This window comes from Schistocerca piceifrons, chromosome 7, assembly GCF_021461385.2.
Source record: "Schistocerca piceifrons isolate TAMUIC-IGC-003096 chromosome 7, iqSchPice1.1, whole genome shotgun sequence".
NCBI lineage: Eukaryota > Metazoa > Arthropoda > Insecta > Orthoptera > Acrididae > Schistocerca > Schistocerca piceifrons.
Window position 1 is genome coordinate 512,820,289 of NC_060144.1, and position 879,483 is coordinate 513,699,771.

Genomic DNA, 879,483 nt, shown 5'->3' on the forward strand with positions numbered 1-879,483 from the left:
TATAGGAATGAATATTGATTCTCAGTTGAAGTGGTGTGAACACACGAAAGTACTTGCAAACAGAATGTCATCAGATGTTATATCCTTAGAATCCTATCATCAGTGTGTAACATACAGTTTCTTTTAGTTACATGTTATTCATATGTACACTCAATTCTTAGCTATGGCATTCTTTTTTGGGGAACAAACGCACAAAATATGAAGACAATTTTCAAACTCCACAAAAGAGCCATAAGAATAATAACCAAAAATACTAGTCGAGCTCACTGTAAAGATCTGCTCAAAACACTGAGGATTTTAACTGCTCAATGTGAATACATTTACTAGTCAGTTGTACACATCAAAAATAACATTGGTAATTATTGCACCATGCAAAAAGAGATAGACTCAAGTTACATTTACCAAGAAAAAATAAACATAAAACTCAAAACAGCATTTTCTACCAAGAAATAAAACTGTACACTAAATTATCAAAAGAGATTAAAGAATTTGCAAAAATACACTTATTTAAAAGGGCAGCTAAAAATACCTGTAGTGCAATACATTTTATCCAGTGAAGGATTACTGAGATAAAATAAAGTAGGGGTTTGATGAAAAAAATTTTATACAAATAAATAACAATAATAAGGACTATAAAACATCCAACATTCCATATAACACCTTCACTTTATGTTTTTTTCCTTCTTTTTTCCTTTCTAGAAATACTTTCCCCCAATCTATGCATAGCACAATACTAACACCTCTTCCTATTTCTGAGCTCAACATCTCATTCATTATGGGGGGATGCCGACTCAGTTTTTCAGGATAGCAAATGGGAGGTTGTGGTACAGAAAATGGGCCAGAGATCACCAATGTGTGTGTGTGTGTGTGTGTGTGTGTGTGTGTGTGTGTGTGTGTGTAGTGAGTGAAGTGTTATGAAACGATGTGTGTATAGTGTGTACAGTGACTGATAGTAAGATATGAGTGAATAGTGTGACATTTTATTATTTAATAAGTTATTTGTAAAAAAAAGTATTTTATAACAGGAATAAATGTAATGATTGTCTCTAACTAGAAGTCTGTAACTATACGTGTATACGAATTAGCTTATTTTAAATTGGTCTAAACTTTTAAATACTTTGACATGTCCTATATCCTTGTAAAACGAGATCTACGGATGAATAAACTACTACTAGTACTACTACTACTACTACTACACTGACACTTGTCGATGGCCCAGCATTGCAATCTGCTGCAATTTCCGGAAGAGTTGCACTTCTGTCACGTTTAACGAGTCTCTTCAGTTGTCGTTGGTCCCATTTTTGCAGGATCTGGTTCCAGTCGCAGCGATATCGGAGCATTGATGTTTTACCGGATTCCTGATATTCACACAGGTTCGAATCCTGCCTCGGGCATGGATGTGTGTGATGTCCTTAGTTTAGTTAGGTTTAAGTAGTTCTCAGTTCTAGGGGACTGAGGACCTCAGCTGTTAAGTCCTATGGTGCTCAGAGCCATTTGAACCATTTTGAACCTGATCTTCACGGTACACTCGTGAAATGGTCGTACAGGAAAATTCCCACTTCATCACAACCTCGGAGGTGCCGTATCCCATCGCTCGTGCGCCGGCTATAGCACCTCGTTCTTACTCACTTAAATCTTGCTGATCTGCCAGTGTAGCAGCAGTAACCGATCTAACAACTGCGCCAGACACTTGTTGTCTTATATAGGCGTTGCCGACCACAGTGCCGTTTTCTGCCTGTTTACGTACCTCTGTATTTGAATACACATGTCTGTACCAGTTTCTTACTACGCTGGTGTGCAAAACTGTAAGTACACGGTGGAAATGAATGAAAGTGCAGGAGTCTCAAGACTCACGGAAAGCTGTACGTCACTTGGCGTGAACTCAGCCTGACCATGGCGCCAAATGAGGCTGGCGCCGCCAATGGATGCAGGTGAAGAAACGGAGAAAGAGAGCGCGTAGCAATCAGCGAGCTGTTGCGGTCCACAGTGGTGGTGTTCTTCTTTACAACGTGGCTCTGGGACAACATTTGGACGGTTTAACACTGGGAAGAACCATTGGGAAGATGGTAGAAGGGTGAAGTGTGAGGAGTGTAGCCCTGGAGTTTGGCGTTGCTCACAGCATTGTTTCACGTGCATGGGGAGCGTTCAAGACGACAGACGCTGCTGCCAGAAGAAGAGGTGATCGACCACGGTCGACTACAGCAGCAGATGACCGCCACAGGTGCAACAGGCATTAAGTGACCCACAGGCAAGGCACGCAATCTCACGCTCCACAGTGGCAGGGATACTGTGTGGGGGTGGTCTCTTTGCCCGACGACCAGTATGTTGTGTTCCCTTGACACAGCAGCACAGTTTGCAGTGGTATTAACAAATGAAGAGAATAATAAGATTTCACCATTTGCAACATAGTCGCGTATATGAACAGTGATCCAATACTGTCAAATGTTTTTTAGTCCAGTCTTTGATCACAATATTAATTCTTTTGACAATGACCGGTTTCAGTCAGTAATGACCATCCTCAGATCTACAATATAAAAATATATGCACCTACTGAGCAGTGTGTCTGTCAGCACAATACCGAATTACGTACCACAATATATTATCATACAACCAGGGAAATGTATAGATAAAATACGGTAAAACGTACCTTTTCTACACCATGTCCTAAAGTGATAAGGCCGTAATAGCATCGACAAAACACGTAAATATACTCAGCACAGCATCGTCACATAGATATAAAATAAGGTGTAGAATAGGCCACCATGTTAGAGCTCAGTTCCTACAACTGTTCAACATATTAACCATTTACTTTGAAACTAACCCTCATCTGTGAATAGCACATTTGCACTAAAATGAGGGATGACCACGTTCTTGAAGGAACCACTCACAGAAGTGTACCTGTATGTGATATGGATACAGCAGGTTCTCATATAGCAGCCTCGAGACAGACATGTCGTCAACATTACTAGTTACAGCTAATTGGCTTAGGTTGACAGTAGTGTTGCCTTCAACTCAACGAAGGAGTTCCTCCTGCGGCTATGTCCCATGCTCCATTACACGACGATCAGTTACTTGAAACGTCCACCTGTCGGCCACTTTCGTTCTGGAAATATCTCCCAATTCCAGTGTTGAACGTCACGGTCCTTACTATCTACTAATCTGCACCGAAAATGCCAACTCAGCGTCTGAGTACACTTCCACTGCACAATACTGGAAACACAGCTCACAATGAACACTAAACAGTTGATACTACGTGCTTGATGCTACTAGTGCAATGAAGTGAGTCATATGCCAACATACCTTCAACTGAAACGACGATTACTGGCGTTGTAGCCAAGCATAGGTGAGAGGGTATTTTGAACATTGCATCGAAAGAAACGTTTCATGTAATGTTAATAGGCCGCAATGTTCTGTTTATGTGTATATCCCATGATTCACGTGATTATGAAGACAAGTAGAAAGTGGACTCCAGCATGGAAATAAAACGTTTCCAGATCCATGACCATGCAACACATCTTGTTCCTACATGTGTGAGGAATATTTATGTACCTTTTTGTTACATCCAGTACATAAACGAATTATCATACAGCTTTCGCAGCACTGTCATGTGGTTGATGATGCTGTTGTCCATCATCATTTGATGGGCCAAATGAAATGACAACACTATGTGATTGGGCTACAGTGAGAAGCTATGAGATTTTCTACTCTGGAATGTAAATCACATACTGTTCGTCTTGCACTTGCAAGATACAACCTAAGCTCTTGGCCATCTTATGCACATTCTTCAAGAGACTGCCAATGCTTGCCACTAAAACCACCCGTGTAAAAGATGCCTTTTACCCGAAAATGGTGGGTTAAGCATCGAAACGTATTGTGAATGAAGTAAAAAACTTTTCGCGAGCACAGAAATTTATATATGCAGGGTGTCCCAGAAGGAGTGGTCAATATTCAGAGATATAAAAGGAACGATCATTCGAGGGAAAAAGCCTGTTAAACATGGGCTCTAAAGTGCATGCCTTAAGAGCTATGAGCAATTGTTGAAGAGATGTGTTCGCGGTATGGAAGATGGAGGCGTGCTCTTAGCTCATAAGGCCTGCGTTTTGGAGCCCATGTTTACTGCACATTTTAGCTCCGATTTATCGTTTCTGTCACATCGCTGAATACTGGCCATTCCACCTGGGACGCCATGTACATACTGATGAACCAAACTATTCTGAGCACTGCTCACCACTACACTGAACGCCGCATAGAAGCTTTTTGGACGTGTGACGCGGTAAGCAAAGTATACAGGCTGAGGAGAGGCGAATGGGGAATCACTCTTGCGACTATGTGGGGCACAAATGAGTAAATGCACTGACAAAAGTGACTTCGACATAGGGCAGATTGTTTCGGCCTGGCTCCTGGGGACGAACATCTCAGAAATGGCATAGCTTGTCACGTGCTACCGTAATACCTGTAGAAAGTGGCTGAAGAGTTTTGAAACCAGAAGTAGACGACAAGGTACTGGATGTCCGCGCTTCATACCAGAACATCGAGAAATCAGAGGCTTACCCACTCTGTACAGCAGAATAGGCGGTGATCTGGGTAATTTCCAAGAATGATTGCCTATCGAAGTCGCTGAGTCCAGACGATACATATCGATCGTGCGATAGGAAATCGATCATGCTCCACCGGAGGCGGGCGTTGTGATCAATTATTTGTGATGATCATTTTTATCTGTTTTCGGTTGTACCCTTACTTGCTCTAAATTACATAACTCCGCGAATTATTTGTGAGTTTCTAGGGAAACCCAGGCGATTTATGTCATTAGTGATTGGGATGTCTGGTGTTGACGTTTCTTCGGCGTTTCTCACATGGAAGAATCTAATTCCACCTTTATCCAGCGTAGAAAATTGTTTACTTTTTGTCGCAAATATGGAGTACTACCTGACGAGGAAAAAAGGGACTGTGTAGACTGTAGACTGTGGTAGTGCGAAGTGTGTAAAACTTCGTAACAACAGATTCTACGCTGAAATACCGTTACAATTTCATTGCGGACAGTGCGGAAAACGAACGAGTATCATTAAGAATACGTGGTTCGAATCTTCCAAATTATCGATCCAGACGACCGTAACGGACTTTCACATGACGACAACACCGACGACGAGTAAGGTAAGTTGTCTCCTTTGCAATTACAAGTATTTTTGTAACGCTCTTCTTTTGTCGTTGCTGTAGTGACTAACGCAAACATACTCATAACGCCCGCTGAGTCGCATGATCGATTTACGATCGCACGTTCGATATGTATCGTTTGGACCCAGTGACTTCGATAGACAATCATTTTTGGAAATTACCGCGATCTGTAACGTATCTGACGACAGAGTACAAAGCTGGTGCCGGCAAAAGTGTTTGCAAGCACACCATTCAGCTCCACAGCAGAGGACTCGTACATGTTGCCATATTGACCCAACGGCATCATCATTTATGAGTGCAATGGGCATGTGATCATTGAGAATGGATCTTGGATCAATGGAGACATATCACGTAATGGATGAATCACATCTCTTGTTACACCAAGTTTACGGTCGTGCCCAGTTACGCTGCTGGCGAACAGCCAGTCAAAATATGCAACACGTCACAGACACAGGCCGATGGGGGCAGTATTATGCTATGGAGGACAGTCACCTGGGTTTCCATGGGACCCCCGGGGATAACCAAAAGTATCTCGAAAGCTGTGGACTACGTGGACAATATTACAGATCAACTGTGACGGCATCTTCCAGCAGAATAACTGCCCATGTCAAAAGGGCGGAATCATGCTACATTGATTTGAAAAGTATGGTAGTGGACGCAAATTTATGTTTCCCAAATGGTTCAAATGGCTCTGAGCACTATGGGACTTAACATCTATGGTCATCAGTCCCCTAGAACTTAGAACTACTTAAACCTAACTAACCTAAGGACGGCACACAGCACCCAGTCATCACGAGGCAGAGAACATCCCTGACCCCACCGGGAATCGAACCCGGGAACCCGGGCGTGGGAAGCGAGAACACTACCGCACGACCAGGAGCTGCGGACTATGTTTCCCACAAAATTCATTTGATCTGGACCTGATGTGACACTTCAGACATGCTATCTGGCGCAAGCTCAAGGCCTACAAATCACCAGTCTGCGATTTACAGGAATTGCGTGACCTGCGTGGACACATCTGGTGCCACACACTTCTGGAAACGCACCAAGGATTTGTCGAATCGACGCCATGTAGAATCTCTGGTGTATTTCATTCCAAAGGTGGACCAACTCGCCATTAAGCAGATGATCATCATGGTTTGGCTCATTAGTGTATGCACTGAGGTGATACCGATATGCAAGTATACATGTCGCGTTAGTATCGTATACTCAATGTATGAAAGGGTGGCGCATTTGCAGAGTTGTCATGTGCACTAAGGTGATTCATGCCAAAAGATTTCCGATGTGATCATTGCCGCACGACAGGAATTAAGAGCGTTTGAACGCGGAATGGTAGTTGAGCTAGATGTATGGAACATTCCACTCCGGGAGTCGTTAGGGAATTCAATATTCCAAGATCCACAGCGTCAACAGTGTGCCGAGAATACCAAATTTCAGACATTACCTCTCAGCACGGACGATGCAGTGGCCGACGTCCTTCACTTAACGACCGAGAGCAGCAATGTTTCCATAGATTTGTCAATGCTAATAGACAAGAAAACTGCGTAACACAATTGCCGAAATCAATGTAGGATGTACGACAAACAAGTCCGTTAGGAAAGTGCGGCAACATTTGACGTTAATGGTCTATGGCAGCAGACTATCCACGCAAGTTGAAATTACAATGAAATGAATACCCTTAGCAGCATACGGGCGTTGATATAAGTCAATGGGGACAGCTGAAAATGTGTGCCCCGACCGGGACTCAAACCTTGGATCTCCTGCTTACATGGCAGACGCTCTATCCATCTGAGCCACAGAGGACACAGTGGACAGTGCGACTGTAGGGACTTATCTGTGGTACGCCTCCCGTGATACACAAACTCGCAGCTTATTGTCCTGCACTATATTCATAGTGGCCCTGCCCATCATACTCATTACTCGTGACTTTACTGCCGATTACCGTAAGAGTTCTTTCAGACATGTCCGAAAGAACAGATACCATCTTCATATATATATATCCACGCAAGTGTGTTTGCTAACAGCACAATATCGCCTGCAGCATCTCTCCTGCGTTCATGACCATATCGGTCGGACCACAGACGTTTGGAAAACCGTGGCCTGATCCGATGCGTCCCGATTTCAGCTGGTAAGAGCTGATGCTAAGGTTTGAATGTGGCGCAGAGCCCACAAAGCCATGGAGCCAAGTTGTCAACAAGGAGCCGTGCAAGATGATGATGGCTCTAAAATGGTGGGAGTTGCGTTTACATGGAATGTACTCTCTCTTCTAGTCCAGCTGAACCGATCATTGACTGGATATGGTTATGTTCCGCTACTTGGAGACCATTTGCAGCCATTCACTAACTCCATGTCCCCGAAGAAAGATAGAATTTTTATGGTTGACAATGCACGATGTTTCCAGGCCAAACTCGTTTGCGATTGGCTTGAAGAACATTCTCGATAACTGAAGCGAATGATTTAGCCTCTCAGATCACCTGACATGAATCCCGTCGAACAGTTACGGATCTTAGTCGAGAGATCAGTTCGTGCACAAAATCCTGTACTAGTAATACTTTCGCAGTTATCGTCGGCTCTACAGGCAGCATGGCTTAGTATTTCTGCAGGGCACTTCCAACAACTTGCTGACTCCGTGCCACGTCAAGTTGCTGCACTACGCCGGGCAAAAGGGGGTCTGACCAGATATTAGAAGGTATCCCACAACTTCTGTCACCCCATTGTACATCACGGTAATTAATTATTTTCTATCGTCTGGGTATATTTCTTAATGAATTAAAGTGTTACAATGTCTGTGTATAACTGTACATAAGATATCATTCATAGTTGAGTCTCGTTCTATTCTCTACAGATTCTTCTACACATATTTGTTGTTGCTCCAGAGGGGGAAAAAATAAATAAAATTAAAAAACCCACATAGATTGATTCTGTGATGATTACACTACTGGCCAATAGAATTGCTACACCAAGAAGAAATGCAGATGATAAACGGGTATTCATTGGACAAATATATCATACTAGTACTGACATGTGATTACATTTTCACGCAATTTGGTTGCATAGATCCTTAGAAATCAGTACCCAGAACAACCACCTCTGGCCGTAATGACGGCCTTGGTACGCCTGGGCATTGAGTCAAACAGAGCTTGGATGGCGTGTACAGGTACAGCTGCCCATGCAGCTTCAACACGATACCACAGTTCATCAAGAGTAGTGACTGGCGTATTCTGATGAACATTGCACAGGTCACACCAGTATCCAAGAAAGGTAGGAGGAGTAATCTACTAAATTAGAGACCCATATTGTTAACGTCAATATGCAGCAGATTTTGGAACATATATTGTGTTCAAACATTATGAATTACCTCGAAGAAAACGGTCTATTGAGACGCAGTCAACATGGGTTTAGAAAACATCGTTCCTGTGAAACACGACTGGCTCTTTATTCACATGAAGGGTTGAATGCTATTGACAAGAGAATTCAGATCGATGCTGTATTTCTGGATTACCTGTAGGTTTTTGACACTGTACCACACAAGTGGCTCGCAGTGAAATGGCGTGCTTGTGAAATATAGTCTCAGTTATGTGACTGGATTTGTCATTTCCTGTCAGAGAGGTCACAGTTCGGAAAGTCATCAAGATTTCTGGCGCTCCCCAAATTTTTATCAATTAAACGGCATATTAATTAAATGCCCGCACTTCAGTTATGCATAAACAAGCATGAATTTCGAAATAAACTAAAACTAATTATGAATGAAACGGCATATTAAATAAGTGCCTGCATTTCAGTTGTGCATAAACAATTTTTTGGACAAGAAATAAAATTTTTAAATGCACTTTCACTTATGTACGATTTTGTAAGCACTTCTTGTGCCACCCACTGAGCGCTATGTCGCTTTCTTGCTCCAGTTTTTTCTGTTCAAAATGGTTCAAATGGCTCTGAGCACTATGGGACTTGACATCTTAGGTCATCAGTCCCTAGAACTTAGAACTACTTAAACCTAACTAACCTAAGGACATCACACACATCCATGCCCGAGGCAGGATTCGAACCTGCGACCGTAGCAGTCCTGCGGTTCCGGACTGTAGCGCCCAGAACCGCACGAGTTTTTTCTCTAACACAACACATACTCACATGGATTTTCGCATAAAGTACTGATCAACTCATATCAGTCTCTTGACCAAGTGCCCTGGGCACTGCCTCTGAATTCTGAGTTCCACCGTTTATCGTGACAAATCAGTCTACAACGAAAACCAAAAGTAGAAACCCGACAACAAACCATTTCCCAAACCCAACCATGATCCTCGCTAAAGATTCACTCCAGCAGAAAATGATACGTTAGGAACAAAGTCACAAGGCAAATGACTGAATAACAGTAAGCTCAAATTCCCACAAGTTCTATTTGATTGACTTTAATAAATCCTTCCGACCTCCATGCACCAAATACTGCATGCACATACAATTACAATTTTAATACCCTTCAAATTAACCACTAAATTCTTCCCCACACTCTCATACAAAGCATAAATCAATACTTTTTTTCCTTAAATCCATGAGGTCACTGACCTCCATGCACCCTCAGTGCCTAAACTTCCCCTTTTGCACACACACAGAGCGACAATAAAATACCAAATTACTAATGTATCCCCAAATAAGCATATAAATTTATCCCTCCAAAATTACTACCACTAATTACAAATTAGAACAGCTTTTCATTTCTTCCCTTTCTCTATATACAGCCTCAACTCCGTCACATTTCTTAGACCCAAAGGTTTTCCTGAGACAGGGTATTTTAAACAGTATGCATTTGGGTGAAGGCACTCTGCCACAACAAATGGTCCATAGCATAACTCGAATAATTTCTTAATCTCCCCGTCCACTTCGCTAGAATGCTGTTTGGTGCGTACAAGCACTTTGTCCTCCACTTTGTACTTCATCAGGTGTATCGCCCATCGTGTCGTCTTTCTTTTCAGCGGCTAACTTTTTCATGCGGGCCGTTACTGCCTGCTCTCTTTCAGCAGCCAATTGAGCTTTTCGTGGCAGGAATTCTAACCGTTTCTGTGAGTAGGAACTTTGGTTTCACCCCGGTCATGATTTCCAAAGGTGAGTACCCCGTAGCATTACTTTTTACTCTGTTGAGTACGTCCTCAAATGCACTCACATACTCCACCCACTTAGAATGATGATTGATCCTACATAAACGTCCTACTTCCAGCATATACCGTTCACACGGCTTGCTTGCTGGGTGGTAGACGGATATGTTGCACACACTGGTCGTTCATGAACATATTCCAATCACTCAAAGTAAACTGTGATCTGTTTTCAGACAAAAGCCTTACTGGTTTTACAATATGCTTGAAGAAATCCTTCTCCAGTTTGGCGATCAGAGTTTTAGTATTCACTTTCCGTATTGGATACAGTTTAATGAACTTAGAGAATACGTCCACCACAACAAAGATGTACTTTATGCCACCGTGTCCTGTGGTTAATGGGCCAAAATTGCCCACAACCAGTAACTCGCCCACTTTAGTAGGTATAATGTTTTGCACTTCCCCCCGTTGTGCAGTCCTGCAGTATTAGACCTGTTGGCAATGGTCACACACTGCCAGCTACACGCGGACCCGTCTGGCCAGGTTATTTACATGGGCGATGATTTCGGTGCACTTTTTGGCCCCGTAATGTCCGTGACTTAAATGGATGTAGTCTATTAACTGCTTCACATACATATTGGGAAAACACAGTCTCCATTTGTCTGTCTTTTCATCCTTCCACCGGAATAACACTTCCTTGTGTATCTTAAAATATTTTGGTACTTTCTTGTATCCCTTGCCATCGAAATTCATCTTAATGTGTTTCAGCTCAGGATCATCGTTTTGTGCTCACCGCATATTTTTGCACACTGCACGAATTTCTTTCTCCCCCGCTACCCCCTTGACATACAATAGCTTAAATTTGTTCAGCTCTTCCTTTCCATCGTCTTCCGTCTCCACTGGTAATCTGGACAGAGAATCAGCAACACAATTTTCTGTACCCTTGATGTAGCGGATTTTGTATTCGAATTGCTGCATGAACATTGCCCAATGCATTACGCGGTCGTTCAATATCCTGCAGTCCAGCAGATAACTCAGCGCCTTATGGTCTGACAACACTGTCACTTTTCTGCCCTCTAAATACATGCAGAATTTCTTAAATCCATGTACAATCACGAGCATCTCCTTCTGCGATATGTTGTATCCCCGTTCGTGCTTATTTAGCATGCGGCTGGAGAATGCCACACTAAGGAGTTCAATTTTTCCATCAACTAGCTTTTCCTGAAACAGCTCACAACCTGTTCCATAGTCTGAACTGTCCTACGCTAAACAGAAAGGGAGATCCATATCTGGGTAGTACAAAATCTTACTATTGCACAATTTATCTTTTAAAACCTGGAATTCCATTTCACATTCCTTGGTCCACCTCCAAGCTGCATTTTTCTTCAACAATCTGCATAAATTTGGACCATTCATTCCTCCCTCCCCCAAGAATTTTCTGTAGGAACCACACAAGCCCAAGTGTGACTTCAGTTGTTTCCTACTTTTGGGTCTATAACATTTGGCAATGACCTTTACTTTTTCAGAACTAGCTAAAATTCCTTCCAGAGTAAGGATATGCCCCAGGAATTGAATTTCTGCTCGAACAAGTTCACATTTTGTGAGCTTTAAAGCCATTCCACCTCATCTCAGAGCTATGAGTACCTCCTCCAAAACTCGACAGTGCTCATTCCATGTTTCTGTAGTGATCAATATATCATCTATGTATATCACGAGTTCACTCATTAGACTCTTCCCACGACATGACTCAACGCTCTTACGAAAACTGCCACAGAAATAGTAAGTCCGAATGGTACTACCCTAAACCGGTAGCTTCACCCTTCAAAAAGGAAAGAAGTGTACCGTCTGCTTTCCTCTGCCAATGGGATCTGCCAAAATCCTGAGGTCAGATCAACACTGGACATTAAATTGATATTATTAAAATTCTGAAGCAGTTCCTCCATATTGCCAGGCTGGTCAAATCCCTTACAATTACTTTATTTATTTTTCTCATATCTAATACAATTCTGACCAAGTTATCATGTTTTTTAAAAATAACGATAGGATTGCAGTAATCGCTCCTACAGTGCTAGACTATACCCCAAACCAACATTTGTTTTAATTGAACTCTGACAGCATCCCAATCACCTATAGGTATTACATATGGTTTGCACTTTATTGGTTCATGTGGTTTCACTTTTATACAGTATTTGAAATAAGTAACTTTACCAGGTCCCTCCAAGAATACATCCTTGTAGCAGTACAACAACCCATACAACTCTTTCTTTTCCCCTTTTGATATACCATTGACTGCATGAATCACTTCCTTAATTCTATTACGCATATCGACTTCCTCACTCCAACCCTCAGTAACTATGGCATGAGCAATCTGATTTTCACCTGTTAAAAGTCTTTTAAATTTTACTTGCCTTTTTCATTCTTAAATTAAAATTCTAGATATTTCCCTACACAATTAAGTGAAGTATTGCATTTGCACAGGAAGTCAGCTCCTAAAATTACCTCCTTTACTAGACCACTCCCTACAAAACATTCTATCTTGAATCTATTCTCTCCACATTGAAATTCTAAAAGTATTTGTTGTCTTACTGGCTTACTCATACCACCAACTGCTGTTTTAATCTGAACACTAGTGACTGGGAAGATTACTAGTTTCCTACTTTTGATCATGTTCATGAAACTTTTCGACACTGCTGACACATTACTACCTGAATCTAGAAGTGCCTCTACAATTTCTTTGCCAACTTTAATTTCAATAACTGGCTGTACATTTACCATTTCCTTTCGTTCTAAATATTTCTCCCTTAATAAATCATCTTCTATGTCTCGTCCCTTCCATTCCAATTCTAGTGCACACACCTCCTCTTCTATCCATCCCCCAATCTCATGTTCATCCCAAAATAATTCATTAAATATTTCCTTTACCCCACATTCATTCCTTCCTTTTTCTAGGCCCCTAGCAATTCTAAACTTTTCTCGTTTCCACATATGTGGCAGTAATGATCGTAAAGTTCTACCGTACCAACGCCAATCAGTCACATTAAAATCACACTCCTCCTTCATATACCAATTCGTACAAGCTTCATTACACAGACTATCCCCATCCACATCCCTCTCTAAATTTTCTGTTAGTTCTTCCACACATTTCGCTGATACACTACCCACAGCATGCACAACTTTACTATTTTTCCCCTTCAAAATATCGACATCTGCAGCTTCAACAAAATTACACATCAATTCACTGTTAAACACTTTATCTTCTTGAAATAATACATCGATGTCTAAGCCATCATCACTATAAGTACTAATCTCAGCAACCTTATCTGATGATAAATCATTTAAATCACTACATAAATTCACATCAGAAACCGTACTTTCCTCCGTCGACGAATTAACTTTACGTGAATTGTACACAACTTTATCCTCCGCTCCTACATTACACACATTGCTGCTACTTTGTCGTACAATTTTGGGACTTCCAGCCTTGCTACATTCCACTGTGATCAGACAAAAATCAGCACACACTGCCATTTCTACACATCTTTCATCCAGATTAACCCCCAATCCTATTTTACATACATTCTCACATTCATACACTGACGAACGTTTTAGATACACACATTCATCAATAAGTTTTGTTTCGCCTTCATTCGTGACTAGAAACGTGTAAATTCCTTCCTCTGAAGTGTCAATACCAGTAGCTTTTGCATCATTACATAAATTACCATTATTCTGTTCCTTTAAACAGAAATCATCTACCTCCGCAGATACATTTTTAACTTCAACTGCTGGTGATACCAATGCCAAGCCCCCCTTAGTAACATTGACTCTTTCCGCTGAAACACGATCACCCTCACTTGCAGCTGGCGAGACCAAAGCTACGCCGCCTTCACTATCATCAACGCTTTTCGCCAACTCACAAACACTTGCTACTACAACACCTTACTTACTGCAATTGTTACTGTTTGCTAATACTTCTTCAGAACTCTCCACAAAATTTGCTTTCACAAAATTCATCTCTTTAACTTCTTTTTGAACTGCTCAATCTTTCCATTCATTAGCATTTGCACACTCACTCATTACACATTCATAACTTACATCATTCCCCGTAAATTAATTCCCATTAGTTTTACTTAAATCTCTCACAAATCTATGTTTCCGCAGTTCGTGCCTGCTTTTATTGAAAGAGCCACCTATATAGCCTTTGTCTTTAACATACTCCATATTACATATTTGTTGCCTGTCTCCAAACCTACCAACATTCCTACTATTACCATTATCTCCAGTCTTTTTCATCACCTATTCAGATCACCATCCCCGGACCTGAGATGTGGCAAACATGTTTCCTGAGTGGTTGTTGTGCGATTGCACTTCGTGTGAATTTCCCCCCATCAAATCTGCATTCTTTACTTGGGTCCTGTGCACAGAAGTTATCCTCCCGTTCGTTCTCTGACCATTCTGCTCATTTCAGCTACTACCTCCCTGAGAATTCCTTTGATTTCATACACAATTACTATTTTGGTGATGATTATCTGGATTCCTCTTTCGATAACTACCACCCAGTTTGCTCTGAGGTTTGAACTTCAAAGCCCTCTCTAATTTTTCTACAAATTCTACCAGAGGATCACATGGACTATGGACAAGATCCCACTGCAAATTTTTGGGTAATCACCTTTTTAAGGTGATTTCCATTAGAACACCCAACAAATGTTTCACAAGCATAAGTTTGCAAAGTTCGCGCTTGCAAAAATCTCTCATCATCCCATTACCGTACCTGTAACTCAGCCTGTTTAAAAATTCATTTTGGATCCGTGTCTGCTTTCCCTCACTCCTATATTTATTCAAAAAACACTATTCAAACTCTTTGTACAATTAACATGAACTACATTTAACATTTGCTCAAGACTATGGGTCTCCCTCCAAATGCCATTTAACGTATTTTATTTTCACTTCGTCCGACATGACACGAACAAAAGCGTCCCTACACGCAGTCAAGAGATTTACTGGGTAGTGATACTGGACTCTATTTTATATTTAATTTTGCCCACTTCTTTCTCCCCCTCATCTACACGAATGGAAATGTCACTAATTGCTAAATTTATATCACTTTTATGAGCATCTTGCACTTTTATACAATCGCTTACCTTACCCCCAAGTTCCGTCGGTTTCTTATCCATTTTTTTCCCCAAGATCTTTTTCCACTGATTCGATTTTAGATTTTACTATTACAACTTTGTCTGTAATTTTCTCCGTATTCACCTGGACACATTTTAATTTATCATCAATTGCTTTTTCAAGGTTACCCATAATTTTTTCAACTTTCTCTTTCACAGCAGAACTTATTTCAGTTCACATTGTACTCATATCAGTCCGAATTGTATCCATAACTGTTTGCAATGTGCCCATACCCGTTCGCAATGTACCCATATCTGTTTGAACTGCACTGATATTATTTGACATTCCCTGGATCATTTGCATTAGCTGAGACATCATATCTCCCCCACATTCATTCCCCTTGCCTGAATTCCTACTAGTTACACTTTCGCACTCTGATTTCGGACTAACCAGCTCACTTTCGTTTTCAGAATTGCACATACTAGGTGACTGTTTTATATTTGTGAGATCTATAAGTGGAGCTTGAACTTCAGAGTTAAACACTATCTCACTATTTGCACACACACTTATCTGATCTGAGATGGTTCCCTCTGCCATGATGATGCCGTTGGTTGTAGTGGAAGATGACAGTGAAGACTGCCCTGGAGTACTTGAAGACTACATGGTACTGCTGTTGAACTGCGTCTGCCTCTGGAGAAGTCACCTGATGTAGTTGTAGCTGCTGCTGGTTACCGTGTGTTCCATCCATCTCCGATACCTCTGTCCATTAAATGCGCTAACCGCTACTGTTCCCTACACTCAACTTACTTAGACTCTGAGCCCCATGCAAATTGCCTTTAACATGATAGATTAGGACCTCTATGGATGGTATGTGTTAGTTGGGAAAATTACTGCAAAATTTCACTATTTCCAGAAACCTACTAGCGAAAAAAAACGATCTCACACTGTATTTTGTGAGGGTTCACCCTACAGAAATCTCTACTAGTTTTGCAAAGGTTTTTACACTTCACATAGTATGCTGACTAACAGAGAGCAAAGGAATTACCACTTTGCAGGACACAAATCCTGAATGAGCCCCCAATTCAATTGCAGGCTTTCTAATTTTTTTTTTAAAAAAAAAAAAAGGTAATGAAATGTGGTATGGCCCTCAAGTACATACCCTCTGACTCAGAGTTGAAATATTAAAAGGTATTGGCTGGTATCATTGTCTAGGGGGCTGGGATATGTAGTTGCTGCATTACAAGCCAAATACTTCTGAGTCTACAGTATACAATGTGAATATGAATCGAATGGTTGAAGGTTCCCATCACTCGGCAGTTGCGAATTTTGAAAGTTATGTAGAAATTTATAAATGAAAGACTGCAATTAAATAAAATCTGCAGGTACTATTTTAATGACTTTAAATGAGGAGTACAATAGCAGAAGTACCTTTAAGAATGCTTTATTACTGCATAACACTTACTGGTGTCGATGGTCCAGCAATTAAATAAAATATAAGTTGAATAACAGGGAAACAATAGATTCCTACTTCACGTAATTAGTTATGAACAACAACATAGCTCACGAGATATTCACTTCTAAACGCATACTACGTCTCCACTGCAGAAGCCACGGAAATCTCACAAATGCACAAGTCGGCACTATGAAATATTTATCTCCCGCAAACTGCTACACTCTTCGAGTCTTTCCCGTGACCATGTGTCCGACATGCTGTACTGTCCAGGATTCTCTCCTGTCCTCTCCCGAACTGTCCCTCGCGCCGCACTGTTCGAACTGCCTCATGTCCTCCCCGGAAACGATGCTCCTCCCCAACCTCTGTACGTCTCTTCATGTGTCCTTTTTAAAAATGATCACTGTGACTTGCAGAGTGCTCCCGTCCTGTCTTCAAGCCAACATACACTCACAAACATAATGAAACACATTCGAAATACTGGATTTACATTTAAATAACTTGAAATTAAATAAATATTCCTACAGCTGGACCATAAACATGCTCTAACACACAATATTACTAGGCAAAAAAATTAAATAAACATATATCAAAGGAACAGAACAGAAGTAAGCCAGTAGCCTATTGTCTCTGTGCTTTCTAAAATAGAGTAAATAATTGACCAATTTCTTCACGAATTGTATATATCAGATATAAACAAAGACATAGATGAATATATATATTTATAAGCATGCTGCTACTGTTTTTTCGTGTAACTGTGGAGTACTTATGGTCTGATGCGATTGTTAGTAATCGGTCACTTTGACCTCCCATAACTCATGTACTATTCAAGTGACATGCCTGTAATTTATACCAATTTAGGTTTACACTAAAAGCATCGATCAACAAAATCAGATGAACTGTTTAGATTTTGGAAATTCATTGCTGGGTGTTACTTGTATAATTTATCATCAGATACTAAACTTTAAACTAATAAAGATATTGAAAATCTGATTACACCAAGAGAATCGTCATGCAAATAATGGTGACGTTCATGTTTCTTTTTGAGGTATCATGAATCATCTGGCTAATATTAATTTCTATACAAACTGTGAAATGTCTGCCATTAAGGTTTCACAAAGTCCACCATCTTTGGCACTCCCGGCATGTCTTCTTCATCGATAGTGTCACCATGGAATTCCAAGCCACACGTCGGCTGGACCCTGTGCTGGGGCTACCCCTCTTGCTCAGCTAATGTTCGGCACCACGTGGTTGCTGCCGGGCCCCGGCTTGCCAAGCAGCCACGCCAACTCCAAACTTAGAATATTTTCAGGGCGCCACAATTCGCCCGTTACCTCACACGTCACTCACATGGCAGAACAGTCACACACAAAACAGACTGGCTTGCATGCGGCTGTTTCATAGTTTGCCATATTAGGAAATTTGAAGAACTTAAAGCTGTGTCTTTATTTTTAACCGGCAGAAAACTGTAGCAGCGCATCATTTAATGCAAACTACAAAATAAAGCTGAAATTTGCCAGATCTAATAAGCCTTTCAGCAATGGCAAGCTAATTAAAGAGTGAATTGTTGGGGGCAGTGAAATTCATGACACCATTGGAGGTGCAGAAGGTTACCGAAATCAGTCTTTTGCAACAAACAATAACTCATGTTACAGCTGTTGAGGCAGCAGGTGTCTACAGGCATTTAATTGAGAAGCCCAGCAAGTTCATTGCATTCTCGATTGCTTTGGATGTGTTGATCAACATTTTGGACATGGTACAACTTGTGATTTACATTCTTGGAGTCGACAGCAATTTGCATGTGACAAAACTGTTAAATCTGGTGCCAATGAAAGACGCAACTACAGGGATTGATATGGTAAAAATAGTTGAAGAGTCAGTTGAAGTCATTGGCTGGAATTAGAACATGTTGATCTCACTTACTACCGGCAAAGGAATTTTACACAAATAGGGCTCATAGCATTGTTGCGCAAAAAACTAAAACGATCAACCAATGATCAAGTCACATAGATTATTACATCATCAGTTTAAATAGTTTTTGATGGAACTGCAGGAACAGTATGTACGTGCAAATTTCTACTGTGACGTATATTTTTTATGCCAAGGGCATGCCTGGAATGATTTTTCGAGTCAAGTCCTGCTGCTGTTCAATTTATGAAGGAAAAAGAAAAGCAGAAACAAATGTTAGAAGTTACGGAATCGATTGCAGACCTCGCATTTTTCATTGACATGACAGCACACTTTAACACAATAATATGGAACAAGGTGAGAAGCAATCAATATGTGATTTAATAGGAAAGGTGGGTGCATTTAAAATGAAAATCACATTGTGGAAGAGACAAGTTATGAAAAAGTACACCACCTATTTCTCTAAGTTTTCCAATGTTCAAGAAAATGTGAATTTTTGGACAGTTCATAATAAACACAGGAACAGTTTTCAAATCATTTTCAGGACAGTGCCAACCTCACACATCTGTTTTTGAGGCTTTTTGAATCAATTTGCCGTAACAGTTGATAGTGCCCACCTGTTAATTTGCAGATTGAGCTGATGGATCTACAGTGTAATTCCTGATTAAAAGATAAAATTCTTTTACATTAAAACTGTCCAAGAGTTCTAAGATGGTTTTCCTTTGGAAGAGTTTCTACATCTTCATGATAAGGCTACAGAAGTGATATCCATGTTTGCATCAACATGTGTGAGTGGAGGATTTTTTCAATAATGAAACTAAGTCAGTCTTGATTACATGGCAGCTTGAGTGACAATCTGATAAACTTGTCTGCACCTGCCAGTGTGCTGACAGTTTCTACCAGATATAAATTTTGTTATGTCTTCAACAAATCAAAAGTAATTAAATAATGATGAAAAATTTTTTTGGTATATTTTGGTGAGAATTTTGCCATGGCACTGTCTCTAGAGAAGTACTCGGTAATAACTTTTCCCCCCTTCACATATAGCTGTGATAATTTTTTCCATCCCCGACGGCATTCTATAGAGATTGCTTTTGTGTCTTCTTCTGTATCAAAACTGAAATGTAAGAACTTAAGTCACTAAGACAGTAAAACACATAGGATTTCTACAAGCAAATGGGCAAAAAACACAAACATAATGATCACACTGAGAAAGGCTTGCTGCGCTGCACTGCACCTTTTTAGATCTGTCAACTAGTTTTCTCTTTCATTACCAATTAAATCTTTGAATTCTTTGGTTGGTTTGTTAGTTGGATGATTGACGGGACCAAACTACTAGGTCATCAGTCCCTTTTTCCTCGAACAGAGAGGTCTATACGACTGTAGATAGAGAGAGCATACCGTGTAAAACCCAGGGGAAGAAAACCCCAAGGTCTACCAAAGGTCAGCAATGCTGATCCAAGGGACAAAAAGAAAGGGAGTCAGAGGAAGAAAGGCAGGCAAAGTGCCTCACACAGCGAGCACCCGGAAGCCTGAAAACAGAGTGCAATGAGGACATACATCCCCCAGTCCTTGCCATTTACCAGAGACACTCCACTCAGAGACTGGCTTGGAAAGACTAGCAACACAGACACGACAAGAGAAGCACAGAGACAAAAAATGAACGAGTTCAACAAACTATGTGGGAGGGGGAGGGGGGGGGGGGGGGGGGGAAGAAGACTAAAATAGCAGGTAGAGTGAGGACAGAGGTGGACCACCAAGCCCCGTCTGGGCAGAGGAGGCAACAGAGTGTTCTGTGAAAACCTCAATGGGCTGATAAGATTAAGTGCACCTCTCTTAAAGGGAGTGGTCAAATTCCGTTTCATGAATGGAACATAAAACTAAATCAGCTGCAGAGCCATCATCTCCTAACACCAGGGGCAGCAAGTCAGGGAAATTAAAGAGTCCGCTGCAGGGCAGGCTGGTTGGGACAGTCCAGCACAATGAGGACCAATGCCAAATGGGAACGACAACAACAGTGGTGTGGGTCCTCACTATGGAGATGAACTAGAGACGGCCAAGTATGGCTGATGTGGAGCTGGCAAAGGATGGTAGACTCCTTGCGAGACGCCTGCACGGAGGACTTCCATAGATTCCCAGTGTCCTTTAACACCCGTAGTTAGTATGGTGAAGTAAGAGTGAACCATTTCGTATTCCAGGCACCTACAACTACAATCAGGTTTGTTTCCGGAATACCAATCTCAAGAGTCAGCTTACAGGAAGCCAGTTTGACCAGGCTATCAGTCAGTTCATTCTCGGGAATCCTGTCATGGCCTGGACCCCAGACGAAGGTCACTGAGCATCCACACTGTTAGAGGGCACACAGGGAATCCTGGATAGCAATGACCAAGGGATGGTGAGCGTACACTGGTCGAGAGCTTGCAAGCTGCTCGAGGAGTCACTGGAAACGAGAAGGGACCCAGCAGTGCACGAAGGAATATGCTCAAGAGTACGAGAGATAGCTAGCAACTCGACAGTGAAAACACTGCAGCCCTCCGGCAAGGAGCACAGTTCTATGTCCCCTGTGAGTATAAGCAAAGCTTACATGACCAGCAACCATGGAGCCATCAGTGTAGACTACTTTTGATCCCTAGGATTCACCAAGGATGGAGAAAAATTGGTGGTGGAGGGCCTTGGGATGAACCAAGTCTTTCGGACCTTGTGATAGGTCAAGACGAAGCTGTGGCCGCAAAACGCACCATGGAGTTGTACGGGAATACATCTTGAGGAGAGGTGGAAGACAAAACAACAGAAGTTCAGAGAGGATAGACCAGATGTGGGTTGCAATCATAATCCCTGATCTTGGCCATTGCTACAGGAGCTGGAGTACTGTGTTTGGAAAGAGAAGGTAGTTTGGATGCTTAAGGGAGATGTGAACATGGGTAGCACATCTGAAAAGCTTTTGTTGGCACCTGATTCACAATGGAAGGACCCCAGCCTCGACATGTGCTGTTCACATGGCTAGTTCGATAACCTCCTGTCACAAGTCGAAGGCAGTAGTGGTGTATGAGATCCAGTATCTGCAATGCTGAGAGTGATGTCAAACCATGTGCCACATTCCTACAATCAGGTCATTGTAAAGGGGTAGTGCTATCTGCACCTTGGCTGGCATTATTCCGGCAGCAAAGTGTATTAAGGTGCAGCCAGCAATTTTGCTGAAGCTGGTGAAGATTGGTCCACGTCAATTGAAAATCTAAGAGCAGTCCTAAGAAGCGATAGGTCTCCACCACACTGAGCAGTTGCTTGTTGACGGCAAGTTCTGGTTGTGGGTGAATGGTACTATGTCAACAGAAGTGCACGAAGCAAATTTTGGCGCCTGGAAAAGGGACCATGCCTGCACCTTTCATGTGGTGCCTGGCACTTGACATTCAGCAATGCCCACACTGGAGGAGCAATAGTAGAGGCGAAAGTCATCAGCATACAAGGAGAGTGCTACTGAGGATCCCCACAGCTGCTGCTAGACCACTGATGGCTACTAGAAAGAGAGGGACACTCAGTTTAGATCCCTGCAGGACCCCATTCTCTTGGACATTGGGGGGGGGGGGGGGGGGTTACTGTGGGAATCACTAACTTGAACATCGATCACTGGAACACACGGTGTGACAGGCAGTTCCACATGAAAATCTGAAATGGGCCCTCGAGACCTCACTCAGGTAAGGTAGCAAGGATGTGGTGTTACCATGTGGTGTCGTAAGCCATTTGCAGGTCGAAGAACATGGCTACAAGGTGTTTACGTTGTGCAAAGGTTATTTGGGTGACACACTAGAGATAAACTAGATTATTAGTAGTAGAACGGCCTTGACATAAACCAACCTGGGATGGAGCCAGAAGACTCCGAGACTCGAGGGGCCAACACAGCTGCCAGCTCACCATGTGTTGAAGCTACTTACAGAAATCATTGATGAGACTTATTGGGTGATAATTGTCCACCTCTATAGGGTGCTTACGTGGTTTCAGTACTGGAACAATGATGCTTTCTCGCCATGCTATGGGAACTCGTCCTCCCTCCATATGCAGTTAAAGATGGCAAGGATATGACACTGACAGTCTACTGGTAGGTGCTTGATTATTTGGTAGTGGATACAGTCCGGCCCTGGGGTTGTATCAGCGCAATGGTCTAGGACACTGACGAATTCCCACTCACTGAATGGAGCATTATATGGCTCCAGGTGGTGTGTAGTAAATGATAATTGCTTCCATTCCACCTGCTGTTTTCAAACACGAAAGAAATGTTGATAATTCTCAGATGCTGGGGCTTGAGCACAGTGCAGAGCAAAATGTTCAGTGACAGTAGCTGGGTCAGTGTAGACAGTGCCATTCAAGCTAATACCATGTACACCTGCAGGTGTCTTGAATCTGTAGAGATGTCCGATCTTAGCCCAAACCTGCGAAGGAGAAGTACACAGTCTGATAGTTGAAGTGTACCATTTCCAGTATTCTTGCTTCAGTCTGTTTATTGGGTGGTGAATCTGGGCACAGAGCCACATAAAGGCAATGAGGTGCTCCAACGATGGGTACCACCTATGGTGTTCGGGAGCCTGCCTACAATCTCTGATGGCCTCTGCGATTTCTGAAGACCAGCCAGGTACTGTCTTCTGTTGGAACAAGTCCAATGAACAGGACATCACTAAATCAGCTGCTGAAAGAATGGAAATAATTGTATTCCAGACTGCCTCACTGATATCTCCATGAGGCGGGGAACCAAGATCAACAGCAGAGGCTAAAGCACTCCAGTCAGCACTGTTGGGAGCCCATGTGGACAGGTGCCCAGAGGAGTGACACTGAGGGAGGGCAGGAAGATCGCAGAGGAGTGACACTGAGGGAGGGCAGGAAGATCACGAAGTGGTCACTAGCACACAGGTCATTGTGGATCCAGAGGAGTGACGCTGAGGAGTGACGCTGAGGGAGGGACAGGAAGATCGGGAAGTGGTCATAAACACACAGGCCATTGCGGACCCTCCAGTGGGCGGTTGGGTGGGTGTATGGATGGGCAGATGGATAGGAGAAGAAAAGAGCTGCAAATGGAATAATCAATGGCCAAGTAAGTTCTGTGTGCCACACTGAAGAGTGTGGTAGTACCAGTATTCAAATGCAAAGGTCACATTGAGCCAGTAAATTTTCAAGGTCTTTATCATGGCCAGTGATCATGGTTATACCACACAGAGGGTTATAATGGACACTGAACTCATCCACGATCAGGAAAGATTTGGGGGGGGGGGGGGGGGGGCGGCGGAGCTGAGAAACGAATACAAACAATATGTTTTGACACACTTCACCGTCGGACGGAGGTAAACATTGCAGATGGTAATATCCTGAAATACCTTTACCTGAACAGCCCGAGCTTCTGAAGGAGTATTAAGAGGCACAAGTTCACTATATATTGTGTCTACAACATAAGTGCAAACTCCACCCAATATCCCATCATAGGTAGCATGATTCTTATAGTATTCCCAGTATCAAAGGGAGCCTGGAAAGTGTGTTGCTTGAAACCAGGTCACCTAAAGGGCAAGGCAGAAGACAAGGAAAAAGATTAAAAGTTGATGTAGCTCAGCCAGGTGGTGGAAAAAAACCTGTACAATTCCACCGGAGAATAATGTTGTCGATTTACAGTGTGGTCTCCTCTCTCAGGAAACAGTGCAATCTCGTGAGCTGGGTGTTTTCCACAGTTGACATAGATGGGGAAAGGGCACAAGGAGCGTTCACATGTAGCAGTTGTGCACAATCTCTACAGATGGGGCTACCCTTGCAACACACTGACATGTGCTTCAATTTCAGACACAAGGAACACCACACAGGGGTGAACATGCAGTTTCACATCGCTTCAGTATTCCACCACCTTTACCTTTTCAGGGAATTAATTGTCCTCAAAGTCCAAGATGAAGGCATTGGTAGTGACCCTATTGTCCTTTGGCCCCCTATGTACATGATGGACAAAGCATATACCCTGTCACTTCAAGTTAGCGTGTAGCTCATCAGATTGTTAGAGCGGTTCTGTGTGGAAAATGATGGTCTGAACCAAATTTAGACTATTATTGGGAGTAAGAGTCACCAGCAGGAGATAACTTCATCTACTTCATTTGCAGCTCATGCGTCATGGTGCCACCCACTCCAAACAGGGGATCTGCCCATGGGTACCACATAGCCTCAGCAACAGCTACTCAGTTGCTTGGAGTACCCGTGCCCAAGTCATGAGGGGTACATACTCCTAAGCATACATGTGGAGCTTCCAGCTCACACACCAACAGTGCAATCCCAGCATGGTCACGGGGCTACCACCTTGCAGGTAGTAGGTACTTGATCCCCACCTCAAGAGATGGTTCCTGTGCTGGATTTTGGTTATATTACTGTATTAAAGCAAAGGGTGCAAAAATTGAAAGGCACGAAGGTGGGGCATAAACTGCATTGGGTGACCTTCCCTACACAATCCGTATTTCTGGAGAATTTTGAAAATTGGTGGCATGTCAAACCCAACAATGGGGACCACATGTTTATTTCATGAAAATTTGTAGAATATACTGGAAATGAAATCTCAAGATCCAATCATAAACCAGATCTAAGCAGAGTCGGCACCAAGAAAACCATCCAATGGAGGGGCAGAAGGGGAAAGGGATAGTGGAACTACAAGCTTGCAGCACAGAAAGGAAGTAATGCTGCAAAGCCTGGAGCTCTGTGATAGCCAAGCACATACTCACAAAAGAGTTGTGAGCCGCATTGGGGAGGAGGTGGGGGAGCGAGGGTTACATTTTTGTACATTGTGGTGTAATGCCATTCTATACCACATCCGCAGTATCTGGCAGTTATGCGGCTGTGTAACAGACACTGAGAATTTTCATCCTTTCCTTCAAGAAAGTACTGTAGCTCCCATTTATATTTAAATGGATGTGACAATATGTCACTAGACTGCCTCTTTTTGAGTGTATGGGCCATTGCAACAACAACTGTTATTTTACATTTCCCTTAAACCACAATGAAAACCAAGGAATACACAGCAATGGCACTTTGAAAAATAAAGCAGCAATGCCAGAAAAAACAGGGCTGCATTTCTCTACTACATGAAATGTCACATTGTACTGAGTACTTCCACAAAGGACCAAGCAAGGCCGAGACACTCCGAGCCTTGGCTTACACATTATGCGCGTGTGCAGTTCAGTACACGTTGGCTGGCCCTGGTCTACCCAGAGATATAAAAATTTAATGGATAATAAAATTAACTTCAGATACATATTGTAATCATATCTGTGTGTCAACTTCTCATTCTCCACAGCAGAACTTCTGAATGTGTAGGTGCTGTAGCAAGAGCATCATTCCATGTCAAATCGCCTAATTTTAGAACATTTTCCTGGTCGACCATCAAAGATTTCAAGGAAATTGTGTGAGATTATTTGCACATACCCATGATGAACACTCGTGAAATTTAATGTTTGTCAAAGCAATACTGGACAAGATATAGTAAATTGACTCCATGCACAACTTCATCCAAAGCGAGTGTAGATTTCTGGCAACTTTTGGTTGTTGTAACTCGGGCAGAATTTTGTTGGAACAGATAAAATTTGGAATTCTTGTACTATTGTAAGTGGTCTCTTAAGACTAAAAATGAATAACTTTACAAGCCACATTAAGACAGAAAATTTTAGACAAAATCAACCTAAAAATTTCAAAGCTACAGGGGCTACAGGTCCTACGAATGTCAAAATTGGCATTTAGTAACCTAACACAAGACTAGAACTTGGGACCTTTGCCTTTCGCAGGCAAGTGCTCTACCAACTGAGCTACCCAAGCACGACTCATGACCCATCCTCACAGCTTCAACTCTGCCAGTACCTCATCTCCTACATTCCAAACTTCACAGAAGCTCTTCTGCAAACCTGTGAAGTTTGGGAGGTAGGAGACGAGGTCCTGGCAGAGTTGAAGTTGTGAGGACGGGTCGTGAGTTGTGCTTGGGTAGTTCAGTTGATAGAGCACTTGCCTGCGAAAGGCAGAGGTCCCAAGTTCAAGTTTCGGTCCAGCATACAGTTTTAATCTGCCAGAAAGTTTCATATCAGCACACACTCTGCTGCAGAGAGAAAATCTCATTCTGGAACCTAACACGAGGTTCTCAGACATAAAGGTTCATTTATGTACCACATTCCAATACTGAGTAAATTAAATGCAAAGTTGAAGATTTTGTAAAGGTCAAAAATGCACTATTTTTGACCCGACTTTGCAAAAAACTGTTCAGTAAAACTCTCCAAACTGAGCTCATTAGAATGGCAATGGTTTTAACTACCTATGAAACTAATTATCCAGCATGACAAATACGAGATAATTTGAATCAAAGTTGGGCATGAAAATTGCAGCACAAAAAATGTAAACTTCAGATTCTTATATCTCAAAGAGTAAACGTATGCTAAACATGAAACTTAATATGCGATAGCACAGAGGCAGGATGTCGACTACAAAACTTCATTCATGTACTGTTTTCCAATAATTAGCAAATTCATTGAAAAGACTGAAGATTTTTGTAGCAAGGTGAAAATAATGTATATTCAATACTTCTGTTACAAATACTGTTTCATTTTAAAACCTCAAAACCAAACTCATTTGAAACCACTTACAAGGGGATGCCATCATGTTTGGAACGGAAAATTACTGTAAACTTCGAACACTCTTCATACTCCATTAGGACAACAAAATGCGTAAGCAGTAGCGCGTACTTCTCAAGCGTTATTGAGGAAATCTCAAGATAATTTGGGTCATCAAATATCTCCAAATATATACCTGAAACTTCCTGGCAGATTAAAACTGTGTGCCGGACCGAGATTCTAACTCGGAACCTTTGCCTTTCACGGGCAAGTGCAGGAGAGTTTCTGTGAAGTTTGGAAGGTAGGAGACGAGGTACTGGCAGAATTAAAGCTGCGAGGATGGGGCATGAGTTGTGCTTGGGTAGCTCAGTCAGTAGAGCACTTGCCCGCGAAAGGCAAAGGTCTTGAGTTCGAGTCTCGGTCTGGCACACAGTGTTTCATATCAGCGCACACTCCGCTGTATAGTGAAATTTTCATTCTACAAATATATACCTGTGTGTGGCCGTTTTTACCATGAAGCGTCGGTAGTCGAGTGGTTAGTGTTCAAGCCCCATAATTGCTGGATCGAGTCCCCGCTCGTCAGTTTAATTTCTAACACTCATTTTCTTTAGTATTTATATTACAATTGATGTAATGGGACAAATACGTGTAATCGGATGAACTTTTATCAAATTTACAATGTTATTTGGCAGTCTACAAATTTTTATTATAACAAATAATATAATATTCATAACTACCGACTATTAAATGGCCAAATGCATAAACTGATACTGGAAATATACACTTGTCCGTGATTTGAGAAATCACTTATATCTGGAAGGAACCCAAAACGACTTGTTACCTCCAAGTTTTGACCGACACAGACGGCTTCCGAAAGATGTACCATTAATTGTCGCTCTCGACATTACGAGTACAAGTTGCGGGATGATATTTTTTGTAAAAACACGAAAAACAAAGTTAAACGGCACCAGCTGCATTAAATAAATGCTATGTTTCCGCACACGCAAGGTCTTTTGAAGTTTTCCGTGGAAACCTCTCTTTCAGCCGATAATTTGGAAGTAAACCATGCATAACGCAGCATTTCCTTAAATATTGATGCTGATCATTGGTCATGCAGTATCGAGTGTGTTTTAATAGTGTCTTCACAAGAATCAACTTCTCGTTCTCTTTCGATTAAATATGAACAATTTTGAAGGCATGGACACGCATACATTATCAGTATCAATTCATGTGTTTGGTCGTTTACTAGTCAGTAGTTATGAATATTATATTATATTATTTGTAACAGCAAAAATTTGTAGACTGCCAAATAACATTGTAAATTTAATAAAAGTTCATCCGATTACACATATTTTTCCCATTACATCAATTGTAATATAAATAGTAAAGAAAATGACTGAGTTAAAAAAACCAACCCACCTGACAAGTAGGACTCGATCCAGCGATTACAGGGCTTGAACGCTAAACACTCAGCTGCTGACGCTTCATGGTAAAAATGGCCACGCACAGGCATATATTTGACGATCCAAATTATCTTGCGATTTCCTCAATAACACTTGAGAAGTACGCACTACTGCTTACAAATTTTGCTGTCCCAATGGAGTACTGCCAATGTACGAAGTTTACAGTACATCTGCATTCAAAACATCGTGGCCTCCCCTTGTTAGTATAAGCCTCCAGAACACTGGGTGTAATTTCCAAGATGGGTTACAGTGCGACATAAATTGAGGCAAACTAGATGGAAAAATGATGCAGTGAATAAAGATTTAAGTTTAGCTTCTTGTATCTCATTGACTGAAGACAGGGTGAAGATGAAACTTTGGACAGCAACTTAGTAACAAAGTTTTCCAATATAAACTATCATTCATCTAATGCTTTCCATATTTATACAAAATCAATTCAACTTTAGTTTTGTAAAAATTACAAAGAACAGGTAATATTTAGTTTGTTTTTAGAAAATCTGTTTTTCATAAGTGATTTCAGACTAAGCACAGTTAGAAACAGCACGTTTTCAAGCATTCAGAAAATCCTGTACAATTTTCAAGTGTCTTCTAACAATACATGAAAATAAATTTGAGGGAACATAATACAGCAACAGGCTGTGTTTCAGCAGCCTGTTGTTCGTGTTTTGTTACATTTGTTTTATTTTTAAACTGATAAGTCATATTTTACTATACTGCACTGATCAGTGGTGACATTGTCATCACCAGTTCAAGAACAGGAACAGGCGACCCATTTCCATGGGGTTAAACCTGATATCTTCATCCCAATTCCCAAGCCTCTATTTAGTTTCTTAATTTAGGTTCTGAAGCCTTGTGGTGGTAATTTTGATTTTAAACTTCTCAACACTACATCATCACTGACATAGCAATGGAACAAAAGGATGCATCTCAACACCTGGCCAATTTGTTTTACTGTTTCTAGAGACAGGATGCTTGCCGAGTATCAGAACAACCCCTATTTCCACATTTTCTGTTCTTTGTTTTCATCTGGTTGACAGTATCATTTTCCAGAAGATAAAAATTAGAAAAATGTAAATTGCAATATTAAATAGTTTAAAATCAAAATTGATATTTTTGGCTAGCCACCAAAATGTGCGATACTCGTACAGATTGGATAATCAGAGATAAGGTATTTAGTAAATGGCTTAGTAAGCAGGCAGGTACCACCACAGGGTTTTTAACTTAAATTAAGAAATCAAATTATAGGCTTGGAGACCTCAATGAAGAAACCCACCCATGGCCAATACTGCACAGCTATTAGGCATGACCCCTATAGGGTGGTTTGTTTTGTTTTGTTTTATGGCACAAAAACAACTATGGCCATACACAGCCATGTCAGAACAGAAACTTGTTAAGCCCAACTGACTGGAGGAAAGACAGTTAAAAACAGGGATTTGGAGAACGGACCATAAAACACACCATAGACAAACAGACATTATGAACTAAAGATTCAATGTTCTTCACCATATTGCTATAACAGATAAAACATAAAATGCGGTCAACAGTCCACGTGTCGTTTTCTAAAATGGCCAGTAAGTCAGATGACAAACATAAATGAGAATGTAAATTTGTTTTTAAGGCATTCTGTCAGGAAATCGTGAACTGTCAGAGGTTGACAACTGAACAGAAAGTGCCCAATACGCAACGTACCTTAAATTTATCTCCCCATGGTGAAAGGGCCAAGAGGTGGTCATCCAAGCCAAAGGAAGAGGCTTAATTGCCCGGAGCTTGTTTCCACGAAGGAAGGACAAGTGGTGATGCCTAAGTGACACCACCTGCTGACAGTCGGCAACACGTAGTTGATTGGAGGAAGTGGAACAACTAGTGGGCCACGGTACAAGGACTGCAGCCTTGGCAACAGTGTCAGTAGTCTCATTTCCCATCAGACTGGCATGACCAGCGACCTGCATAAATGTTATAGTCGCTTCATCAAGAGTGAGCAAGTGACAGCTTTCCTGGACCCCCTGCACTAAGGGCCAGACTGTGTACAGCACACACAGGCCCTGAAGGGGCACAGAGAGTTGGAGCAGGTGACGCAATTGAAAAGCCTGTGCTGTTGGGTGTACTGCGTGGCCTGATACAGGGCCAAGAGCTCTGCTGTAAATACTGGGCAGTGTTCTGGAAGCCAATATGGAAAAACATCAGTGCCAATTAAGAAGCACAACTGATACCACAGTCAGTATGAGAGCCATCAGTGTACACAAACGTACTATGGTGAAGTTCCCTGTAAAGGTCATGAAACTTGTGGCGATAGAGCGAGTCTGGAGTAGTTGGTTGGTTTAAAAGGCCGACACGTACCTCTCCCAACACCCTTGTTTCTGTCATTTTATAAGCAGGTGAATGCAGGCACGGAGCTGCTTAAAGGTTATTAGGTGCTCTACGGAAAGGTGCCTCTTATGCTGCTGCAGAGCTCGCCGACGCTCTTTAATTGCCACAGCGACTTCCGGTAACCACCAAGAGACTGTCTTTCACCAGGGGCACCCTAGACCAGTATTTAAGAGGCAGAGGTCAAGTTGGAACAGTAAATTTTCGACGTCTCTGCCATGGCCAGTAAGCATGGTGCTACCCCACAAGGGGTTATGGGTGTTAAAATCTCCCAGGGGTACTGCACCATCTGGAGGGAGATGTACGTTGCAGTCCGTTTATTTCCTGCGTCATCCATATCCTGACAGTCACAGCTTCAAGAGGATTTTGAAGGGGCACAGGTTCATTTCATACCGAGTTCAGGAATAGGCGCAAACTCCACCTGACACCATTATATTCGCCGTAAAGGGCAGGTGTCTGCATTGCCGGGAACCAGGTTTCCTGGAGGACAATGCAGAAAGAGGGTGTACAGTTTAACAATTGCCTTAGCTCAATCAGGTGGTGGAAAAAAACCGTCGCAATTCCACTGGAGGATGACGTGATCATGAGATTGGGAAGGCATGAAACACTCAATAAGGTAGCTCCAGGATCACCTGCTGCCACCAACTTATTTCCTGAGAAGGCTATATCCATTGTGTCTGAGGGTCTGGCAAGCTCTAGGTCTTCAGCAGATCCCAGAATCTTCACCTATCCTCAGATGCAGAGCTTGTAGGCAGCAGTGGTGTGGGTGCCCCAGCAATTCCCTTGGTCTTGGGGGTCTTCTTTCTGGATTTCTCTCACTGCTCCTTGGGTTTCACTGGCTGGGAGGTCTCCACTTGTTCCGTTTCTGGGACTGAGAATGAGCATTAAGCCCTATAACCAGCTGCTTTTGGGCTCTTCAGCCAATGGCGGGTGTGAACTTTCCCACTTTCAGAAAGCTGCGAAGGGAGTGACCCAAGGGACCACTTCCTAGTGAGAGGAGGTGAAGAAGACTTGTGCTTCTCTGGTGCAGAAGTGGGGACAGATATCCCTGATGGTTGGGGGGAGTGTTACTCCTGAAGCAGGTGGTGCAGGAGCAACAGGGAGGGAAGTGCCTCCCACCATCAAGGGGGCAGGTGTAGTCTTCTGGTTCTGTGAGGTGACTGGGGTTGGCGAAGCTGATGGGGTTAGAACTGTTGTAATGGCGGCAAAAGATGATGTCATACATAAGAGGATGTAGGTGTTCAAATTTCCTCTTAGCCTCAACATAGGTCAGTCTGTCCAGGGTCTTGTGCTCCACAATTTTCCTTTCTGGAGAATGCTGCAGTCAGGCGAGCAAGGCAAATGGTGCTCTCCGCAGTTGACACAGATGGGAGGCGGGGCACATGGAGTATTGGGACGTGTTGGGTATCCACAATCTTGAAATGTGATGCTGGAAGTACAGTGGGAAGACATATGGCCAAACTTACAGCACTTAAGAGCACCACATTTGGGGCGGGATACAGGGCTTTACATCACAGCGGTAGACCATGAAGGCACTGGTGGCAACCTGATTATCCCTCAGACCTCGGTGGATACACCGAATGAAATGTACACCTCGGCACTCTAAACTGGCGCGCATCTCATTGTCAGACTGCAAAAGAAGGTCCCTGTGAAATATGATATCCTGGACCGTATTTAAGCTCTTATGGGGCGTGATTGTAACAGAAACATCCACAGCTTGTCACAATGTGAGTAATGCCCTTGACTGGGCAGAGGATGCTGTTTTGATCGAGTGACTCAGATCTCATTTTGGACAAGCCCTCTATCTCCTCAAACTTGTCCTCTTAAGTGCTCAACAAAACACTGAGGCTTCATCATCATGAAAGATTCTCCATCAGCTCTCGAACATACAAGGTACTGGGTTGAATAAGAGCCGCTGCCATTCTTAGCCTGACGTTCCTCCCATGGTGTGGCCAGGAAGGGGAACAATTTGGGGTCGTACTTCTGTGCATCGAATTGAGCCCATGAATGCTTAGGGACTGCTGGTGTTTGACCACCAGCAAGAGATGATGTACTATGCTTTATCACGTGTCATCTGCTCTGATGCCATCCACTCAGAGCAGGGGCCCTTCCAGGGTGCCACCCAGCTGCAGCAAAGGCCACCTGGCAGGATGGCCGTTGCCGGGAGTCCTGATGCCACAGGGTGACGGGCATCTACTCCTCGGCATACGTGGAGAGTTAATGGCGCAGGCATCAGCTGAGTGATCCCCATGTGTTCAGGGGGCTACAACCAACAGGGTACATGGCAACCCCACCACAACGGACTGGCTTCCATGCTGGATATCAGGTGCAACCAAGCAAACAAGTCCATTATCATTGTCAGTGTAGAAAACTAAACTACACAGTTGATTGAAAAATACACGCCAAGGAGGGTAACCTCACCCAACAGTTTGAGTATGAGCAGAAGTGCAGATCCACATTGACGAAGGATGCAATAGGTCTCAGTGCGTGATGGACACGATGCACCATGTAAGGCACCCTTCCCCAATTGGCTTGCTCTTCGGGAAAATTTTGAAAAATGGTAGAACCCTACAGAGGACCAACACATAAGGGCCGAAACGTGAGAGACTTCTTTTGGTCACCTCTTATGACAGGCAAGAATACCTCGGACCTATTCTAACCCCCGGGCCCGCAGGGGGTGGCTGGAGTAGTCTCTTTATGAAGTGAATTGAGGCCAAGGTGAACATAGGCCAACATACGAAGCCAAAGTGCAGAAGGGCTCACAACCATCAGGAAAATGGCAGGTAGTGTAAAGTTAAGCTGCTGGAGCGAGAGCCAAAAACGAACTCCAGGAGGTAACAGAGACGAGGGATGCATCCCATACTAGCGATGAAAGGAGTCATTGAAGGAGGTAGCATTGGATGGGTGGCCAGGTATGGTAGACAAATGACATGCCTACCTGTTGAGGAGAAAGTCAAAGTGGTATGACAATGGTAGTTTGGTAATTTCAGCATACAGACTCAACCGAGCTAGCGTAAAAGGCACCAATGGAATGGCCAAATGGATACCATGATGGTGGACAGTACTGAGACAGTGTAAGAGGGATGGATGGGCAGATGCGTAAACAGAACACCTGCAGTCTAGTTTTGAATGGACAAGGGACTGCTACAAATGGATGAGGGTAGTCTGATCCCTCCCCATGAAATACCTTTGAGGACACGCTGGACATCGAGGGACCGCATTCAGCAGGTGGCTAGTAAGGGTTTCCTATCGTGAGCCCTAGGAATTTTGTAGTGTCAAGGAATGGAAGAAAAACATGCACAAGATGTACAGACAGTAGGAAAAACCAACTGAGCCACCTGAAATTCCCACAAACGGTTTTGTCAGTGGAAAAGTGAAAGCCACTGGCGATGCTCCATGAGTAAAGATTATAGAGACATCACTGAAGATACCGCTTAAGGAGACAAGTTGGTGGAGAACTGCAACAGATTCCAAAATTGTTAATGAAGAGGGAGCTTGAGACACCCGGCGGGAGACAGGCCATAATAGGGTTATTGGTGATAGCAAACTGGATGACACTCGCGCTGGAAATGTGAGCATGCTGTCTTCCTGGATAGAGGTGTCCAAAAAGCAGAACCCACACAAAGCTTGAAAGCTCAGTCTTAAGAATTTCTAAAGGAAATGGGGCATTCCCCCATGGAAGCCAAATGTATAGAAAATATGGAGGCTACTAGTCCTCCAGCAGGTGTCTCACTTTTTCCAAATCTAAAAACACAGCCACAGTCTTATTTCTGCAGGAAACCATTCATGACATAGGTTGACAAAGTGATGAGATGGTCAACTGCAGGCTGGCATGCAGTAAATCCACACTGTGTAGTGGTTAGTAAATGGCAAGACTCGAGCCACCAAACCAGCTGGGAATGAACCCTACGTTCCATCACCTTGCAAACACAGTTGGTGCGAGAAGTGGGGCAATAGCTAGAAGGACGGCATTTGTCCTTACCGGGCATAGGTATGGGCATGGCAGTGGCTTCACGCCAGCTTCTGGGAAACATGCCCTCTGCACAGATGTGACTGTATGTATGAAGGAGAAAGTGCTTGCCCGAAAGAGATTCTGCATCATTTGGCCCTGGAATGGAGGATCGGGAAGCAATGAGAGCATCCTTTAGTTCCCTCATAATAAAGGTGGCATTGTAAAACTCATGATTCTGGGAAGAGAATGGTATCACGACTCTCCTCCACTTATTTCCGATGGAGGAAGGCAGGGTAATAGTGGGTGGAGCTCAAAATCTCTGCAAAATAGCCGTCCAAAGAGTAGGAGACAGCAGTGGTCCACAATGACATCATCTGCTACTGTCAACGTGGAAATTGGAAAATGTACCTTGGTCCCAGACAACCATCAGAGGTTGGTCCATGTGACTGAAGACAGTGTGTAACTATTAAAAGAACTAGTAAACGAAGTCCAGCTTGCTTTTCTGCTATCCTGAAGAACGTGACGACACTAAGCATGCAACTGTTTGGTACAAATGCAGTTGGCCATCACAGGATGACTGTTAAAAATGTGAAGACCACATCTCTGTGCACAAGGTGCGTTGCAGCACACCTCAGTCCACCGAGGGACCAGGACACAGTGGAAGTGCAAGGAATGGAACATTTTGTGGCAGTAAGGATAATGTTTGTAAGATATACTATCTGGTCATCACAGTTGGGGAAATGTTGCTTGTTGTAGGCCACCAGGAGGAGTAAACCCTTCAGTTGGCCTTAGAAAGCTGCCATTTGGGTATGCACACTTAGGTGGCGTACGAGTTGGCAATTGGACAGCACATGGGAAATCTTTGCTCGAGCACATGTCAGGAAGAACGGACCACTCGAGATGATGGGCAAGTTGGGCAGTGCAGAAGGAGAGGTCTAAGTGGGAATAGGTGTGAGTGGAGTCTGAAAGGAATGTGGGTGCTCCTGTATTAAGGCAGAAGAGGTTAAGTTGGTTGAGGTCAGCCAAGAGTTCACCTCTCTGACAGGTTCTGGGTGAGCCCAAAAGGGTTTGGTGCACATTAAAAATACCGAGCAGCAGAAAGGGGTAATGGAGTTGTCCAATACACTGGAGGAAGTCTGCCCTGGTGACACCGCATCATGGAGGGATGTAAACAGTACAAAGAGAAAAGGTCAAGTGGGGAAGGAAAATGCGGACTGCAACAGCTTGAAGGTGTGTAGTCAGGGAGATGGGTCGACTATGAACGTCATCCCAGATGTGCAGCCTGATTCCCTCATGAGATGGGATGCTGTTCTCGAGGTGAAGGTAAAAATGGACTGGGAAGAAATACAAGAGCTTATAGCAGTTGTGAGGACACAGTTTCATTTCCTGGAGGCAGAGAACAAATGGACACAGCAATTTTAAGAGCAGCCCTAAGTCCTCTTTGTTGGACTGAAGGCCACGTATGTTCCAGTGGAGGAAAGTTATAACAAGGAAAGAGAGCAGGGAAAAAACTGAAGGGGTCTCACCTCTGCGGCTGCCGAGAGCCAGATTTTGAAGACTCACTCCTACAGGGTGCAGAGGCTGGAGGATTCTGATTCATGAGATCTACAGAGGCATCGGCAATCTACCTCTGTCGAGGGCAAAAAAACACTTAGTGGTGTGCACCGACGTAATGGAGGTCGGCCGGGCAAGGGTATCATGTGATGACACCGTCAAAGAGGATCTCCGAGTCAATGAAGGAGAAAATTGTTTGACTTCTTGGAGCCTTTCCAGCTGGCAGAGAAAGACTCAGATGTTTTTTGGCTGGATGGACATAGGAAGTCTTTGATGTAATACTACTTCTGTCCCCTTTGGCCCACTGGTTGTGTAGCAGGCGAGTTTGCCCCATGAGGTGCATGTTTGGTGGCTTGTTGCACAGCTGGAGGAGGAGACATGGATGCTACCATGACACTGGGTGATTTCACAACCGCAATGCTGAATCTGAGGTCGCATGGCCATGTCCTTCGGGGAGAGAGATTTAGCGAGAACAGTACTGCAAGTGCTGGATGCTAAAATATAGGGTTTCCAACTAGCCAACAACTTGTGAGCACCGGTAAGGTAGTTTTTCCTTCACCTGGATGGCCTGCTCATCAAAATACATGGGACAATCTTAGGAGAGCTGGCATTGTTGCCATTGCAGTTGATACAGCAGGGAGGAGGAGGTGGGCATTCTCCCTCGTCAGCATCCCTACCAGGGGTTACACACTTGGCGAGGTGTCAACAGGGCATTCGAGTGTGGTTATAACGATGACAATGGTAGCAGCACATCGGGTTCGAAACATACGGTCAGACTGTGGCAACTTCATAGCCTGATTTGATCTTTGATGGAAGTGCCACACTACCAAAAGTGAGAAAAAGCGTGCATGTGAGCACTAAGAATGCATCTCCTTTTTCATCACAGGATGGACTGCAATGACACCCTGATCAGAGAGGTACATTTGGTATTCCATGTTGGTCAGACCATCGAGCAGACACCACGGGAAGAATTCAGCGTTCAATGGGCCTCAACATGAACAGGATAGCTGTGGATGGGCAAAGCTGCAAACAGTGGTTGTGCTTGAGATTCACAAGTAGTCTCCAAGGGAAAAGTATCGTTTTGTAAACGAGAGCAGGATTTAACAGGTCCAGTAATTTTATCAACAACTTTCTGGACAATTAACTGATTTACCATAGCAAAGGACTGACCGTCTCCAGTACAATAAACAATGAGGAACCATGGTGCAGCTGGGACGGTCTTTGAATCATTAGCCTCATTCTGTTTACGTTTGGTAGACACTGACTGGGAAGATCACGATTGGCTCATTTTGAGAAAATCCTCCATGACTGCCAGCATCTCCGATTGTGCACTCCTTCCAACTGGGGACACCCTCAGAAAGTGCGCACCCACCTTAAGTGATTGTTCACACCTCAGGTCACACCAACTGAACACCTGACAGAGGAACCAATCGGCAATCTGGGAAGGGGCAGCTCAGGCAATCACCCCTCCCTGGGTTTGGCCCGTACCAGGAGGTATGTGCGAACTGTACCTGTCAACCCGGGGCTGGGAATTACGTGTTCCAAAGTCACATGTTATGTGTCAGATGCGTGGGCTGGCCTTCAGGAACACACAGGGAGGAAAAGAAAAACAGGAACCTCACATGCCGAAGCAGAGGAAGGATAGGAGAAGGGGAACGAAGAAAGAAAGAAAAAGGAACGAAGAAAAAGTGGAGAGACTGTTCTGATATCGGCTACTGAATATGCAGAATACATTTCTGGAACATTCTGACATGTTCCACAAGAGAGGAGGAAAGGAATAGCAGCAGCATAGACATGCAGCATGGAAGAGAAATGATCCTGCAGAAGATGGGGCTTCGTGGTAGCCAAGCACAAACCCGCCAAAGAGTGGCTAGCCCCACCCCCCTCCCCCCCGGGGTGCCTATGGTGTGGTGTTCCTCATTCATGTTGTTCAAGTGGTAGTGATAGCCACCATGGACCAACACAATATATTGAGATATTTTTCAATTTAAAAATAAAAACCACATTCAATGAAACATGAACAACAGGTTGCTGCAATGTAGCCTGTTGGCATGGTGCACTCCCTCAAATTTGTCCACGATTTTCAGGTATTGTTGGTGCACACTGGACAAACAAATGTGGTTTTCTGAATGTTTGGTAATGTGCTCTTTCCAACTGTGATTAGCTTGAAAGCAATTATAGGAAATTATAGATTTCCTAAAAGCAAATTTAAGGTGATCTATTTTTGTTATTTCTATGAAAATCAAGTTTGAACTGATTTTGTAGAAATTTAGAAAGTAGTATGTGAATGATATTTTATATTGAAAAACTTTGTTACTAAGCTGTTCTGTAAAAAGTATCATGTTTATCATACCTTTGATCAACGAGATACGAGAAACCAAAGTTAAAACTTTATTTGCAGCACCTTTTTCTGTCTAGTTTTCCTCCTTTCATGTTCAGCAAGTGTTTACTCCAAATTTTACATTTTTTTATGCCAAGATTTTCACACACAACTAATGCAAATTATCTAGTAGTGTTAGCCCACATTAGATAAATACTTTTTAAGGCTGTTGAAACCATGGTCTTTCTAATGAGCACAGCTTGGAGAGTTTTAAAGATTTTTTTTTTTGCAAAATCAGATAAAAAATAGTGGATTTTTAACCCTTTACAGAATGTTCAACTCTGCACTCAATTTACTCAACAGTGGTGAGTGGCACATAAACGAAACTTTATATTTGAGAACTTTGTGTTGTTAGGGTTGCTACAAGCTAAGTTTCACATTTGTCACACCTTTAGTCAATGTGATATATGAAGTCAAACTTTGAAATTTTTTTTGGGTGCCAGTTTTCTTGGCCAATTTTATCTACAATTTTGTGGCTGAATATGGCTTGTAGAATTGTTTTCATTCTTATTCATAAGAGAATGCTTACAGTTGAACAATATAGCCAAATCACATTTTTTTCAACAAATTATAGCTCAAGATATGACAGCTCAAAGTTGCCAGAAATTCGTGCTTGTTATGTGCAGTCACTCATGGAATCAAACAAGTGACTATATGTCAGCCAACAAATGTTAATCTTTATCAGTGTCCATCAGGGGACGTGTGTGAATGTTCACCTAAAATTTTGTTCAAATCTGTGATGGTCGAGCAGGGAGGCCTAGATGAGTCAATCTAAGGGTGTGACAATTTATTCACTCCCACAACTGGCGGTGCCACAAATGCACAGCAAGCCGCAAGCATACCACAGTGGACCTGAGACATATAGGCTGTCCACATCATGACAACATACTTGTCATATCGACTCTTCATGCCTCTACCATGTGTATCAGCTGCCCACTTCTTGACAACCTGCACTGTGAGCACAGTCTAAGGTGTTTTGTTTCTGGCTGATTTCTCTGTGCAATGTGATGGACATGGCTTTTATTCATGGATCTGCAGTGTTTCACATGTTTCATTATTTGCATAACCACAGCCAACCAGAAGCCTGTGTTGTGCCCCAGTGTGACCAGAGAAAGCACTTATGTTCACAGTGACAATTCTTGCTTGTGTGAATGTGTGCGCGTGCAAATTCATTCTGAAGAATGCTGTGCCCAAAGGCTCAGTGTGTAACAAACAGTCTTTTCATTGCAACTCAGTGTGTCATTACTGAAGTAGCAACCTATCCTTTTCATAACACTGTTGATATTCCAACCTGGACTTTTCATTGTTAAATAAGAACAATACTTACCTTTTGAGCTGCTCCAAATGCCCAGCCATCCAAATCTTACATATTTCAAATATTAACATATTGGCAAAATTCTCAGACTTACTGCATGCTGAACACCACCACACTAGATGAATATTTTCTTGCAAATGCCTTTCACAAGCACTACAGTGACAAGATTCAAAATGAATTCATTTTAAAATGTATTCTGTATGTAGTAGACAGGTATTGCTGTGAATATTGCTCACATAGGACAACTGTAACTACACCTGCAGTTCAATCTTGCCACATACTGATGTATGCTGCCTCAAGTAGGAAGCAGCCTAGGTAGATTGTAGGTACAGCTAAATAGGTGTGTATAATAAATATTTGTGATTTTATACAATGCTAATATTTAAAGTACCTGTAATAGCAGGTTACAATCAAAAGTTGATACATCATCATTTATAGCAAGCTAAGTCTAATTGTCACACTTTCCCATACAGAAACAAGATGTAGGTGTGCACTGAGCCACTATTAAATGAATGAAATATTTTCTAACATATTTCCAAAGGCTTGAAGACTTTCAGCAATTGACCTTCCAAAAATTACGTTTCTGATTGTAGCTTCCAGAAGTAAAGAACTAGTTAAAATGATAAAAAAAAAAAAAAAAATAAATAAATAAAAATGAAGAAAGCAATCATAAGTTTGCTAATTTTTATGAATGTGTGGTGAAAATTTGAAATTTGTGCCACCCCAGGACACACACACACATCCTGCTCACAAGGATCAGTTCACTATTCCATTTCAGTGGATTTAATTAATTTCACATGCTACTTTTACTTTACATGTTCATGAACTTCAGGGATGATAAACTAACAGATTCCCTTCCATGTACACGGTTTTTATTTACAAAAGAAAAGAAAATATCTCTTAAATGTTTCCATATCCAATGTATTCTTGGGGAAAGTATACAGCTTATAACATTATTAATGTTACACAAAAGCCAATATACTTACGGTATGGTATGTGTCACAACAAATTTCTAAAGAATATTTGATATTTGTGCATCATTAGGATCCTTCAATTGTACACACACACACACACACACACACACACACACACACACACACACACACACAGCTTTACATAATATTCAAAAGCAGGTCTACATCATTAAAATTCATGATGAAACCTGAGTATCGACAGTCCATTTTGTCATTACAATATTTTACAGATAGCACTGCTATAATGTCAAGTTTAATTACAGATTCTCACAAACAGAAGAGCATCACCATACTTCTCAGCACATACTGAGAGTCAAAATTTAAATATTTATCTTATACAGCTATATTGTTGAAAAGCTACAGTCGTAAAATTGCCACACTGCTCAACACCAGTCCCCCTACATTCTACAGGAGAGTGTATTTTTATCTGACGCATATGAGTGTCCCGTCCATTCTGGTGATTGCTAATCACTGCTATCTGTATCATAAAAGTCCGTATAGGTTTGTCATTTATGTCTTTGATTGGAATCAGAACCCACCCAGTAGGCTCATTCAAGTCAACTACTTCCACTTCTTGGAGATCATTGAAGTTGGTTCCAGCTCGTATTGAAATCCTGAAACAAAAAAAGAAGTAAATGACAGATCTGCTCTCTGTTAAGTAAAAAACTTAGCAACAGATGCAAGACATAAAATAACAAACACTGATATTTGCTGTTATAACACTGGTTAAGTATCACTATTTGAGATGTAGACCTATTCAATTTTGCAGCTTCACACTTCACACACAGTAGTATTTTCACTTAAATCTATTTCTAATTTCAGCCTTCACACACCTATCTCTAATCACCTTTCTGCACTTTCAAGAAGAATAACTACTTTCAGTAAAAAGAATTGTATTATGTAGGAAGGAAAAGGGGGGGGAGGGGGGGGGGGGGGGGAGGGGGAGAAAAAGTTCACAACAAGCAACATACTAAGCTCATGTGTTGCAGCATATGTACTATCCATGCTTCCATTATCATATCAGTTTAACTGATCTTTTTACTTCGTTGCCATATAGTTTACCATTTTTAATAGACTGGTAATGTTCTGCAAAAAATACCATTGATAAAGTGTTAATTCTATCAAACTAACACACAAAAACCCCATCTCAAGATGGAGATTTGAGTTGCATTTAGAACTGACCAACTCATTTCCATGAGAGTTTAATTTACTGGGTAAATGAAATAGAACCCCCTGAATATTGCATATTGTTTCACAAATTTAGTTGGATGATAACTGAACACCTCCCATCTGTGGAGTCACTTCATCTAAGTTGCAGCTCTTAAAGAATCATTATGTTAATGTTATCTCACAGCCACTACAAAAACCTGTATTGTTCTTGGCTCAGTTCTGGGTTTGCTGAGGGCTGCAGACTATAGAGTACCATAATAATGTGGCAAAGCCTATACTGGTCATACTCCATGCATACTTCATGAAAGAAGTGTGGAACATGATGGCCACACTCATTTTGAAGACCAGTAAGTCAATCATAGCTGATTATTGTATCACCACAGAATGTGCTGTGGATTATTCTGCCACAAAAATACTGGTCATGATGTGATCTTTCTGGGATTAATTTTTTAAGGAATTTGTCAAAATAAATTTGATAAAATTATGTGAGATGGTGATTCCCAAGTGGACAAGGTTTGCAACCCACGACTTTCTTTAACATCTTCAGGAAAGCAAAATTTTATGCTTAATGATGTGTAACAATTTTATTATTTTGGTAACTAAATTTTAATCCAGCAGGCCTACAAAATCAACAGAGGGTGTGCAGTGTCATTTGGGATGCACAAGTGCACTTCAGATGGAGCAATATTCAAGAAGGGTTGCTGAACTCTAAAGAGTGTAGCCTTGCAACAAAAGTCTATGTTTATGTTCCACCACACCAACTTTTGACCAGCACCAGCAACATTCATTGTAAAACTGGCAGCATGCAAGAATAATTGAATATCCATTGTGCAGGGAAAATTCAAGAATAAGAAACTAATGAATGTTAAAAGAAAAACACCAAGTGGTAGCGCACCAACATTCAAAACGTCTATTTATCACAGCACATCTAATTTCAATTGAGCTGATGTTTTTTCCTAGCACATTTCAAGATAAAAAGAATTTAACCTCTCACAATTAGTAAATTGCAAGTACAATGTATTAATAACTTACAGAATTATCCTTTCAAAAATTAGATTTTTTGTATGAATATCCCAAAATCTAAATACCATTTAAAAATGAACAGTTTCTAACAGTCACCACTGTACTGTTCTTTTATACCCATTCACATATTGAAGCAGTATTAAACTTTAACCAATTCCCTATTCAACACAGTTTTTTTATTTTTAGATGGAAAGAACATCAAATTGCTTTTGACTCATTCTATATACTTGTATTCTTGGAATAAGTTAATTTGTTTACGTTATTAATGCCTTACAAAACCCAACAAACCAATATTAATAGAATGATTCCATGGATTGGACTGACGGGGTTAAAGGAACCAAAGTATGAGGTCATCAGTCCCTCCATCTAATATGCACTGAGCTGGCTAGAGTCTTTACAGAGTAAGAATAAGAGAAGGCAAAACCTGTGAAATCTGATTGCAACCAAATATCAATAAAACAAAGAGATAGAAGCAAGTAGAAATACGAGAGGGGCAAGAGGGTGAAAGCGGGCGAGTTGTTCTGTCCCAAAAGCAGCTGGAGGCCCTGGAACACTGTATGCTTGGGACAGACACCCTCTGCATCCAGCCAGTGTTTTCTCTACTTCCATCACCACAGAAAACTAGCAATACCAACAAGTTGATAATCTCATGAAAGAGAATCATTATGGGACAGTAAAAAGACATCTGATGCAAAAGGGTAAGAACACTCGAAAAGGTGGGAAGGGCAGGAACCAGGCTGCAATGGGCTCTTGGGTCAGAGCAGGCAACAGGCCACCTCTCTAATCCCTCAAGCAGCCAACGAGGCCAATATGCTCTACCTGACAGATGAGTAGAAACCACCTTCCCAAATAAAATGCAAAACAAGATCAGGCACTACGGCGCCATCCGCTAGCACCAGAGGTAGTATGTCAAGTTTATGGTTTTGCTGCAAAGTGGCCAAATTATGGCAGTCCAGGAGAATGTGGGCCACCAGCAGACAAGCACCACACTGACAGACATGCCCATGAGTAAGACAAATGCCAATGCAAAGATGAGAAACAGTAGATTCCCTGACACAAACGTGAAGGGAAGACTGCCCTGCAGCTGTGGTTTGCTCCACTGCTTGCAGTTTATTTGTAAAAGCCAGAGTGCACCAATCCATGTTCCAAGCATCCAACAACAACATCTTAGAGCCAACCGAAGGTTCAGTTCCAGTACTTCAATCTCCAAAGTCACCATCCTGGTGACCAACTTGGCCAACAGGTCAGCATGTTCCTTCCCTGGGATCCCAACATGACCTGGGATTCAGACAAAGCAAACCAACCATCCAGCTTGACTGAGCTCAGGAAGAGGTTCTAGACAGTCATGACCAATGTGTGTCTAGGGCAGTACTGGTCAGTAACCTGCAGACTACTCAGGGAGTGATGTCAATTATGAACATCTCACTGGTTCACGAATGAATGGACTGAAGGCTCCAGTGATGGCCCCCAATTCTGCAGTAAATACACTGCATCCACTAGGCATGGAGTGTTTTTCACTGCACCTTGCATGGGTGTAGGCAAAACAGGTTCTCCCATAGACCGTAGAGCAGTCTATGCATACAATTTTTGAAACTGGAAATGCATCTAGGACAAACAGGAACAGATAGTAAAACACCATGGGAACAAGAGACTTTTGGTTTTTAAGGATGGGGTACACATCACAGGAACACATGTTATTGCTCTCCGACAAGAGGCGACAGAGAGAAACTGGAGTTCAGAGTAGATGCCTTATGCAAACTGTGACTGAATTCATTCCTGGGCTTCTTTTGTGGGAAGTGGATCTCCTTACCAGGAAAAACGACATACTACTTCGGATGCTTCAGGGAGCAGTGAATGTGTGTCATATAGTTGAGCAGCAGTTGTTGGTGGTCGATTTGTAGAGAAGGGACCCCTCCCTCTGCAAGTAGGCTGTTCACAGGGCTCGTCTGAAAGGCACCTGTCTAAGTCGGATCTCAGCATCTGAGGCTGACTGCAGTACAATTTTATTGCCGCCAACTTATATTTCACGGAAAGACCACAAAGATAAGAGAGATTAGGGCTCGTACAGAGGCATATAGACAGTCATTTTTCCCTCGTTCTGTTTGGGAGTATAACAGGGAGAGAAGATGCTAGTTGTGGTACGAGGTACCCTCTGCCATGCACCGTATGGTGGATTGTGGAGTATGTATGTAGATGGTGTATCAGCTCCACCATACACAATGCTGAAGGTGATTCTCAGATGCATACCAGACTCCCATAATCAAGGTGGGATAGGATCAGAGCTTTGTAAAGTTGCACAACTGTACAGTGGTCTGCACCCCAGCTGGTGTTATTTGAGGTAGCAAAGAGTATGAAGTTGTGACTAGCACATTCACTTAAGTTGGCAAATATGGGGGAGCCTTTTGAACCAAGCATCACAGAATAGCCGCAAAAAGCAATGAGACTACACCACATTGAGCAATTTGTTGGCATGGTAGAGTTTTGGTGGTGGATGAACAGTGTGGTGGTGACAGAAGTGTGTAATGTATGGCTTGGCAGCTGAAAACCAGAAGCCACGGGTGAGAGTCCAGGACTGCACCTCCCGTATGGCACCCTGTAGTCAGTGTTCAGCAACAGCCACAGTGGAGGAGCAATAGTAAATACAGAAACAGTCAACATACAAGAGCAGTAACAGCAGGTCCCCACACACAATACAGAGCCTTGTGGGACCCTATTCTCTTGCATATGGATGGTACTGCAGGAACTACCAACTTGAACCAAGAATGTATTGTGTGACAAGAAGTCGCAGAAAAAAAAATCTGTAGTGGGCCCCAGAAACCCAACTAGTGTAGGTGGGCAAAAGCTGACCATATGGCAGACTATATTCTAACCCACAGAACAGCCTTGGCAAAAGCCACCCTGGGACAAAGCCAAAAGACCACGAGACTCAAGGTACCAACACAGCCACCTGCTCACCATACATTCGTGCGACTTGCAGAGAATATTAGTACGACTAACTGGGCAATAGCTCTATATCAAGGGGGCGTTTACCCAGTTTCAGTACCAGAATGACTATGCTTTCTCACCATTAAGATGGGTACGCACCCTCACTCCAGATACAGTTGAAATTGCAATGACATGATATTGGCACTCCACTGATAGGTGTCTGAGCATTTGGTTGTGGATGAGGTCTAGTCCTGGAGAGCAAAGGGAACAAGCAGCACTTGCGTGCAACTGATGTCCTCAATCTCTACGGATGGGGTTCATGTTACTGCACAAAGACATGCACCTGAATCTCACACATTTGCAGCACCATATGGGAATGGGTCGATATGCCATCACCTTGTCTTTCTCTGGCATCAAGTTGCCTTCAGGGGCCAAGATGAAGGCCCCAGTATCAAGCCTACTGTCCTTTGGTACCTGCTCTACATGCCAGACACAATGCACACCTCACTGTTCCAAACTGGCAGGTAACTCATCTGTTTGTAAAGGTTATGGTGGAAGAAGATACCTTGTACCAACTAAGACTGGTATGGTGGTAACCATTACCAGAATGTCACCCAACTTGTCAAAGGCAAGCAGTATTTGTGACAGCACGGAGTGCTGTTGTAACCAGAAATGAACCACTTTTCATTTCTGAAATTGCTGCTACTTCCCAAACATGTCCTCAAGGTGCCAAACAAAAAACAATGACTTCCTGGTCCAAAAGTGGCCTCTGTAGTCATAGAGCAAAGTAAGTATTGTATTTTCCCTTGCCTCTAGCCCTGTGTTCCTCCCACAGCATAGCCAGGGAAGGAAATGTGGTTGTGGTGGTGGTGGTGGTGGTATGTTCTCCACGTTCTAACTGTCCTTTCCTTCAGGAGATACTGTTGGAGCCTCCAGTAGAAGAAAGTTTGATATGCTTCATTTGCATAGTAGTCCCTTGAGTCACTAGGGAAACAAATGTCAACTCAGGGACAGCCACATGTGTCTGAGCAAGCCATACAACATTGAGGGCAGCAGGTGCCCCAAAAGTTTCCCACTGATGACTGTTTTTCCTCAACAGCTATTCATATCTTTTTTAAAAGAGGCATGCATCTTTCTTGCAGTCCAGGCAGTGAAGCCAAGGCCCCCATTCTCTGCAAACACCCAATGTTCCATCACTAATGATGTTATCTGAAGTATGCCCAAATTTTATAATAGAAGAGGTATGGTGGCACTAGCCAACCCTCAGCCTAAGAAACAGCCTGGGTCACCGTACATGTTCGGAACCACTGCTGGTTAACCTCCCTGGGAAAAACAAAGCCCTCTGTTGCCTAAAATAAACTAAACTAGTCTCCAAAATTATAAACCAAATCCACATATAGTCAACACCAAGAAGACCATTCAACGGAAAGGCAGAGGGGGAAAATGAATTGTAGAAGGATAGACTTGCAGCACACAAATGTGCATGGGCTGGGGCCCTGTTTTCATCAAGCACGTACTCACAAAGGCCATGTGAGCTCCCTGAGGGAGGGTCAGTGGGGGGGGGGGGGGGGCGGGGGGGGGGGGGGGGGTTTACAGGGTGATTCCATATTAAGCGGTCTTGGGTAGCCCAATAACAATTCAGATTTTAGCCAAATTTGGTGTACGTGTTTGTTAAACAAAGAAAGTTTTACAAATTTCTGGCTCCCAAATTTCAATACTTCATGAGTACGGACCTCTGAAGTGAAAGGTATGCAAAAGCTGCACTGGCATTTCAATAATTTCAGCTGTGGTAAAACTGCACCATGGTGGTACAGTGTATTTGAAATGGACCGATTTTGCAGAAGGTGCTTGAGTACACGATGGTACTCTAGTGTGGGATGTTTATGTTTCCAAACTGTATGTGAGTGCTGTTAGTGATGCACTTGCCTTCAGTGCTGTTTGATTTTGGCAGTTATAGGCAACAAATTCATTTTCAGGTTTGGGATTATTAGTGTGCAGTGTTGTTTCTGGTTGAAGATTAGATTTAAATTTGTGTGTTGTGTTTTTATTTGTTATGGATATGACAATAAAGCTCGACAGTAGCTCCCAGTATGCTGCCATGGGTGACATGTTGACCACTGAGACTTAAGTTGGCAACTTAATAACTTCTTTCTTTCACCACCACCACCACCACCACCACCACCACCACAAAAAGTTGTTTTTAAGCTTTGTTGTATGAAAAATTAAAAAAGAGTGTATTAATTAATCTCAATACTTATGTGTACACATCTTGTAAGCTGACTTTTCACACTTCGATAAAACAATCGTTCAAATGATGTATGGAACACAACTAAAAACCTACTTTTGATACATATGCACAGGAAATATGTAATATGTACATTAATATTTTTAAGTATTGCTTAGCTAAAGTTCCATTTAAATTTATTATCCAGTTGTGTATACTCAACATGCTGATTACAATTACGTAATTACTTTTACCAGAAACTGTATTGCCTATCTGAAAGTTTTGCTGCAATACACACGGGAAAACATTGTGAGCTAACCAGCCTATGAATATAAAATGACACTATTATAAAGACTAGCATGCCACATTAACAATAACATTTTATTTTGTACAAAACTAACTTCTGAGGAAACTAACACTAAAGTTTGTAATTAGCTACATCTTCCATGACAGGTTCTGCCTATACGGTTCTTATATTCTGAACTTTGACAATGCAGGTTTGTTACTGTATTTTTTTGAATCAGACGAAACCCTTCAACATTTAACTAAGCCACTAATTAATATTTTGGATAATTTAACATTCCGGTAATATAAAGTTATTTTCAGGTTTGATGCCATATTTTTAAGCACACTATTCCCAAGGGGGAAGCACACTGGTTCAGCATACTTTTATAATTTACTAATCTTCAATAATTTTCATATACCTAAACAGTTATGTCTCACAGACCATTCGAATTAGCATCATTCCATACCAAGTGGTCTAGTGGTCACCAAGGTGAATAGATTTTTTATCTAGAATGAAATTTTCACTCTACAGCGGAGTGTGCGCTGATATGAAACTTCCTGGCAGACTAAAACTGTGTGCTGGACCGAGACTCGAACTCGGGACCTTTGCCTTTTGTGGGCAAGTGCTCTACCAACTGAGCTACCCAAACACGACTCACGCCCCGTCCTCACAGCTTTACTTCCGCCAGTACCTTGTCTCCTACCTTCCAAACTTTACAGAAGTAAAGCTGTGAGGACGGGGCGTGAGTCGTGCTTGGGTAGCTCAGTTGGTAGAGCACTTGCCCGCGAAAGGCAAAGGTCCAGAGTTCGAGTCTCGGTCCGGCACACAGTTTTGGTCTGCCAGGAAGTTTCAGACTTTTTATCTATCCAATTAAATAAGTTTGTCACAAAATTGTTGTTTTTGTTTTGACAAAAGTTTCACGATCACTAAATCAATACTTCCAGAATAATAGTCATTTGTTTGACCTCATAGGGCAGCTATCAACAGTGCACCCACGAGTTTTCACAACTTTCGCACATAATATAACTGGAAATACAAGGTGTGATTCAGAAGTTTCAAGACTGATTCATTTCTGAGTAGGGAACCAGTTGCGCCGGATGGGGGAGGTAGTGGGGGGTCACAGGGAATGAATTGATGCTACGGCAGTTGCCTCCGCAACCCTGGATCGTGTGCATCGCTTGTAGCATGAGTGCGTGTCATTGACCTCGGTCAAAAAGTGGGAGACGCAAAAATGGAGCAGCGTTATGCGATTAATTTTTACGTGTGACTGAACAAAACAGCCACAGAGACTCTCGTTATGATTCAAGAGGCCTTTAAGGAAGAAGTTTTGTCCTATGCAATGTTTTTCATGTGGCACAAACATTTCAAAGATGGCTGCGGGAATGTTGAAGATGAAGACCGTTCTGGGAGGCCACCATAAAGCCGATGAACTGGGACTCAGTCAGAGTACGATGTGGAGGATTGTGATGGAGAATTTGATGATGCGAAAAGCGTGTGCCAAACTGGTGCCAAAGGTTTTGTCGGTGGATCACGGTGGATCAGAAAGAACGGCGCATGAATGTTTGCCAGGAGGTTGAATGTTGATCCGAACCGTCTGGAGAAAGTGGTTATGGGTGATGAGACCTGGGTTTACAAGTATGATCCTGACTCGAAGCGTCAAAGCTCAGAATGGCACACTGCTTCCTTGCTGAAGCACAAGAAAGCCTGCATGAGCATGTTGTGTGTGAAGTGCTTGCTGATATTTTTTATGGTAAAGGAGTGATCCACAAGTAGTTTGATGCTCGTGGACAGATTGTCACAGCTGACTCTTACACTGGAGTGCTCTGCCGCTTGAGAGTTCGAGTTCACCGCGTCCGCCCAGCCATCAAGTGCGATTGGATTCTCTACCACGACAATGCGCTCGCTCACACTTTGCGCACCGTCACCAAAGTTTTGGTCAAGTTCAACGTGACAACACTGCCGCAGCCACCCTACAGCCCTGAATTGGCTCCAAGTGACTTTTTTCTCTTCCCCCGACTCAAGACAGACCTAAAATGGAAGTGATTTGACTCCATCGACGCCACCCAGCAGGCTTCGAAGAGAGCCCTTGACAGCATGATGCCCGAGGCCCTCCAGAAGTGCTACGAACAGTGGAAGACATGCTGGCAATGCTGTGTTGATGCTGAAGGATCATATTTTGAAGAATGAATCATGGACCTTGCCGTTGGTGGGGAGGCTTGCGTGCCTCAACGATACAGATAGCTGTACCGTAGGTGCAACCACAATGGAGGGGTATCTGTTGAGAGGCCAGACAAACGTGTGGATCCTGAAGAGGGGCAGCAGCCTTTTCAGTAGTTGCAGGGGCAACAGTCTGGATGATTGATCTGGCCTTGCAACACTAACCAAAACTGCCTTGCTGTGCTGGTACTGCGAACGGCTGAAAGCAAGGGGAAACTATGGCCGTAATTTTTCCAGAGGGCATGCAGCTTTACTGTATGATTAAATGATGATGGCATCCTCTTGGGTAAATAATTCTGGGGGTAATATCAAGAGCTTTGATGGAAACCCAGTTCTAAGAAAAGAAGGGAAAGCAGAAAGGTGGAAGGAGTATATAGAGGGTCTATACAGGGGTGATGTACTTGAGGACAATATTATGGAAATGAAAGAGGATGTATATGAAGATGAAATGGGAGATATGATATTGCGTGAAGAGTTTGACAGAGCACTGAAAGATGTAAGTCGAAACAAGGCCCGGGAGTAGACAATATTCCATTAGAACTACTGACAGCCTTGGGAGAGCTAGTCCTGACAAAACTCTACCATCTGGTGAGCAAGATGTATGAGATGGGCGAAATACCACCAGACTTCAAGAAGAATATAATAATTCCAATCCCACAGAAAGCAGGTGTTGACAGATGTGAGAATTACCGAACTATCAATTTTATAAGTCACAGCTGCAAAATACTAACGCGAATTCTTTACAGATGAATGGAAAAACTGATAGAAGCCGACCTCGGGGAAGATCAGTTTGGATTCCGTAGAAATGTTGGGACACATGAGGCAATACTGACCCTACGACTTATCTTAGTAGAAAGATTAAGGAAAGGCAAACCTACATTTCTAGCATTTGTAGACTTAGAGAAAGCTTTTGACAATGTTGACTGGAATACTCTCTTTCAAATTCTGAAGGTGGCAGGGGTAAAATACAGGGAGCGAAAGGCTATTTACAAGTTGTACAGAAACCAGATGGCAGTTGTAAGAGTCGAGGCGCAGGAAAGGGAAGCAATGGTTGGGAAGGGAATGAGACAGGGTTGTAGCCTGTCCCCGATGTTATTCAATCTGTATATTGAGCAAGCAGTAAAGGAAACAAAAGAAAAGTTCGGAGCAGGAATTAAAATCCATGGAGAAGAAATAAAAACATTGAGGTTCGCCGATGACATTGTAATTCTGTCAGAGACAGCAAAGGACTTTGAAGAGCAGTTGAACGGAATGGACAGTGTCTTGAAACGAGGGTATAAGATGAACATCAACAAAAGCAAAACAAGGATAATGGAATGTAGTCGAATTAAGTCGGGTGATGCTGAGGGAATTAGATTAGGAAATGAGACACTTAAAGTAGTAAAGGAGTTTTGCTATTTGGGGAGCAAAATAACTGATGACGGTCGAAGTAGAGAGGATATGAAATGTAGACTGGCAATGGCCAGCAAAGCGTTTCTGAAGAGAAATTTGTTAACATCGAGTATAGATATAAATGCCAGGAAGTCCTTTCTGAAAGTATTTTTATGGAGTGTAGCCATGTATGGAAGTGAAACATGGAAGCTAAATAGTTTAGACAAAAAGAATAGAAGTTTTTGAAATGTGGTGCTACAGAAAAATGCTGAATATTAGATGGGAAGATCACATAACTAATGAGGATATATTTAATAGAATTCGGGAGAAGAGGAGCTTGTGGCATAACTAGACTAGAAGAAGGGATCGGTTGGTAGGAAATGTTCTGATCAAGGGATCACCAATTTAGTACTGGAGGGCAGCGTGGAGGGTAAAAATCGTAGAGGGAGACCAAGAGATGAATACACTAAGCAGATTCAGAAGGATGTAGGTTGTAGTAGGTACTGGGAGATGAAGAAGCTTGCACAGGATAGAGTAGCATGGAGAGCTGCATCAAACCAGTCTCAGGACTGAAGACCACAACAACCACAACAACAACAACAACAACAACTTAAATGTCCAATAAATTTCTAGTTCTGAGACACTTTTGAATCACACCCTGTATTCTCTTAACAGAAACAAAACTATGGCATCCTTTAGAACTTTGCACTCACTTAAGCAAAGTAATAATAAAAAATTTCCTGAGCCACTTTCATATGGATAACGAGAAGCACAGTTGGTTGAAAAAAGATGTTTGAAAAAAATGTGAAGTTTAATGTTTTACAGGTACAGAAGTAAATATGGAATACACCTGAAGCTGCATGTCATAACTTACCAATACAAGATCTTAGAACATAAAATTTCATCCTCCTACTGCTTTCCAACAGTTTACATACTGGGGACAAAGTTTTTTCCAAAAATGTCTATTTTCGGTCCACTTTTACACAAAAGAAGTTTGTGCGAACTCTCTTCAACCATTTTCATTAGAAAGACCGTGTTCTACATCACATAAAAACTACATTTGGTCTTGAGATGTGAGGATAAAAGACGCTAAAAAATTAAAAGGTGGAGGTGCATTGAAAATGGGGCCCATATTCCAATGTTACTCATATCTAACATCTTTTATCATATTTACAATAAATTAGTGATCTCTAGGAAATGCAGCATCAAAAGGCTTTATGATTAGGAAGTGAGACAAAGTCCAAATAACTTAAAAAAATTCAAGAAAGAGATGTCCTGTCACAACTCATCATGACATTTTAGTCTAGAATAAAATTGGATATAAACTTTTCACTTTACATTTCATTACCAAGGCAGTGGGAATCATGGTAGTGAAACTACTGCATAACAGCTGAAGCACATCATCTAAATAGCCTTTAGGGTTTACATCATTGTCACACTGTGTAAATTTTGGTGATGTTCATAGCAGTCTTCCTTACATACTTTGGAATAGAATCATGTTACACTCCTGGAAATTGAAATAAGAACACCGTGAATTCATTGTCCCAGGAAGGGGAAACTTTATTGACACATTCCTGGGGTCAGATACATCACATGATCACACTGACAGATCCACAGGCACATAGACACAGGCAACAGAGCATGCACAATGTCGGCACTAGTACAGTGTATATCCACCTTTCGCAGCAATGCAGGCTGCTATTCTCCCATGGAGACGATCGTAGAGATGCTGGATGTAGTCCTGTGGAACGGCTTGCCATGCCATTTCCACCTGGCGCCTCAGTTGGACCAGCGTTCATGCTGGACGTGCAGACCGCGTGAGACGACGCTTCATCCAGTCCCAAACATGCTCAATGGGGGACAGATCCGGAGATCTTGCTGGCCAGGGTAGTTGACTTACACCTTCTAGAGCACGTTGGGTGGCACGGGATACATGCGGACGTGCATTGTCCTGTTGGAACAGCAAGTTCCCTTGCCGGTCTAGGAATGGTAAAACGATGGGTTCGATGACGGTTTGGATGTACCGTGCACTATTCAGTGTCCCCTCGACGATCACCGGTGGTGTACGGCCAGTGTAGGGGATCGCTCCCCACACCATGATGCCGGGTGTTGGCCCTGTGTGCCTCGGTCGTATGCAGTCCTGATTGTGGCGCTCACCTGCACGGCGCCAAACACGCATACGACCATCATTGGCACCAAGGCAGAAGTGACTCTCATCGCTGAAGACGACACGTCTCCATTCGTCCCTCCATTCACGCCTGTCGCGACACCACTGGAGGCGGGCTGCACGATGTTGGGGCGTGAGCGGAAGACGGCCTAACGGTGTGCGGGACCGTATCCCAGCTTCATGGAGACGGTTGCGAATGGTCCTCGCCGATACCCCAGGAGCAACAGTGTCCCTAATTTGCTGGGAAGTGGCGGTGCGGTCCCCTACGGCACTGCGTAGGATCCTACGGTCTTGGCGTGCATCCGTGCGTCGCTGCGGTCCGGTCCCAGGTCGACGGGCACGTGCACCTTCCGCCGACCACTGGCGACAACATCGATGTACTGTGGAGACCTCACGCCCCACGTGTTGAGCAATTCGGCGGTACATCCACCCGGCCTCCCGCATGCCCACTATACGCCCTCGCTCAAAGTCCGTCAACTGCACATACGGTTCACATCCACGCTGTCGCGGCATGCTACCAGTGTTAAAGACTGCGATGGAGATCCGTATGCCACGGCAAACTGGCCGACACTGACGGCGGCGGTGCACAAATGCTGCGCAGCTAGCGCCATTCGACGGCCAACACCGCGGTTCCTGGTGTGTCCGCTGTGCCGTGCGTGTGATCATTGCTTGTACAGCCCTCTCGCAGTGTCCGGAGCAAGTATGGTGGGTCTGACACACCGGTGTCAATGTGTTCTTTTTTCCATTTCCAGAAGTGTATATTTATTAGTATGTCTATTGTGTAATGCTATTGAAATGCTAGATTAATTCTGGTTCAAGGTACAATGTACTTCATGTTAGTGCAGTTTGTTGTTTATGTGGGACATTAGGTACTGATGAATTGTATAAATGTGTTTTTATGGTCCATGGTGGCATAAGCACTCACTTTCTTTTAAAATGAGAAAACTAGTATCCCCATTACCACAGGGGACACACCTGATACCTGTGCAACAGCAGCTGTGGGTGGGTTTCTTTACCAGAAGTTCCCCTATCTGATGAGGGTTTCTTTACACAGGATCCTACACCTGATGATACCTTTATTTAAGAGTCAGAGGCCAAAGCCAGAAGAGGTCTCTCCTGGAGTCCTGAGCTTATGTTTGCTTCAAGCAATTCAATCTTTTACAGATTTCATTAATTTGTTGTAGAATGTCATGAGGAAATCTGTACAGCCGGCCAGGTGTCACTGATGGGAAGAAATTTTGATAAGACAGACCCCAAAAAATTACTTTTTACCCATGAGCGTTTAAATTTATTAGAGCCACAAAAAGTATTAGTTTTTTACTGGATTCCTTATTCCATTTCATTTTTTATAAAAAGAATTTTGTACAGCAAAAGCTTTATTTGTGACAGTCTTTTTGTTGTGCCTATCTGAGACTCTGAACCTCCACTATATGGTGAGTAGCAACTTTCTTTTTCATAACATTGTTATCCATACTGAATTTTCCTATATGGTCATTCCATTTCATATATCTACAAAGCGTCACACCCAGGTATTTGTATGAGTTGGTCAATTCCAACAGAGACCCATTGACCTTACAGCCAAAGGATACTGCATTTTTGTTGTGTGTGAAGTGCACAATTTTACATTTCTGAATATTGAGATCAAACTGTCAATTTCTGCACCACATTCAAATCTTATCAAGATCTGCAAAAATCCTGATTTTACTATTAATATTGTCTGCAGGGTCATTAATATACAATATCAATAGCTAGGGTCCCAAAACAGTTTCCTGAGGCACACCTGAAGTTAATTCTACATCTAACGATGACTATCCATCCAAGATAACGTGCTGTGCACTCCCTACCAAGTTCTCAGCCCAGTCACAAATTTCACTTGATACCCCATATGATCGTACCTTTGAGAATAAAGATAGGTGCAGCAGTGAGTGAAATACTTTTCGGAAATCAAGAAACACAGGTTTGAGCTCAGAATATGTTCCAAGATTCTACAACAAATCAATGTCAAGGATATTGGACAGTAGTTTTGTGTATCACTTCTTTTGTAAAGCCTCGTCACCAGTATTGTAAAGGCCTCTTTGCTACTGCTGCGGAGGTTGAATTTCCAGTGTTACGGTAGGCAGAGTTTGTGAAATGGCTTCTGGTGCAGTACACCACTAAGACAATTTATCTCTGCCACTATTACACAGCTATGCCCCAGCGTCAGGCAACATGACAAGAGAACGAAGGTTCTACAACACTTCAACAAACCAATGATAAAGTCACACAAATAAGTTAAAAGGTTTACTTATCTTTGTGACTAGTTGAACCGTGAAGTCTGCAACACTGCTTGTAATATAGCACAGAAAAGGTCCTCACTGGCTAAGTGTAGGCCTAAATAATTGTTGGTACACTTCACATTACATAGCAAATGCAGTTTACAACAACTGTCTGTTCACTTCTAAGAGTTCAGTAAACAATGTTCCCTGTCTATGTGACCCCTGGACGACGACCTATAGCCTAGTGCATGAGAGTTGCCCTTCTGTCTTCCAAGCCGGCTTCTGTCTGTTGTTCAGTCAATGGCGGCTTGTACTTGGCCTGCAATTGGCCGAGGCAAAGTCGATATATTCATCCTCAGTGTGACTGGCACTGGCGAAACTCACCCAGGTAGTGAATCTCTATGGCACTGGCACCAGCTCATATATTTGCACCTGTAGTGTTTTTATCCTGCCTGTGTCTTGTTCGGACGACACAGCAACTTCTACTACACTTCTTGTAGACAGCTGTGACCCGTGCCCTTTTCAAAGAACTGGGAAGATACAAGAGGGACTAAATCAGCCACAAATTCAGTATTGAATCTGACGGATTCCATCAGAGCCTTGAGCTTTGTTCAATTTTAATGATTTCAGCTGTTTCCCAACACCACTGACACTAATACTTATTTCATTCATCTTGTCAGTGGTACAACAATTAAATTGGGGCAATTCTCCTAGGTTGTCCTTTGTAAAGGAACAATTCATTTCAGCTTTTGCTTTGCTACCCTCAATTTCAGTTCCTGTCTCATTTGCCAGGGACTGGACACCACTTTAGTGTCACTAACAGCTTTTACATATGACCTGAATTTCTTTGGGTTCTGTGAAAGATCACTTGACAGTATTCTGCTATGGTAGCTGTTGAAGGTATCTGGATGGTCATGCAGGAAATTTATTCGAAATTGGGCCACTTTGTATGGAATGATCCAATAGTGAAACAACCTAGCCAATCTTAAAAACATTACGTAGTTACCAAGATCAACCTGCATGCTTGTCTAAATAGACCTACTCACCCCAAAATTACCAATCTGTGGCCCAACATTAAAATCTTAACTACGTATCTAGAAGTCTGCCGCAACAAACCAACTATGTTGGTGGGTGTGAGAAAGTCTGCATGGTCCAGTCATCATGTTAACATATGCACTAAACTCAAGGTTCAGTTAGCAACCATGTAACAATGCATCTCCCAAACTCTGGCACAATACTAAACAAGCAATATCCGAATGGAACTGTTCAATAAACCTACTTACTGGATATGTCAATTATAATTACTGCTTTCTATACAGCAATAATGTGTGCACTGTGTTTGTGATGCAGTACTGCCACTACGCCAAGTTTTTGCGATGTCCAAAGAGTAGTGTGTTATGGAATTAAAACCAAGTTATTGTTGAGAAGTTTATGATAGGATATGCATAATTTTCTTTTCCTGTAACAATCACTTATTGAATAGTTGGAAATGGCCATCAACATTTTTTGAGAGCAAATAAAGTGGGAAAGAACCATTTAATTTCAGTTACAGTACTTTATAGATCATTTGGCGCTACGCTTTCTAAAGCCAGTTTTCAGGATATCACATCAAGACAAGAGACTTCAAGATGAGTAGAACTGAGTGCAAAGCAGGTAAGGGGAGCGTCGCACCTTGATTAAATTTCTGTAGTTAATTGGTTTAATTGCCGAGTATGAAGTGTTGCACCAGCGACCTGTATATAGGGTGTTGTCAGCTGGACAACATCTGGAACTGTACCCCAGAGGTTCCTGGTTTGATAATTCTAGGCTGGTAATTCGGGAGTCTGTGTTTATGATTATTTTTGTATCACTCGATTTGTGTGTTGGCTGACTTGTTGATAAATATTTTTTATGGTTTCATTTTTTATTGTGTGTATGGTATGTGAGTGTAAGTGCATAATTGTGTATTTTTGTATAAAGAAATTGGTGTTAATGCAATTCACAAGTTTCTAGGTTGTGTCATTAGTTCTTGGTAAACATAATTGGTAGGTATTGTGGAGTTTGTGTTACCTACACTGGTGAGGGTAGGTGCTCGTTATTAGTTATCTAGGGCAATTTTGAGATTGTTGTAGTACAGACTTTGTTTAAGCTACAAACATCAAGTTACCTGTTCGATACCATATTGTCAAACTGTGTGCAATTTTGTGTTATCGTGGATTTCGTTTGTTCTATACAGGTGAAATGAAGTTTGCAATACAAGTTTTTCAATTTTGTTTTTAACGATTGTCTTGAGGATTCTAATTGCATCATTTTTGTGTTAGTATTAGTTTGGCATGTCTTCATTATTAGGGTATCATTTAATTGGTTTGTCTCCTCCAAAATTCCATACTTCACACACTAGTCCCATTAATTTGAGATTATTTCTGCAATTAAAATTTTTTTGAAATTATATGTGTCTGTTTACGTGAGTAATGAGTAATGTCACGGTTACCATATCGTATAACCTTCAAATAGGAGTATGCGCCATCTTGACGACTTAGGTCAAACCCAGCAGGGTGATAACACAATGTTTGATTTTGCTAGATAACCACTGAATGTTTGGAAAACTATCCTAAATTCTCCAGAGGCTTTGGAACCTATTTAAGAAACCCACAAAAGGCTTGACAACCTTTATAAATCAACCCATGAGCAAGCTTGGAAATATGGATAAAGTCTCCCACCCACAGCTGGACTTGCCTGGTTATCAGGCATGCCTTAGTTATCTGAAGTGGTAAGAAGCCAAAATGGACCAACTAACATTTAATTGAGGCACTGAGAACCATAAGGGCCCCAAGACAGACACAAAGTCTTGAGAAAAGTAAATTTTTGTGACAATCAAAAATGGATGCAAACCACCAGTCTAAGAATTTGAACTTTTTTAAAAAATCAAGTCAATTTCCTATATTTCTGATAAAAGAATTATGTCAGAACACGCATACACACTACAATTTCAAAATTTATGAGGTATGCCCTTTCAGTTCTCAGCACCTTAATTACATTGTGACTGACAGCTAATTTGAAAAATCTTATGGTTTCTGATACTCCAAAACAGTGACTTGCATAAGAAACTTTACTGACTTTTTGCAAAAAGCATTCGTCAAAATTTGCTATTTGGAAGAAGAAAGGATGCTCTTTTAAATGGCCATTAATGCAAGTATGGCTTAGCTATCCTACAATACAAATCATCAAAAATGATTAACTTTGGCAGTAAATTTGCTTGTGGGGCAACTAAACTCATGTCTCTCAAAAACTATAAGCCCAAAAGTGGTAAAACTTGTTGGTCTTATAAACACACTGCAAGGTATTGAGATCACAAAAGATGTTTACAAACCAACTACATGGAGAAGTACAGCTACTTCACCTAAGGAGAAACTTCGTTGTGGCAAATTTCATCGACAACTTTGAGGAAAAATAGTGAGCCAAATGACATAAAACTTACAGAAAATGTAAACCGTTCAGTTATCTTGGCTTGTTTTGCAGCTTTACCATAACTATCCACTGACACAGAGCACTATGAAAATAGCTTAAAATTTTTGCCAATGCCACCACGACATCTGCATATTCTTCCCTTAAGAGGCCCCTACATCAAAAGCAGCAAAACTGTAAATCTTCCTGTGGTCATATAGTAAATCTGCACATCAAATTTGAACAAGATCTGAGAAAGGTGAATGGGGACCATCTTTGAAACAATTTTACTATGCAGAAACACTGAACGTCAACTGTCATTTGCTACACAGTATTACTGTAATCCTCAATTTCCAGTAAGAGAGAGGAAACAATCTGCCAGTGCATATTTGATAGTGTTGATTAGAACAAGCTGCAATTATTTAATTATCCTAATTCTTAGAGACATCATAATTGTTATGTCATATGGGTAGAAACAAAGATCAGGAGTAGGGGCTATATTATTGCCTCCATATCTCAGTGAGACATTTCCGTAAACTAGCTATTTCGATCACATCTGTGTGAAAATGGAACCCTCACTATACAACACTGGATTCTACTAAAGATACTAGGTTCACCTTCCTCCTCTAGTACGCAACCTTCCTCTATTTCTAGCTATAATAGTGATGTGCTTAGATATGATGCAGGAATTTAAATAGTTAACATGGATATATCCTGAAATTACTTTGCAGTTTTAATTTAAAAAAAAGTTCGTTACATATGGAGGGAACATACACCATTTGGCAATTTTACAGGATCAACCCTTTACCACAATCTTTATTTAGCCAACATGTGTAGACTTCACCAAATCAAACCCAAGGTGTTAAAATTAGATAGGGAAGGATCTTCTCATTATTCATAGTTTATATACATATGCAGGTAGGTAGGTATATTACATGCACAAAAATACTCTGCCAACCAATATCTAATACAGGTTTTTCTGAATCCATCTCAGTTTGTTTTTATAGCTAAAAGCGCATTGAATATGGTGCGAATGTACGCATTCCGGCTACCTTAAAGATCAATTACAACATTTCACACATGCATCTAACAGCTACATCACTTCACTACAAAATAATCACTTTTCAACCAATCTTAGATTCTGGGCTACATTATTGATCAACTTTTCACCACAACCAAGATTTCAAGGAGAGTTCACAACTAGACTCTAGACCAAATTCCATCGTACAACCGAAATTAGACCTACGGTTATATAACATTTCTGTCACCACAACCAAGATTCCAGATGGAGGTAATTATCAAAACCTAATGATACTACATACTGCATATACAAAAACTTGTTTGCAACTATCACTTTAATTCTGTTAACAGGTATCTTCAGTTGTTGAACTGAGACAATCAGGTACTCACACGCAATAGTTTCACTAAAAATAACTTTTTGTACCTTTCTTAACACACGCTTGCATTAAAAAGATTGGTCTGCAGCGTGGCTCTCCCCTCCCCAAGTTTACTCATTCAATGTGAAAATGCAGTAACAGTTGTAACATACTGATACGAATTGTAACCAATGGTTTATTATCGCTCCATATTCATCACACTTTTTAGTTATAAACAAGTGTAAAAGTAAACATGCAGTATTGTGGTGCATATTATGCACATATATCTTAGACAAACGATGAAAAATAAAAATAACAAAAAGGGTATTACGGGGGGGGGGGGGGGGGGGGTTGCTTTGCGGTACTACGCAACTCTTACCATTTACTTTATCTTCAAATTACCTGCTTGGAGTGTAGCTCTCATCAAGTTTGTAATCCGTAAAAATGCAGATATCACGGACAGTTGTTTTGCGACGAAACTGTATGTTTACAAGATGTGGTAACTGTCCATCAGACTGCCAGTAAGTGTCCATGCAGTCATCACGAAGCTGGTCGACACCGAAACCTTGAATGTTGCGAGGAATAGAAAAATATATGTATGGATTATTACGGAAGTCTTATTTACTGGCAGACAATTGAGGGTCAACATGCAAACTGCCGAAACTTCTCTTCAAAAATGATATATTACGGAACTAAAGTACAACAAAATGACAACGGCATTTGTCCGCGTAACTATAGCAACGAAACAAATGGAGCAAAAACTAAATGACAAAAAATCATTGTTGCATGCGTTTTAAACTGAACATTCTATACCTGGTTTGCAAGACGACAGACTCCAAATTGCCTGTGACCCAACTTCCCTCACTTTTCCCGCACGTTCTTCTTTTATGGGGTCAACAGTTTCTGCTCCAGTTCTGGTTGACATGGCGCAGAAAACTATATAAACCCAATCTGCTAACACTACTCAACAACATCACAAACACACCCCGACAAATCACCTTCGCGCGGATAGCAGCTGTACTACATTGTAAACAGACTCTATGGCCAACGATGATTCTTTGTCAAAGATATGATCTCCAACTCATGGAGAGTAATCATCATGGAGGTAAAATGGTAATCATGGCCGCATGGAATAGGGAGTGTCTTGCGCCAATAAAACGCCTGGCTGCACTGATGTTTCGGCCCGGAAATTGACATCAAGTGACCTTACATACGGTAGTTATCTAGATTTCGCTTTTAGACTGAATAAATCTTAATAGTTTTAACTTCGCTCGGCTGATGATGTCAAAGAAACATCTTCAACAGTGACACAGACGCCTAGAAAAATGAATTTCGTGACACACACCAAGTATTAACAGAAAACTGATTGTGAAATATGAACGTCACTTATTTGGTTTAGACAATTATACAACGTTAAAGTAATTTATGGGCTAAGACATCTCTATAAATGTATTGACTATTGTGTAATGTAGAGTCGCACTTACAAAGGGGTCACACACATGTTTCAAAAATTGCAGTCACATACTTTTTGTCAGATGAAACTTCTTAAGTACAACTAAAATGTAAGTAGCAACGTATTTTCCCTTTTTTAATAGCAGTCAGCTATTTTAGTATACTCACTAATCTTTTTAGTGGATATGCATAACTGAGGGACCAAAATGAGCAGAAGTGCGTGAATTTTATAGCTATAAATATACAACAATATTCAACTCGAACATAAAGGTCTGCGTCAGTTGTTCACCTGTCGTTGCAGCCACGCGTGTACAGCAGCTAGTGTCGTGATGCCTGTTTACGGTCCGAGACGTCAGCGCAGCCAGTCATTTTATGGCGCTAGAGACTCCTCCATGGAGTATGTGTCTGGAGTAATTCATTTCTGTACCCTCTGAAGATCTGACAAACGATACTGGACATATGCAGGTCCCTTAAATTAGATTCAGAACACACTACTAAGTTTTCTCAACAAAAAAGCCGATCCACATACTACAATTTATCTTGACATGTCTCATGAGAGCAAACAAATTGCAGTGTGAGGATGGTAAATTCGCACAGCGTTTAAGCGTGCACAAATCCGAAAGTTGGATTTGCAAATCTGAACAAAAATAACTCAAAGTTGTTAGCACAGAAACTCTTTAAACATGTGTAGTTCACGTATTTGTTCCGTCTAATGTTTCTCGTCGTTACGTGGACTGATATGCGTGAGTGCCATAGAGAGAGCTCAGTGTTTAATTTATTGAAATATTAATATCAGCTGGCCGGGATGGTCGAGCGGTTTTAGACTCTACAGTCCGGAACCGCGCGACCGCTACTGTCGCAGGTTCGAATCCTGCCTCGGGCATGGATGTGTGTGATGTCCTTAGGTTAGTTAGGTTTAAGTAGTTCTAAGTTCTAGGGGACTGATGACCTCAGAAGTTAAGTCCCATAGTGCTCAGACCCATGTGAACCATTTTATTAACATCGTTTCTCTCTTGCTGGAACGGGATCTGAGAACATTCCACAACTGATTTCAAGTGGCAGCATTCACATAGGCCCTCACTGGAATGGAACAAGAGGAAACAGAATGGTATGTCAAGGTTTCTCGAGAAGAAAGTTTTGACGTTGGTGGCGGGAATGGTATCGTCGCCGACTACCATCAGAAGTTAACCTATTTTCGCTGCTCCTCTTATATTAGTGGATTTTGTGCTTTTGCATTGTCTTAGCCGTTATTATTTTGTTTCCATGACACAGTGCAAATGTTCCATGATATCGGGAAGTAAAACTTTATTTAGAGCTTACACAGCAAAACAGAAAAGGCCTACACTATGTACGAATAAGAACATTAATTGATAAATTAATTTTCATTAAATAATTTTAAATAGAGAAAAGGTCAGGTATCTTGAAGCAGAAAATATAGTTATTTGGTATTTAGGAAAAAGGATACACAATATGTAAGGTAAACAGGCTTTTTGTATTAGTTCATAAACTTCATTTGATGTGTTTGTAAGTATAAAGGCCTATTTTGGGGAAGAAAATAAATGTCGATGTTTGAAATGTCTGGATGATACTTTTGCTGTTGATTCCTTCTCAACAGTTTATCACACGAACTTTATCACGAAAATCCTTTGTATTGGCTTATATATCTGTTCTTATACCCTTTACAATCTGAGCTCTTCATTATTGGTCTTCCAGTCTTATTGTTCACTCTTGGTTCTAATATATATTGTGTGTATTACCCGTCTTTCCCTGTAGCTTACCTTTATTTTTCTAAGAATTTCGAATATCTTGCACTATTTGACATTGTTGAACACTGGTTGTGCAGTAATTTTCGCATTTATAGGCTGTTGCTATCTTCGGAATTGTGTAGATGACTTTTTTTCCAAAAACCTGATGGTTTATCGCCAGTCTCACATATTCTGCACACCAGTGTGAATAGTCTTTTGTTGTCATTTCCCCCAATGATTTCAGGCATCCTGGTGGAATGTTATCTATCCATTCTGCCTTATTTCATCTCAAGTCGTCCAAAGCTCTTTTAAATTCTGATTTTAATACTGGACTGTCTATTTCTTCCCTGTTGACTCCAGTTTCTTCTTCAATCACATCATCAGACAGGTCATACCTGTCATGGAGGCTTTGAATGTATTTTTTCCACCGATCCCTCTCTCCTCTGCATTTAATAGTGGAATTCCCATTACACTCTTAATGTTACTGGCCTTGCTTTTGATTTCACTGAAGGTAGTTGTGACTTTTCTGTATGCTGAATCAGTCCTTCTGACAATCATTTCTTTTTCCATTTCTTCACATTTTTCATGCAGCCTTTTCACCTTAGATTTCCTGTACTTTCTATTTTTTTCTTTCCTAAGTGACTTGTATTGCTGTATTCATGAATTTCCCTGAACATTTTTTTCTTCCTTCTTTCATTGGTCAACTGAAGTACTTAATCTGTTACCTCTGGTTTCTTCACAGTTACCTTCATTGTAACTATGTTTCTCTTTCCAACTTCTATAATTATCCTTTTTACAGAAGTCCATTCCTCTTCAGCTGAAATGCCTACTGAGCCACTCGGTATTGCGGTATCTATAACCTCAGAGAACTTCAAGCAATTATCTGCATTCCTTAGTACTTCCATATCCCACTCTTCACAGACTGATTCTTCTTAACTAGTGTCTTAAATTTCAGCCTACTCTTCTTTGTCACTAAATTTTGATCTTAGCCTATATCTGCTCTTGGGTACACCTTACAATCCAGTTTCAGATTTAGGCATGTCAACCTGACCATGATGTATTCTACCTGGAATCGTCCAGAATTTCACAGCCTTTTCCAAATATATTTTCTTCTCTTGTGATTCTTGATTGGAGTATTCACTATTACTAGCTGTAATTTATTGCAAGACTCAGTTAGTCTACTATGGAACCAATTTTCTCCAGTAACCCTCTCTTCTTTTCCTTTCCTTATAAACACATTCCAATCCCCCGTGACTATTAGATTTCCGACTCTCTTTTTTCATCAACCTTATGTGTTGCCACTTTCTGTCATTTTCATAGACAGTCCTATGTCAGTCATAAAAAACATTGGAATTGACGAAAAGTCGAAAAGCATAAGGTCCATTAAAAATAAAAGTGTGCTCAAGACATAAATAAAATTATTAAAAGTGCATCCAGATGGCCGCATAGTCTCACAGCATTTTCATGCAAAATGCAGCAGATACATCACAGCAGTGTGCGCTACATTAAGACCATTGTGGGCCCATCAGTGTCATGTAGGCCAAGACGCCTTGCCCCTGACCGTTCTACTATTGCCAGGGCACAATTCAATACTGAGCTGAAGAAAGGCCTAATGCGCCCCTCTAGTATCCTATGGTTGTCGCCTCTAAACTTGAGCTCCAAAAAGTGTGGCGCGTGGCGCCCATCCAGAGATTACTGCGCCCTTAACGCTAGAACGATACCAGGTCGTTATTCTGTACCCCTGTTGCGAGACTATGTTGCACAACTACATTTAGCGTGCTAGACCGTGCCAACACCTACACACAAATTCCTGTGGCTGATTAGGGCGTAATGAATACGGCTATAGCTGCACCATTTAGCCTCTTCCAGAGTCTTTACATGATGTTCAGTTTACACAGTGCGGCACAGACTTTGCAGACATATACAGAGTCACGGGGAATGCCTTGAGTGCGAGGCCACAAAGCACCAATGATGGCATTCAACGCTGGCTGCTAATGACAAGAGGGGAAGGGACTAGATGTTATCACCTGAGAGGTGGCATGAGCCCCCTCTCATATTTCTATCTTACGATTCTCCTCTCTAATTGCATGCGGTGGAAAGTTGCTATTCCTTCACACGCGGACTTCCCACGCAGCGTCTCTCGTCACCTGGGTGGTCCAGTGACAGGCGGGCTCGGTCTGACTTTGAAAGGATAAGCCGACAGGTGTGAGGGGGTCGAGTGAATGCTTTCCAGACGCCGACATTGTCAAGAGGCACACCCACAGGGCCAGAAGTAGCGGCTGGGCTAGAGGTTCCGTTACTTCGCAGAAACTTAGCGAAAACACTTTCTGGCGGGCTACCAGCGAGGCGTGGGAATGACTTGTGTACCCAGGCAGCTGTGGCGAGAAAATTCCCGCGCTTTCTGCAAAATAGTAACTGTGATTGGCTTGCACAGGGCATAGCTCTGTGACGTAGCAAGATCGGCGCAGAAATTGGCGCCAAGAATCTCCATTGGTGGAATGGTAGCGTTCCGGCAATGGAGTGGAATTTTCCGCCGGTTTTCGAGTTGCTGATTGGAACGTTTAACCACGGCCACTGTCGTGGGGGCGGGAATGTTCTGTGTTCGGTTTTGTACGGGTGCTCTGGTAGATAGTTGGCTCTGGCCTTTCGGTCGAGGACGTCGAAGCAACCAGCCAACGGCTCCAGTACGGCAGATCGTGTCCTGGGAGTCAACAAGTCGGTTTGGTAATGTATGTCCGCAGCACCGGCAGATAGGGATTTTCCTAGGTGACAATCAGAGCTCAGCAGAGCGCGCCTGTTCGTCTTTTTCTAACTTTGTTCTGTCTTGGGTAGCAGCAATTAATGTTGGGTTGGCTATGTGTTTTCTCTAAGAATTGAGCTGCTAGGAATTGGCTGCACATATCACTTCGTCATAATCCTCACAATCTAGTTTAGGGACAACTTCACATTCACAGCGTTTGTTTAAGTATCCAATTAGAGCCAATTTGATGTATTGTTAATGTTTCATGTGTTGTTGTTTATTATTTTGTGTTTAGTCTTAATAAATCATATTGTTATTTTGGACAGAACTTTCATTCTGTTAATAGGTAGAGCAACCACATCATTCCTCACTATGTTAATGAAACCTTCGCTTAATTAACTTATTTATCAAATTAAATTATTGCAGGTGCCAAACTCTCTTCTACTCCACTGGCAGGGTTGATTAGAGTCAGTTCGCGTATTTTTTTTTTTTATCCTTGTGCAACAGCAAAAGTTGGAGTTAGAATAGGGGGGGGCTTAGAGCATCATGTACATATGTAGATTCTAGAAGAATTGAGTGTTAAATACACTGCTAGCCCCGGCACCTCGCATATTATGGCGACCCTGCCAGGATCTTTCCTGAGAATCACTGATTAACAAACAGTATTCTTAGTACGAACATTCAAATTGTTTTCTCTAATTTTTTTTATTGATTAATACCCAAGTTTTTTCTGGTAGTTCCGCGTTTAGTTTTAAGTAGCGGCGCATGATTACAGTTTTTGTTTTCAGTATATATATATATATTTTTTTGTTCATTGTTTTTGTGTTCCTTTGATGGTGTGTCCGTATCACATCACACTTTGTTGGGTTTGTGTGCGGTTTCTGTACCACAACAAATCGTGCGTATAATTACAGCGTTGGAGCGGCGTTGTTGAAACTTTAGGTCTATGTGTAAAAAATGTATGGAGTAGATTCATTTTATTGTGCATTTTTGATAAATTTGTTTTGCATGAATGATAACGAGAAGTAAGGCACGACTATTATCGAGCGACGCTAAAACAAAAGAGGATAGCATAATGGATAAGGGGCAGTTTACCGACGGGAATAGGTTCGGAGATGAGATGGGCACATTTTTAGCAGGACAGGACGCCAGGGTCATTGATGAGGAAGGTGATTTGGACGCCATCTTAGAGCAGCGTTGCGGCCGTGATTATGATAGTGAGGTAGAGGATGAAACAGAGACAGTCACACAGGTCGAGACGGTAGCAGAAGTTTATAATCAAACGAACGAGAGCAGACAGGGGCCAGCTCGGCCACGTCAGAGCTCTAGCGCCCAGGTGTCCAGAGTTACATCACCCATGTGTGACGAGGATCAAAATGATGACATTAACCCAATACTGAGCTTCCTACGATCAATGAAAGAAGAAGCTGACGAACAACGTAAGAAGGAGAAGGAAGAAGCTGACGAACAGCGTAAGATGGAGAAGGAAGAAGATGAGAAACAACGTAAGAAAGAGAAGGAAGAAGCTGACGAACAGCGTAAGAGGGAGAAGGAAGAAGAGGAGAAACAACGTAAGAGGGAGAAGGAAGAAGCTGACGAACAGCGTAAGAAGGACACTGAGGCAATAATTTCGCATATAGGGAAAATTCGTGGGGAATTACTAACAATAAAGAAAGAATGTGGAGAAGCAAAACAAATGTCATTGGTAGCACAAAAAGTAGCAGGCCTAGCCAAAACGGCAGCAACAGGGGCAATGAAAGTCGCGGAAGCAACTTCTAAACTCGCAGGGCGCTTGCGACGTACAACACAATCCCACTCAAAATCCCTAGCATTCTTAAAAACTCAAGGTAATATCGCGGTTGCGAACTCCACGAAACGAATGGAAGAAGTAGAGAGTCGAATAGCAAAACTAGAGCAAAACGGGCACACGAGCACTGCGCGTTCGGATACCCATGATAGAGTACACAGAATTGTGTCTCCGAGGAAAAGCCCGCCGTGCTCTAGCCCAATGACCGAGTGCGGAACTAACAATGCACACGCAGAAACAGCGAGTAATAGCTCCAATAATTATAGCCCACTTAGGAGAGTGAATTCTGAGTGCCACTTCCACTGTGATACAGAGGTAGCAAAGCGACCGTAATTGGAGAGAGCGAAACCAAGGACAACAGTGGAACCAGGAGATTGAAACCAGACCCGCAAATCCTAATGCACGTCAGAGGAGGGGGAGCTTAACAAGGGATTGACGCCAGACTAGTGCGAACACAGGCCGCCGGAATTTCGCATGTAATCTCGGACCTGGCCAGCTACGGATGATACATTACGAAGATTTATCAGAAATCCTGCTCGAGGAACATAAAGCAACTCCTCGACAAGATCGGCAGCCTCTTATCACAGTAGCAATAGCTGAAAAGAGTATGAATGCGATAATAGATAGTGGAAGCTACATAACAGCAAGATAGAGCAGGACACTCAGCAGACGTGCAAGTATCGGAAACGAGTGACAACACCAGTGCGAGGTTCAGAACGGATTTTGATCACAATCACTTCCTGTCGATACTAAAATTCCAGAAGTTCAAAGAAAATGGAGGGTCGATGCATCCGAAGAGCTGGGTGATGCAGTTCGCAAATTCATTACCGGCATCATGGCCAACTCAGGCAAAACTAGAATTCATGTGTGGACACATCGAAGGCCAAGCCGCGGAAAAGATGCGGGGTGTGGCAGTGACGTGTCGGACTTATCAGGAATTTGTTGGTGCATTCCTGCGGACCTACTGGTCAAAGGAAACGCAAGACAGGATTAAAGAGGAAATAATATTTTGTCCTGAACTGGAAGTGTCCGGGCATAGGAGCGCAACCAAATTTCTTGATGAGTTACTCAAGAAGAATCAATTTTTAGATAGTCCATATAGCAACGGAGAAATCATTAAATTTTGCTTTTCCAAATTGCCAGTTAGGTACCAACAGACACTTGTCGGCAAGTGTGGATCTGACATAGAAGCATTCAAGAGTCTATTGCGCGAACTCGAAGTAGTCTTTGATAAACAAGACGCAAAGGACAGGAAGAAGGGGCCAAGTAACAAATACCACGGGCCAGGAAGGGAAGACGACAACAGATCGCATAATCGCACTGGTCAGTTAGGAAACCATGGTTACGGAAGTCAAGGTTACGCTATTCAAGGTTATGGAAACCAAAGACACGGAAACCAGAGCGTCAGGGAGCAGGGTCAATCTAGACAAGAAATCTGGGATAGGAGGAATAACGAACGGCAAAGCGACCGTAATTGGAGAGAGCGAAACCAAGGACAACAGTGGAACCAGGAGATTGAAACCAGACCCGCAAATCCTAATGCACGTCAGAGGAGGGGGAGCTTAACAAGGGATTGACGCCAGACTAGTGCGAACACAGGCCGCCGGAATTTCGCACGTAATCTCGGACCTGGCCAGCTACGGATGATACATTACGAAGATTTATCAGAAATCCTGCTCGAGGAACATAAAGCAACTCCTCGACAAGATCGGCAGCCTCTTATCACAGTAGCAATAGCTGAAAAGAGTATGAATGCGATAATAGATAGTGGAAGCTACATAACAGCAATATCTGAGGCAGCATACAAGAGGTGCTCTCAGGAGATGGACTGGCCTGTCCTATCGGTTAAGAAAACCAAAATAAAAGGGGCATTAGCGGGAAAATGTACGGAGGTCACCCAACAAACAAGACTGGAATTCTCCTGCCAAGGACACAAAATAGAGTCTAACTTCTGGATTGTGCCAAATCTGGCGATCGACATGATAATAGGAACGGACTTCCTAAATGAACATGAAGCGATAGTTGATCTAGGACGAGGTGAAGTGGTTTTGAGGAAAGGGAATCCCGTCCACATTAAATTCGACGATCAGCTGATCCCAGCTCAACTACCGTCTAACTGTGTACGGATAAACTATGCGTGTCTGAAAGACAGAAAGGAAGAACAGGTCGACGGAGCGGACACAGATGAGAATGAAGTCAGAATAATGGGAGAAATAAAGGAGAAAATAGGAGAAAAAGTGGAAGGAATAAAGAATATAAGGTGCGACCACCGCAAAGAACTTCATAAATTACTAGTAGAACATGCGGAGGTCTTCATTCCCAAGACAGGATCAATAAAGAACTTCCAATATGAATTTCGTGTACGTCCGCACAATCAGTTTCGTGTGTCACCCTATCCAATCCCCTTGGTATATCGACAGAAAGTAACAGCTGAAATTACGCGAATGTTGAGTGAAGGAATAATAGAACCTACGGCTTCAGCCTATAATAACCCGTTAAGAGTAGTCGAGAAGGCAGATGGTAGTATTCGTTTAGTCTTGGACTCGCGACAAATTAATACCATAATAGAACCCGAAACAGACAGACCGGAACGATTAGAGGAACTCTTACAAAACTTCCATGGAATATCAATCTTCTCATCAGTTGATCTAAAATCGAGTTTCTGGCAGATCGAGCTCCATCCAAATTGCAGACAGTACACAGCCTTTTTAGCATTTGGAAGATGTTACCGGTTTCGTCGTCTACCATTTGGTTTGAACGTTTCATCTGCCGCATTCATTCGGGGGCTGGACGGCATACTAAGCGATAATTTGAAACGTCATGTCACCAGCTATGTGGACGATTTGCTGATCGCGGAGAAATCGTGGGGAGAGCACAATGCGGTCCTCGGTGAACTCCTTGCGACATTCAAGGAATACGGAGTGACTATCAATATCGAAAAATCGAATTTTGGGACGTCCTCTGTCAAATTTCTGGGACATATCATCACGGTTGAGGGCATTGCGCCAAATCCCGAAAAGGTCGAAGCGATTGAAAAGTTTCCCATTCCTACGACAAAGAAGCAGTTAAGGGGGTTCTTGGGGATCATAAATTTTTACAACCGCTTTATACATGTCAAAACTCAGAGCAGTCCTAGGTTGCATCAACTTACAGGAAAGAAGATACCTTGGGAATGGGATGAGGCGGCCGAATCCGAATGGAAAGCATTAAAATTCGCATTATTACAAGCACCCATCCTATCACACCCTAATTTAGCAGAAGAGCTTTGCATAGTAACGGACAGTTCATACTCAGGTCTGGGTGTCATGGTGTTCCAAGACTATGTACATGAAGAAAACAGGGTGTGGAAGACAACTGCGTTTGGTAGCAGAGTACTAGCCAAGAGTGAGCGGAATTACTCAGTAACCGAGTTAGAGGCGCTGGCTATTGTATGGGCGTTTGAAAAATTCAGATACCTTCTGTTTGGTCGCAAGACGAGGGTCTACACAGACCACAAGGCACTCGAGTTCTTGATGACTGCAAAGCTTAATCACAGGCGGCTCATTAGGTGGGCATCATATCTGCAGCAGTACAACTTTTCGATAGAATATATCCCCGGCAGTCAGAACATTATTGCAGACGCCTTGTCACGGTCACCGATCGGATTTGAGCACAACATGGAAGAAGATCTGGAGGAAAATCACTACTGCCTTTTTTATATGCAGAAAGTAGCCTTTGAAAATTTTATTACCTGTAGTATGCAGGACATCAAGAAGGAGCAAGACAAGGACCCTGCCCTAGTGTTATTGAAACAGAAATGGATAGACAGAAGACACGCCACCATCAGGCAGTTCTACCTCTTGCGGAAAGGCATAATTTTCCACCGAAATTATGCCAATGACACTGAATGGGGGGTATGCATCCCTGAACACCTAATAAACAAGGTTATATGGCATACTCACCTCAGCTATGGACACTTCGGACCACGCAAGTGCAATCTCAAGCTAAGGACCATGTATTACTTTCGAAACATGGAGCGTCGAATACGGAGGGTACTGTCGGTGTGTAAAGACTGCCAAAAGGCTAAGCACACCACTGTGAGCATGCAGACACCATTATACCCAATCGTACCGACCAAATTAAGACAATTAGCAGCAACAGATTTGATGGGACCTTTGCCAAGAACAAGAAGAGGATATACTTACGTATTAGTGTTTGTTGAACTAACGTCCAAATACGTTACCTTTACGCCACTGAAGAGGGCGACAGGACGAACTGTATCACGAGCCCTAATCCGGGATTTCCTACAACAGGTTGGTCATGTGAATAAAATTATTTCTGATAACGGGCCACAGTTTAAGTCAAAAACTTGGAAGGAGACGTTGCGTCGATGTAAAATTGATCCCATTTTTATATCTTCGCACCATCCGAGCTCGAATGCTGCAGAACGGGTTATTAAAGAACTCGGAAACTTGTGCCGGTTGTACTGTAACAAACAGCACACGACATGGGACGTTTTCCTTAAAGACTTCCAGGAGGTGATCAATGAGGCACCCCATGGGATAACAAAATTGGCACCCATTACAGTACTGAAAAACCGGATTCCTAAGGACTTGATAACCGAGGTCGTAAACTTCCCACCAAGGGCGCGAACGCAGCACCAAGCCATAGTGGATTTGGCTCTCGAGAGGATACGGGCTGCAGCAGAGGTCAGGAAGAGACGTGCCGACAGGGGAGCTCGTCTACGACACTTCCAAATTGGACAAAAGGTGCTCGTTAAGTCTTTCCGACTTTCGAACAAACAAAAAGTGAAATGCCAAAAATTCTATTCTATTTACAACGGCCCGTACCGTATAAGGAGAGCAGCTCACCACAATGCTTATGAATTGGAGACGCTGAAAGGAAAGAAGTCCATAGGACTCCACCACATCTCTCACATAAAGGAGTTCGTGGAATAGTAGTAGTGTAAGTGGTGTACATAGTAGAATGGGCAAATACGTGAACCTTGCTATAGTAGTAGTGTAAGTGGTGTACAGAGTAGAATAGGCAAAGATATGAACCTTTCTTCGGGGAACGATAATCGTTGCATTAATAGATGAAGATTGTTAAAGTATTAACACGCTGCGTTTTCTCGCATAAGAATTTACTGCTGCTAATTTTTTTTCTGTTTATGTTCGCAAGCTCCACTGTCAATGCGATAAGAGGCACTACCTTTCCATGAGCAATGTTTTTGTCCTTTCCAATCTGGTGTCCATGTGAAGGGATAGTGATGAGTGACGAGTTGTCGCACAAACGGGCGCATACAAGAACGTGCTCTTAGAAGCGTTCTGAGAAGTCGTGTTACGCTCCATAGCGGCCACAACCAGTTCGTGAAACGTTCATACCAATGCTTGCAGGTACGCATCATTGCACTGCAAGACTGTGGTATATTGCTTGATTTCGAGGATGAATATGGGCAGCATAGTTTTTTTTGCAGAGCTGCGCCAGCATCGTTGTCTTACAAGTCGGGGTTAACCTGCGAGCGTTTGACTCCAATGGTGCCCTAGGGCCCAGACGGTAGAAATACGGGCATAAAGCCTACCATGCCAATGTGCTGGTTGGGGATTTAGCGTGCTGCTTGTGACTGTCACAGATGATTAACCAAGGAATTATACTTGGATATTCGTGACATACTGTGTAGCTGATGTGTGGTGGGCGACGGAATCCTCAACAGGAACCAGTCCTGGCTTGGTCATATTACATTGCCTCTGGAAAGGTGTGCTTTGATCGCGAAAACCGCATAACATAGAAAAAGAAGTTGCAACTATAAATTTATTGTCTTGTATAGCCATGGCTAAACCAGTCTCTGGAGTTTCAGTGAGGCGTAGTGAGAACTCGGAGGCCATGTCGTACGGCGCGCACATCACTGTCGTCAATAGCGGCGAGCAGCGAGATATCTCAGCGTAACAGTAATTATGTAAGAGTGTTGTATAAGGTAAAAAACAAAACAAAAATAATAATAGTAATAATAAGAGAGTACCATATACTAGGATAAATTAAACTTTAGGATTTTACAATAACTAGATCCTTAATATTGTGGCGGTTTTCTACCACAAGTGTTTGGCGCGCTTGTTAAGATGCTATTTTTCAGGTCACCAAACCACAGACCCGAGATGGAGGGACGACGGGCGAGCGAAAGTAGCATAGTTGCATGTTCTTTATAGCACAGTAAAACTTAGACCTGCATAACAACATAATTTAATTAAAAGACATAGAATGTAGATCGTTGGCAAATGGTAGTTAATTCTTGAGCATGTCTACTGTCGGTCTATACAATTAATAGTAATATTAGTGCGGGCCCGCACATTTAGTTGTTCATCCATTACATAGCATCAGTTATCACACACCATGTACAATACTGAGATCGGTCTCTACACAAATATCAAGATAAATTATTTCCATGTCTAGATTAGATACACCAAGATAGCTACAGATAAATAACTATAAAATTAAAATTAGAGTGTCTGAAATGACAGACCATCAATGTATCGTTATGTAAATGTATTATAACATAGAAGGTCATGGGGAAAAGTGAGGCATAAGATTTTTGTAAGAATTGTGCAGATGACGGGGATCGTGGCAATGCAGAGGCCAGCCGGAGCAAAAACAAGAGGTCATCGGCTACCTGCAGAAGAGAGCGTCAGCGCGCCACCTGACGTGAAGGGCGCGAGAGCATCCGGTCCTACAAGCTGACAGTCACCGGGCTCTATACCTGAGGGATTTGGCGGCAGACAGCCCTCGCCGGGCCACAAGTGAAAGTGAGGCTGGTCGTTGACACTGACACGCGACCCACACGCGACAGCCAACTAGCTCTCCGGACGCGGCAGCCGTTTGGAGGGATTCCCTGCGGCAGACCACGTTGTCGTGAGTACACGAAGAAGATCACATATGGTGTCATAACCGGCGTCTCATGTGCCTCAGGACAGAAAGGGACGCTATATACTCACCTGTTTGGGTTTATACAACTCACTAGCATTGGCCGATCTGCATACACAAAGCAGTATCGTGCCACACTAACAAATGTATGGTCTCATTTCTAACTTCTCCTCTCTATTAGAGAGCAGTTTTGGCAATCGTCGCTTCTAGTTCGATCCTGTATGGATGACCTCACACACTTGTGGAGTCACTCCACGTGCCATCATCCCTCATCGAACTGCAATATTGGGAAACGTAAAGTACTGTCCAGCGAGAGAAGAGACCTAGACTAGTGATGTATCCCAACAAGTAGACCTCAGAGACAATTAATCGACGTGAGAAGGGCCTATCACTGTGTCTTCCTACCGTACTGCCGTGATCATATGCGTGGGTCTGACTTCAATCTCAACAGCGTACTGCAGACGCTCCAGCACTCCCTATTGCTGTTGCAACAACGTAGCAACAACACCCGACGTTTAGCCCTATGTGATGTCAGTACTGTGGCCCCATCCCAAAAGTCCCCCTCCAATGCTCAAGACATGGAACCACGTGCATCAATGCATATGACTCAACATACCTCAGAGAAACTAATGAATTTGTGAAGTGCTTCGAACATTTCTAACAATGTGATTTAATGCCTCATTCTCAGCACAGTCGTGAACAGTGTGCAATGTGCACGCACAACTTAATGTCCCATGAACCTTGTTTTTTTTCTTAAATTTCTTTCTCAAGTGTTGTTTTTTGCAATGTATGTGATACCTTGTATGTGTTTGTTTCACACTGTGATTCTTATTACAAATTACTGTATTGTTCTCCACACCATGTTTTTTTTGTATCTTGTATTTATGGTTGTGTGTATGCAAACAGTGTGCCTGAAGTCCCCATAAACTGAAGCAGATACCACCACTGTCATTGTGAATGGACCATCAGTTCAGGGAACATTTTGTAAAGGTTATTCTTGCTGCAGGGAGACAGAACGAATCGGAGGTCGTAATTAGATTCTGAAAGCTCACAAAGAGATTGTTAACTTAAATAATATCATGTGTGAGTGAGTTCAGGTTAGTTTAATGATTAAAATTGTTGTAACATCTTGGGCATTTAATTGCGGAGCACTCCAACTCTGATTGTAAAGAATAAATTGCTCCATATTTGGCTCACATGTCCGGGCCATATTTAGAGAGTGAATGTCTGTGTGAATCGGTGTTTGGATGGGGCTCCCTGGGTATGGATGTGTGATGTGAGTGTTAGTGTTCCATATTAAGAAGGTGATGTTGTCTCCATCATAAACAATCCTCCCTCTATGAGCTGCATTTTTCAGTTGCAGTGATTTTCTTTATAGAGTGCGGTATGTGCAGCCAGTTTGCGAGATTGTTCTTGGGCGATTGACTAACTACCTTGCTCCTAAGTGAGCCAACCGCTCACCAATTACAATCTAAAATGGCGTAGGGGCTATGAGAGGTGGCATGAGCCCCCTCTCATATTTCTATCTTACGATTCTCCTCTCTAATTGCATGCGGTGGAAAGTTGCTATTCCTTCACACGCGGACTTCCCACGCAGCGTCTCTCGTCACCCGGGTGGTCCAGTGACAGGCGGGCTCGGTCTGACTTTGAAAGGATAAGCCGACAGGTGTGAGGGGGTCGAGTGAATGCTTTCCAGACGCCGACATTGTCAAGAGGCACACCCACAGGGCCAGAAGTAGCGGCTGGGCTAGAGGTTCCGTTACTTCGCAGAAACTTAGCGAAAACACTTTCTGGCGGGCTACCAGCGAGGCGTGGGAATGACTTGTGTACCCAGGCAGCTGTGGCGAGAAAATTCCCGCGCTTTCTGCAAAATAGTAACTGTGATTGGCTTGCACAGGGCATAGCTCTGTGACGTAGCAAGATCGGCGCAGAAATTGGCGCCAAGAATCTCCATTGGTGGAATGGTAGCGTTCCGGCAATGGAGTGGAATTTTCCGCCGGTTTTCGAGTTGCTGATTGGAACGTTTAACCACGGCCACTGTCGTGGGGGCGGGAATGTTCTGTGTTCGGTTTTGTACGGGTGCTCTGGTAGGTAGTTGGCTCTGGCCTTTCGGTCGAGGACGTCGAAGCAACCAGCCAACGGCTCCGGTACGGCAGATCGTGTCCTGGGAGTCAACAAGTCGGTTTGGTAATGTATGTCCGCAGCACCGGCAGATAGGGATTTTCCTAGGTGACAATCAGAGCTCAGCAGAGCGCGCCTGTTCGTCTTTTTCTAACTTTGTTCTGTCTTGGGTAGCAGCAATTAATGTTGGGTTGGCTATGTGTTTTCTCTAAGAATTGAGCTGCTAGGAATTGGCTGCACATATCACTTCGTCATAATCCTCACAATCTAGTTTAGGGACAACTTCACATTCACAGCGTTTGTTTAAGTATCCAATTAGAGCCAATTTGATGTATTGTTAATGTTTCATGTGTTGTTGTTTATTATTTTGTGTTTAGTCTTAATAAATCATATTGTTATTTTGGACAGAACTTTCATTCTGTTAATAGGTAGAGCAACCACATCATTCCTCACTATGTTAATGAAACCTTCGCTTAATTAACTTATTTATCAAATTAAATTATTGCAGGTGCCAAACTCTCTTCTACTCCACTGACAGGGTTGATTAGAGTCAGTTCGCGTATTTTTTTTTTTTATCCTTGTGCAACAGCAAAAGTTGGAGTTAGAATAGGGGGGGGCTTAGAGCATCATGTACATATGTAGATTCTAGAAGAATTGAGTGTTAAATACACTGCTAGCCCCGGCAGCTCGCACACCCAATAAATAATGGCATGATAGTGTCACGATTCATATTGGACAACGGCTTTACCACTGGTCTTGCTCAGTTTGCCAAGAACTTATACATCCGGCCTGGGCTCTCCGTCGGCCTAGCTCATTTATGGCGAAGGGCAGAAATTCTCTGTCGAGGTTATTGATCTTCAATACAGATGGATGAGGCACCGAGGCGTGGAACTCCAGACGCTCCTTTTTGCACCGAGAGCTACAGTCGTGAACAAATGTTATGCTGCGCACAGATGGAATGAAACTGGCACTGACACCTCCATACATGGGCCCTCATCGTGTCTACGGAGAAGCCTACATGTATGGGCACACCCAATCCAACTTCCCTCCCAGTGCAGAAGAACTCAATCATCTGTTCTCTGGCTATCTGCACTCAGTGCCTATGTGATGCTCACAACATAACACCTGAGCTCAAAATGTTGTGAACAGAGTTCTTGGCCAATGGTATAAGCATAACTCGATTCACACAGCTATGACAATGAACAAAAGAAAGCAAGATAGGTAGGAAAATGACAAATTGCAGCGAGCAGCACACTTATCCTACATTAATAATGTCTCTGACCAAATTGGTAAACGCCTTTGCTGGGTTGCTGTCCAGCCTGTGTCAGCTGCAAGATCGAGGATCTGCTAGGCTATACCAAGGACAATGTAGATGCTACACTCGCTGGAGCAGTGTAGAATGTGGATAGTGTGGAGAAGTATATATTGCTGGGACCGGACCAACAGACTAGTACCTACAGGGTGACAATTATTGAACTATATGAAAAAAACCTAAATTACTTACAAAATACGGTGTGCACACAATCTATTCAACATGTAAATGTCACCACAGATAATCGTATTTAAGTTATGGCATAGTCGATGTGCTTGCGATGATGTGGCGCAGACGAATAGCGAAATTCTGCATGACCCGCTGAAGGGTCAGAACATCGATGCTGTCGATGACCTCCTGGATAATTGTTTTCAACTCAGCAGTGGTTTTGGGGACATTGCTGTACAACGTGTCTTTAATATAGCGCCACAAGAAGGAGTCGCATGTGTTCAGATCTGGAGAATATGGCGGCCAATCGAGGCCAAAGCCAGTGGCCTCTGGGAAAGCCAGAGTCAGAATGCAGTCCCCAGAGTCCAGGACATCAAAAACCCTCCTGCTTCGATGGGGTCGAGCTCCGTTTTGCATGAACACATCTTGTCGAAATCAGAGTCACTTTGTATAATCGGGAAGAAATCATCTTCCAGAACCTTCACAAACCGTTCGGTAATCACCATGCCATCAAGGAATGTCGCATCGATTATGCTGTGACTGGACATTGCACACCACACAGTCACCCACTGAGAGTGAAGAGACTTCTCGATCGCGAAATGCGGATTCTAAGTGCCCCAAATGCACCAATTTTGGTTATTGAAGAACGCATCTAAATAAAAGTGGTCTTCGTTGCTAAACCAAACCATACAATTCCCATCATTCCCTGTGGCCAACCATGCAGTTTGAACGCCCTAACGCAAACCATTCACAAGTTATGACGATTATATTTCATATAGTTGAATAACTAGCACCCTGTACATGCATATGTGAGCATAAACAATGCACTCATCTTGGGCAGCTCAACAAAACTGCAGTGGCTGAATACAGGAAGACTGTGGCAAGGAAATAAATTTAACGAAATAAATTTAACCTGCATGTTTGCCAAGCTGCTGGGTATGATGAAACTCAAGATCACAGAAATCACTGAAATATTAAAATACCAAAATAACATAAATAGTGAGGATGGACTCAGGCTTTCCATCAGAGCAAGCGATATCAGCGAATAGCTGCCGCCATGGGGCCTGTGTCCTGCAGGAGGAAAACAGTAGTCGATATCTCATTCGTCAATGATTGGCAATCATGCCACACTCCAAGAACCAACAGACAACAGTAGACCCACACGCCTTCCACCACAGCAATCTATTACAACACAGTTACCAATCTTACCGCCTCAAGAGACCAGTGACATCAATCTTTTTTTCGAAATTATGACGTAATGTCTCAGTGAGCAATCCTGACAAAATACAAGTGAGTATGGACAGCAAAAATACACCAGCAGACACAAGAAGGCACTTAACTGTTGTCGAAACATTGGTTTCATCTGTAATACTTTTTCAACAGAATGGAGTGGCGCATACCCAGATAACTTTTATATCAGTATGTACCGCATGTATAATTGGTCATAACCACCTGTATGTGTTCTGTAGCACTGGATAACAAATATTGCTAGTTTTAGTTCTGCTAACCTCACACCGATGTCTGCAGTCACCTCACTTCAGGACTTGGTGCTGGTGGATGGAGTTAGCAGCTAGCCACTGTTCCCAGAACTCCATTGTTCGCTTGTACAACCCGTTAGGAGAACATTGCTCCTTACCTGAATCGAAATGCATAGTGAGCGTCAACTTAAGGAGCACAAAAATCGGCCGCGCTATTCCATAAATATTGTATAACATCACATTTGTGACATCAAGGTAAAAAAGACGTCGTGTTGACCTTTATTTGCAAACATTGCGGATATTCCAGGCGGGACAACTTTTCCGCCTCTGAGTGGGTCGTGAACGCGTTGCTTTTGGCTGTGAAAATGTGTGTGTGATGGGCGATGCATAGAGTGCAGTACCTGTACACACTTCAGAGTCTGGTTTGCCCTGGATCACTTTGTCACCAAAAGGGGGCATTCTTGTGTTTGAAAAACTACCTATTAGCTTCTGTCTCGGGTTCTTCGGCCACTCGTGCTGGCGAAATGTCAGTAAAATCATTAGATGAACGTCGGCCGAAGAACCCGAGACAGAAGCCAATAGGCAGTTTGTCAACAAGTGGCCACGAAAGACTTAACAATTTTGTATTCTTGTGTTTGTTACTGTGTGGAGCGGACGGGAAATGGAGCGCCGTTCTTGGGAGGAAAGAGCAGACATGAACTGTGCTTATGGGGAAGAGGATGGAAATGCTCACACTGCCCAACGTTTGTACGATCGGCGGTTTACGAAACGTCGAGTGCCAGATCCACGCACATTTGCTGTCATCCGCGAGAGACAGGTTCACTCTTGAGGTACATTTTCCACTGGCACGTTCTCGTAATGGCACATGTGCATTTAAAGCCTACGTCGAAAACCGGTGTATTCATTTTGTCTTACAAGTGCGAATGCCTGGCGGATGCGTTCGTCAACGCACATGCGTACACCAGGGCTTGAAGAGGAGGTGTTAGCACTGCTGAAAAACTCACCCTCAACAAGCTGTCGGCGTGTTGCATGGGAAATGGATGTAAATCATTCCACAATTTGGCGTCTGTGACATGAAGATGATTCGCACCCATACCGTCTTCGGAAGGGTCAAGCCCTTAACTCAAACGATTTTCCATGTCGAATTGAAGTCTTTCAGTGGTTTTTGCGAAAGCGTCCCATTCTACCGGACTTTCCTAATCGTGTACTTTCTATGGATGAGACATTCTTTACACGAGGGAGTATCTTCAACAGCTATAATCAAGATATGCGGGCACAGGAAAATCCTCATACCACCTTTGTTCGTGGTCACCAAAATCGCTTCGCTGTCAACATCTGCGCCAGCTTGGTAAGCGATAATCTGATACGTCCACACTTAATCCCCCAGCGGCTGAACGCAAGCAGATAATTAATCTTTATACGAGAAACTTTTGCCAGAATTGTTGGAACACGTCTCACTCAATGTACGACAGCGTATGTAGTGCCAACAACGATGGTAAACTTCTCACATGCAGTGCGAATGCACTTGTATGAAACCTTTGGTGAGAACTGGATAGGGTGCAGTGGCCCAGTGGCGTGGCCTGCATGTTGCCCTGACTTGATGCTCATTAATTTTTTCTTCTGGGCCACCTGGAATCTGTTGTCTATGAAACACCCAGTGAGACTGGTGAAGAGGTGATGGCGAGGATTATGGCATCCACCAATGAAATTTCGAATTTGCCAGGAGTGTTTGAAAGAGAGTGTCACCACTCCAGCATTGTTGCACGGCATGCATTTCAGCAGGAGGGCGTAATTTCGAGTACTTGTGTAACTGTTTTCAAATAAGTGCTTAAGATGAGGCAGGCAATGTTTATAGCACATGAGAACTATCTATTTTTGATGAGGATGGTCTTCTTCCAGTGGAGAAGCAGACAGTAGCAGAATGCTGAGACTTTTTGAGTGAAGAGCTCAAGGGAGCGATTCTGGGCACTTTTACGTGAGTTCTGAAAGGAGGCAGACCTGCCTGTAGCTACAAGTGGTATACGGTCATAGACAGGTTTAATTCTGGGCAGTGAACGGCTGCTATCATACTTTAACTTCTTCAGGGACTTCGTATTTTGTGAGGCCTGAAAGTACTCCAGAGTAGGACACTAAGTTTTCCTCCTTGCATTTCGGAACTGAGGACAGACAAAGTCTGAGATGCTATTCTTTGTATTGCATGTGTGAATTTGTGAATCATCATGTTGAATTCTGGATTATTTTGAGCCGGTGAATATTTCGTATATTGTGATCATGAAATGGACCCTTGACGAGTATTTAGTTTGAGGATTTTGCTACCATTCTCATGATGGTCTCAACATAACTTTACTGCATTTGATAAGGATATTTTCTTTCTATTTTAAATGAATATCGTAAGACCACTACTTGTTTATTTGAGATGTCCTTGCTTGAATAAACATTATGCAACTTAATTCTCAGCCATATACATCACTTACAGACATCAAAAAAGAATCGTTATTATTGAATGATTCATTTGACTTTCATTTTGTATATATGTGTATTTTATTAACTCGCAATCATAGCCAATTCATAGACTATTTGACTGCAGTATCACAGCTACGGGTTATTATTTGCAGCGAATTAGCGGTGGACCACGAAAGCAGACGTGCTCAGCTAGAACGTATGAATACAACGGGCTATTATTTTTAAACACAGAGTTGTGCATAGCCAAAGCATCTAACGCACGAGTAACCACAGGTAAAGGCGCAACTGGTTTGCTCTATGGTATGCTGTTAGGAAGAGCAACTCAGCAGCATTAACCATTAGGTACTATCGCACTGTCTTAGAAGTAAAAGGTGGCTGACAACCCCCTTCAGTCTTATTTTTGGGGGTCCTAGGTTCAAGACGTTTTAGTTACCTCCATTTATGTTAAGGAATCCATCATTTGCCTTTTTTTAAAGACGTTTCCTCCACTAAACCCCAGACAAGCATTTGTTATTGATCTGGTCCAACCTTTCAACAACAGTTTCCACTTCTTGTACTGGACGATCGCCCAATCCAATTGTTGAAACAGCTGCCACCAGTTCCAACCTGAAGCTTAGGTGCTTGAGATCTCATCAAGTCCCTCAGGTTTTGTTTTGTCTGTATTCCCCATTTTTGTCTCATGAAAATTGGGAATTTATTTCATCAACACCACAGAACCCCAAGCAGTGCAAGGCCAATTACTGAGAGAGGTCGCCTTGTACCCTGAGGCTCCATTAGTGACGAATCTTCCTATATGCCATGCGCCCCTCAGCATGGATAACACCACATCTTGAGTTGGGTGTCAGTGGAATAGGGTAAGGGCTATTGGTGTGGATATGGAGGAGATGGGGCGGTTTTGCACACTCTTCATCTGATTCTACCACTAGGACTATCTGGCATGGGAGACCCTGCCAACAGCAGAGTTACAGCTGACATGGCTCGCAGCTTGATGTGAACACGTAAGTCTCTTCGCCCTCAGAGTCAGTATTTTGACAGGGTGGTGTCCCCCAGAGACGAATTTGTGGTACAACTTGACTAAAAGAAGGGATCAGTTGAGATACACATTCTGAGGCATAAAGGAATCATCATTTTGGCAATGGAGAGAAGTCTTGGGGTAAAAATTGTAGTGGGAGACCTAAGGATGAATATAGTAAGCATGTCCAAATGTAACTAGGCTGCACTCGTTATTGGGAGGCAAAATGGCTTGTTCATGGCAGGGTAGCCTGGAGAGCTGCGTTAAACCAGTCTTTGTACTGAAGACTGCAACAACAATAACATTATGTGGAAAGATACTGTATTTAAAAAACAACATACCTTCTGTCATGTATTCTGGAGGTTGAAAATCTTCAAAATAAGATGTTAACATTAACAAAGATATGGTGATATACGTTTACTTTGCCAGTGATAACACCTAAAGCTGTGGACGTTGTCCATTGATATAACACAAGGTGCCAAGCCAATGAAGTGTTACAGTACATGTCAGAGACAGCTCCCTATCCAATGCTATACTTCTGGCCATTCAAAATGCATCGCCAAGGAGGGCAACAAATACACATATTTTATTTTATTGAATGTATACATCTGTCAGTAATAGTGCCTTTAGTTTGGCTGGGCATCGAGATGAACTGATCTTGGATGAGAGACGTGGATATGTCATTTGATGCTGCTTCTTTGCCAGATTTCATCAATCACAGTGGCTATGAGTTGTGGCCTGCCAGTCTCCTGGGAACCCATACCCACGTTTTTGGTGTATGAGAGATTTGGAGAACTTTGTTGGCAAGGGCAAGGGTCGAACACCCTTTGTATGAAAACAGACCTGGACAGTATAGGCAACATGCAGTCTTTGTGTTGTCTTGTTGAAAGATAATGTCGTAGAGACTTCAAAGATAGGGTACAGCTGGGGGCCTTAACACATATGGAATGTAATGGCTGCTGTCCAAATTACCAGCATAAAGTGAGAAATTTAAATATTAAAGACACTGAATGTTGGGAAAAATTGTAAGATAGCGATGGTGGTAAATTAAAAAAAACGCAAGTGGTTCTGGCAGGAAATATTTTTCAACTAATAAAAGTTTAAGATGGTGGTGGCAGGAAAAATTTTACAGCCACTTGCAATGCAGTATATATCTATCATATATATAAAGCAGAGTGTATATGTGTATACCTGTGATCTCCTACTAAACCCCTGGATCGATTCCAAAATCGCACAGAAATGGCAGGCTTCATGAATAACAGCACTGTGGTGTTATAAGCTCCTAGTTCGAATAGGGGTGGAGGTATAATCAAAAACGTATTTTTCCCCAGTTAATGGTTTATAGACTGTCCCAAACGACAGGTATGTTGTGTAAAAACAGTACTGGGCTGCCAAATCAACCTATTTTGCAGGGCAGCCTACATGTCAGGGGCAAGAAATTATTTCCAGGTTCTATATGTAGGCTGCCCTGCATGGCAGGCATATTATGTTGGGGTGGTATAGGTCTGCTTTATCGACCTGCTTTGCATGGTGGCCTGTACATCGGGGGCAAATAAATGTTTTACAAGTGCCTAATATGTAGCCTGCCCTGCATGACAGGCATCCTGTGAGCGTATTATTGGCCTGCTTTATTGAACTCTATTGCAGGAGCTACACATGGCGGTGAGTGTCACTGGGGACATGTTGAGATAGATAGAGGAGAGGATGGACAGAGAGCAGAGGAGGAGGAAATAGAAAGAAAGAGAGAGAGAGAGAGAGAGAGAGGGAGGGAGGGGGGAGGAGTAGGAGAATTATGAGGAAGGTAGAGTGTGGAGAGAAGTGGTGGGCCGATGGGAAAGGAAAAAGGGGAGCCAGAGATGGATAGATAGGGGGTAGCACTATATGTTCAAGTGGAGGATGGAGAAAGATATGGTCAGAGGGAGAGGTGGAGGAAATTTACGGAGAGAGGAGTAGGGGAGATGAACAGAGATTGTTCACTACTGTGAAACACATCTCCTCTATTGAGCAAGTGCTCACAGTTCTTAAGGTATGCCTTTAGAGCCCACTTTTCCTAGATATATTTTTCTTACGTTGGAACAAACAATAGCGAAACTCTGTTCAGGAAAAGTTGATTCCGTGATGATACAAATTTTCAGGGCAATAAGAGAAGTTGATACCCACATTGGTATCTTTCCGGTCTTGAAGAAATCAGCCGTTGCCGTGACCAGTAGTTTCGCCTCCTCCCACGGAGACATCTTCAGCACTATCCCCTTAAGCCAATACACTGTTCCCAGTCCCTCAAAGACAAAGATAAGAGCACCTGTGTCGGGATAGACATTCCTGAACTTGATGCCCAGTCGTTGAACAGCATTGCACACTGCCAAGACGGTAGGGACACAACAGGTCATCCGAGCTGTCATGGTAGCAGGTCTGCAGGGCAACGTTTACAGTGTATCTGTGGCATCAAAGTAAATGAGAAGTCGGGGTGAAGTTTTATAACCTTTATTTAAAAACAGCAAAATCTCCAAACTAAATACTCGTCAAGGATATGCGAAATGTAAGTCAATTTCATGATCACAATATGGGAAATATTCAGCAGCTCAAAACAGTTCAGAGTTCAACATGATAATTCACAAATTAACGCGCATGATACAAAGAATACTCTGCCTATGCTCAGTTCCGAAATACAACCGGAAAAAGTTAGAGTCTTACGCTGGAGTTCTTTTAGGCCTCTCAAAATAGAAAGTCTCTTCAGAAGCTAAAGTATAGTTGCAGTCGTCCACTGCCCAGAATCTGACATGTCCACAATCAAATACTGCTCGTTACTACAGGCAGGTCTGCCTCCTTAAAGAACTCACGTAAAACGTGTCCAGAATCACTCCCTTGTGCTGTTCGCTCGAAAAGCCCCTGTCTCCACTTGACTCCTGTAGTGTTTTGCTACTATCTTCTTTTCCATTGGCTGAAGGCCATCCCTACCAAAAACTGGTAGTTCTTATGTGCTACAGATATGATTTGACTCACCTTGACAACTTTCCTGAACAAAACTGATATATTACAATAATATTTAAATAAAATAAATGTCATAACATTCCGTCACACTCAGACCATGTACAATAAATATAAATAAAGGTTTGTCCATAAATAAATAAGCCAGTATTCTTGCTCAAGTGCACTCATGATAAATAACAACGAATTGACGTTAAATGTTATTCAAATAATTATTTACGCCTTCTTGGCAGAAGTGTCTTTTGGTTCTTTTTTGAATTATGGTATCCACTAACTGACGTGATTAACCACTTTTAAATTAGCACAGTTTTTTAATTGCACTTACAGTAAATATTTACATAAAGTTACTGGCAAAATAGTACACTTTTCGTTAAGTAGTTCCTTAAGAAATGGTTTCACAGTGGAAGACCGTAACACTGTCCCTCCTTTCAATAGTCGTACGAACATCGAAAGGGCAGATATTGAGATAACCGATCGCAGAATTGAAAAGCAGCTACTATCGCTTAGTAGTGTAAAGACTTCAGGACCAGATGAGATACCTATAGGATTCTATAAAGATTATGTGAAAGAACTTGCTCCCCTTTTAGCAGTAATTTATCGTAGATCACTTCGAAAGGTACCTAACGACTGGAAAAAAGCGCAGGCCATTCCCGTTTTTAAGAAAGGCCGTAAGATAGATCCACACGATTATAGACCTTTGTAGAATTATGGAACAAGTTTTATGCTCAAGAGTTATGACGTTTTTGGAAAATGAACATCTCCTCTATAAAAATGAACATGGATTCCGCAAACAGAGATCCTGCGAAACTCAGCTCGCTGTGTTCCTCCATGAGATCCACAGCGCAGTGGACAACGGCGCTCAGGTTGATGCCGTGTTCCCTGATTTAAGTAAGGCATTTTGCACCGTCCCACATTGCCGTTTAATGAAAAAAATACGAACTTACGGAGTATCGGAGCAGATCAACACGTCGCTCTTGACGGAACTAAATCGACAGATGTGAAGATAATATCGGAGTACCACAGGGAAGTGTGATAGGACCGCTGGTGTTTACAATATATGTAAATGACCTTGTAGAAAGAGTCGGATGCTCCTTAAGGCTATTCGCAGATGATACAGTTGTCTATATCAAAGTAGCAACGCCAGAAGATAGTAAGAATTGGCAGAACGATCTGCAGAGAATTGATGAATGGTGCAGACTGGCAGTTGACCCTGAACGTAAATAAATGTAACCTATTGCACATACATAGGAAAAGAAATCCTTGCTGTACAGCTACACTATTGATGACAAACAGCTGGAGACAGCGTCTACCATAAAATATCTAGGCGTAACTCTCCAGAGCTACCTTAAGTGGAATGACCATAGATATTGGGAAAAGCAGACACCAGACTCAGATACATCGGAAGAATCTTAAGGAAATGTAAATAATCCACGAAAGAAGTGGCTTATAAGGCGCTCGTTTGCCCAGTTCTTGAGTATTGTTCAGCTATCTGGGACCACTATTAGGTACGATTGATAGAGATAGAGAAGATCCAACGAAGAGTGGCGCGTTTCGTCACAGGATCATTTAGCTGGCGAGAGAGCGTTATTGAGGTGTTACAAGAGAGGCGTTGTGCATCACGGAGGGATCTACTATTGAAATTTCGGGATAGCACTTTTCAGGAGGAGTCGGACAACATATTACTTCCCTCCCACATACATGTCGCGTATTGACCACGAGGAGAAAATTCGAGACATTAGAGTCAATACAGAGGCTTACCGACAATCATTCTTCCCACGAACTGTTCACGAGTGGAACAGGGTTGGAGGGATCAGATAATGGTACCGAAAATACCCTCCGTCTCACTCAATTAGGTGGCTTGCGGAGTATGATGTAGATGAAGTAACTAAACAAGAATGACAATATGTAAGGTATACATGCTGTATTCATGAGCTGTGGAAATTTGGAGAATATGATGTTCTGACAAGCATTTGCATAATGAAATAGATGTAAAAGATGCCGTAAAGCAATAAATAAAATACATACAGATACGTATCTTTCAGAGATGATAGCTACAGTGCAATGCTATCATCTGAGATACTGTTTTCTGAAAACACCGAAGCTATTAAAAGATGTCAATTCAGAAGTTTCTTGCGCATTTGTTTATTCACTGTGAAATACCGTATTAACTTCTGTAGTTTTAAAGATATTGAAATAGTATAGTGTCATTGCATGCATGTCATTTATCTGATTCAAATTTGCATAAACATGTAACTGTGATTTATTGCTGAAGTTTAGAGATCGGTAAGTTAGTCATCTTTAAGATTATCTGACACTCTGCCATTTCTTGATGCGTTGACTGTTATCCTAAGCGATTGTCCGCTGACAAAATTCCCCACACTCGGATTAAGCCACATCTGGTGCTTTGCTGACGCACCTGGCTCCCTGGAGCGGCCGTGGCGGTCCACCATGAGCCCTGGGCCCACTAGCATTCAGCCGTACATCAAACACACCTTACCTTGTCGCAATTCTGGGAGGCCGGCTACATACGTTACTACAGGTACTAACAGAACAAGAGAAGAGTCTCAGGATAAACGGACCAAGAAAAAGCTGAGGAAAGAAATGCGGAAACAGACCTATAGTACTGCAGTCTCGGTTTTTAGGATGGCAGTTATCCAACAGGGATATCCACAACAGGTGGAGCTTGTTCAGACTGTTCTCTTTGAGAATACTGGGGAGGCCGCAAATCCGGACATCAAATTTAGGAATGTCTATTTGGACAGATGCGCTCATATCTTTGTCTGTGAGGGACTAGGACAGTGTATTGGCTTAAGCAGATGGTGCTCAAGATATCTCCGTCGGAGGAGGAGAAATTACTGGTCACGGAAACGGCTGATTCCTACAAGACCGGAAAGATATAAATTTGGGTATCAAAACTTCTTAAGGATGTTCCTCTTAATACTCTGTTCGGGAAAGAACGGGTGTAGAACCAAAAGGTCGCGACAGAGCACTGGAAGGCAATCAACTGAAAGGCCGTATTTGACGGCCAATCTCTTATGGTGGAAGTCAGTGAAAATTCCCTGACGGCAGTGCGGGAACAGCACATGAAATTGTACTTAGGTTCTCGCAGGTTGCGACAATGGCAGCAAGCTGGAGCTGCAAGTGTTGCAGATAAATGGTTCAAATGGCTCTAAGCACTATGGGACTTGACATCTGAGGTCGTCAGTCCCCTAGACTTAGAACTACTTAAACCTAACTAACCTAAGGACATCACACACATCGCCGGCCGAGGTGGCCGAGCGGTTCTAGGCGCTACAGTATGGAACCGCGCGACCGCTACGGTCGCAGGTTCGAATCCTGCCTCGGGCATGGATGTGTGTGCTGTCCTTAGGTTAGTTAGGTTTAACTAGTTCTAAGTTCTAGTGGAGTGATGACCTCAGAAGTTAAGTTTCATAGTGCTCAGAGCCATTTGAACCATTTTTTTTAACATCACACACATCCATGCCCAAGGCAGGATTTGAACCTGCGACCGTAGCAGCAGCGCGGTTCTGGACTGAAGCGCCTAGAACCGCTCGATCACAGTGGCCGGCGTTGCAGATAAACCTGCAACACAGTAAACGGGCAACTGCCGCCCTGAGTCGTTTTCTGGGAAGACGGGTGGCGGACTTCTGCTCCAAGGACTTAGTGACTATCAGAACGAAGCGACGTGAGTAAGGACAATATCAACCCCGTGTTCCTAATAAACTGTGGAAAACACGCAAAGCTCCGCCTGGCCTCATTCTTCACCGACACCATCCAAACTGGTAAACTACCCAGACAATTCAAACGAACAAACATAATAGCCATCCTAAAATCAGGGAAAGCAGCAAACTTATCTGAAAGCTGCAGGCCTATTACATTATTATCAGCAACATAAAAGTTACTTGAAAAGCTCATCTACAACAGAATTTCTTACCAAATATTTGCTGTAATACCAATCGAACAGGCAGGTTCCAGACCAAAACGAAGCTGTGCTGACCAGTTCTCTCGCTTACACCTTATACTGAAGCAGGATTGCAAAGAAAGCTCAGTGATTTATCAGCCGCCTACGAGAAGGCATGAGGTATAAATCACTTCATGTGATCCAATGCAAACCAACAGCTCGTTTGCTAAATGACATGCTGAATAACAGAACATTTCAGGTTATCATGAGACCCAACGCGAGCTCACCACGAAAACTAAAGAACGGCCTGTCACAAGGATCGGTGTTTGCACCACGCCTTTTCAGCCTATATATCGCAGACGTGCCAGAGACGAGATCTAAAAAGCACGGCTACGCTGATGACTGGGTTCTTGCAACCAGATGTAGCTTATTTTAAGAATCAGAGGAGGTCCTTACAGCTGACATAGAGAAGTTGGAAAGGTACTTCTGAAAATGGCGCCTCCAACCAAACGCCAGCAAAACGGAGGTTACACGGTTTCATCTGAAGAACAAATTTGCCAAAAGGGCGCTTAGAATATAGTTTGAGAACACATGGTTTACTCACAAAACACCAAAATATCTGGGTGTGACACTCGGTAGAACTTCACATTTAAAGAGCATATAACGCAACTAGCAGAGAAATTAAAATCGAGGAACAATATTATACAAAAACTCTGTGGAAGAACATGGGGAGCGTCAGCTTCTGTCCTACGCTCATCTTCTCTGAGCCTTAACTTCTCAACTGCTGGAAATTGTGCGCCCGTGTGGCTTAACAGTCCTCATAGTCATAAAACTGAAGCTCAATTCAATAACACTATGAGAATGATCGCAGGAGTCATCAAAGGTACTCTTAGTGAGTTGCTCCCGGTAGTGAGCCATACACCACCGCCAAATCCACTCATGAGAAAGTTCAAGAAGATCTCGAGCAATTACAACCCACCAGTACACGAGGACACTGAATACGCCACCCATATCGCCTTTGATATACACAATGTGATCAAACGTATCCGGACACTTGGCTGAAAATGACTTATAAGTTCGTGGCGCTCTCCATCGGTAACGCTGAATTCAATATGGTGTTAGCCCACCCTTAGCCTTGATGACAGCTTCCACTCTCGCAGGCAATCACGTGCTGGAAGCTTTCTTGGGGAATGGCAGCCCAGTCTTCCGGAGTGCTGCACTGAGGTGAGGTATCGATGTCGGTCCATGAGGCCTGGCACGAAGTCGGCGTTCCAAAACATCCCAAAGGATTCAGGTCAGGGCTCGGTGCAGGTCAGTCCATTAAGGGATAATACTACCGTGCAACCACTCCGCCACAGGCCGTGCATTATGAACACGTACTCGATCGTGTTGAAAGATGCAATCGCCATGGCCGAATTGCTCTTCACCAGTGGGAAGCAAGAAGGTGCTTAAAACATCAATGTAGGGCTGTAATGTGAAAGTGCCACACAAAACAACAAGGGGAGCAAGTTCCCTCAATTAAAAACACGACCGCACCATAACACTGTCGCCTCCGAATTTTACTGTTGGCACTACACGCACTGGCAGTTGATCACCAGGCATTCGCCATGCCCGCACCCTGCCGTCGGATCGCCCCATTGTGTACCGTGATTAGTCACTCCACACAACGTTTTTCCACTGTTCAGTCGCCCAAGCGAAGAGTCGTTTGGCATTTACCGGCGTGATGTGTGGCTTATGAGCAGCTGCTCGACCATAAAATCCAAGTTTTCTCCTCTCCCGCCTAAGTGTCATAGAACTTGTAGTAGATCCTGATGGAGTATGGAATTCCTGTGCGATGGTCTGGACAGACGTCTGCTATTACACATTACGATCCTCTTCAACTGTCGGCGGGCTCTGTCAGTCAACAGACGAGTTTGGCCTGTACGCTTTTGTGCTGTACGTGTCCCTTCACGTTTCCACTTCACTATCACATCGGAAACTGTGGACCTAGGGATGTTTAGGGGTGTTGAAATCTCGCGTACAGTCGTATGACACAAGTGACACCCAATCACCTGACCACGTTCGAAGTCCGTGAGTTTCGCGGAGCGCCCTATTCTGCTCTCTCACGATGTGTAATGACTACTGAGGTCGCTGATAAGGAGTTCTTGGTAGTAGGCGGCAGCACAATGCACCTAATATGAAAAATGTATGTTTTTGGGGATGATCGGATCTTTTGAACACATTGTAGGGAAGCAGCCTACTCACGCCATATAGAATTCATATGCTTTCCACTGTGTGCCAGCCTAGTCCTCTGTAACTAGCTATGACGTCACAAATCTTGCGCAATACCTTAAAAGTAAAGTAAATAATGTGAAAAGTTAGTAGCTTGTCAGGAATGATGCTAAAATGGCAATGTGTTAAGTTTCAATTTAGTAACTTCAACAGTTTTCGAAATTTGGACATTTTACATAAAAATCATCGGCGCAACAGGAAGGAGCTAGAAACTTGAAAATTTATATTCGGATTCCTTTTTCATTGTAAATTAATGGAAACAGCATGCTGGATCTCATGACGTTTTTGTGTCCTAAGAGAAAGGAAGCAAGATAGATTAAGTAAGTGATTAGATAAAGCTATGATGTTTAAATTTAGGTAGAATGGAGGTACGCTATAATAACAAAGATGTGAGAAGTTTCCAAAAGGTAGCTATAAAACTATAGCTGTAGCGTCTCTCCAAAGCGCAAGTTCAGAGCTCATCTATTGCGTGCAGTGCAACTAAAATAATTCTCTCGCCAAAAGTATTTAACCTAGCCACTTCAGGATTTTATTATGGATACTTACCTGTGTACTGATAGCAAAATTAAATTGAGAGCTTCGTTGGCCTTCATCGAATGAAGTAATTAGTTATTTAGTAAATTGAAGTGGTGTTTTGCTAGCCCAGCAGCGAGTCAGTAAGGCAAATGTTGTCGGCTGCGCCTTCGGCTGTCCGCACCACGGCTATATAAATAAGAGCGCTGTGAGCTAGTCAGGCCCCAGTTCTCTTCTAGATTCGTATCAGCGCGCACTCCGTGTCGGAAGCCGCTTCGCGTTTGTGCGGTTGCAAGGAACAGCCTTGGATGCCGTATTACATAACTCGGTATGCACTTAACAATGAGTTCGCAGTGTGGTAAAGTGTTAATTGTCGAACAACTTTATTCTCAGTTTGCGTATGTCGTATTTTCACGTGTCGCCACAGGACAGACCTTCTATCATTACTAGCATGACGTTTGATGAGTATTAACATCAAATTTTGGCGAACATTCACTTTGAACGTTTACATCGATAACGATTATTGAACAGTTTCGTTATCTAGGGAAAATAGGATCCGTGCAATAGACTCTGAACAGCTCTGATAGTACAACAGCTGATAGTAGCATTGGTTAAACATTTATTTGAAATTTTACGCTTTGTCGTTTTCAGAATATAGTGAAAATTGTTATAGTAAACTGCATTTTCTATTAATCCCAGACATCATCCTAAATCCTCAGAGTAATGAACTTCAATCATCAATAACTTTATTTCTCCATCAGAGTGGACACAGTGAACTTTAATTGTAGGCATCATGTTTCTGTTAATCACTTTCTGGTTGCCAACATTGTGGTTAGAGAGCTTGTGTTGAGAACGGCAACAATACAATGTAATATAAATTTTCCACCAACCACCCCACAACATAGTGTAGAAAGATCCGATCAAAATGGTAATTGCAGCCACAGAGGAAAAATTCAGCTTGAATAAAGCCTGGCATCAAAATGGACCACAAAGCAGAGTAACTAAATTCCATGTATTACCCAAAAGCCTCCGGGTTTTGAGTCGCCGCTTAAAACCTAGTCAACTCTGAACAGAATACGAACGCAGCTTGGTAGATGTGCTTATTTCCTGCAGAAATGGGGTAAGAAATCGACGTCCTTCTGCGAATGTGGTGAAATCGAAACCATGAAACACATCATAGAAGAACGCCCTCAGACAAATTATGAAGAGAAAGCTGAAGATTTCCTGATGGCAACTACAGAAGCAATATCTTATATAAATATGTTACATTTTTGTTTATAATTATTTCAGTTTTAAGTAACTGCATTGTTATTTGTCTCTTACTGCCATACGGTAAATGAATAACGTGAAGAAGGAAGGACGAGTGACATTGTATTGACCTCTGTTTAACTTCCTTGAGAGGACAGTATTCCTCGTTCATAGGAAGTGAGGTGACTGATAGAGAGCTGCTTACAGCAGAATGAATAACTTGGTTGTTTGTCATACCAGTGTCCGCAACCTTGTGCAGGAAGCAGTGACAACGACAGCAGAGATGAGCACTTAATCGAATATCTACTAGAGGCCGGCCGCGGTCGCCGAGTCGTTCTAGGCACTTCAGACCGCGTGACTGCTACGGTCGCAGGTTCGAATCTTGCCTCGGGCATGGATGTGTGTGATGTCTTAGGTTAGTTAGATTTAAGTGGTTCTAAGTTCTAGGGGACTGATGACCTCAGAAGTCCCATAGCGCTCAGAGCCATTTGAACCATTTGAATCTACTAGAGGATAATTTCGGAATATTCAATAGGAGTAGCGAATCTTTCTTCAGGAACAGAGGGGAAGAAGCAATTGACCTAATTTTGGGTCCACTATAAAGAATAGTTATGTCAAACAGTGACATTTGGCGTAGATGACATCTTTATCTAACCATATCTAAACTAAGTTTGGGGTAGAAGTGGGTGTCAAACAGACCAGGGCCTATAGGGATCCAGGAAAACAGACTGAGACTCATGTAAGGTAGATCCAAATTCACGCTTATGTGAAGTCAGAACTTTGATTAGGAGCCCAGTAGTTTTGAGGAAATGGCAGACACAGTGACATCTGCCATTACGACCTCATACTTATGAAACTGAACAGACATCAATAAATGTACAAGCAGAAATGTACCTTGTTGGAACAACAGTCTGGAACTGCAAAGATAGGGCGACTGTTCAATCTTGCAAGAAAGAAAGACCAGTGGGCAAAGCTGAACCTAGCGATCAAGCAAGCGAAGCTACCATCCTGGAAGGTATTATGGGAGGAAGTGGAAAGTACAGTTACCTGCGCTAGAATTCATAAAACCGTCAATAGAATACCAACGATATCCATTAAATATGCAGGTGGTTACAGTAACACAATTTCATTTCTCTAAAACAACGTTAACAAAATCCTCAATATATTATGGATGTAAAACTCCTTGAAGTCCGAAATTAAACAAAATTCTTCCACAAACGAACAAACAACTGTAGTTCTTCAATGACAAACAAAGTTCCTGAATCCCAATACAAATAATTAAGTTGCTCAACACATGGAATTAATCACAACACTTTAAAGGTGAGCCAAATATTGAAATGTGTATACAGTTAAGATCGGCAGCAAGCAAGGTCCTAAGTTTTTGTGTTTGAAAACAAAGTTCGCACTCTACTGTAAGTCGCGGAAACAAAATACTTTCGAAAAATCGTACGGTAGTACTTCACAGGAGGTGCAACGACAGTTATAACAGTTTAGGAAAGTTTGTAAGTTCAGCAAGTGTATACACACACAGTAATGTCTTAGCACTATCATGTCTGTGAAGAAAACAAAGAGTAGAAATTATACCAAGTCCCAGGTAGCACGTCACCAGTCACACTGCAGGTGGAGGAGGTGGTATGGTGGTGAAGTCCAGAGCGAGGCGCAGGCGACATCTTCTGGTCGGTTGCTCGCTGCGATGGAAATGCACTACTAGGCAGCCACCTTTCTTCTTGAGGATATTTTCTTCTTTCTTCGTCGGTGGTTGCAGGTCAAATGTGGAGTTACTTCTGCAGACATGCTTTGGAAAAGTACATGAATATCCACTTTTTCGTTGACTACTTTTATTTTGTTGCATGATTTTTATTTATTCTGTGCTTTTTCAGTGGATTTTTTTCACACAGACGTTCAGTCATCATTTGGAAAGTGAACTTCTGGAGTAAGGAATATTTGCAGCAGGATGTATAAAAACTATTGAGTTGTCTCATTAGTTCGTTCGTTTTGCTATTGCGTTCCATCTATAGCGCCTCCAACCCCTGCACCTGCCGTGCACTCTAGGGTAACACAGTTGCTTTCCTAGATGCTACTCCAGGCGGGTGTAAAATGAATGTGCGCAACAGAAAATACTGAGCGCGAAAATGAAGATTTGGCCCTGTCTGGCATTCCCCCCGAAGCAGATCTTAGGATCCTCCTCCTTCTTGCTCTTAAAAATATAAATTACAGGATAAACATAAATGAATAATTAAGGGAACTAGTAACTACAAATGATAAATGCTGTTTCTGCTTATACATTTATTGTGGATTAAAACCACTTTATATATTACGAATGTTTATATATCAATGTTCAATGGACATAAAGAGATACAAATGGATTTCCTAACTAATAATATTGATCAATTGCCCAAATCTGCCCCTTTTTATGGCTACGCGATGTAATACAAATAATGCGAGATTACTGACATCACCTACGTACCAAACACTAGAAGACACTACTTTCAAAGATGATCTACAGTGGTGTGTAACCTCAGTGGAAATAAAATTTACGTGATCACAACTGTTTAGCTTTATAGTCCTAATAAGCAGAAGCAATTAGCAATATCACCGTATGTACTGCGTCCGATGCATCAGAGTGATGGTTCTCGTACACATCTGCGACGACGGGAGAACTCCAGCCACAAAATATAAAAAAAAACCCTCATTCAAACATTAGGACGGCAGAAGACGGTCCTATGACTAGTACAATATAATACTGTCTTCTCCTCTCTGTGTTCTACAGACGAGAAACGCGAACTCCCAGCCACAAGGACGGAGTTCAGATAACGTCTCAATGTGAGTATAGGCAGAAGAAGTGCTCTCAATTACTGAACACTGCGTGCTCAATGACGACTCCCTACCCGGAGGCGAAGTCCAGAATCGTATAAATTCGCAACAGTACAGTGCCTAACCGTTCAAACTATAAAACCTCCTGAGAGCAAAGACAGCAAGTCCGTCTGTACCAACAAAAGATGATACTGTGCGACATCAAACACGGGCGCTCAAAACGGAAGACCTCTTTCGCCCCGATGGCTTCCCAGCAAAGCTCGGCTCCCCTCCCCTATAACTGCAGAAGCCGAATCATCTTCTCGAAACCACGGAATAATCTACCTCTACAGATTCTTCCGAACGTCGACCAACCATATTTTAGTCTTTTGTCGTCCAGTGTGGAAAGTTTGCAAGGAAATACCTATCCTCGTTAATTAGGAATACATGCAATTCTACGCTTCTCAGAGTAAAAATCCTCGGAAATAACCCAGTCTGTGTGATTTCCGACGCAATGCTTCCTCGTTCCTCTCTGCTGGGTCCAAGATTCTCAGAGTTTCGGATGAATTATCTAGGTATGCTTCGGGCCCCACTACAAAACCAGCCGACCGCTGCTGTATTGTGCTTCAGCGCTCAGGTGCCCCGACCGTCCGTCTTGGCTTCTTCCTATGTTAAGCAGGACCAATACACCTGTGCGGGCTTTTCCACCCAGGGCTTGAGTTACGCCTGCTGTTTCATTTCCACCGGCGTTCCAACCTCTACTAGTATAGGCAATCTTTCATTACGCCGTGTTGATAATAAAGACACTCCGCCACCTTTCATGCAATAAGCGTTAACAACTATTTACAAGGTGTACGTGACAATATCAGTCTTCTTTAAGTATTCATATATACGATGTGCACCTATAAAATGATACCTAATTCCAGTTGTAAATCACGGCCAAGTATGTAGATGAGTGCTTGTAAGGTACGAAATTATATAGCCACCTTACAGCCCCTACGATGTAGAAGTACCCTCACCTAATGAACTATTTTGTAGTAGGGTGGGGTAATTCTTATAGTATTATCTCATCCAGTACAAAATAATATAACCATCAATTGTCTGTACTAGTGAAATACTAAGAATACGAGGTAGAGACAATTGAGTCATGATATATTCCCTGCAGTCATTCTGCATTCATTCATGGGCTTACTGTCATAAATTTATTTACTACACATTTATTATTTAATCTGTCTGCTCCTTATGTTCAGCACAATTTTTCAGGATATGATGGTTTGAATATAAAATAATACGCAAAAAAAACCCGTGTTATCAAAAAAATTTAACTAACATTAAAAAGTTTTATGCTTTTTCTAAAATGGCAGTTCCCATCTTTCTTTAGACTTAAGGCTCATGCTCTCTGTCGTTCACCCATCCCTAAGATATAAGTTGAGGCAAGAAATATTAAAGTAGCCTAATCTTTTCAAAGTGGTCGTCCAATAAATAGCCATTAATATGCAAAACAAGCATTTATGTCATTTATTCTAGAGATTATCTATTGGCCATTATATAATCTATAATATAAAAATGAATCGCAAAATGTGTTGGTAAGCGCATAACTCAACAACGCCTCGACCAATTTGGCCAAATCTTTTTTTAAAATGTTCGTTGAAGTTCAAGGATGGTTTTTACGGCGAGAAAAATTAGAATTATTGCTGGAAAAACCCTAAAAATAGCCCTTTTCTTTTTCCTATACAAATGATTTGTAACTAAAACGTAGTCAATTTGAGCTTTATTGCTATGGTATAAAGTTCATATTAAAATGAATCGCAAAATGTGTTGGTAAGCGCATAACTCAACAACGCCTCGACCAATTTGGCCAAATCTTTTTTTAAAATGTTCGTTGAAGTTCAAGGATGGTTTTTACGGCGAGAAAAATTAGAATTATTGCTGGAAAAACCCTAAAAATAGCCCTTTTCTTTTTCCTATACAAATGATTTGTAACTAAAACGTAGTCAATTTGAGCTTTATTGCTATGGTATAAAGTTCATATTAAATTACAAGCACTCACTGTTGTCTAAGCAATGTAGGTGTGTTCCTAACGTCAAAGATCATATCTATCAAAACAATGTGCGTGTGTGCGTTGGAGCACAGAATACATAGTTGGAGAAGTTTAATGTCGCGTTCCGAAACTCGCGTTTCTTTTGTATTAGTTTCGGCACGCGAGATAAAATGCATCAGTTTCCACGTCATTACATCAGTCAAACAAAAATCGCGTTACAATTCGTACGGCTTAAAAGGATTTGACTTCAAGTCATATAAAATTTAAAAAAAAAAAAAAAGTTGTCTGTGACCTAATCTACTGAGTTTGCTTTTGTCAACTGATACACGAAACAAATTCGTGTTTTGTGCAGAGTGTTTACTTAGTTAGTGTTTGTTTAGTTCGTGATTAGTGAAAAACTAATTTATATTTGATATGCCTCCTATAAGACAAAGCAATTTAGGTAGAAGATCCAGAAATGCTACAAACCAAGCTAATTACCGATCTAATCGTACGCCACAAGAACGTGACGACGGAAATGAACGTGAAAGAATTCGGATATCACAAACGCGTGAAGCGCGAGCGCGACATTCAACTAATAATCGCGCAAGTTTGAATCGAGCTGCTTTCAGTTACGATGTGTCAATTGACTACAGTAACTACCAATGTGTTGTTATTGGTTCTATGAACTCGGTTTGCTCACACTGTAAGGTATTAAAATACAAAAACGAAGCCAATGGATTGTGTTGCGCAAATGGTAAAGTGAAATTGATACCATTGGACCCACCACCAGAACCATTGTACTCATTGGTTTCAGGAATAGGAACAGATTCTATACACTTTTTGACACATATCCAACAATATAACAATTGCTTTCAAATGACTTCATTTGGGGCAACAAATGTAGTTCGGGAAAATTTTATGCCAACTTTCAAGGTATGTATTATAGCAGTTACTCACAATTATTTTAGCGAACAAAATTTTCTGTCACAAAAGTTAAGATGTGTCACTAATCTTCAATTTCTTAATCACTTATATATCACTTAGTCATCATATTATATGGTGATTCAGTTTCAGTGACACTTTTATTATATTTTATATTTGATAGATATTAGTTCAAACTAAATATATACTTTTTAAGATCAAATATTATTTAAGTTTGATCACTGACAATCCATTAATTTATACCACACCATAATATTTTATTTTATTTACAGATACAAGGGCAAATATATCACAGAGCAGGTTCACTGTTACCAGTGTCAGATAGCGACAACAAATTCCTGCAAATTTATTTTATGGGCAATTCACCACAAGAAATTGATCTGCGTTGTGCACATAACAATTTAGTAAAGAGGTCTATTGTAGAACAATTACAAACTTTATTTCATCAACACAATCAATTGATTATATTGTTTAAAACTGCCCTGGATCTGATGCCATCCGATAATCACAAAATTGTAATCAGAGCTGATAAAACACCTGCAGGTCAACATACAAGACGTTTTAATGCACCAACTATTGATGAAGTTGCTATCATTGTAGTTGGAGAAAACTTGGAATCCCGTGATATTGTTTTACATCGTCGGAATGATCAATTACAACGTATAAAGGAAACACACCGCTCATATGATGCACTGCAATATCCCATTATATTTCGGCAAGGTGAAGATGGCTACGATTTCTCAATAAAAATGATAAATCCCATTACAGGTAACTAAAATATTAATTTAGCTATGGCGATAATATCTCAGTCATTATATTATGTATTGTAATTTTATATTTGAATGTTATTAAAAGAAAATCTATTTACAGGTTCTGAAACCAACAAAAAAGTCAGTTCAATGAACTATTATTCATACCGCCTAATGATTCGGGAAAATGAAGAAAATCACATATTGAAATGTCGGCGATTATATCACAAATATGTTGTTGACATGTATGTAAAAATTGAAACGGAGAGATTAACATTCATCAGGTTGAATCAAACCAAACTCCGATCTGAAGAGTATATTCACCTTCGAGATGCGATTAATACTGATGGAAATGCACAGAATGTCGGTCGGATGACTATTCTTCCAGCAACATACATCGGAAGCCCTCGGCATATGCACGAATATGCTCAAGATGCCATGTCGTATGTTCGTCATTATGGTACAGCAGATTTGTTCATCACATTTACATGCAATCCGCAATGGATAGAAATCAAGCAGGAGTTATTCCCTGGGCAATCACCCATTGATCATCATGATATTACAGCCAGAGTCTTTAGACAAAAGTTGAAATCTTTAATGGATTTCATCGTAAAACATAATGTGTTTGGTGAGACACGCTGCTGGATGTATTCTGTGGAGTGGCAGAAACGAGGATTGCCACATGCACACATTTTGATTTGGTTGGTTGAAAAGATAAGGCCAAATGAAGTTGATGCAGTGATATCAGCTGAAATCCCTAATGTACAAGTAGATCCTGGATTGCATGAGGTAGTTATCAAAAACATGATACATGGTCCCTGTGGAACTCTTAATCAAAATTCACCGTGTATGATGGATGGTAAATGTTCAAAACGATATCCACGGACATTAATATCGGAAACAATTACTGGTAATGACGGTTATCCATTGTATCGTCGCAGATCGACAGCAGACAATGGAAAATCAACAATTGTCAAATTAAATCAACAAGATATTGAAATAGATAATCGTTGGATTGTTCCATATTCACCCATTTTATCAAAGACATTCAAAGCACACATCAACGTTGAATCTTGCCATTCAGTGAAATCTATTAAATACATTTGCAAATATGTAACCAAAGGGAGTGATATGGCTGTGATTGGAATTGGTGCAGAGAATTCCAATGATGAAGTTACCCAATACCAAATGGGCCGCTATGTCAGTAGTAATGAAGCAGTTTGGCGAATATTTTCTTTTCCTATTCATGAGAGACGCCCTTCTGTTGTTCACTTAGCTGTGCATTTAGAAAATGGACAAAGAGTGTATTTTACAGCACAGAACGCAGTACAAAGAGCTGCTCAGCCACCATCTACTACATTAACCAGTTTTTTTGAGACATGCCAAAACGATCATTTCGCACAAACATTGCTATATTCTGAAATGCCAAAATATTATACCTGGAATCAATCCTCAAGGAGATTTATACGACGGAAACAAGGAAAACCAGTTCCAGGATATACAGATGTATATTCCACCGATGCGATTGGCCGGATTTATTCAGTACATCCAAGCAATGATGAATGTTTTTATTTACGACTGCTATTAGTCAATGTACGTGGCCCAACATCATTCCAACAGTTACGAACTGCTCATGGTGAATTGTGTGGATCCTACAGAGAAGCCTGTCAACGTTTGCAATTGCTTGAAAATGACGCTCATTGGGAGCAAACTCTCAATGATGCTGTAATATCATCACACGCTCATCAAATACGAACATTGTTTTCTATAATCATATCTACATGCTTCCCATCAAACCCAATTGATTTGTGGATCAAGTACAAAGATTATATGTGTGATGATATTTTGTATCAAATACGGAATAGAACGGGAAATCCAAATATACAAATCAGTGAAGAAATTTACAATGAAGCATTGATTTCAATTGAGGACATGTGCTTGATAATGTCAAACAAACTATTAATTCAATTAGGCCTGACCGCGCCCAATCGTCCAATGCATGACGCTTTTAACCAAGAGTTGCATCGAGAAAAACTGTATGATCTCAACGCTTTGAAAGAATTAATTCAAACAAATCTTCCACTGTTAACTGAACAACAGAAGTATGTATTTGAAACTCTTATGAAAGTAACAAATGATGAAACTGGAGGGATTTACTTCTTAGATGCACCTGGTGGTACAGGAAAAACTTTTTTGATTTCATTAATATTAGCAACAATTCGCTCACAAAATAAAATTGCACTTGCACTCGCTTCGTCGGGAATCGCAGCAACTTTGCTTGAAGGTGGTCGAACAGCCCATTCAGCACTAAAATTGCCATTAAATATGCAAAGCAATGAAACTCCAACCTGCAACGTTTCGAAGAACTCTGCAATGGCAAAGGTTTTGCAGCAATGTAAATTGATTGTTTGGGATGAATGCACGATGGCACATAAAAAATCTTTGGAGGCTTTAGACAGAACCTTAAAAGATCTACGGAGCAATAATAACCGATTTGGTGGTGCAATGATTTTATTAGCAGGAGATTTTCGTCAAACATTGCCAGTGATTCCACGATCAACGCCAGCTGATGAACTCAATGCATGTCTAAAGTCCTCCAATTTGTGGAAACATGTCAAAGTACTTCATTTAAGCAAGAATATGCGTGTCGAGTTGCGAAATGACCAATCTGGAAACATATTCTCTAAACAACTCATTGACATTGGTAATGGCAAATTTCCTATAGACATGTTGACTGGCTGCATTAACTTTCCTCAAAGTTTTTGTCAGTTAACTCGATCAAAAGATGAACTTATTCAGAAGGTGTTTCCAGATGTTTCTCAAAATTACAGAAACCATGATTGGTTGAGCGAACGAGCTATACTGGCTGCAAAAAACATAGATGTAAATGAATTAAATTTCAAAATTCAAGAGCAAATTACAGGCGAATTGAGGATATATAAATCAGTTGATTCGGCTACTAATCAAGATGATGTAGTCAACTATCCACCGGAATTTTTAAACTCGCTGGATTTGCCAGGATTGCCACCTCACAATCTTCAATTAAAGGTTGGATCGGTGGTTATAATGTTGCGAAATATCAACCAACCGTGTCTTTGCAACGGTACACGGTTAGCGATAAAAAAATTACTAAACAATGTGATAGAAGCAACTATACTCAAAGGAAAGTATAAAGGAGAAGATGTTCTCATACCGCGCATCCCACTGATTCCGACTGATGTGCCATTTGAGTTTAAACGACTACAGTTTCCAGTGCGGCTTGCTTTTGCTATGACTGTAAACAAGTCCCAGGGGCAATCATTAAGTGTTTGTGGTATTAATCTAGAAAACCCATGTTTCTCACATGGTCAATTGTATGTTGCCTGTTCCCGTGTTGGAAAACCATCAGATTTGTTTATCTATGCGCCAGGTAATCAAACAAAAAACATCGTATACCACAAAGCACTACAATGATAATAATAATAATTATGATTCACATGATTAACAATAAAGCGATTACTTACTTTTAAATCCTTATATATGTTTTATTTAATTATTTTTTATTCACAACGCCCTATCACCAGGGTGACGGTTCTGTTCAGGAGAATTTTTTTAAATACGTAGGCAAAAAAACTGCCATATTACAAATCTTTTTGACAGGACAAAGTCTGTCGGGTCAGCTAGTTATATAAAATTCTGTGAAACATCCTGCATAATTTTACTTGGTCATATTTATGATCTTGGCTTGCATTAAAAACAAATCACTTCACAAACTGATTGTCCAAGAGTAGTGTTTCCATAACATGTATACTCTTTAAACATTTCAAATATCTTATGTTCTGAAGCGTTCTTTGACAAACTGCACTTACATTTACTTTGACAACTAATATTTGTAATAAGAGTTTGGATCAACCACCAATTTTAAATAATGTTCTTGTTCACAGTGTATAAAAATGTAATACATTAAAACGTTAAAACCCATAGCATCATTATCAAAGGAAATCACAAAGAATAATTTTACATAAATAAATACACAAATATTTAAAAACAGTGAAGCACATACCAATAATTATCAAAGAGAATGACAAACAATGATTTTACATGAATATATACACAAATATTTTTTTAAGGTTACCCTGAAAAATAAGTACAAGATGTTTTCAAAATGATAAATATATCGGAAGCTGTTAGTTTGTGGGTGTAACTGTTCAGTATTCATCAAATTATACACCCTTTTTATCAAGATGCGGATTTCACAACACTCTTTCATCTTCATTTGTGTACAGGTATGGAAGCTACAGTTTTTGTGAAATTTAGGAAGCGATGATTTGTTCAACAACTTGTTTGAGATCGGTCATGGTGACTTTGCAAGTCAGTCTTTGGACACTCAGCCCATTGTTGATCCTGTCAGGTTACAAGTCTCTCACATAGTTGATGATGTGGAAGGATCCTCAGAATATACAGCAAGGGAAGTGGTTGTATATTTTGAAACAGCCAAGTTTTAGTCGAATTTGCACACAGTATGAGAGAGGTACAGTCAGGTAGGATCTTTATAGGTCACCTAAAATTCTTCAGCGTCAGTATCTAGTCTTCAGTTCTTCATGTTTCTTCTGTTTATTAGGTTTGTGTTCTTCATGTCGATTCTTACACTTGATATAAATATTGTATTTTTGGTAAGGATATTGTGGACAGGTAGGTTATCTGTTTGATGACATTATGTATGGAACTTGAGTCGTTGTGTGTGCCTCAGATTATTCAGAAGTCAGTGCCAGATGACTGACTGCTACAGATTATGATGTTTATCAGTCTCTGTCTGGTAGAGAACATCAGTAGGAAAAGCAAATAAGAGTTCACAATACCGTACAGCGATTAGCAGTTGCACTGTAGGATTAACTGACTGGATCATGTGTGTAATTTGCTTATCTCGTTCCCATCGTGTAGTACAACAGTGGAGACAAGTCATTAGTGGTCGTTTAAACACCCATCTTGACCCAAACCATCAGGTCTGCCGCAGATTGCCGCACTACCTGCTCAGTCGATGTGCTTGTTTTCAGAAACGAAAGTGGTAGTTTGGGCCACTCAGTGTACCGCAAACCCACGCACACGGTCCATTATTTGCACTGGGATTCGAACCACCACCCACAACAGAAGCGGGGTGTTATAAAGACGTTAGCGGACAGAGCTAGAAATATTTGTGAACCTGAGTTGCTCGACGCTGAGATGGAACATCTCCACAATGCACTAATGAAGAACGGATATTCGTCCGCTGAAATAAAACGAGCGTTGAGGCAGCCATGCAGATATCATACTGACGTACAGGCTACTGCAAAATCTAAGGTTTTCCTGCCGATTTTTACAAATGTAACGGAAAGAATAGGGAGGATCTTGACGAAGCGGAATATTACCGTAATTTACAAGCCCACCAGGAAGATACAGGAATACCTTAAGCCTGCCAAGGACGCTCGCAAACCATTGGAAAAAGCTGGAGTGTATAGGATCCCATGCAGCTGTGGAGATGTTTATGTGGGTACCACCAAAAGAACTGTTTCTAAACGTTTAGAAGAGCACAAGGGAAATTGTAGAAGAGGAGAAACGGAACGATCAGCTGTTGCGGAGCGTGCTTTCCAGCGAGGGAACCACAATATTCGTTTCGAGGAGACGCAAGTACTAGCGGCCACAAGCGGATATTACTAAAGGCTCTACAGGGAGGCAATCGAAATCGCTAAACACCCAAATAATTTCAACCGAAAGGAGGAGGGCGTGAAATTAAACGGTATATGGATGCCAGTGTTAAAGAAGATGTGTACCACCCGTCCACTACTGGGTGATGGCAACGGCGATCGACGGCGACGGACAGCGGCCAATTGCACTGACGTTTTCAAAACACGTGACGTCACGCCGCGGCGCGGGGGCGCGCGGACACGGAATTTAGCGGCAGTCAGTAGCGAGCCAGTGGATGTGTTGGACCTTCCATCGAGCTACGGACCCCCTTGAAGATGTCTCCCGCAGTCGGAGACGAAACGTTGGGAATCATCACAGAATTCATCAACCGACCACGGCATAACAGCCCGGATAATTATAATGGACATGATATTTCCGGCCGTGAAAGTCTACATTTTAGTAACAGGATAGAGTAGCATGGAGAGCTGCATCAAACCAGTCTCATGACTGAAGACCACAACAACAACAATATATCGTCTACTTAACACGTGATCTTCTTTTTCAATTCCTCATTCAACATTTTGCAAAAACCCCTGATAAATGCAGCCGAAGGTATATTCAATCCAAAAGGGAGCCTTTTGAATCAAAAACACCTTCAGAAGGCAGTAAAGGCCGTATATGTTCGGCAGTCAGGTTCGAGCTCTATCTGCCAAAAGCTCTATCGCAAATCAAGTGTGGAAAACACCGAAACTCCGCGAACTCTTCGAGGGAGCTCCTCAAGCCTTTCAGGGCGATCAGCCTCTGGCACAATATCGTATTTATTTGGCGTGAGTCTAATATCTTTCGAATTCCACCATCCTTTTTGTCTACTATGGGTAGTGGACTATTATACTCAGATCTCGCGGCCTAAATTACGCTTTCGTCCTCCAGTCTTCGTAGTTCACCGAGGACTCTTTCCCGGTATGACCATGGAACGGCATAAGGAGGTAGCCGAAATGTTTCTTTACTTCAAATTTATGTTGATACCCCTTAATGCATCCGGTTTTAGGTAAGAAGATCTCTGTATTATTTTTGAGTGGAAGCTCCATATTATATATATGTTTTCCAGATTATCGAGTTTCGAATCAATCTTACCGTTAATTTCATTAATCTGCTTACGTTCTGACTTGAACTCTGCTCTATTCTCATTATTTTTTTTACGCTCTACCCCATGAACTGTACGTTGTTCCGTGATTTGTAGCTTTAAACAGCTCACCGGAATTTGAGCTTTTATTGCCTTCTCATCAAATCTGATTTTTTTGTGTTCTCTCTCCCTAACATTAACTTCCCTCTATCTAGATCAATGGTAGCTTTCTGCGCTGAAAGAAAATCTACATCGATTATTATATCAGCTGTTAGTTTTGGTATTATGAACAGATTTGCGCCGGACGGTGTGGCCTAGCGGTTCTAGGCGCTTCAATCTGGAACCGCGCGACCTGCCTCGGGCTTGGATGTGTGTGATGTCCTTAGGTTAGTTAGGTTTAAGTAGTTCTAAGTTGTAGGGGACTGATGACCTCTGATGTTGAGTCTCACAATGCTCATACCCATTTGAACCATTTTAAACAGATTTGCAGTCATATGGCGTCCTTCGCATTTAAAATCTAGACGTGTGTGTTGCCATATTTTCATATCCTTCCCAACCGACGCACCTTGTACCTTTGTTTTTTGTACTATGAATATCGGAGGATTAACTGAATCCTTGCATTTAGCGAATAGCCTATCTGAAATAGCTGAGAGTTCGCTTCCAATATCTATTACAGCAGTACCCATAATACCTCCAATTTGTACTTTTAACAACGGATCGATTTTCTGTTTGGTTAACATTTTCTTTTCTTCAAGTAATATCTCTCTCATGTCCTCATATTCTATTATATTTATGTTGTTACTACCGTGACGGTTTACGGGCGCATTTTCACTAGTGCCCGTCGTCTGGCCTAGTCATTGTTCACTTTCTGTGTCATTTTGGCGTACTCTTCCAGGGTTAGGAGGTTTAATTTCAATTGATTCTTCCCGATTCCTGTTGTTATTCATTGCACCCCATCCTTGGTCAGACCGTTGACGAGTTTCTCCAATGTCGCTCCATGATGCGCCATTATTTTGTGGCTCCCATCTGCGTTCATTTTGTTGCCTATTTACTCTGCCTTAGTCCTTCCACTGTACATTGTTCCCACTACAATATTTATGGTCCATCATTTGGTGAGGCGGCCGATTTACATTGTTTTGCCAATTATGGCCTCTATTATTCCCTCCGTTGTTCTCCCTTCTTTCACTTTGCACGTCTCTCTGCCTACGTTTTTCTCGCGTCTGCTGCGCGTTGAAAGCGAACTCCAACTCTCTTAGGATACCCTTGAATCCTTCTACATCACTTCCACATCGGCCGACGAGCGTTTGCCGGTAGGACATTGGCAACTTCATGTAACACAATCTTATAATATCAGCCGGTGTGCATGGGTCGTCCAAATACTGATTTTTCTTGGTCAAGTTTTCGAAACACTTCACCGGTCTACGGAACCCAGAACTCTCCAAGTCTCTGCTCATCATTATTTCCTGCTTGATCCTGTCCTGTGTCCCGTGGGGCCAGTATTTGTTTAAAAATGCGTCACGAAACTCTTCGTATGACGTACAAGTTTTTGCAATGTTCCGCATGCATTCGGCCGATGTTCCCTCGACACGTGGACATACGAATTCCAGTTTGTACATCAGAGGTCAGTCAAGAGTTAATGATAAATCAAATTGACGAATAAAAGTTTTTGAGTGTAAAACATTACCCTCGTCTTTGTCATGCTGGTATTTTCGTACGGAGATAAAATGCTTAACATCGAAAATTTCATTAGAATTTCTTCCCGCTCGGCCGTCCACATTCTCACTTGGTGCTAACGTTTCCTGTCTACCGTTACCTTGGGCGTCCTCTCTTCTGCTCCCTATCGTGTTTTCATCACTGGAAAAATGTCCCCTGGTGCGCATTATCGGGTAACAATTATGCATACGAAATATCTCATTGCTGTTCTCCGTTTTCGCAATTTGCGACCCAGTCGTGCCCTGTGTAGATGCGGGGGCCATATCTCTAGCGATATTACGTTGCTGGAGTTGACAAGCAACTCTTACATTCGAGCACATTCTAGTATCGTCAGGGCTTGGACATGATCGTGCTTAGTTTGAACTGGCTCTTTCGGTTTCTGTTATTTCCAAATTGCCTACTATTTCTTTTCTGAGATATGATTTTTGACTAGGTTGCGACCTGAATTCCTGAGATAATTTTTTAATTTCACTTTCTATGTTTTGTTTAAATTGTGAGAGCTCCTTATTTGGCGCAGTTTCCTTCTTTTGCAGCTGCGTTGTTTCTGCTTGTTTCAAGCACCTCTGCAACTTCGTTAATGCACCTCTACCTATCTTTGTGGTATTTTCTGTCTTCTCTAATGTTGCGACCCTCGCTAGTAATCGCGCCTCGTTCGTGGTTCTTCTGACTTCCGCAGTCTCTCGTTCTAGTTTTGTTCGCAGCGTCACTACCTCATTTTTCACTTTCCTCGTTTCATGTTTTATCGACTGAATCTCGACACTAACCTTTTGAATTTTAATTTCCATTTCAGCACTAATGTTTTGAATTTTACTTCCCATTTCACTTCCCAAGTCAGAGCTGACCTTTTGAATTTCATTTCCCATTTCAATTGCCATTGCTTTTAGGAATGCAAGCATGTCCAACACACCTGCGTTATCTAAATCTTCTCTCCTATTGTGACTTTCTCTTCCTTACTCTTAGGTGATCTTCTGCCCTTTTCCCTTTCTATTTCTTGGTATTCAAAAAAGTCATCACCGTGCGCCCCTGATATGCCGCCTCGTGGCGATGTCACTGACGGCGATCTACCACAATTCTTAGTTGTTCTGCGTTCACTTGGACTCCGTACATTATAGTCCCGTATCTTTACGACTGACTCAGTGTGTCTCTGTTCATCACCTTCGATATCAGATTGCCCACCACGGGCTTGACTGTATACATCGTCCTCAAGAAGTTCCCTTGGATCAGTATTCCCCTCACTCGTGCCTTGTGCTGCTAACAAAGCTAACTCTTTCTCATCCCATAGGCTTTCTTGACTGCCCCGTGTATCAGCCATTTCTATATTGTTACAACTAGTGATCTGTTGTGCTACTAAGCGCGCTTTCGCCCTAGTTATCATGGAGTGATCCCTGATAACAGTTCTCTCTTAAAAGTACACACAATTTACACTACCCACATTTATTACGTAACAGGCATGTAAACATAAAATATCTACAACAAACGAGCTAAACTAATGGCAACCTCGTGAACGAGCAGTGTTGTTACAATACAAACAAAATACAACGACAAATGACATAACTTAAATATAAAATAAATTGCAGCCAGCGGGCTGAAGCGCAACTAATCTGAAAAGAAATACAATAAAATACACAAATATTATTTTTAATGTTATCGCGTGACTTCACCACTGCAAACTACACACGCGAGCTGGTAATCACTATCAATAACACCTAAACATTATAAACAGGAAACAAATTTTTATGAAAATTTCTGATGTTTCAATTCACTTTATGACTACTATCAGAAAACTCTAAGTAGGATCCTGGCAGGGTAAGCCATATCCAAGATCTACTCCAGGCGGGTGTAAAATGAATGTGCGCAACAGAAAATACAGAACGCGAAAATGAAGATTTGGCCCTGTCTGACTACCCCCTGAAGCAGATCTTAGGATCTCTTAATGGAGATTATCTCCTCCTTCTTGCACTTAAACATATAAATTACAAGATAAAATAAATGAATGATTAAGGGAGCTAGTAACTACCAAATGATAAATGCTGTTTCCGCGTATACATTCACTGTGGAGTAAAATCGCTTTATGTATTACATACGTTTATATATCAATGTCCAATGGACACAAAGAGATAAAAATGGATATTCTAACTAAAATGATTGATCAATTGCCAAAATCTGCTCCTTTTTATGCCCACGCAGTCTAATATAAATAACGCGAGACGACTGACATCATCTACGTAACAAACACTAGAAGACACTACTTTCAAAGACGATCTATGGTGGTGTGCAACCTCAGTGGAAATAAAATTTACGTGATCACAGCTGTTTAGCTTTATAGCCTAATAAGCCGAAGCAATAAGCAATATCACCGTATGCACTGCACCTGGTGCATCTGCGACGACGAAAGAACTCCAGCCACAAAATATATCAAAAAACTCATTCAAACACTAGGACGGCACAAGACGGTCCTCTGACTAGTCTAATCTAATATTGTCTTCTCCTCTCTGTGTTTTACAGACAAGAAACGCGAACTCCAAGCCACAACGGAATTCAGATAACATCTCAACGTGGGTCTAGGCAGAAGAAGTGCTCTCAATCACTGATCGCTGCATACTCAACGACGACTCCCAACGAAATCCAGAATCGTATAAGTTCGCAACAGTACATTGCCAAACCGTTCTAACTATAAAACCTCCTGGGAGCAAAGACAGCAAGTCCGTCTGTACCAACAAAAGCTGATACTGTCCGACATTAAACACGGGCGCTCAAAACGGAAGATCTCTTTCGCCCCGATGGCTTCCCATCAAAGCGTGGATCCCCTCCCTCGTAACTGCTGAAGATCAATCAATTTCTCGAAACCACGGAATATTCTCCCTCTCTACAGATTCTTCTGAACCCGACCAACCATATTTTAGTCTTTTGTCGTTCAGCGTGGGAAGTTTACAAGGAAATACCTATCCTCATTAATTAGAAATACATACAATGATACGCTTCTCAAAGGAAAAATCCTCGGAAATAACCCAGTCTGCGTGATTTCTTAGGAACCGCTTCCTTGTTTCTCTATGCTCCGTCCAAGATTCTCAGAGGTTTCGAAGTATTATTCGGTTATCCTTCCGGCCCCGCTACAAAACCTGCTGGACACCGCTGTATTGTGCTTCAGCGCTCAGGTGCCCCGACCGTCCGTCTTGGCTACTTCCTGTGTTAAGCAGAACCAACACACCTGTGCGGGCTTTTCCACCCAGGGCTTGAGTTACGCCTGCTGTTTCATTTCCACCGGCGTTCCAACCTCTACTAGTATAGGCAATCTTTCATTACGCCGTGTTGATAATAAAGACACTCGATCACCTTTCATGCAATAAGCGTTAACAACTATTTACAAGGTGTACATGACAATGTCAGTCTTCTTTAAATATTCATATATACGATGTACAACCTATCAAATGATACCTAATTACGGTTGTAAATCATGGCAAAGTAAGTAGATGAGTGCTTGTAAGGTGCGAAATTATATAGCCACCTTACAGCCTGACAGCCCCTACGATGTAGAAGTCGGTAACGTGGTGTGCCATTGAATGTTTCAGCGTGTGTTTGTGCCATGTGTTGGATTGAACGGTGTTAACGTGTGTTTACAAGCTGTGAAAAGCAAGAAGAAACGTTTTCGACATCTTATGCTGTTTTACCATCGCAAGGGGGAAACCGCTTCACAATGCCGGCAGAAGATTTGTGCTGTATACTGGGATGATGCAGTAACGGCTCGAGCATGTCAAAAGTGGTTCAGTCGATTTAGAGCTGGGAATATCTCCCTAACAGACAGACTCGTTTTGGAGGGCCAACGGTTACGGACGTGGAACGGTTTAATGAGATGATAGTCAATAACCGACGAATGACAACGCGGGTATTGGCATTGGAGCTCGGTGTCGCTCTTGCTACTGTAGCCAGGAACTTGAAGAAGGTGGGTACGCAAATATTCGCGACGAATGAGTTCCTCACGAACTGAGTGAAGCGAATTTGATTCGGTGCGTGTTCATATGTGACTCCTTATTGTGACGTAACCGAAAGCTCCTTTTCTGGAACGATTGGTAACTGGAGATGACTGAACGTTAACGAGTTCAACCTGAAAACCCCCAATTTTGGAAAAATGGGGTTTATAAACTTCCAGAGAAATTGCAATATATTGTCGACAATAATGGTTTATACCGCATGAAATAAATAGTTTTTGTACAGAACCGACTCGCCTTATTTAGCCACATTGTGCACAGCTTTTTGTGTAAGTAGACGGGCAGCAACCATTGTGTCGTAGCAGCGTAGCAGTGCTGCGGGGAGACGTGTTAACAGGCGCTCTTCGTGATTGCACTGTAACGAAAAGCGAACTACACTCCTGGAAATTGAAATAAGAACACCGTGAATTCATTGTCCCAGGAAGGGGAAACTTTATTGACACATTCCTGGGGTCAGATACATCACATGATCACACTGACAGAACCACAGGCACATAGACACAGGCAACAGAGCATGCACAATGTCGGCACTAGTACAGTGTATATCCACCTTTCGCAGCAATGCAGGCTGCTATTCTCCCATGAAGACGATCGTAGAGATGCTGGATGTAGTCCTGTGGAACGGCTTGCCATGCCATTTCCATCTGGCGCCTCAGTTGGACCAGCGTTCGTGCTGGACGTGCAGACAGCGCGAGACGACGCTTCATTCAGTCCCAAACATGCTCAATGGGGGACAGATCCGGAGATCTTGCTGGCCAGGGTAGTTGACTTACACCTTCTAGAGCACGTTGGGTGGCACGGGATACATGCGGACGTGCATTGTCCTGTTGGAACAGCAAGTTCCCTTGCCGGTCTAGGAATGGTAGAACGATGGGTTCGATGACGGTTTGGATGTACCATGCACTATTCAGTGTCCCCTCGACGATCACCAGTGGTGTACGGCCAGTGTAGGAGATCGCTCCCCACACCATGATGCCGGGTGTTGGCCCTGTGTGCCTCGGTCGTATGCAGTCCTGATTGTGGCGCTCACCTGCACGGCGCCAAACACGCATACGACCATCATTGGCACCAAGGCAGAAGCGACTCTTATCGCTGAAGACGACACGTCTCCATTCGTCCCTCCATTCACGCCTGTCGCGACACCACTGGAGGCGGGCTGCACGATGTTGGGGCGTGAGCGGAAGACGGCCTAACGGTGTGCGGGACCGTAGCCCAGCTTCATGGAGACGGTTGCGAATGGTCCTCGCCGATACCCCAGGAGCAACAGTGTCCCTAATTTGCTGGGAAGTGGCGGTGCGGTCCCCTACGGCACTGCGTAGGATCCTACGGTCTTGGCGTGCATCCGTGCGTCGCTGCGGTCCGGTCCCAGGTCGACGGGCACGTGCACCTTCCGCCGACCACTGGCGACAACATCGATGTACTGTGGAGACCTCACGCCCCACGTGTTGAGCAATTCGGCGGTACGTCCACCCGGCCTCCCGCATGCCCACTATACGCCCTCGCTCAAAGTCCGTCAACTGCACATACGGTTCACGTCCACGCTGTCGCGGCATGCTACCAGTGTTAAAGACTGCGATGGAGCTCCGTATGCCACGGCAAACTGGCTGACACTGACGGCGGCGGTGCACAAATGCTGCGCAGCTAGCGCCATTCGACGGCCAACACCGCGGTTCCTGGTGTGTCCGCTGTGCCGTGCGTGTGATCATTGCTTGTACAGCCCTCTCGCAGTGTCCGGAGCAAGTATGGTGGGTCTGACACACCGGTGTCAATGTGTTCTTTTTTCCATTTCCAGGAGTGTAACTTATGAGGCAACTGAATATTTGCATTCAGGATGTGGGCTTGGAATATTTAGTTTTCTTGGGAGAGGTGGGTATTGTCTGCACCGTCTTCTGAGCTTCTCAGAAAGTCTGGCCTCCGTATGTAGCGCTGACGGTTGTCAAGGTCGGCTTTGAGTGTGTTGGCTGTTCCTTGGATCTTCTTGTAGAAGGCTTGTGATGTCTGTCAGCTCATGGAGCCCAGTGGTTGGTAAGTTCCAAGGCAGGTTGAGGGCACATTTCGGCGCGGTTCTGGACTTCTTGTAGCTGCTCTATGTTTCCTTGTCTCTGTAGCGTATTCAAGGACAGGCTGCACCAGTGTGAGGTAAAATGTGATTCCTTTCTCTAATGGGAGTACGAAGCTGTAACTGAGGAGTGTTTAGAGTTTCCACTGTCTGCCCGTGGCCTTCTTGTGGATGTTATCGACGTGTTTTCCGTGAAGTATCGATCTAGCGTTATCTCTAGGTAGAGTGCGATTTTTCGCTAGGGCACTGTGGTGGCACGAACTTCTATGCATGGAAGGTGCTCGGGGAACTTCCTCCTTCAGAATGTAATGATTTGCGCCATGGTTTCATTGAGAGCCAGGCGTCATTTCGTTGCCCAGTTGCAGAGGTTGTTGGTGGCTCTCTGCAGTCTGTGTTGGACGTATCTTCCATTTCTATTCCTGGTGTTCAGAGCCGTATCGTCTGCATAGAGTGCAGAGTGAACGTTTGGTGATGTGGGGAGCTTGACAGTGTAGAGAGTGTACAAGATAGGGCCAAGTACACACCCTTGTGGGACTCCAGCTAAGATGCAGCATCGCGACGTTTCTCCTTTCTGTATTCGCACGTGGAAGATGCGTCCATTCAGTTCTGATTTCAGTAATTTTGCTTGTGATACACACATGAGGCCGTCCTGCCAAACTGAGTCGAACGCTCTTGGTATGTCTAGGAAGACCGCTGCCAGGAACTGCCGACAGAACTGCTCTGCTGAGCTCGTGCGCCAGCCTAAATAGCTGATAAGGGGAATAACGCATGCGGGTCTGTTTTCGGCACATGACCCCTCTGCCGTCGCCTTGCACGTCACCTGGTGGCCTGGCTGGAACGCCGTTGTCGCCGCCTGCTGGTCCGGTCGCGGTGTTCCGACGTTGAGTCCCTGCGGGGTCTGTTTCTTTGGGGCGAAGCTCGCGGCAACCCAAACGACTTAGAAGTTGTGCGGGCTGCCGTCGGCGCCTAATATCTTGGGGGCCACGGCATACTCTAAGGAAGGGGGATAGTGGGTATACAAGGAGGGCGTGTGAGATGCTGTATGTGCTCCTCAGGACTCATTTCCCCCGTGCCCTCTGGCAGTTTACATCCGCATCTACATATATTCTTCCCAAACCACCGTACGATGCATGGTGGAGGGTATCTTGTACCACTACCACTCATTTCCTCTTCTGTTACACTCGCAAATAGAGCGAAGGAAAAGCGACTGTCTAAAAGCCTCCATAAGAAATTTCTCACATCTTCATGGTCCTTACGCGAAATGTACGTTGGCGGCAGCAGAATCGTTCTGCAGTCAGCCTCAAATATTTGTTCTCTACATTTGCGTGATAGTGCCTTCCGGAAATGATCAGCCCCTGTAACGAGAAGAAAGATTGTTGCAGAATGCCATGAAACCCTTGTGACGCTAGGGGAAAGCAACAGGGTAATCATTCTGTGGGTCACTCAGGAATTAGTGCAAATGAACAACCTGATTGTCTGGCCAGGATAGGCGATCCATTTATTGAACCGGAACCTGTTGTAACCATCAATAAGGCGACGGTAAAATCAAAACTATGTAGCTAGTTCAGGAGGCAGCACGTAGAATATTTGACTTTGACCCTTAAACAAAATCGTGGCAAGCTAATGATGGCAAAGACATGTTTTATGAGAAGTTCTGTAGTCCTGGACTTGAATAGGAGAGAGATTAAACTCATGGTAGGACTTAGACTGGCCATGGGAACTTCAAAAAACTCCTACAAACGATAAATGTGGAAGAAGAAGAAGGGCCTAAGTGTAGACTACCTGGCGAGGAGTATGAAACCGCACCACACCTAATCGTAAAATGCGAAGCATTGGATATCAAAAGACGCACAATAGTCGGGGCATTAAGTCCTGAAGAAATCGTGTATAATAAGGAACCAGTAAAGAGTCTCCTACTACTCGTAAGGGCACCGACTGCTTTTACTAGAACCACAGGGAGTGAAACGGCACAATAAACTCAGTTTCGGTGCGGGCAACAGTGGGCTAAGACCACTCTTGTTTTTATATATATGGAGATGCTATCTGTTCTTTCGGACATGTCCTAAAGAACAGATAACATCTTCACACAGATAAGGCTTACCGGCCAATGATCTTCAGTGCGGATGCACTCACATTGCTCGAACTCTTACGGGAATCGGTAAATTGACTGTCGCTAGTAATGAGTATAGTGGGCAGGGGCACTACAAATGTAGTCTGTGGACAGTAATTTGGAAATGTGAGTCTCACGGGGAACGTGCCAGAGACTAGCCCCTGCAGTCACATTATCCACTGTGTCCTCGATGGGTCAGTTGGATATAGTGCCTGCCATGTAAGCAGGAGATCCCGGTCGGGGCACAAGTCCTTTACTGTTTCTGTCAGGATTACAATGTCGTCGGCAAATCTAAAAGTTTTTGTTGGTTTTTCCCTGAACTTTAATTCCCTCGCCAAATTATTCCTTGATTTTTTTTTCTCTGAACTTTGATTTCCTCTTCATATTAGTCTTTGATTTCCTTTACTGCTTCCACAAGAAAAGAAAATAAGTTAGGGGAAAGGCTATAGTCCTGTCTCCCTCACTGCTTCTCTTTCATGTCCTTCGATTCTTATAACTACAGTATGGTTTCTATAAGAGTTGTAGAGAGCGCTTCGCTCTCTCTGTTTCAAAGAGTACGTTCCAGTCAGCACTGTTATAACCTTTCTCTAAATATACAAATGTTATAAATGTTGTTTCTATAACTTATCTTTTAAGATAATTCGTAGTATTAGTATGGCTCCGCGCGTTCCTACATTTCTGTGGAACCCAACTGTTCATCCCCAAGGTTGGATTGAATGGATTTTGCAACTCTTCTGTAAATAATTCGTGTCCATATTTGGTAAACATGACTTATTATTGTGATAGTGCGGTAATAGTCACACCTTTCAGCACCTGTCTTGACGTTCGTTTCCCTTGTACACTCTTTCTACAGATTCCTTCTATCTTTCGACTTCACCTTCTTTGCTCAGTACTGGCTATCTATCTGAGCTCTTGATATTCACACAGCTGCTTCTATCTCCTTCAAAGGTCTCTTTAATTTTCCTAAAGATCGAATTTTCCTGTAGATTGTATTTATCTTTGCCCTAATTATGCTTTTCTCTAGAGTCTTGCATTTGCATTTATCTTCTTCATTTGTTAAACAGCTCTCCCATTCAAGTGGTTTGCGAGAAACTCCATGTCGTGTGCTGGACCTTGAAAACATCCACAACAAATTCTGAAAGAATGAAATTTTCGTTCTGCAGCGGAGTGTGCGTTGATGTTTGATGTTTATACTTGGTTTACTTCGACAGTTGGATGTTAGGAGCCCTTTAGATGGAGACAGTAGATACGAATGCACTAGGTGTACTAACTCGCGTGACAAATGTACTGTGTGTGTTGCTTATGGCAACCCGACTAAATATACCTTCAGAAGTTGGTTCATATGGCTATCTTAACTGCTCCTCTATACACTGACGAGCCGAAATATTATGACCACTGTTAACCACGCAGCTGAATGCGTTTGGAGGCAGCGTGGTCACATGACACAATCAAGCATGTGTATAAGCGGAACACGAATGGAAAATCATACTAGAGACGATACGGTAGCGAACGATATAATCATCTGACATAACTGACTTTAACAAAGAGAGGGTTGAAAAGGCCCACCATCCGGGAACAAGCATCTTGGGAGCGGCGAAACTAGTTTGCTGTCCGCGAGCTACTGTCGTGAGCATCTACGGAAAATGGGGATGAAGGACAGCGAAACCTCGAGTGCGCGGCAAGGTCCACACCTCACCACAGGACGCAGAGGTCGGAGGCTTGGCTACTCCGTAAAACATGATAGGTGGCGATCTGTGGCAGAATACAACGCTGGTGCAGGTAAAAGTGTTTCAGAGCACACCGTTCAGTGCTCAGTGTTGAACTCGGGGACGACCCCTACATGTTCCCATGTTGACCCAACGACATCGTCAGTTTACGACTGCAGTGGGCACGATGTGATGTGAATTAGCATTTCCATGGTCCGCTCGAACTCCCGTCTTCCCGTAGCAGTTGCAAAGGCACTGCTCATGTTTCCTGAAGCGCCAGAAGGCGCGCATTTCTGATAGTCGCCGACTGCATCACCATGGGGAGGTGAGAAGTGGTGTGCCGTCGGCACGAACCTCAGCCTCACGCACGAAACTGGAAATGCAGCTTCACCTTCGACCAGCGTTGGGCCACTGTGTGTAGCGGCTGACAAGACTTCGGTGTGTCGCTGATATGAAACTTCCTGGCAGATTAAAACTGTGTGCCCGACCGAGACTCGAACTCGGGACCTTTGCCTTTCGCGGGCAAGTGCTCTACCAACTGAGCTACCGAAGCACGACTCACGCCCGGTACTCACAGCTTTACTTCTGCCAGTACCTCGTCTCCTACCTTCCAAACTTTACAGAAGCTCTCCTGTGAACCTTGCAGAACTAGTACTGCTGAACGAAAGGATATTGCGGAGGCATGGCTTAGCCACAGCCTGGGGGATGTTTCCAGAATGAGATTTTACTCTGCAGCGGAGTGTGCGCAGATATGAAACTTCCTGGCAGATTAAAACTGTGTGCCCGACCGAGACTCGAACTCGGAACTTTGCCTTTCGCGGGCAAGTGCTCTACCAACTGAGCTATCGAAGCACGACTCACACCCCGTACTCACAGCTTTACTTCTGCCAGTACCTCGTCTCCTACCTTCCAAACTTTACAGAAGCTCTCCTGCGAACCTTGCAGAACTAGTACTCCTGAACGAAAGGATATTGCGGAGGCATGGCTTAGCCACAGCCTGGGGGATGTTTCCGGAATGAGATTTTCACTCTTCAGCGGAGTGTGCGCAGATATGAAAGTTCCTGGCAGATTAAAACTGTGTGCACGTCCGAGACTCGAACTCGGGACCTTTGCCTTTCGCGGGCAAGTGCTCTACCAACTGAGCTACCGAAGCACGACTCACACCCGGTACTCATAGCTTTACTTCTGCCAGTACCTCGTCTCCTACCTTCCAAACTTTACAGAAGCTCTCCTGCGAACCTTGTAGAACTAGCACTCCTGAAAGAAAGGATGTTGCGGAGACATGGCTTAGCCACAGCCTGGGGGATGTTTCCAGAATGAGATTTTCACTCTGCAGCGGAGTACCGGGCGTGAGTCGTGCTTCGGTAGCTCAGTTGGTAGAGCACTTGCCCGCGAAAGGCAAAGGTCCCGAGTTCGAGTCTCGGTCGGGCACACAGTTTTAATCTGCCAGGAAGCTTCTTGAAACTTTATGTTAGTGCAAGTCGTTTGAAGCATATTGCTACTATTTCGCAAGATGAATAAACCTGTATCTTCCTCATGAATGATGACCGAATCTCTAGTCTAATTTTATCTTATGCATAGATTTACAACGTTTTCATTTCCCAGTTCTTTTTTCAGGCGACAGTTAACAGAATACATATACTTGAAAATGCAGTACACATAATGCTTTCTTCTCACACTCATTTATTACCACCGGTTTCGGTCTTACCACGGTATCACTTGCCATAGAGCCACTTTGCTTTAGTACCGGGCACTTACAATGATGAGCCAAAACATTGTGACCACTGCACACTACAACGTTAGATGCTGCCCCTGGTGGCGTTATGAGCACGTGACGCCGTAACAAAAGTGTGAAAGCGAAGCAGACAAGGGGGGGTGATCACCCTAGCGAAGACGTGCTGCAAATGGGGAAATCCATTAAGATAAGCTACTTCGACAAAGGGGACTGTGAAACTACCAACACACGCTGAATGACTGGACGTCCACGGTTCTACTCTTCATAGAACGTGGAGTTCAGAGACTTGTCTGCTCTGTAAAGTAGGATAGATGGTGATATGTGGCTTCCCTGCGGCAAGAGCACAATGCTGGTGCATGCACAAGAGTTTCAGAGCACACCTTTCATCGTACATTGTTGAACACGGAGTTCCACAGCAGACCACCCCTGCGTGTCCACATGTTGACCCAACGACAGTTACGATTGCAGTGAGCAGACGGCCACGGGGATTCGACCGTTGATCAATGGAAACGTGTCGGCTCTTCGGGCGAATCACATTTTCGCTACACTAGGTCGATGGTCGTCTTCACAAAAGCCGTCATCGAGGTGAGCGGTAGCTCGAAACGTGCAGCGCGCCACAGACGCGGGCTGGTGGGGTCAGTATTATGCTATAGGAGACATTCTCCTGCGCTTGCATAGGACCTGTCGTAGTAATCGAAGACGCATGCTGGCAGCTGCGAACCACCTACATCCCTTCATGTTTGATGTCTTCCCCGACGGCGATGTGATCTTCCAGAATTATAATTGTCCGCGTCTCGGAGCCAGAACTGCGCTCCTGGGTTTGAGTAGCATTGATGTCTGGGAGACAAACTTCGCCTGATGTAAATCCTATGGAGCTCATCTGGGTCGCTATCGGTCGCCATCACCAAGTACGCAAATGAGCGGCCTGTTATTCACGCGAATTACATGACCTATGTGAGCCGTGCGTCGCTCGTGTTCCCGCCATCATGTGTTTTACACCCTGTTCTTAACTTACTTCCACCTCATGACGTTAATTTAAATTATACTGTCACTGAGTTGCTGCTTTGCCTGACCGTGACCGGCGCTAGCAGCGCGTATCGATATATCCCCTCTCGTATTATCTTTGCTCGACTGCTATTACTTCCCGGTCGTTGTCTGTCGTAGGCCAGTTCGGTTTTGCGAGTTCGGATTGAGAGTTCGGATCTGACAGTCAGTTGGAACGCGTTTGGAGCGCAGTCCGGACCTGACAGTCGTGGAGTTGCAATGCGGCACTAGTGCAGTCGGGTTGGAGCAGCAGTGAGGTCTGCGCCGACATCGCGTGCCCGACCATTGCCGCCATGCATCACTTGATCCGAGCCACGGTCTTGGTGGATCGGCGGTCGGTCGTCCTACTGGACGACGCGTTTTGGCTCGCCGATCGTTCGAGTCGGCTGTGTGTGTGTGTGTGTGTGTGTTTGTGTGCGCATCGACTCCCGATTTGTCTTCGCGTGTGCTTAGTTACTGTTGGGTATCGTTCTGGTCTTCGTGCAAGTGTTTGTCAGGTTGTTTGTGTAGTTGGCGTAATTTCCCTTGACAAGTTATTTTAAATGTTGTCGGCGTACTGCCTCTGAGAGGTCGGTCGTCTCATCGGGCGACGTGTAACTGGTTCTCTGAGCGCTTCTGGCCCGCTTCAATTACCATCTTGTGGAGCTTGGGTCGGTCCTGGTGCAGGGATGTCGTTTAGCCAGTGGGCGTGTTTCCTCTGCATGGTTGGGTCCTAGCCAGTATTTCCGCCGTCGTGTGCCTGGAAGTGAGTGGGAGACGCACCAGCGGTGCATTCGCGACGGAGCAGCAGTTGCGGACGGATCAGCAGGCAGTCGGTCGGTTGGTGAGGCACAAGGACATCTCCGTGCGGTACAGTCGCCTGGGTCGCAGCGTGTGTGGAGCTGTCCGGCTTCGTGGTTCACCGACCCAGGACGTCGAAGTTGAGTGTAGTTTTGACGGCTAATACATACTCCATTGTGGATTATCACGTTTGTAACCTTTTGTGTTTGAGTTCTCATGTACTGATTGATGGGAAGCAAGTCGTTGTGTCGGTCTGTCCGTGACTGTCTCCTGGTTGGCTCCCGACGGATTGAGTGTAGTTGGGCTGATGAGCCTAAGTGAACGAGGGCAGACCGACCTCCCTGGAGGCTTCTGAGTGGCACCAGTGTTTAATTATCTATTTTCAGCTACTTTAAATTTAAGGCTTATGGTTATTTTTATTTTAATGTCTATGGTAATATATTCTGAAGTCTTGAAATTTAATTGTGGCCCTCAGCCATTTGTGTTGCACCTTGCATATGTTGCTTTTTGGGTTATTAATTATTTTATTGCTACCTTAATTGAATGTTCAATTTTATTAGATTTCTTGTTGGCTTTCTGCCTTTAAAGGTCTATGGTAATATATTCTAAAATTTTGGAATTTAATTGTGGCCCTCAGCCATTGGTTTTGCACTTTGCGTATGTTGTTTTTTGAATTATTTTATTGCTATCTTAATTGGATTTTATCTTGTTAAGATTTCTTGTTGGAGGCCTTCAGCCGTGAAAGAATTGCATTCGGTAAAGATTCGGCTATGTGCCGCTTTTGTTGTAAAGGTTATAAAATTACAATAAATGACAATTAGAAACAGAAACTGACCTCAACTCTTGGCCCTTTCCACAAGTCTATTACCTGTTCTGCCCAGCGGGTTTAGCGAGCGTATCACCATGGGTAGGCAGTTAATGCTGGACTTATCCAGCAGAATGAGTGATGTATTTCGTTCCAAAGACAGGCAAACATGCTATTAAGCAGGTGGTCATAATATTTTGGTCGTCATTAAATGATGATTGCTTTACATATTTTGACTATGTTCAATTTATTTTTCATGTGTTAAGATATGTTTGAATTCTGATGTTGTGACTGTAATTTTTCTTACCGTGAAGATGTCAGTGACCGTGTTGTGGCGTGGCTATCTGACAGGTAACACATCACCTCAATTCGACTGCGCCAGTATGGTCTCAGGAAAAACTACATAACAAAGAGTCCAAGTGTAAGAACCATATATTTGAACATCAAATCTTGTAAGAAAACAGTGAACGAACTTTGAACAGGTTCCTTCTAGCAACTAAGTACAACAATGACAGGCGGAAACACTCCGAGCAAGTCCAACGTTAAGTCCATAGCTACCATGCAAACTTTTGAGCAGACGTCCGGAAGAACCTCGGCAGTGACGCTCGACGTGGGCCACTGCATACTGCCCCGTAGGCCCAGCGAGGCCGGTTATAATATCACGCGGAAGGATACACTCGCCGCGCGGGATTAGTCGAGCGGTCTCAGGCGCTGCAGTCATGGACTGTGCGGCTGGTCCCGGCGGAGGTTCGAGTCCTCCCTCGGGCGTGGGTGTGTGTGTTTGTCTTTAGGATAATTTAGGTTAAGTAGTGTGTAAGCTTAGGGACTGACGACCTTAGCAGTTAAGACCCATAAGATTTCACGCACATTTGAACATTTGAACATTTTTTTTTTTTTTTTGATACACTCGCTCTGTGTGACTGGCTACTGCTGCTCTCTAATTGGCTCAGAAGTGAGATGATGTCATCTCCCATTTGATTAGTATGTTAGAAGGACATGGAAAAGTAGTTCCCCTGTCTAGAGAGCCCTCTGTAGGAGGCTATGGATCCCTGCTTCGATGAGTAGCCGCACCTGCGGGGTAGGCCACTGGTGGTAACCTGACGTGCACAGGAATGACGTCCGACAGGGACTGGACAACGTAACAGACCGAAACCAAACATACAAATATTTTCAAGCTCGTCCCACACTTTTGCGAGTATGTCTGTAGTTACTGCATTCACTGATGTAGCTATGCAGCATCGGAGTTAACCTTAGGTTGCTGGGAGGAGAGTAGTGTTCTACAGCCCCCCGCCCAAAAAAAAAAAAAAAAAAAAAAAAACAAAAGGCGGGCTGTGATATCAGGTAACCTTGATTCATACATCCCTTACGCTGCAAGACAGGCTGTTTCACTCGGGGCCAGCATGGTGCCCACGGGCACAGGTGGGCAGGGTGAGGAAAACAGTTGAGGCGTGTGCACTCTTGCAGTTGGCCACGGCGTACGTGGTCACTCCGCATTCGAGTGCATGCGGGCTGGAATGGCCAAGTGGCTCAAATGGTTCAAATGGCTCTGAGCGCTATGGGACTTAACAGCTGAGGTCATCAGTCCCCTAGAACTTAGAACTACTCAAACCTAACTAACCTAAGGACATCACACACATCGATGCCCGAGGCAGGATTCGAACCTGCGACCATAACGGTCTCGCGGTTCCAGACTGAAGCGCCTAGAACCGCTCGGCCACTCAGGCCTGCCCAACCGGCTGGCTCATGCGCCGAACGTATACAATAGAGCCCCCTTGTGGGGTGGCGTACAGTATCTGCGCCAGCCCATGAGCATGTTAGTGCACCGAGAGTAACACTTGCCCAAGGGGGCAGCAATGGAGAAGCCTGGCTGTGTTCTCATCGAAAATTATGGCAGTGCAGTCTTAACTGAAATGCGCCTGTTGAAACTGAGAACGCCAGATGCCTTTTGTTTCCGTGACACTGGCGTCTTGACTCAACATATGCTCGGTGATGAACTAGCCAGTGAGCGAACCTGCTAGACTGGAAAGCTGCCTACAGTATACCTTATGAGATGGCAACTAACAACTGGTGCACAGGTAAACGTTATGATAAGATGTGTAAGATAAAATCCGTCACAAGTTCCTATCCCAACATGTGCTGTTCTGCTAGTGGATGGACAACACTATGAAAACACCAAGAACACAACACGTTATCCTCTATGATTTTCAGACAAATGTTATACCATTCTTCCTGCCACATAGTGGCAAGTTCTGGTAACGATGATGGAGATGGATAGCTATCACGTACCCTTCTCTCTGCAGTAGACCATGAAGGATCAACAATATTGAGACCTGGTGACTGTGGTCGCCAGGGCAGATGCGGCAATTCATCCTGGTGCTCGGAAAACCACTCCTGGACGAACTCATGTGTGAACAGAGGATCTGTCGGCTTGGAACACAGCAACCCCATTGGGGAAGAAATAGCGAAGCACGGGATGGACCTGGTGAGCCAAGACGGACACATAATCCTTGACAGTAACAGTAGCTTGCAGAGTAACCAAGGGGCCCATGGAATACCGCGATATGGCTTCCCAAAACATCGCCGGATCTCCGACACGTTTTACTCTTGGCAACGAGAAGCAGTCTGCATCGTGGTCTTGGGACGGCGTACACTAGATGTAAACTCGGCCAGAAGTTGGAAATAGTGTGAAACGAGACTCATCCGACCAAATGGTTCTCTTCCATTGCTCCAGAAAGCTGGTTTTACGGCTTCGGCACCACGTTTTCTAGTTAAGGACATTTGCGTCACTAAAGTGTGATTTTCGGATGCGAGCTTGCCCAGCAAGTCTCAGAGTACGGAGCACTTTTCGCATTTCAGTTAACAACTGAATTTCCGTGAGTCCATGCGTTGTTTTGTATATCTTGTGCAGAAGGCACTGTTTCTTAAGATACTTGTTGATATTGCCTTTAAACTAACATTGACATCTAATCTGCCGGGTATACATTACCCTAGAGCTTGGCCGACCATTTATTTGAACATGAATTAGAATTTCCCTACGTATTCTCTGACTGAGACAGTTTCTACTACAGTTTTCTGCTCCTTCCAGCATTTTATGTTTTCTTTTCTATTCCTTTGTTCTTTGGTGCCGATTGTTCCTACAAATACATCCCAGTATCTGTACAAATATCCCTTAAGAGATCGGATCTATCTGTTGCCAATAAGTGTGGTATTTAAAATTATCCCGTCGCATAGATTATTCTGTGAAATATTGGAAGACTGACATCTAACACTTCTCCCGAAATTTCATGGAACAGGTCCATTGACTTTTCTTTGTGGGTAGAGAGGCATACCGTTTGTTGTAGGTCATTTCCAGGGACACACTTTATTACTGTTTCGCAGAGGATTTCTCTCGTCCACCATTTATGAAGATGTAACGTCAAAAATCTCCTCCAGCTATTACATAACTGCTCGGGAACATAAGAAATAGAGAACGGAGATGTTCTCTGAAGATATCACTGATTTCGGTGGCCCATAGGATGACGCAACTACAGCTTTCATCCCAACAGGGACTGTTATACGTACACAAAACATTTTGGATAGAGACTGAGGTTCTATGTGAGCTGATCTAAGATTCAATCATTATTTTGTTAGTAAACACTGCTGTGGCACTGAGACAAATGGTTTTTGGAAGAGTACTGCATCTACCTGTTTTCTTTCGGCCATGGTTTTCGTGATGTAATGTGAGAGGCGTTCTGACCCTACGACCTATTTAAAAGATAGGGTAAAGAAAAACAAACTTACGTTTTGGAAACTGTGGATTTAGAGAAAGCTTTTGACACTATGAATTGGAGTACACTCCTTTAAAATTCTGAAGGAGGTGAGGATAAAATACAAGGAGCTAGATGCTATTTACAACTTTTACAGAAACCAGACTGCAGTTATAAAAGTCGAATGACGTGAAAGAGAATCAGAGATAGAGAAAGGAGTGGGACAGTGTTGTAGTCATTCTCGAAGCTTTTCCATCTGTACATTGAGCAAACAGTAAAGGAAACTAAGGAAAAATTTGGAATAGGAATTAAAGTTCGGTGAGAAGAAATAAAAACTTAGATTTATGATGCAAAATTCCCGAATTTACTGCCCACCACGAAGCTTCTTGCGCTCAAATTATACTCGAGTCCGAGAGCTGGTTGAAACCCTAAGTACAAAGCTCCAAGATATTTAGCGATTCATTGATCGTACACCGTATAGACAAATGAGACGCCATAGGAGTGGGTGTGTTTATTGCAGTTGACAAAAATATTGTCTCTGCTTAGGTCGAATATGAATCTGACAGTGAAGTTATCTGGTGGAGTATAACAGGTATAGATGAAATCAAATTAACTGTCAGATGTTTTTACCGGTCACCCGAGTCGGTTGTGAAGGTTTAAAGTCATTGACAGAAAGTCTATGGTAAGTAGTGCAGAAATACCCAGGTCATTCATTATTAGTTGGAGGCGACTTTAACCTACCGAATACCGGAATATGGACGTCTATTGATTCATTGCAGGGGGTACAGACAGACAGTCTTGCGAAGTTCTTTTGAATACGTTTTCCGAAAACTGTCTTGAGCAGACAGTTCGACAGCCCACACGCTATGGAAATATTTAAGATCGCGTACCTGCAAACAGGCCTGACATAACCGACGGCGTCAGTATAGATGCAGCGATTAGTGACCATGACGTCATTATAACACTTTGGTTAATAAAGTTAATAAATCAATCAAGAAGGCTGGGACAGTATTTCCGCTAGTAAGAGCAGATAGATAGTCAGAATCCTATTTAGACAATGACCTGACATCATTTAGTTCCAGTACGATGGACGTAAAGGAACTGTTGTCATGGTTTAACGCATTGTAAATCATACTCTGAAGAAGTATGTACCGAATAAGTGGATTAAGGAAGGAAAAGACTCATCGTGGCTTAACAAAGAAATTCGAAAAAAGCTCAGGAAGCAAAGGCTGTTGCACTCCCAGTTAAAAAGTTATTACTGTGATGGACATAGTAACAAGCATCGCTGGTGTAGAGAAACAACTGAAATAGTTGAAAGCAAATAAGTCACCACGTCCTGATGGAATCGCAGTTCGGTTTTACAAAGATTACTCAGCAGCACTGGCCCCTTACTTAACTTGCTTTTGTTGCGAATTTCTCGTGCAACTCAAAGTCCCAAGCGACTGTAATAAATAAATAAATAAATAAAACCGCAGGTGACTCATATATACAGGGTGTCACACTTATGTTGACCACCCTAAATAACTGTTTGTCCATATGCAAGTTACAAAATGTTTCAAGAAAATGTTCTTTAGCCGTCAGGGGGACATCAATCATGCTGATTGCCTTCGTTGTAGCTTTGTTTTTTTTTCCAAAGATATGAACAGCGGTATGACTTTTTTAAATGGCACCCTGTATTTTTTATTCGGTAATTGATTTCCTCTCCTAAAGACCTATTCAAAAATGCATCAAAGTGTACCATTCACTGAAACACAACGTTATTAATTACATAACACAACATTGACGTTGACGCTCCCAGCGCTTAGTGCAGGTACTCGGGGTAATGGAACACATCCACGTGCTGACATTGACAGAGGACAAATGTAAAGATAAGTAGAATGCACACCCGTCATTCCGTCAACCATCGCCAGTTGAAGAGTTGTGTGAGAAGAATGTACAACAACGAAGAGAAGGTGGAAGTGCTACTCATCAATGGGGAATGTAAGTTAGCAGAACAGTAATTCCAATACTATTTTCTTACGTATGGGTACATTTAATACAGTAGTTTAGCCCTTTTAAATGCTGTTGTGTACAGTAGGCATACAGTAAAGACTGTCCTCCCTACAAACTGCATCGACATAACGTTTATTTTATTGTTGTTGTTCTTGAAGGTAGGCGAAATGCTGCGCAGGAAGCGGAACTGTACACAGAGCGATATCCTTACAAGAACCCATCTTCCCGACGGATGTTTTCTCGTCTTGTTGTGACGCTTCACGAAACGGGAAGCTTCAACCCACGGCAACACAATCGTCGTAGCACTCGCACAGACGAAACTGCCGAAGTTACTGTCCTCACTGCCATTGCTATGACTCCACATGCGAGCACACGGCAGCTTGAACACGAGATTGGCATTCCTGAAACCAGTGTACATCGTATTTTTACACGTCACCGGTTCCATTCTTAACATGTTCACCTACATAAAGATTTGCATGCGAATGATTTCCAGAATCGTGTACAGTTCTGTCAGTGGGCACAGCAGCAAATCATCGCCAACCCGAACTTCTCCAATGTTCTGTTTACCGATGAGTGTTCCTTCTCAAACAAAGGACGGGTACATACAAGGAACTTGCGTTATTGGTCCAGCGACAACCCACGATGGATCAGACAGGTGGAACATCAGCGTCAACGGAGAGTTAACGTTGGTATGGGATGTTTGGTACTACAATTATTGGCCCTTATTTCATCAATGGTAGTCTAAGCGACACAGCGTATGCCAACTTCCTCAGACGAATTCTTCTTCCTCTTCTGGATGAAGTGCCGCTAAGAACCAGAATGCTTATGTCGTATCAACACGATGGATGTCCAGCACATAAAGCCTTGCGTGCACGTCGTGTTCTGAACCGAAAGTAGCCTGCCAGATGGATTGGAAGAGGAGGAACAGTTACTTGCCCTGCTAGGTCTCCTGATTTAAATCTTCTGGACTTTTTTCTTTGGGGATGCATTAAAGACGTATTCTAACAACTAAAGAGGACATGCAGGACCGTATCGTGCTCGCTTGTAATTCTCTTCAGCAGGCAACACTGTAAGCAGTATATAATTCTTTCATTCAACAAGTCCACCAGTGCATCGGTGTCCAGGGTCACCACTTTGAGCACCTCTGAATGTTCTACTCCGGGGCAGTGGTACAGGACAGTCAAAGTCAGTTTCGTGTTATGTTTTTACTTGGCCTTCATTTGTTTTCTGACAACTCCAGCAAGTGGATGAGTTTTTGATCTTGGGCTCAAAGTCATTGTTGTGTTATGTAATTAACAACGTTGTGTTTCAGTGAATGGTACACTGTGATACGTTTTTGAATAGGTCTTTAGGAGAGGAAATGAATTACTGAATAAAAAATACAGGGTGCCATTTAAAAAAGTCATACCGCTGTTCATATCTTTGTAAAAAACAAAGCTACAACAAAGGCAGTCATGCTGACGGATGTCCCCCTGACGGCTAAAGAACATTTGCTTGAAACTTTTGTAATCTGCATCTGGACAAACAGTTATTTAGGGTGGTCAGGCTAGACGGGACACCCTGTATAAGAGAAGTAAAAGAGTGGACCAGCAAAATTGCAGACCACTGTGCTTAACAACAATTTGCTGCAGAACCCTTGAACATTTTCTCAGATATAAAAAAAAAGTTCCTGGAGAGGGAAAAGCTTGAGTTCACATATCAGCGAGGTTTTAGAAAACATCTCTCGTGCGAAACTCAGCTTGCCCTTTTCTCGTGCGAACCAGGAAATTATCTTTAAGCATTTGACACGATGGCACATTTTCGACTGTTAACGGAGGTACAAGCATACGGAGGAGGTTCCCACGTATGTGAGTGGCTCGAAGACTTCTTAAGTAACAGAACCCAGTATGTTGTCCTCGACGGCCAGTGTTCACCCGAGGCAAGGGTATCGTCAGGAGTGCCGCAGGGAAGTGCGATAGAACCACTGTTATTCTCTATGTACATAAACGATCTGACGGACCAGGTAAGTAACAATCTGCTGTTGTGTACGGGAAGTTCTAGTTGTTGAATGACTGTAGGAGGATAACATAGATAAAATTTATGGTTGGTGTGATTAATCGCAGCTAGCTCTAAATGTAGTGGAATGTAAGTTACGCAGACGAGTAGGAAAAACTCGTAATGTCCTAATACGGCGTTAGTAGAGTGCTAGTTGACACAGTCAGATAGATTAAATACGTAGGCTTAACGCTGCATAGCAGCATGAAATGAAACGAGCGTACAAAGGTTGTAGTGGGGAAGGCGATTCGTTGACTTAAGCTCATGGAAGAGTTTTAGGAAAGTGTTTTTCATCTGTACAAGAGACCGCATATAGGCTGGAAGCCAAGTGCGACCCGTTCTTGGGTGCTGTTCTAGTGGCTGGGATCCCCACCAGATCAGATTGAAGGAAAACATCGAAGAAGTTAAAAACGCGGCCTGCAAGATTTGTTACCGGTAGGTTCGATCAACACACAAGTGTTACGGAGATGCTTCAGGAACTCAAATGGAAATCCCTGAAGGAGAGGCGACGTTCTTTCCGACGGGCAGTATTCAGAGAATTTAGAGAACCGGCATTTAAGTTGACTACAGAACGATTCTAATGACGCCAACATACATTTCGTGTAAGGACAATAAAAATTTGATTAGAGAGGTTGGGGCTCGTAAGGAGGAGTATAGACAGAAAAGGAAATGAATAGTAGTGGTACAGGGTACCCTCCGCCACGTACCTTACGGTGGCTGGCGGTAGATGTATGGTAATTCTGCCAGAGACAGCAAAGGACTTGGAGTAGTGGTTGAAAGGAATACAAAGTACGTTGAGAAGGGGTTACAAGGCGAAATAAACAAACTAGAAGAAGGCTAATAGAATGACGTCGATAACCATACTGAAGGAACAAGTGTATAAAATGAGACTCTAGAAGTAGTATATGAGTCTTGCTATTTCCGCAGCAAGGTAAAAGATGACAGCAGAAATAGAAACGGCATAAATCGCAGACTGACAATGGCGGGGACAGAATTTATGAGAAAAAGGTAGTTATCATTTAATATAAAGTGTTAAGAAATCTTTTCTGAAGGTATTTGTGAGGTGTGTAGCCTTGTATATAAGTGAATCGTGAACGATAACTACCAGACAAGAAGTGAATATTTTCAAATGGATGAAAAACAGTCTTGATCTCAATAAAATTGCTTGATCAGTTATCAGTTGGCGTTCGTTGAGAGACAACACCTGCTCCGTTGACACCCATTGGCTACCATCGTGTGATAATTGTTCTGAAGATGGCACATTCTGAATGAAACCGGTTACCATAGCAAATAAATATTTTATTGCGGTCAAGATTGTTTTCAATCCATTTTAAAGTATTTTAGCTAGACCGATGGTTTTCTCTACAGAAAAATTTCTCAAAAATTACTTGAGAAGATAATACGAAATTGGAGTGCCTGTGATATTCCGAATTACGAAGCAATGTTCCTTCGGACATGCATGCGCGACAGGGGATCGAGCCGGGATTTCCCGCTTATTGCGAGCGGCCGCCTTTTCGTTAGGCTATCCGAAGAGGACTCACGGCCAGACCCAAACCTCCCTACGTGTGCGTGTCCCAATGAAGAGTGAATCGTAATTTGAAACAACACAGGCACTGCAATATCGTATATTTCCACCGACACGGGTAAGAGACTTTCAAGTAAAATGTCTTCTTTGTACAGGAATAACGGATGTACGAGTACACGTTACAGACACCTGGTTTACGACATGTGGAAGTTTGCTTGACTAAAAGAAGTGATTGGTACATAGAGCACATCCTGAGACATCAAGGAATAGTCAGTTTAGAAATGGATGTGTGGGACAGTAAAAACTGTAGAGGAGGAAGATCAAACCTTAATTGCAGTGCGCAGTTTCAAACGTGTGTAAGTATCAGTATTATAAAATCGCTCTCAGCACTATGGGCCTTAACTTCTGAGGTCATCAGTCCCCTAGAACTTAGAACTACTTAAACCTAACTAACCTAAGGACATCACACACATGCATGCCCGAGGCAGGATTCGAACCTGCGACCGTAGCGGTCACGCAGTTCCAGACTGCAGCGCCTAGAACCGCACGGCCCCATCGGCCGGCTATCAGTATTATAACCCTGGCTTCGGTGAGGGTCAGCGGTGGGATGAGTGGACTACTGTAGCCTGTTGCGATTTTGTGTACCACTGCGGGCTACGGCGAGGACGAAGCCTCTCCATCGTTTCTAGGTCCCCAGTTTGTAATGGTTCTTTATTTAAATGACCATTGCGGCACTCCAACCCCAGTTCTCGATACCAGTAATATCGCACTACTTTTTCTGCGAAGTAACAGCCATATTTTTGTGACAATATTCACATTTGGTATTATTAATGTATAGGTACTCCGACGCATCGATATATTACAGTGATATGGTTCTAGTTTGTATTCATTTCTGTGAGACTGTCATAATCTTTGACTTACTTGTAACCGTTTTGGCGCGAATGCCCACAGAGCAGTCTTTGTTTCACTTTGCAGAAGTTAAGTTGTTATTTCCCTTTGTAAAAGAACAGCCAAGTCTTCTGTTTGGTTAAAGTGGACATTAAATATATGAAGATTGATACAAAACTGTTTTCTTGATGATGTGACAATTAAGAAGAAGTATATGTGAATTTACAAGAAGTTTAATAAAAATGTGGATCGTGAACACCAAGTCAAAAATTATTTCTACAATAACATTATTCTGATCTGGGATTGTTTGATAATTAAGAATTTACTGAAAAACGCATCTGTTAGGTTTTCAAATATTGCTAAAGTACAGATCTGGACCTTCTAGCAGTCAAAGTGGAATCACCCTAGAATCAACAAGATGAGCCATAACAACTTCGACGAAATCTATGTGGGAATACACTCAAGATAAGTGCCAAAATTAATGACTTTTTTACAGTGAGTTCATTATTTCCATTCTGACGATAGCATCCACAGTCAATATCTTTGTTGTTGCCCGATAAAGCGAACATATGCTGCGTGAGCAACATTATTAATCTAATTTCTAACCTACTTTGCAAGTGGTGGTATTGTTAGAAGTTTCATACAATACGATACAATGTATCAGTATTTATAAAGGGATGAAGAAACTTGCACAGGAAAGATAAACTAAAGTGGAGGGCTGCAGCAAACCAGTCTCCAGACGGAAATCAACAACATGTGATCGATCTTTAGTCATGCGCGTTGAGTGGGACGAACGAGCCTTCCCACCGCGCTGACGAAGCAGTAATCGAGCGAGAATAACTGCGGCAAATATGTTGAGGCTGATAACGCAAGGGGACCAGTTCCCGTAGACGCGGAGCAACAGCGTGGGAGAGGTGCGCACAGGAGCGCGCGCTACGTAAACAGGCGACTGCGCACGCGCGAGGCGGTCGTTTCGAGCTCTGTGGCGTCGGCATCGGGCCGGCGCGTTAGTCGGCTGCCGGCGATGGAGGCGCCCGCAGCTACGCCGGCGCTGCCGGACGCGGGGGCGGCGGCGCCGCCCGCCTGCCGGCTGTACGCGCGCCGCTGGCTCATGCTGGCCATCTTCGTGCTCTGCTCGCTGTCCAACTCCATCCAGTGGATCCAGTACTCCGTCATCACCAACATCGTCACCGAGTACTACCGCGTCGACAGCAACGCCGTCAACTGGACCGCGATGCTGTACGAGGTGCTCTACATACCGCTCATCTTCCCCGCCTCGTGGATCCTCGAGAAAACAGTAAGTCCATTAGCAACCCTACAAAACAATTGGGCTAATCCTATCTCCTTAAAAACGTCGTTCTCAGAATGTTGCTTCAGTACGATATATGTCGAAAACGTTGCATATGGTAAATGTTGTTTTGGTTATCAACCATAAGGTTTCCTTGATGCATTTCACCAGTGTTGTGACTTGCTGGGCAGCTGTCAATTTCAATGTTAAATGCAATGTAACGTGTGTTTTATTGTATCGCATAGTTTTTGTCCATGTATTTCAGTTTTTGCCTGCATAAAACTATAGTCGGTTCCTTTTTTTACGTCCCAAAGTATAAAACTCTGGAATTATTTCACCGGAATGCGAGATTGTATCTGAGTCTGATCATTCTGCAACTCTCTCCTATAATATTCAATTTTATTCTTATGATATCTCTCTCAAACAAAAGTACGAGACCCTAATTTAATAAATATAAATGATCGGCGTTTCCTGTTGAACGTACAGCAAAGTGTTTTTTTCGATCTAGTCTGACTGCCTTGCATGTTGAAGCAACCCATATCGAACAGTGACTCCGTCTGTTAGCTGTAAACAGCGAAACAGAAACAGCTCCCTTCCCATTTCTTCACTTCAATTAATACGGGAGGAATTGTGAGCATTATGGTTGCATCCTCGTGACAAGTTGATAATAGGTGTATCGAGTACCGTTTTCTGTTAGCTACTTCCAATAAAGTCGAGAAAGGAAATGTGAAATAAATTCATTCACACATTCCATACGAATCATGTGGCGACCGCTCAAACAGGTGGTTCCTTGCGACGCTGCCTCATGTCACGGAACGCGCAAGCTAGTACTTATAGAAAATTGCGTGGAACCTACAAAAGGTCGAGTCCCACAGATTCAATTAAGATGCCAGTTCCAGGCACAAAGATTAAGTAATATCAAACTGTTTTTTCCATTTTAGGGATTGCCTATTGATAAGATGGCCTGAAAAAGTGGTAAAGTGCTCGATCTAAAACCGTTGTATACTCGGTAAGGAACTGCTGAAAACTGTGTTTATGAATACTTCAATTTCAGAAATATTTCTGGATAGTATTCAAGGAAATGTGTTGTAATGCGATTACATTAGGTACTGTTATTCGTTTCTAAATTATTTGACGCGATATTCTTATATGTTGAATGTTTCTCTTGTGTTTCTTTAACAGTAATTACTAAACCCTCATAAAATTTACGATTGCAGCAAGATATAAAACAGGACATTACGTACTTAATTTGGTATGTAGCATACCACTGGTGGTCAAATAATTGCAATTAATAATGCATAGCCTATAAATTATACTTACATTGAATAAAATGTGGAGTAGTGAACTTTACGATTGTTTAGTAGCATCTAACATTCTTCTCCCTGCAGTGTTTCAGAGTTAATACATCGCTGTTGAAGCTTCTTCCGCATTTTGATATTTATAAATTATCCGTTTGATATGTCTTCTTCACTCATTTCTCTAGATGAAGATTATTGCAGGTACCCTACAGCGATCGCTAAGCAGAATTTAAACTACGTAGAGTTAGAAGTGCTTGTTAATCAAACATAGCAATTTCGTAAGCGTAGCATCAGGTGGAAAGTTTTTTTTTTTTTTTTAAATCTTGTCTCCTCTTTGGCATACTGCTTCTTGTTACCGTCACGTTTCTGAGGCTACGTTGAATCTTCAGGCAGTGTAAATATAACGATAACTCAAGCACGAGTTTATCTGCTTCTGATCGGCAGCTACAGCATCTCTAGTTGTGAGATAGCAGCCTTCCACTCAAAAGAATTGTATCGCTTTCTTTCTTACTCGGGAAAGATGAAATTTTCTTCCTCGTACTGCAAGATATATTGTTGGCTGATGGCGTACTAGTTCACGTCTAACTTCAAACGAAAGAGAAGAGACGAATTTCGAACTGCCATACTGTACGATTTTAGGTTCACGATACACAACTACACGGCAGTTGCGGTGAATTTAATACACTGACAAGCGGCTATATGTTTAAATCTGCATACGGGCCGTGGACTACGAAATTATTGTGAAAAGTTGAGTGGCAGTCACTGGTTGCTGTTCTATTCTGCGCAAAGGTTGTGGTTCAGACGCGGACTCTGATTACAGAGAACTGCAGCATATTTTAAAGGTTCCTGGAAAATTAAAACTGTGTGCTGAACCGAAACTCGAACCTCATCTAAAAACAATCTCCCCCCCCCCCCCAGGCTGCGGTAAACCGTGTCTCCGCAGTATCCTATCTTCTAGGAGTGCTAGTCCTTCAAGGCATGCAGGAGGGCTTCCATGAAGCTTGGAAGGTAGGAGATGTACTGGCGAATGTGAAACTGTGAGAGCGAGTCGTGGGTCGTATTTGGACAGCTGAGGCGATAAAGGACTTCCCCGTGAAAGGCAAAGCTCCCAGGTTCGAGTTCAGGTCCGGCACAGTATTAATCTCTCTTATTATTATAACTGTTTATTGACAAATTTAAAGTTCATAAAGAAGTTGTAACAGTTTCTGGGCGCTGTCCCAAATTCTTCCTATCAGTTTTTCTCTAGCAACTCTGGATAACCTACTGACAAGCGCTCCAAAATACCTTCATTTTAATGTTTTGACCGATAGAGACGCTATTCCATGAAATTCCTGTAGCCCTCCACGTCTTTCTGTATATGCCTTGCCGCAGTAACTGCAACCTTAGTCTCTTCTGTCCACCCTCCGACCAAAATGTTGACTTACTCTGTTTGAAATCTCTCGTAATACTCATATCTGTGTATATTCAACAGCCCCCACTGTAATGCACTATCACAAAACGTATCTTTCTTCTGTAGCCCAAATAAGTGCCTATAAAATGCTTTCATTAAAGGCCCCCCTAACCAAAGAGGAAGTCTGCTTCTCTTCTGAACGTCTCCCCCTTTCCGCCAGAAGTTGTGCGAAGATCGAAACTAAGTGGTGCGGTTCCCACGACGATTCATGGACTTCCAGAAATCCATAAGAAAGATGTTCCTATGACCTAACAGTGGGTAACATTGGCTCTCCAAACTGGCTGTGCGAAACACTAACGCCTCTTGCGTGAAAATGTGCTCATCACAAGCGCCACTGCGCGGACTTCATTGACAAGCTACAATCGCTGAAACTGAACAGTTCTGATCTGTTAGCCAGCTTCTGTGTCGTGTTTTTACTCACAAACGTTCGACTTTCATAATTCTTATCACTTACTGGTACAGTTTTCATAAAGATATTTCAGCTTTTTTCAAACATGCAATGACCTCGACATACTTTTTATTTAACAACGAATTTTTTTAAACACACTGACGGTGTCACCGTGGTTATCCCCCGTCACCTCTGATGGCCAATTTATTTACGAAGGATTTCGAGGAAGAGATTCTGAAATCTGCTGTCTTAAAACCCACTGTATTTTGGAGGTATATTGACGATACGTTTGTTGTGTACCCCCGTGGCGAAGATAAATTAAATGAATTTTTAAACCTTTTGAGTTAGATCCATGCACAAATCCCGTTTTAAGACCTTTTAGTTCGGCACAAAGATGCCACCTTGTGGCGTACAGTATATCTGAAACTGACGCATACAGTCTTATATTTACGTGCAAGTACCTGCTACCAGTTTGTGTTCTCAGACATTTGGTTCATCCCATCACTGCTGCTGACACCTGTCTGCATGATGAGCTCCTACAATTAGTTTTTGAAGCTAACGAGTAATCCCCAGTGCAGATATGTAAGCTCATACGAATGAAACCAAAGGTGGACATAAGTTAAGTAGAAGACAGAGATTTCAGTGGCTTTCTCGCCATATGTGGAAAGACTATCGTCAGAAACAGGACGGATCCTCAGCAAGCACAAAGTAAAAGCGATCTTTCGCCCCAACAGAAGACAACAGCCCTCTTGGGTTCCGTTAAAGATGGTTTGATGCTCCAGGAGGCTGGAGTTTACTAGATGACACGTGAATAATACCTTTCATGCATCGGACAGACGACTTGTACAATCCATGAAAGATGTACGGAACGTAGCAGGTACATCTACGTCTACCTCATCTTTCTGGGACTCGGTGGTGAAAGAGGAAACTGAAATACGTTTGGCGATGGATTTAATTAATAGATAGCTGCTTCAGCTTTCATAAGACACGGAAACCGGCGCTTTTTGTTATAAACTTACAAATACGTCGCGACAGTGCAGCTCAGAGTGATACATAGACATACCAGCGTGGACTGACTGCGCAGCCACAGATATATTTAATGCACAATGTACGTCTTTGCTGGCGACCAACGTCTCTGGCGCCTTGTCCATCAATGGTGGCATGCGCAGTGGCACGGTCCGCTAGTTTCAAAAGGACGGAGCGAGTGATGAAGCGTCAGTGTTTCGGCTCACTCCGAAGATGGCTGAACTATATACAGACGAAATATTAGAAGTTAAATGTATGTAACTGCACAGCCGAAAGATGATGAAGCAGTTATTGCGCCGCGAAAACATGGAGATGGTTCCCTACTTGTCTAATTGTCTCTTGTAACAGGTTATCATCTTCCCCAACATCTTAAAGGAATGGGTGTCTCACCACTACCCTGAGCTTTCTTCCTTTTTCCACTCTGCCCACGAACATCCACATTTGTAACACTCACACTATCCATAGATAAATCAGTCTCTCAACTTCTTTACTGAGCAGTTTCTGCAACTCTGAAAACTCATTATTCAGTTAGTTCTCTAACAATTATAACCCTCCTTGGACACGTTGTCTCTTCTTCTTTCACGATTCGTCGCGATACCACCTCATTCAAATGCGCTACTTGATTATTGATTTTACCCATTTGCTTCATAAAATGATGTTGCACAGCTTTCTTAAACTCTTCTTTACGTTTCTACAATTCTATAGCTAGTTCTCTTTTTAAGTTATCCACCAATATTCCTTTCTACTCTTCGTGTTTTGTCAAATATCTTTTTACTTTATCTAATAACTTTTTATATTTTGCTAGCAAACGATTAAAAAATCTTTATCATCGCCACTGACCATTTTGTTGAAATTGAAAAATCACACACAAATACAGAAAATAGCATTATTAAATAAAATCAATATTTCTAGTTCTTCCAGAACCATAGTATCACGGGCATACTATTTGAAAATACATAGCTTACGATGATATTTTGAGTCTCAAAGTTAGAAAAAAAGTTAATGTATCTGAACTTGAAAACTACTACAGTGACTAGTGGAGGCCAACAAATGTACCATTGAAGTTTATTCTTCACAACAACGCTCTGACTACGGTCAGCACATCCATATGCAAAAAGAATATTATTTTTCTACGAACACTTTATCTTAGGCCGTAGCTGCTTATTCTAGCCTCTCTCTGGAAAACGTTTATTAGTTAATCTCCACCAGGCAGTCCCTTTCCTTTTCCATCAACGACGACGTTATTTGAGTCCCTCGTCAGTCCTCCGTACAAACGCATCCAAAATATCTTTGTCAGCTATAGGTATCACATTCAGCGGCAAACAGGGCACTTACGACAGTATGGATAGTAAAATAGTAGATTCGCTTTTTATTACCAGATCGGAAACTGCCCAGTTATTTTTACAGATTTGAAAGGACAAAATTTATTTTGTCCTAACGGTAGCCAAAAATACTAGTGCACAAAATGACAACGTGCATCGGACTGCGTCCGTGAGGCGAACGATGTGTTTTAAGTACTGTGTACTTGAATTAGGTCGTAAGCATACGGATAAAAAACCTGTATCCAAAGTAAATGAAGGTGGTTTGCTGTTGTAACGTAATATGAGAGAAAGTTAAGACGTGGATTTCACGGGAGAGGTGGTGTTTAGTTTTCATAGCTGCAGCGTGGCTTAGTTGTGTGATAGGCTGCAAGCCATAGACAGCAGATAAGAATACATACCCCGATTCTTTGAAAATATGTTGCAGTTCCCGCGTTATCGCGGGTATGTCTAATCAAAATTACCCAGCTAGAACACCCTCTCGCTGTTGTACTCGTAATCGTACAGGGGAAATAGAACGCAAACATGTACAATGTGAATTACTCTCGTGCAATGAGTTTTTAGTTTTCTGTGAACAGATGTCGTACCGCGCTTCTGTCTGAAAATAAAGATGTAACCGTCTCTTGTCTGATTCACAGCAGCTTAAGATAAGTCATCGGCAAATCTCTCTTGTAATGACTGTTACAAACTAAAAGCTTTCTATTCATTTTTTTTGCAAGAAAAGAGTCAGCATTCTCATTAATGAAAGGAAAGAAATATTTACTTACATTACATTTTAACATTCCAATTAATCAGCATAAATTCGTTATTTGCATTGTCTCGAAAGTTTTTCGATGCTCAGTTTCCTTCTTAAAACTCACAACAAAACTTCCTTTTCTGTGTCCATACTCTCACAGATAATTTTAATTATTACTCCATTCAAGAAGCAAGAACATTCTTGAGAATACTCAGTTAATACATCGCTATAACAAAGAATAATTATAGTTCTTTCTTCCCCCCCCCCCCCCCCTCCCTCTTCATCGTTTGCGGCGTGAATACCGAAATAAAAGGCATTTTAACTACTAGTTCGTCTTTACCTACTTAATTGAAAAGATTTTATTTTAATTGTATTTCATTTGGGTTCTGCGAGAAATTATTTGCAAGTCTTGAGGTTACAAAAAAACACACTGCTTGTGAACGAAACTCGCATGAAAATACATGTGTGAAAAAATGTTACCTTATAACTTCGGCTACCTCAATTACGAAAGACCCCACCGTACGATCACCAACAATCTGCCCACAAAGGAGTTCACTTACTTCAGACATAATGCGCTCGCAGCTACACATAACACTATCACCACATCGGCTGATACTTGCAACGTATCGAGGACATTGTACAGGTGCTATTCGTGGCACACCTTGCAGTATTGGCTACCATCTGCATTAATGTTCAAGCTTCATTTCTCATGGCGTTTCACGAAATGAGTCAAAGATAACGACGGAGTTTTGCTGTTTGGGTAGAAAAATAGCTGACAATGGCCGAAGTAGATAAGATGTAATGTGCAGACTGGCTATAACATGTTTCTAAAAAATATAATTTTTTAAAACATGTAATATAAATTAAAGTATTAGGTTGTCTTTTCTGAATGTACTTGGCTAGCCTTTTACGGAAGTAAAACGTAGACAACAAGGATTTCAGACAAAAAGAGAATAGAAGCTTTCGATATGTGATGCTACAGAAGAATGCTGAAGATAGGTGGGTTGGTTCAAATGGCTCTGAGCACTATGGGACTTAACAGCTATGGTCATCAGTCCCCTAGAACTTAGAACTACTTAAACCTAACTAACCTAAGGACATCACACAACACCCAGTCATCACGAGGCAGAGAAAATCCCTGACCCCGCCGGGAATCGAACCCGGGAACCCGTTAGGTGGGTTGGCCGAATAACTAATGAAGCAGTACCGAGACTAACTGGAAAAAAAATCCTGGCACACATTGACTGAAAGAAAGGATTTTGAGCCATCAAGAGTCGCCAGTTTGGTAATGGAAGAAAGTACGGGGTGTCTAAAAACTGCAGAGGGAGACGAAGGCTTGCCAGCAGTGAACAGTGATGAAGAGCCGTGTGCAGAATAGACTAGCTTGGAACACCACAACAAGAATAAGAACAACATGGAATTCAATAGAAATGGTAACACATCGACTGCTAATACTAAGCAGGATGGCGCAGTGGCAAATCTCACTGGACTTGAATTCGTAAGGAAGGAATCCAAACCTCAGTCGTGGTGTGCTGATTTAGAATTTCCGTGGTTCCTCTGGGTCACGCCAGACTAACCGCGGCCGGTTCCCTTCCCCAATGTCAACTGCTGTCGATGGCTTGTTGAACTCTGAACCTTTTATCAACGGATAGCTGCGAGTAAAAAAAAGCAACTTAGTTGACAATGCCAGCAGCTGACTCAAATCCTACGGGAGCCACGCAGCTTCTGCAGATTGGCCATCTGTCGTTACATCTACATATACTGAGAGTCTTTCTTTTTTTTTTTTTTTTTTTTAAAGTCCTATACTTTTACAAATGACAGATAGTACTGGTCGAAGTCGGAAAAATGTACAACAAAAATGTGTGCAGAGAGACATACGCTCACCAGACAAAAAGTTACCTCTAGAGCAATCATTACGAATACATTTTGCTACCTTATAGTTCCGGCCCTCGACTTAATTACTACCTGGATTTGGTCAGGAAGTGAACCCACAAAGTTGTACAGGTACGGTCGCATGCAGATTAAGACACTCGCTGAGGATCTGATCTTGCAGTTCCACCAGATTGCGGGAATGCTGATGTCGGCGTTTTACCCACTGTTCTAACTTTCTGTGGGGTTTAAATCATATGATTCTGCAGGCCAGTCGAGATGTTACAGGCTGGGGGAGAGTTCACAAAACTAGTCACATATTCTTACAGCCCTATGAGCTCTGCTGTTGTCTTGAAAAGTAGGGATACCAATAGCATACTCATCATGCAGATGTTGACTGAAAGGCAACACCCGATCGTTCAGAATGTTTAAATAAGCATGTTGGTTCATGTTAGTGGCCACCTCAGCGAGCGGACCAAATTCACGATAAGAGAAAGACTCACAGATCCATTTCCGGCTCGAGCCTGACGTCGCACACATTTAGGATGAAATGCCTTCGGTGCAGTAGCAGACGTGCGTCATTTGTGAAGACAGGCGACGACGTGATTCGTCAGACCACGTTACGTTCCGCCAGTCAGCTACTGTCCACGTTCGATTATTTCTAGCCGACTGAAGCACAGCTTCGTGTGTCTGTATGAGCAAAGGACACTTGAGAGGTGACAGACTTCAAATATTCATTGCATGCAGTTCCCATCGCAATAATTTCTCGCTGACAGGTGGGGACGGACCTTCATTCACTGCCTACATCAATTCCTGTCGGGTTTGTAAGCGATTTTGATTTAAAAGACGAGAAACGCGTCAACGGTCCGTCACAGTCATCATCTTTTTTTAGGCCACAGTTGTGACATATTTAGTGGCTACTTGTGTTACACCACTGGCTGTAGACACGTTGGAACAGTTCTCCGCATAACACCAAGAAATCCAGCAACTTCACACACCATTGGCGACTCTGTCACGTCCTTAAATTTTCCCACGTCTATCTACAATGTCGGCTTGAAGCAAAAATATCTCACAGATCGCTAACGCCGTGTGCTCTCGTAGAGGAGTGCTGGCACTGGTAAGCACGTGACTCGATCGCTGCCCCATCTGTAAAGGCCTAACGACTTACCTGTGCGTGCGTATGGGGGTGACTAATTTTTCATACGGTAACCTTCCTTTTGAGGAACGGGACATTGTCTTATGATAGTCTTTTAGCACTACTGGAAGTTCTCGGAGTGCTTTCCAATTGTCTTTACATATCCCAACCTACCATCTCAAAGAATCATGAACTTGTGCAAACACACCTAGATGTCTTCCGATTTCTTCAGAAGCATACTACACGCGCTACTAAAACGTGTATACGTTGTCGATGGGTATGGAAACATCAATACAATTAAATGACACCAAGAGAAAGTAAGCTACAAATGACGTTTCTCGCTAAGAGCATTGTACAACAAGGGCCCCACTGTCAGACTGAGTTCGTGAAAGAAGATGCCCATTGTCAGACTGTTCTGCTGCGGTACGAATAACAGTTGCCTGACAGTGTGAGAGTAAAATAGCTCGGGAACTGGAAAAATACTTAGGTTTAAGTACACGGGACAGTACGATTCTTGTGGAAAAACTTCTGAATCGCACACAGATTCATCGTGAAATTCGGGCGGCACGTGGACCAAATGCAATGACGCATCCAGCTGTAGTGAAATGGTGCCAGCAATTTTACGAAGCCCGCTCGGACAGAATGATGCTGATCGGAAATGAAGGCCATAGACAAAAGACAATACCCAGGCAACCGAGGAACTGATTCGCAGTAATCGCAGGGTGATTATAGCAGTCATTGTCCAGTAGATGCGTATCACAACATGCAGTGCTCGTTCCATCGTCCTGGATCGTCTGGAGTATATTGAACTGCGCTCACTCTAGGTTCCGCGATCACTGTCTCATGCGAAGGCGCAAGGTTTACGGCGTCTCTGAATTTCGTAGAGCGTTACTCCACGGAAGGCAATGATTCCCTAAATAGCATCAAAAGGGCGATGAGACACGAATCCTTTATTTCACGGCTGTAACAAAGATAGCGTATGTTTAATGGAGATACGCCACCTCGCCTTTGCCAAGTGGCACCATCAGCAATTGAGGTCGTGATCACCATTTTCGTCAACTGTGAAGGAACCGTGCACACACAGTTTACGGCAGAGGGCACAACCATTAACGCAGTGCGACACTGACTCAGCTGCAAAGACTCTATGCACAGCAAGGAGCGTTGAAAATTAAGCAAAGACATTGTTCTTCGCACGACAATGCAACACCCGACAAGGTGCCCACAGCGCAAACTTTGCTTCAGCGTTATCGATGGGAGGTTTGGAAGTATCCACCATACAGACCAGATCTTGCACCATACGGTTCCCATCTTTTCGGCAACGCGGAAGAACATCTGGGGAGGGAGGGGGGTTGATGGGAGGGGGGAAGGGTCTAACAATGACGTCGTTCAGACAGCGGTCGTCGAATAGCTCTGTTAGCGGGACACATCCTGAGGCATCGAGCCACCATAAATTTGGTAATGGAGGGAAGTGTTTTGATAAAAATTGGAGAATGACGATCGAATACAGTAATCAGGTTAAAGAGGTATACAGGTGGTGGACAAAATAATTTGAACACTTGACAACCACACAACTTTTAATTTATTACTAAGGAGTTGGGCCACCACTGGCTTTGAGAACGGCTGCAGTTGTTCACGGAATAAGTTCGTAGAGCATCTGAATTGTTCCCAGCGGAATGTTATCGGTTTCTTGTACCAAACCATCCACCAAATGCTTCAGAGATGTTGGAGCTTTAAATATCTCTCTCTCTCTCTCTCTCTCTCTCTCTCTCTCTCTCTCTAACTCTGCAAGAACGTTAAGTGATTTTGAGAGCTGGCGATTGTGCTGGCGGCCGGCCGCGGTGGCCGAGCGGCTCTAGGCACTTCAGTCCGGAGCCGCGCGACGGCTACGGTCGCAGGTTCGAGTCCTGCCTCGGGCATGGATGTGTGTGATGTCCTTAGGTTAGTTAGGTTCAAGTAGTTCTAAGTTCTAGGGGACTGATGACCTCAGGTGTTAAGTCTCATAGTGCTTGTAACCTCTCCCCTCACTTATCGACCTTAATGACAGTGAGAAATTAAACCGCGTGTACCTAATGGAAATTTGGGAAAAGCAATCGTCACCGAAGTTAATCTATCGGTAAAGAGGGAGGAAAGGGTTACATCTAAATGAAAGGAAAAATGCAAATGAAACTGGTGGAAATCAATTTTGAAAAGGGGTAAAGTTAATAAAGAAAGTAAATGTGCGGCCGTTACGTTAACAATTAACTAGCGGTAATTAGATATTTGAGATTTGGGGGAAATCACGGTCGCCAGTCCTAAGGACAATTACTATAGTAACTGAAAAAGAAAGGTTATTACACATATAATTAGCACTAGAAGCGTGGCAACTGAAGGTTGACACGTGTAGTGTGAAAACTGAAAGTTTGTCAGAAGTAATAAATTTCGCTACACTCTGACTTAATTTAGCAAAAGAATTAATAAAACCGGAAAATCGAAAATTAATTTAGTGACTGAAGTTAATAGTGAGCTTTCTTTCTGAAGCACATCGAAATCCAGTAAAATACGGTTAGTCTTGGACTACCTCAACAATCATTTCAAAAGCAACTTGACTCTACGCAATTTAGAAACAAGATATTTAACTTTGAACTTGAATTAAATGATTCTGAACTATTAACAATAGTAAAATTTAGTACGTACCAAGCTGAGCTGCAGTCACAGGTAAGCTAAAATATGCTAACAAAACTCGCACTCTAAATTTGTGCTCGTGTAACCTAAATATTGTAGCCAGCTACTGAACTTTGAAATTAAAGCAGTGAAATCTAAGCATATTATTTTAATGCTGGCGTTTGAATTTCAACGACACTCGGGTTCATTTCGGAAAAGGAAGGGACCCTGCTTGGCAATGCAATTGGGACAATGAGCAACAAAGGTTCATGCTAAGTTGCTGTAATTTTGCGAGGCAAATGGAACAATTTGAAAAGCTGAGGTCTGCCATACAGTTCTGAAACTTTACGTGCTTTTAGTCTTCCTTGTTGGTTGATTGAAGGTTTGAAGCCGTCGATCGAGGAGGTGGCGACAGTCACTCATTGTCGGCCGTCGCTGTTGCAGAAGCTGGATGTTGGCGCGCCTTCTTCTCGACACGGTCACCAGGCGAAACGGGCTCTTGATGTGCGCCAGCTAATGCTTCCCGTCCGCGACACCATGTCAGAAACTATCATCGCGAGTCGAGCGCAATTACTTGCTGCCAAACCCCGAAAGCGCGGCAACTCGCGGGAGCGTCACACGACACCTGCTCCACTCGCTACTCCCGCCAGACTCCCACTGTTCTGCCCGCGCTTCACGCGGCAGAGTTAACACTACCAAAGATCCTACACACTTTGATTCTTCACACGACCTATCGATGTAATCGTTCGATAGCAGTTTTCCCTAGGCAAGACCCAGCGTAAAAATACAAATACTCTTTACACAACAAACCAATTATACAACGACATAAGTGCATAAATATATATATACAAATAGTAAAACAATTACAATATGTAAAGACACAGAAATGTCATATATTCAGGTAACAAAAATAAGGAAAACAAATTATAGTACAATAGGTGGAAATAGGAGGATATGCATTTCCGGCATTACACGTGCCCCACATTGTCTGAGGATGTTCGTGTAACGTAAACGGACTCAGAAAATGTCCAAAAAAAGGAAACAGCGGAAATGCATATGCTCAAAACATCAACAAAATTTAGCATTCGCCTAATTAACCATAAACCAATTTTTAGACGATAATAATTGAGTGGAGACACTCCTAATCTTATTCCACTGTGTCATCTTGATCAAAATAAAACAGGTTGACAATATATTAAAATTCATAGAAAACACAGAAAATGGTTTAGCTATTCTAAAAATCTAAATTCCTAGCAGTATCAAGAAATGGAATACTATTTACAAAATTAATCAGAGTACATGGTCATAAAAACAGGTAGATCAAAATACGCAAATTAATAATTAATTACATAGAATACACATTTTTACATAACCTTTTCATAATTAATATCTCGTCATGAGATTCCACTTAACGCTAAACAAGAAAATAATATTCAGTAGATCGAAAAAAACATAAATATTGACAGCAGAATTCTTTCACATCAGCTGTCCGGGAAGAAAAACTATTCCGCCTTTCGTACTCGCAAGTACAAAGAATGCCGACAGCGGCACAAGAGCCAACAGCGGCACAAGAGCCGACAGCGGCTCGCCTCGCCAGTATTGTTGCGCCCGCGTGTGCGGCACGCTTGATCTCACTCGCCCTTGTGACGGCGTTTCCAGAACGTCCGTTTCACTGAATTCTTTAGGAAAAACTCACTCCCGAGTAATCTCAAGGAGTCCATAAACACTATCACAGTGGATAACACAACACTGTCCATCATCACACGCATGTACTAGCCTGAAACTTAAAACAGCGTCTAAGTACATCGGCAATGACTAGTAAATTACATATTTATGAAATCTTACAGCTATTTACAAAATCATATTTACATTCCTTAATCTACTGTGACTCAGCTGAAAACTTAAACTAGCAGCTTGGATTTTTCAGTTGATTAGATCATGATTAAATTGATTAAAATTAAATTGATTAATCAAAACGCGCTTTAGTGTCATGACGACGTATGCGAGCATCGGCTTTTAGCTTCATTACTTCTCGCAAACGATCCTTTTTCACACCAATATTAATGTCAATCCGTGGAGGGAATTTGATTATCTCTTCCACTAAACTTGTACTTCTGTCACCCAACAGGATTTCCTCTGGAGAAAATCCCGCAGATTCATGTCTCAAGGTGTTCATAATTCTCTCAAATACTGCTACATATTTGCCCCATGCCCTATGGTTGTGATGGCAATAGGTACGGGAAAGTCGGCCTCGTCTTTGTTCGTGTGTTACGTTTGACACACCGTCTACAATACTTTCCAATTCACTTTCTACATTATTGTCAATGCCGAGATTCTTCACATTACAGTAGTTCAGATTCATATCTACGTCAATACCATCCGGCCAGTTAACAATGTGTATAGGCGGGTATTGCCTATGCACACTGTCTCCTGCCTCGTCAAAACTAACTACTATTGTTTTATCTTGGGACGTACATGTCAACGTTTTGCTTTCGCAGTTAATCACTGCACGGTACTTTACTAGCCAATCTAACCCGATAATTACTTCCGTAGTTAAGTCTGGCACGACGACAAACTCTTGTTCAAATCGTGCCCCACATATCTCGAAGTTGACAAAAATCTGTTTTGTGACCGGTTTACTGGCCTTCCCAGTAGCACCGATAATTTTCACTCCTGTTACTGGCATAACTACGATGCCAGGTCTGTCTTTCAGTAACTCAAATATTTTCCCAGATACAGCACTCAATTCTGCACCGGTGTCAATCAACACGTTTAGTTGTAGGTCGTGCATATTAACAGACACTACTATCTGTCTACACTTGTCCTCGACTGTTTCTTTATTTTCCCACAGTAAATCCTCGTCTATATCCAGGTCATTCCAGAAAAAACCATCCGGCTTTGATCCTAAATCCAGTTTATCTGGCGGCTTTTTCAGCCTCTGTTCACATACAGTTTTAATTTCAACACGTTTGTCCTGAGGCTTAGTCTCTAGCTTCGCCTCCAATACCGAAACCTTTTCCTGTAACTCGTCAACTAGTGAGTGTTGCTTTGCTGTCAATTCACTAGTTGTCACCTTCGTTGATTCCACTTTGGTCAGATTGATCTCATCTGCCAATCTACCTGGAGGAATGTGCCCAGTAGCATCTGAAATTACTTCCTCTGGATCTGCGCAACCCACACTGCTATCGTCGGACTGTATAATGTCAGCTCTAACCTCATACACGCTGAAATCTACGTGGTTTTCTACCAATCGTGTCCGGCTATCACTAAAATTTTCGTAATCTTTCTCCTTAATACTCTCGCAACGTTTAAACTGGAGGTTTGCGTCGGATGGGTCGGCTACTTCTATCACTATAACTTTCGGTAAAGTCTGCCGGTTAGGGCCAGAACTTTCCGTTACTACTTCAACATCTAACTCCTGCGGGACGAAACACGACGAATCTTGCTCGTGCTCCCCATTAACATCAACTATTTCTGGTAAAGTCTGCCGGTTAGGGCCAGAACTTTCCATCACTTCACAAATACTATCTTCCTGTGGGACGAGACGTGGCAAATACTGCACGCGCTCCCCATAAACACTTCTCCCATACAGACCCCTATAATCTCTTAGTTCGTCGTATAAGCGACCGAACTGCCTTAACCAGACCTCATCCCTCTCTGCATCCCCTCGCTCGATGACGGACGTGTTATCCGACATCTGATCTTCTCTCAACAATTGCGAATCATTCTTAAACTCAATCTCCAGTTCCGCTGTGGGTATTACAGCTGCCCCTTTATAATCGATTTCCGGAACACTACTTAAATTGTTCTCACTGACAGTGAATGTATTTTCTACTGCCGTGTATACAGTTGATCTACTAGTTGTGGGCGCACTCCTTTCTCCTAACACTGGCACACTCTCCCGCCGTTGATTATTCCACACGGATTTTTCATAACGACGACACCTGGGTTTTCTCCTGTTATTGGGCCGCCAAAATTTCTCCACGCCTGGTCGGCCCCTCACCGGCGCGGCTAATGGTTTCCCTGTCTCGTCCCAGCAGATACGCTCCCCAGATGCTGCTGAGGCGGCTGATCACACCCTCTGGCGTTATTACTATTCTGTGAAGCCCGTATCACGTTAGTATGATACTGGTTTCCGTCATTCCTGTTATTATTTGCATTGTACCGATTGTTATTACGGTCCGAACCATTATTGTTATTGCTGCCATGGTTGCGGTATGCATTATTCCCGTGGTTATCGTTGTTGTGGTCGCTGTGGTACCCGTTGTTGTTACCACGGCCTCTACCACTGTCGCGATTATTGCGCCAATAGTCCTCGTCCTCAACTCTTCCCAGGAAATCATTGATTGTCCTGTAATTGCTTCCTACGTATCGTTTTGTATCATCTGGAAGCTTCTTGTAGAGTTCCCAGACTATTTCGGATTCCGAGCGGCGGTCACGCAAATATTCCAACTTGCGGATCCAGCCCTCACAAAACTCCTTTATCGAACCGCGCGAATTCGCATCGAAAGGCCTCGATACGACAAATTCGCGCCAGACACTTTGCTGTTTTTGCTCTGACCAGTATTCAGCCAGAAACAAATTTTTAAATTCGTCAAAAGTCAGGTTCGTAATGTTGAGGTTTAAGCCCCAACGCTTGGCATCACCAGCCAACACATCAATAATCGCATTAATTTTTCTCTCATCAGTCCATGATCTGGGTAAAACTCTTTCACAATTTTTAATGAAATCCGTCGGGTGTATACCGCCTTTTTTCAAGGGGTCGAACCGCTCCTCTTTCGTCAACAACTCCGAACTATGTGCACAGATTGGCACATAGCTCTGTTTTTCGTCAAGTTTCCTTTCTAATTCCGACACCCTCGTAATTACTTGGCAAGTGGTTGTCGCAAGCGTTTCCACTTCCCTCTTTTTCTCTTCGCAGGTATTAGCCTGCTTCGTCACTTTGGTATCTACTTCGGATACTAAAGCCTTTAAAGTTTCCACCTTCTTTTGATCCTCTTTTTTCACTAATTGAATTTGTTCCGTCACCTTATTCTCGATGATCGGAGCAACTGATTCTCCTACACTTTTCTCGATTCTGCTAATTTCAGAATTAAAACGAGTATTTATGCTCGCAATTTCCGCCTGAACGCCTATCATTTCCTGTTTAAGATTACCGATTTCGGTATTAATTACAACAATATCTTCTTTGATTTTATCAACTTTTGTGTTAACAACTCCAACATTGTTGTTAACAACGTTAATAGCTTTGTTCTGATTTCTAGCATCCGTTCAAATTTTTCAGACTGAGCTTCTTGCTTGACCGATTGACTCTTGATTTCGTTAATCAAAACGTTCAATAAATCAGTTAAATTCCCGGAAACTACCGGTTTTACTTCCGTAGCGGCTTCCTCTTTAATTGTCCCCCCGTATTCGTCATCAAGGGATTCGCATTTGATTTTCACTTCCGACTCCGAAACATTTTCTAAAGTGTGGAATTCCATTTCTGCTCTTTGTTGCGTTTCGGCGGTCGCATCTTTCATGCTAGCCGCCTGTCCCTGAACAATGGGTACCGCGGTGCGCGTTCCCCACTGTTCGACCGATTGTTCCTTATCCAAGCCTACCAAATTTTGGTAATTGTTGCCTTCACTCATTTTAATAATTTTCAATATAAATGCCAAATCTCAAATCTAATTGGGATTCCTCACACTAATATTCTCGCTGACGTATCGACCATTTCGTAACCAGTACTTTGTTACGAGATTTGTACAATGCAAAATTCGTGTCCAGAACAACCTCAAATTTGAAGATTGTCCTGTCACGAGGTCGCCACGTGTAACCTCCCCCCCTCACTTATCGACCTTAATGACAGTGAGAAATTAAACCGCGTGTACCTAATGGAAATTTGGGAAAAGCAATCGTCACCGAAGTTAATCTATCGGTAAAGAGGGAGGAAAGGGTTACATCTAAATGAAAGGAAAAATGCAAATGAAACTGGTGGAAATCAATTTTGAAAAGGGGTAAAGTTAATAAAGAAAGTAAATGTGCGGCCGTTACGTTAACAATTAACTAGCGGTAATTAGATATTTGAGATTTGGGGGAAATCACGGTCGCCAGTCCTAAGGACAATTACTATAGTAACTGAAAAAGAAAGGTTATTACACATATAATTAGCACTAGAAGCGTGGCAACTAAAGGTTGACACGTGTAGTGTGAAAACTGAAAGTTTGTCAGAAGTAATAAATTTCGCTACACTCTGACTTAATTTAGCAAAAGAATTAATAAAACCGGAAAATCGAAAATTAATTTAGTGACTGAAGTTAATAGTGAGCTTTCTTTCTGAAGCACATCGAAATCCAGTAAAATACGGTTAGTCTTGGACTACCTCAACAATCATTTCAAAAGCAACTTGACTCTACGCAATTTAGAAACAAGATATTTAACTTTGAACTTGAATTAAATGATTCTGAACTATTAACAATAGTAAAATTTAGTACGTACCAAGCTGAGCTGCAGTCACAGGTAAGCTAAAATATGCTAACAAAACTCGCACTCTAAATTTGTGCTCGTGTAACCTAAATATTGTAGCCAGCTACTGAACTTTGAAATTAAAGCAGTGAAATCTAATCATATTATTTTAATGCTGGCGTTTGAATTTCAACGACACTCGGGTTCATTTCGGAAAAGGAAGGGACCCTGCTTGGCAATGCAATTGGGACAATGAGCAACAAAGGTTCATGCTAAGTTGCTGTAATTTTGCGAGGCAAATGGAACAATTTGAAAAGCTGAGGTCTGCCATACAGTTCTGAAACTTTACGTGCTTTTAGTCTTCCTTGTTGGTTGATTGAAGGTTTGAAGCCGTCGATCGAGGAGGTGGCGACAGTCACTCATTGTCGGCCGTCGCTGTTGCAGAAGCTGGATGTTGGCGCGCCTTCTTCTCGACACGGTCACCAGGCGAAACGGGCTCTTGATGTGCGCCAGCTAATGCTTCCCGTCCGCGACACCATGTCAGAAACTATCATCGCGAGTCGAGCGCAATTACTTGCTGCCAAACCCCGAAAGCGCGGCAACTCGCGGGAGCGTCACACGACACCTGCTCCACTCGCTACTCCCGCCAGACTCTCACTGTTCTGCCCGCGCTTCACGCGGCAGAGTTAACACTACCAAAGATCCTACACACTTTGATTCTTCACACGACCTATCGATGTAATCGTTCGATAGCAGTTTTCCCTAGGCAAGACCCAGCGTAAAAATACAAATACTCTTTACACAACAAACCAATTATACAACGACATAAGTGCATAAATATATATATACAAATAGTAAAACAATTACAATATGTAAAGACACAGAAATGTCATATATTCAGGTAACAAAAATAAGGAAAACAAATTATAGTACAATAGGTGGAAATAGGAGGATATGCATTTCCGGCGTTACATGCTCAGAGCCATTTGAACCATTTTTGATTGTGCTGGCCAGGGGACGTATCTGAGAATATTCTGATACTCCAAAAACTACGCCTGAACCTTTTTGCCTGTGTGTATAGACCCTTTCTCATCTTGGAATATGGGAGCAAAATGTTAGTCATAGACGCACCTAATTTTCAAGGATGTCGAGATATTCATTCACAGTAACCCGGCTAGAGAGGTCAACGAAAGAACCAGCTGAATACCACAATATACCCACCAAAATCATAACGGAACCTCCCCCATGATTGACCGCAGGAAGCAGGAAGGGCTGAGCGTAGGCTTCATTTGGGGTTCTCCATACATAAACCCGGCCGTTTGTAGGAAATAAAGAAAACGAAGATTCATCGGACCCTATCGCATTCTTTTAGTCATCAAGTCTTCAGGTTTTATGATCGTAGCACCATGCCTTCGGCAGCTTTGCATTGGCTTCCGTTATCGAGTACTGCGCAACTGCAGCCCTCCCATGGATGTTGGCCTTGTGAAGCTGCCGCCGTTTTTCTCGACACAGAATTGCTCAAGCGAGTGTACATTTCTGTGGTCACTTCTGCCGCGGAAATTTTATGTTGTCTATCCACAATCCTTTTTTAAAGCTTGTCGGCGAAGCGTCCGCCCTACTGTTTTTCTCGATAGACCATTATTCACGTGAGTGTAGAGTTCCGGAGTCATTTTTTCCGCGGAAATTTTTTCTGGTCGTCGGTCTCTGTCAGTTAACTTCACCTTTCGCCCACTAACCGTCATCGTTGATGAATTACCATGTTTTCTGTATGCTGTCATTACCGTGGATACTGTTGCTCGTGAAACGATAAACAATTCAAATATTTTCGTCACAAATGCACCGATAACCGCGCACCAACGAGTTACCCTATTTGCAATTTTAAGAGACCACACATTTCACCGATCACTTGTGTTGACGCTCGCAGTACAAAGCGTATGAAAAACTGAAAGATAACCTCCAAGACCTGGCACGTCAGCTGCGCACTGCAGCCGCGTCGCTGCATTTACACGCACGCAGTGGTGCCACCTTCCAGCAAGATGCACTGTACTTCATGGTGTTCATATTATTTTGTCCATCCCCTGTAGTCTGCAATAATTACGCAAGGATGGAGGGAGTTGCACAGGCTAGACTAGCGTGGACGGCTGCATCAAACCAGTCTTCGGACTGAAGGCTGAAACATTCGTCAGGGCTCGAACTGGCGACTTCAGAGATGAGTGCGTGCAGTAGTGACCTCCGCTGTGAAGCGCGGTTGGTTAATTGCCAACTGTTTAACGAAGAATGTGAATCGTCATAAAACCACGAATTATTTATTGCCTCGTGTACTATTCTTTTATGACTTTCCGATTTTTACTCGTTCTTCCTTTTATTTCTAGAGTTCGGTATCTCAGTCGGTAAAAACAGAAACTTTACAAGATTGCTTTGTTGTCAGTCAGTCTATGTATCTGTGTGTTTGTCTGTCCTTGGACCGACTGTTAGGAACCCTTACCCTCTGGGACGGGTAGGAGTATCAACTTCAAATTTGTCACTAGGTCTATGGTCCCTTACCGGTGTACAAAATTATAGCTTATAAGCCACTGAAATAAAAAGATACGGCCATTTATTTCACACATTTTGGTACTTGAAAACTCACTCATCAAATCCCATAGCGTACTTCCAGTGACCTAGAATAATGAATTCTGCCAAGAAGCAGGATTTCACAGTACACGTAAAGGAAAAACTCAGAAATGTTAGTTTGTAATTAGATACAAGAAAATGTCTGTCATTTGTTGACCGTTGGCGTGACCGTCACTCTTTTAAGACCCCTTTCTCTTAGGAACAGGTAGGAGTATCAAGTTCAGATGTATGTAACGTACTAAGGTCTACAGTCCCTTGGTGTGTAAAACATCTAAGCTAATACAATAAAAAGAAGGTTCAATTGGCTCTGAGCACTATGGGACTTAACATCAGAGGTCATTAGTCCCCTAGAACTTCTTAAACCCAACAGACCTAAGGACATCACACACAGCCATGTCCGAGGCAGGATTCGAATCTGCGACCGTAGCGGTCGCGCGGTTCCAGACTGAAGCGTCTAGAACCGTTCGGCCACACCGGCCGGCTACAATCAAAAGATACGGCCAATTATGTCTCATGTGCAGACACTGACTCGTTCATTAAAACCTATAGCATACTTTCCGTGACTTAGATTCATGAAAGTCGGCAAGAAGCAAGGTTTCATAGTAAAAGTAAAGGAAACCGTCCGAAAATTGTGATTATGTTACACACAAATATCTTTTTGTCATTAGAAATTACATTGAGTTAGTCATCCGTCAAAAGTACAATAGGAAACATTACTGCATGTAAACAAGTCAGTTCCATACAGACTTAAAATATATATACACGGAACCCTCAGACTGCGAGGCCTACTCGCTCTTAGCCAGTTTTCATTATTACTATCTTTTTGTTTTCTGAGGTGTTGGTGTTTTTAGGGGTTTGTTTGGAGATGGTTGTTAAAGCGTCTTAGCTGAGCTTTATTTTCCAAGATTCTGGTCGTATGTGGGATGCTATAGACGACAATGCTGCTAGAGCAGAGTTACTAAAAACAGCCTCCCGTAATTCGTTCACCAAACAATACGAAGTAAATATTCCAGAATTCGAATCAAGAACAGCTGCCAATAAGAATGACGTAGAAGTAGACATCCTCGGGGTATTGAAGCAACTTAAATCAGTTAATGAAAGCGAGCCTTCCAGTCCAAACTGCATATCGGTTATGTTCCTTTCAGTGTAAGCTGATTCAGTAGCTCGATACTTAACAATCATATACAATCGCTCGCTCGTCAAAAGGACCTTACCCAAAGACTGAAAAGTCGCACAGGTCACTCACATATTTGAGAGAGGCTGCAGGGGTAATCCACTAAATGGCTGACCCGATATGCAGCAGAGTTTTGGAACATAAACTGTGTGCGAACACTATAAATTACCTCGAAGAGAACGGTCTGTTGACACACAGTCAACATGGATTTAGAAAACATTATTCTTGTCAGACTTTACGCACACGGTGTCGAGTGCTATCGACAAGGGATTTCAAATTTATTCCTCATTTCTATATTTACAGAACGATTTGGCGGCCTACCTCACAAACGGCATATGATCAAATTGTGTGCTTATGGAATGTCGTGTCAGTTTTACTACTGGATTCGTCATTTCCTGTCGTATAGGTGACAGTAGTAACTGGCAGAAAGCCATCAAGTAAAACAGAAGTGATTTCTGGCGTTCCCCAAGGTAGTGTAACAGGCCCTCTGCTGTTCCTTATCTTTATAAACGATTTAGGAGACAATCTCAGCAGCCGTCTTAGGCTGCTTGCAGATGATGCGATCGTTTATCGTCTAGTAAAGCCATCAGAAGATAAAAAAATTGCAAAACGATTTGGGTGAGATATCTATATGGTGCTATAATCGGTAATTGACCCTAAATAATGAACGGTGTGAGTTCATCACGTGAGTGCTAAAAGGAATCCGTTAAACTCCGCTTACACGGTAAATCAACTAAATACCTAGGAATTACGAACAACTTAACTTGGAAAGAACACATACAAAATTTTGTGGGGAAGGCAAACCAAAGACTGCGTTCCATTGGCAGAACACTTAGAAGAGGCAACAGATCTAGTAAAAAGACTGCCTACGCTACGCTTGTCCGTCCTCTTTTGGAGTAGTGCTGCGTGGTGTGGATTCCTTCCCAGATAGGACTGACAGACTACTTCAAGAAAGTTGAAAGAAGGGGAGCACATTTTGTACTATCGAGAAATAGGGTAAAGAATGTCATGGACATGATGCAGGATTTGGGTCGGAAATCATTAAAATGAAGGTGTTTCTCGTTGCGGATGGATCTTCTCGCGATATTTCAATCACCAGTTTTCTGCTCCGAATGCGAATGTATTTTGTTGACGCCGACATTCATAGTCAGAAACTATCACCATAACAAAAAAAAGTAAATTAGAGCTCGCACGGAAGGTATAGGTATTCCTTTTCCAGCTCTCTGTTCCAGAGTGGAGTAACAGAGAATTACTGTTGAATGTGGTTCGATGAACCCTTTGTCAGCCGCTTCAGTGTGATTTGCAGAGTAACCATGCAGATGTAAATGAACGAGTGCAGACTAGCCTGTACCACCGGATCTTTTCTAGAAGTCGCGGGACATTTGTAGAGCGAGTTCTAATGAAAGAACAAGCAGGTTTCAGACCAGGAAAACGCTGTAGATCTCAGTTCCTTAATCTCTCGCAATTTATTGACGATGGCTTTGAAATGCGGAAAATTACTGGAGTAGCTTTTATCGATCTGACGGCTGCTTACGACATTGTAAATCGCCGTGCACTGTCACAGATGAACTGCGGCATAACAAAAGACGGTTTTACCAAACAAATTTCAATGTTTACTCCAAAAGAGGAGATACTGTTTAAACTTCGGCGTAGTCGATGGAGAGATCAAAGAAATGGCTTGGCACAAGTAAGTGTTCTTTCGCCACATATATTAAGCATTTGTACCAATGAGCAAACACTTCCAGCCAACAAATTTAGTTTTCTTCCTGTCAATGGTCTTTCATTAGCTAGCCAAAGGGAATGTTTTGATGTTGAAACTCACCTGACAGATCCATTGAGAGAGTTGTGTCTATTACTCTGAAAATCAACTTCGTCCAAACCAAGCTACAAACCCAGGTGTGTGCATCTCGTCTAGGAAGAATCAGGCATGTCACAAGCTTAACGTCACATATTAGTAAATATGAACCATTCGAAAAATTTGAAAGTCAGGCTGGATAGCACTCTGAAACATTCAGAGCCTTAAAAAACCCAAGGTCGTCGTTGCATTAGTCCGGTCAAAAATGTACTGTAGAGAGACTCTTATTCTTTTGCACTTACACTGGGAGCGCCAAAGAAACCGGTATAGGAATGCGTATTCAAATGTAGAGATATGTAAAGCGGCAGAATACGGCAATGCGGTCGGCAATGCCTACGTAAGACAACAAGTGTCAGGCGCAGTTGTTCGATCGGTTACCGATGCTACAATTGGGGGTTATCAAGATGGGAGTGACTGTGAACGAAGAGTTACAGTCGGCGCACGAGCGATGGGACACAGCATTTTAGAGGCAGCGATGAAGTGGGAATTTGCCCGTACGACCATTTCACGAGTGTACCGTGAATATCAGGAATCTGGTAAAACATCAAATATCAGACATCTCTGCTGCCGGAAAAAGATCCTTCACGAACGGGACCAACGACGACTGAAGAGAATTGTTCAAAGTGACAGAAGTGCAACATCTTCCGCAAATTTCAATGCTGGGCTATCAACAAGTGTCAGTGTGCAAACTATTCAACGTAACATCATCAACATGGGTTTTTGGAACCGAAGGCCCACTCGTGTACCCTTGTTGACAGCATCACACAAAGTTTTATGCGTCGCCTGGGCCCGTCAGTAGAGTCATTCGACTACTGAAGACTGGAAACAAGTTGCCCGGTCGGACGAGTCTCGTTTCAAATTGTATCGAGCGGTTGGATGTGTACGGGTATGGAGATAACCCGATGAATCCATGGATCCTGCATGTCAGCAAGGGACTGTTCAAGCTGGCTGAGGCTCTGTAATGGTGTGGGGCGTGTGCAGTTGGAGTGACATGGGACTCCTGATGCGCATAGATACAACTCTGACAGGTGACAAGTACGTAAGCATCCTGTCTGATGACCTGCAGCCATTCATGTGCATTGTGCATTTCGACGGACTGGGGCTATTCCAGCAGGTCAGTGCGACACCTCACACATCCAAAATTGCTACAGAGTATCTGCAGGAACACTCTTCTGAGTTTAAACAGTTCCACTGGCCACCAAAATCCCCATATATGAACATTACTGAGCATATCTGCGATGTTTGAACGCGCTGTTCAGAACAGACCTCCACCCTCTTGTACTCTTACGGATTTATGGACAGCCCTCTGCGATGTTTGAACGCGCTGTTCAGAACAGACCTCCACCCTCTTGTACTCTTACGGATTTATGGACAGCCCTGCAGGATTCATGGTGTCAGTTCCCTCCAGCACTACTTCAGACATTAGTAGAGTCATGCCACGTCGTGTTGCGTCACTTCTGCATACTCGAAGGGGCGCTACACGATGTTAGGCAGGTGTAGCAGTTTCTTTGGCTTTTCAGTGTATCAATGCAGGAAATAGTCCTTAAATGAGAACCTTCTTTAACGGAGTTCCTTGAAGGGGTACCAGTAATCTAGGGATCAGTTCGGCCTCGTCAGTCATAGCAGTCGCTCACGCTGTTATTTACCTGCGTGCTCTACTCTGTGTCTACAGGATACAGCCGTATTTTTCATAGAAGCAGGAATTTTGTATCGCATAGTAAGTAAAATGCCCGGCTTTTGTCCCCTCATCAAAGACAAAATAGTGATCGTGTTTTCCGACAGAGCGCACTGCATAGCGCTTCGTCAGCCGTGATAGGCTGGACGACTCCAATACGTTCTACGCTGCATTCTGATGAAACAATTGCTGCAAGGCAGCTAACGTTCATGTGCGGTGTGACTACAGAAAAAGTACTAAAATATGCAAATTTGTTTCAGTACTGAGGAGCTGTTTGTGGATGCGGTTTCAAAAACATATTGCTGACTTTCTCTGCGCTTCGTAGTGCGAAGGACCGAGTGTAAGAAGTAATTGTGGTCAAGCGGTCAGCGTTCGTGCGTTGCAAGAAGATCGTGAGTGAAGCGACGGTTGGAATCCCGTTAACATTTTTAATCTACATTTTTTCATCACTTGTACATTATTTAATTTGTGACATTTGAAAGCTAATGAAAAAGGACCACGTGCATTTTCATGAAGTTGTAGTGATTTTCATATTTTATTTGACTGTTTACTAATCGTAATTAAAGGGACAGGCTTGAAAAGCTCAAGTGAAACCTCGATATCCGAATGCAGTTATTCACAATCAGTAATACAGTAAGCCACGAGGTGCCACACCACAAAAGTAATGTGCAGTCACTCGTCGGATGTGCTCTCGATATCACACGTTGCAATATGGTATTTGTCATACAGACATGGCAAACTTGATGCAAATACTTCATGCAAATACACGTGGTTTTTTTTCATTATATTACCTGGGAAATGTCATATAAGTTAAATACGTCCAGTGATGAAAAAATAGATTAATAGTTAAGTTTGAGTGGGAGTCGAACCGTCGCCTCATACACATTTGTTTTACGAAGCTCGAACGCCATTCACTTGAGCAGCATGAATTCTAACGATCGGCACCTGCGCACAGATACATCCGTTACATAACAGAGGCGTAAAACTTCTCTTGAGATTTTCTCGGATTTGCTTGAGTAGTGCACCTTACTACCAGCATACTATGTAGTTTTAATGGCCTACTAAAGGCCTTCAAAGTTTGAAGTAAATCCGTGATCCCAACGTCGTGGCCTCCCCTCGTAAGTTTTGTGTACCTGCTGACACAGAATGCCCCATCTGCACGTGCGGCGCAAAATTGCTGCTCCTAGGAAGACCCGGATTTCGTTGTTACTCGCTCCGTCTCGCGTAGCTTCTGTCACAGAGCAGCATTACACCGAAAGTGTTATAGTCTTTACAGTTTCTCAAATGTGCGAAAAAGTACCAGACACAACTATGTAAACGTTCCCGCGGAAGAAAACTGTGGATCAGCACAACGAGCGGCCAACGTCTCTCGATATTCACAACTGGGTAACTATCCACATGAAACTAACAAGAGGTCGAGCTGATAGTGGTTCAAATGGCTCTGAGCACTATGGGACTTAGGCTTAGAACTACTTAAACCTAACCAACCTAAGGACATCACACACATACATGCCCGAGGCAGGATTCGAACCTGCGACCGTAGCAGTCGCGCAGTTCCGTACTGAAGCGCCTAGAACCGCTCGAGCACATACTGTGCAACTTACAACTAACGAGTAGGTCTACTACATCAAACTTTGCTCTCAGCGTTTGAGCGAGTAATCCATGTGTATTCCAGTAGCTTTGTGTTAACGTCATCGACAAGATCTGTCTTGAAGTTCACCCTCAATCCAGTGGAAAGCAATTTGACAAATGTAAGTTTTTCACGTTTCAAATTTCTCGCTCCATTGATACGCACACAGCAGAGAATAATTAGTTCTCATCTGTGTGCTTCACAGGAGCCCATGACATGAACAGTGTTCCGAGTACTCGTTCTCTTATTCTCGGGTATTTGCCGAGGAACGTCCTCTTCAAAGTCAAGAGCACGAAGCGTCCGTGGAGCATCAGAGTCAAACTTCCTGGTTGCGAACTCACCAGCTTCTCGCAGGTATTATTGTAATCGGACGAAAACTATGTCGTGTCATAATTACTGAAGACGGCGCCCGCCCTCTTCTCAGCCAGCGTGCGTACCATGAAGCGGGAGATGTAAAAGTGATCTGATCTCCAAAATTATTTCATTCTAAGCATGAGTTCCTTACCATTACTATCCATCAAGCATCTGCAGCCTGTAACAGAAATTATGAAACACTCTGTCTATAATATATATTATACTGTACATGTGTGAACGTAGTTTCGCGCGTCCTATTGTGTAAAATATTCATAAATGGTGGTTATAATTAACCTAACTCTATTTCAATCAGTGTGGAAGGAAACCTATTTTCCCTGTGGACACCCACCTTTCCAGGAATGATGTTCAGCCTGTGTGCTGCAGCATTTGCGTTGTTAGTGGTGTTAGTGTCATGGTTTGACGTTAGGCGCGGGTACTGGTACAGCCAAGTGTGGTTGAAACATAAAGTCAGTGCACGTTACAGTTGTAGACAGTCAACATGGGTCTGGACAAGGTGAGCAGGGCTTGACTTTTCAAGCTGTTGTATGTGTATATATAAAAAGAAAAGGCAATGGTGCTGCTGATCTTGGTGAGTTTTGTGAGTTAACGAGCATTGCGCTCTCATTTAAATATATGGCCGAAAGAGTCAGCCTTCAGGAATTGTGAAACGAGCCCTGTCGTCAAGAACCAGATGCCACAAAGGGCGCAGATTCCCCAAGAGATGGGGAAGCTCACAGGCGTCTATTGTCTATTCAGGCCTAAGCGCTGTTGTGTGCGAATGAGACAGACGAGAACCTACGTCATAGGGAAAGCCAGTAGAAGGCTTTTGTGGCCAAGGAGGCGTAGCAGTGTTAAATATGGAGGACCTAAGATCGGCCATAAAGGGAAACATTTAATTCTGTAGTAATCCAGGGAATCAAGCCACAGTAATTTAAATCTGCCATCTTCCATAAATTTTCATGGTGATCCTAATAAAACTTGGATGTTGGCCACTTCTATAATAGTTTAGGATTTACTGTTAGAGTAAAATTCACAAGTTTTGTAACAAAGATCAGACTGCTAAAATATGAACTCTTTAGTCGATCTTAACGATCGACATTTCATATAAGCGCATCATTAAAATAACAAACGCTGTAAATATCAACTCTTTAACTTTGTTTAAAAGATATAGTAAATTTAAATTATCACTATTTTCAGTTAGGCATCAGGTCATCATTTCTTCGACACAAAACACATTGAACGTTGACAGCATGACACCTTATTGAATCGTTGTTGTTGTTGTTGTTGTTGTTGTTGTTGTTGTTCTGGTCTTCAGTCTTGAGACTGGTTTGATGCAGCTCTCTACGCCACTCTATCCTGCGCAAGCTTCTTCACCTCCCAGTACCTACTGCAACCTACATCCTTATTAATCTGCTTGGTGTATTCATCTCTTCGTCTAGCTCCACGATTTTTACCCTCCACGCTGCCCTCCAATACTAAATTGGTGATCCCTTGATTCCTCAGAACATGTCCTACCAACCGATCCCTTCTTCTAGTCAAGTTGTGCCACCAACTTCTCTTCTCCCCAATCCTATTCAATACCTCCTCATTAGTTATCTGATCTACCCATCTAATCTTCAGCATTCTCCTGTAGCACCACATTTCGAAAGCTTCTATTCTCTTCTTGTCTAAACTATTCATCGTCCACGTTTCACTTCCATACATGGCTACACTCCATACAAATACTTTCAGAAACGACTTCCTGACATTTAAATCTATACTCCATGTTAACAAATTTTTCTTCTTCAGAAACGCTTTCCTTGCAATTGCCAGTCTACATTTTATATCCTCTCCACTTCGACCATCGTAAGTTATTTTGCTCCCCAAATAGCAAAACTCCTTTACTACTTTGTGTCTCATTGCCTAATCTAATTCCCTCAGCATCACCCGACTTAATTCGACTACATTCCATTATCCTCGTTTTGCTTTTGTTGATGTTCATCTTATACCCTCCTTACAAGACACTGTCCATTCCGTTCAACTGCTCTTCCAAGTCCCTTGCTGTCTCTGACAGAATTACAATGTTATCAGCGAACCTCAAAGTTTTTATTTCTTCTCCATGGATTTTAATACCTACTCCAAATTTTTCTTTTGTTTCCTTCACTGCTTGCTCAATATACAGATTGAATAACATCGAGGAGAGGCTACAACCATGTCTCACTCCCTTCCCAACCACTGCTTCCCTTTCATGCCCCTCGACTCATAACTGCCATTTGGTTTCTGTACAAATTGTAGCCTTCCGCTCCCTGTATTTTACCGCTGCCACCTTTAGAATTTGAAAGAGAGTATTCCAGTCAAAATTGTCAAAAGCTTTCTCTAAGTTACAAATGCTAGAAACGTAGGTTTGCCTTTCCTTAATCTTTCTTCTAAGATAAGTCGTAAGGTCAGTATTGCCTCACGTGTTCCATTTCTACGGAATCCAAACTGATCTTCGCCGAGGTCGGCTTCTACCAGTTTTTCCATTTGTCTGTAAAGAATTCGTGTTAGTATTTTGCAGCTGTGACTTATTAAACTGATAGTTCGGTAATTTTCACATCTGTCAACACCTGCTTTCTTTGGGATTGGAATTATTATATTCTTCTTGAAGTCTGAGCGAATTTCGCCTGTCTCATACATCTTGCTCACCAGACGGTAGAGTTTTGTCAGCACTGGCTCTCTCAAGGCCGTCAGTAGTTCTAATGGAATGTTGTCTACTCCGGGGGCCTTGTTTCGACTTACGTCTTTCAGTGCTCTGTCAAAATCTTCACGCAGTATCATATCTCCCATTTCATCTACATCCTCTTCCATTTCCATAATATTGTCCTCAAGTACATCGCCCTTGTATAGACCCTCTGTATACTCCTTCCACCTTTCTGCTTTCCCTTCTTTCCTTAGAACTGGGTATCCATCTGAGCTCTTGATATTCATGCAAGTGGTTCTCTTTTCTCCAAAGGTCTCTCTAGTTTTCCTGTAGGCAGTATCTATCTTACCCCTAGTGAGACAAGCCTCTACATCCTTACATTTGTCCTCTAGCAATCCCTGTTTAGCCATTTTGCACTTCCTGTCGATCTCATTTTTGAGACGTTTGTGTTCCTTTTTGCCTGCATCATTTATTGCATTTTTATATCTTCTCCTTTCATCAATTAAATATTTCTTCCGTTACCCAAGGGTTTCTACTAGCCCTCGTTTTTTTACCTATTTGATCCTCTGCTGCCTTCACTATTTCATCCCTCAAGGCTACCCATTCTTCTTCTACTGTATTTCTTTCCCCCATTCCTGTGAATTGTTCCATTATGGTCTCCCTGAAACTCTGTACAATCTCTGGTTCTTTCAGTTTATCCAGGTCAGATCTCCTTAAATTCCCACCTTTTTGTAGTTTCTTCAGTTTTAATCTACAGTTCATAACCAATAGATTGTGGTCAGAGTCCACATCTGCATCTGGAAATGTCTTACAATTTAAAACCTGGTTTCTAAATCTGTTTTACCATTATATAATCTATCTGATACCTTTTAGTATCTCCAGGATTCTTTCATGTATACAAGCTTCTTTCATGATTCTTGAACCAAGTGTTAGCTATGATTATGTTACGCTCTGTACAAAATTCTACCAGACGGCTTCCTCTTTCATTTCTTGGCCCATACTATGTTTCCTTCTCTCCCTTTTCCTACTCTCGAATTCCAGTCACCCATGACTATTAAATTTTCGTCTCCCTTCACTACTTGAATAATTTCTTTTATCGCATCATACATTTCATCAATTTCTTCATCTGCAGAGCTAGTTGGCATATAAACTTATACTACTGTAGTTGGCGTGGGCTTCGTGTCTATCTTGGCCACAATAATGCGTTCACTATGCTGTTTGTAGTAGATTACCCGCACTTCCATTTTTTTTATTCATTATTAAGCCTACTCCTGCATTATCCCTATTTGATTGTGTATTTATAACCCTGAATTCACCTGACCAAAAGTCTTGTTCCTCCTGCCATCGAACTTCACTAATTCCCATTATATCTACCTTTAACCTATCCATTTCCCTTCTTAAATTTTCTAACCTACTTGCCCGATTAAGGGATCTGATATTCCACGCTCCGATCCGTAGTACGCCAGTTTTCTTTCTCCTGATAACGACGTCCTCTTGAGTAATCCGCGCCCGGAGATCCGAATGGGGGACTATTTTACCTCCGGAATATTATACCCAAGAAGACGCAGTCATCATTTAATCATACAGTAAAGCTGCATGCCCTCGGGAAATATTACGGCTGTAGTTTCCCCCTTGCTTTTAGCCGTTCGCAGTACCAGAACAGGAAGGCCATTTTGGTTTGTGTTACAAGGCCAGATCAGTCAATCATCCAGACTGTTGCCCCTGCAGCTACTGAAAAGGCTGCTGCCCCTCTTCAGGAACCACACGTTTGTCTGGCTTCTCAACAAATACCCCTCCGTTGTGGTTGCACCTACGGTACGGCTATCTGTATCGTTGAGGCACGCAAGCCTGCCCACCAACGGCAAGGTCCATGGTTTATGGGGGGGGGGGGGATTGAGTCGTTACGTAAAGTTTAGTGCATAATAGTTACTTTTGAACCATGGACCTTGCCGTTGGTGGGGAGGCTTGCGTGCCTTAGCGATACAGATGGCCGTACCGTAGGTGTAACCACAACGGAGGGGTATCTGTTGAGAGGCCAGACAAACATGTGGTTCCTGAAGAGGGGCAGCAGCCTTTTCAGTAGTTGCAGGGGCAACAGTCTGGATGATTGACTGATCTGGCCTTGTAACATTAACCAAAACGGCCTTGCTGTGCTGGTACTGCGAACGGCTGAAAGCAAGGGGAAACTACAGCCGTAATTTTTCCCGAGGACATGCAGCTTTACTGTATGGTTAAATGATAATGGCGTCCTCTTGGGTAAAATATTCCGGAGGTAAAATAGCCCCCCATTCGGATCTCCGGGCGGGGACTACTCAAGAGGATGTCGTTATCAGGAGAAAGAAAACTGGCGTTCTACGGATCGGAGCGTGGAATGTCACATCACTTAATCGGGCAGGTAGGTTAGAAAATTTAAAAAGGGAAATGGATAGGTTAAAGTTAGATATAGTGGGAATTAGTGAAGTTCGGTGGCAGGAGGAACAAGACTTTTGGTCAGGTGATTACAGGGTTATAAATACAAAATCAAATAGGGGTAATGCAGGAGTAGGTTTAATAATGAATAAAAAAATAGGAGTGCGGGTTAGCTACTACAAACAGCATAGTGAACGCATTATTGTGGCCAAGATAGACACAAAGCCCATGCCTACTACAGTAGTACAAGTTTATATGCCAACTAGCTCTGCAGATGATGAAGAAATAGATGAAATGTATGACGAGATAAAAGAAATTATTTAGGCAGTGAAGGGAGATGAAAATTTATAGTCATGGGTGACTGGAATTCGTCAGTAGGAAAAGGGAGAGAAGGAAACATAGTAGGTGAATATGGATTGGGGAGATGAAATGAAAGAGGAAGCCGTCTGGTAGAATTTTGCACAGAGCATAACTTAATCATAGCTAACACTTGGTTCAAGAATCATAAAAGAAAGTTGTATACATGGAAGAATCCTGGAGATACTAAAAGGTATCAGATAGATTATATAATGGTAAGACAGAGATTTAGGAACCAGGTTTTAAATTGTAGGACATTTCCAGGGGCAGATGTGGATTCTGACCGCAATCTATTGGTTATGAACTGCAGATTGAAACTGAAGAAGCTGCAAAAAGGTGGGAATTTAAGGAGATGGGACCTGGATAAACTGAAAGAACCAGAGGTTGTAGAGAGTTTCAGGGAGAGCATAAGGGAACAATTGACAGGAATGGGGGAAATAAATACAGTAGAAGAAGAATGGGTAGCTCTGAGGGATGAAGTAGTGAAGGCAGCAGACGATCAAGTAGGTAAAAAGACGAGGGCTAGTAGGAATCCTTGGGTAACAGAAGAAATATTGAATTTAATTGATGAAAGAAGAAAATATAAAAATGCAGTAAATGAAGCAGGCAAAAAGGAATACAAACGTCTCAAAAATGAGATCGACAGGAAGTGCAAAATGGCTAAGCAGGGATGGCTAGAGGACAAATGTAAGGATGTAGAGGCTTGTCTCTCTAGGGGTAAGATAGATACTGCCTACAGGAAAATTAAAGAGACCTTTGGAGAGAAGAGAAACACTTGTATGAATATCAAGAGCTCAGATGGCAACCCAGTTCTAAGGAAAGAAGGGAAGGCAGAAAGGTGGAAGGAGTATATAGAGGGTTTATACAAGGGCGATGTACTTGAGGACAATATTATGGAAATGGAAGAGGATGTAGATGAATACGAAATGGGAGATAAGATACTGCGTGAAGAGTTTGACAGAGCACTGAAAGACCTGAGTCGAAACAAGGCCCCGGGAGTAGACAACATTCCATTAGAACTACTGATGGCCTTGGGAGAGCCAGTAATGGCAAAACTCTACCGTCTGGTGAGCAAGATGTATGAGACAGGCGAAATACCCTCAGACTTCAAGAAGAATATAATAATTCCAATCCCAAAGAAAGCAGGTGTTGACAGATGTGAAAATTACCGAACTATCAGTTTAATAAGTCACAGCTGCAAAATACTAACGCAAATTCTTTACAGACGAATGGAAAAACTGGTAGAAGCGGACCTCGGGGAAGATCAGTTTGGATTCCGTAGAAATGTTGGAACACGTGAGGCAATACTAACCTTAAGACTTATCTTAGAAGAAAGATTAAGAAAAGGCAAACCTACGTTTCTAGCATTTGTACACTTAGAGAAAGCTTTTGACAATGTTAACTGGAATACTCTCTTTCAAATTCTGAAGGTGGCAAGGGTAAAATACAGGGAGCGAAAGGCTATTTACAATTTGTACAGAAACCAGATGGCAGTTATAAGAGTCGAGGGGCATGAAAGGGAAGCAGTGGTTGGGAAAGGAGTGAGACAGGGTTGTAGCCTCTCCCCGATGTTATTCAATCTGTATATTGAGCAAGCAGTAAAGGAAACAAAAGAAAAATTCGGAGTAGGTATTAAAATTCATGGAGAAGTAAAAACTTTGAGGTTCGCCGATGACATTGTAATTCTGTCAGAGACAGCAAAGGACTTGGAAGAGCAGTTGAACGGAATGGACAGTGTCTTGAAAGGAGGGTATAAGATGAACATCAACAAAAGCAAAACGAGGATAATGGAATGTAGTCAAATTAAATCGGGTGATCCTGAGGGAATTAGATTAGGAAATGAGACACTTAAAGTAGTAAAGGAATTTTGCTATTTAGGGGGTAAAATAACTGATGATGGTCGAAGTAGAGAGGATATAAAATGTAGACTGGCAATGGCAAGGAAATCGTTTCTGAAGAAGAGGAATTTAACATCGAGTATAGATTTAAGTTCAGGAAGTCGTTTCTGAAAGTATTTGTATGGAGTGTAGCCATGTATGGAAGTGAAACATGGACGATAACTAGTTTGGACAAGAAGAGAATAGAAGCTTTCGAAATGTGGTGCTACAGAAGAATGCTGAAGATAAGGTGGGTGGATCACGTAACTAATGAGAAGGTATTGAATAGGATTGGGGAGAAGAGAAGTTAGTGGCACAACTTGACTAGAAGAAGGGATCGGTTGGTAGGACACGTTTTGAGGCATCAAGGGATCACAAATTTAGCATTGGAGGGCAGCGTGGAGGGTAAAAATCGTAGAGGGAGACCGAGAGATGAATACACTAAGCAAATTCAGAAGGATCTAGGTTGCAGTAGGTACTGGGAGATGAAGAAGCTTGCACAGGATAGAGTAGCATGGAGAGCTGCATCAAACCAGTCTCAGGACTGAAGACAACAACAACAACAACAACAACAGTTACTTTGTTCTTCATTTATTTATCATAAAGCTCATTGGTGTATGGCTACTGGCCGTGACATTCAGATTTAAGAAGGAAATTGTATTGGTTTTATGTAAAAGAATTAAACATTTATTACGAAATGGATATTATTGTTATTTTATTTAGAACGTTAAAGAGGTCAAGCTTTGATTCAAAAATGGCTCTGAGCACTATGGGACTTAACTTCTAAGGTCATCAGTCCCCTAGAACTTAGAACTACTTAAACCTAACTAACCTAAGGATAACACACACAACCATGCCCGAGGCAGGATTCGAACCTGCGGCCGTAGCGGTCACGCGGTTCCAGACTGTAGCACCTAGAACCGCACGGCCACCCTGTCCGGCAAGCTTTGATTATTTAAATATGTTAAAATGTAAAGTAATATATAATAAGCTGTAGCCAGTCTCAAGGACGGCTTCAGGAAATGAACTGCGCTAGTCAGTTGAGCGAAGATGTGCGGCGCGAGGAAAACGCGGTCGGAGACGGGCAGAGGGCAGTTCTGGTCGAGACACCAAAGGGGACAGTTCGGATGGAGACGCGAAAATTGACAGTTCGGCTGGAGACACCAAAGGGTGCAGTTCGGATTGAGAGGTGAAAGCGGACAGGCGGTATTTAGGCAGCTAGGAAGTGAAACGACTTAGAGAATTTCGTGTTGTGTGGTATCGAGGGACTTAGTCTCTGAGCGGTGAGCAGCCGCGTGCCTCGAATGGCCTCTAAATTTTCGTGTAAATATCGAGATGGAGTATTGTTTCGCGATGAGATTATGAATGATCGAACTGTGTCAAATGAATATGCTCTCGATTGTAACAGTAATTCTAAATACGACCACATTCGCTTTCAGTTTTCTGAATAAACAATGTTCTAACAAAATCGCAATTGTGTGGCTTACATCATTTATGGGTTGTTAATTTAGTTCCCGATATTCTTATTACTGTTATTATAAATAATATTAACTATGTATTTCGCAAACTTGCCATCAGCCAGACAATTTAACCAAAGGGTCACAAGTGTGTAATTTAGGGCGTGTAATGCGACACGTGCGGTTCAACCCCTAGACGAGTTTGAGCCAAGACATTTCGACGAAGAGGAACCGCATATGAGTCCGAAGATCTTTGGGATGTTAGCTCGCAGTATCGACGCATTAAAGGAACACGGAAAGGCCCCCTTTCTGCACCGTGGTTGAAGAACATGAATTGGAAGCTCGAATTAACTGGCGCTTCGGGAATTGTTTTTGGTAAGGGCCGAACGGTCAATTGCGCCACATATTGTTGAAGTTGTAAGGAGTGTGTCAGAACTCTCCATCACATTGAAAACAATATAGTCGACGCTATTCTTTGCATTGTGTAAGCACTGAGATATCGATAGTAACAATCTGAGGGCGAAACATGGGAGTGCGATTCTAAGCACTGTTGTGGTAAGAGATCTGGCTGCGAGAGTGGAAGTAGCAGTGTCGGGCGAGAGATCGGAGGCAGATGATGTCACTCTGCTCTCACGTCGGTGATGGCAGATCTTACCACACTCAAGGCCTAATTTCATTTTTATAGCCAAGAGGGATTTAGATGGCTTAACTACGCTTGAAGATGGAACTCAAGGTGAAATTCGAAAGCATAGCGCATAAGCAGTTGCAGGGTAAGGATCGTGATTTTTAGAGTTTACAATAATCCCATGTTTCCCTTGTCAGTTATAGAAGCTTCCTTATTCTCCAAATAATAATTATTTTCCACGTCTAAATAATATGCTGTGGTTACTAAATATTAATGTAACTGTGACACTGAAATAATTTGTTAATCTGGCACTCAGCCATTTCTGACACATATGTCATTGTCATTATTAATACTTGTTCATGATGAGTCTGCTGTTTTAAGTAGACTTAATTAATGATATCCCTTCTAAAGTCATTTAGTAATTAACAGGACGCAAGCAAACTCCTTTTTATTATACTCATTCTTAGTAACAATAAGCTTTAGCCGCTGCTGCAGCATGCTGCTGCGAATTGCTGTAAACCACATGGAAAAGGCAAAACTTAGGGCCAAAACAGAGACACTGAGACCTAACAACATGTCATGTTCTCTAGTTCAGTAAATTCCGTTGCACAAGTCGGATTCTGTATCACTTGTAAATTTTTGTTCAAATGCGCAGTCAGATAGCTTATGCAAATGTTAGTTTTAAGTGTTTCAAGTAACGATCTGTTGGGAACTTAAACGATAGTGAAACTGACACTCATACAACAGGCACACAGTATTATACAGGTTAGATTTCGTGTACGGATAGTTCAGGTTGCTTATAGAGTCCAGTTTCGCAGACTAACATAGGTATATTTGTTGTAGCTAAGCTGCTGAATTGGTCGTAGCTACGTTACATACCAGTTGCATGTACTGTGGTGTCACCGCCAGACACCACACTTGCTAGGTGGTAGCCTTTAAATCGGCCGCGGTCCGTTAGTATACGTCGGACCCGCGTGTCGCCACTATCAGTGATTGCAGACCGAGCGCCGCCACACGGCAGGTCTAGACACACTTCCTAGCACTAGCCCCAGATGTACAGCCGACTTTGCTAGCGATGGTTCACTGACAAAAGACGCTCATTTGCCGAGACGATAGTTAGCATAGCCTTCAGCTACGTCATTTGCTACGACCTAGCAAGGCGCCATTACCCGTTACTATTGATGCTGTAAAACATGTACCGTCAACAGCGATGTTCACCATTTATGGATTAAAGTTAAGTATTCCAGCAGCTACGTACGTTTTTTTCTGAAGTCTAAATTCCTTGTCCTGTTCCAGACCTCACGCCAGCCTGCGTGAGCTTAAACGCGTGCCTTTCGGCTTCCTCTATTTATACGGGTTGGCTCTCCTGCCAGCCCACAACATATACGTTACAAAGTTACCGTTGCTATGGCTGAGAATGGTGGACGCGATGTGCGGTCTTCAAGCAGGGTACGAGCCCTGTCACGAAAGCTGAACATTCCACCGTCCACCGTTCGGAAAGTGCTGCGAACAGTTGTGAAAGGGCATCTCTGGTGCGGTTCCACGCTATCGTGGATGCAGACGGTCGTCACATTGAACAACGTTTGTAGCCTGGTCGTAAAAATGGTGCACAACTAACAAATGCTACTCTCACGTGGAAATTAGAATATTCCTTTCGTTACCTCTCCTCCACAAGCCCTCACAAATGTTTCTAGGTCCTACGATCACTCGTTTTTCTTAGGGGCCCTCTAAGCTAGCGAAAGTCCAATTATAACCACCCTGCATATCCATTACATCATGCATTGAGAATGACGGCTTCAAATCCATTTGAAAATGACCTGGACGTGATGGAGGAAACTGGCCATGGACTTACGTAAAAATTATGTTAGCAACCCCGCTATAAATTAATTGAATTTACAGGTACGAAGCAATAGCAGTCTCTAAACATGTAGAAACTAATACTTCCTATGTTGTTAATTCCTAAACTGGTAAATAAATGTTGAATGGCTTGCACCCTGCTTCGTATTGCTTGTCAAATGGTTCAAAAGGCTCTGAGCACTATGGGACTTAACATCTGAGGTCATAAGTCCCCTAGAACTTAGAACTACTTAAACCTAACTAACCTAAGGACATCACACACATCCATGCCCGAGGCAGGATTCGAACCTGCGACCGTAGCGGTCGCGCGGCACCAGACTGTAGCGCCTAGAACCGCTCGGCCACTTCGGCCGGCTTGCTTGTCAATTTCGCTGCTTTTAGGTATATGTAAATAAGAGCGACCAACATGGAACATTGTACGAGGGAGCGCTGAAAAGCCATGCCTCAGAATTTTTTATGTCAAAAATCTTAAAGCTTTTTAAATAGAAAGTAATTAACATTCTACATCTTCATTCTTCACGTCTAGACATTTATTTGTCAAGATAGTCACCCTGGAAACAAAGTAGTTTCTCGTAGCGAGAAACCAGTTTGTTGACATCATCCCTACAGAATTTTTGAATATGTTGACGGAGCCAAAACCTCGCCCTTGATTGCATAGCTGCATCACTATCAAAGTGACGCCCTCGAAGATGCTGTTTAAGTTTTGGAAACGGATGAAACTCGGATGGGGCCAAGTCGGGACTGAATGGAAGAGGACCAGTGACAGCGAAACCCAAGGTGACGTTTTGTTTCGAATGTCGTAGCGCTCGTGTCTGTCATTGTCCTGTTGAAGGAGTGAGTGCTCCATGTGTGGACTAATTCTTCGCCTTCGAAACTCTGTTACAGAGAGCTGTTCCTCAGGCACCGACATAGCTTCATTACGAGCTACAGTTCGGAGCCCTCTAGCGGCAGAATATGTAGACATTAAGAATAAAGAGGTAAAAAGTATAAATGTAAGGACAGGTCTGGCGCAAAGTGTGTCATCAATGACGCATTGTGTGCCAGAACTGCCTAATCCTCCAAATGTGGTGTTAAATAAAGGCACAATTGTTCGTCCTACACAGTTTACACTTTAACTTACGATTCTGTATGACATTACATCCTGACCAAACATAAACAACTGTTTAACCAAGGGGAGCTCTTTAACTTTGAATGGAAATGCACAGTGACCTGACTGTTGTAAATAGCCCTACAGGTCTCTAGAGACAAGTTACTTCCCTTTGTCCTAGCATCTCGGATTCTGGCGTCATGGTACAGCTGCGCCAGTATCCCACATCTCGGTTTCTGACGTCATAAGGCTGCACTCGTATGCCCTGGTCGTCACGTTCGATCGCTATCTTGTATTCCAGGTCAGCCATCTTCGATTCTGATGTCATACTAAGTCTGCGCCAGTATTCCAGGTCTCGGATTCTGACGCCGTAGAACTGCGCCAGTATTCCAGGTCAGCCAGCATGATAATGTTCCACCTTTGATTTCCGATCAATTTTTACTTAGGACAACAACCCTGCTTCCACAGGAGTGCGAGAACACACTAGATAAATTGGGGTATTTTTTGAATTTCCGAACACTTTTTAATTTCCTGCCAAAATTAGGATTTCCCACCATTTTATACACAAGCAAAGTAGCCTTTGTTACATGGGGGAGGGGAGAGGGGTGGAAAAATCCTATGACTCATTGATGACGTCGTCGATGACACACTTTCAGCCAGAGCTCTCATTATGTATCTACTGTAGTACGTTAATAATATTTTCTTTATTTAAAAAGCTTTAGGAGTTTTCTCATGAAAAGCTCGTAGGCATTACTTTTCAGCGCACCATCCTATTGACAAATTAAGGGTTCCATTGGCATGATACTGATATCGCCAGCTACCTGACGGAGTGGATTTCACATCAGTGTATCGCCAAACAGATAGCTAGTTGGCAATGAGTGTAATTGCAGGACAGAGGCAAGCGGCATATAGGTTATAACACTTATCTTGCAGCTGCTAGAGCAAGAATCAGATCGACGTTCGGCCACCCAGATCTGGATTTCCTCTGCGTCACTTACGGGGAGTAGGAGGTCAAACGAGCTGACTTGGAGCAGGAGAGGCATTACAGGACACTTTAATTTCCACTGTCTATACATTTACAAATACATTCATAAAAAGTTGTCAGCATGGCCAGGAAGGATTCAGGATTCACACTCATAGCAGCGCAAGTTTCAAAACATAACAAATTTTTTTACGTGTGAAATTTCATCATTTTTTCATTTACTATTGGCTGCATTTGTTGCTATAGGTACACTTTAACTTCATAAGTAAGAGATTCTGCGATGAATTTTGCACAGCACACAAAAGATACATAAAAGTGTATGAAACTGATTAAATAAATTTCTATAAGAATATACAGCCTACAGTTGCAGGTTAACTTTATCGTTTACCTAGGTTTCAACGTTAGTAATGACGTCTTCTTCAGAACCTGCAAAAAGTTAATACCATAATGTGCTAGTAAATTATATTAGATATGGTCATCCTACAGGATGCAACGTGTAGTAATTACATAAAATATTATTTAAATGTTTGCCTAAAACAAGCCATGTCCTAAGTCAACTTTATAAAACTTGGTGCATAACCATAAGGTTTTGTCACTTCTATTAAACAAGCTGTAGCACATTCACTTTAAGCCCGTTGTATGGGCCTCGTCGTGTGACTAGAGACTGCGGACCGCGAGGGCTTCGCGGTCTGCCTCACAGAGGCGGCGCTCATGCGCGAGTCGTATAGAATCAAACTCTTTATTACGCACGCGTCAGATAACATTTTTGCTATGAATTAATTTTATACTTTACTATTGTAAGTTAAAGTATCCAGCATGACTACGTTTTACATTCTACTACAGAGCCTTATAAACTGACCAACAAATCTCGTATGAACATCTGCAGGAAAGGTTCTATAATTACAGAAACTGTAGTGGTCACATGCGTTATGAATTATCGTAAACCTAATATAGGCTGGAAGCCTTCGAAGTATGCCCTATTTTTTAGATACAGTTGATCGTTCAGTAGATTGCCTCTATCTGTAATTAGGTATGCATAAATTTGTAGTCCCTCAAGCGTGTCGAGTCTATATCCCTTAACTTCATGATGTAGTAGCTCTATGTCACGTAGAGGTTTAGGTGTATCAGCCATTTGCACCAGATGTTCCGCAAAGGCTGACCACCGTGTTCCTACGCCCTTTATTGGAACATGTTCTTTAAACCTTACTGCTATAGCTCTGGCTGTTTGACCTATGTAATAACGTGGGCAATCATCACACATAATCTTATATACGCCTGATTTCGCTGACTTATCACAGTCTTTCTCAAGGGAATGAACCAAATTTTGCTTTAAACTATTACTCGTCGAGAAGGAAATTTTAAAACCTGAATGTTTCAACAGGCGCCCTATCTTGTAGGAGACATTACCTGTATAAGGAACCGACAACCATTTATTGGTCTGATCTTGGGTTTGAGTATTTTTGTTTACTAAAGTTGTTGTCCTTTTTCGCGTTTTCTTGTGATATAACTGCCTCACTATCTTTGGATCATAGCCATTGTTCTGTGCAATAATCTCGATAATTTTTACGAGGTTGACATCTGACAACGGAATAGAAATCGCCCGATGGATACTAAGAAAAACAACATTTTATGCGCTAGGGGGTGGGTTGAATCGGCCGGGATGATGATGTCTGAATAAGTTGCCTTCCGGAATATGTTGAACTCTATTTTAGCATCTTTAATAGTCAACGTTAAATCAAGATAATTTAGTGACCTATGAGCTGATTCCAACTCTTGTGTGAATTTTATTTTTTCATGTAGACTGTTAAACGTTGCGAAAATTTGCTTTATTCCTTCTGGAGAATTATTAACCAGTAGAAGAATGTCATCCACGTATCTCACATAAACGATGATGTTGTTCACTAATTCCAGGTAATTTCGGAAAAAAACCAATTCCAGAGAATTTATAAAAATTTCAGACATGATACATGCAAGTGGACTCCCCATAGCTAGGCCACATGGCTGTGAGTATAATTTTTTTATTGAATGAAAAATAATTGTATTTAAGAGTCGTTCTAAGAAGTAACATTAGCTCATCAATTTCTATGGTGGATAATTTTTTGTGGTACTTTAAGTTTTGTTCCAGTGGATCAGACTTTGAAAATTATAGAACAAACAGTAACACCGGGACCTGCCTTTATGTAATTCTTAACACTTGATAATTTTTAGTGTCAACTCAAAACATGATCTATCAACAACCAGCTGGTTGGCTTGAAAACCATAGAAGTTTTCAAGATACTGCTCTAGTGGAAATCATACCGCATACATCTCCCCAGAAATGAGAATTGTAACGAGGGAAGGGTGTGATACGTCGTCTTCTGACGTGTGAGCAGCACTTTCAGTTGTACGTAAGCTCTACATCCCTCCCTCCCCCCCCCCCCCCCCCTCTCTCTCTCTCTCTCTCTCTCTCTCTCTCTCTCTCTCTCTCTCTCTCTCTCTCTCTCTCTCTCACACACACACACACACACACACACACACACACACACACACACACACACACACACACACGCGCGCAAGCACACATGAAAAGAACCAAAGCTTCTTGAAACAGATTTTTCGTAATAATGCAGATGTTCACGAATCTATCATTTTTCAGTGAGTATTGCAGCGTATGGCTACTTTCCATCAGCGTTTACAGTAAATCGTAACAGTTTTTGTATTTCCCACGTGTTTCCAGATTTTTATTGTAATTTGTAAGCCTAGTGCACAAATTATTTCGTGAATTACTATTTCTTTTCTTGACTTCCATTTCCAGTTCTTTTTTTGTACGCTTCATACATTAATTGCACTTAAAGGAGTCATTTCTTTAATAGGAAATGGTTAATGTCAGTTCTATACATTGTTTCTTCGTCCTTTAGATGTGGGGAATAACATTCTTTGTGGGAAACCAATCCTAATTTGGCATCTTCGCCTAGCTTTAATATAACAATTCTGTATAATACTTACGTCAGATTTTGTCTTAAGGATTTCTGCATAGCTTACAGGCAAATAATTAAAATTATGGGCAGAGAGAACATAGTTTGTATTCTTTTCTTAGTCTCAGTAGTCTGGGAGGTATACTTGTCAACTTACATATATTTTCACGATGTCAGTGGACACACTGATTGTTAAATATACTTATTCTATTGGTTTTCAATTCTACAGATGACGTTTCTATTGTTAGGTGCACAATGTCCAATCCGAAACATTTAGATACAATGTAAAATTCCTTTTTAAAGCAGTCCCTAACGGGAATGGGGATTTATAAACAGATTTCTTTGTGAAACAGTAAATGCTCTTTAATTTATCATTTTTTAATATTCCAGCGTATAGCTGGTTTCCATTGGAATTTACAGTGAATGTGAAACGTCCCCTTTGAACAATTATACATGACTGTCCTTAAACTGACACACAATATTTTTTTGCGCAACGCAATCTGACTTTCAAAAATCCCTACAAAAGAATGGCCCTGACTAACATTAACCTATACTTTTCACAAATCACTTACCTCACAAAAATCTTCGTTACCTGAACTACTGCAATACAGCGAGCGCCACTACTGCCAGCTTAATAGTCATAATATATATAGCAGTTCATGACATCCAGTCTTACAAATTTCAAAACTCCGCCATTTCTCTCCCCACATCCACCACTGCTGGCGGCTCACCTCCAACTGCACAGCGCTACGCGCTGTTAACATCCAACTGCCCAACACTACAATGGCAGACAACAATGCAAACTAGCCACAGACTGCACACAGCACAGCCAGTGATTTACATACAGAGCGCTACGTGGCGTTACCTATATAAAAACCTAAACAGCCTACTTACAACACACACACAAACACAAACCCTCGCAAGCACACATGAAAGAACATGTGACCAAACGAGGCGACGCATTGGTTAACGCACTGAACACTCGCATGTGAGAGGATGTCAGCTAGATCGCTTGAGGCAAATTCCGGGATGGTTTCCCCGACAAAGGCGCGACCCATTTCCTTCCCCATCGTTTTATAATTAGCTCCTGTGCTGGGCCCCTAATAACCTCGCTTATTGAAGTCTACTCTTCCTTCCCTTTTAACAAAGCATATCATATAGAATCTTAAATCTAGGGGGTACAAAAAACTGCTGGAAACAATACCTACTGTAAAACATGTAGGAGTAACCATCCGGAGCAACCGTAACAATTATTCGTCCCAAGCGCTATTCGCAGGTGGAACAGGGTTGGAGGGCTCAGTTAGTGGTAGAGAACTACCCTCTGCCACACACCATTAGGTGGATTGTGTAGTATGATGTAGACGTAAGTGAAATGACTACATGAAACAAATAATGGGAAAAGCAGATGCTAGAGGAAGAATCTTAAGGAAGTGTAACTCATCCACGAAGGAAGTTACAAAACATGTGTGCGACCGAGCCTTGAGTGTTGCTTGTTACTCTGGGACGCTTACGAAGTAGAACCATTAGGAGGGATCCTCATCCCCATTCTCTCCATTATCTTCAATTATTGCCTCATCTACGAAACGTTACCGACCAACTGGAAGACGAGTAAGACGATAATGATCCTCAAGCCTGACAAACCAAAGACTGACCCCCGCTCATACAGACCAATCTCTCTGCTGGACGTTATAGGGAAGATCTACGAACGCATATTAGCGAACAGACTTAGAAAATTCACAGAAGACAAAGGACTACCCCCGACAATACAGGCAGGCTTCAGACCCAATCACTCGACAAATGACCCTCTCTTTGAACTCACCAACAGCATCACTAAGGGATTCAACGACGGGCGATGCACGCTCGCAGTATTCCTAGACATCGAGCGTGCATTCGACAAGTTGTGGCATCAAGGGCTCCTCCTCAAACTAAGCCGACTAGGAATCCCCACCAAATTCATTAAAATCATACAAGCCTACCTTAGTAATAGAATATGCAGGATCCATGTAGGGGATCAACAATCCGATCCGTTCACGCCACAGGCAGGCGTCCCGCAAGGAGGCATCCTGTCACCGACCCTGTACGCTCTGTACACAGCAGACATCCCCACCACGGCGACACCAGACGGGACAGTCGCACTATATGCAGACGACACTGCATATTGGTGCACTGCACCAAACACCAGGACCATACAACGGTAAACGACAGACTACCTACAAAAACTTCAGACCTGGACGACGCAATGGCGAATTCGACCCAACCCGACCAAAACACAGACCGTACTCTTCCAACACAGACACCGAACCAAGAACAGAAACCAAAACACTGGCGACTTACAACTGACCCTATGGAACACGCCACTGACGCTCACTAACTCCGCGAAATACTTAGGCGTGTTCCTAGACAAGCATCTAAACTGGCAGACGCACATCAACTACCTCCTCAACAGAACAAGAAAAAGACAAGGACTCATACGACAGGTGCAGGGTCGCCTCCATGGCTGCCGCCTGGAGACGGCCCTGCACACATACAAGACCTTCGTCAGGCCGGTCATGGAGTATGCAGGCGCACCCCTGGCTGGTCTGGCGAAGAGCCAGGCGGACAGACTCTACAGAACTGAAAGAAGACTACTTCGCAGCTTCACCAAACTCCCCCCTCCCCAGACGCCGAGCAACGACGTGTATGGCATCACAAACATAGAACCGTTACAAACTCGACTAACGAAACTACGCCCCAACTACGGCAGACACATACTGACGAAACGACCAGACATGGAAGACTTACTGACCTCTGAAATCCGGGAAAGGAGGCGCCCTAAGTTCAAATACATCCAACCAGCGCGTACAGTGGCACAAAATACGACCTCCTATTTCCCCGACCTTGCTCCCACCATGACCCCACTCGTAAGCGGCACCCACTGTCCCCCCCCCCCCCCCATCTCGACGCCAGGATGTAGGCAACGGCCCTACACACACACACACACACACACACACACACACACACACACACACCGCAACGCAACGATCACATACACAAACAAGCAATAGAAATAAAACGAAAATCTGAATAGATACACTTCCCTCTTAAATATGTCTTCTTCTTAATTATATGACTCTCATAGTTATATGACCTTCTTAAATTTATATGTTTTTCTTAAATTTATATGTTCCTCTCTAATTTATATGGTTTTCTTCAATGTATATGTTTTTGTTAAACTTATATTTTTTTTCTTATACTCTATTTTATTTAATTATTTTTTTCTAAACACCTAACTATATGTTTCCTAAAACAACTTCATAAGTGTCTCCTGAATATCAAAATAGTATAAACCGTGTATTGTTCAAAAATAATAATGTAAACTCCATATTATACCAGAATAATAATGCTTGGCACAATAGCAAGCCAATGTAACTACAAAAAGCAAAAATTGTATTGAACACCATCGGCCGAAAAAGAGCAAATAGCAAGCTCTAAAAAGGCCCGCCCTCCCCATAAGGGAGGGAATGAAATGTGCCAAAAAAAAAAAGATCCAACGAAGAGCAGTGCGTTTCGTCACAGGGTCGTTTAGTCGGTGAGAGCGGTACAGAGATGCTCAAACTCTGCGCTTCGAGGGAGGCGTTGTGCATCACGTATTGGTTTCCTTTTGAAATGCAGAGATCGTTCTTTCCGGAGGGTATTACTTCCTCCCAGATGTGTCGCGAAATGACGACGACGACCACGACGACCACGAGACAATTCGAGGTATTGGAGATAATACAGAGGTTCACCAGCAATCCTTGTCACCACATGCCACTTGCGAATCGAAGGGGGAATCGAATAGTGATACCAGAACTATCCTCCGCTACACACCGTCTGGTGGCTTGCGGAGTATTGATGTAGATGTTGGTGTAAAAAAAGCAAATATACGTCCAGGTGATACTCTGCAATTCACACTTAAGCGCATGGCAGTGTGTTCAGCGAATCACTTTCACTCTATTTTTCTGCCGTTCCACTCTCGAACCGCGCTCGGGGAAAACTAATACTTCAGTCTTTCCGTGCGAGATCTGATTTACCTTGTTTTATGAAAATCATCATTTCTCCCTATGTAGGTTCAAATGGCTCTGAGCACAATGGGACTTAACATCTATGGTCATCACTCCCCTAGAACTTAGAACTACTTAAACCTAACTAACCTAAGGACATCACATGCATCCATGCCAGAGGCAGGATTCGAACCTACGACCGTAGCGGTCGCGCAGTTCCAGACTGTAGCGCCTAGAACCGCTCGTCCACCCCGGCCGGCTCCCTATGTAGGTGGATGTCAATAAAATATTTTCGTATTCAGAGGAGAACGTCGGACAATGAAATTCCGTGAAAAGATCTTGCCGCTCCTGAAACACCTTTGTTTCAATGACTGCAATCACAACTGGTGTGTGGTATCCGTGACACTTTCTCCACCATTACACAATAACAGAAAACGAGCTGCCCTTCTTTGAACTTTTTCGATGTGCTCCGTCAGACCTACGTGGTAAGGATCCCACACTGCACAGAAATACCCTAGCGGAAGACGGGCAAGAGTAGTGTGGGCAGTCTCTTTAGCAGACCTGTTGCATCTTCTGCCTGCCAATAAAACGCACTTCTTGGTTTGGCTTCCTCACAACAAAATTATATCGTCCTGTGCTCGGAGGTAAAACGTTGAAAGTGATTAGTTGCTAATGACGTCTTTACATTAGTGACTAATTGCTGCCTATACTTCACCAGAACCTGTGGCAAACGAGTTGTTATGGCAGAGGACGGCCGATGATGTAGTTAAGTGTCTTCGGCGCCGCGCTCGTACAGAAGTGATTCAGACCATTGCTGTTACGCTGTTACGCCATCCACGCTTGAAGCGCAGTGGGGGGGACATTGTGACGTAGTACTTCATATGATAAGTGCCTAAGTCATACCACGGCCGTGATGGAATTGTTCTGGACTTGTATCCGCATAATGCCGTTCCTTTCGGTATGAAAGAAGCAGTAAGCAGTTCCAACTGGCTCTTTCTTCGCTCCACTGCGCACTGCCCCCTTCGCAACTGTGTCGGGGAACTCCGTGCTCTCTTATGGCGCAGTGCTCCGTCTACCATTTCACAAATCGTCTTTTTACAACGAAGTAATTCTGCCACTTGTTCTACAGAGTGGCTCACGAAAAACCGATCCGGGAACGACACTGGTCGTTGTCGCCCGCCAGTTGTCGTCCACTGTTTTGAAGCTCTTGCGACTACGTTTCGTATCGTCAGTACGAAAGATGTTGCGACTTAGTTAAGACGTCTGAAGCAAATATCTCAGCGAAATGTATCCTCTTCAATGAAGAATCGCAATAGTGGAGGCGTACGTGTCTACAGGTTCATTTAAGGAAACGTGGAGACAGTTTTGCAAATAAATCCCCTGGCGTTTCCATACCGGCAAAGAGCAGTATGCAGGATTTGGTAACAAAGCCCCGTCAGTTGGTACACGTGGTGTGATCCCGAATATTCGAGCACGGATGATCCATAGTCCAAGAAGCTGACAAGTAAATTGTCGCAACAAGCCAATGTTTCGTATAAGTCTTGCAAACCTGTTCTACAGCACACAGGGATGAAGCCCTACAAAATGTCATGTGTCAAAGACCTGAAGAAAGCAAAACGTGTGAATTACTGTACCTGGCTGCGTCAAACAGTTAAGAGTGGAATGTTGGATCCACTGCTGTATTTCTTGAGTGCAGCATCTCACAGGACACGTGAACTCGCAGAACATCAGACAGTGGTCAACAAACAGTCTCTGCACGATTAATGACGAATCTCTTCACGGTGGAAAAAGTCGGATTAAGGTGTGTCGTATCAGCAAGAGCGATTGTGGGTCCCATATTTTTTGAAACAACAATAAACATCGCCGTGTCTATAGGAATCTTTGAGGAATTTTACGCTCTGTTGACCCCACAATGAAAGTACGTATGCTGTCTTTTAATAGGATCGGGGCGACCTGTCACACTTCACGCGATTCAGTCTCACGAATTTGAGGAAGATTCGCAGAAGAAAGGACTGTCAGCAAAAGACAGCGGCTGCTGCGTTCGCCATACCTAACAACTTGCGACTTTTATCTGTGGGGCCGCAGAGGGACTGTCATCCGCGTGTTTACTCATCCGATCTGTTTCTGAAAGCGTCTGCGCCCTAATCTAATCTTATCATCCGTTCCCGCTGCCCGGTCCTAGTGCAGGTGGCAGGCATAGTTGCTACGATTTTTACGAAATGTCTGAATAATATGAGTATACAGGGCATTTCTATGTTTATATAACACGAAGGAAGTAAAACTAGGGTTTAAAGTCCCGTCGACGAGGAGGTCATTAGAGTCAAAGCACTTGCTACGACAGCATGAACGAAACTCGCCTATCCTGTTCTTCGGAACAGCCGTGCATTTGGCTTAAGCGATTTATGGAGAGCACGGAACACCTAATCTGGTTGGTTGTAAGGAGATTTTAAAGCCAGTTCTACTTAATGAGAGTCCACGGACTTACAACAGCGTCACCTCGCTCGTTTTGTGTAACACACTTTGAGGGCTTCTAGTTTAAGTCCAGAAAAGTGCTGTTTCCATACGATGAGAACAAACAATCAAGGTACTTCACTTTCCCGCGTTCTATGGGTAAAATAGCAATAGCAGTTAAGTGTAAATCAGTTGGTCACAGGTGTAACAATTAACAAAAAGCAGTACAGCAACATCCATCTGCTCTCCTCTGATACGTCAGACTTGCCCACATATTCACGACAACCGCACAAATACAGTTTGCAGTTGCGAATAAAATATGCACTAACGCTGGCAAAGCAAGAGATGAATCGTATGTGTGTAGAGTCTTCCTTCGTGCCGACCTCCAGGAGGAACACCCGTACCCCCTCGCTCGAAACACACAAGTGTTTATCGCAGTGGCAGTGACCTCGTGCACGGTCCCGGTCAAGCCGTAAGCACTGAACGAGATTCTGATCGTATGTCGCTCGCTAATCAACACTTCAGAAATGCGGAAGGACATGAAAGTTCATCTTATCGGTATGCATACGACAGCATGAGTACTTAATTTGTTCCAAAACGCTATGTACAAAAACGGTTCTTTTCCGTGCCCATACCGCGGGTTCCGTTAGTGACAAAAATATAGGGTCAGTGTTTTGGAAGCCCATGGGCTAGGGATCTATTTTATACCCAACAGAGGGCTCGTCTTAGTGTCACCATCCTATAGTACATGATCAAAGTATGAATATTACATAGTTCTCATGCTTAGGACCGAGCGAGGTGGCGCAGTGGTAAAAATGGCACTGTGGGCCGGGAGTCCCTCATTCGGGGAAGTTCGGCCGCCGAGGGCAAGTACACACTTGACTCGCATTCGGGAGGACGACGGTTCAAACCAGTCCGGCCATCCTGACTTAGCTTTTCCGCGATTCCCCTAAATAGCTTCAGGCAAATGCCGGGATGGTTCCTTCGAAAAAGGTAACGGCCGATTTCGTTCCACATCCTTCCCTGATCAGAGCTCATGCTCAGTCTCTAATGACCTCGTTATCGACGGGACGTTAAACACCAATCTCCTCCTCCTCCAGGAAAATGGAGCAAATCGGTCGGTTCTTTTTGCATTTGAGATAGTCTAGGGTGGACTTGATGGAACTTGTGGAGGTCCCTTTAGTTTATGGACGGTTCCTCGGAAAACCCCACAAAAGGCGATTTCTTTACTATATTTTCGCCGTCAGTAGCGGACCAGAATCCAGTGGCGAATACATGTGTTCCTATGATCCCGATGTCGAACAACCTTGTCAATTTATTTCATATCGTTATCCGTTTCCGAGGTACAGAGGTTCAAGTTACCCTACCTACACGTAAAATACGGTGCGAGGCGAAAACGTAGTTTACTAAGTGACGTAGCGTGGAGAAATATGCCGTAAGGTTTCTCAGTTACCATTTGAGAACGCTATGTTGTAGTACTGAAGCACATACAAAATTTTTTTAACACGTAAGAGTCATTCTGAGGTGTAAAATTAGCTTTGCGTTATTTCAATTTTACATAAGTAAACTATCTAAATTTTACGGTATGTTGATGATTTTCACTTATGGACCGTCTGACAGCAACTGAATAAAACACAATTTTAGTGCCATACGCGTTTCGCCTTTATTTTCTGCAAGGCATCATCAGTGGCAGGTTGCGTAGACAGTTTCTTACATATTACGCTCCTGTTGCATTTTTGGTCTTGTTCTTCTTCCTATGAGCGCCAATTTGCTGTTTTTTTCTGCATTCCACAGCACTATGCACTGAACGCTTTTTTTTAATGCAATGTTTTGGTTTCTGTTGCATTAAAAAAAAGCGTTCAGTGCATAGTGCTGTGGAATGCAGAAAAAAACAGCAAATTGGCGCTCATAGGAAGAAGAACAAGACCAAAAATGCAACAGGAGCGTAATATGTAAGAAACTGTCTACGCAACCTGCCACTGATGATGCCTTGCAGAAAATAAAGGCGAAACGCGTATGGCACTAAAATTGTGTTTTATTCAGTTGCTGTCAGACGGTCCATAAGTGAAAATCATCAACATACCGTAGTATTACGCGCAACTGAGGACAGGACCAAAAAATTGAAGATATCTAAATTTTACTGACGAATACATTCTTTTCATGATTGTTACATGGTCTGCTGCAGCTGGGAAAAGTAGGGAACCAGCGGAACAATGCTCCTATCAGAGCACAAAAAATGCGAATATGTTGTTCTTTATTTAAAAGAGTGACTCAGAAGTGGGGTACCACCTGCCCCACTCTACCTTCCTTAGGACCTGTAAAAATTTTACCAAAAGCTTGCGGGCATTCCAAATAATATGAATGAAATGATGGTAGTGGACCTCAACTACGTACCCTCCGACTCAGAGTTGAAGTATTAAAACTTTTGGCTCGTTTCGTTGTCTAGAGGCTGGGATACCTAGTTTCCGCATTACAAGCCAAATACTGCTGAGTCTACAGAATGCAATATTAATACACATACAGATCGAATGGTCAAAGGTTCCTATCACTCGGCAATTGCGAATTACACGTAGAAATTTATAAACGAAAGACTGCAGTTAAATAAAATCTGCAAGTACTCTCTTAACGACTTTGAATGATAAGTACGATAATAGAAGTACTTTTGAGAATGTGGTATATTTCTCCAAAACACTTATTGGTGTCGATGGTCCAGTAATTAAATAAAATATAAGTTGAATAACAGGGAAACGATAGATTCCTACTTAACGTAATTAGTTACGAACAACAATATAATCACGAGATATTCATTTCCAAACGCGTACTACGTCTTCACTGTAGAAACCACGGAAATCTGACAAGTTCACAAGTCGGCACTCGGTAGTATTTCTATCTCTCGCGATCACGCGCGAACCACTCCAGTCTCCAAGTCCTTCCGCCGACTCCGCGTCGTGTCCTGTGCGGTACTCCCTGAACGGCCTGGTGTCCTCCCCACTTCCATACAGTCTCTCCACGTGTCCTTTTTGCAACGATCGCTGTGATTGGCTAGAGCGCTCCCGCCCTGTCTTCAAGCCAACGCACACTCACAAACATAATGAAACATATTCGAAATACTAGATTTACATTTAAAAACTTGAAATTAAATAAATATTCCTACGGCTGGACCATAAACACGCACTAACACACATTGTTAAATACATAAACAATTAAATAAACATGTATTAACAGAAAAGAAGCAAAAGGTAGGCCAGGAGCCTAATGTCTTTGTGCTTTCTAACACACAGTAAATATTTAACCAATTTCTTCATGAATAGTATATATAGGATATAAACAACGACATGGACGAATAAATATATTTACAAGCATGCTGATACCGTTTTTTCGTGTAACTGTGGAGTACTTATGGCCTGACGCGATAGACAGTAATCGGCCACTTTGACCTCATATACTATTTAAGTTACATGCCTGTAATTCATACCAATTTAGGTTTACACTAATAGCTTTCTAAAGACGTGTACATCGACGAAATCGGGTGAACTGTTTAGATTTTGGAAATTCGTTGCTGGGTGCTACTTGTATAATTTACCGTCAGATACTAAACTTTAAACTAATAAATATATTGAAAATCTGATTACACTATCATAATCGTCGTGCAAATAATGGTAATGTACATGTTTCTTTTTGAGGTATCATGATTAATCTGGCTCTTATTAATTTCTATACAATCTGTGAAATGTTTGCCATTAAGGTTTCACCAAGTCCGACATCTTTGGCACTCCCAGCGTGTCTCCTTCATCGTCACAGTGTCACAGTGGAATTCCTAGCCACGCGGCTGGACCATGCGCTGCGGCTACCCCTCTCGTCCGGTTAACGTTCGGCCCCACGTGTTTGCTGCCGGGCCCCGGCTGGCCGAGAGTCCGTGCGGCCTCGCCAAATCCGGATTTAGAATACTTTCAGGGCGTCACAATTCGCCCGTTACCTCACAAACTTTGGCATGCGAACACACTCGCACTTTTATGTGCTGAGGTGGAAGCAGACAGTTACCGTATCGAAGAGGTGAAAAAGTAATCAATACTGGAAAATAGTGGACAGTGGTTGCGTTGTAGAAAGAGCGAAGGAGACAATGGCAGTGTGTGAGAGAGGGAACAGTGGCAGTGGAACATAGTTGACAATGGTAGGACAACACTGAAGAAGACAGTGCAGGAATAAAGAGGAGGAATAAAGAGAAAGTGGAGGTGCATGAGAGCCAATGATAGTGAGAGACAGAGTATGTCAATGGCAACGAGGAATAGAGAGACAGGGCAGTGAGAAGAGACAGCAGTGGTAGTAGGGAGGAAGGAAGGAACTACACAGCTGCAATGAGAGAGAGCAAGAGGGAGACAATGACAGTGACAGGAGACTTCTTCAGAAACGCTTTCCTTGCCACTGCCATTTTACTTTTCATATCCTCTCTGCTTCGACCATCATCAGACCATCATTGCTCCTCAAATAGGAAAACTCATCTACTACTACTGCCTTATGTCCTAATTCCCCCAGCATCATCTCATTTAATTCTACTATATTCGATTATCCTCGATTTGCTTTTGTTGACGTTCATCTTATATCTTCCTTTCAAGATAACTGTCCATTCCGTTCAACAGCTCTTCCAGGTCCTTCGCGGTCTCTGACAGAATTTCAATGTCTTCAGCAAACGTCAGTTTTATTTTTCTCCTTGTATTTCAGTTTCTACTCCAATTTTTTCTTTTGTTTCCTTTTCTGCTTGCTCAATATACAGATCGAAGAACATCGGCGATAGGCTACAACCCTGTCTCACTCCCTTCCTAATCACTGCTCTCCTTTCGTGCCCCTTGACTCTTATAACTGCCATCTGGTTTCCGTACAAATTGTAAATAGCCTTTCGCTCCCCGTATTTTACCCCTGCCACCTTCAGAATTTGAAAGAGAGTATTCCAGTTAACATTGACAAACGCTTTCTCTAAGTCTAAAAATGCCAGAAACGTAGGTTTGCCTTTCCTTAATTATCTTCTAAGATCCGTCGTTGGGTCACTATTGCCTCACGTTTTCTAACATCAAACTGATCTTCCCCGAGGTCCGCTTCTACCACTTTGTCCATTCGTCTGTAAAGAATTCGCATTAGTATCTTGTAGCCATGATTTATTAACCTGATAGTTCTGTAATTTTCACATCTGTCGACACCTGCTTTCTTTGGGATTGGAATTATCATATTCTTCTTGAAATCTAAGGGTACTCCTGTCTCACACATCTTGCTCACCAGATGGTACAGTTTTGTAGTGGCTTGCTCTCCCAAGGCTATCAGTAGTTCTATTGCAATGGTGTCTACTCCTGGGGCCTTTTTTTGCCTTAGGTCTTTCAGTGCTTTGTCAAACTCTTCAGGCAGTATCATATTTCCCATTTCATCTTTATCTACGTCCTATTTCATTACCATAATTTTGTCCTCAAGCACATCGTCCTTGTATAGACTCTCTATATTCTCCTTCCCTCTTCCTGCTTTCCCTACTTTGCTTAGGACTGGGTTTCCATCTGCGCTCTTGATATTCATACAGGTGGTTCTCTTTTCTCCAAAGGTCTTCTTAATTTTCCTGTAGGCAGCACCTACCTTACCCCTAGCGATATATGCCTCTACAGCCTTACATTTGTCCTCTAGCAATCCTTGCTTAGGCATTTTGCACTTCCTGTCGATCTCATTTTTGAGACGTTTGTATTCCTTTTTGTCTGCTTCATTTACTGAGTTTTTAGATTCTCTCCTTGCATCAGTTAAATTCAATATCTCTCCTGTTGCCCAAGAATTTTTACTGGCTCTCTTATTTATTCCTACTTTATCCTCTGCTGGCTTTACTATTTCATCTCTCAAAGATACCCATTCTTCTTCTGCTGTTTTTCCTGCCGCTATATTTGCCAATCGTTCCCTAATGCTTTCTCTGAAACTCTCTGCAACCTCTGGTTCTTTAAGTTTATTCATGTTCCATCTCCTTAAATTCCTACCTTTTTTCAGTTTCTTCAGTTTTAATCTACAGCTCATAACCAATAAATTGTGGTCAGAGTCCAAATCTGCCACCGAAAATGTCTTAAAATTTAAAACCTGGTTCCTAAATCTGTCTACCATTATATAATGTATCTGAAATCTTCCAGTGTGTCTAGGCCTCTTCCACGTATACAGCCTTCTTTCATGATTAATAAACCAAGTGTTAGCTATGATTAAATCATGCTCTGTGCAAAATTCTACCAGGCGGCTTCCTCTTTCAATGCTCACCCCATTACATATTCACCTACTACTTTTCCTTCTCTTCCTTTTCCTACTATCGACAAGCTCTATCAAGAAAATAATAATAATTTTCTTGGTTTGATCGAAATGATAGCAGAATTTGATCGTTTTGCAGGAACATTGAAGGCAGCTAAAATTTCAAGTTCATGATCGTTGTCTTCGGAAGGGCCGGCCGATGTGGCCGAGCGGTTCTAGGAGCTTCAGTCTGGAACCGCGCAACCGCTACTGTCGCAGGTTCTAATCCTGCCTCGGGCATGGATGTGTGTGATGTTAGGTTTAAGTAGTTCTAAGTTCTAGGGGACTGATGACCTCAGATGTTAAGTCCCATAGTGCTCAGAGCCATTTGAACCATTTTGTTGTCTTCGGAAAAACACTTAAAATGAACTCATAAATTTGTTTGCCAACAAAAAAAGTATTGTCAGTTTATAAACGAAAGTAAATATTTTTGTCAAACTTGATTGTACTCCCGATACAAGCCACAATGAACAAACTAAATTGATTTTTAGGTTTGTAAATTTATCAGAAGACGCAGTGACTGTAGAACAACACTTCACTGATTTTCTGAACGTCACTTCAACAATAAGAGAAAGTTTGACTGAAACCCTTTTGTCGAAACTAGATCAACTAGGACTCGTATTCATGACTGCAGAGGCCAAAGTTTCGATAATGGCTCAAATATGAAAAGTTATCGAAGTGGTGTTCAAGCCAGAATTCTAAAATGCAGTCCAAGAGCATTTTATATACATGTGCTGGCCACAGTCTTAATATTGTGTTATCAGATGCGGCAAAATCTACAGCAAATGCGCTCATATTTTTTGGTGTAATTCAAAGAATATACTTTGTGTTCAGTGCATCCATTCAGAGGTGAGAAATCGTATTGATCAAGGTTACAAACTTTAACAATGAAGAAGCTTTCAGATATTCGATGAGTAAGTAGAGTGTAGAGTGACAAAGCTATAAGGTACCAGACAAGTCACAGACGCCCTTTTTGAGGTGACCAACAGCGGCGTTGAATCGAAATCAAAAAGCGAAGCACACTCGCTAACTGTGAACGAATTAGAAAGCTTAAAGTTTATTGCTGGCATTGTCATATGATATGGCCTTCTCTTTGCCATTAACGCAGCAAGTAATGCACTTCAAGTAGAAAACATGGAAGTGAAAGTAGCAACTAAATCCCTCGAAAGTATAGTGAAGTTTACTGAGAAGTTCTGTGAAGGAGGTTTCGTTACTTTGCAGATAACAGCGAAAGGAAAGAGGTAGCTGAAAGTTTACAGAGTGAACCAAAATTTGGAGAAAATAGAACTGGCTTGAAAGCGAACCTATTTGATTATGAAGGTGACGACATTGTTTGCAAAGCTCAGCCTGCAGAGGAGAAACACAAAATCGATCTTTTCTACCCTGTCGTTGACACAGCATCAAAAAGTTTGAAAGAAAGATTTGGCCAACTGGCTAAGTATTCCAAAACATTCAGCTTTTTCTTTTCTCCACGAAGAACTGGAAATGCTATGTAAAAAAAACCATCAGAAAGTGCTAAGTGGAAACAGAAATGATGAATATTCGAAAGAAATTGTTGCATTCGACGTTTTGACAGAAATTAAAGTGTTCAGAGAAATCGTGCCCGAGCATGTGATAACCCCTACGGTAATATTGCAGTACCTGAATGACTTTGGAACCCTATTTCCCAACATTTATATTGCCTACAGAATTTTGTTAATCGTGCCAATTTCTGTCACCTGCGCTGAAAAAAGCTTTTCACGTTTGAAGCTTACCAAGAAGTATTTCAGAAGCAGCATCGCGCAAGAACGCCTGTTTTCTCTTCGCATACTGTCAGTGGAACATGACGTGGTTTCAGAATTGAATTTTGAAGATATTATTGATGAATTTGGTCATCAAAAGCAAGAATGTTTCCCGTAAATTATGTAGAGCAGAAAACCCTTAGTATTTATAACCTACAATTTATTTAATTTCCTGTAAATATAGAGAACGGTCAAGTGACGAAAACACGTAAGTGTATATTCTGAACACCACGTGTGAACCTTATTTGATTTTGAATTTCATTAAATTAGGCGGATTCCTATAGCTAAGTAAGTTTTTATTATTAACATTTTGTTAATTACGATACCTACTAAGATTCCTTTTCTGATTAATTGTTTTCCTATCACACCAGTAGTCCTGCTGTAGTAACGGTTTTTTGGTATATTGGTAGTACGTCAATGACGAAAGTTACAATCCCTTTGAACGTGGCGAAGGTGAGTAATCTGTGTTAGAGATGCGGTGGAGAGGGGGGTGGGGGGGGGGGGAGGAGAGATAGCCCTGCGTGGAAGCTTTGTACATGGCCCCCCGCGCCAGCTAAGGCCGAGCCTGGTAAAACAGTGTGCGCAGACTCTGGTATGATGTAATACGGTGTCTGTCTATTCTCTGTCGTACTTTGGTTAGTCATAGCGTGAACTGATATATAGTGACCACGTGTCGGGCATCACATTCCCTGTAAGTCATAACGTAACTAGAAAGGAAACCAAGAAAGAATAGGCGGTCTTATGATACTGTTTTAAGATTTTGTAACATATCCGTATTTACCTGTACACATGTCATCGGCAGCTGCGCCTCCATCGAATCTGGCTGAGAAGCTGGTGTTGTGAAAAATCTTCTACTACTACTACTAATAATATGGTCCACACAGGGTCTGTAGTGCACATACTTTAATTGGTCTTGGATGTTGACTGCTATTATTTATGGCCAGATAGTCTCTTCTATTATAACTTACTCACAGATAAACAGTTAACAACTTACTACACTCAATTGATGTCCTATGTTGTGATTGTTAGAGTGCAGTGACGTAATTAAACACAAATATTAAGATGTGGCAAATAAATCGTTAATATAGCTACCGAATAAAGTTCTCAAATAAACAGTCATACAAATAGGAAAACGATGTGCACAGCATGTAACTTTTAAAAACAACACTGTTCATATTTTCGCTTCTGTTCCAGCAGAAGACCTTACTGAAGATGAACACAGTTCATGAAATTAATTAGGGAAATGTGGGGTAAAAATGGCTCTGAACACTATAGGACTTAACATCTGAGGTCATCAGTCCCCTACAACTTAGACCCACTTAAACCTAACTAACCTAATGACATCACATCGCATCCTGCCCGAGGCAGGATTCGAACTTGCGACCGTAGCAATCGGGCGGTTCCGGACTAAAGCGCCTAGAACCGCTCGGCCACAGCGGCCGGGGAAATGTGGGGTAAAGTGACCAGGACGGTAAAAGTGGCCATAGGATATTTTTTTTTTTGCCCTCAGCAGTGGCGGCTTCTACCGAGAAGTGGTCAAACTAGTTCGAATATGCATCGTTACTGCTGTCAGTGAGTTCGACAAATGAAGTTACTCCGTTTTATTTTAGTAAAAATTTTTCTGATTTTCAATAGTCTAATGTAATTTAAGAGAGTTATAAAAGTCTTGTTACTTCGTTTATATTTCAGTAATACTTCTAAAAAAGATCAATGTTTCAACAAAGTCTTTTGGACTACAAATGTAGTTCCTTGTGGTTTGTTTGCGTTTTATAGTTTCATCTGTGATCCATTAATGCCGGCATGGTGTCCGGTAGGGAAAAGTGGCCAACTTGATTACCTTGGTAAGCGCCAGTTACTTCCATATAACATGCATAATATGTCATGTCACACTTACTTCGCACTCATTTTATACAAAAAGCTATCGCCTGTCATTCTGTCTCCTGAATTAATTCATATTTTAATCTCTCCGTTCTGTTATATGTAGCGTAATACAAGAATCCGATTGAAAACGATCTGGCCAATGTGCGTCGTATTGTCTCAGATATTCAGGCATCAAGATGTGTAAAGATTATGGCCGAAAGTCAGACCAACAAACATGAGATCCTATTGCGATGGAACTGACAACATTAATCGCCTAATTAGGGAAAAGTAGCCACTTCGAAAGCCTTCAGGAAAAGTCATACAGTTTCTATATATTGTTTTCATTTTCACTTACAAATATTTGGTGTGACATCTTGTAATATATACATACACACTCAAAAAGTGTAGGCGTTAAGCTTCTATTGGTAACCACCGCTTGGTGAAAATTCAATTTCCGTTAGAACGGCCACTTTACTCCCCCCCATTCTCCTACCAGTTAAGTAATTAAAAGCAGTCAATGAATAAACTCTCGGAGACGAAATTTAAATGACAAACAATTCATTCTCCGACTTATAGCGTTTGCTGTACATTTCCCCGTTTTGGTGGACGCAGATCTTGCACCTTTCACAACCTTCCGCAGATTGACTAAAATGGCTTCTGATGAGCCTCTTTTGCATGGTCTTAACTGTTGTTGTTCTCTGGATTTTCACAAATTACTATTACAGTTAGAGATTTGTATTAGCGATTGATCGAATAGTGTAGAGGTACACGTTTTGGCTATCCGACGGTACTTAACGATTACTGCTAGTGTAGTTATTTTTCTATACAGCATACTATACGAGCAAACCCGTTGTGTGTTTACTTACAGTTACTCGTACTTTAGGTACATTGGCTATGCACAGCTCTGTTTAAAAGACTTAGCTCCTTGTAGTCACAAGGTCGAGGCACGCAGGTCTGCTTTCATGCCCTGCAACTAACTCGCTGCGTATAATAACGTGTAGCTGTGACTCTGCAGTCAAATGCTCTATGCATTGGCTAGAATTAATAAAAATATATAGGAGCACATAAATGTTTGAAGAATAATTTAATAACAAGGGTTCCTGTCTAACGTCTGTAATTGATGTAGAAAACGGAGAATTATGTTGAATAATGTTTATTCGAGAAAGGATATCTCAAACAGGAAGTGCACCTACGATATTCAGTTAAAATATAGGTAGAAAATACCCTTATCAAATGCAGTAAGGTAACATCGAGAGCGCTATGAGAATATTAGCAAAATCCCCAAAGTAAATACTCCTTAAAGGTATACGAAAACTAATTCAATTTCATAACCATAATACACGAAATACTCATCAGCTCAAGACAGTTCAGAGTACAGCAAGATGATTCACAAGCTGATACACGTAATACAAAGAATAGCAACTCATACTCTCCATATCCTCAGTTCTGTAACATAAGCAGAAAAAATTACAGTCCTACAGTGGGGACCTCTCAAAGTACAAAAGCCCTTCGGAAGTTAAAAGTATGGCCACAGCCATTCACCGCCCAGCACCAATTACCCACTCTTCCAAAAAACACATTATACCACACGCAGGTCTGTCTTCTTCCAGCACAAACGTAAAGGTTTTCAGACTGATTCTCTTTAGCTCCCCATTCTAAAAGTCCCAGTCTCCAGTTGATCAAGTAGTGTACCGTTACTGTCTGCTTTTCCATTGGTTTAAGGCTGTCCCCCACCAAAAATACACCGTTCTCAAGCTCTGCAGACATTATTTGACTCAACATGACCACTTCCCAGACCAAACAGTATTTAAGTACAGAAATTTTATAAATATTCGATTACACTTTACAAATAAATAAGCCAGTATTCCTATGCAAGTGAATTCACGTTAAAGGACGACAAATTGTCGTTAAATTTTGTTTAAAACATTATTTATGCCTTATTGACAGAAGTCTTTTGGTTCCCTTTTCAACTATGGTGTCTGCTGACATACGCGATCGACCATTTTTAAATTACAGCAATTTTTTAATAGCACTTGCAATTAACATTTGAATAAAGTTACTGCCAAAACAGTAAACTGTTCATTAAATAAATACACAAATATGAGAAAATATGAGGTATTCATGCTGTATTGATTTGCTGTGTAACTGTGGAGAATACGATGTTTCGAGAAACATTTGTATAATAAAAAAGTTATAACAGACGTCATAAGTCAGTTTATAAAATATACAGATGAGTGGCTTTTTGGGATTACAGTAATCGTGCAATGCTATCTCCGGAGATATCACTTGTTGAAATCACATCAAGCGTTTAGAAGTTTTTGATTCAGTGATTCATTGTGAAGCTATTTACTCACTATAAATTAATTCTGTTCTTTTAAAGATATTGAAATTAATGTTGTCACTATATGCGTCTCACTTTTTTTTTGAGATTGCATATGTATTCAGATTTTTTTTGACTGAATTATTGTCGAATTGTAGGCAACAAGATTACACAGGAGAGACACATGATCTCATTACTATTTCGCCATACCATGGGATGAAATTCAGGCAAGAAGAAATGAAGGTAGAAATTTCGTCTGGTTCTTGGTGCGTTCCAGAACCACTGGAGAATATTCTACAACAACGAAGCCACAATTTCTGGTTGAAAGTGTTGAGGATAACTTTCGAGAAGTTGCCGAAATAGAAGAAATGAGAAAAGGAACTCTGTTCACCAAAAAAATCGGATGCTAACCAACTTAACGCACTTCAAGCCTGTCATAAGCTTGGGGATATAGCAGTTACCATCCCTCCTCATGGAAAGCTCAACAGGATTAAAGTTCTCGTCCTGCATTGCGACCTAAAGCTACCACAGACGGAGAACTGTGCGGTAACGTAGAGCGGGCTCGAGTATATTTTGTTCTTTGCAGTAGGAGGGCACCCAAAGACAATAGGGTCGATACTGGCGCTTTCTTGCTAGCCTTGGATGGAAATGTTTTACCTGAAAAAATGAAGGTGGTGGTTTACAGGTGCGATGTCAGATTCTGTTTTGCTCCACCTACGAGACGCATTAGATGCCTGAGGGTTGGACTCAAGTCCTCTGACTGTACTGATGAACCTACTTGGGTGGTGTGCGGAAGATCGATACGTGAGGGCATCACAACATCCTACAAGGATAGACCGCCCAGATCACCATCCACCTCGCTCACGGCCAAGTTCACTTTTCAAGAGGGAGACAAAAATGCCAAGAATGAAATAGACCAGCAGTCTACCACCAACCACTGGCCACAGGCTTCTGTTTGTAGAAAAGGATGATCCTCTTCCGTCCCAGAAGCCAGGACAGGATAATCCCCCCAGAAACCTGAGACAAAATGGAAAAACTGAAAGTGAGACCAGACTCTGCACTGCTGGTGGAAAAAAATCTCCATCTCAGCGTTGAACTTGATATTACTGTGCACATGTTCACATGATAAATTAACAGATGAAACTTCGAATCCATGTGGCCAGATCATAAATGTGCCAGAACATAATGAAAGTAGCAAAACGGATGACGGGAAGATGAAGCGTGTTCTCTAAAATGCTCGTAAAGAAATCAATCACTGCCTCAAGCAAGTGACAACCCATGGCTATTCCGTCAGTTGTATCATAAAATGTACCACTATACAAAAAAATGGTGGTTATAAAGTAAGGTGAAACAGTCCGATAATTTTGGGAGGAAAATGGTCGACTAATATGTATCCTAATCAGGGACTTCCGTGTCCGCCCCCAGTAGCTGAGTGGTCAGCGCGACAGAATGTCAATCTTAAGAGCCCGGGTTCGATTCCCGGCTGGGTCGGAGGCTCAGGGACTGGGTGTTGTCCTAATCATCATCGTTTCATTCCCATCGACGAGCAAGTCGCTGAAGTGGCGTCAACTCGAAAGACTTGCACCCTGCGAACAGTCTACCCGACGGGAGGCCCTAGTCACACGACATTTATTTATGGTCTTCCGTGAACAGAGAAATCAGATCCACATTGACCATAATTCGTATGCAGTAGTTCTGATTTATTAAATTGTATCAATGACAATTCGTATGCTTTGATATGATGTTCGCAGTAACCAACAATTGGTGGCAGTAAGTTGGTTAGAAACTTACCTAGTCAGTAGGTTGGATACAATTAATGATACATCGCAAAGGGACGTCTTCATTGGGGGTAGTTAGGACATCGCTTTCGCAGATTCTTTATAACATTCAATGGAGTGCCAGAATTCTTCGGTAGCTTCGCAGGCTTCTATTTAGAGACGACGTAAGATCAGGTGACAAAGCTTTATAGGTATTATCTTCCAGAAGTAAGGACACATTATATTGTTGAATTAAGGGTGTGTGTGGCACTTCCCCTCTCAGCTGGCAGCACTGTTAGATCTTCGTCTCTCCACAGAACACGCAGTCATTCACCGTACTTTGGAGGCTTGGCTGTTGTTAATGTGTGACTTGTAGCGAGTCTCACGTCATTGGCAATGCCCCACGAGAGATTCCGTACGGCCTGTTCCATTCCACTGATGATATCCAGAAGGGGTAGTGCGCGTGGCGCCTCTGGGACCTCTGGTCAGGGCTAGGATGGTCCCTTAGTCAAGATTTTTGTTTGTTAAGCTGACGACCCTGCATGCTGATTCGCTAGGCAACACTCAGCATGGCGCTCAGATTTATTTGTTTTGCCGTAGTTTTCTGAGATTAGCTCCTTGATGGGCTGACGTGCTTATATCAACCCGTTACCACTCGAAACCAGAGAGGGTTGTAAATAGAAAGAGATGACAAATGTGTAAATTGCAGGCATTAAAATCCAGTAAGTTTTTCTGGCATGATCTACACCTTGGTGGATCGACTCACTGTGGATCTATTGGAACTAAAAATACATCCAACATAATGTAATCTCTCGTAGTCCTCCTTTATCAGTTGCTAGACTAGTTTTCCGCGGAACATTGTTTAATCTAGCAGACCGTAAATGTTTTGCAAACACAGTCTTCTCACATATTTTGCGTTTTTCCACTGAGTCATATCTTATGGAATAATTTGCTGCAGTAACTCATCACTTAGAAAGTATGTATTGCACAAATGCGAGCAGTAAGAATAATATGTGTGGTACGTGGCGTTCACTCGTAATCATCTTGAAGATACCTCTTAAAGGGTTAGGTATTTTAACTGCATATTCACTATAGACATTTCTCCCCAAATTGTAAAATTTGTTATAAATAATCCATAGCAGTCTGGGAAGAAGAGTGAATGTCTATACCTTCAACAATACAATACCCATTATTAAAGCTGTCAGTGGTTCAGAAAAGATTTCATTGTCCACCAACAAACGTTTCTGATCATTTGCACGATAACATAAAATGTCAGACATGTGGCAGAGCAAGTTTTGAATCTGACCTAAAATCTTTACTTCTGGGCAGCTGGACAGCTCACTGTATTACGTATACGAATTTTTATTTTGAGACTGGTAGTCTGGAGAAGAAGAAAAGGATATTTCTTTAATTTTTAAGCGTAGCTGTCTGGTTATGGCTGAAAAGAAAGTGTTAAAACTAATCACGTATATGTATCCCGTAAACAGAGTTCTTTCACATTTCAATAAAAGATTCGTGCGAATGATCTATGGAACATGTAACTAACTAATTAACTAATGACAGAAAACTTGGACACCACGCCGTCGGGGACTGATGACCTCAGATATTAAGTCCCACGGTGCTCAGAACCATCTGAACCATGCCGACCTCTACAGCGTCGCAGGAATACCAAATTGCTCCACGGGTATGACTGGTTTGCGAGCAGCTTCTTTTAGAAGACGTACGTTGCGTTGAACGCCCTCCTTACAGAGGAAAATAATGTGAGAACGTAGTTTTTTGTGCTGACATTATGGAATAAATTTTATTCGGTTTTCTTGCCGCTTCAGACTGGTTTGTATGTTCAGGATTTAAACATCTTCCTCTGTCGTCGTCGTCGTCGTCAGCAGCAGCTAACCCTCGTACTAATAGCAAAATCATCTCCTACTTGCAGCATTTCATTTCCTAATCTAATTCCCTGATCGTCGCCTGAATTACTTCGACTGCACTCCACTACCTTGTTTTACTTTCGTTAATGTTCATCTAACAACCTCTTTTGGAGACAGTGTCGATTCTGTTCAAGTAACCTTGCAGATCTTTTACAGTGCCATGCAGAATTACAGTGTCAAACCACGGACTTTTTATTTCTTACCTGTGAACTTTATTTCCTTGTCCAAATTTTCTTTTAACTGCTTTCAATGCTTTGTCTGTGTACAGTATAGGCTTCACAGTTAGTGCCATTCTTTGGTGCTCTTCTGCTCTTATTACTGCAGTCGTGTTTCTGTGCAAGTTGCAGGCAGCCTTTCGCTTCCTGTACAATACGCGAACGCAAAAACTTGTCCCGTAACAGTAAAACAGGTCTCTATTTACATGCTTAGCATTGCTAGAAAAGCTTGCGAAAGCGTCAATCTCAACTAGACCGGGGTTATCTACTAGAAATCTGGTTCAAAACCTTATGTCGCGATCAGAGTGGCGGACAGAAACCCAAGCTAGTGGTCAGTAAACCTCTAGTGCCAGCAGGGAACCGCTTGATTCGGGGCCCGCTGACTTGGCCGCGCCAGCTCAATAAATCAGTATCTGCTCGTCGGCGACCTTGGTAGTGGCGGGGAACTGTGTGAAGTCCCGCACTGACCGTTCCACATGACTGCTGGCACCTGCCTGTGTTCAGCGAAACGTCGCGTTCGTTTTTTGCAGCATCGCCGTGAGACTGATGTCATGTGGTGGTTGCGAGGTACATCGCAAGATAACTACGAGAAAAAGCGAGGTCACTCGTAGCGGACGGTTCAGGAACTAACGGTAGGCGGAAAACGTTCGCTTCTGTTCCGCTAATCACTGTAATCCAAAGGTGTCCGACCGGTTCTGAAGTCAAGCTATCATGATGTCATCTGCTTACGAGCGTTTGGACGCGTCAGTTGATCCGCTGGTATTAAAACCGGGACTGGCGCACTGAACCTTTGTGGTAACTCGCGATGCGCTTTCGCATTGCTCAGTTGGAAAAGCGTTGATAGCGAAGCAAAGGTGGGTTAGAGTACTGGTGCGGTGCGGCAGCCAGTGGAGAACCTTCGGGAAAGTGCGAAGTGTTCCGCAGCGTGTGTAGAAACACTACCTAGTCGAGGACGTCGGGTATTTATGCGGTCAGCTCACGAGGTGTACACAAGGAATGAACTCCTTACGGCCTCTCGCGACAAGGCAATAGTGCTGTTACTCACAACGTTAACATGTGGTAGGAATACTTGCCACGTCGCAGCGATGTAGGCAGCGCAGTGGTTAAGGCACCTGTAAAAAAACCAGGTGGATTCCACACAGCTGTTGAGTTTTTCTTAGCACCGAAATTACTTTTCTTTGTGAACATGATCATTTATATGGGATGTGTACAGTATCAAAACTCTTGAAGGCTTAGCAAAGTTAACTTCACTATCTGTTACCTTCTTCTGGTAAATTTCGATCCATAAGTGTTGTTAATTTACCTAAAAACCGTGCTAGTTGCAAACACCAGTAATTCTAAATGTCGATGCCGTTGTTCATCGTAAACATTGAGGCGTAGCGACGTATACCGATCCTGCCTTGGAGGCGGTTAAGTGGGAGATGTCTCAGAGCTGGATAGTGACGGATGGTGACGCGAGACTGGACGCGCACGTAGTTTATGTATCAGCCGATAGAGGACAATATTGGATAGGGGACTGATATAGTTACGATTGTGCCCACTAGAGTGCACTAAAGTAGTAGAATGTTTTTCATAAACTGTTCTAGTATTTTCATAAAGTGTTACTATGTCTTTTTGTGTAGGTAAAATGTTATAAATGTGCTTTAGCAGTATGAATGATGCGTGAGTGTGGTTTAAAGTTAATATGAAGATAATTGTTTGAGTTATGTAGTGGGATTTAGTGTGAGAACATTTCTAAGAAGTATGGATGTGGACAAAGGGGATTTTTGTAGAATAGATTTGTAAAGTAAGTTTATGGTAAAGGGAAAGTTAATTCAGGTATAAATAACAATAGTAAACGAGCTTATGCATAAACAAAACTTCAGCATATTAGATAATTACGTCGGTAAAAAGTGCAGTCGTTAGGTTTAGTATTTTGCGATTGGTTATTGATGAAAAGCGCGGACTGACGCGGGAGAATGTTGTTTTACTATTGGCTGTTGAGTAAACCGACCAATGGTAAAGCAATATTCTTCGCGCGCCTTTCTCTGCTGGTAGTATTCTAGAGTAGAGTGGGAGCCTAGTCATGAAACAGTTCGGACGTATGTAGTAGTAGTTGCGATGGAAACGATGAAGTGACGGCATAATTATTCCGATGGGTGTGTAGAAATTTCGGTGTTTTTAAGTGAATTTTGTGACGAGAACAGACATATTCCGCGTGGCGTATTGAGCAGGTCGGTGGCTAAAAACTGTGATGCGTTAGGTACCGACAGACTTAATAATTGGCGAGCATTATCAATCAAAAACAATACGTATTTTTGAAACTATTGCGTTTTCGGGAAATGCAACATCATAAATTTGCTAACGTGAGTGACAGGGATTGTGAGTGACTGTGTTAAGACTAGCACGGGCTTGGCAGTGATACTTGTTCACCTAAGTTTCAGAATATATTAATTAAGGGCAAAATTTCCAGCCTTTCATTTCGTGTGAAAGCTTTCTCCCGAAACGTAGATTTATTGACTTTAATTGCAACCTGATTCACGTTGCAGTACAGTAGGTTTCGCTCGGCTTCCCTACTGATGATATGCTGAGACAATGTTCACAGGTAGGTGCAGGTCCGTCGTAAAGGGACGGAAAGAACCACGCCGCCGCAACATGTATGCAACTACTAACTTCCTGTCAAAGTAGATGAGAAAGATAGGTAAATAACTATTCAATTTATACGGCTAATACTGAAAAGATGTTAGCAATAAATTACCTCTCACCACGGACAACGCAGTAGCCCACGGCCTTCGCCTTACAACTGATAGAAGCGGCGTTTGCGTGGAGTAGTCAGAGCTCACAGAAAAGCAACACTGCGCGAAATAACCACAGAAATTTCAAATACGAAGAAATACTGTATCTGCCTGAACGCCTTGAACCATAACGTTCAGAAAATAAGATGAAAAAACTGCAAGTTGGGTTTCACGTGGTCGATGTTTTCGGAATCCATGCTGCTTGATACGGAGGAGCTACAACATTACATCTGAGATCAGAGCATGTTCTAAAATTATACAACAAATAGATCTCAAGGATAGTGGACGTTTTATGGTTCACTTTTAGTACGCTTCTTGTGTATGGCTGTAACTTGTGCTTTCTTCCAACCACTGGACACCGGTTTTGTTCGAGGGATCTATGACAGATTTTGGTTACAAGGAGGGCTAACTCAGACGGAAATATGGTATAGAATTTAATGCATATTGCATAGGGTGCTGAAGCTTTGTCAAATTTTAATGGTGTCAGCTGTTCAACAGCCCTGACACTAATTTTTCTATCGATTATCTTTGCGGTAGTGCGACAATTCTGCAGGAGCAATAACCTTGCACAATTCTGCAGATCATTGTCGTTATTACTAAGTGGAAGATGCATTTCCGTTACAAAATTCTGTATTAAGTAAGATGCACTAAAAGAGTACTCATCACAACTTATGTAAGACCATAACTTACGTAACAAAAGAACAGTTATTTTTCAAGGTGACAAAGCATAACGATTTTTCATATTAGGAAAGAGTATGCACTGTATGTTACTGATGACAGTGCCATTAAAGGGGAGTCACTAATTTTGGTTTTCCGGAATATCTTCACCAAAGAAGGCGAAGTAACTATTCCAGAATTCCAATCAAGAAAAACTGCAAACGTGACTAACTTCGAAGGAAATATCCTTGGTGTAGCGAAGCAGCTCAAATCACTTAATAAAGGCGATTCTTCAAATCAAGATTCTATACGAATTAGGTTGTTTTCAGAGTATCCTGATGTAATAGCTCCACTTTTAGCAATCATAAATAACCGCTCGCTCGACGAGAAATGCGTATCGAAATCGGGAAGTTGTTGCACAGGTCACACCAATACCCAGGAAAGGAGACAGGAGTAATCCACTGAATTACAAACACATGCCACGGACGTCGATTTACTCGTACAGTAAGATTTTGGAACGTAATTATAATTTATTTTATGTATATAGACAGAGGTGGTGAGTGGAAATTTGTACCAAGGCCATGAATCGAACCCAGTTGTCCTGCTTACTAGGCAGGTGCGTCGGCCACTAAAAATCATATCTGTATGATACACCAGGAGGAGGCGTGCCAGGGTGATTCTTGCAGTTGTATGAACCGCTGCGCCAAGGTAGGTTAGTGGCTAACGCACCTTCATAGTAAGTAGGAGACCTGGGTTCGACTCCCAGCCTTGGAACAAATTTTCACTCGTCGCTTTAATATATATATATATAATGAGAGAGACCAGTAAATTCTCTGAAACTGTGTTATTCCATAGTTATAACGTGCTCGAAAATTACGAATTACCTCGAAGAAAACGATCCATTGATACATAGTCAGCACAGATTGAGTGTAATCGTTCTTGTGTAGCACAACTAGCTCTTTGTTTCATGAAGTAATAAGTGATATCGACAGGATATATGTAATTCCCTATTCCTATAGTTCGAAAAGCTTTTCATACCGTTCCTCACAAGCGATTTATACAAATTGGTAACTATGGAGAATCGTCTCAGTTGTGCGAATAAATTTGCGATTACCTGTCAGAAAGGTCAAATTTCGTAGTAATTGACGGACAGTCATCGAGCAAAACACAAGTGCTAGCTGGCGTTTCTCAAGGAAGTATTATAGCCCCTCTGCTGCTCCAAACCTATATACACGATTTAGGAGACTATCTTAACAGCTCTCTTAAATTGTTTGCAGATAATGCTGTCGTTTACCGTCTAGTAAAGTCATCAGAATATCGAAACCAATTGCGAGATGATGCAGTCGAAATATCGAGATGGTGCAAAGAGTGGCAATTGACTGTAAATAAAGAAAACTGTGATGTCATCTACATGAGTCCTAAAAAGATTGAATTAAATTTCAGTTACGCAGTAAATCTCACAACTGCAAAGGCGGTCGATTCAACTAAGTACGTAGGGATAAGAGTTAGGAAATAATTTAATAGGAATGATATATAATCTCGTGTGGAAGGAAAACCAAAGGGTGAGTTTTATTGCCAGAACAGAAGATGCACAGATCTATTTAGTAGACTCCCTACACACAGCGCTTATCCATCGTCTGCTAAAGTATTAGTGAGCGGCATGGGATCCTTGCCAGATAGCATTAACGAAGGACGTCGGAAAAGTCCAAAGAAGTATAGTTCGTTTCGTATTACGGCGAAACATGGGGGAGAGTCACGGACATGACACTCCAGTTGCGGCGGCAATCATTAAAAGAAAGGAGTTCTTTGTTGCGTCAACCTTTGTTCACGTAATGCCATTCTCCAACTTTCTCCCTCTCTTGCGAAAATGTTTCATTGAGAAATGACCATCCTAATGAAATAAGGCAAATCAGAACTCGTACGGAAAGGCTTAGGTGTTCGTCTTTCCCGCCCACTGTTGGAGAGTGGAACGGTAGAGAAAAAGTGCGAAAGTGCTTATGCTAGGCACTTAACTGTGAATTGCAGAGTAGTCATGTGGTTGTAGATATTCATCATATAAGTAGTACAGTAGGATATAACGCTAAAACAAATAGAACCAGTGTCGTATGCGCATGTAACGCGGGACATTGTAGAACGTTGTGTCAACGATTAGTTGCGCTCTTGCTCTCCTTTCGGCAATATGGTGTTCTGTTCACGTTGGTCATTTGCATGGGAGGGGCGAGGCGTGACGTGGTCGAGGGGGTGGGCGAATACTCGAGGAGCAGTTAGGCCGTGACACAGTGAGGAAGCAGTTCCCAGGTAAAATGGGTGCAGATTTCATTGGATGACCATTTAGCAGCAAACAATCCTGAGCTAATAACGAGCATCAAAACGGATTCAGGGATTAGTGAACATCGGGTTGTCGTAGAGAGTATTGTAACCCACCAGAAATAAACGAAAAATATGCCTATTCAAACCAGCAGATAAAAATTCACTTGTCGCCTTCGTGAGAGACAACCTCCGCTCCTTCCAAATTAACACTGTACGTACACCAGACGTGGCTTGAATTATAAGAAAGAGAATCGGCAGCAATTGAGAGATTTATACCAAATAAATTAATAAGCGACGGAACTGATCCGTCTTGGTACACTATACGGTTCAGAATACTGTTGCAGAAACAACGAGAAAAGCATGTCAAATTCAAACGAACATAAAATCGCCAAGACTGGCGATCTTTTACAGAAGTTAGAAATTTAGTACGGACTTTAATGAGAGATTCTTACAATAGTTTCCACAACGAAATCTTTATATCGAAACCTGACAGCAAATCCAAAGGGGTCCTAGTCGTATGTAACGTATGCTAGCGGCAAGACACAATCAACGCATTCTCTGCGCGATAGCAATGGAAATACCATCGACAGTGCTACAGAAGCAGAGTCATTAAACAGAGCCATCCGAAAGTCTTTTACTAAAGAAGGCGATTTACACATTCCATAATCCGAAAAACGAACAGCTGCCAACATGTGTAACTTAGAAGTAGATACCTTTGGAGTAAGGAAACAACTTAAATCACACAAATCTGTTTACAAAACATGACACTATACATGTAATGTGTTGCGACAATGAAAGGAGCTTGTGACAACTGGACACAGTGCCATTCAAAAAATGGTAACACAATACATGCGCACATCATACTAACAAATGTAAATCCACCTGATGGAGGTTTAAACCGTTGAAACGCGCCGTGGAGATAAATAAACAGTGACTGGTAACACTAAACTTGTTGTTTCATTTGATTTAATACAAGCAATTCTTCCGGTCCCGACTGTGTACGAAATAGGTTCCTTTTGCAGTATGCTAATACAATAGCTCCGTACTTACCGATCATATACAACTGCTCGCTCAACGAATGATTGGTATCCAAAGACTGGAAAATTGCACAGGTCACACCAATATTCAAGAAAGGTAGTAGGAGCAATCCACTAAATTCCAGGCCCATGTAATGAACGTCGATATGCTGCAGGATTTTGGAACACATACTGTGTTCTAACATTATGAATTACCTCGAAGAGAACAGCCTATTGACACATTGCCAACACGGATGTGGGAAACATTGTTTTTATGAGTAGATGAATGATAGGGGTACTGGTGCAGAGTGCATTGTTTCCAGATGTATCCAAGATGGCGGCGATGATGTCATCCAAGATGGCGGCGATGACTTCAGATGTCGTGAGTACCATTTTCCAATATGGCGGATTTTGGCAGGAAAGTGCCATACCCCCTGGCAGGAAGTTTGAATTTAGGTGGGAAATTTAATTATATGCTTCTACAGGTCACCTGGAAGTCCCTCGCCCTCCATTTCTACTTTTTGCATGACGGCGTGTTATCCTCTTGGAAGACTGGTGATAAAATCTGAATTTTGGTATGAATTTCACTCTAAGTGCTTACTCCTGCAGCTGAGGAGAGTTAGTATGGTGTTGCCCCCACTGGAGACTGCTCATGATGTCATTCAATTCGAATATAATTTGGTTCGATTTCTTGAAATTTCTTTACATTTACTATCTACCTACAGCAGTAGTGGCTTAGTGTGGTGCACCACCACAAGAGACTGAGATATCAGTGCTTGTTGAGTTGTCGGTGTGGAAGGAGCATGTGTTCACCTAGCGAGATGTTGGTGCCAGATAGGGCATAGTTTCAATAGCTGTATTATATGCACTCATTCAGCAGGGGAGTGCATCCACAGCTCAATGCGTGAAGAATGGAAGTGAGCATTAATACTTGAACACAGGAAGAGGAAGAATAGATACTTCAGATAAATGATTTGCATTCAGATGCATTAAACAATGAATGGAAACATCTGTCTCTGCTGGAACTGTCTGTCATTTCTAAAACATATAAGCTACAACCCCACAAGAGACAACTGCCTCCGATACAGCAGTCCAAAGAACTAAGCTAATTCATGGGTTCACTGCTAGAGGGCGCCATTATAGGTCATGTGATTGTGCAGTTCAGCCAATAGGAGCACTGCCACTAGAGGGCGCTGCCATCCCTCCCATGAAGTAATCCAAGATGACAGTCTGGAAGGTAAATATGGTGGTAAAAGGAATCAGCCTGTTCAGGGCTGCTGGAAGGAGGAAGATGTGTACTTTATTTATTTTTGAAACAATTTATTTATGACGGATTTAACGTAATTCATTTATTATGCTGATACAAAACACTCACCCTGACGTGCTTGAGGTCACAGTTAAGTCTACAGACCTACACACTACTTGTAAATAATGCAGTACACTGATGTGCAGACACACAAACAACTCGTAAATACCGAAACAACGCATTACACTGCATATAGATATGCAAACTACTCATATATCACCAAAATAATGCATGTATAACGCCATGCAAACATGCTTACAACACTTACACTCCTGAAAATAATACAGTGCACAAATACTCAGTGCACATACAAAACGCAATGTATCTGTGACTTGAACCCTGGTCCTCCTGGTCAGAAAGCCCAAGTGCACCCCCTTAACACAATTAAACCAACAGAGGTAATTGGATTTGATGGGTAATTAAAAATGGCAGTGCTATTTCCGGGACTTGAACCCTGGTGCTTCTGGATGGAAAGCCTAAGTGCACCCCCTAACACACTGAAACTGTCCTGATGCGGGAGAGAAAGGTTAGGCTAGTGCACTCTGTTTATTTTGGTCAGGAAACTAAACCATATTCGATTCTAATTACATAATTTATCACAAAATTTGGTGCTATTTACACAACTATTAGCATAGCGCTGCACAAGGATGGTATAAAATCACAATACAGCGCAAAAACTAACGATACTGTACAACTTGTGTTATCCTGCTGGGAAAAAATTTCGCAATACCACTCGAAACCAGCGACAGAAACTCAGTCTATCATACACCTACAAGCTGGCGGGAAAAAGGCTGGGGTTTAAGGTAATATCTTTATCCTTTTTGGTAGGAAAAACGTTCAACTGACAATATGCTGCTGTTGAACAGAGAGGAGTTTAAAAAGTACATTACCTGTAAGCATACAGTATCTATCGCTGTTTGACATCGGAGTTCATACAGATGCCTACTAAATTCACCCTACAGCCCAGGTAATCGAAGCCAATATATGCTATCACAGTTGATGGAAGAAATGCTTCACATTTCTAATTACACATCGAAATTGTTGTGAAAAAACCAGCACTTGTAACAAACAGGTCATAATGCACCACATGTACAGCGGAAAATTATCATCCTAAAAGACTGCAGAGGAGGCGATAGTTGAACGGGCGTTCTCCTCGATGTACAATCACAAACTGCCGAAAATAGAGGCCCTCTGTCTGCCCTCCCTCTCGCCCACCCGCGATTTAAGAAATTTACCCAAATTATATTTGAATTGAATGACAGCATGAGCAGTCTCTAGTGGGGACAACACCATACTAACTCTCCTCAGCTGCAGGAGTAGGAACTTAGAGCAAAATTCCCTCCAAAATTCAGATTTTATCACCCATCTTCCAAGAGGATAACGCGCCCTCATGCAAAAAGTCGGAAGGGGGGGGGGGGGGAGAGGGAATGCCAGGCGACCTGTAGAAGAACATAATTAAATTTCCCACCTAAATTCAAACTTCCTGCCAGGGGGCATGGCACTTTCTTGCCAAAAGCCGCCATCTTGGATAATGGTACTCGCATCATCTGTTGACGTCACAGCCGCCATCTTTTATGACGTCATGTGCTGTTGCCAAGTCTACAGGCCGCCATCTTGGATGACATCATTGCCACCATTTTGGATACAGTTGGCAACAATGCACTCTGCACCAGTACCCCTATAATTCCTGTACTCTTATGAAATGCAACTAGCTCTTTGAACACACGAAGTGTTGAGTGGTGTAGACAAGGGATTTCAAATTGGTTCACTATTTCTAGATTTCCAGAAGGCTTTTGACGCTGTACTTCACAAGTGGCTTCTAGTGAAATTGCATGTTTATGGAACATCGTCTAAGTAACGTGACTTGATTTATGATTTCCTGTCAGAGAGGTCACAGTTCGAAGTAATCGACGGAAAGTCATCGAGTACAACAGAAGTGATTTCTGGCGTTCCCCAAAGTAGTGTTACAGTCTCTCTGCTATTCCTTATCTATGTAAATGATTTAGGAGACAAACTCAGCAGCTATCATAGGTTGTTTGCAAATGATGCTCTCATTTATCATCCAGTAGACTCATCAGAAAGTCATAACAAATTGCAAAATGATTTAGAAAAGATATTTGTATTATACGAAAATTGGCAATTGATCCTAAGTAACGAAAAGTGTGAGGTCATCCACAGGAGCTCTAAAAGTTAAACTTTGGTTTCACGATAATGGAATCCAATCTAAAGGCCATACATTCAACTAAATAACTACGAATTACAGTTATGAACAACTTACACTGGAAGGAGCACACAGAAAATGTTGCGAGGAAGGTGAACCAAAGACTGAGTTTTATTGAAAGAACGCTTAGAAAATGCAATAGACCTACTAAGAGAGACTGCCTACACTACACTTGTTCCTTCTCTTTTGGAGTACTGTTGCGCGGTGTGGGGTCCTTACCAGATAAGGTTGACGGATTAAATAGAGAAAGTACAAAGAAGGGCAGCACGTTTTGTATTATCGCGAAATACGGGTGGGAGTGTCACGGTGATGATACAGGATTTTGGATGGACACTGTTAAAAGAAAAGCGTTTCTCGTTGCTGCGGAATCTTCTCACCTTAACGTCGACGTACATAGGAAGAAACGATCATCATAATAAAATAAGGGAAATAAAAGCTCTCACGGAAAGATATAGGATTTAGTTTTTTCCGCACGCTGTTGGAGATTGGATTAATATGGAAATATTGTGAAGGTGATTCTATGAACCCTCTGTCAATCATTTAAATGTGATTTGCAGAGTATCCATGTAGACGTAGATGCAATTTTCATGTATTCTTTTCTTCCCCGATCCGAACTCGTGTTCCGCATCTAATGATCTAGCCGTTAACAAAACGCTAAGCCCCAATCTTCCATCCTTTCAGCCACTTTGCACTGTGCTGCAGAACTCATTTCGCAACAGCGTCTTCATCTTAGAAATACAGTGGCGACACCGCCGTGCTGCAATGCTCGCATTCTGTTTCCGTAACAGCTCTCAGAGTGAACGCTCAATTCCACTACTCCGTTCTCATGTGATAAAAGCTTGGTGATCTGGGAATTTTAGTGCTTCCGTCCGTCCATGATAACTTTGTTGTCGATGGAACGTTGTACCCTGATCTGCATGCCTTAAGTGCTTCGAACGCCAGCTGACTCTAAACGTTTCCATGCTCATCAGAAACATCAGCTCTCTGGAAGACTATTACTTCTGCCGTGGCTGTCCTCAAATGTAAAATTAGACTCACTGTCTGAAGTAGTGGGCTTCATATCCCCGTTCAGCCATCGAGAATTAGGTTTATTAAACTGTAGGAAATACAGCAACCAGCCACAAGTTTTTTGAAATGATTTTATTGTACCGTTACTAATATCAGGCCTGAGCCCGTTGTCAGGACCTCCTTGTAAGTTTTACATTTGTTTCCTAAAATGCAACATAGTTTTGTGATTGCATGATTTGCAAACGGTTTTACATTCCCGTCCTAAAACATAACAAAGTTTTTGTGATTACCTAGATTTACTCTTATATATGCTCTATGCATTTTACTTCTTGAAAAGTCCTCCTTTATACATTATAAGATAGTTTTACGATCCATACTGATCAATGAATTGAACTAAATACTCATAAATTTGTTTACATCGACTGCTGATTTGATGTGCCAAACAACGTGGTATGTGTACAGATAGGCACACTTCTGTGGTTAATGCAAAGGTACTTCTTCGTAGTACCGATTGTTTTATACGGTTGTACGTTTAAATATTTATATTTGAAAGATGCTGGTCAATTAATTCTATCATTTCAAGCTATTAGAGTTGTATTAAATTTTGGAGGCACATTTGGTTTTTTTAATTTTAGTTGATCATTTAGGATATAGTCAGGTATACTGAAAATGTGGCTGTACATTTCTAATTCCCCTAACAAATTCATCTGCAATCTTTTTTTTGGCAAAATGTAATATCCCTAAGTTTTCTTCGATTCTTATCTCTGTTTTTCCGTCTTGTACTTAGTTCACTTCTTTGATCAGCATGGATCGTAAAATAAAACCAAACATCTTTCTTATTAGATGTAAGGAGAGCTTCTCAGGAAGTAAGTACAATGTATAGAGAATACGTAAGTGCAAAACTATCTAATCACAGAAACTTTGTTATATTTCATTACGCGCATGTGAAACGTGCAGAGAATTCAACTCTACCGACGGGCGGTGTGCTCAGTCCCGAAACTAGTAACGGTACAATAAAATCATTTAAAAAATTTTGTGGCTGGTTGCAGTATTGCCTACAGTGTAATTTACGAAAACAGCTGTGTTGTTCTCTAATCAAAATGTGTAACATGATAAAGAATTAGGTTTTCTGTGGATTCCGTAACTGCTTAAGGTAACTGCCAATATCACTCGCTCGAATTGGCTGATTCTTCCTCAGCCTTCTCTAGTCAGAGTTACAACTCAGCCTCCGAAGTTCTCATCGTCAACGAGAAGTTAAACGCTAACTCTCTTGAAATTTACAGCACATCTAGGAAGCGCTTAATGAGCAACTATGACAAGCTAAGGCTGAAATCTGAGAAGCGCTCTGCAAGCATTGTTAAGGAAATATACACAAGAACAATGTCAGTCCTGAAGCCGGTCACTATATTGGGAGCTTGAATTATTTCTCGCTGTCCACAAAGAGAGTTGGACTAGTGCAGCATAGTGGACTGCGACACGAGACGTATTGAACAGTTTAAACATCAGACTTCCATATCCTTGAGTGACTTTAGAGTGTAGGGGAAAAAACATATCCATTTAGTGCCTTGAACATGTTGGACTGTGTACATACAGAACACCATTCGCGCTAAGAGCTACTCTTCTGATTTCATCTCAGGAAATCTGATGTGGAAAGTCATCGTTCGGTAGTGGAATTTTATGGAGAACATGCTCTTTGGGACTAACTTGCACATATTGGTTACTGCGATTCAAAGACAACGATTATGAGGTGAGTGATAACGTACGTCCTGATCGGTATGGTGTATCATCAGTTACTGCAGCAGGCTGGGACATTGAATGCTCAGAGCTAAGAAGTACAGTTAGTGATGTACGTGAGTCCAGGCTTTTTCGGCGTATTACAATGATAAAATCTTCTCGAGTGATCAGCCCAGTGATGGAGTTGTCCTGTCGCAATGTTTCAATGAGTTTCGTATCCAACATCTTCAGCCGAAGTCTGACTTCACCTGAAGATGATGGCTACGAAACTTATTGAAACTTTGCGACAAGACGGCGCGACCACTTGGCTGATCACTCGAGAAAATTTTATCGTTGGCATACACGGGAAAGCCTGCAAGCACACTTAACGTGATAGCTATGTTAATTTTCCCATGACGGCGTGCAACTACTTGTGTTACAGGGCGCTGGCACATCTTAAATCACAGACAAGTACAGATGAGTAGAGTGAATACCCTGAGCAATTATGAAACGTCCTAAACATTAAAGTTACTCGTAGAAGGAGCACTTTTTCTTGTTACACTTTAAGTCAGCCTCGTCGAGCGTTTTAGATGAAAACACGAAATCCGCCTAATGTTCAGCAGGCATACGACCCATGACAACTATATCATCCAGACAGTTTTAACACGGAGGGATTTTGGCTGCTAATTGTTCTATAAAACGTTGAAAACTAGCTGAAGCTAAATCACTTTAGGCTGGTAATCTTTAAACCGCAACAGTCCGAGGTGAGTAGGACTATTGATCACAAAATATTGCTTGGACTGCATGTCCAGCGACAACTTTAAATTTAACTCACGTAAATGAATCTTCGAAAAGAATCTGCCCTGTCCTACACATTTCACTAATGTCTTTCATCATGGGAGAGGAAATGAATCCACAACAGGTTGTGGGTTTACTGTGGCTTTGAAATCAGCACACAGTTGTAAACCTCATGATAGATTTTAAGTACTACTAAGGGGGATGACCACTGGCTTGCAAGAACGGGTTGTATCACTTATTGTCTTTCCATCGCTGCAGTTCCCGAACAGCCTAATCATCTATAGCATGGAGAACAGGACTAGCTCTATAAACCTCTCTACTTTGCTGACACAAGAAGAGTTCGAGGAGTTCGTGAACAAAGGCTACTTCACTATGAGAAGGAATGGCCTGTTTTGGTCCAGCATGCTGTCAGACTTGACCAAGACGACTTCGATGCGGCCATTCTCAAGCCAAGGTGGCATGACTCATGTTAGAGGTATGACAGATAGTGCTCTCAGTAAAGGGGTCATTGGGATGACTGCAACTTCACCCGCAGAATATTGAGGTGTTAAGTTTTAATCATACGAGGAACACACAGGTGTCGGAGAAGCTTGCCAGAGTCGAGACACAAGAGACAATCTTAAACAATAGTTTGATAACAGCCCTCTTTACTGAGGACCAAGAAAATCATTTCAATAGCGACTAGAGTCACGGGAGGTGATGCAGTCTTGTCATGATGCAGTTACAATTGACAAATGAGCAGTGGCAAAAAAGGAAAACTTGCCACTCACGAATATCAAACTCACTGAAAGATCGCACACTCCCTCTTCCCTCAAGGAATTTGACAATCAAGATTGACAGTGAAAAAGTTATCGTGAATACATTTCTGATTTTTCAGCGAATCTCCATTACAAAGAAATCAGACGAGGATTTGAATAATTATATGCAATATAAATTGGCTCCCTATCCCCAGGAATTCTTCAACGTAAGTGGTATGGGGAGGTGCAGAAAGTCACCACTATACACACTATTTAAGAAAATTGATGAGGGCATTGATTTAATTGCATTCAAATTTGTTGTTTACGGATGGATCCTAGCCTACAAAGTTGTTTAGTAAAAAGAGACAACTGTATCAACTGCTCATAATGGTTGTTAGATTATGAAGACCCATTATCGTTGGACAGGTTGATGGTTACACTGACACATCAGAGAGCACAGCTGAACAGAGTCGATGATATCGACTCAGGAGATATGTGGATATCAGCGCCAGTTTGGAAAGTGGAAGTAAAAAAGAGTATTTCCTTTCCCACTTCCATAATAAGAGTCAGCTGATAAACATTCTGATGATGCAGCTGCAGAGAAATGGGATAAATACGCTCAAAGGTTCAGGTGATGCTGATGTTGAATTGTGAAGACAGCCATCAACAAATCGCAAAACCCCTCGGGTGCTGTTATTTCAGAGGACGTCGAGTAGGCTGTTCTCTTGGTAGCCAAAATCCTAACTGATCGTGACATTCTGCTGGTAAAATCTGGGAGGGAAAAGGTGAAGATGAGTGTATATTCCTCACAACAGCTGCAGCAGAAGTTGAAACAAGGAAAATGCCTGAAGTCGAAAATCGTACAAAGTGCAGCTAAGGTATTTCTCAGTGTTTCTTCTACCCTGACTCCATTGAGACAGCTGGTATCATGAGTACACTCTCTTGGCAAGGCTCTAAAGCCACAAAAAATTACTCAACGACTTTCGCCATAAATAATTTATCAAAGCAGCTGGAAACTTGATGCCTGATCTCTCTCTCTCTCTCTCTCTCTCTCTCTCTCTCTCTCACTCACTCACTCACTGTGAACCGGCATGCATTCCGAACTTACCACCAAGAACAAATGTGATGAGGGGGCGACATACTGACAGGGTGCCGAATTCGGGTTGGGGGTTGGCGGAGCAATGACCAACTCTGAGTTGGATGCTTCTCCTGACGAAATCTTGACGATTTTTCGTCGATACACGAAAGAATGTGGCAGTGGCAGATGTGGTTACAGAAAATTATCGTTAAACTACTGTCACATGCCCGAAATGCAAGGACAGTTGCAACAACGGAGTCAAAATATTACTTCAGGAAGAAGGTGACATAGATACACAATCAATCTCGTTGGGTGACGTCTCCACTGCACACGAAGATGAATGAACCCCGATCCTTCCGTCTGACAAAAAAAAACCGGGATGTTGTCTTGAATGCAAATTTTTCATTTTTAGTTATTATCAGTCAACGTTAATATTTTCATTGTATGATTTGTAATAATATTATAAAAGCTATAATTATACAAAAGCGTCATGTTTCATTTGCAATTACTTTATTTCCAGTGTTACAGCTTCTCAACATCCTCACTTTTAGAGGAATATCAAAGCTGAGCGTACTTCTTAGAAAGTGTATAATTTTTGATTCGTTGGAGATAAAGTGGTAACAGCTTATATAAAACTGAAGGAAATAAAATGATCCACAACCACGTCTCGGCCGATTTTCCTCAAAAACGATCGTGGACGGCACCAGAAGCAGATCTGTAACAAAAAGAGTGAGGTAAAATTGATGTTCTGGAAAATCATCGATTTTCAATAACGTATATCTCGAAAACGTTTGGGAATCAGACAAATATTTATTGGAACAATTTTACAGGAAATTTTAATTAGCTTTAATTTGTATTTGGAACATTTCTTTTATACAGTGTACGGTTTGAGAGATATAAGCAGGAAACCAAATAATGGGATCTATGCACCCCTTTCGCCCTTAGCTCACATACCAGGGATGGGACTATCTTCCAACTATTCCTAACAAAGTCCTGAAGTCAAAAGTTCTCGCATATTTCATGCACTCTACAATGCACTCATTGACAGGACTATACGCACAATTCATAAAATCATATTTTGCGTCATTCGCGGTGTCGCATATTTGATGCCCATTCGCGTACCCACATCAGAAACTAATATACCTGTTTAATGACGATGCTCTTTAGAGTCCAACAACGGTAACTTATTTCTTCCACACAAGATGCTGCTCATCAGTGCCTGAGCTGTCCACAAAATCAGCATAATCTTCCAGCACATCGTTCTTTAGTCATGTCTGTCTATATCTACAGGTTTACTCTGCAAGTCAGAATCAAGTGGCTGGCAAAAGGTTAATAGAACCATCTTCAAGCCGTTACACCGTTCCACTCTCGAATAGAACTAATGGGAAACGAACACTTAAATCTTTCCGTGCGAGCTCTGATTTCTCTTATTTTATTATGACGATTATTTCTTCGTATGTTGGTGGACCCAAACAAAATATTTTCGCATTCGGATGGGAGAGTTATTGACCGAGATTCCATGAGAAGATCCTGCAGAAACGAAAACCGTTTGTGTTTTAATGATTGCCTCCTTAATTCTCGCATCATATGCGTGGCACTCCCTACCTTACTTCGAGACAGTACAAAACGAGCTGCCTTTCTTTTTGAGTTTTTCGATTTCTTGATGCGTATCCCATACGGGCAGCGATATTCCAGAAGAGGACCGACAAGTGTAGTGCAGGCAGTCTCTCCAGTAGACCATAGTTCTGTCAATAAATCGCAGTCTTTGGTTCACTTTCCCCACAACATTGTCTACGCGATCATTCCAATTTAAGTTATTTGTAACTGTAATCTCTAAGTATTTAGTTGAATTCACAGCATTCAGATTTGTTATTTGCTTGTAATACTCATGTGGATGACTTCCACGTTTCATCTTCAAACTGTCTAAGAACGCTGATCAGATTGTCTCCTAAAACGTTTATGTAGATTAGCAACAGCAGGGGATCTATAACACTTCCTTGAGGAACATCAGATACTACTTCTGTTTTACTCAATGAGTTTCCCTCAATTACTGCGAAATGTGACCTTTCTGACTGGAAGTCACGAATCCTGTCGCACAACGAGACGATACTCCGCAGGTACGCAATTTAATTAGAAGTCGCTTGTTAGGAACAGTGTCAAAACCTTCTGGGTATCTAAAAGTATAGAATCAATTTTACATCCCCTGTCGTTAGCATTCATTACTTCACGAGAACAAAGAAATAGCTGTGTTTCATAGGAACGATATTTTCTGAATCCGAATTGGCCATCTGTCAGTTTTTATTTTTTTTATTTTGAGGGAATTCCTAAAAACACTATACGCTTGAAAATCCTGCCATGTCCATCGCTAGCGCGACAATGACTGACCAACAGAAAATAAGTTTATGCAGTGCTAATATTAGTCGCGAAAAAAAGAACACTTCATGCTGTTTGCATTTAATTACTGCTGAAGACGTATCGCTACTTACATCGGACCGCAGCCCATCGTCAGGCAGCCAATTACAGTGTGTGCCACACGAAGCTTGACCAAAAATCTGTGACGTCAGCGATGTGGAATTTCATGGGATGTTAATGAACTTTTTCTTCTAGTATTAATGGAATGGAATGTTTATTGCCCACCGTTACCGTTGCGCATTATGATGTTCATATCTTTAACTCCGTCTTGGTTGGGAATATTTCCATCTAAACTAGTCGTATGTAACGTTGTAGTTTCAATTACAACACTTCAAATTTACTTCACAATACAGCTCGTCATTCCATTAAAATTAAAAAAAGAACAGTATATTTGAGTTTGGAAATTTATTTCATCATCGCTAACTTTTTCCTTGCTCACTGCATTTCTCTGTGTGCTTTGTCATGCGTTGTGAAAATTTCGTTCTGTTTTCAGGGTCTCTCCTCTCAGTTTTAATAAACACGAGACAATTTCCTCCTCAACGGAACAGAGGACTATAATTCATATGTCCAGCCACGACGAGCATGAAATTTCAGTTAAAATCGTTACCTTCAAGGAACTATTTTTGAAGACTATGGACAACAATAAGAGAACTTACGCCTATGCCTCGCGGTTTGGCATTAACGTTAAGAGGCCTTCGGGCCATTCACCACTTGCTGTGTGGTAGTTCACTCAGTTCGTAGGAATACGGCCAGTACTGCATCTGGGAAGTAGTTTGTGCTCAGCCTGTAAAATTTCCACAGATGCATTAGTCACAACGATTATGGTGTAAAAGCTGACCGTAACAGCCGGACCTGACATGGCAGCTAACGGCGCAGCACACCGTCTTTCCAGTAGTAAGTTTAAAATATCGTACTGTCGCCCCAGTGTAATCAACATAAGCAGCTACATAATTTGATAGCAACGGCCAATGATAACGGGCAGACGACAAACACAGTATTGACTTTTCACAGTCAAACGATGTTGTTATGCGTTTAGAGCCTCAACTCATCTTCAGGCGACCATTCGATACAACAAATGTACAGTAATAATTACCAGAATTATCGTGAATTATCGCTTCTTTCTCTCCCTCCCTCCCCTATGAGAATTAGTAACATCATCAAGTAATCCCCCTGTATATGCACCGGAAAAATCATGAGAAAGTGTTATTCACCCACGAAACCGATACGCTTCGTTGGACAATTTCTTGAGTATTGCTCGTCATTACGGAACTATTTACTAGGTAGGATCAGTAGAAAAAGTAGAGAAGATCCACGTCATAAGAGCGCGTTGTGTGTGTCGCGAGTTCTTTTAGCAAGCGCGAGCACGCCTCCGACATGCTCTTCTATCTCCAGTGGGGCTGAGAGAGAGGTATTGTGATTCGTGGAGAAGTTTGCTTTTAAGATTTCGAAAGCGTACGTTCCAACAAGAGGCAGGCAACTAATTACTTCCTCCCACATATCTATCGCGAAATGGCCACGACGAGAAAAAAAATGAAAGAAATCAGAGATCTTAAAGGCCATCATCAACAGTCTTGGTTACTTGAACCAGCTACGAATGGAATAGGGGAGGCGGTCAATCATAGTGCTAGCGGATATACTCTCCCCAGCACGCCAGTTGGTGACTGACTTGCGGAGTGTATGAGTATATGAGGAACCCTGTAAGGCACGCAAAGAAGATAGATTCTCTTTATTTTATTCATTAGAAATGATGATGAAAGCCTGTGACTATAACAACAACGGGTTTGTTTACGAAACAAGTTTCTGCTACAAATAATGATTTTATTTTTATTATATTTTGAACGACGCATTTTTCGTGTGCTATGCCGTTTGCGTAAGTGTATCGTTCTGTTTTTGATATGTGATGTACTTACTGCCTTGTTCTGCTGAATTATTGCACAGTACGCAATGAAAACAGCAAATGTACAATAACAAATCAGCGAAAATGCTCTTTACATGTCGTCAGGAATCTATGCATGACAAACTGGCAGAGATTTCCATACCAGGTACACACAACAGCAGCAGTAGCTACATACAGGAACAATACAGGACACCCATTGGGAAAAAGTAGGGCAAAGCGTCAGAGTGCTCCAACGACTAAATAGAGGTCATAACACTAATCTGTTGAAACAACTGGAGATGCATTCACATCACAAAAAATGTGAGAATGTAAAACTAAAAACTGTGAAGTGAATCAGTGAATATATAAGCACTTTATTAAGCTAAATATCCTCCGTTCGAAAGACTAGTATATACTGTGACCAAAAGTATCCGGACACCTGCCCAAAAGCCGGACGGTGTGGCCGAGCGGTTCTAGGCGCATCAGTCTGGAACCGCGCTACCGCTACGGTCGCAGATTCGAATCCTGCCTCGGGCATGGATGTGTGTGATGTGCTTAGGTTAGTTAGGTTTAAGTAGTTCTAAGTTCTAGGGGACTGATGACCTCAGCTGTTAAGTCCCATAGTGCTCGGAGTCATTTTTCAGTCACCTGCCCAAAAATGACTTAAAAGTTCGTGGCGCCCTCTATCGGTGATGCTGGAATTCAGTATGGTGTTGGCCCACTCTTAACCTTGATGATAGCTTCCACTCTCGCAGGCATACGTTCAGTCAGGTTCTGGAAGGTTTCTACGGGAGTGGCAGCCCAGTCTCCACGGTGTACTGCACTGAGGAGAGGTATCGATGTCGGTCGGAGGGGCCTGGTGCGAAATCGGCGTTCCAAAATGTCCCAAAGGTGTTCTATAGGATGCAGGTCAGGACTCTGTGTAGGCCAGTCCATTACAAGGATGTTATTGTCTTGTAACCACTCCGCCAAAGGCCGTGCATTATGAAAAGGTGCTCGATCGTGTTGAAAGATACAATCGCCATCCCCGAATTGCTCTTCAACAGTGTGAAGTAAGAAGGTGCTTAAAACATCAATGTAGGCCTGTGTTGTGATAGTGCCACGCAAAACAAAAAGGGGTACAAGCCCCCTCCACGAAAAACACGACCACACAGTAACACCACCGCCTCCGAATTTTACTGTTGGCACTACAGACGCTGGCAGATGACGTTCACCGAACATTCGCCATACCCACACCCTGCCATCGGATCGCCGTATTGTGTACTGTGATTCGTGACTCCACATACAGTTTTTCCACTGTTCAGTCGTCCAATGTTTACTCTCCTTACACCAAATGAGGCGTCGTTTGGCATTTACTGGCGTGATCTGAGGCCTATGAGCAGCCGCTCGATCATGAAATAAAAGTTTTCTCACCTCCCGCCTAACTGTCGTAGTACTTGCAGTGGATCCTGATGCAGTTTGGAATTCCTGTGTGATGTCTGCCTATTACACATTACAACCCTCTTAAACTGTTGGCGGTCTCTGTCAGTCAACAGACGAGGTCGGCCCGTACGCTTTTGTGCTGTACGTGTCCCTTCACGTTTCCACTTAACTATCACATCGGAAACAGTGGACCTAGGAATGTTTAGTGGTGTGGAAATCTCGCGTACAGACGTATGACACAAGAGACACACAATCACCTGTCCACGTTCGAAGTCCGTGAGTTCCGCGGAGCGCCCCATTCTACTCTCTTACGATGTCTAATGACTACTGACGTCGCTGATGTGGAGTGCCTGGCAGTAGGTGGCAGCACAATGCACTTAATACGAAAAACGCATGTTTCTGGGGGTGTCCGGATTCTTCTGGTCACAGTGTATGTACTCTCTCGACCACCTCTAGCGCTATCCCTATTAAACTGCGCATGTTTTTACAAGATACCATCTCACATATCAAAATAAATGGTATAATAAACGATAGACGCACTTGAAAATGGGACTAGTTTACTGAAATATGTCGTGCAAAATATGGGGTGTCCCAGAAGGAATGGTCAGTATTGATGGGTAAGACAGGAACGATCATTCAAAGCAAAAAAGTCTAGATAATTTAGGTTCTAAAACGCATGTCTCAAGAACTACGAGCACTTGTTGAAAAGAAGAGAAGTTTCACAGTGGCGAAGATCAACAAGTACTGATAGTTCTTAAGGTATGCACGCAATAACCCGTGTTTCCTTGACATTTTTTCTTGGGTTAATCCATGCCACCACTTCTCAAACTGTGTAAAGCAAAGAGTATGCAGTAGAAGACATTTGTTTCACGTTATCGAAGAGGAGGAACTGATTACAGCTCTGAAGTATACATTTCAGAACCCATGTTCGCTACAAGTTTTTACTTCGAATGACTGATAATATTATAGGTCTGAGTATTGACCTCTTCTCCTGGGACACTCTGTATGACACCAAGGAAATCGTGACAGGCAGCAGAAAAAAATTATTTTATAAACAAAGAAGTCAGTTTTAGAAATAGAAATAATCAGTCGTCAGCTGCAAATTTTTTTAGTTAAAAATTAACTTCTTGAGTAGTTTCGGCAAATTAATTCGCCATCCTCAGATCATCATACACTTAAGCTTACATTGCAAAGCAATCGTCAAGCAAACTCTTGACAATAGGCCTTCGTTCAAATGTTTTGCATAGTACTGTCAAACACTTAAAAAGTAACGTAAAAAATGCGAATATGGAGACTGTATCTCATTTGTGCAGCTGACGACTGACTATTTCTATTCTCAAAACGTGCTTCACAGCTGCTGATTGACAGGCAAGAATAAAATTTTGAGGAAGTCAGTTTATTTTTTTCGTAACGATGTACCTAAGAAAATGGCCTGACACTTCCTAACGCCGAATTCTCGAATACGCCACAACGGCGTGCGACTGGGAAAGCGCTTCCAGCGCAGCTCATCAGCTGAGGAGGGATCCACGTGTGAGGTTATCTGCAGTCCGGACCACCGCACTCAGCCACGCGATAACCACCAGTCGGATGGCGAGGTGGTGGGGGGAGGCTCGGCTAGGCTGAGCAGAGAAGCAGGGGGGCGCATGCGCTACAGTGTGTGGGCAAGCAAACGGCAGGGGCCCGGGTCCTCTGGCCACTAGCTGCCTTGTGTCACAGGAACAGCCGAGCCGTGGCGGCGCTGCACGTTCTGCAGGCGGCGTGAGCACGAGTTGCGGTCCGTATGCACCATTGAGTGTTTCAGAATGCCACTCACGACGGAAGTCGTCGTCCAAGGTCGAATCGTTAAAACTTAAAAAAAGCCATATTAAAATACGAACACTCTCTCTTCTACACCCATCAAGGTCTTTTATCTGTATCATTCTGCATTTGGGTACAAACGATTTTGAAGTTTAAAGAATCTCCGAACTACACGTCGTTGAGGAAACAGTACCATATAATAAGCAGTTGTGTGCAACAGATTCACAAGAAGTTTTATTTGCCAAAAGCTATACATTTGCTTGAAATAATATATGTTGACATATGCAGTGTTTAGAGTCCGAGTCCCTTTGGTACGGTATTTCCTTATTTTTCATCAAAATGCAAATGTAGACTTTCTGCGAAGGTGAGCATAACAATGATTATTTGTTCAAATATTATTAATGCTCAAGAAGAGTAATAATCAATAGAAAAAAAAACCGGACAAGTGCGAGGACAGCTCGGCTAGTTTATACGGTTATATGTATTGATCAGGGAGTTCGCAAATATCAAAACATGTGACATATCGCACACCGGCAAGGACGCCATATTTGTTTACGAAATAGTATACATGTGATGTGTTACGATAGTGAAAGGACCATGTGACCATTGGAGACAGTGCCTCAAGTTCCTCCAAAACATCGTAAAACAAACAAACACACACACACACACACACACACACACACACACACGTCATAATAACAAATGTAAATCCACCTGTTGATGGAGGTTTAAACCTTTGAAACGCGTCATGGAGATAAACAGTGACTGGTATCAGTAAACTTGATGTTTCATTTAATGTGACACAAGTCGAAAAACGGCATTTTCAGTATTTGTCACTGAAAAATGTCTGAAGTGCCCAAATGCACGAAAAATGTAATGGAATTTACTGTCAACAATACTTAATTGAAATTTAAAAATAAGCTTATATTATTTCAATATAAGTTTTATAGAATTAATTCTTTAAGTCGAGTTTTCTCAAGTATTTCATTGTTCGACTTGTCACTGTTCTTGCCGGTGCGGTTGTATCGATTTAGGAATTTAAACATTTAACATCCCAGAGGAATCGTAGACCTGAGTATCTGACGTACGTTTCAACTTAATGTATCTTCCTGTTCCTGAGGAAAAGGTATCATAACAGACAGGTAACAAAATGATCGTGTAAGGCTTCCGTTTTTACTGATGAGGAACGGAAGCCTGTAAATTACCTGACGTTGGACAATAATAGCAATAAAACCTTTTACTGTAAATATTCTGCAGAAGGTTTAATATTCTAACAACCCAACATCTACTGGTCATACATACTACATCTAAATTTTATTCATTAAAATCTATCTATACTATCACATACACGCTTTCAGCGACAACGTTTTTCACAAATCATAAATTTAAGAGAAGACACTCGTGAACGCTCTGCGTCGCCAAACATCCAGCAACATATCTATGTGCACAGTTAAGGAGCAAAAATAATACAAGCTGCCAGTTCTTCCACAGTAATAGATCCAATGGAATGAACCTGTTCCTTCGAGTATCCCCACGCAAGGGAACTCAGGTGATTCGTGCCATGTGAACACTGAGACCACAAAAATCTCACACTAAACCACTACTCCAGAAAGACACTTTATAAAGACCATATTCAGCAGACCCGGTAAAAGCATTGTCTAAATTGGATTGCAAAACAAAGGCAATCCAAATTCCGGGAAATAGATTAAACAACCTGAGATATGCTGATGATATTGTTCTACGTGCAAATAGTACAGAAGAACTTCAAATGTTGGTAAGCAAACATGCATTAATCCGCTCTGAAGCTGGCCTAAAATGAACTATGATAAAACCAAGATCATGATGTATGAATGGACATCGGAGGAAAATACAGTACATCTGTTGCAAGTAAACATATCGAAAGGGTCACAGATTATGTTTATGTTGGTCAACATGTAAATGTGAAAAGAGACTTTCTAAGGTGTTCGCTGAGCTGAAGAAAACAATTTTTGACCAGTGTGTACCGTCAGTAATAACTTCAGTGTCCTGTAGCTGTGAGACATGGATATCAATAAATTAATTATTAGAAAACTAACAGTAACGCAAAAAGGAACGGAAAGATTTGTTGGGCTACGCAAAGATAGGAGAAAGAAAGCAATTCATATCAGGCGAATAACAAAGATCACGGACATAATGAAAATATCAGATTACCTTCCATTAGGAACGTGGGTGTACTCAGCGAATGTGACATGATTTACAAATTACAGAGCGCAGCAATCAGTCGTCTTTTTGCAGGTTTCATTTGGCAAATCCAGATTTCGGATAGTGCCTAACCATTGTCAATGCACTATTTTCTAGTCTCAATGCATGTCAGTTCCCTGTTGTTCGAGAGTCAGCCACAGTTCTTTGAATATTTCAAACAACCGAGACTGACGCCCGAGCAACAGGGAACTGAAATGCACTGAGACTAGAAAATAGGAGCGTTGATAATGGTTAGCGACTAGCCGAAATCTGGATTTGCCAAATGTTGTTGTTGTTGTGGTCTTCAGTCCTGAGACTGGTTTGATGCAGCTCTCCATGCTACTCTATCCTGTGCAAGCTTCTTCATCTCCCAGTACCTACTGCAACCTACATCCTTCTGAATCTGCTTAGTGTATTCATCTCTTGGTGTCCCCCTATGATTTTTACCCTCCACGCTGCCCTCCAATACTAAATTGGTTATCCCTTGATGCCTCAGAACATGCCCTACCATCCGATCCCTTCTTCTGGTCAAGTTGTGCCACAAACTTCTCTTCTCCCCAATCCTATTCAATACTTCCTCATTAGTTATGTGATCTACCCATCTAATCTTCAGCATTCTTCTGTAGCACCACATTTCAAAAGCTTCTATTCTCTTCTTGTCCAAACTATTTACCGTCCATGTTTCACTTCCATACATGGCTACACTCCATACAAATACTTTCAGAAACGACTTCCTGACACTTAAATCTATACTCGATGTTAACAAATTTCTCTTCTTCAGAAACGCCTTCCTTGCCATTGTCAGTCTACATTTTATATCCTCTCTACTTCGTCCATCATCAGTTATTTTGCTCCCCAAATAGCAAAACTCCTTTACTACTTTAAGTGTCTCATTTCCTAATCTAATACCCTCAGCATCACCCGACTTAACTCTACTACATTCCATTATCCTCGTTTTGCTTTTGTTGATGTTCATCTTATATCCTCCCTTCAAGACACCATCCATTCCGTTCAACTGCTCTTCCAAGTCCTTGCCAAATAAAACCTGCTAAATAGGACGACTGACTGCTGCTCTCTATAATCTATAAGTAATGAATACAGTTAGTACCTTTAAATGACAGTGGGCTGATAATGTCCCTCGAAGAAAAGATGATAGGGGTTCAAAACAAGTACAAGACTGAGGGACAATTTAGCAAAAAGGTTCAAGGAGAAAACCACCGGACAGATGGGACAGAGACTTAAGAGAGCCACCTAAATTGAATTGGTAACAGGAAGCTCAAGGTAGGCAGAAATGGAAGAACTTGCAGGGATCCTATGTTGCACACCGACTCAGAGGCTACGTTACCAATTGATCGAATTGGCTGATGATGATGGTTTTCACAATTACGATGAGGATTCCTTCCAAAGAGCGAGCGGCGTCGCGCACTGGTATGACACTTCAGTAAGACGGCAGTTCCAACTCAAGTCTGGCTTTCCAGAGTTAGGTTTCCATGATTTCCTTAATTCATTTAAGGTGAGTGGTTCTCTGCCTACGTCGTGGCAGATTTCTTTCCACATCCTTCGTCATTATGAACTTGCACTCTGTCTCCAACCTACATCTACACACAGGATGACAATTGTTGAACCATATGAAATAAAATCGTTGTAGCTTCTGAACGGTTTGCGTTACGACGCTGAAACTGCACGGTTGGCCGCGGGAATTAGTATGCCCATGCATGATTTGGTATAGCAATGAAGCTGTTTCATTAGGATGAGTTCGTCAGTAAGGAAACTTGGCGCATTTGGGGGACTGAGAAACCGCATTTCGCGATCGAGAAGTTTCACCCTCAACGGTTGACTGGTGTGGTGCGCAGAGTCCAGTCACGGAATCGTCGGTGCGATATTTCTTGATGGTACGGTGACTACCGTACGGTACGTGAAGGTTTTGGAAGATTATTTCGTCCCCACTATCCACAGTGACCCTGATTTCGACAAGATGTGAATCATGCAAGACGGAGCTCTCTACCCCATCGAAACAGGATTGTGTACGATGTTCCAGAGGAGCGCTTTGGGGACCGCTTTCTGGCTCTAGATACCCAGAGGCCACTGACATGGGCCTCGATTGGCCGCCCTATTCTCCGGTTCTGAAAACATGTGCAGCAATAACCTCAAAACCATTGCTGAGCTGAAAACAGCCATTTAGGACGTCTTTGACAACATCGATGTTCAGACACTTCAGCGGGTCATGGTACAATTCCTTTATTCGTATGCGCCACATCATCGTCAATGGTGGCAGGCACATTGAACGTGTCATAACCTAAACCCGAATATCTGTAGTTACCGAATATCTGAGCTGAAAACAGCCATTTAGGAGGTCATCGACAACATCCATGTTCCGATACGGGTCATGCACAATTTCTTTATTAGTATGCGCCACATCATTGCCAATGATGGCAGGCACATCGAACATGTCATAACCTAAACCCGAATATCTGTAGTTACGTTTACGTGTTGAATAAAGAGTGTGCACGCCGTAGTTTGTAACTTATTTACGTCTTTTTTCATGTAGTTCAGAAATTATCGCCCTGTACATACTCCGCCAGGAACCATATGCGTGGTGGAGGGTACCCTGTACCACAACTAGTCATTTCCTTTTCTGTTCCACTCGAAAATAGAACGAGGAGAAAAACGACTGTATGTGTCTCCGTACGTACCCCAATCTCTCTAATTTATTTTCATGATTCCTACGTGAAATGTGCGTTGGCGGCATTAGAATCGTTCTGCAGTCAGCATCAAATGCCGGTTCTCTAAATTTTCTCAGCGGTGCTCATATTCTCATTAAGTCCTCCGCAATACTTCTATGTTTTCGAATCTACCAGCAACAAAACTAGAAGCTCGCCTTTGAAATGCTTCGATGTCTTTCTTCGATCCGACCTGGTGCGGATCGTAAACACTCGAACCGTAGTCAGCAGTGCCTCGCACCAGCGTCCTATACGCGGTCTCCTGTACAGATGAACTATAGTTTCCTACAATCCTCCAAATAAACCGAAGTCAACCATTATCGTTCCCTTCCACAATCCACAAGTGCTCGTTAAATTTCATGTCGCTTTGCATCGTTACGCCCAGATATTTAAGCGGCGTGACTGTTTTAGAACATCACGGGTTTGATTTTTCCTTCTCATCTGCCTTTACTTACATTTTTCTTCATTTAGAGATAGCCGCTATTCATCAGGCGGTCCTATCACACTTCCGTGGGCACTCCTGACGATACCCTTGTCTCCGATGCTCAGACCTAGTCGTGGACGGGTCGTTAAATCCGAATCCCCTTCCGAGGTATGTTGCAGTTCCTCTACATTGGTTCTATAATCTCTGCCGAACTTAGAGTGCAGCTCCCATATTGTTTATAGTAACTGCAGGAAACCTTCGTACTGTTAATTTGTCCAGCGGCGAGTAGGAACCCAAAATCTTATCTTCACAATATTCCGGTCCAAGCAGTGATCGTAAGGTGGACCTGAGAGTCAAGGTAGCTGCTGACGCGTGGATTAACTTCACGCCAATGGTGAACGTTGTGCATATTGAAGACGCTCAAACATGAACTCATCTCCAGCAGACCGCATTACAGTGTTTATCAAGTCGTCAATGACATCCTATTGTCGTTGGAACCGTTGTTCCGTAGGGAGGTGGTTACGAGGAAGATGGTGTTGAGGTAACGAATAGCAAGACTTCAGCCTTCCACCGTGCAACACGTAAATGAGCATGCGTTGGGAGATATGCAGCTGCTTTAATGTGTCACATGTAACCCATTGGGCTGCGTGGTGTGGAGGCTCAAGAATAGCTTCTTCATTTGTAACATGGCTAGGACGTGGATCATGACTGTCCAACTTTGGAGGACGGTAGAACCTATCTCTCAAATTTGGAGTAATCTTCTATATTTTTCATCTTTATTGACGTGTTTTCTTTGTGAGCAAGACTAAATCCGTTGTTCAGATCGAGAGATTTCGTTCCACGTTCGAGGATCAATATCTATCTTTCGTTTATTTATCCACGAATGTAGTCCCCCATTCGGATCTCCGGGAGGGGTCTGCCAAGGGGGAGGTTATCATGAGATAAAGATTGAATAATCAACGAAAGGATAACGTTCTACGAGTCGGGGCGTGGAATGTCAGAAGCTTGAACGTGGTAGGGAAACTAGGAAATCTGAAAAGGGAAATGCAAAGGCTCAATCTAGATATAGTAGGGGTCAGTGAAGTGGAAGGAAGACAAGGATTTCTGGTCAGATGAGTATCGGGTAATATCAACAGCAGCAGAAAATGGTATAACAGGTGTAGGGTTCGTTATGAATAGGAAGGTAGGGCAGAGGATGTGTTACTGTGAACAGTTCAGTGACCGGGTTGTTCTAATCAGAATCGACAGCAGACCAACACCGACAACGATAGTTCAGGTATACATGCCGACGTCGCAAGCTGAAGATGAACAGATAGAGAAAGTGTATGAGGATATTGAAAGGGTAATGCAGTATGTAAAGGGGGACGAAAATCTAATAGTCATGGGCAACTGGAATGCAGTTGTAGGGGAAGGAGTAGAAGAAAAGGTTACAGGAGAAGATGGGTATGGGACAAGGAATGAAAGAGGAGAAAGACTAATTGAGTTCTGTAACAAGTTTCAGCTAGTAATAGCAAATACCCTGTTCAAGAATCACAAGAGGAGGAGGTACACTTGGAAAAGGCCGGGGGATACGGGGAGATTTCAATTACATTACATCATGGTCAGACAGAGATTCCGAAATCGGATACTGGATTGTAAGGCGTACCCAGGAGCAGATATAGACTCAGATCACAATATAGTAGTGATGAAGCGTAGGCTGAAGTTCAAGACATTAGTCAGGAAGAATCAATACGCACAGAAGTGGGATACGGAAGTACTAAGGAATGCCGAGATATGTTTGAAGTTCTCTAACGCTATAGATACAGCAATAAGGAATAGCGCAGTAGGCAGTACAGTTGAAGAAGAATGGACATCTCTAAAAAGGGCCATCACAGAAGTTGGGAAGGAAAACATAGGTACAAAGAAGGTAGCTGCGAAGAAACCATGGGTAACAGAAGAAATACTTCAGTTGATTGATGAAAGGAGGAAGTACAAACATGTTCCGGGAAAATCAGGAATACAGAAATACAAGCCGCTGCGGAATGAAATAAATAGGAAGTGCAGGGAAGGTAAGACGAAATGGCTGCAGGAAAAATGTGAAGACATCGAAAAAGATATGATTGTTGGAAGGACACACTCAGCACGCAGGAAAGTCAAAACAACCTTTGGTGACATTAAAAGCAACGGTGGTAACATTAAGAGTGCAACGGGAATTCCACTGTTAAAAGCAGAGGAGAGAGCAGATAGGTGGAAAGAATACATTGAAAGCCTCTATGAGGGTGAAGATTTGTCTGATGTGATAGAAGAAGAAACAGGAGTCGATTTAGAAGAGATATGGGATCCAGAATTAGAGTCGGAATTTAAAAGAGCTTTGGAGGACTTACGGTCAAATAAGGCAGAAGGGATAGATAACATTCCATCAGAATTTCTAAAATCATTGGGGGAAGTGGCAACAAAACGACTATTCACGTTGGTGTGTATAATATGAGTCTGGCGATATACCATCTGACTTTCGGAAAATCATCATCCACACAATTCCGAAGACGGCAAGAGCTGACAAGTGCGAGAATTATCGCACAATCAGCTTAACAGCTCATGCATCGAAGCTCCTTACAAGAATAATATACAGAAGAATGGAAAAGAAAATTGAGAATGCGCTAAGTGACGATCAGTCCTGGAAAAAGCGTTCGACAATATAAAATGGTGCAAGCTGTTCGAGATTCTGAAAAAAGTAGGGGTAAGCTATAGGGAGAGACGGGTCATATACAATATGTACAACAACCAAGAGGGAATAATAAGAGTGGACGATCAAGAACGAAGTGCTTGTATTAAGAAGGGTGTAAGACAAGGCTGTAGCCTTTCGTCCCTACTCTTCAATCTGTACATGGAGGAAGCAATGATGGAAATAAAAGAAAGGTTCAGGAGTGGAATTAAAATACAAGGTGAAAGGATATCAATGATACGATTCGCTGATGACATTGCTATCCTGAGTGAAAGTGAAGAAGAATTAAATGATCTGATGAATGGAATGAACAGTCTGATGAGTACACAGTATGGTTTGAGAGTAAATCGGAGAAAGACGAAGGTAATGAGAAGTAGTAGAAATGAGAACAGCGAGAAACTTAACATCAGGATTGATGGTCACGAAGTCAATGAAGTTAAGGAATTCTGCTACCTAGGCAGTAAAATAACCAATGACGGACGGAGCAAGGAGGACATCAAAAGCAGACTCGCTATGGCAAAAAAGGCATTTCTGGCCAAGAGAAGTCTACTAATATCAAATACCGGCCTTAATTTGAGGAAGAAATTTCTGAGGCTGTACGTCTGGAGTACAGCATTGTATGGTAGTGAAACATGGACTGCGGGAAAACCGGAACAGAAGAGAATCGAAGCATTTGAGATGTGGTGCTATAGACGAATATTGAAAATTAGGTGGACTGATAAGGTAAGGAATGAGGAGGTTCTACGTAGAATCGGAGAGGAAAGGAATATGTGGAAAACACTCATAAGGAGAAGGGACAGGATGATAGGACATCTGCGAAGACATGAAGGAATGACTTCCATGGTGCTAGAGGGAGCTGTAGAGGGCAAAAACTGTAGAGGAAGACAGAGATTGGAATAAGTCAAGCATATAATTGAGGACGTAGGTTGCAAGTGCTACTCTGAGATGAAGAGGTTAGCACAGGAAAGGAATTCGTGGTGGGCCGCATCAAACCAGTCAGTAGACTGATGACAAAAAAAAAAGTCATGGCTCACGTTACTTTCCTATATATACAGTATTACTATAGGTATTAGGTATTATGTGAGAGTCCTTCTTGTGGTCATTGTATTCCACGCTGTCCCGTGGAGGACTACGGTAATTTCGTTGCTGAGCTATTGCGTTGTTTTTATTGAATAATAAGGGACCATTATATCAATTTTTCTTTGTTTCTCATCCTGAAACCATCTTGGTCAGTTCCCATTAGCTCATTTACTCTTTGACAGAAGCCTAGCATAACTGAATGAGTTGTGTCTTTAGTGAAATCGTTGGGTGGGTATGAGCTACAGGGAACTTCTAGGCACCTACTGATCCTGAATGTGTTGAGAATGACTTACGTGTATAACGTTCCTTGTGAACAGATATTAGTTTATACAATGTTGAGTCTATATCACTACTGCAGTCATTCTTCCTGTGGGAGGATGATATAAGACTTCATATCGTGTTACGTGTGAAGACATTGGGCACAATTTTTCATCGCTTAAACATATGATCAAAGTCCCCTATATTTACCGTTGCGCTGTGAAAGTCCTACATTATTCCGATTATCTCACAAAAAGAATATTCATTTATGGGTCAAAATCTTCTGTACGAGGGAAGTACAATCAGGGCATGGATGCGGAAGTCGCAACAATTATGCGTTACAATTAAATTTAGTGCTGTCAAAGCAGAGTTACTAAGCACAGCCTTCCGAAATCCCTTCACCAAAGCAGACGAAGTAAATATTCCAGAATTATGATCAAGAGCAGCTGCTAACATGAATAACTTCCAAGAAGATGTTCTCGGAGTTGTGAGGCAACTTAAATCACTTGATAAAAGTGTTCCGGTCCAGACTGTATACCAATTGGGTTCCTTTTAGAGTATGCTGATGCAATAGCTCCATACTTAACAATCATATACAACCGCTCACTCGGCGAATAATCCGTAACCAAAGACTGGAAAGCTGTATAGGTGACACAAATATTCAAGAAAGATATTAGGAGTAATCCAGTAAACTACAGGCCCATATCATTAACATCGAATTGAGTAGGATATTGGAACATACATTTCCTTCGAACATTATGAATTACGCAAGCTGCGACATAGTCGCAAATAAAACGATGACCCGAATATAGAATAAATTTCCTTTACTTTACGTCTATGGTCAAAAATTGTCACCAGACTAGCGGTTTCGGTCCATAATGACCATCTTCAGATCTGTTTCATAAAAACATGTCCTAATGTACTGCAGCCATAGTGGCATCGTCAAATGTTGGCTGCAGTACATTAGGACATGTTTTTATGAAACAGATCTGAAGATGGTCATTATGGACCGAAACCGGTAGTCTGATAATTTTTGACCATAGACGTAAAGTAAAGGAATTTTACTACGAATTACCTTGAAGAGGAAGCTCCATTGACACACAGTCAACGTGGATTGAGGAAAATCGTTCTTGTGAAACACAACTAGCTCTTTACTCTCCCGAAATTTTGAATGCTATTGACAAGGGATTTCAGATTTATTCCGTATTTCTAGATTTGCAAAAGGCTTTTAACTCAGTACCACACAAGCGGCTCGTAGTGAAGTTGAGTGCTTATAGAATATCGTCTCAGTTATGTGACTGGATTCATTATTTCCTGTCAGAGTGGTCACAGTTCGTAGTAATTGACGGAAAGTCATCGAGTAAAACAGAAGTGATTTCTGGCGTTCCCCAAGGTAGTGTTATATGAGCTCTGCTGTTCCTTATCTATATAAATGATTTGGGAGACAAACTGAGCAACCGTCTTAGGTTGTTTGCATAAGATTCAGTCGTTTATCGTCTAGTCAAGTCATCAGAAGATCAAAACAATTTGCAAACCGATTCAGAAAAGATTTGTATGGTGCGAAAATTTGCAATTTACCATAAATAACGAAAAGTGTGAGATAATCCCCATGATTGCTGCAAGGAATCCGTTAAACTTCGGTTACGCAATAAATCAGTCAAATCGAAAGGCTGTAAAATCAACTAAATACCGAAGAATTACTATTATGAACAGCTTAAATTGGAAAGCACACACAGAAAATGTTGCGGGGAAGGCAAAACAGACTGTGTTTTGTTTTTTATTCCAGTCTTGGATCACAATACTAATTATTTAGACGATGACCGGTTTCAGTTCGTAATGACCATCCTCAGATAGGACATGGTGTAAAAAAAGATCTGAGGATGGTCATTATGGACTGAAACCGGATATCGTCTAAAGAATTCATATTGTGATCAAAGACTGGAATAATAAACACGCTACGGTCGCAGGTTCGAATCCTGCCTCGGGCATGGATGTGTGTGATGTCCTTAGGTTAGTTAGGTTTAAGTAGTTCTAAGTTCTAGGGGACTGATGACCACAGATGTTAAGTCCCATAGTGCTCAGAGCCATTTGAACCAATAATAAACATTTGACAGTATTGGATCACTGTTTGTATACTCGACCATGTCGCTGTTGGTGAGATTGCGTTTTATTGCCAGAACACTTAGATGTAACAGATCTACTACAGACTGCCTACTCTACACTTGACTGTCCTACTTTATAGTACTGCTGCGAGGTGTGGGATCCTTACCAGATAGGATTTACGGAGTACCTCGAGAAAGTTCAAAGAAGGGAAACACGTGTCGTATTATCGAGAAACAGGAGCGAGAGTGTCAGAGACACGATGCTGGATTTGCGGAGGACATCATTAAAACAAAGGCGTTTTTCGTTGTGGTGGAATCTTCTCAAGAAATTTCAACATCAACTTTCTCCTTCGAATGCGAAAATATTTTGTTGACGCCGATCTGTTTAGGACGAAACGACCATCATAATGAAATAAGGGAATAAGAGCTAGTTTTTTCCGCGCGCTGTTAGATGTGGGAATGATCGTATTACTGTGAGGAGGGTTCGATGGACCCTCTGCCTGGCACTTAATGTGATTTGCAGATTAGCCATGTAGATGTAGATGAAATTTAAGGAGGAATAGGAAGCTTCCAATTTGGCGGCTTACTGTTGGTGCAGCTTAATCTCAGGCATTCCAGACATTTGATCATAGAACCACCCCTGGGTCCGCACTGTTCTTCCGTGAGTTCGTGCGCGGCGCACACGGGGCCCCGAGCTATTGCAGTTCATTCTTCATTCCCTAGCTGAATTTCCTTCACCCTGCCCCCCTCCCTCCCTATCACCGCTCCTTCTCCATTGCCACCTCCTTACCCGCTCTCCTGATTTATGTCGACCTGGCTATTCCACTGGTTTCCTATATTGGTTGCAATTTTGTTCCTTTTGCCCATTCTTTCGCCTTTTTGGCGTTTCGGTCCCCACTTGAGATTTGACCACTTCAAAATTTCCTGTTTTTAGTGTGAGCCATATGGGGAAAACTCCCTCCCTAGAATCTCTACCCCTCCCTTTCCCTCTCCCTTTCCCTTCCCTTCCCCACTGTAGCCTCCTTGCACCCTGCTATGTCACGAGCGTATGTAGCCAGTCCGTGTGGTCGGGCTGTTACGCACCCATATGGCTAGCCTTCTGACAACACAGGGATCACACTAATGGTACCTGAGCTGTTCCCTCCCTGTGTATACCAAGGAGTGGTTGCTTGTCTTCTTAGAGCATTGGAACTCTCGGCAACGACTGCCGTGCCAGATGGCGCCAATGGGGAGAACCGCTGGTCAGAATGGGTGGTATCAGGGCGGATGCTTGGAGCATGAAGCATATCAAGCTGTCCAAATCTGGCCGTTCTCACACTGCCGTCTCTTCGAATGATGAAGGCTCCTTAAATGCTGCCTCATATGATGTCGCAGCCTCCCCTTTCCTTCCCTGGATACACCATGGGGAAGAGGGCAATGCTCGCCGTCTTAGGTTGAAACCCTACTAGGAGGGATGGGGACACTTTCACCGCCACAAAGCCATTGTTTTTCGTGGAAAATATCTAGCGCAAATTTTGTGAAGTGGAGTCTACTAGTAAGATGCATTTGGCTCCCTGTTGATCAAAGCTTCTTCTGCCACCCAATCCGCAGCTCTTCGTGCCTGTGATCGTCTTGGCAACGTCCAAGCGTCTGTCACTCCTCACCAATCTTTGAATATGGTCCAGGAAGTCATTTTTCATAGGAACCTCATCCTGCAAACTGATTGGGAACTCCGGGGTAATCTGGAGTGGCGTGGCGTTCATTTTGTTCGACGTGTGCAGAAGGGTCGCAAACGCAACTACCCCGATACTAGTGCCTCCATTCTGGCATTCGAGGGAGATACCGTCCCACAGAAGGTCAAGTTTATGTGGTACAGATGTGACATGAAGCCTTACATCCCTCCATGGTCCTTTCGGTGCTTGTGTTTTTGGCATATGTCTTCCCACTGTACAGCAGACACTGTGTGTGGTGACTGTGGCCACCCAGTCCATGAGTGATGCCCTTGTGTTTTGCCACCTGTGTGTCAGTTGTGCTGACTGCCACTCCCCTTGCTTACCGGATTGCCCGGCTTACAAGAGAGAAAAGAAGATACAAGAATACAAGTCTCTGGATTGCCTGTCTTATGCTGAGGCTCACCAAAAGTATGAGAGACTCCATCCGGTGTCAGTATCTTCAACTTTTGTCTCTCCTCCTCCTCCTCCTCCTCCTCCTCCTCCTCCTCCTCTCCCTCCTCCTCCTCCTCACCACTTCCCCACCCCACTCTCCTCTTCACCTCCTCTGCAGTTCCCACGACCTCCCATCAGGGAGTCACTCCCCCTCCCCCCCAGATCCCCTTCTTCAGCATCTGCCAGCGATCATGCTCCCTCCAAGGAACCACTCTCTCCAGTGTCTCTCTGGCCAGAAGACTCTCACCACCACTTGGCCATGAGGTGCACCATCTGTGTGCCCAAGGTCGCCCACTCCTTCACTTCCCAATATTGCAGACACCTGTACTCCCCCTGTGTCCTGCCCTCCTCAACCTCAGAAAGAGAAGAACCTGACATCTTATGGATGTCACCCCACCCTTGTCAGTGACTACTAGTGACAAGGTGACCTGACCTCCTCCTCGGCTCCTTCATGCCTACCTTGGACTCAGGCCACACAATCATCCAGTGGAACTGTAATGGATACCATCGTCACCTACCGGAAATGCAACGTCTTGCCTCTTCTTATTCTGTGTTCTGTCTTGTTCTCCAAGAATCGCATTTCCGTGACGATCACTCTCCCACTTTACGTGGTTATCGGGCATTCTATCAGAACCGTGCTGGCCCTGGGATGGCATCTGGTGGGGACCTCACTTTGGTTTGCTCCGCTGGCTGGATCCCCCTACGTACCAACTTGGAAGTGATAGCAGTTAGAGTGCAAACGACTCTGGCAATCACCATTTGCAATGCCTACCTCCCCTCAGATAGGCCACTTGCTTATGTTGCACTATCTACCTTAATCCAGCAACTCCCGCCCCCATTACTTCTCCTTGGAGATTTCAATGCCCACCATCAACTGTGGGGAGTGTCACTTCAATGGGTAGGGGTATCCTAATGACCAACTTATCATGGACTTCAGTTTGTGTCTCCTCAACGATGGTTCCCCTACCCACTTCAGTGCCACTCATGGCACCTTCTCTGCTATCGATCTCTCGATCTCCTCCCCTGCCCTCGTGGCTTCCCTACAGTGGTCATCCCATCATGACCTTTGTGACAGTGGAAACTTTTCAGTGACAGTATCGTTCCCCTAGTGCCGCCACGCAAACAGGCCCCCACGTTGGGGATTCCACAGGGCCAATTGGCCTTTATACATGTCTGCTGTCCGCTTTGACACCTCCCTCTCGAATTCCATTCATGTAGTCGTGCAAGGCATCTCTGCCGCTCTTCTTCATGCTGCTGGAACTGCTGCTGCCCCCCCCCCCCCCCCCCCGTTGTCTGGACCAAGCACGTCGCAGTCGCTGTCCAGGACCGCCCCCCAACAGGCGCTGCAGCGATTGAAGTGACATCCCTCCCAGACCAACCTCCTCACTTTTAAGCGTCTCCGTGCTAAGGCTCGTTACCTTATTAAGAGTAGTGAAAAGAAATGTTGGGAGCACTGTGTTTCCTCCCTGGCGACATATGCCTCTTCGTCGCAGGTTTGGTCAAAGCTCCGTAGTGTTCTGGGACGCCGGCCGGTGTGGCCGAGCGGTTCTAAGCTCTTCAGTCTGGAACCGCGCGACCGCTACAGTCGCAGGTTCGAATCCTGCCTCGGGCATGGATGTGTGTGATGTCCTTAGTTTAGTTAGGTTTAAGTAGTTCTAAGTTCTAGGGGACTGATGACCTCCGATGTTAAGTCCCATAGTGCTGAGAGCCATTTTGAACCTTACCATGCTCTGGTCTTGTCCAGACTAGATTATGGTATTCAGGTTAATGAGTCAACAGCTCCTTCCACTTTGAAACTCCCTGGCCCTGCCCATCATTGTGGGTTATGTCTGGCTATTGGTGCCTTTCGCACTAGTCCTGTTGTAGTCTCCTCACAGAAGTAGGGATTCCCCCTCTACACATTCGACAGAGCCAACTCCTTGTTTCTTACACAGTTGCCATTCGCCAATTCCCTGACCATCCTATGTTCCCTGTGCTCTTCGCCAAAGAGGGGTGTCTCCCTCCTACCACCTGCCCATGGGTGGGACTACTGGTTACATGTGTCTCACTACCCTCTGCTGGGATCTCCATCTGCGCTCACTGGACTGTAAGCCGTGTCTTTGCTTCCATAACCCCCCCCCCCCCCCGCCCCCCTTGGATGGTGCCTAGACCACAGATCAGGATTGCTCTCTTCCAGGGTTCCAGGGTCCTAAGGCGTCTGTTGCTCCTATGGTTCACCAGCGTCTTCTATGTGCTAACCTTGAAGAGACCAGGGTGCCACCATCTTTTACACTGATGGTTCTAAGACAACTGAGAGGGATACGCTTTCACTTGTCCTACCGGCTTCGAGCACCATTTGTTGCCAGAATCATGTAGTGTATTTACAGCAGAGCTTCTAGCCATTCACAGGGCCCCCCTTTTTGTTCTCAGGCCTCCCCCCATAGTGTTTTAATTTGTTCAGACTCATGTGCAGCCTGCAGGCTATCGATCAATGCTACTCCCGTCACCCCTTGGTGTCCGCCATCCATGACCTTCTCTCTGCCCTTGAGCGTGCCGCCTGTTCAGTCGTCTTTCTTTGGGTCCCAAGTCTTGTGGGAATCCCAAGGAATGAATTGGGTGACCGTTTGGTTAGAGAATCAGGTACTTACCCTCATTTCCTTTCACGATTCCAGCTGCGGATATGCGGATCTACGTCAAATCTCTCTTTGCCCAACAGTGGAATGCCATCTGGAGCGCTACTGCTCATAGTAATAAACTCCGTACAATCAAGGAGTGTACCGCAGTTTGGTGCACTTCTTTTCGCCCCTCTCGTAATGAATGCACTGTTTTATGCCGTTTACGTATTGGCCATACCCGGCTCAGCCATTGTTTCCTCCTAAGTAACGACCCATCCTCACAATGTGGTTGTGGCGCCAGACTGACGATATCTCACATATTGGTGGCCTCTCCCCTTCTTTCGCCCTTCGTGTTAAGAATAGTCTTCCTGCTGACTTAAATTTAATATTAGCGGACGATCCACGGATGGTTGACCATTTCTTCGGTTTCCTCAGTGAAAGTGGTTTTTATTTCCAGATACAAGGTTCTCCTTTAGTCTTGGAGCAGGGGCAGGTTGGTTGTGGTTGGGACTCCTTATGCAGTCTTCACGGTCTATGACCCCACGACCGCCCCCATTTTTTTCCAGTTTTTGGATTTGGTCGCACCTTTTATGCTTTTACTGTGTGTGTTTAATGTTCATTCTTTTATAATTTGACTCCCCTGACTGAATCCGTCCACTTTTAGCAGACCCTCTTTCTCCCGTAACCCACTTTGGAATCGCGGGACTGATGACCTCGCTGTTCGGTCCCATACTCTCTCAATTAATCAATCAATATATCTATTTGATGATAGAAGAACTGCCGCTGTGCACAGACAAATATCAGCTGTTTGGAGCGCAGCATGCGTTTACGTGTCGCGCGGTAACACCTAAGCCCACAGATCTGCTCCAGCAAGGGGGAGTGTTTGGGCTGGCGTTTAGCTGCGGGCCTCGGCGGAGCGCGTGAATTGCGGCGGCCTTGGGTCGGCTCCTCCCGCTGCTAGCCTGCCGTGTTCCCTGGCTTCGCGCTCATACAGAATTCAGCTCGCGTGCGGTGACCACTCGACCGTCTCTGTGGTGTCAGCTCGGCGCCGCGCGGCGGAGCGTCTCACGTATTCCTGTACGTTCCGTCGGTCGGCAGGTGACTAGTTTCTTAATTAAAGCAACACATAACCATCTTCAGCAAATAGGAACTGTATTAAACGTTGTTCATAATCAGTGAATGAGACCATATTTCTCGACAGTAAGTCTCAAAAAATAGTAGAACGCGGTACGGTTTAACCATAAGCTATTAGGTACGTAGTGGTGCTCAATACTTCTAATGTAAACAGATATAAAACTGAAAGAAACTACGTTTAAATAAAATATTTTCGTCTACATCAATACCAGTCGTCGCCGAACTAGGGCCCGCAGGACGCATGCCGTCCGAATAAAGTATTTCTGTGACCAGAGGTTCTCGGCCGTGGGGTTGGTGGGATCACTCGTGGGAAAATTCCTGCAGTAGTGGGTGTTAGAGCTGCACCTTTTTTAGATTGAAGTCAGCTGATAGGTATTCATGCTTAAGGGAAGTCTCTCTAACAAAGGAACCACTTTTGACAAAGCTTAGGTATCCGAGTAATGAGGGAATTAGTATATTTCATCAAAATATACAAGGTATTAGAGATAAAGTTAGTGAACTGTTTATAGATGTTGACTCTGAAATTATTGGTATATCTGAACACTTCTTAAATAAGGAGATAATTCAGAGGCTTCCTTTACCAGGATACAGGTTGGCTGGCAGCTTTTCTAGGAGCTCTTTGCGGTGTGGGGGAGTAGCCATGTATGTGAAAAGCGACATCTCATTTGAGTCAATTGTTGTTTCAAAGTACTGCACTGAAAAGGTGTTTGAATGTTGTGCAGGTGTGATTAAATTTAATGGAGCTTAACTTCTAACTGTTGTTATTTATAGATCCCCGGACTCCGGCTTCACATTTTTGCTAAAGCTAGAGGAGGTTCTTGGTTCACTTTATAGGAAATACAAAAAGTTAGTTATATGTGGTGACTTCAATATTAATTGTATAAGTGATTGTGCAAGGAAGAGGATGCTGGTAGACCTCCTTAATTCATATAATCTTATGCAAACCGTATTCTTCCCAACGAGAGTGCAAGGGAACAGTAGAACAACCATAGACAACATTTTTGTTCATTCCTCAACGTTCAAAACAGGGTACTAGCACAAACAGGCAGCCTGGGTGGCTGACTAGAGGGATAAGAATATCTTGTACAACAAAGTGGCAATTATATCAAAACGTTAGAAACAGTCAAAATCTAAATGCAGCAGCCCATTACAAACAGTATTGTAAGATGCTTAAAAATGTTATTAGGAAGGCAAAAAGTATATGGTATGCAGATAGAATAGCTAGGTCTCAGGATAAAATTAAAACCATATGGTCAGTCGTAAAGGAAGTGCCTGGTCTGCAGAGACAGGTCGAGGATATAGATCAGAGCGTAATGGGAATGTCCGTGTTACTGATTAGTCGCATGATGTACAGTATTTAATAATCACTTTCTGAATATAGCAGGTGAACTAAATAGAAACCTAGTCCCAACAAGGAATCATATAGCGCTCTTAGAAAAAAATGTTCTGAGACTGTTACCTGAAATGCTCCTCCATGATACTGACAAGAGGGAGATTGAGTTAATAATTAAATCACTAAAGACCAAGAACTCTCATGGATATGACGGGGTATATACCAGAATACTGAAGTATTGTTCTATGTATGTTAGCCCAGTACTTAGCCATATCTGTAACTTTTCCTTTAGGAGTGGTCGGTTTCCTGACCGATTAAAGTACTCGGTAGTGAAGCCACTTTATAAAAAGGGAGGCAGGGATAATGTTGACAATTATAGACCTATTTCTGTGCCATCGGTGTTTGCTAAAGTTATCGAGAAGGTTGTATATACAAGGTTACTGGAGCATTTAAATTCACGTAATTTGCTGCCAAATGTTCATTTTGGTTTTAGAAAAGGTTTAACAATTGAAACCGCTATATTCTCTTTTCTCTGTGAGGTTTTGGACGGATTAAATAAAAGGTTGCGAACGCTAGGCGTTTTCTTTGATTTAACGAAGGCTTTTGACTGTGTTGACCACAAAATATTACTGCAGAAGTTGGACCATTATGGAGTAAGGGGAGTAGCTTACAATTGGTTCGCCTCTTACTTTAAGAACAGAAAGCAGAAGGTAATTCTCCGCAATATTGAGAGTGGTAGTGATGTTCAGTCCCAATGGGGCACTGTTAAGTGGGGCGTTCCCCAAGGGTCGGTGCAGGGGCCACTGATGTTTCTTATTTATATAAATGATATGCCTTCCAGTACTACAGGTGATTCAAAAATATTTCTGTTTGCTGATGACACTTGGTAGTGAAGGATCTTGTGTGTAATATTGAAACAGTATCAAATAATGTAGTTCATGAAATAAGTTCGTTGCTTTTGGAAAATAATTTGATGCTAAGACTCAGTTTTTGCAGTTTCTAACTCACAATTCAACAAGAACCGATATTTTGATCAGACAGAATGGGCATATTATAAGCGAGACGTAACAGTTCAAGTTTCTAGGCGTTCGGATAGATAGTAAGCTGTTGTGGAAAGCCCATGTCCAGGATCTTGTTCAGAAACTAAATGCTGCTTTATTTACCATTAGAACAATATCTGAAATAAGTCACACTTCAACACGAAAAGTAGTCTACTTCGCATATTTTCATACGCTTATGTCGTATGGTATTATTTTTTGGGGTAATTCTTCTGATTTAAAAAGGGTATTTTTGGCTCAAAAACGGGCTGTTCGAGCTATATGTGGTGTAAGTTCGAGAACCTCTTGTCGACCCCTATTCAATAGTCTGGGAATTCTGACATTGCCCTCACAGTATATATTTCCTTTAATGTCGTTTGTTGTTAGCAATATTAGCCTATTCCCAAGAGTTAGCAGCTTTCACTCAGTTAATACTAGGCAGAAATCCAATCTGCATGTGGAATGCACTTCCTTGACTCTTGTGCAGAAAGGAATGCAGTATTCTGCTGCATCCATGTTCAATAAGCTACCACAAGAACTCAAAAATCTTAGCAGTCTTTTAAGTTTAAACTGAAGAGTTTTCTCATGGCTCACTCCTTCTATTCTGTCGAGGGGCTCCTGGAAGAGCTAAAAAATTAAGCAAATTCCAGTGTTACATTGTTGATTTTCTTTATTTAAATTTACGACTTGTCACCTGAATGTTTTTTTATATTTCATTTTATCTGTTTCTAATATCGTGTTATAATTTCATGTATTGACTCGTTCCATGACCATGGAGACTTCTCCTTAATTTGGTCCCACGGAACAATAAATAAATAAATAAAATTTTATAATTACCTCAGCCCCGCGGTCATACTCGCGTTTAACAGTTACCTATAAAAAAACGGCAGAGTATGTATTTATTCCAATCTTTTATTAGTCCACCTTCTCCACACCCACTCTGTCCTTATCCTTCTCCTACTCGTCCGCCCCACCCCGCCCTTCCTGTCTGTCTATACCCTCATCTCCCCTCACTCTGTCCATCTTCTTCTCTTTTCTTTCTCTGTCCATCTTCTTCTCTTTTCTTTCTCTGTCCATCTATTACTCTTTCCTTTCTCTGTATATCTTCTCCTGTTTTCTTTCTCTGTCCATCTCCTTGATCCCTTCTCTTTCCAAGTCATCACCTCCACCGTTATAGGAAGCTGGTGATTCTTACGCTCCAATATTACTTTTCAGATCGTAATTAACGAGTACCAGATTTGGCTGATATGATTCCAGTTGTTTAGAATGAGTTTTTTACCTGCAGTTTTGATCGCATACGAATGTCATATACACTGTGACCAAAAGTATCCAGACAGCCGCAAAAACGTAAGTTTTTCATATTAGGTGCATTGTGCTGCCACCTACTGCTAGGTACTCCATATCAGCGACCTAAGCACTATGGGACTTAACATCTGAGGTCACCAGTCCCCTAGACTTAGAACTACTTAAACCTAAGGACATCACACACATCCATGCCCGAGGCAGGACTAGGACCTACGACCGTAGCAGCAACGCGGTTGTGGACTGAAGCGCCAAGAACCGCTTGGGCACAGGAGCTGGCACCTCAGTAGTCACTACGTATCGTGAGTGATCAGAATGGGGCGCTCCGCGGAACTCACGGACTTCGAACGTGGTCAGGTGATCGGCTGTCATTTGTGTCATACGTCAGTACGCGAGATTTCCACACTCCTAAATATCCCTAGGTCCACTGTTAGTGAAGTCAAACGTGAAGGGACACGTACAGCACAAAATCGTACAGGCCGACCTTGTCTAATGACTAACAGAGACCGCCGACAGTTGAAGTGGGTCGTAATGTGTAGTAGGCATACATCGATCCATACTATCACACAGGAATTCCAAACTGCATCAGGATCCACTGCAAGTACTATGACAGGCGGGAGGTACGAAAACAAGGATTTCATGGTCGAGCTGCTGCTCATAAGCCACACATCACGCCCGTAAATGCCAAACTACGCCCCGCTTGGTGTAAGGAGCGTAAACATTGGACGATTTAACAGTGGAAAAACGGAGAAATGTTGTGTGGAGTGACGAATCACGGCACACAATGTAGCGATCCGATGGCAGGTTGTGGGTATGGCGAATGTTCGGTGTACTTCATCTGGCAGTGTGAGTAGCGCCAACAGTAAAATTCGGAGGTGGTGGTGTTATGATGTGGTCGTGTTTTTCATGAAGGGGGCTTCCACGCCTTGTTTTGTGTGGCACTGTCAGAGCACAGGCCTACATTGAGGTTTTATGCACTTTCTTGCTCCCTACTGTTCAAGAGCAATTCGGGGATGGCGATTGTATCTTTCAACACGATCGAGCACCTGTTCATAATGCACTGCCTGTGGCGGAGTGGTTACACGACAATAACATCCCTGTAATGGATTGGCCTGCACAGAATCGTGACCTGAACCCTATAGAACACTTTGGGATATTTTGGAAAGCCGATTTCGTGCCAGGCCTCACCGACCGACATCAATACCTCTCCTCAGTGCAGCACTCCGTGAGGAATGGGCTGCCGTTCCCCAAGAAACCTTGCAGCACCTGATTGCACGTATGCCTGCGAGAGTGGAAGCTGCCATCAAGGCTAAGGGTGGGCCAACAGCATATTGAATTCCAGCATTACCGATGGAGGGCGTCACGAACATGTAAGTTATTTTCAGTTAGGTGTCGGGATACTTTGGATCACATATTGTCTATTTCATATGTATGTAATATGTTTCGCACTTATTTGTACGTATACTTCACCTACATTTTTACCGAATTCCGCCATGCAGTTCCGTTTTCATGAAGCTTGACGTTTATGACGTCCATACCATCCCACTGGCGTCATTAAGCTGGTAACGGTATCGAAAGTTTCTTTTAGACGCCAACAGCAACGGGATCTGCTGGATCCAATGGTGCGCGCCCGCTGAGCCACACCTGCAGCAGCTATGGACTGCGAGCCCCAACTGCCGCCGCGATGTAGGACGGCCGGTGGAGGCCACTGAAATGGTTCAAATGGCTCTGAGCACTATGGGACTTAACATCTGAGGTCATCACTCCCCGAAAACCTAGAACTACTTAAACCTAACTAACCTAAGGACATCACACACAACCATGCTCCAGGCAGGATTCGATCCTGCGACCGTAGCAGTCGCGCGGTTCCAGACCGTAGCGCCTAGAACCGCTTGGCAGGCAGTGGAGGCCACTGAGCCCAGTCACAGTTTGAGCCTCGTCTCTGACACCACAGCTCTTTGTTGGTACAGCGAGCCTCATCCTAGTCGCTATTGTATGAGCTGAACCCTAATTCTTGCTGCAGTATTTCTAATGAGTCTTCACACACTTGGTGAAACACAAATTAAGTAAATATTCTTTTTAATGTGTTAACTTACTCACTAATAGTTTCTGCTATTGTAAAACTTCCCGACGACGACAGTTACTGTACCACTCCGTGGCCCACCTCCCCCCTTTGTGTACAAAAGACATAGACAACACGTACCTCCTGAACTGTGTGTCGTACAATGATATAATTTTTCTGGTCGTTCTGTGTTATATATGAATATTAGCCACAAAATGTGTTAAGAATGCAGTTACTAGTAAAGAAGTAACAAATTGAAACGTCATACTTCATGCGACAGTTTTACTGCATGAAGAGGAAAATGTGTAGCAAGCGATAAACTTTCCTATTTTTAACATTTTGTGGGATTGTTACAAAGAAAAAGTTTCGTAAAGGCTTGAAGTTACGCATAAAGTTCGTTGCAAGTCACGAAGTGCTTTAATTCTACGAGGTGCATTCAAGTTCGAAGGCCTCCGATTTTTTTTCTAATTAACTACTCACCCGAAATCGATGAAACTGGCGTTACTTCTCGACGTAATCGCCCTGCAGACGTACACATTTTTCACAACGCTGACGCCATGGTTCCATGGCAGCGGCAAAGGCTTCTTTAGGAGTTTTTGACCACTGGAAAATCGCTGAGGCAATAGCAGCACGGCTGGTGAATGTGCGGCCACGGAGAGTGTCTTTCGTTGTTGGAAAAAGCCAAAAGTCACTAGGAGCCAGGTCAGGTGAGTAAGGAGCATGACGAATCACTTCAAAGTTGTTATCACGAAGAAACTGTTGCGTAACGTTAGCTCGATGCGCGGGTGCGTTGTCTTGGTGAAACAGCACACGCGCAGCCCTTCCCGGACGTTTTTGTTGCAGTGCAGGAAGGAATTTGTTCTTCAAAACATTTTTGTAGGATGCACCTGTTACCGTAGTGCCTTTTGGAATGCAATGGGTAAGGATTACGCCCTCGCTGTCCCAGAACATGGACACCATCATTTTTTCAGCACTGGCGGTTACCTGAAATTTTTTTTGTGGCGGTGAATCTGTGTGCTTCCATTGAGTTGACTGGCGCTTTGTTTCTGGATTGAAAAATGGCATCCACGTCCCATCCATTGTCACAACCGACGAAAAGAGGGTCCCATTCATGTTGTCGTTGTGCGTCAACATTGCTTGGCAACATGCCACACGGGCAGCCATGTGGTCATCTGTCACCATTCGTGGCACCCACCTGGATGACACTTTTCGCATTTTCAGGTCGTCATGCAGGATTGTGTGCACAGAACCCACAGAAATGCCAACTCTGGAGGTGATCTGTTCAACAGTCATTCGGCGATCCCCCAAAACAATTCTCTCCACTTTCTCGATCATGTTGTCAGACCGGCTTGTGCGACCCCGAGGTTGTTTCGGTTTGTTGTCACACAATGTTCTGCCTTCATTAAACTGTCGCACCCACGAACGCACTTTCAACACATCCATAACTCCATCACCACATGTCTCCTTCAACTGTCGATGAATTTCTATTGGTTTCACACCACGCAAATTCAGAAAACGAAGGATTGCACGCTTTTCAAGTAAGGAAAACGTCGCCATTTTAAGTATTTAAAACAGTTCTCATTCTCGCCGCTGGCGGTAAAATTCCATGTGCCGTATGGTGCTGCCATCTCTGGGGCGTACTGACAATGAACGCGGCCTCATTTTAAAACAATGCACATGTTTCTATCTCTTTCCAGTCCGTTGAAAAAAAATCGGAGGCCTTAGAACTTGAATGCACCTTGTAAGAGAAACTGGATGAATACAGAATTGGCATTGTCTTGTCGTGGCTACGCATCCTTTTCACATCCCCACCTTTCATAGGTAGGTATAAATAAAATAGCTTATACCATGAATTAACGCATAAGCTATCTCCAATCCAAATTTCATCCAAGTCTGTGCAGCCATTTCAGCATGAAGGACACACACTTTTGCATTTATTACGTATAATATGCTTCTAGCAACTAACAGCCGCGTGCAAAAACGTCAACTAACGTTGGCGCATCCGGTTATCTTGATTTAGTTTTTCCGTGATTTACCTGAATCGGTTCAAGGAAATGCCGAGATGGTTCCTTTGAAAGGGCACGGTAGACTTCCTTCACTAATCCGATGGAGCTGATGACCTCGCTGTTTGGTCCCCTCCCCCAAATAAACCAACCATGAAATCGCTCGTGAGCCGAGTGAAGTTCGCCACAATGGGGCAGAGGGTTCAGTAGCATGACCGTTGTGTGGTTAGAGCATGTGAGAGGGCGAATGTTTCGTGGTTTGCCTTCCATTACTGACAACTCACGGGCGAGTGTGCATCACATCAGTCAGCTGCTATGGTACAAATTTTAACACAGAAGCAACAAGGATTCATAGATACACATTACACAGACTGTCGTCTTTAAATGTGGTACTTATCTTGTTGTGTACATAGTTCCGTGTAGTCAGCGCGTACACAACTTTCCCACTAGAGCGCGCCCCGCTAAGCACAACAGCGCAGGCGCAGCGCTCGTCCGTCTCCGCACTACGAGATGGCGCTGCCGTAAAGACGGACCAAATTCTGCTTCCGCCGATCCGCGTATTAATACGTAACGCAGCCAATGAGATTGCTGATAACGTAGAACCTTTTCTCCTCGCGGATCACACTCGCGCAATGATACCTGAACGCTCGAGGTATTATAACGAGTGTACAGACCTCCGATTAGTCAGTCTGCATCAGTCGGCATTAGTCTGTACCAGTCTATAGTCAAGTTTCAGTCTGCGCCTAAGAAGATTATCATATTCCTGTACATAGCCATGAAGAGAAATGTATAGACACTTTGTCAAGTATCAGAGATACGTGAGAATAAGATTAACGTACCATGACCAAAGGAACTTTAGATTGTCAATTGTAAACAGCATCCAGAATCAAGTTACGTAATGTCTATGATTTTTATTATTTTAATAAATGTGTGTGAAACTTAATCAATTCTGTTTAAAGTTGGTCACCGTCAATCTGCTACTCTAAACGTGCAAGTGGCATTTCTATCGTCTGACCTAACGGCAGAAGATAAACACGCCACGATAAGACCACGAGACATATTGCTGACACTCGCCTACTTCGTTAGAGCGACAAGTCAAATAATCTGATGGTGTGTACCGAAGGTCTTACAGTACGCACCCCACATATCTGCAGCAGGGAACAGTAAATTAACGCTGTTGTAATACAATGCCTTGAGTAGGAAAAAACTGGTACTCAAATAATTTAACAAACTTTTGTTGTGGTGCCTCAAACTCAACAGCGAAGTTATACTATTATTAATCAAAGTCTTCTGCACACATGGTAAAACCAACAACTCTTTATCAGGCAACTATAGTGTCACAACAATTATATCGCTGAAGTTCGCAGCAATCCAAAAGACATTAAGTAAAACAGTGATTTCTGGTGTTCCCCAGGTTAGTGTTATAGGGCCTGTGCTGTTCCTAATCAAGTCGTCAGAAGGTAAAAAGAGTAAAAAATCTGTATGGTGCGAAAATTGAAAGTTGAACCTAAGTAGTGAAAAGTGTGAGTTCATCCACATCAGTGCTAAAAGGAATTCGTTAAACTTCGGTTACACGGTAAATCAATCAAATCTGAAGACCTACGAATTACAATTACCAACAACTTCAATTGCAAAGATTACACAGAAAATGTTGTTGGGAAGGCGAACCAAAGATTGCGTGTTATTGGCAGGACGCTAAGAAGATGCATCAGATCTACTAAAGAGATTTCCAGGACTATGCTTGTTCGTCCTATTCGATGGTGCTGCTGCGCTGTGTGGGATCCTTGCCAGATAGAATTAAGAGGGGACATCGAGAAAGTTCAGAGGAGGACAGCACGTTTTGTACTATTGAGAAACGGGAGAGCGCGTCACGGACATAATACAGAACTTCGGTGTAAGTCATTAAAACAAAGGTGTTTCACGTTGCAGCGGGATTTTCTCACGAAATTTCAGTCGTGAACTTTTTTCGCCAAATGCGGAAATATTTTGTTGACGGCGAACACAGGAAGAAACTATCACCGTAGTACAATAAGGGAAAACGGAGCTCGCACGGAAAGACACAGGTGTTCATTTTTTTCCGCGCACCATCCTGTTGCTGCTGTTGCATCGTGAGGGCGCTCAATACCGAGGTAACGGCATCCGTACGTTGACTGTAAGAGACGTATGGGGCTGGAGCATTCAAAATAAGAACGGCCTGAAATACAACATAAGGCCACATATGCTCCCTTGTCCTCTTTTTGTACATGAACGCTCACGACACCTCTGAACAGTATGACAGAGTAAGCGAGTCAAAGCAAACCATTAAGAAACAATATCAAATCTGAACGGCCGCTAAGAGACGGATAATGAAAATTGTAACTTGATAAGCCCCAGTCGTTCTCTAATACACTAAAAGCTTCGACCTAAGAGCTTAGGTAGAAGGGAAGACAAAACACACAATCGCGAAATACATCTACATGGTTATTCTGCAATTAACACTTAAGTGCCTGGCAGAGGGTTCATCGAATCATTTTTATACTACTTCTCTACCATTCCACTCTCGAATGGCGCATGGGAAAAAGGAACACCTAAATCTTTCCGTTCGAGCTCTGATTTCTCGTATTTTATTATGATTATCATTTCTCCCTAAGTGGGTGGGTGTCAACAAAATATTTTCGCATTCAGAAGAAAGTTGGTGATCGAAATTTGGTAAATAGATCTCGCCGCAAAGAAAACCGTATTTGTTTCAGTGTCTGCCACCCCAATTCGCGTATCATATCAGTGACACTCTCACCCCTACTGCGCGTTAAAACGAAACGAGCCACGCTTCTTTGCACTTTTTCGATGTCCTCCGTCAATCCTACGTGATAAGGATCCCACACCGCGCAGCAATACTCCAGCAGAGGACGGGAAAGTAATGTAGGCTGTCTCTGTAGTGGGTCTGTCGCATCTTCTAAGTGTTCTGCCGAAAGTTAAATAAAAGAAAATTGTGTAGGTTATTCGATGAGCCCTCTGCTAGGTACTTAAGTGTGATGTGTGATTTTTAGGGTATCCACGTAGACGTAGAATCTGAAACAGATTACAGTGATGCGCGGGATAGCCGCGCGGTCTTAGGCGCCTTGCCACGGTTCGCGCGGAGATTCGAGTTCTCGCTCGTGCATGGGTGTGTGTGTGTTGTACTTAGTGTAAGATAGTTTGTTACATTAAGTAGTGTGTAAGCCTACGGACAGACGACCTCAGCTGTTTGGTCCCGTAGGAACTTACCGCAAATTCCAGTCAACAAGGACACACAGCTATGTGGCGCAGTGGTTAGCACACTGGACTCGCATTCGGGAGGATGATGATTCAAACCCGTCCTGATTTAGGTTTTCCATGATTTCCCTCAATCGTTTCAAGCAAATACTGGGATGGTTCCTTTGAAAGGGCACGGCCGATTTCCTTCCCCATCCTTCCCTAATCGGAGCTTGTGCTCCGTCTCTAATGACCTCGTTGTCGACGGGGCGTTAAACACTCATCTCCTCCTCCTCCTCCTCCTCCTCCTCCTCCTCCGCCAACAAGAAGTGTTCCGAGTGGTGGCGACTATTAACGATCAACACTTAGTCGCCAATAGCAAAGTTGCTGCGCCCTTAGCATAGCTAGTCTATTGCTCACAACATGTTACTTAGTGTAGGCTGCCAATTAATAATAAGATCGATACATATGCAGCCCGAAATGCCACCCACAGTGTTAATATTGGCTCTCGATCAAAAGTGTTTGACAACCGCTAATCTACACTCGGCAAGCCACCTGCAGTGTTCGCAGCCACACCGGTACACAGTGACCGCACTAGAGGGTGCACCGAGCAGGCGGTCTTCAAGCCCAGTGTCACCCGGTTCCGCTCTGTCGCCACCCAGAGGGCGCTCGTAAATTGGAACCAATTTACCCTTATACCACGAGACCTTGCAATAACCAACTCCGTAGGCCTATAATCTCACTCGCCACAGAGGGCGTCGACAAACGAGATCACAAGATTATTCCACCCCTCCCGTATAAATGCGGACGCACCACACACACTGGGTTTATCGCTTGCTTTTGTTTGTTTCTCGTATCTACTGATTCTGTTTTTTAACTTTTCTGTAGGCTGCAGAGCGGCGTATTGTGCTGCTGCCAGCCCGCCTCCCCTCAGGGGGGAATCGAAATCCAATAAAGAAAAACACACACACACACACACACACACACACACACACACACGTGGCCAGTTCCTGTCGCAGTTCCAGTGGCTGGTAGTTACAGTCTACTTCCATCAGCCAACGCAGATCAGTTGTCGCCATTATAGCCAACCTATATAAACGCGTGTTCGTCGGATAGTAAATGCAGAGCTTACTGTGTGTAAGCGACTTTCAGATCAATGACAGATTCCTGGACTGTTAGATACAGCAGTCAGGGCTGTAGTTCTATACATCAGGTAGTTCTGTTCCTCTGTTAGGTTAGTTTAGCGTATAGGATATCAACTACACTCTTGTGCATTCTCCAACACTCAAAGCTGAGTATTTCATTCTGTGTAAATTCTTTTGATAAATATTAATATTGTGTGTTTCATTCTCTGGTGCCCATATTATGTATGTTTTAGATGTCACGCTAGCGTGCATGCCAGCTACCGTAAAATGGGGTGAATACATACGGTTTCACATTTAAAAATAAAAATTGATACTTTTAAAGAGAAATACGAAAAACAAAATTACATGAAATTTTAGATGTTGTGCCTAATTTTAAGCTTGCAATTAAACCTGGTACCTAGCTCATGTTTTCATAACATTAAAAAAATTAAAATAATTACGTGGTGTTTCCATTCATTCCACAGTGAAGCGTGAACAGAACCAACAATGTTACTCGTATTATCTATTATTGGTACTCTGGGTGAAATAGGGACATGTCAAAGTTTGTTTTGGATTAGAAGAATGAAGAAACAATTTTCACCTGCTTCAAAAAAGTTTTATTGAATACGGAAACTAAAATTCTTCATAAGAATATTGCAATAACTGTGGCCACTTATTCTCTTTTCCAAATAAAAATCGTTATATCTGTAATTACTTTATTGTAACATTAAATTGATGAACTCGATAAGTTTAGTAATACATTAAGTCTCTGACATCACGCTTAAAAAGGACGTCTTTGAATCGACAAGTCATCTCATCAGAACTAACTAAAAGCTCCTTGACTAAAAAATGGCTCCTCATTTTGATTTTTACAGTATAAATTTTGTTATATTTCTTAAGGTTTCTATCCAGTATTTTGTTATATTTCTTAAGGATTCTATACATTATTTTACTAATGAGATATGTAGGACTGTCTGTACTTGCCACAATTATAAAGCAGTGCATTACACTTATAACAGAAAACGAAAAAAAGCATGTGTTGTAACGAACCCAAAAATACTCAGACTACGTGGAAACCCAAAAATAGGTACACCTTCATTTACAACCTTGCCGGTCATGGATAATATAGACAGTCCTACATATTAAAAAAAAAAAAAGCGCAACGTAACCTTTCCCTTCCAAATAACAAATTTTACATGCATATAATCTAAATGACTGCTTACTTTTTGCATAGTCTTTAATCACAGCATAATATGAGTTCAGAACAGTGGCGGATGGTTCTTCTTTTCCGTGAAACTACTGGTGCTCTTCTCAAGAAACACTGAAAATTGTTTCTTGTCACCACACAAAATCCGAAAACACAATCCTAAACTGTTGGTTGATGAAACGGCACTGCATATTTACTTACTATGTACTTAAACAACGCCGTTTAAATTGGCTCTTATAAAGTTCGAAGGTCTGTCACGGAGTGCACAAAAGTCATCTGACGGTGTCGCCAACTTTGAAATTCCTAATTTAACTGAGAGATTGGTTCATTACCAACCTAAATAAACTAATCTTAGCATGATATTCCCATTTGTCTACCGACACGATAGCACAGATATTTTTTAGAAGTTTCGTTTCTGTTCGCCCCATTCTTTCTGTTGACCGCATTTTGTGGTACCATGATGTACAGCATCATGTTGTCCGTTGTAGGAGACTGGCTCCCCGCTATCTTGGATGATGGACATCAGAGCTGTTTTCGAGAATACGCCACCACGTTACGTGGCGTGTAGTGGAAGCTACCTAATTTTCCACTCATCTGCATTCCCTCCCCCCTCTCCACCCCCCTCCCCCTGCCCCTCCCCCATCCCCTTACCTATTCTGCTCGCGAAAGGAGCGTGGGAAGAACGACTGTTCGCCAGCCTCCATATATTCTCGCGATGTGCAGAGTGAGACAGTTAACGCATGCCACCCAAATTATATCCAGATGGAGTTCATGTATGGAGGCCTGGTCTTTGCAGAGCTACAGCGAATAGCGCGTGGAATTTTCCGATGTACGCAATACTGAATTACGAAACGGACGTAGTTTTTTTTTTTCAATGAAGCTGTATGTCCGTTTTCTGTGGAAAGCGAATTCGAAGATTTCAACAACATAAGTGAAACCTGATCAAATAATCCATACAAATTATAAAAATGCATGCACTTACCTATGTATGTTCCACATCTCCTAAATCACTGGAACACTTTCTACTAACTTGGTACACATAACATTTGCTGTCTGGTAAAAATCGCTGTGGGCGTAATAACCACTCACCTATCAAAGGGGTGAAACAGCAGTGTAGCCCACGACACGTGAATACCAACAGTTCAGTGATCCAGTATTTGTGAATGAGAGCACTTAGAGACTTCCAACAAACTTCACGCATAATTTTAACCCTCTACGAAATTTTTCTCGCTGACGACACCCACATATTAATGAAAGGAAAAAGTTTATTGCTTGCTACATTTTCGCTGTGCATGCAGTAAAACTGCCACAGGAAGCATGACGTTTTAATTTATTACGTCTTTACTACTAAGTGTAATCATGACACATTTAGCAGACAGTATTCTCATATGCTACTGAATGTACCAGAAAAATTACATCATCGTACGGCACTTAGTATGCCACTGAATGTACCAGAAAAATTACATCATCGTACGTCACTTAGACCAGAAGATAAGACGTCATAAACACTGAATGCGTGAAAAACTACTGAATCGTGCAAGACGTTTAAATTTATTGCTACGTAGTTGCTAACTTTATTCGCAACACTTCTCAGACTATTCACACCTGCAGCTGAAAATACATCATTGTACGACAAACGATTTGGGATACATGTCGTCTTAAACACTGAGATGAGTGAAAAACTGCCGTATCACGCATGTCTTCTTAATTCATTACTTTCCTACTAACGCTATTCACAACACAGTTTGCGCACAGTAGACACGTATACCACTTGATGTATCTCCAAAACTATATAATTGTACAGCACATACTTTCGGAGATACTGCGTCATGAATATTGAGATGCATGAAAATGGAACTGCAGGACGCAATTCGGTACACATACAGGTGAAATATGTGAACAGATACACATGAAATTTATAAAATATGTGTGAAATTATTTGACACGTGAGTGTGCGAGCAAATCCACATACAAGAAGCTCATCCTAAACCCTTGGAACGATTTCAGTCAAATTTCGTCACATGTTGGTTGCAATCTGGAAAAAAAACTATGAGAGTAAGAACCTCCGGCCTCTTACTGGGATGAGTGTGATAATGTGTAGAGAGAAGGGAGGATGAGGAGATAGATACACAGCGATGGAGAAGGAGGAGATAGTAGGAGTTGGGCGAGAGGGAAATGAACAGAGAGAGGGGAGAGGAGGAGGTGGACAGATAAATGAGAAGATACATAGAAAGGAAAGGGGAGGAGGTGAGGGGACAGCGGGGGAATAGGAGCAGATGGGCAGATAGGAGGAGATAGGTAGAGAGAGCAGATGGTGGGTAGAGGCAGGAGAAGCAGGCTGACAGGGGGAGGGAGGGGGGAGGAGATGGACACAGAGTGGGAATCGGAGGAGGTGGACAGAATGTGGGGTAGTGGGGAAGGCAGAGAGAAGAGGGAGGAGATGGACTAAGAGAAGACTGGAATAGAGAGAGACCTAGGCAAGGCCAGGTGGTCACCGAGTAACAAGATAAAAGCTCTGCTAACCATAGTCGCGCCGTTAGGAAGAGAGGTCCCTCAAACGTGTAACTGAGGCGAAGTTCGTATCTTTATTATAATTACCGTCATATCAAGTGTTCGAAATCATTAGTGATATGAACGATTCTGCATAGACAGTACTGCACGTTTAGTTTCGTCTCAACATCTCGCAACACACACCCGTGTTATACGGCGTTTGCCATCTAGGGTGTTGCTGGTGATTCCTTGTAGACTTCTTTTTTTTTAATCTTCCCCTCATATAACAGCTCGGAGATGTTAAGTCTGGCAAAGTGAAGGTCAATTTGTGTTTCACGGATGACCATTCGAACGAGCTGGAAATGTTCGTTAAAGTCTGTAATTATCTGTGCGTCTTGGAAGGGGCATCCGTCATATCAGCACCAGCGAACTGCCTTAAGTCCAGGGGAATGCCTCTCAATAACTGCAGCAGCATACATGTTTATGACCTGTACATACCTGAGGCTATGTAACAGTACCATCAATTACCTAGGGATCAACATGCAGTTCCTAAAAAGACCGCCCAAATATTGACTAAGGTCTTGTTTATCCATTTCTCTCATCCAACGCTATCAACTGACAAAGTGCATATTGCCGATGGTTTGGAAAAGACCATTCATTCGTAAACAAATGCTGCCTAGAAACGTCGCATCACTTCAAATTCGTATAGTATTAGGAAGATCGGACAAGGAATTAATAAAAGGTTCTAGCCAATTCTGTGTCACTAAACTTTGAAATGTTGGTGTTTGTTTTTTCTTTGGCGTATTCTGTTCCTTCCGTATTCAAATCGTTATGATTGGCAGTAACAGGATACGTGTCAACATATAACCGCACTGCTTCTCTAAAGGTTTGACGATATTTGCCAAAAAGAATAACATTTCGAATGTGGAAGTCTGAATAACTTCAAGAGCAAGTTGTCCGACCGCCGCAAAAGCCGGATCTATGTCACGGCTTGTTTAGGCGTGAGTCAGTAGGGCGGGATAATGCTCTCCTGAGTTACCTTCTTACTATTCGACAAAGTTCCACACATATTATATCGTTCGGGTTATTTTCGATGGCTCTTGGAGATGCCACAGAAAATAAGAGTTCCTTAAAAAACTGATGTCTTAATTCGGCAGCTGTAAATGATAAAATTGCTTGTGTACCTCATAAAATTTGCTATAATATACCGAAAACGACATCCAGATACGTTTACTGGTTTTGGACATACTGATTTGCCAGTCTTAGCTGCCTCTCTCAGAAAATAAAACAGGAAAAACAGGGTGATCCATTTAAGCTGTTGCTTAATTACATGTTCCATAGTTAGCTGAATGATTAGCATTAACATTAATTAGCCGGTCGAAGTGGCCGTGCGGTTAAAGGCGCTGCAGTCTGGAACCGCAAGACTGCTACGGTCGCAGGTTCGAATCCTGCCTAGGGCATGGATGTTTGTGATGTCCTTAGGTTAGTTAGGTTTAACTAGTTCTAAGTTCTAGGGGACTGATGACCATAGCAGTTGAGTCCCATAGTGCTCAGAGCCATTTGAACCATTAACATTAATCAGCACACTACAGTATTTTTTAGTCCTGCTCATGCAACTACCCCTAAAAATAAGGCGGCTTTTTTTTCAGATTACCAGTTTTTAAATGGGAATTCGTCCATAGAAGGAATTGTCCAGGAGAAGCGATTTTAAGCTTAGATTTAAAACTTTCTTTGCTACCTATCAGACATTTTATGTTATTGCATAACAGGTCAAAAATTGTTCTTGCTGCATGTTGAAGCCTCTTTTGAGCCGCTGATAGCTTTAATAACGGGTGATAAATGTCATTTTTCTTCCCTAGTGCTGTAAGTGTGGGTATCACTACTAGCACCAAATCGTGATGAATTAATTACGACGAATTTCACTAGCGAATCATATGTGTATTGTGAAGATGCAATTGAAGAGGTACAAACATGAAGAGAGCGGACGAACACCGTGTATTATTCTCACTTCTCGAGTCTGCGCAATCAATACGTGCTTTCTAAATGGCGAGCTGCCCCAGAAAATTATTCCATAACATTATTGAGCGGAAATACGTAAAATACCTCAGGAGGTTGATTCGTTTATTTCTAAGACTAGTAATTGTACAAAAAGCAAAAGTAGCCGACCTTAATTGTTTGAGAAGCTTAGTAATGTGCTTCTTCAATTTCAACTTTTCATCAATATATTCACCCAAAAATTTGAAGCTTTCTACCTACCTTCCTTACTGACTCCTATTCATGGGCTGCATTAATTTTTAGTGAAATTATTTGTTGTACAGAACTGAATCTAGCATGTTTGCCAAAATTTAGGGACAGTCCGTTTTCTGGGAACAACTTAATAATTCTTCAAAAAAATTTACAATTCTTCTTTCGGTTTTTCCTTAGTGGGACTTACTATAAAACAAGTATTATCTCCAAAAAGTGCCATTTCTGATTGTTTACTCTCAAGTGGAAGATCATTTGCATATACACTCCTGGAAATTGAAATAGGAACACCGTGAATTCATTGTCCCAGGAAGGGGAAACTTCATTGACACATTCCTGGGGTCAGATACATCACATGATCACACTGACACAACCACAGGCACATAGACACAGGCAACAGAGCATGCACAATGTCGGCACTAGTACAGTGTATATCCACCTTTCGCAGCAATGCAGGCTGCTATTCTCCCACGGAGACGATCGTAGAGATGCTGGATGTAGTCCTGTGGAACGGCTTGCCATGCCATTTCCACCTGGCGCCTCAGTTGGACCAGCGTTCGTGCTGGACGTGCAGACCGCGTGAGACGACGCTTCATCCAGTCCCAAACATGCTCAATGGGGGACAGATCCGGAGATCTTGCTGGCCAGGGTAGTTGACTTACACCTTCTAGAGCACGTTGGGTGGCACGGGATACATGCGGACGTGCATTGTCCTGTTGGAACAGCAAGTTCCCTTGCCGGTCTAGGAATGGTAGAACGATGGGTTCGATGACGGTTTGGATGTACCGTGCACTATTCAGTGTCCCCTCGACGATCACCAGTGGTGTACGGCCAGTGTAGGAGATCGCTCCCCACACCATGATGCCGGGTGTTGGCCCTGTGTGCCTCGGTCGTATGCAGTCCTGATTGTGGCGCTCACCTGCACGGCGCCAAACACGCATACGACCATCATTGGCACCAAGGCAGAAGCGACTCTCATCGCTGAAGACGACACGTCTCCATTCGGCCCTCCATTCACGCCTGTCGCGACACCACTGGAGGCGGGCTTCACGATGTTGGGGCGTGAGCGGAAGACGGCCTAACGGTGTGCGGGACCGTAGCCCAGCTTCATGGAGACGGTTGCGAATGGTCCTCGCCGATACCCCAGGAGCAACAGTGTCCCTAATTTGCTGGGAAGTGGCGGTGCGGTCCCCTACGGCACTGCGTAGGATCCTACGGTCTTGGCGTGCATGCGTGCGTCGCTGCGGTCCGGTCCCAGGTCGACGGGCACGTGCACCTTCCGCCGACCACTGGCGACAACATCGATGTACTGTGGAGACCTCACGCCCCACGTGTTGAGCAATTCGGCGGTACGTCCACCCGGCCTCCCGCATGCCCACTATACGCCCTCGCTCAAAGTCCGTCAACTGCACATACGGTTCACGTCCACGCTGTCGCGGCATGCTACCAGTGTTAAAGACTGCGATGGAGCTCCGTATGCCACGGCAAACTGGCTGACACTGACGGCGGCGGTGCACAAATGCTGCGCAGCTAGCGCCATTCGACGGCCAACACCGCGGTTCCTGGTGTGTCCGCTGTGCCGTGCGTGTGATCATTGCTTGTATAGCCCTCTCGCAGTGTCCGGAGCAAGTATGGTGGGTCTGACACACCGGTGTCAATGTGTTATTTTTTCCATTTCCAGGAGTGTATAAGGAATAAGAATAGACCCCAAATTGAACCCCGTGGGACTCCCTTCGTGATTTGTCCGCGATCACTAAAATTTTCTACCCCTCCTGCAGTGTTTGAATTATCCAGCACAACTTTCTCCTTACTGTTTAAGTAAGATTCAAACCAGCTGTGTGTAAAGCCATCAATTCTATAAAACCATTAGTTTTTCTAAGAGTGTAAAAGGATCTGCAGAATCAGCGCCTTGGAAAAATCACAAAAAATACCAACTGGCGACATTTTATTAATTGAGGCTTGTGATATTTAGTGAAGAATCTATAAATAGCATTCTCAGTCGAGCTACTCCTTTGGAATCCAAACTGTAGTATGCTAAGTAAATTGTTTCTACTTCAGCTTGAGACAACTCTTGAGTACACTAGTTATTCGAATAGTCTAGAGAAGGATGTCACGTTTGTCGTGAAATGGTTTAACAGCTGCATATTTTAATCTGTCCAAAAATTCCCTGTCCCAATGATGCATTACATATATCACGAAGGACAGTACTTAACAAGTTAAAGCAACTTTTCAGAATTCTGTTTGAAATTCCACCAACTTTGAGCTTTTGTTGGTTTCGGATACTTCACGAACTGTTTAACATTCCGTACTTCTGTTTTCACCCACATGAATTATGAAATAGTCCTCGTTAAAAAGGCGTACACTCTCATTTCATAGTTACCTTAGTTACAGATATATCGGTATCAACTTTGCTTTTTACAGCGGAACAACATTTATGTATTGAATTTTTGTCTACAATGGATGCAGCTGAACTCATCACTGTTCTTCCGTACAGTGTAGAACAGTAACCACTGCCAGTGACAACTGAAGGAGATTTTATTTCATGCATGTCCGGCTGCGGGCTTGTGCCCATCTTCAGGTGATTTAAATTCGATTATACTGTATGTTTCAAAGCTCAATGTTGGAGATAAGTTTAAATAAAAAACAAGTAATGTGATGGCTAAATAGATCCAACTGTAACATTTGGAAGTTGGTAAGCTACATGAATAGTTAAGTGTTGTAATATACTTACGGACTGCTGGAGTATCCATGTCGCTTCGACATTACATACATCTCATACTCGTATTTCAGAAAAATATCTGGAGAAAACTTTGATTTAAACTGATACTAATCACACTTGATTGCGTGTGTTGGACTGACACACCGTCTGCAAGGCAAAGAACGTCATATAGGGATGATTCAGCAGGTCACTATGGTAACAATGCTTCAGTTCTTGTTTCTGCCAGAGCTTTGAAAGACAGGTGCCACACGTCCAAACTGAATGGATTTCTAAAACTGGGGACTAATGTACCTGGTGCTTATAATTAAACTTTCCCTATTTAATACGTTATAATACGGAAACCAATTACCGTACGCGACCAAATTGGGTAGCATTAATGTCAAGGACATGGAGAAGAAAAATAATGCAGAATCAATTCAGTTGAAACGCTTGTAATGTGCTACTACGGTAAATTATATTATTACAGACTGCTACAAAAGGGGGTCAATATGGCCCCCATCAGTGTCCAGAGGAGTCTGAAAGCACAGGATTGCGTTCTGCACTGCAGAACGAAGCATGTCCGTAGGTACGCTGGTTACGTCTCTTGATATGCTGCGCTTCAGATCAGTACATCTGTGAATGAATGTTCCCCTGTAAACCCTGTCCTTCAGGTAGTCTCACAACCAGAAATCACAGGGAGTGAGTTTAGGTGATCGTGCTGACCAAGCATTTGGAAACGATCGGCTGATAATTCGATCGTTTCCAAATGTATTTCGGAGAAGCAGGTGAACTTCATGAGCGATGTGTGGTAGGGCCGCATTTTGAATGAAAACTGTTGTGTTCAATGCTTCTCTCCTCTGTAGAGCGGGTATGATATACTGGCGAAGCTTACCACAGTAACTCTGGCTGTCACGCTGTACGTCTTGGGTCCTTGAGCACCAATCTGTTCAAAAAATAATGGGCCAAAGATGAACGTAACCGTGAAGCCACACCATGCGCTGACACGTTCGTCACACAGAGGAACTCCATTCACATTGACTGGAGGTGAAGACCCCCATGCTCTGCAATTCTGTGTTCATCTCACCCGTCAGAGGAAAGTGAGCTTCGTCTGTCCATAGGATGGTTTAACCCTTGCGAGAAAGTGGAGAACGAAGTCAACACGCCGTTGTGCGTCCTGTGGTGTAAGCTGCTCTACAATATGAATCTTGAACGGATACAATTTGTGAATGGATCGAATCACTTTCCGTACAGTCAGCCACGGGATGTTCAACTGTCGTGACACAGCACGCGCACTGCTTGACGATCGGGAACTGCGTGCAGCGTTGTCTGCCACAGCAACAGCGATTTCATGAACCACCTGTGGTGCAACCTGTCGTCGGCCTCTTCCCGGAGCGACACCCAGTTCTCCAGTTGATTCGAACTACTTCAGAATGATCCGCACAGCAGGTAGAGAAAGAGGATCATTCTGTAATCCACCCAGCCGGCGAGATCCTCTAAGTGCGCTGATAATAGAACTTCACCAGTAATGCCGTGTTCTTTTCGTTCTAGCTCATGTTGACACGTAAAGTGCACTGCGACTGATCAGGTGTGTGAGACTGTGAATCACGATGACTGATCACGGCACTTGGTGACCGTAGTTGGAACTGGACAGTAGCACTGTGATGCCTGGAAAATTATGCACCCCAATCTCTGGACATTAATGATACAAAGTTTGGTGCTCGTACGGTAGTTAGTTTCTGTGTTATAACGTGTCAAACAGGAAAAGTCTAATTATAACCACCCGGTACAAACACTGTTAAAACAAGCTTCGCGTCATAAGTTTAATGACCAGATACACACTCACATTGAAAAATTACATCAGCAACTTCAAAATGAAACACAAAAGACTGTGGTCAAAAAGTCTTCCTTAAAATTCCATTTATGTTATCAAGTGTCCGAAATGGCCAGTGCCTACTGCAGTAATAGTTCGCAACCGCAGGTTCTAGTACTTGCGGACAGATTCAAGAGACTTTCCTATCAATGCATATGCTGCGACAATGCGAAGTTTTAAATCATCTCGGGTCGTATAAAATTGTACATATACTTTATCTTTGAGTTTACACTAGAGAAAGAAGTCCAGCGACGTGAAATAGTGCGAACGTGAAGACCAACAGCTGATAAAGTTGCATACAGCTACTAGGAAAGACCTGGGTGAGCGCTTTCCTAGCGAGTAGTAGTAAACCGAGTGCCCGCGACGCAGTGCCACGTAAATTTACGTATTTCAATCGTTATTTTCTCTAGAATAGCAGGTAGCACTCGGTACAAAATTGTATCTTTTACCCATTAAGATTTCTTCAGTGATAAAAGACCAATCACGCAATCTCCACAGATGCTACATCAATCGTTCACACCCTACTAGCGCTGATATCAACTTGCCTCAACCACTGCACGTTCTCAGCGATCCAATAGTGAATATTTTTTACGTGCAGCTTTCCATAATTTTGAAGATAGCTTCATCGATAACGACAGCTCTTTGAAGAAAGATCCTATTGTCTTGATGTCATGTCAGAACCGATCGACAGATTTTCAAGCATCTTCTGCAATGCCATTGGCTAATCACCTGGTGAAGTGACACGTGGTAGTAGTGGAAGCTGTTAGTACGTGAAATGTGAACAACATTGGGGAGACTTACTCCACACACACTTGAAGTAACTGGGGAATTAACGTGTGCATTATCACCAACAGCTGTCTTAATGTCTGTTTCATTCACTCTGCTTATTCTAAGCTTGCTCGTTACACTCTGGATAGTACAGTCGCGAAATTAAAACTACAGTGAAAATCTGGTGAACCTTTGCACAGATGTGTTGCACCGAGTCTCTAGACGCTTGTCTATCGTGTCATGCCACACTTTCTATTTCTAAGCCCACTGTGAGCACGAAAAAGCCTGCAAAATAGTGCCTCTCGCCAAGTTTAAAGTCCTGCTGATGGGTTTCGCCTGATATCATGCAGCCCACATAACAAAGCTGTCACGCGTTTCCTCCTCCCTGACAATTCTCGGCCTTGTACTGCAGGTGCAACTGAGATGCTCCTCTAGGGTTTTCGATGTGAAGTGATTGAGCACCCAACGTACAGCCTGGACTTTGTTCCGTCCGATTTTCAGATCTTCATTCCTGTAAACGGCTGGTCACGAGGACAGCGTTTTGGGAAAGACAACGAGCTTTGACCAACGAAAGGAATTTGCGAAAGTCACGGGCAACTGCCTTCTGTTACGAGGGTACAGGAAAGTTGGTAACACAGCAACTGTGTAGAGAAGTGGTTGGAAGGTGTAGCTTAATGTTGCAGATAAAACGTTTTTGATTACCACTGTGGTTTCTATTACGTGAGTGATCCGAGCTTGGAAAAAAAGTCCATCATACTTCAGTTCTCTTCCAGTTATTGTTTTTTTAGAACATTCACTGAGTAGTTATTGTTCTTGCTAGACTCTGTCTGTTGGGTTACGTCTATGTGTACAACTAAACTGTTGCCTTCGTGTTCCTTCTCCATTATCTGTAAAGCAGTAGCATATACAGATTAAATTGGTTTATGAAAAACATTTTTTTTTCAACTAACTAGCACTTCACACACGTCAACGACATAGAGAGAATCAAAGCTGCCCTTCCTCTGTGCCCCTTTTGTACTCGTTTTGCGACTGTGGAACATTGTAATCGTTCTTATATGACGTGAAGTATTTCTGTTTGTAGGTATGGAATTCATGTTTGTAGGTGTGGAACATCCACATAAGACAGTGGTTGTTTTCAAACTTACAACAGATAAATGCTAATTTACAAATATTGTAATTATTCTGGAAGTTTATGAATCAAAATTTGAGGAGTGGGAGGAAGGGAGATTAGTGTTTAATATCCTGTGGACAACGAGATCAAAATATACTATATGGAACACAATCTCGGGTTAGGGAAGGGTGGAGAACGAAAGCGGCCGTGCCTTTCGAAGGAACCATGCGGGCATTTGCGTTAACGATTTAGGAAAATGACGGAAAAACATAAAACAGGATGGCCGGACGCGGGTTTGAACAGTCGCCCGCTAGAATGCGAGTGCAGTGTGCTAACCACTATGCCACTTCGCTCGGTATTTGAGGAGTGAAAAACCGTTTAATTCGCCTCTCTTAGAATTTAGATGTTAGCAGCGAAAATACCCGGCGTTACCTTGAGATGAGAATACTGATTGCTAAATTTTGCCATCAGCGTTCTCACCTCAGGATGGTTGAAAGTTCTGTTCTGTTCTTTAGTATACGCAAGAGGACAGAGAGAACAGCCAATTGAATTAATGTACACAGTGCATTTAGTACTGACAGACTTCCATCTTTTACTGCTCTCCATTGCTGTGACTGAAGGTAACACGCGTGGGACTAATTGTACAGATATGACTCTTGTGTGCCAAGTAGACAAAGACGGACCCGAAGACAATGAGCCGAGTGAAACGACACCTATATTTTTCAGTGCAAGCTCTGATTTCGTTTATATTATGATGATGATCGTTCCTCTCTATGTAGGTCGATGTCAACAAAATATTTTCGCATTTGGAGGAAAAAGCTGGTGATCGAAATTTCGTGAGAAGGTTCCGCCAGAACGAGAAACGCCTTTGTTTTAATTATTTGCACCCCAAATCCGCTTTCTTGTCTGTGACACTCGCCGCTGTTTCTCGATAATACAAAACGTGCTGTCCTCCTTTGAACTGTTGATCCTATCTGGTAAGGATCCCACACTGCGCAGCACTACAAAAGTGGACGGACAAGGGTAGTGTAGGCTGTCTCTTTAGCAGATCTGTTGCATTTACTAAGTGTTCTCCCAATAAAACGCTATCTTTGATTCGCTTTCCCCACTACATTTTTTACTTGTTCTTTCCAGTTCAAGTCGTACAGAAGTGTAGTTGCTAGGTATTTAGTTGAATTTACAGCCTTTAAATTTGACTGATTTATCGTGTAACCAAAGTTTCACAGATTCATTTTAGTACTCATGTTGATGACCTCGCACTTTTCATTGTATAGGGTTATTTGTCTATTTGGGCACCATTTCGTAGGATGTTCTGAGGCATCAAGGAACCACCAATTTAGTATTGGAGGGCAGCGTGGAGGCTAAAAATCGTAGAGGGAGACCAAGAGATGAATACACTAAGCAGATTCAGAAGAATGTAGGTTGCAGTAGGTACTGGGAGATGAAGCACCTTGCACAGGATAGAGTAACATGGAGAGCTGCATCAAACCAGTCTCAGGACCGAAGACCACAACAACAAGAGATATCTTATCCAAATGCGCTTGCAATTTCTTTCGATCTTCTAATGATTTTATAGACGATAAACTACAGCATCATGTACTCCAGGAGGACCTGCAGAGGATTAATGCATGGTGCGACAGCTGGCAGCTTTCCCTAAACGTAGATAAATGTAATATAATGCGCATACATAGGGGCAGAAATCCATTCCAGTACGATTATGCCATAGGTGGTAAATCATTGGAAGCGGTAACGACCGTAAAATACTTAGGAGTTACTATCCGGAGCGATCTGAAGTGGAATGATCACATAAAACAAATAGTGGGAAAAGCAGGCGCCAGGTTGAGATTCATAGGAAGAATTCTAAGAAAATGTGACTCATCGACGAAAGAAGTAGCTTACAAAACGCTTGTTCGTCCGATTCTTGAGTATTGCTCATCAGTATGGGACCCTTACCAGGTTGGATTAATAGAAGAGATAGACATGATCCAGCGAAAAGCAGCGCGATTCGTCATGGGGACATTTAGTCAGCGCGAGAGCGTTACGGAGATGCTGAACAAGCTCCAGTGGCGGACACTTCAAGAAAGGCGTTACGCAATACGGAGAGGTTTATTATCGAAATTACGAGAGAGCACATTCCGGGAAGAGATGGGCAACATATTACTACCGCCCACATATATCTCGCGTAATGATCACAACGAAAAGATCCGAGAAATTAGAGCAAATACGGAGACTTACAAGCAGTCGTTCTTTCCACGCACAATTCGTGAATGGAACAGGGAAGGGGGGATCAGATAGTGGTACAATAAGTACCCTCCGCCACACACCGTAAGGTGGCTCGCGGAGTATAGATGTAGATGTAGATGTAGATGTACAAGAACCTAAGACGACTATCAGATTGTCTCCTAAATCCGAGGGGCCTACAACACTACGTTGGGGAACGCCAAAAATCACTTCTGTCGTTCTGTCGCTTTTTGTCAGTTACGACGAACTGTGACCTCTGACAGGAAATCACGGATCCAGTCACATAAGTGAAACGATATTCCATAAGTACGCAATTTTACGACAAGCCGCTTCTGTGATACAGTGTCAAAAGCATTATGGAAATCTAGACATACGGAATTTATTTGAAATTCCTTGTCGACAGTACTCAGCACTTCGTGTGAGTAAAGAGATTCACAGGAAAGATGTTTTTTAAATCCTTGTTGAACATGTGCCTCTTATTTTGCTCTGCACTAAAACATACACAAAGCCAATAAATATAGAAGTTTGCCCCCTCGGCTAGTTTACTTGTCAGGACATAATGGGTCACATAGGGGCCGCAACGCCACCGTCGGCCAGTGCTGACCGCTACTTCGAGCGACATCGCCGGTTTGCCGTTGGCTGCGAGACTGCGGCTATGTTCCAGCCTGAAGGTAACGGGATGGGTTTCCGCTAATCCGGCTAATGGGTGCTGGGCTGGTGCGGCTGGGTGGTCTTAAGAGGCGATTGTGTTTCCCACAGAGTGGCTGGCGCTTCCTAGCACCCTTTGTGAAACAAACTTCTCAAAGTGTCGGCAAGCAGGAGCGCTTTACATATGTGCCCCGTGCGTCGGCTGTAAATGGCCACTCGCAGTGACTACATTCTGCTCTAGAGGCTAATTGTCCGAAATGTCAGCATGCGAAAATAATGTCGCGGAGCTGTGGAGTCGGTGGGTGGCAGCAGTATGGTGCAGGAGGCGAGTTGAGAGCTCTGGGGCAGACGTGGTTTGGAGGCGTATTTCGGAAGCCAGGGTCCAGTAAGGCTATCCTCCAGATGTGGGAAGATCAGATGTGTTCGTAAGTGTGTTCCCTTTCGCGCTCCTGAGGAACGTCTTAATCTTTTGCTGGTTTTGGAGGAGGGTGTTGGTGTCTCCGAGCGTACACTGACTGTTAAGTAACAGGTCGCCTAACAGCTTGTGGAGCAACTGGATAGCTGGAGGCGTAGTGTACCGCACGAAGCGGACTTAGCGAGGGTTACTGGGAGAAGACTAAACTGGGTTTTACTCCAAGTGTGGAGTTCTTGTGTATGTCCTTACCCTCTTTGTGTTTAGACCAGTTGTCGCTAAATACTGACATTGTGGGACGGAACATCGGGCCACATATGTACCGATCTCGTTAGTTGGTGAGATCCCCTGCTATACTCGCAGGACAGGACAGATAGTTTAATTTGCGGAAAGGGGCTAAAATGGGTGGCTGCCAGTTGCGCTCGAACATACTACTTTATTCATTTGACAAACATTACAAGAATAAAGAAAAAATTAAAAACAGAGCAAGCCAAACGTTAATTTTAGAACTTCATTCCCGGCTAAATGAGCCATTGAATCTCACGCCTCAAGGGCAAAACAATCTTAAATTGAAACCGGCTGAAGGCCAGTCACTTGAAGACTCAAAACAAGAATTTGAATTTTAAAAGGCAAAAGGCCTCATCTTAAAACATTTCTCTAAATTAGGCTGAAGGCCCAAACTAATTTAAAATCGTCTAGAAGCGATACATAAACCAACAACAAGGACAAATAAGGAAACGCATCACATCAAACGGCGCTCAGAAGTTTCTAAGGGTCACTCTGGAATTCAAACACTAACAGGCAGTTGGCCCAAGAATTCTCAATCCGACGGCAACCCAACCGACAGTCAACGGACCAAGCGACAGGATAACTTCCGCTCCACCCGGCCAGCACACAACAGGGAGTTCAAGGGAACAACGCAGAAGGTATCTGCGCCCACAACGAATTACACATTCAGCTGGCAAACTACACGCCGTGCTGGACAGCCACAACACGAAGAGGAAAATACAAAGCCTGATTTTACTTCAACTCTCAGTGCAGGTAACCGGAACGCTAACGGCCACGAGGCAGAAGATTTCGCTGGTGCACTTCAATTAAAAAATAATCAAGTAAAACTCCACAGGAGGGCGGCTAGAATTTCGGCAAGTTGAAAACACACGTTGTTGCTCGCGGGAATGTCCCAACAGCCCACAACGAAATTCAAAGGACACAGTGTGAACAGTTGGGGCTGGCTGATAGATTAAGAAAAGACTCAACTTTCGTGTCCGGGATCGGTGAGCCACGGACCTCGTAGCAATGGGAACAGCACCACACACTCCGACCGCGCGTGGACGCCGCCAGCGCCCCCCGGCCAGACACGCGCCCCGGAGACTTCCTCGGTGCCCCGTGCCAACCGACCAACTGCCCGCACACGGCACAGCGCGAGGCCAAAGATAGTGCAAGGGTGCGAATATCGATACACACTGCTGCTGCCACTCGCGGAGAGAGAGAGGATAACAGCATAATCGCGATAACAGTGGGAGACTAATCACAGAATAGCAACCAAGGTTGCGGTGCGGCACGTTCCTTTTGTACCGCCCTGCCAGTGTCCAGCAATGTTCATTTGTCTAGCTAAAAGCTGTAGTAGAAAATACTAGACCACTACTCCTACTGCAGGTCGCAATATATGTAGAATTATCCGGTAAACGGGATGTGGCCAGCTATTCAAATAAAAGTTTTAACTTGGCAATGTAAATTTTCAGGTGTATTTTTACGATAAAGATCACAGTTAATACTGCCAAGACCGTACTAAGTGAAACACAATGCAAAGTTCACACGCAATCCACAATCACACACGTAGCCAGTTTATGGTATTTACACCCGTTACCGAAGTTAATAAAGTTCACTAGATCGTTTAGTTATGAAAATGCTCGCTCAAATGTTCTGCACTCTGCTCTACACGTAATACTTGTTCCAGTCTTAGATCGCACAACACGCCACGTGGTTTAAACTAACAGTCAAAAGCAATAATTTCGATAATCCGTCCGAAATTCCACACGACTTCCACTATACCGTTCACTTAAATAGACTTTGTACTACTTCCCGAGCTCGTAATTAGCATTTTTCCACGATTTTACAGTATTTTCGTCGGAGCTGCTTTCAATGAGCTGAGCTGTTACTAGTTCGAACCCCCAGCCCTGACTTACTTAGATCACACGAGAGGCTTTGTTCCCAGCGTAGATTGGCGCGAGCCTGCATTTTTCTGATTGGCTGGTATCACAAACAGCAAATCAGGTTGCAGTATTATCCCGCTAACCCGCGCTTTACTTCAATGACCAATCATAGTAAACCATTTCTTTCTATGGCAATTGCTAAATAAATAAATTTAGAAAAGTATCAAATATAAAATTACTCCTTCTGAAATTACCGATTAATTTGTGTTCTACTCACGATTTATTAGCACCATAAACTGACTGCACATGTAATTATAGTAAATCCCCTGTATAGTTTAACTGGTACTTCATGAATAAAGAAAACAATTTTCATTTACTTCTGTTCTTCTTCACTCATACAACACTCACACTGCTAATTACCACACATATAAAACAATTATGCAAATACCTTAAATATTAATCAAACATAACTTTACAACATTGTTTTGACTACGACTGCTAGCACTGTCCGTCAACTGCTGACCTCTGCCGCCTACTAGTACAACTACGTGCAGCTCTGTAACTCAGGTCCATGTCAGCTGGTGACATCTGTCGATGACTCATGCCTATAACGACATTGTCCTAACAAGTGACAGGAGCGATGCGAAGGCGCTGCGCCTCAAGGTATAATGCAAAGCATTACACGAGCCAGCCACGGCTCAGTTGGTAACCTACATGAATTAGTGAGTTAGGAGGTTCCAGTACACAAGCTGTTGCAAGAGCGTGATAAGTCGGTAGCCAGCCCCGAAATACTGCTTGTTGAAGGTCAGCACCATTAGGAACACTTCGTGTGGACTGTTCTGTCTGATTGCTGCAACCTTCAGTGACAGCAAGCTGTGGCACAGTAATTGCCTGACAAAGTGGTGGTACGCGAGAGCAGATGATTAACTGATTACCAACAGTAACTGTACTTACATTTAAATACACCATGAAATATGACACTCAATCACAAATACTTGATTCTGGAAGCCTATAGCCTATGGACTGCAGTTTGATGACCATTGATGTAGGCTGTTATCTTGTGTTCTTTACAGAAGAGAGGGCGAAACTGGTTGGTGACGGTGCAGAAATTGACTGCAGTGTTTATTGTCCAATGCAGTGGTTGGGCTTGAGAGGTTTTGATGGAAGTCAGAGGACTCCAGAGCACTGAACAGTGGTATAGAAAAACGGACTCTTTAAACCCTGACTCGCGGGTCTAAGTGAGGCTGGCGACCGTCCTTCAGCTTGATGTCAAATGTGTAGCAGGACACAGAAATTATCCAGGTCTGTCAACAAAAGCTTTCGAGTGAGTCCACAGAGCAATACACTGCATGATTCGTCTCCCTGACTGCAAGGCGCTAATGCTTTCGAACGTCAACGTTGAACATGCCGAGTTCAAATGCTGCAGAAAGTTCAGAAACGATGCGACTTGTGAACATGGTACGTGTGCCTCAATGTGGTATACGTGGTTGTAGCGCGCTTCAGCGGCAATTGTGAGCTGTATGTGGTTCACATTTCGCAGAGTTTACCAAATGGACAAAAGTACAATTCCAGCGTTAGCTCTTTCAGAACGGACCTTTCCTTCCTAGTTGTGTTGCTCCGTCTGTGGCGTACGCAAACAAAAAAAAAAAAATGGTTCAAATGGCTCTGAGCACTATGGGACTTAACATCTGAGGTCATCAGTCCCCTAGAACTTAGAGCTACTTAAACCTAACTAACCTACGGACGTCACACACATCCATGCCCGAGGCAGGATTCGAACCTGCGACCGTAGCGGTCGCGCGGTTCCAGACTGAAGCGCCTAGAACCGCTCGGTCACACCAGCCGGCCGTACGCAAACAAAAACTTCAACGTCTATGAACATGTTATAAGGCAGAAACGAAAGTACCAGCGAGCCAGGTGGGCAGTGGTTAGCACAGAGGGCACGGATTCGGGAGGACGACAGTTCAGACCCGCGTCCGGCCATCCAGATTTAGGTTTTCCGTGATTTACCTAGATCTGGTCAAGCAAATGCCAGAACGGTTCTTTTCAAAGGGCACGGCCGACTTCCTTCTCGATCCTTCCCTAATTCGATCAGACTAGTGACCTCGCTGCTTGGTCCCCGCCCCCAAATCAACCAACCAATAAACCAGGCAATCGAAAGAACCAAGTATCAATAAGGAGATCAGCTTAAAAAAGTTCCATTACAAATTTACTGTATACGTATAAGTGGTGTCTCTTCTTTCGGACATATTCTTAACTAAGACTAGAAGGCGAATGATCTCTTCTGTGCACTTGCACACCAGGCTCTAACTCTTACGGGAATCGGCGAAATGCCTCGAGTAATGCGGATAATGGGCAAGGGCACCACATCAGTAGTGTGTGTGGATAAGTAAAATTTTGGGTCTGGCGAGAGGCGTGCTAGGGTAACATGTGCAGTTGCAAAGACCATCTGCCTGAATGGTTCACTGGTAGATCAGCGTGTTCGGTCAGAGGGTTAGCTGCCCTTCTGTAACGAAAAAACAACTGAGTAAATGGATGAGCGATGAAACTGAATGGGTGTCATGGTGCGTCCACCCCGAATAAAGGCAACGAACAATAACGAAGAAAATGAAATTAAAAATAGCGGTCGCAGCATCTGCCTAGTAAGGAGCAGACCCGGGTTCGAATCCCAGTCCGGTACAAATTTTCGTCTTTCCCCATTGATTTCAATCACTGCCCGTTCGCAGCCAAGATCTGTAATTCCTTTGTGTCCTAAATTAACAACAGTTCTCCGCATAAGGTAAATTTATTTCATCATTTTCACTTTCTAGTAAAGTCGTAAGGTCATTCTTACTCGATAACTGGTGCTATTCATTAGCAGAAAACTTATGAAATACAGAACTCGAAACAAGAAATTGCAAAATATCTTGCTGGAAGTAGTGAAAGCTGTCTCGTAGATAAAGCCAATCGAACAAACTCACTCCGCAGAAAGATCGCAGTTACATTTACATAACATCGAATATTGTAGAATATACATGTATTAAACTCACAAGAAAGTATTAGAACCTATTGTAAGACGTGAAGAACAGTAAAAAAGGGATCTAATAGGACGTGAACCAGTAATACATCGCCTTTTTTACCTAACAATTCTGTGTCCCTATTCGTTATGCTAGACAGGCCATGGGTGAGTTACACTTTGCGTCTTACCGTCTCCTGAAACTTTTAATTGTAGATATGTTATAACTGACATTTAATTACAACAAACTACACCAAGAACAATGAGTTTTTGATGGCTCTCCAATGAACCGTTGCCTTGAACTCGCTTACTTTCATAATAAACACGTTACAATAATTCTTTTAACACAAATATGACGTTTCTGGTAATTTTAGTACAAAAAATCGTACTGTTAACGACGGGTTTTCGTGTCATCTTGAACTTCATGGTGTTACGAAAGACATACAAAGAGTTTCACACTTCATGTTACATACCTCTAGAGGTTGTAGAGGGGACTTAGCACATCAAGTTTTACATAGGAACCTCTGTCCGGGACGACATTCAACGACTCTACAAAGCGCCAAAGTTATAGGCACCAGTGCACGTTTGTACAGGGTGATTCCACGACGATGTTACAAACTTTCAGGGATGATAGAGAAGGATAAATTTATTAATTTGTGGTAAGGGCCCAGTAGCGGAAACGAACGAGTCGAAGGTTCTGACACTTCTGACAATGGAATACATGAACCGGTACGTTGTAGCTAAGATTGCAGGGTAGGCAATTTTCAGAGGTGGTAGTATGGACCAAAACACGAACAAATGTTCAGTAGATATGGCCACTAAACTACATACCTTTACAGCTATGAGCACTTGTTCAATAGATATGTGTTTAAAAAAAAAGTTCAAATGTGTGTAAATTCCTAAGGGACCAAACTGCTTAGGTCGTCGGTCCGTAGCCTTACTTACTACTTAAACTAACTTACGCTAAGAAAACACACACACACACACACACACACACACACACACACACACGAGGGAAGACTCGAACCTCCGGCGGGAGGTTAGAACATGTTTTTTGCTCGCGTATCATGTCATTTCTGGAAACCCAGAATCTACTATGTAGGAATCAACATGGATTCCGGAAACAGCGATCGTGTGAGACCCAACTCGCCTTATTTGTTCATGAGACCCAGAAAATATTAGATACAGGCTCCCAGGTAGATGCTATTTTTCTTGACTTCCGGAAGGCGTTCGATACAGTTCCGCACTGTCGCCTGATAAACAAAGTAAGAGCCTACGGAATATCAGACCAGCTGTGTGGCTGGATTGAAGAGTTTTTAGCAAACAGAACACAGCATGTTGTTATCAATGGAGAGACATCTACAGACGTTAAAGTAACCTCTGGCGTGCCACAGGGGAGTGTTATGGGACCATTGCTTTTCACAATATATATAAATGACTTAGTAGATAGTGTCGGAAGTTCCATGCGGCTTTTCGCGGATGATGCTGTAGTATACAGAGAAGTTGCTGCATTAGAAAATTGTAGCGAAATACAGGAAGATCTGCAGCGGATAGGCACTTGGTGCAGGGAGTGGCAACTGACCCTTAACATAGACAAATGTAATGTATTGCGAATACATAGAAAGAAGGATCCTTTATTGTGTGATTATATGATAGCGGAACAAACACTGGTAGCAGTTACTTCTGTAAAATATCTGGGAGTATGCGTACGGAACGATTTGAAGTGGAATGATCATATAAAACTAATTGTTGGTAAGGCGGGTACCAGGTTGAGATTCATTGGGAGAGTGCTTAGAAAATGTAGTCCATCAACAAAGGAGGTGGCTTACAAAACACTCGTTCGACCTATACTTGAGTATTGCTCATCAGTGTGGGATCCGTACCAGGTCGGGTTGACGGAGGAGATAGAGAAGATCCAAAGAAGAGCGGCGCGTTTCGTCACTGGGTTATTTGGTAACCGTGATAGCGTTACGGAGATGTTTAATAAACTCAAGTGGCAGACTCTGCAAGAGAGGCGCTCTGCATCGCGGTGTAGCTTGCTCGCCAGGTTTCGAGAGGGTGCGTTTCTGGATGAGGTATCGAATATATTGCTTCCCCCTACTTATACTTCCCGAGGAGATCACGAATGTAAAATTAGAGAGATTAGAGCGCGCACGGAGGCTTTCAGACAGTCGTTCTTCCCGCGAACCATACGCGACTGGAACAGGAAAGGGAGGTAATGACAGTGGCACGTAAAGTGCCCTCCGCCACACACCGTTGGGTGGCTTGCGGAGTATCAATGTAGATGTAGATGAGGCGCAGCGCAGTCCGTGACATGGCGCCTCAAACCACACGGCCACACCGCGCGGCTAGATGTGTTTCATAATAGCGAAGATGAATAAGTGCTCTTACTTCCTGAGGTATGCATTTTAGGTCCCTGTTTTCTGGACTTCTTTCTTGTCTTGGTCCATTCTACCACCCTCGCAAACATCAGTACAGGTGCATACATTCCACTGTCAGAGATATTAGAATGATTTTCGGTTGTAACTTTTTCGATATAGTGACCCCTACCTCAGATGGATACATTTACCCGTCTCCATTATCCTTGAAAGTTTGCAACATCATCACGGAGTCACCCTGTATGTACATACATTTACAGACGCTGGCGCCTCTAACTTCGACGCTCTGTAGCGCCGTTGGATGACGTTTCCGGACATGGGTTGCAACATTATGGTATATTGACAATTTTTAATTTATGGACCGTCTGACTGCAACTGAATGAAAGACAATTTTCGTTCCATACGCGTTTCGCCTTTATTATCTGCAAAGCATCTTCAGTGGCATGGAATATGTACATACTTTGCTATTTAGTTTATACTTTGGTGAACGTATCTTTACACACTTAAAAAACCGCACGCGCGCGCGCGCACACGCAAGATGCATACACAGACTGATCACAGATACTTCAAAAATTACGCTCGTAAGTTGGCAATAACATTCGATCTTTGGCAATAACATCTGACTGTCGGCAACACAAACCAAAACATTGCACCAAAACAAGTGTTAATTTCCTAGTGCTGTGAAATGTGGAAAAAAACCGCAAGTGGCATCTACAAGAAGAGGGACGACACCGAAAATGGAACAGGAGCGAAATATGCAGAAAATTGTCCACGCAACCTGAAAGTACAGTTCAAAATATTACTACATAATAGCAAAAACCAACCACCAGAATTGTTTATAACCTATAGGTACATTGGCCAAAATGTAAACTAAATTGTAAAAATATGTACATATCCCAGGCCACTTAAAATGCCTTGCAGAGAATAAAGACGAAACGCGTTTGGCACGAAAATTGTTTCCTTCAGTTCTACATCTACATTTATACTCCGCAAGCCACCCAACGGTGTGTGGCGGAGGGCACTTTACGTGCCACTGTCATTACCTCCCTTTCCTGTTCCAGTTGCGTATGGTTCGCGGGAAGAACGACTGCTGGAAAGCCTCCGTGCGCGCTCGAATCCCTCTAATTTTACATTCGTGATCTCCTCGGGAGGTATAAGTAGGGGGAAGCAATATATTCGATACCTCATCCAGAAACGCACCCTCTCGAAACCTGGACAGCAAGCTACACCGCGATGCAGAGTGCCTCTCTTGCAGAGTCTGCCACTCAAGTTTGCTAAACATCTCCGTGACGCTATCACGGTTACCAAATAACCCTGTGACGAAACGCGCCGTTCTTCTTTGGAACTTCTGTCTCTCCTCCGTCAACCCGATCTGGTACGGATCCCACACTGATGAGCAATACTCAAGTATAGGTCGAACGAGTGTTTTGTAAGCCACCGCCTTACCAACAATTAATTTTATATGATCATTCCACTTCAAATCATTCGGTACACATACTCCCAGATATTTTACAGAAGTAACTGCTACCAGTGTTTGTTCCGCTGTCATATAATCATACAATAATGGGTCCTTCTTTCTATGTATTCGCAATACATTACATTTGTCTATGTGAAGGGTCAGTTGCCACTCCCTGCACCAAGTGCCTATCTGCTGCAGATCTTCCTGCATTTCGCTACAATTTTCTAATGCTGCAACTTCTCTGTATATTACAGCATCATCCGCGAAAAGCAGCATGGAACTTCCGACACTCAGACGGTCCATAAAGTAAAAATTATCAATATACCGTAATATTACATGCAACTGAGGAAGACAGGACTACAAAAGTTGAAGATGGGTTGCAACGTAAAACTTGATCTGCGAAGTCTGCTCTAGAACCTATCTAGAAGTGTGTAACATGAGTTGTGTAACATCCTGAAGATTTACGGGTCTCCAATGAATGCCATTATGGCGTCTCCATACTCTGTATGGAAGAGAGCTAGCGTCGCGTGATGTAGGTTGCATTCCTCCATCTCACTGGTCTACGTTCAAACGCACGTTCAGAATATCTGAGTCGATAAATATTGCTCTACGCGTTCGGAAGTAATCCTCAACGTGCTTTTTCGACGCTATACCGTCAGAAAGTCGGCACGCTTGACTTTCCAATGCACGGGCCGTGTGTCGACGCCTTAATAGCTCGTAGAGCCGGCCGGAGTGGCCGTGCGGTTCTAGGCGCTATAGTCTGAATCCGAGCGACCGTTACGGTCGCGGGTTCGAATCCTGTCTCGGGCAAGGATTTGTGTGATGTCCTTAGGTTAGTTAGGTTTAATTAGTTCTAAGTTCTAGGCGACTGATGACCTCAGAAGTTAAGTCGCATAGTGCTCAGAGGCATTGAACCATTTGAACCAGCTCGTGGAGTCTGACCGCGGCAGCAAGGGGACTTCACCAGACACTGCAGAAGCTCCGAGACGACGGACGAGGATAAAAGTTTCACCTACATACAAGACTCGCACAAGCTCGGCAGAGCGGTGACGTGACGGCTGTGTCCACTGCAAACAGAAGTAGACTAGATGTGAACTTCAAACGGAAATGCCGCGCGTGTCCCCTGCGGCCGTATTTCACAACCGATACGCGGCGGTGACGCGTTGGAACTCCCTGGAGGCGTGGCCCGAGCCTCGACCGGATCGGCGTCGCTGGTGATGCTGCTGCGCTGACACGCGGCGTCATTGCGATGGTAGACTGCCTCTGTGATGTTACCGAAGACCGACGAAACCGCAAGACCGACAACCGAAACACTGTGAGAAAGTATTTGAACGATACGGATGCAGACACGACAAGCATATTGTCAGTTAATGCGACGGGAAAGTTCTACGTAGCTACAGAGACTGCTATAGTTCCTTATACCAATGACCATCCACTAGTTGTTAACCATGCTGGTGGTCGAGTGGAACACCCTTCCACCAGAGCTCCTTACCAACTTCGCAGTCAGCATGACAACACGTTGCAGAGCATGTATTACTGTCCGTGTTGATCACACGCTCTATTATGTTAGACTTCTTTGATCATATTTCACCATCATGTGCACAGATATCCTGGTTGCGTTCAGACTAGCGCAGGCTTTTGCATACTCTTTCTGTTCTCTACTGCCTCATCAATGAGCACTGTCCCTCATGCAGGGTGACAATTACTGAACTACATTAAATAAAATCACCAAAACTTGTCAACGGTTTGCGTTGGGACGTTCAAACTGCACGGTAGGCCGAGGGGCATGTTGGGAATTAGTATGCGCATACGCACGCGCCGTGTTGTTGCCAGCCATTTTCACTTGAAAATGTCGAAGTAGAGCAACATTGGCGCATTTGGAAGACTGAGACTCCACATTTTGCGATCAAGTCTCTTCAGCGTCAACGGGTGACTGTGTGCTGTGCAGTGTTCATTCACAGAATAACCAGTGCGACGTTCCTTGATGGCACGGTGACTGCCGAACTGTACGTGAAGGTTTTGGAAGATGATTTCATCCCCATTAGTCACAGTGACCCTGGTTTTGACAAGATGTGGTTCATGCAAGACGGAGATCGATCCCAATGAAGCAGGAGAGTGTTTGATGTCTTGGAGGAGCATTTTGGGGACCGCATTCTGGCTCTGGGTTACTCAGAGGCATGGACCTCAACTGGCCGCCATATTCCCCGGATCTGAAAACATGCGACTCCTATTTGTGAGGCTATATTAAAGACAATTTGAAAACATCCATTCAGGAGATCATAGCGTGGATGTCTCGACACTACAGAGGGTCATGCAGAATTTCGCTCTTCGTCTGCGCCACACCATCGCCAATGATGACAGGCATATCGAACATGTCATAACCTAAATCCGAATGTCTGTAGTGGCGATTACATGTTGCATAAAGCGTGCGCACGCTGTAGTTTGCAACTAATTTACGATTTCTTTCATATAGTTCAATAATTGTCTCCGTGTATCTCTCCTCGACATCAAAGCCTTTATCTGAACAACGTGGCAGCACTATATGTTCCCATCAGAGCAAAATACTTGCTTTCCAACTCCATCGTTCAGCCATTTTCTCGAAGTCCTAAACAGTTGCAGGAACCCGACTCTGGAATAACCTGCCGAATTATATTAGAGAAGTGAATAACATGATCAGCTTCAGAACTCAATGACATATCTACTAAGGCAACAAACAATAAGTGTTACTGTGTCCCTGTACGCACTCGTCGCCTTTGTACATCCTTCTTTCCAACCAGATCTTCTCATTTCCTAACGTACTTAGCTGATGCAGTCCCCTTAAATTTCCTTTTCTCAACTCGTCATATAATTGTTTTTATATCCGCCACTATAATTTTTGTTATTACTGTTATTATTATTATGATATTATTATTATTATTATTATCATCATCATCATCATCATCATCATCAATTAATAGTCGTAATAGCTGCAGTAAAAGTGCTGCCAGCATTAACTTTACTAGTTCATAGTCAGTATTATTATTTCTTTCCTTTCTCAGACGTTATGTCTGGTTAAAAATGGAAAGTGACGCGGACCTTGATCAAGCGTGACTTCCTTTTAACTGTACGGTATGTGTTACATTGCATTTAGGAACTTTCGGGTAATTGAACATGTATCAAAAATTACAGATTTCTGTACTTGTATATATACGTTTGGATGTAGCTGTATTGCGTTGATGTACTGGTGGATACTGTGTGGTATGACGCCTGTAGTTGATAGTATAATTGGTATAATGTCAGCTTTATCCTGATGCCACATGTCCTTGACTTCCTCAGCCAGTTGGATGTATTTTTCAATTTTTTCTCCTGTTTTCGTCTGTATATTTGTCGTATTCGGTATGGATATTTTGATTAGTTGTGTTAATTTCTTCTTTTTATTGGTGAGTATGATGTCAGATTTGTTATGTGGTGTTGTTTTATCTGTTATTATGGTTCTGTTCCAGTATAATTTGTATTCATCATTCTCCAGTGCATTTTGGGTGCATACTTGTATGTGGGAAAGTGTTGTTTTATTAGTTTATGTTGTATGGCAAGTTGTTGATGTATTATTTTTGCTACATTGTCATGTCTTCTGGGGTATTCTGTATTTTCTAGTATTTTACATCCGCTTGTGATGTGGTCTACTGTTTCTATTTGTTGTTTGCATAGTCTGCATTTATCTGTTGTGGTATTGGGATCTTTAATAATATGCTTGCTGCAATATCTGGTGTTTATTGTTTGATCCTGTATTGCAATCATGAATCCTTCCGTCTCACTGTATATATTGCCTTTTCTTAGCCATGTGTTGGATGCGCCTTGATCGATGTGTGGCTGTGTTAGATGATACGGGTGCTTGCCATGTAGTGTTTTCTTTTTCCAATTTACTTTCTTCGTGTCTGTTGATGTTATGTGATCTAATGGGTTGTAGAAGTGGTTATGAAATTGCAATGGTGTAGCCGATGTATTTATATGAGTGATTGCTTTGTGTATTTTGCTAGTTTCTGCTCATTCTATAAAGAATTTTCTTAAATTGTCCACCTGTCCATAATGTAGGTTATTTATGTTGATAAATCCCCTTCCTCCTTCCTTTCTGCTTAATGTGAATCTTTCTGTTGCTGAATGTATGTGATGTATTCTGTATTTGTGGCATTGTGATTGTTTAAGTGTATTGAGTGCTTCTAGGTCTGTGTTACTCCATTTCACTACTCCAAATGAGTAGGTCAATATTGGTATAGCATAGGTATTTATAGCTTTTGTTTTGTTTCTTACTGTCAATTGTTTTCAGTATTTTTGTTAGTCTTTGTCTATATTTTTCTTTTAGTTCTTCTTTAATATTTGTATCATCTATTCCTATTTTTTGTCTGTATCCTAGATATTTATAGGCATCTGTATTTTCCATCGCTTCTATACAGTCGCTGTGGTTATCCAATATGTAATCTTCTTGTTTAGTGTGTTTTCCCTTGACTATGCTATTTTTCTTACATTTGTCTGTTCCAAAAGCCATATTTATATCATTGCTGAATACTTCTGTTATCTTTAGTCATTGGTTGAGTTGTTGATTTGTTGCTGCCAGTAGTTTCAGATCATCCATGTATAGCAAATGGGTGATTTTGTGTGGGTATGTTCCAGTAATATTATATCCATAATTTGTATTATTTAGCATGTTGGATAGTGAGTTCAGAGCAAGGCAGAACCAGAAAGGACTTAGTGAGTCTCCTTGGTATATTCCACGTTTAATCTGTAATGGCTGTGATGTGATATTATTTGAATTTGTCTGGATATTAAGTGTGGTTTTCCAATTTTTCATTACTATGTTTAGGAACTGTATTAATTTAGGATCTACTTTGTATATTTCCAATATCTGTAGTAACCATGAGTGGGGTACACTATCAAAAGCTTTTTGGTAATCAATGTATGCATAGTGCAGCGACCTTTGTTTGGTTTTAGCTTGATATGTCACCTCTGTATCTATTATCAGTTGCTCTTCACATCCTCATGCTCCTTTGCAGCAGCCTTTTTGTTCTTCATTTATAATTTTGTTCTGTGTTGTATGTGTCATTAATTTCTGTGTAATGTCTGACGTTAATATTTTGTATATTGTTGGTAGGCATGTTATGGGGCGATATTTTGCTGGGTTTGCTGTGTCTGCTCGATCTTTAGGTTTCAAATAAGTTATTCCATGTGTAAGTGTATCAGGGACTGTGTATGGGTCTGCAATGTAATTGTTAAATAATTTAGTTAGATGTGAATGTGTTGAGGTGAACTTCTTTAGCCAGAAATTTACTATTTTATCTTTTCCAGGGGCTTTCTAATCGTGTGTAGAATTAATTGCTTGGGTGACTTCATGTTGGAAAATTATCACTTCAGGCACCCGCGGTATCATCTTCTATGTGTCTGTTGCTGCTTGTATCCACCATGCATGCCTGTTATGTTGTACCGGGTTTGACCATATGTTGCTCCAGAAGTGTTCCATGTCTGTTATGCTTGGTGGATTGTCTATTTTAATGTGTGTATTATCTATTGTCTGGTAAAATTTCTTTTGGTTTGTGTTGAATGTTTGGTTTTGTTTCCTTCTATTTTCACTTTTTTTTGTATCTTCTAAGTCGTTTGGCCAATGCTTGTAATTTCTGCTTCTTTTCATCTAATTGCTCTATCGCTTCTTGTTGTGAGATTTTACCTAACGTTTTTCCTTTTTTTTCTGACATTTCATTTCTTATAAATTTTGTTAGCTGTCCGATGTCTTTTCTCAGTTTTTCTATTCTGATCTGTAGCTTGTGTTGCCATGCTGGTTTTGTGGGTTTCTTCTGTGTGTTGGTTGGTTCTGATCTCTGCCTAGTGTGTATATTTAGTGTATTGAGTGCTCCAATATAAACCAGTAGTTGTAACTCTTCCATAGTTGTGTTTTCATTTCTTTTGTTGTGTATGATTGTGTTGATAGTTTTTATTGTTGTTTCGACTTGTGACTTATTTGGCGGTCTATGCAAGAATGGCCTAATGTCTGTATTCGTGTCTTTGTATTCTATATGTCAGCTGAAATTTCTCTTCTATATCTATCATGTGTGTCACTTCGTGTTCTATTTGTGCTTGTTCTGGTGGCTGTCTTAAGATTTCGTTTTCCTCTGATTGTTTAATTGATGCATGTTGGTCTTTGTTTGTTTGCTCTGGGATGTTTTAGTCCATTACTGTATTTTCTTCTTCTGATTGCACATTATTTTGTTCCAGTATTTGTTGTACTTGTTGTTTGATGTTTTCTAATTCTGACTGGGGTATCCTGTTATTTTTTATTATTAAACGGATCTGATCAGCTAGTCGTTGTTCTGTTAAAAATTTTAATTCTGGGTATCTGGTAATAAATGTTGTGTATACTTGTGATCTGTATCCAGTTGTGTTGGTTCCTAAGTTTGTTGCTTAGTAAAAACAGAACATGTGGTGTCGATTAACTTCATCTGACCATCTCATCCTCTGTCTTTGTTTTCCTTCTAGGGTGGTTGCAGGAAGCATATCCTGCAAAACACCTCTATTTGGATTTAAATCATTTTCCAGTTGGCTAGCAGTGTCGTTACAATTGTGGGCGGGCATAGGGTTCAAGCGTCGTCCCCGACCATGACGGCGCTTGTCCGGGGCTTCTTTAGTTCTGTCCTGAACCAAGTAATCACACTAAGAGGGGGGTTAGCCGTATTAGTAGTTTGTTCTTTTCGTCGCCTTTTACGACTGGCAGAACATACCGGAGGCCTATTCTTTTCCCGGGCCTCCACGGGTTTTATTATTATAATAATAATAATTATTAATATTATCACTTCAGACATTCAAATCATTTTAATACTATTTTCATATTAAAATCGTTATTTCTTGGGTAACTATGACGTAGAAAAGATACGGTTTGCGTGAAACCCTGATCAAATGTAAATGGGGTCCTGATGATACTAACCAGATCAGGAGAAATAAATAAGTAAATAAATATATGTATAAATAAATGAATATTAAGAACCATATCCCGACTTTTGTAATTGTCTAGGAATCCATCATCATCCGCGGTGTCCTAAGCGTAATTATTGTCTTTGAATAAAAGTGTTATTTCTGTTCGTCTCACTGCGTATCTCTTTCATTTACCTTCTGTACTACACTGTAGCAATTCTATGTCAAAGTTTCATCGAGCTATCTTACATCGCAGTTCCAGTGAAGCCAAACAGGGAAATGGAACTATTTCTGTCATTCACGCTAAAAATACATTAAAATAAAAACAGTTTTGCTTCAATATATACAAAATGAGAAGGCAGTTCCAGTAGCCTCTGCGACAGCGGTCCAGACAACTTACAGCTGGAAAAACGATTTTTAGCGCACTCATTCGAGCACTGCAGGTTTGACAACCACCTCCAGACGTATAATGATGTTTGTTTCGAAGAAATCGTCACCAGCGCTCTTTGTATCGCGGCAAAACACAGCTACACTAAGCATCTAGAGGTAATGGAGTAGGTACCAGCATCACATGAGAAGATACGCATTATTCTTATGCAATATCCTGAACGTAGTTCTTCTCTTGAATAAGATTAACGAATGGTGGGCGCCACGTTCATTCACTACATACCATATCCACTCGAAGACAGCATTCGTAAATCGTGTTTGTAAGAGCTGAGAAATGATCCGAAAGGTTTGTGTCTTTATTGCGTGACTGTATTACACTATAGCCACTATAGCCTCACGGAGACAAAACTGCAGGTTGGAAAATGTGATAGTCCTCCTGAAACAAGAAAAAGAAGAGTTTCGTCGGTGAGAAATGTGGCTGTGAAGTATCTTTCGTCGTCCCGTACCCCTTCCCCCCGCTTCCGCCCCCCCCCACCTCTTTCTTCACTTCACGTGTCTCTCTCTCTCTCCCTCTCCCTCTCCCTCTCTCTCTCTCTCTCTCTCTCTCTCTCTCTCTCTCTCTCTCTCTCTCTTAAAGAAGTGGCCAGATATATCATGCAAAGAAAGTGCCTCCGCATCACCCGAATTTTAATAGCCAAACGAGCAGCGGAATATGGACAAATGATAAAGCAAATTGATTAAGATGGTGTGTGATTGCATGTTTCACGAACAGCTGCTGCTACGTGTGCAAAAGAAATGTCAAACTGAATCCCAGCATAAATTGAAACTTCTCTGCTTCCTCTTGATCTGTATACTCTTAATAATAATAGAATACCGATCGATATTTAAAGATATTATATTCCATGCTTTGTGATCAAACTAGAAAATAAAAAAAGATAATATTTCAGTTGGTCCTCTCCTTACGTTACTGACGTTTGAGCATCTCAGTTGCTGCACATAATTCCGAGCATCGTGCAGAGGGGTGCCAAATGTTTTTCAAATGTGTTTTATTTTTTACTTTGAAACAAATCGCTTTTCAAAACATTGGAACATCTTTACTTTCCTATCTGCCGTCCTCATGATTAGGTTTAAAGAAATTTCTCTTAGATTCTGTTACAATTTTTTTATTAGTGCTCACTGGCGCTGGTTTGTTTCTAGAAAACCTTATGTTTTTCAACAGAACATAACGTGAAACATAGGAGCCTGCAAAAAGTACTTTGATCAGCTCTTCAGTAACAACCCTGTTGACGCGAGGGGCACTCGATGCTATGTAGTAGTTTTCTATTGACATTCGTAGAAACAGTACTTGCGCCATATACGGTATAGCACAGCGCAAAGTATCGTGCAAAGCACTACAGCTAATACCGGTTAAAGGTTATCGGTCTCATGTCGAGGCCTGACACAAGCTAGGCAGGTCACTGTCACGAACCACGTAGTGCGCAGAAACCACATGCGTGTGACGAGACGCTGAATGCCGAAAACACAGTTCGGAGCGAATACAACGTTATGACTGCAAGTAACGTCGCATCAAATCACGTTCGATGAACAAAGCCAAAATCTTTGTAGACAGCAACTCTTACAATCAGATTTTCAGTCCAACACACACAATCAGAGTTACAGTTGAGGAGCTGAGAGAAAAAGCGATACAAGTGCCGTTTCACAAGAAGATGATATACAGGGTGTTACAAAAAGGTACGGCCAAACTTTCAGGAAACATTCCTCTCACACAAAGAAAGAAAATATGTTATGTGGACATGCGTCCGGAAACGCCTACTTTCCATGTTAGAGCTCATTTTATTACTTCTCTTCAAATCACATTAATCATGGAATGGAAACACACAGCAACAGAACGTACCAGCGTGACTTCAAACACTTTGTTACAGGAAATGTTCAAAATGTCCTCCGTTAGCGAGGAGACATGCATCCACCCTCCGTCGCATGGAATCCCTGATGCGCTGATGCAGCCCTGGAGAATGGCGTATTGTATCACAGCCGTCCACAATATGAGCACGAAGAGTCTCTACATTTGGTACCGGGGTTGCGTAGACAAGAGCTTTCAAATGCCCCCATAAATGAAAGTCAAGAGGGTTGAGGTCAGGAGAGCGTGGAGGCCATGGAATTGGTCCGCCTCTGCCAATCCATCGGTCACCGAATCTGTTGTTGAGAAGCGTACGAACACTTCGACTGAAATGTGCTGGAGCTCCATCGTGCATGAACCACACGTTGTGTCGTACTTGTAAAGGCACAAGTTCTAGCAGCACAGGTAGAGTATCCCGTATGAAATCATGATAACGTGCTCCGTTGAGCGTAGGTGGAAGAACATGGGGCCTAATCAAGACATCACCAGAAATGCTGCCCAAAAGTTCACAGAAAATCTGTGTTGATGACGTGTATGCACAATTGCGTGCGGATTCTTGTCATCCCACACATGTTGATTGTGAAAATTTACAATTTGATCACATTGGAATGAAGCCTCATCCGTAAAGAGAACATTTGCACTGAAATGAGGATTGACACATTGTTGGATGAACCATTCGCAGAAGTATACCCGTGGAGGCCAATCAGCTGGTGATAGTGCCTGCACACGCTGTACATGGTACGGAAGCAACTGGTTCTCCCGTAGCACTCTCCATACACTGAAGTGGTCAACGTTACCTTGTACAGCAGCAACTTCTGTGACGCTGACATTAGGGTTATCGTCAACTGCACGAAGAATTGCCTCGTCCATTGCAGGTGTCCTCGTCGTTCTAGGTCTTCCCCAGTCGCGAGTCATAGGCTGGAATGTTCCGTGCTCCTTAAGACGCCGATCAATTGCTTCGAACGTCTACCTGTCGGGACACCTTCGTTCTGGAAATCTGTCTCGATACAAACGTACCACGCCATGGCTATTGCCCCGTGCTAATCCATACATCAAATGGGCATCTGCCAACTCCGCATTTGTAAACATTGCACTGACTGCAGAACCACGTTCGTGATGAACACTAACCTGTTGATGTTACGTACTGATGTGCTTGATGCTAGTACTGTAGAGGAATGAGTCGCATGTCAACACAAGTACCGAAGTCAACATTACCTTCCTTCAATTGGGCCAACTGGCAGTGAATCGAGGAAGTACAGTACATACTGACGAAACTAAAATGAGCTCTAACATGGAAGTTAAGCGTTTCCGGACACATGTCCACATAACATCTTTTCTTTATTTGTGTGAGAGGAATGTTTCCTGAAAGTTTGGCCGTACCTTTTTGTAACACCCTGTAAACGCACATTTGGAAAGGTAAAGTGTGTCTCACTTCAGAGTAAAAGATAATTGAAACCTGATAGTCAAGGGAAGGCAGGATTCGGTTACGATTGTGGACGGGGCCGTAAACAGTTGCAATTGGTTGCCTTTTACAGTTACACAATTTATTTTAAACCAGTAGTTCTAGACTCAAAAATAAATAAAAATACCACACGCTATTAATGAAGGAATAAACTACTGTGTAAATAATAGTATTTCAGTGAGTTAAAATTTAGCAAATCGCCATTAAATACAGATATAGCAGATAATGTTTTAAAAGCAAGCCACCTTGATCTGGGCGGAAGGCCTTACACGCCGGAAATTGCAGTAAATTAAGAATTGTTTAAAACTCGCCGCAACAGGTACTGAAATATTAAAGGCAAGTTGACACAAACACAGCAGAAGGCATCAGACGCCAGGAATGGCAGTAAATAAGGTTTTAAAGGCTTACTGCGTAAATACATATACCAAATTAGAATTTGAAGGCAAATGACCACAATCACGGCTGAAGGCCTTACACGCCAGGAACGGCAATAATACAAAAAATTTAGTAGCCTGCTGTCAAACAGCAAATACAATAGCAAAGGTCAATTAAAAAACAAGCAACTGATCACCAAACGGGTGAAATAATATGATGGTAAACTTTGTAGCACAATACTTTACGTCCACTGAACACTACACTGCTGTATTTATTCCAGAAGGCGACCAGAACTATTAACTAGACATATATAACCTTTAATGTACGCATTACAAGGTATTGTAATAAATAATACAGAAACAAAACACAAGAACCAGTAAATAAGTTCCTTAAAGGGTATTGAGGCAGATTATACCCGCAGAAGTCGTGGGCTGAAGGAACGTTACACTGAACTACTGGCCATCAGACCTCCTTTAACACCACATGTCTTAGAAGAACCAAGGGGCCACAGACGGTGCTTCAGAAATCGACTTCTGAGAAGGTCTGGCAACAAACACTTTCGCGAGCGATGAGATGGGCAGCCAAGAGTTGCATTCAATTCACAAGATGGTAACTCAGACTAGTGGCAGTCTAACGAATGACTAATGATAACCTTTCTGAAGCTTCCTGACGTCCGATAAACCAAATGCAACGATGGAACAATACGCCCAAGCCGGAACCGGCGGACTCCACTACGTCCCCAGAATACTGTGTTTAGAGCGCCTGGAACGAGAAAGGAACTACTACCGCCAGAATAGAACAATCACCAACCGGCCTACAATCAAGAAAGCTGTCAAAGCTACACGCCCTACCGGACGGCAGCGGCAAGGCGAGGAAACGTACACTGCCGTTTCAAACTCTAACCTTCAGGACAGGTAACTGGGGCGTTAGTGGCCACAGGTAAGAAAAATTACCGCTGGTTGAACTTAACAAATTGTAACAAGTTGAACGCAGTAAATAGCAATAAGAAGTCGAGGAAAGCTAATCAGATCCGCATTCCCCAAGCACTTAACTCGCTGCTCTTTGCCTCGGCGACACTACGAGCAGCAACACGAACCCAAGTCACCTGAGAATCGCGAGATACCACAATGGTGGAGGTTTCTCTACTTTGATTGAAATGCACTCACCTTAAAGCTTGCTGGATCCGGTTTACGACGAGGTCGTGCACCCTAGTGACCACAATTCTTCTATCCGGCAGTCCATGCGTGCTGCCAACGGTCCCGGCGTGTTGTGGCACTGCGCGGACCTCGCACCTCCTGAGTCCCCAACCGAACTGGCCCACTCACACGACCCGGAAAAACGACAACGTTGCCCCAAAGATAGGGCAGCAGTTACTATATATCGATACCCGCTGCTGCTGCCACTAGCGGACAGGCAATGCGTGAGAAACCGAGTGGCGCCAGTCAACACGAGAAGAAGACAAACAACCGCAACCATGCCAACTAAATGATACTGTGTGGCCTCCAACGGAGGGCGGAAACCTACAAACGGCACCAACGCGACCAGCAGCAAGGCTCAATTATTAGCACAGTGTGTGGCACTACGCAGGAGGCCTAAGTCGAAGGCTGGACTGTATTTAGAGTACAACTAGCGCAAGTGAAACTGCAGAGAGGAGGAGAATTGTTGCTATCTCTCATGAAGGTTCAGGTATTGCGAATACATAGAAAGAAGGATCCTTTATTGTATGATTATATGATAGCGGAACAAACACTGGTAGCAGTTACTTCTGTAAAATATCTGGGAGTATGCGTGCGGAACGATTTGAAGTGGATTGATCATATAAAATTAATTGTTGGTAAGGCGGGTACCAGGTTGAGATTCATTGGGAGAGTGCTTAGAAAATGTAGTCCATCAACAAAGGAGGTGGCTTACAAAACACTCGTTCGACCTATACTTGAGTATTGCTCATCAGTGTGGGACCCGTACCAGATCGGTTTGACGGAGGAGATAGAGAAGATCCAAAGAAGAGCGGCGCGTTTCGTCACAGGGTTATTTGGTAACCGTGATAGCGTTACGGAGATGTTTAATAAACTCAAGTGGCAGACTCTGCAAGCGAGGCGCTCTGCATCGCGGTGTAGCTTGCTCGCCAGGTTTCGAGAGGGTGCGTTTCTGGATGAGGTATCGAATATATTGCTTCCCCCTACTTATACCTCCCGAGGAGATCACGAATGTAAAATTAGAGATTAGAGCGCGCACGGAGGCTTTCAGACAGTCTTTCTTCCCGCGAACCATACGCGACTGGAACAAGAAAGGGAGGTAATGACAGTGGCACGTAAAGTGCCCTCCGCCACACACCGTTGGGTGGCTTGCGGAGTATAAATGTAGCTGTAGGTGTATTTTTATAAAGTACAACATTAGGCTAATGTCTACGCTTTTAAGAGCGCTTATATTAATATTTAATGGATGCTTAAAGAGTTCGTATTTTGAAAAACCGCTTGTACACCTAGAGGCAAAAACAGCGTTTTGACACAATAGCCTATAAGGTCATTTCATCTGGCAATACGTATTTCGAACCTGATAAAGATTTTGATATTTCTGAAAAGGAAAGAGATACTCCAAACATGTACTTGTTCCCCAAGATAGGACGGAAGCAGTGAAGCAGATCAGCAAAATGTTTTCCGTAGTGGAAATGCAGTCTTTGCGTCAAGATGAGTTTGAAATAAAATTTTAGAAACGGAAAAATGTTCAGGAGATAATGAACTAGATCCCTTTACTTTATCATGAATTCTATAGCAAATATATCTCATTCCCTGGCGGCAGGTTTCCACAGATGTAAGAGGAAGGAATGGCCAAACAAGAGGAAGTGATCAAACAAGAGGACGAGAAAGATGGAAAAATGCACCGTGTAGTGGTACAGCATCACTAATGTTGTTCAAGAAGGACGTGATTGAGATTCTACCGGCTCTGACTGAGTGGATTATACGATGTGACTATATCATCTCCCTTGTGTTGGAACCACATCAATATATTTTCGTTTGGGTATTTTAGTATTATTTGCTATTCACTTATTGTTTTTCACCTTGTCATACATTGAAGAGCCAAAGAAACTGGTGTATCTGCCTAGTATCGCGTAGGGCCCCCGCGAACACGCAGAAGTGCCGAAACACGACGTGGCATGGACTCGACTAATGTCTCGAGCAGTGCGGAAGGGAATTGACTCCATGAATGCTGCACGGCTGTCCACAAATCCGCAAGAGTACGAGAAGGTGGAGATCTCTTCTGAACAGCACGTTGTAAGGCATCCCAGATGTGCTCAATAATATTCATATCTGGAGAGTTTGGTGGCCAGTGGAAGCGTTTAAACTTAGAAGAGTGTTCCTGTAGCCGCTGTGTAGCATATCTGGATGTGTGGGATGTCGCATTGTCCTGCTGGAATTGCCTAAGACCGCCAGAATGCAGAATGAACATGAATGGATGCAGGTGATCAGACAGGATGCTTCCGTACGTGTCATCTGTCACAGTCGTATCTAGACGTATCAGGGGTCCCATATGACTCCAACTGCACACGCCCCCACACCGTTACAGAGCCTCCAGCAGCTTTAGCAGTCCCCTGCATGGTCAGTGGATTCATGGGGCTGTCTCCATACACGTTCATCCGCTCGATAAAAGTTGAAACGAGACTCGTCCGGCCAGGCAACACGATTCCAGTCATCAACAGTCCAATGCCGGTGATGAAGGGCCCAGGCTTTACGCCTCGTAAAGCATTGTGTCGTGCAGCCCTCAAGGGTACATAAATGGGACTCCGAAAGCCCATATCGATGAAGTTTCGTTGAATGGTTCGCACACTGACATTTGTTGATGGCCCAGCATTGAAATCTGCGCTCAAGTCCGGAACCGCGCGACTGCTACGGTCGCAGGTTCGAATCCTGCCTCGGGCATGGATGTGTGTGATGTCCTTAGGTTGGTTAGGTTTAAGTAGTTCTAAGTTCTAGGGGACTGATGACCACAGATGTTAAGTCCCACAGTGCTCAGAGCCATTTTTGTTCGCTGGTGTTGGTTAAATACGTGCTTTCAGAGCTAAGTGTTGTGCTCCGTCGACGGCTCGGCTTCCTGATTTGGACTTGACTGTGGAAACTGTTAGATGTAATTGCCAGATACTTCACAGCGTCTACGTCACGTGGCTCCAATTAGTCAAAATGAGTAATTGTCTACAGGGACAGAAACTTGAATACCAGCAGCCCGTCACCCCCAATATCCGTGTGTTCAGTAGGCCAGTGAATTTCGAAGCAGCAAGTCAGCTGCACGTTAGGCATCCATCGATATTTTCTGGAGACGATGGTCAGGAAACAATGAAATGGCTGCAACGAATCGACTGGATCGCCAGTTACAGGACGAGGGATGGCATGACGTGTTTGGCAAATGTATTTTCTTGCACGATACTGCCCAGCGGTGATTCGACAGTAAAGAAGAGAAGTTCGGTAGCTGGGGCAAATACTACGCCGAACTGAAGAAAACGTTTGGAGCCAATCAGCAGCAGGTCCACTTAGCGGAAGAGCAATTGAAGAACACACTTACGCACAGAATGTTTTGGCGCTATGTCATAGTGTGATTCCGAATATGACAGAAGCCAAAGAAATCTCACACTTGATTAAAGGTGTTACAAAAGACATATACCGAGCTCTTTTGGAAAAGGCTGTCACAACAACAGAGTAATTCATCAAGTGGTTTCAGCGCGTCAAGGAAATGCGACGGAAAGGAGTCGGACTAATAAATGGACGACCAGCTCCCAAATGCAATCACTATGGCAGTTGTGGAAGACCACGTCGTCTTCTCTCTCATACACCAGGTCATATGGAAACAGGTACAGCATTTAGTGACTGCCAAAAGTGTTGGACAGACTAAGCAAGAGATAGCAGCCATGAGTGTTGAATTCGCACACGGAGAGGCACAAGGACTAGAGAATGTTGAAGAAGAGATGTATCATACGTTAGCAAAAATCTCCCCACCAATGGAATGCACCAGGAAGAATGAAATCGCCCAGAACGGACTCGTGCTGAAGCCATCAAATGACAATCCAGCACTTCACAAAGGCAAGTGCAACCAATTCCTCCACCAACCATAACGTGCCTGGAGGACACAAGACAACATGCCAACATGTCTCAACAGTGACACCCTGAAAAAATGCGCATACTGCAGAGAAAGAAGACAAGTTCCTAATGGCTACCGTGCCATCAAGCTTCAACTATCACAACAGTTGTACTCAAGCCAGTGAACTGCAGACCATTATAGTCCAGCCGGGGATGGAGCCCATCGCCGGGTCCTGGACGAGATAACTCCCCAACACGCCGAAACCTTCCCCCATCGCTGTACAGAGGTAGCTGCTGCCTACCTTGCCACCGACTTCAGAAACAACTGAGGCGACCGTCTGTGGAGGTGAGACACCACACAAATAAAATTCTCTATGGATGGCACTCAACAGGATGTTAGGAAATCTCACTGACGTCATCATAGAGCGCCAGCTTGTCACTGCGCTAGTTAGCTTGAGGGCTTCTTTTTCTGTAATGCCGAATACTAATCGTCGTTAGCTAAAGACGACCACGTTCTGCTATACCAAAGCAATTGTACTGACAGTCGCAAACAGGAAATACTTCCAGTTGACAGGAACATGTATTGGAAGAATAATTGTCAATGGTACGATACAGTCCTTTGACGTTTTAACAGAATGTAGTCACACAGTTACTGTTGGATGAGATCTCTTCCAGGCATCACAAGCAGTTACAGACTGTGGAAGATCCGAACTCAGAACTGACGAAGCTATTCCAACAAGCACACTTAACGAAGATTTCTCTGGGCGGTTGTTTGCCATTGTAGGCGTTGTTATCCCGCCATATTCAATGAGATAAGTTACAGACATCAGTCTAGATGTTCAGATAACTGTGAAGATTCAGTCGATTGTAAACAGCAACTCAGGCTCACAAAAGAGATCCTCATGATAGCGAAGATGAGAAGTGTTGTAGGTGATCAAGAAGAACTTTGGATCACTGTCATGGGCAGGCACAAGTCCATCCTAGGGATATGTGCTCAGGGGAGCCGAACCAGTCCAGGAAGGACATCTTAGTGCCACTGAAGAGATACTGTACTTAGCTACCACTACAGCCAATGCAGGGAACGAAGACACTATAAATAGGCCAGTCGGATCTCGCCTGACATAGGAGGAACGTATCCAAATGACAGGTGTTCTGTATCCATTTTCCGATGCTTTCAAATCTGGAGTGTAGAAGAAATGGATGAAGTGGCCAATGGTGAAACACCATATCAACACTGAGTATAATCCACCAGTTAGTCTGTGCTTATACTGGTGTTGCCTGCTACATGACAAATAATTGGGAGGAAATGATGATGCAAGAGACATTAATGAGCCTTCAGAGAGTCCTTTCTTTCCTTGTAGTGCTTGTGTTGATGAAGGGTGGAAATACCGTTTCTCCATGACTAAAAAATATCACGAAGAAAGAGTACTAATTACCATGAACTAATGACACCCCAGGCTGCTTGAAAAGAGAAAAGTATTTCTCAGCTATGGAAACGATTAAATTTCCTTTACTTCACGTCTATGGCCAAAAAAATTTATCAGAGTACCGGTTTCGGTCTGTAATGCTTATCTTCAGGTCTGGAGCAAAATGTGGGCAAAACACAAATACACCAGCAGGTGCTCTACAGCTTAAAACAATAAAATAGATCCTAATGAAAAATATTACGGACATTTGTATTTGTACGCTTTAAATATGTAGAGGCATACCTGTATTATAAAAACAAGTCCTAATACACTGGAGCCATAGTGGCATCGTCAAATGCTAAACACAAAACCAGTGCCAGCATCGTAAAATATCTATAAATAATAGCATATATATAAGAATCATCTTGTCAGCAGCACTACCGTTAAAAACAAACTGCCGTACAGCAGCCACAAAATGTTTGTGTTGTAAGTTCGCCAGATGTCGCTGCTGTAGGCGTACACATAATCTTCAATGGTTAAGTGTACGATGTAAAATAACGGGACATACAATCAGTACAGTCTGTTATGGGCTTATAAGGTGTAAGAGGGACTCTAGTAATAAAAAGCAACGAGAGAAAACATGACAAAAGTTAGATTGTTAAGAGGGAAAAAGTTAAGGGACAGCAACTGACATACGCTCAAGTGGCGATATTATAGATAGTGACATACATAATAAACAGCTTTCCGAGTGCGCAGAACAATATAAAAATTACAAAAATAGTAGCTAAAGAAGCCCAATGAATGAAAACAGACTGCCGCACATAATCAGCGCCCGCTGTTAGCGCTAACGCCAGAACGCCGCATGGGCGTGAAGTGGTCAGAGGGACGTGACCACCAGAGGGCACCCCGTACCCTGCGGCACGCCGTTCTAAGAAAAGATTGATGAAACACCGTGCCTGCGCATGAGCAAAGTTATCAAGTTAATGAAATATATCATATAAACAGAGAAGGAACAGCAAAACACTAGAATTATGCGCACATAGTAAAAAAAAACGAAGTAAATGTGTAAGGCACCATACTAGGTGAACCTGCTAGCAAGACACACAAAACAGAGGCGTTCAGTGATTAAGGTAAAACATTATCAAACAAAGCAATGTAGGCATTGGGTCTGCAATCGCTCTGGCAATTAAGCACTTTCGTTGGGTCTTGTTTAAATTAAGAGCATGACCCTTTTCCGCCCTGTGGAGAATATGCATACTCTTCTCAATGTTCGCTATAGAATGACAAGTTTCAGATAAATGCTGTCACAAAGCCGTTTTGTGCCGGGGCTGTGAATGTTCCTTAAAACTTATGTTAAAAAAAAGCGGCCCGTTTGAAGGATATAATATTTGTTACAGTTACTGCAATCAGTCGTATATACTCTAGAGCCATCAAATTTGTCATGCGTCCTTTTCAGTTTGTTTTATTCACAGTTTTAGGGTGGTGTTAGCCTAAAGCCACATCTAACATCAAATTATCCATAGGAATGGTTTTCGTTCTTTCTTCACTGGTTGTATTGTGCGTGTGCGCCATCTGTTTGTTTCACGTTTTTTTGGTCTACTGTAAGGGTGATGACAACAAAAGAATTTGTGACCATATATGTGAAGTAAAGGAAATTTATTCTATATTCCGGTCACTGTTCATTTCGCGACCTATTGCAGCTTCTGAAAATATGGACATGCAGACAGACTGATGTTTACAAGATTGCCTTCATCTCTCTCGATGACCGTGCGGTTAAAGGCGCTGCAGTCTGGAACCGCAAGACCGCTACGGTCGCAGGTTCGGATCCTGCCTCGGGCATGGATGTTTGTGATGTCCTTAGGTTAGTTAGGTTTAACTAGTTCTAAGTTCTAGGGGACTAACGACCTCAGCAGTTGAGTCCCATAGTGCTCAGAGCCATTTGAACCATTTGCCATCTCTCGATGGCCTCTGAGTTCAAAGCTATGCCGTTTAGACAGTGTGACAAGTTAGCCGCCGTCAAATATATGACAGAAGAACTGCTCGGATATCTTAAATGGTCAACATGTCTTTGCTATCCGGATGATTATTTTAAGACTGCTTGAAGTGCGTTCAGACTGCAGTGCTCCTACTGAGTTTGAAAAAGTGCCTCTTCGCCACTGAAGAAATAAAAATCTTAGAGCCCCTTGTAAATGGCGTTAGTCTGTCCCGATCTAGAGAAAATAAGAACAGCCAGATATTTATGACTCCTCAGCACATTTATGACGTGATTTATTTTCTTGTAATGTGCTCATATTACCAGCGATTCATAAAGAGCTTCTGTCCTAAGCCATGCCCCTTGTACGAAATACTACAAGGAGATGCCAAGTTTTGCTGGACCATGGTGCAAGAAATATCTTTCCTTGTCCTTTAGGAGGTGCTAACAACGTCTCCAGTCCCAGCAATGTATGATAAGAAAGCTGAACACAACACCTATGATAGTGGTTATGGGGTAGGTGCAGTTCTGGTACTCATTTAGGACGGTGCTGAAAAGGTGATGGCTTTTGTTGCCAGAATATTCTCCAAGTCCAAGAGGCCTAATCATTATCGTGATGCACCACCATACTGTATGGTGGCTGACTAGCCTGAAAGATCCTTTGGATCGACTGGCACTGAAGGCACTAAGATCTCACGTGTATGAGGTCACAGTGGTACACAGGAATGGAGGCAAACACAAAGACGCCAACTATATTTCAAGAAATCCTTTGGCAGAACACAGCAGCTTGGACGAAAACTCTGGCATCACTGCTTTGAATGCCTTTGCTGCTTAACAGAGAGAAGATCCAGCTATAGATAGAAGCCTTGAAGAATGAGGAAAATTTCAATTAATAAGTGGAACCTTGTATAATGGGAACTATGATCTGATGACGTCTCAGCTCATCTACGGCCAGTCATCATGAAGCTTTCTCATGACGCCCAAAATCTGGCCATTTAGGATTCATGAAAACTATAGACAGAATGAGATGCAGGTATCACTGGACAGGTCCTTACTGATGTATTAGACAGTATGTGAGCCACTGTAAAGAATGCTAGTTATGGAAGCACATGCCACAATTACCTCCAGGCATCTGGTAGCAATTCCACCAACAGCTGTGTCATTCCACCAAATTGGAATCGACCTCTTGGGGAGGTTTCCAGAGTCAGCAGATGGGAATCGATAGGTAAGACTCAACTGAATTCCTCACCTGTTACACCAAAGCTGCACAGGAACCTTGTAGAAGACATTATTTCGAAGCACAGAGCACCCTAAATGATGATCGCTGATCATAAAAAAATGGTTTTCAAGTCGAGACTAGTTCACAGGTGATTTTACATTTTAACATTATATACAAGTTAACAACTGCCTACCATCCACAGATGAATGACCTCACAGATCACTTTAGTCAGAAGTTCACAGATGCGCTCTCGATGAGCACTGATGTCGAGCAGAGAGATTGGGATAGAATACTGCCTTTCATGACATTCATGTACAACACAACGAAGCAAGACACTATAGGCGTCACACCACTGCTTCCGGTTTTCGGTTGTGAGGACAAGACGACAATGAACAGATTGTTGCTGTCTCAATTGGATAATAGAATGATTTTATGAAGAATCCCATAAAACGGCCGAAGAAGCAAGACAACTGGCTGGCGTATGGACCCTAGATGCCCAGGAAAAAGACCAAGAGTGTTATAACATCAAGAACCAGCCAGTGAGACTTTGTATGGATTTTTATGCGTGTGCGGAAAATGGGACTATGGGAAATGTTAGTAGGTCTCTAGTTTGGACCATGTCATATCCTTCATCACTTGTCAAATGTCACATACGCAGTCGAGAATTGACACTTCATCAAGAAAACAAAATCGTAGAGACATTGTCCATGTCCTCTGTATGAAGCCCAACTACAGTGCCAATCGATGATGGGGGCTTCTCGTTCAAGGAAACTGAAGATGCACTCAACGATCGCATTGCTTCGATATGAGAGGCTACCTTCGCTGCGCGTCACAGTGAAGAGGATGTGACAGTACGACCAGAATGAGACTATCCTCCAGTGCTGCCATGCACAGGACCACTGACAAGATCTATATCTAGGTTGCTGTAGTCAGTTCCAGTGAAAACTTGTGAAACGGCGGATCGCTGTTCCTTCAGGAGAGGAAGCAGTTCCTCGAGCTGTGCTGCATGCAGTGACGTTTCGGTTAACAGTGCTTGCTGCAGTTCCTCAATTCAAACCAGTCCACTGCCAATCATTTGTCATTTAGTTTATTTAGGATTTTTCTTTTGTGGAAGTTTTTCGAAATGTCTTATATTTACCATGTTTATGTATTTTGAAGTATCCGTCTATCCTAGCTGTCCGTTGGTGTTTGTAATAAATGTGCTTCCAGTGCCAAGTGTTCTATGAGTACTTTGTTGACGACGTTGCTTTCGGATTTGGACTTGATTGCGCATACAACGTGAGGGTTTTTTGGTGGAGACGCAGGTTACTTCAAAACTTGTAGATCGCATACGAACTGTCCTGCAAATATCAGTTCCATGAACAAGTGTGTGTACGTTTGATCTGTAGCTATTCACTACAAGATTATGAACGTTGACGACCGTGCTACGTACAAATGGGCGTGGCGTGCAATATTTTTACGAGATGAGTACTTCGTATCCGACATGTTGCTACAGAAGCACGTGACAGTGGGGCACGCCCGAAACCATCAGTGCGAAATAAAGTATTTTAAAATAGAGCCCGATAGAATAATTTCTTTCACCAAATTTATCGAGGCTGTGGTACCCACCCAGAGAAAATGAACTTAGATTTGTGTTCAATGTTAACTGTTTTCTCTCTTTCAGAAACGCTTTTGGGGGTGGCTCCAGTCGGTATTTAATACCCTCTTTACTGCTGTCATTATAAGTGATTTTGCTTTCGAAATAGCAAATCATCTAGTGCATTTAATGGGTCAATACTAGGACTGTTGATACTTTTAAAAATATCGGGTGTCTGATATATCGATGTTTAAGATTATACTCGGCGCTCGACACATCGGAAAAAGTAGCCATTATCGACAAAAAAATCGACGTGCTGACCTACGAAAATATCAGCTGCATAATGTAAATATGAGATCGATAGGAAGTGTAAAAAGGCTAACAGGGATGGCTAGAGGACAAATGTATGGATGTAGAGGCGTATATCACTAGGGGTAAGATATACTGCCTACAGGAAACTTACAGAGACCTTCGGAGAAAAGAGAACCACTTGCATGAATATCAAGTGCTCACATGGAAACCCAGTTGAAAGCAAAGAAGGGAAAGCAAAAAGGTGGAAGGAGTATGTAGAGGGTCCACACAAGGGCGATGATCTTGAGGACAATATTATGGAAATGCAAGAGAATGTAGATGAAGATGAAATGGTAGATATGATACTGCGTGAAGAATTTGACAGAGCACTGAAAGACTTGAGTCGAAACAAGGCCCCGGGAGTAGACAACATTCCATTAGAGCTACTGACGGCCTTGGGAGAGCCAGCCCTGACAAAACTCTACCATCTGGTGAGCAAGATGTATGAGACAAGCGAAATACCCTCAGACTTCAAGAAGAATATAATAATTCCAATCAAAAAGTAAGCAGGGGTTGACAGATGTGAAACTTATCGACCTATCAGTTTAATAAGCCACGGCTGCAAAATGCTAACGCCAATTCTTTACAAACGAATGGAAAAACTGGTAGAAGCCGGCCTCGGGGAAGATCAGTTTGGATTCCGTAGAAATGTTGGAACATGTGAGGCAATACTGACTTAGAAAATAGATTAAGGAAAGGCAAACCTACGTTTCTAGCATTTGTAGACTTAGAGAAAGCTTTTGAAAATGTTGACCGGAATGCTCTCTTTCAAATTCTGAATGTGGTAGGGGTAAAATACAGGGAGCGAAAGACCATCTGCAATTTGTACAGAAACCAGATGGCATAAGATTCGAGGGGCATGAAAGGGAAGCAGAGGTTGAGAAGGGAGTGAGACAGGGTTGTGGCCTATCCCTGATGTTATTCACTCTGTATATTGAACAAGCAGTAAAGGAAACAAAAAAAAAAATTCGGAGTAAGAATTAAAATCCATGGAGTAGAAATTAAAACTTTGAAGTTCGCCGACGACATTGTAATTCTGTCAGAGACAGCAAAGGAGCTGGAAGAGCAGCTGAAAGGAATGGATGGTGTCTTGAATGGAGGATACAAGATGAACATCAACAAAAGCAAAACGAGGATAATGGAATGTAGTCGAATTAAATCAGGTGATGCTGAGAGAATTAGATTAGGAAATGAGGCACTTAAGGTAGTAAATGAGTTTTGCTATTTGGGGAGCAAAATAACTGATGATCGCCGAAGTAGAGAGGATATAAAATGTAGACTGGCAATGCCAAGGAAAGCGTTTCTGAGGAAGAGAAATTTGTTAACATCGAGTATAGATTTAAGTGTCAGAAAGTCTTTTCTGAAAGTATTTGTATGGAGTGGAGCCATGTACGGAAGTGAAACGTGGACGATAAATAGTTTGGACAAGAAGACAACAGAAGCTTTCGAAATGTATTGCTACAGAATGCTGATGATTAGGTGGGTAGATCACGTAACTAATGAGGAGGTGCTGAATAGAATTGGGAAGAAGAGGAATTTGTGGCAAAACGTGTCTAGAAGAACGGTTCGGTTGATAGGGAACATTCTGAGGCATTAGGGGATCACCAATATAGTATTGGAGGGAAGGGGGAAGGGTAAAAATCGTAGAGGGAGGCCAAGAGATGAATACACTAAGCGGCCGGCCGGGGTGGCCAAGCGGTTAAAGGCGCTACAGTCTGGAACCGTGCGACCGCTACGGACGCGGGTTCGAATCCTGCCTCGGGCATGGATGTGTGTGATGTCCTTAGGTTAGTGAGGTTTAAGTAGTTCTAAGTTCTAGGGGACTGATGACCTTAGAAGTTAAGTCCCATAGCGCTCAGAGCCATTTGAACCATTTGAATACACTAAGCAGATTCAGAAGAAATGCAGGTTGCGGTAGGTACTGGGAGATGATGAAGTTTGCACAGGATAGAGCAGCATGGAGAGCTGCATCAAACCAGTTTCTGGACTGAAGACCACAACAACAACATTGTAAATATTCTGCAGGTTTTAGATCTGTATATTTAAGTACAGATTTATTATTAGATATATTGTACATCAGCGAGCTAGCTGCCTGCTTAGCCCCCCTTACAGCAAGAATTGAAAGGAAAATGATGCACGTTCACGCTTGGCGACAACCACTTTGCTAACAATGGTAACTGCATCTTAGTGGCACAATAAAAGGTGTCCCATGGGTCCGTCTCTCGGTTTCGTCACGTATTGGATTTGTCTGACGACTTGATGCGAACTTCTCTGTTTTTTCATTTCTGCAAACGCCAGCGACCTAACAGCTGTAGTGTCAAAATTGCGTGGTGAAGCTAAACGTTGCAGTTTCTGTTGGCAGACCCGAGCGCCGATAAGCATTTCCCCTCACACGTCTCCACCTACCGCAAACAGCAATCTCGCCATTCAGATTAGGGTCATCCTTTTTCAGCAACTGTTTTTGAAGAATGCTGATGTGAAGAAATAGCACACTAGCTGCGTTAAAAAATGTGTTTTTTTTAACGCGACTGGTTGGCTATTTCTCCATGTCTGGAATCATGTTATTCCACTCCCCCCTCCCCTCCCCCACTCCTCCTCCAGTGCTCGGACGTCTTCTTAGTGCCACCTATACTTGCTTCGCACAGTCAAAGAGAAAGTTTGGATGTAGTGGGAGCTCAAAATGCAGTAAGCTGCATTCACACAGTGGAAGTAAAAGTGTGTTCTTCTAGAATTTCACCAACAATAATTTCATATATTTTCCGAAAATTGCGAAAAAATATAGTATATTATATAAAATACAAATATCGGCACTCGATATTGCCATTTCGAATCGATATATCGGGGACAGAGAATTTCTTACGTATATCGAAACGTTTTGAATAATATCGTCATTTTATCAACAGCCCTAGTGAATACCTAATCTAGGTCCCTCAATATCACCTGGTTTAATGCATCATTCCGTTACTCTCGTTTTATTTTGATTGGTATACGTTTTATAGCCTGTTTTGAAGATACAATCCATTCCGTTTCACTAAACTTCCAAATCCTTTTATGATTCTGCGAGAATTATACATCTTTGGCAAACGTTAAAGTTTTTGTTTCTTCTCCATGTGCTTCAGTTTCGTTTCCAGACTTTTGGTTGTTTTCCTTTACTGCTTGATCAATGTACAGGTTACGGCGCCATCTCACTCCTCAATTACTACATCCCTTCCATATCCTTCCTACTTTTAAAACAGCAGTCTGTTTTCCATACAAGTTGTAGATAACTTGTCACTCCCAACGTTTTATTCTTAATACCTTCAGAACTTCAAAGGGCGTATTCCATTCAGCATTATCCAAAGCTTTATCTACATCTAGGGATGCTATACAAATAAATTTGTCTTCTACTTTATTTCCAACCCATACGGTTATTATTGCCTCGCGTGACGTTTATTTCTAATAAACCCCTACTTATGTTCACTCAGATATATCTGTACCAGTCGGTCTAATCTTTTATAGATAAAGTGTTCGTATTTTGCAACAGTGACTTAATATTGCTGTTAAACACGCCATTCGATCTGAAACGTGTACCAAAATAAATTGTACACTTCGATTACGGTTCTTGTAAAGTGAAAAGTAGGTTTTCTCGCTTTGGAAACAATTACAGAAGGAATGAATTAGGCATAACGGCTGATAGTACGCGTATTTCTAATTTTTTTCGGAGGCTATAGAGAGTATTGTCCCACAAATTAACTAAAATAGCTGCAATCTCCCGGTTCCGATCATTGTTTTGGGAGGTTTTTCTTGGTTGTCAGTTACATGGCGAAACTGATAAACGCCTCCCATTTACTGCCAATTGGGAACTCTCTCTGCCTCCTTCCCAGCAACTGGCTGAAAAGAGCCTCAACGCTACAATGGACCGGATCTAAAGCAGACCGCTCTGTTTCTTAGAGTGGAGAACGAAAAGTGACAGCAAAAGTACGGCGTGGCAGCACAGGTAAGGCTAACTTACGTAGGCCAATATATCTCAGTATTTCACTATGTTTTTCCCGTGTATGACTTGGCGATGAGGAGAAATTTATCAAATATGAGAGAACACGCTCGTTAAGAAATGTGGGGGGCATTAAGGATGAGGGGATGACTTTAAGAATAACGAAGGCCGTATTCCACCAGAAGCAAAGCCGAAGACGTGCGATATGCGTGGACGGTCTCTCTTCTGATCTTACCGAAATGGATATCCGTGGATGAATGAGGAAAACACGAGAACAGACATCGTGAAGGCTGGTAGTTGAGGAGACCAAGATCCGTTAAGGAATGTTGTGTAAAAGAGAGAAAATTTTCAGGTGTTTTTGTATTCCGTGCTAGCTCAGTGTAGTAAGGTTAGTCTTCAGAAATGCTAACATGCGGCACGTGTCCTACCAATTCCCAAGCTGAAATGCTGGATTCGCTCTCAATACACAGCTACTGGATACATTTGTGTCGGCTTTCGCACTGATAGATTGTATTAAATACGTACAGTATGTGGCCAGTCACTTTGGCGTCCCATTTCTAAAGCTATAAATTTTCAAGAGCGCTCTCTCGGCCCATGAGGATGACGATGTTATCGAGCCTCGATCACTAGAACTGACAATGAAGGAATAATTTTATGAACTTACTTTCCCCACAATCTGCAGGGTGAATTCGATGTCCATCGACAAAATTTCGGCGGTTTTCTGAGTACTTTGATACTACAGAATCTTGCTACCGGTGGATCGTTACAGAGCACTCACCAAATTATATTTATTTGGTTTGTTACTTGAATTACTTCTGTTGCATTGAAGATTCGTACACAGTAGCGAAAAGCCTGTCGTATGCTATCAACAAAACATAGAACACACAACACACAGTAATCCAGACCAATCCATTGTTCTCAAAACCATGCATCAAAGCGGCCCCTAACATCGAGTGCAAAGTGAGCTGATGCTCCGTCATGCTGGAGCAACATAAGCTATTTGAATTCTCAGTGACGCTTGTTATTCTAGGAAGGGTGTGAGTACATGTTGGAGGAGCGTTTTGTATAAGACCTCTTTCAGCTCATCGGGAAGTACGTGAGTTCGAATAACATGATTGCCGAAACACCATCCGGCAAATGCAGAGCGAACGCATATTGATAGGAGCGACAAACCAGTGCGTCTGGGTTGTCGTGATCGTATAAGTAGCTATTCCTACTGTTCGACACCCCCCCTTTTGTAAACATGGTCTCGTTTAGAGGAAAAAGAATCAGGAAAATTGCAGTTTCCTGCTCATTGCTATGTATCAGCATACTCTGAAAGAAACTTAATTGATTCACACGGCCGTTACAACTGAACTTTCGCTACTTGACGCAGTGCAGAAGGAAAACTACACTCTTGCTCATAAATTAAGGATAATGCTGATACATGGTGAAGCAACGCTCTGGTGGGCGGTTTGCGGGCTTAAATCACCTCGGGGGTCTGACCATGCGGCGCATTTGACCTGCGGTCGTCGCACGGTGGCGCTGGCAGCAGTCCACATACGCAGCGGTGTGTGTTGGTGCATGTCAGAGTACGGTGCAGCGAGTAAGTGTGCAGACGTTTTCAGACGTGCTGATGATGACTGTGTGTTGAAAATGGCTCAAAGAACACACATTAATGACGTTGTGAGGGGAAGAATACTAGGGCGACTGGAGGCTGGTCTCTCACAGCAGGTTGTAGCACGGGCCCTCCGTGTGCCACAAAGTGTGATCTCAAGATTATGGGAACGATTCCAGCAGACAGGAAACGTGTCCAGGCGCTACAGTACAGAACGTCAACAGTGTACAACGCCACAAGAGGACCGATATCACGCCATCAGTGCCCGTAGATGGCCACGGAGTACTGCAGGTAGCCTTGCTTGGGACCTTACCGCAGCAACTGGAACAGTTGCCTCCAGACACACAGTCTACAGACGACTGAACAGACATGGTTTATTCGCCCAGAGACCTGCAAGGTGCATTCCACTGACCCCTGGTCACAGGAGATCCCGTAAAGCCCGGTGTCGAGAACACAGTACATGGTCATTGGAACAGAGGTCCCAGTCTATGTTCACGGACGAGTCTAGGTATAGTCTGAACAGTGATTCTCGTCGGTTTTTCATCTGTCGTGAACCAGATACCAACCCCTTAATGTCCTTGAAAGCGACCTGCATGGAGGTCGTAGTTTTATGGTGTGGGGTGGGATTATGATTGTTGCACGTACACCACTGTATGTATTTGACAGAGGAACTGTAACAGGTCAGGTGTATCGGGACATCATTTTGCACCAGTATGGACGCCTTTTCAGGGGTGCACCGGGGTCCCACCTTCCTCCTGTTGGATGATAACGCACGTCCCCACGGAGCTGCCATCGTGGAGGAGTACCTTGAAACAGAAGATATCAGGCGAATAGAGTAGCCTGCCTGTTCTCCAGACCTAAACCCCATCGAGCACGTCTGGAATGCTCTCGGTCGACGTATCGATGCACGTCTCCAAACCCCTACGACACTTCAGGAGCTCCGACAGGCACTTGTGCAAGAATAGGAGACTATACCCCAGCAGCTGCTCGGCCACCTGATCCAGAGTATGCCAACCCGTTGTGCGGCCTGTGTACGTTGCATGGTGATCATATCCAATATTGGCGTCGGGGCACATGCGCAGGAAACAGTGGCGTTTTGTAGCACATGTGTTTCGGGACGGTTTTATCAACTTATCACAAATACCGTGGACTTACACGTCTGTGTCGTGTGTGTTCCTTATGTGCCTATGCTGTTAGCGCCAGTTTTGTGTAGTGCCACGTTGTGTGGCACCACATTATGCAATCATCCTTAATTGAGCATGAGTGGTTGTGGGGACGCAACTTCATAGGCATTATGTTCAGACTGAGTGCTGCAGGATTTTCCTTGTTAGTAGTTTTGGTGTCATGAGTTGCCGTAATGGCCGTTGCTGGTACGGCGACGTAGGAGGAACTCGTAAGCCCCAGGACCAAGGACATGCACCGTGAGGGCCATACGTCACTGCGAACTGCTTGTCGAACGTGTGAGCCCTGCTCTAAGGAAGAGAGGTGCTTTTGACTCACCTGTTTTGTGCACAATGGAGTTTCACCTCGTGACGTCACTTAGTTATTTCGTAACGCTTTTGGAGAAAACCGAACCATTAGCGTGGCCATCTAGATCACCAGGTTTGAAGCAGAGTGATTTCTGGCTGTGGAGTTATCTGAAGGACAGATTTTATCAACAGGACACTAACACACGTTGGAGGATGAAGAGGCCGGCCGGAGTGGCCGAGTGGTTAAAGGCGCTACAGTCTGGAGCCGCACGACGCTACGGTAGCAGGTTCGAATCCTGCCTCGGGCATGGATGTGTGTGATGTCCTTAGGTTAGTTAGGTTTAAGTAGTTCTAGGTTCTGGGGGTCTTATGACCACAGCAGTTGAGTCCCATAGTGCTCAGAGCCATTTGAACCATTTGAGGATGAAGATGAGCCTAGCGGAGTAGGTAGCAAACATGCCACCTGAGATGTTTCGGCCAGCAGTAGAGCAGTCTCTGCGATTTCAGGATGTATTGTATGCAGGTGGTCGTCACACTGAGTAACCTTCGAATCCTTGAACGTATATGGTACGCAATTAACAAATGTTACTCTCTCGCATGGAAATCAAATTGTATGTATTTCAGTGGTTTAGTCGTTATTTCTCTTCCGCGTGTCCTTACAAATATTTTCACAAAGGTTCATCGTCCTACTATCTCTTGGTTTTCTTGGTGGCCCTCTCAGGCAGCGGAAGTTTAATTACAACCACCCTGTACACTCTATACCGGAACACTTGCCTTCATAAGACTTAAGTAGCTTCCCTACACATGGGGCAACTATTTCTAAGCTACTCATTATTGCAATTCTTCTTGATACAAATTCTGTGATATTTTCTTTTTCTTTGGTGAAGGAACTTCGGAAAACCGTGTTTAATAACTCCCTCTTAGTGACACTCTCATAAGCATATTACCACAGCTATTGCGCAGCGAAGGTATTGTCTCCTCCGTCTTGTTGCTGGTGTAATTTACATAATACCAAAATTTCTTTCGATTTTCTGTCAGAGATGGAGCAGAATTTCGTTGTGGAAACCAGTGAAAGCATCTTGCACTGAAGTCCGCGCTAAATTTCGAACTTCGGTACAACTTTGACTATCTACTCGACGGTCGAACAAGGGGAGGTTCTGACATACGGATCACCGATTTTGATCAAATTTTGCAAGGACTTTCTATACAGAAAATAGAGAGACACGTATTTCGTCTTTTTGCTAGACACTCCCGGTTTTGGAAAAAAAAGAAAAAGGTCAAAGTTGATTACGGAAAATCGTGGTTTCAATACTATACATCGACAGATCGTCTAAAAACGAACATTTTTTGTTAACACAAGATGGAGTCGAAACTTGATAACGTTAGAGTTATCACAGTTTTTGTGTTTTTACGCTACGCTGTACCTTGGGTGTGTGTCATTCAGTGTGTCCAAAAGAGAGAGGCCAATGGTCGTGCAGTCAGGGAATCAATCCACCAGACCGTTGGTCCGTGTTAGATTCTTGTTCGTGGCATTTCTTTCGTTGGACTTTTTTTTCGGTGCATCTGATAATATTCTGATAATCGAAATACTTTTCCTTCCATTTTTCTGAAGTAAAATAACGAGAAGTGGCCCACTTAAACAATTCAGCGGAAATATCTCTGGTCCAACAACAGATACTGGAAAAAGACTTTCACAGGTATGAGAGTAAGGCAGGAGCTCATAAAAGTAAATACTATGAGACATTCTAAAACGTAAGCAAATACAAGTTTCAACACAAAGTTACTCTTTTTTTTTTGAAGTAGATATTTTTTAAAATAGATATTTCTTATGCAATCAGTAACAAGAAAAATCACAAAAAGAACTGCGTTGGTTGCATCGCAGTACGAAAATTACTTCCGGAGAAATGGCGCGTTTCGTTTATTTCAAGCGTCAACTCGGCTTTGCTATTTCTCGGAATGTAACTGGCGTATTGCGATGCAGCCAACGCCACTCTTTTTGTGATTTTTCCTGTTATTGATTGCACAAGGAAAAAAGTTCGTATTGAAACTAATATTTGCTTGCGTTTTAGCTTGTCTGATAGTGTTTATTTTCATGAGCTCCTGTTTTACATTCATTCCAGTGAAAGTCGTTTTTCGATATCTGTTTTTGTTGCAGAGATATTTGCGCTGAAGCTTGTAACTGGGCTTCCCTGTGTTTTATAATGTATTTGCTAGTTATTTTTAATCGTGATACATAGTACAAAAATACACATAAAGTATATTACTGCGTAATCCTAACTGATCGTCCATTCGCGAGGGTTTTCGCCATCAGCGTTGTGAAACTTATCGCAGAAACATGCCAAACGCAAAGTAGTTGTCACACCGTGCGCAGCATACGAACGAAATTTCGCCGCATTGACACTTGTTTTCCGGGACATTATTCGTAGAAAACATTTGTGATTCACTTTGCTAAAAACAGATCTAACAGATATCACTTTTGATACATACAAAGTGTAGAAAAGCATGTCTTTAAAGACAGCTGTGGACAACTGGTTATACAGCAACGCATGAAGCTTAACGATATCCCTCTCTCTCTCTCTTAATTCTCCACCTTGCTGTGATGTCACAAGATTTTGAAGTCGTGCAATGAAATCCTTTACCTGTCAGAAAAAGTAAACGTCACACGATTGGCAAAGAGGGGTACATTCCAGTGGCATCCTTTTCACGGTGCAAGCCGAAAGTCCCATCTAGCGCATCAGTGTATCACGATGAAAATAACTGTCAGCACATTATTTATATTTGTTTGATTATTAATCTCATCCTCCGATATTTTACTTCAAGTAAAGAAATGAAATGTATTCCCAGCGTCAGAATATTATCAGATACACCGAGAAAAATATCGAAAGTAAGTCACGACTAAGAATCGAACACAAAGCAGCAGTTCGGTAGTTTAATGCTTTGACCGTCCGACTGGTGAGTTCGCTCTGCTAGACACGTAGAATGAGGGTAGCCAAGCTACAGCAGGAAAACACAAAAACGTTAATAACTCGAATGTTGTTAACGTTGGACCCCATATTATATTGAGAACTGTTAACATTGCAGCGCGTCAGCAATCGTGAATAATTTAATGATTGTAAAGAATACGCCTCGAGTTTACCTCAGAGCCCGCGGCCCACCGAACGTCGGCTGGGGTGGGGAAATACGCTTCTGACGTTTGAGCTAAGTACAGCTATTGACATGGTACCCACGTACCGTTTATTTTACGTTTTATACGAGTCTTTTGATCTTTTTGGCGTTCTGTATTACTGTTGGACCATGCCTCTTTAGGAAGTTTGTAGTTTTAGTGTGTTCGGAAGAAGGCGTGATTATCCGCTCCGAAACCTAGATCAACATACGATTTCAATTTGCAATCGCGGCGGGTTCTTTGTAATCACCACGTTATATTAATTAAAAATCTTTGTTTTTAGGCGATCTTTCGAAGTTTAACACTGAAAATACGATTTTTCTTCATCATCTTTGACGATTTTTTTCGAAAGCTAGGAAGTGTGTAGCAAAATGCTCAAACACGGGTCTCTTATTTTCCGTACGGAACGTCCTGCAAAACTTGACCAAAATCGGTGTCTCGCGTGTCAGAGCCTCCTCTTGTGAGCTCTGCTGAGCACCCTCGGGATAAGACGGTTCCTCCAGCTGAGTTCGCCGGTCGCAGCTTCGGCAGCGCCGTATCAGCGGATGCGGAAGTGGCTGACAGCGCAGATAGCCGCCTCACGGCCCAGGAATGCGAGCGCGATCGGCCAGGCTGCAGGAGCGGCTGCCAGAGGGGGCCGTGCTCTCCCTCCAAACCAGCCACCGACCCTCGAGTCTGGTGTACAGCTCCAGTGACAGAACTTCGGGTGGTGTTCAGTGAAATTTTTCTGAAGATTCTAGAACAAGGGACCCGAGTTCTACAGTGACCCATTACAAAGTGACAGCATTTCGTTTGAGTTTTCACCTCCCATGTAATGCGGGATTGAGCACTGCATGTCACGAGAGGCAGCACCGCAAGTATAAAAGGAGGCGCGGAAGATGTTGCCTGTAGAACGAAAAATCAATCAAAGTTTTAAACTTTTACTTTTTGTTCATTCGATGACTGGTTTTGGCCCGAGACCTATTTTCAAACCATTATAAAAAAGTCGAAAATGTCAAAAATGAGCAATGAACATTTGCACTGCATACAGATAACGCAATATCTGTATACACTGTAAATGTTCATTGCACATTTTTGACCTGTTTGGAAATGCCATTTTCGACTTTGTTATGATGGTTTTAAGATGGGCCTCTGGCCGAAACCAGTCATCGAATGAATAAAAAGTAAAAATTTGCAACTTGGACTGATTTTTCGTTTTACTGATTAACAGAAGTTGCTTACGCAAGGTACTCCAGCATGGTGAAAGTTTGTAAATCGTGTTGAATTTCTATTACGAGAGGACGTCATAAATTATCCAGCCAGGAATGAAGAGGAACAGCGTCCAGAAATGCGTAGACTCCTGTACCTCAGACCAAGGATATGGTCATCTGTTAGCGACAGTGTTGTTGTCTAGCTGTGGACCAAGCTGTTGTTTCGGAGCATGTGTTATTACGGTTATGTTTATTTTTATACCAGTTAGTTTTAACAGTTATTTATAACCTTCACTTACTTTTACTGCCGAATTGTCGCACGAGGGTATAGCTAGAAATTAACTAGGTAGGATCCATCAATTTATCAGCATAATTAAAACAGCGGGTATTGCGAACGGGCAGGAACGTCGGCTGAATAGTGTCTTAACCAGGCTTATCAATTACCCATTACATTTCACTTGATGTTTGAAGGATTATCGATGTTTCATGTATATTGACTGAATTTCCTCATGCTGAAAAATTAGGAGCGATCTGTGTTACTTGGTAAAGCCAAGATCGCATAAATATTTCTTTATTTGGAAACAACCGGTCAACAAAAATTGTCTACAAGACGACTTGCCGTGGGGTCCAACTCAAAATGAGCACATTTTATAATATAAATTTTCGAAGATCTGAAATTACAGCGAAGTCTGTCGAAAACGGTTGTTTGCAAATAAAGAAATATTTACGCGATCCTAGCTTTAGAAAGTTTTTAATGTATACATTGGTTATTGGTCGCTGTTAAATATAATTCTCGCAGCTGTTACAGAAACTATGACATTTGGCCTCAGCACTATTAACAGTTAAATGTGCTTTTGCAAGATCAACTAATACGTAAGCCGTATATTGTAGTCAAATTTCGATGTTTGATTTCTGGTGCTGTTCACTTAGTGCAATAAGAGTAGGGCCATGAAATTCAAAATAAAAGTAAGCGTGACGTGATACATTCGTTTACTCTAGTACAAAATATTCCATTTGAGAAGACTGAGAGAACGGTAACAAAGTTTCATGGGAGATTTGAAAAAACTGCTCGATATCTGCAAAGTTTCTCAGATACCGACGTGGTCTCCAGCAGTTCTTTAGTGTGAGAATGACTAATTACATTTCTCCAAGCCTTGAGTGTGTCGCGTAAATCTTACGTTTAATATTGTGTATAACATCGTTTTAAAGCGTACTACAACGTATAAAATGGATCTGAGCACTATGGGACTCAACATCTGATTCATCAGTCCCCTAGAACTTAGAACTACTTAAACCTAAACAATCTAAGGACATCACACACATCCATGCCCGAGGCAGGATTCAAACCTGCGACCGTAGCGGTCGCGCGGTCGCAGACTGTAGCGCCTAGAACCGCTCGGCCACTCCGGCCGGCCTAAAAAGTATAAAACAATTTGTTCTAGCTTCATGTAGATTCCTAACCCCATACATACAGTCCTGAAATTTTGTTCTTGTCCTTTTTATTAACGCTGACAATACTTGTGAAACTAAAACAAAAAACTAGGGACGTATGTAATACTGCATACGCCTCAAAACTTTCGTTTGAAATTTTAAAAGTCCTGTCATAGCTATTAAAAATTCACAAGCGCATGTTGTGAGGATTATCAGTATGGAGTTAGGAATCTGTAGCGTCTAGAGAATTTATTTTATACTTTGCAGTCCGTTTTAAAAATGGGTTATATTAAAAAGTTTTTGGTTTAAAAATTATTTTCTGCTTTTTAGTCTTGTGTGTGTGAAATTCTTCAATCAATTTCAAACATTTTGATAATACTGTGACAGGGACATCTGGCAAATTTCAGGTTTGCTTAAGTCTCTCTTCCTCTGAGTTAACTAATATATTGCTTCCTACTACAAACATATCACGAAAAGACCGTGAAGGAAATTAGTGATTCCACGTCACATGGATGCTTGCCAGATATCGTTCTTGCCGCCAGTGTTCGTGACTGGAGCTGAAAATGGGGGGAATAGCAGTGGTCCACAAACTACCCGCAATTACACACCACACAAGAAAGAAAGCTCATATTGCACTGTCGTCCGGTTCTGAGCTATGAGGAAAGTTTCAAGTCTCTTGATCATTCGGAAGTCAGTTTATAATCGATTTCTACCAAACATCAGAAAGAAAAACAAAGTACCCTCCGCCGCACGCAACACAAAGGAAGTTACTACGGACTATGTTATCATCCGTTTCCGAGATATGTAGAAAGTTTCAGGTCTCTACCTCATCGGGAAGTTAATTTGAAATCAACTCTGTGGAAACCCCTGACGACTGGCGGTAATTTCGCAGAAGTACAAAAATACTTGTTTCACGCCAGCATCTGTCGTCTCTCGAAATATCACCGTCTGCTACGACCTGCTGGAGTCCGGGACACAGTTATCGACTCAGAGGTTACCTATAGTGATAGCCCCTAAGTCACAGAGGAAAGAAACTGCGAGCCAAAGTAACTGCCATAGAAAAATAATTTATAGGTATTTTCATCTACTGAAGTTTATTCCCATTGAAGGCAAACAGTCTAACAACTATAGCTGCCACAGAAAGATAACGTATACTCATCTGCTGACGGTTATTTCCATAGTGCCACGAATTCCTTATGGGCATTCTACGTAGTAAGATAACACGAAACTGAGATACACACTTTGTGAGGTGCCGGGGCTATCAGTGTATTTAATACTAAATTCTTCTCGAATCTTCATATGGAAATGATGCTCTAAGCCCCCCCCCCCCTTTTCTAACTCCTACTTTTGCTGTTGCACATGGATTAAGAAGAAACGCGAACTGACTAATCGACCCTGCAAGTGGAGTAGAAAAGAGTTTGGCACCTGCAATAATTTAATTGGATAGAAATAAAGGAAAGTTTCAATAACGTAGTGAGAAATGAAAGGGTTGCTCTACCGATTAACAGAATGAAAGTTCTGTCCAAAACAACAATTTGATTTATTATAACTAAACTCGAAATAATAAACAAAACATACGAAACATTTACATCAAATTGGATACTCAAATAAATGCTATGAAGGTGAAGTTGTCCATAAACTAGATTGTGACATTTATGACCAAGTGGTATGTGGAGCCAATTCCTTGTAACTCAAATCTTAAGAGAAGCACCCAGCCAACCCAACATTAATTGCTGCTACAGTAGTGATAACTCAGACAATGAACACGCCAGACAGAACAAAGTTAGAAAAGACGAACAGGCGCGCTCTGCTGAGCTCTGATTATCACCTGATTTGCCGGTGCTGCGGACGTACATTACCAAGCTGTCTTCTTAACTGCAAGGACACGATCTGGTATACCGGAGGCGATGGCTGGTTGCTTCGACGTCCCATCGTGGTGATGATAATGTCGTAAGTATAGCCCGAAACAAATTATCCTGGTCTGGTTGTTCCAGACTAAAGACTTCCTATCAATACAAATGCGCCTCTGAGGGAGACGAAGAAGGCGCGCCACACAATCACTGACGGTACAGTGACTGATTTTAACAAGCGAAGTCACACAGTAACTCCGATACAGTCAACTTTAGCCAAAACTGCTCAAGACAGACAACATAGGCCGCTTATACGCAAAACGCTCAATTGCCAACTGTACTCGGAAAGTTACGTTGAAGTCGAAAGTTCAGCAACTTCGTCAAACAGTTACAATTAAATAAAAGTATATTAGACAGCCATCGGAAGGCAGGCTGTCCAGACCAGCGAGAACTCAGTCTTGTAACCTACTCCGACCGAAAGGCGAGAGCCGATTCTCTCAAGACCACCCATACAAGCCGAACACAGAATATTCCCGCCTCGACGACAGTGATCGTGGTTAAACGTTCCAATCAACAACTCAAAAACTGGCGGAAAATTCCCCTCTATTGCCGATGCAGTACTATTCCACCAATGGAGATACTTGGCGCCAATTTCTGCGCCGAATTTGCTACGTCACGGAGCTATTCCCTGAGCAAGCCAATCACAGTTACGATTTTGCAGAAAACGCGGTAATTTGCCCGCCAAGACTGCCTGGGAACACAAGTCTTTCCCACGCCTCGCTGATAGCCCGCCAGAAACGGTTTTCACTAAGTTTCTGCGAAGTAACGGAATCTCTAGCGCAGCCGCTCTGTCAGGCCTCTGTGGACGTGTCGCTCCCACTCTTATGACAATGTCGGCGTCTGGAAAGCATCCACTCGACTCCCTCACACCCGTCGGCTTAACCCTTTCAAGATCAATAGAGCCCGCCTGTCACCGGACCACCAGGGTGACGAGAGACGCTGCTTGGGAAGTCCACGTGTGAAGGAATAGCGACTTTTCACCGCATGCAATTAGAGAGGAAAATCGAATTACTCAGAGTAAGATAGAAATATGAGAGGGGGCTCATGTTACCTCTCAACTTCGATAAACAGATGGCGTCCGTGGTCTGACATTATTTCCATAAACTATAGAACACCTCGCCAATGGCCCTGCCGCAGCGGTAGCACTGGTTCCCGTCAGATCACCGAAGTTAAGCGGTGTCTGTCTAGGCTAGCACATGGATGGGTGACCATCTGGTCTGCCGAGCGCTGTTGGCAAGCGGGATGCACTCAGCCGTTGAGAGACAAACTGAGGAGCCACTTGATTGAGAAGTAGCAGCTCCGGTCTCGTAGACTGACATACGTCAGGCAGAGGGGTGTGCTGTGTGCTGACCACATACTCCGCCATATCAGCATCCTGTGAGGCCTGTGGGCTGAGGATGACACGGCGGCCCGTCGGTGCAATTGGGCCTTCATGGCCTGTTCGGGCGGAGTTTAGTTCTATAGAACATCTTGCAGAGGGTCCGTCCCTCTGCTCTCGTCAGTTATCTGTAGTCAGATCTCAGATGATGCGAAAGCGTAGTACTCACGTCGGTAAACAGATTGCGCCACTCACTACTGACAGTTATTTTAATAACTCCCGGTAACATATGAGAGGTTATTACAATAACTGCTACATACCAATATCCGGTCATTTCTGACAACTACGTTACTTTTTGCCTCATCTAGGGTTATCAGCAGAGAAGCAGTACCAGCATAATGAGTGGACAAGGAGAGCTGAGTGACTTCCGACGTGGAGGAATTATTGGATGTCCCTTGAGTAACGAATCCATCACAGGACATGTCGGCTACGTGGGGTTTCCTACAAGGGTGCAGCTGGTAGCGAAGCTGTCCAGAGCAACCGGTTCCCTAACGAGGTGTTTGCGAACTGAGCCTCCCCCACTGCTTGTCTACCCCAGTTGCTCACCCTCAGTGCAGGTGTTGTCACCGTTTCTCAGACAGTGTCGTCGTCGATCAGCATCAATAATTTCGCAAAATTAACTTGCTGATTCTGGAGTTTCGTTATATATGTCATACGAAACTAATTATTTGTATTTGGCGGATCTCATTCACAAAAGTACGCCCTTAACGGTATTTCTAAAGTTCTAATACACAATCTGCTATTTATTGAATTTTTATCTCAACAAAAAAGAAATTTTACTTGGTAAATTTCTTACGTAACATGGTCACTCGTCCTGTGAAGCTTCCAGAATTTTTGGTGAGGAAGGCGGAATGAGGAATCAAACAGCTGGTTGCCCACTTTTATGTCAGAGACTTTTAAACACGATCATATTTGCCTTTATTGTGCTCCAACAGGAGCATTTTTCAGCTGATTATTATGTAGTTCATTTTATGAAGGTGAAATTCCAAGTAGATAAACTTTGGTGGAGTCATCTATATTAAGCAACGAATTTTATCATCTGTACACATCAAGAACAACACTCTAGTTATCGAGACTTTATACGACGCATCTAACAATAGGGAAACATTCTGTAATTTCTTTCAGATGAACACGCCCATTGTCGCGTAAATCTTTATCTAATTACTAACTGTAAACCCGGCATTGCCCGGATATTTATTCATCCCAGTTTTATGTCAGTTCATCCCCTGTTCCTTCATCTCTCTTGTCCATTTAGTCCTATCTCGTCTCTCTATCCACCTCCTCCTTCCGCCCATCCGTCTCTTTCCATCTCCGCCATCTGCCCCCCCCTCTCGCAACACTTCCTCCTTCTCTCCAGCCTCCTCTCCTTCTCTATCCATCTTCCCGTCTCTGTTCACCTCCTCCGCTTTTTCTAACAGTACATCAAATTCACAATAACACCCTACTTCATGTATTTATTACAGTGTTCCATTAGTCATTCATCATCTTCCCACTTTCTCTGTTTACCTGCTGCTGCCTCTCTCTTTTAGCCTGCTTCTTTCACATCTCTGGATGCACCTCCTTCCCCCTCCCCGCCGCCATCATGTTCTCCTCTCTCTGTATATCTCCTCCTCCGCCTCCGTCATGCCATCTCCTCTTTCTCCGTCTATGAGAAAATACGTATATCTGACAACTTTCATGCTCATTGACGAGACGATGTTGAATTTATTTAAAGGTAGGCTAACCATCCGCCATCCAGCATACGTTGGCTTGTGTAAATGCCTTCACCACGAAAACATACATACATGAGCCAACTCACAAGCTGAAAGTCAAATGGTGTGTAATTCTGTTGTAAGGCACCCTCCGCCATACACCGTATGAAATTTCACGTAGACGGTGAGGTTCCCCTTGTTTTGAAGATCAAATGTACAAAATGTCATCAATATCGGAGCAACACTGGCTTTTGTTGAAATCTGTAAGTAAAGTACCCTCCACCATGCACTGAACGAAGTTTTATGTTGACAGTGACCTTCCTCTTGGTTTGGGAAATAGGAATCCATTTTTATACACCCCGCTCGCTCTATGCCAGACAGTGACCTTCCTCTTGGTTTGGGAAATAGGAATCCATTTTTATACACCCCGCTCGCTCTATGCCGACTTAGTTGCGAAACATAAATAATAGATTCGAACAACAGAAATCATGTAATGATTTCTGTCGTATAATGGGCAACATAGCTATTAAATAATAGTAACGAGATTACGAGAGCAGTCACTTTCAGCGTTGCGTGAAATAACGTTATTCCTTTTAAATTATCACGACATAAAATGAAGATAAGCAATGTAGGACTTCATTCCGTTTGCATTTGAAACTCTCGGAGAAATCCTGTGTGATGAGGAGGGTGGGAGGGGGCAGCAAGGGGAGCCTCGATTTGTTTTGCCGGCCCGGGCCTCTGACAGGTTTAGTGTGCCACTGCTCGTAGGAAACCCCACGACACCAACATGTCGACTCTCCTAAACCTGTGCGACCTTTGGTGATGTAATTGTGAAGTGGAAACACGGAGCCCCGAAAACTGCTTAACCGAGACCAGACAGACCGCATGAACTGACAGACAGGGATCGTCGAGCACTGGGAAGGTCTGTGGCAAAGCACTGCATGAAGTCAGCGGAAGGAACCATTCTTGAGGTTCCAGAGTGCTCCAGCAGTCCAATTAGCACAGTGACTGGGAGCAGGGAGCTTAAGAAAATGGGTTACAATGGTCAGTCAGCTCCTCATAAGCAACACATTGTTCGTGGGCAACAGCATTCCTGAAATACACTGAGCTGCCCTGGGGTGGCGACCTCCACTGCGCCACCGAACGCCTCTGGGGTGATTAGGATGCCGACGTCGCTCCATAACCCAGCGTCCAACATCAAAACCTTCTTTGGTTTCGGCACATAAGGGGAAAATGGACTGCCGTTCCATGACAGTCACTGACACTGAAAGAGCCCCAAACAAATTTAAGGCCATCATAAAGGCGAAGGCTGGACACGCGACGTTTAAATATCCACTAGAATGTGTCCCGATACTTTGATCATATACGAGATCTGTTCTTCCGAGCCGGCCGGAGTGACCGTGCGGTTCTAGGCGCTACAGTCTGGAACCGCGCGACCGCTACTGTCGCAGGTTCGAATCCTGCCTAGGGCATGGATGTTAGGTTTAAGTAGTTCTAAGTTCTAGGGGACTGATGACCTCAGAAGTTAAGTTCCATAGTGCTCAGAGCCATTTGAACAATTTTTTTTTTTTGTTCTTCCGAAACTCTGGCTACAACATTTTTCTACGCTTACCTTTCGCTTACTATGCATTCTATCCTTCGAAATACTCTCAAAAATGGTTCAAATGGCTCTGAGCACTATGGGACTTAACATCTGTGGTCATCAGTCCCCTAGAACTCAGAACTACTTAAACCTAACTAACCTAAGGACATCACACACATCCATGCCCGAGGCAGAATTCGAACCTGCGACCGTAGTAGTCGCGCGGTTCCGGACTGAGCGCATGAATCGCTAGACCACCGCGGCCGGCTCGAAATACTCTCCCCCACAATCAGTACACAGCTCCCAACGACGTTTTCACTTTCGGAAGCAGTATTGGTACGCCTTTTGCAGGATCGCGATTCTTCTATCCCATCTGTCGCTGCGAATCTTGTCCGTTCAACGGGGCTTCCAACTTTGGAAATAAGAAAAAGTCCGCAGGAGTCAGGTCTGTGCAGTACGGTGGACGGGGCAGCACAGTGATTCGGTTTATTGTGCAGGAGTCACGCACCAACAGCGATAAATGCGCGGGTGCGTTATCGTAATGCAAGAGCCATGAATTGTCTCGCCACGTTTCAGGCCGTCTTGCATTTTCTCACAGGCGTCGCAACACGTCCCGATATTACCGTCGACTAACAGTTTGTCCCTGTGGCAAGAATTAATGATGAAATAATCGTTCAAAGTGAAAGAAAGCTATCAGAATGGCTTTGACATTTGAACTGACCTGACGATTTTTTTGTCGAACCTTCACGACCTATTGCAAAGATTGAACATTGGTCCCAATATCACAACCGTAGACCCACGTATCATCACCTATTATGATTCTCTTGAGGAACATCTCGTTCTCACTTGCATGATCCAAAAGCTGTTCAGAGACGGTCTTTCTGATCCCCGACTCATGAGCAATGGGACGAACTTGGTGGCACACGATGCATTCCAAGTTGCTGTGTCAGAATTTCGTGGTGGGGCCCCACAGAAATGTTACATTCTTCTGGAGCCTTTCGGGTAGTCTGTCTTCGATTGGCACGCTCAATTACATTGACGTTTCTCACATTAGCGTCACCGGCAGATGTCGAAAGGTGTCCTGAACGAGGGTCATCTTTAATTTCCGTCCCACCATTTGTAAAACGTATTAGCAGTTCGTAACACCGAGTATGGCGCCTTAAGCCCTCACCACGGTAGGCTTTCTGCATCATTTGGTGTGTCTCGGAAAAGATTTTCTTAATTGTCACGTAAAATTTAGTACAGACGCGTTGCTCCTCTAACTCCGGCATCTCGAAATTTGCAAACTGTGCGACACAACGTTCTTCTCAATACAGCAATGAACAATAACTAATGGACATACAAAATGAAATTTCCGTTTCTTAGACATTAAACACAGGCGTGTACAAGAATGCCAACCGCATTTCGCCCCAACACACCACTGGCACGAAATTACAGATGTTGTGGAACTTTTTGAACAGATCTCGTATCGTATGATTGACATTTAACAGTATGCAAGATATGATAACATGTAAAACGGCTTCATTTGACTTCCCAATGCTAAGGAAACATTCTACAGGACTTTTCACAAAATCCCTGTAATTGATTACGGCAGAATTTCGTAACTTACTGAACTTATCAAGAACATAACAGACTGAGTTGTATTAAAATGTAGTCATGATCGTCTTGTACGTTCTTAGTCAGTGGGTTATAATTACGAGTCAGACTTCAAAAGTGAAAATGTAGAACAGGGCTCAGTCATTTCGTCACTTCTACCGAACAGATTGAATTGAAGTACAAAATTAGAATATCTAGTCGTGCAGAGATGTTCATTTCCACCGTATTCTGACGCAGCCATACGCTATGAAACATTATGGGCTGCTGAAAATGAATAAAGTGTGGGAATCACTGTACCAATAAATAATCTTTGTGTGAATGCTTGCTGATGGCATTCGTAGTCAAACTAGTGATCCTCGGATTCTTTGTAGAAGGAAGATGAAGTTAATGATGCACTGAATCGAAGAGTAATAAGGCTTTTGCAAGAAACTGGAACTGCTTACATTTCAAAACATGTAATCTGTACCGAGTGTGATAAGGTAAGTTTTTCAGCATTCACGTGCTCGATGGCTATAATAATAATAATAATAATAATAATAATAATAATAACAGACATTAGGAGCAAAGCCTGTGTCACGTATCCCATGACGAAGTGAACCCGAAGTTACTTCGTTTCCCGTGGATGGCTGGCAGAGTTCTACCGGCCTACACGTTCACGACCCAACATAAATTTTTTTTTTTTTCCGTATTATGTGCGAATTTCTTTTGTTAGTAGCTAATGGAGCTGTAGTGAATCGAAACCTTTTGTGAAAGTCTGTGAACATGGAATTGCAGACAAATTCAGTCGATTACTCTTCGGGATATCTTGTGCCCTGTCGATGCGTCCCCTTGCTCAGTCACACGAGCGCAGCTCCGGCTGCGATACACATCTTAGGTCCTGTGGCTCCGCTGTTTCCGACTACCTGCTACACAAAGGGGCTTTCTGCGGTACAGCGAAGCTTGAGCAGCCCCGGACCACCCAGACAAAGCCACGTGTAGTCGCCTGGCTTCTTCCAGCAAAACCTGCTGCACTGCTCTGCGCGTGCGCGCCAGTGGACAGTTGATGATGTTCGCACTGTTGCAACGCTCGTCTTGTTTGCTTCATAGCTGATCGACCGCGTGGAGTTGTCATCGCAGAACTTACTTTTCTTTCACAGGAGAAATGACATTTAACGTCTCCTCTACTTGTACAAACAAGGTAGTTATAATGGAACTATCGCTACCTGACAGGGCCCCCAAGAAAAAAGAGTGATAGTAGGGCAATGAAACATTGAGGAAACATTTGTAAGGCTATGTGGAAGAGATGCAACGAATAAACCATTGAAAGAAACACATTTTCCTTTCAGCATCAGAGGGTAACATCGGTCAGTTGTGTACCTTGCTTACGTTCCATGTTACAAACGTTGCTCAATGTGACGACCATCTGCATCAACGACAACTAGCAACCGCGCTTGATACAACACAACTGTTCGTAGCACTTTTCGAACGGTGGACCATGGAATATTCCGTTGTCGTGACACAGGTCGTGACACAGGTCGTGACACAGTTCGTGACACAGGTCGTGACACAGGTCGTGCACTGCTTGAATATCGCACATTTTTCAACAATTTGTGGCGCTATAGGACGCCGGTTTCTCCCAGGAGCAGTTCACAAATAGGCAGTTAATTCTAACTTCACATCATATTCTTTATTCCCGGAATGAAAAGAGGACGTCCCCGCATTCCGTAATAAATCTCGCCTCATTACAAATTTTCGATTCCCTATAAATTTCCGCCTGACTCGAGTTAATTTTTAAGTTATATATTCCACTTTTTAAGTTATATATTCCACACTTCCCCCCCCCCCCCCCCCCCATGAACCATGGACCTTGCCGTAGGTGGGGAGGCTTGCGTGCCTCAGCGGTACAGATAGCCGTACCGTAGGTGCAACCACAACGGAGGGGTATCTGTTGAGAGGCCAGACAAACGTGTGGTTCCTGAAGAGGGGCAGCAGCCTTTTCAGTAGTTGCAAGGGCAACAGTCTGGATGATTGACTGATCTGGCCTTGTAACAATAACCAAAACGGCCTTGCTGTGCTGGTACTGCGAACGGCTGAAAGCAAGGGGAAACTACAGCCGTAATTTTTCCCGAGGGCATGCAGCTTTACTGTATGATTACATGATGATGGCGTCCTCTTGGGTAAAATATTCCGGAGGTAAAATAGTCCCCCATTCGGATCTCCGGGCGGGGACTACTCAAGAGGATGTCGTTACAAGGAGAAAGAAAACTGGCGTTCTACGGATCGGAGCGTGGAATGTCAGATCCCTTAATCGGGCAGGTAGGTTAGAAAATTTAAAAAGGGAAATGAATGGGTTGAAGTTAGATATAGTGGGAATTAGTGAAGTTCGGTGGCAGGAGGAACAAGACTTCTGGTCAGGTGACTACAGGGTTATAAACACAAAATCAAATAGGGGTAATGCAGGAGTAGGTTTAATAATGAATAGGAAAATAGGAATGCGGGTAAGCTACTACAAACAGCATAGTGAACGCATTATTGTGGCCAAGATAGATACGAAGCCCACACCTACTACAGTAGTACAAGTTTATATGCCAACTAGCTCTGCAGATGACGAAGAAATTGAAGAAATGTATGATGAAATAAAAGAAATTATTCAGATTGTGAAGGGAGACGAAAATTTAATAGTCATGGGTGACTGGAATTCGAATGTAGGAAAAGGGAGAGAAGGAAACATAGTAGGTGAATATGGATTGGGGGACAGAAATGAAAGAGGAAGCCGCCTTGTAGAATTTTGCACAGAGCACAACATAATCATAACTAACACTTGGTTTAAGAATCATGAAAGAAGGTTGTATACATGGAAGAACCCTGGAGATACTAAAAGGTATCAGATAGATTATATAATGGTAAGACAGAGATTTAGGAACCAGGTTTTAAATTGTAAGACATTTCCAGGGGCAGATGTGGACTCTGACCACAATCTATTGGTTATGAACTGCAGATTAAAACTGAAGAAACTGCAAAAAGGTGGGAATTTAAGGAGATGGGACCTGGATAAACTAAAAGAACCAGAGGTTGTACAGAGATTCAGGGAGAGCATAAGGGAGCAATTGACAGGAATGGGGGAAATAAATACAGTAGAAGAAGAATGGGTAGCTTTGAGGGATGAAGTAGTGAAGGCAGCAGAGGATCAAGTAGGTAAAAAGACGAGGGCTAGTAGAAATCCTTGGGTAACAGAAGAAATATTGAATTTAATTGATGAAAGGAGAAAATATAAAAATGCAGTAAGTGAAACAGGCAAAAAGGAATACAAACGTCTCAAAAATGAGATCGACAGGAAGTGCAAAATGGCTAAGCAGGGATGGCTAGAGGACAAATGTAAGGATGTAGAGGCCTATCTCACTAGGGGTAAGATAGATACCGCCTACAGGAAAATTAGAGAGACCTTTGGAGATAAGAGATCGACTTGTATGAATATCAAGAGCTCAGAAGGAAACCCAGTTCTAAGCAAAGAAGGGAAAGCAGAAAGGTGGAAGGAGTATATAGAGGGTCTATACAGGGGCGATGTACTTGAGGACAATATTATGGAAATGGAAGAGGATGTAGATGGAGATGAAATGGGAGATATGATACTGCGTGAAGAGTTTGACAGAGCACTGAAAGACCTGAGTCGAAACAAGGCCCCCGGAGTAGACAATATTCCATTGGAACTACTGACGGCCGTGGGAGAGCCAGTCCTGACAAAACTCTACCATCTGGTGAGCAAGATGTATGAAACAGGCGAAATACCCTCAGACTTCAAGAAGAATATAATAATTCCAATCCCAAAGAAAGCAGGTGTTGACAGATGTGAAAATTACCGAACTATCAGCTTAATAAGTCACAGCTGCAAAATACTAACACGAATTCTTTACAGACGAATGGAAAAACTAGTAGAAGCCAACCTTGGAGAAGATCAGTTTGGATTCCGTAGAAACACTGGAACATGTGAGGCAATACTGACCTTACGACTTATCTTAGAAAAAAGATTAAAGAAAGGCAAACCTACGTTTCTAGCATTTGTAGACTTAGAGAAAGCTTTTGACAATGTTGACTGGAATACTCTCTTTCAAATTCTGAAGGTGGCAGGGGTAAAATACAGGGAGCGAAAGGCTATTTACAATTTGTACAGAAACCAGATGGCAGTTATAAGAGTCGAGGGACATGAAAGGGAAGCAGTGGTTGGGAAAGGAGTGAGACAGGGTTGTTCAATCTGTATATTGAGCAAGCAGTAAAGGAAACAAAAGAAAAATTAGGAGTAGGTATTAAAATTCATGGAGAAGAAATAAAAACTTTGAGGTTCGCCGATGACATTATAATTCTGTCGGGGACAGCAAAGGACTTGGAAGAGCAGTTGAATGGAATGGACAGTGTCTTGAAAGGAGGATATAAGATGAACATCAACAAAAGCAAAACAAGGATAATGGAATGTAGTCTAATTAAGTCGGGTGATGCTGAGGGAATTAGATTAGGAAATGAGGCACTTAAAGTAGTAAAAGAGTTTTGCTATTTGGGGAGCAAAATAACTGGTGATGGTCGAAGTAGAGAGGATATAAAATGTAGACTGGCAATGGCAAGGAAAGCGTTTCTGAAGAAGAGAAATTTGTTAACATCCAGTATTGATTTAAGTGTCAGGAAGTCATTTCTGAAAGTATTCGTATGGAGTGTAGCCATGTATGGAAGTGAAACATGGACGATAAGTAGTTTGGACAAGAAGAGAATAGAAGCTTTCGAAATGTGGTGCTACAGAAGAATGCTGAAGATTAGATGGGTAGATCACATAACTAATGAGGAAGTATTGAATAGGATTGGGGAGAAGAGAAGTTTGTGGCACAATTTGACCAGAAGAAGGGATCGGTTGGTAGGACATGTTCTGAGGCATCAAGGGATCACCAATTTAGTATTGGAGGGCAGCGTGGAGGGTAAAAATCGTAGAGGGAGACCAAGAGATGAATACACTAAGCAGATTCAGAAGGATGTAGGTTGCAGTAGGTACTGGGAGATGAAAAAGCTTGCACAGGATAGAGTAGCATGGAGAGCTGCATCAAACCAGTCTCAGGACTGAAGACCACAACAACAACAACATTCCACACTTAAAAATAATTTTGCGTATATTTGATCACCAAAAAAACTCTTTTCTGAGAATATAATTTTACTTTTCATATCGACCCATTTAGGAACATCGATCTTAAGAACACGAGAATTTACCGAGCGAGGAGGCGCAGTGGTTAGCACAGTGGACTCGCATTCGGGAGGACGACGGTTCAATCCCGCGTCCGGCCATCCTGATTTAGGTTTTGCGTGATTTCCCTCAATCGTTTCAGGCAATTGCCGGGATGGTTTCTTTGAAACGGCACGGCCGACTTCCTTACCCGTCCTTCCCTAATCCGATGAGACCGATGACCTCGCAGTTTGGTCTCTTCCCCCAAACAACCCAACCCCAACCCATGAGAATTAGTAATAGCAATCGTTAACTAAATGAGTCAAAAATCACTTTACAGTGAAACTAATATTATTATATTTTAGTTTCCTTGTAAACAAAATTTGTTTTTATTTTACATTTTTCGAATTTTACCGTCAAAATTTCAGTCGACTATTATTCAAAGACAGGAAGGTGATAGTTTTCATACTCTCTAAATTTGCAACCTTCATTACTAATTATTAGAAGCACAAACCCTGATATAAATAATTATTTCCAAAAGACGTTCTGTAAATTGTGCCTGAAAAGTAATTTCAATTAAGACATTCATCAAATTAGTTTGAACTACATCTTGTTCTAGAAGTATCTGAGAGTTATGAACTTAATACTAAAAATATTTTAGACGCCAAGCCTGCTATGATAGTTTCAGTTGTTGTTGATATTGGTCAACTTAACTATCACGTTCCTTGTGTAAAATTGAAATGTTGCCCAATGCATTTGCTTAACAAGTGGTGTTGCAGGAAGAGTCAAATAGTTATGAATAAATCTTGATGTCAAAAAGCAGCTACTTTTACTCAAATAAAAAGCTTTGGACATAATAATTGGAAAGCATAATTAGGAAGCGACACCCTATACATCTAGACAGCCATAGCAAGATAAGAAACGTTTATCTGGTTATATAATGTTTCTACCCTTAACAAATTGTATAAACGTTGACAACACTAGTATAGTTGGGGTAGTAGGATATTCACTTCCCGTTTATCTACGAACATTTTGATAGTAAGGGATATGTAACATTACAAAGAGGAGCAGCACTGTTACTGTTTGTTTGAAAAAACAGCTTTACGAGTAAAGCGCTGTTCGCCTTGTCCAGAACCATGTTGATTGTCTGCAGGTGTAATGTACACAGGTGCTTGCGTTTCAGCACTACGTCATCTTACCAGTACTGAAATCTGACGAAAGATCATGGCACTAACACTACCAGCAACATAAATCCTGCAGCTTCCGGGTACCCACACCACAAATAGTTTTCCATCTACACTGGTTCAAGTGTCGGAAGTTCAGTTATAACCACACAGTATAGCACTCCACAAGCCACCTGACAGTTTATAGTGACGGGTGCTTCTGGCACCACTAACTGATCCCCCCCTTCCCTGCTTCGTTCATGAATGGCACATAGGAAGAATGACTGGTAACCCCTGTGTTAGCCCCATGTTATCGAATTTTCTCGACTTTTCCCGGAACGAAATCTCCATCGGAATTTCAACGTCCCTTTCACAGCGTCTGCCACTGGAGCTTGAGTATTTCTGTAACTCTCTCGCGCCGACTAAACGATCCCGTGGCTAAAAGCGTCCATCTTCTTTGGATCTTGTCTCTCTCTTCTATTAATCCAACTTGGACAAAGAAATATAACTCATCTACGAAATTAGTGTATACCACTAATTTCGTAGACGAGTTACATTTCTTTAAGATTCTTCCCAAGAATTTCTCTCGCATCTCTTTTCGTTCTGTTTGTTTTATGTGGTCATTCTACTTCAGATCTCTTAATCCTAGACTTTTTTTGCTCCAAGTGAATAAATATTTAACGCAATGCTAAAGTTAATGTGATATCAATACATATTATAAAAACATGAAGCAGCCCGCTAACTTTTTCTGTCTGTATGTGAATGATAGTCTCAGGAGCTACAGTAGGGAATATAATTGGGGGTTTTCACTAAAATATAAACAGGAGAGGAAGATTAGCGTACGTTATTTACAAATTATTCGTGCATGCTGGTTGAACTGTGGTGAATTTTAGTCTCCCGCCACGTTTTTCTGTCCGTATGTCAAGGGTAACACGAATAACTACTGCAGGGATTTTGTTACAGTTTTCTCTAATACACGTACTGATTTACGTGGAAGGTTTGTGTACGTAATTTATCACCGCTATTCCAGAAGAGTTATCCGACCATAAATAATTACTGCTGTCCGTGCGAACGAGACCGGCCAGCTAGTACTCTCTTCTTAAGGTGTGTAAGCAGTATGAAACACGTGGCTGCGAATCTGAAAATCCTAATCCAATCTACGTCTGTTTACTGTCCCAGATAAATTCCATCTACCACTGTTTACCGTCGCAGATAAATCCAACCTATGTCTGTTCACACTGCCAGGTAAAAGCTTTTTAATGTTGCTGTTGCAGAGAAAAAAAATGTTCAGCAACTAATCCGTTTCTGCACAGCCACAAGTTGAATGTTCGTCTTCTGGGTCCTTAATTTCCCATTTTTTATTTTTTATTTTTTTTATCGGACGTTACCAAAGCGATAAGACACAAATAGCAGTACACAGCGTGAGGCAACGAAGTCCAACCACCTCACATTTATCCACAACGGATTTCGATATTCCATAGAATAGGTGTGGCGAGTCTTATGACGTAAGCGAGTAATTCTCAACGTATGTAGGTGCCGAAATATGACATACTTTTTTTCTGTAACCGTATACGTTTTCCTGTGGCAATGGGAGACTACTAAAACGAGAGCATTCTTCCGACCATAACCTATAGAATATAACAAGTACAATCATAAAAGTATAACTAAGAAACGAACAATATCTACATCGGTTAATACATACATTTAGAAATAAAACGCTGTTTGGCTCATATTTTGGTTAGTTTGCGAACTAATCCATGTTATTTAAAATCATGCCCCAGCTTATGTCAAACAAGTATTCGTCGAGTAAACAAGATCTCAGGAACGCTTCCGCACTGACACACACTCCTCTCCCTCTCCTTGTGCAGTTGTGCGAAATCTACTTCAGCGAATAGTTTCCTCTCTGTTTTCGAAGGCAGTGAATGGTATTTAAATAATATGGGTCGAAAACGTCGCGAAACTACAAAAGAAGGAAGAGAATTCTGATTCAGGTTGTTTCGAAAAGCAAAATCTTTTGAAGAAATCGGAGAATCCAAAGGCAGACATACCAGTACAGGGAAGACAATTTTATAACTTGCCACCGCACTTCAAATGCATACAGGACAGTACGTTTCACCACAGACTGTAAGAAATGTGCTTCACGAAACTGAGTATAGAGGTCGAACAGCCCATAGAAAACGATACACATCATTAAAATCAGCAGAAGAAAATGAGTTGCATTTGCAAGAGAACGCAAATCCGATGGATTTAATTTCTGGAGGAAGGTTGTATTTACTGACGAGAGTCGGTACAAACTATTTAATTACAGGTTACTAAACCCTCATAAAATTTAAGACTGCAGTTGGTACCAGTTCACGGTTCCCGCCAATCTGGTATTGTTAGTACAGGGTGTAAGACAGGACAGTTTGTACTTACTTTGTATGTGTCATACCGTTGCAGATCGCATACTCGTGATTAACTAGTGCGTGAACTGTGAGTTATGACTTCCTTTGAATAAAATGTGGTGGTTGTTGTTGTTGCTGTTGATATTGTAGTAGTATTCTTCAGTCCAGAGACTGGTTTGATGCTGTTCTCCAGGCTACTCCATCCTGTGCAAGTCTCTTCATCTCCGAATAACTACTGCAACCATTCTTCTGAATCTGTTCTGAATCTGCTTAATGCATTCATCTCTTAGTCTCCCTCTACGATTTTTACCCTAAACGCTTCCCTCAAATACTAAATTGGTGATCCCTTGATCCCTCAGAACATGTCCTACCAACCTATCCCTTCTTCTGGTCAAGTTGTGCCACAAGCTCCTCTTCTCCCCAATTCTATTCAATACCTCCTTATTAGTTATGTGATCTACCCATCTTATCTTCAGCATCCTTCTCTAGCACCACATTTCGAAAGCTTCAATTTTCTTCTTGTCCAAACTATTTATCGTCCATGTTTCACTTCCATACATGGCTACACTCCATACAAATACTTTCAGAAACGACTTCCTGACAAATCTATACTCGATTTTAACAAATTTCTCTTGTTCAGAAACGCTTTCCTTGCCATTGCCAGTCTACATTTTATATCCTCTCTGCTTCGACCATCATCAGTTATTTTGCTCCCCAAATAGCGAAACTCCTTTACTACTTTAAGTGTCACATTTCCTAATCTAATTCCCTCAGCATCACCCGACTTAATTCGACTACATTCCATTATCCTCGTTCTGCTTTTGTTGATGTTCATATTATATCCCCCTTTCAAGACACTATCCATTCCGTTCAACTGCTCCTCCAGGTCCTTTGCTCTGTCTGACAGAATAACAATGTCATCGTCAAACTTCAAAGTTTTTATTTCTTCTCCATGGATTTTAATTCCTACTCCTAATTTTTCTTTTGTTTCCTTTACTGTTTGCTCAATATACAGATCGGAAAAAATCGGAGACAGGCTAAATCCATGGCTCACTCCCTTCTTAACCACTGCTTCCCTTGCGTGCCCCTCGACTTTTATAACTGCCACCTGTTGTCTGTACAAATTGTAAATAGCCTTTCACTCCCTATATTTGACCCCTGCCACCTTCAGAATTTGAAAGAGAGTATTCCAGTCAATATTGTCAAAAGTTTTCTATCAGTCTACAAATGCTAGAAATGTAGGTTTGCCTTACCTTAACCTATTTTCTAAGATAAGTCGCTGGGTCAGTATATCCTCACCTGTTCTAACATTTCTACGGGTTCCAAAGTGAACCTCCCCGAGGTCGGCTTCCACCAGTTTTTTCCATTCGTCTGTAAAGAATTCGTGTTAGTATTGTGCAGCCGCAACTTATTAAACTGATAGTTCGTCAATTTTCACACCTGTTAGGACCTGCTCTTTGGGATTGGAATTATTATATTCTTCTTGAATCTGAGGGCATTTCGCCTGTCTCATGTAGCTTGCTCACCATATGATAGAATTTTGTCAGGGCTTGCTCTCGCAAGGCTGTTAGTAGTTCTAATGGAATCTTCTCTTCTTCAGGGGCCTTGTTTCGAATTAGATCTTTCAGCGCTGTGTCAGATTGTTCACGAATTATCATATCTCCCATTTCCTCTTCATCCACGTCCTCTTCCATTCCCATAATATTTCCCTCAAGTACGTCGCCCTTGTATAGACCCTCTGTATGCTCCTTCCACCTTTCTGCCTTCCCTTCTTTGCTTAGAACTGGTTTTCCATCTGAGCTCTTGATATTAATACAAGTGGTTCTCTTTTATCCAAAAGTCTCTTTAAATTTCCTGTAAGCAGTATCTATCTGACCCTATGACCCCTAGTGATATATGCCTCTAAATCTTTACATTTGTCCTGTAGCCATCCCTGCTTAGCCATTTTGCACTTTCTGTTGATCTCATTTTTGGGACGTTAGTACTCCTTCTTGCCTGCTTCATTTACTGCACTTGTATCTTTTATCTTTTCGTCAATTAAATTCAATATCACTTCTGTCACCCAAGGATTTCTGCTAGCCGTCGTCTTTTTACCTACTTGATCGTCTGCTGCCTTCACTTTTCATCTCTCAAACCTACTCATTCTTCTTTTACTGTATTTCTTTCCCCCGTTCTTGTCAACTGTTCCCTAATGCTCTTTCTGAAACACACTAAAACCTCTGGTTCTTTCATTTTATCCGGCTCCCATGCACTTAAATTCCCACCTTTTTGCTGTTTCTTCAGTTTTAATCTACAGTTCACAGGCATAGACTGTGGTCAGGGTCCACATCTGCCCCCGGAATTGTGTTACAATTTATAACCTGGTTTCTAAATCTGTCTTACCATTATATAATCTAAGTGAAACCTTCTAGTGTCTCTGGGGCTCTTCCACGTATACAGCCTTCTTTCATGATTCTTAAACCAAGTGCTAACTATGATTAAGTTACGCTCTGTGCAAAATTCTACCAGGCGGCTTCCTCTTTCATTCCTTATCCCCACTTGATATTCATTTACTACTTTTCCTTCTCTTCCTTTTCCTACTATGGAATTCCAGTCTCCTATTAAATTTTAGTCTTCCTTCACTATCGGAATAATTTTTTTTATCTCAGAATACAGTTCTTCAGTCTCTTCCTCATCTGCGGAGCTAGTTGGCATATAAACTTGCACTACTGTGCTGGGCGTGGGCTTCGTGTCTATCTTGGCTACAATAATGCGTTCACTATGCTGTTCGTAGTAGCTTACCCGCACTCTATTTTTTTTAAGTTCAGTATAATAGCTACACCTGCATTACCCCTATTTGATTTTGTATTTATAACTCTGTATTCACCTGACCAGAAGTCTTGGTCCTCCTGCGACCGAACTGCACTAATTCCTATTATATCTAACTGTAACCTATCCATTTCCCTTTTTAAATTTTCTAACCTACCTGTCCTATTAAGGGGTCTGACAGTCGATGCTCCGATCCGTAGAACGCCAGTTTTCTTTCTCCTGATTACGACGTCCTCCTGTGTAGTCCCCGCCCGGAGATCCGAATGGGGGACCGTTTTACCTCCGGGATATTTTACCCAAGATGACGCCATCATTATTTAACCATACAGTAAAGTTGCATGCCCTCGGGAAAAATTACGGCTGTAGTTTCCTCTTGCTTCCAACTGTTCGCAGTACCAGCACAGACAGGCTGTTTTTATGAGTTTCCGTATCTCACTACTAAGACAATCTTTTTACGTTCAAAATAAAAAGAAATTAAAATAAATATTAATCAGCCCCGAATAATGTGAAATAATACTCAATACTTTATTATTCTCGGCTATAATGGCTATGTTTGTGAACCATGACTGTGTGGGATAATCATTTATTTGTAATTTCTGATAACAGTCACTTTTTGAAGTGTCTGGTAGCAGAAATTAGAAATACTCAGTACTTTAGCGCAAGACGAAACAAGAACGAATACATAACTTCAGCGAAGAAGATATGTTTGAGTATTTGTTTGAAAACGTAAATTGCTGTTGAAATCTGTGTGGTTAGTGATCTAAGTTCTCGTCTTACTTCAGTGATCACATAATGCAGACTCTAAAGGGCTGTCATTTACGTCATCCGTGATTTTTGTTTTGCGGTCATTACACTAGGGTCCAAAGCCTGTTCTGTGCCCAACGTGTAGTTTCCTGATGCTGGAGACACCATCGGAAGCTGTAAATGCCCAGATAACGGTTTCAAGCTTAACCGACCTCAGAGAGCGCCTGCTTCGATAGCTGTTGGGTCAGCGCGGGAGATTGCAAACGGAATGAGCCAGAGTTCGATTCCCGGCCAGTTCGAGGAGTGGGTGTTGCGTTGTCCTTATCTACGTACCGCCATAAGTGACACGAACATTGCCTACACGGCTTCACATGACAACTCTAAGCATATTTAGCTTCGTACAAGGGTACGCCTTAACCCTCATGAATATTCTGAATTGTTGAGAGACACTGCCGTATCTTCCACTGTCAAGATAGTTGACAGTCAGGGAACCGAACTGTTTTATTGTATCCGCGTTAAGTGATGGTCCGTTCCAGACCTCATTAGACGGCTGCCTGAAATCGTGTTGTCGCGCCGGCCTGTGTGGTGGGTATTGGAGTGCCGAAGAGTTCCCACTTTTTTCTTTATTTGGCACTAGGGCCGACAAAACATTTTCACTCCAGTCTTTCCACTTCCCTTTTCAGTTGCTTTTTTGTTTTTCAAGGATTCTCTAGGTCAACATCTACGTTGCTATTCTGCAAATCACACTTACGTGCCTGGCAGAGGGTTCATCGAACCACCGTCACAGTAATTACGTTACTCCACTCTAGAACAGCGCGCAGAAGGAAACAAACACATGCACCTTTCCGTGCGAGCTCTGATTTACCTTATTTTGATGATCACTTCTCACTATGTAGGTCGGCGTCAAGATGATACAGCATTCGGAACAGAAAGCTGGAGATCGAAATTTCGTGAGAAGATCCCACCGCAACGAGATTGTTTAATGACGTCCACCCCAGGTCCTGAACCCCCAGGGGGCTCGCCACTCTTTGGCGGGTTAATGCTTGGCTACCATGGGGCACCAGCCTTTGCAGCGTTTTTTCCCTTCCGTGCTGCATGTCTACCCTCTTGCTATTCTTTTTCTCCTCCACTGGGCAACATGTCTTGGGTGTTACTGGTAATCATCCGCATTCTGCCGCTGACGTAAGAACAGTCCCACCTTTGTTTTTCGCTCTCTTTGCCGGCCGCGGTGGCCGTGTGGTTCTAGGCGCTGCAGTCCGGAACCGCGGGGCTGCTACGGTCGCAGGTTCGAATCCTGCCTCGGGCATGGATGTGTATGATGTCCTTAGGTTAGTTAGGTTTAAGTAGTTCTAACTTCTAGGGGACTGATGACTTAAGATGTTAAGTCCCATAGTGCTCAGAGCCATTTGAACCATTTTTTTCGCTCTGTTTTCCTTTGTTTCCCTTCTCCTCTCGTCCACTTCAGCGTTTGAGGTTCCTCTTTCACTTCTTCCTCCCTGTGCACTCCTGAAGGCTGGCCCACGCGTCTGACGCGTAACAGGTGACTGGGTAACATACAATTCCCAGCCCTGGGTCGACAGGTAGGGTTGGCACATACCCCCTGGCACAGGCTAGGCCCAGGCAGGGGTGGTTGCCTGAGCTGTAGCCTTTCCAAATTGCCGATTGGTCCCTCTCTGATGTTCGGGAGGTGTGACCTGAGGTGTGAACTATCACCTGAGGTGGGTACGCCCACTTGGGAAAGGGGCCCCCAATTGGAAGGAGCGCGCCACGGAACGCTGGCAATCATAAGGATTTCCTCGCGCTGAGTGAATCATCTTCCCACTCAACGTCTACAAAACGTAAACGTAATGAGGCTAATGATTCAAAGACCCTTGCCGTTGCAAAACGGTTCCTCGTGGTCTCACATACTGAAGGCGCTTAGTGAATCCATTTGTTATTCTGAAAGGTGTTGATGCACTTGCTGGCCCTGTGAAATCCTGCTCTCGTTTACAGAATGGCACTTTGCTTTTGGAGACCACTTCTGATTCTCAACCACAACAATTGCTTGCTGCCTCGCTTCTCCAAAGTTACCCTATTCATGTCGAAACCCACAGAACTTTGAATTCTCCCCATGGTGTAATTTGCACCAGGCTGCTCAACGGTATGAGGCGGAAATCCAATCTTACCCCTATGATCAGGGTTTCATTGCCGTCTATCGTGTAATGAAAAAGGGTGATTCCTTCTTAGTGCCCGCCCGCACTCTTTTTCTTTGATAGAGTGGTGCTTTCGTCCAAGATCAAAGCAGGCTATGAACTTATCACAGCCTGGCCGTACATTCCGAGCCTGATGCGCTGCTACCAGTGTCATCGCTTCAACCACAATAGAGCGTCTTATTGACACCCAGCCGAATGTGTCACCTGTGGTAGGGATACGCACGAGGGCGATTGTCCACCTCCTCCTCCCCCTCCCTGCTGTGTCAACTGCCATACCGCCTCCTCTCGAAATTGTCCCATGTATCTTGATGATCAGGATGTTCAAGAGATCTGGGTAAAGGAAAACATGCCTTACCCAGTCGCTCGCAACTTACTGGCTAGTCGCAAACTCTCCATTCTCCCGTCTGGTTTCTATTGTTCTGTTCTTGTTAACCCTCGCTCCATGAAGGACATTGCCATTCAGACATGCGACCTCCTATTCAGTTCTGAGGCTGTGAAATCGCCTAGTGTCAAGGTAGCATCGCCATCCCGCCATCCAACTGTGCACCAAGCTGTCAAACTCTCGCCTCAAGGGGTGAAGCCACCAGCTACACAACCGGTAGGCAAGGAAGGATAGGTGGAGTACTCCCGTGAAGACTTCCTCCATCCGTCAGGGCAAACAACACCCGAGTCTTCCTGTAACTGGAGAGGCTCGGAGAAGTCCACCAAAGGCAAGTGGTCTTCTCCTTCGCCAACTCTAAGATCCTCTTCGATGGTGTCGCCATGTGATACCTTAGCCTGGCCGGCCTCTGTGTCGCTGGTGCGAACCAACAACCGTTTTTCAGCGTTGGACTCCATGGACCGACCGCAAAAGCAAGCTGATGGTTCTGTGGACCCCATTGAGCAGGATCCTCCTGCTTCTGTGCCCTGTAGCAGCGATTCTTTCCGAGCTGTCACTCGGTAGTTGCCGCAGTGATACCCCTACGTCTCTTCCTCATTGTGACTCTCCTACAATGGAATGTTCGCAGCCTTTGGTGCCACAAAGAGGATTTACGGGTGCTTTTAGCATCGCAGCGTCCCCTTGTACTCTCCGTTCAGGAAACGAAATTGCGCTCTCATGACTGCTTTGAGCTTTCACATTTACTACCGCTTCGTTTTGACCTTCCCCCTGAGCTCGGCGTTCCGTCTCATGGGGGCTTCACGCTACTCATACGGGATGACATTCGTAGTAAACCCATATCTCTGACTACCCATCTTCAAGCTGTTGTAGTTCGCCTTCTCCTTCCCCAGCGGACTTTTTTCCTGTGTACCATTTATCTCCCTCTGTCATTCGATGTCACCAGGGCAGACATCCTTCAGCTTATTGGGCAGCTACCTTCCCCATTTTTACTACTCGGTTACTTTAATGCACATCATCCCCTTTGGAGTTCTCCCAGCACCAGTCAGAGAGGTGCCCTTATGGCTGGCCGCCTTAACCAACTTACTCTTCTGCCTTAAGACTGGAGCACCTACTTTCCTTTCAGACTCCTCCCACACCTATTCCCATTTAGACCTTTCCTTGTGCACTGCCCAGCTTGCCCCTCGTCTTGAATTGTCTGTTCTTTCTGACACCTAGTCCAGCATCCATTTCCCGTGTGCTATCCGTTTGCTGACTCCTACCCTATCTGCGTGCATGCCCAAATGGCAGCTTCCTAAGGCTGACTAGCAGCTTTACTCCTCCCTGGAGACTTTAGTAGAAAAAGGTTTCCCCAGTTGTGATGACCAAGTGGAATATCTAAAAAACGTTATCTTTACTTCTGCAGAACGTTCCATTCCCCGCACTTCTTCTTTACCACGTCGTGTCCCAGTCCCATGGTGGACTGAGGCATGCTGCGAGGCAATTCGCGCACGGAGACGTGCTCTCCTCGTTTTTAACCGCCATCCTACGATGGAAAACCGAATTCATTGTAAACAGATCCGTGCAAAGTGTCGTCGCGTCGTTCGGGATAGCAAAAGAGCTAGCTGCATTTCACTCACTAGTTCTTTTAACAGTTCCACAACTCTTCCACTGTCGTGTGGGCCAACCTCCAACGGATCTCTGGTACATAGATCCATTCCCTTATTTCCGGCCAAACAGTAGCTGACGATATCATTGTGGACCCTATTGCTATCTCCAACACCTTGTGCCACCATTTTGCGGAAGTTTTGAGCTCTTCCCACTATCACCCCGCCTTCCTCTATCGGAAACGAGCGGAGGCGGCTCTGGTGATATCCTTCTCTTCTCCTAATCGTGAGAGCTGCAATGCCGCCTTTGCTATGAGGGAGCCAGATCATACTCTGTTTATCCCGATCCTCAGCTCCAGGGACAGACGCCGTCCACATTCGGATGTTGCAGCACCGTTCTCTTCCGGACAAGCACTTTCTCTTTAACATGTTGAGCCGTGTTGGAGTCATGTTATGGGTTGGTTTAAACCTTGGTTCCTATTCTGTGTTTGGTTTCCCGTGGTTATTGCAATTATGCTGTTGTTTGCTCTCTCCGTGAGAGGCAGCAGCGGTGTGTATCGATATTCGCACCTTGCACTGTCTTTAATCTGGTGCTTATAGTTTCCAGCAGTACTGTGTGCGAGGAGTCGGTCGGTTGGCGTGGAGCAGCGAGGAAATCTCCGAGGGGCGTAGTTTGGCCCGGCCCACTGGCGATCTGTACGCAGTGTCGGAGTGTGTGGGGCTGTTCCCATTGCTATGTGGTCCGTGGCTCACCGACCCGGGACACGAAAATTGAGTTTGGATTTAATTTACCAGCAAGTCAAGACTGTTCACATCGTGCCGTTTGGTTCTCGTTGGCTGTTTGGACGTTCCCGCGAGCAACAACGTGTGTGTTCGAGTTGGCGAAGGTTTAGCCACCGTCCGGTGGAGTCCAACTGTATTTGGTTATTTGCAATTGAAGTGAAGTGCACCAGCGGAAAGTTCTGCCTTGTGGCCGTTAACGTTCCGGTTACCTGCCCTGGCCGTTGACGTAAATTTAGGCAGTGTCCTTTCCTCGCCATGTTGTCGCTGTCCAGCACAGTGTGTAGTTCGACAGCTTAATGTATGCTTGGTTGCGGGCGTCCATGCCTTTTTAGGTTTTGCATTGAGCCCCCAGTTGTAAGCTGGACGAGTGGAGCGCGAGTTACCTTGTCGGTGGGTCCGTTGACTGTCTGTTGTTGGGTTATCGTCGGATCGAGAATGGTTCGGCCGAGTGCCTGTGTCACATAAGTGAACGTTAGTATTTCAAGTGCTGGCCGACCCCCGAAACTTCCGAGCGCCTTTAGCTGCACTGCCTTTTCTTATTTTCTGTTGTATTTGTATGACTCATAGCCGATGGTTTTGAATCAAAGTTGAATTGTTTTTAGTGGTGTTTAAAGTCATGGAGCCTTCAGCCGTTTTTAAATTAAGGATCTTTGTCTTTCGAGCATCAGGCTGCTTGGGGCCTTAAGCCTAATCGAAGATATGGCCTTCTGCCTTGTGTTTTTAATTAAATTTTACCTTGAGTCTTAAATCATCGGCCTTCAGCCGTCTTTAAATTGAGGTTGTTGCTTTTCAAGTGTTAGGTTTTTGGGCCTTCAGTCAAATTATAGAAATTACTTAAAGTGAGGACTTCCGACTTCTAAATATTCTTTTTGGTGTCTGAATTTTTAGTTAATGGCTTTTAGCAGGTTTTTTTAAATTAAAGTGGTTGTGCCCTTGAGGCATAAGATAGCGTGGCGTATGCAGCTGATAACTAAGTTCAAGAATCTGTACCGTAATGTTTGGTCAAATAAATAAAGTTATGTGTGTTCGAGTTACATGTGCTCATTTTGACCCCTTTCCACAATTCCAACTACCTGTCCTGTCCTGCGGGTTTAGCAGGGCGTTTCAGATATGCAGCCTCATCTGGGCAGAGGGCACATTTACCGTGCGCTGGCGTGAAGCTACAGTCATACCTATACCTATGCCCAGTAAGGACAAAAACCTAACTACCACCCCATCTCTCTTACTAGCTGGGTTTGCAAGGTGATGCAAGGTATGATTCATGCCTGGCAGGTATGGAGGCTCGAGTCTCGCAGTTTACTGAGGATTGCACAGCGTGGATTTCGAGCGCGGCGTTCTGCAGTTTACCATCTCGTTACTTTGTCCACCTATGCCATGAATGGATTTCTGCGGAAATCCCAGACTGTGGCCATGTATTTAGAATTGGAGAAGGCCTACGACACCTGCTGGAGAACATTTCAAGGGGTATGTGGGTTCTGCCTTGTCAGAGATTTTTATCCAGGAAAATGGTGTGCCTCAGGGTTCCGTCCTGAGCGTCGTCCTATTTGCTATCGCCATGAACCCTATAATGGTCTGTCTGTCGCCGGGCATCTCTGAGTCTCTTTTTGTTGACGATTTTGCTATCTATTGCAGTTCTCCACGGACCTGTCTCACTGAGCGGTGTCTTCAGCACTGTCTTGATCGTCTTTACTCCAGGAGCATCGACAATGGCTTTCAATTTTCCCCTGACAAAACCGTATGTATGAATTTCTGGCGGCGCAAGTGGTTTCTCCCACTGTCTCCAAATCTTGGGCCTGTTGCCCTTCCGTTCATTGAAACTACGAAATTTCTGGGGCTGATGCTCGATAGGAAACACTCTTGGTCTTCCCGTGTTCCGCACCTGGCAGCCCACTGTACGTGGTCCCTCAATCTCCTATGTGTCCCCAGAGGTACTTTCTGGGGTACCGATCGAACCACTCTCCTTTGTTTGTACGGGTCCCTTGTCTTTCGCAACTCGACTATGGGTGGTTTGTATATGCGTCTGCACGACCATCCCTTTTACGCCGTCTCAACACTACCCACCATCGTGGCATCCGTTCGGCCACAGGAGCCTTTTACAACAGTCCGGTTGACTGTCTGTATGCTGAAGCTGCTGAACTACCACTGTCCTACCGCCGTGAGTTTCTCCCCAGCAGGTATGTATGCCGTTTGTCTGCATGCATGGCCACTCCTCCTATGCCTCCTTCTTTGATGATTCCTTTGCTCGTCAGTTTGGGGCTCGTCCCTCTTCTCTGTTACTTCCTGGAGTCCGCTTTCGCCACTTTCTACGGCGGCTTAACTTCACACTACCTGCAATACTCCCAGTGGGTGTCAACCCTTCACCATCTTGGCTTCGTGAAGCGGCCTATGTTAACCTTGGCCTTTATTCGCTTCATAAGGACACTACTCCAGCCTAGGTCTATCCCCTTCAGTTTCAAGACCTTCACATGGAACTTCGCAATAGTGCCTTTGTCTACACGGATGACTCTTGGACTGACCATGGGTTCAGGTGTGCCTTCATCATTGGCACCCGTGTCTTTCGATATCAGCTTCCGGCACACTCCTCAGTATTTACAGCCGAACTCTTCGCCTTGTACCAGACCACAGAGTACATCTAGCGACACAGCCTTTCCAATTGTTGGCCTCTGCTCAGACTCACTCATTGCCCTCCAAAGTCTATGTGCGCTGTATACTGCTCATCCTTAGTGCAGCGGGTCCAGGAAAATTGTCACTTGCTCACTCTTGGTGGAGCCAGTCTGATGTTTCTGTGGGTCCCTGGTCATGTCGGTCTGCCAGGAAACGAGGCTGCTGACGCTGCTGCCAAGGCTGCAGTCCTCTTACCTCAGCCCACGAGTACCTATATTCCCTCCGATGATCTCTGCGTTGCCGTGGTGTCCCTTTGGCGTCACCAAAGGGACACCACGAGAATAGGCTTCGGCTGATTAAGCCTCTTCAAGAGTCTTGGACGACCTCCTCTCGGGCCGGCCAGGGTGGCCGAGAGGTTCTAGGCGCTACAGTCTGGAACCGCGCGACCGCTCCGATCGCAGGTTCGAATCCTGCCTAGGGCATGGCTGTGTGTGATGTCCTTAGGTTAGTTAGGTGTAATTAGTTCTAAGTTCTAGGGGACAGATGACCTCAGAAGTCAAGTCCCATAGTGCTCAGAGCCATTTGAAACTCCTCTCGGCCCTCCCGCTGGGAGGAGATTATTTTAACTTGGCTGCGTAGAGGGTACTGCCGTTTTAGCCATCGTCATTTGAAAAGCGGCGCTACCTCAACACTTTGTTCACATTGCACCCAAGTTTTAACTGTCCGCCACTTCCTGCTGGAATTCCCGTTTATTAACAATTTACGATCCAGCTTGGGTTTGCCTTCTGAGTTATCGGCTGTTTTAGCAAATGACGTGCGGGCTGCGTTTGCTTTTTATACGCCAAAGCAATATGGCGAAGCCCATTCAATTATTAGTTTTGGACCTCTGTTTCAGTATGGTGCCTTTTTTAGCTCTTTTTGCTCGTGCCTGTTTCTAGCTGTCTTCTCTTATGTCAATAGGGACTTACGTATAGTCTTTTCTTAACTCCTCTCTGTGTTCGTGTTCTATAGTTTTTACTTGGGCGCGTATGACCCCAGTTGTTTTTTGAGCCCTAAAGAAAACCAAAACCAAAATCAAAATCCAGGTCCTGTATTATCTCCATGACACTCTTTTCCCTATTTCTCGATAATACAGAAGTGCTGTCTTTCTCTGAACTTAGTTGATGTACTCCGTAAATCCTACCTTGTAATGATCCCACACCGCGCAGAAGTACTCCAAAATAGGACGGTCAAGTGTAGACTAAGCAGTCACTGTAGAAGATCTGTTGCCTTTTCTAAGTGCTCTGGCAATAAAACGCATTCTTTGTTTTGCCTTCCCCGCAACATTTTCTGTGTGTTCTTTCCAACTTCAGTTGTTCGTCATTGTAATTCCTAGGTATTTATTTGAATCTGCGGCCTTTAGATTTAGATTTTACAACCAGATTCCATTTGGCACTCACTGGGATGACCTTACGCTTTTCATTATTTAGGCTCAATTGACAATTTTCCCACCATGCAGATATAATATCTAAGTCGTTTTGCAATTTATTTTGATCTTATGATGATTTTACTAGACGTTAAAAGACAGTCAACTGCGAGAACTTAAGACGGCTGCTCAGATTGTCTCCTAAATTATTTATATAGATAAGGAACAACAGAGGACCTACGACACTACATTGGAGAACGCCAGAAATCACTTTTGTTTAACACCCCCACTGAGACGATATTCCATAATCATTTAGTTTCACTACAAGCTGCTTGTGTGGTACTGTGTCAAAACCTTCCGGAAATCTACAAATACGGAAACCTTGTCAATAGCACTCAACACTTCGCGTGTGTAACACACGTAGTGTGTGTTCTCTTCGATGTGATTCATAATGTTCGAACACAATATATGTCTCACAAGTTTGCTGCATATCGACGTTAATGATACGGGCTTGTAATTTACTTTACTCCTATTGCTTTTCGCGTGTATTGATGTGACCTGTGCAACTTTCCAATCTTTGGGAACGGATATTTCTCGAGCGAGCAGTTGTATATGATAAGTATGGAGCTATTGCATCAGCAAACTCTGAAATGAATGTATTTGGTATGCAATTTGGACCAGATGACATGCTTTTATTAAGTGATTTAAATAGCTTCACTACTCCGATATGTACTAAGTTTACCGTTAAATCTGTTTTTGTGCTCTCTGAAGGTTTCAAAGTATACAACTTGTGTGTGGGTTAGTGCAAATTAAAGCAAACAGCGCCAGTTAGTCCGCATTACAAGCTCCTTAACACAAGTCGACGTGACTACGTGAGCATAAGCAGTTCGGCTCTGTGAGCTTGTTTAAGTTTGAAACTGTTGTGTGAGTGTTTACAGCCTGTGACGGTGTCTCCAGCAAATGAAGACAAAAAAATCCACAGAAATATACTTAAGACCATGTCCTGACTACCATGAAACTATAATCATGCAAATGAATTTTTTCCCGTTCTTGAATGTACAAAATTGTCGATCTATGTACATACAAATGTAAATGTTCGGTCGTTCAAATTCGTGTATCTCTGAAAATTCTTAACCGATTGCTTAGAAATTTTGACACAACGTTCATTCTCATACGGGCTTTGTTTTAGGTACCTGATTCCTTAATGTATGCATATTTTTAATATTTTATATTTTTATAAATGGAAAACTTTGTTACAAAAAATTTCAAAATGTACCAATCTGGTTTACTTTAAATTTTTACACGTGACTGTAATAAACGTTTAACCACACATATACACGTTTAATACATAAATAAATATGCGAAATATATAACACTGAAACGTTGTTGGCAAACAGGAAAGTAGTATTTATGGCTTACTGGTTTATGACTAGAATACTTCTATTGAATATGAATTTGCAGTAACATTTAAAAAAAAGTCGGGGGGGGGGGGGGGGGGCGGGGGGGAGCTGATGGACAGAAGTGGGAGGAAATGGACATAGAAAACAGAAAGCAGGAGACGGCAGAGTGGAGACAAGAGGAGGAGGAGGAGGAGGAGGAGGGGGAGATACACTAAGAAAGGAGGGGGAGGAGATGGACATAGACATTGGAGAGGAGGAGGTTAGGACGTATATAAAATACCCATACATGTTAGCAACGTGCATTTGGTCTGTCTTTTCCATTTAAGCTTGCTGAACCGCAGCTAAGCGGGGCCGGTTACAGCTAGTGTTTTATGAAAATCAGTATTTCGTGCTCTTTCAGTTTCTACATAAATTTACCCGCCAGCATCATCACACTTACTCTGCCTGGCAATGGACGCTTATTACTGAACCATACAGTAAAGTCCGTTGCTCTTCCATTCGCGAATAATGCGTGTAAATAATGACTGCTTCTACGCCTGGTATCATCTGCGCGATAGCTACGGCACGCTTACGTAGGGGGCTGAACATTTGTGGTTTGTGTGCTGAGACATGGGTCTTGGAGTTTTCCAAGAATCTTCTTGAAGGATTTCCGGCGCCTCGCTTAGAGTTCCACGAGTGAGTTAGGATCTTTCAACATTTCCTCAAACTCTGTGACTAATCAAACAACCACGTGAGTATTCGCGCCGTCCTCCTCCTACTGAAACTACTGACAAACCCGGCAAGCATTCCTCACTCATTATAAAATGTAAATATAAAAAAAAGAGCTTGTAAAAAAATGGTCAGCCTTTACAACAGCCGTGGTTTCTGTAAGACATGGGATGTCCATAGTTAAAGTTTCAGGTTCGAACCGTGTAGAAAGAGAACCACTGCTCAGAAAGACGTCAAATTTCAACAGCATATTATTGACTCGCGGGGAAACGTCATGGAGCAACAAAAGATAATTTTACCAATAGATGCACTGTAAGCGTCTTAACACGAATGAGGTCGGCTAGAAATAACAGATGAATCGCAATGCGACAGCTACAGTTTGTTGTAGATTTCGCCCCCGCACTGTTCAATGTGCATAACTGCACGAGTTCCACAGTCAACAGCTGTGGCACTGTTAGTTAGTTAAGCTCATCCACCACGGCAAGACCGAACCATATCGGATGGAAAAATCTGTTTTCAACTGTCCTGAGGCCAAAAATTGCATACAAAGCAAAATTACTCCGGTTTTTAATTGTTAATGGATCAAAAACCGAATAGAAAACAAATGTCATAGGTTTTCATTTGTCCTGGAGCCACAATCCGCATAAAAATCAAAATGAAATCGGTTTATAACTGTCGTGAGACAGGTGCAAGACATATTTAACATTCTGTCCACCGTTTTCTGCCACAAACTAAAATCGAGAAACAGCTTGTTCCACAATAAACCGGAGTGTCTCGGGAGTCACGTTCAAATGCGTTGCGCATTGGGGGTGCCTTAAATTCGGATACGTTCGTAATTGGAGCTATGAACACGACGTCTTTCAGATAACTCCATTGCCGGAAATCACACGGATTAAGATGAGGTGATCAGGATGTAACATTCCCGCAATGCCTCTGCAGCCGCTTCACTGACTTTGCGATGTACGGAGGAGCGCCATCTTGTCTAAAAATGATCCTACCTACACATACACAATACTGATGGGTTGGAATGAGGATGGTACGCAAAAAAGACTATCATAGCGTTTACCAGTGAGGGTACAGGTAACAGGATCAACAGGAATCATCTCCTTGAAAACGTAGGGCCCTACGGTAAACAATGCCGTAAACCCGCACAGTCACCTTTGCAGAATGAAGCGCTACTGACATCGGTCCAGGCCCTTTTTTCGTGCCCTTCAGTGTGCGAAACTTCTGCAAGGCCACTGGCGAACGGCGATCGTTCTCGTGAAAGAGTTTTATCAGCAGCGAGCGGTCCTTCATGGCGACAGTCACATTTGCGTCTCGGGCGCAAACTGAGAAACAGCCGTGTGCCGCGCTAGTCTATTAGTGTGCATATTCTGACATTTACAGCGCTATCCTTTGGTCAGATCTTCTTTTTTTCCCCCATGATGTTTTCCCCTGCTTCAGTAATACTCCGGTCAAATTTGACGTCCTTCTGAGCAGAGAATTTCTTTCTACAGCGTATTGAAACTGGAACTTTTAATTGTAGGTACTCTGTAGATCAGGACAGCTTTAACCCCCACATTAGCAGGGCGGAGGGGTGGGGAAGGTGTACTTTATGCCCAACTTTTGAAGATATTGTAATCTTTTCAATTACTTTATATTGTAAAACTTTGAAAAATGTTGTTGTGGTCTTCAGTCCTGAGACTGGTTTGATGCAGCTCTCCATGCTACTCTATCCTGTGCAAGCTTCATCATCTCCCAGTACGTACTGCAGCCTACATCCTTCTGAATCTGCTTAGTGTATTCATCTCTTGGTCTCCCTCTACGATTTTTACCCTCCACGCTGCCCTCCAGTACTAAATTGGTGATCCCTTGATGATGCCTCAGAACATGTCCAACCAACCGATCTCTTCTTCTAGTCAAGTTGTGCCACAATCTCCTCCTCTCCCCAATTCTATTCAATACCTCCTCATTAGTTATGTGATCTACCCATCTAATCTTCAGCATTCTTCTTTAGCACCACATTTCGAAAGCTTCTATTCTCTTCTTGTCCAAACTATTTACCGTCCATGTTTCACTTCCATACATGGCTACACTCTATACAAATACTCTCAGAAACGACTTCCTGACACTTAAATCTATACCAGATTTTAACAAATTTCTCTTCTTCAGGAACGCTTTCCTTGCCATTGCCAGTCTACATTTTATATCCTCTCTACTTCGACCATCATCAGTTATTTTACTCCCTAAATAGCAAAACTCCTTTACTCCCTTAAGTGTCTCATTTCCTAATCTAATCCCCTCAGCATCACCCGATTTAATTTGACTACATTCCATTATCCTCGTTTTGCTTTTGTTGATGTTCATCTTATACCCTCCTTTCAAGACACTGTCCATTCCGTTCAACTGCTCTTCCAAGTCCTTTGCTGTCTCTGACAGAATTACAATGTCATCGGCGAACCTCAAAGTTTTTATTTCTTCTCCATGGATTTTAATACCTACTCCGAATTTTTCTTTTGTTTCTTTTATTGCTTGCTCAACATACAGATTGAATAACATCGGGGAGAGGCTACAACCCTGTCTCACTCCTTTCTCAACCACTGCTTCCCTTTCATGTCCGTCGACTCTTATAAATTTGAAAAATATATTTATTTTTTAAATGAATTCTTCTACCAGATTCTATAAATGTAATAAATTTTTAATTTAAACTTAACACAAAAGTTTACGTCTCAGTGGTAGATGTCACTTCCTCCAGTGAATCTCATGTTAAATATTTTTGGGTTCAGTACCTTACAAATAAACATATTTTGATGGTATGTTGAGTAAAAGTCAACAACAATTAACAATTTTCGTTTTTTATTTTTTTTAGGGTTTGCATAAAGTATCCAACCCTTCACAATACGTGTTATGGAAATAGTATTTATTTTAAAGTCTTTATCTCCACTTGCTTGGTGCGAACAGAGGAGAAATGTTCTGAGGAAATGTCACTGAAAAATTTTTGTGCTTTATTTTTGAGAGCTTTGTCACAGGCAGTATTCCAACGTAAATGTCTATACGATACATCATTCCTTAGCCAGATACTTAATTGCGAATAAGTGTTGCCAATCACAAGTTATTACTACAGGCCCCTTTAACGGGATCTGTCGGCCCCTCGCCCTCTTAACAACGCTTCACGAAGTGCTTCGCGGCTGCTGTTATGCGTTTGTTAGACAATTTGCATTCGATGGCCCACCTTTCACAGACGTATAAACATTCGTCGAGAGGATGATACTTTGATAATAGCTATTTCTGTCCGACGTAATTTTTGCGTGGTTTACACCAACTCGCCTGAGGCAAATGCCGGGATGGTTCCTTTGAAAAGGATACTTCAAACTTCCTCAATGCCTATCCTTTACCTACTCGAGTTTAAGCTCTGTCTCTAATGACCTCGTCGACGGGGCCTTAATACCCTGATGTCCCATCACGCTACAGTTCGTTCTTCACATTCCTTATTCGTAGGAATTACGTTTGTCGGAGCCGTAATAACGTCAATAAATCTCCCTTTCCTTGTATATATTAAATTAACTGTAGTTCTTACTCTGATGCTGATCTTTGACCTCAGTAAAAGAGAGAAATTATAATTATCATATCTTTATATCAGAATGGTTTAAATGACGATCTTCCATTATTTTAACACAACGACAGACTTCTCTTGACCGATCGATTAGACTAATATCTGCACTTTTCCTTCCTATCTTAATTTTTCTCTCTTTTTTTAATTTCAGAGGCGCCTTATCCTAGGGGCTATTGCCCAGATCGTCCAAGACTGTTTACGCCCCATCTCTTACCGTTAGATAGTCTCCATAATTGTGTGGTGATTATTTTTCGCATATCCTCTTCCAAAAAACCACAAGGAAACCGGATATTTGTGATTTTTTTTATTTAAGTTCATCGGGTTCAAAACTAAAAATACTTCTCGCAAAGCAGCTAAATGCAATTCTTAAAAAACTCGAGAAAATAAAATTTAAAATATTCCTACAATTTTTAATATGTTGAACGAAGGGGGTTTTCCTTCAGCAAGCAGTGTGGCTATGTGGTATAGTGCTTACCTGTCGCCTGGGGGGGCCTGGGTTTGAAACCCGGCTGAAAAAATTTCTTAAGCAAACTTAGATGTTGCATGAGCATTTACCTGAAGCGTAAAATTAAAAAAAAAAAATAGAAAAAGATCTAATCTGTGATTTTTAAATTAGTTTAAATTTCAATTTTTTTAAATTGTAATTTTGATTATGAGTCTTTTATAAAAGATAAATAATTAAGAATTTTTATTTGCAGTGAAAATTGGATTTTGTGTGCAGTATATAATTAAATATAAAACTACGAGTACTGCCCTTAAAAAGTCAATAGAATGTATTAATTGGCGTATATTTGAAGAATTTTGTATTTGAATGACGTAGGTATTCGAACTGAACGAAAAAAAGACAAAATTATGATCGAACTGAGACTCGACCTAGAGATCACCAGTCTCGTGTGCTTTATGTATCCTACGCTTCACAGAAATGCTCGTAGAAAATTCACTTTAGTTTAAAAAAATTGATTCAAACTGAAATCGAAAATTTTTTCCAAGAATTAATTTTGTATCTTTTGTTTATTATAGTAAAGCAAATTGCTTACGGAAGTATCGTTGACACGTCAGCACGGTAGCAAGGAAAGAGGGCTGACGGGTGTAGGGAAATACGTAGAAAGGAAAAAAAAATGGAGGGAGTTAACAGCATCTTCTTTATATAACAGCATAAAAGTTATTTGTTAAGTAAACGCAACAAAAAGCAAGTAGAAAAATTTGCAATACATTTAGTTACCATTTTTTGTTGAAAACTTTCTTTCGCATTTATTTATGTTTCTTCTTTTTATGATAAGAATCTTTTTTGATTGTCTTCTGGCTGCTGTTTTCTAAAAGTCTATTTCATTCACTTCCGTCTTTCCGCTTAAGTCGTCGAGACTTACAAGAACGGTCCAGTGTTTAAGTGCTTGTTTTGCTACGAACGCCATCAACTAGAAAATTATTATACCACTAGATATTCACAAAAAGAAAATTTTAATCAACACAATAAGGATAAAAAAAATAAGTATTTGGCAGACTATACACAATATTGAGAGTTCGTGGTAGTAGATTAAATGATTTGTAGTTTACACATACATAAATTATGAAGATGGCATCCACAATTTTTCGTGGAGCAGATAGAAAGAAGACAGTTAATACACAAACAATTTTAAAACAAACAGTTGAAGCAAGTGGAGCGGTTGTATTGCAGGGTACAATAAATCATTAAAAATTAGCAGGACAGTCAATAAGTATAATACTAATATAAGGAAAGACAGAGCACATAAAACTGGGACAAATTAAATCGTCATATCAAACATGAAAGTAAGACAGTCAACTAATGTGCAAAGTTGGATGGATAACAACAGGTAAAATAATATTTAACAAGATCTAATTTAATAGTTAAATGAAGCACAGTTTTCGATGGGAAAATGTCGGCGAGACGAACACTTAACGAAACAGAGAGAGAGGAAAATTTTCAGGCCCCTCAAACAGCGAGCGGGGACCATACCACAGAGCTATACTGCTCCTTATGTTAGTGTACTAAACGTGGCTGCAAAACTTCGAAGTCGATTTTCTCGAGAATTTTGTAGCGTTATATCGAACTGCTTTGGAAAAGACTTCATGAACTATAAACAAGGAAAACTACAAAAATCCGATTGGCGTGCCGTCGGTCCGTTTTCTTGGAGTAAACAAACATATCACGGTACGCAGTTGTCAACAATACGGGGTCCCTGCAGTCGACCGCGCCGTTGCTCGGCGACAGTTTCAGACGGTGCGACTGGTGCGTAACATGAACGTATCAACTCCCAGGCAGCACAATCTTAAGAAACCCGTGAAAAGCAGCAAGAACATGGGGCACCGATCGCTGGCAGGAGGTAAGCCATCTACAAACATCTGTGTTCCGCCAATGCGTACCAACCAAAACACGTGTGTGAAATCGACTACAGCTTGACGTATGACATACATTCTGATCTCCCAATGTTTCCCGGCGCAACTAACTGTGTGCTTCTGTGTGTTTTGCCCGGTTGTTGTTTTCATTCTATACACTTCTCAATTTTATGGAAACAAGAAGTCGGCAGAACAGCCGGAAGCCCATTATCAGACAAGAATTCTCACAGCATGTACGTTTATTAGATACGGATAAAATCCCACGCTGGTTTTCAAAATCACATTACCATGAAATTAACTCCAGTCATACAGCCTGTTTATCAGGGTCTGACAGAGGCACTTTCTCTTTCAGAAGCGCGAATTTTACAAATTTTGTAATTACAGGAAAATCACAATACTATAACTTTAACTTTGTGTTCTGCCTTAGGGCAGGTCTTGTCATGAGGGAAGCCTCGTCAGAGAGGTCCACCGCATGAGCGCCTAGGGAAGTGATTCCAGTGGTGGTTTCCCGTTGCCTTCCACTGATGATCATGAAGTGATAATGAGGACAACACAACACCCAGTCCTGGATCGGAGAAAATCTCCGACCCAGCCGGGAACCGAACCCGAGCCCCTTGGAGTGACAGACCGCCGCGCTGACCACTCAGCTATCGGGGCGGACGGAATACTATACAGAGTGTTACAAAAAGGTACGGCCAAACTTTCAGGAAACATTCCTCTCACACAAATAAAGAAAAGATGTTATGTGGACATGTGTCCGGAAACGCTTAATTTCCGTGTTAGAGCTCATTTTAGTTTCGTCAGTATGTGCTATACTTCCTCGATTCACCACCAGTTGGCCCAATTGAAGGAAGGTAATGTTGACTTCGGTGCTTGTGTTGACATGCAACTCATTGCTCTACAGTACTAGCATCAAGCACATCAGTACGTAGCATCAACAGATTAGTGTTCATCACGAACGTAGTTTTGCAGTCAGTGCAATGATTACAAATGCGGGGTTGGCAGATGCCTATTTGATGTATGGATTAGCACGGGGCAATAGCCGTGGCGCGGTACGTTTGTATCGAGACAGATTACCGGAACGAAGGTGTCCCGACAGGAAGACGTTTGAAGCAATTGATCGGTGTCTTACGGAGCACGGAACATTCCAGTCTATGACTCGCGACTGGGGAAGACCTAGAACGACGAGGACACCTGCAATGGACGAGGCAATTCTTCGTGCAGTTGACGATAACCCTAATGTCAGCGTCAGAGAAGTTGCTGCTGTACAAGGTAACGTTGACCACTTCAGTGTATAGAGAGTGCTACGGGAGGACCAGTTGTTACCGTACCATGTACAGCGTGTGCAGGCACTATCAGCAGCTGATTGGCCTCCATGGGTACACTTCTGCGAATGGTTCATCCAACAATGTGTAAATCCTCATTTCAGTGCAAATGTTCTCTTTACGGATGAGGTTTCGTTCCAACGTGATGAAATTGTAAATTTTCACAATCAACATGGGTGGGCTGACGAGAATCCGCACGCAATTGTGCAATCACGTCATCAAAAAATGGTTCAAATGGCTCTGAGCACTATGGGACTTAACATCGATGGTCATCAGTCCCCTAGAACTTAAAACTACTTAAACCTAACTAACCTAAGGACAGCACACAACACGCAGTCATCACGAGGCAGAGAAAATTCCTGACCCCGCCAGGAATCGAACCCGGGAACCCGGGCGTGGGAAGCGAGAACGCTACTGCACGACCACGAGCTGCGGACAATCACGTCATCAACACAGATTTTCTGTGATCGGTTGGGCAGGCATTGTTGGTGAGGTCTTGAGTGGGCCCCATGTTCTTCCACCTACGCTCAATGGAGCACGTTATCATGATTTCATACGGGATACTCTACCTGTGCTGCTAGAACATGTGCCTTTACAAGTAAGACACAACATGTGGTTCATGCACGATGGAGCTCATGCACATTTCAGTCGAAGTGTTCATACGCTTCTCAACAACAGATTCGGTGACCGATGGATTGGGAGAGGCGGACCAATTCCATGGCCTCCACGCTCTCCTCACCTCAACCCCCTTGACTTTCGTTTATGGGGGCATTTGAAAGCTCTTGTCTACGCAACCCCGGTACCAAATGTAGAGACTCTTCGTGCTCGTATTGTGGACGGCTGTGGTACAATACGCCATCCTCCAGGGCTGCATCAGCGCATCAGGGATTCCATGCGACGGAGGGTGGATGCATGTATCCTCGCTAACGGAGGACATTTTGAACATTTCCTGTAACAAAGTGTTTGAAGTCACGCTGGTACGTTCTGTTGCTGTGTGTTTCCATTCCATGATTAATGAGATTTGAAGAGAAGTAATAAAATGAGCTCTAACATGGAAAGTAAGCGTTTCCGGACACATGTCCACATAACATTTTCTTTCTTTGTGTGTGAGGAATGTTTCCTGAAAGTTTGGCCGTACCTTTTTGTAACACCCTGTATATATATATATATATATATATATATATATATATATATTTTTTTTTTCAGCATCCACACAAATGCTCCGCAAGCCGCCATATGATGAGTATCGGAGGGTGCCGTGTACCTTTAAGTCATTTTCTTTCCTATTCTACTCGCAAATCGTGATGGAGAAAGGCGACTGTCTATATGCCCATGTACGAGCCGTTATTTCTCGTATCTTATCTTCGTAATCATTACGCGAAATGTATGTAGGCGGCATTGGAATCGTTATGCCGTAGCCTTCAAATGCCGGTTATCAAAATTTTCTCAACAGTGTTTCGCGGAAAGAACGTCTTCTTCCCTACTGCGAATCCCACTTGAGTTCGCCAAGCATCTACGCAATACTCGCTTGCTGACCGAACCTAAAGGTAACAGATCTAGCAGCATGTATCTGGTTCGCTTCGATGTCTTCCTTTAATTCGACCTGGTGTGGTTACACCCAATCTTGGGTGCTGGTTCCATTGTATATCGCTCTGAAACGTACGTCTAGATATTTTAGCGACGCGACAGTGTCGATCAGTACTCCAATAATGCTGCGTTCGAACATTACGGATTTGCTTCTCCTACCCGTCTGCATAAACTTACATTTGTCTACATTTAGAGTAAGCTGCAAATCATCGCACCTACTAGAAACTTTAAGTCATCTTGTATCCTCCTACAATGAAATCCACCTTCTCGTCCGCCACAGCATCATTAGCAAACAGCTGCAAATGACTGCGCACCCTGTCCCTCAGCTTATTTATGTACATATAGAATAAGAACAGTTCTTCGAACATCCATGGGACAATCCTGACTATACCCTTGCCTCTGCTGAACACCTGCCGTCGAGGATAACGTACTAGTTGGTAATTTCCAAGAATGATTGCCTATCGAAGTCGCGAAAAGAAGAGCGTTAAAAGAATACTTGCAATTACAAAGGAGACGACTTACCTTATTCGTCGTCGGTGTTGCCGTCATGTGAAAGTCCATTACGGTGGTCTGGATGGATTATTTGGAAGAGTCGAACCATGTATTCTTCCTGATATTCGTTTGTTTTCCGCACTGTGCGCAGTGAAAGTGTAACGATATTTCAGCATCGAAACTGCTCTTACGAAGTTGTACACACTTCACACCACCACGATCTACACAGTCCTTTCTTTCCTCGTCCGGTAGTACTACATATTTGCGACGAAAAGTCGAACAATTTTATACACTGGATAAACAAGGAATTAGATTCTTCCATGTGAGACAATCCGCCGAAGAAACGTCGAGAACACTAGACATCCCACTCACTAACGACATAATTCGTCTGCGTTTCCCTAGCAACTCACCAATAATTCACGGAGGTATGTAATTTAGAGCAACTAAGAGAACGAGGAAAACAGATAAAAATGACGATCACAAATAACTGATCACAACGCCCGCCATCGGAGTCACCTGCTCGATTTACGATCGCACGTTCGATATGCATCGTTTGCACCCAGCGACTTCGATAGGCAATCATTCTTGGAAATTACCTACTAGTTTCTACTACTTAAGAAGTCTTCCAGCCACTCGCATATTTAGGAACCTATTCCGTATGCTCGTACCTTCATTAAAAGTGTGCAGTGGGGCACCGTGTTAAAAGCTTTAAGGAAATCCAGCACCACGGAATCTGCTTGTTGCTCTTCATCCGTAGTTCGTAGTATATCATGTGAGAAAAGGGCAACCTGAGTTTCGCACAAGCGATGCTTTCTAAAACCGTGCTGATTCTTCGACATAAGCTTCTCGCTCTCGAGAAAAATAATTGTATTTTAACTGAGAATATGTTCAACGATTTTGCAGCGAACTGATGTTAAGGATATTGGTCTGTAATTCTGCGGATCCGTTCTTTTACACTTCTTACATACAGGAGTTAGCTGCGCGTTTTTTTTCCATTCGCTTGGGACTTTGAGCTGGCAAGGGATTCCCGATAAGTGCAAGTTAAGTAAGGAGCCAATGCCATGGAGTGCCCTTTGTAAAACTAAAATGACATTTCATCCACACCTGGCGATATATTTGTATTCAATCCTTTCAACTGCTTCTCTACGCCGGGGATGTGTATTACTACGTCCTCCACACCGGAGTCAGTGTAATGTCAAATGACGGTAGGTCTGTCCGATCCTCCTGCGCGAATGATTTCTTAAAAGTGGGGTTTAAAACTTCGGCTTTCCTCCTGCTCTCTTGTATAGCCACACCGGACTGGTCAAAGAGTGACTGGATAGAAGCCTTGAACCGCTTAGTGATTTTATGTAGGAACAGAATTTTCTCGGGTTCTCGGCAAGATCTTTTCCTAAGGTGGCAGTCGTTATGTTTCGCGCATTATTCTTTTTAAAAATGCACGAATTTCTACTAACGTTTGACTGTCATCATTTGAGAATTCTGTTCAGCCGACAGTGCTACAGTGTCTGCTTCATCAGCAATTTCCAAATTTTGTAACGGAAACAGAGTGGATCTTTTCCGTCCGTAATCCACTTATTCGGCACGCATGTCTACTAGACATTTTATTTCGATGGACAGACCGTCAAATGGTCTTATAGGTGCATATTTCTCGCCTTTCTCTACAAAACCATGTTCATTACAGGGTATTGCAAATCATTTTTTCTGCTAGTGTCGTACTAGTGAATTTCTCTGTTACTTTTTAGCTAAGATGAATTGTTGACAATAAATTTCACAAGCGAAGAAGATCGTGTAAACAGATGTCCGCAAGGTGTTAGTGTGTACATCACTCTGATAACTCTAATTGCTTTCTTTTGTGCAGTGAAAATTTTTGCCTAAGTAAGGAGTTAGACTAGAATATTATCACGCAAGGCATCAGTGAATGAAAATATGATATTTAAAGATAATTTTGCATACATTTGGCCACAAAACGTTTTTCTTATAATATAATTTTATTCTTCATATCGATCCATTTAACTTCATCGATCTTGAACCATGAAAATCGTTCATCACAAATGAGGCAAAAACCACTTTACAGTGAAACTAATATTATTATGCTTTAGTATTCATGTAACCAAAATTCTTGTCATTTTTAACTTTTATGACGTTTACTATCGATAATTCAATCGACAATTATTCAAAGACAGGAAGTTGATAGTTTTCATATTGTCAAAGTTTGCTGCCTTCATTATTATTAGGAGCATAAAACTTTATACAAAATAATTATTTCCAGAAAACATAATGTAAAGTATATTTGAAAAGTAATTTCATTTAAGACAGTCATAATAAAATTCATTTCAACTACATGCTGTTCTAGAATTATCTGGACGCTATGCACCAACAGAAATTTTAGAGGCAAACGCGCCATAATAGTTTGTTGTTTCCGAGATTTATAGATATAAGTGTCAAGATCTTTGTGTTGAAATGTTGCACAATGCATTTACTTAACAAGTGGTGTTGAAGAAAGTGTCAAGTATTTATGAATAAATGTTGATGGTATCAGAAAGCAGCAATATTCCATTGACTTTTACCGTAACAAAAAGCCTTGGACCTATTAATTGGAAAGCATAAACAGGAGCCGACACCCTAGACCATGGGACAGCCATAGCAAGATAAGTAACATTTATCTGCTAATGTAAGGTTTCTGCCCTTAAGAAATTATGTGCCCGCATCTCGTGGTCGTGCGGTAGCGTTCTCGCTTCCCACGCTCGGGTTCCCGGGTTCGATTCCCGGCGGGGTCAGGGATTTTCTCTGCCTCGTGATGGCTGGGTGTTGTGTGCTGTCCGTAGGTTAGTTAGGTTTAAGTAGTTCTAAGTTCTAGGGGACTGATGACCATAGATGTTAAGTCCCATAGTGCTCAGAGCCATTTGAACCATTTAAGAAATTATGTAAACTTTGACAACACTAGAAAGGTACGAGTACTACAAGAAATTCCTACTCGACGATCGGTTATCAACATGACGAGGAAATCTACAGATGACGTGACTACGTATTGGCAAGTGGTCTTAATTTTGCTTCTACATCGGTCACTAGAGGATTTTGTCAGTTCCATCGAAGATGAAGTGCGACGTCTTCCAACAGAGGCTGCAGAAATAAATGGTCCGAAATCTTACCGTGTCCTGACGACAGCCGCACCATCGAAGAGCAACATAACTTATCAATAGCCGTGGATGCGGTAGTACTCAAGTCAGATGAGGGTAATGCTACAGTCCTTATGCCACCGAAGGACTATATTAATAAGATCAAACCTTTGATGTGTGACTCAACGAATCACAAAATCGATAAGGATCCTACTAACCGTGTGGTGCGAAAAACAGTAGAACTTTAGACGAAAGTTTTCTTGCAAAAGACTCCATTAAGCGACTGAGACCGAATAGTTCAGTTCCATCTAGGTTGTACGGACTGTCCAAGATCCATAAAGGTGTATCTTTACGTCATATAGTAAGCAATATTGGAGTAGCCACCCTGTGATTTCGCCAAATACTTGGCGTCTTTACTACGAGAACCCATTGTAGGCAAGTGGCCAGGTCATATAAGAAATTCGAGTGATTTAATCAGCAGACTCCAGTCATTCAAACTCAAGAGCAGCGATTTGTTGGTCAGTTTTGACGTCGTTTTGCTTATTACAATGTGCCTTTGGTGGACTCATTATATCTCATAGCAAGAGGTCTGAGGCTGACATTACCGCGCTGTTTAAGCATACTCTCTCCTCGACGTTCTTTTTATTCAACAACAGATTTTTTGAACAATCGGCTGACAGTGTCACCATGGGAGTCCTTTGTCTCCCCTAGTGGCCAACTTTCTCATGGAAGTATTTGCCGAGCGAGCACTCGACTCAGCTATTATGAAACCAACAGTTTTTGGCGGTAGCTGATGACACTTCTATTATTTGGTCTCATGGTGTGAACAGTCTCAGAGTTCCTTCAACATCTGAGTTCCATACATGAAAAAATAAAATGTACTGTGAAGGCGGAGAGAGATGGTTGCTTGCCGTTTTTAGACGTCTTTGTGCGACGTAAGAGCGATGAAACAATGAGGCATCCAGTGTTTCGAAACCCCATTCATACTGACCTTTATTTGCAGTCTGCTAGTTTCCACAATCCTGCACAAACGATAGGTGTTTTAAAGAGCTTGACCCACAATGCCGATTCGATCTCAGATGCCGATAGCCTGCAAAAGGAACTTGGACGCCTGCAAAGTGTGTTCCTGAACAACGGACACCCGTATCAACAAGTTCAGAGTGCTCTAAAGACGTACAAATGACAGACAAAGAAAGAGGTTGAGGCCTTCAAAATTGTAAATGTTTCAGCTAAAATAGGCAGACTATTAAGAAGACATAAAGTAACCTTTCGACCTCCTTCCAAAATATCAGCACTTTTGAGATCTGTTAAAGACGATTTAGAGTTACGCAAAGCTGGTGTATACAGGATTCCGTGTGAAAGCGGAAAATCTTATCTAGAGCAAACGACACGCACTGTGCACGATCGCATTATAGAAAATCAGCGACATAGTCGCCTTCTCCAAGCAAATAAGTCCGCTACCGCTGAACTCTGTACTTCTATTGATCATTCGACGAAATAAAATGAAACAAAAATTGTGGCCCACGTTTCAAAATTTTGGAGCTCAATCATCAATGAATCAGAGGAAATACGACTGTCTGAGTCCCTTATGGATCAAGATGGCGGTTTCCAATTAACTTCTGCATGGGACCCAAGTATAGGAAAAACTTCGTGCTCTGCGTAATCAGCGTCATCCTACGATTTTACTGCACGAAGACAATCGTTCTGACATCGAAGAGGCGAGCGTTTACGGCGGAGGGCGCGCATAACAGCACAAAGACTTACAGCAGAAGCGCATACGCTCAGGCAACGCATATGCAGTGCCAACTGAGACACCGCGAATGTGCCAGTGGGGTCTGAAATAGGGGAGCTCAGTGCGTTGCTAATCTGTGTTCACCTGAAGATGGCCAGAAGACTCTGCGCCGAAATATCGTACCAGCATGTTACAGAAATCCGGCAGTTCTCCCGAAAATTTTTCAGGACAAGCTAGAACAGTTAGTTCAACGCAGAATGTTTACCTTTTGTACATCTACGAACATTTGGATAGTAAGGGATATGTAATGTGATACATGGAAGAGCTTCATTGAGTATTTCATTCACTTCCTCATTGCATCGTTCCAGTGAAAGCACAAGCTACGTTTTTCGCAGAACACTCCTTTTTTTTATCCTATGGCAACATCCATGCTTTTCGTTCGTGGATGATCAATTTTATGAAACTCCGATATTAGGTAAAATGAAAGAAAACCAGTAGATGTAGTGAAACAGAAATTTAATATTACTCTTTTCGTGTGATTCTTGCGCATAAAATCATGTCTAAAACTGTTACAATAGGCACTGAAAGAATAATACAATTTTCAAGCCATTTTATATCATTTAACATGACAGTAACACGATCGCTAATGTCGCTACACTTACACAGTATGTGACGGTACGTCACATAAATGGACATTTGGAGAGAGGGAAAAGAAGTTTTTGCTATGAGACGTGTGAAACATAAATTATCTAAAGACTAAGTACGTCTGCACGATGTATAACAAATAGTAAAGAACGTAAGTTGTTGTTATCAAAACCCAAATATCGATGTAGTTAACAAAACACAGTTTTTTGGTAGAATCTCTGTGTAACATAGCCATGAAGATCAGACACAATGCTTTGATTGAGCAAGCTCTCCTGTTTTTGTTTCGTCTAGAAGTAGGCCGCCATTGTAACGCTAGATAATATTTAATGTAAGTTTGGTTGTAATTTAGTAAAATATACTTACAATTGTTATTAGAAAGTGTGTATTATTGACTTAGTTGTCACCTCATGATTGCAACCATTAATTATAATTAACAAAGTTTTTACAGAACTTCGTAGTGCAGAGAGCTCATCTCCCCTAGCAAGATTTAGTCGGCCCTTAAGCTGACTGTATTATTTAATTAAAATTTCATGTCGTAATATTAAATGTAAATGCGAGAGACTTCTCAATCTTGATCTTTAATTAATTTCAAAGTTAAAAAGATTAGTAATAAATTTCATTTACTAAAATCCACAGCACTGAAGGAGTTCAGTATGTTTCATTTTGGCAGCCTAACGGCAGACGAGATTCTCTCCAGTTTTGCCTTGCAAATAATGAACAAGAAATATTGAAAATCATTACACCCAATAAGCTCTGCAATATCTCCGTTAATCTTTGTGACATTTGGTACATAAATAGCCAGTAGCCCCTGAGACCCATATTAATAATTACAGTTTGCGCAAGAATACGCATATTTTCTTTTCTAAATAGCAGCGCTCACGCAAACTATTTATTAGAAGGCGGTGATTCGAGCGTTGTGTTTAAAAAATATTATATCGTACGTACTTCGGAGCAGCCCATGTCCGTACGTGTGTTATCGCGGTATAAGTTAATTAAAAATCTCATGCTAGCCCACAATATTTAACCCCCCCCCCTCCCCCCCCCCCCCCCACACACACATATAAAGTTATAACGTGATAAGTATTGTAACAAGAAACGCTTAAAAGCGGCATCTGATCGCCTGTTGTAGTTTGACTATATTCCATTAACCTTGTTTGGGTTTCGTTCATGTGTAGGTGTGTCCAAATGAAAAGGAGACTATAGTTATATGTACAGAAATTCAAATAAAAATATTGTAATTACAGTTCATGTGGGAATGTGGGACAGTACAACTATACCTAGGTGCCATAGACAATGGTACGCCGACCCCAGGGCCCAGGAGGGAAATACATCGTTTCAGTGGAGAAACGCTTAGGTTGCTGACGGTTCCAGTTTTCCATGTTGGCCTACACTTCCTTGTCACAGGAGAACCTCTGACATTTCAGAGACTGTTTTTAGGGGCCGAAGGTATGAGAGTCACGTGGGAGATACGTGGCTGTGAGGAGGATGTTCTAGGACCTGGCATCGAGATTTTTGAAGCAGTTAGAGGGTCGTCTTGGACGCATGTGGGCTAGCATCGTCCTCTGAAACCATTATCCCATTCGAGAGCTTGCTTGCCTCTGCACTTGTTCTTGATGTCCTCTTTGAAGCTCGTCAATGTGTCGCGTTATTGATCAGCGTTAACTGTTGCACTCCCAGGCCTTCAGTCTAAGAGGAGAGGTCACTCTTCATGGAAAAAGAAACCGAGAATCACCTTTAGGACTCAGAGGCTGAGTTGGCTTGTTTTGGACAAGGGGGGGGGGGGTCATGATGAGACCCCTTCATGCTCATCTGTCTGGAGCTGAAGGTAGAGTGTATGTAGTGACACCACGTTTCATCACATGCCACAATTTGAGCCATGATGGGTCAGTCAAACACCCGTTCTCGCAGACTTCCGATTCTCTGTAAGATGCTTGGGCGCAAAGAAATTGGAAGACTGGTCTTTGTGCTGATCGGGGGGAGTCCATCACGCAAGGAAATGCAAGAAAAACTCTTCAGAAATGAGGAAGTTGCCCAGAAACCTTTAAAGCTGCTTGTGCAACTGGAAAATACCACCATACCAACTCTCGGCAGACATATTCGTGGCATCGCATACGACGCCATTTTCTTTTCAGTTGGACATACCTTGCATACAAGATGATTGTCATTAACTTACCGAGCGAGGTGGCGCACTGGTTACCACACTGGACTCTCATTCGGGAGGACGACGGTTCAAACCAGCCTTTGGCCATCCTGATTTTGGTTTTCCGTGATTTCCCTAAATAGCGCCAGGCAAATGTCGGGATGATTCCTTTGAAAGAGCACGGCCGACTTCCTTCACCATAATTCCCTAATCCGAGGACCCATGACCTCGCTGTTTCGTCCCCTCATCCTAAATCAATCAGCCAACCCTATTAACCCCCGAAGCGACATAGATGAAACTGAGATAATTAAATTAATGTAAGACACATTGGGCAGCAAATGTCGGGAAATCAGTGACAAATGTTTAATATGTGACGCCACCAGATAACATACCTCGCTCCACACGCAGCGGTAGAGCCTTTCGGTCCGTTGCACCTGCTCATCCCAACCCAAGTCAAGTCAAGTCAAGTCTTGACGTCGGTGTGGGTCTGGGCCCACCAGCGCGGCTTTAGCATTTGGGGCTCAGGGTTCGGCTCTTGCGTCTGCCAAGCAGTACTTTTTTCCATTGCGTTAGCCGATTAAGTCTTTACACAGAAGTAAGATACATGATTTTATTTACCGCCTCCCCTGGTTTATTGCAAAGTGTAGTACAGTACAACAAAAACCTACCGTATTGCGCCACAAGTAATGAGCTTCAGACCTCAGTCGTTATCAGTAAATGACCTACGTTTTCTTTAAAAATTATTCCATTCCACTGTGGCACGATGCTACAGCAACGAGTTTCGAATTATTCTAGAATGAAAACAATCCTGACAGCGAAATTACTTAATATCAATGACGCGTTTCATCCATTTGAGACATTGCCAGATATAAAATGGAAAATGGACTCCACAGTAACTGCATATGTAATCTAGCATCATAGAAACGATTAAAATACAATGTCGACTTTAAGCACATCAGGTGACTCCTCCACTGCAGTGCAAAAACGATCCATCTTGCAGTTTGTGTTTCTATGACGGATGGATAACATATACAATTACTGTTGCGTCTGTTTTCCATTTTATATGGCCTCGTGACGGATGGGTTCTATATCCAGCTACTTTTTACACACACTGATGATGTCCCAAAAGGGTGAAACGAGTCATTGATATTAAATAATTTCGCAGCCAAGACTGTTCTTACTCTGGGATACCTTATCTTTACAAAATAAAATTTACGAACAAGAAAAGTTCGGGCAAAAAGAAAGAAACAGGAACCAAGAAAGGCGTTGCTTCGTTACAGCTAAGAGGATAATAGTAATTTCTACGTCAATAATAGATCACATTTACAAAAAGTGTTAGTAATTTGCACCGTTTGCTCAAATGCCAATATAAAAATATGTTGTCATCCCTTCATGCCCGGCAGGTGTGGCCGAGCGGTTCTAGGCGCTTCAGTTTGGAACCACGCGACCGCTACGGTCGCAGGTTCGAATCCTGCCTCGGGCATGGATGTGTGTGTTTTCCTTAGGTTAGTTAGGTTTAAGTAGTTCTAAGTTCTAGGGGACTGACGACCTTAGATGTTAAGTCCCATAGTGCTCAGAGCCATTTGAACCATGCACGAGCTCGAAGGTACCCCCCGTAGTTTGGATCACCGCAACGGTAACAGCTAAGCGGGCGATGAGGCTCATTTGGGACTGTACTGGAGCCCTGTAAACTAGCTCCTTCATACGCCCCCCCCCCCAAAAAAAAGAAAACAAGGTAGTGGGTTTAAATCTGGCTAGCGAATTAGTCCGCGTCGACCAATGCACCTATCTCGATACACCTGATTTAAGCAATATCTTGTTGCGATGGCACGCTATGGCGGATATCCATCCTGCTGAAGCCACATGTTTGCTCTTATTTCCTGCATAAAATCTTCAAGTAGCTCTGGCAACCCCCGCCCACTCAAAAAGACTGATAATGGCCATTTAGATCATCAGGTAAAATGTAAAGTCCCATTATTTGATTGCCTAAAATTCCTGCGCATTCAATAACCTAAGATATGTCTAGACGGCCATGCTCGTGCATTTGATTTGAATTAGCATGGAGTCATCACTCTATACATTTTTTGCCTTCAGTGTTTACTTGCGCGCAGGATCCCTGTTTCACGCATTCGACTAGCCACAGTGGCAGACGATACGTAAGAAGGTAAAACACGCTGTGGGAAAATCTGTGTGTAAATACGTATTGCTGGAAGCGCATTGGAATTAGGTGAACCCTAAGAGATGCGTGTCTGCAGGCTCATTAAATATAAACGGAATCGTCGTCGTCTTGTACTGCCACTGCTGCAAGCACAGACGTATGACATCGCAAAGTGGAAGAAGGAAAACATAGTAACCTACAGGGTGAAAAGTATTTAAACCGATAAACTCTGTGAGGTTGTAGGGGACATCAAAAACCAATATTTTTCCCTAATGTCATTTTTTCCTATGAGGATTATTTAAACCAGTGGAGGTCGTATTACGCTCTTCAGTTGATAGAGGCCATATTACCATCTTCAGTTGTAGGCAACTGCTGTCCACCAGTGTAGTAGTGCATTGTCTCTGTTTACTAATGGAGCGATACACCTGGAGTGAGTACACTGATACGGTTGATGCGTACTACGTAGCGCACCACAATGGACGAGCTACACAGCGGGTTTATCAACAACAATATCCTAATCGCCGTATCCCGCATCATACGACCTTTGCTGCTGTGTACCAACGTCTGCATGAGACCGGGTCATTAAGCATATTACCTGGACAGGGACGCAGTCGCACTTTAAGAACGCTGCAATTTGAGGAAGCTGTCTTGCAGCATGTGGAGCGGGATCCTTCAATCAGCACTCGTGCAATTGCAAGTAACATGGGGACGAATCAGACGAATGTAAGAACAGTCCTTCGAGAGCAGTTGTTACGTCTTTTTCACTTACAGAGTGTCCACAACCTGGAATCAGTTGATTATCCACCCAGAGCACAGTTTTCACAGTGGTACCTGGAACAGTGTGAAATGCATCCTACATTTCCATCCTCTGCGTTGTTTACCGATGAATCGACGTTCGGGCGTGTTGTAGTCTTCAACATGTTTGGAGTAAGGATAACCCACATGCCACAGTTACTAGCGCTCATCAAGTGCGGTTCTTCGTTAATGTGTGGGTCGGTGTTGTTGGGGCTGTTTAATTGGGCCGTATCTGCTACCTAGGCCATTAAATGGCAGGCACTACTACAATTTTCTCGCCAGAGCATTGCCAGAATTTCTGGAAGACGTCCCGCTCCCTACAAGACAAGGCATGTGGTTCCAACATGACGGGGCGCCGGCACATTTCAGTCGTCGTGTGCATCGATTCCTGGACCGACGGTTCCCAGAAACGTGGATTGGCAGAGGTGGTCCTGTACCATGGCCTGCTCGATCCCCAGATATGTCCCCTCTGGACTTCTTTGTGTGAGGAGAGATGCACAACCTTGTTTACGCAACTCCCGTTGTATCAGAAGAGGATCTGGTTGCCCGGATAGTAGCAGCGGCATGAACAATTCAGGATACTCCCGGGGTTTTTGCCCGTGTCAGACAGAACATGATCCGACGGTGTAACATTTGTTTACGTGTCAATTGAGGCATTTTTGAAAATCTACTATAACTGAAATTGGGTTGTGTTAATGTGTTGTCTCTTGGTCATAAAAAATGGAAAAGTATTTGTTGGTTTAATTAATTTGCCGCCAGAGAAATCTTCCTCTACCGGTTTAAATGCTCCTCATTGGAAAAAAATGACATTAGGGAAAAGTATTTGTTTTGATGTCCGCTACAACCTCCCAGAGTTTGTCGGTTTAAATACTTTTCACCCTTTATAGGGGCGATGTGTAGCACTGACCCTTACCGGTGAGGGTAGGGCCGGCAAGCTCCTTATATGTAAACCGAAGGTGGAGAGAGCGAGAAAAGAAAAGAAAGGAAAGGAAAGGGAGGGGATCACTTGTCTCAGCTGCATCGGGACATTGCACCGAATCAGCGGCGACGAGTGACACGGTGTACCGGACCGGGATTCGAACCCGGGATCTCCGGCTTACTAATCAGGGGCGTTAACCACTGCGCCATCCGGGACACGGCGCGAACTCTCTCGACTCAGTTAAGGCCGACCTACATTCCCATCTATCACCACTTGTCCGCAGTCTCTGTGCATTTCCTCAAAGTTGGCTACTCAGAGATTGGCACACAATGTCGGACGTATCTGTGCATTCGCACTGAAGACTGTCGATACATTGCCCAGCTAGACGTATCAGTTGTATGAATGCATGTTGTTCTCCGAAACGACAGACAGCATGCATTCGTATAAAGACAACACACATACTTGAGGCGAGTTACGGATGTGATGACGTCAGATGTTCTACATTGCTCATCGAGGTTTGGGACATTTCCCGACGTTTGCGGCCCCATGTGTCCTATATTAAATTACTTATCTCAGTACCATCGACGCCGTTTCGGTTTTTTTAAGCGTCAGTAATGTGATAATGTTAGCATACATGTGAGATTTTTCGGTGTTAGTTCATGCTGTTATATACACTACTGGCCATTAAAATTGCTACACCAAGAAGAAATGCAGATGATAAACGGGTACTCATTGGACAAATATATTATACTAGAACTGACATGTGATTACATTTTCACGGAATTTGGGTGCATAGATCCTGAGAAAACAGTACCCAGAACAACCACCTCTGGCCGTAATAGCGGCCTTGATACGCCTGGGCATTGAGTCAAGCAAAGCTTCGATGGTGTGTACAGGTACAGCTGCCCATGCAGCTTCAACACGATACCACAGTTCATCAAGAGTAGTCACTGGCGTATTGTGACGAGCCAGTTGCTCGGCCACCATTGACCAGACGTTTTCAATTGGTGAGAGATCTGGAGAATGTGCTGGCCAGGGCAGCAGTCGAACTTTTTCTGTATCCAGAAAGGCCCGTGTAGGACCTGCAACATGCGGTCGTGCATGTCCTGCTGAAATGTAGGGTTTCACAGGGATGGAATGAAGGGTAGAGCCACGGGTCGTAACACGTCTGAAATGTAACGTCCACTGCTCAAAGTACCGTCAGTGCGAACAAGAGGTGACCGAGACCTGTAACCAATGGCACCCCATATGATAACGCCGGGTGATACGCCACTATGGCGATGACGAATACACGCTTCCAATGTGCCAAACACGGATGCGACTATCATGATGCTGTAAACTGAACCTGAATTCATCCGAAAAAATGACATTCCGCCATTCGTGCACCCAGGTTCGTCGTTGAGTACACCATCGCAGGCGCTCCTGTCTGTGATGCAGCGTCAAGGGTAACCGCAGCCACGGTCTCCGAGCTGATAACCCATGCTGCTGCTGACGTCGTCGAACTGTTCGTGCAGATGGTTGTTGTCTTGCAAACGTCCCCATCTGTTGACTCAGGGATCGAGACGTTGCTGCACGATCCGTTACAGCCATGCGGATAAGACGACTGTCATCTCGGCTGCTAGTGATACGAGGCCGTCGGGATCCAGCACGGCGTTCCGTATTACTCTCCTGAACCCACGGATTCCATGTTCTGCTAACAGTCATTGGATCTCGACCAACGGGAGCAGAAATGTCGCGATACGATAAACCGCAATCGCGATAGGGTGCAATCCGACCTTTATCAAAGACAGAAACGTGATGGTACGCATTTCTCCTCCTTAAACGAGGCATCACAACAACGTTTCACCAGGCTATGCCGGTCAACTGCTGTTTGTGTATGAGAAATCGGTTGGAAACTTTCCTCATGTCAGCACGTTGTAGGTGTCGCCACCGGCGGCAACCTTGTGTGAATGCTCTGAAAAGCTAATCATTTGTATTTGACAGCATCTTCTTCCTGTCGGTTAAATTTCGCGTCTGTAGCACGTCATCTTCGTGGTGTAGCAATTTTAATGGCCAGTAGTGTAGTTACGATACCATCCCATAGTGTTTAATTTACAGATGTCGGATCATAATTCACGTTATTCTCGTGCAGCAGGCCTGCACGACATTGGCACAGGTAGTAGACAGACAGACAGACAGAGAGACAGACAGACAGACACCCACTTGCGAGGTGTGTTCAGCACGAGTGGTGTTCCGCAGGGCCTGCGCGTGTGCCTGCTGGCGGGCATCCTGGGCACGGCGCTGGGCTCCTGGGTGAAGGTGTTCTCGGTGGGCCGCCACCTCTTCTGGGTGGGCTTCGCCGGCCAGAGCATCGTCGGCGGCTCGCAGATCTTCATCCTAAGCCTGCCCGCGCGCATCGGCGCCGTCTGGTTCGGCCCCGACGAGGTCTCCACCGCCGTCTCCATCGGCGTCTTCGGCAACCAGGTCAGTACGCGCGCAGACCAGCTGCTACCTGCCTACAGCGATGGTGGTGTTCTGTCTTGTTCGTCGAAGCTGCTCTGCTGTTCCGAAAGCGCGAGGACACAGTTCGTTTATTTACAACCTGATATGAGTGCAGATCAAAAACTGGCTCCTTCTGTAAAATTGAAAATTAGTGGTAAGTTCCTATGGGACCAAACTGCTGAGGTCATCGGCGCCTAGGCTTACACACTATCTAATCTAGTTTAAACTAACTTATTCCATGGACAAGGCGCACACCCATGCCCGAGGGAGGACTCGAACCTCCGACAGGGGTGAGCCACAGACCGCGCGGCTGCTCCGCGCGGCTCTCCTTCTGTCCAGGGAATTCGGACGGTAAATAGTTCGACAAGGAAACGTCCACAGAAAGGTTCACAGCTTTGGGGGTCGATTTTTTTAAAACCATCTATACGGCGATCTAGGTTAACACTGTGGTGCCGGCCGGTGTGGCCGAACAGTTCTAGGCGCTTCAGTCTGGAACCGCGCCACCGCTACGGTCGCAGGTTCGAATCCTGCCTTGACCATGGATGTGTGTGATGTCCTTAGGTTAGTTACGTTTAAGTAGTTCTAACAAGGGAACCTCCCCATCGCACCCCCCTCAGATGTAGTTATAAGTTGGCACAGTGGATGGACCTTGAAAAACTGAACACAGATCAATCGAGAAAACAGGAAGAAGTTGTGTGGAACTATGAAAAAAATAAGCAAAATATACAAACTGAGTAGTCCATTCGCAAGAGAAGCTACATCGTGTGCAGGCTGAGCTCAGGAGCGCCGTGGTCCCGTGGTTAGCGTGAGCATCTGCGCAACGAGAGGTCCTTGGTTCAAGTCTTCCCTCGAGTGAAAAGTTTATTTTCTTTATTTTCGCAAAGTTATGATCTGTCTGTTCGTTCATTGACGTCTCTGTTCACTGTAATATGTTTAGTGTCTGTGTTTTGCGACCGCACCGCAAAACCGTGCGATTAGTAGACGAAAGGAGGTGCCTCTCCAATGGGAACCGAAAACATTTGATCGCAAGGTCATAGGTCAACCAATTCCTCCACGGGAAAACACGTCTGATATATTCCATACAACACTTGTGACGGCATGTGCGTCACATGACAGGAATATGTTGTCGACCCACCTAACTTGTATACTTGGCGAATGGATAAAAAGATTCTTCTACCTTGCTCGATTTAGGTTTTCTTGTGGATGTGATAAAGTAGTGAACAGTCAACTGCCAGCCAGGGAGCCTCGTTAGCAGGAATAGAGCTCTTCCGTGCGCTGTAGTCGACTGACGTCGTGTTTTTCGATGTTTGTTTAGGTGTAGCGTCCACATACTACGGCGCAGTTACCTCGCATCGGACGGACGGACGGTCAGATAACAATTGTCTGAAAATAAAAAATTAAACTTTTCACTCAAGGGAAGACTTGAACCCAGGACTTCTCATTCCGCAGCTGCTCACGCTAACCACGGGACCATGGCGCTCATGAGCTCTCCTTGTTCATTATGTTGTCTATCTTGTGCATGGACTACTCAGCTTGTATATTTCGCTTATTATTTTCATAGTTCGACACAACTTCTTCCTGTTGTCTCGATTGATCTTTGTTCAGTTTTTCAAGGCCTATCCTCTGTGCCAATTTATAACTAAATCTGAGGAGGGTGCGATGGGGAGGTTCCCTTGTAAGTTCTAGGGGACTGATGACCTCGGGTGTTTAGTTCCATAGTGCTCAGAGCCATTTGAACACTGTGGTGTACATGTCCAATGCAGTGGACAGCTGTTAATGGTCGTTCTTTAGCGTTTTCAACTAGTCCTGAGGATGCAATTGCACGTAGAGCACAGCAACCGCAGGGAGTGTCCGCTGGGGGAGGGGAGGGGGGCGGGACTGCGTACATTTGCAGCTTCAGTGCTGTTTGACAAGGCGAGAGAAGCCACCATTAACAGCTGTCCACTGCAGTGGACATGTGCACCACAGCTTTAGGTCCTGGGTATCACACCCTACAGGCATTCATCCTGGTAGGGCCTAGTTTGCGAGTTATCGAGGAAGAAAGATTTCGGTGTTTAGCATGACGCTCCTCAGCTTTAAGAAAGAAATGTTTTACAGGCTGGTTGCGTTGTGTAACGGTTAACGGACAGTCTTCATGCAAAAAGTTCGAATCTCAGCAGGTACGTTAAAATTTTTTATTTTTCAATATTTGTCAAAATGACTTTGATCATTATTTTTATTCAGTTAGTTGGTTTAAATGTATTTCTTTATTTTTATCATTGTATTAACTTTCTCTGTGCTCTCATTTTTCTTCCTACCCTTACTGTATTCATTATTTCTGTTGCTCATTTTGTTTGAATTTAGTTTTACATATAATTCATCTTCCATTTATATCAGTGGAGTGTTACCTACCGACGCAAACGCAATTTCCTAGCACTTTGCTGAGCACTATGTTTGGGCCTTGGCGTTCGAGAATTAACCTCCCTCACTTCCCCCCCCTCCCCCCCCCCCCCCCCTGCCTTTCGTACCCTCAATCGGCTTACAGAAGGGAAACGCCTCTCGTTCACTGTACGCCACAGTGAACCATATAACGCTATATTTACTCCTCAGCATCCTTGCACATTGCTCCGACACAGCTGCTGGGCCAGATCGATTAAACATTTCTTGTCGGACTACCAGCGACGTATCCTCGTCATCTTCAACTGCATCTGGAGCGAAGGCGTATTCCCTTCGGCATGGTGGGAGAGCACAATCGTTCCAGTGCTCAAACCTAGTAAAAACTCGCTTGATGTGGATAGCTATCGGCCCACCAACGTTCTTTTCCTTGTACGCTGCTAGAACGTATGGTGAGTCGCCGGTTGTGTTGGCTCCTGGAGTCACAGGGCCTACAGGCTCCATGCCAGGGCGGTTTCAGCCAGGGCTGATGACCTAGTGTCCCTCGAGTCTACCATGAGAACAGCATTCTCCAGACGCCAACACCTGGTTTCCGTCTTTTTTGATTTAAGAAAAGCTTACGACACGACCTGGCGACATCATAGCCTTGCTACTTTATATGAGGGATTCTCCGGGGCATGCTCCGAATTTTTATCCAAAACTTCCTACCGCACCGTGTTTTCTTTGCCCAAGTTGGTGCCACCCGTAGTTCGCACATATCAAGAAAAATGGGGTCCCACAGGGCTCAGTATTGTCTCAATTTTTAGTGGCCATCAACGGTATAGCAGCAGCAGTGGGGCCATCCGTCGCACCTTCTCTGTATGCAGAAGACTTTCCATTCTTACTGCTCCTCCGGTACTGGTGTCGCTGTGCGGCGGCTACAGAGAGACATCCAAAAGGTGCAGTCGTGGGCTCTAGCCCCCGGCTTCCAGTTTTCATTCGTGAAGTCGTGTGTCGTGCAATTCTGTCGGTGTCATACCGTTCATCTGGGACCAGAACTGTACCTTGATGACAATCTACTGACTGTAGTGGAGATACATCGATTTTTAGGATTGGTTTTTGATGCCTGATTGACTTGGCTTCCTCATCTTTGTCAGCTTAACCGGAAGTGCTGGCAGCACCTCAATGCCCTCCGCTGCCAACTGGGATGCACATCACTCAACACTGCTGCGGCTCTACAAAGCCCTTGTATAATCCCGCCTTGACTGTGGGAGTCTCGTTAATGGCTCGACGGCGCCTCCAGCGTTGCTGTTACTAAACCCAGTGCACCACTGTGGGTTTCGACTGGTGACCGAATCTTTTAGGACGAGTCCGGTGATCAGCCTACTGATGGAGGCCGGCGTCCCTCCATTGCAGATCAGGCACTGCCAACTGCTCGCCAGTTATGTCGCACACATCCGCAGCTTTCCTGAGTATCCAGATTACCGTCTACTCTTCCCAACCACGGTGGTTCAACTCACGCATCGGCGGCCCGGGTCAGGAATTACGATCGTGATTCGCGTCCAATCCCTTCTGTACCGAGCGAGGTGGCGCAGTGGTTAGCACACTGGACTCGCATTCGGGAGGACGACGGTTCAATCCCGTCTCCAGCCATCCTGATTTAGGTTTTCCGTGATTTCCCTAAATCGTTTCAGGCAAATGCCGGGATGGTTCCTTTGAAAGGGCACGGCCGATTTCCTTCCCAATCCTTCCATAACCCGAGCTTGTGCTCCGTCTCTAATGACCTCGTTGTCGACGGGACGTTAAACACTAACCACCACCCCCCACCCAATCCCTTCTGTCTGAACTGGAGTGCTTCCGTTTACCACCTCTACTCCAGGTCCATTCTCATACAATCCATGGTGTATACCTAGGCGGCAGCGACGCCTAGCTTTCGCATGGCCTTAAGGACTCATTTCCACCTGAGGCTCTCCGTTGTCACTTCCTCTTGATTCTTGACGGGTCCCGGGGCTTTGAAGTAGTTTACACCGACGGCTCTATGGCTGATGGTCACGTTGGTTTTGCGTATGCTTACACATGATATACTGAACTGCGCTCCTTGCCTTTCACTGCACAGTTGGTGCTCGTGCTCTTCAGCATATTTGTTCATACTCCGAGGAGCCCTTCCTTGTCTGTCGTGACTCCTTGAGCAGCTTATAAGCTGTTGACCAGTGCTACCCTCGCCATCCTTTGGTAGCGATCATCCAGTAGTCCATCCATCCCCTGGAACGGTCCGTCGTTCAGTGGTGATTGTCTGGAACCCGGGACTCATCGGAATCCAAGGCAATGAAGTTAGTGACAGGCTGGCCAAATAGGCTACTCGGAAACCTCTTCTGGACAAGGGCATCTCTGAAACTGACCTGTACGCGGTACTACGCCGCATCGTTTTCCGGATTTGGGATACCGAATGGCCTAATCTCGGTGTGCACAATAAACTGCGTGCCATAAAGGAGGCTACGAATGAGTGGAAGTCCTTCAAGCGGGCCTCTCGCAGGGCTCTGTGGTCCTCTGCCAGCTCCACATTGGTCGCTCTTGGGTGACACACGGGTACCTCCTGCGCCGTGAAACCCCACTCTAGTGTCGGTGCGGTGGCTGGTCGACAGTGGCCCACATTCAGTTGCACTGTCCCTTTCTGCTGCCCCGCGATGGCACTTTCAGTTACCGGACTCGTTACCCTTAGGTTTATCTGACAACGCCTCATTGGCTGATTTAGTTTTATGTTTGATGCGTAAGAGGGGTGGTATCATTCCATCTAAGTTTCAGCACATGTCCTACGTCAGTCTGTGTTCTCTACCCTAGTGCTTTTAGGCTGCAGGTTTCAATGTGTTGAAGAGGGTCCGGCTTATCTCCTCGTCATCAGCCAGCCACGGCCATCTGCTGTCTTGTATCAATCCTTTCTACTTGTTTCTGTTGTTTTCTTGTCCTATTTTGCCCGTTGTAGTATTTGTTGCACTTCTGTAGTTCTTGCGTCTTATTCCTTCCCTCGTGGACGTGTTTTATAGGAACAAGGGACCGATGACCCAGCAGTTTGCCGCCCCCCCCCCCCCCCCCCAACCATTCTTCCGTTTAAACCTTCATCTGCGTTATTTTGTGCATAATGCTATAAGAATTTATATTAAACGCCTGTATGAAGATTACCGTCCAAAAAGTGTACACCTTGTAACGAAAAATACTTTATCATTAGACTATCAATACAAATAGATTATTTCGTCTTTTGTTTTCTAATCGGTAGATCAGCATTTTCAAATAATAAATATTTTGACAGGTACATAAAAATAATTAAATTCAAATGCACAAAGATTCAAAGTGGAAACAGAATGATATAAGGGAAAATGAGAGCAGTCCAAAAAGTTAGTATGGTTTTTTAAAATGATGTGACAAAAAATAGAAACAAAAATAACTTCATTTAAACCTATTAATTGAATAAAATAACGATCAAAGTCATTTAAAAGTAAAAAGAAAAAATATCAGTGCAACTGAAATGTTCGAACCCGCGTTCTTTTACATGTGAGGACTTTACCTTAACCATTACGCTGCACAACCAGTATGTATAAGGCTCCTTTTTTAAAGCTATAGAGCATCATGTGAAATTCCTATATCTTTTTCTCGTCGATTAGTCACAAATGAGAGCCCACCAGGGTGAATGCTCGCTAGGTGTGAACCTAGGATCTTAACTTATTTTGCTACATAAACTGTCTTAAAAAGTAGCTTCCACCGCTGGATACATCTCCGTGTTCGGCAAGTTCCGGCGCCTACCGAGATCTATCCCAGTCGGTAGTAAAATGTCAGTTTGCGTTTGTAGTTTATCAGGGAAGGCTATTTCGTATGCGTCCAGCCGGTTGTCGGCGATCACTACGGATGGAGTCAACGTCCATGGAGGGACAGCGGGGCGAAGCGGGGTGTTTCGGCAGATGTGTGGAGTGTGATCTGAGTGCAGATGGAATGTGTTGACATTTGTGCTCAGCCGGTGAAATTTCAGGTAGCGGACTGCGGAACAGGCTGTTTCAGAAGTACGAGTACGATATACCGGCCCGTCCGCCGCTGCCTGCGACGTGTTACTGGAAAAGGAAACTTCAAGTAACCAGTTTAGACAGTACTCTACACTTCACGCAAGCGATTCTCAACCTGTCGGTCCCCCTTCCATCTAGGGGGGTATGACCACATTGAAAAGAAAAAAATATGAATTTAAAATTAAATCACTGAAAGGAAAGCAAAACAAAATATATTCTAGTATAATAAAACATTTAAATTCACATTCACCCCGACACAGCGCACTAAGACTTTACCGGTTCTGCACAATGCAATTAATAATTAATGTTTCAGTACTACATTGAAAATAACTTCATTATTTATTAAAAATGGTTCAAATGGCTCTGAGCACTATGGGACTTAACATCTATGGTCATCAGTCCCTTAGAACTTAGAACTACTTAAACCTAACTAACCTAAGGACATCACACAACACCCAGCCATCACGAGGCAGAGAAAATCCCTGACCCCGCCGGGAATCGAACCCGGGAACCCGGGCGTGGGAAGCGAGAACGCTACCGCACGACCACGAGATGCGGGCATTATTTATTAATGACTTCCTTGGATCAGAGTTACAGAGAAAAATTTGTCGAATTACGTAATTCGTCAACGTTTCGCGTACTTCCTGCAAGACTGAAGCAATAGATCGTCAGTAGATTCTGGTTTTGTCAACGTAGCAGACCGATATTGCGCAGTAGCAATAAATTTAGTCAGTCTTGGTAATTTTTAAGGTTTGTAGCTTTAGCGTCAAAATACGCAGAATGCATTATATACACTGAGGTGACAAAATTATGAGATAGCGCAATGCTCATTTACAGAAGGCGATAGTATGGCGTACACAAGGTCTAAAAGGGTAATGCGTTGATGGAGCTGTCATATGCTCTCAGGTGAGTCACCTGAAAGGGTTTCTGACTTGATCATGGCCGCCTGACGGAAATTAAGACTCTGAGAGCGGAATAGTAGTTGGAGCTAAATGCATGGGACTTTCCATTTAGGAAATCGTTAGGGAATTCAATACTCAGAGATCCCCAGTCTCAAGGATATGCTGAGAACACCAAATTTCTAGTATTACCTCTCACCATAGACAACCTAGTGACCGACGGTCATAATTTACCGACCGAAAGCGGCAGTGTATGTCTAGAGTTGTCAGCGCTAACAGACAAGCATCACTGAAGGAACAGCAGTACGCAATGTACGACGTACGACGAACGTATTCGTTCGGGCAGTGCGGCGAAATTAGACGTTAAGGGTCCACGGCAGCACGTGACAGACGCGAGTGCCTTTGCTAACAGCATGACATCGCCTGCAGCGCCTCTCCTGGACTCATGACCATACAGCTTGGACCCTAGATGACTGGGAAGCCGTGGACTGGTCAGATGAGTCCCGATTTCACTTTGGAAGAGCTAATGGTGGGGTTCAAGTATGGTGCAGACCCCAATGAGCCATGGGCCCAAGCTGTGAACAAGACACTGCGCACGCTGGTGCTGGCTCCATAATGGTTCAAAATGGCTCTGAGCACTATGGGAGTTAACTTCTAAGGTCATCAGTCCCCTAAACTACTTAAACCTAACTAACCTAAGGACATCACACACATCCATGCCCGAGGCAGGAATCGAACCTGCGACCGTAGCAGTCGCGCTGTTCGCTCCATAATGGTGTGGGCTGTGTAGACATGGAATGGTGTGCATCCTCTGATCCAACTGAACCAACCATTAACCGAAAATTATTATATTCGGCTACCTGCAGCCATTCATGGACTTGGTGTTCCCAAACCACGATGGAACTATTATGTATGACAATGCGCCCTGTCACCAGGTCACAATTGTTCGCCATTGGTTTGAAGAACTTTGTGGACAATTCGATCAAATAATCTGGCTACTCAGATGGCCCGACAGGAATCCCGTCGAGTATATGTGGGACATGATCGATAGGTCAGTTCGAGCACAAACACTTTTACAATTATGAACGGCTATAGAGGCATCATGGGTCAATGTTTCTGCAGGGCACTTTGTGAACGCCTTGTTGAGTCCATGCCGCGTCGATTTGCTGTACTACGCCGGGAAAAATATGGCCAGACACGATAGCAGAAGTATCCCATAACTTTTGTTGCCTCAGTGTGTGTGTTTCCATATGAGGACTGGATGGCGATGAAAATTAAGATTGAAAATTGGTTCGCAAGTACTGAAAGGTTGAGAAACTCTGCTTAAAGCTAATGTTCCTAGTTCTTGGGAGGAAACCAACGCTATTTATGCTGTCTAAGGTTTGTTAATGGACAAAAGACGAGAAATATGTGAACGTCTTTTTAAACGTACTGAAAGCAACGTTCGTGGATGGTACACAGTGCGTCTCTCGCGATGGACTTCGAAGTTGCTATTGTCCAATCAACTAGAAGCTTGTTTCCTGAAACAGACATTATGTATTGCAATTATTAATTTATCCAATGTTCGTGGAAACAAGTTCAGTGTTGCGGCCGTGTTCCTCCCTGTAAGGAAAACGAAGCAATACGGTGCCATGTAAGGATGTGTCCAGCTCCAGCACATCCACCCCTGAAAGTGCACGCATGAAAACCAAAAGGTTTAGGACTTCTATGACTATTTTTTGCATCAGTGGCACGAGAACGAGCCTTTTGCAATAGGCATGTGGAGCTGCAGTGGAAGCCGCTATGGCAGTAAGAAAGGCTCTGAACGATAGAACAGAAAGAGTAATAAACATTTGGATAAACTTCTTGTATTAATGTAAACATCAGTAAAGAATCTTCCACAAGACGCAGAGTTCCACGCCCAGCAGTTTGACTGATTAATTTTATATGTCGATGGGAAAAATGAGAAAGAAGACAGTAATTAAGACTGACGAGACTATTGCAAAGACTACAAACAGACTCCAAATTGGTCCGCAGCTCGTGGTCGTACGGTAGCGTTCTCGCTTCCCACGCGCGGCTTCCCGGGTTCGATTCCCGGCGGGGTCAGGGATTTTTTCCGCCTCGTGATTACTGGGTGTTGTGTGACGTCCTTAGGTTAGTTAGGTTTAAGTAGTTCTAGGGGACTGATGACCATAGATGTTAAGTCCCATAGTGCTCAGATCCATTTGAAGCCATTTTGAAGACTTCAAATTGAGGGCAGCTTAAAATCATTTGTAACCTGTGTGGCTAACCCGCAGAAATTACAGTGGCTGTGTGATAAATGTGAGCTTCTAAATCGATGCAATCGGAAGATACGGTCATTTATGTGGCATCTTTCGATCCTCGTAAAGTCACTCATCAGAATCTGCAGGCTACTTCCCGTTGACCTAGAATCATAAAATTTGAAAGAACCAAGGTTTCACAGTACAAGTAAAAAAGAAAAGTTTTAATATGTAATTATATCATAGGAAAAATATTTCTTTCGTCACTTGTTATTTGAATTCAGACTTTAAATCAAAACATTCTCGAAAATCGGGATCGATATCTTGCCACTATCAATGTCGATGACAGGCAAAAATCGTAGAGTTTCTCGATTCCCGAAATGGGTGAAATGTCTGTAGAGATCAGGGGTGGCCAAAAAGTTGGCTCACCAACCTTGCGCTGGAACGAGCGCCTTATCGCTCTGCAGCCGGCCGGAGTGGCCGTGCGATTCTAGACGCTACAGTCTGGAGCCGAGCGACCGCTGCGGTCGCAGGTTCGAATCATGCCTCGGGCATGGATGTTTGATGTCCTTAGGTTAGTTAGGTTTAAGTAGTTCTAAGTTCTAGGCGGCTGATGACCTCAGAAGTCGCATAGTGCTCATAGTCATTGAACCATTTTATCGCTCTTCCTCCCTGCACATTTGCTCACACAGGCACGCCACGCTGTCTGTGCCTGAGGAGGCGGGAGAGGGGAAAACTGCGAATGCGCCACATCCAAATGGCATTGCACTCGCAATGCATACGACTTGGTTTTGTATTACGCTTTTCTCTGTAACATAGATGACAAGACATTTTCAATATTTTTAGTTATTTTTGGCACACTGAAGACATAAAATAATTTTTATGTGGTACAAAATAATGTAGGCATGTGGACAGGCGCAGATAATTTAAGAGATTTTCGCTCTCAAGTTGCCACGTAATCTCGACTTAGTTAGATCATAATCAAGAAAAGTTGTCGTACACAAATACATCGATAGCGATATTGTAGCACTATTGCCTCCTCATTGTGGAATTGTGGAGACTCCACCCGAGGAAAGCAATGTAGACGTCATGGGCAGTTTTAACGTGAAAAGATTTGTCATTTAATCGTGAATTACATTGCAGGATAATAAGTAGATCTGCACATGCACACGCGCGCTTTCAATTGGACAGGCTAACGGTCTCGAAGACAGAAGTAAGATTGGAAGTGTCCTCGAAACGTTTAGGAAAGTATCCTTGTAATTGTTTTAAGGTCACAATGAATTCGTCAGTCCTCGCGTTCTCTTTAACGCCCGTGAGCTTAGGGAACTGGACTGTGCTTTTCAGAATCCATTCCTTCTATGACGCGATTTTCTTTTTCAATACACCCCATGAAATCAGAAGTTGTTTCGCACCTTGCAGTATCTTATTATGGGCAGTGTGCAGTAGAGTCTGCTTAAAATGCGGCGTCTGCAACCCATTCAAGATGCCATAATTTTCGTTCCTTCATTCCTTTTTCCTTCATAATTTCAACAACAGAGAGGGCTCTAAATCAAAAAATCGTTGGAGGCATGTCGCTTGACTAAAACAACGTATGTTGCAATAATATACAAAGTCTCCACACTCTTTGTTCAGTTTCATCGAATACTGTTGCAACTGACACTGGAATAAAGCGTGCGACTTCAAAAATGTTACTATTCGTACCACTAGTTTCTTCACGTGTTGTGTGCCAGTAAACTTAGCACAACGTGCTTCTTGATGGACAGAACAATGAATCCCGTGTGTCGAGCGTTGTAATCTTATTCTTTTTCACTGTCCACTCAATCTTTAAATTCCTTCATCACGATATAGTAATATTGTTTCATAACAGACTATCAATGCCCGTCACGTAAGTAACTGCATAATATGTATTGAAAATTCTCATCCCTCTCTTCTGTCATTCCCAGTCATTTTAAAGGCTTCAGACGATAGATCGCTAGACTACACCTTTTTGTGCAAACAGCCACGTGACATGTAAGCGTCCTTCATACCTCAAACAAATACCAAAGGGTAAACAACGCTGACACCACAATTCTGCCATACTGAAGAGAGTTGTGCCGACCAGAAAATGTCACACCGCAGTACTAGATGAAATGTTGTACTGTATTGGGTACTTCCGAGAATCGAATCCGTCCGGTGGATTAACGAAGAGGGCCGGTATGCCGGCCAGCATGGATGTTGTTTTTTGGCTGTTTTCCACATCCCGCTAGGTGAATACAGGGCTGGGGGGGGGGGGGGGCGGGGTGGTGGATGGAAGGGCATCCGGCCACGCTCTGAAACTAACACTGCCAAATCCGTACCAACAAGGCCGACCCCGAGTGACGTGAGACAAAGCCCAAAGAAAGAAAACTGGTTTGTTCCGAGAAGGCCGAAATTTATCCCGCACGCCACCCGCACACACGGCAAGTTTATCACGCCGAGGCCGACGCCGGTATAGATAATTAAGTTAGTGAGGAATAGTCAGAGCTCGAGTCCTCCTCGCACATGGCCAGTTTCTTTCGTTTCGCATCATACTTCCAGAGGCGCACAGCCGTGTCTGTTTCCGTAACCTCCATCTCGCGACCGATCTGCGAGCAAACGACTGCGAGCCGTACCGGCCAGCCGCAGCCCAGACCAGGTCGCAGCAGCTGCTGCCACGGCATTCGTTGGTCGTGGCCGTACTACTGCACCACCGCTGCGCGGCTGGTCGTAATGTTCTGCAGTTTGCTTCTCGCCGGTGGCTGTGGGTAATGGCACGCCTTGACCGCCACTCATGACGGAGTCTAGAAGTTCATACTTTGCGATAAAAGTAGCCGCTAGAGCTATAAGGGAATAGAACTTTATCTGCAGCCTACAGCTTTACAGTCCAGCGACAGTCCGTTCTTGTACATAGGGGCAGTCGGAGAGCGGATTGCTTTCTTCCTGTTACCTCTGTGTTCGCGTCAGGTGGTGTCTAGTTAAGCTAAGCGGCAGAAACAAATGGGAAACGTTCTAAGTGTCAAATCTGGCATTTGACAGGACAATGAAAAAAAAAGTGTGTGTGTGTCTTTCTACAAAATTGATTTGTATCCAAACAATTGAAAAGTTATTCCGATATCCCACAGTTATGCTGCTCTCCGTATCATGCAAAAAAAAAAGAAAAATAGGAAAGCAATGTTTTTTAAGAATGTTCTAAATTCCACTCCAGGAAACGGACTGGTCAAAGCTGTTAATGAGAAAGATTTTACAAATCCATTCTCCCAAAGAAGAACGAGGTGGCGCAGTGGCTAGCACACTGGACTCGCATTCGGGAGGGCGATGGTTCAATCCCGCGTCCGGCCATCCTGATTTAGGTTTTCCGTGATTTCCCTAAATCGCTCCAGGTAAATTCCGGGATGGTTCCTTTGAAAGGGCACGGCCGACTTCCTTCCCTAATCCGATGAGACCGATGACCTCGCTGTCTGGTCTCCTCCCCGAAACAATCCAATCCAAAGAAGAAGACCAACCACTACCAACAACGCTATTTAGTTACACAAATTTCTCCGTCACCGGTTTCTAACTGACAGGTTCATCTTCAGTCGGCTCCACACGTTTATATTGTTTGTTGCTGTTTACTTTAGTTGCTGACTACTTTTATCCTACAACTAACAACAGCGATGATAATATAAATGTGAACAACAGTCTGAAGATAAAACTGTCGGTTCGAAACCTGTGACGGCACTATTTGTGTAAACAACTAGGATTGGTAATAGTGGCTGGTTGCTGTTTTCTTCTTTGCAAGAATCAACATGTACTTCGTAGACAACAACGGTCTCAAAAATATCAATTTTCGACAAAAAGCAGGAAGGATGTTTTTGTTCCAAGTGCCAGTAATGCTGACGCACTATGTTTTATTTGTGATTATACAAGTACAGAAATGTTTTTAATCAGTAGCATTCTAGTGAACAAAAACCAGTTCTGACGTATTTTAAATTTTGGAATTGCAGGTGGAAAAAGGTTGGCGCAAAGACTACTCGTATGAGCCGTGTGCTAACGCATCTCTGAAGGACTTTATCCGCCGTCTGTCACTTGCATCAAGTCTAGAAACATGAAACAGAACACCGAGAACACAGTAGCACGGGAAACACATTTTGTAATAAAAAAAATTGGCACTCAAAACGTTTCCAATTTCCACTCGCCAATTAATTCCTGACCTAATCGGTAACGTAACACACATCGTGTTCTACTAGCAGGCAAGGGTGTTTTATGGACTTGTTTGCCATCTCACTATATCCGAGGAATCTATACGCAACTATAAGAAGTGAAAACAAACAGGAAGATTGGTTATTGCAGCTGATCAGTATGTTCTATTTACGGTTCCGCATCTCAGTCGCTAAAAACGGAACCCATGTAGGATCGCTTTGCCGTCTGTCTCTGTCAGACTTTTAGAAACCCTGCTTCTCAGATGCAGACAGACGAATCAAGTTGAAAGTGATGTCACATACTAAGGTTTATGGTCCGTTGGAGGTGTAAAAAATTTAAGCCTGTACATCAATGCAATCAAAAGATACCGCCATTTACATCATATATTTTGATACTCGGAAGTCTCTCATCAAAACCTATAGGGTACTTCCCGTTGATCTGGAACTCTGAAATTCGAAAATAAGCAACTTTTCATAGTAAAAGTAAGGGAAACAACAATCCGAAAATTGTTACCACACGAAAAAAATTGTTTGGTCATTTGTTAACCCAATGCCTGTTTGTCCGTCTGTTAAGACCTTTTTTCCGTCAGAAAAGGGTGGACATTTATGATACTAAGGTCTATGGTCCCTTGGCAATGCAAACAATTTAAGCTTCTTTGTCAGTGCAATCAAATGTTATAGCCATTTTTGTCAATTAATTTAATATGTTTCTAGTATCGATATCAATAGTCTAACAGTCAAAAATGACTGAAATTCCGGATTCCCGGGATGGGTAAACTATCTACGTACATATATAATTGAGTTTGTACGAAGCCTTGGATGCGCGAGTAGTGCTCGCACTTATCGGGATTTTTTGTACAGCCTCGTTCTGTAGTACTGAAATGCAGGCTAAGGTTCTACCAATCTGATATTAGAAACGAAGATTTTTCTCGCATACAAATGGTGATATTGAAGCTCGAGATTTGTCTGCCACTTGTGGTCGGAGAAACAGACTTGGACAATGAACGTAGATAATTCCACATTTCTACGGATCCAGAGAGAGAGAGAGAGAGAGAGAGAGAGAGAGAGAGAGAGAGAGAGAGAGAGAGGTCGACATAAGAGGAGAGAAAGCCAAAACCGTCAGTGATCAGCTGGTGTACGGGCGACAGCCTGCTGTCCGATGAAGCGTCCGGACGCTCATACCTGCAAGCAGTGGTGGTATACAAGAAGGCACCGTAGCGACTGTTACCTACCTCTGCGTAGTCTGCAACCTTGTTGGTCAGAAGATGGTCTCAGACAGAGCGACATTCAGTTAATATATCGTGAAACTCAGCTACAATGGCTGTACTAAAAGGAATACTCCTACGATGTATTTACTCGATGAAAATACGGCACCGTGGTCCGGCGTTTGAGAAGACAAGAACTGCTGTATCTTGGAGAGAAGAGACTACTTTGTGCTGGCCGTCTCCTCAGAAGGGACTGAAAACTCCGCTCCGTAGTAAGTCAATCGACCACCAGGATTTTCTTCTATAGTGTCTGCAGCCTGCTGAAGGCATGCCTGCCATAACGTTCCCGTTCAAAGCATCCTTCTGCGAAAATCAGAGAAGTACACATATCGAACAGGACGACGACTTAACGGTTGGCATACATCTTAACTAGAGGATGAATTTACAGCGATTACTGTGTCTGGAAGTCGACACACAGTCACTACAGTATGTATGGATTACAATAGTTACTCATTGATCTCTCCTAGGTCGAGAAGATACATTTCTGCGCCAAAAAAATTTAGTGTGTTAAGAAAACTGAATTATGCAAAATCCAAATACTACTAGAAATGTTGATTAATGCCCATTACATTTGACACAATCTGCGTAAAGGTTATTGTTCTTGGCTGGAAACAATAAAATGTATTGAACCCTTTCTTTTGGTATGCATATAGCCTCAACTTTTCATCTGCAGGTTCCAGTCACATTAAGGCGAACTCCTGTCAAGAACCTGAATAACCACCTTTTGCAGCGTGGGCGTAGAGCAAGTGTGTCAGTGATGTTCTGGAAGGTAGTGGGATGTGGAGCCATGCCGACTCCAGTGTCGTAGGCAACTGTGCTAGGTTTCACGTTTGACCATCTATGGCGTGAACAGCCCGATGGAGGTAGTCCCACATTCTAGATTCTGTTTAAGTTGGGTGAGTTTGGTGGGCGGCGAGTGCGGTCAACTCACTCACGCACGAACACTGCAAGCTGTATTACACGTTACATTGTCCTGCTAGTAGATGTCGTCATGCGAAGAAAGAAAGAAAGAAAAAAAAGGCTGCAAGTAGGGGCGTACACGGTCGCCAAGGATAGATGAAAACTTTTGTTGAACTATTGCACCTTCCAGAATGACGAGATCACCCAGGGAATGCCACGAAAACATTCCTCAGACCATAAGGCCCCTCCTCCGACCTGGATCCTTGTGACGATTATTGCAGGGCCGTACACCTCAACGACAATTTGTCGCATAAAACGTGATTCACCAGAAAAGGCCATTCAGCGGACTCCTAGCTGCGGTACTGGCGTGCAATTTCCAGCCTTCGTCACCAGTGAACAGCAGTCAGCATGGGTGCACGACCCAGGCTCCTGCTGCGGAGACCTTCATGCAGCAAAGGTCGTTGAGGAGAAACTCGTGGTAGCCCCTATGGTTGTCTGGGCTGTCAGCTGCTCAACAGTTACACGTCTGTTCCCCCGTACACATCTTCGCAGCCTTCGTTCACCCCTGTCATCTGTGGCCCGAGGTGCACAACAGGACCTTAGGCGCCGGTTTTCGACAGCGCCTTCTTGCCACGCACAGTATGTTTTGTGGACTGGCAAGACAGCCAATCCACTAGGACGGGAGGCCGAAGGGCACGCGCTTAAGCTCACGCAGCTGGCGTGAGGTCTGGAACAGGACAAGGTCTTTATAGCAGCAAAAATAGTACGTAGCTTCTGGAATACTCAACTTCAATCTACAACGGGTGAACATCGGTCCGACGGCACACGCATCACAAGATAAATAGCAATTGATAATGGCGCCCCGCTAGGTCGCAGCAAATGACGCAGCCGAAAGCCATGCCAACTATCGTCTCGGCAAATGAGAGCGTAATTTGTCAGTGAACCATCGCTAGCAAAGTCGGCTGTACAACTGGGTTGAGTGGTAGGAAGTCTCTCTACCTGCCGTGTTGCGGCGCTCGGTCTGCAATCACTGACAGTGACGACACGCGGGTCCGATGTATACTAACGGACCGCGGCCGATTTAAAGGCTACCACCTAGCAAGTGTGGTGTCTGGCGGTGACACCACAATATGCTCTAACCACGGTGGCACGTGACAGTTTACAAACGTAGCCGTGTCGGAGATGCTTCCACACTTTTCCCGAAAGCCAGTGATCTTGCCCTTTTGGACGACAGACAAATCGCTCCGTTTCCGCGTTAGAACGGTTCCACTGTTTCACGGTTACCCCGACATGCTTCATATACCCTACACTACTACTGCTGCCACGTGCCGTCTGTGTGTGGTTACTGCACGTTGACATCGAACACAGGCGGTGATAGCATTAATGTGGTTCAAATGGCTCTGAGCACTATGGGACTTAACTTCTCAGGTCATCAGTCCCCTAGAACTTAGAACTAGTTAAACCTAACTAACCTAAGGACATCACACACATCCATGCCCGAGACAGGATTCGAACCTGCGACCGTAGCAGTCGCGCGGTTCTAGACTGTAGCGCCTAGCATTAATGTGGCTGCACCGTGTATAAGATAATTGCTGTTTGTCTCGATGGTTTCCTCTGTGGTTGCATATCTAGATGGTCTTTCTCGTGGTTCATACGCGGGAGAGGTTCGGCCATGTTTCCATTCATCTCTCTAATCCTTCATTCTCTAAACTTAAAGAACAAACACCTTATAAAACGTCTGCAACAATGATCAATTTTCCTTTGGTGATAACTACTGAAAACTGTAAGACACACACACACACACACACACACACACACACACACACACACACACAACCTCAAAAACAGTATGAACAGAACTTTCCCACAGTTAAACTGATCCATGATTTACGCTATCGTGCAACTTTTTACTACAAGCAAAATATCTATACGGCAAAAGATTCCACAACAGCACTTCAGGGCGAATTCTTTAGAACAGTCTTCTTACCACAGCAAGTGTCTTTAAGTTCAGTTTGTAAATGAATCAAAATGGTCGGTAGATGCTTCAAAAATTATTTCTCGCTGTAATATTTTTATCCTGGTTTTTAATTTCGTTCTATCTATTCACTGTGTTTGTTTTGTTTGATTTTTATGACCGAGTGAGTCTCAGACCCAAATTGTTTGCAAGTTAGTCAGACACCGAGAAATATGAAACAGACACGTTTGAAAGCGTGCATTTTTTTTTCGGACAGCCAGCTAAAGTGGGATTTTAATGCTACAGATCGTTTCCGCTTCGCTCTGAGCTTATTTTTGCTAAAAGGCAGTTTCAGACTGATAGTGTAATGGAATGGCAATAAACATCGCGGAATACGATTCCCCAGATGACATAACTCTATCTACAGGATGCAAGACTCGGTCTTTAGAAAAACAGTTCCACAGCGATTAGTACGAACGGAAACTATGTTGACGTGACTCACATCAGGGGGCAGAGCTAATACAAGGTAACCACTAACATCAGGATCTGTAGTGTACGTAACTAGCCCCGAGATGGATGTATTCAGACATTACTCTTACTAATATTGTTTGTAACGGCTTCACAGCCTTGATATATTTTTCAAGGGCGCTGATGACCTCGACGTTGAGCGCTCATAAGCTCCAACACACACACACACACACACACACACACACACACACACACACACACACACTATATTTTTCAAAAAGAAAACAGAAAAAAATTGTATATTGCGGGCTGCACAGCTCTCATGTGAATTGTTATTGGTCAATTTTGACTGTATGGTCGTTATCAATCAATCTACAGATCCTTTCTATCTAACATGCCGCAGCAGATGCGACATATAAATTAGACCATCAGCTCACATGTGGAACGACACACAGACATTAACATGATCTGTATCGAATATCAACTGAAAGTTTATAATGTGTGTGGAAAAATTGTATACAATAGTACTTCTGTACGTATTTGAAATCCAGCGTCCAAAAATCCAGCTTTTTCCGTAAATGAACCTCATCTTATTCTTTCGATAGATCTTTGTGTGTATTAGCAGTTCTGGTTTATGGTGGCGAGACAAAGAGTTTTAAAACGAAAGCAGTTAAACGATTTGAGTGTTGCTTAGTCAGCAATGGAGAGATATATCTTAAAAGACTAGGAAAGACATAAAGACAAACTAGTGGATCAGGGGAACAAATGGAGGAAAAGACTGCAATGGATAGGATATGTAGCCACGTCCACAGGTGGCAAATGGACCGAGAAAGCTGTTTGCAGCATTTTAAGACATAAGAAAAGGCGAGACATCTATCTGAAAGTTATTAGGAAACCTGCAACAGCAAAGTAGGTACCTACAATTGAAGTCTTCAATGCATGGAAACATCTAGCGGAGGCATTTATCCAGCAGTGCATGTCAAATGGCCAGTGATGATAACGGTGACGAATCTTCTTGTGTACTCGCAGCAGTTAAAAAAATAAGATAACAAGATGAGAAGTGTATCATTGTATAAAAAAAAAGGAGGTGCCTGTAACTGTTCTAGTCTATTAGCTCCGAGCATAAAAACGGGACTTTTTGCAGCTCATACTTCAGAGTTCTATGGGTCATAGAAAGGTAGGGTCAAGTGTTTTTGATAGCCCTTGGAATATGGACCATTTGTATTCCCAGCAGAAGGATCATCTTACTCTAACTACCCTACAGTACAGGGTCAAATTATGACTATCGCACACTTACTACCGCTTACTATCCATCTGAACACATAGAAATTCAGTTTAATCAATCATGTGACCATTCTGTGAAATTAAAATGTAAGGTTTTGTTGAATTCTTTGGTAGAATCTGTATAAACTGAGTCTTACTTGTGGTTTAGCGTTACTTTATTTTCTACAAGCCATGAACTTGTCATCAACTGCACTATTTGAAACAGAGTCAATACTAGAGAGCATATCATTTGTATAAATAAGGAACGGGAGTGGCCCCAGCACTAATCCCTGGGGCACCATCCCCCCTCCCCGTCCCCCAGTTGACCGTGCTCCGCTCAGGCCCCACATCACAGCCACTTTCAGCACTAAAGTTGGTTCTAATCTAACGTAATACTACTTATTAACTGAGCTGCCTCCAGCTCCTGCGTCTTGTTCTATCGTGGTTTAACCACCTCAGCCAGTTATTTCCTCAGCTCCACTGCTCTACGCAAGCTACCAGACGCAAATATTTCTATTGTGACTGGCAGGAAATTATTTACATTTGTGTTTAGTTGTGGCCATGGGTGGCGTAGCGGGTGAAGTACTAGACTCCGGCCCCGGAGGAACCGGGTTCGATCCTGGATAGAGGCGGGGACTTTTGCTCGTCAGTTCGCTCCAGGACGGCCCTAGGTCTTTCAACGTGTTGTCAAAATGTGTGCTGAGGATCTAGAACGAGATTTCCACTCTGCAGCGGAGTGTGCGCTGATAAGAAACTTCGTGGCAGATCAAAACCGTGTGCCGGACCGAGACTCGAATTCGGAAACTTTTACTTTCGCGGGCAAGTGCTCTACCATCTGAGCTACCCAAGCACGACTCACGCCCCGCCCTCACAGTTTTACTTCAGCAAGTCTGGAAAGTAGGGGACGATGTACTGGCAGAAGTAAAGCTGTGAGAACGGGGCGTGAGTCGTGCTTGGGTAGCTCAGATGGAAGAGCACTTGCCCGCGAAAGGCAAAGGTCTCGAGTTCGAGTCTCGGTCTGGCACACATTTTTGATCTGCCAGGAAGTTTCAGTGTTGAGGATGTTTCCTGAGTGTAAAAGGAGGCTGGTACGACCGGCACGCCACCGTCTCCCTACTCCTGTCACGGCGGGAAAGACTGTGTTCTACCTGCAGTCCGGCCGATAGCTAGGCCACGGGCTTGCGCTACGTTTACCTTTTGTTTATAGTTAATGTCTATCACCTTGCTTCGTAAGGTTCCAGTCCGTAGCTTAATTGATGTATTGCTTCAACCTTAAGTCAACTAGTTTCTGCATTTGTGTGAAATAATCATGATGATGATCTTCTTCTTCCTTCCTCCCTCCCTCCCTCCCTCCCTCCCTCCCTCCCTCCCTCCCTCCCTCCCTCATATTAGGCCTCTTGTCCTGTTAAGATCCAGTTGAAGTTTTCCTGCCATCTATTCATTGGTCGACCTAGCGATCTTACACCGTTGAGATCGTAGTAAAGCATGCATTTTGAGATCCTCTTTGAGCTCACTCGTTGTAAGCTTCTATCCAGTCGCTCGTTGACCACTTGGTCTGGCACTAGAAGACAGCAAAGGAATAGCCCAAGTTTTAAATTACGCGTTTAAGAAGTAGCTCACGCATGAGATTCGTACAAACATACCGTCGTTTGACCATCTTACAGATTGCCGTGTGAACGACGTAGTAATACGCTTCCCTGGCGTAGAGAAACAACTGGAAGAGTTGAAAACAAATAAGTTGCCAGGTCCGGACGGAATCCGACTTGGGTTTTACGAAGGGTGCTCTTCGGCATTTGCTCCCAAGCGACTGGAAAATATGCAGGTGACTCCTGTATATAAGTAGGGGAAAAGAACGGGCCCCCACAGTTACAGACCAATATTCTTAATATCGGCTTACTACAGAATTCTTGAACTTATTCTGAGTTAGAATTCAATAAAATTCACGGAGACGAAAAACTTCTGTCCACTAGTCAGTGTGGTTTTAGAAAGCATCGCTCGTGCGAAACTCAGCTTGTCCTCTTTTTCACATGATATACTACAAAGTATGAACGAAGGGCAACAGGCAGATCCCAAATTTCTGTGCTTTCGGAAAGCACTTCACACGGTGCTCCGCTGCAGACTGTTAATTAAAGATACGAGCATACGGTATTGTTTCCCACATACGTGAATGGCTCGAAGACTTCGTAAGTGACAGCACCCAGTACTTTATCCTTGATGGCGGGTGTTCATCAGATGCAAGGGTATTGTCAGGAGTGCCCCATGGAAGTGTGACAGGACAACTCTTACTCTCCTTATATACGAATGACCTGACGGACAGGGTCAGCAGCCATCTGTGGTTATTTGCTGATGATGCGGTGGTGTACGGGAAGTTGGTGTCGTTGAGTGATTGTAGGATGATAAGACTTACAGAACATTATTAGTCGCTGTGATGATTGGCAGCTAGCTCTAAATGTAGAAAAATGTAAGTTAATGCAGATGAGGAAGAAAATCAAACCCGTAATTTCGAGTACAGCATTAGTTGTGTTCTGCTTGACACAGGCACGTCGATTAAATATCCAGCGTAACGTTACAGAGCGATGTGAAATGGAAAGAGCGTGTAAGAATTGCAGTAGCGAATGTGAATAGTCGACTTCGATTTATCGGGAGAACTTAATGGAAGTGTGGTTCATCTGTAAAAGAGAGCGCATATAGAACACTAGTACGACCTGTTCGTGAGTACTGCTCAAGTTTTTGTTCTCCCCACGCTGTCGGATTAAAGGAAGATATCGAAGCAAATCAGAGGCGGACTGCTAGATTTGTTACCGGTAGGTTTGGACATGACGCAAGTATTACGGAAATGCTTTGGGAACTCATATGGGAATCCCTGGAGCGAAGGCGACGTTCTGTTCGAGAACGATTCTACTGCTACCAACGTACATTTAACATAAGGACCACGAATATAAAACAAATTAGGGCATACAGACAGTTCTTTTTCCGTCGCTCTATTTGCGAGTGCAACAGGAAATAACTAGTAGTGGTACAGGGTATTGTCCGCTACGCACCGTACTGTGACGGAGTATGTATATAGACACAGACGTAGATGTTTTTCCAGTTGTTCTGAATATAATATGTGATTGGTTCGTTTTTAAATTCCTTCAACACGTCTTCATTCCTTTTGTATCCCATTCTATGTAACCTGGTGTTCATCTCTAGAATTTCATTTTACAGGCTGTTAGTATTTTGCATATTTTGTCTTTATTGTCCAACGAAGCACAGGTCTTGCAAAATAGTTACAAAGGTGTTTTGTGCTGTGCTTCTTGACTAGGGGAAGTTTCTTTACATTATTTATGACTCAATTGTTTATATGTACTTTGGGCTTTTCCAGCTATGTCTATTTCTTTCAGAAAGACTACTTTACAGTCCAAATGTGTGAATATGTTGACTATTTCTTAACCTTTGTTTTTCAAACAGATCTTACTTTGTACTGGGTATTTTCCGCAGAAGGCTGTGGGTTTTTTAATTATTCTTTTATTATTACTGGTGCCCATAGTGTATTTCTCAGATGTTACCTGTAAACTGTGTACACAACATCGCAGGCCATCCTCTGAAGATGCTCAAAGAGCAAACTCATGTGCAAAAAGTAGAGCATCTAGTTCTGTGTTTCTGTTGCTCTGAATGAGACCAGACGGCATTTATCTGCATTCTTGGATGATTTCATTCCCGTCGCCCAGCTTCCTACTGCAGGGATAAACCTTCCATGTTTTAGAGTCTCGACCAGTGAGATGTACCCGTAACAACTGAGAAGCTTAGGGAGATTATTAACGTTTGAAGGCTATTGACTGCAACACTACATTATACAGCCTGGGGTTGTCTTCAGCATCACATTATCCGGATACTTAGTAGTGCAAAAGTAAAAGGTCGTCAAATATTTCCTAAAAATTCAGCCTACAGTCGTTGAAGATCTTATCGTCGGCGTCAAATTAAACGCTACTCCTGCTTATTTCCTTGTTTTGGTTTGGTCCACCACTCACCAGGATTCCCAGTGCTGGTCATGTCTTTAGTTCGGAGTCGGCCCCACTGCTCACCTCACAGCTTGTCCTTGGTGTTTGTCGCACCACTCCAGACCGTGTTTACCTACTCCTAGAGCTGGCGTTTAGCCCAACATTTCCAGCTGTGGCGTTTAGACGACAGACGTGCAATTTCACACAGTTTAACATCTCCACCAGTTGTGCTCCTGGCAGAGACGTTCTAACGGAGCTGCTACAGCAGCGGTAGAGTCATCTGGCTGTTTCGGGTACAGGCGCTTGGTAAGTGATACAGCAAAGAGAGGTACTAGCAGACAGAACGCGACACGAATGTTTGGGGAGACCGCCAACAGTGTGTTTCACGCACACTACCGTCTGCAGTACGTACACATCTATAAATGATCTAGTGCAGTAGACGGAAACTTATCACTCAAAAGAGAGAAATTTCAACAGTACAAAGACAGAAATTTCTCTTAAGTGTCTTAAGAGCCAGTTTTTTTTAACTGAACCTATATACGTAGGCTGGTACGCTGTTACTAACAGAATTAGGGTACTCCTAAGCTAGCCTGTGCTGAAAACCTCCTCTATCTGATTGTGGTACTTTCACTGAAGTTGACTCATTCTGACTCCCTTCATCCACATTCATGTTGTTTACCTCTGCCGTTGTCTCCTTTAGCTCGCAATCTCTGTACAGTATTTCCAAACCATCTCAACACACCTTTCTCAATACCACACCTTCTTTTACTCCACAACGTACCCTAGAATTAACATAATAAACGTAACTTAAAACTTTAAGACTTAGCCAGGTACATTGAATAAAACTTTGTATGATACTTAATTAACGATAAAAACTGTTTTTCTGCCGATTGTATGTGTCAGCAATACTATTTCAGGTGCTGAAAATCAACATATTTTCCTTCTCAAAGTATTTCAAAGCCGATCACTTGCGCTTTGAATGAAGTTCACATTTGTTTTTCTCCAATATTTCTATTTCGAGCTCGACAATGCTCCGATTTTTTTAAGTTCATCTAGCGCAGTTTTTCAAAATTCTAACGTTACTTTCCTGTTTCTGAATTTCTGAAACCTGTTGAGAAAAGCTTCACTTATATTCGAAAGTGCTCTTTCGAAATATAGAATGTCAATATCAAAATTATGTTCATGGTGATGTTTCGACAAGCTTGGAAAGTGAATCAATGTTATTCATTCAAAAAGTTTAGCAGAAAGAGCAAATTCGTTTTAAAATAAAAAAAAATTCTTTGCTCCTGTAGCTTACGATTAAGATGATAGGGATAAAACGTAAAGTTTAGCCTGAAATAAAATTTTTTCATTCACTGATCGTTCCTTAGTCCTGGATATTGAAGATGCTTTTGAAGGAGAAATATTTTAATTTATATTAATGAGAAAGCGAAATGTTTCAAAACGTTTTCTACTCATAACCAACTTACCGCGTTACGTAGCAGAACACCTGCGTCTCACTCGCCATTTCAACTACTTTTGTCGATGATTAAGAGCGCCGGCCGCGGTGGCCGAGCGGTTCTAGGCTCTTCAGTCCGGAACAGCGTGACTGCTAGGGTCGCAGGTTCGAATCCTGCCTCGGTCATTGATGTGTGTGACGTCCTTAGGTTAGTTAGGCTTAAGTAGTTCTAAGTTCTATGGGACTGATGACCTCAGTTGTTAAGTCCCATGGTGCTCATAGCCATTTGAGCCATTTTTGATTAAGAAAAAAAAAGTTCAAATGTGTGTGAAATCTTATGGGACTTAACTGCTAAGGTCATCAGTCCCTAAGCTTACACACTACTTAACCTAAATTACCCTAAGGACAAACACACATACCCATGCCCGGGGGGGGGGGGGGGGGCGAACCTCCGCTGGGACCAGCCTTTGATTAAGAGCTTTGTTTATAGTGGAATTGGTAATCTTAATCAACAGTTCTATAACTTCGCAAAATTCTTCTGGAAATATCTGACTAAAAAGCTCTCTTGATTAATGCTGTTACGGTAAGTAAGTATCTCACGATTAATTTGTTTATTTCAAAAATTGTAACAAACCCATATGTCGCGCCGATCATACTTTACTCCCTGTCTGTTAAAACTGACAATGAGGCAGTATCATATGGTGGATTATGATGCTTTTCAATGCACTGAGTTTCAGTATTTTGACCTTTGAGTGACTATAATCCTAAAAATTCTTCTTTAACACCTGCATATGAAATCGACCAAAAAGTGAAACTTGGGCTGTATCATTTAGGTCACAAAACTCGTCAGCTCCCATTGATGAAGCTGAAACGAATTTAAAATCTTCAACTTGCTCTTTGGTTACAGTCGAAGACATCTTGTCCGTTCTATCTTTCACCGCTTTAGCAGACAATGGAAATTCCTTAACTTTTTTTTAGAATATCTGCTTTGTTTTTAAAATCCCGAAATAGCTCTTCAGATGCATCAGTAAAACAAATTTCATGTATCAGACATCTGTATATTTTCCTCTCTTCGTGGTCTCTTTACTAACCTCAAAACTTGAGTTATTGACATTGTTGGAAGATTATATCAAGCAATTAAATACAGAACTTGATTTTTCTTGATTGTTCTGAAGTTCCTTTCCTGCTTTTTTCCTTGTATTACCGACAGTACATATAGCACTACATATTATGTATTTGATTGAAAAGTGACACTACAAATTTGATTTTTTGTTATGAGCCAATTTTTGCTGATAAATAAGACTGGTTGGGAGGGCATTTAAGTTCTGAATAATAGCGGAAGTCCCGGTTCATTCAACTTTAAATTCGCGGTTAACGTCTTCTGTTGTTCTTCCTTTGCTTTGCAGCCACGTCTAACAAGGCACTTAAAACGTTTCATTTCATAATAATAGTCATCAACACACAATAATTACAATCTGATGACAAAAATACCTGTAGGATTTTCAGCTATTTGGAAAAATGTAGGGAACTTCATGCTCCGAGTAGCACTAACAGCTCGCCACTGGCTCACCCTGCTCGGACTTTAATCCCGAGCGTCTCCTCCGCGTGTACAGGCCGACTGAAAGTTCGTGGCCCTTAAATGTGCAGAACGGCAGCAAATGGGGGGGAAAGTGCCACTGGTGGGGGAACGTTGGAAGGAAAGCAAATCGTTTCGGACAGAGGCAGGTGAAATTCCAACCGCGTGGGATGCTGATTTTAGCTACAATAGTAGTCTTTCGGGCATGGACGAAGGCATTTTGATCATACTGTTGAGAGGCACCCACATGCCTTGCTCATACTGTGGCATCAAGCAGTCAGGACTGCAAGATGAGTGGTCTGCCAAGCGAGTGGATTCATTCTTATTTATCGAGAAACATGAGCTCTAGTACTCACAATTAAGTTACAAATTATTCTCCTGTTTGAATATTACGCAACGGAAACGGATAACGCACATCTGACTATTAGTAATTTACTCAACTCTGACTGTTCACTACACACTGGCAATACCACATTTTCTTTCTTGCCCAACGGCTTTGATCAACACGTGGCCATCGCACTGAATATGAATGGCGCACATATTATAAATTCTGGATATCATGACAACATACTATTCGAAGGACAAGGCCACCAATCTTTTTCTTTTCACTATCTTTTTTATTCCGATAAAATCTATAACCTAAACACACCATTACGTTTTCTACAACAATAACACATGATAAACTCCGCCCAGTGGGCATGGCTTTACATTAGTGATTTTCTATCTTATGGTCTCGTAGTTATCGAACACTATAGTGCACTTTCTGGATAGGATGGTTGATCTTTTGCTACATCTCACACTTCGACTCTCACACCCATCATAACGAAAATTCCCTCCAGCCCGAGCGGTACAAAAAGGAACATGCATAACCCACCGCCTCTGAACCTATCTTGCTACTCTCCCATGCAAACCACACATACTTAAATTACATGAAATACACCACACCGGCAACAAGGAATACAACAAAAGGAATAGTCACAACGTTATAATTACATCACTTTCAGCTTTCCCACTTCAATTAGTATTCATCCCAGTTTCAAACGACACTGCCCCACTTCGTAACTTTTCTTTCCTACTATGAACTCTGGAGGATATATGCGCTTCTTCCTGTGCAATGCAAGCCAAGTGGCGTTGCTGGATAGACGGCTGACTCACCTTGCTTCACTCTCAGAGTATTATAGTTTGAATCAAGCGTCACACGGAAACATAACACGCAAAGTAATATTAAGAACATATTCATCACACACGCGAATCCTCAACTGATACCATGGACGAGTACTTCTCTTTATCCTTTGTCTCATACACAGATTGAGACCCACACAGTACTCACCACGTGGAAGTACTCGTCTCAAATTTCAAGTCCTGCACACGCCATTTCTTAAATATTTCCAACTTATAGTACACACGCCAGTAATTCAGCTTAACTTAAGCACTCGGAAGTATTTCAACTTATTGCTACACGTGGTTTCATTGTGACCGTTGGTCACTTCCGAAGATTACTACGATCCCCTTAATATTACCTGCCTGACATTTAATTCTCCCCACAAAAGTTCCTGAAATAGAGAAATTATTATTATAAACTACTCTTAAGTATTTCACATGCATACCATGTCTCCACTCTTCTGTCTTCACGGAGCACACCTAAGACAGGTCTTACCAACACAAGATCCAGCGGCAGAGTGCTGAAACATGGCCGATCTCGCACCTCCGCCAAGGTGGGGGAGCACCATTCTACCGTATTGGTCAGCCACATTTCAGGCGCTCAAAGCTCAGGTAAATTTCATCTCCTTGGTTCCACCAAATGTGACCAAAGGACCGTCTCAAAGATGATCATATATGGAACATTCACTATCTGCGGTTAGCAGACGACCATGCATTCATTCATTTCACAGATCTCACCAAACTGGATGTAGGGATTTATTTTGTGGGAGTGCACATGTAATCAATTAAATAAATAAATTGTCATTCTTTCCTACACTGGTATCCGGCTTCGCTGTATTAATTGAAATTAAGTTATTATTAGAAAAATATGTTGTTCTGACAAGAATAACGAAGAATGTTGTACCTATTTTCAATGTCCTGCGGTACTGTACCCTTTCACTGTATATCCGCCCTCGCACTTCGTTATTGTGTGGCAGAGCCGGTATTAAGAGGCCAAAGAGCCGCATGTGGTTCGCTAACCGCGGTTTGTCGACCGCTGATCTAGGGGATGACGTGGGAACTCCATGAGGTTGTTCGGAGGACGACGCTGTTGTTTGTAAGGCTGCAGCAACCGTAGACAGCAGTAATGAAATGCAGGAAGACCTGCAGAGAACCGGTGATTGGTTCGTGGATTGGTAATCGACCCTTAGTGTAAACAGACATAATAAATTGCACATAAACTTTTAGATTTCGCTGCTGATGAAAAATCATTGCACCCAGTGACATCCGTAAAATACCCTGTAATGACTGAATGAGGTGATGCAGTGGTTAGCATACTGGACTCGCATTCAAACCCGCCTCCAGACAGCCTGAAATAGTTTCTAAGTCATTTCCCTAAATAGCTTCAGGCAAATGCAAGGATGATTCCTTTATAGGGCAAGGTAGACTTCCTTCCTCATCCTTCCCTAATCCGAAGGGACCGTTGAGATAACTGTTTGGTCCCCTCCCCCAAATCTATCAACTCAGTAATGACCGTTGAACGACCACATGCAACAAATTTTAGGAAAAGCAAATGCCAACTAGATTTTCATTTCAGGGATCTTAAGGAAATGCAATTAGTCCACGATAAATGTGGCTGACAAAAAACTTGAGACCGAACTTGAATATTGCTCATTAATCTGAACTTTATCAGGTTGGCTTAACAGAAATGATAGAGGAGATCCAACGAAGAACGGCACGTTTCGTCACAGGATGGTCTAGGAAGCATGAGAGCGTTAAGGCGATGCCCAAGAAAATCCATTGGTTAAAAAAGGACGTTCTCTATAATCAAGATGATTACTGTTGATATTCCGAGAGCGTACTTTTGAAGAAAATTAGGCCACTAGAGATCAGAAGTGAGCTCCGCGAACCCTCTTTGCTCGCCAGCGGATACAGTGACGTCATATCCGAACTCTTCTGGCGAGTCCCCGCCGCTGGTTGTTTAACTGTAGGCCGGCCGGAGTAACCGAGCGGTTCTAGGCCCTTCAGTCCGGAACCGCGCGACTGCTACGGTCGTAGGTTCGACTCCTGCCTCGGTCATGGATGTGTGAAATGTCCTTAGGTTAGTTAGGTTTAAGTAGTTCTAAGTCTAGGGGACTGATGACCTTAGATGTTAAGTGCCATAGTGCTTAGACCCATTCGAACCATCCTCTGCGCCCTTCGATCCACAATCTGGTTGTAATATCTCTTTATATTCTACTAATTATCCCTGCAGAATTCTATGAGTGAATTACGCTTCCTACTTGACCATCTATATACTCGCAGAATCGATGCGCAAAGTAGTACAGTACTATTACTATTCCATGAGCGCATAATTACTCTTTGTAATATTCTCTCTGATGTGTTGAGGGGACTTCTAGGATCTTCTCCGTGCCGAATAGCCGCAATGAATAATTGTAATTTTGCTATCGAGATTACTGGAAGAAAGAGATTGAAAATATATTTATACTACTCAAGAAAATATATACTGAGCATTTACATCAAAGGTGTGTAAGGAATTTCATTATATATGTATTCTTTAATTGGACATTTGCACGGAGGTGTTGTTTCGTTGGTAATCAGAAGGGAACTTCAGATGAATTGGAAACGAACCTGCAGTTATTAGATCCAAGAGCACTATTATTTCATCGGATAATTAAACTCTACCAAAGCAAACTTTCCGCTTGATCTGAGGTTTCCCGACTGACTACGCAACGCAAGAAAACCAAGACATTTTATTTGCACAGGATTGCAGATCGCTTCGAATCATCGAGACTGCGGACAAGGAAAGTCATCGTCCGATTCTGATTAAACAAGTAAAGCTTAATTATAACTTTCTTGAGCGACTATGATGGCTGTGTTATGGCTGCTTATGAATGAGATCATTAATAAAATACTAAAACTAATTTTCCTCCTCACCAGAAACCAGTATAAACACAATATGAATTAAAATTATATGGTTTTGATTGTATATTTATAGTGTGTATGTGTATATGTATTACCTGTGCACATCTCTCTCTCTCTCTCTCTCTCTCTCTCTCTCTCTCTCTCAACATAACCCAGTCTGTGTATAAGAAAACACGACAGAAGCATGAAATGTATTCTGTAAATGGTGTTTAATTACTAAAATAAATATAAAACCACCTTCAAAGCATTTACAGAAATTAATAGTAACTTACCATTAGCCCATAAACACAAGCTGCCATGACGAAACAAATACTATCCGAAGAGGACTTGAAGGTCCAATGGTACCGTCCAGCCGTCATACCATCCTCAGCCCTTGGGTGGCACCAGTGCGGATATGGAGGGACATGAGGTCAGCACACCACTCTCCAGGCTGTTGACAGTTTCCGTGACTGGAGATGCTGCTGCTCAGTCAAGTAGCTCCTGAACTGGCCTCACAAGGGCTCAATGCACCCCACTCACCAACGGCACTCGGCAGACCTGGATGGTGACCCACCCAAGTGCTAGCCAAGCTCGACAGCGCTTAACTTCGGTGATGTAACAGGAATTCATGTTACCATTGCGGCAAGGCCGATGGCTGCCGTGACCGAGAGAACACACACATACTCTCTTTTTGGTCGTAGGGACATAACAGTGACAGTGCTCTGTACCCTGTCTTTGACGAAGGTTATATGTTTTATCTTGGTCGAGGTGGAATAAACAAGAATACAACCACATGGTTTCTTTTGAACGAACTTAGTACGTTTTTCATACAATGTAAGCTTTCACGGCCGGTATTGTCTTCACTTAAAACTTCCGGGCTGATAGGCCGCTTTACCTCCGAGGATGTCTCCCGCAGTCGGAGACGAAACGTCAGGAGAGAGTTTATACTTCGACCACGGCCTATCAACCCGGAAGTTTTAAGTTAGTACGTTTTCAGTCTGAAGCGTAGTCTGGATCATCGAACTTTCTCCAGACATTACTCTTTCTGTAATTGGGCACACCTGCAATCGTACACACTGCATCATTTAATTTTTCTATTGCACTCTCTACAGCCTCACAAAACACAGCTTTGTTAGAGGCCAACTGACACCAACAATCGGTGCTACGTTACTACAGTAAGATTGTGCACTCAACTTCCGTACTAGGTCACAACTTGTCTTACACATCACCAGGGTTCAGTAAGAGAGAAAAGTAGACGAGAAGAAAGCGATCGCAGTGCCAGCGTCTTCAGACTCGCCATATTCACAGAGATACGGTGGGGAGGAAGGAAGCCAACAGAGTCCTGACTTAAAGAGTGGCGCCTTGATTTGTAAAGTATGCAAACCTCAACAGAATACTCGTACGTGCTTCATTTGTGATCTCTGTTGGTCACTTTATTCCTCTTCTCACATCTATCTCGTGAAATGACCGTGACAAGAAAATCAAGGAAATCAGAGCTCATATCGATGTTTATCAAACCAGTCTTCCCTTGCTCCATTTTTAAATGGAAAAACAGGTGGGGGGGGGTGGTTATGTCACTCTCTGCCACATACCATAAACTATCTTGTGGAATATAGATGCCAAAGTAGATGGCGTAGACCTATTGAATGGAAGGAATAGTTCATTGAGTACAAAATATGGATTAGCAGCCAACAAAAAGAGAGAAAAATATCGAGAAGTAGCAGAAATGTGCTTAGGACTAAACTGGATGTAATTAGAGGGACAGTTTGGTAGACAAAGTGAAGTCTTAATTTTGTGGATATGCATGCAGCTCAACTGTTCAGACACCGCATGAATTTTATTCACTGTTTGACTTCAGGATGCACAAAACCATACAGCAGAATGGCAATACTGATACAGATTCAATACATTGTATTTAATGCAGAAAAAAATCTACTAAGACATTTACTAGAGAAAAAATTAAGCCCTTCAAAAATGTAAGATTTGGAATTTGTTATTCTCTACCATGGTCTGATCTCTGATAATATATATGCCTCCCCAGAATCCAGAGACGTTTGGAGGGTCCTGCCCATAAAGCTCAAAACGTTCTCAATTGACCAGAGATCCGGCGACCTTGCTGGCCAAAGTAGGGTTTGGCGGGCACGAAGACAAGCAATAGGATCTCTCGATGTGTGCGGGCGGACATTATTTCACTGAAATGTAAGCCCAGGATGCCTTGGCATGGAGGGCAACAAAACGCGTCGTCGAATATCGTCGACGAACCGCCATGCGTGACATAGAAATAAGCCCTGTTATGAAACGAAATGTACCCCAGATCATCAGTCCTGATTCTCGGGCCTTACGGCGGACTACAGTCACGCTGATATCTAACCACTGTTTAGGGCCTCAACAGACACGCCTTCGCTGGTTATCGGAACTCATCACCGAAGACAATTCTACTCCAGTCAATGAGATTCCAGGCCGCAGACGAGTCTCAAGACCCTGGACGGCGGTGAGACACCAACCTGATTGTCACTCGCCATCCGTACAACCCGACAACCAGGAGTGATTATCTGCTGTGCCATTGCTTCTTAGAGCAGGACCGCTTTGGTTGTCAATTGTGTCCCTTAAAGCACAGCGACATGACGACGATATTCTATGCGCCATTTTGTTGCCCATCATGGCAAGCAATCCTGAGCTTACATTTTAGCAAGGTAATTCCCACCCGCACACATCGAGAGTTCCTATTGCTTGTCTTCGTGCTTGAAAAATCATTCCTTCACCATCAAGGTCGCCGGATCTCTCCTCAATTGATAGGGTCTGGGCCATTTGGGCAGGACCCTCCAACCAGCTCGGGATTTTTATGGTCCAACACAACAGTTCGACAGAATCTGCCACGATAACCCTCAGGAGGCCATTCGACAACTCTATCAATCAATACCAAGCCGAATAACTGCTTGCATAAGAGCCAGACGTGGAACAACACGTTATTGACTTGCTCAGTTTGTGTATCTTTCTCTTGAAGAACTAAACCAATTTTTCTGAAATTTTAATTATTTCTTTGTCTGTACATGTACATTACATCTGCTGATTTCCGTTTCGTTCGGGTAATTTCTTCGTGGTGTGTCGTTCTTTTTTTGTCTTAGAGTGCATATATCCAATGAGACAAACGCCCTTACCAATGCAGCTAACGTTAGGAATGTATATGGCTGAAAGATGCTAAAGTGTGCCGTGATAGTTAAAGTAGTTAATAGTAGTTCACACAGAAAACTGAATTTCACTTACTGAAACAAAAACACATTGTTCGTTAACTGTACTGGTGCACAGGGTCACTATTAAGGCACGCTTATGCAACCCCAAGCAGTAGTTCCAAAAACTGACATACTTCACAGCTCTAATGTAAAAGCAGTTGATTTATTTAACCTCTCACTTTGGACATGGTGAGAACAACAAATGTATTGGATGATAACTTACAAACTTCGAGCTCTCGAAGGACCGCCGTTCTCACACTCAACACTTAACGGACTTTGTCGCTATGAGGGTCAAATATCCTGAAACTCGTCCTTCTACAATAATATTTCCTGTGTTGGTAGTAACATCATTTCACCTCATACGTTACTGGCTAGTAACTTTCCTTTCAGATGAGTACCCCACAAGAGAAAAATAAGAAATGATTTTGTTAGTAAGAGTTTAACTAGACTATCTGTTTTGATCAGGATGTGTAGGAGAGAGCAAAATATGAACCATAACAATATTTGACCACCACCTCTGTGAATTAATGATGCTGGTAGATAATAGAAGTCTTAAAAATAAAAGGAAATCGTTTCTGTTTGATAGCTGCTTCTATATGAATTTCTGAGTGGACAGTATCATATTTAAAACATGCAGTTATTTATGTGGGAAGCATGTATCCACGTTTCCACAGAGGTATGTACCTTATTTGTAACATTATTTACAAGTACCGAGCGAGTTGCCGCGAATATGTTCCACATATGATGCACAGAACTAAAGTAAGATAGTACATGGTTTCACAGGAGCAAATGTCCACGTCAAAGTTACAAAAACAAAAAGTAAAAATATATACAAAATGATAGGCAAATAACTTCCAAAATAAAGATATGGTGGACGTTTTTCAGACGCGAAATTTATTTATTTTTACTTAACTTAATTTTCAGTGAGAAAGGTCTTCCTTTTTGGACCTCTTGTTGTACTCCGTACGCAATTATTCTGATCTGGAATTCACTTTTCTCGAACCTCTGCGTCCTGAAGTTACAACAAATGCTGATCCGTTTCCTTGACTTTATCGAGCTACAGGTAAGTAGTCATGTTTATAATGAGACTTCTGTCTGTGGATTTGGAAAGTGAAATGATATTCTATGCGGGCTTGAATGAGGCGTCTGAAAGATTCGTTGTAAGTATAGCGCAGAGTGGAAACGATGCGCATTGTCGGGCGTTCTTTTGCTATACTTCTTACCTGAATATACCTAAATCATCTGGAGTAATAATCACAAAAATAGGTCAAGACTTCTCGCATCGATAGCAACTGATTGGAATTCGTAACCAGAGCACATATCCACGCACGACTACCGCCTGCAGCAACGTCAGAGAGCTACCTCCGCCACTTTCCTCGTCCTAAAGTTGCCCTCTAGCCTTTAATCTTTGTTCGTACTCCTACTGGCGGAGAACTGGGCAACAACGTGTATCCTTTAAGCCAGCGTTTCTGGAACAAGGACGTTGCCTCATCTTCCATGCCTTTGATTTTGGGCCTCTTTAATAAATACTGTATTGCGTGTTGCGTTTACGTGGTCGTTCCGTTAGCCACTTTTGTGTTATACAAGACGAACAGCTACCTCTCAGCGGGAGTAAAGCCGTAACACGTATTCTGATAGAACATACGAATGAGTGTGCATTACACTCGTGTCGTAGCGCCTGATACAATTGCGATTCGTACAATAACTGCAGACTTGAACACTGGTAAGCGCACAGATGGAGTTTTTAAACGATCAGGTAGTAATATGTAATAAAATTCTGTATTACTATCGCTTGTAAAGCTGTTGACCCAACACTCCTAGTCATGAGTACATGACGTTACTGTTCACATTGATGCCGGCCGGCGTGGCCGAGCGGTTCTAGGCCCTTCAATCTGGAACCTCGCGTTCGCTACGGTCGCAGGTTCGAATCCTGCCTCGGGCATGGATGTGTGTGATGTCCTTAGGTTAGTTAGGTTTAAGTAGTTCTAAGTTCTAGGGGACTGATGACCTCAGAGAAGTTAAGTCCCATAGTGCTCAGAGCCATTTTGTTCACATTGACAGCTTTCGTTCCGCCAGCCAGCTAATCTCTCTTTGTCGTTCGTTTACTTTGCCCAACACTGGGTTGTCCTACCGTCACACCAGTAAGACACTGCCACCTGACACTTTCCAAACACTATAACATGCATGGTGCCACGACTAATTATGTTAGCAGTGACAATTTTTAACAGCCAATCCGGCCTCTTTTAAAAACTTTCAGCGTCCTCTCACTATAAAATATTTTTCGTTTTAGATGCAGGCTAATTTTAAAGCTTGGCTCTGTAACTGCAAGTAGCACCTGTGAGTAACTTGTCCTAAATGAACGGAGAACATCTTAGTTACCTTTCGCCCGCCATACTATTGACAGTATTCGCTGAATAGTAAATTTTGACTAAGAGCGATGGGTGTGCCTATGATCGTTTAACGTTGTTAATATATTTTAGACATTCCTTTATTAATTTTAATGTCCACAAAATGTGGTGACACTGTACTTCGCTGTTTACGATGTAGTCTGCTCCTGATGATGTGGCTTAAGACCGCGAAATCGCTTGTATTTTAACAAACAACAACTTTATCAGCTGTTAGCGGATTTCTTTCGAACCTCCTTTTGCCTGTCGTCGCGCAGCAACTCCACACAGCTCGGACTCAACAAGTCGTTGGAAGTCCCCTGCGGAAATATTCAGTCATGCTGCCTCTACAGCCGTCCATAGCTGCGAAAGTGTTGCCGGTGCTGGATTTTGTGCATGAACTGACCTCTCGATTATGTCCCATAAATGTTCGATTAGATTCAGCTGGGCCATTTCGGAGGACAAATGATATGCTCGAACTGTCAAGAACGTTCTTCAAACCAATAGCGAATAATTGTGATCCAGTGACATGCTGCATTGTCATCCATAAAAATTCCATCGTTGTTTGGGAGCATAACATCAATGAATGGCTGCAAATGGTGTCCAAGCAGACGAACATAACCACTTCCAACCAATGATCAGTTCATTTGGACCACATCATTCCATATAAAGACAGCCCACACCATTGTGGAGCGACCACCAACCGGAGCAGTGCCTTGTTGACAATTTTTGTCAGTAGTTCCCTGGGGTCTCTGTCACACTCGAATCCTATCATCAGCTCTTACCAAATGAAATCAGGACTCACCTGACCACACCACGATCTTCGAGTCGTCTAGGGTCCAACCAATACGTCACGCAGCTAGGCCAGGCGCTGCAGACGATGTCGTGCTGTCAGCAAACGCATTAGTGTCGGTCATCTACTCCATATCCCATTAACTCCAAATTTCAGTGCACTGTCCTAATGGATACACTGATTTCTGCGGTTGTTTCACGCAGTGTTGCTTGTCCCCGGCCGCTGCGTTTTCCATGGTGAGAGGTAGTAGCTGAAATTTGGTATTCTCGGCATACTCTTGACAGTGTCGATCTCGTACTATTGAATTCCCTAACGATTTCCGAAATGGAAAGTCCTATGCTTCTAGCTCCAACTACGATTCCTCGCTCAGAGTCTAATGATTCTCGTTTGCGGCCATAGTCGCGTCGTAAACCTTTTCACATGAATTGCCTGAGTTCAAATGACAGCTCCGCTAATGCACTGCCTGTTTATACCTAGTGTAAACGATATTACCGCCATCTGTATACCTGCATATCCCCATCCCATGACTTTTGTGATCTCAGTCTATGTATTTAATAGTAAAGCTCGTATCAGACTCCCGTTGGGCGAGACTTCTGGTGGTGTCATAACGTCTAGCACGAAGTGCCGAATTCTGTTCGATAAGAAACTTCACTCTGCATCTACATCTGTATTCTCAGAACCTCTGAGAAGCGCATGGCAAATGGTACGTCCCACTGTACCAGTTCTTAGAGCTTTTTCCCGTTCCATTCTCCTAAGGAGCGCGGGGAGAATGATTGATTAAATGCCTCTTTGCACGCTGTATTTAATCTAGTCAGTCATCATTGAAAGCTTGTTCTTGAGACTTTGTTAGTAGACTTCCTCGGGATAGCTTCTGTCTATCTTCAAGAGCCACTAATTCAGTTCTTCAAACATCTGTGTGACTCTCGTGTGGATGAAATAAACCTATGATCATTGGTTTTGCCCTTCTCTATATACGTTCAATATCCTTTGTTTGTCCTACTTAGTAGCAGCCTGCCGCACGGAGTGGCTGCGCGGTTTGGTGCGTCATGTCACGGACTACGCGGTCCCTCTCACCGGAGGTTCGAGTCCTCCCTCGGGAATGGGTGTGTGTGTTTTGTTTTTAGCATAGGTTAGTTTAAGTTAGTTTAAGTTAGATTAAGTAGTGTGTAAGTCTAGGACCCATGACTTAAACAGTTTGGGCCCTTAGGAATTCACACATATAAATCTTTTTTTTAAGTAGCGGCCTGAAAAATTTGGGCAGTATTCTAGGATGGATCCCACAAGTGATTTTAGGCTATCCTCTATGCCTACTGATTGGATTTCCCCGTTATTCTACCAATAAACAGACGTCTGCTACCTCCTTTAGCCAAGACTTGGCCTATATCATCACTGCACTTCATGTCCCTACAAAGTGTTACACGCAGGTATTTGTAAGAGCTGATCGATTCCATTTGTGACTAGTTATTGTAAAATACTAAGTTTCTTATTTTCTGAAGTGCATAGTTTTTTGTCCGCAGCCCGTGGTCGTACGGTAGCATTCTCGCTTCCCGCGCCCGGATTCCCGAGTTCGATTCCCGGCGGGGTCAGGGATTTTCTCTGCCTCGTGATGACTGGGTGTTGTGTGATGTCCTTGGGTTAGTTAGGTTTAAGTAGTTCTGAGTTTTAGGGGACTGATGACCATAGATGTTAAGTCCCATAGTGCTCAGCGCCATTTGAACCATTTTTTTGCACAGTTTTACACTTCCAAATATTTACAGCAAGATGCCAAACTTTGTACCATATTGAGATCTCATCAAGGTCTGAGTGAAAATTTGGGTGTTGGATGTCCTTCATCATCATTTTCATCATTACTGACTCGCAAGTCGCCGATGTGGCGTTACCTAAAAAGTACTTGAGCTACGGCGGCCGAACTCCCCCGAATGGGGCCTACCGGCCAACAATGCCATACGATCATTTCATTTCATTTTTTTCCACATCTGTCCACCACTCTTCATTCAAGATGACGCGCTGCATTATCTCTGCCAATAAATCCTCAGTCCAGCCCCAAATATCGCCTGAAGCCCCGTACGATCGTACTTTCGATAATAAGCTTAGAAGTGCTACTGAGTCAAATACTCTTCTGAAATGAAGAAGTACTGTACCTACTCGAATCCCTTGATTCATGGCTTTCAGAATGCTATGTGAGAAAAGTCCAAGTTGGATTTCACAACATCTGTATTTTCGAAATCTATGTTGGATGGCTTGGAGGAGGTCATTACGTTAGAATTTAGAATTTGATTTAAGATTCTATAACAACTTTCTTTATTTCTTTCCTCTAGGGACGCACGATATATCATAGTTCATAGTTCACAGAGGGGCTAACTCCAGTCACATACCAGATATTCCTTAAGCCCTGGTTTGTTTTTCGCTTACCACGTGATGGTGCAAAAATGTAAAATGTTCATTGTGAACGGCCTTCTGCAATGGAGCACAAACAGAGAGAGTTGAGTTTCACGAACCGGCGCTCCAACTTTGTGTTTGGTCAACGTAGTTGAAGTCTGATCTTCCGATTAGTCCTAAAACGCTATCGCAAAACATCGCCCATAATTGTACAACATATTGGCATCAGTTGCGAAGGTCTGTAGCTCTCCTCATCTGGCCTTCCCATTAACCCGGTAAAGCTGTGCCTTTTCCCACTCACAGAGAACTCGGCGTTGTTCCAGGGATCAATGTACGCGGAACAGCTGCTAGATAAAGGACCAGGTCTTTCCAAAATTTGGTGCGGAATCCAACTACTAATCGTTAGGTTCAGCGGCCTTCCTTCTATTTAGCAACGTCAGTTAATTTTCGATTTCTGAACAATTTACGTCTATTTCTGACATCATTTCTACATCTACATGTACTTACATACTCTGCAAATCAAAATTAAGTGCCTTGCAGAGGGCTCATCGAACCATCTTCAGAATAATTCTCTATTATTTAAATGTCGAACAGCACGCAGGAAAAACGAACACTTGTATCTTTCTGCACGAGCTCTGATTTCCCTTAATATGATGATGATCGTTTATCCGTATGTAAGTCGGTATCAACAAAATATTTTTGCACTGAAGAGAAAGTTGTTGTTTAGATTTCGTGAGAAGATCCCGCCCTAACGAGAAACGCCTTTGTTTTCATGACTTCCACCCCCAATCCTGTCTATGTCAGTGACACTCCCTCCCTTATTTATCGATAATACAAAACGTGCTGCTCTTCTTCGAACTTTCTCAATGTACTCCGTTACTTCTATCTGGTAAGGATTCCAGACCGCGCAGCAGTACTCCAAAAGAGGACAGACAAGCGTAGTGCACACAGTCTCTTTACTAGGTCTTACATTTTCTAAGTGTCCTACCATTAAAAAGTAGTCTTTGGTTTCCCTTCCCCACAATATTCTGTGTTCCTTCCAATTCAAGTTGTTCTAACTATAGCTCCAAGGTATTTAGTTGAATTTACGGCCTTCAGATTTGATTGATTTATGGTGTAACCCAAGTTTAACGGATTACTTTCAGCACTCATGTGGATGACATCACACTTTTAATTATTTAGCTTCAATTGCCGATTTTCGCACCGCATAGATAATTTTTCTAAATCGTGTTGCAATTTGTTTTCAAAAATGGATCTGAGCACTATGGGATTTAACATCTGAGGTCATCAGTCCCCTAGAACTTAGAACTACTTAAACCTAACTAACCTAAGGACATCACACACATCCATGCCCGAGGCAGGATTCGAAACTGTGACCGTAGCAGTCGCGCGGTTCCAGACTGTAGCGCCTAGAACCGCTCGGCTACTACGGCCGGCAATTTGTTCTCATCTTCTGATGATTTTACTGGGCGATAAACGACATAATAAACTGCAAACAACCTAACACTGCTGCTCAGATCGTCTCCTAAATCGCTTATATGCAGGTTGGGTCACTAACTATTGCCACCTAGAATAACTCCGAAAGTATGTTAGGAGCTGAAAAGTTCGTGGGGCAAATGTTGCATGGGACAACGGGGAGAACGAAATATAGGTTAGGTTTCGACACACATGGTCAAGCACAGTGGCCCCATATAAAGACACTACTGTATATTATCGCACATATTGTGCTAACTGCATATTTTATTTCACATGTTAACATACTACACATTATACCTACAACATTTTCAACGGAATAGACCTTGGTCCTATTTACAAAAATCCTCGCAGATGGCAGCACTATGTAGGGTTGAGAGCAGATGGGTTCAGTTGAAGCCACTACGTCACTCAGCTGAGGAAAAACTAAAAGGCTAGATGGACTCAAAAGAAGTCATTATGCCTCAAAGGGATACAAGCAGAAAACCGTGCCAGCTGCGGCAGGCAGTGGTTTTTACTGCTCACGACGATGGCGGGAGATAGCCTTCGTAAGCTCGAGTGTTTCATTCGAAATGACATGGCCTGAAAACCTAGTAGATATTATTCAGCCACGTCGCCGCGAAAGACTTCGAGGACACACATCTTCGTCATGTTGAAAGAACGTTGTGGGAGATCCACAGCTGTTTTTTCACATTCTTCGCTATCGCCACGACTATAATAACCCGTTCTTCCATAAACAAAACCGAGCGAGGTGGCGCAGTGGTTAGCACTCTGGACCCGCATTCGGGAGGACGACAGTTCAATCCCGCGTCCAGCCATCCTGATTTATGTTTTCCGTGATTTCCCTAAATTGCTCCAGGCAAATTCCTTTGAAAGGGCACGGCTGACTTCCTTCCCCGTCCTTCCCTAATCCGATGAAACCGATGACCTCGCTGTCTCGCCTCCTCCCTCACACAACCCAACCCCTCCCACAATCAAATCTTTCACTTCTCTATCGTGTCACAACCCGATACTTCACAGAGCGAGACAATCAATCACTTTGTTCTTCGTCAGTTGGACTTCTCTGACCACTATGGAAGCGTCTGCGCAACACTTACCACTGTGTCGTATGATGATTTGGGCACCAGCCCAGGACAGACAACTGCAGCGTCACTCCCGTTCACATGCAGAAAACGAATTACTGCACGAGACTGCACTTCATCAGTGGACTTCGTCATTTCGTCTTCCCCCTCTAGCTGCAATACCTTGCAGTGCGTTGTACTTCAACTTTTACCTGGACTGTAGACATCCATTTTTAAAGAAATCGTAAATTAATTGACTTTATTTTTCAAGATGGTAATTAAAATGTTTTGTCTTCTACGTCGTACTGTTCCATTCTTTTGTGTTTTGGTCACCTCACTGTAGATCTATATTTTGACATTCAAACGCATAAGGGAAGAACTTACGTTAACACAGGAACTTCTTTTTTGAGAATTATGACTCTACGTATATCGTGTGTCAACTTATGTTGTTTTGAAAGTAATCTGCAGAAGTAGCTGGTTTGAACTGTGAAATAAAAAGGTGCAAGCGCTGCCCTCTCTAACAGCTTAGTACGCAATATTCCACTCACAATTTGGCCACTGCACACGGTAGTAACACCATAACATTGAAACAACACCACAGTGTATCCCTAATTACATTTGTTAAATAAGAGTTGCATGATTATGCGAGAAGTTGTAGGAAGTAGAGTTCACAAATGGAAGTCGACTTCAGGTATCAAACTTTTTTCAAATAAAAAAAAAAAATTAAAAAATATGACCGCTTATTGCCAAGAAAACAAAACGCGGAAAACTATCATGAAAACCTCAGGCTAATTATGTGGGACTATGAATGTCACTCTCAGGAAGCCTGAAAGTAGAATAAAACCAGAGTTTCTCATTTGCACAATTTAACACGAGAAATAACCCAATTACTTCCGAGGCCAAGACGCACAAAGCTCCAGTTAAATTTGAGCTGCTCAGAGTGCGGGCTCTAAAATGTGAGCTTAACGCCTCACGCCACGAGCAAAAGCGACACTGGAGAGTCAGAACGGGACGACAACCGGGAAGCGAATGATAAGACTTCAAAGTTTCCTGTTCTCAGCTCAGAGTCCACTGGACCCGGACAGCAGCCACAGCACGCGCACCGACGACACACAGGACGTTACAAGTCTGTGTTGTCAGCTGTTATGTTGGTGACAAACACACGAGCGTGACGACTTTTGACCTCAGTACTTGCCTGGATAATATCTGTGAGGGGCATTGTCTGTTGCTTGACATGGGCCTACAACCACAGTTCATCAAGAGTAGTGACTGGCGTATTGTGACGAGCCAGTTGCTCGGACACCATTGACCAGACGTTTTCAATTGGTTAGAGATATGGAGAATGTGCTGGCCAGGGCAGCAGTCGAACATTTTCTGTATCCAGAAAGGCCCGTACAGGACCTGCAACATGTGGTCGTGCATTATCCTGCTCAAATGTAGGGTTTCGCAGGGATCTAATGAAGGGTAGAGCCACGGGTCATAACACATCTGAAATGTAACGTCCACTATTCAAAGTGCCGTCAATGCGAAAAAGAGGTGACCGAGACGTGTAACCAATGGCACCCCATACCATCACGCCGGGTGATATGCCAGTATGGCGATGACGAATACACGCTTCCAATGTGCGTTCACCGCGATGTCGCCAAACACGGATGCGACCATCATGATGCTGTAAACAGAACCTGGATTGATCCGAAAAAATGACGTTTTGCCATTCGTGCAGCCAGCTTCGTCGTTGAGTACACCACCGCAGGCGCTCCTGTCTGTGATGCAGCGTCAAGGATAACCGCAGCCATAGTCTCAGAGCTGATAGTCCATGCTGCTGCAAACGTCCAACTGTTCGTGCAGATGGTTGTTGTCTTTCAAACGTCCCCATCTGTTGACTCAGGGATCGAGACGTAGCTGCACGATCCGTTACAGCCATGCGGATAAGATGCCTGTCATCTCGACTGCTAGTGATACGAAGCCGTTGGGATCGAGCACGACGTTCCGTATTACCCTCCTGAAACCATCTATTCCATATTCTGCTAACAGTCATTGGATCTAGACCAACGCGAGCAGCAATGTCGCGATACGATAAACCGCAATCGCGATAGGCTGCAATCCGATCTTTATCAAACTCGGAAACGTGATGGTACTCATTTCTCCTCCTTACACGATGCATCACAACAACATTTCACCAGACAACGCTGGTCAACTGATGTTTGTGTATGAGAAATCGGTTGGAAACCTTCCTCATGTCAGCACGACGTAGGTGTCGCCACCGGCGCCAACCTTGTGTGAATGCTCTGAAAAGCTAATCGTTTGTATGTCACAGCATCTTCTTCTTGTCGGTTGAATTTCTCGTCTGTTGCACGTCATCTTCGTGGTATAGCTATTTTAATGGCCAGTAGTGTATATACACCGGAAGATGTAACTGAAAAGTTGCGAATTCGTTTGTGTAGGTCTGTTATTGACTTGAATAAATATTGCTACAGCGGAATATTAGACTTTTCATTCAGTTTTATATTCAAAAATTTTAACACCTGTATTAAAAACCATGTTGACTGTATGAAATGTTAATCAATCATGTCTACTGGATGGGGGCCAGCATGCTTGTAGTCAGTGTGGCGACTGTCAAAGTTCCCCAAAACGCGTGGTTGAAACGCTGTAAAAGTGTCCTTGATATAGCAAACGAATAGGCTTATGAAATTTATAAGGTTTGTATCAAGTCCGAATGGTCTTCTACCATTGATTATCGTAGCAGACAAAGTGTCGAGTAGGGGAGGCAATACTGCGGATTGGACGGACAGAAACTGTGTTGAGGTAGTTCGAAGTTTGTCACGTTCCATGGCAAACGAGAACGTCGCGATTCACGTTGACATAAATGCTGAATCTATGCTTGTTGCATATCAAGCAGGCATTTGGGAACTAGGAACCCCTGCGGCCGCATGTAAGGAAGGGATTAACGCCCAGCTACTTCAGAACTTGGCGAGCAGGCTCTGGGAACGTTCCAGATGGCCACCCAAGACTTGAACAAATCTCTTCTGCTGCAACTCGACCGTAAACACGGTTCTTCCTGGAATCCTCTTCCTTACATGAGAGCCTTAGAATTACCTGCTAACAGTTGTACTGCCCCTTTTTATACCGATGAGCCAAAACATTACGACCACTGCCCATCGTGAGGTTGTATGCTCTGCCTGGTGACGCTGAGGGCACGTGACGGGGTAAGAGAAGTTTATGAATGGAGCAGAGACGAATGGAGATAATTCTACATCTACATACATACTCCGCAATCCACCATACGGTGCGTGGCGGAGGGTACCTCGTACCCCAACTAGCATCTTCTCTCCCTGCTCCACTCCCAAACACAACGAGGGAAAAATGACTGCATTTATCCCTCTGTACGAGCCCTGATCTCTCTTATCTTGTCTTATCTTTGTGGTCTTTCCGCGAAATGTAAGTTGGCGGCAGTAAAATTGTACTGCAGACAGCCTCAAATGCTGGTTCTCTAAATTTCCCCAGTAGCGATTCACGAAAAGAAGGCCTCCTTTCCTGTAGAGACTCCCACCCAAGTTCGTGAAGCATTTCCGTAACACTCGCGTGATGATCAAACCTACCAGTAACAAATCTAGCAGCCCGCCTCTGAATTGCTTCTATGTCCTCCCTCAATCCAACCTGATAGGGATCCCAAACGCTCGAGCAGTATTCAAGAATAGGTCGTATTAGTGTTTTATAAGCGGTCTCCTTTACAGATGAACCACATCTTTCCAAAATTCTGCCAGTGAACCGAAGACAACTACCCGCCTTCCCCACAACTGCCATTGCATGCTTGTCCCACTTCATATCGCTCTGCAATGTTACACCCAAATATTTAATTGACGTGACTGTGTCAAGCGCTACACTACTAATGGAGTATTCAAACATTACGGGATTCTTTTTCCTGTTCGTCTGCATTAATTTACATCTATCTATATTTAGAGATAGCTGCCATTCTTTACACCAATCACAAATCCTGTCCAAGTCATCTTGTATCCTCCTACAGTCACTCAACGACGACACCTTCCCGTACACCACAGCGTCATCAGCAAAACGCCGCACATTGCTATCCACCCTATCCAAAAGATCATTTATGTAGATAGAAAACAACAGCGGACCTACCACACTTCCCTGGGGCACTCCAGATGATACCCTTACCTCCGATGAACACTCACCATCGAGGACAACGTATTGGGTTCTATTACTTACTAAGTCTTCGAGCCACTCATATATTTGGGAACCAATCCCATATGCTCGTGCCTTAGTTAGGAGTCTGCAGTGGAGCACTGTTTTAGGGAGGATAAGTGACACAAATGGAGAAAACTGCTGACTTAAGTGGCTTTGACGAAAGCCAGGTTGTTGTGTCCTGGTGCCTGGGAGCGAGCATTTCGGAAACGGTGACATTGGTCGGCTGGTCGCATGCTACTGTTCTAAGCACCGATGGAAAGTGGTTGAAGAATGCTGAAAACACGAGTATGAGACAAGAAGTTGGACGTCCAGACCTCGCCGCTCTCTAAATACGATAGGTGGCGATCTGTGGCGGATCCGATGACAGAGCACAGTGCCGGGGCAGGCACAGGTATTTTGGAGCTCACCGTTCAGTGCTCAGCGTTGGACGTGGTGGTCCGCAGGTAGAGGTCCCCTACGTATTCGCAAGTTGGCCTAAGAACATCGTCAATTACGATTACAGTGGGCACGCGGTCGTAGAGATTGGACCGCGAATCAATGGAATTGTTTTGCTTGGTCGGATGAATTCCGTTTATTGTCCAACCAGGTCGATGGCCGTGTTCAGATGCGCCGTCATCCAGGCGAACGGCTGCCTGGAACACGCAGCTCACCATGAACGCAGGCTAGCGAGAGCAGTGTTATGGGGAGCATTGGACAGGGCTTCCATGGGACCCACAGCAGTAATCGATGGCACCATGACATCTATGCACTACGTGAACATTACTAGGGACCACCTGTAATCCCTCATGCTTGATGTTTTCCTCAACAGTGATGGCATCTTCCAGCAGGTGACTGTCGGTACCACAAGGCCAGAATCGTGCTGCAATTGTCTGAGGAGCGTGATAATGAGCTCACGCTGATGTCTTGGCCATGAAATTCGTCTCATCTGAATCCGATGAAACCCAACTGGGACGCTATCGGGCGCTATATCTGCGCCCACAGACTAACCGACCCTAAATTACGGGAAGTGTGTGATCTGTGCGTAGGCAACTGGTGCCACAAACTTCTGGACACCTATCAAGTACTTGACAATCCATGGTACGCAGAATCACTGCTGAATTGCGTTCCAGAAGTGGACCAACACGCTTTTAAGTAGGTGGTCATAGAAATAACTCTGACCTGGTCAGAACCGTGAAGCGATCTCTACAGTCATCTTACATCTTTTCAACTAAATATATACTTGTGTACTATTCTGCAAGTTAACTGATTCTTTGGTTCTGCTTATCGTAACTGTCTGTCACACGCTACTGCTTCTTCAACCACTCATATTGCTGCAGTCTTTTAAGTTCGTGAGCCTTCAAAAAAAAGTATGTATATATTTTTACACAGAAATGACCTTGATGACCGCAAATCATAAATTTCCGTATTTAAATTTTTTCGATTTTTTTCGTTTTCAGGCGTTCGTTCTCCAGAGTGCATTCCTTGTAAGAAGCAATAAAAATGCAAAAAAACTAAAATTCAGTAGTAAAGAAAGCGAATGTAAGGCTCAGAATTGTTGACAGCTATCTAAGAAACTGCTGTGCTTCTGTCAGCCAAACTGAATCCACATGCCACTAACTCCGAGCTACTACTCCACCATAAGGAGTCCTCAGCAAGCAGACGCGGCAACAGAAATTTGTATCAGAAACAAAAACTCCGTCCGAAAGGCTTTGAATGCCTAATGGTACCTACCGACCATCATGTCATCCTCAGCCAACAGCCGTCATTGGATGCGGGTGCATGTGTGGTCAGCACACCGCTCTCCCGGCCGTTGTCAGTTTTTGTGACCTGCAGCCGCTACTTATCAGTCAAGTGGCTCCTCAGTTGGCCTCACAAGGGCTGAGTGCATCCTGCTTGCCAACAGTGCTCGGCAGACCCGGACGGTCACCCATACAAGTGTTAGCCAAGCCCAACAGCGCTAAACTTTGGTGATCTGACTCTGATGCGACCACTGCGGCAGGCTCTTTGGATGTATCAAACACAGGGCGCTGGAATGGTAAGCAGTCTGCACACGAAAATGTGACAGAGTTAGTGTTCCATGAAACCATATTGAGGGATTTTAGAGAAATGGTATTCGATGAAGACTGAGCAGCAGTTCTGCTTGCCTCTACTGAATGTCAAGCGTAGAGATGGTAGGACAGGACAGAGTAGGGCGCGTACCAAGGGACATACACGGCCTGAGAAAAAGTGAAGTCCTAGGAGACATGGGTGGATGTCGATGTAACTTTGTACACGTTCGCAACGGCCACGAACTGTAATTGGTTAGAGTCACAATTCTCTGCGACAGATGAAATGGCTATCAACGTGCATTAGTGTTTTTCGTGTTGTCACGAGGCTTGGTAGGATGTACAAGGGGCATGAACTGCATCAGATGTTGAATGATCACTGTGATGTGGATGGGGATAGTTATCAGCATGTGTCAGAGTTTGAAAGCGCCCTCATTTTGGGCCTCCATTGGCCGGCAGGTCAAATCGCGAAATATTCAGATGTGTGGGGCATTCGGATGTGACAGTGGCTCGATGTTGGACTGCATTGAAACGTCTGCACAGCTCCAGTCGAACACGGCTGACTGCAACAAGGAAGGCTCGTGACATTGTCCACTCGAGCACGCTGTAACCCCTTCACATTTGGACCTGGCGTCCATGAGCAAGTAATAGATTCCCTGCAACGTACCGCGTCATCCCGCACTACTGGTCGGAGAATAGTAGCAGCCAGACTAGGAAACTGTCGTCCCATGCCTAGGTTGCCGTTACCACAACACAAAAGGTTGCGTTTGGAGGGCACCATAGCCTATAACGCATGGACTCCCGATACAGAGGCTTACCGACAACCATTCTTCCAACACACCATTCGCGAATGGAACAGGGAAGGGGCGATCAGGTAGTGGTACCAGAAGTACCCTCCGCCACACGCCCAGAGGTGGTTTGCGGAATATTGATGTAGTTGTAGGTGAATGGCGTCATATGTTCCGCGATGAATAGTGATCTACACAACTCCGGTTGATCATAGTCAGCGAGTATAACGGCTACCTGGGAAGAGATCGCATTCGTCCAGTGTTTTGGAGAGGCGCTGTTGTGACTCCTCCCGTCAAGGTCTGGGGAGCCTTTGGAAGTGACTTTAGGGTTCGGCTGTTCGTGGCTCAGGGTGCTCTGGCAGCTCAACGGTGCGTCACGTACATCTTGCGTCCTCATCTTCGTCTCTCATCCTACAGTGTCTTGATGCTATTTTTCAGCAGAACAATGTACTGCGTGTGTGATGTTGAGCTACCGCCGCGGCCAGCAACAAGATACCCAGACCTGTCCACGACAGAACGCCTGTGAGACTAGTCCGGATGTGAACTCGGCCACAGTGGCAGTATCCTGTATCTCGAGGACCAGTTAAAACAGTTGCGCACCAGTTTCCCTGGGGAGAGGATACAGGGGTTGTACGGTAACCTTTCCAACCGCGTTAGTGCGTGCATACATGTCAGAGGGGGGGGGGGGGTGCAACGTCATACTGATAAGTGGGTCCATACTGCCAAGGTCTTTGTAAATCTCAGTCTTGGCGGGTAATGTAGTTGAGTCACCTTTTGTTAGCACAATATGCGAAATATACTGTAGATAGATATAGATCTAAAATTGCTTTTGTGTGTGTCATGTGTGTCCAGCTGTGTAGTTGTGGTCTTGATGTTGTAGACAAAAGTGACATTTCGACCGCACTGTTATTAAATTTCGTGCAGGGCGGAACACATTTGGACACGGATAGGTGAGAAAATCGGTCATGAGCTAACCCAAGTTTCATGCAGTGCTGTTACGTGGATAGCACCAGTTATTTTCCTTTCTTCTCAGCGACTAATCTTGGATTTTCCTCACTTCATTAAGCTTTTTGACAAAACCACATTTTCCTGTTGTACGGGAATATGTGCACACAAGCTAATTTCGCTTAAATTGTCGTAACCATCCAGTATCGGTGTTATCGATTTTTGTTTCTCGAAATCAACGTTTGTCTCATACTTCGCTGATGTGTGCGTTGTCTTCAGCGCTCTTTAAGATCCTTGGTGAGGGGGCTGATGGGGGTTGCACAATCGAAACATATCAAATGATATCAATTAGTATTTAGTGCTTCCTGATCGCTGTGATCCACAGCTAGTAGACGTCATGGTGAGTAGTGCGCCTACATCTGAGAAAGCAGAAGCGACGCGCTGAGTTACATATAGCTGCAAATACTGTGCAGAATTCAGTTTGAAATCACCTCGTTTATGTGTAAGTTAGAGGGATTAAACAGTGCTGTGTGACAGCTAAAGTTGAGAGCGACGCAAAACAGTCAATTTCGGTCAGGGTAATTAGATTTCTATCGAATTATCTGTTCCGAACAGAAGCACCACAGAGCGTCTCATTAAACGAGCTCGGTTAGTTTCCACCGTACTTTCATAAGCAGTTACTGCCCGTTATTCCCGTGCTGACAAGCTTCATTTCAGTGGAATTGTTGCTGATAATAGTTATATACACAACGTTAGCTTCGATAACAGTAACAATTAATTTACACTGCTGAATGTTTGCGATCAATAGTGTGTATGTATTGTGTACAGTTGAACAGTACTGGGTAATTACGAGGTGTAATGACAGTTTACGCTGCGCTGAAATTCAATAGTCTACATTGCATGGGGATGAAGTTGATGTTAATGAAGAAACAAGAAGAAGAAATATTTTACCGGTCAGTCTTTTTCAGATGATGCGACACCAAATTAATGTAAAAGTGTGAAGGGAGAACGTTGTGTCCAAACTACACTTTTGCGATAGACTGAGGCCAAAGACCGTAAAAGCAGATTGTAGATGCTCAACACATTGACAAGTCGAGAAAGTCGTGACAAGTGGCTCATTGAAATGTCTTTTATTTCAGTTTACTCACTAAGATAGCCGGTTTCACTCGATCGGTCCTGGTAAACATTTTTCACAGGTCTGCTGAGGTTGGTTGTGCATAGCTACTTGTGCACGGAATTAGTTACGTATGACCACACTTGGCACGCCTGGTATTTATTTCTATAGATCCACAGCTGTTTTGTAATCGAACGAAACCGATTATCATTGAGAAAAAGTGCAACGGTAGTCTGAAATAAATGATATGTAAGCGGCAATTTATTTCTACAGGCGAGTAAATCTATGACGGCAAAGTGGCAGTATTCTATGTTATATAAGAATGATGCAAGTCAACGTTGAAATGCCGTGTATTCTCCTGTACATTAGGTATCCAACACTTAGTCACTTAGAGAAGTATTCTATTCCTTGTCGATCGAGTCTGTAACACTTCGAACTCTGTAAATAATTTTTCGTGCTCACATTGCGGCTAGGGGTTTCTTTCAGGGTTTGAAAAGTCACGTCTTCCGCTTCTGTCGATAAATTAGTTGAAAAGTAGTTGATAACGACCTAAACTGTGAGGTGAAGTCTAGAGGGCAAATACTGTACCTTCAGAGACGATTTAATTTAAAAAATAGGAATGTCAGATCCTATAGAAGGGACCGAAGTGAAAAGTTGTCACGCTTCGTAGAGAAATGGCTAGAGTACGGTTCCAGTGACAAGGACGACAGTAGACATCAGATCGGACTACTACTGCTATCGTGAGCAATAGCGACAGAAACGTTATTGGTATGTCTATTCTCTCATGTCGAAATGTAACGACCGTTTACTCAAGTGGCAGTATTACCCCTGTACTTGTATACCTGGTATCTACCGTTGTTCCATCCCTCCCCCTGCGCTCTCTCTTTCTAGTTGTCTTTACTACGTAAAAACAATGATGTTATCACTTTGTCTTCTTCTTACTCCTCAATCGGAAAACTGGTTGACAGCATTTCTCCTACTCCACCCCTCTGTTCCCTGTTAGTCTCTTCACTTCCTCGTGAGTAGAATGATTGTATTTCATTAAGAGAAGCTAAATTTAGCATTTAAGGATACCGTAGAGTGTGATGAGACCTACTTCGTCCACTGTGGCTTTGGTGTAAACAATTCCGATTTGTGGCGGACAAGACACATTCCGCTGGGAGCAGTTCTGGAGGTCAGTCATGAAAATAATACAGCGGAGTATTTGTTTTAACTGTGGATTTCATTTTGCCCAACTGGATGCATACAATAGACTATAAAAGGCACAAAATGACGAGATTACTGACACTGTAGAGAGGCAACGTACGGAACGTTAGATCGTGACCCAGACGACATAAATCTGAGCTAGTGAGCTGTGACATTTTTTATTTACAGGAGTTTTGCGTTGCCAACAAGTGCCTGGCGGCGCTGTATACTGTACTCCGTTTCGGATGGTCGGTAGTTCAAGTAGCCGGTCTAGCGTTACAGATATAGTTTTCTTGAGTCGTCAGTTCCGACTCGTTTTATGCGGCCCGCCAAGAATTTCTCTCCTGTTCCGGTCTTCTCATTTCAGAGTAGCACTTGCGACCTACGTCCTCAATTATTTGCTGAATGTATTCCATTCTCTGGTCTTCCACTGCAATTTTCACCCTCTACATCTCCCTCTAGTGTCAGGGAAGTCACTCCCTACCTCGCCGATTCTGTGTAGGCCCTCATTCCTTACCTTATCAGTCAACCTAGTTTTCAACATTCGTGTGTAGCTCCGCATCTGAAATGCTTCGATTCTCTTCTGTTCCGGTTTTCCCAAAGTCCAGGTTTTCACTACCATATCCAGTTGGATATCCTCAGAAATTTTTTCCTCAAGTAAAGACATACGTCTGAGACTTCTAGACTTCTCTTGGCCACGAACGCCGCCTTTGCAAACGCTATTCTGTTTTTTATGTGCTCATTGCTCCGTCTGTCTTGGATTATTTTGCGGCCCAAGTGGCAGAATTCCTTAACTTCATTGAGGCACTTAAAGTAGTAAAGGAGTTTTGTTATTTGGGGAGCAAAATAACTGATGATGGTCGAAGTAGAGAGGATATAAAATGTAGGCTGACAATGGCAAGGAAAGCGTTTCTGAAGAAGAGAAATTTGTTAACATCCAGTATAGATTTAAGTGTCAGGAAGTCATTTCTGAAAGTATTCGTATGGAGTGTAGCCATGTATGGAAGTGAAACATGGACGATAAATAGTTTGGACAAGAAGAGAATAGAAGCTTTCGAAATGTGGTGCTACAGAAGAATGCTGAAGATTAGATGGGTAGATCACATAACTAATGAGGAAGTATTGAATAGGATTGGGGAGAAGAGAAGTTTGTGGCACAACTTGACCAGAAGAAGGGATCGGTTGGTAGGACATGTTCTGAGGCATCAAGGGATCACCAATTTAGTATTGGAGGGCAGCGTGGAGGGTAAAAATCGTAGAGGGAGACCAAGAGATGAATACACTAAGCAGATTCAGAAGGATGTAGGTTGCAGTAGGTACTGGGAGATGAAAAAGCTTGCACAGGATAGAGTAGCATGGAGAGCTGCATCAAACCAGTCTCAGGACTGAAGACCACAACAACAACAACATTTACATCGTGATCACCATTTTGGACGTTAAGTTTCAAGGTATTCTTATTTCTACTACTTCTCCTTGCTTCCGCCTTTCTTCGATTTACTCTCAATACATATTCTGTACTCATGAGACTGTTCATTTCATTCAACGGATCCTGTAATTATTCCTCACTTTCACCGAGTGTAGCAGTGCCATCACCGGATCTTATCATTGATATCCTTCACTTTGCATTTTGATCCCACTCTTGAATCTTTAGTTTCTTTCCGTCAGTGCTTCTTCGAGTACAGATTCAATAGTAGAGGCGAAAGATTACGCCCTTGTCTTACACCCTCTTTAATCCAAGCACTTCATTCTTGGCCTTCCACTCTTATTATTCTCTCTTAGTTCTTGTACGTATTATACGTCACCCGTATTTTCCCATCAGCAAATGATTCATGGAATAGTTATTTTGTCATCTCGTCACAGCAGTTGCTTTGATGAAAAAGTGGAGGGAAGTAACATAGGGTCCATATTTTCATTGCATGAGTGCTCTTGTTGCTGGCTCCTTTTTCTGGAATATTCACGTACTTCAAAAATTCACCGAAAACTTTTTTGTAATTTATAGCAGTAAGAATATTGTATAGTTGTCTTGGCGAATAGTGCTGCTTGCTACAATTCAGTTTTTATTTCGTCTTTAAAGGTGAAATATAGAAATTATGGTAAAAGTCACAGTCGTAAACCATAACATAAATGTCCATTCTCTATTTTGCAGTAAGTTCATTAGCACTCGTGTGGTGCGATATTCGTCTTGATTCCTGAAATTACGCAAGTGGTGTTAATGCTTCGATCGCAGCTAAATATTTGTTACAAGCAACACACAGTCTGAAATCGGGACAGGCGGAATAAGCAGTGAAGTATTTCTGACAAGCAACGCGAGAAATATGTGTGCTCATTGTTTTACTCCAGCAATTTAAGCTCAATCTGTTACAAATGCGAAAATGAAAAACCGACACCATAACCACAAGACTACGTCTTTCACATACTGTATAAGTTTGGCCTTAGTATTATTTACATATCGATCTCCAAAAGACTTTTTATCGCTGATGTTCTAGGAATGGGAAAACCCGACCAGTTAAAACCGATAACGGCATTTTATTCCTGAACAATCGCTATGTCTTGGTTTGTCTTTGGTCTCGGTTATAACAGGTGTTTTTATGTTTACTAATAACAGGGTTAAAAAAAAAAGCTAATATCAATGAGGCATAGCGGCAATGCTAAAATTTTCCGTTATTAAATAAACTTTTTCGAAAGAACTAGTAATGTTTTATTGTAAAATGTACATTGCTTTCTAATATTGTGTTATTATAGAAAATGGGAAAAGCGAACATTGCTATCTTAATAACAATGCCGACAAAAAGGGGAAACAAACAAGTGGCATAAGAAATGGTACAGCACTGCTGCGACAATACTGTACCTGTTAACATGTCACATGGCCTATTAGACGGTAAGACTTGGCCCACCTGGTCTATAAAATTAGTAGTTCCTCTGTTTTGTCGTCAGATGTCGCTTGCATTACAGAAAGGCAGTATCTCTACTCTGAAAGTATTTTAGAAGTGCTGTGTTAACGAAGTACAATGCACCATTTGCTTTAAAAGATTAAAAGCGGGAGGAGGCACCGCCAAACTTCAGACATAATATGGAGAAATCTTATAACTTAACAGTTCATTCGTAGTTTACATCAAAAGAAGCAAACATCTGATCTGCTGCCTGTGACTGCACATCATGCCTTTATCGGCTCGTAGCCCTTGAAAATGGATAAATCAACACGAAAAACAGTTCTTCAATCTCAGTTTTCACCCTTCAGCACTGACTATTCGTAATGTCTCGAATAGAGGTGTGAGCCCCGATTACGACGACACGATTTTTGAGCAGAATTTCGAAAAATTAGAATCAGTACGGGAATATTGGTGATTTGTTGTAGTATTTAAGCACATATCAGTTTTCGAGAAAAATAACGAAATGTCGATGGACTAAGTTTTCTTTTCTTTGTATATTTAACATTTTAATTCTATGTGTCTTGAAACTGAGGGAATCATAATTTTTGAATCCTTGTTCTATTTCTATCTTTATTACAGGAAATAACAGGAACAAAAAATAACGAAAATTAGTTATTTCAGAAATTTTTTTGAGCGGCTTTAACAGTCCGGTTAAACTGGCGTTGAAAAAAAATCAATTAACCGAAACCGGTTGTTTCAGCGATAACTGCCAACCCTGCGATGTGGCCTTAACTGATATTTAATTGTAACAAATCGTAAAAGAGTGACATCTGTGATAAATCTTAATGGGCCATTGCCTTGAAACGGCATACTGTCGTAACACGCAAGTTACAACACAGTAACAAATTACAACGAAATCCAAAACGGAGTCTGCTGCGAAGTAGCAAGGGAACGACGTCACGAGAACCGACCCGAATGGTTTTGGTTATTCTTGTTCCGGGCCGAGCAGTCCCCAGCGGTAACTCTGTGTGTGTGTGTGTGTGTGTGTGTGTGTGTGTGTGTGTGTGTGTGTGTAGGCCTGCGGACTTCCGCCTGCGGGCGGACACTGGCAGCGCGACACAGCAGGTGTCGCCGGCAAGGCCAGTCCGCGTGGGCGCCTGAATAGCAAGCGAGCCCCTACAAGGCCCGCCACTCTGCATCGTCTCTCTCTCCGAATTGCCTCGCTGTCTCGCAGTCTGTGGTCCTGTTGCGATTCGAGCTCGCTAAAACCAGCGTAGACGTAACACTTCCCACAGGGTGAGGACAAAAATACCGAACTACCACAAACGCAACACATTACCGTGCCTGATACATTAGAGGAAAACCGCTCGCATTCAAAACACCTTCCACTAATCTCGACGCTACAGTCTGGAACCGCGCGACCGCTACGGTCGCAGGTTCGAATCCTACCTCGGGCATGGATGTGTGTGCTGTCCTTAGGTTAGTTAGGTTTAAGTAGTTCTGAGTTCTAGGGGACGGATGACATCAGAAGTTAAGTCCCATAGTGCTCAGAGCCATTTGACCCACTAACCTCGGAATGGACAAATACAGGTCCTGTATAGTTTTCAATGGAATTTTGCACCAGTTTTTGTGCATAATAGTGGCTAGTTCAGTCAAAAAAAGAAAAAAGCGTCGTATGGTATCAATGGCTGCAAAACCCGGAAGTACACGTTCAGCCCCCACAGCCACCTTTCCTTCCGGAAACATGAAAGTTGTGTGAGTGAGTGTATCTGTTCAGTGTAGATGAATAAAATGATTCGTGTGCCCTGTAGTGTCGTGTGCGCCTGAGAGATGACGACGACGACGGGGCGAAACCTGGTGTCAGAACATTGCTTGCCCCCTGCCGAAAAGCACCAAGCGGGCCCCACAGCTTAACTTCCCCAGCCGACGGTTAGTCCAGGTAACGACCATGGACGTGAATAGAGATCATGTACCCTTCTCTCCAAATTAGACCACAAAGATGCAATAATACTGAGATTTGGTAACTCTTGTGACAAAGGGAGATGCGACAGTTAATCTTCATGCTCATAAAAGCAGTCCTGCACAATGCGAGCTGTGTAGAGAATCTTCCTGTCGTCTTGTAACACAGCGTCGCTACTAGGAAACAAGTATTACACCATGGGATGGGCCTGGAATGGTGACATAATCCTTGTCAGAAATGCGATGTTGAACACTAGCCGAGGGGACTTCGAGTACCACGATGTGGCTGCCCAAATCATGACTGAACACATGCCATGTTTCGCTCTTCGGACGTCAAATCGATCGGAAGTTGGAAACAGTGTGAAATAAGAGACTGCAGATTTTCAAGGCGAAATTCGATGATGAAGTCTTCTCGGGTTATCAGCTGAGTCAAGGCGTCGTTCGGCAGGAACGTTTCGACAAAAAAAAATAAAGGCGTAAAAAGAGACGAACCAGAAGAATACACATAGCGTCTGGTGTTCCTTCGGTACGCTGGGCCATCCACGGCCACTACTGCCAGGATATATGAGAACAACATTAAAAACATTTTCCGCTCATCCGCTAAAATCAACAAAGTGCGTGGCTCAGTAAAAGACAAACTAGGACTAGGAACACGAGGAGTCTACAGCAGTTGCAGATGTGGCAAGCAGGATATCGACCAGACGCAAAACGTTGCTCAGACCATGTGTGAAACGTTCGCCTCGGCGAAACTGACAAATCTGCAGTGGCACAGCACAGCCTGAACAAAGCTCATGTGTCTGATTTTGAACAGGCAGAGGTGTTGTGCCGGATGAAGTGGTTCTGGGACTCGATCGTCAAAGAGGCAGACTAGATACGGGTCGATGATGATCTTGTCAACCGAGGTAGCCGTTTACAACTGAGCTCCGCATCGCGCATGTCGCTAGCAACTACGTCAAGAGGGCTCTGATGTGGAAGTGGTAAAGGCAGCGGTTGGAATAGACAGGCAGCACCAGGACGCGACGCCAGGAGCTTCCAACAGGCCACGAGATGTTCCCACGATTATCCGCGACACAACTTCCGTATGCGCGCGATTGGCCCAGCCTTTGTGGACGATGCAGAGCAGCCAGCGGTCCAGCGCCTGTAAAGATACGAACTGGACATGGATCCGACTCTTCACCTGAAGCTGACAAGTAGGAAACTTGTCGAAACGTTGCCGCAGAAAGACGCCTCGAATCAGGTGATAACCCGAGAATACTTAATCAGTGTGAAATAAGACTTAACTGGCCAAACTATATTCTTCAATTGCTACACTACTGGCGACTAAAATTGCTACACCAAGAAGAAATGCAGATGATAAATGGGTATTCATTGGACAAATATATTATACAAGAACTGACATGTGATTACATTTTCACGCAATTTGGGTACATAGATCCTGAGAAATCAGTATTCAGAACAACCACCTCTGGCTGTAATAACGGCTTTGATACGCCTGAGCATTCAGTCAAATAGAGCTTGGCTGGCGTGTACAGGTACAGCCGCCCATGCAGCTTCAACACGATACCACAGTACATCAAGAGTAGTGACTGGCGTATTGTGACGAGCCAGTTGCTCAGACACCATTGACCAGACGTTTTCAGTTGGTGAGAGATCTGGAGAATGTGCTGGCCAGGGCAGCAGTCTAACATTTTCTGTATCCAGAAAGGCCCGTGCAGGACCTGCAACATGCGGTCGGGCATTATCCTGCTGAAATGTATGGTTTTGCAGGGATCGAATGAAGGGTAGAGCCGCGGGTCGTAACACATCGCAAATGTAACGTCCACTGTTCAAAGTGTCGTCAGTGCGAACAAGAGGAGACAGAGACGTGTAACCAATGGCACCCCGTACCATCACGCCGGGTGATACGCCAGTATGGCAATGACGAATATACGCTTCCAATGTTCGTTCACCGCGGTGTCGCCAAACACGGATGCGACCATCATGATGCTGTAAACAGAACCTGGATTCATCCGAAAAAATGGCGTTTTGCCATTCGTGCACCCAGGTTCGTCGTTGAGTACACCATCACAGGCGCTCCTGTCTGTGATGCAGCGTCAAGGGTAACCGCAGCCATGGTCTCCGAGCTGATAGTCCATTCTGCTGCAAACGTCGTCGAACTGTTCGTGCAGATGGTTGTTGTCTTGCAAACGTCCCCATCTGTTGACTCCCGGATCGAGACGTGGCTACACGATCCGTTACTGCCATGCGGATGAGATGCCTGTCATCTAGACTGCTAGTGATACGAGGTCGTTGGGACCCAGCACGGCGTTTCGTATTACCCTCCTGAACCCACCGATTTCATATTCTGCTGACAGTCATTGGATCTCGACCAACGCGAGCAGCAATGTCGCGATACGATAAACCGCAATCGCGATAGGCTACAATCCGACCTTTATCAAGGTCGGAAACGTGATTGTACGCATTTCTCCTCCTTGCATGAGGCATCACAACAGCGTTTCACCAGGCAACGGCGGTCAACTGCTGTTTTTGTATGAGAAATCGGTTGGAAACTTTCCTCATGTGAGCAGTGTCGCCACCGGCGCCAATCTTGTGAGAATGCTCTGAAAAGCCAATCATTTGCATATCACAGCATCCTCTTCATGTCTGTTAAATTTCGCGTCTGTAGCACGTCATCTTCGTGGTGTAGCAATTTTAATGGCCAGTAGCGTACATAGCCTAGGTTATATGCCTTCGGCACGACACGACATTTACATCACTCACGAGTGGCTTTGAAATTCCAGCTCGCCCTGCAGTTCGCTGCTTGTAGACCTCCGTTAGTGTTACTTTGGTGTTGACAAGATTAGCGAGTGCTATACACAGTTTTACAGTGACATTTCGAGATGTCTTCTTCATCACTGTCTTGGTCAATAGCCGTCCGTCACTGTTACTCAAAATATTATTTCGGTCACGTTGTGTCTTAGCGGATCATTTTGTTTCCCGTTTCACTGTATGCGGTACAAACCTTCGATACGGTGCCTCTGAAACACCAAATACTCAGTCTCCCTTGATTACGCAAGCACATAACACACTAGTACCTAAAATTTACCCACGTTCGAATTGACTTAGCTCCGGCAAAATGGTTTTACAACTACACAGAGTACATTTGTGAGCATGACTAATACTTACAACTTCTTCAGGAAATTGCACATGTGCGTTCGGTGTCAACTACAACAGGGCAGCCTGCAGACTTGGGCAGTATCTGCATGTGTGTTTAAGCACTCCTTCCTCGCGGTGTTTACGTATTTTTGTCCAACCTCTGGGCGTTGACAGTACATTATGACTGTCCAATTATATCATGGGTCCATGCACCTTTTTGATTACATCTAACTACACTGTGTGTTTAGAATTATCGGAAACCGCCAAAAACATACGTTTTTCATATTACGTGCATTGTACTGCCACCAACTATCAGGTACTCCATATCAGCGACCTAACTAGTCATTAGACATCGTGAGAGAGCAGAATGGGGCGCTCCGCGGAACTCAGGGGCTTCGAGCGAGGTCAGGTGATTGGGTGTCACTTTTGTCATACGTCTGTATGCGAGATTTCCGCACTCCTAAACATCCCTAGGTCCACTGTTTCCGATGTGATAGTGAAGAGGAAATGTGATCGGACACCTACAGCATAAAAGCGAACAGGTCGACCTCGTTTACTGACTGATACAGACCGCCGACAGTTGAAAAGGGTTCACAATGTGTAATAGGTAGACATCGCGCAGGAATTCCAAACTGCATCAGGATTCACTGCAAGTACTATGACAGTTAGGCGGGAGGTGATAAAACTTGGATCTCAGGTCGAGCGGATGCTCATAGGCCACACATCACGCCGGTAAATGCCAAACGACACCTCGCTTGGTGTAAGGACCGTAAACATTGGACAATTGAACATTGGAAAAAGGTTGTGTGGAGTGACGAATCACGATACACAATGTGGCGATTCGATGGCAGGGTATGCGTATGGCGAATGCCCGGTGAAAGTCATCTTCCAGCGTGTCTAGTACAAACAGTAAAATTCGGAGGCAGTGGTGTTATTGTGTGGTCGCGTGTTTCATGGAGCGGGCTTGCACCACTTGTTGTTTTGCGTGGCACTATCACAGCACAGGCCTACATTGATGTTTTAAGCACCTTCTTGCTTCCCACTGTTGAAGAGCATCTTTCAACACGATCGAACACCTGCTCATAATGCACGGCCTGTGGCGGAGTGGTTACACAACATCATCCCTATAATGGACTGATCTGCACATATTCCTGGCCCGAATCCTACAGAACTCCTTAGGGATGTTTTGGGTCGCTGACATCGTGTCAGGTCTCACCGACCAACATCAATACCTCTCTTCAATGCAGCACTCCGTGAAGAATGGGCTGCCATTCCCCAAGAAACTTTCCCGCACCTGATTTGAACGTATGCCTGCGAAGGGTGGAAGACGTCATCAAGGCTAAGGGTGGGCCAACACCATATTGAATTCCAGCATTACCGATGGAGGGCACCGGGAACTTGTAAGACATTTTCTGCCAGGTGTCGGATACTTTTGAACACGTAATGTATTATACGTCGCTGACGTCATTCTGTTGTAGTATTATGGGACATCATCTATGCTCACACATCATGATGTTTCCGAAGAAAGAAAAACGGGCTGTACCGAAACCGACACGGGTTCCATATCAGAAATCTTGCAAACGCAGCTCGCTGACTTCTCCTGTAAAGATCACCGTAGACGAAGGCGCTCAGATTGGTACCGTGTTTCTTGACCTGCGGAAGGCGTACGACACAGTTCCGCACTGTGCTTCAGTGAACAAAATATGAGCTTATCTAGTACCCAACAAGATCTGTGACTGGACTGAGAACGTTCTAAGGAATACTATTCAATCGACAGATGTAGTAATTATTTCTAGGTAATTATTTCTAGAGTTCCCCAAGAGAGTGTTATAGGGCAGTTACTATTTTCAGTATCTATAAATGACCTGACGGATAAGGTCGGAATCTCTATAACGGTTTTTGGAGATGTTACTTTCGTCTACAAGAAGCTTGCAACGTAAGAAGACTACCGTAATGCAGAAGCTCGTGCAGAAGAGGAATGATTGGTGCAGGGATGGGCAGTGTATCCTGACCATAGATAAATGCAACACACTGCACATAAACGAGCGAAGACATTCACTACAGTTCGGATACGCGGTTGGTGAAAAATCAATGGATACGTTAAGAACGTTGGAGTAGTCGTCCAGATCGACTTGAAGTGGAATGACCACATCAAAAAAGTCGGATTAGCAGGAGAGAGAGGGGGTGGGGGGGGGGTGGGGGGGGGGGGAGGGGAGAGAAGAGAGAAGAGGGGAGAAGATCGAAGATCCAATAAAGAGTGGCGCGTTTCGTCATGGAATCGTTTCGTAAAGGTGAGACCGTTACAGAGATGCTCGACAAACTCAAGTGGCAGACAGTACACGAGAATACCAGGTCAGAACACTACTGCAGAAACAACGAAAAAAGCATGCCAAATGGAAACGGACGCAAAATCTCCGAGATTGGCGACAGTCTACATAACCTTGAAATTTAGCGCTGACTTCGGTGCGAGATGCTTATAATAGTTAGCACAACGAAAATTTATCTCGAAACCTGGCAGAATATCCAAAGACATAATGGTCGTATGCGAAGTATGCTAGCGGCAAGTCACAGTCACTGCCTTCTCTGCACGATAGCAAAGGAAATAGTATAGACGACAGTGCTGCCAAATCAGAATTACTAAACAGCTTTCCCAAACGAAACTTCCTGGCAGATTAAAACTGTATGCCGGATCGAGACTCGAACTCGGGACCTTTACCTTTCGTGAGCAAGTGCTCTACCAGGCTGTGGCAAAGCCATGTCTACGCAATATCCTTTCTTTCAGGAGTGCTAGTTCTGCAAGGTTCGCTGGAGAGCTTCTGTAAAGTTTGGTAGGTAGGAGACGAGGTACTGGCCGAAGTAAAGCTGTGAGGACGGGGCGTGAGTCGTGCTTGGATAGCTCAGTTGGTAGAGCACTTGCCTACGAAAGGCAAAGGTCCCTAGTTCGAGTCTCGGTCCGGCACACAGTTTTGTCTGCCAGGAAGTTTCATATCAGCGCACACTCCGCTGCAGAGTGAAAATCTTATTCTGGAACCTTCCCTATTACATTGAGTAATTACTAAATAAATTTTCTCCCGGCTAAAGAACTGGTCAAGTTGCTAAAGAACTCCAAGTTAACGTCGTGTTAAAGTGTTGTCTGTAAGTTGTGTAAGTGTCACTAAATCACAGTTCATACAACAGATTCTATATAACTACGGATTAAGATGGAAACCGTTATCTTCAGCAAAATGATCATTAAAACCACCGACTATCAGCCGCGCACAACACTGACATATGTTACCTGAAACAATATTCTTCGCAAGTCGTGCGTACTTAATTTCGACTCCATATATCAGCTAGAAAACTTTGTTATAACGATCGTACTATGAGCACTGGTTTTTTAAAAACAATCTGATTCGAATTATTTTCATTAAAATGAGTTCGGAACCACCGGTGCACATTTATTTTTATACATTTGTATTACGTTCGGCATTTATGTCTGCAGAGTTGCGCAATTTGAATTTGCCGCTGAGACAATTGTTAAGATGGCGGCATACAATTGATAGAGACTTTCTATTGTTAGAGCAAATAAGTATTTTAAATGCGTATTAAACTTTGCAGAAACTCTACTTTCGTATTGTGCACTATTTAGACTTCATCAAGCAAACATTTGATTTGTTTCTAAGGAAAACACAGACAAAAACGCGATACAAATTGCTATCATCAATGGCTGCGCTCCTTGCAGCGGAAAGAAATAACTAACACAGATGCTGCTTACTGAGAGAGGAATTAAAGTTACAAATAATTATTCACTCATATTTATAATAATAATGAACTCTATTTTCAAGTAGTAATTAACAAATAATTACAATTACTTAACAGACCTCAGTTTGATATGCGTCCGCAACTTACAAAAGCCAACCAACAAAAGGTAAAAACAAAGGAAGACAAACGCAGATCATAAAAGGTATATACAATTATCATTGTCTTTGTATGATACACATCAATATGTCTAATTACATCATAGAATATTATATAAAAATTAATGTTTATAAGTATTCACTGTTTTTTCATACGTCGAATACATAATGTTTATAACTGTTAGAGGCATAATTTCCTCTCGTCGCACTGTAGCCAAAAATTTATCACGTGGATGTTATAATGCCCCTTGGGCTGAGAAAATAATTATTTTATCTATTGTTAATTTTTTTATCAGTCCACGTAGATTTGCTACTCTCAAGATGCAAATGTTCAGTTTCAATGTTGTTTTAGACATGATAAAATTATAGTTGAATCCAGTAGTTTAAATGACTTCAGTGACTGTATTATCTCGGAAATTGCTGCGGATACTTCCCGGATTAACTTATCCCCCCCTCCCCCCCCCCTCCCATTTGGGTTCACTGGACTCGGAAAACCGGGAATAAAATCGTCCAAGGGGCTTCAAGAAAATACTGACACCTACTTTTAACAGTCAGGCTTGACATGATTGTAATAAAATATGCTGGAAAATGCAAATTTATGACTCTGTTGTAAGCATCTGAGATAATGAATGTTTATTCATGGTGGTATATAACTCATTTATCGAATGTCATAAGAATTTGCTGCTGACGTCGTAAGACCGCCCTCGTGTCGAGCCGTTGGACCGCAGACAGGTAGTGGCTGCTGCTGGACCGCCCCCGGCCGAGTCGGTGGGGCGTCGGTTGCCGTCGGCTGGATCGTGGTTTGGATCTGCTGCTGGTTAGAAGTCGCGCTGCAGCAGGTCTTGTTTCTCCCTTCCCACGTCCCTCAGTTTAAGAAGGGTACATGAAATGTCAAAATATAAGCATCAGTGACAAGATAATTACTATTCTCATTCTGTGGAAAAGTTTGTGTCCATTTCACTTGCATTCACACGGATGGAATTGACTGTTTTTGGAGTATGTTCTGTATTTTGACACTGTTCAACACAATGTAGTGATTCACATGTAAGTTTATCACAATATGCACAATTTCAACATTGCACCGTTAATCATACTAGTGTCCCTAGTGTGCTTCGTTTACTCAAGCGGAATGTAAATACTTTCGCGACGCGCTGCGTAGCCAACGTTGCATTATTGTTTTGCCGCGCGGCTGGCTGTAGTCTGTCACATTAAATTTGGCATGCGGAGACGCTTCATATCAAACTACTAAAGGTCATCAGTTCAAGTTAATTATTAATCCTTCAACAGTACTCAACGTTCATAGCGTTGCTGCTAACTTCGACACTCAAAGAGCGTTCATAAGGTTACGTGATCAGTTTTTATCACTGTTCATCATTATTCACAATGTAAATCACAGTTCTTCACGCGTCCACTAGTTCCTCCGAGACACGTTTCACTGTTCTCATTGCTGTCAGTAGTTTTCCAGAGTACTTAACAGACAATCTATACGCAAATGACACTTTTCAAATAATGAGGTCTGGTACACTTGCACATTAGTTCATATTACCATGGCTGAATAACAAAATTTAAAATTTTACACTGTCACATAAACATGAGACAATATAAAACTTTCAGAATCTGCTACATTATCTTGACCATGAGATCATTACTGAACTGTCCAGATAACAGTACATTTCCATTTTTATTACATATATATTTCTGTTTTTTACTTTCTTTATTGGGACTGTTATTTACCATGTTTTTGGGACAGATGTCCATGTTCGGTTTATCTAACCGGAATGTTGCTCGTAAGAGCATTTTAAATGACTTCGTAATAAACCGTGTACGTAAATCAGTACACATTCAGATTTCGCTTCACTGGTGGTGAAAGCAGTTTATTTTATTTTTTATTTATTTTTTTTTCAGTCACACAGCTCACACACCACCAACACTCACTACGTGTGTGGGACTACATGATTCAATCTTATGAAAATATTTTTGTTATATCCATTCTTAGATACGAACAAATATATTATTTAAGCATTTTAATCATTTCTATCCTACGTATAGGAAGGTAAAATTCCTCACACTTAAGTGTTTATCAAGTTATTTATCCCTTTTAGAGTAAAAATACATTTATTATGGGGATTCTCTATTCCTTGTTCAAATAATTCAAGAACATTACAGTGTAATACTTGACATAAAAGCTTATAAACTAATACATACATAATATTATCACCTTATTACTGTTTTTTCGCGAAATAGCTAAGAGTATGTCGCTGAAATGATACAGGTTTTGGTTTGGACATCAATAATACAAAGGCGTTTCTCGCTGCGACGCAATCTTCTCAGGAAATTTCAGTCACCAATTTTCTCCTCCGAATGCGAAAATATTTTGTTGACACCGACATACATAGCGTGAAACTATCATAATACTAAAATAAGGGAAATCCGAGCTCGCACAGAAAGACACAGTGTTCAGTGTTCGTCTTCTCGGCGCGCTGTAAGAGATTGAAATAATAGAGAATTACTGCGAAGGTAGTTAAAAAAATGTTCAAATGTGTGTGAAATCAGTCCCTAAGCTTACACACTACTTAACCTAAATTATCCTAAGGAGATACACACATACCCATGCCCGAGGGAGGACTCGAACCTCCGCCGGGACTAGCCGCACAGTCCATGACTGCAGCGCCTTAGACCGCTCGGGAAGTAGTCCGATTAACCCTATGCCATGCACTTAAATGTGATTTGCAGAGTATCCACCTCGACATAGATGTAGATGAAGATAGCGGTGTGCACCACTGAGAAACTTACGTTGCTGAAATTCCGAGAACGTACATTCAAAGACGACTCCAGCAATATACAGGGTGGTTATAATTAAAGTGCATTCCTCATGGAGAACAAGTGTGTACTGTAGATACCGTATGGCAGCGAAAGTTGCTAGATACGATAATGCGTTAATGTGGTATGGTTTATGCTGGAAAAATAAATAATAGCAATTTTGGCCACCAGGTGCCAAGTTAGCGCTGTACAGCATCTCGTCGACGTGTCCTGTGCTCATGCTGAACAAATCGTGTAAGTGTTGATTAATAATAAAATAAAAAATATGCCTTCCTCACTTGGCTGACCATCGTGGTTCGACCTTTCCTGCCCACGTCCTGTTGCTAATCCATTACATATCGAAACATTTCTATACGTCTTTCTTGCATTCACAGCGACAGATTTGAAAATGGTGACCAAAATTGGAACTAATTGTTTTCCAGCGTAAACTGGTTCCACACGAGGCATTAGAATATGTACTACGTTTCGCTGTTATATGATAATTACGGCCAATACCGCACCTTCATGAGTAGCTGCACCTTAATTGTAACCACCCGGTACTGCTTCCTGCCACACCTGTCTCGTGAAATGTCCACAAACAAAGAAAATCAGAGAAATTATCACTCATACGGAAGTTCATCGACAGTCGTTCTTCGCATACATCAAGGAAGGGGAGAAATTACATTGGAACTAGAGGTGCTTTTTGCCACACACCGTAAGGTGGATTGCCCGTATAGAAGCAGTGGCAGATGTAGATGTACAATCATTGATATTTGTGGCCGCGCGGGATTAGCCGAGCGGTCTAAAGGCGCTGCAGTCATGGACTGTGCGGCTTTAAGTCCCATAAGATTTCACACACATTTGATTTTTTTTTTTTTTTTTGCTATTTGTGATTAACAACCTGAGACAGTTCATGATGAAAGCTGCAGTTTTGGTCTCTCTCGGCGTGATTGGTTAATAATCTGCTACCAAACGTTCGAGAGAGTTATTGATTCCATTCATAGGCACAATATTTTGACGCCTGACCATTTCATCTTCTTTAGGTACTGCGCGAACTCTATTGTTTCGTGCACTCGCTGCCAGGACTCCAATAAGAATGTGGACTATTGCTGGTGCAGCGGCGGTGTTTATAGCCGAGCTCGACGCCCATTAATTTTCCGCAGCCCGCACTGATATTCAGCGAAACGCACGTTATCGCGCCGTTTCCCGACTAAAATAACCAACCGAATTTTCCGCCGCCGAGCGCTGCTTCGGACATAATCACGGCAGGAAATATGACGAGACCGGTATCGTGTTGCGAACGCTAACTTTGAGGAACAGCGTAATTAAGGAGTCAAGCGAAATAAAGATGTTTGAAAAGCTAATAAACCGGGGTGGAGGTTTCAATTTAATCAAGACTTGCAGTCTGGCACTTAGGCGCTCAATTATGTCTTCACCGGCCATCTCGTCCATCACTATAATGAAATCTGTACAGTTGTGGTCCCACAACTCTACTTTCGTGTAAGCCCAGAACTTTACCGGTGTACAAAACTGAAGGACGAGAGCAACTTCCGCGTGACGTATCACCGCTCGATGGACGATATACAGGGTGGCCCATAGGTCGTGACCGGGCCAAATATCTCACAAAATAAGCGTCAAACGAAAAAACTACAAAGAACGAAACTTGTCTAGCTTGAAGGGGGAAACCAGATGGAGCTATGGTTGGCCCGCTAGATGGCGCTGCCATGGGTCAAACGGATATCGACTGCGTTTTTTAAAATAGGAACCCCCATTTTTTATTACATATTCGTGTAGTACGTAAAGAAATATGAATGTTTTAGTTGGACCACTTTTTTCACTTTGTGACAGATGGCGCTGTAATAGTCACAAACATATGGCTCACAATTGTAGACGAACAATTAGTAACAGGTAGGTTTTTTTTAATTAAAATACAAAATGAAGGTACGTTTGAACATTTTATTTTGGTTTTTCCGATGTGATACATGTACCTTTGTGAACTTACCATTTCTGAGAACGCATTCTATTACAGCGTTATTACCTGTAAATACGACATTAATGCAATAAATGCTCAAAATGATGTCGGTCAACCTCAATGAATTTGGCAATGCGTGTAACGACATTCCTCTCAACAGCGAGTAGTTCGCCTTCCGTAATGTTCGCACACGCATTGACAATGCGCTGACACATGTTGTCAGGCGTTGTCGGTGCATCACGATAGCAAATATCCTTCAACTTTCCCCACAGAAAGAAATCCGCGGACGTCACATACGGTGAACGTGCGGGCCATGCTTCGACGTCCAATCCACCTGTCACGAAATATGCTATTCAATACCGCTTCAACCGCACTCGAGCTATGTGCCGGACATCCATCCTGTTGGAACTACATCGCCATTCTGTCATGCAGTGAAACATCTTGTAGTAACATCGGTAGAACATCACGTAGGAAATCAGCATACATTGCACCATTTAGGTTGCCATCGATAAAATGGGGGCCAATTATCCTTCCTCGCATAATGCCGCACCATGCATTAACCCACCAAGGTAGCTGGTGTTCCACTTCCCGCAGCCATCGTGGGTTTTCCGTTGCCCAATAGTGCATATTACGCCGGTTTACGTTACCGCTGTTGGTGAATGACGCTTCGTCGCTAAATAGAACGCGTGCAAAAAATCTGTCATCGTCACGTAATTTCTCTTGTGCCCAGTGGCAGAACTGTACACAACGTTCAAAGTCGCTGCCATGCAATTCCTGGTGCATAGAAATATGGTACGGGTGCAATCGATGTTGATGTAGCATTTTTATCACCGACGTTTTTGAGATTCCCGATTCTCGCGCAATTTGTCTGCTGCTGATGTGCGGATTAGCCGCGACAGCAGCTAAAACACCTACTTGGGCATCATCATTTGTTGCAGGTCGTGGTTGACGTTTCACATGTGACTGAACACTTCCTGTTTCTTTAAATAAAGTAACTATCCGGCGAACGGTCCGGACACTTGGATGATGTCGTCCAGGACACCGAGCAGCATACACAACACACGCCCGTTGGGCATTTTGATCACAATAGCCATACATCAACACGATATCGCCCTTTTCTGCAATTGGTAAGCGGTCCATTTTTACTCGGTTAAAGTATCACGAAGCAAATACCGTCCGCACTGGCGGAATGTTACGTGATACCACGTACTTACACGTTTGTGACTATTACAGCGCCATCTATCACAAGGCGGAAAAAGTGGCCCAACTAAAATATTCCTATTTCTTTACGTACTACACGAATATGTAATAAAAAATGGGGGTTCCTATTAAAAAAAACGCAGTTGATATCCGTTTGACGTATGGCCGCTACGGTCGCAGGTTCGAATTCTGCCTCGGGCGTGGATGTGTGTGATGTCCTTAGGTTAGTTAGGTTTAATTAGTTCTAAGTTCTAGGCGACTGATGACCTCAGAAGTTACGTCGCATAGTGCTCAGAGCCATTTGACCTATGGCAGCACCATCGAGCGGGCCAACCATAGCGCCTTCTGCTTTCCCCCTTCAAGCTAGACGAGTTTCGTTCTTTGTAGTTTTTTCGTTTGATGCTTATTTCGTGAGATATATTTGGCCCGGTCACTATCAACGGACCACCCTGTATAGAAAGAACTGCTACAGTGTAGTGCAGAAAGTAACTAAAAGATATGTCCAATGTGACGAACAAGAATACTCATTCAAAGGCAGTAATTACACTGAAGTCATCGCAATTCATGGTGGTCCCCTGGACATTGTAAAAGGCCGGACATCCTTCTCAACATCCATAAATCACATGTTATTAGTGAGGTTAATCCACCTGCCACAATTACTCGTGCTCATCAATTGCAGTTCTCCGTGAATGTGTGGGCAGATGGTGTTGCTGACTGTTTAACTGGGCCATATCTCCTACCTAGACCATAAAATGACAGGCACCATTACAATTTCCTCGCCAGAGTTGCTGGATGACGTGCCAATCGCTACAAGTCAGCGCATGTGGTTCTAGTGTGACGGGGCGCCCCCATATTTTCCTGTGCGTCGATTCTTGAACAGACAGTTTCCAGAAAACGTGGACTGGTATAGATGGTCCTATACCATGGCCTACTCGATCGTCTGATTTGACCCCTCTGGACTTTTTTGTGTGGGAAGAGATGCGCAACCTTGTTTACAAAACCCTGTTTTCAGGTCTGGTTTCCCGGGTAGTAACAGCAGCAGGAGAAATTAAGGACACTCCTACAATCTTGGACCGTGTAAGGTAGTACATGACCCACAGGTGAAACCTCTGTTTGTAAGTTAGTGGAGGTATTTTTGAGCTTCTGCTGTCACTGAAGTAATTGCGTTGTGGTAATGTTGTTGTCTCTTGGTAATAAATAATTAAAACTTGTTTATCTTATTTTTGTCCTCACAAGAAAACACATTAGAAAAAATGTTTTCATTTTCCCGTGAAATTTCCAAGAGGTTGTTAGGTTAACTGATTTTCAACCAGAGAAAACTCCCTCTGCCGGTATAAGAAACCCTCACAGGAAATTATGATATTAGGGAAAAATATTTGTTTCGGTGTCGTGTGCAACCTCTCAGGATGTGTCGGTTTAAGTAATTTTCACACTGTATGTTGCACAGATTATAGTTTTCTCTATCATTGTCGAAAACACATTTTGTGTAGAGTCTAACACATGTCTCAATACTCCAAGTCACTGCAGTCGATGTATGTGGAACAGAGTAGTTAATAGAGGCTGATTGCTGTTTAACTTTCAAGAAGGAACCGCCTGTATTTTCAACAGCCACGTTGTAATCAGAACCCATTCAGCCTGACTGTAATAGCTCGTCACTGGAATTTTGCTGCATTCGCCTAATGGGTCTCACAGAATGTCATCAGTCCCTATCAGCTGACATCGCAGTGCTGGGTTAGTTGACCGTCGCCTCATGCATATTCAAACGCAGCTCTACGGACTCTGCAGCGCGCGGCATTGTCTCGCTGCCGTACTGGTCACGCTTCCGGTTGCAGCCACATTACACTTACGTCACTAAAGTCCGCGTAGGATGAGTCTGTTATTAGTGATGATGACAAATCTAGTGAGTAATTCACTAAATTGAGATCATATGGGGTGCTGCCAAAGGTACATGTTTGTATGCCAAAACTCAGTAGGTAGTATTTTTTTGTAATCTGTCCAACACATTTGATCCTGTAGAGAACATTTTTCCACACAAGCAACTCTTAATTTGCCCCTTGCCCTGTATGTCACCCGACATCTAAAAGTCAATTTTTACTGCTATTTGGGATACACAGTGAACACAAATCCTTCACTCTCCACTTGATGCCCCAAGTGGCCGCTAACGTACTCTGATCATCGTAAGAATAAACTTGATGTAAACATTACACCAAGTATTCTTCCGCGTTTGATCGAATCTCATTGAATTACGTTTCACGTTGAGCAGAAGCCAAACCGTCTCCAGTACAGTCAAGTACGATCGTAAGGATACGTTGTATGCTGTTACACGCGCATAGACCTGAGCGATAACGCGAGACAACAGATTTAGCGGCGCATTAATCCCGGACAGCACAGGCCAGCCAACTGTCCAAGTAACCTTCAGTGGTGTGGGCAGTTGCAGTTCAGACGTAAAGAGACGAGCAAAGAAACAAATAGCTTCGAATGTCATTTAATTTTTAAAGAGAATGAAATAATATTCGGAGAAACTCCAGCACTTCCGCGGGATTCTTAGGTGACCAGACGGAAGGCTTAAAATGCACTCGTTCTCACCTGACATGGTATTCTAATTGCAAACAAGACTGATGAAAATTCCTAACTTAAACACAGGGTAATTTTTCTGAGGAAGCTATTACGATGCAAAAAGCATATTGCAGGCATTTCACCGTGTTGTTGAATACTGAAGCCACTGACTGTATTAATTACAGTCAGTCGTCTGGTAATCTCTCGGACCCTTCCTTATCCGAATCGGAGAAATACATTTCACTTCTGGAACTGTTGATAACGACTCGATCAACAACAGAATCCACGAAGCTACCCAGACGGCGCATTTTCCGCTCTTCTTTGATGACGTGCCGTTCTACATCCAGCCATCGTTCGGCAGTGACACGTGAAGAGGCTGCGTGCGTTAGTTTAAATAAATCTGGCAGCTTAACAGTCTTGTTATTACTTGTGACAAATCCCTTAACTCCGCTTAAGATCAGTTCTGTTAGGTTCACATAGTAATGCTGCAGTGGCAAATGTAAGAAATGCAGCATTTGTATCGTGTGCTCGATGCCGTGAAATAGATCGTTTTTCGTGTTTCTATGACACTTCTCATTCTGGTGTAAAACAATGGACATAGTCCAAATGAAAGAGTATTTGGTTTTTAATTTTTGTCTCAAAAACGAAATTTTTATGTCTTCTTAATTTAAGCAGTCTTTGATAACAATCTGTCATAAAAATATCGATAATTAAGAGTTTAAATTTGAAATGAAAAGGAGTTTCACATGCAATATGTAATTAGAAACAAGAAGACGTGCATTATTCATAAAAATGATTATGAATTTTACAATTACGAGATTTAGGTATTACAAATGGAAAGAAAATAAATGACTAACTTGAGACTTAATCCAGCGATCCGTGAACTGCATCGGCTTATGAATAGACTACGCTACTAATTGCGCTATACATCCAATGTGCGTTTGTATCTCAACTGTATTAAATAAAGTCCCTCGAAAAACTTCAATGCCGATTTTTTTCTGTAAATTTATGAAAAACATTTAGAACAACCTATTTCTCGGCACTTTTTAACAATGTTCCACACGCGTTTCACTACGGAGCAGAAAGCAATCTCAGCCATTTTCATACTGCGTACTATCAGCGTGACAATCGGAGCACAACAGTACAAAGATTGTGACTGTACACGATTTTTAAATAAAAACTACGTAGTTCAAGTACGGTTAAGGATAGCGTTGATAGCTGTCAATACATTACAATATCTTAAAGTTTCATATAACGCAACTAAGTAATAAGATATCTAATACATCAGTAGGACTACTTCCAAGAGCGTAATAACACAATGTATGTGTGCTACGGCTTCTGATCAGTCATGGCGTTCGTGTTTGTTTACATCAGGTTTATTGTCATGATGAGCAGAGTATAACTGTGATACGTTCCGCAGAGAAATTTTACAGCCATGGCGCTTCGGGCGCCCGAAGCGGTAGCTTTTGCTGCTTGGGCCTTAAGCAGGTTCTGAGATCATGACGCTAGGTATAATAGACAGCCAGCCAGTTGCAATAATTGGGGTTTCCACATAACCTTCACCATGGTTTCGACGGATTTAAACCCGTCTTCCTCAAAAGGACAAACTTCGCATTAGAAAGCAGTCAGCAAAGCTGTCTCCATATGACATGTATCGGCAGCTGTTTGTATGTCCATATATAAAAATTAAGGCCCCTTAATCAAGGCCTTGTCACATCAGTAAAACCAATCTTTTAAAATAACAGACCTTGCTAGTAGCTTCATGCGGACTTCAGCACCTTTAGCATTTATTGCAACTGGTTGTCTATTATATCTGCTGTTCTGTGAACGCTGTTGAAGTGCAGCCATTGTTCAAAACATTCATTATGACACTGCTTCAAAAAGTATTGCCGCTTCTGGAGCTATATCTGTTACAAACAACTGATTTAAATCATAATTAACAAAAACAAGAATAACCCAAGAAGTTATGCTAAATAACTCAATCAATTCACTGACATGAGAGAAATAACGAGTGGAGTGCAACGGAGCTCAATCGTGAATGTATGCGTATTCCTCACGTAAGTGAATAAGTTTCATATACGGCATCTACAGAATATACCGAAACAGCGTTATGTATGTTAATGAAGATACATAACGCTGTTTCGGTATATTCTGTAGATGCCGTATATGTTACAATTAATCCAGTCACAGAAAAAAATTAATAACGTTTCTCAAAGAATTAAGCCATTATCTGCAAATAGACTCCCTCTTATTTTGGGGAAAACGCTATAAATTCAGTTCTGTTCAACGAGTAGAACAATGCCAACAATTAAAGCAACACATGAATGGGAATTGCTAACTAGAGTAGAATATTCCAAATTATTGGGTGAATACTTGAAAATTTGAGATTTAACGAAGATGTTAATGTGTTTCTGAAACGGGTTTGTCCGATGTGCTTCTGTCCACACTCACAAGGTATTTCGTAGATTCCAGGTGTTCTGGAACCTACTGCGTCTTTAACAGTGTGCACTGTGGAACAACGCAGGAAAGAACATGAGAGGTATTATCGCCTACGCTATCCAGAGAAATCTGCGTTAGCTGAGCATGCGTTAGAAAACGGTCACCACATAAAATTTGGCGATACCTCTGTCGTGACTCGCATAACGGCTTCTGGGACAGTTTAATAAAGGAAGCTATTGAAATAAAAATTACCGCAAACACCCTGAATAGAGACGGCGGTTTGCAGCTCAGCGCTGCGTGGGATCCAGCGATCGCGCGGTTGAAGAGGGCACATCGAACGCTAACTCAAAACATGCCCATATATGGCAAGGTCACGGACACCAGTGACGTCACAGCCGGCAACTAGCGTCTATAAGGGCGCACCAACAGCCCACTGGCAGTCATACCACTTGACAATGGCCAAGGAGTGCTTGGCCGAAAGATCGTGTAGTTTTAAACAATCGACGCGTTTGGAAACCCGAGAACATTTTATTCATTGTCAGGTATTTCTCCACTATTTGAACCGGCCTTCGGCCATTCTAACCAACACCAAGAACGTCTCAGACGCTAAAATACGAAGTAAAAGAGCCTTTGAAAGCTTCAAGTATTTACGTAATAAAGATGATCTTAGCTATCATACAGATTGAAAGTAATCTTTGACACTGATACTTTAACAATAAACTGGAACCTCTGTCGTGCGTAAACACAGTATTTAATGATGGGGAACCAGACAGCTTTGAGAAAGATCACTATAAGGCAAAGGACGTATATTAAGTTGAAGACAGTCTTCTAATAGAAGCAAATAACTGCATTCGTGACATTTAGTTTCCGTTGTGTTCACTATCTACATATTTTCAGAAGTGTGTGGATAATATGTAAAATAAGGGAAAAATATAACAGGTCCGTAAAAAATTTATATAAGTTAACCCTGGCACGAAGCATTAAGCCCAGTTAACGAACAGGGGGAACACTTTTTGCGAGATAAACTGGAAATGGCCAAGTTTACGTCGGCGCAGAAGTACCTCTGCAGTGAGTTGGTCACGAAATGTCGAAAACAATAGACGATTTTGTTAAGACCATCCTGTATTATTAATGGTTACAAAACCTGACAAATATTTAATGTGCCGATGAAGCGCTAAAAAGTTCAAAATAATAAAAAGTTAACCTAGAAACTCTGTTTTCCATATATCTAGAGTCTACATTTACACATATACTCTGAAAGGCACCTTGCGGCATGTGGTGGAATGGATGTGGCCACTGCAACAAGTGGCAGTATTACTAAGATTCTTACGCACAAAACATGTCTGTTTCAGTATTACAAAGATTACTGGAGCTTGATTTCACTTCAGTAAATAAAACAATGACGAAGCAGTTGCGACGAAAAGGCATGAAAAATACGCCGAATAACTATGTTTCGTATAGGACGACGTTTACCAGTACACACATTTTATCCAGGCTGTTTAAAGTCGTCTGTAATCTCTATAGAGTTTGATCATGCTTTGGAAAATAAATTTAATTTCAGAAGGTCTCTATGATCTCATTTTTATGTGGTGTTAAAAAGCAAGGAAGTTGAGCGGTTATTGGTACTACCACCCACGGTGTGGTGTGTATCAAAGTTATGAGGAACACTTCCAATATAAATCCTGATCTGTATGCAGAAGTGTATGTCGCGTATAATGAAATGGAGGCAGCATATTCTCCCAGTATTCCTCTGGAAGCACAGCATGTGAAAACAATACGAGGTTGTCGGTACCGACAACTATCACTGAACAATTTGTACTGAATTAGTGGTCTTCTCCTTAGCTCCAGGTAGCGTAATCATACTCTGCAACATATTCCAATACATCATGGCTTCATAATATACCACAGTGTGGTTTAAATAACGTGCGCCATTACGAAAATACTGCTTACCGTCTCCTGTTGTGTACTGCTAGGAAGACTCTGGCCCATTGTTTTTGTAGGAAGGAGCGAGCCAGCACAAAAACCAGGCGTCAGCTCTCACTTGGCACCGTTGCTGCTCCGGTTTCTCACGTGCCCAGCTTAAAACCGTCTCGTGGCGTCCTGCAAACACTAACACAAAGCGCGGAAACGAGGTGGTAAGCATAGCATACGTCACATCTAACTATGAGACAGTACGAGCAGCACCTACAGGCGTACATAAATCGAACAACCCTCGCTCGCCTCCCACAAGTTACTACATTACTGGCCCTTAAAATTGCTACACCAGCAAGAAATGCAGATGATAAACGGGTATTCATTGGACAAATATATTATACTAAAACTGACATGTGATTACATTTACACGCAATTTGGGTGCATAGATCCTGAGAAATCAGTACCAAGAACAACCACCTCTGGCCGTAATAAAGGCCTTGATGCGCCTGGGCATTCAGTCACAGAGCTTGGATGGCGTATACAGGTACAGCTGCCCACGTAGCTTCAATACCACAGTTCATGAAGAGTAGTGACTGGCGTACTTGACGAGCCAGTTGCTCGGCCACCATTGACCAGACGTTTTCAATTGGTGGGAGATCTGGAGAATGTGCTGGCCAGGGCAGCAGTCGAACATTTTCTGTATACAGAAAGGCCCGTGCGGGACATGCGACATGCGGTCGTGCATTATCCTGCTGAAATGTAGGGTTTCGCAGGGATCGAATGAAGGGTAGAATCACGGGGCGTAACACATCTGAAATGTAACATCGACTATTCAAAGTGCCTTCAATGCGAACAAGAGGTGACAGAGACGTGTAACCAGTGGCACACCATACCATCACGCCGAGTGATACGCCAGTATGGCAATGACGAATACACGCTTCCAATGTTCGTTCACCGCGATGTCGCCAAACACGGATGCGACCATCATAATGCTGTAAACAGAACTTGGATTCATCCGAAAAAGTTACGTTTCGCCATTCTTGCACCCATGTTCGTCGTTGAGTACACCATAGCAGGCGCTCCTGTCTGTGATGCAGCGTCAAGAGTAACCGCAGCCATGGTCTCCGAGCTGATAGTCCATGCTGCTGCAAACGTCGTCGAACTGTTCGTGCAGATGGTTGTTGTCCTGCAAACGTCCCCATCTGTTGACTCAGGGATCGAGACGTGGATGCACGATCCGTTACAGCCATGCGAATAAGATACCTGTCATCTCGACTTCTAGTGATACGAGGCCGTTGTGATCCAGCACGGCGTTCCGTATTACCCTCCTGAACTCACCGATTCCATATTCTGCTAACAATCATTGGATCTCGACCAACTTGAGCAGCAATGTCGCGATACGATAAACCGCAATTACGATAGGCTACAATCCGACCTTTATCAAGGTCGGAAACGTGATGGTACGCATTTCTCCTCCTTACACGAGGCATCACAACAACGTTTCACTAGGCAACGCCGGTCAACTGCTGTTTCTGTATGAAGAATCTGTTGCAAACTTTCCTCATGTCAGCACACTGTAGGTGTCGCCACCGGCGCCAACCTTGTGTGAATGCTCTGAGAAGCTAATCATTTGCATATCACAGCGTCTTCTTCCTGTCGGTCAAGTTTCGCGTCTGTAGCACGTCATCTTCGTGGTGTAACAATTTTAATGGCCTGTAGTGTAGATATGACTTCTTCGGTATGTGTTTACCCACGGTAGCCATATGTCTACTACCTGAACGTACATTCTTCAATATAATGAATTTCCCAGGGATTTATTATGCACCTCTACTTGAAATTACAGAGCAGTGACACTAAGCGTTCTGTTTCGTTTATAGTAGTAAGCTTTCGGATCAATCATCGGTTCTACAACAAATTTTGATAAAATAAGTCAATGCCCATAAGATGAATTGCATACTTCTGAAATTTTCAGTCATTTAACCCAGTATCACATCGATGCCCATAAGCCGTGTGGGATTAGCCGAGCGGTTTAGGGCGCTGCAGTCCCGGGCTGTGCGGCGGATCCCGGCGGAGGTTCGAGTCCTCCCTCGGGTGTGTGTGTGTGTGTGTGTGTGTGTGTGTGTGTGTGTGTGTGTGTGTGTGTTTGTCGTTAGGATAATTTAGGTTAAGTAGTGTGTAAGCTTAGGGGCTGATGACCTTAGCAGTTAAGTACCATAAGATTTCAAACACATTTGAACATTTTTGATGCCCATAAAACAGACTTCCCTCGCAAAACTCATAAAAGTGGTCCAGTAATGAATTGAGGATTTTCTGCGGGACAAAACAACACGTTAACGCGAACAGAGACACACCAACATACACTGTAGTAGTTTCGAGATCTTCCGGGGATATGTGACAGATGCTCTACTGTTTATAATGATCTGAAATAGCTGGCAGATTAGCAGACCCATTATCTAGGCAGGGTAGCTATCAACCATGTACATCACACTGAGTGAATCGTCATTGTAGAAAAAGTACGATCGTTTACTGCTAAGCAAGATTTGGTACATAAGAGACATTAATTACCTGGAGAGCAATTAAGTAATTTCAAGAACAGATTTAATACCAGGAATCTACGAATATCTTGCGGTCTTTCACGTACCTGTACTGTGGTTCTTGTTAATGAAAAACCGAAATAAACAAGCAAGTATGCGCTGTAAGTCTTCGCAGTCAAAGTTACTGATAGGCCTGTGAAAGGATCACTGTTATTCAATGGATATACCTCAAGCTGACACGAAAAGAAAATTGTAGTTGAATTTGAGAAGGGAGAGAAAAGTGTTACGTGTGTTACCCAATCTGTACGTTTGAGCAATCTGAAAGGGAAACCAAGGAAAAATTTGAAAGTTAAGAGAGAGGAAAAACAAATTGGTGGTTGCCGATGGCGTACTTCTCAGAGTGGCAAAGGACTTGGAAGAGCATTTGGACGGAACGGACACGGTCTTGAAAATACATTTTAAGATGAACATAAAAAAAGTCTTGGCTGGCCCTAGTATCAGTAGGTTTCCCATGAAGTCAGTGCAGACATGTGCAGAGGTCATGAGGTAAACGACGGGAATCAGCTTGAAGTACAGATGTACCTGAATACTTATAAGAAGAGCAAGCAACAACAATAGGGATGTTTATTTAGGCTAAAAAATATCACCCTGTAAACACACCATTGCCTGAACAACTGTGAGTTGATCTTCGGAAACTTCCCGGACTCATAAATGCTGGTGCCGGGTTTTACTGAGTTGATATGTTAGTTGTGTAACAGTAACGGCACTTTTTCACAGTTGAGTTTTTTCTAGAATGAATTGCATCCTCGCTATCTATCCAGAGACAGTCGTGGTTACATTTCATTACAGCGATAAACTGGTTTGTCCTAGTGGAAAATAAAGTGTTTACATTTGTGTGCCGTGCGGACTACGGTGCTTTAAATTACTACTTTTCTCTCTGTAGCGCCAAACTCCTTGTTTGAGACCAGCTAATTATTACATGGAGATGACAAATAGTCTCCACCTTCCTGTCTAGCGATCAGATACAGGTTTTCGGAGTGCAATGAACTATCGACAGAGCTCCAAAAATAACGCTTCCAGCTGCATAGCAGGTTAGAGCTAGACTGGATACTCATATTTAAAGTACAATTAAATAATGACTTTAATATTCAGAGAGACAGATTGTAGGGAAGCAGCCTACTCACGCTGTATAAAATTCATATCAGTCTTTCCATTGTGTGCCAGCCTAGCTCTGACGTCCTAAATGTTGCGCAATACTTTAAAATTCAAGTAAATAACCTGAAACGTTTCTAGCATGTCAGGAGTAATACTAAATCAATATGTGTTGAATATCAGTTCAATAACTTTAACCATTTTCGAAATTTGGACGTTTTTCGGTAAAAATCATTTGCGCAACAGAAAAGAGCTAGAGACTTAAAAATTTATATTTAGATTCCTTTTTCATAATAATTTAGCAGAAACAGTCTTCTGGATCTCACAAATTAAGATTTTAGTTGAAATTCAATATTTTCTGGTTTTTGTCTTAAAAATTAAGGAAGCAAGATAGATTAAGTAGGCTAATAAATAAGGCTAGGATGTTTAAATTTAAGTAGAATGGAGATCCGCTATAATCATAAAGATGTGAGAAATTTCAATTGAATAACTATAGAACTATAGCGATAGCGTATCTCGAAAGGGCAAGTTCAGAGCTCGTCTACTGCGTGTAGTGTAATTAAATTAATTCTCTCGCCCAAAATATTTGACTTCGCCACGTCAGACTTTTATTATGATTACTTACCTGTGTGCTGAATGCAGATTTAAATTGTGAGCTTCATCGGCCATCAGCAAAGGAAGCGATGATTTAGTCAGTAACTTGAAGTGGTGCATTACTAGCCCAGCGGCTAGTCGGGAGAGCCGATTTGATCAGGCGTTCCCTTAGCCGTCCGCACCGCGGCTTTATATATAAGAACGCTGCGCGATAGAAGAGGCCCCAGTTCTCTCCAGGCGCTGAATAGCGCACCATCTGTGCCAGGAGTCGCGTCGGTATCATTGCTATAAACAGCGTCGGATGCCGTATTAAGTTACTCGGGATACGCGTAACACTCGGGATACGCGTAACCATGAAATCATTTTCGAGTGAAGTGTTAATTCTGGGATGACTTTAATGATCTATCTTCAGTTTGCGTATGTCGTATTTTCACGTGCCGCCGCGGGACAGACATTCTACCATTATTTAGCGTGGCGTTTGATGAGCATTATCATCAAATTATGGCGAGCATTCACTTAAACCTTTAATTTGAACAGTTATAGTTGCATCAGCGCATTAGACTCTGAACTGCTCTGGTAGTTGGATTGTGTGGTTTCTTGTTTTTTTTTTTTTTTTTTTTTCATCTGTGACTTTCAGAATATAGCGAACGTTTTTACACGATCGTTTTTGATTATGAATCCCTGACAATCTCCTAATTCCTCAGAGCTACAAGCTGTAGCTATAAGTGTATTTCTCAGGTGAAGTGGGCACTAGTAATTCTAATTACAGGCTTCACGTTTTGCTAATCACTTTCTGGTTGCCAATATTGTAGTTAGAGAGCCAGTGTTGAGAACGGCAAAAGACAGCATAAATAATAGGAACATTTATATAACAATTAATTCCACCCGCCGCACCACATATGGTTAATCGGCCGGGAAATGCATTCTTTTTCTACATTGCATTCTACAACATTTAAATAACAACAATAATAAAATCCACCCGCCGCCCCACAAGATTATATACACAGATAAAATTGTATCGTCAGTCATCAATGGTGTAAGGAAGGCAGATAGCGAAAAAGTGCGTTCCGTATCAGCTGCGCTAGGTAGACAACAAGACCCAACCTCCTTCAACAAAAGAGCGCAAAATATCATTACACGTTTTGGGCTCAACATAAATATGTAAGAGAGCTACATAATTTTTCTGAGTTGGCCCTTGCTATCGGCCAACGTGGAAGTGGCTCGTGTTTTGGTGCCGTTTCGGAAAACTACAATTCGCTTTAGAGATTCACATGAGCGTAGTTGTGGGCGATTAACTGAAACCGCTACTTTCACACTGGAATGCCAAGGAAGGAATTTAAACAAGGTAAATACGCCTTTATTTCAATACTTGCGGTGTGTGACATAAATGGTGTTCAACGAATTCCAAAATTATATTTGAAAACAAGCTGCGGCAAGCTGTCGTACGGATCACTTATCATTTGGGAGAGTGGGAGGGGGAGGCGATTTTCAAATCGTTAGTAGAGTCAAATGAGCGTGCCACTGTATTTCGAAAAGTGATTACTTAGTAACGGGCTTGAGAGATCGTTAGAGTTCAGTGGTAGATTAAGTGTAAAACAGTCGCGTTTAAACTTTTTACCTCAACAGTTTCTGGGGAAATCCGTCTCCTTGCTAATTCCCTGTCACCTTGCAACCCCCTTACGTATCGCCCCCGATCCGAAAGATCAAAGCACAATCTAGAATTCTGAGCCTGATGCACGAAGTAGAGGGTCTGCCAGAGCTCTGAACCTCTTAGAAAGATAGAAATTGTGTATCAGACATCAGTAAACAAATTTTTGCGGGTAGTAATCATACAAGCTGAGCTATCCAAACAGCACTTGCGACCCGACCTCGTATTCTACATTCTGATAGTACGTCACTCCTTTCCAAACATAAAAATACTGTCGTGCGTATCCTGATGGATGATTGTTCCCGGAAGACAGGCTTAGGGACAGATTGTTGTCAGAATGAACGTTCCAATCTGCAGCGGAATGTGCGCTCTTGTGTAACATCCAGAGAGATTAAAACTGCGTGTCCGAGATATTCCTCCGTTGTGATTCACATCAGTACTCGCTCTGGGGCTGAGTAAAACATCCACTCCGATACAGCTACTAGTATCTTCCGACAGTTTGCTTTGCAAGACGACAGATGTTACTCCTGGATACGTCACGTGAGTACACCCAACAGATCGTCATTGATTTTACGTATCGTGTCTTCTCAAGCTTTTATTCCGAACGAGGAGAATCTGGCTCGAACATAAGGTTTTCTTACGGAACCATGAAAGTGATTTCAGAAAACTTGAGATCACTTTTGTGGCGGCGTTCGTAGCGACAAACAATTCGCTGTAGAAACGGCTTACGAAGTCACCGCCACACTTTTAATAGCGGGCCGACCGGTCCGCTGGAACAGTGAACAGAAAGATGAAAGCCCAAACACTCAGATTAAATAAAAGTCGGTACTTATCTTTATTCACGAAGATACAGAAACAAGGTCGTGAATTCCGTGTCTACGGAAATCTGTCTAGTTCAAGTCGGAGCGACTAGGTCAGCGTCGGCTGACGACAAACAACTCTGCTGCGATGAACACCCGACTGACTAGCAAGTACACAATTCGGTGGCGAGTACACAACTGAGCGGCGAATACAGAACTGTCCTAGCGCTCGCGACTCCAGCGCTTAAGAAGCCAGAAGCCAGCGGTGGCGCGCGCAGACTTGCGGCGATTTGCTGTCTCGCTGGCGCTGCTTATGCGGACGGCGTCCGGACTTTGATGCTGCCAACCTTTTGGTAGCGGGCTCGGGTGGCATTACTGGCTAGGATACAACAATCACATACTTAGTGTTTTAAGGATGGTTGGTTGTATAAAGTAGTCTGCTACTACGTTGAAGCGCCTAAGAGACTGGTATAGGCATGAGTATTCAAACACAGATTTACGTAAACAGGCAGAATACGGCGATGCGGTCGGCAGCGCCTATATGAGACAAGAAGGGTCTGGCGTAGTTGTTAGATCAGTTACTGCTGCTACAGTGGTAGGTTATCAAGATATAAGTGGGTCTAAACGTGGTGTTATAGTCGACTCATGAGCTGTGGAACACAGCATCTCCGAGGTAGCTATGAAGTGGGGATTTTCCCATACGACCATTTCAGGAGTGTGCCGTGAATATCAGGAATCCGATGAAACAAGGGATCTTAGACATTGCTGCGACCGGAAAAAGATCCTGCAAGAAAGGGATTAACGACGACTGAAGAGAATCGTTCAAACGTGACAGAGGTGTAACCCTTATACAAATTGCTGCAGATTTCAATGCTGGGCCGTCAACAAGTGTCAGTGTGCGAACCATTCAACGAAACATCAACGATATGGGCTTTCGGAGCTTAAGGCCCACTCGTGTAACCTTGATGACCGCACGACACAGAGCTTTACGCCTCGCCTGGGCCCGTGAGTAGTGACATTGGACTGTTGATGACTGGAAACATGTTGCCTGGTCGGACGAGTCTCGTTTCAAATGGCATTGAGCGGGTGGACACGTACGGGTAGGGAGACAACTTCATGAATCCATGGACCATGCATGTAAGCAGGGGACTGTTCAAGTTGTTGAAGGCTTGTAACGGTCTGGGGCATGTGCAGTTGGAGTGATATGGGACCCCTGATACGTGTAGATACGACTGTGACAGGTGACACGTACGTAAGCATCCTGTCTGATCACCTGCATCCATTCATGTCAATTGCGCATTCCGACAGACTTTGGCAATTCCAGCAGGACAATGCGACATCTTACATGTCCAGAATTGCTGCAGAGTGACTCTATAAACACTCTACTGACTTTAAAGGCCGGCCGGTGTGGCCGTGCGGTTCTAAGCGCTTCAGTTTGGAACCGCGTGACCGCTACGGTCGCAGGTTCGTATCCTGCCTTAGGTTAGTTAGGTTTAAGAAGTTCTAAGTTCGAGGGGACTGATGACCTCAGATGTTGAGTCCCATAGTACTCAAAGCCATTTGAACTATTTGAACTTAAACTAACTTAACAACAATTTTCGATACTCGACTTGTTACGCCCCAGAGTACAATCAGCGTGATCTAAGCAATCTATGGGAAGCTAGTGAGTGAATTGGCTGTTGGCTACGCTACTAGAGTCTAACATCACAGTTGCGACACTGCGTCTCGTTTTTGTTACCGACGGCGATAGCAGCACTCCAAACGGCCAGCAAGCGACAATTCTGAATACGATTGCGGATGAGTGCGAATACTAACGTTTATATTGATTTGCCACATTGTTTTTACAACAAGGAGTGTATGTAGAGCCATAAAAATCGACAGTAACTAAACAATGACACCACATTTGTCTTCGTTTAGATTCCTAAGCACCCTGGGAGGTATGGAACGGTACGTTACAGGGCAGTTTATTTAAGTTTCTCTTGTAATACACAGATATTTACTTAATAATGACGTTTTCGTTTAATAGCAAGAAAGCGCAAGTTAACTCCAGAAGATATGGCGTTCTGTAGAAATACGCAGCATATCCACCCAACAAAGCAGAGTTTTATTCGTTGCACTTTCAGCCAAATCAGTGAATGTGGAACGTAGAAAACCTACATGGGATGTAATCCCTACATTATTTAACGTACCAAATAAGCCACACCACCTGCAACTTGCGAGAAAACGACACAGACTTGATGATAAACTATCAAAATCAATAAAACTTCTTCCTAACACAGAAGAAACCAGAAAACTAAGTCTTTTGCGACGACACTAATATGTAAAACATTCTCGATTTTCTTGCCACGTCAGTTCGGGATAAAATCTCAAGCTTTCACGATAGCCTCCATCGTCACCGTCAGGAGCAACTGACTCTTCACTGGCTGTCTGTCTGTCTGTCTGTCTTCACTGCTTTCTTTTTTCTTTATTGCAATTTCATTCCCTGCCCCATATCGGCAGGGGAGGGCTGGCAGTGGCACAGCCCACCACTCTTTAGTCAATTGGCTTTACACAAATACAGAGGGGCGATTACATAAAAAGGGGGATAAAAAGAGGAATATAAAAACACAGTGAATGGAGATGCTGAGAGCTAAAATATAAACTAAGATGGGGACATGCACTGGTGACAGTTAAAAAGTCGACATAAAGGTAAAAGAACACAGCTGGCAAATCAAACTGCACTTAAAAAAGCACTGGAGGCAAACAAGTTAAAAGTCGGCCACAGGATAAAAGTCACACAGAACACAACAGTTGAAAAACCGTTGGAAACGATAGAGCACTCATGAAGAATAAAAAAAAACCTCTGGTGTGGACCTGCAGAGGGACTGGAGGCCGGAGAGGAAGGAAAAAGAGGGGAGGAGGGCACAGTGAGGGCAGGGGGTGGCGAGAGGAAGAGGAGAAAAGGGGGGCAGGAGGTGCATCAAGGGGCAAGAGATGGGCAGGGCAGGAGGAGAAGAGGGAACACAAGGCAGGAGGGAGCGAAGACACATTGAAGGGGAGTACAGGAGAGGGAGAGGGTGTGGCAGGGGGAAAGCCCCTGTGGAGAAGGGAAGGGAGGAGAGGGAGCTCTGAGGAGGAGGCAAGAGGAAGGTAAGGTTAGAGTTGGTAGGAGGGGAAGATGTGACAGCGAAGTTCATCATCTGGGAGGGGTAGGTGCTGGAAATTGCATTGGGAAAGGAGGTGGAACTGTGGAGGTGGAGAGAGGGCAGGACACAATAGTAAAGGCGCAGCAATGGGCTGGGGGTGGAGAGGAAGGGTGACACCAAAGGGTGGGGTGGATCGAGTAAATGGGCAATATACAGGGTGCAGATGTGTTCAAGGAAAAGGAGAAGGTGGGGGAAGGGGATGAGGTCATAGAGGATGCGCTTGGGGGACAGAAGGCGGATATGGAAGGTGAGGCAGAGTGCATGGCGCTCAAGGATTTGGAGGGCATTGTAGAACCTGGGAGGGGCGGAAATCAAAGCTAAGCTGTCGTAACAAAGTGTGGGGTGGATCAAGGATTTGAAGATGTGAAGGATGATGGTATGATGCTGTCATTGGCAGTTGAGGGTGAAGCCAAGGAATTTGAGGGTAGGAGTGAGGTGGAAAGGACGGCCATAAATGGTTAGGTAGAAATCATGGAGATGGAAGGAGTGGGTGTGCGGCCTATGATGATCGCCTGGGTCTTGGAGTGGTTGATATGAAGGAACCACTGGTTGCACCAAGTGGTGAACTGATCAAGGTTGGTTTGTAGAGTACGTTGAGACCATTGAGAGGGAGGATAAAGGGCTAGGAATGCGGTGTCATCAGCAAATTGTAGGAGACGAACAGGTGGGGGAGGTTTGAGCATGTCAGCAGTGTACAGGAGATAGAGGAGAGGGGAAAGGATGGAGCCTTGAAGCACGCCAGCGGAGGGATAGAAGGTATGGGAATTGGAATTGTGGATAGTGACATAGGAGGGACGATAGGAGAGGAAGGAAGCATCGAGATGGACGAAATTGATGGGGAGAGCATAGGTCTGAAATTTTAAGAAGAGCCCAGGAAGCCAGACATGGTTGTAGGCGTTCTGGAGGTCAAGGGAAACAAAGATAGCGGAGCGACTGGAGTTAAGTTGGAAGGAAAGAAGATTGGTAAGGTTAAGGAGCTGGTCGACGGCTGAGAGGGAAGGCCGGAAGCCACACTGGGTAAGGGGAAGGAGGTGGTGCTGGTTAAGGTGGCGGTGAATACGCCAGGAGAGGATGTCTTCACTGTTGCTGTGGTGGCCTTACACAGCCCATGGACGGCTTCTGATTGGTCGGCTTGTGATTGGTCGGCGATTACGTACTGCTGTCGCAGACTGCCTCAATGTCTGCGGTGGTGGCGCCACCGCTTCCGTGGGATCTTAAACCCTGCAAGAAGCGTCTTGCAGCTATGCAAACATCGGAGTCATCGTATGGAACAGCACACACTGTCGTCAACCTGTCGGACAAGAACCTGGACAAAGGAGCCATCTCGGCCCTTAATAAAGGTTTGAATTTGGCTCCTACTCCACGTACTATACCCATGGTGGATTTTATCAGTGGAGTAAAACAGGCGGTGCGGCATCTTGCACAGAACGACGCCGACGAAGTGAGATTTATTACCAGTCGCTTTTAGGCCTCAGCTAAGTCTCCGAGATCTAATTCAGTAGAGAGAAGAGGGAGGGGTTTCGTTGACTTCGGAGAGGTAAAGATCTTGTCGTACTACCAGCTGACAAAGGAAATGCCACAGTCGTTCTATACTACCGAATATCACATCAAAATGATATCACCGTTGGAGGACAAAACCTACAAAAGTCTTACACGGTACCCAAATTTGACGTGCAGCAGAAAAAAACCACGGAGCTACTGAAGATGATATTACGAAAAATCTCAGAGTTAGAGCGCCTAGACCTCTCAGGTTGTACGGACTACCGAAGATCCACAAGGACAATGTTCCCTTGAGAGCTATTGTCAGTGCAGTTGGTTCTCCTACCTTCAAGCTGGCCAAATACGTAACAAAGTTGATTACTCCTATAGTCGGATAGTGTGAACATCACATCAAAAACTCCCAGATGTTCATTGAGAAAATCAAACAGATTAGAATTGGTCCAAATGACACTTTAGTCAGCCTGGGTGTGGTAGCGCTGTTTACAAAAGTTCCTGTGGAGGACACTTTGAAAATTCAGGTGGATCTTTTTCCTCCTGAAACTATAAAGTGGTTCTGGTTTGTGATGACGACCACCTATCTTTGTAATACATTTTGTGAAATGACGGACGGTATGGCGATGGGCTCTCCGTTGTCTACATCATTGGCTAACTTTTTTTATGGAGAATTTTGAGGAACGTGTATCAAATTTGGCTCCCCTCCATCCATCCTTATTTTATCGTTATGTTGACGATACATTTATGGTCTGGCCACACGGCGCAGAAGCTCGCGAACAATTCATGGAAGACACGAACAGCATACATCCGAACATCCGGTTCACTGTCGAGATGGAGAAGGAAAGTTGCCATTCTTAGACGTTTTAGTACGACAGGCGGACGGGCGCCTTGGTCACTCTCTGTACCCTAAGCCGACGCATACCGATTTGTACATTAATATGCAGAGTTTCCATCATTTTGTTCAGACGAGAGCCGGTTTGAACACGGGGTATACAGCAAAAGCTGTTTCTGACGAGGACCACTTGAAATCCGTCATGAACCATCTGAAGTGTGTGTTCCGAAAGAATGGCTATGGTGCAAGCGATATAAAGGCAGCGTTCTCCAAGAAAAGGAAACGTGAAAATTCTGCACAATCACAGGATGAAACACCGATTGCGGTTCTTCGTTTTTGTGACGCTACATCCAGCAAAATAGGAAGAGTTGTGGGTAGACTGGATATAAGACCGAATTTTCGTCCTCCTAAGAAAATTAAGGAAATGATCCGCCCTGTTAAGGACAGTCTTGGCCTCAGGGGCCCGGGCATTTATAATATCCCTTGTGAGTGTGGAAGCAGTTTTGTATAAGTTAGACGATTCGTACCGTTTCCAGCCACTGTGCAGAATACCAACGGCATATTAAAAACCGAGATCTGGAGAATTCGGTAACTGCGGTGCACAACTTCACAAACAAACATGAAATACTTTTCGATGAAACACAAATTTTTGTCCCATGCCTCCACACACTGGGATCGTGTTATTAAGGAGGCTGTTGAAATAAGAATGAGCGGGAAGAGCTTTAACCATGTCAGGGGATACTATCTAAGCGGTGCATGGAAACGGGTGCTCGATGCAGAGAAGCAGGAGAGACATTCCTTGCAGGGTGTACGTAATCGCCGACCAATCACAAGCCGACCAATCAGAAGCCGTCCACGGGCTGTATAAGGCTACCACAGCAGCAGTGAAGACAGTCAGTTGCTCCTGACGATGACGATGGAGGCTATCGTCGAAAGCTTGTGATCTTATCCCCGAACTGATGCTGCAAGAAAACCGACAATGTTTTATATAACAGAAGAAATCAATTCAACAATTTTGCAAATCTGAGCTACGAACGGCAAGGAACTTGAACACATTCGCTTTTGAAGCAGAAACAAATTTACAAAAATATTTGTTTTAGAAAGACAAGTGAAGTATAAGAAAGGGCGAATCATTAGAATCCATAAATTTTTTTAAAGTGTCATGGAAAGTGCCTACACTAATAATACAAATAATATGCTTCTCATGCATAAAATATGAGTTTACATTCTCTTGATTTCAGCGGAGTAAAACGCAAATACAAATTTTCGAAAGCATTTCTTCACGAATAAGTTGTAGCTTATGTCACTGAATCAGTGTGGTTCGGCTATTTTCAGATGTATTTAATGATACATCATGTCTGTTGATATCTTACTAACGCATGGAACGCAATAATAACCGTTTCATTAATTAAGTAGAAAATAATTTTAAAAAATCATCCTTACGACGCATGTGAATGCCTGCTTTCTCACCTCTTGGAGCTCTAGTATCACTCCAGCCGTCAAACGGTAACAACTTTTGCACCAGAGAGTGTCGTGACTGTGTGTATCAGACTTCGACGCTACGGAGCAGTCCTGAAATAGCTTCCAGTGCGCAGAGATAAATATATAGCGAAGAACGAATGCAGAAATATGATATGGTAAAGACTGATTTGAGAAGTGTGAAGATATTCATGTAGTGTTGTTGCTGTACTTCTTACTTGCGCGTGATTTATGTGGTGTTTGGAAAGGGAAAGTTTTAAGTGGAATTTTTCTTTATTGGTTCTGGTCGATTAGCTTGACTGTGGAGACGAGAGCAAGTAAAATTATCTATTTTCATGAATTTTACTCAGAAGTTATAGACTTTTTCCAATCCTTTACGACTCTGTTAACTCATTGAATGGCACAGTCACATTTTTTTTGTAAAAATAGTGATTTTGTAAAGATGATAGCAAATACTGAGGAAACAGAATTTCGATAAAAGTTTAAATGGGTATTAGTCCGCAGCCATTCAGCAAATGCAATATCTTACACCTTCTCCTCACGAAAATCTGGTTTTCTAGCTGGGTGTCGCCCCATTGCACTTTGCGGAACACAGTGGCTAAAGCCAAAGCGTAATGTGCTTAGTACAGCTGCACTTCCTGGCAGTGTAGTGTGCAAGGCTTTTGTTTCTTTTAACTGGTTTGCTGCTGCACTAGATTTTTAATGTTCATCACTTTCCAGCAGTAGGGTTCCCGTTACCACAGGTAAGCCATGGAAATTTGTTAGGGACTCTTTTATATTACAGTCACGAAACAATAAGATCATTCACTTATAAATTTTGCATGTCAAAATTATCGTGTTTAGTGTAGATAAAGTTCAATTTAGATCTCATTTATTATGCAGACAGACCTATACTTGAGTGCAATGTTACATTTGCATCTACATCATGTGACGTTCGGACGTTCGCAATTTTATTTATTCAGTTTTGGTACGTATATTTACAGGGCATTTTAAAAGGATTTTGGACATTAATTCTTTCAAAATTCAATTTTCGATTTATGCTTAATTCTTATTGTTAGCCCGGAATGTAGGAACTGCATACGACGCATTATGATTGCACGTATTGTAGTACTGGCTATTTCCCTGCTCAATATATACTTTCACAGGACAGCTTTTTAGGTTTTCTAATTAATTTGGATGAAGTTAATGCAATACAGTTATACGGTTTCAGACAGGCGCGCCGACTACGTGGGTGCTCCGGGGCTCGAACGCCCACATAAATAATTGTGTGAGTGCGGCGCACCCACAAGGTGTTTAGCTTGATAAGAGCAAAATGAAATAAATATTCCTCGCTTAACATTATGCAAAAAATAAGCAGTTAAAACTTCGAGATCGAAGTTAAAATTTCAAACCTCTAAGACGAAGACTGATTGTTCGTTTCAAAAGGATACCATGCAGCAACCCCTCCCTTCCTTGCCTGTCTCTGGTCAAGTGATACGCAGTGCCTACAATAACAGTGGAAGTGTATTCTGAATATAATTGCGTATTTTCGGCCTGCGTTGACGTTTTCTTCAAATGATACACAACAATACGCCCACTCCATTCATCAACAATTGTTTTAAAATGAATAATGTTGACATTGGGCAATAACAAAGCATAGACCGAAACGCAAGGAAGCGGATTGTGACCTTCTACCTCAGTACTGTAGTTGATCGTTTTCTCCTTTTGGTTTCAATCAGATAAGGGCTGTGTGGTTTACGATTTCAGCTAAGTTGTTTTCGTGAACGATAATCTGGATTGCTATCGTTTTGCTTGTTCTCAGAGACAAAATAGCTTGCGAGACACAATAGCTTTACAGACAAAACAGATGTTACCGTGGTAATAATACAAAGGAGAAGGTCTATTGACCGGATACGTGGATCGACGGCTCTTCCGCGAGCAAAACTTTTCCAACGAGGCACTATAAGAAAATGCGTGTGGAAAGCTTAAACGTAATATTGAGTATTATATCTTTAATGCACTTTCTAATTCGAACAGTAAGTTTGGTAGTCGCTGTGGGTAAATTCGTCGTAGGTTTGTCCTCATTACAGGGTGGGAAGTACTACTAACGCTAACATAGTGACAACCACGCTCAGTCAACAAATAAGGATCGCGAGAATGTGCCTTCTGTCAGTTCCTGTAGTAAATTAGCAACAAACAAACAAAAATTGATCTTTAAAAAGTATCGAGGTCGCCCTGAATACACATAACTCTTTTCGCAATCGATATGAACCCACAGAAATTTCAGGATATCGGCGCTCATGGTGTCACGTACTCTTGGTGACTCCTTTTATCTGGTAGCGTTAACTTAATTACTCCACTCGAATTGTCCTGGATTAACACACACACACACACACACACACACACACACACACTCGAATATAAGAACTGGAAACCAGTCCAGTTCAGTTTAAAACAACAAACTCTTTTAACTCAAGTTACAGTTATCCCAAGTAGAAGGCAAATTCACTAGCACATAACCTATGTATCAGCTACATTTAATTCGTACTCAACATATTTCCCTCAATTTCGCTCGTAAATATCTGATCTGTTTTGCAGCAGACACACTAAATACATATACACGTGTGAATATCCGTGAATGAGTTTAATATACATGTCCGCTATTCAGTTCTGTGTACGCACTAAATAACACTAACATTAAAGCGACGCCAGGAAAACAAAGATCATAGTGACATAGTAGGCTAATTTACAGGGGTCTGCTTCCTTTCACTGATGTTTCACACCTGATGTGTGATGAACTGCGTCGGTCATGTTGCACTATCATGATCACATCAGGTATCAGAGTGGCCTTTAGAGTGCACACAACGCAGGGTGTGAAACTACCTCGGTACAGGCAATCGAATGCGAGTAATAAATTAATTCATAAAGCCACATTGAGTTATTAATTACCTCGCGTTCGTACACAAAAGGAAGATGTTAAAATTAGAAGCCATCTTTACGCACAAAATCCAAATGAAGACATGCAGCAGAAAATTATGTTTACAGGTCTTTATTTCGGAGGACAAGTAGCGGCATTTTATTTTTAAACGTCACCCATATTGTATCCTTTAAAATCCAGTTCAATTAAAAGTATTATAAAGAGTGATTCCAGATCGAGGTACCTGCCATTCCGCGGGGAACTACATATAAAATTTTACTGGTGTTACCTTCCTTCGAATCTGGTCTTTAAGAGAACACAGTGATAGGAAATATGCCCTTACTTCGTAACTGATCACGTAAACACAGTTATCTTTCAACAGAAGAAATTCACACAGAAGTGGCACCAGACGTGTATCAGCCATCGCCTGCTACCAGATAATTTTTCTTGGTTATTAGGTGTTAGTGCCATATTAACTATGTTGCCTTGTGTCGACAGTATGTTGTTTAAATGTTTACGAAATAAAATCGTATGAAATTGTGTTACTTTTAATTAGTGATTTAAAAGCCAGTAACCGAGTAATTCTGCAAACAGTCAACATGAGAACATTCCACACTAAAGCGCATGCTAAGTACACTCCTGGAAATTGAAATAAGAACACCGTGTATTCATTGTCCCAGGAAGGGGAAACTTTATTGACACATTCCTGGGGTCAGATACATCACATGATCACACTGACAGAACCACAGGCACATAGACACAGGCAACAGAGCATTCACAATGTCGGCACTAGTACAGTGTATATCCACCTTTCGCAGCAATGCAGGCTGCTATTCTCCCATGGAGACGATCGTAGAGATGCTGGATGTAGTCCTGTGGAACGGCTTGCCATGCCATTTCCACCTGGCGCCTCAGTTGGACCAGCTTTCGTGCTGGACGTGCAGACCGCGTGAGACGACGCTTCATCCAGTCCCAAACATGCTCAATGGGGGACAGACCCGGAGATCTTGCTGGCCAGGGTAGTTGACTTACGCCTTCTAGAGCACGTTGGGTGGCACGGGATACATGCGGACGTGCATTGTCCTGTTGGAACAGCAAGTTCCCTTGCCGGTCTAGGAATGGTAGAACGATGGGTTCGATGACGGTTTGGATGTACCGTGCACTATTCAGTGTCCCCTCGACGATCACCAGTGGTGTACGGCCAGTGTAGGAGATCGCTCCCCACACCATGATGCCGGGTGTTGGCCCTGTGTGCCTCGGTCGTATGCAGTCCTGATTGTGGCGCTCACCTGCACGGCGCCAAACACGCATACGACCATCATTGGCACCAAGGCAGAAGCGACTCTCATCGCTGAAGACGACACGTCTCCATTCGTCCCTCCATTCACGCCTGTCGCGACACCACTGGAGGCGGGCTGCACGATGTTGGGGCGTGAGCGGAAGACGGCCTAACGGTGTGCGGGACCGTAGCCCAGCTTCATGGAGACGGTTGCGAATGGTCCTCGCCGATACCCCAGGAGCAACAGTGTCCCTAATTTGCTGGGAAGTGGCGGTGCGGTCCCCTACGGCACTGCGTAGGATTCTACGGTCTTGGCGTGCATCCGTGCGTCGCTGCGGTCCGGTCCCAGGTCGACGGGCACGTGCACCTTCCGCCGACCACTGGCGACAACATCGATGTACTGTGGAGACCTCACGCCCCACGTGTTGAGCAATTCGGCGGTACGTCCACCCGGCCTCTCGCATGCCCACTATACGCCCTCGCTCAAAGTCCGTCAACTGCACATACGGTTCACGTCCACGCTGTCGCGGCATGCTACCAGTGTTAAAGACTGCGATGGAGCTCTGTATGCCACGGCAAACTGGCTGACACTGACGGCGGCGGTGCACAAATGCTTCGCAGCTAGCGCCATTCGACGGCCAACACCGCGGTTCCTGGTGTGTCCGCTGTGCCGTGCGTGTGATCATTGCTTGTACAGCCCTCTCGCAGTGTCCGGAGCAAGTATGGTGGGTCTGACACACCGGTGTCAATGTGTTCTTTTTTCCATTTCCAGGAGTGTATTTTTTCTTGGTTATTAGGTGTTAGTTCCATATTTACTATGTTGCCTTGTGTCGACAGTATGTTGTTTAATGTTTACGAAATAAAATCGTATGAAATTGTGTTACTTTTAATCAGTGATTTAAAAGCCAGTAACCGAGTAATTCTGCAGTCAACATGAGAACATTCCACACTAAAGCGCATGCTAAGTATTTTAATTAAATGTGCAGACGGGCATTCCAGTACTTGTAGCCAGATATACGTCCACTCTCGCAACTAATGAAATGCTTTCCATTGCCTTCGAATTGCGTGCTCATTCGAAGCTGTGAATTCTCTTTTTCTGTACTGACAACACAGTTCCGATTTGTGGGGAAACATATTGATAGCAATTTACAGCGAGTCTTTCTCTTTTCATGTTCCCCTTTCCTTGAATGTACTCAAGTCTTGGACACTATGGACACTACTGTATCTCGTCCACTCGAAAGAGGAGCGACTACGTACAAATCGAGGGTGTCGTGAAAACCACTGTAGGGTAGCCGAGGTTACTGACGCCGATGACTGTACAGGTGTTCGCTCGGAATACCTTCGGCTTGGTTGCTCGCGGCCCTGTTGGCCCATCGCAGGCGCCGAGGTTCCAATCTGGCTCTTCGGATTTAGTACTCTGCTGGAAATATCAAAATGGACACGCTAGTTTCTACAGTCCCGTGCGTCAGCCACACGACGCCAGGGGACATCCGGTGTGTGTGAAGGTGGCCTCTGATGTTGGAAACGTTGCGTAAGTCGCCAGACGCATGCGGGACCCCAGCCAAATGAAGCAGCGTAGGCGAGCTGCGTTCCTCCATCGCCAGAAGTTATTAAGTCCACGTGACTTCAGTTTTTCCCCGGACAAGTGTGACAGTATACCTACGTGCGTCACTGATAGCTGTTTATTTTCACGCTTTTCTGATCGACCACCAGGTGGCTTGCTGTAGTCACTCTCTGGTAGAGAGTCCTCAGCTAGTCATATCAGCTCCCTAGAACTGTTGCTTTCTGATCAGCTGATCAATGACTTTCAGCCGAGGTCCCTTGTCAGTTTTTCTTTCCGTATTCCCCTTAAAATTGTCTTCATAAAAGCTTCATGGCTAAATGCGCCCAATCCATGTGCACCTTTTAGTAGATGAAATGTTCCATATTGCACGTGTAATTTCAATACACGCAGTAACATTTCGTTCTCGATAGCCAACCATGAGCAAAAAGTAAATACAAATAAAACAAAAAGTCAGAAACACTAAAAAAATATTTGACAACCAACTTCAGAATAGGGAACGATTAGCTGAAACGTGTGAAGGACATACACGGTCCGTCCATAAATTTCAGAGATTGATTTTATTTCTGGCGTATAAGCGACAGCGGCGCACTAACTGTGGCGGCAGCTTCAACTAACAAATGTAAACAACAGATGTGCATCAACGAGTCAGTTGTGAGCTGACAGTCTTAAGAAGTGCGTGTGTCGCGATAGTATATCAACGTTGTTGTTGTCACAAATTGCTGTGGAGAAACATCTCTAAATCACTTGTTTAGCTACGCGGGATTAGCCGCGCGGTCTAGGGCTCTGCAGTCATGGACTGTGCGGCTGTTCCCGGCGGGGTTCGAGTCCTCCCTCGGACATGGGTGTGTGAGTTTGTCCTTAGGATAATTTAGGTTAAGTAGTTTGTAAGCTTAGGGACTGATGACCTTAGCAGTTAAGTCCCATAAGATTTCACACACATTTGAGCATTTTTTCACTTGTTTAAGATATTCTCCACAATATTTTGAAGAACAGGGAAGTGTGTTGTCCCGCACACCTAGACCCTCGAATAAAGACTACGACGGTGGACGCCGTCTGCGACTTGATTGGAATGCAAGACGGGTACAGTACTTTTTCTGGAAAAGTCTTCATAGGTGAAGAGACTTACCATTGTCAGAACGAACCTAGCACTAAACCACGAAGTGCAGAAATTCACATGAAGGGTCATCTCTTTGTAACCGTTATTCTGGTCTATGTGATGCGCGAGTTTAAGAACTCTGACGGTTTCGCGTGGTTGAATGGACGTTCTATGCGTTGAACTCAAGCGGAGAAAGACTATGTAGAACACCGGCCTCATTAAAATCACCGCCTTAGCTTTCCCCATTTTCTGTTAATCCAGTCCCGAATCTTCTTGCGCACAGCATTTTATTTCTACTAGACAGGATCAGTGACTGTGTCTGGGAGACATAAAAGGCGATGTATAATACACGTCAATCACTTTTTTCCACAGACAGAACGTTTTTTCTCCTAAAAACAGGTGAAGAAATTCTATTGTTTGGGTGTCTAATAAATTTTTTAAAGGAAAAGAAAAATTCTGTATGGAATAAATATGCCGTGTAGCGGCAAAGAATTAATTTATGTCCTTGTGATAGGCGTCAAGAGATAATCTCATATAATTTTTATTTGTAAAACAAAGACAAAAACTTTCTATTATTATTATTATTATTATTATTATTATTATTACTTCTTTTCTTCCTCAGACGTTACGTCTGGTTAAAAATGGAAAGTGACGCCGATCTTGATCAAGCGTGACTTCCTTTTAACTGTACGGTATATGTTACATTGCATTTAGGAATTTTCGGGTAATTGAACATGTATCAATAATTACGGATTTCTGTAGTTGTATATATATGTTTGGATGTAGCTGTATTGCATTGATGTACTGGTGGATATTGTGTGGTATGACTCCTGTAGTTGATAGTATAATCGGTATAATGTCAACTTTATCCTGATGCCCCATGTCCTTGACTTCCTCAGCCAGTTGGATGTATTTTTCAATTTTTTCTCCTGTTTTCTTCTGTATATTTGTTGTATTGGGTATGGATATTTCGATTTGTTGTGTTAATTTCTTCTTTTTATTGTTGTTTGCAAAGTCTGCATTTATCTGTTCTGGTAATGGGATCTTTAATAATATGCTTGCTGTAATATCTGGTGTTTATTGTTTGATCCTGTATTGCAATCATGAATCCTTCCGTCTCACTGTATATATATTGCCTTTTCTTAGCCATGTGTTGGATGCGTCTTGATCGATGTGTGGCTGTGTTAAATGATACGGGTGCTTGCCATGTAGTGTTTTCTTTTTCCAATTTACTTTCTTCGTATCTGTTGATGTTATGTGATCTAAAGGGTTGTAGAAGTGGTTATGAAATTTCAGTGGTGTAGCCGATGTATTTATATGAGTGATTGCTTTGTGTATTTTGCTAGTTCTGCTCGTTCTAGAAAGAATTTTCTTAAATTGTCTACCTGTCCATAATGTAGGTTTTTTATGTCGATAAATCCCCTTCCTCCTTCTTTCCTGCTTAATGTGAATCTTTCTGTTGCTGAATGTATGTGATGTATTGTACATTTGTGGCATTGTGATCGTGTAAGTGTATTGAGTGCTTCTAGGTCTGTGTTACTCCATTTCACTACTCCAAATGAGTAGGTCAATATTGGTATAGCATAAGTATTATTATTATTATTATTATTATTCTCTCTGTTAGAGTTTTGAAGAAACGTCTTAGCGTATCCACCAGGCGCTGCACAATTATTTAGTTGATAAAGTAAGTAATCAAAAGTATCTGTGTTTTATTTAAAATGATAAACAATTTGTATAGTAATATTTCGCAGAAATCAGCACGAAGATACTTGATGAAGCACAATGGCCGTTAACTATCATTTTATTAGTGGTCTCGTACAAATGTGTCCTTTCATACCAGCAGCCAATATCTTTTAAATATCGAAGTCAGATGCTTCCTTGTCCAGCGACCGTAGAAATTATATTTGAGAGACCGTAACTCAAACCTGTAATAAGAATATTTTTGTCAGTTTATGAATAAGAAAAACTTTAGGTGAAACACTGACTGATGGTAACATGAACGTAACAAATAACAAAAAACAATTACAACAAACAAACATGTCTAGAGAAACAAAAATAATCTATATGCACAGGACAAAATCTAAGGAAAACTATTCACTTATGGAAGACACTGGGAAAAAATGAGTATAATCAAAGAAAGTTCGAATGTCGTATCTCATTAACCCAAAATAATTCTTGATGAAATGTAACAGCCGGCCCGTTGTGACCGAGCGGTTCTAGGCGCTTCAGTCCGGAACCGCGCTGCTGCTATAGTAGCAGGTTCGAATCCTTCCTCGGGCATGGATGTGTGTGATGTCCTTAGTTTAGTTAGGTTTAAGTAGATCTAAGTTCTAGGGGACTGATGACCTCAGATGTTAAGTCTCATAGTGCTTACAGCCATTTGAACCACTTATAATGTATCCTTATACTTATGTCTAATATTATAGAACAAATGGTGTGCACTTCTGAAACAGTTCGGAACAGGGAAGACGACGTTGTGAAATCCCACTTTAGAGAGAATGAAGTTACATCATCTTTCGAATCCAACTAGTCCATAGCTATAAACGACACCAACGATGGTTATTTGTATCCGTTTCAAATTAATATCTGACATAAATTTCCTCACTCATAACAGAAAAACAGCATAAAATCGTTGGTGTCGTTCATAATTTTTTCACGTCCGGTACCAACATGTTTGGAAATTTTTGGACGACAGAGAGAAACGGAAATCTTTTTTCGAATGATGATAGTGTTCCCTGCCCAGTTCTGCATCTGCCATCTACACTTACACGTCACTAATCGTGAGATGGAGGTTCTCGGTGTACCAGAACAATTCTCCTCCTTCCCGTCCACTCGGAGAGGCTACTTGGCAAGAAAATCTGCCGATACTCTCTCGTATGAGACCGAACTGAATTGTGACGTCTTGGCCGTTAAGTGGGATACTCCCCTTCCGTCCAAAAAGTTTCGAGACTTATTAATACAAAATAGAAAGAGTTAAGATGATTTAAAGCTTCATGTGTTGTATACATTCCCACCTCCCACTCCCATCCCCCACCCCCACCTCCCACTTGAGTACAGCTTGCAGAACTCTCCTCTCACACAACCACGTAAGACTGTCCGAAAAGTTCTTCTTTGGGATGTAGTTCAACTCGCGCATCACATGGCACATTCTCTCGCCTTATACACGTTGAGTGCCATCCTGCCAGTTCTTGCAGTCGACACTGATCATTTGCAAGGCTTTGTGCATTTCGTAGCCAGTTGGTAGCGATGTTACTTCCCTGTACACTACTGGAGCTGTCTGTGAAGAATTTCATGGGAACTGTTTAGCCAGAACGTTATGAGCACCTGTTTAAGACCGTGATGGTGCACTGTTGGAACGCATTACAACGACGATTCTGCGTGCCATGGGTTCCACAAGTCTTTCGTAGGTTTCTGGAGGTATATATACATCTATCTACACTCTGCAAACCACTATGAAGTGCATGGCCGGAGGGTCATGCCACTGTAACAGTTATTTGGGCTTGTTCCAGTTCCATTCACGTATGGTGGGCACGAAGAATGACAGCTTGAAAGCCTCTGTGCGTGCACTAATTTATCTAATCTGGTCCTCACTATTCCTATGTGAGAGATACGTAGGGGGTTGTAATACATTCCTAGAATCGTCATTTAATTCCGGTTCTTGAAACTTCGTTGGTAGGCTTTCTCGGGATAGCTTCCGTCTACCTTCAGAGTGTCTCCGCGGTTCAAACAAACCTGTGAAAAATCGTACTGCCCTTCTCTATATACGCTCAGTATACCCTGTTAGTCCTATTTGGTACGGATCCCACACACTTGAGGAATATTCTTGTATGGGCTGCGTGAGTGATTTGTAAGAATGTCGTATGTGGCCTGATTGTGTTGCCCTAATACTCTACCAGTAAACCGAAACCTGCTACCTGCTGTATCCGTGACTGAGGCTATGTAATAGTTTCGTTTCATGTCCCTATAAAGTGTTGCACCCAAGTATTGTATGAGCTAACCGACTAATTCCTTTTGTGACTCGTTGTAGTTTAGTAACAGGTTGCAAGGTGTTCTACCGTTTTGTAAAATGGACTGTTTTACATTTCTGAACATTTAGAGAAGGTTGCCAATGTTTGTGGCACTTTGAAATCTTATCAGCGTCTGAGTATTTGTGCAGATTCGTTCAGACTGTACTTACTGCAAATAACTGCGTCATCTACGAAAAGTCTGAGCTTACTACTAATGTTATCCGCGAAGTCATTAATGTATAACACGAACAGTAACGTACCCAACACCCGAAGTTGCTTCTACATCTGTCGATGATTCCATCCAAGACAAAACGCTATTTCCTCCGTACCAAGAAACCATCCGTCCAATCACAAATTTCGCGTAATATCTCCTAACATCGTACTTCTGGTAATAAGCGTAAGTGTGGTACTGAGTCATACGTTTTTTTGGAACCGAGAAATACTGCACGTACTTGACGCCTTGATCTATTTCTTTCAGGATGTCACGTCAGAAAACTGCGAGTTGAGTTTCACATGACTAATGTTTTCGCAATCCATTCTGGTTGACATGGCTGTTAGAGAGATCTCATTTGTCTGAGCTCGGAATATTTTCTAAGATTCTACAACAAATGGGAGTCAAAGACACTAGACAGTAGCTCCGTGGACCACTTCTGCTACCCTCGTTGTAGACAGGTATGACCTATGGTTCTTCCAGCTGTGGGACACGGTTTTTTGTTCGATGTATCTAAGACAGATTTTAGTCAAAAAAGGGAATAACTCAGACGCAGATAGGGTGTAGAATCTGTCGGGAATGCCATCTGGCCCTGGGACTTCGTTTAGTTTTAAGTTGTTCAGCTGTTTCTCAGCTCCACTGAGACTGGGACCAGATGTCTACGCCCAGGTCCCGCAACCAAGTAAATTAGGTACCGTCGGTTGGGGGCCAGAAACTGTCGCCGGACATCGTCGGAGACGTGTTGCATCAGGTGCAGGTCATGCGAATTTGCTGGCCAAGACATTGAAGGTGAGTTCACTGTCATGTCCCTCAAACCACTGTACCACGATTCTGGCCATTTGACACAGACAGTTCTCCTGCCGGAAGATGCCACCGTCGTCAGCGATGACATGAAGCATGAAAGAATGCAGGTGGACCCCAATAATACTGACGTAGACCACTGCTGTCATGATGCCTTAGATTACTACCAGAGGTCCCATGGGAGACGGCAAATGTCCCCCTACAGCAATCTGTTTCTAGCAGCCATTCACCAGTGCGGCTGCATTTGCATACACGACCATCGACCTGGTGTAACGAAAAACGCGATTCATCCGACCAGGCCGCATGTTTCCATCGATTCACGGTCTAATCTCGATGATGTGCCCGCTGCAGTCGTAACTGATTTCCGTAGGACTGTTTGGTAACGAGTATAGGACGTCTGCTGCGGAGCTCCACGTTCAACAACGTGCACCGAACGGTGTGCTCCCAAACACTTTTATCCTACATCAGCAATATATTGTCTCTTCAGATTTGCCACAGATAGCTGCCTATCTTTCTTCACAGAGTGGTCAAGCTTCGGACTGTGCTGAGGCGTGGACGTCCAGCACCTCGTCGCCAATTCGTAGTTTCACAGTCCTTGAGCCACTTTCCATAGACTCCCAAGACAGTACCAGGTCAACAGCCGACCACCTTCGTTGTTTCCGTGATGACCATTCTCAGGCACCAGACAATAACAACGTGTCATTTACTGAAGTCGCTCATGACACTGGACTCCCCCATCTGCGAACGGCAACGTCAGTTTTATGTTTACCCATCCGTCTCTCTTCCGCTTGCACAACTCGTTACCTTGTCACGTGACTGCAACGCCTCCAGTAGCTATTCAGTTTCATAGCGGACTGAAGTCAAACTCTCCATCTACATGACTATTCTGCAGTTCACAATAGTGAATAAATGACGTTGTGGATAACATCGGAAGTTCACTGAGGCTTTTTGCGGATGGTGCTGTGGTATATCGAGAGGTTGTAACAATGGAAAATTGTACTGAAATGCAGGAGGATCTGCAACGAATTGACGCATGGTGCAGGGAATGGCAATTGAATCTCAGTGTAGACAAGTGTAATGTGCTGCGAATACATAGAAAGAAAGATCCCTTATCATTTAGCTACAATATAGCAGGTCAGCAACTGGAAGCAGTTAATTCCGTAAATTATCTGGGAGTACGCATTAGGAGTGATTTAAAATGGAATGACCATATAAAATTAATCGTCGGTAAAGCAGATGCCAGACTGAGATTCATTGGAAGAATCCTAAGGAAATGCAATGCGAAAACGAAGGAAGTAGGTTACAGTACACTTCTTCGCCCACTGCTTGAATACTGCTCACCAGTGTGGGATCCGTACCAGATAGGGTTGATAGAAGAGATAGAGAAGATCCAACGGAGAGCAGCGCGCTTCGTTACAGGATCATTTAGTAATCGCGAAAGCGTTACGGAGATGATAAACTCCAGTAGAAGACTGTGCAGGAGAGACGCTCAGTAGCTCGGTACGGGCTTTTGTTGAAGTTTCGAGAACATACCTTCACCGAGGAGTCAAGCAGTATATCGCTCCCTCCTACGTATATCTCGCGAAGAGATCATGAGGATAAAATCAGAGAGATTAGCGCCCACACAGAAGCATACCGACAATCCTTCTTTCCACGAACAATACGAGACTGGAATAGAAGGGAGAACCGATAGAGGTACTCAAGGTCACACTGTCAGGTGGCTTGCGGAGTATGGATGTAGATGTAGATGACTCGCAGAGGGCTTACCGAACCACTTTCACACGGACGCTTCGTCTTTCCGTGCGAGTTCTGATTGCTCTTATTTTTATATGATGATCATTTCTCCCTACATAGGAGTGCACCAACAAAATATTTTCGGATTCGGGGGAGAAAATTGGAGATTGAAGTTTCCTCCTCAACGAAAAATGTATTTGTTTTAATGATTCCCACCTGTACTCTTGTATCATATCCGGGAAACTCTGTCCTATTTCGCGATAATACAAAACGAGCTGCGCTTCTTCGAACTTTTTCGATACGCTCCATCTGTCCTATCTGGTAAGGATCCCATGCTGCGCAGCAATACTCCAAAAATGTAGTGTAGCCAGTCTCATTATTAAATCTATTGCATCTTTTAAGTGTTCTGCAAATAAATCGCAATCTTTGGTTCGCCTTTCAGATAAAATTATCTTTGTAATCATTACAGCTTAAGTTGTTCGTAACTACCATCCCGGGGTATTTAGCTGAACTGATAGTCTATAGATCTGTATGATTTATCGTGTAAGCGAAATTTAGCGCATTCCTTTTAGAACTGAAGTGGATGATTTGATATATTTCATTATTTATAGTCAGTTGTCGCTTTTCGCACTGTAACACTGTACACACACCTCGTTTCACTCACTCGTGAAGTCATGTGATGCCTTTACTGGACAGTAAATGATAGCATCATTTCCAAACAATCTAATAAGGCTGCTCAGATTGTCTCCTTAATCGTTCGTACAGATTAGCAACTGCAGAGCGCCTATAACACGTTCTTGGGAACACCGGATATCACTTCTGTTTTGCTCAATTATTTACCGTTGATTATTAAGTAAAGTGACCTTTGACAGAAAATCACGAATCCAGTGGCATAGCTGGTACGATACGTGATAGGAACGCCATTTGACTAGAAGCCACTGTGAGCGACTGTACCGGAAGCCTTCTGGGTATCGAGAAATATGGAACCAATTTGAGGCCCCAGATGATATCACTCATTACTTCATGAGAATAAAGAGTAACTTGCATTGCAAAACGACGAAATTGTTTGAATTCGTTCTGGTTGTGCGTCAATAGATCGTTTTCTTCGAGGTAATTCATAATGTTCGAACACAGCATGTGTTCCAAAATGTACTGGAAATCGACGTCACTGATATGGATCTGTGTTTTGGCAGGTTACTCCTATTTCCTTTCTGGATTACTAGCGTGGCCTGTGAAAATTTCTGGTCTTTACGGGTGGATATGATTGCGTAGTACAGAGTTACTGTATCAGCATACTCTGAAGAGAACCTAATTTGTATACAATTCGGACCGGAGGATTTGCTTCTTTTGTTAAGTTATTTAAGCTGCTTCGCTACACCGAAGATACCTTCTTTTAAGTTAGTCATGTTTGTACTTCTTAGTTCAAATTCTGGAATATTTACTTTATTTTATTTGGCGAAAGAGTTTTGGAAAAATATATTTAGCAAGTCCGCTTTACTGGAGCTGTCATCGGTAACATTACCATCGCTATCGCTTTGTGAAGATTTTGAGTGTATCTGGCCACTAGTGTGCTTTAATATATTTGAGTGGTCTCTGTTCTGCTGGACATGTCCGACAGAACAGGCACCATTCATATACATCGCAATGATTCCTTGACGTTTGCCTCATTGCGGATGCGCTAATATCGTCCTAACTCCTACAGGAAACAATACTCTGTGAGTAGGAAGTAACGGACAAGGGACGCTGCATTGCAGTGTGCGATGAGTTGGAAATTTGAGTCGGTTAAGGCAACCCCTCACGAGTGCGGTAAATCCGGGTAGCGTCCTGGTCCGACATAAACTTTAAACTCCCGTCATTGCATTACCACAATGCCCTGTGCTGTTGGAAGTCACGAATTCTGACACAATCCCTTCCCTTTCTTTCCCCATATCTATTTCATGTAAACACGCTGTTGTCCAAAATAAATACACCGGTGTCCAAAATCAAAGCAAAAAACTGAAATTTTGCAAGTTTGTGTTTCTTTTGCCCCAAAAAATTATAAACAGGTGATGGTAAAGTAGGAACAAGGTAAAGAATACAGAACGTAATTAACTGCAACATGTGTAACGGTAGACAAGTGTTTCTCCTTGCTTTGTAACTTAGCGGATTTGCTCACAGATTCTGACAACTGGTTAATGTTATCGGTATGGGGTATGATCACCTCTGTCATCAATACAGGCCTGACACGACGGGACACGCTGTGAATGATTTCATCAATCTCATGTTGAGGCAATAACGCCCTTTCTTCCTGTAAAACTGCTCACACGTCTTGGAGAGTGGTTGGTGGATTCTGACGTGATGCAACGCATCTCCCTAGTGCCCTCTAGACATGCTCTACGGTACTCAAATCGGAAGAGCGATCAGGCCACGACATGCGTGCAATATCTTCCGTTCAAAAAAAAAAAAAAAAATCAACTGTTCGATCTCTATGAGGTCGAGTATTGTCGTCCATCAATACGAAGTCTAAGTCCACAGCACCTCGCAACACCCGCGCATTGAGATCTCAAGATCTCCTCACGGTACATGACAGCAGTTAAATCTTGCTAATTCAATTGTACAATTTCATAAAGAAGTGGTAGAGTGGTCAACATAATCCCTGCCCATACCTCCTTGATGTCGGTCTCTTTCCACAATGTTTGGGTCCCGAAATTGTGTTCCACGTGCCCTCCATATGCGAATTCGTCGAGAATCATTCTACAGACCAAATCGGGACTCATCTGTGAAAAGAACACCGCTCGACCGTCCAGGTGGCATACTGACGGATCCCCTCTAGAGTTCCCTTCTGTGAAGACATGCCAGAGGTAAACATACAGCAGGTCTCTTACAATAAAGGCCACTCTGCTGAAGCTGTAACGTCCCCTTAGAAAAATTTATGATTGACTGTGCTGATAAACCTCTTACAGTTTTTGCTTTTCAAACAGCTGAGCAAAACTGGACGTACTCAGACATTACTCTCTTTACGTATTCTGATCAACACTAAACTGACACACAATATTTTTAGCGCAACGCAATCTGACTTTTAATAATTCCTACAAAAGAATGGCCCTGAATAACAATAACCTATATCTTTCATGAATCACTTGCCTCACAAAAATCTTAGTTACTCTAACTACTGCAATATAGCGAGCGCCACTACTGCCAGCTAAATAAAATATTCTAACTGCTGAAGGCACTAACTACTGATATGCGGCATAGTTAGCAAATGAAAGATTTTGATAGACAACAAACAATGTATTTACCTTAATAGTGTTCAAAAGACGTAATATACATATCAGTACATGACATCCAGTCTTACAAATTTACTGTCTCTCATGGACACACGTCCAGATCATCCGCTCTCAAAACTCCGCCATTTCTCTCCCCACATCCACCACTGCTGGCGGCTCACCTCCAACTGCGCAACGCTACGCGCTGTTAACAGCCAGCTGCCCAACGCTACAATGGCGAGTATTACAACAACGCCAACCAGCCACAGACTGAACACAGCACAGCCAGTGATTTTCATACAGAGCGCTACGTGGCGTTACCAATATAAAAACCTAAACAGCCTACGTACAAAGCCTTCTGTACACCGTTTGCCTCGATACACCACCTCCAGGGGATGCTGCGAGGCCAGCTGCCAGTTGCAGCACAGTACTAAGGCGATAGTGTCGCGCTCTTACAGGCAAATAACCGTCCACTCTTTCTGATGTCACATGTGGTCGGTCCTTTCCTGGTCTCCGGGATACAGTTTCGGTCTCTATAAACTGTCGCCTCATCAGAGAAACAACACGATGATTCACATTACGCCATCGAGACACATCAGTTTGCACCTCTCCGGTTTCCATTCTTTCAATGGCTCTCCGCAGCATACTGTCTTTAGGCGTCTTCTCTGTGCCATACTGCACCGTCTGTGGCTGTGCACATAGCGATTACGGATGTGAGACTACGCTACATCATTACCCCGCTTGATAGGTGCCTTTACGTTACTGCTGCCGCGGTTGTCCGTTGATTGAATTGTCATCTTCAGAGTCTGTGAAGTCTCGCGCGGCAGGAAGCACGCCGTTGCCACAGCATGCTGCTCCAGGTCGACATACAAGAGGCGAGTTGATACATACAAGTTTCGTTCGCTCAGATTTCCAAAGCCTCAGCGGTAAGTAAAAGCAGTACAAATTGTAATGGTAGAAGCTGCACCCCGCTCAGGATTAGCCGAGCGGTCTTAGGCGCTGCAGTCATGGACTGTGCGGCTGGTCCCGGCGGAGGTTCGAGTCCTCCCTCGGCCATGGGTGTGTGTTTGTCCTTAGGATAATTTAGGTTAAGTAGTGTGTAAGCTTAGGGACTGATGACCTTAGCAGTTATGTCCCATAAGATTTCACACACATTCGAACATTTTTTGCCATCTTCCGTGCAGAAAACGATCGTAACGACGTCTGTTAATAGTTTGTATGATTATATCGTGAGTTAGACAGAGGACGGGGAAATAGCACTTCGTTGCTTTAATTTTGGACACGAGTGTACTTAACATATAAGCAGAATGTCTTTGGACCTTCTGCCAGGTTTAGAGTCAGAGTTTGTTGTGGAAACCGTTAAAACCATCTCACTAAGTTTCGAACTTGTGTAAAACTTCGCCAATTTTGGCTCATCATGTGTACACGTTGCCACACTTTGAATTTCTCTCCGTATCACTGGATGATGGATTTTAGAGCTGGTTTTATGGAAGTCAAGAAACATAGCATCCATGTGAACTGCGTTGTTTTCTGATTTCCGGATCTCGTATACGAAGAGGGAACGCTGGGAACAGCACGACTGGAGCTTGTGGAAACCGATTTCACATGTAGACGCACCTGTTTTTCGCAAAGCGCGAAATCGCGAAATTTTCACGAAATTTTACACAATTTGCTGAAAACGCGAAACTATTTACTTTTAAGACAAATCGCGAAATAATTGACGAAACTTTGCAAACTCTCATCATTTGAACTTAACTGCGGAAATTCGATTGGAGTTTTGGTAATACAAACCCGATATCGATTGTACACCATTTCGATGTATATAATATATCGAGTATTCCAAAGACATTCTACAATATTCTGGTGGTGTATTCAGTATTGCGTGTTGGAAATCGTTGTGGATCGCCGGTGCATTGAGTGTGATATTTTGTGTTTTGTTTTCGTGCTACAGATGATTAATATGGTAGTGACAGTTTTCGACCGAGAAAAGGAATTTTCGTCAGAAGGATTTTATGTTTTCGACAAAAGTAGGAAGATACTTACGTGCAAATACTGCAATGCGCGTATTGAGTGGCAGAGGAAGGACACGTGCCTGAAACACATTAATAACAGTTCTTCCCATAAGAAGAACAAGGAGAAGGCGCTAACAACTACTGGTATAAAAAGACAAGCTACACTCACGGAAGTCACTGCAGCGGCAAAACGAGTGAAAAATGATAAAGAAGAATTCATTTTATCGACTACTGGAGCTATCATTAAGGCTAACATTCCGATGGAAAAAGTTGATCACCCGAAGCTGAGAGAATGGATGAACAAATACATACTAGCTTTGTGTAATAATTAATTTAGGTAAAGATGTTGATGTGATTGGTATTCTTCTTTCCCTGAAAGCAGAGTATGGACTTTTTGTGGAAGCTGCAGTGAAGGCTTTGTGGATCCCAGTCAGTAATGTTGATAGTGAATCATTTTCTAGATATTGCAACAGCTCTGACTCCCAGTAATATGGAAGTAATGGTATCCTTGCCTTTCTCAGAGTGACTTGTGTGTTGTGTACATAGACTAGGACAGGATAAATGTTTTCCAAACTTTCATGATTTGGTATTTGTGTTTCAATAAGATTTATAATTTTTACGCTTCTTCAATTTATGTAAAATAAAAGATTTTTCATTGCAAATGTGCCATAAATGTATTTGCCTCACCTTTCACTGCTGAAAAGTGGAAATAAAATTTAGCGAAATTATTAACGAAGTGAAAAAAACTAGCGAAAAATATACCGAAATAACTTTTTAAAAATGACGAAATCGGGCAAAAATTTTCTCCACAAACAGGTGCCTCTGCCTATGTGGAGTTGTTCGGTCTACAGGGAAGTCTTCCTACAGTGTCATTAGCCGGTGCACGCAGCCGATTCCCGGGGCGGCAGCCGCCAGACAGACAGCAGGGGCGATAACGAGATGGAGTGCCTCAGCTGCGGAGTGCAGACTGCAGAGCTCGCGGCGCGGGCAGCCCGCCAGGTGCACGTGCTGGGCCGCTGCCAGGCGTGGGAGTCTGCCCGGCTGAGTGTCTCCCCTCCATTCTCCCGCCGCTGCCATTCATCTGCAGGCGACGTGTCTCTCGCTGCTCCGACCGCCCGTGGCTCCCTCCACCACACGTCTGCCGGGAGGGGCAGCCAGACCCATTGCTCTGTGTTGCCTTGTTCACACTGGCGATCAGGAATCGTTAACGCTAGGATTTCACCCGGAACAAGTCCCGCCCACTGACCCCCGGTTTTCCCGGTCTTTGTTCAGCGCCTGGGCATCGTTTCAGTTGACCCATGTGGCTTACCGCGTTCGGCTGCACTTGGAGTGAATGTTACGTTAATATCTTGCTAGGTCTTAAATTTTCCCAGGTAGTTAAAAGACACATTACAAGAAACGTGCACAATTAGCCTCAGCTGTGCCAGGTACTTCCACAGCAAACATAAGAGAAAACAATGTAGCACTGAATTCTTTAAATACGAGAACTCAGTATCCAGATGAATAGCCTATGAAGAAACATACTTCTATGTGAGGAAAAGCACCCAAAGCTAAAACAGGATAAACCTACCCTCAAAGAATAATTTGTTTGGAGAAAGAGGAACCACAGTATACTTGACACTTACGTTTCAGAACTCAGACAGTATATGTGAAACAAGCACCAATGTTCACTATACTTCCAGAGGGCATCAAAATTACTTTGTTGTTGCTAGATCGATCCAAGCTGATTTCGCGTGCTATTGACTGAATAGTTTTGCTGAAAAATTTTGGGGGTGAAAGAAGAACTAGCACAGCATGAAGGACGTTTTACAGCCATGAAACACCGCAGCATATATTTCCTCCATAACTGCTCTGTGACAAACATAAACATCACATTATTAATTTTTTAAAATGGTTTGAATGACATTTACGAAATTAATAAATCTTTTGGTTAAAAACAGACAGAACAAAGAATAACGACACATTATTTTCCTGAGACGTTTGCAACAGCATATAGGTCACTAATCACACAGAAACAGCTACAATTCTTTGTAACCTTGTTTATAATGCGCAGGTATGGTATTGGAAGAATTTACAAGTTAAAAGTCACCCATTATCCATGCAAATACTGACGAAATACGCCATACATGCAAATATCTTACTATTTTCATTAGGCATTTCTACTTTATGACATTCTTATATTCTTTAAGTTTCGTGAGCTACTATGAGGGCCTACATAAACAAAACAACTTTCACTTATTTCTATATAACGGTGATTTTAGACAACAGAGTTATTCGAGTGAATTCGTGGCTTTACTGCCGACATGACAGATTCAAGACCATTGTTTTCGCATTGTATGTTTGCTCTGCTGTTTCCCTCAAATAAACGTATTATAGTAAGTGAATTAGTTAATGAAAATTTCTCCTTAGTGCCCTTAAATAACATCACGTTATTTTTTGTTTTCTATTGCTGGCGATGCTTTCAATTCTCTATAAATATTTTTATTTCTTTAATAATGCAGATTCATATCACATTACTATCCAGAAAAGCTTAACTTTCTTATCGTTACTGAATTTCATCACAGTATAACACGTGTTGGACTGCGACGATAACAACTTTGTTGTAGCTTCCAGTTTGCGGAACTGGCGGCCGTTTAGGGGAGGGCCTTACACTATGGATAGGCGTGGAGGGGGGTGAATGGGCGGGACTTGTTCCGTGTGAAATCCTAGCGCTAAGGGCACGTCTGGCGATCGGGCCGGCCTGTACTGGGCCGAACCACCGACACACAGAAGTGTAGAAAGTCATGCAGAACTTCCTAGTATCGCATCGGACCTCCTTTCACCCGGCGTAGTAAAACAACTCGACATGACATTGTCCAAACAAATCGTTGCAAGTCCCCTGCAGAAATACTGAGCCCTGCTACCTTTTTACTCTTCCATAACTGCGAAACTGTTGCCGATACAGTATATTGTGCACGAACTGACCTCTCGATTTTGTTCCATGAATTTTGGTAGGAATCATGCCGGGCGATCTCGACGGACAGTCAGTCGCTTTAACTGCCCAGAATGTTCTTCAAACCAATCGCAGACAACAGTGGCCCAGTGACACCCATAAAAATTGCATCGTTGTTTGGCGCATGAAGTGCACGAATGGCTGCAGATGGTCTCCAAGTAGCCGAACACAACCATTTGCTGTGAATGATCGGTTCAGTTAGAGTAGAGTACCCCCAGTCCATACAATGTGAACACAGCCCAACCCATGACGGAGCCAGCACCGGCTTGCACAGTGCCTTGTTCAATACCTGGGCCCATGGCTTCGTGGGGTCTCCGCCACAGCTCTTATCAACCGAAGTCGGACTCATCTGACCGGGCCACGGTTTTCCAGTCTTCTAGGGTCCAACAGATGTATTCAAGAGCCCAGGAGAGGCGCTGCAGGCGATGTCGTGCTGATAGCAAAGGCACTCGCGTCGGTCGTCTGCTGCCAAAGCCCACTAACGCCAAATTTCGGCGCACTACCTAACGGATACGTTCGTCGTACGTCCCCCCAGCTGCTCTCGGTCTACATCTACGTGATAACTCTGCTATTTGCAATAAAGTGCCTAGCAGAAGGTTCAATAAACCACCTTCAAGCTGAAGAACTAGCACTCCTGAAAGAAAGGATATAGCGGAGACATGGCTTAGCCACAGCCTGGGGGATGTTTCCAGAATGAGATTTTCACTCTGCGGCGGAGTGTGCGCTGATATGAAACTTCCTGGCAGATTAAAACTGTGTGCCCGACCGAGACTCGAACTCGGGACCTTTGCCTTTCGCGGGCAAGTGCTCTACCATCTGAGCTACCGAAGCACGACTCACGCCCGGTACTCACAGCTTTACTTCTGCCAGTATCTCGTCTCCTACCCTCCAAACTTTACAGAAGCTCTCCTGCGAACCTTGCAGAACTAGCACTCCTGAAAGAAAGGATATAGCGGAGACATGGCTTAGCCACAGCCTGGGGGATGTTTCCAGAATAAGATTTTCACTCTGCGGCGGAGTGTGCGCTGATATGAAACTTCCTGGCAGATTAAAACTGTGTGCCCGACCGAGACTCGAACTCGGGACCTTTGCCTTTCGCGGGCAAGTGCTCTACCATCTGAGCTACCGAAGCACGACTCACGCCCGGTACTCACAGCTTTACTTCTGCCAGTATCTCGTCTCCTACCCTCCAAACTTTACAGAAGCTCTCCTGCGAACCTTGCAGAACTAGCACTCCTGAAAGAAAGGATATAGCGGAGACATGGCTTAGCCACAGCCTGGGGGATGTTTCCAGAATGAGATTTTCACTCTGCGGCGGAGTGTGCGCTGATATGAAACTTCCTGGCAGATTAAAACTGTGTGCCCGACCGAGACTCGAACTCGGGACCTTTGCCTTTCGCGGGCAAGTGCTCTACCATCTGAGCTACCGAAGCACGACTCACGCCCGGTACTCACAGCTTTACTTCTGCCAGTATCTCGTCTCCTACCCTCCAAACTTTACAGAAGCTCTCCTGCGAACCTTGCGGAACTAGCACTCCTGAAAGAAAGGATATAGCGGAGACATGGCTTAGCCACAGCCTGGGGGATGTTTCCAGAATGAGATTTTCACTCTGCGGCGGAGTGTGCGCTGATATGAAACTTCCTGGCAGATTAAAACTGTGTGCCCGACCGAGACTCGAACTCGGGACCTTTGCCTTTCGCGGGCAAGTGCTCTATCATCTGAGCTACCGAAGCACGACTCACGCCCGGTACTCACAGCTTTACTTCTGCCAGTATCTGGGTGCCAATAGAAGGCCGTCGGCCACTGCGTGGTGAGAGGTAATGCCTGAAATTTGGTATTCTCGACGCACGCTTGACTCTGTGGATCTCGGAATATCGAATTTCCTAACGATTTCCAAAGCAGAATGGCCCGGACGTGCGGTTAAAGGCGCTGCAGTCTGGAACCGCAAGACCGCTACGGTCGCAGGTTCGAATCCTGCCTCGGGCATGGATGTTTGTGATGTCCTTAGGTTAGTTAGGTTTAACTAGTTCTAAGTTCTGGGGGACCAATGACCTCAGCAGTTGAGTCCCATAGTGCTCAGAGCCATTTGAGCCAGAATGGCCCATGCATCTAGTTCCAACCATCATTCCCCCTTCAGAGTCTGTTAATCCCAGTCATGTAGCCTTAATCACGTCGGAAATCTTTACACACGAATCACCTGATTACAAATGACAACTCCACCAGTGCACTGCCCTTTTATAACTTGTACGTGATACTACAGTCATCTGTATATGTGAACATCGCTATCTCATGACTATTGTCACCTCAGTGTAAGTATAATGGTTAATCAAGTCAACATCAGCATTTACAGCTTCCAGCCCATTTATCGGTCTCTTTCCAACATAAGTCTCTCCATCTCTTCACTATCTCCAACCAAGTTTTCGCCTCCATCCTGTCCCTAACTTCTCCTCTCCTCTCCTCTTTACATATTTCACTCCAGCAACCTATTTGTTTCCGGTCTTCCTCTACGTCTCTTGTTTCGTACTGTCATTTCATGATCCCGCCTCGGTATTCTGCCTTCACCCATTCTTTTATCATGCCCAACTTTATTTTGCTTGATTTCTGGTCTGTGTATAAAAATCATACTCCTTTACAGCAAAGTATCCCTCCTGAAAAGTGTGTCTCATTGCAGTTCATACAACCTGAAAGCACTAGACAAATTCGACCTCTGGTTGTTCGTTTCCCCCTTTTTTTTCCTGTAAAACATATTATCGCACTATCAGCAGCTAGGCCTTAAAGGACAGCTAGTTTCACTATAAGCTCCACGACCCAATGTTTTCCATTCGGATTTATCTCGTCACATTCCATCAGTTCCCATCACTCCTTTACACCAACGTGCTTCTATATGCATTATTTAAGACTTGATACTTAGCTGAACGTTACTGCACGTTCTGTAACTCCCAAAGAGTTCGCCTTCATTCTTGATGGTGCGAATCTTCATCACTGTGGCGCGCCATTTTTCATTCGGTGTTGGTGTTGCAAGTTAATGGTTTGTTTTGAACATTTCTTGATAGTGGACAATGTACACTTTCACAAGTGTAATACACACATCCCATAGAAATTTGATCTCTCCACCTCCCAGACATTCATTCTCTGTCACACTCCTGATGCACATGGTGAATCATTAGCAACTGATAATTTTCCTGTCCTAATTGTTAAGACAACGCTTTCAAATGAGCCTCACTAAAGACTGAACCTGCAACCTCGCACTAAAGGGGCTCCTTGTCAGACGAGTTTTGTGATGCCGTGGGTGCTCGGACTGAATTAATAGTAGTATTTGGTTCCTGCATTCACAACAGCGTCCTACCAGCTTCTTGTCGAAGTTTTACATATGTTAAATTCATCGCCGATTCGCCAGAGAATCTCATCATTCCTTATTTTGTCAGTTCACCTAATTTTTAATATCATTCTACAGCATCACATTTCAAACGCGTCCATTTTCTTCCTTTACGGTTTTCCGACAGTCCATGTTTCACTACCATACAATGCTGTTCTTCGAACGTACATACCAAGAACTTTTTTTCTCTAGTTAAGGTCGATGTTTGCTATTAGTCGACTTCTTTTGGCCGATAATTCCCCCTTTTCCCAGTGTTAGTCCGGTTTTCATGTCGTCTTTGCTCCTTGTATCATGGGTTTCCGTCTAGGTAACAAAATTCCTTCACATCGTCTGTTTCGTGAGCACAAATTTTGATGCTAAGTGTCTCGCTCTTCTCATTTGTGCTGCTTCTCATTACTTTCGTCTTTCTTCGATTTATTCTGAATCTAAATTCTGTAGTCATTAGACGGTTCGTTCCATCCTATAATTTCTCTTCACATTCACCGAGAATAGCAATGTCAGCAGTGAATCTTACCATTGATTTCTTTTCATCCTGAATCTTTCTTTTTATTTCCGTCATCGCTTATTCGACGAGTATGTATACAGTGAACACATGGGCAGAAGACTACACCCCCGTATTGTACCCATTCTAGGCCGAGCACTTCGTGGATGCTCTTCTACTCTTGATGAAAGTTATAGCCATTCAAATACTTGTCCAGCCATGCAGATGTTTTCCGTGGTTTCCATAAATCGCTTAAGGTGAATTCCGAGGCGTTCCCTTTGAAAAGCACACGGCCTATTTCTTTCCGCATCCCTTCCCATAAACCCTAACCTACGTTCGTTTCTATTTTTTCCTTTTAACAACTGCTGCCGGCGCATCTCTTGTGGGACCGAAGCAATCTACATCAGTGCGCGGCGGCGTCAATAAATACAATGGAAGCTTGTTGAGCAGGAGTCGATAGAGCACCGTGTCACTATTTGTTCTGGCCGCCTCTGCTTACGGCTTGATATTCAGCTGGCGTGGAAGCAGCATTCAGAGCACTCTGCGGCTGCTTCCAAACGATGCGCTTCTGCCTCTGTACCTTCATCCTCTATGCTGTTATTTCGTATTTTTTCGACTACAGGATTACTCTCTCTAATTTTGGCCCCCTTTGCAATTGAAATTCAACCCTCGAATCTTTTGAAGCATTAATGTGTTACTCAACAAAATTACTTTCACTTCTATCGAGTTCGCGTAATCCGTCTGCGAACAGGATTTTCCCCGTGACGCAGTCTAAATTTTAAAACAGATTACAAGTGGTTTTCTTTTTCATGGAAGTGGATGCATAGGTTTTGCCTCTAAATTGTAGAGTGTCTCCTCTAGAGACTGCGAAACTGAAACACACCCTCCTCAAAATTTATGTTTTTTTTCTAAACACGTCACTGTACGGAATATGACGGGAGAGTTTTCTTACCACTACAACCCATTCACTGTCAAGTTAACGTATGGTGTGAGGGAAACATGTCTAAAGGAAGTCGAAAGCACCATGCTCTTTCTCTCCTTATTTTCGTTGTCGTTACGACAGATACACGGCAGTTTTTTGTATCCTTCTCGCTACGTTAGCATGATGCGGCTTTCTTTTTTGTTTTTTTTCTTTACTTTCAGCGCAAGTGTTAGAGGAAAAAATAAAAATTATTTTTCCTTTTGAATATTTGTTTTGAACCAGGTTTGACTATTATTGCATTATTTTCTTGATGCCGAGTTTAATTCAGCCTTCTCCTACACTTTTGCAATCACGAGTATTGGCCAAAGCTGTTCGCCGGTATACGTATTTGGAAGCGTAAGACCGGTTACTTTTCTACGAAATTATTGTTCAATTCGGCATTACTGTCTCTAACTCAGGGTACGGAGGTTCTGCGTCACAACTAAGAAAGTTTGAACTGAGCGCGTGATGGCGACGTATTGTTGGGCTTCCAACTACGACAACGAGGAGGCTGTTAATATTTGCCGTAATTATTTCTGAATTTCTGCAATGATTATTTATTTGACATGAAACAGTTCCTCCAGTACTACCTACGAAGTGTGTGAAAACAGTAATGAAACTGATCTTTTTATCTATCGAAGTTTTTGTTTTCAAACAAGGACATCGTCTCCTTCAAAGCAGTTCCCTTCGGCAGCTATACATAAGTGGAGTCGTTGTTCCCAGTCTTGGTAGTAGCGCTGAAAGGCTTCAGCTACTAGCGCCTTTAAAATGTCGGTCACATTTTTTTGAATGTTCTCCAGAGCTCCAAAGTGACGTCCTTTTAAGGCATTTTTCAAATAAGGGAAAAGAAAAAGTCACAAGGACTCTTATCGAATGGTCAGGTGATTAGGGGCGCTGTGGAGCAACAGGAATGCCTTTTTAGATAAAAAATTCCATGATAAAAGCGGCCGTTATACACGATGCGTTATCATGATGGAGCATTCACTTCTCTGCAGTGTCTGATCTCGCTCGATTCACACTTTTCCTGAGCGTTTCAAAGAAATCTTTGTAAAAAAACTTGGTTGGCAATTTGTCTTGGAGGACAAAAATTGTTCACGCACGCTCACGTTGGACATTTTCGTCGGTTTTCGAAGTTGAACTTGTCCCTGAGAGAGGTTCATCTTCAGCGTTTTCACGGCCTTCCAAAAATGGTTGTGCCAGTGAAAATCTTGTGCACTTGATAAAAAATGTGCCCCATAGGACTGTTCATCTTTTCAAAGGCCATACAAGCAGATTCCTGAAGTTTAACACAACACGTGAAGGCTTAACGTTGCTCTAAATTCCGCAGTTCCATTTTAGTAATGTACAACAAAAACACAAGTTCACTGACGGTGGTCTCAAAAATCACGTGGTGGCTGTGAAGAGCTGAAACTCCAACTGAGTATCTGGGCGGTCTACACAAGGAGAACAACACTGCGTTGCCAGATTGCTCGCAGTGTTGTTCGCATTATTTCTTTTCACACACACCCCCTAAACAACTCGTTTAACACACATATTCACATTAATGCAATTATTACAGACCTTTACATCCGATCAGAGTACACTGCAACCGTATACTTTCAGTCCGGAGAAGCAGTGTTCTGCATTGTTCTCCTACTGAAGTAGACAAACGATATTACATATCATCTTTTTTACAGATTACTCAGTTTTGTATCTATTCTGTGTCGGCGAATCAATACATATTTAAATATTCACTGAAGAACGCTTTTACTCATGTCATATGTTCGTACACCATAAAATTGCTTACTGTTTTTGAGTTATTCCCTCCACTACTTCCTTCCCCAAGCAATTTGTTTTAAATAATCGTGATGCTATTCCATACGCTTAAGAGACATCGATGCTTTCTTTCAAATCTATCTTGGAATAGTCTGTCCTAATGATTTCAAGCGTTCTTTCCATATCATGTTAGTTATATGTAACTCTCAAGATAATTAAAAGATGTAGCAACGGCAAAGAATCATAATGGAATCTGATACTAACGATTGTGGGACAACAATATCAAAGTGTGGTCTACTTTGGTCTTCACATGCAAGGTCAGTAATGGAAGAGTGGGGTTTTTAAGTTTAGAATTTTTAAATTTTGTGAATGCTCGGAATTTTCGTTACTGCATTATTCTCCCGTTTATTATAGATTTGGCGGATACTCAGTGCTAGTGTATCGACCTGTAGTGACGTCACAACGTGAACACGTGCGTAAGTCGTTGGCTTGCGTCTGAAGATTAAGTCGCTTATCTAAGGCGCCGACTCAGAGCAAACATGTGCACTTAGGCAACAGAACTCGTGTTTAAACACGCCGATACTGCCTTTGTCGTAAATCAGACGTGGTGAAACACATACATTGTTTCAAAGGAAAGTCTGTCAGTTATCTTCAACACGTTCCCAGTCCCTTCTTTCTGCCAAAGGCGAAAACGTTGCATCCTGCCTTTCAGAGCCATAGTACACATCAAAAAAAGCTTTGCATCACCTCGGTTCCGAGAGTACCTTTTTATTCCTCATCAAAACCACACATTGCATGTTGTACGACCATACAGCGAGACCTTCAGAGGTGATAGTCCATATTTCTGTACACACCGGTACCTCTAATACCCAGTAGCGCGTCCTCTTGCATTGAAGCATGCTTCTATTCGCCGTGGCATACTATCCACAAGTTCATCAAGGAACTGTTGGTCCAGATTATCCCACTTCCCAACGGCGATTCGGCGTCGATCCCTCAGAGTGGTTGGTGGGTCACGTTGTCCATAAACAGCCCCTTTCAATCTATACCAGGCATGTTCGATATGATTAATGTGTGGAGAACATACTGCCCACTCTAGTCGAGCGATTTCGTTATACTGAAGGAAGTCATTCACAAGATGTGCACGATGGGGCGCGAATTGTCGTCCATGAGGGCTATGCTGCCGATATGGTTGCACTGTCGATCGGAGGATGGTATTCACGTATCTACAGCCGTTACAGCGCTGGATCTGTGAAGATGAAAGCTTCAATGACAATATTTCACATAGATTTTATCTACGAATCGGTAAAATTGCAAAGTTAGCCATAAAAGCAACTTACTTGTTTTCTATTACGTCCGACTGCGAGGAAGAAAACAATACAGCACATTGATATGTATACAGTCTTTGCATAAAGAAGACAGAATATATTTTAAAGAAGCGATTTGTGTAATGGCTTAAGTGCTCTGCTCTGGTCGTTAAAACAACTGTCTGTGAGAAACAAACCGAAACTGCACGTTTTCCGCAGCACAACAGTTTGTTTCTCGCAGTCATTTTCAACAGAAAACATACACATTGTTGTTTAAAAACATTTTGCCAATGTTCATCTCAATTTTCGTTAGAGTTTCATGTAAAGATCTGATGTAAATAAGTCAAGAAAGCTTCAAGATTTTTGCTAACAGTATTTCCCCTTTATATTATATACTTAAAAAATATAGTACCTTATGTCTGTTAAATGTTTTTGAGAGCATTGTGTGAAGCTACAAACGTTCCATTTTTATATATATATATATATATATATATATATATATATATATATTGTGTGTGTGTGTGTGTGTGTGTGTGTGTGTGTGTGTATATAAACAGGGTAAGTCACCTAACATTACCGCTGGATATATTTCGTAAACCACATCAAATACTGACGAATCGATTCCACAGACCGAACTTGAGGAGAGGAGCTAGTGTAGTTGGTTAATACAAACTATAAAAAAATGCACGGAAGTAAGTTTTTTAACACAAACCTACTTTTTTTAAATGGAACCTCGTTAGTTTTGTTAGCACCTCTGAATATATAAACAAATACGTAATCAGTGCCGTTTGTTGCATTGTAAAATGTTAATTACATCCGGAGATATTGTAACCTAAAGTTGACGCTTGAGTACCCCTCCTCCGCTGTTCGATCGTGTGTATCGGAGAGCACCGAATTACATAGGGATCCAAAGGGAACGGTGGCGGACCTTAGGTACAGAAGAGACTGGAACAGCACATTACGTCCACATGCTAACACCTTTTTATTGGTCTTTTTCACTGACGCACATGTACATTACCATGAGGGGTGAGGTACGCGTATACACGTGGTTTCCGTTTTCAATTACGGAGTGGAATAGTGTGTCCCGACATGTCAGGCCAATAGATGTTCAACGTGGTGGTCATCATTTGCTGCACACAATTGCAATCTCTGGCGTAATGAATGTCGTACACGCCGCAGTACATCTGGTGTAATGTCGCCGCAGGCTGCTAATACGTTGTTTCATATCCTCTGCGGTTGTAGGCACATCACGGTACACATTCTCCTTTAACGTACCCCACAGAAAGAAGTCCAGAGGTGTAAGATGAGGAGAACGGGCTGGCCAATTTATGCGTCCTCCACGTCCTATGAAACGCCCGTCGAACGTGTACTGCACCCCTCATGGTAATGTACATGTGCGTCAGTGAAAAAGACCAATAAAAAGGTGTTAGCATGTGGACGTAATGTGCTGTTCCAGTCTCTTCTGTACCTAAGGTCCATCACCGTTCCCTTTGGATCGCTACGTAATTCGGTGCTCTCCGATACACACGATCGAACAGCGGAGGAGTGGTACTCAAGCGTCAACTTTAGGTTACAATATCTCCGGATGTAATTAACATTTTACAATGCAACAAACGGCACTGATTACGTATTTGTTTATATGTTTAGATATGCTAACAAAACTAACGGGGTTCCATTTAAAAAAAAACGTAGGTTTGTGTTAAAAAACATACTTCCGTGCATTTTTTTATGGTTTGTATTAACCAATTACACTAGCCCCTCTCCTCACGTTCGGTCTGTGGAATCGATTCGTCAGTATTTGATGTGGTTTACGAAATATATCCAGCGGTAACGTTAGGTGACTCACCCTGCATATGTATGTATTTACACTGTACGTATTAAAAATATGTAGTCTGTCTGCCAGAACGTTAATGATTGTATCGTGTAAAAGTTTGACATGAATCGGTCAAGAACTTATTGATGTTCGCTAACATTTGTCATAGTATCGTGTAAAATTTTCGAAGAAAATTAATCAGGAACTGTCCGGGATTTCTACTAAGAACCGTACTCTATTATGTATTTATGTATTTGCATACTATATGTGTTAATATTACGTAGCCTATGCTCATCCAAACGTTTATTAGAGTATCGTGTATGGATTTGAAGTTAATCAGTAAAGAATTATTGAAGATTTATTTAATCAGCTTTTCGGTATTACATGTTGCTTATATAAAATGTATATGTAAAATATTTTGCCTATGTCTGCGTGCGAGCTAATTACGGTGTTGTGTAAAGATATTAAATAAATCTGTCAATAACTTGTTGAAGTACTCGCTTACTACTTTTCCTCACATAATCACATTTATTTTAAAACAGTACACTGATCAGCGAGAACATTGTGACCTCCGACCTACTTTTGATATAAACCCGACCAGCTGATAGCAGCGTCACCTGGCGCTGAATGGCTACTAGTCAGACACAAGCACTGTGCATGTAGAATCAGTGAGCGTGCTGTCCGTGTGTAGAATGGGGAAGGCGCGCGGTCTGAGTTTGACCGAGGGCTGTTTCTGACGGCCCGGAGGCTCGGCACGAGAATTTCGGAAACTGCGCGACTTGTCGGGTGTTGGAAACCAAGGTGAAACCGCGTCCAGACGTCGTGGGGTTGGGTGGCCACCACTCATTATACACGACTTATGCCGGACATCGTAACCTGGGGAGACTGGTAAAACGGAACAAGCCTAGAACTGCGGTGGAACTAACATCTGAGCTGTTCAGAGTACAAGTGTGACGGAACACACATTGAAGCGAGCGCTCCTAACGATGGGCCTCGGTGGACGACCATCAATGCATGTGCCAACGTTAACACCACGACATCGGCAGCTACAGCTGAAATGGGCAAGTGACCACCGGCACTGGGAGTTCATCTACATCCATACTCCGCAAGCCACCTGACGGTGTGTGGCGGAGGGTACCTGGAGTACCTCTATCTGTTCTCCCTTCTATTCCAGTCTCGTATTGTTCGTGGAAAGAAGGATTGTCGGTATGCTTCTGTGTGGGCTCTAATCTCTCTGATTTCATCCTCATGGTCTCTTCTCGAGATATACGTAGGAGGGAGCAATATACTGCTTGACTCCTCGGTGAAGGTATGTTCTCGAAACTTCAACAAAAGCCCGTACCGAGCTACTGAGCGTCTCTCCTGCAGAGTCTTCCACTGGAGTTTATCTGTCATCTCCCTAACGCTTTCGCGATTACTAAATGAACCTGTAACGAAGCGCGCTGCTCTCCGTTGGATCTTTTCTATCTCTTCTATCAACCCTATCTGGTACGGATCCCACACTGCTGAGAGGTATTCAAGCAGTGGGCGAACAAGCGTACTGTAACCTACTTCCTTTGTTTTCGGATTGCATTTCCTTAGGATTCTTCCAATGAATCTGTCTGGCATCTGCTTTACCGACGATCAACTTTATATGATCATTCCATTTTAAATCACTTCTAATGCGTACTCCCAGATAATTTATGGAATTAACTGCTTCCAGTTGCTGACCTATTTTGTAGCTAAATGATAAGGGATCTTTCTTTCTATGTATTCGCAGCACATTACACTTGTCTACATTGAGATTCAATTGCAATTCCCTGCACCATGCGTCAATTCGCTGCAGATCCTCCAGTACAATTTTCCATTGTTACAACCTCTCGATATACCACAGCATCATCCGAAAAAAGCCTCAGTGAACTTCCGATGTCATCCACAAGGTCATTTATGTGTATTGTGAATAGGAACGGTCCTACGACACTCCCCTGCGGCACACCTGAAATCACTCTTACTTCGGAAGACTTCTCTCCATTGAGAATGACATGCTGCGTTCTGTTATCTAGGAACTCATCAATCCAATCACACAATTGGTCTGATAGTCCATATGCTCTTACTTTGTTCATTAAACGACTGTAGGGAACTGTATTGAACGCCTTGCGGAAGTCAAGAAACACGGCATCTGCCTGTGAACCCGTGTCTATGGCCCTCTGAGTCTCGTGGACGAATAGCGCGAGCTGGGTTTCACATGACCGTCTTTTTCGAAACCCATGCTGATTCCTACAGAGTAGATTTTTAGTCTCCAGAAAAGTCATTATACTAGAACATAATACGTGTTCCAAAATACTGCAACTGATCGACGTTAGAGATATAGGTCTATAGTTCTGCACATCTGTTCGACGTCCCTTCTTGAAAACGAGGATGACCTGTGCCCTTTTCCAATCCTTTGGAACGCTACGCTCTTCTAGAGACCTACAGTACACCGCTGCAAGAAGGGGGGCAAGTTCCTTCGCGTACTCTGTGTAAAATCGAACTGGTATCCCATCAGGTCCAGCGGCCTTTCCTCTTTTGAGCGATTTTAATTGTTTCTCTATCCCTCTGTCGTCTATTTCGATATCTACCGTTTTGTCATCTGTGCGACAATCTAGAGAAGTTGCCGCAGTGGAAGAGCGACGACTGCTCTGGTGAATTCAGATACCTTCTTCATAATGCCAATAGAAGGGAGACACTCCGTCGTCTTCCAGGAGAACAGTTCCTTGACACCTGTACTGCGGGACGGCGGCGGCTCCATTACGCTCTGGGGAACAGTCACGTTGGCATCCATAGGTCCAGTGGAGCTCGTACAAGACACCATGACGACTAAAGTGTGTCGTACACTGGTTGCCGACCACATACACCCCTTCACGACGATGATATTTTTGGGCGACAGTCGCATTTTTCAACAAGATAATGTGCCATGTCACAAGGCCACGAATGTGATGGAGTGGTTCGAGGAACACAGTGGCGAGTTCCAATCCATGTGCTGGGCCGACAACTCGTCAGATCTGAACCCAATCGAACGCAGCTGGAATATGATTGAACTTGGCGTCACAGCCTCCTCGAAATATACGAGAATTAGGTGACTTGTGTGTGCAGATGTTGTTCCAACTCCCTCCAGCGTCCTACCAAGGCCTCATTGGCTCCATGCTACGACGCGTCACCGCTGTTATCCGTGTCAAAGGTGGGCATACTGGCTATTAGACAGGTGGTAACCATGTTCTGCCTGATCAGTGCATATAGCCTGTGTCCCTCCGAACGTTTGTCACAGTACCGTGTAAAAATTTGAAGTAAATTAGTCAAGAATGTTTCGACATTTTTGGTAACAAAGGTAAACAACAATTTGCCTTTATATGGTAGTATAGATAATGTTCTTTGTTCTCTCTTCTTCCGGACGTCAGGCGGCTGCCTCTTCCCGCTTCTCCTCCTATCTACGTTCTTGGTTCTCTCACTGGATGGTACTGCGTTAGTTGGTTAGGTAATCCTTGGTCTTGCATTACTGAAATTGGTTTTTCCATATCTATGTATAATTCTGCAGTTTGTCACTTGGAGCACAATTTCCTATGTTATAATTTTTGTTACTGGTTGTGTCAGAGTCGAGATGTGTATTCTAACTACTTGCTAACATTTAAAAGGGGTTACTTTCGTCCTTGATTTGATATTCTCATACTGTAATTTTTATGGAACATGCTTTTGGGATTTTACTATTTATGATTAATAACTTGGTTGTTTGCAAATATAACCTGTTGGCATATGTGGCTCTAATTCAGTTAATTAGTTTTTGCGTTATTTTTGGGTTATTTTTATTTACTGTGATGGTAGTAGTGCTTTCAGAGTCTCTATCTATTGTGTGTAGAGCATGGTCTATTCTTTGACCGAATGGTTTTTATTTTTACTTAATACAGTGACATACAACTAAGTACGATTATGCTGCAACGCTGTTAGTCTTATCATAGACATCTATCATTTATTGCGCCCTTTGCCCTTGTGTCAAGGAGTTTAGGTTTCACAAGAACGTATCATGCTACCTCACTGTTAAGTCACAGATCTATATGAACCTGCAAATGCATGCGGGCTCACCTATAACTATATAAATAGCAATATCCACATGAGAAAGTTACTTTGTGTGATGCCTGCTTGAAGTCTAATCTTCGTCAGCGTATGTTGAAATGTTATGTAAATACTACTCGTCTCTGGTGGACTCGAAACTTGAACGTTAAAAGAGCCCAATGTAAGACAATTACAGCCTCTGGATTTGGCGTTTCACAGGAGGGTGCTGAGAAGTTGATGAGTAGGACAAACTAGCAACAATGAAATATTGCTGTAGACAGACTGGAAGAGAAAGTTGCTGCAAGGTGTGGGGTGTCCTCGAGAATTAAACTCTCTGAGCCATCCGGTGTTTCGTTTTTTCTGAACATGAGTACATATCCGACGAAAAATATTATATAATAATTTGTGTAAAATAACGCAACAAGATGCAAGGTGTCAATTTGGTGTTCAGGCAGTCATAACAATCGATTGCACTATCAAAAAACAAAATAAATGCATCTTACGTTCTAAAATTCTTTGGTAACCTCTCGGGTTTTTCTGCAGTCAGTGCTGAGCGATGCTTGAGGCGGTGTATGGCGCAACGCCACGGGACGGTGTGTGACTCGAAACGAGTGATTTCCAGTGAAGAATCACACTACACAGTGGCGATCTGGTGGAAGCGTTTGGATTAGGTGAAGGTCTGGTGATAGTTAGCTGCCATCATGACTTGCGACAACAGGATAAGTACCAAGGTGGTGGTGTACGGTATTGTTTTTTCTTCGTGATTAGGATGTGATCTCCTTCTTACGCTTAAGAAAACGCTAAACCTAGAACGGTATGAACACGTTTTACAGCATTCTGTACTAAGTACGGAAGAGCAATGGTTCGGACACGATGATCGTATCATCATGACATTGCACACTGTGATAAATCAGCATCTGTGTGACAGTGATTTATGGCCAGCAACATTCCTGAAATAGACAGACATACCCAGAGTCCCGATCTGAACTCAACTCAATGGCGGATCTGTGGAGTGAGTCAGAAAGCCGGCTTCGCTCCAGACCCCAGCGTCCAAACAATACTAAGTTCTCTGGCTTCGGCTCTTGAGGAAGAATGGGCTGCCATTCCTCCCGAGACATTCAGACACCTCACTGAAAGTGTGCCCAGTAGAGCACAAGCCGTCCTATAGGCGAAGGGCAGACACAGCCTGAATCAGTGTCCACTAATAGGTGTCCAGATGCTGTAAATCAGGCGTATTGTTATAAAGACGCTGTATAAACGTGGGATGTACAGAAAGTGCGACGTTACATTTGCACGCGACTTTAGTTAAATATGGGGAGGGAGAGTTTTGCTTAATTTGGGAGACAGCAGCTGGCGCCATTTGTTGTTTATTCACCTCAGTAAGGCAGAGCTTGAATGGTTGCCTCCGTTTGTTTGGTCACTAGTGTGAGCTACATCGCATCCGGTTCATGCTGACCTTCACCCCAGCGGCGAGAAAATTTCTCGCACATCATATATCATCCAGATCGTAAATCATAGGACTCATAAAAAGCTTGGCTCTTCACGAGCCTGTGCGATCTGTCAGAATCAGAGAGCGGGCTGCTGTGTTTCGGTACTGAATGAGCGTGGCAGCTGCATTTAATGTTCGTCAGCCCTTCTCCTTCCCTCGCATTTTATTTTTTTACGGCCGTCCACTGATTTACGCCGTTGCCCCCAGCCGTATTTCACGCCGTCCGTGGACTACCAACACTCACCGACGTACCGCTGCAGCCGATATTCGCTCCGTGCAGAGCGCAGAGAGGCACAGAAAAGAATGGATTTCGCAGAGATCTGGACTTAGGACGAAAGCGCTACTCCAAGCAAACTTTGTCAATACCCCAAGAGAGTATTACAGTACCAGTACTGCTCACCATATGCTTAAATTACGTACTGAATAGTATTGGTGGCCCCGTAAGCGTGTTCGCAGAAGATACTTTTGTGTAAAGGAAAATTGGAGGGCTAGAAAACTACAGCGATATACAAAGGCAACATGCAAAGAATCAACGAGTGTTGCAGTCACCGGCAAGATAAATAAAAATTACTGATGTGCATAAAAAGGATGGAATAATTGCCACCCGATTACAGAATTTGGGATAATACTCTAGAAACAGTACGGTAAAAACCTTAAAATATCTAGCAGCAGTCGAAAGTGGAATGATGACATAATAATTTGCAGTGACGTCACAAAACCCATGGGATATATCGTAACATCGTGCAGAACCTCCTTTTGCCCAGCATAGTGCAGCGTCTTGAGTGGCGTTGACTCAAAAACTCGTCGCAGGTCCCCTGCGGAAATACTTGGCCATGATGCCCCTATAGCCGTCCATAATTGCCAAAGAGTTACCGGTGCAGGATTTTTTGCACGAAATGACGAAATATTCCTGAAACCAATGGCGAACAATTGTGGCCCGATGGAATGACGTGTTGTCATCCATAAAAATTCCATCGTTGTTTGGGAACATGACGTCCACTAATGGCTGCAAATGGTCTCCAAGTATCCGAACATAACCATTTCCGGTCAAAGCACGGCTTAGGTGTACCAGATGACCCAGTCTGTTCCATGTGAACACAACCCACACCGTTAGGAGGCCACCACAAGTTTGCATAGATCCTACGATCAGCTCTTCCCAACTGAAATCTGGACTCTTCTGACCAGGCATCTAGCGTCCAGGCGATATGGTGCCGAGCCCAGCAGAGGCGCTGCAGGCGATGTCGTGCTGTTAGCAGAGACACTTGGGTCGGTCGTCTGCTATCATAGGCCATTAACGCCAAATTTCGCACCCACTGTCGCAAGTGATACGTTAGTTATACGTCCGACGTTGATTTCTGTGTTTATTCCATGCAGTGCTGCTTGTCTGTTAGCACTGACAACTCTACACAAGCGCCGCTGCTGTCAGTTGTTAAGCGGAGGCTGTCGGCTACTGCGTTTTCCTTGGTGAGAGATAGTGTCTGAAATTCTGTACTCTCCGCACGCTCTTGACACTATATGGATTTCCAGCCGCGCGGGGTAGGTGGTGTGCGGACATTTGCCTCGCCGGACATTTGACACGATTTTACCTAATCCGAAGGGTTGGGTCCCTTGTCTCCCCCTCTTTCTTCTCCTCCTCCTCATCGCTTACTGAGCCTTTCCGCTGGTTTACTTAACATAGAACCAGAATCTCTTTGGATTTTCCGCCACATTTCTAGAGAGAGTTTCATTGTGGAAACTATTAAATGCATCTCGCATTGAAATCCGCACCAAATTTCGAGCCTCAGTAAAACTTCGCCAATCTTGGAGATTTTGCGTTCGTCTAAATTATACTTGCCTTTTTCAGTGTTACTGCAGCAGCTTACTTTCGTGTTTTGTGTACCATGGGAGATCAGTTCGGTCTCTTATTAATGTATTTGATATGAATCTCTTGAGTGCTGTTGATACTATGTCTTTGAACTTAACCCACACATGGTCTTCACTGACATAGTTTGGAGGGATTGGAGACTGTCCTTTAGAAAGACGTCAACCGAATTTTTAGTTGCTTTTATAAATAAACATATTTCGCGTTTATTTTTGGTGAATTTCTTTGTTACGGAATTGAGCCTCGCTACCACTGTGTGTTCACTAATCCCTGTATCCGTCGTGATGCTCAGCATTGTTTGTTGCTAAGAGGTCAAGTGTATTTTCGTAATCATTTACAATTTGAATGGCCTCGTGGACTAATTGTTGAAAATAATTTTTAAAAAGCATTTAGAACAATTACGGAAATTGTTTTCTATCTACAAAGGGTCTGAAAATGTATTTTTGTCAACGTACGGAAGGTGGATTGAAGTCACTGCCAACTCTAATTGTATGAGTAGGGTACCTATTTGTGATGAGACTCAAGTTTTCTTTGAACTGTTCAGCAACTGTTTCATCTGAGACCGGCGGCCGGCAAAAGGAGCCAATTATTAATTTATTCCGGTTGTTGAATATAACCTCTGCCCGTACTAAGTCACAGGAACTATCTTCTTCAATGTCGCTTGTGAGCTGGAACACACATTACATTATTTTTCCTTAAGTTGTGCTTCTTGTTTCTGTTGTAGTGCAGATCATTACAATTACGGCTTTTCCCTCCGAAAGCTAGGATGCTTTCTCTGTGACCCTGTAAATATCAGAGCTAAACAACGTAGAACAACAACGTACGTTACAAGCATAGTATTCTGTATCACTTCATTTCCTTATTTCTAACATTTTAAAATCGTACGTCGACTTTAGATGACATGTTAATCATATATGTTCTTATCTCTATTTAGTGAACGTGTTTTCAGTCACGTTTTGAACATTGTCCCGCTACACTTAATTGACTAATGTTTCGCCGCAAGGGATATCGCATTTTAAAGAGAAAATTAATATGGAGTATGTCGTCCTTCTTTTCACACATTCACATACCCGCTTCTTCTTTCCTTATTGTCTTTTGGGCACGCAGTTGTAGTAATTAAAGTAGGCACAAATGCAGTGATCAAAAAGAAATGATTAGCTTACATTCGAATTCTCTTTACATCGTTCCTTTCTTGTTGCTCCCATGGCGATGGACTGTTTCTATCGCAAACAGTAAGCGTGAAAGTAAGCTACCGTACAGACAGAGGGATCTATATTTATACTTGGCAGAACTAATTACATACTGACATAATCGTCGGTATTGTTTTCGTTTCCCAAAAGTTATAGATATTTTGATTTTGAAAAAGCAGCTCTGTATTTCGCCAAGATGTCGAAGAAGAAGAAGAAGAAGGTCCCTTACGTACTGGTTGTATCGAGTAAGATGTGGAGACGGCGGTTTGAAAACAGACAGTAGTAGTACGAGGAAGGGGGTCCCTTACCTGAGGGATCGCTTCCTGGCGAAGGGGCAAGTGTGGCCAATGTCCGGCTGTGTGTGTGTGTGTGTGTGTGTGTGTGTGTGTGTGTGTGTGTGTGTGTGTGTGTGTCGTCCTTAGTTTAAGTTAGATTACATAGTGTGTAAGCTTAGGGACAGATGACCTCAGCAGTTTGGTCCCATAACACCTTACCACAAATTTCCAAATTTTTTACTATGGATTTCTGAATATTAAATTCCCTAGCGATTTTCGAAATGGAATGTCCCATGATTGTAGCTCCAGCTACCATTCCGAGTTCAAAGTCTGTTAATTCCAATCGCGCGGCTATAACCAGGTCGAAAAGCTTTTCACATGAGTCAGCTGAGTACAAATGACAGCACCGTCAGTACAATGCCCTTTTACACATTGTGTACGCTGCACTACCGCCGTTTGTGTAAGTGCATATCGCAGTACAATGATTTTTGTCACTTCAGCGTATAGTTTTGTTGACTGAGCCCAAAGTTTCTTTATTCGTATGTAAAGAAGAAAGATTTAGGATGCTGTCGACTTTAAGATCATCATGGCGGGGGTGCAAGCTCAATACGGACCAGGATGGGGAAGGGAGCGGATCGTACCTTTGCTCAAGGCTGCCACAGTCACGTTGAACTGACGTCGTACATCGAAGGAGGGAAGATCAGTATTTAACGCCCCGCCGACATCGAGATCGTTAGAGACACGGAACAAGCTCGGAATGTTTCATGGAGGGTGAAAGTAATCGACCGTGCCCTTTCAGAGGAACCATCCTGGCCTTTCCCTGGAGCGATTTAGGGTAATGACGGAAAACCTAAATTTCTGTTGTTGGAGGCGCGTTTGAACCGTCGTCCTCCCGAATGCGAGTCCAGTGTGCCAAGCACTGCACCACCTCGCACGATGTCGTATATGGCTCCGGTTGGGATGCAGTGTTGCTTTCGTCACGTTTAATTCTATATAGGCTGCTCGGTAGTTAAGCTGGCCGACATAAGGAATCAGTTGCTGGCACTGAATTCCTTACCGATAAGGTCCCGCAATCTGTTACTTCCTGACAGGCGTCATTACTCCACTTTCGCACTTATCTCTCTGCTTATACAGGGTGGCCAGCAAAATTGTAAACTTTGGCGGCCGATGGATGAAAATGTGACGCTGCAGTGGAGTTTGACCGTGCATCTCGCAAGGATAGAAAACGGGGTCGGTACCAGGGCATAATGTGTTCGCGAATTTCAGTCGGACAGTAACTGTGCCTTGCAGACAGGCGCATGGACAACATACTGAGACGTTGGCGTTGAGAGAGGTCCTGTAATTGGGATCAGAGGAGCCGGTTGGAATAATCGTCGAATCACTAATTTGAATTAGAGATGGGTCGTTCGCGAACTAATGGGTCCAAATGAACGGTTCATCAAGATGAACGGTTCATCAAGATGAACGAAACGAGTGAGGAACGAATTCTAAGGAAGTGTCTTTCATAGTTCACTTCGGTCACGGCTTTATCCTTATAGTTGCCGGGAACGGGGAACGATCGGTCTCGTTCCCTCAATGACACATCGGCCGGTCTCGTTCCAGCCTCGGTCCCGTTCCCGTCGGTCTCGGCCTCGCTCTCCCTCGGCCGGACTCGTCTTTCCTCGTGCGGCCAGTCGTCGCAATCCACTGCCGACTGCTCATAGTTCAGTATCGAGTTGTTGTTCGTTTTGTTCGCTGCGCACGCCCATTCTAGATCTGTTTCAAATCTGTTTTGTACTTTGAACTTCTGGTTCTTTTCGTATTCTATTCAGCGTCCACGACCGGTAATGAAAACGTATTTTATAATTAAGTAAATGACATAAAAATTACGTGGTATGTAATACATACATTTTTTCAGGTAACAAAACGGAATATCAGCTTACTTCGCTATTTCCGTAAACAGCAGAAGAAATACTTCTAAAAAGGCAAGACTTTTTTGTTAATACACATGCAAAGGAAGTCGCACCGCACACACGAATGGCCATTTTTCGTCTTTTTTTTATCCAAGGTTAGATTAGATTAATACTAGTTCCGTGGATCATGAATACGATATTCCGTAATGATGTGGAACGAGTCAAATAATGTTCATTGTTATTGTGGGCAGACCGTCTTACAACCGAATGCAGCCTGCGCTACATAATCGAGTGTCTGGTGTCATATTTTGTAAAGAGAATATGATAACTTCTACAATATTGTTTCAGTGGTACAGGGTGGCGCACGAAAAATCGGCCCCGAGTACTAGACTGCTCATTGTCGCCCAGAAATCGTCATCTATTGTTTCGAAGTTGTTGTTTGTATTAACTTGTTTGCTATTTCTTCGCTGCTTTATTATTACATGTTTAGTTATTCTGCTCGTAGCGGTCAAGAAATCGTGCGTAGTTGGAGAGCAGTCTGTACTCGGAGCCGGCTTTTCGTGCGCCACCTTACATTATTTCACTGCTATCAGCCACATAACGCAACGGTTGTCTAAACGAGAGCTTGTGCAGAATCACGAAAATTACAAGTGTGTGAGAATTCTGTTATGAATAAAAACGCTGTACTCAAGGGATGAGGAAAGTGCCCCTCTTGCCGCCTCCCATCTTCTGTCACCTATGCTACTAATTTTCATTTTTTCATAAGAACCATATACCAAGCACAAATGAACGACGAACGAGTAAAAATGAACGATTCCCAAAAAAAGAGTGATCACCAGTGAACTAAAATGACATTTTCACTCTGCAGCGGAGTGTGCGCTGATATGAAACTTCCTGGCACATTAAAACTGTGTGGAAGAGGAGGAGGAGGAGAAGAAGAGGAGGAGGAGAGGAGGAGGAGGAGGAGAGGAGGAGGAGAGGAGGAGGAAGAGGAGAAGGAGAAGGGAAGAGGAGGAGGGGAGGGGGGAAGAGGAGGAGGGGAGGGGGGAAGAGGAAGAGGAGGAGGGGAGGGGGGAAGAGGAGGAGGGGAGGGGGGAAGAGGAGGAGGGGAGGGGGGAAGAGGAGGAGGGGGAAGAAGAGGAGGAGGAGGGGGGAAGAAGAGGAGGAGGAGGGGATTAGTGTTACACGTCCCATTGACAACTAAGTCGTTACAGACTGAGCAGAAATTCGGAATAGGGGACGATGGGAAAGGAAATCGGCCGTGCCCTTTAGAAACCATCCCGAATTTGCCTCAAGCGATTTGGGGAAATCACAGAAAACCTAAATCTGGATACCTAGACGCAGGTCTGAACCGTCTGCCTCCTGAATGCGAGTCCAGTGTGCTAGCAACTGCACCACTTAGGTCAGTGTGTCGTCTCTCCATGTCAGCCGCTTCCTTCTCGATGCTGTGTTCGGCTGTGGTTCACCCATTCCTGCCAATGTCGTCGAATAGTGGTATTGCTCCTATTCAAATTAGAGATGGAAAAACTCGTTCATCCTTGGGAACTAGTTCACTCGTATGAAACTTCCTGGCAGATTAAAACTATGTGCCGGACCGAGACTCGAATGCGGGACCTTCGCCTTTCGCGGTCAAGTGCTCTCCCATCAGAGCTACCCAAGCACAACTCATGCCCCATCCTCACAGCTTTACTTCTGCCAGCACCTCGTCTCTCTCCTACCTTCCAAACTTTACAGGAGCTCTCATGCAGACCTTGCAGATCTAGCACTCCTGAAAGAAAGGATATTGCGGGGACATGGCTTAACCACACCCTCTCTTTCAGGAGTGCTAGTTCTGCAAGGTTCGCAGGAGAGCTTCTGTAAAGTTTGGAAAGTAGAAGACGAGATAATGGCAGAAGTAAAGCTGTGAGGACGAGGCGTAAGTCGTGCTTGGGTAGCTCTGATGGTAGAGCACTTGACCGCGAAAGGCGAAGGTCCCGCGTTCGAGTCCCGGTCCGGCACACAGTTTTAATCTGCCAGGAAGTTTCATACCAGTGAAGTAGTTCCCAAGGATGAACGAGTTTGTCCATCTCTAATTTGAATAGGAGCGATACCACTATTCGACGACATTGGCAGGAATGGGTGAACCACAGCCGAACACAGCGTCGAGAAGGAAGCGGCTGACATGGAGAGACGACACACTGAGCTAGGTGGTGCAGTTGCTAGCACACTGGACTCGCATTCAGGAGGCTGACGGTTCAGACCCGCATCTAGGTATCCAGGTTTAGTTTTTCCGTAATTTCCCCAAATCGCTTGAGGCAAATTCGGGATGGTTTCTAAAGGGTACGGCCGATTTCCTTCCCCATCGTCCCCTATTCCGAACTTCTGCTCTGTCTGTAACGACCTAGTTGTCGATGGGACGTGTAACACTAATCTCCTCTTCCCCTCCTCCTCCTCTTCCTCTCCTCCTCCTCCTCTTACTCTTCCCCTCCTCCTCCTCCTCTTCCTCTTCCCCTCCTCCTCCTCCTCCTCTTCCTCTTCCCCTCCTCCTCCTTCTCTTCCTCTTCCCCTCCTCCTCCTCCTCTTCCTCTTCCCCTCCTCCTCCTCCTCTTCCTCTTCCCCTCCTCCTCCTCCTCCTCTCCCTCTTCCCCTCCTCCTCTCCCTCTTCCCCTCCTCCTCTCCCTCCTCTTCCCCTCCTCCTCTCCCTCCTCTTCCCCTCCTCCTCTTCCCCTCCTCCTCCTCTTCCCCTCCTCCTCTTCCCCCCTCCTCCTCCTCCTCTCTTTCCCCCCTTCTCCTCCTCCTCCCCTTCTCCTCCTCCTCCCCTTCTCCTCCTCCTCTTCTGTCCCGGCAGCCAAGCCGATAGTATGGGCTGTAATTTCTTTTCATAGCAGGATCCCTTTGGATGTCATGTACGGCACCTTTACAGCACAGCGACGATATTCTACGCGTCGATTTGTTGCCCTTCATGGCAAGCCATCTTGCGCTTACATTTCACAAATTAGCAAGATAATGCCCTCCCACCCACGGCAGGAGTTTCTGATGTCTCTTTTTTTTTTTTTCGTGCTTGCGAAACCTATCTCGGCCAGCAAGATCGCCGGAACGTCTGAAACGTTATGGGCAGGGCCCTCCAAACGACTCGGGATTTTGACGATCTGGACAGAATTTGGCACTATATCCCTCAGGACGACATCCAACAACTCCATCAATGAATGTCAAGCTGAGTAAGTGCTTGCATAAGGCCCAGAGGCGGATTGACGTGTTTTTCACTTGTTCAATTAGTGAAACTTTTCCTCATCAATGAATAATCTAATTTTTATGAAATTGTAATATTTTAGCCGGCCCGTGTGGCATAGCGGTTCTAGGCGCTTCAGTCTGGAACCGCGCGACCGCTACGGTCGCAGGTTCGAATCCTGCCTCGGGCATGGATGTGTGTGATGTCCTTACGTTAGTTAGGTTTAAGTAGTTCTAAGTCCTAGGGGACTGATGACCTCAGATGTTAAGTCCCATAGTGCTCAGAGCCATTTGAACCATTTTTCAAGAATGCAGGAAGGCGACGAAGGAAATTGGTGCCAGTGCGGAGCCAGACCAAGCAGCCAGCTAATGCTTAGAGAGGAAAAGAAGAGAGAGACTGAAACAAAAAGAGGAAAGACGACGTACACATTCCGTAGCATCGATATATCACGTGCAAGAGGGAAAAATGACAGTTCTGTAGGAAATATACTGAAGTAGGATGTCTGACAGATAAGGTCTACGAGTGGATGAGCGGTAGGAAAGCCGCCTGTCATATCGTTATCTACATTAATCGGCTGTCAGCTGCCGATGAAGAAGCTATATGGGTTGATGATCTTAACGAGTATGGTTGTTTATCCGAAAGAACTGCAGCTATCTCTTCAGTATAAGCCGATAAAACCGTAAGAGCAGATTCTTAAGAACACTAGTGATTGTGCTGAGGGCCCTTTGATGTGGCTACTCCACATGAGTAGGCACGAGTGTTCCTCGTTCTCAACCGGGCAGAGATGCATGCAGCTAGCACACAAGACTGTAATCGTCACAGACCCACGCCATCACCGATTTAAAATCAAATGTGCTTCTGGTAACACACAAAAATTAGTTAAATACTGATTGCAAGGACGAATGATTTTTCGCCTGATTAAAAAAATTTACGTACCAATGCTCGTTCGTATCGTCAGCGTCCAAGACGAAAACTGGGTGTACCACCGTAAAGCTTGGAAATAATTTTGACAATATACAGGTTAACTTTTCGATCTGTAGGGGAAATCAAATGACACGCCCCTTTCCATCCAACTCATGTTCCCGACGGGTTTATTAATATTATCATCATGATTATTGTTATTTTCTGCCGGACTGGGCCTTTTAACTTGCTTGCAAACGAACCGCAACGATCGTGCTCGTTCTGCGCAACGTATTTCTCTTGATTACACTTCTAGCAGGTCGCGGCACCTGCAGCTTAGTTTTATCAAGGCGAAAGCACTGGGCCGTGCCATGTCAGTAGCTAGTGGTCACGTAAAACTGAGTAGTGTCGGCAATCTGCTGGGTATGACTGTTCGTAAAAGAGTATATGACGATGTCGTACCGAATATTATTAGTAATCGCCTGTCTATGTGTAGTAATTTCGCATTAAATACATTCGAGGAAAGTTCAGTAAGTAATAAACCACTTCTTATTCTAGACCAATTTTGATTCAAAGAAATTGGGGACTACTTGCGGGAGATGGTGTAATATTCCCGCTTCAGGGCCTATCGTATAATGAAGTTCCGCTAGGTGGCGGAGTTATACGTAGCTTCCAAAATAGCATCTGAAACGGAGATTCGTTCCAAGCAGAGACCTGTAGCTGAGTTTCTTTTGGCGGAAAACCAGAGCATCGCAGATAATAGGCGGAATGTTTACGGAGACCTGGCAGTGAACAAAACCAATGTGAAACTTCCTGGCAGATTAAAACTGTGTGCCGGACCGAGACTCTAACTCGGGACCTTTGCCTTTCGCGGGCAAGTGCTCTACCAACTGAGCTACCCAAGCACGATTCACGCCCCGTTCTCACAGCTTTAACTCCGCCAGCACCTCGTCTCTCTAAAGCTGTGAAGAAGGGGCGTGAGTCATGCTTGGGTAGCTCAGTTGGTAGAGCACTTATCCGTGAAAGGCAAAGGTCCCCGAGTTTGTCTCGGTCCGGGACACAGTTTTAAACTGCTAGGAAGTTTCATATCAGCGCACACTCCGCTGCAGAGAGAAAATTTCATTCTGAAAACCAATGTGAGTTGTCGAGCGAGGCGTCTGTCCGCATCACAACAAGGTCGCTTAAACCTGTCCAGCATCCCGCGTGCTGGCCAGCAGCACACAGCTGTTACTCCTGCAGTGTTGGAACGTACGGACACTCTCATTCGAGGTGATCGACGTATCACAAACAAATACCTCGCTACAAGACTAGACGAAGCTGTTGGTAGTGCTAACACACACGAGTGGGTGTACTCTAAGGTGTGTACCCGCTGGGATTCTCGCCACCTAACAGAAGGCCACAAAGAGCAACGAATGACCATGTGTGCGAAATTGCTTGCGCGTTACGAGGCTGATTGTGACGATTTTTTATCGCATATCGTCACAGGCGATGAAACGTGGGTACATCATTTCCAGCCGGAAACAAAACGGCAATCCATGAAATGGCGGCACACTACCTCTCCACCTACTAAAAAGGTTCAAAGCCGTAGCCTCAGCCGGTAGTCATGGCTACTGTCTCCTCGGACTCTGAAGGAGTTACTCTTTTTGTTGTCCTCCCTCATGGTGCAATCAGAAACTTTGAGTGTACTTTGCTACCGTCAGGAAACTGAAGAAACGGCAGCGTGTTCGTCACCATAAAAATGCAAAGGAATTTCTCCTCCATGGCAACACAAGGCCTCATCCAACTCTGGGCACCCGAGAGCAGCTCATAGAACTTCGCGGAGTTGTTCTTCCTTATCCACCCTATAGCCCGGATCCCGCACTTCCGACATCCACCTCTTTGGCTCAATGAAGGATGGTCTCCGCAGCAAGCAGTACGTGGATGACTGTGTAACGGGACATGCACCTCTGGCATTACTTTTCCTCATCAGTAGTTGTCGATACCAGTGTTATTTTTCGAATTTTGGACCGTTCAATGTTATCTGCCGGTCGGAGTGGCCATGCGGTTCTAGGCGCTACAGTCTGGAACCGAGCTACCGCTACTGTCGCAGGTTCGAATCCTGCCTGGGGCATGGATGTGTGTGATGTCCTTAGGTTAGTTAGGTTTAAGTAGTTCTAAGTTCTAGGCGACTGATGACCTCAGAAGTTAAGTCGAATAGTGCTCAGAGCCATTTGAACCAATATTATCTCAGTTTCTTTCCAGAAAAGTTTCATATAATTTTATACGCAGTATGTTACACTTCAAACTAAAATTTATGAAAGGGAATTACGTTATTTTCGATGTTATTATCGATAAGTTACAGCTCTGGATGTACAATTGAAATTATTTTTTTAGCTACATTCGAAATTGCGAAATACCTGCACATTTAAAATTTCTATTATTAATTACGCAATCCTGCGCTGTTTACTATATTTACTTCTGAATTCATTTATGAAATAATAATCGAAATTAATAATGTAATACAAACTAGTAGAAATTCCTTTATTCATATATATTGTGCACCCTTTGGAGTACTGTTATTTCCGCCTTGTGTGTGAGTCGTAAGTATTCCTCTGATGTGATCGAACGTATTTTTGTATTTTTGTGCGAACAATGTAATTTCGACTTTGCTAACATGGAAAAATCAAAAAAGTGTATGATATATTAAAATGTGACGAAATATATTTACATAAAAACAAAAATTTTACAACAACAATCTTCAAATTTATTTAGTTCAATTCAACCGTGAGGACCTAAAACGTCAGGATTTCAGCTTCAAGAACAAGAACTGGAGCCAGCTCAACATGACAAGCTAAGTAAACTAGAAAGTTTATTGTGATATTCGCTCTTCTCAAATTTTTCATAAAAGAAGGTTATTGATGCAGCAGGAGGTTGACTATGACGTCGACCAGTGAAGTGCTGCCACGCGATCATATAGACCCGCTCAGTGACGTGGGGTAAGGCCGTCTCATTGGACGAAAATTACGCTAAAAATGGGGTTTCGTAGCCAAAATAGTGGGGAATGATATGGTGTATTGGAATCCTGAATAAAACCAATCTGCTTTCAGAAAAAAAAATGGTGGCTTACTTATTGAACGCTTTTCGTACTAACACGAATGTGCGAGTTGGTGTTTACTGTATAACTTTAGCCGTGAACCGATATGATTGTGTGCATGTGCTGTCATTCTTTTTTGGAAATTTTGTTATGGGAGAGCTTTCGATGTACTTTAGCTTTGTTCTATGCAGCTCTAACAGAAGATCAGATTCGTTCTCTGTTAGACAGTTCTGATTCGAATCGCCTGTGACAGTATTTATTGCCTTAATTTTATCCATATTTCGCAGCTCTAAACGTGACTGTATTCAGTACACTAGAGGTATGAATTAAAAAACGCCTCCAGTCACAACTTTTCATGTTTTATTAAATACACGATGCATTTAGGACCCTGTGGGTCCATCATCAAGTGTAATTTGTCTCAATACATGTTGTATTTCCTCTTTTGAATGAGGTGAAATGCACATTCCACATAATCCAAGAAAAGCGTTTTTAACGTTTTAGCATCAGCAAACATTCTTTTCGCCGTCGTTTTGGTACATGTCACTTCATTCAAGAGGCACATTTGCATACACATGTTTGTAAACACTTCACAGATGTGACTGAAGGCGTTTTCTAAATCCATACCTCCAGTATTTGTTGCATTTCATAGATCTTTGAGTTGTCAGCTGCTGGTACAGAGAGTACTGCCGTGAAAACTATACTATGAAAAATTTAAGAGGTCTCTGGCAGAGGCTCTTATGTCTTGGCTGGACAGAAAGAACAGGGTAGAAGAGAGTGAGTCGCTGTTGCAGGATGAGTTACGTACTCTAAAAAAGTCAAGACCAGATCTGGACAGGCGACACGTTGGGTATGATCACTGGCGCTTAGCGGCTGACATTTTGTGACCACGAACATATCGGTAAGAGCACTGCAATAGCAGAATAAAATAAGTGCATAATATGCAACCAGTACCTTTTTCTTTCAAAGAGAAAGGTTCGTTTCAAACTCTTTCACAGAACATGAAGCAACCTGCATCACTCACGTCTTTGTAATTACAAAAGTTCTAAATTTGTCGTGATTGTTACATTTTACTAGCATTGCTATCAGTTGTAACTAAAATAAGAACAAGCTGTCATTCCTTACTGTTGATCGTAATATCTAATATATTGCAATAAGTCAGATGAAAATAATCCACACGATCGTAGTGTTTTTCCCATTAAGTTTCTAGTGAAAGAATTTTTTACTTCTTTTTTATCATATAATATACCATTTATTCAGAGGATTCGAGTTAACTGATTATTTTCTTAAAAATGGCTAGTATGGAAAGGGATACACATAACGCTGAAAAAATCGAAAAGTAATGCTCTGTTTTTCACGCAAACCAATATCAGCGGAGTTATCGCTACGTTTCTGTAGCTCGCTAACGACTATTCGAAAGAACATAAGACGTCTGGCAACAAAGGTGACATAGAGCTGCTTTATTTAAAGCACGCATGTTGGTCGCAAAACGTACGAATATTTCCAACAGCGAACGGAGCGAAAGAAGATCATAAGCCTGCAAACACCGTATTTCCTCTGTGCTATGCCGGCGGTACTGTTGGGCGACTGTTGTAGACGGGGTGTGCTCGTTTCCTTCTACGTATTCACCGCGTACACACGAACCAGGAAATTTCCAGCGTAGATGCTTGTGACGGCATCTGAGTGTGACAGCCCGTCATGGGCATACAGAAAAAAGGGGAGGAGTTTTTTTGCTGAATATTATATTTCTTTCTGAGAGCAACATTTTTGTAACGGTGGAAAAGTCGCCTAGGGTAAAATAAAAAATAGGGTCAATAGCAAGCAGATTATTTAATGACCAGACTCTTGGCTGCAGACAGATATCTTCCCTGGACCTCATGCCTTGGTATCGACATGTACCCTGTTTACTATCCCTGCCGGCTGCGACGTGTAACTGCGGTGCAGCGTCACACATTTATCCGTCGGCCGCCAAATTTTACAGTTTCGCATTTTCCGTCGATACCTGTGTGACTATCAGTTTGTGACAAATTCGCATAACTCCTTCGAGGTGCGTAGATTTGTTTTTTTTGTCTTCCGCTGGGAACCGTCTGACACACCAGCTCCATCTGTCTATGGTAAACGTAGGTGGATCTGCTGGCGAGTTGCTGGGGGAAGACGAGACGGGGTCCTCTGCCTCTGTAACGCCACCGCAGGATCTGGGACGCTGCTGATGTGGTAGAGGTTCGTCTATGTGGTGTGATCTGGGCTGCTCAGCTGGCGTGAGTGGAAACTTAGGGCACGATTCAGGCGCCGGCAGCACACTTCCCCCTCCACCTCGCCAACAGAGCTGCCCATGGGTGACACACACACACACACACACACACACACACACACACACACACAGACAGCCGGAGGGCGGGGTGTACGGTATAAGACGGCGCCTAGCAGAATAAAAATCACTTTTCCCACCATACAAGCGGTACTGAGGGAGAATCGTTCCACAAGCGATCCACTATCAAGACTATCCAGCAAGAAGCATTCAGCCACAGCCAGTATACACTCGCTTATTTCTAGATATCGAAAGAGCGTTCGATAAGATATGACACAATGGGCTGCTGATGAAACTACATAAATGATACGAATCGTTAAAGGACACACCACTGGAAGGTAGTGCAAAGTGCATATAGGGAAGGAAACCCCAGATTTTTCCTCACCACAAACTGGCGTACCACGTGCATGCATTTTGTCCTCACTGTTGTGCACACCAGGTAAGCCGACCACAAATAATAACAAGGAAGCACTACATGGAGGTAATACGCGTAATAGGTCTTAGACGACCGAACAACTGTACAAAGGGAAGCAAAGACTTCTGGCTAAACTAGAAACATCAAGCTCAACTCAAATAAAATACAAGGGTACTATTCCGTCACTGGAACTTAGCGAAACGGAAGAACCAAGATGAAGAGAAGTATGGCTCCACACTTACGGGTACACTGCTGTAGCTGAGAAACACATCGTGTTGCATATTTTTAGCACGGTGCAGCAGAGTCAGCAACTGTAAAATGTAATTATATTAAATTTCGGCCTCCAGTTACATAAGCAAAGAAACTTTACCTAGGTTTCGGCTAAAATAATGAAGCCTTCTTCAGAAATGTCAGAAAATTAAATTAAAACATGCCAGATATTGGCCTTGTCAAACTTCAAATGTTAGTAGTACAGTACATAGTCATAAGACTGCGTCACTTCTACCAATGTTCTGCCGATAGGCCACACAAACAGGCCAGACAGGTGGGCCGCGGGCGCTGAGTCGTACCTGGGCGCCGCGGGCAGCGACGCAGCGAGCTCAGCTGGTGGTCGCTCGCATGCGCGTGCGGAGTAATACTGACTTAAAACCAATAAATGTTAAATAAGATTTTTATGGAAAATAGTTCATTACAATAGCTCGGACTATAAATGGCATTAATACCTTAAGTTACTGAAGTTACCGTTCCATAAATTGCAAAAGACATACAGGGTGTTACAAAAAGGTACGGCCAAACGTTCAGGAAACATTCCTCACACACAAATAAAGAAAAGACGTTTGTGGACATGTGTCCGGAACGCTTAATTTCCATGTTAGAGCTCATTTTAGTTTCGTCAGTATGTACTGTACTTCCTCGATTCACCGCCAGTTGGCCCAATTCAAGGAAGGTAATGTTGACTTCGGTGCTTGTGTTGACATGCAACTCATTGCTCTACAGTACTAGCATCAAGCACATCAGTACGTAACATCAACAGGTTAGTGTTCGTCACGAACGTGGTTTTGCAGTCAGTGCAATGTTTACAAATGCGGAGTTGGCAGATGGCCATTTGATTTATGGATTAGCACGGGGCAATAGCCGTGGCGCGGTACGTTTGTATCGAGACAGATTTCCAGAACGAAGGTGTCCCGACAGGAAGACGTTCGAAGCAATTGATTGGCGTCCTAGGGAGCACGGAACATTCCAGCCTATGACTCGCGACTGGGGAAGACCTAGAACGACGAGGACACCTGCAATGGACGAGGCAATTCTTCGTGCAGTTGACGATAACCCTAATGTCAGCGTCAGAGAAGTTGCTGCTGCACAAGGTAACGTTGACCACGTCACTGTATGGAGAGTGCTACGGGAGAACCAGTTGTTTACGTACCATGTACAGCGTGTGCAGGTACTATCACCAGCAGATTGGCCTCCACGGGTACACTTGTGCGAATGGTTCATCCAACAATGTGTCAATCCTCATTTCAGTGCAAATTTTCTCTTTCGGATGAGGCTTCATTCCAACGTGATCAAATTGTAAATTTTCACAATCAACATGTGTGGGCTGACGAAAATCCGCACACAATTGTGCAATCACGTCATCAACACAGATTTTCTGTGAACGCTTGGGCAGGCATTGTTGGTGATGTCCTGATTGGGCCCCATGTTCTTCCACCTACGCTCAATGGAGCATGTTATCATGATTTCATACGGGATACTCTACCTGTGCTGCTAGAACATGTGCCTTTACAAGTACGACACAACATGTGGTTCGTGCACGATGGAGCTCCTGCACGTTTCAGTCCAAGTGTTCGTACGTTTCTCAACAACAGATTCGGTGACCGATGGATTGGTAGAGGCGGACCAATTCCATGGCCTCCACGCTCTCCTGACCTCAACCCTCTTGACTTTCATTTATGGGGGCATTTGAAAGCTCTTGTCTACGCAAGCCCGGAACCAAATGTAGAGACCCTTTGTGCCCGTATTGTGGACGGCTGTGATACAATACGCCATTCCCCAGTGCTGCATCAGCGCATCAGGGATTCCATGCGACGGAGGGTGGATGCATGTATCCTCGCTAACGGAGGACATTTTGAACATTTCCTGTAACAAAGTGTTTGAAGTCACGTTGGTACGTTCTGTTGCTGTGTGTTCCCATTCCATGATTAATGTGATTTGAAGAGAAGTAATAAAATGAGCTCTAACATGGAAAGTAAGCGTTTCCGGACACAGGTCCACATAACATATTTTCTTTCTTTGTGTGTGAGGAATGTTTCCTGAAAGTTTGGCCGTACTTTTTTGTAACACCCTGTATAAAAAGTGTACTGTACATACGTATGAATATACATTAATAACATTATTTGTTCCAACAGCTAGAAATGTTACTGGAAAATAAACTGTAGTAACTGAAATGTTCTATGAGAGGCAAATGACATTATATAGCGTAAAGAAACCTTTAAATAAGAAAAGGGGAAAAATTAAGGTTAACAGTTCCTGAAATGTGTGGAACTTAGCTAACAATTAACGCCTGTGATTGATAATGAGAACAAATGTCTCATACAGGTTAGCGGTTAGATGTACAGTATGTGATTAGCAATTAATACATAAGAAAACCAATAGGCTATATATCATAGCCAGATACTAACGTGGGTAGAAGACCATATAAAGTAATGGATTTGTCGGATGATAAGTGCGTGCAACACAACAAACTTATGAAGACAGTATAGCCAGTGGAGTTATGAGAGCTTTATGAAGCTCTTAAATATAAATACACCATTTGATGTGTAACAAACTGATACAGCGTTGAACATAGGTTGTTGTTGTCGTGGTCTTCAGTCCTGAGACTGGTTTGATGCAGCTCTCCATGCTACTCTATCCTGTGGAAGCTTCTGCATCTCCCAGTACCTACTGAACCTACATCCTTCTGAATATGCTTAGTGTATTCATCTCTTGGTCTCCCTCTACGATTTTTACCCTCCACGCTGCCCTCCAATACTAAATTAGTGATCCCTTGATGCCTCACAACATGTCCTACCAACCGATCCCTTCTTCTGGTCAAGTTGTGCCACAAACTTCTCTTCTCCCCAATCCTATTCAATACTTCCTCATTAGTTATGTGATCTACCCATCTAATCATCAGCATTCTTCTGTAGCACCACATTTCGAAAGCTTCTATTCTCTTCTTGTCCAAACTATTTATTGCCCATGTTTCACTTCCATACATGGCTACACTCCATACAAATACTTTCAGAAACGACTTCCTGACACTTAAATCTATACTCGATGTTAACAAATTTCTCTTCTTCAGAAACGCTTTCCTTGCCATTGCCAGTCTACATTTTATATCCTCCCTACTTCGACCATCATCAGTTATTTTGCTCCCCAAATAGCGAAACTCCTTTACTACTTTCAATGTCTCATTTCCTAATCTAATTCCCTCAGCATAACCCGACTTAATTCGACTACATTCCATTATCCTCGCTTTGCTTTTGTTGATGTTCATCTTATATCCTCCTTTCAAGACACTGTCCATTCCATTCAACTGCTCTTCCAAGTCCTTTGCTGTCTCTGACAGAATTACAATGTCATCGGCGAACCTCAAAGTTTTTATTTCTTCTCTATGAATTTTAATACCTACTCCGAATTTTTCTTTTGTTTCCTTTACTGCTTGCTCAATATACAGATTGAATAACATCGGGGAGAGGCTACAACCCTGTCTGACTCCCTTCCCAACCACTGCTTCCCTTTCATGCCCTTGGACTCTTATAACTGTCATCTGGTTTCTGTACAAATTGTAAACAGCCTTTTGCTCCCTGTATTTTACCCCTGCCACCTTTAGAATTTGAAAGAGAGTATTCCAGTCAACATTGTCAAAAGCTTTCTCAAAGTCTACAAATGCTAGAAACGTAGGTTTGCCTTTCCTTAATCTTTCTTCTAAGATAAGTCGTAAGGTCAGTATTGCCTCACGTGTTCCAGTATTTCTACGGAATTCAAACTGATCTTCCCCGAAGTCGGCTTCTACTAGTTTTTCCATTTGTCTGTAAAGAATTCGTGTTAGTATTTTGCAGCTGTGGCTTATTAAACTGATTGGTCGGTAATTTTCACATCTGTCAACACCTGCTTTCTTTGGGAATGGAATTATTATATTATTCTTGAAGTCTGAGGGTATTCGCCTGTTTCATACATCTTGCTCACCAGATGGTAGAGTTTTGTCAGGACTGGCTCTCGCAAGGCCGTCGGTAGTTCCAATGGAATGTTGTCTACTCTGGGGGCATTGTTTTGACTCAGGTCTTTCAGTGCTCTGTCAAACTCTTCACGCAGTATCGTATCACCCATTTCATTTTCATCTACATCCTCTTCCATTTCCATAATATTGTCCTCAAGTACATCGCCCTACATCCTTACATTTGTCCTCTAGCCATGCCTGCTTAGCCATTTTGCACTTCCTGTTGATCTCATTTTTGAGACGTTTGTATTCCTTTTTGCCTGTTTCACTTACTGCATTTTTATATTTTCTCCTTTCATCAATTAAATTCAATATTTCTTCTGTTACCCAAGGATTTCTACTAGCCCTAGTCTTTTTACCTACTTGATCCTCTGCTGCCTTCGCTACTTCATCCCTTAAAGCTACCCATTCTTCTTCTACTGCATTTCTTTCCCCCATTCCTGTCAATTGTTCCCTTATGCTCTCCCTGAAACTCTGTACAACCTCTGTTTTAGTCAGTTTATCCAAGTCCCATCTCCTTAAATTCGCACCTTTTTGCAGTTTCTTCAGTTTTAATCTATAGTTCATAACCAATAGATTGTGGTCAGAGTCCACATCTGCCCCTGGAAATGTCTTACAATTTAAAACCTGGTTCCTAAATCTCTGTCTTACCATTGTATAATCTATCTGATACCTTTTAGTATCTCCAGGGTTCTTTCATGATTCTTAAACCATAGGTTAGTGTACTAAATATGCAGTGTATAATCCGGAAATACCCGAAGCTACTAATAAGGAGAAAAAGGTTGTATGTTGCTTCTAGGTATTGGTGCGGGTAATAAGCACTATACAGTATTAGATTTAACGGGTTAATAAGTAGTACATAGGGGCGTACCACGCCACAATTCATTATAAAGGCAGTTGTAAGAAGTCATATTGTATGCAATCTTTATTAAGCTCATAATTAGCGGTAAACCATTTGACGTGTATCAAATTGTGAAACAGCCTTAAACTTAGAGAAAATAACGACGATTACGTGAAATCCATACGTAAACATAAAGATAAGAGGGCAATAGCATCGAGCGACACAGAAAGTCCCGCATCATCATAGTAGACGAAGCAAGGGCTGAAATCCTTCGAAGTAGTTATTATTTTTCAACTGCAGTTGGTCATTAAGCAAGTTGTCTTTATCGTAAAGTAGGTGTTCGAAAATTTGCATTTCCTAGATTGTATCTAGCCTGCATCCTTTAGCTTCTTCTATCGGCAAAACATGTTAGAAGTGACGCAGTCTTATGACTATGTACTGTACTACCAACATTTTAAGTTTGACAAGGCCAATATCTGGAATGTTTTAATTTAATTTTCTGACATTTCTGAAGAAGGCTACATTATTATAGTCGAAACCTAGGTAAAGTTTCTTTGCTTATGCAACTAGAGGTTGAAATTTAATATAATTACATCGTATTGTCTTGGCGTATACTACAGCAAATACCTGAATTGACTCATTTACCAAAAATCAGTACTAAACAGTTTATCAAAAAGAGTGGGATTAGTCCGACAACTACAGTGCAGATGGGAAGAATGCAGCACTTAAACAGCCGCAAACATATAAAAGGCCTATTTTAGACCACTGTTAGAATACTGCGCCCCAGCAATAGCAGGGATGTCGGCTACTGTCACCAACAAAATTTATTCCCCCGACAGAACACTGATACGTAACTGTATGAGAAAAGACAACGGAATACCGAACAACGAAGGCCACGGAAACGCACGAATAACCCCGCTGCAAACACAGCTAGTCAACCTAAGAGGTAGACGAATTCTTCATAGCCGCCCAGACCTAGAAGACCTAATAACAACCAGGATAATAAAAGGAAGAAAACCCAAACACAGATACATACATGGAAACAGAACAATAGCACGAAACACAACGAAACTCTTTCGTGAGCTTACTCTCACAATGCTGACCGTAACAGAAAATAAAGAAACACCAACTCACGCAGACGAAAGGCACCAGATCAATAAAGTTATAATTCGTAAAGTTTTAACTCATCATCCACCATGTTACCATTAACAGACACGATAGCCAGACCGGTCGCAGGTTCTAATCCTGCCTCGGGCATGGATGTGTGTGATGTCCTTAGGTTAGTTAGGTTTAAGTAGTTCCAAGTTCTAGGAGGCTGATGACCTCGTATGTTAAGTCCCATAGTGCTCAGAGCCATTTGAACCATTTTTGATAGCCAGACAACAAGCATAGCACAATGAAATACTAGGATATAAATCACTACAAATATTGCAGTAGCCAGTCACTGCACACATCAATGGGATCTGTAAATAGTAATGTAAATCTCAACAAAATCAAATTATTGAACTTAAACTCCTCATTGGTCCATCAGTTATCAATAAAATGTATAGAAATAAGTTACTAAATCATTATTTTATCTATAAAATGTGTAGACGTTAGTTTATAAAAGTTAGTAGAAATAGAGTGTACATAAATAAATAATGAAAAAACCATAAGGCTGAACAGAGAGTGAAGGTCTCAAGCGGAGTGCACTATTCCCCCCCCCCCCCCCCCCCCCCTTGGGAAGTGTGACGCCACCTATTGCTGTCTACTGCCACCTCCACTATGAATGAAAGGGTAACATCTTTTTTCTATGCCTAGCCAGTATTCTTCACCTCGTCGAGATAAGTGAAAGCGAGGCGACACATCTCTGTCTGTTATTGCAGCCAATATTTGCTGATTATGTCCGTTCTTTGCACTAATTTGAGCCAGACACATTCGTTAATAAGTTTAGATTCTAATTACTACTATCGGCTAGCTGCGTTTCTTAGCGGTTGCCGCCAAAGATGCTTATTAACAGTTACTAGGAGGCAGATTCGCTTTTCAAAATTAACTGATATCTTTGATTTGCGTAGCACGTGTCCATCCAATTAATTCCTTTAAAAGTCACAGGGTTAATTTAACACAGCACGATGTTTTGTCCACTGAAAAGTATCCCCTTTAATACTAATGCGGAATAAACTATTATTATTATTATTATTATTATTACTGTGGCCGAGCGGTTCTAAGCGCTTCAGTCCGGAACCGCGCGACTGCTACGGTCGCAGGTTCGAATCCTGCCTCGGGCATGGATGTGTGTGATGTCCTTAGGTTAGCTAGGTTTAAGTAGTTCTAAGTTCTAGGGGACTGATGACCTCAGATGTTAAGTTCCATAGTACTGTGAGCCATTATTAGTGTTATTATTGTTGAGATACATTCCACTACACAGTGCACTTCTCGTGATGTTCTGGTCGAAATCTTAGGGCACTACAGTTTTTTTCCTTAACTCGATTTTTATTAACACAGTTTCATTGATATGATTCACTACTATGAATGGCCACACTTTAGCTCGACCAACAGGGTCTATAATCGAAAGTCAAGTTGCGTGCGATGTTTGAATGGTGGCTTCGGCAACAACTGAAGTTCTTAATTGAAATTAATGATATCGAGCTTTTATTGATTGAGATGTTCGCTCGATGTTAGTGTTCTCAGTTCTGTGATTTTTTCGTACTTTTGACAATGAACATAAATTTACTTTTAATTAGCCCAACTTCAAATGAAGTTAAATATTTCACAGTGGCGCATGAACTGAAGAGATGCGAATTCTCATGACTCAAACGCTAAAAGCTCGGACACTAAAATCTCGAAAGCAGACTCCCAGATCCTAGAAAATCTCAGACGATAAAGATGTTAGCAATACGTGCGTTGAGTTTATATAACAGTTGTGACACAAAAGGGACGCTCGTTAGAAACTCTTTGAATAAAGCCCTTCGCAACTTTGCATATAATATTCTGTCCCATTGGCTCTTATCACTCTTTTATTTAATTTTCTTTACTTTAAAACGGGAATTTGAGATTTTATATGAAATATGGGAATTGTTCATGGCCAGTTCCAACAAGTTTTAGTTTCAAAAAAAGACCAGATATGTAACGGGAGGTTTCAGAAGGTAGTAAAAGATAAAAAAATGAAGGCAAATCAGTCATCAGCACCGGCCGGGAACGAGTAAAATCACAACTTCACTTATATTTCGTACTTCTTGTGTCATAACAATATTGCTGTTAGTTTGATCTCAGTCGCATTGAGGAGACCTTGCTGCTCACTTCAAGCAACTACGTCCATTTCGGCAACGAAATTTATTGATGTTTGATAGACACCAAGCAAATTTTACACAAAATTCACTGCGCTGAAACTGGAGGTTCTATTCACAAGATAACCTGAAATTTTGGCTTTTTTTTCTATGCACATGTTTAATGCTACCAAACTCCAGACAGACACTTAAGTAACTAAAGGTATTGCTATTTAATTATAGATATATCTTTTTGACAAAAAAAAGAAGGCAGTCACCTCGACCCACCTGTATAAACTTCTCGCTCTTCCCTTTTAGTCATAGTACGTCAGAGACTGACTGAAACGACGCGAAATCTTGACCTCCAGGAAAACCACTGTGTAGCTCACGCACGGAAGAAGTTGTTCACAAGGCGCGTTCATCAATCTGGGATCCTTACCAGGTAGGACTGATAGAAGAGGTAAAGAAGATCCAACGAAGAGCGGCGCATTTCTTTACGGGATCGTTTAGTCGGTGTGAGAGCATTACAAAATGGTTCAAAGGCTCCAAGTACTATGGTACTAAACATCTGAGGTCATCAGTCCCATAGACTGAGAACTACTTAAACATAACTAACCTGAGGACATCACACACATCTATGCCCGAGGCAGAATTCGTACCTGCGACCGTAGCAGCAGCGCGGTTCCGGACTGAAGCGCCTGGAACCGCTCGGCCACAGCGGCCGCCGAGAGCATTACAGCAGTCCTCAACAAACTCCAGTGGCGGATTTTACAAGGAGTCGTTGTGGCTCACAGAGAGGTTCACTATCGAAATTTTGAGAGAGCACTTTCCGGGAAGAGTCGGACAACATATTACTTTCTCCCACGACCATTTCGTGAAATGACCACGAGGAGAAAATTCGAGAAGTTGGAGCTAGTACAGAGGCTTCCCTGCAGTCGTTTTTCTCACGCGCCTTTCGCTAGTGGAACACTGAACGCTGAACACTATAAGGGGGGGGGGGGGGGGGGGAGAGGGTGCTGGCGCCGGTAGGATACTTCAGTCATTACAGGTCAAGGGGAAACAGAAAGACATCGGTGCAGTACACCCACGCGCGGTTTCAGCGGGTAGGTGGTGGGGTTCACGACGCTCCACCCTCACAAAAAAAGCTGTAGAAGCATTTTTATTTTTTACGCATATGTCTACTTTCACATTTCACAATGAACTTTCGAAGAATAAAACATCATGAAAACTGAGCGTCTAGAATTTGTCAACCAATTGTAGAAATTAGAAACTGTGTTCAACACAAGATAGTTTTCGGCTTCCTGCGTTGGGAGTCTGCACACGTGCGTATGCCTGCTGCTTGACGTACCTGTTGCTAATAACAGTTTCGACACGGTTCGTGAACAGACTGGTGCAACCGGAAAAAGCACGGAAGGATGATTAAAGAAAGACCGAAAGCGAAAGAACTTCAGCTAATCAAAAATAATAGAAAAACTGACTACCCAAACAAAGGTGGAAAAATTACAAGAAACAATAATCGCCTCACTGACTCGCTCATATAGGCCTAGTTGGCGAAACAATATTAACAATCCTAGTGTTTAGTGAATTATTCATAACGGTGAGTGTGCCATTCGATTTTATGTGGTGTAAATTATAATGTTGCCAAAGTTGATGCTGTTACAGTTCTCAAATTACCTGCTGGACACATGTACTCGTACTCCTCAAGTTTTCGGATGGAGAACAATGACAAAAAAGATTATAGGTCATACCTTACGACATCACGGGTTACTTTCCACGGTGCTTCGGAACGTAGGGTGCAAGTGCTACCCGAAGGTAAAGAGGTGTGTATACAAGGAACGTCCAGTTCTGAAGGCAGGTTGGTTTTATTCAGGATTCTAATAAACCATATTCTTCCCTACCCTTTTTGCTACAAAGCCTATTTTTTCAATATAACCTCCGTTAAATGGGACGGTCTTAAGCTACCTTACTGTGAGGGCCTGTACGCTGGCATGGTACCAATCTATTGGTCGACGTCGGAGCCAACGTCCTGCTGGATCACTAACTCAATAACCACCTCATCATCCACGTACTGCTTCCCGCGGAGTGCATCCTTCATTGAGCGAAACATATGAAAGTCAGAATATTCGAGATCCGCGTTCTAGGGTGGATGAGGAAGAACAGTTCAATGAAGCGTCGTGACCACCTCTCGGGTGCACATACTTGGGTGAGGCCTTGCGTTCCGAAAGAGAACTACATTTCTGTGGCGGCGAGCACGCTGCAGTCGTCTCTTCGATTTCCTGAGGGCAGCACAACGCGCCTTACAGCAGATAGTTACATCATGACGGTGGACAACAAAGAGAATAACCCCTTCAGAGTCCCAGAAGACCGGCTGAGGGTGCGGCTTTGAACTTTTTCTTCGGAGGAGAGGTGGTGTGACACCAGTCCTTGGACTGCCGTTTTGTTTCCAGTTCGAAGTGATAAACCAATCTTTCATCGCCTGTGACGATGTTCGACAAAAATTGCCATGATCAGCCACATAACACTCAAACAATTCTGGACAGCAGTCGCATACCTTTGAGTACCCCGAATGATGGATGAACGTGTCAGCACTACCAGCAAAGACATCTGGTTGAACAGAGAGGTGTTTGGTCGTGATCTGTCGATCACCCCGAGCGAAAGTGTGTGCACGTTCCAACATTGCAGGAGTCACAGCTGTGTGTGGTCGGCCGACACGCGGGAGATGGCACGGGTTTGCGTGACACTTGTTGCGATCATGACAGACGCCGCGCCCAGCGACTCGCAGTGCTTTTGTTAGCATTTCAATCATCCCCATCCTTCCTTCTTCTAGCTATTGTCCGGTTGAAACAGTACCCAGTCCAAGTAATTAAGAAGCAAAGTCTTTATAAAGATTCTGAGAGGGGCCGAGATTACAATAAACTTTAAAAGTTTACTTAATTGTCATTTTGGTATGGCTTCAGTTCTTCTTGTCCAGGCGTATGATTATTGAAACACATCAGGTCGTCACGGTTGGTTTGAAGTAAATAAATTTGAAGATTGTTCTTGCAGAAATTTTTACGTAAATATATTTCCTTACATTTTAGTATTTTACGTTAACAGAGCCGAAATTACATTGTTCACACACTTTATACAAAAATACTTCCGATCACATCAGAGGCAAGCTTACGACTCTCACACTCCGCGGAAAAAAAATATTGCAGAGGGTTTACAATTTTTCTTAACAAATGAATTTCTACTAGCTTTCTTTGCATTATTAATTTCGATTATTATTTTATAAATGGATCCAGAAATAAACCTAGTAAACAGTATAGGATTGCGTTATTAATAATAGGAATTTTAAGTGTGCAAATATTTCGTAATTTCAAATGTTTCCAAAAACAAAATTTTAACTGTACATTCAGGACTAGTGCTTATCGATTATAATATCGAATCTAAAATATATTTATAAGTTAATTCCTTTTCATACATTTTAGGTTGAAATATAACACACTGTGTATAAAATTATATGAAATCATATTAACAGAATCTTCCGTCGGTTCTTGGTAGAACAACATTATAATAATAAATGAAAAGCACCAGTTTGCTTTTGTTCTACAAAAGCAAACTGGTGCTTTTCATTTATTATTAAATTATATGAAAGTTTCCAGCAAAGCAACTGAGATAATATTGACCTGTCCAAAATTCGAAAAATGATACTAGTACCGACAACTACTGTTGAGGAAAAGTGATGAGGAGGATGTACCGCTACAGCTACGCTCTGCAAGCGCTTAGGGATATTTGCGATGCTCTGGTTTTCCGCCAAAACGAACTCGATGACAGCTCTTTGCTTGGGACGCACCTCCGTTGCAGGCGCCATTTTGAAAACTACGTATTGAGCTGCCACCTATAGAAACCTCAGGGAACTGTAGGTTCCGAAGCGGGAATACTCCACGATGTCCCACAGTAAGTTTCGAATTTTTTAAACCGAAATTCCCCGAAAAAAAGTGTCGTGTTACTTCTTGAGCGCCTCTCGTATGAGCCGGCCGTAGTATCCGTGCGGTTCTAGGCACTGCAATCTGGAACCGCGAGACCGCTACGGTCGCAGGTTCGAATCCTGCCTCGGGCATGGATGTGTGTGATGTCCTTAGGTTAGTTAGGTTTAATTAGTTCTAAGTTCTAGGTGACTAATGACCTCAGAAGTTGAGTCCCATAGTGCTCAGAGCCATTTGAACCTCTCGTATGAACAGTTGAAAGTGGTGGTGAAGGCACATTCGGGTTGGGGGAATAACAAACTCTGACTCCCATCCCTTGAACAGAACCCTGGATCCGTATGTGAGTATACACAGTTGACAGCGTTGGTTTCTGAAGTGAAATGTTCGAACCATGTTGTCCATTCCCCTCTACGTGTATTTCTTCAGAGTCAACAAGACAGTGACGAGTACCCCTATGGGCGGAGACTGACGTAACTGGCAAATCGGTTAGGGCCATACGGCCTCCTGCGGAGCAGTGGCTACCGTGGACTGTGGACGGTCCGGCGCTGTGTGTGGCGCCCTGGCCTGCTCATCCCGCCACCCTGGCTGCCGCTGATAAGCGCCTTGTCACGGACCCGCTAAGCACTCCGGCCAGCGTATTACGTAAGGCCAAGCCGTCCACATGGCCGCTTCTATAGCCCGCAGATTGCGTAATGGAACATGTGCGACAGCTCATCACGTCGTGTAAATATCGCAGGCTGCGCAGGGGTATCGAGCGAAAACTATAGACGCTTTACCCTTGAACAATATCATAAGAAAGGTATTGTACTCATAAAAGTATCGAATGGTAAGTACCGAGGCCTTCAGGTTACGTTATACAGGGTGATCCATTGATCGTGACCGAGCCAAATATCTCACGAAATAAGCGTCAAACGAAAAAACTACACTGAACGAAACTTGTCTAGATTGAAGGGGGATACCAGATGGTGCTGCCATAGTTGCAACGGATATCAACTGCGTTTTTTAAAATAGTAACCCCATTTCTATTACATATTCGTGTAGTACGTAAAGAAATATGAATATTTTAATTGGACCACTTTTTTCGCTTTGTGATAGATGGCGCTGTAATAGTCACAAATATATGGCTCACAATTTTAGACGAACAGTTGGTAACAGGTAGGTTTTTTAAAATAAAATACAGAACACAAGTATCTTTGAACATTTTACGTCGATTGTTCCAATGTAATACATGCACCTTTGTGAAGTTATCATTTCTGAGAACGCATGCTGCTGCAGCGTGCTTACCTGTAAATACCACATTAAGGCAATAAATGCTTAAAATGATGTCTGTCAACCTCAATGCATTTGGCAATTTGTGTAACGACATTCCTCTCAACAGCGAGTAGTTCGCCTTCCGTAATGTTCGCACATGCATTGACTATGCGCTGACACATGTTGTCAGGCGTTGTCGGTGGATCACGATAGCAAATATCCTTCAACTATCACCACGGAAAGAAATCCGGGGACGTCAGATCCGGTGAACGTGCGGGCCATGGTATGGTCCTCGACGACCAGTCTACCTGTCATGAGGAATTCACACACATTTGAACATTTGAACGGCACAATGCTACGTCACAGGCGTCCTTCGTCCTCATGAGTTACCTTTCATGTGACTGCCTCACTGTGCCATTTCTCAACGGGACAACGCTCGTATACTCACGCGACATGCCTATGAACTACCTGCGTGTTGTTGAGGTTTTTTAGTGGTCAGGAAGATCCCTCTGCCTATACCCGACAGGCAATGTGTGGAACCAGCACTGAAATAACTCCTTCTCAGTGCCAATATTAAGGATATCAAAGACAAGTTACAAAAATTTTCGGACAGCTTATCTCATGAGAGGATTCGACAGCTTTGTAACACAATTACCAAACGAGTCAGTAAACCTGTCCAGGCCAGAGGAGGCACACCCAGCTCCATACTGATAAATGGGCTCACCGAGCGAGGTGGCACAGCTGTTAGCGCAATGGACTCGCATTCGGTAGAACGTCAGTTCAGCGATCCCTACGGTCGCAGGTTCGAGTCCTGCCTCGGGCATGGATGTGTGTGAGGTCCTTAGGTTGGTTAGGTTTAAGTATCTCTAAGTTCTGGGGGACTAATGACCTCAGAAGTTAAGTCCCATAGTGCTCAGAGCCATTTGAACCATTTGAACGTCAGTTCAGATCCGCTTCGGGCCATCCAGAGGTTTGTCCTCTGTTACTCACCGCAAAATTGCTTGTGAAGTGTTTATGAAGATGCAGTTAATACGGCTAAAATAAGAGACAGTAAGTTGTGCAGTGAGGACTTTGTTACAATTGATCTGCCTGAAAACAAAACTGCCATAGCTTAATGTCGCAGGAATTGTATTTGCGATCAACAACTTAGGTGAATCAGTCTTTATAAAGCAGTATCGTTGTATATTGTGTTATGTCATCAGAAAGAAGCATTTTCTCATGATAGATTAAATTTAGGACAGATATTGTATTTCGTAAATCAACTTTCATTAACATCCTAAAAATTTTCAGAGAGATTCTACATGAACTACTCTGATCTCGTATCGGTTTTTAACTGTCGGTAATTTTGACAGCAGATGTAACAGTGTTACCTGTGACTCTCTTTCTGTTTATAATGGTAAAATCCAGTATTTATCTGACAATATATACTACCTCTTTCCAATATTAGACATAAAATATTTTTAAGGGTTTGTATTTTTCCAAAGCTATAGGGACAGATGACCTCGCTGTTTGGTCCTCTCTCCCGAATGTTATGTCGAGCATGTTGAAAAGCAGGAGTTAATAGCAATTAGCATTTCTATCGATCTCGAAAAGACTCCAAAATAGCGCTCTAAAGCTTTCATGGCAGCCATTTGGCATACTAGCCGGTACGACTCACACCAGCTTAACGCCCCGTTACTCTCAGGTAATTACCGTACGTCACGGCTCACCTGTGTGGACTAAATATAGAACTAGGTTTTTGATGTATGACGCATGTACCAGAAATATCTATCCCTTGGCTTAAGGATTACACCATATCACCCTCTCTACTCGTATTGGATATGTTTGGAAGAGGTAACCTGATAACTACTATGTATTTAATTCACACTAAATGTACTACTTCTTCTTTAGACATTTCATACAACCGCGTAAGACCGTTTTGGACGTATCTGAGTATTGATATGTTTGATGCTCGGAAACCAATAAAACGAAGTCTGTTAATACGAGACATTGATTATATTCTGCATCAAGTTACATTTACTAGTCTTATATTCAGTAATATTATAATGGAGATTGAAGATTCGTAAACTTAATAATTGTCAATCGTAAATTAGAGGGACGTTTTGAATATTATAAAATAATAATTTCTGCTGCCAGTCAGGATTTTCCTTTATTTTCTGCAAGATACATTTAGAAAACCTCACTGGTTAACGGAAATTATTTCGTAGAACGCGCCCTACAGAAAATATGTAAAGGAAATTTCTAACTGACAGCAGATCAAGTTGCTTTCTAACAAATAAAATAATTGCTTTTACATTCACAAGCTTTCATCAACCATTTCTGATGGATAAAAATGGAAAAACTGTGCATTGAAATTAAAGTAACAATTTGGTCGAAACTCCGATAAAAATGATGTAGAAAACAAGCCATTAAAACCTTCACAATGTAGAGTGCTATACATGGCCATCGCAGAGCTTCCGTTTTTCAAGTCCGATATCGATTACAACTAACATGATACGACCTACATTTTCTATAGCACAACTATTATTACTGTACTGCGCTGCACTAAATTCAATTTTTAGTTTCGATCGCTCTCTAGTAGTTCACTATTTAGATGTATCGCGAGTCACCGGCACAGCACCCAAGTCTTGCTCGCTTTCTGTCTACCACCGTGTAGCGAAAGGAAAGACGCGCCTACTATATTGAATGAAATCTTACTCCCAATTTACACCATGTTATCAAAAGTATGCGGGTGCCTCTATGTAACGCGAAACTGACCGCTAGGCGTCACCAGAAGCGGACCTGCCAATTTGAAAGCAGGCATTGAGTATTCTGTTGTCGGAAGAGAAGCGGTAACAGCGAAAGTTGTTAATTTTATACACTGAAGCGCAAAAGAAACTGGTATAGGCATGCGTATTCAACTAGAAAGAGATTCTAAACAGGCAGAATACGCCGCTGCGGTCGGCAACACCTATGTAAGACAAAAAGTGTCTGGCGCAGTTGTTACATCAGTTACTGCTGCTACAATGGCAGGTTATCAAGATTTAAGCAAGTTTAAACGTCGTGTTAGTAGGCGCACAAACGACGGGACATAGCACCTCATTTCACGAGTGTACCGCGAATATCAGGAATCCGGTAAAACATCAAATCTCCAATATCGATGCAGCAAGAAACATTCTCCAAGAACTGGACCAACGACGACTGAAGAGAATCATTCAACGCGACAGAAAAGAATCGTTCAACCCTTCCACAAATTGCTGCAGATTTCAATCCCGGGCCACCAGCAAGTGTCAGCGTGCGAACCATTCAACGAAACATCATCGATATGGGATTTCGGAGCCGAAGACCCACTCGTGTACCCTTGATGACTACACGACTCAAAGCTTTACGCCTCGCCTGGGTCCGTCAATACTGTTAATGACTGGAAACACGTTGCCTGGTCGGACGAGTCTCGTTTCAAGTGGCACTGAGCGGATGGACGTGTACGGGTATGGAGACAACCTCATGAATCCATGGACACTGCATGTCATTAGGGACTGTCCAAGCTGATGGAGGCTGTGTAATGGTGGGGCGTGTGCAGTCAGAATGATATGAGACCCCTGATAAGTCTAGATACGACCGTGACAGGTGACACATAAGCATAATGTCTGATCACCTGCATCCGATCATGTCAATTGTGCATCCCGACGGACTTGGGCAATTCCAGCATTACAATGCGACGACCCAGACGTCCATAATTGCTACAGAGTAGTCCAGCAACACTCTTCTGACTTTAAACACTTCCGCTGGCCACCGAACTCCCCAGACGTGAACATTATTGAACACATCTGGCATGCTTTGCAACGTGCTGTTCTGAAGAGATCTCCACCCCTTCGTACTCTTACGGATTTATGGACGGCACTGCAGGATTCATGGTGAAAATTCCCTCCAGCAGTACTTCAGACAACAGTCGAGCCCATGCCACGTCGTGTTGCAGCACTACTGCGTGCTCGCGAGGACCCTAAACGATATTAGGTGGGTGTACCAGTTTCTTTGGCTCTTCAGTGTAGTTCTTCAGTATATGTATGTAATTATTATTTATTCTGTTGAAAGACGTACGGGAACATGTGAAGTTCGACCTCTGACAATAATAGTATTTTAACTGAAAACAGACAAAGGAATTAATTACTCTTCCTAAAAATCAAGAAAAAATCAGTTGTCTAGTATCTGACTGCGAGTTTTAAAATATTCTTTAACGTCTGCTAACTGTACTGCAATGCTCCTTTACGCAACAGACATCCTACCTCCCTCTGCAACTGAGTGACCTGCAACATGCTATAATAATTAACAGAAATATTAAGATTCATGCAGAGTGCAATCCATGGTCACAATTTTATTTTTTTTAGCTTGAAATTGATCAGGAGGGGTCTGGTCATGAAGCCTGAAGCGGTATAAAAAATGAAAGGAACCAATAATTTTTTTAAAATTTACTATATTCAGAAAATTGATGACAAAGTTTACACAGACCCTTGTATTTCTTGGACAGTATCATTAGCAACAACTTTAATTATTCCACAATGTCGATAATCAATAATCGCGCATCTGGTCACAACAAAGATACGGATATTACTCTCAATGTATGCGTACACAAATCTGACAGTCCCTGTAGTGGGCAAGCAGCAAATATGTGCAGCGAAAAGGTAAATTACCAAAAATACCTCAATTAATACCAAAGTCTCCTCCGGTGCTACTAGCACAATGACGGCAGGCTGCGACCTCTCGCGTCGCGCGTCCTCTCTCCGACGACTCCAGACTCCTCTGAACAACTGTTCGCTCTCTACTGCTCGCGATAATAGTATCTCACACTCAGAGTTTGTGTGTGCACACCACAGCAGAATCAGTGGCCAACATTCCAAAGAAATATTAACGTCCAACTTCCAACAGACAAATGCGTCGTTCACGAGAGCTCATTCACTTCGTATGTGGACTGGTGATTGAATGTGACCTGAGTAACAGATCAGTCACAGATATTTGAGAGCTTCAACAGCTGCCCAAGTCACTGTCGTGATTGTGAAGTGGAAACGCGAAGGAACAACTATAACTAAACCAACACGAGGTGGACCTCATATCCTGACGGTCTCGTACAGTCGAGCGTTGCTCAGGGTGGATATAAAAAATCGCATGAAATCAGAGTAAGGAATCACTCGTGAGGTCGAAAGCCTACACCAGTCAAGCTAGCACAATGGCTTTGCGTAGGGAGTGCAATGGGCGAGCAGGGCTGTGTGTGTCACACATGGCCCTGCTTTAAGTGGTGTAAAGGGCGCCGCCACTGGACTGTGGATGGTTCGAAACGAGTGATCTGAAATGATGAATCAAGCTACACCCAGCGGCAACCTGACGGAAAGGCTTCGGTTTTTAGAATGCCTGGAGAACGTTACCTGCCATTATGCATGGCGTCAGCGTTGAAGTACGAAGGTGGTGATGTCGCAGTATGGGGGTGTTTTTGGTGCTTGGGATGTGGTCCCCTTATTGCGCTGCGTGCAGCCCCGAATCCTCCCCAAACCAGGTAGGTAAGCAGATAACAGGACCGAATCCTCCAAAACTGACACATTGTATGTTGTATTATAGACAATGATATAATTTCCAGAATGAGATTTTCATTCTGCAGCGGAGTGTGCGCTGACATGAAATTTCCTGGCAGATTAAAACTGTGTGCCGGACCGAGACTCGAACTCGGGACCTTTGCCTTTCGCGGGCAAGTGCTCTACCTACTGAGCTACCCAAGCATGACTCACGCCCTGTCCTCACAGCTTTACTTCTGCCAGTACCCCGTCTCCTACCTTCCAAACTTTACAGAAGCTCTCCTGCGAACCTTGCAGAACTAGCACTCCTGAAAGAAAGGATACTGCGGAGACATGGCTTAGCCACAGGAGACGAGGTACTGGCTTAAGTAAAGCTGTGAGTACGGGGCGTGAGTCGTAGCTTGGGTAGCTCAGTTGGTAGAGCACCTGCCCGCGAAAGGCAAAGGTCCCGAGTTCGAGTCTCCGTCCGGCACACAGTTTTAATCTGCCAGGAAGTTTCAATGATATAATTATCTCTGCCATGTTCCTTATTCCCTCCCCTACCCCTCCCATGTTTTAAACAAAAAAATATTCACTTATTCACGCTTTGCGCGTGACCTTGAGTGGGACTTAGTCTCTGGCGTTGTGCCGGCTGGACTTTATCTCAATTAGATAAAAGATGAAACTTTTAAACCTACAATACACACGAAAACTTTTACGTCTTCTACTGTAACTTCATATGCTTTCCTTTGCCTAGTTGGAGTGTTCATAATGTTTAGAACTGCTACCTGCTTCAAACGCGAGGATTCGGTCCCATCGTTTTTCAGACCCTTGCGGGCTTGGGAGGATTTGGTACAATGTTTCTAAGAGCGGGAGGATTCGGGGCTGCGCCCATTGCGCTTAAGATAACGCTAAAAGTGGAAGGATATGAACACATTTTACAACTTTGTGTAGTGGGTGCAATAAGGTACAGTTGGAGGTATTGATTCTGTCGGCATGAGAATGAACGCTGACGTAAAGCGGCGTCTGTGAGACAACGGTCTGTGGACAATAAAATATCTGAAATGAACTGGCCTACTCAGAGTCGTGATCTGAATCCAATGGACCACCTTTGGGATGAGTTACAATGCTGACATGGCTCCAGATCCCAGCGTCCAACATCACTACCTTCTCTGGTATCAGGTCTCGATAAAGAAAGGACTGTCATTCCTCCACAGGCATTTAGACGCGTTTTTGGAAGTGTCCCCGGAAGAGTTCAGGCAGTCATAAAGGCGAAGGGTCGGCATAGCCCTTATCAATGTGCACTAGTAGGTGTGTGGATACTTTCCATTATATATTTATCATTAGTCTCTAAGGGATCCAACACAACCATTCCTCAGCAAGACACTTACTTCTAACAACATTTTTATGTTGACGTTGGTAGATACACTACCTCACAAACCTTTAGGGTCAAGATTACACGGTGTTTCGAATCATAAACTGTTTACTTTGAGGGAAGGAATGAATAACCGGAAATGTTAATTTCAAGCGGCACGATATCTTCAATGAGCAAAGGTTTGAGATGGGTGTTTTTTTCACAAGAAACAACTGCCTGCTTCAGCGACGTTGGTGCTTCTACCTTAAATCAGTTGTGATGCATCGATTATGTGGTGAAACAATGCCAAAAGTCAGTCAGTGTTTGTCAAAGACGGAACTTTACTCACTACAGTACTTTCAGACATTCATTTAATATATAACTAACACAATGATCTGCCACGAAAGGCGAACTAATATGGAGCAAAATATTAATGTAAAACCTCCTATAAATGATGAAACGAGGGGCGCTGAATAAGTGATGCAACACATTTGTTGGATAATTTGGCTCAAAAAAATTGTAATTTTTTTTTACGACATCCTCAAACATATACACGTTGTGTCACGTACTTTCATTACCTTCCGCTCGATGGGAGCGCTGTAACAGAGTCTTCAAATTGTCATCTAAAACTGAAGTGCGTTGGGTTCAAAAAGTCGCTACTGAATTTCTTTTGGCGGGAAACCAGATCATCACAAATATTCACAGGTCTTTACAGAATGTCTACGGATACCGGGTGGTGGATAAAAGCGCGGTAAGTCTCTGGCTGAAGCGCCTGTCGTCAACACAACGAGGAGCAGAAAATCAGTGTGATCTCCCACGAGCAGGTCGACCGCACATAGCTATGACGCCTCCAGTGTCGCAACGTGCGGACACTCATGTCCGAGGTGATCGACGATAAAAATTCAGGCAACTTAGAGCTCAAGTTTACTTGTCTGCTTGTAGTGCTGACACGCTGGTCCACCAATTAGCGTATTCATAGGTTTGTACCCGCTGCATTCCTCGAAGCCTAACTGAAGAGCGTATAGAGGATTCACCACTCGGCAGCTGAAACAAAATGGCAATCTATGTAATGGCACCTGGCTTTCGAAGACGAAATTCAAATTCAAAACGCGACAAACAGATCATAGTCATACCTACAGCCTCGTGGGACTCTGGAGGGGTTATTCTGTTCGATGTCCTTCCTCGTCGCCAAACGATCAACTCCTAGGTCCACTGTGAATCTCTCAGGAAACTGAAGAAACAATTAGTGTGCAATACCACCTGTGACCATCACTCCTGGGTGTCGGGATATACGACGGGCTACAGTCGGATTGGTATCCTACCATTGTCCGGGGCTCCCGAGGCACGTCTTCGACCTGGAATTTCATTGAGCGCATTAGAATTGCCTTCAGTGATAAGTCCCATTTCGAAGTGAACCCCGATGACCAGTGAAGACGTGTCTGGAGACGCCCCGGACACTATTTGGATACCGATCTGCCGGTCGCCGGCCTCGACAACCATGAGTCTGGGGTGGCAATTCGTTTCACAGCAGGACCCACTTGGTAATCATTCACGGCACCCTTACAGCACAAGGGTACGCAGACGATATTCTACGCCCCGTTTTGTTGCCCTTAGTGGCAAGCCATCCTGGGATTACATTTCAGCAAGATAATGCCCACCCGTATAGGCGGGAGTTTTTACTGCTTGTGTTGGTGCTTACCAAACCCTAACTTGGCCAGCAAGGTCGCCAGATCTCTCCCCAGTTGAGAACGTTTGTTTATGGGTAGGGGCCTTCAACCAGGTCGGAATTTTGACGATGTAACACGCTAATTGGACAGAACCTGGGGCGGTATTCCTGGGGAGGACATCCAACAATCAATACCAAGCTGAACAACTGCTTGTATAAGGACCAGAGGTGGACCAACGCGTTATTGATGTCCTTAATTTGTGAAACTCTTTCTCTTGAATAGATCACCCATTTTTTCTGAAACTGTAATCATTTTTTTGTCTGTACATCTACATCACACCCACCGTTTTCCGTTCTATTCGGATAATTTCTTCGTGGTGCGTCGTTTTTTCTATCTTTCTTAGAGTGATTTTGCTTCCGGAAATAAGTTTACAGGCCCTCTTTCTCTATTACAGGCCTGTGATATCTCTCGTAAGAATGTGTAACAATTTCTTAAACACTTCATACTGCGTGTTAGTGTTTCGCCTTGAACGTAGGAAGAGTTTCATACCTTAGTATTTTTTTTCCCTTGATGTTTACGCCTCTAGATGTGGTCGATGACAGAGTAACATGTATACATTTTATCCACTTTCGTAAGTTGGTCCGATTTCAGTACCATACTGTTCTGCATATGATCGTTAACCAACCAACAATATGGCCAATACAGGTCAGAAGCCACGCAATATACTTCGTCCCCTGCCCGGAAACGTATTCTCGTCCAGAGTACCGGGCGATTCCATCCCTTGTCTGCGGCCTGCTGACCTCCGCATTTCGAACGTTCTCATTGCTATCTCTCGTACAGTCAGGCACGTGAGATTATATGCAGTGCCATTACATTTATGAGAATTAGGAGGCAAACGAGAGAGCAAAAATCTCATTAAAATGTATGCTTGAGCGGCTGGCAGAAACCGCTAGTTATTCCAGTTGCACAATAAAGGTAATAAATAAGAAGGGTGAGAGCATAGCTTAAAGTACTCACGAACGATATGGACGAAAGAAAATATTTATATTTAGGTGATATTGATGAACAGGTTGTCTGGGGGCTGACACACAGTTTCCATGTGACACACATTTTTCATTTTACGTCGCCAGTTCACGGTATGTGACGTTTTGTGTTCCACTATGTTTACCTCAGAGATTTTCTTCTGGCAGCGAACAGTCGGACTTGTTTTGCTTTCGTCGAAGTTCTGTCACTGCGTCTGTTTATTTCTTTATTTGATGGAGAAATACATCCGCGATAGAAGCAGGCGACAATGCAGATTTGTCACAACTCTGAAATATGGAAAACTTTGAGCCCCATCTGGGCTCACGTAAACGATTCTGTTATGTCATTTATTACACGTTCGTCGATTGCAGTATTACTAAATTTGGTGATACTTACGTAACATCTTATTTAGTGATGGTTGTAAACCTATTCCTTCACAACTTGTATTTTATTTATTATCTATATTGGTTATATGTTCATATTGTACCACACCAGTTATTGGTTGCAAATGCCTTATGTTTTGATTGTTGACTGAACACTACCTCTGCAACGTTCTTTACGATGTAACCTAAAGACGCACTTTTTACGCTGTTAGTATGAGTTTCTCTTCCATAAAAAAAGCATAAATGTTTTTGTAAAGTTGTTCACGAGATGTTGACATGTATTGAATCGCAGTATATAGAAGTTTGAAAGCTACTCTTTGACTTGCTTTCTGTGGTCAATTCTAGCGTCACCTACTGGCCTTCGTTTACCTATTTGATAGTTCAATCGTCACACACAGTTTGGAACTCATTCTATTCGAACAGACGAAGCCACTTTCAAATATGCCTACATGAGATGAGAAGTGTATCGTATTCAGTCTATATGCTCACTTTCGTGAGCTTTGTACTTAAGTTTGATTTTTATAAAAGTACTATAGTACCGGTACTCGAAATTTTATGTATAATGAAATACCCAGACGCCCACTTATGTATACATTTCCTGTCATTAATTTCTTGTACACTTCATTCCACAGCTTCAGTCTCATAATGAAATTTCGAAATGAGTAACGCTTAATAAAGAATTGTGCAATCAAGACCTTTGTATATTCCGAAGTTGTGAAAAATCTGAATGGTCGCCTCCCCTACCATGGAAGTATTCCTACACCAAGTAATGGAAATATGGAAAAATCTTGATGGCACAGATCTTTATTAAGCTTACACGTGTCAAAATTTTATCGCCAGATGGAAGCTATGGGATAAAGGGTATAAAGGGTACAAAGGTATTAACGATAACAAATACAGATGTAGAAACGTAGGTACGCATATTAGTAACTCATACACAGAATTTTCAGTTAGTATCAAACATTTAAATCGAATAATTAAATCGAATAATTAAATCGAACATCCGAATCGAACATTAGTAAAAGGACCACGAAAGTTAGCATAAGATTGAATATAATACAGATCTCATTTCTTATAGGAGTATTTGACAGTGCCGCTGTCTATTCGAACAGAACTAGTGCGAAACTGACTGTGGCGATTAAGCTGCCTAAGAAGTAAACGAAGGCAAGTAAAGGCGCTAGCTTCGATCGTACAAATAAAGTCAAAGAGTAACTTTACTAAGAAAACACACACAGCGACGAACTACGTGTCAGGAAATCTTGGACAACTTTACAAAGATCCATTTATCCTACTAATGACGAGAAGAAAACCATACTGATATCAGATAGAATTTACATAGCCAGAAATCGGCGCCGTAGGCCAAAATCGTGAAAACGTTACGGAGATACTCGTTAGTCAATAATCAAAACAGAAGACATATTTGCAACCATTAACTGGTGCAATACAACATAAAATATAAGTTGTGAAAGAATAAGTTTACAACCACCACAAAGTGTTAAGTAAGTAAGAGCACCTGCAGTCACATTACACAGATCGAACACATAATAGCTGACATACAACGGGATCATTTTAGGTAAGCCTAGACGATGGCAGCAACTTGAATTACATTTCACAACTTATATTTTATTCTATTTTGCGGTCTTATGTTTTATGTTTACATTGTTCTACACCGGTAAATGGTTGCAAACATGTCTTCCGTTTTGATTATTGACCAACGAATATCGCTGTTCCATCTTTCATGATGCTACCTTACGACACACATTTCATGCTATATAACATTTATCTGATGTCAATATGAGTGTCTTCTCTATATAAGTTGAATAAATGTATCTTTCTCAATTCGTCCACGATATTCTGACTTGTAGTTCGTCGATGTGTACGGTTTCTTCCTAAAGTTACTCTTTGATTTCCTTTGTGTGGTCAACGGTAGCACCCCTTACCAGCCTTCGTTTACTTCTTAGGCAACTTAATCGCCACAGTCAGTTTGGCACTGGTTGTCTTCGGATAGACAACGGTACTGTCGAAATGGCTATAACAGAGGAGAGCTGTGCTCTCTTTCGGGAGCCTTTTACTAAAGTTTGATTTAAATGTAAGTGTGATGTTAATTGAAAATTCTGTGTATGGCTCACTAATATGCGTACGTACGTTAGCACGTCTATATTTGTTATCGTTAATTACTTTGTACGCTTTATCCCATAGCTTCTATCTGGTGATGAAATTTTGAAACGCACAACGCTTTAAAACAATGGTGCCATGAAGACCTTCCCATGTTGTATTTCAAAGCTGTGCCAGACTATTGCTTTTTTGATACTCTAGCGAGAAAACCTGTATTTGTCTAATTATTGATCGTGCTCGTATAACCTGTAAACACGGACATCTGATAACTCAGGTGTTGCAGCTTGCAAGGTAAGCGAGCTTCATGTTTGTGCGTAGGGTTCAGAGATCAAACTGCACCTCCCTCAAAGGCGTGGTGGCCGTCGACATCGTCCTGTGTCCACTCCCATATCTGCACATGTGCACACACTACTCATTCGAGCTCAATTCAATCTCATCGGGGAATTGTCAAGTTCAAGTCATTTAGAGGCACGTATAATTCTGAGCGCAACGTTTAGTTTACTGACTGCTCCTAACAGCTGGATACATTTGTCTTAAGGCTTAAGTCATTGTGTTTAGTTAGCTCCACTCCGGTTTTCATGGTTTTCTCCGGTCTGCTGTTACTTACAACTGGGCGCTACTCTATAACTTCCGCTACGCTTTCTGCTCTACGAATTACGCGTGAGAGCTCTGTTTCCCGCCGTGATGCCCCATGACGCATTCAGCAAGTCACGTTTGTTTGCTGGCAGTTTCAGCTGCTAGTCGACGGAGACACACATCAACGCTCGGCGTGGCTTTCCAAACAGACGTGTGAGATTGCATGTCGCAATGAGAACTGCATCTGTTCCTGGGTACGTGTAGCGTTCCAAAAGCCGGAGGGGCTCTGGCAATATGTGTTTGCCTACTCGGCCAGCTGTGGTATCTGCACGGCTGTCATTAACTACTGTGTACCAGGGGTCCGCTCTCTCTCATCTCTGCGGACAACGATGTGTGTTGGCTGATGTGTCGCGTCGTGTCGTACGAACTGCAGACACGCACTCCGCTACAAGCGGTATCACTCTGGTACTGCTCCTCTCTGTCAACTGTTCTCCAAATTTTGTAGAGGAAAAGAATCCACCAAACAGCAACAAATTTTATTTTTCCCCCGAAATGCATTTCTACACAGATTTCTGATTATTGGGCAACGAATATCGCTGTTTCATCTTTCATGATTTTTCCACACTACACACATTTCATGCTATATAAAATTTATGTGATGTCAATATGAGTTTCTTCTCTATATAAGTTGAATAAATATATCTTTGTCAAGTCGTCCACGATATTCTAACATGTAGTTCGTCGATGTGATTTCCACTCTCAATATTGTACAAATAAATAAAATATTGTTACAGTCGACTCTTTGTAATGCGCCCTCTTATAAAATTTATTGTGGATGTCGCGTAATAAATATTTCGCGTGAAGCGTTGTTGCGGCACAGTCAAAGATCAATTTTGGAAACTAAGCCACTGAAAATTACAAATAATGTTATTAAAAATATGGCCGACTGACTGCATCAAATAAGAGGGCACGTACATTCGCGAATGAGTGGTCAAAAATAAAATATTTCTTAAAAGACATCATAGTCGCCGTTGACTATATAAAATATTTATTGTTACTATTGCAATTTTGGCCTTATGGCCATTTTCAAGTAACACTGCAAAGTTACATTCCGTCAGAATATAAAACTGTCATCAAAATGCAGCCTTTTGACTGTGAGAGTCCCACAAGATCTGATGAGTACGACACTTATTGCATCGTAATATGTTGTTAAATATTTACTGAACTGTCGATGTTACCATCGTTCTAATAATCTATCACACATACAAGTTCAGGTGCACTGAAAACATGTGGAGCGAAGTCAGTTGGCGCGAAAATACATTAATACATTAAAACACTTGAAAATGGCCATAAGGCCGAAATTGCAATAGTAACAATAAATATTTTATACAGTCAACGGCGACTATGATGTCTTTTAAGAAATGTTATATGACTGTGAATCCCAACCATGAGAAGTTAATCAAAAATAAAATAAGCGTCAATACTGTGTAGGAAATGAGTCTTAAATATAGTTACGCTTGTACACACTCAAATATATGCTAACATACGAACGGGATAGAGGCACGTACATTTTGAGTGCAACCATGCTCCGTGGCCTGGATAAAAAGAATTACAGTCAAATGAATTTATTCATCTTAGAACGTAAATGTGTGGACTTCGAAATTAAATGAAAAGAAAGAATGCAGATCCTGAATGTCGCGGCAAATATATTGAAATTGACGGTAGCGGCCACGAAAGGAAGAAGACGAACACATTCACGTACCTCTATTGTTGAGCAGCGTCGCCGTGAAGATCGTCGCCTCCATCTAAATTCTCTGCATAAAATTAAAATAACAGTAATAATTTTCCAGAATTTCAGGAGCTGGGACCCGTGGTATCACAAAAGACGAAATCTCTCTGCTTCAAAATCACTTCCATTATTTAACCCAATTTTATCAGTAAGAAATGGCGCAACACGTCTTAACACTAGAACAGGATAACAGCGAAAGGTAACTTACTCTAAAACTAATAAACGAAGAGCGTAAAGCTTCTTTTGTTCGGCAAATGCTTTACGCGTTAATCTCTGGTAATTGAACTGGTGTCTAAAAAAATTTTATATAATTCCTTTACATCTTGCTAATTCGAAACGCAGTAAATCGAATTTCCTGATAAATCGAAATAGTTGTTCAATCTCTTGCAAAACGGTCATAAATTTAAGAAATGGCGTGTGTTTCGGTGTACTCGATAAATAAAAACAATTCTCATGACAGGACGCCCGCAAATACTTTGTAATTCTAAGTTAACGGCTGCGTAATATCCTGTAATCCTAAATTTTCCGTCAGTTGCTTCCGTACTTGTTTCGACATTCAGCTACCAACGTCATTCCTTTGTTTATCCTACAATGCATTATGTACTGCAGCACATAAACCAATCTGTCTTCGGAAGAAAAAGTGTGTAGCGAAAAATCTCTGTCAACTCTGTTGACATTTCTGAAGCAGGAAGATCTGAGTGCTTAAAACGTAACATACGGAGGAAGGAAGTGGATCTGGAAAGCTGAGTTCCCACGACTTGGAGAATGTTTGCTGAAATGGGTTACTGATAATAGAGGACAAACCATACCTATCGCAGATTGTATGTTAAAAGAAAAGGCGAAGCCGTTTGCTCTTGGTCTCGGGTTGAAAGGGTTCGTCTCGCCTCGAATGAATGGTGGCTCACAACTTAAAGAAAAGACATAACTTCGTTTTTCTGATTATTTGTAGAGGAAGTCTGCTAGGCACAGAAAAGTTAACTAGGCAGTTATGAAGTCTGCTGGTGAGCTTTTCAGTCCTGACGAAATGGGACACTGACTCCAAACCAGAGAAAGTTGTCGAGAATGAAATTTTCACTCTGCAGCGGAGTGTGCGCTGATGTGAAACTTCCTGCCAGATTAAAACAGTTTTAATCTGCCAGGAAGTTTCAGAGAAAGTTGTCGTTGGAAACGTTGCGCAAGTGTAAAGATTGAAGAGAAGTAGACGATTATGTACTTTCGACTTTACTCACAATAAAAAATGCGCTTGGTCAAGCACTCTGGAAATAATTAAAGAGAACAAGTTCACGGATTTCATTGCAAAATAAAGATTAAGTTTTCTTTTGTATGTTAAGGAATTTATTTGCGCCATTTGTTTGAAATGTTAAAATAACTTAAAAATAACAAAACTGCGAAAAATTAATTTTATTTTTAGTTCTAGCTACTGTTTTGTAAAGGAATACAAATCTTATTGGAACTACAGTAACATTTTTTAACTTTATACTTAATGTGACCCTTTTAGCTCTACTTTTCCTTGATTCCTTTATGACCTTTCGTTGAATAGAACTTAGATTTACATACTTTCTATGATGTCTCCTTAATTTCGATACATCGACAGTTGACTGTACGTCATTATTAATAAGTTAAAAATGTACGTATAAGAAATTTTTAACTTTTCCTTGCAACGAAAAATAAGCATATGAATGTCAATTACACCGTAGCCTAAATAAGTTTTACCGCGAACAAACCACGATATATTCTTAAATTTTGAAGTCTTCGCCAATCAGATACTCAAATGCTGAGCAATATCTCAAATTACAGTAAAATTGCTAAAGAGACAAACACGAAAAACATTAGTTCCACATTTCAGGTGATACCTGAATACGTGGTACAGTTCATGGCAAATAATTACTGTAAAAGGGTGTGTACATCGTACGATGGTTGCCCAGAAAGTAATGCACCTCATTTTTTTCTTCAACAATCCTTTATTGAACATAATGAGAATTAAACCAATAAAGAAGGGTGTTTTATCTACATAATATACTTTTACACGTAATCTCCATCCCGTTTTATGGCCTCCTTCCAGCGCGAAAGAAGGGCGTGTATGCCATGCCGATACCAATCCTCGTCCTAGTGGCGGGACTCGTGCTTCGCTGTGTGAATCACCTCCTCATCGTCCTCAAAATGTCTTCCACAAATGGCATCCTTTAACGGTCCAAAGAAGTGGCAGTCCGAGGGGAGTAGTTCAGGGCTGTAGGGTGGATGGAGTAGCACTGCCCAAACCTGTTCCGCGATGTGTTCAGCAGTCCTCAGACTTGTGTAGGGCCGAGCGTTACCGTGATACAGCAAAACATCTCCTGGGTTGGTGTGGCGCCGAAGTTGCCGGGAATGAGTCTTGAGTTTTGTTAATGTGTTGACATTCGCTTCTGAATTAATGGTAACACCTCTTGGCATCATATCAATGAGAATCACATCTTCACAGTCCCAGACCATGGTGATCATGACCTTACCGGCGGGAGCAGTTGCTTTGAATATTTTCTTCTATGGGGAGTGGGAATGGCGTCATTCCATCGACTGTTGTTTTGTTTCGGGCTCAAAATGGCGAACCCAGGTTCCGTCACCTGACACCATCCGGGACAAGAAGGCCTTACCCTCAGCTTCAAAACTTTGCAACAAATCAAGACAAATGTTTTTTCTGTGCGATTTTTGATCCACTTAGTCACCGCGGGACCCATCTTGCGCACACTTTTGAATATCCAAGAGTGCGGGTAAGTGCATCCACATTCCCTTTGCTGATTGACAGATGCAGCGACTACTACAGAGTCGTAATGCGTCTGTCCTCGCGAATGGCGACATCAACTCGCTGCACCATGTTACGTGTGACAACCGTGGATGGTCTCCCCGGGCGCTGCAAATCGTGGAGCTCCGACGACCGCCTTCTGATGACCTCACTCTCCATGCCCAGCGACTAACTATACGTCTGTCGACAGCAGATGCTCCATACACTTTCCACAAGCGTTTGTGAATATTCTCATTGGTTTCTTTCCCTGCAAAGAGAAATTCAATGACGGCACGTTGGTTGTAACATATATCACCTACAGACGCCATTTTGAAACTGTCCTGCAGCTACGCTATCTTTCGGAAGTGACGGAAACTTGGCGAGCTCACTCAGGAGACTTCAGATAATACATACGTAACGTTTCGCATTCGTAGCATTGTCTTCGGCTGAGAAGAAAAATGCGGTGCATTACTTTCTGAGCAATCCTCGTAGTTAGATGGTACGCTAGTACTAATAAGCACAAGGTATCATAATTACATAAACTAAGAAAGGGTTGGATTCGTTAATAATATATAAAATGATCTGCGTATTTAACGAAAAACGGGTATTAACTGTATGTGAGTGTAGGCTTTCCCGGTGTATACTGCTGATGAAATCTTTTCGGGCTTCCATCTGGGTAGCTGCGTCGAAAATCCGCGACGTTTCGATGAGTGTCATTCTCATCATCTTCTGGCGAGGTGTCGATGGACTGCGGACGTCATATATATATAGCTGGTCAGCGGCGCGCGGAGGCCGTCCCTGCCCACTCCTCAGCTGACTAGCTATATACAGGGTGGTCCATTGATCGTGACCGGGCCAAATATCTCACGAAATAAGCGTGAAACGAAAAAACTACAAAGAACGAAACTCGTCTAGCTTGAAAGGGGAAACCAGATGGCGCTATGGTTGGCCCGCTAGATGGCGCTACCATAGCTCAAAACGATATCAACTGCGCTTTTTAAAAAAGGCACACCCATTTTTTATTACATATTCGTGTAGTACGTAAAGAAATATGAATGTTTTAGTTGGATCACTTTTTCGCTTTGTGATAGATGGCGCTGTAATAGTAACAAACACATGGCTCGCAATTTTAGACGAACAGTTGGTAACAGGTAGGTTTTTTAAATTAAAATACAGAACGTAGGTACGTTTGAACATTTTATTTTGGTTGTTCCGACGTGATACATGTACCTTTGTGAACTTATCATTTCTGAGAACGCATGATGTTACAGCGTGATTACCTGTAAATACCACATTAACGCAATAAATGCTCAGAATGATGTCCGTCAACCTCAGTGCATTTGGCAATACGTGTAACGACATTCCTCTCAACAGCGAGTATTTCGCCTTCCGTAATGTTCGCACATGCATTGACAATGCGCTGACGCATGTTGTCAGGCGTTGTCGGTGGATCACGATAGCAAACAGCCGTCAACTTTCCCCACAGATATAAATCCGGGGACGTCAGATCGGGTGAACGTGCGGGCCATGGTGTGGTGCTTCGACGACCAATCCACCTGTCTTGAACAATGCTATTCAATACCGCTTCAACCGCACGCGAGCTATGTGCCGGACATCCATCATGTTGGAAGTACATCGCCATTCTGTCATGCAGTGAAACATCTTGTAGTAAAATCGGTAGAACATTACGTAGGAAATCAGCATACATTGCACCATTTAGATTGCCATCGATAAAATGGGAGCCAATTATCCTTCCTCCCATAATGCTGCACCATACATTAACCCGCCGAGGTCGCTGGTGTTCCACTTATCGCAGCCATCGTGGATTTTCCGTTGCCGAATGGTGCATATATGCTGGTTTACGTTACCGCTGTTGGTGAATGACGCTTCGCCGCTAAATAGAACAATTGCAAAAAATCTGTCATCGTCCCGTAATTTCTCTTGTGCCCAGTGGCAGAACTGTACACGACGTTCAAAACAGTCGTCATGCAATTCCTGGTGCATAGAAATATGGTACGGGTGCAATCGATGTTGATGTAGCATTCTCATCACCGACGTTTTTTAGATTCCCGATTCTCGCTCAATTTGTCTGCTACTGACGTGCGGATTAGCCGCGACAGAAGCTAAAACACCTACTTGGGCATCATCATTTGTTGCAGGTCGTGGTTGTTGTTTGACATGTGGATGAACACTTCCTGTTTCCTTAAATAACGTAACTATCTGGCGAACGGTCCGGATACTTGGATGATGTCGTCCAGGATACCGAGCAGCATACATAGCACACGCCAGTTGGGCATTTTGATCACAATAGCCATACATCAACACGATATTGACCTTTTTCGCAATTGACAAACGGTCCATTTTAACACGGGTAATGTATTACGAAGCAAATACCGTCCGCACTGGCGGAATGTTACGTGATACCACATACTTATACGTTTGTGACTATTACAGCGCCATCTATCACAAAGCGAAAAAAGTGGTCCAACTAAAACATTCATATTTCCTTACGTATTGCACCAATATGTAATAAAAAAAATGGGGGTTCCTATTTTAAAAAACCGCAGTTGATATCCGTTTGACCTATGGCAGCGCCATCTAGCGGGCTAACCATAGCGCCATCTGGTTTCCCCCTTCAAGCTAGACGAGTTTCATTGTTTGTAGTTTTTTCGTTTGATGCTTATTTCGTGAGATATTTGGCCCGGTCACTATCAATGGACCATCCTGTATATATGACACTTCGCCAGAAGATAATGAGAATGACACTCATCGAAACGTCGCGGATTTTCGATGCAGCTACCCGGATGAAAGCTTGAAAAGATTTCATCAGCGTGTATTAACTGGTTTGCTGGAATATATCACCATGTCACACCAAAATGGGAATATTGTGGCTGAGCAAGCTGATACACTGACAATTATTACGTATTTTCTTAAAGCGGAAGTAGACGTACTAGAATTCTCCCGTTATTGAAAATACCAATTTTTTACTTACCTACAATTACAAATTATGAAATTTTCTAAAATATAAAGTTAATATTACTAAGAGTTAGTATTACCAAGTTACACGAATACATGACGTTTCATGACGTAGTCAAAAGACCCTGAGCGACCGTCCATCACCCACAGGGGATTATTTTTCGTTCCTAAGCCTTCGGAATTGGTTGACAGTTGTTTACACGCGATGCTCCACTTCGTAGATCTGGCATTGAGATCTACACTGCCTGATGAAAAAAGTGATGCACCCAAAAGTGGAAGAGGAGACGAGATGTTTTGCAGAGTTTGTGTTCGTTTCAGTGTTCCCAAAATTGATTTAAATTCGTAAAGACCTTTGCAGTATAAACCCACTTACCAGGATGGTAGTGCACCCCCCTCCCCCCTCCCACTCCCCTCCCGTGGTCTGTACGCATACACTGATTCGGTAGTGAGGGGTGTCATAAGGCCACTGTATACTCCCCTCAGGCAAGCTGGTCCACAACTGTTGTAACAAGGCCTTGGAATTCTGCATACTGTCACTGGGACGTAGTTGATGTCTGAGTTTGTGCCACACGTGTTCTGTCGGGGACATACCTGTAAATACTGCCGGCTATGGGCGCACCTCTACATCACGCAGACAATTCAAAGGGTCTCGTGCCGTGTGTGGACGAACATTGGCACGATGATACTGTCGCATGAAGGAGTGGCACATGATGATGCAGGCTGTCAATGAGGTACCGTTGTGCCAACAGAATTTTGCATCTACATCAATACCTGACGATGTGTGGCGGAGGTTCCCTGAATCATTACCAGCTATGGCATGAAGTCAAATCTGATGGCTCTATACACCTTGGTGCCAGGAGTAACTGTTATGTCCTCGTTAGCCACTTTTATGTCATCTCGTTGTCTCTGTAGAACTGTACCATGGCAATCAAGGAGAGGATGCTGGTTGGTGGACGGTATACTCGTTCTATAACACAAACTGTACGCAATTTGTAACTGGGTTCTTTATTCACAAACAAACAGCTACTTAACTTTAGTTTCCATGTGCTGCAGTACAAGCTCTCTTCTATATAGTTCACGTACCCTCCATGCTACCGAGCGAGGTGGCGCAGTGGTTAGACACTGGACTCGCATTCGGGAGGACGACGGTTCAATCCCGCGTCCGGCCATCCTGATTTAGGTTTTCCGTGATTTCCCTAAATCGCTCCAGGCAAATTCCGGAATGGTTCCTTTCAAAGGGCACGGCCGACTTCCTTCCCCGTCCTTCCCTAATCCGATGAGACCGATGACCTCGCTGTCTGGTCTCCTTCCCCAAAACAACCAACCAACCCTCCATGCTGTTGAAGTAGAAGTCCGCTATGTTCACTATAAGGTTTGTGTGTGCTGCCCGTCTCTGTGCTCCATCTCGGTGACATGCTGGAACACTCACGGAGTACAGAGACGAACTAACTGGAACGAACGAACTGCCTAACTGGCTCTCCGGTCCGCGGCAGCGATCCTAAATACTGGTGGCTGAGAGGGCGTTGGCGGCACGTTTCCAGCGAGTGTTGTCGTTGGCCTCTATCATTACTCCCGTAACCTCTATTCCACATGGTGTGTTGGCGCCAGCGTATGCCAACACAGTAAAATTGCTGCGGCTTTCCATAACAATGGAAAAACAGTATTTCTCGCCAAGCCACAGTCATACTCGCCAGTGATGGTCATCCAGGGTAGTGCGACACTGCGATTCATCACTGAACACACTGTGACACCATTCATCAGATATCCCAGCTGCCATTTGTTATGCGGTATTAAAAGCAACCAACGTATGGGATAGTAACTGCCTAGGGCAGCTGCAGTTAGTGTTCAACCAATGTCATAGGATGACATAAAAAGTTGTAGCGAGTCACTGTCGGATAGCAGGCTTGGATGTGAAGGTGTTACGATGTGCATAGTGCACAATACGGCGGTCTCCTGTGTGGTGTCCACACGTGGCCGACCGGAATTTAGACGCTGACTATGCCTGCGCTCACATTCCCATAGAGCCCAACATCGGGCCTCTGTTACATCCGAGTGGCCCCAAAATCTGGATACTGCATGATCCGACGAGCTGGCGAAACGGTGACCAATAATCGGGCCTCTTTCAAACTGTAACAGGTGCTGATGGCGCTGTCTCACACGAGTACGCGACATCTCAGTGTCCTTCAGTGTACAGTCATCTGACGTTGTTCTTGACCTTCCTATGCTTCATCAACAACACTGAATACTAAGAACACTAATGAACTCTAGTGCCCTTTCTACCTGTGACTGAGAATTGTAACTAATAACGTACGTATCAGCCGATGGTGTGTACTTGTACGAAGTTGTGCTGACATCAGTTCATGTCACTTGGGTATTTCTCTTTCTTGTCTGTTTGTGCTCACTGACATTACTGTGAGTTTCTGTAAGGAACAGGTGTTTCTCATATCTCTGAGCACCGGTTTTGTAATAGCACACATATATGGCGAAGTGTCTCCGCTTTACATTCTCGTCGCCGTTGAGGAACTGGGATCTCTGTCCTGGGCATGTTGGTGGAGGAAGGTGTACTGTGCGGATGCTATGTAGAGAGGTTCAGTAAGTGACCTCCCAGCTTTAGGTGCTGTGTAGCACGTTTTTTGGACCTACGTTATGTACATTTGGGTGTTACTGCAGGACTACAGCACACAAGTGTAGCATCTCAGAACGTAGAGGCATTGGAGCTACCAAATTTCTCACAGATATGGAGTTTATGTATCAAAACGCTCCAGTGGATGACACTCTTGAGACATCACTTGCTGATAAATCATGGTAGTCGCCAGTGGTTACAATAATTGAGATTTATGCCACTGTGGATACCATCCTCAAATGTTGTAAGTCAATATGCATCCTCAACCGCTCGCCTGTGGGCTCTTGCTCTTGGCTGTTGTGAACGCCACAGCCGATTTACGGTACCTGAGGAAAGGGGACTTCGTCCAGCCTGGTGATGAAGCATCAGACTTTCCATAATCATTCTAAATGGGGCTGCGACCAGGACTTACTATGGTGGCTCATCGGCCAATGATTTTCCCAGGACGTCAGGTATTCTCTAGCATCTACGTGGCTACTGTGCAGTTCACATTTAAATGCTTGGCAGAGGGTTCATCAAACCACTTTCACACTATTTCTCTACGGTTCGAGACTCTAACAGCGCGCACGAGAACGAACACTTAAACCTTCCCGTGAAAGATCTGATTTCTCTTATTTTATTACGATGGCCATTTCTCACTCTGTAGATGGGGCTGAACAAAATATTTTCGCGTTCGGAGGAGAAAGTTGGTGATTGAAATTGGAAAGCTCTGACCTGAAGTAACACTTTGCAGAGGAGCGTGTTAATCGTGATCAGGAAATGGCAAATTTAACTGCCTGCATTCTGCTCCTGAGATGGGCTGGCTGGAAGAGTTAAGCGTGAAGCAGCTTCATGGAGTTGCTTGGCAACCTTCGGGGGTGTATAAATCAGGTCGTGGGCGCTGTGGGGGGTGAAGGTCAGATTGCAAGTGTTGCTTGTATGAAGCCGGAGTCAGTGATCTTCTGTGTTCCGTTAAGTTATGCTCCTGGCACGAGAGCTTACAGGAATTTGAAAGCACGTTCCCGTGTGTTGGCATGGACAAAGCAGCTAACTTCGATGAGAACACGGACAGAAGTCTATACTTACAAAACCGAGCGAGGTGGCACAGTGGTTAGCACACTGGACTCGCATTCGGGAGGACGACGGTTCAGTCCCGCGCCCGGCCATCCCTAAAGGCCTGGCCAGACAGAATGCGGCCTGGCCGTCCGGCCTGTGACCTTGAACCGCAGCCGGCAGGCCGTACTGTTGAATCGCTCGTTATTGTATGGCGGCAGTCACACTGAGTGCGGCTTTGACGCACCGGCAGCCGGACTGCCGCACCGGCCGCCGCCGGGTTGTCACAGATTCGCCGCAAGCCGGAGCGGCTGCTTGCCTCTGTTGGAGCATTCAACTGCTCTGCTGTCACACTAGAAGCAGCGGTGTGAGGCGGTTTTTGTCTTGCAGCTCATAGTGCATGCACACAGAAAGACTTGTAGAGGAGGTGAGAGAATACAACTTTTTGTATGATACACGCGATCCTGATTTGGAGGTAGAATACATTTGTCCTCGATATACTCTTGATAGAAAGCTGAATGGTGTTGTCACTGTGACGTTTATAACTTCCAATATCAGCTACCGTAAACTCGGTAGTATGGATCAACGATCGCCAGGAGAACTAGCGAAAAGAACAGTTTGTAACAGAAGAACTGGGATCCACTATCCTTCAGGCATTTTAACCTGACAGCCTTTCCGTCTGTACTTCCAAGGCAGTTCGGAAACCCCCAGTTCTATAAATCCTTCTTCAGATTTCTTCCACATCTCTGTTGTAGGAGTAGGAAAATACTTGGGATGTAGAACAGCCCTTATTGTCTGGCACACTTGTTTCACAATATCTGAGAGTGTTGAACGTCCTAACCGAAAAGAAAAAGCTATGGTCTGGTGACTGTCGCCTGTAGTCAAGTATCTGGAAAAGATTAAAATAAATTATGCCGATAGAACGAATAGATAAGTTAACGACCAAAGATATGTTTGTTTAAATTCAATGACAATGTTATGAATACAATGAAACAAAACAATCTATTAAGTAGAAAGTTCTCTCTAGCGGGACATACGGAATAGATGTTACTATCGTTTGCTGTATTCGTAAACACTGCAGATAAATTTATCACTCCACTCGTAACTATGTTGTGGGATAGCACTTTCTTCCGCCAAACCTTTCATATGATACTGCAAAACTGAAATGGAATAAATTATACGTAAAACTTACCTCAAACAAATGACTAGTCTCTGCCTTGTATCAATTGGCTTTCTCCGGTTCGTTGTGCACTCCTCGGTGCTACCTTTTTATCAGGCGATGCAGTTCCTCGAAACATTCTCAAAAATGTTCAAATGTGTGTGAAATCTTATGGGACTTAACTGCTAAGGTCATCAGTCCCTAAGCTTACACACTACTTAACCTAAATTATCCTAAGGACAAACACACCCATGCCAGAGGGAAGACTCGAACCTTCGCCGGGACCAGTCGCATAGTCCGTCACTGCAGTGCCTTAGACCGCAAACATTCTCGCGACATGCGAAAATATTTGAAGAAGCTATCTTCGTCAGACTCTAGATCAATACACAGCCGATGGTATTCTCCTAAGCTTCCTCTCTTGCTATTAATGTCGTGCACCCAACATCTCCTCTTCTTGGTGCCATCTCGTATCGCTAGTGCGAGCTTACTCATTTCTGCACTTTAAGCTTAATAATGGGGTTCAGCCCTTTCCACAATGTAACAAGTGACGCATCAAGAGTCGCTGCGGCCCTTGCCTGTGTGGCGTCCCTGGCCGTTGACTGGCCCGGCCTGCCGCTGCGCCGTCCGTCTCAGCGGCAGGCCGGATTCTGTCTGGCCAGGCCTTAAATCGCTCCAGGAAAATTGTGGGATGGTTTCGTTGAAGGGGCTCGGCCGACTTCCTTTCCCGTCCTTCCGTAATACAATGAGACCGATGACCTCGCTGTCTGGTCTCCATCCTCAAAACAACCCAACCAATACACACAAGAGACAACGAACACGTCACATGGGACGAGCTAGCTGATGTGATTTGCGACTGCAGTGCTGTCCAATGGCAGCTGCCGGCTATTTCTCGCTCGCAAAACACAGCTTGTTTAGGAAAAGGGATGCGCATAAAATAACTATATGATACGAATTGGAACCCACATTGTCTCACTTGTCCATCTGCTAGTCATAGTAATATGACTGGAATACACACGAATCAAAACTTCAATATCCATGAATATGTTAAAAGAAGAAAGGAAAGTTTAATGTCCAGTCAGCAAGGATACCAGCTACTGAAACTTCACAAAACTGGACTACACCATTCGTGAGAGAGAGAGAGAGCGTACTTTCATTTACATAACATCAAACTTTACATAAAATATACTTATTAATTTAATAAGCAAGTCCCACATTTCAGAACTACGAAAGTGAAAACAAAATTTGGTTACAGCAAGACGAGAATCCTCTACAAATAGCCTCTTAACGTGGTGCCTCTACTAACTACGCTACGCTGAACTACTGCAAGAAACGACATTGTATTTTGCTGCTATTATATAAAGGCTTTCATTGGCGATATCTTATTAACTGACACTTAATTGTTACAAATACTACCAAGAACGACACGTTTTTGCTTAATCTTCAGTGAGCCACTGCCTTAAATGGAGTACTTTCATAGTACGCGAGTTACAGGACGGAAATAACTAAATACGAAAACTCCTTAACCATCAATATGACGTTTCACGTCATTTCATCACAAAAAAGCGTACCAATAACGAAGAGTTTTCGAGAGATCTTCCATGTGCTAGTGCTTCGAAAGAGTACATAGTCTGAGTCGCGTGAGACATAACACCTCCTCTATTTCGTAAATGGTCCCAGATATCGAAATGAGGTTTGGGGCAAACGATAGTACGCAAAGGGAGCACGTACAATGTTATGTGATCGATCGAGATGATGAAGCAAGTATGATACACTGAAGAGCCAAAGAAACTGGTAACCTGCGTAATATCGTGTAGCGCCCCGTGAGGACGCAATGGTGCCGCAGCACGACGTGACATGGGCTCGACTAATATCTGAAGTAGTGCTGGATGGAACTGTCAACATGAATCCTGCGGTGCTGTTCATAAATCTGTAAGAGTACGAAGGGGTGGAGATCTCGTCTGAACAGCACGTTGCAAGGCATCCCAGATGTGCTCAATAATGTCCATGTCCGGGGAGTTTGGTGGCCAGCGGAAGTATTTTAACTCAGAAGAGTATTCGCGGAGCCATTCTGTAGCATTTCTGGACGTGTGGGATGTCACTGTGTCCTGCTAGAATTTGTCAAGTCCGCCGGAATGCACAATGGACATGAATGGATGCAGGTGATCAGACAGGATGTTTACGTACGTGTCACCTGTCAGAATCGTATCTAGACGAATCAGGGCTCCCATATCACTCCAACAGCACAGGTCCCACACCATTACAGCTTGAGCAGTCCCCTGCTGGCATGCAGCGTCCATGGATTCATGAGGTTGTTTCCATATCCGTACATGTCCATCCGCTCTACATAATTTGAAACAAGACTCGTCCGACCAGATAACATGTTTCTAGTCATAGAGAGTCCAACGTCAGTGTTGACGGGCCCAGGCGAGGCGTAAAGTTTTGTGTCGTGCAGTCATCAAGGGTACACGACTGGGCCTTCGGCTCCAGAAGCCCCATATCGATGATGTTTCGTTGAATGGTTTGCACGTTGACACTTGTTGATGGGTCAGCATTTGAAATCTACAGCAATCTGGAGAAGGGTTGCAATCCTGTCACGTTGAACGATTCTCTTCAGTTGTCGTTGGTCCCATTATTGGAGGATCTTTTTCCGGCCGCAGTGATGTCGGAGGTTTGATATTTAGCAACATCCCAATGCGCTTGAAAAGACGAGTACAGTGTTAGAATAGTTCGTAATATTGAGAAATATTCTAAAATTGAAAGGCAAGTCGGCTGAAATCGGCACTTGCCCATGCCAGGCTACATCGTCGCATCAAACCTTTCGACCGTTTACCTTTACTGCACTTCAGAATTAGGAGGAGCTGTGACTATCGGCAGCCGACTTCTGCATGCAGACATGTACACCAGTGAGGAGAAATCATCCATGCTACTTTTATACAGCGAATGTCAAAGCAATTCTGTCTACACGGTACGACAAGATACCTATCCCGATCGCCGGTGTTGTCGCACCAGACACTTGCACAAATTATTAGGTCACTAGCCCCAACAGGCAGCTTGAACGGGAAACAGAGGAGGATGACAAAGACTGCAACTGACATAACTATGAAGAAGCAGTTCTGGCTGTGAGGCTTATCAGTCCGCATGGCAGCACGAGATATATTGCCAATAAATGTGGGATTAGCCAGACGAATGCCATTCGTACCTTACATCGACGTAAATCCCACCTCTATCATCTGCCACTACATCAGGCACTCGTACGACGCCCCCAGCTCTTTTTTCGCATCTTGCAACCTGAACAGTGAATGAAAAGTTCCTAAATTGTTGTAGACGACAGAATCCTTCAGTACAACGGCCGTCAAGGTCATCTGATTTGACACCTTTTGATTTATTTTTGCGGGAAGCACTGAAAGATGCAGTCCATCACGTAGCCTCAACTACGCCAGACGATAGGCGCCCTTGAACCGCCACAGCATGCAACGGCATCTACTTCTCAAATGAGTCTTGCAGTCGATGGTAACCAGTTTGAGCACATGCTTAAGTAAAGTGTACAACTACCATTCGTTAAGAGGATATGTTTTGTGGGTGACATATCGACCAATATTCTGAATATAATGTTTAAAGTGAATTCGGAGGAATTATAGTTTTTTTTTCGAGCAGAAAATGTGGACATATTTGTCCGACAGCAGGTGTTTTATCTTTAAGGAGCATTCAGGCGTCTCCAGGAAAAGACAGATCAGATTTTTTTTTCAAATCTCAGGAAGTTAATACAGTATTTTCATTTTTTCCGTGAATAAGGCTGATTGCAGAATATGAACGAATGACGTTTCTGTTTTGACTTTAAAAAATTAAGCAGCAACGGGGAGAGTTTAAATTGACAACTACCTGACATAATTAGTTGATCCCACAAAAATCTGAAACGTACAAACATCTGAAATAGTTTCCCTAAGCACCAACTGATGCTCCAGAAGCAACCGTATATCTTAGTTCCATATACAAAAATCATAGGTGACCCTGCCTGCACCTATGTCGTAGAGGGGATGAGGTGCAATGTTAGTAGCGTAGACCTGTCTTGCTGCATATAGCGACGGAGCCTGGCATGAGAGCTCGGCTTGGTACTGTCTACATAGCAATAGCCGAATATGTCCGCATTGCTTTCCAATTTTAGTACATTTCTCCGATTCTTTTGCGAAATGTTTAAAGTCTGTGTTAATAAGCGCTATATGACTGTCTTTCCAAGAACTATTGCGTTTATGTAAAGTATAAGAGTCCATTCGAAAAAAACTTGATTTAATATTCCGAGATATACAAGAGTTAAGACTTTGTAGCATATACCAAAGTAGATGCCCCCTAGCGTACTAACATTTGCCGAAAACCTCGTTTCGATATCTGGAACCGTTCACGAAATAAGAGGCGTTACGTCTTACGTGACTCGACCTGTAATTTCTAGGGTATAAGTTGTAATATAAAACCCAGCAAGTATGGATTTCAACTGAAAACCACAAGTACAATAGTCTCTCACAAGCTCTGCTTTGACGTACAGAGGGTTCTTGCTTCTTGTTTATTCTGCACTAAGCGGCACTTTCCCGAAAAATCGCAGAACTTATTTTGTGTTTCACGTGAAACAGCAGGAAGTGACGTCGCAAAACTCATAGTGCCACGTTAACGCTAGCTAACTCGTCCCGTGTAAGGATGGCTTTTGTCATGTTCCGGTGTTTTGGGCGAGTATTGCGATGCAGTGGGCTCAGTAGGCAGATGTCTCTCATCAGAACGTGCAACCACTGGCCAGGCAGAGGCGGTGTCTGAGAAAAGTAAAGGACTCGGCGAGGTCTAATTGAGCAGCGTGTTACCTTCATGAGTTTGTACTGTCATTCTATTTTGTTTGTGAGGGGATTAATTGCGGGAGTTACTAAAAACCATTTGACAGTGACGTAGTGACACTATGCGGGATATATCTCCCAATTTATAGATTGGATGTGAGAGTCTTTCTAAAAGTAGTTAGTGCTATAGCAGTAGCGACAGTTTTAACGCCGGCCGCGGTGGTCTAGCGGTTCTAGGCGCTCAGTCAGGAACCGCGCGACTGCTACGGTCGCAGGTTCGAATCCTGCCTCGGGCATGGATGTGTGTGATGTCCTTAGGTTAGTTAGGTTTAAGTGGTTCTACGTTCTAGGGGACTGATGACCACAGATGTTAAGTCCCATAGTGCTCAGAGCCATTTGAACCGTTTTTGAACAGTTTTAACCCTGTGTAGTGGTTCAAAGCGAGGCTGGCGACCGTTTAGTTTACACTGATGTAGTAGTGTATCAGTGCAGAGGATTAATTCGTGTTAGAAAATAAAGTTTCCGAGCAAATGTGTTGAGCAATTGGTAATTTATTTTGCTGGTCGAACTTCGCTAATGTTGCGTTGATTCTGGGCGCGGCTGCTAGTGGGACTTCACACGACGACGCGGAAACTTCGAGGAAGAGGCAGAAGGAAATTCTCAGCTTCACTATCAGAAAGAACAGATGTCTTATCAGCTTCACTATCAGAAAGAACAGATGGTTTAACGACAATGTCTCCAACATAGTCTAACAGATTCGCACAGAATATATGTCTTCAGAGTCTACAAGTATAACAGAAGCCGTGAACTCTACATCAGAAGTGACCTCTCATTTCCAGCAATGTATAATAAATTTCTCCCGATGGTCTGTCTCATTTTGCGAGTCCAACTAGTGCACGCAGTTTCGCCCATTAAAAAAGTTTGCTGTAAGGCCTCATTGCGCAGGTGAGGTCCAATACCAGCTGCAGAAATTTACGAGTTGCAGCCTCCTGACTGTGTGTCGTATTTCACGTAATGGTGTCCCGTATCCTGCATAATAAAACATTAAAAAATTTCGCTGTTATCAAAGCGTTGTGATACATTTCTCAGAATTTTTTAGGTCAAATACTTAACTTCACCAAACATGTCGTGCGTAATGGCTGTAGTTATGTGGCCACTGTCTTTTGTTCTGACAAGAGTAACTGCTCTTTCACATCACGATGTTCTGAAAGGGCGCTGATGACCACGCTGTTGAGCGCCAAGCAATTTTAACTCCATCCACAGCTGGAAACCTAAAATGAAAGTGTACCACGCCCTTGTGTAGCAATGCAGTGTCTCAGTTTGCGGTTTGTTTTAGGAAATACAATTACAAACGTGTTTGTCATATCGATGAACGGTATCATCTGTTACTTTTATGAAAATTGGTAAACGTAGTCATTACACCCTCAGTTTCAAGGCTGGTTTCTCAAAAAGAAAAAAGTAACTTTAATATTGTGATTTTAACGCTTCAGATGTTCTGTTAGGATTACAACTTAGCTTCCGTCGTTTTACAATAGATGCTAGTAGCGGCAAGTGGCGTGCAGGTGATAGGTTGTAAGTGGCGTACAATGAGCTTAGGGATTTGTTCAGATAATGCCATCAAAATATCAGTGGATTTGTGATTGAATTATAAAGTTATTCTCGATTGAATACATCAGCTTACTAGCCCAGCTCTCGTCATTTGCAGGAAGTTTTAATTTTCAGCTTTAATATGAATATATATATATATATGCGGCTGAGGCTCTTAAAGTGCTGTGTAACACCGATGGTGATGCACCTGTTTGTGAAGAAACGTGCAGAGAATGGTTTCAACGCTTCAAGAACGGTGATTTTGACGTCGAAGACCGGCATGGCGGTGTAAGAGAGACAGTTTTCGAAGCTACCGAAACCGACGGAAACAGTCAAAGGAGATCATCATCGAGAGCAACTGATACGTTTCAGCCGAGCACTGAAAGAGAAACGGCCACAGTACATACACGAAAACGTCATTTTGCAGCATGACAATGATCTACCCGATGTCGCGAAACCCGTTAAAACTTACTTGGAAACTCTGAAGTGGTAAATCCTACCCTGCTCCCCTTATTCCATAGGAATTGCTCCTTCTGACTGCCACCTTTTTCAATTAATGGCACACGGCCTGGCTGACCAGAACTTCTGGTCATATGAAAAAGTACAAAATTGGTTCGATTCATAGATCTCCTCAAAAGACGCCCCGTCCTTCCGCCCCTGGATTTTGTCTGCTGCCCGAAAATTGGGAGAAAGTGTGTGACAGCTATGGTCGACACTCTAAATCGTAAGTTTTTCAGGATAAAGCCTCGAATTTTCACAAGAAACGGCAAAAGCAAGGCTGTAGGTCTAATACACAGTCGTCTCCCACATTAGTTCAACGCACAGAACTTCCATTCGACCATGCGAAACTATCGGAGAAGCCCTTCGTTGGAATGTCGCTCAACTATCGCGACACACTGGCTTTAACGTCGATTCTCTTGTCAGACGTGTGACCCTTGATGTGAATTTCTGCACCTTGTGGTAGGTTCGTATTAGTAACATAAAGTCTCGTCACCTGTGATTTTATCCAGAAAAGAATTGTCCGCATTTTGCATTTTCATCAAGTTCCGGTACGTTCGTTTTTTTTTTTTTTTTTTTTTTTTTTTTTTTTTTTTTTTTTTTTTTTTTTTTTTTTTTGGGGGGGGGGAGCCAAGGTGTGCGGCACAAATTCTGCACTTAATTTAGAGATGTTGCTCCACCGTGATTTGTGGCAAAAGGACGATGAGACAGTATCCCCATACATCCACTACGGCAAATCAAAAAGTCTTTGACTCTATTTTTTATTAGCCGAAGTACGGTACATACAGCTAATCACAAATATACATCCTATTCTACGTAGTTTATATTATTTTTCCACATAGTCTCCACGCCAGTTCACACGTTTGTCCCACCGCAGCACAAAATTTTAGAGATCCCTGCGGTAGAATTCGTCTGACTGACTAGGGAACCACCGTCGGCCTGCTGTCTTGGCTTCATCGTTATTTGTGAATCAGTGTCCTTCCAGGAACTTCTTCAGCGGTCCGAAAACGTGATCACTAGGGGGGTGAGGTCTGGACTGTACGGTGGGTAGTTCAGAACCTCCCAGTGAAAGGCCCGGAGCTTTTCGGCAGTTACGATTGCCACAAGTGATCTCGCATTGTCGTGGAGCGTAATCACGTTGTCCACATGGAGAGCCCCTCTCCGCCTTCGCCTGATGGCAGCACTCAGACGTAATAGTGTGGAACAACAACTGTCGTCATTCATGGTTGCACATTGTGGCATGAAATCCACACGCGAAATGTCGTCAGACAGCAACGAACGCGGCCTCACCGATCACTTACAGTAATGCAAGCCCTCACGACCTTTGTCGATCTTCCACCACCACCACCACCACCACCACCACCACCACCACCAGCTGACAGTTATCTAAGCGACACAGTTTTCCCCGTACGTGGGCTGCATTTTCCTGTACATCTCAGTGGGCGTTCGTCCCTTGCTTCATAGAAAACGAACCACACTTCGTTGCTCTAACACCGTGGACGTGTGAAGCACAACCGCCATCTTCAACAAATGACAGCAGTGTCGTGCGGCGAAGCTATCGGCAGATAAGGCCGGCACGAATCGAGAAAGGTCCAACGTTGGGAATGGATGTGTTGACTTCGCATTTACAGCCGTAATTTGGCTAAAAAAAAAGGGGGAATAGTGGCAAAGACTTTCTGCAATGAGATTTTCACATGAAACTTCCTGGCAGATTAAAACAGTGTGCCGGACCGAGACTTGAACTCGGGATCTTTGCCTTTCGCAGGCAAGTACTCTACTATCTGAGTTACCCAAACACGACTCACGCCCTGTCCTCACAGCTTTACTTCTTTCAGTACCTCGCCACCTACCTTCCAAACTTTACAGAAGCTCACCTGCGAAGAGCTTCTGTAAAGTTTGGAAGGTAGGAGGCGAGGTACTGACAGAAGTAAAGCTGTGAGGACAGGGCGTGAGTCGTGTTTGGGTAACTCAGATGGTAGAGTACTTGCCTGCGAAAGGCAAAGATCCCGAGTTCAAGTCTCGGTCCGGCACACTGTTTTAATCTGCCAGGAAGGTTCAAAGACTTTATGATTTGCCCTCGTAACAGTTTCTGGTCACAGCTGACCGGTCGAATGCCTCTATGTTGTTCACAGTTGTTAGTTCAGGCTGCCATCGTAGTTACAGCTCTGACGCCGCTTATATGCCAGGAATAAAACCAGTATAACTGAAGAACAGCCAATGTCGCAAATTTCAGTTTTATTTCCTTGATGACTAGTTTCTGGTCGGGACCCATTTTCAGATTATCGTACAGGGCAGAAAACCAAAATTAAAATCATGTCCTTTTTTTCGTAGTATTGATTAACACAGGTTGTTGCGCTACGATTGCTCCAGCATGCTGGAAATTCGTAAATAAAATCTGTCACTGAACTTTTTGGACGGGCGGCGTATATTCTTGTAGCACCGTCTTGTGCCTTTTAGCTCCCTGAACCCACACGCCGATTGCGCGCCTGTGAATGAGGGAACTGGCTACTAGCGACGAAGCGCCAGTTCTGCCCGTGCGCTCCGTCATGGCTTCCGGACGTTACATTGGGGTGGAATGCAAATTCGCAGAGACGCAACTGTAAGTTCGGTGTGTCGCACGACGTTTCTCCCGAAATACCTGGGCAGAGCTAAGGAAGCGACGGAATTACTTGAGGCCATCCTGGAATCTGTCCAGCAGCCAGATATACGACGCACCTGTCTTTGCAGCTGGAAAGCCGTTTCCCACTCTGTCGTCTCGACCAGTGGCGGAGTCAACTACGTGGCTGCAGCAGCAGAAATCGCGCAGTGCTCCTTGAGAAAAGTCTTAAAATAAGTGCATATGTTAAACGTTTTTAAGTAAATAAAAATGCTAGGTACTGTTAACACTAGTTTACACGCCGACTTTAGGTTGCCCAACTCGTTTCGTGAAACAAGTTTCACGCATGTGGTTTTGTGTATGACTGCAGACACAGCGGCAGTAATGTCCATGTCAGGTTCATAGTTTACTGAGCGCCGTAGTCGTGTCCGAAGTGAAAGTTTCGGCAGCTGCACGAGATGTCACTTAGTTTAGGCTTTTCTGCATGAAATCGCTGCATAAGAAAAAAAAATAAGAAACGTTCTTGGATTCGTGATTGTATAAAGAAAAGACGTGACGTCGGTTGCTCAAAAACCTTGCTGTAAGAAACTGTTCTGGAAGATTGGCAAATTTAGCATTGTTCTTTCGCAGTTGTAGACAGTAACTACTGTTTCACCTACGTTGATGTACCGTAGACGAAGCAAGAAGGGTATCTAGTGGTGGTATTTCTGCAAGTGGTACTCTAAAAGCGGCAATAGAGTCAAGAAATCTCTGCCTGCCAGAAGATGCAGTTTCAGCTGGTGATGCTTTACCTGTAACACTGTATTTGATTCTATATTTCTAGGTTTCCAGAAGACTTTTGATACCGTTCCTCACAAGCGTCTTCTAGTCAACTGCGTGCCTGTGAAGTATCGTCACAGTTGTGGGACTGGATTCGTGATTTCTTGACAGGAAGGTCACAGTTAGTAGTAATTTGGCGGAAAGTCATCAAATAAAACGGAAGTGATATCTGGCGCCCACTAAGGAAGTGTTACAGGTTATGTGTTGTCCCTAGTCTACACAGGCTGATTTTTTTTCCATCGTGTACACTCTCTAGGGACCAATCAATGATAGAATACAGTACAAAAAATAATAAACTTATGTACGGAAAAGCGTGGTTTGCATGCTAGACACCATTTATTCAATCATATATTGTTACAGAGACTGCAGATTAATACGCGCAAAGTACCACTGGCAAAACTGCTACCGATGTGGAAAGTCTGTCGCTAGTAAGCCCTGCGCACGTTGTAAGTAGTAAGGGTTGTAACAATTGTCGTGGAGAATCTTCCACACGGTCGTCTGTCTTATCCTTTACTGGCGGGTCAACCTGATACTAACACGGCTTCGTTTTACACAGCGTTAATCACATTTTCCTCGAAGTCTGGAGTTCGAACATTTCGTTACGTCCTGCATGATTTCCTGCTTCCTGAAACGACCCTGTCTCAGGGAAACGGCGAAACATTGTTGCAAACACTGAATGCTGTGGTTGTTGTCAGCGGGTATAGCGCTCCTGGTAACAACCTTGCTACCCGCAGCCCTTTGCAGTTTGCCTTTTCGTAAGTAAGCACCATGTCGACAATCGCTCGATTCGAATACAAAACCATTGCGTACAAATCTGTAACAATGCACTACAATGTGAGTCAGCAAGACAAGTGAATAAGACATAACATTATCAGTTACTATGGCAGCAGAGGGCGCTAGGGCACGACACTGGGGAACACTACCACAATCTAGGAGTGACCCATGCATGCTGTAACTGTGGCTCCATGGTACAGCGCGTACTAGACAGCAGTCTCTCTGACAAAGTATGATTGAATAAACGGTCTCTAGAACGGAAACCATGCATTTCCGGACATAAGCTCATTAAACCTTTTTTGTTGCGTGTCTTCTCATCGATCAATCCCTAGAATTTGTACACAGTGGAAAAAATCACCCCGTTGAAACGATGTAGGAGACAATCTCAGCAACCCTCTTAGATTATTTGCAGATGATGCTGTCTAGAAAAGTCATAACGAAGTCAAAATCAAATGCAAAATGATTTAGATAAGATTTAACACTGAGTAGAAAAAAAATTTCGGCTAGACGATGAATTACACAAATCTACAGGCTGTCAATTCAAGTGAGCACCTAGACACTAAAATTGCGAACAACTTAAACTGGAACGATCACATAGATTATGCTGTGTGGAAAGCGAACCAAAAACTGCGTTTTATTGGTAGAACAGTTACAAGATGCAACAGGTCTACTAAAGAGACTGCCTACACCGCGTACGTCCATCTTCTGCTAGAGTATCCCCGTGCCGTATGGGACTCTCACCTGATTGGAAAGATGGACGACATCGAAAAAATTCATACAAGGGCAACTCGTTTTATACTATCTCGAAATAGGGATGAAAGTGTAAGGAATGTGGCAATCACTAAAACAAAGCCGTATTCCATAGCGGCGAGATATTTTCATGAAAATCTTGTTCCATTGGATGAGGAAATATTTTGTTCATGCCAAGCTACATCGGGAGAGATGATAATCGTAATAAAATAAAAGAAACTAGAGCTCACGAGGGAAGATTTAAGTGTTCATTTCTTCCGAGCACTGTTCAAGAGCAGAAAGGTAGAGAAAAAGTGTGAACGTGGTTGAATGAGCCCTCTACCAGGCACTTACGTGCGGATTGCGTAGAATACATGTAGATGTAGATGAAATGACGCGTTTTTCGGAGCGTGGCCCATTGAGATACAACGAAAGAATATTCATTTGAAGACTGGAGAGAGCTCGCAGTGCTGCGGAAAATGGGTTTGGAATTCTGGTTTCCAAATTTCCTGTGAACGATTTTTCTTAAAAAAGAACCGGTCAACTCGAACAACGGGATTTTAGTCTTGTAGACGTGAGTTATTCCACAGACGGATGTTTTGCTTGTTTGTAGTATTTTAATTTATTTGCGTATGTACTCTTACTTACTTTACATGTGGTAAGGGCCTTACCGACCATACGCCTGCTCTATGAGCCTCTTCCACATCTGCCTGTCCAATGCGCTATCTGTCCAATTGCTGTTGCTGTTCATCCTAGTTGTGTCCTCCCGAATGATATCCCGTCATTTGATTCTGGGTCTCTCTCTTCCTCTCTTTCCATCTATTGTTCTGCTGAATACCATTCTAGGTAGTCTATTCTGTCATTCTTGCTACATGACCTGCCCAATTCAACCTTCTCCTCTTGAGCACTTCGACGAACGGTGTTTGTACAGCCCTCTTAATTCTTCATTTCAAATGGTTCAAATAGCTCTGAGCACTATGGGACTTAACTGCTGAGGTCATCAGTCCCCTAGAACTTAGAACTACTTAAACCTAACTAACCTAAGGACATCACACACATTCATGCCCGAGGCAGGATTTGAACCTGCGACCGTAGCGGTCGCGCGGTTCCAGACTGAAGCGCCTAGAACCGCTCGGCCACAACGGCCGGCAATTCTTCAATTCTTCTTATTCTCCATTCCATGTTATTTTCGTCATATACAGGTCCAAAAATTTTCCTTAGTACTTTTCTTTCGAATATTAAGTTTTTCTTCATCTTTCTTTCTAAATATTAATGTTTCACATCCATATAACATCACAGGTATAACGGTCGATTGATATAAGCGGATTTTGAAGTTACTGCTAAGTGATCTTAACTGAATGAAATGAGCTGTGCGGCTCAGACATTTTCAACCCATCTATGTTCAGATGGCATAGGACTGCCTCAAGACCAGCAACACGTTCGCTGCTTGTTTTTGAAGTCAATAGTCATCGAAAAAACACCTATGCATGGCACAGGTATCTAAAAAGCGTTATCCACTTCATATTTCACTTCGCCATTCTACAGACACGACACCTTAGCTCGAAACATGTGCGAGTAGTGTCGCCAAAGTTGCAACAAGCCAGAACTGTTCAGTTTCACCGCCGAGTTGCGCACATGTGGAACGCGCATGCGCGGTGTCCAGTAGCGCAGTTGCTCGCAAGCCAGCGTCGCCTTGTAAATTAGACTTTAATGTTTTAGCTTCATTTAAAATTTTAATGTGAATGTTTGCAATCTCTTTTTTTTTCTCTGACATGTGTTCCACTTTCGAGTAGGGTGTTACTGTTTGCATATTCACTTTCATTTCGCGCTATCTTTGCCGGCTGACTGACCACCCCATGTGGCATTGCCTTTCGGTAGTGGTCAAGCGAGATGATACAGGATTTTCTACAAACATCTCCATCTAGATCTACGTAGACTGCATACTCCACAAGCCACCGTATGATGTATGACGGAGGGTACCTTGTCCCACTACTAGTTGTTTTCCTTCCTGTTCCACTCGTAAATAGAGCAAAGTAAAAACCACTGCTCCGTATGAGCCCTAATTTCTCGTATCTTATCTCCATAGTCGTTACACGAAATGAACGTTGGCAGCTGCAGAATCGATCTACAGTCAGCTTCAAATGCCGGTTCTCTATATTTTCTCAATAGTGCTTTTCGGAAAGACGTCGCCTGAACTCCAGTAACTAACATTTGAGTTTCCCAATCATCCTCGTAATACTTGCATGTTGTTAGACTGTACCCACAAAAACTCTAGCAGTCAGCCTCTGAATTGCTGCGATGCCTCCCTTTAATCCGATCTAATGGAGATCTCAAATAGCCACGCAACACTCGATAATGGGTTCCACTAGTATTCTACAACGAAGCGCCGAAGAAACTGGTATAGGCATGCGTATTCAAATACAGAGGTATGGAATCAGGCAGAATACGGCGTTACGGTCGGCAACGCCTATATAAGACAATACGCGTCTGGCGCAGTTGTTAGATCGGTTACTGCTGCTATAATGGCAGGTTATCAAGATTTAAGTGAGTTTTAACGGGGTGTTATAGTCGGCCCACTAGCTATGGGACGCAGCATCTCCGAGGTAGCGACGAAGTGGGGATTTTGCCGTACGACCATTTCACGAGTGTACCGTGAACATCAGAAATCCGGTAATACACCGACATCACTGCGGCCGAAAAGAATCCTGCAGGAAGGGGACCAACGAAGAGTGAAGACAATCGTTCATTATGACAGAGGTACAACCCTTTAGCAAATTGCTGCAGATATCAATGTTGGGCCATCAACAAGCGTCAGTGTGCGAAGCACTCAACGAAACACCATCGATAAGGGCTTTCAGAGCTTAAGGCTTACTCGTGTACCGTTGATGACTGCACGATACAAAGCTTTACCCCTCACCTGGCCCGTCAGCACCGACATTGTACTATTGCTGACTGGAAACACGATGCCTGGTCATACGAGTCTCGTTTCAAATTGTATCTAGCATATCGACGTGTACGGGTGTGAAGGCAGCCTCATGCATCCATGGGCCCTGCATGTCAGCAGGGGACTATTCAAGGTGGTGGAGGCTCTGTAATGGTGTGACGCGTGTGCACCTGGAGTGATATGGGACCCCTGATAAGTCTAGATACGACTCTGACAGGTGATACGTACGTAAGCATCCTCTGTGATGACCTGCATCAATTCATGTCCATTGTTCATTCCGACAGACTTGCGCAATCCCAGCAGGACAATGCGACACCCCACACGTATAGAGTGGCTCTAGGAGCACTCTACTGAACTTAAACACTTCCACACATGAATACTATTGAGCATATCTGGGATGCCTTGCAACATGTTGTTCAGAAGACATCTCCAACCCCTCGTACTCCTAGGGATTTATGGACAGCCCTGCAGGATTCATGGTGTCGGTTCCCTCCAGCACTACTTGAGGCATTAGTCGAGGCCATGGCACGTCGTGTTGCGGCACTTTTGCGTGCTCGTGGGGTCCTACACGATATTAGGCAGATGTACCAGCTTCTTTGGCTCTTCAGTGTAACGCAACAAACCGAAGTCGACCATTCTCCGCCGCTATTGCAATACTTACATTTTTGTTCTATTTAATACTGCTTTCAAACGTTATGCCTAAATATTTAATCGTCATGACTGTGCCAAGCAGTATTCTACTAATCCTGTAGTCGAACACTATTGGATTCTTTTTAATAGTCACCTACATTAACTTACATTTTCTTTTACATTTAGTGCTAGTTGCTATTCATCACAACGACAAATCTTTCCTGTTCATCACAGCATCATCAGCAAACAGCCGCAGATTACTGCTCACCGTGCCCGTCAGATCATTTAAGTATACAAACAATAACAGCGATTCTATCTGACTTCCATGGGGCACTCATGACGATACCCTTGCCTCTGATGATAACTCGTTGTGGTGGACAACATACGTGTTCTATTACTTAAGAAATCATTTAGCCACTCACATGCCTGGGAAACTACTCTATATACTCGTACCTATTGTTAACAGTCCACAGTGGGGACCGTGTTAAACGCTTCATTTAGCCACTCACAGGTCTAGGAACCTACTCTATATACTCGTACCTATTGTTAACAGTTTGCAGTGGGGACCGTGTTAAACGCTTTTCGGAAATCTGACAGTTGCCATTATCCGTGGTTCGCAGTGTTTCATAGGAGAAAAGGGCAAGCTGAATTTCGCATGATCAATGGTTTCTAAAAGGCTGCTGATTTGTGGACAGAAGCTTTTCCGTCTCACGGAAATTTATTTTTCTATGTGGTGCTACAGGAAAAACCTGAAGATTAGACGTGTGTGAAGACGTATTAAATCTAATTGGGAAGAGAAGTAATTTATGGCAAACCTTGATTAAAAGATAGGTTCGGTTGATGGAACGTCTCCAGAGACATCATAGAATCCTCACTTTGGTAGTGGAGGGAAGTGTGGAGAGGAAAAAAATTGTGAACGGAGACCAAGAACCAAGGAGGTTCAACTGCATGTAGGATGCAGTAGAGATTTACGCAGGATGGAGTAGCGTGGAAATTGGAAATTTTTGGTAGGTTTCTATGGGACCAAAATACTGAGGTCAACGGTCCCTAAGCTTACACACTACTTAATCTAACATAAACTGACTTATGGTAAGGACAAAACACGCGCGCACGCTCACGCCCGAGGGAGGACTCAAACCTCCGACGAGGGGAGATGCGCGAACCGTGGCAGGGCGCCCAAGACCGCGCGGCGACTAGCGTGTACCACTGCGTCAAACCAGTCTCCTATATTGTAAATATATTTGTACGTACAGTTCACCTGGATAGTCGTGCGTCTTAAATCGCCGCTGTCGGGACGGGGAGGTGCCCCGGCCCCGGATATAATCTGCCCGGCGGATTAACGACGAGGGTCAATGTGTCGACCAGCCGGGATGTGGTCTTTAGGCTGTTTCCCACACCCCACTGGGCGAATACCGGACTGGTACCCACGTCCCACCTAAGTTACACGATTTACCGTCATTTAGGAAACCGTCGCTCACTTTACGTGACCTATCACCTTTCGCAGACAGGTTGGATACCCACATCCCGTCCCGGAGGGTACCAGAGTGGCGACAGGAAGGGCATCCGGCCACCCTTTAAACTAACCATGCCACATTCGTTAATAACGCCGATCCTGCGTCAATTGGGGGGGGGGGGGGGGGACAAAGGCACAAGAAAAAGAACAAAAAAGAATCAGTTGTTGTTATAGCATCGTGAGGTAAATAAGTTACAGTACAAAGTGCATCCTGATCTATAAACAATGCAGTGCTGCAGTCGCGAATAGGGACGACCACAGCAGTGTCGCATGACGTCATTCGAATTGCTTCATACAAGTTGGTGGCGCAACTATATTCCTAATTGGTACGCAAGAAACAGTGATAGATGACGGTATGTAGCAAAAGTTCATGTGCTGCTTTAAGCTACACTCTCAGGCTGCCGAACGTCACTTTCAACAGTTGCTATGAGGTTAAGCTACTTATTTTAAGGTTAAAGTCCGTAATACCAGCAAAATATTAAGTACCATTATTTACTTATCTGATAGCACCAATACCACCTGCACAACGTTTCACCTGACGGCTTGGAGCATCCAGTATATTTTATTTTAATTTAGTTTAATGAACTTGATCTACGTCTGATGCGTGGTAATGCTCCACAGTGGTCAGCCGAGAGGTCACGTGACTAGAGCGACCAGCTGGCTTCTCGGACTGGAATCCTCTTAAACGTGTGCGCCACTCTCTAGGCGGAACGACTGGAGCTCCAGAAGTCTACTGACCTCCTGAGGCCAATGGGACAAGACCGTGAGACGGGAAAGTAATTTCCAAGGGTACCTCAGGAAAATCTGATTGGGCCATTACTGTTTGCAATGTATATAAATGATCTAGCAGAAAGCGTCGGAACCTCTTTAAGACTGTTCGCAGGTGGTGCGGTTGTTTATAAGAAAGTAACAACGCCAGTGGACAGTGTCGATTTACAATGCCGAAGGACATTTACTCTTTCGTTCGGGACCTCCGCTGTATATGCAGCGTATTTTGTGGACCTATCTCCACGAGGAAATTGCCGGCCGCTATGCCGAGCGGTTCTAGGCGCTTCAGTCAGAACCGTGCGACTGCTACGGTCGAAGGTTCGAATCCTGCCTCGGGCATGGATGTGTGTGATGTCCTGAGGTTAGTTAGGTTTAAGTAGTTCTAAGTTCTAGGGGACTGATGACCTCGGATGTTAAGTCCCAAAGTGCTCAGAGCCATTTAAATGCACGAGGAAATCCTCGTTCTTAGCTCGCTTTCGTTCCGTCGATTGGGCTTCACATATAGTCGCTTTTAAGTTGTTCTACTTCTTGATGATCTAAGGTTATGACGTAGGCGCTTATGACCGTAGTTGTTTTTGCGTCCTAAGACAAACAAAAACAATTTATGAATGGGGCACGCTCTGGCAGGTGATCTTGCAAGTAAATAAATGTAACATACTGCGCATACGTAGGAAAAGAAATCAACTACTGTACACTGTTGGTGGCAAACTGCTAGAAACAGCATTTACCGTAAAACATGTAGGAGTAACTATCCAGAGCGAACATAAATGAAATGAACAAATAAAAGAAAATAGTAGGAAAAGCAGATGCCAGACTGAGATTCATAGAAAGGATCTTAAGGAAACGTAACGCATCCTCGAAAGTTGTGGCATACTAGACACTTCTTCGACGGATTCTTGAGTATTGTCCACCAATCTGGGATCCTTACCAGAGAGGACTGATAGGAAGGAGGAAAAGAGAAAGAGAGAGAGAGAGAGAGAGAGAGAGAGGAGAGAGAGAGAGAGAGAGAGAGAGAGAGAGAGAGATGATGCAACGAGGAGCGGTGAATTTCGTGACGGGATCGATTTTTTGGTGACAGACCGCTACGGGGATGATCAACAGACTTCAGTGGCAGAAACTACAAGAGAATCGTTTGGTTCACGGAGAGGTTCACTACTGAAATTTGGAGAGGGTGCTATCCGGGAAGAGTCGGACAACACATTACTTCGTCCTACATACGTCTCGCGAAATGACATTACGAGAAAATCTAGAAATTGGGACCAAAGAGTGTTCGTAAATTATTTTTAAAACTTAAGACATTAAAACACTTTTAAAACTCAAGACATTAAAACACTTTCAAAACTGTACTAGGTATTAACAAATGGCTTTCAACATGTGATAATACACCTTGTAAAATTTTCTTTCCTCATTCATACAAATCAATGTGTGCACCCTTAGTGGCACGGATATTGCCTAGTCGGAACTCTATTTCACTTGATTTACGGTTCAAGATCTCCACGGTGACAAGTTCAGATGCGTTGTGAATGCTTGCCTACAAGTCCTGTAGGTCTCTAACCTTTCTTGCATACGCCAGATCCTTTACAAAACCCCACAGAAAAAAGTCTGGTGGTGCGACGTCAGAGGATCGTGCCATCTGTACGAACTACGCTACACACAGAGCTTTCTGCTGTGGCGTCCATATTTTGTCAGATCGTCAAGTTCAATTTTGTATCAAAATTGCGCACCTGGAAGGTAATAAAAACACTTTACGAGTTATCTTATCAGATATTCCAAACCTTTTGTTAATATCTAGTGTAGACTTGTTGTTGTTGTTGTTGTTGTTGTTGTTGTTGTTGTTGTTGTTGTGGTCTTCAGTCCTGAGACTGGTTTGATGCAGCTCTCCATGCTAATCTATCCTGTGCAAGCTTCTTCGTCTCCCAGTACTTACTGCAACCTACATCCTTCAGAATCTGCTTAGTGTATTCATCTCTTGGTCTCCCTCTACGATTTTTACCCTCCACGCTGCCCTCCAATGCTAAGTTTGTGATCCCTTGATGCATCAGAACATGTCCTACCAACCGGTCCCTTCTTCTTGTCAAGTTGTGCCACAAACTCCTCCCCAATTCTATTCAGTACCTCCTCATTAGTTATGTGATCTACCCATCTAATCTTCAGCATTCTTCTGTAGCACCACATTTCGAAAGCTTCTATTCTCTTCTTGTCCAAACTATTTATCGTCCATGTTTCACTTCCATACATGGCTACACTCCATACAAATATTTTCAGAAACGACTTCCTGGCACTTAAATCTATACTCGATGTTAGCAAATTTCTCTTCTTCAGAAACGCTTTCCTTGCCATTGTCAGTCTACATTTTATATCCCCTCTACTTCGACCATCATCAGTTATTTTGCTTCCCAAATAGCAAAACTCCTTTACTACTTTCAATGTCTCATTTCCTAATCTAATTCCCTCAGCATCACCCGATTTAATTTGACTACATTCCATTATCCTCGTTTTGCTTTTGTTGATGTTCATCTTATACCCTCCTTTCAAGACACTGTCCATTCCGTTCAACTGCTCTTCCAAGTCCTTTGCTGTTTCTGACAGAATTACAATGTCATCGGCGAACCTCAAAGTTTTTATTTCTTCTCCATGGATTTTAATACCTACTCCGAATTTTCCTTTTGTTTCCTTTACTGCTTGCTCAAAATACAGACTGAATAACATCGGGGAGAGGCTACAACCCTGTCTCACTCCCTTCCCAACCACTGCTTCCCTTTCATGCCCCTCGACTCTTATAACTGCCATCTGGTTAAGTGTAGACTTAATGTTATTAAAGACTTAAGTTGTAAAGATAATTCATGGACACACTGCCTTACAGAGGCTTACCGACAATCCTCGTTCCAACGCGCCAGTCTCAAGTTGATCAGGGAAGGGGGGGACTGGATAATAGTACCAGAAGTACCCTCCACCACACACCATCAGGTGCCTTTCGTAGTACTGATACAGTGGTATGCGTTCCACATCACTCTTCCTTTGGAGTATTCGAAACTCGTATCCTTATTCACACGCCAAAAGAACTTCCAAATGCAACGCAGTGAGGAGATTTTCAGTGAATCCCTCATTTGCTGTAGACGGAAGGGGCCGGTGCGTCCCACGGCTGGTGGCCTGGTGACGTCACTGCCTCCAGCTCCTTTCCTGTGGCCGGGGTGCAGAAGAGGGGGTGGAGCAGCAGCGGACGGCCAAACCGCCGCTGACGCCTCTCCTCCGGCCGCAGGCAGAACTCGCACGGGCAGCTGTGGAATCCAGACAAACACTGGGCAATGACTTTTTCTAGTGTACTATGTTCACATGTCACTGCATCACACGTTACAATATTTCAGCGAGATACTGACGTCAGCCGCAATAGAGCACTGAAACATTTCAATGACGGAAGTTGAAAACTTGTGACGGACCAGGACTCGAAATTGTATTCCCCGCTTTACCATATTAATTTTTAAGGCAGCTGTTTCATAAATAGTAGCATCTGTTATGTTTGACACACATAGTATATCTGTGGGCTTGATTACAATGATAGGAGGATGCAAAATAGGTTGCGAATCTCTTGAGGGAGTATAGGAAACGCTGCGAGCAAATTAGGTAAATGGAGAGGGATGTTACTTTGTAGTGTGCGATAAGCTGAGAATTTGTGTCAGACGGCAAGCGCTCTCGGATAGCCGAAGCGGTTAAGGCGACCGCTCCCGGAAAGCGGGAAATCCAGGTTGGAGTGCCGGTCTGAAACGAATATTCAACTACGACCATTGAATCACGAGTGTCGTTCAATAAGTAATGCCCCACATTTTTTTCAAACGCCATTAATATATACTACTGGCCATTAAAATTGCTACACCAAGAAGAAATGGACATGATAAACGGGTATTCAATGCACAAATATATTATACTAGAACTGACATGTGATTACATTTTCACGCAATTTAGATCCTGAGAAATCAGTACCCAGAACAACCACCTCTGGCCATAATAACTACCTTGATACGACTGGCCATTGAGTCAAACAGAGCTTGAATGGCGTGGACAGGTACAGCTGCCCATGCAGCTTCAACACCATACCACAGTTCATCAAGAGTTGTGACTAGCGTATTGTGACGAGCCACTTGCTCGGCCACCATTGACCAGACGTTTACAGTTGGCGAGAGATCTGGAGAATGTGCTGACCAGGGCAGCAGTCGAACATTTTGTGTATCCAGAAAGGCCCGTACAGGACCTGCAACAGGCGGTCGTGCATTATCCTGCTAAAATGTAGGATTTCGGAGGGATCGAACCAAGGATAGAGCCACGGGTCGTAACACATCTGAATTGTAACTTCCACTGTTCAAAGTGCCGTCAATGCGAACAAGAGGTGACCGAGACGTGTAACCAATGGCACCCCATACCATCACGTCGGGGGATACGCCAGTATGGCGGTGACGAATACGCTTCCAATGTGCGTTCACCGCGATGTCACCAAACACGGATGCAGCCATCATGATGCTGTAAACAGAACCTGGATTCATCCGAAAAAATGACGTTTTGCCATTCGTGCACCCGGGTTCGTCATTGAGTACACAATCGCAGGCGCTTCTGTCTGCGACGCAGCGTCAAGCGTAACCGAAGCCATGGTTTCCGAGCTGCTGCAAACGTCGTCGAACTGTTCGTGCAGATAGTTGTTGTCTTTCAAACGTCCCCATCTGCTGTCTCAGGGATCGAGACGTGGCTGTGCGATCCGTTACAGCCATGCGGATAAGATGCCTGTCATCTCGACTGCTAGTGATAGGAGGCCGTTGGGATCCCGCACGGCGTTCCGTATTACCCTCCTGAATGCACCGATTCCATATTCTGCTAACATCGTTGGATCTCGACCAGCCGGCCTAAGTGGCCGAGCGGTTCTTAGCGCTTCAGTCTGGCACCGCGCGACCGCTACGGTCGCAGGTTCGAATCCTGCCTCGGGTATGGCTGTGTGTGATGTCCTTAGGTTAGTTCGGTTTAAGTAGTTCTAATTTCTAGGGGACTGATGACCTGAGAAGTTAAGTGCCATAGTGCTCAGAGCAATTTGAACCTTTTTTTTATCTTGACCAAAGCGAGCAGGAATGTCGCGATACGATAAACCGCAATCACGATAGGCTATAATCCGACCTTTATCAAAGTCGGAAACGTGATGGTATGCATTTCTCCTCCTTCACGAGGCATCACAACAACGTTTCACCAGACAACGCCGGTCAACTGCTGTTTGTGTATGAGAAATCGGTTGGAAACTTTCCTCATGTAAGCACGTTGTAGGTGTCGCCATCGGCGCCAACCTTGTGTGAATGCTCTGAAAAGCTAATCATTTGCATATTACAGCATCTTCTTCCTGTCGGTTAAATTTCGTGTCTGTAGCACGTCCTCTTCATGGTGTACCAATTTTAATGAGCAGCAGTGTACGTGGACAAACGTCCTTGTTTGTGCTTCAAATTTGATGTTTTTTTCTGTGCACCGTTGAAGTTCCGAATCGTTCTGGCAGATGGCAGAGCCGTAGTACAGGATCAAAAAGGCGTCTACATACGACTGACGTTAGAAGTAGCGTGCTGTTATTGAATTCTTGTGTGCAGGAAAAGAAACCGTGGTGAACATTCATAGACGTTTGTGTGTAGTGTAGGGAGATGCTACAGTTGATAGGAGTACAGTTGGGCGATGGGTAAAGAAAGGTACAACCTCAGGAAACGTAGGAACAGAGCTCCAGATCAGCAACGCTCGGACGTCCTGTCACAGACACTGCTCCAGACATGCTGAATCGTGCGGATACCATTATTCGTGCCGACCGGCGCATCGCAACTCGACTATTGGCTCTATAGTTGCCGGCCAGCATTGGAAGTGCGTCTGCAATGATCGAGACTCTCGGATATTCCAAGAGGTGCTCACAATGGGTTCCACGAAAGGTCACAGCGGACCACAAGATTCAAAGAAAGACCATTTCATCTGAATTCTCCACTTAAAGATTCTCTACGGTTCTAGGCGCTACAGTCTGGAACCGCGCGACCGCTACGGTCGCAGGTTCGAATCCTGCCTCGGCCATGGATGTGTGTGATGGCCTTAGGTTTAAGTAGATCTAAGTTCTAGGGGACTGATGACCACATCAACTATGTCCTATAGTGCTCAGAACCATTTGAACCATACTTTGAAGATGACTAGAGTGTCAATCGTGCAGTGAAAACATGGCTACGCCTACAGGACAAGAGCTTTTAGCAGCAGGGAATACATGCTCTTTCACAACGTTGGCGTTCGGCTATAGAACTTGATGAAGACCGCGTAGAAAAATATGACATGGACAAGACATGTTGATGTATGTAGTCAACAAATTCTGGATCTTAACAATAAATATGTTCTGAGAAAAAAATGTGGGGCATTACTTATTGAACGACCCTCATATTTCGATGCCCAACTGCAGCTGACGTCGGTACCTCCCTGAATCACTGATATTTACGCCCGCTGTATCAAAAATGGTGTCCAACAGATAAAAAAAAATGGTTCAAATGGCTCTGAGCACTATGGGACTCAACTGCTGTGGTCATAAGTCCCCTAGAACTTAGAACTACTTAAACCTAACTAACCTAAGGACATCACACACATCCATGCCCGAGGCAGGATTCGAACCTGCGACCGTAGTGGTCGTGCGGTTCCAGACTGTAGCGCCTTTAACCGCTCGGCCACTCCGGCCGGCCAACAGATCAGACACCATGCCTATATAGTACATATTACAAATTTGGTGCACACACAATCGCTGTATTTCGTGTTATTCCGAGGATCTCGAAGATGCAGCAAGTTACAGGCACGATTATACGCGCACCAAAGAATCAACCTCACGTGTGCCAGCAAATATCCGTGGAGACAGAGGAGGTATCGAAAGACATATTGTGGTGTGCATACCAATAGAAATCTCTCGCTACTAGCTGAAATAGATGAAGTGACGTCATAAATTAGAGCGCCCGCTGCCTCTACAGTGAGCGTCGAGCCACAAAGAGCACGTGACAAACAGCGCCAGTCTTCCTCGCGCTCTGTTTTTTAATAACGCAGCTCGATAATGATTTCCGCTCGCCTGCGCCTCTTAATGAGGTTTTACGGCCGCTCATACGGCTGGCGAATGTGCCCTATAGCCGTTCTCTTCGTCCTCTTCCCAGTTCTCCAAGCGAGTCCCCGTTGCGCACCATGTCTCCGCGATACGAAGTAGAACACACGGACATCCATAAAACTTATCCAAGGGAGGGCAAGACTCCAAAAGCGCCATTTTTATATAAGTGGTTAGTTGGGTTTCAGAACCTGTCGGACCCAAGGAAAAAAATTAGGCACTAATCACGCTAAGATTATTGTATCTCAAACGTTGACAATTGTCCAATATTTTTATGAAGGTAGGTTACTATTATACCATGATGGTAAGCTCACACTAATATATTCGAAGTACTGGGTGGTCAAAAAGTCAGTATAAATTTGAAAACTTAATAAAACACGGAATAATGTAGATAGAGAGGTAAAAATTGACACTCATGCTTGGAATGACATGGGGTTTTATTAGAACCAAAAAAAACACCCCATATTGCTAGACGCGTGAAAGATCTCTTGCGCTCGTCGTTTGGTGATGATCGTGTGCTCAGCCGCCACTTTCGTCATGCTTGGCCTCCCAGGTCCCCATACCGCAGTCCTTGCGATTATTGGCTTTGGGGTTACCTGAAGTCGCAAGTGTATCGTTATCGACCGACATCTCTAGGGATGCTGAAAGACAACATCCGACGCCAATTCCTCACCATAACTCCGGACATGCTTTACAGTGCTGTTCACAACATTATTCCTCGACTACAGCTATTGTTGAGGAATGATGGTGGACATATTGAGTATTTCCTGTAAAGGACATCATCTTTGCTTAGTCGTACTTTGTTATGCTAATTATTCCTATTCTGATCAGATGAAGTGCCATCTGTCGGACATTTTTTGAACCTTTGTATTTTTTTGGGTTCTAATATAACTCATGTCATTCCAAGCATGTGTGTCAATTTGTACCTCTCTATCTACATTATTCCGTGATTTCTTGCCGGCCGTGTGGCCGAGCGGTTCTGGGCGCTTCAGTCCAGAACCGCACTGCTGCTACGGTAGCAGGTTCGAATCCTGCCTTGGGCATGGATGTGTGTGATGTCCTTAGGTTAGTTAGATTTAGGTAGCTCTAAGTCTAGGGGACTGATGACCACAGATGTTAAGTCCCATAGTGCTCAGAGCCATTTGAACTTTTTGATCACCCAGTACATCATTTCATATAATAGTAAACAATACAGCCATCAAATTGATCAGTAGAACAAACTCTTAAGTCTTGGACAGAACCAAAATGGCCCTTGAATCTCTGGTTTCGTAGGTAATTGTGTAGCCAAGGCAGTTGGGCTGCAGAACCCATAGTTCTATTTCCGAATGTCATATTGGGTTACACACCATATAGTATAAGAACCACATACGATTCACAACAAAATTAAAGGATCAGTTTTCGAAACCCTTTTACTGTCTCCACATTGCGAAGCAGAAGTTTGAAATTAGGCTCAAAGGTGCCTACAAATTCCCTCTGTAATGTCGTAGAAGCGTGGCGCGCTGCTACGTCACCCTCAGACTCGGCGACGCTCCAGACAGCAGGGTGCGGCACATGCGAAGGAAGGTCGCATCCATGTGAGCTGTAAGCTGGTTTAATTACGTCACATTTTCAGCAAACTTCACGCCACCATGGACGTGTCACACGATGAGACAGGCATCACAGCCCCTCAGAAACTGTGCTGGAGTAAGGTGTTGCCAGCACACCAGTCGGCAAAGAGGTTGCAAGAAGATCGACAGCAGGCGCTGAAACAAGCGCTCCTGTCAGGAGAGAGGCCAAAGACAGACTGGCAGGCAACGCGCCTCCAACACCCTCTTGACCGCCAGTATTTAGATCGCCGCCGCAGACCGGAGCGCCCTGTGAGTCACGGTCAATCTGTCTGTCCCAGTCAGTCACTATTCTAATTGTCAGTTCACATCACTGGCTACGAAAGAGTAGTGTAAACAGCGGGACTTGGCCTCCACTAGCAGTGAGGCTAACGTGGACTATTGCGAAAGAGCTTGTCCCACAACTACTTGTTTAAAGGAAAGTGGCCTTTTGTTCTGGTAAATAAAGAATCCTGTGAATACATGTGTGGAGTTGTGTTATAGAAAGAGGGTACCAGCCACCAAACAACACCCACTCCCTTGATTCCCCTGGTGCAAGACACAATAGTGTTAACGAGACGACACAAAAGAAATGCGCCTTCAGAAATTTCGACACCAAATCAGTCTGCGGCTGCTCTAGCGCCTAGGGCTTAATCAACCCCTTCTGCACTCTTTGCATGGGGCTTACCTACATTCAGGCGCTAGAGTACTCGCCAGGCTGAATTGGTGTCCAAGTGTTTGACATGTACATTTGTAACGTACTCAGTGAAGTTGCGTTGGTGGCCCCGAGGGTGACGGCAAATTGGGGAGGGGTTGAACGGACTTCTGCCGTTTTACTCGGGCACTTGTTGCAGTTCTACTCTTGCGTGGTTACGCCACAGGAGGGCGGAAAACAGGCGCTCTAAAGAAGCATAACTACCCTTTGCTACTTCGGATTGTGGTAAAATTTATTTGAGTTATTTTGAACGCTCCTTAGTGGTTCCAGTGCGTACACCAGAGCAAGAACTGCAGTCGCGCTGCAATCCATAGGGGTGCGATCAAGTTTAATTGGGATGCCAGCCTTACAAAGGGGTTGAAAGATCCGAGGGTACCAGAAGTGTGAAAGGTTGTCAAGAACATCTTCCTGTTAGTCATCGCACTGCGAACTGTCGTTTTCGACCGCGAAATATGTAGGAAATAACGCCCTGGGAAAAAGAATGTTGTCGTTGGCGCCCTTAGGCAGATGATCGCGAATCTCTTGCCCAACGTAAAGTCCCGAGCGACTGGAAAAAAGCGCAGGTGACGCCTGTATATAAGAAGGGTAGAAGGACGGATCCTCAAAATTACAGACCAATATCCTTAACATCGGTTTGTTACAGGATTCTCGAACACATTCTCAGTTCGAATATAATGAATTTCCTTGAGACAGAGAAGTTTCTGTCCATGCATCAGCACGGCTTTAGAAAGCATCGCTCCTGCGAAACGCAACTCGCCCTTTTTTCACATGATATCTTGCGAACCATGGATGAAGGATATCAGACGGATGTCATATTCCTTGACTTAAGGAAAGCGTTTGACTCGGTGCCCCACTGCAGACTCCTAACTAAAGTACGATCATATGGGATTGGTTCCCAAGTATGTGAGTGGCTCGAAGACTTCTTAAGTAATAGAAATCAGTACGTTGTCCTGGATGGTGAGTATTCATCGGAGGTGAGGGTATCACCTGGAGTGCCCCAGGGAAGTGTGGTAGGTCTGCTGTTGTTTTCTATCTACATAAATGATCTTTTGGATAGGGTGGATAGCAACGTGCGGCTGTTTGCTGATGATGCTGTGGTGTACGGGAAGGTGTCGTCGTTGATTGACTGTAAGGGGATACAAGATGACTTGGACAGGATTTGTGATTGGTGTAAAGAACGGCAGCTAACTCTAAATATAGATAAATGTAAATTAATGCAGATGAATAGGGAAAAGAATCCCGTAATGTTTGAATACTCCATTAGTAGTGTAGCGCTTGACACAGTCACGTCGATTAAATATTTGGGCGTAACATTGCAGAGCGATATGAAATGTGACAAGTATGTAATGGCAGTTGTGGGGAAGGCAGATAGTCGTCTTCGGTTCGTTGGTAGAATTTTGGGAAGATGTGGTTCATCTGTAAAGGAGACCGCTTATAAAACACTAATACGACCTATTCTTGAGTACTGCTCGGGCGTTTGGGATCTCAATCAGGGCGGATTGAGGGAGGACATAGAAGCAATTCAGAGGCGGGCTGCTAGATTTGATACTGGTAGGTTTGATCATCACGCGAGTGTTGCAGAAATGCTTCAGGAACGCGGGTGGGAGTCTCTAGAGGAAAAGAGGCGTTCTTTTCGTGAATCGCTACTGAGGAAATTTAGAGAACCAGCATTTGAGGCTGACTGCAGTACAATTTTACTCCCGCCAACTTACATTTCGCGGAAAGACCACAAAGATAAGATAAGAGAGATTAAGGCTCGTACAGAGGCATATAGGCCGTCATTTTTCCCTCGTTCTGTTTGGGAGTGAAACAGGGAGAGAAGATGCTAGTTGTGGTACGAGGTACCCTCCGCCACGCACCGTATGGTGGATTGCGGGGTATGTATGTAGATGTAGATGTAGATGATGAATCTGAAACCCGTAAGAAAGCAGCGATTTCAACGCTGGGCCTTGCGGTTCTCTCCATCACAGACACGTTAAAATAAGGTATGAAATTTGAGTAAGAAGTGTGTGAACGACCGTACCATCGCGTGGCACGTCCGCGGTGGCTATGGGCAGAATTTTGGTGAAATTTGATGCCAATGTACGATCATTAATCCACCTTACAGCTACCGTTAACGTCCAAGCTATGGCCTTTTTTTTCCACATGTGTCGACAGCTTGCTGTTGGAAGCGTCGCCTAACACGGGGGTGACTTGGCAGAGTGCCACGCTTTTGCACCATTGCAGAGGACGGTGGTAGGTACCTCAGAGTCAAATTTCAAACTTCGGCGTCACAATGGGAGGCAATTACAGAGTTTAGAAAGAGTGATTATTTCAATCTGTTGCGCAGTGTAATTTAAGAATGACGTTACAGCTTCACGACCTTGGTATTTCACCATTTTTTCCTCTCATCCAGTGCAGAAACTGGTATTTATTTTGAATTTGGATGCACACGTACAGTATAGTCAGAGCACAGCATGATCGTGTTCTCCATTTTTATTTATTTATTTATTTTTGTTGCTTTAGGGCGCACAACTACAGTGGTCATTAGCGCCCAGACTAAATTATGAATGCACTGCCAGGCACAACGGTAAAACAGCAACTAAAAAGGGCAACACTATAAAAGGCACATTAACAGGCAAGGGATTAAAAGAAAACAGCATAATCAAATGTCCTTAGACAGGTTTGTCAAGTGGATAAAACGAAGAACGCGAGCAGCTGCTCCTGGGTCATGCGCTAAAATTTCATCCAGAGTACATGGAAGGCAAAGATCAACGCGCAGTGTATTCGGACAGGACGTTAAAATGTGGCGTACCGTCAGCAATTGCCCACATGGGCAGAACGCTGCCGGCGCAGCCGTCAGCAGATGGCGATGGCTGAACCGGCAGTGTCCAATCCGTAACCGGGCCAAAACGACCTCCTCCCGCCGAGAAGGGCGTGAAGAGGTCGTCCAAGCAGTGGGGAGGTTTCAAGGCCCGAAGCTTGTTTTCAGTAAGTGTAGACCAATCGGCATGCCACAGCGATAAAATGCGCTGACAAACGACCCTGCTAAAATCAGATGAAGGCTCACAAGAAGAAGCTGTCCGAGGCTGGAGGACGGCAGCCTTGGCCGCAGCATATGCAGCTTCGTTCCGAGGGGTACCGACATGGCCAGGAACCCACATAAAGGTAACCGGAGAATCGTCGTCCACCAGCTGCTGAAGAGAGCGGTGGATTCTCCATGCGCTCCTACAATCGCTCGACCGTGTAACACTGAATCAGATATCAGCAAGCCTTGAAAAGGTCAACTGCAAAAGTATTGTCGAGATGTGCAGCACACGAAAGGGCCGTTCTTTTAGGAATTGCTGACGTGTATCTGGAAGGTATACAGCAGCCATGTTTGTACCTTCCTGCATGTTGGAACTGGTCCTTTCTGTAGGTTATTAAGGGCTGTACAAGGAAGCAACAGAGTGAAGATAGGATACCGTGTTTCAGTAATATTCTTTAAACGTTCACATCCCCCAAGATAAAAAAAAGAGAACAGCGAAGCCTCGCCACGACAAGAAAACACTATAATTTATGTCTCGTGAACAAACTGATACCCAAACAATGTAATATTTAATAAAGCCACAGTGTCTCCCTCTGCATTCGGCAGTGGCAAATCCGTGACCCAGTACAATCAGACAAAATCGTTTCTAGAAATACATAAGAATTCTGAAATTAGTAAAAAAGTCTATCCCAGATTTCCGGAGGATCTTCTGCCCCTTACTACGCCGCACCCGACCCCGCCCCTCTTTGCTGACGTCTATGGTAGGATAGCTGCGTTATTGGCTAGCGAGAAACCACTGTTATTCTGGCTGCAAATACCACATACAGGGACAACAGAATGTTCAAATTCGTCTAGTGGGCACATGAAGGATTGCAGAATGGTGCGTGGATAGAGTTTACAGTTACGGCTGGAGCATATCTGCGCATACAAATTGTTGCGTCCTGCTTGTTGACTTGTGGGAAAAGCTCCATTTTTCAGGAACACCGTTAGAACTTCGTTGTTCGTTTTCGTTGAGTTGTTACTTCGCTGTTCGGGCTGTAACGTCGTCGTCTTGATTCTGGAGAATACTATATATGAGTCACATAGAATTAGGTAGTTGTACCATTGCTGCCTCTAGGATCGTGAACCTCCGCCGGGACCAGCCGCACAGTCCATGACCGCAGCGCCTCAGACCGCTCGGCTAATCCCAAGCGGCTGTAAAATTTAGAAAGCCTGCATTCGAAGTAGACGGTGCGACCATTTGCTGCCATCGTCCTACAGCTCTCACACAGATCATGAGAATAAGATGAGAGGTACTACGGAACACAGCACGTCGGGATAGACGAGTGCGTTAAGGTGTCAGCTTCTGAGACTGGGGAGGCACGGTGGGCTCGGATCGAATCCACCTCACAGATTAACGACAGGGGCCGGTGCGGCGACCTGATTTGAGGCGGTTTGCCACATCCACCTAGGTGAATACCGGGCTGGTTCCCACGTCCCACCTTAGACGACGCACAAAAACTTTGGAAAACGAAGTCACATTTGACCATGCGATAACACTAGACGCAGGCAGAAGTGGTACACGGATTTCTCCTTGGCGGAAAGTGGGTGAGCGCTGGCAGTAGCTTCAAAATGCCTTCAGAAGTGGCGTCCCCCAATAATGACCTATATGCAGGGTATTTCACAGTATTTACATCAGATGAACAGAGGTGATAAGTAACATAATGGGTGACAACTTTTGTTCGGGACGCAGTGTTCGCTTACATTTCCTGGTACGTGTACAACTGGTCATGGCCCTGAGAAGCGCCGATTATAGGCATGCTGCAACGTGCGTATGCAAAGTGTGTTGCCTACCTTCCAGTCATCTGCACCTTGCGAAACACGGTAGGCCGAACAAAATCGTAGTTTCTGATTCACTTCTAAAATATCTTTCTCGTCTTAGTAACTCTCATTCTTATGGTTTTCTTTTTGAAAATAACTCAGTTTCGTTGCCCATTATGTGAGCTTTCACCCTTACACGTTTGATGCAAAGAATTTAAAGGAACCTGTATGGTTGGTTCTCCACGACATTGGAGGTTTTCCAACTAGTACCGACCCTTCCCCCTTCATTAGCTGGATACAGGGCATCGGTCAGGAAAGGAGCACTGGAGTGCTTAAACAGGCGTATAGATAGTAATTTTTTCCTTAGCTCAAAACGCAAAAGGAACAGATAAAACTGCCACTGTAAGGTGCCTTTTGGAATGTACAGGGTATAGATGAACATATTGTGAACATTGGTACCTTAATATGTACCCGCTTCTGTGTGTTAGTTGTTTTCACTCTGTACCTGAGTCTTCCTATAAACACGTCTCAAATTTTACTACCTGATGTTTTCTGCGTAGTTGTAACTGCACAAGTGGACCACGCTTGTCAGTGTAGACTAACAGTTTGCACCCACACGTTCAGATTTGAACACCTAACCTCTGCCCGCATCAGTAGCTGCGCGGTCAGCGCGGTGGATTGCTAACCGAAGAATCTATGTTCGATTTCCGGCCGGATGGGAGATTTTCTCCGCTTGGAGACTGAGTGTTATGTTGTCCTTACTTTCGTATCGCCAAAAATAACATTCAACTGTTGAGATGGCTGTATTGATACGTCTCAAAAGCCAATAACTTAAAAAAAAACACCTGACTTGCTGCCCAGATGAAAATAAACATTAATGGCTTGCTCTTGTCACATGTACTTGAAGGTACTAACCAACCTAAAACCATACTGCTCTTAATAGTTATAATCATTAGTCAGCAAATGAAGTAAATACTGGTTTAACGTCGTTCAGTACATTGTCCTCAGTCACCAATAAAAGTATCTGCACTTACATCCCTAACTCCCTGTACACGTTCAAAGAAACGTATTATGTCAAAAAACCAACATACACCACGACCCGTTGTGAAGACATTTCAATTTTTTTTCTTTTTTGAAGGGATTAGTTTTTCAGACGACTATTTCATCTACATCTACGTGATTACTCTACTATTCACAATAAAGTGTCTGGCAGAGGGTTCAATGAACCACCTTCATGCTGCCTCTCTACCGTTCCACTCTCGAACGGCATGCGGGAAAAACGAGCACTTAATTTTTTCTGTGCGAGCCCCGATTTCTCTTATTTTATCGTGATGATCATTTCTCCCTATGTAGGTGGGTACCAACAGAATGTTTTCGCAATTGGAGGAGAAAACTGGTGATTGAAATTTCATGAGAGATCCCGTCGCAACGAAAAACACCTTTTTTTTTTAATGATTGCCACTCCAATTCACGTATCATGTCTGCGACACTATCTCCCCTATTTCGCGATAATACAAAACGAGCTGCCCTTCTTTGTACTTTTTCGATGTCATCCGTCAGTCCTACCTGATGCGGATCACACACCGCTCAGCAGTACTCCAGAATAGAGCGGACAAGCGTAGTGTAAGCAGTCTCTTTGGTAGACCTGTTCCACCTTGTAAGTGTTCTGCCAATGCATCGCAGTCTTTGGTTTGCTCTACCCACAATATTATTTATGTGATCCTTCAATTTAGGTTATTTGCAATTGTAATCCTTAAGTATTTAGTTAAATTTACAGCCCTCAGATTTGTGTGAATCATCGCGTAATCGAAATTAGCTAATTTGTTTTAGTACTCATGTGAATAACTTCGCACTTTTCTTTATTCAGGGTCAATTGCCGCTTTTCGCACCACACAGATATCTTATCTAAATCATTTTGCGAGTCGTTTTGATCATCTGATGACTTTACAAGACGGTAAATGACAGCATCATCTGCAAACTATCTAAGACGGCTACTCAGATTGTCTCCTATGTCGTTAATATAGATCAGGAACAATAGAGGGCCTATAGCACTTCCTTGGGGAACGCCGGATATTACTTCCGTTTTACTCGATGACTTTCCGTCTATTACTGCGAACTGTGACCTTTCTGACAGGAAATCACGAATCCAGTCGCACAACTGTGGCGATACTCCGTAGGCACGCAGTTCGGTTAGGAGACGCTTGTGAGGAACGGTGTCGAAAGCCTTCTGGAAATCTAAAAATATGGAATCAATTTGACATCCCCTGTCGATAGCACTTATTACTTCATGAGTATAAAGAGCTAGTTGTGTTTCACAAGAACGATATTTTCTGAATCCGTGCTGACTATGTCTCAATAAATCGTTTTCTTCGAGGTACTTCATAATGTTCAAATAGAGTATATGTTCTAAAACCCTACTGCAAATCGACGTTAGTGATATAAGCCTGTAATTCAGCGGATTACTCCTACTTCCCTTTTTGGGTATTGGTGTGACTTGAGCAATTTTCCAGTCTTTAGGTACGTATCTTTCTGTGAGCGAATGGTTGTATATAATTGCTAAATATGGAGCCATTTCATCAGCATACTCTGAGAGGAACCTGACTGGTAAACAATCTGGACCGGAGGCCTTGCCTTTATTAAGTGATTTAAGCTGCTTTGTTACACCGAGGATGTCTTCTTCTATGTTTCTCATGTGGGCAGTTGTTCTTGATTGGAATTCAGGAATATTTACTTCGTCTTCTTTGGTGAAGGAGTTTCGGAAAACCGTCTTTAATAACTCTGCTTTATTGGCACTGTCATCAGTGACTTCACCGTTGTTATCGCGCAGTGAAGGTATTCATTGTGTCTTGACCAGAATCTCTTTGGGTTTTCTGCCAGATTTCGAGACAGAATTTCGTTGTGGAAATTATAAAAGTATCTCGCATTTAAGTAAGCGCCATGTTTCGAACTTCTGTAAAACTTCGCCAATCTTGGGAATTTTGCGTTCTTTTAAATTTGGCATGCTTTTTTCGTTGCTTCTGCAACAACGATCTGACCCGTTTTGTGTACCATGGGGGAAAAGTACCATCACTTACTAATTTATGTCGTATATATCTCTCAATTGCTGTTGATACTATCTCGTTGAAAACATTCCAAACTTTTCTACACTTACATGATCAGATCGGAAGGAGTGAAGACTGTCTCTTAAAAAGGCGTTAAGAGCATTTTATCAGCTTTTTTGAATAGATATACTTTGCGTTTCTTTTTGATGGTTGAAGATGTTATGGTATTCAGCCTAGCAGCAACTGCGTTGTGGTCGCTAATCTCTGTACTCGTCACAACAGTCACTATTTGTCCAGGATTATTTGTTGCTAAAAGGTCACGTCTGCTTTCGCAACCATTTACGCTTCGAGTGGGCTCATGAGCTAATTGTTCAAAATAATTTTCTGTGAAGGCATTCAGAACAATTTCGGATGATGTTTTATGCCTGCCGCCGGCTTTAAACGTATAATTTTTCCAGCATATCGACGGTAGATTGAAGTCACCACTACTTTGCAACTGGTACGGTGCTAGCGGATGCACGGGTGTGAGGCATATATTGTTGATCGTTAATCTATGGATTACATTTTTAAAACCTCGTAATTCATTGATTATCAGTACAATAAGATATTTAGTCAAAAGGAAAATAAGACAGCTTTGTCGGTCAAACGCTAGCCCGTCAAATGGTAAGGTCCCACGCTCGTGTCCTGGTCGAGCACACACTTTTAATCTGTAAGGAAATATCAGCGGTTGTTTGCTTTGTATATTTTGTTAACAATAAGTCGCTCGTTCGTTACTTGCGCAGCTATTGACGTAAGTCGCTAAGCGAAGAAAACGGACATCCAGAATATACTTATATTCTGACATCTATTCGATTGAATTGCGATTAGTGATAACCTAGTTCACTTAGCGCTGGTTTTGGGACCCTTTTCGTTTTTTTCAGTGATGTTACGTTTAGTGACAGTGTTGCTTTACAGTATGTCATCGAATATGCTTCGAAGCAGTTTTGTAAAATGTTCATTCATACGTTGATGTTTAACCTATTGCTAAATCCAACTTAGATGTGTTTCTCCTAACCCGGGTGTCCCTACGTTTCACTGTGTGGTATAGTCAAAAAAATGGCTCTGATCACTATGGGACTTAACATCTATGGTCATCAGTCCCCTAGAACTTAGAACTACTTAAATCAAACTAACCTAAGGACATCACACAACACCCAGTCATCACGAGGCAGAGAAAATCCCTGACCCCGCAGGGAATCGAACCCGGGAACCCGAGCGTGGGAAGTGAGAACGCTACCGCACGACCACGAGCTGCGGACGTGGTATAGTCCTGACATCTTTACGTACTCACTTCATCCAGTTAATACTACCTTTCCTGCAAATAACACATAGCATTTAACTATTTACTTGCCTGAACAGCGGTTTCTGTTTCCTCCCTATGCGGATGGAAATGATAAATCTAAATATAATGGGTAGTTTTGTTGTCTTAACTAATATTCATCTTATTGATCAAATAAAGATTGAAAGACAAGAATGTTTAGCTTATGTTAATGACTATATTAGTTCATAAAAATTTTATTATGCCTTATCTATACATATTTTCGAAGTAGAATAACAAATTCCAAATAACATATGGGTACGCTCAATGGCACTCGGCAGTTTATCGGTGCTACGGGCCCCACGTGACTTTAACCCTGTCTTTACCGACCGGACGTTGGAATCCCGGCAGATTCGGTGTGGAATTATGTAACTCGACAGCCCATTAGACCTGTACGGAGAGAAAGGTCCAATTCAATAGAATTTGTACTTCCTCCGCTGCATGTCAGTACAGCCTGCACGACATTCCAATATACACTCCTGGAAATTGAAATAAGAACACCGTGAATTCATTGTCCCAGGAAGGGGAAACTTTATTGACACATTCCTGGGGTCAGATACGTCACATGATCACACTGACAGAACCACAGGCACATAGGCACAGGCAACAGAGCATGCACAATGTCGGCACTACTACAGTGTATATCCACCTTTCGCAGCAATGCAGGCTGCTATTCTCCCATGGAGACGATCGTAGAGATGCTGGATGTAGTCCTGTGGAACGGATTGCCATGCCATTTCCACCTGGCGCCTCAGTTGGACCAGCGTTCGTGCTGGACGTGCAGACCGCGTGAGACGACGCTTCATCCAGTCCCAAACATGCTCAATGGGGGACAGATCCGGAGATCTTGCTGGCCAGGGTAGTTGACTTACACCTTCTAGAGCACGTTGGGTGGCACGGGATACATGCGGACGTGCATTGTCCTGTTGGAACAGCAAGTTCCCTTGCCGGTCTAGGAATGGTAGAACGATGGGTTCGATGACGGTTTGGATGTACCGTGCACTATTCAGTGTCCCCTCGACGATCACCAGTGGTGTACGGCCAGTGTAGGAGATCGCTCCCCACAACATGATGCCGGGTGTTGGCCCTGTGTGCCTCGGTCGTATGCAGTCCTGATTGTGGCGCTCACCTGCACGGCGCCAAACACGCATACGACCATCATTGGCACCAAGGCAGAAGCGACTCTCATCGCTGAAGACGACACGTCTCCATTCGTCCCTCCATTCACGCCTGTCGCGACACCACTGGAGGCGGGCTGCACGATGTTGGGGCGTGAGCGGAAGACGGCCTAACGGTGTGCGGGACCGTAGCCCAGCTTCATGGAGACGGTTGCGAATGGTCCTCGCCGATACCCCAGGAGCAACAGTGTCCCTAATTTGCTGGGAAGTGGCGGTGCGGTCCCCTACGGCACTGCGTAGGATCCTACGGTCTTGGCGTGCATCCGTGCGTCGCTGCGGTCCGGTCCCAGGTCGACGGGCACGTGCACCTTCCGCCGACCACTGGCGACAACATCGATTTACTGTGGAGACCTCACGCCCCACGTGTTGAGCAATTCGGCGGTACGTCCACCCGGCCTCCCGCATGCCCACTATACGCCCTCGCTCAAAGTCCGTCAACTGCACATACGGTTCACGTCCACGCTGTCGCGGCATGCTAGCAGTGTTAAAGACTGCGATGGAGCTCCGTATGCCACGGCAAACTGGCTGACACTGACGGCGGCGGTGCACAAATGCTGCGCAGCTAGCGCCATTCGACGGCCAACGCCGCTGTTCCTGGTGTGTCCGCTGTGCCGTGCGTGTGATCATTGCTTGTACAGCCCTCTCGCAGTGTCCGGAGCAAGTATGGTGGGTCTGACACACCGGTGTCAATGTGTTCTTTTTTCCATTTCCAGGAGTGTATATACATCAGCCCCGGAAGTGAACATCGGCTACTTTGTGCCTTTGTGCGTGAAACAACGCTGCAAGCTTACGAAAATAAAAGTAAGTTTTAAATGTGAACTGAAGAGAACTGCATGATGTAAATAACATTTTTGGTGCCGGCGGGGGTGGCCTAGCGGCTCTAGGCGCTAGAGTCTAGAACCGCGCGACCGCTGCGGTCGCAGGTTCGAATCCTGCCTCGGGCATGGATGTGTGTGATGTCCTTTGGTTAGTTAGGTTTAAGTAGTTTCTAAGTTCTAGGGGACTGATGACCTCAGAAGTTAAGTCCCATAGTGCTCAGAGCCATTTTTTTGAACATTTTTGGTCTACAAGGATTTCAGTGTTGCGTGAGACCCAGTGTACACAACTGTGTACAAAGTACAGAGGGGTGCTCAACAAGTAATGCAACACGGTTTTTTTCTCTCTCGACCAATTTCGGTTGAAAAAAAAGGCGAAATTTGCTGATGGACATCGGGGGAAAAATGGAAAATTTGTGGTAAGTTCTATGGGACCAAACTGCTGAGGTCATCGGTTCCTAGGCTTACACACTAGCGTTAGTTATCTTAAGGTTATCTTAAGTTAGATTAAGTAATGACAAATGACAACACATACACACACCCATCATGCCCAAGGGAGGACTCGAACCTCCCGAGGGGGGGGGGGGGGGAGGGGGGGGAGGCGACATCGCCGAATATTCCTGCTTCAGCCCCTGTATTTTCATGAAGTTTAGATATGTGACGGAGCTGTACAAAACCTTCAAAATGGCGTGTATAACATAAGTGCGTTCCAAGCAGAGAACTGTCATTGTGTTTCTCTTGGCGGAAAACTAAAGCATCGCAGATATTCATAGGAACTTGCAGAATGTCTAGGGACACCTGTCGGTGAACAAAAGCGTGACGAGTCGTTGGGCAATGCGTCTGTCATCGCCGCAACAACGTCGCGCAAACCTGTCCAATCTTACGCGTGCCGGCCCGTCGCACGCAGGTGTGACTCCTGCAATATTATAACGTGCAGACACTCTCATTCGAGGTCATCGACAGATCACAATCAGGCACCTCGCTGCACAGAGGAAAGTCCACTGGACCTGACGGGATACCAATTCGATTCTACACAGAATATGCGAAAGAACTTGCCCCCCTTCTAACAGCCGTGTACCGCAAGTCTCTAGAGGAACGGAAGGTTCCAAATGATTGGAAAAGAGCACAGGTAGTTCCAGTTTTCAAGAAGGGTCGTCGAGCAGATGCGCAAAAGTATAGGCCTACATCTCTGACATCGATTTGTTTTAGAATTTTGGAACATGTTTTTTGCTCGCGTATCATATCATTTCTGGAAACCCAGAATCTACTCTGTAGGAATCAACATGGATTCCGGAAACAGCGATCGTGTGAGACCCAACTCGCGTTATTTGTTCATGAGACCCAGAAAATATTAGATACAGGCTCCCAGATAGATGCCATTTTCCCTGACTTCCGGAAGGCGTTAGATACAGTTCCGCACTGTCGCCTGATAAACAAAGTAAGAGCCTACGGAATATCAGACCAGCTGTGTGGCTGGATTGAAGAGTTTTTAGCAAACAGAACATAGCATGTTGTTCTCAATGGAGAGACGTCTACAGACTTTAAAGTAACCACTGGCGTGCCACAGGGGAGTGTTATGGAACCATTGCTTTTCACAATATATATAAATGACCTACTGGATAGTGTCGGAAGTTCCATGCGGCTTTTCGCGGATGCTGCTGTAGTATACAGAGAAGTTGCAGCATTAGAAAATTGCAGCCAAATGCAGGAAGATCTGCGGCGGATAGGCACTTGGTGCAGGGAGTGGCAACTGACCCTTAACATAGACAAATGTAATGTATTGCGAATAAATATTAACAAGGATCCTTTATTGTATGATTATGTCGTAGCGGAACAAACACTGGTAGCAGTTACGTCTGTAAAATGTCTGGGAGTATGCGTACGGAACAATTTGAAGTGGGATGATCATATAAAATTAATTGTTGGTAAGGCGGGTGCCAGATTGAGATTCATTGGGAGAGTCCTTAGAAAATGTAGTCCATCAACAAAGGGGCTGGCTTGCAAACACTCGTTCGACTTATACTTCAGTATTGCTCATCAGTGTGGGTTCCGTACCAGGTCGGGTTGACAGAGGAGATAGAGAAGATCCAAAGAAGAGCGGCGCGTTTCGTCACAGGGTTATTGGTAAGCGTGATAGCGTTATGGAGATGTTTAGCAAACTCAAGTGGCAGACTCTGCAATTGAGGTACTCTGCATCACGGTGTAGCTTGCTGTCCAGGTTTCGAGAGGGTGCGTTTCTGGATAAGGTATCGAATATATTGCTTCCCCCTACTTATAGCTCCCGAGGAGAGCAGGAATGTAAAATTAGAGGTATTCGAGCGCGCACGGAGGATTTGCGGCAGTCGTTCTTCCCGCGAACCATACGCGACTGGAACAGGAAAGGGAGGTAATGACAGTGGCACGTAAAGTGCCCTCCCCCACACACCGTTGATTGGCTTGCGGAGTATAAATGTAGATGTCGATGCACAACTGGACGTCTCTGTTGGCAGTGCTGGCACACACGTCCACCTATTGGGTACTCGAAGGTGGGGTGCCCACTGTGTTCGTCACTGCCTAAGAGAAGACCATAAAGAGCGACGTAGGACCATCAGTGCGGAATGGGAATGTCTTACGCGTTACGAGGCTGAGCTTGACAATTTTTTGTCGAAAAACATGAAACATCACTTAGAACCGGGAACAAAATTGTAATATACGAAATGGCGCCACACCACCTCTCCACCGAAGAAAAAGTTCAAAACCGCAGCCTCAGCTGGTAAAGCTATGGCAACGTTCTTCTGGGACTCTGAAGGAGTTAATCTGACGTCCTCCCTCATGGTGCAACTACCAATTCTTAAGCGTATGATGCTATTCTCAGAAAACCGAAGAAACGCCTTAACGGGTTCGTCGCTACAAAAATGCAAACGAAGTCCTCCTCCTCCATGACAACTCCAGGCTTCACACAAGCGTGCGCATCCCGAGAGGGGCTCACAGGTCTTACTGGACCGTTCTTCTTCATCCACCCTACAGCCCACCAAGTCTCGCACCATCAGACTTCCATGTCTCTTACCCAGTGAAGGATACACTCCGTGGGAACTCATACGCGATAGATTTGGGGGGGGGGGGGGGGGAGGAGGGGGAGGAGAGGCTATTCATGCAGCAAGACGTTCACTCCGGCGTCGACCAGTAGAGTGGTTCAAATGACTCTGAGCACTATGGGACTTAACATCTGACGTCATCTGTACCCTAGAACTTTGAACTACTTGAATCTAAGTAACCTAAGAACATCACACACACACATGCTCGAGGCAGGATTCGAATCTTCGACCGTAGCAGTCGCGCAGTTCCGGAGTGAAGCGCCTAGAACCGCTCGGTCAACGCGGCCGGCGTAGAGTGGCACCACGTGGATATAGAGTAGAGGCCCCCCCCCCCCCCCCCGTTAGGTGGCGTAAGGCCGTCGCTTTGCACGGAGATTATGTTTATAAAACAGTATTTCGTAGCCAAAAGAGTGGGAAATAATATAGTCTATTGGAGTCCTGAAGAAATCAAAGCTGATTTCAGAAAAAAAATTGTTGCAATGCTCATTGAGCTCCCCTCGTATGTTTTGGAATCGGATGCGCATATTTGTATAAATCTTAGTTCTCGAATCCTTAAAAAAAATAGCCTAATAACATTAGAGCATTAAAAGAAGTCGTTCCTCCAGAAAAAATTGATGCTTGAAATGGTTGAACCACTGTAGACATGTTTCATCGTTATATAGTCGTCAATCTACCCTCGCTATTAAGTCCGGAGAATTCTCGCGTCTGCCCTGACCTCCGCAACTGGACAGAAACGTCACCTAGTAGACTGGTAGATCGGTCTGTCTGTCGGGTGTGTATTTCTGGAGAAGGGGGACGGGGTGGCTGCATCCAGTGGCTTGTTCATCAATATCCTGCAGCCGTCAGTACCAGTGAATTATGTAGGCGCCCGGATCGAACCGGCCCGACACGTAACACTGCACCAACGCGTCCGGCGCCTCCGTTTCGCTGCCACGACCTGGAGCAACCCTGGCGGCGGTTGCTGGGGGGCGCTGTTGCTGCACTGGTCACATAATACATTTGCCGTGCAGTTAGCGATAGTTTCCTCACAGCGTTTGTGATTTACGTGCATACCTGTATGTGTAGCCGAGTGTCTGGGTAGTTATTGAATCAAATGCTTTCAAAAGTTAAAGGGACACGAAAATCGTGTTTATTAACGACTGCTGTTGCGGCATATTTACGGCAAAAACTATTCATGCCGTATTGGAAAAGTCAAATCTGGTATTAAGACGGAACAAAAAAACTTTTTTCACCCTCACAATTTGATACTATTGAGAGTTGATGTCACGGATGGAAAATACAGGTCTGTCAAGAAATAAATACGGGCTAATTTGCAGTAGTTCAAATGGAAACCCCCTTTGTATGCTGTACATAAAGTTTTTTTATTTAACTTGTGTATCCATACGTGTTTAGTCCTTTTTACAACGAATTATCAGTGGGCGTCCTGCAATACAGGGTGATTCAAAAAGAATACCACAACCTTAGGAATTTAAAACTCTGCAACGACAAAAGGCAGAGCTAAGCACTATCTGTCGGCGAATTAAGGGAGCTATAAAAATTCATTTAGTTGTACATTTGTTCGCTTGAGGCGCTGTTGACTAGGCGTCAGCGTCAGTTGATGCTAAGATGGCGACCGCTCAACAGAAAGCTTTTTGTGTTATTGAGTACGGCAGAAGTGAATCGACGACAGTTGTTCAGCGTGCATTTCGAACGAAGTGTGGTGTTAAACCTCCTGATAGGTGGTGTATTAAACGTTGATATAAACAGTTTACAGAGAATGGGTGTTTGTGCAAAGGGAAAAGTTCTGGACGGCCGAGAACGAGTGATGAAAATGTAGCACGCATCCAGCAAGCATTTGTTCGCAGCCCAGGAAAATCGACTCGCAGAGCTAGCAGAGAGCTGCAAATTCCACAATCAACTGTATGGAGAGTCCTACGAAAAAGGTTAGTTATGAAACCTGAACGTCAACTACCCGAGGCGATGGATCGGTCGCCAGGCAGCCCGTGACAGAGCACTTCATCACTGGCGTCCAAGAAGCCCTGATCTTACCCCCTGCGATTCTTTCTTATGGGGGTATGTTAAGGATATGGTGTTTCGGCCACCTCTTCCAGCCACCATTGATGATTTGAAACGAGAAATAACAGCAGCTATCCAAACTGTTACGCCTGATATGCTACAGAGAGTGTGGAACGAGTTGGAGTATCGGGTTGATATTGCTCGAGTGTCTGGAGGGGGCCATATTGAACATCTCTGAACTTGTTTTTGAGTGAAAAAAAACCTTTTTAAATACTCTTTGTAATGATGTATAACAGAAGGTTATATTATGTTTCTTTCATTAAATACACATTTTTAAAGTTGTGGTATTCTTTTTGAATCACCCTGTATTACACGATTTACTCGTCCGCGCATAACGGTTACCGTTTATACATATACGTTATAATTTAAAAACAGTCCACCAAAGTTTTTATAATAAAACGGAAGGTACTTACAGATGACGGCCTAATTCATTATTTGTAAGCCTAACGGCTTTCTCCCACGTGTCAAACAGAATGAAAGCTTCCATTTTTCCTTGTGTTCTCCGTTTTCGATAGATAGCACTATGACAGACATTCTCTGTGCCTAGAGTTTCTTTTATATGAAATTTCTGCCATTTGACTGTTGTTTGTTTGTTTGTTTCACACGATCATTATTTCAGCTTTTTAGCCATTCCCAAGTGCATGCTGAAATGAAAATTAATAAATCGTTCATATCATACAGCGCAGGGCATAGGAACGAGAGGTCATTACGTATTTTTCTTACTTGTTACAATACATCCGGCCTGTCTGTGACATTCCAGCGTCTAAAAGACTTACTTCGGTCTTATAGAACAATTATCGTATTATATGATATAAATACACACTGAATACAAATAATATTGTGCACGGCGAGTATCCACTAATACACAGTATTTAACAGCCAATACCTTCCTGTGACCAGCATTCATGTCATCTATGTATCAAATGACGTCAACATTTGTCAAAACAGAGGCAGATGTCGTAACAATGCTGCATCACTGCGTGAACCACATAATTTTCGGGTTACCAGAGGAGAAACGACCGCAAGTACGAGGACTATTCAGAGAGTGTTTCGACGTCCGTGGCGAGAGATGTCGTTGGCGTTGCCGTCTTGGTGTTGGAGCGTCTACTGAATCCTTAACCTGTAGTGTTCCGACCGTTTGCGGTAGGTGTTGCCTCTTCTTTGTTCACTGTGAATGTTTAAAATAAGTACTACAATAGAAAATCCAGCAAGATGTGAGGTGCGGTTAGTGATTAGGTTTTCGTTCGCCAAAAAAAATTGAGACCAACTGCAAAATTTCTTTCTAACTTATTACCGTGTTTGGAAACGACGTGGGGTCACACAAGTTCTCCCAATAAACCAAGGAAATGTTTGTAAGCTTTGTCATGAAGAAAGATCATGGTGACTGTGTTTCGGAGTAGAGAAGGTGTTCCTGTGGAGTTCCTTGAAAGTGGCGACAAACTGTATAGTGAAAGACATTGTGAAACATTAAAGAAACTAACAAGAGCGATACAAAATGAGCGCCGAGGAAAGTTGTTTTCAAAGTTTCTTTTTCTTAGTGACAACGCACGGCCCAACACAGCCATCCAAACACGACTACTCTCCGGACCTCGCTCCGAGCGACTTTCACTTGTGTCCACAAGTACAGACAATGAAATTTAAAATCTAGTATACCGTTAAGATAAGTTTCTTAATTTATACGGTGATTACGTTGACAAATAGCTGGATAATGTGCCTTTCAAATGCAAGTAATAAAATATGTTCCGTACCACAATCGATGCAAACGAAACCCAGAATCAGTCTATAATCAGCCTTTTAAAAGCTCTTTTCCTCATCAACGGGTAGACATATGAAGCTGAAATTTATTCGAAGCACTAAGCTCTACGGTGTCTTGGCGGTGCCAAAAGTGAAGCTTTTAAGACAATGAGATCAAAAGATATAGTGATTTATGTCGCATATTTTGATACTCGAAAACACAATCATCGAAATCTGTACTGTATTTCCCGTTGACATAGAACCATGAAATATGGCAAGTGTAAGATTTCGCAGTAAAGATTAAGTGAAAATCCTAAATTTTTTTAATATGGCATCATCATCATCATCATCATCATCATTTAAGACTGATTATGCCTTTCAGCGTTCAGTCTGGAGCATAGCCCCCCTTATACAGATCCTTCATGGTCCCCTATTCAGTGCTAACATTGGTGCCTCTTCTGATGTTAAACCTATTACTTCAAAATCATTCTTAACCGAATCCAGGTACCTTTTCCTCGGTCTGCCCCGACTCCTCCTACCCTCTACTGCTGAATCCATGAGTCTCTTGGGTAACCTTGCTTCTCCCATGCGTGTAACATGACCCCACCATCTAAGCCTGTTCGCCCTGACTGCTGACATCTATAGAGTTCATTCCCAATTTTTCTTTGATTTCCTCATTGTGGACACCCTCCTGCCATTGTTCCCATCTACTAGTACCTGCAATAATCCTAGCTACTTTCATATCCGTAACCTCAACCTTGTTGATAAGGTAACCTGAATCCACCCAGCTTTCGATCCCGTACAACAAAGTTGGTCGAAAGATTGAACGGTGCACAGATAACTTAGTCTTGGTACTGACTTCCTTCTTGCAGAAGAGAGTACATCATAGCTGAGCGCTCACTGCATTAGCTTTGCTACACCTCGCTTCCAGTTCTTTCACTATGTTGCCATCCTGTGAGAATATGCATCCTAAGTACTTGAAACCGTCCACCTGTTCTAACATTGTTCCTCCTATTTGGCACTAAATCCGTTTATATTTCTTTCCCACTGACATTACTTTCGTTTTGGAGATGCTAATCTTAATACCATAGTCCTTACATTTCTGATCTAGCTCTGAAATATTACTTTGCAAACTTTCAATCGAATCTGCCATCACAACTAAGTCATCCGCATATGCAAGACTGCTTATTTTGCGTTCATATATCTTAATCTCACCCAGCCAGTCTATTGTTTTCAACATATGAACCATAAATAATATGAACAACAGTGGAGACAGGTTGCAGCCTTGTCTTACCCCTGAAACTACTCTGAACCATGAACTCAATTTACCGTCAACTCTAACTGCTGCCTGACTATCCATGTAAAGACCTTTAATTGCTTGCAAAAGTTTGCCTCCTATTCCATAATCTTGTAGAACAGACAATAACTTCCTCTGAGGAACCCGGTCATATGCCTTTTCGATCTATATGGCATTATATCACATAAAAATGTCTTTCGTAATTTGTTATTCGACTTGAAAAGTTAGAATATTCTCGAAAGTCTTGGAATTCTCGGGACCGACGTCTTTACAGTATCAATGTCACTAACAGGCAAAGTTCGTAGAGTTTCTCAGTTTTGGGGGATAATTAAGTTTGTTCGGAGCCCCCAGTGCGCAGGTCGTACTCGGACCAATTTTTTTATTCTGAAACGTAAGTTAGTTTCTGAACAGCCCTAGTATTTGTTCGAATTACCCTCAGCAACGGACTACAGGCTGGTTTGCAGAGCTCACGTGTACGAAGCGTATTCGAAAAATAAGATTCGTTCGGTTATATTATTTAATTGTTAGTGTCTTCAGAACAGAAATTGAACGAATGCAGTGCCATCTAAAAAATCTTTGTTTTGATTCAGTTGCCTTTCGATTGAGGGTGAAAGCAACAACAGTAGCTTCCAAAATCGTTGTTCCCATCATGTGCGAAGTGCGTGCTGTAGTTAGATTTTTGTGTACAAAACTATCTACAGAATCCAAAATTCATTAGGAGTTGTGGGTAATTAAAGGGCTAGCAGTAATGAGTGAAAGAAAGTTCAATAACTGGTGTCAGGACCTTGAGAGGCTCGGTGTTCGGGCCGATAAAGTCGCGAAACAAGCAGACTGAAAATTACGATCTGTTCAGGACTGACGATTGATTGTATGGGCAAGGAGTTTCCTCATGTTGGACGAGCCATTATTTACACGGTTCCCATGGATCTCGAAAAATGTGTTCACATTACTGCCCTACCAGCGACAAAAGTCAGCATTTCCGGTGGGTACCTTACGGCCACCACCCTTAAGTCTCAACCTCGCACTCGGTGATGATTACCAATCCTTTCTCGTGAAATTATGCCTTGACTGACAATGACGAGTAGCTCGGAACCACGGTTATAGAGTGACTGAGTTCCCAGGTGGAGATCTTCTATGCAGAAGCGTTAAAGAACCTAGTGTAACGATGCGAAAAGTGCTTAGAAGTGAGGTACGATTTTATGTAAGTTCGTAGGAAACAACCAGTAAATGCTATTGCTTCTGGAATATATTTTTTTTATGAGCGAAGGGTTCTTGCTTCTGAAATATCCCTCGTAGCTACTATGGCTCGCCTCAGGGAAGTGGGTCCTTGAGCAGGCGGTTCGCTGCAGCCCCGGCTGACTATACAGAGGAGAGCAGACGGAGCGGGTCAGCTGGGGACTGTAATGTGTGTCAACTAGGTCGCGGGGTGGCGCAGATTGGATGATTGCGTCCATCTGGCGGCTTCCTGTCGCCGCTCGCCATCCTGCAGGGTGTCACCCCAGCCCAACCCAGGCCGGACCAGAACACTTCAGCCGGCTCTCGTGGTGGACTGACCGCATCCACAGGATGTCCACTGCTCGACCGCCCTGTGAGGCAAGACCCCAGTATTCGACAGTCGAGACCGACTGTGTTGCAACGCGAATTCTTAGTCGACAGACTTTCCGCAGGCCAGATGAATTCCATTTCGCAGAATCTTTGGGCAAGGTTTTGGTTTAGAGCTCTGGTTAGGTCGTCGTCATAAGTTGTTCTCATTTTGTTCTCATTGCTGAGCGTTGTGATCCCATGAACCAAGCGTCGCCATCCTGGATGGTTGTCAGCTTCTCTTAGTGCCAGCTGAAGAGGTAGACCGGAGATCTTCTTGATTTGATCTATCAATCTGCTCGCTGCTCTTCCTCTTGGTCTCGTGCCCTCGATCTTTCCTTGCAAGATTATTTTCTCTAGATTTTCTCCATTTCTCACAATATGACTAAAGAACTGGAGAAGTTTTTCGGGGACTCGAAAAGGAAGACGTCTGGAGATATCGAGTTGCTCAATAATGGACATATTTGTTTTTCTTTCGGTCCATTTTATGTGTAGCATCCTACGCTAGCACCAAAGTTCAAATGCATCAGTGCGCTGTTTGTCTCTGGCCTTGAGTGTCCATGTTTCGCAACCATAAAAGAAGACAGAAAACACGAGCGTCTCAACTAGCCGGATCTTTGTGCTATTTGTTATTGCTCCGCTCTGCCACATCTTGGAACATAGTTTTAATTTGTCAGGAAGATTCAAAACAACTCACTCTTTGCTGCAAACTGAATGATTCGTTCTGGTCGGCATTATAAATTATAATTTTCCCTTTGATTGTGCCCATACGTAATCGTCATGATCTTTATTCTATTACACCTCCTCCTCTTCAACGCTTTATTTGGTAAATAACTGAATACTCGGCTTTATGCGGGTTTTTATTTATTCCCTCCTCCACGTCCCATCTCATATCCTCTCCATCTTCCACCTCCTTTCTCCCATCCTTTCCGTCTTTCACCTGCCTCCACAGATCCTCTTCCTTTTCCAAGTGCCCACTACTCATTTCCATATTCCATCTACCTCATACGCCTCCCACTCCTCCCCTTTCTCTCTGTCCACATCCTCCTCCCCTTTTGTCTTCCCATCTCCTCCTTCCTCCTCCTTCTCCCATCCTCCCCCCCCCCTCTCTCTCTCTCTCTCTCTCTCTCTCTCTCTCTCTCTCTCTCTCTCTCTCTCTCTCGCTCTCTCTCTCGCTCCGACTACGTACTCCTCCCCCTCTGTTTGTCAATCTCCTTCTCTCCCTATCCAGCTTATCTCAATCTTCTTCTCTTTCTAGCCATATTATAATAATGCAAAGAGTAGTGAGCCTTTGTTCAAGGAAAAGACAGTTCTCCCTACTTATGTGATGTTCATTAAGTTCATTAAATGAGGGTAAAAGCTTGTGTTGCACTAATTTGAGAATAAGTTCATCATAGAGTCCTCACCATGACAGAGAAAAACAGTGACATGCTGAACACTAATCTTTCGAGTATATGCTGAAAACATGTGTACAGATACTGCGCCTTGTGTTAGTTACCTATTTCTTCTATGACACTGAAGCAATGTTGAGTTCGATCAGTCTGACCTGACGAAGCAAGGATTTACGAGGGTATGGTGAAAAGTAAGGAATCCTATTTTCTTACTCTGTTCTCAATATCGGGTGAAGTAATACGTGCCCGCATCTCGTGGTCGTGCGGTAGCGTTCTCGCTTCCCACGCCCGGGTTCCCGGGTTCGATTCCCGGCGGGGTCAGGGATTTTCTCTGCCTCGTGATGGCTGGGTGTTGTGTGCTGTCCTTAGGTTAGTCAGGTTTAAGTAGTTCTAAGTTATAGGGGACTGATGACCATAGATGTTAAGTCCCATAGTGCTCAGAGCCATTTGAATCATTTTGAACCAAGTAATACGTGTCGTGCGTATAGGTCATTCTGCTTCCCTGCCTCGTTGACGCTAGAGGGCTCCGAAATGTAGCGTGTAACATGGCGGTGTGTAATGTAACTATCTCTGTGCGTGAGAAACAGCATGCTGTAATCCCTCAGATAAACTGCAAGCACGAATTCGAAGAGTTCGTCCACATGTGGAGCACCGTCTCCTCCCGTATGACAAGGCCAAACTGCACACGAGGGCTGTGACGTCTGCAGCAGTCCGACGGCTTGGATTCACTATCATCGATCATCCTCCGTACAGTTCCGACTTGGCCCCATCCGATTTTCATCTGTTTCCAAATCTTAAAGAACACCTTCGAGGGCTCCGAATTGTAGCGTGTACTTCACTTTGGTAGTGATAAAGTGGAGAAAGCAGAGTTGAGGTTTCAGCTCCGTCGACAAAGCCATTCTACAGTTACGGTATCAACCAACTGGTGTCTCATTGGGAGAAATGCGTTCATCGTCTGGGTGATTACGTTGAGAAATAAGTTCAAATGGTTCAAATTGCTCTGAGCACTATGTGACTTAACATCTGAGGTCATCAGTCCCCTAGAACTTAGAACTGCTTAAACCTAACTAACCTAAGGACATCACACACATTCATGCCCGAGGCAGGATTCGAACTTGCGACCGTAGCGGTCGCGCGGTTCCAGACTGTAGCGCCTAGAACCGCTCGGCTATTCCCGCCGGCCGAGAAATAAGTAGGTAGACATGAAGAATAATCATGTGGAAAGGTAATACGTTTGTTTCGCTTCAAAAGCCTTCCGAGTTTTCACATAAGAAATTCGCAGACACTACTTTTCAGCACTCCCTCGTATAAATGGTTCAAATGGCTCTGAGCACTATGGGACTCAACTGCTGAGGTCATAAGTCCCCTAGAACTTTGAACTACTTAAACCTAACTAACCTAAGGACAACACACACATCCATGCCCGAGGCAGTATTCCAACCTGCGACCGTAGCGCTCGCGCGGTTCTAGACTGTAGCACTCCCTCGTATGTATACTATATACTATTAAGACTACACTGGGTGATAGCTGCCCCAACCTACGGATTTTATGCAACCCGCAACGCCGTCAAAGACCACATGCAAGATTTTCATAGTCTCTCATTTCATACATGCAAACTATTAACCCTACAGAAAAAATGAACAGGACATTTTTGTAGGAAATTTAATACAACTAAATTTTGTCGATGGATGCATTATTAAAAAAAAAATTATAAAAGTGTCCTCAAAACGCGTTTTTCTTGAATGATGCTGAAACCTTGGCCTCTGGGAAAACGTATTCCAGTACAAAATTTGACTTCATAACTTTCCTACAAAAAGGGTCCTGGTCATTTTTTTTCTATAAGACTAATAGTTTGTCATATTCTCTCGCTCTCCATGTACAATCTCGCGCATAGTTTTTGAATCCATTGTGGGTTGCATAAAGCCTTTCAGTAGGGGCCAGCTAAATCACCATGTACAATATGTGCTACATATTGCAATACAGTACAATATACTATATATGGTAACACTTCTGAGCACACCCTTGTACCAGATGTTACAAAAGAATTAACAATATGATTATTCCCCACTAGCAGTCCCTATTCCACCGACTATCAAACCGTTTAAATGGATCTCTTTAGTATCAAGTTATTAGCTAACACTTTGCCACAGGACAGAATGGTAATTACCATGAATATAATCGGACCGTGGCAGATTTTTATAACATCAGTAGGAGTACGACACGTATGTAAAATCTGCGCGTTTTTGTTGCTCACAAACTCGTTTTAATAGAATTTTTTTTAACATTAGTAGTGTGATATCTACCCACCAGGGTAGCCGAGAGCGCTAATGCGCTGCTTCCTGGACTCGGATAGGCGTGCAAACCCTGGATCGAATCCGCCCAGCGGATTAACGACGAGAGCCGGAATGTTGGCCAGCCTGGATGTGGTTTTTAGGTGGTTTTCCACATCTCACTAGGTGAATATCCAGCTGGTCCCCACGTTCCGCCTCAGTTACACGACTGACAGACATTTGGAGACGTTCGCACTATTCCATGGCTTACAGTCGACGCAGACAGCTGGGGTACACTGATTTCACTCTGGGAGGTTCGGGATGGTGGCAGGAAGGGCATCCGGCCACCCTCTGCGACTAACACTGCCAAATCAATAGTAACATTCCCGTTCCCGCGTGACAAAGGCCCCAAGAAAGTAAGTGTGATATCTGAAATTAGTTTATTCAGTTGCTAATGTTGTTAAACTGGTACTCTAAAACGCGAATTGAATGAAACAAAACTCTCGTGGTTGAAACATAGTGCTTTTTTTTTCGTTTTAATCAGCACACTCAGTCTTCACAATACATTCCATAGTAGATAAAACCATTGTCTGTAGAAGATCTTAAGAGTTCCACAAACCACCATTGCCCTCTGCTAATGAATATTTCACATACAGAAATATTACAATATTTTCATGTTTTGGAAGCATTTTTTACCGAATTATCGTCGGGAGTATCATTTCTCTACTTGATTCGACTCACTGATGACAGAAAGGCGTATCGCCGAAAAAATCTTCAGGTCTTGTTTTTAATTCTTAAAGTATGAAGGAACTTCGCATTTAACGCAACGATATTTCGTCACGCGACCAACCGTACTTCCTCCTACAGCAGTAAGCACACTTCAGTTTGTCAGGCAGAAGATATTGTATTGGTTTAGTTTCTGTTGCGTTTACAGGCTTATACGGCGGTAACGGTTCCACACGACCGGTTTGTTCATACGCTTCCCCGCTTTATAAACAAGCACACAACTGCGAGCCATATCAGTTTTTTAGCAGACAGTGCGGCTTGTTTATCCTGCCTCCCTAGGGTTTTGGAGGGAGAGCTTAGCGTCCGTGCGTCCGTCGCGGGTTTATCCTTTCCCACCCCCTTCCGCCGGTCCAAGGAAAAAGAAGATAAAACTGCAGGCTTTCCTGATCCACCGAGTATGAGAGGTCTCTGCAATTCTGCTCGTGGATGCTGGCTGAGCGGTGCCCTGGCTGGCTACATGTTTCATGCTAACCATTGGGAAAATGGAAATCATCAATTATTCAACGGCATTGTTGTCGAAGTCCAAACAATCAGTTATACATTCGGCAATCAAGATCTGCCACGTGTACAGGCTAGATGCTGTGGGAGGCACCACACGTTTCAGTCGTGCATCTGGCTGTATTCGTTAAAGGTCTCGGATCTGCATCTGGCGTGCTTGCCTCCATTACGTGGGATTTTAAGGCGCCTGTTGTGCCTCTGAAGCAAACAATTCTGTGTAAACAAAGCGAAACTACATCCTTTTATGAAGTTAGTTTTCTGGCTAACATTTGATTTACCATATAAAAATAAAAAAGATAACTGTGTTTTATGACTCTCTTGTTTTCCTTACAGTGCAGTCTTTTTACATGTGCTTTTAAGGAAGCAATTACGTAAAAAAATATTATTTCGCCTGTTATAGACTCACATCGCTGCATAAAACATTGGTCTCTTCGGGAAAGTGTTTGGGGCCTTTGATGTTTACGCTGTATATCAACGACTTTGCAGATAATATTAAAAGTAGCCTCAGACTTCTCCAATCAGTAGAGTTACCTATAATAAAGTATATAGTGCAAAAGTGCAGGCAAAATGCTGTGGCCACTAGATGCGCAGTTCGCTGGGGAAGCATGGGGAGAGTGGCAGTGGTGGGGGGTCGCTCAGAGCACTGTAGGGGAAATGCCGAGGGCTGGAGGGGAAGTGTCATACTAAACAGAAGCATATGCTCATAATTTCTGCAAATATTGAGTGGGGCCCCTCCACACCCTCACTTTCGTGGTGACTATTCAAAAAGATCTACTATCACTTCTGCTTTCATTAGTATCTAACAAGAATTCCGCAAAAAATGAATAATTTATTTTCGCTGGCTTGTTAACCATTTGTAACGTTCATAGAACTGTCACAAGTGCCCACTTGTGGGTAAAATCTACACATTTCTCTGGCTGGCATGTCAAAGTTTGCTTCTTTTGCCAAAACACAGCAGAATTTACACTGCCTCACCTCATTAACATGTTGTGCTGACACAATTGTGAAAGAATTCTGCAACAGTTGTTTATTAAGTGAGGAACTGCGGAAGAGTAAAGTCAGTAGCTTATAAAAAAGCACTTCGTCGGTATAAAATAGTGTAATATCTTCACATATGTTGTTCCAAAAACCCACAGCATTTTTAGTTTCAGTAGCTACCAATGGCCCTTAAAAAATACATTCTTTCAGAGAACAAGTCTGTAATCAGTGGAATAACCTGGGAGATAATGAATTTTTCCATAAAAAGCATACGACAAAATACTCTGTTTGCGTGCTATCATTCTCCAAAGTCTCATTTCGTTATATCACACCGTTTATGAAATATAAGTGCTGTGGGTATTTCACTGTGGCTTTATCGCTGGGGCGGCGCGATCGCAAATGAGTATACTACATCAGATCAATATTCTCGAGATTGCTGGCAAATAGATACCACTACCCAAGTCTAAAGAAAAATTAAATACCTCAGCTAAATTTCATATGCACCAAACGCAAAATCATAGCGACCTTTACTATTCATTCCACACTTTTCCAATTTTCGCGTAGTGTCTTACCTTCACGTAAATATCACTATAACTATGACCATTAACGAAATGATGGCCACATCATCACGAACCTGACATATAACGCTATTAGTAAAGCAAAAATTATTTTTTTATCGAATAGTTTCTGTAAAATCGTTGGCGTGTGCGCCTCGATTCTATCATCACTGACCGGCCAAAAGGTGGAAAACACTTATCGGCCTCCCCCGGCCAGCGTATCCTGTGCGAGCTGCACACTCTGATAAGGTTTCAAACTAGTAACTACATGCGGTAGACCGAGCGAGGTGGTGCAGTGGTTAGCACACTGGACTCACATACGGGAGGACGACGGTTTAATCCCGCTTCCGGCCATCCTGATTTAGGTTTTCCGTGATTTCCCTAAATCACTCCAGGCAAATGCCGGGATGGTTCCTTTGAAAGGGCACGGCCGACTTTCTTCCCCATCCTTCCCTAATCCGATCAGACCGATGACCTCTCTGCCTGGTCTCCTTCCCCAAACAACCCAACCCAACGTATGCGGTGGCGCCTAAGGTCTGAGATGACACGGCGGTCGGTCAGTACCATTGGGCCTTCAAGGTCTTTTCGGACAATGTTTTTGTTTTAGTGCAGTGATCGGCAACTTGCATTAAATGTTCAGAATGTGAAATTGTATACTGCACAAAACGAAAACACGGAGTAGTATCAGTGAAGCACAGCTGGAGTCGATCGGCTTATATCAAATACCTGAATGTAGCAATTTGTAGCGATATGAAATGTAACGATCACGTAATCTCAGCCAAAACGATAAAGCAGGTGGCAGACAGTGGTTCGCTGATAGAATGCAAGGAAAATGCAGCCAGTCTACAAAGGAGACTGCACACAAAACGCTCGTACGACTCAGCCTAGAATATATGCTGCTTACCACAATGAAAGGGTCACCTTTTTGAAAGCACGCAACTCTCTCCCATTGCGACGCAGAAGTTTGAGATTTAGCTCAAAGGTGAACACAACGTTACCGTGTAATGGTGCAGAAGCGTGGTGCCCTCCGACGCTACAAACAGCGAGGTGTCGCCACAGGCGGGAGAAAAAGGCCTGATCTCAGACGCTCGTATGAGGTGTAATCACAGTAGAAAAGGAATGCCGAGAGTTAGCCACTCGAAATGTTCATGTCCGTCGCATTTTGCGGCTAAGTTTCAGTTTCGAACAATATAGTTCTAGCTTCATATTTTCGCTGCGCATTGATTGTTCCACAAAACTTCGGGCGTGCGACCGCATAAATTTCACTACTTCTTCTGGTATTTCGGCTGTATACCGCCCAGCCATCTTTAGAGTGAGCAGTGGTGACACGACTCACTCCGAAGATGGCTGGACGGTATACAGCCGAAATACTACACTCCTGGAAATTGAAATAAGAACACCGTGAATTCATTGTCCCAGGAAGGGGAAACTTTATTGACACATTCCTGGGGTCAGATACATCACATGATCACACTGACAGAACCACAGGCACATAGACACAGGCAACAGAGCATGCACAATGTCGGCACTAGTACAGTGTGTATCCACCTTTCGCAGCAATGCAGGCTGCTATTCTCCCATGGAGACGATCGTAGAGATGCTGGATGTAGTCCTGTGGAACAGCTTGCCATGCCATTTCCACCTGGCGCCTCAGTTGGACCAGCGTTCGTGCTGGACGTGCAGACCGCGTGAGACGACGCTTCATCCAGTCTCAAACATGCTCAATGGGGGACAGATCCGGAGATCTTGCTGGCCAGGGTAGTTGACTTACACCTTCTAGAGCACGTTGGGTGGCACGGGATACATGCGGACGTGCATTGTCCTGTTGGAACAGCAAGTTCCCTTGTCGGTCTAGGAATGGTAGAACGATGGGTTCGATGACGGTTTGGATGTACCGTGCACTATTCAGTGTCCCCTCGACGATCACCAGTGGTGTACGGCCAGTGTAGGAGATCGCTCCCCACACCATGATGCCGGGTGTTGGCCCTGTGTGCCTCGGTCGTATGCAGTCCTGATTGTGGCGCTCACCTGCACGGCGCCAAACACGCATACGACCATCATTGGCACCAAGGCAGAAGCGACTCTCATCGCTGAAGACGACACGTCTCCATTCGTCCCTCCATTCACGCCTGTCGCGACACCACTGGAGGCGGGCTGCACGATGTTGGGGCGTGAGCGGAAGACGGCCTAACGGTGTGCGGGACCGTAGCCCAGCTTCATGGAGACGGTTGCGAATGGTCCTCGCTGATACCCCCGGAGCAACAGTGTCCCTAATTTGCTGGGAAATGGCGGTGCAGTCCCCTACGGCACTGCGTAGGATCCTACGGTCTTGGCGTGCATCCGTGCGTCGCTGCGGTCCGGTCCCAGGTCGACGGGCACGTGCACCTTTCGCCGACCACTGGCGACAACATCGATGTACTGTGGAGACCTCACGCCCCACGTGTTGAGCAATTCGGCGGTACGTCCACCCGGCCTCCCGCATGCCCACTATACGCCCTCGCTCAAAGTCCGTCAACTGCACATACGGTTCACGTCCACGCTGTCGCGGCATGCTACCAGTGTTAAAGACTGCGATGGAGCTCCGTATGCCACGGCAAACAGGCTGACACTGACGGCGGCGGTGCGCAAATGCTGCGCAGCTAGCGCCATTCGACGGCCAACACCGCGGTTCCTGGTGTGTCCGCTGTGCCGTGCGTGTGATCATTGCTTGTACAGCCCTCTCGCAGTGTCCGGAGCAAGTATGGTGGGTCTGACACACCGGTGTCAATGTGTTCTTTTTTCCATTTCCAGGAGTGTAGAAGAAGAAGAAGAAGAAGGGAAATTTATGCGACTGCACGCCCGAAATCTTATGCAACAATATAATATTAAGCTGTTAAAACAAAACAAGGTGTACTTCTGTGGGGATTACTTCTAAGCTTGGAGGTGGAAAATAATTTCGTGTCGTGTTTGGTATTCAGTAATGAGGCTACGTGCCATTTAAGTGCAAAAGTGAACCGCCACGGCGTGAGAGAACTGGAAACACAGCATCCATATACCATAGGCAGGCACGCGAGAGACACATCAAACATTCAAGCGTTTTACATCGTTTCGTCGGAAAAAAATACAGATCGTTAAATGTTCAAGGGAAGATGGTTCCAGGAATCAACTACCTGGTTATGTTCAGAAATGTCGACAATTTGCTTCAGGACGAAGCGCCACCGCGCTAATATCTGCACCTAAGAGCATTACTCAACAATCAGTAAACCGCGATTGATTAAAGCAACGAGCTGTCATCTATATCTGTCTGTACTAACAAGATCCTGTAAAAGCGCTGTGTCTGTCTGTCTGTTTGAACACGACAATCTCCAAAACTACTAGATGAATTTTCATGGGGTTTTCGCAGGTAACTTGAACATAGCTTGGGGCAACGTTTAACCTTTATCATCATCAAATCGAAACGAGGAAAGAAATATATCGTAATTTAGTCTTATCTTGAGTCGTCGTCTCAGCTTAGTAGTTCGGTTGCCTAATATCACAGCGTGGTACAGCAAAGAATCAACAGATGGCGCCGTTGTTTTCTTTTTTTGTTTTGTAAGAACTCAGCGACAGATGAATTTTCCGAAGTTTTAAGTCAGTGATAGAATTAGGCTCCACAATCTTATCTTTACGAATACAAACTAACATTGATTTTACTGGCTAGGATACACGGATTTACTGATTTCGCTATGTACATTACTACTTTAACGACATTGCAATGCTTCTTTCGAAGATTTTATTTATATTCTTTGCAAGGAAACACGAATTTATGAATTTTGCTTTGTTAACCGAAAGGCGCGGGTGCGGTTCCCGGCCTGGTGGGAAATTTTCTCCGCCACGGACTGAGTCTCGTGTTATCCCTCATAACTGACACTAAAATATCCTGCGTGGCTTCACATGACAAATCTAAGCCTACGTAACTTAGTATCAGGATATGGCTTGAGCCTAACAAATAATCTGAGTAGTCCTAACACGCTGTTGTATCGCCTTTCCAATGTCGAGGTGGCTGTTTTGACACATCTCGAAAGCCAATACATAAAAAAGTATTTGTCTTGTGATTTGGGTGCCTACTCATTACATTTTGGTAATATCTTTCTTAATACACTAGAATGGCTAAAATACTGAGGATCATGCGCTCTTTAGAATGCAGTGGACACCGTCAGGCAAGCCTTGCTGCAGCTTGTAAACATCCAGCTGTAACTCGTTCTTTGGAAACTCCTTCCGAAAGCGAGGGACAACGTAACTCTGATCGAGAACGCCACGCATTATCTCGCTCCTCAGAACCTTTCATTCATAGACGCTCGAAGTTCATCCCCTCCAACGTAACATCGTAGAAGCGGAAATTTTGATGAGAAGTGGCGCGCAGGTGAGCGAGTTTTTATATGCTGAACCCCACTTATTCCCAGCAGTTTAGCATCTCGCTTTAAACTTGCACAGTTACGAGCAAGCTTATGTTATTTCACGTCACGACCATAAACAAAGCAAGCACCAAAGTGTACAAAAAATAGGTCTCATCAAAGGAGGCAAGGAATGAAAACTTTAGCTGCAGAGCCTAACGAAGGAAAAAATAGAAATAAAATCTAGTGATATGAGACTTGTACATGGAATTTCGTTGTACCTGTCATTTATTCGTCAAGATAAGTAGGAAGTACAAGCATAAATTCTTTTCATCTGGCAGTAAGCAATTTAAAACTATAATATTATTTTTTCTTATGCTCACATATTTGGTGGTAGTCTAATAACTGTTCTAGTTTGTCATTATTTGCTTACTAACTGCAAATGCATATGTACATAACTCATGAACGTAAGAGAGAGTCCAATGATTAAAACTCTGCACGTACCTTAACATATCAATCAGAGACATTCTCGTAGTATGTCAAGCATAATATTAAATTTTCTTGCTTGTTAACACTAAGTGGTGGTGATAATGGTTGGTTTGTGGGGCGCTCCATCCGCGGTCATTAGCACCCGTACGAAGTCCCAATTTCTTCACAGTCCATTCCAGTCACCGTCACGGATGATGATGATGATGATGATGATGATGATGATGATGATGATGATGAAATGAGGAGGGCAAAACAAACACCCAGTCCCCAGGCAGAGAAAATCCCCAACCTGTCGGTAATCGAACCCGGGACCCCCTGATCCAGATGCAGTACATCAATTGACAAAATCTTTATTACCCACTCTGCATACAGAATTGCAGATAATATTACTCAGTTATTGTATTTCTACATCATCAGCAGACCATCATCTAATCATAACTTTTCATTAATAAGTGCTCGTTTTAAGTTCATGCTAGGTCGAGCACAGCACACCCTCTAGTAATTCTAAAGACTGAAGTCTCTTTGCACTCTTGATTACGTTACCAAGACAAATGGTTTATTGTCAGGGTTGAAGACTAATGTTTTTACAGCTTCCATTTGTTAACATTAGATAGTTAGTTACATATATTTGAGAAAGAGATCCTCGTATCAGCCCCGCTGTACTTGGTCCTATATTTTTATCAATATGTGGTGGGAAGCTTGCTTGAATCTATATTGTAGAAACGAAATAGTTTCTTAAAATGGCTGTAAATGAACAATACTTGATGTTTACTGAACTTGGTTTCAGAATAGACTTCTCATGTTTATATTGTCAAATGGTTCAAATGGCTCTGAGGACTATGGGACTTAACATCTATGGTCATCAGTCCCCTAGAACTTAGAACTACTTAAACCTAACTAACCTAAGGACATCACACAACACCCAGCCATCACGAGGCAGAGAAAATCCCTGACCCCGCCGGGAATCGAACCCGGGAACCCGGGCGTGGGAAGCGAGAACGCTACCGCACGACCACGAGATGCGGGCTTATATTGTCAGTTGACAAGGTTAAACTTAGGTTCGTATATGCGTTTGTTACGCATTACTCAGTTATTCAGACATCTGAGACTGGTAGTATTTATATTTTAACTGATATGGATAGATAACTTTACCAGTCCTGCATGAAACTGTGTCTGTTTTATCACGTACTCATTTCGTAAGAAACCCTTACACGCCTGTTTACATGTCCTTTATTTAAATTCCACTCCTTATGGAAAGTCGATCCACTCGGCCCTTCCCAATATTCCACGCTCTCGACCAACCTGCACCTAAATGCTTATTTGGGCCATCTCGTCTGACTCAGATTCCTTTTTACGAGCTTATTCTGAAAGCAACAGTGGTCGTGTACGTACTTTCACTCACCACAAGAAGTCTGTATTCACTGAATAATACCAGTTAGACATCAATGTAATCTAGTTACTTACAAAATATTAAGATTCATTTAGAAGAATAAAGGTAAGGCATCACAGAGACAACTTCGGATGTTATTCACTTCATAATAGTTGGAAAATACTCGTTCACTTTTATTTTACCCTAGTTCAGCCATAATTTGAAAGCACTCAGTGAAGCCTAACTGAACAAATAATAAATACGGAGTATGACCTTATATAAAGAATTGTAATTTCGAACCTCGTTCACTTTCTACTTCTGTATTAGGTGAACGTATTTCTTAAAGTCTCTGTACGAATAAACTACTTTAACCTTTTTGGTAGTGGGTTATAGTAACAAGTAACTGATGTTAATTATTCTACCATCTCTGGTGGTTCGTTGTTTGTGTAATGTTTCATGTTCAGTGTATTGTGTCATCATCTGGAGGACGTTAACGATTTCGGTTTCCGTCAGTGTGCATGGCCGACCACTCTGCATGGCGTGTGTAACGTAGTAGCCACGGCATATCTTGCGTCACAGAAATGACGTCTCCATCTTACGACGTAGCACGCCGACAAAACTTTCCACGCAGCTGCGAGAAATAACTCGCACTGCAACTATTATTGTACTTTTTGTCATTGCCATTATTGCTGCTTGTCATCAAGGTAAAATTTTGAAGCAGTTTGTCTGTTAATAGGCTTTCTTCTTACATAACAGAAGAAAGAGTGCCCTCTGTCCCCATGCTCCTGCTTGTATGGTTTTATGGCAACTGATTACAACACATAAATATTTTCGTTGGATATTGGTCTATGATAAACAGCATCGGTCTCAGTTACCTAAGCCTCTTGGGTTATGTCAGTCCTAAACCGTCTCCGTACAGCATTTAATTCCTTTTCTCTGTTACCTATCTGATCATTAAGGTGACTTTGGATATTTTCATGCCATTTAGAGAACTCTTGTTTTGAAGTTTCTTTCATTTCGTCTAAGTTGCTATTGTTCATTTGTATAGAAGTGATTTTTTGTACATGTTTCAGTAAACCGTTCTGATTGATACCATGTCAATGCAAATATCTTGAATTTCAACGTACACCAACAGTAGTGAAATAACACTGTTTGTTTTCATTTCGTATTAACACCTGATTTCCTTCTAGCACGATCTAAATGTGCCTGGAGCATTAGATAAAGGAAAAAGTCCTTGTCTTTTAAGACTGGTCTGAAGTAATGCTGAATGAGAGTGTAACATTGTACCAGCATTAAAATTAAGATTTTTACTCTAATAGGTCATAGTTAGTATATATTTTCATTTCTCCAAGCACTCAGTAATAACAGATGTAAAATGTTATAATGTCTGTTATGATGTGTAATTTATTTTGTGTCTAGTATTTTCAAAAAATGGTGAAAAATGGTACAAAATTACCCCTGTTAACTGTATGGCAGTAAAGCCATCGTTATGCTATTTTGTTTTTGTATTCTTTTGTCACAGTTTTCAGATGTTATTCGTTTGTTGTTCAGTGCTACCATTTCTTTAAATCATAATTCCCTTCATAGTGTTCGTACTCTCTTGTCTTTGATCAATATCACCTAATTTTTTTATTCACAGAAGTCATGGCAAACACAGTCTCTAGTTTTTGTAACATTACTTTGTACCGTGCCTGTAGCAACATACTTCGCAGCAGTTCCAAACGTAGCCGGTAACGTGACTTTACTCATCGCAACTGTAACATTACTTGAATCTCCAGTGACAAATTCGCCTTCTGGTATCTGATAAAACGGTGTGGAGAAGGCATCATTCGAAATCGCTGACTACTGAAGTGATCCAACATTGTCACCTTCGAATATTTTAAGTGCGCCAGTATTTTTGCAGTAGCAAATAGGACTTTGTAAAATTAAATAGCAATCAGGTCCTGAATAATTACTACAATTCGTAGCGATCTCAGTTAGAGAGCTTAGCTGACATCGCTCAAGCCGGTTATTTACCTTCATAGAAACAGACTCACCCGCACTTCCACTGTAAAATCTGTCAATAACATACCAAGGGTGTCAGTGGTACGAAATAAAAGAATGACTCAATGTTTGAACAAACATAAGTAATTATTCTCACTTAAAGAAACTTGCATTGATACATGCTTCTTAAAAGATCGCGGCTAGGAGGAGAAAAGGTGACGGGGGAATTAACAAGTGAAGTATGTCAGACAAAAGACAGGTATTGCTTTACAAAGGTAACTTATTTACCAGACTGATCACTACAGACTTCACACACTCTGACTGTATGTTTCATATACATGAGTCTTCTCTTCGTCATAAATAACACATTTATAGCCAGTAGATTGTATTTGCTCTAAAATAGTTTAATAAAACAAGAAAAAAGAAATTTCTGATATGTTGTTATAACCTGTAGTGATATATTTCCTATGTCTATGCATTACTTCTGCTCAGTCTGTTTTGTGGGTCGTGTGTGATTCAGTAACCTGTGAAGAAATCACACACAGTTTTTGTCAGTCGATGCGGGTATTGATAATTTTTGCTTCGACTGTGGAATAGCGTTATTACGTGACATAATCTGTATGGTTTCGTGGATTTTCCGACCGTGAGCTTCTCAATCCGTGACGTCAACGTGGTATTTCCGATCACAAACATTCTAGACGTTGATTTTTCGATCGTCAAGGGCAGCTGCAACAGTGGGGGAGGTTCTGATCGGAAATGTCACGGTGCAAAAGTGGTAGGTGCTACGCTAGCAGCGGCACCTACGAGAGGTTCGGAAACACCCCGGGCGGGAAGTCGTCGGATCCATTTGTTTCCCGCCTCTAGAAGTCTAGAGTCTCAGCTATCAGGCGCAGTGAGAATTGAATATTGTTATAATTATGGCAGAGCACGTGAAAATAATGCACGCCTGACTTTCTCTGTCTAGTGATTGGTGGTATCTAATTTTAGCCACTAGTGTTCGTTTAAAATAATGGTTGGAAATCGACGATCCATTTACATCTTACCAGGCGCATTAAAGTTATTTAGGAAACTTACGACTGTGGCACGAAATTAGGGTTAAGAATTTTTCTTATTCCCGTTCTCTTCTACCAGGAAGTAGGAAAACTGAATGCATTCCCTTTTGTATCATATCAGCATAAATTAAGTCTGGCGAATAATTCCGAAAATACGTCTTCGTGCGTTGTGAAGAAATATTATAAGAGTTGTAAAACGGCGCGTCGTTCTGAACAAAACACAGCCGCTTCAGGGCTGCCAACGCTATCGCATGTTCCGCTGGTCGCCAAGTAACGAGAGCGTATGAATAGCGGCGCCGGAGTGATTACTTCTCCCGCTCAGCGCTTCAGCTGTCCCAGCGTTAACACCGACACTCAGACTGGCGCCATTGTCATAGGATCTCTACCGCCAGCTCTGCCTCGGTATCGGAAGCACGCTGGCGAATACACAAACGCTCGCCCGCGGTTGGAAATTGGCAAGTGCATTCGCTGCGGCGCAGCCATTATTCCTATATCAGAGTGTACGTGCGTATGTGCGCGGCTCTGTCTCTCTCTCTCTCTGTGTGTGTGTGTGTGTGTGTGTGTGTGTGTGTGTGTGTGTGTGTGTGAGTAAGTGAGAGAGATAACATCGGTAATGAACAGTAAAATAAGGTCGCAAAGACAGCATTGTTTTTAACAGAGATGAATGTACACGCTACGTGAATCAGTTCTGTCACACTCGTTATGGGTTAGCCTGAGAAGATTATCAAGTTTCTTTCTTCTCTCTTACATTATTTCCGCTTATACACCACGTTTGAGCTACTAAATCAGTTTCATGCTTACTCTAATGCTCTCTCATTAGCTTATTGTTTTTGTCTCTTTTACTCTCCGTTTTCTTCCTTCCCACATCCTAATTTTATTTCTGTATGTTGTTCCAGTTCCTCTTATTCGATAAAGGTTAAGCTGACCTAAATACGATAAAAAATAACAAATTTAGTCTGTATTTCTGAAAGAAAAAGAGTTGCTGTTAGGGAAAAAATTGTAATTGTTAGAAAGCCGAAGCTGTTTTCAAATAACACTGTATTTAATTTTTTAAATTTGCAAATGTAGACTAGAAATAATAAAAAGTGTTTAATTTATTGGACTGAAACTCTTAGATATGATCCTTCTCGTCAAAAATACGATGCACATGTGATTTTGGGATATACTTTAAGGATAGAAGGTGAGGTCTTAGAAATGAGATAGAGAACCTACAAAACGATTCATAAATGTATCCCAACTGGAAATTTACTGTGGGGGATATGGCTAGGATATTTATGGCATGAAACTAAAGTCAGGGGGAACCACAGGAATTCCTTGATTTGTTTTTCCTGTTTTTACCACAATAAAATAAACTACCAATGGGTAGGAATGTTCAGAATTACACTTAATACATTTACACTAATACAAAATTAAGAGATACGCAAAAGAGACTCACTATCTCATATTTTTTCGTGAACATCAACAGGACTATTAAACACAAAGCAGATTCCTGGTTTGATAATTCCCACCCCAGCAGCAGCATGAGGAAATGACAGTTTCTATTCACATCACTCCTCACTCCACGTCACTCTTATTAAGAAGAGAAATGTCTTTTTCAGCCGGCCGGTGTGGCCGAGCGGTTCTAGGCGCTACAGTCTGGAACCGCGCGACCGCTACAGTCGCAGGTTCGGATCCTGCCTCGGGCATGGATGTGTTTGATGTCCTTAGGTTAGTTAGGTTTAAGTAGTTCTAAGTTCTAGGGGACTAATAACCTCAGAAGTTAAGTCCCATAGTGCTCAGAGCCATTTTTTTGTCTTTTTCATTTAAAAGAGAGACACATTTTTCCTTGCGCATACACTATAGTGGCATAGTTTCTAGGTAATTTCAGAGTACTTTCTGTTTGGAGCAGTCATATCTTTAGCTGTATAAATTCATTTTTCCTTCTCGAAATGTAGCAGAAATATATCATCGTCCACTTACATGTGCTGGATCTCTCTCCAAAGGAATCGACGCTCATCAAAGAGATGTCGGAATCAGAGTCGGTACCCTCAACTTCCATTATTTTTCGTTTTCTTGCCACAGCTTTGTTCACAGGCGTAGTTTTCTGACTTTCCTAGTTTTAGCCTATTCCTGTTTTGTTTGGAGGCTTTTCCGATGAGCAATGAGCTTGCTGCTGGAGGTGTGATCGGCAGTGTTGTGTTGCTGGCGTATGGGAAGAGCAGCAACCCGCAGTACACCACTATGTGGCTTGTAGCTGCGACGTAGGCGACAGTTTATTACTTTTGGAATCCCGTATCACATGGAATGTATCATATTCAAGGATTACATTGACTGCTTAATATTTATCACGATACAAAAAATGTGACAGTAATGAATAATGTAGCAGATAGAGCAAAGTATTCTGTGTGTTCAACACAAATTTGTTGGATGCAAAGTCAATACTTGCGTAAGAGTAAATGTTCTAGAACTGTGTGCACACTTATTTTCAGTCTCGAGTTTACTTTTTACCGCCAAAGTTAAGCGTCTAATGGAAAATCCTATTATGACTGGCTATTCTTAAACAACGGCAGCATAACTGACAGTAGGAACATTTTTCATAGATATGGTTTTTTTACGAACAGACTGCATGTATCATTTTTTAGAAATTTTTGCCTGTATCAGTTTTAGAATGTCTTACCCTAACTGTCTTAAACAAGATTCGATTCGACACTCTTCCCTTTTCTCCGTTTTGAGGAACTTCCTTAATATGCTTCTAACTTCGTCCATTTTTAATGTGCTCTAGTATGGCAAGTCATCTTACCTCGCTCTCTTCACAGCAATCTTTAATTTTTTTTAATTAATCTCGTTGCAGGGGATTCCTTCTTAGTGTGTTTCTGAGCTAAGATGTTTCTCTCAATCTTACCATTCCCACGAGTTTTCTTTCCTCTCCTGTTCTGAGGAGTAGTTCATTAGTAATTGATTTTCACTTCAAGCATTCTTCTTCTCAACCACATTTGAAAATCATCCAAGTATTTTTCCTCCTTCTGGCTGCTCAGGATTCGCTGCTACATAACATTGCAACCTGGGCAAGACGTTAGGTGAATATCTTTCTTGTTTCTATAAGCATTCTTCTTGCTGTCAACATAACTCACATCTTTTGGAAAGCTTTTCCGCCCATAGAATTTCTTATTTCCTCCATAAAGCTTCGATTTTCCGTCACCAAACTTCCGTTGTGTGTAAAGGATTTTACTTGTACCAGAATCTTTTCTTCCAATGATATTTTGCTGGAACTTTGATGATTGCTGATTCTCATCACTATAGTCTTCCTTCCATTCCATACTCTCTTCCCTTCACGAACCTCTCCGTTCTCTGTTTGTTCATAGTAATTGAAACTTTGTAAGCTGGATTTCACCGGAATAGTTAGCGTCTATGTTTAAGCGTTTGCCTGTTAATCTTTTTCAGCATGCCTGTAAAGCTGTAACGTGGGCCGAACATAGATGTTACCACTCTTTCTTCCCTTCTTAGTCCTTTTTGGTGCGAGTAACATGCATTTCAGCAATATTCCAGGATAGGTCGACTACTATTTTGTAACCGAACTGCTATATTGACTGATTGTATCGTCCTAGTATCTTAGCAATGAACCGAACTCCAGCACCTGCTCTGACTGCGACTGAGCCCATGTGATCATTTCACATCCCCACAGATTGTTATATCCAGGTATTTTTGTGTTTTCAAACATTTACAGCAAGCTGTCAATCGTTACACGCTTCAAATCCTATCTCGAAATGGTTCAAATGGCCCTGCGCACTATGGGACTTAACATCTGAGGTCATCAGTCCCCTAGAACTTAGAACTACTTAAACCTAACTAATCTAAGGACATCACACACATCCATACCCGAGGCAGGATATGAACCTCCGACCGTAGCGGTCGCGCGGTTCCAGACTGAAGCGTCTAGAACAGCTCGGCCACACCGGCTGTCTCCTATCTCGATCTGGCTGAACATTTGTGCAGCTGTCTACAGGCAGTATTTCATTTCACAGTGTAAACGACAACTGTTTACAACGTACCACAGTGGTGAAGGGGAAGTCGAGATGAACAATTTGATAAAGGACACTTGTGATCCATCAAATCGGAAATTACTTCAAATTTCCCTACAAAAATCACCTAAGCTACTGTGCAGGAGCGGTCCGCGAGGTTTTCAATGTGTTCTCGCTCTTTGCCCGCAAACTATAGGTCATAGAGAAGAAAATGAATAGTACCTTTTCCATTGGAAATTCAGTGTAGTTTACTTTTATGGGATACGTTTACTCGGCAGTTTTAGAGTTATTCAATAACAACGTACAAAAATGACCTTCAAATGTAGCCCTACACGCACCCCCTCCTACCCCCCACACTTCATCCAGGCAGGGCTTTTAGTATGTTCATACCGAAAATGCATCGTAATGTTGCTTCGGGGTATTGACCCCCAAATCTTCGAACACAGCAGGCACACTGGTCACATGATGGTGGTACTGTACTGCTTCCTTACGTGCGTCTTTACAGGGGTGCATTTGGATCGGACTTAATTTTTGTAGATTCCAATGTGCGACCACATCGGACTACGCAGCTGGAAGAGCTCTTGGAGCTGGAAGATATTCAGCGATGCACCGTCCTGCCCGTTTTGCCAACTTAAATCCCTCGAACACGTGTGGGATGCGTTTGGGAAACGTAATGCAGCAGGTGCATATGCACCAACGGCCCTCCAGCAGTTATGAAACGCGCTGATGGAGGAATGGAGCGCCTCACCTCAAGAACACCTTACCACACCTGTCGCCACCGAGCGAGGTGGCGCAGTGATTAGCACACTGGACTCGCATTCGGGAGGATGAGGGTTCAATCCCGCGTCCGGCCATCCTGATTTAGGTTTCCCGTGATTTCCCTAAATCGCTCCAGGCAAATGGCGGTATGGTTCCTTTGAAAGGGCACGGTCGACTTCCTTCCCCATCCTTCCCTAATCCGATAAGACCGATGACCTCGCTGTCTGGTCTCCTACCCCAAACAACCCAACCCAACCTCGTTCCCCTCTCTGTACATCTCCTCCACCCGTCCTCCACTCTCTGGCCACTCTGGCCCTGTCGCCAGCATTGGAGCACATTGGAGAGCATGCATTGTCATTCGTGGTGATCGCACATTCTATTAACAACCGTTTAGCTTCTTTCGTTACGTCCCGGACCATCATAAATGGCGCAGAGTTTAAGTGGAGTTTTACTATATTTTGGTTCAAAAAATCAGTTTTTTTTTAAATTGCATTTTTGGATCCATAAATGTGTTTTGAATCCACACCTGAAACGGTTTTTCCGAATATGGAACGGAAATGTTTGTTATTTGCGGTTGAACAAAAAAATGCACATGCCTGAAATCGGCCTTTTTCACGCACCAGTTTTTTTCCTTCGGAGGACGAGTTATTGTACCGGCGCTTGGGTGGAAACACACAAAATTCAAATGAAAGATTGAACGCGTGTGTTTGGAAGTTAGCCCCCAAGCAATTGCATTCTGGTGCGAAGACTGTGGAGATTGCGACTTTCCTGGCAGTGAGCAGGTTCAACGAAGGGTATTCAGCAATTGTGAAGACCATGACAACGATGGACGTCACACTGGGACTCTATTCGACGCAGTTCGCCAAGCATTCGGACGACCACCGGATTCAAGCGGCCGAAAACCGCTTATCACCGGCCGTACGAGCGGCTCTGGAGCAGCGCAAGATGGCCCAGATCGAGCAAAACGCCCTCTATGAGGAAGAGGAAGGACTAGTTTATGGACCCGGAATATCAGGTTGAAACTACGTTGCATAATATTGCATTTATATGTAGTCAAAACTTCAGACGCGTTTTACTCGAGATGACTTTTTTTTTTTTTTTTTTTCTTAATCGCGCGGTATGGTAACTTCAAATCTACTGAACCGATTGGCATGATTCTTTGTTTCCGACGAAGCTAACTAAATTGCCTTGGAGTTGTACCACTTTTATTCCGATCCATCAACTACACATATTTTTACTTGGCCGACGAAGTCGAAAAATCGATGAAAAAACCCTATTTTTTTTCAAATGGCCGCCATTTTGTTTCCTATGGACCAAATAACTTAAGCGAGGTACAACTCCTAAAGAATCTTATATACTTCGCTAACGTCAACTCAATTTTGATTTCAGACTAGCCGGCTGACCTGTGACATACCGCGCGTGGAGGTCTACATACAAATTTTGTTTCGTTCCGACGGCACTTCCGTCTTTGCTCTTCGACATTTCCGGTCGAAAAAATTCCAGTTTGCAGAGGAAATAACAAAAAACATTTTGACCAATTTTGACATTGACATCTATAACATATCATGAGAAAAAAATTCTCAAAGAACATGGTTTTTTAGGGCCAAAGATAGTAAACCTCCTCTTAATGTAGTTACTGTCTTGATTAAAGGAGCATTTCTTTTCGTCTCCTAGCGTATTTCTTCCAGATAACTACTGTTTCGTACTGTGCTGTACTGTTGCAGATTTTTTCCATGTATGCCCACGTTCCATCGAGCTACGTTACTTGGCAGTGACACATGATTCGAAAGTTTCTTTCGTTCTTACGTTCTGTACAACAGTGTACAATGAGATGACAAAGTCATCGGATATATCCTAATATGGTGTCGGGCCTCCTTTTGCCCGGCGTAGTGTAGCAAACCCGACGTGGCATGCACTCAGCAAGTCGTTGGAAAACCCCTGCGGAAATACTAAGCTATGCTGCCTCGATAGCCGTCCATAATTGCGAAAGTGTTGCCAGCGCAGGATTCCATGTGCCAACTGACGTCTCGATTATGTCCCATAAATGTTCAATGGGATTCTTGTCGGGCGATCTGAGAGGCTAAACCGTTCGCTCGAACTGTCCAGAATGTTCTTCAAACCAATCGCGGACAACAGTGGCCCAGTGGCATGGCGTATTGCCATCCATAAAAATTCCATCATTCTTCGGGAACAAGAATGGATGCAGGTGGTCTGCAAGTAGCCGATCATAACCATTTCCGATCAATCATCGCTTCAGTTGGACCAGGAGAGCCAGTCTATTCTATCTAACCACAATCTGTACTATTATGGAACCACCACCAGCTTAAACAGTGCGTTGATGAAATCTTGGGTCCATGGCTTCGTGGGGTTTGTGCCACACTCGAATCCTACCGTCAGCTCTTACCAACTGATATCGGGACTCATCCAACCAGGCCACAGTTTTCCATTCGTCTGGGGTCCAACCGATGTGGTCACGAGCCCAGGAAAGCCGCTGTAGACGATGTCTTTCTGTTAGCAAAGGCATTCACGTCGGTCGCCTGCTGACCTACCCCATTAACGCCAGATTTCGCAGTGCTGTCCTAAGCGTTACGTTCATCCTACGTCCCACATTGAATCCTGCTGTTATTTCACACAATGTTGCTTGTCTGTTAGCACTGACAACTCTGCCCAAACGCCACTCAGTCGTTACATAAAGGTCATCATCAGCCACTGTGTTGTCTGTGGAGACAGGTAATGCCTGTAATTGGGTGTTCTCGACTCACTCTTGACTCTGTGGATCTCGGAATATTGAATTCCTTTGACAGAAGACAAGTTACTCTCACACCTATTTTCGTAAGGATTTTGTTACAACGTTACGCAACTTGTGCGAGACCCCAGAAAGTTAACAGCCGAGAGTGGCATTGATGGAGCTAAAAGCACGAGGTATTTTTATGGTTCTTAGTTCGTAGAAATGGCATGTTTGGAAGTTGAAAGCAAGTTGCGGCGAGCCATCCCTCGGTAAATCTTGCCAGACAGGCCCAGGTCCACAAAGGGGCCGACAGAGCACCCCCTAGTCGAGACGGGTTTCCAGCAGTACAATGTCTGCTTACCTGTATCGGCGGCAGCCAAAACCTGGGCGGGGGGCGATGGACGGAAGGCACGCATCTAGACACTAGGGTTGTAAGCTGGGCATTGTGGACTGCGCCACGCCTAATAAAAATTTACAAGTTTTCGAGTTCGCCGAAACTGCAAAGGGGCCTGTGACCCACTTCCATCGGCCGCCTTGGTCGTAGAGGAAACGCTGGCGTCTGGGAAACGTTTAAAGATAGAATCTTTATTACACCTCATAGCTAGGACTAACTTGCCCCAAGGCACAGGCAATTAAGATAAAGTTCTGTAAGACTGTATCTGTTCGCTTGTTTCCGTGGGAAGCGACCCGACTTCGGGGAAAAACATCTGCTCCCACCGCGAGAACCGAGAAATGTCTGTAATTGGCGGATTCCTTTTTCCTGAGACGCAGGTCTCTTAACTGTTGCGCTGGTTCGTCGTGGGTTTGTGCTGGCGTGTAGGAGGGGAAATTTAGCGCCTCTAAAGCTCTGTGGTTGGCTAAAGTCGAAATGGAAGGCGTTGTCATTCGTGTACTGTGCGAAGAAATGGGAATTTTTGTTTATCTGGAGAGGTGCGAGGCACTCTGGCTCTGGACTTTGGTCTGGAAGCAACTTCTGGTCGAATCTCTCGCAGGTACGGTTTGTACTTGGAACCTGTCCTAAAACTGACTCAGCTTGCGAGAAGTTAGACTGGGGAGTCTGTGGTGAAGTTTTCACTGTACCGACAGTGTGACTTCAATTGTCTCGGACTACTCGTTTGTCGAGGGTACATTTATTCGACTTGGTTTACCAGTCTCGACGTTCGGCATCCTTGGGCGCTGTGCCGTATAAGTGAGCCGAATTGGTGCTTGGTACGACCAGCGAACGGGTGTGTCACACACTGAAATCTTCCTTGATTTCAGGGTTCTAGCAGGGAGTAAATTGCTATCCGTCTGCCTGATCGCTAGATCGTGGGATTCTTCTACATCTACATCTACATTTATACTCCGCAAGCCACCCAACGGTGTGTGGCGGAGGGCACTTTACGTGCCACTGTCATTACCTCCCTTTCCTGTTCCAGTCGCGTATGGTTCGTGGGAAGAACGACTGTCTGAAAGCCTCCGTGCGCGATCTAATCTCTCTAATTTTACATTCGTGATCTCCTCTGGAGGTATAAGTAGGGGGAAGCAATATATTCGATACCTCATCCAGAAACGCACCCTCTCGAAACCTGGCGAGCAAGCTACACCGCGATGCAGAGCGCCTCTCTTGCAGAGTCTGCCACTTGAGTTCGATAAACATCTCCGTCACCCTATCACGGTTACCAAATAACCCTGTGACGAAACGCGCCGCTCTTCTTTGGATCTTCTCTGTCTCCTCCGTCAAACCGATCTGGTACGGATCCCACACTGATGAGCAATACTCAAGTATAGGTCGAACGAGTGTTTTGTAAGCCACCTCCTTTGTTGATGGACTACATTTTCTAAGCACTCTCCCAATGAATCTCAACCTGGTACCCGCCTTACCAACAATTAATTTTATATGATCATTCCACTTCAAATCGTTCCGCACGCATACTCCCAGATATTTTACAGAATTAACTGCTACCAGTGTTTGTTCCGCTATCATATAATCATACAATAAAGGATCCTTCTTTCTATGTATTCGCAATACATTACATTTGTCTATGTTAAGGGTCAGTTGCCACTCCCTGCACCAAGTGCCTATCCGTGCAGATCTTCCTGCATTTCGCTACAATTTTCTAATGCTGCAACTTCTCTGTATACTACAGCATCATCCGCGAAAAGCCGCATGGAACTTCCGACACTATCTACTAGGTCATTTATATATATTGTGAAAAACAATGGTCCCATAACACTCCCCTGTGGCACGCCAGAGGTCACTTTAACGTCTGTAGACGTCTCTCCATTGATAACAACATGCTGTGTTCTGTTTGCTAAAAACTCTTCAATCCAGCCACACAGCTGGTCTGATATTCCGTAGGCTCTTACTTTGTTCATCAGGCGACAGTGCGCAACTGTATCGAACGCCTTCCGGAAGTCAAGAAAAATAGCATCTACCTGGGAGCCTGTATCTAATATTTTCTGGGTCTCATGAACAAATAACGCGAGTTGGGTCTCACACGATCGCTGTTTCCGGAATCCATGTTGATTCCTACATAGTAGATTCTGGGTTTCCAAAAACGACATGATACTCGAGCAAAAAACATGTTCTAAAATTCTACAACAGATCGACGTCAGAGATATAGGTCTATAGTTTTGCGCATCTGCTGGACGACCCTTCTTGAAGACTGGGACTATCTGTGCTCTTTTCCAATCATTTGGACCCCTCCGTTCCTCTAGAGACTTGCGGTACACGGCTGTTAGAAGGGGGGCAAGTTCTTTCGCGTACTCTGTGTAGAATCGAATTGGTATCCCGTCAGGTCCAGTGGACTTTCCTCTATTGTGTGATTCCAGTTGCTTTTCTATTCCTTGGACACTTATTTCGATGTCAGCCATTTTTTCGTTTGTGCGAGGAGTTAGAGAAGGAACTGCAGTGCGATCTTCCTCTGTGAAACAGCTTTGGAAAAAGGTGTTTAGTATTTCAGCTTTACGCGTGTCATCCTCTGTTTCAATGCCATCATCATCCCGGAGTGTCTGGATATGCTGTTTCGAGCCACTTACTGATTTAACGTAAGACCAGAACTTCCTAGGATTTTCTGTCAAGTCGGTACATAGAATTTTACTTTCGAATTCACTGAACGCTTCACGCATAGCCCTCCTTACGCTAACTTTGACATCGTTTAGCTTCTGTTTGTCTGAGAGGTTTTGGCTGCGTTTAAACTTGGAGTGGAGCTCTCTTTGCTTTCGCAGTAGTTTCCTAACTTTGTTGTTGTACCACGGTGGGTTTTTCCCGTCCCTCACAGTTTTACTCGGCACGTACCTGTCTAAAACGCATTTTACGATTGCCTTGAACACTCAACATTGTCACTGTCGGAACAGAAATTTTCGTTTTGATCTGTTAAGTAGTCTGAAATCTGCCTTCTATTACTCTTGCTAAACAGATAAACCTTCCTCCCTTTTTTTATATTCCTATTAACTTCCATATTCAGGGATGCTGCAACGGCCTTATGATCACTGATTCCCTGTTCTGCACTTACAGAGTCGAAAAGTTCGGGGCTGTTTGTTATCAGTAGGTCCAAGATGTTATCTCCACGAGTCGGTTCTCTGTTTAATTGCTCGAGGTAATTTTCGGATAGTGCACTCAGTATTTCTTTCGTGGCGCGATCGACTCACAGGTGCTGTCTTACGACGCGCCACTGCCGCACGCGACTCACCAGATGCAAGTTACACCGCTGCACAAAGCAAACAGGGTAAAGTACTGCTGCTCCGGCCTTGGCTTGGTGTACAAACCCCAATCGCCACTTGCTCTCAGCTGCACCCACATAGTCTAATGCACATTGAACAGTCAAAGTCTCCTCAGCGTCAGAATAATTAAAGATCGCGTTGTCCATTTTTTTTTTTTTTTTTTAGGGCAAGTGTATTTAACTTACCTTTGTCACCCAGGATCCTTGTCCACTGTGGTCTCAAGCCATCTGTTAGTTGTTTAAGATATTCGAAAATAATCTGTTTAGGTTTAATTAGATCTGTCTTTGTTTCTTTTGTTTTTGTGTGTTTGGAAAAAGAAATACTGTCAGTAAACTAAATTTTGCCTGCCTTCTCAATCAAATCGTTACTTTAATATAGTCACCCCAAGTGTTAACTTCATTGTGTACGACTGTGCTAGGATGATATACATTTTAGCGTCAGCTGCCAAGAGTAAATATTCCATTTAGCGGACCCGGTCAGAAAAATTTTCGTAACTATTCTATTTAGAGTACCCTGTCAGAAGGGCAAAATTTTGTAACCATTCCATTTAGCATTCCCTGTCAAGTGTTATCTTGCAATTAGTGTCACCTGCCAGGATCTCTTATTTCATTAACGTTATCTTTCACCCTTAAGATTTAGGAAATGAAATGCCCCATGCGTCTAGCTTGCGCTATTATTCTGCGTTCATGGCTCTGAGCACTATGGGACTCAACTGCTGAGGTCATTAGTCCCCTAGAACTTAGAACTAGTTAAACCCAACTAACCTAAGGACATCACACACATCCATGCCCGAGGCAGGATTCGAACCTGCGACCGTAGCGGTCTCGCGGTTCCAGACTGCAGCGCCAGGGCCGCGCGGCCACTTCGGCCGGCTTATTCTGCGTTCAAAGTCTGTTAGTTCCCGTGGTGCGGCCATAACCACGTCAGAGACCTTTTCGCATGAATCTCCAGAGCGCAAATGACAGCTCCGCCAATGCACTGTCCTTTCAACCTACTGCATGAGATACTATAGCGATCTTTATACCTGCATATCGCTATTTTTTTCACCTTAGTGTATATGCATGCTTTCGCTAGCGAGCGTAGGTGGCGGTACTCAGGGCAGCGAGCGAGCGTCAGGCAGTGGTCAGGTCAGGTGTCGTGGTGGTGGTGGGTGGTGGTGGCAGCGGCGGCGGCCGCTGTAGCGAGTCCAGCTGTTGCTGGGTGGGTGGGCACCTGTGGCGGCCCAGGCTTAGCGGAGCTCAGCTCTCCCCTGGGGCTGCGACGGGACGCTCTTTCGGCGAATATTGATTTGGCGGCTGGAATGTGGCCAACGGCTCCAGGCTGCTGGAGGGCTCTAGGGCTCTACACGGGCAGGCTATGTCCAGACCCCCTCGTGCGTGGCTACCCCACCGTTGTCTGCAGCTCCCGCGTATATCCATCGACAGCTGGGCGGGGCGAAGACACTCTGCTTCCCTGACAATACGGGCGGGTCAGTTTTGGCGTGGAATCTGTAATTCATCGTTTGCGTGGTTTGTGGGTACAGATTTTAATAACAGGAAAACCATCAATCCTGATTGTATTCTAGAGATTGATTTTATGTACTCAAATGAAGTTCATGATACCGTAGAAATGTAGGAGTGATCTCTTGTCATTCGTACTCCAGCCGCCGCAACACGTATCCGGTCTACTCTGAGATGATTAAATTGAAGGATGTACCATGAAATATTTGTTAATGAGACAAAAGCGAATGTGTCTGTAAATTAACGTGACTTGACTTAGAGTCTGAATGTCGAACAAGTTTCTAGAACAGTTCCAGGCATGGAGAGCCGTTGGGGTGAAATGTGATTTTGTGCGGCCTGTACTAGACATTCTGGAATGATTAAATCAAGGAATTATTAGGTAAATGGAAAAAGAAAGGAATAAATAAATAAGAAAAGGAATAAATAAATATGTAAAGGAAGGAATAAATGATTAAAGAGACGAATGAACTGGTAGATGAAGTAATTAGTACACGAATGAATGAGCCAGTAGAGGAGGAGGAGGAGGATGATGATTAGGGTTGTTGCGTTTAAACAGTGAGCTCATCGGTGCCCTGAATGATTAAAAGACTGACTGAATGATTTCATAAAGAAGTGAATTGCGTGGAGGAATGAATGAATGAATGAATGAATGAATGAATTTAGGTATGAAGGAAAGAATGAAGACTAGTTGGTTTTTCGTCGACTATTGTAACTTATTGCCGGGTAATACAGCCCCAGTCAAAAATATGTACCGCCTAGTGTATGTTCGGGGTACTATAAAGTATCTTCACAGTTTCTGACTTTAATAACTTCGAAACTATTTTAGATTATTTATAAGTGATATTCAACATATGACAAGATAAATCATAAAGTTTTCTTTCCTCCCTCGTACACGTCAATGTGTTAACCACTAGTGCACGATCGATTATCAGTCGATATTCCTAAAACGCTGTTGAGAAAATTTAGAGAACGGCATTTGAAGCTGACTGTCAAAGATTATATTGCTGCCACCGTACATTTCACGTAGTAACCACGAAGATAAGATGGGTGAAATTAGGCCTCGTACAGAGACATAGAGGCATTCGCTCTGCTTGCGAATGGAACATGAAAGGAAATGACTAGTAGTACAAGGTACCCTCCACCACTCTCCGTACCGTGGCTTGTGGCGTGTTTACGTATATGTACATTCAATTTCTCTCCATGTAAGTACAGGAATCCCACGGCGACGTGTTGAGATGCATTGCGGTTGCGTGTTTTCCTATTCTGTAAGTCTGTAACTTTTGTTTGGTGCACCTGATCCCTCACAAAATCCCAAAGGGAAAAAAATCTAGTGGTATGATGTCAGGTTATAGTGGCAACCACGGAATCGAACCGTCTCGGCCAATAAATATATCAACAAACTTTTCACACCAATTTGGTGGTGTGATGTCAGGTTATCGTGGCAACCACGGAATCGGACCCTCTCGGCCAATAAATCTATTAACAAACTTTTCACCCGGTAATTGGCAGACATTAAAGGATCAGGGAGGTGGTACTCCATACTGCTGCAATATGACGCCAGATTGTAGGTACTCGAATGGTGGCACATCGAACTCTTGTAATATGTCCACGCAAAGATAATGCTCTCGATAAACTCGTGAAAAGAGTGGGCCAAAGATGCAACTGTACATAAGTCTGGACCAGACACTGATCTTTGGACTGCTTCTTTCCGTTTCATATGAAATTATAAGACGCTCTCATCCCCAGATACGGACGGTATGACGATTCAGTCTGCAGGTAAATGAAAAAAATTTACTCATCAGAGATCCAAATCTTTCCCCAAAGTCAGTGTCCAGACCAGTCACATAAATATGACCACCGCCTATGTTCGAAGTCAACTTGCAATAACGACTCACAGATGGCAAATGGCAGCACTAGCAGTCGACGGTATTTAAAGTGAGTGTGTCGGAGGATGCGGAAAACAGTCCACTTCTTGTTACAATGCGGAAACGGAGCGATCTACCTGAAGTCCAAAAGGGCATGATAATTGGCTCTCGGGCCAACGGTGGAAGCATTTCCGAAACGCCTGAGACCGTAAACAATATACGTGCTGCAATGATTAAAGTACACTACGCACGGCAAAATGGCGCTGCCCAAAAGCGGCGCCGACCAAACTGGGTTGCAGCACAACTCATAGATAAGCAGCTGACCTCCCAGATGGCACAAGGGTCTACGAACAGTGTTTCCTCAACGACTGTTAGCGAACGTTGCTGCGTGTAGGCCTCCAAAGCAGACGCCTGGTTCAAGCATCCATGCTGACTGCTGGTCATCGGGGATGAAGGCTGGAATTCGCATACCAATGCCACAAAGGTACGTCTACTGACTACCGACATTTGGCCTTTTCAGATGCATCACGTTTTATACTCCATGCGACAGATGGCCGTTGGCATGTACGGCCCTGCAATAATCAGCAGGAGAGTCCAGGCCGGAGGAGGGAGCGTTATGGTCTGGGGAATGTTTTCTTAGCATTCCCTGGGTGATCTCTTCATTCTGGAAGGCACATTGGATCAATACAGGAACGCATCTATCCTTGGGGACTATGGCCACCCCTACATGCAGTTTGCTTTTACCTCGGCATGGCACCTACCATCAGGGTGAAGTAACATGCCACACAGCTCGCGGTGTAAATGTGTGGTTCGAAAAGCACCAGGATGAGTTTATAGTGCTCTCGTGGCCACCAAACTAACGTATTTAAATGCAATCGAGAATGTTTGGGACCACCTTGTTCGGACTGTTCGTACCATGGGTCCTCAGCAGAGAAACCTACTGCAGCTGGCCACGGCAATGGAGGCGGCATGGTTCCCTATCCCTGTTGGTACCTTCAAGAACCTCATTGACTGTCTTCCTGCACGTCTGCCCTGCAAAAGGTGTTACTTAGGCTTTCGAGAGGTCGTCATATAAATGACACTGGACCGTGTATATCTACAGCAAAATGTTTATATTTAGATAAGTCTATCGGCTTTAGTGCTTGAAGCAGAGGCAGCTTGTTGAAATTAAGGCGTAACCTTTTATTCAAGGCTTGTACAATACTGTTCGTTGCTTTTCCAAGTCTCTGGCAGCTGTATAAACTGTTCTGTTCTTGAAAATTTGCGCTCGTTGACGTCCGAAACACATGAACGACCTGCCAACTGCGTGCGGAGGGCACTATCTGTTTCCATAAACGACATATGCCAACCCCGAACAGGCGGTCGGGACTGTAGTTTCATTCCGTACTGTGTCCAAAAATTTCATTTCACTCGGGTATCAGACTTCGTCTCTGTCAACCAGCTACGCAGTGGGATTTCACCTGTGGCGAACTCATTTCTTATCAAATCCGAGGTATTTCCACTCTCTTCTCGATAGCCATACTGTTCACTCACGTTGTGGATTTTAACATGACAGCGAGAGTATCACAACAACATACAAACAGTTTACAGCACCAGATTTGCATCTGGTGGCCAAAATAGGAACTAGTTTTTTTTCACCGTAATAGTTTTCACGTTACCGCATTAGCATGTCTACAAAGTTTCACTGCCATACGGTAATTACAGCCCGCACTGGACCCCGTGAGTACCTGCACTTTAACTACATCGATCAGCCAAGACATTGTGACCATTGCCCACCGCGGCGTTGGACCCCGACTGGTGGTGTTGCGGGCACGTGACGCGGTAGCAAAAGTATGCAAGCCGAGCATACAGGAACAGGGATCACCGTGGCGAAGATATGAGCTGCAAATGGGGAAATCCATTGAAATAAACGACTTCGACAAAGGGCATATTATTATTACGCAGAGCCTGTGAACGAGTATCACGAAAACGGCGAAGCTGGACGAATGTTCACGTGTTACTGTCGTGAGCAGCTGCGAAAAGACGTAAGATAGTGAAACTACCAATAGGCGCAAAATAATTGGACGTCCACGACTCTTCACAGAACGTGGGGTTCGGAGGCTTGTCTGCTCTGCAAAGTAGGATAGATGGAGACCTGCGGCATCTCTGTCGAAAGAGCACAATGCTGATGCGTGTTTCGAGCACGCCGTTCATCGTGCATTGTTGAACATGGTGCTCCGCAGCACCCCACCCCCTACGTGTTCACATGTTCACCCAATTACATCGTCAATTACGGCAGCAGTGGGCACGGGACCATCGGGAATCGACCATCGATCAGTCGAAACCCGTCAGCTCTTCAGGTGAACCAGATTTTAGCTACACTAAGTCGGTGGTCGTCGCCACAAACGTCGTCATCGAGGTGAACGGCGGTTCGAAATGTCCAGCGCGCCTCGGATGCAGGCTGGTGGGAGAAGTATTATGCTCTGAGAGACATTCTCCTGCGCTTCCACAACACTTGTGGCAGTAATCGATGACGTGCTGACACCTGCGAAGCACTTGCATCCCTTCGTGCTTGATGGCTTCCCCGATAGCGGTGTCATCTTTGTGCGGTATAATTGACCGTGTCTCGGACCCAGGACCGTGCTACAGTGGTTTTGAAGAGCGTTACAGTGAATTGACGTTCATTTCTCGGCGATCAAATTCTCCTGATGTAAATCCTATGGAACCCATCCGGGTCGGGAGCGGGTGTCATCGTCGCGTACGCAAATCGGCGACCCGTTATTTACGCGAATTACATGACATGCGCATAGACATCAAATGCCACGTACCTCTACAAACCTCGGATGCCTGATACGCAGAATCAGCGACGTATTTAGTTCCAAAGACGGACATACGAGCTACATTACTGGCCATTAAAATTGCTACACCAAGAAGAAATGCATATGATAAACGGGTATTCATTGGACACATATATTATACTGGAACTGACATGTGATTACATTTTCACGCAATTTAGGTGCATAGATCCTGAGAAATCATTACCCAGAACAACCACCTCTGACCGTAATAACGGACTTGATACGCGTGGGCATTGAGTCAAACAGAGTTTGGCTGGCGTGTACAGGTACAGCTGTCCATGCAGCTTCAACACGATACCACCACAGTTCATCAGGAGTAGTGACTGGCGTATTGTGACGAGCCAGCTGCTCGGCCACCATTGACCAGACGTTTTCAATTGGTGAGAGATCTGGAGAATGTGCTGGCCAGTGCATAAGTCGAACGTTTTCTGTATCTCGTACAGGACCTGCAACATGCGGTCGTGCACTATCCTGCTGAAATGTAGGGTGTCGGTTAAAGGCGCTTCAGTCTGGAACCGCGTGACCGCTACGGTCGCAGGTTCGAATCCTGCCTCGGGCATGGATGTGTGTGATGTCCTTAGGTTAGTTAGGTTTAATTAGTTCTAAGTTCTAGGCGACAGATGACCTCAGAAGTTGAGTCGCATAGTGCTCAGAGCCAAATGTAGGGTGTCGCAGGGATAGAATGAAGGGTAGAGCCACGGGTCGCAACACATCTGAAATGTAACGTCCACTGTTCAAAGTGCCTGCAATGCGAACAAGAGGTGACCGAGACGTGTAACCAATGGCACCCCATACCATCACGCCGGATGATAGGCTAGTATGACGATGACGAATACACGCTTCATGTTTGCGTTCACCGCGATGTCGCCAAATACGGATGCGACCATCATGATGCTGTAAACAGAACCTGGATTCATCCGAAAAAATGACGTTTTGCCATTCGTGCTCCCAGGTTCGTCGTTGAGTACACCATCGCAGGCGCTCCTGTCTGTGATGCAGCGTCAAGTGTAACCGCAGCCATGGTCTCCGAGCTGATAGTCCATGCAGCTGCAAACGTCGTCGAACTGTTCGTGCAGATGGTTGTTGCTTTGCAAACGTCCCCATCTGTTGACTCAGGAATCGAGACGTGGCTGCACGATCCGTTACAGCCATGCGGATAAGATGCCTGTCATCTCGACTGCTAGTGATACGAGGCCGTTGGGGTCCAGGACAGCGTTCCGTATTACCCTCCTGAACTGACCGATTCCATATTCTGCTAACAGTCATTGGATCTCGACCAACGCGAGCAGCAATGTCGCGATATGATAAACCCCAATTGCGATAGGCTACATTCCGACCTTTATCAAAGTTGCAAACGTAATGATACGCATTTCTCCTCCTTACACGACGCATCACAACAACGTTTCACCAGGCAACGCCCATCAACTGCCGTTTGTGTATGAGAAATCGGTTGGAAACTTTCCTCATGTTAACACGTTGTAGGTGTCGCCACCGGCGCCAACCTTACATGAATTCTCTGAAAAGCTAATCATTTGCCTGTCACAGCATCTTCTTCCTATCGATTAAATTTTGAGTCTGTAGCACGTCATCTTCATTGTGTAGCAATTTTAATGGCCAGTAGTGCATTAAGGAGGTATTGAGAAGGTGGTCATACCGTTTTGGCTCATCACTGTAGATATCCAACCTGTAGTTTAGTTTTATAATTATTGAAGCCTATTGTTGTTGAGGTAGTTTATGGACACGCTGTACGTTTGTGTAATTTCGTGTGTAAACGGCACGCAGCGCGCGACGCGTGACAGCCGCCGGCCTCAGCAGAAATGTCTCTTGTTGTTCGCAGCTGGGCGTGGCTCTGGGGTTCCTGCTGCCGCCGCTGATCGTCAAGTACCACGAGGGCGACATGGAGGCGAGCGGGAGCGAGTTCGCGCTCATGTTCTACCTGATGGCCGGCTTCTGCACCGTGCTGCTCCTCGTCGTCGTTGCGCGTGAGTACGTCCCTCTCCCAGTGCACGCCTCGAACTCGGGACCCCAGCTTCGTAGGAGTGGGGGTTGTGGGCTATTAGGCCGTCAGCAATTGTGCTGTGGGAGCTGTTACTTCTTACATCTTTTAAGCCTAGTTTACACGACGACATTGGGTTGCGCCATTCGTTGCGTGGAATGATTTTCACGCAAGTCGTTTCATGTGAAGGGCTTATTTCAATAGTGGTACAAGTCCATTACCTCCACTTTTCTGCCTATAATGCTTCTGAAATTAATGATCCAAACAAACAGAAAGAAAGATTCATCTCTAGCAAGAAGCCATATGCTTGAATATCTCTGGTATCTCAATTGCCGATTTTTCAGCGCTCATTTAACTTTAGGACTCTGAGTCTAAAAATGTACAAAAATGGACTTGTACAACTATTGAAATAAGCCCTTCATATATGACTGTAGACACGGCGACACCAGTATACACTTCAGTTTCGTCGTTTTGTGGGCCCCTGAGTCGTGTCTGAAATAAAAGTTTTGGTAGCTGCACGTAGCACGAGTTGTGATGGAGTTAAAGTTTGTTGCGTGGAATCGTTGCATAAGAAAAAAAAATAAGAAACGTGTTTCGATTCGTGACTGGATGAAGAAAAGACGCCAGCTTGGTTGCTCAGCATCGTTGCTGAAATAATTTATAACGGATGATCGGAGAAGTTCTTTTAATTACCTTAGAATGTCACCAGAACTGTTCACGTTTCTTCTAAATAGAGTTAATTATGCCATAAGGAATAAAGGTACTGTAATGCATGAAGCACTGTCGCCAGAACTGAAATTACATATTATATTGCGTGCATTACAATCCAGAACACTGGGCATGCTATAAGATACACTTTTAGTTGGTAATGACCCTTTTGCATTTACACCAATAATTATTAACATTAAAATTAGCAACAATAATTATTCGAAGCAGGCCGCATTAAGAAGAATATGGTTTGCAACTACTCTCTTGAAGATAGATCTGTACAGTGGCAATATTGCAAAATTCAAACATGTGTGAATGGGAAGCACTGCAGCGACGTTTTAAATAGATGAATATTGAATAAAGAATGCAGCTTATTGAATTTGTATAGCCTTCCCTCCTGTCAACAGTATTCCTTAACAAAGAGTTGGCCAATTCGAACGATGGGATTTTAGTCTTGTAGACGAGAGAACTGGCTTAGCTGGAATTGCACTTGCTTGTATTTTTCTTAATTCAGTTGTATATGTGCTGTTAACTCAATAAATTTTGCCCTGCAGCTCAGATATTGTCAAACCACCTATGTTATGATCGCACATGATGGTGACAGCGGCAGCAATACGCTGCTTATTTTTGTAATCAGCATCACTGAAATCCCACAAACACCGATGCAAAGCATAGATATCCAAAAAGCGACCACTTCATATTTCAGTTTTTCTACACTCTACGAACACACACAACCTCAAAACTCATGCAACTAGTGTCGCCAAAGTTGAAACACGCCGAAAGTGTTTAGTTTCACCAACGAGTTGCGCAAACGCGCTGCGCGCATGCGCAGTGGCCGGTAGCGTAGTTGCCTGCAACCTAGTGTTGTCGTGTAAACAAGACTTTACGTTTTTATCTTGTTTCAAAGTTCCTGTATGTTTGCCCAGTTTTGGTTGTGGGCTATTCGGTGGCCAGCAAATGTGCCATGCGAGCTTGTCTTAAAGTTCCTGTATATGTGCCCTGTTTATGGTGACTGACAAGAGTTGCATGTAAGTTCATATATGCCTAATCTGTTCAGCATGGGTCCAGTGTTTTCTGTTTTCCGAGTTTTTACTATGGTGTGCTGTCTGTTCTGTATCCCATATGAAGTTCCCATTTCTTTCAAATGTTTCCTATTCTGCGCGATATTTTAGTATTACAGGTGCGTATGAGGCACTTTGTTTTGTGAGTGGGTTTGCTTTCTGTGCTGTGTCGCATGAGGTCATTTTATGTTGTGGTCTTCTGTTGTCGTGCAAGGTCTTGTGTACATGCAGCCTGTACATTCGTTTCCCGTATACATGCGAGGGTTATTCGGAAAGTAAGGAACGATAGATCGCGAAATGGAAACCACAGTGAAAATCAAAACTGTTTTATTTACAATGGTTAGCTACACCTTGCAGCTACTTCTCAGCACAGTCGCAGCTCAGGCTTAGACATCGGTCGTAGCGTTGTACCAACTTTTCAATTCCCTCGTTATAGACGACAGCCGCCAGTGCTTTTCGACAATTTTCTACTCTGGACTGCAGCTCGTTGTCTGTGTCAAAATACAGGGCGAGTCAAAAGTCCTTGGACACCTTCGTAAGTTTGAAGATTAAAGGGAAAATTGAAATGTGATGATAGTGAAAGGGTACAGTACCGCCCGACATTGAAAATAGGTACAACATTCTTCGTTATTCTTGTCAGTACAACATATTTTTTTAAATAATAATTCAATTTCAATTAATACAACGAAGCCGGATACCAGCGTGGGAAAGAATGACAATTTATTTATTTAATTGATCACATGTGCACTTCCACAAAATAAATCACTACATCCAGTTTGATGAGATCTGTGAAATGAATGAATGTATGGTCGTCTGCTAACCGCAGAAAGTGAATGTGAATATATGATCATCTTTGAGACGATCTTTTGGTCACCTGTGGTGGAACCAAAGAGATGAAATTTACTGGAGCTTTGAGCGCCTGAAATGTGGCTGACCAATGGGTAGCATGGTCTTCCCCCACCTCGACAGAGGTGCGAGATGACCTGAAGAACGGCCATGTTTCGGCACTCTGCCGCTGGATCTAGTGTTGGTAAGGCCTGTCTTAGGTGTGCTCCGTAAAGACAAAAGAGTGGAGACGTAATATGCATGGGAAATACTTAAGAGTAGTTTATAATAATAATTTCTCTATTTCAGGACTTTTGGTGGGGAGAATTAAATGTCAGGCAGGTAATATTAAGGGGATCGTAGTAATCTTCGGAATTGACCAACGGTCACAATGAAACCACGTGTAGCAATAAGTTGAAATACTTCCGAGTGCTTAAGTTAAGCTGAATTATTAGTGTGTGTACTATAAGTTGGAAATATTTAAGAAATAGCATGTACAGGACTTGACATTAGAGACGAGTACTTCCACATGGTGAGTACTGTGTGGGTCTCAATCTGTGTATGAGACAAAGGATAAAGAGAAGTACTCGTCCATGGTATCAGTTGAGGACTCGCGTGTGTGATGAATATGTTCTTAATATTACTTTGCGTGTTATGTTCCCATGTGACGCTTGATTCAAACTATAATACTCTGAGAGTGAAGCAAGATGAGTCAGCCGTCTATCCAGCAACGCCACTTGGCTTGCATTGCACAGGAAGACGCGCATATATCCTCCAGAGTTCATAGCAGGAAATAAAAGTTACGAAGTGGGGCAGTCTCGTTTGAAACTGGGATGAATACTAATTGAAGTGGGAAAGCTGAAAGTGATGTAATTATAACATTGTGACTATTCCTTTTGTTGTATTACATGTTGCCAGTGTGATGTATTTCATGTAATTTAAGTATGTGTGGTTTGCATGGGAGAGTAGCAAGATAGGTTCAGAGGCGGTGGGTTATGCATGTTCCTTTTTGTACCGCTCGGTCAGGAGGAAATTTTCGTTATGATGGGTGTGAGAGTCGATGTGTGAGATATAGAGAAAAATCCACCATCCTATCCAGAAAGTGCACTGTAGCGTTAAATAATTACGAGACCACAAGATAGAGAATCACCAATATAAAGCCATGCCCACTGGGCGGAATTTCTCGTGTGTTGTTGTTGTAGGTTATAGAATTTGTGTGTTTAGGTTATAGAATTTATCGGAATAAATAAGATAGTGAAAAGAAAAAGATTGGTGGCCTTTTCCTTCGAATAGTATGTTGTCACGATACCCAGAATTTATAATGTGTGCGCCATTCATATTCAGCGCGATGGCCATATGTTGATCAAAGTCGTTAAATAAGAAAGAAAATGTGGTACTGTCAGTGCGCAGTGAACAGTCAGTGTTGTGTAAATTACTAATAGTCAGATGTGCGTTTCCGTACCCGTTGCGTAATATTCAAACAGGAGAATAACTTGTAACTTAATTGTGAGTACTAGAGTTCATGTTACTCGATAAATAAGAATGAATCCACTCGCTTGGCAGACCACTCATCTTGCAGGCCTGACTGCCTGATGCCACAGTATGAGCAAGGCATGTGGGTGCCTCTCAATAGTAACATAGGCTTGACATAGGCCGCAACTTTTGGAGTGAATGTCATTCATGGCCGCCATCTTGAAATCCGCCATTTTGGTTTGAAGTCTTTTTTTTTTTTTTTTATGGGAAGGGGTGTGTGTGACACATCAAATAACACTCGCATGCGCTCTGGAATTGAGTGGTGTAATTTGTTTTTGCCTATCTTGAACAGTTTAGAAGTTATTACTGTTCAAAGTTACCTTGACACCGACTCATGTCTCTCTTTGATCCAGGTGATCTAAAATGGATCTAACACGTCAACAACTTTGAACATTAATAACCTCTAAACTGTACAAGATAGACAAAAACAAATTACACCACTAAATTACAGAGCTCAAGCGAGTGTTATTTGATGCGTCATACTCCCCCCATTCCCATTAAAGAAAAAGACTTGAATCAAAATGGCGGATATCAAGATGGCGGCCATGAATGAAATTCACTCCAAAAGTTGCGGCCCACATCAAATCTATGTTCCCATCATCACTTTTCAATTTTCCCTTTAATCTTCCAACTTATGGAGGTGTCCAAGGACTTTTGACTCGCCCTGTATTATCTTCATAGCCAGCAGTTCATTTCAGCAAAGATGAACTTCAGGGGTAGCCAATTACGGGCTGTATTGTGGGTGATCAAAGACCTCCCATCGAAAACGCTGCAGGAACATCTTCATTGCCCCTGCAGAATGCGGCCAAGAATTGTCATGTAGAACGAGCCGCATGACAGTTACGTTATGTGAATTGCATAGCTTCAGGCGAAATCTTTCGCCAGGCCCTCATACTTGGAAGGGGACGCTAATTTCTAGCCATCTTTACGTTCTCACTGTGAGCTCTGAACTGAAAAGAGCGACATGATGCGATCGATGGGCGTACTAGACACAGCGCCCAACGCATCTGTGCAAAGCTTCATAGGTATTTCACTGTATTTTCCATTTCACGACCAATCGTTCCTTACTTTCCGAATAACCCTCGTATTTGCTTGTGTTTAATTTCTCTACCATACCTATTTTATTTGCAAACATGCTCACTGCAACAGCAGCATACCCAAACTATTCACATGGTCAAGGTACTAAGCCACTGTAATATTCATTACAGGTCGCATAAAGCATACACTTAAAGTATTATGTCAAGAATCGACGAGTATAATTTCCTGAGGATATACACGGACCAGACCACATGTGACCTCATGTTAAAACCTTGAATGACCACCTTCTGCAGTGCGGACCACTGCGAGGCGTGCAGGAAGAGTGTCGGTGACTTTCTGAAAGGTGCCGACTGGCATGTGGAGCCATGCCGACTCCAGTGCAATGACCAGATGCCCTGGGTTTCTCATCTAATGCGTACATCCCGATCGAAGTGATCCACAGATTCTCGAATGAGCTCGAATCCAGGGACTAGGAGCCACGATAAACTCAATCTGGTGCTCTTCGAAGAACGCCTGTACACTGTGAGGTGACTGACACGTTGAATTTTCCTGCTGGGAGTTACCGTCATGTCGAGGAGAAAGAAACTGATTGTAGGGATGCACATGGTATCCAGGGATGGATGCATACTTCCGCTGATCCGTTGTGCCTTTTGGAATGAAGATATCGCCCAAAGAATTCCACAAAAACATTCCCCATACCAGTGCGCTCCCTCCTCTGACCTGGACACTTCCGACTATTGTCGCAGGGCTGTACACTCCAATGGCAATGTGTCCGATGGAGCATAAAACGTGATTCATCTGAAAAGGACACCTGTCGACACTCAGTTGACGTTCACTTGCGGTACTCATGTGCAAATGCCAGCCTTCATCGACGATGAACAGTAGTTAGCATCGGCTCATGAACCAGCCGCCTGCTGCAGAAGCCCATACATTGAAAACTTCGCCAAACGGCCATTGAAGAGGCACTGTTTGAAGCCCCTTGTTTCATCTGTGTGGCCAGTTGCTCTATAGTTGCACATCTGTTCACCCGTACACAACTCCGCTGCCCTCGTTCACAGGTCATTATAGCCCATATTGCACCACAGTTGCCTCGGTGAGAGTTTTGGATCGCCATTTAGCCATGCACGGTGTACTTTAACCATGGTGGCACACCAACAGCTTACAGACGTAACGGTTTCGGAAATGCTTCCACCCTTCGCCCGGAAACTGATGATTATGCCTTTTTGGACATCAGGTAAATCTTTCTGTTTACGCATTACGACAGCGACTTCACTGTTTTCCGCGTCCCGCCCGATATGCTTTATGTACCCTCCACTGCTAGTGCTGCCACTTTTTGCCTCCGAGTGGTTATTGCGCCGCATTGACGTTGAACATGGGTGGTGGTCACAGTAACGTAACTGGACCACGTAAATTCCTCTAGAAAGAATCAGAAGAACAACAGGGCCCAATGTGGAGCTCACCCCAGTGTTGCCAGTTATCAGGGTACTCCACAGTTTTGGCGCATGGAAACTGGCAACGCCGCATAGCATTCTGCGTACTTCTCAGAGCAGAATGCGTCTCACACCCGCCTCCTTACTTGCGTTCCACTATAAGGCTCACATTTCTAATCATATGACTCGAGTTGCCATCATTTCACTGCTTGAGATCTGACTGAGATAGGACAAGATATTTATGGAGCTTTTTCAAGACAGCACTTCATTAAGGGTAACTGCATCATCTGCAGAAAGTCTGAAGTTAGTGTTGATGTTGTTTGCAAGGTAATTAATATACGGCATCAACAGCAAGATGGTTCAAATGGCTCTGAGCACTATGGGACTCAACAGCTGAGGTCATCAGTCCCCTATAACTTAGAACTACTTAAACCTAACTAACCTAAGGACGTCAAACACATCCACGCCCGAGGCAGGATTCGAACCTGCGACCGTAGCGGTCGCGCGGTTCCAGACTGAAGCGCCTAGAACCGCTCGGCCACTCCGGCCGGCTGAACAGCAAGAGTTCCATCATATTTCCCTGGGGTATACCTGAAGATTTCTACATCTGAAGCTGATTCTCCATCCAAGATATATGCTAAGCTCTCCCCACCAATAAATCCTCCATCCAGTCAAAAATTTCGCACAATACCTTGAACGATGGTATTTTCAATAGCATGCGTAGGTTTGGTACTGAGTCAACTGCTTTTCGAGACGAAGCAGTACTGCATCTAACAGACGGTCTTGATTCCTTGACTTTCCGGATGCCATGTGACAAAAGTATGAGTCGGCTTGCACATGATCCTTGCTTTTGGTATCCTTGCTTTTGGTATCCTTGCTTTTGGTATCCTTGCTTTTGGTATCCTTGCTTTTGGTATCCTTGCTTTTGGTATCCTTGCTTTTGGTATCCTTGCTTTTGGTATCCTTGCTTTTGGTATCCTTGCTTTTGGTATCCTTGCTTTTGGTATCCTTGCTTTTGGTATCCTTGCTTTTGGTATCCTTGCTTTTGGTATCCTTGCTTTTGGTAGCCTTGCTTTTGGTAGCCTTGCTTTTGGTAGCCTTGCTTTTGGTAGCCTTGCTTTTGGTAGCCTTGCTTTTGGTAGCCTTGCTTTTGGTAGCCTTGCTTTTGGTAGCCTTGCTTTTGGTAGCCTTGCTTTTGGTAGCCTTGCTTTTGGTATCCTTGCTGCTTGATATGGAGGACGGTATTCTCTTTGAGATACCTAATTACAAAAGTCCGTAAATACTAAAACAGTCTCTGATCGCAAATATTTGTTTATTCAGTTCTCGGTTTCAATCATTACGATCATCTTCAGAGTGATTTAAAAAGATGAAATGTGCGTATTTATGAAAAAATGTACGTAATAGTAGGCTATCAACTATTACAAGCAGTATCGTAGCATGCAAAGTCTAGAAGGTTAGCAGTCGTAGACATCTTGAGGCAGTTAACAGAGTAAGCAAATAAAATACAGAGTGAACAGTAATAAAACCGACAAAGTGCAGGGACGGATTCCTGGCTGGAGATGGAAGAAAGAAGGTCCTATGAAAACGTACCGGAAATGGACGGTGTTCGTGTAACGACAACAAATCGTCCTGGGAGAGAATACTTCGTGCAGAGCGAAATCCTCTTTGACAATCATACATATAATAGTACGTTGGATTGCACAATGTTGACAGCCAATTACCTGGAGGTTGTACAAGGGTTCGCCTTAGTATCCTGTAGAACCCGACCCTCCAAATCTAGTGTACGCACGGTTCGACAACGCCCTGCAACTTCGTCTGTCTCAAGTGACCCATTGTCTCACATACTCCCAGAAAGGGCTTGACATGTAGTGTGATGTGGTTGGTGTCTGTGAGGATACTTATTTCTGTACAAATGTGCTGCCTCTCGACGTTTTCATGTGGTTCGCCATAAACAAACACCATTTCGACTTGTTCCCGACGCGGATACCGGACCATTCTGCTGTTTACAGTACGCTGCGACACTCACAGCCTGCAACACAAGCCGGCCGGAGTGGCCGAGCGGTACTAGGCGCACCAGTCTGGAACCGCGCGACCGCTACGGTCGCAGGTTCGAATCCTGCTTCGGGCATAGATGTGTGTGATGTCCTTAGGTTAGTTAGGTTTAAGTAGTTCTAAAATCTAGGGGACTGATGACCTCAGAAGTTAAGTCCCATAGTGCATAGAGCCATTTTGAACCCGCAACGCAGAAGGAACACACAGCACGTGGTCTGAGAAACTTTCACTCGTCAGCGCCATCTACCGTGGCAACGATGCATTTCTGGACTCATGTTCAAAGGAACTTTTTACTCCGTTTCCCGTCAGGAATCCGTCCCTGCAGGTTTTCGGTTGAATTATGTTCACCCTGTATAATGAGAAACAGGCGTTGGCTGCATATTCATCTTGTTCGTTAAGAAGTTTTAAAGGGCGGCGCTTCCTATTCCTCCATTTCTTCCAAAAGATTCAATAGACGTTCGTTAGGCGGAGAGCGTTGAAGCTGCATATTGTAGTCTACGTTAATTACGTAATGCTTGTCCATAGCAGGTCCTGTCCAAATGTAGTTCTGTTTTGTGGATGTGTGTGCTCCTTGGAACTAATGTTATAATTCCCGCCCGCGTGTCCAAGTTAAAGCTCCTCGCGATCACTGCATTGTATCCTTATAGACGGAGCGGTTCTAGGCGCTTCAGTCTGGAACCGCGCTGCTGCTACGGTCACAGGTTCGAATCCTGCCTCGGGCATGGATGTGTGTGATGTCCTTAGGTTAGTTAGGTTTAAGTAGTTCTAAGTTCTAGGGGACTGATGACCTCAGATGTTGAGTCCCATAGTGCTTAGAGCCATTTGAACGATTTTTTTATCCTATAGACGTCAAAATTCCAAAATTTATTATGTTTGTCACCTATCTTACCTACTTTTAGTGTGTTATTTATCTGATTATCTGAAAACCGCACATGTCATATCATCCGGACAAATATCTTCTTACTACTTACTATTTACTGTTACCTGTGGTCCTGAACGTTTGTATTGATCTTTTTTCTTCATTTAGTTGTATAGTTATATGGACTTGTGGCATCTTAGAACTTTCTCGTAGATGGCTTCTTGGAATGCTCGCCGTGCGCCCGACTTTTTTATCTTTTGACATGCTAGTGTTGTTTAACTTCATTGTACTACATATTCCACATGTTTATTTGCCGTTATCTTTTATAATTTAAACTTATATTTCTCTTTGTACTCACGTTAAAAACCTAGCTATTTCTTAAAGTGCATTTTAATGTATCCGATTTAGTTTTATGCAGAATGCCTGAGATCATGTTTCTGACCTTGCATCACGACGTTACAAACTCGATTCGACTGCGCAAATCATCTGCGGTAGTAGGAGCTTCGTGGTAGATTGCATCTTTCATTGCTCTCCCAACAGAAATAAATAAAGAGGAGTCAAATTGAGAGACATGGGCAGCCTTTGTACTGCTACATTGCGTCCTACCCAAGGGTCAGGAAACTTTTCATCCAGTATTTGTGTTTCAACACGTGAAGAGTGAGGTGGTCAGCCATCGTGTTCCACCACATACACTGTCACTCAACCAGTGGTACTACTTCTAGAAAAGACAGAATGTTTGTAGCCAAGTGTGCATACGTAATTATATTTACCATCCCTGGGATGAGGTAAGTCCCGCAATGGAATTTCCCATGATGCCGCACCACAGGTTTGCGCTTCACGGTCGTTGTTGTGCCTGGCAAAGCCAGCGTGCATTTTCAGTTGCCCAGTACTACATGTTACATAAATTTACATCACCGTGGTTCGTAAACGTTGCTTCTTCGATAAAGACAAAAGTTGGAAAAACGTAGTGTCGCCTTCCAAACGATGCAGATCAACCCGACAAAATGCTATACGATTTTCGAAATCTCATCCTCAAAGTGGTAGCTGATTTAGTGATAGATGTTAAAGGCGGAAATTATGTCGATGCAAGAAGCGAATGACAATCCTCTGCGTGATCCTTGACAATGTGTCTCGCGCCACCATTCGCTGTATAAAAGGAGCATTTTTGTACATGTCTGCATGCGAGGAATATTAAAGCAGAAAACACCTGCCGATAGACAACAAGTTTCCTCTATTTCTGCAGTGCAGACAGGTGAACAGTCAAAAGGCTGGATACAATGGCGTACTCTGGCATGAGCGTGTTTACAACGTGTTTACGGCCGACTTGGCTTTCAGTTTCAATGTATTTCCTGGATTATTTTGGGAAGAGTTTCAGCCTCAACAGTAGCAATCATTATGTGATTGTGCTCGTCTTTTCGAGAGCTTTCGGGTGTCGTTAAAAAGGTATATCATTCTATTTTTAAAACATTGTGGTTGCTTCAGTATGTCGATCGATACAAGAGTTAAGACTTTGACATTTTTTCACATGCCGAAGTACGTGACCCCTAGCGTTTTTGGTCGAAAACCTCGTTTCGTATCTGGAGATGTTCATCGAAATAAAAACGTTGATAGGCCATAAGGGTTTGCATATTTCGGTGGTTTTTACGCCATTAAAATCCTGCTCTACTCGTCAATGTGTCGATAGTCATTTTTCCGTCACTCAGTGCACAAATGGAGTAGAAACAAAAATCGATAACAATGGAACGATGTACGCTACGCCGTGCACTAATACAGTAGCTTGTGGAGTGTGTACGTAGGCGTGCACACTTCAGTCAAATTGTGGCCTCTAAAAATATTTGATGAAAACTTGTAAATAACAGATGCGGTTCAAAACCTACTATCGTGTGAACCACCGTACAAGTAATTTGCTTCGCTAAGGCTGAATACACCAGGCTAGTGTAGACCAGTCAATCCCTGCGAAGAAAATCAACGTAAGCATTAATGAAACATGTCGAATAACAACAAAGTGTATGAAACCCACGCCGCTACAAAAACTTTACCGAACTGCTGGTCTTTGGGTCCCAGCTCCCGAGGAACGACTCCCGAATTCGCAGAGAGGCTCAGAGAAGCCATCGATGGTCGACATCCTCTCCTTGGTATTGAGTGCGAGCATGGACGGCTGAGATCCCGTAGGTTTCCGAACACGGCCATTTAAGACCCACAATCTGACCATCCACAGCACAGGCAGTGCGTAGTGGCTGCACAACAACATGGAAAAGATGAAGGACCCTGAACCGCATAAGAACAGGGTCGCCCCTGTGAAAACAAATATGAACAAGTGGGGTCATGGTCATGTATATGACGACAAATGAGACTATGGTTTTGGGCGAGATAGTGGTACCCTTGGCCTGTTCTTACTATCACTACAGATGAAAAGTCGACGACTTGTGACTGAACGAGAAAGGAGGTCTAGAAGTGGCCCAATACAGGGCTGAAAGACTATGGTTTGTTTTCCGGACATAGTTGGTGGGTTGGTTTTGGAGAGGGGACCAAACAGCAAGGTCATAGGTCCCATCGGATTAGGAAAGGATGGGGAAGGAAATCGGCCTTGCCTTTCGAGGGAACCATTCCGGCATTTGCCTGTCTGAAGCGATTTAGGGAAATCACGGGAAACCTAAATCAGGATGGCCGGACCGGGTTAGAACCTCGCCGGACACGAAAAAGTAAAGTAAGACTTTTCAGTGGACTGAAATTTTATTTGGCCGCTGCAATGGTTTTTAAGGCTTGACAAACATCAGGCACTGTTAGATGCAACAGCTTATAAGGCTTGTGAAACGTCAAAATATAAGGCTCCTCGAAATGACATTCGGTATGGTCAAGCTGGCTGAGGCATCCTTGACTTTGTCATGCAAGGTTGTTCAAGAATATCAAATTCCATATTCTTGAGCGAGTGTGCCGACAACTTGTAGGCTTGTACAATCTGACTTATGTCGGACGAAATGAAGCAAATCAGTCAGAAGTTGGTGGAAGAGTTCACTGTCCTAAATTCAAACCAGTTTCAAGGACGTAGCTGCAGGGGGTTCCAGGGGTCCACCCCCCATTCTCTCTCCACCCTCCCCCCCCCCTTCCCCAACACCTAAACGAAATAACACACGACCTAGTTACCGCATAGGAAAAAAAAGGTATTTTGGTTTTCAATCATGGGACGAAAACGGGATACGCCCTATCGATAGTCAACGAGGCCAATAGCACTGTCGGCTATCGCCCGTGCATACTTTAGCCTGACCAAATACTGTGCATTTTTGGCCTAACTTGAGCTCAGTTTTTGTTCTGTTAATCTGTTCAGTTCAGTTCTTACCTGCAGTTGAAGATAACTTGAGTATTGCCGTTTATTGGTTTTGTGCTGAGTGCTGTTGTGATAATTTCTAGTTGTGGGTAAGTTTGTAACAAGAAAGAAGACGAAAATCGATTGTAATTTGTACGCTAGCGTTATGACAATTTAAAAATAGGTACGCACTACTACACTAGTCTAATTGCCTATGTGTAGCAGTTAAATATTAGCACAGGAGTCGTTATTTGGAGAATGGTAGAATTTTGGGGTTGCAATATTTAAGTGCTTCACAATACAGTGAAGCGCTAAACATCATAAAAAGTAACATCAAATTACAAACAGTTCATAAAAATTTACTTGAATTCTCCTGTGTCTACCAAATATCGCGTTTATCAACAAAAATATCGCCCAATCGATGACGGTTACATCTGTTCAAAAATTTGCACAAAATTCTATCATTAGTAGCCCAAATGGCAAAATATCGCTCAATCTGATCACTCAGGCGACACTCAGTTATGGAAACCAGTTCCGATACGGAACGACGTGGACGGGTTTGCGGAGAGCAGAAGTAGTAAGTGATGACAGCACTTTAAACAGTTCGTTCGTTCGTTCGTTCCTAAAAGATTTTTTCAGTGTGCTGCTTGAATTCTTTCGAGTCGAATGCGCCCTATATTCCCCCCCCCCCCCCTCCACACCCACCCATTTTGTCCAGAATCTATTTACGTTCTTGTAATATAATAATAACTGAAGCTTTTCCAGACGTTCTGCGATTGTCGTCAAGCTGTAATGTTTTTAAGTTGTAGAAACAATGATATAAAAATATTTTTAGTTGCTTTTGTAGCAGTATTAATCTTGAAGTTGGGGAATAGTTGTTTATTTCTCGGGCAGACAGTATTCAATGTTAATGTTTGTTTGCATAATATTTCGACAATATGCGTAGTTCAGCGATATTTACGTTGGGAGGGGTCTAGCGACCGTCGGTTTCTACTACAGCCTATGTATCTGTGCATAAGGATGGCGATGTATGATGTCAAGTTCTACTACAAGAACGACATTCTACTGTAAAATTTCCTATTCGTAATATCCTAGGAAAAGTAGGTCCAGCCGTCACAACTCTAATATATTAGTAACTAAACGCCATATAAACGACAATGTATTCCGTACATAGTAGAGGAGTCTATTAGCATCAAAGATTGTATAACCATATCATCATGGATAAATACAACTCGTTATGAGGTGGCATACATTAGAAGTCAAGTTGAAATCAATGCGTCAGTCAATGTTACGATCCCAACACTGGAGCATATAGTAATTGTGTATTCCGTTTTTAAATAAATTTGATAGCTACAGTTTCAAGTTGGCTGTTGAAATAGTAATTTAAAAAAGTTCTTGATTACTTGCGGAAACTGAAGAATTTTAATGAAATGAAAGATAATATCTCAGAATGAATTGAGGAACTAGTGACACTTTGATGTGCTGAAGGTATTCTGACTTGGTTGCAGATAACTTGTAAATTTAAGTAAAAGACTGCGCTAGGAGAAAGACTGCTATTGTGAGGAAGTTTGAACCTGTTGACCTTTATTAAGTTATTAATCCCATAGTTAAGATTCTTCTGCACTGCGACAGCGAACCTTTTACCAGATGACCGAGCTGCGTATTGTTAGCTAAGAGCCAATACATTTATTAGAATTTTAACTCATATAGCAATAAAGTGAAGTTTTAATATTTCTAAATAAATACACTGCTGGCCATTAAAATTGCTATACCAAGAAGAAATGCAGATGTTAAACGGGTATTCATTGGACAAATATACTAGAACTGACATGTGATTATATTTGCACTCAGTTTGGGTGCATAGATCCTGAGAAATCAGTACCCAGAAAAACCACCACTGGCCGAAATAACGGCCTTGATACGCCTGGGCATTGAGTCAAACATAGCTTGGATGGCGTGTACAGGTACAGCTGCCCATGCAGCTTCAACACGATACCACAGTTCATCAAGAGTAGTGACTGGCATATTGTGACGAGCCAGTTGCTCAGCCACCATTGACCAGCCGTTTTCAATTGGTGACAGATCTGGAGAATGTGCTGGCCAGGGCAGCACTCGAACATTTTCTGTGTCCAGAAAGGCCCGTACAGGGTAGGGTTTCGAAGTGATCGAATGAAGGGTAGAGCCACGGGTCGTAATGAATCTGAAATGTGACGTTCACTGTTCAGTGCGAACAAGAGGTGACTGAGACGTGTAACCAATGGCACCCCATACCCTCACGCCGGGTGATACGCCGGTATGGCGATGACGAATACACGCTTCCAATGTGCGTTCATCGCGATGTCGCCAAACACGAATGCGACCATCATGATGCTGTAAACAGAACCTGGATTCATCCGAAAAAATGACGTTTTGCCATTCGTGCACCCAGGTTCGTCGTTGAGTCAACCATCGCAGGCGCTCCTGTCTGTCATGCAGCGTCAAGGGTAACCGCAGCCATGGTCTCCGAGCTGATAGCCCATACTGCTGCAAACATCGTCGAACTGATCGTGCAGATGGTTGTTGTCTTGCAAACGCCCCCATCTGGTGACCCAGGGATCGAGACGTGGCTGCGCGATCCGTTACAGCCATGCGGATAAGATGCCTGTCATCTCGACTGCTAGTGATACGGGGCCGTTGGGGTCCAGCACGGCGTTCCGTATTACCCTCCTGAACCCACCGATTCCATATTTTGCTATCTGTCATTGAATCTCGACCAACGCGAGCAGCAATGTTGCGATACGATAAACCGCAATCGCGATAGGCTACAATCCGACCTTTATCAAAGTCGGAAACGTGGTGGTGGTACGCATTTCTCCTCCTTACACGAGGTATCACAACAACGTTTCACCAGGCAACGCCGGTCAACTGCTGTTTGTGTATGAGAAATCGGTTGGAAACTTTCCTCATGTCAGCACGTTGTAGGTGTCGCCAACGGCGCCAACCTTGTGTGAATGCTCTGAAAAGCTAATCATTTGCATATCACAGCATCTTCTTCCTGTCGGTTAAATATCGCGTCTGTAGTACGTCATCTTCGTGGTGTAGCAATTGTAATGGGCAGTAGTGTAAATACAGTACTTAATTTTGGATTTGCTTATTTCTCATGTATGTAGATGCTGTTGAGACTGTTGTTACGTATTTTCAAGGAAAAACTTTTCTTGCTTAACTTTATAGACCAAATACTATTTGTATGAAGGCCATCCAAAAGCAAATAATGTACATAAATATTAAAAAAATAATAGTCGTTTCAGAATAGACGAAAATCGTGAACCTTTTTATGTCCTCTTTAACAAATCGGACCACATTTAGACAAAATCCTGGCTGCGTCCTTGCTGGTCTTGTTAACACGTAGTCTAAATCGTACAGGTATTTTGGTAAGGCAAAGACGGTATTACGTACGTTATACTTTTCACGAAATTCGAAGATACTTACCCTGACCAGGGAAATACGTCGATATAGAAAATATCTTCCACAATCAACTACAGTGAGAAATGAATACACGAGTGTTGACGAGGCGACTTCACATGGTAAGTTAAACACGTCGGTCAACGTTAAGAACACTGTGCAGTAAGAGTGGCGCATTGCCAGAAGTGTGTACATGTTCTGGGTTTCCTGCAGACTCAGGTCTGCTGCGGTACGGGTAACAAGAGCATCACACAGGATGACCGAAAAGGCGCAACAACTGGAATCACACTCCAAAGTTGAAGCACGCAAGACAGTGTGATTCTTGTGCACAGAACGTCTAAATTGCAACCAGAGTAACCGCGAAGTTAGTGGCGGTTTACGGGTCAAATACAACGTCGAGTCCAGCAGCAATGAAATGGTGCCAACAATTCGACCTGCCGGCCGGTGTGGCTGAGCGGTTCTAGGCGCTTCAGTCTGGAACCGCGCGACCACTACGGTCGCAGGTTACACCTTAGGTTAGTTAGGTTTAAGTTCTAGAGGACTGATGACCTCCGATGTTAAGTCTGATAGTGCTCAGAGCCATTGGAACCATTTTGATGCTGACTCGGAAGGAAGGCCACCGACATCGACCACTGACAACTATGTCCAGGCAGTCGAGGAACCGATCTACAGCAGCCGCAGAGGAAACATTGTTTCCAATGATGAGGACATTCTCGAATGGCTCCGTGATTGAGGTGCAGGTTTGTACCGTCGAGGAACTGAACGATTGGTGAAACCGTTCTACCGTTGTTTAGGCGATAGGTAATAATGAATATCGAAAAATGGAGTAAAGTATCTGTGTCACTCTGAAGCGTAGTGCATCAGTCAGTAAAAGGCAGTTGGTCCGCCATTATAATGGGTAACTTCCTTTTTGAATCGTTCGTTTGTGTGGCTGTATTGTCTATAGCTGCTTCATAATTCCTGAGGATATTTTTGTTTTGTCGTTGCAACCTCAATAAAATGCGTGCTTTTTCACCAGAAGATGCCTTTCACTTTATTGAGGTAAGACATGATCAGTGGTCTGTAGTTAAAGATATTTATAATTTGAATTGTTTTTTAGATCGAAAAGCAATTCGTTAACAACATGTTGCTTCTTACTTACGGTGATTTCCGTTTGGTTTCTCGCCTCCATCGGGAAGTGCCGTCTGCTAGCACATCTTTCGAGTTACTGAGGGGCCGATGGGGTAACGTCTCTGCACGATGTTAGGAATCGTCAGGAAGCGCTCGTGGCGCTAAGAAAACATGATTATTCAGTGAATCGTTTATTTTGACAACTTTTACATTGGGTGGTGCACTATTGGCCGTAGTTGCCTCCTGCCATGGTCACGGACAGACTCTCGGTGTAGGACGCTACACCAGCCCTTGCATCTGCGTCGTTCCCTTTTGCGTCGATACGGATGCTTAGTCCAGACTGGTACAGGATGGGCAGCTGCTACCGGCTGAGGGAGTGTATTCGATCACACTCGGTACCTCTTCTTCCCTGGACCACCACATCCGCGGTGTGGTGTAGGCGGCAGGCGGTGAAGCAAGTAATGCCGGCCTGGTAGGTCCCGCACCCGGAGTCGCTTAGGCGTACCGGATGGTGGTCCGGTGGAAACCCTGGCCGTCGTCTTCCGTCTCACACTCAGAGAGTACAGTACCTGTCACTGCACTGCTACTGGTAGTTCATCAGCTCTCCCATCAGTGGTGGGTGGTGTGACACAGCGTGAAGTTCGTCAGAGGAGTTCAGGTCTGCGGCAATCCAAAGCTGGCGGGTACTGCGCTGGTCGATCTGAGACAAGACTTACTAACGGAACGGAAAGTCATCGACACGGACTCCATCGTTCCCATTGATCTGAACCGTTCTCCTCTGCTTGGTGCTGGGGCTGCGGAATTTAAAGAGCTCTCCGTAGTTCTGTGACGTGCGGTTTACTAGTGATGACCGCACGTGGTCACGTTATTTTGCTACCCTTGCTTTAATTCCCTCTTAGCAGCTAATTAAATTGGTCTATGAGTGTTTTCCCTAGCGTTGTCTATTACTTCTTGCTGCATCCCTCCGCGCGAACGAGCGTGCTTGTTGTTTTGCTTAGTCACTGTCCTTTTCTGTTTTCCCACTGCTTGCAGTGGACACTCATTCGGGAGGACGACGGTTCAAGCCCGCATCCGGCCATCCTGACTTAGGTTTCCCCTGATTTTCCTAAATCTCTCCAGGCAAATGCCGGGATGGTTCCTTTGAAAGGGCACGGCCGACTTCCTTCGCTAATCCGATGAGACCGATGGCCTCGTTGTCTGGTCTCCTCCCCGAAAACAATCAACCCACTGCGTGTGTGCCGGCCGCGGTGGTCTAGCGTTTCTAGGCGCTCAGTCCGGAACCGCGCGACTGCTACGGTCGCAGGTTCGAATCCTGCCGCGGGCATGGATGTGTGTGATGTCCTTGGGTTAGTTAGGTTTAAGTAGTTCTAAGTTCTAGGGGACTGATGACCACAGATGTTAAGTCCCATAGTGCTCAGAGCCATTTGAACCACTGCGTGTGTTTTTCGTTAGACACTGATACTTGTAATGTAAGTTTTAGTTGCCCTGCAGAACTATGCATTTTTCATGTTGTACATAGCACACTTTTTCACACACTACTTTTATTTCTCTTATTTTTATGCATCTAAGTCTGTACTGTGCGTTTTGTTGTTGCCAACATAACAATACCACTAGCTTGCGTTTCAGCTGTACTCTTGTATTTTAGTTAATTGTGTGTGTGTAATTCTATTTAATTATGTTATTGTGTATTTATATACTGCGTAACGATAGTGAAGGAGTAGTGATTTTTTTTTTTTGGGCGGGGGGAGGAGGGAGAACCCATGATGGGTGGATGGAGGAAGAGGTGAGGAGCAATAAGTAAATAAAATTGGGTGGAGGGAGTGGGGGTTAGGTGGGAGAGGGTGAAGTATGGAAAAGGCTCTCTTCTTCATCATGTAATTTCTTCAATTATTTTATATAGTGTCTGGTTTCCAATGTTTATTTGGTCATTGAGCAACTGTTTGTGTTAATGCTTGGTGTATGTGGAAATTTTCTCGGAAAGGGTGGAGGTGGCTGTCTTTACTGATTCTTATGGCGGTCATATCTTTTGCAATATTGCTGGGTCTATGGTGTTCTTGTTTTAGATGATCCGCAAATGTTGAATGTTTTGTACCGCATTTAAATACTCTGACGTGTTCCTTATATCTTGTGCCGAATGTCTTGCTAGTCATTACTTTTTGAAGTCCACACGTATGAAGAGCTGATGTCTGCAAGTCAACACAAATGTGTACTTGAAGTTTTCATAGCACCTTCAGCAGGGAAGAAGTATCATCAGGCCCTGACAGAGTAACTTAACGTGAATACGGGTTCTCGTTTTATTAACCAGTTTTCCCCTAATTTTCACGTTTCGGTTTTTCCTTTTTCTGACTTACACTGGCAAAACCAACCAAAATGATAAATCAATCGTCGACATAGCTGCACATATTAGAAGCATAACCTAACGGTTGTACGAGAACGGTTGGTCCGTGAGGAGGCGAATGGGATCTGTGTTTACCTGTTGCAAGAACGCTTGATCAAGGAAGCTTCTCAATCTTGTTGTTAAAAGTGTGGCCACATTACACAAACGTACTCTCCTCTGCAATTCTCTCTCTCTCTATCTATCTATCTCTCTATCTCTGTCATACACACTGTGTGTGTGTGTGTGTGTGTGTGTGTGTGTGTCTGTCTGTCTGTCGTTATCAAGAAAGCAACCTGAATTTGAGTTAGAGTGTGATGATTAGATGGGTGGAGATGGATGTGCAACAATATTAGTTTGTGATAGTGGGAAGGCTGGAAGAAACGAGGCATAACTCAAAACTCTAGACAATCTTCGTGTATTAATGAGTAATGACGAAACACGCCGATGCTACGACTTTATAACAGCTACCTTATTCTTAGAAACTAGTCAAGTAAGGTAGTATAGTTTGTATGATATTTTAGATATTATTTTGTTTGAAGGATAACTGACATACATATACATGCGTACACTTTCTGTTTACGCATTTTAGTAGTTTTAGACATAGCTGATAACGCGATAAGAAGAAAAAGCCAACAGGTATTTTTAGATCCAGGGAGAATAGCGACGAATGGAGAAGTAGTTTTCAGATTTCGCTACAAATGGCTCTGTGAGCACTTGGTACTAGACAACATCCATTACACGTTCTGGTGTATCGTAATGAGGAAAGTAGTCAACTTTCTGACACTGAGGTCTACGAAGTCTGCTATAGTGTCTAACAAAGAAGTTGCAGGCCCTAGACGTTGGAGAAGATTTGCAGCACAAGATCAACGGTGAAAAGCAGCACAGTGGTCAGCACACAGGACTTGCATTCGGAAGGATGACGGTTTCGAATCCCCTTCCTCCACAGAAGTGCCGGGGTGGTTCGTTTGAAAAATCCAGCCCGATTTCCTTCCCTATCGTTAACCAGTCCGAGTTTGTGCTCCGTCTCTGATGATCTCGGTGTCGACGCGACGTTCAACTCTTGTCTTCCTTCCTTCTTTCCTAACACGTGATTTCCAGTTGGAGCGCTTATCAATGTAAAGACCTTAGAATTTAGATTAATCTGGTACGCTTGCAGATTTTCCCCCACGTCTTATTTCTTGGAGTGTGGCTAAGCCTTGAACACTTCAGAATTCATGTACGAATGGTAATCATAAAGTTTTAATTGTTGTTGTTGTTGTGGTCTTCAGTCCTGAGACTGGTTTGATGCAGCTCTCCATGCTACTCTATCCTGTGCAAGCTCCTTCATCTCCCAGTACCTACTGCAACCTACATCCTTCTGAATCTGCTTAGTGTATTCATCTCTTGGTCTCCCTCTACGATTTTTACCCTCCACGCTGCCCTCCACTGCTAAATTTGTGATCCCTTGATGCCTCAAAACATGCCCTACCAACCGATCCCTTCTTCTAGTCAAGTTGTGCCACAAACTCCTCTTCTCCCCAATGCTATTCAATACATCCTCATTAGTTACGTGATCTACCCACCTAACCTTCAACATTCTTCTGTAGCACCACATTTCAAAAGCTTCTATTCTCTTCTTGTCCAAACTATTTATTGCCCATGTTTCACTTCCATACATGGCTACACTCCATACAAATACTTTCAGAAACGACTTCCTGACACTTAAATCTATACTCGATGTTAACAAATTTCTCTTCTTCAGAAACGCTTTCCTTGCCATTGCCAGTCTACATTTTATATCCTCACTACTTCGACCATCATCAGTTATTTTGCTCCCCAAATAGCAAAACTCCTTTACTACTTTAAGTATCCCATTTCCTAATCTAATACCCTCAGCATCACCCGACTTAATTCGACTACATTCCATTATCCTCGTTTTGCTTTTGTTGATGTTCATCTTATACCCTCTTTTCAAGACACTGTCCATTCCGTTCAACTGCTCTTCCAAGTCCTGTGCTGTCTCTGACAGAATTACAATGTCATCGGCGAACCTCAAAGTTTTTATTTCTTCTCCCTGGATTTTAATACCTACTCCGTACTTTTCTTTTGTTTCCTTTACTGCTTGTTCAATATACAGATTGAATAGCATCGGGGAGAGGCTACAACCCTGTCTCACTCCCTTCCCAACCACTGCTTCACTTTCATGCCCCTCGACTCTTACAACTGCCATCTGGTTTCTGTACAAATTGTAAATAGCCTTTCGCTCCCTGTATTTTACCCCTGCCACCTTTATAATTTGAAAGAGAGTATTCCAGTCAACATTGTCAAAAGCTTTCTCTAAGTCTACAAATGCTAGAAACGTAGGTTTGCCTTTCCTTAATCTTTCTTCTAAGATAAGTCGTAAGGTCAGTATTGCCTCACGTGTTCCAACATTTCTACGGAATCCAAACTGATCTTCCCCGAGGTCGGCTTCTACCAGTTTCTCCATTCGTCTGTAAATAATTCGCGTTAGTATTTTGCAACTGTGACTTATTAAACTGATAGTTCGGTAATTTTCACATCTGTCAACACCTGCTTTCTTTGGGATTGGGATTATTATATTATTCTTGAAGTCTGAGGGTATTTCGCCTGTCTCGTACATCTTGCTCACCAGATGGTAGAGTTTTGTCAGGACTGGCTCTCCCAAGGCCGTCAGTAGTTCTAATGGAATGTTGTCTACTCCCTGGGCCTTGTTTCGACTCAGGTCTTTCAGTGCTCTGTCAAACTCTTCACGCAGTATCGTATCTCCCATTTCATCTCCATCTACATCCTCTTCCATTTCCATAACATAGTCCTCAAGTACATTGCCCTTGTATAGACCCTCTATATACTCCTTCCACCTTTCTTCTTTCCCCTCTTTGCTTAGAACTGGGTTTCCATCTGAGCTCTTGATATTCATACAAGTGGCTCTCTTTTCTCCAAAGTTCTCTTTAATTTTCCTGTAGGCAGTATCTATCTTACCCCTAGTGAGATAAGCCTCTACATCCTTACATTTGTCCTCTAGCCATGCCTGCTTACCTATTTTGCACTTCCTGTCGATCTCATTTTTGAGACGTTTGTATTCCTTTTTGCCTGATTCGTTTACTGCATTTTTATATTTTCGCCTTTCATCAATTAAATTCAATATTTCTTCTGTTATCCAAGGATTTCTACTAGCCCTCGTCTTTTTACCTACTTGATCCTCTGCTGCCTTCAGTACTTCATCCCTCAGAGCTACCCATTCGTCTTCTACTGTATTTCTTTCCCCCATTCCTGTCAATTGTTCCCTGATGCTGTCCCTGAAACTCTGTACAACCTCTGGTTTAGTCAGTTTATCCAGGTTTTAATTATCACTTTGAAATAATATTTAAAAAAAAAAAAACAATTTGCGAGCATTAAATTTGGTCATGGTGTCATTCCTCCTCTATATACTTATCTCGTAATTCGAGACATTTTCTCGCTACGACTGGAAAAAGTTGTGGCAGGTGCATGCAGAGATTGGTGTCCCACGAAACTGCCTCGCAGCTGTCAAGAAAAGTATGTGGCACTCTCGATACGTTCAATATATCAAAAGTTGTAAGGCAGGGTTGTGTTCTATCTCCCCCAACTGTATAACATATATACGGATGTCATCAGGAACCGGGTTGCTTTTAGCCAGCAGCAAAGATGAATTTGATGAGCTACTAACAAAAGTAAAGAACACTATTCTACCGTGTGGATAAGGCCTCAATCTCAGTAAGTCCAAACACATGATAATTGACGTGGGAGCACACGTTCAGCTCACAGGTCTGTTAAAGGAACTGGAATTCGTGGATTGATTCATCTATCTTGGGTCAACCCTTCGCGAGAAGACGAGGTAAGAAGATGGATCATGCTAGGCTGCGAGGCTATGAAGCAGCTCACCAAGATTTGGCAGAACAGAGAGATAACGAACACTGCAAAGGCCTGGCTTCTTGCAACATTTCCGTTTTCCATCTTCTTTTATGCTTGCAAAACATGGCCACTTGAGGCCAGAGGCAAGCAGCTGTGGTGCTGATGGAGAATGACACCCATAAAATGATCTGAAAGAAGAACGAATGCGATCATTATTGAGCAACTCAGCATCTCCAGGAGGCTTTATTCTCATGTCAAACAAAATACTCGTTTTCTGGCCAAAATGAGAGAAGAGCTGGATAAAACAGAAAATAACTATTGAGGAGAATGCCGAGGGCAATAGACTGGTGGGAACAGCAGCAAACAGGTGGATGGAACAAATCAAGCTATGGGAATGAATAGAGAAGCTATTGCAGCATATTTTTCTTTAGTTCTGGATGTCTTAACAGCAAATTCTTTACTGGATAAGCTTGGCCGCCTGTACAACATGCACGAAACTGGGTTTCAGATGAATCCTAGGTGAGACAAAGTGATAACAGAAAAAGGTTCTCCTTCTTTGTTTCAAGTAACTTCCCGAGGAAAAGGGGAAACCATAATGGTAATCACATGTTGCAATGCTGAAGGCAACTTCATTCCTCCATCGTGCAATTTAAAAGGTAAAAGAAAGAAGTCTGAATGGGAAGATGGACTTCCGAGCGGTTCGATTGTATTTATGAATGAGAGATCAGGGTATGTCAACTCTGATATATTCATGAGTTGGATCAAAGACAACTTTATTCCCAGAAAACAACAAGGAAAAGTAGTTCTGCTTCTCGATGGGCACACCTCATATTCTACTGATCCAGCTATGCTTGATATTGCAACGGAAAATGATGTGATCATGATTTGTTTTCCTCCGCATTCAACACGCTACCTTCAACCTCTTAACAGGTGTGTTTTCAAATCACTGAAACAAGCTTTTTACAGGACAATGCGAAACTGGACATTGTGTCATCCTGAACGTAAAGTCTCAAGAGCAAAGTTCCCAGTCTTCCTCATTGAAGCCTGGAAGAAAGCTGCAGTTCCATCCAATGCTCAATCTGGATTTGAAGCTTCTGGCTTGTACCCATACAACCAGGAAAGAAATCCGTGGAAGGCATTTCAAATTTCTGATCTGGTTGCTACTGGTGTGGCAGACAAGAATGATGGATATAACACCGACTGTAGAGGATGTGCTCAGGTTGTTCTCCCACAGAAAGGCAATAGAAGGCTTGAAGCACATGTTGATGACTGATGACCTCAGAAGTTAAGTCCCATAGTGCTCAGAGCCACATGTTGATAATGAGCCGATGCCAGGAACATCGTTCGAAGAAATTACTCCTATGCCTATCTGGGATCCGCTGCCATGTAAGTGAAGAAAGAAAACCGCTGAAGTTCTCAGAGAAGGGAGTCGAAAAGAAGCAGCAAGAGCTAGGTCACAGCGAGTTAAAAGCAGAAAATCAACTCCAGTTCGGTCTAAGTTTAGCAAACCAAGTAACTCAGCAAATGACAGTGATTATTGTGCTGAGTGTGCCAAGAATTACTATGATAAAAATGGACCACAGGTGGATTGGCGTCAGCGTGTCATTTGCAATAAATGGTTGCATGAAACCTGTGTAGAGAAAGAAAACAAGTGAAATAACTGTGCAAATGAATTCTGATTTCATTTGGATGTTTTCTTGTCATTTGCTTATTCTTAAATATATTTATATATTTGTTTTGTATTCTATTCCTTACAAACGTAATAAGTTTGCTTTCTGAATTACGTATGTAGCTATGTTGTATCATAAATGCACAAAACTAGTGCTGAAATCTCCTAGCAATATAACTGTCATCTCACCCTGATGTTGGGGTGAGATGCCTAAACGACACTGTTCATCAAAAAATTAAATACTAATGGTTTCGTAACGCCAACTGGCCTTTTCATAAAAAATCTCATCAGTGAACAATATTTCAGTGCTGATCCTAAATCTCCAATTCTAACTCGCCTTTTGATCCTCCAAACCTTAAGTTTGGCATCTTCCCCCGATCTACTCTAAGAGCTGCAAATGCGTTTTACATCTCAAAATAACTAAACTGTTAGCAAAAAAAAGACGGAAAAACACGTAACTTTAGCTAACACTCTTGTAACACACCTATAGCTTCGTCCTAACCCCACCCTCTGACGTAACCAGAGCTTCGACCGGTAACAGAACGTTTTCAATCACGTGACTAAAGCTTGAATGTAGTGATTTTTAACCCTTAATTACTTAAAAATAACAGATATTTCGTCAGATTATTAACCGAAAGTGCTATTTGAATGTTATAACCATTCTGAATAACAATAATCCACACGTTAATTTTAACATGGGACAGTAGCTTATTGCTTGTAGACACGTTCTAACAGTCCGCCACGAAACACCAACAAAGCAATTTCACATACGGTATGGTCATGGGCACGTACAAACTCCATTGCTCATTTTTGCCATACACTGTCACGTCCTTACATGTACCCATGGTTACGTACAATGGCCACTTGAAACATAACTGTCTCACTGATCGCTACTGCTTTACGCCCACGTGGAGGCAATGTGCGCGCAGTTGAGCACGTGACTCCATCACTACGCCATCTGTAAAAGCTTAACAGTTCATCTTTGCGTGCCCACTGGCGTGACAAAATTATTGTCCGGTGAGGTTATGATGCGTCGTTGCAAAACACTTCCACCAACCCAGCACAGACTGCCGCAGCGTAGTCCCCCCTTCAAGTACTGCAACCGAATTATCGTCGCGCTCCACTTTACAAATAAGCTGTGTCATTTGGTCTTGGGTCCTCTAGCATTGGGACTACAGACATATATGTTGTTGTTGTAATCTTCAGTCCAGAGTCTGGTTTGATGCAGCTCCCCATGCTACTCTATCCTCTGCACGCTGCTTCATCCCCGCGTAACTACTGCAACCTACATCCTTCTGAATCTGCTTAGTGTATTGACCTCTTGGTCTCCAGCCGGCCGTGGTGGCCGAGCGGTTCTAGGCGCTACAGTCTGGAACCGCGCGACCGCTACGGTCGCAGGTTCGAATCCTGCCTCGGGCATGGATGTGTGTGATGTCCTTAGGTTAGTTAGGTTTATGTAGTTCTAAGTTGTAGGGGACTGATGACCACAGAAGTTAAGTCCCATAGAGTTCAGAGCCATTTGAACCATTTTGAATTACGTAGTTATTATTTTTTGAGGGTGATGGGTAAGACTTTACGAGTACCATCCGTAATGAGGGTTCCTAGACTGACGGCCGTGTGTGCACCCGCCAGTGTTCCGGGCGGCGCCGCCCACGCCCCCGAGCCCGGCGCAGGCGGCGCAGAAGGAGGCGGCGGCCGACGAGGGCGGCGGCGGGGGCGGCAGCTTCCTGTCCTCCACGTGGCGGCTCGTCACCAACCCCGGGTTCGCGCTGCTGCTCGTCGCCTACGGGATCAACGTCGGCGACTTCTACGCCATCTCCACGCTGCTCAACCAGGTCGTCCTGCAGTACTTCCCGGTGAGTCGCCCACCTCTCTTTATCTACTGTACTGCTGCAGCCAATCAAACAGCTGCAGGCTTCCGAAATAATACAGGGTGTTCAACAAGCTATACAACTCATTCGAGAAAAATGACCAAGTAATAAAAGTTTACCTCACCCATTAGATAATCTATTCAGTGCCACTCTATAAATAAAAATCGTTATTTAACTTTGTTACCAAAAATCTCGAAAAGTACTTTACCGATTTACTTAGCTTTTGCGCAATTCTCTGATAAACATTTTGGAAAGCATAGGCTCTCTCTCTCTCTCTCTCTCTCTCTCTCTCTCTCTCACTCTCTCACTATGTACACACATCAAAAAAAGTTTTGCATCATCCCGGTTCAGAGACTTCCCGAACCTGTACAGAAAACTGGAATAGAGATCAACATAAACATCATTTCCGCCTTTTTTATTGATCTAGAAAACCACACATTACATGTTGTACCACCATACAGCGAGACATTCAGAGGTTGTGGTCCAGACTGCTGTACACACCGGTACTTCTAATACCCAGTAGCGCGTCCTCTTGCATTGATGCATTCGTCGTGGCATACTATCCTCAAGTTCATCAAGGCACTGTTGGTCCAGATTGTCCCTCTCCTCAACGGCGATTTGGCGTAGATCCCTCAGAGTGGTTGGTGGATCAAGTCGTCCATAAACAGCCCTTTTCAATCTATCCCAGGCATGTTCGATAGGGTTCATATCTGGAGAACATGCTGCCCACTCTAATCAAGCGATGTCGTTATCCTGAAGGAAATCATTAACAAGATGTGCACGATGGGGGCGTGAATTGTCGTCCATGAAAACGAATGCCTCGCCAATATGCTACCGATATGGTTGCCCTACGGGTCGGAGGATGGTATTCACGTATCTACAGCCATTACGGCGCCTTTCGTGACCACCAGCGGCGTACGTCGGCCCCACATAATGCCACCCCAAAACAGCTGGAAACCTTCACCTTGCTGCACTCGCTGGAGAGTGTGTCTAAGGCGTTCAGCCAGACTGGGTTGCCTCCAAACACGTGTCCGACGATTGTCTGGTCGAAGGCATATGCGACACTCATCGGTGAAGAGAACGTGGTGCCAGTCCTGAGAGGTCCACTCGGCATGTTGTTGCGCCCATCTGTACCGCGCTGCATGGTGTCATGGTTGCAAAGATAGACCTCACCATGGACGTCAGGAGTGAAGTTGCGCATCATGCAGCGTATTGCGCACAGGCTGAGTCGTAACACGACGTCCTGTGGCTGCACGAAAAGCATTATTCAACATGGTGGGCGTTGCTGTCAGGGTTCCTCCGAGCCATAATCCGTAGGTAGCGGTCATCCACTGCAGTGGTAGCCCTTGTGCGGCCTGAGCGAGGCATGTCATCGATAGTTCCTGTCTCTCTGTATTTCCTTCATGTCCGAACAACATCGCTTTGGTTCACTCCGAGTCGCCTGGACACTTACCTTGTTTAGAGCCCTTCCTGGCACAAAGTAACAATGCGAACGCGATCGAACCGCGGTGTTGACCGTCTAGGCACAGTCGATCAACAGACAACACGAAGTGTGTACCTCCTTCCTGGTGTAATGACTGGAACCCGATCGGCTGCCCGACGCCCTCCGTCTAATAGGCGCTGCTCATGCATGGTTGTTTACATCTTTGGGCGGGTTTAGTGACATCTCTGAACAGTTCATATGTTCAAATGTGTGTGAAATCGTATGGGACTTAATTGCTAAGGTCATCAGTCCCTAAGCTTACACACCACTTAACCTAAAGTATCCTAAGGACAAACACACACACCCATGCCCGAGGGAGGACTCGAGCCTCCGCCGGGACCAGCCTCTCTGAACAGTCGAAGGGAGTGTGTCTCTGATATAATATCCACAGTCAACGTCTATCTTCAGGAATTCTGGGAGCTGGGGCGATGCAAAAGTTTTTTTGATGTATGTATGTAAAGGTAAACTTAGTTAAGAAAATTTTCGAAAAGCTAGTGACCCAATTATGTGAAATACTTACACGATGCTCTGTCAATGTGTTCTCCACCGCTTTAGTTCAGACCTTTGCATGATACCCTAATAAACATTTAGACGGACTCCGGCTACATATTCGTAACATACATAACATATAAATACAGTAAATTTAAAATGTAAAGTGGAAACTTAGTTAGCAAAACTCTCGAAAGGTGTTTGACCAATTTACTTCGAATATTCATACCGACATTTTTCTAATAACAGTTTCCAGGTTTTCTGTCAAAACTGCGGGAAAGAAAATACTGTGCTCTGAAAACGTGCAGTTTCGTTAGCATTTTCAAAGCCAGTTTTAAATACAATAGCAGGACCTTTAAACCGTTAGGCAAATGGCTTTTCTCAAATATATTCTTTCTCATTACACATAATTTTAAATAAAACCTGTATATGCAACAATGTGTTGGTTTGTTCTCGTCCTCGCAATTGGCCTTAACAGAGAACAGGAAAGTAGTTTCTATGGGATATTGACTTACGTTTGGAATACATTCCCCGCTCGCAGATTGAAACTATGCAAAATACCACCATTGAAGCTGTTATCCTGAGTGACCCAGTAGCTCTCTCATAGCCAGCATACCAGTGATATCAACCATTATCCCATTCATTTTAAGCGAATTCAGCTCCCTATTGAGGTTTTGTTTGCAACAACGATAAACAAGCCTTAAGGTCAGAGAGAGGGTGGAAGAGGGCGTGGACAGAGAGCGGGAGGAAGAAACGCACATAGAGAGAAAGAGGAGGATGAGGATGATCAGGATAATGATTATGATGATGATGATGATGTTTGGCTTGTGGGGCGCTCAACTGCGCGGTTATCAGCACCCTTACAAATTCCCAACATTTGCTCAGTCAATCTCGCCACTTTCATGAATGATGATGAAATGATGAGGGCAACGCAAACACCCAGTCATCTCGAGGGAGGTGAAAAGAGGAGAAGGCGATGAGCAAAAAGAGAAGAGGAGGAGTAAATGGGCAGAGGTACGGGGGAGAAGGTTACGAGGAGATACAGATCGGGGGTGAGGATGAAATGGACAAAGAGAGGGATGGCACGAGATGGACAGAGCGAGGTAGCAGAAGGAGATAAGGACGGGCATCACATTTACATACATATTTAGCTATTGAGAAGCATTACTGTTTTCGCTAATATTAGAAACACACTGCTTGGCAAAAAAAAAAAAAAAAAAAAAAAAAAAGAGAGAGAGAGAGACGCGCATATGGGAAGAAAGAAACGAAATGGAGCTTTACAGGTTGGGAGAGAATGTGCTGCTTTTCCAGTGTTTACAAAATCGAGTCAAATTTGCGAAGAATATGCATGTATGAGCCCACTCATGATGTTACCTCTGGCTACGTTGCATGCACTGATCACTGATTCGGTTGCAATGGATGCCAGGCAGCCGCTATTCCCACTGCTGAGACAAGCTGACCACTACTGTTGTAGCTGGTCCTTGATGTCTTCGATACCGGCCCTAGGACGGAGTTGGCGTCCGATCTGGTCCCACACATGCAGTGAGGGGGGGGGGGACACCGGCGATATTGCCTGCCTCGGGTGTAACTCAACATCATGCCGACAGTTCACACACACGTGCCATGTGTGGACGAGCATTGTCGTGTTGAAAAATGGCATCTTGATTACATGAGAGATGACGCATGAAGACACCGGATGTCCGTCACGAACCGCTGTACTGTCAAGAGTTCTCTCTGTCACTACCAGCCGTGACCTGAAGTCTACTCGATGGCCCCCCACAGATTTAGGCTGGAGAAACACTGCTGTGCCTCGGCGTTGGAAGGGTGAGACCACACCGCACGTCGCCGACGATGATCATCCAGGGTAGTGCAGAACCGCGACTAGTCGCAGAACACAATGTGAAAACATTCATCAGCAGGCTACGCTTCCTGGTTACTGTAACACCTCAAGCGCAGCCGTTTCTGATGCATTGACAGCAGCCACACTAATTTCCCAGTCCGGCTGCCTGTAGTCTCCGACCAGTGCTGTGGGAGGACACAGAATGTTGCGAGGAGATGTGAAGGGATTTAAGACGTGCTTGGTGCACAGTGCGGCCATGCTCCCTTGTGCTAGTCCGGCGTGTGTGGTCGACCGGGATGTTGACGACGAGTGTGCCTGCCCATGCAGTCCAGTATCAGGCCACTGGACCATCCGAATGCTCCACTAATCTGAATACTGTAATCTGTCAAGTGGAGACCAACAGCAATTGAGAGATTCATACCAAATAAATTCCCCCATGGTACACAAAACAGGTCCGAACGCTGTTGCAGAGGCAACGGAAAAAGCATGCGAAGTTCAGAAGAACGCGAAATCCCGAAGATTGGCTAAAATTTACAGACGCGCGAAATTTGGCACGGACTTCAATGCGAGATGCCTTTAATATGTACCACAACGAAACATTGTCTTGAAATTTGGTAGAAAATCCGAAGAAATTCTGGTCGTTTGAAAAGTACACAAGCGGAAAGATGCAGTCAATACCTTCGCTGCGCAGTGCCGATAGTACTGTTACCGACGACTGTGCCGCTAAAGCGGAGTTATTGAACGCAATTTTCCGAAATTCCTTCACCAGGGAAGACCAATGGAATATTCCAAAATTTGAAACACGAACAGGTGCTAGCGTGAGTTTCTTAGAAGTAGATACCTTAGCGGTTGCGAAGCAACTCAAATCGCTTGATACGGGCAAGTCTTCAGGTCCAGATTGTATACCAATTAGGTTCCTTTCAGATTACGCTGATACAATAGCTCCCTACTTAGCAATCATATACAACCGCTCGCTCACCGATAGATCTGTACCTACAGACTGGAAAATTGCGTAGGTCGCACTAGTGTTTAAGAAGGGTGGTAGGAGTAATCCATCGAACTACAGACCTATATCATTGACGTCGGTTTGCAGTAGGGTTTTGGAGCATATACTGTATTCAAACATTATGAATCACCTCGAAGGGGACGATCTATTGATACGTAATCAGCATGGTTTCAGAAAACATCGTTCTTGTGCAATGCAGCTAGCTCTTCATTCGCACGAAGTAATGGCCGCTATCGACAGGGGATCTCAAGTTGATTCCGTATTTCTAGATTTCCGGAAAGCTTTTGACACCGTTCTTCGCAAGCGACTTCTAATCAAGCTGCGGGCCTATGGGGTATCCTCTCAGTTGTGCGACTGGATTCGTGATTTCCTGTGAGGAAGGTCGCAGTTCGTAGTAATAGACGGCAAATCATCGAGTAAAACTGAAGTCATATCAGGTGTTCCCCAGGGAAGCGTCCTGGGACCTCTGCTGCTCCTGATCTATATAAATGACCTGGGTGACAATCTGAGCAGTTCTCTTAGGTTATTCGCAGATGATGCTGTAATTTACCGTCATCCGAAGACCAGCATCAGTTGCAAAGCGATTTAGAAAAGATTGCAGTATGGTAGGGCAGGTGGCAGTTGACGCAAAATAACGAAACGTGTGAGGTGATCCATATGAGTTCCAAAAGAAGTCCGTTGGAATTCGATTACTCGATAAATAGTACAATTCTCAAGGCCGTCAATTCAACTAAGTACCTGGGTGTAAAAATTACGAACAACTTCAATTGGAAAGACCACATAGATAATATTGTCGGGAAGGCGAGCCAAAGGTTGCGTTTCATTGGCAGGACACTTAGAAGATGAAACAAGTCCACTAAAGAGACAGCTTACACTATACTCGTTCGTCCCCTGTTAGAATATTGCTGCGCGGTGTGGGATCCTTACTAGTTGGGATTGACGGAGGACATCGAAAGGGTGCAAAAAAGGGCAGCTCGTTTTGTATTATCACGTAATAGGGGAGAGAGTGTGGCAGATATGATACGCAAGTTGGGATGGAAGTCATTAAAGCAAAGACGTTTTTCCTCGCGGCGAGATCTATTTACGAAATTTCAGTCACCAACTTTCTCTTCAGAATGCGTAAATATTTTTTTGAGTCCAACCCACATAGGCAGGAGTGATCATCAAAATAAAATAAGAGAAATCAGAGCTCGAACAGAAAGGTTTATGTGTTCGTTTTTCCCGCGCGCTGTTCGGGAGTGGAATGGTAGAGAGACAGTATGATTGTGGTTCGACGAACCCTCTGCCAAGCACTTAAATGTGAATTGCAGAGTAATCATGTAGATGTAGAGGTCCCTTTCAAGCTGTGTCAGCCACTGATGACGCTGTCTCATGCGACTACGCGGTATATCCATATCCTTGACAGAGATTACTAAACATCTGATGCAGATTACGGCCCTTATACGCGCCAACAGGCTGGGTAATACCACGAAACACGAACGACACTAATGCGCTCTGGTGTTGGTCTGCCTGTCCCTGAGTAGTGTCGCTCTTGTCATTCACGCATCCGACAATGTCTTCTGGGTGCTTCATTTTGTCAGCCATTGTACATCACTGACGGAAGGACGGTCACGACGAAGTTCTACATACCAGTTGTGCACTTTGTTTTCTAAAGTGTTTAACTTCTTTCCCCACTAAATTGTAGTTAAATTATTATGACTGAATAATATCTAATTACTTGACTGGAAACTTCTGGGCGAGAGAAGTCGCTTCCCCAATATTTTAGCACAAATATCTCCCACATTCCCAGGTATAAATTTAATTGTCGGCCGGTGTGGTCGAACGGTTCTAGGCGCTTCAGTCTGGAACAGCGCGACCGCTACAGTCGCAGGTTCGAATCCTGCGTCGGGCATGGATGTGTGTGATGTCCTTAGGTTAGTTAGGTTTAAGTAGTTCTAAGTTCTAGGGGACTGATGACCTCAGAAGTTAAGTCCCATAGTGCTCAGAGCCATTTGAACCATAAATTTAATTCCTGTTTGGATTCTCAAGTCTATATAACAAAATAATTAGGCAAATCCATTTCGTAATCGTACTCTGTCGGCGTCTCGATGTCGCAGTTAGCACCTGGAACAAAATTTCTGTGGCTCTGCAAAATTCCAACGATTGTAGACTCTGAAAATTATTAAAATAGTCAGAGGCACAATGGTACGCCATGGGCGCTATGGCATACTCACTCTGCAGCATGGGAATCAGTTTCCAAGCTATGTATTAATTTCGATAAGAGTTCAGAAATTAATCCCTCAAAATAGATCATAAACGATCGTGGTGCAGGCTTTACTGACTTCCCAGGACACGTAGTTCCCTACGAGTTCAAATGGTTCAAATGGCTCTGAGCATTATGGGACTTAACATTTGAGGTCATCAATCCCCTAGAACTTACAACTACTTAAACCTAACTAACCTAAGGACATCACACACATCCATGCCCGAGGCAGGAATCGAACCTGCGACCGTGGCGGTCGCGCGATTCCAGACTGAAGCGCCTAGAACCGTTCGACCACACCGGCCGGCCACAGACAAGGAAGAAGTTAAAATATTCAAAGAATTAAACATATCTTTTCACTTCATAAAGTTACATGTTTCCAGAAATGATCTTCATTGCTACATTCCAGGATACATGATCCTCTTTTACGAGATAAAATGTTGTTATAAGGAATTAAATTACATTCTGTATTCAAAATGGCAGCTCCCAACAATGACGCTAATTACAGTTCCGCTGCGATCACACTCTCCGCAATTGCTAAATCGGAAGTAAGTCAGCAGTTCCTAGTACACGTAATGTTCCACATCATATCCACAGAATTTTTGCATCACCAGTCAGAAATAATATATCTCTCTCTCTCTCTCTCTCTCTCTCTCTCTCTCTCTCTCTCTCTCACACACACACACACACACACACACACACACACACACACACACACACACACACACAGCCGTAATGAGTGATATGAGTGATCTATATAGACCGCTTGGGCAGATACATACAAACATTTTCGCTGAAAGAGAACAATCTTAGGAAACAGGTGATATTATATAGTGTGCCTGTCCTCACGTTCCATTGGCACATCCGCAAGCCCCATAAATTCCCCATAAATTTGGATGTTGTAAGGCATCAAATTGAGACCAACAGTGGGGTCCCTTCCAAGCTATGTCAGACACTGGTAACGTTGTCTCAAGCGACTACGTGGCATATCCGTACACTTGACAGTGGTCATTCAACATCTGATATAGTTTACGGTCTTTAGATACCCCAACAGACCCGGTAACAACACTAAACACTAACAACACTAACGAGCTCTGATGCTGTTCCACCTGTCACAGAGAATTGTAGCCGTAATCATCTACGCATCCGACAATGTCTTCTGGGTACTTAACTTTTCTGTCAGGCATTGAACATCGTTGACGGCAGGACGTTTACGACGATATTCTACAAACCAATCGTACACATTGTTTTCTAAACTTGATAGCTTTCTAAAAGTGGAACGAAACGGTTCGAGGCACGGTTGTTGAGTTCGGCCTTGACGAACTTCATAAAAAAGGGGCCTTCACTCGACATTTCCGCTTTTCGCAGTACTGTTCATGTAAATCCTCATTATAAACAAACTATTGACAGCTTCAACGTTGCCATATTTAACAACATCAAACGACAAATTTTGAAACAGCTGTAATGCCTCTTCTCAGTAGCGTCATCCATCCGTCGTGTGTGGAAATCTGAAAGGGCGACACTTGATACATTTAATAGATGCGTTTGTCAAAGGGGTGTCTTTCAGATTCACAGCTCATTTATAAAAACTTGACAGTTTCATGACTTCTGTCTCTATGCTGTTCATTTTTGGAACACAACCTAGGATCAGCTTAGAGACAGAAGTGATGACACTTTCTGCAGGACCTGACCATCATTTTACAGGACAATGCTCAAGCTGTTACTGATTTGTTTGATTGATGGGGCTGCTATGTGCTATACCACCTATTGGACTCCTCTGGCTTAAGCCCTCGTGAGTCCAACTAGATTTCTAAACTGAAGGAAACCCTTCACAGCCTTCGCTTCAGAACTGCTACAAATTCGTCGGGCAATAGACCGAGCCGCTCGAAGTGTCAACACAACTGTCACTGCTAAGACTTCCACATCGCTCGCAACGGGTTATACCCAATGCTGGTGACTACTTTTGAAGGTCAGTAACACTTTCAAACACGTACCTATTTTGTACGAGCTGTAAATAAATAGTTGCCACTATTAAAGTTCCAATCCTCGTAGTATGTATCTTTTTCTCAGAATTTCTGTATTTAAGTCATACACCAAGAACAAGATCTTGCCGTTCAGGATGGCATTGCTTAAATGATTTTGTAACTTACTGTTCAGGTTATAATAAATAAAATATCAGAAGCGGTACTATTTAGGCAACTCTCTCCTACCGGTCTGCATGTCCTCACATGTGTTACATTACACGTCTTAATTACTCGTGGCCTCTCCAAATATTTATCACGGCAGTTGACTTGACTTCCACCTCTAGTAATGCTTTATGCATTGAAGAGTGCAACGTTATGCTCTATGTAGATGACTGAGCAAACCAATTCTCGTATCGGATAAAGACAATGGCGAACAACCTCCGAAAAGACCATTCCTAAGAAAGCACTAGGGTGTACAAAACAACATTCCAATAGACGAAACATTTGACTAATTTTTTTCCCTTACCGATAACACCTTTCTAATTAATGTCATAATAAAGTGAAACTCATTTTCTGTTCTCAGACACAGTAAGTAAATTGCTGTCGTCGCTAAATCAGCCAAACTGTGTCACCTTTGTGCGCATTACCTGTTTCGGTGAAGTGGCACACGTTTTTCGTATCAGCGCCTGAGGACTTTGAAGATGAGCGGCGCAAAAGTTGTTAGACTCCGGTTACCCTCATTAACTACGGCCCCCGGCTCAAGACGTAGCAGCGTGGTAACGTATATTAGACGCCATTACCTCCAGCGGGCTCAGGCAGCGGCGGGTAAACTGCTTACCCTCGCGGGACGCAACGATGCTTGTGTAACGTCCAACAAACGCCGAAAGCGGCGCCCATTTACAAGGCTAAACATTTTCGGAGCGCTTCATCTTCCCTACCAACAGTAAACCTCATCGTCCACTTAGTTCCAATTTCTGCAGCTGCTCTGTCCATTTTACGTTTGCTCTGTCAACATTTCTTCTCCTCGGTGGGAATGGCTCGCTGTTATACATAACTTTTCTTCGAATATCCTCTGTACGGGGTATCGCCTTTACTATAGTCGTCAAAATATTTTCTGGTATAATAAATATCGTGTTCACCTGCAAAGCTGGGAGTAAAACTGTTTGCAACAATTTCCATATGGGGATTGAGTAGGTTTACAATAGTCTTGCTTTCTCGAATTGCGTTGTCAAAAAGGAAGAAGGAAAGAAAAAAAACTAACTCCCAAACCTCCAGATACCAGACGCTCAGATCGTTACCAAACGTTGTACGTTGACTGAGTATCAATGAAAACTCAGATTTTGATCGCACTATGTGCTGTTGTCCAGCAGAAAGGGCGTATACGTTAATTAAAAGTAACAACAGATTTACGGAGCACAGGAAAAGAGTAACTGTGACTAATGTAGCTTCTGTGAGGAAGTTGGTAAACCATTATATCTTCGTACCAAACGTCTTGGGTTCAAACCCCAATAACGACAAATAATTTTATTATATTAAGCGTGAAAACGTTATATGGGACAACGTGTTTTTCATGTAAAACCATTGCTTGGAGTTGACAGCAGTGTTCTCTTCGCAGTCTCCTTTAGTTTCACAGAATATACAAGCAAAACAGAAACTAAGGAAAAAATTGAATCACACGTGCGAAAATAATAACAATAATAATAATAAAATAATAGTAATAATAATAAACAAAGTAATACGATCAATAATGGGTACATAACGTTCAACTAACGAAGCAAAAATAGACTGCCAAAGGAACATTGCTACAAACTCCGAAAAGTTCCTTTACACGTCAGGAAAATGTTCTCCTGTATAACAGTTTTACACGTAAACAGTTTTAAAAAATTTCATCAGTGAGGCCTGAATGTGGACCTTTTGATACGACGACCACACGCTCTACAAACTCACCCACGTGAGATCACTCACAGATACGCTTCTCCTGTGCTTCTTAGTTATGGTGTTACATTTAATTGACTACTACGCTTGGTCTACTGGACGGCAGCACGTAGCATGAACTAAATCGATGTTTAGTTTATAGTCGATGGACATACAATATTTGGTACCGATCTGAGCGTCTGACATGTAGAGGTTTGGGTGTAAGCATGATCAGTGTCGACGACGAAGTCAGTAGAGAGACGGATAACGACTTCGGATGAGGATGTCTGGAAACCATTGCGGCATTTAGGTTAAGCGAGTCTTAAACACCGTGGAAGACCAACTGGATGGTGGGAATGTAGAACCGAACTTCCGCTACCTAATTTCGAATCCAATGCTCCACATCGTCCGATGGTATTGTCGAGACATAAATTTAGAAGCCTGAGAGAATAGTCATACACTTGAGAAGCATAAAGAACGGGAAGAGTTGGAGCTGACTGCCGTTAAATTCTCAGTTCCGACATCCAGATTTAGGTTCTTCGCGGTTTCTCAAAATCGCCTAAAATGAATGCAGGGATGCTTCCCTTTGAAAATGGCACAGCCGTTCTCGTTCCCCACCTTGTGCCCCTTTTCTGACATCATCATCGTCGACGAGACGTCCTACGCTGATATTCTTCCTTTTTCGCTGTTCTGATGAAACACTTGATGAAAAGAAAATACTTGGCGTAATTCATTTCTTACCTTTCGTATCTGTTCCCATAATTTGTAGTACCTCTTCTGGAAGCCTTTTCCGTTTCTTTTAGTAGACAGATTGCTATTATTTACGCGTAAGTATCGACCCTGTTCCATCCATGTTGTGAACTCGTGCTCCATTGTATATTTAGGGCAACAGAAATTTTCTGCATTGACTGACTAAGGTGGTTGTTAGCCAGTCGTTTAAATCACATCGTCGAATCTAATTTCCGTGACTTACCAGCTGAAATAATCATCTTTCAAACGCATTGATCCTACAGGAAATTTCTATTGTGAAATTGCTGTCGCAGCAACGTCCCCATAGGGTTCCCTGTGCCCACTGTCTGTTTAGTTGCAAAATTTACTGACTTTTGGTTAAAGGGATTTCCCTTCACATGACCCTCTGTTACTCTGTGTTCGTTTTTCTGGGCTAAATCCTGACGGCGATTTGTGAGTCTGGTGGCAGAAACTCATTCTAACTCAACAGTTGTGTACATAAACAATAATGTACACTATTGGCCATTAAAATTGATACTCCAAGAAGAAATGCAGATGATAAACGGGTATTCATTGGACAAATATATTATACTAGAACTGACATGGGATTACATTTTCACGCAATTTGGGTGCATACATCCTGAGAAATCACTACCCAGAACCACCTCTGACCGTAATAACGGCCATGATACGCCTGGACATTGAGTCAAACAGAACTTGGATGGCGTGTACAGGAATAGCTGCCCATGCAGCTTCAAGACGATACCACAGATCATCAAGAGTAGTGAGGGGCGTATTGACGCAGCTCGAGGTCGTGCGGTAGCGTTCTCGCTTCCCGCGCCCGGGTTCCCGGGTTCGATTCCCGGCGGGGTCGGGGGTTTTTCTCTGCCTCGTGATGACTGGGTGTTGTGTGATGTCGCTAGGTTAGTTAGGTTTAAGTAGTTCTAAGTTCTAGGGGACTGATGACCATAGATGTTAAGTCCCATAGTGCTCAGAGCCATTTGAACCAATTTGACTGGCGTATTGTGAAGAGCCAGTTGCTCGGCCACCATTGACCAGACGTTCTCAATTGGTGAGAGATCTGGAGAATGTGCTGGCCAGGGCAGCAGTCGAACATTATCTGTGTCCAGAAAGGCCCGAACAGGATCTGCAACATGCGGTCGTGCATTATCCTCCTGAAATGTAGGGTTTCACAGGGATCGAATGAAGGGTAGAGCCACGGGTCGTAACACATCTGAAATGAAACGTCCACTGTTCAAAGTTGCCGTCAATGCGAACAAGAGGTGACCGAGACGTGTAACCAATGGCACCCCATACCACGCCGGGTGATACGCCAGTATGGCGATGATGAATACACGCTTCCAATGTGCGTTCACCGCGATGTCGCCAAATACGGATGCGACCATCGTGATGCTGTAAACAGAACCTGGATTCATCCGAAAAAATTACGTTTTGCCATTCGTGCACCCAGGTTCGTCGTTGAGCACACCATCGCAGGCGCTCTTGTCTGTGATGCAGCGTCAAGGGTAACCACAGCCATGGTCTCAGAGCTGATAGTCCATGCTGCTGCAAACGTCGTTGAACTGTTCGTGCAGATGGTTGTTGTCTTGCAAACGTCCCCATCTGTTGACTCAGGGATCGAGACGTGGCTGCACGATCCGTTACAGCCATGCGGATAAGATGCCTGTCATCTCGACTGCTAGTGATACGAGGCCGTTGGGGTCCAGCGCAGCGTTCCGTATTACCCTCCTAAACCCACCGATTTCATATTCTGCTAACAGTCATTTGATCTCGACCAACGCGAGCAGCAATGTCGCGATACGATAAACCGCAATCGCGGTAGGCTACAATCCGACCTTCATCAAAGTCGGAAACGTGATGGTACGCATTTCTCCTCCTTACACGAGGCATCAACACAACTTTTCACAAGGCAACGCTGGTCATCTGTTGTTTGTGAATGAGAAATCGGTTGGAAACTTTCCTCCTGTCAGCACATTGTAGGTGTCGCCACCGGCGCTAACCTTGTGTGAATGCTCTCAAAAGGTAATCATTTGCATATCACAGCATCTTCTTCCTGTCGGTTAAATTTCACGTTTGTAGCACGTCATCTTCGTGGTGTAGCAATTTTAATGGCGAGTAGTGTATGTTTACTGAAAGCCTGAATTCGTACAAGGCTGAATTAATTTGAGAAGGAACATTAAAAAACTGATAAATACACTAATTCCAGCAAACAATGCGTTTATGTTCGGGGCGCGTCATGGCGTTAGAGAATGGTTGTGAAATTCCGTTGGACTTACAGGCGGCCATAAATTGACTCAGTAGACTGCCAGCTGATTCTCAACGTAACTAAATATAGGTCAATGCGTGTCTTCTTCTTCTTCTTCTTCTTCTTCTTCTTCTTCTTACTGTTTATCCCGGTCTAGCAGGGCCCACTTGCTGATACATCTGCCTCCATCTGCCTCCATTTGCGTCTGTCAAGGGCATCTTTATAGGTGCCAACAATGAATTCCATATCCTTCTTGATACGGTCCATCCATCGTATCTTGGGTCTGCCACGAGGTCGTCGGCCATGTCCAGGTGCATAGCTATTCTTGCCACCGAGGCTGCTTTACTGCACATGACTTGTCCGTACCATCTTAACCTGCTTTTCCGTAGTTTGTCGGAGATGGTTGCAACTCCAAGTCACCGTCAAATGTCGACGTTTGTTGCATGGTCAAATCGGGTAATCCCAAGGGACAATTGGAGCATTCGCATTTCCATCGCGTGGAGAGCCTGCATATGCTTCGTTGTCGTTGGCCAACACTCCGACCCATAAAATGGTACTGGGCGTACTACTGTCCTATAAACCTTTGACTTACGGCGTAAAGGCATATGGCGATCACACAGGATGCCATTCACCTGGCGCCATTTCATCCAGGCTGTGTTAACACGGGCTCGGACATCTGGTAGACATCAATATGGGTTTGTGGGTCCACCTTAATGTAAAACAGTTTTGTTATTTATTTATTTATCGTCCGAATCTAGTTTCAGCAACAAATATCGTAGTGATCAGTGGGTTCTTTGATCGTAAAACATGCAGAAATGACATACTTATAAAACATTATTATATGTATCCTGTTTTGTTCTAAGCACATCAGACCACATCACATCAGAAAAAAGAAACAGACGTTACACACTAACATACAACAATAAAAAAACACATAGAATTGGAAACATATTAAAAAGGAAGGGATCCCAATAACATTTAAAAGAAACAACACAGTTCAACAAAGGCTAAGCACAGACAAAAGGACCTCCGACAAATTCAGCAATGCTGGAATACACCAAGTCACATATAACTCCTGTCAGGTCCAGTACATACGACCAAAAAGCAGAAATTTCCGAACAAGGTACACAGAACACACGAGAGCTGTAAAGGGTGACAGCACACTTTCCCCTTTCGTAGAACACCTAATGAACACACCCACTAATATCGAAAGTGATCTGCACATTCTGAAACACAGCAACAGTTTATACATATAACTAACAATAGAAGAAAATTATTACATACAGAAAGCTATAGCGGAAGGACAAAAACTTAATAAACGAAAACAGTTCGCAACAACACACTCTACCGCTCTAAGAGAACTGACACAGGACAAAGGAGTGGCCGAGCGGTTCTAGGCGCTTCATTCTGGAACCGCACGACCGCTACGCTCGCAGGTTCGTATCCTGCCTCGGGCATGGATGTGTGTGGTGTCCTTAGGTTAGTTAGGTTTAAGTAGTTCTAAGTTCTAGGGGACTGATGACCTCAGATGGTAAGTCACATAGTGCTCAGAGCCATTTTGAACATGACAAAGAACAGGAAAACACACAAAAACACACACACACACACACACACACACACACACACACACACACACACACACACACACACACAATCACTTCCCCATCACACACAGAAAAATCACTTCCCCTTCACATACAGAGACGTAAGTAAGGAACAAAAGTTGTCAGAACTCCCGCTACAATTTTCATAACCTTCTCGCAGTATGCGATACACTTTTCTGGACAGGCGCGAACGTAAATATGGCGTAATGTTTTGGGTCACGAACAAGACGTGAAAGTTAGGTCTAAAACTAGCACCAGACAGTCCAACGAACGTGAGTACATAAAAAATTACATAAGAACCTAGGACAAGCTAAAATTGTATCCACAACACACCGCAGTCCCATTTGTGTAACGGTGACATACGTAAGTCCAAGTTTTTCTACTTTTTTTGCTGACACAGTTGCAGATGACATCATGTATGCAAAGAAAAACGGCAACAAAAGACGCAGAAAATATGCCTGATACAGTAGCAACAATTGTGAAAATCATACTGTGACTTATAGTAAACAAAGTATTATGAAATTATTCACAGAAAATAATATTTAGAACAGTACACATATAATAATGTTGTACAGTGGTTTAGAAGTATGCTATTTCTGTATGTTTTAGAATCAAAGAAGCCACTGATGATGGCGATATTTGTCGCTGAAACTAGTTTTGGGGAATAAATAAATAAATAAATAAATAATCAATTAATTTGCATTAGGGCAGACCCAGAATCCCATATTGTTGTTTTCGACAATGTAACGCCTTCGCACTTGCACCTGCCATTCGAGGACAAGTAATGTGCTCCCTGCAACATTCTGTGTGACCCCGCCCTATTTGTGAGACAATAGTTGCAACCGGACTACGGAACAACCGTCTGACGCGTAGGCTGCCGTCGACCCTGCGATTCAGACGGCTGTGTTTGGAGTGGTGTGACTGGAAAGCATGAACTGCTGACGAATGGCGTCGCATTGTGTTTAGTGATGAATCACGATTCTGCACTGTCCCGGAAATCATCGTAGGCGGGAACGGTAGCGACGTGGGGAGACACTCCAGTCTTTCAACGTTTAGGAGAGACGCAGCGGTGTTAGTCCTTGCGTCGTCATGTCGGACGCCATCGGGTATGACTTCAGCTCTCAGCTGGTAGCAACGGAGGGTGCTCTGGTTGGTTGGTTGGTTGGTTTGGAGGAAAGGACCAAACAGCGATGTCATCGGTCCCATCGGATAAGGGAAGGATGGGGAAGGCAGTCGGCAGTGCCCTTTCAAAGGAACCATTCCGGAATTTGCCTGGAGGGATTTGGGGAAATCACGGAAAATCTAAATCATGGTGGCCGGACGCAGGTTTGAACCGTCGTCCTCCCGAATGCGAGTCCAGTGTGCTGACCACTGCGCCACCTCGCTCGCTAAGGGCACTCCGACAGCAGCACGGTTTGTCACGGAGATGAAGCGTCCTCACGAGCTGCCTTTTATCTCACTGTATCGTGGTGTCATTTTTCAACTTTACGTTTGAAAGAAGAGTTGAGCGATTCGTCATGGGTTCATTCAGCTCGAGTCCATTACAGAAAGGCTCAACGAACTAGTGTGGCGTTTTCTACGTCCTACTCCTTCTGCTTCCTGTAAAGCAGTGTTTCCCGATGTGCACTATTATGCGCTGGGGGAAAAATAAAATTTTTCGAGCAGTGAAAAGGAAGAGATTCTAATTACTATTTAGTGGCGGCTCAAAATCATTTAAAAAAATGTTGTAACTTCACTTCGTCGCCAGTTGATGTGGCTACTGTGATTTACGTACGTTGGCGTCAGCCTGCAAGGTGCGCACCTATTAGTTTGTACGAATAGGGACGCTTCAGAGTATCTGAAAAGCGTACACATAAATATCGCAACTTCTGAAATAGATGAACAAACTGCAAAATAGTGACAAGTTCAGCTATCGATGATGGAGGTGCATAGCGATCATGCACCCTTCTCTCAAAGTAGATCACAAGGGGTCAACATTATTGAGGTTTGGTGACTCTGGTGGCCAAGGAACGTGTGGACATTAATCTTCGTGGTCGCGAAACCAGTTCTGAAGGATGCGATCTATGTGAACAGGATCCCTGTCACACTGAATATAGCATCAGCATTAGGGAACCAACATCGTACCATGGAATGGACCTGATCAGCCAGAATGGCCACACAACCACTGTCATTAACGTGACCTTCGAAAGTAGCCATAGACCCGTGGAACAACGTGAATTGGCCCCCCAAATCATCACCGAATCCCTGCCATGTTTCACACCTGTTACGTAAACTCGGTCAGAAGTTGGAAACAGTGTGAAAAAAAATTCATCCGACCAAATAACTTTGTTTCATTCCTCCGTTGTCCAGGGTTTATGGCTCCAGCACCAAGTTTCCTGTTACGAGCATTTGCATCACTGACGAGTGGTTCTGGAATTCCAGTTCACCCTGCCATTCCTTGATTATGGAAGGCTCACGAGTGCCACTTTTTGCTCTGCAGTGACTTTTGTAGCCGTTCTCCTCCTATTTTTCGTAAATATTCTCTTCAATGACCGTCTGTCATTACCACTCAAAGCACACATTCGTCCGCGTCATGACTTAGCGAATGTTTTTTAGCTTTCGCTGTATGTGGTATAAATCGTCGATGCTGTGCCTCCTGAAACAAAAAAATGGTTCAAATGGCTCTGAGCACTATGGGACTTAACATCTGAGGTCATCAGTCCCCTAGAACTAAGAACTACTTAAACCTAACAAACCTAAGGACATCACACACATCCATGCCCGATGCAGGATTCAAACCTGCGACCTTAGCGGTCACGCGGTTCCCGACTGAAGCGCCTAGAACCGCACGGCTCCTGAAACACCAGACGCTTCTGCTATGTTGTTTACGAAAGCACCTGCCATACGACCGCCAACCGTTTGCCCAGGTTCGAGTGCCCTGAGCTCCAACATACTACACTCTCAGTTGCACACAACACTGTTCTGGCCGCGACGGACAATGACGCTCAGGAACAACAGCGCGGCGTGAAGGATTGGCTTAGCGTCTGCACTTCCGTTAAAGCACTCACATCTCGCCGTGTCTCCATACTGTGATTCCGTTCCTGTGTCTTCTTCGCGGCATAGACACTGCCCGTGGTGATATATTGCGTTGTCGCTGAGCTGACGGTATCCTGCCGGTAACATCGTCAGCTGCACGGCGATTCTTACGGCGATCAGGTCGATGTTCATCGACAGATGGGCCGCAGTGGAACTGCTGAGTTCTGTGGAATTGGAACTGCCCGTTAAGTCACGGTACGCTCCCCGCGTCCTGATCTTCACTGTGCTGTGAAACAGCTCAACTGCGCAGTACTTGCTCCGTGTCACTGCTGACGTGCCATAGTTTCCGTTCGTTGTTCTTACGCCCTCTGTTATAAGTCTCTCGAATTGCTACCTGTCTCGCTCCGCCTGGCGTGCATGCTGCCCCGTGTAACCTATATACACTCCTGGAAATTGAAATAAGAACACCGTGAATTCATTGTCCCAGGAAAGGGGAAACTTTATTGACACATTCCTGGGGTCAGATACATCACATGATCACACTGACAGAACCACAGGCACATAGACACAGGCAACAGAGCATGCACAATGTCGGCACTAGTACAGTGTATATCCACCTTTCGCAGCAATGCAGGCTGCTATTCTCCCATGGAGACGATCGTAGAGATGCTGGATGTAGTCCTGTGGAACGGCTTGCCATGCCATTTCCACCTGGCGCCTCAGTTGGACCAGCGTTCGTGCTGGACGTGCAGACCGCGTGAGACGACGCTTCATCCAGTCTCAAACATGCTCAATGGGGGACAGATCCGGAGATCTTGCTGGCCAGGGTAGTTGACTTACACCTTCTAGAGCACGTTGGGTGGCACGGGATACATGCGGACGTGCATTGTCCTGTTGGAACAGCAAGTTCCCTTGCCGGTCTAGGAATGGTAGAACGATGGGTTCGATGACGGTTTGGATGTACCGTGCACTATTCAGTGTCCCCTCGACGATCACCAGTGGTGTACGGCCAGTGTAGGAGATCGCTCCCCACACCATGATGCCGGGTGTTGGCCCTGTGTGCCTCGGTCGTATGCAGTCCTGATTGTGGCGCTCACCTGCACGGCGCCAAACACGCATACGACCATCATTGGCACCAAGGCAGAAGCGACTCTCATCGCTGAAGACGACACGTCTCCATTCGTCCCTCCATTCACGCCTGTCGCGACACCACTGGAGGCGGGCTGCACGATGTTGGGGCGTGAGCGGAAGACGGCCTAACGGTGTGCGGGACCGTAGCCCAGCTTCATGGAGACGGTTGCGAATGGTCCTCGCCGATACCCCAGGAGCAACAGTGTCCCTAATTTGCTAGGAAGTGGCGGTGCGTTCCCCTAGGCACTGCGTAGGATCCTACGGTCTTGGCGTGCATCCGTGCGTCGCTGTGGTCCGGTCCCAGGTCGACGGGCACGTGCACCTTCCGCCGACCACTGGCTACAACATCGATGTACTGTGGAGACCTCACGCCCTACGTGTTGAGCAATTCGGCGGTACGTCCACTCGGCCTCCCGCATGCCCACTATACGCCCTCGCTCAAAGTCCGTCAACTGCACATGCGGTTCACGTCCACGCTGTCGCGGCATGCTACCAGTGTTAAAGACTGCGATGGAGCTCCGTATGCCACGGCAAACTGGCTGACACTGACGGCGGCGGTGCACAAATGCTGCGCAGCTAGCGCCATTCGACGGCCAACACCGCGGTTCCTGGTGTGTCCGCTGTGCCGTGCGTGTGATCATTGCTTGTACAGCCCTCTCGCAGTGTCCGGAGCAAGTATGGTGGGTCTGACACACCGGTGTCAATGTGTTCTTTTTTCCATTTCCAGGAGTGTAGATAGAGGGAAGACTAGCTTGCAGTGGAATTGCGAGCACACGACTAGCAGTCGCAACAAAAACATTTTCTGTTACCGCTATTTTATTAGACTTTAATACTTATTAGACTGTCCCGAGCCACTTGAGAATCGCCACTGAGTAAAGGCCGCCCCACCCCCCACATTTTCCCATGTGTTGCAGTTGTCAGCGACATGCACACACGGTGCTACTGCCGCTTTTCTACTGTCATCCCCCCACTTCCATCAGGTCTTCGCTTCTGTCCTTTCTTCACTCCTGCAATCCACCTGAGTCATCCCTGACGATATGTCGTGCACATTGAACATTGTGGGAAAACTATTCAGTTACACAGTCAACACGGATTTAGAAAACATCGTTCTTGTGAAACACAACTAGCTCTTTACACACACGAAGTGTTGGTCACATCGACAAGGTATTTCAAATTGATTCCGTATTTCTAGATTCCCGGCAACGGCCTTGCCGCAGTGGATACACCGGTTCCCGTGAGATCACCGAAGTTAAGCGCTGTCGGGCGTGGTCGGCTCTCAGATGGGTGACCATCCTGGCCGCCATGTGCTGTTGCCATTTTTCGGGGTGCACTCAGCCTCGTGATACCAATTGAGGAGCTACTCGACCGAATAGTAGCGGCTTCGGTCAAGAATACCATCGTAACGACCGGGAGAGCGGTGTGCTGACCCCATGTCCCTCCTATCCGCATCCTCCTCGGAGGATGAAACGGCGGTCTTATGGTTCCGATGGGCCACTTGTGGCCTGTAGACGGAGTGGTAAATATTTCTAGATTCCCAGAAGGCTTTTGACACTGTACCTCAAAAGCGGTTTGTAGTGAAATGGCATGGTTATGGAACATCGTCTCAGTTACGTGACTGCATTCGTGATTTCCTGTTGGAGTGGTCACAGTTCGTAGTAACCGACATAAAGTCATCACGTAAAACAGACTTGATTTCTCGCGTTCTCGAAGGTAGTGTTATGGGCCCTCTGCTGTTCCATACCTATATTAACAATTTAAGAGACAAGAGCAGCCGTCGTAGGTTGTTTTGTAGATGATGCTGTTGTTCGCCATCTACTAAAATCATCATAAGATCAAACCAAATGGCAAAGCGATTTAGGAAATATATCTGAATAGTGCGAAAATTGTCAATTGACCCTAAATAATGGAAAGTGTGAGGTAACCCACATGAGTGCTAAAAGGAATCTGTTAAAGTTCGGTTACAAGATAAATCAGTCAAATCTAAAGGCTGTAAATTCATCTAAGCACCTAGCAATTACAGGTACGAACAACTTAAAATGGAAAGAACACATAGAAAATGTTTTGGAGAAGGCAAATCAAAGACTGCGTTTTATTCGCAGAACACTTAGAAAATGCAAGTAAGAGATTTGTCAGAGAGTGTCTACACTACGCTTTCCGTCCTCTTTAGGAGTACTACTGCGCGGTCTGGGATCCTTACCAAATAGGATTAAAGGAGTACATTGTGAAAGTTCAAGCAAGAGCAGCACATTTTGTGTTCAGAGACTGTCACGCACATGATACAGGATTTTGGGTGGACATAATTAAAACAAAATCGTTTTTCAATGCGGCGGAATCTTCTCATGAAATTTGAATCGCCAACTTTCTTCTCCGGATGAGAAATTATTATACTGACGCCGGCGTACATAGGGAGGAACGATCATCATAATAAAATAAGGGAAATCAGAGTCCGTCCCCTTTAGCTGAGTGGTCAGCGCGGTGAAATGCCATGCCAAGGGGCCCGGGTTCGATTCCCGGCTGGGGCAGGAGATTTTCTCCGCTCATGGAGTGGGTGTTGTGTTGTCCTCATCATGTCATCCCCATCTCCGACGCTCAAGCCGCCCAATGTGACATCGAATGCAATAAGTATTTTCCCTCGGCGGCCGAACTTCCCCGAATGGGGTACTCCCGGCCCACAATGCCGTACGCTCATTTCCATTTTTCCAAGGGAAATCAGAGCTCGCACGGAAAGATATAAATATTCTTTTCTTCCTCACGCTGTTAGAGACTGGAATAATAGAGCATTATTGTAAAGGCTATTCGATGAACCCTCTGCCATGCACTGAAGTGTGATTTGCACAGTATCCATGTAGATGTAGTGCTTGTGAGGCGCTAAGCACTATGTGCATATTTACAAATAAAAAAAAGTGCTTTAGATATTTTTTAAATTATTTGAACAGCGGTGCAATATAATGATACGGGAATTTCGACGTCGCCATTACTGCAAGGAACTTTCGCCACGAGGGGTAAAATACAACCAAAGGTTAATGTAAAAAACAATAAATATAATTCAAACACCAACAGTCGTCTGAAGAAGAACCTGACGGTTTGAGACCAGTAACGGCGCTATTTGTGTAAGTAAACAGCTTATTAACAGTGGCTAGTTACTGTTTTTCCTTTCTTTTCAAGCCAAGGTCTAGCAACTTCGGTTTTTGACAAGATAACATCATTTTATCTTGTGTCTGAAAAAAAAAGAGTTATCTGGACTGGTCGAGATAAATGAAACACCCTCTAAGCGCCGTGCCGTCGGTGAGCTGCACGCGTGAACATAATGGCTCGTATACAGTGTGTACAGCGACTGGCCGAGCGCCGAGCCTTGCACAGAGCTCCTGTATAACAGGCTGAGTCGTCCGCATGTTTTCCCCATCTCTGAGGATTCAGTGCTGTTTACCTTACGGGTGGTTAACTTAATAACGCGACATTCTTACAAAGTATTTGATATTGTCTGTACGACGGTTCTAGGCGCTACAGTCTGGAAGGCACGACCGCTACGGTCGCAGGTTCGATCCTGCCTCGGGCATGGATATGTGCGATGTCCTTAGGTTAGTTAGGTTTAAGTAGTTCTAAGTTCTATGGGACTGATGACCTCAGATGTTAAGTCCCATAGTGCTTAGAGCCATTTGAACCATTTTTTTTGTACAACGTGAACCAAACAGTAACTAATGTTTGTAGAGATATTTAAAATGCCGTTGTCATATACCAGAAAAACTTGAAATATAATACTACACTGTTATAGAAACGTAGGCTCGGAACTTGCGTTATAGTTCGTAAAAATTAAATTGAGTTAATAACTCGAATCAGTGTCTTCAAATATGGATGTTACACAGTGACAACCTGCGGCTATTCATTAGTTTTGTCTGCATATACCCACCTATATTTTATTCAGGAAGATTTACTTTAAGAAATGCCACACTTTTATTGTACTGAAGTGGGGGAAAGTATAGTTTCATCTTACAGTGAAACGAATTTTCATTAACAGTTTCATCTACCATTTAACCAGTATTCATTTTATGTGCTTCATTACAGGTCTGTTGCTTTCGAGTTGTGGTAAACACTTCATTCTTTAAAGTTCATGATACTTGTGCAGGTTCCCTCAAAATGACCAATCCGCTATAAAACTATGTGCATTATCACTTATTCTACCGTACCTAAATAAGAAATAGGGTTAAGTATCATTAAGTTTGTGTATGTATGCTTATGATAAGACGTATAAATACGTCGAAAATATTCCTCGCCACTTCTCCAATTGAGAAAATATCTCCGGAATCGAAAAATTTTGAGACGAACTGCTTCAGCACAGTTTTCGACTGGGAAGAAACGTTGTTCACAGAGCTAGTTTCATGTTTGTAACTACGCTGAATATCCAAAGAAACTGGTACACCTGCCTAATATCGTGTAGGGCCCCCGCGAGCACGCAGAAGTACCGCAACACGGCGCGGCATGGGCTCGACGGATGTCTGAAGCAGTGCTGGAGGGAACTGACACCATGAATCCCTCAGGACTGTTAATAAATCCATAAGAATACCAGGGAGTGGAGATCTCTTCTGAACAGCACGTTGCAAGGCATCTCAGTATCCTTAATAATGTTCATCTCTGGGGAATTCGGTGCCCAGCGGAGGTGTTCGAAATCAGCACAGTGTTCCTGAAACCTCCCTGTAGCAATTCTGTACCTGTGGGGTGTCGCACTGTCCTGCTGAAATTGACCAAGTCCGTGGGAATGCACAATAGACGTGAATGGGTGCAGGTGATCAGACAGGATGCTTACGTACGCGTCACCTGTCAGAGTAGTTTCAAGTGTATCACGAGTCCCATATCACTCCAATTGCTCATTCCCCACATCATTACAGATCCTCCATCAGCTTAAACAGTCCCCTGCTGACATGCAGGCTCCGTGGATTCATGAGGTTGTCTCCATAGCCGTACACGTTCATCCACTCGATACAATTCGAAGAGAGACTCGTCCGACCAGGCAACATGTTTCCAGTCATCAACAGTCCATTGTCGGTGTTGACAGGCACAGATGAAGCAGTCATCAAGGGTACACGAGTGGGCCCTTCGCTCCGAAAGCCCATATCGATGATATTTCGTTGAATGGTTCGCAGGCTGACTCTTGTTGCTGTCCCAACATTCAAATCTGCAGCAATTTGCGGAAGGGTTGCACTTCTGTCATGTTGAACGATTATCTTCAGTCCTAGTTTTTCCCGGACTTGCAGGATCTTTTACCAGGCTCAGCGATGTCGGAGATATGATGTTTTACCTGAGTCCTGATATTCGCGGTTCACTCGTAAAATGGTCGTAGGGGAAAATCCCCACTTCATCGAGCGCCGACTATAACACCACGTTCAGACTCACTTAAATCTTGATAACTTGTCGTTGTAGCAGGAGTAACCTATCTAACAAATGCGCCAGACAGTTGTCTTGTATAGGCGTTGCCGATCGCAGTGCCGTATTCTGCCTGTTTGCATATCAATGCATTTCAATACTCGTGCCTATACCAGTTTCTTTGGCGCTTCGGTGTACTTTTATTGTAGCATCTTCACAATACACAACTGAGCCCCGGGTGTTTCCCAATTGTCTCTCAGGCAGTCTCCGGCTCATCTTTTCTTTACTCAGGGTCACTAGGAAATCTAAAACGTACGAATACCATTCTTGCAATAGTTGTTGCTGTTCGCAGCTGAGCAGCCACCCACATTTACAACGAGTTCTTCCGTACATTTAGTTATACACTACTGGCCATTAAAATTGCTACACCAAGAAGAAATACAGATGATAAACGGGTATTCATTGGACAAATATATTATACTAGAACTGACATGTGATTACATTTTCACGCAATTTGGGTGCATAGATCCTGAGAAAGCAGTACCCAGAAGAACCACCTCTGGCAGTAATAACGGCCCTTGATACGCCTGGGCATTGGGTCAAACAGAGCTTGGATGGCGTGTACAGGTACAGCTGCCCATGCAGCTTCAACACGATACCACAGTTCATCAAGAGTAGTGACTGGCGTATTGTGACGAGCCAGTTGCTCGGCCACTATTGTGCAGATGTTTTCAGTTGGTGAGAGATCTGGAGAATGTGCTGGCCAGGGCAGCAGTCGAAAATTTTCTGTATCCAAAAGGGCCCGTACAGGACCTGCAACATGCGGTCGTGCATTATCCTGCTGAAATGTAGGGTTTCGCAGGGATCGAATGTAGGGTAGAGCCACGGGTCGTAACACATCTGAAATGTCACGTCCACTGTTCAAAGTGCCGTCAATGCGAACAAGAGGTGACGGAGACGTGTAACCAATGGCTCCCCATACCATCACGCCGGGTGATACGCCAGTATGGCGATGACGAATACACGCTTCCAATGTGCGTTCACAGCGATGTCACCAAATACGGATGCGACCAGCATGATGCTGTAAACAGAACCTGGATTCATCCGAAAAAATTACGTTTTGCCATTCGTGCACCCAGGTTCGTCGTTGAGCACACCATCGCAGGCGCTCCTGTCTGTGATGCAGCGTCAAGGGTAACCACAGCCATGGTCTCAGAGCTGATAGTCCATGCTGCTGCAAACGTCGTTGAACTGTTCGTGCAGATGGTTGTTGTCTTGCAAACGTCCCCATCTGTTGACTCAGGGATCGAGACGCGGCTGCACGATGCGTTACAGCGATGCGGATAAGATGCCTGTCATCTCGACTGCTAGTGATAAGAGACCGTTGGTATCCAGCAAGGCGTTCCGTATTACCCTCCTGGACCCACTGATTCCATATTCTGGGTCTCGACCAAGTCGAGCAGCAATGTCGCGATACGATAAACCGCAATCGCGATCGGGTACAATCCGACCTTTATCAAAGTCAGAAACGTGATGGTACGAATTTCTCCTCCTTACACGAGGCACCACAACAACGTTTCACCAGCCAACTCTGGTCAACTGCTGTTTGTGTATGAGAAATCGGTTGGAAACTTTACTCGTGTCAGCACGTTGTAGGTGTCGCCACCGGCGCCAACCTTGTGTGAATGCTCTGAAAAGCTAATCATTTGCATATCACAGCATCTTCTTCCTGTCGGTTAAATTTCGCGTCTGTAGCACGTCATCTTCGTGGTGTAGCAATTTCAATGGCCAGTAGTGTAAATCTCCAGTCGCATCGTGACTCGTATATAAACAAGTACGAATATCCCATATTTTGGGGAAAATATGGCGGACAGTTACAGTTGTATTATCCTTACGGGACTGCCGCTAGGACCGGGCGCTCCGGGCGCCTCTTCTGCAGGTGACGGCGGCTCTTCGACACAGCGGCCGCCTCCACGGTGGCGACGCCGGCAGCGTCCTGCCCCGCCCAGCGCCTGGCCTTCCCCACCGCACTCTGCAGGCGGCCAGCCCGGAGAGCCCGTCTTTTGTCTCGCGGCGGGTCCCGCCCCGGCTTAAAGGCGACGCGCCCGCCCACCTGGCGTTTCCGCTTTTGTTTCCTCCGGGAAACAATTCCACAGGCGCCACGAGGAGCACCGCGGACTGCCGACTCTCGCTCGAGTCTCCACCTCTTTTTGTTTCAGTCCATCCGTAAAAAAAAAGTCTGAGACCTCCGTGTCGTAGCGCTCTCGGGCATCACCACACCTTCTCCGTCCGAACCGGCCAGTGAAGCACATTTACCGGTTGCACCAGCGCCTGGACGTAATCGCCTTACGACCTGAATTTCTCTCCGCGGCCTTTAAGAATGAATAGTTCTCGTGCCACATCGACAGCGGGGAGTTTTCGTCGGACGCGCGGACTCCAGTCTTCCACGCCTATTACGAAGGAACATTGTAATCGGATACTCATCTTCGGTTGGAGCTCACTTCTCCTCTATATTTCCTTTCAAATAAGTACTTACGAAAATAAAGTTATGCCTTGAGAAGACAAAAATTATTCTTGCTTGGCACCTAAATAAGCTGAAAAACATCACGGGATGGCTGGAAGAAACAAGAAGGGACTTAAGAAAACGCCACAAGATACACAATACAGAACAGGGAACATTCCAAGCATCTGATCAAAATTGCAAAACGGTTCTAGGCGCTTCAGTCTGGAACCGCGCGACCGCTACGGTCGCAGGTTCGAATCTTGCCTCGGGCATGGATGTGTGTGATGTCCTTAGGTTGGTTAGGTTTAAGTAGTTCTAAGTTCTAGGGGACTGATGACTTCTGATGTTAAGTCCCATAGTGCTCATAGCCATTTGGACCAATATTGCAAAATTTCCTGTCCAACAACAAAATTCACATTATTTTCTCCAGTTTTTGTTGGTGAGCACAGGAAGCTTCTGATCAATACTGAAAAATTTCCTGTCCAACATTAAAATTCACGATATTTTCACCAGTTTTTGTTGGTGAACACAGCAGATGTTCTCCTAAATTATATTGTAGGAGTATTGCAACCAGCAACAAGTTCTTTTGAAAATGATTTTGTTGTATTATTGCTAGTTTCGGGTGTGTATTTAGTTCAGTTCATTGACCAGTATGGATTGTAAAAGAAAATCAAACCCCTGTCTTATAATACGTAAACGAGGGCTTTCCAGGTCGATACAAATGTAAAACATGCAAAGAAGGCAACAGTAATATCTAACGATGGACTCAGGCCGGAAACTAGTAATGGTACAACACAAACATTTCATAAAAACATGTGGCTGGTTACAGTATTTCCTGCATTGTAATTCTCAAAATTCACAACCTAGGGGAGTGATATCAAGTGAACAGTGGCAGGCCATCAGCCAACACATGAAGTAGTTCTGAGGAGATAAAAAGATTGTACCTAGTCTCAGGTTTTAGGCGGCCCGTGATTGGCCAAATTCCGTAGTTCGAAAAAAAAAATAGAAAAAGAAAAAACTGGGAAAAAGGAAAATCTTTCGGTGAGGTTTCATGATCGGCAGTGGCTTCGTTTCTTTTCTTAGTATAACGTATTGATGTTTGTATGGCTGTCTGGTATTTGGAAATTTGCAGTACAGCTGATATTTTGGACCCGCTTCTCATTTCTTTTGTTGATTCTTCTTTTTCATGTCTCTGCACTGTTATACTATCTGAACAAAACTATCCTGCCGGCCGAAGTGGCCGTTCGGTTAAAGGCGCTGCAGTCTGGAACCGCAAGACCGCTACGGTCGCAGGTTCGAATCCTGCCTCGGGCATGGATGTTTGTGATGTCCTTAGGTTAGTTAGGTTTAACTAGTTCTAAGTTCTAGGGGACTAATGACCTCAGCAGTTGAGTCCCATAGTGCTCAGAGCCATTTGAACCAAAACTATCCGATCTATTAGTGGACATTAATATGATGTCTGTGCTCACCCTTCGCCTTTATGACGGCTTGTTTTCTGCTGGAGTCACTTTGTCAGGTGTCTGTCTCTGGATGAATGGTGACCCTCTCATCGTAAAGTTCCGAAACCAGAGAACGTAGTGATGTTGGACGCTTGGGTATATCACGTCAACATTCTAACTCATTGCAAAGGTGTTCTACTGGTTTCAGGCCTGCAGTCTGTACAGGGCAATCCCTTTCAGAAATGTCATAGTTCAGAAAACATTGGTTCCCAGGAGCTGCCTCGTGGCAGGGTATACCGTCGTGCTCATACAGTCATCGTCTCTGCAACGTTGGTCTACTATACACAGTGCACAAAACTGTAAAATATGGCCATATCCATCCGTATTTAGAGTTATCTTAAGCGGATTGAAGGGGACCCCATTCTGACCGTTTATGGTCAGGCACCCCCTTAACTCAATACTACCTCCGCTGTACATCACTGTTGGCACTATACATGATGGCGGGTAGCGTTCTCAAAGGTTTCGCCAGACCCACACCCTTCCATCAGAGCTTCATGCGTCACTCCAAATCAATCACCGAGCGAAGTAGCGCAGTGGTTAGCACACTGGACTCGCATTTGGGAGAACGATAGTTCAAACCCGCGCCCGGTCGTCCTGATTTAGGTTTTCCGTGATTTCCCAAAATCGCTCCAGGCAAACGCCAGGACCGTGCCTTTGGAAGGGCATGACCAACTTCTTTCCCCATCCTTCCTTAATCCGATGGGACCGATGATCTTGCTTTTTGGCTCTCGATCTTGCACCATAATAGAGTCCATCAACATGAGGTGGCAAATATGTGGTAGCCAAGGAGGTTGAAACTTGGGTTCTACTATGCGAAGACTGCTTGGTAGCTACAACAGAAAAACACAGATAAGTAGGAGGAATACAAAATAAGAAAGTATTTGTTACTTAACTTTGCTGTAGTCCATGATCAGTTGGTTGACAATAATAGAAGACGCGACTAGACTAAGCGTCTAAATTACAGAATTTAAAGCTCAAGCCATCACAGTTTCTTCCCCACAACTAATTTTTAACAAAATCATAGTAACTAAACTAGGTGCCTTTGCGTTGTCAGTTCACACCATGTCTATAATTTAATCACAAGCAAGACATACAAATAAAACTATTAATGCGAATGATACCAACATATTTTTCTCTATACTCTTTAGAAAATCAGCAATCACTTTACACAGGGGACTGCCTTTAGTAACTAAAGGAGAAGAAGTTCTTTTAGTGAGGAGGTATCACATAGTCATCAAAGTATTCAAAAAGTCCCATCGCTTGCAGTCAAATTAGGGACTCGTAAACAAGATGGGGTTTATATCAATTTCTGTCATAGAATCGCGCACACATGCTGGGGCGATCGGAAATGTCGATTCTGTGTAGATGTAGAGGAAAAAGAGGCTTAGTTAAAGAGGGATCGGGTGATGCTGGAAACATTATGTTGATAGATATTATTTTAGATCCCTCAAATTACAATTGAAAAAACAAATTCTTCTTGCCATATACGTTTCGCTTTTACTGTTTCCAAGGCATTTTCAGTGGACTGTAATGAATCGATATTTGTATGTAAATAGATCTAAAGTAACACCTAACAACTGAGGCGGACAGGGCAACAAATAGTTAAGGTTGGTGGAAGTCGTTGATCGGTCCTGACGCTTCCTTGTAAACCACAGATTTTGAAGGAATTTGAGTTCTTTATGTCGCGTCATATCCATTTCTCCTTTGTTGGGACACATTCCACATCTCATGCCATTGCTGTTTTCCGTGGCTCTTGACCTCAAATAAGTAGGCTGTGCTTCAAATAGAGAGCAACTTGGGCCGGCAGGTGTGGCCGAGCGGTTCTAGGCGCTTCAGTCTGGAATCGCGCGACCGCTACGGAGGTTCGAACCCTTCCTCCGTCATGGATGTGTGTGGTGTCCATAGGTTAGTTAGGTTTAAGTAGTTCTAAGTTCTAGGGGACTGATGACCTCAGCAGTTAAGTCCCATAGTGCTCAGAGCTATTTGAACCATTTGAAATGAAGAATTAAGAGGGCTGTACAAACACCGTTCGTCGAAGTGCTCAAGAGGAGAAGGCTGAATTGGGCAGGCCATGTAGCAAGAATGACAGAATAGACTACCTAGAATGGTATTCAGCAGAACAATAGATGGAAAGAGATGAAGAGGGAGACCCAGAATCAAATGACGGGATATCATTCGGGAGGACACAACTAGGATGCCCCTCAAATCTTATGACTGCCTTTGGTTTCTATACAAATTGTAAATAGCCTTTCGCTCCCTATATTTTACCCCTGCCACCTTCAGAATTTGAAAGAGAGTATTCCAGTCAACGTTGTCAAAAGCTTTCTCTAAGTCTACAAATACTAGAAACGTAGGTTTGCCTTTCCTTAATCTACCTTCCAAGATAAGTCGTAGGGTCAATATTGCCTCACGTGTTTCAATATTTCAACGAAATCCAAATTGATCTTCCCCTAGGTCGGCTTCTACTAGTTTTTCCATTCGTCTGTAAAGAATTCACGTCAGTATTTTGCAGCCGTGACTTATTGAACTGATAGTTCGGTAGTTTTCACATCTGTCAACACCTGCTTTCTTTGGGATTGGAATTATTATATTCTTCTTAAAGTCTGAGGGTATTGCGCCTGTCTCATACATCTTGCTCACCAGATGGTAGAGGTCAGGACTGGCTCTCTCAAGGCCGTTAGTAGTTCTAATGGAATGTTGTTTACTCCCGGGGCCTTGTTTCGACTCAGGTCTTTCAGTGCTTTGTCAAACTCTTTACGCAGTATCGTATCACCTATTTCATCTTCATCTACATCCTCTTCCATTTCCATAATATTGTCCTCAAGTACATTGCCCTTGTATAGACCCTCTAAATACTCCTTCCACCTTTCTGCTTTCCCTTCTTTGCTTAGAACCGGGTTTCCATCTGAGCTCTTAATATTCGTAGCAGAATTCCTTAACTTCATCTACTTCGTGACCATCAATCCTGATGTTAAGTTTCTTGCTGTTCTCATTTCTACTTCTTCTCATTACCTACGTCTTTCTTCGATTTACTTTGAATCCGTACTCTGTACTCATTAGACTGTCGGTTCCGTTCAGCATATCATGTAATTCTTCTTCACTTTCACTATAGATAGCAATGTAATTAGCGAATCGTATCATTCATATCCATTCACCTTGAATTTTAATTCCGCTCTTGAACCTCTCCTTTATTTCCACCATTGCTTCCTCGACATACAGATTGAAGAGTAGGGGCGAAAGGCTACATACTTGTCTTATAGCCTTTTTAAAACGAGCACTTCGTTTTTGGTCGTCTACTCTTGGCTGTTCTACTTATTGTCTATGACCCGTCTCTCCCTATAACTTACTCCTATTTTCTCAGGATTTCGAACATCTTGCACCATTTTACATTGTCGAACGCATTTTCCAGGTCGACAAATCCTATGAACGTGTCTTGATTTTTCTTTAGTCTTGCTTCCATTATCAACCGCAAGTCAGAATTGCCTCTCTCGCGCCTTTACCTTTCCTAGAGCCAAACTGATCGTCATCTAGCGCATCCTCAATTTTTTTTCCATTCTTCTGTATATTAGTCTTTTCATCAACTTGGATGCACGAGCTGTTAAGCTTATTGTGCGACAATTCTCGCACTTGTCAGCTCTTGCCGTCTTCGGAATTGTGTGGATGATGCTTTTCCGAAAGTCAGATGGTACGTCGCCAGAGTCATACATTCTAAACACCAACGTGAATATTCGTTTTGTTGCCACTTTACTCAATGCTTTTAGAAACTCTGATGGAATGTTACCTATCCATACTGCGTGAACATAAAAGACGAACGTTTTGTAATTATTTCGCAAGTTATAATTGATAAAAACTCCTTAATTATGGTTTAAAAGGAAATACATACCTTACGTCTCTGAGGCAGAAGTGTGGACGAAAATTCTATCACTTTACATGCTATGGAAGCAGCAGCACAACGTCACGATGGCAGCTACCATCGAATTCGCCAACAACGAACAATCAAAAATTCCCATCATGACTCCCAGTAATAACGTCTGATAGCCCTCCCACCTTGACCCAGTCAGCTAATAAAAACGTGTTACGCCACATAGATGTCCAGCCATTTTCAAATAATAAATGTAAAGTAGCGGCCTCAAGCCACAAGTAGTCATCCTCATGGCAGGTGTCCGCAATAGCCAGCCGACACACTGACAGTTTTACGTGGTCACACACCGACAAGAATTCTATCCAAATGGACTCCAGTCATGAAAGGTTGCGCTCTTACGCACTGTGAGGTACGACATGTCTCAGGTCGACACGATATGTAAGTCATAAGATCACGGAAGGTTAACGCTACAGTATGTGCGCAAGCTGCAGTCGACTACACTAGCAAAAGCGCCAAGTCGCGGAATACTTGTTAGTATTCAGCTCCTCTGACTCCTACGCTGCCAAGCCGCGTCTGCGGGTCTATTAATAGAGTGCCAGTCGCTTTTTAATGAGGATCTTGCGTGTACCTCTATGTTATTTATACGTCGCAGCAAGACTTGGAATATCCCTCTTTATATTCATTGGCGGCAAGAAGACCCGGCAGTAGCTGCTTGCGAAATACCCTCGCCAGACGTCGTGTGGCGCATTCCTCAAGCGAGGCGGGAAGAAAATTATTCTGCAAACCGCTGTACGTAAATCCACCAAGTCATTGTGCAGTAAAAGATCACATCACATTGCTTGATTCAAGGAGAGAACGCATTCTCATATGCTGGTTAACCAAAACTTTACGACCAACTGCTGAACTTTATTTAGGTCAGTGTCAGGTTACAGACAGACCGTAATGAAAGAAATTAGAGCAGAATAGTCCACAATACATATAATAGTTTCCAGAATAATGAAATTAATTTGTCTCGTAACAACATTAGGAGGCTAAAAAACAAGGTACATGAGTTTCATGTATGTTTAGAAGATGTGGAAAATTCTGAAGTGATAGATGGTCTGTGCCTCTCTTAACACCACATAACCACAAGGACTGAAGAAGTTAGATATCATAGATTACAGACTCGCATCATTTTCGTGTAGGATTAATATGGAAAAAGGAGAAGTTGCAACATACGTCAAAGTTGACACAAAATCAAAAATATTGAAATAAGCAGTCTTCGTGTTCATCAGAACCTGGAAGCATGTGAGTTGTTATTTCAGAATACTTCTCTAATAATTGTATTAGTTTACAGGTTCAAATGGCTCTGAGCACTATGGGACTTAACTTCTGAGGTCATCAGTCCCCTAGAACTTAGAACTACTTAAACCTAACTAACCTAAAGACATCACACACACCCATGCCCGCGGGAGGATCCGAACCTGCGACCGTAGCGGTCGCGCGGTTCCAGACTGTAGCGCCTAGAACCGCTCGGCTACCCCGGCCGGCTATTAGTTTACAGATCCCCCTCTAGAAACTTCCAGCTATTTATGAGAAAACTAGATGCATTATTATGAAGCAAGACAGTAGGAAGCTGATAACATGTTAACAGACAGTGATCAGGCTGAAACGACTAACGTGTACCCAATTGCTAATGGCCCATCTGATTAAAATCCACGATTAATGGAGATAAACGATGTGGAACCTTACAATTCTGAGTCATCTTCACACAAAAGTGATTCTTATTAATGAAAACATAATACAGTGTCTTAGGAGTAAGCTAAAACGAATGGTATGGGACAGAGGTACTTAAGGAGAGATGCCAATGTCAAATTCAATTTAACCCATATTAAATCTGTGTCAATATTTGTATCTTGCTTCCTTAAAAAAATTTCCAGACGATCGATTAAAGGAAACAATTAAGCGAATTAAAATCTCTTATGGTGTTCATATAATTCTGAAAAGTTGTTGCGTCTTAATAATTTATGTCCTTTGTGAAAGATGTGATGCATCACTGGCAGACAGGTTAAAATATGCAGTTGTTAAACCTCTACATAAAAAATGTGCTATACAAACTCAAACAATTGTAATACAGTTTCCTTACTGGCGTCTTTTTCCAAAATATTCTAAAAAGTAATGTACTCGAAAGCAGTCTCATACTTAAGTGGAAACAATTAACTTAGCCCATCACAGTTAGCATTCCCGAAGAGTTAATCGACTGAGAATGCTATTTATACACTCAATCGTCAAATAACAAACTTTAAGTAACAAAATATTGCCAGCTGGTACTTTTTGTGATCTTTCCAAGGCTTTTGATTGTTTACATCATATTACTGTTACCAAATCTCAAATTTTGTGGAACACATTGCTTTACCCTCAGCTGGCCGGCTGGTGTGGCCGAGCGGTTCTAGGCGCTTCAGTCTGGAACCGCGCGACCGCTACGGTCTGATGAACTCAGATGTTAAGTCCCATAGTGCTCAGAGGCATTTGAGCCATTTCTTTTTAAGCCTCAGATGGTTTGAATCATACGTAACAAACAGTATGCAAACGGTTGTGCTGAATAATGTAAACAATGTCGGATGGGTAGAAAATTTTAGTGACTGGGGAGAAATCACAAAGTTAACATGCAGAATTCGAACTTTTTGCAGAATCTCACTAAAGAGAAAGCAAAAAAAGAGATGGCAAATGATATTTTTCAAAGAATTATAAAGAGAGTGTGAGAAAATGGACTCTCTCTAAATTTCGATAGAACACACTTTATTCAGTTCTGTGCGACAAATAGTCACACCAACAACTGATTTAGCAGATGAGCAAGAGTCAGTAATTAGGGTAGAATCCTCCAAATTTTTGGATCTACATAGTGATGAAAATTTGAACTGGAAGAAGCATATTAATGAGCTTCTCAGACAATTAAGTTCAGGTACTTTAGCTCTTCCAATAATTGCTAATATTGGAAACAAACAAACCAACCCCCTTACGTATTTTGCATTTCTTTCTCTCAGTAATGTCTTATGAAATAATTTTCTGGCGTAGCTCATCACTTAGAAAGAAAGTATTGATTGCACAATAGGGAGCAATGTGACTATTATGTGGTGGTCACACAGCCATCCCGTGCATACCATTTCAGGGGGATAGGCATTCTAATTGCGCCATCACAATGCATATATTTGCCTATCAAATACGTCATAAATAATTCATCACAAGTGACGTTCCCACTCTACAAAACCAGAGGGAAAAATGACCTTTATTACCCATTGTTAAAGCAGTCATTGTCTCAGAAAGGAGTTCAGTATGCACTGTCAATAACATAAAATGTCTGACAGGTAGCCAGTCATTTAGCCTGGACAGGTGCTTCTGTTCCATCGACCAATTTTTACTTAAAAACTTGTAGTCGTTAAAAATAACTTGTTTTTAAATGTAGACGCATGAGCTGGACGAAGGTAATGTGTTCATTGCCCACCCAGCTAGCCGCGCGGTCTAACGCGATGCTTCCCGAGCGGCGAGGCGTGCCTGTCCCCAGCACGAATCCGCCCGGCGGATTAGTGTCGAGGTCCGGTGTGTTGGCCGGTCTGTGGATGGTTTTTAAGACGGGCTGCTTCCTCTTATTCCGCCCCAGTTACACTATGTCGGCGATTGCTGTGCTAACACGGTCTCCACATACGTGTATACCATAATTACTCTACCACGCAAACTTTTGGGGTTACACTCGTCTGGTATGAGACGTTCCCTGGGGACAGGGGTAGCTGTCCACTGGGGGCAGAACCGCATAACTGCACAATAACCCTGGGTTCGGTGTGTGGGGCGGCGGTGGGGTGGGTGGACTGCTGTGGCCTGTATTGTGGCTGTGAACCATGGAGGGCTACGGTGGCGCGAAACCTCACCGTCGTTTCTAGGCCCCTGGTTCAATACACAATGTGTTCATTAATGGTAAAACTAAATATATATACATAACCTGTAAATTGATTCGTTCCACTTCACTTTTAAGAAAGAATTGTTTAAATTATCCATGGAACATGTAACTGTCAAACAACGTGTTGTTTCAACTTTGGAACCTGGTGTAGCAGTGATTGTGTGCTTCTTGGATTCGACAAGTGCCTAGTAGATTTCCGAAGGTATGTGGCTCCAGATGCCTATGCACGAGAGGCACAGTTCCAGCAACTTACGGGCTGCTGGCTTGGGGACGCGGAGCTGTCCCCCCGATAGTATCGTAGAAGGGTTGCACTGATTTCAGATCAGATGAATTTGGCGGCCAAGACATCAACATCTTCTCAGACTACTGTAGCACCATTCTGACCGTGAGACACACGGTTATGCTGCTGCAAAATGCCACCACTATTGTGGAAGACATCAAGAATGAAGGAATGCAGGTGGTCCGCAATAATGCTCAGTTAGTCCACAGCTGTCATGGTATCTTCGATTACTACCGCAGCTTCCATGGAGTCCAGGTGTTACAGCCTGTGTCCGTGGCGTGGTTTCTGGCAGCGGTTAGCTTTTTGCAGCGAATCAAAATATGTAATTTGCTATAGAGAGAAGTCGACGTATTTGACCAGTGATTAATACAGTGTAATTTTTTACATTATTATTATTATTATTATTATCTTCACTTTCTCAGATGTTAAGTCCGGTTAAAAATGGAGTGACGCGGACCTTGATCAAGCGTCACTTCCTTTTAACTGTACGGTATGTGTTATATTGCATTTAGGAACTTTCGGGTAATTCAACATGTATCAATAATTACGGATTTCTGTAGCTGTATATACACTCCTGGAAATTGAAATAAGAACACCGTGAATTCATTGTTCCAGGAAGGGGAAACTTTATTGACACATTCCTGGGGTCAGATACATCACATGATCACACTGACAGAACCACAGGCACATAGACACAGGCAACAGAGCATGCACAATGTCGACACTAGTACAGCGTATATCCACCTTTCGCAGCAATGTAGGCTGCTATTCTCCCATGGAGACGATCGTAGAGATGCTGGATGTAGTCCTGTGGAACGGCTTGCCATGCCATTTCCACCTGGCGCCTCAGTTGGACCAGCGTTCGTGCTGGACGTGCAGACCGCGTGAGACGTCGCTTCATCCAGTCCCAAACATGCTCAATGGGGGACAGATCCGGAGATCTTGCTGGCCAGGGTAGTTGACTTACACCTTCTAGAGCACGTTGGGTGGCACGGGATACATGCGGACGTGCATTGTCCTGTTGGAACAGCAAGTTCCCTTGCCGGTCTAGGAATGGTAGAACGATGGGTTCGATGACGGTTTGGATGTACCGTGCACTATTCAGTGTCCCCTCGACGATCACCAGTGGTGTACGGCCAGTGTAGGAGATCGCTCCCCACACCACGATGCCGGGTGTTGGCCCTGTGTGCCTCGGTCGTATGCAGTCCTGATTGTGGCGCTCACCTGCACGGCGCCAAACATGCATACGACCATCATTGGCACCAAGGCAGAAGCGACTCTCATCGCTGAAGACGACACGTTCCATTCGTCCCTCCATTCACGCCTGTCGCGACACCACTGGAGGCGGGCTGCACGATGTTGGGGCATGAGCGGAAGACGGCCTAACGGTGTGCGGGACCGTAGCCCAGCTTCATGGAGATGGTTGCGAATGGTCCTCGCCGATACCCCAGGAGCAACAGTGTCCCTAATTTGCTGGGAAGTGGCGGTGCGGTCCCCTACGGCACTGCGTAGGATCCTACGTTCTTGGCGTGCATCCATGCGTCGCTGCGGTCCGGTCCCAGGTCGACGGGCACGTGCACCTTCCGCCGACCACTGGCGACAACATCGATGTACTGTGGAGACCTCACGCCCTACGTGTTGAGCAATTCGGCGGTACGTCCACCCGGCCTCCCGCATGCCCACTATACGCCCTCGCTCAAAGTCCGTCAACTGCACATACGGTTCACGTCCATGCTGTCGCGGCATGCTACCAGTGTTAAAGACTGCGATGGAGCTCCGTATGCCACGGCAAACTGGCTGACACTGACGGCGGCGGTGCACAAATGCTGCGCAGCTAGCGCCATTCGACGGCCAACACCGCGGTTCCTGGTGTGTCCGCTGTGCCGTGCGTGTGATCATTGCTTGTACAGCCCTCTCGCAGTGTCCGGAGCAAGTATGGTGGGTCTGACACACCGGTGTCAATGTGTTCTTTTTTCCATTTTCCAGGAGTGTATATGTTTGGATGTAGCTGTATTGCATTGATGTACTGGTGGATATTGTGTGGTATGACTCCTGTAGTTGATAGTATAATTGGTATGATGTCAACTTTATCCTGATGCCACATGTCTTTGACTTCCTCAGCCAGTTGGATGTATTTTTCAATTTTTTCTCCTGTTTTCTTTTGTATATTTGTTGTATTGGGTATGGATATTTCGATTAGTTGTGTTAATTTCTTCTTTTTATTGGTGAGTATGATGTCAGGTTTGTTATGTGGCGTTGTTTTATCTGTTATAATGGTTCTGTTCCAGTATAATTTGTATTCATCATTCTCCAGTACATTTTGTGGTGTATACTTGTATGCAGGAATGTGTTGTTTTAAAAGTTTATGTTGTAAGGCAAGCTGTTGATGTATTATTTTTGCGACATTGTCATGTCTTCTGGGGTATTCTGTATTTGCTAGTATTGTACATCCGCTTCTGATGTGATCTACTGTTTCTATTTGTTGTTTACAAAGTCTGCATTTATCCGTTGTGGTATTGGGATCTTTAATAATATGCTTGCTGTAATACCTGGTGTTTATTGTTTGATCCTGTATTGCAATCATGAATCCTTCTGTCTCACTGTATATATTGCCTTTTCTTAGCCATGTGTTGGATGCATCTTGATCGATGTGTGGCTGTGTTAGATGATACGGGTGCTTGCCATGTAGTGTTTTCTTTTTCCAATTTACTTTCTTCATGTCTGTTGATGTTATGTGATCTAAAGGGTTGTAGAAGTGGTTATGAAATTGCAGTGGTGTAGCCGATGTATTTATATGAGTGATTGCCTTGTGTATTTTGCTAGTTTCAGCTCGTTCTAGAAAGAATTTTCTTAAATTGTCTACCTGTCCATAATGTAGGTTTTTTATGTCGATAAATCCCCTTCCTCCTTCCTTTCTGCTTAATGTGAAACTTTCTGTTGCTGAATGTATGTGATGTATTCTATATTTGTAGCATTGTGATCGTGTAAGTGTATTGAGTGCTTCTAGGTCTGTGTTACTCCATTTCACTACTCCAAATGAGTAGGTCAATATTGGTATGGCATAGGTGTTTATAGCTTTTGTCTTGTTTCTTGCTGTCAATTCTGTTTTCAGTATTTTTGTTAGTCTTTGTCTATATTTTTCTTTCGGTTCTTCTTTAATATTTGTACTATCTATTCCTATTTTTTGTCTGTATCCTAGATATTTATAGGCATCCGTTTTTTCCATCGCTTCTATGCAGTCACTGTGGTTATCCAATATGTAATCTTCTTCTTTAGTATGTTTTCCCTTGACTATGCTATTTTTCTTAAATTTGTCTGTTCCAAAAGCCATACTCATATCATTGCTGAATCCTTCTGTTATCTTTAGTAATTGGTTGAGTTGTTGATTTGTTGCTGCCAGTAGTTTTAGATCATCCATGTATAGCAAATGTGTGATTTTGTGTGGGTATTTTCCAGTAATATTGTATCCATAATTTGTATTATTTAGCATGTTGGATAGTGGGTTCAGAGCAAGGCAGAACCAGAAAGGACTTAATGAGTCTCCTTGGTATATTCCACGCTTAATCTGTATTGGCTGTGATGTGATATTATTTGAATTTGTTTGGATATTAAGTGTGGTTTTCCAATTTTTCATTACTATGTTTAGGAACTGTATCAATTTAGGATCTACTTTGTATATTTCCAATATTTGTAGTAACCATGAGTGGGGTACACTATCAAAAGCTTTTTGGTAATCAATGTATGCGTAGTGTAGCGACCTTTGTTTACTTTTAGCTTGATATGTCACCTCTGCATCTATTATCAGTTGCTCTTTACATCCTCGTGCTCCTTTGCAACAGCATTTTTGTTCTTCATTTATAATTTTGTTCTGTGTTGTATGTGTCATTAATTTCTGTTTAATGACTGAAGTTAATATTTTGTATATTGTTGGTAGGCATGTTATGGGGCGATATTTAGCTGGGTTCGCTGTGTCTGCTTGATCTTTAGGTTTCAGATATGTTACTCCGTGTGTAAGTGTATCAGGGAATGTGTATGGGTCTGCAATGTAACTGTTAAATAATTTAGTTAGATGTGAATGTGTTGAGGTGAACTTCTTTAACCAGAAATTTGCTATTTTGTCATTTCCAGGGGCTTTCCAATTGTGAGTAGAATTAATTGCTTGGGTGACTTCATGTTGCAAAATTATCACTTCAGGCATTTGTGGTATCATCTTGTATGTGTCTGTTTCTGCTTGTATCCACCGTGCATGCCTGTTATGTTGTACCAGGTTTGACCATATGTTGCTCCAGAAGTGTTCCATGTCTGTTATGTTTGGTGGATTGTTTATTTTAATGTGTGTGTTATCTATTGTCTGGTAAAATTTCTTTTGGTTTGTGATGAATGTTTGGTTTTGTTTCCTTCTATTTTCACTTTTTTTGTATCTTCTGAGTCGTTTGGCTAATGCTTGTAATTTCTGCTTCTTTTCGTCTAATTGCTCTGTCGCTTCTTGTTGTGAGATTTTACCTAACCTCTTTTGTTTTTTTTCCGAGATTTCATTTCTTATAAATTGTTAGCTGTCCGATGTCTTTTCTCAGTTTTTCTATTTTGATCTGTAGCCTGTGTTGCCATGCTGGTTTTGTGGGTTTCTTCTGTGTGTTGGTTGGTTCTGATCTCTGCCTAGTGTGTATATTTAGTGTAGTGAGTGCTCCTATATAAACCAGTAGTTGTAACTCTTCCATAGTTGTGTTTTCATTTCTTTTGTTGTGTATGATTGTGTTGATAGTTTTTATTGTTGTTTCGACTTGTGGGTTATTTGGTGGTCTACGCAAGAATGGTCTAATGTCTGTATTTGTGTCTTTGTATTCTATATATGTTAGCTGAAATTTTTCTTCTATATCTAACATCTGTGTCACTTCGTGTTCTATTTGTGCTTGTTCTGGTGGCTGTCTTAAGATTTCGTTTTCCTCTGATTGTTTAATTGGTGCATGTTGTTCTTTGTTTGTTTGCTCTGGGATGTTTGAGTCCATTACTGTATTTTCTTCTTCTTCTGATTGCACATTATTTTGTTCCAGTATTTGTTGTACTTGTTGTTTGATGTTTTCTAATTCTGACTGGGGTATCCTGTTATTTTTGATTATTACACGGATCTGATCAGCTAGTCGTTGTTCTGTTAAAAATTTTAATTCTGGGTATCTGGTAATGAATGTTGTGTATACTTGTGATCTGTATCCAGTTGTGTTTGTTCCTAAGTTTGTTGCTTGGTAATAACAGAACATGAGGTGTCGATTAACTTCATCTGACCATCTCATCCTCTGTCTTTGTTTTCCTTCTAGGGTGGTTGCAGGAAGCATATCCTGCAAAACACCTCTATTTGGATTTAAATCATTTTCCAGTTGGCTAGTAGTGTCGTTACCATTGTGGGCGGGCATAGGGTTCAAGCGTCGTCCCCGACCATGACGGCGCTTGTCCGAGGCTTCTTTAATTCTGTCCTGAACCAACTAATCACACTAAAAGGGGGGTTAGCCCTATTAGTGGTTTGTTCTTTTCGTCGCCTTTTATGACTGGCAGAACATACCGGAGGCCGATTCTTTTCCCGGGCCTCCACGGGGTTTATTATTATTATTATTATTATTATTATTATTATTATTATTATTATTATTATTATTATTATTTAGGGCACTTTGATGGTGTCACAAAAGTCTCAATACGATAATTTTTCATCATCGTCAGTATATCTTTGCCTAGACGAATTGCCATCTTGTAATTGGTACATTTTCTGCAGAGTTGTTCAGTGGTGTTTTAACACACAATAAAAAGAAATTACAGTGGGGTTTTCGGTGAAGCTCGAACAGTGACACGTTTCTTCGCTTTTCTCATTGATAGAGACATGATGACTCAAATTCAGGACGATGTCTCATTTAGTTTATTCATAAATTACGATATGTAGCTTTATATACATGCTAAAACGCGTAAAGTCTACCTACCAGTAGCTTTAAAAATGTTCAAAAATGTGTGTGAAATCTTATGCGACTTAACTGCTAAGGTCATCAGTCCCTAAGCTTACACACTACTTAACCTAAATTATCCTAAGGACAAACAAACACACACCCATGCCCGAGGGAGGACTCTAACCTCCGCCGGGACCAGCCGCACAGTCCATGACTGCACCGCCCTAGGCCACTCGGCTAATCCCACGCGGGACCAGTAGCTTTGACTAAGAACATAAACCTCGAGCAGTAAGAGCTACCAGGTCCAATGACGTCACCACAAGTAGCTACACGCAATGTAAAAAACGAATTTTTTTTCTCATCGTCCATCATTAGCGTGGAATAACTGAAAAGCTGGTTAAAAACATTGTGAAGTCACTAATTCTAGTTTCTACTAACATCTATCGCTACTTCGCAACAATCGCAGTATACTGAGGTGACAAAAAGTCGTGGGATAGCGATATGCATATACAGGGTGGTCCATTGATAGCGACCGGGCCAAATATCTCACGAAATAAGGATCAAACGAAAAAACTACAAAGAACGAAATTCGTTTAGCTTGAAGAGGGAAACCAGATTGCGCTATGGTTCGCCTGCTAGATGGCGCTGCCATAGGTCAAACGGCTCTCAACTGCGTTTCTTAAAATAGGAACCCCCATTTTTTTTATTACGTAATCGTGTAGTACGTAGAGAAATATGAATGTTTTAGTTGGACCACTTTTTTCACTTTGTGATAGATAGCGCTGTAATAGTCACAAACATGTCGCTCACAATTTTAGACGAACAGTTGGTAACAGGTAGGTTTTTTAAATTAAAATACAGAACGTAGGTACGTTTGAACATTTTATTTCGGTTGTTCCAATGTGATACATGTACCTTTGTGAACTCATCATTTCTGAGAACGCATGCTGTTACAGCGTGATTACTTGTAAATACCACATTAATGCAATAAATGCTCAAAATGATGTCCGTCAACCTCAATGCATTTGGCAATACGTGTAACGACATTCCTCTCAACAGCTAGTAGTTGGCCTTCCATAATGTTCGCACATGCATTGATAATGCTCTGACGCATGTTGTCAGGCGTTGTCGGTGGATCACTATAGCAAATATCCTTCAACTTTCCCCACAGAAAGAAATCCGGGGACGTCAGATCCGGTGAACGTGCGGGCCATGATATGGTGCTTGGACGACCAATCCACATGTCATGAAATATGCTATTCAGTACCGCTTCAACCGCACGCGACCTATGAGCCGGACATCCATCATGTTGGAAGTACATTGCCATTCTGTCATGCAGTGAAACATCTTGTAGTAATATCGGTGGAACATTACGTAGGAAATCAACATACATTGCACCATTTAGATTGCCATCGATAAAATAGGGGCCAATTATCCTTCCTCCCATAATGCCGCACCATACGTTAACCCGCCAAGGTTGCTGATGTTCACTTGTCGCAGCCATCGTGGATTTTCCGTTGCCCAATAGTGCATATTATGCCGGTTTACGTTACCGCTTTTGGTGAATGACGCTTCGTCGCTAAACAGAACGCGTGCAAAAAAATCTTTCACCGTCCCGTAATTTCTCTTGTGTCCAGTGGAAGAACTGTACACACAATTCCTGGTGCTTAGAAATATGGTATGGGTGCAATCGGTCTTGATGTAGCATTCTCAACACCGAGTTTTTGAGATTCCCGATTCTGGCGCAATTTGTCTGATGCTGATGTTCGGATTAGCCGCGACAACAGCTGAAACATCTACTTGGGCATCATCATTTGTTGCAGGTCGTGGTTGACGTTTCACATGTGGCTGAACAATTCCTGTTTTCTTAAATAACGTAATTATGCTGCGAACGGTCCGGACACTTGTACAATGTCATCCAAGATACCGAGCAGCATACGCCCGTTCGGCATTTTGATCACAATAGCCATACATCAACACGATATCGACCTTTTCAGCAATTGGTGAACGGCCCATTTTAACACGGGTAATGTATCACGAAGCAAATACCGTCCGCACTGGCGGAATGATACGTGATACCACGTACTTATACGCGTGTGACTATTACAGCGCCATTTATCAAAAGCGAAAATTTGATCCAACTAAAACATTCATATTTACTTACGTACTGCACGAATACGTAATAAAAATGGGGGTTCCTATTTTAAAAAACGCAGTTGATATCCGTTTGACCTATGGCAGCACCATCTAGTGGGCCAACCATAGCGCCATCTGGTTTCCCCCTTCAAGCTAGACAAGTTTCGTTCTTCGTAGTTTTTTCGTTTAACGCTTATTTCGTGAGATATTTGGTCCGGTCACGACTAATGGACCACCCTGTATACGATGGCGACAGTATCGCGTAGGTACAAAAGGGCAGTGCATTGGCTGAGCTGTCATTTGTATTCGGGTGATTCACGTGAAAAAGTTTCCGACGTGATTATGGCCACAGGACGGGGATTCACAGACTTTGCAAGCGGACTGTTAGTTGGAGCAATTAGGTAATCGTTACGGAATCCAATATTCCCAGATCCACAGTGTCAAGAGCGTGCCATGGCTCCACAGAGGACTCAGTGGTTTCGACGACAGCCTTCACCTAACGACCGAGAGCAGCGGTGTTTACGTAGCGTTGTCAGTGCTAACTGACAAACAACACTGCGTGAAATATCCGCAGAAATCAACGGAGGACGTACGACAAACGTATCAGTTAGGACAGCGTGGTGGAATTTGGCGCAAGTGGGCTTTGGCAGCAGACGACCGACGCGAGTGCGTTCGCTAACAGCGCGACATGGCCCGCAGCGCCTCCCCTGGGCTGATGGCCTTTCCAGTTGGGTCCTAGAAGACTGGAAACGGTGGCCAGCTCAGATAAGTCCTGCTTTCAGTTAGCAAGAGCTGATGGTAGGGTTCCAGTGAGAGGCAGATCCCACGAAGCCATGGATCAGAGTTCTCAACAAGGCACAGTGCAAGCTGGTGGTGGTTCCGTAACGGTGTGTGGTGTGTTTACATGGAATGGTCTGACTCCTCCGATTAATTCAACTAATCATTAATCATCTTCAGTCATTCATGAACTTCATTTTTATCGATGACAATGTGCTATGTTACCGGGTCACAGTTGTCCACAACTGTTTTGAAGAACATCGTGGACAGTTCGAGCGAAAGATTTGCTGCCTCATGTCGCCGACATGAATCCCATTGAACACTTATAGGACATAATAGAGATGTCAGTTCGTGTACAAATTCCTGCGCCAGCAGTACTTTCACAATTATGGAGGGCTCTAGAGGCAACGTGACTCAATATTTCTGTAGAGGGCTTCCAACCATTTGTTGAGTCCATTGATACGTCGGGTTTCTACACTACGCTTTCAAGAGTAGGTCAAACACGATATTAGTAGGTATCCCATGATCTTTATTACCTCAGTCCACAACTGATAGAGTATTTAAAATAAGAAATAACATGGTTTGTTATTTATAAATGGTTTTTCCCAGATTTAGTTCGTGAGTGATTTCATTGTACTATCGCATCGTCAATTTTTTTTATAAGTTATATAGGAGAAATACCGTCTATTGCGGCAGTAAAAAAAGTCTTATAAAGACCAAATTGTTTTCGCTGTATTTTCACGCATCTCCAGTGGACATCGTAACAGTACAGTTTTTCCTATAATTTAGTTCGCTAGGGACATGAATAGCTTTCATGCTTTATCTTACTACTATAAACAGTGTGGAGTTTCTCCACAGCAGAGTTATTCTCACTTCCGCAAAGTCCGCTCTTCATCGCCCCAAAAGACTCACTGCCAACAGCACGCACAAACGTAGCAGCTGGGCGCCCTTGGCTTGTACAACGTACGGATTCATTCGAGGCGAAAAGCACACGGTTGCGATGTTCGCACTGCAGAAATTTCAGCTCTATTTCTGCTATAGTGCCGTAAGTTATCAGAGCAGAATATGTTACGGAGAACAATTAGGAGCCCATTGATGAACCAAACTTACAAAGTTTCATCACTTTTCTGAATTTTCGTTCTATTATTTCCTACACCCGCCGAACACGTCGGAAATTGGTACAGTTCGTCAAGGAAATCTGTTAACGTTTCGAGCGAGCTATCGTCGCAAGCAGTCCCGTCAAACAAAGGGTGTCCCAAAAGGGACGTCACAACTTCAATGTCATATAACGTGACTTCTAATTAACTTAGACAAAAAAAGTAAAGTTTGTCTGGTGTACCGGTTCAATTTTTTTTATGGAAGATAATGAATAAACGTTCTGCCTTTCCTGACGGCAAGAGCAACATAACTGATAAAAAGTTTTTCTTCGCTGCTGCACGGTGCCTGCAGCGCCATAAATGAATCGAAAATGGAGTCTGCACAGAAAAAGGCAGCGTGTGAGGCTCGGTTTATTAAAACGAAATCGGACACCCAAATTAAGAGAAACATATGAAGACGCTTTCAGAGTACCCGGTGCACTGTCGTACGAGAGATTCGCAATTCTTTTGATGCCTTAGGAACTGGCCTTTGTGATGAACGTTCGAAAACCTGTTTCCATGAAGTTCCTGTGCCATATTCTTATGGATTGCTGAGATCATGGTGTTACCTCACATCACGTTCTGAACATGGGCTTCCTACGGAAGCTTACTATCTGAATACCTAGGAATTTTGATTGTTCGGAGTCATTAATATCAAGCCCATTCTCAGAAACCAAAACTGTCAGGTTCACGAGAGGCGTACAGTTAGTAATGCAACACTTTTTTCAACTGAAATTGGGCTTGAAAGAAACGCGAATTTTGTTTTTGTGGAATATTGCCACTCCTATAGTTTCGTTAAGTTCCGATGCGTTAGGGCGCTATATCTATGCTTCGAAATGGAGTCTGAAGAAGGTGCGTTCCAAGCAGAGAGCTGTCATTGAATTTCTCTTGGCAGAAAACAAGAGCATCGCAGATATTCGTAGACGCTTGTAGAATGTCACGGAGACCTGGCAGAGAACAAAAGCACGGTCAGTCGATGGGCCGTGACAACGGAAGGTCTCACACAAGTCTGCAAACCCGAAAGGAGCTCACTAAACTTCGTTGGACAGTGCTTCCGCATCCGCCCTACAGCCAGGATCTCGCACCTTCCCCACTTTGATTTGTGTGACCCAATGAAGGACGTACTCCGGGGGAAGCAGTACGTGGACGATGGTGAGATTAGTGGTTTAGCAAGACGTTGGTTTCAACGTCGACCAGTAGAGCGCCACCGTGCAGGTATATATGCCCTCCCAGTGAAGTGACGTAAGGCTGTCGCACTCAACGGATATTACGTTGAAAAATAGGATTTTGTAGATGAAAGAGTGGGGAATAATATGGTGTGTTGGAATCCTCAATAAAACCAACCTGCTTTCAGAAAAAATATTGTTGCATGACTTACTGAACACTCCTCGGAGTTGAACTGTGTTTTAGAAACTGTAAAACCTGAGTCATTCTGTGATTTAGCATAACTTTATTTTCTACAACCCATGTCTTGGACTGCACTATTTGTACATAGGCTATTTTGCACTCAACATCCTCCATTACTAAGCTAGTGACGTCAGCAAAAGGAAATATTTTAGAACCACCTCTCATGTTAGAAGACCTATCATTTATACACGAGAATAGTGCATGTCCCTCCTAAGAGTCGTCAGGCGCATTTTCCCTGGTGCTTCATCAGATACTTGCAATTTCACTTTTACATTGTGTAACTGTCTTACTTTAGTGGTAACACCGGCACCTTAAACGGCAACGTTAAACCTCTGCAAGGAATTTTTAAGAAGGTTGTGACCGTGAGACAGCCTAATGGGAACAGAACAATCAAACTGGGATTTGTTTCCGAAACACTCCAGCAGAGTACAACCAACAGAAAACAGGTGGGTCAGGAACAAACGTTCTCCGAGCACAAACCTAAGTTGTAACTTTACGTATTAATATCGGTCGCCATCCTAATTAGGCGCCGGCCCGTATGGCCGAGCGTTTCTAGGCGCTCCAGTCTGGAACCGCGTGACCGCCACGGTCGCAGGTTCGAATTCTGCCTTGGGCATGGATGTGTGTGATGTTCTTAGGTTAGTTAGGTTTCAGTAGATCTAAGTTCTAGGGAACTGATGACCTCAGATGTTAAGTCCCATAATGCTCAGAGCCATTTGAACCTGATTAGGCATTCTTGTGTCAAGCAATATAATAAAGGAGAAGGCAGTGCTAAGGCTAACCTAACATTCCTAGAGACACACACACACACACACACACACACACACACACACACACACACACACACACACTACTTAAACCTAACTAACCTAAGGATATCACACACATCCATGCCCGAGGCAGGATTCGAACCTGCGACCGTAGCAGCAGCGCGTTTCCGGACTGAAGCTCCAGAACCGCTCGGCCACAACGGCCGGCGTCACTGGACATCGACCAGTTAACTCGTCTGACGTCTCGTGAATAATCCATCACTAATCACTGAAATTCGCCGAGTAAGCTTACATTGCCAACCACAATTACTGTTGCCGTCATCATGTTAAATATCTTTACTTTCTACTTGGTCTTTCAACGACAACATTTTGACAGGATGTGCCTTACTGGACAGAGCGAAGTGGCGCAGTGGTTAGACACTGGACTCGCATTCGGGAGGACGACGGTTCAATCCCGCGTCCGGCCATCCTGATTTAGGCTTTCCGTGGTTTCTCTAAATCGCTCCAGGCAAATTCCGGGATGGTTCCTTTCAAAGGGCACGGCCGACTTCCTTCCCCGTCCTTCCCTAATCCGATGAGACCGATGACCTCGCTGTCTGGTCTCCTTCTCCGAAACAACCAACCAACCTTACTGGACAATAAATTTGTCAGGTGATAATTGTATGACATTTTGGAGAAGTAACTTGTGCTTTGATACTTTGTTTGATTTGTTTGGTGAGATTAGACTTTCGTGGCAAGTTTGTGGCAGTGAAAGAAAAATGTGTTTATGAAGTTGTTGCATAAGCTCGTAGCGTTTTCGTTTTGCATGTTGGGATTACGGTTGCTATGGGTTTAATTATAGATTGTCATTTTTTATTTATACTTCACTGTGCCTATCTGAGTTTGCATGTTGTGATAGTGAGTGGGGCTGTAAGGCTAGAAAATAGAATGCCATTGGAGAAATCTGAACATTTCCGACAGACTCTCCTGTTTGAAATCTATAGGGGGGTGACTGCAGCGAAGGCAGTTAGAAACATTTACACCGTGTATGGTAATGTCCTTGGACAGAGAATAGCAAGAAAATGTTTTCTCGTTTTAAGAAGGATCGTTTTGACATTAATGACTCTCCGCGCTCAGGAAGACCTTCGATGTTTGTTGAAAATAATTTAAACGCATTAATTCGCAATGGCACACGACATTGTACTCGAGAACTGGCAACTGTGACCATTCCACCATCGTTCGATATTTTCACCAAGTGGGGAAGGTTCAATGCGAGCTCTAAGCTTAAATCAGAAAAATCAGCGAATGGACATGTGCGCATCTCCACTGGGCTAGTCATCAGTTGGATTGTGAACAACGGCGACCATACCTGTCCTTCATCGTTACTGGCAACGATAAATGCTGTCTTTATGCTACCGTAAGGAAAAAAAGGAAAGGTTGAGTCCAAACAAAGCAGCAGCTGCCCCTACAAAGAACTGCTTGCATCCGCAAGAAGATAATGTCACGTATCAGGTGCAACACAGATGGTGTAGTGTACTAAGAGATGCTTCCCCGAGGTGTAACCATCACTGCTGTCATTTATCGCCCATAGCTGAGACGTCTTCCAGAAGCAATTGAATAACAACGACCAGTAAGACTGCGTGAAGGGATGATACTCCTCGTTAACGCCCACCCGCATTCTGCTAGACTGACAAAAAAACACTATACAGGAGCTGTGTTGGGAATTCATTCCGCATCCACCTAATTCACCTGATCTTGCACCAGCATATTTTCACCTTTCCCGTTCTCCGTCGAACACTCTTCAAGCAACTTCCTTTCCTGACGAAAATGCTCTCCGAACATGGTTCGACGAGTCCTTCGCCTCAAGACCACGTCATTTCTACAGTCGCGAAATGGAAAAGTTACCCCACGGTTGGCAGACTGTTGTAAATAGCGAAGGAGAATATATTATTGATAAACTTACGGAAAAACGCTACGAACCCGATAACTATGGTCTGACTGAAGCTGAAAAGATTTCTGAAAATGAATGTAGAATACTAGTACTATAGCTCTGAAGTTTGCATGACGTACAAGCGTGGAGATTTGGTGATCTTTGTACTCGAACACTTTCATGAAAGCAGAACATGTCATTCGATGTGGTTAGTTATAAACATCAGTAGATGGCACGAGGTGCTTGCAAGGTGCTTACCATACTACGCTTTAACGGTGACAGGCCGCTTCCAGATTACGTTCATTCGTTAGCAGGCTCAGTGAGTCACTCGATAGTCAGAATTGGAAGATGATTTAATACCTGAGACAAAATCTGTTATTGCCTAGTATTCTGCTGCTGTCTGAAAACAAGTAATGGACTCACTGGCACAGAGTATGTCATTCCGCACCATTGGTTGGAGACTAGCAGAGGACGGAATGCAGTATTACCATACCGGGTGTAGGCTGCATTTAATGCCACAATACAGACAGCTGCGCTTGGAGTGGTGCCCCGCCCGGGAAGCATGGACTGCTGATGAATGGCGTTGCATTGTATTCAACGACGAATCGCTGTTCTGCAGTACGCTGGATGACCATCGTTAGCCAGTATGTCGGAATAGTTCCTTTGAAACAGCGGATGCAGGATGTCCGTGACGTACCGTCAGAGAGAGAAGTCCCATTCTTCCAATGTTTTGGAAAGGCACAGCTGTGATACTCCTGGGATCATGGTGTGCGGAGCCATTGGGTATGGCTTTAAGTCAAGGCTGGTAGTGATTGAGGGAACAACAGCACCAGACACTTGTCTTAAATAGCCGTTGCCGACCGCAGCGCTGTATTCTGCCTGTTACCATATCTCTTATTTGGATACGCTTGCCTATACCAGTTTCTTTGGTGCTTCAATCTATTATGCATAGTATACTGCTAAGATTTTTGAATTTTTATACTAGCTTATTCAAAATGGACGCAGCAGAATACTGCACGCTTTTCTGCAGAAGAGTCAAGGAGGTCCGGTCAAAATGCAAATTGGATTTATGTTTAGTATTAACTGACTGAAAGCTGCTAATTCTTGGGAATAAGCTGACATTGTTAAAAAGAAACGACATTAAAGAAGATTATATATATATATATATATAATGTTATTTTGTTTATTCGTTTCAGAGGTCAATGTCAGAATACTTAGACTAATGAACAGGAATAGACAAGTGGTTCGCGAACTTACACCACTTACTGCCCAAACCGCCCGTTTCTGAGCCAAATATATCCTTTTAGAATACGATCAGTTAACCCAAAATATATCATACGCAATAAGCGAATGAAAATAAGCAAAGTAGACTACTTTTCGTTGCGAACCATCACTTACTTCAGTTACTGTTCTAATAGTCCAAATGGCAGCATTAAGTCTTTGAACAAGATCCTGAAAATGGGCTTTCCACGACGGTTCACTATCTGAACACCTAGAAATTTAAACTGCTCAATCTCATTAACCATAAAACTGTCCTTCAAAGAATCACGTGACTTAACATCACCACACGTCAGATAAGTCGTGAAAACAGTCCTATATTCATACTGACGCCCTTAATGTTGGTTAATGGCATGAATTACTTGCAGACTCGGATGAATGAGCAGAAAAAGGATATCGATTCCCATGTGCCGGCCGGAGTGACCGAGCGGTTCTAGACGCTACAGTCTGGAACCGCGCGACCGCTACGGTCGCAGGTTCGAATCCTACCTCGGGCATTGATGTGTGTGATGTCCTTAGGTTAGTTAGGTTTAAGTAGTTCTAAGCTCTAGGGGACTGATGACCTCAGAAGTGAAGTCCCATAGTGCTCAGAGCCATTTGAACAAATTTTTTTAAATTCCCATGTGTTACAAGTAAGTTGTGAAACAAAACAAAGCAACTAACGTCGTTCACATGAAAAAAATGTACCTCCCTCTGTGTGCCCATTTCAGCATCAAAAGACAGCATCTGAGTTCGACACATCGAACGAGAAGGAAGGCAGAGCGTGTTTACGTCAGGAGGCGGAAATCAAGAGCGTCCCTTTGTCGAAGAGGCCGAACGGGGCCTCCGTAACAGACTTCAGCGCCAAGCAATACTATTGGCCAGCTTATCTCACAGTTTAAGTAGCCGGCTTAACACGTGCTTCTGCGGTTCTCAACCAAAGATGAAGCTGCTCTAGCACCTGAAAGACTGACTCTAATGCTCGTTGAGATACTCAAGTGCTTATCGATACGCTTGTGAATACATAGTGTGAAAGATTCTTATAGCAGACGTCTTTCACGTTGGCTGAAAACTTAAAGGCCGATCACGCACACATTTTAGCACACATTGTTGTTACGTTCCGTAAATTAAAAATTTCTGTCGAAATTAGTGAAATGGATTTTGTACAGTTTCCAGCGAAACATTTGCTGAACATTGGGATGTAAGCTGAAGTTATTTTGTCATGGCATATTGTATACTACCAAAAGTTTGTAATGAATTTGTTTATGAAATGGTTCAAAAAAAATGGTTCAAATGGCTCTGAGCACTATGGGACTAAACTGCTGAGGTCATTAGTCCCCTAGAACTTAGAACTAGTTAAACCTAACTAACCTAAGGACATCACACACATCCATGCCCGAGGCAGGATTCGAACCTGCGACCGTAGCGGTCTCGCGCTTCCAGACTGCAGCGCCAGAACCGCGCGGCCACTTCGGCCGGCTGTTTATGAAATCTACGTTAGTTTAGCATAATTTAAATCATACTAACGTGCTTGACTTATCATTGTAATAAGCGTTGCATCGTGTACTTTTAAATGTATTTAAGAGAAACGTTTACAGATTAGCTGATTTTCTGCCAAACATTGTGTTGAATGTGGCACAAAAACAGGAGGTAGACGATGAAGTGAAGATTCCTATGGATGGAGTATCATAGAACAGCAGTAGCTTTGTGGCAGCTTTCGGTAATTGCATAAGCGTCCTCTGCTACTGAATACGAAACATGATGCTATGACGAAAATATGACGTAGATGTTATTGTTTGTAAAATTAGGAAAAGGACATATTAAGTCTTGAGATATTAATAATTTTTATTATCGATCGCAGTTAATTGATGGAAATCGCAATACTCACACTGTCCTTTAATTTTTAACCTGAAAGTAAATATTGTTGAAAAAACCTCATGATAAAACACTCGTAACAGCCAGGGAGAAACCTCTCTGAAACTGTGGAAGAAAATTCAAGTCTACTCGTCCGCCGAACTCTCACTCCTCAGAGAGAAATCCAGTTACGAGCGTGGTGAACCCGCACGCAGCAGTAACGCAATTTTTGTCGCTCGTCGTCCTTTCATTGGGCGAGCAGCGGATAAAATTGTCTCGCGGCAGCAAAAGGATCACGACCCTTTTCCGCTATGCCTCCGGGTGCTCCCATTCTACGTCAGCGACGATGTAATGGTGGATCAGTTTTATTAAGTGTAGTGTTCCCGTTCTCTCTCATAACGAGCCTTCGATAGGCTTAGAAAACATCCGTGATCGTAATCTGTGTATCATAATGTTGCAATGCTCATTTCACATACACCACAAGAGAATTGTTCCTTGACTGCTTACAATGCGAGGGGAGGTACTTCTATCGGCTGGTTATAATTAAAATGCAGCTACTGACGTAAGTCCAGCGTGTGCTGTAAGTGCCGTATGGTAACGAACTTGGTAGAGATGCTGGTGCATTAATGCGGAACCGATTTACACTGAAAAAAAAGTTCTAATTTTGGCCACCAGGTGCAAATGTGTCGCTGTGCGCTGTTTGTATGATGGTACGACGTAAACGCTGCTTCTTGATAAGCCATAACGTGAGTCAACAGTATTGCTATCGAGAAGAGAGACCGTGCATTGTTGGTGAAACTGTTTTATGTGAACGGTAGCAATTGCAGTGCTTCATTGATAGTGTCGCCGTTTGAAGGGTCTGCGGAAAGAGGTTTGAAGAAAATGCTAACGAAATTTGGAAACATAGGAGAGCATGGTGTGGCATCTGGAAGAGAAGGCATCCAATCCCGGTGGAGGTTGCTGTTTTGTTGCTGTAACTGACAATGCAGCTCGTGCCCAGGATAGCAATAGTGTTCGTGCAGTGTCACGAAACTGTCTACCCCATGGTAAAGAGTGTGGAAAGCTTTGAGGTATATTTTACATTGGTACCCGTAAAAGAGCCAGACGGTGCAGCTACAGGAACCTCATGATCCGCAGTTATGTTCTGGATTTGTTCTTCGTCTTCTGGATCAGAAGTAGATGACATGTGGCTGGGCAATATTCTATGCAGTGACGAGACATCTCTTACACTGCAGGGTGCAGTGAATACACAAAAGTGCCGAATTAGGGGTACTGTTAAACCGCGTATTTTGCACGAAGAGCCACTGCACTCGCCGTGTGTGACTGTGTGGTGTGGATTCGGTAGCACCTTTATTCTCGCCCCGTTCTTCTTTGAAGAGAACATCCTCAGAGGGCCTGTCAGGTGTACCATGACATCTGCACGTTATCGAGAACACCTTGTGCAGTATGTGCGTCCTGTTTCTGAAGAGCGTAGTTCTATAGAAAACATAGTTTCATGCAAGATGGGGCAACACATCCTGTCTCTCGCCCAGTGAAAGACATGCTTAATACAACCTTCCGCGCTCGTGTTATCTCTAGAAGTTTTCCAGATGCATATCCTGCAAGATCACCTGATCTGAATCCCCGTGGCTTTCGGCCCTAGGGATATCTAAAACAAAGCGTTTGCCAGGAACGCGTTTGGTCTCTACCCGATCAGAAGGCCAGTATACAGGAACACTTTGTTCAGATTCCACCGGAAATGCTGCGAGCAACTGTGGATGCAGCATCTCATCGGCGTCTGCGGTGCTCATACTGAAAAAAATTGTGTAAGCGGCGGTTCATAATAAAATCAACATTTGCCTTCCAGACTTGTTTGACCTTGTACACCCATGTCCCGTTCCTAATCAACTACGTATGGAAACATTTACATACGTCCTTCTTGCACTCACGACGCCCTGCACCTGGTGGCCAAAATTACTACTGTTTTTTTTTCAGCGTAAATCGTTTCCACATTAATTAGAATATCTACAAAACTTCGCTACCCCACGATAATTACAGCCCAAACTGGACCTCTGTGAGTAGCTGCACTTTGATTATAACCACGCTGCGTTTGTTGGTGTCTCCGTCATGATTTCTGTCACTTCGGACATTGCATTTTCGAACGACCTATATTTACGGGGAGAAAGATTTGTCACCCCATTAAAAGAGAAGCGCTGTAGATGCTACAGAACTGGTACAGATCATGTGAACCTCTACTGGTGACGAAAGCCACGGCGGGGAAGCGGTGGTATGTGATAGCCCGATGTATGGAATCAGACCGATAAGATACGTCACTGTGAGCAAGCGACAGAATAGCAGAAACTACACTACTAGCCATTAAAATTGCTACACCAAGAAGAAATACAGATGATAAACGGGTATTCATTGGACAAATATATTATACTAGAACTGACATGTGATTATATTTTCACGCAATTTGGGTGCATAGATCCTGAGAAAGCAGTACCCAGAACAACCACCTCTGGCCGTTATAACGGCCTTGATACGCCTGGGCATTGAGTCAAACAGAGCTTGGATGGCGTGTACAGGTACAGCTGCCCATGCAGCTTCAACACGATACACACTTCATCAAGAGTAGTGACTGGCGTATTGTGACGAGCCACTTGCTCGGCCACCATTGACCAGACGTTTTCAATTGGTGAGAAATCTCGAGAATGTGCTGGCCAGGGCAGCAGTCGAACATTTTCTGTATCCAGAAAGGCCTGTACAGGACCTGCAACATACGGTCGTGCATTATCCTGCTGAAATGTAGGGTTTCGCAGGGATCGAATAAAGGGTAGAGCCACGGGTCGTAACACATCTGAAATACGAACAAGAGGTGACCGAGACGTGTAACCAGTGGCACCCCATACCATCACGCCGGGTGTGACGCCAGTATGGAGATGACGAATACACGCTTCCAATGTGCGTTCACCGCGATGTCGCCAAACACGGATGCGACCATCATGATGCTGTAAACAGAACCTGAATTCATCCGAAAAAATGACGTTCTGCCATTCGTGCACCCAGGTTCCTCGTTGAGTACGCCATCTCAGGCACTCCTGTGTGTGATGCAGCGTCAAGGGTAACCGCAGCCATGGTCTCCGAGCTGATAGTCCATGCTGCAGGAAACGTCTTCGAACTGTTCGTGCAGATGGTTGTCTTGCAAACGTCCCCATCTGTTGACTCACGGATCGAGACGTGGCTGCACGATCCGTTACAGCCATGCGGATAAGATGCCTGTCATCTCGACTGCTAGTGATACGAGGCCGTTTGGATCCAGCACGTCGTTCCGTATTGCCCTCCTGCACCCACCGATTCCATATTCTGCTAACAGTCACTGGATCTCGGCAACGCGAGCATCAATGTCGCGATACGATAAACCGCAATCGCGATAGGCTACAATCCGACCTTTATCAAAGTCGGAAACGTGATGGTACGCGTTTCTCCTCCTTACACGAGGCATCACGACAACGTTTCACCAGACAACGCCGGTCAACTTCTGTTTGTGTATGAGAAATCCGTTAGAAACTTTCCTCATGTCAGCACGTTGTAGGTGTCGCCAACGGCGCCAACCTTGTGTGAATGCTCTGAAAAGCTAATCATTTGCATATCACAGCATCTTCTTCCTGTCCGTTGAATTTCGCGTCTGTAGCACATCATCTTCGTTGTGTAGCAATTTTAATGGCCAGTAGTGTAGTTATCCTGTTTGGACGGGCCGTGACCACACTGTGAATGAAGTTGGCCTATTTGTTTCTGTGCATTACACTGACTGCAGCCGGCTGAAGTGGCCGTGCGGTTAAAGGCGCTGCTGTCTGGAACCGCAAGCCTTCTACGGTCGCAGGTTCGAATCCTGCCTCGGGCATGGATGTTTGTGATGTCCTTAGGTTAGTTAGGTTTAACTAGTTCTAAGTTCTAGGGGACTAATGACCTCAGCAGTTGAGTCCCATAGTGCTCAGAGCCATTTGAACCATTGAAGCACTGACTGCAGAACATTAAATGCAAATGTTGCCTGGCATTGTTGGCTGGCAAGGGTGGGTTCAATCGTCCATCGGAAACGGTTTTCTTCCTTCCTTCCTCCGCGTAGATTGGTCCGTTTCCTTGTGTATATGCGACACTTGTGTCATACGTATATTTGTGAAATGTATTTGAGTATAATGGATGTGTGTACAGTGCAATGTCACGTTTGTGTTGCATGTTGTTCAAATCAAATGGCTCTAAGTACTATGGGACTTACCATCCTAGGTCATCAGACCGCTAGGCTTAGAACTGCTTAAACCTAACTAACTTAAGGACATCACACACATCCATGCTCGAGGCAGGTTTCGAACCTGCGACCGTAGCAGCATCGTGGTATCAGACTGAAGCGCCTAGAACCGCTCGGCCACAGCAACCGGCTGTATGTTGTTGTTGTTGTTTTTGATGATGATGATGATGATGATGATGATGATGATGATGATTAGAGAAGGGAGAGGCTGAAATCCGGTGCCGACACACATCCTGGTCTTCTCGATCGGCACCAGGTGGACTGCTGAACTTAGCGTCCCAATCAGATCGATTGTTCACAATTAACAGTATCACATGCCTTTACTTAATGAGACACTGCTGAGAAGTTTTGAATTTCATCCACGGCATGGGCGCAAACTCTGCTGATCACGAACTTCACAGCAGCACCTTTCCTGCCGTTGCCAGCTGAATACTGCCAGTCATGGAAATGTCATCCGCCACCAGAATTCCTGCCGGTTTACGCCCGAGTCGAGCTCCACCGCACAGTAGTGCTCTGGTAACCTCGTCTACGGAACTTGGTGTCGAGCGTGTGTACATGAAATAGTGTATCACTCGCAACTGCGTAACACGGCGTAAGAGCAGCAGTCGTAGCAAGTTTACAAGCTACAGGAACTGGGGGCGAGTGTAGACGCCTTGTGGAAGGCAATCGGTTTCAAACCTGACTGCAGTGGCTACTGTCAGTAGCTCATCATCTCGACAAGCTTTCGAGCAAACAATACGATGACAATTACATGCAACAGACGTTTGGAGCCGGGTCTGAGGAAAAGGGCGTCCTCACAGCGATACATAAAGCTGCGCGTCTTCCATGGGCCCAACGGTAAAGAAACAGTACTTCTTTTCTTCCACTATCTGTCTGTTGCTGCCTACTTTCAACGAACTTCGATCGTTTTATTCTACGTCTGCCTGACACCTGCAGTTTAGCTGCACAAACTCAACGAAAGATAGGTTTTACTGATTTTTACAGTTTAAGTATATTGTAGTGGTTTTGAGTTTATTGCAGGAGTAGCGTCATGTGTGACCAATGTGATGTTGCTGTTGGTTAACTTGTATGGAAGAAACACGTCAGGGCTGCGGGTTGGTGTTTCATCGGAGAAAATTCAGCGGAGAAGCTAAAAGTGTGTCAGATGAGGCTCTTCCATGGAGTCGAGACAAGGAGGAGGTCGTGGAGCAAGGAAAAAAGATTTGTGCCCTCCGGGCAGGATTAGAAATGGCATATTTTCGATTAGATAGGTTTAAGAATGAACAAAACGAGCTGAGCGATTTGCCATTGACAAAAACATAGTATCATATCTGTGGCGTGCCTGTTTCTGCGATTAGGAGATGGTAACACACTAATCATGGCCTTCACCTTAGTAGGAGGGGGAACGAAAGCTTAACTGAACGCCTTGCAGCACGTAAAAGGAGAGCCACAAGCGCACAAGACAAAATCCCTGTGGTTAGTGGAATCAAACGGGCACATGGTCAGATTACAGACAGAGTGCTGAAAGCAATTAGAATAGTACAACGCCATAATAAGTGTAACAATTTCCAGAAAAAAAAATACTTTCAATATGTTCAAATGTGTGTGAATTTCTAAGGGACCAAACTGCTGAGGTCATCGATCCCTAGACTTACACAGTGCTTAAACTAACTTAAAGTAACTTGTGCTAAGAACAACACACACACTCATGCCGGAGGGAGGACTCGAGTCTCCAGCGGGAGGAGCCGCGCAGTCCGTGACATGACCCCTCTAAAAGCGCGGCCACTCCGCGCAGCTAATTTGTTTCATCAGAGCATTAGGGGACTGACAACAGGATATATGAGCTTATTGTATGCCTAGAAGATGCGGAAAATTCTGAAGGGATATATGTTCTGTCCTCTCACAGCACTAGGTAACCACAGGGATGGAAAAGTTCAATATCAGGGATTGTAGAGTTACATTTTTTCGTGTAGAGGTAACACAGAAAAAGAAGGAATTGCAAGATACGTAAATGCTGGATGCAAGTCAGAAATATTGAAACAAACAGCTTTACTGTAGATCAGAATCTAGAAGCATGTGCTTGTTGGTTGTTTTTGCAGAATACTTCATCTGAATACTATAATAATCTGCAGATCCCCTCTGGAAACTTTCAGCTATTTGTGAGAAACCTAGATGCATTAATGAGCTACTTGCAGAATGAGATTTTCACTCTGCAGCGGAGTGTGTGCTGATATGAAACTTCATGGCAGATTAAAACTGTGTGCCGGACCGAGACTCGAACTCGGGACCTTTGCATTTCACGGGCAAGTGCTCTACCAACTGAGCTACCCAAGCACGACTCACGCCCCGTACTCACAGCTTTACTTCCGCCAGTACCACGTCGCCTACCTTCCAAATTTTAGAGAAGCTCTCCTTGCAGGACCAGCACTCCTGAAAGAAAGGATACTGCGGAGACATGGCTTAGCCACAGCTTGGAGGATGTTCCCAGAATGAGATTTTCACTCTGCAGCGGAGTGTGCGCTGAAATGAAACTTCCTGGCAGATTAAAACTGTGTACCGGACCGAGACTCGAACTCGGGACCCGAGTTCGAATCTCGGTCCGGCACACAGTTTAATCTGCCAGAAAGTTTCGATGAGCTACTTGTCGGACCAGAAGAAACAGTTAATAGTTTGTGGAGATTGCAGGGTAGGTTTCTTAAAAGATACGAACGGGATTAGGAACTAGAATTATTGTTTGGGTGTTTCAATCCAATTTCAGTAGTTAGTTTTCCACTTCATATGGAGCGAAATAGTAGGACTGATAATTCAAAGGTGCAAGTACTTTTAACAGTCACTTTCTAAACCTAGCAGCAAATAGAGGATTAAATGATTCATTGAAGAACCAAGAGAATATATTAAAAATCTCATAAAACTTCAAACAACTAGAAATATCACAGACATCCTTCTATGAATTGTTAAAACTCTAAAAATGCAAAAGCTCTTGTGAGATTGGTGGAATTCCAAACAGAAATCTGAAAAGTTGTTGCAAACTCAATAAGTAATGTCCTTACTGAAATGTGCAATGCATCAACGGCACAGGGAATTTTTCCATACGCGTTGAAATACGCAATTATTACACCACTTCATAAGAAACGTGACAAGGCAGACTTAAACAGTTGTCGTCCAATTTCCTTACTGATATCCTTTTCCAAAATATTCGAAAAAGTAGTGTACTCAAGAATAGCCGCAAACTTAAGTGGAAAAAATGTACTTAGCTTATCACAGTTTGGGTTCCAGAAAGGTTTCCCAGCTGTCACCTACTATGAGCGATTCCGCTGAAGTGATAATCATGCGCTCATATTCAAGCATTCATCGGCGGAGAGTACCCTCCAACACTACCAAGCATTTCATTTTCTGTTCCACTCGCAAATAGAGCGAGGGAAAAGCGACTGTGTATATACCTCCATATAAGCCGTAATCTCTCTAATCTCTTCTTCACGGTCCGTACGCGAAATGTACGTTGGCGACAGTAGAATCGCTCGGCAGTTAGACTCAAGTCCTCGTTCTCTCTCTAAAAGAACGTCACATTCCTTCCAAGGATTCCAATTTTAGTTCCTGAAACATCCCCGCAACACTCGCATATTTTTCTAACCTACCAGTAACAGATCTTGCATCCCGCCTCTGAATTGCTTCGATGTCGTCCTTAATCCGATGAGGTGGGGACCCAAGTACTCTAAAAGCACTCTACAATGGGTCACACTTGTGTCCTATATGTGGTGTCCTTTACAGATGGACCACTCGTTCCTAGTATTCTACCAATAAAACGGAGCAGACCATTCGCCTTCCCTATCTTAATTCTCACATGCTCATTCCATTTCAAACTGCTTTGCAACGTTACGACCAGATATTTAAGCAACGTGACTGTGTCAAGCGCGGCCGGTGTGGCCCAGCGGTTCTAGGCGCTTCAGTCTGGAACCGCGCGACCGCTACGGTCACAGGTTCGAATCCTCCCTCGGGGATGGATGTGTGTGATGTCCTTAGGTTAGTTAGGTTTAAGAAGCTCTAGGGAACTGATGACCTCAGATGTTAAGCCCCATAGGGATCAGAGCCACTTGAACCATTTTTTGAACTGTGTCAAGCAGCACACTGCTAATGCTGTATTCTAACATCATGGGTTTCTTTTCCCTACTCATCTGCGTTAAACTTACATTTTTCTACATTTATAGCTAGTTGCCACTCATCATACTAACTACAAATTTTGACTAAGTAATCTCGTTATCTTCGTACAGTCCCTCAACTTCGACACCTTCCGGCACACCACGGTATCATCAACAAACAGGTGCAGATTGCTGGCCACCCTGTCCGCCAGATCATGAATATGGAGAATAACAGCAGTCCTACCAACTTCACTGGGGCACTCCTGACGACACCCTTGTCTCTGATGAACACTCGCCGTAGAGGACAACATACTGGGTTCTCTAACTTAAGTCTTCAGCCAGTCACATTCATCGGAACCTGTTCCGCTCACTTGCACCTTCGTTAATGGTCTACAATGTGGCTCCGTGTCAGATCATTTACGGAAATCTAGAAAAGTAGAATCCGCCTTTTCCCCTTCATCTAACCTTTTCACGATCTCATGTGAGAAAAGGGCAAGCTGTGTTTCGCACGAGAGATGATTTCCAAAATCGTGCTGAACTGTGGAGAGAAGGTTTCCCCCCTCAAGGAATTTATCATATTCCAACTGAGAATATGTTTAAGTTTCCTGCGGCGAACCGACATTAAAGATATAGGTTTTTAATTCTGCAGGTCCGTTCATTTACCCTTCTTGTGTACAGGAGTCACCTGAGATGTTTTCCGGTCGCTTCGACTTTGCGCTGGGCGAGAGATTCGCGATAAATGCAAGCTAAGTGAGGGGCCAGTGCTTTATTTATTTATTTATTTATTTATTTATTTATTTATTTATTTATTTACATGTCAAGTTCCGTAGAACCAAATTGAGGAGCAAATCTCCAAGGCCATAGAACATGTCAGTACATGAAATTACAACATAAAAGTAATAACAGATGAAAATAAAATATTTATGAACCCGAAAAAAGTCAGTCCATAAGTTTAAGTAAACGCAGTAAACACAACAAGAATCAGCTTAATTTTTCAAGGAACTCGTTGACAGAATAGGAGTGACCCATGAGGCAACTCTTCTGTTTCTATTTGGAAGCGCGTGGATTACTTGTAAGATTTTTGGATTCGAGCGGTAGCTCATTGTAAATGGATGCAGCAGTATACTGCACACCTTTCTGCACAAGAGTTAAGGAAGTCCGATCCAAGGGCAGGTTAAATTTCTGCCGAGTATTAACTGAGTGAAAGCTGCTTATTCTTGGGAATAAGATAATGTTGCTAACAAGAAATGACACTAAGGAATATGTATATTGAGAGACCAGTGTCAAAATACCCAGACTCGTGAACAGGCGTCGATAAGAGCTTCGTGAACATACGCCACTTATTGCCCGAACCGCCCGTTTCTGAGCCAGAAAAGCCTTTTAGAATGGGAAGAGTTAGCCCAAAAATAATAAAATAGGACATAAGGGAACTAAAATAAGCAAAGTAGTCTAATTTTCGTGCCAAACGATCACTCACTTCATACACGATGCGAATAGTAAAAATGGCAGCATCAAGTCTTTGAACAAGATCCTCTACGTGGGCTTTCAGCGACGGTTTACTATCTATCTGAACACCTAGAAATTTGAACTCTTCAGTTTCACTGATCATATGCCCATTCTGTGAAATTAAAACGTCAGGTTTTGTTGAATTGTGTGTTAGAAATTGTAAAAACTGGGTCTTACTGTGATTTAGCGTTAGTTTATTTTCTACAATCCATGAACTTAGGTCACGAACTGCATTATTTGTATCCGGGCCAATGTTGTGCACAATTAGTGTCGTCACCAAACATAAATATTTTAGTTACCCGTAATGCTTTAGAGTACTCGTTGTAGAATCGAATTGGGATTCCATCAGGAACAGGCGACTTATTTGACTTCAATTGTTTCAGTTGAGTCTTTACACCAGCGGTGTTTATTATTATGTCCTCCATACGGAGTCTCTACGATGGTCAAACGACAGTATGTTTCTATGATTCTCCTGCTTGAACGATTTTTTAAATGTGAAGTTTAAAACTTCAGCTTTACTTTTGCTGCCTCCTACTGCCGCAGCAGACAGGTCGACGAGTGGTTGGAATAGAGTCTTAGTTTGGACCCAGTTAGAGATTCTACATAGAAATAGAATTTTCTCAGGTTCTCGGCAAGATCTAAGGAGTGGCGACGGTAGCTGCTGTAAGCTTCGCTCATCGATCTTTTTACAGACGCACGAATTTCTATTAACTTTTGCCTGTCGTCATTGGCATGTTATCTTATGAAACGAGAGTGATACAGCCTTTTGCTTGCTCAGAATTTTTCCAATTTCATTGTTAAACAACTGTAGGTATTTTCCAACCCTAATCCATTTACTCCTCACCCGATTCTTCGTGGTATGACTTAAATCTGTTAACCTTTTCCATTATTCGTCTACTTCCGTCGTATTGGAACTAAATGATGTCAGTTCATTGTCCAAGTGAGACGGTAACAATTGTTTATCTCCTCTTTCTAACACAAATACTCTCCTAGCCTTCTTGATGGCTTTGCTAACTTTAGTAACCAAAGTCGCTATGCTGACATGGTCACTAAACCCTGCCTTTATACTAATGTTTGTTGAATGCTGTCATAGTATTTCTGTTTAAAAGACTAGCAGTATATTAGATCTTAATTGGCTCTGAGCACTATCGGACTTAACATCTATGGTCATCAGTCCCCTAGAATTTAGAACTAAGAACAGCACACAACATCCAGTCATCACGAGGTAGAGAAAATCCCTGACCCCGCCGGGAATCGAGAACGCTACCGCACGACCACGAGCTGCGGACTTAGATTTTAATTGATCTTTGGATTATCCCTCACTGGAGACTATCAAGCTACTGCAGATTGTTTGGTACTCAAACAGGACACGTGCGAGTCGTACGTCGCTGTTATCAGTTCAGTTCGAGAGGCACTCAGTGAGCTATCAGCGCTTCTGTCTCGAGTATTCCAGACGCCTTATATCCCCTGAAGTGTTTACTCGTCTAAATTTCATTATCCGACAGGAAACAAGACAGTTATCGAAGAAGTGGCCGTTTCGATACGAGTCTTAATTTCGCCACGGTTGCTGACAATTGTGAAAGATCGATGTGAGGCAAGAGTTCGTAGGGAAAGAGATACTCCTTTGCATGTTTTGAACATTCTATCTAAAGCAAATGCCGCAAAAGAAATATTCGTGAATGTTTCCATTACAACGCTTCTTAATAAACGTACTGTCATACAGTGTACCATATGATACTTAGGAATGAGCAGAGGATTTCTTGGTAGAACGGATGCTTCGTGTTATTTTGAATGGAGAGTCATCGACGGATGTGAAATTAACCTCAGGCGTATCCCAGGAGTGGATGTTAGGACCCTTGCTCTTCATGTTATTTATTAACTCATTTCCAGACGATATTAATGGTAACACCAGACTTTTCTCAGATAATGCAGTTGTGTAGAATCAAATAACGTCTGAAAAAATTTGCGCAAATGTCCAGTCAGTTCTTGATAAGGTTTCTTACTGATGCATAGATTATAAATGTACTTTAAATATGCAGAAATGTGAATTGTGCATTTCCCAAATCGGAAAAAGGAGTTTTTCATAGTAGTTTCCACTGTGCAATCATTGCCTACTTCCTATAGTCACACGTTGGGCAGCGGCGCAGCGCATTGCAAAGTGCAGAAAGTTCCACCCATCTCGCGGTGAATCTCTTCTAACACACACGCCTCCTTGAAATTACTGACACGCAGTTATCAGCTGCAAAAAACTATATAAAAAACAGCTGCACACATCGTAACTACAAGTCTCGCCAAAATTATTTTATTGGTGCAAGAGACAGTTAAATAAAAGTATGTACGTGCATGATATGCCACTCTATTACGACAGCTTGCATACACCAGTCACAACCAAGCCTTATAATCTACATTGTACAAAGTGTGGAAAGTCCACATGTACACACAATTCATAACAATAGCCATTTTAGATACTCTCCAAAACTTTACAGACGGATTGTTTCTTTTAGAATAACTCGCTCAGAAGTTGCTATAATCGGTCTCACGTAACGCAATGTTCACGTTGGCTAGTAAGCAACCCACCACACTTAATTTAGTTATTTTAAACTTTACCAAAATTTCTGGATTTCACCCCGTGCATTAACTAGAACTCTCTTCCACGCTTTACGCCACTTCTCAAACGTTCTGGAAGCGAAACATAACGATATAAATAATTTACAACGGAGCACACATCAATAGGTCTGATCACCATGAGATCCAAGCCCCGACTCTCTTCTTATCTCTACGCAAAAGAAGTTTCCAGTTCCCCAAACAACGCGCGGATATGTTAATTTCTGATTGCCAGAGAAACATCACAGCCAATGGGAAAGAAGAATCAAACCCTCTCAATCCCGCAGATTCAAAATTTGTCGCTGAACCAGAACAGTCAATTATCATAAATAAATTTAGAAGACCCACAAGTATAACATTAATTCCCTCTTAACAAAACTACTTTAACGAAATCACAATCTCATTTCCCCGGTACCATAAACTGACGAAATAGTTTATAACAAATTCCCCGGTACGAATACCTAACACACAAGTCGTTCTCGAACATCCTTCACGTGACCAATTACTGCACCGTATAGTATAAAAACTTTACATGAAACAGTATTTCACATTATATATTTCTTTCACTCTCACAGCTAAGCACAATTATAGTAATAGTTAATAAAGTTAGAAAATTAAACAAACAGAACTTGAAATGAAATTGACAGTATTCTGACTGCAGCTCAAGCAGTGTCCTTCAGCTAGTGACCTCTATCAGATCGTATAGAAACTACGTACACTCGAGCAATCTGATGCCACTTGTTCTTCACGTGATTCATACTGCACGTCTGATCACTGTCGTAACGTCCCATCTAAATATGTAAGATGCAGAGGCGCTACGCTTCACCTGGTCTCCTTCTACACGTTTAATTACCACGCTTCCACAGATTGCTAAATGTCATTTTAGCAACTACTGGTACGAAAGTTAAGAAATCAGTTAAGGAAGTATGCGAGTGTATCTCCTAGAAAGAGCAGATAAGCACTCGTTACCGTCTTATTTAGACAGTGAGTTGACATTGCTTAGTTCCAGTAAGATGGACGTAGGGGAATTATGGGCAGAGTTTAAGCAGATTGTAAATCGTGGTTTGGAGAATTGTACGCCTGGCAAGTGGGTCTTGGACGAAAAAGACCCACGGTGGCTTAACAACACTCTCGGTTCAAAGTAGAACGCGAAAATGACGGCAGACAAAATTTAATAGGAACCCGTTCGTCTGTGAAAAGGTCGATGTGCGAACCTTACAGCTACCACCGCCATACCTCAGAGATAGACCTTGCCGAGAACCAGATATAATTCTCGTCGTACGTAAAATCGATAGCTGGGTCTGAGGGTTCTGTCCAGTCCCTTATTCACCAGTCTGGTGTGGCAGTTGAGGATAGCAAAATGAAAGCCGCAGTTTTAAATTTCGCCTTTAAGAAGTCGTTCAAGCAGGAGAAACGTCTTTTGACCATCGCACTGTCCCGTATGGATGACATAGTAATAAGTACTCCAAGCGCAGGGAAGCAACTTAAAGGTTCGACAACAAGTAAGTTACCAGATCCGGATGGAATCCTAAATCGGTTTATTAAAGAGTACTGCAAAAAAAAGCACTGGTGACTCCTGTATAAAAGAAGGGCAACAGACAGCTCTGTCAAAATTACAGACCGATATCCCTAACATCGCTTTGCTGCAGAATTCTGGAACATATTCTCAGTTCGAATACAGCAAATTTTTTTGAGACCGAGAAGCTTATGACCACGAATCAGAATAGTTTTAGAAAGGTTGGCTTTTCTCACATGATATACTGCGCGTTATGGATGAAGAGTGACAGACAGATTCCATATTTGTAGACTTCAGGAAAGAGTTCCACACGGTGCTCTAGTGTAGGCTGTTAAAGAAAGTAGCAGCATATGGAATAGGTTCACAGATATCTGTGTGGCTCGAAGGCTTCCCAAGTTACAGAACCCAGTATGTTGTTCACAGACAAGGGTATCGTCAGGAGTGCTCAAGGGAACTGTGATACGACCACTGCTATTCTCTATATACATAAATCATTTGCCGGACAGCGTGGGCAGAAATCTGCAGTTGTCTGCTGGTGATGCTGCTGTGGTGTACGGGAAAGTGTCCAAGTTCAGTGATCTTAGGAGAATACAAGGTGATTTTGACAAAAGTCTAGTTGTTGTGAACGACGGCAGCTAGCTCTAAAGGTAGCAAAAGGTACGTTAATGCGGTTGAATAGGAAAAATAAAACCGTAATGTTCGCATACGGCGTTCATAATGCGCTGCCTGACCCAGCGACGCCGTTTAAATATCCGGGTGTAACGTTGCAAAGCGATATGAAAGGGAACGAACATGTCAGCATTGTGGTAGGGAAGACAAATGGGGGAGAATTTTAGGAAAGTGTTGCTCATTGTAAAGGAGACAGCATGTATGACACTAGTGTGACCTATTCTTGGGTACTGCTCGAGTGTTTGGGATCAGTACCAGGACGGATTACAAAAGACACCGAAGAATTCAGAGGCGGGTTGCTGCATGTGTTGCCGGCAGGTTCGGACAAGTGTTACGGAGATGCTTTGGGAACTCAAATGGGAATCCTTGAAGGGAAGGCCACATTCTTTTCAAGAAGACCACTGATAAAATGTAGAGAACCGGCATCAGATCTGAAGCTGACTGCAGAAAGATTCTACTGCCTCCAAAATATATTGCTCTTTAGGACCGCGAAGATAACATACGAGAAATTAGGCCTCATACGGAGGCATATAGACAGTCGTTTTCCCCTCGTTCTATTAGCGATTGGAACAGGAAAGGAAATCATTAGTAGTGGTACGGGGTACCTTCCCCTCCCCCCGCCACCCCGCCCCCCCCCCCCCACCCTTCCCACTACGTTCCGTACGGTGGATTTCGGAGGTTCCATGTAGATACAGATGTAAATTAACCGTTCCTTGGTGCCTCAGTCAACTTATACTTTCATTTAGGCAAGCTGTCCCATAAATGTTTACAACATTTCTATTTTGCCTATTACTGATTTTATTTAGTAGAAAGTATACTGAATTTTCAGTTAATACTTGCCTAATTTGTCTCTTACTGCAGAGGCTGAAGATATGATTTCCATAAGGTGGTCTCATCTGGAACGATCTTCCCGATATACAGGGTGTTACAAAAAGGTACGGCCAAACTTTCAGGAAACATTCCTCACACACAAAGAAAGAAAATATGTTACGTGGACATGTGTCCGGAAACGCTTACTTTCCATGTTAGAGCTCATTTTATTACTTCTCTTCAAATCACATTAATCATGGAATGGAAACACACAGCAACAGAACGTACCAGCGTGACTTCAAACACTTTGTTACAGGAAATGTTCAAAATGTCCTCCGTTAGCGAGGATACACGCATCCACCCTCCGTCGCATGGAATCCCTCATGCACTGATGCAGCCCTGGAGAATGGCGTATTGTATCACAGCCGTCCACAATACGAGCACGAAGAGTCTCTACATTTTGTACCGGGGTTGCGTAGACAAGAGCTTTCAAATGCCCCCATAAATGAAAGTCAAGAGGGTTGAGGTCAGGAGAGCGTGGAGGCCATGGAATTGGTTCGCCTCTACCAATCCATCGGTCACCGAATCTGTTGTTGAGAAGCGTACAAACACTTCGACTGAAACGTGCAGGAGCTCCATCGTGCATGAACCACATGTTGTGTCGTACTTGTAAAGGCACATGTTCTAGCAGCACAGATAGATGATCCCGTATGAAATCATATGGCGTGCTCCATTGAGCGTAGGTGGACGAAACTAAAATGAGCTCTAACATGGAAATTAGGCGTTTCCGGACCCATGTCCACATAACATCTTTTCTTTATTTGTGTGTGAGGAATGTTTCCTGAAAGTTTGGCCGTACCTTTCTGTAACACCCTGTATTTATGCAAATATTTTTTACAATACGTTTGCTAAGCTTGGAAAGACAAATACCACATGCTGCAAATGTATTTATGTTTAAGTAAAGAAAAGTAATTTTTTTCTTGAATTTGCAGAAGCCATTGCCTTGCCAATGAATTGTTGAGAAACTCTGCCGTTACTATATTGTAGTTCCTTATTCTTCCGATGTTTTGTGCTAGTTATGTGCTGTGTAACACGATAACGCTGGTTTTTTTCATCCGTTGTTTCTAATATATCATAAACACTTAATATCACAACAAACCCGGCGCTCTGAATACCATTCACAATAAACTGCTTAGTAATGTCACGTATTTTCCCCAGAGTTCACTTGTAGTTTCGACATACGTGATTTATGATGCTGGCAACACAGGACAGTGAATAAGCCACACACAGTCAAAGCATGTTCAGAAATGCCGCCTACGTAACAGTGACGAGGCCTGTACGCTTACAGTTCAACAATCATTCACCGGAGTCGTACTTAGATCCGCATTTGTACAGAATCGGGAGCTTACGATGCTAGCAGCCAACTGAGGAACTACGTAGAACCGTTATAGTAATTTTGATTTCTTTCTTTTCGTGTCTTTAGGAACAATATGTGGCAAAAGAGCAAAGGGAAAGTATTAAAGAAGTGAAAAAGTGTTGACATTAAGAAAATGCACAAAAAGATGCTTGCTTTGAGAAAAGATTGAAATAGTGCAACCAAAACTAACTCACGAATTTTCATTTAATGTTTCTTTTGTGAGGCAAGCTAATCTTGGCATTTTAAAAGCAAATTAAAACCAAGGTGTAGCACGTAAGATTCCTAGCACTGCTCATAAGGCAAACATTGCTGTAGTGAGTGCTAACTAACGCTTCAAGTGGTGTAAACAGTGACGTCATTTGACTCTGGATGACTAGAAATGAGTGACTTAGAGTGATGATAACTCCGTGGAAGGCTTTGGGTTTGGTGAAAGTCTGGAGAACTTTATCTCTCATCGTGTGTAGTGCTATCAGTGAAGTACGGTGGGCCGGCCGGAGTGGCCGAGCGGTTAAAGGCGCTACAGTCTGGAACCGCACGACCGCTACGGTCGCAGGTTCGAATCCTGCCTCGGGCATGGACGTGTGTGATGTCCTTCGGTTGGTTATGTTTAAGTAGTTCTAAGTTCTAGGGGACTTATGACCACAGCAGTTGAGTCCCATAGTGCTCAGAGCCATTTGAACCATTTTTGAAGTACGGTGGAGGTATTCTTACTGTAGGAGGGTGTTTTTGTGTTTAGGGTGCGGTTCCCTTGCTCTGGCTAAGAAAACACTAAATGCGGAAGGATATAAGTTCTGCAGCGTTGTAAACTGCGTGCAACAGAGGAACAGTTAGAAGACGATGACTTTATCAGCATGACATTGAACCCTGTCATTAAGCAGCAACTGTGAGGCAATGATTTGTGGGCAATAGTATTCCCGAAATGAATGTGTCTGCGCGAAATCTCTACCTGGACCCAATTAAACACGTTTCAGATGGGTTAGGACGTCTGATTTGATCCAGACCCAAGTTTCTATCAGCACCTTGTGTGGTTTCGGCTCTTGAGGAAAAATGGGCTGCCATTACTCCTCAGACATTCGGTGATTGCACCAAATAACATTACCCATCTGCAACACAGCTTTGGTAGTGCTGCACGTGCAGAGCCTTGATCTTCTAGTTTCTTCCATAACATCTACTAAATGAGGAAGTATATTTTGCTACTCATAGTTATTTTAGTGATTTTTTATAGATTTATTGTCACATAATAAGACTGATAGACAGGGTGCAATGTAATCACATTGATATAACAAGACACAGTTTCACTGTGGTACGAATAACGATCTGCAACCTTTGTTAATTCTTAGGAAAGTCACGTCTGTGAGCAGTTTTCATCAATACAAAAATAGGCACTTGAGGGACCGATGCGTTATTGTGAACAGCGGTTCCCAACTCAGCTTCCCTAGACGAAAGGAAAGTGAGTGCAAGGAGAACAATAAGAGAAGCGTTCAATGAATTTGAAAGTCATAATTTGTCCACTGATCTGAACGTAAGTTCTAAGAAGTTTTGGTCTTACGTAAAGTCAGGAAGCGGATCGAAATTATCTATACAGTCGCACAGTGACCATTTTGGCACCGAGACAGAATATGCAGGACGGAAGATCATAATAAAGTTCCTCCTTTAAACCATCGCACAAACGTCGAAACTGAAGATGCTTAGATATTTGTCGAATAGCGAAACAACTAAAGCTGCTCAGGAGTAGAAAGATATCTGGATTGGACTGGAAGAGATACCTTCAAACCTTTGAGTACCAGTGGTTCCTAACTGAACTAACATTTCTTTGTATACACTATGTGATCAAAAGTATCCGGACACCTGGCTGAAAATGTCTTACAAGTTCTTGGCGCCCTCCATCGGTAATACTGGAATTCAGTATGGTGTTGGCCCACTCTTAGACTTGACAGCTTCCACTCTCACAGACATACGTTCAAACAGGTCCTGGAAGGTTTCTTGGTGAATGGCAGCCCATTCTTCACGGAGTGCTGCACTGAGGAGAGGTACCGATGTCGGTCGGTGAGGCCTGGCGCGAAGTCGGCGCTCCAAAACATATCAAAGGTGTTCTGTAGGACTCAGGTCAGGACTCTGTGCAGGCCAGTCCATTATAGAGATGTTATTGTCGTGTAACCATTCCGCCAGAGGCCGTGCATTATGAACAGGTGCTCAAAAGTGTTGAAAGACGCAGTCGCCATCCCCGAATTGCTCTTCAACAGTGGGAAGCAGGAAGGTGCTTAAGACATCAATGTAGGCCTGTGCTGTGATAGTGCCACGCAAAAAAGCAAGGAGTGCAAGCCCCCTTCATGATAAATACCACCACACCATAACACCACCGCATCCAAATTTTACTGTTGGCACTACACACGCTGACAGGTGACGTTCAACGGGCATTCGCCACACCCATACCCTGCCATCGGTTCGCCACATTGTGTACCGTGATTCGTCACTCCACACAACGTTTTTCCACTGTTCAGTCAACCAATGTTTACGCTCCTTACACCAAGCGAGGCGCCGTTTGGCATTTACCGGCGTGATGTGTGGCTTATGAGTAGCCTCTCGACCATGAAATCCAAGTTTTCTCACCTCCCGCCTAACTGCCATAGAACTTGCAGTGGATCCTGATGCAGTTTTGAATTCCTGTGTGATGGTCTGGGTAGATGTCTGCCTATTACACGTTGCGACCCTCTTCAACTGTCGGCGGTCTCTGTTAGTCAACAGACAAGGTCAGCTTTAGTGTTGTACGTGTCCCTTCACGTTTCCACTTCACTATGACATCGGAAACAGTGGACCTAGGGATGTTTAGGAGAGTGGAAATCTCGCGTACAGAAGTATGACAAAAGTGACACCCAATCACCTGACTACGTTCGAAGTCCGTGAGTTCCGCGGAGCTCCCCATTCTGCTCTCTCGCGATGTCTAATGACTACTGAGGTCGCTGATATGGAGTACCTGGCAGTAGGTGGCAGCAGAATGCACCTAATATGAAAAACTTATGTTTTTGTGGGTGTCAGGACACCTTTCATCACATAGTGTATATGTATATATTCTAATGCCTTTGACATGAAACCACCGATACTGTTGCAAGACAGTTATCTAGTGGTACAGTGAGGTACTTCTTTAAATTTAATGCATTGTAGCAGTCACAGTGTTGAAAGCAGGAGTCAACGCCAAGATTGTGTCACGTGATTGTTGGAGACACTGACGTGTTCCTTTTATAGTTACCATATTGAGGTGGCCAGTGACAGTTATGTCTTCCTTTGCACGCTGTGTGGTTCTTTAGTGGATGCAGGAGCGAGGAACAGAAACTGTTCATGAATAGACAATTCAGATATTAATTTATTCTACATCTAAGATCAAATAGTAATAATAGGACATAACTTTGTTGCTGAAGTCGCATCGTAGGTTGCTAACAGTAGATTTGAATGAAGAAATATGTACAGATGCAAAAGATATATAAATCTGTCAAACTTCTATGCAACGTATAGGTGAGTGTTCAATCTTAAAAGTACACCTGCCGCTGGATGTCCGAAGAGGTGAAGTTCGCATCTCAGTTGCAGCTGCGTAATTGCTGGTGGCAGCGCCCTCGTGGCACGGTGGCGGTTGTAGGAAACGCGGCGGAGTAACTGGCGGCGTGCGTATTAGAATGTGCGGCCGACAGAATATAGGGTCGATACCGCAGAAGTACGTCTAAAGTTACTGTAACGTAAATTTCAGGTTGTACTACTACTGCTGTTATAAGTGGTTTCGAAATGAAAGCAATGGAGCAGTATGTTGATACAAATGTATTAAATTTTAGCCCCATTTTTGCTTGTTATTTAGGACTATAATTTTTTGGTCATTATGAGTTCATGGAAGTTTAGAGATGTGGGATTGTGTATGGGAAAAAGCTAATTTGATTTCAAATATATAAATACAACACAAGAAATTATGGGTGGTTGATAACTGTATTTCCTAGTTCCAAAGTCAAAGTACCTCCTTAAAACAACTGATTGTTTACTTTTTGCTAATTTCTTCTTGGATTCGTTGCTTAGTATGATGATAACTGTAAGTCACATGCTTTTTTTATTCCAGTCTTTGATCACAATATAAATTCCTTTATTTATGCTGTGATCAAAGACTGGAATAAAAAAAATGTGACAGTATTAAATCACTATTTATATTCGCGACTATGTCGCAGCTGTTGGTATAACTGTAACTTCTGCGAAAAATTTTAAACCATTTGTTTTCATGTTGTTGGGACTTAGATGGTTAAGATTCCACTGAAATACTGCAAAACAAGTTGCTCTCCTTCTAGCAGTAATTTATCGCTCGTCGCTGAAGCAGCAAAGAATACCAAGCGATGGGAAAACATGCAGATCAGTCCAGTTTTGAAGAAGGGTCGTCTGATTAATGTGCATAGTTATCAGCCTAGATCGCTGCCTCAGTCTTTTGTAGAATTGTGGGGACGTGTTAACCCTTTCATCAGACCTGAATTATTATTATTATTATTTTTTTTTTTTGAGACAGGAAAATTTTCCTTTTATATGGAAATGCTCTTAAGTGATTTTTAATGATTTTAGATCCAAGTTAATGCAAAGATCTGTACTCTCTTTCAAAACATACTTTGTACACTTGGCTTCGTTTTATGAACAAAAATAACTAATTACTAAATATTCTCTATTGTAATTAACAGTAAAGTGATCATTCAACAATTTTCATACAAAATAACAGTAACAATACTCAATTATGAAGTGTAATACAGTGAACCAAACGCATCCGTGTACTCTGGTGGTCACAAGGTGCTGCGCACTGTTACAGTACTTCGTGATATTTTCATAGTGATGCCCAAAAGTTGGCAGCATTTGTGCCTGATGAAAAGTTTGAATATTCAGAACTGGTGTGCATCAGGTTCCCATTGGGAAAAAGTACCTATGTTGGGGCTAAGAGACAGTGAAAGTTAATGTAACCAATTGTAGCAAGAGTGTCTGAGAAGTTTAAGCTATCACAGTATGTCGTCTTTGAAGAACAAAAGTCTCCATAAAAATCCTCCATGAGATCCATAAAGCTGCAGACTTCGGCGTCCAGGGTGGAGATGCGCTACATGCCTTCTGGAAAGCATTTGACGTAGTTCTGCACTGTCTTTCACCGATCAACAACCGAGTTTCCGATGTGTCAGAACAGATATGGCCGGATTCAGGGCTTCCCTCTAAATAGAATTCACGATCTACATCTACATGGTTACTCTACAATTCACACTTAAGTTCCTGGCAGAGGGTTCATCGAACGATTTTCATACTACCTCTCTACCATTCCACTCTCGAATGGCGCGTGGGAAAAAGAAACACCTAAATCTTTCCGTTTGAGTTCTGATTTCTCTTATTTTATTATGGCTTTCATTTCTCCCCACGTAGGTGGGTGTCAATAAAATATTTTCGCATTCAGAAGAGAAAGTTGGTTATTGAAAATTCGTAAATAGATCTCGCCGCAAAGAAAACCGCCTTTGTTTCAGTGACTGCCACCCCAACTCGCGTATCATATCAGTGACACTCTCACCCCTATTGCGCGATAACACGAAACGAGCTGCCCTTCTTTGCACTTTTTCAATGTCCTCCGTCAATCCTATCTGGTAAGGATCCCACACAGCGCAGCAATATTCCAGCAGACCAGCAGAGGACGGACAAGTGTAATGTAGGCTGTCTCTTTAGTGGGTTTGTTGCATCTTCTAAGTGTTCTGCTTACAAAGCGCAGTCTTTGTTTCGCCTTCCCCACAATATTATCTTTGCGGTCTTTCCAATTTAAGTTGCTCGTAATTGCAATTTCTAGGTATTTAGTCGAATTGACAGCCCTTAAATTTGTGAGATTTGTCGTACACCCAAAATTTATCGGATTTCTTTTAGTACCCATGCGTATGACCTCGCACTTTTCTTTGTTTAGTACCAGTTACCACTTTTCGCACCATACAGAAATTCTCTCTAGATCATTTTGTAATTGGAATTGATCGTCTGATGATTTTATTAGACGGTAAATTGCAGCGTCAATTGCAAACAATCTAAGGGGACTGCTCAAATTATCACCTAGATTATGTTGTTAAGAGAACAAAATCGATAGATTTAAAGATAATTTCAGTTTCCCAAAGGGGAACAGTACGTGTTAATGATCTAGTGGATGTAACGTATTGCTCATAAATAGGTGAAGAGTTCCACTATTACTGATAAATCACTGCAAACAAAATCACCACTAAATACATCTAATTACCTGGAGCGATGTGAAGTGGGATGACCACATAAAGGAAATTATTCAGAGACATTACTTTCCGGCAAGAGTAGGGCAATATATTAGTTCGTCCCACATAGGTCACGCGAAATGACTATGACCAGGAAATCAGAGAAATTATAGCCCATAAGGAGGTTTAACGACATTCTTCCCACTCGCCAATCGTGAAGCGACAGAGATGAGCGTAAGATATAATGGCAACAGATGTTTCCTCGGGCACACATCGTAAGGAGGCTTGCCGAGTATAGATGTAGACGCATTTGTAGAAATACTTGTATCTCCTTTGACTTAAGCTCATAACATTGTCCATATATTTCTGTATCTTCGCATGATTGAGAAATGGTGTACCCATTTGTAGTACGTATAATGTACATATTGTATACGCTACCTTATCGAAAGTATCTGGGTACCTATTAGTGGGCATTAATATGGCGTGAGTCCACCCTTCGTCTTCGTGATGGCTTTAACTCTGTTGAGGACACTCTGTTGAGGACACTCTGTTGAGGACACTGTGTTGAGGACACTCTGTTGAGGACACTCTGTTGAGGACACTGTGTTGAGGACACTGTGTTGAGGACACTGTGTTGAGGACACTGTGTTGAGGACACTGTGTTGAGGACACTGTGTTGAGGACACTGTGTTGAGGACACTGTGTTGAGGACACTGTGTTGAGGACACTGTGTTGAGGACACTGTGTTGAGGACACTGTGTTGAGGACACTGTGTTGAGGACACTGTGTTGAGGACACTGTGTTGAGGACACTGTGTTGAGGACACTCTGTTGAGGAATGGAAGACCATTTTTCCTCAAGGGCCGACACCAGAGGAGGTAGTGACATTGGACGCTGGAATACTGCAATGAAGTCGACATCGTAACTCATCTCAAAGGTGTTTCCATAGGTTCATCAGAACGGTATTCTGTTAAAGGCACTCCAGGAATGTCCAAAAACCATTGCCTCACACATGCTGCTTTGTGACAGCGTGCATTGTCATGCAGATATAAACAACGATAGTTTACTATATGCAGCACGCAATCTTGTAAAATGTGTTGACAACCTTCCGCACTTAGCGTTTTCTTAAGAGCAATAAGAAACCACATCCTAACAACGAAAAACTTACCCGTTTGCATTACGCGTGATGGCAGTAACGCTTCCCAGGCATCCGTTAAACCGAAACCCTTCCATCGGACCGAGCGAGGTGGCGCAGTGGCTAGCACACTGGACTCGCATTTGGGAGGACGACGGTTCAGTCCCGCGTCCAGCCATCCTGACTTGTTTTCCGTGATTTCCCTAAATCGCTCCTGGCAAATGCTGGGATGGCTCCTTTGAAAGGGCATGGCCGACTTCCTTCCCTAATCCGATGAGACCGATGACCTCGCTGTCTGGCCTCCTCCTCCAAACAACCCAAGCCAACCCTTCCATCGGACTGTCACATGGTATGCCTCGATTCATCACTCCAAAGCACTCAGACATCCACTGTCGAGTGGTGTCGCCTCTTTACACCATCTCAAGCGTCGCGTAGCATTGACTACAGAAACGTGTAGCTTACGAGGAACTGCACGACCATTGCTTCCATCCTTTTTAACATCCTACGCACTGGCAGTGCTCAATTGCTGCTAGCACTTTGGAGCTCACGAGTTACTTCTTCCGGTGATTTTAAGCGATGTTTTTACAAACACCCTCCTCAGTCCTCGACGGTCCCTGTCCATCAGCGCACGAGGCCTGCCTGATCTCTGTTTCGCTGTGGTAGTAGTCCCTTCGCGTTTCCTCTTCGCACTCCCACCCTCAACAGTCGACTCGCGCAGCTTTACAATGAGTGAAATGTCCCTGACGGATTTGTTACTCAGCTCACATCCAATGACCAATGCACGTCCGAAGTGACTGAACGTTCCGACCGACCCACTCAGCTTTTATTGCTTCTCTATTGACAGCACGATATCCCCCCCTCCCTATTTTTAATCTGGCAGAGCCGACTCCGATATCTGATGATCAATTCCGGTTTGCGTCGGGGTTTTCAGATGCTTTAGATCCGTTAGTGCATACTATATGCTGGAAATTTTATACAGTATACGAGGCATATGTCTATATGTTTTTCGACAAAGGAGACCAACATGTCAACTAGTGCGATATTTTCAAATGCCTTATCTCATATCTTGTTACTCTTTGTGCATAAATTGAATACATGAAACGTATTTGCAGTTACTAATATGGACAGCCATCAGCTGTATAATGGAATGACGACAGTGAAAATTTGTGCCTTACCGGGACTCGAACTCGGATTTATCGCTTTACGCGAATAGTTGCCTTAACCGCTTTCGCGATCCGTGCACGACCACTGCCAGACCCATACTGTCGTCATCGTTCATGCGGCACAGCCTGACCTCGTACACATTATGTAATTCCCTTCCGAACGAACATCGCTTCATACTTCTTAACAACCCAGGCATCGCAATATGGTGTTCATCAGCGAATTTCAATTAAGATGTCTCCCCCTGTACGGGAATGCGCACGAGTGTAGATTGTGCGCATGAACGTCGACGTATGGAAGTCTGATTATGGCCGTGAGTCCTGCACGGATAGTCAAAACGGTTAAGGCGACCGTTCGCTAAAGCGGGGAATTCGGGTTCGAGTCCCGGTGCGTCAAAAATTTTCATTGTCGTCATTCCACGACACGGCTGATGGCAATTGGTATTCGCAACTGCGAATACATTTCATATATTCCACGACTACTGTAGTCACCGCAGTACCTGTTTCCTCAGACACGCATGCATGTCCAAAGGAACATTGCATCGTACGTACAGGGTTATTACAAATGATTGAAGCGATTTCACAGCTCTACAATAACTTTATTATTTGAGATATTTTCACAATGCTTTGCACACACATACGAAAACTCAAAAAGTTTTTTTAAGCATTCACAAATGTTCGATATGTGCCCCTTTAGTGATTCGGCAGACATCAAGCCGATAATCAAGTTCCTCCCACACTCAGCGCAGCATGTCCCCATCAAACAGTTCGAAAGCATCGTTGATGCGAGCTCGCAGTTCTGGCACGTTTCTTGGTAGAGGAGGTTTAAACACTGAATCTTTCACATAACCCCACAGAAAGAAATCGCATCGGGTTAAGTCGGGAGAGCGTGGAGGCCATGACATGAATTGCTGATCATGATCTCCACCACGACCGATCCATCGGTTTTCCAATCTCCTGTTTAAGAAACGCCAAACACCATGATGGAAGTGCGGTGGAGCACCATCCTGTTGAAAGATGAAGTCGGCGCTGTCGGTCTCCAGTTGTGGCATGAGCCAATTTTCCAGCATGTCCAGATACACGTGTCCTGTAACGTTTTTTTCGCAGAAGAAAAAGGGGCCGTAAACTTTAAACCGTGAGATTGCACAAAACACGTTAACTTTTGGTGAATTGCGAATTTGCTGCACGAATGTGTGAAGATTCTCTACCGCCCAGATTCGCACATTGTGTGTGTTCACTTCACTTCACCATTAAGAAAAAATGTTGCTTCATCACTGAAAACAAGTTTCGCACTGAACGCATCCTCTTCCATGAGCTGTTGCAACCGCGCCGAAAATTCAAAGCGTTTGACTTTGTCATCGAGTGTCAGGGCTTCTAGCAGTTGTAAACGGTAAGGCTTCTGCTTTAGCCTTTTCCGTAAGATTTTCCAAACCGTCGGCTGCTTGCTTTATTCGTCGACTTCCGCGGGCTACGCGTGAAACTTGCCCGCACGCGTTCAACCGTTTCTTCACTCACTGCAGGCCGACCCGATGATTTCCCCTTACAGAGGCATCCAGAAGCCTTAAACTGCGCATACCATCGCCGAATGGAGTTAGCAGTTGGTGGATCTTTGTTGAACTTCGTCCTGAAGTGTCGTTGCACTGTTATGACTGACTGATGTGAGTGCATTTCAAGCACGACATACGCTTTCTCGGCTCCTGTCGCCACTTTGTCTCACTGCGCTCTCGAGCGCTCTGGCGGCAGAAAACTGAAATGCGGCTTCAGCCGAACAAAACTTTGAGTTTTTCTACGTATCTGTAGTGTGTCGTGACCATATGTCAATGAATGGAGCTACAGTGAATTTATGAAATCGCTTCAATCCTTTGTAATAGCCCTGTACTTCTTAACGTCACAGACCCTGCAACTTCGGCTAAATTGACTGTAACCTGTTCCGCATGTGCAACTAATTGCTGCTTTTGTACGTTAGTAAACAACGGAATATTCCAAACGATCAAGCTCACAGTTGTTTTAATCAAATAACATAGTAAGTTTTTATTTACGATCATATTTGGACATGATTTATGTATTTCCTACTGTTACCAACACTGCCATGTTCCCTGTGACTAACTGCACACGATACGTATTAAAAAGTTTCTGTAAATGTATTCATCTAATTAATACCTATAATGGGTCGAAAGCAAACCAGTAGCATACAACGGTTTCGGAAAGATTAAAAAGTGACTGGGCAAAGTTCTCACATAAATTAACTGCTGAATAACAGTTGAGGAGTCGCTAAATTGACTGACGTCTTTCGGTTACGTCACACGACTCATTCAGCTGGTAAGGTGCGGTGACACTCCCCTATAAATAAAACACATTTAGGCACCTGCCTAGGGCAACGAATTCGATCTGACGGCAGTCAGCCCGCTGGTACGTCAATACCGCCACTTATTGATGCGGTCGACTTCTGCTCAGTACTTAGAACCCGCCAGAACATTGATTCATTGGCGTGCCACACCGAGGGAAGTGCGTTTTGTGTCATTATGCTTTGCATGCAGGCAGGTGGGGGCATCCTGCTGTCTGCTCGACTGCCCCTGATATGTTTTGGATAAAGTACATACAAAGCTACTGAAGAGTGTGAAATTCTGTGACGTGAGGACTCTTTCTTAAAAAGGTAGGAGGCCACAGTGTATTACAGAGGAGACGGTGAAACTTATTCCTTAATATTGACTGTCTCGTGAAACACGATTCTTTCACATTTTTATATGCAGCTGCTCGATATTAGCAGCATACCTCTGCACTGGTAAACTCTTCATTTCTGTGTATGTCCGTTGCAGTTCGCCAGCGCGTGCCGTCACTCGTAACGGGTTAGCGCCTGACGTTAGGCAAACCTTCGGGCAAGTCAGCAGCGCTGGCAGCTGCACCGTAGGCGTACGGAACCTGCGCGGCAGCCGATAGCTCTCGCTTAAACTTCTTGAGGGTTTCGTAACGTCTCTTTCACATGCTGTCTGTTTAAAGTGTCACTATCGTTAATCAGCAATACTTTTTGAAGGGACGGAAGTAGGTCTGTAGCGTGATGTTGCCTTCCAGACTGCCAGTGCAGACCCCTAACAAAGTTGGTCACTGTAACACATACTTTTTTCAAGCGTTTTAGTTAGGCCGCATTCTTGTCTGTCTGTCTGTAATTCTGTACAAGTTTTGCGATGGATTTTAAAATAATTTCCCGATGAGCTGGAGACTTTCAACATAGCTCAGAACTGCATGACAACGCAATATTAATTCACTTTCTTGTCTAGTCTTTGGCCAAGAGTACTTTGTGTACCACTACCATTTCCTCCTTCCTGTTCCACTCGCGTGTTGCTTCTGTGTGAGCTTGAATCTTGCTGATTTTTACCTTCGCGGTCTTTTCTCGAGATGTAAATGGCGGGAAGCAATATATTGGTTGAATCAGATGAAGAGAAACTGAAATTAACCTGAAATTTACCACAAATCTATGTTGAAATCTCATCAATATGTTTGAAATAAACTGAAAAATTTCACACATACAATCTCTCTCTCTATCTATCTATCTCTCTCTCTCTCTCTCTCTCTCTCTCTCTCTCTCTCTCTCTCTCTCTCTCTCTCTCTCTCTCTCACACACACACACACACACACACACACACACACACACACACACGAGATTAACAAGTTAAGCAGAAAACAATTATTAATGAAAGACAGATCTAAATACCATGGTTTTAAATCAGGACCCCGTAAAGACAGTCCCGAAAATCTGTGATTGTGATTTTTTAATAACTGTAAAATTATGTTTATTACGATTCTAAAAAATGCTGGTTGGTCGGAAAAAGGTATTCACTAGTGTTAACGGTCCTTCTTTACATTCATAACGCGTTTCTCATATATTTTAAAAAATAAAGGAATTCCATGAGCATCTAGTTACTACTTTTTGTGACCTATTTGCTATTTTTAATCACAATGTCATTATAAATGGTCGCAAGGCTCACTCACGATTTTCAGTCGTACTTGCAACTGTTAAAATACTCTGAGATGACAAAAGTCATGGGATACCTGCTAAAATCGTGTCGGACCTCCTTTTGCCCGGCGGAGTGCAGCAATTCGACGTCGTATGAACTCAACAAGTCGTTGCAATTACCCTGCAGATATATTGAGCCAGCTCCCTTTATAGCCACTCATAAATGAGAAAGGGTTGCCGGTGTAGGATTTTGTGCACGAACTGACCTCTTGATTATGATATTCGGTGGGATTCACATCGGGCGATCTGTCGAATTGTCCAAAATGTTCTTCAAACCAATCGCGAACAACTGTGGGCCTGTGACAGTGCGCATTGTCATTCATAAAAATTTCATCGTTGTTTGGGAACATTTAGTTCATGAGTGGCTGAAAATGGTATCCAAGTAGGCGAGCATAACCATTTCCAACCAATGACCAGTTCGGTTGGACAGAGGATCTAGTCCATTCCATCCAACACAGCGTACACCATTATGGAGCCACCACCAGCTTTCACAGAACCTTGTTGACAATTTAGGTCATCGGTTTCGTAGGATCTGCGCCACTCTCGTTCCCTACTCTCAGCTCTTACAACTGAGCTTGGGACTCATCTAACCAGACAGATTTCCAGTCGTCAAGGACCCAACCGAAATGGCCACGAGCCCAGGAGACGCGCTGCAGGCGATGTCGTGCTGTTAGCAAAGGCACTCGCGTCGGTCGTCTGTTACCATTGCCCATTAACGCCTAATTTCGCTTCACTGTCCTAACTGATACGTTCTTCGTACGTCCTACATTGATTTCTACGGTCATTTCGCCCAGTGTTGCTTGTCTGTTAGCACTGACAACGCTACGCAAACCCCGCTTCTTTCGGTCGTTAAGTGAAGGCCGCCGGCCACTCCGTGGTCCGTGGTGAGAGGTAATGGTATTCTCGGTGCACTGCTGACACTGTGTATCTCGAAATATTGAGTTTCCTAACGATTACCGAAATGCGTGTGGCTCCAATTACTATTCCACCCGCGCTCAAAGTCTGCTAATTCCCGTCATGCGGCCAGAATCATGGGGGAAACCTTTTCGCATGTATCGCCTGAAAGCAAGTGGTAGCTCAGCCAATGAGCTGTCCTTTTATACATTGTGTACGCACCGGCGACTTGCGCGTCGATGGGGATGAAATGATGATGATTAGGACAACACAACACCCAGTCCCTGAGCGGAGAAAATCTCCGACCCAGCCGGGAATCGAACCCGGACCCTTAGAAATGACAGTCTGTCGCGCTGACCACTCATCCACCGGGGGCGGACTATACATGCAGTAACTATGTGTTGCATTCGTCTCACAGTCTTAGTTTTCAATTTTACACGTATTTTCATAGGGATTAAAAATTCACAATCATTAATTTTCTAAACTATCTGTATGGGGCTTAGAATCTATATGGAGCTAGGAGAAATTTATACTTTTTAGTTCGATTTAATGTAATCGTAAGTTAAAAAATTGATTTTCATTTAAATGATTATTTTTGAAGTTTCTTTATTTTAACTTCATTTAGAACAAGGATACAGTTAATTTTAATACTATCTAATTGACATCACTGTACATGAGCTTAATTCTTTTGAATTAGTAGACCCCGCTGAGACCCTGATTGTCAAAGAAAGGAGACTTCTTTTAAAATTACGACCGTTATTTATGCCAGCAAATCACTTTACTTCGAAGTTTATTCTCTTTAAAAACCTGTACTGTAATACTCACCTATTGCGTCATCACACGGAAACTACGTACCAGGAAAACGTCTTTCGTCATTGTTTGCTGGCTTGACATTGTAAAGATTTATGCAGGATTATACGCCGACTTGATCTCAAAAATACATGCGTTACGTGCCAAATATCACAACGTAACACCACCCAACTTTTGTTGCTTGTAGTGAATAAGCTTTGAGATATGTGAAGACCACTAATATTTACGTAACACACTGTTTCGATTTATTTTAATAACGTCTGTGTAACAGAAAAGGGGCACTTATTCAATTCATTTTACTTTTCTTGCTGGCAAGATATGTGTATAAAATTATATACCCCCTGTAATTTTGGCTATGTTACGACGTAATTATTAAATGAAACAAATATGGTGAGCAAGAAACCGTAAGTTTGATCAAAAATCGGTTATAAGCTTCCATAACAACAAATTATCTTCGCTTTGATCAGCAAGATTGGAAATCGAACAGAAGGGTATGAAAAGGTTATGGGTAAATTTGGAGAGGATATGGAGGCCAACAGGAACGGGAAACAACTCTTGGATTTCTGTGCCAGTATGGGCTTATTAATCACAAACTCCTTTTTTAAACATAAGAACATTCACCAGTATACTTGAGAAGGCAGGGGAACCAGATCTGTCATTGACTATATAATAACAGATCAGGAATTCAGGAAGGCTGTGAGGGACACACGTGTATTCAGGGGATTCTTTGATGACACTGATCATTATTTAATCTGCAGTGAAATTGGGATTGTGAGGCCGAAAGTGCAGGAGGTCAGATCCATATGTAGGAGGATAAGAGTGGAGAAACTTCAGGATAAGGAAATCAGGCACAAGTACATAACAGCGACCTCAGAAAGGTACCAGTTAGTTGAATGTAGTCAATTACAGTCATTGGAAAAGGAATGGACAAGGTACAGGGACACAGTACTAGAAGTGGCTAAGGAATGTCTTGGAACAGTAGTGTGTAAAAGTAGGATGAAGCAAACAGCTTGGTGGAATGACACAGTCAAGGCAGCCTGTAAAAGAAAAAGGAAGGCGTATCAAAAATGGCTACATACTAGAACTCAGGTAGACAGAGAAAGTTATGTTGAAGAAAGAAGCAAAGCCAAACAGATAATTCCAGCATCCAAGAAGAAATCTTGGGAAGACTTTGGAAACAGGTTGGAGACTATGGGTCAAGCTGCTGGAAAACCATTCTGGAGTGTAATTAGCAATCTTCGAAAGGGAGGTAAGAAGGAAATGACAAGCATTTTGGACAGGTCAGGAAAACTGCTGGTGAATCCTGTGGATGCCTTGGGCAGATGGAGGAAACATTTTGAAGAGTTGCTCAATGTAGGTGAAAATAGATCAGTAATGTTTCAGATTTCGAGGTAGAATGGGATGGGAATGATGATGGAAATAGGATCACATTTGAGAAAGTGGAGAAAATGGTCAATAGATTGTAGTGCAATAAAGCAGCTGGGGTGGATGAAATTAAGTCGGAACTCATCAAATACAGTGGAATGGCAGGTCTTAAATGGCTACACAGGATAATTGAAATGGCCTGGGAGTCGGGACAGGTTCCATCAGACTGTACAAAAGCAGTAATCACACCAATCTTTAAACAGGGAAACAGAAAAGATTGTAACAACTACAGAGGTATCTCTTTAATCAGCGTTGTGGGTAAAATCTTCTCAGGTATTGTTGAAAGGAAAGTGCGAGTATTAGTTGAGGAGCAATTGGATGAAAATCAGTGTGGGTTTAGGCCTCTTAGAGGTTGTCAGGACCAGATCTTTAGCTTACGGCAAATAATGGAGAAGTGTTATGAGTGGAACAGGGAATTGTATCTATGCTTTATAGATCTAGAAAAGGCATATGACCGGGTTCCTAGGAGGACTTTATTGTCTGTTCTACGAGATTATGGAATAAGAGGCAAACTTTTGCAAGCAATTAAAGGTCTTTACATGGATTGTCAGGCAGCAGTTAGTTGACGGTAAATTGAGTTCATGGTTCAGAGTAGTTTCAGGGGTAAGACAAGGCTGCAACCTGTCTCCACTGTTGTTCATATTATTTATGGATCATATGTTGAAAACAATAGACTGGCTGGGTGAGATTAAGATATGTGAACACAAAATAAGCAGTCTTGCATATGCGGATGACTTAGTTGTGATGGCAGATTCGATTGAAAGTTTGCAGAGTAATATTTCAGAGCTAGATCAGAAATGTAAGGACTATGGTATGAAGATTAGCATCTCCAAAACGAAAGTAATGTCAGTGGGAAAGAAATATAAACGGATTGAGTGCCAAATAGGAGGAACAAAGTTAGAACAGGTGAACGGTTTCAAGTACTTAGGATGCATATTCTCACAGGATGGCAACATAGTGAAAGAACTGGAAGCGAGGTGTAGCAAAGCTAATGCAGTGAGCGCTCAGCTACGATCTACTCTCTTCTGCAAGAAGGAAGTCAGTACCAAGACTAAGTTATCTGTGCACCGTTCAATCTTTCGACCAACTTTGTTGTATGGGAGCGAAAGCTGGGTGGATTAAGGTTACCTTATCAACAAGGTTGAGGTTACGGATATGAAAGTAGCTAGGATGATTGCAGGTACTAGTAGATGGGAACAATGGCAGGAGGGTGTCCACAATGAGGAAATCAAAGAAAAACTGGGAATGAACTCTATAGATGTAGCAGTCAGGGCGAACAAACTTAGATGGTGGGTTCATGTTACACGCATGGGAGAAGCAAGGTTACCCATGAGACTCATGGGTTCAGCAGTAGAGGGTAGGAGGAGTCGGGGCAGACCAAGGAGAAGGTACCTGGATTCGGTTAAGAATGATTTTGAAGTAATAGGTTTAACATCAGAAGAGACACCAATGTTAGCACTGAATAGGGGATCGTGGAGGAATTTTATAAGGGGGCTATGCTCCAGACTGAACGCTGAAAGGCATAATCAGTCTTAAATGATGATGATGATTGATCAGCAGAGTCGGAACAGGTTGCGTTTTGTTCACGCAGCTCATTAGTGAGAAGTCTGATTTCCATATTCGGACGTATCTGTACGCCTCACGAAGTTAATCTCTTTTCCTCCCTCATTCAAAACAGAAAGGATGCTGGAAAACAGAAGAGAAACTTTATACCTTTCTGAACTTATTTTTGATAAGACTTGTATATCTTGTGATACTTCATGTTTATCCAGTAGAGGTGGTGAACTAAGGTTTCTCGGTCTGCCACTGAATCAAGTTCCGTAAACGTCACTACATTTCATCGAGGCAACTTCGTCATGTAGTTGTTTATTCATACAGAGATCATTTTACAATATTAGGCATGACAACCGAATGTTAAGCACAACATAATATAAATGAAAATTAAGAAGAATGCAGGTGTATTTTTGATAGTTCCTGTCAGATTAAAACAATAAGTCGAGTCGAGACTCGAACACGGGACCTTTCCCTTTGGCGGTCAAGTGCTGTGCTGCGGAATTGAAGTTGTGAGGGCGCGCCATGTGTCGTGCTTGGGTATCTCAGTCATATGGACGTCCGCCCCGAACAGGTACAACGAACATTAACGAACAAAATGAGATTAATTAAAAAAAGAGAGTCGGTAGAGCACTTTCCTGCAGAAGGTAAAGGTCCCGAGTTAGAGTCTCGGTCCGGCGCACAGTTATAATCTGTGGGGAAGCTTCATACCAGCGCATACTCTGCTGGAGAGTGACAACTTCTTTCCAGGTGTATTTTTGCTTGCATGTGTTGTCAATTCAAAAACTAGTGTCAATATTCTCTCTCTCTCTCTCTCTCTCTCTCTCACACACACACACACACACACACACACACACACACACACACACACACACTTTCTGACATACATACACACAAAAGAGTGCTCGTTCTTTTTTGTTGTTTTTGTTGTTTCTGCATCACCCTGCATAAGCGTATGAACATTTCTGTTAGAGTGCGGTACAAGGCGTGGCACACCGCTGGGGCGACCTGGGCGGTAGGTTTCTGGCCGCTGCTAGCCACTGCTCGAAGGCGTCGCCCTTCTCATGGGCGCGCCCGTTTTGTTTACAGAATACACTCAGAAGTTATCTCACAGATTTTATTTTCATTTTTTATTTTTTTTGTTAACTCAATTAACTCACGTTTTAAAGAAATGGAAGGAAGTGCGTTGCTATGTACGGAACTCTTTGTATGGTTCAGAAATTGTTCAGTGTGGATTCTGTTCTGTAATAATAGTTATACAAGCTTCAGCCTCTGCCTTCTAATTTCCGAGAACGATTGCTTATCAAACGGACGGGCCCTCAATCGAACTTGCGACTCGGCGTCGGCCACTCGATTCCTGTGGCGCGAGCTATGGGTACTGTTCACAGCGTACACTAGACCAAAGACAAAAGACGAAAGGTTATTAAGTTCGAGTAAATTAGAAATGAAAGTAGTAACTTTACTCACTAACTCGTCAGCCACGTCTTCATCACGGACTATTTCTCGTGTTGTATAGGCGGCCGTGTAAAGACTCTGGTTCTCTACTTCTGAAAAAAAAAAAAACATTTTAAATAATGAAACATGACCTATACAAGGAAGTCAGTACCAAGGTTTAAGTAGTTCTAAGTTCTAGGGGACTGATGACCTAAGATGTTAAGTCCCATAGTGCTCAGAGCCATTTGAACCATTTTTTAAAAGATGGTATGCCAATGTTTACGTAATAAAATAAATTAGGTAATTAAGTACAATTATTATATAGATGCGGTAAATCACTTTAACGGGGCCAAATGAACAATTAAAGCCAATATAATTCCAGTAAACCTGCAAAAGTAAAAAAAAAATATTGTAGGGGGCCTACATAGACATCGCGCATCTGCTAGATGCCCACGAAATACGTAATTTTGTTTTGAAGCTGATAGCCAATGAGAAAATAGATGCAAAAATACTATTGGTTAGTTTTCAAGCAGTAATGGCGGACAGTATCAGCTGATAATATACGTAATTTTATGGTACAAGATTTTAAACGTGGCTGAAACAGCAACTGTTGAAATTCTTCACGGTAGGTGATGACAGCCAAAACAGTTGCAGGATAAAGATTTATTAAAATTCTTGACCACTGTTTCTGTATATCTAAATATGCCTTCATCAGAAGTAAAATACACTAAAATTACATCCTGCAATGGAGATCCATAAAACAATTGTGCCAAACGCGTCGTCAGTAGTTAAAACATTATCTCCATTTATACAACATGATAATGGACAGAGGGTCGAAGCGAACACAGCTTAGCATCAGTACTTCGTCTATAGTGTGTTTTACTTCTGATGAAGGTGTATTTAGATATACCGAAACCGTGGTCAAGAATTTTATTAAATCTTTATCCTACAACTGTTTTGGCTGTCATCATTTACCGTCAATAATGTTATGGTAGCTAATTTTACTACACAAAAAATAATATATGTACTCCCTCCAAAAGCCGTTACACCCAAACATTAAAATAAAATTATGATGGGCAGCAAAGTGTCTGAGAAGAATTTTGAATGAAAATTATTAATTGAACTTTAATTTGGCGGGTTTTCAACACTGTCAACTAGACGAAATAATGGGAAGCATATTTATTGGAACTAAACAAAATTGAACCTTGATATTGTGACAGTATTTTTAAAATAGATAATTTAACTGCAATTGTCTTTAATTTTGAAATGAGAGGGAGCGTAATAATTTCCTTTTAATGTCTTAACTGTTGCTGCAGGCAGTGCGATGACGTCAGCGGTGGTCCGCGCGGACGATGTGTGAAGTAAATCCTGGTTCGTGGCGTGAAGATAATGATGGATCCCCCTGTTTTATTAATATTCCAGTTACGGCGGTGCTCCACGTCTCTGTTGTAGTCGAATCAGCTGGCAGCACTGGCGCGATAATAATAGTTCCAGCGTGTGCGTTGTCGTTACGCGCGCGCGACGTTTTATTAGTAAAAGTTTATTAATCACGCGGTGCGGGTAGGTTGGAATTATGCAATGTCTTTAGTATTTACGATATATAGCCGGTTAATGCCAATACTTCGCACAGTTCTTTAACCGTGTTGCCACAGGAAAACAGTCCCATGTGTTTATCACTATAACAGTCCCTTAAATATCAGTTCAATTTACGTCGTCGTCTTTAAGACAGTTTGGATGATATAATAAATGTTTCTTGATCAAATCACAGCACTGTTCTTTTACTTAACGTTTTGGTTTGTTCCACTTTCAGGCAATTCTAACAGTTAGTGTCTCCACACGACAATGTTGTTTGGTTCACGGCTAATTGTCATAAGTTCACACAGTATGTAATATCGTCACCGCAAACACTCTATATACTTTTCAGGTTTTACTGCTGACTTAATAATGCACTATCTCCTATTAACACAGCGGACCCACTGTAATTAATTGTTGCTCCGTGTCTCACCGTCTTTCACGCCGAATTTTGCAACGTTTCTCCACCCGCGAACCGGCCACGGTACAACAACTCGCACGCTCTCTATCGATAGTCGTTCGCTCTCTCTCTGACACAGTACTTCTCCTAGCCTAACCAAAGATTTACAAAGCATATAAGACCAGAACATTCATATTCGTACAATATAAAATATAAAACAGTAGCAAAATGAATGAAGAAACAATGTGACGTATTAACAAATAAAGAATAGTTGAAATAAATGATACATACGTACTATGACAAGGTAGTGCACAAACGAAAAAAAAGTCTTATCGACTTTCGGGGAAAGCAATGTCTTTACAGCCGGAAACAATCCTTTCTGTCCCAAAACTCTTGCTATGTCAGTCAGAAATATCGGAAGAGTTCCAGGAGAGTCAATTTTTCCACTCAACATAAAGTCTCCTCTCTGGCCGAATACAGGGACCGGTCAGATATGAATGTACTCGTATATAAGGCGGATGGCTGATGATGTAGGATCTATATCTACACACATATTTCCCAAGCCACCATACGGTGCATGGCGGAGTGTATCTTTCCTATTCCACTCGCAGATGAAGCGTGGGAAAAACGATTGTCTAGATGACTTCGTATGCGCCCTTCTTTCTCTTACCTTGTCTTCGTAGTCCTTACATGAAACATTAAGTTGGCGGCTGTTGGCTCGTTCTGTCGTCACCTACAATTTCTGGTTCTCTAAATTTCAATAGCCTTTCGCTAAAAGAACGTCGACTTCCTCCAGGCATTCCCACTTGAGTTCACAAAGCATCTCCGTAATAATTGTGCTGATATGACCTGGCAGTAACAAATCTAGCAGGAAGCAACTGAATTACACTACTGGCCATTAAAATTGCTACACCAAGAAGAAATGCAGATGATAAACGGGTATTCATTGGACAAATATATTATGCTGGAACTGACATGTGATTACATTTTCGCACAATTTGGGTGCATAGATTCTGAGAAATCAGCACCCAGAACAACCACATCTGGCCGTAATAACGGCCTTGATACGCCTGGGCATTGAGTCAAACAGCGCTTGGATGGCGTGTACAGGTACAGCTGCCCATGCAGCTTCAACACGATACCACAGTTCATCAAGAGTAGTGAGTGGCGTATTGTGAAGAGCCAGTTGCTCGGCAACCATTGACCAGACGTTTTCAATTTATGAGAGATCTGGATAATGTGCTGGCCAGGGCAGCAGTCGAACATTTTCTGTATCCAGAAAGGCCCGTACAGGACCTGCGACATGCGGTCGTGCATTATCCTGCTGAAATGTAGGGTTTCGCAGCGATCGAATGAAGGGTGGAGCCACGGGTCGTAACACATCTGAAATGTAGCTTCCACTGTTCAAAGTGCCGTCAATGCGAACTAGAGATGACCGAGACGTGTAACCAATGGCTCCCCAAACCATCACGCCCGGTGATACGCCAGTATAACGATGACGAATACACGCTTCCAACGTGCGTTCAGCGCGATGTCGCCAAACGCGGATGCGACCATCATGATGCTGTAAACAGAACCTAGATTCATCCGAAAAAATGACGTTCTGCTATTCGTGCACCCAGCTTCGTCGTTGAGTACACCATCGCAGGCGCTCCTGTCTGTGATGCAGCGTCAAGGGTAACCGCAGCCATAGTCTCCGAGCTGATAGCCCATGCTGCTGCAAACGTCGAACTGTTCGTGCAGATGGTTGTAGTCTTGCAAACGTCCCCATCTGTTGACTCAGGGATCGAGACGTGGCTGCACGATCCGTTACAGCCATGCGGATAAGATGCCTGTCATTTCGACTGCTAGTGATACGAGTATTCTGCTATCAGTCATTGTATCTCGACCAACGTGAGCAGCAATCTCACGATATGATAAACCGCAATCGCGATAGGCTACAATCCGACCTTTATCAAAGTCGGAAACGTGATGGTACGCATTTCTCCTCCTTACACGAGGCATCACAACAACGTTTCACCAGGCAACGCCGGTCAACTGCTGTTTGTGTATGAGAAATCGGTTGGAAACTTTCCTCATGTCAGCACGTTGTAGGTGTCGCCACCTGCGCCAACCTTGTGTGAATGCTCTGAAAAGCTAATCATTTGTATATCACAGCACCTTCTTCTTGTCGGTTAAATTTCGCGTCTGTAGCACGTCATCTTCATGTTGTAGCAATTTTAATGGCCAGTAGTGTACTTCCAGGTATTCCTTCAGTATGACCTGGTAGGATTTCAAACTCTTGAGCCGGACTCAAGAATCTTTCTCATATATGAGCTATACTTTCCTAAAAGTCTCGCAATTAATGGAAGTCGACCATTCGCCTGCTGATTTTGCGTTCTCCGTTTCACTTCGTATCGTTTTGCTGTGTTACGCCAGATATTGGCACGACGTGACTGTGTCAAGCTCAAATTACCAATGCTGTATTCGAACATTACGGAATTGTAGTTCCTACTAATATCATGTTTTCTGCATTTGGAGCTAGCTGCCATTCATTGTAGAAATTTTGGCTAAGTCATTTTGTATTCTCCTGCAGTCGCTCAACGACGATACTTTCCAGTACGCCACAGCGTCATCAGCAAATAGTTTGACATTGCTGCTCACCCTGTCCGTCAGTTCATTCATGTAAACACAGGGTAAGCGATCCTATGGCACTTCCCTGAGCCACTCGTGACGGTACCTCTGTCCGTGATGAACACTGACCGTCGAAGACAATGTACTGGGTCGTATTACTTCAGACACCTTCGAACCACTCACATATGAGAACTACACCATATGCTCGTACCTTCGTTAAACGACTGCAGGGGGTAACGTGTCGAAAGATTTTCTGAAATGCTCAGATACTGTGCGTGTGTGTGTTCCACATCTGCTTTTAAATCACTGACCGATTTCAGCCACACTTGGTACACGTACCACATACTTTCTGAAAAGAATCACTGCGGGCGAATAAGAAACACCTACAAAATGATGAAAAGAAACAACGTTCGTCTCTTCCTACATTTCGATGTTCATGCAGTAAAACTGCCACACGAAGCATGACGTTTTAATTTACTACTTCTTTACTGCTCAATGTATTCGCGATATATTTTGCAGAAGATATTTACGTATATCACTGAATGTACCAGTAGGATTATATCATCGTGCGATTGTATACCATTGGATGTACCTGCAAAATTATATCATTGTACGGCACAATGTTCGGGAGAAAAGATGTCATAAATACTGAGCTGCTTTGAAATGGAACTGCATGCCGTTCCGCAGGAGAGACAGTTGAAATATTCATGTGAAAGACGTTAAATGTGCAAACCCACGGGCAAAAAACTCATCATAAATTCCTGGAACGATTGCTACAAAATTTGGTACATAAACATAATTGTTACGTTATGAAAAGAAATGATGTGAGCATAAGAACCACAAGCTTTCTGTTGAGGTGGTAATGATAATGTGTAGAGATGGGCAGAGGAAGGAGAAGTGAGGAGATGGACAGAGAAAGGAAAGAGGAGGAGGAGATGGACAGAGAGGGGGGAGAGGATGAGGTGAAGAGTGAGAGGAGGGACCGTGAAAGGGACAGAGAGTGGGAGGAGTAGAAGATAAGCAGAGAGAGGGGAAAGAGTAGATGGACAAAGCAAAATGGAGGAGATTAACACTGAGAGAGGGAAGGAGAATATGGTCAGGGACAAAGACAGGGACAAGAGGAGATGGACAGAGATGGACTAATAGGAGAAATCTGCCTGTTGCCATTCTTCCATAGTTCGTAGGATATCGTGTGAAAAGTGAATCTTAAGAGTCAACTCAATTTTCAGCATCCTTCTGTAACACCACACCTTAAATTCTTCGGTTCTCATTTTTTAGTCATGCAGTGGTGGTGAGAGGTTGGCCCTTTTTAGGACTGTTTTCGTTTAAAGGATGTAGCCAAATTTACCAAGGAAGCGAGATAACCATGACGCGCTGCGTGAAGTCCTAAGACAAATGGAAAGTACTGTAGAAACGCCGAAGGACCTGAGAGAGTTAACACAGACTTACTAAAATATCTAGGACAACTGCTAGACTAAAATTACTGAAAGTATTGAACACTTGCTATAGAACGATGGTAATACAATACAACTGGACAACAGCTGAAGTAATTCCGTTCTGTAGGACAGGAGATTGTAATAACTGGAAAACTACTCTAAATAAGTCATCCTTTTAACTTTTATAAGCTATACGCACGATTAAGCAACAGTCATTTAGAAAACATAGCCGAATCACTATTATTAGAAGAGCAGAATGGCTGTAGGAAGCGAAGAGACAGTCTTTTGGTACAATCTGACTGGATAATAGTAATAAAAGAATCTAAGACACGCAATGTCTATTCTTAAATGTTGACTACCATTTTCTTCATTTTAAAAATGTCTCTTGATCTTCCCTCCGCACCGGAAGTAACAGTTTTTGGACCATGTCAACAGTGTGAGCTGTCTTACTGTGCATCACGGTACCGAAACCCGGTTGAGGACATCGCTACTGTCATGGTATCGACATTGTAATCCATAAAGGTGGTATTTGTGGAAAGGTGATTATGTTAAATTATTATGTGATTATGTTAAATTAGAAGTGTATCATTGTTCTCGTTATTATGTATATTATTATTATTAATTATTATTATTATTGATCAACTATAGTCTTAACACCAAGCGTGAGTGTACAGAGCTAGTACCGATTACACCATCTTCGTCAGTCGCACTAGACACTGTTGTGAACGCTGCAATAAACACAGTATTTTGCCTATTATTCACTCATAATGCTCGAGCCTTTCTTACGACTTCAACATGAATTTCACAGGTGATAAATTTTGTCTGTTCTGCCGTAACTGCGCACCATTCTCTCTTCTGCTCCTCTGTGACCACCGTTGACTTCCATCACTACCAGACGGCGACTTCTGGACCTGCCGCGCCTGCGTCTCTCCAGCACTGTGTCTCCGCCTGCGTGTCACACTGTGATCACGTACACACAATGGAAGGTCACACAGTAGCAAAATATGCGTTTCTCACGTGATAGTCTGAGGAGAACAACATTTTTCTCAACACTTCTCTTTTTTTTTTACAAAACTTTTATAACCGAAAAATGAAATCAGGTGGACACTGACTCTAGGGGCAAATTCATATATTAATTTTCGTGTTAGAAATGAAACAAAAATTATATTAATAAGATGTGAGGTGATATTTGAGGTTTCAGAGGATACTATAACTTAGCGCAGTTGCTTTCTTCAAGTATAGCCCTACGCGTTGCAGGAATTTATTCCAGTTTTCAAGTTCAAATGGTTCAAATGGCTCTGAGCACTATGCGACTTAACTTCTGAGGTCATGAGCCGCCTAGAACTTAGAACAAACCTAACTAACCTAAGGACATCACACTCATCCATGCCCGAGGCAGGATTCGAACCTGCTACCGTAGCGCCGGCCGAAGTGGCCGTGCGGTTAAAGGCGCTGCAGTCTCGAACCGCAAGACCGCTACGGGCGCAGGTTCGAATCCTGCCTCGGACAAGGGTGTGTATGATGTCCTTAGGTTAGTTAGGTTTAAGTAGTTCTGAGTTATAGGGGACTGATGACCTCAGATGTTAAGTCCCATAGTGCTCAGAGCCATTTGAACCATTTTTAATTAAATTAGAAACTTGTTCCAATTCAAACACACCTTAATACCACTACGCTAGACGGAAGTTCGGCATTGCCGTAAAAGTTAATCAACAAAATAGTTACTTGAGTAAGAGTGAATGAGCACCGTCAAAGTCCACGTTACAGTCTGGGATGACCGTTGACGTGAAGACTTTCAGGGGTCGACGTTTCGGCGATCGGTGGACTGTGGACCACGCCTCGGTTGCTGCCAGGAGCCGCTCATACGATGCGAAGACCTTCGGGGCCCCAGCGCGAGCCTATACAGGGTGTTACAAAAATGTACGGCCAAACTTGCAGGAAACATTCCTCACACACAAAGAAAGAAAATATGTTACGTGGACATGTGTCCGGAAACGCTTACTTTCCATGTTAGAGCTCATTTTATTACTTCTCTTCAAATCACATTAATCATGGAATGGAGACACACAGCAACAGAACATACCAGCGTGATTTCAAACACTTTGTTACAGGAAATGTTCAAAATGTCCTCCGTTAGTGAAGATACATGCATCCACCCTCCGTCGCATGGAATCCCTGATGCGCTGATGCAGCCCTGGAGAATGGCGTATTGTATCACAGCCGTCCACAACACGAGCACGAAGAGTGTCTACATTTGGTACCGGGGTTGCGTAGACAAGAGCTTTCAAATGTCCCCATAAATGAAAGTCAAGAGGGTTGAGGTCAGGAGAGCGTGGAGACCATGGAATTGGTCCGCCTCTACCAATCCATCGGTCACCGAATCTGTTGTTGAGAAGCGTATGAACACTTCGACTGAAATTTGCATGAGCTCCATCGTGCATGAACCACATGTTGTGTCGTACTTGTAAAGGCACATGTTCTAGCAGCACAGGTACAGTATCCCGTATGAAATCATGATAACGTGCTCCATTGAGCGTAGGTGGAAGAACATGGGGCCCAATCAAGACGTAACCAACAATGCCTGCCCAAACGTTCACAGAAAATCTGTGTTGATGGCGTGATTGCACAATTGCGTGCAGAATCTCGTCAGCCCACACATGTTGATTGCAAAAATTTACAATTTGATCACGTTGGAATGAAGCCTCATCCGTAAAGACACCAATAGCACTGAAATGAGGATCGACACATTGTTGGATGAACCATTCGCAGAAGTGTACCCGTGGAGGACAATCAGCTGCTGATAGTGCCTGCACACGCTGTACATGGTACGGAAATAACTGGTTCTCCCGTAGCACTCTCCATACAGTGACGTGGTCAACGGTACCTTGTACAGCAGCAACTTCTCTGACGCTGACATTAGGGTTATCGTCAACTGCACGAAGAATTGCCTCGTTCATTGCAGGTGTACTCGTCGTTCTAGGTCTTTCCGAGTCGCGAGTCATAGGCTGGAATCTTCCGTGCTCCCTAAGACGCCGATCAATTGCTTCGAACGTCTTCCTGTCGGGACACCTCCGTTCTGGAAATCTGTCTCGATACAAACGTACCGCGCCACGGCTATTGCCCGTGCTAATCCATACTTCAAATGGGCATCTGCCAACTCTGCATTTGTAACCATTCCACTGACTGCAAATCACGTTCGTGATGAACAATAACCTGTTGATGCTACGTACTGATGTGCTTGATGCTAGTACTGTAGAGCAATGAGCCGCATGTCAACACAAGCACCGAAGTCAACATTACCTTCCTTCAATTGGGCCAACTGGCGGTGAATCGAGGAAGTACAGTACATACTGACCAAACTAAAATGAACTCTAACATGGAAATTAAGCGTTTCCGGACTCATGTCCACATAACATCTTTTCTTTATTTGTGTGTGAGGAATGTTTCCTGAAAGTTTGGCCGTGCCTTGTTGTAACACCCTGTATAGTACACGAGCTCCAGGATACATTGATGACTATGTTCCATCACGTGGTATGCGGAAGAAATCAGAATCGCACATACCGCGACCTTTGGTGGCGCATGTGAGGCCGCTTAGTGGCCGTCGACGGGTGTTTGCGTACACCGGGGCACCGACAACGCTAACTCCTAGTCGGTCCGGAACCCGCTTTACACGTCCGTTCCGCGGGTGACCGGTGTGGCAGGCACACCCCGTAGAGACATTACCTAGACATTACGCAGTGGATCTTCGTCTGAATTTTCAAACACAAACTAGGAGCGAGGAAAGGCCAGTTGGGTTATCAAATTGACCACCTGAGGCATTTTTTCGCAAAAACGGCTTTATCTTTTAATAATAATCACAGTAATGAAGAAAAACTTAGTTATGTCAGAAAAAATTGCACAATGCAGTTCTGGCCAAATTTTCAGAGACAAAAGGAAAATGAAAATGGGCGGATTGAGCGTCAAATTGAACAGCGTGATGTCTAGTTTCGCAAAAAATAAAGAAATAAATAAATTACATGGAAGGAAGCCGGATAATGAACAACAAATTAGTTATTAATCTGAGGGAAAATTGCACAATCGATTTTGTTAGATTTTTCATAGCCAAACGACGAGTAGGAAATTGACAAATGTCGTATCAAACTGACCAGCGTCAGGTCTAATTTTGAAAAAAAAAGTAACTGCTTCAGCTGTGCTCATCTTGGGCAGACGAATATTCATTGCCGGTCAATACTACTGTTTTCGTGGTTTTGAGACATGAGAATGTAAATATTACGCGTTCTGCATATTGAAGCTTTGTAACGTATATTAAACCTATTTTACACAAATTGTTACTTCTTCAGTTGGAGAGTTTCATGGTGAGTGAAATGTTGTATATTTTTAAAACCAGTCACATGACGTGTGAGTGGTTAAGCCATACTTAGTGAGACGCGAATCATCTTGTTCCTTGAACAGGAAGCTCTCTTTACCAAGGAACAAGTGATATCTGCAAATGAACTGAGACTCTTTAATATGTTAACATTTTTCGCTTTTTTTAGTAAATAGACATTTTTGTTAGCTGCCAGTAGTTCCTATTTCAAAATACAGACAGTACTGACAAGATTTTCTCCGTTGTAATACTTTTAAATATGAATATTTGTTCCTGGGTGCATGACCATGTTTTTCAATTTTTCACGTTTGGAAAAACCTTACTTTTCATGAATAGTTTTTGTAATTTCAGGAAAAGACTGCAGAACGCATAAAGTGAATGATATCATTTCAGAAAGTAGTAATAAATTATATTAAACTTCTACTACAGGGCTAGCTAGAGGTGGAAGTGTGAGAAGTTTTCCAAGGTACAGCACTCTCGCCTCCCTTTTAGAATTCAAAGTTAAACACTGAACATTAAATTCCCAGTCGGCACTTCATTTGGTGCACGTCAGTCCGAACATTAACTTCAAATGTTTCCCTAATCTGTTTTATTTCTTAGTTTTAGACAGTCATTGCACAAAGCATTTGACCTTTTCTCTAATTTTTTAAATCAGTTATCTACGTTTGCAAATACAATACGGCACGTGGCAGAGGGTACTCCGTAGCATTACTAATCATTTCCTTTCGTCTTCCACTCGCAAATACAGTGAGGGAAATGGACTGTCTATACGCCTCCGTATGAGTCCTAACTTCTCGTATCTTACGTTTGTGGTCTTTACGCGCAATATGCGTTGGAAACCGTAAATCGTTCTGCAATCAGCTTCAAACGCGGGTTCTCTAAATTTTCGCTACAGTGTTCCTCGAAAAGAATGTCGGCTTCCCTCCAGGGATTCCAACTGAGTCCCCGAAGCATGTCCGTGACACTTGCGTGTTGTTCGAACCTATCAGTAACAAATCCAGCAACCCGTCTCTGAACTGCTTCGATGTCTTCCTTTAATGCGACCTGGTACTGATCCCAAACACTCCAGCAGTACTCAACAATTGGTCGCACTTGCGTCCTATATGCGGTTTCCTTTACAGATGAACCGCACTTTCTTATAAATCTCTCAATAAGCCTTAGTAGACCATTCGCCTTCTACATCACAATCCTCACATTCTCGTTCCGTTTCATATCGCTTTTCAGCGTTACGCCCACGTATTTAAGCGTCGTGATTGTGTGAAGTATGTCATTTACTAATGGTGTAGCCGCGCGGGATTAGCCGAGCGGTCTGGGGTGCTGTGGTCATGGACTGTGCGGCTGGTCCCGGCGGAGGTTCGAGTCCTCCATCGGGCATGGGTGTGTATGTGTTTGTCCTTAGGATAATTTAGGTTAAGTAGTGTGTAAGCTTAGGGACTGATGACCTTAGCAGTTAAGTCCCATAAGATTTCACACACATTTGAACATTTTTTTAACTAATTCTGTACCCAAACACTACTCGTTTGTTTTTCCTGTTCCTCCGCATTAACTTACATTTTTCAACAATTAATAGCTAGTTGCCGTTCATCACATAATTTGTCGAAATCATCTTGTATCCCTACACAATCACTCAACTTCGACACCTTACCGTATACCGCAGCATCTTCAACAAACAAGCGCAGGTTATTACGCATCCTGTCCGCCAAATCATTTATGCATATAAAGAATAATATCGGTCTAATCATACTCCTCTGGGGCAGTCCTGACGATACACTTACCTCTGAAAAACACTCGGTGTCTAGAACAATATAACAGGGTCTATTTCTTAAGAAGTCTTCGAGCCACTCACATATATTGGACCTATCCCAAATGCTCATATGTTCTTTAACAGCCAGGAACGGGACACCGTGTCAAACGGTTTCCGGAAATCTAGAAATCTAGAAACCTAGAAATATGGAATCTGCCTGTTGCCCTTCAATCATAGTTCGCAGTATATCATGTGAGAAAAGAGCAAGCGGGGTTTCGCATCAGCGATGCTTTCTAAATTCCTCCTGATTCGTGGACGTAAGATTCTCAGTCTCAAGAAAATCTATTATATTCGAACTGAGACTGTGTTCAAGGATTCTACGGCAAACCGATGTTAGGGATATTGGTCTGCAATTTTGCGAGTCCGTTCTTTTACCCTTTTGTATACAGGAATTACTTGCGGTTTTTCCCAGTGGCTTGGGAGTTTGCGTTTGGCGAGAAATTGGCGATAAATGTAAGCTCTGTAACGGGCAAATGCTTTAGAGTTCTCTTTGAAAAATTGGATTGGCGTTCCATCCGGATCTGATGACTTAATTGTTTTCAACTCTTTCAGTTGTTCCTCTACGCCATGGATGCTTAATACTATATCGTAAACACGGGAGTCTGTTCTATGGTCAAATGACGGTATGTTTGTTCGATTCTCCTGCGTGATCGACTTCTCAAACAAGAAATTTAGAACTTCGCCTTTCGATTTTCTATCTTCAGCTGCCACTCCAGACTGGTCAACGAGCAACTGAACGCAAGCCTAAGACCCAGTTAGCGACTTTAAGTAGGAGCAGAATTTTCTCGGGTTCTGTGCCAGATCTTTTGCTAAGGTATGACGGTGGTATTTGCTTTATGCTTCGCGCATCGATCATTTCACAGACGCACGAGTCTCTACTGACCCTTGCCTGTCGTCATTTGCGCGTCCTCTTTTGAACCGAGAATGCAACAGCCTCTGGTTCGTCACCATTTTCCGAATCTCGTTTTTAAAACATGGAGGGTCTTTCCCGTCCTTGATCCACTTACCAGGCACATAATTCTCCAGATCACGATTTAAAATGTGCTTAAACTAAGCCTATAATTTCTCTACGTCGATCTTAAAGGAAGTAAGTGATCTCAGTGTACCAAGTGAGATGCTAGCAACTGATTAGATGCTGTTTCTAGTAGACACACTTTCCTAGTGTCATTCTAGAAAGGTTTTTACTAACATAATAATAAGAAATTATATTCGCCGTATAGTTTAACGTATTTGCAGTTCGGGCTTTTATACACAAAATGCCAACAGTTTATGCCCCCGTAGTTATAAGAAATATAGCATTACAACATTGTTATACGAATTCCTAAGTAAAATTTTTCATGTCACAATAAGGAGGATTCCTTCACAATCGCTGGCAATGATCTAAACGAGACCCTGCCCTCTTCACATAACAGAAGTTTTTCGGTCAAGAGCTTGATGTTCCTCAGTTACAGGGAAAATATGATCCTTTATGTGTGTTGTTGATGTAATGTAGCCTCTGCTTAAACAAAGATTACTTTTAATATTTTGACAGAAGAAGAGAGTTGCTGCGTCAATTCTGGTAGTCTTCAGTCCGATACATCTAAAATTTACTGAAATTCTGGTAAATCTTGTTAGTAGTACTTGCGTAATAACTCGTGAATAACGATGTAGTTTTTATCTGAATAATTTGTCCACTGCGGCCGTATTTAAACAGATTAGTAATCCACGCAGTAATGAATGCCAAAACGAAAATACCCGTATTAAATTAATTCTGCAAATACCAGATAAAGGGTGTTAATATTGACACAAATAAAATCGCATACCGCTTTAACAAACGTAAGTCGTATTTTAAAGATAACAAATACGTAATTTCCAGCAGTACAAACCTTTTATCAACTGAGCAAAATAACAGCATCAAGATACCACATCCTATGTGGCACTAAGACGCAAAGAAGAATGAGCACAAAGTAGTAGTCTCTACGTTACAAATGAAATAACTGTCTCTAATTACTCGTTGCTTTGGTCGTGTTGTAGATACGATTTGTAAATCCATTTGCAAACTCCGATAAAATTCCTGTGTCCTGTGTCTGTGTTTTTTTTACATCATTTTTGACACAGTTCGCTTATATTTTGCATTAAATTTTTCCAGGAGACGTTACACTTGGTTTGTTAACTGATTTCTTAAGTGCCGTAACCATAGTTGCTATAATGACATCACGGTCGCTAATCCCCGTTTCTATACTGACGTTGCCGATAAGGTCGGCCCTGTTTGTAGCTACGAGGTCTAAGGTAGTTCCAATGCGTGTGAACTGCAGAACTAGCTGCTGAAGACAGTTTCCACAAAACGTATTTCAAAGTACTTCGTACGACTGTCTGTCTGTACCCCCCGCAATAAATCCATAAACATCGCAGTCTATACTCGGTAGGTTAAAATCGTCTCCAACTAGTACTGCAACATTTGAATGAACTTCAAATGTTGCTTTGATCTGTTTCATTTCTTACTTTTATACAGTCATTTCACAAAAATTTGACCTTTTTTCCTAATTTTTTAAAATCAGTCATCTCCCAAATACCTTTGTGGAGATGCGAACTCCTTCCATGCGTGTTGTCAGTTTTGAAGTGGTTCTAACATTCTGCGTGGTGTCTGTTTGTTCTAAGTCGTGTCTCCCTACCACTTTCGCGCAACGACGCTCTGAGCGTGTTTTTTAGGGAATTGACTAAATTGAACCTGGGACCTGTTGCTGGTAAGGAGACGCCAGACCACACATGACATTTACAGTTCAGAAGAGTTCAGTGAGACTAGCGATGGTATAATCAAATACTTAATGATTTCAGCGTCAGCTCCACTGCACTCCCTGTAAAAGAATCTAAATACTAACTAAATTTAGTGGAAGGGGTTCAAGGCTTTCCTATTTTTAGTTAGCTGGTAAAATAACGTCGAAAAAGCAGTTAAGTTTATCATTGGAAATTATATTCTACTCACAAAACATTGTTTATAAATTGCACTATTGATAAAAGGAAATATTTTAATACAGGATTATAAAAACCAACTGTGTTCAACAAAAATGTGAACGAATATTCCCTGAATGGGTTTCCAAGTTTTCCAAGTTCTATAATGGATCGAAGGATGACCTATGCCATATCACATCTATAATCTAGGTTTAAATTAAGTTTAGCAAAAGAGAAAACTATCAAAATGGTCTACAGTGACCCTCAATTATCTTTAATTACTTATTTAACTTGTTGTAAATTACAGTGGCTGATGTGGCTTCTCAATGATTATATAACAGAAAAATCATCGTGTTTCAGATTTTAACTTATGTAGCAAATGTGAATACCATTACGTAAAAAGAGAGTGTAACAGATAAGACTTCTGCAGTTCTGAGTGAAGCTTTATGCGCTGTTATGCGGCATCGCGTGCGTTCATTACCTTGTCGTTGGTTAGGCAGCATCAGGGGGCGGCGGGCGGCGCAGCTCCATTCACCTCGCCGTCTCGGAAGCAACTCTCTCCTAACTTGTCCTTACTACAATTTACCGAAGTTGGTTTTAGAAAAGCTATCTGGCTGTGTTTTCAACTGACCAATCAGAGTCTCAATGTTAACCTTAAGCTCCGCCTACAAAACTTCTGTCTGTCCAATGAGAATCATTATGCTTTTCGTGGTGGGGAAATGTTTTTAATGTTTGCCACGTCACAGAGACGTGAAAAAGTCTCACGCTGAAACTTGCAGCTGGTGTGGCCCCTTTAGTGTTATCGTAAGATCTATACTGTTCTTCTGGAGGGCTCTGTCTTTTAACATGGGCTGGGGGGTGGTTTTGGCGGTCGGCTGGCGACGTGGGTGTCCGTCCCCTATCGTAGGGCCGCCTAGCCTACACGATTCTGCTCTCGGCTTCTGGTCTCGTTTCTCCCCTAAGAACTGCGTCTGTGTCACGGTGGGAAGGTATGACATGCATTTAGGCGTTCTTGTGTTAGTCTGTGGTATTCCATTTGCTCACTCGTTGATCGTATACTTTGGTTAATTTAATGTCAGGATTTATTCGGAACTATGTGACATACTGTCGGATTTGCTATCGTGTCAGGGTTTTCATGGAAGGTGTTGGATTTGCTTGACACCTTACATGGTTTGCAGCATTTCACGATGGTGACGGGTAGAGCTCGCCCCGAACGCCTGTCCCTGTAGTGTCCTGACCTCGTGGCGGTAGCCACACGTTGTGCCGTCCCACGTCGTGTCGGCTCAGGCAGCAGCCATGTCCTGAAGATCCTCGAGGCGTGCCCCGCTGCGTTACCGCATTGTCCGCCCCCTCACAATGGGGCCGCACACACCCCCAGTCCTTAATTGGACGACCAATTACGGCCCTCACAACCTCCCGGCAGTGGGCACACACCTCAAGGTGGAGGTCTAGCAAACTCCGGACACTGCCAGGTGCCGCGCCGAGGTCAGATACTTGGTGGCTTATGTACGTACTGACGGCGGTTATCACTGAAACAACCGGTTTTCGGTTATATCGTTGTTTTTCCACGCCACTTTAACGTGACTGTTAAAACCGCTCAAAATAACAGGTTTCTAAAATAACCAATTTTCGGTTATTTATCCCTATTATTTCGTGTTTAGTAAAAGTAAAAAGTGAGACAAGATTAAAAAATATCGACTCCCTCAGTTTCAAGATAAATAAACTCAAAGTACGGGTTGAGACAAAAAGGACTTTACAACTTTGGAATGATACAGAAATTTATTGAGACGACTTACAGATCATAAATTTAGACAATATTATCTGTGGAGCGCAGCGATCTGGTACTATTCTTAGGTTAAAATCAACAGTCGAGACCGCAATAATATTTGTTTACTTACAGGTTTCGGCTTATGTTGAAGCCATTCTCACAATTTTTGCGCCCCCTACGGATGGTTCTGGCGTCACTCCGGTTTTTCACATCGTACCGCGATCGACAGTATACTAACCTAACTTACAGAATGGCTATAAGTGTAATTTTTCAGCAAATCACCTCAGGTTTCACATAAAAGTGTCAAGTGTCGTTTTGGTTCGATGAAACTACCATTTGTGACGCGGCAAACATCCCACCAACAATCAATTTTTCTCCACAGTCCTTGCAGCAAATCTGGAATAACTTCTGCAATGGTGGCGTAGATTCGATTTTTCAGGTCGTCTAAATTGTTTGGTACGAGAGATACATACACACGGTTTTTAATGAAACGTCAGAGAAAGATCACCAGTGATGGCAAGTTTGGGGTGCGAGGTGGCCAAGTGATTGGCCCTTCATTGCCAACCGACCGAGCTGGGAAGCCATTATCGAGGAAACCTCGGACTTCCGTGACGAATGAGGTTTGTGCATCGTCTTGCTGGTAGTAAACCATCCCATCTCGTTCATCTTCATCGATCTGCGGAATTGAAAAGTTTTCAATCGTATCCAAATTCACAATACCGGTGAAAGTTGCCATTTTAACTGTGCCCTACGCTGGCGCTCCTGGTGGCGGAATGGGGTACTGATGCACTACGTAAATGTTGTTTGCTACAAAATGACACGTATACTGATTCTGTCAGTTACCTCAATAAATTTCTATATCATTTCTATATCATGTCCTTTTTGATTCACACTGTGTCAAATTACATAAGTAAATAACAGAAAACTTAGTCCATCCAGCGCCGGCCTGGGTGGACGAGCGGTTCTAGGCTCTACAGTCTACAACCGCGCTACACCTACGGTCGCAGGTTCAAATCCGGCCTCGGATATGGATATGTGTGATGTCCTTAGGTTGGTTATGTTTAAGTAGATTTAAGTTCTAGGGGACTGATGACCTCAGAAGTTCAGTCCCATAGTGCTCAGAACCATTTGAACCATTTTTATTCCGTCCAGCACCCGCTGCTTTTTTCGAAAAGTGATAAGTGGATGAATACTACAAAAAATCGCCAGCATTTGCCTATTGATATTAATTTCTTGAAACTCTCCTCAGAAATCATGTTGTAATCGGAGATCATACCACAGTTTGGGCGTTTTGAATAGTCAGATTTAAAGGGTAGAAACTGAAGTTCAATAACTCAGTTAACCGTGCTCGTTTGTCTGTTTGCAAAAGCTACAAGCAGATAAAGGCATATTGTGTAGACACAGGCAGTAAATGAGCTAATTTCTATTTTTATTGTGTCCTATGATGAACTGTTGTTAAGTTTTTAATTCATTAGTGTTCCATAATTTACTTCCCGTTTTATTATCTCGTAGAAATGGCAGGGAAATATTTTACGTTTCAAATCAAACGAAGCGTTATGCTTCATTGCTATGTCACTTCATAAACATGTTTCTTGGATAGGGTAGGCGGCATTCTGCAGTACAATGGGTATCCGGCGACGACAGCGAGAAACTACCGTATAGACGAGGTGGGGACAAGTCTTGCACGCGCACTTCAAGCCATAACGACAAGTACGTCACTGTCTCGGTTATGCTGTACCAGTTCTTATGCCATACGTTTGTTACTCGTTTCTGTTGGCATAGTTATTAAATAGCGCTGACAGCTTTTTTATTTTCTATTATAACGGAATATTTTAAATAAATGCAAAATTTACGAATATAAGTTACGCCTTTTTTAAAAAAGGTTACTTCAAAAATGAAAAATTTTAGCACTGCTACTGCAGAAAATCCATATTTCGGTTTTTTTACTTAGTTATTATTAAAAAATAACCTGTTATCAGCAAGACCAAACAATCACGGGAAAATATCAGTTATTCGGAACTAAAATAACGATATCTGTTTTAACTGCTCCGATTTTCCCATCCCTAATATAAAACAGAGACCACGCCGGCGACAGTACTAAGCAACTATTTGTCGTACTGGAGTGAGTATTTGTGTCTAGGGCAGGGTTGTACGAAAGTGAAACGCGGATGGTTAACAGTTCAGGAAATAAAAGAAGCGTTTCAAATGCGGCGCTACAGAATGCTGAATAGTAGATGAGCAGAACGGATGACTAAATAGTGAGGTATTAACCGCACTGTTGAGAGAACAAGTTCTTATAGGAAGTCACTTACCTGTTCCTTTACTTCATCATTAGCTGAAAGCATGCAATTTCCCGGGTATTCATTTCGCCAATTTGCTATTAAAAACGAAAACAAAAAAACGAACTTTGTTTGTGTGTTTGTCATGTAATATCGAAAAAATTTCATTTCCATATATTCCTGAAAACACCTTTGAAATTATGAAACAGTCGTACAAAGAAATATGCATAATGTACAAAGGCATAAGTACAGTAACTCGGATGTTTCTGCTCCGCGCGTCTCCACTGCGATTTTGTAAATCTCTCTATGGTAACGCCTCTTCATAGCTCTACAGACGGCTATTGTCTCCGTCTACAGCTGTTTGCACTTAGCAGTTGAAAGCTGTCAAAAGCCCTGCCAGGTGTCAGGAAGTTCCTTAAGGTGATTCGACTGCAGGACTGTCTGAGCAATAAAGACTAAATATATTAAAACTTCATGCATGATGTGGCATTTTATTTCACACTAATCAGTGTTTACGACGCGATATCTCTTGAACTGTGTGTCGTACAGTGATATATTTTTGTAGGTACATTCAGCTGCACATGTGAATAGTGTCTGCGAAATATGTTGTGAATAGAGTGAGTAGTATTAACGTCGGTATGAAACAGGATTTTGGAACATATATTGTGTTGAAACATTATGATTTACCCCTAAGAGAACGTCCATTGACACGTATCCAACACGGATTTAGAAAACATCGTTGTTGTGAAACACAACTATCTCTTTATCAACAATAAGAGTTCAGTGCTATTGACTAAAGATTTAAAATTGATTCCGTACTCAGTTCTCCAGAAGGCTTTTGAAACCGTACCTCACCCAGCGGCTTGTAAGCAAATTGTGTGCTTATGGAACAGTGTCTCAGTTATGCAACTGAATTCATGATTTCCTGCAGGTTACTCGCAGTTCCTAGTAACTGACGGAAAGTCATCGAGTAAAACAAAAGTGATTTCTGCCGTTCCCCAAGGTGGTGTTACAGGCCCTCAGCTGTTCCTGATCCGTATAAACGATTTTTCGTCTAGTAAAGACATCAGAAGAGTTAAACCAATCGCAAAAAGATTTACATAAGGTACCCATATGGTACAACTACATGAGTGCTAAAAGAAGTCCTTTAAACTTCGGTTAAACGATAAATCAGTCAAGTTTAAAGCCGTAAATTCAAGTAAATTCTGGGAGTTACACTTGCGAACAACTTAAATTGGAAAGAAAACACAGAAAACGTTGTGGAGGCGGTGAACCAGACTGCGTTTTATTGGCAGAACACTTAGGAGATGCAACAGATCTACTAAAACATCTGCCTCCACTACGGTCTGTCCTCTTCTGGAGTACTGCTGCGTAATGCGGGATCCTTACAATATAGGATTAAATGAGTACATCGAGAAAGTTCGAAAAAGGGCAGCATGTTTTCTGTTATCGAGAAATAGGGGATAGAGTGTCACGGACATGGTACAGAATTTCGGGTGGACATCATAAAACAAAAGCGTTTCTCGCTACGGCGGAATATTCTCACGAAAGTTCAACCACCAACTTTCTCCTCCGAATGCGAAAATAGTTTATCGACCCAGAACTACATAGGAAGAAACTTTCATCATAGTAAAATAACGGAAATCAGACCTCAGAGGGAAAGATATAGATGTTTGTTTTTTTCCACGCACTATTCGAGAGTGGAATTATTGTGAAGGTGGTTCGGAAAACCGTCTGCCAGGCACTTAAGTCTGATTTACAGAGTATCCATGCAGCTGCAGATGTCGACGTAGTAAAGAATTAATAAATTCAACCGTTATGCATGGTGCGGCAGTTTTTCATGTGTCTCAATGTTTATGACGTCATATATCCTGAACTATGATTGATAAGTGTTTCTTATTACTCCAACAACAATTGTCACCCGACAGTAAGGCATATGTATACCAAGTCTGGCTGAAACCGGTCTAGTGGTTTAGGAGGAGGTGCAGAACATACATACATCCATTTTATAATATGTACGGATTTATTAAGCCTTGGGCATTATCAAGAGACATCATAACAAAAACTGTTATCCTTAGAGTATGCCGGCCGTGGTGGTCTCGCGGTTCTGGGCGCGCAGTCCGGAACCGCGCGACTGCTACGGTCGCAGGTTCGAATCCTGCCTCGGGCGTGGATGTGTGTGATGTCCTTAGGTTAGTTAGGTTGGTTTAAGTAGTTCTAAGTTCTAGGGGACTGATGACCACAGCTGTTGAGTCCCATAGTGCTCAGAGCCATTTGAACCATTTTGAACCTTAGAGCATGTTATACGAGGTGTGTTCAAAAAGTTACCAACTTTCTTCTTTCCTGCATAAACCTATGAAGCACGGGCGACTGTCTTCGGTGGAGATGTGGTGGAGGACACTCATGCACAATCGTGAAATTTTTCCCATCAGCAGAATCAGTGGCAAGCAGTCCATCCTATCAGTGAGGACATGTTTGAGCGCTCCTCGGATTCTAACAAATTGTAAAATGATGGAACAAACTCAGCTGGTGATACAGCATCAAATTTTGCCAAAAACTTGGCGATAACCAAACAAACTATTCGCAAGATTCAGAAGACTGTAGGGGACAATGCCGTGAGCAACTCGTAGATAAAGGAGTGGTAGAACCGTTTCAGAGAAGACCACACATCAGTGGGCAGCGAACCGCGTTCAGGCAAACTCTCAACAAGCCGAAAAGACAATAATAATTGAGAAAGTGCGGACTTTGACTATGGAAGACTGTCGTCTCACAGTACGAAAACTTGCGATTGAGGTAGAGGTAAGCATTGGATCGGTAGATTCAGCTTTGAGACACGACTTGTGCAAATAAATTCGAGGCGTTGAAAAGTTCAAATTTGTGGGCTCGATGATAGACAAACAAAATCAGAGACTAGGAGAAGTGCAAATGGAACAGCAGAATATTAACAGAGCCTCCAATCCCATAAAAAGCTTCTACGGTCTGAACAATTGACAAAGGAAAATAAATTGAAGCTTCATAACACAGTCATGAGACCAGTAGTAAACTATGAACCAGAAACTTGGAGTTAAGCTAAAACTGAGAAAAACCAGTTACAAGTATTTGAAAACAGAGTTCATGGGAAAACCTTTGGTCCATACTGCGCTAATGATTCGCAAAGCTGGAAAACAGACACAACACAGAAATCGATACGCTATTACAACAAGGAATGCTAGTGAGCGTAATAAATTTCAGATGATTTCAATGGGCGGCCCATAAGATGTGAATGAAAGAGGACCGAATTGTTTCAAGTCATTTGGTAAAAGACCAAAGGAGAGACACAAAGATAGAACGCCTTTGGAGGCAACAAATGGGATCAACGCTGGATCTTTGAGTCCCTTAGAAGCTAAGAAGAAGAAGAAGAAGAAGCTAAAAAAAATTGTGAAAAAGGAGGACGTCCCGCGAAATTCGTGCCGAAACCGCTGACAATGGAGGTGAAGCAACGCCGTCTGGAAATCGTGCAGAACATTCTTAACGATGAAAATAGTAACCCCCAACTTTCTGAACACTGTGATTAGAAGCGATGAGACGTGGGCATGTGGGTACGACTCAGAAACCGAGATGTAGTAATAACAATGGAAACTCATAACTTTCCCAAGGCCAGAAAAAGCACAGGTTTCTTTGACACTCAAGCACCGGTTCCAAGGCCAAACCGTCACAGGGCATACAAGCACTTGGTGTCTCTTCGCTTTCGTGATGCTGTGCGGAGCAAATGACCGGATATGTGGGCAGCGAAATCTTGGTGGCTTCATCAGGATAACGCACCCGCTAATTCTACGCATCAGACCTTCATCGCGAAACATGACATTTCTGTGGTTAGTCAGGCTCCCGACTGCCCCGACATGCCTCCGTGTGACTTCTGGCTATTTCCCAAGCTGAAAATGTCCGTGAAAAGGACACGGTTTGAGTGAAAAGAAAACATCACGAAAATGGCTCCAGGCAAATGCCGGGATGGTTCCTTTGAAAGGGCACGGCCGACTTCCTTCCCTAATCCGATGAGACTTCGATACTTTTTGAACGTATCTTCCATTCCACACATCAGTGTTGATGAAAAGGAAGACGTGATATCGTCCCTAATACGAATTTCAAACAATCACAGCAAGTGCTGGCACAAGTTCATGCGAAAACATGGATGGCGTGGTGAACGCCTTGTCATTTTGGTATTTTAAGACGCAGATTAGCCGGGTGCAAGCCTAGCTGTGTGTACGACCCGACCCTTTGGTGAAAGAATGAAATACCAAAAGAAATCTTCGGAAAAGGCCGCTAGTTCGTCGTAAGCAAATGTTTTACACTCTAGCACAGAAAGCCGGTGGCATGAGCAAAAGACTGTCAGCGCAAGCGAGAGAGGCCGATGTTTTCACATGTCTCGAACGGCTCGAGCAGCTTATGTCACAGGTAGGGAAATGTCGGACAAGGCTCGAACTATTGATAGTCTCGTATATAAAGACGTATACACTGAAGCACCAAGGAAACTGGTTTAGGCATCCGTATTCAAATAAAAAGATAGTACACAGGCAGAATACGGCACTATGGTCGGTAACGCCTATATAAGACAACTGTCTGATGTAACTGTCAGATCGGTTACTGCTGCTACAATGACAGGTATCAAGATTTAAGTAAGTTTGAACGTGGTGTTATAGGGATGGGACACAGCATCTCCTAGGTAGCGATGAAGTGGGGATTTTGTCCGTACGACCCTTTCACGAGTGTACCGTGAATATCAGGAATCCGGTAAAACATCAAATCTCCGACATTGCTGCGGCCTGTAAAAGATCGCCGGCCGCGGTGGTCTCGCGGTTCTAGGCGCTCAGTCCGGAACCGCGCGACTGCTACGGTCGCAGGTTCGAATCCTGCCTCGGGCATGGATGTGTGTGATGTCCTTACGTTAGTTAGGTTGAAGCAGTTCTAAGTTCTAGGGGACTGATGACCTAAGTCCCATAGTGCTCAGAGCCATTTGAACCATTTTTTTGTAAAAGATCCTCCAAGAACTGGACCAAAGATGACTGAAGAGAATCGTTCAGCGTGACAGAAGAGCAACCTTTCCGCAAATGGCTGCAGGTTTCAGTGCTGGGCCATCAACAAGTGTCCGCGTGCGAACCGTTCAACGAAACATCATCGATATGGGCTTTCGGAATCGAAGGCCCACTTATGTACCCTTGATGACTGCACGACACAAAGCTTTAGCCTCGCCTGGGCCCGTCAACACCGATATTGGAGTGTTGATGAGTGGAAACATGTTACCTGGTCGTACGAGTCTCGTTTCAAATTGTATCGAGCGAATGAACGTGTACGGTTATGAAGACAACCTCATGAATCCACGGGCCCTGCATATCAGCAGGGGACTTTTCAAGTTGGTGGAGGCTCCGTAATGGTGTGGTGCGTGTGCAGTTTCTGTGATATGGGACCCCTGATACATCTAGATATGGCTCTGACAGGTAACAAATACGTAAGCATCCTGTCTGATCGGCTGCATCCATTCATGTCCATTGTGCATTTCGACGGACTTGGGCAATTGCAGCAGGACAATGCGATAGCTCACACGTCCAGAATTGCTCCAGGAACACTCTTCTGAGTTTGAACACGTCCACTGGCCACTCAATTCCCCAGACATGGCCGGCCCGGGTGGCCGAGCAGTTCTAGGCGCTACAGTCTGGAACCGCGTGACCGCTACGGTCGCAGGTTCGAATCCTGCCTCGGGCATGGATGTGTGTGATGTGCCTAGGTTAGTTAGGTTTAAGTAGTTCTAAGTTCTAGGGGACTGATGAGCTCAGATGTTAAGTCCCATAGTGGTCAGAGCCATTTGAACTATTTTTGTACAGTGATGTCAATTAGATAGTATTAAAATTAACTGTATCCTTCTTGGGCTCCGGCTACCAGAATCTATTTTTGATCAGGGATAAATTCAGTAAAGATCATGCCTATATGGCCTAAATTAACGTGAAATGAGCGGCCGAGCGGTTCTAGGCGCTACAGTCTGGAACCGCGTGACCGCTACGGTCGCAGGTTCGAATCCTGCCTCGGGCATGGATGTGTGTGATGTGCCTAGGTTAGTTAGGTTTAAGTAGTTCTAAGTTCTACGGGACTGATGACCTCAGATGTTAAGTCCCATAGTGGTCAGAGCCATTTGAATCCCAGACATGAAAATTACTGAGCAGGTCTGGGATGCCTTGCAACGTGCTGTTTAGAAGAGATGTCCACCCCCCCCCCCCTCCTTCACCCGTACTCTTACGGATTTATGGACAGCCCTGCAGGATCGTGGTGTCATTTCCCTCCAGCACTACTTCAGACATTATTCGAGGCCATGCCACGTCGTGTTTCGGCACTTCTGCGTGCTTGCGTGGACCTTACACGATATTAGACAGGTTTACCAGTTTCTTTGGCTCTTCATTGTAGCTCCACGGCGGGTCGCACCTTCGCAATTTATTTTTGAGATTGCGACTGTAACCGAGTCCTAATCTATATCTGACTTCAATTTCTCTTAAATTTTCTTCTTTATTTCATCCAAATATTCTACGTGTAGGCCCTATGTTACAGATGCCCTACATCAACCGTGTGCGTAAGTTGATAGCCACAGAGACACCTTCTACGGCAAATAAACAATGTTTTAGAAGTGCTCTTAAATTTACGGGTACGACATTTAAGGAACAGACTACTTCCAGTTGGTGGATGTGACAAGTCAAAACTGTTTCTCTCATGTTCACTTATAAACAGGGGCCTCTTCAGCTCTAAGATAGACATCGCTGACAGGAAATCAGAATGGAACTATTCCAAGATTTATTGAGGTCTGCATCTAGATACGAAATTAAATAAACAAAACATTCAAACAAGAAACAATAAAATGTTTTTTGAAATAGTTTGTCAGAAAGTAAGAAATAAAATACGTCACAGAACCGTTTACAGCACCTCTGAATGAAGCTTGAAATCATGCAAAACAAAATGAGGAGCCGATTAATAATTTAAAGTTAAATGCTTAACTTAGAAAATTAGAGTTTTAAAGACTACCATAGGATATTTTTCTGGTGGAATTTGACTCCGTGGTCTCTCTAGGCCACAAAAGTATAAGTATCTCAGCTGCTGTATATTATTTAGAGCTTCATTAAAAGACGCGTCTAATGTTCCTCTAATCTGCTTTTATCCCTACTTTTAGACAAATCATTTCACAAAACATTTGACCGTTTTCTTACAATTATACTTTATTTTCAAGTATTGTTAATGAAACATGAAATACTTGGATAATACATCTAAATTTCCATCGCTATTCTACTATTATGTATTAAGAGTATATTGCTTAAGAGAAAGCAGGAAGTTTCAATTTATGCAATGATTTGATAATTTTTTACACTTCACATAGATAGCTAGCAGGAGCTGTTTGTGAAACATTTCACTTCTCATTCAAATCACAAGTAACGTTTTGCGTAGTTACCAGATTACTCTGTAGCAATTAAATCTTCCTTTGCAAAACTAGACCTAACACAGGCGCGCTTGATACCCCCACTTGTCCATATCCCTCTCTTCATTTGGTCATGAAAATTCGAAAAAACAATTCACTGCCTAATTTCTAGGCAGTCTTGTTTTTGCTCCGCTCAAACATTTGAACAATTAACTTTCGCCCGAAAATTAACAAAGCTCAAAGTAAACGTTGCACCCCCTGATTTATCTAGTGTTTAAGGCTTGGGTGGTCAACAGCATAAATTAATCTATCTCTGATCGCACTACCCACAGAGACGAGTGAGTAAGAGGTGTGTACCACAGCTCGCGCACCCGGAATCTGTAGTACAGTATGTAGCCACCGGCTAAAAAATCACACACACACACACACACACACACACACACACACACACACACACACACACACACTCCTTACGAATGCGTAAGGAAAGCAACATAATATCTCCATGACACAACTCTTCTGTCTCAGATCGGAATCTCATTCGTTTGCTTATCATGAAACTTAGCTGATAACACTGCAGGCAAAATTCTTTTGGATATCTACCACACTGATCATTAAAGAAGCCACCTTCAAAACTAATTGGTCTAAGCTAGTTGTCTGATGAACAAAATGCAGTGGTACTTCTGCAACTTATATCTCAGTTACTAAAGGCGTTTTACAAAATCTGCGGAAGCTGCAAGTATCCAAAAAACATTAAATTTTCTCTCGTCTCGAATCAAAAGCTCGGACAAAATGACTGTTATTAATTAAAAGTCAACGAAGATAACAGCTGCAGTCACATACCGGCGACACAGGGCATATGGCTTCAACAACCTAACAGGTCTGAGAGGCAGACGTTTTAGCAACATCCGGCCGTGCGACGCACTTCACATGTTATCACCACGCCGCACTACATGTTACTCGATTCTCGTCACACAGCGGCCTGCCCACTATATCAACAGGACGCAGGCGTGATGTTTGCGTACTCAGATATGCACTACAGATAAAGGGGGCAGGATGCATAGTTAATGCGTTTTTGAAGTTTCATTTGGCACTTGATGATGCGATTTGATTCCTGAAAGGTTCCTGGCATTTCGGTCAGTAAAAATTTGAAACTAAAGTAAACTCATTTGTATTTCATTGAGGTCGGTCAGTGATGAATTTTCGTCATATTTGTTAACGTCTAGTAATAAAGGATAACGACACAAAGGAATTATACACATTGGATGTTAGTGGGTATTGATTTAAAGCAATGGAGAAAGTTGAAAATTGGTGCCAGAGTGGGATATGAGGCCAGGTCTCGTGCTTACGAGGCAGATGCTCTGACCACTACGCCATCCGGACACAGTGATCACCACAGCTGCACGGTCTATCCTAGAACGCCTCCCGTCAGATCGATATTTTCAACTTACCCACACGCTACTAATGTAATGATCCTTACCCATTATCCCAATTACCCGGAGCATTTCACCGGTTCCTGTAAGACTTCGAATCTGATTTGCAGCTGCACTGAAGGGATTAATGGCCGTCCTCGCCTTAATTAGAGATATGTCGTGTGTGTTCCTTCAGACACGTCCGCAAAAACAGTCACCACATATAAATAATGGATAAATCTAACGTCTGTTTACTTGTTTATTAACTTTTAGTTTTTGATCGTCCTTGCCATTTATTATACAAACAAGCTGGTCAGATTCGACACGTGTCATGCCACAGAATTGAAATTTATAGGTGACACAAAAAATTTATTATATTCCAGAGAATTGTTGGTTTTACACTGAATCCAGTCTTCCTTGAAAGTGAAAAAATGCAGCTCCACCGAAAGAAACAGCGTAATTTTCCAAAAGCGATATGACAATCAAACAAACGTAAGTTATACAGCAGCTGCTAAACCCACGATCAGTCACGTAATGCTAGGGAAATCACTTCTAGAGGCGTATGAGAATTCTATAGTGAATAAAAGCTCTGTCTCCAGATTCATGGGGGAAGGGGGGCAAGTGATCTTCTTGCCACCCCATTGGCGAATCGAAGAGGAAGCTGCAGTAAAACGTCATTTTATCTAACAGAATCACCTGTCACATTATTCAACTCAAGAATGTGGATCTCAATAAACAATTAGCTCCGAAAACAATGTCCACAGAACTTTGAATCAAAAATGACTGTGCCGGCCGAAGTGGCCGTGCGGTTAAAAGCGCTGCAGTCTGGAACCGCAAGACCGCTACGGTCGCAGGTTAGAATCCTGCCTCGGGCATGGATGTTTGAGATGTCCTTAGGTTAGTTAGGTTTAACTAGTTCTAAGTTCTAGGGGACTAATGACTTCAGCAGTTGAGTCCCATAGTGCTCAGAGCCATTTGAACCATTTGAGCCAAAAATGACTGTAAGTGGGAGGCAACAAAAAGGGACCACATTATTTATCTGTTCTAGGCAATACGTTGAGAATTTAAAGACATTAGGCTGTCCAGTGAACTTAAAGATTCACTTTTTTAACTACTATCTTCAAGCAGAGAGAGAGAGAGAGAGAGAGAGAGAGAGAGAGAGAGAGAGAGAGAGAGAACGAAATGTAAGCCGATAGTCACGTAATTACTATGAAATAAAGAAGAGTTTTCATATTTCTACTTCAATAAAACATTTGTTCACATATTGAAAAATTAAATTACTTTCCATACCGGTTTCATAAATTTTGCTGTTTTATAATTTATAAAAAAAGTCACATTGCGACAAAACTGATGTTAGGCATGGATTCAGTGCTCAAAGAACCATAAGATTAGCTATTCCTATCGCTGCATCACAGTACCTGCCGTCATGACTGGCATCGTTTTGTATTTTAACACTTTGACTTACCACTACGACATTCATTCTTTCTTCTTAAGGTTTGCTTATCACTTCGTGTTCATTGTCTAGGCACATGCCCCGCTTATCTTGAACTGGACGGACGCTTATTTAACAGCATACTAGTTCTATGGATGTCCTCAATCTATAATTGGTAAAAATTTCCTTAGATATTTTATTATGCCCGTACATGATAGAACCATTCCTTAACTATTATTTTTCATTTATTCTTTTTGTAGATAACTAGACGATGCCCTACAAAAGCTAAATGCGTCATTAAAGCAATATTTTCGTAACCAAGACTGTTTTGTTCAAAAAAATAATTTTCCTACGGTTGTTACGCCAGTTGCCCACATGGAGTGGGAGATGTTCTACACACTGCCCAACAGAATTCAAGAACCACTTTTTTCAAAAATCCGTAATAGCCTCCGACTGCGACGCATAACTGTGAAATTTGGTTCACAAAAACCATCCTGTGTAACGATGCAAACGCACGGTGCCCTGCGACGCCCCCCCCCCCCTCCTGGGGCTCTATTGCGCTTCAAACAGCAAAAATGTCGGCACATGCGAAAAAACGCCACAGCTCAGTTCATGGGATGTGTAAAGTGCGTTAACGATGTCACAATGGCACCAAATTTCATCACAGTTCTGCCCAATGCCACCGTATGCGTTTCACACGATGGGAACATCGTCCTAGACCCTCTTACTGAAATTTCGTCCTTTCTTTGACGCCTCTGCGAAGGAGGTCAGAACCGCGACACCCAGCACGGAGTCACACCACTTGTTAATGAGTCGCCGAGGAAAAAATTCCAGACTCGCCAACGCTCAGACCCGGCATGAATAGGCTTGAGGGGATGGGATAAATGGCGTCTATGAAACCACCCCTTTCTCTGGTACATTGATTCCCACACATATCATATCCCTTTGAACCGCAGCGCCACCGCCATTTTTACTCCCGTGTACAGGTTGGAAGCGTTATGGACTCATCAAAACCATTTCACGAAATTTATAGTTTATCAACATTTATTTCGCGTGGAGTGATCGAGGGGTGGGGAGGGGGGAAGTGGGGGAAGGGGAGAGGGAGCGAAATTGACAGATGTGTGAATGCGAGGCAATTTGGAAAGTGAGGAACGATCAGTCGCCAAATGGAAACCACTGTGAAAATCCGACGGGGCTTTTCACAGACGTGTTAGGCAGTGACTCTAGTATGACTATCGATCGCATCAAGACGCTCTTTTCAGTTGTGAGCTCACCGTGTGCGAGTAAAGGTGCTTAGAACAATAATATCTCCCCCCAAGTAGGAGAGCCCGCTGAGAGGCTTCGCCTTAATGAATGCAGCCCGCCTGACACAACTGCCACGCACTTCCTTCTTCATGGCAATTCTCAGCCGCATTCTGCAGGGGCAGTGAAGATGCTCTCGCAGCCTTTTCGATGGGAAGTGTTCGATCACCCACAACACAGCCCTAATTGGCTCGTCCTGAGCATCACCTCTGTTCACATGAAACTGTGGATACGAAGACAACACTTGGGTGCAGGCTACTCGCTATAGACCAGCGTAGAGAACTATCAGAAAGCACAGGCGGCTGCCTTCTATGACGATGGTATTGGAAATTTGGTATAACGCTCCGACAAATGTCTAAGTCGGAGCGGCGACTATGTAGAGAAGTACCTGGAAGGTGTAGCTAAATGTGCAAAGAAAACAGTTTTGATTTTCACTGCAGTTTCCATTTCGCGACCGATCGTTCCTCACTTTCCGAACAACCGTCGTAAAACAGCAAAGGGACGCGCTGACAGGCGCCAACAGGCAGGCAATTGGAATATCAGGGCTGTCTGGGGTTGCCCACCTGCAGGCACCTCGGAGTACTTTACAGGTTCTCTCTGTACAAGACCATTTTTAAGGGGGTAGGACGTCAAACGGGCGGACTTGGAGCAGGAGAGGCACCACAGGACATTTCAATTTCCAGTGTCTATACCTTTACAAATAAATTCATAAAACTTTGTTAGCACGACCAGGAAGGAATCAGAATTCACACTAATAGCAGTGGAAGCTCTAAAACGTAATGAAGTAATTGTTTCACGTGTGAAATTTCATCATTTTTTTCACTTACTAATGGCAGCATTTGTTGCTATTGGTACACTTTTCCTCATAAGTAAGAGAGATTCTTCGATGAATTTTGCACAGATTCAGAAGGGTGTAGGTTGCAGTAGGTACTGGGAGATGAAGAAGCTTGCACAGGATAGAGTAGCATGGAGAGCTGCATCAAACCAGTCTCAGGACTGAGGACCACAACAACAACAACAACAACAACAAAAAAAACCATACTTAAAGGTGTATGAAACTCTAGAATTTTCCAAATCTATTAAAAAGTGTGGCAAAAATTGAGGTAATTAACTATAAAATTTACGTTTTTTCTAAACATGAAGTTTAAAATATAAGAGCTCATTCGTTTTTTTCATAAATTAAATAAATTCTAGAGTTTCATACACCTGTGAGTATGGTATGTATGCTGTGCAAAATTCATCGAAGAATCTCTCTAACTTACAAAGAAAAGTGTACCTATAGCAACAAATGCAGCCATTAGTAAGTGAAAAAATGATGAAATTTCGCACGTAAAAAAATTTATTTTGTTATTTTTTCGAACTTCCACTGCAATGGGTATGAATCCTGAATCCTTCGTGGTGATGCTGACAAAGTTTTATGAATTTATTTGTAAAAGTATAGACACTGGAAATTAAAATGTCGTGAGATGCCTCTCCTGCTCGAAGTCGGCCCGTTTGACGTCCTACCTCCCTCAAGACTCTCAATAAAAGTGGGTGAGTGCCAGCGAAGGTTTTGCCGAACTGAGAGGTATTGGAAGGACACTTTGTTATTTTATTCGAGCATGTGTCAATACCGCACGCGCCCCCTGCCCCCTCCCGCCACAGGAGGACGCGAAATAAGAGCGCCGTAACCCCACTGGTTGCAACATGTGAGCTGGACGCGACAGTGAAAATTGCGACCGCGCTGTGCACCAACGGGGTGCTATCACGCTCAGTGAGAATCGAGCTCCCAAATATCCTTAGAGAACGGTTGAAGCGTTAGAGGGTGTCAGCAGTGTCAAGGTTGTCCAGAACGTCTTCCTGCTGCTCATCACACTGACAACTGTAGTTTTCGACAGAAAAATGTGTGGGAGTCAACGCCCAGGGAAAGGAGTGGTTTTATTGACGCCGTTTACGCCACTCCCTCAGGCCTTTTCGTGCCAGTTCTGAGCAGTGGTGTGTATGTGGAACATTTTGCTCGACCACCGGTAAGAATACTGCGCGATTTCAGTGCCGCACGTCGCGGTTCTGGCCTTCATCGCAGAGGCGTCATAGAAGGGGTGAAATATGGGTAAAAGGGCCTGTGACGATCTTCTCTTTGTCTAAGTCCACGGTGGCGTTGCGCAGAACTGTGGTGAAATTTGGTGCCAATGTGACGTCATTAACACAGCTTAAACGTCACATTAACTTCCGAACTGTGGCCTTTTCTTCGTAAGTGTCGACATACTGCTGTTTTGAAGCTTCGTCGAGCCCAAGGATGTTATCGCATGGGGGTCATGCTTTTGCATAATTACAGAGGAAGGTCATAATCACCTTTGAGCCAGTCACAATTATGTGTCGCTATGGGACGCTATAACAGGGCTTCGAAAAAGTGATCCTTTAATTCTGTTGGGCAGTGTAATTTGTCTTAGCCTTCCATATTGATTGTGTCAGCAGTAAATGAGTTTAGCTTTCGCATTCCCTCTTGAACAGCCCAGAGTCGCTGAGAATGGTAAGCATTTGGTGTGGTGTCGTGGTGTGTTCCAGGGTCGTGAGGTGGACGTGGGCCGGCTGGGTCTGGTGATGGTGCTGGCCGGGATGGTGGGCAGCGTCTGCTGCGGCGTCGTGCTCGACAAGACGCACAAGTACAAGTGAGTACCCTACACCACATGATGCACAAGTACAAGTAAGTACCCTACAACACATGACGCACAAGTATGACTGAATACACGACATCACTAGATGTATGAGTACAAGTGAGTACTTGGCACTATGTAATGTTGTTGCATTAATTTGTTCTGAAAGCGGTGCTGATATTCAAGACCATAAAAGTGGGTTAAAAGCTGTGAGCTATCTGAGGAACTTAACCTTGCATTACTGAGCAACTGTTTCACCAGATATCCAGTCTAGCTTACCAAATTCCCAACCAGATTAACATTAATTATAATCTTTTAGTAGTCATCTTACGATAACATATAGACAATTTAAATAAAAAGAAATAAATAAGTTTATATTTGGACATTTATTTTAACATTGATCATTGTTCCGTTAAAATTTCAGCATATTAAACTTGATTCATAACTAAACTGTTGCCTTATTTAGGATTGTGAAAATGTGTGTTCGTAATCTTACGGAACACATCAAATATGGAACCAATATTGGGAGACTGCATAGAACACTGCATTCATAAAATAACACACGAAGAACGTTGAAACATAAGCAAGAGGAAATTAACCACAACCAACCGATTCAATTTTCACCCAAAGAAGTTATGTTCGTAGCCCAATCCTGTCTGTCATGAAATTACCATACCTAAATTCATACTAACTCTCTGTGAAATCTTCCCGAAAAGAATAGCGGAGGACTACTTTGATGATTACACTACATGCTTCACGTGGTCAACTTGGTTTGCACAAAGAGTGTAACTCCACAATAATTTTGATAATTATATAAATTACATCGAAACACAAATTACAAAAGAAAAACTTTGAACTGGTTACTATCGTCTTACTATTAACCTGATGGGTCAAACAATTGTTAGAAGCACGTGGTACTGGTCTCACAAAGTACACCCCACGTGGGTTGAACATAAAGAAAAGTTGCTATATTGAAAAATATTGTCAAGACGAGACGTTATAATCTCACGCACATTCGCATTTAAGATTGATGATCTTAGTTAGAGTTACTGATCAACACGTGGTTCCACTTTACTCACAAAGTAGTGACAAAGCAACTACTGGAAGATATTCTGAACTTCACACTCGAAATACAGTGCGTTGCGATTTAAGATAACATTAGATATTTTAGAGCTAAACCTGAAATAAAGGTGATTAAATTTTCAGTTAGGCTGAACTTAAGAAATCCATTGTCCTACGAACTTAGCAGACACGCGCTTAGCCAGAGATCTTACCACTTCAGACGCTCGCCGCGGACAGACTGACCTGGGCTCCTACCGAGGGTGCTTCCGTATACAAAACGGAAGTGACCAGAGAGGCAGCTTCCCATACCAACATGACAAGGGACGGACAGGACCATACTAAGGATAGAAACCTCTTTGTTTTTAGAAAGCGTAGCTACCTGTTCTGACGTTGGTCCTACTGTTCTCTAGCAGACAGGCTTGTCTGCTACCATCCAGCATGCAACTAGAAATACATTTGCTCATTCATCCTCTCACACGGAAGGGGGATGACAGTATCTTATCATATACAGTATATAAAAGAAAGCAGATGTAGGTTGTGTATGAGACTGTGTGACATGAATTACATATAAACTGTGTTTTAAAGTGTAGTGGTGTGACAGATCGTTCTTGATTATGTGATAGTCATAAACACCACAGTAAATTTAGAAGCGGAATGTATGCCGTAAATGAGACCAGTTTTAAAAAATTAACATGAAAGCAATCCAAGAGAGACCTTTCAACTATAAGACACATGAGTACAAGTGAGTAATCGATACTTCAAGTCATACATGTACAAGTGAGTACCAGCACCACTGGACACAATAGTGCAACAGAGTAGCTAACATATCAAAAGGCGTGAGTACAAGTGAGTACTTCACACCACAGTACGAGTAGGCAACACCATAAGACTCACTAATACAAGTGAGTAGCCAACACCATAAGATGCACAAGTAAGCATCTGATATCAAAAAAGATGCACGAGTGATACCCAACATTCGAAGTCACACGCATACTACTGAGTATCTGACACCACTTGATGCACGAGTACATGTGAGTAGCCAACATAGCAAAAGCAGAGTGCAAGTGCAAGTTAGCTAACAACACAGTACAAGTGCGTAGCTGACACCTCAGAATGCACAAGTATTCAACATGAGTACGCAACACCATAAAACGCATGAGTGCAAGTGAGTACCTAATACTACAGTACAAGTGAATGGTCAACACCACAAGACGCACAAGTACATGTAAGTATCCGGCACCACAAATCCACAAGTACAAGTGAGTATCCCATATGACAAGACTCACTAGTATAAGTATACTAAAATACACTAGAGTAAAAGTGAGTACCAAACATGACTAGTATGAATGAGTACTTGACCCGCAACATTTAGATTATATACGCTACATGGTCCACTCTTCTGCAGCGATGAAATCGTTAGAAAAAATAACACACTAAAATCGAGAGATATGAAATGTTCCATCCATAGATCCCAACTGAACTGGTACTCATGAATGCGGATAAGTCGAAAAATCTGAAGCATATATTTCTTTATTAGGTCTTTAGAAACATGTAAATGTACATGCAGTGAGATACATAAGATAATAATTAGGCTAATGTAGCCACAAGTCATCAAATAGTAATTTAATTTACACTACGTTTTTCCATTGATCACAATACTGCAGTGAAGATGTTCAGAAGTCATACTTTATGTATTTTTCGCGTTATTTGACTTTATTAACGACATATGCGTCAACAGGTTCTGTTCAGTGGGATAGACGGAGTTTAGTATCCATGTAATCTTTAGGCTCCTCTTACAGTGAACTTAACAGTTTCTAAACTTATTTATGGTTGCTAGGGAGTTACTTTAAATGTATGTTCATGAATAACAGACCTATCTATACCAAAGTAAGTGACTATCTTTGTTAAGATTTTTCATATCTGGTACTGATTCCATCAACTGAGCTGTTGGTCTGAAAAAGAAACACTTTTCTATGACAAATTTCATTATGGAATAAATATATTGGGAAGCAGTAGTTGGTATCCCCAGTTCTCTGAACAGGACTCTGCAGGAAATTCTTGAGTTTACCTCACAAATATTTCGCGTTAGAAGCTTTTGGACTGTAAACCTTAGTTTGGATTGATGTTTTACCCTAAAAATGATTCCCATATGATATTATGTAAAGAAAGTAAGTGAACTACGGTAGCTTTTTTATTTGCCGATGTGGAGCCATGTCCCTAACGATTAATATTGGTTGCCTCTTCACACTGGTCCTTGTTGTGCTCAGTTATGGTGGTTGCGGCCGGATACGTAACGATGTTGTCACGTGCTGTCTGTATAAATCAATTTCTTAGCCACGAGACTCATCGCTGCGTCACCTCTCACATCACATATCTCATCAGCACTATTCTACAGCACCAACACTAAACCTGACACTCCAGGTATCGAAGCTGTACCTACACTGAAGTGACAAACGTCGTGGGATAGCGATATGCACATATATAGATGGCAGTAGTATCGGGTCCACAGCGCATAAAAGGGCAGTGAATTGGCAGAGCTGTCGTTTGTATTCAGGTGATTCAAGTGAAGAGGTTTCCGGCGTGACTCTGCCAGCACTACGGAAATTAACAGACTTCGAAAGCGGAATGGTCGTTGGAGTTAGACGAGTCGGATATTCCATTCCGGAAATCGTTAGGGGAATTCAATATTCCGAGATCCACAGAGTCAAGGATGTGCCGAATATAAAATTTCAGGTGTTAGCTCTCAGCAACCCAGTACTGCAATGCTTCGTTAGGAGATGAACTAAATTTTTACAATTTATCGTGGATTGTGCCCCTGCAGATAATAGTGGGATAGTTAGTGCTTCATAAATATTCCGTGTGATTTTTATATTTACTGTCTACATCCCGCAGGAAATTCACATGCATTTGTGAAATCATTCCCGATATCCATTATATCTCAAGTTTAACATGTATCTCTACCGTCCAAACAGACCAAACTCAGTACACAGAGGTGTAAATAACATGCCTAGAATCTCATTACTTAACATCCTGTTGAGAGAAATAAATTGTCGAATTTGTGTGCCTTGTTTATTTATTGGCAACATATATGCTGACAGGTAGGGCGCAATTTCAGGTACGTAGTGAGTAGAAATGGGTGTCGCTTAAGACTCCAAAGTAGGTGCCCCTTGCACGCTGTAATATCAGTTAGAACTTAATGAGTACTTGCTTAGTCCATTCGTAGTTGTTGTCATCAGTCGCGCCATGTCTGAGTAAAGAATGTCAAGTTTGTTCAAGAGATGTCTACATGTTTCCAACACATTATTTTACGAATTACAAAACACACCTACTTTGGTTGTCATCCACTGCACCGACACAGCACAGTGGTGCATCTACAACGTTCTATGCCCCATTTTGTTGCCCTTCCTGGCGGTCTATCCTGGGCTTACATTTCAGCAAGAGAATGCCCACCGCCCCACGGGGAGAGTTTCTGCCGTCTGTCTTCGTGCTTGCCGAACCCTACTTTCACCAACTAGGTCGACGGGTGTCTCCCTACTGAGATCGTTTGAAGCATTGTAGGCAGGGCTTTTGACGATATAACACGCTAATTGGACACAATGTGTCCCTTATGAGGACATCCAACAACTCTGTCAATCATTGCCAAGCCTACTAACTGCTTGCATAAGGGCCAGAGTTAGACCAACGCGTTCTTGACATTCTCAACATGTGAAGCTCTTTATCTTGAATAAATTACCGAATTCTTCTGAAACTGTAATCATTTTTTTGTCTGTGTACATCACATCTACCGTGCGTGATTTTTTCATCGACTTGTGCCGCATGTCATGGTGTTGTTTTACACAAAGGAAGTACGAGTGAAACGCACGTTAAGAAAAATGGAATCAGTTGTTCTGATCAATCCGTCATTTTTCCGATAAACTTCAAGTTTTGAAATGATGCGAGAGAGTTGTGACTGTTTTTCCACTGTGTACTAAACAATTCATTTTGGCCTGCCCCACTACTGGGTAACATCAGATGTAACAAGTTCATGTTGGCGGAAACAGCACAAAGTATTTTCTTTCGTATTCTAGTAACACTCTGCGGGCGTTATGTGGTGTTGGGCATGAAATGAAATGACTCGCTATTTAACCAGCACGTTCAAATTGTTGCAGATCGACATCCTGTTCAGGTATAAGTCGGTGACTGTCACACGTTGCGCATAACGCGATTCTAGTGTCAACTTGGTCTGTAGGAACGTTTGGCTTCCAGGTTTCTTTAAAGTAGTTGCCTTGTGAGTGTTCCATCCACATCGTCAATCTCGAATACTGATTTTGTATGTAATGCGACCCTCCGTACGATCGTTTGTAAGATTGCAACTTACGATTTGGTGTCGGCGAGCCTACTTAATTTTGGTCGTCAGTTCTATACTTTCTGGCTTCCTTGCATTTATTAAGGCTGTATGATGGTGATCTTTTGATAATGAGGCTTTAGCCTTTAAACTTGTAAAATTTCTTGGAACAATTTCTGATCCCTTCCATATTGCATCAGGAGTCAGACAAACTGTCAGTTTGTCACCACTATTATTCAATCGTATGCTGGAAAAAGTTGAGAGACAATGGAAAATAGGCATAGGAAAACAGAAACTTAACAACCACATGAAGCTGGGTGACCGAAAGAAGCACTAAATTGTTTGGCTTTCGCAGATCATATCGAAATAATAGAATCTTGGACAGTGTAAAGAAATTACTAGAACTTCTCAGACAGACAGCTGAGAAGGCAGGTCTTTAAATATCCTTTGAAAAGACAAAGCACGTGACAAACAAAAGCAGCTCATTAAGAATTTCGAAAACTAAGTATAACGACGACGACGACACCACCACCACCACCACCACCACCACCAACAACAACAACAACAAAGCAGACAACTTTAAATACATGTAAAGAGCATACTTGAGATTGAGAAATCGAAACAACAGCAAAATGTTTTTTTCTAAAGATCTTAAATTAAGGCATTATAATACAGTTGTAGAACCAGAAGTCCTCTGTAGGTGAGAAACGCCAGTTTTATCTCGACAATAATGGCTTTAGGAGATTTAGAAAAGACAGAAACGGGAATCTTGCGAAAAATATAAGGTCCAGTCACGAAAAAAGACGACAATTCGGTTTTCCGAATAATGAAATATACTCATTTGTGCTAAAACAAAAAATTAAATCAGAAAGAGGCGTTTTACACTCGAATCTAGAGAGAATGAAGAGAGACAGATTGACAAAAAAGATCCACATAGAAAAGCAGACAAACAAAATGGAAGGGGAGTAAGACAAAAGAAGGACTTAACAGTGAAGTAGGTTGAATAGGAGGCATAACAGAGACATGATCAGATTAGAAGTCAATAAATTAAGTAGTTTACAGGAATATAAAACAAACAGAAAAACTACTCGAGTAACAAGTTCATATGAGAGAGAGAGAGCTCATTCTGAGAAAATTAAAGAATATTAGTGAAAGATGAGACAAAAGACAAATTAATATTTATCTTGACATGGTCTTTAGCTGGTATGAAAAGAAATTTTTAAAGAAGTCAGCTGGAGCTGTGGAAGGCTTATTTCCTGAAATATCACCACCAGCTACGGAACCATAGCAGCGTTTTCTGCAGAACTGAGGGCGATCGTGAACTTTCCGTTTCCTTTTGAGTCAGGCACGTTTTCAGTGCTACGAGAATTCTTCCTATACATACAGCACAATTCCGGTTTGTGGGGAAATTTTTGGGGGTCCTTTCTGGCAATGTCTCTACTTTCCTTCTCCGTTTGTCACTGTTCCCACTTATATTTCATTAGTCTCTTACAGACTGCAACAAAAGATACCAATAAACTTCGAGTGGTTGTAAACGGTGTCAGGAGGGGGGGGGGGGGGGCATTTACAACACAACGCAATACCTGAAAAAATCGTGCAACCGCGCCCCAACATCAAAGTCAAAGGGGCTACTGCCTGCCACTAAACGAAACCATCTGCAACAATCGTGAATTTGAATGTTGATACGGAGTCGCTGTGATAAGGCATTGATGCATCTGACGCCATCAATGCTGTCAGGGTGGTCCACTAGCGAAGAAACTCTCATTTTGCCTCAATGTAGTGACCTAGCACCAGTTGTTGGTCCCGATGGTCTTTGGCGTCGTTGGATGACATTTTGTACATCGTTTCGTAACCTGAATTGTTTTCGTCGAGATGTCCTCTACAAAACGTCCAAGTTAGTCGATAGGAACACACATCACACATCACATATCACATATACGTACTTGGAAGTAATCTTCGGGCTCTTGGTCGTCAGATCCCAAGCAACCTCCAGACCATGTTAGCAACCGACGATAATGTAACCTGCACTATGTGACAAAATGTATCCGGACACCTGGTTGGCTCAAATCGTTCAAATGGCTCTGAGCACTATGGGACTCAACTGCTGAGGTCATTAGTCCCCTAGAACTTAGAACTAGTTAAACCTAACTAACCTAAGGACATCACAAACATCCATGCCCGAGGCAGGATTCGAGCCTGCGACCGTAGCGGTCTTGCGGTTCCAGACTGCAGCGCCTTTAACCGCACGGCCACTTCGACCGGCGACACCTGGTTGAAAATGACTTAAAAGTTCGTGGCGCCCTCTATCGGTAATGCTGGAATTTAATATGGTGTTGGCCCACCCTTAGCCTTGATGACAGGTTCCACTCTCGCAGGCATATGTTCCATCAGGTGCTGGAAGGTTTCTTGGGGAATGGCAGCCCGTTCTTCACTGAGTGCTGCACTGAGGAGAGGTATCTATGTTGGTCGTTGAGGCCTGGCACGAAGTCGGCGTTCCAAAACAAAACATCCCAAAGGTGTTCTGTAGGATTCAGATCATGACGTTGTACAGGCCAGTCCATTATGGGGATGTTATTGTCGTGTAACCACTCCACCAGAGAACGTGCATTATGAACAGGTGCTCGATCGTGTTGAAGATGCAGTCGCCATCCCAGAATTGCTCTTCGACAGTGGGAAGCAAGAAGGTGCTTAAAATGTCAATGTAGGCCCGTGCTGTGATAGTGCCACGCAAAACAACAAGGGGTGCAAGCCCCCTCTATGAGAAATACACACGCACACGCACACACAAGCGCGCGCGCTCAAACCGAATTGACACACATATGACCACTGTCTTTGGAAGTTGAAGCCAGACGGGCTATTTGTGTATGTTGTCTATTTTCGACGAAGGCCTTGTTGGCCGAAAGCTCCGACAGTCTTTTTTGTTGTGCCTGTCTGCGATTCAGCATCTCCGCTATAGGATGAGCAGCACCTGTCCTTTTCATAATATTGATACAATCCAACCCGGGTTTTCCATTGTTTGTAATAGACAGATCTGATTCTTCTAAACCGCTCTCATATTCTTTCTAGACGATACTTACAGATCTGCAGAAATATTCAGTTCTCTTCCACAGCTTTTGAAACAATACTTCCAAGATACATAAAGAACATTTTATTGTTAATTTAGACACACATCAATATGGACTGAACTGGGAATAGACAAAATCTGTACGAACGGCGATTTATCATTTCCTATCAGTAAGATTTTAGTAGCATATTACCAGTGTGTATCTTGTTTTGCGTTTTCGTCTTGTTTACTCGTTTTAGTATACGCTGACTGTGAAACTTGTTTTATGTCGAATCAGACCTTCGTTAAGCCTGTGTAACTTCGTCCCAGGCTACGACTTAAACTAATGTCTACCGTTAACTGTCGAAATAAATGGTAATATAATATTTCCTGTGTTGAGATGGCTCTATGGACAAGTTCCGAAAGACAATATATTTAAAAAGAATTTTGTCGGTATCACTTTATTACATTCTGTATACTGAGCAGTTTTTCTGAATACTGTTGTAGAACTACCATGCGGTAACATTGTGATATTGATACTGGCTTTTTTTTAATGATAATCACCTATGTCTAAATTTAAGGTGCTAGCTTCCTGTCAGCATTCTTCCAAACAGTAACGTACAATGATATCTGTCGCCTGCTACTTGACAGTACGTGTGCTACATCCTGTGTGTCGTCTGTCCGTTCCAGAGAGGTGACGCTGGCCATCTACTTCATGTCTCTGGTGGGCCTCGTCATCTACACCTTCACCCTCAACTGCGGCTACATCGAAGTCGTCTACTTCACCATCATCTTCCTCGGGTGAGTCACAACACCGATACCGCTGTCTCGTCGCCTCGTCAGATTTCGTGCAGCAAAGATCGCATAGCGCTGCTGAGAATTTATCCTTATGCCTTGATATGTAGTTTGCCATTACGTACATACTGCATGCTCGTAACAGTACTTTCATCACGAGCTCGAGGAATGACTGTACACCGGTCTCTTCACATTCACCAAGCTAGATGACTGATGGCCATTACGAAGGACTCGCATTAGAGAGAGAAAGTGTCCGATCCTCCGTCCAGGATACAGATTTAGGCTTCAGTGACTTCACTAAATCGCTTAATAGTCCAAGCATTTTGGAGAATGACTGCAAAAATTATTCCTCGAAAACAAAAAAATTGAGCGAAATTGGTCGTCAGTTCCCAAGCAACCTCCAGACCATGTTAGCAACCGGCGATAATGTAACCTGCACTATTTGACAAAATGTATCCGGACACCTGGTTGAAAATGACTTAAAAGTTGAAACACGATCCAAGATGACCAAATTGCTGAAAAATATCCGCAAAGTTGCAAACAGTAGTTTTTCGTATATGAGTAAAAAACTTAGCTCGGATCGGAAAATGTTGAATACAAAGCTGTCGGGCTTAAAAAGACCTATCGATTGCTTTTTTATAAGTATCGATTCGTTTCTAACGCTCCCAGATGATCGAAAAACCGTTATAACTGAGTTCTCTATAACTCGTTAACATCCACGTTCCCATACTTGCATTTATAGTACGTATAGTCCGCGGTAAGACGAAGTTCTTGTTAGAAATATTTCAAAAATGTTAATTATTTTTTGACATACCGATTTTTCGGAAAGAAGGTGCTCTCGATAATTGGCTATTTCTTCTCAGCAGAATGCCTTCCAGTAACGGTTTCAGGCTTCTTTTCCTTCAAAAGGTGTTTTGCTACCACTCTATTAAATACTTGTTATATTATTAATTGTAAGGATCCAAAAATGGCTTCGAACAACTTGACCCTCATTTCACTTGCTTCAAGAGCTAATTATCCCAATTTTTATTTTATGAAAATAACTTTCAAAGAAAGAAACTGCTGACATTTTGCCACGAACTTAAAAAAAAGAAAAAAAGGATTTGTTCGAACTTCTGCAGTGCAGCTAACTACGTTCTTTTAAGGCTGTAAAAAGTTAATTGTGTCTACTGGATTTTTTTTTTAAAAAGGGTTATATCTGCTCCACAACACCGTAGAAAAAAAATTCTTTTTAAATTATAGAAAAAATGTTAGCAATTGCTTTCTTTAAAAGTTATTTTCATATAATAGAAATTGAGATAGTTAGTTAAAACGCAGGTTCGAATCCTGCCTCGGTCATCGAGGTGTGTGATGTCCTTAGGTTAGTTAGGTTTAAGTAGTTCTAAGTTCTAGGGGACTATGACCTCAGAAGTTAAGTCCCATAGTGCTCAGAGCCATTTAGTTAGTTAAAAAAGACGCGCGACGAAATTTTGAGTTCTTCGAAATCATTTTTTGATCCGTACAGTTAATAAAATAGTAATAATTATTTGATAGTATGGTAGACAACTCTTTGCGAAGAAAAAACCATAAAACTGTTTCTGTAGGGCCATCCGCAGAGAAGATCTAGCCAGTTATCGAGGGAAAGTTTTCTGTCGAAAAGTCGATACATCTCAAAAATAATTAATTTTTTTTTAATTTTTCAAATAAGAACATTTTTGGTTAGCCGCGAGCGATACAGTAAAGAGCATATATGGGAACATGAATTTTAAAGAGCTGTAGGGAAACCAGCTTTTAACGATTTTTAGATATATCTCGAACAGTAAGAAAGCTATCGATACTTGTAAAAGGAATCGACAAATCTTTTTAAACCCGAAAACATTCTCTTGAACGTGTATCGATCGGAGCTGTAGTTTTTCACTCCTTTAAGGAAAGCAGACTTCTGAAACTTCGCAGATATTTTTGGCTATCTTAGATCGAATTTCAAGAAAAGGAAACTATATTTAAAATTTGATTTCCTATACGCTTATACTTTGTCTCCAGGTAATAATTTTAGCAAATTTAACATTTGGTCGTCACAGAATGCTTGGACTGCAAGACGAATGCTGGGATGGTCCCTTTGACGAGAGACGCGATCTAGTTGTCATTCGTACTCCATTTTCAGGGACTTCCATGTACTCTCCAAATCACTGCGAAGTGTATGGCAAAGGGTACTTTCTGATGTTATGTTTTTCTTCCAGTTACATTTGCATATGGAGCTTTGCAGTTCGTCTAACATCGTTTTCGCCATACCTACGGGAGTGCCACATAGGGGGCAGAAGTATATTCCTAGACTCCTCATTCAATACTGGATCCTGAATCTTTATAAGTAGGTTTTTGCGAGATAATGGACGTCTGTCTTCGTATCTGCCAGTTCAGGTTCTTTAACATACCCATGACGCTTGTTCCACGAGTCACACAAACCTGCGCCCATTCACGGAGTCCTTCCTTGTATACGATCAAAGTCGCTGATAGTCCTACTTGCTACAGGTCCCACACACTTCAACAGTATTCGAGAATGGACCACACCAGTGTTTTGTAAGCAATCTCCTTCCACTATCAGAGCATCCTACAAATGAACCAAAGACTGTCACTAACTCCATATGAGCATATGTAATCTTTCTAATTCATATCTATATTAACTGTTACACCTAAGTATCTGTATGAGCTGACTGATTCCAACGGTGAGTTAAAGGACATAACATTTCATTTTTTTCTTCTTCATTTTTTAAGTGCTAAATATTTTATTTCTGACATTTAAAACAAATTGCCAGTCTTTACTCCATTCTGAAACCTTATAAGGATTTCACTGAATATCTGTGCAGCTCTTCTCAAACAGTACTGCAAAACGTCTCAGATTACTGCTGATACTGTCTTGCAAGGTCGTTATTACCCAATGCGAATAGCAAGAATCCGAACACTCTTCCCTGGGGCACATCTCATTTTGTCGGTGCTCCTCATCCCAGGTTAGCAATCTGCGTCCCCCCCTACCAAGAAATCCTCAGTGCAATCATCAACGTTTGCTTAATACTCAACATGAACGTGGTTTCATTGCGAGGCGTCGGAGTGATGCTGAGTCAAAAACCTATTGGAACTCAAGAAACACTGCAGCTACATGATTCCCTTTATCCATGGCTTTCAGGTTCGCATGTGAGACTAACTCTAGTTGGTTTCCGCAAGACCGAGATTGGTTGGCATGAAGGAGAACATTGTATTCAAAATACCTCATTTTTACTTCTCTTTAAATTTTGAGCTTGTTTACTTTGCGGTCTTCATCTGTCACTGCAGAGAGACATATGGGTGGAACTAGTCTCTCAGGAAGAAATAACGACGCCAGTTGCAATTTTATTTTCTAATTATAAAGTAAAATCTATCTAGAAAATAAAGTTGCAACTGGCGTCGTTACTTGCTTCCAAGCAGTTACTGCAGTTGCGGACCCTGCACTATCATGTTCGTCAAACTGGTCAAGAAATGAAACTAGTCAGTCTCCTCTTTGAGTTAAAAGTATGACTGGATTCATGATGCCCTGGGACCACTTTCATGTCTACTTATGCGATGCGTCCTGCTGCAGTATTTCGCCTTCTGGACGTGTGTTTAAGTGTCAGTATTAGATTAACCATTCCTGTTTGTATCTGATGGTCCCACGAGGAAACACGAACGCATACGCTGCTAGCTAACCACTGCAGTGTCTCTTGAGTGGGCGCCACCATTGTCATCTCCTGCGATGCGGAACAAGGAGTTGTGCTGTGCCCGATCAAGCCACTTTCACAGATTCGACGTACAGTGACTGTCGTTTAGCAAAATTCTTTTATCAGTATCGGATCTCACAAACACTATCATAATCGGTTCCTACTTCTTAGTAAAGGGGTACGTATACGACAGCGTACGCAACCTAATACGTCCCAAAACGCCTTGTACAAAAACGAGATTGTTTGGGCACTAATACCTCGGGTTCTATAGGTGATAGAAAGATTGGGTCAAGTGTTTTGGATAGCCCTTGCGCTAGGGACCATTTGTATACCCAAAGTAAGGACAGTATTAGTGTCACTATCCTACAGTACAGTACAGTACAGTACAGGGTCAAAGTATGAATATTTGACACTTCCTCCTCTTTAGGCAAATCGAGCAAATCGATTTGTTCTTCTTTCATTTGATGTGGTCTACTGTGGGTCTTAAGCGGCTTATAGAGGCACCATTAGTTTATGAGCGATTCCTTAGAAAAGCCCAAAAAAGTGTTTTCTTTTTACTATTTTTTCCTACCAAAACCGAGTCGCGCATTCCAAGATGGCTATGCACAGAACATGGCTAAAATTTTGACAATATATTCCTAAGATCCCGTTCATGAACACCGTGGAAAATTTTCTTGATATCTTCATCTGTTTCCTAGATACAGATTCAAATTTACCCTTCTTGCACACGTAAAATACACACGCAAAATCTGGTGTGAGGCAAAAATGTTGTTTATAAAGAGGCGTAGCACGGAGAAATATACTGAAAAATGTCCCCATTATCATCAGAAGGGTTCTGGAAACCCTATGTCGTATTATTCAAGCACATGCAAAATCTCTGTGCACGTAAAAGCCGGTCTGACTCGTAAAATGAGTTTTGCTTTATTTCAATTTCACATAAGTAAACTATCAAAATTTTGCTGACCCATAAAGTTCTCTTCATATGAGTGACATGCCCTGCTGCGGCAGGAAAAAGAGAGACACCAGTGAAAAACGCTCTTATCGAAGCACAAAAAATGCGAATATGCTCGGGTTTAAAAAAACTCTGACTGAAAAGTGGTGTGGTACCCAACTCATTCTACCTTTCTCAGCGCCTTTAAAAAATTTCCCCAGAATTTGCGAGCATGTTCGCTCTTGTTTATTCTGAGAGAGGAGGACACAGTGGCAGTTGGAAAGAAACGGGAAAGTAATAAATACTGGAAGATAGTAGATAGTTGTCGTATACAAAGAGCAAAGGCCACAATGGCAGTGTGAGAGAAAGAGGAGGGCACAGGGGCAGAGGAACATAGTTGACAGTTCCAGAACAGTGAAAGGAATAAAGAGGAGGAAATGGAAGTGGGTGGGAGTCAGTTATAATGAGAAGCAATCTATCACAAAGACAAGGAGAAGGAGAGAGGTAGTGACAGTGAGGAGAGACAGAAATGTAGTGACTGACAATTCGCGATTTTTCACAAACACAACTTTTATTTATGTACGTTTACAAGGCTGATGACTGAACAACAAAAGAAAGATAAAGATAATGATGCCAGTAAAAGTTTCCTAATTCAGGCAAACAAAAGTTCACTTCTAATTTTCCACACACACACACACACACACACACACACACACACACACACACACACACACTAGTAAAAGTCCAATTGAGAGACGAAGACGTAATCTTCAGCGGTCGAAGTCCACGAGATCGGCATCCGTAGTGAACTGAACTTAGGGGCTGGTTCTAGCTCCTAAATAGTTGTCTCCAGCCAATCACGTTTTGCCGTAGTGATACTTCCTGCAGACCGTGGCTCGAGCTCTCCCTGCAGGAAGTAGTGCTCGGAATGTCTGTTTCCATTACCTTGTATGTAAATAGCCGGTGTTTAATTGGTCCAAATGGCTCTGAGCACTATGGGACTTAGGTAATCAGTCCCCTAGAACTTAGAACTACTTCAACCTAACTAATGTAAGGACATCACAGACATCCATGCCCGAGGCAGGATTCGAACCTGCGACCGTAGCAGTCCCGCTGTTCTGGACTGCAGCGCCTAGAACAGCACGGCAACCGCGGCCGGCTAGCCGGTGTTTACCATGGTGCTTTTGGTACGCCGTGGACATAGACAACCCTGTCTTCTGTGGTGTAATATGGGTTGCCGGCCCTCAGGGGCTACCTTGGCTCTGGCATAACAAGAAGCAGCTGTAAGGCATGAATGGGATACTAGCTGTGTGTGTGTGTGTGTGTGTGTGAGAGAGAGAGAGAGAGAGAGAGAGAGAGAGAGAGAGAGAGAGAGAGAGAGAGAGAGAGAGAGGGGGGGGGGGGGGGAGAGAGAGCAAGAGGGAGACAGTGAAAATGAGAATAGTAGTAGTAGTAGTAGTAGTAGTAGTAGTAATAGTAGGCTAGAGCGAAGGAGACCGTGTCTGTGGGACGGGAGAAGTGGCAGTTGGAGAGACACACATAGTGACAATTAATTGTGCTGAATGAGCGTGTAAGAATGGGCAGGTGGAAGTGAATGAGTATGAGTAACTCACGGTGTTGGACTATTGGTTGTGAGCGAGTTACAGTGAGCAGAACTTCTGGTAACTAAGGTGAGTTACATGCATAAGGAGCACGAATATGTTCGGTTGCCAAGAGTTTTGGGAAAAGTTTTATAGGTGCTGAGGAAGGTAAAATGAGGCAGCTGGTATCACAATTTTCAGTCAGAGTCTTTTAAGTAGGTGCATATTCAATTTCTTTCTTTTTTTTTCTTCAGTTGGTACGTAGAAACTTGTGAATTCAAGAGAACAAGCGAGGCATACCTGTCTAATGGCGCAAGGCATACCCGTCTAATGGCGAAAGATAACATTCAAAATGTAATGGTATTTTCACATTAGGAAAAGATAACGTTTTTACAGAATTGCAGTAATTACTTGTTCAAGGTATATTTTTCGTAACAGCTTCCTCAGTACTTCTTTTATAGTGCAAAAACAGTGAATTCGAATTTACTTAACCCTCTGACTGCTACATACTATACTCGGTGACCGTGCTTTTAGAGCTGGATATTTCCAATGCGCACCCTATTTGTAAGCGTTTTACGGTGGAATTCAACACATTTCTTTCTGAAAGCCGGTTGATTTTATTCAGGATTTCAATACACCATATTATTCCTCACTCTTTTGACTAGAAAACCCTATTTTTTCAACATTATCTCCACCAATAATCTTCCCATCACCCATATACTACTTTCCGCAAAGCGCATAGTTCATTGGGCCAGACAGATGCAAGTCGTTAAGTGCGAGGTTCGGGCTGTAGATTGGATGAGGAAGAACAGTCCAATGAAGTTTTGTGAGCTCCTGTCCGTTGCGCAGATGAGTATGAGGCTCTGCGTTGTCATGGAGAAGGAGAAGTTTGTTTGCATTTTTGTGGCGAAGGACACATTGCAAGTGTCACAGCTATGCACAGTTGCCGGCACCCAGGAGATTGGTTTGCGCGACCTTGTTGTGATGATGACAGACCTCTTTCCCAATGACTCACCGTGCTTTTGTTCACTGCCACAACTCCGTAAACCTTCTGTAAGCTCCTATGAATATCTGCAATGTTGTGGTTTTCCACCAAAAAAACTCAGTGACAGCTGTCTGCTTGGAGCGTGCCTCCGTTACAGACGCCATTTTCAAAGCTACATATAGCGCCGCCACTTACCTTCACGAACGTATAGAGGCTGAAGTGGGAATATTCCCACAACAAATTCCACATTTTTTCAACCGAAATTGGCTGATATAACATGTGTTGCATTACTTATTGAATTCCACTCATGGTATTTACCTCCATTTGGACACTATTTACATTGATTTCTGGTGGACCCAGACGAGCTAAAATACAGTAACCACTGGCTTAACAGCCTGTTGGTAGACCTTTGGAATGCAATACAAGAGCGATACTGGGTGGCATGGTTCCGACAACTCTTCGTACGTTAGGGGAACTATGGATCGCCAGATGTCTCTGCACAGGTCACACAATTCCCGTATATCACGGGCCACCGATTTGTGGGTCCGGAGCTGATGCCCATAACGTTCCAGATGTGCTCCATTGTATTCAGTTTGAAGATGCCATAGCCGTTGGGGAAGACATCGTCCATGAAGGAACGCACGTGGTCAGCAATCACATCTACGTAGCCCACAGCTGTCATGGCGCCTTCGATTATTACCACAGGTTCCATGGAAACCCAGGTGAATGTACCCAATAGTGTAATGTTGCCAATGGCTCGCGTTCGTGGCGTGACGCGGTGCTTGTTTCAAGCAGTCATCTGCTTGGATGACGGCGTATCCAGGCACGAACTTCGGCCTGGGGTAACAAGAAAAGTCATTCGTCCGACCAGGCGACACATTTACATCGATCCACGGCTCAACCTCCATGATCCTGTGCCCACTGTAATCATAACTGACTATGTCGTTCGGTCGATATGGGAACATGCATGGGCTGTCTACTGAAGAGCACCATGTTCAAATATTTACACTGAACGGTGTTCTCAGAACTACCAGGGCCTACAACAGCATTGTACTCTGCAGTCAATATATGGGAGAGTGAGTCCTCTACCCTGCCTTACAGAGCAGGCAAGCCTCCAACCTACTAGTTCTATGTTAGAGCATGGCTGTCCAACACGTTGCTGCTTACTCGTGGTTCCATATCCTTCAGCCACTTTCCACAGGTGTTCGCGACTCCAGCACTCAGTCAACTCACTGTTTCCGAGGTTCCCGCTCCTACACGCTGGACACTAAAAATCTACTCCTTGTCAAGGCCGCTTATGCCAGTAGATTTCCTTATGGCTCATGTCGTCGATGCAATTATTCCTCATCCGCCTCTGGTCCGCTTACATACGAGTACTTGCTTTACCTGCCCGCAGATCCATCCATAGTCAAATCCGAAATATGGAAAGATAATTTCCTGTACCACAAACAAGATTGCCTCGTACTTTCCACTTTGGTCAACCAGTCCTGTTGATTTATAATGCGCGATCAAAAAGTTACAGTTTGAGGACGTTGGTGCAGCTTGTAAGCAACTTAGCTCAACTCCCATGCGGGCATGTATGAAAGGAGATTCCTGTCTTTCCGACGAGCTGGCGGTGAATGCGGAAGCGGGAACTGTAGTGACATTATTACCGAATGTCTCGAAACAGGACAAACGTGCTTTTAGTCTTTTCTTGGCTGCCGAAGGACAAACATCGTTAGACATCCACCAGCAAGTCTGTCGCAAAACACCGTTGTGGAATGGAGCGCGACCGTTGTGGAATGTTGCGCGAATGGTGCTTTGTGACGACGCACGCCCCCTTATCACAAATGTCCTAACACAGAAGTTACCCCAACCCAAATGGGAGATACTCGAGCTTGCGCCCTGTAATCTTGATCTCTTTCCACGATTATTACGCACTGAGACCCCTAAAAATGGCCTTGAAAGGTCGACGATTCCTGCAGTAGGCAGTTACGGACCTGTTCACGCAGCAGAACACCATGTTTTACCAAACGGTGCGTCGGCGGGATAATTGCGTCAGTGCTCACGGCGATTTTGCCTGATTGCCCTACAGATTCTGGACTGTACGGGCTTCGAACGGAAACTTTTCGATTGTCCCTTACATTATAATCAACTACCACACTCTGAATTTCAGATCGCCAGTCTCTTCCATGCGAGCACTGCATTAGTAATTACAGATCGTGAGGCCAAAGATTCAACATGAGCGAATCGCAAGTCTACCCTCATATATATAATAGGAAATGTCCTGACAGATTGACTGACTCATCATCGCTCCGGTAGACCCGCTGATTCAGCTCATCCATTGTTTACAGCGGCTCCAGCGCTGTGGCAAGGAGGTGATCCTTTGCTGGATAGCTGGCCTCGTTGGGATGCAGGGTAACGACATGGCTGATAAAGCTGCCAAGGAAGCATGTTGGGATGGTGCTGACCATCAGTGTCCCATCCCGTTGCACGCCATTATCTCATTTTGTGACAGGTGCATCATGCGTCAGTGGCAGACTGAATGGTTGCAGGTGTCGGACAACAAACTGCGGTCGTTCAAACCGACCAAAAAGGCTTGGCGGACTTCGTATCAGCCTCGCCGCTGGAAGGAAGTTTTGCTTACCAGACTGCCCATCGAGCACAGCCCTTTCACACCTGGCTTCCACCTCCGGGGGGAGGATCCACCTTTCTGTGAAGCTTATGGCGTGCCGCTTTCAGTTCAACATATTGTGGCTAGGTGTGTCCTGTATACTGATATTAGGGCAGCCCTTGGTCACGCTGGAGATCTGCCCACCGTCCTCGCAGATACCGATACCAGTGTTAACAGAATGGTGAAATTTTTTGAACTATCAGGCCTCATCCCTAAGCTGGTGGGGAAGGGCGGCAGACTTTAGTACATTAGAAACTGCTCTGCATGTGGGGACAGCCTTCGTCCCCACCCATGAGATTTCATGTTGACTTTCGTCAGGGCGCTGATGACCGTGATGTCGAGCGCCACCTCAACCCAATTCATCGTCATCGTCATCGTCATCGTCATCGTCATCGTCATCGTCATCGTCATCATCATCATCACCATCACCATCACCATCACCATCACCGCCCAGACCAAACTGCTGAGGATAGAAACTTGAAATTTCTAGTTGTGGATCTTACACTGTAGGCGCCGCCTAAGAAAGGATTGCCCGAGATTTCACTTCTAAAGGGGGTGAAAGAGGGGATGAAAGGCTTTTCGAAAGTATGTCGCTAATAATGGGAATTCTGAAGCTAGAGCTACGAAATTGATATTCGGTTCTCCATCAGAAAATTAAAAAAAAATCGTGCTTGAGCATTTTTGGAAGTTCAGTCACTAAGGGGATAAAATAGTAGTTGAAAGTACTTTAAATAAATAATTACTAAAGAACTACTAAAGGATTTTTAAGGATTTATGTACGACAATTATTATTTGACTTCTCAGTTAGAAACAAACAAATTGTTTCAGTGTTCCTGGAAATTCAACCCCTAAAGGAGTGAAATAGGGGATGAAAATTTTTAAGAAAATATAGCGTTACCTTAAAAAAATTTTAAATCTAAATTTATGAAAATTGGTGTTTCACTTCTCGGTTGTATACGAAGAAATATTTGTTACAGGATGCAAGTTGCTATGAAAATACCTCCACAAGAACGCAAAAGACACGATTAACAAAAATTTTGAGCTCCGGCTACCAGAATCGATTTTTGATCAGGGGTAAATTCAGTAAACATCATGCCTATATGGCCTAAATTAACGTGAAAAGGCCGGCCGGAGCGGCCGAGCGGTTCTAGGCGCTACACTCTGGAACCGCGTGACCGCTACGGTCGCAGGTTCGAATCCTGCCTCGGGCATGGATGTGTGTGATGTCCTTAGGTTAGTTAGGTTTAAGTAGTTCTAAGTTCTAGGGGACTGATGACCTCAAAAGTTAAGTCCCATAGTGCTCAGAGCCATTTGAACCATTTTTGAACGTGAAAAGCTTAGGAGGTGTTGAAATTTGTGAACAACATAAAAATTCGATTAATTACAAACAAAAAACAAAAATACCTGCAGGCCATACGGTCTACGCGAGCGAAGCAGCGGGCGTTAACCTAGTCATTCATAAAAGAACCTTGTTTTTCCGAAATTGCCTCTCCTGATAAGTAAGCGATTCTTCGGAATCACTCTCCACTAACATCTGATACAGTCAGGTGAAGACACGCTGAAGAAGAAGAAAGGTGAAATAACATTCCGAGCATTAAAAAATTAAGAAAGCTAGTCATTTTAAAAGGCTGGATAAGAACCATGTTTGGAGACTGTCGGCATTTCGCAAACCTGGAATGCTCGTCGCTGCTGACGAGCTTTCTGCACGTCATGACGGTTCATAAGCAGCTCTGAAATCTACCGAACTTCGTATTCCATCACAGCTAGTAGATAAACATGTCCATGTCTCAAAACTTGCACAGAAGTGTCCGCACTTTTTGTAAGGGCACGTCGGCGTTGAACTGATGTGGCGGTCGAAAGCGCTCATGGCACTGCGCGTTTCGACCGCTACACAGTCCCACACAGTCAACGGATTGATAAGAAGTAATAACAGGAGTAACGTACTGCATGCAGTCACGTAAACAAAACAAATGTTAATGCAGAATAAGTAGTGTTTTAAAAGAGTAATGGGAATTTTGTTACTGCGCATCACGTATTAAACGCATTCTCGTCATTTTTTTCGTTGTCGCGTTGGTAAACATGCCTGAAAATTATCTGTACAGTGTTAGCCACATCGTATGTTTAGCGCGTCATCACCTCTAAAAAGAGCTACGTATGTTTTGCTAGCATCTACGAATAATTATTTTGTATACATATTAAATTATCCTGTAAGAATGTAATTCAGTGCAGCAAACTTTTAGAAATGTTAAATATTTTGCTTTTGGTGAGTCTTCTATGAGTAAAACACGGCTTTAAGTGCGACATAAGCGTTTCAGAGAACGTCGTGAAGACAGAGGACGTCGAGTGCCCTGGAGGCCGCAGCACACACAACCGATGAAATCGTGCGAAAAAATGAAACAAATGATTACGAAAGCTTGCCGAACAACAATCAGAGAAATCGCTGGTGATGCTGGTAAATCAGTTGACTCATGTCACGAAATTTTTCAGATGTTTTGGGATTGAAACACATGACGGGAAATTTCGTTCAAAAATTGTTGAAAATGGAACGAAAACAGCGGCAAATCAAAGTTCCTGAGAGTCCTGTAGATGAAACCAACAACGATGCAGAACTACCCAAACAGTTGACGATACATGTGGAAACTAAGGCTCAATCGTCCGTGTGGAAGCATTCTGAATCACGGATAACGGACAAAGCTCGTTAACTGCGGCCAAGGCCACCTTCGCTATGTTCTTCAATTTTATTGACATGGCGAACCACGAGTTCCTTCCACAAGGTCACATGATGAATAAGTTGAAAGTTCAGTGCTGTTTGCTTCAACTCGATGGTCAAGGAAGCTGCTTACCATGACCGGAACTGTGCATGGCACTCGTCCCAGTGCTATGAGGGTGGCCACTTGGAGAGCACATGACGGACCGTCTCTTCTCGGCTATGGTTCACCTCTGTGAAGTTTAGTAGACGTAGTGTGACCTCTCTCATCAGCATGAGGTGGGACACGGGTGTTGCCCCTCCGGCATATACCGGTTGAAAGTTGTCTCTTCTGGACAGTATGGAGGTTGCGGGTCAGAACCACGTCATACTGTCGTGTATCAAGTACTCGGTCCCACAGGAAGTCTTCAACAAGAAACCCCCCTCCCAACAAGTGCTTTACTTCAACGGTTCGATATATACAGGCACTATATATTAACTGTATAAAATTGGCCGATATCCAACTTTGACCTATAAGATGTGTGGATCTTGTCCTCTTATGAAAACAGCGTGATTCGAAAACTAGGACGACTATTAGTGTTTCAACTTTGCATTAAGAACTTACCTTTGTAAACGGTGCCGTTGTTCAGCAACATATCTCATTTTCGTTTGGAACCGAGCCGGTTCGAACCCTGGGTCGTAACTCTGTGTTTTTTTAATTTGTATAACGAACTTATCATCGTACTTTACAATCTTTTCATTGTCCTGTTGTGAAAATTGCGCTGGTGTTAACTTGGTACTGTGGTAACTACTACTGGCTGCTTGGTTTATTTTTTTAATTGTTTTATTTTTATTTTATTTTTTAGATTGAGGACTTATATTTATCCACCGAAATATATGTCACTTCTATATCGATTGTTGGCTGTATGGTCTTTGCTGCCCAAAGTCAAAATAAATAAGTAAATAACACCGTCTGCGTGAAGCAATGCGGAAAATAGACCCGAATTCGTTGCGAAACAATTCATGGTTTTTATAGAACGATAACAGACCTACTCACCAAACTTCATTGCTTCTTCGTGAATTTGTGGCCAAAATCAATACTGTAATGAAGCCGCAGCCTCGACATTAGACAGGCATGGCCCTGTGCGACTTTTTTCCGTTTCGAAAAGTAATGTACATCTTTCAGGACCATCTTTTTACAAGCATAAGTGAGATTAAAAACGCATCGCTGAGAGAGATAAAAGATATCCCAAAAAGCACCAGAATGTTTCAGGAATTGGAAAAAGCGCTGGCATAAGGGTATAATACTTAATGGGGATAATTTTGAAGGGACTAACATTGCTGTATAGTAATAAACAAAATTCGTGGTATTACATGCATACAACCGGTACAGTTAACAAGGATGCACACGGAATGACACAGGGTGTTAAATAATTTCCATTATTTCGATAGAGGGCAGTATGGACCCGAACAAGACAAGAGTAGCCGGTAAATATGGGATTTAAAACGCATACCTCAAGAGCTACAAGCACTTATTTGTCTTCGGTATTCTGAAAAACTTCCCTTCTACCGCAAGCCCTTTGCTATTAGAACGATCTACAGAGTGCAGTAAACAATGACGAAACATGAATGAGATTTTCACTCTGCAGCGGAGTGTGCGCTGATATGAAACTTCCTGGCAGATTAAAACTGTGTGCCCGACCGAGACTCGAACTCGGGACCTTTGCCTTTCGCGGGCAAGTGCTCTACCATCTGAGCTACCGAAGCACGACTCACGCCCGGTACTCACAGCTTTACTTCTGCCAGTATCTCGTCTCCTACCTTCCAAACTTTACAGAAGCTCTTCTGCGAAGGTAGGAGACGAGATACTGGCAGAAGTAAAGCTGTGAGTACCGGGCGTGAGTCGTGCTTCGGTAGCTCAGATGGTAGAGCACTTGCCCGCGAAAGGCAAAGGTCCCGAGTTCGAGTCTCGGTCGGGCACATAGTTTTAATCTGCCAGGAAGTTTCAATGACGAAACATTATTCTGTTACTGTGAAACACCAGAACTTCTAATCTGCTTGCTATTACTGCGACCTGTACTTACGAGGGTGTTCGATAGGATATCCATTCATAATAAGCTATGCTTCTGCCTGACGTCTTAGAGACTCACGCAAGCTCTAAAATACTCCAGAATGGTCACCGATGCACTGGCGGACATTAACGACGCTTTCCTGTAGTGATAGTACATTATTATTGGAGCTTCTTTATCTACACCTACATTGTTACTCTTCAGTTCACAATTAAGTGCCTGGCAGAGGTTTATCGATCCACCCTCAAGCTGTTTCTTTGCCGCTCCATTCTCGAACAGTGCGTGGGAAAGGCAAACACTTAAATTTTTCCATGCCAGCTCTGATTTCTCTTACTTTGTTACAATGATCGCATCTTCCTATGTAGGTGGGCGCCAACGAAATATTTTCGCATTCAGACCCTGCGGGTCCGGGGCTTAGAATATCCCCAAGATATTCCTACCTGTCGTAAGAGGTGACTAAAGTTCAGGTCCCATTTCATGGTTTGATGTGCCACTTTCCAAATTCTACAGAAGTGCGGCCCATATGGGGAAGGTCGCTTACGTGGTGCTCAGTTCTCCATAGTGCTGTGAGATTTGATCTCCCGAACTTCTTCTCGTCATGGCTTTGCATCTCCAGCTGCAATTCAACTATTTGGGTGAGGACACTTTCCGGGGCACGTCGTCTTCTTCCGTTGCCTCCTGCTCTCTTTCGCCCCATGATATTACTGGATTTCTCTGTGCCAAATATCCAGCACGGCAGCCAGTCCGTTGTGATGGGGCCATCATGTACCCATTTGGTGGCAGCCCCCTGACAACACAGGGATCGCACTGCTGATGCCTGACCTGTACACTCCCCACGTATGCCAAGGAGTAGATGCCTGTCTTCGTGGGGCATCCTTGAGCCCCCGATTACCAGATGTACATCTAACGGTTCTCGGCTGACGCCCCCGGTTACAGGAGTCAAGGATAACACTTTATTAATAATTGTAATACAAAGTAATATCACCAGTTACATGTGACTACGTAGGCTTTCCCGGCGTAATAAGTCTTGAAAGTCTTTTCGGGTTTGCTGCCGGATCCTAAAATCAACTTAACTCGATATTTCGGCGATCCAACTGTTCGCCATCTTCAGGAAATGCTGCTTCTGCTGATGAGTCCCGCTGAGACCTGACGCAAGATTGCAATTCGACGTCCTATATAGGCCACCGTTCAGTACACGGTGCATGTGCCGCCCATCACGGTTTCTGACTTCCAAAACAGGGAGGTGGCGCCGCCCTTAGTGAAATACTGCTGGCAACGATATATCGCAATCAAGGCCGCACCGAAGAACGTTCAGTTTTGATGCGAGATAATACAGGATTCCATCACCAGTTACAGTTACATTCTCAGCAAGTACGCCAAGTCCTTTCATCCATACATGTATTTTCTCATCATTAGAAACTTTCCTGCAAGAGGACTTGGTGTACTTGCAGAGAAGGTAACTGTAACTGGTGATGTAACCTTGTATTATAATTATTAATAAAGTCTGATCTGTAGCGTCAGCCTCCAATCGCTAGACGTACATCTGGTGAACGGGGGCTCAAGGATGCAACAATGTGAAAAAAATCGAAAACATAGTGCCGCGTTGGCCGCTGAGCGCCTGCGAGGCTGCATGATGCAATCCGCTTGGGCCGGCTCGCCAGCGGGTACGCGCGCTTTTATAACGACTACAGCGCGCGTACGCTATTCTGCTCCCGCTGGCGACGCTGAAAATTGTAAGTCCGTTATCAGCTCTCTTATGTAATCAAGGTCATGCGCTCAGTATATAAGCGGCCAACGCAGACCAGCGGAATCATTCCCCTGTGAGCTATATCTGCAACAGCATTGAAGCACTATGCCTCGTCAACGTGTGTATCGTCAACGTCGCCTTCGTATGCCAGTCTACATACACATAATAAGCCTGGAGAATAAACTGGGCACAAATGGAACTGCACAAAGTGTCATACTGAATGGACCGATTTTTTTCCGTGGATGTAGAGTTAATTGCAGTCTTGACGTTGCGACCGGAAGTACTGGAGGTGGATGGTTTACCCTCGCTATCGTTCGATGTGAGAATGACTCTTTACCTGGATTGGAATCGTTTGCCGACCGAGATTTTATTGCTTACAAGACCTGGCATTGTGGAATAGATGCTGAGACCCAATCGAGACCTAGTTATGTATATAGTTATATGCCTTTTACATTGTATACCCGCTCCCGTCGTAAAGTTAGGCCATCACACCAGGTGGTCTTTGCTGTGGCTGGGTGACCCCCTTGGGAGAGCCCCTGATCGCAGTGACATCAGGGCGGATGACCCGCAATGAAGGATAGTAAGTCGTCTTTTGCTGGGGACCGAATGGCCCCAGCGGTCTCTAAGAAAGGAAAGGTTGATTTCAGTGCTAACAGGTATGACCCTAAATCGTTCCACTCACACCTTGGGCGGAACGTAGAGCTTCAGAGAGACGGGATCCGTATTTGCCACGTTACTTAGTATGCAGCTGAACTGATGGGTACCCCTTTCTGGAAACGAAGCCTCTGTTTCTCGGTGAGCGCCTGGACGACAGGCTTGGCTGGCCAAAATGCGAAATTCAGACACCATCCCCAACCCAGTCACGAGTGTTACTCGCCTGTGACAAGCTGGATGATATTCCTGTTTCGGTCACTCCCCACAAAAGCCTCAAAATGGTCCAGGGAATTATTTTTCCATCGCGACCTGCTGTTACAGTCCGATGACGAGCTGTGTGCCAATTTAAAATGGCAGGGTGTTCATTTCGTCTGGCACTTTTACAGGGAAGCCAAAGACAATAGTGTTGCTACCGGTGTACTGATGTGATGTCAAACCCTATGTCCCTCCCCTTATTCGGTGCTTTAAGTGCTGGAAATTCGGGCACATATCCTCCCAGTCCCCTTCCATCGCCCCATGTAAAGACTGCAGACGTTCGCTACGTCCAAAAACTCCATGTACACTTCCTCCCACCTGTGTGAACTGTGGACGGCATCACTCTCCCTGCTCGCCAGGCTGTCCAGTACTCCAAAAGGAGCGCAAAATGATGGAGTACAAGGGCCTGGACAGGCTGTTTTACCACAAGGCTAAACTCAAATATGAAACCTTAACCCCGTTCCCATGCGAACTACTTATGTTGCCGCCACGACGGCATCGCCATCGATGACGCTGTTACACACATCATCTCAGATTACTCCAGTGGACCCTCAGGGCCAGCCCCCTCTGGGCTGTGGCATGTCTTCTTCTGTTGTCCTCATAGCTTCTACTTTGGGGGCATCACACCCCCAAAATGCTGGGGCAACGGCCCCCTCCGTCCCCCCCCCCCCCCCCCCCAGCCAGAGAAGCAATGGCCTCCTAAAAGTAGTAGTCCACCAAGAAACGGGAGCCTCCAGTGCCCCCTACACCAGCACTCCTCCATAGCTCTGCATTTGAGGACGAGGTGAGGTGGAGGTTCTGGCGTCCCCTGAGGACCTAGACCTTGCTGACACCTTGGATGCCATGGAACTTGATGCCAACACTCAACCAGTGCCTCCTTGGTCACTCCATGTCATTCGAGACGACCGAAAGCGTCATTCTCCAGTGGAACTGCGGCGGTTTTTTCTCCCATTTGACTTAGTCAACTTTTAAGCAGTATCCCAGCTTTTTGCATTGTTCTTCAAGAGACCTGGTTTCCCACAATGCGGAACCCCGCCCTTCATAACTATCAGAGGTTACTACAAAAACCGTCCTGCCTATGACAGACTGTCAGAAGGAGTATGTATTTTCGGGCTTACCTCTGTATGTAGCGAACCTGAGCCCCCTTGAAACACCTTTAAAAGCTGTGGCTGTCGAGGTGAGAACAATGCAGGAAATTACCATCTTAACGTCTACATACCCCCAGATGGTGAAGCAACACCCCATGTTTTGGCTGCACTCATTTCACAACTCCCCCCACCTTTTCTCCTTCTGGGTGATTTTAACACCCATAACCCTTTGTCGGGTGGAGCCAAGGTTAATGGCTGTTGCAAAGATGATGAGGACCTACTCACTCGCCTCGACCTTTCCCTCCGCAATACAGGTGTCCCCACACGTTTCAGTGTGGCACATATTCGGTCATTGATCTCTGTTTTCATTCCTGGCCTTCTCCCATCTATCCACTGCAAATCACACGACAACTTGGGTGGTAGTGACCACTTCCCCATCTTCTTGGCGGTTCCCTGGCGTCGCGCCCACGGCCGCCTACCCAGATGGGCTTTAACCAAGGCAGATTGGGAAGCCTTCACCGCTGCTGTCACCGTTGAGTCTCCCTAACATGGTGCCACCGATGTGGTGGTTGAGCAGGTCACTACAACGATCGTTTCTGCGGCGGAAAACGCGATCCCTTTTTCCTTAGGGTGCCCCCAGCGAAATTGTTAAGGCCATTAAAGAACGTAGGCGGGCTCTACAGTGACATAAGCGGCAACCTTTCCTGGAGCACCTAACAGCTTTTAAACGCCTCCGTGCCAGCGTTCGCCAGCTTATAGAAAGATGGATACAGGAGTGTTGGGAGAGGTGCGTCTCGACTGTTAGGTGTCATACGTCACCTTCTCAAGTCTGGACGAAGATAAGACCTGTTTTTGGGTACCAGACCCCAACAGGTGTCCCTGCCGTTAACATCAATGACGTGTTATCTACCGACGCAAACACGATTATCGAGCACTTTGCTGAAAAATATTCTCGAGCTCCTACGTAGGAGAATTACCCCCCAACCTTTCGCACCCACAGGGGATAGAAAGGGAAGTCCTCTCGTTCACTACATGCCACAGTGAACCCTATAACGCCCCACTTACAGACTGGAAGCTCCTCAGCGCCCTTGCACATTGCAGCTCAGCTCCTGGGCCGGATCGGATCCACAGTCAGATGATTAAATATCTATCGTCCGACTACTAGCGACATCTCCTCGTCATCTTCAACTGGATGTGCTGCGATGGCATCTTTCCATCGCAATGACGGGAGAGCACCATCATTCTGGTGCTCAAACCCGGTAAAAACCCGCTTGCTATCGGCCCTTCAGCCTCACCAACGTTCTTTGTAAGCTGTTGGAACGTATGGTGCGTCGGCGGTTGGGTTGAGTCCTGGAGTCACGTGACCTACTGAAACACTGCCAGGGCTCTTTCAACCAGGGTCGCCCTACCACTGATAATAATACTGCGTCCCTCGAGTCTGCTATCCGAACAGCATTTTTCAGACGCCAGCACCTGATTGCCGTCTTTTTTTATTCTGCATCTCGTGTTGCTCCACCAGTACTGGTGTTGGTGAGAGGCGGCTACAGGGAGTCGCAAGACACAGTCACGGTCTCTGTCCCACTGCTTCCAGTTTTCAGCAGCGAGTCGTGTGTCATGCACTTCTGTCGACGTCGTACCGTTCATCCGGAACCAGAACTTTATCTTAATGACGACCCACTCACTTTATTGGAGACATTTCGATTCTTAGGACTGGTTTTCGAAGCCCGATTGACTTGGCTTCCTCACCTTCGTCACCTTAAGCGGAAGTGCTGGCAGCACCTCAATGCCCTCCGCTGCCTGAGCAACACCAACTGGGGTGCAGATCGCCCTACGCTGCTGCAGCTCTACAGAGTCCTTGTTCCATCCCGTCTTGACTATGGGAATCTGGTTTACGGCTCGGGTCCTTCCATTGAAGGTTAGGCGTGCACAACTGCTGGCCAGTTATGTTGCATGCATTCATAGTTTGCCTATCTAAATTACCATCTACTTTTCCCAGCCATTGCGGTTCATCTACTGCATCAGCGGCCTAGTCAGGACTTAAGATTGCGGTTCACGTCCGATCTCTTCTGTCTGAAGTGGAGTCCTTGCCCTTACCACCTATACTGGAGGTCCATTCACATGCACCTCCATGGTGTATACCTAGGCCGAAGCTTCACCTAGACCTTTCGAATGGCCCTAAGGACTCAGTTACCGCCGCAGCTCTCCGCTGTCACTCTCGTTTCTAGACATGCACCAGGGCCATGAAGTGGTTTACACCGACGGCTCGATGGCTGATGGTCATGTTGGCTTCTCGTGTGTTCATGGAGGACATGTTGAACAACACTCCTTGCCAGATGGCTGCAGTGTTTTCACTGCAGAGCTGGCGGCCATTTCTCGTGCTCTTGAGCGCATCCGCTTATGCCCTGGCGAGTCGTTTCTGGTCTGTACTGACTCCTTGAGCAGCCTACACGCTATCGACCAGTGCTACCTCCGCCATCCTTCGGTAGTGACCATCCTGGAACGGTCCAGTCATTCCGTGGTGTTTGTGTGGACCCCAGACCACGTCGGAATCCCGGTAAATGAACTTGACGACAGGCTGGCCAAACAGGCTACATGGAAACCGCTTCTGGAGATCGGCATCCCTGTAACTGACCTGCGATCATTATTACGCCGCAAGGTTTTTCGGCTTTGCGAGACAGATTAGCGCAATCTCAGTACGCACAATAAACTACGTGCCATTAAGGAGACTATGAATGTGTGGAGGTCCTCCACGTGGGCCTCTCACAGGGACTCTGTGGTTCTCTGCCAACTCTGCATTGGCCATATGTGGCTAACATACGGTTACCTCCTCCATCGTAAGGACCCACCTCGGTGTCGCTGTGGCTCATAAATGACTGTTGTCCACCTCTTACTGAACTGCCCACTTTTAGCCGCTCTGCGGCGGACTTTCTTTCCCAGCACCCTACCTTCGGTGGTTGGCGACACTACCTCAACAGCAGCTTTAGTTTTGCGTTTTATTCGTGAGGAGGGTTTTTATCTTATCATCTAAGCGTGGACGTTTGGCCTTCTCTCCGAGGCCTCCACACTCCCTCCGTTTTAACTCTGTCACCCTTTCTTTGCATTTGTTTATCCTGGTGTTCGCCCATTTCCTTCATGTGTGCGTTGCAGAGTGTGCGCGGCTCATACTCTTTTATTCTTGTGATCAGCCAGCCCAGACCTTCTGCTCTATGGTTTTAATACCTTCTTCTCCTTTTGCTTGTGGCGTACGTTTCCCTGTTGTTTGTTCGTTCCATTCGTTTTATTATTAGGTGTGGTTCGACATTCCTTTTCCCCCTTTTACTTTCCAAATCGTACTTTGGATGTTGTTTTACGCTGAATGTTGTTTGCGTCAGAAAAAACGGGACTGATGACCCTGTAGTTTAGTCCCTTCATACCTCAAACAAACCAACCAACCAACCAACCAACAATCGCATTCAAAGGAGAAAGTTGGCGATTGAAATTTCATGAGAAGGTCCTGCAACGACGAAAAGCGCCATTATTTAAAGATGTCCACACGAAATCCTGTATCATGTCCGTGACACTCTCTACCCTATTTCTCGATAATACAAAACGTGTTGCCCTTCTTTGAACTTTCTCGATGTACTCCGTTAATCCTATCTGGTAAGGATCCCACACCGTCAATCATTACTCCAAAAGAGGGACGACAAGAATAGTGTAAGCAGTCTCTTTAGTACAACTGTTCCATATTCTGAGTGTTCTGCGAACGCAGTCTTGGGTTTGTCTTCCCCACAAAATTACCTATGTGATCGGTCCAATTTAAGTTATTTTCAATTGTAATCCCTAAGCATTTAGATGAACTTTATGATTTAAGCTGCAACCGAAATTTAATGGATTTCTTTTAGTACTCTTGTGGATAACTTTACACTTTCCATTATTTAGCCTCAATTCCCACTTCTCATACCGTACTAATATAGTGTATGAATCATTTTGCAATTGGTTTTGATCATCAGATGAGTTTACGAGACGGTAAACGACAGCATCATGTGCAAAGGATCTAAGAGGGCTTCTCAGATTGTCTCGTACATCGTTTATATGGGTCAGGAACAGCTGAAAGCCTATAAGACTTCGTTTCGGAACTCCAGGTCTGTTTTACTCAACAAATTTTCGTCAGTTACTACGAACTGCAACCTTTCTGACACGAAATCGCGGGTCTGTTCGCACAACTGAGACGATACTCCGCAGGCACCCGCAATCCGATTAGGAGTCGCTTGTGTGGAACGGCGTCAAAAACCTTCTGGTAATCTAAAAATATGGAATCAATTTGAGATCCCCTGTCGATAGCACTCATTACTTAATGTGAATAAAGAGGTAGCTGTGTATGTCAAGAACGATATTTTCTGAATCCATATTGGCTATTTGTCAATAAATTCGATGGAGCTCGTAATGTTCGAACACAGTATATGTTTCAAAATCCTACTCCAAATCGACGTTAGCGGTATGGGTCTGTAATTCAGTGGATTACTCCTATGGCCTTTCTTGAGTGATGGTGTGACCAGTGCGACTTTCCAGTCTTTAGATACGGATCTTTCGTCGAGCGAGCGGTTGCATAAGATTGCTAACTGTGCATCTACTGTATCAGCATACTCTGAAAGAAAACCCACTGGTATACTATCTAGACCAGAGGTCTTGTCTTTATCAGGTGCATACGTCGAAGATTTCAAGTCTGCAAAACCATAAATCCAAGGGGAAATGAGCTGGCCAAGGCACTGCATCAGTCCATTAAATGTATGTGTGAGGTTTTCTTGGAAATTCCAGAGAAATTGGTCTGGTCAGCCATCATGCATTAAGTACATCCCCAGCAGCTGTTGGAATGACATCTCCTGTAGCAGAACAAGCTACTCGTTTGTTCGTAACTGACAATATCTTGTACCAGTCAACCTGTTTCTTAATGCCTAAGGTGCTATTAGTTTATCGTCTATATACCCATACAATGATTGAAAATCGATGCTAATCCCTTTGGTTCGTCAACTACGTGTGGATTTGCATAATCCCGCACATATTGCTTATGAAAACTGACAATCCCATGTCGCATGAAAGCGGCCTCGTGCGTGAACATTATCTTTGTTATTAAAAACAGATCGACACCACATCCTTGCAACAGCCATTAGCAGAAGTGCATTCCGGCAGGCTGTTCTTCTGGCTGAAGGGCCTGGACAAGCCGTACATGTTAGGTATAGTGGATGACTGACGCCCAAACTCTACGTACTCCAGTTCCAGGATCACATTCCAGTCGTTCCAATATTGGCCCTCCAAAACAGGAGTCCGAATGGTGCGAGGTCTGACACAACGCACCGTTGTTGGAGCTACGGACCCAGAGCCTGCTACTCGCTGGAAAAGTTGGCTAAATAACCGTCCAGATGGTACCCTACGTTCTGAATATTTTTCAGCACACGGGACACGGGCTCGGCGCATGTTTCCAGTCGCCATTTCCCGTGAGGTATGATAGGGGTCTGTTACGCTGATAATTGCAAAGATACACCTATAAAGTAAACGCATTTTGCAAACTTCTCAGAACACAACTTAGTTCCATTAGAACTAACGAGTAAGCTGCATTTACTCATAAGCGTGAATATGATTTGCAGTAACAACGCTAACAGATGATCATTACAGGCTATATCCATGGACAATAACGGAGGGCCGGCCGGGGTGTCCGAGCGCTTCTAGGCGCTACAGTCTGGAACCGCGCGACCGCTACGGTCGCAGGTTCGAATCCTGCCTCGGGCATGGATGTGTGTGATGTCCTTAGGTTAGTTAGGTTTAAGTAGCTCTAAGTCTAGGGGACTGATGACCTCAGAAGTTAAGTCCCGTAGTGCTCAGAGCCAATGACGGAGGAATGCGTCCTCATCTCTTTACTGCGTTCTGTAGTAGGTATGGTGAAAAACCAACCAGTTAAAACCGATAACGGTAATTTACTTCTGAATAATCAGAATTTTTCAGTATTATCTTGGCCTCGGTTGGTTATAACAGGTGTTTTTTTTTATTTCTCCTAATAACCGAGTAAAAATCCAAAATATCACTTAGCTGTAGCAGCGGTGCTAAAATTGAACTTTTTTAAATAGCCTAAACTATTTTTTTTAAAAAAGAGTAACTTTCGTTTGTAAAATTTGCATTGGTTTGAAATATTGCGTCATTATAGAAAATGGCAAAAGCGATCAGTGCTATTTTAATAACAATACCGGCAGAAACAAGCAACAAACACATGGCATAAGAACAGGTACAGCATTGCACAGATATTGATGAGCCTAGTACCCTGTCTCGTGGCTAAGCCACACGTGTATGGGCAGTGTGCAAGACTTGCCCCCTACCTGGTCTATGCGGGAGTGTCTCTCTCTGTCGTCACCGGACATCTGTTGTATTGCAGAAAATGACGTTGCAATCAAGTACAATGCTTCATTTGCTTTAAAAGATCAAAGATTTTTCTGCCATTTCTGTAAAATACGAATAATAACAGGAAGGAAATCACGGTAACATTGACACATTGAAATTTTAATAAGAATTCATTCATAGCATACAATAAAAACATTAAGTATTTGTTCTGATGTCTGTGCTTACATAATATGCCTCTGTCTGCTTGTAGCCCTTGAAAACTGATAAATGAACACGAAAGAAGGAGTCTTTCAACCTCAGTTTTCCCCCATAAAGCACTGACTATTCGTGATGCTCAAATAGTAGTATGGTCCCCGAATACAGCCGGCCGTTGTGGCCGAGCGGTTCTAGGCGCTTCAGTCCGGAACCGCGCTGCTGCTACGGTCGCAAGTTGGAATCCTGCCTCGGGCATGGATGTGTGTGATGTCCTTAGGTTAGTTAGGTTTAAGTAGCTCTAAGTCTAGGGGACTGATGACCACAGAAGTTAAGTCCCATAGCGCTCAGAGCCATTTGAACCCGATTACAACATGAATTTTGAGCAGAGTTTTAAATGTTAGAACCAATAGAATTGGGTGATTTTTCGTAGTCTTCAACCACTTCCCTCTTTTCGAGAAAAGTGGTGAACGGTGGACAAAGTAAGTTACCTTTTATTTGCCTATTTAATTTAATATTTTAAGTCTGTCTCTTGAAGTAGGTCAAAAATTTTCAACCTTTATTCGATTTCTAAGTTTATTACAGAAAATAATAGGAGTAAAAACCAACAAATCGATTTCTTCAGAAACCGGTAATTTTGAGCGGCTTTAACAGTCAGATTAAACTGTTGCGGAAGAAAACCGACATAGTCGGATAACGGTTGTTTCGTAAACAACTGCCATCCCTATTCTGTAGGCCGTTCATAACAACAAAAACCGTGCAGCAGAAGACATACGTTTCACAGTAGCGAAGATGAACAATTGTTTTTAGCTCTGAAGGTACGCATTTTACAGCCAGTGTACACTGGACATTTTTCTCTTGTTAGGTACATACTAGCACTTCTACCATTTTTAACACCCTGGACACGCGTGTGTAGCGTTGTTACGTCACACACTCTACGGCAGTTCCAGACAGACCTCATTCACTGCTCTGCTGGGACGCCGTTTCCCCTTTAAGCGTCACAGCTGGCGGCTGCGCACGCAGCCCCTCCGCCCCCACGCCCCCACCACGCGGCCCCGCGTGCGTGGGCGGGCCTCCCCGCGCAACGCCACGTAGCGTCGCGTAGCGTCGGGACGCCGGGCTGGCGCTGTGCCCGCATGCCGCCTAATAGCTGCGCAGCGACGCGAAGAGCACCATCGATTTGGCAGCCACGAGTGTCGGGTCCAGCGTAATCCAGCGAGCCTGTCCACCTGTGGACCGGTTTATATTAGTCGCCAGTCGGCGCTCATCGTTTGCAAGTTGCGCAGTTACAGCGACGAGAACTATCTGCATGCAGCCGCAGCAGCGGGAAAAAAATCGCGAGAAAAAGTTCCTTTTAAAGTCTCCGTCACCTACAAAGGTCACGTAAAATATCTGTAATTCACGTACAGTATATACTGAAACGCCAAAGAAACTACACCACTGGCCATTAAAATTGCTACACCAAGAAGAAATGTAGATGATAAACGGGTATTCATTGGACAAATATATTATACTAGAACCGATATGTGATTATATTTTCACGCAATTTGGGTGCATAGATCCTGAGAAATCAGTACCCAGAACAACCACCTCTGGCCGTAATAACGGCCTTGATACGCCTGGGCATTGAGTCAAGCAGGACTTGGATGGCGTGTATAGTTACAGCTGCCCATGCAGCTTCAACACGATACCACAGTTCATCAAGAGTAGCGACTGGCGTATTGTGACGAGCCAGTTGCTCGGCCACCATTTGACCAGACGTTTTCAATTGGTGACAGATATGAAGAAAGTGATGGCCGGCGCGGCAGCCGAACGTTTTCTGTATCCAGAAAGGGCCGTACAGGACCCGCAACATGCGGTCGTGCATTAAACTGCTGAAATGTAGGGTTTCGCAGGGATCGAATGAAGGGTAGAGCCACGGGTCGTAACACATCTGAAATGTAGCGTCCACTGTTCAAAGTGCCGTCAATGCGAACAAGAGGTGACCGAGACGTGTAACCAGTGGCACCCCATACCATCACGCCGCGTGATACGCCAGTATGGCGATGACGACTACACGCTTCCAATGTGCGTTCACAGCGATGTCGCCAAACACGGATGCGACCATCATGATGCTGTAAACAGAACCTGGATTCATCCGAAAAAATGACGTTTCGCCATTCGTGCACCCATGTTCGTCGTTGAGTACACCATAGCAGGCGCTCCTGTCTGTGATGCAGCGACAAGGTTAACCGCAACCATGGTCTCCCAGGTGATAGCCCATGCTGTTGCAAACGTCGTCGAACTGTTCGTGCAGATGGTTGTTGTCTTGCAAACGTCCCCATCTGTTGACTCAGTGATCGAGACGTGGCTGCACGATCCGTTACAGCCTTGCGGATAAGATGCCTGTAATCTCGACTGCTAGTGATACGAGGCCGTCGGGATCCAGCACGGCGTTCCGTATTACCTTCCTGAACCCACCGATTCCATATTCTGCTAACAGCCATTGGATCTCGACCAACGCGAGCAGCAATGTCGCGATACGATAAACATCAATTGCGAGGGCTACAATCCGACCTTTATCAAAGTCGGAAACGTGATGGTACGCATTTCTCCTCCTTACACGAGGCATCACAACAACGTTTCACCAGGCAACGCCGGTCAACTGCTGTTTGTGTATGAGAAATCGGTTGGAAACTTTCCTCGTGTCAGCACGTTGTAGCTGTCGCCACCGGCGCCAGCCTTGTGCGAATGCTCTGAAAAGCTAATCATTTGCATATCACAGCATCTTCTTCCTGTCGGTTAAATTTCGCGTCTGTAGCACGTCATCTTCGTGATGTAGCAAATTTTAATGGCCTGTAGTGTAGTATAGGCATTCGTACTCAGAGATGTGTAAACAGGCATAATACGATGCTGCGGTCGGCAACGCCTGTATAAGACAACAAGCTCTGGCACAGTTGTTTGTTCGGTTACTGCTACTACAAGGGCAAGATTTGAGTGATTTTGAACGTGGTGTTATAGTCGGCGCGCGAGCGATGGGACACTGCATCTCCGAGGTAGCAATGAAGTGAGGATTTTCCCGTACGGCCATTTCACGAGCGTACCGTGAATATCAGGAATCCGGTGATACATCAAATCTCCAACATCGCTGCGGCTGGAGAAGGATCCTGGAGCAACGGGACCATCGACGATTGAAGAGAATCGTTCAGCCTGACAGAAGCGCAACCCTTCCGCAATTGCTGGACGATCAACAAGCGTCAGCGTGCGCACTATTCAACGAAACGTCATCTGAGTGGAAGGCTGACTCGTGTACTCTTGATGACAACACGACACAAAGCTTTACGTTTTGCCTGGGCCCGTCAACACCAACATTGGACTGTTGATGATTTAAAACTTGTTGCCTGGTCGGACGAGTCTCGTTTCAAATTGTATGGAGCGGACAGACGTGTACGGGTATGGGGACAATCTCAAGAATCCACGGACCCTGTATGTCACCAGGGGATTGGTCAAGCTGGTGGAGACTATGTAATGATATAGAGCATGTGCAGTTGGAGTCATATGGGACACCTGATATGTGCAGATACGACTCTGACAGGTGAATTGTACGTAAGCATACTGTCTGATCAGCTGTATCCATTCATGTCCATTGTTCATTCCGACGGACATGGGAAATTCCAGGAGGAAAATTCGACTCCCACACGTCCAGAATTGCTACAGAGTGGCTCCAGGATCACTCTTCCGAGTTTAAACACATCCGCTGGCCATCAAACATGAACATTATTGAGCATATCTGGGATGCCTTGCAACTTGGTGTTCAGAAGAGACCTTCACCCCATCGTACTCTTACGGATTTATGGACAGCCCTGCAGGATTCACGGTGTCAGTTCCTTCCAGCACTACTTCAGACATTAGTAGAGTCCATGCCACGTCGTGTTGCGGCACTTCTGCGTGGTCTCGGAGGCACTACGCGATATTAGGCAGGTGTACCAGTTTCTTTGGCTCTTCAGTGTAGATCTGCTGGGTGGTTGTAATTAAACTGGCGATGTTCCAAGTGCTGCAGTGCTGGCTGCGTACATCGCAGGAAGCCGAAATGTCGTCGTAGGTCTGTTCGTTAATTCCTCGCGCTCGTAGATAATGCTGTAAAAAAAATAGTTCTGCTTCCTGCCACAAGGCGCAAGTGGCTGTGTAAGCAGTCAGAATGCGAATCGTTTCCTGTTTTGCCGTCACTGTGCTGTCTGTCGCTTGGCGATGCGTGATGTTTTATTTTGTGGAATGACTGTTGCTTGAATCTTTCCGTACGAAAGACAACGGCTATTGAGAAGAAAGATAGAATACTGCTGGTAAAGCTGTTTTATCAGGACACCAAGAATAGCGGCGCTGCGTTGTGGGCATATCGCCGACAGAAACAACAGCAAGAGGCGCCATGCAATACATGGGCTAAAGAGCAGAAATTTCAAGAAACAGGTGAATTAGGTGGTGCAGCACAGGGAGAGAGGCGACCCATTCCCATGGTAGTTGACGAAGTTGCTGTAGCTATAGCCGACTGTGCAGCAAATGCCTCAAATTTTTCCGCCACTGCTCGAGCAGTCTCACGGGAATTGTTCCCCCCCCCCCCCCCCCTAGTCAACAGTTTAAAAGGTTTTGCGGCCCATTCTGCACTGGCATCCCTAGAAGGTTCGGGAAGTGCACCACATGAAGCCCCAAATAAATTACGACGCCGTGACTTTGCTATTCGTTTTTTGGCACACATGGAAATGGATGACATGTGGCCGGAAATATTCTTTGGACGGATGAGCGCCGGCCGAAGTGGCCAAGCGGTTCTAGGCGCTACAGTCCGGAACCGCGCGACCGCTACGGTCGCAGGTTCGAATCTTGCCTTGGGCATGGATGTGTGTGATGTCCTTAGGTTAGTTAGGTTTAAGTAGTTCTAAGTTCTAGGGAACTTATGATCTCAGCAGTTGAGTCCCATAGTGCTCAGAGCCATTTGAACCATTTGGACGGATGAGCCACATTTTATGCTCTATGGCGCCCGGAATGCACAGAACTGTTGCATATGGGATCTATTCCACCACAAGTGCAGGAACATCCGCTTTCATGACTGTGGGGTGTTTCACAAATTCCTCTATTCTCGGTCCGTTTTTCCTCGAGGACATGACACCTCGTCGTTCTGTTAGATGTACAGTGACATCTGCACACTATAATGACTTCTTCGTGCGACACGTGTGTCCGGCTTCGCAAAAACTCAACTGTGTCCACACCGCTATTTCACGCAAGATGGGATGTACCACATATCACCTGCCACGTGAAAGATTTTCTTCGAGAAACCTTCGGTAACGACCTCATCATCTTATAACACTACCGGCTACTCTTAAATTAGTAATGTGCCGATAATGTTACTCCTATGAAAGGATACTACTTTGGCAGTGATCGTGCGTAATGGAATAATATATGACTACGTTTGTTTCCCTAAAGATTTCTATTGAAAGGAAGCAGTAGCAAAACAAACGGGAATCGAAAGAGGTTCTATTAGTAGTCACGTAAACTGTAATTACGTAAAAGGAAATGGTAGCCAGCCTAATTAGGCAAAGTTGTGCCCAGTAATAGCATGCTTCATACAGGAAGTTAACTACTGGGATTGACTTTACTTGATACTGGACTTCTGTTTTGTTCAAAATAATGTGTGTGAAATCTTATGGGACTTAACTGCTAAGGTCATCAGTCCCTAAGCTTACACACCACTTAACCTAAATTATCCTAAGGACAAACACACACACCCATGCCCGAGGGAAGACCCGAATCTCCGCCGGGACCAACCGCACAGTTCATTACTGCAGCGGCTCAGACCGCTCGGCTAATCCCGCGCGACTTATCTTTTGTTGATAAGATGCAAGCAGTAGTACAATTTAGCAAGTAATGTTACGGTGATTTGACAGAAGGACTATGAATACGTTTAGGTAACAACCGCTGTCAATAACTTTTACTATCCGTAAATTACAGTAGGAAGATAACGAAAATTAATGGTTACTAATGGTGGAGCAGTACTGACTTGGACGAGAGGTCCTGTTGTAAGTTTAGTTATAGGAAATTAATACTACTGAAATTGTTATGAAGTAATTGTATCTTTTATACTGATTATTATCTACATTCTCAAGGAACATTCACTTCCTTCTATTATTTTGCTCAAGTGGAAGATGTGATACCTGGATCTAGTATAGTTTGCATATTGTAGACAAGTGCTTACTCTTAGCTTAACTCCGTCCGAACAGGCCTTGGAAGGCCCAACGATACCGACAGCCGCTGTGTCATCCTCAACCATAGGCGTCACCGGATGCGGATATGGAGGGGCATGTGGTCACATGGACGTGTGGACCATTCCGAATGGTTTCCGAAGTAACACACATTTCATGTACATTGTTATTTATTTTCTGCATTATTCAGCACATTCTCATACTTACACATGCAAATATGTACAACAGATCGCAAACGTTACAAAATATTTTTTACACAGTATCAGTTGAAAAATACGTATTTTTAACACGTTCACCTCTAAGCATTATCGTACACATCACCTTACAGCTGTTCTGCAGTTAACAATAAATGTTCGAATATCCCACCATCAACTGGAATGCATTTGTGTGTTCTTGGGAGAACATGTTGTGTTTGTGTTTGACTTCTTCCGCTCCTTCCCTAGTGGAGAGGCAGCAGCGACCATGATGTAACCAAGCAGTTAATATCGCGTATTCACCTTTCGTTTGTACATCTCAGACTTATCGATCCCCATAAACAAAAATTTAAAGGCGTAAGATCTGGTAATCTCTGTAGCCATTTAACTGTACCACTACGATAAATTCAGCTATTATGGTAAGGGAAGGAAAGGGAAGCGGTAGTAGAGGGAATGACGCAGGGTTGTAGGCTATCCCTGATGTTATTCAGTCTTTATATAGAGCAAGCAGTAAAGGAAACGAACAGTTCATTATAGGAGGTGAACCTCCATCGATAAAGTCTCTGTAAATAAACTTGTACAGAAATAGCAACTTCTGCATAGTTGGTGTAAAACAAAGCATCGCGCCATATATATAGACAGACAGAATTAACTGCATTTGGCTGTCTAGAGGGCGAAGTCTTCTGTGAGCACCTCAGCAGTATCGTAGAGGGAGATCTCTCACAAAAACCCTGAGAAATTATGGTCATATATAAAGGCTGTCAGCAGCACCAAATTAAGTGTCCAGTCACTCGGGAACGAGACAGGTTCCGATACTTCGGGTATCGAAGCAAAAGCAGAAGTATCGAATTCAGTTTTCAGACGTTCCTTTGTAAGATTGATACAAATGTTCTGTCCCAATTTACTTCTCACGCCCCTCCTAAGATTGATGTAGGTATTCATATAGTGACGTTAAGAAACAGTAGAAACCACTCAAATTAAACAAAGCTCCAGCGCCAGGTGGACAGTAGAATTAACCACTCTGTTACCGATAATATAGCGTAGATCCCTCAAACAAAAAACGTTTTCCAGAAGTTGGAAGAAGCACAGGCCACACCGAGTAACAAGTAGGGTAGCACAAAGTGATCCACAAAACATGGTCGAATAGCCTTGGCATCCATATGTTGTAGAACCGTAGATCGTAATGTCAGCTCAAAGATAATGAGGTATCTCGAATAGAATGGTCTCCTCCACGCCAGTCAGCATGGATACCGAATCATGTGAAACCAAAGTATCTCTTTTCTCACATGACATCCTGAAAGCTATGGGTGAAAACAGTCATGTAGGTGTGGTATTTCTCGACATCCGAACAGCATTTGACTTGGTACTACACAAGTGGGTTGTTAACGAAAGGACGATCAACAAACGAAATTTGAAAATGGACTGAGGATTTTTTGGTATTGTCTGAAAAAAAAAATGCTGTGAGTATATTTAGACAGCTCCTAATAACATCTGCCGAGGCGCAAAAATTTCAAGTTGCTTTAAATGTTCAGAAAAGTAAAATTTTGCACATTAGAAACGCAGTTATTACGATATCAGCAAGTTGCAAGTGGAGTCAGTCACTTCGCACTTGGGTGTAACAGTTTGTAGGGAGGTGAAATGGAATGATCACATAGGCTCAGTTGTAGGTAAAGCAGGTGGCAGAACTTAATCACCACGATAATAAGAGGGGATTAATTACAGTACCCACGGTAACATTTAAGCAGTCTTTCTTCCCGCGGTCCATACGTAAGGAACGGAAGGAATCCGTAGTACGTGGCACAATGGGATCTATGATCTATAGTGTGCTTCGCAGTGGTTGCAGAACATAGACCTAGATTTAAATGTAGTTCTTGCTGTTGTGGTGATCAGTCCGAAGTCAGGCTTGATGCAGCTCTCTGCACTACTCTGTGCCATGCAAGCCTCTCCATCTCCGAATAACTTCTGCAGCACACATCCATTTGAAACTTCTCACTGCACTCGTCTCTTGGTCTTCCTCTGCAACGTTCGCTTCCCATATATCCCTCCCCCTCCAATACTAATTTGAAGATACCTTGGTCTCCCAGAATGCCTCCTATCAGCCGATCCCTTCTTTGCGTCATATTATGCTACAACTTGTTTTCTCCCCAGTTCAGTACCACCTCACAGTTCCATGGTATACCCATCTAATCCTCCAGTATTCCTCTGTAGCGCAGCATTTAGAAAGCTTTTATTCCCTTCTAGTCTGAAACGTTCATCGTCCTTCATTCACCTCCGTACAATGCTGCACTCTAGACAAATACCCATAGAAAAGATTTCCATACACTTAAATTTTTTCTATATTAAAAAATGTCTCTTCTTCAGAAGCGCTTTTCTTGCCACTGTCGCCGGCCGGAGTGGCCGCACGGTTAAAGGCGCTACAGTCTGGAACCGCGCGAGCGCTACGGTCGCAGGTTCGAATCCTGCCTCGGGCATGGATGTGTGTGATGTCCTTAGGTTAGTTAGGTTTAAGTAGTTCTACGTTCTAGGGGACTTATGACCAAAAGCAGTTGAGTCCCATAGTGCTCAGAGCCACTTGAACCTTGCCACTGTCAGTCTACATTTTATATCCATCGTCACTGCCCAAATAGTAAGACTCATCTGCTAATTATAATTTCTCATTTCCTAATCTGATTCCCTCAGCATCGCCATATTTACTTCGAATATATTCCACTATCTCTGTCTTGCCTTTGTCGATATTCATCTTGTTGTTGTTGTCTTCAGTCCTGAGACTGGTTTGATGCAGCTCTCCATGCTACTCTATCCTGTGCAAGCTTCTTCATCTCCCAGTACCTACTGCAGCCTACATCCTTCTGAATCTGCTTAGTGTATTCATCTCTTGGTCTCCCTCTACGATTTTTACTCTCCACGCTGCCCTCCAGTACTAAATTGGTGATCCCTTGATGCCTCAGAACATGTCCTACCAACCGATCCCTTCTTCTAGTCAAGTTGTGCCACAAACTCCTCTTCTCCCCAATTCTACTCAATACCTCCTCAGTAGTTATGTGATCTACCCATCTAATCTTCAGCAATCTTCTGTCGCACCACATTTCGAAAGCTTCTATTCTCTTCTTGTCCAAACTATTTATTGTCCATGTTTCACTTCCATACATGGCTACACTCCATACAGATAGTTTCAGAAACGCTTTCCTTGCCATTGGCAGTCTGCATTTTATATCCTCTCTACTTCGACCATCATCAGTTATTTTGCTCCCCAAATAGCAAAATTCCTTTACTACTTTAAGTGTCTCATTTCCTAATCCCTAATTCCCTCAGCATCACCCGACTTAATTCGACTACAATCCATTATCCTTGTTTTGCTTTTGTTGATGTTCATCTTATACCCTCCTTTCAAGACACTGTCCATTCCGTTCAACTGTTCTTCCAAGTCCTTTGCGGTCTCCGACAGAATTACAATGTCATCGGCGAACCTCAAAGTTTTTATTTCTTCTCCATGGTTTTTAATACCTACTCCGAACTTTTCTTTTGTTTCCTTTACTGCTTGCTCAGTATACAGATTGAATAGCATAGGGGAGAGGCTACAACCCTGTCTACTCCCTTCCCAACCACTGCTTCCCTTTCATGTCCCTCGACTCTTATAACTGCCATCTGCTTTCTGTACGAATTGTAAATAGCCTTTCGCTCCCTATATTCATCTTATGTCCCCTTTCAAGACACAGTCGATTCCGCTCTGGTGCACTTACAAGTTCTTTGCTGTATCGGCAAACCTCAGAGTTTTTATTTCTTTTCCCTGAGCTTCTATTCCCTTTCCAACAAGGAATCACGATCTAGTGTGCCATTTATTTTCATTGCAGGACCCCTTTTGTTATCATCCGCAGCACCCTTACAGCACAGCGGTACGTCGACGATATCCTACGCCCCACTTTGTTTTTCTTCATGGTAAGCCATTCTGGGCTTACATCTCATCAGGATAATCCCCGCCTGCACACGGAGAGAATTTCTACTACTGCTTGTCTGCCTGCATAACATACGCCACCCTGGCCAGCAAGTTCGCCAGATATCTCCTCAATTTTGAACGTTCAGAGCATTATGGGTAAGTCCCCTCAACCATCTCGGTGGATTTTGGCAGGATATCCCTCACGAGGACTCCCAAAAACTCTATTAATGCCAAGCTGAATAACTGCTTGCGTAAGAGTCGGACCGAGGCGTTATTGAATTGAATTGCTCAATTTGTGACGCCCATTCACTTCAATAGATCATCCTATGTTTCTAAGATTGCAATAATATGTTTGTTTGTACATGTACATCATATCTACCGATTTCCGTCCCATTCGGAAATTCCTTCGTGGTGCACCTTCTTTTCTCTTAGTGCATGTCCATCATCACTGGGTTACTTTGAAGAGTACAGAAATGCCGTGTACTCGTGTTAGACAGCGTTGTCAGCATCTGACAGATTTTGAGAGGGGCCTAGTCGTGCGTTTCCATTTGGCCAACTGGTCGAATCGTGCAGTATACAAATGCGTAAGAGATTCAAATGGGTCATGGCCTGATGCTGGTCGACAGGCAGGGCAGGCTAACTTGTCTCATGGTTGCAATCGAACACCGCAAGCGAGGATCGTCGCATGGGGCACGAAGCACATTGTAAACTCTTCATATTTGCTCCTGCCATCTGAGAACAAGTAGTGGACTCCCTGTACCAACAGCCAGGCTATACCACAACACAAACGGCTGGGTCTGGAGTGGTGCTGTGACTGTGAAGCATCTACTGCTGCTGAATGTCATTGCATTGGGTTCACCGATGAGGTGCGGTTTTGCACCACCCCATATTGCTGTTGTCGACGAGTATGACGGCGACCAGGGCTGAAATCTCATTCTTCTAATGTTTTGGACAGGCACAGAGGTGTTACTCCTGGTGTTACGGTGTGGAGAGCCATCAGGTTTGATTTCAGGTCATGGTTTGTAGTGACTGAGGGAACTCTAACTGCACGACAGTAGCTCAAGGACATCCCGATCCTCATGTGTTACCTCTCTTGCAACAGTATAATGGTGCCGTTTTTCAACTAGACAATGCTTGACCACACACGCATGTATCGGTGAACTGTATGGGCGAGCCAATAAACTTCTTCTGGGTCTGTGTCCGCATTGTCAGTGAGTAAGACTCCCGATATTTCGGCAACTATTGGACTCGACTTTCCTCAAGGTGGTCTTTTTTTTCCCTAATGGCGGTTTACACATGGAAAATTCGGTCACACAGACACAGAAGAGTGCTATTGACTGTGACAATGTCAGTGGAAGTCTTCGCTTACATGAATCAGTTACGCTGCGGTACTACCGAGGCCAGAATGATTCCCAGATCTGTCACTGATAGAACATGGGTGGAGCCAGCTTGGACGCCAAGCCTTCCGAGTGCGACTATCCAGGAAATCAAGCACCATTTGCAAAGGTAGTGGGCCAACATCTGTCAAGAGAGGATACAACGGCTTTGACACATCAAGGACTCAAGGCTTGCAGCGTCATACTGATAAGTAGACTCATACTGCCAAGTTCTTTCTGAAATGGGCTCGGTTTTGTTAACTTCGGAATAAGACCACATATCCCCTTAACTCGTGCAGTTTCATTTCATTTCCTCCTCACCTTCTGGGTGTTTTTGATAGTTCCGTACCTCAAAAACGAAACCCTTATCAAATCACTTTGTTGTCTCTTTTTGTCTTAGCTGCGACTGTCTGTCTATCCGTCCGCCTGTCTGTCTCTCTGTGTCTCTGTCCGACTGTCAAAAAAAACTTTCGCTCAAGAACGGATGGTTGTACCAAGTTGAAGTTTATGCCACATACTAAGGTCTGTGACTCCTTAGCAGTGTAAAAGAGTGAAGCTTCTAACTCATTCAACAAATATATGAGGTGAATGCGTGATTTCTGTTTTTTTAGACATTTCAGGAGGAATAGACAACGCGCGTTCATATAACTAATTCGCCTAGATGGGCAATACATCCATCATCTTCAGCGTGGATGCACATTTACGTTTGACTCCAGCGGGAATCTAAAATTAGTGAGCCTGGAGGACGTGGATGGGGATTTCGAATAGGTGGCGCTGGATGGGAGTGAGAGTGAGTCGGCCGAGGAGCGTAACGAGGCAGTCCGCGCAAGTGCGATAAATACTGTGTCCGGGTGATGCTGTGGTTGACGCAACTGCCTAGTAAGCAGGAGGTCCCGGGTTGGAATCCCGGTCCGGCACACAATTTCCGTCGTCGCCTCTAATTGTGCTCACAGTTTCGATCAGCTGTTACCATTAATTCCTTTCCTTTCTGTCCCCTCCACCTTCACTTACATGACCACTCCTTAAAACCTATAGGTTACTTCCCATTGACCTAGAATCACGAAATTTGGCAAGGAGCAAGGTTTCACAGTACAAGTAAATAAAAAAACCTAAGATTATTAATTTGTAATTATGTCACACAAAAAATATTTCTTTTGTCGTTTTTTATCCAACTTCAAACTCAAGATTAAAGAGTTCTTGAGGGTTTTGCTTTCCCAGGACCAGTAACCTGTTAGTATCATTGTCGATAACAGGCAAAAAGCCCTCGATATTTTCGATTCCAAGGATCAAAAAGAGGTCATCAGTCCCCTACAACTTAGAACTACTTAAACCTAACTAACCTAAGGACATCACACACATCCATGCCCGAGGCAGGATTCGAACCTGCGACCGTAGCGGTCCCACGATTCCAGACTGACGCGCCTAGAGCCGCTCGGCCACACCGGCCGGCTCCAAGGATCGATGAACTGTCTATACACATATTTAAGTTTACGAGGTCTATCCAAAAAATTGCGTAACATTCGTAATTTCTCGCCAATAGTGTGTTGGAGTGAAATACGGTTGGCATCCCTGCACACACCTGTCTTTGATATGTAACTGACGAAAGTTTCATTGTTGTATGTCTTTTAGTTATTGTTCAGTGCTGTATTGAGTAGAACATTGTGTCGCGCAGCTCGCAAATTTCGAGATGGCATAGTTAGAGGAGCAACGCGTCTGCATTAGATTTTGTGTGAAACTCGAGGAAAACTTTATAGATACACAACAAATGATGCAGGGCTGAGGATTGCTTAAACTGTACTCGGTGTTACGAATGGTTCACAAGTTATAAAAATGGTCCTCGTTCAGGACACCCTTCGCCTTGTACCGACGACACTCGTGTCAGGAACGTCAACGAAACACTGCGTGTCAACCGAAGACTGAGTGTCCGAGAGATTGCAGAAGAATGTAACATTTCAGTTGGATCATGTCAATAAATCCTGACGCAGCATCTTCAAATGCATCGTATTGCCCCCATGTTCGTACCGCGACTCATGAGTCAAGACCAGAAAGACCTTCGCCTCGTAATCTTCGAAGAGCTTTTGGATCGCACAAATGAGGACGATGTTCCACAGAATCATAACTGGTGATGAGACGTGGGTCTACGGTTATGATGTTGAGACCAAGGTTCAGTCTTAAAAATGGGTCGGGAAAGATTCTTCAAGACCAAAAAGAGCTCGTCAGGTCAGATCAAATGTCAAATCCACGCAGATAGTTTTCTTTGACTTTGAAGAATTAGTTCATCATGAAATATTTCGAGTAGATCTCCGCACCATGTTACAGTTCTGGGTGGAGATTTTAATTTGCCGGATATAGACTGGGAGACTCAAACGTTCATAACGGGTGGCAGGGACAAAGAATCCAATGAAATATTTTTAAGTGTTTTATCTGAAAACTACCTTGAGCAGTTAAACAGAGAACCGACTCGTGGCGATAACATATTAGACCTTCTGGTGACGAACAGACCCAAACTATGTGAAACAGTTAACGCTGAACAGGGAATCAGCGATCATAAAGCGGTTACTGCATCGATGATTTCAGCCGTAAATAGAAATATTAAAAAAGATAGGAAGATTTTTCTGTTTAGCGAAAGTGACAAAAAGCAGATTAAAGAGTACCTGACGGCTCAACACAAAAGTTTTGTCTCAAGTACAGATAGTGTTGAGGATCAGTGGACAAAGTTCAAAACCATCGTGCAATATGCGTTAGATGAGTATGTGCCAAGCAAGATCGTAAGAGATGGAAAAGAGCCAGCGTGGTACAACAACCGAGTTAGGAAACTGCTGCGGAAAGAAAGGGAACTTCACAGCAAACATAAACATAGCCAAAGCCTTGCAGACAAACAAAAATTACGCGAAGCGAAATGTAGTGCGAGGAGGGCTATGCGAGAGGCGTTCAATGAATTCGAAAGTAAAGTTCTATGTACTGACTTGGCAGAAAATCCTAAGAAATTTTGGTCTTATGTCAAAGCGGTAGGTGGATCAAAATAAAATGTCCAGACACTCGCTCCGGTCGCAGGTTCGAATCCTGCCTCGGGCATGGATGTTTGTGATGTCCTTAGGTTAGTTAGGTTTAACTAGTTCTAAGTTCTAGGGGACTAATGACCTCAGCAGTTGAGTCCCATAGTGCTCAGAGCCATTTTTTTGTCCAGACACTCTGTGACCAAAATGGTACTGAAACAGAGGATGACAGACTAAAGGCCGAAATACTAAATGTCTTTTTCCAAAGCCGTTTCACAGAGGAAGACTGCACTGTAGTTCCTTCTCTAGATTGTAGCAGAGATGACAAAACAGTAGATATCGAATTTAGACGACAGAGGGATAGAGAAACAATTAAAATCGCTCAATAGAGGAAAGGCCGCTGGACCTGATGGGATACCATTTCGATTTTACACAGAGTACGCGAAGCAACTTGGCCCCCTTCTTGCAGCGGTGTACCGTAGGTCTCTAGAAGAGCGTAGCGTTCCACAGGATTGGAAAAGGGCAGAGGTCATCCCCATTTTCAAGAAGGGACGTAAAACAGATGTGCAGAACTATAGACCTATATCTGTAACGTCGATCAGTTGTAGAATTTTGGAACACGTATTATGTTAGAGTATAATGACTTTCCTGGAGACTACAAATCTACTCTGTAGGAATCAGCATGGATTTCGGAAAAGACGGTCTTGCGAAACCCAGCTCGCGCTATTCGTCCACGAGACTCAGAGGGCCATAGACACGGGTTCACAGGCAGATTCCGTGTTTCTTGACTTCCGCAATGCGTTCGATACAGTTCCACACAGTGGTTTAATGAACAAAGTAAGAGCATATGGGCTATCAGACCAATTGTGTGATTGGATTAAAGAGTTCCTAGATAACAGAACGCAGCATGTCATTCTCAATGGAGAGAAGTCTTCCGAAGTAAGAGTGATTTCAGGTGTGCCGCAGGGGAGTGTCATAGGGCCGTTGCTATTCGCAATATACATAAATGACCTTGTGGATGACATTGGAAGATCACTGAGGCTTTTTGCAGATGATGCTGTGGTGTATCGAGAGGTTGTAACAATGGAAAATTGTACTGAAATGCAGGAGGATCTGCAGCGAATTGACGCATGGTGCAGGGAATGGCAATTGAATCTCAATATAGACAAGTGTAATGTGCTGCGAATACATAGAAAGATAGATCCCTTATCATTTAGCTACAAAATAGCAGGTCAGCAACTGGAAGCAGTAATTTCCATAAATTATCTGGGAGTACGCATTAGGAGTGATTTAAAATGGAATGATCATATAAAGTTGATCGTTGGTAAAGCAGATGCCAGACTGAGATTCATTGGAAGAATCCTAAGGGAATGCAAGCCGAAAACAAAGGAAGTAGGTTACAGTACGCTTGTTCGCCCACTGCTTGAATACTGCTCAGCAGTGTGGGATCCGTACCAGATAGGGATGATAGAAGAGATAGAGAAGATCCAACGGAGAGCAGCGCGCTTCGTTACAGGATCATTTAGTAATCGTGAAAGCATTACGGAGATGATAGATAAACTCCAGTGGAAGATTCTGCAGGAGAAACGCTCAGTAGCTCGGTACGGGCTTTTGTTAAAATTTCGAGAACATACCTTCACCGAAGAGTCAAGCAGTATATTGCTCCCTCCTACATATATCTCGCGAAGAGACCATGAGGATAATATCAGAGAGACTAGGGTGCACACAGAAGCATACCGACAATCCTTATTTCCACGAACAATACGAGGCTGGAATAGAAGGGAGAACCGATAGAGGTACTCTGAGTACCCTCCGCCTGTAAGGTGTCAGGAAAATCCAACACCTTCCATGAAAACCCTGACATGATAAGCAAATCCAGTAGTATGTCACATAGCTCCGAATAAATCGTGACATTAAATCAACCAATGTAATACGAGTAACGAGTGAGCAAATGGAATACCACAGACTAACACAGGAATCCCTAAATGCATGTCATACCTTCCCACAGTGAGACAGACGCACTTCCAAGGGGAGAAACGAGAACAGAAGCCGAGAGCAGAACCGTGTTAAACTGGAAGGCCCTACGATAAGGGACGGACACCCACGTCGCCAGCTAATCGCTAGGATCACCCCCCATACCATGTTAAAAGCTAGAGCCCTCCAGAAGATCAGTATAGATCTTACGATAACACTAAAAGGGCCACACCAGCTGCAAGTTTTAGCGTGAGACTTTTTCGCGTCTCTGTTACGTTGCAAAAGATAAAAACATTGCCCCACCACGAAAAGTATAACGTTTCTCATTGGATAGACAGAATTTTTGTAGGCGGAGCTTAAGGTTAACATTGAGACCCTGACTGGTCAGATGAAAACACAGCCAGATAGTTTTTTTTAAACCAACTTCGGTAAATTGTAGTAAGGAGAAGTTAGGAGAAAGTTGCTTCCGAGACGGCGAGGTGAGCGGATCTGTGCTGCCCGCCGCTCCCTGACGAACACCGACAAGGTAATGAACGCATGCGATGCCGCATAACAGCGCATAAAGCTTCACTCAGAACTGCAGAAGTCTCATCTGTTACACCCCCTTTTTGCTTAATACTAGTGTCGATCGTCAATTAAAACTCGTGGTGTTCACATTTGCCACTTGAAGTAAAAATCTGAAACGCGATGATATTTCTGTTATATACACTCCTGGAAATTGAAATAAGAACAGCGTGAATTCATTGTCCCAGGAAGGGGAAACTTTATTGACACATTCTTGACACATTCCTGGGGTCAGATACATCACATGATCACACTGACAGAACCACAGGCACATAGACACAGGCAACAGAGCATGCACAATGTCGGCACTAGTACAGTGTATATCCACCTTTCGCAGCAATGCAGGCTGCTATTCTCCCATGGAGACGATCGTAGAGATGCTGGATGTAGTCCTGTGGAACGGCTTGCCATGCCATTTCCTCCTGGCGCCTCAGTTGGACCAGCGTTCGTGCTGGACGTGCAGACCGCGTGAGACGACGCTTCATCCAGTCCCAAACATGCTCAATGGGGGACAGATCCGGAGATCTTGCTGGCCAGGGTAGTTGACTTACACCTTCTAGAGCACGTTGGGTGGCACGGGATACATGCGGACGTGCATTGTCCTGTTGGAACAGCAAGTTCCCTTGCCGGTCTAGGAATGGTAGAACGATGGGTTCGATGACGGTTTGGATGTACCGTGCACTATTCAGTGTCCCCTCGACGATCACCAGTGGTGTACGGCCAGTGTAGGAGATCGCTCCCCACACCATGATGCCGGGTGTTGGCCCTGTGTGCCTCGGTCGTATGCAGTCCTGATTGTGGCGCTCACCTGCACGGCGCCAAACACGCATACGACCATCATTGGCACCAAGGCAGAAGCGACTCTCATCGCTGAAGACGACACGTCTCCATTCGTCCCTCCATTCACGCCTGTCGCGACACCACTGGAGGCGGGCTGCACGATGTTGGGGCGTGAGCGGAAGACGGCCTAACGGTGTGCGGGACCGTAGCCCAGCTTCATGGAGACGGTTGCGAATGGTCCTCGCCGATACCCCAGGAGCAACAGTGTCCCTAATTTGCTGGGAAGTGGCGGTGCGGTCCCCTACGGCACTGCGTAGGATCCTACGGTCTTGGCGTGCATCCGTGCGTCGCTGCGGTCCGGTCCCAGGTCGACGGGCACGTGCACCTTCCGCCGACCACTGGCGACAACATCGATGTACTGTGGAGACCTCACGCCCCACGTGTTGAGCAATTCGGCGGTACGTCCACCCGGCCTCCCGCATGCTCACTATACGCCCTAGCTCAAAGTCCGTCAACTGCACATACGGTTCACGTCCACGCTGTCGCGGCATGCTACCAGTGTTAAAGACTGCGATGGAGCTCCGTATGCCACGGCAAACTGGCTGACACTGACGGCGGCGGTGCACAAATGCTGCGCAGCTAGCGCCATTCGACGGCCAACACCACGGTTCCTGGTGTGACCGCTGTGCCGTGCGTGTGATCATTGCTTGTACAGCCCTCTCGCAGTGTCCGGAGCAAGTATGGTGGGTCTGACACACCGGTGTCAATGTGTTCTTTTTTCCATTGCCAGGAGTGTAGTAACATGAAGATCAAAGGTGTGTAAATAGGGTACAAGGTCAAACATAATGCAACAGTGGAGTGACTGGCATTCGTAGATGACATTGCACTCCTTAAATGAAACTGGACAAGAGGCAAAGACAGCACTAAAAAATCTAGCCGAAACAGCAGAAAAGATCGGACTGAAGATTGCATATAAGATAATGTTCAAATGAGTGTGAAATCTTATGGGACTTCTACTAAGGTCATCAGTCCCTAAGCTTACACACTACGTAACCTAAATTATCCTAAGGACAAATACACACACCCATGCCCGAGGGAGGACTCGAACCTCCGCCGGGACCAGCCGCACAGTCCATGACTGCAGCGCCTGAGAGCGCTCGGCTAATCCCACGAGGTGCATATAAGAAGACGAAGACATTGAACACAGTCTGACTGAAAGATAAATGGCCGAGTGGTTGAGAAAGTCAACAGTTTTCGTTATTTGGGGAGAAGATTACTGGTGGTATACAGAGCAACAGTAGCGCAGTAGATAGGGCACAGCTTTTGCAGAAGCTCAGATATGCGGTGAAAACAACGTGTGGCAAGAAAAATCTGTCACGTAATGCCAAATTGCGACGTTACACAGCAACTGTAAGAAATGCTGCACTGTATGCATCAGAAACTATCACACTCGGCAAGAGAGCTTGTATACAGCTGGAGGAGGAAGAGCGGAAAATTTTGAGAGACATATGGGGCACCGGAAAACATGGAGATATCTGGATACACAGAACACGACAGGTGGTGTATGAAAATACTGAACCCATATCGAGCGAGATACAGAAGAGGTTATCCCGGCGGGGTCAGGGATTTTCTCTGCCTCGTGATGGCTGGGTGTTGTGTGATGTCCTTAGGTTAGTTAGGTTTAAGTAGTTTTAAGTTCTAGGGGACTGATGACCATAGATGTTAAGTCCCATAGTGCTCAGAGCCATTTGAACCATTGGAACAGAAGAGGTTAGAATTTGTTGGGAACGTCATGAGGATGAATGAGGAGAGGTTGACAAAGAAGATATGGAATGCAACATGTCATACGGGAAACAGATGAGTGAAGGAAGTCAGAGATGACTGGAAGGCTGTAGGAATAAACGAAAGGAATTTTCAGGCAGTAGTACAGGACAGGGAGAGGTATAAAGGGTTGGTGGATGGTCATAAGCGACCGGACACCAAAATCAGAGTTGTCTTAACAGAAGAAGAAAGAAACAGAAGAAGAAAGAAACAAAAGAAGCGAGAGAATGAAGAGGTATTGGGAAGAAAGAAGACGTGTAAAAGAAGCCACACGTCATCCTGAAGGATCCTAACGAAGAAGAAGAAGAAGAAGAAGAAGAAGAAAACCTTGTTGAAAGGACGAAGATTTGCAACGATAGACGAGAGTGGAAAAAAAAAATCACAGACGGCGCTTCGCGCGATCTAGTAAGAGGCGTACCGAGACTGCTTCCGGAAGTGGAAACGGTGTTGGAGCGGTGTATCAATTGTGGAGGAGAGTATTTCGAAGAAGACCATGCACAATAAGCAAAAAGTAGGCGTATAAAAATTTTGTGGACAAACTTTCGGAAATTTTTGAACAGACCTCGCATGCGGAACGCTTAAGCACGAGTACTGTCGGACAATGTATGTTCATAACTCCACAGAAAGAGTAACTATTGTTTGATTTATATTTCTTTCACTTATTATGTTGTAAGTTGCATTGAAAACACATTATGTGAAACACCATGTATCCATCAAATAACATTTAAATAGAATGTTTCACAACGAAACTATTTTTACGTATTTCACGTAGTTACAAGGGTTGCCAACATATGGCAACACACTCTTTAGGTACGGCAATGCTATGAATAGCTCGTAACGGCAACAAAAATATTACTTCTGTATTACCGGATGTCACAGGACACGCCGAATGTTACTCTTCAGGGGTTTCTTGTGGACGCCACATGCTATTATGCGGCAAGTGCTGCGTCAGGGCCGCCCACTTTGGCTGACCGTGCGGCGGAACGCAGACGAACTAATCCCGCTGAGTCACGCCTCTGCCAGACCGGCTGCGCTCGGCGCCGTCTGCGGATCGATCCCCGGCGGGCGCGGAGTGGCGCGATCTGAGTCCTCCTATAGCGCGCCGTCTCGTCCACGCTGGGCTGTTCGCCGAGGTCTCCCAGCTGGCTGATGACTCTAGCGGGTCGCGCGCGCGCGAGCCACACACACACACACACACACACACACTCCGAAACTTCCTGCGTCACACATGTGCAAGTGTACACAGTGAGAACGGGATATCTGCTATTATCGTGTCGGATCTCCTTTTGGCTGGCGTAGCGCAGCAGATCGACGTGACATGGAGTCAACAAGTCGCTCGAAGTCACCTGCAGATATATTGGGCCATCCTGCCTCTATAGCCGCCCATAACTGCGAAAGTGCTGCCGCTTCTGTACACGAGCTGACCTCTCGATTATGTCCCATAAACGTTCGTGGGATTCATGTCGGGCGATCTGGAAGGCCAAATCATTCTCTGGAATTGTCCTGGATGTTTTTCAAACTAATCACGAACAGTTGTGGCCCAGTGACTTAGTGCATTGTCGTCCATAAAAATTCCACAGTTATTTGGGAACATGAAGTCTATGAATTTCTGCAAATGGTCTGCAAGTAGCCGAACATAACCATTTGCAGTCAATGACCGGTTCAGTTGGACCAGAGGACCCAGTCCATTCCACGTAAACACAAAAAATGGTTCAAACGGCTCCGAGCACTATGGGACTTAACTTCTGAGGTCATAAATCCCCTAGAACTTAGAACTACTTAAACCTAACCTAAGGACATCAAACACACGCATGCCCGAGGCAGGACTCGAACCTGCGACCGTAGCGGCCGCGCGGTTCCAGACTGTTGCGCCTAGAACCACTCGGCCACGCAAACACAGCCTACACCATTATGGAGCAACCACCAGCTTGCACACTGCCGTAGCTTCCTGGGATCCGATCCACTGTCGAACCCTACCATCAGCACCGAAATCGGGACCCATCTGATCAGGGCACGGTTGTGCAGTCGTTTGGGGTCCAACCTGTATGGTCACGAGCCCAAGAGAGTCGCTGCAGGCGATGTCGTGTTGTTAGCAAAGGTTCTCACTCGGTCGTCTGCTCCCACAGGCCATTAACGCACATTTCGCCACAGTCTCCTGTCGGATACTTTCGCCGTGCGTTCACGCTGGTTTCTGCTGCTTCTCCACGCACTGTTGCTTGCCTGTTAGCACAGACAACACTACGCAAGCGCCGCTGCTCTCGTTCGTTAAGTGAAGGCCGTCGGTCACCGCGTTGTCTATGGGGAGAGATAATGCCTGAAATTCAATATTCTCGGCCCACTCTTGACACTGGGGATCTAGGAATACTGAATTCCCTGAGGATTTCCGAAATTGAATGTCCCATACTTCTAGCTCCAACTACCATTGCAGGTTCAAAAGCTATTAATTCCCGGCGGGCGGCCATAATCAAGTTGTAAACCTTTTCACACGAACCACGTGAGTGCAAATAACAGCTCCGCCAGTGCACTGCCCTTTCATATCTCGTGCACGCGATACTACCGCCATCTGTATGCTATTTTCACATCGCTATCTCATGACTTTCGTCACCTCAATGTAAGACCCTCACCTGATTACTTTGGCTTAAGGAATTGTTGGGAGTTACTAACACGTCGACAAAAGTTTTGCATCACTCCTTTACTTTGAATTTCATGACGTAGAAAGTAAAAATTGGTTAGACAGCATTTGTATATAATCATTTGTAATGCGTCCAGATCACCGAATCAAATAAATAAATTTATTCACAGCACACCTGAGCAAAGTCAATACGTGGTTGAACGTCCCCTTCCTCGGATTCTGCCGTGAATCAGTTGTAGCAAACCAGTTCATCATGCCAGCCCTGGTCAAGACTGCTCCACTTTTTAATGGTGATCCTGCGTAAGTTGCGGAGAATTCTCGGTCATTGTCGACTTCCAAAAACAGCTCGTTTCAGTCTATTCCACACATGTCCGATTGTGTTCATGTCCGGGGAACAGGCAGGTCACTGCAGTCTGCAGCGTACAGCAAGATGAACACGAGAGTTATCATCCACGAGATGAAATTCTCACCAAAATGTTAGTGATACAGTCCCACTATTGGTTATAGAATCTCGCCCCTGCACCGTACATCAGTGGGGTTGCCCTCAACAACGACCAGAAATGTACGCTTGTCCCATATAAAGCCACCCCATAGCATCACTCCACAAGACCTCACTGACATGGGAGACGTGTTGTTGGAGGCATTTGGTGTTACCGCGTTGTCTCCAAACACGTTATCAGTAAGAATGAGATTTTCACTCTGCAGCGGAGTGTGCGCAGATATGAAACTTCCTGGCAGATTAAAACTGTGTGCCCGACCAAGCTGAGAGTACCGGGCGTGAGGCGTGCTTCGGTAGCTCAGTTGGTAGAGCACTTGCCCGCGAAAGGCAAAGGTCCCGAGTTCGAGTCTCGGTCGGGCACACAGTTTTAATCTGCCAGGAAGTTTCATATCAGCGCACACTCCGCTGCAGAGTGAAAATCTCATTCTGGAAACATCCCCCAGGCTGTGGCTAAGCCATGTCTCCGCAATATCCTTTCTTTCAGGAGTGCTAGTTCTGCAAGGTTCGCAGGAGAGCTTCTGTAAAGTTTGGAAGGTAGGAGACGAGGTACTGGCAGAAGTAAAGCTGTGAGTACCGGGCGTGAGTCGTGCTTCGGTAGCTCAGTTGGTAGAGCATTTGCCCCCGAAAGGCAAAGGTCCCGAGTTCGAGTCTCGGTCGGGCACACAGTTTTAATCTGCCAGGAAGTTTCACGTTATCAGTGATTGTTACGTGTAACTGTCATGTTTTATGTTTTTCTACTATGTTGTAATTGTAAATTAATCTGCTTTCCCATTCTTAAACTTTAGTGTATACGTGTTTTGAATGTGAGCTGGCCGCGGTGGCCGAGCGGTTCTAGGCGCTTCAGTTCGGAATCGCGCGACTGCTACGGTCGCAGGTTCGAATCCTGCCTCGGGCATGGATGCGTGTATGTCCTCAGGATAGTTAGGTTTACGTAGTTCTAAGTTCTAGGGGACTGATGACCTCAGATGTTAAGTCCCATAGGGCTCAGAGCCATTCGAACCATTTGATTTGAATGTGAACCTGAACAATGCAGGCGTGTTTACGAGAAAGCTGTCTGATGAAAGAGTCGCCGAATCAGTCTGAAACTGTATAACTGTACTGCAAATAACTTTTATGTATATAAAAAAAATGCCGCGCTGTCTGAGGCGTCCTGTCACGGTCCTCGCGGCTCCCCCGTCGGAGGTTCGATTCCTCCCTCGGGCATGGGTGTGTCTGTTGTCCTTAGCGTAAGTTAGTTTAAATTAGATTAAGTAGTGTGTAAACTTAGGGACCGATGACCTCAGCAGTTTGGTCCCATAACAACTTACCACAAATTTCCAAATTTTTAAAAAAATTATAAAACGTAAAACTGTATACTCAAAAAGCAGTTCTGAAAAACTCTTTATCGTGCAGTGCAGTGAACAGAGCTACAATGCTTGACGTCACATAACTAACGTAATGAACATTGCACAGAAAATTACAAATCTAAAGAATTAATTTCCAAAATGCTTTCAATAAATGTCCTGGAAATTAATGTACGCAAAGGACTACATAAAATTCCAAACATTAAATGACACTAAGCGGATGTAACACTTCACAGTAACAATGAGACTGTCTGCACAACAAATAAAATCTGAGCAAACTTTGCCTACATTTTTAAATTCAACGTTTTACTAAGAGTGATCTTACTCCGTCCAGACTGCGACGCTAAACTGGCCCTAACAAATTTTGTGGCTTACCTTGTGGCAACGGAAATTTGGTACTGCTCGAAAGTCATGAAAATAAAAAAAATGCAGAGCAGCAACGAACCAACTAAAGAAAAGAAACCTTGTCCAGCGTAGTGCAAGGAAAAGCAGCTGTGCATAGCAGCGTATTTCGCTCAGTGCAATGCGGTAACACACAACTGCAAAAGAAAATATTCATGAAAAGACATGAGTAGAAACTCGAATTAGTAAATAACTGAAAAGAGACTAGCGTTCAAAAACTATATTGTGAATAATCAAACTCATTCCTTGACAATTAAAACCATCTTTACAAAAATCACTTCTTATTAAAAAACATACACACATCAAAAAAAGTCTTGAATCACTCCAGTTCCCAGAACTCCTGAACATAGACGTTGACTTTGGATATTGTATCACAGACACAGTCCCTTTGACTGTTCAGAGATGTCACTAAACCCGCCCAAGGATGTAAACAACCGTGCATGAGCAGCGTCTATTAGACGAAGGGGGTCCGACAGTCAATCAGTTCCAGTCATTCCACCAGGACGGAGGTACACGGCTCGTGTTATCTGTAGTTAGACCATGCCTAGACGGTCAATACCGCGGTTCGATTGCGTCCTCATTGTTACTTTGTGCCAGGAAGGGCTCTCAACAAGGGAAGTGTCCAGGTGTCCAGGTGTCTCGCAGTGAACCAGAGCGGTGTTGTTCGGACATTGAGGAGATACAGAGAGACAGGAACTGTGCTGGACATGCCTCGCTCGGACCGTCCAAGGGCTGCTACTGCAGTGGATGACAGCTACCTACGGATTATGGCTCGGAGCAACTCTGGCAGCAACGCCACCATTTTGAATAATGCTTTTCGTGCAGCTACAGGACGCCATGTTAAGACTCATACTGCGCGCAACAGGCTGCATGATGCGCAACTTTAGTCCCGACGTCCATGGCGAGGTCCATCTTTGCAACCACGACACCATGCAGCGTGGTACTGATGGGCCCAACAACATACCGAATGGACCGCTCAGGATTGGCATCACGTTCTCTTCACCGATGCGTGTCGGATATGCCTTCAACAAGACAATCGTCGGAAACGTGTTTGGAGGCAACCCGGTCAGGCTGAACGCCTTAGACACACTGTCCAGCGAGTGCAGCAAGGTGGAGGTTTCCAGCTGTTTTGGGGTGGCATTATGTGAGGCCGACGTACGCAGCTGGTGGTCATGGAAGGCGCCGTAACGGATGTACGATACGTTAATGCCATCCTCCGACCGATAGTGCAACCATATCGGCAGCATATTGGCGAGTCATTCGTCTCCGTGGACGACAATTAGCGCCCCCCCCCCCCCCCCCCCCCGTGCACTTCCTTCAGGATAACGACATCACTCGACTAGAGTGACCAACATGTTCTCCAGACATTGAACCCTATCGAAAATGCCTGGGATAGATTGAGGAGTGGGACAATCTGGACCAACAGTGCCTTGATGAACTTGTGGATAGCATGCCACGACGAATACAGTCACGCATCAATGCAAGAGGACGCGCTATTGGGTATTAGGGGTACCGGTGTGTATAGAAATCTGGACCACCACATCTGAAGGTCTCGCTGTATGGTGGTACAACATGTAATGTGTGGTTTTCATGAGCAATAAAAAGGGCGGAAATGATGTTTATGTTGATCTCCATTCCAATTTTCTGTACAGGTTTAGGAACTCTCGGAACCGAGGTAATGCAAAACTTTTTCTTATGTGTGTATCACACTGCCATATAGTACGTTACTGAAACGGCAAAGGAGTAGTCAAACTGTAGCCCTGAATTCTAGCCATGTGAACAGACAATTTTGCTTAATCTCGTCTCGACATCAAATTAACTGACCCTAAGCCATAAAGAGTAAATCCAGAAAATTTGCTTTTCAGCAATTCGTCATAAAGTACGCGCGAGCCAGCAAATGGGGCAACAACTGATGAGCCAAAACATTATGACCATCTGCTTAACGGCTTATTTGTCCTTCTTTGGAACGAAATACATCGCTGATTCTGCTGATGAGGGATACGAGAGCTTGTTAGTAGGTTTGTGGACGTATGTGTCATTAAATGTCTACGCACATGTCGTGCAATTAGCGTAAATATCGGACCGCTGATTTGCGTATAAGGTGATGGCGCGCAGTAGCGACCCAGTTAGGCTCCACAAGATTTACATCAGGCGAATTTGGTCACCGAGACCTCAACATGAGTTCACTATAATGCTGATCAACCCACTGTAACACTGTACTGGCTCCGAGACACGGATTGCTGAAAGACGATACCGCCGTCGGGTAAGATATCAAACACGAAAGGATGCATGTGATTCTCAGCAGTCAGCGTGCCTTCGTTTACTATAAAAAATCCTATGCAAGCGCAGAGGAATGTCTCTCATAACATAATACTGCTTCCACCAGCCTGCGTCCGTGGCGCGCTGCACATTTCGAGCAGCCTGGGTTTGTGGATACGAGAACCGACCTAGTGTAGAAAAAATGTGATTCACCTGAAGAGCCGACACGTTTCCATTGATTGACGGTCGATTCCCGATGGTCCCCCCACTGCGATCGTAGCTAACGATGTCGTTGGGTCAACATGTAAACACGTAGGGATGGTCTGCTGCGGAGCTCCATATTCAACCATGTACGATGAACGGTGAGCTCCGAAACACTTGCGTGTGCACAAGCATTGTGCTGTTTCGGCAGAGATACTCCAAGTCACCATCCATCCTACTTTACAGAGTAGACAAGCCTCCGAACCACACGTTCTTTGAAGAGTCGTGGGCTTCCAACCATTTAGCGCCTACGGTAGTTTCATTGTCCTTCTACCTCTCTCCATAGATGCTCACGACAGTAGCACGTGAACAGTCGACCAGGTCCGCCGTTGTCGAGCTGCACGTTCACAGGCAGTGCGTAATAATAATCTGCCTTTGTCAACGTCGCTTGTGTCAATGGATTTCTCCATTTGCAGCCCATAGCTAGGATGATCCCCCATCCGTGTCTGCTCCGCTTACATACTTCTGTTACCGCGTCACGTGCCCGCATCGCCATCAGGCAGCATCCAAAGTCGCAAGGGGGTGTGGTCATAACGTTTTGGCTTATCGGTGTATCTTCAAACTTCTCAAATCAGTCTTTACCAAATCATACTTCCCAAAAACCAATATCCTCTGTATTTGCATCTCTGTGTTCTGCTAGTTATTAGGTCTACAACTTTGCTTCCGCCGTTTGGCAATAGACGGCAGTAGCGGCAAGTGGGGTTCAGGTGGTTGGTCGTAGGTGTAATACAATAAGCTTAGTCATCTAATTTCATAAAAATATTAGTCGATTTGTGATTGCATCAGAAGGCTGTTCTCGATTAAGTACGTCAACTTACGTACCCATTTCTCGGCCTTTGAGGGAAGTTTTCATTTTCTGCTTTAACATGAATAAATCTGCGGCTGTGGCTCTTAAAATGCTGGGTAAGACCAATGGTGAGGGAACTATTAGTGGAAGAACGTGCAGAGAATATTTTCAACGTCTTAAGAACGGTGATTTTGATGTCGAAGACCGGCATGGCCGGAGTGGCCTAGCGGTTCTAGGCGCTACAGTCTGGAACCGCGCGACCGCTACGGTCTCAGGTTCGAATCCTGCCTCGGGCATGGATATGTGTGATGTCCTTAGGTTAGTTAGGTTTAAGTAGTTCTAAGTTCTAGGGGACTGATGACCTCAGAAATTAAGTCCCATAGTGCTCAGAGCCATTTGAACCATTTTTGAACCGGCATGGCGGTGGAAGACAGAACGTTTTCGTATCTACTGAAACAGACGAAGACAGTCACATGACATCATTATTAAAAACAATTGATGCGTTAGAGCCCAGCACTGAAACCCAAACGGCCAAAATACAGTGACAGACACGTAAAGGTAATTTTGCAGCAGGTCAGTGGTCGACCCCATGTCGCAAAAGCCGTCGAAGTATACACGGAAACGTTGAAATGAGAAGTCCTATCCCTCCCGCCGTATTCTCCATACGTTGCTCTCTCTGACTACCACCTTTTTCGATTAGTGGCATACAGTCTGGCTGACCAGCACTTTCGATCATATGAATAAGTGCAAAATTGAATCGATTCATGGATCCCCACAAAAGACGCCCGGTTATTCTGCCACGAGATTCGTATGCTATCCGAAAGATAAGAGAATGTAGTGGCCAGCGATGGCAAATGCTATGAACTATTAATTTTTTTGTAACTTTTTCACAATAAAGCCCCGAAATTCAATAAAAAACGGCGGAAGCGAAGTTGTAGACTTTGTATTTTCACACCGCACAGCAGCGTAACCAACACCTGACTCTCACTTATTTCTCTCTGAATGCTACTGACAACCAAAGATCATACTGCTTGTACTCAGAATTTCTGTGGCGTAAAATATCGGCTATTGAAGACTTCTGTTTGAAAAATATCCAGTACACAAATATGAAGTACGACACATCGAATAAAAATAGAGCTCACATCACTTTCATTGAATACCAAAAAATAAACTAGTAACCTTACACATGGTACAAACGGATGTTAGTTTCGTCAGTAAAGAGCATGCGACACCAATCCTGTGGCGTTCATTCTGCATGTTTTCTTGCCCATCTCTAGCGGAGTCCAAGGCGTTGTGGTGTGCGACGAAGGTGATACGTGGCGCCTTGTAGCTTCTTCTAACGCCAAATTAAGTTCTGGATCACTCAGCGCACAGTACCGAGTGGGGTAGCGCAGTGCCTAGCATACTGGACTGGCATTGGGCAAGACGATGTTCCACACCTGCATCCGGCCATCCAGATTTAGGGTTTCCGTGATTTCCCAAAATAGCTTAAGGTAGATGCCTGTATGGTTCCTTCAAAAGGGCACGCCCAGTTTCCTTCATCCTACCCTAATCCGAGCTTCTGCTCTGTGTCTAAAGACGTTGTTGCCGACGGGACGTTAAATACTAATGTACTCCTCCTCACTAAGTTGTTTTTCTTTATTTCTTCGGTGACTTGTGGCATACTGCTCTTCAATTGTCTAAAAGGAATTATAGTAATGTGTTCAGTGCTACCACAGAAATATGCGACCACTGTCCTGCGAGAGCTTAGCGCAAGGGTCTGTTTTATTGGTTTTGCTTCATCTTAGGACACCCAGACAGATAACTGGAACAGAGTTTCCGGCTCTTTTGCGTATTTCCAAGTTCATCTCTAGTTACGATGTTGTGTCGTATTTTGCATTCCCTCGCTCGAATTTTTCGTGTTCCCTTACACTAGTTTACAGTAGCCTGATGTTGTGCTCAGGTGAAATTGTGCGGAATCCATCGGGACCAGGTCTTTTTCACAGCTAAATGTTCATTTAGTTTCGAACGTACTCCGGATTTCAGCACGCCTGAACAGGGCGCCTCTATCTCACACACCGTCAAACGACGATAGTTTTCAATCGCTTTGCGCACATCTGTTTTTTTATTCTCTTTTTTTATCAGGTAGGCCAACACTTTCTGCCAATTTCACTTTCTTATAAGTTCTTCTTTTATTTTCTTCCAGGAGTTCTTCATCTGTTCATTATGTTTTTTATACCTGCCTTCTGACCACTCCATACCAATTTTTTTCATTCTTCTACCTTCGAATCCTTCCATATTCACTATTTTTTCGCCAAACGCTTCTGTTAGTTGTTTCTTCAGCTTTTATATAGATATATTTTTTTTACTTCGTGGATCCACCTTGTCGTTGCCATCTTATCCCACAAATATTTGAAGATGTTTTTGGTTAAGCTACTGTCTTGCATTCGCTATAAGTGTACAAAAACCAACAGCCCTATTTTTCCCATTACTTCTGATACGTTTCAGCCTTTCATAATTTTTCGTGGACCTAATGTCTTCCTAATGATTTATCTAAATGATAGTTCACTGCTAGACTTTCGCTTCCATATACACATTCTGACTTCACGACTGTACTGTAATGCCCTGGTTTTCATTTTTAGACAGGCTTATTTTGTTGTAAGAGTCTTTGGTTATACCATATGTGCTATCCCTTGTATGTATCCTTTACTGTATAGCAGCTTTTTCCAAACCATTTTCTGGATTATCTCGCCAAGATATTCAGGTTTTTAACTCTTTCAATTTGGCCAATATCTGTTTTCAGAAATTTCGATGTACTTTTAATGTTTGTAAAAGAAATGGATTTCTCCCCAGAGATTCTTAAACAGGCCCTACTGGCTATTTGTTCTAAAAGACTAATTTGTATTACAACAGATGTCACATTTTCAGAAAGTATAGGAAACTCATCTGCAAATGCGAGATAATTTATTCTAATATTTTTGTTTCCTCTTCGCAGAATTATTGGTGAAATCTTATATTCAATCAGTTTTTCATTGTAAATTCTTACTATTTTTTGTAGAACACAATTGAAAAGAATTGGTGATGGGTCACCACCTGCGCTTATTTCGAAAGACTAACATACGAGGTGCGGCTAGAAAAAAACCGGACTGATGCTGGAAAAAACATTTATTTACAATTATTTACAATTTCATGTTATCTCCTTCAATGTACTCTCCTCCTCGGTCTCTACACCGCTCCATACGAATTTTCCACTGTTCATAGCAATGCTGCAGATCATTTTCGGCAAGTCCATACATTACTTCCGTCGGTTTTTCTTTTACTGCTTCAACAGTCTCAAATCTAGTTCCTTTCAAAGCTGACTTGACTTTAGGGAAAAGAAAAAAGTCACAGGGGGCCAAATCAGGTGAGTAGGGTGGATGATCTAAGATGGGAATGTTGTGTTTTGCCAAAAACGTCTTCACTGACAACGCACTGTGAGCTGGAGCATTGTCTTGGTGAAGGATCCATGACTTTTTGCTCCACAAATCGTTCAGTTTTCTCCGTACTCGCTCACGTAGGGTAGCCAGGACGCTAATGTAGTAATGCTGATTCACTGTTTGTCCCTCTGGTACCCAATCAATGTGCACAATCCCTTTGATGTAAAAAAAAAAAAAACGATCATCATTGCCTTGAATTTCGATTTTCACATTCGTGCTTTTTTTTGTCGTGGAGAACCAGGAATTTTCCAATGCATCGATTGGCGTTTAGTTTCGGGATCGTAAGTAAAAAACCACGATTCATCGCAAGTAATAACATTTTGTAAGAAGGTGGGATCACTTTCAATGTTTTCGAGGATGTCAGAACAAATCATTCTTCGGCGTTCCTTTCTGTTCAATTGTGAAACACTTTGGAACCATTTTTGAACACACTTTGTTCATGTTGAAACTTTCATGAAGAATCTGCCTAACACTTTCCTTGTCAACTCCTGTTAACTCAGACACTGCTCTGATTGTTAAACGGCGATCTTGTCGAACAAGTTTACCGATTTTTTCAATGTTTGCATCAGTTTTTGCTGACAATGGCCTGCCAGTACGAGTGGCATCACTGGTGTCTTCGCGGCCATCTTTAAATCGTTTAAACCACTCAAACACTTGTGTTCGCGATAAACAATCATCGCCATACACTTGTTGTAACATTACAAACGTTTCACTTGCAGATTTTCCTAGTTTGAAACAAAATTTGATGTTAACACGCTGTTCTTTCTGTACACTCAACATTTTCCGACGCACAGACAAAACGTCAACTACTTAAAACAGACGCCACGGGCAGACTGAGTGCAGGAGGCAGATGAAACTCGAGCAGTAGGCGGAGCGAGAGTCACGTGACAGGCCACGCGACTTTCGGCCTTACTGCATTCGTTTTATTGTTTCACCGGTACTAGTCCGGTTTTTTTCTAGCCACACCTCGAATTTCTCCAATAAATTTCACTTTGGATGCCGTGTCTGTGTTTCACAAGTTAGGTTTGCTAATTTAGAGTCTACACCCAATTTTCGGATTATGTTAGTTATAGTAAATCTGTCAGCGGGATTCAGCAAACATTACTAGAATATCTTTAGAATTCAGTAACCAGTGGCGAGTGATTTCAGTTTGGAACCGCGCGACCGCTACGGTCGCAGGTTCGAATCCTGTCTCGGGCATGGATGTCTGATGTCCTTAGGTTAGTTAGGTTTAAGTAGTTCTAAGTTCTAGGGAACAGATGACCTCAGATGTTAAGTCCCATAGTGCTCAGAGCCATTTTTGTGGCGAGTTATTGACATCAGATTAAATTTTTGTTTTTATTTTATTTTTATTTATTTATTTATTGTTTTACACAAAAACAAATTCTGGTCTACTTTCTCAAAATTCATCGCTCCTGTTAATTCGACCAAGTCGAAAATCTGGAAATCAATTTTAAACAGTATTTCTTAAAGGTAACTGATGATCAAAAGTTGAACGAGGTGATCTGAGGCATTGTTATTGTAGGCCAGGAAAAACTTAAAAACTATTCTTGTCAAATGTCCATTTTCCCACGACCCTGTTTCTTTAAACGCTCACGGTAAACAAACTACCCCGCCATTTCCGAGCTGCAACTATATTAAAAATAAACTATGGAAAAACATGAAACAAGAGTGGTGTCACGTTAAAAGGTAAAGGTGAACATCGTATTTACCAAATATACACAGTTGGTTGAGGTACACAAGGTTGGATCTATCTCCGTTCACTCACCTATGCGTTTATTTCTTCCACTCGCAAAACTACTTAAAAAATCGTCATGCATGATGCTCTCAAGGGCTTTGCCGTTTTTCCCTTCTAGAGAGGCGCGAAAATACGTCTGCAGCAAACTGCTAGTCCACTGCCTCAGGGTTGTTTGATTTTTACGGAAGTAGTCATAGCATAAGGCCACAGTTCAAAATCGAAAAACAGACTCCCACTAATGAGCTATGGCAAATACACTTCCTGACTAAGTGAAGCATCCAGAAGACATGGCTGGACGTCAGTGTAACTTCGAGCACGTGCACACCACTGGCGGGTATGTAAATGATAAGAGCTGCTATTCTCTGTGGCAGGTAGAACGACCACCACAGTGCATTAATATTGTCCGTGTTTTGTGTTTTTACCGAGCCTGACAGAAGTTGAGTGATCAGTGTGAAGGACACGGAATGCCACATACTTGTGAGACTGCGTTATCAGTAAGAGGCCTCAATGTGGGTCTGGTCGAAGAGTCAAGTATCCAGATTTGCATTGCATTCGGATGTGACAGTGGCCCGATGATGGTCTGCGTGAGAATGTGAGGACATGCATATTCGTCGTTAATGTTCTGTCGGCCACCACAAGGGAGGATCACCATATTGTGCACCAAGTGTATTATGATCCCTTCATATCTGTCCCTGCTACCCGGTGACAAGTAATGGACTCTTGGCGTTAAGGGGCTCCGGAAAGGCTCAAAATCATGAAAAGTTCAATTTTTACTTTTTTGCGTTTTCTGAATCTGCAGACTATTACCTTTTAATAGATATATAATTTATTCAATTCCGAAGACTACAACTATTTTTAATTTTTTTTTGAAATGTGTTCTACATGGGCGTGACCCACTGTGGCGCTGTTAAACTGCTGTCAAATGGTGTTATTATTAACGTCCGTGTTCATCAGGTACATTTTAGTGATGTGAGATAAAGTATGTGTTGTGGCTAACCTGTGATGGTTCAATATATATCGCTGGTGTGATTGTCGATTGTTTCATGTTTATTTACTCTGTCGTTATCTCGAAAATATTCGTAATTAATTCTGTTTCTTGAGTCTCTGTTTTGTTGAAGTATAATAGTGAGTAAAAGTAAAGTTATTAGAAATCCTCTGAAGGCTTTTAAGAAAAGGAGAAATGTTGGAAAGCCAAAGGTATGTGTTATTACTGTAAACAATAAAGACAATAACCAAGTGAGTGAACCTAACCTCTCAAGTACACCTGCCCATAGCAGTCAAAGTGGGAAAGAAAATACTTCACAGAAGAAGCTTGGTTCAATGAGTGAAAACTATGAATGTTTTATGGGCGAATCGGATGTGAATGAAATATTTGATATGTCGGTTCTCAAAGGAATTTTTTCAAACTGTGTAAGATGTATTCATTGTAGTGAAGTTGGTCTGGAACTCTCCATAATAAATCACGTAGGACTTGCTAGTGAAATACAACTGAAATGTGATAAGTGTTCATACATGACCACCTTTTGGAACAGTGTTGCAGTAACTGCAACTGAAGAAAATGGTAGCAAAATCTACGAACACAACAATGAGCGATGCTTGCTTTAGACAAGGAATGCCTTCGGGCTGCAGACAGGGCTGTAAAGAGTCTAGAAATACAAGCAAGAGTAAACAGGAGGAGGAACGAGAGGAAGCTGGAGGAGGAGTTTGCAGAGGATGAAGATAATCCATCCTATGGACCTGGAATGCACTAAAAAGTTAATCCAATCTTTGTCGCTCGATTCCCAAAACTTTTATTTTCTCATACTAATTACATGTTTTCTAAGGATCTTCCAAACATATTTGTTTCAAACTTTCAGTAAATGTTACACAGTACCTTCTGCATAATTTAACACAGCCTTTTTCCAAAAAACTGTATATTTTTGAATATAAAAAAATTGCAAAAAAAGTTGTGAATTTTCATTACAATTGAAAAAAAATCATCTTTAATAACTGAACTAAAATTTTGTAAAATCCCTGTGTTACGTTGTAGCCCATATTCCAATGAATAATCTGTAAAAAGTTCAACTTCCTACCTCAAACACTTTGTGAGGAAAGATGTAATTTATAAGCGTTATTTTAACATTGCAAGTATAGGGCGTTCCGGAGCCCCTAAAGGTGTGGGAAGCCATCGGGTATGACTACAGTTTGTGGCTGGCAGTGATTGAGGTATAAGTCCAACGGCACAATAGTAAGTCACCGACATCCTACATCCATATGTATTAACTCTCATGCAGTAGTACTGTCCAGCCATTTTTCAACAGGACAGTATTCGTGAACACATGGTATATGCCAAACTGTCTGCGTGATGGTGAGGTACTCCCCTGACTAGCAAAATCCCCATTTCTGCCCCTAATAGAACATGTGTGGGGCCAGCTTGGATGTCAACTCCTTCCCAGCACCAGTATCTATATCTATGATTACAATATCAGTGAACCACAATTGGAATCACTCCACTCGTGCAAATACCTGGGTGTGACCGTTTGTAGCTATATGAAATGGAATCATCAAATAGGCTCAATCGTACGTCAAAGAGGTGGGAGACTTCGGCTCATTGGTAGAACACTGGGGAAACGCAAATAATCTACAAGATGATTGTCTATAAAAACAGCTGGGCAATGTATTCAAGAATATTGGTCAAGTGCATGAGACGCATACCAAATACAAATAACAAGAGATGTTGAGCTTATTGCAAAGAAGGGCAACCCGAACTGAGACAAGTTTTGGAAAAAATGTCTTTCCGGTCATACTGGAGACGTAGATGGTCTTTCAAATACTTGTTTTGAAATCAGTTTACCTTCCCTTCACCAATACACACAATTTCAACAAGAAATTACCGGTTTCAGCCGTCACGTGCCATCTTCATATCACAAGATGTATAGGCCTATAGAGTTCACTTTAGCTACTCGGAAAACCACGCTCTGTGCTTGGAATAAACTAACGCATTTGTCTTTTGAGTTCACAGGTTTGTTACACAAAAGAGCGACAGAAGTGCAGAAACACCTGACTGGCAGACATTTGAAACTAGATGTCAGTTAATTCCAATGATCTCGCGGACTCCGACTTACAACGTTCCTGAAACAGTATTAATTGAAGAATCGAGCAATACAGGGTGTAAACGATAACTGTTTACAACGAACCACAGTAGTGCAGAGGAAGACGAGACGAACGATTTGATACAGAGTCGGAAACAACCTCGAATTGGCCTACAAAAACAACCTAAAATACAGTACATACGCTTTGGGCAAGATTTTCAATATTCTCTCGTTCTCTTAGCGCAAACTCTTAGCCCTAGAGAAAAAATGAGTAGGACATTTCTTTGTATGAAATTTAATGTACTTTAATTTTGTACTGTAATGCGTTTTCTTCGTTAGAGACCACGGTTTCGGACTTCTTCAAGAAAAACTTGCTAAAGTGATCAAAGGTACATAGGATTAACGGAGTACAGAGAAAGTTCAACAAATAGCAGCACGTTTTATATTATCGCAAAGTGGGGGACACAGTGTCACGGACATGATACAGGATGGACACTACTAAAACAAAGTCGTTTTTCGTTGTGGTGGAATCTTCTCACGAAATTTCAGTCACCAACTTTCTTCTCCGAATGCGAAAATATTTTGTTGACGCCGACCTACATAGGGAGAAACAATCATCATAATAAAATAAGCGAAATCAGAGCACGCACGGAAAGACACAGGTAGCTCGTTTTTACCGCACGCTGCTCGAGAGTGCAAACTAGAGAACTATTGTGAAGTGGTTCTATGAACCCTCTGCCGGGCACTTACGCGTGATTTGCAGAGTATCAATGTAGATGTAGGTACACCCCCCCGCCCCCCCCCCCCCCCCAAGCCCACTCCCCCGCCGCGGACCAACTGTTCAGGATTTTCATGCCGCTCTTTCTGAGTTGTCTGCTATCTGGAGAAGACGGAAGGAACATAAAGGGAATAAAGAATAAAGACTATAATTACTTTCGCCTCCTCTGGGTCTACCACTTAATTTTCTGGAAAAGTTTCCCTTCACAGAGAATATTGCTCACAAAAAATGCTGACACTGATCATTATAGTTCACCTCAGGCTCATGATGGAAGGATTCACTAAGTTAAAGATGTGGAGTTTCATAATTTTGAAAAGTATATGCATAATCCCCACCATGAACCATGGACCTTGCCATTGGTGGGGAGGCTTGCGTGCCTCAGCGATACAGATGGCAGTACCGTAGGTGCAACCACAACAGAGGGGTATCTGTTGAGAGGCCAGACAAACGTGTGGTTCCTGAAGAGGGGCAGCAGCCTTTTCAGTAGTTGCAGGGGCAACAGTCTGGATGATTGACTGATCTGGCCCTGGAACATTAACCAAAACGGCCTTGCTGTGCTGGTACTGCGAGTGGCTGAAAGCAAGGGGAAACTACAGCTGTAATTTTTCCAGAGGGCATGCAGCTTTACTGTATGATTATATGATGATGACGTCCTCTTGGGTAAAATATTCCGGAGGTAAAATAGTCCCCCATTCTGATCTCCGGGCAGGGGCTACTCAAGAGGACGTCGTTATCAGAAGAATGAAAACTGGCGTTCTACGGATCGGAGTGTGGAATGTCAGATCCCTTAATCCGGCAAGTAGGTTAGAAAATTTAAAAAGGAAAATGGATAGGTTAAAGTTAGATATAGTGGGAATAAGTGAAGTTCGGTGGCAGGAGGAATGAGACTTCTGGTCAGGTGAATGCAGGGCTATAAATACAAAATCAAATAGGGGTAATGCAGGAGTAGGTTTAATAATGAATAAAAAAATAGGAGTGCGGATAAGCTACTACAAAAAGCATAGTGAACACATTATTGTGGCCAAGATAGACAAAGCCCACACCTACTACAGTAGTACTAGTTTATATGCCAACTAGCTATGCAGATGATGAAGAAATTGATGAAATGTATGATGAGATAAAAGAAATTATTCAGATTGTGCAGGGAGACGAAAATTTAGTAGTCATGGGTGACTGGAATTCGGCAGTAGGAAAAGGGAGAGAAGGAAACGTAGTAGGTGAATATGGATACGGGGTAAGAAATGAAAGACGAAGCCACCTGGTGGAATTTTGCACAGAGCACAACTCAATCATAGCTAACACTTGGTTCAAGAATCGTAAAAGAACGTTGTATACATGGAAGAATCCTGGAGGTACTAAAAGGTATCACACAGATTATACACTCCTGGAAATGGAAAAAAGGACACATTGACACCGGTGTGTCAGACCCACCATACTTGGTCCGGACACTGCGAGAGGGCTGTACAAGCAATGATCACACGCACGGCACAGCGGACACACCAGGAACCGCGGTGGTGGCCGTCGAATGGCGCTAGCTGCGCAGCATTTGTGCACCGCCGCCGTCAGTGTCAACCAGTTTGCCGTCTCATACGGAGCTCCATCGCAGTCTTTAACACTGGTAGCATGCCGCGACAGCGTGGACGTGAACCGTATGTGCAGTTGACGGACTTTGAGCGAGGGCGTATAGTGGGCATGCGGGAGGCCGGGTGGACGTACCGCCGAATTGCTCAACACGTGGGGCGTGAGGTCTCCACAGTACATCGATGTTGTCGCCAGTGGTCGGCGGAAGGTGCACGTGCCCGTCGACCTGGGACCGGACCGCAGCGACGCACGGATGCACGCCAAGACCGTAGGATCCTACGCAGTGCCGTAGGGGACCGCACCGCCACTTCCCAGCAAATTAGGGACACTGTTGCTCCTGGGGTATCGGCGAGGACCATTCGAACTGTCTCCATGAAGCTGGGCTACGGTCCCGCACACCGTTAGGCCTTCTTCCGCTCACGCCCCAACATCGTGCAGCCCGCCTCCAGTGGTGTCGCGACAGGCGTGAATGGAGGGACGAATGGAGACGTGTCGTCTTCAGCGATGAGAGTCGCTTCTGCCTTGGTGCCAATGATGGTCGTATGCGTGTTTGGCGCCGCGCAGGTGAGCGCCACAATCAGGACTGCATACGACCAAGGCACACAGGGCCAACACCCGGCATCATGGTGTGGGGAGCGATCTCCTACACTGGCCGTACACCACTGGTGATCGTCGAGGGGACACTGAATAGTGCATGGTACATCCAAACTGTCATCGAACCCATCGTTCTACCATTCCTAGACCGGCAAGGTAACTTGCTGTTCCAACAGGACAATGCACATCCGCATGTATCCCGTGCCACCCAACGTGCTCTAGAAGGTGTAAGTCAACTACCCTGGCCAGCAAGATCTCCGGATCTGTCCCCCATTGAGCATGTTTGGGACTGGATGAAGCGTCGTCTCACGCGGTCTGCACGTCCAGCACGAACGCTGGTCCAACTGAGGCGCCAGGTGGAAATGGCATGGCAAGCCGTTCCACAGGACTACATCCAGCATCTCTACGATCGTCTCCAAGGGAGAATAGCAGCCTGCATTGCTGCGAAAGGTGGATATACACTGTACTAGTGCCGACATTGTGCATGCTCTGTTGCCTGTGTCTATGTGCCTGTGGTTCTGTCAGTGTGATCATGTGATGTATCTGACCCCAGGAATGTTCAATAAAGTTTCCCCTCCCTGGGACAATGAATTCACGGTGTTCTTATTTCAATTTCCAGGAGTGTATAATGGTAAGACAGAGATTTAGGAACCAAGTCTTAAATTGTAAGACATTTCCAGGGGCAGATGTGGACTTTGACCACAATATATTGGTTATGAACTGTAGATTAAAACTGAAGAAACTGCAAAAAGGTGGGAATTTAGGGAGATGGGACCTGGATAAACTGATTAAACCAGAGGTTCTACAGAGTTTCAGGGAGAGCATAAGGGAACAATTGACAGGAATGGGGGAAAGAAATACAGTAGAAGAAGAATGGGTAGCTCTGAGGGATGAAGTAGTGAAGGCAGCAGACGATCAAGTAGGTAAAAAGACGAGGGCTAATAGAAATCCTTGGGTAACAGAAGAAATATTGAATTTAATTGATGAAAGGAGAAGATATAAAAATGCAGTAAATGAAGCAGGCAAAAAGGAATACAAACGTCTCAAAAACAAGATCGACAGGAAGTGCAAAATGGCTAAGCAGGGATGGCTAGAGGACAAATGTAGGGATGTAGAGGCTTATCTCACTAGGGGTAAGATAGATACTGCCCACAGGAAAATTAAAGAGACCTTTGGAGAGAAGAGAACCACTTGTATGAATATCAAGAGCTCAGATGGAAACCCAGTTCTAAGCAAAGAAGGGAAGGCAGAAAGGTGGAAGGAGAATATAGAGGGTTTATACAAGGGCGATGTACTTGAGGACAATATTATGGAAATGGATGAGGATGTAGATGAAGACAAAATGGGAGATAAGATACTGCGTGAAGAGTTTGACAGAGCACTGAAAGACCTGAGTGGAAACAAGGCCCCGGGAGTAGACAATATTCCATTAGAACTACTGACAGCCTTGGGAGAGCCAGTCATGACAAAACTCTACCATCTGGTGAGCAAGATGTATGAGACAGGCGAAATACCCTCAGAATTCGCAAAATACTAACGCGAATTCCTTACAGACGAGTGGAAAAACTGGTAGAAGCGGACCTCGGGGAAGATCAGTTTGGATTCCATAGAAATGTTGGAACACATGAGGCAATACTAACCTTCCAACTTATCTTAGAAGAAAGATTAAGAAAAGGCAAACCTACGTTTCTAGCATTTGTAGACTTAGAGAAAGCTTTTGACAATGTTGACTGGAATACACTCCTTCAAATTCTGAAGGTGGCAGGGGTAAAATACAGGGAGCGAAAGGCTATTTACAATTTGTACAGAAACCAGATGGCAGTTATAAGAGTCGAGGGGCACGAAAGGGAAGCAGTGGTTGGGAAGGGAGTAGACAGGGTTGTAGCCTCTCCCCTATGCTATTCAATCTGTATACTGAGCAAGCAGTAAAGGAAACAAAAGAAAAGTTCGGAGTAGGTATTAAAAACCATGGAGAAGAAATAAAAACTTTGAGGTTCGCCGATGACATTGTAATTTTGTCAGAGACAGCAAAGGACTTGGAAGAACAGTTGAACGGATTGGACAGTGTCTTGAAAGGAGGATATAAGATGAACATCAACAAAAGCAAAACGAGGATAATGGAATGTAGTCAAATTAAATCGGGTGATGCTGAGGGAATTAGATTAGGAATTGAGACACTTAAAGTAGTAAAGGAGTTTTACTATTTAGGGAGTAAATTGACTGATGATGGTCGAAGTAGAGAGGATATAAAATGTAGACTGGCAGTGGCAAGGAAATCGTTTCTGAAGAAGAGAAATTTGTTAACATCGAGTATAGATTTAAGTGTCAGGAAGTCATTTCTGAAAGTATTTGTATGGAGTGTAGCCATGTATGGAAGTGAAACATGGATGATAAATATTTTGGACAAGAAGAGAATAGAAGCTTTGTAAATGTGGTACTACAGAAGAATGCTGAAGATTAGATGGGTAGATCATATAACTAATGATGAAGTATTGAACAGAACTGGGGAGAAGAGGAGATTGTGGCACAACTTGACAAGAAGAAGTTACCTGTTGGTAGGGCATGTTCTGAGGCATCAAGGGATCACAAATTTAGCATTGGAGGGCAGTGTGAAGGATAAAAATCGTAGAGGGAGACCAAGAGATGAATACACTGAGCAGATTCAGAAGGATGTAGGTTGCAGTAGGTACTCGGAGATGAAGAAGCTTGCACAGGATAGAGTAGCATGGAGAGGTGCATCAAACCAGTCTCAGGACTGAAGACCACAACAACAACAACATATCCATAATGCAATCGGTCAATCAAGTTATGCTGAATGGTTAATTAAATGTCGTTTCTAAGGGACTGCAGGTTCATTGGTGCACAATAAAAAAAATGATATGATAAATTAGCATTTCATGTTACGCCAATGGTGAATAAGTCACATGTCTGAAATTTTTCGTCTTCTTCACGTAACATCTGTACATGAAAAGCTGATAGTTACATAGCTGTAACATACATAGAGGGTCTGTCTTTGAAACAAACTGGACAAATAAACGTTCAATGAATTCAGTATACTATTCCTTAATGAAAGACTAAGCTATTGATTCTTACACAGTGGTAGCTGGATCAAGAAAAATAGCGCGAAACTGGGAGGTTTCTCCTACCTGCTAGCAGAAAAAAGTGAAGACTGCGCCTTCCTTTATTTAAAAGAGAGTTTATTATAGTAAGTTAAATATCATTAGTGGACTCTTTGGTCTTCTGTCTCTTGACACAAATTTCAAACATAGCACATAGAAGATAGAAAAAGAAAACTAAGTATGAGGTTCTATACTTCCTACCGCTGTACAAAAATTTGCAACTACACAAATTATTTACCACATACGACCCTGTCCGGTCTTCATTGACTGGACTATTATGCCACTGGCTGTCAGCTATTTCATTAACATCATTAAATTGAACTTCGCAGTGAGGGTAATGAAAGAAAAAAGACATTCGTAAACCTTATGCAAAAGCTAATTACGTTCATTGCTCGATATGAAACTACCTTTTACAAGCACAGTAGTTCCGTAGTAAGAACTCCAAACAACCAAAACGATTTAACCGTTAATTTTATTTATGTTTTTAAAATTCACAAAATTGTGAGGTGAAATTCACGCAAACGCCATTTCATAATTTGTACGTGCACTACTAAGCCGGTGGCATAATAATCGGGACTAAAAAGGATTGAATATGGTAAATAATTCATTTAGTCGCTAATTTTTGTCAGTAGTGCTAAGAGGAAGTGACGTGAACAACATTGTGACTATTGGGGAGTGAGTGAGAATGATGTATTTGAGGACCACTTTTGGGCTTCTTTCTTTTCTCAGTAATTCAAACCTCTAGCAAAATGTATCTCAGTATAAAAGTAAACTACATTCAGTTTCCAGAATGAGATTTTCACTCTGCATTCAGTTTGCTGCAGTAAAGGTCTTATTCATTTTTTTCTAGGACAGTGTCTTTATTTTACAGTGCCTGTATAGTTCGATGCAATGTTCTTTCGGACATACAAGCATAGATGACAAGTGCCCTGTATAAAACTGTTTGTCTTGACTTTCTCCACACCACTGTGGTACATTGTAAATAGTTATCATTTACACCTTATACAGTAGAATCCTCAATGTAGCACATCCATAGGGACAGCGGACAAGTGTAAATTAGGTGTACTCATCCAAAGTGAGGAGATCCTGTGGGATGTAGAACATGTCAGAAAACAAGAATACACAATAAATATTTACAAAATAAGAATAGATATTGCACTTCTGGATGTGGAAACTGTCAAAAAATAAATAAAATTAAGCATATTTACATTGAAAAGGTTATGAAACTGTTCACCAAATACTAAATGTCCAGTACATTTAGGGGCCTATAATTCTTAGGCTATTGTAGCCACACATCATCAAATAAAATAAACAAAATATTTTATAGCACTTATTTACCATGATCGAATGATTGCACAAAATTTGTACAGAAGTCAGACTGTACACAATATTCACATTATGTGATATTAATAAAGCATACACTCATCAATTGGTTCTGCTAAGGAATTCATCAGCTGAGTAGAAGGATGGCCACCAATAAATCCTTTAGGCTCTTCTCAAATTGAAGTTTATTAGCAACTAAACTTCTTATCATTGCTGGCAACTTATTCAAATTGTATACTGCTGAATGGTGGACACCTTTCTGAATCGGTGATTTTAAATATTTGTGAAAGCTATTCTTATTTCTAGTATTGATTCCATGAACCGAGCTGTTGGTTTGAAAAAAAGATATATTTTTAATGGCAAATTTCATTAAGAAGTAAATAATTGGGAAGCCGTAGTTAGTATCCGCAGTTCCTTAGACAACCTTCTGCAGCACGTTCTTGATTTTACACCACAAATAATTCATATCGCACATTTTTGAGCTCAGAAAACCTTAGCTTGGCTACGTGAGTTACCCCAGAACATAATCCCGTATGACATTATAGAATGAAAATAAGTGTAGCACACGTAATTTTTTATTTTTATATCACCTATGTCTGACAACAGTCACTCAACAAATAAAGATTTGTTTGGGCACTTCAGCAGTTCTGTGGAATGCCCCTGCCAGTTACATTTATTATCAAACTGCAGTTCCAAGAATTTAACACGTTCAACTTCTTCTATCTGCTTGTCGTCATATTTTAGGTGTGTACTGGCAAGAACTTGGCATCTGGTAATGTTACTGATGAAAGGTCATTGATATACACATGAGAAAGTAAGCGCCCTAAGACAGAACATTGGGGGGACACCACATGTTATTGGTTGCCAGTTGGATGATGGCTGATAGCCTAATACACATCTCTTTCCTATTGAACCCCTTTGTTTTCTAACAGATACATAGGATTAGAATCATTTTTCAGCATTTCTTGTTACAACATAATATTATAATTTACTTAAAAGGATCTTTTTATTTACATAGTCAAAATGCCCTTGACAGATCACAAAATATACCTGTAGCCTGTAATTTATTGTCTAATGAATTAAGTACTTCCTCACTGCATTTGCAGAAAGCTTTTTCAATATCAGGACTCTACAGCAATCCGAATAGTGATTTGGATTATATTTTCTTCATGGCCAGATGGTTAAAATAATGATTGTATATTATATTTTGTAAAAGTTTAGAGAATGCAAGCAAAAATGAAACAGGACAGGAGTTTGATGGTATTGTTTTATTTCCTTTCTGATACAAAGCCGAAACTTCAGTATATTTCAACCATTTAGGAAATGTTCCACTGATGAAAGACTGGTCACACATATAAATTAAAATGTCAGTAAACTCAGAGGTACACTGTTTAATCAACTTTATTGGCATATTATTGTAGCCACTAGAATTTTTGATTTTAAAACTTTTGTGGTGGAAATTATGTCTACTGATGTAAGGGTCATACTCATATTATTGTAGTTATTTGTAGTGATTAGTCATAGATATTCCATGGCAGCATCTACTGAAACTGACAACACCATGTTTTCAGTAACAGTCATGAAGAACTTGTAGGGAAGGAACCATATAAAATTCAAATTCCCATACTGTCTGCCAGCCTAGTCCGCTGTAATTAGCTATGACGTCACGAATGTTGCACAGTACCTTAAAAATAAAATAAATAATCTGAAAAGTTAATAGCATGTCAGGACTGATGCTAAAATAATAATGTGTTAAGTTTCAGTTTGGTAACTTAAACAGTTTTAGAAATTTGGCCGTTTTATGTAAAAATCATCGGCGCAACAGGAAGGAGCTAGAAACTTCAAAACTTATATACAGATTCCTTTTTCATTGTAATTTAATGGAAACAGCATGCAGGATCTCACAAAGTAATATTTTGGTTGAAATTCATGATTTTCTGTTTTTGTGTCCTAAAAGTTCGGAAGCAAGATAGATTAAGTAAGTGATTAGATAAATCTAGGATGTTTAGATTTAAGTAGAATGGAGATATGCTATAACAACAAAGATGTGAGAAGTTTCAAAAAGGTAGCTATAAAACTATAGCTGTAGCATCTCTCCAAAGGGCAAGTTCAGAGCTCACCTATTGCGTGCAGTAAAACTAAAGTAATTCTCTCGCCAAAAGTATTTAACCTAGCCACATTAAAATGTTATTATAGATACTTACCTGTGTGCTGATTGCAAAATTATAACGAGAGCTTCGTTGGCCTTTAGGGAATGAAGCAATTAATTATTTAGTAATTTGAAGTGGCGTTTTGCTAGCCTAGCGGCTAGACAGTAAGGAAAATGTTGTCAGCTGTGTCTTCGGCAGTCTGCACTGTGGCTATATAGATAAGAGCATGCGAGCTAGAGTAAGGCCCCAGTTCTCTTCTAGATTCATATCAGCACGCACTCCATGTCGGAAGCTGCGTTGCGTTCGTGCTGTTGCCAGGAACAGCCTTGGATGCCATATTACGTAACTCGGAATGCACTTAACAATGAGTTCACATTGGGGTAAAGTGTTAATTACGGAATGACTCCAGTGATTTAGTCTCAGTTAGCGTATGTCATATTTTCACGTGCCGCCGCAGGATAGACTTTCTGCCATTACTAGCGTGGTGTTTGATGAGTATTAACATCAAATTTTGGCGAGCATTTTCATTATCTGTGTAGCTTATATGGAAGTTATATCAACAAGTATCTCATATAGTATCTCTAACATCCTGGACAGTGAAATTGTAAATACTAATGGGAGTGGTGCTGTGCACCCATGTGTACAGGTTCTTCATGACGGGCTACCTACCCGTCGGCTTCGAACTAGCGGCAGAGCTGACGTACCCCGAGCCCGAGGGCACCTCCGCCGGCATGCTCAATGCGTCGGTGCAAGTATTTGGCATCGCCTTCACGCTCTTCTACGCATGGCTGTTTGAGCTTGCGGGCGACATGTGGGCCAACGGTGCGCTTTGCATCACGCTGGTGGTCGGCACTGTCATCACCGCAGTCATCCGTGCTGACCTGCGCCGCCAGAGTGCACAGCGGCAGCACCTGCAGCCAGTACCATTGCCTGCCTGATAGGTGCGCCACAGTTGGCAGCCCTGCACCAGCAACCTGGGCTCTGCCTGCAGCACACAGGGGATTCCCTCACTTGGTAATGAAGTACTGTGCTCTACCCAGTGATATATAACTAGACTGGATGTCTAACTGCAGCTGTCTGAACATTCCGAACAAGTATACTCGTACGTGATTTCTTGCTGAACTACAGTATGGAGGCTATGAAATATCACTAGAATGTAAGCAAAATACCTCCAATTCTGTGTCGCCATGAGCCTATTACATTGAATGTTACAGATTTCTGCAGAAGAATGAAATAAATTGTTTAAAAACTAGAACAAAAGGGTGACAAGTCTGCTGTATCATTTAAAAACTTTGGGCTGATTAGAAAGTTTATAAGCTTTATTTCACTTACCCTTTGCTCATACTTCTCTTACCATACACACAAACACCATTAAATGCAACAGAAATTGAGGAATTAAGTATGATATTATCAAAACACTTAAGAATGTGTAATTCATAAACTCGAGTGTACTGTGTGGTGAAAACGTTTGTTGACCAAAGTTGACATTGTTTGCTGAAACAAACCACTACTGATCATAATAATTATGAATGGACTAATAAGGTACTCATTAAGTGTAAATTGATATTCAAATTGCAAGCCCACTTATTTCTCAATCCAAAATGGAATAGATTGTTATGTACTCGGTGTCTGAAGTGATGCATTGCCTAGCAGCATTTTTGATGCCACTCAGTGTCATAGACACAAGAATGTGTTACTCTCGATGGGACATTAAATATCAATTCTTACCAATTTCCTGTGGTATACTCACAGTAAAGATACAAACAACATAAAATGTCTCTGTAACACTATATTTTCTGTTACCATTTGCACAGGGTCAGTTTAAGGAAAAAGTGAGAAGCCACCGCTTGGCACACCAAGATGAGAGCAACATCCAACTGCAAGATCTATATTATAATGTGTGTCACAATTATTAGTACAACCAACCTCAGGTGAAACTGTATGAAGGGTGGGGAGGGGAGGGGAAGGGAGGGGGGTGGCACCATATAATAAGTCACTTGTTGTGACTATCTTACTTAATGCAATCCCCATCTGCTATCACTGCTTCAAGGTGCAAATTGGACGTATACAATTTAATCCAAATCAGTGTTATTATGAACAAATGTTGGTTGTGTTATGGGAAGGACGTAGAGCAGTTGCTTATCAAACAGTGGCTGACTGAACTGAACTATAACCACAATATATCAAGAAAACTTTTGTAACTTGAATGAAAATACCCATGACAAAAACAGGAAGCAGTTTATCTTCAGATAATTCTGTAGTCTATTAAATATGCTGGAACTGTAAAGCTTCTACGCTCTCGTATAGTTAATGATGATTTCTTCTTTCTCTATGTAGGACTAATGATTGTCATGACCCAAGAATGGTTCAGGAAATGTTATGCTGCCTTCTGGAGGAGGATGGAAAGATACAATTAGGTATTGTGCCAAAAAGCTGTGACATCCACCCAGAATATTTAAGATTCGTATTTATGTATGTAAATAGTGCACTTGTTACTTGTTGACACCATTAACTTATTATACTGTATGATGTTAATGTCATTGGCAGGTTAATGAAATACATCTGACTATGTTATCACAATTATCAACTTTTTTCATAAGCAAGTGAAAACATGGTGTGAAGATCAAAAGCTACTGAGTGTTATAATGTATCACTGAAATACACATAATCATGTGTCCGAGGTTTATACTATAATTCACTGCCCTGTTTCTCCTCTCTCTTTTCTGTGTCATTTCCATTGCAGCACTAAGTTATTGTTAAGTTTACTAAAATAAGTGTTTGAAATAGGCCACGACTGCCTCCATAGGTATTAGAATTGTTGCTTATTAAAAGATGGCTTAGAGTGTAATTTTCAGTGATTGTTCTTTTTATTTATGAAACAGTGTGGCGTCTTATGTTGTTAAATGAGTAATTCTTTGTATTAGTCAGCAGTGTTGTTTTCAATCCTTTGCAACTATTTTGCTAAATCCTTTACAAATATTTTGCTACAGTGGTGTCTAATTGAAGGTCTGAGTCTAGTATGTGAAATAAAACATGTTTCTACAGCAAAATATCCACTTCTGGCATGAAACACAGAAAGTATTGTTTCAAGGTTAATTTCGAATCACAGTTGTAGTTGCAATTTGGCAGTTTTGTATTCCATATGGCTTATATCCTAAGATACCAGTATTACTGATTTACAAATGAGTCTGAATGTAAGAGAATCTCATTTGTGATGTTCTCCAAACATCAGAACAGATGATTCATGGAACATAAAATGTCTGCAGCCCTGTCTGTTAGATCTTTCAGGCTGTAGGTGATTAAGTACCAGTGACATGTTCATCTTGAGAAGAGATTCCTACAATAATTTTTCACAAGGCCTATTGGCTGTATTTTGCTTGAAGGGCTAATTAAAAGATAGAGTTCACATAAACACCATATAAATATTTTAACAGCTAGTCCTTTTTGTTTCCCAAATAATCTATTGGAACACTATTCACATTTACGTACCCTCTGAAATAAAATCATGAATCACATTAAAATAAAGTTGTATCATCGACCATCAAATAATATCCTTTTATAAGAATGTTCTCTTGCAAATACGAGTGTATTTGAGATAAAAAAAATGAAGTAAAGGATCAAATGTTCAGATTTGGAAGCTATTAACTGAAGCTGGGATTCACAGTTTGAATTTTATTTTTGAAACAGCACACAGGATTTCAGGCACTAATAAGAGTGAGCATGAATTACTTACATGAAATACAAAGAATTGTTCCAATTTTTTTTTTTTTTAGATGTCAAACACTGATTTCACTAAAATCTTGTATTGAAAGAGTGCAAATATGAATAATTATTCCTGTAAGCTTGTCAGTTTAGATCAGTGTGTTCAGTATTGCACCCCTACAGCAATTACTGGCCGTTCCTTTTATACAGTGTGTCCCAGTGCAAACTGAATTGTTTATTCTGTTGCCACTGCTTCATCTACATCACCACAAGAATGATGTTGTATATAATCCACTACGTGAACATATTTTATCATAGGTGTACACATGTCTTTGACAATAAGATGTGATTCTGGTATGGTCACTTGCTAGAAAGACTCAAGCTTATATTTATAGAATAGTAATGCCATTGTGTCTTAACTAGAGCTGTGCACGTATAAGAATATTGTATGGCGTTAAATCATAAGAATTTGTTTGGACAATATAAAACTATTTTGTAGTACATTTTCACTATTTATTCTTTATATGTATCAGTCCTGGAAGTAAGCCTATATCATAACCAATGTAAACAACTGATGAACAAGTAATATATTTTTATGGCTCTTAAATTTGTTTGCAAATTACATTAGGCTTGACATTGTCAGTTAAAATGTGGTTTTTATCATCATGACACTACAAAGTACTATTTTTTTTCTCAGTAGTAGTTTTAAGATTATCCAGAAAGTGTGCATCCCCAGAACTTTAAACAAAAGCAAAACATATTTATGTGGAAAAATTTATAGGAAGATGACGGCAACTGTAGACATATCTCAACACATTCATCTAAAGAATAGTGACATTTTTGATACTGTGGGATCAATATTTGTACTTCTGTGTCATAGACTTCTGCTGACTGCAATTGGACCCAGGGTATGTCATACAAACTTTCCTGTCCCTATAGGAAACTGTTGAATGTTCCTAATTTTTTCAGGTAGACAAAAAATGCAGAAGTCTACTTGCAAGCAAGATGTCGACTACAGGATTGATGGGAAACCATACCCCAGCATAATGTCAGCAGAAAATTTGTCATGTGCTGAGTTGTCTGTAAGCATTACCATGCCCTACCAAGCAACATTCGCTGAGTGTTACATGCCCCTTGACCTGCATGGTATGCTGCAGTCTCCACTGTTTTTACAGTTTTGGTATACATTCACTGTTTTGGCTCAGGACAGAAAATTGATGAGCTGAACATTCCACATTGTGAGTTGTCATAAGAGGCGGCCATCTACTCAATTCATCAATGTAGGCATTTTGAGAAGATTCTGAAAATAACTTGCTTGGCAGCAAGGTGCCATGTGCCCATTCCTGAACTGAAATCTACAGCTTGCTCCTGACTTCCAGTCTATATACTAGAAATATCTGATTAATTTTGGCCATCACTATATTCTGTCAATTCCAAAACTCCAACAGAGACCTGCACATGCAGGTTTTTGATTTACCCTCCCCCTCATACAATATAAGACCTACCTTTTATCATAGTGAGAAACTTACTTTTTTCTGAAATCTAATGCAAATGACTTGTTAATTATTTACGGATAATGTATACACTGTTTTTTTTTTCTTTTTCTTAGAAACAGATGCTTATTTTGCCAAATTGTATGGCCTAAATCCCTTCAACATAAAGTGCATTGCATACAAAACCTTTTCAAATATACTATCCTACCATTTACTTCTTTGTCCAAATTTTTATCAGAAACTATTGAACTAATTTTACTGTCTGGTAGACGATTGCTATCTCTGCTAGTGATTCATTTACAGAATGTATGTGCAACACAGCAGGGACCATAACAACATTTCAGTCACCCTTGTTCTGACCAAAGGTTACCATTTGTTCAATTGTTGGTTATGGAACACAAGCAAAGTATATTTGCTTCACACACTGTCTGCTATATGGAATATAATGGAGAAAATGCAGCTCCTAATAGACTACCTGCTACTTTTTTCACAGCTATAATGCATACCAATACTATCCAAGTATTATTTCTTTGTGTCTGAGACTTTGACTTGTAAATTGGCAGAAGTCACCAAATTTCAACAAAATATTATATATGCTCTATCAAGCACCAACCATTGCTATTATACAATACTTCAGTACTGTTGCAACCATAATACCAAACTTTGTGTTCCAAAATTTGTATTTTTAAGAACTACTGTTTATACTGTAGACACAGACACAAAGACATAGGCAGAGAGAGACAGATAGATAGATAGATAGATAGATAGAGAGAGAGAGAGAGAGAGAGAGAGAGAGAGAGAGAGAGTGAGGGGGGGGGGGGGGGGATACAGAAGGAGAAGTTGACAGTGGTAACAGCCAAATTCTATGCATTTTTATTCTGACCCCCTCATTTATACTTCATTTGTAAAGTTTTTATTTCTACTCACAGATTGTATTCAGATTTGTTTTTATCAGTTACGCCCTTTTACCAACTTCAACATACTATTTATTTTCCAACATTATGAGTTTGCACTGTTGCAATGTACTGTCAGCATTTCCCCACATTTTTCCAAGCAAAATGGGAGTCATGTTTTCCTCTAATGTTGCAATTTATTCCCTTTGAGAATGGACACTTTCAATAGTTTCAGTAAATGTTTTGAGCACTTTTCAATGTTTTTTAAGCTGCTTCAATATAAAACTATGAAGAAGATAACTACGTTATTCCACAGGGATAGCAGTCAAATGTAACTATTTTTTCATCAACACAGTATTCTTTCTGCAGAAATTTTTTCTAGAATGAGACTTTTTAGATGGCACTAACTACTTTTCTTTTTTTAAAACATGTTCTTTGCATACAAAATGCATTATTAGGAGTAGGATTGTGCTTGGTTTTCTCCACATTTTTCTTGTCATGGAATGTATGATTATGTACATAACCTTGTACAGATTCTTTTCTGCTCACCAGTCTACTGACTGGTTTGATGCGGCCCACCACGAATTCCTTTCCTGTGTTAACCTCTTCATCTCAGAGTAGCACTTGCAACCTACGTCCTCAATTATTTGCTTGACGTATTCCAATCTCTGTCTTCCTCTACAGTTTTTGCCCTCTACAGCTCCCTCTAGTCCCATGGAAGTCATTCCCTCATGTCTTAGCAGATGTCCTATCATCCTGTCCCTTCTCGTTATTAGTGTTTTCCACATATTCCTTTCCTCTTCGATTCTGCGTAGAACCTCCTCATTCCTTACCTTGTCAGTCCACCTAATTTTCAACATTCGTCTATAGCGCCACATCTCAAATGCTTCGATTCTCTTCTGTTCCGGTTTTCCCACAGTCCATGTTTCACTACCATACAATGCTGTACTCCAGACGTACATCCTCAGAAATTTCTTCCTCAAATTAAGGCCGGTATTTGATATTAGTAGACTTCTCTTGGCCAGAAATGCCTTTTTTGCCATAGCGAGTCTGCTTTTGATGTCCTCCTTGCTCCGTCCGTCATTGGTTATTTTACTGCCTAGGTAGCAGAATTCCTTAACTTCATTGACTTCGTGACCATCAATCCTGATGTTAAGTTTTTCGCTGTTCTCATTTCTACTACTTCTCATTACCTTCGTCTTTCTCCGATTTACTCTCAAACCATACTGTGTACTCATCAGACTGTTCATTCCGTTCATCAGATCATTTAATTCTTCTTCACTTTCACTCAGGATAGCAATGTCATCAGCGAATCGTATCATTGATATCCTTTCACCTTGTATTTTAATTCCACTCCTGAACCTATCATTTATTTCCATCATTGCTTCCTCGATGTACAGATTGAAGAGTAGGGGCGAAAGGCTACAGCCTTGTCTTACACCCTTCTTAATACGAGCACTTCGTTCTTGATCGTCCACTCTTATTATTCCCTCTTGGTTGTTGTACATATTGTATATGACCCGTCTCTCCCTATAGCTTACCCCTACTTTTTTCAGAATCTCGAACAGCTTGCACCATTTTATATTGTCGAACACTTTTTCCAGGTCAACAAATCCTATGAAAGTGTCTTGATTTTTCTTTAGCCTTGCTTCCATTATTAGCCGTAACGTCAGAATTGCCTCTCTCATCCCTTTACTTTTCCTAAAGCCAAACTGATCATCACCTAGCGCATTCTCAATTTTCTTTTCCATTCTTCTGTATATTATTCTTGTAAGCAGCTTCGATGCATGAGCTGTTAAGCTGATTGTGCGATAATTCTCGCACTTGTCAGCTCTTGCCGTCTTCGGAATTGTGTGGATGATGCTTTCCCGAAAGTCAGATGATATATCACCAGACTCATATATTCTACACACCAATGTGAATAGTCATTTTGTTGCCACTTCCCCCAATGATTTTAGAAATTCTGATGGAATGTTATCTATCCCTTCTGCCTTATTTGACCGTAAGTCCTCCAAAGCTCTTTTAAATTCCGATTCTAATACTGGATCCCCTATCTCTTCTAAATCGACTCCTGTTTCTTCTTCTATCACGTCAGACAAATCTTCCCCCTCATAGAGTCTTTCAATGTATTCTTTCCACCTATCTGCTCTCTCCTCTGCATTTAACAGTGGAATTCCCGTTGCACTCGTAATGTTACCGCCGTTGCTTTTAATGTCACCAAAGGTTGTTTTGACTTTCCTTATGCTGAGTCTGTCCTTCCGACAGTCATATCTTTTCCGATGTCTTCACATTTTTCCTGCAGCCATTTCGTCTTAGCTTCCCTGCACTTCCTATTTATTTCATTCCTCAGCGACTTGTATTTCTGTATTCCTGATTTTCCAGGAACGTGTTTATACTTCCTCCTTTCATCAATCAACTGAAGTATTTTTTCTGTTACCCATGGTTTCTTTGCAGCTACCTTCTTTGTACCTACGTTTTCCTTCCCAACTTCTGTGATGGCCCTTTTTAGAGATGTCCATTCCTCTTCAACTGTACTGCCTACTGCGCTATTCCTTATTGCTGTATCTATAGCGTTAGAGAACTTCAAACGTATCTCGTCATTCCTTAGTACTTCCCTATCCCACTTCTGTGCGTATTGATTCTTCCTGACTAATGTCTTGAACTTCAGCCTACTCTTCATCACTACTATATTGTGATCTGAGTCTATATCTGCTCCTGGGTACGCCTTACAATCCAGTATCTGATTTCGGAATCTCTGTCTGACCGTGATGTAATCTAATTGAAATCTTCCCGTATCTCCCGGCCTTTTCCAAGTGTACCTCCTCCACTTGTGATTCTTGAAAAGGGTATTCGCTATTACTAGCTGAAACTTGTTACAGAACTCAATTAGTCTTTCTCCTCTTTCATTCCTTGTCCCAAGCCCATATTCTCCTGTAACCTTTTCTTCTACTCCTTCCCCTACAACTGCATTCCAGTCGCCCATGACTATTAGATTTTCGTCCCCCTTTACATACTGCATTACCCTTTCAATATCCTCATACAGTTTCTCTATCTGTTCATCTTCAGCTTGCGACGTCGGCATGTATACCTGAACTATCGTTGTCTGTGTTGGTCTGCTGTCGATTCTGATTAGAACAACCCGGTCACTGAACTGTTCACAGTAACACACTCTCTGCCCTACTGTCCTATTCATAACGAATCCTACACCTGTTATACCAATTTCTGCTGCTGTTGATATTACCTGATACTCATCTGACCAGAAATCCTTGTCTTCCTTCCACTTCACTTCACCGATCCCTACTATATCTAGATTGAGCCTTTGCATTTCCCTTTTCAGATTTTCTAGTTTCCCTACCACGTTCAAGCTTTTTACATTCCACGCCCCGACTCATAGAATGTTATCCTTTCATAGATTATTCAATCTTCTTCACATGGTAACCTCCCCCTTGGCAGTCCCCTCCCGAAGATCCGAATGGGGGACTATTCCAGAATCTTTTGCCAATGGAGAGATCATCATGACACTACTTCAATTACAGGCCACATGTCCTGTGGATACACGTTACGTGTCTTTAATGCAGTGGTTTCCATTGCCTTCTGCATCCTCATGTCGTTGATCATTGCTGATTCTTCCGCCTTTAGGGGCAATTTCCCACCCCTAGGTCAAGAGAGTGCCCTGAACCTCTATCCGCTCCTCCGCCCTCTTTGACAAGGCCGTTGGCAGAATGAGGCTGACTTCTTATGCCGGAAGTCTTCAGCCGCCAATGCTGATTATTTATCAAAATTTAGGCAGTGGCGGGGATCGAACCCGGGACTGAAGACGTTTTGGTTATGAATCAAAGACGCTACCCCTAGACCACGGGTTGCTTATTTAATCCATATTGTTGACCCCCTATGGAAAGGAAATGGGAATGATTAGAAATTTGTGAGAGAATTTTTTAACTTCTTCGACTGTTGTGAACTGATGTGTTGGTATCCTGTGATATGTTGACAATAGAAATACATTATCATTAATTTGTGAAATTTTTGAAAAATGGGTGAAATTTTTGAAAAATGGGTGTACAATATGTAATGTAGTTATTGTATGTACTGTGTTTGATTAGAATACAGTGCTGTAAAAGAGTGACTATGCAAAGCCTAGATAAGGTGTACATAAGATAAGGCTACTGCCTCAGAAATTGTTTGATGACTAAGAACATCTGGGACATAAAGATTGAAAGGAAATGTGAGGATAATAAAGAACTCCCCTGAAATCTACAAACTCTTAAAAAGTTTGTGACAAAACCTCTGCCCAGGCTATTTGCCTGACTGCAGGGAGAGTCCACTCTCTTTCTGGCACAGCTCTAGGAGGGAAGGGTCACCCATCACTCAGGCCACCTTTTACTCCCGAGAAAGACTCCGGTATTTGATAGCAGGGTGAATGGACAGGGGGGTCATCCTAGAGGAAATGGAATGAGGAAAGGTCCTCATCCCTATCCAGGATTGAACCTAGTACCCTACCCATTAGAGCGCAACAGCCACATACAAAATCTTATGCCAACTAGAATATTCGAAGTACTTACAGCAAATTTAAGAAATTAACACTATGAAAAAATAAACGTAAAAAATACAAAAACCATGGCATACCCTCTTGTTAAATAATTAGTGCAGAATTTCACATTCAACTTAACTTCGGATCACCACAAATCTGAAAGAGCTATCACACATACACACACACACACACACACACACACACACACACACACACACACACACACCATAATATATTAAAAAATCAATGTAATATCTCATTAGAAACACGTGAAAATAATAAATGAAACAATCGTTTCAGATTCACTCAGTTGAAAAGTAAGTGTCTACTGGAATGAGAATGAAAAGGGGGTAAAAAAATTTCTGGTAGATTTAACACACAAAAAAATTTAGGTGATATAAAATTGTATCTGCATAAAAAATCTTACATGTGTTATTTTAATTTATGAAACACTTTAAACCTGAAGTTTAAGGAAATGAGAGAGTCTATTTTCTCTTCGTCAGCACTAACCTTTGATTTGGCACTATGTAAGTCTTATAGATTTTAAAACTGTATCATTTGTTGACACCTAATTTTTGTAAATAAATATGGTAATTATACCGTAATTTATTGGAAAATTTCTGAAAGGTGGATTATGCTTAACAATGACAATAAAAGCATCCTAGATGAAAAATACTGATAGTTAAGTAGTAAGATATAGTAATGTGCCAGTATATGTTTGGACAAAGTATTACTTGTTAGCTGAATCCATTTGGGTCCCATCACAATTATCATAGTCTAATAGAATATAGAAATAAACGTAATCATGTAATATAATAGCGTTTCCCAAACAATATTCAACACTTTGCCCTTCTGTACATTAGAAATGTGTACCTATCATTTTCTCTGAAAGTGCATAATACTTTTAAGTACTTGCACAGGTAAACAGAAATTAAAATTGTACACCTTTGCATTCAAAACAGTTTCCAGAGGCTTAGATGCTTCTTGACATGAACAGCAGTTCCAAAACCCAAATGTCAAGTGCTTATATTGCTAAACACATCCATAGCTTAGAAACAAACTGTTAACACATTAATCTTCATCCTAAACACAGTACTGATATTATTTTCTGTGATGCGTCCTTTGTTGTTTAACTGTAGTATAAATATGACAGTACTAGATTTTAGTTTTTAAAACAAGGCACCATTTAACTAAATTCATATTCTTCCTTGCAGTTTTGTCTTGTTGTTGATGGTGTATTATATTTATCTGTTTATTATTTTATACTGAATGTTAAAGAGCTGAATACATTTAGTGGTTTTATGTGCTACCCCTATATGGTGTTACTATACTGTTATTTGAGGAAATTCTGACTCTGCACCTGTATTCAAATAATGCAAATATGAGGGAAATTACTTTCTATTCTTTCATTCATAGCATGGAGCTTTTAGGCCATAGTTTCACTGTGCATATGTACCTCAAAACTCTGAGAAACTGGAAGAGAAATCTGAAATAGGTTTATGCATCCTTAAAAACAAATAATTAGGAATGTATACATGGAATTATGTTACTTTTATTTAATATCTTGTTTTACTTATTTTATCACTGGTTACAATGGCCTTTTAGGTAGAAATTCATACTTATAGCACATACGATTTTCTGGCAATTTATGTTCTGAGAGGTTGTGCTGTGCTGTGTCCCCCCCTCCCTCTCTCTCTCTCTCTCTCTCTCTCTCTCTCTCTCTCTCTCTCTCTCTCTCTCGCTCTCTGCAATTATTTTCCCAGTATATTCTTTCTTTTAGTTTGATGCAGTTATCTGTACTTGTTGATATGTAATAACTGCATACACATTTTTACAATGCCTACATGTGACAAACCTAGACTAGATGCTGTTTGCATGTTTTCTTGAAAAGTCTATGTTAAAAAAGTTAAGGTTTTGTGAAACATAAGCTGTATGAAAGTGTACGTGAGGTGCCACTGCACATTGTTTATCTAATCAAATTACTCTCTTTTTCTTCTCTCTCTTTCCACAAACTGGCTAAAGTATTCATTTAAACAATCACTGCCAGTGATCGTGTAATATCAAATCCATAAAGATATTTTTTTACTTTTCATTTGGCAGTACTTAACTTTGCCTTTTTTACTCAGGAAGAGGAACTGTTGAAGACCATGATTAACATAGTGAACTATTTCTTCACTCTACTAATTTCAAAAATAACATATTATGAAATATGCAACTATTCACTTGTTTCTGATAATAGAGTTCCTTTCCATTCCAGAGGCCTCAGATATTTAGAATCTCTATAATCCTCCCTAGTAACATTATATGTATAATATGTCTTCTAATGTGTTAATCGCATAAATTGTATTTATTTACAAGAGCATCACTAATTAAGTGATGCTTTTACGCATCATTACATTCTCATTCCACAGAGATATGGCTGCTTCTTTTTTGGTCTCCACAGTGTCTTCATCTGGGAGAGATATGCCACTTAGAAGAAAGTGAGTTGGTTTCCAAATTATAGACAGTTGATATTTCAGGCATATTCTTGTGCCTGAGAATAATGTTAGGTGCATTTTGTTGTTAATAAAGCTCATGAACTTTGTCTTACTTATTTAGATTCATTATTATTTGTACATACATATTAAGGTAATGTGCACAATTCCATCTTCTGGCACAATTTTGTCTAGGTCGCATATGGTTGCTTGACTCATGATAAAATTTCTTGAAGCATGAACAAACCAATGCAGGTTTCACAGACTGGAAATTTTGTTGACCTGTATCCCTCACATCTGAAAGTTTTCTTATAGCATAGGTACTTACTGACAGTGTGGGACTTTTGAGTAACATGACAGTCTTTAGAAGTCTGGAAGTGCCTCCCTAGGTAAGATGAACCCAAGTATCCATACACATGATGTCTCTTTGTATGGCTTACGCAAATGAGTTCCCTTGTACTCTAATCAATTTCACACAATTTCAAATGTCACAGTAACACTTTCAATGGGCTTTAGTGTTACTTATCTTGTTTTGTGAACAAAAAGAGGCCACATATTTTCTCCCATTACCATGTCATCATCCCTCTCCCTTGTCCCTTTCCAGTATCCACACGCACACACACCCTCACACCACCCATTTCACCTGCCATGCGACTCTCTCTCTCTCTCTCTCTCTCTCTCTCTCTCTCTCTCTCTCTCTCCCCCTTCCCCCCCTCTCTCTCCCATTAGCTTAGGGAACAGTGCACCAATATTAGAGCAAATAAGATGACAGTGTACCTGTGTATCTGATACTTGTATTACAAATGCTGTAGTGGTTCTGTGTATAGTCAATGTACAATTTTAATGTTTGTCTCAAATTTTATTCTAATTATTTCTCAGGACAAGGTCAAAAATCATGAAATATTACTTTTTTTCTGTTCTAC

The 879,483-nt window shown here is 43.3% G+C and overlaps 2 protein-coding genes, 2 non-coding genes and 1 pseudogene across 4 annotated transcripts; 3 read left to right on the forward strand and 2 right to left on the reverse strand.

Moving 5' to 3' along the window:
* Positions 1-41,257: 41,257 nt before the first annotated feature.
* Positions 41,258-62,796, reverse strand: LOC124805124 (anaphase-promoting complex subunit 10). Its single transcript, XM_047265581.1, has 3 exons — positions 62,579-62,796; positions 62,168-62,330; positions 41,258-41,942 (listed from the first exon to the last, which is right to left on the reverse strand). Exons 1-3 carry the CDS (start codon positions 62,688-62,690, stop codon positions 41,657-41,659), a joined length of 561 nt encoding a protein of 186 aa, XP_047121537.1. The 5' UTR covers positions 62,691-62,796; the 3' UTR covers positions 41,258-41,656.
* On the reverse strand, positions 49,531-49,605 carry Trnal-caa. The gene has a single exon. It is a non-coding gene; the product is annotated as a tRNA-Leu (tRNA).
* Positions 62,797-136,292: 73,496 nt separating the features above from the next.
* On the forward strand, positions 136,293-867,412 carry LOC124709056 (feline leukemia virus subgroup C receptor-related protein 2). The gene is made up of 7 exons (XM_047240704.1): positions 136,293-136,565; positions 370,343-370,567; positions 634,946-635,090; positions 662,014-662,237; positions 785,390-785,493; positions 794,598-794,708; positions 866,117-867,412. The coding sequence occupies exons 1-7, from the start codon at positions 136,293-136,295 to the stop codon at positions 866,406-866,408; spliced, it is 1,374 nt and encodes a 457-aa protein (XP_047096660.1). The 3' UTR covers positions 866,409-867,412.
* LOC124709325 lies at positions 683,134-683,251 on the forward strand (annotated as a pseudogene).
* On the forward strand, positions 843,197-843,271 carry Trnas-cga. Its single transcript has one exon. It is a non-coding gene; the product is annotated as a tRNA-Ser (tRNA).
* Positions 867,413-879,483: the final 12,071 nt, after the last annotated feature.

What these genes read in the sequence shown, in the direction of transcription:
- LOC124805124 (XM_047265581.1), bottom strand. Translation starts at nt 62,690, where the DNA reads ATGTCAACCAGAACTGGAGCAGAAACTGTTGACCCCATAAAAGAAGAA. An exon ending in TCTGTCGTCTTGCAAACCAG is followed by an intron (nt 62,331 to 62,578) that starts GTATAGAATGTT and finishes GCAACATTCAAG; the next exon opens with GTTTCGGTGTCGACCAGCTT. An exon ending in GAGAGCTACACTCCAAGCAG is followed by an intron (nt 41,943 to 62,167) that starts GTAATTTGAAGA and finishes TTTTTGTTTCAG; the next exon opens with GATTTCAATACGAGCTGGAA.
- LOC124709056 (XM_047240704.1), top strand. Translation starts at nt 136,293, where the DNA reads ATGGAGGCGCCCGCAGCTACGCCGGCGCTGCCGGACGCGGGGGCGGCG. An exon ending in TCGGCGTCTTCGGCAACCAG is followed by an intron (nt 370,568 to 634,945) that starts GTCAGTACGCGC and finishes TGTTGTTCGCAG; the next exon opens with CTGGGCGTGGCTCTGGGGTT. An exon ending in GACAAGACGCACAAGTACAA is followed by an intron (nt 785,494 to 794,597) that starts GTGAGTACCCTA and finishes TGTCCGTTCCAG; the next exon opens with AGAGGTGACGCTGGCCATCT.